Below are 1,058,783 nucleotides of genomic sequence, written 5' to 3' on the forward strand. Positions count from 1 at the left end.
ATTGGGGCTTGATTACAGTTGATAAATACCTTTGTGTTGAGAAAATGCAGGATACTAAATGGTTCTTTAATATAAGTGGGAAGGGCATAGCAAGAGCCAGCTGCTAGAAACTGAAGCTAGAAGAATTTGAATTAGAAATTAGGCGTTGTATCTTAACACAGAAAGTGAGTAAGCACTGGAACCAGCTCTTAAAGGAAAAGGGGAATCTCCATCTTCCAGGAATTCCAGAGGAAAATGAGGAGCTGACTAAAGACATGCTTTTGTCAAAACAAAACTTATTTTAGCCAAACAGAAAGAAAAGTGACAACAAGGAGCCAAGGCCTGTCTCCCACACCTTACAGCCATGTGTACCTCCTGCCTTCCCCAGGGCTGGGAGTCCTCCTGCTGGGGAGGCCCAGAGGGCGAAGGCACAGCCTGGGCTCCAAGCTCCTCAGCGTGGTCTTTGCTGAGCTACTTCTGAGCATCAGACACCAGCCGTTTTGGGGAAAAGCCTCACCGTTGGGCAGCCAGGCTAGTGCAGCAGCTGAATAGGCGGCTGAGAAATCACAGTTTGGGGCATGGGCCATCTGAAGTGGCAGTGAAAGCCCCAAATCCATCACATCCCATTGTAGTCCCAAGCTCTGGCTTCTGTTAGCCTCAGCCAGCTCAGATGGCATGTAGCTGCTTGTTTTTTCAAAAGCCTCTCTGCAGTGTGGCAGGAGTTTTGTCCCCCTGCCCATTAAAGTAGCAGTGTTTGAGCATCTTCCATGTTAATTTGATTGACAACAGCAAAGTCACTAGAGAACCTGAAGGACTTTCTGGCTGGCTTGTTTTCCTGTTAAAATTGTAGTGTGGTATTCTATTAGAGAAGAAAACTGAAATGCTTTCTTTAAATAATAGCTGAAGTTACCCTGTCTAATAGGGTGCTCTGAGATCTATGCTCAAGTTCCTCATAAATTATAGCATTACTCCTTTAAAATTTCTCCAATCCATCAGGAACAGAGAAGGATTCTCTTTTTTTTTTTTAACAAGAACTTTTGGTTTTCAATGGAATTCACTCTGGAGGGCAGAACTGTTTTTTTTTTTTCTTTGTGAGGAAGATTCATAAAGGGGCAGGATTGTGGCTATTATTAGAGTCAGTCCTAAAGAAAATCATCAAATCCTTTAGAGCACTAGGCAGATCTGGGCTAGAAAGCATAACAGGATGGCATAGAGCAGCCCATATAGCAACAAAGAGAAAATGGAGCAGGAAGAAAGGAAAAAGTGGAAACCCAAAAAGAAGAGCAGATGCCAATTAGAATTCTTGCAGTCTGCAGCAAGGGGTGAGTGTAAGAAGCCATAGGAAAAGAAAGGGGTGAGTGGATTAGCGTTAATCACAGACAGAGGAAGTAGGAAAGGTTTTAAATGAGCTTTAAGAAGCAAAAATTGAGTTAGCAGCTCAGAAGAGAATTCCAGACCCAGCAAGTGTGGGAGCAAAAATAAAATGCAGAATACCAGGAGATATATCTGAGTCTAAGCAATTAAGTTCTTATGGTAATAAGAATTTTTTTGGAAATTGAAGCTTTTCTCTCTCTCTCTGCCCACCACCACCACCCCCAGCTCCCCTCTAAGGAGAGCACTATTGTGCTTATCCTAGTGAAAGGGTGCATTTAGTGTTAGAAGAAAGTGACTCCAACCTGAGGTCTTTTTCACTGTCTAATGGTACATACATAGAGCACCCTGTCATAGGAAAAGCCAAGCAATAATTTGCCCAGGCACACAGTCCACAATTTGTCTCTGGAGCTAAGTGAGTTACACCAGGTGAGATCTGGCACAGCGTTGCGCAGCATTTGCTTAATAGCCTCAAGTTGTCTGAAGACCTCGGGGTTGAAGATGAATTCCAAAATCTGTTACCACCACCACCAACTTCAACACACATCAGAGCAGGACGGCCAGGCAGTGAGGGCAGGGGTTCTCCTTACAGCTCTGGGGTAATGAAACGTCACTTATCATTGCTGTGCTGCTGTGCTGCCTGTAAAATAAATAACAGTTAGCCACTGATGAAAAATAACAAAAATAAACCACACACAACCAACAACAACAACAAAACACATCACAGGCTATTTGTTCTTATGAGCTGCAAAATACTACCATTAAGAAATCCTATTTCTAGCTCTGGATTTATCTGCAGCATAAGAAAGAATAGCATGGTGTTTGAGTACAGGTCTTTTACATTGGAATCATCGTTTAAAGGTTAATGAGGAAACTATGGAAAGGTTGTTTCCTCATTAGTTAAACACTTTCTTTTTAAAAGCTCTATGTATTCATAACATATTATGAGTTTATCATTTGCTGCAGAAAACCTTGATCAGTCCCTTTTTCATTTGCTTATATGACATCATTTTCAGCAAATGCAGTCCAGGCCTCCACTTGAGTCATTGGTCCTGGATCTCTGTATGGCTGGGTGCAGTGGCAGCGCAGACACGTACACCGCGCCAGCTTGAGCCAGCTTCGTGCTCTCACGCTGGCTTTGTGCTGGCCGCTGAGGGATGGACAGTGCCGGATCCATGTGGCGATGAAGTAACCCATAGGGGCTACAAGGAAGCCAGAGGCCACGTCCTTTCTTTTTTGCTGGCATATATTTCGGAGTTGACAGCAACCCTTCTGACATGGCAGATGGATCCCACCTCACAGCCTCCAACCCAGCCATGTTGTGTGTGGCCGCATGGGGCAAAGGGAACTCTCAGGGAACAGAACACCAGAAATTTGCTCCAGCGCCTTGCTCGGTGCCAGGTCCGTGTGTGCCAGCTTTTCTAGCCTGACAAGGCTCTTTTAATGACCAAAGTTACACACAACCCCCTCTGAAAGCAGGGCTCCATGACAGAAACGCCTACACAGCTGTAGCAGCCACTTCTCAAATGCGCTGCTGCTTATGAACCGCAAGAATAATATGGCAAAATGTGCCGACTTTTGCAGTTTTCTCCTCTTTTGTTGAAACTAATGAGTCACGATTAGAGTAATGCTTTTCTGTGACTCTGAAACCATTTTGGTTAATGAGGTACTAAGTCTTTATAATTAGGCCCAGAAGGGAACTGGGACATGGCCCCTTAAGAGCAATAATTATTTAGGTTATTTATGGTAATAAAAAATTGAAAATAGGAATTCTTCCTCAGAATGTGACTATTTATTCTTTTACATATTGCCTAACAGGCAATTACCCTATTAAGGCAACGTTTTGTTGCTAAAGACATTAATTGAAATGTAAATTAAATGTAAATCAGCTAATTAAATTGATATGTAATGAACTTGTCATGCAGGCCTTTGAGATCAGATGCATTTTGCTAATAAACAAGTGTTACAGTGGTGCCATTGCTCACTGGAGTTAAGGTTGTTTAATGTGTTGCATCTATAACACTCTCCCTCCCTAAATTCAGAGGTTTGGATGTCTTGCGAGAGCCCAGAACGAAGCTGGCACTGGGAAGGTCCCAATTATTCCCTCCAATTATCTCCTGATCGACCTGCTTGCATGGCGAGGTGTCCTCCCACTGACTGGTGCTGCACTGCCCACCTGCCTGCAACCCAAGCTCTGTCTGCCCCTTCTGCTCCCCAGAAAGGGTAAAACTCTTAGTAAAGCCCCTCTGCAGGACCAGTGCTGCTGTGTCAGATGGCTTTTTTGCGAGGTTAGAGCCCATGGCTCCTGGTGCCAAGGTTGCGGCCTACACCGCAGGTGGGCATCCAGGCCGTGTCTCACTCAGGTGTCCCTCATTCACAGTTTAAGTGGGTACCTTTGCCTGCAAGCACGTGTGCTCTTTTACTGCCGTTTTTTAGGGCAGTCACCTCTCCACCAGAGTTTTTAAAAAGCATTTGAAACACATGCAGTGGCTGCTGCTTGTTGACACCATCACTTCCCAGTTAGCTTTTCTCTTCTGGTTGTTGTATCACTTGTTGGTTTTGACTTCAAGCTGTGGGGATGGCAATGCTATTTTTGTCCCTGTGCACTGTGGCTGGTTCAGGAGGGGCAGTGAACCCTCACGGCAGTGGGAGGATAACTAGACATTCCTGAAATACAAAGAAATAAAATGAGAAATGAAGCAATGAAAATTTGCTTGGAGATTATGTCAACGACGTACAAGGTGAACATCACAGCTGACATCACCAAGTCAATCCAGCAATAGGAGGCTGAGCCAAGATAACCTTCGGTGCTGTCCATAACACGTGAATAACCTTAATCATCCGGGTGTGAGCTTACGTCAAACTGGAAATTAAGAGGAAGGGATATGAAACTATCACTTCTCACATGAAACTATCAGTTTTCCTGCAGCTACATTTTGAACCAAACCCACTGAAATTTCTGGGATAAATTTAGGCCCTGTTTTAAGGTCTCATGGAGAGTAGAAGCCCCTCCCCTGCCAGAAACACAGACAAAACTCACTGTCTACCATTATACAACACTAAAGCAAATGTCACATATTTTGCTTTTGAAAAAGCACTGGTCAGCACCTTATAAAGTCCACTGCCCACTTCCATTCAACTCAGGCGAACATTTTGTGTGCATAGTCATAAAGCTGACAGAAATGTGGCAAAATGGGCTGTGAAAGCAAGAGAATAGAAGTACAGTTTGGAGTTACTGAAGTGCTTTTGCAGAGTTTTCCTGGACACGTCGTACCATCATTGCACGTGAACATTCACATGTAATTCTGTCTTGAATAAGTCTGATGCTGCATTTATAACATCTCCTACCCAGAGAACCTTCCGCCCTGCAGTCCTTCAGGGCCTGGGGTATTTAATAAACATGTCAACTACCACTCTTCTTTAGCTTGAATGCAGCATCTTGTTTTTTTCCTGCTGAAGAACACTCCAGTTTGAAGTTTACAGTGCAATTAAAGACCCTCACGGGGCCCCCGATATGTAGAGATTGTCAGCATATGTAGATTAGTAATTGTCAAGTTTCTCCCTACGGCAGAAGAGCTCTTAGTCAAATTCCAGAGATCATCAAGTATTCAGATTTCAGTGGGCTTTGTGTCATACACAACATAGTGGCATAATTAAACTACAGTGCTTCTTTTCTAATAAACTTTTGGATCTGGCTATGTTTCTATTAATTTCTTTTAATTAGCTATGATCAGCAAATAAAAATGAACATCAATCTAAAGCTGCAACTTTGCTGCTTCCAAAAAGACGCCCTGGGAACAGCTTTTTCTTCTAAATCACTGGGGTTTGGGGACCACACTTACTGATGTGACTTGCAAAGGCCTGATGTAGAACTAAAACCAACAGCCCAAGGGGAGAAGATTTCTCTGGTTGCTTTTCATCTGGTGGGGGCACAAGCAATTGAATGATGCTGTCACCTTGAATTTCATTGACCCCTCTGGCCTAGCTCAAATTTTAGTATGTTCTTCATTAGTTTCTTTGTCTTTGGATGTTGATCTAGATAGAGACTGAAAAAATATTTGGTTTAGAGGTCAGAGAAGGAAGTTAATTAATATAAGGATCCTCACAATGCAGATCAATGCTTACAGCATTGGGTCTATTACAGCATCCTTGTTGAGCCATCTGCCCCGCCAGGGCAGTTCTGTTCTACCAGGCAAATACACATCTGAATTTAATACTCACTTGGTTAAGTGCTGAAGAGGAATTGTGCCAGTTTGCTTTGCTTCTTGCGTGGTCAAACCCTTGAAGATCAAATGACTGCTCTAGTACAGTAGTCCCTGGAAGGCACAGAGTAACAAGAGAAAATGGATGAAGCTTTCATGCGATACCATTGGGCTGTGCACATTCTGCCAGCTGGATCCTATGCTGCAGTCCCCACAGATATTGCATTGTGGACCCTGGGCTGGTACAACGTGTAGGTCATTGGTCTGCATCCACAGTTTGGGTCCCAATCCATCAATCTGTGTACATTTGTAGACAAAGCCTGTGGTAATTTGTTATAAATGAGCGTGGAGTTTTTGACATACAAACAGATTTTTTTTAAAGCCACATGTGGGAGCTAAAATTTTAATTCCTAATAAAATAAAAAATAATTGGACATCGAAATTGTGCAGGCAGTTTTAATAACCTTTGCTACAGCATGCTAAATAAGGGTTCTGTTGTTACTCAGGAGAAGCAGATCATTTCCATGCTGTTCACACCTTCTGGGTGTAGCAGAGGACAAACTGGTCATGCTAGGAAATCGACAGAGATCTTTTGTTAACATAAAGCTGCCCAAGCACGTGTGTGTGTGTGTGTGTGCTCTTGCACTGACACTCACAGATAGGCACCTGTGCAAGCAATGTTCTCTTCTCAAATGGGGCTACCTGGAAATACCCAAAGAAGCCCCAAGAGGGATTGTGTTCAGGAGAAAATGTTATCTCTATTACTTGCACAACAGTTCTGGCTGTGTAAATCCAAATTTATTTGTCAAAAATTACACAGACCTCCAGCGCTGGAATGTTGGCAGCTCTAAAGACTGACGTCTTTCACTCACCCCACAAAAGGCTGACGAAGCATCCCCATCCCAACGCTAAGGATGATCTGAGGCCAGTGGTAGTTTCAGAGTGGCTTTCTGCAGAGTGGCTTTTTTTTTTTGAATTCTCAGGCTGAATTCAAAGCGAGGATCTATCATTTTGCCTCCAACCTCTAGTCTCCACGTCCCAAGGCCCCTTTATGGGCTAAATCTTCATTTTACAAAAACCACTTAAATTCTTCCCATTGGTAACTACAGCCCTGGACCAGACGTGACTCTTCTCTGCTTGGCCCACTGTGTATACATCATGCTTCTTTCTCTTCCTGAGACCTGTTTTTATGCTAGGGCATGAAAACTGGATCCAAGCAGCATGAACAAAGTTTGGTTTTGAATAGTAGCCCAGGAGGAGAATCTGAAGGTAAAAGAGTCCCGATAAAAAGAAGGAAAAAAAAAAAAAGAAAGAAAAAAATGAAAAAAGAGAAAAACCTCCTCACATTCTTCCTATGATGATACGTCTCAAAATTATTAATTTTGCTTGTCCTGTATCATATCTTAGGGCAAGCTACTTTTCCCGACTGAATTGCAACGTGGAATTTGGTTCGGTGGGCTTAACTGAAGCGTGGCTATCTGGAAAAGGCAGTGCTATCTGTAATAAAGTAACTCCTTCAAATTTACTTTCTTGATCTTGTACTTTGGTTGGACTGCCAGAGTCTTAATGCCTGGAAAAGTATCTGTCACCCAGGGGCCCTCATTTTAAAGGGCTGCAGGTTTTTAGGGGCTGGATGGCATCATATCCCTGCATCAATTTTGTCAATGTATTCCTGAGAGTGAGCCAGCTGAGCTGCGTGCTAATTTCTCATCTCGTCTTCAGCTGATGGCAGTCCTGGCTCAGCGAGATTTCAGTTTTGCTCACTGGACACTTCTTTCCCTGCCCTCCCTGAGCTATATTTTCTAAGCACCAATTTCACTCCAAAATTAAAGATGAAATTTAAAGATTAGGGGCTGCAGGTTTTTTTTTTTTTTTTCCAAAGGCATTTCGATGTCTCATACCCATTGATTGAGTTAGGTATCTAAATCATCCAGGGCAATCTGGCCTGTCTCCCAAATTATATGATGTAAATGGCCAGCTAGACTTTTGAAATGCTCTCCATTTTAATTGCCTGCCGTGTGATTAGTAGCACACCTAACAACCGCATTGTACACGGCATGCGTACAGCGATGCAATGGATCCCACTCCCTGGCTTGGTAGAAGTGCTAGAAATATCAAATACCACTCGTGCCAGTCTTAGTCTCAGTCAATCCTAATTACTTTAGTGGTCTGACGGCAACTTCAGTTGTACTGTGGTGTAACTGAAGTCAGGATACAGTACATGATTCTTATCTTAATACCACTTTAGAGCTGTAAAGGTCAAACTGTGCATCATCTGAGGAGAGGAGGTCAGGGCTTTGCTAATTATTCTTTGCATTCCTTGAACAAAGGGATGAAGATTGTATCTCTGCTGACGAACATTCTGCTGTACTGCATATTTAAGCTTAAAAGCAAAGAAGAATGGGGGAGCCATTCCTGCAATACCTTCTGTGTGATAAATCCTTGAAGGAGCCTTGCTGGGCTCTACTGGCAGCAAGGTTGAAGCAGAAAACTACAGCACATGCTGTGCCAAACTTTCCAGCTGTACCAGCCCCTTTCTCTTGTGTTAGGTAGAGACCATGGAAAGTTGGGTTCAGAAGGTGGCTTTAGTTGAACTTGGTTCACCATTTTACATACCGTTATGGGATACCTGGTCTCATTAACTGCACCCACTTCCAGGCTGCCATCGCAGAAGCCCATGCTCACAAGACATCAGTTTATTCCGTCTCTTAAGGCTGCAAGCAAAATCATCTCTAAAACCAGAAAGTGACCCCAATCCGTATTCATTCCACCAGTTTCCTTTCCTGATACCCCTAAAGTGTTAACTGCTGAAAGCAGGAACATGAAAACCCACCATCATGAGAGCTGATTAAAATTCAGCCCACTGTGTCACCCATAAACAGGAAATAAAGAATACATGGCTGTGATTAATTGTCTATAAATGGCTATTGCTGCCTTCCCCTATACCGTACAAACACAGCCCGTATATTTATCCAGCTCACCAGAAGACTAACAAGCAGATCGCTGCTGTTTGTCAGGATGGGGGATTTAAGCAAATACACAAAGCGGGGGCTCTGTGCTTGTGTGTATGTAGACGTGCACTCACATCTGCTTTTCTGTTTGATTCCCAATATTCATGTGAAAATCAGGAAATATATTTTTATAAAGGTGTATTTGTCAATAGGTCAAAATACGTTAAGACAGCAAATTACAGCAATGGAAGATTTAGTTAAGGATTTTTGTGTGTGTGTGACATTAGAAACATCAATCTGTAAGGACTGATAATAATAAAACTATTAATAAAGAGCAGTTTTCTGCTGTTATGCGCTGTAATTGGCCAAATCTGAGACCTGCAGAATCACCGGAAAAATAAAAATCCTGTGATATACAGAAACTAAACCTGGGGTTTGCAGCAGTGGTGGGTAAAGGCTGTTTTTAGCAGTCGCGAACGCACCTTCATTAAAGCACCAGCTTGCCTGTTCGTGGTTCAGCTGAGCTCACCGGAGCGGAGCTGCCTGCTCCATTGTCTCCCTGGCAAAGCGCAGGAGCGGCTCTCATTTGCTGTGATTTACAGTCCGGGGGCTGCCGCCGTGGACAGCGCGCTGCCTCCCGCCTCTCTGGCCTCTGCTGCGGCTGGATGCTGGGCACAGCAGGCGTCTCTCAAAACACGGCTGCAGAGGTGCTGTGGTGGCCGTGCTGGTGCGGGAGTGGGAGGTGACGCTCTGGAGATTCGGTCCCTCTAACACCGTCTTCCTTAACGTCTTTAAGCAATCATTTGCTTTCTGACTGTCCCAGTTTCCCTAGGTGTTAAGAAGGGATGAAGAACCACCAGCCTCTGTAGAGACATTGCAGATCAAGGAGTGAAAAATGCTGCAGGAGACCTGGATATTACTATTATTACCCTACCTGCTGCAGAGCAATGGTATAATAGTCAGGAATTGATATAAGAAACAGGAAACAGAATCCCAGCATGGAAAAGATCTTGAGAGCATCCTGTCCAACCCCTCTGCTCAAGGCAGGTCGTCTGGAGCAGATTGCCTAGGACTGTGTCGTGTTGGGTTTTGAATGTCTACAAGGATGGAGACACCACAACTTCCAGGCCGTTAGCAGAGATTGTCTAGCCACAGGGAGCCCTTCCTGGGCCTCCCTCCCTAATTGTAAACCACAGCGATTATCTCCACCACCACCAAAAGACAGCTCCTTCAGAAATAAATAAACAAACAAACAAACAAAAAAAAACCAAACAAAGCTCATGCCTAAAGATGTTATCATGCATAATTCAGGGGAAGAAATCCATACTGCATTTAAAAGATTACATCTTATCATCCAGGGTACTTATTAGCTTGATGATTTAAAAGTACACGGGGATAGAGCCTCTCCCGTGATTTTGCACTGGCATCAGTGCAGTTGTGCTGATGAACGATTTGCCCTGCAGCCCTGTTTGGGACAGAACTGCTTTTCTACGCCAGAACTGGCCCAGATGGAATCAGGATGGACCCAATGCGTGGTGGGCAGCACAACAGCCAACAAAAGTGCTCTGGGGCAGCCAAGAGCTGAATGTGTAGGACTTGCTTGTCTTTATCAAGTGCAGAACACTGGGCTAGTCCATAGCACTGCTAATACAAATTCTTGGGATCGTCGTTATTATTTGTATTACTTCACCTGTAACTTCTCACCCAGGGAGTTCACAGTAAGAAAGGATTTTGTCCTGCATGCATTTAAGCATGACTTTGCAGTCCCATAATCAGCGTAAGGGGTTACAAAAGCGTCTGAGGGTTGTTGCTGCCCCTGGGCATTCCCTCCGTATCAAACTCAGACAGGGTGCTGGCCACCAACGTGCTGATAAACTGCTGGCAGAGACGCAGCAATGTGCTTCTCTTTGTCCCTCTCAGTTGTGCCTTTGGTCAAGTCTAGTCTTTTGAACCTACAGTGGCTGCCTGCAGCATGGACATGTTTTTATTACAAACTGCAGGCATCTGGATACTGAGAGAGTAAGGAGGCTGGAACAAAATTCAGACAACTTCACCCTGGCCACCACTGGCTGCTCTGACAGCCCTTGATATTTCACAGGACAGGTTCCCCATCTCACAGCATGCCCTCCTTTTATCCCGGCACACCCATGCTGCATGGCACCCTAACACAAAACAGGGCTTGGGTTTCCACTTCTGGCCCCACACTGTGTAGCCAGTCACCATTTTTCTAAATCAATGAAAACATTTCTTTTTTCAAACTATACCTAGGCTGCTCTCAATTCAACACAATTGACCCAGAAGATGCCCCCCCCAACCCCTGATCATAGCAAGGGTCATGGGGGTTTCTGGGGCTCTCCTCTGTGCGACTTCCCACACAATCTGCAGCATCTCAGAGATCTCACATTTGTATCTTGGGCATAGAGCTAACTAATTACCTGGGGACTGTGATGTTTACATCCATTTCAGTCAGAAATCCTCAGATGAATGGTTCAGGATGTCTCAGGATGGCTGAGTGACAGCTCAGTCCAGGAAAAAGGATGTACCGAACATGTAATGTGAGAGTGACAGAAGAGGAAATATTTTTCAGAAACTCTTCTCCCCATTTTTTCAAGGTTGAGATGTATGAACCACCTCGATTTAACAGCCATTATTAATTACCATTTACCCTCTGCTAGCACTGCTGTGGGAGCATCTGTGATGTGTTCACCAGGCATCCATCAGCATCGCTCAGCTGGGTGCTGGGCTGCATGGGGTCTTGTTCACTTCCCTGGCTGGCTCAGTGATTTGCTTCTGTCCTACTTCAGCTCACTTCAGATGCCTGAGTCTTGGGCCACCACGTGAGAAATGAGTGTTTCCTCACGTGGAAAAGAAGCTGTGTAAAGCAACAAGGTAGACTTACTGTAGGGTTTTGAATGGTAGAGATGAATCACGGAAAGGCATATCCTGCTATTTATCCTAAATCTTGCAGCACTGCATCCATGGAAGAGCTGAGCATTCAAGATTTGAAGATCATTTAAGATTTGTGGGGTGAAGTCCTGGCTTCGTTTAGAAGAAAAACAAAGCTGTTCTTGACCTGGAAGGTTTCACCCAACTCTCAGTGCTGACCTGCAAGCTCTCCAAAGGCTGCTTCAGTGCTAACAGCATCCCTCAGTTCTGTGCAGCTTCCTGAGCTAAAATCGTGCTTCTCCACCTTCCTTTCTCTCCTCTTCCTCCTACTTCTTCCTCCTTCTTCTTCTGGGCTCCTACAGAGCCCAGACACGCTCTGTATTTTCCACTTTGTGACTCAGGATCAGCTGCTCAGACTCCTTGGGAGTGTGACAGAGCTGTGACCGACCAAGAGGGAAAGGAATCTGCCTTAGGGGAGGAAGAAATGAAAGCGCTGAGTACAACACGGATTTGCCAGAAAATAACTTCCCCACCAAGGACTGTGCTCAGCATTCAGCAAAGCAAACAAGAGCCAACAGCCTCAACATTTACTGCGGCACAGCTCAGTAAGGTGGCATCTTGCAACTGCATCCCATAACGTGGGTTACAGAGGGCCTAAAAAAAAAAAAAGACACCTCTATAAATTCCTTCATTCTTCCTTGAAATGGAGCTCAAATGCTGCAGAAAAATCCCCAATAGTCTTCGTGGTACAGTCAGGGAGTGAAACCAAAAAATTGCCTGCCTTCACCTAGCACCAAAGGGAAATGCGTACGGATCCCCAGCATTTGTTCAGGCCGCCTTGGCTGAAGGCACCCGGTGTAACAGCCCTAAATGTGCAAAATGAACAGGGGACTCCTTACGCTCAGTATAATTTTGTGTATGCAGTGCGGGGTCACAGGAGGATATTGGCTCCCTTCTGACTGTGAGAAAGACTTCTTCCCCAATGGCAAAAGTTGCTGTAGCTCTTTATTGATCTTCCAAACACTGGCTGGTAAGAAAATCTTCCTTCGTATACCCAGGCGCTTGATACTGCAGCTCAAGTTAGAGCTGGGTGGTTTCTGTTTCCACTGCTTCCAGAGAGTAAAGTTCAATACTTACTGGAAAAGCAGCATTTAAATATATTTTTTAATATTTTAAAAATGTTTTTAATGATAAAGAACTTCTTTAATGAACAATTTTATGAAAAAAGGGGCTCCGATTTCAAATCTTTTAAAGTACCTCGCTGATCAGTGCCCATGAGCTCAGCCTCCCTTGTGCTCCTGTCACGGGAGGATTCAAAACCCTCCAGACTCGCTCTCTCAAAAGCGTTATCTTCCGAGTGTACTAGTCTGCCATGGAGAGGCACAGGAAATGTGGAATAAATCCCAGTTCCCTGAATTAACCAGCTCTGACAACCCCTGGCTGCCGTACTGCTGCGGTGCAGCTCCCATCGGATACCCTTGGATCTCTGCTCGGAGCTACCAGATGGGGAAGAACATGAGTGATGAGAAGGGCTCCTCCAGGCCCAGGCGGAACCACAGGAGGATGTATCAGAAGGATGTATCGTGCCTGAGCTGAAATCCCCTCTCACGCAGCACAAACGTGCAGGCCACGGCGCACTTACCTCCAGGGAAGAGCTGAGACGACGGTCACCTCTGCTGGGACGGCAGCCTGTGGCTGCAGGAAGCCTTCCAGGCTCTTCCTTGCCTGAAGACGGCCCAGTTGTGTTTGCACAGAGGTATTGAGCAAATCTGCAGGCTGTGGGCCATCCTCCCCCTCTGAAAAGTTCATTCTTACATGGAGAACTTGCATCTGAGCACAGTGTAGCAGCTACATCGGTACCCAGCGCCGTGTAGCCCCGGCCTTGCAGAGACCCCGTGAAGTTGCTCTCTGCTCTTAACCTGGTCCTATGGCCCACTGCATACCGGTACTAAAGCACAGGGAAAACCTTAATCGACCCTTGCAAAGTTCTTTGAAATCTCTTTCTGTGAGAGGACAGAGAGACTTTAAGGGGACAAAAATCAGCTCCTTCACCAGCCATGCCAAATGTTTTCAGCAGCCTCCAGTACAAAAGGAGACACAGCGAGCTCTGCTTATGAATCATTACCATCCAGCACTGTGCTTCAGGCTGCAGAGGAAACTGGTTTAACTTCGTTTATGTGAAAAGGAGATAGACACACACACATTTATAAAGCACACAAACATATAATACAGGAGCCAGAGAGAGAATCTGTATCTACATTTATGATATCTTCCCGCACCAGGTAAGGAAAGCATCTTTTTCCTTTTAACCAGGTGCTGTACATACATTGTTTCCTTGCAGTCTATCTTTAGGTTATAGCAGTTCACAAGGTTTTTTTCTGCAGATGTGTTATTCAATTACTTCAGGGCTTTTCCATTTGTAATATTATGAAGCAATGATAGCCAGCAGACTTCACCTGTCTTTTAGAGATAGCCAGCCTGGTAATTTTAACTCTGCCCATTTTATCCACACCAGTAAATCTCATAACATGGTTATAGAGAGATTCCAATTTTTGTAGAACCTTCTCCCGGGAATTCCTGTATACAATATTGCCATAGTCTGTAATGGACATAACCTGTGATTGGATTAATGTTTCCCTAGTGAAGAAGTCAAAGCATTTCATGTTCCTATAACTGGTTTGCAGCTCTGCAGTAAAGGTCTTTGGCGTGGCAGAGAAAATAATTGCAAACGCAGTCCCAATCAGAATATATAATCCCCTCACAGCGAGGGTCCAATTCAATGCAGTTAGACTGCCTGTGCAGGGGTTTGTAGCAGGATTTTCTTGTCAGGAGAGCAGAATGCACAGAAAACAAGTTAATTTCAGTATTTTAATATTCATGCCCCGGTCCTGCGCAAAGTAAAGTAAACTCATCGTTACTCCTCCAAGGGAGGGCCCTCCAACTCCCCAGGCAGAGAGCGGGAGAGGCAGGGCAGCGCAACGGGGCTCTGGTGTGGGCTCTACAAGAAGAGCCCAGCATATGGGCTCAGATAAACACATGCATTTGTTCTGGAAAGTAAATTCATTTCTGACAAGTCAGACACCCAATTTTGGCCTTGTATTGGTTTCTGAAACTTTGAAAATCCCTGATATTGCTTTACCTTGAACTTGACAAGAGAGACTAGGAAAGAATTACTTGTTGAGTGTACAACGTGCATTACTTACGTCTGAGACACAGATCTTCTTGTCCGGGAAGACGAGGCTCCAACCACACCAGCTGGCAGGCTAGAAGTAGGCTCTGAAGTGGGATCTGTCTGCTCAGATGGAGGTAAAGGACCTCAGTGCTCACGTGGGGGAAACCGAACTAGAGACTGGGCGCTGAATGCTTCATACTTTCACCTCCCATGATCGTCTCCCCAAGCATTGGTGAAACGGTGTGTGCAGATCACACGCTCTGCCCCACGGATGTGCAAACCCTCATCACGTGAGCCAACAGTGAAGGCTCCCGTCCCCAGCTGGTCAGGGAGAGCTTTCAAGAAGCATGCTTTACTGGTGAACCACAAAAGCAGAGGTGAGTCTCTGGCGAAAACTCTATAGATTCACTTTGTAGGGTTCAGAGGGGACACAGTAGGGATGTCGGGGTGGAAAGATGGGTTGGGCAGCTGGTGCTGCTAGTGGACCAGAAGGTGTGGGAGACAAACTGAGACAGGAGTGAAATGCGAGAGCAAAGACTTTGAACACAACGTGCTGGAACAAGGATGGGGAGGGTGGGCTCCAGAACGGGCACGCTGCCTGGCTGACGAGCAAGGCAGATGCTCTTGGCAGATAACCTTATGTCTGGATGTTATGGTATTGCTAGGCAGGTGGAGAGGATGGGAAGAAGGTTACCAACATGGGAGTTGACAAATGGGATGTCATCATTTCCCATATGGGTAACTGTCTCCAATCTGTCCTTTCTATCCGACTAGAAGCTTGGGATCTCTCTGCAGAAAGGAAACATCTCTGGTAGAGATGAGGATTCTGCATTAGGTCTCTACTAAAAGTTGAAAATTGCAGGCTCTGGAGCAGATATGGGTGACAGGAGACAATTAAGAAGCAGAGACAGCGATTTCAGGAAAATCCAGTTATTAAATCTAAACGTAAAAGGCTGACAAGTCAGGTGGCAGGAATCTCTGACACCTGATAGCAGGGCTGCCCAGGGGCTTCTCAGAACCAGCTTGTCCTCTTCTTGGTTTCAAAGTGACTCTGGGGACTACTGGGGAAGAAGAAATGAAAGTGAAACAACACACACATTCCACAGCTGCTTTTATTACTTTATTCATAATTCTAGAGTAAATCCTTTAGTAGCTAAGCAAATACCTGAAATTCTCTTGTTATATATATGCATATGTATATATAGAACCATTCAAAAATAAATAATAAAGAATTCTGCAAATGTTTTCCCAATGAATACACAAAAGGAACATTTCTCCCCCAGTAAACCAACTTTGAAAATCTTCCCCTCAAAACCTATAAAACACAACGATAGTCATAAATTAACACTAGATTAATTCAAAGGAGAACTTATCCCCCCTCTGCATACCTTCTAATCCATATCTCCAAGAGGTCATTTTAATTATCGCACTGTCACTGCTATTCATTACTCTGCTCTTGGAGACGGAAAGCCAGCGCTGCGCCTTTTGGATGCCTTGGAATTCATCACATGAGGGCATTTTATTCTCCCTAAAAATGCTCACAGTTTAACCCCCTCACCTTGAAAGACTGACAATATCAGGTTTGTTTGGTGTTTAAAATCATTCTCCTTTCAGTGAGATATCTCTTGCTTGTTTTCAGCCAAATTCCCCTTATCAGAGAGAAACTAATGAAAGCCCAGCAAACAGCTGGCGAATGTACAGACACAATCACCTCAAGTTTTGTCAGATCCTGAGTAGCTTGCCCTTTTTCAGAGGCATGCAAAGCCTAATTTTTTGTCCTGAATTATACCTGCCCACTCCTTCTGACTGCAGTCACGCTATTTGGGTGGAAAGCATGTGCCAGTGCCTCCCAGGAGGGCTGTCTGCGGGTGCAATAGGGCTACAGAAGTAGGCGTGAGGTCCTAAGACACAAGGCAGACCTCAGCCTTGACCCTGCTTGCTTTGTTTTTACTTGTATGGGAAGGACCCCCAAGGACCTTATACTGAGCTCCCTTCCATGCATCGTGACATTGGCTTCCTGGCTGCATGTATGCAACCCAGGCTGCTTTCAGGCAGTTCTTTGTAACATCTGTAAGATGAGGGCCCAGCTGAGTCTGCCCCTGCTCCTAGATCATAAAGCTTAAGCCCTGAGAAAGAGAAGAGGAGCAACCAACCCTGGTCTTTCAATAGCTAAAGGAATGTCTGGGACTGCTACTTCTTCAAGGCCACTCCACAAAAAGGGGAGCTCATTCAGTCTTGTTTCACACATCCCTCTTCAACCCCAGCCTGGCTCATCCTTTCCCTTCCTATCCATTCGGTCTCAGCATCTTCTCTCCTCCAAACCAGCACTTCTAAGTCCACTCTCCCTTCTCAATCCCGAGAGGTACTTCCAACCCCCTTCCCAGTCACCCTCTTTTACTCTCCAGTCTGAGAACCACTGGCATTGCGCTTCAAATCCACATCACTGGCAAATGTTTCCAGTGTGTCACACAAGACAGGAGACAAGACTGCCTGATGACAGTGGCTTCAAGCAGACATTGCACTTGCTGTCCATGCAATGGGATGATAGTGACATTCCACCTGAGATTTACAACAGTGGCACAACATCATTGGTTCATCCCTTTCAGCACTACCCCTAGCTGACACTGCCTCTGTCATAAATCTTTTGGGAAGTCCAGTCTTTCTAGACCCCAACCAGTTATTGCTGGAGGACCATGGATTGTGCCTGTTAGACAGGTCTTGCAGTGAGTTTCATGCCTGCAGCCTGACAGGTGACATCAGGAACATTTCTCACATGACCACTTTCCTCAAATGATCTGATAGAAGAGCAAAAAACCTAACCATGCAGCAGATGATAAACGGCACACTGAGGAGCGCCTGCCTGACTCCCAGAAGCTATTTATCAGGCTCTCTTAATGCAAGCTAACTGGGCTACTGCATGCAATTGGCATAAAAGCTTCTGAGCCTGACACTAAAAGAGGAGACATCACACAGGGCAGCAGGGGAGCCAGGACTCCCTCATTTGCTCATCGTATGGATTACCCCTTTAAAGAGAGCGAGAGAGGCTGGTGGAGGAAGGGGAGGCTTTCTCATTGTAACAAATAGCTTTTCAGCCGCTGCAAATGATTTCTCTAAATCTATTGGGTCACTCTTTATTTTCCCAGAGATGAGGGGAAAAAAAAAAAGTCTGAAATTGATTTACCATCTATAAATAAAAAAGAATCAATGGTAAAATTTCTAGCTAATTTCCCTCTCCCTCTTTCCCCCTTGGACTATTTGTTATCTTAGAAATACTTATCTGGGAAAAAAAAAGAGAAACATCAGCAGTTCCAGCCCCAGCTGCACTCCTCCTCGCCCCACAGACCAGCCTTCTTCTCCTCTCCTCTCTTTCTTCTTCTCCCCTCTCATTGTGTGGAGAGAGACTGGTCCTTTGGGTGCGTCTGGCTCCTCTTCTCCAGCTTGCTGCCGGCATAGCTGGTCCCTTGACCCTGCGGGGTAGTGCCTTTAAAAAGCGGCTCCTTTTCTTTCCTGCCAAAGGAAGAGAAAGAGAGATGTTGTGAAACGCTGTGCTGCTCCCGCGGCAGTTTAGCCGCGCATGGGCTGAGCTCCGAGGAGCCACCATGTGTAAATCTCACAGGGAAGTGCGTCTGCAAGGAAGGCTATGGCAACTCGCGAGAAATTGGAGGTGGTTAAAGACCAGCTGGGCCCACACTGCTTTGGCCAGAGCAGGGTTAGTCCTTCCAGGAGACTTCAAGGGCTTTGCACCAGCTCTGAGCTCTCCAATAGATGGGCCCCACTGCTTCCCTTTGTGCTAATGCACCTATGGCACACTGCAGCCCCCACGCTCCCGAAGCATTTCACTTCATTTCTCCCCAGTAACACCCCTCGTATCACTGTGAGTACTTCCTCCTGGGGCAGAGACTGTTTACAGGACAGCTGGGTTCCCAGGTGTGCTCACCTCTGCGTTGACCCCGCTGCCAGAGCAGCTCACAGCCCACGGCAGTCCCCAGACTCCTGCCATGGGTCCGGGGAGCACCCATCGTACCACACGCGATGCCAATGCGCTGGCATCCAAACCAGTGTGCTCAGAGAGCCCGGCTGTTTCACCATGCCCATTAAATCCAAATATCTAATGGTAACTGAGAACTGGAGCTGTCGCTGTTGTTTGGGGCCTGGCACTTCCAGCACCTGGTGGGCTGCTGTCCGAGCAGAGCAGTGGGAGTTAACTGCTGACCTCTGAGGAGCAGAGTTACACGAAATACAGAATACTCTTGTGGAGCTGCCCCAGGAGTTCTGGGGCTAAGGACTGAGCTCGGCGCAGCTCCGTGGCTTCCCACAGCTTGTCACCTTCTCCGTGCGGCTTTGGCTCCTGGAACGATCACTGCGGGTTTCCCAGACAAAGTGCTGCTGGGGCGTGTTTACAGCGTGCGTGCTGGATGTTTGCTACTTTAAGGAAATCTCTAGCCTTTATTATCCATTAATTCTGTAGCATTGCTATTCTGTTTACTTACATAGCCTCGTTGCTTAAAGGCCTTAATTAAAATCCTCCGTATCACATCCCAGCGCTCTCGCCACCCTCCGGCTCCTGCCAGTTGTGTTTCACAGCAATGACAGGCACAGACAACTGGGCAGCCTCAGCCTGTCTGTCTGTCTGTCTATCCATCTAGCTGCTAAGGCCCTTTGCCTTGCAGCACCGTCAGGTCACACCGGAGCTGCAAAGGTGCCTCTGAGCTGGGTGCAGGAGACGAGGAGCAGCTCCTGGCCCTGCCAGCAGCCCCCAGCCCTGCCGGTTTTGTTCATTCACCCCCACTGCTATGGCAGGAGGCAAGCAGAGAGCATCCTCTGCCTGTGCACGACCTATGCTCTGTGCACTCGCTCTGCTCCCTCCTAACCTCAGTTATCTGAGCCTGCCGCAGCAGCTGAAGCCCCCAACCCAGCTGGTGCTCGGTGCTGTACAAAACCTCACGGAAGCAGAAATGTTTCAGTGAAAAGAGCTGAGATGGAAACCAGGTTCCCCGATCCCTCCACCCCAATCACCCCAGGGAACTGGGTGCCTCTGAGCCTTCCTGCCGCCGCGACACATTGCTGCCTTCCTTCCCCCCATGCAGACGTGTTTGTCAGTGCTCCTGCTTTTATTTGCAGTAAGAGGTTTAAAAAAACTTTTGAAACGAATTGTAATAATGTAGGTGCCGGTGGAGCACAGGGCTAAGGGGGCTTCGCTCCACCAGCCCTCCCCCCCCCACTGCCATCACAGCTGCCACCATTCCAGCATCTGCTGCATCTCCACAGCTCGATCACCAACCTATGGCACAGTGGTATTTTGAAGAGATAAACATTGAGACAAAAGTAAATAAATTAGGACCCTGGGAGGGAGACCTGAGAGGCACACAGAAGTGAGAACGAGCGCTTTCTCTGGTGCTGTGTATAATTACATTGACAAGTTCCTAGATGACGCTGGAGACCCAAACGCGGCAGCAGCTGTGGACCAAACACAGAATCCTGCAGAACACAGGGAGGCACGTCAGTCAGCCCATCCGCTGCCCTGGGGCTGCCCCTGTCACTGCTGACAGCATGCCCGTGCCCAGTGGAGGAGCAAAATCGGCCAGGCAGTGCCCCTATGGAGGCACTGATTTCCCTGCTTCCGATCTGCCAGGGCAGGAGAGCATCACTGCTGAACCTCCTTCCCAGAAAGGCAGCCCGACCCGTCTCCCCTCTACAGGGGAAGGAAGCAGTATAACAAGAAACATGCAAAGAGGAGAAAAATAGGTCTTAGACCTCATTTTTCATCAGCTAGGTAACACCAAAAAAGGAAACCTTAGTTAACCAGCGGCACTTACAGGTGGGATTTTTAGACACTGTCCTTTTTTAGCAGCTATCCAAGCATTCATTGAACGGAAGCATCATGAGTATCAAGCACTCTGTTCACACCAGGTTCTCATGGCAGTGATTTTTGGGTGTACAGCCAATTGACAGACAGTCATGATCAGATCGCAGCTCTGCTGTGAGCTCATTGCACATACAACAGTTAATCTTGCAGCCACGCAAACTGTTTTGCAAATTGAAATCTCAGAGGCATAGCAATTACAATACCAAATTTATACCACATCTCACAGTCAACTAATTGTACATCCAAAAAATCACCACTTGAATAATCTGAATACATTCACCTTTACCGCTAAAAAAAAACCCACTACGTGCTTGATCTCAACATAATTTTGAGTTACTGAACCCACAGGAAAAAATGCCAACCTCTGATTTCAACAGCAAAATTGCTTCTATCTAAATACAGCAGAAGCATAGCTCGTATTGGGGCCTGGCATGTTGGTGTTTCCAGTGATGCCTTTATTTTCACATTCTGCAAAATGGGGATGTTGCTTGCTTTAGCTCTCTCAGCCCATATGCAGGAAGACAAGCCTTATATATGTTTACACCAAATACACTTCCCATGTTCACCTCTAAAACAATTTTATCAGTATTTTTAATTGCCAGGAAAACTTAAACCTTATAGGTTCTACAATGAATCAGCAGACTGACAAACCAGGCTGACGTTTTAGATGAGCTGAGGTTTACAAAGCCACTGCCCCGGAGGAGGTGAGGACTCTCACAGCCCCCAAGCACACTTGTGCCCTTGTGGCATTTTGAGCTCTTTCACACACGCGTTTCTTGACTTTAGTTCCCACCTGGCAAAGCATGTTGAGGTGGGGAATGACAGATTTTAATTAGGGACTTAGAAGCTAGCATATTAAAGAGGGCCAAAACAGAAGAGGACTCTGTTTAAACTGCAAAGGGAGGAGAAAACGAGGTTATTCGAGCCACGTGAGTGGGATCAAAAATGAATCATCAGGGCTGGAAAATGGCTAACCTCTGATCCCTGAAACCAAGAAATCTGGTTGCTGTCATGTATCTGCTGATCTAATTTTTACACGTTCCCCTCCATCCGGAGGAGCGGCGGTTCCGTTGCAGATGGGCAGCCATTTCAGCTAAACAATCAATGCCTGATTACTTCAAACGCTTCGCTCTCAGGGATGCACAATTAACCGGGCCCCTATTTGACACTGCAAGGAGAGCGCAGTATTTTCTGGGATTGTCTGACAAGTTTCAAACGTAAAAAACACAAATCAAATGGCCCAGCAGATAATGACAGCCAGTGCCCTGGCAGTTAGATAATGTGCGTGCTCCAAAGCAAGGCCAATTAGAAGCTATAAAAACAAATTTACAATGTTAGAGCAAAGGTCAGAAATCCTCAGCCATTACCACAGGCTTGATTTTTTTTTTTTTCTTTGAGCAGTCACCAGTGCCTATTTCCAGAAAGCGAGCACAGATTCACATTTGCCAGATGGCCACCCACCTCCTACTGCAGATCATGATTTCTGGGCCACGCAAAGCCCACTAGGTTGGTGCATGGAGAATCCCAGGGCTACCCGGCAATCATACCGGGTCCATAGCCTGGGGCCGTACCTTTCCGAATGCAGGGATTGTTCCACGCTGCTTATAGAGAAGGCATCATACTAGAGCCTGCTCCTCAGGGGAGTTCGCAGGTGTCTCTCCCTCTGCCACTGAGGGGATCCTGCTACTTGTCATCCACCCCTCTGCTCCTGCCCTCTCTCCCCAGCTCACCGCAGCAAGGCACACCTGCTTCTAGAGGAGAGACCGCATGGAGGCAGGAATGATTCGCCTGTAACTGGGACCACATTTTCGCGCAAGGGAAGGAGAAGTAACCACAATTAAAAGCAATGTGCATGGCTCAGACCCAGCCATAGTTGTGTATCTGTACTGACCCTGGAGCAGAAAGCTGCAAAGAGGATGAGAAAAGGTTTGCTTCTTGTCCCCCATCCTCCTATTTTCTAAGGGGAATAATGCATTACATTCACCTGATGAGATACTAGCAGAAAATGACCATCTCTTGAGCTCAAATAAGAAATATGATATTGGGATTAACATGCTACGTACACCAGACATTACCCAAGTCAACCCATCCAACACATCGCAGCTCTCCGTGCTTTCAAAGTGGAGTGCGCTGTCCCGCTCTTTGGAAACAGGGAGAGTCCACACGGGTGAGGCTTGAAGTAACACAGATGCTGTAAATCTGCATACTGAGCCCTGGCTTCCTCAGAGCTGCAAGCCCAAGGAAGGAAGAGAAAAGCAGGTGGGTACGTCTAGGCATATCTACGTGAGGATACCCAGGAGAGCTAATCCAAATACATTTAGGGTGTAAACGTAAAGCTGATTAGTGAAACCACAGTAAGCTCCTATGTGGATATGCTCCTCCAGAGTTAAAGTAGCCATAATTCAATTCATTCATTTAGCTCATTTCCAAAAGTAAATTAAGGTAGAGAAAATTAAATTAAACAAGCTGACAGCACCTTCATTTTGAAAGGGATTGTTAACACGGACCCAGTCTACCTCATGCAGTAATGCAGATTATATTCCCCTGCTAGGCAGGCATGCTGGCTCCCCAGGCCAGCCTTGAAGCCGTGTGTTTTTACACATCCTTTGTTCAGGGATGGTCTGAAAGCAGGACCAAGCCTGAGGTGTATTTGTCTGTTTGCATGTGCTTTAGACTGCGTGTGCTTAAATCCAGGGCAAAATCCTTCCAGCCAGCGCTCCGGTCCCTAAGCGCTTGACAAGGTAATTGTTGTAATGGGGTGTTTTGGTGAGCCCTCTGCTGGAAGCCGGCCAAGCGCTGCAAATCTCCCCAAACTCTGCAAATGGATCCTTTTCATTGAACCCACGCAAACGTGTCACAGTTTAAAACCTGAAAGGCTTTCTGTAACGACAGCCACAAGTATCAAGAGTTGCATAAAACGTGCAGACGTGCGTGGGAGTGAGCTGACAGATTATAATTACCAATAGAGAAGGGGGAAAAAACAAAAATTAATTTTTGAGGCAAAACATATAATTTGCCTTTAAACCATAGTAGTGTTCCCATTACTAATGCCATTTACAGCCCTGGAAATCAGATTGAAGCTGTTTGACTCCTCAGCAGATTTATTTGCTTTTTTTTTTCTTTGCCTTTTTTTTTTTTCCTTTCCTTGCAAAGGTGCACCAGCCAATGTGGGAGGATAAAAAAGCAGGGCTTTTTTTTTAGACACTCATATGAGATTTGCACTGTTTGAACATGAAGAGAGCCAGGTAAGACAGTCTGCAGGCTTTGGCAGCGTTTCTGTGCTAGCTGGTAGGATCGTGCAACATTGCAGGCCCAAACAGCCCTGCCAGTGACACAGGGAAGGCTCTTAAATTCAGTCTGCTGCCACTTGTCTACTTCTCCCTACAAAAGGGACACAGCTATAGGGCACCCATTGGCCATGAACTGGTAAAATCCCCAAGACAGGTTGCAATCCTCCCTTGGAGCCAGGCTGGTGATGGAGGGTTTTTCAGCTGACTTTTTTTCCTACCCTCACTTCATTTCCTCCTTTCTTTACAAATTATAAGTGGTTTTGCTGATCTTCCTCTGGAACAGCACTGGAGGAAGGGTAATAAACCATTTACTTTGCTGTGCCTGCACAATTCCAGAGGCGCTGCCAGTAGCGTTGTCCTGGTTCCAGTTAGGACAGAGTTAAGTAGCTCATAGTAGCTGGTAGGGTGCTATGTTTTGGATTAGGATGAGAAGAGCGCTGATAACATGCTGATGTTTTAATTGTTGCAGAGCAGTGTTTACACCAGGCCAAGGACTTTTCGGCTTCTTGCTCTGTCCTGCCAGCGAGCAGGCTGGGGGTGCAGCAGGAGCTGGGAGGGGACAGACCCAGGACAGCTGACCCAAACTGGCCAAAGGGGTATTCCATACCATCTGACGTCATGCTAAACAATATATAGGGGTGGCTGGCCGGGGTGGGGGGCCGGCTGCTCGGGAATAGGCTGGGCATCGGTCAGCGGGTGGTGAGCAATTGCATTGTGCATCACTTGTTTTCTTACACATTATTATTGTTAATACTATTATCATTATCACTATTATTATTATTGTTATTATTATTTTCCTGTCTTAATAAACTGTCTTTATCTCAACTCACAGGCTTCACTTTCCCGTTTCTCTCCCCCATCCCAGAGAGGGAGGGGGGAGGGTGAGCGAACGGCTGTGTGGTGTTTAGCTGCCAGCCGGGTTAAACCACAACAAGCGTACACCCTCAGGCTGTAGTAGGGTGAAGTGCTGATGTTACAAGTAGCCCAGGGAGGTGAAGAGCCTGTGTGCATCCTCTGTGGGCAAGAGAAATGGCCAGACCTGCTAATGCTAAGACTGCTTTCTCACTCAAAATGTTAGGGGAAAAGATGACAAACCAGCAGTTTAAGTTTGGAGGAAGTGAGCTGGGGATGACAGCAAACAGAGTCCCCAGAGAATGACAAGAAGCAGCCATCTACATAAAGCAGGCAGGTGGCTTCACTCGCAGCTCTCATCTCAGACATGGCCAGGTCGAAGAAAGCACCGACAGATGCTGGTAAAACCTCAAAAATCCTCAAGGCATATCTTTAAAGCATAGAGAGGATTTTTTTTTCTGAAAGACAGCAAGAGGGAGACTGGGAAGAACATCCCAGACCCAGTGGGACAGAAGGACCCCCACGCAGCATGTGCCACAAAGCAGCAAATCCCTGGGATGCCATCAGCCTGAGCCTGCAAGACCACACAACCCCTGGAAACATCTCCTTTGATCAGATAGGGCTCAAAATATGAAAGACTGAGTTGTCCCAGCAGAAGCACCTCCTTGTCAGACTGTGCTTGTCCACGGGAAGACATTTCCCATCTCCACCCGACGTGATGCAGATGATGGTTCCCATCGCCTCCGAGGATGACGGGCCAGCCCTGTGGGCCTCTCCGTCCAGGTGGGTACGCAGCTGTGAACTCATACATCATCATTAAGGCTGCAAAGTCAAGCAGCAAGAGGAGGAATTGCCAGAATAAAGGCTGTCAGAGCAATTTTAATTCAACCTCCTGGTGGATATGCCTTCTGATGCAGTCTTTAATTACCTCATCACAGCCTACTTTTTCCTCAGCAAGACTGCTGCTTCATTCAGGGCACGACAGACAGGCAGCAATTAGTGAAGGGCCGGTCAATATTTTGTTCTGTCCTTTTTTTGTTCGGTGTGCTGCCCCAGGCATTATTTGCTGCATGCCATCAAATACCTGCTCTTAGAATTATTCATCTTCTCCTGGACTTTTCTTACACATATATCAGTGCAGCAACTGAAAGTTTCCCATGTAGGAAGGCATTTCTTTTCCTACACCCCTAAAGGAAAACCCAGTGCAGAAATGAGTTGCAGAATATTCCACTGGTGAGGTGAGGTTTTTTAGGGTACTGACATGATGTCTGTTCAAAGCCCAGCTCCCGTAACCTCAGTCAGAGCTGTAAGCACTCAACGTTTCTATAATTTGGACTCCAGTTGCCCAGAAAACCAGAAACATGGGCAGCTTTCAGGGGAATGAAAAAAAAAAAAAAAAAAAAAGTTGTTGGTTAGAAAGGCAAGAGGAACTCTGCTGACGCTGCGCTGGAGCACGGCTCTGCTGCACAGTCAATGAGCCAGGAATGAAAGAACAGAGCGACGCTGGTGTGGGCAAAGGCTTCAGGCAGTGTGCGAGGTGACTTGCATTTGCAAATTTTTGCATTGCAAAATTTCTGTTTTCCTACTTTAGCAGCTGTACTCTGCTTTCTCTTCATCTCATACAATTTTTATTTTTTTTGTCTTTTACCAGACTACAGTGGAGGACATTTTTTTTGCTTTCAAGCCAAGCAATGTTAACCTTTACCTTGGCACAAGTAGACAGGTGTGTGCAGGATGGACTCAGCAAGAGAAAGAGCTGCCTGTGCCACTGACGGCATCAAAGGGAGTCCCAGTCAGATGCTTCCCAGTGAGTGCAGAGAGAGCAGAATTTGCTGGCCACCGAGCAGCATAAAAAAGCACGATAACAAGAGGAGAGGAAGGGCATGGACCTTCATTGCCACCTGACAGCCCCTGTCTGTATTGTGCTCTCCTGCTCTGTGCCCACTTAACCCAACCTTAGGGAGGTGTCTTTGTGCACTGGGTGGACTTTCCTGAGCCTCTCTGCAGGCTTATCAGTCTAGAAAATGTTCAGCATTTTCAGCAAGGCTTTTAATTCATTAGCTCACACATGAAAATATACTAACCTTTCTGCCCTTCCTAGCTGAGTCATCGATGCTTTCCTATCTTGCAGCAGACACATCACCTTCAGGAAAATAATGGCTTAGCATGCTGATAACAATGGACCTTATCTTCCTCAATTGGGCATTCGTTTAGGATCACAGGGTCTTGCACGCTGTGGGAAACCCTGTGTGGCCACTAGGCTCCTGGGGAAGTTGAGGTAAGGCTGGAGGAAACTCAGCAAGAAGAGTCCTGGAAGAGACTGGATGGACTGCGGTGGGAGGGAGGTCGCATGGGACGATAGCTGTGGGCAAGGTGGGGGTGGAACAGACAGAAAAGATTGTCTGAGAAGTAGTTGGTGATAAAATGCCCTTTAAGCATTTCACTTTTGTGTTTGGCTCTCTACGGAGTCAGTGTAGAGTCCAGAAGTCTCCCCGGGGCTCTGAGCTACCTGGGGACTTGAGGCTTGCCCAGATCCTCCCTTGGCTACAGGGGGAGCAGAAACCCCTAAGGTAGGCCGTGGCCAGCAGCTGCGAACACCTCCCCATGCTGGTGAGGACATGTTGGGAGGGGACGGGTTTCCCAGCTGCAGAGCTGGGTGCACACAGACTCACCCCAGTCCTTTAGAGACCACCACAACAATGGGTTCAAGCTTCATTTCTAGCACCAGCTATTCAGAGACAAAGCGCAACCCCCCTGCTGCCCCAGCAGGCTCAGCAAATACTTACTTGAGGGCACCAGCCCTGAACCAACTTTCACAGTGGTCTCTTCAGAAGGCAGTGGAGCCTTATTCCTGGGAGGATGGTGGGAACAGTTCAACGCTGGGGAACTGAAGGCCTCGTCTAGAGGTGACTTGTCACACAGGCTTCTGTAGACAAGGGCTAGTGGAGTCTAACCACAGGTCCAGCTGTGGATCTGACCAGTCAAATTCACTTGCAGGCACATAAGCACCTTGTACAGATGCAGCTATTCCTCTTTCCCTCTTGGAATAAGCTGCGCAAGTATACCTACAGCACAGGGTGCTCTAATCACAGCCTCAGTCTGGGGCCTGTAACCAGAGCTGCTGCATCAGTTCTTGTCTCTTGCGCCAGGTGATCCTAATTCAGTTCCCAATAAAATGCCCGTGTTATCTAAGCCCTAAGGATGTTATCAGCCATCTAAGGGTGGCTGTTGTCAGACATTCTGAGAGGACTAAACTTTATGAAAAGGTGCCTGAATCTGAGCACTAGAAATATTTCCGGCAATTTTCAGGACCATCTCTTGCTTTCTATGCCTCAGTTTCCTTCTGTGATGATACCAACATACACACTTCCTTCTTTAAGACCCTTCAGTCAGATGTGCTCTGGAAGCGTTTCAGGTTGTTGTTATTTCCAGGGCTATAGTTATAACACATTTTGGCTGCACTAATTCCCTCAAACAGAAATCGTTTTGCCTGTAGTAGGCTGGGACAAAGCAGCCAATTAGTTGTCCTTTACACGTTTATTAACTCTGCAGCTTTCTTTCAATGAGTATGTGGAATCTGGTAATGTTTTAATATATTTTCATAAACTGTGGGCACAACATGTCCTGTTTCAAGCTAATAACCATACCATATAATTAGTCCTGATTACACAGATATTTAGTATCATTTTCCATATTCCAATCCCTTCCTAGTGCCACTGCCCAGCCAAGACATATTTAAAGCCACAGTCATCTCCCTCCTCTTCCCCAGCAGTTTGCAAGATTTTCTTTTGGACAGGTTTGCAGTTAACACGATAGCTTCAAAGGAAAATTTCATTTCATTGATGTACATTTTATATATATACAGGCTCTGATCAAATGTCAGGTGACAAAACCCAGGATACAAATAGAAGGCATTTGTCTCTTACAGGGAAAAGCCGGTATTTGAAAGCGATGAGGAAATTAACAACATGAATCTTTAAAGATCTATTCCTTAAACATCTGTTGGCTCTGGGCTGAACATTTACTGTATTTAGGATTTTACCGTGAGGTAGCACTCCCCAAACAAAAGATCCCTCACCCCATTAGATTCTGGTGGGGGAAGGAGAGAAATTTGCTCTGTTCAACCTGATTATAGATGTGTATCTTTCCCTGCTGGCGTGGCTGTCTCTATAGAGATGGACATGGATATTTGATGAGATTAAAATGCTTCAGTTACCACTGTCAGTGGTTCTTTAATTTAAAATGAAGAAAGCAAACAAACATTCCTTTTGATGAGGTAACTGAATGATGCTACAGAAAAGCACTTTGCTGTCAGGTGGTAATTAGGTTCAGTAATAGTCATGGGTTTTTAGCCTTGGAGGCTGTGGCCCCTGGGAGTCTGAAAGAAATGATACATTCAATTTCCGGAGGAAAGGAAGATGCTGGATGCTTTTCTCTGCTAACCCTGCAGGTCTCTGCAGATAAGAGCATTCAGAGCTGCAGCGCTGACAATCCTCCTTGAGCCAGCCTAAACTGTTGTGTCAAGATCATGAACAGAGAAAGGGAGATGGACCCAAAGTAGGACATTTAAACACCTAATGCAGTCAGGCTGGCTCTGACCGCATATATAAGGAACTGCCAGAACGGCTGCACCGAAAGGATTTTTAAAGGCTGACAAAGGGTACTCCAGCAATCTTTATGGCCTGGGCTGATATTTGTAACATCCATCTTAGGCATCAATGGAAAATCTCCGGTAGGAAAGTATTCCTTTGTAAACAAGCAACTGCTCCCACAGGTGCTTTCTTAAGGGGAAAAAAGAAGGGAAAAGAAGAAAGTGAATTTCAAGGCTCATCTGCATTCCTTGGTGGAGAGGAACAATTCCATTTGGAACTGGATTTTCCATTGTAAAGTATAAATTATACCTGGCTATGCTGTTAAGAGCTGAAATCCAAGTGAAACATTGCAATTGATCCAAATGCATTTAGCTGGAAATTTTGATACTGGAGTTGTAACTTCTCTGTTCTCAGAACAGAGATAAATTCTGAATATGGTGTTTCCCATGAAATAGGAGCTTTGGTTCTTTGCTCCTCTCCTCATGCTATTATGAGGCTTTGTCTGTTCAAATAATGGTGGTTCTCAGCCAACACTTCAGTAGTATTACCCCTGCTCCTTACACAAGGTAAGATGCTGAAAGGACACCACACTGAGGACCAGCAGCACTGCAGGGCAGTGCTTGGGCATTTCAAACCCTTTCTTCACACCTTTGTGCATCGCTCACTGGTGGCCTTACTTCATGTCCAAAAAGGACTTGCTTTTGGAGAAACAGCCACTAATCTGGCTGTAAAGCTGGATTAAGGATTTATGGTGAGGGGGAAACTTGAGGCAAAGGGTCCTGGTCACACTAGGAGAAGGAAACCTGCCGTCCGGCTGCCAGCGCTGCAGCAGGTCCAAGGCGAGGTGAAGAGCGCTGCCTTCAGTACAGGCTCGCCAGTAATTTTCTGAAGCACTGAAAAGTTTTCACTTCCAGAATTAAAACTTTTCAAAATAAAGTAAGTCTGATTCTCCTCTCACTCTTGGGAGATAAATGAAGGGTAAGTCCATTAAAGATACTGGTGTGAGATTGGTGTACAGCAGACAGAATTCAGGAAAGATATTGATATCTCCAAAATCCCCTGAATATTTTTTCAGGCATAAACCAGGTATCTTTCCTGATCATAAATGCTTTATTTCCGAATGGAATTTCAATAAAATAAGCACAGTTAGACTGGCATGCTTATTATAAAGCCATAATGCAGCAGCACTGAAGTTTAGTCATGAAAGGTATTAAAAAAGCAGCCCCACTAAAGCAAGAGAAATTGCTTTTTGACCTACCGAGTTTTAGGAGTAGGTGCTAGCGGTCTTTCCACCAAGGAGTTCAGTCTGTAGTAGTCCAAGAATGTCCTGGCCACGTTCCTTCCAAGCTTCATATCTGTAAGTTTTTAATTAAGGAGCATTTCTGGAAATAATTAAAAATAATAATAATAAAAAAGAAGAGTCTAGAGGTAAATTACTGCTATTTGACGCATGAGCAAGTTTTACATTAGCCATCCCACAGTGCTCAGACCTCAGGCAAAATGACTTACATAAGCAGATAAAGTGAGGGTCATCTTGTTTGCTTCTTGTTTTCAGAGGCAGATGTTATATAAAACCACAGACAGGAGGAAACAATCTCCTTTCCTCCCAATGCCTGGCTGCAGATCCCCGTGGCATTCATGAGGTAATAGACAAGACCAAGGAGCGTTCCAATTTCAATGTTCAGGGAAAATAAATATCTAAAAATGTCAGTATACAGGCAGTATTTCTGTGCTTGTATCTAGGAAACAAGGTCAGCGATGTCGTGGTATGAACCAGCTATGGACCAGTATACAAACTCAACACTGGGATTAAAGCTGTAGCCCTCCACCTTGAGCACAAACCTCCCACACTATCCTAGGAGAATCTTTAGTTGTGGTGTATTCAGGACCTAAAATGGTGTTTTAGCACTGAACTGGAAGGATGCCTTGGAGAGCTGTACGTTACCTTAAGGAGGTCAGCAGTAACACTGGGAGCTCTTCCCTCCTCACTAGCCATGATTTCAGCTTTGGTTAACCCAAACCCAACACTACACAGATGCTACCTGCAAAAACTGCTACAGAGACCTTGCAGGCACCTGAACCTCCTGAAGACTCAGTTGCCTAAAAAGAAGCTCAATAATCCATGTTTGAATTGAAAAATAATTTGCTAGCCAATATATCTATGGGGCAAACCTCCTCTGTGAAATATCAGTGCTAGATCTGCCCGTTACGGAATAGCACCTGCTTATCCTCTGCAGGGTGATGAGCAACTGGAAGAAATGCAATGGATGCCATTATCCACAGCTGTATTGTGGGGGCTGAGGACTCCCTTAGTTGCTTATTTTTAACTGATGCCTACACAGACACATATTTTTACCAGGACACTGCCCCAAACAGCTATTTCAGGGGTGTTGATGCAGAAGCTGAGGAGGGTACGTAACCTGGGGAATCTAAACATGCCTCTGGATCTGACAGCCAGCAGTCCAAGGAAATAAACCATTGCTGGGTTGTTTTGCGTGCATGTGTGCACGTTCTGTTTCATCAATAGTTATCTGCTGATGTTTCCATTAGAGGAAAATTCCAGAAGTGCAGCATCCCAGGGGCTTCCAGCAGCGCCTGTGAAGATGCTAGCTTCTAAATGAAGCTTTTATTACCCGCCCACTTACATTAGACACATCAAAACAAGTGAGCATGAGACATCAGGTTCAGGCATCACTGTGAAATCTCTTTATCATTTATTTATTTATTTGTAGGGGAGGTCGAACTGACATGACTCAGTCTCTAGCTCTAGCTCTGCAACCAAAAACCATTAGCCAGCCACCAGCTCTGCTGGTGCTGTGGTCGAGCCCTGATCAAGTGGTTGAGGATGACTCCTGACACTGATTTTCTCCCCAGGGATCCGGTCCCACTTCTCTAATTTCCATTGCCATGCCTGGGGATGGATTCACAGATCCTACAGAGTCTACTTGGGTACACAAATTGCCACCCTAATACCATGTGTGCTTCAGGCATCTATATTCCTCTGCCCAGTGGTGCAGCACAGCCCAAACAGCTGGTGTTCGTGGCTGATGTCTGCATGGACAGGGACAAGGGGGTGTGACAACGGCACCGGCTGCATCTCGGCTGCTGCGGCACCCAGAGAGCAGCAGCCTGCCAGCACCAACAGATGTGGATAACTGTACATGCACAAAAGTTCGTAAAGTTGGAGACAGCTTAAAGTTTATCAGTTCCAGGGAGGGCACCATCTCTTTGAAAGTGTTTTGTGATTGTTACAGGAATTTGGGGATGGCTGGGGGTAGTTTGGTTTCTGCAGCTATGAGCTCAAAGCAGCAGCAAAGGTTAAGAGTTCAAAGTCGTCTGAGAAAGCCAGAAAGAAGGGGAGAGGGCTGTCAAACATTTAAGGGATTGAGATGACTAACATGGCTTGATCTTGTAGTTTCTTTCATTTACTCGGCACTTTAAAGACACTAAGTGGTAATTGGACTCAGTTAAATCTCTAGGACATTTTGTCGGTGCCACTCTCAGAAGGCTCCTCTGCCAGAACTGGCCCTGCTGCCCTTTTCTTTGTCTCCCTACATCACGTGTGTTCACATGGTGGGAAACGCCTGACCTGCTGTCCTGGGGGACGAAGCCCTGAGATGAGAGTGGGTGCAGCTCAGGAAGTGGCTACATGAGCTCCTCCACGGTGCCTTACAACTCTGCTTCAGCCCTGACCTGGAGGAACCCAGTTCTACGCCTGAACTTAGATCTTGGGGAAAGCTTTTTAATGACAAGGACAGTTAACTACTGGCATAACCTGCCTAAGCACATCTTGAAATCTCCAGAGTTAAGGTCTTCAAGAACAGGTTAAACCCATAGCAGACAAGAAGGACTTAGGTCTAACTAGCTTTGCATGAAGTTAGGGAAAGGAAGTATAGAAGAGCCCCTAATGTCCCTCCAGCCCCATATCCTTCAGTTCTCACCGTGTCCTGCAGCCCACACAGACCTCCTGTTTGCTAGGTTTACAAGAAAAGGCAAAGGCATTTTGCAGAGCATGGACACACCGGTAGGTGGACCCTGGGGTGAAACTGGACACGCAAACCTGTGCCACCACATGTGGCTACTGCAAAGCCACAACACGGAAACAACTCGCAGTCAGTGCTGCCGGAGAGAGATTCAAAGCAACATGGGATAAAAAATGTGCATGTTCTATTGCTAGCCTCTGTAGCCATCCTACCCCCACTGCTCTGCCGGCCGCCTCCGCAAAGGATGAGCGGTTTCTGTCATAGAAATCAGGCACCTGATACATAAAAACAGAAACAGCAATAACAGCCTCTCCCTGTGACTGCCTAGCCTGGGCGAGAAATGGCCTGACTCACTCAGACAGTGCGGGCAGCAGGCGCCTGCACAACTGACAGAGAAAAACAAATCAAAGCAATGACATTTGCATTTATTTCACATGCACAGAAGACCCAGACTCCATTTTGCTTCACTAAATATCACAAGCGCATAAGTAACTGCAGCTAAAGCCAGAACCCACCTTTTTCTGGGTAGTTGTTTTGGTTTGCGTTTTAATCGTCTTTCCTTCTGCAACCACTCGTGCTGTGCTTTTGCTCACAGAAACACCCTACATAATTTCAACCACATTTGACGGAAGACCATTGCACAGCTATTCCCATCACAGGAGATCCCATGAGACAGTAGAAATCCACCTGGAAATCCACAGTGGAAACAGCTGGGTGAACCTCCACCCCCACAGGCTGCCATGACTTCCTCTCCTCTCCTCTTCCTTACTCCTCCATCTATTTGTTGTTTCACCATGCTCTGTATTTCTACCTGGAAGTGGAAACCGGCATCCCCATGGCTGGTTTCCCTCCTGGAAATGCTGTGAGAACAGCATTCGCTCTTTGAATGGCATCAGCACTTTTGGGAAGATTTCGGAACAGTCTGCTCGTGCACAATGCTGCCAAATTTTGCAGATGCGAGGACGTTCAGATAAGACAGGAATCATGTGGGGCTCTTTGCTAAATCCCCCATACTTATGATCCTCACCACGTCTCACACCCTGAAGCTGCTGGCCCTGGCATGAAAACAGGACAGAGGAGGAGTGGGGATCTCGCAAGTCGTTACTAGTTTTTGACTGAGAAGATTCACTGATCCTATTGTGAACAGTCTGCTTCAGCTGGAGGCTCCAGAAGCGCACACAGTCTCGTTCTGTTCGTGTGTGGAGGCAATAAAAATCTCAATTTGGAAACCAGTTAGCGGTACAAGTCATTAGGGGAGGTACTAAATGTTGCTGCTTTAATAGCTCACTGATCATTTAATAATGTCACTGCTGCAGAGCATGGTGGCACCATTCACTGGCTTTTGTTTTGCTTTTTGAAATTCACGGTCATTCCACTTTCAAGTGAGTGGATTATCTCTCTTTCCCCCTCTTGCCAGACACTGCAAACTGCTTTAAATAATTAGAAAAAGGATGGCTCCTTCAAGTTTGCCATCTCATTTTCATAAGGTCCAGTGTCATTGCTTTGGAACAGGAAGAGAAGCTGTGGTGGTAGCGAGGATTTGACAAGGGCAAAACAGTTAGCAGCCCCCACTCATCTTTGATAAGTCCTGTGGGGTCCCTGCCAAGCAGATTGGATCTCTATTTTTATGTCTCATCTAGAGGACAGCACCTCCATCAATTTGAAACACTGCACTGGGTTATTAGTTTATGGAATTCGTCCAAGTTTATTCCTAAGCAGGATTTAAAATCGTGACCTTCCAATTCAGAGGCACCACTTACCAGACCCACACAAGCCTTTTGTTTCAAACAAATAGCTTTAAGTTCTATAGATAGACAGGAGGGAAGAAGAAAAAAACAGGGAAGGAAGAAAGAGGAAAGGAAAATGAGATGCAAAGAGAAAGAAAGATGAATCTTTTTAACAGCGCAAATTAAAAACCAGAAGAAGCTCTTTGTCTGACAAAACTGAATTCTACAGCAAATCTCAGTCCACCACCACAACAATCCTGTTATTTATGAAAAGAGGGTTATTTTGTGTGGGAGAGTCCCAGATGACTGTGGTCAGTGAGCATACTGTCAGCTTCATACAATCTCAAGAGAAATATGGATGAGGTTTTCTCGTCTGTTTATAACAGCTTCCATCAATGGATCAAACCCCTTCCTGACATGAACAGGAGCTCTAATGGAAAATGGCATTACACGGCTTTAAACCGCAGTGCTATATTACTGTGCTATATTACACCCAGAACCAGTCCTCTATTTTAGCAGAGCTGTTCTCGCCACAGTCACTTACTTGCTCTGTTTCACAGGACTGCCACCGTCCTTTGACAAGTAAGAGATGCTGCCTATGTCACGCCTAATTGTGGGGGGACACTTCAGATGAAGTGTGACTGGGACAGTGCAGAGACTTTGGCAGGGGGCAGTTCTGTGGCTTTTCCTGATCACTTAACACAGTGCAAACCTGGGTGCTGATGATATATCCTTCCCCAGGACTGTCACTGCAGGAAACAAGGTTCACATGTTTCAGTATATCTCATTATGTATTTCAAAATCATTAGCAAAGGAGGAAACTTCTAAAAGGGAATGTGGGAGTGGACAGGACTGACCCAGTCCTTCCTACCGACTTTTGCAGGAGCAGGGCTTGGGCAGAAAAACGCTGAAAACACCAGGCTGTCAGCTTGCAGGGTGCGTGGGCATGCTTCCTGGGAGGGCCTGCCATGGTCAGTGAGGACGGGGCTCCTCATAGCTCCAGTGTGAAGCCCAGGCTGGATATAGGAACTGCTGGTCACAATCTCTCGTGGTACCTGGCAGGAGGTCAGGAGACAGATTTGCAGCTCTCCCCTCTGGCCTTAAAATCTATCAACGTCCTGAACGCAGCCAGCCTGGAAATGGCATAAGGACTTTCCCCAAGTCCTCTCACACATTAGGAGAGTATTTCCATTCCCAACAGCCTCTGATCCTGATCCAAGGCATGACCGGGCAGCACAGATGCTTTTGGAAATGAAACATAATGGCAAAGACAAGTCTTCATTTTTATTCCTCTTGTGTGTTATCAAGGAAGGAGCTGGGCGGAAAGCCCCCTGGCTGACTATTTCAGGCTTTCAGGCCCTTTTCCTGAAATGCTTGATTGTGGTGGAAGAAATTACGAAGATGGAAGTTGTGCGCTCTTCTCCCTGAGTAATCAGAGGCCTGTAATTTTCCCTCCTCCTCTGAAAGGAGGAGGACGAAGAACAGGTATCTTGGAGAGCGGGGTTTTATCTCTGCTGGAGGGAGTGTGCCGCAAGGACTGCGCCGTATTTCCCATAAACTCATTTCAATATCAGCTGTTGCATCTGCCCTTCTCGTGAACTCAACAGAAACAGGCAGATCCTGGGTAATGCCTGGGGTGCAGAGCAAGGGGTCTCGTGGTAGAGAAAGAAGTAGGTAGAAAGTGGAGTTGCCGATGGGGGACACTGTCAGGAGAGAATCAAGAGCCCCTGACCCCATGCCCATGATGGGGAGCAGAGGGAAACATGGTTAAATGCCTGGAGCCCCAATTCTCCCTCTGCCACACCACAGCACCAGCAAAGAAGCCACCCAACTGAACACGTTTGGCTGCTGATGAAAACCTCTGCACAAAACTGACCTGCAGAGCTGCCGCCACATGCGGCCAGGAAAGGGGAGCACTTAATTCACCGTGGGATTAGAGATACGCAGACAGGGAAGGAAAATCAGGCCACCCAGAGCAAGCACAGAAACAGAGAGGTGTGAGATGTCTCAGACACTACCAAAGTAGCACTGGAAATGCAACACTGCCCATTTTAAACTCTGAATCCACATGCCATTTACCCTGCACTATGAGCATCATTTTGCAGGGACATCTCTGACTGCTGTTCCATTATCCTAATGCCATCTTCACATTGCTCTGTGCAAGTTACATTTTATCCATCTTACAGTCCCTCTATGCCACTGGGAGATGGAAATGGGCCCTCCTGTAAATGGTAATCTGGCATAAGCTGTAAAATGAAAAAAAGAAAATGGTTTATTTAATATCTTGGTGGCACTGACTCCTGATGAGATTATCTAAAGGGCAGAGGTCACAGCTCACAGCTGAAAAAGAAAGTCTCAGAAAGGGTGAATTTCAGCACCAGTATATTTTAATTCATGAAAATACTGCATCAGCATCACACTATATATTGATATACTTTAAAAATGATTTACTTAAAAAAAATAGTTATAATAGCTCCTGCTAAATTGTCCCAGAATGAATTTGGGCCCATATTTACTGGTCTCACGTTACTATCCGAGGAATCTTTAGTCAGAGTATCAAGAAAACATGAGGCTATGTCTCTTCTTGTGATGTTAATGTTTCAGATATTTTGTATTGTTTAATTCTGGTCACTTGCCAAATCTGGGAAGGAGCCCTTGTGGATTAGCTGACCTCAGCTCTTTACACAGTCAATGAAAATTACAGAGTTGATTCTCTCAGACACACTGAAAAGGGATGAGGGGAAAGGAAGCAATTTCCAAGTGAAAATACAGCATTCACAATCTTCTCCGATCACTGATGTTCTCAAATGCACAAGGGAAAAGCAGCAAGTAAACTAAAGTGTTAACAGCTTCTGTTTTCAGTTTGGTTAGAAATGCAAGAACAGTATAAGCATTTCCAATTCCAATTAAAACTCCCAAAATACAGTGGAAAATCATGAGCAGAACTTTTTTTGGATGCTCTTGGTCCATCACAGCTCAGCCCTGAAGCATGATGACACCCATCGCTTCACGTCTAACAGTTCGCATTAGATATTCCACTCACAGCTTTGTGCATAACATTCACCACTACCCAAACAAAATCAGTTTCAAGATAAATGGTAAAAAGAATGTTTCAACACACCAAAGTGTGGATAAACCATTTTTCATCTCTAAATTGTTGGAAGCTCATGAATTGTATAACTCATAACTAGGCATCGGTAGTCTGTTGCATGCTGCATTTTCCCTCTTCAGCTGCAGCTTGCATTTTGAGACAATAAGTAGCTCTGAGGAGAGAAATCCTAAAAAAGATGAAGTTATGAAATACGAGGAGTTAAGAAATATGAGAAATTAAGAAATTACGAAATGTGAGAATTGAGTTCTGTTGTGATATAAACCTGCCTATAACTGATTTTAAAGCTTTTGGGTAGAGGAAAGATAAAGAGTTAAAATGCCTCTCCTTAAGGACTTGCTCAGAGGCCCACTGGATTCTTCCTGCCTTCAGTCAGTCTTTGGTAAGTCCGTTCAGGGCAAGGCATCGTCTGCATTTGTAGTGGGCAAAATGCAAGGAAGAGAAAATTTATATTCAGAAACTGGCTCACCTCCTCTCTCAGATTGTCCTGGGAGGAAAAAGGACCATGGCCTCAGAGGCTGTACCTTTAAAAACACTTGCAGGCTGCAAGTAATAGTCATGCTTCAGTGTGTTCAACATTTTGGCTGAGCTCAGTACAATGTGCAGTGATTTAAGGCTGGGAGATCAGGCGGGATTCAGCAAATTCAGAATTATTTATTTCTTTAGAGCAGAAAGTCTGGCTACAGATTATTTACTGCAAATGGGTCTGTTTGGGGGAGGGGAGAAAGGAGAGAGGGTGGAGAAGGGGCAAATTGATTGACTGAAATTTTTCAATTAAAATAAGCAGTTTTTTAAAAAGATTTAAGGTTTTATTGGAAAGTGTGAAATAATTCAAGAGTGTGGAGCCCTGCTAAGTGCAGATCATAGAGATCTGGGGAGGGAAAAAAACAAAATCTTATTCTGTGGAAGAAGGGAAGGAAGGAAAAAAATGGAAGGAAAACATCATTATCTTTGTTTCTTCTGCTACGTTAATGTATTTCTCTCCCCGCGTTATCTCCACTATCTGCAAGTATTGATTCAGAATAAGGCACTGTGGTGTAGGCTGCAGGCAGCAAAAAGCTCTGCTGGGAGTGGCACGTCTCCAGGGCTGTCAGAGCATGAAAAAAGACTGGAGGATTGGTTTTACAATGGGATCTGTGCCTGGCCAAACTGGAGGCAGGGACACTACCCTCTGTGCAAGGACCAGGCTGAGCTGGAGTAGCAGAGAGGGTCCAGCTCAAGGGGTGGATCAACGACGGAGGCATCTCTGGGTGTTTTGCCTGGGCTTGAGTAGCATTAAAGGATGGGAGGACAACGAGAGTTAAATGAAGTAAAACTCTTCTGGATGGGGAACATGAGGCACGCATGCCAAGACCTTATTTTTGTTTGTTTTTCTGTCTTGGACTCAAAGGTCCACACCAGCTCTTGAGCTCAGGCTGTAGGGGACACACATGAGCTGGGCCAAAGCTCTCTTCACATCAGCCAGACACACCTCATTTGTAGCTGGTTACTCCGAAGGGATGTTGGTGAAGGACAGGAAAGAATTAAGGCTGTTACTAGTAGGTAGAGAAAACGAATGCTATTTTTGCCTCTGTAAGGCAGGAGTAAAATATTATTGTAATCTCCGTCCCCCCAATTAATTTCCTCTTTTGCTATTATAATTCCCATTCCCAGATAAATTTAGCTTTCTCTAAAACCTTTGATTTTTCCTTTGTGTTTTACACTCAAGCTGGAATGCAGTGATAAGGGACTACACACACATATATATTTAATCTACACACGCACACGTATAGCTATATATAGTCCCTGCCACAAATAACACTCCTCTGACTGCTGTCACAAAGCCCTTGCTAGAAAAGCTACTCACCCAAGCTGGCTTGCTTTCCTACATCATGTCCCTCAGGGAAGGACTGTTGGCAGCAGCGTGTCTGTGTCCAAATAAAGATGCTGGAAAGGTCTGCAGCTCTCCCCTGCTCCACTGCCTGTCTCTTCCGCTTACTTCTCCTATGGGGTGGGAATAAACCCCTGCCAAACTTCAGCCCCACCGTCTCCTCTCACAGAAACAACAGCTGACTTTGCTGAAGTGGCTGGAATTACACCGCTAGGCAGTCAGTGTGGGAGAGGCTCTTGATTTATGAAAGGGGGCATCTCAAATTGGGAGGGGATTCAGCATTACCCGGTGGGGCAGCTTTAGAGCCACTGCTTTCTCTGGTGAAAAGGGCTTTCCTAACAAGACACTTGTGACCATAATATAACCACAAACCTCTGTAGTTTATGAGAGACCTGAGCAGCAACTTCGCATCTCTCCATTTTCCAGAGTGTCACTTATGGTTATAAAAATCTCTTCCCCTTCACATTCTCCTTGTGGGGGTGAGGCCTGTCTGCTGCACTGGCACAGCTCCTGTGCAATAAAATGAGAGGCTGGACTGAGTGACAGCCCCAGTGGATAAAGATAACGGGAACAGGAGGCTGTTTGCCTCCTATGATGTTTTTTTCTTTTGGTAAAACAAACCCCCAGTAATATTATATTACTTTTTTCCTATGAAAGCCTTGTATTTTGAGGCCACATCCTGTTTTGCTTTTGCCACAGTCGCACTGTCTGCTTGCATTCCCCATCTCTATCCCCATATTTCTATGAATAACTAGTATTAATTCCAGAACTTGCCTGCATTCACAGGTTCCTGTATCTTGTGGAGGACTTGCACTGACACACAGCTCAACTGAAACAGCAGCACCAACCTCTGCACCACAAGCATCCCCCTTCCCCGACCCACCTCCTACACCGGTGTTCACATCACATCACCAGGGAATATTCACCCACGGGTGCCAAAGGACCTGGCTGCAGCTGCAGACCCTGACACACAGGGATGAGATTGAATGCCTCCCTTCAAAGAGCAGCCCTGCTAAGCTGGATGGCCGAGCTTCCAGTGCATCCCAGGCTCTTGTGAGATGCAACATTTGGCTGTGTACTCGCCAAGCAGAGTCACCTTCTGCCTCTCCTGAAGTTGGTTTAATTTCAGCTTCATTGTCTGGGGACTTAAAAGACTTTTAAAAGGATGATCAGAAGTCCAGAAAGCCTGAGGAAGAAAAACTGGTAGAATCTTTGGCCTTTGGACCACAGAACAGTGAAGAGAGAGGATGCTCTGAATAGGTAAAGGCTGATGTAGAAGAGGATAAACTTCTCTGCATCTGCTAGTGATGGGATAAGAAACAAAGGTCTTATTTCACAAGAAAACAAATTGTCATTAGATTTTAAGGCAAGCTTTCCAGTGATAAGACTAATGAAACACTGGAAAAAATATCTCCTGGGGAGGCCAAGGCAGAATTAGGATAACAGGTATTAGGAGAGGGACAAGTAGAATTGATCCTGCCTGAAGACTGAGGGGTAGGTAGACAGATGGGTACCCATCTAACTCAATTCTCTAGGTTCAGATCGTGTTGCATAAGCACCCTCTCCATGGGGATATTTCTCAGGCCTTAGCAAGGCAGATACGACAAGTCCCTAGTTTTACTGCCAGGAAGAATAAGAAGCATGAAGAGGCAGGTGCTGGTCTAGTGCATGGTGTCTCTGCCATGGCTCTGGGGTTGGAATCAGATACCTTTAAGGCCCTTTGTAGCTCACAACCCCCAGAAGACCACCACAACCATCTCACCACCCACCACTATGGCCTGCAATTGAAAATTCAACCCCCTTAAAGTCACTACATGCTGCCATCTTCAGCCAGACTGAATCCTGAATTCATTTGCTCTGTATTTCTGAATTCAAACGCTGTTCTTCTTTAAAAGCCTCTCCGCCTTTTGCTGCTAATTAAAATATTGGTTGCACTCTGGCTTGCTTTTCCAAGAGGTCTGGACAGCATCACAGGCAGCTCAGACAAACAAACAACCAAACAAACAGGATCCATTAGGAACTGCCACTCCTGACTGTCGCCCTTTCGCATACATCACGTTGAAAAGGTTAATGCTTCCCCAAAGGTGTGAAGGAGACGGGCGGCGGGGAAGGGCAGGAGGGATCCAATCCTGTAAGGACCAGATGTCAATGAGACTCAATACAGCACAGAATGGGCTCCCCCTGCCCCCCCGAGTAAGACAATTGCCCATCCCTTGGCAAAGCTTCCCTTTGAGGGATCTATAATTTATTAGGGAAGGTGGAGTTCTGAATAAATTGCACATAGAGATGAAGCGGTGATGATCGCTAACTCAAATCCCTAGGAGCTTGGCATTTTCAGTCTTTAGCTCCCATTTGTGTCCCCCCCGGTCCCTACTAAGTGAGCAAGCCAAAGAGCTGAATATCGACAAAACATAATGAGCTCATTGAGATCTAAGCATTGCAATTAGCAGGGTGGAATGGAGCAGAGGGGCTGGGAGGCAGACTGTAATTATTTATAATGTTGATAATCACTTACATGTAGTTAAAAATATAAATACATCCCAAAGCTTGATGGCATTAACTACCCTTCAATTAGCTCCGTGCCCAATAAGTAAGCGATACCCAAGCACTTAGAGGAGAAAGGCTCCAGGCCTCTGCCTCAGGGCTGTACTCACCGGGAGCCTACAAACTATTGGCATGGGTGGGTGGAAGTAGAGTTTTTAGAGGCGATATCATCAAGACAGCTCCCATCACTAGCTTATTGCTAATGCAGTTGTGGAGGAAGACAGCTCAGATACGTGGCTCATGCTCACCTGGTGGCTATTTCCCCTCTGCCATTTTCCCTCATAAATTCCATGCATCCAATCCTTTAGATAGCTCTATGGGTTCTCACTGACCAGAATTCGATTAAGTCGAGGGGCACTGGTACAGAGAGCCCCCCGGGAGGAGAGAAGCCCTTTGCTGTGTGACAGGCTGGTATCTCTGTGCTGCAGTCCCAAAGTACCCGTGGTGCATTACAGAGATACTCGAACCCCCGTTAGGAGCACTCAAACCACGGCACCGTGTGTCTGTGCACAGCTCACCTCATGCTGTTTCTCTCGTGCCTAAGCCAGCTTGTTTAAAAATAGCTTGAGTACCTCTGTGCTGCAGCTATTTCCCTGTTCCTGAAGATTTCGACCAAAGCAACTCTTCCACAAAGCCAGCCAGTATGGAGAATTGCCGAGATAGACAATCAACTGCTTTCCTTCCCTGCAATATCCCATCTCTTTGTGGACACTGAATCAAAATGTCTCTCTTACAGAAACAGAAGAGATGTTATGAAAGAGTCGGTCCAAATACAGACATGTTTTACCAACCCGAGGGAAGGGAGAACAAGCAGTGGAAAGCAGCAACTCTGAGCAGAGGCAAGCTCTCGGGGAAGATTACGTGCTTGAGAGCAGAGCCGAAGATCAACAACACACCTTCACCTGAACGGTAAGCAGCCGTGACCCTTATCATCTCCACAGTGCACTCCACTGACGTAAAAGTACAGCCTAAGTCAGGTTTTAATGGAAAAACGGGTAAGAGTGAAACGACCAGGGAGGGGGAGATTACTGTACATCAAAAAGAAAGAGATTTTGGGGTGGGGGAGTAGATGAAACCCCAATCTGCCTGCACCATTGATTTCCTTCCAGGTGAAGGGAGCATTTAACACACGGAGGTTAAACGTGGACCGTTCTCAGTGCAAATGTATGGAGAGGGCAGCGGTGGAGGAATGGTCACCAGAGTCTAGTGAGGAAGCTTAATGAAAACAAAGAAATTGTGGAAAGAAAAAAAAAGCAGAAAAATAAAAAAAAAAAAAGGAGGGAGAACAGAAGCAGGCTGTACTGCAGTCAAACAAGCTCTGAGAAAATACAGGCAGTGTTCAGTGAAACTGAAAGGGAGAAAAGCAAAAGCAGAGTAAATGGAAATTGTTCAAAGATAATTGAATGTATGTCCAAGTGCTTGCGTTTGCCAGCTAGCAATAAATACACTGCCTGCGAAAGCAAGCCAGTGTGGGCAAAGGGAGGAAGTGCAAAAAGCAATCAAGGGGAAGCAAGAAGCATATGCAAGCGGGGCAGCAGTGCTGCGGGGTACAGGAACAGGAGACAAGGGACGACAGTTTAGAGAATGAAGCCGTGAGACTGGAAATGAGGCAGAACTATGTATCTTGAACTGCATTCAAATGGGGCCCTTAGGCCTACCTCGAGCATGCTGGAAACCTGAAGGAAAGGCAGCTGGATCATGCTGCTAGGGCCTGGCAGCGGTCAGGAGAGTCGATGTGTATGGGACTGTGTTCTGGTAGGATGACCATTCAATATAGTAAGAAGGTCCAGGAAATTGGTCCTTGCTCTGTAGAGAATTTTGCAGGGACTGAAGCAAGTGATTTTCAGCTAATAGAGAAATATACCCGAGCTATTCTAGCAGAGAAAGAGCAGAGAAAGCAGAAAGCACAGGGAATTTCTGGCCTGTATAGAAAAAAAAACACAGAGAGCAGGAATAAAAGATTCTTTCACAAGAAATACCAAACCAGGTCAGACCAAACTTAACCTACCCTAACAGCCTGCCTTTGTTACCAGCAAGCGTTCAAAGGAAGAATACAAGAAATACTTCAAGTGAAGAGACCCCTCTCCTGGTAAGAGGAGCAGTGCAGCCACCTCAGCCAGGGGCAGTGCCCGAGCTGAGCACATCGGTTCACAGCCCAAACCAGCTTGGGCACAGCGCTGGACAAACACAGCTCAGCCATTTGCAAGGCCGATTTCCCTTCTCAGCTGCCAGCAAAGCCCACTGAGAACCAAAGGGACCTCCGCACAGGCATAGTGCTACAGCACCAAGTACAAGCCAGGAGCCAACATTTCCCCAGCACATTCTTGCAAGTGGTGTTCCCAAATACAAAGATTAATGCAGGTGATAAGAGACATAAAGAGACGGTCACAACAACAAATCAAACTATACTACTTTCACCTGCCAGTAGTAAAAACCTTTCAAAGGCCCACAGGCTCCTCTGTTTGCAGATTAAACCAAGGTGCAAAAGGGGATATGATGTTTCCAACCCCACCAAGGAAATCCAGCAGCGCAAACAAGAAAAGGAACAATTTCCTGGCTTGATCCATAAGAACATGCCTGTCCTTGCTCAAGGTGATTCATGTTTCAGAGGAGACAGCCTGGAGGCGTTATTTGGTAAGGACACCAAGGAGGGAACAGCATCAACAATATTTCCACAAAATTTTTCTACGAGAAAATCCCTCTGCTCCAGCAACATTTGTGCTTGCAGCACATCGCTTTTCTCACAGCTTGCAAGAAATACGTGTTCTGCTGCTTCACCTCTCACAACCAGCAAGAGACGCCTCACCCATGTTCAGCCAATGCAGGGAAAAGGAAATGAACCCACGGGAACGGGGAGCCCCCTCAAAGCAGATCGCCTGTCAAAGCGTGGCTCCCATGAAGAACAGCTTACAATCAAACAACCACCCCAAAATTGCTTGGCAAGTCATTTTGAGCTGATGCAGCTGGAAAACGTGGGTCTGTTTGCAGATCATTTGTCAGGCTGGAGAATACGCCAGACTGCTCAGAGAAGGCAAAACTGTCAGAAGAGCCAAAATGTGTCCTATAGCTGAAAGAGCATGAGAGCTGAGAGCTGGCCTTTATTTAAGCCCTTCTGAGCACCTCAACCTGCACTTTTTTGCTTTTCCAGAAACGCTTGAGCTGATTGCTATTTTTGTTTGGTTGGTGTTTTTTGTTTTAATTTTAATTTTATTTTTAATATAAAAACAATGATAGGTGTTTTCTGTTTTCCAAATCTAGTATTTTCAGAAAAGAACATGTGTTAATAACAACCACTATTTAAAACATGGAAGGAAAATTAAAAAGAGGTCCTTTTCCTGTCTTGTAACATGGAAACAACCTCAGTACCTCCAACGCTTTTGATGCTACATTTTTCTCTCTCTTATGCAGTCACATCAACTCTAACTGGTTTTGACTAACGCATCTGCTTTAGGAACACCTGAACCACAAGGCAGGGATGCCAACAGGGAGACCCCTGGCTATTTCATGTGCTTCAGAGAAGTTTCGTGTTGGATTAACCACTGAATCCAGTCAAAGACCTGGAGAACAGGGGTGAAAGTAATTCAGGCTCCCAAACACGGGATTACGAGATTTTGGCAAACCAGGCCTGGAGGTGGGAAGGTGTCTAGATCGACACCCGTTCACCTGCCTGTGACTCCTGCAGTAACTTGTCACACGTTAGATCAGTTTTGTGACAGCCAGCTCAGCTGATCCCACAGCCCTGCTATTTCTGTCCCGTATTTCTGATTCATTTATTGCACTGTTTTTCATGCATGCTAAAATCCCCTTTATTCCTCTCTGTGCTGCTGTTGCCTTTGATTGCACAGAAGGGATTTCTAAATGCTTATTTACTACCATCCTCTTATAATTCCAGCATCCTGGAGGAAAGGCAGACCAGTTCATTTTGAAGCAGGACGTTCATCTTCTCGACAGCTAGCATAGACCAGGGCATCAATAAATTAAAGCTTCTAGGGATTAATTGATTGGAACAAGGTTGGTTAACTTTATGACTAAATGGGAACTAATCTGCTAGCGGACAGAGCAGAGCTGGGTTACATTTGTACTCAGTGAGTTTGGGCTGAGAAAATGAAACATTGATGAAGGTAATAATAATACAAACAGGGATGCCAAAAGGAAAAGGGAAAAGGGAGGCTTTCTCCCTAAAGAAAACGTACACAGGCTCTGTTAGATCTGAAACGATATCTCCCTCAACCTCTTTTCTTTGTGAAAATCACTACTTCTGAAACAGAAATTCTACCGAAGGAAAGATCCCATTATCAGCAGCAGTCACATTTCACAGCAATGTGATTAACTGCCGGTCACATGGGCCCCTCGCTCGCCACTTGTAGACAGCTCAATAATTTTAACGAGGAAAGAAGAGCGTCTTTCTCTTTCTTCCTTCCTTCCTTCCTTCCCCTCCCCCTTCCCCCCCTTCCTTTTTTTTTTTTTTATTTCCTTTCTTCCCCTCCCCTCTCCCCCTTCAGACTTCCCTTACAAGGCAGGCAGTTGAAGCTGACCCTTAAGGAGAAACCCTCTGGGACCTGGATATCACTTATCAAGTCTAAATACGCTGTCCTGGTCCGGGTTGATGCGAAGCGCGGCAGCTGCAGCTCAGAAATCTCCCCCTTTCGGAACAAAACCAGTCACCTTGGCCAGGAAATGTACTGCCTCCATCGCAGTCACACTTCAATCACCAGCCTCTCCCTCGTCTCAGCTCCTGTCCTTGGTTTGGAGTATTTACAGCCCATCTGTCTGTCTCAAACACACTTCTCACTCAAGAGGGAAATTAATCTCTCCTTCTCTCCTCTCTCTGCTTTCTCTCTCCTTCTCCCTCCCCCTTCCCCCAACACTTGCAATTTGCCATGAACAGCTTCCCTTTTCTCATCTAAAATTCTCGATGACTTTGAAAATTGACTGCACCCACACACCTGGGCACGGCGAGAGATAATTGATTGCATTTTTATTTTGTCTCTTCCCTAAACTGTTTTCCTTGCTAATGGCCAGTTCTCTGCCATTTTTTTTTTTAAACTGACACTCGGTGTGAGGGACTGAGGGAAAGGAAGAAATAACCAGCTGCTGAATATTGTCTCTTCTGATTCTCTGTGGAAGTAAAAGCTCAGTGAGTGATGAGGATCCTGTCTGGAAATGGACCAGAGCTCCCGGTGTCCAGGTGATAGAGACCCCTGCACACAGCCTCTCTGGGGCTTTGCAAAGGGGCGCCTCCTGCAGCACTGTTAAAAGCAAAGGCCACACAGCTTGCACAGACAGTAGCTACAGACACCTCCACATTCTCCTCTCTCACCATCCAGACTAAGTTATGTACCACTTCTGCACCCTCTCTCCAAATTGATCAAGCTCAACATCTTACAGGGCAGGGAAACTGAGGCACAGTTTGTGTGCAATGCCATGGGATGGGAGGCAGCACAACTGGCAAAGCAAAGGACTGGGAGTCAAGGCACCCTGACTCTTAGCCCAGACTACCCAGCTAGGCATCAAGTGAAGTCAGAGAAACCAAAATACTCAGATACAAATCCAAAAAAAAAAGAATTCTAAATCCAAAATGAAGGCACTAAATCCAAAATAAAGGCACATAAAGAGACATCCAGATTTTTTAGGTGAAATACTGGCTGTAATGTCTCTGACTTAGTTTCCCCATGCGAGAGGTGACTGTGAACCTGCCTCCCATCGTCAGGAACTGGTGGCAGCTATCTTATGCCTTTCAGATCGATAGGATGTTGCTAGTGTATTTGTTCCCAACAAAACCTGCCTCTCCTCCCATCCTCTTCACATGAAAGAGTATAAGATGCATCGATAGCAGTCAATTAGATAAATGACACACACACACAAAAAAAAGGCAGTCCTAGTGAATAGCCAGAAAACCACGTGTGAAGGGCTGGGAGCAAAGGATAAACGTGGAAGAAAATTACAAACCAAAACCCACAAGTTACAACGTGAGAAGCCTGTGCTAACCAGAACTGCTCTGAACTCATACAGAAATGAACCACAGAGGAGAATTAATCTGGAGACTAAAAGTAAGGTACAGGGATACAGCATGGGTTTTAAAGGAGGAACGAAGCAGATTTGGTAAAGTCAAGTCATCATTTGAACCTGGAAGGCATGCACTGGTTAGGTGATTACTTCCTACCTGTATCTACCTCCTTGAGGCCTTGCCTCTTAAAAGTAAAGCTGTTCTTGTCTAGTGGTGGCTGTGACTGCAGGAACGTGCTGAGAAGGCGGCGATGCTTCTGGGGCGCGCCGGGGCAATCAATCTGCGGCTGAAGGCCCAGCAAGAGCAGTCTGGAGACAGATGGCAACACAGGAGAAGCCACCATTCAAATGGCACACACTCATTTGACCCTCGGATCCTGACAGACAGGTTCTGCGCATCCAGATTGCCTGCAGCACCTGCAGACACCCTTGGGCAAACGCACATTTGTACATTATTTACAAAAATGGTACTGACAGAAAAACGGCCACAGTCCACAGCTTAGGGGAGATCACGAGCATCTTATGAAACATTTCTCTTTGAGAGTCGACATCTAGCTATGCAAGAAATAGATCTGGAGCTACTAAGGAGAAGGAAGAGAAAGGGCTGGACTCAAATCCCCAGTATGAACTTGCCTCCCTGATTTTTGTGCTGTACACAGCCAGCAAGATCCTGGTGCTGAAATCAGCTTTCAGCTTAATCCTATACCTGGGAGCTCAAGATTGAGGAAAAACTGGAGAAAATTTGCAGTCATACAGGAAAGCTGGTGAAGCAACCTTATTACTGACCAAAACCTAAAGACATTTTGGCACTATTCAGTTAAAATCTACGCTATACTTTAGTTTCCTTTTAAGTCTGTGCAGCAAAACAAGATCCAAAAGAAACTTTACCCATGACTACATACAATCTGTCCAGCAAACTGTGAGCTTGCAGTTATGTGGGCTAAGTCAATTTATCTCAAATCTCATAAGGCCAAAGCTACTCTACCATTTTGCTAATCTGTAACAGAAAGGAGCATCCTTCACTTCTAGTCTTTCCAGCATGGATCAGCTGATTACATACATCAAATACTGATGCCAGAGATGAGTGAGAGCAGGAACAGTGGGAAATAAGATTTAGCCCACACCTTCATTTATTTTTTATGATCAGAATGTTTCCAAACCCAGTTATGTCTGAGGATATCCTCAAGCTGGATGAAGGTGTCAGGCAGAAACTGGACCCTTCTTTTCTGTTACCCCATTGCAGAAAACAGAAAGGACAGTCTGGTGCTTCCAGAAAGCCAGGACAGGTGCCTAAAGAGCACCTCCTCGGGGTGCAGCTCTGAAAGATTTCAAAGCAAGACTTCTCCAGCAATAACGTTTAGAGGAGGATGGATGATATTTTTAGGGATAATATAGGTTTGTTTGAACTATTTATCCTCTCTGTACAAAACTGTTTCCTCTTCTATTTCAGTAAGTACATAGTTCCTCTCCAGATTTATATTCCTAGGTGTTTGTATAACCTTCACTCAAGGCTCACAGATTTAAGCATAAACACGTTTGATCCTTTCCCTTCACCTCACTCCTGGATTTCTGTAACTGCAGGAATGAAGAAGCATGAAGAAGCGCTCCCCAAGGCAAGCTCCCCTCTCATCAGGTAGCAGTGACCTTGGGTCACAACCTCTGGCCTTGCCAAAAGTGGGCAAACACAAAATATGTACAGGGCTGCAGTTCAATTCAGTTTTAACATTCCCATTAAAAGTCAAACCTTCTTGTTATTTATTGTCAGTCTTTGGACAAAAGCACCAATAACAATTTCTGGTGCGCCGACCTGCTGTGACCCTCTCACCTTTCTTGACTATCCCCATCATTACCAAAAACTATCTCCAGAGCTGGTGGTTGTCAACAAGAGTTAACTTTTATTGGCCTAGCAAAGCTCTATTCTCAGAGGTTCCTGAATGCCACCAATTGGCAATTTCTCAATTTGCTGTCTGGAGATCACCCCTCTTTTTCTGAGTGCTCCGTTAATAAGCATTTCTGAGCAAAAGGACAGAGAGGCCCAAATCCCAGCACAGTGGGAAGCCTTCTTCTGCATCCATCAAGATTTGGATCAGGCTTCTAACTGGACAGTAATTACTTGGATAATAAATAAATAATAATAAAAAAGGTAATTGCAGACTTTGGAGCCAGCATAGGGCACAGAATCATTCCCAAGTGTTAACCCTGGTGCTGGACCGCCAGCAGCTCAGCTCTCTTCCTATCCTACAGCACCATTCCTGGGGTCAGCCAGGAATATGGATATGACCTTCTGCAGTCCTACAGAAAAGGAAAATCTTAAATTCGAAACCCAAAAGATGCACTCTCCAGTGGGCAACATGCCTCTGACTTTCTCAGCAAGGGTTTGTGGCTTTGCAGTCGGGCTGTTTTATTTTACAAATAAATTTCATACAAGAAGGGAAATGTAACAAACAAACCATTTAATTAGCAAGTACTGCAGAAAGCAAGAAAAGAGCAATGCTGTGGAGAGAGTGACTGTATTTTCTCTCCATTTATTTCACACAGACAGAAGTGTTAGTGACAGCAAAAAAAAAAAAAAAAAAAGTAATTCCTGAAAGAAAAAAAGTTTTTTTTTTTAATAAAAAAACTTAACAGTATCTGTTTGAAGACAGCCTTTAAAATGAGCAAGGCCCTACTTGGCCCAGATAGTTTTTGATCTGTACTAGAACTGTTCTCTTTGGGATGTCATATAAACGCAATTGATCCTTCCACTGATGCACAGGAGATTTACACTGCTCACGCCCAGTCGCACTAATGAATGTCCCCATACTGCGGCAGGAAAACAGGCTGCTGGAGAATCAGTATATATATTATGTACATAGGTGATTTTTTTGTATTTCTCTCTGCTTAACTAGAGTCCAAATGTGCAAATATTTTAGTCCTCAGTACTTCAGTTCCCCTAGGTGATCTGACCTTGGTTAGGGCCATGGTAGAGTCACTGCCATGACTCCGCTGCAATACAGATCTACCAACGGTGCTGTAGGACCCTTGTGTGAAATGCGTGGCCTGTCCAGCGCTGCTCTGCCGTGTCTTCAACAGGCAGAAACCACAGCTTGCCCTAGATGCATGTGACTTGAAAATGGTTTGATGCCAGGAGAATACTATGGAGGAAATGCAGAAGAAAACTGATTTTAAGTCCAGAAAAGGATTCAGATATATCCCACTACCTCACAAGCCACAGAAGATACAAAGCCTGCCCAGGAAGAGGAGTGAATACAAAGGTGCTCAGTGTGACTTAATTTGTGCTACTTCTCCATACTTTGTCTTCTGGAGCAGGGGACACCCAAGTTGTTGCCACCATGCCGTTTGTTAGGCTCTGAGCCTGCCAGGCAAACAGAAAATGCTATGTAATTACTGTGTTTCATATGCAGGAACGGTGGGACTCTTGTGTAAGTAAGAGGTATCCTTAGCCACAGAGAAAGAAATTTAATGCCATTTAGTAGGAAGTTCAAGTACAGCATGATGGAAACTTCAATTACCCTCTAAGTGAGAAGAATCAAACCCCAAATATTCAAAGAGGAGGAACCCAATGAGAAAGTACACGAGAGAGAGAAAACACAGCACAGCTGTTTAAAGTAGAGATACCGTCTGTATCCAAAGCTGCAGGAGGCTGTAAATGTGAAGGAAGCAGAGACCCTAGAGGACACCTAACAGACCTGCAGAGTGCTCCCCTCCAGACAACCAACGCCCTGCCTCAAGTCAATAAATGTGGCCCACCAGCTGTGCTTTGGTACGGACTGGGCCTGGGCTTTGAAGGGGGCACGAAGGTCAAGTGGGCACATGCAAAATGCTGTAGCAGGTCATCTTGGAGCAGATGACCATTTCGTACAGTGTGGCCACTATGTACATTATGCAGCTGAAGGAAATGAGGTGGTCTTAGGTCCATTTGCCAGTGGAAATGTGTCCACAAGACAAAGCCTGCTGCTGCCAGGGTTGGCACCCTTGTTGTCTGTTTTCACAGAGAAACAAAGCACTCAGTGGGCTATTGAGAGGTCTTTACTTTTCACCTCTAAAGTTGGTCCTTCCAGATGAGTGCTAAGACAGTGGCACGGATAAGCTCTTCAGAGGATGCGTTTTTCAGGGCTGTTAATCCATCACTAAATTCACACACACACACAACATTCTCATAATAAGGTATAAAAGCAATTCCTTGTATATGTCACACCATTCACAGTATCTCACAGGCACTCTCTGGGGCTTTCAAATACAGTACAGTCAGACCTGTGGAGACTCAGAGACACTGGGTCATCTTTGGATGCCGAGTTACTAGCCTTTCCCCGCACCCTGGTGGCCTGGCTGGTAATGGATGTTTCAGGGAAGAGCCCAGAAACACAAAAGCTGTCTCACACCGATTGCATTTTAGAGCACTGTGCTCTGAAAAAAAAAAAAAAAAAAGACAAAAAAGACAGCCTGCACTCAACAGCTCTCCAGAGCAAAACAAGCTGGAGGCAGCGGAAAGCACCTGCTTCTTCAGGGAAACCCAGACCTGCCTCTTGGTATCTGGGAGACGTCCTTTTGAAACAGCCCAACTGCAGCTCAGTAAATAGCAGCCTGTCTTGCTATGCTACGTTCTTATTCAGCTTGGGGAAACATGCACCAAATGTTTCTGCCACAGCTGGGAAGCAGTGTCAACAATGCAAATCTGAGAGCTAAGAATTGTGTCACTCGTGACTGTCTTGCTTTACTCCTGCCTCTTAACTTCAATCAAAATCCACTCATCTACCTCACCGAATTGAGCTGATTTCTTGTTGCTGTTTTCTGTAACGACTATAAAAGTCATCGAGTGACAGCAGTTGGGTTCTCTATAAGTATTTGCAATTGTTTCATGATGCAGTAAGTGGACGCTGGGACAGACAAAACCACAGTGATGTCTTTTGAACTCAAGTCATCAGTGTCTACATGAAGAGCAACAAACAGGAAGGCACGTGAAGCATGCGCATCCACACTGCTGCATTTCAGCGAGCACCAGGCCTGTAATGCACATCCACAAGGTTTCTCATACGTATGGATAACAACACAGCGCGTGTACGTGGCTGTGCCCCTCATCGGTGCAGCTGAGCATACCACAGCTGCTGACCAATGCTAGAAAAATGGAATCGACCCACCTGGGTGTGGGTTTGCTCGTCTTGCTTTGTGCCCACCCATGGAACAAAGTGCCTGTCAGCTTAGAGGCAATCAGTCCATATCCTTTTCAACGCCCCAATAGTAACTGAAAAGGTGAGAAAGAAAAAGAAAAGAAAAAACAATTTACCTTAATGATACGGTTTGGTTAAGAATTAAGTGTTGATGAAAATTTGAAAGCTAAAGCCCACTTTTTAATTCACAGACCAGCTGCAGCACAGCATGTAGAAAGTGGGGTTGTCTGTTTCATTTGCTAAAACACCTCTTTCCTAGCATGGTGATGACTATACTCTTCTGTAATTCAGTTTAATTGAAATTCTATGCCTGTTAAATTCTGAGTCCTATATTGATCAACATATGTCAACTGTGGAAAATTGTACTAAATTGTGTTGTGTTACTGTGCAGCAGTCAACTGTCCATTGGTGTCTGAAGTCAGTTTATTTCACCTACTCAGAATTGGGCCTGGGCTGATATTACGTCTAGAATTTGATTTTCTGTTCTTGATTTTTAATAACTAGGATTTGTACCACACTCAGAGAGATAAACAGAGGCAGCACGTTGGGCTGTGAATCCATCAAGCCGTACACACGAAGCAGAGCCTTGCCTGGTTAGGAGCTGCACGGAGCAGTCAGCTCTCGTGCAAGGCAGTGCCGGAGTTTTGACAAGCAGCTCTCTCCCCACCCTGCCAGCTCTGAACCTATTCCATGACACAGGGTTCACGGCAGTTAAACATGCTTCTGACCATACTTTTTCACAATAATATTTTCTAGGCCTTGTTTTCCTGTTCTGAATGATCTCCCGTGGCTTTTTGCAAGAGCCACGATGCTGAAATGTCGCATCCTGAGCACTGGAACGTGATCCTCTAAACCAGGCAAGATTCCCCCAAATATAAGCCAAGGATAAAATTATGTCAATGTATATGCAGAAAGCAGATAAAACAATAAAGGGACCCCAATGTGCTTGTTGGTTACCACACCAGCACGGGATTTAAGCAAACTGCGCTACAGGGGATTGGCAGCTGTGGCTTTTTGGCCCACCAGTCATACTAGTTTGAGGAACCTAAACTCAACATCTAGCACTCCAGAAATGGAAGAAGGATATAGATGACATTTAAGAGGTTAGAGTCTTTGAAACTTTCCATGCGTGAATTTTCCATCCTGAGCAGTTCTCCCTTTTGTGGGGCTAACAGGTGACTCATAGAAAAGGCATCTACAAAGTGTTTTTTTTTTTCTTCCCACCTTCACAGCTTATTGCTAAGGATGCTTCCAAAATGAAGGCATTCAATAATTACAAACTGACCCTAGGATCTACAGACTGTTGCTCTATGAATATTTTATCTGGATTTATTTCAGCTGGAACTGACTAGCAAGGTTACTTTTTTTTTTTTTCCTTCCTCCCCCAAGTCATCAGGTAACAAAATCTTTCTGGAAAACAACAGAACAAATTAGTTCTCCATTCTTTACACCTCTTTTTGGATTTGCAGGTCCTTGACCTCCCAGGTTAACAAGTCTGTGGCCTAACCTCAAAAGCAGGCAGCGGTGAAGGAGAAAAATGCAAAGAAGAATCGGCCAGACAAGACGAACAGAGAGCAGAGGTGCAGTCAGTTTTACACCTCCGTTGCTAGAGAAAATCTGGCTGTAGTTATCTTTTCTACTTGTTAGCCGATGTAAAGCCAGTTGTGTCCCCCACCCCGGTTCTTGCTGGGTAGTAAGTTGTTGCTTCAGGCTGACAGGTTTCCGCACGGAGGATCCTCAATGTATTCTGCCCGTTTGCTTTTGAGGAAGGTTTATAGGAGCAGACTGAGCAGTGTTAGCCATGATGAGATTGGAACGGACACCCTGAGATGCACAGCTCTTTTATCAGATAGCTAACCCTCCGGCAGGGCGTGGGTGGGAGATCCAAGGAAGTAAATTGCCTGTCACAGAGCTTCTCTGAGTCACACTAGTGATCATATGGCCACCGGGCCTACATCTGCAGTCTAGCAAAGGGGCTGGGGATCAAATGGACCTGTTAAAATTAAATTTAAACAGAGACTTCTAGGAAAGGACCATCTGAGGTTATCTAGCTCCTTTCTTTGCCCCAGGTTGCTCAGGCAGCTCCTGCCAGATGGGTGCCCCTTTTGTTCTGAACACAGCAATGGGGTTCCTGAGCCTCCCTCCCCACTGCTTAACTGAGGACCTTGCTATCACACCCTCAGTATTTGCTTCGAGTCTCAGACAAATCCACCCCTTGCTGCGAGTTAAGCACATCACTCCTACTCCTAACTACCATGGCCACGGAGAACAGATTATTCCCTTCTTCTTTGTAGTCATGCAGGTGTTTAAAGACCGTAATGTGTTCTCCCTCTATCCTGCTCTTTCCTGTGCTAAACAGCTCTGAGTTGTTTTGACCCTTCTCAAATCCTGTTTTCCAGATCTCCAATTGTTTCTGCAGCTCTTCTTCCGCCACACATTTTCTTGAAAAACCACACACCCTGAACGAATCACAGTGCCCCAGCTGTGACCTAACTAATGCTGAGCAAAGCACAGGGGTCATTCCAGTACCTATTTCCGAGGAAGACTGCTGTCTTCCCCCCACACAGCAGAATTTGCGTCATGCTGGTGATCCACAGCTCCCAGAACCTTTTCATAAGTGGTTTGTTGCCTGCCTCACTCTGTACAGCTGATTCTTCCTTGATTCTTCCTGCCTGCGTATAGATTCCTGCCTTTGCTTTCTGGATAGCATCCTCCCTCTCTTTTTTTTTTTCCTGAACATTTCTCCAATTTGTTTGATCTTCTCAAGTGGAAGCTCTTGCACTGAGCAGCCTCTACAAATACACGGTGCAGTTTAAATTCCCCAGTGCTAAAAATATATACTTGACTGTAAAACACTCTACTTTTTATATGGAAATAGCAGCTCACTGGGAGAAAAGTGGCATTGCATTGCATGGCATGCTGAAGCAATCTGGGAAAAATAAAAACTATTACACACCCAACATAAAAATACAAAGAAAATAAGTAAATAAAGCCAATGGGATTGTATTTACCAACATATCAAAAACTTCCTATTCAGAGACATTTACTTTCCATGCAAATGTAGATTCTCATTTGCTTTTATCTCCATTCTATATGCACACTGTATGTCTCAGAAATCTGTCAGGTTGATTTGCTATTGAATTGGGAGGGGGAGGTACGTACAGAATAGACAAATACTTCTTTAGCAAGTAGCAAAACTATTAACTCAACATCCATCGGCCTCAAAAAGCAATTCTGTCCTCCTTTGCCTGTTTTCTCATTTTGTTTCAACCACCACTGACAGATACCTTCAGCTTTCTTCTCTTTCATGCATAGGGGAAGCAGCAGTAATTAATTCTAATCACAGGTAAGGAAAGCACAACTGTAGACCATGTCCGATGGCAAAATATGGTCAGAAACTCTCTACTCACACTCCTGCCTGTCTGCATCTATAATGTACAAAGAACTGTAAAGCCAAGGGAGAGGAAATGCACCTTTCACTCAATATTTTGTGCTTGTAGCAGAACAGCAATGAAACAGAGAAAAAATGAAGCCTTGTTTAAGTTTCCACGCAACACATGAATATCTGTCTCAGAATGAAGGTACGAGGTAAAGGACCAACAGAACCCCAGGAGCACATCTGCTGCCATGCTGGGACAGGGGGACAGACCCTCAAAGGACAGCTCTCACTTTCTGATTCTGCTCGGTTCTCCATGATGCATATTGCCTAATACATCCATGCTAGAACTGCATGTGGGGCAGAGACCCAGCGATACCATGCTTTAGAGCCGATTACTGCTACCCACTAGAGAGCTGTTTAAAATATAAACAAAGTGACTCTCATTCACGAGGTACCACCACTTCTCCAATTTATTCTTCCAAATTTCCATCCACAAGGAATTTTAAGCCTTGTGTGTTTAAAACTCTCCTGTCATCCACTGAATCCCTCCCAGCTTGCCACAGGACATCAGGCACCAGTGCCCAAAGCAACTGTCCATGCCTCATACAACGAATACCCAATACACTTGGATACCTCTTAGCAAACTGTCTCTTTCTCCTTGTCTGATGGCTCTCCTGCAGTGTTTCAAAAGACTCACCAGGCCAAACCTTGCCTGTTCTTCAAGCCACATTTTACAGCAAGCTTTGCATGCTAAATACTTCTTTCAGCATCGCCTTCTCAAAGTAATGATATATCTAGTTCATTTTTCTTTATGATCCCCTCTGAAATATTTGCCAGAGTAATATCTCTCTTTACTAAGCTTCACAGCTCAATATCTATAGCAAAAAGTTTCATGGATACTAAGTCCTCTTTGTTCATCAGTTTTCACCTCTTTTACACATCTTATGGGAATGCACGGAGACATGGATCTGCCAGCTCCACTTCTGACAGCTATTAAGAAAAATCTTTTCATGTTTGTGAGCTCAGCAAGCTGGGGGAAAGATGGAACAGTTAGCACCACTTTCAAAATGTCTGTGATGAAAGCATGCTCAGCGAGAACCTTCTACAGAGCATTTGATTGTTGCAAACTTCAATTTGGACTCCGTTGGAGAAGCACTCTGCATTACAGAAATGGCAGCATAACTTCATCTCCTCTCAGTCCTGGTGGCAAAACAAAGCCAGTGCTTTCCTTTCCAGCAGTATCCTAAGCACTAACACTGCACTGAGTGCACTGTGCATTTCAGACTAGCACTGTTCTCTGGCCAGGCTGCTCTTGAAATAAAGGAGCAGTACCAATCCCTTAATAAAAGGAATAATAATAAGGAAATATCAGAAATGTTAGACAGAAAGACTTCATGACCATGAGCTTGACTTCTCTCAAAATGTTATCACATTTCTAGAACAGACAGATGTGCAACTAAACATGTGTGGTTTAATCCTGGAGAGAAAGAGACACTAAATCCTTTTAAGAAATGCCAAAGGTAGAACAGTACCTAATTAGTGGTTTTAGAGAAACAGCCATATAAAAATAGAAATAAGAAGAAAAAAAAAAACAACACAAAATTATATCTGATGTAATTAAACTGATATAAATTCTGTGTTTTGAGAGAACTAAGTTTCTTCATTTAGATACCACTACCCTTGGGCCTAAAGCAAGTTTGTCAATAGCTTTGCAATGGAATTTTATGGGATTTGGCATGGGGATTTAGACATGTTTTCCTTTTAATTAGCAATGCCTCCAAATTTCAGAGCACGCTTTGAAACTCCATACCTTCCTCACGTTTTACAACTCCCTTTTCCTCCAATAAAAACACCTGAACTGGAATAATCTTACATAACAGTTCTAGTGTTTCCTTCCCCAAAAGATCCAAAATGTTCTAGACTTTTACTTAGCTGTAACTGCTTCGTGGCGTAAAGTAATGCTATAAAAAGTCCAAGAGAGGAACAAAGACCAAAAGGTCTGCATAAGAAATTCAGGGACATGAAAGACCATTACACCTGCATCGCGATTTGTCTAGGTGAGATAGCTGCCAGAACATCAAACACTAATTTTAGGATTTAGTATTATATATCACACAAAAGAAGAACATACATATTTTTTTTTAAAGGACTATTATTTTTATATCCACTGAGCCAGTGGAAGACAGATACGCAGTTACTGCAGCAAGCACAGACTTGATTCTGTGTGTTCAGAAGTGCTTAGTGGAGGGGTCTGGGGAAGTGAAAGAATGGACTTCACTCAACATTTGGATCCACAGCAACTCCTGAAAAGGCAAGTTCAATGTCCCACTTCCAGGTGAGTACAGGTGGACTCTTTTTAGCTATTTTTGGCCTTTCTAACTTCTGGTTTCTACCAGAATGCAGAATAAAAAAATAAAAGCAACAAAAGGATGCTACGTAGGTATTTTGGACCCCACAAAGCATTTAGTTTACCCTTGGGATAAGCAGAGTCAATGGTCCTTGGAGCCATTTTGACTGGTGTTTATTTTTACTGCTTATTGTAGGCACTCAGGGAAACACTTTTTGTGGTATTTCAGTAGCTTTAGCATCATACTGCATTGAAGCTAAAAATCTCTCTGTCCTCGTCTCTCTAACATATCACTGGAATGACAGAGACAGCAAAAGAACCCAGCAAACACAGTGGGTCGACTAGCTAGCGGCATGCATAAAAGGAAGCAAAGAAGATGTAATTTCAGGTATTTTATTATATTCCAATTTTCACTCAATCTGATTGTAACCAGGCAATTTCAGAGCCAATACTTTCTTCTTTCCTTCCAGATAAGCCTCAGAAGCAGGGACTTTTTTTTATCCATTATGAGAGTAACTTATTGCAGTGTTGATTTATACCAAGGACCAAGTGGGATAACTTGAGGCCAACTTGAAGCTTGACCATTTAACAAGCAATGGACAAATCCAAGTCATCACTGTATAGTATGCTGTGAAAATACTACTTGGTATTTTGATCTCAACTAAAGAATTGATGCTTTTGTAAACAATCTGTTGCGGTCCCTGCAGATGAGAGAAACTCAGATATGAAAAGCACTAATTAATCAGGTAAGCATCCCAAAAGTATAACTTATTGAAATGAACATGCATACAATTATACATTAATAATATCTGATGGGCCTAGAGATGCATTTGTCCCCATGTAAGACCTTCATTTCCTCCTAAAACCCCATGAAAAGCACAGTCACAGTTAAACAAAGCTTTTAAAATCACAATGGTTCAGGTTCTCCATGAGTTGTGGACAGTATTTGATACTGGAAAAACTATCAAAGGACTTCTTATTTTTCAGTACTTCCTTCACAAATTGAATTACCAGATAGAACTGGTTGAAGTGCATACTAACATATCCAAGTGGCCATTATGTTCTTATTTGCAAATTTCAGGTTATTTATGCTAGCTTACTATGATTTATTTATTTATTTTTTTACCTTTATAAATATATGGGGCCAGCATGATCCTGAATGTTGCAGCTGAGGTTTCAAATTCCAGACCATGTCTGGGAAGAAGTGGCATTGACTTGGCAGGCACAAGATATAAGTCCTGTTCTTGACTCGGCAATTTATTTGCTATCTCACTTTGCACATGCCTTTTTCTTCTCCCATAATACATTTGTCCATGTAAATTGGACAGCCTTCGCAGCCAGGATGGTCTTTTCCTTAGGGTTTGTATCTGGCATCACTCAACAGGGCTCCTGTTTCCTCTGGAATCTTGAGCAGCACTGTATCTCAAGCAATTAAGAAGAGCAAAAAGCCTGATTATTCTGCCTAAAAAGTCTGTAATGGAACCAACACCGTGCAGATGGGAGAACAGATACTGCATCATATGACTAGTTTGCTCCACTACACAACAAAGAGTCAACTGTAAGCAGCTCTCTAAGAAGCTGTATGGTGGTAGTTTTTTGTCCAGACCATTCAGCAAATACTGATAAATAACAAATGAGTTTGCATTTTACGAGTGATTTATTAACCAAAACTAGGAGCTAGCACTGCAGCACAAACTAAACTAAAAACAAATGGGTGTACTTAGTTTGCTGTCACCAGTAGAGGCATCTTCACTAGTGATAATGAGACTTGGACTGCAAACTCTGCAGGGCACAGACTTTGCCTTGCATTCATACAACAGTTAGCACAGTGGGATCCCAGTCTATTATGAGATGCCACGGATGCTAAATTAACACAAATACACATTTAGTAAGAAGCAAATGATAGATGTTTTGTGGACAGTCAGGCTGCCATATTATTTGGATTACAAAGTTCTCCTGTAGCCCAGCCAGTACTAAGAAAATACTACGTTAAGATATCCAGCGTATTTTCAGGAGCTCTCTCATGCAATATTCAATCACCTGAAGTGATTCGGAGCACTGCTAGCATTAAAGAGCATACTTTGCTGTATTCATTTGTGAGCTGTTGCATACCAAAATCTGAGCACACAAGAGATCCAGAATAACAGGTAATATCTGCCAGAGGTCTTTACATCTCAGAAATTCAGCCATCAACATCTGCTGAGCTGGGCCCTGTTTTAGATGAATTTTATGGAAAAGCTATTGATTAAACTACAGCTTTAGCTCTGTTTACCACTTACACAGACACACACACACACAAACAAATAAATACACTACAGAGCTGAATAGCATTTCAAATTATAGGAGTTTCCACTTCCAAAAGCACTTAAAAACATTATCCACAGACATACACATACATGTTTGCTGTTTAATTGACATTGTTTTCCCAACTCCTTCAAGTCACCTGTAATATCAAGTCAATTAAGTATTATTTTCACAACCTATTTACCGAGCTACCTAGCAATCAATCCACCTACACATAGAGAGAACAAATGCTCATGGGGGATGGTAGAGCTTAAGAAACTGCTGAAAACCCGTCAGCCTCCTCCAATGGCAGCCAGGCTCGTAGCTGTGCAGGATTACACAGCCTGACATCTTGCAGAAAATAAGTCCACGGGATAAAAGCTCCATATTCTGACAGAGCCATTCCTTCTCTGCAAATCAATATACTCCTGCATGGAATAGCGTTACCGTTTCAAGTTATACACGTGCTAAATACGTTTTGGATTACACTGGTATAAGTAGATAGATGAGAACACATTTCTTTTTCATCTCTTGGTGCAGGCCTGGGTCACCGTGTGGATTGGGTTTGGTTCCTGTCACTGTCAGACACTTCCCAGATGACCCTGGACATGTCATGCGGGGTCTGACTTCCAAAGGGGGCTGCACATGTGATGGAGATGCAGTAATCCCAGATACTTGTTATCAGCTGGTCACCTCATCTCAGCTCATTCACCAGCTTGCAGCATACTCAGCCAACTAAGCGGTCAGCTCTGCAATATATCCAATTCTGTACGTGTGTGTGGCAGTGATGACAGAGACAGAGATAAAGATATAATCAATTGCTTTTCTGTAAACTCAGTCTAAATCAGGGTCGATCGGGCCCACAGCTGATGCATTTGCAAAGTCTGACTGTGGTCTGTCTCACCAGGGAGTGTGCAGGGTCACGGAGCAGGAGAGCCTGTCCGACCTTCTGCCACATCAGGCTTCACCGTTGTTCTCAAAGGAGCTCCCACTGTTGCTTGACATATAGGACCCATCTTGTGAGAGGGCATACGATCCCATTGACAAATACTTTTGTTGTGTGTGTTTTATTCCCTAACCTTGTAAATCAAAGCATTAGACCCTTTTCTTCCTCCCTTTGTCTGTGCTGCATCTCGAACTTCATTCCTGAGCACTTGTAATGTCCCCAGCACGAGGGGGCTCCAATTTACACAGGAAAATCTGGGTCTTTCAACATAAACCAAACAATAATAAATCCTAGCAGCACACTGCACAGAGCCAGCATGAGGCTGAAATCAGGGATGGCTATAAAGCTCTTTCAGAGTGAAAACTATTATTATTTGTATTGCTTCATTTAGTAGAATTGCAAGTCATACGCCTGTACAAATACGTACATTTTTGGGCACCAAGCCAGGCACTAAAACAATAGCAACTGTGACTTGTCAGGTGAGACAAGATCAATCAGGCCAGGATTCGGAGTTCAATTCACTATTGGAAATAGACCTTCCTGGGAGCTAAAGCAAACTAAATTAAAGCACAGGTATTCACACCACCAGAGCATCTCAAAATGAAATTTAAAGGGCTTCTTCACAGAGATTGGAAGGTAATGCAAACAAATGCCCATGAATATTTGTTCACATTTTACAAGCCTTTGGTTTGGACGTTTTCACCTGCTTTCAGTACTTTACTGTGTGTTCAAGTGATCCACATTTCGTGGTTCAAAAGTCACAGCATTTCAGTGCTCACTGCAAATGGGTTGTCTAACATTTCCAGGTGGGGAGTAACGCCAGATGATTCCCCCTGCTCAGCTGTATTAGGTAACGTGGTCTGACTTCTGAATTCAATACCAAATGGAAATTGGAAACTTCCTTTTTCTTCGGACCACACCAGTTTTAGCAAAGATACTGTTCAGTGTTTTCAGAGGAGTGCTATGAGTTTTTTTTGGTTTTTTTTTTTGCCTTCCATGTTCAGCTCAGCCAGGGCTGAAGAAAGGTCTAAAACTCGAGTCTTCTGTCATGATGGCTGCTCTGCTACTTTATCCCTAATATCTATTCCTCCCTTTACCCTCCCTGTGCTAATCTTCACTCACTAACCAGTTGATGTGCCTACACATCCTGTACAATGAGACACACTGGCAGCTGTCACAGCATCACTGAACCTATTGTTTGATGTGGTGCATGCATACTCTTTTCACAGCACTTTTAGCCTGCCTTTTCATCACATTCAATGCGAATACACCACAAGGAAGGAACAGAATTTCGGTTTAAATCAGGCACTGTTATATACTGACGACAGTTCTGGAACAGACATTTTATCCCTTATTGTTCTTTTTCATAAGAAAAACACATTGCCTTCCATAAATCTTTTCTGTGAGTCCACAGGGTCATCTATTTGCCAAAAGAGCAATTATTGATTATTCCCAGCCTACAGCTTCTGTTGCTGTTCCTGAAAGTGTGTGTCCATTTCTAATCAGAGCTGAGGTTATGACACAGCTTTTGTCATCTGCCTTACCAGAAAACAGCAATATCCCAACAATATCCAATGCACTGGTGTAAAGCACCAGAAAAAAAATTGGTTCTTAGTGAAGGATCTTCTTTTATTACAATCCCATATTTTAGCAAGGTTGATGCCCTGCATATCAGTCAAATCAGCTGTGAGTGCAGTCCATCCTTTGAGTCTCTCTAACCAGGAATCTCTGACAATGCCTTCTAGCACATTAGGGCTTAAAGCAAAAATTAAGTAGTGTTTCAAAATACCAATTAGACATAAGACTTAACCAGGCATTGAGAGTAATGATCAATCACTTGAAATTTCAAATCTAGGTACTCTGATCCTTCTTACTCACAATATAATCGCATTCTCTCACCAAAGGACAGCAAAAGAGGCTAACGCAGAGGTTTTATATGAAAACCTCAGCCCTTGCTGGGACTGACTGGCCCCAGGACATGCCAGTGACACTCCTTCTTAGATCACTAATTAGAATCCGTGATTATGGCTTGAAAGGGCCACTGTGAAATGAGTTGCTAACAATCATCATGTACACAGCCAACATTTTGGACTGGGCTGGGATGCCCCATGACAGCCTTTACTTTATGTTCGTGTGTTTAATCCCCCTATCAGATAATTCACACCCATTTGAGAGTACCAGCCTGGGAAAATAAATCCTTAGATAACCCGCACAGTCAAATAATCCACCAAATCTGATGTGGAGGGATGACTGGGGGTAGGGAAACTATTAGAAAAAAACAACCAGAAGACCGTGGGAGTCAGCACCAGTTGAGCATGTAGAAGAAAAGGGACACTGAGGTAAACGTCCCCTCATCTTATCCATAAATGTTGGCAGAGACCACAGTGCTGCTGGAGCAGTTTGGCTCATTTTATTTTTTTTTCCCTCCACAGAGAACAAGCAGCTTGTTCATGAGAGAATGTAAAACTCTACAGAATCAATGAGATTTGAAAACTGCATATTTTCCACCCACACTACAATGGGCATTATTGCTGGCAGCCAGCAGTGGGAATAGCTGGTTAGACAACCAGCCTTAATTAGGAGGAAGGCATATTCTTCTCAGGAGAAAGCCAGGGTTGGAAATATTTGTATCAAGCACATTCCTTGGATTTTGGATGTAGCAACCTTTGTGAAGCAAGATCTGATTAAAAATGAATGCACTGTAGGGCACCATTTCCAAAATTCTGCACAGGATACTCCTCCAGACAAACAACAGAGGACATTTCAGATGCTGTCCCTTCTTACTTTATGAATTGTAGGTGATGCATTCATCCAAAATACCAAGTGTCAGAAACGTGGCCCACAATAACTGCAAGAGCTGAGCCCTCAAGAATGCCACAGATCACTGAGCCTGAATTTAAACAAGTCAGGCTGAGCTGGAAAATTTTTCGGGGTTCTGGTGCTGAGTTCCTATGTGACCTTGGCATTTGTGGCCACATTTGGTCCGTGTGATGCCAGGAATCACAGAATGGCTTGGGGTGAAAAGGACCTTAAAGATGACCCAGTTCTGACAAGTCGGACTGTCTGCAGAAGGTGGGAGCAATTGCACCTCTTAAAAACACAATGATGTTATTAAGGGAGCGCTCTTAAGATCACAAGGGGTTAGGCAGGTCACGCAGATCAAGAGTTGCCCAAGCAAATATAGCCCTTCACTCGTGATCCAACACATTCCCAGTGGACCCTCAGAAGCATCAGCCCCTCACTGAGTGCACAGCTGCCTGGGCCAATTGTCTTTAACTGACACTAAGCAAGATGGAAGAATTTGTTGCAAAAAGCATTTTGCAAAAGGATTTTCCATGTAAGCTCAGCATTTGCAAAGCCGTTTTGATGCCCTTCCTGCGTTTGAGCTGTTCTTAGAAAACTGTTTGAAAACAGAAAGCTGATTATTGTTCCTGGTGAAAAGCTGAAATGTTGTGTTGTTTATTCTGCTTTGGAAGTGTTTAGGCTGCAGACATCTGAACCTGGCTCCATTTCACTTCTGTATGGCTTCCAGCCTCCCCTAGAGACGTACTCACACACACAGCCCCATCCTCTGCCCTCCCACCAGCAGGCTGCCACCAAGCCAGGAGGTGCTGCTTCCTCTAAAGTAGTTGTCAATGTCAGCACATGAATCTGCTGACAGATGGAGACTGAAAAGTCATTAAAAAAATAAAAATAAAAAACCCTTCTGCCCCGGAGTTCAAATCCATCAGCTTCCCACCATGTCTCGCTTCTTTGGCCTGCCTAGGAACTGACTCCCTCAGCCCCCCTGGAAGAAGGATCTCCCCAGGGCCAAAACACAAAGCTGCAAAGAAGCTGGCTGAGCTTCGGGGTTTTGTTGTTTCACACTGTAATTACACATTAAAATTTGGATTATTTTTTTTCTCAGTGTTTTTTTTTTAGAGGCAGACAAGTCTCTCTGGCCTGTCCCATCCAGATGGTGCTCCAACTGGATGCAAGTCTTCAGACAACACTTTTCAAACTCGAAGTAAAAATTCAACAACACCACCACAAGTGTAACTGAGCAAATTCTGGGCTTGTGAAAGAAACACAGCTGCGAGAGGGTGGGCGAAAAAGAGCCAAATTCCCTGAAGGCCTCAGGTACATGAGACAGACACCCACCTGACTCTCGGTGGCTGGGGCCCAGGTAGCACACATGGGGCAGGATCCGTTCTCTGTGCTCCTTGCACGGCACATGGAGAGAGCCCCAGGAGGTGACAGAAGCGATCTGTATGCTGAGCAGGAGCTCCACAGAGGGAGCCAGAAGGAAACAACAGGCACAAGCGATCGCTGTAAATCCTCCTGCTCCACGGTGCCTGAAGCAGGGCTGGACAGACGGCTTCTCCATCCACACAGACTGTCAGCCCTGGACTTACTTCCACTTGTAAGTCAAAATGTTTTAACAGAAATCCTGTGTACAAGCCTGGAAAGGGAGATGTTGCCTCCAAGCTCCCTTCTGCCAGAGGGAAGGTCCCACCTGCTAAGATCCACTCCTTTTAACAAGGAAGCACCGATTTGGGAGTACGATGCTCCCACCCAAACCACCCCATCACCTGGCCAGGAGTGTACTGCCCAGGTTGGGAAGGATATTATCTGGGTGCCTTGCTTTGGGGGTAGGTGTTTAACTAAAAGGTGATTCCAGAAGACGTGCTACCTACCTCCATTTCCAGAACAAAGCAATTGCGCATGATTTTGGGAAGAGCCCTGACTTAGCAATGGATACAGTCTGTTCAGAGGCTGGGGGTCAGACCGGGCCCTCTCCAGCACAGATGGAAGACTCGGTAACAGTGGGGCTCCCAGGCACATCACATAGGAAGAAATGTTAGTCTGGACATTTAGACAAAATTTGCACAATGAAGAGAGGTGTCACCAAGTGCTTTAAAAGATGGACTCTAAAAGGTAACATTTAAAAAGTAGGCCATTTTGGAACATAATTTTGAAGGATATGCCTAAAGTTCCTGTAGATTTTGTTTCAGACATGCAAATCCTTTCCTAGATCCTTACTCCCATCCTGTATTTTATAGAGCAGATGTGGGCAACAGCACTGCAAATCTCCACCGTCTTTCTGACAGAGACTGCACCAGCCCCTGTACTAATGCCCTCTCAGTCCTCCTACTGGCTGGCCTCTGAAGAACAGTGAACAAAAACAAGGACCTCTACGATGTGCCACCCTACCTGCAGGTCCCAGAGACCTTGTCAGATGCGAACACTGAGATACAAGCATGGAGTCACCAACTATATGTTAATTTTACGACGTGGCCTATGTATGTGTTTGCTTCCAAAATCCCATCACGACATGGCCTGGGTTCAAAGTAAAATGTGATTCAGTTCCTCCAGAAGTTGACATAGCTTATTGTTTATTTGCTGTTCTATTTTTTTTTTTTTAAATTCAGAACCAAAGAAGGGCCATTGCCAAGAAGGTCTATCAGAACTGAACTGAGACCATAAAGCCATATGATAAGAACATAGCAGAAGCAAGTAATGAGTTTTGATCCTACAAGGTAGAGTATTTCTACCCTTTCCTCAAAACCCATGCAACTATTTACACCAATTCATTCTTATGAGTCCAGAAACCGGGGAGCCAGCATGATGCCTGATGCAAGAATAGCAAGCTAGTACATGACAACCCAGAAGAAACTAAATTTGAGCTCCTTTCAGATCACCTACAGTGAGATTATAAAGGAAGCCCCTCTGTCTAAATGGCTTTACGTTAATTTTCTTCATCTGTTTCACACTTCTCCCCCTTTATCTCCCCACTTCCCCAACAATACAAACGATGTTGGCTTGGATATATTTTCTCTCCAGCAGTTCAATAATTTGGAGACAGCGATGCATCAGAGCTCTCTGTTGGAAAGCACATTCAAACATTTACCATTCACTCCTACGCTGATTACTCACTCAGAGTGCTTAAAAAAATAATAATAGCAACATTAAAAAACAACAAAAATACCAACCTAAAACAAAAATGGGAATATAGAAGTGTACAGCATTAAAATAAACTCTGGGTTACTTGCCAAACTCATTAATAATTTTGGCTTTCAAAAAAAAAAAGATTTGGATTGCTCTGCTCTTCAAGTATCAAAACATCCAATTAACACAGCTAATTAGCGTCACAAACAGCAGTCAAAAGAATGGTAATTTAGATTCAGGATTTCAAAGGTTTCTTAATCCCAGGCCAATGCAACTAATCTCTGAGGCTGAAAGTGTTTTGTTATTGCAATGCAATTGTATAGCATCCCATCAATTAGTGGCATTGCAGGGAACACTCACTTGCATGATTCATTTGTCTAATCGGAACAAAAAAAAAAAAAAAAGAGGGAGAGGGGAACAACAAAAAAAAGAAATCAAGATCCTTAAAATATGCAGTATCAATTTTTCCATATAATTTATACCTTAGCTGGAAATGATTGTGAATAACACTGTGTCCTTCCCAAAACTGAGCCAGCAGGCTGAGGGGTTTTTGCTGGTTTTTGAGAGATTAATAGGACAGTACAGCCAGCCACACAAGTGATATCGGCTGGCCTGTGATTAGATCAGTTGGCTGATAAGAATATTTCTTAGAAAGGGAGAGAGAATATATGTTTGAATAAAAAAATCCCTTTCTTACCAGCCTACCCTTTATGAACATAAAAATGACAAGGTCCTCTGCTAACAGACACTGCTATGTCCTCATAACAGTCATCAGCACATTATCCAGGGATTTGATTCCCAAGCTCTTGGCAATCCCAAAGCACCAATATATCTTGCAACACCACTTGCATTACCCAAAGCCCAGTTTTTCCAGTGGGATGAGAAGGGAGAATATTAGCCAAGGAAAGCCATAGTAAATTTTCAACCCCCCTGGTTGCAGGAAAGGCTTCAAGAGAAGAGTCAGAAAAGCTGGCAGAGAAAAGATGACAGTCTTTATTTGCCATAAATCTCACGACTTTTAAGCCAATGCTATTTTCTCACTCACAATTTCTCTTCATTAAAAGCTAAGAACACCTTCCCTGGAGGTACAGAGAGCACAGATCACAGACATGCACGGGTGCAGGAACAAGAACTATGGACTGGCAGAAAAATTAAACTCTGCTGTCCCAAAGACAAGGAGAAAGAAGAAAACATTGAGCCTTTAGCCAGGAGTGGAAAGCTGCAGGTACACGTTGCCTTAAGCACATTCAGGTAGCATTAAAAACAAGAGTCTACCTGAAAACTACCTGACTCTACCTGTGATTATTCAAAGAAAGCAGCACCAGATGAGGCACCCCTAGAAACAAAGTGATTTCACTCTGTTAGGGTGCTGTGTGCTTCAGCCATTCAAAGTGTGCAAGCAAGATTACAAGGGACAGAAGGTCGGTTTTACGATAGAAAGTTCTCAACTGAATATAATCCCATCCCTATGTCACAGTAGGAGTGAGCAGCGAGTTGAGGGCACTAGTTTTTCAAATTAATGTGGTTGCCAAGATCTTTTTCTCATGAACCCACAGCCAGTTGTGGCTAATACTGACACTGGTGTTTACCAGAAGCATGGGTATAGCTTGAATCCTGACTAACACCATCCCCAGCTCTGTTACTGTACTCCTTAACTTCAAAAACGTGGACACAGCTCCAAACTCGGCCATATGCCTGCCTAGTGGGAACAGACACAAATTATTCAAGAGAGCTTTGCCAACATACCTTAATCAAGCATCTCACAGTAGGACAGAGAACAGAATGAGGGCAGCACAAAACAGCCTTTACCTTAGGAACATGAAGGAGGCCATACTTAGGTATGATGAATACATAAACACAGATAAGCAAGAAAATAATCAAACTGCAATGAGACAAATCCGTGAAAATACGAATAGAGTTCATATGAAGGAGGCTGAAACTATTCAGTAGTATTTGCTAAAAAATCTCAATTCTGGACAGTGAGGAAAGTGGAATAATCATCCTAACCTAGTGTTGGTATTTCAGCTTTGCAAAACGTCTGATGTGCTCAGGGATAGGGTTGCTCATTCCTGTCTAAGACGCTAGATGAGCAGAGGAGCACTCGGCACCATTTTTGAAATCACTGCTCCTGTCTGTGCTAAAGGACTCAAGTTACCAAGTCAAGATTTGAAGACACATCTGCAATACCCAAACATCTCTGCTTGTTCAGATCTTGTGAATGTTCCATTTTAAAGATTAAGTCCAACAAGGTTGACTTAATGAGCAAGGTCCAAGTTCGGGTATAAGCTTTCTTTCATTTTACCATGTTTCTGTATAAGTTGTGGTACAGCTCACACAAATCTCTGATTAAAACTTTACAATTTTTTTTTTGCCCTGTCCAGTCTTAATTTCTAGCTCCTGTATCACACCTGCCATACAACTGTACTTAATAAGACTTCATTGAACAAGACAAACCATGAGAAGAACAGGCTCTGTAATGAGTTAAGTATACAGCCAAATCTAACTGAAGTCAAGAACAGGGAACATACAAAGGCTGGGACCAGCCCAGTAAATGATCCCAGTATCAGTTCTGTTCCAGGCAAAGCAGGTATAAAAAGGGTATTCAGAGGTGAAAAAGTTAATGTATAAATACAGTGTTCACTCCTGAAACCATTACCATGTTTAAAGCATAAAGCACTAATGAAGATGTATAGACTCAATCTCATGGACTTATGGACTGAATCTTTGCCTCACTTAGAGTAAGCTCTGGCTGCTCTTGCCCACTCGATCATCCTTAACACACTCATTGCCATCAGCTACTTCTTTTGTCCTCTACACACAGAGATCCTCATATGCTGCAGACTTTGACACGAAGTCAAAAGAATGGATAATTAATTATTAGAAGGCACTTTGTTGTGACTAGATTCTGCACTAGTTGGGCTGAGCTGTTGACATTTACTTAGGAAAAATTAGGAGGAGGAAGCCCAAACAAAGCAAAAAAATTCTCTCAACAGTATGTTTGATTAATACAAGTTATTAGGGATGGCCCAAATGGGAACCTTATCTATGAATTCCTTCAGTGTTTCATAACTAAGGAATTCTCAAAGTCTGTCTGCATTATTTTCACCACAAAGTGAAAATTTGACCATTTGTTTTGGTCTAAAAACTAAGCAAAGCAAAACAAACAAAAAAGGGAATTGTACCAAGCTGGCAGGATTCAAATCTCTAAGTCAGGTATCCTTGGGGAAGTGGGTGACACTGTAAGAACTCTGCAATTATTTCTTTCAAAGTGCTGAATCCCAGAGCCACCACATCACTCAACAACACTAGGAACACTGATCTGAAATCACCATAAACATATCCTACTGTTCAGAAAAGCCAACACCAATGCAGGATGCTCTCTGCAGTGCATATGTATACAGGTGACAGAGGGAGCTCAAACACCGAAAAACTTTGGGAAAACAGCCCAACTTCTGGGCATTAAATATTCAAATTATGTAGCACTTCAACAGTTACTCTGTTATTGTGTTAATAACAATCACTATCAAACAATTCAAGGCACCTTCTGCTTCTGCCTCAAAGGAGAAAGCAGCGTTTTGTTCAAGATGATTCACTATTTTTCACCTCCCGATCCAGCTTGGTAACAAAGCTCATGGACAAAAGAGAATGAAAAAGGTAGGAGTGGTTATCTCAAAACAACACTGCAAAAGTTAGCAGGTAGATGGTAGAGCTAGGTTTTAGTCGAACTCCTCCTTCTCAGCCTTGTTGAAGACCAGGCAGTAAGGCCTGCTGCTATTGTGTGGCTAACTAAACCATGGCAAAGCCTGTGCTCATAAGCAAGCATGTATAATCTATGTATTTTATAGTCCAGGGAATCAATGCCCAAAACTCTAGCACTGCTTTTCCTGTGAAACATGCCCACATCATTTTCCAAGCCTCATTTTCATGACTTGTAAAATGGAGAGGATGTAGGTCTTCCTTCCCAAAGCAATCTAAAATTCATGATCTTAAAGGAGCTCAGAAGTACTCTTTACAGACAGCATACTTGCTATCATTTTTCACCTTGTCCTTTCTAGATGTGTTTAGAAATGTGCAATAGATTCATAGCAAGAGAGAATCTATGTTTGATGAGGAGAAAATATCTTGAGGTCTGGATTTCCTTCCTAGTGTTAGCGAGCCTGAGTTAGGTGCTGAAATATAATCTTAGCATTATTGCTATGTATATTAGCTGAGAGTTAATAGATAGGTACATAGATCTACATTACAATTAATAAACCTAGCCAGGGAAAAGCAAGTCCCACAGCACACCTTTCAGAAGCAAGCCGTTATTAATCAGCATTTTAACGAAGCATAATTACAACAGCTTATGGCTCCCACCAGGTAAAGCAATAATTATAGGTGCAACCAAATAAACAGGGAAAATAATTACCTGTTTCTCAGAGCTAATATTAATTTAACCAGGCACAGAGTGATGGCTAGACAGACAGCTCAGCGCTTTTGCACAGTGAGCCAGCTAGAAAGAACAGTTCTGATTAAAAACAAAGATCACGGTTGCCATTGCCAAAGAGGGGGGAAAGGTACACGGTCTTTTTAACCTCCAAGACACGTTCCAGATTTCAAGCAGACAGTTAGTCACTGGGCAATGAAATTCCTCCCATATGCACTGTGTATGAGGAGTGCATCTTCTCCCGGGAAGAAGTGGTGAAATGCCCTGGACTGACACACAGCTATGCTGGATGGAAAACATGAAAATACAGTTTTGAGCAGGGGGAAGCCACACAGGTTAGAGAAGGGCCACTCAGGAAGAGCGGCAGACGCATCAAGTGCCACTAGAATATCTGGAACACTCCAGGCTTCCTCCGGGTTGTGGTGGCTGGTAAGCACACCCCCTCCTGGACTCGGTGAGGCTTTCTGATTGCATTGGGGATCCCCCACTGCATTCACACTCTGCCTTTTGCAGGCAAGTCCCTAGCATATGAAATAAAAACAAACTGAAGCCTTTGATTTTTTTTTCATGATGCTCCTATCTCACTATGGAAACACAAACAAAATAGATGTTGATGATGATTTATTACACGCTGATGAAAAAACCCACAGCCCAGTGGTGGTTTTGCTTCTAGATCTAATACTGTTAAAGATTTAAATTTAAATGTTAAATATTAATATTCTAATACATGCTGTTTTACCTGGCGATGCAAAGGAAGGAGGTGGGGTTGGGGAGCATGGTGGAAGCTGCCAACCACAGGCTGCTCCTCTGAAGAGCTGGGGACTGCAGCGTGGGTCAGGAACTGGGAGGGACAGCAGAAACAGGGAGGTAATAGGAATAACAGTGCACAAAGTCGCAAGCGGCTGGGTCGTGACTGAGACCAACTGATACTGTCACTGATGTCATTATGGCACAATCACAGCACGACCCTACCAGGCCACGTTTGTCCTCAGGTCACTTTCCAGCCCTCCGAGAGTTTCAGCAGCGCTTTCATTGGGGTCCTCCAGTGATGTTTCAGAACAAATTACGCTGGTAAAGAGATTTGTGGCAACACTTCAGGCTGAAAGACCAACTGTGCCTTTGAAAAGCATCAATTCCTCAGGCTTTACAAGCCAGCATGGGCTTGTCTGGCTCCAATGAAACAAGAGCTTACAGCTGGGTTCTGGCCCACTGCTATAGGGAGGAGGAGAGCACCAGCTATTTGGGGACTTCCCTAAACCAGTTCAAATCAAAAAATTTCCTTTCTGAGTGTTGCAGTGATGGGTGGCCCTGGCGTGGCAGCCAGGCTCTGCCAAAAGCACACACTTCACATTCAGGAGCCGAGGATCCTTTGCTAGGGTTGCTTTGGCTTAATCATCAGAACAGCTTCTTCATTCTCTTTTTTTCTCCCAATTTGATTTTTTTTTTTTTCTCAAGAACTACCAGGACTGAAAACATTCAGTTGTGTTTCATATTTAGCAAAGTGACTTTGCAGATCTGTACTGATGCAACAAAACAAACAAACAAAAAAGGCATTTGCCAAGGACAAAACAAAACAAAGAAAAAAGGAAATCTTAAAAAATAAAAACAACAATAATAATAATAATAAACAGGTGCACGGGGTGGGGATTTAAGACATTTATGAAACGAATAATAACCATGTTCTCTTCAGGAGCTCCAGAACAAATCATCTGGGAGAAGGTTTGAATGCAGTCTTGATATGTTTCAGCAAAGCTAAACCAAATCCCAAAGCCTTTTTAGCTGCACCATCACTAAATGGAGGCTTATGCCACTGTAATTTGGATTTGAATTGAAGACATGAATGTCAATAGAGTCAAGAGGTTTGGATACAAATGGGGTGGAAAATTTTCCCAGAAGAATAGATTTTACCCCTCACAAAATATGTGAAGCAAGGATTATACACAAAATGAAGCTACAGAAAATGAAGCTACATTGCCAAGAACAGGATATTTAAACCCCTCATGCAACTTCTCTGTAATTTTATTATTCTTTTAATTTCTTTTTTTTTTTTCTTTTTTAAATCTCTTTCTCTTCCCCCTTTCCAAACAGTAACCATGAAATAACATTCTGGAAGACGACATGGTGGGGCCAAATTCTCATCAGACGAAAACACCTTAGGCTCGATTTGAGCTGACAAGGCTCTGAATCAAGTGCTTACCCTTGTAAAGCGACTTCACCTTGCAACATAGGGCAGTCGGGGTCTCAGGGCCTCTGCCCCCACAGATCCAAAAGCCTTAAGTGAAGGCAAGACAGGGAGGGACAGCTAACCTCCTCTCCCACTGCCTTCTCTTTCCAAGGCTGGTAGTGTCTACACAGCTTTCAAAAGCAATAGATACCTGGGTTGCTTGCGTGGGGTTTTGAAGCTACAGTGTCACGCCACAGATCCCCTTGGGGCCAGATGCACAGAGCTAAAACCACCACATGTAATCAGAATTCCTAGCACATTGCTGCAATTAAAAGGGGTTAAATCCCTAGGCTCTTTACAAAGGCTCTGGAAACACTTTTCTACGTTTTAAATACCTTTAAAAACCATCACCATCTTTTGCTTCAGTTCACCTATTTTAAGTACAGTGATAAGCATCACCCCCATCTCAGAAGAGCACTATGACATTTCCTGAAATATACTGATCAACTCATATGTGGGGGTCACAGGGCAGGAAATTCTTAACACAACTATTGGCGAGGAGAACTCAGCCCATGCAAACCATTTCACAAGAGCATGGCTCAAAGTGAGGACAAGAAGTGTCTTAAGCAAACGGTTTCTACTCAGCTACTATCCAAAAAAAGTGAAACTTCCATTGAATTTTCCCCAAATCCGACTCTTTGGAAGCTTATGTGATACTCCAAGTAGCTGTAGGAGTCTTTCGAGGCAATTCAAATTCAAAGCTCCTGCTGCTGGCTGCCTGAGTCTCTTTTACAGACGTTTTCCATGACACTTTATTTTGAAGGATGTTACCTTGACTTCACATTCCAAGAAGAATAATACAGGGAGGGTTTTGCTTAGCCTGAACGCAGGTTTAGTGCCTGACTGATCAAAGCAGGGTCTCTCTAACCTGTGCAATATCTGACTTTGCAGAGCTCCACTGGCAAACTAGTCTGATGCTTTCCACAGAGAAGGAAAATGCACTGGAACGATGCGAGTACACGAGAGAGCAGCAAAGATGCAAAACCATCCATCACTGAACCAAATAATGCAAAGGTGGGACAAATCCAGGGAACAGCTGGATACACGACTCTGCAAAAAAAGAAGGCCTCAAGTCCAAGACAGCTTTATCCTCACTCTGAATAGTGAATGGCACCATGCAGTGACTGGCAAAATACATCCTCCTGCAGTCTCAAACTGTTAAGTACTGAGAGGAATTACCTGAGGATCAAACCCACACTTTTTTTTTTTTTTTTTTTGGTAAAGTGGTAAATGGAAAATATGAAAAAGGTGCCTAAGGATAGCAGTGTCCCTTCCCATCCCTCTGCCTCACCTCCTGAGCCACTGTGGCCTTGCAAGAGCACCGTGTGGGGGACCTGGCAGCCAGAGGTGTGGGAGCTGCATGGTGACAGTGCCCACCAGGGGAGGGAGTCGTGTGGCCAGGACCTCACCATTCAGCTCAGACATCTGATCACTCTTAAGCAAAGCACAGAATCAAAAAGAGACCTGCCACCTTCATCCAGCTCCCACTTTCTCCCAGGCAATACAGCCAGTCTTACAAAGAATTACAGGTTTTTGCAGGTCTAGACTACTTTCTGTAAAAGCCTAGGCTCTGGGAGCCATAGAATTATTTGAGGTTTCCCCAGCATTCATTAAAAATTGCAATTGTAGCTTCACAGTTGGAGAGAAAAGCTTAATATTGCAATTGTATGCAGACATAAAAATATACCAAAAAAGTCCTTATTTAAAGACTCCCAAATACACCTGGCAATGCTGTGCTCCAGCTTCAGTGGTGCATGCCCTTGTACTTTGAGCTTTTCTTCCATGTACTTTCCCCAGGGAAACAGGAGATAGAATTTAAAAAAAAAAAAAAAGAAGAGGAAAACATACATATAAAAGTTCAAAAACATTGAGGTGAGGATTAGGAGAAGATGCAGTGACGGAAAGTAATTCATTAACAAAACCTGCCTGGACTTCCAGGGCCCCTTTGACAGAACACACTCAGCACAAAAATGAGTCCACGCTGTATGCAATGAAAATGCCAATGAACGTCATCACTGTGCAAGGGCTTTAAAATTGATTCAGGGGGTGTAGGAAGATTTTGCTTCACCTTCCTTAGTGGGGAAGCCAGACAGAACTTTAAGCTTTATTGACTCTGGTATTATAATCACAGTTGCTAGTCTTTCAACCTGTTCCAGAATTGGAGAGAGGTTTTCTTCTCTGTATGACTAGACACTGTAACACGGTCGATTCTGTGCTGAATTGAAATTCATCAGAGCCTGCTTTGTCTCAACAGAGTAATAAAAGCCTAAAACGTTATTATGCATGAAATGGTTATGGAACTAATGAAAGGGTTGTTTTTTCCCCCTTGTTGCAAAAAGGGGAGGAGAGGGGAAATATCTGACCTGACAACAAAAAGAGACTGAAAGAAAGATAAGCCTTTTACAGAAAATTGACTCTACTTGCTAAAATGTGCAAATGAAGCAAAAGTACCAGATGGGTCTCAGAGAAAGAACCCAAAGGATACAATAAAAGCTGTACCAAGACTTGAGACTGCTCAGTGCAGGGGACTTTGCTGAAACCCATTTCTGCTCAAGAAAACCTGGTGTTTAAATCCAGCTACAGTCTGCGTGTTTGTCTCTTTTCTTGATCTATCATGAAACATTAGCAGGTACTCCAGGGCACAACAGAGCAAAACCATGCTCTCCCTGGCTCCATCCTGCAGAGAATTACGTATACTGTAGAATGTATCCCAAATGAAATATTTATAAAAGTTCCTCATGGGACCAAAAAGGCTCAGTAAGACTCATCTTTCCTCATATAAATCTAAATAATAAAAATACATGGACGAAGTCAAAGTATGACTGAGGGTGGAAGAGAACCACTGCAGCAAGTGAAGACACTTTGATCTTTAGCGTTCTTTCTCCCAAATTAAACATTGCCTGATGAATACCTGTGATTTGGACACAGCGTTTTGTGCTGCTTCAGGCAGACTTGGGGTGATATATTAGCATTAAAATCTGGCTGTATATGCATTGGAAAGGGCTCATCGAAGACAGGCACCTGAAGAGGAAGAGCATATCCCGTGCAGCCTTCCTCTCTGAGGGCCTATTAGAGTTAATTAGCAATTAAATAATTTAATTATATAAAAAACGCACAAAAGACACGCATAGGTCAGTACCAGGTGCTATTATGTGTGTTTCAGATCTTAAAAGGGAATACACAGAAAATAAAGGCACAGAAAGAAGCTTTGACCCTGGTGAAATGGGTGGGGTTTGCTAAGCAGCTTGGACGGTGCCCAGGGAGGCGCCCACCCCAGAGGCAGCTCCATCACACCTCACGACTCAGGCCCCTTGGTCCACCCCTGAGCTGAGTGGGCAAACCAAGCTTTAAAGCCACGTTAAGCATCAAAACACTTCCAAGAGTTTGGTGGTAAGAGCGAGGTCCCAACCACACGCTAAACAAAACAATGTTTGTGTGTTTTTGTAAACAGCTCAGTATAAAACACACATTGCTTACCCCCTGAAAAAGAGGCTGATGAAAATGCCTCGTTTCCAACCCCCTTGGATCCTCTCGGGGGGGGGGGGGGGGTTCAAAGCAAAAACTATTAAAACATTACTGCCATTTGTCTAATGCAATTCCATGCTCCACATCCATCTTTGGAGGGCTGACTTTCATTAACACTTCAAAAATAATTTAAGGTTTTCGCGGTGAAGGTTAGAAACTTTTCACAGCTCAGAGCTAATAGCTCTGCTGTTTACATGCTATAATGTCTTGATAACCTTTTCAAACACACTGTGGCCGGCAGCTGGGACCTGTCCCTGCTATTTTTGTTCCCAGAATGTAACAGCAGAAATGCGATGACTTTGTGCCCCTGAAATGGTCACATTTCTTCTCTTTAGGCTTCTCTTCCATTACAGCACTAACAGAAAGGGCCTCACCTTTTCAAGAGGCTCCTGATGTATTGAAATACAGCCTTGGCTGTCCTTTCACTGGAGAAATGAAACAAGCTGATTGTCTCACTGGAAGTCCAGTTCCAGGAGGCATAGGAGGAGGGCAGGCAGCCTGCCTTTTCTGTCCAGGCGTGTCTTGGGGAAAGCAATGAATCTACGTGAACTACTTTGCCTCGAAGAATAGGGGTAGGTTTCTTGCTTTTGGGTGCTGTATGGACAAAGTCATAATCCCACAGTTTTTATTCCAACACTGCAGCAAAACAAGTGCTGCAGATCCCTTGTTTTGTTTTATCTGAGTTGTGTGCAGATTACAAATCCTTACTGGAGATGTGGCAAGATGGCAAACAATAGCTGAACGCCCTGGCATCCACAGGCTAGAAAATGGAGTCTCAAAAAGCAGGAATATCCCTTGCTCCAGTCTCCTGCCCAGCTGGAACAGAAAGGAAGGATATAAGGATGCTGTGGTATCTATTCCTTTCTGAAAATGTTGCGCAAGTCTAATTTCAGCATACCGTCCATAAAACTACTGGGCCAAACAGTGATCTCATATAGAGCTTGCATGGAAATATTTGATCCCAGAGAGAGCTCCAAGAGGGGTTTTCTCTCCCCTAAGCCCAGGAGCAAATAAATGCAGCTACTCCAAACTGATAGTGAGTAAAGGCCCTGAAGCTGAGAGCGTGGGACCAGTCCATTCTTATTAAGTTGAAGCATTAAGAGTCCTGGACAAGCTGCAAAGAAACAGAGACATGATCAACTCACTCAAATTTACAACAGACCTGAGGGCACATCCATGACGTTCTCTCTCCTGGGAGCTCTGCTAGATACAGCCTTGGAGCATTCATAAGCACCACAGCACGTGTTGCAAAGAGCAGGGTAAATGAGCCCTAAAAGAAATTGTTTTAATGATCATCTCTCTCCTTTTGGGCAGGGAAGAAAGCGGCAGAGGTCAGTTTGTGACAAGCCTCCTGCAGCCCCTTGCACCTGGTCAGAGACCAGTGGAGGTGAAAGGAGGGGTTGTGGGCTCCTCCCAGTCTCAAGAGACTTCCAGAGGGCACAGCGAGTGTGGGTGGCACGGGCTGCTACCACCACAGAGGACCTGTCCCTGAGAGACGGATCAGCACATGGGATCCTAGAGAACAAGGTGGAAAGTATTTCTTATTACTACCAAGTCACTGTAAGTAGCTTGAAAATAAGTACAGGCTTCTGATCTCCATCAAAGTGCCTTTCTTTTTTTTTTTTTTTTTTTTTTTAGTTAATAAGTGATGGCAAAAACTATTAAAATATTCCTTAGCTTGGAAGGAGATGGAAGTAAATCAAAGAGTAAGGTAAACATGATACAATTTATTGTGGCTTATTTAGGCAGCTTGGCTAAACACTCCATGGAAAGCTGCAAATTCAGCAGAAATTTTGCAAAGAGTTAGCGTAGTAAATGAGAACAGATAGTGATCAGCCTACAGAACAGCAAAAGAGAGTCATCGTTAAACCTAAATAATGAGACCTACTGAATTAGGTCAGTGAATATGCCCCTTTCCTGCTCTAGTTTTAGGTTGTGTAAATGGCTTCAAGCGGTGTCGTTTTCAGAGTTTCTGCAGTTGCCAGTGGGGCCATATAATGGATGTGAGAAAGGCAGCCAAGAAATACCCAACAATTTAGATCTACTCTAGAACTGGGTCAACACATGGCAAAAGAAAATTAAAGTCAACAAATGCAAAGTAATGTTCATTGCCACACGATCCTTGGAACCCCTGCTAAGCCTAATTTATATAAATGGCTTAGAGAAGCTGACTGCAAACTGGTTAAGCCTGCTGACAACACAAAATTGGGGAAGTGGACATGGAGGGGAAAGGAAAAAAGCAAGCAAAGAAATTCTACAGAGTCCTTAGTTTCGCTAGGTAATTTGGACAAGGTGCAGCAAATAACTCTTAATGTTGACAAATGCAAAAGCAATACAATTTATTTGCAAGATCTCGCAAGAAAATAGAAATTGCCTTGGACTTCAGCAAGGGAAAACGAAAATGGCTACAGCAGGAAGACAGTAGCCTTTTCTGAAGAAGACCAGGTGGCACAGCCATCTAATTCATTTTTAGGCTAAGAAAGGAATCAAGGTGAACAGCAAAAAAGAATAACATTTGGGTTGCTTAAAGATAACCAAAAGAGAGCAAAAAAAATGAACTTGCGTCTACTATTACTGTAATGTCTTTGGCTGGCAAAAAAACTGCATAGGTAATACTCTGCCAAGCCTGAACGTAAGCAGGACCTTGATAAAGGTGAATGCAGTAACCTTTGCATGAGCCAGAGAGAAAGTGGATGGGGTTACTTCTGGCCTTTTGGTAAGGATGGCTATATAGGTAGAAATTCCAGTCCTGTGTTACACTGACAGTCCTAGAGTTAAAAAAAAATAAAAATAAAAAATACAGACAAGCTCCAAAATGAAAACCGAGCTTCTGAGAGAAGGGATTTTTAGGGGAACTTGTATATTATCTCAGGATTGATTCTAGTGCCTCCCACCCAAATGTGTGCAAGGACAGATTTTTCTACACAATCAGGTCTTGAAAGCTGTTTGCAGGTAAGGCAGGGAGGGGACAATTTTGCATAACTAAAACACAGCTCCTAACACCATCCACTCCAGCATCGACAACTGACACAGCAGTGTAGAGCAGGCTTAAGATATCAAAAATAAAATAATAATAATAATTAATAATAATAGTAAATCTTCCTGGACTGTCCCTCATATTTATAAGGAGCAATAAAACTAGCTCTTTGGAAGTCTATTGTTCAATTCAGACATTAAAACCAGACTACACAACACTTGGAAAAATACACTACACTGAGTGTGAGAAGTGACTGACCTAGACATGACAAAGTGATACATGGTGTAAGAGTGAAGTGGGCAGTGGGAAGACCTATAGGACTAATGCAGGCTTTAAAAGGAGAACAGATGAGAACGAGATCAGAAAGGATCCTAAAAGGAGGGTGGGAATAAAAAATACAACACAAATGACATCACAAGAGCTGTAGTCAAGGAAACGAAAGTTTCATTTTCTTTCCCCTCTGTTCCGAGTCAGCAATCACAAAATGGACAAAAAGAGGAATTCAGAGCCACTCCCATTTTCTTCCCTGAGCTTATACTACTTTCAAGGACAATGAAAAGCACATTTAGTTAGTATAGATTTGGGATCTAATATATACAATGGTTTGATTTTTCAGTGTTCAGTTCATAGTAATACTGACTTTCGCTCCTGACTTCAATCAATGCATGTGGCATCAGGCCAGAAAACAATTTACACAGTAAGAACTCCTTACCTGCCCTTTTTTAGGGTAGGCTTTCAATCACCAACTGTGTGTTAGAATAATCTATTAGCCACTCTAAGTTAAATATTTACAACACTGTCAAGGTGCTATAATTGTGTGGCTGAACTCCATTTTGAACCTTTTCATGAGCATCATCTCCTTTGCCATAACAGCCAAGAAAGCATTTTGTTCCTTACCCTAAGCTAAATACCTCTGGACCACAAAACCTGCAGAACGGTACAAATCTCCCCCTCCCACTCTCAGAGGTTTCTACTCCCTGAATGGGCAAAGTTTAGAAAGCAATTAAGAGGATTTGCACATAAGAATGCATCTCAGCCTGCCAGTCATCCAAAGAGGCAGAGAAAGATCTTTTTCTTTTTCCCTAACATAATTCAATAACAAAGCAACAAGAAGGCCCACACATGGGAAAAAAAAAAAAAAAAAAGAGAAATGATGAATGACAGGCATTGTACTTTACCATTAATTAACCAACATATTTTAAAATTCTAAGTTGCTTTATCATTCTTAGGATAACAAGCAAAATGATAAAGTCTCTACTTCTGCAAACTATCCTCTCTGAAGTGGATTCCAGCCATTTTTGAACATAAACTCAAAATACATCATACTTCGCCTTTTGCAAGTCACTTATCTTTTTCTTGACCTAGTGCCGCCTGTTTAGTCACAAAGGATGCACATTCCTCTACTAGAGGGCGTACAGCACCTAGAAAATCCCCACACAAAGCTGTAGACCAGTGCTGGGGGCGTTTAACCTTTGCCAGGTCATAAATCTTGCTGGGCAGCGATCACAGTGCAGGCATCAGCTCCACCCATCCCAGGGCACTCTGTATCAGGAGAGAGGTAGCAGTGCTGCATTACCAGCGGGGAACTAGAGGAAAGACAGTAGGTCTGCCCTCTGAAATCCCGGGTATTCAGCTTTCATACAAGGTCAAGACTTGACTGCTCAAGAAAAAGCGCCCTGTTCGTTGTTTGTAAATTAATTTCTTGCCTCTTTTAAAGAACGAGCTCAGAAAAAGCACCTCCTTATTTCCTTTCAAGCTATTGCATCCTCTTGTATTTTTGTGTTATTTGCAGATTCCTGATCTTTGAGTCACTGCTGTAACTAATATTTAGATATTGAATTGGGGATGACAAGTAGATCAGTGGCTATTAAAGATGATGGCTTGATGCAGCCTCTGGAACAGGAAGTCCTTGATGCCCTGATTGCAAAAACTGTGTGGATACTTCAGCATTTCCTCTGCCTTATGTCTCTCGGTTTGTTTCAGTTTTAGTACTATTCAGTAAAACTTGATTGCCACTAAAAGCTTTATCAAAGCACATAGCATTGCCTGAGGTCAGACCAGTCAAGTCTTGAGCCTCATATGAACTGTTCTGATGCATAGAAAATGTGTCCTTAACAATTCCAGCCTGTCCTAATAAACCGGCCTGTCTCTGCAGAACCCTGATTTTGAAATAGAATTAACCTCCACATATTATGGTCTGTGCTACAAATACCACCAGGAAGATTTTATTATTTCTTTTTTTTTTTTTTTTTTACCTTGTTCACTCTCATCTGTTAAATCATGATTCCTTTTATTATGTTTTTTGTGCATTTCTTCCCAGTAGGACATGGAAACAAGTTTGGGTAGTTTTGTTACCTGAATTTTCTGCGGCATGCCATCTGCTTGATGTGGCTACATTCTCTCCAGTGAAAGAGAACGTTTATTTCCCATTTCTATACCATCTCTACTGCTTTACCTAGGAGGGAAGGATCTTTTTCCTGCTATAGCTCAAAATAAATATAACACATTTCTTCATACCATATCTATGCATTTTAAAGCCATTTTAGGGTAATGAAGTTATACATGTTTTATTTGCATTGTTTTGTAACTCTTCAGTCAAGCAAAAGCTTTGCTAAAATGCCCAGCATTACTCCACGGCGGTCAGACCAGGCAAGTCTTGACCTCTTGTGGAGGGCTTGCTCAGCACACCAAATTCCCTGTATGCACTGATGACCAGTGGAACTCCTTGTGACCAAATATCAAGGCTTTTAAGAGCTCAGCAGCCTTTAAGAGAGCAGGTGACAGAGGCAGATCTTGGAAACACGCTTCAGCTTGAGGACCAAGGGAGAACGTGGGGTGAGCAGTAGGGGAAATGAGAAATGAGACCCAGCAGGGAACAAGAAGCTGCTCAGTTCACCAGTAAGTACATGGGACTTCGCAGCCTTCCCAGGCCATGCTGGTTGTTTGCTGCTGTAAGGAGGAAGGGGTTGAGGCCTTTCAGCCTGCTGGAGGAAGGGGAAGTGGCACAGACAGCTTTGCAGGCTGGGGGCAGTCCTGCTGCTGCTTCTGCTGCTTGGAGTAGGTCTCAGGAAATGATGACCTTGCTGACCAGGGACTAGGCCCACACTGTGTGCCCACGTCAGCTCCCCAAGCCAGCAGAACACCCACCAAATCAGCCCTAAACATACAAACATTACCACCCCCCTCATTGGCAGTTTCAGAGAAAGGCCTGAGATAGCTCCAAATAGGCAAGGATTAGCACAACGCCCTTCTGAACCTGTGGCCAATTTTGTACTGTTCATTGCAGACCTGTTACAAGCACTAAATTCACTCTCTTTCCCACATGCACACTTATAATATCTGAATTTAGGATGCCTCCTCTTGTCATTCAAACTGGCTGCTCAGCTAAGCTGGCTGGAAAAGTGAGAGGCACAAGAGCTGACTTTCTTGATTTACAAAGTTTCTTCCACAAGGAAGGGATTTAATACATTTATTACCATCCCAATTTACACAGAGACACGGGGATTCAGCAGTCACCCATGAGTCAGAAGGGAATCAAGCCAGATGGAGGAAGAAGGTGAGATGAAACTTGTCCCAACAACCGTCAAAAATATCTGATCTTCCTCAAGGCCGCCTTGCTGAAAGTATTCTTTTGTTGTTTGCCCAAAGGCAGCCATCACCAGCTTTAATGCCCCGAACAATTAGACTTGTGCCATTTAAAGGCAGGTGGGAAACTGCAGAAGAAGAGCACAGCAAAATGCTATTCCCTGCTGGCTTCCTAGAGAGTGGTGAGATGGGGCAGCAGGAATGCTACCAGGACAAAGTGGGATGGGACAAAGGGGACATGGATTGTATAACAAGCCAAAAAGGCTGAAGGTGTCTGCCTCACTCATCCAACCTGCACGTCTCTCAAGCAAAGGAGCAAAGTGCTGTCTGTGTTGGTTTCCTGGTGGGCAGCAATGAAGGGAGGCGGACAAAGTGATAGTTCTCTCTCTCTTGCCTTGAGCAGGTGCCAGCAGAAAGCTTTGGCAGCTGCCGAGTGTTGTGCTCTGGGAATTTCTGCAGCACAGAGTGTTGGTCTCACTGCCGCAGTTGGATGACACCAGACCCGGTGGTGACAATGAGCCTTACAAGGAGAAGTGAAGGTGTAAAAACAAGATGAAATCCAGGCTGTGCTCTTTTGAAGGGAAGAAAGCATTTACTGACGTCAAAAGCTGCAGCTAGTTCCATTTGAGGTGCGTGTCGTGCCCAAAATGAATTTGAGAGACCACAAATTCACCTGGATGATTGATTTCATGGCCTGAGAGTCAGAATATTAACTCTGTACAGCTCAGCTCCAAAATGGCTCCTCTTTTCTCATTTGTGCTATTCTTCAGAGCCAGAGCCTTCCTACCTTTTACTGCAAAGGTAGGCAGAGCACCGTGTGCCAGCCCCTCACGGCTCACCAGCACCCAAGAGGAACCAGAACAGCAATGAGCAGCGTGTTATGGACGAGTGGACGAGTGGTGTGGCAAGAGGCTGGGGAGGCAAGCGGGCTTCCGGGTTTAGGCTCACCCCTAACTGCATGTGGGACCGTTCTGCCAGTCAGGAGGGCCCACAGCGGCCAGTCAGCACCTGAGTTTTATTCCCAAAGTTAAAAAAGTACCAAGTGGAAGGAGGGACTGCTTTCTGCAGAACAGAATGTATGCAAAACAAACTGAATACTGGGCCCACCTCCCTGCTCTGGCTCTGTGTGCAGACCACACTTGCCCTAAAGGCTACATAGGTGACTGTGGGACAGATTTCATCTTTGATGCCACTTGGATGATTTTGATAGAAACACAGCAGGCTGATGCCACAGGAAATTATCCAAGTCATTTCTAAGAACTTGCACCTAAGATGCCAAACAGCCCCAATATATGGCCAGTTCTTCAGCATCCTCACAACTAATGGACCAAGCCTCCCTTTCAGTGACACCGAGCTGGATGCCCTGCTACACCCACTGCCTCTCGGCTCAGCCCTGCTCTCTGCACAGTATCCGGCACATTTGCCAAAGGGAAACACACAAATATATCCTGTGTGACCCATGCTTCATCCAACTCATACAGATGCTTGTATTTTCAGTCCAGCTCAAACTTTCTGATACGTGGACTGAAGGAAGAGGTAATCAGATAACCAAACACCACAGGGAAGATACGCAGAACCAAGTGCTGAAGCCAATCAAGAGCAGGATGAGTCCCAGACAGGGGGGTCCTAGAAAGGGGAGAGGCCTTTGTGGCCTCCCTTCTTCCCTCCAGCTATCTTCAAACCCCCCAAACCCACTCTAAAGTCACCACAGATAATACAGCAACTGGGGAGAGCGGGGGGGCTGGGGTGCAAGCAGGAACCGCAGCATCTGCAAAGGGACAGACACACGGCAGCCAGACAGCTCAGAGACAGACTCCCACCGGGAGCCGGCCTTCCATGGCTCTGTTTGCCCTGCAGTGGTTTCTGAAGCGCGGAGGTGTTTGCAAACTCGCTCCTGCTGTCCCTGCGCCACAGCTCAGCTCTTCCAGAGAAACAGAGAGCTGATTAGGTCTCTGCAACACTCTCCCTCCTCAGCTCATTTTCTGTTGATGCGCCCAGTGTGATTTTCTAGCTCCTGACAGGGTTAATTGGCAGGCCCAGTAGGGGAAATAAAATGTTTCAGCTCTGTGGTTGCTTCTTTTGTCCTTGTTTGCTCACGAGGCTGTGGGAAGCACTAGCTCCCGAAGGGTTAAAGAGCAAGCACAGCAGGCAGCCAGCTGCTCCAGATCTCTGCAATTTATTCCTGGCCCCTATTCAGGCTGCTCAGGTGCACATTAAGGCCACTACAGGGCTGACACACGGCCCCTGCTCCTCAGCCTGTGGCTGCAGGCACAGAGGCCACAGGGCAGGGCCTGGGGCATGGCTGGACTGAGGTGTCAGGCACAGCCACAGCCACCAAAGGCCATTTTGGACCCAGCAGGAAGGAGTGGCTGTGGGCCTTGTGCTGTCCCTCAAGGGCTGGGCTTCCAAAAGAGACAGAAGCCCTCTCCCAGCTTCTCCTCTGAAAGCACTTTCATTCCTCTTCCATTTCTAAGTTTCCAGTGAAGATTTATTATCCTGAGCAATTACTCTGTCAGCCAAATGAGTGGGAAACAGGAATATCCTTTCTTCATTCCAGCCACTAGGCCTTTTGGCTCTCAGTGAAAGGAGCCAAGATGATTTTAGTCCCTTTTCCTTGTAGATATTATTTGCACTCTGACAACATGTGGGAAAACTCATCAAGAATTAGAACCCCAGAGCATGAAGCTGGATTATTATTCACCTATTTAAAACCTGTAAGGAATGGTCAGTTAAGACTCCAAGGCAAAGACTCCCTGTCAGCGCTGAAGGCCATCTCCTCCCTAGAGATCTTACAGTCAGAAGAGGCATGAGAAGTGACTGAAAACAGGCCAAGGGGGTTGTGAGGAGATAGAAATGGCAAAGCAGAAGATAGCTGTAGTTTCCATCCCACACTCAGAAAGCAGGAATTTCACACAAGATGACCATTGACAAGGAGATGAAACGTGCATGGATACACACAGAGATTTTCCCCAGACCTATGAGTTCAAGGGTTATTTTTGCAGGTACATTTATTTTGGGAGGGGAGGTGTTTTTGTTTTTAATTTTCACTTCCTTGTAATAAGAATATTTCCTTGTCATGTGGGAATGCAGCTGCAGCAGTAACACTATGTTATGCCTGGATGACAAGAACAGAAAACCAAATATAAATGAAAAGAGAATACAACCATTCCAATTTTGGTGCCCACCTGAGAGAAATGCAAGCGACAAACAGATTGTACCAAAAAAAACATCCCTCACGTTGGATTTCTGACATTACTGGTTAGATTATTAAAATGGTAATCAGTAAAAAGGGCAATTTCAATCAATCAACTTCATCTCCTAAAGAGAAACCACAGGAGGGAGAGTGAAGGAGTCAGGAGATCTGGTTGTGCAGATTTAGGCAAATCAGTTCTCTGTGTGCCTCTCCCTTCTCCTTTTATGTCACTAGACTGTGTCCTAGCCCTGTGTTATCATCTAGACAATGCAATTTCTCCATTTCTCCTGCGTTTTTATCCAAGAGAGGGCTGGGAGAGGAAAGGACAGGCAGAGCAAGGCACCGAATCTCCGAGCTCTTTACAGAGTCACAAATGGAATTCAGATCACCAAGTCTTAACATGCCTCATCATCAGTAAGTGACCATGAATCCCTCTGGCAAAATGTACCTTTTTTCCCTCCTTATGTTGGTCCAACAGAGAACGACAACCTGCTATTCTGTTAGCCCAAGCAGCAGCATCCTGCGTGCTGAAGCCGAAGGCTCGGCCCTGCTGATGGACTGTGCGTGTCAGCACAGCAACACTTTTCCTCTCAGTTTGCTTTGACAAAATTCAGGAAATTGCACACAAATGCAATGTTAAAAAACCCGTTATGATCGCAAAGCTGAAAGCCTGCTAATCGGGAAATGTGGGGAAGAAGATTGCATAACTCGCCTGAGGCCAGGCAGTCAGTGACTGAGCTCATAGCTGAACGCAGGTATCCAGAAACCCAGAGCTACACCTCAGTGCAGGTCAAACAGAAGGTCCCAAAATGCCCTTATCAAAATAGGACCGAAACATCCTACCAGGATCACTGCAAACACAGCTCACCAGTAAAAAGACTGTTTATGCTAGCAAGGTTTGAGGCTTGGTAGGCTCCCCTGAAAGTCTCCACCAGACTGTACAGGACTGGTGAGACTGGGTTCCCAAACTGCCTGCACTGTAGGACACACATGAGAAATAAATAAAACACAGTAACTCTGTCCTTTTGGGTTCTTCTCTTTCTCTCCATATTATTGTGTCACTGTGCATGTCACCCTGTAATACCAGGTTATTTATCATCACTGAGTGCCTAGATTGGCCCTGCTAGAGAAAAATCAAAGAAAACAGCAGGGGCTGAGGTGTGATGAGAAGGAAACAAATTCTTCCCTCTGAGAAGCATACGTACTTCTCCTCAGCTACCCCATACACACCCACACGCAAGCACACATTTCCAGGCTGCTTCTTTCCCCCCACCAGCAGGCTGCTTTCAGCCTGCCGAGTCCCTGCGCTTCTTCCCCTTTCTCTGCTCAGATTCAGTGCTTCGTTTCTATGGATTTCTGTGTCAGCTCCCTCAAGGATACTCGCTAGAATGGACACATTTACGGGATGACTAACGTTCTGAAAGCAGGTGGTGCTATTATAGTCATACAAAAGCCACCTATTTTTGCTGCCTTGTGCTGTCATCCTGTTAGGCTATACTTTGCTTTGCCTCGTTATCGTACCAACTTCTCAGCACCATTACTCTGGGCTGCTCCAGTTCCAGGGCCATCTGCAGAGGACTGATAGAGGGGCATCTTTATTCCCTGCAGTGGTTGTTCGGAGCTCCCCCTGACAAAGGGAGGTCTGAGAGCTTTTCTCTGTCGTAATTCATTTGCTTCATGAATCTTAAGAACATACTTAAAGAAAAAAGTTCTGGTATATATGAGTATTTAATGCAAATTCACTTTAGTAAATTCACACATTTTCACAATTGTGAAATTCACTTCGGTGAATTCACATTCACACAAGTTCACTTTATCCTTCTATTGTACTAGGATAATCACTTTGGAAGTAATAAGGTAAAATGTTGAGTACTACCTATTATTTTCAATGATGCCTGTTCACATTAACTACTTAAGCATCTCAACTTGTATTGGCTTGGAAACTCTTAGCTTGTTTTATCTCAGTTCTTGGTACATGCTCTTATCTCCCTACACTGTTGGGTTTGGTGTTGTAATACTGGGAGGGTCTAAACAAGAGCAGGATTTCTTTGTGTTAGGTGTTGTACTTAGCCACAGACTATTTCTGTCTAAATATCATTTAAATAGCCAGGACTGAAAATGCAGGATGAAATACGGGCATGAAGTTTAAGTAAAAATCACATGATTAGAAGCCGCGTTTCCTGAACTTCAGTCCTGAGACCTCATTTAAATATCTAACAGAGAAGTGACCATGAAGAAGCCATGCCAACACATGGCAGTTTTAAATTGCACGTAACATGTAATAGAGCAGGGATCACTGCAGGAAGAGCCTCGAGCAGACCAAAACCAGACTCTCCTGTCCTTTTCACCTTGAACGGAGAAGCTGGATTTTTGCTTCTAGCTCGGCACATTGCAAAACCTGGCAAACCTGGTTCCAGCTCCTTTTACTCATAAACCCAGACGAGGGCAGTGCAAGTCGTATGTGTGCTTCCTAAACTGGTTTATCCCAATCCAGCTCGCGTGTGAAGGATTTGCATTCAGAGAGCCTACAATAAGTACAGAATTATTAATACAGCATTGTACTCAATAGCTGAGACACTGCTTGTTACCAGGGGAAAAAACACTACCCTTCTGCTGTAAAGGATCTAAATGGGAATCAGGCTCAGTCTCATCTCATAGCGTAAATGCCCTGACCTGCTGTTCCCTACTTTGTAACACAAATTCAGCTATAATCAATTATAGCTTGAAATGCTCCTTAAATACAGAGAAAAATCCAAAGCACATGCAAAGGCCTCTGATGGTAACTGATGCGATAAAGCAGTGCAGGAAACTCCTTTTTCTTATTAAAGGCTGATTTTAAATCCCTCTGCAGACAGATGCAGTTGCTGTGCTGTGTACTGCTAACCTTGAATTCACTTTAACAAGTTTTATCAAAACTTTCCCTTCCCATCTGAGTACATAGCATGGGAACTTCTCTGACAGTGGCTGCACATTCTCCTCTCCCCGCATTTCATCGTCAAACATTCCCTCCTAATCAATACAGGTCAAATCTAGATCCCAGAGAGCTCCACAGTGAAAACTATTGACATCAACAGGTCAAGAATAGCCAAGAGATGATTTATACAGCAGAGAGCAGAAAACACAAGCAGGCAAAGGATACCAAATTCTAAGCTGGTGTAAATCAACACAGCTCCTGATTTACATCGGCTGAAGATAAGGCAGGAAAAAAAAAGGAGGATTTTTTTTTTTTTAAATGACCTCAGATGCAAACAAGCTCGCATCATAGCACTGTCTTACAGAGATGCTTTGACACAGCCAGGCTGGTACGACAGGGAGGCTCCTTCACTGACCGCTATTGCCTGCCGAGGCAGCCCAGGACATAGAGCAGAAGCAAGGAAGCAAAAACCTGCTTTGTTCTTGATTTCAGCAACCATCAGAAAAAAACATCCACCTCTCTTCAATCGCCTGCCATTGAGAAATGAAACGTTTCATGCCAGAAGAGGGCACTTTAACTACAGGCAAGCGTGAGCTGTGCCGCTTGGTGCTGACCCAGGCAGCCAGGCAAGGTGGGGAGGGGGAAACCACTTCATTATGCCCAACCTGGCTGCACTGGGAGGAGCAGAGGGGCACCAGGCTGCTGGGCCTCCAATCACCTCCTCAGAGCGGACGCTGAGTACTCATCCTCACTGGGTTTGCTTCCCTGACCTTGCTTAACATCCCCCATGGAAATTAATTGCCCCACCAACAGTGCAAATACCGACGCCCTGTCCCTACTCCTGTTCCCCCCAAAACACAAGGATTAGCTGAGACTTTCCTTTGCTCAGCTGCCTAGTTTTAGAAAACTTGTCCAAGTTTAATACCTCTGAGCACTCCATCTGTCTATGCCAATTTTGGTTGGAACCAAAAAATGGGCTCAGAAGTTTTGGGGTGAATGGTGAACATATGTGAAACACACATGCCAACTGCCCAGCAGAAGTGCCCTAAAGATAAATACTGCCCCCTTTTTCCGGTTGTATCAGCCGGTTCAATAAAAGATTGGTCTCCCTACAAACCTTACTTGTTGCAGTGCATACATGGGTCCCATCCTTCCAGGCACAGCATGATCAGCCATGTCTCATCTCCTTAGAAAAATCTTCCCAACAACACAAATTCCAGATGTTATGCAAAAAAATGAATTATAGGCAAGAAAAATGAGAAGAGATGGAGAAAAACAAATTGAATGATACAGCAAGTATGAGAAGTTAGGTCTGGCTTTGAGACTTTTGTTTCTTTTCTGTGGTGTTCCCAGTGATGAATCTCAAGCCATTTTCTTGTTTGAGATAACGCTAGCACAGAGTAATAGCTAATGTATCTGAATCAGTCCATAAAGTCCCACTTCATCTATCTATACGATCTAATTCTCAGTGGCTCCCCCAGAGTGGCTAGCCCTCTGTTTGCCTCTCCGAAGTTTCCAGACACATAAATAAACCAAGCACGGACAAATTGGGTCTGAAGGTCTGTTTCTCAGATAAATCTGGCAGCTGCCTCAGTTTATTGGCAGTTCATTTATCATCTCAAGAAAAATATTGATGGTTCTGGAGACATAGGCCCTTTCTGCATCCTGGTTGAAGGAAAGCTGTCCTTCCAGGCAGGCTTTGGAAAGAAAGTCAATGCAACAAATTCTACTTGGCAGACACGTGAGGGATGCAGTGCAAACAGGAATCATTAAGTGGGGAAGAAAGGACACTAGGATGATAACTCTATTGGCCCAGGAAGGGCCCAACCTTAAATCCTTATGGTATCAAATCCTTAAATCGTAAAAAAGCAAGAATGTGAGGATGTGAGACTGTTAACAGACACAGTCATGGTGTTCTTGAGGTATTACTCCTACTACACACTACAAGACAAGGAGTTTGAAGCTATATTCTGTCTACAGAGTTGGCCACTTACCAGACCTTGAAAAAATCCACAAGAACTCAAAGATAAAAAGGCTTGAAAACATGAATAATGGGACCAAAGTACTATAGACTCTCTCCCCCCTTGGGCTGGCAAAACCATGCGGTCCTGGCTCTACCACGTAGCTGCGTTAGCAATCCAGCTGCCCCTCCTTTAGAAAGCACTAAGGATGACAACTGAATCCTCCTAGCCATTCCCATCCCCTACCTTGGTTAGGCCTACTATATTCCGCTTGAGTAGCCTGTTTAAGGATTTATGGAAAAGAAGTTTGAGATTGGTCATGTACTGAGATGGTGGAAAGAAATCTCACTTTGCACATGTTCTCCAACACTGCTCCAGCCAAATGTCTGCAGAAACCAGACCAGCGTAAGCTTTTGGTACACGTGATGCTCTGCTACACAAGGGATCTCAAGTAGCTAGCCTACACACTGGATTTCTGAGGGACTGGGAGTTGAAGAAAGGATTAATGGGTTATTACCTGTCATTTAGTCTTCTGTGGCACCAGATGACAACTGCTGGTTTAATAAAGGTTGCTTAGTTTTAAAGAAAGAAGTAAGTAGCCTGACAGAACCATACATGCAACCCGACTGTGGGAGTTTGTAATCCAGGAGTCTGTTTGCCAAAAAAGAGTGATGCACACCAATCATAATGACAGCAAGCAAGGTATTTGGGATGTTGCTTTAATACAGCAATTTTCACAAGCCATGCAGCAGCAGTTGATTCCTAGGCTCTTCTCACCAGATGACCAAAACTCCAGCCTATGCTGAACAGAAATTCAGTTACCTTAACAGGCTTTGAATCCCTCATAAGTTTTAGGAAATGGAAAAGTACAGCAGAACACACACACATTGTTAAGCGCGTGAGGAACTGGACACATGATGATTACAGCGTGTACTCTGAAGCTGAAAGCTGTATCTCTCATTTTGGTGCTTATACCTGCTTGTGTGACCAGGGCAGGATTTATCCTGAGCAAAAGCAGTAACCATAGTGCGCAGCAAGTACATACACTGCCGTTAGAGTCATTGGAGTTGATTCTCGATTGCTTAGCAACTCACAGAGTTGTGTATATCTGGAAGGAAAGTGTAGATGATATACCAACTCCAGAAATGATTCTGATCTGGTAATATTTTCCCACTCCTGGTGTACAAGATAAATACTCAGAGAATAACTACGTAGGCTAGGAGACTTCAAACTTGAAAAAAAGAGGACTGATATGAGCACCGTGGGGAAAGCAGGTGGGGATCAATGCCACTTCCAGCGTAAAAATTAGGAATCGCAAAATAAAGCACACAGGTGGTAGGTTTAAAACAAACAAGACATTGCTAAGCTGTGGAAATCCCTGGCAAGGAGTGCTGCGTATACTAAAAATTCATACAGGTTCATGGGAGACAAATCCATTGAGTGTTACCACAGACATAATCAACATCTATAGCTGTGGGATCCCAAACCACTAATTGCTTGAAGCTGGGAGAATATTCAGAGGAAGTATTATTATTTGCTTATTCTATTATTATATCCTTCACAGGCATTTTCTTTTGGGCTCTATCAGAGATGAGACACTGCGGAGGACTGATTTTGATCTGAGCTGATTTGGCTGTTCCATTAAGAGTTCAGACATGGGAGAATCAGACTCATCCCGCTCTTACAGAAACACAAAGGTGACCTTTCTGAACACTAGATCAAAGCTGCAGATTATCTTTACTTTCTGACTGAAACATGTTCAGACTTTGCTGCTGTGAGCCCTGGACAAAGTGTCACTTCTAGGTTACAAGAAAAGGTATTGGCTTGGGGTGAGCAGGTAGTGGCCTTGCCTTGAATGTGTATTCATTTCACCCATGGACTGTACCTGCCACGTTTTTCACCCCTTTCAACAGTGGCTTGATGGAGAAGATGCAATCTGCTTTTTCAGGATGCCATGAGATATCCTTTGTTAAGATTTTCGGAGATGTTAGCAATAAAATCTTGTAGAGAAAAGGAAAGTGAAGTATGGCCTCTACTCATTAATGACAGGCTCAGGAGGGTGATGAGATGTGGGATCTGTTTCCTGTGACTTCCATGCCTACTATCCTCTGGTTTCTAACAATAGAGATGCAGCTGTCCCTACTAGAAAGATTAATTTTGGTCTCTGTACTCATTCAGCCAGCTATTTTTCATGAAACTTGTAGGAATGTAATATCTCTGAGACCTTCATCACTGTCAAATTTGGTTGCAATTGGTCAAGCAGCTGAGACAGACAGATACACATATAGCAAGACACTAATTTCTTTGCTGAGTTTCCTAAAAAAATGTCTCTGAAGCCCTTTTGGGATATTGGTTTGAGAAACTAAAGACATTGTAGTAAAAAATAGCTTCTGCTCCTTCCCTAGAATTCCCTTTAATCACCAAAAAGACCTGCTGAGCCTTTAGGTGGCAAAATATAAAAGAAGGAATAGTTTAGCTGAAAGAAAGCACACAGTGGGCAAAAAGCAGAAATTGGGCGTGTCTGAACAATGAAACACCATCTGCAAAAAATCCGATGAGGTGACAAAGAGTCATGGAGGACACTGATGCGAGAGGTAGGGATAATGACCTAAGCCCACAAACAAGATGGTGAGGATACAGACACAAGATGGCCAGGCACAGAGGAGAAGACCCAGCCAGAAGTGAAGAGACAGAAGAAGGGAAATATGACAAACACGGAGACACACAAACACCACTACAGGCTAGCAGAAAAGCAGGCAGAGACCTATCAAAGAGACACTGACTGCAATTTTTCTGTTTATTGCTTTTTGAAAAGCGCTTCATTCTGAATAGCTTTTTTCTCTTTGTTCCCATTGACATTTGGGAAAGCTCCAAAGCACATCACTGGCTAAAGCCCTCTCCCAACCTAAATCTTCAACCCACAGATGTTACTCTTTAGTCATATTAACCACCCCCCTCAGACATTTCCAACAAATTGTTAATATCTTTTAAGCCCTGCTCTCCGTTGCCTTTCAGATTAGCCTTGCCCTTTCCTTTGCACTTAAGTTTAGCAAGTGTTACTAATAGGAATTTAACATTTACCAAAGAATTATTTTAACTACGGGTCTAATAGCATTTGTATGGTGTTCTGAGCACCCAAGAGCCTTGCTATCAGTTCCATATGCTTAGTTTTGTCTAAGTTGCTTATAAGACAAAGAAAAAAATACAAGTTTACGGAAAAGCCAGTTCAGAAGAGAAGTGCTCAAGACCTTGAGAGCCAGGTGCAAGAGGGATAGCAGTGCACGGAGGGAGCTTTCCCCCTTGTATATATTAACAACAACTCTGCAGTCAGTCATGTAAATCAACTTCACCTTCCAGCCATTCAGTGAAAGCATCACTTGTGCTTGGTCAAAGTTATTTTCTCGTGTGTGTAAAAGAAATACTAACGGAAAACTGTAAAAATGTTTATTATTAACAGGCAAATGATTTTTTATACCACCAACAAGAACATTTTGAATTATAGAGCTTTGTGTTTACAGTCCACTGACTAAGCTGGCCTTATAGCAACTACAAGCCATTGATAGCTTGAATGGAAAGCAGTGATGGGGATTTCGACCAGTAAAGCCTTAGTGACAGTCTAGCACCAGTTAACATACAGTCTCTGAACAGAAACCCCAAAGGCTGAATTGGATATAAGATCATTTTTGGAGCTGGGCTTCTTCATCTTGGCTGGCTTATAGGTATCAGTCTTCTCTTGTCGCTGGATATTGCCCTACCTAGGCCAAGGAGCACATTCTCCACCAGCACTGAATCGAAGACAGCTGGCAGAAAGCAGGGATGGTATTTGCACATGTGCCTCTATAAGATGCTTATGCTCCGACTGTCCACAAGGTCCCTACTCCCAAATAGGGTTGTAAATATTGACAGCTCTCAAGTCACCCTGTGCAAATTCCCTAGCCCAGGCTCACAGATACCAAAATCTTCCTGCACTTGTTCTTCAAAGAAGCTAAGCTCCTGTATTTAAGTCTAAAACTGACTTGAGAGTATTTCTAAGCTTCTAGTCCACTTCTGTATGCACCTGCTTACGTTCTGGTCCCACACCAACCATCTCTTCTCTTCCCTGCACCTTAGCATCCTTGGGAAAGAAACCTGAGTACACAAGAGGAAGGAAAGTAATCTGCACCCTTATGGGTTCCTCCTTCACAACACACAGCCGCTGGAGACACCACAGCTCCGGAGCAAACCTCAGTGCCCACCTGCTGCTCAGCCTGACTTGTGCCTGATAGGACAGGTGGGCTCACAGCACATCTGATGCTTCATCCAGACTAGGTCCTCAGTTTGCACACTCCCTTTCACTTGGATATAAAACAGGCCCGTGAGTCTGACCTGCTCGACCTCCTTCCCCACAGAAAACCATGTGAACGCTCACAGAACAGGAGGTGTGCAAAGCACCTGGGCACACAGAGAAATGACCCAGTTACTCAAGACCACTCTGAATGCAGCAGTTAACTGAAAGACCATTTCCCCACTCACGTGCATGGTGTTTGATACCTGGCTCCCAGCCAAAAGGTAATGGGAATCATATAGTTAAATCCCCAGGAAATGCTTTGAAAATACCTTCCAAGAGTGATATTCTGCATTTCAGAAATAAATAAATAAACCCTTTCTTTAAAAGAAAAAAACCTCACCTTTATAATAGCACTTTGCACTTTTATAGCATCTTTCATCTGAGGCTATCAAAGCACTTTGGGATGCACACGCTAAGAAATCCATTACAAAAATTATAGATATTCCTAACTTGACTCTAGTCACTTGCCTTAATTTCCATTTCTTTACTGATACTCCCAGACAGCGTCTGCATAGATTGATGCAGTCAATGCTACAGGCGACTAGATAAACAAATCTACATACAAATACACACTCCCTCCCCCTAACTCTCTCTTACAGCAAAATTAAGTATATTTCTACAGCACTGTCCAGTGTATTGAACTCTGTGGGGGAACAAGGTATGTATACGGGAACACCATACACTGCTTTTCACTTTCATTCCACTGCGCTTCATTAAACAGACTTTTGCTGTTTCTTAATTTTCTTTGAGCAGGTCCTCCTGTATATATCTGATACGAACAAACAGATTCTTTCTGGGTACGAGCCAACAGCTGCAACCCTGAAAAATATCAGCTTCTTATATCATTAACTGAGTTTCCATGGTGCCCTGGGGCAGAGATATTGATGCTTGACAGCATTATCACTATAAAGTAACTTTACAACTCTATAATTTAACTCTATGCTTCCAGTAATATTAAGAGCATTTGAAATTGTGGCTGTAAACCTTGACACTCTTTCACACAGACTGGGAATTTGAAAGAGGATTTTGTTTTCTTTCCTCAAAGACAGCCCAAAACATGGTATTGAGAAAGAACCAAAGAGTGGAGAGATGATGTGCAAAGAGGTCACTCTTAGGGAAATCTCTGCAGGATCAGGATTAATGCCACTTTTTGCAGCACACAGAAAGGAGCCTGTTTCTAGGAGCTTAACAGAAGAAGGATGAAGAAGTAGACCTCTGGAGGTCTTTTGCAGAGTATATGCCTGACTGACTTGGAAATCATCTTGGCAACAAGCTCTAACTCAAGTTCAAACATAAAGCACACTGGGTAACCTCTGCAGAGCTCCCTCAGCTTTATGAGCACAGCCTTTCATACCTCATTGGCTTTTGCTAGTAATGTTGCCTTTATTGGGTGGGAGCAAACCTGCAAGGGCTATAATCTGGCTTGTGAGGATCTTTTCTTAAGGATACCGCTAACACAGCTAGGAGGATCAGGGCAGGCAGTTTCTAAAAACAGAAATGTAAAAAAGCCCCAAATAGCCAAGTACATTGCCCTGGAGGACTGGCAGATCCATGAAGCTCTAAAAGTTATAGATGCTTTTACTATAATTGCAGTTTGCATACAGATTTCTTTTCCCCAGGACAAGCATCTACTGAGATCCAAGTACTCAAAGAGGAGTCTGGATATAAGCAAATGACTGCTTCCTCCAGTGGATTTAAGTTCTCGAATCCCCTGTGGTCAAGCAGCAGGCTTAAAAGTTAAGAATAAGAATAAACCTGGTGGTCCCAACTGTGCCAACAGTCCAAGATTCAAGTACCTGCTAGGCACCTGAAGACACTCCAGTCAATCTGAGCTTTCAATCTGCATGTACCAGTGTGTACACAAGCTGCAGCCACATAAAGATATCTTTTATGCCCATAAACACGACAGAGTTTAGCAGTGCAACCATGCCTTGTTTAATGGATGCAAAGCTTCCAGTTCAACACATAGAGTGAAATGGAAAATACCAAATCATATCTCTGCAAGTTGGTTCAGCTGTAGTGTTAAAGTATCAAGCTCATTTCTAAGCTGTTTGTGATGTGAAAAGACTTACCTAGGGATAATAGTAGGAATGTCTCTTACTTCTGTGTTCTTCACCCATTACTTCCAAAGTGTGTTTTTTTTTTTTTTCAAAAGAAGTATCATTAAATTCATTCTATATATTGAGGGCTTTGAATCAAAGAAGTAAATTGATGCACTTAGCCATACAAAGGAGAATCATTCCATCAGACACCCCATCTTCTGCTCCACTCAGAAGTGATTTCAACAAGTAAATCCATATACGCAGATGATTAAAGGCCTGCCTTTGGGTGGGGGCCTCCCCCACCTGGGAGAAACCATTAAGATTAAAACACACACCACAGCTGAGGACACGCTGCTAGTTCTGTTGCCCACCTATATTGATGATTATTCTCCCTACAGCTACAATCATACCAATTCTTGCCTTGTCTCCATCATTTCTATCATCCACCTCATGGCAAGGCTTTGGAGGAGTGAAACCCTTTATGCTCTCTTATGGGCTGCCTGCTGTGCAGCAGGGATCCCGTTCAAACACTCTAAAAAATGAAACCAATAGATTTGAAAACTGTTGATGTGAGGTTCCTTTACTGGCCACTCTCAGGTCAGGCTGTGATGGCTGCTGCTCAGTGGCTACAGTGAAAAGCAATTTTGGGTGTGCAGCACCCAAGTCCTGCAGCACCAAGTCAGAGCAGCACCAAGTCCTGCAGCTGGGGTTTCATCCTTCCTCCCCCTCTTTTATCCTTTGCTCCTTGCCCAGCTCTGAGGCTGGTGTGTATCCAGACAGCTCAGCAGCTGAGCTGCTGGTGGTGAGCGCTATGGACAGTTTACATGCTTGGTGTCATAAGCCCAGTCAGTGCCTAGTAAAACACGGTATTTAATGGAAGCGTATCAGCTCATTTTAAAGCTTCGTTACCCGATGCTCAGCAAACTGTTGCTATGCCGCCTTTTAATCAGTTGCCATCAAACGTGTGCATGTGTGAGAAGGGTTTTAAACATTTCTCTGTCCACTTACTTCCGACAAGCCTACAATCCTTTTATTATGCCTTTGAAACAGAGTCCATTCACTGTTATCTACAGCACATGTTATCGTAGGGTATTCTGCAGAGCCAGGCTTGTAGAATGTATCCCTAATGTTTCTTGTAAAGCAGGTACGTATCAGTTAGACACAGACCTACCAGGCACACACATACCTCTTAAAGAACGTCTAACAGGACATTCAGGAAGTTACACCTGATGCAGTGTTTCTATCCTGCAAAGCACAAGAGGCACTCCAGTAATAACCATCACCTGTATAATGCTAATAAAGGCCCGAGACATTCATACAACCATGTTAGCTCTCTTTTTGGAAGAGAACAGAAATCCAGCACTCCACAGGATGCTGGGATCCCAAAACATACACTCTCTGCACAGAGTGATGGAAATTCCTTCACTCCCAGATTTCATTTAAAGTAAATTCTGCGCATTTTTGTTGTTGTTTGTTTGTTTTAATAGAACAATCTAGATGTAATCCTCTGAATGCTCAATCTTTGAAGTATTAATTTTGGAGAATACATTCAGTCATACTGTCTGGAGAAACTGGGAAAAGATTTTCACTTTTAATGATACCTTCCCTTACTATTTTTAATTTTCTTACTTTTCTCATTGAAAAAATGTTACTGCCCACACTGACAATGTCAGAATTTAAGTAACACTATTATGCTAAAAGTTCATCTCCCATTTTCACGTATGTAAGGTATCCATTTATCTCAACAACTGCTAAGTATGTTTCAGTCATGCGAGTCAGAACAAAATGCATAATCTTATGCAGTGTAGAAATATACCTAATACAGTCTCACATAAAGGTTTCTACAGACTGTGGTTTTAGCACCTAAACTCTAAGGAACATGAAGAGAGTAAAAAAAGAAATTCATACCCTTGTACAATGGCACGAAAGGGGGTGGTACTGTGATCTTATTTGCCATGAATGCTGTAAATGAAAGAGGCTGACAGGTAGAATTGCATGCCACCAGTGCAAACAGAAGACTATTCACAGTTTGTTCAGTTTTCTCACCTGTCAGATGGGTTTTCTACAAGGCAACTCTAGAAAAATGTTAGGCTAAATAAATATTTTTGTGGAATCTGGAGATTATCAATTGTTTTGATCTCTACATGAGCTAGTATAGCTCGTTTCTGAATATGGGGTATGGTGTCCTCTGTAGGCTCTGCTCAAGACTGTGGGTTGCATAAATTCTGTCAGTTCCCTAAATTGGAAGCTGAGTCTCAGTTTATACTTCTTCATCTAATACTATATGCTTTGAACAGTTCCAGCCACTCTGATCCAGTTTCTATTCAAAAACAAAACAAAACAATAAAACAACTCCATAACCTAACAGCATCACCGTGGGATGTTCATCCTAAGAAATAATAATAATAATAATAATAATAAAAGTCCTAAGAAATAAGGCTTTGAAGGCAGATTTCCTGCAAACTTTCCCTATCAGTTCATGGTATTTGGGCTCACTGTATTTTCTTCATTTATTTGCTTGACTTGCTTTCTGCATGTAGCTAGATAGTTAATAGAAGCACGCCTGTCCTTGGAGGCCAATGTGAGCTGACTGGCTGTGTCTTTGGTTCAGGTCCATTAAAAAATCTGAGCAGTAATTAATCACTGACTTGCAAATAGCTTGGAAGAACCGTTCACGCTAAATGGGAACATTCTGCAGTTGTTTTACTTTTGGTCGCAGGCACTTCTGTGAGATGAAACTTCTCCCTTGCCAGGATACAGTGTGCATAAATCCAGCCGCTCCTGTGTTAGAGCGGACCAGCCCAGAGACTGCCTCAAGCAGCTCCATTTCTTTCTCTAACTAGGAAACTGCACACATGAGGAAGAGCTGTCATAAGCAACCCTCCTGAATCCTTTTGAAAAGGAAATAATAAAACCTACCCAAGGCAAAATGCCAGCAGTGCATACTGCATGGGCAGTCTTCCTTGCTTGCTCTCTGCCAGTCTGGTCAAAACCAGCCTCTTCTCCTTTTTCACTCAGCTGGGTAAATCCGGGACTGTGGAAATCAAGCCAATACCTGAGTTTGCCACACCTCACCAACAAGGTCATCTGTGATCTGGAGCCTGCTTGCCACTGACGGGCACAATGAGCGAGCTGTCTGAGGAAGACAAACCAAGCAAATGGATAGAGACACTAGACCCCACACCCAAAACATCTGTAATGTGAAGCACAATAAAAAAACCTTTATGGAAAAAGAAACTAAGCCAGCATGACCTACAAGTCATCAAGAAAAATGTATTCAAGGGACTCATGATCTCATTTGTGTAGGGACTCTTCCCACTCCTCACTGCTAAAACTGCTCTTGATAAATAAGGATGATAAATAAGCAGTTGTCAGTACAATGAGTACTAAGTGAGGAGGAAAATTAAAAGTGAAACTAAGGCACATGCTCTTAAAAGGCCAAAATACCAACATAAGAAAATAAATACCTAAACCTAACCTAACAACATGAAAATTTTGTTCTCAGTGACAAGATGCAGTACGTATGTGTGTGGTGCAAAAAGTTATTCCTTGGAGATAGTTAACCTTACTGGGCATAAAGGAGCTTGTATTTCAAATTTTGCTTTCAGAGAAACTAAACCAAAACCAAAACAAAACAAAAAAAAACAACACCCAAATGATTAAGAATTATTTTCCTTGCTCCCCGGTTCTCACTCTTACTCCCCCACCATGTGCATACATACACAGATAGCGAAGAATTATGTGTCATATGAAAATTTTCCCCTCGCTACCCTAAAGCTGTAAACCTTCCCCTACTTCCAAAATGCAGTGGAGAGTTAAATAGGCAATCACAGCTAATCTTCCTCCCTCTGCAATATTTCTAAACCTGTGGAAACTTCAAAGCTACCAAGATAGAATGATAAAATGAAACAACACACCCAAGCTTGAAGTATGGGCACAGGTTATTTGATTGAGTACGATGACAAAAAAAGAAAAGAAAAACATAAAAACAGATCATTAGACCAGAATTCTACAAATTGTTGATACACTGAGATAGCCAGATAGATACATGTTTTTTGAGCAATGAGACATTGCATGTACACGAGTCCTCAAAAATGCGGACAACTCTGTCAGTTTTATTTGTAGAGCTTGCTTTCAATTTCTTTGTCAACCAGTATTAAAGATCTGGCCCTGAGGCAGCTGCAGAACCTAATGGACCCTTTAGAGCCTTTTGGCTGCAGTTCAAAGGCAGAGAAGATATTTTAACTCAGCACCAAAGATGCACTTTCAACTTGCTATTAAAACAATGACACAAACACAGGTATAATGAGAGAATAAGGAGAGAAATGAAGAAAGAAATGGAAGACTGTGGAAGGGAATGGATCGGAGGCTCTCCAGGACTAGTTTCTATAATAAGTGTGTGAGACAATCTCCTACAAGAGGGAAATAGCTTATTTGATCTAATATGCCTTTCTCTTCTTGAATTTCCACAGTATGGAGAATCAATATGAGGGAAATTAAAGCATCAGGAGCAGACTCACATTTCTACTTGTGTGTTCCTATCTCAGCAAACTCTTATTGAGATAGAAGTATTTACCTTAAGTGCTCAGTTCACGTGCGCTGCAAGAGGAGGCAGGATTTCAAAAGGATACATGCTTCTTCTGTGTACGGGACAGCAGTAGTAGTTCCACCCACGATGTAGCTGTAGAATGAGACTTCCAGCGTGTAGCAGTAGGATGTATCATTTAACAGCCCACCAAGAAAACGCCTGCCTGTCCCTGCTTTCACGGCATCTCGGTTGAAGGATGTACTGGACTGCAGGGGAAAGAACGCAAAGACATGAAGAGTTCACAAGTGGAACAAGGGAAGGGTTGGGAAGGAGTCTGTTAAAATAGAAAACAGAGAAATTCGCTTTGCCAAATCCCAATTACGTTATTTGAGACTGTGATATTTTTCAATGGTGGCCTGGAGAGACCATTAATGGAAATACAATTCTGGCGCGTAGGCTATAAATAACGCCTTGCAAACTTTCACAAAACTAATCTCAGTTCACAAGTCACATTAGCTTTTCTCCTTCCCTTTTGGATAATACTTAAAGAAAGCCTGTTGTATGCACGAGCCAAAAGGGAACTCTCCAGACCCTCCATCTCAGAAGTTATGATGGATCATTATTTGGATATTTAGTTCCTTCTCTCTGCTGCACATATATATATATATATATACACACACACCATAAGCCATATATACTATAAGCACTCCCCCAAAATCCTTATCCTGGACTCTTTAAGCAGAGTAGAAATACTATAGTATTTACATTTTAGTGAAACTTTTTTACCTAAGATATTTGATTAGTTCTTAAATTAGGTCACACAAATTTCCACTTCACTAACTTAAATGTTAACTGGATGTTGCTCTCTGGGTGGAAAAATATACCGCACTATTTTACAGCATTAGCAGCACAGTACAAAAGACGGTATTTTGTGCTATTACTGGAGATCTGGCTTTAAGAACCATACAGCTTTATGGCTATTCATTTGAGGGGTGGAGGGGAGGATTCCAAGTACTTCCATAAATGAGCTTTAGCTCTCCTTTGAAGGCATGACATCTTGAAAATAAAGGGGAGATCATCAGGTTGATTTAAGTCTTAGAGCCTGTTTCTACTGACTAGACTAGACAGAAAAAATGGAATCTGATTTCATTTTGGCTACCAGACCCTATCAAAAACCTAATAAATATTAGACCGAGTCAATCTCAGATTAGCACAAGCTAATGACCATTGGAGAGAGGAGAAAAAAAAAAAAAAAAGAAAAAAAAAGGAAGCATAGTAGATCCAACTTGGTTTGATTGTATAAAAAACCTTAGTATCTTGTGCGCTGAGACTTTCACATTGCCAGAGAAACGTAAAGAACCCTTAACATATAGCTTATGGTTCAGTCATTGTGCCCACAGTGAATTATCTGAGCTATCCAGGGGGTCCTCCTATTGAACCTTGCATCTTCTTTTACTAACACAATATTAGTATGTATCAAATCTTATCAAAACCTGGGAAAATAAGACCTTTTTTTTTTTTCTTGTAAATAAGATAAATAAGTGAACAGGAGAGATGCAATCATTCAAAATGTTAAAATCCTGTAGACCGAGAGAATCATCCTAATTAATACTGAAATAAGCAACAATTCTTGATGAATAGCATATACCAGAAGATATAAAGAATGGAAATACGTGTGGATTTATTAGCATTCGGAATGTTTTCAAGTCTCTCATGTTACAAAAAGGAAGCCTTTCCAGGTTAATTAGAATAAGATGGAATTGGGTTTCTTATTAGCATTATATAGATAGCTTTCTAAATGTGACGTCGTCTTTGTGGTAACATAATATTTAGCTTTGTGGTAAAAAGTACACAGAACATATTCTGCTATATACTTATCATATAATTTTCTTCAAGTTGCATATCAGGAACCTTGAGGATGCTCTGAATACCTATGGGACAGAGAGATAAAGCGCTCTTAAGAACTGATGGGGAAATTAATTGTTAATTTGTTCTATGGAATGAAATACTTGAGGAGGTTTGGAAGAGGGAAAGTTTTCTGAATACCTGCAAAAGACGTCTCCAAAAGACTACCGAGACTCTGGAACTGAGGAAAGCTCTGTCTTCAGTTAAGATCAGAAACAGAAAGGAAGATGATCATACTCTTGGGGATTGCCTCATAATACAAGTACACATTAATTTCAGTGGACCGTGCTTCATGTTCAAATGAATGTCTGGTGGAACATTTAATGCACAAAAGCATCAGCTGGTGAATATGGGTGTATGAAGCCAGCTCAAAGAAGACAACACGTGTCAGAACATGGCGCTGTGGTTTGTGAGCAGAAGCATCACTCACAAGAGAAATGAGCTAATTCTTTGTCTCTACTCAGCATGGGAAAAACCAGGGAAATGTTGGAGAAGTGATTCAGGGCAGACATTAGGGACGGAAGTGCTCCCACAGTTAGGAAACTCAGGTACTGATTGACGTAGAACACCTATGAAGATTATGGAATCTCATCAACTACGTTTACGAACAAATTGGACAAGTATCTGTCAGGTATCTGTCCATCTATCTTTGGGATACTGTTTGGACACGAGCTCCTTTTTTCGGCTGTATTTCCCATGATTTCAATCAGGCTCGAGAAAGGTTACTAGTTGAATTCCTCAGAGATGATTCTTGATATAAATCTTACATAATATTTTCATCACAGTCCTTGGCACAGTAAAGGAGGACCATGCCAACAAAATTTGCTGATGACACAATGTGGAATGAATCATCATTATGGAGGAGGCTCTGAGTATCATACAAAAAAAGCAGTGGGATGACTTTGAGAACTGGAGTGATAGTAGTCAGATGAAACTCAGCTGCACAAGTGCCAGGTCATGTACTCAGGGCCTAATAAAAACAATCTCTGCTATAAGCTGAAACCTCATCAGCTGGAAATAGATGAAGAGAGATCTGATGTATTACTTCACTGAAGTGATTTTTGCTTTCTGGAAGAAAATAGCTCAGAAGTTGGATCTAGTTATTGGGAAAATTATACTTGCCATATTTCAGAAGTGAAGCATAAGTAAATAATTCAAAGAAGGATTTTTAAATGGCCAAAAAAGAAAACAAAATTTGGATCTTTCCACAGTTCGGAAATAGCATTTTATAATGCTATTTTATGTTGTAATTTTATTTTATTCTCTCTCTCTCCCTTTTTTTTTTTTTGTAAAGAAAAGTTCCAGTTTCACCTGTACAAAAAAAAAAAAACAAAACCCTTCAAATGGTGGCAATGCCATTAATAAAATCATCTGTTCATTTCTTTGCCAGGGAGTGCTGCACTTCCAGGGCTGGGGAGGGAATGGGACTTCACTTAGATGCACAAATGTAGAGTCTGAATGTTAACTTTGCCCCCATTTTGGAAAAACAAAACAAAACAACAACAAAAACTCTGATGGCACAGATCAACTTGATATCTTCAGTAAGAAGAAAGATCTCTGATTTGACTCAAGGAGGTTGAGGGAGAGAAAATGTAATGTAAACCATTCAAATATGAACACATGCAAGTTTTGAAACAGCAGCTTGGGCTTGGCTCTAGAATAAATGTTACATGCCAGAACATGATTTTATATTTTAGATGAAAAGAAGAAAATACCAGATTCAAGAAAATTCAAGTAGTGGCAAGGAAGGGCTGCAGGTACTTGCCTGAGCTCAACCTTCTACTCACTGTCTCAAGTCACGAAATATAGGATGGAAAAATAAACACGCAGACTACTGATTGCTCACCAGAACTGATCTTGGCAACTGATAATGCTGAAACAAAGGCTATGAAAAGCCATGTATTATCATGGCAAAGAAGGAGCCTTTTGCATTCACATTTATTTAATCAAACTCTACTCTGGGGAAAAGGGGGAAAGAACACAGGTCAGGTTGTCCACAAATGAGTCTGTTGTTTCTCTCTGAATCTCTTGCCCTAAAACCCTTGCAAAGCCGAACTGAAGTCATCATTAAGCAAATGCACTGAGCAGGCACAGCAGGAGAACAGCTAAACAAATATTTATTTCTCCAAGGCTGAATCGCATGGGAGTGTCAACAGCAGCAGCAGCAAAAAGTACAAAATTGAGAAGGGGGTTGGAGGATGGGGATGGGCATGGGAGGGAAGCAGGGGGAAGAAAACATCAAAGACTTTGAAATTCTTAATTAGAGATATTTGTACAAAATCAACAGTAATTCATTATTAAAATGCACATATATATTAAAGCTCACAGAAGAACTCTGCTTCCCAGCTTGTGTGAGAAAATTCAGTGAACAAATTAGCTATCTTCAGGGTTAGGAGGTGCCAGGCAACAAGAATCCAATGCTGAAAGAGTAGAGGAGGAAAGGCGAAGGATTCCCCCACTTTCTGCTGGGAAGAAACAAATCAGAAAACTACACCTGGAGCCCTACACACACTTGGTAGCCTCAAAGTTTTCTGATCCTTTCTCTACATCTCAGGCATTTGTGGCAGATTTCTCAGGCCTCCTTACCAGATCTCATCCCTCCTCCCCATGCTCTGCTGAACGCGTTCTGTATGACTGGTTTTCCCATTGGGAATGATGATGATCCTCCAGACAGCACAGAGAAATTCATAAACCAATTGGAGCTTATTCAGGTATTGTGGTAAAGAGATGTGTGGGAAGAAAATATGGAAAAAAAAATGATGTGCAAGTTATTTTTGAAGTAGTCTCAAAGAAGAAGAAAAAAAATCTTGGCCTTTGTTCAGACCTTTCAATGTGCCAGAACCCCTGTCTCCAGGGCAGCCTTGCCTCTTGGCTGTCGAGGACACTCTTGACCATGCAGTGACTCTCTTTAGTGAATTCAGCCTCCTGGCTCACAAGTTCAACAGCTCAGGCAGCTTCCATATGGCTGAGGGATAGTCCTGGTTTCTTGGCACTGCTCCACTGTCCTGCTAGCAGCTATGGAACGAATGCCCTGAGCAGTCCACATTCACAAAGTAAAGGCAGGCAGTTTACTGATTGCTTCTGCTTGTCTGTATCAAAGTCAGAAGAGGGGCTCCAAAGACAAAAAGAAAAACAGCACAATTCTATATCTGACTGAACCTGCCCAAGTCCTTCCTTAGGCTTCCTGGTGGACTTGGATGCTGAGAGGTTTCTGCTTGGTGGGGGCTTGCAGTGGTGGGATCTCCTCCTCAGTGCGTATGGATTCACAGTGTACTTGTCCTGATACATCATGAGAAAGCCTCAGGTTACATAAGAGGAAAAATAAGAGGCAAAATCCAGTAAATCTGGGTCCACTCTTCTGTAAAAGATGAGATGCCCCAAAGGGCTGAGATATCAGTCAGGCTCAGTGTCCAGCCTGTGATGGATGGAAGCATCAGTTCTACCTTTCACTGATGGCAGGGGAAAGGGACATGGTACAAAAACCATTGTTCCCTTATACAAGAGCTACTGGGGAATGAATCTTTGTCTTCTGAAATTACCAAACACATTAGGGAGAAAAAGGATCAAGGGATGACCGCAAAGCAAGCCAGGCCTTACCAGGCTCCCAGCATGGGAACCAGGCTATAGACTGCACATCATTTACGATCAATCTTTAGGTGTTTCTCTAACCCAGCAAGAAAGGAAACTGCAAGCTACAGATAACTCAGAAATGAATTAGGGGAGAAATCATCAGCCAGCCTGAAATCTGGTCACAGGCTATGACAGATTGAGAAAGATGAGTTTCTGATTTAACAAGGTCTAGGGGGTTCCTGTAATCCAACAGATACATTTTACCAGCTGTTCACATCTACTACAAAACTATTGATTGCTTATGTGCCCATGGAAGGAAGTATCAAACTGCATATGGTTTCAAAAACCTGAGCTCTAGTGTGCATGCAAATGTTTCCCACAAGATCATTTCTCTTTACAAACAGAGTATCTGCATACTCAGAATAAAGACATCCTTCCCATATGCCGATATAGATGGCTGAGGTAAGTCCAGGAACTGTTTTACAAAAGAATGTAGCATATTCAATTGTACTCTCTCAAAATCAGAGAATCTTGTTAGAAACCCTCCCTGGAGAAGAGCAGTGACATAAAAATGATGAGGATTCATAATTATAGAATAGTTTCATATTACAACATATAATTAAAAATATGCTAGGTCACCTTATGCCATTTCCATTTGGGAAATAAGCTTTATTTCACAATTGAAATGATCAAAACAAATGAAAAAAACCCTCCACACCTTTTGCTCATTCTGCAGTTGAGCAATAAGCACTTTACCTACTGGGATAAACTGGGAGCATGCATACAGATTGCTTCATGTTCTACACCCACCAGCACCAACAGTGGCCAAGTGTAATCTGGACTCAGATACAACCTCACCACAGTTCTCTGCTGATGCTGCTCTCGCAGCTGAAGAGCAAGCTTTATTTCTGGAGGTCTGACCTCTCTGAGCCCTCAATTCACTGTTCCAGTGTAGCAAAAAAGGTGATAATAAAAAAGTTAGTAGTTAGTGCTCTAGAAAAAAGGAACGACACACTTGTCATCAGGGAAGAATAGATGTGCCACTGGGAAATGGACTGGAGCCCAGGTGACGTCAAATCTATCTCTATGAAGAGTTTTACGCTACCAGCTATAACTCACTCACTCCCATTTTCTAGAGTGCTTTATTGAAGTCTGCGGAAGCTAGAAAGAGAGCACAGAAATGCACCGTCTTTGAAATCTTTGCCACGGAAGGTTGTAAATCATGATATCACAAATTGTGACTCTTCTGTTAGCCCCTCCACAGGGTGCTATAAGAGGGGTGCAATTGGCAGCTCGCTTTCCCCATATGGACAGAGCTAATTGCTGCCACGGTGTGCCCAGCAGTCGCTGCTTTGACCCTGCCACTCTTCACAGCTGCTAGCTCATCATGCTATCTTATGAACAAAACTTATCTTCTTACTCCTCTGGAAGCACTGAGGAAACTTCTCACTTCCAAAGCCAACTTAACTCTCTTCTCACACCCACCTCTCACCAGCTCCATTAACTCTCTTAATAGACTGGAAAGCATATGTGTTAGTGTTTTTTTTTTGTGATAGACTATCAACTCCATGCCAACTGGGTCTGGAGACATGGAAATCATGGCATTCGGGAGGCTGCTTTCAGGCAGCCTTCTTCCAATTTATTTTACAAACAAGCTGCAGACAGCATCTGAAATGTAGATGGATTAAAAAAAAAGAAAAAAAAATCCCAAAGGCAGATGGTAGCAGAAAGCTGATCTGAAGGAGGCAGCAGGTAAAGAGGAAGGATTCTGGGAGCAGAGATGTGATGAAATGGCAACAGAGCTCAAAATGACTCCCTGACTCATCTCACCTTGCAGCTTTGCTGCATTTCTGATGCACAGGAGGGAAACACATTCAATCTCAAAATCATTCATGACTACTGAAATTTGGGTAGAGGAGGTTTTGAAAAGTTCAGGATTGTTTCAAATAGGGATCCCATTACTTAAAGATTTTCCAAATCCCTTAGGGACAGACAGATTGGGTTGATATTCTTGTGACAGGGTGCTCTCACTTCTTGCTGACAGCTCCAATGTTAACAGCTTTTTGTTTCGTAACTTCTGTGCCTGGTAGGAAGCACTGAGGTGGGCAGCAAACCTTGGGTTTAATAAGGGAATATTCTCTGGACTAAGGGAAAAAAATAAAGATTTCAATTTGCAGAAGTCTGAGACAGAGGAGATCTGACTAGTCCTAAGAATGTGAAAGAGAAAAGCCTGAAAATGAAACCTTAAAACCAAATATTCTCAAATCCTAAGACATTTCCACCAATTCTACTACCTAGCTCATTTTTCCTTCCTCCTCCTACTTGGTGGAAAGTAGACAGCAATCACCTTTTCCTTAAAGGCAGCATCACGCTGTAGGAATACCATGAAGACGACCTGCCTAGCACTGCACTGTCAGGTTTCGAAGTGAAGTTCTCCTCAGAGAAATAATAGTTTAAAAAGTACTTTGTCACCACACACACACACATCTGCTCCCTGAGGGGCTCCATTATTCCTTTAATGTATAGTGAAGGAATACCGCATCTTTCTCCCCCTCCCCATCCCTCCCAAGTGACTTTCAGTCATGCCTGCTTAAGTTTGCTGACAAAAACACATATTTGCATGGCCATTAAGAGAGGGGCTGGAAGGAGGGAGTTTTAGAAGCTCTCAGTTTATGCCTCAAAACCAAAACAACCAAATTAGCTTTTCTTTCAGAAACTCAGTGGTTAGAAAACCAACTGGGTTTCATGCTTCAGGATTTTGGCAGTTCACTTGTGAGAACCATGAGCTGCACTTTTATTCTCACCACTCATTATCTGTGCTTGGCTCTGTACAGTGCCCTGCCGTTTGGCTCCAGGACTGCTGGAGGTCTCCGCTGCCCGTCTCGGCACCCTGGACCAGTTACACTGGCAGCATTGGTGTCGGGATTTCACATTCCCCAGAATTCATTCTTGTACACTGAAACGTACTGTTAGCTTCCACTTCCCTGAGTGCTACAGCACCAACATTGCTTATCGAGTTCACTGCCTTCACCCCAACAGCTAACACAACCCAAATCCAAATCAAAGCAGTGGCTCTTCTAAGAGAGCTTCTTAAACAATACTCTGCAGCCAAGCTAAGCAGAGTGGCAGCGGCCTTACCTGAGGCCTTCACAAGGTCAGTCGAGCACACCCTTACTGAGCTGAGCAGCCCATCACCACCTACTCAGAAAAGGCAAGAGAAGGAGGCAGGTTTCACCCCATCCTTTAAGCAAGCCTAGGTTGGAGTTCCTCTTACAACCAGCATCTGCCAACCCAAACACATCCACATATACACACTCAATGTAGTCTTTCCAAAACACGCTTCCTCAGGACCTCTCAGTTTCTTCTTCAGTGAGCCTGGTTCTCCCTCTCATCAGAAGCACACGTAGCTGCCTACCCAACCATTAACCTACACCCAAACCCATCACCCACAAAACAGAGAACGTCTGGAGCCTATCTCCCTACAAATAGCCAGCCCAAGCTTTGACTGGTGATGTATAACAGAACCGCACATGCTTCAGGGTAATAATGAAAAAAGGATCTGCTTTTCCTGTTATTTATTTATTTATCCTTAAATAAATGCAATCTCAGCTTCCCAGAGCACATCCTTCCTTGAAGATGCCAAAGCTGGCATTTCCTAGTCTAAGCTCTACAGAATAATCATGCCGTTTAGAAAATAACTCGCATCTCTGGAGTTCTCAGTTTCCCTATTTGTCAGTAGAAAATGAGACATTTCCTCAAAAGATACAATAAAATAGCCTCTAGCAATAGCCTGCAATTCTTCTCTTTACAATAGTTTTATGAGCGTGTATGCAGTCTCCTGGGAGTGCTTTCATAATCATTTATACAAATGATAGAGACTTAGGACAATGAGAAGCAGAAAGGAATTCAACCATCACGCATGCGGTTGCTTTGAACAGTCTGCAGAAAAAGTGGTTTGTTGTATGGCAAAGACAACGCTCCATGAGGAGTTGCTGTGTACCGTACATCCACTCCTCTTGGGCTCTCTCACTGCTCCAGAAACAGTTCTCTAAAGCAGATTTCTATTCTACATATATTAACATATCATACACTTAAAGCGATAATACCCAGAAAGAGATCCTGGGAAGGGGTGAGGCTCCCAGTTCTTAATCTACTTTCTACCTCTCCTTCGTGGCACAGTTTGTGCCAGCTCAGTGAAATTTTCACCACTCTACAAGAGAGATGGCTTGCATTTGATCGTAAAGGAGTTCCTTTCATTTGTGCCAATCTGGAAGGCTGTCACTTGCTCCCAGCTCCTTGACATTAGGTAAGAATAATGATGGCCTTTGAAAATATGCCATGAAATTGCTAAGAAAAGTTGTTTCTTCTGTGCCTGTTCAAAATTTCTACCTGTGTGGGGATGGAAAAGAGACTGTCAACTCATATGCACAAACAACACAGCAAGAAAGTAGTGAAAGAAAATCCATTTACCCCCCCCCTCCCCCCGCTTTAAAATACAAATTAATTCAACCCTCTGTGTTAAAAAAGAGGTGGGTTGGCTCAGCACAATGTAATAGAGCAGTTTGGTTTAGCCATGACTCTTGTGAGACCAAAACCTATCCCAAAACCTATCATACTCAGAAGCACGGGCTTTACACTCTGTTCCTTGTGCCACCAGACATGTTTCCTCTCTCCCCTCACCCAACCTCTAAGAATAGATATTTAAATAAATAAATAAATGGAGAAACAGTCCAAGAAGTGAAGCAGTGTGCAGAAATGCATCCCAGAGGGGCAATAAAGCAAATAATAGCTGTATTTGTCTTCCTGGGAATGCCCTGATATAAGACAACAGAAAAGACGGTAAGATCACTTTTTGTCCTCAAGTTTTAACAGATTTCTGAGTAGATCTATTAAGCTTTTATGATGTTAATAAAGCCCACCTGAATGCAACAACTTTTGCCTTTCTGAGACAATGGTCTTTTTGGCCAAAACAGCAGAGAAGCATTTAGGAGATGGTGGTTGGATTGAGTCTGGATTTTACTTTGGGATGAATCTCAGGTCTGAGCAACCTTCTCACTGCTTCCCTTTCCCTGCCCAGCCACATGCAACACAAGTTTTTTCTTCTTTATTTCAGAAGAGATTATAGAGTTTTGCTCCTGGAACGTTCACCAGCTATTATTACTCCCTCTGGTACTTGTGCCAGCACTTGCTTCAGACATGGCCCCAAATACACTGGGATTAGTACAGGGATCAAAAGACTAAGAAGGAGCTGTCTAGCCAGGTTGATAACAGCCAGTAAATAGGAGGAGGTTTGCTGGAAGAAACAAAACTTCCCTAAGAAAGCTTGGATGGATCACGGGTGTGCTATGGAAATGAGAAGACCTAGATCATGTGGAAATCAGGAAAGCAATAGAAAATACAGATAGATTCAAACCTTTGAATTGATTGTTAAATTTTAGATATCCAGGCTAAAAAAGTCTAAATGAACTTCAACAACAACAACAACAAAAATCAAGATCAACAACAGAAAGTAACAGGCCGGGCTATTTCATGTTTGAGTCTTCTCATCTTGCCAAGACAATGACTCTCTCAAAGATCTGCCTTTCCCAAAGGAAAGCAGGCAGGTCCTTATTCAGAAACTTCACTACTGAGTATGCGGCACAGCATAAACCATGGGGAAGGCTGTGTGAACTGCTGACAAAGGCATTGGATTGGCACTTGGGAGACCTGGGTTTTATTCTCTGATTTCCCCAAGCGAGTACCCTTTCCACCCTCTCTCCTTCCCTTCTCTTTCCCAGAAGGGCTGAAAGCTCTGGGAGTTGCGGACTTCCTCAGAAGGTTAACTCAGTGCCCAGCATAATGGGATCCCAAGTCTCTACCATGGTCTTTGGATAACCACAGCACACAAAGGAAGGCAGACACTATTTCATGGAAGCTGCTCTGCTGGGAGGTTGAAAGCAAAAAAAAATAAATTAAATGAGAACTCAAAGGTATCCCAAATACCACCAGTTCTGAGCCAAAAGGAACAACAACAAAACAAACAAAAGCAAAGCAAAATAAACCAACAAACCCCATGAGATTAAGCCAAGTACTTAAAAAGGCCAGTCTTTTTCATCTCACTGCAAAGAAAAACAATCTTTACAAAATCATAAAGCTACCCACGAATGGCTGTGGTTGTTTCTTTTAAATGAACCAGAGAGAACAGATGGTCTCTTCTCATACTGTCACAAAGGTCGAAATTAGCCACTCCTAAGACTAGCAGGTTCTTGAAATGTTCAAGTGCTTGTGTCTGGTCGTTATGACTAATCCACTCTCCAGAACAAGAAAGGTCAAATGAAGAACACCCCTCCAAACACCGCACCAACTCCTAGCCATGGCTGATGTGTAATGCACTCAGACGTGGTGTCAACAGCTGCTCCCTAAAACCCAGTGAGTCAGCCTTTCAAAAGAGCTTGTCAGCTCTCACTGTTAGAGCTTTCATACTGATTCTATTTACTTCCCAATGTGTAAAAATAGCCTTCCTAAACCTTGAAATCATGAAATGTTTTCCTTACAGAATTTGTCCTTTCCCCCCCAGACAGCTTCCCAAGAATCTCTCTCATGTATTTGAGAGCAAAACTTCCTAGTTCTTCTTTCATTCCCTTTCCCATTCGCGTGCTGACAGCCAAGCCAAAGGCAGGCCTCCATTTCTGAAGCCATGCACAAATGAAGAATTTCTGGTCCCTTTCACAACTTTTACCTGCGAACTGCAGTCAGCCTTCCAGCATACTGTGAGGTTAAGTGTTCTGCTCAGCAGACAGGGTACAGAGACATTGGGTGACTTGCCTTTGGTCCTACAACACCGTGCAGGCACAAATCCCCTATACATCCCCTACTCTAATCACCTACCTCCCTCAGATGCTGTCATTTAAATAAAAAAGCCTATTGGAAATGACAGGTGAAGAAAGCAGTCCAGGCATGAAATGCACTCTAAAGTATATTAATAGAAGGTTGCCAGACAAAACGGCACAAGGCATTTGATCGCATCATCTAGGCTTGTTGTTCATGCTCCTTTGCATCTGGCTGCGTGATTTCTGCCAGATTCTCGGCTGGAGGAGCAGGCTAGGATTTGCCTGCTTTCCCTAACCCGTGCCGGGCTCAGCTGCAATCATGCAGAGCACTGAAAGAAATCCCTTTGAGTTGGGATTCATTCCGAACATGTAAAACCCAGACAAATGACTGCTTCTCCAAAGTGAATCCCATTTCACAGCAAGTAGGTTATTAGTGTGGAACTCCATACAAGTAGCCTGCATTCAAAAGCCCTCTGCATTATTAATAGAAGATGAGCTTTTGACATCAAAGGAGAACCATTATGTATGCTAAACGGTGGCAAAAATTGTACCCGCACTTCAAACCTTTTCAGTTCTTTGTCCCTTGTAAATCAATCAAGGTTGACAGATGCTTTAAGGAGAGTAATCTTTTCAATGATACTGTCAATGGATAACATAATGGAACATTGTCTCTGTGCTGTGTGAAGACATGGAGCTAGTCAATTATGGACAACACTTCATGCAGCCGCCAGTTTTCACTTGAAGTGCTGCTGTTGAAGTATTATAATCCCAACAAATGGCCGCAGCAGCATACAATGTAAATGAGACCTCCTGAAGCTTTGGAAAATTAATTAGTAACAACAGTGGTCCATTCCCACACTTTCAAACACCAGCCTGGTAATGTTAACGATGCACTTCCCCCCTTCCCTTCGAGCAGTCAATAGGGCATATTTACATACACTATTTTTAATCTTCAACAATTTTCTTTCCACCCTTTTAGAAAATGCAGGAAGCTCTGGATTCTTTTCCTCTCTTTCAAGCAGCAAAATTCACCCCTGATATTTCTAACGAGTCACATAACCCACACGGCTGGAGCTGAAAACAAGGGAACAGAAACTTTCCCACTCAGACCCAGCAGTAACATTCACTCCTCTTGCTTCACAGACATGGGACACTGTGGCTGTCTCCTCCTCCAACATCTCTACACCCTCAGCTGCCCTGACAAGAATGGCTTGGATGGAGGGCAGGGGAAAAATTTCTGGTCTCAAGAGATCAGCAGAATATAGGTTGAAAGCCCAGTGCACTGAGTGCAAGCAGCACCTGGGTCAAACTATGATGCGCTGGATGGCAACGTGTATGCCCGACTGCAGGTTTCTACAGAAAGGAGATTGAGAGTCAAAGGGGAGAGACTGCTCTGTTTATTTACCTATTGGCTTCTATTTCCTGCGTCATTTTCTCAAAGATTTTCCCTTTGCCAACTGGGACTTGCACTTACAGGAACACAATCTTCCACAGTAACAGAGAGAAATCCCACACGCGAGTACAAAATTTGGAAATTCCTCTCAACTGCAGGTATTCATAGGTACGATCTGTGAGCACCCCCATAACAACTCCACTTTTTTGAAACAAACAGGTGCAGATAAGAAACTCCATCACTGAGATCTTCTCTGACAAAAACAGGCTCTTGAACCCTACTCCTGCTTCTCCAGGCTCCAAACAGCTGGGAACAGCTGCATCTGCTTTTTCTTCTTATTTAGTATCAATTCATCCTTCTGTGCTCTGGACAGCTGGCTCCAGAAAACTTCAAATTGCAGCAGTTCCCAGAATCCCCCCAAAACAGACAATGGTTAAACAATGCTATGAGGCAACAGAGGAAGCAACAGCACCCCACCAGGTATTATCCAGCCAGCTGCCATTGTGGGTACATCCTGAGAAGAAGAGGGAAACATTCAGTCTACAAGAAACTCCCTCCTTGGAACAGAAAAGACAAGAAGTAAAGAAGTAAATCTTCTGCCTAGCTTTTGAAGTGCCAGCAACCAATCCAAACTTTCTCCCACTCTTTCATTAAATAAACTACCATAGACTAGAGGAACAGAGAGGAATCAGGAGTTTTGATTCCTCCTCCCTTTTGCTGGAACAAATCTGTCAAGAAAACAGTGGCACAGCTCTATTTCAATACCCACTTTCTATTCTTAAGCTCCGCAGTGCAATATGCACAAACACAAGACAAAAGATTTCTCTACTGCTTCTTGATGAGAAAGCTTCAGGCTAGCATTCCTGCCATGATGAAAATGGCCTTTTTTTTCCAATTATGCTGTGCAGACTTGTCTGCTTTTTTGTCTGATGTCAGATTTTGTTTCTCTAGAGCTAAACACATGGAACACAGAAGGGGTTCCTCTCCTCCTCCATCTACCACCTTTGCCACAGGCTGGTTGGGATGGCGCTACAGAGGAGGCAGGCATCATGACCCAGCTGTAGGAGACCTGTGCTTATCTCTCTGTGCCAGGAAGATGAAGTATAAGCAACAAGGGGACAGCAGAGATGGGAACAATGTGCCGTGGGTAACAAAGGGGGTTAGAAACATGACAGACATAAGAACAGGACCCAGACAGTAGGTTCTTGCGCTCTGCTTGGTGCAGGATTCCAAACTGATTTTTAACGGTGCTTGTTCCCACTATATGGCTGTCAAATGCCATCCACTGCCTCATGTCTGAAAGTTCCCACTACCTTGGCTGAGATGCGTTCACAAACACTCCTTATCCTAATGAAAGCAAAACAGAGCACCAAACAACTCTTACTTAAAAGACTGTCCACTGAAGTAAACGTGGAGTGCGTAGATTGAAACAGAGCAAGGGAGAGCTATTTGGATGCAGCTGAGCTGGCAGCCCCATAGGTGTGTAACATGGGCCAGGAGAGGTGAACAAGCACTTGGAGGCAGGTGGGATGGTCATTTGATGTTATACCATTATTTAAAGTATACGAGTCAAAGTTTGCCAATGTATTATAATAAAAACAATAAACCCAATCCAGTTGATCAAAAGACAAAACATCTTCTGATAAAACTAATAGCATTAATAAATCAGAACTAAAGGTTATAATACAGAAGATGAAGAACATGCTTCTGTTCATGTGTCTAATAACCATACATAAGATCAAAACTTATCACTTTAGGAGAAAGGTGAGTGTAAGAGGAAAGATGGTGACTAATCATGACAAAAATTTTTAAGTAGACCTCTATTCACATTAAAATAAAATTCACACAATTCAATTAAGATAGAGATTTATCATTAAAAGTAAATTAGACACACACACACGAATTAAGAGAAACATTGCTTACATAAGAGAAATCTTCAGCATTTTGACAGAGTAGCTTGGGTAAAACAGCCTGTCGCTGAAATCTTTCCTCGTCTTCAAAGATGTTCCCATACATGAAGCCATTCATCATGGTGGAGTGGGCATGGATGTCAATATAGAACTCCAGGTTAATCTTCTGTAGAGGGGAAGAACAAAACAAAAAAACACAGCATGAGATAAATCATAACTGTGTTATATAGGCGAAGCCTTCTGTAAATCCAGTACTGCCCTCCTCAAATCCACCCATGGTGCCAGTGTCAGAGAGCCACGCCAAAGACACTGTTTTGATGCATTCAATCATTCATGTCTTCTTTGGGTTGTGTGCAAGATGCAGCACAAGACCATGACAGACATTCCTCTAGCTGTTCTCAGCAGGCTGGAACATTTATGCAGCACGGGACACTGTGAAAATAAGAGCCAAGGCATTATTGTCCTCTTTGCCACAGGGCTCCATGCCATTGATAAAAACATGTACCTTCCAGTTCCAGAGCATGACTGTTCAGGCATCTCTGAACGGCTCTGCAGTACAATATGCAGATGTACCCTTTCGGCCAGCAAAGACAGGCTCAAAACTGCGTAAATAAGACTTTCTTCAGTATTTCCAATGCAGTTTATTTCAGTTTATAAAGAAAAATACCACAATATTCTAATCCTACCTAATCCGCCTGAAAATTTGTCTAACTCTGCTTTGTAGTAATCCAACAAAAAAAAAAATCCCCAAAGCAAGTGCCTTGAATACCTCCATCCTTGTAGCTTCCCATATGATTCTGCATCTACTCTGGCTTCAGAAGAGAACACCAGCCTCCCTAACACAGAAGTGCCTGCTCTTCCCATACCCTTCTGGGACTGGCAATTAATTCAATGACAGGCAACTCTGTAAGAAACCACTGCTCAAATGTCCTGTCCAGAGAGACATTTTTGTCCTCACATAAGTTATAAGTGACATTCCACTGCCAGCAACGGCAAAGATCAAATGTTCACCTTGACCACCATGTTCAGCGTCACTGACAGCAGTAAGAATGCAACATCCAGTACTAGAAAGTGCTACTGGAGCAGCAGCCACTGAATTACCCAGAGTTTCCCAAACACTTATAACCTCTGGTCCTGAACAACCAGTGCTCTGTGACTAAATAACAACAAACCTACCCCACCACCTGGACACCCCGGCTGGTAAGAACTGCCCCCAAGAAAGCAGATCCCAATGGTGGACCAGAGCTCTGTTAACAGGATAGGGGATTACAATGTTTAACCAGGTTGCCGTGTACCCCTCAGTGGCAAATAAACATCCCTTGCCAGTAAAACGCAGTAAGTAACTCTCCAGCTGTACCTGGTCTGCACCCAAAGCTTGCTAAGCCTACTGGAGAACACTGAGCTATAAGGCAGTCTAATGTATTACAAAAGCAGTTCGTACGACAGCAGCGTCAGCTCTTCTAGAGAGTCTCTAACAGGCGGAGAACATCATTTGGTATGTGATACTAATATGATACAGATTTACTTTCCCTTGGCAGAAAAGCAACGTACAATACATAGTGAATGTTCAGTTTAATTAAACAGCCTAGAGAGAGTAATACTGTATCTTATTAAGCCTCTCCTATGTTAAGATGCTAGCTAATGCAATATCAATATCTGACCATGCTTCAAGGGAAAAGGAACATTTGATTGTATTTGACTCTAAAACAATAAATTGTCTGCTACTGCAAAAACATTTTGCTGTGCTATAGAGGACCAACAGTGCAATAAAGCACGCATTTGCTATTTAGAGAAAGATTAGCATCAACAGGATGAAACACCACATATGATTTTCTTCCTCTCCAAGCACACACAAATTCAAACCAAGATCGAATAATACTTTTTTTCCATAAAATAATTTCCCATCAGAAACAAAATTTGTTGAGATCAGATGTACACCTCTTTATCATCATAAAACCAAACATATTGTAAAGCCTTAAAACAGTGATTTGATGTTGAAGTGAGGAGATAACCTAGTTGCAATGGATATTTCTAAAACTTGAATGTCCTTCACATAGAAGTCAGTGACCTAAGGTATGTTTATTTTAGAACAACTACATAAAGTTCTTTATAGCAACATATTTACTAATATAAAGTAATTGAGAAACACAGCAAGACATACAACAATAGACTAGCAAAATTTGTGACTTAAACAGCACAATTAAAGGGGGTGGCTTAGACTGTATGATCTGTACTGAGGTGTTGTACTATACTTCTCAAAAGTTCTCAAATTGTTTCCAAAGGAAAGAGTCTACAAACAAGCACACAGAAGCACAGTTTATTAAAATAACTTTCCAGCAAAAAATTCACCTGTGGAATATATGTGAGCTGATCCTCAACTTAATTTTCATTTGACCAAGCCGTCCAGTCTGATACTAGAGAATATTTTCTAAACTTTCCAAGGATTCTTGCTAAAAATTTGCTGATAAAATTGTTCTGGAGAATTTTAGACAGTCTCTTGGGGTGCTGAAGTTTCTTTGAAAGTCTTTCTTTATCATCCAAAATATTTGCAGATGTAAATTGATTCTTTGTGAGGGAACAGTGTCCTGCACAGGTGTCACCTTAGCCTAAAGATTACACTTCCCAATTGCTTACTTGCAAACATGACATTCAAGAGATAACTCATCACCTAGGTAAGTGATTAAAACCATTTACCCAATCATTCCCAACATATTTCAAAAGTCATTTTCTATTTCAGCCAACAATATCTATACAAACTGTTTTTTTTTCCTGGTCCTTGTTCCTTAACTGGCTACGGAACATATAAAATCTCAATTTCACATATTCCTGCCCACTAAATATAGTCCCAATTTGCAATTGTCCATCCTATTCAGTAAGTCATTAAACAACACTAGAGTAATTGCCAGTTAGATGCACTACTCCCAGACACTGCAGTATGTGAGCAGATCAGTATTTCAGTGTTTCATATTTCTTTTCTTCTGATCACATTCATTATTTTATCAAAGGGAAACATCTTGAGCATTCTCCATTACAGAACAGAATAACTCAGTGCATTGTTAATATAACACATGAGTTCCTAATGGAAAAATTCTCTTTATTCACAGACACAAAGATATTCTGACCTTAAAACGGACAATAACAGCCCAGTCACTTGGATGTTAACACAAAGTTTGCCAACTCATGCCCCTGAGTAGTAGGTGATTTGTTTGCAGACATGTTTCACAAAAGAACCAAAATATTCTCCCGAAAGATAATGGTATTTCTTCTCTCTCTTTAGAGATATGCATATTCATAAGTACTTTACATGTAGAAGCTTTCACCCACTGCTACATCAGAAATTTAAGTACAGGAATAAACTTTCACATTTCAGTTGAGGTTTTCTGGAAGGTTTTTACGTAATTACTGATCTCCTGTAATGTAAGCAGGATCACAGAATTAGCATTTTATTAAATATATAATGTCACCTACTGGTGGGAATTTCCAAAAAATCAGCAGAGAGCTGACCTGAAATTGTTTCTCTTGGAGACAGGGAGAATTTTAATTGGAAATGAAGTTAATAAATTTATGTGCGCATTTACATATGTGCACGTGAACACACTTAAAACATAAACTAATTCTATCCGCTGTTAAGCCACAAGGACATCTGACAGGATCTACACAGCAGAACCCACCCTGGTGATGGCTTCTAAAGCAGTAGCATCTACAAGTAAGAATGGGAATAAATTTAGATGTGGCTCAAAGTCTCAGTCACATTTGCTTCAGCTTTTAAGCAGAAAATAATGAATAACCAGGCTCAAACATTTCTGGCTGCCATAGCTGCCTTCTGAGAGACTTACATGTTACATCCTACAATATTACATTAAACTCATCTTTTTCTGTTTTAGAGGTGGAATGCAAAATGATTCAGATGCCTTATAAAAATCATCATGCAATTTAATTCCCTCAAGTGTCTTTTCTTTGTGCTTACAAGCAGCAGCAGAGGATTTCTCTCATGCTCTCTTTTTTTAAGTAAAGCTGTAATTACCTGGATGACCCAGCGTACAGAGTTGGAGAAAACAAAGGCAGACTTGCTCTTTCTTTTCTCTGTGTCAAAACAGAAAACACTAGACTGACAATGATTGAACCCCACTTCCTAGAAAACAACAGTTAACATTCTCTCTCTTGAAAAGAATGGTCTTTGCCTCTTACCACATAAAAACAGAGTAAATAAATAAGTGAAAGAATTTCTGCTCTAAAGTTTATTTGAATCCCTGCCTTTGTGGCACACAATTTTCACTGTTCTCCTGGGTCAGAATAAAGTTTCTGACAGTTTGAGAAATATACATAAAAATTAGGGAGGGGAAAAATGAAAGAAACCATGGATAAAGAATGAAAGCTCACATTTATTGTTAAGACATGAAACAGGCAAAGTAGCACAGAAACAGGTGCGTGTTGCCATGTGAAGTATTTTGAGAAAACATTCTCAACTTGTCTGCATTTTTATTTTATTAGCTGAATGCCTTTGGAAGGTCAGTAATTAAAGAGGAAAATGAAAGAATGATGTTAACGGCTAGTGCCAATATGAACAAACTTAGATTTTGAACAGTGCAATTATGATTCTTAAGGAAATTGACATTAAAAAAAAAATCAATAAAAGCTGTAATAAAAGGATAACTGTGCATCAAGCCCAGAACATAGGCCACTAGAGAGGCAAGTGATGCAGGAAAAAGCCAGCTCTGTCCACCAGCTGTCACTTCAATACAGATTTTATTAATTCTTGGTCATAGTAATTGGTTTAGAAAGACAGTCCAAAAGCCTTCTTCAGCCCAATATATCATACGGGGGATGGGATAAACTCTTTGCAATGTTTTATACAGTTGTTAAAACCATGACTTGTCATTAGTGGTAGTGAACATAACAGCTTCCAGGCAGACTTTCCAGCCTTACTGCTCAGCCACTGAAGCAAAAGGACATACAACAGTTGACACCACATAAGGTGTTTGCCCTTTTTAGTTCAGAAAAGATTCAGAAATTCCCAGAAAGACCATCTCTTTGAAGTTTCCTCAGGTCCAGAATCTCTCAAAAGAGAATTATGCAGAGGTCTCAGATATATCTGTCTTCATGTACATACCATACCACATGCTCATATTTTGGCAGCTCCTGCAGGTGACACCAGAAAACACAAGTCCAACATGCTAATAAACAAAATCAAGAAAAACTGAGCATTCAGCATCACGTGTTCAGCAGTCCACATTCAGCTAGAAACCATCAGTCCTGGCCCTCTCAGCTCCAGGAAGCTCTGTTCAGTGCCTTGGATCACTCTTTAGGGATGCATGACACTCATCTATTGTTGACTATGCAAGGGAACATGAGGTAGAGTTTGGGCTGTTTGGCTATAGTTCATATTTTCAACCCCCCCCCCCCGAGATATCCAAATTTGGATGCCTGGCAAGGTGAATTTTACTCAAATCACTTTTCTAACATCTACCTTCTTCCCTTATTTTTCCCATAAATCTGAAAGAAACAGCATAAACCCTTAAAAAAAAATATTTCCAAGAATATTTTCCTCTGCCATTCTATGACCTCCAGAGGATCAGCAAGTTGGGCGCACAGTGTCTTCTCCAATTTTGCAGATGACGTAAGCCATGCCGTATTAGAGGCACTGTTTCAGAGATATGCCACTCCCCTTTGTAACCATAGGGACAACCTCATCTTTCTGCTTCCATTCATCATCTCATGGTGATCCATTCACCTTTTCGCAAAACCATGGCAACCAAAGCAATTATTTACATAAGATAATAAAAGTAGAAAAGTGGTTTACTATTTTTAAAAAAATTCTAAATGTTAAAAACATTTTAAAACAATATTTCCTCTTCTTGCTTCCAGTGAAGAGGAAAATGCCAGTTTAAATACACTCTTATTCTCACTGATACCAAGCAGAGCAGTCAATTTCTCCTTATTCTTATACATACCTTTGTACAATCTGAGAATGTCTTTTAAGTGTTCCTGCAAAAGCAACTTGCAAACACTGATGCCCCACTAATTTTGCATGACCTTCTAGCAGTTCTTCATGACACTTCACGCATTTTTTTTTTTTTTTTTCAAATTCTTTCAGTGATGTTCTGAGAGATGGTTTTTGGATTGGACCACTCCAATCCAGTTGCCATTCAGAAGTCATTTGAATGGCTTACCCATCTGATTACATGCCAATTTCTCAATCTGAATAATATTTCTTATTAATAGGCATAATCTGACATGAATCATTAGTGACTCAAAGAGGGTGGAGAAGAGACTTCTGTTGGTTCCGTGGATTCATACAGCGAAAGCATGACATGTCCATCAATGCTATCATGCCTCTTAAAGTACGAGGGATACTTCTATCCACAGAAGAGCCCCTTTCGGTGATCTTGAACCCTGCTCTGGTGTGCCCATCAGTAGGCCTGAAAGGAGCTAAACATGTAGTTTTGGCCCTGGAGTTGGAGAACAGCTACATGCATAATCTGAGCCTGGTTCTTTCTCTATCTGCTTGCTTCTCTCACCTGCCAGTGCAGATAACAACACCTCCTGAGGATTAGCTGACGTTTGTAAAGTGCTTTGAAGATATAAAGCATCACAGTGCGTACAAGTTAAGTGTTAATTCATCTGCCAGGCTGATTCACTCTTTGACCTCTCTGCAGAGACTTCCAGTTAGTGTCAGCTCTGGCAGTTTTTGCAATTCAGGCACCTGTCCACCAGCTACTGGACTGAAGCCAACAATTCACACAGGACGCAGAAGAGCCGTCAGATGGTGGTAACATTTGGTCACGACAGGCCTGAATTGGATTTGAAAGGGTGACCTGGAGGTGAAAGGCTCTATCAAGAAGTTACTTCTGTTCAAATGCATATTAAATTAGAAAGGGGCCAAAGGGACAATTTTAAGACCCAGATCAAGTTTAGACAAGACTTTTGGGTCAGCTGCATGGAAAATTCTTGTATAATTTTTACCCTCAATGAATAGGAATCAAGAAATACACTCTTTCTGGATTTTGGGCATGACCCCAAGCCAAAACAAGAAGGGTAACTCTGAACAAGGAGAGTCATTGTTCTGTCACATCCTCTCTCTTTCCGTTTTACAGGAACGAACATGCACAGACACTCAGAGTTGGGCTTTGACCTCAGCAAGCTCTGAAGATTTTAGTTGCCTGGATAATAAGAATAAAGCACTGGAATTGTACTGGGTCTCAGGCCATTATCTCACATTGAAATTTGATGATCTCACTTGGCCCTGTCTATCTCAGGCTTCACTTGCACATCCTTGCTCTGCACATGCTGACACGGAAGCCCTGTGAGATCTGGATCCACCAACAGATGCTCTGATGAACAAGCTCTGGAAATCCCACCTTACTCACCTGTCTGCAACAGCATCGGCTTTACAGAAAGACAGCCTTTCAGAAAAAAAAGGAATTATGGCAAAATAACCAACAAGTTTTTGGGAGAGGGGAAGAACCATATTTAAAAAAAAAAAAGAGCAACAAAAAAAAAGAAAAGCTGAAGCAGCATTGTAATTCTGGCAATTAATGACAAGGAAATTGGGTTATAAAACAAATACCTAAATGACCACGTTGTCACTGGGTGATTCAGTTTCACTCTTGTCTGGTTCTGAAAGTTTTCTCAGCTGAAATGCTCCCAGTAGCTGTATCAGGGAATTTAGCACTCCTTGGTACTGTTACAAGCCACTTGCTTGATGTGTAACCATAGGCAAGTCATTTAACGTCTCCAGGCTTCATTAATTGCTGCTTATATACTTGAACCTATATTAAGTCCAAGAGTACCTGTTCAACTATTCACTTCATAGAAGTGTTAATCAATTTGTGTTTTACAAATAACTTTTAATTATACCCCTGCAGAATCTTCTGACCAAGGTACGCAGTCTTTACTTTGTAACTACATAAATAAGGCCCAAAGACATTGCCTGTCTCTCCTCCAATTGCAAAGGGAAAGAGACTCAAAAGAGAGGCTAGGAATTATGACTTGCTGTCCCCTAATTTCCTAGACACTAATCCAGTTGGACAAATTGCATGTAAGCAAATCAAAATTCCTAATAACCAATTTCTCTAGTCTCTCAAATAATATACGGCATTATTCATTATTTCTCATTAAATAAGTAACAGCTGACAGAATATAAAGTCATCAGGCAGAAGACCTAAGGCAAACAAAATTAAGTACTTTTAAAATTACCTTATGCTGCAGAAATCATTGCCACCAGATTTTGGCCAAAACATAAAGATCAATTAGACAAATTCAAAGAAAAATATTCCACCATCACACACAAAGAATTGAACACAAATTCTTGATCAGAAAATCCCCAAATTACACGTTGCCAGAGGCTTTGCCCCATTCTTCCAGTCTATCCCTTAATATCTGCAATAGGCCATTGAATACTGAAACAAACAGACCTTGGGTTTGATGCAGCATCATTGTTCTTATTTTCCGATTAGACTTTAATTTATATTGCAGAATATGACTTGTGTAGTTCTTAGAAAGTTAATGCATTGCTTGTTGCCAAAACCATGCATATTTCTACAGTTTAAACCACTTCAAAGAGAAACTAGACAAATTATTGGATGGTAGGCCCTGTACTATATAAAGCTTTTAGATCCAGAAGCCTCAAAACCAATGATTAGTATAAGCTGGACATCAAAGGTGAGGGCTCATTTTACACATGTGAGCTTTCATATAGATGTCCGCTAAGTGTCATCTTCTGCTTCTAACAAAGATGCAGAAAATCAGATTAGTTGGACCTATGAGATGACCTGTAGTGGGGTAGTCCTTAAGTCCTGATTACATAGATCAACGTGGAATAAGAAAGAGACAAACATACTTGTAGGCAAACTGCAAACCTGTCCAGTCAGGTGGAAGGAAACAACATGAGATGTGTCATTCCAAAATTATGTGGCCATCTACTTCCTTGGGAAGAGACAGGAAGGCTATGGAAGGACACTGTGCATGTGCTCTACTAGCGATGGACATCTGAAAAGCAAACTAACGATCTCTCTCTGTCTTCCTGGCACAGCCTCACCACAAGCAGAAGCCATCCATGGTCATTAGTCTTATTCTGTCCCTCTCAAAGTTGCCACTTTCTTTTCTTTCCTTGTACTCGGTGCAAGCAACAAACACAGCCAAGTAAGAGATAAAAGTGAAAGCGGATAAACAGAAACACAAGGGCATTGAAAGAGATTAGGGGCTATACAGCAGACATAGCTACTGGAGGGAGGGTCAGCATGCTAACAAACAATATATAAAAGAAAAAAAAATGTTCATGATATCTTCTTTTTGACCCAAGATTCGTCTGCAGCTGGAAGAGTAGGTTTCCTTGAGTATTACAGGCTCAGAGACAGCTCAGCCTTTCAGATCAGCGTAGCATTTCCCAACAAACCGCAAAATGTTTCCTCTGTGCTTTACATCTAGTGGTATTTATTACCTGTACAGTGCTATAAAAGTTAAAATGTAATGGTCATTTTGGAAGGGTCTGCTTTTATGACTGAAAGCACAACACATCATGCCTTTTACAAGGCACTTATCAGCATCAGACACATCTGAATTTTTTTTCCCCTCCAACATTCCCCAACCCACACTGGCTGATAGGGCAACTGTGCTGCTGCAGGCATTATCACCTTGTGCTCTGCCCATCAAACCTCATCTCAAAGGCAATGTATGCCTTGCAAACATATTGGGGAACACCTTTTTTTTTTTTTTTTTTTAAAAAAACCATTTCATATAGAAAGAGGATTCAGGTCTCTCAGAACATCAGGGACTCAAAATTCAGCACAATGGTAAAAGAAATAACCAGAGTGACAATCTGAAGAGACTAAACAAAGAACTAAACAAAACTATAGTTTCTTTGAAGAAGTGTATTTTCTATCTGAGACAGTAGAAGTTGACCCACAGAGACAATGCTTGACTTAGAGATTTAGGTGTTTTGTGTCAGCTTTTTCTTATGCATGAATATATACATCTTTATAAGTGTGTGTGTATACAAATTTCATCTTTGAATATAAAAAAGATTTTAAACTCATTTTCATCCTTGTACCCTGTTTTACAGCTGTCTATAATGGACAAGAAAGCAATTTGCTCTGAATTATGGGTGTATCAGGTCAATGTTTGATCTCTGCTCTCCTAAACACAACATCAGCGCTGATGGTCCACGTACTGTTTTCAGGTTGAGTCACCAAACACTAGAGTGACTAGCCAGGTCTATGATATACTTTACTGACTGCTTCAGAAGCCAGAACAGATAGTAGGGCTTCAGAAGCCCTACAACCCAACAGCACTGTGAAACAGTATAATTTTGGTTTGTCAAGATATTCTGATAGATGCAACAATTTGTGTAGCGGCTAACTTCTAAATATGCTGTTCATCAGTTTAGCGGAAGGCATTCCTTCCTATGGCAGAGGTGTTGGAAGTAGATGATTTTTAAGGTCCCTTCCAACCCAAACTGTTCTGTGATTCTGCGAAGAGATGCTTTCCTCCCAGTCTGGGCTAAGGAGCCAGCTTCCGTTCTAATTAGTTTTGGGGATCTGAAATCAGATGAATTTGACTTTCTAACTTCTGCTACTATGGTGTTATACTTCATTTTTCCATGGTCTAATTTGTTGTGTGAATGTAAAATCCTAACAACAAATGGCTGGCACTCTTTGGTCAAGCAAAATATTGTATTGGTCCCTATAACTGCCTCAGCAGTCCATGGAGAAAGATAGGTTCTTCAACATGTGAATGAAACCGCTTAGATCTGGATCAATCTAGTGGTTTCCCCGCTGTCACTGACAAAGGTAACTACACTCCTAACATAAGCTCCTTGATTTACCGCTGAAATTAGAGGCCTTTCTTTCTGGCTGATTTTTTCCTCAATTGAGAAGATATGCCAGACCTTATATAAATCTGTACCACTTGGAAAGTTTCAAATCAATAGTCTGATGCCAAGAGAAGGGACAGTAAACAGCTCAGTGCAATGGTATCAGAGTTTTAAAGGAAAAATGGCAGTCAACAATATTAGTAGCTGTTAACACTTTACACTGGAGTTTGTTGCTTTATAGTCCCTCCAGAGATTGACCTAAGCTTTAGCTAGAACGCTGAATACTATTTGGATACAAGAAAAGCTAGTAATGGAAAAAAAAATATCAAAATAAGACATTTCCCCATAACTGGATGAATTATAGGATGTGACATAAGCTAGCTACTTGCCAAAACTCAAGTGAAAATACAGAGGGGTCACATTGCCCCAACTTCTTAATGTCGGGGAACACATCCAAATGGTTCCAAAGAGCTGACCTGCCTTCCCAAAGATGCATCACCAGCTCTGCTAACCAAAGGAACTAGAGAAGTCCTACAAGAATACCCTGTTATTCCAACAGACCGCAAAACAAGACAGAAACCAAATATATAGGAGAGTTTAATGAAAGTTCTCTGGAGGCAGAAAGTAATCGCATAAAACTTCAGCAGACAACTCGTGGGCAAACCAAACTTTTGGTGAACTCATTCTATTTCTTTGTATTTTCCCCACCGGTTTGCTCTCCTCCATGCTCCCACACATCACATTGTGAGTCGGAGAAAGTCCGTTAGTAAGCTTTAATAAAGCTCCCATTTCTCCCAACCACTTCCCTTTAACTTCAGATTTCTCTGAAGGGAGGAGGTTTCTGCTATCTCTGGTGGTTGGAACCTGATCCTGTCATTATTAGCTTTCTCAGAAACTCTTCATTTGTTGAATGTTGGTCTGTAATAAGAGGCAGAAAGGATAGTCATTTTTATAGCAACTACCTGCCAACAGAATTCAATTCTTTATCCCTTCAAAATCCCACATCTGTCCATGTCTCCAGGCACTAGTGGAAAAAGCTCTGCATTAGTTATTTTTATTATCAACATAAAAATCTTTCCATTTATTTATTTATTAAGAAAAAAAAGCATCTATCTACAAAACTCAGTTCATTTTGTCCTTAGGCACACATTTAAAGCTGTCTGCCAAATTCTTTTCTTAATAACAAAATAAGCTAAAGTCTTTATTACGCACAGTGTAACAAAATATGACCAGCTACATTTACCCACCTGAGACATATGCCATCCATTTATCAGACAAAAAGTCTGTGACTGAAGAAGAAGAAATATCTGGTAAAGAAGAAGGGCCTGTTTCTGAACCTCAGTCTCTGGCTGGTTCAGATGACAGCGTTGAGCCCCAAAACATGTCCCATTCCTGCCGGCAGCCAAGTCCACAATGCACGCTGGAGCAAGGACAGATACCAAACTAGTGATGAGCCACAAGTCAGACAGTACAGACCTCTCCATTCAGAGTGAGGAGGGCTCAGCTGAATGACTATTCTGATTTTGGGACTCAAGTGCTCTGCCAAATGGCTCTTCCAGGTCTTCCCTAACAGCAGGGAAGGGTAAAGCTTGTACCGCATGGTTGCCTTTGGGAGACACCACCACATCCTCGTCCACCAGCCCCTCAGACCCACCACTTTCAGGCTGGGTCTTTACTTTTGGCTCCTGACAACATGACATGATGAAGACTGAAAATATAACCCAAACCACTTAAATTCCTTGCACAAACGCCGGTAGTACTCTGATAAAAGGACATGGTAGGTGATGGGAATTACACCTTCTGCCCAAAATCTTGAGGCCTATTTCACAGCAAGCAGAGTGCCTGGAAGGCAGGAAGGATTTGGAGCCCTAGCCAGGATATGTGTCAGAGCTGTTGCTTGAACTCTTTCGAGGCTAGTGACTGGCATGTTAAACCCAAACAACACAACTTAGGCTGACACAAGATGAAACACATTAGGCAGATGGCATGTTTTCTCTGTGCAAGCCAGCACCACAGTATTTCCTCCTAACGATCTCCTGTTCTTATTCTCACAGCAAAATTAGTTTTAAAGTAGAAAGAAACAGAAAAATATATAACATGATGAGAGCAAGATTATTGTGTGGAAAATATATCAATATCATCAAGAAAGGGATTTTATTCTTTCAATTCTATGGCTTTTATTTATACACATATTGTTTATAAAAACAAACACCCTACTTAGGCAGACGTGAAAAGTCAAAATTTACATTTAAATGGAAGCATTTAGGTGTTTTTTCCCCCCTCTCATCTCTTGAATGCGGAGTACAAAAGACTAAACTCTCAATTTTCCTAAATGGAAGGATAACAGGTGAAGTTTGCATTCTGGGAGCTATTCATTAAGTGAACAATGTTCAACTCAGCACTGACCAAAGCCCAGCTGATCAAGGGGAAAGGAGCACTGACAATTAGGCTTGATGGGGATTTGCTCAACAGCTGAAACCAGCAGAAGTTGTGATCTCATTGTGCCCTGTCCCCACAGAGCAAATTATGCCAAATGCAGCTCCCTGAGAGCAACACCTACATTTTCAGATGTACAGTGGGTCACTGTCCAACCAAAAATCACTGCAGTTTTACAGATTTCTGTGCTACAATAGCCCTGGTTTCATTGCTGGAACTACTGCAAGTGTTTCAAGGCATGATGTGATCTGCTTGTAAGAGAAAATAAGACTTAGAAGAAATCCATAATTACATAGTATTAAAGCCTTTGTAAAAGAATGGAAGTGGAGAAGTGGAGACAAATACCGTGATGACACTTGAACCTTGTCAGCAATTAACTTCTTTCCCCCCCAACCCCCCACCCCTTTTCTTCCTGGCAAGGAAAATGAGTATCAATTCTAACCAGGGAGTCAATCAAACAAATACACTTGTAAGTACCATGCTCAAAGAATGCCATCCCAGTCCGTGGAAGGATGCATCAACATTTTTGACCACTTTGGCTGGCTGGAGCACCCCAGCAGTAACAGGTGACATACCACTGCAGCTCATTCGATCCAGGGCTGGATTGCCCCTCTGTTTTTTTCTGACATAGAGCTGACCCACAGTGTTAAAAGGACACAGGCAAAAAAAGGAACCTCATCATTTTTAAAACAAGGGTTAACCGCAGATCCAGCCACCACTTTGTGAGTCTTTACATTGATTGTTTTTAACTCACTTGTGTGTTATATTGAGAGAAATCCACATGAAACAAATGGGGTAAAAAAAATACACAGTAGAAATGGTCTGGCTGTATTTTTTTAAAAGCAGATGAAATAGTACATAAATGGTTGGAAAAGGCACACACACTATCTAAATGCCTGGGAGGTAAGAGTGCTATCGCTACATACCCAGCACTAGGAAATCACTAACTTGCTCTTTTCAAAGTTGCAGACAGTGATTCTAGTCTCCCAGGACACTATCCCAAACACTACCTTGCTATTAGAAAATATATTCTGATATACTTCATCCATTATCACAGTGGTCCTTCTGTCTCTGGTGAGTTCCCCTTTGTGCTACCCTCACAAACAGAAAAAGTCTATTGGTTCTGCATCAAATGGTGACAGTGTTTCTAGCACTTCCCAACCTAAAAGCAGTATCTACATCAATTAATTCAATCAATGCATTCATGCCTGTTGCCATCCTTTTCACTCAGAAGATATCACAGCCCCATTTTGAACTGATCCTCTGTTTTCACATACATGTTTTCATCAAAAAGGATAACCTCAAGAACTCCATCCTTCCCACTTCACCCACCCATGGGTGACTACTCATTTCTACACAGTACCATAACCTGGCACAGTTTGCTGGGGACCCATGTTATCATATAGGGAACCATTCCACCTAGACAAAAAAAAAGTCTAAATATTTGGAGGCGTCTCTCTTCCAGTCCAGTCAGCTCCTTGAGCTGCCCATATATCACCCCCCACCCAAAGAATCAATTGTACGATTCATGCAGAGTAACTCTTGACAGAGGTTTTGTGTTCGGGTATTTTATTTATTTTTTTAAACACCCCCAGGACTTTGTTTTTATTCGTTTCTTTCCTTAAAAAGGTAGCTCTTCAAATCCATCCAGTTGCCTGCAATCTTCACAAGCAAACAAAACCTGTTGACACAATGTGGCAGGTTTCCCAGAACCACTGCCCCTTCACTTTGATGAATGAGCTTACAGCCACCAGGTATGCAGTCTTTCAAGACACATAGGTAATTACAGCCTACTTGATCCTTTACCCCAAATATGTTGGATAAAACTGAGAAAATGTCGAGATCAGTAGGCCATTAATACAACTCCATCAAAGGGTAATGAATATTGTAACACACCATGGGGAAACAGATACTGTTTTTGGACTTAGACATTATCTCAGTAAAAAAGCAGGTTTTTTACTTCAGAAAAGCCCTTAGGATACAATTTTAGCCTCCAAAGTCATGCCAGTTTGATGCACCCCTGAGCTCTCCCCACAATCCACCGACTTATTATTATGGAATCCTGTGAAACATTTCCATCCTTTGCCATCTCTTACCATGACCAATTCTAACACTACTACATGAGGGGTGGTTTATTTACACACATTTTTGTGGCATCCATGCCCATAACGTCCAAATCTGACATCTGTTAATTCCACACAAGTGAACTCAGCTGGACAAGAGGATATAAAGTAATATAAAATGTCAGCTTTCATGCTATATGGATTAAACCAGCCATGTAATCAGGCACTCTTTACGATGGGCATATCATGGGTAAGCAGTGATGACAGAGTTTATCAGTTACCAAAAAACAGTCATACATATGCTTGATTCTGTCTCTGTAGGAGATTCTCACTCAGCAGTCCCAAACATAGGCACATGGTTATCACAGCTGGTGGAAACACTCAACCTTCTGGGTTACCTTCCAGCCCCAGCAAGGTTTAGCATGCCCTTGAATTAACCTTAAATCTTACCCAAGGGAATAACGATGCAATAAATTGAAACAGGCAGCTCTAACCAGCTGCAAACAGGCAGGAATTAGGCGGACCACAGCCAGCGGAGCCCCAGCAATGAAGCTAAGGTATAACCACCTCCCTTCTGCTCGTGTACTGGACAATGTGGCTCATCAGGCTGCTGTGCTGCTCCAGCTAATGGCAGCTGATTCCCAAAGGGTCAGGCACCACCTAAAACTGAATTACATTTCTCACTGAGTATGTACCTTCTTTGGAATGGCTTCTCTTCTAGTGCTGCACCACACTGGTGTGGAGAAACATCTGCCAAGGTGGGCTCCACCACAGAGATTCCCTCACTGTAGTCAGCTCATCTGTTTGCAGATACTAGGAACAAAGCTACATGACATATCTGAGTTACCCAAGGCATTCTTCTTGCCCCCAAACTAGGTATTTCCTTTTTTTTTTTTTCCCCTCCAAATAATATTCTTATACCATTTTTAATAGCCAAGATTTGGGGAATAGAAATTTTTTGGAAACATTTTTCAAAGAAGAATAAACTTGGCACACGGCTGCAGTCAGGTGCCTCACAGCAAGTGGACCAGCTCAAAGATACAGAGACCAGTCAGTCAAAGATATACAGAGTATAAGCACCATCCAAAATCAAGCTGTCTTCTGTGTTAGCATGCTGAATATGTACTTGCCACTATAGTTAACATGATGTTTGGCTGCCTGCCTACTTGGAAAAAAACAATATATACCATCATACCATGCTATAGTTGTTTTTTTTTTTCCCCTTTTTTTTTTTTTTTGGCAGGGAGAGGGGGAGATGTTTGTTTTGTTTTTTAAAAGGTTTTCAGGTTCCTGTAAATGTCATTGAGTTGTGTATAAGGCTGTGGCATTTTGCTCTCTCTAATACCAGGGAATTCATATACACACATTTTCAGTTGTTTATCTTGTAAATACAGCGACTGAATCAAAGTGTCACAGGAAAAGAAAGTGGGCTGTTTTCTTCCCTAACTTTTCTGGGACTCAATATTATTGTCAGTTTCTCTTTCTCTTCCCACTTCTATTTTGTCTTAAGGCTCTGCATCTTGGAAGACTGTGAAGCTGCTGTGTGATTTTTATCTCCATGATTAAAGTGTTACACTTTATTGAGCTCTTTGCATCAGCACCAAAATCTGCAATGCAGGATTTTACATAACACTTCATTTTCTCCTCGCACCATTACTGTTATTAACCTGGTGGCAATAAACAGAAAATACAGTTCAGCTCATGATGTACTCCTGAGTTTTTTGTGTGTGCACATAACGGAAAAGGAAAAGAAGAAAAAAATGGAAATGAAAGAGCCTCCACCCTATAAAAGATTAGGAATGTCTGCATAAACCTGCATTTTCCTCAAAGAACATTTGCAGCTTTTCAGAGTTAAAAGAAGAGATACTTTAAACACAAAAGCTGTAGCACAGATTTCTTATAAAACAAGAGATCAGAAAACAAAGAACACTCAACATCAAAAATCCCCAGCTCATTACTGTTCTTCATTAGACTTCCAAGATGGAAGATTCCATTGATGCCCCACATGGGGATCTTGCACTTTTCTTTTGTCCCTGGTGCTTGTTTAAATGATGAAGTCTGGAGAACATGAGATCTGTCAACAGCACACCATAAGGGGTTGAAAAACAGCTCAAGAGCTGTATGCACATGCTACCATAGATGACCTTCACAGCCCATCGATGTATGGAAACCAAATGTTTCACAGACATGAGATCTCAGATTACTGAGGAAAACAGTAGGAATTTAATATCTGCACATTTGTAGGAATTGGGGTTACTAATAGAGGTACTATTTTTGCTGGAGTGGGAGGAGACCTTAAGTTTCTGAAACAGACACATCTAGGTCTGAAAGAAGGACCACAATAGCCATGCGGAAAGAGATAGGTCATCCACGATCAGATGATCACCAAAAAAAAAAAAAACAATCCAAAAAACTAACAGTAACGAAGAAGAGAAAGATTAACAGAGAGAGACAATTATGTCAGTATGGGGAATTAGCTAGACTGGTTTGTTAAGGAAAGAACATGCAGAAGCAAAGTAATTTTTCGTATGAATCAACAGCAACGTTCAGGGGCTTAGTTGTCATTTTCAGGGAAAACAAAAATATGAGGGCAGGCTCCATAGCCTTGCTCTGTTTTTCTGCTCTGCAGGTCACATAAGATCTTTTTCAAGTCCTGAAGTGCTGGAGATAGAAGTAGGGGGGCAGCCTAAAAGGCAGTTTCCAACCTGTCTTCAGTTGCTCCTATTGCCCTCCATGAACTGCACTATGCTGCAACGTCCACCCAAGGTATCTCCTTGCAGGAGTGGTTACGGAAGTCCATGCAGATTGGGCTGAGTGGTAATGTTATAGCTTCCATCCAACAGATTGTTTACCCTGAGAAGTTCTTGTTATTTTGGAAGGATTTCTTTCTTTCTTTTTTTTTTTTTTTTTAAACCAAGAGAAAGCTTTTAGAAAGCTCTCCAAGCTTCTGCTCCCTACTTACATGGGTTCCTGCTCTTTACTCTTGCTATTTATTTTGCACTTGCTCTTTACTCATAAATGCTGCAGTTTGAAATATAGCAGAACATTTTTCAGTCCGTCAGTGTGTTGTTTGCTGTCAAGGAGACGAAATGTTACTACTTTCCTCTGGAGAAGCTTAGGACATGATGGATGAAATGTCACAAATAATTAGACTTTTCTTATGAATTACATTTTTTTTAAACTTCTGTTTTCATGTCAACAGGTATGTTACAGATAGACTGCATGAAAGGACCTGGGGAAATTTTAGTTCTCTGGGAACAACGGTAATGTAATATCTGATAAGCCAAGGCACAGCTCTGGCCAAGACAAGCTTTAAACAACTTCCACTATGAAAATTCTGGGCTATGAAATTCAGAACCCCATAGCAGGAACAGAGAGGACCCCAGTCCAGTTCTTAAGCAACATGGACATAGGAATGTAAACATTGCCTGACATGGCCTGACCTAAAGTCCATCCAGTCGTTTCTCACCGGTGGCACTGTTAAGCCCTAGACAGTACAACATCCAGTGATAATCTAAATAACTATGAGGCTTGGAGGACATAAAAAAAACGTAGTTCACTTTCATACTTTGAACAGAGATGTACTGCAGATAGGCAGATGTTCAGATTGCATAAAATTATCTTGGAGGTGGACATGAACAAACCCTTCAAGTCTGAACTCTCTCTGGCTTGATTATCATGGCTAATCTACACTTCATGGACTGGGCATGTCCATGAACATCCCCAATATCTGCCAAATACCTGAGGATGCTGAAGAAAACTGCAGAAAAAAATAATCACAGGCATTCATACACTACTTCATTATTGTTATATGAGTTTCTAAAGCTCTCATCATTTTAATCTCTAAGTTTATAAACTGCCGGTTGTTATAGTAGGTAGGCAGTAAATGCTAGATCAAACATAACATTGCAGCTGAATTACTGCTTTGAAATCTTGTATCACATGCTATGACTTTAAATTGCTTGCTTTGCTAGAAAGTCTCAAAGAATGTGAAGCCATGACACTCTAAATCACACCAATCAATGATGTAAATCTTAAGTGACAGAATGTATCAATAATCAGAAATGCTCCAGGGGAAGAAATCATGGGAATTATACACCTTTTAGGCCTCCCTTCCATGACAAACTTATTGTCATTTATTTTAGATTCACGAAGAAAATACAAAGATAAGCAATAAAGTAAAAATTACTTATCTTTTGACATGGAAATAAATTATTTTTTATTTACAGCAAAAATAAGTTTCTCACATATATCTGCTAAGTGATCTCAGCTGATTAGAAATTATTGAACCAAAATGGAGGTATTGCAGTGAGCGACCCAAAAGAATCACTGAATAGTCTCCGGAGTTTTGAAATGCTATTTTTCACACTAGAAATTAACTGTATACACACATACATGTGTGGAGTGGAAAGGAAGATGCGAAGATCCCGTGTTCCTAAATGGAACACAGCTTGTATGGGACTTCCTGCCGTTTCAGATATACATTCTAGATACTAGCATTATCAAAACAGGGCCTGGGAAAATGTTTTTTAAATACCAAGAAAGAGGGGGGAAAAAGACTCAAAATGTTTTTTACTTATCCAGAGAACAGGGCTGAGATCATCAGCTCATCTCTAAAGATCATAAAACAACAAAAAAAATTTTGCTTCCCAATGGCTAACATGATGAGAGAAAAGAGAGAGGTTGAGTAGCTTCTTGACTGTTTCACTTCCTTCCAGCAATACCTAGTGAGATTCCCTGTGGAGGTGGAACCTGCCACATGTTCTCTACATCAAAGGGGACCTTGTGGGTATTTTATTGCCTTAGACTCTCACACTGCCTAGTATGGTAGATAGTCGCTTCTGAAAGTCCAAGTCCCCATGACTCCCCAAAGCCAGTTATTCCTCTTTGAGGAGCCCAGAAATTGATAAAAACCACCATCAAGCACTTCTTTCACTGCTTCGCAACTGTTTATATTCTAACAGCCATGTGCAGATTTATCAAAGAGTTAAGTGGTTGTATTCTTTCTCTCCCTTGGAACAGCCTATCATAACTTACATCGTATAATAGCTGTGCATCCTTCCTCTTCCTTCACACTACAGTTAGATAAAGGGAACAATGTCAAATTTCCTGTAGTGAAATCATACAGATGACCCCATCATAGATTCCCAATTTATTCGTCTACTGTTTCACATGCTACAGCCACCACTGCCATGTTCCTGATGGAACTAGACTTGATAAGCATCACAGATAACTGTGGTTACTGTTCAATATGCTTGTGCTCCCTATGACACTATTAATGTTTAGCAGATCTTAAAACACTTTGCAAATTAAAAAAGTTATTGGTGTCACATTGCAGCTTGGCAAAATGAAGCCCAGAGTTAAAACAACTTGCCCAAGGTCGTGCAGGATATCAGAAGTCAGCCAAAAATTTCAATTACTCTCCGTTACGCCTCTGCTCTTATTTGTTCTGAACAGGTAGGTAGAGGTTCCAGGTACTGAACAGAGATCTTTTTCACGTTAAATGCCATTTTCAAGTAGAGCAAAGGTAGATGTAACAGCAAAAATGGCATGGAGAGAGGAGTGCTATTAACCTCTTCTGCTTTTTCTGGATAAGTAGGTAAGTTAGGGGAGACAAGAAATCTTCACTGTTGAGCCTGACTTCTACTACTAATGCATGGAGGGAATGGAGTTAGAAGGAAAATGGTTTTCAAAAAAACAGTTACATACGAATGCTGTTTCCTGCACTTTTACACCGTCAACCTTGTTTCCTTCATTTTGAGAGTAGACACATAAAGTATCCCAATGTGAACACACAATTCTGGCTCTGTTCCACTCAACTTGTAATAAGGACATAGAGTCAGCTACCTGGGAGCATATCTCCCAGGAAGCTGACATTTTGTGGATTCCTGTGGTTGGTTCCTGAGTCACTGTGCTCATTTATCACACATCGAATGCTGTACTCCTGCCACAATGCTAGCTCTGGGAAGCCCTGTCTCCACTGTTCCCCAGCCAGCAGAGATGGAAGGGGCAGGAAGCCTCCATATCACGAAATGATACGTGCATTGATTCCTCGGTTCTGCCACGGTCTTTGCATTTGACCTTCAACAAGTCATTCAGCTCCTCTCAGCTCTCACTTTTATAATGGGGATTGCAGAATGCCTGTCTGTCTAATCTTCATAAATCACAACCTTCTCATGGAAGACACTTGCTCACAGCGTATGGCAGCACAAATTCAATGGGTTGTTGATCAGAACAGGAGCTCCCAGGAACTGCTGTACTACAAATAGCCTGTGATTACACAGACCTGAACACAACTCCCTTTCATTGTGTTTCAGGAGGGATGCACAAGAGTTACCGTAATAGGAACATCCACATAACCTGTTGTTTGAAAAGGTGCTGTTTACTTAAGAAACCACCCTTACTTGTATTTAATGTTTTATACCTCAGGTTAAATCAACGCAGGAAATACTCTTTCTATTCCCATACCTCAACAATAATCATGCAAAAGGTCATACAATATATCATCAATAAAATAATGTCTCTTGAAAATCAGTTTTGCCCCACAGTTTTTATACAGTCAAATTATTTTTGAAATAGAAGTGTCATTCTTTAACCCTGTCAGAAAGCTATACGCACAACATTCAGTTTCCATTTAAAAATTAAAGTGCAAAAGGGTAGAAGAAAAAACAACAACAAAACAACAAAAATCACTAACACAAATGTCAGTCGGGCCTGGCAAAAAAGAACACAGATATTAAATGTTACCCTTTATAGTTTGCAACCCAAACAGAAGATCGCTGAGCTACAGCATGACAGTAAAATCAACTGCACATATGCAGACAAACTGACTAGTCAAGTCTCCGGCTCTCTGTAAGCTGAAAAATGACCAGAGGAAAAAAAAAAAGCGCTATTAGGATAAATGAAAGAATAAATAACGCTTTTTAAATCTTTCAGTTTCAACATATATAATAAGCCATTCCTGGTAAGAGTGGAAAAGTCTGAGATTTTTTTTTTCCTGTTAACATAGGATTTTTACTCTGTAAATTTCTCTTTAATATTACTTGAACATAGGTCACTCTAGCTGAACATCAAAAATATACTGGCTTGGAGTTTAATTTTGGAACACTTAACATTACATTTTCCCAAGAAATGGCTGTTCTTTCCCTGAATTTCATGGCTCGTTGAGCTTTCAGGTAAGAGATGGTTTTACAGGGATATGCCTTTGTATATTCTTTACAGTCCTTATAAAACTGCCTGGCTGGCCGGAGTGCTCTGATTGCCTGGGGAACATTTGGTAGGTGTAGGTTAATCTATGTGACCTCCACAGTTCAACTGAAACTGCTGCACAACTTTCTAAACAGCCATCTTTATTTCTTCTGCATCCACTCTTCAGTTTCTGAGTGATACCCAGCCACAAACTTTCTCAAGGATAGCTGGAAACAAACACACAGGTGAACACAAACACATTCCTTCCTGTAAAAACATGCACAGTGGTACAAAGACTCCAGCCTACCCACAGACACACGGTACTTTAGGTACCAACCCAAGTGAAAACCTACATCTGTGCACAAACATAACAATTAAAGCCCAGCAGAAGCATTTCTATACCAACAAGAAATACAAAGCAGCTGCTGGGAGGGGTGCATTATTAGCAGGTAGCTGTCCTTTCCGGTAAGGAAAGTAATTTGTCTGCTTTTTAAAGGAGAGGACAAACAGATACGATCTCTTCCAGGTTAGTCTTTTTCTTATATGCTATGTATTTGACTTTTAAACAGATGATGGGTTATAAATCATAATTACTCCATTTTGGTGCAAAGGGGTATCTTTACATTGCTTACATTCCCTTCCTTCCCATCCTCTGAAGTAGCATTATTTGGATTCAGTACCCAAGCCACGGAGCACTTTGTGGCTCTATCCTGCCTTCTTCACATCCCTTAACACCTCTTCTCCTCTTTCCCCCCACCCCTATCAGCACTGTCCCCCTGGCAGAAATTGCCACACATCTGTACAAAGGACAAGCAGAAGAATAAGGTGACAGTTCTTTAAGGAATGCATAAAAATGCAAATTAACAAACACCAAATTTGCTGTAAACATTAAATACTTCAGACATGAAACCTTCTGTGCTACAAGAGTGCTTTCAGCATTATCTATTCACAGCAGTTCCTCTGCTCCTGAGGGTCATAAACACTGAGAGATGGAGCCAGCAAAAAAGCTCTAGTTGAAATTCAGCTCACAGCAAAAGCAATTTCCGAGTGTGCAAAGTGCTGTCAGCAGGCCTGATGTTTGTGTATGAAATATAGACAATATGACTGGCCCATCGGCAGTCACTGTCAGCCTGATGGATGGTGCCTGAAAAGAAGTAAAGCGGCTGCCGTTAGGGCCCAGTCTATCAGACGCTTGATGGAGATTCGGGGGCTTAATAGAGGTAAAAGTTTCTTCTAATCGGACAAAATTTCCAGCGGTGATCACAAAGAAAATAAAAAGGATAGCAACGTGATACGAGGGTGCAAGCAAGGCTTTACCATCTCAGCCACAATACAGAACAGAGGAAGAAAGCAGCATACTCTCGATACCAAGCAAAATTAGTACCTCTGGTCCTTAGATCTTGATTGTCCCAGAACAGACTGGGCACTCACTGCGTGCACAGGCATCTTCAGGGGGTCACCACAGCCCACTCCCCCCCACAAATGAAAGCATCACCTTTGCTGTTGCTTTTTGCTCTTTGCTGCATGCACTTTGCCGTGGCAGTGGGGTGCAGGACGTGACAGACTGACACCTGCGCAGGTGCAGAAAGACTTGTGAAACACAGCTCAGATGGCCTCCCTCCTACTACCATTTGGAAGCTGGAGACCTGGAATTTTTATTTATTTTTTGCAATGTTGTTATGCGGATAACAACTTCATGTGCAGTATGTGGGGTCCATCTGCAATGAAAATACTGAGGGCTGCACTCCACATCACGTTTCATGCTATGAACCCTTAGCTCATGGTGTCAAAGACGCACAGGCAGGAAAACTGGAGACCACGTAGCAGGCACACAGCATGGATCAGAGAGCACAGGCGGCAGTTCAGTTACTAATACGCATGCCAAGAAACCATGAAAATCAAAAGGCTCTGATGAAATAACACTGACCACCTCAATAAAGCTTGAGTGCTTTGCAATTAGAAGTGAGTTTGTGCTTCAAAGTTCAGGTGTCAGCCTGTATCCAATCTATATATATTTTGAAGCTATTAACCCACAGTTTTGATCCCTCCCCATTTGCAAAGGTGGAGAAGGGTTGACAGCTAGCTTGGTTTTGCTCCCTTCAGATACGTGAGAAGGGAAGTTCACAGCAAGGGGCAAGGAAGAATTATTGCAGGTTCTCACTCCAAAACAGGACTGTCAAACGGGAAAATTCAACTAATGCCTGATTTTCTTAAGCAAAACCACAATATTAAGGCAAAACAGAACATGAAATCAAAAGCAAGCACAAATGGGAAACATTTTAAGTCTAGGACCTCCTCAGGTCTAGCATTCTGGCTAATGTTTTAGAAAGATGCAACGTATACGAGAAAAAAATACCAGATAACCAAGCTTAAAAAAAAAACACATCCTTTTCAGTGAAACTTTCTACTTGTGACCCCAGTTTTAACAGCTTCTGCTCAATTAGAAATAGAGTCAAAAGTAGCTCCTGGGGCATCCAGGGAATTAAAGAATATTAGAAACGTTTAAGTATATCACATGCTATCGGGAAAAACAATAAACGTTTCAGGACTTCAAATAGCCACAACACAGGACACCACATAACTCCAGGAAAAATACTTAACCCCAGAACAAAACATGCCTGGTTAGGTCCTACCTGAGCTTCCAGACATGCAGCCTATGGCTTACTAGTGTTTTTTTCACCTCCCTGCACACCCTCTAAAAATAGAGGGTTTCTTCCCTGTACAGACACTCCCCAAAGACAGATAAGTCGGGAACAGATCTGTCCCTGCTCTCAGACCTGGACTTCACAGACGACCTCTTTGGTATTTCTGCAACACTCAGTTGGGTTTTTCTCCTAGGGCCCCAATTTATTCTGCCTCAGCTGCAAATTCTGCATCCCAAACCCTCATTCCAGGATTTGTCACAAGGGCTGGCAATTTCCTACTTACCAAATGTACACAAGAGCACACAGAACTCAGCTTGGTAGCAAAGCAAGTCTTGACATTAATATCCTTTAGCACAGACTCCAGAAGAGCTGCTAGCAGTGAGCTTTTAAAAAAAGATTACCGCATCTTTAACAGATTTTAAACCAAGCTCCTTTACCCTATTACCAGCACCTGATGAAAATGAGTACCCTATTGAACTCACCAGCGGGCCATTAGAAGTGTGTCAGATTATATTAACTAGGCAATTAAAAAAAAACACACAACCAGCAACAACAACAGGCAAGCATCTCAGCACACAAGGAGAGCCTGTCTGTCGTTTTGTAAATCCCCAAATTAGTTTTGAAAGGCCACTTTCAGCCTGGAGTTAAGGCCAGATTTATCCTCTGTGTGTCTGCAATTGGCTGAATCTCTGCAGTAACCTGATGAGACTGATTATTTATGATAAGTGACTGACATTGGGCTGCTGCCCAAAAGGCGAAGGAATGAAAGCGGCTGTGACCCCAAACGGGAAGATTTTCTGTGATCGGCTCACACAAACTTCTAAAAAAAAATATGACTTTTGGTTCCACGCAGAAGATCAAATAATTAGACAAGCAGATGTGCACATATTAATAACAAAAGGTGTCTGCGTGGGGGGAGTATCTAACTGCAAACAAGCCATTTATTTTAAGACTAAAGTGTTGCTGAAATTCCCGATCAGAAAAAGAAAGAATGATTTTTAAGCGTGGTGTGGGAGGCATTTTGGAGAACTGGGGGTAATTTAAAGCAGAATATGCTTTTTTGATGAGACTGCCAAAACCGAAATGCCTCTGGATAAAAAATAAAACAAAAAAAAAAGTTAATTTACATACAGACAGAGCTGTCAGGCGAGTCGTCAGCAGAGAGAGGGATAACAAGTCTTTGGGTAACAACTCCCTTGTTAGGAAGATGGCAGCGAGAAGCAGGATCAAGGGAAAAGGAAAGTCACTGTGCAGATGTTTTAAAGGAACAGTTAGCATTTTCTGTGGCTTGGGGGGCTGAACACTACAGCTGCCTTCTTAGTGCAAGTACAGAAACCACCTGCAGGAAGTGTATGCTCATAGCTGGGGAAATAAGCTAATAATATCTCCTACTTCTATAGAGCAAGAGGGGTTGAGCAAAGAGTTCAGCTCTGGATTCCAGCCTCAACTCTCCCCAGCATCGTGCTGTTGGGGAAGGGGCAGGAAGGTTGTTAGTTTGCCTCTCCTGAGTCAGGCTCTCCTCCTAGGATTGACTGAATTGATTTATGGAGGCAATAGGTAGAGAGTCACACTCCCACAGGAGTCCAAGAAACCTCAAGGAGTAACACACACAGTCCTTGAGTGCAGCCGAATTAAAAGCTCACAATGAGAAAAATAAATGAAAAGCCCAAGCAGCTTCCCTGTAAGAGCTGCAGAGAGCAGATTTCAGAGCCTCATCAGCACAGCAGCTACTCCTTGTCTACCATCACCTGTCTGCAACCCCACCAAGCAGCACAAGGACTGCCGATAGGCAAGGCAAGGAAGGAGATGTGACCTAAGCCCAGACATGGGCACCTCTCCCTCCGTACCTTGCCTATCAGCAGTCCTTACATTACCCCCACTTATTGCACCTCAGTGGATGCACCCCAGCTGTACGCAAAGGTCCAGGAGGTGGGATTTGGCTTCTGAGGTATTGCCTAGTCCCAGGAGAGAGAGAACAGAGAAGATAGAAAGATCTTGCAGGCCAAATGAAGCCTCAGGCCATCAGCTGTACTGGACTGAACTGATCTGCTTGATTTGCAGATCTCTTCTATCAGCTTTACCTTTCTTTACCAACAAACTATTTCCTGAGAGCTGTCATCCTTTTCTATTCCTTTAATCAAAAAGCCTCCAAAATTATGAACATCCTGTGAAGATTTGATAAGAAAGAGATTCAAGTTGATCCCCCATTTACTCTCTACCACTATGGGTCTGTGACATGAGAAATGGAGTAGCTTGTTTGGCTTAAATTTCTTACATTCCTGAGAAGACATTATGGACTATCCCTTACTATCTCAACAATGATGGGAGAAAACTGAGATACCAGGAAGCAGCACAGAGTGGTCCATGAAACCAAGCTACTGGGTGTAATGATCACACGCTGTGTTTGGAGCTCAGTGGCATGCCAATCGCGTTGCAGAATCGATCATTTTTCTCAATCAATCATTGTTCTGAGTCACTGAATCGATGGGTCACCAGCTAGCTGGATGGGGAGTCGTGCTCTGCTGACATTTTAGTGGTGTGTTCAACAGTAAGTGATTCCGACTATCCACATAGAAAGCTGACCAGGAAACAATGTATTTATCCCATTTTTACTGAAACCAACTGGAATTCAGCCTCTGACAGAGGGTGTGCATTCAGCAGCGTCTTGTATCTTCCAAGATAAGAGAGTGGAGCTGGCCAAAGCGTTACTGCCTGAGCCTTCCCAGGCTAGAGAAGGACTATGACAGAGCACATAGCTTTTCAGGGAAAAAAACAAAACAAAAAAACACATCATCTTGTCTAAAAGGGTATGTGTCTTGCATGACTGTGTTTTTCTGCTTTTATGCCATACCAAAATAAATCCTTAAACCGTGTTTAAGCTAAATATCACACAGAGAACTCATTTTAATAAAAACTAAAGCATGTATTTCACAATCCTTAGAAAGGACAAAAAATCTAGAACCTGAACTCTCCTGATAATGTTTTAACTTGGTCATTTTCCTGTGTGCAGTACAAAGTGTCCTACATGCTGCACGGAACTGTTTCATTATTTCTAATACATTGGAAAGGAAAAAGAACGACTGTCATTTGAAATGTCCACTCGTTCTAAATACGTACCAAACATCTGAGACTGCAGAAACTGCTCTCAGTGGTGCCTTTATTGGAAGAGCTGTGTGTTATCTTGCAGACGTACAATTAGTAAGGAAAGGCTTTTCAAAACACATCTTGGGGGTTCGTTGAATGAGTGACCCTTTGTGGTCAGTGTATGATTTAAGTAAGTGCAACTTCAGTGTGATAGTGGGTTTCACTGCAACAGTAAAGAAAATAACTAAGAGCAGAGTGAAGAGTTTTCTTAAAAACACAGTAGGGTAAGAAACAACTTGGCTGGCCGTGGGGGTGGGCTGGCTAATCTCACAGATTGTTCCCATCTCTGTCTTCCAAGTTGCTAGAGGAATGAAAAATCTACTACAAAGCCAGCACAGGTGATTCACGATTATCTGCATTTCCCAAGCAAGCCCCCTGACAGAAATGATGTGACTGAAGATCAGTTGGGGTTTAGTTTCAGAAGGCAATGTGTACCCCCAGCTCACATTGACATTATCTTCTGGAATGAACATGCAGCTCAATGCGTTTAGTCTTACAGATATATAGCAAACCCCTAGCAAATTTTTCAACAATATATCTGTTCACTATTTCTTTCGAAATATTAGCCAGAGAGCAGGTATTCACACAATTTCAGTGAGGTGAGATGAGAGAGACAGAAAATAACTAAAATAAGTTACTTTACTTAGACAAATCAGTAAGTATATTCAGAATAATAATAAATTAATAAATAAAGGTATTTTACTATTACATATGTGATGCTATGTTTCTGGTTGAAATGTTGCTGTCAGGAATCACCACTATTTTTTTCAGCTTTTCATTCTATCCTTACAGTTTGTAAATTTACCCTATATTTGGATTGTGTTTCTCTCATGTTTGTTCACATGCCAGAAAGGATATTTTAAAGGACAACAAAACCGAACTTCAAACAAAAACAATTTCAACTCCTCTGAACACAACGTAAAGAATATAAATGGGTAAGGAGAGGGGAAGAATTGTGGTTTTCAGTCACTAATACATTTATTCAGATATTTCCTTTCCCTTATTTCATGCTTCAAAATAAATTCAAGTACCAAAAATCAAATTTATCAGGGAATTCAGTCCTCAGCAAAGAGAGATGCTCAGCCAGGGGATGATTCCTGGCTGCAGCAGTCTACATATACCCAAGCCTTGCCTTTCACTGGTTCTCATGCACAGATAACTAATCCACTCTTTATGGAATATGTTTTTTTGACCCTTCCACCCTTCCTAGCAGATATCATGTCTTTCCTCTGTATAAAGCCTTCTAAACATCTCATTGGACTATCTGGCTCTCATTTCTCTAAACTTAAACTTGCTCCTCAAATGCCATTCAAGGAAAATCATTGTCTCTTGTTCACTATTTGAAACAAGAATGTAAATGGTGGGACAAAGCACATTTTTTCCCTTGACCTTAGCATAAATGCTATTATTTAATGTGTTTTCAAACAACCAGCAAAACAACACAATAAGGTCAGCATTCCCCTACCATATATATCTTTATACTCCCATCTGAGGATTTAGAACTCAAATGATCAAGGCAGCTGAAATGGTACAGCCTGGCGCACACACCCTTCCCTGTTAGTGTTGTCACATCCCAGTACAAACATGCTCTACCTGTACACGACTCCCTTCCCTTTTCCCCGGTTACAGACCCTCCCATCACTAAACATCATTTTTAACATTCTCTTTAGCCCGATCTCATGGTACAAGTAAACAGTAGCACCAGCAGTAACAAAAAGCATCCTTTAGTTTCAGGAGTCTGCCTTCCATTTAAGCCATGAAAAGGGAAAGCGGCAGCTGCTGGTAGCTGCACAAACATAACTGCAGCACGTAACAACTGGGACTTTGCTGAACTCGTCTTTGCAAAATAGTAGGTGCTGCTATTCTGATGTGATAATGATTGATTTATCCACATGGTATTTAAAATGCAGGTGATGTGACCTTTCTGCTCTAGTCCACTTATGAACGATAGATTTAAGATCCGTATGTTATGTGGATTTCTTGGAAAGGTAGAATTCCCAAATTGAAAAGAAGCTGCTAAGGTTCAATACTTTGGTTACCTGATGTAACTAACTCTGTAAAGCCAGAGCCCAACACGTGCTAAGTGTACGTGATAAGAAGGCATCTCCACAATATCTTAGTGTGATTCCTATTCTTTCCCATGTCATGACCCTTTCAGAAATTTGAAAAACTGGGCTTCACAGTTCTGAAAAGCACATATGAAGAGTATATATATTTCTTCTGAACAAGCAGCCCAATGTTTGAGTGTTTATTCACATCCTACCTGAACTTCAAACCCTGCCTGTCTTAAGTCCTCATTAACAACTACGACTCCAATTCAATACTCATACCCAGCAACTGTGCTTGACAGCCACCAGTGCTTAGCTAGTCTGTAGTTTGCGTCTTGGAGCAGAGCATCATTTAATTTTTCCATATAGCTCAAACATTTCCTTTCATATACAACTGAAAAGGATGAAAGGGATCACTCATGACTGTTATTCACTAAGGCACCCACCAACACATTTCTGAGAGCTACAGGCAATTTGGGGGGAGGACGTGGTGAGAATTATGGGTAAACAGCAGTAAATATTAAAATGAAATAGAGGAAAACAAACGTTGCTACAACTATAAGAAAATGCATTTTCAGGTTTTGAAATCTGACTGGATCAAAACTTGTTTCCACTAAGCAAACATGAAAGAAAACCTGCAAATTCTTAGGAATAAAGGTACCAATTGGAAGTATTTATTGATTCCTGCTTTGTCAGTTACAAAATAAAACATTATCAAGGGAAAACAATAATAAAAAGAGTATGCCTGTTTTTACCCTTTAAAATTTTTAAAACCACATATCCAGAGCTGATAAACCTTCTCATTAAAAAAAGCCTCTCTACCCTCCATGTATTTCCTATATCTATACTTTTTTATTATTCACCTTTCTCTATCAATAATTTCCAGCACTTAGAATTTATGTGCAGTATTTAATAAGAGCTGGTGTGAATGTCGAAGGTATCTTGGTAGGATGTTGTGTGTCAAAAAGTGATCATGTTACAGTGTGATGGATTAATATGAAGAAACAGCTTGAAGGCAAGGAAGGCAAGGTATTCATCTTTTTTTTTTTTCCCTTAATGACAACACTAATACATTTGTTTCAGTTCTGAAATTAATTTCCTAATAGTAAGAAAGGTCAAAATGAACGAGGAGCATATGAGCCTTTTTGTCATCTTTAACAAATTATCCCAAACAAGCCTGTCAGATCAAAAGGGATAACATTTTGAGTAATAAATGTTAGTACTGATTAACTGGTCAAAGTTAATTCTTTTCCGGAACAGCTATATGCAAAAGGTAGAAACTATTCATTTGATTTTTTTTTTTTCATTTTTAATTTATTTCTTCTATCATGTTTTCAATATAGTCTTTTTGGAAGTAGGCCTACTGTCTTCTACGAATGATATTCATTAGATGGAATAAACTGAAGATGTCGTCTTCAGTAGTACTCAGATGGGAATCTACTTCAACTGTTGAACAAGTCAAATGAACTTTAAAAAAACATTATTCAGTTTATGCACCGCTTTTGAACTTATGCTCAAATTCAAGAAGCACAAAAGCTTCTGTACTGCAAGTGCTGTCCTCAATTTCAGCTTAGAAATTATGGTATTTTTTAAATAATTTGAAACATATTTGGGAAAATAATGGAAGGAAGTGGGATGGGAATATTTTGCAAATTCTTACTGGTTTTCAGATACTTGCTTTGCAGTAGGATTATTGTGGAGATTTCTTCCGAAAGATCTACTCTCTTAAGTATGTAATGAGTTACATGATTTAATGATTTATCATTATCAGTTAATGATTTACAGGGTAGGGAACCTTTGATCAAAAAATAAAAATCTTCATTATGACAGGTTCAAAACTGGTAAGGACAGTTGGTTGGGTTGCTCTTCTGGGTATATGTGTATGTTCAGAGGCTTTTAACAATTAGAACCTCCTTGGGCTGAGACTGGGGCAGAGAAACAAACCCCAGTTCCCTCAGATGAGTCAGGTTTAATGTGAGGACGATAGCCAATAACATTTAGCAGATGCTACAGGCTCCTCACCTTTGTCATCTATGGGAGTTTTCCAAAGAAGAAAAATGGTCCCTCCATCCTTTTTTCACAAACACCACACTGGATGGGAAAGATGTAAGTTATACTCACAGTAGGTCCCCAAATTGTTGAAAAATTGTTACAAACACCTGGTTATAAAGCTAGCATCCATGTAATTTAAATAAAGCTTTTAGGAGCCTATATTTCTCAGATAAAAAATCATCCCAGCTCCCCAGGGATCAGATGTGATTCATAAGGTGCAACTTGCTGGCAGAGTTTCTGTGTCACAAAACAGTGACAAAATTGCCTTCCTTGTCCAACAATACCAGCTGGACGAAGAAAAATTACTACTTTTCCTAAAAGCCTTGCTTCTTTTCTATCCTGAAACCAAGATGGCCACAATAACATTACACCTCCTTCCACAAGAATACCTGCCTGAAGTCTTCTCTGTGTTGTCTAAAGAATCTGTGGTGTTGCCTTACAACACCAAATACATGAAATCCTTTAGGTATACCAGAAAATGAGGGAAAATTTGGATTGTCTTGCTGCTCGTACTTTGGGAGAGTATTTTAGACTGCTATTTTGTACCCCCACAGACTTCCTTGAAGAAGAAACTATTGCAATTATACACGTGTATTCTGCAGGAATACTGACACTTCCAGTGTTAGCTTGCTCTTCCTCCATTCCTCTGCCAGCCATATGAACAATTCAGCAGTCTTTAAAAGGAGTTCAGCTGATGTTGGCTGTTGCAACAAAAAACGTAAAACAAAATGCACGTAATGAACACAGACAACACAGTGCAATAGCATGCAGGGCAAAAGGTAGGTGGTTGCTATGCCATACTGTATCACTTACTAGCATAAGAAAGGGTTGCTCTTAATTACAGCCATTTTCCCAGGAAAGCAACAATTTCAGCTTGATGTTGCCTTTTTGTCTTCTCCTGGTGACTTCAACTTTTGCTGTCTAACCACCCAGTGCAGTCTCCATGTCTATCTGCAGCTCAGTTTCCCCATTGAAAATGTTGGCATAACTTTACTCAGCCAGTTCATTGAGGATCACATAACTTTATTTATCCAGCTCACTGAGGATCCCCTTAGAGGCATGGGCCCATCTGTGCTCCATGAAGTGTTTGAGTTGCTCTAATGCCCTATCTTCCACAACTGCATTTGCTTTTCCTTAGGACCATGTCCTATGTGTACCATGTGATTTCCACAGAACTTCTAAATAGTGGGTCAAAGTCCTGACAGAGCTAAGAATTTCTGTTTTCAATCACTTAGAAAAGGATTTCCTTTTTCTGTTTTATTTGGGACACTACTCCAGCAACCTAATAGATCCCACAGTTAGGGAATTTTTCCCCTTAACTTATTCACGTTAACTTGTTCTGCTAAAACTTTGGTCAATGCTATTTATAAATCCTTTCGTCTTTGGGGTTTATGTGAGTCAAAACTCTAGAAGAGAGCACAAAGTTAGGTGACAGGGAGTGGGAGAAATATGCTGGATTCTGATAATTGCTCTTCTCAGAATAAAGGGTTTCCAATTTATTACAGTTTGAAGGATTTCTGCAACATAGAAAAGGCTATATCAGTCCATACACATTAACACAAGATTGGGTTCTCTATTATGATATCAACACTTTTTCAAAACAGACAGCAGCGTGACTAATCTGAAAACTCCAAAAAAAGAAAGTATCTCCCTCTTTGTTTAGCCTCTGAGGTCTTCCAAATAGTTTTTAAAATGTTCCCTTCTCTTCACCTCCTCCTGTTACTAAAAAAATAAAAAATCCCCAGGAAGAATTTAAAGTGAAAGAGCGCATTTAAAAATAAAACACAAAGAGAAAACCTCCAGTGGTAGATTCCTCCTGGCTGGTGAATTTATTCTAAACTCAGTGTGGAGAAGTGAGTAAAATAAAGGTCAGACCCTGTGCTGGGAATTCCCCTGACCTTTCAGGCTGCATCCATCATCGGTATTACATAGAATGTGCCATTTATCACACCAAACAGAGAGCAAATCTTTAACTCCTTTTCTCTTCCCAACAGTACAGACCCAACAATTATTCAGATTTTAAAACGCAATCGATGTTTATCCAGCTTCTTTTTACAGCTCTGCCTCTTTGGGCTCCTCTCTTCACCAGCCATTGGATGTACAGTACATAACCGATAAAGCAGGGAGCATATGAGAACTGATGTGGCTTGGGGAGATGGGTGTGAAGAGGTGGATAAAAACTGCATTTGAAAAGGCTCTCAGAGCCTTTTAAAAAGGATCTGCTTTCCTACAGACACCTGGCTCATTCGAATGATATTTGTGCCAATCCTCTCCTGAATTCAGGATCATATTTAGAGAAGTCTGGTATTATTGTGTAAGAGGGTTCTGTGAAAGAAAGTTTCAGGCCTTTAGAAAGCATCGGGTAATTATTCTGCTGTACTTTCTACAGAAGTTTGGCACCTGCTTAAAACAGATTTGGCTACTTTGTAAGGAGCCCTCCAGCTGTGAACCTGCCATGGCACTAGATGCTACAGGCAGTACACAGCCTCGCCCCTCACTACGGCTGTACTTCTCTGACAAGGAAATTGGCCTTTCTGATAGCAAAATATCATCAAAACAGACGCAGAGACCAAAAGAAGATGGAGAATATGGGGAGGAGCTATTGCCATGTGGAGATTCAGCTTTCTCAAAGCTGCAGTGATCAGACTAGCACTGACCCTCCTCCAGGAGTCGCCAACATTCATTCCAGAGAAGAAAATGAAAACTTGAGGAGGACAGGGTCTGCCTAACACAGCCACACTGGGAGCAGTGGAAGGGGAGCCTGGAACAATCCCACCTCCATGTAGCTGTGCTCCTGGGTTTACAGCCGCACTCCCGTCCCAAAAGAACAGGGATGCCCTGAGAGCCCTGTTCACTGGGACACCTCAGCTTGGCTTTCTGGACTCCGGCAGTGAATGGCAGGATTCAGAGCAAGCCCCCTGCTCCTTGCTAGCATAGGGATCTCTCTCTTCCCCTGAAAGCTAGCCATATGCCTAAGCCATACAGTGCCCTCGTGCCATTTGGTGTCTTCTGCTTGCATTTGATACACTCATTAGCAGCACTAAAGACCAATTCTGGGGCTCCCAAGCTTCTCCCTCACAGACAATGAAGGAAGACAGGGCAGTTGCCAGGATATTTATGAAAGGGTGCATGGGGCAACTATATTTGCAGAAGGTTAAACAGCTTAATGCACAGTATGAGCATCTGTGTCATGAATCAATGATTAAAGTAAAGTCTCTTTCATCAAAATTCAGCTATCTCAACCATGGTAAATAATAGGCTAATTAGGCATCTGCTCGTTCAATGTGCGAAGGGACAGGCCAATTCCTGGCGCAAAGGGAAACATTTGTCACACCAGCGACAAGTCATTTTCAAGTCTGTGAACCACCCAGAGCAAATGCTCCCCACAGAGAGCACCTCCACCTTCCTCTTCATGCTAGCAGGGCTTACAAACTGACCTGGGGTTGGTGAGCGAGGTAAGAATGGCTTGATCCAGTGCAAAATGGACATGAAATGTAAGGCTTAACTTTTAAAACATCAATTGCCCTGAAAGAGAAGAGTGGGGAGCTGTAATGGTCTCTTTGCCCAAGTATGTCAATTACACGTTGTTAAGGGGACCAAATTTTACCAGAGAACAAAATAAGCAGCTTTGGTAACAACAATGGATTAGTTTTCCACGTATGGACTCAACCAACCATAACATGTTTACAAAATAATAATTTCAGTGGAGATATATCCTTCATTTGTTTTTTGACTGCTTCCCTCCTCCTCCCCCTCAAATTAGGCTCACCTTCCTTTTCTATTTTCCTTTGGCTCTATAAGTTCAGCTCAGCACAGAAATCAATGCATCATCTTGTGGTGGGGACAGCAGCATGCTCCACATCTGGTTGTGGCTGTGGTACCGCTAAAACTGGTAAATTCATTTGAATGGCAGCCAGATTTAAGAGGCGATCTTCTAAGGCTGATTGAAATAACCCCAGAACAGCAAGGATTATATTCCAGTAGGGAGGCTGCAGATGCATCTTTATTCAGAATTAATGCCATTTCTTCCCAAGCACTCTTATCTATCCCTCACACATAGCTCTAAGATTTCTTCAAGCAGTGAAATGCTGCTGCCAGGAGACTGAATACCTGAAGGCCACTTGGCACCAGGCAGCCCCTCAAGCAAAATTTGTAACTAACTTTCCTTTCTGATAATAGACCTTTAAAAATAGCTGGGTAGAGTTTCTAGTTTCAAGATTCCTCATTTTGCTGGACATTGAATAGGGGAACAAGTCTTCAAAGGAGACAAGTTGGTCACCCCATCCCATAATACCACAAAGAGAGTCAGCAGCTCCCCTGAGAAATCTAATGAACTGTTTCTTAGAAGGTTTTCATCTCTCGGCACACCACCTTAATGGATCAGCAAGGTTGCGTGCTCTGAAGCAAGCTGGCCCCGTGCCTGCTGTGGCACTCCCTGGACTCCTGCGTTGCTCTCCTGAGACAGACGGGATTTTCCATGGCAGCTTGCAGCAGATTTAAGAATAGAAAGTTTTTCTGAGTGCAATATGGTCATGAGTAACACAGGCAGTCTACTAACTTGCGTGTTATTTGTTTTGTTACTAAATTCAATCCATCCACATTATTACATCCAAGGGTGTCACCTTGCAAAATACATCAAGCCTGCTCAGGTATTGCCCAATGTAGAGTAAAGCTGTTTCCCCTGTATTCCACGAGGTTATTCAAAATTACTTTAAAATGCCTACAAGAAGTTCAGGAGAAAGCTAACATCCTCTCTCTGCCCTTCTATTTCCATTTGTCTGGCTATTTGTCCTTTTGTACCTTCAACAAGTTTTCAGCAAGGTTTTTCATACAAAACCCATCTGAGAATTGTTTCTGAAAGCTACAATCCTTGAGGCCATTACCAGATGCATTTTTAAAGGTACTGTGAGGGGAGAAAAAAGGCAGATCTTAAAAATATCCCCTTTTTACAAATAACATTTCTGATGTCACATCATTACAACCAAATCAGCCCTTTCCATATTCTTAGTTTTTAAACATTAATCATTTTACCCTCTAAATTTTTGTCTTACCCTCTTCCTCCCCTTTAATTTTCATGCTCAGAGCTGATTAACACCATGATAAAAGTAAGGATTACAAAGTATAATTAGTTCAGAGGAACAGGGAAAAGTTAAAATAAATGGAGTTTATTGGCACTGAAATAATGAAGTTCAGAAAAAGCTGCAATGGCATCTAAACACTTGAATACCAGAACTAGCTATTTTGCTTATGAAAATGACAGCCAAAGCAAACTAATTTTCAGATGTTCAGAAAACAAGTGCGTCTTCGCATGCCCAGGAGTGGTGGAAATCACACTGTTCATGTTCGGTATGGATGTAGAGACCTTATCTGGACAACCAGATCAAAGAACTTTGACTTACACCCATGTATGCACAGTCCATACTTCAGGTTGGCCTTGGAAGTCATTTTCCAACAAGGCTGCTATTGCTATTTACATCTCATCTTTCAGGTCACACCAAAAGCCACCTCCAGAGCACCTTTTTCCTCAAGCAGACTTCTCCTAGGAGCCTTCTTAGGCAATACAACTGCTTCCAGCTTCCAGGCATCTTGGCCAGGAATTGGGTGCAGAAAGCATAAGAGGGCCACTTCCAGGACAGAGGAGACTGCAGTGTGTGTTGGAAGGTCCTACGTGCACATATGTCCTATCTGGAAACCAAAGGGTTGAAGCTTCCTCCTATCAAAGCTAGGAACTGATGCTCCAGACAACTCCCTGGGCTTGAAGACTGAATGAGAGTGAGCAAGCTGTAATGCTGAGAATTGAACAGGGGATTGGTTCAACAAGAGACAGATGTTGCGGACAACTCCCATGCTCAGTCTAGATGGCTGCCAAGCACTGATCTGAAGGGTTTTCAGTGTACAGAGAGAGCAAGTACTGATGTCAGGATGACTTTAAACATTTGCAAACCCTAGAGTAAATCAGAATCACTCTTCCCATTGTCTGTGAAATGTAACAATTCCCTAAGCAAACTTCTTAATCTTCACCTATGCATTACTACAACTACTTTACAAGGCTGAAGGAAGCAATGGCATAATTAAATATGTTCTGCCCACAGACTGTTCTGTAAATTCTAGTCCAAAAGAATAAAAAAATTAAAATACCCCATTGAATCCCAGTGCAGTTGTAGAGGACATTGACATTGTGAATAACAAAGTTCACTAGGGTACAGAGCCAGTTAGTTGATGTTCAGCTTTATTCTCTCTCCAGTATCCTGAAAGAGGGTGGCAGCTGGCAGTGCATTCCAGCCAACTCTCCCTCGTGCAAGTTAGAGAAGGAAAATTTCTATCAGGTCACCCAGCCAGTCTCTGAGTTCTTGCAGGACGGCTCCCTACAGCTCACTGTGAGGCCATGATCCAATTAGCATGGACCCCTTTGATGCTGCCCAGCCTGCAAGGCCAGATGGCAGCTTCTCCTTTGCATTTCCGGCCTGGGTACCCGGTGCAGACCACAGTTTTTGTGATGGCCTGATGAACAGCTCCCAAGCTTTATTCCAAATCCTCCAGTCTTTCCCCAAACTGGAGCATAAAAAGATCCAGTCATGCTTCAGAACTCCAAGGGGAAAACATGCAGATAAATACCTTTTTTAAAAACACATAATCAACAGGAAAACAATGCATAAAGCTTACTATATGTGTAATATATGTATAGAGACATACACTTCTCTTACTGCTCTCGGTGCACAGATACTAATGGGTTCAGAGCATAAATCTGAACAGCTAAATGCAGACAAAATCATCATTTACAGCTTCTGTTGACTTCAGTGGAAGATACTGGTGCTCTTAGAACAGGACCGAAAGCTGAACTAATATTTCATTTGGATGAATTTCTATTTCAGATCTAGCAAACTGCATTTGAAGTTATTTTCACTAATAACATAAAATCACAATGTCTGTTATGATATAAATTTTCATTGCCCTTTGCTATTACAATACTGCAGAAATCAAAGTCATTTGCAAATGTTCTGTACCACATTATACAACAGTGGTATACATCAGTTTGACTAACACAGCCAATAATAGCTAAATATTTGTTTTTGCAAACAACAATCCACTACTGTGACAGATGTAAAATCCGTGCAATAATATGCAGAGGTCGGACAGGCCTCTTTGCACTACTCGCTAGCCAACTCACTCCAAATCACACCTTCCAAGGGTCTCTAGAGTGCGACTGAGTGGTTCACTGCTTCTCTCCCTCTAATCTTGTTAGAAAGTAACCATGCCACTTGGAGAATGATTTTTGGAATTAACAGACTAGAACCAGGATGAGATGGGATCAAGCAATCAGCATTTTCAGGCTCCCAAGGAGAAAAAAAAAAAAAAAAAAAAAAGAAAAAAAAAAGAAAAAAAAAGAAAAGAAAAGAAAACAGTTTGCCCTTTATATCAGCTAATCTCTCCTCCATCTCAGACTCTGGGAAAAAGCACCTAATGATCTAATAGCTAGTCTGTTCTTTCACCACCACCCTTTCCCAACAGTAGTCTCAGGCCTCTTGCTTTTAAAAATAGTCGAAACCCCATCAAATTATTCTGTCATGATGAGACATATTCATCATTGCAGAGCTGGAATAATTCTCATTTCAAAGAACAACTGGGATTTTGTGCTGAAAAAACAGGTAAACAGTTTTAAATTGTTTTCTAAACAAAGATCCTGATCCCCCAAGCAATATTAGTAGATTCAGCAGTTCTCACTTCTGTAGCTCTAGTTTGAGTTGCTGCATGTAAGAATTGTGTCTCAAAACCTTTTCTCTTAGTTTTTGCCTTCCAGTGAAAATTCCTTGTTGAACTGGGTGAGTGAGGAGATAATTAAGTGATTTGCCTTGAGCTGTCAGGCTGGACAACAGCCCAGCTTCCTCCTGTTTCTTATTCCCAATCAGGTCAGTTTCAGCAACTTGCCTTCTTTTTATTTTATTTTTTTATTTTTTCCCTGAAGAAGGGAATACTTTTTCAAAATCAATAAAATAACAAAATTCAAAGATGTTCTTGCACAGCACCGTTGTGGCTTTCATTTCCAAACAAATAAAAATTAGGCTAACCTTTAAACGTTCCTGCATTGCTTGGCGGACCAAACAGACATGACAGAAAATATACTCTTCCTAATTTTAGAAGCATCTGAGCCTGACATGCGGCAGGTACAGGCACGTGCCATTTTCCTGAGTCACCAACGTGTGGCATCTTGCTTCTCTGGCTTTCATACACCAAGGTTGAGGAATGATGGAATGTGTCTGCGGGTTGCAGCAATAGTCTGGTACCCTTAGCAACATTTGGCAAACTGTGAATCTTTGCTTACATCAGGCCAGATCAATACAGCCATTACCAAGAGACATAAACAATAAAAAGCTGTCTCTATTGCATGAGTTAACTGTGGCAAGAGGAGAACAACCAACTCCTGAAGGGCAGGCTCACCAACCAAGCACAAGTAATAATGTTTCCATAGACTACAAGTCATCAGAGAGGATTAAATCTACTTCTGCCGAGATTTAGTTCTATAGTGAATACCCTTTTTGGGGGAAGTCATAAACCACCACAAATTCCCTAGCAGAAGACCAATACTAAGATGGAGGCAGTTTATTTTCAAAAAATACAAAACAACAGATAGCTGAACTCAGAACAGAAAAAGATTTCTTTCAATGTACAACTAAGTCTACACTGTTCAAACAATGCTCTACTGATGGGGTCTTTTCCAAAGGTGACTATATTTCAGTAGGGCATACACTGAATCCTAATTTGCTTTTGAACTTCGGATTTAAGATATAATGAGAGAGGACAGGACCCTATTTCAGAAGACACTTTTGAAAACCCAAGTCTAAAGGCAAGATATTCTCACAGTTAGAAAATGATCTTGTAGGGGAAGGTCCATAAATAAAAAGCATTTAAAGGAACAGACTATTTGACATAATAAAATGGTAACATTAGTAGCATTACATATCTTGCAGTGATATTATTGAGCTCAACCATTGAAGACACCAAAAAAGCATTGAATTCTATACTTCAAAGAATTAAAAGGGTAAAACAGACCAAAATACTACAATGAGAGGCAGCAGAGCAACACTCATTCTACAAACTTTGCATGAGACTTTTTTTGCAAAGTTCTTTTCAGCAATATTAGGTGCATTGCTCCCTCTCCTCCCTGCTCAAACACTCCATGGTGTGTTCACCTTAACTTTGGCTTTGCTGTTTACACCCAGGCAACCCCATTTCTCCCAAACATACACTTGTTTATCAAGGTTTAGTCCTCAAATTGTGGTTCCTTCTCTTCCCTTGTTTTAAGAAATAGTGAAATAATTAACAGCATTGTCTCTAGACAAGAGTCACCCCGACGCACAAGTAACCCCAACAGAAATGAAGGTGGCAGCTCACATATTGGAGAGCCCCTGGCTTTCTGTGCACTCAGGTGGCCTCATCCATCGCATGATCAGATTCTGCAGCTCACACCATCAAAATGAACCAGACTGGTAATCCTTCTCTCTGGTGAAGTTTTCTATATGCCAGTTCCCATAAGGTAGATACACTGAAGAGAAAATCAAATAAAAGAAAAAAAATGGAAAAGAAAAAAGGGGGGTGGAGGTGGGGTGTTTGGGCTTAACACAACCCCTGACCAGCACAGGAACAGGGTTTTGAAGATATTTGGAGAAAGATTTGACATTCCAGATGCTCCTGTGAGATAAAATGTCTGAGCTCTTTTAGATCAGTCATTCTCTCTAACAGCTAAGCCACCAGAAGTTGGGGAAGCTCAGACTTTGATGCCCATTTAGGAAAACCATGATGGATGATATTTAGTACTTCGTAAGTCAGACTAGATTATCACAGTGATTCCTGTCTGGTTTTAAAAACCTATTGATCCACTGGTGTCAGCACTGCAGAAGACAACAAGTAGAAGCCTTCAAAATACTTATAAGATGGGGACTATTCTTAACTTTGATGCTGTAAAATTCCAACATCAGGATATATCTACTGACAAGAAGAAAATTAAAATTCTGCTAATTAATGCATTAATTTTAATTGGATTTTTCGCTAGGCAAATAGCAATCAGTTTCTGGAAAGATGACTGAACACAACTGCATAGGAAACAACAATCTATCATGTTAACACTGGCTTGAAAGAGTTCAGCTACTAAAACAGTTTTCTTTTCTGAAGAAGCTTTGCAGTAGATTTTTGTATATAGTGGTCCTCGGGGTTTGGGATAGTTTCTAAGCGTATAGTAGTGAAGGCAGTCAGCAGAAAAGCTTTAACAAGAAGAGGAATTAAGTCTTGTTCCAGTGCGGCTTGAGCAACGTTGCGAATAGGTCACATATATCATGAAAACCAGCCATGAAATATAAGAACTCACAGCCATCCAGAGACTGATTAATGATTCAAATAAGCAATCTCTTTGTATAATAGCACTTAGGGAACATTATAGACACAGAACCCATTCAACAGCTTAAACTGGGCTCTAGATCAAGAAAACATATGCAGAACTGCAGGGTTGCTGCCCGCAAATTCCAGCTAATAATGCTACAGGCATTAAACTATTTTTGACGCCTGCAAGTCTAAAAGTGCAGTTTTTCAGGTTTAAGAAAAATAGTAACTCAGGAAGCAGTTCTGCTTCATTATAATGCTCATAGGATGATTTTTCAAAAAGACAAAGATATTGGCAACTTGAAATTATAAAGGATATCTATTATACTTTTCACAAGAGCAACAGTATTATTCATTCAGCTCTCTGGTCAACCACTATGTAACTAAAGCCTATCTGCCTAAAATATCCACAGTGGATCCATTAGTTCCTACACCTTTCTTTAAACTGTTAGGCAGCTGCTGTGTTCTCCTCCCAGTATTCCTGCTGTCATACCCAAGCTCTGGATGGCACAGTAAAATGGGCACAAGATAGAAATAAGCAGTAGAGAATCTGATCTGCAGAATTCTTTTGAATTTCTACTGTGCAATGAGACATGGCAAGAAATCAAGAAAACTAGTCTATAACTTTATGTGTTATCAGATAGACAATACAGAAGCTTTCATTGAGGATAATTCTTTTTTTATCTAGGAATATCATACAGTTTCTATACTTCCCTCTTACCATTCAGAATATGGTTTCACATTTTTATTTTTTTATTTTTTTGGCAGTTTAGTGATACTGTATGGCACTGCACACTACTTCTAACAAGGTTCAGGTAACCTTAGGCACCATAAGTACGGGACTGCAGAGGTAAAAACAAAGGAAGAATAGAGCGTTCTTTTAAACAAAACAACAGCTATCACCCATGAAAGCAAATAGGCCCCAGATATCATACAGCCACCCCTTTCTCCTTGTTCCTGGGAAAAGTACAAAAGGCTGTCAGAGGGTGGCGGCAGAAGTGTTCTTTGCCACACAGGACATTTAAGAAAACAGTGCAAGTAAAATCATGAATATGAAAAATACTGCTCCAAGTATTAGCATCCTTGTTTTTAGCATCTTCTGGATCTCCCAGCTCTGGACATGGTATTAGCAGCCTTTGACAGATTACTTGTTGCTTCGCTATTTTTGATAACTTTAATACGTTTGTACTATTGCAAAAAAGGCTAACAGACTTGTGAAGCATAAATTCCTCTTCCAAAACTACACGTAGCACTGTACTACTCTTCTCCATGTTATCTGACTTGCCCCTTATAAAAAGCAGCTCTAATTTGGGAATTCCCTCTAGGCTTCTCAAAGTGAACACCAAAGCAAATAATTCATTTAGCATTTCTGCAGTGACCTTACTTTCCTTGAGGACTTCTTTTACATCTTGATCATCTATCAACCTTATAGACCTTTGGGCAGGCTTCTTGCCTCTGATGTGTTTGAAAAAGTTTTTATTATTAGTTTTTATGCCTTTAGCAAGTTATTCTTCAAAATTGTTTTTGTCCAATATTATTACAGTTTTGCATTTAACTTGCCAGAGTGTATTGGGGTTTATTCCTTAGTTTATTTGGACAAGACTTCAAAGAATGTTCTTTTACTGCTAATGGCCTTCTTCAGTCTAATACTCCCCTTTGGAAACTTCTCATGTGACCTTTTTTTAAAGTTGTGGAGTTTCTCAAATAAGGCTAATACGCTTACTCTCTAACGGTAAAGGTAGAAAAATGCACTCCTAAGATAGTGTTTTTATATAGCTGCCATGTCACCTGAAAGTGTTATTTTGCTCTGGTTTGCCCTTTTAGTTACTCCTTTTAGTTTTCCATTTTATGTTGCTCCCTTTTCAAAAGTGTGTGAAAATCTAAAGACATTTTAGCTTTTACGCTCCACCAGGAATGATGGATTTGAGCATGTTTATTACCACAGAATGATTCTGTGACAGTCACATCTTCAATCAAGACTTAATCCTTGCTCAGGAAAAATAAAATAAAAAAAATCTAGTCTTCTCTTTTGGACGCTCTAATTTTTTGCTCCAAAGTCATTTTTAAAGAATATAAATACAGTTTCCACATAAAATTTTATCATTATATTTACCCAGTCCCCATCATTACCCTCTGAGCCCTCATAGCTTCTTTGGTTGTTCTTAGCATGACATTAAAAAGATGCTTACTGTTACCATCTCATTTTGGCATGATATTTTAATGCATAGAGACTGTGAAACTGTTCGGTACTTGTTGATACAATTCCACCCTCCTGTGTACCCCCCCTTCCCCCCCCCCCCCCCCATTTTGCTTCTGAGCTTTCTTTTATCTACAATGTCACTCCTCCACTGGCTTAGTTTCCTCTGCTATTCGTGAGTAATTTTACACTGCTATTCCAGTGCCCACTGATTGAGATGCTATTATGTCAATATCCTCATTTAAAATCAGCATTTCACTTTTCCCATCTTTATTGCATACATTGGGCTAATTGTCCACTGGCTGGGTAAGCCTCTATTACAGCTATCTTGCACCAGTAGAATAGCACGAACAGACATAGTTAGGTCAAACACTTGGCCAGCTGTCTGCAAATCATTTTTGAATACTAAGAGCTCTTTTGTATTAAATAAAAAAGCCCTGGCAGTGACTTTGCCCCTGTGTCTTAAAAGGCAAACGCAATCCCAGGCAGAAAATTGAGCTGCATGAACAAAGAGCATGTTCCCAATGCTGTCTGAAGTACAAAAAATAAAATGGATCAGCTCGTTCCAGGCATTTTCACTTGCATCCTGTGAGAAGCCCCATCTCTAAGAAGCTCTGGCAAGGGCCGGCTGGAATTGACTGCTGCATCGTGCAGGAGTTCATCCTCCTCAGCGCTCATCAGTTCAAATGCAGCCGCTGACTGAAGCAGACTTGCCAGTGACCTTGACTCTGACACAGTTTATAGAAGCACTTGCGGGAGAGCAGACACGAAGGGGGAATTTTTCATAAGTGGGTAAAAAAATAATAAAAAAACCTCAAACCCTGTGTTTCCCTGAAAAACAGAGAAGGGGAGGAGAAACATGAAACCAGAATTACTGAGGAGGAGCTTAAACATGTCTCCCAGGCTCAGTGAAACTCTCAGCACAGCACCGAACATGTCAGCCACTCCCTGATTAATGCTACTCTCCCCAGTGCAGATACTAAAAAAGGAATTTGAAAACATTACAACTGTAGGAATTACAGAAGGTAGAAGCAGAAAGAAGATGCAAGAGGGAGAAAAAAAAATCCATACAGAACCTCTGGTGTATGTACAGACCAAAAAAATGTGTATATTATATAAAGGGAATATTTTCCTCCATTGACAAGGGGTAAATTCTTTGAAGAGATGGCTCTGATTCATCAGCAGGGTGCTGGCAGATGCCCCTAGAAAAACAGAGAACATGGCTGTACACCTTTCAAAAACTATTTTAGGAGACACTATTTCCTCAGAGGGATTTTTGAGTTGTGTTCAGCCCCCCAGGCATGTCCCAGGAAAATACAGCCGTGTTTTGATGGTAGAGAGGCTACTAAAGCTTTGATAGATAATATTTTGATCCAAGGTAAAAGGGAAGAAGAGTTTGACTAAAGGCCCTACAGAGCTGAGGAAAGACACAGGGTTGCTGAGCTAAAACTAAGAAAGCAACAACACAAGTTCCATGTAATAGCAACAAAACACCCAGAAGAAAAGATAATAAGGTGTACAGCAGACCACTGCAAAGTGGAGGTCATAACTAACACGTCTGCCCCAAACAAAAAAACAGCAGTACAAAGATTTCTCAAAATGGTGAAGTACAGAAAAGAAAAATGTGCCTGATTTAGATGTCTAGAGCACCCACTTGCAAGTGCTACTGCACACAGGTGCCCCAAATCACAGGTTGCAAATATTACTGCAACACTTGGGAAACTGAAAGGGTTAACTAAAGGGGTACCAATTTAGAGATATGATGGTGAACCACATGCTAATTTGTCTACAGATGCTTCAAATGTGTTTGACTGTAATGGAGGACAGCTTTGAAGTGTCAGGTACAAAAGCGGTCATTGCATTGAAGCTAAGACTTTGGCTTTGCTCTGTGGGATTGAAATGTTTCATTCTTGTATGAGAGATCTAGGTTGGCTGAAACAGTGCCTACTCTAGCTACAAACATTATCAAAGTGTGAACAGCAACAACAAAAATAAAAGAATACCTGTGCCAGAGAATACCAGAGTGATATGATTAGCACACTGAGCACAGAAAGAAGTTTGCTAGATATAAACACTTTCCCAAGGGAGTCTAGAGTATTTGACAGAAGTGCAACGGAGCAATGTCCACAGCTAGATTATGAACACATCACTGTGACAAACAAAACAAAACAGAAACAAACAGAAGACTTGTCTAGGTTAGATGAAATGTGGCTTGTAATTCCCAGAGCTGTTACAAAAATAAGGTTATTTGCAGAGGGTGGCCAAAACAGCACATTCCTTCCACAACCATCACTTTAAGACATTCATGATTCTAGGTGGGACTTCATCTTATGGTGTGATTGCTAAGACATTATCAGAGAAATTATATATTCACTTTTATATAGACATTTGTATATACAAATATACGCATAGAGGCAGTTTACATGTTGAAACAAATCCAAGAGAAGGTGAAAAGAACAGATTAATTGGAGATCAGAAGAGAACCTATAGAATTCCATTCTATTGCCTCAGAATTGACTTAACTCTATCTAAATCTGTCCCAATAAACACCATAAAACCCTCCAGTGTAGAGATTCAGCATCTCCAGTAAATCTATTCTAGTGGTTAACTAGCTCTGCTGTTAGCAAGTTCCTTCTAATATTGCACATGTTTAAAAGACCACGTGAAGGAAGCTGCTAAGATTGGAAGCTGCTTTAACTAGCAGAAATATAGAGCGTATTAGTGGCACAAACATTTTTATCCCAAGAACAAAATGGAGTAGGTTTATTAAAACTGAGTGAAAGAAAGAGAGGAATTCTTCTCCACTGTTTCTCCCACTCTCACAAGACCACTTACCAGAAGATACCATAGCTAACAAACTGGTCACGCACATGACATTTATTTTTGTCAGCAGATATGCAATGTATTCATATTTAACAATGGGAAGAGCTTAACAGGAATATTTTCAAACAGTTTGTATGAAGTATAACATTAGCTAGAGCATTAGTAACCCTTCCTATGCTAGTCCAACAGAATGCAAGAAAATAAAGTCAAAGCCAAAATCCAAAGCACTTGCTAGCAAAAGCTATGGAATCAGACAATGATCTGTCCATTCCATTGCTAAATGTTGACTTAGCAGCAGTGAAAGAAGGGTCGCCCTTACTGGCATTTTGTTCAACAAAGGAGTGACATAAGAACTATATTCACAATTCTAAAAAGTTACCCTTCAGTCAGTAGGGACTGGTAAGATGGAAGCAGTACAGGGCATTTCCACAATGGCAACAAAGTGGCACAAACATTACAGAAAGCAGCCACAGGGTTATACTAATTGAACACATACTGCATAAGAAGAGGTAGCATCTCCTCTAATTTCAGAAGTAGAGAAATAAGAGGCAGCATGTTGGCCATTCTGCCTACAAACAGCTCAGAATAACATGCACAATATTAATTTATTGGTGAAAATTGATGCCTGATGACAGTTGATTTGATGCCTGATTGAAAACCATCCGGTACAAATGACAACCCAGGATATCTGGGGGAATTAATGTTGCCTCTTAGTAGGGTGTTAGAATTCAATACTGTGTTAACAATGATTATTCATTACCATTGTGTTGTTTAGCTGGGGAAGGAAGTCTAAGGGCTCTGCTAACAGCAAAATGGAGCCAGGTAGCGTGTTATGCTACAGATCTCATTACACTTTGTTAATCTGTTATGACTCCATATACCAGATGATGCAGACCTCAGCTGATTTGTTTGGCTCTTAGTGATTTCTGAGCAATACCAAGCCTTAACCCACAGCCTTTCCAAACGTTTATTAACATCCTAACTGGCTTCAGCTGGAATGAGAGTCAGTTTATAATTTTGCAGTGAAATATATTCCACTTTGTTGCTCCAATTCATAACAGGAGCAGGGAAGATGATGAGGGAAAAAGAATTTTTGAGCAGAAAACAATTGCTACCAGTCATTCCAATGTTAGATTAGATAATAGTACTTGTGGGCTTATAGTATAAGAAGCCTAAGTGTGCAATTTTGATATGAAACTCTTGCAAAAATCTGTTATTATACTTTGTCAACTATCCAGTATCACATTGATGATAATACTAATAACATCATTTCACGAGATGAGTGGAAGTAGAGCCTCTAAGATTGACACAATTTGCAGGGCTGACAAAAGGAAAATTTATGTCACACTCCAGCAAAGTATATACATCTAAGATACCAGCTTTTTTTTTTTTTTTTTCTTTTCTTTTCCTCCCCTCTTAATGCAGAGTTCTCTGGTGAAGGATGTAGCACTGCCAGAGGCAGAGAGAATGGGAGTTCACTAAAGTGGTGTTGTTATTAGGGATAGTTGCAAGCTGTAAAGTATCAGCTGAAGGTTTTTAAGCTTTCATTTTGTGACCTAGCTTTCCATGGAATCAGAATGCTTCCCTCAAAATATGGCACGGCCTTTATAACCAGGGTCACTAGAAAAACAAATATTCTGATTTTCATCCCTACAAAAGTTCAAGATAACAAAGAACATTGGGGGTTGGATCTGCAGCACATGTAACACTCCCCTAACATCTCCACAATTTGAACACTGATCCTGCACAGTCAAAACTACCTTTCTTGACAGTACGTTATAGATGTGCCTATGGAAAGCCTAGGAAAAGAGCTGCTTAACAACAGCAGTGACTGCCACCAGTCTAAACAGAGAAAGAAGACAATGTTAGTCAGTGAGAGCTGTACGCAGAAGGGCAGTGGTGACTGAATGCCTATGTCAAGCACTAACAACTGAATTGTGTCTTTGAAAGAGATGGGGAGTGGTTTGGAGGGATAAGAATGCGTGATCTCCTGATGGGGATGATCAGAGCTCAGTACCAGAATGAGTAACAATGTGAAAAGAAAGTCTGTGTGAGCACAGGGGAGGTCTGAGCCTATATCCGTTGGCAAAGGTGGTGGGGAAACCTAGAGAAACCACTTAGCTGAACAATACAGTCAACTCCAGTGAGTTAGGGATTGTCAGGGAGAGAATGCATTTCTCCTCAACTGGCTATGCTAACCTGCTTAGCACACCACTCAACATTCAGCCTCATCCGATTTCTAGTGTCTGGGACTATCAGCAGAGAAAGCAAGCTGGAAAACAGATCAGCTCATGCCTTTTTGCTTGGCCAAGCTGTCTCTGCAGTCTTCCTGCAGTAGTGAAGATGCATGAAGTACGGAGGGCAACCAACCCCAGGGAAGGATATCCACCTGTCTCTAAAGAAGGTTATAAAGATGGATGGCAACACAGAACCAACAAGGAGTATGTCCAATATGCTTGCAAGAAGGTATATATATTACTGTGGAGAGGAATGCAGTCATCTGCCAAAGAATCAGGAGTTGCATTGGCTTATTAGACAACTGTTTGTTCTTCCATAGTCTTACTGCTTGGACACCCAAGCCTATGTGGACAAGACAGCAAGACGGGGAATATATGATGCTTTAGTTCAAGTCTAAGCCAGTACATGGGATCTTAAAGCTCTCAAATCCAGAAAAGTTGCTATTCAGTCTTAAAAGCCAGCCCCAAGTCTGCAGTGTTATGTTTACTCATCCCTTATTATTAACTCTGTTGTCAGCAGACACCCACAAAGCCCACAGGCAAAGCATCTCTTTCCCTCCCTCATGCCAGTGCACAGCAATAGTAGATTGCCATCAGTTAATTCATCAGCCCATGTGACAGGTGTCTGTGGGGTGGATAGAGTGGTTCCAGCCCAGAGCATGACTCAGACTTCAGCAGGCTGGGGCTACGTTTCAGCTGTATGTTTTGTTTTGAATAAAGGAAAGCTTTCACTTGGAATTGTATTAAGAGTTTGCAAAGGCTGCAACACTCCAAAGTAAGGAATGGAAAGTGTAAAGTTGTCTGTGCAAAAATAATTGAAGACTTTGGTGTATGCGTGCATAACAAAGGAGGTGATAATTAATGAGCACACATCAGGTAGGTGTTGGTCCCTCTCCCCCCAGTCAGGTCTCCAGCTCATTCAGGGCACAAGGTGAATACTGTCTAATACAAGAAACACTTGCATGTAGGACTCCAGCTTCAGTGACAACAGGCAATGGAAAACAGGTGAATGACATGAAACTAATCTGGTCCCAGTCAACTCAAATTATCTATCTCAAATGAGTAGGTACTTCTGCCATAACTGTCTCTGTCTCTGTTCCCGATTCATACAAGGATAATGTAATTGTCTCTCACGGAGGTGCCACGAAAAATAATTAATTTCTCTGAAATGCTCTCATGGTATAGCAATAAGCAACATAAAAAGCCCACAAGGAGATTAAAAATCCTATCCTCAATGCAGGATCTGAATAACACACAGTAAATACAGGACAGGGCTCCACAATGAACACAAGCTAAAACAAAACTCTGAATAGCTGCTTACTATGTGAAAGTTTTCCATTTGGAGAACTCAGTGAGGCAAGGGGCTGAATAACACGAGCCCCTGTGGTTAAAGACCCCATTGCAACGTACACACTCAAGGGGACTAAGCCAACACTGAATATGCTACCTAAATCCACTCACTAAATCTGTTTTAAAGAGTTCAGTTGCTCCTCAGGATAGGTGCTGTATGGCCACAAGAAGCCAGTCAAGCAGTTCTACTTCTCTCTGTCTCGGAGGCTTCATGTTATCCCAGAGGTAATCACTGTTTGATTTCCATAAACCATCCATATTCTGAGCTTGCCATTGCTAAGCACTCGACCACCTATCCAAAACATATCCTGCTTAACCACAAGGAACACAGTTGGAGTCAGCAAAATGGTTCATGTGTTTAAATCCTGTTGTGCTGATCAAGAATCTTCAGCCAACAGTTCAAGATGTAGAAGAGCAAATCTGTCACTTCAGTCTCACCTGTAATACTGACTAGATTCAAAGCTGAGAATATCCCACAATTTACGTAGGCCAACACAGTAACAACGACTTATTATCAAAAGCAATTGTTTCAAAATCAACGACAGAGAAAGATAGGAATTTTTTGATATCCAGTGTCCTCACCTATCCACTTCCCCCTAAAGATATGGCCATTACGGAATTTAAAACTCTTTAAATAAGCTTCTGTGTAAAACCCAGAAGAACAAAAGAGAACCACAGATGCATTGGTTTATTTTTATACAGTAACTACAGTAAACACTTAGCCTCGGACCATTCAATGCTGGAATCACTGTCGCTATAGCATTGTGTGCGTGCCTCATACCCACTTGACTTATTTCTGTGTCAGTCATCCTCCCTCCTCTGGAAAGAACTTTTTTTCAAAGGAAACAGCTTATCTTCCATACTGCAGGAGCAGAAGAAAAATCCTCCTATACAGCAACACTTAAAATGTGGTTTTATGCTCTTATGGCAGCTAATTTTCCTTAAATGATTTAAAGTGAATGAATACATCTAAAGGGCCTGCACCAAGCCATTCTGGAATAACAACATGACACTGAACTTCTGCTTTAAACAACCCAGTCTCCTGTGGGCAGCTCCTCAAGACAGATCTTGTCTGGAGGGGGAGAGACGGAGGTTATTTTTTAATTACAATATTTTGCAGGGATCATTACTTTGCATTTTATTTCATTTCATATTCCGCAGTGTAGGGAGACTTCAGGTGAGGAGAGGGTGGCAGGACAAACCTTTTCAGATGTGTATTCCCTGATCCATCACAGTTTGACAACAGCCCCCTTGCAACTGGTTCACCTATGCATGCAGCCAGCCCTCTATCATGCGCTACTCATCTAACAGTTACACTTTACACCTGGACAGCACTTAAAATTTTAGCAGTCTGAAGTGATTCAAAGCAGGTTTCTCTTCTGGCCCTGTCAGGATGAGAAGACAGGTTTTTATCTCAAGTACTTAATAAAACCAGTCACTATTAAAGCAGGATGGTGCATGTACAGCCCCATGCCCTCTCTCTGAGGCATCTGGCACTTTTTCCCCTTTTGTCCCAGAACTTCGGATATGGTCTTTTCATACAAATATAACTGGGATCAGAGGGACTAAGAATATGGTATTGCCTGGAAAAAAAAAAAAAAAAGAAAATCCTTTCTACTGTCTTGTATTCTTGTATTCCTGAGGGTCTCAAACTGACAGAAGGGTTGGTATTGACTAGGGGATCATAAAACCAGACAACAGGTTTTTCTTGGTGAGTAGCTAATTCACTGAGAAATGAAACTCTGAAGAGACATCTGAACTTTGCTAGTAGTTTAATACAAAAAAAAAAAAAAAAAATCCTAAATTGCATTAAAAAAAAAAAAGATTAAATAACCCTGAAAATGAAATGTTACATTTGTGTTTGAAAGGCTCCTTTTCTTTCCCTGAGAAGGAAATGAACTGAAACTGGTTCATCTCGGGTTGATTACTGGGGAGGGGTGGGAGACAGAGATGGAAGAGGAAAAGATTTCCATTTCATAACAACTCTAACCAGACATTTCTTTTGATTTTTCATTTCAGCTACCACAGCAAATAAAATCATTCTTTGCACACAGGGCAACAGGAAACTACCAGAGTTTTCAAAGCTTCCTTGGAATGGGACAAACCTGAAAATAATTTTTCCCCCAAGAATAGTTTTATTTTACTGACAGTGACTTTTAATAGTGCTGAGATGTGTCGCTTTACTAGTTATAGGCTTACTACACCCAACCTTCTTGTAATGTTTAAGGACCTCTTTGTCCCTGGAAAACAAAAAACACAAAACAAAACAAAAACTTTCTGCTCAGACAAAACAACCTGCATGCTCTTTCCATCTTCAAGAAGGAAATTGTCTTGTTCTTCGGAGTAGGAAAGAAAAGAAAGACCAAACTAGCTGGAATGCTCCTTTCTTTACTGTCCATCATCACCGCTCTAATATAAGATGTATTAAGAGCCGTAGTCACAAGCACAGTGCCAGGTGCTGCACAAACGGAACAGAAAAAATTCTGAGCCAAACAATTTGTGGTCTTAGAAAATATTTTACATACAATAGTGTCCTATATATGGGGTAGATTCCTACCTATGAACTTACCATTTCTGTGCCTAAAACCCCTTCTGTACAGGTATTACTACTATCTGGAAGATAAAAGGTTCAATTAAGATGTACTAGCAGAACCAGGAGTTAAAGTAAAGAAGCTCTTATTCTGTATATAATGTAGCCAGCAGTAAGAATTATTCTCTTTATTAACAAGGCAAACCAGGTCCTTTTTTTTTTTTTTTTTTAAATACATTAATTGAAAGAAAAAAATATCCAGGGAATTAAAGATTCAAACGTCATTTCCATAATGTGAGGCAGACAGAAGGGACAAATTTCAGGAATTCCACACAGAAAAAAATAATAAGCTATAAAATCTCCTCTTATATTTTTCGGTAGTGATTTTTTCCTACCCATCTCCATCTTTGTTCAGCAGTTTTTCCTTAGGTGCCACATTCAATAATCCTTCTGCACTTTGATGTCAAACATTCAATAGCTGTCTGCCTCCCTCCCACTCCTCTTCTCCATATTCCCTGCAATCCATCTCCTCTGATTAGCTAAGATTTCACCTTCAAGAACACCTCTGCTTCTGAGTGAGCACGAGTGTGTGCGTGTGTATTTATATAATATTTGCAAATATTATCCTCCTCCTGCTCTGCACGCTACATAGCAACCCCTGCCGGAGCTCTGGATTAAGCATCAATGCCATTCAGTAATTCAATTTGGGGGGCCTGCTGTTTCAAATCCAGCTCAGGACATCACGAGAGCAGCTCGATTGAATTTAGGCCCTGCTTTCAGCATTATTTCATATTTAATCTGAGCTGAACTTCATTTCACTTGCTCTCTCCACTCCGATGCTTCCTGCAACAAAAGATACTTCAGATGTTCCCTGATCTCATGCAGTGGAGGTGGTGTTCGCTTGCTTCTCTCTTATTTTGGTTTGCCACTGGATTAAGCCACGTCAGAGTTGCTGGCAGCTCGCACAACCCCGCAGGAGGAGACAGACAGTACCTTAGCTGAGCGGCTGTTCTGGTGTTACTTTTCCCCACTCACCGGGTTGTTGTACATCTCGATGATGAGCTGTTTCACTCCGTGCAGGGTGGGATGAGCCCACGGAGATGGATTTGCCCAGTGCCGGTTTAAATCGAACCCCATCAGGGAGCACCTGCACACACACACAAAAAAACACAACACTAAGGACATATATGGGATGCAGCCCCTCCTAGCTTCAGAATTAGAATTAGGGCTGTATTCTGCAGCTGCAGTATTTGAATAAGTTATTCTTACAGGAAAAAAAAAATAATAATAATAAAAAAGAAAATTCTCCCCTGAGGACAAGGAAAGCCTGCAGCAACAGCCACTGTTAGAAATAACGTGAGCAGCCGAGTATCTACAGAATATCTACGTCTTTGGCCCTTCAGCTTTCTTCATGCACAGCACAGATATTCCCTCTGTCCTTTGCCTTTCACCAGCTTGCCACACTGGTGCTGGAAGAGCCTGCATGGCACTCGAGTTTCAAGTCTCTTCAGAGCTGCAGCTGGGGGTCTGAAGCTATGAGGATAATTCATGCACTGCATCACCAGGCCTTTACTTTGCCCTCAGTCAGGCCTTGACTCAGCAAAGCTGTTAAGAGCATTGAAATCAATGGCCATTAAGTATGTGCTTAAGGGATTTAAAGCATGAATGTAACTGTTCACTAACCCAGGGCCTCAGTCTCTTTCCCTCCTGCAATTGCCTATGAGAAAATTAGCCAGCCAAGATGCTAAGTTAAAACATTTTTTGGCCATCAGATCTTGTGGTCAATGAAACATATATACCACTTTGGCTTCTCCTTCCTGCCCTGGCTCATCTCCCTCATAGCACGTTGCATTACATTTGATTCAGCTGCTCTCAGTCCCGTGGAGTAATATTCCCCTCTGAGCGAAGTCCCATTAAAACTCAGTGTGCTGGTGGTAGGGTGAATGTACAAGAAATTAAAAATCTAGAGGAGGCAGAGATACGAGGGGGAAATTATTTCCCTTGTCTACTGCAGATATCACCTACACAGTCTCTGGCCACTGATACAAGCTGGGAGTTAAATCCCTTCTACTGTCTCAGTCTGAGTTTGGGACCAGTGAAGCTCAAGCAGATCTTCAAGAACTGGGACCTGAAATCAGCTCAGGAATTCTATGAAAGATCATACAAAGTACACAGAAATAATAAAAGCTCAGACAGAAATGCAACTTTCTATATAATACAAGCAAACAAACAAAAAAAAATCAACTTCATTGCTAAGCCTTAAATCTTCTTGAGAAAACAAGAGCTTTCATTGATCCCTGGTCTATTATGAGAATGTCTGTTCAGCCTTAATCTTTTAAACACACCTATGTAAACAACAGAGATTTACTCCAGTGGCACTATCCTTTACCAAAAATTCTAAGAATCTAGAGACCAAAAACCTTAAGTTTAACTGGCAAAAAGAAATGAAAATGCTCCCACTTCTCTAGCAGTCGAAACAAACGACTGCGTATAGCAATCCCAAATAAAAGCTAGAGACAGGTGAAATGCTAAGAAGAGTGAGGGGATGAAACCAGAGGTGATGTGGAGAAAGCATGGAGAAAGCCAACACCTTATCTTAGTCATCACCAGTCTGCTTGTCTAGAGAACAGCTGTGCTTCTTCTCTGGACACACCAAAAATTCCACAGGCAATCATGACTGTTGTCTCCAGCCCATGGTAAAGGAAAACACATTATAGAAGATTTCTCCCCCACCACCCTCCCTTTTTTTGGTCTTAATATAAACTCTTTCTAATCGGCTCAACTAATCCTACCTTCTTTTGATCTCACAGACATTGATACAAAATCAGAGGTACTTTCACAGAATCATCTAGGTTGGAAGAGGCCTCCAAGATCACCTAGTCCAACCTCTGACCTCACACTAACAAGTCCTCCACTAAACCATATCACTAAGCACTACATGTCTTTCAGGCATAGGTGGAATTAGACTGGGATAAAACCAGTGTAAGAACAGAATCACAGGAACAAGGTTTTCATTTAACAAACGGAAACTCTGGTCATTGTCATAAGTCTTACTGCATTTTGGAACAATTCCCAACAAATGGCAAGCTCACTCTAAAGGACAAGTTTGTTAAGAGATCAGTTCATAGCCCCTTATAGATGAAGCGTCCCATTTACATTTTGTTTTAGTTTTGTTTCAAACTAATAACACTATAAAAAGCAAGTGCATTTTGATTCCATTAGATTACTCTCCAAAGCACATTAAAGTGGGCAAGCTACAGAACACCAAAAGCAAACTTTAAATTCTTACATGGGTTGTCAATATTATATTTGGGACTTGGGGCTTTTTGGATAACATTGTATAAGTCATCCCTATAGGGAACAGAAGTAGGTAATAACTAATTTACGGAAGATACCAAGGCATTGCAATTTGCAGTATCTAAATTTGCCACAAATCTCTGGTTAGTGATGAATCTTGTAGTTCATTTCAAGCAAGAACAGTTGAAAATAGTTGTCTTTACTCAAGAAGACATTATAAACACAAAAAAAAGCAATGCTTGACAAACAAGTTATTCATTTGGGAAGCTCCTTTGAGTTCTATTTAATAGGATCCCAAATTAATTTCCAAATATCACTTAGCTAGTCTTTGATGTGATATATCACATCTTTATCAATGTAAGAACAATTAATTCAATTTCTGAAATTTCTGATGGAGGCATTAGTATTTCTTTCCAGTCTGGGAACAGTGTAATGTTTTTTTTCTCCTTTAAGTCTTTTTTTTTTTTTTTCCTAAAGACAAATTTGTATCCACCACACTTTTGCTTTATTCATCTGTTGCAAACTTGTGGTCTCTCTAAGGAAACATCAAGTTGTGTTCCTTGGTACTTCAGATTTGATTATTGACTCTTTTACATGTAGAGCTATCTCCCTAAACTCACGTATATCAGGACATGACCAAAACACAGAGTAAGAGTCTCCCACATGCCTGTTACAGATGCTGCACTCATTATTTTCTCTTGCTCCCAGATGATGTGATCTCCCTTGTGGTAGTACCTCCAATGCAAACACTTGAACAAGATAACTTACGAATTGCATTTTGCACTGCTTTTTAATTCCCCCTACCAAGCTTAAAATAGTTCATTTCCAGTACACATTGCTTGCTGTTTCCATTGCTTAACTGTTTACTTCCTGCTTCAAGCATTGGGCAGGCAAAGTAGAAATACAGGTATGTTCTGGAAATGCAGCTCTGCAATGGGAAACAATTATGTTCTAATACAATACAGTGCCTTTCAGTATTTAAGACCAGCTTGCTCTCTCACTTAGACTGCAAGTGGCTTCAGTGTGGTTCCTCATATAACTAAATATTCCCCAGATCTGCCCTACTGAGTTTAGGTTTATTTTGTGCAGTAAAGTGTTCTGTACAAAACTGACAAGATGAAAAAAAAACACAACTAAATAATGTCAAAGGACAGTTTAAGGATAATCTTTGAATCTTTGAAAAGTGATGTGGAGGAGACCAAAACAGGACACATTACAGACTCCAACAGGTGCAAGAGAAGACAAAAGTGGTTCCAAAATTAGCAACGGATGGAGGAAGTGAACATCTCTAGAGTAAGGGCATCAGAAAATACCCCATTCCATGACATTTGATGTCCATGCCCATGAATGCTCTTATTAATGGTAGTATTGACATGGAGCTAGATAAGAAGGACATACACAGACTACCACAGGTTAGAGGTGGAATCAGGAGTAGGTGAGTTTTCTACAACAACAACAAAAAAATGTAGTAGCAAACTGCTGCTATCACCTGATTGTGGCCATCATTCACTATGTGAAAACCTGGGCTTTGTATCAGTCATTGCTGACCCAAAAAAAATGACATACATCTTAAAATATTTAAGCTGTCAACAATTACTTGAAGATTGGATTGTGATGGTTAGGGTTTGCTAGATATACATACCACTATGTTTCTGTTCTGTGACAACGTACATTTAAATCAGGTTCTGTTGCTACACTTGTTGAATTAGAATTTGCTTTTCACAAATGTTCTTCAGCCTTTTTCTAAAATTTCTATTTTCTACCAGCAGATAAATTTATTACAGTGTTTACAAATTTACATAAACACAGCGCAAATTCAGTCAAAGCAAATGAGTTTCAAAATTGAAATGGAAACTGAAATATTTTGCAGTATTTATCCTCCCTACTTGGGAGACAGCCAGATCTCAAGAGGTTACCAGCTTCACTCAGTAAAACCAAAGATGTTCAGACCAGCATTCAGCTTGCTGGGCAATTATCTGGACAGAACCTCTTTGCTTCTGAGGGCTTAACTCAACAGAGGTTTTAAGGACTTCCTATGCAGCTGCTTTAATGAAAACATCTTTGTTCCTTGCTAGAGTTGAGGTTTAGCACAAAGGCCTACGCTAGGTTTATTTTTAGGGCTGCTTCCTATCCTTTCAAGCTGTGTATTTTCTTTCTGGAATCTCCAAGTTACAGAAACTTCCAGGACCTCTGCATTCCTTTTGCTTGGGTTCTTCTCCCTCCCCTATTCATTTTTCCTACTATTTGAGTCCAAGTCTCTTGCTAACAGACCCATTTCCACAAGGTGAGATATGGAGAATAATGGAGGAAAAGAGTTAAAGAAATCCTTTTTCATGGCATATGATTTAATACAAAGAAAACTCTACACTCTTCCCTTCAGCTTTGTAAGGTTGCGTTGGTTCATTGGATCAGTACCAGGTGAATCTCTAGATAATATTGCACACAAAGCCAGGGAGTTCAAATCCACAAATGGCACTACTGACAGGGTTAGGATTTGAAATTGAAAAGGTAGTGGGGGGGACCTCAGGCTTATTGCAATACAAGCAGAGACAGAGGGTAATTGGTCTCTATTGTTGCACTTCGAGGCAAGAGTAACAGCAAGGAACTGCTGAGAGACTGCAGCCTGCAATATCACGCAGGAAGAGTAGGTGTGCAGTGTGAGAGCGAATACAAGAGGAACACATGGAAGACTTGTTTCTTTTAATAAATATATCATTTTAAACCTGTTGTATTCACGACATTTTACAAATCAACTCTACACCTGCTGTTGTCGGCGAAGTCAGAGTCTTCATTAGCAAGCATTTCATCATGCGGGTGCTTGGGGTTTGCGATTTATGCATTTGCCTATTATTCATTAAAGAGGATTCATTCAAGCCTACACGTTCTAAAGCAATTAGGTAGCAAGACATCCTAACACTCCAGTTACAGAGAATCCCCCTCCCAACTCTCTCCCCCCTTCCCAGCTTTCTGCATTTTTAATTTAGAGCTCTGGAAACCTTCACAAAGGCTATTTAACATAACCACTGCAGTGTGCTCCAGGCAGAACACGAGTGGCCATACAGAGCAGAACAGCATTAGCTACCAGAGACCACATGGTGGAGTAGATGTTTACAGAATGAGCGCCGCATGGTGTACTGACATAATTTTAAATAGTACATGACGGTTAAAGATGTGTTTCTCCATTTTCTGTGTAAACAATGTTAAATAAGAATAAACACAAAGGGATATTTTCTCCTTCTGATGAATAAATGCATTTCTCAGAGCTGGTAATAGGTGCTACACACACACGCACCAAGGAGAATACACATCCCCACCTGACATGGGCAGACTCCCTTCTCTGATCTGTAGGATACATCTCAATTCCAGTATTTTACTCTCCCTACACACCCTGGGTCCTCAGTAATGCCAGAAGAATTCCTGGGCACGAAGCAGAGCACTGGAAATAAAAACACATCCCGCGTATAGGAGAATCCTGCTGTGTTTCCGGGATGTAAGACAGTAAGAGCTGACCATTAGCACATCCCTTCCTGCACATTCTCCAGCACTGTGCCCAGTCCACTTCTCCATTTTTCAAGGGACAGTTTCCAGCACATCCCCAGGGAGACAAGTCACAGTTTAGCAAAGCCCTTCCCTAAGAAGCGTGTATCTGGCCCCACATGTGGGTCTCTCCACGTGTCCACTCTGCAGGGGCAGGTCTCACCCATCCTGCCCCAGGAAGGTGTTCATGGGACTCCTGCTCCCTGCTGGGTGCTGAGTCACACCGGCACATCAATCTTGCATATCCAGGTGCAAGTAACTGAGAACACCTACGGTTCTTCCATTTTAAAGCCTGATTCATTTTTTGGCCTTTTCAAAACCAAACATATTGCTCACTTAATGAGAAGAAACCAGCAGAGTTTTTCACACCTTTTGGATTCCCAAAATTTTCCACTGCTGACACTGACCATTCAGAAATTTCATATGCATAGACTGCAGTGCAGCATATACAAACTTTCTTTCCTGATAGAATCCACGATCCACCTGCAACTCATGGATCACAACCTGTTAGCATCTGAGAAGGAGAATTCCAACTTCACATGTGATTAATTTACCCAGCTCCCAGCTCTCTGAGTGCTGTCAGCAGGTCAAACTCCTCTACGTCCTCCTTCCCAGTCTTCCTGACATTTCACATCTTCCGCACAACATCCCCAAACCTTTCCCTTCAGAAAGGCAGACTTCCTATAAACTACTTGTATTTCGTTGTCATTCTATCTTCCTGGGTTTAGTACCCTTTGGCAGGCTGGGGGGAGGATAAGATGAACTCATCACTAGTGTTCACAGAAAACAACACACACATAAGCATTTCCCAAGACACAGCTTATCCTGAGTCCTGCTTCTGTGCTCTTAAAATTTGGATATGCCACAGCTGCACAGATACATACAACCTTAATTCAGCCCTCTGTATGTCATTATTATAACACAGTCTTCAACTGCTAGAGCACAGGGTCCTTTTCCACAGGGTCCTTTATTCCACACACAGGATCAACACTGTTCATTAATGAGTGTATTATTCAATATTTTGTCTTTTCCTTATTGCTCTACATTCAGCCCTAGGCTCCTGCTTACTGCATGCTACTCAAAGCCTCCTCCAAAGACAGAGCTATTCAGTTCCTCATTGCTTTTCTGAAGTGCTTAGCACTGCAGGACACAATTGCTTTATAAACAATGATGGACTTATTTTTCCAACTGCATTGGTACAAGAGGGAACCACATTGTCCCCAGTTCATAGAAGAGCAGTCAGAATACAGTGAATTAGTAAAAAGGCACACACTAATTTGGACCACTGAATCTGAGAGGCCAAAGACAGGATTTTTTTGTTTAAGAGAACTTCACTTTACATAGCATGTTATGCATTCACCATCTAATAGTCTGATAGTCCGACTGTACTCAAGGCTTCTCCAAATCTGACCTGAAATGACAACATAGGCCATTAGAATATTAGAAACAGCCAAATCTAGGAATTAGGACAGTCAGTGGTGAAGGTTCCTATAAAATGTTAAATTATTAATAGTTTATATATGGGTTTCAGGAGTTTTTTGGTTATACCTTTATTTGCCCATTTTGCTTGGCTTTGGAGTTTACTGCTGCAGTGAACTCTGTCCAAGATCCTGCTCTCATACATTAGTGGTTGATCTCGCCCTTTCTCTCCTGAACAGCGTTAACCAATTACACCACTGCATTGCAGCTTGTCAGACTATTTGCACCCCAAACTACCACCTATGCTGAAGCAGTGATGGTACTCACACATTTTCAATAGGTCCACGCCAGAACTCAGCCAGAAGCAATCCATCTCCAGCACCTCAAAGGCCTTCTCCTCTGATATGTGGAAGTGCAAGTTTGACTTGGTACCCAAACGGCCAGGAAGGTGTGCTCTATTCTGATGAGACGGCAAACAGAAAAGCAGCACAGGACTGGCAACTTGCTAGCTGAATACTGCCTAGCAAGGTTTAACTGCCCAGCACCAGAGAGCACAATCCCTGGCTTCCTTTTATAACTGTTTGCTAACAGGCTCTAACACTTAGGTATTTCTCACCCTCATACACAGCTGGGATATTGATTGTATCCCTGCACGGTCTTGCCATGTCTGTAACTAGCTCAGCTTGCAAATGGCTTTTTGAATTGGGTACATAAATATCCATCCATTTTTGAGTTGGCAGAAGAGAAGGCCCCTTTATCGTCTCTGCACAGCATTACTCAACACATACCCGTTGTCTGCAAGCAGCCTACCCGTGCTTCACTAGTTATAGCCTAACTTTCACCCACAGTTAGAGTCATGGGTACATCCATTAGCCAGGAGCTCCGATACAGAGTCCCTTTGCCACCTATTACGTGAAAAATTTACAACTATATGGAAAGTCCTGAACAACACCCCAGGTCTCATAATATTCCAGAAGAGGAGAAAATGACCCAGTGGTTCACTTAGGGCAATAACATAAGACTGTGGAGACCTTTTATGCAACCTATGGAAAAATTGCAATGTCTCAGTTCTCCTCTTGTAAAAATAAGTATATTACCGACCCTCCATGGTGTTTTGAAAGGAAATATGTGAAGGATTATGAAATACTTCGGTGCTACAGCAATGGGAATATATTAGGCTCTATAGATGGAGTTTAAGTGGTTTATGGAATCTCAGGAAGGTTTTCTGACATAGCCTGAATTGCAGTGAGATTCACTTCCAGCAAGGTTGCGCTACTTCACACTTAACATTCGCTTCTGAAATACTTGTAAGAGCAATAACATATCCCAGCCTCATTTTATGAGAGAAATTCTGAGGTTTTATTTATATATGTATAAATATATATACACACACAGCTACATATATACGTATCAGTGAATATTTCCTCTTGCTCCTTCTATACACAAATCCTTGTCAGTAAAGACTTTTTCCTCTCAAATGTGTCTCTATTCTCACTTTAATTTTCAAGGTCATCTGGCCCACTGGGTGTGTTATATATTGCTGTCTAATTAAAGAGAGCACATTAACCTTACTCTATTAGGTTGTTTTAGTACCTGCCAGCCGAATGCCATGCATTTAGCAAAGGGACAATGTGGCCAAGTCGATTTAAAAAACAAAACAAAACACCTGAGCATTTGTCTTTGGAAAGTCCACCAGAAACTCTGAGAATGATGCAAATATTCTTTCCATAATCACTGCTGTGATAAAATAACAAACATTTCATAACAGAAATAATCCCAGTGCCTTGTTTGTCACATAACATTTCAGAAGATGGCAGACAAGCTATAAAGCCCTGATCTGTCTCTGATTGCAATCAACAAAAAGACCAGATGCTTTCAAAGGAAGTTAAATCAGGCTCAGATCTTTTCCAATCACTTCTTAATTTAAGGGGCAGAGTTTTACCATCTGAGCTTCACTGCATGGTATTGCCTCAGCCCAAACAACACAGAGAAGGAGAAACTATATGACAACACAGTGGTCTCTGTTCCATTACCAATTTTACCTCGTATCACTTAGGCTCTGTATTTTCCACTAGTCCCGTCAGTTGAGCACACTATACACCCTAGAAGGTAAGCTACCTGGCAAAGATATATTTCTCATAATATTCCATGACATCTCCTCTTACTAACTCAAAACAATGTACGAGGGGATTTGGTGCCATCGCATGAGATATGGGTCAGTTGTCTGATACAGATGCTTGCCTGATGCAGAAGAATGGGAGTGTAAAAGCACTCAAACTGTAACTCCTATCAATCACTGCAACGCACCAGCAGAATGTGATTTGATACCGAGCCAAGCTGAAAGTACACATTTTGATTCCAGAGCACTGAAAACAACTCATTGCAATGACTAATGGTACAATGAAAGATTAGTTTGAGAATCCTGATGAGAATGTTAAGTCTGAAAAAAAAATTAAACCTTCGGGGATTTGGAGCATTTGGTTTTTCTATTGTTATCCCTACAAGACAAGCACTTTGGGAAAAATGGTCAGAAAAGCAATTTTTGTCTACTAGTTAATAGAAAATTATTATACCATTTTCTGCAATGTATAGAAGAATGCAATAATTACTGAAGACATACAACATTTGAAAAAGGGAGCTCAAGATGAAATACCGTGCCAAACTAAATCTGTAGGTAACCTTCACAAAGGCAGACCATGAGATTTCAGGTGGAGACCGACCTTAGCATACTTGTTATCGCACCCTGTACATTAAACTTTTTTGATCAAAAAATATCTGTTAACTAAAAATATGAACATGAGTGAAAATTTTGTTAGCCCATTTACTTGAATTACACCTGCCATATAGAATTGATCTTATTTTCTTGTGTAATCCTTTAAGAGATCATTTAATATGAAATTATGACACATCACTGGACCTGGCTTTATACTTCTCATCCTGAGATGCTTTGCTTTCAAACGTAACTGAAGGCAGAGAGCTTCAAAACTGTCAAAGACAAGACTGCATCCTTCAGTCTACCTGCATCCCTCTTGCATTATGGTCTATACTATTTTTCTAGTGAACTCTCCACTCAATCAGACAAATTATTAATGAATATTAAAGCACTAACATACGTGGATATATTAAAATTATGTTAGCAAATCAAAAAATATGATTGAGAACTTTTGTTAAGTTCAGTGGCAACCTTGTCAACTGTCGCTCAAAAAAATTAAAGTGAATAGGTAGAACACATGCCCAGTATTACTTGATCAAAATTTTATATTTACTTGTTCTCTTAAGCTTATTGCTTGTGAAATGTAAGATGCCACAGCAGTGGAAGGAAATATAGCGCAATATCAGCTCAGGGTTAAAAAGTACTAATGCTTGCATGTGCTGCAGTACCCAATACTATTTGCCCTTCCCCACTGACTGTTCTCAGAGTTTCCTTTCCATTTCACATCTGCACTGTAGCAACAGAAGAGCTACTTTTCAGTCTGGCTTCTTAAGAAAATGAGATTTGTGCATCCTGTACAGTACTGAGCATGCGCAAAGGTGTGATTTTGCCTGTCTGTTCTCTGCCCCTCCCTCATCTAACTTCTAACCCCAATGGCTAATTTTAACTCAGTTTAATAGAAAAGGACATAATGGTAAGGAGGATTACCAGTACTCATAAAATGTATGCTTCCTTGTGCGTCTAAGGGGAAAAAGGCTTAAGGAGGGAGAAACAAAGTTCTTGTGGAAGTCCAGCCAGGCCAGAGCTCTGCTCATCTGGCTCCCTGCACACCCCTAAAAGGACTTGAGATGAAGTACAGTGACATGACAATGCCATGAGAAACAGTTTCCCCCAGAAAATCAGACATGTATAGATGTCAGACAAATCGAAAGTTGGAAAGGAGTTTTTGACTGAAAGGGTGCTCCCATGAACATCTCAACTGAAGAAAATATTATGCAATGAAGTAAGTCTTTATTAGGTAACAAAATCCATGTTTAAAATAAACAAATGATAAAAATATGACTTTCTATCCACAACAATTTTCAAAATGTGACTGGAAAAAGCCCCAAGTAACACACGTATCACTGAAGTTAGATTTGCTTTGAGAAGGCAGTCTGAACAAAGATCTCCAGAGGTCCATAAAAATATCTTTTTCCTATAATTCTATGAAAGTCCCAAATATAGGGAAAGTTTCAATTGCTGCTCCTACCTCAGTAGACACCAGAGAACCCAGCTGTGCAACAGCAGACTTCGCAGTCTTATAGAATGATTTATTTTTCTTTTTGCATATTTGCAGTTTAACACAGTTCATCACCCTTGAGATACAATCCTATGGCAAAAATGTACAATGAATGAGAACATATATGAGTGGGAAGTGGAGGAGCAAACAGATTTCAATTTCAAGCTTTCATAGCTTAGCATAAACAAACATGAAACAATTCATCCTCAGAATATAGAGGTGGGAGGAGGTTATTGACAGTGTCCTCTAGACACGCAGGGAGACTGAGAACTAGAGAGCCTGGAGCGAACAGAACACTTTAAGAATTGTTTAAAACCTTAAGAAAGTTAGAAACGAAGATGAAGCTTGCCTGTTTCATTCATAGGAGCTGTAACAGCAATTCTTGTATGCTGCTACACCCAGACTGTTAAAAAAAAAAATAATAAAAAAATAAGTCAGCCCTGTCAAATGTGGCTTTCTCCTTAACAAACAAGACCTTTTGAAAATATGAGTTAAAATTCAGAACGGGTGAACAGATCCTAGAGAAAGTAACAGAAATAGCTTCTAAAGAACTTACACTCGGCTAAGTCTCTTTATGAGTCTGAAAAGCCTAAATTATTATTTTTTATATTTCCCCCTCCATTATTTTTCACAAATTTATCCTTTTCCTGTATGCAAGCTGTCATGGGACCAAGATTCAAAACAGTCATCTCAGATAGTGTCCCATTTCTGCACCTTCTAGCTGACAAAGATGATCTTGTAGCGATCATGAAGTGATTAGAGAGAGAGCTTTCTTCTGTTCCAGATTTGTACAGACACTCCTTTAAGCTGTAAGCAGACAACCTAAGAAAGCCCACCTCCCCAGCTGACTCTCCCATTAGCTTCTCTATTCTCACAGCTTTAAAAGCAGCGATGCGCTGTGCAGATTGTTACTGCTTCAGCACCAGTGGTGCCTCCCATGGGAAGCTTGTTTTGAAGAATCACTAACAAAAATAACTACTAGTTCAGGCCGTACCTGAGGCCACTGCCTCTGTATGATAAAGTTCTTGTGTTCCCAACCTTCTTGTGTTCCCAACCCATCCCACTGTCATCTTCCCAATGCGGTTCAGAAATTAGTCCTTTCAGCTATATTTTTGCACTGAAGTACTTCCATATTTGACAGGCAAGACAGAAAACTATTCAGCAGTGCTGATACGTGGTTTGTTCAAGCTAAAAACTAGGATCTGAGTGCCGTGAGTTCCACCGTGGACTGAAGTAGTTCTTTGATTTGGGGAGTTAGTGCTCCCACCTTTGAGTATTTTGGAAGCTGATTCTTGTTCTTGCCTCCTGACAAAATTTCAAGGCAACTTGTTCTTAAGGCCCATGAAATGGGATTACTGGAGGCATGTAGAGAAAAGAGCAATTCACTACTTTCATAATCAAATCACTCTTCTATACTGGCTTGACCTGAATGCCTGCCAGGAACACTGTGGTATCCCTATCTGAAATTCACATTCAAACTCACAGGGCGGAATTAATCAAATAAAACAAACTTTGACAGTAGTGAAATGGGTCACCCTGACCACACACGTGTTTGAAAGAGTAGATGGAGGTAAACAAATCTAAGGCTTACAAAATTAAGTGGCTCACTTGTAATGGAAGCACATGGAAAGAATAGTTTCACGGCCAGAAAAAAGAGGAGATGAAAATGACTTTCTTCAGTTTGAAATAAAATTTATTGAAGCCCGGAAGACAAGAACAGAGACAAAGAAAAACAAAACAAAACAGCCCAGAAGAGCCCTGAAAATCCAATCTCTCCCATCAGCCTCTGGAAAATGGATAACCTATGCGTGGTATGATTGAATTTCACTGTTTCATCACCCTAGCGGTAGCATCTTGTATGAAACTCTGTTTTATGAATTGAGTTTTGAGAGGGGCCTGAGAGAGCAGAAGTTATACCAATCTAATCAGGATGTGACAAACACATGCATCAAAATGTTGCATTGTCAAGATCCAGAAGCCACTTAATTCCAGAAAGATTTTCGAGTTGAGAAAGCAGTTTTGGCAACAGCATTCAAAATGATGAGAAGGAAGATGAAAATCCAGGTGGAGGAGGATAATTTTCTTTTTCAAAACATACTTTCAAAAATTAGGCCAAGTTCCTGCGTGGTTTCCAACCTCTTATGCAAACCTGTGTTTTGTTCGAATGAAGGACACAGGCATTTTCTTCCATTTGTTCCATCTGTTTTCTAAACATATTATAAAAATGGAATGAAAGGTACATAAATGAGATCAATCACACCATCGTAAAATCCATAAAGTCATAAGACACCACACAACACTGAGCAAAACATCCCAAAAAGGAGTTTAAATACAAGAAATAACACGTTAATGTATTGCCATGCAAAGAAACATGCTAATACCATTGTCACATAGGAAAGTAAGCAAGATTCAGGATCCTGCTTTGTAACAGCTCCTAAACAAAAGCAGAGCACAGAAATGGTCTATGATTATGGGTAACATGAGACCAAATCAGAAAGCATGTGCATTTAAGAGAGACAACATCAAATGCTTCTTCCTTCAAAAGAAAAAGAACTTCACAATCACTTCGCATTTCCCCGGTCTCAGCTTGCATTTCCTATCTAAATACTGAAGATAGCTTCAAAGGATAAGTACAGATTAGCAAAATATTCAAGGTGATTGAATGGATTAGTATTATTGTTTAGCACAATGCAAGGTGATAGAAAAATCCACAGAAAAGAAAGATCTGATATCTGGACAGCCACTTGAAATTATGCAGCTCACACGCTGAATTTTTACATTTTTGTAACATCATCAAGTGTCACAGTAGATGCCTGAAAACAATTCCAACTAACGAGTGGGATTTAAAACTGGGGATCTTGAGCAACAGGTGGAACAAAAAATCCTAAGTACACTGCTATTTTGTCACACAGAAAAATCCATATGCTAGTGCCAGAGGCAAAAATAACACATTCTAACAAACTACACATAACAAAAATCTGAAGAAACATTTTTCTGTAGGAGAGGGGGAAAAAAAAATGAACAGAATTTAAATGCATCAAGGAAAAAATATCTTAAGAGGAATTTTATCCCACATCAAATTCCAGTTAGAGAGCATAAATAGCTGACGTCCTCACCATGCTGGCTATTGTAATCACACCCAGCAGCTAATTCTCTGTTTTCCCCACCCACATAGAAATCCGTGCTTTAGTTATAGGTTTACTGATGTGTTATGTTCCCCTTAGGTCACAAGAATGCAACCCCTTATGAAACAGACAGACCATTTCACTGCATGACATGGCTATTTAGTTTATTTCTAGGTACCCAACATCAACAGAGTGAAGCTCAGGTCAAAATAAGAACAATTTCATGTAACCTGTAATTAGGGATTGAGATCTTGCATTCAGACATTACAGTACTAGAGTCTTCTCATTTTCCAGAACCAAAAACTTGGTGCTTCAAGAGCTTAATCAAAGCCCCTAGAACTCGGGCATCTACGGTTTATGTTTCATTGGTTCTTGGAACATTTCACAAGCATTAATGAAATCTTATCCAATGCTGCGGCAAGGCAGGTGCATACTATTAGTCTCACTTTGCAACTAAGACGACCGAGAAACAGAGGGAGATTGAGTGAATCATCCAAGATCGTGCTGGACTTGTTTGACAGGGTCATAAATAGAAATCAGGTCTCTGCAAAAAGTAAATAAATCACCTCTCTCCCTGCAAGAAGCAGAAAAATATTTGGTTAATTTTAACTGTGTGTATCCTTCCATGCTTCTGGGATACAGCCAGGAAAGGAAATATCACTATTCCAAGCAAGGTCGTTCCCACAGAAAGTACAGGCAGACTCAGCCATAAGTAACAAGTGTGCCAAAACAGCGTGTCCTCACAATAATTTCATTTGAATGTTTAAGATCCAAGATACTGGTACAAGGATTTGAGATCTCAATGAACATTATTTACCTGAAGAGAACCCCAGCTCCAAGTTTACCCATGTTTTCTCAAGGGTACTTATCAAGGCAGGAGTAACCTGCAAATGACATTCACCAAGTGGACACAGGACAGCTAAATATGCCAAGTGAGCAGAATTGTCTCCAGACATGAAAAAGCAACTTGCCCTGGACTGTGGCAGGCAACTTTAGAAAAGACAAACAAATTAGTGTTGAGGTTACTTTCTGCAGTGTAACAAAACAGCTTAGCCAGAATGCACGTGTGGAAAAAATGAATAAACCCAAAGAGCCCTCCTTGGCCCAAACACTCCAGATTTATCCCCATTTCCAGGAATGCAATACTCAAGTTAAACTGGAAAGCTTACAATATATTATTTGGGCTAAAAAGGCAGTTTGCTTTTTACTTGTCTTGACAGTTTTGACAAGATGACTATCAGATGGAGGTTCAGAGATAGATGTAAAGCAGAAAAAGGCCAATTATCAACTTTCTTCTCCTTCAGAAAGATTTGAAACTGCTTCCCTGTAATGAACGATACGCAGGTATATCATTGGAAACAAAGCTGGCGTACACCTGAGGCAATCGGCACAATAATTAAGACAATTCTCAAAGATAAACACTTCTCTCTCCAAATGTATGTTCATAGCTCTTCTGGTCTCCCCCACCCCTGGAATTACAAGTCAGGACTTTACAAGTCAGGACTTCCATTTGGGAACACCGGCATCCTCAGTGCTCTGCAGCCATCTCTGTGGCCATGCTGCTCAAACTAGGATGGCTAACCTGGCTCACAGTTTGTCCAGACTGGAAAATAAATCAATGTTGTAAAAAGCAAACTCTTATTGCAAACAAAAGCTGTATGGCTTTTATTAATCATTTAGTGCAAGAAGGGGACATTTTGAGACAAACTGCAATATCACAATATCTCTTTAGCCTCGTTTCTTTCTTCACCAGACCATATTGCTTGCTTTAGTATTTGAGCAAATGACAAGAAATTTTCAAGAGAAACTTGCAAACTTAAGGGACTGAAGGGAGTATTATGCAGAACAGTAGCTAGCTCTGGACACAACAGAACTTACCCATTAAATAAGACTAGTCGTATGCAAAGAGGGTAAGAAGGATGATCCAAAAGCACTATGTCAGATAATATAAAATGTGTTAGATCCACAATTTGGGGGTATGTGTGTAGAGGGTAGAGATATAAAAGCAGTAGACCAGCTATGAGGATAAGAAATTAAGGAGACTAAGGGAATGTGGAGTAAAGAAAAGCAGGGTAAGAATAAAAGTGGTAAAGGTGAAAGAAAGGAATTGCTGAGCACGCACCTAATCACAAAAAGCAAAGTGCCTAATAGAGTGCATTCAGAGTGGCCAGAGGTTACTGCACATTTATGACATATAGAGAGCAGAAACAATCACAAAGTTCGGCTATTTCTAGAGCACCATTCAAACTCAGCCCACAGAAGTAGCCATTTCATCAAAATAAATACAAGACTGCCAGGCAAAAATGAGACACAATTTTACCTGTTTGTTTGGAATTATCTCAAAATTAAGAGAAAGAAAGGAGGGTGAAGCCATAGAGACACATTGCTGGGACCAGTAGTTCAATGCCAGCATCCTGTACGAGCTCTTTTCACAAGCAAGATATTTAACTAAATAAAACTCAGTCTATTTTTCTGAAGCAATTCCCATATTGTTAGAAAACATCTCAGTGCTAATAAGGAATAAGACTGACCATTCATATATGATAACTGAGCCAAAACTAGAGCCTGGTGCTAGCAACATCTGGTACACCCATACTTAACAAAAACGCACCAAACACACACACACAAAACAGTGGGCCAGATCGGTGCAAGTCAGTGCAACTCTGTTGATAACTATATGCAAGGATATCAGTAAATTTATGCCAGCTGGAGAGCAGACCCTCTGACTCACATTAGACAGCTTAAGAAAGGCAGACAAATCTCATCCATACCCCCCACTTCCCAATTTAACAGGGCTGAAGATATCTGTCCAGACAGCAGTTTAGTCCGCTTATGATACAAATCACTTCTTGGGAGCATGCCACTGACCACAGACAGCTCTAGGCTACCAGCCTAGAGTAGGTGACTGACTTTTGGCTAAAAGATATACAAAATAAAATTGAAACCCTAGTTGGATTAATTTTTACAGTTTGTGAAGTAGCTGCTAACAACAGAGAATGCACCAATCTTGTATCAGTTAAATTATGTAACTGTAGGTGTTTTTATACCTACTACATAACGATCAGAATCTATAGTGCAAGATCTGACAACTTGAAAATAGTAATCCCCCTGATCAAGTACACAAAATTTGGATCTTTCAAAATACTAGAATCCCAAGGGAAACTTCATCCTCGAGCAATTTCAAGCCAAAATTTCACAGTCCAAAGAGGTACACAGCCTTCCCCCCCACCCCCCGCCAAGTTTTCAGAACAGAGCATCTAAACCTTTGAAATTCTCTCATGGCTTATTTGTAGGCATCTCACTGCATCCCAGTGAGAGTGGATGAGATGGATAATTGAAAATGGGACACGTGGGCATCAAAACAAGCAAAATGACCCCCTCCTTTCTTTTTTTCTTCTGGTTCATGCTTCTAAATGAAATCCCAGGCTGTCTTCCAACTGCTACTCAGAGCTGTCACAGAGCAGGAACACGTAGAGAGCACTTAAACGACTGACTGACCTATTTCCATCTTTGTCTGTGCTGCTGCATCTAAACCCTTTGTTCTGAATTCTATGCACATACATGCACACGTGCACAGCAATTTTCCTGCATACTCCCATGAGGAGCTATTTCCAAAGCCTAACATCAGCTCCTAAAGGAGCTCTCTGTAACCTCCAGAACAGCTGTTAACCCCATGGCCTAAGTGCCCTCCCTAATTAGGTTAACTTTTGGGAGTCTACCCTTTGGGGGGAAAGTCGAGAGCTTTGGCTCACTACCTTGTTTTCACTCGTATCAGGTCTGTTCCCCACTGGATGTTGCTCTACATCCAAGGAATTTGTGTACAAGGATACTTCATCCCTCTTAAAAATGCAAGCATACAGAACTCAATTGCTTATCAAATAAATTTAAAATCACATTAATGGTCAAAATTCTGGCAACTAAGTTCACGTATGCAGCCAAAGACCACCGAAAGAGCACCCAAATGGCTAGTCCCTTCCCACAGCACTCTAACCAATGAGACTTGAGAGTGGCAAAAGGTCTCCAAAGCTGAAGGGCTCTTGAATCTTCCTTGTTCCTTTTGCAGCAACTAAATGAGCCTTGTTACCCTATGTGACTTCTGTGCTACTATATGTGGCTTCCCAGGAAGCAGCAGTCACTGTCTCGCTGATCTTGGCTGAACTTCAAAGATATAGAAAAGTTAATTGGAAGAAATGAGACTTCCAAAAAAACCTGAGTGTGTGTAAAGACATTCAGTGAAAGATTTTAATGAAAACTCTAATCCAAGGAGCTGCAATAGAGTGACAGCAGTATTCTTGATATTGTAGTGGAACCAATAATACTTAGGAGGAAACTTTTCTTTCTTAGTTGTTGTTCCTCCAAAATGAACACTTCATATGCTTCCCCCCTTCCTACCCCTTTCAATTAAAAAGGCTGGAAAATGAGAAATGAAAAAGGTGTTAATGAAGGCAATATAGAGCATTAGAAAGATTCCTTTTGAATATGGCTATATTATCCCTTACTGGCCTCTGAAAAAGGATACAGTAAATGTTTTTTTCATTATTTCTTCTTCTAAGAGAGCTCTGACGTGAGTGACTATAATTATTGCTTCTGCAGTTTTGTATCATTCTCTCAGTAAGTTTTCTATCTCTGCTGAAGGTGTTTTTATAAAATGAAACCCTGGTCAGCAGGGTGCCAAGTGCTGCAAAATCCTGTTGATCATTTGAGGAGCAGATCATACTCTTGAAGGTTTTTAGAAAGCCTCACAGAACTAAGCCAGAAAAGTGAACTTTGAAGAACCCTGAAAATTGTGAAGAACTTCAGAATATTCAGGTACTCTGAAATGCCAGGGCAGAGCCTAAATTCATCTAGCCTGATTTAAATAATGAACCATCCAATGACACCAAGCTTCTACAGATATGTCCAGACATACAGATCATTTATATACAGATATATAAAGGACAAAGTTTGGTTTTTACCTGCAGGCTTCATGAGAGGACAAGCTGCTATATGCCTCAGTAGCTTGTTTCACAGATTGAAACATTTCCTTTACTTTTTGAAAGTTTCACTCTCGAAATATCATTGTCATATCCTCCTCTGCAAAAGTTTTCAGCACCGCACCTACACTACCACTCTGCCTGAACACACGCATGATAGTGGCACCAGCTTCCTATATTAAATAACATTCTCTCCTTCGTCTTGCAGTACAAGAGATGTTTTACAGACCTCAGATTGACCTTTGATACTTTTCCACGCTCCCATTTCAAATCTCCAAAAGCACAGTCAGTTCAACCAGACGTACGAGCTAGGGCAGAGCGCAGGATGAGTGCAGTGACTCAGCTGAGGTCTTTCAGGGGTACCTCAAGTACCTCAGTGCGGACCACATTCATGTAACCTTCCCTGCACTCTCAGGCAGGCTTTCAGACAACTCCAGACTAATAAATGGCATCTGTTATTCGACTCAGTATTTTCTCCTCAAATAGTGGCAGATGCATTTCAATGGCATGTCAACACAACACAAGAAACCAGCGAGCAAATCACACCAACACAGACTAGCAAGTAAGGAGAAAGAAAGGCGCTCTCCTTCTTAGCAAGTGATGGTCCATGCTCCAAACAGATTTTAGCTCTTACACTCTAGTTCTGTTTATTGCCCAGTAATAAAGCTAAGTATCAAATGTTATTATGATTCTGCTCCCCAAAGTAATTCCCCAAAATCTCCTGAAGTTTGTTTCTACTCAAGTCAAGGACTGCCACAAAAAAAATCTCACTAGTGGCAGTCTTCTCTCATTTCCTACTGGAGCTCACATTTGGTACAGTCAGAGTGTGGTAGAAATCAGATTCTTGTCGGCAACAGGCTCAGCCTGTTATAAGATTGCTTAACTTCTTGTTAGCATGCTCTGTCCCATTACATGTTGCAGGACTTAATGAGTACAGATTACCTTTAAAAATACCCCCCAAAGTAGCTGTAAACCCAGGTACTCAAAATAAAGGAAGCGTCCTTTGTTGAAAGCTAATCCAATCACCAAACTCAGTTTGAGAATTTGCATTAAGTCCTCTCTCAGGACTACACTGAAGTTCATCATTCATTTAGATATTACAACACTGAAAGCAGGCCTTCACTCCTAATCTCTGTGCAGAGGATTTGGTATTTTAAAAAGAGTAAAGCAGATGACAGTACCTTTCCTCCTGTTCAGGTCTGTATAATAAAGGCCTGTTTTCCATCCTTTTCAGGAGATTAAAAGACTGAGATTCCTACATAGTGTAGTTATAGAGGTATGCTACGTAATCAAATTCCCTTGGAGGGGCTATTTAAAAATTTGGGATAAAGAGACTTCTGAAAACAACTCAAAGCATGCTGATCTTTTAGGATGACTGGAAATAGTGTCCAGTGGAGCCTTGAGACATGCAGCTGTTATGTTCTTGTTACTTACAGATCTAATCATTTCTTGCAGAGACTACCAGGATTTTATTTGTGATGGCATCGACTGCTCCCAGAAATACATCTTCATGTAAAACCAAATCCTCTTATGTACAGGAGAACTATCAAGCTAGTTCTAGAAATAGAATAAAATTGTTCAGTTGGAGGGGACCTACAAAGATCATCAAGTCTGACCTCCTGGCCATTTCAGGGCTAACCAAAAGTTAAAGCATATTAATTAAGGGTATTCTCCAAATGTGCCCTTTAACAGAAAGCTTTTTGCTGGTTGATAGTTTTTAATGATGGCTCACAAGCATCCAGAAGAGTCTCACTCATTAAACAAAATTTTAAACAAAGAGAAACATCTCAAATGATATTTGCCAAAGATTTCTGCCTCTTTTTTTTTCCTTTTTTTTTTTCTTTAAACAAACAGACACAGAAGCTTAGGACTCCAGGCTGCTCTCTGGATAAGTTTAACAGTCTCAAGAGAAAGAAAAAGAACAAAGAAAGCGAGTACACCAAGGCAAAATTCTGTCCTGCAGCTGAACACTCTCCTCCAAATTCCATTCCTCATATGCTGTGTCCCGAGGTGCCCCATCCTGCCCCAGAACAGATCCTTAGCTAACAGGACAGAGGCAGCTGCTCATCTCAACACTGATGCACTTATGCCTGCAGGCAGTCCCCTGGGAAATTTTACTTGCAGCTGGTTTAGGCTCTCTTGTCCTATTGGACTCATTCACGCAAAGGAACAAAATCTGATGGCAATAGCTGTGTTAGGAAGCCAAGCTGTTATCACAACTTATGGATCAGAACTGTGTGCCTGGTCTGCAGGAGATGAGGAATGCCCAGAAGGCCACCAATAGCTATGCACCTAGAGGGGAATGAGCAGTAAAACAGGGATCAAAAGAGAAAGTTCCATACTTGTGAAAATCCAACTTTCAACTTCCTTAGTTGTTTCTTTGACCATTTTTATTTTATAGGTTAGAGATTGAATATTTTCAATTATTTTTTTTTCTTCCACATTTGATTATTAAAACAAAGCTCCATGTCTGTAATGAACTGAACTGGCATTCAGGAAAATGCAGGTACAAACCATTTCTGATCATGCGAACACTGATCAAAATGGTCAAAGCTGACCTTCATCCTGCTTCTGCAGACCTAGATCTACAGAAAAAAAATGCTTATACATCTTCAACCCAACAGCTCCTGTTTAATACAAGCATTCAGGAAAGCATCAGTAGAAGTTAACTGGATTTTCTAAGAGATTATGAAGTTTTATTTTTATAATGTTTCTTCTGTACCCTATTAAGCTTACATGATATCAAGCCTTAAAGCCCTCTGCACTAGAAAGTTGAAAGAAAATGCCTCTAGCTTGTACTGATTCTAATGGAATTTGTCATTTGAAAGGGAGGCATTGTCTCCAGAACTTGTAGAACACTTCAATTAGATTAAATGATTTAAGTATGTACTATATCCAATTTTTTTTCAGAACTGTATAATATTAAAGGAAGACCAAAAGATCATCAGGCATATGGGCTTCTTGCAAAAGAAATCCATCTGCACTGAACAGTACTTTGAATATCATATTTTAAAGCTAGAAAGTAGCTAACTGATCATATTTCACGATCTACCATCAACTAAACACACAAAAAAACCACCTCCTTAAGGCAATGCTCCTTCACAAAAGTAAACAACCAAAAAACACCAAAAAACAGAACTTAAGAAAATATTTTGATTTCAAAATCTATCCATCAGGAAAAAAACACCAGTCTTTAACCACCCCCTCAAGGACTAAATTTTCGTTTTCTTCTTTTAATATCAGTGTCAAACTTCTTGGTTTCGCTCTTTTAGGCCCTCCCCTACTATACTGAAAAGTAACTCATTTTATTTCATGTTACCATATTTCTAAAGTATGGACTCAGATCATGGACAGATGAGTCTCCACATATTGTCTCAGATCACATCATTCCTTCACCTGCTGTTACCCTAAAACTAAGCTCCAGGACACTCTTGCCATATAGCAGTTTTTCCATTTCTCTTTTCATTCTTGTGGTTCTTCAGAATGGGACAAACCCGTGCCAAACACAAATGTTTGCACACCTATGGAATGCACTTGTCTGACTGTCTTTTGAGAAGCTGAATTTTTTGAATATTCCTGGAAACAAGTAATAAGTTTTGAGAGATCCAAAACACAAAGAGCATAACTAAATGATAATATAGACCACAAAAAAACAGCGTTCTTAGAACATTGATCTAGATTTTTTCAGACAGGAATCAGACATAAGTCTGATATAAATTCATTGTTCAAAACATCCTGGTTGGCTGGATCAAGGTCGCTGTGGTTGTCTCCCCCTCCAGGTTCAAGATGAAAAAGTAGTTGACTGAGTTCTTCTAAGGTAGCAGTCATTTGACTTCCATGGGAATTTATGAATCCTCAGCTGTGTTGTTACTGTTAACAAGAGCTGACAGTTAAATGCATTTCATTAACAGAAACTAGAATGAGAATGACAAGATTTAGCAGATCAGATCTGTAATTGAAAGGGTGACCAATGTAAGGAATAAGAACTGTCTGCTGGGACTGTGCTTGCTTCTCACCCATACCTATAACAGTGTACATCTCCTGGATGCGACTTGTCTTTCTTTTACACAAGTTAGCAAAGCATCAGCAAGATGGAGATGTCAAGAGGAAGCCTACTCGAACATCAGTTCCTCCTCTCATGTCAACAGCAGACCTAAAAGTAAGCCTTACTGGAAGAATTAAAAACAAAAAAAGATTTTAGCAGCTGAAAATGTACAGAATATTTGCAAAGACACAGCAGAAAGTGAAGGAGATAGACTGGCAGTTTGTCAATTGATTCTTTTCAGTCTTGGAAGAGCAGACAGAAGATCTATCCAAGGACAACTGCTGGGGTAAAAACTTGCTGAGAGTGCTTGCATGGAATGGATATTCTAACTGTGTAGCTTCCTCATTAGCAAGCACTGCCAGAAGATTGACTGAGCCTTGAACATCTGTGGATTTCCAAAACCTACTGAACAAAACTATCTCCAGCTGCACAAAAAGACAATTTAATCCAGATGTAAAACAATGGGTAGAACCATAATACTGATCAGCTGCAACAGAAACGAAAATCCCAGAGCTAGAATTGAAATGATGCTTACAATGGGAGATTGGTAGAGCTCCACAGTTGCATCCAACCAGTGAAGAACAGAAGAACATGCTGAAGAAACACACCTTTTGGGTCAACCTTCCTTGGCAAACCTATCGGAAATCACTGAAAGCTCCCTTCCACAGCTTCACTAAATCTAGAGAAGTCCTGGTATCAGTTAATACCTGAAAGTTCTTTAGCCTGATTGTATAGATTTCTATTGTGTTCCCTGCCACTAACCAGAGGGGAGTGGAAAAAATGCAAATGTAAAGTGTATATATATATATATGTATATAAAACCAACATTACTCATCCTATTGTATTTAGTACTTTGTCTTCCCCTGCTCTAACAGCTTGCTTGATTGCCTTGTCCACCTGCTGTGCCACACTTTAGTTCTGAAAGCACTTTGTGAAAGTGAGGATCACTTATGATGCGCTTGTACAGCAGCCAGCAGAACAGGATTGTGGCTTTTGGTCAACACCACAGCGTCAATGCATTATCAGTCATCTGAACGTTCAGGCTGCCTTGCTAGCCTGATGCAATTCAAATCAATATACAAAATTTATTATTAATAATATAAAATATAGCCAGCCTGAGAGGCTTTGCACAATTTTGTGACATCCTTCTTGAAGTTCTTGAGATTCCCAAAGATGAACACAACGTTATCATAAACCATTCTTTAATGTAGCTTACTCACTGCCTTACAAAGTCAGGTCACAGCTCAGCCCACTCCACAACTAGCGACCAGTCATGTTTACATGGAAAACCCATTCCCTCACCCAGCTGTTACTTGGAGAATCAAATGCAAGGCCTCTGTCTCCCTTTCTTCCCACGGGCATCACACAGAGACACCATGGAGAAGTTCAGGCTTTTCCTAGAACCAACAGAGCTGGCAGGCTCCCGGGATCAGTGCTACGTTAGCTTCAGGGTGTTGGGAAGCTCCGTCCTTTTGCAAGCACTTGGATGTCTGAATGGCAGTGATGAAAGGGAGGGGGCAGCTAAGTCCCCCCCCCCCCCCCCAGACAGCATTCCAGTGTTATTAGAAATCCAGCTGTTCTCTACAAACAGGCAGGATTTACTGTTCATACTTTGGTTAAAGAGACAGATGAAATTCCCCTTCCCCATCCATTATCATTGTATAATCTATACAATTCATCAGCTCAATGGCTGTGTCAGTAAAGAAAAAGAAAGGAGAGCATTAGTATTCAGAGCACACGCGCCACACAAGACAGCAGGTTTATGATCTGCGCAACCTGAAATAAGCTCTTCTCTTCCCTGGGGACCTGGGTTAACACCAAGTAGCTGCACGTTAAGTTGCGAATCCTTCTATTAATACACATCCTTTCCAGCCTGGAAGGGTGAGAAGAGGCAGAATACCTGTCCCACTCACACTGGCAGAGATGGCTACTGCTTTTATGGTTCCAGCTGCGCCCAGAAATGTCACATCCATCCCTTTCCTGACCCCAACCCCTCCATGTCAGCAGAGCATTCTTCCTCCAGCTCCCAGGCACCAACCAGGCAAAGCCATCAGCTGTCAATCAGCTGTCACATCTGCCTCCTCCCGGGCTATCCTGACATCCCCTCTCTGCCTGGCGCCAGGGGCTGCAGGGAAGAGGTAATCTGCTATGAGATTAATTGCTCCCTCTGCCGTGTCAGCACACTCACGTTGGCTGCTGTATTTAAAAGGGGTGGGGAGAGAAATGGATTTCATGGGCGGTTTTTCACCACATGTCACAGGACATAACAGTTGCATGGAAACAGCTCGTCTCCAGCCCCTGACACCATAAAGCCCCAGTTCTCCAGAGCCATATAGGCACGTTCAGCCACCCAGCTTGTTACCAAGCAGTAAAAATAACCATTTGCACCTACTAGTAAACAATAGCCCTAAGAAACAGATCATAAACGCAAGATTGCTCTTGAACACTCCAAAAACCACCCAGGAAATCAGCAGTCACCCCTGTCCTCCATCTCCAGGGCCTCAGTAGCTGCGCTACTACCACCTAGATCTCAGGCTCCAGCTTCAAAATTGCTTTAAGCCCATTACACCCAATATGCCACTAAAAATGGCTCTATCCCTGCTCATTTCTCCCTCCTGTCATTGTCCCATTTTCCTGCCTGCACAGGGAGCCAGCTGAGAACTGCTTTGTCAGGCTGGTTTTCTGCAGGATCAGTCCTTTTCTGGCTCGTAGCACTGCCACACAAGCACCAGTCCTGGCACAAAGGAGGTGACAGGGATGCATGGCCAGGAGGGAAAAGAGAACTGAACTGCCCCTTTGGGTGCCAGCACACACTTTCCTTAGCTTAAAATAGTTGTGAAACAGCAGTCTCCAATCTCTCTCTACTTCAGCAGAAAAGACTTGTGTACTAGTAGCTAAATAAAAAGTTTCTTTTACAGATGCAACCTAAATTTTTAGATAAGCACCAAGACTATTTTTCAAGGGCTTGTGAACTCCTAAGACTCAACACTTAGCCATGTTTTTTTGGAGAGAATTCACCTATGAGAATTAACCCGAGCAAAATGGTATCATCTGCAAACAGAACAGAGGGTGCATCACCTGGGAAGGGTGAAAACAAGGTTCTTCTGTGTCACAAAAATTAGGGGGTCCAACAGCCAACATGCTGACCGAGACATGTGAGTGGGAACTTCAGGCAGGCACCTGCCTTTACACACATCGGAAGTGATGCACATCATCAGATTATTTAATGCTGTTAATACAATATGTATGTTAATACAAATGTTATTAATACAATATTGTTTTAGATAATGGGTGTTTATTATTTAGATTTGTCTCAGGATTGTTTTCCTGTTACATGACACTGCCCTTAGGACTAATATTATAAATTACACAGCAAGCTGCCATCATTTTAAGTGCTGCAATTTAAAAAGAAAAAATAAAAAGAAAAAAAAAAGAAAAAAAAGAAAGAACAGCTGTCATGGAGGAAAAGAAAACAACAAAAAACAACCTATACAAACATTCCCTTAGGCTGCCTTTGTTTTCCTAATAACTTGGATGGGGTTTCCCTCTCCCCACCCACACAGCCTGATTTGGAACAGGAGTACAAGATGTCTACATTGATATGTAATAAATCCTTCCACCATAAACTGAAGGCGAGTACTGAACCTTCTGATTGCATAACGTCATGCAAATGGACCAGAAGCAAGAGCACTCTTGCACAGGCAACAGGAGTGATCACTGGCTGCTGGTTATCTGTAAATGGGTGCAACTTCAGAAAACCCCAGGATCTCTGTCCAGAAAGCTTTTCTCTTAGCTGCCTTCCCTGACAGGTGGCAGGAAGATCTGTATATGTAGGTAAGCAGTCATTGCTTAAATAAGGCGGAAATGGAGGGGAGTTGAAATGTTAGCCATGATGAAAAAGATTCTAAGGTACTACTTGGGGTGAAACAATCCAAAATGGGGATACAGACTAAGCACATGCTGGACATTTCTGTGCTCATGGATAGAAGACAAAATACCTTTCTCATTCTCCCTCTTTAATCTGTTCCCCTAAAAGGACTAGCAAGTGATTTCATCAATGCAAAATTTGACCTCAAATTGGTCATTTCTACAGTAAAATAAAATATTTCTTCCCTTGATTTATAGTTTACATTTTTCCACTTAATTGTTGCAAAGACAAACCCTGTTGGCGTGAACAGGCACTCAAATATACCCCAGTAAAGCTAAAATACAAAGCAGCCTGGTTGTGTTTCTGGACCAACAGAAGCATCTAGGATCTTCTCAAGAGTCAGAAGAGCACAGTCGAGTTGCTTCATACTAGACAGAAGCCAGGACAGAAATCTCTTCCAAAGTGTCTCACAAAGTGAGGGAAGGATGGAGGATTCCAGTTAAGGCACAACTTCGCTCAACAACCCTGATGGCACAAGGACAGCTTGAATCCCCATGTACAGCCTGGGTGTTGGCAAGGCTTCACGCAGCCCTTACATCCCAGGACGGGAGCGTACGGCAGGGCTGGAGCTGAGCTCAGCCTCATCAACACTCCAGGTTCTGGGATCTGCTCCAGATGAATCCACAACAACTCAGTGATGCTGCTGGCAGGACCCATACGACGCAGACAAAGGCAACAGCATTCATGCCAAGCTTTGGCTGCTCTTGATTTCTGCACGGAACAATACCTTTTATTTGGGCCAGTAATTTGTGTTAAGGAGGGAAAACTAAAAGGGCGAGGTAAGGGGAAGATAGCCCACAGAAAAATCACACACATTCCTGAGTCACAGCTTGTCCCTGCAGAAGACACTGCTGAGCACTTCCCTGAACTGGATCTTCAGCAAAGCAGTGTTATCATTAATTTCAATGGAGAGAAGGGAGGAGACTAAGCCTTGGGAATTAGAAGCTGGACTGTCCCCACTGATAGCAGTTATGCGAGCACTTTCCACACTACACAACCTCTCCTGCTGGGATAAGTACCCCCCGGACATCTATCCTGTCCACTGCTGTTGCTGTGAGTCAGAGTCCTGCTGGCAACTGCTGGAGGGTCTCTGCTGCAACTGCAGCTAGGTGCAACGCCTGTTAGAAGCTAATGCCATGCCATGTATAGGCAGCTGCCTGCAGACTGCCAATAATAATAATAAAAAAAGTTACAGGCATGTCTTGCACCTGTCTTTGAAAATAGCTCAGAAAACCATACCAGCAGATAGCACTTGCAAATACACCGCATACTTCCTGGGTTGTGTCACAGCAATAGCTTTCTGAGTCTGGCAAATAGCCTTTTCGGAGCAGCCCTCCAGTCTTCTCTATCAGCTCTTAAATGCCATGGATTGTGGCCTGGCAACCGCTGTTGAAGAGGTAGAGCTCAGCTCATTATAACGTTAGGCAGAGACCAACTCAACATGTTTCTCCCTTCTCTCACTTGCAAAACTAACAATAAAGCACTGCTCTCATTGCATGGGTATATTTAAAGATCACATTTTTCTAACCAATATTGCTTGGTACCTACATAGTGCCTCAAAGCAAAGGAACACACCATGTTTTTTCACATAAACTAATAAATATAGCTGCACAGCTAATCTTGGTTATGAGATATAATCTTAGATATTCCTCAACTGCAGATGGGGAAAACAAAGCAAAGACCTATAGCAAATAAGCTGAAGTTAACTGCAAGTCATGTGAAAAATTAAAAAACAAAACAAAACACATTGGAGATTTTGATTTCTTTTTTTTTTTTTTTTTTTTTTTTTTTTAACTGTGAGCAAGAACTCAAATCACCAGAGATACAAGCTAGGTGAGAGGAAAAAAGAAGGAAGCCCAATATATTTACTTAACTGAAAGTAAAGCAAAAATCTAAATAAGATTATTCAGATTTAAGATCTGCTATTCTGGAGGGTGGGGGAAGAAACACACATTTGAACTAAATTGATCCCTGTTAATTACAAATACATCCTAGAAGAGAAAAATATGCAAAAATTAAGTCAGTGAAGGTCAAGAATAGGGCCCTACAGCAACACACACAAGCGTTACTCAGGTACAAAACTTCGATTCACTTGGCTGGGATTCACAAGTTGGGTGCTTATTCTCTGCATAACAGCTCAAAGGTAATAATCGCAAATGGTCCTATTTAAATGGAAAATAAATAGCCCTGTCTCTTTAAGAACACGTCTCATTCTCAGTGGAATAATGGCAGATATAAAAAAGCTATGATTTCAATATTTCTCGTTATGACTTCTCTCCCCGCTCATCTAAAAATAAAAGGCTACTGTCTAGTCCCAGATCAATCTAACTAAAAGAGAAGGGTTCACTTACAACAACAAAATAGCAGCTCCAACACTAGTTACGTATTCATCACATGTGAAAATGGTCCCATAATACTGCCTTCAAGCTCTTGCAACAAGTTGTATTAAATTAGGTTGGGTTTAGATTTTTTTTTTCGTTGTACCAAAAGCAAAATAAATATAGCTTTATTTAATGCTACTAAAAGGTTCAGATTCAACTGGAACCCCAAGGCATGTGGCTTTGTTGTTAAAGCACATATACTGACTCTATTGATTGGTGCAGTCCTCTGTGCAAGAGAATTTGTCACATCAATAGCAACTGAAAAATACTCAGGAGCTGTAATATGGTTTAAATGAGCAGTTACCACATCAATATAAAGAGCATTTTCAATGACAGTAGATAGGAATGCTTTTGCAAGCCTGGTATTTGTTTTAAGATAAAGGATGACAAATTTCTTATTTATTTATTTTATTTTTTAAAACCCATGGAAGCTTTTTTAACTAATAGTGAGCAAAACAGGAACCACCGTAACTGTTCCATGATCACAGTATTACGAGCAATAAAAAACACAATGGAAAGAAAACTTCCAAGCAGGAAAGAAACAGCAATGCTGTAAGCCAGATGGAAGTACAAGCCAGATAAAACCTTTGCTGCTTGCTTGACTCCCTACTCTTTCCTATTGCTGCTGACCACTGCACACTTGTATCACAGCTAAGGATCCACCCCAGACTTTGCTTTCCAGGACCCCAGCCCAGCACGTTGCATAAGCTCTGCAAAACATGTAAGTGCACACAGGAGAAAGAGTGGCACAGAAAATTTGTGAACCGTCCTCAATGCTCAGCAGGAGCTGGGGGACAAAAAGCCTTCTGCCATGCCTTATCCCCTCCCACATCCACGTGGAAGAAAGTAATAAAAGGGAATGGCTGACATTAAATGTGATCTAGGTGGGGGCAGGAAGAGCCTCATTGCCTTGAATCTAAATTAAGAAGACAAACAAGGTGCAAGAAGGGCCACTGAGAAGTCCATGAGGCTCACAGCAGCCTGAAGAATGCAGCCTTTACTGCACCAGGGCAGGAGCTGAATGGCCTTGGACCAGAGGAGACAAAGTGCTAGCATTTACTGGCTGAGGACAAACCAGAGAAGTACGAGGAAGATGAACCCACTGCACTTTAACTAGGCAGAAATCCCGTCAGCTCAGGAAACGTCTGAAAGGAGAATCATGGAAAACTGAGAAAGTACCTGTGGGAAAGCACACTGAGCATCTTTTGCTCTTACCTTTCCCTTGGCACCATCCGCTGCAGCGTTGGTGGACACTAGGCTTGTGAGGTCTGACAGCATGGCTGTTCTCACAGAATCTTCAAGACATATAGCCTCTGATTTTTGTCACAACGGAATTGAAAAAACACCATAGGAAATTAATGGCAAGGAACAAATCTCCATTTCATGGGACTGAAAATTCCCTGTTTTTCAATAAGAAATAGTGCTCTATTTTCAGGGGATGAAACATACTCTAAAAAAAGCACCAAGTCAGGAAAAGTATAATTCTCTCTCAATCGCATCCTTTCATCCCTTGGGTTAATGTACATCCAATATTTCTGTCACTGCAACAAAATCCCACTGAAGGAAGACGAGAAGCGGCATGTGCTGCAAGTTTTGAAGGAGATGAGAAATTTCACACTATCCTGATATCTTCTGGGTAACTGCTTATTTTATGATGACTAATAGGCAATTACTATGGTAATACTGCAATACAACATGTGTGAGGTTTGGGAATGAGAAATTATAGGTAACTACTTTGGACTCATTTCTATGGTAACAAAAAGTAATTGTCATTAAATACCAGTTATATTGCGGCTGTACCTGGTAATTATAGATTTTTTATGCCCAGTAACATAAATAAAACCAATAAATTTATTCAAAAGGTCCATGATTGTTTACTTATACGTTGTTATATAGAATACACAATGACAAACACCTAATTAGGAAAAATAAACTCCATCGAGAGCTTCATCTTGTCATCTGAGATGGATACTCTGTTTTTCAATTCAAGGCAATGCATGCGTTTCACATGCATGAAATGAAGCTAAGAAAAACCTTCCCACCAGAAAAATAGGTGAAAAAAATAATCGAGAGATTTTATGCAAATGACAGGATGCACATGAGTAACCATGTTTCCCAATTAGACAAGTGACAGTAAGAACGACATAGTGTGTGCAGCCACTGTGAACATACAGGTAAGTTTGTATGTGGGTATAAGTATATACCCCCAAAATGTTATAACCAAAGACCAAAATCAGCCACCACGATGTCACAACATACAGTTCTAATTTAAAGCTAAGACATTTTGGATAAAATTCACTTATACTTTTACTGTTGAACCTTCATCTCACATGTGAACAGGAATGTTGAATTTGGACTGCTAGTTACAGAAATAAAGTCCACAGAAACTTATTTAGGACCAATTTGAACTGTTTCATTTGATCTGAAGGCAAATTTTCTCTTTATGTTTCAGACTCTTTAAAACTGACCTTAAGAAAAAGAGGCCAGTTCTTAAACAGATCGTGCCAGTAGCAAACAACAACTGTCCATATAAAATGCTGAAATTAATCATTTAAAGTGTTTCTCTAGCCTTTCCCTCTTTTTTTTCCCCTTTTTTTTCCCCTTTTTTTTTCTTCACGTGGAAAAAAATTGCAAAATTCAGCTCACTTCCACAATCAGTTTGAAGTACACATGAAACTATATTTTTGGGGCAAAAAATATACAACTTGTCCAAAACATTTCATCCCCAAACAGCTCTCAGTGCCATATGGACTCAACTCTGCCATCATTTACAGTGAATTTGGCTTTCCATCTTTGGTAGGACTGGCCTCCTTTCCATCCAGCAAATTGTTTTGCTAACCCCTCACACAAGCAAACAAGTAAAGATTGTGTTGACTTCTAAAACGTCGTACTTCCCACTGAAAGAAGGAAGGATTAGAATTGGTGTGTGCCCTCTTTCTCCCATCTACACAAACTCTTGAAGACCCTACAATCAAGCTAGAAAGATATTCTAGTGATGACAGACCAGAACATTTCAGCTAATTAGTGGCTTTAATTTACAGAAGGGTGACACTGTCACAGCTTACCAATCAAAGGCAACACAAATGCCAAGGTTGGGCCTTCGTGGGTCATGCAACAAAGCCTTCAGAGAAGTCAGGATATTTCAAGTGCCTCATCATGGCATTTCTGTGATGCCTCAGTGGAGAGCTGCCCAGACTAAGAAACACATCCCTTTCGGTGCCAGTATGGGGTTTCATCTCCGGAAGGTGAGGCTGACAAATTGGAACTAATCTAAGACTGTGTGGTACAGTCATCTCGCCTGCAGGGACACATTTCAGCATTCAGCTGCAGAATGCCAGCTTAAGAACAAGCTCTCGATAAAGGAAAGTTCAGGCCAAGCCTGGGGATGCACGACTTTTAAATCAAGAACATGTTTTTTTCTTAGCCTAACCCCACCTCCCTGGGGACGGTAATAGATTCAGAAGATGATAATGCTATAGCACAAGCTGAGAGAAAAGTCAAGAAATCTCTCTTTGTGGCAGTAGTTTTCCTTTACTTCCTAAAACTGTTTCACAGTTTAATCCATCAGAGAGGAATGGAGAAATTCACAAATATACTTATTTTTTGCCATGTTCTTTTGTGAAGCAAAAAAAAAAAATTCAAGTCATGCCCCATCCCCATCAAAAAGAGTCTTTCAATTTGGATGAGAGCTGAGGACAAATTATGAGCCAGAACAGAGGGCCAATCATGCTAAAGAGCCACTGTTTCAGCTAGGACAACCTACGGCTTACTCCTATGCAATTTAATTAACTAGCCCATGTAGCATAACTTTTTTTTACCCGTTGTCTGTAAAGCCAGTTACACTTAGAAGTACAGCAATACCAGGCTTTAAAGAACTTCAAGTAAGAGATCAAGCCTGTCTTCCTCTTTGGGGAGAGACCCTACATCCTTGGACATAATAAACAGCAGGTCCCAATCATTATTCTGTATGTTAGAAAGAGCTGGGTAGAGTGTGGCAAGAAAAGGACTGTGGAGCTTTTTTCACTGAAGAAAGAGTGTAGTGCAGTAGTTATATTCACAGAAGGGTATGGTACTAGCAAACCAGCAAACAACAGCTAGTGCTGCAAGCAGAAGCAATCCCAATTAGGCATTCAGCACTTTGGCTTGCAGGTGAATTTTCACTCTGAGGGCTCTGCTTCTCTGCGTCTAACATTTCAGACAACTCCAGCCAGCTCTGATCTATTGTGGCGTAGTTTCCCCATGAATTTCCATTTCTTCACTCGTTTTAGAGAAAAAAGATGGATGAAAGCAAAAATTAAATGTTCTGATTTCTAAACAGTCAGAAATTTCACTGCAAATGAAGTCTAGTAGAGGTAATTTCACCAGCTCTCTTGGTTCACTTAAATAAGCAATAGATATAAAGAGATCCATACTAGTTCATTTTCTATTAGAAGATTTATGCTCTAAAATTACAACCAAATCACAACTTCTATTTTTTTTCCCCAAATTGTGTAGACTTCCCAAACATTCTAAATTAGAGAGGAGACTTAACCAGCCTTTTAGCCTCATAAGGCATGCTGTCTTTTCATTCCCAACTGTATGTGTCCACAAACACACTTCTCAAACACTTGCATATACTTGAATACATCAGTAAAGTTTAGCACCCTGTTTCCATACATCCTGTTATACAGAAAATTGACATTCATTTCCATGACCATTTCTTTTAGACCCACCTCAATGTATGTGCAACATATAAAGAGCCTTCCTCACAGATGTTCCTGTGCCTTGAGCACTTGTGCTTTATAGCTGTGATATTAAACTCCCTTGTTGCTGGTTATGAACATTTCACCACAAGAAAGTCTCTGTATAATCACAACCCATTTGGTCTGTTCTCTTGAGAACAAGCCGCAATTTATAGATAATAGACAATTATTGGTATTATTGTTGCATTTTTAGCTTAAACTCCTAGACCTCAGTTCACAAGCACTCAAAGGAAAACAGATTTCAGAGAAGAGCACAGGACCCGCGCCATCCACAAGAGTCCTCCATCTCCAAAAGGCACAAAGAAGAAAATCCCACCAGCCAACTGTTACCATACTGTCCTGTGTAAATGAGTGATTAGTTTCCGTCCAGAGAACACAAGAACTAGCACATCCCATCACTTCTACAAGAACTGCTGACACACTCAGGCTTTTAATGGTGCTCACTACGCTTGGGATTTCAGAGGACAGCCAAGTGCATCCAACAGTACACTTTGCCAACTGTACAAAGCTGTGTGCTGGTGGGGTAAAAGAAACTCTCTCACACTGGCGGGAGATCAATTTACAAACTCAAGCATGAGGTTTAATTACCCATTTCATTATCTTAGCTTGCATAGCTCTGAATGTGCACCTTCAATGAACCAAAGAAACAGTCAGTAGCTGCTGCTTTGAGAAAGAGGGAGATAACAGGAAGTAGAAGTTCAAATGACTAAAGCTGCTCTCGCTGCCTATGGCACCACAAACCTTGCTTGCAAAACAAGGAGGATTGTCCCCAGCTGATACACCTGTGTTATACCGTGCTGCACTGAGGAAATCTGAAAGTCCTATTTATGTGCTAATCCAAAAAAAGACCAAAAGAGATGAAACAGTCTTATCTAGCCAATCACATAGAAGCCATGGAGCTAAAATTTGAAATACTAGCAATTGATCCTTAGAGATATTTTTTTTTTTTAAATCATCCAGCAAATTCAGGCAAGTAAATTGTGATGTGCTTGTGGATTTTGTATGAGCAGGAAATAAAGCGTTTCCTGTAAATTATTCACTCAGCACTAGTTAACTACAATGCCGGCACATTACTAGGCTTTTTAATATTCTTCTCAAGATAATAGGTAGCATTTTGCTTATTATCCTGTTTTTAAGTTATTAGTTACATTAGGCTTTTTGTAAACAAAGTGAAGAATTGCAAGAAAATCAAATGCTTTTCCAACTACCTCATTAAAAGTCCTTTTAGTTCAGGAGGGTTGAAATTTCTGCATCTCATGAAAGGCTGAAACAATAGCATATCATCAGCAATTCCAAATGAATTCACATGCCTTTTTATAATACTTGGGTTCCCAGATGGCTTTTCAGGTTATGAGCCATATACGTGTCTAAAGCTACATGCCTCTGAAAAGGTATAAATAACAATACAGGAGAAAAACCTACAGGGCAGGAGAATTTATGGTATGAAAAGAAAGCTACTTAATTGCAACTGGAGTTTCCTCAGTGCAAGGCACCTGCACCACAGTAACGTAGCGTGAGATGGTACATCTATTTAAGGGCTTTATTCCTGTAAGCTGACATAGAATTTATGATAAATTCGAGATGCCACTACAGCGATATTGCTCTGCTATTGGATTACTTGAGTTGAGGGAGTATCAGTGTAGCTGGAGGGAGACCATGTATCCTTGGAAGTTTCACATATAAAACATGTACATAAACAATGTGAAATTACCCAGGTAATTCTCTACTACTTCAGTTGAGTAAGAAGCAAAACACAGGAGGGCTAAGAAGCACATATCAAAACAAAGAACAGAGCCAGCTACACCAAACTGCATCTTCTAACTTCTTCCTCAGTGGTCTCCCCTTCCACACAATAATCCACTTTTATTCTGCTTAGCAATGCAACACCTAATTAGATCAAAGCTCAAAGTAGCCTGGCTACAGTGTACTGTGTTTAGTCTTGCACTGTAAGCAAAACCACATACAGTATATTAGAGTTCTCTGAAGAAGCCCCTGAGAAATATGTGGTAGATGTAATTGCCCCCACAAACAAATCATCAACTAATCAACTGCTTTTCATTATCACCTCCAGCAGCACATCTATTTTGTAAATAAACACATTAAGAGCAAACAATTTTAGGGAAAACAAAAGATTATCTGAATACATTCTGAACAGCGGAGGAGGTAAAGCAGTAATTCAAATACTCAAAAGGAAGCAAAATTAGCATAGGGTGGATGATTATTCCCTTCCATGTATCACTATCTATTACAGTACAATAATAGTTTGAAATCTGTGACTTTATAATAGATGATCTGGGTAGTTGAAGGAAACTGTGATTGACTGACACATTTACATAGAGGCTGATGAGCAGCATAATGAATGCATTCATAAAACACAGCTAAGGTCTAACTCTAAGCTGACTTTAGCTCCATATCTACAGGTGGGTTGCAGAGCAAATATCCTGCTGTCTTGGAGAGTTTCCCCCTACCTCCTGAAGCAAGTAAATTTGCCATTGAGTCCCCTTCTTCGACAAGAACTTCAGAAAGGTTACAATCACATGAAAACCTCCAGTTTAAGAGAAATTAAATGAAACTAGCCATACAGTGACAAAACGGGACAGGGTACATAAGGTAGATATAACAACATGCAGATTGATACTCTACACCATACCTGTAATTTCCTAGGTATACCCCATCAGGATTGAGCATAGGTGCAATCTTGAATACCAGGTGGTCTCTCAGTACTTTTGCAATAGGATGCTGGCTCACAAGGAAATCAATTATACCTGTGAAAAAGAAAATATGAGTTTGAAGAGGGAGGTTTACAGCATCAACAGTTTCCAGGTATCTATCTGAAAATTCACACAAACGATTAAAATGATCATTCCTCTTTGTTCCTGGCAATGCTCCTTCTTCCAACAGAACTAACCACTTAGAATAATGTAGCCCTTTTCACATTCTAAAATACTCCAGAAATAAAAACCTTAAGGATAAATAACTTTAGTCCCTCCTTATAACACAAGTACAGTACAGCCACATTATCAGACACAGCCAAGCTTCCACGGAGGGACAAGTTACTGCTCACCAGTTGAGCCACAATAACAAAACTTTTGTCCTTGTAAGTGGTGAAATGGTGATGTAAAAATTACTACTTTAAACGTAGCACCTCACATAGCCAGCACATTTGTGGGCTCACAGTCAGTTCATTAGTGGCGATTTGTTGAACTGATGGACCTCAAAATTTTTTTTGACCATGCATCTAGACCTACCCTTGATATATGAACACAGGGATCAGGTCATCTGAATGTGTAAAGAGGTATAAAATGTTGCACTATTTCTGGGAGAGTTACATAAACTCTATACCAGGCACAGGGGAAACTGGGGGATTGTTAGACTGGCATTGATAAGGTCAGATTCTTCACTTGCTTTACACCCATTAAACACAGGAGTAACTCCGCTTCATCAAGGCAGCTCCCATAACCTGGAACCAAGGCAAGTGACTGGGGAAACAGATCCTAAAAGACCTTCCGCAGGGCACCGTCAGCACCAGACCCCACGGGAGCTTCTGCCTCTGGGCCCAGTGCTCAGGAGCAACTGAACATCCCCATGCTCCCAGGCTGGGGCCGGAGGCAGGCTGTTGGATTCATTGCTTATTCTCCCATTGAGTTGGTACTGACAGAAATAGCTTCCAGGGAATGAATGTCTGGATAAACTGAGTTCCTGTGTAATCTCAGGACACCCACAGATAGGTCATGACAATTTGCTATTTATTGTGAGGTCCATCCTGTGAAGCAGGAACCATTTACTGAATTTCCCCAGAATAAATCAATCACTATGCTCTAGTAACTGGATAAAATTAAGCAAAGGGAAATTAAGGCTGATCATCAGTAAAATTTCACTAATGGCAATCTCTATTAGACTGTGGAATTGTCTCTCCAGGGGAAGAGTGGAACCCCGTCATCAGAAACGTTTAGTGCTGGACAGGGCAAAGCCCTAGGGAGTAGATATAACAAGCAGTAATTCAGCACAGAAGAGATGGCATGGCTGACTAGCTCACTTCAGAAAGTTGACTATAGACCTGATTTTTTTGATGCAATCAATACTTCTACAAACATACAAACTAAAACCCAGGTACACGCCAGGTTAAACACACTTGCTTGTATCTTGACTAAAACATACAATAAAAACTGGATCAAAATCTCACATTCTGGACTGCTCCTTCATGGCCTATTTCCTAAGGCCCACTTTGTGTTTCAAATATTAACAAATCTGAACCTGTGCCGTTGTTGGAATGAATTCTAATTTAGTGAGGCATAAGGGGAAAAAAGAGGTTTGTGAAATGTCTAAGATGATTGATGTATAACTGACTCTAAACATCAGCAATTTTTCCATCTATTAGTGATTAATCCTGAAGAGGAGAAAGTCCCTTTCTGTAACCAGGTCTTCCACTTGAAAAGAGACTAAACCTGAATTTCTGAGGTAAATTAGCATATACATAATTATATTGCTCAGGAAATGCTGCAGTTACCTCCTCCCAACGAAGGAAACTGAACATCATTCTGCTTTTTGGCTGGTGTTGTCTCTTTTGTTCATTACACAACAGCAAGAACAAGAAGAAATGACAGGGACACAGCTGGACCCCAAATAACCAGGTTGCCTGTATGCAAACATGAAAGGCTTAGCTATGTTAAACTGCTGCTCTGACTGTTCTCTGGCAGCGTCTAAAACGTAATCCACAGTAAGCACACCTGGAGGGCTCAAAACTACTTAAAGGAATACAACCCCGAGCTTAGGTCATGGCTTCTGGAGACACTATGCTGGTTTTAGCTTTAAAGAGCTTGCAACTAGATTCAAAACCCTACAGCAGTTCATGTTTTCTAAACGACACGAAAGAGTTCATTTCCCAGAAATCAGTATGTCCAGAACATGCTCCTCCCAGGTCACACGTGAGCTATCACAGAAGCCACAATAGAAGTTGTATAAATGTTGCACTGGTGGCTCATTTAATTTGAAAAAATATGATCGTCACTTCACCATAGACTTTGATGGCATATGGATACCAGGAGATGTGGTGGTGCACCAAGTGGGTACATGCAACAGCTCTTCACACAGAACAGGGGGACCACAAAAGCCTCGGGAACAATATGATTGCTCTTCATTCAGGAGGCAACACGAGAGCCCAATGTCATGGAGTTTTGCTCTGGCTTTAACCAGGCTTGTCTGGATGCTACTCACTTTCCTTCAGTCACTGCTGCAGCCACACTCAGAGCTTGGCAAAGGCATCTCGGTAACTAGAAGCTGCAGTTTTCAGCCTTGCACAGGGAAATATTATTCCCTAACCAAGAACATGCTGTAACATGAAAGGCTCTGTATAAACATGTGCAAAAGTTCTCCAAGTAAAAGAAACAGCCAATACAGATTGAGTGTTCGCTCTTCACAATACACTGTTGCACCAGGCACACCAGACAAAAGGGAAGAGAACTGACCTTGGACTCTCAGCAGCTGGGTGGCAAAAGAGACCCAGTATCTCCCAACATGCCCTCAGTCTGTTAGGAGGTACTGCATTCACAGTACCCATTTGAAAGAGACTGACTTTATTTTCTTATTTAGAAGACTATTACTTAAATCTGGCAAGTCTTACCCCATGATAGAAAAAGCAAGATATAAAAAAAATTGACTCACAGAAGCCTAACATGGAAACAAAGGCAGTTCCAAAGAGCACAAAAGAAGCATCAGGTAAAGATGTACATCTATGTATATGAACTTCACCATAAAAATATTGTAAGCATCCAAATAATCAATACAATTAGCATATACTTTTGTCTTTCACAGGAACCTGATGGTCTCCGGATCGATAACATTTAAAGTAAAAAAGACAGATATCAGACTATTAAAAAATACCATCCCAGAGAACTTGGTCCTCTTGTTAATAAATCAATACAAACTAAATTTTACAGCTTCTATAATCAGCAAGAGACATATCAGTGTATCTCATTAGGCCGGGGTTAAGAATTTGGCAGCAACCAAAGCCCATTTAATATAATTTACTTCAAGGCAGACATGGCAATACAACAGATGCCCTAATTTATTTGTTGATCTTTGTATTAAAATAACAGTTTGCTGGTAAACAGGAAGGGTAATGATGCCAGTCACCCTTGTTAGTGGCTAATAATTGCTTAATTTGTCCACTAATTGACCTGTGCTACTGTTGAAGCACTGGATCGTGTTGCAGGGCATGAAGTAAACAAGGCCACTGTAATGTTACTTTAGAGAATGACTTCTGGAAATAGAACTACTTATCGCTATAAATTTTCTCTCCACAGATGAGCAGATTAATTGGTCTGCCAATTAGTCTGCTATTAAAGAAAAAAAAGGCTGCCCACAGATTGGTTGGCTCTTCGAACCACAGCTCCAGTTTGGGTCAAATGAAATAATCCAATCTGAATCAGTCACATCAGCTATGAAAAAAAAAGACAAGTATTATTAAAAAAACAAATCTCTACAGCTAGAGATCAAGGAAAATGGCCCAGTAACTGAGTAATGGCTCTTCAAGCGTCTTCAAAATAGAACAGATAACATAATGGAATAGGCCTACTCAAGCACATTACAGTGTGCAAAAGTTCTCCAATTAAAAGAAAGAAACCACTATAGATTATTTTGGTATCTGAAAAGTAATTAAAATTATTATTTTTCAAAAAAACAACATGTAATTATAGATGCTGCCTGGAACCAGAACAGCTCAGAAATCAGCAGTCAGCCATGACATAAGAAGAGGCTCATCCGCAGTCCACAAAAAATCAGCTGTAGTCTTTGCATTAACTTCAAGGAGCTTTTCGTAGCTGTTGTGAGGGGAAGGAAAGAAAGAACTGAGAACAAGGAAAAGAGAAAAAAATGCTGACAACTGCAAGCCTTTAGATATGAAGTCATAATGACTCCAAACATTTTAACAGTGGATTATTTTATTTTTTTTTTTTAAATCAGTCTTTGGCAAACACAGCTTCACCAAAACTGTGCTAAATCAGGACCAGACCTTGTCTACTTAGAGTCATTTCTCTGTCATTCTTTCTTGAGGCTAAACGCACTTTCTGGAATTTCCCTTGCCTTCTGCAGCTCAGCACCTCCACCTGCTCCAACACCAGATACCAGAAATGTCTCTGCCCTAACCCAGCTCATGGTGCTTCATTACCACTCTCTCCCACCATTCCCTCTCTTATAACACGGCAAAGCAACCTTCTCTGCTTACCCAGAAAAAAATCTGTGGAAATCATGCATTTCCTCAATCAGTTGCCTTAAACTCTGTTTAAGCTTCCTGCCATCTCCAGCGTGACCTCTCCGTATTTACTCCTTCCAAGGCAAACTCTCTATTACCTTTTTTCTCCCTCACCACATCCTTTCACTGTCTGACAATATGTTTAATTGTATAACTATATAATACATTTGCTCTGTTCTTATTACTGAAAATCTAATTACCACAGATACTAATGCAATATGGCAACTGCTAATGCAAACATATCCTGCACTGTGTCTAGTATATGCCAAGAAAGAAGTGATTAATATCTTCGGACCCATTTCTTAACATTGAGTAGCTGCTCATGTCCTGCAGTCAGCTCACCATAGCCTGCAGGTTAAAGAACATTAACACAACAATTGGGTATATTCACTGGAAAAGAGTTCTGAATGCTCGTGCTTGTATAAAACTATTGAAAGGCCCTGTTAAAGGACAGAGAAACAAACACAAAAAGCCTACTTGCAGAATTGTGGAAAGTAGGAAAACAAGAATGTAGGGTTTGGCTTTTTTTGATTTTTTTTAATGCAATGATAAAAACATATCAGATGACAGGCTATCGTAGTTGCTTAGACCTATCTTCGCACAGCACAAGCAGTAAGTAACAGCAAGACACTGTTTTGTCACTACTTGGGTGTGAAGAAACTCTTTTGGCCAAGGGGCCCTTGTCTGTTCATCCTTCACCCTTTTTCTTGTGGTCGCACAGAGAAAAAAATGACAGATGAAGGACACTTCTCCAACCCAGCATGGTGGGAAAGGTGTCATACTCATTCTGAGCCCTACATCACAGGTCATAGCAATGTCATACCGATGTGATACCTACAGAATAGGTACCCGTGCTTTCGGTACAGCCTCCAGCACCAGCCAGTGGCAGAAATGATACAATAATGTCTTACCTGAAGCATTTCCAATATTAAATACAACAGCAAGAGGTGGAGAGGAGAAAAAAGCACATGAGTGGTGATAAATGAGCAGAGCTGGCTCACAGCAGGGTTATTGACATGAACTAACATCACGCTGTCACTGGAATTGTCCCTACAAAGGCCATCACATAGAGTGACCATAAGAACAGGATCATTGCAGATACTGACTCCACTCCTTCTCATAGTGCGGTTCCTCCCCTTAATGCCTAAAAACAGACTGCCAAACCCATTTTTTTTTTTTTAAACACACTGTTGTTTTAATTGTGTTTTAATTGGTTTGACTGTCTTTCATCTGAGGTCCTTCCGGAATTCATGCCAAAAAAAAAAAAGAGCTTTTCATCAAAATTTTTAAAATATGAGCGGTGAAGGAGCACTGCAGTACTAAGGCAGACATGCTGGTTACAGTGTTAGATGAAGGAAACTTCGGTGCCTGAAGGATATCAGTCAACAGTTTCCAGTTGCCAATCCTGATGCATATCTGCAAGCATATGCCCCAGAGTTACTGCAATCATGAGAGAGTGGGAAGATCCAGCGCAGCACATGTTTTTCATTAACTCCCTCTCTGGCCCTCATCTGTACACACATAAGCGCAAGAGAAATGCTCTCACTGAGACAGGCGCAATACCATGCACAGACATCAGCAAGTATTCATCAGACCCCATCTTTCAGCTCAGTCCCCGCTCCTCCTGTTCCCTCTAGTCTGATGCTCGGATTTCATCTCACCTTCCCCCAGGAAGGGCTCAGGGCAGAACTGCGCAGACCTGAGGGTGCCACATGGCAAAAACTGGTCAAGTTTTACAAGATACAGAGAAGTTGCCAGTAGTTCTATGGATGTGAAGCTCTCAAAGGAGGCAATGACTAAATGACACAATTACCCATGACATGACAAACAGGAGCCAATTAAGACAGGTGATGCAGAGTTAGGAAGGTGAACTAGATGCATTCCCAGTTATGGTTCATCTAACATATGCACACCTGTTGATCTGGATTACCAGGCCTTTTAATCATGGTACAACTTGTCCCCAGCCAGATGAGTAAATATTTCAGTGTTAAATAACATCTGATTACTTGAGCATGGTTGGTTAAAAGCACTCTGAGAGATCTTTAGGTCCCCGTGGTCACCTCAGAAGATTTTTTAAATCCTCATCTATCACTGCTATTTTAAAAACAAATAGCAACAGTTACCTGATGGAGTGTACACATGGTTCCATTTCAGTTATCTTCAAAGTTTTAATCAGCCTGAGACACAAAAGTTGCATGCCTAACTTTAAAGATTCAGCTATGATAAGCATATTGATTAGGAGAACATCAAGCCATATTATGGCATATTTGTTCTTTTATTTACCATTTCTCTCTCATCTATTCTCTGCTGTAACTCCGTCTCTTCAAAACACAGGATTAAAAGCAAAGGAAATCTCAAATAATGGGATAAAATGAATGTGCAGGAAATGAATGGGTGAATTAGATTACAGCAGATGAAACACTGAGGTCTCAAATGCAAAATGCAGGGAGTTTATTTAATTTGTTACTCTTTTAAAATGAAAATATGCTCACTGACTTGAATTAGTAATTTCCCTGTTTTAAGATATGTTAGACCATTACAGCTAGGCCTGTTTCCAGAACAGTGAAATAAATGGAAAACAGCCAGTCTCCCAGGGAACGCACTAGCTCACTGCATTTTGCCAGCCCAGTGAAACAGTGCTAATGTCAGCTCCAGAGAAAACTCTGCTTCTGCAGTAGGGGCTGCGTGCAAAGGAATTGATAACAACTACCAACAAATGCTTAAAATGGCAGAGCAAGGCACTATGGATTTTAACTCAAGTTTTAATGTACTCAGTAAGCACAGAGTAATTGATTTAAAGAATGATTTTTTTAAAAAAACAATGTTTGTTTCTGACCTCTCCCCTCCCTCTGCCCTTCAGTTAGCACCACAAATAATTTATCTGGCACTCGGTGGGGCTGAAACACAAGCCCCCACAAAGGAAGCAAGAGGTGGGAACAGCAGTCAAGAGCCTCCCAAACAGATCTTGCCAGCAAGATTTAGTATTTGAGCTTAATCTAGGCAAGCCACCCCTCCAGGTTTGTCCAATATATTCTCTTGCATGCAGTGATCTGAGGGGAAAGAATTCTCTGCTGGAGGACCACAACAGTGGCAGGCCTGTCTGAGTGTCTGTCAGAGTGTCTGACAAACCTCAGACAAATCAGCAGATCATAGTTTGTGAAGATGGTAAGCAGTAATTGCATTACTATCACACAGCTCTATAATTAAACAGCGCTGGCCATTCTGGGACCCAAATATTTCAAGTGTTCCAGAATACCCAATGAAGTTATAAAAATCCTTCTCACACTGTTGCATGGAAACAGAAGATATTTCTGATATTACAGTCCCAAATGACATAGAGATTACAAATTCAAAGATAATTTGAGAACAACTTGCAATAGTAAAACCAGACAGGACCTCTAGATAAGATGGACCATGCTATGCCACCAGACAAGCCTTCTTGCCCATTTTAATGAGTCTGCTGATTAACAAAGCGTGGGACAGAGTGGGATGGAAAACAGTTTGAATTTATTTACTTACACTGGCACTCCTTGTTTTCACACAAAAGGGTACATTTACACCATCTACTTTTCACATACATTGACTATCTCACTGTTTCTGCTAGATTTTTACACTGAGACCATGCAAACATTGCCTCAAAACACTGAAGAATTACAGCCACGTCCCAGAACATGATGCTCTAGATGTATTTCCAGCAGGATGACCAAGCGGAGGAATGGATACAAGTGGAACCAAGTCAGCCACAAATCAGCAGTAGAGAAGTAGAATCAATTCACTGCAAAAAGATTAGTGGGAAGTGTTTGGGATTTCCTATGTATTTTTACAAACTGTGGCTCTTTCCTCATAAAAAGATTCACATCTGCTTTGGAGGATGTGTAACTGCTGGTGCTGGGCTGGAGCACAATGTTCTGATTTAGTATTGAAAAGATATAGATATACATTGCCAGTAAAACATAATTAAAGTTGGCATTCCCAGTGGCTAGGATGTAGGATCAGGAGCCAGAATGCCTGATCGAGGTCTCTAGCACTGCTGATTTTTGGCAGGTTGCTACCAGAGTCTGCTATTTCACCATGTTCAACTTGAGATAGCAATGGCTGGATCTGCAGGGTAGCAATGCTGGTATCTTTGGGGCCAAAACCAGCAGATGGATTTTTCAAACAAACTCATGAAGCTCATTGGTGCTGACTGTGCTTGGAAACGTGGCAAGTGGCAACAATAAAAAGGTTTTCTACGTATTGTGCAAATTCTGAAACTTTTCTGTTCTCGCCCAGATGCAACTAGAGGAGACCTGGAGATCTGTGCCACTGACAGTCCATTCCCTCCCCTAACTTGCCCCAAATGTAAACACTTTCTAAAACCCAGCCCCGCAGAGTCTAAGATGGAAAACCTTCCAGTAACAGAGACTATGAGAACTGCTGGCCACTTCAGAAATGCAGGCTTCAGTACTCTCAACATACTGACATCTTTTCTTCTAAAGAAACCAAAGAACACTGAATGTGTTGCAGAAACCACAGGTGGTTTCTCATAAGATCACCCCAGAAGGGTAAAATGTGGTATTTGAATTTTGCCTGTTGAAGTTGTCAACCACAGATGAGACAATTAAGAATTTTGTGAGGGCAAGTTTTGTTCCTACTTTGAAAAATTTCCAGATTTTCTATAACCAGAGCCTTGTTCTGCTTGAAATATAAAATTAGTCAACAGAACTTATATGAGTGAAGACCACAAGGACTGTCTCATTACAAAAGACTGCCATCCTCTAGGTCATATTTAAGTAAGGCTACTCTGACAAAAACAGTCTTCTAGCATGTTGTAAGACTCACTTTCATGTTTTGGCAGTTGTTTAGCAGCTGGAGACCTGGAGGAACCCAGCAGTTTGAACCTCTCTCCCATTCATTAAAGCCAGCAATTTATGGCCTCAGGACCCATTTTGCAATTGATTTTGGATTCCGGGTCTTTTCAGACTTTAGAAAAAGGCATGGATCTATGAAAAAAGCTTGCTTCTCAACAGCTTCAGCCTTGGAGGTTCATGGCAGCAGCATGTTGCTTGAACACTTGATCAGAGAAGCAGCAGGACGTTAGTGGCCCCAACCACCTCAAGCCACCATGGCTCTGGCCACATGGGACTCCTATGCTCTCTCCAGCAGCACCCGGTTACTCACTATGAGTGCAGGTGGTATACATCAGGTTAATCTCTCCCATTATTTCATGGTGTCTGTCTCCTCTTCCTTACAGAAATGGGATTCCCACTAACTTAAAAAATATATATACCCACATGAGGAAGTAGAGTGAGGCCAAGACAGGATTTGTCTGGTAAGTGCAAGACTAAACAGAAAGGAGCAGACTGCCTCCTGACCTCTGCAGTGATGAATCCATACCTCAGCCACTTAATTACCCTGATGTAGCTTGCTTAACTACAAACTAATCTCCCCCAGGCCTCGCGGGCAGTCATACAATTCTCCGGTAAAACTGGCGCAACAGCAAAACCTGTGGAATCGACTTGAAAGAACGTGTCAGGCTGTCAAAGGGAGGACATATCAGCAGGAGTGCGCAGCTGCTGCAGGATTGCCCGAAGGGTTCATAAATTCAGTGCACAGCGCAACCTGAGTGGGTGGCTTTGTTGGTTAGCTTTGTTTTCTTTAATTTTCCTAATATGCTGTAAGGAGCTTGGAGTTCTCTTTGCATCAAAATGAGTCTACCAACATGCCCTGGATGATGCCTCTCTTTTCCTCCTGGGAGAAAACAAAAGAGTTTCTGGGGATACACTGCAGGAATCAGATGATCTTGCTTTATTAATGAATTACTTGGGATTTATCAGAATAATTCTAAAGATGTTGCTTCAGAAGATGTGTTTGGTCATCATTATTATTCAAAGTCTGTCTTTCCCATGAGTGCAAGTCCTCCAGACAGTAAGAAAAACATTTGCTGGATTATGGCCCTCAATTTTTACAGAATTAACTAATGTTCAATACAGCTACAACAGAAATATTCAGGGAGATTCTGCCTTCCCTGATGTGTAAGACAAGAGGATCACAATCCTGAAAAATGGCTTGATGGCAAGGGGGGAAAATGCATACAGAATAGGAAGATCCAGAATGCATGAACCATGGTTAAGCAGGCATTTTGCATTCTTTGCAGAATTAACTCAGGAATCCTTGCATTATTTCCTGCTGTCCTTATCAACTTAAAAAACATCCGTCTTTTGACCATGGCCCTGAAGGGGAGATTCAGCTGCACATCAACAGCTCACACAGCACTAGCAAAGAAGGGAAAAGAAAAAAGTCCCTTTTCTCCATTTTTTTTCCTTTTAGTTTTGGAGTTAAGGCTATTATGTTATTGGTGCTCCACTGAGGACCAGTCTGAGCTTCCAAAAGGCTGAAAGATGACTATTCTCTTCCCCTCCATAACAACTGAATACTTGGATGTCACAGAAGCCCTTCTGGGGCCAACAAAGGGATTGCACCACAAGTGCAAAGTTTCCCGAGTTGCCCGCACCAGGAAAAAGATTCCCAGCGGAGCTTTATAAGCAACGAAACAAACAAAACAAAACAAACAAAACAAAAAAAAAACATCACCAGGGAGGACTAGGCAGACTTTATTCTGCTTGGGAAACAACCACTAAAGTTTGCTGGTCAGCAAGGAATAGCCAAAGATGACAACACTTCTTTCAAGCCTTTTGCTGTATTGTCTCGCCAGGACTCTTTGCACTCCCTATGCTCAGAATTACCTCCTCAAAGCCTGGCAGCTCTGCCTTTCCCTGGGGACCAAGAACCTTTGGGTTTCCAGTGGGCTTAGTTTAGCAAAGTTGGGAAGTGGGAATGGAGGGATGGATGGCCTAACACCTCTCTCCAGGACCTGTCATATAACACATTTCTGCATATTCAGTAAGTGCAAACAAGCAGCCATGTTGTGCTCTTAGTATTGTGGCATTAACTATTGTAGCAATAGGAACTATGGAAGTCTCCGGAAAACAAATAAGAACTACTGAAGATGGATAGATCAGTCCAAGCAATGAATGTGCTATAAACCAAGAAAGCAAAAGATAGATTTCTCTGGAGGGAGACAGAATTCATTTACATATGAAAATCTAATACACGGTGAAAAAGAAAAAAGGCACTGCATAAATAATGTTAGGAAAAATGAAAAATATATTTTTAAACACATTCTAAAAATGGCTTCCAACATCTGCAAATGTGCTGCTCAGTCAAATAGAGACCCAGGAGCAATAGGTATGAAGCAGGCAGGCACACCAAGTTCTGTCATAGAGACCAGAGGGGCACTGCCAAAGCAGTCATTTGCAGCTATCCTTTACAGATTCCTTCAGCTGTAGATTATTGCAAGAGTACACTGGGGAGCATCTCTGTTAAGTTGCCTTGACCTTCAACAGTCCACAGGTACTTGCCAGTAGCCACTGTCACAAGCGGCGTACTCAGCTAAACATTTGCTCTGGGTTTGCACCTCAGAAAAACATCCCTAAGTACCACACAAGTAAAACCAACCGCTTGTGAGAGAAAATAGGTCTGCATCCATTTCACCCTTGGTGGTGGAGGCTGAGCAATTCTGATCAGCATCAAAGAACAGTCAAAAATGAAATGAAGCACAGAAATCCATCTGCATAGCAAAGTCCAACTTCAGCCTCTGCATACATTGAAAGCAGGGACTGGGTGCAACACCTGAACTACTTTCTGGTGACTCATGAGCTGATCAGACTGGGGAAAAAAAAGGTGATTTATTAAACAAAAACCTAATCCTCTGGGAAGATGCAATCGCCAAGAAATTGCTGGCTGCATTTGAATTTTCTCCCCTTGAATTTGAGATGAAAGTTGTGTATTTGCAGGTTGCTTCCAGAGCTGCTGGAGGGGACGTGTTGGGTAGCTGCTTTACACCAGTCTCCAGCAGGGAAAAGCTTTTTTCTGTGATTTGCTTTTTTTGTTAAGACAAAAAACAAACAAAAAAGCAACAAGGTGACCACATGTCTACACAAGAAAAGCATTGCAGCAGTCTGCCCCTCACCAACGAAGAGGGATCTGTTCTTTTATTTACAGTGCATGGTATCCAGGCAAGAATAAGCTCCAGAGAAAAAAATTAGGGCCACTGCCTGTCAGAGACAAGCTCCTGGCTGCTAAGGAGCAGAATATGTTGTATGCCCCCCATCTCCACACAACCCCCAAGAAAACCTTACTGTGAAAATGGAGCTGTGCTGTAAATCCTGAAGGTGATGGTAATTAGCAATGAAGAAGGAATACCCAGAGAGCAAACTATCCTCACGTGAGTAGGGCTGCTACAAGCAACTGACATGTCTGCTTGTGAAGAGGTAAAATTCTCCAGGAGGGTATAAAGTACACGTTTCCATCTGAAGAGCACAAGGGAGGAAGATAGCAAGATACAACTTTCAGGGATTCTCTAAGCATTGAGGAGTTTTGTTGTTGCTGTTTGAGGAAGAAAAAACCCACAGCATTTCCTAAAGAATTCTGTTTGGAGACGCTCATTACAGAACCTACTTTGAAGCATATTTAAGTAGGAATATGATGCTCTTGTTCCAGAATAAGAATTGCTTAAGAAATAGTCAGCTCCACTCTATGTTCACAGCCTGCCTCAGATGTAAATGAACTCTCAAGTGCCGGCAAGCCCTCAGACAGAACCTCTCCCCAAGCTCCTCGCAGCAATGGGTTTAGACTCTAGCAGCACTGTGACCACATAAGCTAGTGTCAAGGTGTTATTTTTCCTCTTATCCTTGGCCATTAGGAACATCACTAAAAAGAAAAAAAAGAGTCCACATGTTTCACCAGAGATGAAGAACATTTAACTACAGCAAATAGAATTTTAACATCTTGACCACAAAAATGCAGTTTTAATAAGTTTAATAAGTAGCCTCTTTTGTTGCATGAAAGATACAGACATCAGGGGTGGGGGGGTGCCACTGAAAACAACAAACTGAGACTTCAGACTGACACGCACACTGCAGAGTAACAGCTTATTTCAAAGCTGCTATAGGGATCTATCATTAAAGGGCCAACTTTCCTGGTAAAGGTAAATTTTTTTTTTATTTTTATTTTTTTTAGAGAACTATGCAACTGTTCAAAATCACCCCAAATCCACATCCTAACTCCTTGTCCACAAAGTATTTAACAGAGGTTTGCCCAAGTATTAAGATTTCCATCAAAGCAATTTTTGCCTACATTTCTTCCAAGATAAAATTAAGCAGGACTGGTAAAGTATTTGTGCCCACTTTTGGCTGGAGCACATGCCCCATTACCCTCCTCTCAATCCTCAGAGCGCAAAGCAGGACTGCACTGCAAGAGCAAAGATGACCTCCCCAAAGTGCTGTTCTCTCAGGCAGGAACTTGCTTTTATCATGAGTCCCTTCTACTTGCCCTCCAGAGGAGATTTAGGCCCTTTGCTCTTTACGCTGCAGAAGTCAAGGGGACATGCTTCTTTATAAACACGTACACAATACCTTGTGACAGGCACACACAAAGCATGTGAACAATCTGTGCAGGGGCAGAGGCAGAATCTCACCCAGGTGCCCTTGTGTCAAAGAAAAGTTTCCAGCAGCCAAGTCCCAGTCACACATGAATGCCGGCTCCTCAGAGCAGCAGTTATAGCACTGCAGAAGGAGCAGGAAGGCAAGCACAGGGCACCTTGGAGACAAAAGGACTGAAAACAAAATGAAAACAAAAAGTTCAATTCAGCTGAACGGAGCCAGGGCAGGCAAGGAACAAAGGGTCAGAAGACAAAGCTGGAAACAATAGACCAGCAAGATTAATATCAGTTGTGAGGAAGATCTTGGACAATACTGAAAGGGAAGGAAAAGGATTGAAGTATAAAAACTAGAAGAGAGAACTAATTGTGAAGCCTGAGATACCAGCACAACACCTGCAGCTTGATCAGTACATCTCACACACTATAGCCCTTACAGAAAGGGCTTCAGCTCACGACTTTGACTCCTTGAAATTAATGACAGTTATTCACTATCAGCCATTCCTTTTTCATTGACAGCCGAGGCATGTAGATGAAATCTACAGACAACCCCCAACTTCCCTATGGCTTTTCCAACCCTGTTCTGATTTCTGCATATTCATGCCCTGGTCCAATTCCACTGGGGCAAGACTTCAAGGTTTCTCCCTGGGATTTCCCCCTAGCGCCAGAAGCTCCAGCAGCATTTGACCATGCATATGAAGCTCAGTTTCTTGGGAAAACCTACCTGCACAGGACACAGATGCTCTTCGCCAGCTGGACAGCTGCACAGCCCCTGCTGGCAATGCCACAAGCAAGGCATCTAGTACCTCCAGCAGGCCTGTGCTCCCGTGGAGACCCAGAGAAGCTGGGCAGCATGGGCAAAGCACCTCTCCCTATACAAGGGCACAACTTGCTGCCTATGGCTGTACAGAGAGCAATATGCACGTAAAATGGTCCTGACCTAACTGATAAATGGAAAGAGAAGAACATCTTGAAAATCCACCTGGACTGCCATTTCCAGTTGGAAAAACAGACCACAGTAAGGAAAGCTAAATGACCATGAAGGTCAGCTGTAGCAATATTTTCTTTTTCCTATCCTCAGAAACCAACAAAGTGCCACTGTGTTCTGATACAAAGATGATGTGCTCTGCCCTACAGGCAGGTTGGTTAGGGCTGGAAGGAAATGATCTTTAAGATAATGCTATTCAGAAGTATGAGCAGTCAAGAAACATTGCGAAACCAGTATGTTTAAGAGATTAATTGGGCAATCCCACCCAGAGACAAAGCAAATTTGCCTGCTGTTGTGCAGTGAAGCTTTTCTCAATTCTCTCTCTTGAAGACCAAGGGCTCCTTTAACTCTGATTACTGTAAAGAGGATTAGTTAAGCAGAGGTAGTCAAAGGCCTGCCCTGGGCAAAGAGCAAACTGAATCAAACAAAACCACTTGACATTTCTTAGCTGCATAGGCAAAGCTGACCTTGTTGTCCCAGGGATGAGGAGTTAAGACCGATCCATTCCTTCTGCTGGAAGACGCAAAGCAAGCATGCAGGGCTAGGCTCAGGGGGTGAGCTTGCCTGGTGAGTCCGATTTTTTACTCCCACTGCTGCTCAGGGGATACAGGAGATAAGACAGCAACTTCTGCTGCTGGTAGCAAAAGGTGTCTCAGCCACAGCCTTCTCCCCAGATGCCCCGACTCCTTCCTCCAAGGCAGCCTGTCTCTCATAGGTCCTGGGGATTCCTTTTTCCTCTTGCAGACTGCAACCCCCACTCCCACCCTGCCACCTCCATGCCTTCTCTTCTGTGCAGGGGTTCACTGGCACATCCAAAAAGCACACAATAAGAGTGAGCCACAAAACTACATAGCCAGAGAAATTTAACCTCATTAAAAGTTTTCTCCAGCTCAGGAAACCAGTCATGTAAGCTCTCATGCCTGCCTGACACTATAGTGATTTGATTCAAGATGTGGCATCTTATAACACCTAACATAGCAGAAATTCTTCTAATGGTCTATTTACATCAACATTTTTAAGAGGAGCTTTTATTTCCATTACTCCAATATGGACGTTTTATATTCTCACAACAACCTCTCTCCCCTGGGATACTTCACACTAAAATCCCATCCAGGAGATTTACAAGGGACAGACAATAGTGTTTTTCATGTTGCTTTAGAAGTCAAGGAGAGTGTGTTTCCCTTTGTATTAAAGCTTAGGAGCTGTGCACTTAGAGAAAAAAAAAGTCTTAGTGAGAAGGATGAATGCAGTCTAACAACTTTAAGAGAGCCCTGCAGCTCATTTTATGGTTGGGCTGCTGAATTCTGTTGTCTTTGTCTACTTATCATTCGGTTTCCTGAACCCCTATAAAAGAGACCATGAACTGCAACTTCTGTTCACCATGTTCCCCTCACTACTTGTAAGCGCTAAGCTGTGGCTAAGTGAACAGAAGAGCGTTCCCATCTACTCTGCCACAACTTATGCATAACATCTTGCAGAATACCATTCATTTTATAGAAAGATTTTGCTCTTTTTTGAGCAAGACCTGTCACCTCTAGATGAGAAATGTGCAACGGCCGATGCATTTTCCTAAGGATTGCAGGTGAAAAAGGAGATTTGCAAAGGGTACAACAAATACTGAAAGGGAATGTAAACTCAGCATTTTCGTACCTTTGGGGTGGGAAGAGTGTAAAACTCCCTTAAAGTGGAGCTTCTGTTTAGTTCATTTTCTTTGGCAAAAGAAAAGCAGCTGACAAACTGAAACCCTGGCAATGGTACCATAAAGAGCATTCCTGTGTCTGGGAGAATCACCAGACTTGTTGCACGGCCAAGGCAGGGCACCCTACTGTATCCAAAGATGAACCACAAGCTAAGACTTGGTACATATGGAAGCATTCACTTCTTTAAGCCTAGGTGTAGCCAGCAGAGTATACACATTTGCTTCTAGTCTCTTTCATTTGCCAGAGAAGACAGAACTGAAACCTTACAGTAATACAACAAACATGCATGTGTAATACCCACACACTGTGGAATCCTATTTGGTTTCCTCCTCTGGTAAGAAATATAGCCCAGAAATGAAGATTTGTCTTGCTAGAAGGAAGAGCATCACAAATGATGCATATAGAATGAGGTTAGAACTGATGCAAAACTTGCATCTATTTAGACAAATTCAGTCTGATGAAGTCCAACAGATAATGCTCTCAAGCTTCTGAGGCCCCCGTCATTACCACAACAGGCACATTATGGACTTTGCTTTTAACCAGCACAGCTGCCTGCTGCTTCCAAAGCATCCTATACTAATGCCTACCGGACTCAGTTTAATTTCTCTAGGTGAAATTTATCCCCGTGAAATAGCTAAGCAAGATGACCACCTCTGTTACTTCAGAAAGGTTCTTTTCACATGTAAAGGCTCCGTTAGCTGCATTTACTCTTGCATTTAAAACACACCTTGTCCTGTCTTTCAGCTATCACTTATGCCCTAATGCCCAAAGATTTATGCTTAGTGAAGGAAGTAGAAAAAAAAGCATTTAACCCAGACACAGCTTATTCCTCCTCTTTCCTCATAATAAAAGACAAAGATTGGCAGAAATTCCAAGCAGAAGCAACAAGTTCAGAAATGACTTTTTGCATATACAGCTGCCTTTCCTACAAGCAAAAAAAAAACAAGTTCCAGTCTTGTTGCAGCATCTTTACTCTTATTAATTTCTTCAGGGATTCTCCAGGAACAAATTCAAAGAATCTGAAGGCACTGCCTACATGAAGTGAACCAGACAACTTCCACCACTTCTAAGAGGACATCTTGGAGTCTGTCCTAGAATAAGATCCTTCACAGCACATGGAGACGGAGAAGAGTACCTTAGTCATGTAGAGAGCAAGTTCAATAACCCATTAGCCTGGTGAATTATTATACAATAGCAGAGATAGCTGGTGGAAAACTTGTTTTCAGGCAGTTTGTCCCCTTCTACCCCGTTTTTCAAACTTTAAATCAAAAATTGTACAAAAGTTTTCCTTTTTTTTCCCTGCCCTCTAGTGGCAAGAGGGTGGGGGTTAAAACTGCAGATCGAGAATGCTCACAGAAAACCAAAAAAGTCATTGACTGGTGTAGTCTGGTTTTTCATTTCATATCATTTGATTTAAGGTGAAGCAAGAGGGAGCATTCATTTAAACAGCTGTAATGAAAAGAGATTGATTGAAAAGTCATTTTTGCTCCATTTCTTATGGATAAGAGTCCCAGGTGTCTGTTTTCCTTACATTTTCTTTTTAACGGCTGTTCCCTATTCAGCCCATAAGCTTCAAGGTCAGCATCAGGTCAAATTGCATTTAGTACAAGACGCTCAGCATCTGCAAATCCCTCGCCTTCCTTTCTCGCACTAGGTCTTCCACCCCGGGCTCCCAGCCTAGCAAACTTTAAAGTAAAATGCTTGGGGAAGAAATCTTAATTTTTGGATTTAAACGGCATAGTGGATGCCACATTGGCAAATGCATTACAGAGATGAAAAACGGCATCCTCCTAACGGAAGATCCTAAGTTTATGAGGAAAGTACATGCCTACGTACATCTAGACATGCTTAAATTTGCAATTGCTGAATGCTGGCAAAAGCAAAAACATACAGGAAAATTTGAACTAGCTACCATGTCTCCTGCAACACTCCACGTGCATTTGCTGTCTCCAACAAAACAAGTCTAACAGCCAGAGGAAGGAAAATAAGACTACAAGAACACTGGAAAAAATACTCTTATTGCCAGACCTTGAATGAAATCCAAGCCTTTAGAAAGCTGGTTTAACACCATTTTTTTTGGATGGTAGGGACTTGTACATGGATTTTGCATTTTACACACATGCACGCTGCATAAGTATAGAGGTATTATTTGATATTTGGTCCTATCTGAACTTCAGAAATCACTCAGAAATCAGAACACCCCAAGAGAGACGAATTCAAGTTGTAAAATGAATTCTCTCTCTCTCTCTCTCTCCCCCCCCCCCGCCATGATAAATGCCCTAAAATGGTCTGTAAGAGTAAACTGAAAACAAGAGGCCTCTTCATCCTCAACCCTATTCCTACTTCCTCAGCCCCAAACATGACAAGCATCAACACTCATCATGGCCACCATCACAGCCTGAGGAAGGAGAGCACTGTTCTACCTTTGGATGTAAAGGATACTCATGTGATATACTCTTCTCTGGTGCCTAAATCTCCAACTCTGACCCTGAACTTCCCAACGAGCAGTTTAGAGCTATCAGGAAAACTTCCTAAAAAGGCTAACCTCAAGCATTGTAATAACTCTTAAAACACCAAAACAGAAACAAGAGGTTCTTAATCCATCTGTCTGTGAGGAGGCCCTTTGGGGTTTTATCTGCCTTTTAAGGAACTGAGCTACAGCTCAGCAGCTGCACAATGTGTGAAATATTATGGCACTTGTTTTTAACTGCTGGACGAGGTGTTTAATGATTCTAGGGAGGTCTGGCTACTGCTGCTAGCACTCCACAGCTGTAAGGAGAATAAGGTGTGTAACCAAGTTTACAACTTATAACATCTGCACGGATAAGGAGTATTTGTATCCAAACCCCAGTTTTCAGTAGATTCTTCATAACGGAAAACGAAGACTGATAACAAAAACAATACAGCCCTGAATGGAGAGGAGCATTTATGGACTTCTCCCACAGTTACACAACGATGCTTGTTTAGCTCTCATCTTTGGATAAGCGGAAGACAAAGGATCGATAGTCAGGACCAAGTGTATATTGGTAAATCAAGGCTAGATAATTTCCTTTGCAGGGTGTCTTGCCTAACCAAAAAGTGGAAGACAATAGGAAGCCAGTGTCAAGCCCCAGGAGGCTGGTGTTGACACTACACGTAGCTGTATATCCTCAGCAGAGAGCAGGCCAAAGAGGGTAGGAAGAGACTCTGCTTGCCCAAAGACAGGTAAGGAGTTAGTTATGCACTTAGTGCCTTAAAGAGGAAGATAGACCCTGAAATGAATGAAACATTAAAAAAAAAAAAAAAAAGCTTGTAACTTATCTCTGGTTCCTCTATAGGCAGATTCTCCAGGCTTGGGCAGTCACAATTCTGCTCCTCCATGAGATCCTGCTTGCACCTGGGGAATCTTTGGGATTAACTTCCATATCTTAATACACGAGGTGGTGAGTATAATCAAGTATTCAAGAACAAATCTCTCTACTGAGGAAAAAAATCCTGACACATTCCGTATGCACCGGGCTTGCATTTGGATATTAAATCTGCAGCATCTAACTCTGCCAAAATGCCTCCCAGGACTCCAGAAATAAAATTCTTTATTGTGCCTTCACTTGACTGCCCGAGGGATCCTTTTCATCCTTTCTTTTGACCCTCCGATGCAAAAGTTTCCAAAGATGGAGCAAGCACCCACTTTCACATCTGGCAATACTAGAAACAACACAGCATCAGCCTTGAAATGTTTGCCATTTCTACTTGTCTTGACACTAATTATACACACAAGGCAGCTTCATCTGCACTGGGCAGAATGTCTCGATGCACAGCAGAGTTCAGTGCCTTCAGATCCATGCATTTCCAAGTGAGTCAAGCGTGCATTATAACTGCAGTCACAGCAAGTTTCTGACGTGCTTCTCCAAGACTGACCCCTATTTTTTTTTCTTCCTTCCCCCCCTCTTCTTGTTTTAATTTTTTTTTTCCTACAAAACAGTTTGAGAGAATCAGAGCATGACTTCCATCCAGTTGTTTCATCAGGCTAAACATGCCACCCACTTTTTCACATTCCTTTTTTATTCCCGTTTTAAATAAACTCTCCATTATAAAAATAAAATAACTTCATTTACAAAATACCACCTCAGCAGCATGCCTCAGCCCTCATTTTGCAGGGCTATGCCAACAGCCACAAACAGAATCAAAGCACCCAATTAAAAATCCATATTCATTAACAAACACCATGTATACTAAAATGCCCTGCATTGACTATGCCACCACAGGAGATGAGGCACTTGCTGAGTTCCCCTGCTCTCAGCCTGAAGCCCTGTTGTCTTAAAGGAAACATTTTACCTTTGCTAGCACACAGACTGACGAGAAGAGGCCCAGTATCCTCTTAGCCCATCGGGCTAGGACAGCAGAAGTGACAGCTGTTGACCTTTTGCCTTAGAGAGGTGCCAGACACGGGGCTTTGCCAGGCTGAGAAGTACACAGAAGACCATGAAACTGTGCCAAGACCTTCCACACTGAGGTCTTTAGGTACCAACAGGGCCAGCTGCAAACCAATCTGCAGCATTACGAGCAGCCAATATAATAAGCTTTGCATATGCTTGATTGATGCAACTCATTGGCTAGGCAGGGCCATACCCGAGCTGATGCAGTAAATTAGCACATTCCCTTGGTTTCGGGGAAGTTACGCTGATTTACACCATCAACAATTTATCACCGCAAAAAAATCACATACCATAAGTACAATATTTCAGACCTATACGATGAAGTTATATGAACACATGCAAGGATTATTTATTTATTTGTACCCACAAGCCTGAGATTTACAACTCTTTATAAATACAAGCTGGGTAATTTGCTTTCTATTTTTAGCAGGAATGCTTTGTGCAGGGAACAGCTGTCAGCCACTGGGAGCTGTGCTCCTCCGAGCAGCAGCTTCAGACAAATAGAGGCCTCTCAGAATTACACTGGAGAACTGGGGCCATTGCTTTGCAGTGGAAAAAATTATTGAAAATAGTAGACAGCAAGAAAAAATAATGGAGAACTCCTCCCAGAGCTTTTCCAGCTGGTTTTCCTACAGAAAGGATCCGTATGGGATCACATTGCATATGTGCATGTCAGACTGTCAAGTCTTCCTGAGTAACCTCAGAGCCCACTGCCCAGTTCTGACCAGGTTCCGCAAACATTCACAAGTCTCAGCGATGATGTATTCCGACTGATTTCAAAAAGACATACAGCTGGGTAGAGGTGAGAGAGTCTTCTAGTGTCTTCACCATGGGAAAAAAAACACATGAACTCATCCTTCTGTCAGACCAACAAAATTGGGCATATCCAGCAAGTGCATCCATAGGAAACCAGATCTGATCTTTCCTTTTTGTTACAAAACCATGATGTTGCAGGCACTCACCTTGGCACACGAAGGAAGATGGCGTTTCCCCAGGGTGGACACGCGCAGTGATGAACACCACTTTCTGTTCTGCACCTGGACGCAGGTTCGCTGCAGCAGAGTGGGGTGGCAGGTGACAGAGGGGAAAAAAGAGAGACAAAGATCCTTAAACCAGGTCCCATATGTAGGACACACAGGGACATTAATATTAAAGCATATCCTTTTATTAAAATTGGTCATACATTATAAATAAGTGCAATCTATAATTAAAGCAGGCAGCGTCACTGGGTCTCCGCACCAGGCCGTAACAGCAGACTGCACAAGGGCTGCAAAGCTAACGACACGCAGCCAAACCTGCGACAACAAAGTTAGCTCTCTTTTTAAAAACCAAGATTTACTACAGTGAGTTTAACTGCACTGTAATTGCTCCCTCACTTGTGATAAATGTCCCCCTGGGGCACCGAGAAGAACAGTGGGGGGCCATTCACATCGTAAAGCCAATTGCACCCTGCATTACACTTGATACAAACCTTAGCAGTGCCAAACAACAGTAAGTGCTAACAAATGATATTTATTAGCGTGGGTTTTGTTTTGGGGGGGCTTGTGGTTCGTTTGCTTTTTAACTACTTGGGTCTGTATCTGCTCTGATTGAAAGAAACATTCAAAAACAAATTAAAAAAAATAAAAGAATTAAACTGGAGAGAAACAGTAAGTATATGAATAACATTAAGGAAATCACTTGCCCTGTTACGTGAAATAGCAAGGACCTCTGAGGTGGACCATAAAAGGTGGCTAATGGTGCACTAAGCAACCTTCTCCTGTGGGGCTGTGAAAATAAGCCAGGTCCCCTCCAAATCACAGCTCAGCAGAAGGAAGACAGATCCTAACACAACTTTGCATGGGTTAATCCCGCACTATTGAAACCATGATGCTTCATGGGTCAAGCGGGATGTTTTCTTCGTTTGCGCACTGACAGTGTTAACAAACAGGAAATAAAAATTACACCCTTTCAAAGAAGTTTTGGGAACTTAAAAGACCATAAGAGGTCAGGACTCAGTTAGATATCTAGATCTGAACACACAGCAGGAGTAAAACTAGACACAGCAGGATCCAATTTAAATCTTTGCTGTGAAATAAAGTTTTTTCACTGAAAGGCAACTGAAAACTAAATCCAAACTGATTTTTTTTTTTTTTTAAATTAGGTTTATGCATTACACACATACATTCTTAAACACAAAAAGATATTTGGAGCCTTACACCACACTTGAGGTTTTTTTTTTTTTTTGGTGTTGTTTGTTTTTAATTTCCTGAGTCTTACAAATGCTCGGCTTACCCAATAGTAAATCACACCTAACAAAAAATCACAGAAATAATCAATACATTTTTGGTTATTCTCAAGAGGGAACTGGACAGCAGATCTCAGCAAGGTTTTTATTTATTTATTTCCTCAGCCCTTCTAAATGTCCTACAGATGCTCACCCTCCAACTCAACCATTCATTTGTTCATTCACTCACCAATTTCACCATTCTCTGGTGTTTTTGAGCCCCAAAGGCAAAGAAATATAAGAATGTCTCTGACAAACGTAGCAGCTGGTGGGGTCAATTCTGTCTGCAGAGGAAAAGTGGGAGGCAGCAAAAAGGAGTACAACACCATCAGCTGATGACCACCCCTCATCATTTGCATTAACATTGATTAGCGTGGGAGGAAGGAGATATAGCAGCAAACCAAATTTAATGAGCAAAAGAGGAAGTCTGGGATGACATCTGCAAGAGGAGGAGTTTTCTCCTCTCAGGAAAAAATCATTAAAGGGGCATGGACTCATCTCACAAGCAATGCTCAGCAACATGACTACTCAGCAAAGTGGTCAGCAAAATAGTGGCCCATTTGGAGCTGGAGCAGCTTCTCAACTAAGAAACTTTTTAGAGGATGAGATTTTTGGTTTTAATTATGACAGTTTTGACCCTCCCCACCATTTTTTTAAAACTTTATTAAACTCAGCTCAACATCTATTCTGCCTTTAAAGCTAGCACAATGGTGATAAACACCAAGCAAATATCATACTGAAAAGAAACCCACTTAACCACTAACAAACAACTCAAATCTCACCTCTCTAAATACAACTTGCATTATTTGGCCCACAACCCACGTTCCTTCTCCAACACTATAGCACATACAATCGGTCACTTGAAGCAGTCTCATTGGCAACACTCCCTCAGCTCTCACCTGGTAAATGGCAACTTCCACTCTTAGTTACAGATTACACAAGTCTAACTAAAACAGAGTCCCTCAGAAAATGTTTTCTACCGAAAGGAGACAAAACACAATCTAAACCTTCGTGGAAAGGCAGCAAATTCACTTAACCTTTTTCATTTCATTTTTATGCTGGTATAATAACATGGAAACAACTATTTGTATGGAGTAGCTTACGTAACTAGAATTTTCTTGCAGAAATAATGAATTTATGAAATCACATTTGCACTACCAAAATGAAGTTCTGTAACAGGACTAAAGTAGAGTTTGCTCAACATCAGAGATCTTTCCTGATACCATGCCAGTTCAGAAAGAGACTGCAGAGAGAGAGAAGATTTCTGGTCCTAAACCCATGGTATGGTAATGACACAATTTCCCAAATTAGTACTACCAAGGCTGAAGAAGTACAAAGGCAGAGTAAGTCTCATCCCAGCAGTCTACCTCTCAGAAAGCTTTCAACTGGCGCCCATGCAGGAGAATGTGGAAGTGAACTCCACTCCTTCAGAGTGCTGCAAAGCTGGGGCAAGGTACTAGGAATGGCTTGCCTTTCTCCTCTCCCATATTTTACCCCATTCATACTAGACCTGAAGGCTCTAATCAGAAGAAATGGAAACCCATCATCCTAAAAAACTTGCGTTAATTTGATTTTAATGCCCACACATTTTCTTGAAATACATGTATCCATTGGCAAAACAAATTCCAGTCTTCCTTTCTCAGGGACTTTGCAGCATGAGGTGGGCTGTTGCCAGCATTTTGTATTCAAAACCCTGTGAGTTGAAGACTCCACAGAGGAAATAAAAAGGAACTATATTGCATTACGCTTCACTGTGTTGTCTCGGCTTGTCTGTCCAACAGAACTATAACATCTGCGTTGAAAGCCAACATTGATGTCGTTGCTGTCCTGGCTGCCTAGTCTCTGCCACATTAAACTGCTTTAGCAAATCCAATCCAAGCAGCATTTACCGTACTCTGGCTTTTTCTGAGAGACCAGATTAGCACCTAATTCCATTTGTTTTTGTTACTTCTGGTCACAAATGTCATTTCAGGTAGTAGTACACATCTCAGCAACACACACTACAAAAGAACACCATTTCTGGTCTCTATCAAGCACCGCTAGACTGGGTTGGGTCAAATAAACACAAGCTTTTCTTGCCTGTTATAGTTGGTTTGCAGGCCACATCCCATCAACATGCATTGAGCAGTGCAAAAAAACCAAGTGGTGCCAAAGGTAAAAGTGGTGCCATTTGTACTGCAGAGATGAGCAAAGACTGTACTACAGTTTCTTCAAATCAGACATCTAGCCCTAGTCACATTTTCCTGGCAGAGGTGGAAGCAGGATCTTGGCTCCCATGCAGCATCCATGTGAGGACAGCTCTGTGCAGGGGGAGCAGCTCCACACGGTGCCTCTGCTGCTCACTGACTCCCCTCACCTTCCAACCATGCTTAGATAGTCCCACCTGGAGCACTGAGTGGTTTTGTTTAGCAAAGCCTCACTTGTGCCTGGACTCTACCCAGCAGCGGTCCTACGCATCGCGCTCAAAATTGGATCCAACCCTCTCAAGTTCCAAATTTTCGTTCAGGCTCTGGCCCTGACTCTGTCAGGTGCTTAAATATGTGATTTAGTTTGACAGACTTCTATTGTGTTTAAAAATGGGCTTAAATGTAAGTGTTGGCATAAGAGCTTTGCTGAACTGGGGCCTTTTAGCAGGAAGCCTGCTTCTGAGATCATTGTCACAATGTTTTAAAGTTGGAGATTGTGCAACTATTATCCTTTATTGCCTATTTTATGCCAAAGTCTCTCTTCTTTTTCTTTTTACATCCCTCTTAAAAGCAAAGCTATTTTGGGGCATTTAATATTATTTAATCTCTCTACTCTGGCAGCGTAGAAATTACAGGGACCATTACAATGGTCCTGTGTGTGCGTATGCTTTATTGATGTATATGCTGACCTAATATCAAATTGATTTTGCTCAGCTTTTCTGCTGACCACAGAAAAATGCAAATTGGGTATTATATTTGCACACTAATTTTATTGGGCCCTTGCGTCTTCATAAAAAGATAAAGTTTGGGCTAATAAAAATAAAACATTTCTGGTACTAATATAGGCAAATGTTTATGTAGGCAGGTAACAAATTGGTTTGTCATTTAGGGGAACATAAAGAGCACTAAAATCATCTTTAGGCAAAATAGATTGGGGGCTTTTGCTTAGCTTTTAGCTTTCATTTGCAAAATCAATTTAATGTAACACAGTGTCTCAAAGACAGGGTGACACAGGATTAAGACATTCATTGTATTCCTCCACCATAATTCCCCCTTATTCAGAGGCCCTGGGATTTGGGTTTGCTCTTGCTCAAAGGAGATTAAATATATTCCAGGAAAAGGGAAAAAGGAGCACTTAGACTTATGCTATATGCAAGCATCCTAAAGGGACAAACACAGGGGAAGGGTAGGAACGTGTGACTCAATGTTCTGAAGGTAGATGTTGAAAGAATTATCAACACGTTTCAGTGCCACCAGGAATCTGAAAGTGTAATACTTGTATGATCTCCTTGCCTAGCTATTTCTTTGTTCCTCCTTCCTCTTCCTTCAAGTCCTTTTTAACAATGCCTGATGCATCTCTTTGATGGCCAACAACCTCTGCTAGACTGCAGCTAAGTGAACTTTGATGACAGTTTAACTAGATGGGCATATATCAACAGCCTAACTTCTATTTACTGAAATGAGTTGACCTATTTAAATCCCAGAGCAGGCACAATTTCTGCCCAGCTCTCGCTTTTCATCTTCTCCTTCCCCATCCTTCCCTCAATTGCAGGGTATTTTGGAGGGGTTCCATGCAGTGGGAGGTTACATAAACAGTTTTGATGTTAATACTTGACTGCATTTTCAAGCTAATAGCCCAGTAAAGGGATCTGACTGTAAAGCAAAAGGCCAGAAGTATCTCCTGGTAAAATTACGCTGAAGCAGATCAAATGACACTGCAAAGCTATTTGCAAAATCAGAAATGGCAAGTAACTGTAGATGAAGATTCCCCTTACCTCCCAGACCCACTTGTTTGTTTTTAATCTTCATTAAGTCTTGGAAGCAACTGTTTTTCCATTTGGTCTGATACTGTCAGCTTGCCACCCTTCCGAGGCAGGAAAATTAACCACATACAAAACCATTCCAGGTACACTCACATCATCCTCCCTCACTCCTCCTCTCCACTGAAAAAACACTCCCACCAAAAACTGATTTTTTTTTTTTTTAATTATAGATACTCTTTTGAACATTAGAACATACGGTCCTATGAATAAGAACAGCAATCTGGAATATGAACAGCACATTATCGTCCTCAAATGGCCAAGGTGATGACAACTCATAATTAAGGATGCAGACAGCAGCATTTAATGTCACCTACCTGCATCACCGTCATATCATAACAGTTTAGCAGACAGGTCCCCAGCCTGCTTTCATTTTCCCTCTCCTGCTTTGCTATTTATAAAGTCAGGTTGGAGTGTAGATAAACCCCTTGCCCTCCAGAGACCACAGGCAGGCAGTAAATTATGGGAAGGATAAGTGGTACATCAAATGTGTCTCCTCAAAGCTATATATCATCTTGTTAAAGTTGATGCCTAATCCCAGAACCCCAGAAATCGTTCCCAAAATCCCAGAAAATGTTTGTGTCCTTCAGATGGTATAGAACAAGAAAGTAAAGTTCACCTGCAGGAAAAAAGCATTATAGCCATCTTTTTCTAAAAGTCATTTTGTTTGTGTGCCTTTCAATACTATTTCCTTAAATTCTGTAGAGTCAGAACACACCCATCTGTATTTGAATAAATGAACTCTGATCTACGGCACTCATCTTTTTTCTTGCAGTTGTCAGTATCATATTGCAAACTAAACAAACCAAAACATGTAGCATTTATCTTTTAAAAATCATACACCAGACAAACACAGTAGTTTACGTACGTAGCACTTCTCCAGTTACCACCAGTGGCAGTATAAAAATCTTCAGCCATTCCACAGAATTCTCTTAACTGAACTCCAGGGTAGTGAAGATAGGTAGAAACACTGAGGAGCTGCCTGCAGCCACAAGAGAAGTGGGCCTCATCTTTAGGGAAGGAATCAATGCTAACTGGTACCTATCTTGTTCTTCCTTTTCACAGCTATCATCCCTCTAGAAATGCTTGCTGTCCCAGTAGCTTTCACTTTATACAAAGGAGAGAATTAAAATATAGAAATAAAATATTCAGATGCAAGATATTTCCACCTGCAATACTACAGTTACACTGGTATCTTTTCAGTTTGTCTTTAAAATCCAGGGATTCAAAAGATATTGCTAGGGCATGTTATAAAGCAATTCTCTATCAGCTCTCTCCAGCGGAGAGGGCTAAGGCTATGTTTGTTTGCTACAAGTATGCATGGGCTGAAAGATAAGGGAATAATTTATGTCAGAATTTCAGCCAAGATAGCAAAGAGGGAATTACCAACCACTCACAGAACAGTCCAGCAGTTACAGGAGCAGCCAGGACACCTTTGTTCCGTTCTTTCCAGTTTTGCTGTGAATTTGTCTGTGATTAACTTCAGTAGTTAAAATTTCCCCATATAAAAAATGAGCATAAACATGTGAACTACAGAAGAGGACTGAGAATCTCAATACAGCTGTATTCAGACTCTAAGCTTCTGAGATTCAGAGCCACATCATTGCACCTACGGATCCTTCCAAAAAAGCATTTCTGGAATGGACATCTGCAGCCTTCAGGAGATGCAACTCTTGAATCCTCTTGTCCAGCATCTCTAATCTCTCAAGGCCAATGGATAAATAGAGAAAAAACATGCAGAAAATCATGTATGGATCACAAAAGATGTTTTTAGAAAGCTGTGCCTGAACACTATCACCCACTGGGGCTATGCTTTCATTCTCCTCATAAAACAACCAAGAGCTCAACAGGAACAGTAGTGGAAAAAAGACTGGAGAAGCACAAAATGGCGGACATAGCTGGGTAGTTACCTCCCAATGTATTTTGTTCTAAGAAGAGTCATAGATCATTCTGAGGAGAGAAGAAATGAAAAAGCAATCAAGGTTTCCTTCCCCTGCCAGCTCAAACCCAGGGGAGCAGTGAAGCACAAAGTATTCCGCAATGCAACTAACACAGTCACTGGATTTGCCTCCTATATTCTATCTCTCAGACACTGACATGAACACCACAAACGATTCTCTCATTCTTCCCAAAACACCAGTTGTAATTGAGCATGGGGTGTCCCCACAGGAGGTGATTTTTTTCTTCTTTTTGCTCTGTCGGACCTTCCCTGGGAGGAAGGCAAGAGACTGATATAGGGTTAAGCAGAATAAAGCCTTCCGTGTACAAGACCTTGCTTGAAAGCAGTGATCCCAGACAGGACATGCAAGGTGTTCTGCAAAAGGTTCTGGCCTTTACTGAACTATGACAGTGTGTTCTTCAGTAGCTGAGCTAGAAGTCAATAAAAAGCAACCTGCTGAAATGAGATTCATGAAGAACACTGCTCCTCAGATCATGACACTGACCTCTCCAGGAAGCACTAACACTGTCTTCAGAGAGAGTGTAGAGTCTGCAAGATGAGAAAGACACCAGCGAAGAGCCCCTCTTCACATTCACAGCTTGCCTGAAATCAAAGTTCAGACCTGAGCATGTAGCACCAAAAGTTAAGTAGAGGATCTTATGTACCAAATTCAAAATACCTCAGCAAGATGGCGGACACAGGTAGGCCTCAGCTTACCACAGGCCTGAAACACTTCTACAACATCTCTAAAGCAGCACAGAAGCAAATCTGTCTTTACTGTAATATTAGTCATTGTTTTCAAATCAGCATAAGAAACTGGTTCATTTTAACATAAGGGGGATGGCAGAGAGGGTGGAAACCATCTCCTCTCACATCAGAAGCTGAGTTACCACCTTTCCTGGATATACTGCCAGGCCCCTGCTTTGTTCACTGACTCTTCCCAGTTTGTAGTCACAGGGATGTGCTGTCAGGGAGTCTGTGGCTTGAGAGGAGTCCAAACAGTTCTAAACCAGTTTTGCTTATGTGTTTATATTCTACACTCTGGACTATGACCTACCATCAGCAAGCATCACAGACATGACCTTGGACAGAAGCATACTAAGAATATTCAGCTTGTATCATACATCCAGCAGTCTAGGAGGATAAAATCCTGTCACACCCTTGTATTTTACTTCAAAGGAAAACGGTGAGATGAATGCCCCGAGGTAGGGCACCTTCATTCCTCATTAAAGATGAAGAATTAAGTAAGCTACCATCTTGATTCAGACACTACTTATAACTCCCCACACACATACTGTTACAAAAACAGTTACCACTAAAATGTTTAAATTCTACCTGGACACACAAAGCTTTCTCCTACTCTAACCAACCTGCCATGTCTCTTCCCTGCCTTTCTGCTAACTAATAACAGCTCCTCACACATGATTTTTCTTTAAGATGTCTGCAAGCAGCACATTAACTAGTGCACTAGTGTCTACCAGTCTTAATTGTGCTTTTTGTCCCATCATTAGTTAGCAATAAATTTCAGGGGTACAGTCAAATGGCATAGCATAGTGGGTATGCTATGCAACAATCATTTTGTTGTCTGCATACATACACTGGAAGGCTGTGCAAGCTTTGTACAACACAGCTAGTCAGCAAACTGTTAAAACCAATTTATACACATGCACTCTCTCTCTCAAGGCAATAAGCCTATGGAGAATTTTAATTAAAGTCAAAGGAGCTTTTAAAAGTGGAGGGGGAGAAATCTAGCACAGCAAGAAATAAATTAATAAAAGCACGCTCCAAGTTGAAGCTCAAGGGGATCACTCTCCGTCATCATTTATTTAAAGGATGGGACACGTCAAAGATAGGAATGTCAAGTGGGAGATGCTGTGAAGCAGCAGAGGACAGAAAAGGGGCTGATGAACTGGATGCCACAGCTCCTGTGGCAGATCATTTTTTGTCACATAGGTTATATTTGTGTCTGACCACCTGCTGCTTGATATTCACAACCTCTCAAAGTTAGTCACCAAAATATCTGTATTCCCTTTCACATTTGATCTAGCAAGGACCTTTTAGCCCATCTAGACCACCCTTATCTGGCTAGCACCCAATTTGTGCTGAGAACTATTCCACTGTCTCACCCTGAGGAGATTTTAGTTGGTATTCACCCAGCAGTTTCCTTTGCAGAATTTCAGTACTTCTCACTTGCCTCTTCCCCTGGTGTTTATATATTTTTAAATGTGTTAATTTTGCATACATTGTTTTAGCTTCTGCTCAGGCTTTGGAATATTCCAGAGGAATGAACTGACCCCTTCAGATGAACCCTTACACACAAGCGCACCACAGATAAGCTCAATTCTCATATCCTTACAATCTTTTTATAAAGTTTCAATGAACAAGCAATGCCACAATGCTTAGCTTTAACAACTCCCAGCATCAGCTGCTACAGCAAACTCTCATCACCTCCGCCTGCCTGTCTTGTAACAGCTCACTGGGGTGTAAGATGCTTGTGTGGATCAGTGTCCTCAGCAGCCTCCTAGGTCTCCAACCCTGTATTCAAGGGAATATAATGCTTCTAGTTGGTGTACCATCACAAGCCTCCCAGCATCAGATGCAAATGAAAGTAATCATCCATAATAAATCATGTGATTTTGCTGGAAACCCATGCGTGTCTGATCCTTCAACTACTAGAATTATGGAGATCCAATATTAACTGCATATCTTGACACTCATTATCTCATTCACAGGGTGTTGTGCTGTCTATTCTTCACCAGCCATATCCCTTGGTAGGGACAAAAGCTTCATGGATTGATAAGATCCCACATCAATTTCCCCATAAGAAGATAAAAATGTAATTCATTTCCAACATAAAAAATATTGAAATTTGAACCTAATACATATATTTATTAGTGAATGTAAATTGAATTACGTTTTGCCCTTTTCCATAAAGAAGAAAAAAGAAATGCCCTCATCATGGAAAGAGGGTTAGAAAGGTTAAAAAAATGAAGAAAGTCAAAGTCATTACATTCCAATCAAACTTGATAAATATGTAAATTACAGCAACTAAACAGTTGGCTTTGACAAATGACTTCCACGTAATGGATTTTTCATAGTAATGAGGCTACAGTGCAATTGTTTTTTTAAAGCCTTACATTTCTCATTAATACAAAGTGTGAGTCAGTATGCACAATGGGGATATTTACTAAAAATTTAAGAAAAAATTCAGACAGTAGTTGACATCACAGAGGGATGCCACGTCCTGAGATGGTGTCATTGCTTCCATCAGCACTGACAGATTGTTGACTGGTCTTTAATTAAGTAGCTTGAACTTGAGGTGCTACTCAATGCCAAAGAAGTACAAAGCCTAGGACTTTGTTAGTTGCAATTCATTTATGATATATTTATCCATCCAACACTATCAAGGGAGCCAATGGCATATGCTGCACAGACTCTACAAGACCCACAAAAATGGAAAAAGGTGCAAGAAAATCACTTCAGTGACCTTTAACTAACCTCTCTGCCCACCTGTATCTTCCTACCTCATTCAGGTCTTTGACCTTTCAGACCCTGCCTGCCAATCACCATGGCATTTGCGTACCATCTCCTCTGCAATCTTCCCAAGTCCCTTCCAGCCACTCGGCTTATAAGCTCCTCTACCCTCAGCCTTATCTTTATTCTAATAAGGCTTTACAACACAGGTTGGATGCTAGTCAAGAAAGATTCATGCAGAACGCCCTCATTTGTAGAGTATTGCTTTCAATTACCTTACCATTGTGCTGAAAATGATCTGGTATTCAACTAGGCATCTCACAGTTTTGCTCTAGGCTTCAGTTTCACTTGATGCAACTTACTTTGGAACCTCTAAAGCACAGAAAAAGTTGGAGCCAGCAACAGTTTTTCAAACCAAAGTGGCAATGATTGAAGTGGAAGTGTGTCCAGAAACATTGCAGTTTCCTTGATGTGCATTCATAGCCTTAGCAAGGAACGCACAACACAGGTTGGGGGATAGGGTGTGCAGACTGTTTGCAGTAAACCAGCCAATTACTAGTACATGTGAGACTGTATTTGGATGACAAAATTCAGTGACCAACAATTCATAAATTCATAAGCGTAACATTGTACATAAGCAACAAGCTGTTCTCTGCAAAAATTTTACTACATATGCAGAAGCCTTCCTATTTTTTTTCCTGATTTAAATAGGAAGACCCGGACTAATTACAGTAGGCAGAGAAGATTAGCCTCTCTTTGCACCATACCATACAAAGCCAGATTACACTGGTGCACACAGGGACTCAGTTTACACATGCTGTGTGATATAGAAGTTTCTGAACAAACAGAGGGGAACTTTCAACATGCATGACTATGTCATTTGATACAATTTTAGTTGCTCAGCTCTTCCTATTGAGTGAGGGCAGTATCTATGTTCCTTTAGCATAAGGAACTTCACCACCTGACATTTGAATTTGTGAGCCAAGGCTACAGAACTGAGTTTATAGTTACCCCACACACTGTCAGTGCACCCGAGGGTCAGCCAATACAGGACGGTGATAGATCAAAGAATATGCTGCTGATTTTAAGTTATTTAAAGTAAAAACAACCCTTCTCACCCCAATCTGTTGAAAGGACACAAGAGTGAGGAAGGGAAAACACAGCCAGGGGGAATGTCAGCAGAAAATAAGGACAGAGGAGGTGGAGGAGGGAACATCATCTAATAAACCTTATAAACCCTGGCTATAGCTCTGCATGCATGCATTTCTTTTGCTGATATAGGATGCATACTCCATGTAACGCTATTCTTGTGAGCCAGGAAAATCTGCATGTAATACAGCAGGAGAATGCTAATGACTTTCAGCTGAGCTGGAATTGAACATTACTTGCCTTTATCAAAGGTAGACTTCAGAGCAAACAGTCAGCCTTGGGGTTTCTCATGGAGTTAGAAATCAGTGAATACAACATGACCACATACATCCCTCTTTGTGCTAAGTGTCCCCCAATTGCACAGGAGTTGATAATCCCTCCTAAATATCCCTCAGGCTATAGCACAGGTATTTTTCAAGCAGCACTTTGTCAATAAGAAAAAAGTAATTTCAAGCCCATTCAAGTGATGAATACTTGAAGCATACGTGGGTTAAAGAGCTCACCCAACACAGGCTGCTAAGTCATTGGCATAACTGCCAGCAAAACGTTTGTACTCCCCGCATCAACCTGTCCTCACCAGGCTGTGAGGACTGCCCCTGTTTTGTCTTACCTACATCTCTGATGGGAGCCACATTACCTGAACACGCTTCCACACTGAAGACATCTGACAGATTTAGAGCTATTTCAGATAAAAGAAAAATGAATAGATACTCCAGATGAGTGGGAGAAAAACAGCAGCTGATGGCCTTAATCCTGATGGCCTTTTTCAATAGAAGCTACCAGCAAATGACAGAAAAGCTTAATTTGAATGAAAAACTAGGTCAGCACTTGCAATGACTGCCTTCTGAGTTTAAGAACTGATTTAGAAGAAACAGAGAATGGATTACCCCTAATTTGCTTTATCTTTACATTCTTGATCTATTGATTATAATAATTGTCGCTAATGGAAAGATAGGTTCCACAAGTATTACCATACAGACAGCAAGCAAGAGTGAAAATGGATTTAAACAGTGTTGTTTCCAGAGTGCTGGTGTAATGCAGTAGTGCTAATGTACTGCAAGACTGCATATTTCCAAGGCAAAGAAGAAAAAATAAAGTTTGTGCCATGAAGTACAAGATTTTCTCATCATTGTAGAAAAATCTTTCAAACCAGTCATGTCTGCACTGATGACATTTAAGACTGAACCCTGGAGAGATTTTTCAGAAGTTGTCAAGGCTGAGCCCAAACCACTACCCCAATTTTCAGAAAGCTTCTAAAATGAAAACTTTTTGAAGGTCATTGTCCTCTATCAAATATGTGATGTAGCATTGTCTGAACATGAGGATTGAAGTCAGAAATCCTGTATTTTTTGTTGCTCCTCCACCAAACTGACGAGTAACCTTTCAAAAGACACTCAAGAATAAATCCACAAACAGATTTAGCAACTAAAGTAACCTAAATCCCATTTAAGTCCAAAGTTTAGATCTTCAAAAAACTTTATTCAGTTGTCCCGTACTTTAGGAGATGTCAATATCCATAGGCAACCAGAGCTCTCTCTTTGGCCAAGTCCCCTCAAAAATCCACATGCCTCTGTCTCTCCCACTAGTTTCAGCAGGCATTTCTAAATTTTACCTAATGGAAGGGAACCAAACAAAATATAGCAGTAAAAGCACAATGGCAACCACCTGTTTTGTTCAGTACTTACTCAGAATGCAGGAAGTCCCCAAACAAAAGCTCTGCCTGATGGCATTTGAAACTATATTTACACTTCCAAGAGTACCCTAAACATATCACATTGCAGGAGTGTTTTTTTTTTTTTTTTAAATATGAATACTTAACATTAAAAAAGCACACAGCAGAATCCTGTTTTGCCTCCTTCCACACTGACACCCTCAATACTAATTTACAGGATCATGATTACTTGTGCTCAACAACTAATCCATTGTACATTGACTTGGGTGACAGAAAGCAAAGTAGATTCAGCATGAAGAATTCAGAGCCTCTTCCTAGCCCCACAGCCTGAGGACGTGCATGCTTTCAAGGCTCAGATTTAGAACGTGGTCTGGAAAAACTAAGATTATGGAGGCTGGGTCAAAAAGTTGTTTCTTCCAATCATCCTCTGGAAGGGGAGTGTTGGGGGGAATGGCTTGCCTAACTCCAGGAGAGAATCCTCAGTCAAAAAGCCTTCTCAGTGCTAATAAAAAAGTGAAATAAATATACGGACAGAATTCAAGGCCTGTTCTTCAGGACTTCATACTTGGGTGCCTTGATTTGGCTGCTTTTCTAAATCTCATTCTTTGAATGTTCTGGAACACAGAGGACTACCAAAGGACTGATGCTTCCTGTAAGCATCAGCTCAGAGTCCTTCAAAATTAGCACAGGAGTTGTATGTACGTACACTCCTTTTTTGTACCCCTACATTTACAACTCAATTTACTTTCCCCCAGTTTAATAACACTGGTAATAATTACCTGGTTTTAAACATTGCTTTGATATCCTTGAATGGAAAAGAACTTTACATCTGCATGCATATATTACTAAAAACAACTTGTGTGTTTTTTTTCTTTTCACTAGGAAATTTTGGAAAGTACTTTTCCAAAATCTGCACCTTGATCATTCAGTATTTTATCTACAAAAATGCAGACTTCAAGTTTTTATTTGCTTGAGTAGACAGGAGACATCAGGGGGAGAAAAAAAATATATGACTTTCTTGAACATTTTGTTTTTTAATCCATTCCTTTCCTACTTATCTGGCTGTGGGTCACACATACATTGTTATGAAAGACAACTAAGTATGTCGAGATTATACTAGTAAGTCAATAGTGGATATATTATGCTTTTACTTCTAACATGCCATTTACTCCTTTTTTGGATAGAAATAGAGAACCTGAGCTGCATACAAATGGGTCACAGCACCTCATGTTTACCATTAAACATGAATTAAATCTGAGTAGCTTGGCATATCTCTATAATAAAAAAGGCACCGTTAATAAGATTTCATTAAACGGAGAGCTAATGTGTAACAGTCTTATATCAGATATGTGAAAACAGAATTTCATAACAAGGCTGGGAGAAGTATTATCAAGGACCTAAGTAGAAAATCTGTCTTTTTCGATACTGGAGGAATTTATATTTGAAGAGTGTTCTTTCCTATTGAGATCTTCATTGACTTGTACAAAAATACTGCTTTTAATCTCAAATCCCCACTGGCATTTTCATATAAGCAGTGAAAATGCTATTGGGCTTTAGAGATTTAATTTAATGAAGGAAAAGTATTTCTATTAAAGTATGTAATTTTTATTTTTTTAAACACAACATCTTCTGAGGAACCAAGGAAACGAGATTATTTTAAGCTCTGAAAAACTAACCTGTGCCCTTGTAGAACTCCTGCTTCACAAAGAAAGCTTAACAGCTGTGGCAGAGACTGTAGGTGCACTCGAAAAGGGACCCTACAGTCCCAAGTCACATACACACTGAGAATGCCAAGCCTGGAGGAGAAGGAAAAGAAATGTCCCCATGCAGTCAGGTTGTTTATGCTAAACTGCTGCATCATTAAGCTCCATTCTGAAATGTCAAAGATGGCAAAAACTCACCAAATAGCTACTAAATCTTCTGCATTAATGGACTGATCCTCCCCATCTATTTATGTCAAAAAGTATTAGGTCTGGCTGGGTAGGAACCAAATTCACTGTTGGGGTAAATGAAAACCACTCCATCAATTTGGGCAGAATTGCACCCATTGGCTCCTGTGATGAGGGACTCTGAATGTGCCATTGTGGATTCCCTGCACATTAATTCTCATGATACTGCCTTTGTGAGACTAAAAAACTGTTTTATTTGTGATTTGTCTATGTCTTTATTGTATGAATATTCATTACAAATACAAATCCCTTTTCATATTGAAGAAAGTGCACTTGACACCAGGAAGCCTCTCAATAGGACACCGCCAGGGTTGACAAGATGAACAGTAAACACAAGTTACAGCAGTTTTTCTAATTTTGTGTAGAGCTTACACAGAGTGAAATTTCCTTGATTTTTTTTAACGCGTTACGTTTTTATTTAACAACCAAACAGATCACTATTGTGATAACAATGTAAACCGTACAACCCTATAATATGTTCCCTGCTACAGGTGAGACAAGGAATTATATGAAGAGACACTGACAGCAGAAGAGTAGTCCAGAAATAAATTCTGGTCGTTTCATAAGATCCACTGCTTATATTTGGACAACTAACTCTGCAGAGGGATCGTTTGTGTAAGGATGTAATGAGAACAGGGCAACTAGATGCCATTACAAACAAACAAAAGGATCACATCTAGTTTCTGAAGTGATGTAACCTCAGCAAAAGGAATCTAAAGGATTGCGATGAAAAATTATTTCCTCATAACCAACCAATGGAGCTGATGTTCACTTCAACAGGCCTTCAGCCCCAGAGCTTCATCACAGCACAAACAACAGCCTGCTTTGACCTTTCAGTTCCCTTTCCCATGTTTAACTATGGGCCTTGTCTGTTTACATTCTCAGGCCTTTCAGGTATCTCTCCTTAGGCATGAAGTTGTGGACAAAAAGATAATTCTGCCATTAACTTCAGTAAATCCAGGATTGCCGTGTGCTTGTAGACTAGTCAGTACAACAGAGCACCTCACTACTTGAAGTCCCTGTAACTAACAATAAGGTAAACCTAAACTGTGACTGGGAATTCACTTAGCTCGCTGCACCAGGTAGAAGATCACTATCAAAAACTGAAGGTTCATTTCTGAAGGTCAAAAAGCTTAGCAGACATAAGTTAAATATTACTAATCTGGGCATATGAGCAATCACCTGATGTATTTGGAAGAGCATATATTCCATCTGTGGGCTCCTGTGCATAAAAATATTTTTCATTTAAATCTAATTAAACCATGGGTGAAAAGAGATCTATGAATCTTTCATCAAAATAAACACTATTTGATGGATATTTTTGACACCTACACATTTGGGCTTGACAATTATTTCATCTTAACAGCCTCAGTTTATTTTTGCCTTGGGTACAGGCAAGCATGATAGACCAAGATCTGATTTCCGTTATTGTTCTTGAAATAGTTCCCTGCATGTAGACAGCTCAAGTGCAAAGATAAAGAGTTTTTATGTTTGGATTAGCAAGCATCCAGAAATTCCTGTTTTTACTCAACACTTACCCAAAATTATGCAAATAGCCACTAGAGAACATTTTTGCATGAAAGTGATCAATATTATCACTGAGTAGTTCTGTCTTGGCAGTTCTGGCTCCTCACTAAAGCTCTAAGACATGCACAGAGTTACACTCTGCATAAAAACACAATCCTTCCTTGAACACTGCCACACAACTGGCAGAACATTTCCATTCTTTCACAATCATATCCAGGAAAATAAAAATCTGATTTGATGACATAAGATCTGCATACAACAAACATTCCTCATCTTTCCATCTTCTGCAGCAGTTTGGATTCGCATCCATAGTGAGACAATATTACACTCCAGGAACAGATACAAGTTTCAGATCCCAGTTTCAGGGTCCAATGTTCTGCTTCAGTTTAGTAGCCCATGAGATTCACTTGAACTCAGATGATTTGAGCCTATTCTTTTGGATCTGGGTAACAAGAACTTTCCTTTGACAGAAGGTCTTTCAACTAATGGCACCTAGCAAGTCCTGTAAGGAAATGGGATTCTTCACTGGAGCTACAAAAAGGAGTCATCCAGTTTTTATCTGCAAAGGGAAATGATAGTGCCAAAAATTCAGTGCTGGAATTCCAATTTCCACTGCTGGAAATTCTTCTCTTGGCCTGAATTTCCTTGCAAAATCCACGGGGCAGCATTAGGACATGTGTGGAGCCTAATGTAACTTCTGACCTGACAAAGTTATGCAGCACTTCCACTGTCCTTCATTCTGCTCACTAAAACAATCCACCTGGAAAAATCTATAAGGGCAACCCACCTGAGGGATGGGCCTGCAGAAGTGATGGGATTGCTGTCTCTGAGAATACTAGCGCATGTGAGTATTGCTTTTGCCAGGATCATCTCACCTGATTTCCGTTAATCCAGAGTTAAGATTTCAACAACAGGCAAATTTGTGCTTACCATGGTAGTGCTTGCCCTGTTGACAGTGCTGAGTGATTCTTAAGTGCTCAGTAAATCAGTGAAATTTTCTGAACAGTGGGAAGTTCTGATGTCATTAACAAGAACATGAATGTTAACTAGCAGCTGCAAATTAATTTGAAAAACATATTAGAAACTGCTTATTCTTTTTCTGCTTTCTGCTGCATACCGTGTGACCCAGGCTGTCTACAGCAGGGACAGTCAGTGCTCCAAAACGTCCACAGTATTCAGGATTTGAATACTTCAATTTTCCAAACATTGACTTAGCTTTTATGCCTTGCATTGACTGTGATCTCAGAATATTAAGGGTCAGAGCATTGCCTGCCTGACAATTCTTTTCTCTGTCAGTTTTCATATCATGCTTACCTGGGGAGTATATGAACACCTTTCAGCCCGTGCATTAGCCAGGATGGCCACATGTCTGTCTCTGATCCGGGTGCAGTCTTGCCAAATGGGCTTCATTTGTGCTGAGGCTACCATCCAAAAATAGGCAAATGGGATCAGGGAAGGCAAGGCAAACAGCATTAAACGTGTAATGATACCAATTAATGAGCGCTTGCCTCATGTTTTGGAAGATGGGAAACCATTTCAAAAACCTGCTAGGGTTGTGTTTAAACAATAACTGCCTACTTTCTTTTAAAGGGAAACAATCTTACTTTATTTCAGTTTGCTGCTTCTAGCAATGTCAGCTTCTTTAATTATTGCTATTTAATTATGTCTTAGCATTTGAACTCTCCTCATTAACCTTCATCAGAGTGAGATACCTAGGATAATGCAATGGCAAAGCCAACATCTTGTGTAATATTTTTCCCTCCCTCCGCCCCCTTCCCAAATCTCCAGAATTCATTAATTGAATGTTAGAGCATCTGGGCCACTTAAGTATTCGAATCATGCAGCAACATGGGTAGTGTTAGCCTGCTATGGCTCAATAAACCTCTCATTCTCTTGTTCACGGTTCATTTGAATTTTGCAGAAAACTCTGGGAAAAAAAAATGAGGCATTCAAATAAAAATGGTGCAGATAATGGTAGGAGGAGATGAAGAACTCAGACAAATGTTTACCCTAAGTACCATGTGTATGTGATGCTGTCATCCCTCTAATTGAAAAAGGGAATGGGCTTTAGAGCAGAAACCCACAAGCCAGAGTACCCAGGCTCTATTCCTGTGTGACCTTCAGTTGTCACTGTAGCTGTCCTCTCTATCTGAAAGTAGAGTTTTTATTTTATTCTGGAAAAGTAACAGAGCCTAATTTCTTGTTTGACAAGTGCTCTAAGATCCTGGGAGGAAAGGTATAATAAAAGTGCAAAATAAAACTATATGTGGCAGTATTACTCCTGGTTCTAATGGATTTTAGTAGGATCTTTAATCCCTTTATCTACCATGAATAGATGTATTGTCTATAAAAGAAACTTTAAGCTGTTTCACTCCACTTTGGTAACACCTTGGTAATGCAAATATGCCTTTGGAGTCTGTCTCATGACAGTGGAAAATGAAAGTGCAGGAGTAAAGTGTAATGGCTGTAATGGGGATTCTTTAATGCAGTTGTTGTACCTAGGCAGGAATTCTGTATTTTCATTTCAGTTCTTTGCTGTCTGCACCATATAAACCTGGTTTATGCCACGTCTTGTCCCAGCATTGTGTATTCCTAAGGTGTGCTTTGGATTAGGCTTTTTTTGAATAAAATGTAGGCTGTACACCTACCAGGACCATATCTGGGAATTGATCTGGGCTTTTACTGAGGTCCCTGAGAAAAGCAGGAGCAGGATGATGTTTTCACATTGAGTATTGCTTGGGGTAAGTTTGGATGTGATAGCACTCAAGAAGGGCTGATCTTTATTTCATGGAGAGAGTTCGGGAGAGAGACTCTACCAAAGGTTTGCCTTAGCAGAATCAGAACATTTATGTGAGCTGCCAAGGTTGGAGACTCCAGGCACACTGCAGTCACTGCAAGGAAGCACGAAACTGCCGAGGGTGCTTGAACCCTCAAGAACTTGCTTTGCCCTGTGGACAGGGTTGGCTCTTTACTTAAATACTTGAAGCCAGGGGGGTTGAATCGTGGTTGGAAGTCAAGAAGGCAGTTAGGTGCCTGACTCTTCCTTTACCTTCTGAATCCCATGGATTCAAAGAGGTTTTTGAGTGTCGTCTTGAGTCTGTTCCTGCCTAATTTGCCGTGCAGCCTCAGGACTTCCTTTTTTTCAGACTTGTTCTCTGTTATTTTTCCAGAGAGCCAAAAGGACTCTCCCTTCCTCTGCCTAGGGCTACAAGTGACCTTCCATGTAATGTTTATTGCTAGTACTGATGAAGGGGGGTCTCGCCTTGGCTTGACTCTGTGCTGCATGATTGCTGGGACTGATGTACACACCTTGCTTTTTCCAGCACGCTGAAGATAGCCAGGCTTCTAAGCAGTAAGAGTCAAGCTGAATGGGAGAGAAGATGGTTCTCCTCTGAGCTGAGTATCTGAGGCACTGTCTGTCCTGGATATGGTTATGCGTTGCTCTGTCATGCAGTGAAACTTCTTTGCTTCTCTTCAGGAAAAAAGTTATGTTGTGATTTTCAGTGGTCATGTCAGGTTGGTCGACGGTATGCTGGCAGTCCTGCAGTGTGTACCTGCTGCACAAGTAGCATCCCTACCGAGACTGTCAACGTTTCATTTTGACTGCTTGTTTTTTCTCTCTGAACTTGATGATGCTTTGGATTTTCCAAGGACAAGCTCTTCCTTTCCCAGTCCTTGACGATTAGGAGTCTGGAACAGATGTTTTTGTCTCTTTTCTGTTTGCATCCCACATTTGTTGAGGTTCACTAAGACTCTCTCTCCATCCCTAGATAACTGTGTAAACCCTCCCTTCCAGAAACCTTTGACCTTCTCTCAGCAAAGAGCTCCTGAAGTAGACTATCCAAAGCCAGGCTATTTTGTTGCTTTCCTTTTTGTTAAAAGTGTTTTCCCTGATGCAGAAACAAATACTTCTCTTGCCTTTTTATTCACTCATGACTGAAAGTGGGAGTAGGAAAGGAGTGGAAGAGCTATAAACAGTGTAAAAATGGGACTGCTCTGTGTCACTAACTCTGCAGAACAGGTCACCAGTCAGATGCATTAGCCTCTTATTTCTTATGCTCTGTTTCATATTTTGTCTTTACTCTTATTTATCTGATGTAGAGATGTGAATTTTTTGACAATCACCAGCCAATAATTCCACATTTGTTAAAAAGAAAATGAGATAATCATCATGTGGCCTGGTATTACTGGAAGGTACTGGAAGGGCAGATTAGATTTGCTCAAAAACGGTGGCATTTTGTGGTTACTTTTATGTTCTGTAAATAGAGGAAGAGACAGATTGAAGAGATTACTTTACAAAAAAATCCATTTCAAGTCACTGGGGAAGCAGGTAACCTTCAGATCTGAGCTTTGCATAAGAATGCAACAGGAGTTTCTATTAACACTGCCAGCTTCTTTAAAAAAAATAAAAGAAAATAGTGCCTGCTGCCCTACATCAACCTTCCTCCCTGTTTTTTTTTTTTTTTTTTTCCTTACACCTTCCACCCACCTTGTCCCCTGGCAGTGCCATTAGAGATGAGCCAGTGACTCAGGGCAGTTTCTCAGCTGAGGGAAGTGGTCATAGCTCCATTGGCTTCAGTGGAACAGTAACAATTTATGCTGGCTGAAGGATGGTCCCTCATGGTTTGAACCTGACCCTGTTTGTTGTCCCTCCCCCCCCCCCCCCCCCCCCCAGTACTGGGATTTTTGTTTGATTCTCTATAGTGAAAGAGCTTGTAAAGTTTTGACCTGTATCCAAATTTTGAGTCTGTTTAAGATGGGTATTTTTTCACACTGGTTCTGAATCAAAATTCGGATAAACAGGTTTGGGTAGACAGTAAGTCTGGTTTCTGATTCAACAATGTGTGGATGTGTTAAAATATCTACAAAACAAACGTCTTTGAAATAAAATGAAAGTGTGGTTTTCAGAATCTGGGAGTGAATGGTTGGGAAAAGCATCCCTTTCTGTGTACCATGTGCTTTCATGTCCATAGGTGTTCACTGCTGAGCATTGCTCCAGGTGAGGCAGGAGGCTAGATGGACCTGTCATATGCAGATCTCATTTAGATCTCTTACCGTTCTTCCACTTGTAGTGTCTTTTCAATTTCAGGTATTGGTCCTCAGCTTGCAATGATAATAGGGACTTGCATTCTCTGCATACAAGCAGAGTTGCAAGCAATAGTTACGTATGAGACTGCAGCTTCTCTAATGCATATCAAAATCCAAAATGTACCTAGTAGGATTTGTTAAGTAGCAGAAGTGAAAATATGAAGTTTTAAACAGATTTTAAAATATGGTCTGGTACAAAAAAGGTAACGTTGTACTAACAAAATGCAATTTCACACCTTTCACACTATTCTTCACAATAGTGCATCAGTAAATGGCAAACATGCATCTAAAAGGAGAAAGCAAGGTGAAATGGGGAACAAGAGGATTTCTCCTGGCTGGATAAAAATAAGCCTGTGTTTAGAAACACTGGGAAGGGAAAGGAGAATGGATAGTGGTGTTAGAGAGTCAGTGTAAACCAGCCCTCCTCAGAAAGTGGCTTTTTCTAAAACAGACTCGAACATTTCACCCTACTCCTGACCAGTGGCTCCCACAGTACTGATGTGGCATCTGACACTGCAAACACCCGAATAGCAATGCATGTCCTTTCGTAAATCTGCCAGAAGACAGTCAAGGCAAAACTTGCAGCATTTTTATTGAAGGTGTAAAATGAGTATCAGAACATGCAAGTTGTGCACTCATTTTCATCTGAAAGTCAGAGTAGTATTTAAAACTATGTCTCAATAGTTGAAAATCCAGCACATAAATCCACTGAACTCCCATGAATGCTTTCTCTGGTCATTGTGTCTTACTCAGAGGCTAAAAGTGATGAGGAAAACACTACTGAGAATACGACAAACCAACAGAAAAATACCTCCCTGCTTATCCCCATTACAAAGGTGTGATGACCTTGCTGAGTGGCGACCAAGGGGAATCTGGTTACAAATGAGTGGTGGCTAAGATTTTGACAGTAGAAATATGTCTCCTATAAGTTTTCCCTTAAGTTAAAGTGCTCTGCTGTCTCTTTCTACCTACAGATGTCTTAAATATGAGGCAAGAACTTGCCAGGAGTTTGAAACGAGGCAAAATGTACTGCATATATATCCATGGAAGTTGTACAATTTGAAGTTCCACAGACAGAAAGACTAATTATAACTTAGTAAACTCTTTCCAAGGTTGATTCCCCAGCGGCAGAACCTGGATAATCAACTTCCTAAAGCTGGGCACAATAATCCTTATTCTCAGGTGAGCTTCAGAATGGCAGGATTATCCCAGTCACAAAGGAGTTCCAAGACAAGAAGTTCCAAGAGATCAGCTACCCATGGTAGCCGTGATATCATCACAGAAGAAAAGACCCCCCCCCAAAACAAAAGCTATACACAAAAGCTCATGATTCAAGGAATCACACCCATTTGATCATCTGCATCGGCACCCAAAGTTTTCTCACATCATTTATTACAGTAAAAACGCTTGTGCTCTGTCAGTCTTTTTTGCAGAGATTTAGCAACTGTGAGATACTTGATTTGCAAGCAGGAAACTGAGGTAAAAGAAAGCTTTAGCTTTTAAGACCCTAAACAGTTTAAGGTCTCATTACAATCACCAGAAAACACGTAGCCATACCTGCCGGCTCATGGCAGGTTTTCACTTTCTTACTTGCACAACTGCTATCGGCCTACAGTCAAAAAGCCCTTACTCATCTCATGACCTCTATGTTTCTCCACATACACAGATTTATTTTAATTACTTTCATTGTTAAGAATCACTTCACACATGCTCAATGATTGCAGATCGCTAATTCAGTGTAAAAATGTCACAACAAATATTTAGAGAACTAGCACAACAGCACTCCATGTCTCAGCATGCTGACCAGAAAACCAAGAGCTTATCCTGAATATATTTAACTGTTTTAATCCTTTGAACTACCTTTAATGAAAGAGTACAATGTTAAGTCATAATGGCCTCTATTAATGGTCCTTAATAGAGTACAGTATGCAAAGACTAACATTGACACTTAATAATCAAAATCTGAAGTATGATCAATTTGAGCCCACCAGGTAGGTAGTAATGACAGGGACAGCAAACATTTCTAATCAAAGAGTAATCAAAGACATCTTGGAACAGCTTCCTCAGATACACAGGCCTGTCAGTATTTTATAGGGCTCAAACTTTGTTCTCTGTCTCACTGCTTCTTCCTGCAAACCCTCCTCATATTTTCAAGACAATTATTTCTGCAGTAAATTTACTTAAACAGCACGATCTTTTAGTCTGTCATTAGAAAAAAATGCTCACAGTAGAGAAGGAAAAGGAAGGACAAATATAAGAAGGGTATGAGGGTAAGTTATGATACATCAGCCAAATAAAAATTTCATCAGGTTGGGTAACAGATTGATGGTGAAACAGCTGTGATTTATATAATTCTGCTTTTGTCTGTAAGTTTAAGTTTCTGGTCACCTTTTGCACCACACATTGTGGCACAATAATTATACCATTGTCTTTTACTGGCATGGCTAGCACTTTGTGTAACTCCAGCCTAATGAAACACAACGTTATCATAATCTCTGTAAGGCTTATCATCAATTATCCACTGCATTGAGATGGGAAGAGGAAATAACAGAAAGTTGGCATAGCAAAAGAAGTCGATAAGGTGAAAGATATGCAAATTGGACAAAGCAATCATTCTATTTAGTGTATATACAAAGATATTTGAAAGGCAAAGTTAAGTAGAATGAGATCACCAATACAAAAAAAACACGTTTTGAGGATATTAAGATCAAGATGATTTCTAAATAACACAGGTAATTGGCTAGTGAACAATCAAAAGACTTGACTGTACTGCAGTTTCCTTCTTTGCTTTTATATGCATCATTTCATCTCCCACTTGGATTTATACTACTTTTATAATAGACTGCATTACAAGAAAGTTGTGGCCTCCAAATCAGATAGGTCCTCTAGGAATTCAATTATTCACCCAATGAAATGCTACATGAAAGCCCTCTATCTAATGATTTTTTTCTGGCAAGGAATTGTAATTTAGTGGTGTCCCAGTCAAACAAAATAGTGGACAAGGAGAATATTTGCAGGCAGCACATTCAAAATTAGAAAGACAATATTAGATTACTACTGAGTCATCAATTTCACTATGTCAACTTCTCATAATTAATAAGGTGGCTATGCTCAATTTTCAAAAATAGTATGTATAATGCAAGAGCATTATTATGTATAATGCACAGCTGTTTCAGGGAAAATCAGAAGTTTTTGCCCATTAAGATTGCTAAGAAATTATAGTGTTGAAGGACAGTAACTTGAGGTTTTGACATTTGTTTCAACATAGACACAAAGAACACACAAGCTAGGTGCCACTTCTTTTTTCCCCCTCCAGGAACATACACAGAAAATCTTCATTCCAGCTTCTACTCTCCTTCATATCAAATTACTCTCTGCCAACGCTAAGGGCAATGAATATCCACCACTTGAATTCATTTAGAAAAAAATAGGGAAGAAACTACTAATGGAAGCTTCTTTATGTTTTAAAAGGAATAGTATCTGTTATCCTAGAGGCCAGGTGCATTTAAGAATATACTTACAAACTTTTCCTCATTCAACAGTTTCACAATTTAAAAGTGAGAAGAATGATGAAATTAAAGAAAAATTGAGGTTTAAGAGGAGGAGTGAATCAGTGGGATTAAGACTACTCACCACATATGTTACATCACTACCATTAACTCTCTGTTAATTGTGAGCGCATACAATGAGATGTGCGTACTTCAAAAAGACTGCATTTCTAAAGCTACAGTGCACATTCCCCAATGATGCTGGGAAAGCATCTGCAGCACTTTGCCCATTTACATCAGGCAGGGTATTAGTAATCCATGATATAGTATCCTCTGTAGTATCCTCTTCCCCTTTCACATTTAAATGCTAACAACTCCATACTGGGAATCAAGTTTATATGAAGCAAACTTTCCATAAAAGAAACAAACCATGCTAAACATCCATCTGATTTGTGTTTTACCTGGGGTACTTCTCTCTCTTTCCCCCTTTATCATATCTAATATCCTCAGGAAACAGCACAATATTAATACAATATTCCAGTGATCCACTTATCTCCACCAAATAGTCCCCTTCTCCTCTGTCACTCCCCTGAGCATGAAGACAAATTATATATATATTTTTAAATTCATTCTTTTGGTAATAAAGCAGCTTATCTTATCAGTTACTGCATGCATTAAAGTGTTGTCCCCTAGAGGTATAATTTTCCACTATACCCTACCCTTATTTTAGCATCTGTTAGACTGAACTGTATTTACAATCTGTGTACTAATATCTGACCCTTGGCCTTGAGGTAGGAATGCTGATCCCCAGCTTTATCTGACAATTCTCATTTTCCTGCTGTTGCCTCTGAAAGTAAGTGAAGATTAGTTTGCTTTCAGGGTTTATTGATTAAGCACTGTAAAAGATGGTTGTTATGAACTAACTTGGGTCATAATCACTTAAATAGGTCTCAGGAGCAAGAAGAGTCATTTTCTTGCAAAGATAAATGAAACTACATAACCACATATGTAAGATAAAACACGCGGGTTTTCAGGGGTACCTGTGCTTTATGTTGCAATTACAATACAGAAGAGTGTTTTCCCCTCTTTAAACACTCTCCCACCACTTTCCCTTAAGTTTGCAAAAGGCAATGCTGGCGATCATAATCTGTGCAGTCACATTTTCTTCTTACACAGTGGCTTTCATCAAGGATCTCAAGTTACTTTTTGAACACTGATTAATCCCTACCTGTGAGATAAGCACTGACACACATAGGAGGACACAGGGTGTTCCACGGCTTATCCAAAGACAAAGTTCCTGACTGGAAGTGCTGGTAACTGAACCCACGCTGACTGGGATCAGATTATGTGACCTCCAGAAGACCCTTTCAACCTTATGCTATTTTATGCAATGCTACGCAAGTCACCCCTCACTTAAAATACTTGAAAACGTGCAACGTGTTTAATAAATGTCAGCCACAAGACAAGATACACCCACAAGCTGCTAAAGCTTGAGGTCTACATGGAAGCAGACACCTCAGCTAAGCCTGTGACGACTTAGCATCCCTTGCTGAGGGTGAGAGGCCAGTGATGGGGCCCCAGCATATCATCCCCTCTCCAGGGGGGATTCACTGGGTGTTCTGCTTTCAGAGCCCCTTGCTGTGCTCCTTGCTGGCTTCTCTCAGACACCTGTTGGCATGAAACCCCAACCAGACCTCATTCTCCCAAGAGAGGCTTCAAGAAGTTCGGCTTCAAGAAGTTTGCCTGCGCATCCTGCTAGATAAGGGTCTGCTGTTGCCTCATTTCAGTAGCAGGCTGCCAAAGAGTGTTTATAAGAGAAAATCATCATGGGTTTCAAAATAAAATTCAGACATCCTACAGGAGTGGCAGTGGGCAGGAAGACAGCCTCAGGCTGGAGAGGCATTATGTTGGAAGATGCTGGAGAGAGTGGGCCTGACAAGAATTTAAGGCTTAAATTGGTTCCTGCTGAAGACAGCATCAGATCATCTATCACATCCCAACAGAGTTAAACCTGGGATTTAACCTCAGGCCCTGGGGAACAAGCATAATCAATCAGCAGAATTTCCACTGAAGAACAAGACACAGAAGAACACTACTCTGTTAACACCTAGAGAGTGAAAGGATTGCAGTGGGAACATGAACTCGGTGCTTGCATAGCCTATGAAATTCTGTATCACCAACTTGATATAATTATGCTTAAGACTGGAAAAATGCGCAGAACTATCACTTAACTTGTTCACATTAACCATTCCTTAAATCTGTGCTTAATATTTAAATTAATTCTCATGAACTAAGTCTGTTTGGAAAGAACCAGGCAGATATTTACAGAAATCCTCCATAAATATGTAAAGATACTTAATATTTTCACAGAAGACAATGAAGACAATTGAATTATGTTTAATAAAGTGCTATTTAAACTTTAAAATTAAGCAAAACACATTAAAAACTGAGATAAACTGGATTTTAAATAAGCTATACAGAAAAGCACCATTTTCAGTATGCACAGAAATACAAATTCAAGAAAATATTCCATTGATCTGATCTTTTGCAAAGCCTGTGTAGCTTATTTGAACACTGCTTTGTTTAATAAGGAAATTTCTGAAGCTTTTCATTTCTGAATTACGCATTCTTTGAGCATGCATTCTGCTGTGCAGAACAGTTTTCTCATCCTGTATCCAAGAAAATCTCATTTGACCGGAAACCAAACCCACACCTAATTTCTCAGTCTTTCTGCCCTCTTTTGTCAATGTATTGGCTGTCTTCCCCCCCCCCCCGCCTAAGTTTTGTAGCTGTGCATGACAACTAATTATTGAACCCTCCCTTTCAACACAGAGAACCAGATTCAGGTATTTCTTTCAGATTCAATATAGATTTCTGTGGCACATTCAGTAAGCACAACAAGACAGCAACTCCAAGGGAACAGATGTGTTCCTCAGTATTCACTATGCAACTCCCAATTTCTTCGTACTCACAATTTGAAGAAAAATAAAAATTTAGACTTATGAGTTGTTTTCTAGGTTCATTAAGGAACAAACATGTATATGATGTTTTATACGTAATTATCAGAAACTAAATTTTGGTCCCCACAGAAGACACTGAAGTCAGCAGTACTGGCCATCATAACTAACACAATCCAGTTCTTGCAAGTGTTTTGCCATCACTACACAGATCAGGATTCTGGTTATGCTCAGTGTTGACATTCTTCAGGCTGCACAGCGCTTTGTAGATCACAATCATTATTATCCTATCTAAAAATCTTTAGGTGATATTGTGAAGCAAACCTTGAGAAAAAAATGCAATCGATAAGTATTTGAAAACCAGTACCTGGGAAAGAGGGATTTGAACTAGCATTTGTTGTTCAGAAGCCAGTGCTGACGCTCTTATTTACCCTCCACAGAACAGTGATGGGGGGGGGGAAGACTATAATATATATTATAATGAAAATTTCCCTTTTGCTTGAAGGTAGAAGAGATTATTTACTGGATTCTGACATTGAAATATCTCGTTTCAAATCAAAACTATTGAAAATATTAGAAAATTTAAAGTCAGATGTAGTCTGTCAGGATGCTCTGTTGGACTAAGGGTTGACAATTGATTTTTCTGGCCTCAGAAGCTGATCCCATCTAGGATTTAAGGCAATTGTCAAGACAAACTTGTTTTCTTCAGTGAATTTCTCATCTTACAGAAGAAAGAATATATATATATACACACACACACTCACCATGGTAGCACTTCAAACTGATCAAAAGAGCATCTGTGTTGCAAGACTCCTAAAATCAATGATACTCAGTAAGAAAAGAGGCACAGGGATCACATTCACTGGAGAAAGTACTTCGTAAGCAGAGTTCTTCATCATTATCCTAAGATCTAAATTTCCCTTAAAGCCTAAATTTAGAAAGCACAGTAACACTCTCTCACACTTGGTACTCTGATATGATTCAGCCAAACATCTGGAGAAGCACAGGTGGTTAAGCAAAGCTTCTTCACCTCTCTCTACTCTTCCACTTTAGGAAGTGTTTGGAAACGAACTTTATTTCGTACACTACCTGATTATACTCCCTGGCCTGTTATAGGATTATTTGGTTACGTTTCCCCTTTGCAAACTACAGCCAGTCTGGTTTGGTAATAATTGCACTCACTGTATTTTGATATCAATGAGAACACAACACAGACAGGAGGCCTTCACTCTGCCTCCAAACCTACTCCGTCACACCTCCACTTCCTTTCAAAATGCAAACATTTGGTTGATTTTCTACAGGTCTGATCTGAATTTCAGAGGCAGGTGCACATAACCAGCTTCACTATCATCAGCAGAAACGCACAAAGCATCCAAGAATAAAAGCTCAAACACACGATCAAATTACTGAGCCTGAAAAGCTACCATGCATCAGCTGAGACTGTTACAGTGGTTCAACATGCTCAGATTGTGAAGGAAATTATCTTAGCTTAAATCTCTGTGGAACATACCTAGGCAGAATGATGCTACAGCTCCTGGTCTGAGTGGCATAAGAGCTGCCAACTGAGGCAGCTACTGTGGCTCAGCTGATGCAGGGTAACCAGACAAGATGTTTAGTCAGATGTCTTAAATGCAGCAGTTGAAAAAAGTAAATACATGTGAAAGTACATAAAGCCTGTGTACACGCTTTACATATTATACAGTACAAAGTAATGTTTTAAGAAATTATCCTTAAAAATCCTCGCTGCACATTTGGGTACGTCTGAGGTGATGAAGGCACTGAAGACTTGTGCTTGGATGTTTTTACCACGCTCTGCCTACAGATGCCTCAATAGCTCTGGTTCAGGATCTTAATGCTTTTCTTAAACATGAACTTCTTAGTTGACAAAAAACAACAACAACAACGCTATTCCCCTAAGCAAAACACTTACTGTTGGAAAGATGTTTAACTTTCCCTTTGTACTCAGTCTTGGAGAGAAGGGGGGAAGGCGTTGAAATTTCCAGGTCCAAGTTACTCTCATCATGTGCATCAGAGCTGGCTGAATCAGTCACGCTGCATTACTCTACATGGCTGATTTAGCCTCGTATGATGAGTCACTGCAGTCAAGCGTCAGCAGAGATGTGCTACTTAAGAAAAAAAGTCGGTGCAGGTGCCGTGTGGTTAATTTTGTCTTTAAAAATTGATTCTTTTAATTACTTTTTAAAGCATGGTAGGAATATATTTAATCAGATGTGACTGTTCTAAAAAATTGTAAAAATTATCTTTATTAATTTGTGTCCGGAGGCCCCCGGTGGGGGTAGGGAAAACTCTGCGCTGAGTACTGCACATTTGCGTGGGGAAGTGACAATGTCCCCTACCTGCACAAGACAATACACAGGGGAAAGAGCTCAGTACAGGAGTCCGGCCCCAGATTCCTGATACCCAGGACAATGAAACTCCATAACCTGAAACACCATAACCTTAAAAAAAAAGTTTCTAGATGTTTTTAAAGGTATGGAGTGGAAGGAGAAAAGGGTAGAGGAGAGGCAAAAGATAAAGGCTCTGCCAATGAACAAGGTGAGCAGAAGACTCAAGTTTCAGTGACCTTGACATCTCACTCATCCCTGTTCAAGCAGCCTTATCTATCACATCGCATATGTGCTGTGGAAAAACAGGTCACTAGCACGCTTTGGCAGAACCTGAACCCCACTCCACTGGGGAAGAAAACTTTTTGCACTTGAAGTAATTTTTTGTTTCCCTTACAGCATCCAGAGCCTGTATTTCAGTGCTGAAAGATCACAGCATAATCCTGGAAAACTATAAATCATTCTCCCAGGATAGATCACCTCTTCCTCTTTTACTCTGCCTTTGTTTCCTGCTTCCTCTCATTTGCTTTTAGATGCCTGGGTAGATTTAGATTAATTGTAGGACTGAAATGTTACACTGAAGGGCTGTATTCATGCCTGATCTAGCTACTGCATCCTACATTCATTCACGTACATCAGTAATAAAAATAATCCTCTGGGAAAATATAGCTCAGAATGCAGTCACAGAGAAATCCAAGCATTTTTTCATTCCAAAGAAAACTAAAAGAAAGTTTCTAAAATGATATTGCAGCAGAAACCTTTAATGGAAATATCTCTAGGTAGCATCCCAATTCACTAAAGAGGTAGGTTTCAGTCTGAAACAATAAGAATGAAAAGTGCAAAACCAAAATAATATTCACTGCATTACTCATATTTGTTTCCTTCATTATGACTTTGCAGTTCCTAGTTTAAGAAGCCAGAGATCAGACTTTTCCACGTATTGCAGAACCTATTCAAGTACCACTCGATCACTTGCCAACAGCTAAATGAGTGCTCCAAAAAGACCCAGTCCTGCATTCTTCACAGGAGCATAATGTATCAGAACACAGGTGCACCACTCTTCTAAAAGGCAGAGTTAGAACTGTTTTCTCCTGCTGTTAAGTCTCATTTAAGCAACCTTCTAAAATAAGCATATTCTAATTGAACTGCTTACAATACTTGACAGCATATTTTGCTAAAAAAGTGCATTTTCCATTTCTAAAAAGACAGTTAGGGAAAAAAGTTCATCTAAGGCCATAAAAGATCACAGATTTTCTACAGAATATGCACGATGTAGACCAAAGTTGGTGATAATTTTTAAACAGTATTTACTTACAGGGTATATTAGCAGAGGAAGCGAAAAGAATTTTCCCTTGCTTCACTACACACACTGACATGAAAAAGTAATCATTCAAATGCTTTTAAGAAATGCAGTCTTGCTTGTACAACTCTTTGGAGTCACAGAGAAATGAATGTAGATTACAGCAGCAATAGAGAAGCTATAAATACACATACTCTGCCAGTCACATCTGCTGTTTTTTTTTTTTAAATAAGATCATGGTATTGATATATTTCTTCTTGTAGATGATTTAAACAGTTATTTAGGATGTCAAGATTAAAAATAGTCTTTTAAAGAGCAGGTAAAGGCATGATTCCTAGGTTTTCTTTACTACACGTTCTAGACATATTTTACCTCAGAAAAAAATTCTGCTTTCTTATGGAATATCTTAGCCATCGATCAAAGATAACGTCTTTAAATATGAAGCTTAAAATAAATGGTATTATCTGGGCAAATAAAATCAAATAAAGCACCAGTTAATTCAAACAAAAAGTGTTTTGCTAGAAAGGATTAGTTTTAACAATTTGAATTTCAAAGTTAAGGTAATCATCTTCAAGTTTCCCAACTGCTCATGCATATCATATCTGCGTTTTCCAGATGACCTCGTGTTTTTGACTGGTTTACAGTTAAAGTGGGAGGGGAGAGAGGTGTTTGAAAATGCAAATGGTTTGTTTTATTTCCCTTGCTCTCAAATAGGGACACAGCAAATCTTCCCTCCCCTAGCTCAACCCCTCCAAAAAAAATCCTCCACATTGATCACAACATTCCGGAGTTTCATACACCTCAAAATGGGAAATACTTCTAAGTATGTAAATTGTCAAATGGTGAAACCAGTTTCTGTCTAGCTTTCATGATCAGTCTTTCAGCTCTTTAAATTTGTCATGGTGTCTCATTCCCATGCATTTCTAGGTCCTAAGCCTTTCTGCAGATCTTAACATTTAAGAAGTCATCAAGCTTAGAAAGATTTAACACTATAGATTTACTCCTGCACCTCCCCCTCCCCAAGTCCTCCCCCCCCCTTATGTTTGACCAACATGGCATTTGAGGACCAGCAACATTTAGGTGAGGATGCAGGATTCAGTGTTCCTGTTTGGTAGGACCTCATTTAACAGCTGTACAGGATATTAACACACCAATTTTCCAGAGGAGTGCAGCAACTATTGTACCATATAAAAGGCCATACATTACAAAAGCAGAAAAGACAGTCAACAAGTCCTATCTTGTTTGCAAGGTGCACAGGGTGCCTCAATAGTGTGTGATTACTAACCAACCAGATTCCTCCAGAACAAATATAGCTTGATGTAAAAGCCAGAGCTTCTCTTATTGCACTAGTAGTTGCAATAACGACCAGTAAGTTATATCTGAACGCATTCCTTGAGGCAATTTTGCTGGAGCAGAAACTTTACTTTCATTTACACAGTGAATTCAATTAATCAGGACAGAGCTTTCGTCTGTGGAACCTTCTACAGACCTGGATATTCATCTTCCTTTCTTCTGCAAGCAAGAATCTCAAAAGAAAGAAACCTTTCATCTCCCAACACATTGTATAAAAATTATAAAAATACCTTGTTAGAAAGCTCCAATTTAACCAGAAGAGCTCCAAAACATCAGCAGAGACCTTTCATGAGTAAGCCTACTTAACTTCCATATTTCTTAGGTAGCAGAAAGCATATTAGCATTTTGGAGCTCCTGGAGGGCTATCAGAGTGATAGTAAATATCATTTGACGCCCTGTACCTGATGAATTAGCACATGACCTTCTGCCCATGTGATACAAAAGATTTTGCTGTATAGCACCTGGGATCCGTTCTGGTAAGCTCTGCAGTTGAGTTTGAAAGTTAATGTAGATAAGAGTGATCCAAAGCCAGAAATTAATCTTCTTTTACTCCAATGGAAAGACATTACAACATTAATATCAGTGCAACACTACGCTAAGCTTTTATGGAGCTTCACATGCAAGATTTTCCAGTCTAGAGTGACTTCGACACATGAAAAATAAATTTCCAGCTAGTGGAGACACACCAGTGGACACCCAGGAGAGGCGGTACTGAACACACATTCTTTTCTCCAGCATCTCAGGCAGTTGTGCATGTTACAGCTGTTCCCCAGGCAGAGCTGAGTTGCGTGACTTGCCCTTCCATCACGTCTCACGCTAACCTTGACAACTTCACAGCAGCCATTTTTCCCCACACAAACCACAATTTCTTGAATAATTTCTCCAGTGGCTTGGAATCTAGTAAGATTTTCTTAAATAAGAAAAAAGGTCCCCTCCCTTCCCTCTTCTATTTATGAAAAATGTATTTTGGCCATTGTGAAGAAAATGTCACTTTCTAGTTGCCATTTACACTTAAGTACCTTGGTGTTTCTTTGGGGAAATAGTGAATCACAGCATTTTGTTCTATAACTTTTAATTTTTCAGAACTCTTTTTTGTCCCCCAGAAATCTCATATGGAGAAGAATTGGCAAATTTTTCTATTCTGTTTTCCTTTGATTAGATTGTGCTGGGTAGTAAGAGTAAGTTTCAGAGGTAGAAGAATTTCCTACAAGCCTGTCTTCCTTAGCAAATTCTGCATAATTCTGAATCATTCCATAAATTGACTCATAGAATCATAGAATATCCTGAGTTGGAAGGGACCCAAAAGGATCATCAAGTCCAACTCCTGGCACCATGCAGATCTACCCAAAAATTCAGCGTTAAGCACAGAAGCTTGATATTTCAGGTACTAAGATAAAATAAATAAAACCATGGTCCAAACGAGTTTAAATGAATAGAGTTACACATACCAAAAATTTGACCCAGTATATATTTCTTAACATGAGTAGTAGCCTGAGTAGCACTAAAAACCTAGGACCTTTCAGTTTGAGACTAACAAAGCAAGATATATATCTTGTCAAACTGTAAACCTTAGAGCAGCACTAGAAAATGCAACTTTTTAAAAGGTAACACCACAAGACCTTCCAGAACAGTACATAACACAACTCATCTTTATTAGAAGACAAGCATCATTTTTCACAGGGGAAAACTAACTATGTCCAAAAAAAACCAAAAAACAACAAGAAAGGAGATAGATCACTTAATCTTTCAAGAGATGGAGGTAGATCTATGTGAAAGGTACCATGGATGAAGGCAAGACAATGAGGTCTGGTGATCAAAATAAAAGGACATATATAAGAACAACCCTTGAATATAGTAAAGAAAAGGACATCAGGAGTGATCAAGTATGCAAGACACTGGTAAAGGCAATCCAAATTTGATTCAGGACAATAAAAAGTTCTTGCATTTGAAAGTCCACCTTACTCTCCTAAAAAAAAAAAAACAGCAAGTCTTTGAACTGTAGCTGCCAAATGATAAGGGAAATTTAAAAAAACTACTGTATCCACTGAAACATGCACTGAATCTTCCACATGGCATGATAAACTTCAAAAGACAGTATCAATATTACAATGTGCACAAAGCTATTTGTCAGGCCATAATCAAATCCCAGAATTAGTTCTGATAGAACGTGCAATTGCTTAACCTAGACAACACTTGCTGTCCTGATAGAGATTTGGTAGTTTGAGAGCAATTTTTTTAATTATTATTTTTAATCATCACTGCAGTCATCTTATTAATATGAGCCAAAAGGAACTTGAACTAACATAATATATTATGTCAGAAATGAACAAAAGAACACTCCTTTCTAATCCAGCAACTATTTTCAATTAAAACATCCACATTTGGATTCAAGCTTCTTGCAAGAGACTTACATTGGCTAATAACCTAGCTCTCCTAAGCTAGTCAGTTTTATCTGAATTAGAGATCAAGGTAGATCTGTAATTAATTATTCTTTCAGACAATCATATACTATTTATATAGCAGATAAAAGCATGTGAAAGTGCTGGGTTCTAAATCCTGGTCTCAGTTATGTCCTCGCATCCTGCTGCAGTAAACTTCATAAAAAATTCTTTTTTTTTTTTTAAATCCTTGGACAGCTTAGAATTTCCCTTTTTGTCAATGGTCTTTTGGTTTTATTATGCTTTCCATGTTTTAAGGAAGCCTAGACATGCTGGGTCCAGATATATTCAAGGCAAGAGCAAAAATTAATAACTGCAATGCTGAACATACAAAAAAAGGACATTCAATCTGCTTCCAGGACTTCAGTATTTCATATAGACAGACCTAAGCCAGACAAGACCTTTTAAGAACACACAGCTAAGCATGCTGCCACCAGTACATATTTTCCATATGCAAGTCCAAGAAGCTAACACAGTGTCTAAAAGTTTGGCGGAGAAAGAGAGGTCATCACATGTTTGGCAACACATCATTAACTTCTTAATTATGCACTAATCGACATCTGATATTTCAAAACCACTACTTGATGCAATTATGTTCCACTTCCCCACATTAAAGGAAAGATGGAACAGCTCTGCATCATCCACCTGCTGCATTTCTGTACATTTTCTAAAGCCCACTTAGACCAGAATAAATGAATTGTTTCTACCCACCATTGATATCAGGCAACACATACATTGGTTTTAATACTTAAAAAAAATCTTTGATCAGCAACCAGATTTAGGTATTAGAAATAGCTGCTTACTAACAGACTTCCCCAGAGCCCCACGGTAGTGAATTACAAGGTTCGGGACTAACCTGTACTCTGTAGTTTTGCCAAATTCTGCTGAATGTCTATTAGGGCAGGTCCACAATGGCCGAGCCAATGCTAACAAAATAATAGTGCTTTTCTGTTTTATCTCATGACTGATTGCACATGCAGCTGTTCCATTACTGCCCCAGCTAACAGCACAGTTGGCCATAGCAACCCAGGACAGAAGAAACTGCTGACTCTGCCTACCAGCCAAAAAGAGGAAAACACCACATTTCCATTAGTCTTCCTGCAAATCCAAGTGTACCTGAAAGCAGCTGTGCCTCTCCCACTGCCTCACTGCTGGATGCTTTTATCATTGCCTTTCTCCTAGCACTGGAAAATTTCCCCCTTGGGCACATTTTACCCCGATATAGCAGACACCTGCTTCCACACAATAGCTTATTTACTGCTTGCCTCCACATGTGGCAGACTGAGCACTGCAGGGAAACCAGGAATTTGTTGCCTGGATGCCCAGAGGGTTACTGCTGAAGTAAGAGCCACTGAGGGAGCCTGCTATCTTTGAGCTCCTGAACACCTGCACTGGTGGTAGGTTCTTTGCATTGGCAGTCTTAGCACCTAGATTCCTCTTCTACTTTTCCCTGACTCTGCATGTCTTGTTCCACCAAGCAGGACAAATCGTTTTACCACAACTGGCTTTCATTTACTCCAGATATCAGGGGAAGGCAGGGAAGAAAAATAGCACTGGAGCACTTCCCAAATCTTCCCAAAGGCATCAGTCTCCTGTGGCCTTCAATGGCTATAAGTTGCTAATTAATGTTGTATTTTACGATAGGACTGGAATCCCCCTAGGGGACACAGCTTCTACTCCCACCTCCTTTACAGACTTCCATTTTAATCAGCAAGAACCTAAACAACTCCAGGGCTCTCAGATCTGTAAAAAGGGACCCCCAATGCTGACAGAATTATCACCTCACCCTTCCAGAGGGCAGTCCCAGATCCAAGCCAGGAACAGAGGCTCTCTGTATAATGCCCAAGTGGAACTGGCACACAAGGGGCATGCAGCAGCAACCTCAGGAAACCCCATGGAGTCCCCAATGTGACCTGCTCCGGTTTTCTGCCTGGAGAGAGCATATAGTTACTTTACATCCTTCTCCTGTATGAGGATGGGACGAGGAACCTAGACTGCCTTTCTCCAAGCCAGTTCTCCTCCTCTCACAGGAGAGGAGCAATGGTTAGGCCCCTTGTCAGTGAACATTGATTTTTTTTGTTGTTGCCTTTTTTTTTTTTTTAAGTGGAAAAATGGGCAAGATTTAAACAGCAGAGACTGAGAAGGCTCTCCGGGAGCTCTCCTGCATAACTCAGCTTTAAACTCTTCCACTACCACTTTCCAGGCACTTGAACCTGTCCATACCCTGGGTACCACCAGCTCCCCCTCGGTGCTGAGGGTGAAGCAGCAGGCTGCCATCCACACTGCATTAGAGCCTGATCCTGCAAAGTGCACTGCCCTGGCAAGGTCTCAGGGTAGGACAAATTACTGTCCTGGCAAGACTGAGGAAGTGCTACACAAGTAGCATCTTCATAATTGCCTAGTCTTTAGCTAAAAGCTTAGTGCCTGCAATACCTCAAAACCAGCATCAGTGTTTGAGACAGAACTGACCGAGAGCACCTCAAACAAAAATATTTACAAAACATCCCTAAAATGGTTTTAAACCATTTGAAGAACAACATAAGGGATTCGTGGGAAGAATTTAGCCCCAGTGAAAGATAAACGAAGTCCCATGGGGAAAGGCCCGGTTCCATCCCAACCCCAGAGGGGTATTTCAAAGTTTCTAGCATCCTCAGAAAATTTTGCTACCATGATTTATACATAGCTAGGGAAGACCTTAAATGAAAATCACATGTAGAAATCTGCAGTGCTGCCAGGTGGCCTCTGGAGGGAAGAAAGTGCTGTGAAACTTCTGGAATGGTTTAAAGCTCTGAGTCCCTACGAGGCAATTTGGATTACAGGATGGCCCATAGCAACATGCTGTTCTTGAATACACAAAGCATAAATATAGCAGATCGACTTAATAGGTCTTGTACAGCACATCTTGTTTTGTTTCCAGACAGTGCTACTAGAAACAGCCTCCAGTAGAGTCCAGCTTCTTACACGATTGTTTTGGTTCAGCTCATGCCTGTTTATGTAAGTACCCATTTTAGAGTGGCAATTGCAAGAAGTAACTGCAAGTCAGCAAGCACCATCCAAGGACTGGAAGGGACTGCTTGGATCAGCTCCCCCTTCCACTCCAGACAATCATGGAAGAAGAGTCAGGATCAGATAGGTCCTTAAGTGATGTCTGCTTTCCCCTATTCTTCTCCACCCCTTCACATGAGCCTCTCAGAACGTATTTCATTTGCCAGAAATGTGTCTGATACCAAACGGGCAGGTGTCCAACAGTACTCATTACCAACTGAACATCTGGGACCATATATAAAGAGCACTGCCACCCAAAGCCTCATGGAAGAGGGCATTAAGTCTGACACACATCCATAAAAAAAAGGAAAAGCCTAAGAATCTAATCTCATTTTTACATCTTGGACGCATTTCCACTAACAGCACATCCATACATCCTACAACCTTACAGTACCATGTAAGTATAGCTAGACAAAAATAATCAGCATACAGGTCACCACCGTAATTTAGGTCATCCGAAGAGTCAAGTATCGCCCTGCTATGTAATGATATATGAAAAACAAAGGCAATGTGTTAACTTTTGATGAATCAGAAGTCCAGCAGGCTGAAGCAGTGCCCAGACCTGCGAGCCATTGTTGGCTGGGCAGGAGGAACCGGCAGGGAGCTGAGAAGCAGCCCTCGGGTCAGATGGTGCCAGGAAAGGCAGCTCAGAAACTGGCAGCGAGCAATGTTTGGTTCTGCTCTGTTCAGTAGACAAGCATGACGTGTGTTATTTGCAATTAAAAGAAATTGCACCATGAACTGTTGGTTTTGCTGATTAGGAAGAGAATGTCCTCACCCATGATCTTGAATCCTGGCAATTCTGCCCAGGAAAAAGGAGTGCTATCTTCAGACCACTAGAGTACAATATTTTAGTAAAGAAAGCCCAGCAGATTTACCAGTCCCACGGAGAACCCCAACCTCAGGCTCCCAGGACCCCAGACAGAGCACTTGGCTAGCAAATTGCTTCAAGGTATGACCAAAAATCACCTGCTGCATCATTTTTTGATGACTTTACAGCACACCCACACTACAGTTTATTTCTAAGCATCAGATGCTTTACCATATCACTGTCATCTTGTGGGCACAGAAACTATCTGGAGCTTCATCTGCATGCCTCCTGCCCATACTGAGGAGGCTCCAGAACACTTACCCTGCCTTAGCACCAGCCTCTAAAACAGGCCTCTAAAAAATGACATTGTATCCTACACATACTTTGGGTGAGTTGCACAGATTTATTTTGTTTTCAAGCTCAAAGATAGCCAAATGAGTGATTCCATATGTTTGTAACCTTTCCCCAATCTGTGGTGGATTGCTTTATAACCATTTGCAGGCAGCTGATACATCGAGGGCTTGCTCACCCTCACAGCAGGAGCAGCCTCATCGACTCACAGAGCCTGCTGCCCATATGCAAACCTGGGCCCTTTCCAGTCTGCTCAAGGGGCCTGGTCCCTATTGAAATATTCCAGGTCTCATTTAATCTCTGCAGCTATAAAACTCATCCATATTATTTAGCTTACAGTGCACAAAAAGGCACACAGAGGGGTGGTTACAATGCTGGGGAATGAGAGAGTAGAGAGAAACAAAAATCATACAAGAAGTGGAATAGTCGAGCTTAAAGGGGGATTAAAGGACCACAAAATGTTTTCAGCTAGGTAGACCTGACATAACTTGCTTATTGACTTCACAACAACGTACATGATTGTGAACTTTCCCAAGTCTTTTTTAAACATTAATTCATAGTTAATCTGGCACTTAGGCAAACCAAAGCCCTGTGTTCCAGCTGTTTGAGGGAAGCCTCCAGACCTGGCGGGGAGCACCGCTCTTCAGGTTTCACAGCTATAGCTGAACATGCTGCTCATCATCTTTGCTCCAATGCACACCAACATATACACCGCAAACCCTAAACCAGGCCATTAACTGGCTGAAAAGACAAGGGGGTTTTAGCACTGTCTTCACCAACCGCAAGGGGTGCAGAAAACCCACAGAGTTACCTCAGCAAGAGAAAGTGTGAGCACTACAGGGAACAGCATGTCAGGAGAGGACATCATTAGATATGGCACAAAGCACTGGACGGTGGGTGGATATTTGTGCTAGGAAGCAAGGAACAGGGCAATTTCAATATGAATTTGGCATGTGCATCAGCTCACTTCATTGACACAAGCCATTTGAAAAATACATCAACAAGCAATCAGGGAAATATTCCAGCTGGGTTTTTGTGCCTGCCTCTCCTGAGTGTTATCATCTCAGAGTCTTAATCCAGAAACAATGCAATACAAGACAGAATCTGATGTCCCATGTCCTGCTGATTAGCTGGCAGGTTTAGCAGGGAGACCTGGAAGATTCTCTTTTTGAATAAAAAAGCAAGTTGCCAGCACCAACTGATTGGCATTAATGCAAATAAGCCATTCCAGAGTTTAACTCAACCATGCCACGTGTCAGCATCCCATTACTGCATTACATTATGTAAATCAACCTCCAAGAAAATGCAAATAGAAAAGAAGAGACTACAATCTCAGCAGGCACCACACTGTCAAGCACAGCCCCAGCTGCCAGCCCCGTGCAGGAGCTAACACCCCAGTTTCTGCAAGACAGGTTGCAGTCTTTGCACTGGCTCCCCATTTACCTCTACTCCCATTTTATTTGCTCATGACTAAGGTCTGGCACCTCTGTACTGGGCTAAGGGGACTCCAACACCCAGCCCACACCATTAGCAACAAGTGACACAGCAAATGCTGCCCAGTGCATGGAACTGTTCTGGCTGTCCTGTCTCAGCTCTCCTCTCCCACGTTAGGGCTGAGTGAATCCAGGGATGCTTTATGCTCCCAAATAGGGTGGGGAAAAAAACACAGTTGGAAAGATGCTTATTTAATGCTTTCCTGGGAACACTGAAGTTGCTAACCACTGAACCCCCCCCTTTAGCTGCAGACTCAAGCCACCCTGCTATCTGCTTTTTTTCACTTTTTATTTGCTCAAACCATGAGTTTTGTTTCCAGAGATCTAGGTCCAACCTAATTCATATTCACTGCCCATCCAAGGTCTGACCTCGGTGCTTTCTGCCTCTCGCTTGCTACCTGCCCAGTGCTCTTCCTCTCCTGTTCTGTTCTTTTCCTGCACTGGGCTGTGTTAATCTCATCTTTGAATCCCTCCACTGGCTTCATTTCATCTACTACACTAAAGCCAGGCTTCTTTCCTGATGCACAGAAGCCTAATCCCCCCAGCACCTTGGCTCTCATCTCCTCCCCCTGCCTTTACACCCCACACTCCCTGTAAGCCTCCCAAGCAGCTCCTATCTTGCACTTACTCTGGTCAAAGCCTCCCTTTCCATGTAGCCCCTTACACATAAAGGGCTGCTGTTTGTTATGTGCCTGGCTACACTTCTTCCATTCGCATCCTTCCAGGGGGACATTGCTTCAGTGAAACCTTTCAAAAATAATTTGACAACAAATTGTAACAAAAAAGCCATGTACCACTTTAAGACCAAGTTTTGGTGCTGTGATCCATCCCAGACACTGCTTGGATGTAACATCCACTGCTCTGCTCAGTGCTTGGGAGCACTGAAGCAGGGACTGTTATTTCCTGTTTCGTGAGGCACAGACCACACTGTCAGGGCCAAATAAACACTGGGCAATGTTTCATTTCCTTATAATTAATTGCATCATTTGACCCATATTGCAGAAAGGGAGGCACAAAAGTAATGGACAGGATTCTTGCTATCTGTAAAAGGAACTGATCAAATTCAACAGCAGCATCCAAGAAACACTTTAAAGAACAATAACTTTTCAAAGACCTCATGATAACCTAAAGTAATCCTGCTATAGGGATTATATGCCCTATCCAGTCAGAAAAAGAAAGTATAGAAGAAGTTCTGTCTAAAATTATATTTGCATTATACAAAACATGTTAGTATGTACAGTAGGTGGGGAGGTAGAAGATGTAAATAGAAAAGTGTTTTTCTTTTCCCCTGTATAACACATTGAACTTGCTTTTGCAGTTCAAGATCTCAATCTTTTCCCAGTGGATGACTTGGTTTCACTTACTGTAAGAGGAGTTGGGAACTCCAGAGACAGAATTAAATACAGTAAAAGTAACCAAAGCAACAAAACAAACTGGAGATGGTTTCACACTAACAGAATATGCAAAAAAGACTTTTCACAATGCATTACAAGAAGTTGTTCCTGGCTGTATGTCATGATATAAAACAGACCTTATTCTAATCTAGTCCTCAAAGCCTACAACCACATGGCCACGCTCACGCTCAGCTTTGACCACCCAACGTCACACCTATCAGCTTCAGTAGGGCTGCTGCAATCCCCAGCCCGAGTCAATCGGCAGCCGATCTTCGCAACACTCCATACCCATTTGATAGTGAAAAAAGATCTTTTCAACAGGGCACCAACGTTCACACTGAACCTTCACTAAATGCTCCTCCGGGTGGTTTTTTGTTTGCTTTGTTTTCGTGGTAGGGTGTGGTTTACCTCAGTTTTGTAAGTAGGTATGCAAAGGTCTAAGAAAACAAGGTTGGAAGGGACTGGCAGCGTGAATGGCAGCAGTTGCCATTGGGAGGGTTCGGCACCATTAACTGCACTGATATTAGCTGGATGCGCGTCACTCAAAGGGAAACTGCAGAGTTGCAGTCCTGATGATACTGTCTGCAGATTTGTTTCAAGAGTAAGGAACAAGAAGAAAAGAACAGGGTCTCAGAGGAGGAATGATGAACATCTGGTCTGAGGCAGACAACACTTCTGGAAATGATGGCCATGCAAATCACCGTCTGTACAAGCTCAGAACAAAGAGTGCACACAGCAGATGATATCTAGGCTCACGCTGCCACTCAAATGGGATCTGCTAAGAAGCAAACATGCCATTTTCATCTGCAGCAGATTTGTTTTACGACATGCTGGGCTTGACTGGGCTTCTCTGCTAAAGACACGAAAAGTTCCTGAAGCCAAGGACATTAGAAGGTGGGACGCTGTGCCTGCCAAGTCCCTCTCCCCTCCCAGACCTGGAGGCTCCCACCTCATCCTAGATCCCTAGATCAGTTGCAGCACTTTGGGCAACCTGCCACCTTGTCCCCGCTCAGACACCAGCCAAACATCATTAGGGCAACTATAAATTCATCCACTCGAAGAAATGAAAAATATACATAGTGCAATCAACTCGCTGCATCTGTTTGGGCTTTGATTTGCATCCATGTTTCAGAGTCACTTTATGAAGTGAAACCAGATTTAATCTCAGAGCATCCAATAAAGTATGGGAGCATGCCAGGATAGCAAGAAAATCTGAGCTGTGGTATCAGCCACAAGCAGGTGAGTAATCGCATGAGGTCTCATTAAATGGATACAGTGCAGTGGCTGCAGATTTCCCAGCACCTGTAAATCAGGTGGCTTGGAGGATATTGAGTTGGGTACGGTGCAGCACAGAAGATTGAGATTGGGCTGACAGGGAGAAGGGAATGGAGCTTATTTTGAGAGGAAGACAGTAACAGCCTTTGTGATCACGAGGGATGGAATAGGACAGTGATTCCCAAACCCCTGGAGAATACATGACAAACACCTCTCAACCCTGGGATCAAACTACAGCTTCATCCAGATTTCCTCTTATTCTCATTGACACATTGCAGCTGAAGATCAGAGTTCAATTACATTTCCAAAACAGTGCTGTTCCCCCAACCAACACTTCCCAATACTTTAAAATCTACATGTAAATAGAAATATGGGCAAACAACTGAGAAACAGCCATGAACAGAAACTTCAGGAATTTGGGAGGCCCCTTGCTTTCCCCTTGCCCTTCCTCCTGCACTGCTGAACTCCTTTTGGCTCATCAATCCTCACTCCAAGCTGCGTGCCCTTAGGGCACAGACATCATTTTAGAGGCAGAACAATTTGGGAAGCTCGCACGCTAAAGAGCTTGTTGACCGCACAGCTCCCAGCCCAATTCTGTGGATGTAAATGCTTAACATGGCTTGAATTAGGATTTACTGCTCCGAGGGTTGATTCAGCTGCCACTCAAAGTCTGTCAACATTTGTCTGCTGCTCCTAACAAGGCCTCCACAGGAAATTTTGCTGAGGGGAGAGAGAACTTAAACGTGAAAGGCTGAGCAAAAGCAAAAATTGCAGACCACCACCAACACAACAAGGCCTCAGAAGCTGAAATTAAGTCTGCTCAGGGCAAAGTATGTGTCCCCCTCAGCTACATAAGCCAGAACCCACACTGTGAAGATCACACAGGATGAAGCTGATTTCCCAGCAGACTTGCATCTCATCCCTGACCAAAGCAGGCAACCAGGATGGTACAACCTTCAGATAAAACCTCTACAGCAGTCAGGCCTTCCCAAGAGCTCTCCCACGGGAGTATTCTCTGCTCTAAAACCAGCTAAACCCATATTGCCATTTCCAATTTGGACATAGGAGAATGCCTTAAGTGTCCCATCAATTATTTTCCACTAAGACTTCAGAAACCCATCTTCAGGATTACCACCTTTCTGTCAGATTTGGTTAGCTGATGGCAATCAGCAGCTCCAAAGTTATGATGACACGCTACAGAGGGAAGCCATAAAAACAAATCACAGGAACAAAGTCTTAAGGACTCTGAGTTGAGTACTTCGGCTGAGGACTTGACAGTTGCTACCCACACAAGTACAATTTGTATAACCGCTATCCAGTGGAGCAAGCACTATAAGTCTCAGCTGGCAGCTGAGAGTAGGGATGTAAGTCACAGAAAAGAGTTGTTTCTGAGCCAGCCATCACATAGAAGAAACTCTTTGTGGAGTTTTTCACATGCATTGTTAAAGTTGAATTGTAGCTTGAAGGTACAGAGCAGAAAACCAACAAAATCAAAACAGACTTTCAGAAGGGCAAGGAAATATGCCAACAAATACACTACATGGGGCTTCACCTTGTCAAGATTTTGGCATGCACAGACTTGACGAAACAAAAAAATCACCTTTTGCCACTTGCTTTAAGAAATTTCACAATCCTCTGAAAACATACGACAGAATAGCTTGTAACGTCAAAGCTGATAAGCAGCTCCTGGATGGAAGACAAGGCAGCTCTGTTTTGCACTGTGATATTTTGTCATGAAACCAATCAACAACATTAATGGCAAATAAATTCATTCATTAAAGGAAAGACCTTTCTGCTTATGTTTTTTTTGCACTGGCAGCTGGCCTCCCTGAGACTGCACACTTCAAGTCTTTGCCCCAGAGGAAGAAACTGGGGGGAACATTTTTCTTTTGATATATATAGGCAGAGTTTGATTCAACCTCAGAGAAAAGCCCGTAGATTTTCCAGCTAGACAAATTATAAGAACATATGGAAACGACGTTGACATTTGGACTAAACTTTTTTATTTTTTTATATTTTCAGAAACCAGAATTGACTTTCTCACTGTCATTCTGACTCTGCCAGGGGTCTTCCAACTAGATTCAAAACACTGAAGCTTGGAGAAAAGAAAGAAGATGCTGCAATAAGCAGAGACCCCAGAACATTCCTGAACATCGAATGCACAGTTTATTCTTCCTAATATCCCATGGACTCAGCAGGGCATTCAAGCCAAAACCAACTTGGCAAGAAGTAAAGTTTTCTTTCCTACTGGAATACTAATTTATGTCTCTGTAGAGACAAAAAGGGTTGTTTGAGAGAGAGAAGACTAAGGAGCCATAAGAATGCCCATTGTCCTTACTTAGACAAAAAGTTTCCATGCACTTTTAGTTATTAATTCCCTAACTGAATTTTAGTAAGGGCTCTATTGGACAGGGATCAGTAGAATTCCTAATCAAAACCATGATGAGCAAGAAAAAGAGTACCATTTCTGCTTCTCAACATGAAATATTTAGTGTAAAATCCCATGAGCTGCAGTATAATGACATCACACTAATGGAAGGAGGAGAGAAAACCTAACAATTAAAAAGAGCCTTGCTGAGAAAATACATAGGAAATTGTCAAGCTGTCACTTGTACATCAACCACAGTACATCGGACAGTACTGCAGGCTACTGTAAACCCATTTGTTTCTCTTTAATGGGCTGCATCAGGAAACAATAAAGACTATAAACTGAAGGAGGTATTTTTTGTTTGCTTTTAAGCAGAAGGGTAATGTCAGTTAAAAAGACACTATAGTACCACCCACAGCTGCCTATCAGAGCCTGATCTAAGTCTATGGTCCTGCTCTTCCCTCTACAGCACCTGTGCAAGCTTGCAGCAGCCCTGAAAACAGCCCAGCTATCCCAGAGCGAGACAGAGAGGAGTTGTGTGTAACACACATTTACTTTTCTGACAAAACAAAATCCACATAGACCAGCAAGCTAGATTCTTTCCACCTTCTGCATCTCGAGCAAAATTGCCAGTGAGTCTAGTTCCAGAGCCGTGACTGCCAACATAACGCACGAGGCAGAAAGAGCACAGCTTGAGCTTGAGATGCCAGGCTGAGCATTCAGCACCAGCAGGTACAGAAACCTTGTTTTGACTTTAAACCCGAGCAAATCTGATCTGGGAGTTCACTGGTGGAGAATAAATACGGAAGAAACTGATTTCAAATTGTATCTTTTGAAAGCATGAGTTGACAGGACAGAAATAGCAAATGCAATAGGTACTGACTGCCATTGTTACATTTGTTTAAGCAGAGATTGCTTCAATGTTCAGGAACTGCATAAAAGACTCTGCGATATGCAATCAAGTCATAGGTCTGAAAACACAACAAGAAACATCCAGTAACTTTCACAAATGATAAGAGCTGGGCAGATAAAAGAAGTAATTACATCTTCTTTGAAGCTCTATTAAGCTATTTTTAGTGCTTTAATCAAGGGCCCAATTCTTCCACCTTTCTTCACACCAAATAATCCTTTACTCTCTAATTATTTTCACTAGTAGTGCTACTGGCAAATTAAGTTGTTATTGAGCCAGAGTTAAGGGAATCAGAACCTGGCCCCAAACATTTTAGATTAGAAACAGAGACTCTGGCCAAATACAGCATCATTGGTGGCAAACAAAAAAAGCATCCCTTTACCTCTCAGCGTGATGGATGCAGTCCAGAGCTGGAGGCTAAGGTTTCTCACTGTGATATTTAGCCAGTGGCTTTCTCTAGGGCTGTGCTAATCAGACCAACTGAGCTAGATCACGGTCTGATGCAGAGAAATACAGATGGCTATTAAGGATTGGACTGGGACCAGCTCATTCACACATGCTATCGGGCTATCAGACACCAGCCACTTCTGGGCAAATCCCAGGGTAAAAGGGAAAATATTTCTTAAACATTGGGTTTTTAGCACGAACCTCCACATCAAAGCCTGCCATGACTGCCAGACGTGGGAATGGTTCCATACAGTGCTCCGCACTGGTTCAGTGGTCTGCATCGGGGTAGAGAGGTCCAGAGCCAATGCAGGAATCCCTTCAAGTGCTTTATTTCGTGTTGTGGCTACACAGGCACAGAGTCCAGCTGCAGCCCTGGAGAGAAAGGTGCATAAGCAATACCCAGACAGCCAAGCCTTGGGAGCATGCAAGTCAGAGCTATTTGAGTTTTCTTTACTTCTGAGACTTGTAAGAAATCTTACTGTCAGATCAGAGCCTGGAGGTGGTCATCAGTGCTTTAAATAAATATCAGCATTCGTCAGGTTTTGTATTTCACCGAAAGTTGTCAAATTTGGGTTAGATTTCAATTTCAGCACTTCATTCCTCTCCACATTCAGATACTCTCGCTCAGCCCTGCTCACTCAAGTAGGGAGCACTGATTGCCGCTGACTGCTTCCTCTCCAGCCCCCAAGGAGTTTGCTCTGTGCCACATTGGGAAAAAAAGCAATACAGAAAGCAACCAAAAAGAGGATTAGTGCCCCACTCTGATATTTGTTAATGAGTGTTTCTGAAAGAAGCCAAGTTTCACTACTTCTTGTCAAGCCTTTTTCTGGAAGTGAGGATGTTTTAAGTAAAAAAACCCACACATCCCGATGTACATAACTATTTTAAAACAAAGTTAAACAGCAAAAAGAGGAAAAAACAGGCTGTAAATAACTGAGTTGCTGAACATCGTAGGACATTGAAAACACGGTCTGCTGCCCCAGGAAGCACACAGTGTCGTCACGGCTAGGAAATCCAAATCTCTAGGTACAACATCACTGCGCCAACAGCATCGCCTCGCTCTCGAGGGTAGCACTCAACAGACCATAGGGAGGAGAGAGGAGCAGGGAGGGAGGAACCCTTTGCCCATTGTCAGACTTGCTGGATGTGAGCAGCAGGACCTTTCCCAAAGTTGAGATCATTTCTCTCCACTTCCAGCTTCCACCCAACAAAAAAATCACCTGGGAACTTCCTCACCGCAGGCAGACCCATCTCCTCTTTGAAAGCCCTCTGACAGTCACTGGAAGATTTCCCACCCCTCCAGCCTGAGCTGCGGCATGGTCTGTGCACCTGACATTCACCTTTCGTTCATAATCTCAGGCCCAGCCTTGCGCCTTTGTCTTTGGTGAAACCCTGCAGACATCAGCAGTACTAGCAAGTCCAGTTCAGGTAAGTTAAGCATGAAGTGCTTCAACGGGAGAGTGAAGTCCACATTAAAAAAAGACTGAAATACATACACTCCCACAGTTTTAGAGAATCATAACTGCGTAACACAAAGAGAAGAAGCACCTCTCTCTTTGTGCAAGCACCAGAGCAGAAAGGTGGCACCGCATTAAGGCACTGCGGGGCAATCCAGGGCACCCTGGCCCAAGGGAAGTTGACCCAGACATGATGCAATGTAGCATGGGGTTGCTTCTGGCAGGCTGCCACAAATGAGCAAAACAAGAAAGATTCTGAACAACTCTTGCATCATAGAAACCACGAGTAAAGTGGAGTTAGTTTGCTCAGGGGACAGTTTCCTGCCACAGCCTCAGTTACCAGCAACGCAAACGGGCTCAAGGCACAGCGATGTGAATTAACCACGGTCACAGCCCTGGTGTACCCTGACCTAAGTCAATTGAATAAGTGGGATATTATTCCAGGCCTCATTTCCAGAAGAGGCCATCTGACAGCTGTTACCTTGCAAAATGCTCTGCAGAAACAGGTGCAAAGTGAGCAGGAAGAGCTTTGTTTTTCTTCCTCACTGAACTGAAGCACCCAGGACAGATAGTTACACCAGAAGCTGTGTCTTCAGAGAGCTGGATGGCTGTGAAGACCCTACAGTCTCTCCACAGACAAATGCTATCAGCAGCCATCTTGTGTGGTGAGCAAAGCAGCCTTGCAGGAAAACAGACCTCAAGTGATGTATAGCTTAATTACAATGTGTGAGGTCTTCGAAGATCATTAACTGGAAAGCCATTGGAAATGCACAGTGTATTACTTTAAAAAAAATCTTTGACCTCAAAAAAAGCGTTAGGAATCCAACAAAAAACACCAAAATCATCCATTTAAAAGGAATGAAGCATAAAACATGATTCAGCACATAATCACTAAACAAGACGATATTTCCAAAGCAGCCTTTGGAAATTACACACAGCAAGGGCACATGCATCTAGATTCTCACAAGAAAAGATCAGCTCACTCGTTGTTTTGGGATTCTAAGAAGATCCAAAGAGACATTTTAATAGTCCAAATCCCACCCCCCCACAAAAATCTCTCAAACATTTCATTCTTTTCCATCTATCCTGATTGAAAACTGATCAGACACATGATGATTTGGGGAGATGTGAGTGCAGAAACTTGCGAGCATTTCCACTGAATGCAAAGCAGTAATTAAATGCTTCCTATAGAAAAGAAAGGTTGTCCCTTGGACACTTCTGTCAATCCGCATTTAACAGATACAGCAGCCTTCTCAGTTCAAGCACACGAGTGCTCCGGTTCTTCGCTGAAGTGACCTTAGCTGTCAGCCCAGCCTGTCCTGTTCAATATCTGTAGCTCTACTCGGTGCGTTATGTGAACATGTGCAGGGATGAGAAGATGCAAAAGAGATGAACAGGCAAACCATTGGCCCCAATTAAAAAATTAAACAGGTGTCCCGAGACTGTCAGCCTGAAGATGGAGCATCTACATTTAATTAAAGGGATAAGTTTAGCAGAAAATGCCACTCCAGCTACTGTCAGAATGCATGATTAATTTGTGATAAAATACCCAGCACTGTCTAACAGAAGCAGACGGCTGGGGGACATGTATTTACACAATCGCTTGTTACTTCAAGATATTACCAATGACCCCAGGCTTTGTGTCAGCGCATTAACGTGAAATTCTCACATCTGGTCTTCTTGACATCTCCGACGCACTGGAGGCGTTCTGAAGTCGCCCCGTGTGATGGCATGCCAAAGCCCAGGAGCAACAAAGCAAGCACCCCAGAGGAGCTGTCTGCGTTACCACCAAGCAGGGGTCACTTGCCTCCTCCTCCAGTCCCAGTTCATCCGTCCATCTCCCACGGTGACATAAGGGCACAGCTCTTCCTTCAGCTCATCAGCAATGCCGGTCCTTTCCGAGTGATTCCTTAACAACTAGTTTCCCTGCCACAACAGCGGGTGCTGCACCTGCTGTTAATCAGCCACTGTTTCAATTAGCGGTTTGGGCTTTTTTCCTCCCCATGATTGATATACTCTGCTATTGAGATGGTAAAGAGCACAGTTATTTCTCCTCAATCAGCAACTGTTTTATAAACCAGTTGGGTCAGATAACATGTGCAACCATGCCTTGAAGTTTCACTTGTCCTGCCCATCTGATCGTGCTTGAAGGAACAATGGCAAGATCCCGCTGGTTTCCCAGCTAAGGAGAGGAGTTGGTTTTACTTCCAGCTCCTGGGACTACAGATAAAGCTCCCAGGAACACAACATTTTCTCTCCCACCTTCGTCTACCAGGGAGGGAACGTTGCTTTTTGCTGGCTTGGGTTGCCCAAGTTTCCTCCAACTTGGGGAACAAGTCTGTGTTCTGTTTCATGCGGATTTGCTGGAACAGTTTAAAACATTAAACTAACCAGGCTCTGAGGACACATCTGTGGAGCTTCTGCTGAGTTGTTTCCCTGGGTCAGCACTCCAACATACTATGATCTATACAAGAATCTCTTCTCAGGGCTCTCACCATTTTGCACAACAGGTAGTTTCCAATCTAATAACCATCTCTCTTCATGCTACTGAACAAACACGAGACCCATACTGAGCGAGCCAAACCCTTCCAGAAAAGAGATGAGTCCTTCCCAAAACACACCACAGTACGACTGGCATTGGACAGGATATTATCTGATGCAGCTGACATCTGACTGACTTATTTCTTAATCTTATTCCTGAGCAAGGCCAGGAAAAAAAAAGTCAGGAATCATCACCTTCAGCTCTGCTTGACATCAACCATTTCTTTATCCCCTATCCACAACCATGCTCCTAGCACGAGATTTCTCTTCACGTTAGCTTTTTTACTTCAGAGTGAAGTCTTAATCTCTGCCATGTCTAACTTCAACTGTTCTATAGATACAGACACAAACAGCCACATGAGTCACAGTATGAGAAAGTCACCTCACCATTTATTTTAGCACATACCCTCTAAACCTTGAATTTCTGTGGGTTTTGACATGACCGTCTGAGTTCAGGATATCGCAGCAGAACTGCACTAGTTTCTCTGTACCTTCACAAGCACCTTATATCTTAGAAGAAATCTGTTCAGAGCTGGTGACATGTGGTGATTTTCAGATCTGAACCCTCAGCTAAATTACTAACTTGCTCAATGCAGACAGTCACACAAAAGTGTACAAGATGCATCACTGTTCAGACATTGACCTGGCTAAAATTTTTATGACCATCTTTGGATTTCTTACCTATTGCTAAAAGAATTTCTTATGACTTCAGGCAGTGTACATATAATACTTATTAAAAATGACCAACAGCTACTGATCAACTACCATCATCAGCAAGGAACTAAGTGAATGATAATCTGGAATAATGCTACTTCTGCTATCAATAGATAAATAAAGAGAGTTGAATAATGAGTTGAAAAAATATCCTGGTAGGTAAAGTAATACAGATGTTTCTGACTTGTACAGTCACACAAGTTGAGCTATTCTCCACTGCCCTTGAAGCACTGAAACAGATCTAAGGACACAGAACTTGAATGACATACCTCTGTTGCATGATACTATCACCTCCAGATCCAAGCTGCAGCAAGCGGAGCTGTTTTCTTAGACCTTCCTTCCCAGAAGTATTAACTGTCAAAGGAACGGCACAGAGCAGCCCTTCAAACGTGCATGCCACAAAGAACCTGAATCAGCACTTCCCTTGGCTGATTGACTGAATTCGTAGTCATGATGTTTGATATTGAAACTTCCTCTGGGCTAGTTTTTGGGTTTCTAAGAGACTTCCCACTTCACATAACATGACTTCCTTATGACAGCCACATTTAAGGGCCCTACGGAGTTCTTGTGATCACAAATTAACTATGACCAGACCTCCTAACTGGAAGGAGGCAACATACCTCCATGCACGCAGAGCTTAGGAATAATGCAAATAATAGAGAAAAAACTAAAAGGAAACAAAGGTGAAGCAGAAAAATATTCAAGAGGTCATTCTATAGCACCTTGGAGAGTCATTATACATGTTAGTAACACCAGAGGATTAACTGGGCTAATTATGGAGCTTTATGTCCCCATTCTAGCTACTAGACTACCATATTGCTTCTTTTTTCTTCCAAAGAGGGATTTTTTTTTTTCAGGCTTTCTGCAGTTCTCACATTTTCAGTAATTAAACTTATCTCTGAGGCAATCACATTTAGGATTACCAGGTTTCCTATCTCCAGGCTAATAGGGTCAAAATGCTTAGCTGCCCTCCTGCCTGCCAGTTTATAGCATTTTGCTAATGGATCATTTCCTTCCATGGGGATAACATATTGGCTATTAAGTTTTCTCTTGTTGCACTGCAATTTTAGGTGGTCAGGCAGTAATAATAAGTGCTCATTATATGGGAGACTTTATTGCCAGATTAAATGGAGTAACAAAGGAATAAGAATAACTTTTCACTCACAAGTTTGCTGTCAAGGATTTCAGTCAAAGACAAATCAGACTTGTGTAAATTGTTCAATCGTTCTCCAGTTTCAACCTTGCTTATGCTTTCTTATTTTACTGTACTTGTAATCCCAAACTACAGTACTGCTCAGTTTTTAATGTCTATGTCTTGGAAGAATCAATGTCCAAGAGGTTTCTGTTTAACTTCTTTCCTGAGAAGCCCTGCATCTGCAGTGCATTGTTTCCTGGTTTTCCTCAGTATTATTCATGCCTTTATTTTATTTTTCCTCACACTTACATGCTTAAAGTAACTCACTGCGGTAGTCAAAGGTCTGACTAAATCGGCATCTATATATATTAAAAAGGGGAGACAGGGAAATAAAAAAGCAGTATGCGAACTACTCATTTAAACAAAATGGAGTCTCTACACAAAATGGCATTACTTAGGCCATGTTCGTACCCACAGAAATTGCTATTTCCTTCCAAAGCAAGTTTTATGTGTCTGTGACAAACCAGAACTGCAGTTGTACCTAATACATCCTGGTCTTAATGCAAAATGGGATAGCAGTAACTTGCCTCTAAAATGTTGATTTTTCTGGTAGAAGCATTTAATATTACTCATTAGACACTACCAAGTGAATGAGTTAAACTGATAGGGAAAAAAGCTATGGTACTTCAAGGCCATTACATTGCACAGAAAGTAATAATCACTTGTCAGGCTCTCCATTTCGCACAGAGCCTTATTTCCATAGAGGTGAAAATTTAATAGTTCACTCGAATGCTCTTATTTTAAAGAATTTGGTGCAATCAGTGTGAACCTCACATTTTTGACTTTTTTTTTTTATAAAAAAGACTAAAGACAACCAGTCTGGCAGGGTTTCCATTCTCAAGAGCTCAAGACAAGATGAATTAAAGTTAATTGGGGGTAAAATGAAGCACTTTAAAGTGCGTCTCTGGAGCTCACAAAACTAGAATAAGCACAGAGAAGATCTATTCAATTATCCATGGTTGTGAGATTTGTTTTGTGGAAACCATAGCACTCAATCCACTTGTTCCTCTCACTGTCTCTGCCCACGATCCCATCAGACCTCGCAGGCTAAGCCATCTGGCTGGATCAGCCAGAGACTGTCAATGAAACTCAAACTTGTGCTCCATAAACAATGGTGCTGCTGGTTTTCTGAGAAAAAGAGCTTCTCCCCAAACCAGAGGCACCTCATCAGCATCACTTTACAGCCCACACCGTTAATCAGATTAAAGTGAAAGGGGACAGAAGAAAGAATCAGATTAGAGAACTGAAGCCTTATCACATATTTCCAGGATGGTTTCTGCAAGAGGAAGGACGTAACTCCACAGGGTAACTGCTACCTGAGTAATTCTGGTTTCCCTTTGCTCATCTCTGCTTAAACTTATCTGCCACTAATCCTAAGCAATTTGGTCAAAAACCTACCTGTACACTTCACCCCAGAGACTGCTGCATTTCAGCTTTGGCTGGATCAACTGCCCCCATAGACAGCTGTACTCCAGCATCACAAATTCAGATTCCGCATGCATGTATACAACTGACAGGTCTAACCCTGATGAGGGGTGTACCTAGAGCTCTGCGTAGGCTGCTCATTCCCAGCTGTGTAAGGTGAAAGGCAGCATCCTGCAGTGGGCTCATGGATTACCTCAAGTGCAGTGCAAAGTGGAAGCTTGACAAATTATTATTTTTTATGTCACCTAATGGCACTGTAATACAAATGAAACATGCCTCAGACTGGTCCAGGCATGCCTTTGCAGAATAGATTTATCACACTGTACAATCTACGATTTGCTCTGGGATCTGAGTGAAAGAGAAGTTGGTAACGTCCTCTAAATATCCTCAGAGTGGTAAGACAAAGAATAATCATGCACAGACCTTGTTTTTGAATGGGGTCCTGATTTAGGCATCTTGTTTCTCATCTTAGCTTGCAGCAGGTGAGCTGATTTGCTTTCACAGACATCTGCACTCCTGGCTGAACTGGCCAGGTTGTGGGCTGTTTTTTTTTGTTGTTGTTGTTGTTTATTTTTTGAGTGGGTGTCTAAGAAGAACACAGTGAGGTAGGTGGGCTGTTCCCATGCAGCAGGGGGTGCGCTGGGCACACTCTGCCTCCTGGGCAGCACTGCCCTGTGACCTGCTCCCCGAACGCCCACTCCACATCAGAGGCACCAGGCGCTGGCGTGCCTGGAATAGGAAATGAGGCCTGCTGCAGAGAGGGGGGGCAGCAGGAGGACGAGTTGTGCCTGGCCTTTCTCACACCTTTCGAGTCAGCCAGAGCTGCAGGCATCGCCTGCTTTTTTGCAGCTGCCTTCCGCAGAAGGCCAGGCCATGCCCTAAACTTCAAGCCTGGATTTCCAGAGTAATGGGGAGTCTGGACATCAAGAGTTCCCCCTAGGCCGCACATTAATCCAAGGTAGGCAAGTCCAGTGCAGCATTCACAGTGCAATTACAGGCAGGACTAAAGAGCACACACAGTGGCAAACAGGCTGTGCAGTCAGGAGCCCTTCCTCTTTGAAAAGCTTACTTCATATGTTCTGCCTAGCCTATACTGGTAAGTCTTACCAGATTTTGCTGTGGGTAGACAAAGAATGGCACTGCCAGTCAGCTCGAGTTAAACATGACGGTCACCACCTATGAGGATGCCAAGTCACGGTCCACTATCATGACCAGTGGCAATTTCTCAGGGCAAATTCTTGGGCAGTCAGAATCCCACAGCTCTAAACTGCAAGCTGATATGTGATAGTAAATCATACTCTGGTTAAAGAAAATCATCTTGCAAAAACATATTGAAATGACCCCAAACTTATGAAGTATTGATGGAAGGTCTTCATTTAAGTACTTCTTTCCTTGAAAAATAATATTTTTTTTCCCTACTTCCTTTATGTGGCTTCCCTTTGATGAGTAATAAATAAAAAGGCAGTTGAAAACAGAAAGCGAGTGCAAAGCCCCAGATCTGAAAGGGACAAAGACTCCATCTGTCACAGAGAAATCCAGCAATCCAAGCACCAGCACAGAGCCCACCTGCCAAAAAGGTTTTATGTTTATGTTAAGTGTGGCTTTAAGGAACAGAAATGTTCTCGCAGATAAAGGCAGCCACAAGAATGACTAACTGAGACGCACAGACAATAATTCCCTCCTTTGATTTCCTCTGCTGTCACCACTATCGGTTAGACATCTGAATGAAAATCAGCTTAGAAACTTTGATCCCTTTAAAAACAGAAAAACAAACCCCATAATCCGGAAATCCTTAGAGGAATACAGAACTTCAGCGGCCTCCTACGCACTGCCTTTGGTACGAGGCTCCAACTGTGGTGAGAAACGTATCGGGCCCTCGTCCTTCCCCAGCAGCCCCACACTGCACACCAGGCAGGGAAGGTGGTGGTGACACAGGTGTCCTCTGCTCCCTGCTCAGACCCATGCCAGGAGAGCGTGTTCTCCTCCCTCGCTCATAACATTGCTCTCCTCACAGCTTGCTTGTCACTTTGTGGGTTTAAAGGAAAGGAAATTTAGGACTGGTATTTCTTCAGAAAGAAATCAAGCAGCCAGCTCTACCAAAAAGAGACACCCTAAATACTTCAGGTTCCTCTGTGCCTCTCCTCACTGTTTTGCCTCTAACATACCCAGACTGAAATACCCACCTGCTTCCCTTGGCCCTTCACCTTGGGTGATGCATCAAACACAGCCAAAGCTACTGTGCCCTTAAACTGAATTAAAATAATTGATTCTTCTTTTTGTTTTACTAAAGGCTAGAACCCAAGTGCTGGGAATGAAACTGTCCCCAGGTGGGCAGAGGGGCAAGGGGGCAGCTCTGCAGTAACGTAATTACTGTCCTGGGATAACACTTTTTACTGTCGTGAGATAGATCTTGGCTAAAGATCTCAGCACTCTCCATCCTTGGGTACTGACATCCCAGAACGAACATTAAAACTGCACTGGATATAAGCAGCTCCAAGCTGCAGAAACATCACTCACTTCAGCACAGAAGTTCAAAATCTGCTGTGAATCCAGGGTGCAGCCTGCTCACTTGATTGCGCAGGCACACAACCGCCATGGAGTCAGAGACTTACCAAGTGATCCCTGGTCACCTCAGCAAGTTCCCAGTGGGACCAGGATGTCGGCACAGCAAGCCAAGCTCCGTCCTGGAGCACGGAGCAGAAGACACACAGGTCCTGTTCCCAGTCATCTCCTCCATCCCGGTGCAAAGCCATTTCTTTTAATAGCACTGGCCCTGCCCTTCCCCAGGCAGCTCCCCCCTGCAGGGCACACGATGAGCATCTGCATCAGCTTTACATGCTTCCTCTCTTCAGTGACCTTCTGGGATGTGCTCCTGCCTGCTCCATTAACCCATCCTTGTGGGACGGAGCCATACATGAAATACCTGAACTTTCCAAATAAAGCCCATTGCTTCCACAGCCGCTGCACACAATGTTTCCTCCCTCTGCCCTTCACAGAGAGGGAGACCAACACAGCTGGTGTCAGACATTCAGGTCTGAAGCAAATCTCATTTTCTTCCCCTTTCCTAGCACAGCAGTCCATATAAATGGCTTTCCCCCACGCCAAAACAAGCTAAAGAATAGTATTGCATTTCTACAGGCCTTGTTGAAGAGCTCAGCCACCAGAAGCCAACCCTGCTGCATGTTGCATATCTCCTCCCCTCTGAAGGGCATCTCTCATGTGCAACGTGTACCCCAAGCAATGCCCTTCAGCAGGGTTATTGGGAACAGCCCTTTCCTCCAGCTCCCATGCCCTGCAAAGGAGCACTAGCCCCAGCATGCCAGAAATTGAAGAGCAGATCTGAAAAAACAACAGGCTTTAACACCCCTGCACCCTGACCATTAACTATAATTGTATTCTACATCAATCACGCGAGTTTTCCCCTTAAAGGTTATTAAGTATAATTTCTACTATGCAAATAGTTCCAGCTTCATTAATGGATTTTTGGTTTCTAGTGGAAGTTATTCTTTGATGAATGTCTCCAGATGTCAGTATGTGAAAAATGTATTGGGGGAAGAAAATTCTCTCCAATGCAGTGTAAAAAGGTCCATTGGAGAGAGGGGGTTGGGAAAGATAGGATCATAATTAAAACAATTAAAATTCCTATCTCATGACCATTTACAGATGCTCCAAAGTGGCTCTAAATTAAAGGGAAATGTCACAGAACATGGATGCTTGTGCCAAAAAGCAGCATTAAAAATGACAAATTCCAAACAGCCTGAAGACTCTCGTTAAATCCAAGGAGCAGGGCTTCAGAGCTCAACCAAGGCAAACTGAGAGGGCAGACGAAAAAAAGAAAACCAGATCCAGCAGTCAGCTTCAGAAATTGAGGAAAAAGTGGCCAGGGAAAAGCTATCCAGTAGAATAACCAGTCAACAGGAGACCTAAAGATTTTTAAGATTTATTCCCACCATATCAGGTATTTTTTCTATTATCTTGTCCTTAATGACTCTGCCCATATGTTACTATGGTCTCAGTTATTGCCTTTTCCTAACCACAGATTATTATTTTTTTTTTTAGGGTCTACTCCTTTCCCCCTGCCCCAAAGTCCCAAACCACACCAAGTCCCAAAAGAGTGGGGAGAGGTCTATGGGGGCTGTTTACTCTGCTTTTCTCATTGTTTTTGTTGTTCCCCCACAATCCACACTCATGCTGCTGGGAGAAATCTCTTGAAATATTTTCTCATTTGTATCGTGAGAAACCTCTGCTGGTGTGCTTGGGTAGGGGATCCTGTTTTATTTTTGTTTTCTTTTCATAAAAAAAAAAAGCCATCTGCCTAAACTTCTCCTTACACTCTCTTCCACTTAGGTTTACACTGGAGGAACTCAATTATAAGAAATACAATAAATATTTATTGAACTGGTGAAAGCAATAGCATATGCTGCACACGCTCTGTTTTTCTGGATATTTTTTCCCCCTGCATCAAGCCCTTGTTCTGTCAGAATTGTTTTCATGTTAGTATTAGTCAGTCACTCCCCATGTGTCAGTAAATGCAAAACATGCCTGCTGTGAGACAGAGAGTGCGGGTGCCACTTTGCAGTTCCTCGGGATGCGAGCTGGCACAAAGACAAAGCACACACAAAAGATGACAGGCACCACAGCCTGCTTTTCCAAACAACAAACTGTGGAAATGATAATACCTTGGGAACAGGGCTGGGGTGGGCAAGGAGGATGCACATAGACTTCAAGAAGCTGAAATTCAGCTGCTCCTTGCTGCAGGAGGGGAACATTGCCTTGGCAGAAAGCAGACCTGCGCAGCACAGCTGCTCCAGGAAAGCAACATCTGCGCATGGGGTCAGGTATTACAACCTGGTAGCACAGCCTATTAAGTGGCCATCTGTAGATGGTTTGCTTATTTACAGGCATTTCAATAGCGCAGCTCATCATTACCTAATAAATGTTAACTAACTTGGCCGCATCGCGCTGCTGTAAAGGAGGCACGTTTCCATCCCCTTTCCAGCTGACAACAGGCATTAACTCCGGATGCCTCCACTTCCACTCACACCAGTGGCTCACCCCTGGAAGTCTGCCCGCCTGGCTGAGGACTACCCCAGGCCTTAGGAGAGGGGGATTTGGCTCAGGATATTTGCTCAGTCACTGGCCAAATCACCCAGGATCCAACCTCCAGAGCACTTGGGCATTGCTCAGCAGCGCTGAGCCAGCTGCCGGCAACCGGAGCTACAAGCCCTGTGCTGAGCCCAAGGACCTGCATCCAGCCCCAGCCAGCACTGGAAGAACAATCAGCTCAAATTATCTCCAGGGAGTGAAGCCATGCATCCAAAATGAAGAGCATGGACCTGTATGATCTGATCTCACATCATACAGAAAGACCGTGGTACAGTCCGGAAATTAGCTCAGCCTTTCAGCTTGCAGCGTAGTGCCACAGCCAGAAGAAATTATAGGACAGGAAATTATTGTTGACTGGATCCATCATTATTCTTTTACCATCTGTTACCTTCAGGTTTAGTGTTTTTCATAGCTCATGGATTAGCAGAGAAATGTAGCATTGGTTTTCAGCATTGCATCCAATTTTTACTGACCAGCAGCTGAAAGAATAAGCTCAGACCTTGATCAGGTGTTCACCTTCAATTCCCTGGGAAGGTTTCTGTCATGAAAAATGCTACAGAATCATTAATGAGCAGTTGTAGTGGAGACCTCTGTTTAATCTCCCCATCCATCAGCTTGCACCTTTGGCATTGCAATGACCCAGGCTTCCCACAACACCTGGTACTTACATAATGGTTCACCTTCTCTAAGCACTTAATTGGCATAATAGATTAATGTTTATAGATTAGCTGACTCAGAAGGAGACCACCACATTCTGCATTGCTGGTATCCCCTTCTTTTGGCACATAGCCTTTATTTGCTGCATAGGAAGCAGCTTGTTAGCCTCTAAGGATCCAGCATTTTACAGACATTAGATATTGGGTTAGAAATTTCCCCCCAAATGTGCATTATGGCTAGGCCAGTCAACATCTCTCCATCATTATCAGTAGGTACCAAACTGCATCCCCATCTACTTGCCACAAGCAAAAAGCACACACCCAGGCTGCTACTGAGGTTCGAGTAGTGTGTGGTACCCACACCATAGCTCTCCGCAGGCATCGCCAGTAGTCTGAACTCCGCATGACACTGATCAGTGACATTATCGTGGTCATTTTGTAGGTTTTCAGAATAAGTTTATGTTCAACCACTAAGCCTTCAAATGGGTTTGTAACCATGCATGCCCATCCACCACCTGTGCAGAGCATTCACATTGATACTGCCCTTTAAAGAATAAGAACCAATTAGCAGGTTTAGGCAGAATTGGGCATTTTCCCAGCAGAAACACCTTCAGTTAACCAAAAGTTATGGTTCATCTAGTGGTGTGAGGAATTAGGAGCCATCAAGTAACATTCAGTGGGGGTACTGGAGAAGATACAACAATCACTTCTCACTGCTAAATTAAGTAACCTCAACAGTAACCATCCTCAATTTCTACAAACAAGAAAGTGTCTAGATGCTTATTTATAACTGTGCTACTCACTTCTTGCTGCACCAGATATTCCCCCCCATCTCCACTGCTAGCTCAAGCCCCAGGCTCGAGGCTCATCAGGAGACTCTAGTGTTGGGAGGAAGACATGCTAAGACCTTGGAGTCAGGTCCTAAACCAACTGTACTAAACCTCCCCTAGCAAGCAATCACTGAAGTCTTCCAAAGCCCCAAACCACTGGAATAACTGTGACCCGTGCCACTAGGTACATCCTGGCCCAGTTAAAGGCATGTACATACATACGCACCAGCACACAGGCACCTCAGCAAGCAAGGGAAAGTGTTTTAAATATCCATGCTTCCCTCTTTTCAGCAAAGCATTCCAGCACACTCGCTTCAGTCAATGAACACTGTTCTTAAAGGATAACCACCAGCTTAAGAGAAGGCTTAGCAAGCACAAATGCCGCCTGTAACAAAACACTTTGGGATAGAAATAATATTCTTAGACACCTTCTTCGGCTAGGATTTAATAAGTGCGAAATCAATGTTATAATCAAACTTAATACTCATTTCCTAGAATAATCCTCTAACATAGCACTTGCTATTTCAGCTGATTAGAAACATTGCTCAAGTAATAGAAATTCCTGATCAGTAACCCAGGAGTCCAAGGCAAGGCTTTATTATTTTAACCTAAGGCAGTTGCTTCCCTTCATCCTAAATGTTTACAAGTGGAGAAACACATGTAGGAATTCTTCTGTTGCCATCAACTTAAACATCATGTTCTCCCAACAGCGGGTAAATAGTGGATGACGATGCTTTTAATGCCTAAACACTGGTGTGCCTGGGATTAACTGCCAGGCCTGTGCTAAGGCCTGCTGTTTATTTTGTTTTTCATATTTGAATAGGCAGGGAGGGAATTTCAGGCTGCAAGCCTCAGTGAGGGAGCACAGGAAAGACCTCAGGCAACAGCAGTGGGATGCTGCAAGTCCTAGGTGAGTTCTACAGGTGGGAAGCACCTATCTTCAAAAGGCTTGCTGTCAGACAAGATAGATTTCAATAAAGAGATGAAACTGATGTGAGGTTTTCTTTCTGCATTTCTGGCTGCTTTTGGCAAAGCAGACCTGCACACACGTGAAGGAGGGATGACTTGACAGCACACTGTAAAGCTTTTCCTTCTTATCAAGACAGAGCAGCTGAGACAGCCTCCTCTACAGCTGGCTTTTTAATTGAAAGATTAGAAGTTCCCTTATGCAGTTTGCATCAGACACGGCATTTCACAAAACTCACCCAGAGTCCACATGCTCATAATCCCACAGCCCCCAGGATGGAATTTGGCCAGGGTCACTTGCACAGGGAGGGGACAAGCCTGGTCTCACCGCCAGATCAACTTGTGCCCATTAAAAGCTTCGTCGAGCTCCCCTGTTACAACCGGGTATGCTTCAGTGGAGCACGTCAAGTCTGGAGGTAGGGGACTACACCAACTCCTTGGCAAGGGAAAATTCCTCCACAAGACATCTTCACCCCCAGCTCCCAGGTGCTTACCAAATGCAGCAGGACCAGCAAATGCACAGAGCAAGAGCCCAGAAGAAAGCAGCTGAGCCCTGGGCTGTGGCTCAGGCTGAAGGCCAGGGCTGAGTCCTGGGGACACGCGTTAAGGAGGCAGCCAGCTGCATCTTCTGGGCAGAGCTGAAGTCCCTGCCAGGGGACAGGGATTGACTCAGCTCTGGAGAGAGCAGGAAGGACAAGTTGGCAGCAGCACTAGAGACACTTTGATCGTGCAGCTTGAGCTGCTATTTAGGCCACCAGATTTCCTTCATTTAACCCATCTTTGACTCCCGTAATCCCCTGGGGAAGCAGTGAGCACTCAGCACCACTGCCCGGTGGAAGAAAGCCAGGATCCAGCTCTAGCAGCTCCCCGCAGAACAACAGGGGCAGAGGAGCTTCGTCCTGCAGCATCCCAGCTCTGCTGCTCCCCACACCACAGCTTCCCCACCTCCTGGCAGGGAGCAGCTGGAAACTCAGCTGGTGGAGGAGTGTTCAGACATGCACTCAGTCCTGCACAAGTGCCACACGGTGTCTCTTCAGCAGTTTCAATGTCACAGAGAAGACCCAGTCCTCCCGAGGATGATTTGCCAGGAATAATCCCCCATCACTTTACAAGTGGGGAATCCAAAAGTCCGGGCCATGAAATCCTGACATCTCCGCTACACGGCAGAAAACGGAGGTGACTGCCAACACACAGGGAAACAGAAGCCAACAATAAACACCTTCACAAGAGATGGTCCCTGTCAAAATAAACGCAGATGCACATTTCCACTTGTTATCGCACTGCCATACACAGCCCGAGACATATTTCCAGACTCAAATGGTTCATTATTACAGAGAACAGGAAAAAAATGAAGATAGCGTCACTAAGAGAGAGCACGTTGTGCGAACACCCTCTGCTTCATGTTGCAGTGCCTGGGGGATGACACGAGCCCAGCCCACCGGGGCAGCTCAGGCATCCCTGGCACTGCTGTGCCTGGAGATGCAATTACTGTAAATAAGCCAAACTTTCATTTCAACTAGGAGGAAGAAAACAAATGCCACTTAAACAGGAGGATGTGGGTTTTCCAGCTGAGAATCTGGTTCTCTTTTGTTTCAATAGGGCTTGGGCTTTAAGAAAAAAAGTCAGTAAAAGAAAGGGAAATTCTCCTCCCTTTAAGCCTTGCAAAACTCATCCATCACCCATCTGTCCACCTTGCACCTTATTATTTATTATTCAGGACTCAACAAGCCAGCATGCCAGTTAAGATTTTCCCTGAAGAAAGCTGGCATCTAGACAGACAGCAACTGCTATCAAAATGTTTTTCTATTTCTCTGCCCTCCCTCACTCTGTCCCTTGTGGTGGGAATAAATACAAAACCTTTAAAGTAAATAAAACTGTTCTTAATGAACCAGCAAAAGCAAGAGAAAACAAAACACAGAAGTCAGTTTTCTTTAGTCAGACTTTACCAGTCCTCCATTAAATCACCCTCCTCATGGTCCCTTTCATCCTCCCGAGTACTCACACAAGTTTAGTCTCAGGCACGTGCAAGTTTCTTGATACACGATGCATCTGTTCTTCAAAGCTCAGGTCCAAAGCACAGCTACAACAACATTGCATCTTTGTTGGACATCACCAATAAGATAATTTAGCTTAGCAGCATTGCTTCAAAGCTGGAATATGCTGGTGGCCGCCAGTCAATTTGCCTCTACAGATAGGTATTACAACAAGAATCCCGCCAGTTTGGGCAATACTATTGTGTGCAGCATGATGCAGAGGCACCAGCCAAGGTCAGGTCTCCAACGCAAGGGGAGCCACCCACACAGCTCCTCCAGCATTGCAGTCTCCAGGCTGCCCGCGTGGGCACGGCTGGGCTCTTGGGTCAACTGACTGCCATGCATCTGAATCACATTCATGGGTTCCTAGCCCTGGATTTGAATTCTCAACACCCAATACACTAAAAAAAAAAAAAGCATAAAAGCACAACTGCAGCCTTCACCTCCTCTGTTTCAGATTTGCAAAGCAGTTTAGCAGGGAGCACACCGCTGCCAGCCTGAGGGCTCTGAGCCTCCCAAGGCAGCCTAACCTGGAGCCATGTACTGGCCCAGGTTAAAACAGATGCTTTAAAATAAAGCCTCAGATGCCTCTGAAAATAAGGCCTTTTCCCTCACTGCCCCAGACAAAGAACAATGTGTGACAAAGACAGAACAGGGTAAATGAAGTGCCTTCCTCTCCGTGATAGCACCTTCCTATTTTTGTATCTTGCATCAAATAACATCCTCCTTTGTAACACTCACAGCAAGAATATTTATCAGGGAAAACATAAGCCAGAAAAAGTGAGATTTTCCTCCACCCTCCATTATCTCAAAGTTTCCTGCCTGAGTTTTGCACATTGGCTGATGTGTTCTTTCATGTAATACGTAAATATAATTTATGCAGGAATGGATCTGCAAAGTGAGCTTGCTGGAGTGCTCTATCTTATGCGCACATACAGGCACATCTGGGGGCAAAGAGCTTATGCAGAGGTTGTGTGAATGGATTTGATGAATATGAGGAAAGCCAGGTACCTCTTCTCATACCAGAGCATCCCCTGAGCAGGGCACACAGTGCTCAGGCAGAGAGCAGACAATTTGAGCCATGCAGCTGTGACATAAGCAGGGCTTTGGTGCAGAAGCTCATGTAAGTGCCTGGTGCTTCCACCCCCGGCTAGAGCTGGGAAGCTCCCTGCATGACCTAGACCTGATGTGTCTGAGTCAGTCCCACGTACCTCCAGCACCAAAAGCTTGACAGACCTGTGGCAACATCTGTTAATCCAAATATGTTTATTACCCTAGGGAAAGCAACCTGGGCATCAGGTTTAACTCAGCTGGAAACACTCAGGGTTTTACTCTGGTTGTGTTTCCCATGGCTTCAGTTGGTTCCCGAGAGCCCCTCTGTGTTCATGGGACCCCAAAGTCTGGCTGTGACCCAAGGGGGAGATGCCCTGGACACCCACAGGGGCATCACACCCACTGGTGCATGCATGGCTGTACGGGGCATGGTAGCAGAGAGCTGCACCTCTTCCAGCCTCCCTGGCTGAGCATCACATCACCCATCATATCATGTTACTGAAAATACTAGAAGACGTCATACAAACAGTGCTTAGCTTCACACACACAACCCAAAGCACAGTGTTCAGGTAGGAAAGTGGTCTTTTCAAATATCTTGTCTCTAGAAACAGCAGCACAGTTTAAATGTCAGTTATTTCATAAATATAAAATAGCAAGATTTGCCATTCCCCCAGGGTTTTTTTTCCTCTTTTTTTTTTTTTTTAAAACGTATCTGCTTTACTCCTTTAGCTGCTTACTCATTTGCACTTACCTTTTAGTCTGATCATGTAAAAGGTTTTGGAACAAGTACAGAGGAAGAATAAAAACATAATGGTTTCTCACTGCTCGAGGGCATAACTCTAATTAAAAAGAACATTCTTGCTTTTAGCACCCAGACTTCTCTCTCTTCTGAATCTGAACTTTGACATTTTCAAACTGAGATTTAAAACAAGAAAATAATTCTCAGTACCACAATGAAGGACTGTCTGCACTGTACAATGGAAGAAGGGAGGGGTGAGGAGGAGGAGGTGCAAGGCTAATGGCCTTATCAGGGAGCTGGAGTTAGGGAAATGCAGATTTGCTCACCAGCAAGACCCCACCTCCCATTTGCACACCAGCTGTGGCATCAGGTGCTCCCCCTGCAACAAACCATGTTGCTCAGTCTGGTTTCACTGCCCTGCAGTCCACCAGGTTACACACATGAGCTCCAGCACTGAGTGCAAGGACATTGCTGATCCCAGCCCACGTGACCACACAGCACGGGTAACAGGCAGAAAACATTGGTGCTACACATGAAGCCTCCATTCGTGGATGCAGCAACTTCCAGACTCGATGCCCCAAGAAAGTTTTGCCTGTGGCAGTAACACCAGTGCGCATCCATACACCTGGACTCGAGCCCACCCTCAGAGAGGGGATGGAGACCTGGCAAATGCCCCAGGGATGCATCCAGAGCCAGGCCCTATGGACTGCCTCATCTTTGCTCCACCTCCAGAGGCAGCTGCTCATCCCAGGGTCAAACCACTACTTACATAATTAAATCAGGAATATTTATACATACTTTCAGAAGCCTCCCAGGATTTCAAGACAGGATTGCTCAAGCACTGCCTTGGGCACCAGGTATTCTGTAGTGCCTCTGCTCCTTTACTGCTCCCCAGTACAGTAAGGCTTTCCCAAATGATTCCCTTTATTCTTATATGCTCCTTTTAACTCCAATCCAACCAACTTTACACCCTCTTGAAAAACCTCCCTTAGGTGTCCTTAGCTATATAAGGTAACAGAATATTTTTGCAGAGAAAAATCAGGATGTTCACAGCTAAGGCCTTCTTTCTCCACACATGCTGGAGGATGACTCTTATAATTGTGGAAATTGGAAAGATTACTTTAAAAATTCAATGAGAACATTACTTAGCAAGACCCCAGCACTGCCTTTCCATACATCACTATTGAACAAGCCACACTCACACATACCTGCACAGTCAGCACCAATCCTGCAACCAGAAGCTCTTGCAGAAACCCCAGGGCCCAAGCCAATAAATAGTAAAATTACCCAATAAATGGTAAAACTATCCTCTTAAACTGCACATCTTAATAGTCAGGATAACCAACCAAGTCACACTGTAGCTCACCTGCAAATGCATCACCCACACAGCAGCTAACATCTTGCTCTCTTGCTTCTGTCCCCACTTCAGGGATACACCCTTTAGCTGTCCTCTGTCCTTTTAAGCCCTTGGTTGAGCTGGTGGCACAAAACCCAAATCAGCAACACATGCTGCTAAGGGTTCCCAGGTGTAGCAAACTAACACCTTGTTTCCTGCAGAGTTTTGCTTAGGGTTCCTTTTGCTCATACGATACATCAACTATAAATTTATTTTTAAAGAATATTTTAGAATTATCTTCTTAAAGTCATCTAAAGGTCATTCAGTCTTGGATTTGGAGTGGGAAAAGTACAGAAAAGTGTAGAACCAGGACCTCAGACAGTATACAGCAGTAGACACAAGATCAAGACGTAATCAAACAAAAAATTTTAGGTTTGGAATCAAGACTCATTGAAAGCAGCAATTTGGAAAGGTGCAGTACAATTAAAAAATTGGTAGCAAATTAAAATTAATACATGCTACTCTATTTGAACTTCAACAAATTACACACCATATTTCACTTCTTCTTGAAACAGGAGCAGTTCAATCGTTATCACTTCCAATGAATATTAGCATTAATTTTGTTTTACACATCACTACACAGGAAACATTTACTAACAGTGGATCAAAAACCACACACGTATGGATTTCCATGCTGAAAATCAGTTCTTCAGCTCATGTGAACACAGGACTAAATTATTTCAGTGGTTCACATCCAGCACATGTCCCTTTACAATGCGCTTGTAGCTGTGGCTAACGTGACAGAGTTGACGTTTTATGAGTGAAAAAAGACCCAAGTGCGCACCAGTGGGCAGACCCTCAGTGCTGCCCCTGTGGAAAAGCAGACCCACCATAGCCCACCATTAACCTGCCTGTCAGAAACACTGAGCTCCCCATGCAGTGTGCTAATCAGCAGCTATTTAAACAGCACGTTACCCGTTGAAACTTTTGCACAAGGAGCGCCCTCGTGATAGGACATGCTGGAGAACTCAGAAGCAGCTGCAGGATAATTTATTTTTGATTTGGAGTCCTCATCCCGTGTAACAACTTTAACTAGCTTCTGGATGATTGACCAGCTTCATCCATCAAGTGCTTCAAAGAAAGATAAAGCCACACTGGAAGTGTCACTACAGATTTGTTTTTCTTTTTCCCTTTGCTCATTTGCAGACAAGAAAGGAAGAGCTTTTCTTCTGTCTTCATTTGTAGCAGCAAATATGCATACACACGTGGATGTTTGCTATGGAAAGGTCAGAGGGAGAAAAAAACCAAGACCCAGAGAACTCAAAAACCTTCAAAAGAGCTGGATTTACAGATCTACAGTCCCCAGACTTTCACAAACTTCTGGAGGAAGAGAGGAGGCATGGACTATCCTGCCCATCAGTGATGGGGCAGGTTGGCTGGTTTGAAATTTTCTATCAAAACCAGAATTCCACAATCATTGTTGCCAAGGAAAGAGAAAGTGAAAAAAAAAAAACAACAAAAAAAAAAAACAAAAAAAACTGTTCTGTTGGGGTTTTGTTTCAGGGGGGATATTCAGTTATATCTGAATGAGAGCAGAGGTTGTGAAGCTCACTCACCAGGCCAGCACCCACACAAGCTTTTTTTCAGATCATTCAAGAGTGATTGAGATACTTGAAAGTAGCCCCACGCCTCAGCCAATTGTTTGCAACTAAGATACGGTCCAATTTCAATTATTCCACCGATTGATCTTTCGGTGATAGATTTTCAAAAGAACCTAATAAATAGAAGTGTCCAGTTCCCATTAAAAGGTAATGGGATTGATACCTAATCTGTTAAAGATCCCCTGAAAAATCCAGTTAAAATTAATCTGTGGAGAAGCTTCACGCTTTTGAGACTACGAGTTAGTAGAATTGACTATTCCCATGTATAAATCTGACGAATGCTAAATAAGATGCTCCTAAAGCATCTGTCCATATGTCTCCGTCCTGGGCAACACCATCCATTCTAATTCAGTCCTGGACCTGTGCAATAGAAGTACCCTAATTTCCACTAACCATATGTTAGTTTTACCATATGGAAAAAATATGCAGTAATGAGAGTGGTGACAGAGCCAGATTCCTTTCCATATGTAATCTACAGTAAAACAGAATTAAACCCAGGTCTCTCCACAGGAGGAAGCCAGGTACAGCCCACTTACGTCCCTGTGGGGAGAGCCCGAGTTGCCTAACAAACACGTTGCAAAAAGCTCTCACACATCTCCTTCAATGGGATGAATTCTCTGCATAATTATCTTATAGTACTGCGCCCTATACAAAAGCCTGGTTGTGTGCCATGAGTACTAAGACTTCAAACTGTGAGTGAAAAACTGAATTATCTGGTATTACTGAGAATGCCATTCTTACAGAAATTCAGCACTGTCTTGATGGGATTTTATCAGCACTTCAGCGAAAAGGATGCATCATTTATGCAAAAAGTAAATCACTGTTATACATTTATGCCTTTCCAATGTTAAGATGCTAATAGGCATGAAGCAACAGCAGAGAGAAGCGATACCGGTTACACAGCTTGGAAAATAGTGAATATTTGCCCATCTTTGCCCAACAGAAATTCACAGGCGATACTCTGCCGGTCACACCGGCACGTGCTTATTTCCCTGGAGAGCAGAAGCTCTGCAATCAAGGGGAAGAAGTAGAAATCTGAGGAAAAGGCTTGGCAGGTCCCCAGTTACTCAGCTCAACTCCCCAACCCCACCGCTTCATCTCATAGCTCTGCGGGGATGATTATCCCAGGTTAAAAACAAGCCCAGGGGACAGCTCCTCTGAGCCGCAAGCAGCCGGGCAGCAGCGCGAACCCACGGCGGGGGGCCCGGGGCTGCAGGTGCCTGTCCTGCTCTGGGTCTCTGCCCCCAGCCCTCAGCAGCACAGCAGAGGAGAGGCGAAGCATGGAGGTGACTTGGTCCTGACCTTGTATTAGCATAGCTCCCCTGCCTCACCCCAGGGCAGCTCTCAGAGAAACGATTTCTCTCAGCCAAGGACTAAGAGGCATAAATTCTCTCTGCTCCTGAGCTAGACTAACTCCTTCCCTCTGCATGGAAATCTAGTCTCCTGATGGAACAAAGCTTCCTCCTTCCTGCCATGGGTGCCTCCGAGCAGATGGTCATATGTTCCCTATTCTAAGTGCTGATACAGCCCAGAAAGGTTATCTAATTACAGAAACAATACTTATTGGATGCACTAATGCTTCTGCAATTTTAATAGCAATATGATAGCTAGGATTTATATTATTTTCCCTTTCTGATTAATTATTTACACAGAGACAAGCTGAGATTATTAAGTACGTGTGTGCCGTGCCAGGCTGCAAAGAGATTTGGAAAAAAGAAAAGGAAAGATACAGACTTTAAACTTTCGGAAAACAATCCTCTGAGTGCTTCCAGATCCCGCGATGCAGTGCTCTGCACCATGGCTACTGGTACATCGGCTCAGAGCAAAGACCTGACCCAGGCCATTACAGACAATGCTTTGACTTCCTAGTTTGGTAGTGAGCTACAGTAGAGAAAGGAAACTTTCATGTCAACATGTCAATCAAGGCAAACTGTGTTTGTCTGCAAGCCTAACAAAATGCCACACAGGAGCACATGACAGCTGGGGAACATCACGTAACGCAGGCAGCTCCCGAGGACTGTTCACCTACTCCCCACGCGGCACGTCCCCCGAGGTGCCGGCTGGAAGCAGGAGAGAGCCTGGGAACAGCCAGGACTGCAGGGAGACATTTGTCAAACACCCAGCCGATTTCAAAGCACAGCCACGAGCCCTTCAAGTAGACTGAACTCTGTGGGAAGCACACGTTTCCCCCGCCCCCAATTAAAAAAAAAAAAAAAGTCCAATGACTTCTGTTTAAAATGTATCATCTTTTCCTAAGATGAAGTAGTTATTGGAGATTTACCCCAGCATTTTAATAGATAACTCAGATACTTATTGCTAAAGTAGCAATATGGAGCCTGGCCAGCTGTTCAGGTGGGATGATCTCATTTTGAATATTTCATTAAAGAGAATCAAATGAGTCCAAGACACTCTTAAGGCTTTGGATAAAATTCTGCTAGTTTATAGAAATCAGAAAACTGTAGCCACTGTAGCCATTCAGACTGAAACTTGAATAAATCTCTGTTTTATAACTGTGCAAATTCCCCTGCATTTGTTTACCATTCAGTATACCAAAAATCACTTTGTTAACTTTCTAAAGTCCAGATGTTTAGAGGCAATAGTGCTGTTATCCTCCTTTGCTGCTGCTGCAGTGGTGAAATTAAATGAGGAAATTCCTGAGGAGGAAAAAGACAAATCTTTATGCTTATGTCATTACATTCATTCATCCTGGAAAGAAAATAAACCTATCATGTTTTAATCAGATGGCAACTTTGCTTTGATTTGTGAAGAACAGTTTTAATAAAAAATATTTCACAGCACAGAAAACTCTCTGGTGCAGAATGCCCCACAGCCTCCTCCTCTGACTGGGAGTTTGTGGTCATTTAAAATAAACACACACACAAAAAAACAGAACCACCACCACCCACCCCATCGGGGTTGATGACAGCTTGAGGGATGGGTCAGAGAAGAGGATGAAAAAGCAAGTCCTAAGAAAAAGGGGCTCCAAACAAATCTAATTGGTGTGATTAAATTCTCAACATAACCTCACAGGGCAGGGGAGAAAAGCAGGAGTCTATGAGACTTAGCAGGGCATGCAGCTTCTCCTCACATCTGCTTTCATGGCATCACATATGGATTAAGTAAATCACTCCAGGCATAAATTTACCATAGACGATGGAGGAGCACAGGCTGATCTGCCCTGCCCATCGTGCTGCAGCCACAGCAGGGGGGTTCTGCCTGCAGGGACAGTGACACAGGGAATCTCCTCATCCCTTACACCGAAATACAGATTTGCCACCAATTCAATGCCCTGAGAGGAACTGCATGGGGTAATGGCCCAGGTCTGTACAGCACACCCCTGAAGAGGGAAAGGTTTATGGACAGAAATGTCTATGCATCATGCCAGCAGGAAAGATCCCGGGTTAGCCATGGAGCCACACTGCAGCTGTAGAAGGAGCCCGGATCCACACCAAGGCTGGCTGCAGAAACACGGACTGAGGGTGAATCACAGCTTCTGAAAGGCCTGGGGGGAAATGAGCAGCTGCTGGAAAGGGGCAAGAAAGGGGCAGATTCGTTTAGCTGGGGACTGCAAGTGACACTCCTGGAGGCTTCCTAGCCTTGGGTGGTGGGGAAGAGAACACACACTAAGGTCAAAAGGAAAGCAGAAATCATAGACTCACAGAATGGTTTGAGTTGGAAGGGACCTTAAAGGCCACCTAATTCCACCCCCCTGCCATGGGCAGGGACACCTCCCACCAGACCAGGTTGCCCAAAGCCCCATCCAGCCTGGCCTTGAGCACCTCCAGGGATGGGACATCCACAGCTTCTTGGGCAGCCTGTGCCAGGGCCTCACCACCCTCTGAGTGAAGGATTTCTTCCTAATATCTAATCTAAATCTACCCCCTTTTAGTTTAAAGACATTACTCCTTGTCCTATCCCTGAACTCCCTGATGAAGAGTCCCTCCCCAGCTTTCCTGTAGGCCCCCTTTAGGCACTGGAAAGTTGTTTTAAGGTCTCCCTGGATCCTTTACATCCCCAGGCGGAACAACCCCAACTCTCTCAGCCTGTCTTTGTAGGAGAGCTGCTCCAGCCCCTTGATAAACTTCATGGAAATACTCTATGCATCTGTGGTGTCTGCAGTCTTGCTGCAGCGATGTGGGCATTGAGCAGCATCTTCCTTGTGCAAGTGTCCCTTCATCTTCCGCTCCCAATCTCGCCCCCAGTCAGGAAGGGGCAGGAGCAGTGGCTCTGCCTGCCAGCAGAAAAAGCAGATCAGGTGCGGGTTCCCCTGCCCTCTATTTGCCAGTGAGAACTTCACAATAGAGTAAATCTCAGGTAGCAACAAGGCCTGCTGCGTAGGGAAAAGACAAGTATGAATAAGAAACCACTCCATCACGCTGTCACAGAAAGCAAGTTCCCTGGGGCTTGAAGGAAGGCTGTGCCTTAAACGATTTGCTCTTTAATGGGCTTTTTCTCTGCAATCAGCAGGTGAACTTTAAAAAAGCACTGGTTTGGTTTCTGGAGTGTGTAGTCCTGGGCCCGACGAACCCACGCAGCTCCCGGCTCCCAGCACACTGGCTGCCTGATTGGCAAGCCTGCCATCCAGAGCTGCCGGGCACCTTCTGCATTATGGATTGTATGTAAAATAATATGCTTCTGATTTTAAAAAGATTTTTTTTTTAAAGATGCTATTGACACATCACCTGCCTAAAAGCCAAAAAGATGCATTTTTAGAAACAGAAATATAAGCAAAAAGGTCTGCAGAAAGGCCATAGAGCATATCATCTGCACACAGGCAGACAAGGCCCTCCATAACCAGTGGGATTAGGATGGCTCCATCAGGGCTGGTGGAAGTAGAGGGTGGGAGCCAGCCGCTGCTCTTACCCCTCTGCAGAGAGGGCACTGGGTGGAAGGAGGTGGCAGAGGGGCACTGCCCAGCCAGCTGCAGGTAGGTGGCCCTCACCCAATGCAACCAACATCATGCAGCAGAGACTGGTTGGCTTTGCAGTGTCCAGAGGTAAGTGCTGGAGTTAGGTGCTATCGGAAAGAAAAAGACATCCGTTAGCACTGTTGTCACACCCTCAAGACCCCCTCAAAACCTCACCTCCGTGAAAGGTCGTGATTCAGCCTCCAGCACACACCCAGGGCAGGACGAATAACCTGTCCTCTAGGTTAGTAACCTGTCCTCTAGGTTACGCGAGTAGCCTTTGGTGGACAGAGAACTGACCCAAGTCCCCAGCTCACACCTTGACAGCTAGACCGACGCTTTTCTAGCTTGTGCTGTGGTCTCCCACATCGATTGCTTCCTGGTCTCTCCCTCCAAGGGCCCAATTGCCACCAACATTTCTCATCATCTAGTGAAGTTACAGAGGACTGATGCTAAACAGCAGCTTCTAACCCCTTCTCATGAAACTAGCTTAGTCTTTGTTGCACTGTATTTACTTCTGTTTTCCAATACTAAGGAAAAGCAAACAATGTGGAAAACCTTTAATTTCACATTTTCCCCCAGCTGGTAAAAACGATAGCTAGATATGCACACATCAGTATAATCATCTCCTAAACAAATGGCACAATGACAAACCGAGGGGGCGGGGAGAGGGGGAGCAGAGCACAAGCTGGTGTTTTCAATTTAGAAAGTATGCATTATTTACACTGCCATTATTCCACTCAATTTGAGTTCACGCTTTAGTCCTAATTTCAGTATAATCAAAGTCAATGAATATTTAATCAGCATTGCTTCCAGAAATTGAGTAATGCCATTAACATAATGTCCCCAGGACTTCAATGCCGATTTTCCTCAAAAGCACGGGACTTCCACTCTTGCTGCCCTTCCCCCTTTCTCCCTAACCAATTGAGGCTCTGCTCTCCACCTTTGCCAGGTTCAACAAGGTGGAACCTGTCCAAAATGCAGGGAAGGGGAAAGCCATTTCCCAAGCGCAGCGATGTCTCGCTGCCTGCGTTGATTCAGCCCCAGGATAGTTAATGAGAGCCGAGCGTTTCACTCCAGTGTGACTCAGTGTGGAGAAGCGCCCTAATAACAATAATCCATTTGCACTTCTGAAGCACCTTTCAACAGAGGGGCTCGAGCCATTCTGCAAACATTAATTAATCCCTTCCGCTCCCCTGCAAGGAAGACACTTATTAATGCGATAGCTAATCTACAGATAGGAAAAGCGGAGCAGGACGAGGTTAAGTGCCTAGTTTACAGCCGCCCAGGAATCCAGTGGCATTTGGGGTGGAGGTTTGGAGCTCCGACTGGCTCCAAGTTTCATTTTCTAACCAACAGACTGTGCTGCTTCACTAAAATATGATCAAGAAAAGCAGCAGTACCTATGAATATTTATGAACAATACAAAATTACAGCATAAAAAATTGTACAGACATTTCAGAGCTGCTAAGTGATGGCTCCAAAGCTGTGCCTCTATGTGCACAGAGCACTCAGCAGTCTGTGCACACATGCCCCCTCCAGTGGGGCTGCATCTAATCTATCATCTTTTCTAACATGACTATCACTGTAATATCTCAGCAATGCCTTCAGCTGAAGACCTATCACAGCTTTCCATCTATCTGGCTAGCTTATAAAGCTTTTCTCTGTGGTGCCAGAAAATCTGTGGGGCATATGTTTTTAAATACTGGATAAATTCCCCACTTTCTCTCCCATAAATCTCGCTAGCGTCTTAGTGCATCCTGCATCAGTAATGAACAATCTCTTGTTCTCCCATAAAATTAGAATTAATCCTTATGTATATTAATAGGGAAGAAACAAAGTTCAATTTTGTCCACTCAACACATGCGACTGGGAAATCTGAGGTTGCATACAGAAAGTACTTTCAAAGTTATTGTAACCTGATTTTTAGAGGGTTTTGGCAGTGTGGGATCATCACGCCTCTTCCAGGAACAATTTCTCATTTTGTGGCAGTTCCTACTGCTCCCCCCAAGGTTACCTGTTTTCAGATCTAACAGCTGCTCTGATGAGGCTCCAGCATGGCAAAGGCACACGGCAAGGCACGTGCCCTTTTTGGTAAGGAGTTTAAAGATCATCTGAGAACTGCTGCAGATTTCTGGGTTGCACTTGTGCACATGGTGTATGGAAAACTTCAAGCTCCCAACTCTAAGAATGGCTTTCAAAAATATTTTCTATAAAAGTTTTACAAACTTTTTGAAGGTTGAAACTAGTATTATGAATACTTGATTATTTTGCTGAATTACATTTGGTTGTGGCCAGCTCAAGTGTAATCTTGCTGGCAAGGCAGTACATTTGGGCCTAGGTCAGTGAGATTAAAGTAAGCAGCATCCAACAAATTTACTCTCTAGCTTTATGTAATTTTTCTGATGTGGGCAAACATGAAGATCTAGCTTACAATTATTTTCCAAACCTTATTCTCAACTCATCTGAAGGTTTTGCTGTTGTAGATGGAATGGATAAAATAAGTGGTGCAACTGGAGATGGGATGGAGGAGTAAAATGTAGCCCTGCAGAAGAAACAAGGAATGATTTTCCTTGAGCAGTACTGGAGAGGCATTTTCTATAGTCTGAAAAAAAAGTTTAGGAAGACTTGGTCAGCTCAGAAGCTCATGTCAGCAGTAAATAAAAGCTTGTAAAGATGACACTAACCTTCCCCCTGTATCTCAGGGAAGCACCTCTATAAGGTCACATAGCATTTTCCTAACCTGTCTTGCTCTTAATGACAATTATTTAGAAGTCAGAAGCTTAACAGTTCTGTTTAAGTGACACATTCTCCTGCCTGTTGAATAAGGTTATCTCAGCCATGCCACCAACAACCTCTGACACCTCCCTGATTATCATAATGGCTTTAAACATTAGCCTTGGAAAACACCATTACCACCCTGGCTGAGAGTAAGGCATCACAGCACCAGATGTGTTTCAGCAATGGAATGAAAAATGTTGGTTCTGCCCTGGAAAATCCCGAATTTGTTGACTCTAAGTGAAAACCAGGTACTCCGACAACATCCAGAGGTACTTCCCCTTGACAAAGAACAAAATGGGCATTGTGCGAGTCCAGGCTGCAGCTCACCAAGATGCCCTGGGAGGGCAATCAGCTTTTGCAGCAGTGTCAGGGAAGGCATTTCACAGTGAGCTTTCTGACAGGCAGAGGAAGAGTTAAGCCAGAGGGTGGGGAGGGAAACTAGAGGATTGCCATAACATATCATCAGTGGGACTATTAATAGGGTACAGGTTATAACTTATTCATGAACTTCTGCACTTTTCACTCCTGCAGTATGGCAGGGTAGCAGAGGAACACTTAAGAATGACACTACTAATGCACCAAAGAGAAAGGAAACACATTTCTGGTGCTGTTGCACATTAAACCTATATAATATTCCTCAAGACTATATCAGATCAGTCAAGAAGACACGGATACTACAGTTAAAAGATTTGCCCTCAGCACATCACTACCCCCTCTGGGTTTTAGAAGCCTTTGGCAGATACAGAGCACATTAAATCTTTTAATCTTGGGCATACTTGCATAACTTGTTGTATGATTCCTGTTTCAGCAAATACGTATGGGTATTGTCAGGCTCAACATGCAGCACTTGTCTGTCTGGGGCCCATGTCCACGGTGGCCCAGTGCCAGCACAGAGGCATTTCCCCTGCTCTTTGCAAGCCCAAAGTACTTCAGAGCAATGGCCTTCCTTGACTGTGCCACAGCACAATCCACATTAAACTAATGATAATTCATTATTGGGTTAAAGCAGAAATACAAAAATAAATAAATAAATAAATAATAATAATGAACACCTTCACACCCTGGAAAATTGTTTCTGTTTTTTGAGGCTACAACTTACCAGGCAGCACCAAAATGGAGCTCGCAAGCAATGTGAAAATGTGAAAGCCCGCGTTCACATTGCTATTTCAGCAGAGCAGCTCACACTGGCCCATGAAATATCACCTATGCTCCTGAAGGAGACTAGTAGTATGGCACAAATAGTTTAGCACTTAATAGATATGGCAAAGGTGATGGGCTGAGTCAGTAGCAAGGCTGAGGAAAGAACCCATCTGTCCCTAGGGACCAAGTGTTTCCTTCTCACCTACTCTCCCGGCAAGAGATTTAGCACTTGTCACTGGTCACTGTTTTATCTCCACTGTCTTAATTGTCTTCCAGCTAGTTAGGGCTCATTGTATGTTATATTGATTGTTTTTCCCCACTAATTGACTGTGTGGTTGTTGGCTTCTTTAATTGCCATCCTGAAAGGCACTGTAAATTGTCCTACATCAACATTAGTGATGGTACAAAAACATAGTGGTGCCAAGGAATCTCAGTGTTAGTACAGCAGGGAGAGGTCTCAAAGCAAGCAGCTTCTGTACCCAGCCCAGGTGTGCAGTTAAGTGCCGAACCTCACCTATTTTCCAGCAAGCTTTTGATACATTTGCAGATGAAAATATGAAGTGCGATCTGTGATCCCAACAGAAGATCCCTAGACATCTCCATTGGGGACAAGGGGAAGACCAACCCATTGCAAAAGAAATGACCAAGATTTTAAAAACACCGCTGCAACCCAACCTGTGAGATTTTTGGAAAGATCATCCTAAAATTTTACAAAGAACACAAACATTTTCATATTCATATTCTGGTTCTGAATCCTGGTTCAATGTGCGTTGACCCAGCTGATGGATGTACACAGCAAGTCCTGCCCAAACACGTGTGCCCTGCCTGGCTCCTCCTCCCATTAACTGACTTCTGATCCAAGCCACAAAACCTAATGGGTATTTGCTTTAGACTCCAAGAACCTTTGGTTCAGATCCTAAGGCATTTAATGCTTCTCAGAGATGTAAGGATGCAGAGACCCATGGAGACTTTCCAAGGCATCCAATTCCTACTGCTAATTTCTACTAATTGGCTCAGGCATTTTAGAGCCTTTGAAAGCTTCACAAAGCACTCACAGGCACTTTTAGACAGTTAAGTTGCTTTACCTGGATCAGCCCTTCAGGCCCCATATCTGCAAGCATTGTGTATGTACACAAATCCAAACACACCAGCTACACTGAACAGGAATACAACATATTTAACTATAGGGGAGATGACAGAATACTACAAAAAGAAAGATGAATTAAAAGCCTAGAAAAAAAATATTAAAAAAAAGAGTTTAGCTTTAACAGTTGGAGCCTGGAATAAATTTGCCCTCAGAAATCTTATTAAAAACTAAATTAATCATATGCACTTTTATCTTTCACGGTTTACCCCAAAAGTGGCTAAGATCCAAATGTTGGTTCTGCAGCTAAAGGGTAGTAGCATGGCAAAGTTCATCAACTGCTCTCCTTCCCTCTATCACCCTGCCTGGGTGAATAATTTAATTTCCTTTTCTGATTGGAATGAATATCTACTTCATAACTTCCTAAACTTCCTAAAGCATTCCATACAAATGGCAGCACTGCAAATACACCGAGGGTTAAATAAAGAAGAAAAAAGCTACCAGTATTTTCAGCTGGGCTGTGGACAATCTAGTCCCAACACCTGCCATAAGGAACTCCAGCAACAGCCACCACGTTCCTGCACCTGCCTTTGGAAAGATGAGTGCCACAGCCTGCAGCACCTGACAGGCCGGGCCCCCTTGCACCCCAGCTATTTCACCTGTGTGTTGGAAATGCAAGACTCTTCCACCTTAGCCATGCACTAATTCACTGGGCAGCTAAAGGCACTGTTCTTTATTCGAGGCCAAGGATGCTTATTGAGTACATGCTGATTGTCTCTGTTCTGGAATGGCGTCAATACTGCAATTGATTCCAGATCTCTTAGAAGAATCCCAGTTCTAATTTAATGCTATTGAGCAGCAGTCAGGAGACAACCAAGGGAAGAATTTCATTCATTTCAGCCAACAGCCAAAGAGTGGTGGGCTTTACAAAACCAAACGGCAGGATGACATTTCCATGGTTTTGAAGGACGGTAATGACTGCAGCAGTCCCCGTTGTTGCCACTGCCTACTCCCAAGAATGCAACATCCAGGACCTTGCCTTTTCCCCTGTTAAGGCAACAAAAGTGTTTGGTTTAGTTTTGTGTAACAATTAAGTGGAAAATATTTCTTTTTAAAGCTGCTAAACTCTCCTACTAATTTATGATGCTCCCTAGAACATTTTTTTCTTTCTCCTGGGTACGCAAAGTTCCCTCCCTACTTGTACAAATGTGCAAGGAGACTTCTAAGAACAATCGTAAGTCCAAAGGGTCTTGGAACCACATCATCTGGCTGCTTGGCACTTCCCAAAATAGCACCGTATACAACTGCCAGTGACACATGAGGTCCTTTTTCCTCTCATGAGTAAAGCCATCTTGCTAGCCCATACAATAGGCAGTGCCATTTCTCAGCATCTTCACATGGCTTTTCAACCAGTCAGTACAAGAATTTGTATTTCATCTGATGAGAATATACTGTGAAAATTCATCTGCTATTTCGACATATGCTGACATCTCTGCTGTTTCCTGCTAACCCCCATCCCAGAAGTAACAAGAGCAACAGAAGGGGAATCCATGCTCAACACTTGAAATGTTTTCCCCAGTCTTCTCGAAATCACTTGAGTGGTTCTTATTGTAAATGAGGAGCCAAGGGAGAGTATGTTTTATCCTGCCACATCTAAAGTCCTTTCTTTAATTTTAGGACGTTGTTCCTCAACTGTAATGGAACAATTAGTAGTCTGCAATAGTAGCAGAATGACGAGGAATGCAACTGAAGCAAGGAAAACTCAGGATGCAATCCCATCCATCTTTAGATGCCACATCCTAAACAGTATCTGCTGTGACCACCAATTCATTAGACAAATGCAATCTATTAAGTGATAGCCACCAGTCGGTCCCCACAGCTGCCTCTGCAAAGCAGCCAGTTAAATACTTACAAGGTAGCAAGTCAATACAGAACCATTTTTCTCGGGCTTCGTTGTTTCCTTGCATTAACCTTATTAACCTTTAAGCACAGAAAAAGGGTTGTTTATTCACTTAAACATTGGCTTTGAATTGAAGTGATAAGTGTGTGGTAGCTGTGCGTGGAAAAGGGATAAGCACCTTTCTGCCTTGTGGGCATGTTCACTGCCAGGCTGTTGGCAAGGCGTAAGCCCATCAGCCTTGTGAGGGCACTTGAAGAACTCCATCTCCTGGTGCAAGGAAGTGCCAGGTTCAGCTTGGCCTTTTTCAGAGGAGAGTCTCTACCTTTTTGGGGTCTTGCTGCTCTGTGCAGATGTTCTCTCATACACTAAAACACCATCTCTATAAGCAACTCCATCTCCTTTCAGAGCACTGCATTTGCATGGACCCAGGTCTAAGGCTGTATCAAAACTCATACCATTGGTTTAATTTCTCAGAAGATTGCACAATTTGTCATCTTTCTGCCAGCTCTTTTATGAAGCCATCCCTGTTCAACTTCTTCAACTTCAAGATCAACTTCTCTCTAAAACTGGATTCACACTTTGCAGCTTGGAAAATAATATACTCACAGACATGCTTAGACATATGAACATATCCTAACTGAAACCAGGACACCACCTGATATGCATCTTATTCTAGTGCTACTGGAGGAACAGTTCACTCCATAAATGGGAATATATGGGCTACTCAGAATGAACCTTACTGAACTGATGGGGTCACCCAGTATGTTTGAAGCCCAGTCCAATGCTCAGGTATTCTCATATATATTTCCATCTTCTGACAATTTAAGCAAGATCAATTTCTCTGACTGTTCTTTAACACTCACCTTCTTCCTCAAAATAGACACCTATTATTCTCACATCTTATACTCCAGTCTCATCACCTGTTCCTCCTCATGAGGAGGAACAAGAAATATGCCTTCTCCATCAGTCATGCATAGTTTTCATGTCATGTCCTATATGTGACACTTGTCAACATTATTTAACTGCAGACTTCTTGCTGGACCCTGATCTGATGCTCCAGATTATTTCCTAGCTATATCTTTTATTTTAGTGGCACAAGCAGAGAGTGTGGCAGAGGTTCTTAAAATGAGAAAGGGAACAGAGACACGCTCCAAGAGTTTTATATCTGCATTTTGAGGTCCCTGGCAAAAGTTTGCAAGCACATTTTGTCTGTGAACAGCACACTACCCACCAGTATTTGCTGGGTCTGAAGTTGCCGAAAAAGCAAGCGTGAAACACACACAGGGGAAGGACTGAGCTGACAAAAAAAACAACTTAGTATCTATCTGCTCACAACAACCATCAAGCACGTAAATGAGTCCTGCACTCTTCTTTCCTCATCTTCACTCTGTGGCCACTCTCCAAAGAGAAGGCAGTGTGATGAGCCAGAGGAAAGCAAAGCAAAACGTCCCCATTTCAAGATCTCATTAACTGGTAAGTTAATAAGTGCACTGAAGCTTTCATTCCTCAAGCTGAAACAGGAAAAGTTAAGAGGAAAAAAAAATACTTTTACGGTGTCAGAATTTTTACTTCTCATTTTAACAGTGCCTCTGCACATTTTTAATAGCTGCTCCTCCACACGAAACCCACAGGAGCAATGTTTAAGGAGCCAGAACTTACTGGAGTGCTTGCATCCACTTTAAAAAATAAAATAAAAATAAATAATAATAAAAAAACTCCTTATTTCTATGAAAAATAAAAGACCGAATGAAAAACTATGAGAATCCTCACCTCCATATACGCTAGAAGCTTTTTAGCTACTTTTTGGCTCTCAAGCTATTAAGGTTCATTGGGTTTGTGCCTTCAGACTTGTCTCCTAACATCCTCCTCTGGGCCACGTATCTTCTTTAGTCTTTAGAAATGAACAGAAAAATACAACAAGAACTATTAGACTAAAGTTAGCAGACATTAACACACGTAGGCAAACGCATTAATAATATTTTAAAGCTTTTCCAGGACACACTGAACCATCAGGACTCCCATTTTGCCAAAGGGACAGTGATGAATAGCTAGAGGCCAGAAGTGGAAGTGTTCAGGGGTTGGAGTGGGGAGCAGAGCCAGAGCAGAGAGACAGGAGACAGCACCGAGAGGCAGATCCCACCAGGCCCTGACCTCCTCAGAACTTCACCCCTCTCCATCTCTGCAGCAGGAGAGAAGGAAGGAAAGGAAACAAGGAGCTCTTCTATCCAGCAGCTAGAGGGGGTCAGAGATTTAAATTTACCCAAATGGCATATGATGAAGAAAAACAGGAACAAGAAGTGAGGTTCAAGGCAACACCAGTTGTCCGTGTTTCAAGAGCAAGGGCTATGGCAAATGCCTCTGACCATGGTGATAGGATCCTTCTACCTACAGAAAAACAAGCACCTGAACACGACAGTAAAGTTTTTCAAAGGTCATAGTTAGCAAAAGGATCAGACTTTTGTTTGTCAAATAAGAAAAAATAACCCAAGGAAAACCGGATGCCCATTTCCTTTTTTAAAAGTTGACCACTATTAAATATGGAGAAGGTAGAATCGTTGGTTTCCACTGAAATTCCAAAAAATCTCCTCGACATTTTGGAACATCACTTTTAATTTCCATTGGAGGATGAATATTTTACACTAATTATTTTCTGATGGAAGACTCAATCAGTAATTAAAGACCATAAGTCCTCACTTGATACATGTTTATTTGCTTCCAAATTTTTATGAAGATCAAGTTATTTATGGCTGAAAGTAGCCAGTAATGGTAGTAAAATTACAAATACATTCTAAGCAGACTAGCAAAGCAACGCTCACAAGCAATGCTCAATGTTCCTAAGCAATCCTACATCAGAAATGATAAAGAATTAAATATCGCTCATACTGGTTTTGGACTTCTTTACACAAAGCTCACTCAAATCATCTGCCCAATATCTTTACGAGACATGCATAATACTATTTTAATTTTATTGGGGATATGCATGATCCCAGTTTTGGAAATTTTATCCATTTCATTTAGTGCATTAGCAAAGTTAATAAAACAATTCACTTACCTAAACTGGAGCCTACAAGTTTTTGTTGATTTTTCCCCCAAAAGCTCTTTTTCCACTTAGAAATCAGTCTTTTATTTTGGAGCTCACCCCCATTTGTTTCAGAGAGAGAGAATGACTGGGATACTCTTGCAACCATGTTCTAGATACACTAGGCTAGATTGTTTCAATTTTGGTTTAAATATCTTTTAGAAAGACACTCAGAGAACTTTAAAGATGCTTAAATTTCTTTAATTTTCTTGAGAGAAACTGAAGACACCTAAAACCCACCATGGATTTGTTTGGTGGATTTAGTTACCTGCCTTTAATCAACGAGATACCTGTAGAAACCTGCTTGCAGTAAACATGTTAATCACACAAGACAGTGTCAAAAAAAAGAAACTGAAATTCAGGGATGCCCAGCTCCTGATCTTTTAAAAATTGCTGCAAAACAAGGAGAAAAATGGATGTTTCCAGATTCATGCCCAACATGCCAGCAGTCTGCTTACTATTGCTATTAATGCTGCCCATGGAATTACCCAAGCAAAATCAGGGAACCATCACTGTAATGGAAACCCAGAGTCTGTGTTATAAAGTACTGAAACTTGGTGCCTGGGAAGCAACAGCAGGGGCCTGAGTTCCCAATGTACCATGTCTACGTTTGGCTTGGCTCTGTGCTCTCGAGAGACTGCAGCTCAGTCCAACAGCCACAAAGGTCACTGCTGGAGGGAGAGCTTCAGAGCATTCCCATTAAGCCAGACTGGCTGCCAAAGCTTAAGAAAAGTTTTGCTTTCTCTTGTGCCCTTTATAGTTTTCACTTTGGGTCACCTCCCTTTCAGCGCCAGGCGAGGCGAGAGGATTCACCCTGGCTGTTGGAGTCAGGAGCTAACAATACATTAGACTTAAAATCCCTTTTAATATTCTACTTAGACACACTGTAAAGGAAGAATGGATATCCAGAATAATTAAAACATGTTTAATTTGCATGGAGCTTAGGGCATTGTTCTGACATCAAACATCACTGTCAACCATATGTGGAATTTCAACTGCCAAGTGCTTCATTTATGTGAAAATTAGCTTAAGTGTACAAAGAATGAAAAATTTATGATTATTTCACATTTTAATAAATGCAGTGCTACGCATTAATTTAGACTTCTTAAACAATTTTGACAGTGACAAGGGAATCCTCCACAGACTAAGTGCTGTACTATGCTGTGTTTCACGTGTCCTGCGGAATTATATGGTAGAGCATCGAGGTAGTTACATTCTTATGTTTTTAAACAAAGATATTATATAACTACATCACTTAAAATGCTGCTCCAGTTCACTCTTTTTTCCCCTATTTTCTCATGAGGAAGCATAGAAGCCATCAATACCTTTCTTGCGTTACACAAAAATGCTTACAGTGAGAAAAAATAAAAAATAAATGAGTGCATAGAGTGCATATATTACGTTGTTCAATATAACAGGCATTGGCAACTTTCCCCAGACTTTTGTCATCCAGGAAAGCAACTTGGATGGTGAAAGGATCTTCCCCAAGGTGCTAAGATCTGACATAAGTGCATTATTTTTCAAGAGTATCTTCTGTTCTGCATAATAAAACACGATGTTTCACCATCTCTCACTTCTTATGGGCCATCTGGGCTTTCTCCAGACCTAGATGGCAATCCCTTGATGTGTTCATGTTTAGGGCATCCCAGAACAAGAGAGAAAACATCGGCAACACTGTAGGAACTGTTTCTTCTCCAGCTCCAACCACAGGTTGCTTCCTGTGGCACCTTGCATATAAGGACTAACTTTGCATTTTGTTTTGATGACAAAATCAATAAAGCACAAATGTAAACACCTGAAATACCATACAGAAACCCTGAATGAAAATATAAATGGCACATGGAAAGAAGTGCATTTTAGCTGTCGTCAGCCCGCACAAGACTGACTTTTGCGCTTAATAAGATCTGTGTTTTACTGACATGGTCTAGTGCACATTCCTCTCTGCATGTATTGCACACCGAAAATCTACATTAAAAGAAGGTTATTAACACAATTCTGCAAGAGTTCAGTAGAGACCAAAACCAACTTCATTCTGCCATTTCCTAAGGTGGGGCTCTTTGAACAAAGCTCTTTGGTGTATTTTCATTTCATTTCATTTCTTTTTTTTTTTTTTTAAAGCAAAGTTATAAAAATGGAAATTCTATCACATAGCCTCACCTTGAGCACAGATGAATTATAAACAGGGTTTGATCCTTCAGATCCACCTAGAGCTCTCAGCATGTGAGCTTATCTAGTAACCAAAAGCAGTAAAAAGCCTTCATCCTATCTAAGAATCAGCTCTGAAAGGAGATGAGATCAGATGTATATTTTGCTATTGGCTTTCATGGCTGTTCTCTGACAGCAAACTAGTACTAAGAATAAAGAACCTTACGACCCGTTCTGGCAGCTGTAAAAGGGTCTGATCTGCCAGGCCCGGCTCCTCCTGTAAACTCTGAATCATGAGCTGCAATCCCCACTTCACAGCTAGGTTAGTTACAGCATTAGCCATTTGGGTTAATGCCCAAATGCCCACTCGCTGTAGCTGGAGGCAAAGCCCTGGATGCTGCTGGAGCCCTCCTGCATGATGAGTTTAACCAGGCGGTCGGGAGGTCCCCAGCCAGCACGGGCTGGCCTCGGCCATTGCTGGCCTGGGCAGGCACCGGCGGATGTGGAAGCCTGCCACGCTCCCCAGCTGCTCTCTCCAAGGGGTCTAAACAGAGGCACTGTTTCTACCAGCAGAAGTAAATCGAGGGAGGAAGCAGGATGCTGTTATCCCTGGCTCTGCAGGGAGAACAGGAGGGTGCTGTGGGATGAGAACAAGACACCTTTCCAGGGAATAATTCACAGCGGTTAGAGGGTCACAAATTAACAAGAGGACCAGCATCTCTGACTGCTCCGCATAATGAGTTTCCGTCCACTTTCAGTAAGAAGGATGCCTTTCTGAAAACACTTTTGATTAGAGACTAAAGCGAGTCCCTCACTCCCACTCCACAGCATGCCCTGTGAACACTGTAGGAAGGTAAGGACAGCATGTGCCTGGTGAGTCTGTCCCTGCACAGGGACAACATGTGCCTTTGTGGCCCCTCCTCGTGAGGGCACTAACACCTCTACAACCTGGATGTAACTTTGCACTAGTCCAACTAGTGCTTGCAAAGAGAAAATGCAAATATAAACAAAATTAATGTTTGGTTTTGCCAGTTTTTTTACATTTATGCTGCAAGTGCAATTGATATGTCTGATACGCTGATCTACCCCATCAGGGGAAATACTGGTTGAAAAGGAAACTCCCCAGCAGCAAAGTACCTTCACTAGCTTTGCACTGGATGGTAGCTATCTCATAACACATAATCACTCTAAGTGGGATTTCAGAAGTATTCTGCATATCCACCACAAATTAAAACCAATTTCAATCGCTAGTTTGAATAGAGACACTTATGAGACTTAATATTTCTCCCACACTTTTTACTAAGCTTTTATACAGTCAGTAAATTAGATGAGAACTGTATTCGTGTATTTGTAAAACAGCATGTGGATCATTTTCATTGGAAGAATACAACTGAAAACTACTACCAGAAAATTAAAAGGAAGTCTAGATGTATGCATTTAAAAACAAATTAGAGGCTGGCATCTGGTCTTTTATTCATCTATCGATTTGTGTAGAATACAACTTTCTGAATATATTGGAGAAAAAGTTCCATGCAATTTGAGGACTGTAGTAGGAAGTTTTCAGCTGTATGACATTGAGACCATTCCTGTGTTAAATATTCACTGGAGGAGGTTAGGCCTGCAGCCCAAGTTAGGCCTGCGGCCTAACACTAACAGTCTCCCACAGGAAATTTTTGCTCCTATCCTGTGCAGAATATCTTGTCAAGAGCGCTGTCAACATACAGACTTTTCATACCACGAACATTAAACCAGAGGGCTGCAGAAGTAGAAGAAGGAAACATCAGCACAGGAAGCTTGAAGTAGCCAGGAGGAGCAGGGCAGTAGAAGAGAGGGTGACATTTGTTCAGGTTGGTGGTGTCCAAACCTGAAATTTCTTCCCCCCTTCTGTGGCACCTGTACAAACCAGTCAGTAATAATCTTGTTTACATGATTTCACAGGCTTGAAGCTCGCTGCAGTGAGTTATCAGTAACAGAACACCCTCTGTGCAGGCACGCTGACGCTGCAGCAGCAGCAGGAGGACATTTGCAGAGAAGAGCCAGGTGTAGCCGAGGACATTCACCTCCAGCTTGAGCATCGGCTCCAAGGGGAACACAGGGCTGGGCTGGGCTCAGGGATGAACTCTTGCTCCAGTGGCCCAGAGCCTCTGTAATACATGCTGAATCAAAATATCCGCTATGCAGATAGAAGGAAAGCCCTACTTGTCAGCTTCCGCACAGAAGCAGAGAATAAACGCTGCCCTTGCTCAATCTTCAAACGCCAGATTTTTATTCCCCATTTTAATCCAGAAGGTGCATTTGAAAACATGAGAGGAGAGGAAAAGATCATTGCCAAGCAGAGATTTCAGCCATGGGACTCTTTGGTGAGAAAAAGAAAGAGGCAGAAAAGTAAGATGAATCAAGAGAGCTGCAGAAAGAGCGGGAGGCAATGGAGCTGAAAACAGTAATGGGCAGAAGAAGATGAAGGGGCAAAAGAGGATCAGACAGGCTGAAATATCGCATGTGTAACTGTTGCTATGAGTGAAAATGAACCCATATATTGTCAGTCACCTGTCAGACACTAAAACAGGAATTTTCTCCTCACCCCTTGACATACATGACCCCACACACTGCTGCAGAGCAGTACAAATCTTCGAAGCTTGGTGCAAAAAAGTCTGCTTAATGGAGACACAGTTATCGTGGGCCAAGGTTTCTGCACTCGCCCAAGGCCAAACTCCAAGCAGAATTACAACAACCATTAGGTGTAAATTCCGCAGAAGGAAATCAGAAAGCAACCGCCACTCAGGTTAATGCCTTTGGTCACCTCTGTTTTAATAAGCATATAAATATTCCCAAACACTCTTGTCTAACAGCATATCTACCACTACAAATATACTGCAGGCATCCTGCATGGAGGCACCCAGGATGATCACAGAACTGGGTAAAAGAGAAAAGTTCAGCCAAGCCTTACAAGAGCTGAGGATCCTGAATGTTACAAGAGCTGAGGATCCTGAGCCCCTGAATGTTTGTCTGTACAACTGCCCACAAGCCAGTCTCCCTAAGAGAGACAGAGATAATAAATATTGACCACCCAACATACTAATTAGGTAATACCTATTTAAGTTTCCACCCAACCCACAACATCTACCCTTCCTGAGTGTGCAGATGCTGACACACACACTGAGGGAATTCCCTGTGGAATGATGTCCCTGCAGTCCCCCGGCTACGCTGGCGGCAGAGCTCAGCTGGTGCCCCTAATCCTCAGGCAGAGGATCAGCTCAGTCACTGGAAAACGGATGCTGAACACATCCTTCCCACACCTCCTGCCAGCTGCTTGCAGCAGGGGTGGCATGAGATTTACAGCCAGCTGCTAACCTTAGCAGGAGGTGCAGTGCCACAGGAGCAGGTAGATGAAATGGGGAGAATCTGTCAGGAACTTAAGAGAAAAAAAAAAAAAAAAAAAAAAGGAAGAATTAAATAGGAAAAGGGGTTGGGGGATAATTACAAAACAGGTATTTTTAATGGTTGCTGGCAGAAACCCCAACCCTTGTATTTAAATGGCTTTTTTAATTAAAAAACAGCAGGCTATGAATGCTAATCTTTCTGAGCAGAAAGCTCCTGATGGTTTGCCTGTTTCCAAAAGACTAAATCAATCAGCAAGAAGGCTGACCCCATCTTGGGAACATTCATTTCAGAAGGGCCCAAACTTTCAAAGTCTAAATGCACTGCATTCCTCTATACACAGAGCAAGATATACACTAGCACCGAAAGTACAACATTTACCAAAATACCCAATAGTGTTTTAGTTTTATTTTTTTTTTAGATCTGATCTGTCTTTCCTTGTTACTTCAAAATGTTTTTTTTCTCTTTTTCTTTTTTTTTTTTTTTCTAGCTAAAAATATCAGTGGAGGCCTGCCAGGCTAAAATGTGCAGTTTGAGTCCCTGAGTGTTTGGGTAGGGAATATTCCAATTGCTCCACATTTTTGCCTATGTAAACTATTTAACTTGCAAATCAGAAAGCAATGTTGTATGACACACTTGGGTTTTTCTTGGAGTCTCAGCAGACATGCAGTGAAAAAAAAAACAGTATATAACCAGCAGAGAGAGAGAGTGATGTCAACCATGTAGTACAAAAATAAATTGTTAGCAATTTTTTATGAACTGAGGTTTCCCAAATGTAAAGCAATTTAACAATTTTGTGCCATTGCAATTCACAGTATCTGCGGGTAGAGGGATTTTAAATGAAAATCCAGCCTTATTCTATTCTGTGTCAAGAATTATGTGTCATTTTGTTTCTTCCCCACATTTTATATTTGTATAAAGTGTTAGAGGGAGAAAGCCTCACCAGGGAAGGCTACCACCAGGAAACGGCATGAGAAAATCCCGATGCTGTAGAGTGGTGGAAGGCTTTATAACCTGGCACCGACAGGACCCAAATTAACTAGACTTGGAGCCTCTATCAAGCCAGCAGGTTCCCGTGGCGATTTATGAGCTGGGGCTGCCCACCCTGCTGGGACTGGGGAGGAGACGGGGGTCACCCAGGCACCCAGCTTCGCTCTGTGTCTTCTGCCCTGGGGTATGTGGGAGAACGGGGGGACACCCAGCCGTGCCCACCCCACCGCAGTTGCCATCCCCCTGTATTGGTGTGACTTAAGAGCCACAGCACTGTGCTGTGGGCAGGACAGCGAGGAGCAACTAGCATCATTCTGTGAAGGCACATCTCCCCCGACACACACACACACGCACACACACACACAAATGCTTTCTTCTCATCTCCAAACACCTGGTCCTTTCCAGCATCGTCACGCAGCAAAGCAGGTGCTATAAAAGTCCCCTGTCCACCGCTTTCTGTCTCCACACTGCTGTGTCATTTCTTCCTCCTCTATCATTGTGTCAGCTCCTGCTGATGGAGCTGACCTCCCTGCTCCTCCAGACGTTGCATCCAAGCCCTCCAGCACACACATCCGTCTCCTGGCACACTGCACCGGTAAGGAAAGTACATTCAAAATTAGAAGATGATTACACAGTTTGCGTTGTCGCCAGGGAGTATATAAACCCAGTCCGCTGCCTGTGCCTTTCTTAACTGAGCATGCCTTGCTTGGTGTGAGAAAAATCCATGTCTAGCATGGTTCACAAGAGAAATATAAATGTATGTAAAAAAAAAAAAGTTAAGTATCGTGTATCTGCACAGAAGGAAAACCCAGTCTCCTGGTCCTGTGAAGCACAGACATGCTTAAGAAACATTTTGTTCCAGGCTGTTGTAGAGAAAAAGGTGATGAACAAGACCATCACTGATGTGTACATCTTTCCTGGCATTTGGCTGCTTCAGGGGTCACAGTTTCTGCATGGTTCCTTCAAAGGCAGGGAGGGTTTACTGTCCATTGAGATGGTCACTGAGACAAGAGCATCTGAGAAGCCTCAGATATTGCTACCTAGTCTGGATGACCACCCTTGATGTGTCTGGATGCTTTGTGCAGCTCATGTCATTGCTTTGAGGCACTCTGTAAGAGAAGAAAGCAGTCTTGGGAGGTGCTCTTCAGATTGCTGCCCGGGTGCCTTTTCTTGAACCAGGCTGAGCCTTCGCTCGGATCAAGGTAGGGAACAGCTCCAAGGAATTTCTCTGCAAATTCATTTTGCAGGATGCTGATTTCTCATTATGAGAGAACACAAAACCATTTGACAAGAAATGTTCTCTTTCCATTCTCATTTTGTTTCACAACCTATGGCCTAAACCTCAGGTGAATTTTCAAATAAGCCAGCACTCATAGTTGCAAAGGAACCTCTGCAGAAAACAAAAACACAGAGTGCATTGGCATCTTATGCACTCTTGCAGAGTGCAGCAAGAAAGCACAGGAACCCACTGAGAAAGACTGTGCCTCTCCCTTGTACTGAGTGCAAGGAACTTGGAAGATTTTTCACACTTCCATGGATTGTGCCCCATAACACTGCCAAATTACTTTTCCCCTCTTTTTCAGATGGGGAAACTCAGAGAGACGGGATAGGAGGTTACATAAATCCCCATAGTGATCTGGGATCTCGATCAAATGAGACCTCATGTACTTCAGGAACTAGAGCACTCTGTGCTCCAAAACGATGGATGGTTAATGCTTCATGCAGCGATGGCCTGACTGCGTATTTTGCATTCAAGTGTCACACTGACAATTGCCATTCTTGGCACCAAGGAGCTAAATTTATCTTTGTGTTCTTTAATACGCCCCAAGAAAGACAAAACTAGAGATTTCCTTGTGTCTGAGACACAGACACATTCCCATTGTTAATCCAGCCCACTGAACAGGGCAGTGCTACAGCCATATCAGAAAGCCTTTCCAGTTTGATTTGCTCTATCCATTGAGCAACAGCACATGGATCAAACGAGGCTGAGCAGCTAGCCATCCACCTGCTTCTCAAGTGCAACGAAGCAGAAGAAAACTACTCTGACAATTTGAAAGGGGACTACAGCCAATTTAGAAGGAAATGATTGCCCACCATCCAACCCAATGCCTCGAAGAACATCACGGAGCAATCCTCTATCACTTAGTGTTCTGGGCCTGTCACTCCTCTGATTTAAAATGAGTTTAGGTAAACTAGTTGCACAACCGCGATTCACTCTAAAGCACTTCCACTCAAGAGCATTACTCTGCCTTGCTGACACCGTTAGACTTTAAAAGATTATTTCTGCTGTGTTTCCTTATTTCTTGAAACAGATTTGTATACATAAGTGGCAAATCCATCCACTTTGATGACCAAGAATCTTTGTTTCCCCTAGAGAAACAGGAAGAGCTCTGGGTGTGCATGTAAACACAAATTTAGTTATCATACCTAGACCTCGTTCCCTGCTTATAACAGATCTGCAAGGCTGTGATCAGTGCTAGCTGGGTATTGAGTAAACATCACTTGGGAGCAATATTTGGTTAAAACTGATCCTTAACCCTCTGAATTTTTGTACAAGAGAGTGCTATTTTTGTCTGTCTGATCACTGTTGACCTTAGCATCATCCGCTGCCATGGAACTGCATTAACTATTCATTGACTTTCAGGCCCAAAGTACAGTTCAGCATTTTCTTAGATGCTTCAGAAAGAAGCTTGGTTGTGGCATCTCATTCTGAAGTCCCTAATGCCTTTCACAGCGAATTTCCTTGCCAAGAATCAATGCAGTCAGTGCCCCTCTGTGCTCCAGGGGACTGTAGGGGCTGTCAGAGCAAACCTCATGGGACACCACTGCAGGCATCCCTGGGAAGCCAGTGGAAAGCCTGGCTGAGCTATATTACTTTGGGGACAGTATAAACACTACAGTAGATGAAGCAGCCCCGCAAAAATAAAAACACATACAAAAGAAAAAAAGAAACCCATGAGCATGTGCTTGCTGGGAGAGAGGGAAAATGTTCTATAGGATTTATGACATAAGAATTGTCAAATAGCATGACCTAGAAGAAATCAACAGGAAGGGGTAGAGAGCTCTGCAAACATCACGTGGGATGGTGTCCATAATCCCTGCGCTAGCTCAGGTCAGTATATGATGTATCTACATGCAAGATGTGGAGCTGGAGCCTCCAGCATCCTGCCCCACTGCTCCTGGAGGCTGCGGGCTGTTCCCACCTGCCCCCAGGCATCAAATCCTTATGGAGCAGGCAAAATTGGATGCAGGCCCACTCCTTGCTTTCTCCTTGACAGCCATCAGGATGGGGAGGCTTTAGATTTCAGGCAATGAAGTACATTTCCCATTTTTTTTTTAAACTGTCCTCACATTTCCTTTTTTTTTTTTTTAATTCCCAATAGTACATTCATCATTTTATTTACTGCAGCATCATGACCTCCCCCACAGCAAAGAAGTTTATGGCTTTCCAGACAAAATCCAAGCAGGCTTTGACCCAATTGTACAACTTTTCCTTTCTCTAACAGCTATAAATACAACCTATATAGCTACAAGTTTCATAGCTAGAAACTTCAAAGACTTCTTCAAGAAAGCATCATAGATAAAGCACTTCCCATATACTGTAAAATGAGTTTTCTTTGAAACTAAACTGACAATCCGCCTTTTTTTCCAGGTGTTTGCCCCTGTTTCTTAAGGAAGAAGTGCAAGACAACTGCAGAAATAATGACTAATGGAGATCCCCTCCTTTCCACCCCCCAAACTTAAAACCAGAAGGAACAATTAGACTATCTCCTCCAGCTTTTAACAAAGGCCCTTCACCCCATTAAGGTGCTGCACACATTTTAGGTTGTCAGAGCTAATTATCGATATGTTACGCCCCTAAGTCTTACATTTTCGGCGGAGAACAAAATCTAACTTCATTACGGTGCACCCCTGCATCCTTATAAAATCCAGCAGGGTAGGAAAAGAGAATATCTTAAATGTGAGAATTCTTTCCAAAATGAACCTAGATATATTTATTCCCTTTTAGTCTGGCTTCTGGAATTTTACATAACGGAAGGCCATCTTTACCTAACTTTTACCCACAGAGTAGCTGCAATAATGCAATCGTTGCACATTTTGCTGCTGACTCTGGTATCCCAGCCAAGGGCCACCCCGGTCCCACCCTGCCTTGTCCTCACAATTGGACAGGTTCCAGACGCTATAATGTGGTGTTTGGCCCACGTCCTGTTTGGCTGAAAAGCTCTCATTCAGTACATCCCCTCACTAATCCTTTACCAAAGGCGGGAATTCATGTGATTTAAACACCTCAGGGCAAGCTGTGGCTCAGGGCCGCCACGTCAGAGCAGTTGGGAAGAAGCTCTGCTCCATAGCAGCGTGGAGGGAAGCACAAGCAAAACATCATCAGCCTCCAAATACACCTGGCTCTCACGGTACCGCAGGCTCCTGTTGATGAGGCATCTGCTGCGGGAGCTCCAGTGGAAGGACAAGGCACCGTACTCCTCCTCCTCCCCACCATGTTCCCATGAGGGAGGGAAGTCATCCCTCCCACTCACCGACACCTCTGCGCAGTGACAGGCCGTGCATTTCGCCTCGCTGAAACCATATGTGCTTCACGGTCTCCCAGTCGTTCCCTTTTTAATGGGGATGTTGACTGGCACTTCCCCTTAGGTGCCTATCTGAGGCGCTGGCTGCAGCTGGAGAGCTAGCTCTGTACTTTGCTCTGCTTGAAACTGGGCTTTCAATGACATAATTACAGGCCTATATTAAAATGTTATATTTAAATGATCTTATTCTTCATCAGCAAAGGATATTCTGAACCAAAACAAATTCTTCTATATCATTTATTGTATTTAAGATAATTTAATGGGTTTCTGTTCATGCTGGAAGGCAGCAAATGAATAAATTCCATAGCACTTTATTTAAATATTTTAGAACAAGTCTTGAAAGATGTTTTCATTTAGCTGAAAGCAGCTTAATAGCAGTTTTTTTCTCTGCCACAGTAAAAAACTATGGGTTTCTTTTTATTGCACTTGTTAAAATAAATGGCATTTTTAATAAAGACTGTCCCCATAACAACATATATGATTTGATCACATTATGAAATAAATGTCATGTGAGATTATACATTTCAAAGCAGACAGTTTATGTTCTTTTAGTTATTAAATTCAATCAGTTTTACTTTTTTACTTTCCTTTTTTTTTTTTTTCTTCTCCTCAAGGCAGGTATGGTTTTGATTAAAATATGACCCCAAAAGCAGAATAATTTGTGAGAGTGTATTTTCATTTTTTGAAGGTTTATCTACCTTCCCATAGGAACTTAAAAGAAAAGAAAAAAATGCGTGGCTTCTAATGGCAGAATTAAAATTTGTTTTCCTTCGACTGACATTTTCATTCCCTAGAAGAATATGATATAACACAGGGCTGCGTGGAGAGCTTGCACTTAATGCTAACTAACAAGATGTTATGGTTTTAGTCCATAAAACGGGTTTGATACAAATATGCTTGAAAGGCTGTAGAGCCTCCTTAGGAGCCTTTAGAAAGGAAAACTTCATTAGTTTTTCCTGAGGTCCTACCTATGACACTGAAGACACAGAAGCTTGTTTTCCCAACCCCAGCATGCAATTATCTCTACCTCCTCCCCTGTACACTGACACCCTCCTAGATGTCTTTCTAAAACCCTCCATCCATTTCAGACACTTCCACTCCACAAATGTCCTGGTTCAACAAATGAAGCTCCTGTTAAAAATCACTGATAACATGGGCGTTTTCTTGATAAAGAAATTACTTTTAATCTAAACATCACCATCTGTCAGGCCTGGAGAAAGAAAAACAAGAAAAAAAATGTGCAGTGATGCACAGCCATGGAGTAACATTTGAAAGCACGTCCCAGTTCTCTCAGAGCATGAACACTGAATATTAAACAAACACCTGAAGCTACATGTGCCACCACCTAAAACTATCACTTCATTTTCTGTTACTTGCTGTGACTTAAGGAAACATCGCAGGCATCGCCATCTGTGTCGCTTTTAATTATCAATAGGAAGCGCCGGCACGGTATTTCACAACTCATTCAGAAAGCTGCTACAGGGGCAGTGCATGTGTCTGAGCTTTCTTCTAGTGCCTCGGTTAGGGAGATGCATGCTCACCGGGAAGCAGGGCTGGAGGTAGCCAACTGCATTTTACCGACAGGCACAGCCTCTCCTTGGACTGGAAAAAAAAAAAAAAAACAAAAAAAAAAAAACAGCAGAGGCCTCACACCTTAATCTGCACCTGCCCCTGGCATCCCCTGACTAATGAGGGTGCTGATTGTTAACACTACTTAGGTGTTGGCTTATCGACAGAAGCATTTAGGTTAGAAAAGATCATAGAGAGCCTCAAGTCCAACCATCCATCTGAGAAGAGGCCAAACCATCCTTGCTGCAGTCATCTCAGCTGTAGAGAGCAGAGCGATCCCCGTGCACTGAGTGAGGACACGTCTGGAGGAAGGGCAGAGCTGTGCAAGTACTGCCAAGAGTTATGCTGAAGTCAAGCCACTGAGCACTGTCTCATTCACTGCAGTTGGATGATCAAAGGGGTGGGAAGCTGGCTGGGTTGGGAGGCAAGTCAGCAACTTTCCCATTGTTTCTGACAGCTCTGAGCATAAAACCAGGCTGAGGGCAAATGATTTTACCAGTAGCTGGTGGTTTCCCACAGGTCTGCACTTTCTGTACCTCCTGTTTGCTCTCCAGGAATTCTGATGGCCCCCACTCCGCGACCCCTTCCCAAAACACTGCCAGGGTTCCTGTACATTCCCTAGCCCTACAGCCCCTCATCTCCTGCCCAGGAGGTGCAGCTGGGGTGGGGTGGATGGGAGCTGACAAATAGGCAGGAACAGCCCCGTTACCACAGGCAACCGAAGTGGGCTGTAAATAAACCCAAAGTGAATAGCGCTATGTAGGATGTTTTACAGATACTTATGTGATCTCCTCATATCCTGTTAAATCTCTCAGGAAATATTCAGTAAAACCTAATGCCTGTTCATTGGAAGTGACAGTCTTCTGCAATTAAAAATGGCTGGAAATGGCACCCTGCTCCTCTGCGTGAAAAACCCAGACTACAAATCAAACAAAAAATCACCTCTTTGGAAGCAGCTGCGGGGCATTTGGGAAAAAGATGCTCAGAAAACCCGAGCAGGAGCATATACTTTGAATTAATTCCTCTTGGTTTTCCACTCTGTTGTTTGTCCCCCGTTTTCCAGAGCAAACTCTAATCCACTCATCCCTTGTGGGATTTCCACTCACCTGATCTAACCCAATAACAAAAGCAAAAAAAAAAAAAAACCTAACTAAACGTACCAGCATCTCTCCCCTGCTTGCAATGGTTGTCCACTGTGCTGGTAATGGTAGGAATAAAGCCAATTAAAATCAGACTCCAGAAGTCAATCCAGTTTTTCACCCTCCATTCCTTTGTTGGAATAAATGCTGCATGTTCTCCTCAAGTTCCCTCCCTAAGCAATGATCCCATTTACTTTTTTGACCTCTGTAAATTAAAACAAGTTTGGAGCTCTCTTGGTTCAGAGCTGTGACTCCATTTACTTGTGAAATTGTTTATTCAAGCAATTCCCACTCTGTAGCATCAAAGTTTGTTGTTAATAGTTGCAGACCGTTAATCTACACGATGAATATAACAAAGCTTGTGGAAGAATCCCAAATGGACAAGCATGATAAGAGATGAGAAAAAGAGGCTGGCAAAACTCCAGGTACAGGATATTTTTGTGGCTGACCTCTTTAATTACTTGAACACCAAATTGACTGGTAGATGAGATTTAGGGCTACTCCAGTGGCTACCAAAGCCTTCTTTCAATTTAGTAAAAAAGCTGTGGTTTATTTTTTCCTCTGCAGCAAAGAGGTACATTTCATCTAGTACATCTCACCATAGTGCAAAGAGGAAATTACTTTAAATCAGAAAAAGGAACCTCGCAGCACAGTGAATGTATACAGATACCTCTTCAGAGTCTCACTGCCAGAGCAATATCATATTGCCAACAAGGTATTAGGGGCTGTGTTCTCACCTCGAGGTCTCAGGTGCAGGGAACTGAGGATGAGAAGGCTGGAGTGATGTTCTGGCTGCTCATTGCAGACCCTTAACCTAAGTAACCTTCACAGAGACCATTTCTGCAGCCACTCTTCCTGGCACTGGGGAAACTGGTGACGATGATGTGTGGATAAAAGCTTTTGGAAAATGAGAATTTTCCTCTTACAAGGAATAGCTTTTATTTTAAATTGTAACCAAACCAACAACATTTCAAAAAGAGAAGCAACAAACTAAATAACTACATTTTTTATTTTTCTCATTTAATTTGCTGTCTGCGTAAAAGCAAATATATCTCTGCTCCTGAAATTAGGAATAAGCTGGAAAGATTCAAACTTCTGGGGAAATTTCCCAAAGTAGCTGGAAATTTGCTTTTCCTCCATCAATCCATCAGGGGCCTGTCTCCATTTACCACATCTCAGTATATTCATTCATTGAGAAGTTTTGGAACTTCTCAAAGATTTTCACCAAATATTTGTAATTTTACACTCTTCCTCTCAAAATTTGAAACTGGAGGTGAAAAAAAGATTGAGGTTATCAGCTGCAACACATCTAAAAATCATGAGGAATTCTTCACTAGATTTCGTGATGTATTCCATCTATCAAAATTAGTGATGTCCATCTCTCCAAAATTTCACATTTGGGAACCAAAACACTACCAAATTATACTGTCATGTTATCTTGCACTTAAGAATCTAAAACAGTTTGTGAATGTGAATTAAATCTCACAAAGTGCAAAACTTTGTCTGGTGGCATGCATATTTACTGAAGAAAATGTTCAGGTGATTGAGCTAATGTTATTCTATTAAATTATGAGAATATCACTGTAGTTTATAAAGCAGAACTCCCTCCTGAAATCAGTGAAAACTACCTGGTTTAACATCACTGACTTGGGTTAGCAACTTAGTTTGGATTGATGCTCCTTACTTATTTATTTTACTAAATAGTAGAGAGTTATTACTGACCTTTGAGGTTGATATGGAAAAATAATTCTTTATTGAAGTCTCGTCAATCCAGAAAGTATCAAAACCTGAGCCTGAAATATCATTCTTCAACCTGAGATATGTAAGAAATCTCTACTGCTGAGGAGAGACTTGCAAGATGGATTAGGAAGAATTTTGCCTTTGGTTTGATGTTCAAATTAGATTACTAATTCACAGAGTCCTTTTACTGTTTAATAAATTCAGATGAAAAGGAAAGATACAAATTCTTACATTTTTTTCACTATTTAATACATTCAGATGAAAAGGAAAGCTAGAGCATAATCAACACATGCATTAATTTATGCAGATCTTTCCCTAGCTTCATGTTTTAAAATGTCTTTTTAGATAAAAGGCCAATAATACTCAGCATTTTTCATCTTCAAAGTGCTTTGAAAATCTTAACCACTGAATTGGCATAGCATACCCATCAGGTCCATAAAGATTAGCAACCCTGTTTTAAAGAGCAATCCCAGGAAAAAAAAAAAAAGTTACGGGATTTCCTCAGTAATCAGAAGTCAATGCCAAGGCAAGGTGTTAATTAGCAAATTCATAACTTGCAGTTGCAGCACTTAGATTAAATCCCATGCTCTCGCTAAGTCACTCAGTACACATGATACATGTGTCAAGTCCTGGTAATTCCATGCTACATGAAGTCTAAAAGATGTAAAAGAAAATAGCCATCTTGTAGAAAAAAGTGCATGCAACAGGAGGGGGGGGGGGGCTTCAGTGGTACGTCTTTTTCCTTGGGAGCAATGCTGTGAGACGGAGAATCTTTCCTAAAGTGGAGGCTATGTGTAGCTACATTAAATCAGACCGTATGGACTGATCTGCCATCAGATCTATGCACAGATGGACTTGTCCAAGCCGGGGGCATCCTCCCCTGCTGCCACACAGGGCGGGTGGAGGTCCTCATGGGACTGGGACCGGCGAGGGAGCCCATGCTGCCCTGAAAATGGGGGTCCAGCAGCAAACTCAGTGCTCGATCTTCTCAGTGCTAAGCAAAGCGAGTGTCTTACATGGCACCAAGCTTCACCTCAATTCTGTCAAACCACCCCAGCCCAGACAGCAGAGGTGAAAAGAGGAACCAAAGGCAGAGACGGCAGGCAAGAGTTGTGAGAACAGAGCTGAAAAGCAGATTCAGACCTTCTGATTAGCACCAAGGGTTACTTGAACAGATGCCTTTCTCTCACAGAGGGCATAACCACTTTGCAGAGAGGAGTTTCTGCAGTTTATTTACAAGGGAAGAACACTTCCTAGATCTGCTACTAACAGTTTGTTCCTGTAGCTGTGCTTCAGTCTGCAATACGCTGCTGGAAGAACCGTCACTAAGAGCAGCTCCAGCACTTCTCCTTTTAAGTTCATTATTTTCTTTCTGCGATGTAAAGGCACTTCCATGCAGGCCCTGCAGATTGTCAGTGATGAAACAGAGAGCCAGTAGTGCACTTCAATAGCACCTTCACTGCTAAGGACAGGGAGCTTGAGAAGAGGGAACATCCCATAGAAAGGCAAGATAACTGACATGCAAGACCTGGCCACTGTGAAAATCATAATGACATGGGGATTTATGGGTTATAGAGAAGTCCATGGCTATAGAGAAGTCCTTTTTATTTTTTAAATCAGCACTTTAAAGGGGAGAAGACAGGGGAATGTGCAGATCCCTATGTGAAAATATGCAAACAGAAAATATTTTCAGACTGCAAGTGTCTCATGTGCAGCCCCAGACAGAGCTGTAATATCAGCACACCGAAGGCTGAGAATTGATGCAGCACCTGGTTTATTTAGATATGGGGTGTTGCTGTTTTGTTTGGGGGTGATAGGTGTCCTCTGGCAGAAGCAGATATGTAGTGGTATCTTCTCCAGTCACTCATAACAAGGCATGTTTATGGGAGGTTATGCACTGTTTTGCTGGCACGGTGATGGGCTCTGGGCCAGGAGGTGAAATGCCAGAGAGATATTCTAGCCCAGGGCCTAGAAGACAGACATCAGAGTGAGAAGGAAGAGTTCGCAGGAGTACAGCGTACAGTAGTACACTGTTTTGGTTTGCCCTTCCCTACAGCATCAAACATTAGGGTCGTGCCTTTGCTTTCAAAGGCTTTTGAAACTCTCAAGAGACCTTCAGAAACTGGCAGTGGTTGGGCTGTGGGAGTGCTGAAACCGCTGCTGATCACTTTGATGGTGAGACAACACCGTCTCGGTGCTTCCTGGTAAAGGAGCTTCCTTCGTCTGTCTCTTGTGCCATACGTCACATGCAGATTGCAAAATCCGTGCAGCAGCAGCAGCCCTTTTACAATATATTGCCTCAGCATCTAGCACCCCGGGGTCCTGGTGAAGGACAGGACTTTCTCCTGGCTGCAGCTATGCGTGAGGAGTGCCGACCACAGCGAGTCCAGCTTTGCCTCGCAATCCCTGCGACAGAACAAAGCCAGACACCAAATCCAAGCAATGCAATTTGGAGAGGGTTCAGCTTTGAATCAAGGGTTGACCGCCACCTCTCAGCACTACCTGTAATTATAACTCTTCATCGCTCCATCTCCAGGACCCAACTGCTAGCCTATTGTAAAGAAAACAGGCCCTCCCCCAAACACGTAAATGCTTTCTAACTGCAGATCCTAGCTTACAACACACTTCATCGAAGGTTTAGGCTATCAAAAGAAGGCTGCATGCTCCATGAGAAAAGTAATATCCGTTTTAGCTGTCAAACATTTTGGCTTTTTTATTAAAAATATGTACAACAAAAGCCTTACACTGTTGTCATATACAAAGGAGATAACAAATGGCATATACAAAGCAGATAGCAAACGCTAAGAAGTGGAAATCTGTCACCTACTAATATCAAAAGGCAACACAGAGAACGATAGGCAGAGAAGTTTTTCTCTGCAGCCTGTTCATAGTGTGAGCAAAGCCAAACAAACTATTGCAGCCATGGTCCCTCCATCCCCTGAGTGCTCGTCACATGGACCAGAGTCCAGCTATCACAGAATACAAAAGGCTTTGTCTAGAGGGACAATGCTGAGATAAAATCATATGAAAAAATCCCTTGCTTGTATGAGAAATAGCATTGCAGACTATTAAGAGAGAGCGAGAGAGCATTAAAAGTAACACAGGTTAGTATTTTCACTGCGCCTTACGTAGCAGTGTGAAGGGGACGGCCGATCTCACGGTGCCAGGAGCACCATCTCACCTATACCCCGAGAGAAGTGGCCAGCAGCAGGGCGAGAGCTGGGAACCACAGGGGTCCAAACACAGCAGCTCCCTTCTCCTCTCCCTCCCCAGGTCTGGGTCCATCCGAAGCTGAGAGCTGCTGACCTGCAGAATGGCAAAGCCACATGGGCATCCAGCTCCTTGCCTCTCTGGAACTGGCTTCCACTAGTTTCTTTTGACATTTGCAATCTCTAATTTGAGAAGGAAAAAGTAAAAAAATGAAAAAAAAATCATGGCTGGTGCAGCAACCTTGAATAGTTCCCTGATTTCTGTGCTGGGAAATCGCACACGCCCACTGTCAGATGACATTAGACTGATCAGCTTCTGACTCCACTCATATGCTCTCCTACATACAAAGGCTGAAATGTCGGTCTTCTGCATTGCCAGACATGCAGGAAAACAGCATCCTCCACAAATTGCGGTAATTGAAGGTTCCAGGGGATTTCGGTAATATATAATAGCAAAAAGCTTTGGCCAGAATGGATGTGTGTTGGGGGTGGGGGCAATCAAAATCTGGAGCTAGTGTTTTAATTTCCAGTAATAAAAATAAAAATAAAATAATAATATCAATTTAAAAAAAAATAACAGATTTTGCTTTAACTTAGTGTTTTAGATAGGGTCAAAAAAAATGTATTATTACCGCTCCACCCCAGGTATAAGCCAACAAGTGGCTAAGTCTCTAGTTTTCTAAATGCAGTGGTCTTCATGTAGTAGTTATATACACACTACTTCCAGTGTATGGCAAAGCACAAGAATTTAAGAACTGCAGAACAGAAGCATCTACAGAGCAGGGTATAGGTGGGCTGTGTAAACCAAAGGATGAGGTTAAGAAGAAAGACGTATCATAATGATTCTTTCTAGCCTTAAAAATCTACAGAAAGACATCACTACTGAGAAAAAAAAAAATAAAAATCTCTCCCTGCCTCCAGTTCAGTGCATAGGCTGCATTATGCATTAACACCCTCTTGAAAAAGTTGCAGAGTCTCTAAGACAAGACAAGCCACTGGAAAACATGACAAAGTTGGTCATAGCTGTGCTGGGTCTGGGGAGGGCAATTCCCCACTGGAACAGGCACAGCTGCAGAAGATGTGCTGTTGAGAAGGAAAGAGGCATGGCTTCAGTTATCTGTCCTTGTAGGTGCTCCTCTCCTGTGCCCAGATACTCGCTCTGCTGCACTCGAACACTTCCATTGGTTTTTCTGCACTAGAAAGGGGGAAAACCCTTGAGTAGGTTTCCCTGGGCTGACTCTCCTTGTTACACTTTTCCTGGCCCCTTCAATGGACAGTGCTATCTACAGTTTCGTGCTAGGGTGGTTGTCCACCAAGCAGCCCCAGCATCCACAGACCTTGACCAAAGGACACACATGCACAAATCCTTCTGCCTTTCTTTTCTCACCAGCCCTGAGCTGCCTTTGGAAAATTCTGGGCCTCACGTTTGCAGGCATTTCTCCATTTATTAATCGTGCAGCTAAAACAAGTTTCTCCATATATAGCACAACTGGGAAAGCCTCATTCTCAGCAGCTCAGATCATGTATCTCCCACCTGCCTCCCAACATAGTTCTAAGCCCTCCACAACAGTCCAGGTTCATCCTTTGGCCACTCAGTACAGCATCCTCCTGATAGCTTCTCCTCGCCCAACATCCCCATCTCCTTTTCTCACTACTCCATTCCAGACCAACAGCCCATATCCCTGCACTTATGTCCTCCTTGCAATACGACTATGTCCCATTCATACTCACTAGCCTTGCCTTGTGAAACCCTCAGTTCCCCCCTTCATCCCTTCATTTCTTAATCAACCTCAAGTTTGGCAGCTGGCTACCTATGAAGTTACTATGGAAAACTTCAAAAAAAAAAAAGAAAAGAAAGAGACCTCTGAAGCCCCCTGGTATTCCAGCAAAGGAAGGTGACATCCTTCCATCCTTCAGGAAAGAAGTCAAAAAAACAAAGGGAGAGGTAGAAGAAAAAAAAATAATAACAACATAAGAAACCAAGTATAGAAGAAATTTCAGTGACACAGAAAGGACAAAATTCACATCAAAGATGAGCTAGGACGCAATCAGGCAGAAGGACCTCCAAACGAAGACAGCTCATGCAATGCATTTACAGTTGAAAGGCAGAGGCGGATGGGATGGTACTCCAGGCAGCGAGGGCAAGCATTTTTTAAGATGAATGAAATGTTCTGAAAGAGAAAAGTACCAACACAGACTGTGTTTATAATAGATCACTTTTTTTTTTTTTCCAATAGACAGGAAACTACAACAGGAGGAAGGAAGATTAAGATTCACAGCTCTGAAAACAACCAAGACAATGAATTTAAGAAACCTTTGCCATACACAGTCTCCCATTTCCAAGCCCCTGGTGCAGGGAAGGCAAGGTCTTCTTCTCTGAAAGGGTTTTGTGAGCTACGAGCACAAAAAACACAGAATAAACATCAGTGTTGGATTTATTTCACAGGAAGGTTATACCAAGATTTTTTCCCTTCCCTCTTTTGGAAAGAAGCATACAACACTTGTTTGCTTCAATTCACAGCCAAGCTGGATTTGGAGCTTGAAATCACCCTGCTTTTCTCATTGAAAACATGTGATGAGGCTACAAAGAATCAGAGTTCATCAAAGCATTCATGAAAAATATTTCCTACCTTTTATTCAGCTCTACTCCGATTTAAAGGACTTATATTTTTGCACCTCACGACCCTTTAAAAGCTAACTTAGTTTTGACAACCTGTGTTTCTTTTTTGGTAGGGAAACAATTGATATTTGTTGTTTTACATCATTATCACTGAGGATTTGTAGGCCTATAAAGATAGCAAATAAAGTGACATTTTTCCCCCCCTTTAACTTATTTTACACTTCTCTCCCCTAGACCTTTAGACTGACTTGCATATGACAGCATTTCATTTGTATTCCAGCCAAAAACAATACTATCTAGTGTCACACCAGGTAGAACAAAGTTAGACAAATTCAGAAAACACAGAAAAATAGAGGCAGTTTGGATTTTCAACCAGCATGCAATATGTCCAACGGCAATGACTTCAAGGTTGAAAAGATGTCACTTTATTAACAGAGCACTTACATTTGTATATGTCACGGCTGCTGTAGAAACGACTACAAATGCAGCCAGGCATCAGAAAGCTCTCAGCAGAGCATTTTCTGACAGAGGGGACTTGACCGATCCAGACAGGCTGTTTCACTGGGTCCTACATTTCTTCTGAGAAAGTCTGTAGTGTTATGATGAATTTCTACGTAGATGAGTAGAGAGGAGTAAGTCTGCTCAACTTGTAAAAACACTGGAAAAGGATGTATGCATGAAACGTGCTTCCACATGCTCTGTGATTTATATGGGCAGAGAGGAAGAAGGGATAGTAAAGCTGAAGAAAGCTCAAACCAGAAGCATGCACCACTGAGTTCAGGGTCCAAATATCTGGCATTTGCAGAGCAATATCTGCTCTGTGAATAGGATATTATTTAGCAATTAAAATGGTTGTCTATAAATGGTAGTTACAGACTAGCTGATGAAATGAAGTACAGAAGCTTATAGCTTTGGGAATAGCAATAATTCAACATTTTTTAAAATCCTGTATTTGCTTCCTCCTCCCCTCACAAAATAAATTCTGCATCAGGTATTTATCATCCACAGGCATCATGCTAGGTTCATTTAGTGACACTGCCACCACACAACGAAAGCTCACGGTGTCCTTCACTACCACAAGCAATGAGAACCCACCATAACATTGAGGGAAGGTTTCTCTCATCTCCCAGGGCACCCGGGTGTAACACAAACACCGTACATGGACCACCGTCTGCCAGACCATTTGCTGCAGTCAAACCTGCCCCACTTTTGGTTCACTGACAGCTGCACCTCCAGAGAGCGACATTTTAACGGCGTGTGTCCTTTTTGGCCTGTTAGCTCCCAGCCTCAGCAAAACAGCTGTGCAACTTTGGCTGGAATCCAGAATTAACATAAGTCATTTTTTAACCTCTTGATACAAAGGCATTTTACATGGCTCGCTGGTACAACCTCTGTGCATAAGAGCCTGCTATTAAAATAAGCCACCACATGCAAACCAAAGATGTTCTGAGACAGCTTTTCCGGAGGTGGTTGGTCACAGCCTGGTCCTGTGTGGCATCTGGACAGTACCAAAGGCCAGCTAATTATTGTCATCACTACAGAACCAAACCCTTCACAGCACAGCACTGAACATAGCCATGATTTGGAGGACCCCCCAGTGCCTTATAACACTGTTCAAGCTTTAGTTCTTACTGTTTTATTGTCCAAGCTCTCTCCTTGTGTAAATATAAACTCATCTTTCTTATATCAAGGTTTTGAATCTCCATCAAGAGCCACAGGTATCATTTGCTTTCTGTCCTGGCTTGTGGTATTGCAGCAACTCATAAAACCATGGGGCAAATTAGAAGAGCACAGCATCCTGCCTGCAGCAGGGCTATGAACCTGACCTTTTAAGAGCTTGGCCATGACTGACAAATGAAAGCCACTAACGTTAAGTCACTTCTTGTTGCCCCACAGCAGCAATCTCAACTTTCAAGAGCTCAAGAACAGTTGTGTCTGAACATTTCACTTGAAATCTGTTGAGACCAAGTCTGTCTACTTTTTCCAACTTTCCAGCTCTCAAATGAAGGTATAATTGCTCTCTACAAAGCCCGCTTCCCTTGAAGAACTAGGACATTTCTTCTTAAGAGGTTAAACAAGGACTTGGATACAGATTTGTAAATGTTGACTTATGTAACATGTCAAGCAAATGTATGTTGCATGCATCAGTTGTCTGAAGGATGTGCGTGCTGTGCCACTTGCAGAGAGGTTATTAGTAAGAATTTGGCAACATGGCGTAGGCTGTTTGTCTTTAATTGCAGGGTCTTGCAAAGCATAAGCAGATATTTGTTTACATGAGCAACTGCGTCAGTGAATGGTTATTTGGAGAGGAGCAACCCCGCCTGCACTCCCCTCTGCGTTCCCCACTGCAGCCATCAGCAAACGAAGCCTGAAAAACTACCTACATTTGAGCCTGCATGCTTGAGAGGCCCCCAGATATTTGCATTGATTTGGTTACTGCAAGAGCTACACTGGTAATCGCATAACCGAGTTGCAGTCGGCCTTCATTTTTCCTCATTCAGAGAGGACCGAATGAGAAATCAGCAGTTTACTTTTGGCTCTGATTCAAAGCAGCGCGCTCCGCGAGGCAGCGACCATCCGCTCCATCAATGCGAGCAGAGCACTTACAGCAGCCAGGTCCTGGTCCAGGACTGGGGTTGCTAAGCAATATGGAAATACAAATAATAAACGAATAACAGCCACCTGCAAAAGATTACATGCTGAATTGTACCTTACCATGAAAGCTTATGTTTCAGACTTCATCTCATTTGGATTCAAATTTGCTGAAATTAAATTTTAAAAGATGGAATGATTATTGTACAGAATGTTTTGAGATATGTAAACACTTTCTATTCTATTACTGTGAATCACTTTAGAGTTTGTTTTTTTTTTCTTAAAGGCATTTAGAGCATGCAGCTCTGTGGAATACAATGGCTGCTTTACTTATTACAGCACAGACTTGAAACTGCTTAAATACATTTTTCTGTCAGCATGTATTTGTGATTCCCATAGTTATTTAAAAGGTGACTGTTATTCCATGTACAAATGTGTTTTTAGCATGACTGATGTCAAAACAGTGTTTGCACTCCCCATCAGAGAAGATTAAAAGCTGCTCATAAGAAATCCTCTTTATAATGCACAGCAATGTAAACACACCATACTAGGAAATCTCATGAAAGAAACTTACCCTCAAGGCCACCTCGGATTTGCTCTATCTGTCAGTTGCTGCCACGTGTCCCTTGGGAAGGCAGCCTCCTTCCCGGCACGCTTGGTCTATAACCCGATGGCTGTAATGGCGCCGAGCGCAGCGCCGTGCTGAGGGCTGGCCTTCAGGCCGTGGCGGGGCTCACGCAACGCGAGGAGGACCATGGAATGCAGCAAGGCCTTCAGCTTTCGGAGTAGATTGCATCCTTGGGATTTGACCCAGTCAGTTAAAAAGGAAATAAGTGCTTTTATTTGGAAGTGTGCTGCCCTAGCACCTGTGGACAAGGCCCCAGAAGCAGAGGCCTAGGCGGAAGAAGGGAAGATGGCCTGGTCTCCTCCCAGAGCTGTAGGCCGGTCCTCTGGTGGAGCCATGGAGCCACAGCGGTGCACCAGCCACACAGAAGGAAAGGGCCAGAACCAGTGGCTGTGGTGGCATGACACCAGTTCCCAGCTCTGAACCATGCAGATGGAAACAAGAGCAGCCATTTCAGTTGCAAATTACTACAACCTCATGAAACAATGTGCTGACAGGGTAAAATGGGAAAATCCCACAAACAAGACTAATTTGGGGTCATTCGGGTCTTGAGTGAAATTGTGGGAACTGGAATTCTTCACAGGCTCCATTTCTGCTTTTTTTTTTTTTTCCATGGTATGCCGATAACACAACTCACTCTGACCCCGAGCATCCGTCTCACCTCCAGCAGCACACAAGCTCCTGTTCTCACCATGTGCCAGGAGCCACAGTAACCTTACATGTGCACATCTTCACAACCAAACCCTGAAGCAATTTGACTTTTCCCAGCTTGCAGAGAAGAAGCTTAAGCTTGCACTTGCTATGGACCAAAAGCTCTCATACACAGTTACACAAAGCTGTAATTTGTAAGCTGCAACGATTTAATTGCAAATTGCAAACTTCATCACCAGATTATCCTATCTAGGGACAAACAGTGTACTCAACCTTTCTGCATTACCAGGGCAGTCTTACCCCGTACCCAAAACAAAGAGAAAAGTTAATCCCCCCCCCCCTTTTTTTTTTTTTTTTGAGGTTCAAACTTTGTAGCTGGCATGCTTTCTCCACTGGTAGGCCTGGCTCAAAGGCAGGATGTTGGCTTTACAGGAAAGACAGGTAAAGCTGTGTACAAACCTTGAAGTAGCAACTTCTGTGGAAGCATGTATGCTCTGTATTCTGGAGAAATGAAGCAAGACAAGGTGGTGCTGAGGCAGCAGGATAAATTATGCTAATCCAAACTACAAGGGAAGTACCATGTTGCACTGCCAGATGTGACGCTTAGTATTTATATTTTCATGAATGCACTCTGTGTACCTTGGTTCCTTAGGAGATTTCACTCTGCATTATCACTTAAGCTCACAATCACCCCCACACTTTGAGATTAATCTCCACAATAAACACCATGCTGACAAACAAAACTGTGGGCATCAGGGAGAAACACGTATATATATATATATATATATATATATATATACACACACACACACACACACACTTTTTTTTCAGAGTTATTAGAAGTAAATGTATAAATACAAATAATGGTGAAACTCATCCTGGTGTTGCAACAGTATCCAGGAAAATTTTATGTATGTGGTAGCCCAAGAAAGCATACCCATCAAAATATCAGTGGCTAAAATATCCAGGCTTCAGTTTGCAAAGCTACCCAAGAGTGGCTATGAAACTCAGTTCCCATTAAATTAATCTTTCAGATTGCTTTCCAGATCTCAGTCTCAAGCTTGCGTTGACATATATCACATTTCCTAAAAGCCTTTGGATAGTCTCCTGGTAAAAGGTATAGAGTGTTATATGACTTTCAGAGCACAGGATCCAGGATTATATCTTCAGTACTAATTTCTGACATAAGGTGACACTGAACCATTAACCAGCTCCCTACTTCTAAGCATTATCAGTCAGTTATTGCTCAGAAAACTACCTAATCTATCAGGACATCCTGAAGCTCCATTAAATGTTTACAAATGGTTTTAGAATAGGTTAAAACCCACATAAAAGCACAGGTAGTTTTCATATGAGCACTGGTTAAGCATACACCCTTGGCATGAGGAAGAAGGAGCATGCTAGAAACATCTACTAATGGCACCACATTGGAGGCCTTCAATGATGCAGCAGCAGAGATATAACAGATGGAAAGAAAAGATCCCTCAAGATGACTTTCAAGAATGGAATAATGGAGGTGAGATTAAGTTTGACAATCTAAATACAAGTTCCTACAGACTGATAGGGAGTCTGGCATACAGCACGAACCCAAAGGAAGGATAACAATCTCAGTAGAGTCATTGTTTACCACTAAATTAAAAGTCCTCAGCATGACAAAGCCATGAAAAGAGCAGGAGATATTTCTAGAGAAAAGTATTTCTAGAGTGATAATGTCACTGTATAAAGTACTATTACCACCCCAGATAAAATTCAGCACAAAACACCACTGATCAAGTAAGAGACAAGTACAGAAGAAGCTAAGATAAGCAGACGAATCAGTGAGCATATCTTCCAAGTGAAATTTAAAAGGCAGTTCAGTCTAGCTAAGGTAGAGTGGATGTGACTTCTCATAATCTCTTCAAAGACAAAAAACAACAACAACACATTTCTACGACTAGGTAGCAACATTTTCTCAAGAACAAATTCAAACTGGAAAGGGGGTTAAAACCAAGTCCTGAAGAATTATGTTCTAAGCTTATCTACCATTACATGGAGAAAGAGCAAATCAGGAACCCAAATTCAATAAAACCTTGGCAATTGACAGCTCTCTAGGTTTTGGGATAACCTATTTTAGCACAGCCAAACAGCTTAACTGTAAGAATTCATGGTGGAACAGACATTCTTGGAAAAGAGTGCTATACTTCCCACTGCCAAAATGAACAAGCTGATCTTATATTTTGTTTCCTTTCCATAACAGACTGTAATATTTACATTAATTCACCCTAAATGTCATCGTTTTATTCCTCCATTAGGCTAAGCCTTCCAAATTAAATTGAATAATCTGATACAGAAATACACTTGCCTTTGATGTGACCTGAAGCAATGCAATCCAGACTACAGCTGGAATCGTTATTTCACTGTTTATTCCCTCTCCCAAGGGAAAAACAAATATACATTATGATGTATGGATTTCTGATTTGTTAAGGTACTTGTACTCTAAGAAAAAATGAATCCTTCTCTGGATTTCATTGTATTAACACACTTTGTATCCGTAACACTCAAGACAACATTGAAATTTTCTACCATCATCTTTAATACAGAAAATTCATTTTTATCCTTCCACAGGCAAAAGAACTCTAGATTAATTTTAGGACACAAGAAAGAGTTTGGCACACAGCTTACAGCCTTGGGAGACAGTCAGGGATTTGCAGCAGCAGGACTTTCTGTCCTGAGCTCAGACTCCGCTAACCAGTGCCGAGGGATTCATGGTTCTGCAAGGATGTAGGTCATGCCAGAGGGGACACACAGAGTCCTGCAGGAGCCTGGAGGCAATTAAAAGCAGTGATGCAGCTGAGCATCACCACAGGCAGTGAGAAGGAACTTCCCCTGAGATGGGAAATTGCAGTCAAGATCCATCTATTCATCTTCCATGTCTCTGACAAGAAAGGATGACTTGGTTATAAAGCCTTTCAGATGTAATGAGTTACTACTAGCAAAACTCTCAAAAGACGTCATGGGTTACTGAAATGTTGCTGAAGTATTTAATAAAGAGAAAACCCTACAATAACAAATATGAATTCCTTTAATCATGCTTTGTAGACCGTATCTGGTTCTTCCAGTAATTCCATTTGGGGCCCCTGACAGCACAAATAGATAACTCTCACATGCGGAGTACAGGCAATACCAGAAAAGAGTTTGATAACTAGCAACGAAAGATCCCAAACTTCTGCAGAACCGCCTAAATAGCCAAGATGCACAAAATTTACTGGAAAATTCTGAAAGAGGGGAAAAAAAATCAGCCAAAGATGACCTATCTTTGATTTCATAAACAGATGGGATCAAGTTCGCATTTCCCTTCCACTTGTCATGGGTTAGAGACCAGGGAGCAAATGGATACAGCTGCTCAGGTCCCATCAGCAGAAAACAACTGCAGGTACATTCCTTGTTCGAGGAGAAGAAAATGCCAGGATGCCAGGTAGCTTTACTGAGGAATGGGCTTGAGGAACTTCTCACATGTCACTGGCTAGAGAGAAGCCCATCCGTAAGTGCAAGTACCAGACTCTACAGCCTGTATATCATTGAAATAATACAGCTGACTACCATCAGCTTTTATTTTAAACATATAAGGAGAGTCTTAAATGCTACGAACAGACATTGCAATGGTAGATAGACCACAGAAGTACTGAAGATCCAAATGCAACCGGATTCAGAAAGATCCCAAAATTGCCTCAGCACTATTGTCACCTCTGGGGCAACCAGCTCGCGCAGTCACCTGTGGAGGTTGGCAGGGCACAGTGGCTCTCCTCTTGACTAGCAGCATTGCCCTTTTCTCCCTAGCAAAGCAGTGGCACTAGCTGAGCTGCCGTAGGTAGTGGATCAGCTGGATCCCACCATGGTTCAGACTATGAAGAGACAGCAAATTCCCTCCCCAAAGAGGGTGAAAAACTGGCAACATCTTGCACCACGAAGGTGAAATCTTTTGGGTACAGGTTCTACCTGACCTCCAGAAGAGGAGATAGGATCAGTCAGATAAGCAGCGACCATGACAGCAACTTCTGCACCACCCATAACCCTGCAAAACATCACCAAGTCCTTGCCCAGAGTGGTTAATAATACCGCAGCACTGGGGTGGGATCATTAGAGAATCAACTGGCTTCCATGCTCAGCATTTCAACATGCACTGGAACTGCTCTGATCTTATCCCTCCTGTCATTAAGCTTCTCGTTAGTTAAAACCTACACAGCCCCTCCCGGGTCACATGGAAAAGGGCCACCCTTTAGTCACCCCCAGAGGGGCAGGAAGCCCACATCGGGCAGAACATTACGAGTCTTTTTTTTTCTTGAGCTTGTCAGATGAGGGTCATCATTTGAACTTCACTGGCTCCGTGATGCTGTCCTGTCCGTTCTTCATAAACAACACCTGGATGAACCAGTATGTGAGCTTTGAATTGGCAGAGGCATTCATTTCAAAATCAATAGGAATCACAAAAATATCAATAGGCATTTAAAAGCAAAACGTTACTTTTCAAAAGGTGCAGTACACAATTTTCCTGATGTCTTTACAATAGCAATAAGCTAATAATAATAAAAAAATAGTAACATTTATAAATGACTAAGTTAATTAACAGGGAATCTTTAGAGAGATGATGAAGGAAACTTAGATGAACTGTGTTTGATACTATTCAAAATTCTCAAACAAAGGAAGGGACTTCTTAAAGAAGGATTAATTACAAGGTTTTTTTTTGCATTACCTTGATAGAATTTGTGTTTACATATTTAAGTCTGTTTTGACCTTCAGAATTCTGGCAAAGACAATTTTTTATTAAACCATCTCAGTGGAGGAATTTAGCAGTTCCTCATCTCGTCCCTGAGGTTAATTGAGGATATTATATGTTTAGCAGGCAGAATCAAAGAAAATATGTGCAAGTCCTACCTAAAGCAACCTTTAAATTATCAAAGTAGACACAGCAAGGGTTGAGGCATAGCAAACTCTTCTCCTGGCAGGTCCAATTCCTGTATGGTGTTTTGGTTGGAGACTCCAGACTGAAATAATTCCAGTAAATGACTATGTCTCTCTCTAAGGATACCCTCCCTTCCTTCTGAACTTAAATAACAGCATAATGATGACTCTTCACCTTTCTTTGGCAGTTCATAGTTATGACCAAAAGAAATAAAAATCCAAACCTCTCTGTTGAAGACAGAATAAAATTAAATGACAGTGACTGCAGCCTCCCTTCTTTTTGTTTTATCATCTCACTGTCCTCTTTTTTATGAAACACTGCTCACCTGTTGCTCTTTTTAGCTCAGTCCCACACTGTCACCCCCCCGCCTGGCTCAGCAGAGCTCTCTGTTTCTCCCTACAGAGATGAATTAAGTCTGCCCCAAATTACAACTGGTGCATATAACATTCTAAAACAAAGTGTCATGTATCCTAAAACATGAGATAGTGTACATCAATTAAACCAAATACTGTATTTAAGAGACTATCAACAACTCCTCTATAGACGGTACTTCCATGAAACTAAAATGAATTTGGGTAAGCATAAAGGAAAAATATTACAAAAACGAGCTGTCACTTAGGAGACCTATAGCAGTGGAAGAGTGAAGACGCTGTTTATTGAGAAGAATTTCATGAGGCAGAGTAATACTGATTCAAGAGAATATTAACACAGACAAATCAAGAACCAGGAACTGGAAGCTAAGCCAGAAAAACTTGCACAGGAATAAGGCAGAAGTTGAGCAGCAAGGTAGCTACCCAGTGGAATAAACTACTAAAGGAAAAGATGGATTTTACACTTAAATGTGTTTTCAAGGCTGCCTGTTGCTCTGAGCAGCATGCTGCAGTCCAGCTAATATTTCTCTTCAAAGGAGCAACTGAGTGAGGCTTTCTGGTGGCGGACCACACTATTTCATTGAATGACCCACCAGCAGACACCACAGCCTGCCTTTCTCCCAAGAACTGTCCTTAGATCACAGGATCCTGAAATTGCTCTTCCTTTCTGAAATCAACAGGTTGGATGCTTTTCATGCAGTAAATGGAAAAAGCAAGTCCCAGGAGGCAATTTAAAGTCATAAATCAGTATAATCTGTCAAAGTGCCTAATGCTTTCCATTGCTCAGACTATGGAAATGACAACCCAAGTTCACAGGCAATGCTATTAGGTGGGAAACCTCCAGGCCACTGGAGAGCTTCTGTTTTGAGGACTGAACACGTGAGAAATACTACTAAAAGATTCATTTACAGGAAATTCCATCTCACCACTTTGAGGACACCATAGAAGTGTACAGTTTTCTTTGCTGTGATCTCTGCTTTGGCACAGCAAGAAGAAAAAGAAAATGCTGCTGTGTGAAGTCCCTGAACTGCAAAGTCTGCGTACGGTGACAGGAAGAGCTCCAGATCTCCTAAGGAAACGATCTAGGTCTGTGTCACTTACCTCCAGGAATAAAAAGCAGGTATTTCACTTCAGAACCCTGCTGACAACTTGCAGGGTGTGAACTTTGAAACGGTTCTGTCCCTTACAGCAAGCACATAAGACCATCTCCCACTCACAAAAGTAACAAGCGGAAAAACAAGACCAGGAAAACAGATAGGGCTGGCCAACATCAGAAAAATTATCGATTTGTGGATTTACATGGCACAGAGTTACACAGAATAGCGGCATACTATATCTGTAAACATACAGCTGTGTAACTGCACGAGATAGAGGTCCCTAGCTGGAGAAGAAGGCGCTGATTACTCTACTTGTTAAAGGTTAAATTCCTGGCACGTAAGAGTGATTGGACTTTTTTAATTAATAAAACTTCTCACTGATTGAAACCTTAAATGCCAGTCAATCTGCTTGAAATTTTGCTGTTTGGTTACTCACTTCATCTAAACAGCACGTATTAATTCTCTGCGGGAAGGTAGAAAGCCTACGTGACTCCTCCACAACCTGCTCCTAGGCAGCCTGCACCACCACCAGCCAGGGTCTTCCTCCTCATTTGGCTGCTGCTGAGTGGATCTCAGTTTCCTTTTAAATTTAGGAAAGCCACAGAGTGGAAGTTGCACATATTTACCAATAAACAATCTTTCCCCCTTAGGGAAATATACCCAAAGAACAGCCATCCCGCTATGTTGTCCTGCCTTGTTCTAGCACAGAGGGACTTGCACTGTGCTGCACAGCAGAGGAGATGCTACAACATCACATTCACTCCTGCTTACTGCCAAATTTCTACATCCTCAAATGCTTATTTCTGTATGGATATACAGTGAAATGTAGAACTTACATGAGCGTACATTGGCCCTGGAAGGATGTAAGCGTCCTTGCAACTGCAAAGAAACTATCAAGTGTCAAAGCATACTGACAAACCATGCAGTAAAAATGTAAAATCCCACTTTCAGGAGTATTTTTTACTCATTTCATAACCTAAGACATTTTATAAAAATGGAAACACAGAACCGTAACTTTGAAGCAGGTGCTTTGCCCCACCCGCCTCAAATCCTGCTTATTTCGAGAATTATTATTTACCAAGGATTCCCATAAACCCTACAGAGGACTCCATATGGAAAGGGAAGAACACAGCACATCTGGATCACAGACTCAAAATGCCCAAATGGACAACTTTCAACCACCGGTATGCTGACATCCCAAATTAAACATTGAGAAAAATGGATCCCGTCAAACTTCTATTCTGCTAATACAAGAAAAATGGAAAACACATGGAAATAAAATTTATTTTTAACTAAACTGCAATTCAGTAAGATTATTTCTATAAACATTTGGGAAGACTTTACTATTTGACTGTAAAAGAAAGACTATGAACCTCTCCCATGTAAGGTTTTTCATTCATCTGAATCTCATGTGGAGGGGGCTGGTGCCAGCATGACATGGTGCTATGAAGACGCTCGGTCCTGCTATCCCAGTACACCCTTCACGTTCATTCTGATTGAACCAAAGGCTGTTCACAGCCAATTCTTCTGATAATCAGTCCGTCCCAGGAAACCTACATCTTTCTCCACTCCAAAAGCATGAAACTATAAAAGATGCATGAATATCAGCAAGCATAATTTCTTTTCTTGTATTTCACAGGACTTTTAGCGATTATTATACTGCAACAAAAACAAAGTCTCTTCCACTCTACCTCATTTTGGGTGTTCAGCAAACTTTCTGTGACTGAAAAATTTCAAATCACTAAAGACTAAAATTTAATATGAAGGTAAGTAGCCCAAAACATTGAAAATAAAAGCTAGTAGGAGTTTAGCTCCATTAAGGCTTTACTACCTATAAACAAGGAACGTAAAGTTGCTGTTCTGCAAAACTTGGAGAACATTTATCTCCTTAGTAGGAGGAAGTTTATTCCTTTCCTCCCAGACTCACTTTCACCTCTGCTCTGATCCAGCCATAATGGAACTTCTGATGTCATAGGTGAGGTATTTCACGTTTACAATAAGCAACTGATGTCACAACCACGGGACTGATCTCACTCCATGACTGAACAAGTGGGTATCTGACGCACAGAGTGAAAGTTATTGTTCAAACACAAACAGCAGAAATAATTGCAAAAGTAAAGCAAATGAACAGTCAAGTAAATTAATTCCTTTTTGAATTACTGTTCCTGTTTTAGAAGTCCAAATGATTCTCATTTCCTATTTAGAAAGCCTGAGGGGGTGAAAAAGTGTCCAAGATGGTGAAATTAAAAATTAGCTATTGAGCATGAAACATGCAATAATTGCACTTCATAGCATTTTTATTGCCTCAGTGTTGTATGAATCACTCCACAATCCCACACTGTTACGATGAAGAAAATGACACCAATAAAGTTTAAGCAATTGATGTTATGACTTCATCAATCCAAGACTAAAGGCATGCACATAATGACAAATATTTCTGAGAACACTGCGAAAATTACCACCTCATTTTGAAGAAGCGGAAATTTCATCTTTATATCTTTCTGAAGATTAGCCGTTCTCACACCAAAAGATGGAATATTGAAATAATCCTCAGCATTGCTCTGGATGACACAACCTTGCTTGCCCTTCCAGAAACCTGGCAAGATTTGGGTTCTCAAGAGTAATGAATGCAGCTAACACACAGTAAGGCTACAGCTAATACAGCTGTCCTAATTCTGACATTTTCACTCCTTCCAGGTTCTGCATCAAGATAGTATTATTTTAGCAATGAACTGTACTTGGCTTTATTTTAACAAAAGTCTACAAACTCTGGAAGTGTGAAGCTGAATTATCTCTACAATTTCACTAAAATCAAATAAAGTTCAATTTATTGCTACTTAAAACTTCCAAGAGAACAATAATCTACACTTAAGACAACAAAGCAGCAGCGCAGTAGTCTATCAGATACAACAGCAAAGGTGCAGCACACAGAAGTTACTTCCCGCACGGAGATCGTGTCTTCTTTTCACAGTCACGCTCAACAGCTACCCAAATGCAACCTCAAATTCCTTCCACTGATAGCTAAACTTCAACGTGACTAAATAAATAAGAACATTAGTCTGGCTGTATTAAAAAATAAAAATAATAAAAATATAACCAAAGCACCACCTCCCCTTCTACCTCTTTGAAGCATCACCAAATCCAAACCTGTTCTGTAACAGCTGATCCTGATGATTTTTTTTCTCTCTTCAATAAATACTAGCTCTCTTTTTCTAATTGAGTGGCAAGGCATCTTGACTGAGGTATTAAAATCTCTGTTAGGACTTTTTCCTTTAATATAATAGCTCATTTACCTTATAAAATCATTAATGGAAAATAAAGCCCTTTTGTTAACTCTAATCTTGCTTCTTTGCAAGAGTGCCAGAGGCTTTTTAGTATGGATCAGGTCATGAATATTACAAACTGCAGCAGCAATGTGTGGCAACAAAGGACGCAGATTATTCGTACAATAGTAATACCTTCTTTCTTCTTTGATGGAAAAAAAAAAAAGGAAAAAAAGAAACAGTATCCATTGATCTGGACAAAAAGTCAGTTCCTCTTAAATCAGTGTTTTCCTTATAATAACAAAATCCAGGTTTACAGCATGAAGTAATAGCAGAGCATAAACCTTAAAATGATGAACCAGGAGTACTACAGGCTGTGATATGTCCTATTTCATTTTATGTCAAAAAATCTGGCCTGTTTCACGTGAAGTAGAGATATAAAGTTAGTAGGTACTATTCTTGCTTAACGTTTCCTAGTAGACTCATGGCAGATACATTAGGAACAAAGAAAAACTATGTACAGGCAGGCACAATTCGCAAAGAATGAATGCACCAACAAGAACAGTATTGGTCAGAAATGCAATATAAAACAGCAAAATGAAATCCACAGCTAATTTATCAATCGGTACTTCAATTCATAAAAGCACACCCCCTTAAAATGTGTATTTTTCCTTGGGTAATGCTGGAACACACGACAACTGCAGCCTATTTGCCTACTGGAAACAGACACGCAGGGAAAGACTTCTACAGTCTTTATATGGGTTCATGGGGAGAGTAAAGACAAGCGAGAACTAAATTTAAGTGCAAAGATGTTATTCATACACACCTGCTACCCATTAAAGAGCCCTCCACAAATTGCTTTACACCTAGCGAAAGCTTATTTCCAGAAATCCAAACATTTACTTCAAGTTAAAGTACAATAAAGAGGTGTATTACCTTTATCATGTCCTCTTCCCTTACTGTAACTGAACAAAACTTCAGGTGATGCTCACATTAAATTTCAGTTGCCCAATCCAAAGGAATTAGCCCTACAACACTACACACTGTGGGAAAGTGAATCTTTCTGTCCTACCCCAATACTCCAGTTCAACTCTGCCAAAAATTGCCTGCTGGACCTGGGGTGATAGAAACGAACAAAGACTTCCAAGATACCTTCCTCAAAGACGACACTGACATTCTTCATCAATATGCAGCATTAACATCTGATGGGGCAAGTCTGTCAAGAAGAAACCTTGGAAAGATGATGCTGGCTTTACAGACAAATCTCCAAATTTGGGGGGCAGGCTGGAATCCTCACTCTAATTAAATTCTAATCTGCTTTTCCCAGGTTTTATAAAACGCTGTCTCAAATAGGCTTATCTCCTAAGAAGTGCGGTATGATCTTCTCATTAAAGATGTTACAATGAAAACAAATTAGTACTAAAGGCGTAAAAGACTGAGGAAATTATGGACATTTTCCCCCCAAAGTAGTGGATTTTCCTGATATCACTTTAAAAAAAACCAACATTGTACAATCACAAGTCCGCTTGAAAAGTGGGAGCTTGACGTTTAAGTGCTTTTCCAATGTTATCTCCGTTTTGTTCTTTAATTAATAAAAGGATACATGCACTGACATTATAAACACTAATTTGCTATTTAGCATCCCAAATTAGGAAGCATAAACATTTATGCACTTCATTAAACACTACCTAAGAACACTTTGAGATTAACAGGAGACAAGCTAGGCTGTTAAAAGCAATTTCAGAATAAGCATAAGCCACTGTAAGGACCTCCTCCTCTCCTCAACCCTCGCTACAAGTTCCCCCTGGCTCTGTCCTGTTGGCACAAGCCCTTACGAAATGAACCTTGGAAATGGTGCAATCTGAGAGCCTTGTGTAAAATCACAAGTACCGTCTTAAGGGATGAGGCTGGAATTCAGGGCCACGGGCAGAGAAAGCGGGGCGTACTCTTTTGGCAGCATGATGCACTTGGATTGGCTTAAGCCTATCACAAAACTGCACCTTAGAAAGCATGAAACAAATGCTTATGCCCTAAATTAAGACATCATTTAAGCACGTGGTGTGCAGGAATAGACGACTGGCTGCTTTCCCCAGCTCTCCTGAAGCAGGCACTGCAATTCCAGCACACCGCCTCCTCCCCTCGCGCCACCCTGGCCCTTGAAGGAACCCTCGCTTTGCTCCCTTCCCATTATCTGCACACACAGGACATTGCAACAGGCTTAACGTCAGGTTTGCCAGCGCTAAAGGAAGACGATAAGAAACGGCAAGTGTCTCAAAGCTACAGGAAGCAGATTGCAGTGGTAGGAAGAAAAACGCTGATGCTCAGGGACAGACGAGCTGAAAGGTAGATAATCACATCTCTGTGTGTAAAATAAATGGAAGGTTAACTAAAATCACAAATATAACAAAACCTCAAGACTCATCAGAACAGGCCCTAAGTTATCTCTACAAATCTTTTTCTCAAAATCCTTCATGAAACAAGAGTTAAGGCTACTTACTTTCAGTTACTGACAGTAAGATATAATTCAGACACAACAAATTATTCCTTATGTCTTTGTGTCGCATGTCTAACTTCAATGTTAAATGCTTTCTTTTTTTATTTCTAATTCAAGTTTATGCTAAAAGTATCTGTTGTTAAATTACAGATTCAAGGGGCAATGGTACTAGATTTCCTGGTATACATAATCTTGCCATAGTGTAGCAATCTTTAAATCTTTTAAAAATACAAATATTATTTCAAAAACAGTAACACGGACATAGTTAAGAGCTTTGTACCATAACCAGAAATCTGAAAGGTGCCTTGGTGCCTGAAAAAGAAATTTTTATATATATATATATATATATATTTAAAATAAATTATCGTGATTTTACAACTTATAGCTTTGGATATTTTGCAACTATGGTGGCAATAGTGATCTAACTACAAGATAGTAAGTGAAGAAGCAGCATTCTTTCTGTGTTTTTGAACAAATATATTGTTAGAGATTGAGACAAATATTTATAAAAACAAACGATTAAAATTTCAGTTCAGAAAAAACACTCTGTAAAATACAATAAAATCCTTTTCAATAGCAAAGTGGATTTTTACAGTTATACCTTTTGAACAGATTTTTACTGCAGCCTAGATTCACTAACTCCAGTAAAACAAAATGTAGGCAAAATGGGTTTGTGTTTGCAGAATTACAACCTATATACAGAACTGCAGGTTACATACTGCAGCTGACTGGAAAAAAACTCTGAAAATTCACCGTTTCATTGTGAGTGGACTTACAATCTATCTTACATTATTTAAAAGCAGATTACACTATAGTAAGGCTTTTAACAAAATTGCTCAAAAAATGAATCAGTTATAGAATGAGTAACGTTTCAGGGCAGCTTCTCCCATTAGCAAAAATGCCACACAAACTAAAAAAAAAAAACAACACTTATGTAAAACACTAAGATTTTATTAAAAATCCAAAATTTATTGCAAATTGAACTTTGCACTTTCCCTCCTTTCTTCATTTTTACATGACTTATTGATATCCATGATTTTTTCACAGATGTACTTGTTGACTTTGGAGAGTCTCTGTGCAATTTCGGTTTCATCCACAGTTTCTTGTGCTATTCTATCATACAAACATTCTGGGGAGAAAAAAAAAGAAAAGAGCCATTAGTCTATTTTTAGAAAAAAATATATCCCTGTTTTGGGCTAACTACTCGAGAGACAACACTGAGTAAGCACTGTGTATATTTGTTGCAAGACAACTGCAGCATTCATTGATTCACTGGCTATTTTGTTAAAGACAAAGATTTTTCACCAGGGTTGAATCTGTGGCATGACAAACTTTCAGTTATGCTGTGACTGCATTAAGAAGCTTTCTATACAGAAACAAAGCTAACTCCAACCTTTTACAATTTCAGTGTTGCCTGCCTAACTCTTGTATTTGTCTATATCTCCACAACAGATTTAAAATCTTCTCCCACATGAATGGTCTCACCAGACCTGTTGTTATTTACAGGTCCCTGTGAATCACTTCTATCATCACACCTTCAAGACATTCAGTAAATGATAATGCTAGACAAGCAGTAACCAGTAGGAGATGACATTTATTGATTTATTATTATTATTATTTAAATCTGTACAACATAAATTAATGTTTGCATCTTTATTGTATGCCCTGTCCCTGGGCATACTTTGAACTTCGCTTTTAGTAGTAGATTATTCAGGGTGAGAGCCATCTTCTCACAGATTTGCACAATGCACTTTGTGGACTCAACTGTAATACAAAAGCGAGTAACAGTAATAACTGCAAAGCAATGAGGACAATGAGAGTAGAGACAACTCTGTTCCACGGTGTCAGTAGTTTCGTGCCAGGACTCAGCACAGGTTACTGAAACTGATGCAACGCACTCGAATCCTCAGAGACAGGCAGGTTTTGCTTTTTGGTTTCATAACCAGAACAACGCATTTTGTTGTGTAGGCTACTAGTAATAAACAGCTTCCCAGACTGATTAAACAAACTCTGTTCTGCTTTGCCTAGTAATCTATTCCAGTAGCCATTTATTGCTTCATATACAGAAAGCCACAGAGATTATCACTTAATTAACATGGTTTATAACATTTCTAATGTATCACATTAAAAGTTATGAAAATTAAGTACTATGCGTGCTTTGTAGTTCATTTTGAAACCTCTCAGAAGTTTTATAAAGGCTGTTTTGTGTTAACAAGGTTTATAGCAGTGCTCATGCATCACACTTCTTATAATTTCTTTATTACATACTATACAGTAGAGAGTTTTTAAAGAAGCTAGAGATATCAGACACATGAAGAGCTGATGTTACCACTCAAAAATCTATTTTAAATACGTTATTCTGTGCCCACCAATGAGAACATCTAAAACAATGTGAATTTTATGTTTTAAGATATACACTGAATATAAAACAAAACTATTCACCATGCAGCCCGATAGCTGAAATGCTAATTATCACTAAACTACGATTTGAAATACGAAACTAAGAAATATGAAATAAGAAGAGGCATGTCACTGAGAACCTGAAGATATCCAGCATGTTTGTAGGACATAAACTTTTATTTCAGCAATCTCAGGAATACTGCCAAAAGGTTGCAGCAGATACACCTACTAAGGTGAACTTCCAGTAAAATAACAGTTACAGCCACAATGTCAAGCAAATAATTACTTGACAGAACTTACACACCAGCTGTGATTCTTAAAAGTCAGCATGACCCAGACAGATCCATGATTAAAGATTATCACAGTTGTTTCTCTTCCATTTCTATGAAGGGCTGCAGAAAAAGTAATTTAGTAGTCACATAAAGATGCTGGCTCAGGGGCTCCAAAGAGTGATTCAGGGGTTCTGCTTCTTTGTCTTTTGATTATAAAGAAGCATAGAGATACCCCTTCTTATTTCTGACTTAACCAAAATTCCAAGTAGACAAAGACTAACGAGGACCTAAACTTCTCTGTGCGATGCCTGACCAAGTCAATGGCCAACTAGCTTCCTCACATTTCACCATTTGTCCACTTGCTACTCATTTTTTTGTTTTTCTTCTTTATTTCTCCATAACATAACTTCTCATCTGATTACTTCCAGCTTTCCAGTAGACACTGCTGACATGACAACCTGCTAACATTTACACAAATGAAAAGGACACAACGATGTGGAAAACCATGTTTGTACACTGCCCAGTACCGCTGATACAGGAATTCTGTCTGCTGCCACCTAAAAGCACTGGCCATGCAGTTTAACTGGCTGATGAGGAGATTGTGCAGTCTTGAGTCCAACAAAAAAGGAGTCAAAGACAAGGTGAAAAAAACACTGAAAAGAAGAACATGGAAAACCAGTGAGTAGAACAGTAGAATTCAAATGTGGGTCGAGGCAGGAAGCAGAAGTATGACAGAAAACAGAAAACTGAGGAGATGGGGAAGAGCTGAATTGCTGGAGTGTGTGAAGGTAAGGAAGAGCACAAAGAGAAGGGCTCCATCTGCCTCTCACCATGTGCCTGCTGGAGTGCACTCCCAAACTCTCTGTAGTCAAAACAAGATGAGTTAGAAGAAAGCTAGCATTTAAGCAGTGTAAGCAACACAGACTGGCCCTAACTGAAGTAAAAGAGCAAATTCTCACATAAGCAACCTTGCCATCAGCACTGAGAAGCAACAGCCTCCAGCTGGGAAACTTGAAAGCTCTTTGCAATGAACAATCATCCCTTTTTACTGTGGGTTTGTAAGAGTGCATCTGTATACTGGGTGACCAATTCTCTTTTCCATTAGAAGCTGACAAGGGTAGCCACAGCCACAGAGTGGATTCCTTACGCAGCCAGCACATCACTGCTTTATATGGTAGGATTGTACCAAAAGATCCTAGCCAGAACTAGAAAATCGGTATGGAACAGCTTGCATTTCCATATTTATTCTTGAAACAGATTAGTGGGGGAAAAAACAAACCTCTTTTATTCGTTTCTTACAGAGTAAGAAAGACAACAGTAGGAAGATCAGCTTCCAACTTTTCCCCACAAGACATAGACAAAGACACATGCACAAACTCAAAGAGGAATTGTATTGCTTACTTCCAAAACATGACACTTGCAAGGCAGATTAGAACTGCTCTTAGAAGAGTTCATAGTTAAGAACACATAGTGACTAAGAACAGGAAATACAGAAAAACGAAGGTCAAGCAAATTGCAGAAGAAATTTTAATAGGGAGATTTCTTTCAGCCCTACTGCAATCGAGTCTGGACACAAAAGCTAAAAATCCAATTTAGGTATTTATTCCATGAGGAACTGACTCAGTTCTAACTTAAAAAGAAGCCTAAAATACCAAGAGAGACAGAAATGAATGTGAAACACAAGCATGATGATACGAAAGGACTGAAATTCACTATTCATTTTAAATATAGGAGAAGGCCTGCTCTCTCTAGGTACTACATGCATGGACTCAGGCTTGCAGTTACTAAAAGTGTCATTGCAATTTTTCCTGCCAGATAGGTCAGTGATTTACACTTCCTGTTCAAATTCTAATTCATGCGCAACATTTAATTTTTACTATTTATAGTTTCTCCACTTAAGAGCACAAAACTATTCTTTCTCAGCTTTGAAGGCATGCATATTTTTATAGTCACAGCTATAATGGTTTCTGTGCCTCATGTCAGAGTTGGTTACATTCTGGATGGAAGAATGTGCTAAAGCTACTCTCAGGCTTGTTAAAAGCAATTACGTGCATTTAAAAGATCATTATATTACAAACGAATTCCAGAACAACATGGTATTCTCCAAGATTAGAGTCCTGTCCTGCAAGCGGTTCAGAGTGATGATCTTCTAGAACCTTACTGAAGTCAATGTAAAACTCTTCAACTGTGAAGGCCTGCACTGTGTGCAGCTATTGCAATGTGTCTGATTTTTCCTGGATAAGTATGCTCCTGACAATGCAATAGCAATTTTAATTACAGCTTTCAATCAGTTAATTTTACATGAGCTGAGATGAAGCATCTTTCAACTCAGTGATTAATGGTTAAACTCCAAAGCAGGAAGCAAAAGTTTTCAAATAACCTACCTCTGACAATGCTTAATTTGTGAGGTGAGAGAGGTGGCTTGGGAACGGCATCTTTCTTTTTTTTGGTTGCAACTCCTGTGACACTTCTGTTCTTGAGAACATCTGTTCCCCAAATCATAACCGCTAGATTTTTTGTATACTTTGAATCTCCTTGTGTTACTTGCAGCTGGTGCCATTTCTCCTCATCTACCCAAATTCCACTGCCAAGATGGACCTAGAAGGTAGTAATAATAACAACTTATCTATGGTACGTAGCACACAACAGTCTCCACGTGCTGTAGGAACATTAATATTAGGTACTATAACAACAGTAATTAGGGCTAAACAAATTCATTTAGCCTGATTTTGAAACTTCTCCAACTTTCTGGGTCAGGGATTTCCTCCTCCTTTTTGTTCCCCCTCAGTTCTTCTTACTCTACCATTTTTATTACTATTACTGTTTTTACCCCCCTCCCCTCCCCAAGCCTATCTCCTGAAAGACTGTGGTTAGAAAGAGAACTAGAAGAAGGAAACTGTAAACACATCCAGTATTATTATAAAGATATGCACAGCATATAAACCAAGCAGTTGCACCAGCCTAATGCAGGAGCAAGATAAAAAACGTTTTCTTTAACATGAAAGCTTCTCTGTGGCTGAAAAGGACCCAAAGCATATTTTGGAGGCAGTAGAGAGGGAAATATTTCCTAAGCCATATCCTGTACCTGTTGGCAAAATTCAGCCTGATTGTTTAAAGTAACTAGATGGGCAGGAGGGATTTTGAGAGCTCCAATTTCAGCATAAATACAGAGACTTTGTAAGTTTTGTGGGACTCAAATTTTATCACAAAGTTTGCCTGTCATGAACAGGTGAATACTGTTTTGTGGTAAAGGCAATGACCCACTGCTGCAACATCATAAATTTTCCATTATCCAGACAACACAGAGCAGAGATATTTCATTACAGTAATAAAGCAGGATAATATGGGTACTGAAAAAGGCAGCATAAAGCCACTACAGTCTCCAAAAGGCAGCTAGGCAGCTGCTTGAGACTAGTTTTGCTTATTAGCCTTGTTCAGCATTGACTGTGCTGGGTTAACACCCACAGAACCACCCAGTACCTCTACCCCAAGCTTCCCAGTGCTCCAGACTTCAGCTGAATGCAGGATGAGAACGTGAGCCCTGTCCTTAGGCTGACACCGAGTACATTTGAGCTGATAAACCTCCTGATAACCAGGCCACTGTCAAGCAACAGCAAGGAAAATGACTCCACCAATAATCAGCATGGATCTGTCGTAAGCACAGCCAGTAAGTCTGACTGGATCCAAATGCTGGCCCTGTGCAGAACCACAGATAACGTCTGTCCCTTGCACATCTGTGCTCTTAACTCCTGGAGTACACCGCAAACACCTGCACTGCCTGCACACAGCAAGCCTTGTTCACATGGTGATGGGCGTCACTCTGTTGGACCCACGCTTGCTCGGCACCTATGACAAGATAAGGCATGACCTAGCTATTCTGATCACTGATAGGAGTTCACTGCACTGGAAAAGAAGATCATACAACCTGCTGTCAGATAATTCTGCAGAAGTGGAAAATACCCAAAATATGTATCGATCGGATTTTTATATCTAACATTCAGGTTTCCTAAAATCTGATCGAATGGAGGTTCTTTCTGTAACACTAACTCTTTAATAAAAGCTTACTTCCACCCCATCATTTAAAACCAATCCTGTGAACACAATTCTACAGCAACAACTGTATTAGGAGACCTTGTTGGGCTTAACTGGTTTGTTCTTAGTTTTTTGTGGGTTTACTCCTTTCATATAGTGTTATGTAAACTGTCTCCTCCTCATACAGATCTGAACACTATCACATAAGTCCCATTAAACTCACTGAAAACTGGGCAAAACTACTGTTAAATTTTATATAGCCATAATTTTACAGCCCGTATTCACGCACACTTCCATTTTCCTTTAAATTGGAACCTGTCTTAATTATTATTGCAGATATAGCCTCAAGAAACATTTTATTATTACAGCATCCTTCAAAAGCAACTAGCTGTTTAAAAGCTTAAATAGAAAAATATGAATGGTTTGGCTACAACCTATGTTGTTAAAAATAAAAAAATACAAAAATTCCTCAAAGTATAAAACCATAAATCAAGTTGCCTCTCCTGCAGAAACTTCTATACTAAGAGGATTTTAGGAAGCTTTTCACAAATCCACATGGCATTTATATTTTGTAACAGACAGAAATGGAACTAGTAATAAGCACAACACGAACACCTTTTTTTCCTGTGTTGTCAAGCCCCTCCATAATTGCTTTAGGAAAATTCACACTTTTTTTTTGTGCTGTCTACATATTTTGTGAGACACCTTCGCTCAGAGTGTGCAGTCTGTGTTCGGAAAACAGACACCTTACAGGTATAATTCAGCTATTTCTATTTTAATATGGAAAGTTATCTGTAAAAACAAACATAACAGTTACTTAGAAAATAGCAGATTAGGAATGTTGTGATGCTAAACTTTGGATTTCTGTATTAAATTAGTTGTAGAGACTGCTCTATTTGATCAAAAATCTGACTCCCCTCTGCCAAGGTAAGAGTTTATCTTTGCTACAGATTGTTTAGTCTTTTAAATTAGTAAATTATTCATTAGCTTTAAGTCACTTGAAATAAAAAATAAAGCTACAGCAAATATTTTCAATACTTATGTTGTACACAGATCATCTCTTCTTCGAACATACTTCACTTATTAAAAAAAAGTGATCCCTGATATGAAACACCTATGGTAACAGCAAGTACGTGACAGACAGTCACAGACACAGAAATCTTACGTCTCCCTTTTTCTATTTCTAGCAGTGTTACAGCAAGGAATTTAATCTGTCCATGTCTCAGTTTACCTCTCTGTCGAACAGGCTTGGTACTGTTTCCTATTACTCCCAAAGCTATGGGAAGCTTACCGCACTGATTCAGAACTCATTTCTTCCTTGCTGGAATAGATGCCCCATGGGCCAGACCCTTGGCTTGATGAAATCAAGGGGAACTTTGCCCCTGATTTCAGCAACTGCAGGATCAACCTCTAAGCACAGTGCAACAAAAACAGCAGCAAATTGAAAGTAATGCTCGCCATTGTAACTGTGCTAACAAGTGCAACGTATTTAAATGTATCTTAGAAGTCGGACTTTCTTTTTTCACAATGAATGCCATCGGCTCTTGTCCAGTAACTCTGTTGTCCCTCTGGAGGGGAAAGACTTATCTGCTTGGAAAGAATCCTGCTAAGATCAAATCCAATGCCACAAAGGGTAGGGGTTCTAAAAAAGTATTTCCCCTATTCTAGCAGTGTATGTCAATAAAGGTGTAATGAAAAAAAAAAAAAAGGCATAAATCAGGAAAACTGAAAAAAATTCTCCCCAACACTCTAAATACATTATTAAGTTCACATTTCTGATCTGGCTGAAACCCCAATAAATAGGTAAACATTAGAATTACCCCCAAAACTACAGAAGCGAAGTTAAAAGAGAGATTAGTATCTGTAGAGAGAGAGAAAACTTCAGCAGCATAAATGCCAAGAGATTGGCAGATGAAATGAAGGAGCAGAAAAAGCTGCGTATGAATACTAAAGGACGTGCCCTAGCTTACAAAGCTTAAAGAGAAAAAAAGCAAAGTAAACCAAACTGTCACAGTAATATATACTATGTTTTCATTAGCAATCGTATGTACAAAAAAAAAAGCAAATGATGTATGTTAAATATATTAGGCAAGAAAAGCTATCTAAACCAAATACCTGTCAAACTGCCAAAATTATACCATTTGTCATATACATTTTGTCCTCGACAATTACGTTGAATCATCTTTAGGAAAGACAGGCACTTGTGCAGTCAATCTCCTAATGCAGATCTGAAAACGTAGTATTTCATGCTATTCCATCACTAAATTCAGCTCCGTGTCAAGGCTTAAATGGACATTTCCTTCTAAAGGGTTCTCAGATTATGGTACTGAATGCATACATATCCTAAGAGACAGGATCTGCATAGACAATTCTTAAGGACATATGGTTTTGTAAAAGAAATATAATGTTAATTTAATCATAATGGCAACAGCTATAAAAGCAGGCCTCTGTGGATGAGCAGATAATGTCTTAAACATGCTAAAGTCTGAAAAACTATCAGTCAGGTGCTGGCACACTGCACCTAGACGGTATTTCATCAACTTTATAAAAGCATCTGGAAAATAAAACTACTTCAGCTCAACTCAATGGCAATGCTCCCACCATATCCAAGGGTATCCATTTTCATCCCGGAGTTCATAATTAGCTGTTGTACTTCAACCAAAGCATGAAGGTTTCTCTGCAGTATGAGTACCGCTCACTAAAAATATTAAAGACCTTTTAAGAAAAAAGGTACTTCTGTTAAACAGACTAACGTAACTTTACAATGTATGTTACCAACTTTGGTATATATTCAATGGATTTACGTATGTCACCAACTGAAGACTATGCAAACATGCTAGTGCATGCATACTTAATCATCATATCCCTTGTGTCGCACAGCATTAAATGCTCTCATCACTGAGCATAATTTTCAGTGCTGTTCATATTTGTGCAATTCCTTCATTTTTCTCAGCATAACAGTGTACCTTCGCAAAAACTGAGAAAGTTTGTACAAACTGCAACCATGCAAAACCCCCAGGAGTAAGAAAATTCCACACGAAAATCACCTGAAGGACATTTACAAACTATTCATGCTGAATTTAATATAAAATACCTTTCCATTCTCGAGAATATACTTGTCCATTACTGGAACAGGGGCAGGATAATATGTTGATGTATTTGCTTCCTCACTGAAGGTCTTCTGTACCTCAGGTTCAGGCTCAATTGTTTCTGGTTTTACTTTTTCAAGCTCAATGGCAGGTCCTAGACAGTTAAGAAAAGAGAGCTGTCTGCTATCCCAGAGAACATGAAATCAATTATTTCATCACCCGTGGTTAGCATAAAATATCACAGTAGTCAAAGTCATTGTAAAGTTAGAAAGAGCCCAAACCAAAATCCTACTTGAGAACATCAACAAGTAAAAGCAGGATAAGTAACTGTCTTATATAGATTAAAATTTTTAGTTTATATTTAAATGTTTAATTTTATTCTCAAAATGTAAGGACAATTAGAGATATGGATAAGATTGCTTCAAGGCACACTATCGATATTGTGCTACAATGGCACTGAATTTAAAAATCAGAAAGAACAACAGTAATTCTCCAAATAAGAATTACTATACAGTTATGTAGAAACCTACATAATTTACTGAGATAATTATATAAGTTATCCATGTAGCATTATGTATTTTGTAGAAATTTGAAGTCTCTTTAGATATAACAGATGTATTAAAAATAGTGAGGATCTACAGCAATAGTACAAAGGAAACAGGCTTAGGCTATTTATGCTATAGTATCATGCATAGAAAGATTATTCAAAGTTAAAAAAAACAAAACCAGCACAAATTAGAATTTTGATTGTCCAATCTATCCACCACACCGATTTTTATTTTTAAAGTAATCAACCAAAATTAAGCACAGCTTAAGTAATAGAATAATGTTAATCATATGCTTGAGGCTTCAAAAGAGGATAATTATTTTGTCAGTCATCATCTTTTCTTTTCCAGGTCAAATTGACAAAGCGTTCCTAGAAAGGCAGAAGAATAAAATAAAATAATTTGTGAACTGGATTTCATCATTCCATTCATTGCAGCAGCTAAACCAAAAGCTCCGAACCAGCTCCAGCCCCAAGCCTACCCTTGTCTCTTGATGTCCCTAAGCTACAACAGCAGCTGAGGTTCCAGGCAGGAGGATGGTTCACTAATACGGCCAAGTTGCCAGCTCAGGGCCTGGACACCACAATCATTACCCCCTTCCAACAGCTATAAGGATAAACTCACCCACGTGTAAGAACTACACTGTACCAGGTATTGCATATATTCAACAATTCAATCAGCACGTCACCATCATGCACCAGCCGAGCCCTGAATTGATCTAACTCTGCAAGTCAGCCTGGCACCAGAACTCATCTCTTGAGTCACGCATCTTAAATAATTCCTGTGCCTGGAAGAACCAAAGTATTCATTCCTCCTACTTCATGCAGTTTCATTCACAGATTAGTACACAGTCATATCAGTGTTTCCTTCATTGTTGGTATTTGACATTTATCCTATAGCTTATTCTGCACCTACGTAGCTAGCTAAATGTTCTCGGATGACTGCCACTTGATGCTGAGGAACAACTAGAAATTGCCTGGGCAACTCGCACGACCACACAGCAGAGCTACCGAGTGTCTTAAGAGCCATACACAATGCAACCATGGCGCAACTGAAGAATTGCAGAAAACAGACCATTTGCATTGCAATTTCATAGTAACCTTAACAAGCACCTGAACTCTCATGCATATAGAACAGTGAGACTGAAACTTGAAACAAACTGAAATTTCTGTGCTTGAGACTGCTAAAATGAGTCAGATGGGGAAAAATTTTTGATTGATTGAACCATCCAGAGTCTTTGCACAAATCTTCGCGTTGGCAGATGCAGTGACATAATTGCCAGTGTGAACTTAGATGGAGAAGTGAACTTTTAGCTCTTCCTTTAAGAGCACATTCTTCAACAGAGCACTATTTTGAGCTTTCTTCAAGTACATTATTCTTACACTTTGAAAAACGTTGAGGAAGATACCTAAGCATAATCACTTTCTTCCTAGGAGGAAACAGTTATCTCAGGTTAAATATTTTTACCTACTATTTAGGTTTTTCACTGTGTGTTTATAGTAATATATTGACAGAGCTGGGATTTGGTTTCCAGAGTTCCCCAAGAAAAATAGCTGATTAAAGTCCCCAGTAACCATAGCTCTAACAGGTCAGAAAGACCTCTACACCAATTCATGCTTTACAGCTTAGAAATCACCAGCAGAAAGCCCTTAAATTTTCTTCATTAATACTCTGCTGATTCTTCTTCCCAAACAGAAATCTACCTCTAACTAGGTAGGCTGCTTTCACTAACTTCTGCAGACTTCATTTTCAGCCCCACATGTTGGGAATTAGACATAAAAAGACATACAACCTGCATTATTGCCTTTGTGCTATTGGATGCTGTGTGCCTGATTTACCATACACCATACTTCAAGTTCTCTCTTTGAAACTTCATGCTCTGCATCTTATTGTAAAGAGATGAATGGGCAGGGACATAAAAAGCAGGCTTAATAATAATCATAGAATCATAAAGGTTGGAAAAGACCTTCAAGATCATCCAGTCCAACCATAACCCTACTACCAATATCACCCACTAAACCATGTCCCTAAGCACCACGTCCAACCTTTCCTTAAACACCCCCAGGGATGGTGACTCCACCTTTGGCAACCTGTTCCAATGCTTGACTGATATATTAGTATTTAATAATTTCTGAGAAGAAATGTCTCCTAATTTCCAACCTAAACCTCCCCAGGAACAACTTGAGGCCATTTCCTCTAGTCCTATTACTTACTTATCTGTGAGAAGAGGCCAACCCCCAGCTCCCCACACCTTTCTTTCAGGCAGCTGTAGAGAGCAATAAAGTCTCCCCTGAGCCTCCTCTTCTCCAGACTAAACAACCCCATTTTCCTCTGCCGCTTCTCACAGGACTTGTGCTCCAGGCCCTTCACCAGCCTTGTAGCCCTTCTGTAGACACACTCCAGGGCCTCAATGTCTTTCTTGTAGGGAGGAACCCAAAACTGAACACAGTACTCCAGGTGAGGCCTCACCAGAACAGAGTACTAGTACTTATAACATACTTATTACATATGGATCATGACAAAATGAAGACAGTTCTTCAAAATACAACAAGGACACAAATGTTTTATTGCAAAAATCCTTCTCCTTCTGATTGTAAAGTTTCCCTGAGAGGCCACCAACTTTAAACGTTGTAAGAAGAGGCAGAAGGCTTCTCTTTAACACCTCTTGAGCTAACACGGCCTACCAGGATTTGTATGAAAACAACAGGAGTCTAAGAAGTGGTAATATTTTATAAACAATATTTACTGTACTCTTACTAGACAGAAATGCGGCCTTTTTTTTTCCTCATCAAAAAGCCAAACAAACCTAGAGAAGCTGAATAATAGTAATTCCTTACGCGTGTGGTACGACACAAATACCATTTCATTCTCCCTATCCTGTTGTCAGTCCCAAAACTCTGTAAACTACATCACTGAAAAGACCTTGATAAAAATAACTACTTTGTGACTGAATGAAGCTGCATACACTCTCAGGCTCTAAAGCAATGTTAATTCTTAGCAATGCAATGCAGAAATGCAGTATGTATCAGAGAGAAAACTACATCAAAACATTATCCCTGCTACAACTTCACAATTTCTGGTCATGTACAATCATAGTAAACTGTACATGTCGTACTTTGAGACCCCCTACTTCTAAAAGTTTTTGAAATTCTTATCTTCTGTAGTCTAAGGACTATTTAAAATTAGGCCTACAGGAAAGAGTCATTGACATAATTCTCTAAATCACCTCATTATCTATTAGTACAAACAGGGCAAATTAGTGCATTTTCAGGTGCAACAGAGGAAAGAAAACAGAAAAGGCCTATGATCACAAGGCTTCCTGATCTCAAAGTAGGCAAGGGAAAAAGAGACTTTGGCTGTGCACGTTCTTCATGAAGTTTGGGCGAGGGATACCGTAACCTCTTCCACTACTCTCAGCCATTTCCCCTCACCGCGCTGAGGCCTAGAGCCCTGGTCAAATGCCCGTGTCCTCCAGGAAGTGATCTGTTGGGCAACAGTATACCAAAATCATAAAAAAAATCTTCAATATTACCCTATGGATCAGTAGTGAAATCACTACTGTCATTTGCCATAGCTGTTTTCAAGGCTCTTTAAAGCAAACAGCAATTCAGTGTCACCACATGAAAGATGAAGAACCCCACTCTTTCCACCCGAGTGGCTCAAGTTCTAGTAGCAGAGATGAAGGGCTAGGTCTGGAGCAGAATACGCTGACTTCTAACTTCTCACTGAAATCAACATATTGATGGGAAATTAGAAGACTGAATACTTGACTGAATGTTAGCTCAAGAGGGTGTTCTATATTTGATCTGCAAGTTTAAAATGGCAACAGGCACGCGTTTCCCACAGCTGCAATTCATCAGCACAAACCAGCTGTCATCTCATGCAAAGAAATCAGAAGTCTCCAAGGTGAAACAGAAATGCAATTAGTTTGCATTAAGTCCAGCCAGCTAGAAGTAAAGCGTAACATAAATTACACGTAATTTGAAACTCTAGGTTTAAGAGATCACCACAACAACTGAAGATAAATTCAGGATGTAATATATTTTCTGAACAACTTTCACAGATTATTCACATACTCAAATATACCTCATTTATAAAACTGTAATGTAAGGAAGACTAAACAAGTCTTTATATATCTATTTCTTGATTAAAATTAGCACTTTTTCAGACTGTCATCAGACTCTCTAATTAATAACTTGCTGAAGATGTCTCCCTGTCTAATCTTTCCAGAATTTTGTACTGATCTCTCTAGAACTGGGTTGTTTCACTATGAGGCTACAAGGAAAGGCAATAGAATTAACAGCAGTTAGTACATCGAATCATCACATCACACACACACACGACACAGCCCACACGACCAAATTCTAACTTTGTTGTCCATGAAAAGTTCCATCAAGCTCCAAAGGGATTCAGGACAGAACCCACCTCCATAATGTTTTAAAGTTACAAATAATTATTGCAAGGGATTTCTGGAAGTTACTGATAATTCATATTCGCCCAGGTATGTGATTAAATTAAAAGAACTTGTCTTCAATGGAATAAAGATGTATCTTCAACTGTAAAGCAGGTGGCAGACTGATACAATTGAAAATCTGGACCAATACTTGGAGAGAAGATTCAGATTTTTTTTCAGTGCTTTTTCAATATTTTTTTTTCTTCTAAGCTTTCTTGACTTGGCTCAAGTAAAAATGCATCCCTCCTTTCTTAAAGTGAAAGAAACAAGACAGAATTCAGAAGCTGCCTTCATTTCATTGCTGGTCTCACCACTCAAATTGCTGTCAAGTCAAATTGGTATTTTACACTGTTCAGCCCCATTGCCTACTAACATCTGGCTGGTGCTCCATTCACATAAATTCTAGCTAACTACTTGCAGATGAAGAAACATCTCTCCATCCAAGGAAAATTTTTAGAAAGCTCACTGGAATCTACTGCCAACCACATTGTGTTTTGCAGATTGTGGAAATCTTGCCTATTTAGTTTTATTTAAAAAGTTAACTATAATGTTTATAATAAGTAATGACATTTTAATTATGCACAGCGTAACAATGATGAGCACTCACAATCAAATACCCAGTTTAAATCTTCAGCAGCTACTTTGAGAACCTGGCTCCAAATTTGCAGACACACCTTAACGCATGCTACAGCACAGGCACATGCTCTCTTGGGTTCAGGTTTGTACATGAATGGAATTCGGACCCCCATGCATTGCATGCATTTGTTCAAGTCAAGTAGAAGAGCCAATATCCAATTTACATGCAAAAATTAATTTTCCAGATACACAAACGCAGACTAAGACACGGCATGCTAAGTTTGGATGCATAAATTTTAACCAAGTTTCAGTCACCAAGCAAATCTCCTTCAACACAACAGTACCACGTTCTAACAGCAAACAAATATAAATCAGTAAAATATTTGAAGGTATTCCACGGTACCATCTTCAATAAAAATGATGAAATTTTTATTTTGTCTTTTTTCCCATTTATTCCAACATAACCGTTAAATAATTGTTATAAACCAAAACAAATTAGCAATTGATTCAAGATATTTAAATTTTAAATCCAAATTACACAAACCTGTATTTTGTAACAAGTGTTGATAATGGGACACTAATATAGAATGGTTTTTAAATTATTCTTTAACAATCCACTATTTTTCAAATAGCACGGCTGTTTAAAGCCACTGCTAAAAAGCCCAGGTGTATATCACATTCCAATGTACTACTAATGGGAAGAGGGGTCATAAAATGGAAGGTAACACAGTCACATAACAAAAAACAAAATCCCTAACTGAAAGGAATAAAACTTTTTAGCCCAAATATTCATTGCACTGCCTTTTCTTTCTTCTTTTTAAAACTGGAACATATTGGCATATTTTGCAGATGAAACTTTATTATCTTTTTCAGCATATACTGGGAGTTCAGAGACCTGTTAAAATACAGCTGCTTAAAACGGAACTCTGATTCAACCAAACCAGCACAAAGACCTCTACTATTATTAAAGAAAAACCCAGACATACAGATCATACAAATTCGACATATATTGTACAGCCATAGCAGAAAACCCTTTTAACATTCAGTGTCCAGTTTAACAACCACTGCTATTCTTCAAAAATGTTTCCATTACTATTGATCACACTTGCAAAATTCATTAAAACTCGTCCCATTTAAGTCCGGCACTTACCACTACCTAGTCTTAGAAGCAGTACATCCTGGAGTCTCCTGTTCAAGTCTCTGAGCTCTTTCATTTCTGACACGAGTGCCCCATACTCCTTTAGCTTCTTTGCCTGTTGCACAAGCTGTCTCCGCGTTCTCTCAAGCTCCTGTTGAATGTGTCTCATTTCTTCTTGCTGCTGTTGGTAACTCCTCAGCAATTCTTCATAGAGAATCCGAGGAACTACAGCATCGTCCATGTTGTTCATCCCTTCTGAAGTCTCCATAAAAGCCTCCTCAGGGCTGGAAGTATTACTGAGACTCATCCCATTTTGTTTTTCAAGGCGAGCAACAACTGCTTCGATGCTTTTGTGTGTACCTTCACTTTGTTTCCTCCCATCTTGCCTCTGCATGTTACAATAAAAATAAATAAATTAGAAGAGGAGTAAGATTTAATACAAGTTAAATTCTACAGATTTGTGAACCGTTTATATTCTTTTTCTTTCAAAAAAAAGGCAAGACAGACCGCCTGCAAAAATGTTCTGCCTAACAGATTTTTATGGAGACAGACCTCTTAACTATCATGCACGCGTAATTCAGCTTAAGGCATATATGAACTTCTGAGGCTGTTAAAGGCCTTTGTTTCTGCATTTGTGAAACACTTGCAAGCAAGCTGAGTGTATACAGGTCACGTGATTCCATACAAAAAGATAATTTCTTTAAAGAAAATACTGGATCTGGATCTCTTTTCCTTTAAAGTTTACGCCTAACATCTAGGTTTCCTACAACAATGAATTTTCTGGTTAGAGAAACAATCAATTATGTGCTAAGTTTGTCACCTGTAAAAACATCAGAGATGAAAGGAGCATACCACAGAAAGCTGTTTTGCGCACAGAGGGACTGTCCTTCCCACACTTTAGAAATCAAAGCCTTCTCTGGCTATTCCTCTAGTACATCACCCAATGACTTGATGCAAGTGACTGAGTTAACACTATCAGAACACACTGAAAGGGAATTGTAAACACTGAAGCTGGAGACAGAATGTATCATCTAGTCTCATTTCCTTGATTCACTGACTCCTTCTATATTAGTACTGCATTGCAGAGGCTTCATCTCCTTTGAACTCTTAACAGAAATTTACCTTCAGTCTTCTAAACAAAATCCAAACCCTACAAATTAAAGCGCATATCTTTTCTGGGGCCAGGATAGTGGTATTAAAATGTAACAGCATGGGTAAAAGTCACTAAGTTTTACTGGCCAAATACGGAAAAAGCATTTGACTTCCAAGCAACTGCAAGGAAAGCAAATGTAACTCATAGGTTAGAGACAAGAAGCTGACACTATCAATTCCCATACCACAATATCCATGAGTAATGTGGCAGAAAATTAGATTATTTGATGTTATGCCTGCTCCACGCATGCTCTAAAAAAAATGCTGGCCCACCATAAAGAAACGTACTAGTATCACTCCTGCATCTGCAAAACACATGAAGCCACAGAGCAGTATGTTATTCTGAAGGTTGGCAGACTTTTAAAGAAATCATTTGATATCGAAAAATAAATACAGTTACATAGTGGGTTTCTGTCATCTGGACCTAAAAATGCAACTGGCAAAAATAATGGAGGGATGCTGTCTCATCAGTCTGTCTTCTCACCCACTGCTGTATTTGGGAAGTCTCAGAGCACCCCTTCCAACTCCAAACAGGCAGAGCACAATAGGTCACAAGTGCCACTGCAAGCTGCTCAGCATTCATGCAACTGGTCATTTTTAAAGCATTCTGGGCAAAGCGAAAGAATTGTTCCAAAAAATCTCAAATGGCAATTAAGCTGCACAGACCGTATAAACAGGAAAATGTTTGCAAACGAATCAGTTTTCTGAAAACCCATATCCCATCCCCCCACCCACAATTTGACCCAATTACAACAAACACAATGTTTTAATGGGATCAAAAGCAGGCCTGGAATTCTTAAGCTACAACAGCTGTGTATGCCCCAAGAACTTCAAAAAGGAAAAAAAAAAAAAGGAGGGAGGGGGAGGAAAAGGAAAAAAAGGAAAGACTTCAGTACCTTACTGTGTCTAAGCTCCACATCTTCTTCCCCATAATCTGTAACCTCCCCAGCTTCTTCTACGTGATTGAGAGAGAGTTTGGGGATTTTAATTTTCTTCTGCATCACACTGTTCTCAAGGTCAGTTTTGTCCTCTAAAATGTATATTGAAAATAAAATTGTTACATTAATCAGTGTTCTTACTTCCAAATGCTACGTGACTTAGGCAAGAACAGTTAAAAAATAAATAAAAAAAAGTTTCCCATGCTTCAATCCCCTCAAATTAATTCACGGTGTAACTCAACTGATAGCCACTGACAATTCTAGAGTTTCAACAGGAGATTGATCTGGCCAAACACAAGAGTAAATAATTGTAAAATGCCAAGCTAAATTTATAAGAGTCATCAAAAGTTTTAACAAGTAGGTAGTACTATCACTGAAGTAAGAGTTAAAGATGCTGTAAATAAGACAACTTCCTACAAAACATTCGTATTGCTTTATATTTACCAACAGTATTTTCATATTCAGTATCTGTTGCTACAGTTCAAATTCTGCTTAGGTTTAAAACGAAAATAAGCTTGGTAATTTACCCTGCACTTTATCTATCATCTTTATCTATCATCTGTGAGCAGTACAGATCTATTTGCAAACATGGCAGATTCTGCTGTTCTGAAACCATCAGGGCAGGAAAAGTGGATGCTGCAAGACACATTGAATGGGCATTGCAGCAAAGCCTGCACGTGGACCAAATCTGTATCAAAATCATTACATGACCCCTACTTCATTAGTAAACATTACTAATCCTTTTCCCTCAGAGACATATAAAACCGATAAATGGTCATATTAATCTTTGAATCTCATACAAAAATAAGTCTGAAAAATTTTAATATTTCTGAAAAGCTGCAGAGGGGACAGGGAATCTAGAGTATGGTCCCCTAGGTGTGCCTGTGATCTGTAAAATTACTGCAGAGCAAACAAGGTCTTAATAAAAGCACAAGCCTGTCTACCTGTTCAAGACATTGACAAGGAGAGATGCATTCAAATTCTGAAGCGTTTTATTTGTGCACTGGAGGTCTATGAATAAGAAAACATTTTGAGACTTCTTATCCACCTCCAAACTGTATTTCAGAAATGTCCCATGGATGTTTTTGAAAGTGCCAATGAGGATGGCATTTCTGAGTGCTCAGTTGCATTGACTTTTGCTTTCTCAAATTAGCATCTCTCCACAGGACCTCAGAATGGTTTGTGTTGACAGTGTAGAAAAGGAAAACAAAGGTAAATCACTGTTTAATAAGAAGCGAGGCATTCATTAGAAATGAATTACACAGATGAATGCAATTCATTTTGTTACAGATAGAAATGGATCTCTTGTAGGCAAATGGTGATATTACAGCTCAAGGCTACGTAAAAAGAATAGGCACAGAAAATGCAGAATAAGACATTAGACAACCTGAAATGAAATGCAGATGGTAGCAATAAATACTAAGACAGATGCAAAAAAGAAACAGATAAACAACAGAAAAACAGCTAGGCTTATTTTAGATCATTCTCTGTTCCCCAGATCACCATGGATGCTTATCCCAGTAAAACAAAAGGCAATCCAACTGTTTCAGTTTTGGAAAAAACAAAAACAAACAAACAAAACACACACACAAAAGACAAAAACCTATATTTTCATTCATCTGGAAAATGTAGGTTCATCAGAAGAGTGAGATAGCTCACTTCTACTGTCAGAGAAGAAAATGAGAGCTCTTATTTAAAAACCTAAAAATTTAGAGACTGAAAGACAGGCTGGTGGGTACTGGCATCTTCACGGAAGGACAGAAGTTCAAAAACCCATACTGAAGGAAAAAAATACTCTTTTTTGTGTCTCTATACTTTGGGCCACCTGATAGATTGAGGATTCCTTTGAGCACACACTCACTGCAGAGCCAGCTTCTCCAGGTTGCTTTGCCAAATCAACTCCCACAGAACATGCAAATGAATTCCTTCTACACTTAAAGGATGTAGATCTGCTTCTATGGTCTGAAATAACCCTTGGCCTCACAACAAGATGGACACGATCCAATTGCTTCACAGTTATCTAAAGTGTCTGCTGCAAACTGCCTGAGGTCAACACTAGCCAGAACCCCAAGCAAACTGGAAACAGACCTTGGCCACTCTTCGACCAGGGAAAAGAAAGCCTTGAAACAGTCACGGGAAAGGGTCGCCAAGGAGTAAGTGCATGTGCAGACTACAGTCAAGTCAGCAAATACTGTCTGACAAATAAAACAACACTAAAATAAAAACAATTTGGAAGAATAGAAATATTTACCTTTGGTTTTGGCTTTTTATTTTTTAAGTCAACTTACAGAGATTAAGAACTTATTTAATACTCTGAACAACAGAAATGAAAGAAAATACCTAGCTTGGGGTCAAATAAAGCTATTTGAATTCTTCACTCTCCATTCCCCTCCCAATTTCTCAGTTTGTCTGTGAAATCTGTATTTGCAAAACTTTACAAGTGGACTGAAGGTACAAAGTTTATTTATAACTCCTTACAAATGCTTAGTTTTTAAATTATTGGTGCAGAACTACCAACACAGGTCTCTCTCACGTTTGAGAAAATTTTTCATGTGACTCTTTGATTTTACTGCTTAACCTGTAAATGAACCAGTAAGCTGAAGAACTTTTTTCCCCACATGCACTGAATTTGAAGAGACAATGGTAAAAATGCATTTATGTAAATTAAAGCTCAGTATTTTTTTCATTTACTTTATGAGCTAACAATGTTATGTTCCCCTGTCTTCCAATGGAATTACATATAATATTTTCTTACATATGTTCAGCTCTTTCTAGGCTTATTTAAACCTAACACAATTCATCCACTGTGTTGGATATGAAAGGTCTTTTGTTTTTCCTTTTTTTAAGTGCATTTCTAACCTCTGTTGTCTTCCACATTAGCTGCAGACAGAGCCAGAAAAATCTCATTCTGAATTTGAGGATAATGCTGAAGTACTGGCTCGTGTTCTGTAAATATTAATGGAATTTGGGAAGGGGAGGGAGGGAAGTGAGAGTAGACCAGGGGGAGGAGAAATATGAACGTGCCTTTCGAGCAGTTCTCCTTAGGCCTCCGTTTCTGCTGTTGTGCAAGCCTACAAAAGACAAGGACAAAACAGGAATCCAGCAAAATGCAAAACACGCACAAATTCTGAGCCAGAAGAAAATCAGGATATGAACCTAAATGACTGAACAAGATGCAATTCAGTGACTGCAGCCACAGAACACGTTAAGAAAGTGAAAGGCAGTCCCAGAAATGCTGTCACTCTGAACCTTCTTTGCAATTATGTGAATCATTTGGCTAGACTTCGTCCCCAGTCACTTAAACCTCACTACTAGTTAAACATTACACCTTCCCTTGGATGGCCACAAGCAGATTGCCATGAAGTTGTGCTTACTGTTTTTCCGATACGTGGAATAAGTAATTTAGCAAAACTAGCTACTGAGAACTAGCACTTAACACAGCTAATTAGGTACCTGTAACAAAATACACTCTGCAGAACTGTGGTGCGAGCATGGACAACACTGAAACCCTCTGTCCTTTAAGAACAGACATGCTGGAAGACACACGCCCTGATAAATTAGGAAAAACCACTTTTGTGCACAGCAGCCACAGTACTAGACAGAGAAAATTATATTTTGTGATTCGGTGGACAGAACCAGAAAGGCTGGGATACCAGCGCTCCAGGAAAAGGTTGGGATGGAGCGATCGTGCCGGCCAGCCGTATGGAAGTGCGGGGCTCCTGGGCCAGTGGCCCCAGCCCACACGGATACCCACCAGAGTGCCAAAAAGACAGGGTACCAAAAGACAGCCAACTGCAGAGACATTTCAGAGCGCCTGGGTAGACATCCGGCCTCAGCAGTGCCAAAGGAAAAAAGGCCAAAAAACCAACCCTGCCTAAGAGACTCTGTATCAACTCGCGAAGGATAAACTGTTCCTGGAACACTTTCTTCACAGACCTTCATTTCAGTGTCAGGATGGGCAGATCCAGGCCAAAATGCAATAGCTTCAAGCCTGCAGCAGCAGGGAACTGAGGCAGACAAAGCAAATCTGACAAGGCAGGAAATGAGGTGGTTAAATTCAAGTAAAAATCTGTGAGTGATCTAAAACTGCACACCCTATCCTGGGACATAGAGTACAACTATGAAAATCTCCAAGTCTCCTTAAAACATTCTTTACTTTCTAATTTAGGAGTATGGACTGAAAAAACTAATCCCTTTGAAAAAATAGTTCAAGTGCTGTTTTTTCCACCTTTGGAGTAAAAGCTGGAAAACTAGAGGAAGAGAGCTCTGCACTCTGAGTAGATGAGGGATGGCAGGCCTGGGATCAGTCCAAACAAGCGGCTTGGTGATGCTATAAATCTTATAATAATAAAACGAGAGAACCTTGAGCAAAATTCATCCTTCCCCTAAGCCTCCAAAAAAAAAAAATTCCACCCCTTGTGGAAAATGATATACTGACAGTTCAAAAAATTTAACATCGCCCTTCCCGTTTTTAGGCATATACCCAACACATATGGGCAGCACCTGCACCAAATTCCCCCCACGCTGCTGTGTTGAGCTGCCTTAGTGCTGACTGAGATCATCATCTGCCTCAGGAGGCTCTGCACTACTTACAGAGCACAAGCAGAGAGAGAGACACTCAAGAACCAAAACAAAAAGCCCACAGGCAAAGGTATACTTGGCGCTTCAAAACAAATACAGGCACAAAGCACCACAGGGCATGGATTCCTAAGTGCCACTTAAGCACAAATAAACAATAATCAATATTGCTGTGACTGAAAATGAAAACAGCATGATAATATAACAACAACAACAAAAGCCAGTTAGTTTATCTGAAAATGGTAAAAAGAGAATCATAAATGACGCTCTTAGCTAATATACTGCAAGCAAAGAGGAAGAAGAGATCTCAGAAAATGTAACGATCCTGCCGGCTCACAAAGTGTTCAGGATATAGAGGAAGAAAAATGTCACAAAAAACACCCCTGGGCTAGAAGCACATGGAGGTTAAGGCCACCACCAAAGCAGAAGAAACTCAGAACGACAACAGTGTACAAACACAGGGTAACGGATGGCTGCAGAAATGCAAAACTTACTTGAAGAAGTAAGTGACGTGCCACCAAACCTGACACAGGTCGAAGGAGGGCAGTAGGCCGAGAGGCATCCACCAGGTGCTGGCACAGTCAATTCAGTGTTTGGATACAGTAATTCACTGTATTGTTTTATTTTTTTTTATTTTTTTTTCTTCAGATTGGAGTAGAACTTTGTTGGAAGTCGAAAAAGAGATTCCAGAAAAAAAAAAAGACTGGGCACAGTGAAAACACACACATGAAGTACATTTAGTTGGACAGAAATGGTAGGAAAATATTTTGGGCTATCCTAAGCTTAAGCTGAAAGAAAGTTTTCTGCATAAGGATGACAGAGAAGGAAGCTGGAAAGAAATCTGAGTCAACAAGAAAAGTAAGGATTAAAAAGGCAGAGCTGAGAGCTGCCATCATGTGGGCTAACATCACCCCCCAAAATTTAAGAACTAAATACTCCTGAAGCATTTCCCAAGAAAGAGAAGACAGAAACAGACAACCAAATGACATGGGGAATGTCTTCAGCACAAAAAGAGGGTTCTGAAAGTCAGGGAAGACGACATACCAAGCTACAACGCCGTGACAAAGAGGGCCTAAAGGCACAAAAAGGTAAGGGCATGCTCCGGAGGAGCCAGCCAAAAAGGCTGTCAAATCTTATGAATTTCATTTACGTGAGTTAATAGAAGCCAGAATGAAAATAATTCTTAATGGAATTGGGAAAAGGCAAAATAAAAAGGTCTTGAGGTACCACTTGTTAGGTTAGAAGACTGGTGAGAGGGATGAGGTGCCAGAAGCCTGAATCAAGGCTGCCCGCTGATGATGGGGGGCAAGCCAACGGATGCCTGCCTTGCACACAGGGCCTACAGACCAAAGAGCAGGACGCCTACAATAGCAGAGGACAGAGAATAAAAACAACTTCCACCCCTAAGTTTCATCGGAAATCCTACTTCAAGACTGGCTCTCCCTCATTAAGAATCAATACAGTAATAAAAATATGTTCACAGAGAAAAAATATGTTTACGAACCTGCAGCTGCTCTCCTAAGACCAAACCCACCAGAAAGGAACACAGGTTGAATCTACATTTTTCTCTCTAGTGGAACAGAGATTCACAGTTTAATACTGCAAAGAGTGAGACTGTATCAGTGTGGACACCTATCTGAAGTCTTGTTTCTAAAACACAAGACAACACCCAAGTATTTTATAACACCCTCCTTGTGCACATGTTCATTTATCAGCAGATTGTTCAGATTTGCTATTTCAATATCAGCCCAAATTCAGATTTTTACTGCAAGAAAAAGTGAATTATCTTTCTTCTTACATTTCATATTGATAATACGAAGTATTTCTTAATTCAAAAGTTAATAAAAAGTCTCTCCAACAATAATTAGCCAAAGCAACATGACTAAAAAACAAAACTCTGGTAGAAATAATTATCATTCTTTAGTAACAAAATTGTTTCTTCCATTTAATTTCTTAGTGGTATTAGAATAGTATTTGTTGGCAGTAGAAATTCATGGAGCTGCAAGATCAAGTAAAGAAAAGACATCAGGCTGAGAAACAGGAAATCTTTTTTTTTTTTTCCTCTTTTTAAACTAGAGTGAGGAGAACTTTAATCCTGGATCCAATATTTACTTAAATACTGACCTTGAATAACTCAACCTCTCTCAATGTCTCCATCTACCCCATTGAAGTCTTGTGCAGTTTTGTTAATATTTGTACAATACCCTAAGCATGTCAAACATAAAGGATTATGGCTATTTTCAAGCAGCTCTCTTAATCCTTTCTGAAACAAATACAATAATACACTATTACCATTAAATTAAAACAGAAACAAACAAACTAAAAACAACCTTTAGAGCAAGTAGAATGTTAAAAAACGATCCTTTAAATCCTTCATCTGTACCTGTATAGGAAACTCAACTATGGGAATTACTTTTCAGAAGCTTGGACGTGATAAATATTTTATAAAAACAAAATTTTATTAAGAAAGCCATTTTTTTCTCAAAAAGTTCGAGAGTTCACTTAAAGAGATCATCATCTCAACGACAGCTAGAGTTTGCCAATCTGCCTGCCCCGGCCAATCAGTCTGAATCATGCTGAAGAAAGGTATTAGGACCAAACCCTGATAATGATTTTCCGATCAAAAAGGCCACGAAGCAGTGGAGACGCTGCCCACCAGCTATTCAAGCAAGGAATAAAGCAGCAGCCTACAGGGAACTCTCCAGGAAACCTCCACAACTCTCTCTGACTGAGGAATGAATTGCTATGGAAATAGCAGGTAGATTCATGTATTTTTTTAGTTTACATACAGAAATTATCATGTGGTTCAGGCTCTACTATTTTTAAAAGGTTTATTAAAAAAAAACGAAAAACACCAGCAAATAGTTGACTGCACACAGGCGATTCACTGGAAAAAAATGTTTTACAGTCAAATTAAGAAAACAAAAACATTAACTTACATTAATTCCCCTTTTTACTCCCTGCAAATTTTAGCGTATTTTAATTAGTAAGTGTTAGTTACCATAGCTACCATCACCACACTACCTTTGAAGTCAATTTGATTAAAATCCTGAAATTCATACTTTTATTGTACCATAGTTAAGCTTATACAACATTTACCAGCTTAACTTGTGTTATGTGGCGTAAGGTACATACAAAGATAAAGAGAAATAACAGCACTATAGGTGACCTGTATGCCTGAGTGTCATAAAAATACATAAGTAAATGACTTCTGACTGTTCAGAAGCAAAAAGCAAATGTGACTGAGGAGCAAGCAGGTCAACTGAGAATGGTTTAAGAACAAAAAAAGATATTTCCTTTTGGAATAAATGCAGAGATAAAGGAAAAGAGAAAACTAGGGGGTAAAATCTTCTTGCACAGACACATTCTTTTTAAACGCCTTTTTACTGGCACTTTATGCTGCTGATGACATACAGCGATAACCATTATCATGAGGGTTACAGGCTACAGTTTTAAAAGTTCCTTTTTTTTTTTTTGGCTTTGTGCTACTGTGCCCTATTAAGACTTCAATGCTGAACATACAGATATGATAAAGATGTGCCTTTGTATAAGCCCTTTATATCTCAGACACGCTCCTACAGTACAATTTAGAAGAAAGGGGGGGAGAAGTAACAATCCACCCTTCATCTTGAAATAGTTAAGAATAAAGCGGAAATGGATCAAACACAAGATGAGTGTGAAATGCGGCTTTCAATATTCTTTATGAATACCACCACGCTTGTATTCATGTGGTATGAACACTACCACGTTGTGTTGAAGAGTGTGATGTGGTTATTCTGTGACATACACGCAAAATGGTTTGGTGAGCCTCTGCACCTCAAATATCACAGCAGAAAGTAATATAGAAAAAAATATACGTATATACATATACGTATGTATATAAATTAAATCTAGACCATATTTTGAACAAGTTTGCTTCAGCAGTGTGTGCCCTGCTGGGCTTAGCTCCGCTCAGTGACTAGAGGAGGGCCACTCACAAGGCAAGACCCAACGCACAGGTGGGAAGAGACACGTGTTGATGCCCTGGAGCTCTAAGTCCCAGTCAGCCCATGGACACTCCAGAATTATCCCAGGAAAAAAAAAAAAAAACAAAAAACAAAAAACACTAACAAACAAACAAAAAAAACAGTCTGGGAGGAGCCACGACTACTACTGGAAGGCTTCCTACGGCACTTCTTTAACTTGGGGTCACACTGGGAATACCCAAGAAGCAGTTGCATGAGTTGCACATCATGACAGGAAACAGACCTAGAGCTTTCTAGGAACAGAAAAGTTAGCAGCTTCCACAACAGCTCATTCGGTCTGCAGGTTGCCCTGTGTCTGAGCATAGGCTGCCACACGGGCACGAGGTGGGCACCGCTACGCCCTGCTCTGCCTACTCCAAATAGTACAAGGAATAACCAAAAAAAATGCACAAAGAACAAGAAGCCTACAGAAATACAAATGAAAGCTTCAGATGAATTTTACACATCCAGATCACTTCCTGACCTAAATTTTGTATATTCTTCAGATAATCTAAAATCTCATCCTGTAAATTTTCCCCTGCTCCAGCACTTCACAGTACCTTTCCTCCAACAGCTATCCAAAGTAAGCAGCTTCAACTTGTTCAGGTATATCCACCCTCAAACTTACTCCAAACTCAGCAACAGAATCGTGTAATTTAAAATTGTTCTGGGAACAGAGATTTTAGAACCTTCTGAAACACACAGCAAATTAGCTCATGATGAGCTGCACTGGCTTTTAAAGAGTTTTTTTTTAAATCACCTAACCTATTTTAATAAAAAGTGGAGCATAACATTTTATAAAGGAGCAAGAAAGAGTAAGGGTGCATGCAGGTATTAACATGTCTGCAGTGGCAGGTAGGGAACTGCAGTAAGAATCTGATGGAGATGAGTTTGCTACAATTGTGTGGGTGGGAAATGTTAAGGGCAGCAGGTAGAGAAAATAATTTACTGTAGTCAGGAAAGAATGTATTAGAAGGTAGTCCCTATTAACTTGTTAACAAAAGCAACCTGAAGTATTAAACTTTTTAAAAGTCCCTGTACCTCTGCTTGTTCCACCTAACACTCATCACTTTGTAAAGCCAGGAAAGGTTCCTGTAAGGTCATCTAAGAATCATACGAGCTCCTATAAGGTGCACGCACTTATAGACAAAACTGCCAGTGACTATATTGGACAGCAGTGGAAAAAGTTGCAAGTGGCACACATATTTCAACACTAGGGACTGGAAAACAGCTTGTCAGCATTTCGACGGAAGGACACAAAAGAAGAAAAAAGGAGAGATGTGGATGATCAGAAAGACAGACTCAAACTTCTTCTGAAAAGCTGTCTACTATTTTTGTATTCTCGATGAGAAAGACCAGTTAACATGTCACCTCCAAATCCGCTTTACAGTGCAACTTTAGTCTGCTGAGCTGTATTTTCCATTCAAGAGGTAAATAAAATGATTCCTTCATTACTACGTAACATCAGTTGCCTATTAACCAAATGCTGAACTTGTTGTGGAACAGAACGTTCATTTCAGTATGCCTTCTATGGCTCAAATGTCTACAACTGTCCTAGCTTGGGGTTAATTAACCTTCCCAGCTTTAGCGTTAGTCTTGGGCTAACTTTTGAAGAAGTTGAAGGTTCCCAAACCAACGCGTGCGGCCACCACCAGCAGGTCCCAACCACGCGCACACAGGCATGAGAAAAGCGCACGGCTGCTCCCAGCTTGTCTATCACTGCTGTCCTACTACTACATACTGCTTATTACTGAAGTATCCAGAAGAAGACAGTATTTATCTCCCCAACATACCAAGTCTGTCACAATTACGTGACGCTCTGAGCATGCCCAACATACTACCCTTTAAAAAAAAAAAATAAGAAAATTGTGATACCTTTACATCAGTTCCCTCTGCCCTGCAGCGTCAATATATTTCTCACAGGTGTGCAGGTTTCCCAACACTCAATCTCACCACAAAGGACCAAAGAATTGCTTCTAGACTCTCTCAAATCAAGACAATTGTTTCATGAACTATCTACAAAAAGAAAGCTCCAATAAAAGTTTGTACTATGGGCATGAAAACGTATTTATCCCTGGTGAACTCCTGCTGAACATAAGGAGGATAAGAGTCTTAAAAGTACCATTGTTTTAAACAACATAGAAAAGGAAAACTTGTTTCAAAAGAAAAATCATGATGCTAATCTATAAAAGTTGAATTGGTCACTATACACCAAAAATTCTGCTGAAAGGTCTTCATGTAAGATCAACTTTTCTCCCCAGTGTTTATAACCACTCTAAAATAAACGCCAATACTAAATATTTAGGGAGAAAGTGACAACATTAAAAGTAAGTAATCTTTTGTGTGTATCATATGTTGAATTCAATTACAGGATCTTTACATGGTGGAGGGAGGAAAGAAGAATGGAAGTTAGGATTCAGGTGAGAAGTTCTCCAAGGAGGTAAATCACAGATATAGTCAGGTATATTGAGATGTGACAGATGTGATAAAGACAGTTGTATGTTTCTTTGTGTTCCTGGCTCACTAGGAGAACCTCCTGGAGAAATTAAAATCTCTGAGGAGCAATTAGTGCAAACCACTAGTATAAGTAACAAGTCTTGCTCCCTGGTGGAAACAGCATTGGTTTGTTCTGGCTCAAGAGCGATGAAGCAAAGAGAAACTGGGTAGAAGACAACTTCTCTTAGGTACAACCTGTCTAGAACAAGGAAATTGACAAAAGTAGGTGCGCTTTCTGCTGGGTTCACTACTTGGCAAACTGAGGCAACCTGGTAGGCTCACCATGTGAGCAGATCGGCTGTTAGTGAGAACTTCTCTGACATGTAACTTGGGTTGAGATGAACACGGTGAACAGAAAGGGCGCTGCTGCTGCAGTTCCCCAGTAAGAAAGAGGAAGGTGAACTCCACGTGGGATATCTTTGAGAAGAGGCCAAGTAAAGCCCAAACAGCGATACCGCTGATTTCCGCGTACCTTACAAGTAACTTGCAAGAAATATGTCCTATACCAATTCTGCTCTGCTATAGACAGGACACACAGATGACAGGGTGGTGGCACAGGACAACAAAAACTTAGCCTAGCGGGTTCTCCTGCTATCCTGAACTCCTGGAGTGGCAGCTGTTCAGAAACTGGAAAAATTTTACAGGGAATGATGTACATGCTTGCCTGCTTCTTATTCTTTCCAAGCACCTGCTTTTGGCCACTACTGTAAACAGGACACTGGCACGAGTCGCTGACTCGAGGCCTAAATGGACCACCAAGTCGATCCGCTTTGGGAATTGTTATTTCCAAAAATAAAACTATAATTAAGAAAATACTAGTTTTACGTGACTGTAGCACTAAGCCACCCTGTTCAGAGACGAGAAGGAGGCACTGCCTTCCCAGGATTCAGTGCCAGGGAGCAGTTTCTGAGGCCCATTCCGCATTTGGGGAAATGGACATAACCACTATTTCTTCTCCCCAAGTGGAGGGATCAGGATCCGAACCCAGCGTCCCCTTGGCTCCTCACAGGGAGGGTCCAACCGTCAGCCACCATCTTCCCACCGCGGATGGGACAAGCCCACACTAGCCACTAAGTTGCCACAAACAACCTCAAACTTTCTGTGTGCCAACTCCGAGTAGGGCAGCGCGTCGTTTCAAGGCAACTACAGAAAGTCCTCAGGGCAACGTGCTGCGAGACGTGACCTGGGGCCACGCAGCAGAAGCACCATCTCAGGAGGGCTGCCCCCCTTCCAATGGCCAAAAAACGGGTTCACTTCTTAACGAGTGGTTTATGTGGGTGAGGTATGCAAGTTGAACGTGAAATCAGCGCGACGCAGCCAAGCCAAGAGCCCAACAGAAAGGTCTGGCTCCTTTCTTGCCTTCTAATTTGTGAAGTGACTTACACTAACAGCGCGGACATAAAGCAGCACCCCTCCGGCTTGGCAGCGCGCTGCCGAGCCGCAGAGTTACGTACAGCGGGGACTGCGGGCACTATAAATACCCCGCGCACCGACACCTCAACTTCGGGGCCCCCGAGTACGTGTATGTGTGTGCGTGTGTGTGTGTGGGGGGGGGGGGGGGGGGCTAATTTCACCTCGACATCACCACCAGGACCAGAACCAGGGCCAGGACCATCACCAGGAGCAGGACCAGGTCCAGTACCACCAGGACCAGGACACCACGGGGACCGGGACCAGGACCGGGACCAGGACCACGTCCAGGACTATGACCACCACCACCAGAACCAGGACCTGGACCACCACCCCCACGACCACCGCCAGCCCCAGAGCACCCCCCCTCATGCCCCCCCATCCCTTCCCACCCCCTCCCCCGCCCTCCCCCCCCCCGCAGCGGGGAGGGGGCGGCTGCGGCCCCCCGTCCCGTCCCCCCCCCGTCCCCCACCCCCGTGCCCGCCGCCCACCTGCCAGCGCCAGGATCTGGGCCTTGTGCAGCAGCAGGCGCTCGCCCCACTCCCCGGGGCTCTCGTCGTCCTCGTCCGCCTCCTCGGGGTTGCGGTACACGGTGTAGACCTTCTGGTTGTCGAAGTCGAGCTGGGACGTGGGGCTGAAGTCCTGCACGCAGGAGACGGGCAGCGCGTAGCAGACGTTGTCCTCCAGGAACCGCACAAAGGCGTACATGGTGCGGCGGGCGGGCGGGCGGGCGGGGCGGCCGCGCCGGTCCCGCGCTCCCCGCTCTGTTATTGTTCCTCAAAATCCGCCTCTGCGCTCGGCTGAGCTCGCCTGGCCGCGCCGCCAGCCGGCCGCCAGCGCCGGGCTAGACACGAGCAATCCAGCGCGGAGCGCAGAGAGACGGACGGAGGCGGGAGGGAGGGCGCGGGGCCCGGCGCGGGAGGCCCGACCCGAGGGGGAGGCCCCCGGTTGTGGCCGGTGCTGCGTTTGGCGGCCTGGTGCCCACCTTCCTTTCTGACATTAGCGTCTTCAGGATAACCACAACCACTGGTGCTTGTTGGATGAGCGCAGAGCTTCCCCTCCGTCCCCCAAAACACCACAGAAACTCTGCCCGTGTCTGACAACACACCTGAGGGACTGTGGCATTCTTAGCACAGATTCCCAACGCAGTGGGCACACACGCACAGTTATGGGTGTTTTCACCTTCCTGTACGAAGAAATAAAGTAGCAGCAGTACTTAGTCTTCCCCAGGTCTCCAATGATGAGGTCTGTTTGGACCAGTCTTGGGAGCAGCCCAACAAAATGGAGAGTTATTTAAAGGCCAAAATAAAACCAGAATGAGTAACAGACAGCCAGAGACAGGCACCTGGCTTTTTGCAAAAAGCCAACACGACCCAAAATATCAACACAGAATTAAGCCAAAATACTTTATCTTTCCTGGTTTGCATATCCCTAAACATTTGCAGTGGTGACTCTGCCTGTTACATTGAGTTTAACTACACGGAACTTGTTTTTCTTGGTTATCGTTTATAGGCTTCTTAATACACGAGAGTAGACTACAACCTGGAAAAAAAATAAAGTTTTCACTGAGCACTGGAACAGTTTGCCCACAGAACTTATGGCATCTCCTGCATGCTCAGAGATAACTTGACAGATGTGTGTGGTTGTGGGCAGCCAGCTCTAGGTGGCCCTGCTTGAGGAGGAAGCTATGGACAAGTTGATGTCCAGAGGTCACAGAACCAGAATATTCTGATTCAAGGTCCTCTCCCTCCTCAGTCATTTGTGAAAGTATCAGAAATGCGTAGCAGAAGTCTGTCTGTCTCAAGCAGCCCGTGAAAACATAAGGAACACATACAGGTATAGTTAAGCCGATACAAGTATTTCAGAAACAGGCTGTAAACTTCCCATACAATAATGGCAGCTTTATTATTTTAGCAATTACAGAGTTTTGCAAATACTTCAGTTTAGGATTGGGGATTTAAGCACCAGTACTTTATGTTAACAATAAAGTATTGCCAGACTGGTATGTAATTACAGGCAAATATAAGTCTGCTACAAAGTATGGATGACAAATGTATTCTAGTAGCTAGGCTGCAAGGGAAATGAAATTCCAGCAAAGATCGTGTTGCTGATCAAACAATAATGGCTGCTGTAGCGATCCTCTACCTTGTGTTACAATGGAGGTAGAAGGAGCTGCAGAAAGATGACAGGACAGACTGATGGCTGGAATTACTCCGTGGACGCTGTTAAAATTACATGAAGGACAATTTTGTCCCACTAAGTTCAGTGGCTAGTGAGGGATTCAGTACACTGAGTCTTATTAGGATTGTATTTCCTCTGCAGCTGAAATCTATTAGCAACATCTAAGACTGCTGTTAAAAGGAAAGGAAAACAGAAAAATGGAGAAACTAGATATAACAGGAGAAACGAAGAGAAGCTAGGGACTCAAAGGTTAGGGTAGATGCGGAAGAGGAAAGATCTCTTCAGGTACCAAGGAGACCTGGGTAATTTCCCCTAATTAAAGAAAACTAAAAGCATTCATGTAAGGGCAAGTAGCATCAGAGGGTGCATTATTTTCTTTGCCCTTTTTTTTTTTTTTTTTGAAAAGGAACACTAAACTGGCATTCACAACATTTTACATTTGAAGGTTCAGTTACAGCAAAGGCTATGAAGATCTTTGTGTCAGTGGCAAAAAAAAGGTCTCAAATCGTTTAAAAAAGCTGTTTCACAGTACTCCATTGAAGGACATTTTTGGGAACAGATTAAGGGTCGGAATGACAAATGTGTGTTTACACTTGGTCCCCAGCACACACATTGAGCCAGAAGGCATTATAATGCTAAAGAATTAATAATGATCCCATACATTTCTCTTCTGCCTGCAAGGAACTGTGTTAATTTCTGGCTCTGAAATCTATAAATAATCTGCATTGGGTAGCTGTGAAGCAGAGGAAAAGATCAGTTTAAGCACAGAATACAAACACACAAGTATCAGCACTCCTTTCCTCCAGATCTTCCTCGTTTCTACTAATGGTTAGCCAGTTGGTTGAGCACTGGCTAGCCAGAGAACCTAATGTTTGAAGATGTAGAGCTATTTTACAGGTATAGGTTTGAAAACTCATTATTAAGGGAATGACTGTATCCTCACCAGATTTAAATCCTTTAGCAATTCCCAGCCTTTTAGAAAAAACAAAACCCTGCTGAGAAGGAGATTGTCATACTTTCAAAATACAAATGAAGCCTTACCTTAAAAAGTAAAAGTGTCACTCCAAGAGTCAGGAAACCACAAAGCACAGTCCCAGCCCTTGAGGGACTTGTGAGTGGCTGTTTCCTGGAACACAACCTACATTTTCCTGCTGCTATTTTTCTTGAAAAGTGAAAAAATAGCATTAAAGCAGAAAACTGATGCCTGCTGTTTTGATGTGAACTCTGTGTTTTCACTTAAAGATACAAAATGAAAAGCTAATAGTACCAATAACAGTTATGCAGGTGCTAAATCTCTTCCACAGAAGAACATTAAAATTAGACATATCAGTCGCATTACTTCCACGTTTAACACCAAACTCTCACGGGACGCCATATTGGTTTTAAATCTAATGAAGTAATTCCCATTTTCTTTGACCATTCAAGTGGAGGGGCTTCAATACTACCTGACTATTCAACAACAATTGTATGCTGGGCTACTACTAGGAATCCCCACACATTAAATACACTATTTAGAAAATTTAATTGTTTTCTGGTGAACTTATTTATCCTCAAAGCAATACATTTCTTAAACGGTTGCACAAGCTCGAATGTACCAAAAGAAAGATATGTTCACAATTGTTTAGGTAACTCACTGCATTTTAACAAGAGCAGTTAAAGTCATAAAGCTTAAAGAATTACTCTGACGATGTTCAGGAACTGAAAACTGTTCAAAGGCTTAAGTAAGTACACACATTCAATCCACTCAGGATACAGTTAGTTTTCGACCAACAATGTGTTCTATCGGGTGGTCAGAAAACATCTCAAGTTGATCAATTACATAATAGCTCATTTTTTCCTCTTTTGATAAAGTGAAAGATAAAGCCATTTCTGGGTATAAATGAATCTTCCCATGAAAAAAGTCATATACAACTTCTAGGTGTTTTGAAATGGAGAGGGTGATGGGATGAGGGGACTACTATCTAGACAGGGCAATGCAAGCATTCCCAAGGTTTGGTCCTGCTTTAGCTTTTTTTTGTTTTTCTTTAATAATTTTTAACTCTCAAGACACCACTGCCATACTCTGCTTTCAGTGTCACAATGATTACACACAAAATTCAAACATAAAAAACAAGGTCCAGTTCCTATACGATCCTAGGAGATGGACAAGAAAATACTTGTGTCCACATATAATTTCTGAAGTGCTCCAATACCAAGAGGACAGTATTGGAACCTAAATTACATAGATAAATTCTTAAGATTTAATCTTTTGAAATCTATGGCCTTCAACCATCCCCACAGGAGGAAGGGCAGCACTGCAAGGCTATTTAGTCCCAATTCCTAAGGGTGGTCTAACCTTTCTTGGGGCTGAGGATAATACTTAATCTTCTTTTACATTAAACTCGCGTGTCCTAACAGAATATTCTTTCAAAGAAATGAAACCTAAGGAACACTTTATGGATCCATTCACATAGGAGACATTTATTTCCCAGAGGTAGCTGGTACATTCTGTAGCAAGACAAGGTAATGATTAAGCAAAAGTGACCACTGAAGAAGGCGCTTTCCTTGCTGTTAATGACTGGCTGGAGAAAGCAAGGGCCAAAGAAAAAGACAGACTCATTAACTGCTGAAAATTCCCAATGTAAAGGCCATTATTACTATTATAAAGCTGGAAAATAAATAATTGTTCTTTAGGGGGTTGTATGTATTGAAAAGACAAAATTCCAGTGTCTGTTGCTGTGGATACTGGTCTGTAAGACACCTATCTTTCCCGTTCTGTCAGGCTACGCAATGGATAGATCTGGGACTGGCAACACTTCAAGAATGGGTGCCAGACTGTATCTTCCTTTTCCAAATTATAGGTTAAACGTGCTTACAGAAAGTCAACAGGAATCAGGAGGTGCTGCCAGTCGGCGCTACCTTGCCTCAGCATGAGGCAGCAACTGTCCCCGCTCTCACCCTGCTCTTCGCTCAGCGGGGGCCAGGAGCTGGGTTGTCTGGGAGCTGCAAATGACCCTCAAAGCATCGCTACTTCCAGCTCCCACCCAGCTGGATACCATTCAAAATCTTGCTAAATGCCATGCTCTGTATTCAGGCAGTATGCTGTTTTCCACACTATAAATTTCTTGCCTGAGAGAAGCAAGTAGGCGAGACTGTTTTCTTTGAGCTGATGCAGGCATGGACTTGCCTTTAAAAGATGTCCTGTTGGTACCACTGCCACAGTCTTCAAGATCTTCTCTGAAGACATTGCTGCAGTCCAAATGATTTTACTGCTACCATCCACTGAAGGTTTCAACCTACAAATAGCTGTAAATCTGAATATTAAGTTTGAGATTTTCCTTTCTTTTGTTTAAACTGACTTTTGGTTGGCTCTTTACAGCCATTTTACTAATATGACTGTAGATGTAGCTTTACATATATAGATTTTGCGCCACTGCAAGAACTGGATTCCTTCCTTACCTTACATGCCAAAGGGACTTTAAGTTGGCATGGACTAAACACTATGTAACCTTCTGGCTTCAGTGTAAATTTTAATTACTAGATGCTGTGCATGGTTAGCTTATGCAGAGATTCTGAGTAAGACAGGACTCAACCTTTTTTCATAATATTTCCATTTTGGTTTTCAATTCTCACATCTGTACAGCATTGTCCCATTTTGAACCAGCATTTGTGTCTCGTACTGGCAAGGGAAGACAGTCCCGCAACCCTTTTCTATATAGGTCAATTCTGCTTGAGAAGTTCACACAAATAACATGGGATATGTACAGAAGAAAAAGTCAACTACTACTGACTGCATTTTTCCAGAACGGTACCTTCACATACTTACACTTCCACTTTCCTTCGAAAGTCTGATTTCAGCGGGAGACAGGACAGACCCTAGGGATGAGTCCTACTTTTTGTAAAGTTCTTGACAAACATCATCAGGAATGGGGTTGCGTAAGTGAGAACAGAGTCAAAAGTGCTTAAAGAGATATGTTTTCACATCCCCATGCTTTTTAATTCATATTCTTGTCTTGCCCTTTCTAATCCCTTTCAAGGGAACCTAAAGTTCAGTCTGAAGTGAGTTTGTATAAAATACTCCCGGGAAATGGTGCTCACAACTCAGCACTTCAACAGATCAACTCTGCTTCTTCTGATTAAAGTCACAATCAGAGATGGACCAACGACTCTTTTGAAGAACCTCAACTAATGTGAGCATGTAAAATTCCTGTTGTGGAAGGTCAGCGGGAGATAACACAACAGGAATAATCCTTGGAATATTTCAGAAAAATGCCATCCTCATTAATTTAAAATTTAAATTTAAAGTAATAGAACGTAATACGTTACAGTTGGCAAACTGAACATTGCAACTGCTAGAAACTGAACATGTAAGTGGTTGCTGTTATGAAAACCTTTGATACATTCTGTGACCCTCCCCACACCTCCTAAAACCAGACATCTTTGATACGATGATTTGTGAGTTCCAAATGGAGTTGAACCTACTCTGCACAAGTAGGTGAATTTTTATATCTGTATATATATATTTATATATATACAAATATATATATAAAGATATATATAAAAACTGGAAGGAGTTGCTGTCACCAAACTCCCAGAAATTCATGTGTTAACTATAACAGACTCTGACAAACAGGAATTCTTCTAGTTCTTCAGGGAGGCGTAACTCCTATTATCTCACGTAGCAAAGGAGATTGGCATTCATCTTTGCCCTACTTACAAGGAAGTTGTTTCCCTCAAAATAGAAAAAGGCATAAGAAGCTGAAAACCCAAGAGTTGTTTTAATTCTCAAGGGGCTTCATGCTTCGCTAGTATTTTCCACAAAAGCCTGAGCAACATCTATTGTACAATAATATTTAACATTCAGGAGAATCAGAATCCTTTTTAAAGTGTGATCAGAAAGGGGGGCCCTTCATAGGCTGTCACTGTATTCTTCATAACAAAGCAAGCTCTGTTTCATAAAGAAATACCTTGTACTAAAATACCGTAGGGAAACTACAGTTGTTTAATTTTGTTTTGTTTTGTTTTATTTTTAAACAAAGAGGGGAGTTTTCAAATTTGAGGTTCCCTTTAAGTACCCTTCTAACATGAATATGTTTAAGGATGCTCTATCAAGTTCATGCATGAAATGTCATCCAGCCGTTAGTATATTTCTATGCAAATAGAGCCGTGAAAGCTAATAACTGAAATCTGCATTTTTTTCACATTTCCAGCATATTATACAACTTCTCATTCTTTCCTGTTTTGTAACTCCCGTTAGCCTCTCTTATCAATAAAACAAAGCTCAGGTTATATTGCCTCCTGCTTAAATTCTCCACAAACATCAAAGCTGGACATTTGAATAAGCAATTTAGTGTATAAATTTTTATTCAGTTCAATATACTGATATTCTCCTGGTAGGAATAAAAATTCTGCAGAATAACTGCAGAGAAACATACCATTCGGAATATGAATTGGAATATTCTTGCAACGCTTTTCAGAGAGGATGGTGTGATATTAAGATTAGATCCTGCATATAATCAAATTTTGATGCTTGTACATACAGTCTGGTATTTCTTTTTCTTTATAATGTTTGTATGCAAAAACACAACGATCCAATATTTTGAACATACACTGTCTGCAGATACTACACAGTCCAAACTGATGAAAATATAATGTCAATGAAATAAGAAACGGTGGAGCAATGCAGTATACAGACTTTACTAAATTCATCATAACTAGCTTTACAATTCTGAGTCCATAAAATATTGTAAAACCAGTCTTTCCAGACAGATAGGAATGGACACAAGCCCTTATACTCTAAATTCAATCTTGGTGTACACATTGACTCTTTTGGAGCTGTAAATATTTCCATAATCTTCTGAACTCTCTGATGTGATACACATAGCAGTTCTTCTGAATGACCTGTATCTTCCAAATTTGCTCCCCTTTTATTTACTAGTACATACAAGAGGTAATAAAATAGAAAAAATAAAATAGGTGGGGAGACAATGATTATATTACAAGCAAGAAATGTTACTACTGAGAATAACCACAGTATTTAGTGATCATAAATATAAAGCAAACCTACAGTTTTTATCCAAAAACACAAGACGTACAATAAAAGACCACAGAGAAGTCTGAATTTTGTTCAAGGGGTCAAATACAAGCTGGTCAGTGCAGTAGCACAAGAATTAGTCAACTGCTTTAAATAGTCAACTCGTTGGGAAGTCTGCTAATAATGGTTAAGATAAATTCCCCACCTATGAAAAGTGATTCATCAATACATCTCTTAACAAGAAAGGACAGTTCAGTAGACACAGTTATTTGCCTTGCCTCTGCCCTGGAGGGACCATCTCAACAGGGAAAGGCATAGTCATTCTCCAAGGACAAGTCAGTCAGTCTTTAATCCTCTACTATGACTACTAACAAGGCTACTGATTATAATTTAACAAAAAAAAAAAAAAACAAAAAAAAAAAGAAAAGATTTCATTATATTGAGGCTTTTCTACTTACCTGAGTGATCAGCCAGCACCCACAGATGCATTTCACTGATTTTACACACCATGTGTGACAGAAATATTTTGATTTTCCCTGGTGTCTCCAAAACTCACTGAAATATCTCCTGACCACTATCACAGTATTATTTTTTAAGTCCATTCATCACAAAGAACAGGGGCAATAGCCATTCCCACTCACACTTCATGTTGTGAAATGGACTCAGAGAAAGGTTGGACCCAGAAAGGACTCCAGTGGGCCTGAAACATGCAATGTTGCAGTCCAAGAAATCTTAAGGAGTTATCACCTTACGATGCGGGGCTGTCTCAAAACAAGATCTCAAATACCATCCATGCTTAGTGTGGAAGATGCCCAAATCCCATCCATAGAAACCATGGAGCACAGTGCATTGGAACTCCATCCCCATGGAGCAAGGACTGCCAGAGGATGCCTCCATCTTGTTTCTTTCACAGCCTGAAATTCTCACCTGAATATATATGCAGACCTCCTTTCAAAACACAGGCTGAGAGAGAAATCTTTACAAAGTGGCCAGCAAGGCCAGGAGGCACCGTGATATCTCCCATGTTATATCAAAAATCTCCCACCAGGGCCAGCATTATGCTTGGGTTCCCCCTTTCATCTCACTGAAGGGGTTCAGACCTCCACTCTGTGCCTCCAGTTGTAAACATTGCTTTCTTCATCTGGACATACGTGATTTCTTAGAGCCAACCCCCCCAGGAATAGAATACACGTCTCCAAACCTCAGGCTCAACGTGTAATATTCCAGTTGACTTCTTATTGATCACCTGTAAAGGCAGAAGCATAGCAGGTGACCAAGCTACTGCAGGGTAACAAATCTATTCCACTGAGAGCAAAGTACCTGGAATTAACTCACATTTACCAATTTTAAGAGCACATACATGGACAGTTACTGTAAATAAGCTGATTTGTGGGAAGCTTGTTATTCCGCAGTCATTTATTTTGAGGTCCGTATTCTAGAGAGAAGAATGTTGCTGAAGTGGAAGTAAGAAATGTAACTAACAATTAGACTTGCTCTCAAATAATTCCAAGGTTATGTTTCCTCCAACAAGACATTCTCAGTGAGCATACTTGCAGTCTCTTATACTGTTACATCTTTGTATTTTTTTTTTTAACATTGACTGTAAGACAATTATAAGTGAAAAAAATGGTTTGAGCATGAATGCCCCCCTATTATTTATTTATTTTTAATTACAGACCTCACTGAAATACCAAGAGCAATATAATCCTCATACTTCAGAAGACTAAAAATATTAGAATTTCCTCTTAAAAACTCCTCTGAAATGACACCGATATCTTTGGGATGCTATTTAACGTACATCAGTGGAAGACTCTCAGTAATCTGTATTTCTAAGTTAGAAAGTAACATGGGTTCCAGTATCTAACTTCCATCTTTTTCAGTTTAGAAATTTTGGTCCTAGTGAAATGATTTACTAAGTTTTCTCTAGGCAATTAAAATCTATTCTATAGTTCAACCTTTGGATGATATATAAATACATACATAGACACTCCTACAAGGCAATTTGTCTGCCAATCTGGAAAATGCTAACATTATAGTCAATAAGTCAACAGTCTGCAATGTTAAATTATGAAATCAGAAAAAAAAATCTAGCTCACATTCAATCTGGATGTAAAGATCATTAGAATTTCTAATGTTCTGTGTGGGACAGTAAAATTCAAAGACGACTGTATTCGGCCCCAGTAATCACGATCTGCACAGCACATTCAGGTATTGTTGGAGAGATTAAAAACACAAAAACAGAGCAGAACAGCTCAGCATCAGATAATCGCAAGCAATTCTATGTCAGCAGCAGACAGCTGGAGACATATGCCAGCAATATTGCAAAAGTGGTAAAATGGAGATTTCGTGACAGCGAGGACGTGGGATTCACACATTACTCTAAAACTCAACCAAAACCGTTGAAATTGTTGTGCACAAGTAACAGCTCTCTGTCACAGTGTTCAGAAAGCCTACCATTTGGCATCAAAAAAAACCTTTAAAGATTAAGCAGAAGAAAGTACTACTTCTCTTTAATATTTTTATATTTTTCATGTTGAACATGTGTTTTCAATGTTACTGATTATCGTGGGTGAACAGATCAGTTGGAAGAGCTGTTCAGATATATACCAAACTCGTGTTTTGTGAAAATTGTGTGTGAAAAGGCAGTTTGACAGAATTTTACCTACAAGTATTTGTTTAAAGATTTTTTTTTTTTACTTCAAAGTAAAAGTTTAAAATAGAATGATCAATAGGGTTTGGTTTCAACTGATATAGCTGGAGTCATTCTGTTATTCCCTCCCCTTGTGTTTCAAGTGTCCATCAACTATTATAATTCCCTGACACTCCAATCTATCCTTGTTTTTGTCTCTCACTTTTTAAATTTAAACATCTACTGCTAAAACGTGTATAAATCCAAGCAAGAGGCTAAAAAAATACTTCTGTAATTATTTTGAAATCAGAAGAGTAAGAACACAGGAAAATACTTTGACTTGTGAGGCAAAAATAGTCAACCTTTCAGTAATCTACCTTTCCATTCTTTTCTCTCTGAACCTACCTTATAGTCATCATCAAGACCTTTTCTCCACCCCTCCCTTTTTTTTTTTTGTAGTTAACCATGTAAAACCAGGATTAAAAAAAAGTCAAGTCTATTTCACAAACCAAACCAAAGCCCTCTGTGTGTTAGATTTCCTATAAAATAGAAAATGGCTTGAAAATGTTCACAAGAAAGTAAAGAGACTTCTGATGGGTTCAAGTGCCCTGCACACGAACAACAGCTTCAAAGCAATGTTTTCCATGACAGCATGGGAGTGGTTAGACCTGAACATCTTCTGATTTTATTGCTGAGGCTCTGCCTTTGTATCTCAAATATTCTGTCCAAGGATTTTTCCATGAGAGGATTCCTGAACCTGCAACTCTCAGGGAGCGTAACAGAGACAAGTGACTTGTGAAGAAATTAAGGCCTAGGCCACTGAGGTCTTTGTGTTTTAGGACTAGACACCTGATGGGGGTTGAAGAACAATGTAATGCTTGAAGCATTGATGAAAGATTTGGGAAAAAAAATAAAAATAAGAGGCATCAGGAAGAAATTGCAGATTGATTGCAACAACAAATGCCAAAACATTCTGAAAAGAATAAAAATGTTCTGAGTAAAAGAAATAAAAAAGAGCCAATGGATACGGAGAGCTTGCAGGCCTCAGGTAACTTGGTTGTATAATTGACCTATACCTGGGGAAATTAAGCAATTTGCATAACTGTTTTTTACAGAGATGCTTCTATCTTGATAATGGTATTTGGTCTAGTTTAGTAGGTGGGGTAGACAGGATCTGCCTTAAACTTCAAGGAAAACTTCAGCAGCAAGTTGAAACTCATATTTTAGGTGAATGGTGAGCCAGTACCTCCAGAGGAGAGACTGCCCATCAGTTAGGTATAGGAAGAACAACTCTTGCCTGAACTGATGATTGGTTCCTCAACACATAGCACAGACCAGCCACCTGGTTTTCAGAAGCCTGAAACAAGATACGATGAACTTTAGCCTACCCATTCTCCTTTCCCAAAAAATTTACGCCTAAGATAATATGGTAGCTTATTTAAAAACCAAGTCTTTTTTTAACTTGTGTTTGGGGTTGCTCCCATGCAAAATACATTACAGTGGCCTCTGTGCTTCTCTCATGTCCAGCTGGAAGCCAGCCCACCAGATGAGCACTACTGGAGAAGCACTAGAGCCATCCAGCATCCTCACCTTACCTAGGCCAGAATGCTGACTGTTGCAAAAAACACGAATTGGGAGTAGGACACAGAGTTGAATACATTAATCAGAATGATCGCTGTTGCAAGATCTGCTAAGAACAAAGAAAACAAATCCAAGGAAAGTTAACACTAGAAACCATTTGCAAGGCTCCATGAGTCAGCTAATGAAATAACTGTCAACTGTAGACACGAACCTTTTGTGCTTTCACACAATTTAAATATAAAGTAATTTGCATGCAGGAATCCGAGTCTCCCTGAAAAAAAGATTAACAATTGAATTCACTTTCTTTCCACAACCTTTTTTCTCCCTCCCTTCCCCCCAGCAATGGCTCTGATAAGGTCACCTTATTAATGCAGATCTCTGTTTTTCAGAAAGCAGCCAGGAGTTTAACTGTTTCACTGTGAAATGATCTATGAGATGAGAACAGTCCATTTTTTATCCTTGATTGATCATTTCAGCATGTATAACAGCAAATCCTAAGGGACACCACTCAAATCTCTGCTTCAGAATGACCTAGAGAGACTCAACACTGAGAAGTGTTGCGCTCCACTACACAATCCTTCATAGTTTTTTTTCTTAACTTAGCATTTTCCACAAACAGAATAAAGTTGCCATGCATCATTATGGTTCTCTACAGAAAAACATTTTATAAATAAATTAAAGTTTTAACAGCTGAGAATCAGGTGCCCCTACAGCCAGAAGAGGAACAGAGGCATCAGACAGTTAAGACTTTCTCATCAAGACACAACGTCAGGAAGATGCCTGTGATCTCAGTGCAGGTGTCACAACTTCTCATTTCCTTGCTGGCCACGAGGAAATGTTTCTCTGCTCTTAATAGCCTCTGATGGGAACTGCCTCGTGCCAAAATCAGGGGCTCTGCCTCCTGTATGACGAGTTGAAAATAAAGCTATTCTCCCTCTCTCTCCCTCTTAGTTATTTACTGTGTATAAACTTTATCTCCACTCCATTATTGGGTTATTCTTCTCTATTCTATGCACTTTCAGCCAACTAATCTTCCTTTTGCTTTTTTTTGGTGACTTTTTACTGACGTGCACAGAGTTCTTAAATAAATCATTATGAATATAAATAGCAATGGCTGGATTACAAAGGATTCTGGAGCACTTGTGATAGTAAATTAGCAGCCAGGCAAACTTACAGCTGCCAACAGCTGATGTAATATTTTATAGTATTATTTTCTAGATTGCATAAAGGAGAATTATTAGCCTTCTCTTTTTTTAATTATTATTTATTTTATTTATTTTTTCCCCTCAGTCTGTCAAACAGTTCAACGATTTGATGCTTACATAAAGCTCCCAGTGAAAGACCTGGTGGAATTTAAAGACAAAGCTTCTCTATAAATCCCAAATATCTTATATACAGAGCAGGGGAGACAAAAGTCTGAGACACAAGCAGCAGTTTGAATTTGGGAAAGAAACCACAAGTACATGTTTCTGTTCTCAAGAGTATTTCTGAACAGTTGGGCATCATATCCATGTGAAGAGCTACTCCATCAAGAACCATTTGACACAACTCTCACCGTTTTTTTCCCCATCCTTTCCTCGTAAATGCTAAATAAAATCAGTCTGGTTGTTGCCTCATGTTAGCGCAATCTATATATTCCTGTAATCATCTGATGGAGCAACATTAGAGACTTTTTATAGGGCACACACATCTTTGCATCCCTTTATAAAATGCTGACACATTCCATGTCCAAAAGAGGTTACAGTCATAGAGAACGATCCCACAAATACCTGTGACTGAGCATAGCGTTTGCCATCATGAGTAAGCCCAGTGCAGCTAATAGCAACTCACACCACTGGGACAAAAAGCTCTGATTCACATATATGACTAATCAGGATATTCAGGACAATATCTGACTATGTATTTTCAGGCTGAGATTTAGGGGGTTGACTCTCTCAGACTTGAGAAATGTCCCGGGGACAACAGGCTGTCTATGAGATGATGCAGAAGGAAGGGCAAGAACAAGTAATAGTTCCCCTTAAGTTTAAATAAGGAAAACAAAACTTGGAAAATTGTTTCTGGAAGGCATCGGGCAGTTACATCGTGATGACGATGATGTTGTGAAGATGGGTGGAGTGTACGTATTAGAATGGATACAGGAGATAATTGCAGAGATGTACCAAAACCAAGATTTGGATTATGTGGGCCTTATCAGGGACAACAGGCTCAGCACTAAAGCAGAAAAGACAAAAAAGCAATAAAAGGATTCAAAGAGCAAGAGGTTTAGTCGTGAGCAGCAGGAGAAGAGGTTCCTAGCCACTCTACTGCACTTTGGTAACTACTGTCAGACCAAGCAGGGATGCAGAAGATAATGTCCACGAAAGGTCTCATAAAACTCACTGGTTACAGAACAAAGTCTGATAGCAATCTTACAAATACCATATTTAAGTAGCTCATGTAGCAACCCCGAGATGAAATGACCTTGAATTTAAAGGAATATGCTGTTCCTTGGAAACTGCCATTCACTTCCCTCATTTTTAGAGACTGATATTATTCTTTTGGAGGGAGGAGTGACACGTTGTAGGTATTTTGCCTAAGGTGTGCTATTCCTTTAATTATTATTAAATAAAACCTCATAGTTTCAGAAGGCACACTATAACAACTTATTTGCAGGTTATCACTGATGGATGCATAAAATCCACTGAAAGCATCGATTGCTATTCAGCAGTAGCATGGCCTGAATATTTATTCCTTTATATTTACCTTATGTCTGTTCTATTTCATGGACAGATAGGAATTCTAAGACACATTAAAAAATCATTCCCAATGATAAACATCCACAATGTTAATATAAATCTCTCTTTCCCTTCCAAAAGGAAGCAATCCTCCCTCCACCTATGCCCCCGTATTAGTAAAGACCTGAGTTTAGGGAGAACCCCTGTTGCAGTCTCCAACCATTACCAGCCTCACATTTGTCCACATGCAATGAAACTCTCTGCAAAAAGTCACCAATATCCTGCAATGATTCAGGGGCAAAACAAAGCAAGATTAGTGTAACAATTATTAGCTTTCATATAGAGCATTATAAGGTCAGATATCTGGTTGCTAGTCTGAGTGACTATTTTTACAGCATGGTGTAACTGAGAAAGGGACTGGTAACTATTCCAGGGGTTGTGTTACGGCTCTTGGTATGCCCAGTGTGAACGAGAGCCTTCCAGCAGCCTGAAGCGATTCACACTGCATAGAGCTGCCTTTACCTTAGTTCTCCTGAATAGCTTGCTGCCTGTTGAAAATTAAAGATATATTTTCAATAATATCCCTGTGCAAATAATAGCTACAGTACTGTTAAAAAATATATATATATAAATCCCAAAGTGAATGATTTCATTTTGAAAGCTGTTATTACATTACTGAGGGATACAGTAACAAAATCTATGCGCAGCAACTTTTAGATGCAGTGCTAGACAGAAGTATGGCTAGCAAAGACAAAAAAAAGAATGGGGGTGGGGTGTTTTTGAACTACTCCTGCAAAAACACAGCTTGAAGCCACAATGCTAGCCCTATTAAGAGAAGAAGTGTGCGAAATAAATGAAAAAGGAAGAAATTCAATGAGATCTTAATTTGGTTCAAGATAGTTGCAACAGTACAAGCTGAAGGGTTTTTACTATCCCTTTGCAGTAACACTAACTTGCATAAAAATTGAGAAGATGGGTACAAAACCAGGAATGGTATAAATACAACTAGGCAACAAATGTGGGATGCTAACAGCAAACTTGTGTCATGAAATATAAAGCATTACTGCAAAGACAAGGGAGGTGGAATGGTTGCATTTGTGTATGTATATACATAATTCTTGTAATTCTTGTTCACATTTATATCATTGGGTTGTGTAGGTTTTACTTCCCTTTTATTTTTTTTTTTTTGACCAGTCTAGCCTGAGTTTCACTCAAATCAGTAGACTATTATTTTTTAAATGAACTTCATCTGCTGCTTATACACTGCACTCTTAGGTCCATACAGGATTTGGGGATAAAGGGAAAACAACAACCAAAATAAATAAATAAATAAATGGTAATAATACTAAAAAAGAACAAGCCTAACCGGATTTAAAAAAAGAATAAGTCTATTCATGATGTCTTCAATTATTGACAACTTTTTGAATTATGACAGTCAAAACCAACATGCCTCCTTGAATTGCAGTACAGTAGTTTATCCGGTAGTTTAAGGACTCAGTTTTTTTAAGGACTCAGTTTTGGACTCCATCCTTAACATAAAACTAAGGTGTTTTGATTCAAAGAAACTTGGGCGATTAGTAATCATACACTTGAGTAGCTGACAGGTCTTAACTGCAACAATCATAAACAGTTCCCTACATGTGCTACTAGATTTATTTATCAAAGCATTTGCTTTTAAAATCTGAGTAAAAAAAATGGATTTGTAAACTGATTGAGATTAATTAAATGCATAATTCAGGAACAGAAATAAAATCTCTGCACATTTATTTTCAGATCAGTTTTCACTGGGCAGTTTGTGGACTTAAGGAGCAGAAACTACTGACATCGCAAGCAAAGATTTCTGCATTCACATTAGGGAGAGAGGGATTTTTTCCTCATTTTTCTTTACTTTGTCTGAAAGCTTGGTGTCCAGTCCATGAGCTTCCTTCCAATGCACTGGGGAAAGATGTACATTTCTAGGGAGAAGCTGAGGTTACCTACTTTAAGAGAGAATAAGTTGCTCTCTGGAAGGTCTGAGAAAGTATTCTCTCTATGAAATTTCTCAGAAGTCAGAAAGCAAATATAGAAGAGCTTAAAATACATATTTGTAAGCTTCCATACTTGCTCATATTTCTTTAATACTTGAGTCTACAAGCACCAAAGAAAAAAAGTGATCAAAATTATATGGACCTCAGCAGAGTCCCAGGCTGCAGCGTCCCAGTGCAAGTCTAGGAGTTTAACTAGTTAACAAATGCAGTTTTTATATAGTTCTATTTTTAAATGACTCAGTTATTGTAAATTGGTACCCCGTGAAGTGGCTGAAGCTGCACTATTTTACGACATGCAGATCTGCCCCATGTCACTGTGCTCTGGTACAGTGTGGTTGTGCTGCTGAGCATTGGGCAGGATCCAACCCTTGAACCAGAAAAACCATGGCTGGTTCTCTTTTATTATCCAGTGTGAAACCCAGCAGAGTTACTAGGGCTAAAGGTGATACTGTGAAACACCAACATTATCAGTCATGACGAAGGACAAAACATCATTTATCAAAATATTGGGCAAAATCTTTAATGTTAGAACGGGCAGCATCTTTTAAAATGTGATGCTCTCCCACAAGTTCTTTCAGGTATTTTTACTCGGTGTGTCTAAGAGCTTGTTAGCAGGCAGACTTCTCAAAGCCCATGCCAGCGCAGTCCATGCCACCGCCCCTGCTCAAAGAGGCAAGTCCTCAAAGGCAGCACGTTCAAACAACGGAAACGAAGGGAAAGTGAAAATAAAGTTCAAGTCAGAAGTGCTGTTCATGCTCGGCTATTCTGGTACTGCTCTCCCAGGAGCACTCCACTCCCTGCCAGCATCTGCAGAAAGAGACTTTCACTACCTTCCAGCCAGCCCAGAAAGGATAATCTATCTCAGTGCCTGTGAAAATCACATAATCCTTTTCCATCAGGATTAATATCCAATGCCATGCTAGTCTGATACATGCAGGATGAAGTCTGGCACTTCTTGTTATAAAGGTCATGGAAGGAAACAATCTCTGCTGTCCCCAAACCAAAACCCACAGCTGACTGATTTCCTTTCCCCCCACTGCATGTGAGTTGAAGAGGTAATCATCATCATCATCTTTTTTATTTATTCCACTAAACAATTTTCACCTGGCAAGCTTAATGCCTGTATCTAGGTAGGTATGTTCCAGCTGCAGCGATAGTTTAATCAGAATAAAACTAATGGCAGCATCTCTCCTTCCCTATGCAGTCCAACTGCTGGCTGTCCCCCTGCAGAGATACCTGTTGTGATTCTTGCAGGAGAAAAATGACCCATTTTCAGGTACACACAAAGAAGCATTACAAAATAAACCGATGTGCTGCCTGCAGTTCATCACAAGTTACAGAAACCTCATCACCTGCAGAAAATGTGTTATTACATACATGGGACAGACCATAACTGAAAGTTGGAGGCTCAATAGTCATAAATTCAGTCACAACCAGTAAGGAAATGTATTTTTACTCATTCATTTTTTAGCCAACGGGATGCGAGCAGCAGTTTGAAAAGCAGGTGAAGCAAGGAAGCTTGGAACAACTGCAGCACATTCAAGTGACATAAGGATGGGATCAGGACTTGTTATATATTCATCTTATTCTACCTTGTTAAAATCTAATCCAACTTGCACCATCTTCAAGACCTGGAACAGGCCCAGAAGAGCAAATCAAAGTTTTCTAGACAGCACAGAGCAGGCAGGTCCTGCCATTTGGGATTATTAAAAGATCCCACTACACATCCTAACCTTGCAGGCAGAAACAAGCCTGCATGTCACCTTACATGGAGAAGCGGAGGAAGGTGTTACATCTTTAAAAGCTAGGCTAGTATTTCTAAGTGTAGGCACACACATTAACTAATTGAATCACTATCTTCTAATCCTGAGAAGCCAAGCTGCTGTTAACTTCAGATTAAATTGCAAATGTTCACTGTCTTTGGAATAGTAATGGAAATTTGAAGTTGGGGACTAACCTTTCTGTAGGCTCTAACTGCTCTCTTTGCTTTCCAGGCTTGCAAACAGCTGATCTTACTCTGTTTACTCAGATTGCTGAACTCAAAATTTCTATCCATACTGGTATTTTGCCATTGTTTGTCACCTTCAGCTTCAATGTTTCATAATTTTTCATAACAGTTCAATATTTCATAAGCAATGTACCTTAAGAAATAATAGCCATACATACATCTTACTGATACTATGGGCATCAGCTTACTAACAGCATTTCATAGAGACCAAACAATTCATAATAAATGACAGAATTAGGAAATAAATTATCCAGACTGAGTATCCTGTTCCTCCCCCTTCATCATTTTCAGGGACTCTGTCATTGGTATCAAGCTGAAAAGACCACAAAAAATATTGTAGGACAGGATTAAAATTCAGAATGAGCATGAGAAATTGAAGAAAGAGCCTGATGAAAAAATGGTGACAGATCAATAAGGACAAGGTTGTACATAAGGAATAACTAACTGCACAAATACAGGCTAGAAGACAACATATGAGAACGCTATTTTGTAAGAAAAACTAAGGCATATTTTAAATCAGAAAGTCAACACAAGTCAGCAGCTTCAAACTTTACAAATGAGGCAAATATTAAATGTGGGATTTCATCTGTTCACCGTACGCAGCATTTGTAAGGTCTTAGTTGGACCAGCGAAAAAAGTATTCTGCAAGAAGTCCAGGAGAGCAAAGGAGTTCACAGAGGTGACACACAGCGAATGGCTGGAAGGAGTGAAGTTGTATGGTATCAAGAAAAGGTTCAAGGAAAAAATAATAATAAAAACAAAAAGTGAACAAAAACCTTCTTCAGTCTCAAGAAAAACTTCAGATCTTCAGATGTTTAAAAGCATGTTTAAAAAAAAGAATGGAATGATTTACTCGCTGTAGTGGTCCTCTGTAGAGGGCAGAAGCAATGGATTTCTTATTTCAGCATGGTCAATTTAGTTTAGACATCAGTAGACCTTTCTGACCTAAGACCACCAGATACCATGGCTCCTTCTTACTAAGAACAGGAGATCTCTGTCCCTCAATTCAGAGAACATCCCTCAAGCATGGTACAGGTTTCCCTGTCTTGGGTTGAGAATCGGACTAGGTGGTGACTTGAAGAATCTCTTAATTGTAAATGACCTTGTGGCATGTTCACCGAATCTTCTAGGTTGGAAAATACCTTCAAGATCACAGATTCCAAACCATCAACTTGACCTACCAAGTCCCATCAGTAGACCATGTCCCTTAGTGCCATGTCCACAGGTCTCTGAAACACCTCCAGGGATGGGAACTCCACCATTTCCCTGGGTAGCCTGTTCCAATGCCTGACCACCCATTCCTTGAAGTTCTTCCTAATATCCAGTCTAAACCTCCCCTGGTGCAACCTGAGAGCATTTCTTCACATCCTATCACTTGTCACCTGAGAAAAGAGACTGACACCCTGCTGTGTGCAATGTCATTTCAGGTAGTCGTAGAGAGTGGTGAGGTCCACTCCCCTTGGCTGGTTAGGTGCTAACCTAAGGCTGCTAACAAAAAGGAAGCCATTTACAGTCACAATTTTGTGATCCTACAAAACCCATTAATTACACTGTATGTTCCTAAGTGCGTTTGAACTCAGGCACCTGGATTTGGGGAGAGACAAGAAGCATGATAGTGAGATGTTTCCTCCTGTAAACTCAGATACATCCTGGTACATCCTCAGATGCATCCACGGATGGCCTAGGCATGGCCGTGCACATCCTGTAGCGTGGTAGAATACTGTCACATAGCCATCAGGCTGAGAAGTCAAACATGCTTCTTCAGACACTGCTGGGGTTTACAGGCTGTGAAGTTACAGACAGTCCATGGCAGTATGATCATAGCAGCCATGGGCTGGGAATGCATGAAGCTGTCATACTGGGCTTGCTCCCACAGACAGGCTAGGAAGTATAGATGTAGCTTAAATGAAAGATGCTACTCCAGCAGGAGTAAATGGGAGGAATAAAAGCATCTGGACTAAAACAATAAGTTGATGGGAAGCATGTCAAATACTCCTGTTATTTAGTTAACAACAATTCAACTTGATATATGTGTTTTGAAGGAGGGTCAGAAAGACTGGAAATAAGAAAATGAAGTCTGGAGGGAAATATATATATATATATATATATATCTCCTTTTTAACGCTTTTTGTGACCCATATTTTTAAGCATTTATTCACATTGACTTTTTAAAGGAGAGAAATACACATAATTTGCACTTCGGGATAAGTTGAAGGTGTCCATGCAATTTCATGGATGGCAGAATACCAATTTTGCTTAAATGATAGAGTCCCACCACATGTCTCTTATTTAAATGACCTGAAAATAAGAGATACGAAGGCATAAGTAAAAGCAGAAAATGAACCTAAATATATAAAACTAGTGCATTCAGTGATACTAGCCAGTGTATGTTTCACTGTGAGCACCAAGCCCACTCTCAGAGATTGTTATCCCTCACATTAGCCCTCTTCAGAGCTGTCACCCCCATCACCAGCAGACTTCTGCAGGGCATGTACAGAATCATCAGGTCACTTGGGGTAAAAATCCTGACTCAGTAACAAAAGCAGGAGAGGGAAGTTTTGTTCAGAAACAACGCACTAATTTGTTGGAAGAGCAATATAGTTCTTCTGTGGGATCTACGGTACAATAAAATCTGAATAAGCTGGGTACCATCCAGGATTCCCATAGCATTTGAAATGTTGGCATTATAAGTATTTCATTTCCAAGTCATAACAAACAAATAAGAAAAAAAAGTCAAAATATGGAGGTGTCCTAAAGACAATACTACACATTGTTTCCAAAAACTGAAACATTTTGGTTTTCTATCATAAAAAAAATAAAAATAATTTCAAACTTAGCATAATTCCTTGTTTTATCTGAAATTCATTGAATCATATTTTGTTTTTATCTACTACAATCCCTCTTCCCCTACTCATTTGCTTTCCTTTCATACATTTGCCCCAGTCTCTGCTACTTCCTCCCTCACTTTTCCTTAGCCTTTCTCTGTTCCTCAGAGGAGTTTTTTTTTTTTTTTTTTAAATTCCTCTCTCTCTCTCCTAGTAACTACCAGGAAAGCAAGTGTCTGTCTTCAGTGCCACAAACCCTCCAACATCAACATTCTCCGCCTCAGTTTTGTCCTACTTACTGACTCCTCCTAGCTTATTCTCTCACACTTCTATCAAAATAAAAAAGCCTCTCCTGGTTATTAGGTGACACCTAACTTCTGAATGAAGTTCTTTAACACTAAAATCAAACTAGGACATTTGGCTCCCACCAAAAGTGTCCTATATGCTGCTCTTACCTGGAAGGTCAACCGCCTTCCTGGCCATTTAGACCCCACGCACACCTGTCCATCAAATTCTTGCCTGTCCTTGATCTGAGCACGAAACACTACCCACAGACTATTAATGCAGATAACTTCTTACAAATACTTTCCTAAAAAGTACCTCAATATAAAAATCCAGAAATAAATGATGGAGGAAAACACCTTTTAAGAGGTCAGAGTGAATGAAGTGTAACCTATTCTGCTTGGAGATCATCAGGTTCTCTGGTGTTGCGTGCCTTTATTTATGATTTACACCTGTATTTATGAATTACACCTGTATGGAATCTATTCCCATTTCTACCCACCTCAGCAAGAGCTGGCTGGGTTATAAGATCTTAACTTCCATGAGGAGGAAGAAACAAAACGTTCATGCAGCATCAGGCAAGCCAGCAGAGCACCATCTATTATCCATAACATTTTAAACGGGCAACTTGTTCCACCTGCATGGGAGATCGTTGTGAGGTGTGGCACATGGAATCCTGTTTGCAGAGCTGACCATCCCATGTGACACCTTTCTGGTTGACAACGGGGACCAAACCTGTTTGAGCTCTGAATCCAGATACCTCTGTGCCTCACTCACCAGCCAGGAGACTGCAGTAAGCAGCATTCACATAAATGAATCAGTGGTTCATTTCTCCTACACATTCTTTATTCACTGTAGAAGTGTTTAATATAAGCTTTACAGTAGCATTTTTATTTTGCCTAATTCTTTTTAATTTTCCTTCACTTCTTTTAGCTGCTTTTAATTCACAAAAAATAAAGCATTAGGTTTGTGCTTCCCTTTTGGCCAAGTCATAGTGCTCCCAGGAATCATTAAGGTACACATGGGCCTAGCAATGTAAATGTACTTGTAATATTAAAAGGACTATTTAACAAGAACAGTAACTGTTGATTTCCTTTTCAGATTTGTCACAGTTCAAATGCTGAGAGCGAGTAAATACTATATTTTATCACAGACATATTATTCTGACATTTATTCAAATAATGGGCTTTGTTTTGTATGACCTTAAGAAAAATAAGTGCTTTACTAAAGAGCAGAATACATCCCTTTGACTTTTAAAGAGCAACAGATTTCATCAGGGTTCAGTACTAAGACATCCTTGCACAGTTCTGCTGGAGTTTTCCCGGTTTGGGGGTCTTTTTGAAACTTCTTGGTTTATTTTAATTGTCATCTCTGTAAGCTGAAAAATAGTCACTGCTCATATTGTAAGGAAAAGTACATAAGAAATGAACAGTAGTGTTCGTCCCGAATATTGAAACACATGGATGCACTCACTAGTTCTCAATCACAGTTCTTGTGATGAGCAAAGGTGTACGTTTTAGAACAATTCTAAAAATGCAGGGGGGTAATTCTGAGCAAACTAGGACAAGAGAAGCATCCTGTTAGGTACTGCAGCACAAGTGCAGAAGAGAAATTTCACTGACCTGACATCTTTCCCTTCTCTAATTGCTCTGAGGGGAAAAATCTAGCATTGGATATTCATGTACAACTGAGAAATCAAATTCCACATACATCAATCCTAGTTTCTGCGCATTTGTTTTCCTGAATTAATTTTTAAAAGGGTGGTATGCCTTGGCTTTGTCCCTGATGCTGAACACTTCAGTTTAGTTCTTGCACAAAGGCATAATTCTGCAGTAATGCTCCCTATCCTCAAGTCAGTGTGTCCTCTTTAAAACAAACCATACAAAGCATCCTACAGCCCTAGTGAACCGCTTAGTCATATTGAAGCACTGCAAACCCACCCAGCAGTGACATCCATCACGTTATAAATATCCCATTCCCATTCTCTAGCAGATGGAGCACAGCACTTGCTTCACTAATCAGCAGAATATAATTCACCTAAACTCTCAAACAAAATACATGCTTGCAAGAGGAAATTACTCAAATTCACCTAGTGTTTTTCTGAAGAAATGCAAACCACAGAGGGAAGTGTACGCCTTTGCTGTCAAAAGCTCAAAGGAAAATACTGAAAATTAGTGAAAGACAATAAACAGAAAGCCCCATATGTTGCGGGGGAAATGAAGAATATGCTGTAACGCTTACTACATCATCAAAATATAATCAAATATAAAACTTTTACTTCTAAAACATGGCAAATCTACCAGGCATTAGAAATGGATCTGTAGTTCACACTGAAATATTTATTTGTATTTTCTGTTTTGTTCACAGTCTGATTAGGTGTGCAGCAAGCAAAGATGGTGAGCAAGAAAGGAAGGTGGGGAAATATTATAAATAAGTTTTAACAAAGATCAATTTTGTTGATTTGGAAACAAAATAAAAGGCTAAACTAGCAAGGTTCAAACTGATAACAGATTGGTAACCACAAAAGAGATTTTACGTGGAAACTTCTTTCCTGTTTCAAGCCTATTTTCAACTTTTCAATGCTAGACTTTGGCAGAAAAAACTGTGGTAACATTTTTGTTCTTTCTTCCCTGAATTCTCACATTTCAGTACTAGGTCACATCGATAGGCACTCTCAGATGTTCAAGACTAAGTGAGCATCTTAGTTTCTCTCACCCCAATCAGCACCTGGTATTTTGAAATTTCACGACTCAGGCTTCGTGACCCTAGTACACAGGGAAGTCATCTAATAGTGATAATTAAAACAGAAGTTTTTACAACCTCACTTTACACCAGATGAGACAGATCAAGAACACTGCTTCCTGCAGGTATTCTTCAGTAGCATCTTGTCACTCGGTAGCTGGTAAGAAAAATCATGAACCACAATAGCTTCAAAAAGTTCTGCAAGTAGAATATTCCTAGAAGCACTGAGATTACTTTTGACCTTGAAAGGGAACTACTGAGAGCAAAATTATATAAAATTCGGAAATCAGGAAAGAGCCTGATTTGATTAAACCATACATCTGAGTAACTGGAGACTTTACAAAATCAGCATTGTAATATGTATGCATGCACAGACAGCTCAGTGGAAGCTTGCAGCATGAGATACTTGGGAAGCGAAGGTAATTCCACCTAGGGGTGTGCTCAAGGCCAATTTACAGCACCATGTAAAGGTCATATTTTATTTAACTGAAAATATGGCATGAAAAGAGTTACCTTGCCTTACCTGAGGAATGTCTGAGCAGTAATATATCTGCTTCTCCCCCAGTATTCAAACAAAAATACCTACTGAAAACACCATTCTTCTCACTTTCTCGTTATCTTACTGGGACTGAGAAATTAGATTGGGTTTCATATACAGTTTGCATGCATGTGTGTATACTCTCACCTGAATTTCAAACTTTTACTAAAACTCACATGGAACTTTGATTTGCCAATTTGACCAAAAATTCTGTAACAGTGGAGGTTCTATTATCCTGTTCATCCAGTCTTGATACAAATAATAAAAATACCCATCCTGATGTTAAAAAAAGTAAATAATTCACAAACAGACTATCGAGCAAATTTGAACCATGGGAAACCTTTAAACTTTGGAAATGAGAGCAAGCTGAGTCCTGCCTTGGGCAGACTGTAGCTAGCTGCCACCCTTACAAATGCTGGTGGGATAAATTGCCACCAGACTGGAAATGGCACTGAAAGAGCTGGAGGGAGAGTTGTAAAGGAAGAGCGGGGACTTTGCAAGGCTTACACAGGAAAGAAAGGTCACTCTGGTGTTGGGGAGAGACCATACGAAAATTTCTGAAAGATTTCTGTATGCATATGAGCCATAATGAGTTGGGTATGAAGCTAAAGGGCCAAATTATGTATTTTGAAAGAGTTCTAAATGAAGGAACATATGCGTTAACATATTTCAAGTGATATGTTTTAAAAACATTATCAAGCTTTTATGCACATGTTGCATCGTTCAGCTCCTAAATTTTGCTGCAAGATCTGTGGGAAGAGATAGCCTGCTTTCTTTGATTCGCAGCCTTGATTTTGTATGCTGCCTGAACACGGTCCCAAATGTGCTTTCAAATGTGCTTTGAGAACAAAATTAACCCCTGATGGGCAATCACACAACATGCTCGCTTGGTATCTGTTGGTTCAGTGAAACAAAGTTATCTGTGACCTTTTATTTCATCACCCAGGAAATCAGCACTGCTTGTGCAGTGAAACTGCACTAATACGAGGCCCAAACTGGTGGTCACATAGGTGCCATTTTGCCTAACACAGTATATATATAAAATATATAAGAAATTATTTATATTACATAAAATTTCTTGATATTTCTTATATACATATATATATATATAAGCACAGTAATGTTTTAGGATGTTTTATATTTACTTTCAGCCTCTTTGTAGGCTCAGAAAGAGCCACGGCTCCTGAAAGCACAGTGTGTTGGGAATCTGTTTTCCCAGTCCCTGTGGGCACTAACGCTTGTTCAGTGCATCCTCAGCCAAACTGCACGAATGCAGGAGGCATTCCCCTGCAAAAATACTTCTCAAGCCGATCCTAAAGAACATTGACACACACAACTGGTATTTGTACCAAGCATTTCAGCATCAATTATGGAGATCAAGGGGTTCTTTGATGAAAGAACTCTAGGAGTTTGACAGGTATTTACTGTACCAGTCAAATAAAAGACATCTGAGAGCTGCAAGCGCACAAACGCACAATGACAGCAGAGCAGAATGCAGGAATTGGCAAAACTTTCCAGTGATTACAAAACCAAAAATGATCATTAGGGATTTGAAGATCTAAATAACTGTACTACAAAGCCATGCTCTAGTCTGAATGCCATCCTCGCTTTGTCTTTAAATGGACATTTGCAATAGAAAATCTAATTTACTTCAAGGTAGTTAAAAGAAACTTGAAGCTGATGCATAGTGAATAGGTTTGTGTAGAAAAGTTGTGGTTACAGCAACAGGCAATGGCTATTTTCTGTTAGCAGTTGCCACAACACCACAAGTTTTTCAGTGCTAGGGAAGAAGGGTCTGAACACTGAAAGTGGGAAGAGAGGCAGCAACAAAGTTAAGGCATGGTCAATACCACAGAGACTCTTGTTCCTGTCCTAATAATTTCTTTACTAGCATTTGTGGAAGTAGAATAGGGATCCTATGTCATTTTCATTTTCTTAAGTTCATTTTTTTTGTTTTGTTTGTGCAGTAGGAATTTTAAGTTGGTGTGTGGGTGAAAGAACTCAGGAAAATAAACACGAAACAAACTGAATACAACACAGGCCTGACATACTGGGGTTTGATCCGGTGCAGCAAGACTTCCCAGCACCTGCAAGAAGTAACGCTGTGCACATCCATACTATCCTGCCTCCCCCAAGCAGCAGGGGCTGGCACTGCAGGGCAGGACCTCTCCTTGTCACCTGGGGAAACCTCCGCTCTCTGGGGGAGCTGTTTTTACCACAGTCCCACACAAGGCCAGAAAGTCTTTCCCTTTTGGTTGCCAACAAGATGTCAGAATGCTCATTAACCACACACATGTATACACGCACACACAAAATTTACATGGAAGTTTCAGCAGCCTGCTCAAGACCTTCATCAGACTCAGGGCAAAACAGACAACAACCGCTGCACTTTAGTTGTAATGATGTATCATTATTATTACTTCTGGGTACTGGTATCCAGTCATTAGAAACACCTACAAGCTCCAGTTTAAGACCTTTTTTATGAACCACTTTGCTGCAGGATTGAGAGCACTCCTCCCGCATGCTGCTACCGACATCTAAATGCTGCCGTTTCATCACATCACACAACCCTACTGGCTTCCTCCCAGCAAAGAGCATCCTCCCACCCTAGAAGACTCGGTAAACCTTGCTCTACACCACAGAACTTCAGAAGGTTTGTCAGTCATATGGCTGAACAGTTCATAGCATCTAAAATTACTACTGTGACAGTATTACCTGTTAATTGTCTACCCATTGTTAGAATCTCTTATAGTTATATATGCACCCTCTTTAGGAAGCAGCCAGTTTCACTAAAACATCATTAATATAATTAATATATTTCATTACCTTTGTTCTGCTTCAGTTATTTTTCAACGAAAAAGCTGAATAATTTCCATAGCTAGGGGAAGAAATAATGTCAACTTGAATAGAAAATTTCTTCATTATGATTCCTGAACTTGATTTCCAGCACAGAAGTAGAATGTATTCGTCAGGATGATGGCAAAAAGGGAAACAATAGGAAGCCTTTGTTATTTTAAATAGTTAAGTTGTTACACAATATGATGGACTTCTTCTGTTGTACCTTAATGGATAGTAACACAATCAATAAATGGCTGTAACAATTTCGTTCTGCTTCACCTGCTGTAATTGAAAAATAACTCAAGCAGAACTTTGGAGTAGTTTGTGATGTATATTTTTTCTTCTTTTTTTTTTTTTTGATTAAGATAAAGATTAAGCTTCAGTGATTGGAGTAGGTGTAATTGTTATTATAAACACCTTTCAACAAGCTGTTCTAACCTGAGAACAATCCTGCAAGCCTACAATACAGTGAATGAAATCAAGGGGAAAAAACATGGATCTGAGTGGCACGAACAAGAATGTCATTGGTAGAGAGAGGAAATAGGAAGGAATGAGGTCTTGACATTTGCCAAGACTGTTCAAGCTACAACAGGCACCATTCCGTCTATTGGAGCTGAATAACAGAAAACTATTGGACTAAAACCTAATCATTTTGTTTGTAAGAAAATGAACTAACCCTAGTAATTTCAGACTTTTTTCCTTTTATGCATGCATTGGGGAAAAACTATTTCATTTGTATTTTTTACCTAGCTGTAGTATTAAGACACAGGCACTGCAGTCATCTCTAATTGTGTATAAGGGGTCTTCCATAAGAGAATTCAGAGTGGTGATGCAGTAATCAAAAAAATAAGTACAATAAGCTCTGGAAATTTGAAATGGAAGTTACATTAAAAGGAAATACCAAAACAATTAAAAAGCAGTCAGCCTGCCCATGGCATATACTTTAAGTGTATATACATCCACTTTAACTTGGGAATATGAGCTCATCAATGTTGTGGAGTAGCTGGCCCTGACTCTACCCCCTAGTGTGAAATGACCAAAAGTGTTTAAGAGCCACCTTGGAGGAGGCTGCACAGGTGGCAAGTGAGAAGAGGCTGCACTTACTCTCTCCATCAGTTGGTCATGTCTTTATATACACGTGCACTGCTGTGCTGCATTTTGTGTTGGAAGAAGATTAGGCCAAAGCAATACACCTTAAGCCTGGAGTAGGAGGACACCAAGGAGTCAGTTTTTCTGCTCTCTGTGACTATGGCTGCAGACCTCTTAGCAGGTAAAGGGCAGCTTGATCAGAGAAGTGTTTGAATTTAATAATTTCCAGGTGTGAGCCTGTGTTTAATGGCAGCAAGCTTTGTTTAGAAGAAACAATAGCAGTATTTAGATTTTAGTTTTTCCACACAGCAGCCTTCAACACGTAATGTGTGCAAAGACAGAAGAGAAAATGATTTGCTGTATTGTGAATTACATTCTATTAATGAGCAAGGCTGAGCTGAAGTAGCCATTGAAAATGCTTAGGTAATGTAGTAATAAACCTTAACAATAAAAAAAATCAAATAGAATAAAGAGTTGTCAGCTGTTAACTGATACAGTAACTCTTACAGCGATCTCTTGTAGTAAGATCTTAAATTCCAAAGAAAATACAAATGTTTTCTGTTCAATTTGTCAAGAATCAGTTCTGTTTGTTTATACAGTTAGCATTCCTTTCAAATGAACATTTCAAAGCACCATTTTTTTTCCTATTTAAAGAATACTTGGGGAAAAATAATCCACTTAAAAAAGCCTTCCAAGTTACAGTCTTCTCTTTGGGCACTTCAGTCCACAGCAGTCTCATTTTCTGGGTTCCCTCACTGCTCACTTCCCTCTAATTAGAGCCAAGAGAATAGATCACAGCAAGTAACTTACTCAACAAATTTAGCTTCCTTTCTGCTCTCCAAATGTCTGCAAGCAGATTGCAATTTCCTCAAAATTGTTCATTATTCAAATTTACTGTATATATTTTTTCTCCCTCTGAGTATTTCTCTATGGATTGATCAAGAACAGTTTGCTTTAAGTATTCTGTATTCAAAATCCCAGCTGCCTTCAGTAGTTGTGATTAAATATAGAAGTCATGTGATATTATTCCTGCTTCTCAAATGCAAAAGCATAACTCTTTTTCAGACCCCAATTTGGCAAAGAAGTTAAGAATGCGCCTAAAATTAAGCCTAAATGTTCTGCACCACAGAGATGAGACTATTCACCTCATTAAAGTTTAACACGCTTTTAAGCACTTCCTTGGATTCAGGCCAAACAATATCTCCTCCCCCCAAACAACACAAGGAATTTTATTCATTTGCTTAGAGTATTTGTTCCCATAGCTCCAATCTTTCACAAAATATTTAATATATAGGACATTGCTAAATTTATGATTTGCCTCCACTGAATCTCTCTCCAAGCCACGTATGTTCTCAGTTACAATGATCTGCCCCATTTGGGAACAATTTTAATTAAATACTATTCTAAATTATATATCAAGGCTAAGAACACATTGCTGTTAACATTTATACATAAACTACAGTCCATAGAAGAATCCAATACCCCTCTGATGTTTCAAAGCAAATCCAGCTGGAACCATTAGAGGGCCCTACTGCTAAAATCCCACCTGCAACAATCACCTCCTCGTAGGTCAGTGGACTCTTAGGGAGACTGGTAAGACTGGTACATACCATATTTTAAACTTATAATATGCTTTGCACTGCCATTCACTATCACCACTCTGTAGAGAAAAGATTATAGGATCAGGCTTTTACCTAGCTGCTCATCCAAACCAGAACCTCCTAAAAGCCAGAACACTGTTCAGCACAAACACCATTATGTTATTTCCATGACTCCTCATTACTAGGCATACCAGGGTTATCAGGTCCACAGACTCTTCTCTTTAGGTGGCTGTTATTTTGCAATAACATTTGTCGCTGACCTTAAAAACAGCAATCAAATAGTACAAAATTAAATACTTATATACAAAGTCAATCAAATTCATTTTGGAATATTCTTCCTAAAGGTATAAAGTTTTTGCTCTGGATCTCATTTCAGACCTCACTAGATTTTGATTTTATTCAAAAAGGTTTTTCACATTCCTGCTGAGTTGTCTCCAAACTGCCTAATTTCCTAATAGTCTCCCCCTTTCATAAAGTTTAGGTTTTGCAGATTCATTCTTCAATGCAGTCACAAATGGACCTAAGAAGAGGTGACCTATCATCAGCAGGCAACGTTAACAGTCTCTTTGGTACTCCAAAATATCAGATGGAAATTATTTCTGTTATAATGGGTAGCAGCAGGTCTCCAAGAGGTTGCAGGAGAGTCCATTTGATAAAGTTTAACACCTTTACATTGTGAGAGTTCACACATTTCCTCCCATACATCTGCACCAAGGGATCAGTGTGTTCCTAGCAGCCTGAGGTGTGAAGCTTTCTCCTATCTTGTGGCAAAAACATTTCCATTTGATTAATAGCAGATAAGACCTCTTAAGACCTCTGTAGAAGGAGAAAAAAAAAAAAAAAAGAAAGAAAAGGAAAGAAAGGGACTTAATGAGAGAATTTTATCATCATCTTGGTCACAGAATTGCCTGACAATAAGAGCTTCTGCGCTGCTCTGTGCAAGCTGTTCATCAATATGCTCAGGACCCCACCTGGCAAACCTCCTCAAAGTTTTCTCTGAAATGGTTTAGCAGAACTTTTCTAAAAGGCTTCAGAAACATTATGGCAAGAATATATCCAGATTAGGATGCATCAAAACATCCCACACATGGGCATCACTGCTCATACGGTCCAAAGAGGAGTTTGTGCTCATAGGTAAGAGGCATTTGGGGGTTAGTAGTAAGGCTGCAGCTCATGCGTATATGTTTCTACTTCAAGTAGAAAGCCACAAGCAGCTCAGTGAACCTCAGGGACTGCAGCTATCCTCATGTCCAGGACCAGGAGCATGACAAGGATGAGAAAACAGCAATTTATAGAGGGTAGGTCTGCAATGCAAGGAACCTTCCAAATCCTGGGCTAATTCTAGCAAAAAGAAATCAAACTTTTCATCCCTGGTCCTCTATTGATCTAGTATTTTGCAGTTTTCAACTCACCCTGGCTGAAGAAACCTCTGACTGGAAATTTGGGTTAAAACTGACAGTTGCTAATCTAAGAGCAGCTCCAGAGCAGTGCATAAACTTGGAAGGCTGAAGGAAGACTTTGAAGAGGAGGCTGGGTCGTGATGAAGGAGATTTTCCAGTTATGGTAAAACTGCCTTGTTCATGACTTGCAAGAACACGGGATCTTACACAAGTCAAAGGATGTTGTAAGAAGGCAGACTAGTTGAACGTTTGAAGAGCTAGAGAAATTATATCTAAGCAGTGCCTAAGTGGTCCAAAGCATAATTTTCAATGTGTTAGGTGCAAAACACTGTGGCATTTTCAGAAAATACATATATATTCTTGGAGAGGTTTTGTCATGGCTAATGCATCCAGGCTGTGTATGACACATACAAAGTTTTTTCCATGCCTTTTTTTTTTTTTTTTTTACTTATTTATTTCCAAATGGGATCATGGAATAGCCAGTGTCTGCCTTGCCAAAACAGCAGCTGATTCTTTCTGAATCAGGGCAAGCTGCACACACAAATGAATTCTGAGGGTTTATTATAGATGTTGCACAGGAAGGAGCTGACTGTGTATTTTGAAATGGACTGGGTAGTCCATCACAGGCAATTTCCCTCAAAAGTGCAAAGTTCCACAAAGCAGAAGATATTAGTGGAACAAAGTCCAAAAGTATCCCTGATCTTTTTCTAATACTCTGCTCCTACAACCCAGACATGCTCATCACTCAACTGGAGTTACATCTGATCTTTCTGGTGCTTTCCTCACAAACAGGAAGAGCAATGGCCATAGGATTTACATGGAGAGGAGATTACAAAGTGGCTCAAAACAAAAATGCATGGACTTAAGGCAAAACAATCCAACACAACCCTAAACAAAACTTTAAGGACAGATAAACCCCGGAGTCATTTGCTTTTTGGTCTTGATGGCAGTACTCAAAACCCTGTTACACAAGATGCTTCCCACTCCATGGACTGCTGTGTCCAAAGTTGTTATATCCAGCGCAACTTCACCAGACCTGGCATTTGACACATGTGGTGATGATAGTTTGAAAGAGATGTCTCACTGCACTGTCTCAGACTGAGTTCAAATAAGCACTAATTTCCAAACAATCTTAAATAAAATCACACACACATGAAATAAGACCTGCAAGCTCATTTAAAAATAAATTAGTGCATTCACGGGATGACCAGGAGAGGGTGTCTTCATTGCCTTTCAGCAGTTCTGTGAGCTAAGAGGCACCCAGACATTTAGCAAGCATCACACTACAGAAACAGAAATTCTCAGCTGGTGGTGTTTTGGATTCTGTCAGTAAGTAAACAGACAGTTTCAAGATAATCATCTAAAGAACGAAAAAAAGCAGCAGCTTTTTAAAGTAAATATGGAAGAAAAAGAGTATACAGACTTCAACAAAACTCACATCTCAAAATTCTGCTAAGGATCTAGGAGTGTACAGTGATGCTGGGTGGCACGTAACAGACAGCACTGCACAAGGTGCCATCGCTCTAATGGGAAATGTAGATCCCAATTACTCTATCAACTCTAATTCAAGCATTTGCTACACCCTGTATTTCTAGTACTGAAAAATATTTATATAACATCCATTTATGTTGCACCTTACATCCCACAGCATCCTAGAGAGCGAGCCAAACTGATATATCAGCTACACATAGGGATCACTTCACCCAGCACTGAAGTGCAGCAGCTGTTTAACTGCGCATGGCAATCCCTCAGACCTTTTAACGAGGAGAAACAGCATCAGACTGTATGTGATCGAAATGCATTGAGACCAACAGAAATGTAATTGCTCAGATTGTGATCTGGTGCTAGCACACTGGAGAAGAAGGGAAAGTATCTAAGCACCTTCACTGCATTACTGTTCTCTGGTCCGGTTTAATATTCTGCAGGTAACTTGCAGATTTTGAGGATAGTACCCTAATTAATCTTCCAGTGCCTTTTCATCTCCAGCCCATAATTCTCACATATTCAGAAACAGATTTAATAAAGTGTACATGTCACTTTAAAGCAAAAACTAATGATACAGCAGATTTTATCCTCCAGAAGCCACAGTTTCTAAAATGTATTTTACAGAAACCTTTGGCAGCTAGAGGTCAGACTACTTTAATTGCACATCAGCAAAGAAAGAAAGGACTAATAAATATATTCACAACTGAAAAGGCCACCAAAAAAGGGAGAAAATACAAGTATGGGGCAGTAAATTTTTTAATGCTTATCAGCTGCAGAAAGGTATCCACATAATAGACTTCATAGGACAAATTTATGGTTCTGCAAATGTTCCCTTCATTTAAATCAGCAACTCCATGACTTGATATCTGCAAATCACCCTAAAATCCTGATGGGCTGGAATACTAAATGCCACAATGGACCATCTAACTTTCCTTCTTCCTGGTAAACATGGAGGAGGATCTATCATAATGACACTGAGGCCTTTTGAGGAGCCCAAGGTCTGGCAATTATGCATATGAGGCTGAGTGTTTAAGTCTAATAATGGGGCTTTAGTGATGGATGGATCATCCCTTCCTGTACTTCTAAGATGCTTGTGATAGCTGAATTGTCCCCGAGTGGCACCCATAAATTCTGGCCTTTCAGAAAAGCCCACATATTGTGTAGGTATCACCCAAAGCCCTCATTAGTTAGACTGTGACCTTTGCTGCGTGACTATCAGGCAAAAGCCTGGAAAAGGCCTGTGTTCGATTAGCACTGCAATTTGTTCATTATCTCCTGACAGGAATTTGCAAGTGTCAAAGACAATTCTGTTATGAAAAGGTCAAGATCTGAACTGGGGGGGGGGGGGGGGGGGGGGGGGGGGGGGGAGGGCATCACTCTCAGAAATTCTACCCCAGCAGTAATAACCACCACCCGAATTGTCATCCGCATCATTCCTGGGTACCAGGAGGCAGGAGCAGGTAAATCGCAATTTTGTATAATTCATCTTCACAGGAGTTAAATCACTTCAGGATAAAAATGGGTTTTCTGCTTTTTTACTTAAAATTATGGAAATTGTTTCTGACAGCAAATTGCTCCTAATTAATTTACAGTCTCTGCTGGGAAAACGTACTGTACTGTTGATTTCTACCTTCTACAGACTTAATTATAAAAAAGCAAAATTTTCCTAAACTATTAACTTCTGTGCTGCCAGAATTAAGACTTATAAGAGCTGCAAGGGAGTCTGGCTCTGGCCTGCAAACAGCCTGGGGTTACACTTTGTGTTCACAAATAAATGATTCCCTCCAGTATCACCCTGGTAATATAAAGGGGATTATTGCCATTTTGGAAGACTTGATTTTGTTTCACTTTGGTCAAAAGTCAAGCTTTGACAATCACAAAGTTGGCTGTCACATGATTAAGCTGCCCCATACCTCTGGCAGTGCCTCACCATTGCCTTGGGTGAACTGAGACCTGCTGTGAACGATGGACATCCAACACTGGTTTATCCTTGGTTCTCAGTTCTTCTACCCCTGCCTGAGGCCACGAAGCAGTTAGCAACACTATAAATACTTGCATGGTGACAAGCTTGAGTGTCACAAATATGGGAAAGGGGAAAAGTGACCGTGCTGAGAACTGCAGGTTCACCAAACTCTGGCTTGTGGAACCCCCGCAACAGAGCAATGTGAACAAGAGGGGAAAATGCAGAACTACAGACTCACCATCAGATGAGACATAGACTGCAGCAGTAAAAATTTCATCTGCTCTACCTCATGTGAGGGGTTGTGGAAAAGAGCAGCATTATTAATTTGAGAAAAGTGGGCATCAGATCTTCAGGGCTGAGTACTTCAAGCAACCAGTAAACAGGAAAGAAACAGGACAGCAAAACATTTGTATTAAAATTAGAGTCAGAGTGAGGTGGATGGCCAAGATCAGGACTAGGCCACTAGTACTTAAGGGGAGAAAATGGAGAAGAAAAGCCCTGTTTTGAGCTACAGGCCATCTTTCCAGTAAGGCCCATCTGTACCTCCTGGATACAACAGAATGTTCTTGAAAACAATGGTTGGGGAGCACTGAGAGGGGCATTGAAATTTCCCCCAATGTGCAAAGATAAAAATATCTCCTTTCTGATGCTGTCATCTCTGCCATCTAGCCTCCAGCTGAGCCTTGGTGCCAAATTTTCTTGTTGCAACACAGAGGCTTAACACGAGCCATTATCCATTCCCCCCTTATTATTTTCTTGAGACACAGTCTATTCAATTACACTATGTATTGGAATTCAAAAGTTGTAGTTATCTCCTTGGCAGCTGATGATAAAACCTTTGATAGTACACACTGGCGTTGGGCAAAATGTCAGAAGACCTGCTGTACAGCCACAGAAAATTTGACCCACTTTTGTAATACCACAAGGGTCAGAGTCTTACATTAAATCCAGTGGGAAAGTTTGGCACAAGCCCATTTGATCCATGATATTTAGTTCTATGAGTCAGATTTACTTAGCTGCTATCATTTTCTAAGTTGTCCCTGCTGAGTGATTCTCATCACTTGCTGCATGAGGGAAAATAGCAACAGATCACAGAAGAACCTAGAAAATGTTGTGTTAATATTTTTTACATCACTCCGTTGCTGGCAGCTATGACATTTAAGAGAAGAGCAGGATTGGTGAATGAGGATTCAGAGCACTCCTGGTTAACTTCAGTGAAACAGCAGCATAGGCACATAAGGGATGTGCATATTATTAAAGTACAAACATACTCAAGCTTATTACTCTTTAAACCTGAGACTGCAGAAAAAGAGGCATTGTTGCCATCAAAACAAATAATTCTTATTCTCACACAGAAGAAAAATGGTAATATAAGACTAGAGATCAGCAAAATAAGCGTAAAGAAATAAACCTTGCAAGAATGTGCATAGCTATCTAAAAACAAAACAAAACACAACAAAACAACAACAACAATGCAAATGATCAAACCCAAAAACAAATAAACAAAACAAAAATCATAAAAGCTCAAGAAAGCAAAGTTAAGGCTATGGTCAGACAAAAATTATATGGGCACATTATATGGGTAGGTCAAGTAACCTTATCTCTGCCCTTCTAATAACAACTGAAAAAACAGTCAAAACAAAAAAGGCAAATCATTTGAAATGAGCATATGCAGAATTACTGTGACATGAATGCAAAAAGCATGAAGCATGAATGTAAAATTGTCACCCAACAATCTCCACTATTTCCTTTGTTTCTTATAAGCAAACAAATATATGTATTCCACTTTGCTTGGCCTAAGGAGAGCGAATGATTTCAATTTGAAATGTTTTTTCTTAAAAATACCAACCAGCGATCAAGTACTGTTTACCCACAGAACTTTTAATCATATACCTTGATTAGAACTGTAAATAAAAATGTATAACATTTATGAAAATGTGTTTGATGTTCTTCACTTTCTCATGAAGCAGGCAAACACCACAATCAGAAGTTGTCTCAGAAAATTACAACTTCTGCTTACAGTCAGCTGGCTGAAGTGTTACTTTAGCTAACTGCTGCTATTAGAGAAAAAGCCTGAACTGCATGACAATAGCTTACCATATAGCAGGTTCTGCCAATTCAGCTTGAAAGGGAGCACTACTGAGTTTTGTGTTTAAGAAAAGTAAGATAACAATGTAATAATTACAGAATGTAATTTATTATATTGTAGAAACCTAAGGGAATTTCTTGATATTGGAAAGTTTACTGTTCCTATGGATAAAACGCAAGATGAGTAAACGATTCACTAAAGATAATAATTGAAAAAGATGTCAATGATAGATACATTTCATCAGATGGAGAAAAAACAAAAACAAAAAAAACAAGTAGTAGGAGACTTCCGCCTCAAAACAGGTCCCTTTTATCCTTAACACATTTCCCAGGAGTTATGCAGAATACTGGAAGTTTTAAATTAAGAGACAGAGACTAATGTAGCAACACTGGTAGAAATAGTCAACAAAAGCAAACAGCAAGCGAAACTCTTGACTACTGCAATGCGTGTGGTGTGGGACTGACCTGAAAGACATCTGGCAGCTTCAGCTGGTGCAGGACGTGGCTGCCTGCCACAGAGGATGAATAAATGGACAAGAGCACATTGCACCTGCTCTTGGACTCATGCTGACTGCCAGCTTCATTCCAGGTGCAAACTGAAGTACTGGCTATTAACTATGAAGTCCTCAGTGATATAGCAATTCAGAGACCTCAGAACATCAAACATGATGCCTAGATTTTCTTGTGGTCTTTATATAGGGTAAAACGGTTGAACTAACTGAAATATTCCCTGATCGCTATCCCAAGTGTCCAGCATCCCTCGTGGCAGCCTCCTGCTTTCACATTGCTGGTGCTGAAGGTCTCTGGACAGTGCACTCTACCTAACTGACCCTCAGAACATGAACCTCCTCCATATGGTTATACCTCCTCCTCCTTCATTAGGCAAGGCATCTTAGATCTGGATTTTCTATGGCAGCAGTAGCGATTCCCTCTTTTTTTTTTTTTAAAAAAAAAAGAAAACTTCAGCATAAACAACAGTTTTACCTGTACAGCAGATGGTGTTGAGTATGCACTATTAGAGTTAAGCTTTTGCTTTCATTTAATGTTCTATGTGACACTTGAGTGCTTCTGTGATAGGTACCTCCTACAATTCTAAAAGCACAGCAGGTAAGTGGACCAGAAAGATTTAGGAAGAATGGAACCAGAAAGAACAGGAATGTTACTTGAGTGGGACTGGTGTGACACCCAGGGCAGAAGCTGCAAATCCCCAGACCTATCCTGGCTCTGACACCGAGTTACTTCCCGGCTAACTGAAATTTCTTAAAGGTATGAAATATATTAAAGGAATTAGACTACCAAATTCACTAACTTGATCAAAATCTTCCAAAGGGGGATCTTGATTGTTTATTAACAAAAAGATCACTTACAATAATTAAATTTCGAGAGAAATTAATTAAACATATTGCTTGCTGCCAGCACAAATGCTCCAGGACAATGTCAGACTGCTTGACAGAGGTCACTAATAACATTCCTTCTTGAATTTGTCCTGAACTTTTCCCAGAGATTAAGGAAAACTATATCTCCATTTTCTGTCTAGAGCATGCTTGGTTACAATGACTTTTGAGCCTGTTGAACTATTTCAAGCTATTAGACAAAGGATAGTGTAGCGTCCTGCAAGGTAAGAAATTCCTTCACACTTTTTTTTTAATGAAACCAGACAGACCATTCAAGGGGAGAGACTATTAAAATGTCTTCATCAGGGGAAAACTTGTAGAATGAGCTCACTACTTATTAAAGATCAGAAAATCCGTACTTGCAAGCAGGCCTTATTAATCTTGCCGTTAACAGAACTGCTTATTCTAAAGGGGTGCATGGTATTGCTGTGCTTACAAGATAAAAGATGACAAATTCATCAAATGTCAAACTAACTGTTTATACAACAGAAGTGGAGCAGAGACGGGCACTAATAAGGCTTTCCATGTGTGTTAGGTAAGCTGCTTTCTCTCCAAAAGCCCACCCCACACAATTGAATTCCTCATGCTTGCCTGTGGGTCAGGAGACAGCACACCCCAGGACGAAGAGCAAATTTTGGGGAAACAAAGCAGAGCCAGGCAAAATGCAGAGCCTCTGCCAGAAAGCTTTTTACACAGACCTCACATGCCTCTGCTGGAAAAAAGGCGAGAGCTTTGCATCTGGCCAGTGCAGCTGCCAAAGCCACCCCAAGAGTGATAGAGAAAAACATAGAGGAGGAATGCCAAGGGCAGCACAAGCATCTCCGCCAGCACGAGAACGTGATGCCAAGTGAAGAGCACAATTGCATGCCTCCACCTTAGAAATGGCATGCCTGTTTAATAAAGTAAATTTGGGTGAAGGAACAACTTGCCTGGGCACATTTTTTACACGTTTTTAAACTATGGAAAAAGAATAAGTGACCACAACACTTGTGTCTGCACCTATAGCAAGCCCAGAGATAGTGTGAGAGCTGCCAGCATAACTAAATGAAATCTGCATTGATGCCAAAACAATCCTCAGCTGAGCAAAATATTGCAGAACTTGGCAGCTTGGGTCTCTGAATGCCATTCAAACAGGTGGAGAGGAGTACAAGTGAGACGTTAGTATCGGGTGATCCCAGAGCCAAAGAATCAATGGATTGAAATGATAATACCAGAGACTACAGAAAACAGTGAAAAGGAAAGAAAAAAATAAAATGGACAAGAGTGAAGCTAAACCATAACATGAACATCTAGGGTAGGCCACAAAACCTTGGAACTCTCAACAATTAAATAGTAAAATCATGCCATACTTCCTATTTGTATTTAGGTTATGGACTTTTTAAGGCATAAAACACATTAGTATTAAAATAGCCTCTGGAACAGACTGAGCACATTAACTTTTCAATTCACTGAAGATACAACATCAATGTTCTCATACATCCATTTGCAAAAATACAGATTATTCCCTCCTTTGATCCCTTAAAACAGAAGCCCCAAACGCCTTTGACAAAATATCCTCAGCAATATCAAAATACAAAGCAATCTATCGCAGGGAGGGAAAGAACTAAAACAGGAACATGAAACATCTGAACCGCAGCCTTCCAGGATTTCTTTTAAAACAAAGGATTATAGGAGGAGTGCAGGGAACAGCAGTGTTTTTACCTTTAGGTCTGCCATTACATCACAGCCCAAGTTGATGGCAAATGAAAGTCATGTCCACCTGCAGCCTGTTTGCTGGCAAACTGGCTTAGCAAACACATCTGTGGTACCCATTCCTTGCAGTCACAATTGACACTAATTAACACCCTTGCTGACAGAGTTGGGTGAAAAGGCCAAGACTGAATGGGCAAAAAGACTGACTTGCCCTCTTCTTCCTCTAGCTTTCCTCCTTCAGGGGAAGAGTTGAGATGTATGGGGACACAGCTTGGCCTGCCAGGGTTTCGTTGTATCTGTTCTGTGCACAAACACTCCCACCTGAAGTTTCTAGCCTACCTGCGGATCTCTACAAATTCATTCACTTACAGGGAAAATAAAAAAACAAGCCAAAAATCACAACAAGGAGAAGGCACAATTTACATATAGAACCTAGAAAAGACCTTACAAAGCTAGAATAATTGTTTGTCAGCATTCAGCATACTCTCCATTAAAATTCAAAACATAACCCAGACCCCAAAATGCTTATGGATAAGAAGTACGGTTTATGTAATATTATTTCGACTTCTTATGCACAGGAGCATCTTGCTTCTAACACCGTTCTGGAAGTGTTAGGCTACCCTGTCAAATTTTTTAAGTCTGCCACAGAGAAGAAAAGACCAATGCGGTGATGAAACTGAGGAAATGTTCACAGACATTTTTAATGTACCAGATTTTGCAGAAGGTAGTGACTTTGCTGTGTCATTTTATAAGGTCTTCACAGTCCCAAAGCTGATACCTACAGTGTAAAAGAGTGGAGCCCTTACACAAATCAAGAGTAACCTTGGAAGGTAGACCATGTTTATACTCACCAGGGAATGACTGCTACCAAGTGAGAAGTCATCCAAACAAATCTGCTAAACAGAGTAGTATTTCTGGAGTAAATCAGCCTCTCATTTGGCATTACTTCAGACTTCTATCAAGTAGCTTCTCTTCTTACAGACCATTTAAGGAAACAAAATTAAACAGATGAATGAATAACAAACCATGAAAAAAAATTCTTATTGCTTTCAATGCTCTCCCTGATCAAATTCTTCAAATGTTTCCCCCATAGCAATAACATTTTAAATATCCTTTATAAATATCCTTTATACCATTGAGTCCTAGAAGTTCAAGGGGAGAAGAGAAAAAAGTGTTTCATAAAAGGGAAACCTCTAAAAATAATTCATATAGAAAAAAATATATATATTCATAAATATAGTGTCAATGATACTTAGACTCTTACTGAACTGAGATGAATCGATTACTGAGAGTTGCTCACAAAAAAAGTATTATCATTAGAGGAACAGAATGGCATCCAGCTAACCTACTACTTCATTTCCACCACCAATCGGTGTCAATCATTGCCTGAAAAGAAAAACATATTTGGCACTGGAGTACTATACTGTGCTGGGATACCTTGCAGTTCAAGTCCTCATGTGTGACATGTTTTTTCTTTTTTATTTTTCCTCCTAGGCTGTAAAAAATATACTACATACATACAACTGCAATATTAATTCAAATCAGAAAACTCTGAAAAGTGACTTGAAATCTTGTATTAGAGAGGAGACTGTTCCTAGATACTCAACGATGCACCTACAGCAGGCTATTCCCATACATGCGATGAACTGTAAGCAGACACTTCTGAATTCCTACTTATATCCAGTGGCAGGCAAAAGCCTTAAATATTGCATGCAACTTTCAAGGCTTGCACTTCAATTGCAAGGAAGCAATGTGTGAATTCCTAGAAGGCAGGTAAGCTTGTAGTTCTGCCAACGCTTTTTTTTTTTTTCCTGAAAATTAATGTACCTTTAAAAAAGGTCAAATACATTTCAAGGTGAAAAAATTCAGGCCATGAGAGCATATTCAATTATCAGATGTAGTTATGGCATTTCTGAATGGTTTCATATCTGAAATACTGTTTTGTTTATCAAGTGCAGAAATCCAACCTCCCAGCGACAGAGCTAATAGCTACTAAATATTGTTCAAAACATAAACCAGCAAATATTTAAATGCTTGCCTTTTCACATGATGCATTAAAATAACAGCTATTGTTTTACTTTGTTAACAGTGATTTTTCACTCACTAAATTAAACAATACTAAAGCCAATTTAATTTCAGAACACTTTGGTGATGCTCTGAGTTAAAAAGGAATTTGGGAGAATCATTTAACAATGAGTAAGTTAACTAGATGTTTACTTACTCTGTATGACATCCTAAGCACTTTAAGTTTTGAAGCCAGTCTCTTATTACCTGCACTTATCATGCTTTGGCTCACATCACAGAGCAATCCTGGAGCACACAAAATGGATTCCCCTCAGATGAAATTAAATTAGAAGATGTGATCCAACCACCAACAGACGTTCAAGTCAGGGGAGCTGACTAGAGCTGATCCAAAGTAAAAACCTCAGAAACATACAGCATAGGCATGATGCCTTCAGCACCAAATGTGCTGCTGTAAAAATCCATACCTGTCAGTCCACACAATTTGCAAATCTAAACATAGTTTGAGCAACATGATTTGGGATTAAATCCAAGCATTCTCTCTATTGTCACCATTCTGGTGGCTCTTTGCATCTTCAAAACAAATGTTTTCAGATATTTTAGTTGTATGGGTCAAAGAGGAAATAAATATTTTGGTACTATTCACTTTTTGCTGCTGTGATATAAGTAGTGGTTGATAGGAAACAAAATAAGTACTGAAGATTGTTTTAATTCCTGTCAAGTCTATTATTACATTGCTTATACATGAAAAAAAAAAATATCATTTTATTTTTAGGAAAAGATTCCAAAAATAATAAGTCTGCTGCTTCACATTGCTGTTGTCAAATAGTCTAGACTATCTCCACATCCTCTCTGCTGCATCCCAGGCACCGGCTCGCTGCCCTGGGATAGCCTCTGTTTGATAGCCTCTACTGCCTGCTTTTCTTTGCATGCCCTTTCTTTGGATAGGCAGAGGATGGATCAAAATGATTCTTGCGGTTTCTGAGCCACAACTAAATGTGGACCCACACAGCAAATGCTATATTTCTGCAAGAGCATCTTAAATCTTTTAATCCTGGATGCTCTTCATAGTTACTCTAAGGATGAGCAGAAGCAGCAGATTATTTCACTGCAGTTACAAGAGAAAAGGAGTGTATGTGTAACTTATAGTATGAATCTCTCTGACACAGTGACATTCAGCACCTTGCTTCAGTTGTTTTGAATCTGAATGTTACCACCAAGGAAACTTGAATAAGAACTCCTAAGAGATGTTCTTATTTGTTGAGTTTGCTGAGAGCACTATCTTTACAGGGATTCCAAATCAATCCTCCTACAGGAGGTAACTGCCACTACTAATAAGGGTTTTGTTTGTAATTTGCTGTATGTTTCCTCAGGATATCACTTTTCTCATCAGGCAAACCTACGGGCACTCACTCAACTCCAAACAATACAAAGCCATTAAATTCTTTTGCCTTGTTAAAGGGAAAGACAAACTTCAAATCACACAAATAAAAACGTTCTGAAAAGCAGCAAAGGAACCTTCAGCATCATGCAAGCTGATTTTTCTTCCATGTTATTAGTTTAGCATTGTGAGCTCCCTGCTTCTAGTTTGACCTTTAACTTTGGTGAGACATTGTCAGAATCCCGTGTCTAAAATAAGAGTAATAGAGTTTTGTTTCAGAAGCATGCCTATTCTGTTCACTCTGTTCATATCCTTATATCTTTTGACAACTTTTTATTTTCTGGGACATTGAAAGATTTCCAGACATTTCATCACATTGGACACTTTGTTCAAAGTAGGTGAGGAAGGCTGTGCAACAGAAATGTCATTTTCGGTAGACTGCTCAATGTCATGGCTGATCCAGGTCTTTATTTTCTGTTTTCTGTGCATCTTCCCAATTATTCATATACTGCTATTAACTTCACAGTACTTCAGCAGACAAATTATTATGCTTTACTCCCATGTTCGTCTCTTGTTTATGTCTTCCTTACTTAATGCAGCATGAAATATTTTAGCTAGTGTACATGGTGTAATTGGTCACCTAAAAGTCAGGCAAGAATACACTGAGCGTTTGAAGGTTTACTTCTGAGCTCCGCTGTTGTGGCGAAGCTACAATAAAACTTCACGTATTCTGTTAGTTTCTCTGTTATCATTTCACCTTGGTAGCTTTTTTAACTATACTGCTCTCCACTGGCATAACAACTTTCCACTTTGATCGCACGCTGGTAACACTCAGGTACGTTTATCTCCTCTGACTACAGGGCGGATTTTTCCAGAAACCTATCTTCTGACTCTGCCCATTTTGACAGTGCCCGAATATTACATAGAGGTTCAGAGCAAAACAAAGCTGTAAATTATTTGCCTACTTCAATCTGAACTCAGGCAAGCAATGATTTCATCCCTTCATAGTAAGCAAGTCAATACCATTTGAACCAGCCTTGGAGAGCACCAGTCCAGAAGCTGACGCTCCATCCAGTGTAGGTAATATTATTGTAAATACTACATTTTAAAGTCTATACCATGCTGTACAAAACATCTTTGTGTGTTGCCATGGGATTCTAGTCCTGATTATGATAGGTACACAAAGTATCTTTTGACAGTTCTTTGCTCTAAATAGATTCTAGCTTCTAAATTGACCTCTTATTTTGTGTGCACAGGGATGTAACTTCCATTAAAGCCTTTGAGTATAGCCTTCATTTGTGCAGACACAAGCATGAACATGCACAAAAGGCTGCTATACAAAAGGGAAATCATGTATGAATAAAGAAGAATTTGGATCAGTTGTCTGTATTAACACGCACACACACGCTGAGTACACTCAGTGTAAACCTGCCTTCAGATGCTCCGTTTGAGTTTGGTTGCTTTACAATTTTACTTTATTTACTTATTTACATTGCATTTGAATTTCTTTCTGTTACTTTCAAAATGCTACAAAACCAAGAAAAAACTGACAGAGAAGGATGAGGGTTTAACTAGCAATGATGTATGAAATGTCTCAAAGTGACTGTGTGCCTCCCATAGCATAGCAGTGGTGATGAAGGGCAGAGCCCCAGCTTTCTTCCCCTTTGAAAAATTCCATTCTTTCTTGCACCAAAATTTGGCTTGAAACGGGAAGATTAGACAAATTCCAGACACGGTTTTATTATGCTTCAACTAAGTGTGAAAACATACTTATTTTGCCAAACTACTACAATGTACATATGCAAGGAGTGGATAAGCTGATACTTTTCCATTCTGTGTAATGGCCACTTGATCAGTGTGAGGGGAGATAATGAGGCAGCTCTACTTTTATCTACATCCTCTCCAAGCTGCTCAGCTTTTTGTGAGCAGTTTCATTAGGCCACTACAAAATCTTGTCTTCCTTTATCACAGCAGTGCCAGCAATCTTTTCAACTCCCCAGATATTTACAGCCCAACTGTTTTGCTGCAAAATAAATGGGTATAAGAACATGTCTGCTGATTCAGAACAAGGTGGGTTTTTTTTTGTTCACGTTGTCCATGGATTTCACGTAGGGTTTTGTTTCTTCCTCACTCTTGTAACCCCTATTCTTTAATACTACAGTAACTTACAAAGTGTTATCATGAAGAATTACCACAGTGGTTCAAGGCAACTGTATCAAAAAGAAGTACAGGTTTTTGAAACCATTCTGAGGTTTCTACCTCTTCTGTAACACACCTGCACAATTTAGAAGTACTTGTTGAAATGGAAGAGAAGGAATTCAGGATGAAATGTCCCATGGGGGAAGAAAAAAAGACAAAAAAAACAAAAACACACACACACAAAAAAAAACCACAACACTACATTTTCACTCACTTACAGGAATTTTTAAGTCAAGAATGATGCACCTGACTAACTTGTAGGTAGCAGTTGACCACAGTGCCATTCATTTACCCCATGTTGATTCGAATAATTTGGACTGGCTTAAAGCACGTCTTTAAAACGGGCCAGTTTTGACATCCTTAAATCAAGAGGGCATGAAGAAACCCCCACTTCCTTTCACAGCTAATTCCAGTGCTGACTTTTCATTTCTGCCATCCAGCCTTCAGTCCTTGCCTTACCCTCTGTTAGACTAAAAAACCTGCAGTCCCTAAAACTGTGCTGTAAGGAGAGTACTAGTACATGCTATCACATCACCTCCCAGACTCAATTTTGATGAGCCAAACTGAGTTTAAACTCTTATATTTTAAAATAGTTTTTTCCACTCTCCAAGACTTTAATGCCAGCCCTGGATACCAGAACAGTACATAGTATACAGAGTTTAAGATATATTTTTGATAATCTGATCCATTCTAAATCCTCGGGTATCTATCCAGGGGAAAAAAAAATGTTTTTGGCATATAACCTTCCAAGCTACATCTAGTTTAATTACTAGATGAAGTCAATCAGAATCCCAAATTCTTTTCAATCAATACTGCTCCAATAAGCAGGCTTCGGGTGCATTCCCAGCTTTAAGCAGCAGAACTCTGTATTTTGTCAAAATTATCATATTGAAATGCATATTGTGCAAAGTGATGAAGCCCATCAAGAGATCAAGGTTGCACTGTATGACTAGCTTCTCTATATCTTTCTTTACCACTCAACAGCAATGTTTTAATCACCAACAAATCATCATTAGCAATAGCATTGGGTCCACTACCATGAAAAGAAACCCATTAAAAAGAGCCCTATTCAAGTGAGATTCTCCCATGATGAGTGATTTGTGAGATGTGGCAGGTGACTGATCTTTAACCCATTTAATATGTTCTATAATGTTTTAAAAGTTGTAAGGTTCTAAATCAAACACCTTCAAAAGATTATGCAGCTAACTTTCTCAACTAAATTTATAGTATAATCAAAGGCTGAGATGAATTGTTTGACAAATCCTCTCTCTCATAAAATGCTGACTGCCTTTCATTCGTGTTTAACTTTGACTAACTAAAGCTCCATCAGTCTTTCCATTAATTTCCTAGGGGCTGTTGTCAAAATACCAGTCTGTGGTAACCTAAGTCACCCTACTTGCGTTTTCAAGTATTTGCACAATAAAATGGTATCTCCCCATGTTCCAAGACGTACTAATTACTCGTGGCGTCACATCTGATGTGATCCCAGCTCCTTTAGGACTCCTGTACAACAAATGTCTCAGCCTGCTGATTTAAGAGTGTTTATCTGTAACAGAGATTAAAACAACATCCTTTTTGGTTATTAGTGTACTTAAAAGAATTTCATCCCAAGGTGACGGAAACCAAAAGAAACTCCCATGGTACACATCTGCCTTTTTTCATCAGTAAGAATTAAAACCTGTAGAATTGTATTATGTTTTGAATAAAATCAATCCTAGCAAATATACTAAAACTATAACTTTTAGCTTCACTTACATGGATTTTTCCTTCATTTCTTTTACTTTTTTTTTTTTTTAATTACCTCCTTCTATTTACACTTGATAGTTATTTACGCCCCCTGTTCCTATTAAGGATATATATTTAAATTTTACCTCCTACTGCTGTTGCACATTTTCAATTTAAATATTTTCTACAGCTGCAGAAATTTAGTCCTTCTCAAACAAATGAGATTACAGGTAGCAGTTGTCTTCTCATAACCCTTAATGAATATAAACTTGTTATGATCTCTGCTCATGAAGCAACCACCAACTTCTAGGCTGGTACTAACTTGTATTTATTGCTGTATTTATCCAACACCGTGTCATTCAAAATAGAGTTATGTGGTACTGGTTGCAGCACTTTTTAATTATGGACAAAACAAACAAACAAACAAACAAACAAACACAGCAACTTAAGAAAGTGAGTTTAAGCTCCACTTACAGTAGTGACAGATCCTAGAGAAAGGAAGGAAGGAAGGAAGGACAGACGGATGGACGGACCATACTTCTACTCGATTTCTTTCCAGATGGAAGCCATTTTAGTGATCATCCTTGTTGCCTTTCGCTGTATTTTTGCTAACTCTACTGCCTATTTTGAGAGTAGTGCATTGTTACGTCTGATTTGTTCTTCAGTTTTCCTACTATTCACAAATATTCTATTTGCAGTTTTGACTGCTACTCTGCTCTGAGCAGACATTTGCAATGAATCTCAGATATCACTCCTGAGTGGTAAAAGCTAGATTAAAACTACTCCATAGAAATCTGGGACAGGGCATACATTCATCTTAGAGTTCTTAACTTCTGTATAATGGAATATAATCTTGGGAGAAGTGACTTTCTTTCTGATTTCCTTATCCAAGCTAAGTCCGTCACAGATGACCGTCACTCCCGCCAGCCACATTTTAATGAAATCAGGAAAATGCAAGGGTTCTAGCTTTGGATCATAAGTGGCCTGTCTGCCTGAGCTGCCTGCCCAAGTTCTGGAGAGAACAAAAGTTCATTTGTGTCAGCCTTCTCCATGCTCCTTAGCAATGTCACAACAGCACAGGACAGCCTGGGTTACAATAAAAGAAATTAGGCCATATCATTGGCAGTAATACAAATGCAACTGTAATTCAATTCTATGGCATTTGCACTTGCATCTGAACCGGACTAGGTGCCTTTCCTCTAGCCAGGGAATTTGTTGGAGGTAATATCAGCATGGACACAGCGTTTCTCTCTGGAACTGATCATCTCCAAACAAAAGACATGGGTTAAAAACAGGAGAGTGCTCCAGCTTCTCCAGCCATTGATCAGCGAACCACGAAGCAGCACAGGGCAACAAAATGGAATCATTTAAAGTTTCAGGAACACACTACAGATTTCCAAAGTCATTCCACTGTTTACTGGATAAGGTTTGAAGCTAGACTGATGAGCTATGCAATCCAACATCCAGCTTTGCAAATGATCATATAGATAAGTCCATATAGATACTTTTCATATAAACAGGCGCTCGTTACATTTAACTTGGCAAATAACTACACGTAAAAAAAAAAATAATCTGAAATATCTCCTTTGCTGTTGAAATGATAGCAAAAGTTCCAAAAATAAGAGATAAAATGTGCAAATATTTGAACAAAAATATAATTAAAATAAATGAAAAACTCCTGTTTTCACAGCTGGTCACTGGTGCTAATTGCCAGCCTCACATTTCATCTTCAAAACTCAGCTGATAAAGTTAGCCGTGACGTACATAGTTTTTGTCAAGAAGCCATTCATTTGTTGAACAGTACATTAAAAACAAACAAAAAACCCACAGTGAATTCAGTCAGCAGGTTTTACAAGATATACTTGTGCTCCAGCTTCACTGATCTTCATCTAAGTGATTTGCTTCATTTGGGATATATGCAAAAGCTTTCTATAACCTGCATGATGTCTGTCCTCCTACCTCAGATCTCCCCAGGTTTCTCTCTGTCCTGCATTCTGAAGCAACAGGCATGGATGGTACCTTCCCTCCTGCCTCTTGACAAGCTGTATTTTCAGCAGAAAAAAATGTGGAGAATTCAATTGTGGCCTCCTTCTGGCAGCAGAAATAACCAGTGCATGAAACTTCTTGCCTGAGCACCTGCAGCACTCCTGACCAGACCTTGCCAGCTCCTTGTGGTCATTGCGCCAAGCCTCTCCTTCCCTCAATGTCCCCTCCACCCAGCTCACTGCTAGTCCCACCACCAGCACTCCTCACTGCCTTGCACAACCTTCTCCCCCTCTAACTCTGTCTCCTCTTTTCAGGTGGGAAGATTTGCAAGCAGAAATGACTGGCAGGTCTTCTCCAGACAGAAACTGTTCCTAGCAAAGTGGAGGCATTGTAATAAACAGGATAATTATAAATTGTTATCTTGTGCCAAAGGGTGCAGGCCAAAGTGGACAAGATGCTTCAAATGAAGTTGATGGCATTAACCATGAACAAGTCTGAACATTAAAAGAGGAAACAGACCTTATTTTTAAGGCTGTGCTAGCAAAACCTCTCTTGCAGAAAGTGAATAATAAATATACTGGATGCCATAGTAATGTCCGTGGGGGGAGGTAAGGGATTGCTATAAAACATAGTATTCTAACTACTATAGATGTTGCTGCTAGAATTTACAGCTTTCTCTGTGTGCTTATCTCTCCTCACCAGTTTCTGCACATTGAGTCACATTCAAACATGGGCCATTTTAAGACATCTTTTTATTATTTTAACTTTTTTTTTTTAAAGCTACAATTATTTTTTTTCTGTGCTATTCTGTAATGTTAAATAGATTCAAGACCTGTGTTTACAAACCACATGCAATACCATTTTGGCACATGTAAATTACATGCAAATACATTCTAAATTAGTTTGTTTATCACTCCAGAATTCTAATACAAAGATTTTTTTATTTTTTTTTTATATTTAGGTTTTATTCTGACATGTTTACAAATGAGTTTGACTCTGGAAAATAACTTAATAAACTCAGGGTTAGCTATGCAATTAGAGGAGGCATCTGGGAAACATAAAAACTAGAAAACAACATTTACATCTTTTGTACATCCAAGATTCCACTTTTCTTTCTCCCTTGAATTCATCATTTCAAAATATTGCAGTTATTTTTGTATGAGGACAAAAAACAAGAATTCATTTTTATAACCAATGACCCCTCTCTCCAACGAGCAATTCATGGGGCAGCACTGGATAAAATGCACAAAGTAGAAGATTTCATTATAAAAAAAAGAAAATGAAAAATAACTGAATTAACATTGATCATGACTTTTCAACAGTGTTTCTTATTATTACGGCCAGGCAAAGTCTCCTGTGGGCAGTAAAGCTTTCCCATGTATTATTAGCCCTCTACAGAAAGCTATGAAAAGACACAAATCTGTTTTGTCAAAGGACAGAAGAGCATTTAGTTATAAGAGAAAGTATGGTCATAATCCATTGTCGGGTTAAAGGTGAAGAAAACAGAACTATAACACAAAGCCTTAAGAGAGTAATACTCCTGCAGTTAATTCCTGAACACCGCTGTAGAGACGCCTGGTTTGTGGGGAGAATACATTCTCAGGGCAACCTGACATCTATACGGTTTATATTTATTAGCAGCAGCACTATTATATAGCATCTCTATTTGTGCTCGGCACAGACACACAGCACCATGGCTCCTGCTTTGGGAGGCATTTGTCCAGGTGCCACAAGTGCCTGTGCAGCCGCTGTGAGAGCCCACGCCACGGCAGAGGTGATGGGAACATCTTGCTTTGCTTTGCTGCTACCAGTGCTCCAGCCCAGAGCAGCTGCCCTTGGTCACTCGGGCCACTCCAGAACATTTTCCTACACTACAAAAAGCTATTTTTGTGCTAGAATAACAAAAAGCAGGATGACGAAGCGAGGGGGGTGAGTTAAGGATCACACTAACGCAGCACGGGAATTTGTTCATGGTGTCAGCTTTGTCAGATCATAGGCAATGATTAGGGGGTTTGGCCCACGTAAGATGCCACTTGAGTGCTCTGGATCAGATCCCAGAGCAGACTTGCTCTGAGTGACCAGATGAGGATTCATCTGGCATCAAACCCCAGGCCCTGCACCCTCCCAGCCCCTGGCAGGAGCAGCCACCAGGCAGGCTGAGCGCAGGGGATGGCAGCACGGCAAAATTTAGCATCACTCTGAGGCTGTCCTAAAGATGGGCAGGAAAATCAGGGTCATTACAGATGATTCTTCCTTCCAGTAGTCCCCAGAGGATAAGGACAATGGCTGCAGCTGAGTAACAGGGCGAGTAATGTAATAAAAACATCAAGTTTAATATAATCCCCTGCTGTCTTCTAGATAGATCAAACACACTTATATTCATTTTCATTTGTATGGCCCAGCAAATGTGAACTTCGTGGTTTACGCTGCCCTCCCCAGGCCCTGCTGCAGACCTTATCCCTTTCTGCCTGCATCCCTTGCTCCTCTGCCAGTGCTCTCTGTCCCGGCAGTCGCAGCGCCCTGCACAGACAGCACAGCACCTGCCACATCAGAAGCAGACCGTGGTGTTAAGTGAGTATTTCACCTTCCTTTAACCTGCTTTTTAAGGACACTGCAGTGATACTACTGCCTCACAGTACCCACATTATCTCGTTTAGCAGCATCTCAGGTAACTCCCTATAATACTGTGCAGAGCTGGGTGATGAACAAGACACTTTTCCACCACGGGTTATCCTGCACATTCAGTCTGAATTTGCAAAACCATCGCACCTTCCCTATTCAAATCTCTCCTAAAAACTCCTTTGTGCCTTCAAGATACAAGCTCAAAATAATAATAAAGGCTCTAGGTTATCCTTTCTTGTGGGTTTCCCAATGACCTTGGCTGACTGCTTTAACAGAAAGCGTTCTGCATACCAAAAAATGAGCCCACTGGCAAATCTTGGAAACAAATGAGCTAGGAAAGGGTTCTTTGTGCAGTTCCAGCGCCCCTTTTCCTCAGCCCCATCCATTTAGCTGTATCAGCACCACTGTTTTGCCATTCTGTTACACCAGAAATTAAAGGACAGGGGTAGCAAAGAGGCATAGCAGTCTAGAAGAAAGGAAAGACAGCAACGGGCAGCTTCTCAAAAATAAAAGGCAGTTCTATTAAAATCATCCTTTATTTTTGACATTCTCTGTCCATGTTTCCTGCCCATTGCCCCTTGCTTTGTCTATTTTAGTTACCAGCTATTCAGGGGCAGCTTGGTGTCACACTGTGCTCATCCAGCACAATGACATCCTTGTGGATTGGGACACATGGGTGCTACCAAAATAGAAACGGACCACAGCTAGATATATGAGCCCGGCTAGTTTTTTTTTTTTTTTTTTTTTTTTTTAAAAAAAAAACACCTCAGAAGTAAAGGTTCAGGTCCAGGTGCAACCCAGCAGCACTGGAATGACAGCACACTAAAACCAGCAAAATCCAGCGAGAGCCAGGGCTTATTTATCGCAGGCACAGCACCCAGCTAACGGGGCTTTGCTGGCACCTGGGCCCACGCTGGTGAGCCTGCTGCGAGCTGCGCAGGTGCCTGCTGGCTCAGGCATTTCTGCGCTGCACTCCATTTTGTAATGTCAATATAATACCCTGCTGGCTTCTAGGTATTCAGAATACACTGATTTTTCACTAAGTCTTGTTCAGGTCACTCAGCAGATAATTAAACAGACATAAAAATTCCTAAGTGAAGAGACTGTTTCCATACAGATGTCCTTGCTAATTAAAATTTCATTAAAAAGGAAGGAAGCTTTCCATGCTCTCTAAAAACACCTAATACTAAGAAAGGTTTCTGGGGGTGGTTTTTGTTTGTTTGTTTGTTTGTTTGTTTTAAAAGGGTGGTGGTGGCAGATTATCCTAAATTTTCCTCAAGCTTACCCAAAAAGTAGAAGAACAATACACCTGTGCACAAAATTGCTCATTTTCACTCTAAGTAAGCTCGTTCTGCACATTGCGAAGTACAACAGAAAGATTATGTGCAAACATTTACAGCATAAAAAGCCTCGTCACCTGGGATGCTTGCTGCTTCTGAAAATTCTGATCAAAGATAAACGCCAAGACAACTCCTTGTAATCAATTATGCACAGATAGTCCTCAGTGTATGCGCGATTCATAAAAATAATACTGAAAACATAACATGGATTTACATGCAGAAATGAAATATGGACATGGACAGAACACTAATCTCCCGATTGGTATCTTAAATAACAATCCCAGTACTTTCGGCAAGTTTCCGGCTAGATATTGCTTCCCTGAGCAAGTCCCCAGCATCCTGCACGTGCCCGGCTTCCACAGGAGGGGCAGCAAGCTGCATGGCCCAGGTCCTGTGAAGGCTGCAGCAGGCTGCCCTCGGGGAGGCAGCAGTGCCAGCTACACATGGGTCTTATTGCTGTGTAGGCAGGGAGGATCAACCACCCCTACACACACAACACATCCAAAAATTACTCGTGGTGCAAAGCGAGCCGTTACTTGGCAGTCTGGCTTTGCTGAGAAGTGGGATGACAGTAGAGGGTGACAAGTCAGCCCCGATGTGCTGCAGGCTCCGTGGGGACAGCCTCTCTAGGTACCAGCCACCACCACCCCACATAACCCACCACGTTCAGAAGGGCAATGGAAGATATGCTCAGGTTTCCAGCATGTATGAACACGTAGCGTCATTGCCCTTACTAATACCGATCTCACGTTTTGAGGTCTTTTCTATGTCTTTTTCACTCAGCCTTATGACAGTCAAGTTGAGGAATTCCCATCACAATGTCAAGCCTCTCATCAACTCCACCTTCCCCCAAAAAATCTGTAAAATATTTATATTTCCACATGAGGATTTATTCCTGTTTTGTTCTAGCTGACATCCTTTTGTCACAGGGCTTGCACGTTTTTGCCCAGGTGAGCCCCAAAGATTATGCAGGGACTTAATGAGCAGATCAATTACTGGTCATAAGAAAAGATACTGTCTCTTTAAAGGTTATTTGAAGGTTGATTGCTATCTTATTGCTTATATCCTGCAAATCTATTCAGCCTTATGAATGAATTTGACCTTTTTATACTTACTGGGGAAAAAAAAAAGGAAAAAAAAAAAAAAAGGAAAAAAAAACAGAACAGAAGTTAATTTAGAGCTCTATAATACAACACTTTTTCCCAGAGAAATGAAAGGGCATTCAAATCGATACCTGCACAATAACACTCTGATGAATGTTTGCACCCAATTTTCTCATTTTGCTAACTTGAGATTGGGCATTTTGAATAGTTCTCAAAGCACATATTCTTTATGTGCTGTGAAGTATGTGGTATTGTGTCCAAACAATGCTAGAGGATAATCATTATAGGAGTATCACTGGGCCTGAAAAGGTCAGTTAGTTAGAAATGTCAGCTTTCAATGCAGCCATGCCGGACCTTCCTATGTACGGATCCAATTAAAGGGACATGCCAAGGTGCATGGAAACATCATGGTGACCCAGAATAATAATAAGGTATTGTGGAAAAGCTTGATATTTTTCTTCAAAAGTAATGGATTAGCCTTTAGAATATCCTCTCTGCAGTCTTATTTTGACTTTGCAAATATCACTTATTCTACATGTATCCAAAAAAAGGTCATTTTTAAAAAATGCAAAGGTGGGGATGAAACAGTCTTACTAAAAGTAAATATTTCGTAACTAAATGGAAAAAAACTCTGGTTTCATGATTGGACTAAAAAAAAAAAGTGTCATTCCAACAGAATTAAAAACTGTGACATTTGAGATGGATATATGTGGTGTTTTGGGAGACAGACGGGAATAAATCAGGGGAGACGGGCAGACAGGTGAGAGTGGACTTTATTCTCTTGGGACAGGTTGTGAGTGAGGACTGTCTGCACAGGGAAAAGACAAGGAAAAGCAACACTCTTTGGTGAATAAGCAGCATCTCTACATTATTTCTTTTTTTTTCTTCCAAGCAAATGGAGAGATATAAGTAAGAATTAGGAATGTACTGATCTTCACAAGTAAGTAATTACAAGCAACAACGTTACTTCTCCTTATCAGAGCAAATGGAATTTTTTACAGCTGTTCAAATACTGTGAAGGTGAAGATGAGGAATTGGATACAGTCAAATTTCTTAATCAGGCTCAGGACAGCCAGAACCAACCTAATGGCACTAAAATGGCCCTATGTTTTCTCTCTGCTGTTAGTGTATCATCTTGCTGAAGGATCACCAAGTATGGAACAAATGTCTTCCTGTAATTCTAGGGTTCAGCTAGGACTGACAACACTAATTTCACTCTGAGCTGAGACCTCAGTTTATATATTTTATTTTTATGGTAACGAAGATCTTGTACTGTGGGATTTTACAAACAATTTGGGGTCTATTGCCTTGCGGAGCATGGTCCCTCCAAGATATTTTACACTACTGTGGGCATATGGGAGAATTAACCTCAGCTTATGTGGTGATGCAAGATACAGTTTCACTCCCATCCATCAATGAGCATTGAAAGACTCAGTTATTGCTGGACAGATAAATCATTTCTTTTTTCTACCATCTTTTCCAATAAAATAACACATGAAGTTTCACTAACAAACACGAGCAGTAATTACATTAAGCTGTAAAAAAACAGACACTATCCCTTGACACATACTTAGTCCAATATCAATGTAGTATTAATTAATAAGGACTATCAAAAATAGCACCTAAGTTTTAGCAGCAAACAACATTCTGTCACATTTTATTACTCTGTATAATTTTTATTAATGCCTGTCTTCTAGCTTCATGACTTTGAGTTCATATTATTTTCATGCTTCAATTAGAAAGAAGTAGATAGTCAGACTATCCATGAAGGTAATGGAAAAGTCTTGTAGGGGGGCTTAGTGGTGGAATTTATGGTTAAATGAAACTTTCAAATATACTATAAAACTTCTTCTCCTTCCTTTGCTTAGTTTTACTTGAGGTCTCATAAGCAGTAATATGTAGAAATGCAAAACTTAATCAGCTAAAAAATAGAGCAAATCCCACATATCATTTTATGCAATACCAGGAGAGCAGAAATATATTTTCCTAACCAGAGGAAATTAACTAGGCAACAGTCCTATATCTATAATTTAAATCAGTAAAATATGTATGGCAGAAACTAAAGCCACCTTAAAAGAATTCAGTGTAGCAGTGTATCACAAATTAATGAAATGGAGACATTTTTAGAGCATGCAGCACTGAAGATATTAAAAGAGGGAGAATATTTCACCACATAGATCAGTCTGATAAATACTTTTAAAATCAAGCTTTTTTTTTTCCCTGTTTAAAAGTTGAAGAGCTTGAATATTAGGGGGAAGCACATACACAGCCATTAACATTTCTGATCGAATCTCCGTGCCACTCTATAGCGATCAGGAATATTTCACTCCGTCAGTGTGTGTAAACCTCTAATGTGGTCAGAGGAAAATCTGAGTAAATCAAGAGGAAGGAATTATGGAGCCAGCTCTTACTTTATTTCTCCTAAAACAGAGCTGAAAGAAACTTAAAATACTTTATATTCCATGTTAGAGCCAAGCAGGGCACTATGGAATATTCAACTACCACAGGTTTTCTAAATGCAATCAATTTACTGCTGCCAAATGTAGTAGGTTTATATACATCTGGGAAACATGCACCTACAGTCCTGATGAATTTCTCCTGACATTGCACCGATTTCAAGAGAATGTTATTTTAAATTGGCAGTAGAGAGACTGGTGGAGAAGGATAAAGCCCTGAGGATGGCTGAATCAAAGAGAATTTCAAAAGAATTTTCCTGATGGTTCTTGGATAAGATCACATGTTAGCTATTTTCAAAGCCAATAGTTTCCAACACGCTTCCATTTATGGTATCAATAATTAAAAAATACTTCCGTGGGAGATGAACTTACGTTACTGAGAAGAGAAATTGAAAAGCTATATTACTATTGTAAACACAGGAGATGCAAAAAGCTTTGTCTCCATGGAAAAGCTATGGAAACAGGGATATCTTATTTGCAACCATTGAATGGTTACCGCAAAATGCAATGTGACTGTATGTGCATGTGCAAAGTGTTATAGAACATGATCACATAGAAATTAAGGGCAGGCCCTCAGCTCCTGCCTGCAGCAAGGCCATATTAAACCACCTGATGATTTGGTCTTAAAACCCAAAGTCTACTAGACAAAGCGTTGAGGAAATGTTTTGGATCAACTTCAGAGGTAAAAGATTAAGTTTAAAGAAAATTTAAATTACCAAAACTTAAACCTCATTATGTCCCACTCCCTGCCTGCATGTCCCTGCCAGCAACTAATGAATTTTTAACATCTTTCCCCCGCCCCACTGCGCACATCAGCTCTGAACCTGGCACCCTGAACCGTACAGCGCGTTACAGCCTAATTGTAACTTGCATGTCAAGGGGCAAGAAGAAAGGAGTGTGGCGAGAGCATTGATAAATTTAACTTAACATTCCTCCAGCTACTCAGCAGTAAGTCAGAGCTGTGAACTCCCCTCCACATTTTACATGGGTGTCAGTTACTTCAAAGGAATATATTCAAGCATGAGGGAGTCTGGCTTGCTCCCAGCTTATGCATCATTTGTGCCTGGCTGTTTCTGGAGAAGCACAGCAAAGCAAAGATTTCCTCCGGTTTGGGGCATGTTGTGGAGCTTTCCGGAGCTGTTTTCTTAGGAGCGCTGGAACAGGTCAGCTGTGCATATTGCATACAGAACATGTAGCTGGAGCTACAGCTCTCACCCTCTTCATTTCTTCCTTTTCTTTTTCTTTCCTTTTTTTTTTTTTCCCTCCCTCTCCAGAATTCCCCCAGTCCAGGATAGAGATTAGTGATGCCTACCTATTCAGTTTAACACACAGACGTGTTGTTCCAACAGGTTTTGCAGTGCCTCGCACGCATGGCTCAGGACTTGGAACCAACCTGGAGCAAGGCAAGAGGCAGCGACAGGTCACCAGCACTCTGTGGGCAGGGAGGGGGCTTGGGGCTGGAGGAACAAGCACCACTTCTGACCCACCTGTGAAGTCCTGGGCAATTGTTCAACAACCACGGCCATGGGAAACAGCGCAACTGCCATGAGGTAATGTTAGGTTTCGGTGACCCCACATATTCTTTTGATTCTTTCAGCACTTGTACCTCAACACTCCTTCCTCTACATTAACAGCATTGTTTTACCTTGTGATTAATCTCATTAAGTGACTGATCAATTTTCGGAAAGTTTGTAGTGGCATGTGGAGAAAAGCTATTTTAACACCCACAAGGGATCCCCAAGTGACTCTTGACTAAACAAACAAAAATTGGTTCAGGAAATTTTGCACACTTAAAGTGATGCTCGTCATGAGACGTGCGGATCACAAAGGTGACCCTTGGTTTTGAAGTCTTTTGTCTGTTCTGACAATTAGGCAGTAAGGCTTTAGTGGCTGATGCTGCCTGGGAGATGCGGAGGACTTTCCCATAAATAAGGAGGACTTTCCCATAAATAAGGCTGGGTGACCTTCACCACAAACGAAGGCTGTCTGCCCGCGGCAAGGTGGAGCACAGGACCAAGTCCCAGGGATTAATAGCAGCAAATAGACAGCCCAGTCCCTAATTTGAATCACTAAATCAAGGGACTACAGTGATTATAGCTGATCTCAGGCATCATAAACGACAGCACAGCTTTTTAAAAACAGACTGTTGATGTCAGATCTTACACCTAAAGCTCAAAGAGTGAAATATTAAAAAGTTACAATCTCCAAAGTCAGTAAAAGCCTTAAGGCTATAGGTTTTTTTTTGTCATTGTTTTGTTATTTTGTATAATTTTTATTTTTCTGATATTTGTAGGGCCCAAAATAGACCATTTAATCCACAGGTTGATATTTTCTCATCCTGCTAAGAATTAAGTGCTTAACTCTGTTAGCTTCTTCCAAAAATCTCAGCTTTAGGCTCTTAAGTAAGTTTGGCCTGATAGAACACCAAGCTCCTTTCAAAAATGCCCTTATTGAAAGCAAAGCTGTAACAGCTAAATTCAATAACCGTGGTGCAAATACTGCATTTTTTCCCTAAATAACCAATTATTGTATATTTCTGGCTAAATATCTAGGGGTAAAAATTATATTCCAGAAAAAAGCATGTTGTGGAAAGCTTTTGTCCCGACTTTTAGTGCAGTACATTTACCAATGCAGTCACTGGAAGCTGCTTTCAAATTTAGTTATTTGGTCGTTCCAACTAATTGCTGTGTTGATTTAGTAGGTTGCTGTATTAAAATGAAAGATCTGAAGCATAGTTATTTACTGCAATCACACCTATGCATAAACTCAGCTTAGTCAGCCTTTCATTGTTCCAGTGAATACTGTATCCAAAATTACAAGAAAGGTATCATAAATTCCTTTTGCAGACATTTCTCATATTAGGTTATTCTGTTTCCCAACCTTCCTTTTCTCTTAAAAAAAAAAAAAAAAAGAAAAGAAAAGAAAAAAAAGGAAAGAAATAGAAAGAAAAGGTGATCTTTGGTACCCTTATCCAAGATCTGAGTCTCTGCTATGATTAAGACCTTCAGAGATTTTTTTTTCTCCTTTTCTTTTTCCTCTAGAAATAGGGAATTTTGAAGATATGAAAAATGTAAAAAAAAATGTGCCATGTTTGTCCTTGAAGTTACAGTCAGAATAGTGACAATGGCTTTATCACACTGTATTGTTGCTTTTATCAGCAAGTGCCCTGAGCATACATTAACATAATTGCAAACTGCATGAAAAGTGAACATGCAAAAATGTGATGCAATTGCCAATAGCCTCAAACATCTGTCCCAACAAAGTGTTCCTCCTCCTTATTTTAATTCTTATTATTTTAACAAGGTTAGTGAAGGAGAAACCATGTCACAGATGATATCTACATCTAGAGTGTCAGAAAAATTATTGATGCAAAATTGTTATCCAAGCAAATGTGACACATTTTGTTCACTTCCCATAACACCTGTTCATTTCACTAACACATTATTCCCAGTTAAAGCCAGAACTCATTAGTCCCAGTTAAAGCCAAACTGAGGGCTTAATATGCACATACAGCTGAAAAACTGAAAAGGTAACCAAAAGATAGCACCATTCAGGCACAGCATACATCTGGAGCTGGTGGGCTGCAAACTTCTGTAAGTTTGCTTACAGAAGAAACTGAGAAGAAACCACTTACGGTAAGAAACTGAGACAGAAAAATAACAATAAATTAATAGCCACACAGCCTTAAAAGCAGAGATCAAATAGAAGCACTTCTCAAACAACCAGCATTTTAATCAGTGAGGTCTTCAAACTCACTATGCCAAGGTGCCCGACACTTTTGTAGTATAACACATATTGGTTTATCACCTCAATAGGCTAATATGGAAAGCCATTATGGAGAAGGCAGTTTAATGCATTTTAATTTTACTTAAATATTTTCTGACCCACTTTGGCATTCTTCAGAGCCAAGCCTGGACCTCCTGTCTCCCACCACCATGCACAGAGGGCCAGCATCCCCTTGCTCCCCAAACTGCTCACATTTGCCACCAAGGAAAATCAAACTCACATTTCTGTGATACTGGAGAACACATTGTGAATTTGAGGGCATCTGCCCTGCAGACATACCTCTAACTGTAACCCCAGGAGGCTTAAAGAAATATCAGCACTCAAATTCATAGAGTAAAGGTCTGAAGAGGCAGCTCTGTGAACGGATAACTGCCCAGGGCTTTGCCAAGCACAATATAGCTGTCACTTGTTATTATGTGAAAGATTTTCTGGGGAACAGTGTTTTTCATTTTGCATGTCAGGGACGGGGAAAAAAACCACCACATTTAGACAACCACCTCTTTAAGAAAAGAGAAGAGAACCATGCGGCAGAGCTCACTTACCAGGGCTGGTTATTGTCAGGAGGTCAAGCTGCCGTCTCTGCTGAAAAACAAATTATAAAAGGTATTGTTAAAAGGGGACTAATTTTAGTTGGTCATCTTAGACCTGCAAAGTAAGTGTTCTGACATTTATAGCAGAATTAATTACAAGTTACATGGCTCACAGTAACTCTTTTGGATGGGATCCACATGTACTTTATGAGGAAGAAAAAAAAATACTAGCTCAGTCCTTTTAATGTGTTTTTATTTGCACTTATAAAGTGTTACTATTTCTTTTTTTGGAGCATATACTTGAAATGGATAGCTAGAAGCACAGATGGACCGATATATTTATAAAAGTGGTTTATGATTCCACAGGGAAGGAGACAAGGAACCAAGACAAGAAACCCTAAGTTCTTTATTCATATCAATCACTGACTCATAGGCTGTATGTGATCAAACACAATTACATTGCCTTGGGGTAAACCTTTCAAAGACTTGTAACGGTATCTAGACAAACTCAAGACTGATAAAAGGAAAGCTTCTTTTCATGCCGAGCACAGTTAGCCCATGGAGCTCATTGCCACCAGATATCCCTCACCCCAAAGCTTTCCACACTTGATCAACACTGAATATTTGTACAGATCACAAAATACAGGGATTTGTGATGGCAAATATCAAGTTTAAACAGAATAGTGGTTTCTGGAAGGGCTGCAAACTTTCACAGGTAAGCCAACCTCTACTAACATTTTTTTTTTTCCTGGAACAAGCTATCCCACCAATGCTTTGGTGGTGGCAAGGGGCATCTGAGGTTCATCTTCCCCTTTAACATGTAGGAAAGGCTGTTACCTCCTCCATGTTTCTAGTCTAGAGAGACTTCCCCCACCATTACCTGTCTGTGGCCTTCCACCAAAATGCATGCGCTCATGGACAGTTATCATCCTTTCAACCTTTCTGAGGGTGCTCTCCATCACAGGAGAGCAGGGCAGGGCAGGGCTAGCCCCCATGTCACAGACAGGCTGTTATTGCCTGTTCTTCCTCGCTTTTTAAACTTACTGTCTTCTCCCTAACTTTGACCAACATTAGTGTGTCTAGCTGGCATTTCAGATTATACTGTCCAGTTTAATTTCTCTCTCCTAATCTTCTCAATAATGTCTGTGTTACTTTCATTTATTGTCAGCCCTATTGATCTTTTTCTAATCTAATTCTCATCATTACATTCACTGTATTCCCTGGGTGACAGTTGCAAGTCCTTGAGGAGGAAACACTGACTTGGTATTCCCTACAGTGAACATTCTTCCCTGGAAATTACGACTGATGAAACTCCTTTCTAAACTCATAATTTCTCTATAAGTAAAGCTTCACTGGCCCAACCGTGTGGACACAGCTGATCATCCACTGAATATACTTGAGTTACATGCCCAACACCGAATGTGGCCTGCTGGGAAACCGAGTAGGGTGTCAGGCTGAAAAAATATTTTCTGAAACCTTCCTGGCCTTCAGGACCTTAACTCTTGTGCAATGCAAACCATCTTAGAGAGAAACCTCATTCCTATCTGCTTTTATAGTTACTCCTTGTTTGCTTAGCTCTGGCAAGGCATTTTGAGTATGACTTTAGCAGCATGCTTGACATTTGCTTTATTGTAAAATATAAGGCCAGCCTAAGCTATGCATGCCAGGCTAATGGTAAAAGGGAGCAGAAGACCCTGCCCCACTGCCTTGTGTGCCTCCACAATAGCCATTCAGAAATGCTGTCCCTGCTCTCCTGGGATCTGCTCACCCCAGACTCTTTTTCTCAGGGAGCAGCAAAACAAAGTAAGCAGTAACGCAAATCAAGGGCCCACCTCCCCAGTGGGAGCCGTAAGAAGAAATGTCTCCTAATGAGTTGAATTTTATATAGATCCCATGCCTTAATCCTGAATTATATGTACAAAGCTATGAAATGCCAGGGCTTAGCACCCACTGGGCTAGAACCTTTGCTTACTTTTCTTGGCACAACTGGAATGCTGTATGCTCCAAATACTGTATATCTAATGAACAGCTAGAGCAGAAAATATATATCCAAAACCTATACTCTGTGAAAGCTTCTCTACTGGGAAAAAAAGGTGGAATATAAATATCCTACATTAAAAAAGGTTGCAAACTGTAGAGTGTTTGAATGGAGAGACATTCAGGTACCCCAACTGGTCCCCAGTCCTGACTTAAGGTTATTAGACATAGTTAGAATAAGCATTAAATAAAAACCTAAGTGGCTTAACTTGGTGCTTCAAGAAAATAAATGCATACAGAATAGACTAAACAAAATATAAAACCTTTTTTTTTCTTCTTCTTATATGATGTTGCATTCAAATTGGCCTTGAAAAACAAAACAAACAAACAAAAAAAACACTATAGGTCCACAGGAAATCTTTGTGTGCACGTTGAACTTTAAGCACAAGTTATTTCTGTGACTTCAAGTGGAGCAGCACTGATCTTTTGCATCAAACACCTTACTTGCTGCGAGGGATTTGAAATGCCACTAGGTTCTTGGCACTGGCTCCACCCGAGCGCTCCGGGCCGGAGTTCAGTGGTGGCTGCCTGACCAGGGCACCCAGGGAGAAGAAATTTCTCTGCTCTGACCTTCAACAGACCTTGAAGAGATTTCTTGAGTTTAGCACAGCAAGGGAAGCTTGTGCGCGCTCACCCAAGCCTTGGAGAGGAGGAAACAGCAAAGTGCATTTCAGAATCATGCATTTCAACATGTAAAAATACACTAATTATGGATCCAATCACTTTCCGGAAATTCAAGCCTGCTCTCACATCTCAGGGGTTAGCTCTCTGCAGTTTCCAGGGCTCAGCTGGATGCAAGCAGACTAGTAACTGTATAGATTTTTGGATTTTTTTTTTTTAATATACTGGCACACTTATGAGTAGCTATAAAAGCAACAGAATTTGGATTTAAAGAGAAAGACATTACACGAAGTGTCAAAGATTAAGAAAATAATGGCATCAGAAATATCATGGCTGTGGGGCTTTATAATTCTCTTCTCCCTTCAGTGCTGAAAGATGCAGATTGCAGATGTTGCCCCCCTCCAGCACGATCACCCTCTCCCTGTTTTGACAGATTTCTTGAAAGACGCATCTCAAGATGTCTGGCTTTTTTTGTTTTGCCTTTAGCAATTTTCCACTTCTCAAACACCAGCCTCTGCAGAGATGCTTGGGACTACCCCAATCTTCAGGCAACCTCCTGTCCCAAGAATTACTACCTGAGTGCTATAAAACATGACTATCATTCCTGGTATGAGGGGATGTGACAGTTTCCCTTATCACTAATTCTGCGTTTCACCTACATTGACAAAAAGGCATTCCATGAGAAACATTGATTTCCACAGCAACAGCCAAAATTTATAAAAGGCAAACAGAAAGATCCCTGTACCACAGCATATCTAGTGCTACAGTCCTGTCCTACCCTTAATGGGCAGCATCCTCATTTTCACTTTGCTGGCTATTTGAAAGCCCAAAGGCATGAAGAGGCCATTGACGATTCCTACTGGCTTCCCATCTTGTGCATTTTTCCATCATTGGTACTATCCAGAGGCACAGTCCCTATAGTGCAGGGCTCTGCAACAAACCTGCAGCAGATCGTGTTCACTTCTATAAAATTAACACAGTCTTTAATTAATGCAGTAAGCACTGATGAATAATAAATCATATTAAAATACAAGGAAGGTAATTTTTTAATAAATTAAGCATTGATTCACTCAATAAATATTAATCTATTAAGCATCATGAATTCATTACATTTTAGAAAACTAGTTGAAAAACCTATCTGGTGATCTGGTCTAAAGTGTGCAGAATGGTCCCTGTTCACCCATAATGTGCACTTATTTTTAACTAATTCCTTAATTTATCATGTTAAACAACTTGCCTAAAAGTGAGCATGGAATATTATGCCATTGCCATATGCAATTTTCTTGACAGATTCTAACTTACTCCTTATATCACTTCCTATATTTTTCCTAGAAACTCCCTTTCTGAGTACCTTCTTTCTCTTCCTTGATGTTGGTGGTCTTTAAAACACTTGCTGACTGATGCCATTTAACTTTCACCTCAATTAACTCAGTGAGAGTTGCAATACTAGGAAAAAAAAAAAGTGGGGTGTGTAAATTAACTCATTCATTTAAGTTTAGCTTATCTATGAGATGTTCTTTCACACTTCACAGAGTTCCTCCAACCTTTTATATAGATGTGGGATGTGCTGCACTTGCTTTGACTCTTATCTACAGATTAGCAAAAGAGAAGGAAAAAAAGCCAGATGCAAAGATGCCCCACGAGACTGATATGGAGCTGTTTCTGTAGCAACCGATGATTTTATTCTCATGTAAGAATGAGCCTAGTCATATCTAATTCCGAATGTATCTGGGCCTCACTTGCCAGCCAAAGCTGTGTCAAGTATAAAGTCAATATAGTCAGAAGGAGTGATAAAAAAAGCAATTATAAAGTCATCTTCCTGCTCCTACACTCCTCCTCTAGCCAGGATCCAAAAGATATCCTTACCCCTGCCTTCATTCCCAGCTCATCATCTCCAAGTCCCCAACATCCAATGAAGATGGTAAGCAGTGATGGAGGTGACAGGCAGCCACCCAGATATCTCACAGAAGATGCTTTGCTAGAAGCTCTTTCTCCCAACCCATGCCCTCACATTCTGGGAGATGGCAGTGCTCTGGCATGGCTTTCCCTGGGCTGCAGGGGCATCTAAGTCTGCCCTGGTACTATCTATCTTTCTAAAACTATAGTTTTATGTGAGTCACCACACAAATATCCTAAGCCCAGAGCTGAGATCAACTTCAGCTTTGGCAAGCTCTTGTTGGGTTTGTGCCATTTCACTGCCTTCACTCTACAGGCACTATTTTCTGCAGCTATGAACCCATGGACAGGCTGCCCATCTCACTAGCATCTCCTCCCATAGTCCACCCACACAAGGCTGGAATTGAGTCTCTGGGACCACAAGAAAGCTTTGTCTTCCTAAATGCATTTTACCCAGCGTGGTCTCTGCTATTGATCTCTTCTATCTAAATTTAATGTGGTTTGAACAGGTGTCTCTTCCTACCGCCTTCAATCCATAATGCAATTCAGAGAGTTTAAAATTGAGATAAAGTGCATGTTTTTTTTTCTTTTGTTTGTTTGTTTTTGTTTCATTTCCCTGGAAGGTTTGCCACAAGTTGTTGCTAATTTTGCCTCTTCCTTTTAACTTCTAAATTAGTGTTCTCCTTCTATAAACAGACTGTGTTGACATAAGAGTAATTGAAACCAGTGCATCTCTGCACAAAGGAAAGCTGAGAACTTATTGAAGGGTTTGTAGAGCTGAATTTCACATTTCTCTGGCCTTTATTAATGCCACACCGAGTTACATCAGTGCCTTTGAAAGCTATCCTCTACCATTTCTTCATGAAAATATCCAAAAGTTCAAGGAGATCCCAATCACGCAACTTAGCACCATGTGTAGAACACAGCAGCCCTCAAACACCACCAGAAGCCTCCTCAGCTTTGCACCGTGGGGATTTACAATAGAGAGAAGGGAGGAAGAGTGAGATGGTGCAGGGAAGGAAAGGTTTTGGCTGTGTCCCACCCGTTTGCACTGCCACATAACGGGTGACAAGCCGCACACTGTGGTGGGTTCTGCTCATATGCACGAGATGCTTCTGTAACAGAAAAGTGTAAAGCTTCTTTTTGTTGTTTGCTGTGGACAGTTTAAGAAATATTCAGGGATAATCAACATCTGGAAAAGCTTTCTTGTGAAAGCCTAGATAAAGGAGGAGTGTTAGAAAAAAGGTAAGCATAATTATGTGAGCATTTCACATCTGTCTAGTTTCTCAAATGAGGTTCTCTACTTACACATTCATTTCCTTCAGAGTGCAAGACTTATTGCCAAAGAGAGAATCTCAATTTACGTAATGATCCCAGTATCCCAGTAAAATAATAATTCAAATCCTGTTAAAATGGATAATCTGATGATTTAAAGCTCTTTTTTTTTTTTCAAAGTCACATTATAATGCCAAGCAACAATCTTTTCTTTCCTTCCTGAAATCACAAGTTTTGTTCATATAATGAAACAAGATCTCACATTTTGTACTTTCTTTATTATCAGCTGCTAACATTCCTTGGTTTAATGATAAAATGAACCAGTCAGCTTGTTGACACTTGACTAGGATTTTAGTAAATTACATCTGCTGTAGCCTACTCTGTGGAATCAATTATTGATAATATAGGTGTGGGGGAACAGTTATAAAGTGGTTTGGGATATATTATCACTCATGCTAAGAGCTATGATGAGCATTTTAAACAGTGACCTCTACACACATTTGATCTTTGCAATATTTGGTAATTCAATTCTGGTTTAGAATCAAGACCAAGTCCAAATGATGAAAGGCAGTGCTGATCCATTAAGCTACTTTACTCATCCTTACATTTCACATATTCTTCTCCTTAATATCTGACACCTGAGCAGTTCTTTCACAAAACCCAAAGTGCCAAGAATACATGGTACTGTCTTATTTTTCAGAAAACTGCCAAATAAGTAGCTAAAACATATCCTTCTCCCTGTTTCAACTATTTATCTCCAGAATACAACACTCATACATAATGTATTATTTATTAACAAGCTCCCTAGTTCTTACAGTCATGCTGTGCTCAAAAGCTATTTAGAAATAATATCAACACAATGAAGGCTCAGGAAACATTGAAAAGCCATGTGAGGCATCTTTGGGCATGTGAAAACACTCTCTAGTACCTATGGCAGTAGTAGGAGTAGGTCACAGCCTCAGAGCCCTGGTGAACAGATTACCACTGATATCAGTAGATCACTGCCCAAAGCAACAGCTATGGGAGCTGAGCAACCTGAGCAGCCGTACATTGGAGGCCATTTGCAATATGCACCATCACTTTTATTGGTCACACCGATTCTCTGTTCCACATATTCTTGAGTGACATCTGCTGGTGCTTTATCTATAAATTGCCTTATTTACATATAAAACACTCATAAAGATAGTATCCAGAGTCTCAGTGAACCACTAAGAACCAAAAAAAAAAAAGTCCATCAGTTCACTGTAAAATATTTGCAATCACAACAAAAAGTCATTAAGACTTTCGTATCTCTGGGAAGAAAGAGAGGAAGAACAAGCTGCTCTGGTATATGAACTGATCCTTAACTTTGCAAATGAGAGTTAGGACAACAGAAAAACTCTTACATTTTTCTGTGCTTCTGCCTCTGTAAAAAAAAACTAAAATGAAATAATAATAATAATAAAATAAAATAATAAAAAAAAGCATCCTCAGACACCTCGGTGAAGTAATAGAAAGATAGAATTGTAGTAACTATATGGTTAATGATGTATACTATATTCATATACATTGCACCCTCTCAGATGAGGGCATAAAAGGACATCCTTGATTATTTAATAGTGCTGTCTCTTTCAGCCATGTCAAAATATGCCAAGCAAATCCAATCACTTCATTGAACCCAAATGGCAAACAACTCAGAGCTCCCAACTTCATAGGCTTCCACCTTCCTACTTAATTTAGGCCTGAAATGCTGAGGCAAATTTACATGCACAGTGCTGTAGTCATCCCACATCCTCCATAGAGTATATACACACACCCGGCTATTTCTGCCCCAGTAAAGATCGGGGAATAAGAACAGATGGTATAGCCAATATCTCATCTTTGCTCTGCTCTCCCCTAAAAGTTTGGGGCCTACAAGAAGCAAAGAAAGAGGGTAAAGCCCATTTCTCCATGGTCTTGGCAGCCTGATGCCACATCCAGGTTTGATTCCAGCCTCTTGTAGTTCCACTAACAACAAGGTGGCTGCGCGCATGTATTAAATGAAGCCTGCGTGCTTATTCTGCAAGGGTTTGGGATCTACTCACTCCACAATTTAACTCAGCTTTTTAACGTGTTTGTTTTGGTAACAAACCACCATGCAGGTTTTTCATAGTTTGGTGTATTATTATGTAAATTGCAGAGCCGTGGTTATAATCCTGTGCTTGTGACATCAATTACTTAGTGCCTATAGAGATTACTGTAATGCCACAAACGGCGGATTATGTCTTAAAGTACATAGTAAGCAGCAGGAGCTAATAAACTCATCTCCTTAAACTTTATTTATTTTGGAAAAAAAGAGTAAACAAGGGCAGGAAAACCTATACAGACCACACAGAGTGCTATTAACAACCAAAATCCATACACGATGCAGATTGCTTCTTAGGCATTGCACAGCCATTCTTTAGCTGTGAATTCCTGTCGTATGTTAAGTCTTATGAAGGAAAGGAGCAGCATTTGCACAGAAAAAGGGATAGATTTGTGAAAGCAATTATGAACTTTGAGAGTCCACCATTTGGGGGGGGGGGGGGGAGAGGGGGGAAGGGTAAACAACAGTGTTCAATGAATGTTTAATTAGAAACAAAGCATATCTACCTATAAAAGTAATGGGTTATTGACTAATTAGCCATTGTTTATGGGTTGTATTAGATAACAGACAAGACAGATTAACTCCCAACATATGCAATTTTAAAACTAACTATGCTGTTGTAGGAGCCTGTGACCATATGCTAAAGGAGGCAAAAACCAAAGGTTCCTGTCCCTGTTCTGCTCTATCTGGACTCTGAGCTTGAACTTCAGCTGTGCACACCCTAACCAGCAGATCAATTCTCCTAACCCTTCTTTTGCTTTGTGTATCTAAGTATTTATTGAAGTTGGGAGATAAGCTCCAACATCCACATCCAGCCTGAACAATCAAAGTAGCAACTTGAAGAAGCTGTCCTGCTTTCTCCTCATTGCCTAATACTTCAACAAACTGCCATCATGCCAGAATAGCCAGCACACCGTGAGGAAAGCAAGCTGACTTGGGTTCAAAGAAATCACTGTTCACAGAATTGCAATCCGAAATTTTCATTCAAAAAAAAGAAAGAAAGAAAGAAAGAAAGAAAGAAAGAAAGAAAGAAAGAAAGAAAGAAAGAAAGAGAAAGAAAGAAAGAGAAAGAAAGAAAGAGAGAAGAAAATCAGAACTAGAATTCTGAGGGAGTCACTGGGGAGTTTTCTGAAACACAAGAAATTCTCATTAAAAGATTTCTGCTTTGGAAGAAGTTAAACACTGCCTGGTTTAGGGAGCAGCATGCATTTGCACTTGGGCTGGCTCAAAGTCCATGTTGGAATTCTGCTCAGGGCAGCACGTAACCAAGCAGCAAAGCTCTGCACTACAGCACTGGCAGCATCCCATCCCTAATACACCTGGGCCCAGCCAAAGGAAATGCATCTTTGATAAACCTTTAAGAAACAGGCCTCCCATGGTTTCATACCATAAGGACAGCAATACAAAAGGAAGGAAGAAAAAGACATAAAAGATGCAGCACAAGAGTAGGGTTCCTTGTGAATATAAAATTTCCAAAAAATGCTGCATTTTCATGCATAAAACCTATGAATTATGTGTTAAAAAATCCCTATGATCCAGCAACAGAGTGAAAATAAACATGAGAGAAGACAACTTCTCTTGTTGCCATTTTCTCTGACTCCCCGGAGTCCCATCTCTCTTCTCCCTCCAAGAGCTCCCTGCCTTTGCTTCTGATTTTGTGTGAATTACCTGGATGTGTTTATCTTGGGTGTTATTTTCTGTTAAGGTATTGGAGTTTGCCTGAGATACAGGTGAGCTGTGTGAGAACACAGCACAGGAATTTCCAGGTCACAGTTTCAAGGGTTGAAGGTATTCTGCAAACATTCAAAATATATTCCCTTTCCACTCAAAGATGCCAATATTTAAAGGCAACTGAGTGACTAATACACAGTGGTAATGCATGCCGTTTTATTTAGAAGAAATCCTCAACAGTACGTTGTATTTCTAGTACCTCCCACTCAAGCATGTCAGAAACTTAGAAAAACAAAGACAAAAACATCAACCCAAAAGAAAAAAATAACAACAAAAAAACCTACACTTTCAGTAGTGCACAATTCAGCTCTACAAGCAGAGCAAATTTTCACCTGCAAGCCTCAAGTAGCTGGGCTTTCTTTATTACACAAAGCAGAATAAATACTGGGAGAACTTTATAACTGGCGAATGGCATGCATGAGATTTACAGTCTATATCACCTACAAAATCCTTCTTTAGTGATTTCTGTTTGAATCATCACTGTTCATTTTCAAAGCCATCTCACACCTACAGCTCCAAGCATTCAAAAGGAAAAGACAGAGCTTCTTATATTTTGAAAGTTACTTTTTCAGTTAGAATGACTTCAATCATACATATGTACACAAAAATATATATATGTATATACAGTCACAGAGAAACATGCAGAAACAACTATGCATCTGCATGCAGGTGTGTGTATATACCACAGTGTGTCTGTTCACTTCTGCATTGTACAGGAGGTGTAAATGGTCATAAAACTAGATGCACACCTTACCTATAGACAAGGAATTGATATAGACAATTGGAATTGCAGCTACTGAAGGAAAAAACCTGGGAAATACTTGAGATTATCTCACCTATCCAAGGACCAAGCTAGCATTTTGTCTCTGACAGAAACACAACAGTACAACTCCTAGTTGGAGAAATATCCCTTTGAGGAGCTGAAGGAAATCTGCATTAGGGGAGTCAATGAAACTGATTTCCAATGCACCAGACTGGAGGAGTTCAGTTCCTTATCTTCAGCTTTGACTTCACTGGCTCTCTACTCTCATCACATACACTTTTCCTCATTCATTTTTTTTCTTCCATTTCCTCCATGCAGCTGAAGTGCTATAGCCCAGTTTCATCTGCATTTTTCATACAGCTAATATTATGGGAATGTAAATCAGTAAATTGGAAATATCAGATTCAAAAGACTTGCACAACAGCTGGACAAAAGCAGTATTTTTTCTCATGCAGCATGGGGATAGCTGACTCCATTCCTCCAAGTCCTGCTCCAGCTGCCAAGGCAGCTTTGTAGCCAAAGACTTTTCTGCAATAGGGACAGGCAGGAAAAAGCGGGAGAGAGAATTGTGAGTTTCCACATGGTATTTTAGAGGATTGCTTTATCTAACAGTCTTTTCCCCCTATAGTGAGCAAAGATCCATGTTTGTCATATATAAGTCAAGACAACATGATCAAAATAATTTTGAAAAGTTAAATTAGAATCTAGTATGTATGGACAAATACAAAAATTTATCCAACTACTATGGTCTCATCTAATTTCAAGCTTTTCATCTAATTTCAGGTTGAATCTGTTTCCTTTCATAATCCATGGCAGTGAGTTTTTCTATCGTTTAAATATATAAAACTTTTTCTTTTCTACCCACACCTGCACCCCCCCCCCCCCCCCAAAACAGACCACTGCTTGTGATATTCACTTAATAAACCATTTGAGGCAGTCCAACATCATTCTTCTAAATACAATTACAGCTCCTGAAAGCACAGTTTGGAGAAGTCAAATGACAGCTGTGGGTGCAGGCTATCCCAGAGGTAAGAACAACCTTACTTTCCAAACAGACTCAACGTGTTCTCATTCATTTCTAAAGCAATACCTCAGTAGTTTTCTATTGTATATGCTAAAATCCCTATATATGAACATCTTGAACATCACAGAACCTGGATCAATGTCCACTAAGGCTGCATCCTATACCAGAACTCTGAAAGATTAACAAGGATACAGCCACTTCCAGAATCACCCTGCCTTTGTATAGTATCCAGTATGATTCACATTTAATCTATGCGTGGTGACTTTAAAATTGTTAGCAAAATCAATGAAAAGGATGTTACCAGGACTAGGGTAGCATTTAGCCTTAGACATCCAGATCCGAACATTTTGATTTCCCTTCTGAAATTTGGCATTTTAGCCCAAACCCATCTCCTGAGCATTTTGATCCACGAAAAACATTTCAGGGACATTTTTTTTTTTTTTTTAATTCACATCTGTTGAAGAGAGCTGTGTACATCTTATATAATACACCACATTATGTTTAAGGAGAAAATAAAAATTAGGTTCATCAAAATCACTGAGTTGAGTTAGCTTGCCCAAGAGCAGCTTCAAATGGATCTGTGTAAGCAAATGAGGCCACCCATATATTATTATTTTGTTCATCTCTTTGGTCCATGTCAGGTTATGCTGACTAATAAAATAAGGAACAACATTTGTCCTGTACAGCGAACAGAGATAAGAGGACTGAAATCCTCTTTTCATTAGCCTGGTTGCTAACTGTTTCAAATTATCGCTCTTTTACAGTTGTGCTAAGAGCAATTCATTGGGGACCTGCTATCTGATATACATCTACTAGTGGTTAAAAACACAGAACAAACACTTGTGAAAAGTCTGCCTGGTGACTGACAAATCTAAGCTTGTTCCAAAAAGCACCCAAAACATGGGGACTTCTGTAGAAGAGAGAAGGGAACCAAATGTCATTTTAATCAATTTTGTATAACTTTGCTGGGTTTGCCTCAGCGAGCAGTTGCTCCATGGCTCAGTCCAACCAAGGGCTGAACTTCCTCAATTCTGCTTGCTAAGACAGTCACTGAAGGCAGACCACATCCCTCAGAGTTACATCTCCAGAAGACAAAAGTCAAGATTTATTCACGTACACATAGAAAACAGATAACCAAGAATGTAGTAAATATGCCATGAATCTACTGCAAAGCAGTTGTCCTCTGGGTTACACAGAAAATATATTTATCTAAACAAGTTGAAATGTGGATGTTTACTTTTGATTTGTTAGTCACTCTGAAACTTCCACTTCTCGGAAAAATATAATTCTGCATTTAAACTGCTTCCATTGCAGTTATGCACGTTCTTCATCAATTAGAAGAAAACCAATACATTTCCAAACAATTATTGAACATTAGCTTTAAAAATTGGTTCTCTAGACATTAACAGCAACAACATTTGCATGCTGTCTTTGGAAAAATATTTGCCTTCCCAAAGAGTACATTTATTTTTTTTTTAGTTAGCAAAAGAGCTCTGGCATGTCACGAGTAATTCATGAGGAAGTATCAGTCCATCATTTCAAACCAATGTCACAGTTACAGGAAAGGTGAACAAAGTTTCCACAAGTAAGCATGTGAGGAAAATCTATCCTTGCTCTTACCCTGAACTCTATTGTGTCAGGCAGTTATATTTCAGGACTTATTTAAAAATAATAATAATAATAAAAATAACAAAAAAAAAAGCAAAACAAAACAACAACACCAAAAAACACAAATGTAAATGTTCCGATTTATAGTAGTAAAATTAGATGTCAGATTCATTTCTTCTCCCAGAGAGCTGAATTTTCTCTTTTGGGTACCAAAGACAGAGAACATTTTTTCCTTTTGAAATGTAGCTCTGCCTCTGCCCTGCGGGTTCAGCCGTGCGAGAGCCAGGGGCCAGTGTGGCACACCTCACCTTCACCTGTCCCAGCCTCTGTAACTGAGGACAGGTATTAGCAGACAGCCAGTTTATTCCTTCCAAAGCACCCCAGCAGAGGTTTCTCTACTGTCTTAGCCATAGCATCAGATACATATCCATGCTGTTACAAATGGAAAACATATGAGAGCTCGTCTTTTTTTATAACTCCAAACAAACAGACAAAACAGGTCAGATGATACAATAGAATCAGTATTTTTAAAAGTGCTTTTTCATGAAGAAAAATGATGAAACAGAGCTTTTGGATCACCTGGGCTGGAAATAAGTGAAATAATTTAGGATTAATGTTATAAAGCTCTGGGCTGGAGGGAGAGGGGAATACGTGGTTTAAAATTTCCTAGGGCAGAAAAGGCACCTTGTATATTAAGAGCTGGCAAACAATCCATACAAAAGAGGTGGTGAAGAAGCAAGTGTTAAGAGAAGAACTATAGGTAAAAAAAGGTACCATTAGGAAGCTGACTTCAGAGGAGATTACAGAGAAATAAGACGAAACTTTTCCTAAAAACAAACAAGCTAACCAGCTCACCCAGCCCTCTGCTCAGCAAAGAAATCAGAACTGTCAGCTTTCATCCACCTTGTACAATAAACTTAAACTCAAATAAAAATAAAAAAAGGTTAAGTTTTGCCATACAAAGCTAATTTTTACTGGCTGTGGTTTTTCCTGATTAGGTGTTTTGAGTTCTGAGGAACATGAGATTTTCTAGGCTGGGGAGTGTTTTAGTATTGCTACCGTGTCAATTTTGACTTATGCACAGATTTTTAAATACGGAACTGCTTCTCTGCTTATGATGACAGGCACATTCACATCATGTAAAATTGGGAATGGGGAGAGCTAAACAAAGCCAGTGAGCTCTGAATTGATCACCTAAAACATCTGCTGTATTGCTTAGGAATTGCAGCACATATGGTATATAGGAGCATCCAATATTTAGAGGCACACTACCTATGCAGAACATCCATAAAATGTCAGAAACACCCATTTTGGCCATTTCAGTCTTAACTCTGAATGTTCTTCTTTTAAAGAAAATGCATAAAATTATTTTGGGGTTGATTCTTCTGTTTGATCAGGTAGTTTGATTACAATTGACTTAGCTCCTGCCCTTAGTCTCCTGTATGTTTCTTTACAGCACTGAGAATGTTAATAGTGTTCAAAAAGACAACAAGAGCATAATGGAAAAGAGAAAGAAAAGTTATCACCTGAATGTGATCCTTCCCATCTCAGCCAACTGACTCCCTGCACTCATTCTGAACCTTACTGCTATTATAATACAACAATCACAAAGCAATTTTCAGACAATACCTATTAACAGCAAATCATCCATATGCACTTCTAAACTGGATTTTACTCTGATACAACAATTCTGCTGTATAGAGCTCCATTCTTGCCACGAGCAGTGCATATAAAGTGACATTTTTCAGAACAACTGACCTAGGAGTGGCACCCAAATGTGCTAAAATATTTTTGAGAATCTGGTCCTAAGCATTTAAGTTTAAATAAGACAAGTCATGCCATAGCCTCTGAATTTGCATTTAAAAATATTACAGAAAAAATATCTCAAATAACCAGATGAAAGTATGTTCTTTAAATCCCAATGCCCAGTTACTGGCTTTGAACTCCCACGGCATTAGGCTACTTTGTAAGTTTGGCTTTGATTTTGGGGAGATAGGAAATGCTGTAGTGCCATGTCCACTCAAACTATATGTCAATGGAAGAGAGCTACTGCGCAAAACAAACGCCAAGTGGGATATTTGAGCCATAGAGTCACTGAAGCCATCAGGATGAAAAATTCTTCAAAAGGGAACTAGTCTAGGGACCAGTACAGGCTCAGAAAAGATGGCAGAGATCACCTAAAACACTAGTAATTTGTGTCGACCAGCATTCCCTTTAGCCAGTTCAGGCTCAGAAAGAGGTAAGGGTGAACTATGAATCAACCCTTACAGAGCCTCTCTGGTAAACTTATTATTTGATGCAGTTTTCTGTTGCAGACTCAAGACAAAGGCTTTCCCCCTAAAGATAAACAGTAATAAAAGTGCCTCTACTTTCTCAGCACTTTGAACCTAACCCACTGGTAAAAATCAGTAAAAAGCTGCATTCCTAAAGCCTCTCCAAAATTTATTGAAGAACACCCTGCAAGCAATTACAAATAAACCCTGGTGCTAATTTATCCTTTACAATACCATGCAAACTGGAAAGATCCTACTCACCCTTCTCAAATTCTGTCATTCAGAATAAATAATTCTGGGATTGCTAGGTCGTGAAATGGACACCGGCTTTGATACCTACCAGCTCCTAGAAAGAGGACTGGGCCCACATTAGAACAGACAAAATAACGTCTTTTTCAAATAAGTCCAGTGCCCAGTCAGTATTGTCTGATCTTACAGGATCGTTATTTCCAGCACTTGAATGCTAAAATACAGTATTTAATGTAAACCACTTAATAATATCAGCCAGCTGTACAACTCTGAAAATGAAAAGCATGTTTCATTTTTTTGTGACCTGAGGTCATTGAGAATCCAAAGAGGGCAAAACTCACAGCTCACGTTACCTGTGCCACAGACTTATTTTCTTCTAAGCCAAAAAGCCCATAAGCTATGTAAGAAACGCATGCTATCCTACATTCAGACCTTTTTAAAGAGCGGATCACAGAAGGAAAAACGTTGCTAAGAGCATATATAATTCTGTGAGGGCTCCCTCTTTTGGCAACAACAGAAAAGCATCACAGATCTCCACTATAAAGCTCCCTAGGAGTTTGCTTTCAGGACTACAAACCTCAGCATCAATAACACAGACTAACCATCCTGTATCTTATGTTTTAGGGAAGCACTCGTCTGCGTAGACCATCTGCATTTACCAACACAGAGAAGGCTGCTGCTCTTGCATTCTGATGTTTGTACCGCCCTTCTGCAGAAACCACAATAAACCACACAAAGCCCCTAAGCTCTCTTCCACAAAATCTTTATGGGAGCTGAGAGTTACAGGGCTGGCCAGAAGCAGCCAGAAAGAGAGGGAACTTGGAACGGGCTGGGCAAAAGCCCACAGGATTAGTCAAGAAAATAGGTCACAGAGGAAAGGCCAAAGAACAAATGTGGAAAGTGGCATTTCACCAATTGGTCTCTTCCTGGGAAGTGCACCAGAAAGCACAGAGGGTCCCCAAGAAATTTCCTGTAAATATAAAGGCCAACTTAGACTGTGCAGCTGTTCCATGGAAGCTCAGGATTATAGTTAAGATGTTAAATTGGAAAACATTGATTATTTTGTTTCCTCTTTGGATTGCTGGTACAAAAGTTTTACCTGGATATAGCATTTCTATATGCTGATCACTCCATAAGAAGCAGTGCCTTGAACCTCAGCTGAATTAGCAAACTTGTTACACCTGGCTTCTCAGTTGACCAGATGGCTGGAATTTTCAAGGGAAACTTCTTCAACTGAGTTGTTGGCACACTTCTCAGAAAAACAGAGTTTGAGGTCGATATGCTGAGCCTAAAAGCAATTTAAGGCAAGTTCTTCAGTACTTACCAACACCAAAAACCTAAACCTATTAATTTGGCCTTGAATAGTAAAGAATGAAAGTGTTTGGTGAACTTTTCCCCTTTATTTCCCTGTAATTTACATCAGCTGATATTCTAAAACTCTGGTTCTATACCATAGGAGCTTTTTAGCAGTTTTTGTCAAGGATTATTGAAATTCGAAAGTTCCCTGTGTTGCAGTTCTCTCATCTAGGCCTCAAAGGCTTTTGTGTTACTGCTGTGCTATGGGGAAGCAAAGCAAGGGGGCACTGGCTAAGTGAACTCAGGGAGAGTTCTTCATAAACCCTATAGGTATTATGGAGTCTTTCAATTTAACTACTCTGTCTGCAACAGGCAGATTATTCTGGATTTATATACGTAAAAAGAATGTCACACTAACTTTTTATTAAAAATTAAAATCTTTTGAGTCACAACAGAAATCAATATACCACAATTTGAGTGAAGTAGAATGATGATCCTGTGGTTAAGTAATTGAAATGGGAATTGAATAATCTGTCATTCTCCCTGCTCTGGGCAAGTTAGCTCTAGATGTCTTAAGCATTGCAATGTGGGCTCCTGAAGGAGTTAGACATTGTGTTTTCAAAAGCAATTCATGCAATATAAAAAACATTTTGGATACATACCTAAACACAAATCTGATTTTTCTATTTTGCACACCCTGGAAACCTGGGCTTTCTTAACATTACAAGAGAAGTGAGATGGTTAAAAGAACCAATCATTTTTAAAGATACTGATCTTAACAGCCAATACAGTAAGAATTAAAGGCATGCCTACACGAACAGGTACAGTCTAGTGTTGCCCCCCTCCAAGCTTACACATGAGAACCAGCTGTGTTTGTAAAATCATTCAGAAATGAGAGCATGGGATGTAGCTGCTAACCTCTATAAGTTTTGCAGAACAGAGCTGAACCAAATCCTTCTAGCATACAGCAATGTTAGACCTATCTGCAACTGACTTTGTAAAAGCATCTTTATAAGTCTATCACTTTAACTCACTTTTGAAAACGAGACTAGACTTCCTGAAGTCCATATGCGTTGCTCTGCATAGTATTGTGGAGGCCAAGCTCTAAATTCAAGAGCTTTTCTGAAAACTGGACTTCTCTACTCAGCAGAAAAGGTGTTATTTTTTTTCTTTCATTCTTTTCCTCTGTTACCAGTATAAGTTTGTTTTCTCTGGGATAACATCTTGCAGCGTTGAGACCTTAATCTTTAAGTTCTTTATGTGGGGATTGCCCTTTGCAGTATGTACATATGCTGCTGATTGTTTATACCATGGCAGAAATAACGGGTGAGGTGGTCATATATAGATGACCACTATGTTTTAAAGAATAAGGCATCAAAATCACAACAAGATGAGTGCTGAAGACTGGTGAATCATGATGTAATTCTGTATGTCAATGCATCTATGCAAACAGTATAGGCAAAATCTGTTCAAGTTTCAGTAAAAAAAACCCTCCAGAATCAGAGCTGATACTTCTTTTCATGCCATGCCATCAGCGTCTTTCTCACATCCAACCACAACAGCTTATGAAGAGAAGTATTTGCCTTCATTTTAAATTTGCCTGCCTTTTGTCACAAACTTAATTTCATTGCACTGCTGAGTTTTTTATCTTTATAAAATGCACTATTCAAGCTTCCAGCATACATGCAGATTAGCCTTATCCTAAAGCACCTCATCTCTATTTATCCCAGGATAATTAGTCACGTAAATTAGAAGTCATTACCAAAGGCTACAAAACCCTTTAGCAAAGGCTTGTTGACAGGCTAAACATGTTTAAAGTACTTTTAAGTTCTGGGGGTGGGAAGAGAGGGGTATGTGGGGGTGCAGGAAGAAATATCGTCATACCAAGAAGTAAATTCTGACACAGAAAACGTGGCTGCATTAATCTCTATTCATTCCCAAAGAAAGATTTACACTATTGTATGCTGCCGTGTTGATATATAACAGAGGACATTTAAAATGCCAAGCCATAAAAGTGTATTTTCTTCATTACATTTTCTTTGAATGCTTTGATCTTCCCATTTTACACTATAAGTTTGATTCATCATTACTTTCCAGTAAGAAACTGCCACATTTGATTGTGGAAGGAAGAATTCTTATCTAATTGCAATTTGTAAGCACAGGATTTAGTGTATTGTTGCCTGAAAAATGGAACTGTCTAAATTATTTTCCCTGAAACTAACATTCTCAACAAATAAAGGCAACATATGATAGCTGGGCATAATTAAAGAAAAATGACACCTACTGTTACATGAATAAAGAAAATGTGTTGATGACAAGAGAAAAAAAAAAAAAGTGATTTCCCTGCAGTTTTGGTGAAAGAGAAAAGCATCACATTTTAGTTCTTTAACACATTTGTTCAATGAATTGGAAAAAAAAAAAAAAAGAAAGAAAAAGCAATCCCATCCTCCAAATCAGCCTGTAATGTACAGTTATTTCTGCACAGTCAGAGCAATGCACGTCAGACATTTTGGATTTACTGTGCATGCACAGCAACCCTGTCTGAGCTCCCAACAGCTTTTTCTGGGCAATGGAACAGAAAGGAAAAAACATGGCACAGCAAGGAGAAGACAGCCATGAAAAGAAATGGGCATGTAGAAAACCTCTCTTAAAGAATCCTATTTACAGCTTCACTTTCAGCAACCAGTTTGATCTTTTAAGGTGTCTGTATATATGTTATACAATCAGTTCTCAGACAACTTTCTGCATCTTTAAACCTGTTCTTTTTTTCATCCTACTTCTGTATTTCTCATCCCTGCTCCCTCACATATGCTTATCTCTTCCATTCCCCAATATTAAACAACTCATATAAAACCACTGTTAACAAAACATGTAATATTCTGTTATCACTTGGCATTTTACCATCCAAACCTTAGAGTATTTGTTTTTCCTTTCCCCTTTGTTTTCAGCACTGTTCCATTTTGCCCCTCCCCACAGCATTCACACACTCATTGCAGATACATTGATAAAGTAGTTTTCAACTCCATGGGGTATGAATAGGGCTATGGAAAACAACTAGCTACAGCAATGCTTGATAACAAATATGCAGTGACAGCTCTGTGAGATGCATTCTTCCCCTTTCTCAACAGTGTAAGAACAGTATTATTTGTAACATGTTGGAGGAAATGCTGTACTGGTCTTTGCAAGTTTTCCAGCCCATTCTGAAATCCATTCAGCTCCAGTTACTTTCCTGTTGGTATGTACTCAAGACTAGGTCTACCCAAGTTGGCAGTGCAGCTTTGACTGCAGAAAAGGTATGTTTAGAGAATAATGTGCAATATACTTGCAGAGATATACACCTAGAATATGACTAGCTATTACAGAAGGACTATCTATTACTATCTATGATAATTACCTATTATTTGTCACCAACCATATATCTCAGTGATGAGGAACACTATAAATCCCTCAAGAGAATAAATTATCTAATGATGTTTCTTCAGTGATCATAAATGTTTGGTCTCAAGTATCACGTCTCAGAAGTCGTTACTCTGAGAAGGAGCACAATAGTTATGCCTGGGTTAGCAAGATCAACAAAAAAAAAAAAAAAAGGCTACACTAGTATTCAAGTCCAAACTGCAGCTATGGCATCTATCCCAACCAACAAAACCATTTCAGGAGCCACTGGCCTTTTGGCCTTTGCTTGAGATATAAGAAACAATCTACATGAGTTACCTTCAGAGTCATCTGTAAACTGCATGTCAACAAACCTTTCAAAATAGCATAAGCATGGTGGGGGGACATGCATATCTCTCTTGTGAAAGAGAATCTCCAGTTTGCATTAGTAAATAATGAAAATCTTTTCTTGCAAGACTAGACAGGTACTGAACTGGGTGTTAGCAAAGTGTAAACCCTGACAATGGCTGCACATGAATTCGAGAGCTGAAGAAAGATCTTACTAAATGAATTTCCAGCTTGAAGAATAGTGCTCATTTTACCAATATTTCACTTATCACAGGTATAACCTCATATTTCACTTTGATTCATTACGTGGGCAATTGGTCTCTGTATCACTGACTGTTAGGACAAACTCCAGTACAAGGGCAGAAGAATTCTTCCCTGTACCTTACATGAATATCGCATAATATCCGGGAAACAGAGATATAAAAGCAGTTATCCCAATCTGAGTGTGGGTACTGTGTTTGCCAACTAGGGCTTCTTTATCAGCTGCCACTGAAAATGGCTGTCATGGGTTCCTCTGTAGCTGGTATCATTGCCTGGAGGCAGAAGTACCTTTTGACCATTTCTGTATATGAAAAAGGGCCAATCAGATTAGAAAACACTTACTGACATTAAGCATCCATTAGGCCATCTCCCAAGGTACCTTCCAACCTTAGTGATTCTATGAAATATTCTTTTATGTCAATAAACACAAACAGATCTGATCAAATATTGATTTCCAGCACTCCTCTTCCTGAGGCAGCCTTCTTTTGCTATATAACATTGTGAGTTAGTCAAGTGATGGGGAAGATGAGGGATGTTTTTCACTACTGTGCCAGTGCCCTCTGTCTTTCAAAGCCTCAGGGGGTTCTCTACAGATTCAAGAGAAACAAAACACAGATGGTTTTGAAAAGAGCTCTTTCTTGGTCAATAGTGCTTTGGGTCTGTGAGGTTTTCCTTGGCCCATTCAAAGGAGAAGCTTTGTACCAGGACCTGGATTCCCCATTCAGCAGGTGAAGCATTCCACAACCTTCTTCACCAAAGTTACAATATTAATAAAACTGAAACAGACAAACAAACAAACAAGACCACCCCCAACATCCTAACCTGCAAACCTTTTTGCTGAAAAGAGAAAATATTCATTTTTCTCTCAAGTAAATTATGGGTGTTGCTGATGACATTAACTTCACATGGAAGATGTTCAGATACCACAATGTTAAATAAAAACCCTCAGGTGTTTGGGAACAGGGACAGACCTTGACTCACATTATTGCAACGTGTTTGCCAGGCTGAAGTAGATAATCATCATCCAAACTGCACAGGTAGCCACTTGCCTCCTGGGGCACTTAAGAAGAGCACTGAAGTATCTCTCCTATAGTCTGTTCCATGGGTAGATCTTGCCTAACCTCCTCTATCGCTCTTCCTTTCCTTTCACCCTCTGCATGGAGAGAGAACAGTGAAATTCCCATCATCTCTAACAATTCCTCACAGGCAATGCAGTCCTATATGTTTCATTCACTTTGCTAACTGTACAGTATTTAAACCTCATCTGAATTGGTAAGTAAAGAGAATGTCCCTGGGGCTGCAGAAGACAAATACAAATTCTTACTCCAAAGGTGTGCAGCTTAAAAGGAAGGATGGGATAAGACAAGATAGAAACTCAAAAGAAGGATGAATTGTAAGTCTTGTGTGCTGCTGTTTTTTTCCTCAGAATGTGTAGTGAAGAGGATATACAGAAGGACATGGTCATTCCCCATGAGCGGTGTAGGTCACTACAAACAGAGAGGATCTCCTCTGCTTATGCAGGAATAGGATTTGATGCTTTTCTTCTACTCTGTAATGATTTTTACTAGTTTGGGGAAGATTCTACTGAATTCCTGTAAAAAATAAATTACCTTCTTCAGTAAAATAGGGAGCATAATTTACTTATTTTTCCCTTTACTCTAAAAATCCCCCAATGTACAAACTACAATGTAGTATTAGTGCAGGACACATCACAATAGGGAAGAAAGAGGAAGGCTTTCCTACTCCCTTCCTCTCTTTCAGATCTTTCTTTGATCAACAATGAGTTCTTTATGTATATATACATATATATATATAATTGCTTTCCTACATTTTAGCAGATTTTTTCATTGATTGCAGAAAACATTTTCAGACTAATTTTTAACTACTTCATAAAATTGTCTAAAATACAAAGAATTTTAAAATATTATGCTTTTATGATATGAAAACCCATTCTAGACCTTAATGGAGCTACTGCTGTGAAAACTTAAATCAGCATGGTAAAAAAATGAACCATAATATCTTGCACTGATGTGGGAGGAACAGTTTCTGGCCTTTTGTATAACTTTTAATGTATGGCAAGAAGTATTAAGAGTGACTTAGAGACACTGATAGGTTTTGAAAATGGGTACAGTAAAGAAAAAAAAAATACTTAGCAAACAATGAAAACTCAGGGACTTTTTAAAAAAATGTCTTAGCATTCACAAACCCCAAGTGAAGTCAGCTGAGTACTGCAGTGATTCTATATTTCTGAAAGTCAGTCACCCATTTTTAATGGAGAATGGCGAAATACCTTGTGGGGATATAGTGCAATTTAAAGTATTATGAAGACAAAATACTAAGCACCACTTCTTACAGAACACACCATTTCATCAGGGCATTTTTAATCAGCATGCCTCTGAGAGAACCGAGCTCAGCTCTACAATATTTAATGTCAATGACTGCTGGTTAGCAGGGGTGGCAATTCTGCTTAGTGGAGACATCTTCCAGTGATTTAGCAGTGATTAGTGTTGCTCAGTCTCCTGCTGACTGTCGCTGCTCCTTTCTCTAACAATAGCTGCGCACTTTCCTTAGCTCTTCTGCATGTTAAAAATTGTTTTTAATGTTTTTTCAGTAGGTAGTTTCTAGCATCTCCCTCCTTCCTGCATGCCTCCTCCTTTCCTAATAAGAGTTTTGGGCCCAAGGGCTTTGGGTGCAACAAGCTGTGGCTGGCCTCGTTGGCAGCATTGTGCTACTGTGGAAAAGTTCATTCCCTTCCTCAACACAGTCAGTGTTTAATTCCCCCTCCTTAAACTTGTCTGGTGGCAGCAAAACACTTGCCACAAGTTTTCAGTTCCCTGAGTAGCTGTGTTGACTAAGAAAGAGAACAATCTATAACGTTAGTTCAAGAATTCTCAGAAGAGGCAGCCTGATTAAGAAATTTAACGACTTTTTGTTAATTTTTATTTGGTCCTCTGCTTTGGGCCAGCATTATTCCATCTGTATAGTCTGTCTTTAGTGAACTCACACCTTAAATATCAGAACATCAGTATATGTATTAGTAGTGCTGGTCTGCTAAAATTCCAGATCTGCAATTCATTCAAGTACTTAAGATGTGTACAATCCTTTTGCTGACTGCTTCATGACTTAGTTAAAACAGTGTTTGTTTGTTTGTTTATTTATGTGTGTGTGGATGAGGCTGGTTAGGTGATGCTTCATTAAACTCCTACGAAAATAAAATCTTGGTGAGTTTGTTAATTAGTTTTATTTAAATTTACTTGCAATGTGGCTTGATAATAACACCTATTGTGACATAACAGAAAACAATCTTTGTTGTTTCTTTTCACTATTGAACAATACTCCTTTTTCCCTCTAAGGCTATTTTGGGCAACACTTATATCAGAGGTAGATGATACCACGTCTAAAATATCAGTTATCTATTATTAGTTTTGTCATAAATTTCTTGTATCGTCTGCAGTAACTTCTTAGAAAGTTATCTATATTTCTATCTATAGAAATCAACCTCACACTGAAGCTGCTGTGCTCTACCTATTATATGGTCATTATATGGTTTCCTTTATAAATATAATGGCAGTAATAAATAGCAGGGTATTTTAAAGTGTTTTAAATTAGAGATGATTCTAAAACACTAACTGGAAATTTTTATTATTTTATTATTTTTTTTAAACTATCAGCAAAGAAACTTTAAAGGAAGTCTTTGAGCAATAGTTATATTCCTGGCATCTGCTCCTCTTAGAAAAAAAATTGTTGGTATTCAAATGGCATCCATAAAATGATCATATTTGAACACTTTTTCAAATGCAGAGTGGAAAAGAGAGTATAGCAAGCTGAAGGAGTAATTCAATATTCCAAAGATTGCAGCCTATGAACCCAAGACAATAAGGACTCTATAACAATGGAAGTCTACAGTCTACATGGAGTTTTGATATCAGACTTTATTTTTTAATCAGAGAATGAATTTTATCAGTGTTGGTTTAAAGTAACCTTGGGCACTGCTGAGATGGCTAAAGGCGGGAAGGAGCCTGGATAAAATAATTGCATATAAATATCCAGAAAGAGATTGCATTTGATCCCAAGTACACAGGGAATATATTACCACCAGGCTATTTTAAAAATACTTACTCAAAGAGATTAAATAATAAGAATGTTCTTGTGCATAAAATGAAAAAAAAAAAAAAGCCTATCTTTAATAAACCTTTCATAAATAGTCTCTATAATTCCTTAAAGATTGCAGGAGAAATTCTCAGTTGACGTAAATGGTTCTAGATCTGCATCTTCAGAAAATGACTAGGAGCAAGACCATATAGTTGCAATGTTTGTATCTCTAGACTGTAAATTAGGAGCAATTTCAGAACAGAGATGCAAAATGATGAATGCATTCACTGTTGAAACTTTAGTTCAGCTGTGCTGCTCTACTGACAGTATCTAAATTTAGGTACTCAATTTAGGGGCTTTTATTAGCTGGCTAGTCTCCCTTTTTAGCAGTGCAAAGAAAAACTGATCTGGAGGGCAATTCAGAACACACATGTGAGGCTCCCGCTCTGGATGAGTCCCATCAACACTACGTAGTTATCCAAAAGTGAGCAGCCTCTTTAATTACATGCCTTAGTGGGACAGTGAGGCTAGCCCCTCAGTTACCAATATTTTTAAGCCTGGTTCAGGAGTTAACACTTTATATATATATATATATATATAATTTTTTTTTTTCTGTATTTTTATAACAAGTACACTATATTACATTTGGAACATGTGATGAACAAGTGATAAATGTTTGTTGGGGATTAATAGTCCCAGGTCTGGGATAAGGGTGCCACTTGGACTTTTCACTCAAAATGTAAGGTGCTATGCCACAACCACTGTCAACTTGAAGTATTATTGAGGCAGCCCAAACCAAATTTAGCTATACCTCTTGCTCTGAAATCATATGGTGCAGTGGTTTCGATTAGGTTGAGGGTAAGATTGTATATATGTATTCCATGTCTCATAGAACTAACTGATTTCACAACCTTATACATTTCAAAAACTAGTCAACTAGTCATCTAGTGTAAGCTAGTAATCTTCATTTGTTACTGTTGATGGAAAGAGCAAATCACTTAGTCCTACAGGATGAATCATTTGACTTCTCTCAGATGAATGTTGTAAGAGAGAGTGAATCATCTTCCAGAGATTCTCCACACCAGCCACTAAAAAGAAAGCCAAATGGCTGCCTTGAACAAGGTCCCCACTATGGTTTGTCATCAGGTGAAATGAATCTCACCCTAACGTTTGTGAAGAATAGAAGGCACATGAGGATAGCTACTTACCTGAAGCATCTGGTTGCTGATGCTTCTTTCTGAATTAGGTGTTTTGAACTTTACCTGGGTAGGAAGATTCTCAACAGAGTAGTAAAGAAAGGAGAAATAAACTTTCATTTCAATTTTAAGTCTCTTTAGCAAGAGATGCTATACAGTAAGAAGAATCTAAAAATAGGGAAAAGAGTTTTGAAATACTTAAACTACATTATATAAACACAAATAACAAGCAAACAAGCCAGACGAATTTCAAGTGGCACTAAATGTAACCTCATGAGTCCTGTCATTCTTGGAGGATCTGAATCAGAAAGCCCCTTAACGTTAATGGACATAACTTACATGAGAGAAGCAAAAGGAAAAGAGGTTAAGGGTTGAACACATTTTGTTCTATTTACTCTCTGAAATCCAATTAACTTCAGTTATTTGAGAAGACAAAGCTTGAATAACACATATGAAGAAATGTAAGATATTGAGACTCCTGAAGGAACAGGAAGAACTCTTGATGCAAACATTGCCACACATCCAACAGGTCAAATTCTTTGAATTAGGCTTGAAAGAAACAAAAGTCCTACCCAACAGTCTGGAACGCAGGTGGGGTTTTTTTGTAATTTTTGATCTCTTTGTGCCCCTAAAGTCATCACCTCCAGAGGCTTGAAATTCAGCACTGCTGCTTGTGCCAGATACCTGTATTCATTAGCACGAGTGTATAACAACTCCTGAGGCTTTATCTCAGCATTGAGGTTAGGGGCTCCTTTATGTTGCCCTGGTTGCACAGCAAAGTAGAAAAGTTGTGTAAGCAAGTACTGCACAACCAAATTGTCTAACAAAAAAATAAAATAAAATAAAAATAATAAAAAAATAAAAATGCAAACAAGATGAATAAAAAACAAACAGAAAAACAACAAACAATAATATTGTCACGTATTTGAATATAGCTGTTTTAAGAACATCCTTTCCAAAGTTTATAAGTTCAGTAACTAGGAAAAGCTTTAACAAAAATGATGCAAGTAAATGTCATTATGCTTTTGCAGCTTCAGGAGAAAAACACAGAGCTACGCTGGAGAACAAGCCAGACAGAAGTAAACTCTGAGAGAATGAGCTATAACCTTCTAGTCATCACGTCCGTGCATGCTTGTTACTTTATCTGTTCCTTACAGATTGTTCTGCTTTCATAAGAGCAAGTACACAGAATGTAAAAGAAAATAGCTACGTTGTACTGAATGGTCATAGTTGATCCATGAGGGACAACTACATCACAAAAATAAGTAAATAAAGGTTGGACTAGATGATCTTAGAGGTCTTTTCCAATCTGAATCATTCTATGATTATGAAAAGCCCATCGCATGGAAACAGTTAATGTGAGAAACAATAGGAACAATGTAATTATTTCTATGTAATTGTTGGGATGGGAACGCCTCTTTGTAAATAAAGCCTCTACAAAGAATGACAGGGATGAAGTGACTTTGCTGTTCTGAATAGGAGTTTCAAATAACAGCTTGTAAAAGCATTCCCTCATTTTCACCCCAAAGTTCTGTAAGTCCATCATGCACGTTTAGAGTAAGAAATATTAACATTTTTCAGGTTGTTATAATAAGAAGAAATACTAGGAAAGTTAAGAAATACTAGATCTCAGTAAAATAAAAGAGCTAGAACAAAACTAATTGTAATTTGTGGAGCTAGAGAAATACCTTAAGGGAAATCATATAAATTGACAATTTGTGCTCTGCTAAAAGTAGGATTCCAGCATTACTGTGCCATCTATGGTGTCTCAAACATTAAATGTGCAAGAGAACTTTCTCTTTATAGACAAGTTTTGAAAATGGCATTCTGTCAAGTCACAGTGTATGAGGTCCATCTCACTTATCTTTAAAGGATAGGCATAAAAGCTAAGCTGGTCAGCTAGGCTTCTTTTAAAAGGAGAGAAACAGGTACCTCTAAAGGACAATTAATCTTATCTATCGTAAACACCAAGCTCAAGATGGAATAAATTGCCCTGTAGATGTGCTTTTCTTTCTCCATCTGTTACTGAGGAAATCTGGACAACAAGCATGGATTCGATGCCTAACTCTAAATGATAAAGTTATGTGAGAAGAATTCTTCCCAATAAGACCACAGACTAGCATGTTCTCCTTGAGTCACAGATATATTTGAAAAATAAAGAGCAGACTTGGCTAAGGAAAGCAATGGAGAATTGCAACCCTATAGCATAAGACAGAGAGTCAGTAGCATAGGCGATAGCTGAAAGGAATGAAACCAGCTCTCCATCCCAATGCTGTCCATGCAGTTCTCTACTGCCTGTAGTGCTACTTCTCACTGTTCACCTTAATCTGGTTGCTTTGGGATTAAAATATGAAAGCAACTAAAGGAGAGTAGTTTTATTAAATAGCTGCAGCAGCGGATGGCTTTGAGCTACCTCCTGTTACTCTGAAAGATATGATGCCAATAAATCTAGTAATGAGCAACGGTAACAACATGCTCGGTATTAGTACTGGTCTTGGCCTGTTTCCTTGTCCTGTGAGAATGATGAATGATTGTCATGCCTCACACGAGAATCATAAATAGCCTGGTATCAGAAAACAAATTCAGTGCTTATGGGGCGCCAGTGCCAGTGAAAGCATTTGCTGGGAGCACGCCAGTGAGCGCTGGCTTGCTTGTGAAAACCACTGAGTTTTCTTTTCTCACACCAGCCCTTTTCGTAAAAAGGCCTTTGGAGTTTTATGTCCATATCAGTACGAAAACAGTGAGAGAGGCAGTGCCTGCTTTTAGTTGGAGAGAAGGTTACCGCATTTCTGTAAATTATTTTCTGAGGCTGTTGCTGTAGCAGTGAGAGAATAAAGATTAATAACAAAAAAAGTCTCTATTTACTCTGAAATCCCCCTGAAATCATAGATTGGAGATTGCATAGAAATAGCAGATAGAACTGAAGAGTTGTACAGTATTAAGACTAGAAAAAGAAACAAGATTGCAGTAAAGAGTCTGGGCCAAACTTATCAATCTAGACAGGGTCACATTCTTTAATAAGCAGACACAATAAAATAAACAATACAGGTGGCAACTCATGTTCAGTTATCTAGATACAATTGTATTTGTAGAGATCAATTTTGGAATCAAAACATCTCTCCTGACAATATTAAGTAAATATTCGATGTCAGGACATATTCACTCTCAATTAAAGAGGTTCACATCAGCCTGAATCCAGCAAATTAAAGTAGGCAATGGCAGACAGTTAGACTGGTTCCAGTTTCTGCAGATAAATGAGTAAATGGTCATATATGCATATCTTTGTCAACTTTTTTATTTCTGTAAGAAGTACATTTTATGACCAACAAATTAAAATAATAGCTAATAAGGTTTTGAAAATGCTGACCTGGCCTAGAGGCCTATGTCTTTATAAGGTGACCTGGACCTTTATTAAGCAAGATTTCAGTTAGGCATTATTTAAATATTAGTCCTAATTGCTAAAAATATCTAGTGTCCAAAATACCATGAAAATATTGAGAGATCAAATCTCATTATACATGTCCAGAAGGAAAAAAAACACACTCAGAAATTACAAATATCAATTGTTGAAGAATCTAACTCTATGGAGAGCCAACATAGTCATTATTTACCAAATAATGAAATAAAATAAATAAAATAAAATAAAATAAAATAAAATAAAATAAAATAAAATAAAATAAAATAAAATAATAAAATAGAGAAACAGTATTTCTGAAATGAATGTGTCTGGATATATAACTAGTGCTGGACAGGCTATTACTGCAGATTGCCAACCCTACCACAGCTCTGTCAATACGTCTTAGTTTTATCAGCTGGGGACGTCATGTGAGAAGACACCCACAGTGGAACAGTGAGTATGAGCCAGTGTCGTGATTTCCTGGTATTTACATTATGGAAATAGAAATAACACTTGGCTACAAAACTCCTCACTCCAGAATTCCTACAACTTCAAGCCAAGTCTTCCAAACATGAATGGTTAGTAAAAGAGATAGATGTTGTGTTTCTAACACACACCCTAGAGCATCTCTAATTCTGATTTTCCTATAGAAAGTACAGCCCATACTCACTCTCTACTCTAGCTACCCTGAATTAAACTATACTGAAAATTTCTGGGCTTCTTGGAGCCCATGGACAGACTATCCAATCAGACAGCATTTGGAGCCAAATTTTCTGCTGGCTTAACACCATTAGTGTTGGTGGAGTTGTGCCAGCAGAGAATTTGGCCCTTGAACTTGGAGTCGGTTTTCTAAAACCTATCCATTCCTAAGCAACCACAGAATGCACTGCTGAGGGCACACAGAGAGAAAAGCAAATAAGAAGCATTTTTTTTTCAAATCTGTGTGAGTACTTTTGGTCTGCCACCAAAAAATAAATAGCGCCTTCAGCTTTCCACCATCTGCAGCACCTGTAATTGCACAGTTTGGACTCCAAAAGGGCCTGCAGGCTGAAACTGGTTTTGCTTTAGGTTTTCAGATCTTATAAATCTTCCATCTCTTGTGATGTAATGGAGATTTTGTAAGATCTTTTCCAGGTTTAACTGTCACAGTATATGTACAATTCATTGCACTCACTTTAATCCAAACACCATCTCTAATATTTTCTGCCTATCTTTTTTATACCGTTTGTTAGTGATCAGAAAAGATTTTTCCACTGTATTCTTTTCCCCTACTGTTCCTTTTTTTTTGCCTGCTGGCAATAATTATAAGTTGTGCAGGACACAAAAAAGCGGATATTAAATAGACTGTATATTATTAAAGATACTGTCATAGGCTTCAGTCCTGAACCAGCAGTCTGAGTAATACGTATTTGCCTTTGGCACATAAACATAGTCATTATTCCTGACAAAACAGAAAAAAGGGGTGAAAGAATTGTAGCTATTTAGTAATAATTTAAGGTTTTCATTTATTTCCTTGCAATGCAGTAATGTACATGCATCTGTGTAATTGTTTTTCCTATGCATTCTAGTTGAAATGCATCCTATTTCCTAGATTCATGACAATGAAACATTTATACCCTATATTCTGGGATTAATTTATATTGCTTGTTTCATATTATATTATTAATATTAACACGCCACTCCTCCCCTTTAATTGTCCTTTTCTCTTCATAATAATAGCTACTATGAAACAATCCAATTTGCTGGAAATTCTGCACAAAATTTTCAGTCTTATCCCAATCCAAGGATGTTGGGCCAACTCTTCAGGTGTTATAGCATTAGCAGATTTATACCAGCTGAAGGTCTCATATCTCATTTCAAACTGTGTTTAACTTCAGCTACCAGGCTCTTGGTGTAATTTGTCAACTTGATTGCTTGCATATGTGAAGTTGTGATATTCTTTCTTTTTCCCCATGTTGGCTGAAGATACGTGTGTACATAATATATATAGGAAGTTTAATTCCATAAAGATCTCTTATCCAATGCACAGTGAAAGCACCATATTTATTGGCATCATGCCATATTTGCAACTTATTGCTTTGTTTTTATAAATGTTGGCTGATCACTATTGAATACAATTCTGACTGGAATCAAATTAATTTTTGACTTGTATTTAATGTCATCTTCCAGCTCAGCTTTACTTTTTATACAGTGTGAAAAAGAACCTCTGATGAAGTTCTGCTGGAAGAGCAGGATTAAACTAAATCAAAATGGGCAAAAATTCTGACTGCTGAGCTTTGGACTCCAGAGATACTCTTAGATAAAATATCTCTAATCAACTTAATGCCACATCAGTTGAAGAAAGATCTCGTGTCATGTTCTGAGGGTGAGAGATCAGAGTATTCTGAATTTGTATATAGGTAATACACAGGCTTGGATACGGGTTTCATTTCTGTCAGATCCAGGAAATGGAATTCTCTTCTTAGGCATACAAAGCACCAGATAATACTGTCATAGTACCTTGCTTCTAGGTAGTATTTATCCTCAAATGATCTGAAAATACATTACATACAGTGAACTGCACAGCAGTTCTGTAAAGCATAAAGATATGAGTTGATTATCAGACAGAAATAATACTCCAGATGTTATAAATATTTCTTTACCTGCTGCATTAAGTTCTGGTCACTGTTCCTCAAACAGCATTAACTGCTTGAAGCAGATGAAACAAGTCTTGTGGACATAAGGCTGTATATCAGCAGAGCATATATCAAAGACTGAGGCTTCCTAATTTAGAGGGGAAGAAAAAAAGATACAGAAAAACAGTAGTGGTAAAAAAGGATGAAGTTGACTGCCATTTACCATTACTAAATGGTGAGAGACAAGGGCAATTCTATGAAACAGGAGGGCTGAACATTTAGAATATTAAATGCATAATTCTTATATTATGCACAGGTAATCTCTGAAATACACTAGAACAAGTCATTAAGAGGAAAAGGCAGTGTGATTCAAGGATTAGTTGATTTCTATACATCTAATGAGAATATTCAAGTTTACCTTTGGGTAGAAAGAAGAGAGGAATTAGCTCATGCTTTAAGTAAGACTTTAACCATTTTCTGATATTTGTAGGAAGAAATTTGGCTATAGTTATGTTATTCCATAACTGCCTGCTATCTCTGCCACTGTCACTGATGTGTTTATTACAGTTCATTACTGGTTACAGGACGAAGGAAGCCATTGATCTGATTTGGTGTGGTTACTGTGTTACAAATGAGCAAAGCAAGGTAAGAGCGATATACCCAAGATGACAGAGAAAATCAGCTACACATCTGGGAGCAGATCCCAGGAGTCTGTCTCTCAGGTCCAATAGTCAGAAGTTGACACTAGCTGGTCCTCAGTTCTGTAAATAAAGGAGCACAGGTCTCTTTTACAGAGGAAAATGCACATTACCTTTTGGAAGGATGAGACATTGATTATCTGAATATGTATATATGCTCTTGATTTAACATTCTGCTTGTTAGAGTTCAATTTTAGAAACAAGATACTGAAGTAAGTATTGAAACAACTTAGTATCACAACTGCTTTTCAGACAAAGCTGTGCTAGCAATGTTTTAGGCTCATTCAGTAAAACCTGCTGTTAAAACCACACCTTGTTCTTGCATTGCACACTGAGAGCTGCCTTCTGCAACTTCTGCACATGCTGTTGTTGCTTCCTATCCTGGGATAGAAACTGCCCTTGCTTGTCTGGTGGCTCCACCTACTCCTCCTTTCTTTGACTCTTAAAATTTCTTCCCCCAAGTCCACAATGAAAAGAGAGAAAGAGAACAGTCATCTTAGCTTCTTGCCCCAGGCCCCAGTCTTTATATTGCCAAGGCCTCTAAAATAACTCCCTGATGCTACACAATCTCTAAATCTATAAATTAAAGAAGCAAATAATACTAATTTATTTTAAATGTGTAGAAATTGAGAAGAGAAGAGAAGAGAAGAGAAGAGAAGAGAAGAGAAGAGAAGAGAAGAGAAGAGAAGAGAAGAGAAGAGAAGAGAAGAGAAGAGAAGAGAAGAGAAGAGAAGAGAAGAGAAGAGAAGAGTTCAGTTGGAAGAGAACCTTCAAGGATCATCAAGTCCAACTGCCTGACCACTTGAGGGCTAACCAAAAGTTAAAGTAGATTATTGAGGGCATTATCCAAATGCCTCTTGAACTCTGAGAGTTTTAGACAGGTGGTTGATGTCACCCCCTAGGAATCCTGTTCCAGTGGTCCTCACAGTGAAGAAATTGTTCCTAATGTCCAGTCTGACCCACCCCTGGTGCAGCTCTGCATCGTTCCCTCATGTCCTGCCATCGGTTCCCAGGGAGAAGAGACCAGCAGCTCTCTCTGCACTTCCCCTCATCTGTGAGCTGCAGAGCAATGAGGCTGTCACGCAGCCCCCTTTTCTCCAGACTGGACAACCCAAGTGTCCTCAGCCTCTCCTGACAGGACATGCCTTTCAGCCTTTTACCAGCTTTATTACCCTCCTCTGAACACTTCCTTAACATCCTTTTTTTATATTACGGAGCCCAGAACTGTACACAATATTTAAGATGAAGCCGTGAAAACACTAAATACAGTGGGAGAATCACCTCTTTTGATTGGCTAGTTATGCTGTATTTAATGCATCCCCAAAGGTGGTTTGCCCTCGGCTGCCAGGGCACACTGCTGATTCATGCTGAGCCTATTGCTGACCTGCACCCTATTTGTTATTAGCAAATATTAATTTTCTAGAATATAAGCTAATAACCCTTCTGATTTCTATTCTGCATTCACACATGATAACTAGCCATGAAATAATCAGTAGCTTGTTCTTTTGCCTAGGATGGACAGAGATTCAGATCAAGTCCATGATTTCTAGATAGCACTGGATTCTCAAGCTGTTCAAGTTTCTGCCAAGAAGTAATGAGGGAATAAATATGTACAGGTACACAACAAATGAATTTTCTCTTTAAAATGTGTTAAGAGTAAATCAGGACACATTTCATTCATCTCACACCTTTCAGCATATTAGAAGAGTCACTGCTGTACTTTACCACGTTCAAATAACCTCTGGTGCTGTTAGCAATACTCTCCCAATCTAAAGCATCTACTTTAATTTCTGATCAACATCAAGAAGGAATGCTTCTCCCCTTAATAGCTGAGTTTGACTTGAAGATAAACTTCATTATCAACCTCATAGTCTCTCATACTGTATCTTTCACTATTTCACTATATTTCACTTGGTAAATTATTCTCTTTTAGTACCACGGAGGTCACTGTTACGGGTTCAGACAAGAGTGAAAGCAGAATGAAACTCCAAGACTACAAGTGCAGACTAGTAAGATGTTAAAATGGAATGGCAAATAAATTCTGATATTTAACAGGATAATGAATAGAATGACTTCTTAAGCATTGTATATATATATATATATATATATATATATATCGTTCACTGACAAGCTCTTCATTGTCCAAAGTCTACTGGTTATCTTGGATAAAGATTCTGAGAAAGCAAGCATACTTATCTTTCTAAATGTTGTCCTGTATATACAAATAAATAAATGAATAAATAAATAAATTTCCTTTTGAGCATGTTTATGCAAAACCCGAGATATTTTTTTCAACTATCATTGCTAAAGCCTGTGTTTAAATAAGCAATCCAAGCTGTGTGTGGAAATTCATTGCATATCTGTTTGGTCTGAAGACAAACTGATACGTTCAATCTACCTGTGACATTAATATTTCCAGACTATTTAAACAAAGCTTGACAAAATACTTGGAGTAGTTAGTGAGAAATACTGCAGGTACTTTTCAGTTCCAGCATCTGCCATGTACTCTTTTCTCAAATGTATGAGAAGATATGTACTATCTACACCTTCCATATGGATAGATTACAAAAGGATTTGGGGCAATAATATGCAAGGAACCCACTATTTTTCCCAATGAGCAGAGAGGCTGAGATATCTCATCCATGTATACAGCTCCTGCAAAGCCAGACTAAGATTGATGCGGAGAGATTTGTACTTCCATTGCCGGTTCTGTACCTGACTTTGTACAGTCTTTAGTCTCTAAAAGGCTGTCAAGTGTTTATTTTTTCTTAGCTCGGCATTCATGCACGCACATACATGCATGAGCACTCACTCTCACCCATCCTTCCATTTTGGGTATACATTGAAAAGACACACCCCCCCCCAAAAAAAAAAAAAAAAGGAAAACATACTGAAATAACTTAATTTATGTTGCTCCTAAAATGGTTTTAGTCATCAGGATGTAGGCTGCTGTTTACATTAGATGACTGTCCCTTGGGTAAAGAGCTACCTAAAGGAAGGGAACTTTGGGGAGAACTGCTTTTCCTGTACAAATTTCCTTTGCTTATGAATTCTCAACTCCCAGGCATCACAGCTCATACACCATTGAAAGGGAGAAGAAAAAAGACAATTAGAAGACAAAGCATGCCTCAGTGTGAGAGAAGAACAGGAAAGTGCAGGCACCTTTCTGTTAATCCTGTACTTGCATAGCAGCTTCCTCATGACGCTGGGGCTCTTTGGTGGCCAAGCCCATTTAGTGCCGGCTCAGCTTGGCACAGCAAAGCAAGAGTCAGTCTTTAGTAAATACAGGTGCAGCTGAGTGAAATGACTACAGAAGCCCCAGTGCTGCCAGTTTGTTCGGTTTCACTGTAACATTTATCATTCTTCTGTTTATTCTGTTTCATGTTCTGGCTATTTCTAGCTCCTACATAACCCAGAGAGGCCCTTTGGAGGCCCTAAGGAAGCCCTGCCCGGTGGTGGAGACTGGAGCAACTATTGAGGTGACGAGCTCAGAAGGTGGAAGCTCAGATAATCTCTCAGATAACTCAGATAACTTTATTCTTGCATATTTGCTGCTGGGTGCTGTTGGAGCCAGAGGCTAGAACACACAGACCTGTGGTCTCCCCCCAAATGGATGTTATTTCATTATTCACTATGGATGCTAATATTTGGCCAGACACATAGAAGGAAGAGAACCAGGCTAAAAGCATCTCACAGTATCCAGGAGTTTATCACAGAGTCTTCATATGCAGTGCTGTATAAATCACTCTAATCACAGCACCTTTAGTATACATGTTAAGAAAGAGACAGTCACATACATCTAAACATTGAAGGAAGTATTCACCCATGCCCCACCTAGTAATACCGTGCACCTGTCTATTGCATAAGTATGTGCTATGTACATGGTGACATCAGCATTAGAGAGCCAAGGGAGCATTACTGATGCCCACGTATTTTTTTGAAAAGAAATCAAGCCTTTAAATAGCAATATTGAACTGTTCTTATTTAGTCATATCTATAAGGTTTTACTCATGCATTGCTTAGTATTAACATACTGTGTTTATCTCTGAGTACCAAACTTCTTTCTGTCCAAAAAAATGATACTGAAAATGCATAAAAGCAACATACTGTGAATAAACAGCTTATCTTGGGGGAGAAAGATAAAATTCACAATACTAAAAATGGGGAAAACCTTCTTCGCTGTTGAATTTACCATTTATAGATTAATCTGTCCATTGTGCTTCTATGAAAAGCTTTTCTGGCATTCCACTCAGAAAAACAAAATCTACATTTAAATGAATGTAAGAGTGTACTACAGCAGGAGCCTGTCAGACTGTTTTATACCTCATTGCTATAATGTAATGTTATTGATGCAACCTAGATTATGTTTGAGAAATGAGATCATGCAAATTCTCTCCCATATATCAACCAATGTGGCACAAAGTATTAGGCTACAACATTATGTAGTTCTGAAACTATTATATGACCTCAAAGTTCCCTAAAAGGCTTCAAATTGGCACAGACTAAGAATTTGCTAAGGGTATGTTTTCAAAGGGAATAGCTGTTGCTTGTTTATGGCTTAAACATTGTACTATGCCAGTAATAAAATACCAGTGATGCATGCAAATGGAAAATTGCGCTGCTTTTTGTGGTAAAAAGGTTAATTCCTTTGGAAGAAACCAAGTCCCTGGATAGAAAGCATCTCAGCCACCTGACTAACATACAGAAATTTCAGTACAGTCTTATTGTATACAAGGGCTAGGAAAATCTAATAATATCCTGTTTTTTTTTTTTCCCTAAGATTCAGCAGGTAAAAGCTCTGATTGAATTTCATCTTGATTTCATTAAATATTCATAAAGGCCAATTAGAAGGGCAGCTAAGTAGGCCACAAGGCCCCCTTCCATCATTCTGTCAAAGGCAGTCCATCAGACAGTCCTGTTTGCATTAGGGCCTGGTAGTCAATATCTTCATTCAATCTTTATGTAGTATCCCTCTAAATCACTGCTCCATCCCACTTTACGGCTTTTATGGACAGACAAGGGGGGAAAAAATCTAATAATTCTGAAGGCAAGATGCTTACTCGGTAGAAAGCAAAATGCAAATGAGAAAAAACATCCTCAATCAAATGATGGAATGAAAATCTTTTCTTTAATGAGCAATGACATTGGTAGAGCACTGATTACATTGAAGAAAAACTGTTTAAAATTCATAATCAATCAAGCAAGTTTATTTTAACCTTTCATGACTAAAACGCTGGGTTACAGTTTAATTTATTGATGGTGCTTATCTCTCCCTCCAACCACTAATTTTAAAATTACAACCCATATAGAATATGCTGAGTTGAGTCACAAAAATATATACTGATGTTTATATTCAAAGAAACCTATTAGCTCTGCCTGTTTCCCTTTAAAGATTCAGTGGCTTTTCTATACACGCCATGTTACATATATTTGCAGTTTATGCAGCAGAAACGCATTAACTCCACTGGTGCCTGGCTGGACTGAAGTATCATGGCAGTTTTCATTTCCAAGTCTCTTTGTCAGACTGAACTGAGCAAATATGCTTCTCTGTGGACGAGCATAATAAAATGCTTCATCATGCCACTAACTACCCACACGTAGCAATGGGGCTCAGAGGGTACTTTCTTGCTTGGAACGTGATTGCCATGCAATTTTAAAATGTGGCAGATAGGCTTTTCATGTGAGATTTCAACTTTTTTCTATATCAGATGCCATGAAAAGAAAACACATTTCCTCTACTATTGTTGACTCTCTTCCCAGAAGAGCTTAAGGAATGCTGTGGGTTATAGAGAAGAAAGAAGACTGGCTTATAACCTACTTGAATCAGTTGCCTGTACTTGAACTGCTGCGACCACCAAAATGTCTTCTCAATATGTTTTGAAAAGACTTTCAAACTCTCTCTTCCATTTCCTGAATGTAATGATGTAATTTTTAACCTCACATAGTGTATAGAAATGTAAGTTTCATCACTATGTACTTAAAAGGACTATATTGTAAATTCCAGAGATGAAATGGAAACCCACTGATTTCTAAGGGCTTTCAGCTGATTTCTTGTTAGATGGGCCTTATATGTTTACTTCATCATACTCCCCTGTGGTAGGTTGGAGTTCAGTACAGAAGACTCTGTGGGTACTTTCCTGTACAGCAAGTATGTGTTTCCTTCCCACAGTATTACTCAATTGTTTGGTTACACAAGTTTCACCTAATCCTTAATTAATATTTTCCTCTCTCTCTCTCTCTTTCTTTTTTTTTTCTTTTTCACCAAGTGTTTAATTAGTACCTACCTACTTCTTTTAATGACGAAGAAACTGAATGATGAATATCACTGGGAGTCATTAGCAAATGTGGGACATCATTGTATGTCTTTATTATACATCTTCACCCGGGGACACCCGATGGTCTGAAAAGGGATGCCATGAAAATGAATATATTTTGGAATAGTCCTCCTTTGTTCTCTCTGTAATATATTAGATTATTAAAGTCTACTTTCTGTATTTTTTATGTTCATAAAATTTAGTTCACTTGATTTTTAACAGAGACCAGAACAGTTGTTCCTACCCAGCTATCTATCCTTTTCAGTACATATACAGTTCCATTGCAGCTGCATCTGAATCCCTGGGCAATTCTGGTTTCACAGTTATTTAAGAGGTTGAAAAATATTGTCATCCCATTTAACACGCACTGTGAGCTACTGAGAGACAAAGATTGTCTTTTTGGTCTGTGTCTGTACTGCACCTAATCCCACTTGTTTATGTCAGGCAAGAAGCATGAGAGGGAACATAATACCAGCCAAATAGTTAGGGCTGCCTGGAGGACAAAGCAAAATGTGACTTCCAGTTGTTGCAACAAGGCTGGTGTATGCTCTGCGGTGCACCCCAGATCTCCTCTTCCCTCACGGGGCACATCCCTGTGCACGTCCAAGGAGGCATCCTGGACACATCCTGGCTTGGTGTCTGGGCAAGTGCTGGTGCAGTCCCCTCTGTTCTGCTGGTATCTCCAGTTAATCCACCAGTAATTACTGTATCTATCTGCCTTAACAAAATGTCTTGATTTGTAAGTAAAACACACATGAAAAAAATAAAAAAATAAAAAAAGGCTGCAACAGCTGCAGCATGTCAGACAAAGGGAAGATGTTTATCATTTTATTTGGTCTACAAGGAGTTTGATATGCCCTCTGTAGGCCATTAGAATGACAGAGTATTTAAAACATTTGGGTATCATTTTAACTGAGTATACATTTTCTGTTTGGTCTCTGTTCCCTTTCCTAAATCTTGGTCCAGCTTCTGTAGCAGTTAATTTGAAAAACAAGAACAAACCACAGAGAAGCTACTTGAAACAGACTTCTTTAAGATTATCTACTCTATTGCTTATTCCTAAACATAAACCACTGGCATTAACCATAAACCATCCTAATCACCATTGGCACTACATTTCTCCTGCTTTCTTAAACTGTGAACAGAGAAAATCCCAGACCTGTAAAAAGCAAGAAAATGTCCAATAGCTCAGTTTGCAGCTTGTATTCGAATAATTATTTAAAGACTTCATCCGGAAAAATGTAGAGCTTAAGTAAACTACTTCTTCCCACTCCTCCCCATCCAGGTTAAGAAGAACTAAGTCATATATTTACTTCTCACTTGTATTTGCCATGACAGGAAAAAAATCCCCAACATGTTGCTGGAAACAAAACAAAACAAAAAAGTTGCAAACAAGGCAGAATGCTTTTGCTGCTACACACACCCTCATGAGCATGCATATTTTGGTACTGTGTTTAGTCTCTGCATCCCAAGAAGGACACAGCAGAATGAGAGAAGGTACAGAGAAAGGCTAGAAATGAATTATGAATAGCTGCCTGATGAGGAGACTGTGAAATTGCTGGGACTTTACCACTTGGAGAAGAGAAGGCTGTGAGATGTGATTGTGGTTTACAAAATCCTGGAGGTAGTGGGTAAGAGTGATTCAGAATAACAGAGCTGTTACTCACCATATCTTACAATTAAAACCAGGTGCCACCATTCTTGCCTAAAGTAATGGATCAGTGGCTTAAAACAGATAAAAGTATTTTTTTAAACATCAGGCACTGAGCTTCTGAAATTTGTGGCCACAGGGGGCTATCTACGCATTGGCAAGTTCAAAAAGAGATTAGAAAACTCAGGAATAACAGATCCACAAATAGATCCTAAAGGGAATAGGCAGGGATGTGTTTTCTAATGTCCCTAATCCAGTGCTCATGGCTGCTGAGGGGTTGGGAGGGGAAGGGACTGCAGACAGTGGTCAGGCTCATCCACTGTCATTAGACAGCATCTCCTGCTGCCACTGAAGGAGAGGGCACAGTTAGACCATGTTCTGATTCAGTAGGGAATTTCTGATGTTTTTATATTACTCTGAAACAGTAAATATGCTGCGAAAGATATGCAGATTGCCCTTTTACATGGAGAAGGGGAAAGGGAAGCTCATGCCCTACAAAAGCCACCTCTTATTGCTGAACACCAGCTTTAACAGTGAACCACTGAATAATATTTGTTTTATAAACCATGCTCTCATCATCTTGGGTTGGATGAACTCACAAGTGCCCAACAACCACAGCCAAACTGAAACTGCAAGTCATTTTCCCTTCCAGAGTACACGGTGTTGTAGTAACAATTCTAGTTCATCAAGAAAAGAAAAATGTGGCTTTTTATTTGTATAAAGAGAGCTATTCATATGGTAAAGCTATTCCTAGTCCCATACAGAAGAAATCTGTTCAGGAGCAGGCCTCAATGATTTTTGGTAGCTTTCAGATGTGGTTGCTGATCTAAATGTCAAGAAGAATCAAAAGAATCTGTGGATTTTTTTTTCCTTCTTTTTAGGAACACGTTCTTCTGCCCATATTTTTACATTTTTTTTACATTTTTGTCTGGATACATGATTACTTCCAAGAGGCAACCTAGATAAACCAAGAGAGAAATAGGAATGTTTCACTTTATCCCCTAAGAGCGAATGTAATCATGTTCCCTTGCTGATTTGTGTTTGGAAATCACCATTCTAATCCAATAGTTTAATTTTATTATACCCTTCAGTCTAACAGACCAGGCAGAGAATGTGTAATCACAAACAAAGGGCCAAATCCTGCTTGCCATACTAATGGGAGTAGTCCCACTGATTATAATGGGACTACACGCAAGCCTTATCCTTAACTAATATGAAAAAAGATAAACGTACTCAGACTCTAGGGTAGGTTTTTTCTTTGGGCTTTTCTTCAGGCATATTATTGAGTTTCTCAAACACAGTCTAAAGTAGTGGTTAAAGTAAAACCGAGGTGAAAAAAAAACCTTCTTCATTAGAAAGTGTAGACATGATATTTAGCTTATGCTGAGATAAAAAGGTTGAAATGCTGCTAGCTATTTGGAAGCTAGTATTTACATACATCTACTTGAAGTGTTTAAATATATTTCAGCATCCTTTCACAAAGACACCTATGTGAACCTTTTTGTTCTTTAACAGGACTTGTAAATCAGAGTGATTGGGGGGAAGGATAGAGGGGAAGTGGATAGCAGGCATCAGACCCTTCATTACTTATTCTATTTCCTTACACCTCACCTGTGAAGGGGTGCTCAGCCCAAGCTGAAGTCACACAAGAGTATTACTCACACAAAACAAAGTACCGGGGGAAATCACCCAGTTTGCTCGGCTTCCAAATCCATATTTGCCTAATATTCTCCAACATTCTTGGTTAAGGCTTCAATGTAAAGGATGACCAAGTTAAAAGCATATCTGAGACTTATAAAGAAATCAGGAAACAGACTTGCAGAGAGATGTGTTAAATTGACACAAAAAATAAATCCTGGAAAAGTGAGCGTAGCTGTGCTACCTGTGCAGTATACACATACCCACTGCAAGGCTATTAGTAACTTACTTTAAAATAATCGAATTATAAAACTTTTTAGTCCTTTAGCATTACAATGTGTATTTATTTTACTTGAGCAATCTCTTTATCCAGTTCTCTGATATAGTATACTACAAACCAAATACAGCCTTCAAACCATCATACTTATACATTATAAGGTCATATGTGCCCATTTTGCTTTTCATTCTTGACTAGATGTTATTTACACAGAACATCTTTCCTTGAACTCATAAAAATGTCTAACTGATCATGTTTCTGATATACAAGGGTCAGTCAATATAAAAGATGCAGAATAAATTGATGACCAAAAACTTGACTTCCAAGCCATCATCAGCAGTGTAATAAAAATGATTCAAACACTTAGCATGAGTCATCCTGGCAATTTGATGGGATCATTGTTTCCCAAAAAGGAAGTCCATACAGAAGCTTCTGTGCTACTAACTACAGCAGACCGGTTTTGTAACAGTAAAGAAATATAAACTTACAAAGTCCCACGGCTTATCAGAAATCAAGTCTTACCCAAACAACACCACTCCTTAAATATCCATGCCACTCCATTCATTTTCCTAAGAAAGCCTAGGGACACATACAGCGTGAACACACCTCACAAATTGGAAAAAAAAAAAAAAAAAAAAAGTCTATTTCAGAAAACATAAGTATTTTCCAAAATCAAGGTCTCTTTCCAGGAAATATTCTGACAACAACTCCCTCTCTTTTACACTGCTGTAGATCCACTCATCCCAAGATTAGTTTAAGGAGGAAACACTTTCTTTTGTAATTGAATTGATACACCTTATTTAGGAGTTAAGTCACCCTAAGCAATGTGTACCACTAAGCAGGAGAGACAGACACCTCCAGAAAGCATTTGAGCTAACCTAAGATCAAATTCAATATGGAAGTGTCTTTTTCTTTACTGATTACTGAGAAAGCCCCAGATCAAGCTCCTAGCTTGGAGCGAATCTCAGAAAAATGCTGAAACAGGATCACTTAGGGCTGAAGACATTTACAGAGGGAGACCAATACCTTGACCCAAAGCAGAAAAGCCAGTAGGTGTCACAGCTCACTAACACCATGGACTCCCATTCTGCACCAATACTTGTTCTGTAACAAAAGCCAAAGCATGCAAAGGACTTCACCCATGAATGTGTAAGACTAAAGCAAACAAACAAACAAACGAAAAACACATAAGCTCAATTTCCTTCTCCCAGTCCCAAATGATAACAATACAGGGAGGCCTCTCATTTAGCCATTTCCATACATACTTTTTCATCTGGGAATGACAAACTGGAAAATATATTATGCAGTACAATGACCCCAGTGTTGTGTTGGTGATGTGAACAAGATGAGCCCAAGTACAGTTTTCCATAACGGGGTTTCTCATTAACCAGCCACTTATATTAAGGAAAGTGGGCTTTGTGGCATACATTTGCTGTTCAAACACAACAAAACACACAGTGTCAATTCAATTCAATTCAGAAGACAATCTACAAAACTGGTTACCACTTTTCCGGTTCTCAAACCAAGATACTGAGATTAATAACATTTTTTCCCCAAAGTGATCTGTTGCTTCCCAGGACGCATACTTTAAAACAAACAGAAACAAAAAATAAAAACCATCACCCTCCAAGCAAAACAAAAAAAAACAAAAACCTACTTAAATAACATCTTCAGCTTATAGTAGGTATCTGACCCTTCCTGTCTTTCTAGTAGTAAGATACAGTGCATCAATGGAAAGTGAGGGGATGAAGTAGGGGTAGAGGGTGAGCCAAGGAGTTCAAGCTTCAGATCAGCTCTTGCAGAGGAAGACTGGATGGCGTAGATGGTGCTAGTGCTTTTCCAGCTTTGCTCCACACACATCTAACACCTCTGCAGGGGAAAATGTGTCACAAAATATCTTTTTATGGCTCTGATTTTATATTTTTCTACCCTTCTCCAGTGTTTTATAGGGACAAGCAGTCTCCTTGCAGGACATCAGAAAACAGTCAAAACAGCTTTATTCTGAGCACACTTAAAAAGCAATTTGGGAGATCAAGAGGCAGGCAACAATCACAGACAGAAAACGTAGGTGCCACAGAACTATAATAATGGTAAATAACAGCTATAGCAAATTTAGAGACTATTTTGATTAGTCTGCCAGAGGTAGAAGTAATGTTGAGTGACCAGCAACAGATTGATTTTTCTCTGTAAGCTAATGCTGTTCAGTGTCTGAATTGTAGTTATTACTCTACTATTATCTGAGAGCCAAAAATCTACTCAAGAATTTCCTTCCTCATGCACAGAACATGAAATCTAGGAGTAAGAACTCAGGACTGAATTAATCTAAATATAAATAGTTATTGCATGTTGGTGAGAGATACAAACATTTTCCTCCAACTGGAGCTACTCATACTTCCAGTTGTTAATATCTGAATCAAAAAGTCTGAATTTCAGCTGTCATATAAAGCAAGGACAAGGACTCATGGTTAGCTACAATGTGGTATACCAGGGCAAGCATGCCAGATTTCTATTATCATGGTGAGATTCTGCGACTACATTAAGCCAAGTTGCCTGACAGCTATGAAAAAGACAGCTTCATCCACTTTTATCAGAACACTGACCTTTTCAAGAAATAATGGGATATATCCTGCTATCGTTTCTCACATGAAGCTCCTGTTGAGGTCAATAGGAATTTGGCGTCAAAATGTGAAATCAGTACTTGGCCCATAATGTTTAGTGCTGCATAACAGGCTATTGGGAAAGGATCCAATGTTAAGCATCAGTTCTCATTAATTACACTGCAGATTCCATTTCTAAAGACTTTCTATCATTTATTGTGCAAATTAAATACTGAGAGCCAGATCCTCAGCTGATGTAGACCATAATACCCACGATGAAGTCAAAGAAATAAGGTCAATAAAGATCAGTCAATGAACTCAATACAGCTAAGTAAAATTACACCACAGAGAATCTGGCCCAATGAATAATTCTCTTGTCTAATACACATTGCAGATTTTTTATCTGCAGTGACTGATCTTTGCTGCATATCCTGTGCCTCTTCACGTGTGGAAGGTCAGAAGATGAAACTGGTGGAAACCCTGTGTGAAGAATATACAATAGAAAGCTGTAGCATGAATAAACCCACTTTTGAACTGCAATACAGCATTGTGCTCTAGTAGAATAAATAATGTCCTCTACTGAATTTAGTGAAGGTTTGGATTTTTGTCATTATGAAGCAATATTGTAATTTGCTATCGTAAGAGCTTCTACTTACAATTCAGAATAAAGGTGATAATCACTTTTGTACCTTGCCTACTTGCTGTGATGAATTTTACAGTTCTTTGTATTATGTCTCAAAGGAAATAGCTTATATGTTTATTTTATGATGAAGTCACTGTTAAGTATGTAGCTTTCTCTCCTCTTGTCTGAATCTGAATTACCCAGTCTGGACTTGTGACTGATCCTCATTTCTAAGAAAATATATCTCAAATACCTTGTAGTTTATGAGCACACTATCATTTCTGGAAATCAAAAGCCTCTACACAGACATTCATTGAACCAGATAATATCATTTAGAGAATAGTTTTAGTTCAGTCATAGAACTCATTTTACCAAGCCAAAAGTACTCTTATTTTTGACAATAATAATTCATTGTACCATAATGTACTAACAAGAAAACAGGACTCTGTTACACTAAGCATTGCTCAATTGCAAACCAAGCCGACAATCCCTTCCCAGAAAAATGGTAATCCAATAAAGTCCATTCACAACTTCTACCATACTCCTCAGAGCAAAGAGTACTCCTCCATCCAAGCATGATGCAGAAGTCAAAGTTGTAATCAATGCAAACACACTTGGTAATACTATATGGTAACAAGTCATTCTGTGTGTGCGTGTGTAATTTGAGCAGTAGCATTTGCAGTAAATCATTACAACCTCAGTATTTATTTTGTAAACTGAAAGATGGAGATGAATCTGACGTGTCAGACCATCCAGCATGCTGACACATCCAGTGAAGCACTAGATGGAGCACTTACTGCTGTGTCTGGAAAAGGTCCCCAGAAAAACCAACTCCATTACCCTCCTCCCTATTTGTAATATACTTTCAACTTATGTTTGAAAGCCATCAAAATATGAAATGATCTTAAATATGGAAGCTGCATGACAACATTTCAATTAAAAAGCCTTTAGGAAAAGGTCGTGGAGAGCATCTATAATATATTTCAAAAGGTCTTGGAAAGGAGGGTACAATATGGGTCACATCACAATTATGGCAAATTGGGTAAAAGAGAGTTTCCTGAGACTGCTCCAAGCAGAATAAAAGTGATTGAGAAAGTCACAATATGACAGATATTAATAACTACTACCTATCATAATGTCTGATATAGTATCTTTTATCTCAAAGGATCCCAAAGCGCTTTGTAAAACTCTGCATGGAATAATTTCTTTTATCACTACCATGTTTCCATATTTCTCAGAAAGCAGTGCACTGATGAACTCTACACAGTAGCACAGCATGAAATTTTTCATAATCCCAGACAGTAAAGAATACCTTTCCTATTTGAAATTTAGGCAGGAAAAAAGTGTATTTGTGTCTAAGTTCTAGCTAACATAGTACATTTTCAATAGCAAATATCCCAAAGTGCTGATGTACCTCTGCCCAAAACCAAGAACATCTAGCACCGCTGTGCACTTTGTAACAACTTATTTAAGATCAGTTCAGAAGAGGAGCATTAATTACTGAATCACCAGGAATATGGCCTTTGAGATCCATGGGCAATACTGAGGTTTCCTATCAAAGTACTCCCTCAGATTAAGATAATATGATTTATCAGACTTGCAAAGATTCCAGCCCTGATAACATGGCAAATCACATGCTCCTACAGTCTTTCACCAGAGAGAGATACAAAATATTAAAAAAAAAAACAAACAAACAAAAAAAAACCTCTTGAAATCTTCCTAATACCTTAAAATCTGGGTAAGATGAACTATTTTAAATTACATAATGTGTTTAAGAAAGAAAAAAGAAAGAAAGAAAGAAAGAATAAACAAGGAAATACATGGATTACTGAAGAGATATTTTTAGGGGTGTGGCTCTAATGGGCTTATCAATATTAGTCAAAACTATCCTAAAAAAACTACAACACAACAGGATCTAAACAAAGCCCTATCACCAAGTATAAAATATCTCCACTTAGAACCTGGTTCACACTGCCATATTCCTGCCTATTTGTCCTATTTGTCCTAACCTCTGTGCTAATTCTTAAAAAAAAAAAAAAAAAATCAATACAAAAAGTTAATCCTTTCCTATGCCCACAAGGCTGTGAGGAAGCACGCTTTGTGTCAGAAGCATGCAAAGTGATAGGAAAAGAGCTTCCTTCCACAAAACTTGTCTCTTGTGTCTTCGGAGGTGTTTGATTTCTGTGACTAAGGATTTAATCTGTGTTTTTTTTTTTTTTCCCATGCCTGTGAAGGCTGAAGGAGTAATTATTTTGTAAAAGGACAGACTAAGTAAATGATTTATCTACGAAGAAAAGTAAATACAACTGCATTTGTAACCCTTAACATCTCCCTTTTTCCAGGTCCTGCAACTGAAAATACACTGCTTTTTGCAGAGATTTTCATAGCTTTGATGATTATAAGACAAATATCCACTTAGTTTTTCAAAGTCAGAATAGTTTAAGGTCTTTAAAAATCAGTGAAACTCCTTTTACTGCATTCAAAAAGCCTCACACCAGACTACAGTTTTCCAAAACATGAAACCCTTCCTTATTTACACAAATTTGTCTAGATCATATCTCTTTGTTGAATTTCCCCCCTATACGCTCCAGACTTCGCGATCAGGTTGATATGTTTTAGTAGGCTGTGTAGGTAAGAGAACATTGCAATATTATGGGTACTACCAATAACCACTCGTATCTTTTCTATTATTTCCTAGAAATCATCTAAAATCTGCATGTGGAGATTTCCTCCCTCCCCAGCCCACCACACGCCCACGTGTGCCTGCACACGCACATAAGCACACACACACACACAAAGGACTATTTTGTACTGACATTCAGCTGCCAGCTCATTTTATCCTGGTCTTTATAAAATAATATCCCAAGTAGCCTATTAGCTTTAAGGTCAAAATCTTTGTCTATTTTCTAAATCTGTTCTCTTCTCTCCCCCCCCTCCCACTTCCTTTCCTTTCATTACCCTTTCCTATCAATTATCTCATCCTTGCCTGCTGCCCATCTGAGCAAGCCAGCAGGACCCCCTCAGTGCCCGCCAGATTGTCTCATTCAGCTAGCTCTCAGGTTGCTGCTGATTGCCGTCTTTATTCATTACCAAAACACTTGCTACATGGTGCTTGGGCCCTGGCAACCAAACTCTAAATCCTGCCAGTGAGAACGTAATTACTAGTACACCACAAACAGAGAATGGAGTCTGCTGTGAGTTGTTAGAAGCAGCCGTGAGATAGACCCGGGCTATTTTCCTGCAACTGTAGCTGACTACTTACTTGTCACTTGGTATGTACTAATGACTGGCTTTCTTATTTGTTTATTTATTTTTTTGTAAAAATCTGACAAAAATATAGCTCTAAACAAACTCACAGATGTGTCAATTTACAGGTGGGGAATACAAAATACGGTGTAAGAGGAATTTTACCTAGGCTTTCATCTACAGATTTATGAAGTGGCTGCAGCCATCAGCGCTACTTGAATGCAGAAGGTATCCTCAGAGCCTTTTCTGATCCATGGGAGTCTATGTACAGGGACAAGGTTAATTTTCCTTAACTGTTTGCTGAGCCAAAACAGTTACTAGACAGTCTGTGTTAGGCAGCCCAAGTCTTCCAAGTCATGGTTTGCCTTCCTGAATCCGTTAAACGTTACTTCCAAATGATCTTGGACCTCGTTCTCTCATTGTATGCAAATTGCAAGAGGCCTCTGCTCTTGTTTAGTCCTCTGTATTTACTGCTCTTCCCTTTAAATACTTGTTTCAAAATTTTACTCTTTCACTAGGGAACCAAAGCTGACCAGTTTTGTTATTTCTCAAACATATTTACTAGGCGAAGATCTGTCTGAGATCAGCTGAAAAGTTCTGTGTGTCTTTTGCATCTGCTTTTCAAATCCTTAATCTTTAAAGTGCTCACAAACAAGGCAAATGCCTTAATGCTAAGCAGTCTCTAGCAGATTTGAAAGTGAAATTCAAGTGGCATTTATCTCCCCATCAACGGGAAGGATTTATCCTATTACCTATCACTGCCATTGACAAGTATTGGTCCTGTAAATCTTCAACATGTAAAGGGAACCAGACCCATCTAAAACTTTTTGTATAAAAATATCACCTTTGATCCAAGTAATACAGAACTGTATGAGAACAGTTATAGTGAGAATACTGTATATCACAAGGGAAATAATTGATATATTGAAAGAAAGACAAACAGATTAAAAAAAAAAAAAAGGAAAAAGGAAAAAATCTTTCATACCACAGAGTTAAAAAGACCTTGCCCCTGGATTTGTTTGCAGTGCTTTGCTTAAGGTTTAATTCTATTGATTACACATTCCATTTTCCAAAGTGCCATTTGCCTGAAGGAGCAGGTGGTGTTTGCTGTTTCCATTTAACTGATATATTAGCCATGTGGTGCACTGCATCAGTGGGCAGTATTAATCAATTTACGGCAAGATGACAGAGAGAATCACTCACAGCAAAATTGCAAGGGGGAAAAAAAGGACAAAAGCAGGAAAATAATGACCACTAATGGGGAACTTGAAAACATGAAAAAAAAAATCTGTGCTTTTAATTCTTCTCTTTCACAACAAATGAAATTGGAAGAATTTCAGAACAGCCAGTGTTAGAAAGGAGACAAATATCACTAAGTCCACTGCAGGACTTTCTGTAAGCGCTTTGCTGTTTGGCATTATGGGATGCGTACACAGTCAAAGATCTCAGATACTTGCTGAGAAACTTACATTTCCTTTCCTTAAATGAAAGCAAAATGCATCATACAAAATCAAAGTTGGTTCAGATCTTTTCTTGGAAGAACAGTTCAGTTTCTATACGCGAGAACTAATTTTGTATAAAGCTATTATCTACATTATTTAAAAAACATTTTGAGTTTATGATTCTAGTATGAAGATTTCCATGACAGTGAGGTGGTTGTGTTTCAAATCATCTGGTTCCTTCCATTCATAAGATTTCATTTCCAAAATTTGACCAAGCTGTATGTTGTTCTGTAATTATTAGTCTTCAAAAAAATATATCTTGATTTAAATGCAGTGAGAAAACAGAGAAAGATACAGACAGAGGAGGGCAGATGACTTCCTATCTGTTTGCAGTCAGGAAATGCATACCTTCAGAGATTACAGAAAATATACCAGTTTAACTAAATAGTTTCACAGTCCATATTGCTTTCTCAGCCACAAAGCAGTGGAAATTAAGAATTGGCAGAGGAGTTTTAGGCTCCCCAACGATGTCTCTATCAGCAACTCAGAAGGCCTTGCTCTCTTCAGCCTTCCAGCGGGGCTGGCGTCTCACAGATACGTAACAAAATTGCAAACCCACATATTAAATATCAAGCACCAACAATACCAATGTTTTTTGGAAGACAAAAATGTAGAAATGCCTCCAATAATACAGCAAATGCATTGCAAATAAATGCTTCCTGTAACACAGCAAATGCATTGCAAACAATCAGAGGGAACAAAAGAACAGACAGGATATTTATGTCAGGATGTCAGTACTAATTCTTTTTGTTTGTTTTGTTTTGGTTTGGTTTGTTTTCAGCATCTAATTATATTTTAAGGACTGGACGGAGGTTTGATGACCTGTTTAGTCCCAAGATTCTATCACACCTCTCAGATGTGTAAAAGTAAAAAGAAAACCTGTCCTGGGGAAAGAAAAAGCAGAGAAATCATTGTAATTCTAGCAGGCCAGATGAACTGGGAGAAGACTGAACACAGATGTAATCCTCCTGCCACACCAGGTGAGGAGTGCAAGAAGTTCTTATGGAGCAGTGAGAGACAAGCAGCGAGTGGGACGCAGCTAAAGGAGAGGCCAACAGATGAGCAGAATATTTCTCCATTCAGCCTCTGCAATGGACACTGGACATAAGTCCCAGGAGCCACACTGGAGAAAAGTGGAAAACTGTGCACTCCTGTACTTAACCTGGTCTCCAAGAGGTTTGATCTGAACTTTCATTGTGAATGCCTGGTCATATCCATCTAGCATAACACCTATGTTCTATGAATGGCTTATAAAAGCAGGGAAGTTTGAAAGAAATATAGACTTACTGAATCCAGTAATAGCAGTAAAGGCAATTTAGAAATTTCAAGATTGGAACAAGAGTATTAAAACCCAAGAACTCAGCAAATCTACCCTTGGCAACACAAGGTAAAATGTCTGATTCACATTGTTTTGTTACAGAAAGGAGATAAATTCAACAGTTTCCACTGAAATATGGGTTAAAACTGTAAGGAATGTGAGCCCTTGTAAAAGGGAAGACACCACTTAGGAAAACTGTCAGATGTTCCTGAGGGGCATGTTATATATCTCCTTTGTCTCCTTACACACAGTGTCTCCCCGAAGCTGACTTATCCCTGAGTATTGGCATGCATTTGATTGTTTAATATTCTATCCTTCCTTAATATTGTAAAGTACCACAAGACACTGAAACTATGCTTCATAAATTAACAAACAATAATAAAACACTGCTTGAGGAACCTGTTTAAATGATATAATATTAGCATGAATCATACCTTTAATGAGAACCAAGGAAACATTTGACAACGGAGTATGATATGGCATAATTCAATAAAATAAAGTTATAACAGCTCTCAGTAGCACCAAATCATTAAATAAATTAAGCAAACTTTTCAATTAGACACAGCTTCCTTGGATTTAATAGACTTGCTAATAGTTTGCTTTTGTATATTTTGTGGTTTTTCTTCTTTGCATCTCTGGACAGAGAAAGGGTTTGAACATCTGAACAAATTCACAGGGCGTAACTGAAGATGGTAAGAATGTGAAAAGCAGAACTGGGAACATCACTTTAAGACATTAAGTGAAATTATACATGGGCTAATTTACAGGCTAGGGACTTTTAAGGGAATTTTCTTTTATCCTCATGTGCTACTTCATAGCAAAACATTATCAGGAAACCCTTTCAAAAAATCATGCCAGCATAGGAATTGTCACAATTAATGAATCTCATGGACCAATATTCTCCATTGTTCTTTCCTTAAAAAAAAATGTCTTAACAGCATGCATTTTGGAAGAAAATGAGAAAAAGCCCCAAAGCCTTACTTCACATGGCTGTTCAGGTAAGGTTATTCCCTTTGGTCTCTCCCTAATCCCTAATATTAAACAATTTAACGCTGAAGCATATGTTTTAATAGTATCTGAAACTTGTTAGACAATTAGTACTCAAGTTTTCCTTGATATGCATTCAAGGATCTAGGGGAGTGTCCCTGTATTTTTGGTCTGGTACATCTGGTGGCTTTGAGTTTCACACTCAATTCTCTGTATAAGGATAACTCCAGTAGTAGGGACTATTCTTGCTATTCTGTGGATAATTATTATTTTTCCTAGTTTTATGTCTGTTTTCTGTGGTGTTTGGTGCAATGCACTATGTAAAGGAAAAAGATGTTACATAGCAGCTGCTAAATGTTCTACCATCTTTGCCAAGCTATACAGCTCTCTTATTTATGCAGGCAGACCTTGGGTAGGAGATGCCAATTAGTTCAGAACATGTGGTGTGTCCAAGCAGTAGTGGAAAGGACTATTCATATTTCTACCCACTGAAATGCAGGACATGGAAATGGAGGTATTAATATCTGTTTGAGATTCCTACTCTAATATCCACACTGAGAGATCACTGCCCAGACATTAAAATGTTTTTAGTGGTGATGTAAGGCTCGTTGCAATAGATTACCAGAAGTCATGACGTAGGAACAGGGCCCTAGCCTTAACTTCTCTACATTATTGATTTTCATTGTTTTTTGTTTGTTTGTTTATTTTACACACCCAAAAAACATAGTTCTGTGGTCAGGCTGCTTATATGCATTTGTGAAGGGCTTAATGGAATAAGGCTATTTATATTTTCTGAGAGAAGGGAAAGATGCAAGTGCCTTCATCTCTAACAGAGGAGTCATGGGAGACTATAGTGACTGACTTTAGCAATAGAAATGATGCCACTGATGGCTATGATCCTGGTGCACTTTCACTGCACCTTACAAGGTTGCTTTTTACCTCTGTCTTTACCTTTTTACCACTACCTTCCAAGTGTAGCATGATTACAACCATAAGTTGATTCTTCCCTTTTTCTCCTAAGGAAGACAAGCAATTTGTTTTCTCAACTGTGACAATACCCTCCCTCCTGGCCTGGCACATCACTTAAAGTTGGTTGGCATGATGTAAGGGAGGGGAGAGGCTGGCCTTCATCAGCAATTCTGCACAGATATGCCCATGTAGAATAAAAGCAGCCTTTTCCACACTAAGCTGCTTATTAAACAGCTCTTAATGGTCTGCAAAACCTCTTCCCTCTCCCTCCAAAAATGTGCATTGCTTTATGGGACTTGTGGGAACTACAGGCTGACTACGTAGAACTAGAAAAGGATGAATTCTAATTGAGAGATAATGTCAGTGGAATAGAACTTTGTCACAGGATAATGATCCCCTGCTGTTAGATAAATATGGAAGCAAAACTTAGGCAGTTTTTGAAAATAAACAGTGAGGTGAAGCCAAGATGTTTATATTCAGAAAGGGAAACATTCATCCCTCTGCAGTATTTCTATTTCACGGGGTTTATTAATTAAAAAAAACCCAATCCTTCCCTCCCACCCAACAAAAAACATCTTCATTAATGACCTTGGTCTTGCAAACCATCACGAATATAAGATCCTCACTGAAATCAAAAAGAGAGTTGTAAAGCTGTACTGAAAGATTCACTCCATGAAAGTAATAGTTTTGAGAATATGATCAATAACACTTAGCAACTCTTACTACTATTTTTCCACTTATTAATAATCAAATTACTAGCTATAATGAGCCAAACTACCTTTTGGCAAAACTGCTTCTTGTCAGTGGATGTATGCCAGCAGGCAATTTGGTTCAGTGTTTTACATATACACTGTATTCAGTGGGCAAATTCTGATCTGTTACCTGTTTATATTTGGAAGATATCAACAGAAGTCAGTGGGATTACAAAGCGAAAACTATGCAAGATCTGTTTACTAATGCTCTCACAGTGTCTCTCTTTAATTTACAATTAAAATTGGGAACAAAATACAGCATGCAAAATATAGTGACATTTTAAGATCTAAAGCAAAAATTCCTCACAAGTTCTATGTCAGTCCCAACCTTAGGCTATGTGTTTTACCCCCTGTTGAAGGGGAAAAGCCATTCCCCTGTTCTTGCTCCACTGGGTTGTCTGTGAATTTCATAAGGGATACAATTCAGTTATACTTGTAGGTCTCAGGTCCTCGGATACATTTTGGGTAAGTTATACAAATGAATGTCACTAACAGACTGACGAACAGGCTTGCCCCAATACAGCTTCACCTCGCTGATGCCAGCACTGGAGTAGCTTCTCTACTACCACCAGAAAGATGGCAAGAGGAAGTATTTCAAGGATGCCATCGAGGCATCGAATGCCAGCAAGCAAGCATCCCAGACATGCCAGCAGTTGAAACTCATCTCACATGACAGAACCCTACAGCACAAAGATTCAGCTGCTTCCCTTCACAATTTAAGCTCCGTTCTACCCCGAATTACAGATTCTGTCAATTGACAGTAAAGTGTCATGCATCTTTCTCCAAGAATAAGCATACTTTTAGTTAAATTGATTAAATGAATCTTGTACACTTCTGTATTGTTTTTCTGTTCTGTTATTTTCCCAAGATGGTATCTAGCTGCCAGAAATAACATTCAGGAAAATTCAGAGGGGTGATTTTTTTCTTTTTTCTTTTTTTTCTTTCTATGTGAGCATGTATAAAATAAAATCAATTAAAAAGCAGGAATGCAATTTCTAGTGGCACTTTGCAATGACTGATTAATATATTTTGAATATTTTCCACTGTAAATTTGCTTTGCTTGATTTTCTTCCCTTGGAAACTGCTATTTAGTAAAAACTAATCAACATGTCAACATTTTGTTTATTCTTAAACAGCATCATTTATTATTATTATTACAGTGTCACTTTGTTGTTTGCCATGTAGAGGATTCTACGAGCGTCAGCTCCCCACGTGGCCCAACTATTTGACATTCAGGCTGCTTGCCCCCTCTTCCACTGCTATGACAAGGTTATACAAAGTCTGCAGCCCTGCAAAAACAGGTTCCTTTGGAAGCTGAAACTCTGACAGACTTCGTACACAGCAAGGCATCCGTGACATCCTGGCGTCTGCCAGCTCTATTCTTGCTTGATTAGCTCTTGGTTACCTCAGTGATAATGTCTGGAGGCACTGATTAATGTACAATAATGGTACATCTCACTGGAAAGATAAGCTTATAGAAGATCAATTAAACAGTGGCAATTTCACATGCTACAAGCTAGAAGAATGGTACTCACAGCCTTTTCTTGGAGCTATTTTTTAATCAGTTTCTTCTGCCTGCTCTAGAATTTTCATATAAAACAGTAACTATCATGGGGGGAAAAAGAACTACCCTGAAAATGAAAGGTGACGGTACCCATTAAAATTACAAGGGAAAATGAATATGAATCAAGGCCCCTGAACATTCCTTCAGCTGTCAGAAGGTTACAAATTCTGCTTTGATGATAAGACAAGAAGTTTTTTGAAATGCAAACTTGCCATAAATGGTACATAGGAGAATGCCATTGTTTCATGCAATTACATTGTTGCCTGGGCAACCATGTACAAAAGTTAATGTAAGTACAGGTTTAAAGATGAAATGTCTCCTAAATTGGAATAAAAAACCATTTAATAGTATAGATGATCCACAGGAAAAAAAAAAAAAAGGACAAAAAAAAAAAGACCTGAATGTAACTATAAAAAGATCTCTTCTTGAGCAGGAGTATAAATTAAAGGTTACCTTCCTCCTCCAGTTTTTAGTCAGACATTTTAATAATAACAAAAGCAAAAATCTTCAGGTACTATATGTTCAATAGATATAACAATGAAAAAATTAAGAACGCAAATATTATCTTGCTATTAGAAAATTTTAGAGAGATTCATCATGTAAATAACAAAGATTTCAAAAGACAGCTGTTTTTATAAGGGCTTTTAAAACAGACAACAAATTATTTTGCCCTAGAAAACAGTACTATGGAAAAGTGTTTTATTGAAATGTATCCAGCGATTGTTCTTCCAGTAACTATATTTAATGCAGATGGGGGAGAGAGAAAGCCTATATTGTACTGGGCAGTCAGTTTTATTACTGGAATGACTACACTTCTTCCTATCATCAGCCTGGATTTAATAGCAGAATTATGGCCCATTATGTCTATTGCAATGACTTCTCCGGAACAGGGTGGCCAAAGATATATTTGAATATGAAACTAAAACACATTGTTGGATGTAGTCTTCAGGGTATTTTGCATCCCTGGTCACATGCCAAAGTGGAGAAGCATCCAGAAATCATGAAAGAGAGACCAATGAAATAGCTAAAGAGCAGAAAAGAATCATCCTTTCTCTGCATTATTATTATTTTTAATCAAAATATAATCTACAAAGAATCTTGCATTTACACCCTTACTTTTTAGCGACCATAGCTGCCTCTGATGATGATACGAGAAAAACCCTTTGTAGAATAAAAATAGTATTTTTCTCAGTTTGGAAGGAGAATTAGAAATACTCTATTTTGTTTTCCTTTCCTTTCAAATATGTGTACTGTATTTTAAAGAAAGATAAAATGTTCCTCTGCTTTTGTCACTGTAACCTTAAACAAAAAAGTCTCCGGTATTTTGGAGGGACAAAGCACAGGAAAACATATTGAAAGGAACAATGCTGAACTACTGGATACATAGAGTAGCTGACCTAGCAGGTCTTTTCCATCTCTTATTTCTTTGACTGTGAGAAATGGTAGAAATGCATAATAAAGTCCAACAAATATTCAGTAAGACACCAAGTAACACAGGATAATACAATTTTGCCTATGTTAGGAAACAGTAACTGTATTTTGCTGGAAAAGTCAGGTAGGAAGAAAAGAGATTTCTGGCTGATGTTGAAAGAAAAACCTCTTTGTGCTAATCCAGTTGGGCATGATTTTCACAAGTGCAGAACACTTAAAACTCCACTTGAAGTCAATAGAAGCTGCAAGTGCTCAGCACTTCTGAAAATCAAGCCCCTCGGGAACTGGTGAAGAACAAAGAGCAAAGAACTTGTGCATTGGATAAACTGACTGTCAAAATTTGTAGAGCTGCCATCATCTTCTCATTTAAACATGTTCTTAACACCTTCCTCTGCCTCTGAGTGATAGCTACAAGTCACTCCAATCTGGCACTGGTGAGGCAAGCAGCAAGCTAAGGTTTCTGCTTTTATGCTAATGCATTTGTTTCAGAATTATCATCATGCCTGTACCAAACCCTCATCTGTCCTTGTTTATCTATTTAACACACCTGTTTGTGCCTTGTTTCCTACCCAGGTTGATGTTATTAGAACAGATACCTCCATAAAACATCAATTAGAGGTAATCAGTTCTCTCTCTCTCTTTTTTTTTTTTTTTTTCAATTTGTTATAAGGGCTCTCTCCATACTTGGGAGACCAAAAAATCCATAAATTATTCAGCTTCACCACAGTGGTTATTAACCTGAGCTTGTAGAAATGCAAAATTATCAAGTTCACATTACAAACCACAGGTAATTGGAAGGTATCAAACTCTGTGCGTCTGTCAGATTATATCAACACAGTTAAGAACAAAAAAGGAACTGAACATTGAACCCATCTCTGAAAAATGTACCAGTCACTTCAACAATTGTAGTTTGCTCCTGAGGAAATGTGAAAACTTAAGACCACGTCTGTGCAATGAAGAAATGAGATCTTATTGGAATTCTTATGAGGAAGAAATGTCTTGGTATGACTCATAAAATAATAATAGTATGAATAATACTTTGTATTGTTTTAGTGCCTTCTATCTCAGAAGCTGAAAGTAACTTTATAAAAATTAATGGATTAAGCATGTCAATACACCTTTGAGGTGTACCGTTATCTTTGTTTTACAGATAGCAAGCTGAAGGCAAACAGATTCTAAATGCCTTGCTGGACTAACACTTGGAGAAAGCTCCAAATACAGCCCTTGCAGGAAATGTAGGCCTTCTGAGGAATCAGGGCAAAATTATCAGTTCATTTGTCATTATAAACCAGAGGATACCAAAATGATTTTGAACCTGATGGTCAATGACATTTGAGAGAACACAAGTCTCAATAATTGCTAATTTCCTCCTGAAGTCTGGAGGGTAGAGAAGACAAAGATCCAATATAGTGTTCCTCTGACATCAAGTTATATGTTTCCTATATCTGTTGTTTGGCGACAATCCCTAATAATCATCATGAACATAGAGTTCAGGACAAGCCATAGGTTTTTTCCCCCACCCACTGGATCTCATGGAGCATGTTTTGGGATGAGGGTGAGAATTGGGGTTATCATGGTGGGGTTAGTGGACACAGATCTGTAGGATAATGGGGTTAAATAGTTCTGCTAATAGAAAAATGATATGTGCTTAGTTAATAAACAAAATTTATTTCAGGACCCCCCCGTTAGAAAAAAAAACATCAAATACCTGAGCGCTAAAATACGTCTTTGAATAACTATCCTCCATTTATGCCAAATGACATAAGCTTGGATAGCCACCAATCCAGTGTACTTCAGAAAAAAATCTTAATCTGTCTGAAATGGAAGAGCTGTCACACTGAGATAAGCTAGGAAACCACAGTTTTACTAAAAATTGCTAACTGGAAATTCTTTCTGTAGCAAGGTAAACAGTTCCAGCTAACATACTTTCTACAGAGTCAAAGGAAATATTTTCAAAGGATAACTGAGGTTCACATACCAAAATGCATATGAATTTCTCTGTGCTACTTATATCCTTATCTTTATCATGATTGGACTCCTATCGCACTGCCAATTTAACAAAAGTGAACTTCAAAAATCTGAGTACACATTCCTGTTTTCAATTGCAAAAATATTTGTCTGTAGGCATAAACGTAGTCACGCAGAAATGTGAATAGGTAAGCTTCAAACTAATGGAAAATCTATCTGGATGCATATCATGGGGACAAGCCAGAACTATATGGTTTATTTAGACCCTTGGATTCAGTCAGGCCAGATCTTACTGACCACAGCAACTTCTGGAAACATGCTGTTGTTGGTGTATTATTCATGTACTGCTACATAAAATTAACACAGAAATGAGCACATATTGGGTACAGGCCCAGTACAAAAAGCTCCCCCCTAATATGTTTACTACTAATGTTTATTACTAATGTGTGGAAATAAACTATTTGCTTTACCTTCTCCCTAAAGTGACACAAGTATAATGTTGGCAAATGTAACATGGACACTTTTCAATCTTATGTAGATTTTAAAGACTGCTACAAGAGTCACATGGATGCCTTCAAAAGATTAAGTTTGCATGTGTGTGGATATGTGGCTGTGTGTGTGTGTGTGAGGTATGGAAGACTACCTACTTCATTTCAGCTCAATCGTAAAGCTCTAGTAGTACTAAATCATCATACCACTAGGGCTAGATATCTTTGAAGAATCTGCACTTGAAGCTGTCCCAATCTCAGATCTGATTCTTTTTATCTCTTCAGATCAGTTGAGCATGCAATATGTTAGAGAGCAGTGTAGAAGCATAGCTGATGAGTTCCCCATTTAATAACAATTTGAGCAAAAAAGAAGAATTTTCCAAGTCTTCAGAACTGTCCCAGAGTCAACTGCCTTTGCTCAAGCTCATCATCTGTATTTGTAAGTAGTTAAGACAGACGTGGTTTTGTAGGATGCCTCCAGTACAGTAAGTTTACAGAGGACCACAAGGTTCAACAAGTTTGATTCGCTGTGTGATACGATTCAATCCCTCAATGTAAAGGCTCCTAAATCCCAGTGAGAGAACACACCAGCTAAGCATACCGGAGGGAGAGCAGCACAGTGGCAACACACTGACAAGCCGATTCGATTTCAATTAGCATTTCAGCTTCAGCTGACAAGTCAGAAAGACAGAGTGGGGGAAACATACACGCAAGGCAGCGATACTCAGTGCACAAACTCAGCAGACAGGGAAATAATGTAAAGGCTGCTTGATTTGCAAATTGACTCATGCGGTAAAATCAGTTTCCTTATTATTTTACAAGACAGAAAATTAAGGGGGGGATGTATAATTAGATAAAATTATTTCAATCTGAAAGAAAATATCAGGAAAATGTGAACAGTTCAGACACCTGTTAAAAATGCTGTAGAAGTAACAGGCAAGGGGAGCTTCTCTCCTGGTCGAAGGTGACAGTAAACCTGCCAAAAGGTCCAGGAGCTGCTGCCGTCACTGAGCAGAAGCAAAAGTGGCCACCTGCTAATTAAAGGGTCTGAGTTAGTACCAAAAATTTTAAGGCTACGGGATTTCCCACCAGTTACAAGCTGAACGGATGCAAAAGTGAGGATCTATTACAACCGGCATTTTTGGTGAAAATGAGCTGCACTTCAGATCTGTTTTCCCTTGGGGTTTTGATGAAGGGGGACAGATGGTTGGATAATTTATACCATTTGGCATGTGGCTACATTTGGGAAAAAAAAAAAAAAAAAAAAAGAGAGAGAAGAAAAGAAACCAAGAGAGACAGACAGACATGAACTATACATATCTGAGCAGAGATGCAATCATTTTAGACACAGATCTGCACAGGCAACACCACCAGTACATGTCTCTAAATATTATAATGGCAATTTTAAATGAAAGATAGGGATTGGTGACTCCACTGCAGAGAAATTAGAGTGGATAATATGAACACTGATTCTTTAAAACACTCCCATCTGAAGATCTCAATTTTGTTTACATGAATACATGATTATGCTTTTCACCTCATATTTCTTTCTTCCTAACATCTCACGTATTACCTCCTCTGGTACTTCAACTTGACGTAAATACTACCATTTGTCTTGTACAGTATTGAAATTAGTAAAGTTCTCATTTCACTTTCAGAAATGATCACATTAAAAAAAAATTCAAATGCAGTGCTCATGTGCAGCTTCGTGATATTCAGAGTACCTGCAATTGGAGATAAACTTGATGGACTAGTAAACGCTCCACATTCTCAAATCTGAGTATGGGAAATCACTACAAGGTCACTACAAAGGAAAACACAGCAAAATGAGGGTAATTTTCAGCTTTTCTTCCTGTAGAAGTGAGGTTTATGTTAAAAAAATCCCCTTTTGACTGTCAGTTCCCTCCATACCACCATACCCACCAGCCAATATTCACCAAAATTCTCAAAGCAATCTCACTGATATTGCAGATAGAGAAAGATAAAGGAGAGACACTCAGGCAGGTTCCCCAGCTGAGGGCAAACTCACAACCTGCACTTGACAGTGCATCACACACCACAGCACCCAAACAAAGCAACGCCATGGGGCGCTGGCATGCACAGCCCACTGCTTCCACACCTATCTGCAAAACCAACGTCAACCAACTACCTTGCTTGAGGGCCCCCTGGCTGCTGGAGGCATGATGCTCACCTCAGCAGCCTCTGTTTCCAGCCCTGGCTCTTCTCAGCAGCTAACATTTACTCTCTTAACCCTGTTTCAAGACCAGCCTCCTTGGGAAGGTCTCGGAAAAAGCCAAAGCAATCAGAATACGTAAGGAGAGCTGTGTCAAATCTAAAGCTGTAAATATTAAAAACCCATTGCATGAATATTGCAAAGCTAAATGCTGCACGTTGGCAGAACGCCCGCAGTTGCCGGTGACCTTCTTTGGGAAGGGAAGGCCGACCTCCAAACAGCCGTGGGGGCTGCGCCTGTTTGTGTTTATCGTGCATAAATACACGTTGGTCTGTTGACCAAATTCACGGGACATTTACAGTAGTTATTAAACCCGATCTGTATTGTTTCAACCTTTCTAGAGCTCTGCCAATGTTTGTACAGTAAATGCTCTCATCTACAAAAGATGAGGAAAAAAAAAAAAAAAGAAACTGAAGCACGATGCTATTGGACTCACAGGCCCTCCCTCGCAGGCTGAGCGGTTTGCTGGGGCTGGTGCACAGGGAGAGGTGTGAGACCAGCATGGGACTCCCCGACTGCAGCCCCAGGACATGCCACTTCCCAAAAGCTAAAGCAGAAGGCAGCAGCTCTGTCTGGGCCACACACAAGCCTCTACAGAGACTGCAGTGGCTGGTATGGACTCTGATGTGTTTGCACCAAAAATGCCTGCTGCAGCTTGTTGGCGTGGCCTGGGGGAGAGGCACACAAGTGGCATTCTGAAGAGCAACGGGGAAAATTTGGAAAGGTTTTGGAAATGCTCAGCACTTACAGCTTGTGCAGAATGACAAGAATGCCTTGCTTTGTTTCCTGGACTTGAATTTTGAGTGTGAAACCATCTCTTTGACTATTAAAAATGCAGACAAACCCCATCATAATTAATCTGAATTTACTCTGGTGGAACAAAACTCAGAACCAGCTTTGAAAATCCCAGTAATTTTACAGTGGAAAAAAATACCACAGGTCTTTTAATAGTGGAAGTGTTGGTGAACACCTTAGGCACATCTCTGGCACTAGAGGTTTTTATTCACTGGGCTTTTAATTTGTTTTCACAGCAGTTTGAACAAATTGAATTTGTTAATTAAAGCAGTAAAATGAAATGCTGAACATTATTGACTAGATGCTAATTACATTAGAAGAGATATCGGGGGAGGGAGGAGTCCTTGTTTTCAATAGCCAGGACAAATCATATTAAGAGAGACAAGTGATCGGTCTGAGCCTAAAATCTGCAGGGAAAAAATTGTTTTCATGTTGTGGTTTAATGTTTATCATTCATGATCTTCAATTGGCAATACCAATAGAAACATGATTACTGCAGCTTGCTATTGTACCTCTTTTCAAATTTCACTCTAGTTTATAACATTCACTAAGCAGAGGTCATTACACAATTAAATGCAATGATGCTCACTGTGCTAATCAGGGAGGACATTATTTTAAAGTTGGCCTCATGAAAATGCAAGCAGCTCACATTCCACCTCTGAAAAGCCCTTTGAGTCTTCAAGCTGTAACTTTTAGTATTAAAAAAATTAAAATCAATTAGATTGTTTTTTTCTTCACACTGACTTTGATTTTATGACCTTAATTTCCATATTAGCTTAATATTTTCAATAAAATTTTAATTTTACCTTTCATCTACTTGTTTGAGAATGGTTGGAACTTGGTATTACTTTATTCAATATAATTTAACATGAATCTATACCATATCCTTCTTGCTAATGTCCAATAACCAGTTTCTGCTATGGTAATACCTGGACCCAAACCTGAACGCACTTTTTTGAACCAACATATATTCACCAAATGAATTTATGATCAAAGAAAAATCCTGTAAAATCTCATCGATGTGAAAACACCAAGAGATTTTCATCCCTGAGGTACCTAAGTCAGGTTCGAAAATACTACTGAGGCCCTAAATCTCTTAACTGATACTGAAAGTTGTACCCAACATGCATAAGTTTCTTTCCAGACTGAAGATGTAGGTACAAAAATATGTGAGTCAAAAAAACAGCTTATGCTTTCAGAGTTATATTGACTCTGCAGTACTAACAGGTGTAATAAAGATTACTATAAGCTTTCTGTGTCACTGCCGTTAGAAGATGATTCAGAATACAGAGAGAGGATTTGCTGAGTAAGAGCAACCATTTTTAGATTGACAGTTTTCTTCCTCTCCCCTGTGCTGATAATCATGTTCCTCTTTTTGAACACCACCAAGATACTTAGTGCTTTACAGAAACATAAGGAGACTTTTAAAAGGAATGAAGGCATATCATTCTAAAAGGCATCAAAGTCTCTGCTGCTCAAAAATACACTGTAAACAATAGACGATGTTGCATTAAAAAGACACAAAGAACAACTAGCACAGAGAATCAGTTTTAAAGCTTACTGGGCAGAGGGAGTAGATGTTTTTCTTCTTTTAGAGTCACAGCAGAGAAATGGCAATAAAATGATGAAGAACTGATACATGCAAATGAAATAAACTGAAGCAACTATTTGTATGTCTGGAAAACAGGGGCAGAGCAACAAAAAACAAAACAAAAAAGCATCAACTGCAACCATCAGTAACAGCAGAACCAGCTGCAAAGCAAGGCACTACCACCTGCATTAGCTTAAACAATGAGTGCAATAAAGCCCCAAACATAGCAAGGTGATAAATTAAAGGTTCTCAGGTCTGGCATGTTGAGAGTGTCTTAATAAGGACAAAGAAAAAGAAAACAAAACAAAACAAATACTCTTCCTGTTACTTGTTAAAAGCGTGTGCTTTGTCCTCCTTTCCAGTACTTACAAACAACACACAGAATGGCCTAAATGGCACATTTGTTTTTTATTTCTTTGGGGGAGTTAATTGCCTGAGAGCAATGCAACCTGGCTGGGCTCAGTATGGTCCCAACATTGCAAATGCTCACCCCATGTGTAACTTCATGCATTCAAGCAGGCTCATTGAATTTGTGTGCATGTTTACTTGCACAATGAACACTTCAAGCACGGACAGTGCTAAGGAGTCTGGAGGCTCTGGGAACAGGGCTGCTCCAGTCTCTCCAGCCTGGAAAAAAGCCAGCCAAATCGCTGCTCATACATTGGAAACCACTCTGTGCATGTGCCGTTAGTCTGAAGAGTCAGGATAGACCTATTATGCATAAGTAAGGGGTAAATTGTAGCTGATTTTCACAGTGGTTCTAGCTATTTAGAAAAGCAGCAGCTTCCTCCAAACATAGTTAGAAAAGCTGTCTCACGCGCCTTTTATTAAGAACATGGAATGTGACCTTATAATATGGAAAATTAGATACAATACAGACAGCTGACAGTTTCAGCATTGGCTGATGGGTCTGCAGAGACTTGCAGATGTACAAGCTGGACCTCTGGGAACCCACCTGTTAAGATGACACAAACTTCAAATAGAACCAAGAACTCGTTCTCAGCATATTATTTTTTAAAGTCCTTACTTAAAGATAGCAGTCAAGAGTCTGGTCCCACCTGCATAACCTTATTCCGCTCTTTCACTTAGCAAAACTAAGCTGTTTGGGATCCAAAGCAAACAAGATTGGGGTCTGGCTATTTCAAGCATCTATGGCAATTCTTTAAATCAGCCTATACACCAGATATGAATCTAGATCTTAATATATTTAAGTGTATCTTTGATGTATCTAACAATACATTTTTTGAAAGCCTCTTCCCTTTGCTAGTTATAATGGTCTATTGATATATACTTGATCTACATTCTAAACTGAGTGGCTTGGTCGTTTGGTTTGTCTGAGAAGCCTTCCGAACAGCCCATTTACCTTGGGTCTTTTAGAATAAGGTGCATATAACAAAGTGAAGTTCAAGCTTGAGCCGAATTTTTGGCCACGGAAATGGAAGAGCTACGAATTAGAAACCTGAAGTAAAATGCATGCAAATGCTATCCAAAGGAAGTTATTAACACTAATGCTTCTGAGCTCCTGCTGTGTTGCTGTGGTTTTACAGATACTCAGTGTAGGTCTGTTGCGCAACAAAAGAATTTAGCTCTATGTTTGCATGAAAGAAGGAATAAATTTGTTACAATCAGTAAGCAAAATTCAAAAGGATTGGACATCTGCCTTGGAATATGCTTGCTATACAGAAAACAGTTTAATATTGGCAATGAAACAAATCTAAGAAGTGTACAGGAGCTAATTAAAAGAGACGTGCTTAGAAAACAGATATTAAAATAACAGTCCACTAGTTTTGGATTAGAGAAGAGAAACCATAAAGATAGAGAATAAGTTTTATGGTGATGATTTTCTGATGTTGCCAGACAGCCCACTTGTTAAAACTGTCTTGATAACAGCACAGTATGACACTTGAAGTAGTGAAAAGGCCATGGAAGCAATACAGTTCCATAATGCTGTGTTTTTAGCTTTGGTCTTTAACAGTCTCCTTGACTGCTGATCGTTAAGTGCATGGCAAAAAAAAGTAAACTTTACAAACAGTACATGAAGGTATGATCTTATACCTTCCCATCAGAAACACATAATAAAGGAAGGAGCAGCTCTAATTTACAACGTCAGATGTATCAGAGGAAAACACACAGAACAAATTTACAATGTAATTACTATCTAGATGTTTTATCAATATATCCAAGAAATATAAAAATAAATGCCCAGGGTGGCAATTATCTGTCTGCATATTCACTACTTTTTTTTTTTTCTTTTTCCCCAATCAAAACTTAAACTGAAAAGTCTGAAAAGTGTGCATTTGGCTGTGCCAAGAATTTTGCTGCAGGACTGCTCCATTTCACTCATGTTCTGGCCTGAAGAGGTTAATCTCTGGCACCAGAGGGATATTTGCCTTTTTTTTTTTTTTTTTTTGCTATTTTTTCTTTATTTGTCTTTTTATGTTTCTTTCTTTGTCTTAAACAATTCAATTCAAATTGTGACTTCACAAGAGAGAGAGAATTTCACATTTTCCATGTGATGAAAAATCATCTCTCCTTTAAACTTCAAATGTAATTTGGCTATTGACTTTTCTGAGCCACTAGAACTCAGGACTATGATCTGCAGGATGAAGAATCATGGACAGTAAGAAACTCTGGGCAACATTATGCTCCAGAGCTGATTGGGTTTTTGAGAGTTGCATCTGGCCTACAAAAATCAAAACTTTGCTTTCTACTGTTCCTCCACCTGCATTTCAGGAAAGCAAGCACTACAAGGATTGCTTGTTAGAGAGCACATCTAGCCCTCAGAAAAGTTTCAGGAGCTACAACTGGCTCAGAAGAAACTAGAGTTACAAAATGACCTCAGTGCCCTTCCTCGTGCAGCTCTGTGGCAGCTAGCAATAATCTGTGTCGTATTTTGGGAAGTCAGTAGAACATCATGATGAAGAAAAGCCCTAAAAATAAAAATAAAAAGCCAAGGATATTGATACCAGCACCCAATTTGGACAGCCATTTAATTTTCAATTTCCACTAATTCCTAAATGTGGTCAATGAACATGAAGAATTTCAGTACATTACCTCCAGAACAGATTAAAGCTACAATCAAAAGCAATAAACTAAAACACAAAACATAATTGAAAAAGTAGGAACCGCAAGTCCTTGGTCAGCCTAATGGATGTAGAAACTGAAGCAATTTGTGAGCACGCATTCAGTTCTGTCTGAACAGTCCCCTACCACATTGATGACGAAGCAGTAGACCATAAATTTTGTCACAGGAGTGTTAGAATCAAATTAGCAGTGAGACAAAAACGTATCTTACCTCTGACAAAAAATTACCTCCGGATTTATATTAGAAGAAGAAATTTATATTGCAGTGGCTTGGGTTAAACTTAAGACATTGTTGTGGTTTAACCCGGCCGGCAGCTAAACACCACACAGCCGTTCGCTCACCCTCCCCCCTCCCTCTCTGGGATGGGGGAGAGAAACGGGAAAGTGAAGCCGGTGAGTTGAGATAAAGACAGTTTATTAAGACAGGAATATAATAATAACAATAATAATAATAATAGTGATAATGATAATAGTATTAATAATAATAATGTGTAAGAAAACAAGTGATGCACAATGCAATTGCTCACCACCCGCTGACCGATGCCCAGCCTATCCCCAAGCAGCCGGCCCCCCCACCCCAGCCAGCCACCCCTATATATTGTTTAGCATGACGTCAGATGGTATGGAATACCCCTTTGGCCAGTTTGGGTCAGCTGTCCTGGGTCTGTCCCCTCCCAGCTCCTGCTGCACCCCCAGCCTGCTCGCTGGCAGGACAGAGCGAGAAGCCGAAAAGTCCTTGGCCTGGTGTAAACACTGCTCTGCAACAATTAAAACATCAGCATGTTATCAGCGCTCTTCTCATCCTAATCCAAAACATAGCACCCTACCAGCTACTATGAGGGAAAATTAACTCTGTCCTAACTGGAACCAGGACACACATATTTGCATTTATTCAAAAGCATCTGCACTGAAGGTGTTGCCAGAGCTCTAACGTTAATATGGAAACATGCACATATGTAGCAAACATTTTCTTGTAATGCTGTTCTGGGAAGAGTGCACCTACCTACACAAAAACTAGACTGCGTTCTTCATAAAATGCTGCAAATCAAATGTGTAAAGGTATGAATCTCTCATTAAACTTTTTTTTTTTTTCTCCAGTGAAACTGTATGTTAATGTGCAAGACAACCCAAATGTGAGGGCTATCCCAGCACTACAGCAGGTGACACTGTAAGCTAAACACTGACCTCTGTAGTACAAGAGGTAATCGTTGTGTTCTCCATTACAAGCAACACTGCAGAACTGTTACCAGTAATGGTACCCATCACAGAATGTTGTAGCTGGGTGATTTAAAGGAGAAGAGTCTGGACTTTGAATTTCTTTGTTTTGCCATTCACATGCTATGGAGTCTTAGATTCTTTCAGAGCCGATGTTATGCCAATGCACTCATTACAGTTTAGCTGAGGTCTGTGTATTGTTCTTCATATATATTCACAGCATACAGTAAACTCTAATAGCTCCTTTGGAGCTGTTACACTGTATGCTGTAAATGGTTATTAACAATAGTATTCATTCATTCACATGTAATGGATTCATAATAGCAAAAGTAGAGTGAAAATCTTACACTGTAATATGAAAAGTAGATACTGCATAAAGGCAGCATTTTAATACTCAGTACTCTGATTTAATTATTTTTAAAATATCAATAGGTCCTGGTTCAGTAGCTTGTAAAATTACACAAGCCAAAGCAGCCTTTAAGTCAAAGGAGCACAATGAACAGTGTGCACAAAGCCAGAGATTTCCACAGACTCAACTGTCCCCACAGATCTGCCAATGTTAGGGATGGGAATCCTCTCACATAAGGGTCTCTGCCAGTAAATTGTCACTAGGAGGAAGAGATTTCCCACCCCATGAGCTGTCCCGTTCCTGGCAGTGCCCCACACAGGACACCCATCCTCCAGGCACTGACAGGTGCTCCAGGCAGTTGCACTCCATGTGCTCCAAGAAGTTATGCCCTACAGGAACAAATTCTGCTTGTCCAAACTGGACCAGTCCCCAAAAGACCTCCTGAGGGAAAACATTCATTTTCAACCACAGTATACACTACCAGAGCCTAATTTTTTTCCACTGCTTCCCTCCCTACTAATTTGAAGTAAAAACAGTCTTTCCTTTCAGGTTATTTTAGGGTTTCTTTATGCTTAAAGCCAGCTAATGTCAACCAAAGGAACAAATTTTAAAATGGAGCTACTAGCAAACCATGAACACACTGAGTGAGGACTGACATACGCTGCTGTGAGAAAGCAGTTGAACTTCCACTATAGGCTTGTTCAAGTCATGTTTTATTTATCTAAGGGTTTAGTACATTTGGGAGCATATTTTCCATGGATGTTTTTTAATAACCCAGGATGACTTCTGTAGTGCTTCTCTCAGCAAAGCCTTAGATGGCAGAAAAACATGAGAATACCAGGTCTCATTATTTCAGCTTAGTAATTGGTTTCTTTAGTCATCCAGAAGTCTAATGGAAACTGTAAACTTCAATACAAATTTAGCTTTAGTTGGTATCCTCTGAATACCACTAATTTAGCCATTAGTTAGATTGCCTCGTAACCTAAATATAATGCCTTTGTTCTCAAGCAACAAGATGAAATAGAAGAAGAAAAAAATACATGTTCACAATAGTCAGGACAAGATATGCAGCTAAAAGTAGTTTCTACCAAAACATCTGAGCAGATTCACATATAACATGTAAGGTATTGGTGCTTGTGTCTAGCACAGTCACAGGGAGATACATTTTTAAAGGATTCACTGGATAAGCTGTTTAATGAAGCTGAGTCCAACACCCAGTAAAATCCACCAGCAGTTATTTATCACAGAAGACTAATTTGCTGGAATACTTGAATAGTTTATGTGGAATGGTAAAGAGCAAATGTTTTTCTTTCTTTCACTATTTCTTATTTTTATTGGGTTGTACAAAGATACTGTAATTATACTGACATAAACCATGTTCTAATTTACCTGTGTTTTACAGCTGTTGTTTCTGAGCTTACACTAAAGGTCAACAGCACCATTTGTAGCTCTGGCAGGGGCATTCAAAAGGCTCTTACAAATTGGTAACATTTTGGAAAAACAGAATCAAGAAAATTATAGCTGCTATGCCATTTATTTGTCTGCCTATTAAACAACTATTTCCACATACTTTATATGTGTAACTATTTAATATAATTATTGAGTGGCAATGACATTTTATAGCAATGGAAACAAAGAGCTAATATGTTAACCCCCAGGACCCAATCTTTCCAAGGTGAGTGTTTGCTCATTATATTCAAATTAGCAGAGATACAAAAGCATAGGCAGTTATATAGATTATCTTTTCTGCAAATATATGTAGAACACTCCAAAATGATTTGATTTTTCTTTTTTTTTTTTCTTTTTTTTTTCCCCCTGGCTATAAATAACTGAAAAGATACACTTGTGGTTCATGCTAAAACTGAATCTTAAACTATGAATATCACAGAAGAAACCAATTGTTCTTTTAGATCTGAATGACAATGTTTACTTCCATAGCATAACTATCTCTTTGTTCATAGGAATGAAAAATAAAGCTTAATATATTCAAAGCTTCATTGCTATTAGCAACAGACAAGCCTGCTTTGCCTCAGACCACAATTGATTAAAAATAATATTCAATTGTAATTATCAAGATTGTACCCAATCACAAGTGCTATTGTATTGCAAGCATATTCAAAACTTCACGGACAGAGGGCAGTGAAGGAGGTTAGAAAATCTTAATGTGAAAGCAAATTGTATTATTTGCATAGTGCATTTAATCTACAGCAAAACCAAAGTCATTTCTTCTTCATTCCTAGTTTGTATTTTTATGTTTAACTATGTTTTGAGTGGTGCCAATTACCAATGTGATAGTTCCAGACTTGATTATCTCCCTGATTTTAGAGAGTCCTGTTCCATTGATAAGAATCTCTGGTATACAGTCTGTATCACACAATGCTGCTCCATGCTTGATTTTGAGTTAAAAGGACCATAAATCCTACTTGGCAACCTGGTCTGCTGGAATAATGGAGAGTGCTTGGCAGCAGTGGCTGAGCTGTAATTCAAGCTCATCTTCTCAGACAACTGGAGAGGGACACACATGGCCGCAGAACTCATTTCAGAGTCTGAAAGCCATTAAACATCTTTTGCTGGCTTCCACACGAAGGAGTGTGATGCCAGAACCTCAGTGCCAAGGGATACCCAAAGGGAAGGCATATGGTCTGCTTTCACTTGTGCTGAAGAGTTCATTCTTGTTATTTAAAGAAATAATGGAATGTATGCTTCTTTCTTCATCAACAGCTTGGCTGTTTTAGAGGAGGAATATTGATATACGATTAAATCAAATACAATATCAGTGTCCTTCACACTGTGCACTGGCTGTGTCTGCAAAATGGTGGGATGGGCAGAGGAGGAAGGAAAAGTCCCAGGAGAGAATCCAGCTGATTCTTGTGTTCCTCTAAGGAGTCCCTTGAAAAGTGCAAGAAGCATCACTCCACTGTGCTCTGCACACACGGTAAAGCCATGTTTTGGGCATTACCCAGAACAATTAGTGCTACTCCTGATGTATAGCAAGTACAGAAGATACACTCTCTGGCAGAAAAGAAAGCTTGTAAAAGCTATCAATTACACAACTTTTTCCTTGTGTAATCAGCCCCTACATGATCTACTTTCACATCAAAACCCTCCTTTTAGCACAAAACTGAAATCTACTATAATTAAAGTCAATATTATTAAAGTTGCCAGTACAGCATATTAGAACCATGTGTAGAAAACCTACAGTTGTTTTAGAGCAACTGTTACAGCAAGTGCTCATTGTAAGTCTTTACTTCATCCCATGTAGGAAAGGAAATTTTGGTTATTTTAGGATTCAAAGACTGGCTTTGACATAAATACTAAACATAACCAACCATCAGAAATAAGGAACAGAGAGCAGGTATAAAGAATTAGAGGAAATCAGTGAGAATAACCTGGAATGGTGTTGGAATTCCCCACATCTTTATACCAAGTGTATTTACAGAGGAAAAGAAGTGGAGATGGTGCTGTATAAGCAGAGCAATGCTTCAAGCCTTTTAGATCTGCTACTCTTTACAGCTCATTTGAAGCCTTGGCTAAATTTGTTGAATCAATACTCAGGCAGCTGTTTTGATAATTTCACTCTGATGGCATTTATCCTGGAAGGACAGACAAAGGGGAAAAGCAATCATCCCAACAAGGTCCAAAGTCCTCAAAGGTTTCCAAGGCAAAAACAGATTGAAACATCAGACACCAACTTGCTGAGAAGAACACCATGAAAACCTGCAGCTGGTATTCTTGAGCAATATTGGCTGACTTGGAGTCAGGGAAAGAATGATGTGGCAAGACAGACAAAGGTAGCATTTGTAACAAAAATGTGAACCAATTTACATATATCAATTCTTTTTAATAAAATACAAGTTAATCTCTAAATACCCAGATTGGTGACTCTACAAAAATCTGACATCTGACTTGATATTATGACATGCCTGTTCCTTCCTGCCCTCATCTTTTTTTCCATTTAGGAATGAATTTTGCAATCAAATGATTGCATAAGAACCAAGTTTCATAAAATAGTTAAAAAACAAGTCAGATAAATGCAAGCAGGTACTACTCAACCTCCCAGAGTAAACACACTAATGGAAGGCTAATTAATCCATTAAGACACACGCTACAACAAGACAATGAAACTGAACATAGAAACATCAATTTTATAACTCACTGTGCTATAATTATTCTCTGGCTCAGTGAATGCATACACCCTTTCAGAAACCTACAGTGCCTTTCATCTTACATAAAGGATTAAATCTTTAACTAACCCACACACAGGAAATACAGACTTCTGTAATGTTCCCACACACTGTTAGATACTGTTTGTTTCTAGTAAAATCTGTCTATGTGCAACATCTGAAAAATGTTGTCTGAATGGTATTTTTCAGACATGTAAGTATCTGTGCCCTGATTACATCTTCCACAACTGTGTGTCCAACAGTATAATACATTTCTAAGCAGCAATCTAGATTATTCAAGAGAAAAAGCTAGGAAGAATTCGAAGATCTTTACTGTGTATGTTAGTCATAATGCTTACATGGAGTACAAAGACATTTCCTTTAAAAATACGAAAAAATAAATAAATAGGAATGACCGCTTGCAAATAATACATTAGATTTTCTAGTATGTCATCTAAATGGATTTTCCAAGCAACATTCACCCAGTCAAAAATATACGAAAAGACAAAATAAATCAAAATAAAGTGATCCAAGAATTTTAACTCATTTATTCTATAAATCCTGAACATAAAACAGTGTGTCATTTACGTGGTAGATCCTCTCAGTAATATTCTGTTCTCTCTCCATGCATAGGGCATCTAGTGATATGAAGAGGAGTTTGAATATATAGGAAGACTGAATCCAAAGTAATCATATAGAACTGTGAACAAGATTTTCCCTGTAAATTATTTGCAATGTTTATTCAGAAAATTATTACACATTTTTATTCTACAGTCTTTCAAAAGTAGCCACTATTTTGTATAGATCATATTGCTAATTTTATTTTATTTTTATATGTAAGTACTAACTTACATCACTTTGCTTTGCCCAGTGCTGCCACATACACACACACATATCTGGTAAATTTGCTGGTAACACTCACACAGAGAAGCCCACAAGTTCATTCTGCATTACAATATCTCTCTAGAGCTGAATAAGGAGAAAACCACTCAAAGGTTTTCCTGAAAAATGTGACGTTAGTAGCCAACAGTCAACTTCAGCAGTATTTGTTATCCCTATCAAAAGTAAATCATTGCCTGATATTTGTTTGCCTTGAAGCTACAAAAACTAGGCACAAACTCTCTCCACTCTGTCATTCCTGCTCCTATCCTTCCAGTTGGTAGAAGTGCCAGTTTAGTGCTATCAAATGCAAAGAATCAATATGCTGGCAGACACAAATAGCACGTTGAGCCATCAGACCATAACAGCCTGAGATCGGTTTTATTTTTTTCCCTCTTGTTTTTGTGTTGCTTTTTCCCTACTGTCTTATCTGAAGTCATTGGATAGAAGCCATCTATCAATCAAGTGAAGTCTCAACAAGGTTTATTACTCAGCTGCTCAAAACAGGGAAGAAAGATCAGGGCTCATTATTATCACGGAATATGCTAGAATATGCTTTATTTTGCAGTGATCCTTTTTCTTTGCCACATTAACTTAACGACATAATTTTAATTGACCTACAGGGTTACAGACTTACTGAAAAATGTAGCTTAGAATTTTTGTATATGAAAGGTCCCTGCATGACTTGGAGGAATATTTGCAAGATCACTAATATTGCTCGTCGGCATTCTATTTACCCTACTTGAGTCTATTTGCACATGTGCCTGAAGAAACCAATGGCCACAGATCATTTTCTATGAATTTGTGGAAATGACTCCACAGCAATCAAAATGCACGTTTCTTTCCATCCTAATGCAAAGCAGTTCCCCTTCCAAAACTCTTCTTCAATGTCTGCTTTTTGCAACAGAAAAAAGAGTATTGTGTGTTTTCTGACTTAATAAAGCTAATCCCAAAATATGAGTTAGCCATGTATTTATGTACATCGGTGGATGTAGGCCACAGAGAAAAGACTTGTAGAGGTGTGGGAATCTTATATGAGCCAAACACCGCCTCCACATTGGATTCATCTATCCTCATCTGTAATGATGATGATCATCTGAAGGATGAGTCAGGCTGGTATAATGCTGGCATACAGTAATAGCTTTCTTTACTGCTGTATAAGGGACAGGAGTTGGCTCTATTTTCTTCCCCCTTAAAAACTGAAGTTTTAAAGTTAGGCAATCCCATTGTAATTTTATCATAATTAAAGACTGAGGCATATAGCAATAGCAACGCTCTCTGAATTCACAGAGATTCATTCCGGGATTTCTTAGTATCCTGTAATTAACACAGTGAAGAACCTTAAAATTCACTTAGCAATTAGCAGTGATGAACAAAAATGAGTTGCCTTTAAGGCACTTAGGCCATATTCACACATCCTATTTTAAGAACCAAGCTGTTTAATTTCTACACCTGCACACTAGGCTCCTGGATCTGGAAGGATGATTCAGACAGTTTAAGTTAGGACTGGAAGTTTTTTTATATCCAGAGTCACAGTGACATAATTTGGATCCCAATGCACACGTTACTTCTCAGTAAACAGCTTTCTTCCCCACTGCTAGTTTCACTGAGCGCTATCCTGGTCTCATTTTAAATCTGAGATATGCCACATATAAAGGCTTTAAATCCCAGCTCAAATAGCAAGAGAAACCAGCTAAAAGCCAGCATTGCATGCTGTGGCTGATGCTGTCTGGAAGGAATTCCAGGATATGTCAGCGTTATATGTGTCAAAGGACACCGTAAAAATGCCCTGTACTTCAGGCATCTGAGCAATGACTCTAAACCTGAGGCAGCAGGAGAAGCAGGTAGGTGTAAAAGGATGTTTTGCATATTCAACTCTTTGTTAAGCTCTGCTACAGCAATATAATGGTGCTGTACAAATGGCAGGACTGTTGCTCTTTTAAAAATGAAGATTAAATATCACTATTTATTGTATTATCCATTCCCTGTGACATCATGGAAGGTGCCAACCAAAATTCCTCACGGGGAAAAAAAAAATCTTCCCCTCATATTCTATATTTAACCTCTGCTTATGACAGTGAATACCACTCTGATGTGGTATTCACTGTGATGTATTATTAACCAAATAATTAAACTAATCTTATTTTGTACTTCGAATCTGTGTTTAAATAGATTACATTGATAACAAACATATTTTAACCCTACTGTGTTTTGAATTTATCACGTGCACACTGGTAAGGTGTTTTCTTCCAAATGCTTCTAGAAGCAAAGAATAGAGATGTCAAGGGTTGGTTCTTTCCTGGGACTCACACGTAAGACTCCTGCTGATTACAGCAGAAACCACTCCAGTGCAAGTGATGGGAGATACAAGACCACTGGAATGTCTTCAACTCTGTAAAATGTGAAGGGTTCTTGATTCTAGGATCCTGGTGATTGATACATACATTTATGATATACTGTCTCAATATTAGTAGATAAAAGCACATAAGCAACACTGTTCTAACAAAACTTTTTTTTTTTCTTGAGATTTTATATAATATGGAAGCATAACTGAAAAAGTATTTTGAGATAAATCAGTACTCTATAGTAAAGTTAACTACGTTCTCCCTCACTCCTTCAAATGAGAAGACATTTTTGTTAACTTCAGTTTATGAGAAAGCAGTCCTAATTCTGCAATTAGATTTCTCAAAAGAAAACTTACCTTTTTATTATCGTTTTAGAAAGTAATTTAAGAAAATAAGCTCTAATATTCACTAAAAAGAATTTCATAGGACAAATAGTTTTGTTTCGTAATGGTAATTGTGAGAAACAGTGGGCAAAGGCTGATTGGAGAGTTTCACAGCAGCCAGTGAAAGGAGGCCATCTGTAGTCTTCATTAATATATAATGTTTAAAATATATCCTGCTCAATAATACACACTTTATCAGTCTGTCATACTTTACTTTGAAAAGTTTTAAAAGACTGCAACTGACATGCGTCATTTATTTCCACTTGAGCCAATTAAAGTGCAATTATTGGAAAAGCACTCTCATTAAATGATTTACATTTGGACTACAAAGCTGGGCAAATCTGGAGTTGTGTGATAACCTCATCTCGGTATTTTTAAGGGACTGAGAGAGAGACGTGAAACAACACCAAACAGACTAGGGCATTACCTAACTAATTAAGAAAAAGGAACACTCAACTCATTTGTCCAGTAACGTATTTTTGTGTACTATTTTTTTTCTTTACTATTACAAAGAAATGACTTGCACCCATAAAACTTTATCTGTGTAAATATTAAAGCACTTTACTCAGTGGTAGTTCAATCTCATCTCAATAAACTAGTCACTATTCACCTCCTTGAAGGTGAGAGGCAACAGGTAGGAGGTACTTTATTTTGAAGGTAAGCACATGTACATCCTTTGTGGACCTGGAGCAAGTGCTCCAGTCTTGCTGCCTACAATACATGAGAATTTTGTCACTGACTTCAGGGGGAAGAGGATGGGACTACTGGGCTTCAAACCACCTCCCAGAACTCTAACAAAACAGGGAATGATTGTATTTCTAGAGTGAATCGGGCAATCATTGGAAAGGAAAAAAAAAAAAATTATTTATATATATATTGTACATTTTATTTAGAGCTAGGAACAGCTCTAAATAGCTTGGAGCAAAAATAACTCCCTGTATTTTATACCTGTGTCGGACCCAAGAAATTATTACTGTCTTCCACTATTGTTTTCTGCAACCTTACTCTAGTTGTTTTACCTGGCTATATTTCCCACCACTTGTCTTTAAGTAGATTCCTGAAAGTCCAAATTGTTTTTTCTAAAAAGTGGCTGAATAAAGCCCATGTCTTCATATTCTGTTGTTTTCTGGTTTTGGTTCAGGGGAAGGGGGGCAGTTTCTTACTGGCTTTTTTTTTTTTTTTTTTCCCCAATGAAGAATCCAGTCCCCTTTACTAAAATCTTTACAAAAACAAACAAACACCAGAAATACTGACCTCCCTTCCTTTGACATAAAAAGTGCACAGGCCTTTTCTCCCTCTTCTTCAGACACCAGACACTGATCAGAGTACACTACTGTATTGACTGATAGAAGAACTCTCAGCTGGCATTCAAAAAGAAATTTCCAAGTAGAAATATAAGAGACAATATAAATTAGAAGACGGTTCTCAAAAGTTTAGGTTTCAAGTGAACTGATTTGGATACACGGAATTACGGAAGAAGGGAAAATTACCTGTTACATCTAGAAATGCCAGAGTACCTTAGAACATATTTCAACGTTAACCAAGAAATTCATGAAGACTTTGTGGATGAAGAATGAGTCTGAGAAACAACCTTATACTATCTTTCTTTGTGACCATGGGAAAGGTACTCATCTTATTTACTCTATCTTTAAAATCATGAAAAGTATATATTCATCTTCAAGCAGGGCTCAATTATTGATGAAAATGGCTGTGTAAGTGTTCAATATTATTTATTATTATCAGAAGTTAAAGCTTTGCAATGGATCAGATAATAAAACAAAATCTAATAATTTCTGTTTATCAGTGAGCCAAGCTAAGCTGGACTTGATTTTGTTGTAACAGAACTAACATAACTGTGCTTCCCCTCTCTCTCTTCAGTAATCTGCACTCTCCTACATTTAGAAAAGCTATTGAGAAAAAGCATGTGCAGAAAGTTTGCCATCAAAGTCTACTGGCCTGTAAGCCTGGAGTTCCAGCGTCTCATGAGCTTAGATTTCTTTTATATATTGCAAACCATATTTTGAAAGCTGAAAGAAATAACTAATCAGCCTGGTATCTTTTAAACATAATTCTTATTCCAAGAACAGTGACTTTATGGTGTTGAAAACCCCTATAACCTGTTTAAAAGCCATTCACAGTGAAACAGGGATAAATCACATTCAAATCAACAAAACCATAGTTTGCAATTTACAGAGGCAACTGATGTAAGTCCCGGAAAGAACTGAGGAATTGTTTCTTGGAAGGAAACACAGAAGACTTGTGTCCAGCTGCCAGTCATAAGGCCAATCATCTCAAGGCTAAAAAATTTAACTCTCTAGGAAGATAAAAGAGTTGAAATTTTTATTTTATTAAAATTGGTTTTTAAAATAAAATATTTTTCATTTTCTGAGGTAGGAATCTCACTTAAGAGGTTGCACTACTGCAGAGCTTATGAGTACAAACTTATCTAGGCTAATCTGTTCTTATTTACTGGACAATAAATTGATGTTATCAAAACATAATACCATTCTTTATTGTGGATCTTCCACTGAAATCAGTGCAGGTCCCTCCTCCTTTTTCTTCAACACAGGGACTAACCTGTTGCTACTAACTTGTATCTACACAAATTACATACAGAAAGCAGAAGGTTGAAGCGACCATGAAAGATCTCTTGACTGTGCTTGTTACAATTTCATATATATACTGATAGCTGTGTAAAGCATTTACATTCACATAAAATTAATGTTTAGTGCTTTTAAATAGTTACTACTTGCCAACTAAGGTTATATTTTTTCACTTGCCTGAATTATATCTAGAGTAGCCCATCAATCTTCAATGATAGATAAGATACACAAAGTGAAGGCGACCGGAGAAATACTATAATTTGGCATAGTAGATTATTTATGCAAGTTGAGAAAAAAATAATTCTGCTTTTCCTGGATGAGTGTCACTAGTGGAAGTGTAACTCACAACATCTTGGTTACCTACATGAATAATTAATTAAAAGAAAAAAATAGTTAATCAAGATAAACTTCTGCACCTAGCTAACAGAGGACTGAAAGTTCATCATGTCTAAATACGTTTCTCATACCTTTACTGCAAATTAGTTTTTGAAAGTGAATTTCAAGGTCTACTGACTCCGAGGTTCACTAACTCAGTTTTCATTAAGTTTTCACAAATGATCTACTGTAGCATTATTCTTTTATAGTGGTGCAGATTTAAGGCCCACTATGAAAAGAAATTATGCTGTCAGAAAAGTGTATTTTGACTTATTAAAAAATTGAAAGGTTTCATAAAACTATTTATTTTGGTGTTCATTCGGAGTGCATGTTGACAGTGTTACAGAAGAAAGCATTTTTCTGGGGGTGTATCCCTCAGTCTCTTCTCATCATACCTTCTTGCTGAAAACTTGAGACAACCTTACTTAGCAGATACATTAAAAACCTGTGCAGACAACAAATACAAGCTACTCCATGATTTTGCCCTGCAACTGGCAATTTATTTTACTAGATTTGTATTACAGCAATGATGCACATGTGTTAGTTAAAAGTTCAATAATTTTGTTTTAGTAAATACTTAAGATGTTTAAAAGGAAACCTAGATGTTAAGAAATCTGATGAGTTATGCGACTCATGTCAAGAAGCAATTTTGTCCAAATTTTGTGGATCACTTGTTTCAACTGCACTGCATTAACTTTTTCCGATTACCTCATTATCTCCCAGAGTGTTATTTTTATATCCTATTTGAACACTATTCATCTAAAATAACTGTGACTCAGAGAATAACCATAATGCTGTCTCGTAGTAAAGGACTAAAGAACCCTTAAAATATGAGCAAAGAATTTACCTTTAAATGTTATATGGCATCCAGGAATAAATTCAGCTATTTACCTCTTGACTTCCTTTTCAGAGCAAGTGACTAAGAAGTATTTAAGGAATGGACAAAAAGGGGGTGATGATTGGTTCAACTTGCCCCTTGATCTTGTTACACAAAAGGCATTGTAAGAAGTAAAGAGGAACAAGGAATAAAATTGTTACTCATAACAGAGCTACCTCAAGAAGACAGTGCTTAGACTAGTGCCAGCAACTAAGTTTTTCTTACCCCTGAAAAAACAAACAAACAAAAAAAACCAGTATGTAATTTCTTTGTTTATCAATTTCAGTTAGGTGACTTCAATTACTGTGCATATTCAGCAATAAAAATGAGAACTCCCAAATCAAAGCTTTTTCCCAGTCTCTGCATAATCATATAAAATGACAAAAAACTTGAGGAACAACCAGAAAGTAGTCAGGCACTCAGATGATTTTCTTTCAGGAATCACAGAATGGACAAAAATGAAGACGGCATGTCTGAAGAAGGCACATCTTAGAAATCTGTGTTCTAATGCAAGACTGACAGGAAATAAGCTGGAGGAATGAGGGAAAACATGAATGAGAGAGTTCATTGGGAAAGTCTCCTTCCTTGCTATGCAGCTTTCTGTTAAGCAGCAAGACTAGGAGAAAACAAGCATAGGAAGGCTGGCTGGGGTCTGATTATAACCAACAGGAAAGAAGAGAGCAGTGAAAAGGACACCGATCAGTTAAGAAGTTTTGAGAAGAGAAAGGCATAGAAGAGGAAATATAAGACAAAGGAGTTCCTTCAAGATCAATAAACTCAGTGAACTACAAGTTTAGACACCACAGAAACCAAGTGTAAAGCAATAGTGTTGAAAAACTATTTAGGACACAAGTACAGTTTGTACCAGCATGCAAGAAGTATGCTCATTTCCATAATAGAGAAACTTTGTGAAATCGCTAGCACTAATAGCTAGATCTAAAACACAGTTAAGAAATGGTACAGAACCTGGAGAAAAAAAAGAAAAAAAAAGAAAAAAAAAGAAAAAAAAACAGTTTACAAACATAATAAGTATACTATGGAGAGCGGAAAGAAACAAGCAAATAAAGAGGTTAAGACACACAATGAGAAGCAGCAAGGCAGGTCCAGAAAGCACTATACAAAAGAATTATCTAACGTCATTAAAAGTAGAATGAGATCACAAAAGCACTGTACACTACTGCATATGGGGAAAAGAAAAAAAAAAAAAGCAGCAGCAAGCAGTATTAGTATTGAAGTATTTAAAACCATATCATTCATGTCTTTTTAAAAGAGATAATTTGTCATAAGAAAGTTCTAGTCAAGAAAGAAAGGTTCTTTGACTTCCCTTATTCAGTACAACCCTTATGCTCTTGTACACAGTTTAATACACTAAATGCAGCAGAAGACACACAGGGTAGTACCGAAAGTCACATTCTTAACAAATAAATAAATTTACAATACCATAGAATGGTTTTCATTTTACCCTATAATCAACTGGCAAAAAAAATAAAAAATAAAAAATACAGCAGCCATATCATAAGCATTGAAAAATGTTCTATTTGATCTTGAAGATAAGACACTAGCCAGACCACCTACCATTTAGAAGCTAACATATTTGGATTTTGCTACTGTTACTAAGTTTTCTTAATTACATTAATCCAGAAGTTATGCACTGTTATTGTGTAAGCTCATAAAAGAAATTAAAAATACTCATCACATCCATTAGCATCTTTATTTAATATTAGTTTACAGAAGCCAGAGAAGAAGTTTCCTAATAACTACTCAAAAGAATTTTTTGTTATGGTACTAGAAACAAACTGTGAATAGGATCCAGTTCTTAGTTGCTAGTAATAGTTTTTTCATTGCCTTGGTTAAATACTGATTAAGCCTCCAGCCTTGTGAGTTTGTAAGCATGCTTTATACTATATACATGCTTGATACTAGAGCAGGCAAGTAGGGGCTTATTTTCCTTACTCTAAGAAAATAAGTCTTAGAAAAGAGTTATTTTCTTAGTCTAAGAAAAGAAGTCCCTTAGTCTTTTGACTAAGGGACCACTCACCTCTTTACAGGTTTACAAAAGTCTTAATATTTTTAATAGTTCCACTAGTAACTTGCACTGTAACTTGTAACTTGCACTGCAAACAACCTAATTAGGGCTAAAGCAACAGACATAGATTTAAGTAACTTAATGTGAATTCTTTATAATTAACTTTCCCTAAGTTGTGCATGACTTTTCACAGCACAGACGCAGCTTTCTCTCAGCTCTTCCTCTTTACACTGCCTGTCTTCCAATGGCTATAGATCGTTTTCCATTCTGCATCTGAAATAGCACGGCTTCAAAGGCTGTGACTAACATTTTTAAAGTGTTATCATTTTTTACCCAACTATTATTAAAGAAATTGATCTCCCCACAGCCTCTGTGATAAAAAGAATCATTCATTCATTTTGTGTGTTCTTGGCAATGTATGTTTCCTCTTTAAATCACATAATGGCAAAGACTGGGAAAAATGGTCATTTATCTGGTGTCAGTAAGTTGGGCAAAGCTATCACATTTGTCATCATGTAGGAAGCTGCCATTACATTAGGGCAATTTTTGCCACTAATATTTTTTGATTCATTCACTATTCAAAAAGTCATAAGCGTCCTTGAACCTTTTTAATTGTTCCACTGAAAAGTAGAACAAGTGGTTAAAAAAAAAAAATAAAATTTGGATTGTACCTGATGTGACTTTATTAGAATTCAGGAACAGCATGCAGTATGGGAAAAATTTGGTTTAGAATATAACTTATTTCTGTTCCTCCTAGGAAAGATCTTTTCCAGATATTTTTTCTTACACTTCTCATGTGCTTTTAAGACTGGAAAAGTTAGCAAGATCTTTAAAATATTTTTATCTCTTTGTCCACCTTAGAATTTAAAGCACTTGTCCCATGAATTAGCACTTAGCAAGGAAGCAACTTGGTCAAGTTCTTTATAGAAAACTGAAACATATGTATCTATCTACAGAAAGCAACTTTTATGATACCAAATATTTATGTTACAGACTACATGATATACTAGGTCACAGCTCTGTGGTTCCACAGTCCTTTACATCTCCCTATAGCATGTTTTGCCTATCCAGTAGTACTTCAGTGAAAAGGATGGTGGCGTGTGTACCAACTATAAAGCCTGCATATCCCCACAGAAGTCTTTTGTAAAAGGATATAGAAAACAATGCATCGACATCTGTGATGAATCAGAGTGGTCATGTGAGAAACACCAAGCTCAGCACACATTCTGGTAAGAAACAGCTGAAATCTGTTCCCATTTAATAGAACTACTTCTCTTGTTAGCAGAATAAACAAAGTTTGTATTTATTCTGAGGTTAGTTATATAAAATCATATAATGTGAGTGCCTGCTAGCAGAGTCTGAAGCTAGAGAAAGCAAGCCAATCATGGTCATTTTAACGACAGATGGTATAAAGCAGTGTTTAAGGCACTGGTGGGAAAATCAAGATGAAGATTTTACTCCTGGATTCCCCATGGTGCTGCAGTACAGCCTGTCAGGCCAGCTCACAGTCCTGTGCCCCTGTTTACCTTTTCCCCTTTCTATATTTCAGAGGAGAGTTTTGCCTTCCTGCATGTGTTCACACAACACCTGCACAAAAAGGCCCCAGTGCCAGTGGGAGCTTTAAACAGTGTCCTAGTATCGGCAGTGCTATTATTTTTATATAAACTTCTTATTTACTCTATAAAAGCACTGCAGTGTACAAACAGTATTTAATCAGAGAGGCAGTCAGGAAGGGTTTTCTCTCTGGAGCACAGTTTTGGTCTATAATATGTAAGACCTTAAAGTTCACTGAAAGGGTCACCTGCATTCCATGGTTAGTAAACGAGTGATTTTTATTTATTTTTTTTCCATTGAATTCATGCAAAGCCAGGGCTGCTGAACTTCAACAGCTGACACTGGCTTCTGCAGGTGCGAAATCACAGATGGTTACATGTCATTACTGCCACAGAAGTGCTACTGAATTCACTAACATTTGCCAGGCTGTGCAGAATACTGTACACACAATATGCTATAGAATTTAGGCAGCCATGGACACCTTATATTCAGGGTACTCAACTGTGTGTTCAATGTAATTAGCTGAATGTGTAGGTCCTACATTAACATCCGCATCTTTGTTCATCAGATGTCACCTTGTCCTTTTAAAGATGGTTACAATTCACACTCGAGGAGACCTCATTCTGTACAAAACAGGTGGTAAAGTCAAAACAGACATATATAAAAGCTTTAGTCTCAACCATGGTCTTCCCGACACTATGTAGGGATGAGAGCTTGGCCAATCACCAATGCTTATTTTTTGTCCTTTTTCTCGCTCCTCATGTGGCAGGAAACAAGCCTCAGGCTACTGCAGATAGTTCATACATTGGGACAGAGCAGTTTCTTTAATTTGGAACTGATTATTTTGCAAGGGAATGGTCTGTGATCTTTCCTACCCTCCACAGAATACATCACAGAAACCGCCAAGTCCTTGTGTTTGTACAGTCAGCACGCACCTTCTCATTGATTTAAGTTCTCATTTTTCTGTCTCACTTTAAGAGGAATTTTTTATATTGAAAATGCACTCAGGGTAATAACCAATTTACAACTTCTTTTTTTTCACATTCCTACTGCAGCCAAATAGATTGTGATCAGAAGTGTTTTAAACTACAATTCTACTAATGTTATCCACTTGACAAATTGCCCATAATACGTGAGAAAACCAAACAAAGTTATAATAATCCAGACTTCAGAGAACAAAAGTATCAGCAATGGCTCATTTTGTAGTTCATTTCGTTTCTACTCAGATACTTAAATTCCTTTAAATGGAACAGAGATGAAGGACAAAGAAATACTTAGAAGTCACTGTGCTACTTAACAGAAGCTTTACGGATTGACCACTAAGTTACAAGCCTCCAGAGGGCAAAATCTGGTCTTTATGTGTTTTCTGAGATAGAGAACATTTTCAGTAATGGGAAATTATACAAAGTGTTGAGAGGTATTTTTTTATTATTATTATATTTTCTTACTTTTCAAAAAGATAGTGGAGAATAAGTAACTACAGGCAAAGAATTCTCCTTTGCTAACCTGTCTAAAATACAATAATTACAACACTGAGTAAAAGTGATACTGTGCCAACAGAAATCCATGGCAGCTAATCACACTGCTGTATGGTTGACCACGTATTTAGTGATATAAACAAATTAATTCCCAAAAGATAACTAATCCAGCTTTTCGAGCCCCCTAGTAACATTGTGGAGGCTGTGCACTAATACCTAACAGCATGTACTTTATATCATTTGGTTGCAACTTTTCCATTAACTGGCAACAAAGGACTTTTTTATTTGGATTTAGAAATTCCCAAAGCAAATTTCTGAAGGGCAAATTTATATAACGTCATTTAATTTGCAATGATTCCAGATCCCAACAGTGTATGAACTCCTACTGAATCCTATTTTGCTTCCCTCATAACAGAAATGTACTGGTTATATCAACAGACCAAACTGGGAATGCGCCTGCACTATCAGCAAATTTTCAACAACTCATATAAAAGACAAATGGAAAAAAATATAGTTCAAAACAGCTTTTATCACTTTGGTTAGACTAGCATTGGATCAAATGAAATTACATACAATGAGCCCTTGAAGCTGTTTTAATTAAAAAAAAAAAAAAAAAAAAAAAAAGCCCAAAATCTCACTGCTTCAATGGAGGATCTTTCTCCACACACTTTCACATTTCACCATGTAGTTTAGAGGAGCACAAAAAAATTACTCACATCACATTCATATAATGATAAGAAATTATTTGCTATCTTAGACTCAAATTATTAAAATAAAACAATGTCATAAGAGCCCCTCTTTCCCTCCAAAATAAATATATAAAATTTATCACAGAAGCTACTTTCCCTAAGTGTCCTATTTTCCTTCCACATTATGTGGTAACATTAGAATACCATTATGCTATGGCAATGGATGCGTAAGAACACTTTGATAGTGTTTAAATATTTTTTTCCTTTTACTACTGATTTATTGTATGTTCCAAACATACCCTGGAGCAAAACATTTGTTTTGGTTTGGGAAAGGAACAGTGGAAAATATATTTGCTATATTTATCTCACTGTCAAACCTAAATTTGAACTCAGTCTTTCAAAGTACAAAAACAAAGCAAAATGAAACAAAATGGTATATTCTCCTTACTCCTGTCCTTCTCTTTCATTCTATATATTCCTATAGCACTTGTGTCTCGAGCAGCATAACACATTATTCTTTGAGTTAATTTTTTTTTTCCTGCAAATGTCTAGATTTATGAAAATTTTATACCATATTCTGATGTCTTTGTCTTTCCCTCGTTTATCTTCATCCTTTGCAATTTCTGTTGTGGGACCATACTAACCTGCACATCCTGTTACCATAAGAACATATGAAATAATACGTATATATGCATTTAGTGGTAAGTATTAAAAACCAGGGCAGCACACCTGGATAGATAATACTAATTGTGAAGTCTAGTAACCCACCACCTATAAATCACCCTGTACCCTGGCAAAGATAAAGGGGTTTCCACAGAGACTGAAATTAGGCAAAACTGATCTGGGAATCCAAGTTAGAACACTAAATCTTTAATAGGTGGTTATTAATGATTGTTAAAAGGTCCTTTTTACTTCATTAACCGTTTCATAAAGGTTGTTGCCTGTGTCACTAGTTTATAGAGAGCTGACAATACTGGTTAAGAAGAGCAATGAATTCTTCAGATCTGATAAGTAAACTGAGTAAACAAAGTAAAATGAGTAAAACCAGTGGAAATTTTCCCAAATGAATGTTTTTCTGATATTTCTGATACAAGTTCATATATTTCAAAATGATTATATCAAATATTTTTCTATTTTGTTTTGAAAGACCAACAGATATCAAAGCCTCACAACAGTCACATAGCTCACTAAACTTTTAAGATTAAGAGACATACAGAGGATAATTTTGTCTTGTGGGCAGCCGGGATTAATTTAATGGCCTGAACATAGGAATTTTGTGTAACTGCAAGTGCCTCCCATTGCCAATTTGGAAAGGTGTTATTCTCGTGTAGATCTGTGTCATATTTGCAAGACCAATGTGAATGACTCAGATAGAAAAGGGTATCTAAAAGAGCACTAGAAAACACTTCTGGACAATTTAATCTTATCTCGAACAATGCCAACAAACTGGAGTTAAACAAATATAAGAAAGATCAAAAAGAAGGGCTTGATCTCACAGATGTTATACTCTTTTCACTCCGCAAAGACAATAACTATGTTGGGAAAGATATCTCATTCAATTTATGATGGCTGCAATTCTAGATGCAATAAGCAAATGTTTTTCTCAAACTTCTAACTCCATTTTTTATCTTCGATTTTCTTTTATATTTTTCCTAACAGCATAGCTGCATGAGTAGTTCACTGCAAATACTCTCTAAGGAGGAGAGACAAGTAATTCTGAAGAAGAGTTGTTCTCTTTGTGCTAACTTTAACTGATGCAAACTAACTGACAGTGTCTTTCATTTATCACCAGGTCAGAGCATGTACATAAGCAGTTACTATGGAGCAGCTCATGCATTGCAAATTAACACCTCTGTTTAAATATTAGTAATTTATTCACATGCTCATTCCCTTGATCTCAGCCAGCGAATTGCAACAGCCAAAGCAAGACAAAAATTAGTCACAACCTAGTTATATTCATATATTTGATTTACAATATTTTAAAGCAATCCTTTGACAACCACTCCCTCAATATTTACAAAACAAAGATTATATATTTCTAAAGAGATTTATAAGCATAACATCCACTAGTGTTTGAAGCATTCCACCACTGCTCAGCTCTCTATGCATAGAGGTGGGGAACAGGGAACTGTGGTAACTACACAAGCTTTTAGACTAGACCACTGGCTATGGAGTGTAGCTAAAATAGAATAAAGATGCCCTTTCAATAAGAATTCTGTATTAAGTACCTACATCTGCAAATCAGCAGCAACGGCATTTTAGTGTATGCAATTTTTTCTCTCCTCTGAATCCAGTCAGTGGTTCCTCAGCCGTGAGACACCAGTGTGAAGTCATGGCTCTATTCCCAGGAAGTTCATCTGGTTCAGAGACCAAAGGGGAAAGTAACACTGGGACTGTTCATGAGAACTAAGTATAGTAACCTAGCCACAGTGACCAAGAAGGAAAAAATAGCCTGGATGTATGGGACAGTGTAGGAAAAAATTGTGCAGACTCTCCTGTAAAAGCAGGGGGCTGAAGGAATGGCTAGGCATAAGCAGCTAGATGAGAGCACTATACAAGTCTGAGAATGAAGGGCAAAAAGAGATAGGTGAGAAGATTAAACCTGCTAACACTGAGATGAAAATTAAGGATTTTTTTTTCTGTTTTAAAAGGAAACTAGAATCCAGTTCTTAGACTCAAAGAAGAAGATGACAGAGAGTACCAGGATAGAAAGACTAAGTTAAGAGTGTTTCTTTGATTTCAAGGTTGTGCTCTGTCCTTCAAAGAATCCAGAGAATAAAAGTTTATAGTGCAAGCTGCTAAAAATATTTCTAGATACTAACCCAGCAATGTAGATCACATTAACATACAGCTTTGTGAGGAATGGTATATAAATTAAAACTATTTGCAAAGAACTGGAAATAATAAGCTCATATAGAATGATAAATGTGTGTTATTAATGTTCTGTTGTCTTAATTGCAAGGCTTTTGTTCTCTATTACAGAATGAGAATATTGCCTGCAAAACAATTATTCTCCTGATTGTTGGTTAGATTAGCATTTGCCACAGGGCTTCATGCTTCACAAAATATTTTTGCTTGCATAAAGAAACCATGAAAGACAGGCAGATAGCAGACAGAGAAGTCAAAGAAAACAGATCATGTTTGCTTTTTCTGCTTTTATTATATAGTTGGTCACACATGGATGGGAGTTCTTCCCACATAAGAAAGAACCAAAACAGAGCTCATGAGCTCTAATACAGTTCAGAGTTTGAAGCATGGTTATTCTGTGTGCCATTCCAACAAAACAGACATTTTAAGTAAACCAAATATGGAGGCATTTTGTTTGAGACTTTCCCTTAGTTTCTAACATGACCAAATGTGAAGTCTTCATATTTGTTCCCACACTGCCTTCTGATATTGTAATATAAGCATCATGGAATTGAAAATACAAATAAATAAATGTTTCTTTAAAGATGCTTATGACTCAGTTTTCCAAGCACTATTATGAGTCAGAACTAAGTCTCTGAAATGGTGTTACAAAGTACAAAATATCATCGTTCATCTACAATGCAAGAACTGTAGTCCTGACCATTCTTGTAATTAGTGTCCTGCCTCTTTCTGTAATAGGAACCTGTCCCAACCAAACTCCAAGTCTGGTACTTTCTGCTTACCTTGACTCCCTCCTGCAATTTCATTTGGATAGGGAATAGTGTATGTTCTGTCCTGAGCAGAGCAGCGTGGCTGTGCGCGGCTAAATGGCTGTTGTCTTTATTAGAATTCGTAAGCTGTTTTAAGACACTTTTGTGAAACAGAGAACAGGACAAAGGACAGACACCTAACTTCTACATGAGAACAGATCAGAGCAAGCACAGCACTCAAGGGGATGTAAAAGCAGTTTGAGAAAACAACGCTGTGATGTTTATACCAAGGGTAGGGGTGCAGGGGTGTTAGATGCAAATGAAATCTTCCAGCATTATTGACAGTAACACCGAGGTTACGGTATGTGTGCGTATCATGCCTTTCTGCTGATTGAGATTATCGTTAGTGTTTATTCAATCAATATCAGCGTGTCTGAGGGGACTGAAAAGGCACTAATAAGGACACGCACTGTTTAGGGTAAACACAGAGCTGATTACAGTGACACCCACTTGATTTGGCAACTAAGCTTTAAACGGACTATTTTCAAGATGCTGGTGGTGGCATATTCACCTGACAATGAGAGGAATAGACAGTACCTTCTCCTGAGCTTTCCTTTAGTCTTATAGCAACAATTCAATGGACACACTATGGGTCTGGCTCAGATACTGCCGTAAAAGCAGACTCCCAGGACACTGTATGCATTGGAAATATTTGCTGTTTAAGTGTTTCCCTCAAACTCCCTTTTTCTTAACTACACATGGCAGCAAGTAATGAGGAGGCACACACCAGATAAGTCACCGATGTATGCCTCTCCTGCTAGGTATTCCCAATTTGCCAAATTGTGCAGCTTCAGAGGCTGCAGCCCACCAAAGGGTCTGACACAGAGGGTACGTGCCACCAGGCAGCAAAGCACAGAGAGCTCACAGGAGCTCAGGTGGCTACTGAAGATAAACTACAGTATAGCAATCACATTGCGTGTAGCACCCAGTCTGGTTCAAAATTTGCTCAGAAATCAAACTGTTTGCATGTTGCACAGTGCAGACATACTTGGAGAGTAAATATTCACATTGTTGTTATTCAAAAGATCACAGAGACCATATAGAGTCCTGAGAATGCCCTCACAGAAATTATCTGTCCTGACTATGCAGTCATATATATACGTGCCATTTTAAGTGAGGAAAGAAACAATCTTGCCTAAACTGAGCTTATATTCTGACAGCAATGTCATCCACATTGCTTGGGACTTTGTCTAAAAAAGGACTTGAAGGCATAAAATTGAAATCAGAAGGAATTCTGGTACAAAAACCCAGAGCTGCGATCCTGAGTTGTGAACCTCAGCTGCCACTTGTATCCCATTCATTCGGCATTTTGTGGCTGTAAAGCTGACTAGAAACTAGCAAGTTCTGCTTTGGCACCCACACAGAATTGCCTCCGTTTTGACAGAGCTGAGCAGCTTGGCTCTTAACCCAACCAGGCAAAAGGAGACTTGGCATTGCTGATGACAAAGAAAACAGGTTTTGGAGAACACTTTTTTTTAAATTTTTTTTTTTTGATTTGCTGAAATAGACTAATGCTAATAATTAACAGAGGTACAAAGTGGCTTCACCATTGCATTAAAGCCTTGGCTTTTCTATGCACACAATTGCACCAGACTTTGGCAGCTGTGCTAAAGTAGCCCAGGGTGACATTAAGTCTGTATGATGATATATCTCTATCTACCTCCTGGAGCACATCAGTGCAATACACAAAAATCTAAGTGTTTGCGCATATATATTTTTGCAGACACAGGAAGTTAGAACATGCATTAGAAAGCAAACCCAAAACTGCCAGTCTCAAAGTACTCAAACTTTGTCACTATTTTCTCACCTTTCAGGTGTTTTGGAGACAACCCTCTCCAGGTCTGATGGTGCTAAATATTTGAAGATTTTGTGCAAGTCCAGTATAGCTGAGAATGCCTGACAATTTAGCAAAGTATATCACAAGAGATTCAGACTGGGTGTCAGCAGAATGATATTCAGAAAATTGACATTTGTTTTTCCTTTGTCACAGAGCAATATCCCTTGTTTGACTCTGAATTCTGTATACGAATTTAAAAGCAAAAAAAAAAAAAATCACATCCTGATCATCCATGGGAAAGTAGATACCTGTTCCTTCTTTTGAAAGCAATGACAGCATTTAGTCATTTTAATAGTGCAAGGCAGATAAAGAAAAAAAAATAAAAAAAAGAGGGAAAAGGTTTTTGAACTTAACTGTTCTTCTCTGAGATGTAGCAATCCGATGGATATGATTCTATAAGTGTGCATACAAACACTGGAAAGTAGCTACTGATGTATTTGACCTCAGTAACAGCTGCAGGGCACATGAGTACCTTGAAGTAAACCAGTCATATTTCCATAAAGAAAAATTGTACATCCTACAGCATCATTTCCTCTCAACCTCCCTGGAAATCCATCAGGCAAGATGAGGGAGAGGCACTAGGTAAAAATGTGATAAGGTAGTTATGAACCACACATTTTGAACAAGAACTGTTAAATTTCTTTCTCCTTCAAGCCCTTTCAAGTATGAATCCTCACACTGTGGGGGAATGTTAAGCAGTGCTATAGACTAAATGTCATTCCTTGGCTAACCACGCTAGGATGGTTGGCTGAATGAAGCTGGGAAAGATTACTCTCCCAAGAGTAGGAAAGGAGAGAAAGTAATTAAAAGCACCTCCAACCCCAGGTAAGAAACTGAGGGCAGCTGGCTTAGGAGATCTCTGCTGCATTTGGATCTGGGGACTTCTGCAGGTCCTAAGGAGGGAAGGGATTCCTCCATCCCCAGTGCTAGGTTGCATACACATAAATATGCAGACAGTGCACATAAAATGCACCATATTCAAAGAGCTGCTTGATGAACTACCAACATTTCAAAAAAGTCTTTAAAGTGGGTTTTTAGCTAATGAACAGAATGTATACTCGTGTATGCACACGTTATTTTTCTCATGTTCATGTAATCTCAGCACTAGAAAAGTTAAATTCTTGTTGCAATTCATGTTGACTCTCTGGCTAACCAGTAATAGTGCAGAACATTTGAAAATAGGAGGTAAAAGAACTGGCTTTTTTGGGAAAAAAAAATATATAGATAGATGATTTAACTGATGGCAAGAAAAACTGTGGCATATATAAGAGGGCAAAAGCCATTTGTATATACTGTAGTCATACAACACAAGGGCAGATCTATGATCTTTGTCATCTTCTTTCAAACTCACAGGAGACAGAAAACACACAGAAGTATATTTGTTTAAAAACAAGAGTGTCTTATTTGAAAGGTACTCCCAGTATCACATTCTGAAAACCAAACCAAACCAAACCACCACCACTAACAACAACAAAAGTTGTCAAGTAGAATCCAAATCTAAATACTTTTTTCTCTTTATCCACGGTAAAATACTTTTATAGTCATGAGGTACAGATGTAGGTGTCTAATATATCACATATGTAATATAGTTTTGTATTGTAATAGATGAAACGTTCATCTTATGAATGTAAAAACAAACGCGCTCTTTAACTGGAAGAAAAAATCATAAGGCATGTATCACTAGGGCTATTTACTATTTGTTATTGGCAGTCCATCATTTCCAAGTATGCTTGGAAGGAATATTTGGACAGTGTACTCAGCAATTTTAAAGGCTGTCCTAGCATTATTTACAGGCTGCAGCCAGAAGTGTTATTTGTAATGATTTAGGGCACTGTTTCTCAAGATTCTCTTTTCTAACAGTTGTGTCTAATGCTTCTCTCACAATGCACACATATATCCCACTTCCCAATCTGTCCTAAAACCATCTAAAACTGTCTTTTCCAATGCTTATCCCATCATCCGCTCTATTTTTGCCAGTCTCAATAAATAAATAAATAAATAAATAAATAAATAATTGAAACCTCTTCTGCACCCCAAACACCAGCAATGCCACTCCACTACTCACCCTTTCTCTTCTTTTCCCAATTGCCTACAGGTAAATGGTACATTATTGACAGTACTGCTGGCAATTAAATAACTTCCCAAGGAGAAGAGAATGTAAAGGAGGGAAGGGAAGGGAAGGGAAGGGAAGGGAAGGGAAGGGAAGGGAAGGGAAGGGAAGGGAAGGGAAGGGAAGGGAAGGGAAGGGAAGGGAAGGGAAGGGAAGGGAAGGGAAGGGAAGGGAAGGGAAGGGAAGGGAAGGGAAGGGAAGGGAAGGGAAGGGAAGGGAAGGGAAGGGAAGGGAAGGGAAGGGAAGGGAAGGGAAGGGAAGGGAAGGGAAGGGAAGGGAAGGGAAGGGAAGGGAAGGGAAGGGAAGGGAAGATACAGAACAACTGGTTGACATTTTCCTTTGTGCCTCCTTTCTCTCTGTTACACATTACAAGGGTGCCTGTGCCCTTGAGAATGACAGATTTATGGCAAAGCTATATAAATGGTACCAAAGGCAGATCTTTTCTTATTCTGGGTGTGGCACTCCTATATTCTCACTGTTAACCCCAAATGTTATCAGTTGCTGGGTCTCCCGGTTCCTCTGCTTACCCACAGGGGCACTGCAGGCACAGAGGAAGCCAGGTGTAAGGCAATGGCCAGCAAAGTCAGTTATCACTTTGGACTGATTATTAGAATCTGCAGAAGCAGCAGCAGAGACCAGCAATATGGACTGAGAATCTCTGATGCAGAGAGAGGGAAAGGAAGACTGAGTTTGAATAAGAAGCCAGTAAGAAGACTGAACATGGAGACAGTGCTCTATGAGCAACAGAGAAAACAACAACAGCTGCTGCATTTTGGTTAGAGTCTTTTATTTTGACTTCTATAAATCCTTTGGGTAGCACCCAGAAACACAGAAAACCAGGTGATTAAGAAAAATGACTGAGAAAGGACTATCAGAAATCTAAACTTGCTTGCAAACCAGGTAGTTTCTAACAGGCCACACTATAACTTGTTCTTACCAAAACAAAAGAAAACAAAAAAAAAAAAAAGGAAAAAGAAAAAATATAAGTGCTTCAAAGACCTGGCAAATGGTAGAACTATCTCCAAGGCACAAAATTGACACAGTCCTCAATCTTCTCCTCCAAGAAAGGAAGCCAAAGCTTTACTTGTGAATTGCATCATTTTCTTAAATCTCTGCAACTTCAGACTAGCAGACATTCTCAGGAGGATGACTTCATCCAAAATACCACTTCCTTTTTCATGCGCTGAGCTCAAACCAAGATATCAAATCCAAAATGCAACGTGAAATATTATATTTTAACTGCCAACTTCAAGATCATTTCTACAAGTTACATAAAACTTTTGATTAATATACTTAAATCCATCTTAAGCATTTAGAGACCTTTATCTCTTCATAACTTAAACTCTTAGTATTCTCACATTCCCAGTCTTTATATCATGCAAACATAGTTCAACAGAAGCAAAGTGTTATTCATATTTCTGAATTACAACTACACCAGAAAAGAAACAATTCCTGGTTTTCTCTCCTTTACAACAACTTACAGAGAAGAAATTCTGCTCCACTTGTAACATCAGTTCAGGCTCAGCTTAAGTTATGGTGATGAAAAATGAAAATCTCACTTTTTTTTTTTTGAAAATACATCATTATCTGTTGAATTAATGTTTGTGTACATAGGCATATGAGTACATATATGTGTGTGCTTGTATGTTTAATCACACACATATTTCACCCTCCCTATCCTTTTCTTGTCCCACATTTCCACACACATATCCCTGGAAGGAAGAAAAACCTAATGTGTATTTTTATTAGCCCGTCAATCTGCTACATTTCTTTTTCTTCCACAACTGGAATGTCATGTAGCACGTCAGTCTTTCTCCTTTCTGTTTCACCAGAATTAAACACCCTGCATCACTGGAGAGAAAGCTCCTGGGGAAACAACAACAACCACCAAACAAAAAACAAGGCAATTTCTTTCCAACATTTAGATTTGATACAAGAGGTACCATTCACTTTGAGTATTAACAAATTTTTAGAAGCTCTTTTTCCATTTAAACCTCTGCTGTGGCTTACATGACAACACAGCAGAAACCACACCAAGGACTGAATTTTAAGGCTATCAGATGTCACTCTCAAAAGATTTGTCCATTTTGAGAGACCAGACAGTGTTTCTAGTGGCCAGTCTTTTAATGGCTTTCCCTGATCCATTGTAGTATCAGGCTCCATCAGCATCAGGAAAATTCATCACTTCAGCTCTTCCTGAACATCCAAAAGAATATTCCCTTCACAGCACTGTATTCTTTGCTGTATCTCCAACCAAAATGCAGACACACCCCACCATGCTATCAAGGGTCAGTGAAAGCTGGGATTTATCAGCACCATGAGCAAATCTTACAAAGACAGATAGACAATCAACACACTGGTCAGCTCACATCAGCTCCCCTGTGAAGACACAAGAAAAAAACTGGAAATTTTTAGGAAACCTGAAAGCATTAACAACTTCAGTACTCCTTTGGACAGAAAGAGCCATGCTACAAGAGAGGTTGTGGGAGCTGTAGAACATAACAGAGTCAAATATTGGTGTACCAAAGTATCTGAGGATGAAAGCAGACTCATTCTTCCCTCCCCTCACCATCACTTTCAGTGGAACAATTCCAGCATTTACGTTTTTTTGTTTGTTTGTTTTTCTGTTTTGTTTGTTTGTTTTGGTTTTTTTTGGCTCCATTTTCTTCCTCTGAGTATGGGAAAGGAAGAGACCACTACTAAATCCAACAAAATTCAAATCTAACATCTCCCCTTTTCTGTCCATTATTAACATGCATTTAGGAAAAATGTTATACAGGCATATTTAGTTGGCTCACTACATGTATACCATGGACGCTACTCCAGTGGTACAGTCACTAATTTTTGTCTGTTTCTGATTCTATGTGTTGGCTAAATTCTGCACTGATCCATCTCTTGGTGAGTCACAGGGTGCCCAGTGTGCAACCCCTTCCAGAACACACTTGCATCAGAGCTGTATGGTTCATATTTTCAATGCCATTAGTCACAGCATTTGGAGTAAAATCAAGAAGAATGCTTATCAACATGAGAATCAACAACCAAAGCATCTATGAACATGGTTAAAAATAACTTCGTAAAAGCTCTCTTTAAAACTGTCCCTTGAGATCCTGGTGGCCACCAAAAGTTTGTCAGTACCTCTTTAAAAAATCAAAAGACAATGCTTAGAGAGACCTGATAAAATGATACTCATTCACCATTTAAAATTGTCTTCTTCCTGACCATACTTTCTTCCGCAGTCTTACATTCCCTTCCCCCCCCCCCCAAAAAAAAAGCATTGCAGTCAAAATGTGTGAAAAAAATACAGTAACTAAAAAAGTTCCTGTAAACTAGAAACTGACATGACTATCTGTCTTTAAACGTAAGCATTCATAGCTCTGTTTCAAAACCTATTCAAACCTGGATCACCTTTTGTGGGGACAAATGAGGCTGTCGCCACTTTTTACCAAGTTATAAAATTTTCAGCATCACAATAAATTGTGAGACAAGGAGGAGAGAAATTCAATTTAACAAGGAACTCGTAACTTTTCATTGAAGGAGCGCTCAATTGTGGGACAAGGAAGAAAGAGTGAGAGGTATGGTGTGCATCAATATCTTATCCCTTTCTTTCTGGGTTGTCCTTGGAGGCTTGTCCATAATTTACTTTCCCAGGGGAAATTTAGCACAAGTGTAGCAATTTTTCCTTTCATCCTGCTGACAGACTAAGCTAGCCTCAGAAGAAAGGGGGATAAAAAAAGAAAGAAAAAGCAAAGATCCATAGATATTATTTACACTGCAGATCATGTATTATTTTTACCTTCAGATGTTCATGTTTTGATAGTAGTACTAACTGCACACACACACACACTCACACATACTGGGGCAGCATGATCAATGGTAGGGGTCAATAATCCCATTTCAGAAGCAGTCTTATTGCAGAGTGAAATGAAACAGAGTAAAGTCTAAAGTAATGAAATGTGACAGAGCCACATTCACTGCTATCCTCCAAATATGGGGAGAAATACATTTCTACATGAGGAAATCCTAACTGGCAAGTCAGATCTAGTCATATAATAAACAAGGCTACACATAAGTAGTGGATGACTCAGAATTTGCCTTCTTCAATTAACTATAATACGATCTCAGAAAGTCTGATTTTTTTTTTGTTAGAGTATGAATGATCAACCTTCAAGTTTCCTTGTAAGCAAATGGCCTATCTCATTAGTTCACAATATTAATCAAATTGTTTATTCTCTCCTTATATTTGTTGTATCACCAGTGATATTATAGCTACTTCAATTGGTTAAATCAAGAAATGATCTATAAACAATCACAATGCACTTAGCATCATAATTGTCAATACATATCATTATATTGGACAGGGCTGGTGACGGCTAGCAAATCTGTCTTTGATCTACGAGCAATCATAGACCTCTGTGAAGCTGCCCTTCATTCGGTATAAACATCAAAAGCAATAGTACTGCATTATAAAGTGTGATCACCGAAACAATGGAAGCCACCATCCAAAACACTTGGCAGATTCAAAGGCTAGGAATAAACTGAGCTCCATGTGCTTAGGTGTTTTTCTGGCACAAGCTGTAAGTATAAGTGTTAGGACGTTCATTTGGTGGAGCTTTGTATGTCTGTATCAGAGACATAGAAATAGGAGAAACAGAAAAGGAGATACTAAGGATATACGCTCCTGAAAGGAAGCTGCATATGCAGAAGTCTCTTTCTTGTCCTCTGTTTTTGTTTTGTTTTGCTTTGTTTTCCCCCAATTTCACAAATAAATTTCTATATTCTCTTACAGATAAGAGGGAAGTTTTGGTATATTTCTATATTCTTAATCATTTACTCATCCTAATCCAGCCTTCTGGTTCTACCTTCTCCCCATTTGTACTTCTGGATTTCCATTTCTTCAAGACTAAAAATCTCAGTACAAACAAGAAATACAACTGATTTCTGCTGAAATAATTTCATGAAGCTTTCAACTTACTTTAAAATGTCACTAGGATTTAAAATATAATAATTCCATAAATTCAATAAAGCATATGTTCAATGCATAAGAACTAATTAAAGGTAATTTCCAAGAACCAGAAAGTAAAGAATTATCATAAAATGCATGCATTTTTGATGGAAATCCCCAAAATAGATATTACCTTCACACTGTCCAATCCTTTAACTTAGGATCTAGAAGAAAAGGTGATAGCTGTCATCTGTGGACAAGACAGATGACAGAGCACTGAATGATTGTGAGGATTACGAGGGGCAGGTTAGTTACACAAACTGGGTCACTATTTGGACCAGTTCAAATTCTGTATGATTAGGTGCAAGGAAATATGAAATTAAATATTTAGAAATAAAAACACAGACTATTCCTACAGAACAAGAACCAGTACAGCAGTAGAGAGTAACTAACCATTTGGTAGGTATAAAAGTAAAAAATCCAAGTGAGTAGGTATAAGATGACATGCAAACACCAAGGGACAAGAAGCACAGAAAAATCACTTTATAGATACTTCAGTAAGAGGGAGATCAAGGAGCAGATTGGTCCACTCCTTAAGAAAGGAATCGAACATGATGGATGATGCCAAAAAGACTAATGAATATCTTTTTTCACCTCAGTCTTTATTATAAGGTCAATTGCAGTCGTGTAGCTATCACAATTAATATTGCTGACAGAGAGCCAGACTTGAGCCTCAAATGGGTAAGGTACAATTTTCAGAGTACTTAGGTAAGGTAGATGTTTTTAAACAAGTTGAGTGTAATGAACTTTATCCAACAGTACTTAAAGAGCTAACTAAGAATCTCAAAGCCATTAAGATTTACCTTTGAGAACTTATAAAGGACAATGGAGAAACTGGAAGACAAATAGAGGGCAACAGAAATGCCTATCTTTAAAAAGGAGGACTAAAAAGAAAGGAAAAGGAAAAAGAATAGCCAGCCTGAGAATTGTAGGCCAAACAGCTTATTTTCAATTCATGGAAAAATACTGAAATAGATAGCCAAAGTGCCTGGAAGACAATGAGGATATGTCTAACATCCAACATGGATTTGTCAAGAGAAATCATGTCAAAGCAATCTAATTTTCTTCCCTGATAGGTTAACAGACTTTGTGGACAGATGAGAAGAACCAGATGTCATGTGTACTTAGGAATATTTTTGACTGTCTTCTACATGGTATTCTTTACGTAAACCACTAAAGTGTGATTCAGTTGAAAACAGTACCGAGGGGGTTTGATACTGACTTAAAAAATTATACTTGAGGAGCAGTTACCAACATACCACTCCAATCAACACAAAAAAATACCTCAAAGTGAGAATCTCTCTGAGTCTCTCTTTGGTCTGGTAACATTTAATATTTTGATTAATGATCTAGAAAATAGAATTATAAACATACTTGCTATGACAGTGTCTTCCTTGGAACACTTAGGATGCTTTGTACACCAGATCAGCGTTTGGAATAACCTTGGTTGAATTGAAGTATCTGATTTGGATGCCATAGTGCTTGTTCAATAGGGATAAATGCACAGTACGTATTTAGCCAAGAATAATTAACTGCTTGTGATGAAGAACAACTGACTTTGTAGCCATTCTGTAGAAAATTAGAAGTTGTTTTGGATCACATGCTGGCTAATCAATCAACAATATCATACTTGTTCCAGAAAAGACAAATGTCCTACTGCAGTGTATTAATTAGGTATAGCTTGCAAGTCAAAAAGGAATCTTTCCACTCAGCACTCGTAAAGCTGCAGCTGCATTATTTAATCCAGTCTCGAGTACTGCACCATCAAGAAATGAGGATCAACTTGTGATAATCCAGAAGAAATTGATTAAAACAATGAAAGTCTTGAAAATATCCGTATAAGTAAAAAATTAATGAATTAGGGTTGTTAAATAATAAGAAGAAATTATATAAATAAAAGGTTGCTGCAAAGCAACAAGCAAACAATAAATAAAAAAAAATGCTCTCTGTGTTGATTTTTGATAGGGCAAGACATAAGGGACTTAAAGAGCAACCAGGGAGACTGAACGTAGATTTTAGAAAAAGTGATCCTTCCATGCAGAAAGGGTGATCAAGATCACCCAAAGGCTTTCTGCAGTTCCCTGAGTCCATGAGCTGAAACGTTCCGGCAATGAGATCTTTGCATGTACTCTTGAAGGAGCAGTGAATAGGATGTAATACATGAGTTTTTTCCAAATAAAGGATTTGTATAGCTGAATAAAATGATGGAAGTCTAGAACCCCTAAAAAAAAGAAAAAAAAAAAGTGCTACAAAACTGAAGTGCATGCAGCACAAACAAAAAAGAAACTTAATGGCTGAGGAGAGAAGTGAGTGAATCTTGAAGTGAGAATCAAGTACTACAATCTGTTGCATTACCATCAACTTCCCTTCCCTTCATCTTCCAAAAAGAAATGATTTCTTAATCTTGTAGAACAAAATTAGCTTCCAGAGGAAACCAAATAAATATATAACCCAAGATGAATTCAACTCAAAAATTAGATTTACGTTTTTAACAGTGAGAGTAATCAGTCACTGGTACAAATTACCAAAGGAAGCAGCAGATACTCTGTTTCCTGCTGTCTTGAAATCAAGACTCCATGCCTTCCCAAAAGACAGGCTTCAGTCATACATAGGTTAAAAGTTCAACACAAGGCAATACAAGTTAAATTTAACAGTCTGTGATGTTCTAGAGGGCTGCTACAACTGTTCAAAGCCCAAAAATTAATTTAAAGTGAGCCTGAACTTTTTTTTTCCTCTGAACAGGAGGGCCTCTAAATCCATAGACTGATATAATCATTGTGACCTGAAAGCACTGGCATCATCCCCATTGCACATGGTCTTTTCATACATGGTCTTTTCATATGCTGGGGACTTTTTTCCAAAGTTCTATGAATTCAGGAACATCCTCTTCAACCAGAAAAATGAAAAAGAAGAGAAAGAGGGAAAGAAGAGAAGAGAAGAGAAGAGAAGAGAAGAGAAGAGAAGAGAAGAGAAGAGAAGAGAAGAGAAGAGAAGAGAAGAGAAGAGAAGAGAAGAGAAGAATAAAATAACCTTATGCTGCTTAAAACAACAGAAAATTAAAAGTTCTAAAAATCTAAATTGGTAATTTAAAGGTATATTTTTTCTCTTCAGAACTTTAAGTCTGCTATTTAATGTGTTATTTCGTCGGTTAAAGTTGTGCCTTCTTTAAGAGCAAAAGGATTAATGGTTTCAAATTTCATTGCGTTGACCTTTATTCAACATTAAAATGCTTATTTGAGCATTCTGCCATGGTACCAGTAAGTCTCTGTCTAATGAAAACCGTAAGTGAAAGAAAGTTTAACTCCCATACGTCCATGGATAAAATCATTTTGAAGTACGAGGTTTAGATGATATTTACCACACATATACAAAGTTAACACTGATGCAAAGAACATTAAAACCACAGAGTATACACGCTATTATTCTGGCTACAGGTTGGACATTAGAGCAATGTTAATGAAGATGGTGGAGAATAAGAACATTTAAGAGCTCCTGTTCCCAAGTTGCTGCTCTGAGTAACATAGTCATGACAACAATTTTAAGCAAAACAGAACAAAAGCTAATCATACCAGTTTCTTCTGCAATAAACTACAGAAATCTGCTTCCAAATACCATAAGCTCGAGGAAAACCAAAGAAGCAATCTGCATATGAGGATACATGGTCTGCTAACACAGCAAATCAAAGTAGGGAATAAGTGGGCAAGATTGATTTTGGGTGATGCTGAATAGGGTAGATTGTAAACACATCAGCTGACAAGGCAGAAAGAGCTGGGGGATACGTTAAAGGCAATAAAGAGTCTGGATGCTGCTGCAGACCTTCAGGGCGCTTACTGAATGCAGATAAGGAAGTGCCTTTACAGGCAGGAGGAGACTGACAAAACCAGGACTTTGATCATACCGGGTCTTTACTACTGAGATATTGATTAAAGTAATAACCACGCAAAAAGCTATGGAGGGGGACATTTTTCTCAAGGCATATTTCCATTCTTCCCTAGCTGTCTGAATATGTTGCACAATCAAGTGCATTCTAGGACGTAAGACATACAGATACCACAAGCAATACATTGAGACTGAAGCTAATTCTCAGAGTGTTTTGAGCTATCACATTTTAAAACATAACAATAATTTAGCTAAGAATTAATAAGTGTCATATCTAAAGTGACTCATAACAAATAAATTAGATACAGGACAATTTAGAAAGAGCAACATCAGCTCTGCAGGTATATGAATGCTTAAGCATATAGGAACAGTAAACAAGAAATTCAACCTATTGCATGATAGATAGTCATATGCAAAAGAGCATGAGCAAAAAACAGCTTTTGTGGCTTTTAAAGGGGTTAGGTCCATTAGGCATCAGTGAATATTTCATAATTCCAATTCAAACTTCTTTTGCAACTATTAATAGAACTCCCCCCCAAAAAACAACAAAGTATGCCAATGTTTAGCTTAAATAAATAAATAAAAATAATAATAATAAAAAAAAACACCACAGAACTGAAAATACAATTCAAAATTCCTGCCTCTTGGAAGTCTAACTTCAATAACTGCTAGCCCTGAACATAGAATAACTTCAGGCATCCAGTAAACCAGACTGCAGAAGGAAGAGCTGGATTTATTTAAACAAAAACTTTACATACACTTAAGTTACAGAAAGAGACATGCAAGCAATTTATACTAATAATTAAAAAAGAAGGAAAGAATTCATTTAATGTAAATCTGTCACTGTATGGTTTTCACACAGAAGATGTGGTACAGCACTTTATTCAGCCTAAAGGCAAGATAAGACATGCTCACAAGTGAATAAAAGGAACAAGCTCTGGGAGGGGGAAGAAAAAATGTTCCGGAAGGACTTTTAAAAATATATCCTGTTCTTTTATGAGATCCTCATATTTAAAGTGATTGTTTTAAATACATTTTAAAAATCACACTAAAAGGCACAAAAGCTTTATTTAAATATATATATATATATGTATATATATCAAATCCATCAGTAAGCAAGTGTAAAAATAAGGGTGCCTTCTAAGAGCACTGGTGACTGTGAAGAAATATACAGCTAGTTTCACTTACTCAGCAGTGCTCTGAAATACTCTAGGAATCATTCTGGATAGAATATACATTTTAAATAAATAAATAAATACGAAAATCCCAAATCAATTCAAAACAGAAACCAGGCCCTAAAGTCTTCACCAGCTCAGATGCACAAGTACATATTTTTAATATATCCTTTCTCTATAATTTACAGTAACAAAAAACACAAGTTCTAACTGAGCTTTCTGAATTTATATAGGTAAAAATGATAGTACTGTATACATGATGTCTATTGCAAGGAATTAGCTGCCAGAACAACTGGTGGATGCATCCACTGTGCCACGTATACTGCACAAGGGATCTACGGATTGTTGTTAGCCTATTCACTAATTTACTCCTACTTTTGCCATGAATGTAGTCTCTCATATACAAACTCAATTGCTTATATCATTTGCCATATCTCGTTATCCATTCCATTTCAAATTTTATGCCATGCAATTTAAAAAACTACTCTGAATTTATCTCCAGGGCCTATGTATAGTATGTTGGATTTGTGACATGAAATAGGCAAAGTCGTAAAGTACATTCCTGCTTTTGCTGATTCTCAGCATAAATGTTTCCTCCTCTCTTATCAACTGTCTGAGCACCAGCATGCTACAACCAACTTCCAGCTAGTTAGTTAAGATTCTTGTTTGCTTGCTTTTCTTCTCTAAATATAGCACCCTCATGGGCATATTGATCAGTGACTAAAAGAAAAAGCAAACCCCACCAAAATAAAAACAAAACAAAACAACAACAACAAAAACACACCATGGATGAAAACCCTTTTTCTTTTCTCTCTTTTGTTATTGATATATTTTTAAAGGTCGTTTCATCTCTTCCTCTACCAGAAAAACATACTACTTGACAGAAATATAAAATTAGTGAATGTAAAAGCATTCAACACCAAACTACCTAGAAGTGGAAAATATCCCCCTATAATTCAACCTCCAACATTTCAGTGAGGTAGCACACACATGCTGCAATTACTTTCTCAGTTGCAACATGGAAACTCAAGGAAATTTTACCAGCCAACAGTGCTAACATATTTCAAATAACTGTGAATAAAAGCAGAATTTGACCCACTTCTTTTTGGTCATAAAACACATGGATGATAGGTAGCATGTCAAAATATTAAACAGATTTTTATAGTTTAAGATCTATAGTTGCACAGGACTCCTGGGTCTTTACTGTCAAGTTGCTTGTGCTATTATCAGGAAGGATTAATTTCAGCTGAAATTTTGAAAACCACTTCCCACCTCTCTGACCATCCCTCCAAACACAGAGTAACAATGGTAGCTGAAAACAGAGCAATGTATATTTAGCCTGCAGTGTTATATAACCTGTCTGTTAACAAATGCAAGACACAAAGTAAAGTCATGTAACCCAATTGAAATAGTTCGTACTGGAGGTTGATTTCCCTCGGGAACTGAAACATCAAGTAAGAAACTGAACCAGTTAAATATAACCTTTTTAAAGGGCATAAGAATTCAAAGGTAATCAAGGATTTTTTTTTTCCTCAGAAGGGCATTTATAATTATATTCCACTTTTATTTATAACAACCCTTTTAATGTTAGTACTACAAAAGAACTCCACGGAAAGCCAGCCTTGTTTTATATAACAGGATTCAATCTACACATGGTTTTTATATGCAAAACATGCTTGACACAAACTATATTCTGACAAAAGTACATTTCCATTAAGAAATAAGGAATATATTTTCAAAGTGGTTCTTGAAGATTTAGCTATGTGCCTTTCACTAGTATTGGGGGGAGGCTAAGGAAGAAATGCTTACCTTTTGCTTTGAGAAAGTAATAGCATATGACTGCACAGGATGCTAGTGAGCTCAAAATCTAGTGCTTAACTTCCTTTAGTATCCCAGAATATGCTTAACATTTGGCTTTAATCTACAAGTTTCTAAGGAGTGAGAAACAGACCAGTTCCTAAACATATTTTCAGCTTTCTTTCCACTGCTTAGTATGTACAAATTAAGAGGTAGAAATGAGCTTAAAACTCATGAACAGCATTTCAAAATTCAAAGCAGAGTGTCCAGGTTGTTTGTGATGAAACCATGCAAGAAACTTGTGTGAACGCACAAGTTGTGTGCTCACATTGTGTTAGAACAAAAAAGACAGTGGGAATTACAGAATGGGATCTACAGGTGCACAAACCCAATGGGAAGGAACAAGGGGGAAAGACAGATTTGGGTGGCTCAAGTTCTCTTACAAAACAGGTTTGCTGGATGCAATGGAAATTCATCAGACAGAAACCTGTATGTGTGTATGCTCCTGTCATCTACATGTCTAGCAAATACTCATGCATTATCATACTGTAGTCTGTTGCCTTTAAATGACAAATAAATAATAATAATAAAAATAATAATAATAAAAGAAAAAAATCTAAATAACAAAGTAACAGTCACGGCACAGCCTGGGTTTCTCTCAAATTACTCTGTACAGATGAAAAAAGAAGCAGAATTTTACCAGAATGTTATCAGTTATTTACCTATCCCATTGTTCTTATTGCCCAAATACTTGCAAGTTTTACCATACAAAATCACTTGTAGAAAACTGCCCTACTAACACTATTCCATGAAGAAAAATAAATAAATACAAAAGGTAATTTAATCTCAAAATTAAAGACATTTTTTGAATAGTGCCAACATGAAGAATTCCACTGTGAATTCTAATGTCCATAACTGCTGAAACTAAGCAGAGAAACTCTGAATACATGCAAGTGCCAAACGCAGGTGACAAGGCTGGAGAGTTTTTTTTTTTTCCACAATGGGCAATCTGTTGATACACTAAGAAACTAGTATTAGGAGATGCTTTAGTCAAAATGCTGTAGGTTATTAATCACAGCTTTGGGGTTTCTGACAGGATGTTTTGATAAAATAAATCTATTTTAAGTGACTGTAATGAAATACTAACCCATTTTTGAAGGGCTTTTAAGATGTTTTTAAGAAGTTTCAGATCAAAGGCTCAGTTAATGTAACCTCCATGCATTAAATATTTAGTACTTATTCAGTCACTTGAGCACTCAGGCGTCTTGACATTGTAAGAGGGGGAGATGAAAATTGAGTTTAAGTCAGTTTTACACAGTGGGATTTTTCAGTTTCTATGTTAAAACCCCAGACATGTAATTTTAATACAAAGGGGTCTATTCTTTACCAGAGTATATGCACCACCCATTAAGAGAATTCTTTATGCACCTGCACAGATGGGAGAATAAATCCTCTATAGAGTCATTTCAGTGGAAACTGTTGTGCTGTGATTAACATCGCTATTGAACATTATTCTGTCTCTTAGCTCTCTGATGAGTGAAACCAAATGCACACACTTCTCTTCCCAGAACAGATTAAGGACTTGCAAGAGGACAGAAACTTAACAATGGCAGCTACGTTTAAGCAAGGTTTTTCAGACATTTGGATTTTTCATATGAGACATTACCCCTTTCTGACATTCCTGAATTCCAACAGTAGCTCTTCACTGTTTCATGTCTTCCAAGGGACGTGCTCAGAAGGTTTCAATAAAGATCAGGATGATGGAAATAATCCTGTTTCGGGATTTATTAAAATAGATGTCTCAGATTCATAAACCGCAAATCATTAGGGAATGGAAGTTCATTCTGGAAATGCAGCACTATATATAAATTCTGCAAGTTTTCAATCATCTTGTTTCTTGTGAAAGTTCACTGAATGTAGTAGGGACTTGCGGATGACTCCAAACAGAATGAAGGCACTTCTGAGAGCATTTCTTGGCATACTTGCTGAGAATAATGGACAGGAATGAAAAAAAAATAAAAATGGCCTTTGAAACTATTGTCGTGAAATATCATTGGGTTGTCTTAATATCTGGTTTCAGAATCAAGATAGCTATTGCTTATTTCCATTCTATTCTACAGATGTGGTCACATTCAAGTTGTTTGATATACACAGTTCTGATAAGGCTCTTCTATTTCACAGTTATTTATGATCTATAAAAAAAAGGAATAACCTTAGCTCCAACATTACAAACAGACAAACAACAAAAACAAAACAGTTTTGCATAGCTTTCATTCATCACAGACATTTTTCCAAAACACACAGTGGGATTGAAGTTGATTGGACCCTAATTTGAAGTTCAAAAAGCTAAAACTGACCTCTGAAGAAATGGTAGCAATACATATTCCCAAATGTGGTAAGCACCATCATTATGTGACCCTATTTGTCACAAATGTCTTCAGAATGCTAGGCAAGCACAAAGACTGTATGTCATCATTGGCTCATAGGTGACACTGAAAGACAAACAGCTACTGAAAACTTCTATGTGTATCTTATGGCAACTAGATGACCTCATCTATTTTTCTCAAAGACTTATGTCCAATTTTCCCTTGCTTTTACTCCTGGCCATGGCTCTGGTGCTCCTGCTTTATCTGGACATATTAAATTATATGAACCTGAGGTACAAGTAAGTGCATGGTAATTGTACATGAAATAGGCATTTCTTTGTACATAACTTTAAAATTTCTTATTCATGGTTGCTTTTGTACACACAACACTGTGAGAAACTTCCAAATAGCAAACTGTACAAATGAAGGCTTGCTCTGCAGAAGAAAAAAACTATGGCAGAACTGTTCTATAAGAAGAAATACAGAATGGAAACCAAAACTAAGGTAAACACATAATGCATGTAAAATATTCCAGTAGGTCCCCTACTGATTTGTCCAACAGATAGCAAGAATTTATCTGCAAGGTACTACTGAAACAGTTGCTGTCTGTATTCTCTGTATTATTTTTGTGTGTGTGTGATATAGTTAGGAGTAGAGACCTCTACGGAAATCACATAATGAGATAATAAAACCAAGCTGATAACTGAAGAACCTAGTTGTGAGAAAGCAGAAGGTTAAAGCCGTTCTAGAATTTTATAAGTGAATGCCATTCTGAAAACTAGCCCAGAGCTTAAGGAAAGACACAGACACTTTAATAATTTGGTTACTTCTGAAAAAAAAAAAAAAAAAAAAAAGAGAGAAAACTTTTTGAATGTAATCTAGAAGGACCATTGCTGCAATGAGACATTGCACAGGAGAGGTCAGATAGCTCTCCCTGCACCACTGCCTCTGTAACAGACATTAGACTCAGAAGGAAGGCAACTTTGATGGAGAGAGAGTAATGAGACTGTGACCAATGCTTCAGTGTAGGTGTCATGAGAAATTAAAGAAACAATGGAGCTATATTTGATACTAGTGAAAAAACTGTAAAGGCCTTTGACAGATTTTATAGAAACTGAATGCAATATCATGAAACAGTATTTGACTGTGGCATTTTCAGATGCTATATGGAATTGTAAACCAAAAAAAAAAAAAAAAGAGGTTTTCCAAATTAGCAATAATAGTATTGACTAGTAGACAGGAAAAGTGAAAATGATCACACAATATTTTTTTCCTCATAGAAACTCATGCCATTCTAGTAGATTCCAGTTTATTGTTAGGTAGCATGTTTAAGCTTGCAATGAACACAACCTTCTGAAATCAGGATACATCATATGTAATGCTCTAAGGTGCAAAAGAAGAGATTTTTTTTTCATGCCAATCCTAGGTTAGAACAAGAGAAAATGGACATCTGAAATGAAGAAGTCTTGGCTATGTGTAATCTGTTTATGCAAGAACTATTTTTACTCCTTTGGCATTCAGGATCATTGGTAGTAAACAACAATCAGTTTAACCAGCTGTGACATGGTGAAGGTGTCTCCTAAAGAGATCCGACTCTGACTGTCCCTGGAACAAAATCTGCAAAATTTTGTATTCTTGTTGGCTGCAAACAGGGATGCAGATGGGTAGGCCCAGCATACAGAACATAGTATGAGTCTGCTGTAAGGAATTCTATCCATAATCATTGTTGAAATACATCTGCCATCAGTGGTACACTGGTAAGTGCAGTCAGGGAGATATGATGATGTGTGATCAGTTCCAGAGGTTTACTACAGATTTACTATCATAATACATAAGTTTTGCAGTAGGCTGTGATCATCATCTTACAATCATTATGGGGTATTTTTGAGTCAAAGAAAGAAAACATTCAAAGTCCAAATAGCTTTGTTATTTCTAGCAAATTTATGTTTAATAACAATTCTTGGAGAAGCCAAATGCTCTGAATTGTCTGTTTTGCACATGGGCTCTCTATTCTGTCAAAGACACATCCATCATTTGTTTTCCAATAGCTTATATAGTCTGGGCTGCTATCAGAGCACAGGCTATCCTACATCTTAGCACTTGGACTGGATTTCAAATTACATTCAGCAACTTCTGAAACTAAGAAGGTACCTTTTGTGAGCTAGCAGTTTAACAATGTTAATCACCACCAGTCCATGATCTTCATAAGTGTCTTGATGTGATTCAGCATAATTACAGGCACTGTAAAACAGTGCCAGTATGAAAAAAAAGAGCTTATCTGCATTTTTTTAAAAATATATAGACATAAAAAATAGGCATTCTCTAGGCTGTTAAGGAAGAGGAATTATGGAGCAACTACTCTGTGGTCAGCAGTTACAGGAAAGAACTTCCTTTCAGAGTAAATTTTTGGTTGGAGCCTCTCTCAAAAACGTCAAGAAACTTGTACAATTATTTGGTACAATTAATAATTTCCAAAATCTGATTTGTTTACCCGATATTAAAAAAAATAATAAATAATAAATAATAAAAAAATTTTAAAAAGTGCACATCTTATCAGGTAAATGGAAGAAAAAGATACATGAGATCACGGAAGGATTTTGAAATGCGCTTCTCATTCAGTTCTACCAAAATTGTGCTTGATACTGGAGATTTTGGAAAGTCATCAGTTTACTTTGCTTGGCACTTACCTGGTGGTTCATATTAATGTTGGGAGTAGATGTCATTGCTGTCCAGGAGCTTTGCAAACTATTCTTTTTCTTTCTTTCTAATGAGCAGAGAGTATATTTTGTATTTTGTAACAGACATATATTTAATTCATTGTAGTTCTGAAGGAATGAAGTTCAGCTCTCTGAGTTTGTATTTACCTCTGACTCTCCGGGAACATGGAAAATCTGAGATTCCAGAGACCTCAGCTTCATTACTGTCATAGCAACAAATGATCTTGAAGCACTGTATGCAATATCTATAGCCGTTTGTATTACAGCTCTAGATACTAACTTGTTTTTGTTAATGGCTGGCATGAACTAGTCTCTGTACTCTTTGGAATTTAATTGATGAACTGCAAAACAAATGGTTATAGTTAATAAAATTATATTTTGCCATCTGTGTCGAGTAATGAGAAAATCTGAATTATAGGAATGAAAAAGAATGAAGTTTTCTGCCAAACAGATCAATACATTCCACCTCTTTGTCAGCATTAAATTAGATATGTTGCTGCATATTTCTCTCATTGGTTGCTATGGCTAATGGGAATTTCAGCCAAGATGGACATATAAGAATTCTGTTTGACCATGTGGAATATATTATCTTTTTCTTTATCTTCCCATGAGTCTGCGTAATACGAGTCTAAAATGTTATTTGGTCTGAGTGCACCCAAGTCTCATTTATGGGAGAACAGCCATGGAAGCTCTGCAGTGTTGTTTGTTGTTAGAAAATCTTATCTATTTCTGTAAACGAAATCTAGTAGATATGTGCAGTTTTATTTCTAAAGTTCTGAAAGATTTCAAAATCATCTGGACATGAAAGCAAATCTGGTGCTGCCACAGTATCGTGCAAGGATGATGACAACAGCAGAAAAGTATACCACTGAAACACACATTCTTCTTTCCTGAGTTCACATGCTGAGCAGTTTGTTCTATTAGAGTGAGAATATATACTCTCTAGATTCTTCATAAAGAGGCCACTGCAATTTAAAAATTAATAATAATAATAATATTAATAATAATAAGCTTTCTCAAATTCTCTGGAACCCCAGAATACCATTAATTCCTATAAGGAGAGGAATTCCTATAAGAGGTCCTCAAGCAGAAGATACTTTATGTTGGTAACTAGATTGACAGGAGCATGGTAAAGGTCCAGACCATTTCCCTTAACCTTTAGAGAGGAAGCTAGACTATAGGGCAATATGGAAATTATGCATTTCCATTCACTGTAGACAAAGAAGATTCAATGCCTTTGAATACTCTGTTGGGAGTAGTAACACTATTCTTGTCCTATCCATTACCTTTCAGATTTTGAAATATTCATAGTTTGGATTAATATCAATCTCCAAGTCTAAAACAAATCTTGATGCATCTCACTGTAGTGCAAAAAAACTCCTATTTTTCCCAGTACAGTACCATCAACCTCTGTTTTTGTCTTCATCTGTTAATCTATAAAGTGCTCTTAATCAGTCATCTCCAACATTCCTATACGTTTTCCATCAGACATAACACCTTACTGGTCATTTTTCTCTCTCAGAAGGCCAATAAGAAAAACAGACCTTAGGTCGTGAATTGCATGAACTGTGTAAACTAACAGTCTCCATTTCTAATTATTTTCTTGAAGACTGTGCACCACACTTTGAAGACCTTAGCAGTTGTGAATGGGAACTAGTTTCCAAAACATCACATTACTATTGGTGTGTAACTATCAAAAATTTGGCTTCAGTTTTGTCTTTCAAAACTTCTGAAAGAACAGGTTTGTATTTTCATTTTTTTCAAAATTGTACGTGAAAAAGTGTGAGTGCCTTGAAGAGACAAATCAGGTGCACTGTCCATGGTCCTGACCACGATGTTTTGATCAGAAGACTGGATTCTGAAGGGGAACTCCTTATAAACAAACTCTGTTTAATATGGATAAGCTCAGAAAATGAATATCAGTCTTTATCACATACTGCTTCTATCTTTTTCAGTTTCTGCAATAGTCTCATTACCTATCAAGTGGCTTAATGACACTATCGTTAGAAGAATGTTATGAACCTTAACTCTGACATTTATGCACAATTTTTTGAGGCTGTCATAGCAAAAGCTCTAAAAACAAGTCTGGATTTTCTGTAATAGACATAAGAATTTCTCCCATTCCATATTTCAAAACTGCAGCTTTCATAAATATGGAGACCAGTTAATATTTTAATTCTGAAAAACTTAAAAATAATAAAAAAATATGCAGCTGTTACTAATGAACTGGGAAGCTGATGAAATATATCACGACGGATATTAATGCATTAGTATAATCTACCTTAATGCATCAAGTCTAAGTGAAAAATAAATATATATATAACAAATTCTTTAGGTCTGATTTTGAGAAAGTAACATTCCTCTTAAAATTTAACTAATTAAGACTAACTGCAAAACTGGATGCAACTAATGGGAAACTCAAAACAAATGGGAGAAATCTCATTTCTGGAACTGATTTCTCTTTTATGTGTACCTATGAAAATTCTTGAAATTTATTATATACCTCCATTGTCTTCTTCCATGTAACACATTTACTAGAACATCAGATAAGTTAGTTCATTAAAAAAAAAAAAAAAAAAAAAAAAAACACCACTTTCCCTAAAAAGGCATGTCCACAATTCTAAGGAATTCTGAGAGAAAACTTTTCAATGTGGGCCTAGTGGTGACTTTTTTTTTTTAGTTGAAAGTGTCATGTAACTGAGACCTTTTCAATCTGTGTTCATTTCTCAGAGTGTTCTCTGCTGCCACAGTATGGTGCTCAGCTGCTGTTTGAAAACATGAAATAGAAACTCTTATCAGGAATGCAGTTCTTTTCATGTATCAATATCATTGGTTGCTATATAAGATCTCTTTTGAGGAGTAATAAAAATGTTTCAAATTGCATCTTTTATTTCCTAAGTTAAAAACAATGCAAACAAATAAAAAGCTTTTAACTAAGTACCTACTGCTTTACATTGAAAAATCTCGTCTCCTCATATTATTTGTATGTTGCTTTGTATGTGTTTTGTAAATACATATTTCTAAATTAAAATAAATTTGAATATACTTGAAGTATTTAAACAAAGATAACAACAGCCTCCCTTACATGATAGCTTGATGTTCAAATTCTTTGCACTATTCTTTGATTCAAAAACAGTTTCCTAATAATGCAGAAAAGTAGGGGCCACTAAACCCACACTGCAATCAAGGCTATAAACTGTATCAGCCAACTGTGCTTTCTATAAATGTATTAGGTTGTGGTGAGCCTTATTTCTTCTTTTCAAGTACATATATTCAAATACTTAGCATCAAGAGTAAGGAAACACTTAGCCAGTCTGAGCCATGTGAACTACACTTTCTTGGTCTATGTTATCTGTATCAAAATCTTCTCTTATTTCTTTATTTTATCATTCCTATGTGATATAAAGTTATAACCCAGATTCCCCTCTGACATAGAAAGTGAAGTGTTTTCTTTAGAGACAGCTTTCAGCCTTCAAGGCTTAAGGACAACCAAGATAAAGTCTTACTGAACATCTGCAAGGCAGGGATAAAGAACACCAGGATTAGCATTGATCTCTTATGCAGAAGGCCTCAAGTGCACACCTGACAGGTGCTCTACAAAAAAGGCTGGTGAGCAGTGGTGGGATTCACTTCACACATGGGCATTCAACATATTTATAGAGAGCTGCAAAAAGGGTTGCAGAATACATTACCTGAACCAGCTTCTCTCCAACAAAATATGGGCAAGTAATGAAACATCCAAAAAGGTGGTAGCAGACAAATGCTTTCTTAAATCGAGATTTCCTTTTTTTTTTTTTTTGATAATTTTCTATTATATACCCTTACAAGAGGGAAGATGAATCTCAAGAGAGTGTGGAAAAAGATCTGCAAAACACTAAAATCCTGACTGAATGTGACAAAGATTTTTTTTTAGTTGTTTATTGAATGTTTTAGTTTTTACATTATTTTTGAAGGGGGAGTAACTACCTGCAAGTACCTCACCATCTTAGATAAAAGTCTTAAAAACCTTGTTCAGTGTGAATTTTATAATATTAAAATATTATTTGAAACGACGTGTACCTCACTGTAAATCTACTTTATTGCTACACTGCAAGAAGTGAATGAAGCCACTGACCAAGTCCATTGGCTACCAATGACAGGCAAAAAAAAAATTATCCTACCACCAGATCTCTTACTTAGCTCTCAGCCTCAGTGCATTGTACATAAAGGTGAAATGTTAGATAAGCAAGACCATGGGAGCTTACTGAAACACACATTTAAAAATAAATGAAATATATATCAACCAATAAGCAGATCAATTTTCATTCATAACAGACCGAAAACGTCATTATTCCTTTTTACTTCCTGAGAAGTACGTTTGGCCAGAAACCTGGGCTTAAAATCTAAGATTTGTATTTTTGTTTTTCTTTGCTTTATTCAAGTTGTTATAGTGTTAGTGCAAGACAATGGCAAAACATTAGGGCACTGAGCCTTGATCTTGCAAAGTGTTGATTGTTCTGACCTTGGATCCAAAGGCACTTTTACACACATTTAAATTGATCCCATGAACTGTGCTAATTACTTCACCAGGACTGTTTAACAGGCTTAAATTTATTTCTCTGCTTAAATGTTTTTCTGCATCAGAACAATGTACAGTTTACACAAATTATGTGAATAAGATTTTGCCTAAGGTATGTAGAGATTTTAATACATTATATTTACATTATATAGTAAGTATAAAGCTAAATCAATAAATAGTACTTTATTTGGTTAAATAAAAAGGCATTCCACTTGCCTGAGCATACTTTAACATTGTTAGATAAGCCTTCAATCCCAAGATCTCATCCCTACAGGTAAAGAAGGCCAGGCTAAAAATCTTCTGGGTCTACAATTGAAGAAGACATTAAAATAGAACTCTGGTCTCACAGATGAATTACACAGTCACTACTCTGGAGATCTAAATAGAAGCCAACTCAAACATAGTCAAAATCCCAGCAGAGTCAATACAGTAAATTGCTACCAGGCAAATGTATCTAACAGCTCCATGTAGCACGATTTCCCCTACATGCAAGTACATTCAGCATCACTGTCTACATGGTAATTATTGCCTAATGCTGTGCTACAAAAGAGGGAAAACAAATTTCTCTTAATGGGAGTGAAAGAAGAATGAATATAATCCAGGGGGATTGCTGGTTTCTAGGGCCACATATCTTCAGAATATCTGTATGTCCTTCATGCACTTCATACTCTGCTCTCAGACAGATGGCTTCGTTTTGGGGTGGTCCTGTGTGGAGCCAGGAGTTGGACTCCATGATTGTCATGGGTCCCTTTCAGCTCAGGATTCTGAGATTCTAAGATGATTCTATGATTCTAAGATTTATTACTTAGCATTAGATAAACAGCAATATATGTGGATCCTTCTGGACATGATTTTTCTACAGGAAACAGTGCTTTTTCTGGAATTTAAGAAAGAACCAGCTTATATATGTATTAACCTTGCACAATATTAACTGTACAGGATGATTTTATTGCATTTGTTTTTTTCTAAAACTATATTTTGCTGCCAACTTAAACCAAAGCATTTCTTGTTTTTACCATGAGCAGTTGTATATATCCTAAAGACAGATGGCAACTTGCAACAGCAACAGTTTTACCTGTCTTTCCTTCTCTGTGATTCCCACAAGCTGGTTAATCTTTCAGAACTTCCTTTAAATTCTAAGTTTGCCTTAAAACTGATGATACAGAACAGTTCCCTGGTATTTTTCATGTTATTTATATAATTTTGCTGTTTAGCACGCTGTGGTATTATATACTATAAATCATGTTTTATTTCAGAAAGAGCTTTCGGTGGTATTATTTTTAGGTCCAACTCTGCTTCTGCTGATATCCAAACCAGCTAAGAAAAGGTTTGTAGAAATACTTAAAATCTCATTTATAGTTTTGGGATAACATCCATATTATGAATCATATAGAAACAGCAGTATTATATAAGTAAATAGATACACCACTGAACAAAGATAATGTGCCCTGAATATACGTGTAGGTGCACTTTTGCATTTTAGAGAAATGAGAAGTTGGGTTTACTTTTTCTTAATCATTATTTCTGTGGCCTTTTTCAGGCCGAGTAAATTCCCACAAATTACATTTAGATGACATTTCAACCTACTTGCAGTCAGATCCATTGGAAAGTACAGAATCTGATACCAACATGATTTCCAAGGCATGATACATCACACTGAAGCCTGTACCTTCTTTTTTTTTTCTTTTTTGAGATGAAGAGTATACTTTTCTTTTATAGAACAGTTATTACATAACCTAACACTGAACACAGAAATGGGAAATTTAACCTTAGAAAAATTGTCTATTTTCTTTGCTTCATGCTTTAAAATAGTCATAACTGAGCAGTTAAAAATGGACCAGTAGATATCAGTAGAACTGTTTAGCTGTTTTAACGGGGGGACCCAGTCATTTAGACAGCAAATAAGGGATATTTGATCAATGAACTAGCAATATGACATCTGGTGTGCAGTTTCACAGTCTTAGGGCCTGATTCTGATCTCTCTGATACCAGCATAAATCAGGAGCAACTTACGTAAATTAAAAGCATTCACTGAGGTGGTGGGGAGTCAGAATGAAGCACCTTGTGTTCCAATCTGTTTCACTCAGTATCTCATGTCTGACTTTAGAGATTGGCTCACTTACAGAGCTCTACATTAGACATATTGCCTACTTGTTTTAAAATATGTATGTTTAATATTTAATTTAACAGGATTCCATATTCTAGTCTCTGTTCACTGTGGAAGTCCCTTTGAGGCTTGTGGTTTATATGTGCAGTTGCAATACAGCTCAAGCATAATTTGGTGTCACCATTGCCTAATGGGGTGAAAGGAAGTATCTGTCTCCAATTAATCTTGTCTGTCTTTAGAGTGAGCAATAAAAATATTGCCAAGCAAGTGGCAATTTGTAGGAGCTAAGTCAGGCTCTCCAAACCTCATTTAATTCAGTATGTGTAATAGTGAAATGCCGGTAGAGGTACAGGTCTCATCTATTGTCTACATACTTCAAATATACACAACTAATTTAGACCACCATCTTCAAACGATGACACTCAAAAATTTTGCCAACTCTGCAGTATAGTTTATAATGATACACATACTATTACTGCAAATAAGATTGTATAATTATCATAAATTGAGCCTCTGCTTATATATTCACAGACATATAAGAATTATTTTTCACTATATTATGCTGTATAGCATCACCTAATATCTGCCAAGATGACAGACACATCTGTAATATGCAAAAAACTAATTGCACAATTTTAAAAAATGCTCACAGATTTTAAACTTATGATCTCTTTGGACAATCCACACCAAGCCTGAAGTTACCTAAGGCCAAAAATGGCAGAATGAAAACAGCAGTTTAAATGACACCTGGGTGGCCATCATAGCTAGCTTGCAGGAGAGACTATTTTCAAGATCATTTGGCACATCTAGAATGTGGGATAGCTCTCTGAAGTAAAGATTTTAAGCATTAAAAGGTCAGAAATAGAACAGCTAAGTTATCCATTCACACCGGCAACGGGAATCTTTGCCATTTGGCTCTGACCCACTTTGCCATTCTACACCCTAACGACAATTACATGTCCCATACTGATATTTCACTTTCAATTTTCACAGAATTAGTGAAAGCATTTAAGGAGTTAATGGAGGCATAGTACTTTCTTTAGAGAAAATATGAAATTAGATTAGAAATTAGATTGCCTTGAAAACATTACATGCAGGAAAATGTGCACTCAGAAAGCCTTCAGGAGCAATCTTCTAAGCATGGATTCTTGTGACTCACATTTTACTGTTCCACTACAAAGAAAAAAATAACCACAAAGATTTGTGGCAAGATTCTGTTGTCTCTAAGAGGCACAGTTCAAAATTTCATAATCCAGGAGAACTGAAATTGTTTCAAACCATTCTCCATCCTCACAATCTTAAACTGCTGCAGGGAACTATAAAAGCCCCCTGGAATGAAACAAAGGATATTGGTGACTACATGGCAGCTTGGCAGATATGCCACAGCCTTTTCCTAGCACTCTAACCCTGATTGAGCCCCACATCTGGCATGAGGACTTCAGAATCTGTCCTCAGAAGGCATCTTTAAGTTTCCTTTCTCCATGTACTACCAGGGGTATCGTCTCTTCGCCAGGAATAGAGCTTTTAAGGGCCTCTTTATGCCGATCTCATTCCTCTTATCTTATGTAAGGGGCCAGAGCAGGGATGGAGCTCTCTTTCTTAGCTCTAAATCTATCCTATATGGCACGCAATTCTCTAAAGTACAGCCAGCTTCTGCTTTGATGAAGCACTGTGCAGTGAAGACTGAAGGATCCTGTTTTTCACCATTTAAAGATGTATGATAACAACAAAGCTCTATGTTAAAATATTTAACTCGCAGAGAACTTATGGAAATTGTCTATTCAAGCTCAGCAAAGACATTAAATTACCAAGCTGTTCTAGGACAGTTGTGTGTGGAGAAAAGCCAGAAATGCTCTGAGATTGTAATGTTACTTACAAAGATTACAGTGCAAGCCTGATTCAGAATCTTTTTATACATATCAGCATGGTGAGCTGCAAAATGTTACTATATCAATTTCTGCAAAACATACTGTGTGTGTACATATAGATATAAAATCAGGACTTATACACAGCACATTTCCTGCCACATTTTGAAAGGCATCTGTTTGTTTAGTTCACTGAAATATGAAAAATAATATTTAGCAACTACTGGTAACACAATGTTAACAAGATTTAAGACTATAGCTCTGTCTGTCAAAATGCAGATAAAAGACATATCCTTCTATCTCAGTGTTTTAATCAGTCAGATCTGGTTTTGATGAATATGCAAATGTGACTGTTTATACACTGTTTTCAGAGTGAAAGGAAACAAATTCAGTTTTGTTATAGAATTAATGATAGCTCTGTCCTCTAAAATAAATAATTAAAACCCTACACACATTAAAATGCTCCTTCCTCATACCCTCTGAAGATTTTACTTTTTTTTTTTTAATACCCCTTTCCCTTGTAATTGTTTGTCCCCCTAATTGGAATGATTAATAATTAATGTCAGTTCAGGGATAATTAATAGTCATCTTTAGAACAAGAACCATACTTAACTGACAAAAGGGTTAAAAACATGCTTTCGTTTGTCAATTCTGTTTTACTCTTCACTATAAGTTGATTTTTTCCTAAAGGTTTTATGCCACCAGAGGAAACACAATGACCTGTTCTAATGGTAGAAGCCTATTATTTATTCCAGTGCAGGTTATTCATATGATTTTATTCTGATTTTCACAATATATGCTGAGATTCTTTTCAAAGCCCTGCCTGCCAGGACCAGCAGCCTTCATAAGAATTGCATCTTACTTTTTCTGACAGACACACACACGGTACAAGTTTAGACCAAATCAAATCTCAGAGAGGAGATTAAGGCTGTGGAACAAGTGCATTATAAACTCTGAGAAAGCAAAAGGGGAATAAGAAAAATATTGCTGAAATTTTGTTTTATCTAATGATTTCTGAGTTGATATGGGAGTGGCTGAGTCATGATTTCCAAATCCTCAGGACAGGAAACATTTCAGAGAAAGGTTATAGCAAAGTGAGCACAAGTTCAACCTTACCATTAACCCTCCTTCCTGTACCAAAACTATCACACTTCATTTTCATGTGCCCACTAGGTTCCATATTGAGATCACTAAGCCTCTTTTAATTAAAATCACTAAAGCAGACATTATTAAGAGTAAATAAGTTTTTAAAATGTTTTTGCATTATTTTACTAGAAAAAGCTATATCGTGCTTCCAAAGGTGCATATTTCTTTCTGAAGAGAAAAGCTCTTCCATAAAGACAAATTGACAGAATATTATAAAATTCACATTTCTTCAATAAACCTGTTTCAGTTTCATCATTTAATGTCTTCAGAGGTGTATTGATCCTACATGGGAATTTTAGCATTGTCTTGCATATCACAAAGGAAATATTTTATGTGAATTTAAATTAGCATTTGTCTATATTTCACCATGCAGGTAAGCTACTTCATGTGTCATTGATAGCAGTAAAACAAATGTTTGTGCATGTGTACCTTAGCAGGGATGATGAATTATACTCTGTAAGCATTTAAGGGTAGACATTCATAATGAAGCCTGCTAGCTGGCAAATATGCCTATTACTTACCACACTGAGTCCTAGCAGTTCTCTGCAAAAGTAGTCCATGTTTCTCCTTTGTAGGTTGTCAAGATAGTGCTGAAGGCGAGTATAGGTGTAGGGGTAGCAGTAAGCAAACTGATAAGTGTCATCCTCACGGTCAAAGCAAAACGCAAATGACATTACATAGTTCTTCCTGTGGTCCGGGCAGTGATAGTAATACACATTTTTAGAGGGTATTCTTTGCCTAAAAAACAAAAGCAACATATACACATTGACATACATACACACATTCATAAGAAATTTGAATTAAAAAGCTATGTGGGGTTTTTATTTCCTCTCAAGTAAATGAAATGAATTAACTTGAGCAGTGCAGGAGCTGGTGAGCAGATCCCAGAGACTGGGTTTCAGGGCAGTTATGCAGAGAACTTCCACACCGCAGCCCATGCTGAGCTCAGCTACTGTGCTAGAGTTCTCTCTCCAGGTGCCTGGGATAGCAGGGTCACCACAGCAGGGGAGAGCTTCACACAGCAACAGAAACCCACTCCCAAGCTGCAAGCTGGATGCACAGGCAGTTAAACTATCAGCTCTTTTGCTGGTGCAGCCTCATAGCGTACAGGCTTCAGCCAAACTTCTGGCTGGAGTGTGGCTACATCCTTTGTTACAGGACTGACTCAGTGCACAGACAAGGCATAATTTGTGAAGGAATGTCAGTACAAGGCAACATTGACACAACTGTTAAAAAACTTCAGGATATCTTTGTTACCTTTATTAGTCAGGATGCATCAACACCTATCTAATGAACTGACGAATAGATAAATGGTTAAGGGAAAACAAACAACGAAAAATCTTTGGGTATGGAAAATAACCCAGTCCTGAATTAGAAAGTGAAGGAGAAAAGGTTATCTGGTCCTGTTCCAAATTGAATTGGTGCCCTCCTCAAGAGTTCTGGCTTATAGTGCTGATATGATAAAAATTAATATACATGATGGTAAATAATTACAGCAGAGGCATTTATGTCATTGTTATTAAGCTGGTACCTATTTAAGAAATAAAAAATGTCTGCCTGATATCTTCCACCCAACTTCAGCCATTCTTTTATTTCTAAACAGAAATGAGTAATATTTCAGAGGTACAAACATTATACGGACCAGAGGTGTTCAATATTTCTGTTTGTGCCCCTTTGCCATTTCATAGATGGATTTTCTACATTTATTTAGACAGGAGATTCTCTAGTCATGCCATGTACTTGTAATTTGATGTAACTGACTTACCACTCCTGTTTGGCAACAAAACACTATGGTCCTGCAGACTCTAACTGATTCAATTACACGACATTATAAACGGGTCTCATCTAATGATTGGAGCAGATCTCAGCTGAACTAGCATCTTGGTGAGGGAAAACATAATAAGATTTACAGACATAGCAGTAGTAATGTGCCTCTTTGTAATAGTTCCGAGAAACTGGTCTACTGCAGAGCATCAGTTTTAGCCTTTCATTGCTAGTATGAAATAGAGGACAAAACCCTCTCATTATGCAGAAGTACATGTTTGCCAATTAGCAGCAGTTAAGGAGTCTGATCAGCAAGACTCAGAAGCTACAAAGAGAAACAGAAAAGAATTGAGATGTTCTTGAAAAAGTACAATAAAGAGCCAATGATGCAGTTAATTAGACTTGAAATAAGAATTTGTTTGCCCCTTTTTATTGCCCTGGTTCTTGAACTTCCAGGGTTTCAAATAATTTGCTTCAGCATTTTTGGTTAAATAAGACACTTGCTTATCATTAATATCTGAAAATGAATTTTAAGCCACAAATATGAAGGACAAAATAAAATAATTCTTTTCATTTTTATTTTATTTTTTTTTTAAGTAGCAGTAGTTTGGGAAAAATGCCACCAACCGTCTGCATGCAGTACCCTAACCTAATAGGTTTCTCCAGTATCTTAACATATTTCTATCGTTCACCGTTACTCTGGAGTGCTATAGGACATCCCTCATTTGATCTCAAATCAAGCAGATGATATGGCAGTGGGTAAATGTATTCTGGCTCCCAGTCCTCAAACTGTAATGCAAGTTTAAACAGTATGTTGCTGAGTTGTTGAACTTTATTTGTTTCCAAATTAACATGGGAGAAATAATATAGGACAAGCCTCACTTTATGCAATAAAAATTTCATGTAAAATGAGACCAATAGGAGGAAAGTCAAGATTTTAGAAAGGCTAATGTTAATTGAAATTCATTTGCTGATAGTTAATGTTTAAATGACACATAGTTCTCCTTGGTTCAATAACTTTCTACTTTTAAGCAAGTTGAAGACAACTTTGTTAATGTATTAAAGGCACTTTTGATATTTCGTTCCCTCTCCCCTTCATTATAAAAGCTAAGCATCTGTTTTATTATCCACTTTGACACATCACTTTATGGCTGCATTTGGCTATTATGGCTAATCTTGATGTCTAGGACATCTGGTATTGACATTTCACTATCTGGTGTCTGACACAACAGCAGAAACCATCTTCAGTTCCTAGGCTTAAATTCACCCTCTCAGGGCAGAAAGTGCCCAAACTCTTAATTCAAACCATATCTTCCAAAAATAATTATAATAGTACTCCTGTCACTGCGAATCTATTTTTATCTCTCCTAGCACTTTGTCACTGCTAATCTATTTGTGAGTCATATAGAGAAAGAGAGTTAGTGTTTAGATACCAACAACACATCTTTACACAGAGAAGCCTAATCAGATTGAGATCTTATCTGGGAATTAAAGAAGGAAAAAAAAAAAAAAAAGAGGAAGAAAAAGAAAAAAATGAGACAGTGCTAGATATCACCAACTGAGTTTTTGATAACAAAAAGACATTGCTCAGTTCTTGAATTAACCTTTGTGTCCTATAAGCACTATTGTTTACTCTTTCCCTTTTTTGTTCTATGCCTTCTGGAAAAGGACACCCACACACTGTGGCAGCAGCTGCTCCTATTAATTTAAAGCTATTACAAAAATTAAAATTAAACCCAATTACTTTGGCTGGTTTATAGCCGGGGAACGGCTTAGTCTGATTGTTCCCTCTGGTTATGGACAAAAACAATATTCCTACCTACAGGCAGCTGCCAGTGGAATACTAATGCATCTGGGCCTGGCAGGGACAGATTCAGACTGCGGAGTTTAACTGCATTTCTTACCAGAGAAAAATATCTTATCACAGATCTGCAGAAATACACCAACTTCTTACACTGTAAGTCACAATGAAGTTGATTTGTAGTTAGAGGTAAGAAAGAAAAACGATGGCAGAAAGCTTAATACTCAGATTTGTCATTTTGCATTTCCAGGCAGCTCACGCTAAAAATTGCACCCTGCTAATTGATACACAACTGCCTGAATTTCCTTGCTTCTGAGCAGTTATTTAAAGGAGAACCAGCCTGATTCTTAAGTAAAGCCACGGAGCACAACATGCAGGCCACTAATTTCCACTCTGTTTTTAGAAATATATTTACAGAAGCGAAGCTTAGTATTTTACATCATTTTGAAAGAAATTCAGGTTGCTTGATCTTAAATACAAAATTATTTCTGTCAAAAAAAATAAAAAATAAAAAAAAAGGAAGAAGAAGAAGGAAACACAGAATGGAAATTTTCCCTCTATTTTTGACTCTCATAGTCCAGTGGCAGACAGGCCCCAAGATTTTACCCTCTGCTACTACAGTAGGCAGTAAGGGGCATTACACATCAGTGATTTTTGAAAAGTTTATCCTAACTATACTTCAATTTTGAAAATAATTTTAATTTTAGATCTAACTTACCACATCTTTTAGCTTAAACCTAAATTTTATGTCTTTTTTGTTGTTTCCTCTCTTTCTACTGCTTTAACTCCCAATTTTCAAAAGGAAGTAAGTCTTTGGGGAACAAACACTGGGGGTGAGGTGAGTGGGTGTCAGCTCTTTTCTAGGTTTTAAACATATAGGGGTGCTAATCAAAGACCAGAGCCCTTATGTGGTATCACAACAAAACTAATTAGAAAATAACAATTTTTAGAGGGCCATTTTTCCCCTGTTGCATGACCAAAGCAGAGAGCTCTTGCCCAGCCAAATTCTCAATGACTTTAATGAGCAGCCTAAACAGTCTTTGGACCGCTCTTGATATGGCACTCATGAAGTAATTATTCAGCTCCTTGCCTCTACAGGATTGGGTTAGACATATCACAGTCAGTAGACTTCAAAGTAAAATGATGATCTTTGGAGGAAAAACAAAAAGCTGCAGGTGCTGTAAAAGATCAATGGCCAAAAGAAAAATTAAGTGATCGCAATTGCAGAGAAATGCTCAAGTGGATCTGACTGAAATGTAGTGCTAGCTGTGGTGACACACTGTGGTGATCATTTTCAATTGCCATCAGTTTGCAGGTGTAGGGATATAACTTCACAGTTTTTACAAATTTCCAAGCTTTCTTATATTATTCATAAGGGTGGGACTCAGTCAATATCTCAAAGGAAATTATACCTAAATTTTAAAGAGATCTGAAGCACAAAATGTAATTCTGATTTTGAAAATAACCTTAAGGTATTTATTGATTCTACCCAAAACACTAGATCTAGCTGCTCCTTCGGAGTGTTCAAATTTTATTCTTAAAGCTAGATGTCCCTATTTATTAACTGCAAGAAATCCAACAAACTCTGGAGAAAATATAAGGAAGTTAATCATGCACTGCAAACTCCTCTTCTGGGAGGCAGCCCTTTCAAATTGAAGGCCTTACTGACTCATTTCTCTGTTAGTCTAAGACGTTATCTTTCTTCTTGCTTATTCTTGTTGACAAGTGGAGATGACCATCTTCAAAATTCCTAGCTTACTTATGACAAAATAAGTTTATACCCTTTTTTCTTGCACAGAATTTTACATTTGATTCACAGAGCATGGAGTGACAGTGAATATGTCATGTGGTGTTAAATATTTTTTGCAGAGAACTGAATGGGTTTTGGCAAAACTAACTCAGTTTTAGACACTGCAGAGCAAGTCCTGCTTTTATTCTTGCTAATATTTATTAGAATGTTCTCAGAATATTTTTATCATCTTGCACAGCCTACTGTGAAACTCCAAGTTTTCTACCTATACAGATAGCTGGTTTCTTCTTATTATATATAAAAAAATGATTTTTTTTTTCTTGCAAATCAATGATTTTCACAACACTGAGGGGATCTAGACATTAAGAACACAAATTTCAAGGGTTAATGTTAACTGAAATAATTAAGTGACCCCTATAAAGACTGCTTGGTAATTCAAATAATAATGAACTAAACCAATATTGCTTGTCAGCTCTCTGTATTCTTTACAACTTCAAAGGGAAACCACTGAGTTTTCACCGTCCTTTTTTCTTAAATAAGTGAGCACAATAAGAAGGCACGTTTAATTTGAGGGTAGGGGGAAGAATATTCACATTTTAAATGTTTGTAGAAAATATATGTTTTAGAACTTGAAAGCTCAAACTGGGAAACAGATTTGTGTGAGCAAATGTTGTGAGAATAATTCCCCATATTTCTTACACACTTGGATACACAAGGGAGAACTTGCTAAGAATTTTTTTTTGGTTGGTTTTTGTTTGTTTTTAAACAAAACTGTATCTACAACACAGTGCAGTGTTAAGTAAAATTCAGTGCTGAGGAGAAACAGTAAATAGAATATAGCAGTTGGAAATGTCCTTTGTTCTGTGTTTGCAGAATACCTCACAGAACCATAGTGCTTGTCCATGGGCCAGCCTTGCAGGTCCTATGATAATACCAGTAACAAAACCATAACGAAACTACTCTACATAAAACCACAGGTTATCAGTAGAAGTCATTATTCCAAAGAGTGGCAAGAAAAGGCTGAGGAAAGGGTGTACCTTGTGGGAAGAATAATGAAGCAGTGTAGAATGGTCAGGAAGCGAGTCCCTACCAGCAGATCACCATCATGAGATATAAAGCAATGCTTAAATCCTGTTCCTGGATTCTGCCAGAAATGAAATCATCACCCTTTGACTCACAAAAATAAGCATAACATTATAAATGTGACAGCTGTTAAATTATGACCTAACTAAATTATGATCTGAAATAATTCTTTTTAAAAATGACTGAATGACTCTTTCAAACATCTTCATGTAAGACAGGGCAACACTGATGAAGAGAAGGTTTGGAGAACTTGAAACAACACTTAACATAGTTTTGTGTGAGGTTTTCTTTAGTATTGTCCGTCACTTAATAGTCTATATACCCTAAATACAAAGCATGCTTACTGAGGTTCAGACTTGGCACAGTGTCCTCTTTTGCCAAAAACACTATAATATGTCTTAGGGAAGCCATCAGTTGTCAGTGAATTCCAAAACCTTTTGCCAGAAGCAGGTACAAATGAGGTTTCCAGTGGACAAGCAGCAGATTTACCTTCTTTTCTCCCTCCTGCCTACATTATAGCCAAAACTATACTCCCTCCTCCATCTTTTGTTTATTCTGTCCAGTGGCAAAAGCTCATACTGCAGTGACTTTCCTCCAAACCAGTAGTTCTAATACTGTAATTATTCTACAGAAACTCTGTTTTAAACCACAGGGATAATGAATAGTGCTGATTTTTTCTGCTGTTGAAATATGATTTGCCTACTGACCACAGGTGTTCCAGCCATGTATTGCTTCAATAGCAGTATCTCTATGCAGTGCTTATAAAGGAAAGAGGGAGAAAAACTGACTTTTCACACAAATACTCAAACAAGAAAGGAACACAGTGGAATCAGCCATACATGCACTGCAATCCTTTGAAGAGGTCATACATGCAAGACAAGGAAACAGGAGCCAGCAGGGGCCAGCATTTCTGTCCCAAAATGCAGCTGCTGGGAAAGAAACACAGGGTTAAGCTAAATAAATTAAAAGATTTAAATTGGAAAAATGAGGATTTTTGATAGGTAGTACTGGATAAGGTAATGAAAGAAGTTGGGGGGAGAACCATTGCAGAATGCTGCATCACTGCCATTACAGAGTTTGGAACATGTGGAAAAGAAAAATGAGGTCTTTCGGAAGCAACTCAAAACAGAATATCTACAAATACTGTTCAAGTGGAGAGATTTAAAAGAATTAAGTCAGCATGAATAATGTTGTACTAGAAAAGGTGAGGACAAGGAATGCTCCACCTCAGCATATAAATCTGAAAACCACATGGCAATGCTTGTCCTAGCTACGACCTACACCAGACTCTGGCCATAAAAGAAAAAGTCTACTGACAACTTCAGAAGACAGTTTGAATATACCAACATCAGGGACAAATAAGCATACAAAAAAAAAAAAAAAAAAGTGTGTCACTGACTGGAACAGAAATGAAGATAGGTTAGGAGACTGAAAGAAGACAAGAACAGCACACTTCAGGCATATCAGCTTCAAATTGGCCAGAAACAAGGCACTAGAATGGTTTAGAATAAATTACCTTTTTGGTCTTTATCTGTAAAAAAAAAACATATGTTTGAGAGAATCCAGTGTACTAGTCAGATTTTTAATAAAAGGCTACTCAGTGAGAAACGGTTCATGCCTATTCAGAACCTCTTCAAAATACATTTATTTCAATTAATTTTCCTCCAACAGCTGGTTCAAAGGAATTCCAAGGAATTTCACTAAATGATCATCACCCATCAGCATACTATTTTTGTCTTTTCATGTCCAAACTCAGCATTTTACCCCGTTATTCTTTCTTCTCTCCACTATAATCTGACATATAATCCCTCCATATTACATTTACTGGAAAACATATTTATAGGATCATACAGGCTATAAAATTGAGTACTTGCAATGTTTGGAGCATGTGTTGCCCCGGGAACAAGGGATCAACCTCAATCCCAAATTCAAGTCCCTGGACTGCACAACCAGTAGACCACTGGGTCAGCTCTAATAGCCTCTTAGCCTCAATTACCTAATTAGCCTTTTCTTCACTTTCCTCTTCTCTCTTTCCCATCTGCTCATCTATTCCCACCACTCCCTGTTCTTCTGCAAGAATAATTTTTAAAATCTATGTTAACTTCATTTAGGTTATTCTCAGGTGACTTCTCTTCTATGCAAGAATAATTTATAGGTCTCTTAAGAGCCCCAATTTGAGGAAGTGTTTCAGTAACGTCTGAATTTTAAAATCCATGTTAAAAATGTTGATGATTTCACAGTCTAAATACAAAGCTGAGATTGTTAATTTATGTCATTTTGATGTGAAATTTAACTACACTACCAAAGGAAGAACAATGGATATGAAATAAGTTTTTACGAGTCGTAGCTTGGTTACTGAGCTGTCTGAAACCCTCTGGAAGCCTGAGCCTTCTCAATGCATATTATTCCTGTTAAGGATCAGAGTATCTCTGAGAGTAGATGATATATGAACAGGATAAAGACAAAAGAAAACAGGAAATTGTCACCACAGACCAGACTTCGTTAGCTGGGCAAACTTACCCATAATATCGTGCTTTATCCTATCCTCTGTCTCCACACAATGAAGCCTGAGTTCAGTAATCCATTTTTAATGTCCCATTTCTTACGCCTTCTAGCACCTTGTTCACTTTTTCCACCATAACAACATCTCAAGTAGTTTCTGTTATAGAACTGCCAACAGCAATATTCTGTTTTTTCCCCTCACTTAAAGGATAAGACTTTTGTTTAGCTTCCTCCACGTATTAACTTTTCATTTATCGAGCCTGAACTTCTTTATTCAAGTAACTTCTTTAGATCACTCAGAAGTTTCTAACACTGTGTTAGAGACTTAAATTACTTAAGTAATTACATCATTTGTAAGTGTTACACCCAATCCTTCACCTCTCTCCCTAGATCATTAATAAATATATTTAGCATATGACCTGATAGGTAACTTTAAGGAACACAGCTGCTAGCCTTTTACTGTGATGAAAACTGCCCACTTAGCCCTCTGTCTTTTTGTCTCCTTGTCGTTTTTTGATCTATGATGATACTTGCCCTGTCACCATATGTGACTACTTAGCCTCTGTAGCAGTGCCTGTGACAGAGTTTGTCACAAGCTTTTAAAAAGTCAAAATACATTATATAAGGCAGCTCTCCCCATAAGCCTGGTAACTGAAATCTAAAGGTGAGGCAAACCTTCCCAAGAATTCCCAGGGGAAAGGATATCTTTGCATCTGTTGGAAACAAAGAAAGATAAACAGAAAAGATTGATAAACAAGCCAGAAACACTTTCCTTTTCCATGCATTGTAATTATGTTTTTGAAAAGCATTTCTGTTAGAAAGGGAGTTACTTGCTTATGCAGAGAAAGTGTAGGGAAGTCTAGGCCAACTAACTCTATCCAAGTGAATCAATTCAGGTAAAAGCACCAAAATACAAAGGCTACACCTGTGGGGTGGGGGGAGAGGGGGAGGGAGAGAGGGAAGATGCTTTATTTAAAGTAATTTGCAAGATGTATGGGTACCAGAGGCTGCTTAAGCCTGGCAATACCAGGTAATCTTGAATTGTGAATAATGGTAGTTGAAAACGAGCTGGTGGACCAGCAATTGCCTTGCTAGATGAAAAGGCTATAGTTACAGTTATACTTCATGAAGTGGTATTGTTACTCTGTGCATCTACTTTGTCAGACTCAACTCTTCTCCTTCTTATGAATACACTGTTTACTATGCCATCTAATTCCTGTTTGTGAGGGGGGAAAGCTCCCTCTAAACACCAGGAAGGGCATTACTGGTGTCCCTGGGAAAGAGATGATGTCAGCATGTCTGCAGTGACCCCCTTAAATTCAAAGCTGGCTCTTGCTGCTGTCAATCAAGTCCAGGGGAAAAGGGTTATCTGAGCCTTTTTATTCTTCTCTTATCCACGTGGCTATGACAGGGCACTGTCAGAGGCAGGGCACTGGACAAGAGGGACTTGTGATCTGATCTGGATGGCCTTGCCTATTTCTTTTTACGGGTACATTCACCGAGTTCTAAGCTGAGACATGATTTCTCTTTGCCGAAGCTGTTCTCATTAAAGTCTCTAACATCATGATCTTCCAGGTGTTTTATTATTCCCTTTTAAATTCCTTTTTCGACCATTTGCAATGTGCAGATGTAATGCTTACCGGTCTAAATATAGGATAAACCCCAGATACTTGCCAACCCTCTGGAACAGAGCTTGGTTTTAATGAGAGTGCGTATCTTTGTTAACAGTTCAGCTAATTCATTCCTAAGCTTCTTCAGAATTCTTTTATACATAAATCATGTGGGGATGATGATTTACTACTTTTTAATTAATCAATTTGCCCCATCTTCTCAATCTCTGATAGTTCCTCATTTTTATTCCCAGAAAAGAACAGGTCTAAGATAGGTACCTCCAAAAACTTGTTTGCTATAAAGGCTGATTTATGATATAGAACCACCTGATTTCTCTGCATGAAAGCACATCATTTTAAAACATGTACAAGATGTGACAATGAGAGGGCAAATAATTTAAATTCAGCATTGCAAACTTTTTAGTTTTTCCCCAGGCTACCCATCTTGCACAGACACAAATTCTATTCTCCATTCTCCTCCACAAGCTCCTTCATATTCCTTCCTTCCACCTTCCTCTATTTAAAAAAATAAAAATAAAATAAAAACAACCTACTCTTGAGGGTGTTACAGAGTAACCATCCCCAAGCATGCTCACTTTTCTCCTTCTACAAGGAAAGCCTGTAGGTCTCACATTTCCCCAGCACCAGCAGCACGTGGGCTGCTGTTAGCAATGGCAATACTCCGAGGGCTAAACCTGCGCTATGCTCTGCACACCCATCCTTTGAGTCCTTCATTTATCTCTTTCAGAGACAGCACTCAGAGCTATCATTAAACACAGAGGGGAAAGTAGAGAAGCCTGGAATGAAAAGGCTCAGTTTTCTTAGATAAAAAGGGAACAACAAATACAGCAAGCACCTCTTCAAAGATGAAAGTGGACATGTGTACAACAACAGGACAGTGCTCTGGCTCACAAACCAAGAGACCCTGTCTCCAACTCCAACACATGACAGTCTCAATTCCTCTCCCTACTGAGTTCAGTTCCAGGATGAAAACATATGGATGGCCACCTAGACATTAAAATGGTAATTTAAATAAGAACAACAACGAAAAGATTCTCTTTTTACTTAATTCGTTGCAAGCTTATTCACAGTGTTTTTTTTGCCAGAAGACACTGGTTCAGAAATAACCTTATCCGGCTTTCTTCCCTAGGTAGTGGAGATGAACCCATGCCAAAGTTGCTGGCCTCAGTTTACAGGGGAAATAAAACACAGTTCCCTCCCTCTTTTTTTTTTCCAAACATTCTTCGTTGCTGACCCATGGAGTAGTATTGATCTCAGAAGAGACTAAGTATCTTGCCCTCTCGGTCACTTTTTATTTACGGTACACAAGGAAACACATAAGCAGATGGAAAGCCAGGAGCGGAGGGACCAGGCAGCCAGAAGCAACTGTACACACATGGGATTTCTCATCCTAAACACCAAGTTAAAAAATGAGATGCTGCAGTGGTTGGTGCTGTTGAAGGCAAGATAAAATGAAAAATGGTATGTGTTGCACTAATCTTGTTTTTCCAAACTGGATGTGTGATATCAACCAGGCAACTTCAATTTTTCACAATAGTTCCAGCATCATTTTTCTTGATAACATTTAAAAAATATATTCATTTGAGGAAAAATCTGGTTTTTTTTTTTCTTTTTCCCTACCTGAACAGTGTCACAAAATGGAGTAATGGCAGGCCTTATGCATATTTTAAAGCACTGTCCCACTCACCATGCTGTTTGTTTAGCATACAAGAGCATTACCTCCCTTGCCCTCTTCTGCAATATAACTAGATTTGATGAGGACTGGAAGGGGAATGTAGGATTCGCTTTGATAAATCACACAAAATTTTATTTAGTTTTATCTTGAAAGACTCTTTACATTTTCTTGCTGCTAAAGGTATTGAAAGATCTATACACTTTCCTTCCTCTTTACACTGCTATAAAACATAGCAGAAGAATGTACATACTGCTTAGAGGTCAGTGAAGAGGCTGGTACATCAGGAGACTATGGTTATGAACTGCAAACGCAATATGACTCACGATATACATGTCAATGATCACCAGAGCAATGCAGAACTTCATGTTTTGTCAACAAAAGTATTTTTTTCTGTACTCTCAGGAAATATAAGCATTTTAAACAATAGAAGACCCTTTCCCTTCAACACCACTCAAATATTCTTTGAGACAAATCTTCAGCATACTCTAGGAAGAGGCATGGCGATTTATAGCAGGGAGTCTGAGATCCGAGTGATAAATGCACCTGCAAAAACTATGCCTTCAATGATTTCTAGGTACACACTCTAAGGCTCCAGAGTGGTTACTCTTAAAATCACTGTTCAAATGTTTGCATTTCCAGGGCCTAATCAATGAGATTATCTAAGCAGATGCTTCAACTGTTGCTAGCTCAGGCCCATAATCACACATTTCTAATACTGTATGTGATGTAGATGAGGAGAAACTGGGCAGACAAAACCCTAGAGAATTTTAGGTTACAATCTCTAATATTAAATTTAAGAAAAGGAAATACAGAAAAGATCCTAAGATGTTTGGACAGTCTTTTGTGTTTCTCAGTGTTTCCTGCACTGATAAGCACTAACAAATCTAAGATGTAATTCAAGCCATACATACCAGTCTTCAGTAAAAACTCTGTGTAAAACAAGATACCTTCAATTCTGTCAGTCTGGTCTTTCTGTTTTGCAAATGAAATATTAGTAGGCAGAAGTAATGCTCTTCTTTTTTTTTTTTTTTTTTAAGGTTTTGCACTACTACTACTACTACTATCAACATATTAGATAATTCTGCATCTCTGCATACAGAATATTAACCTACAGAAAAGCCAGTGGACTGTCACAGCAATTTACTTTTATTTTAAGTAAAGTTTTCTGGCATTTATTTTATGACACCTCAGGAACTTATCTGTTTCACATTTCTGAAGGTTTGACCCAAACATTAATTTCCAGTTATACTGCCCAAACCCTGGAAGTGTTTAAGGCCAGGCTGGATGGGGCTTTGAGCAACCTGGTCTGGTTGGAGTTGTCCCTGCCCATGCCAGGGGGGTGGAATTAGATGATCTTTAAGGTTCTTTCCAACCCAAACCGTTCTGTGATTCTTTGAATAAGGCCGAAGTTTCTCAAAAATATTTAGAAAACTTTCCAGATAGCATCAAGAAGCAGTAATATTTAATGTTTAGACAAATAGAATGGGAGGTGTGAGTAAGAGAAAACAACATGGGATACAAAAAGTTTTATAAGCAAGTTGTCTACAAAATATTCCATATACTGTGTATTTCCAGGAGAATGACAGGACATTTGTCAATATTCTTATAAAAAATATTTGTAAGAGTGCTTGACACATAATTTATACAGCTATCAAGTTAAACACACAAATGGTGAAAATGCAGGTTGTAGTAACCTTATATATTTAAAAGCTTTCAGCAGGAGTCACAATTTCATATCTATTGCCTTTTCAGCCTATACCATGTATCAAACATTGTCCCTCTGGTCTTTAATGTGACAAGAAGGTATTGAGATGTTATACACACCTAGACATGTGTGTGTGAACTATAACAGTTAGTATTTTAGCAAAGTTAGCTATGTAATACTGAAGTAAGATTAAAAAAAAAAAATTCGCTGTGACAACAGGGAAAAATAGACACACATGAACTTAATTAAAATTTCATCAAGCTAGTGCATAGCATACTACTAAAGAATGGTTAGAAACGTTTGTAGAAGACTGCATCAATCTCATTTTGCCTACAGTTGTATATTACCTTAGCTTTAAGCGGATGCAGTCCTATTGAATGCGAGCCACAGATTTAAATAAGATTCATAAATTAGGGTTAATCAACAGACAGGAAGGTAGATGTCATTTCCTATTCCATCAATGACTATAAAAATTCAGGGTCAGTTGAAAATATAGTGAAAGGTCTTAGAAGTTGACAGCTAACTTTTAGAAAGGAAACACACACACTACATTGATACACATGGCAGGAGAAGGACAAAAATTATTTCTGATCATTTTCATACAGTTTATATATATCTAAACTATATCTATATCTAACACATATATGTCCCATACATCTAAAAATGAAAATACAAACAAAAAAAAAGCTCTTAACATATATTTACCTGGATTAGAACTGGGAAAAAATATAAATGTAATATCTTACAGCATTTTCAACTGGATCTGATCATGGTCATTTTTCTCTCTGAATCTTTGTCTCAGAAACATTAAGCTTGATATTCATTGAACATGAGGACCTGACTAGTTAAACCATTTATGGTGGATATAATACATGTTCCACACGCAGTACCGCTAATGCAGCTAATATGAACCTGCAATATTCCTGCTGTCCAGATCGTTGGAGTCTCCCATCAGGAGATGAGAGTGCCTGTTTTGTGTTCAGCCTGTGCTGATTGTAGGATGTGGACATGTATTCTCAAGGGAATGGTGTAAAAGGCCAAGTCATTTTCATAACTCAAACAAACCAAATCTGAACACAACTTTAAGCGACAGATCCATTTGCACAGTTGCTGTTCTCAACCAGTTGCTAGCACTCATTTATTAGAATACAGTATGGCTTTTAAACGACAAGACACAGCTATCTTGCAGCCAGTACAAAACTGCCTATCTCTGTAATTATTTTAAAATTGCTAGGACTAAATTCAAAACAGACAATATAAATGGATGCAGAAAAAAAGAAAAAAAAGCATTTTTTAAATTAAAATTACGAACAATGGAAATTAAATTACCTCAGGAATACATAAGAATACATGCACCAACAATAACTCAGTGCTTTTTTTTCACAGCTATCTCTGCAACACGTGACTGGCTGAAGGCTCTGATTTGTCAGATGTATGCACTGTCACTCAGCATTCACCCCATAAAACCCATTGATCTGCTGAGAGTTAGTAGCCACATAGTATCCCAGGGTTTGCACAATAAGGGAAAGCTCTTCCAAATTGCAAAGGAAAACTGCTGCAAACCCCAAAAACAAAGACCCAAAGAAAGACTTGTAAATGCAAAATTTCCTACCTACTGAATGATGACACAACAAGACGTCTTCTCTCTGTCTGTTGCTTCAGAGAGAACCAATGGATTTGGCAAATTCAAGAAACATAAGAAAGGTAGAGAAACATTGCCTATTACAACAACAGATTGAGCTTGAAAAAGGAAACAAGGCCAGTCAGAAGTGGTCATGTACCAAAAAGCTTTCTGCTTTTACCAACTTGATCAGTTTGTCTTGTAAAGTATATTACCTTTAAGCCACATCTACTTTCTTATATCTTTTCATAACCATAGTTGCAACACCACCACTACGATGACTTCATGACTGAGAATACTTTTACCAGGTTAGATATGCCTTTGATTCTTTTCCAAACACTCCCAAGAAACCACTCCTAAACAACTCATCTGACATCTCCAGTTTTCTGAGAATCAAGTCTCATGGTCTCTTTTCCTTCCACCACCTTCTTTGCTAACAAATTTCTTCAGCAGAGAAAGCAAAACCTACAATAGGCTTCATTTTAGAAGCCATGGTCCTTACAGGAGTACACAAGTCTGATCTACTTAATAGAGTATCAGAGTATCACATTCAGAGAAAAGACCTTATGTGTACCTTAAAATTTGGCATCTCCCCTAAATTGTTAGGCCACAGTCCTGCAGCTGTTGCTCACTTTGGGACTACCGCTCTTTTTGATCTACAAATTTTGACCCTCACTTCCCTCTCTCAAGCTGCAAGACAAATACTTGAAACACCTCAGAAATCATCAGTGCATTTTTTTTTCCCCTCAGCAGCAGAACGTTACTGGTCAGCCAGCTGACCAAGGAGAATTTAACAAGAATCTTTTAACTGACACTTATACTGACAGATACCCATACCTGACTTCAGCTCTTGCAGGTATTACCAAGTCATGCACTAAGCCAACCCAAACAAATAAAACTTTGTATAATAGTAGTAAAATTAAAGACCTCTTTTATATTTTCCACTGTGCCTGTCAGCCTTGTAAGCTGCAAATACTCATACGTTAGCATTTAAAAATTTTTATTTCATCTCAGAGAATGATCCTGCTTCTATCAATACCTTGCTGTATCTCACAAGCCTTTTAAGACTAGTTTCAGGCATGTAAAGAATAATGAAAAGTTCAGAAATTTATTTTGATTTCCTGCAATATGCTACCCAACAGTTTTCTGTTGTGTTATATGACCTTTCTGCCTAGCTAGTGTTTTGCTATTGATTTTAATTACTCAGTTTAATTTACTGCATGCCAACACAAAGCTGTTTACTCCTACTTGCCAAAATGTTGTCGTAGTCTCCCAGAGGAGGGCAAAATGAGAAAACTGTATATGTTTTACAGTTACATGCTATTCATTATAAAGAGTTTAATAGATTCACTTCATATAAATGTCACCGCTCTCACATGTAGCCACTAAACACACCAAAACAACATACAGGAAGGAAAATGCTATGCCAGCCAGAGGAGAAGGGGAATATAAAAACCTTAATTTATGAAAGGCTTTGACTTGAAGCAGTTTAGATTTTCTGCTTTGCCATTCTTCTCCAAACAAGTGAGGGAGTTAGGGCCATATGTTCCCCTTCTGCATAAAAAAATCATGGACAGAAACAAATGAGTTCTAGAACTACAGAGAGATTACTGATGCACGTAGACTTTACCTTGCCCCCATAAAAAAACTGCATGATGATGAAGAGGGAATGTTAGCATGCTCAATTTTCTTTCTGGTCCTTTTCTTGCCTCACATCACAGAAATCAAGAAACAGTATTATGCACCAGAACAAACCACTTTGTTAAAGGATCCTGCAGATTTTAGCAGAATGTTGTTTCAAGGGAAATTATATAGGTCATCACTGAAAGGTGAAGAAAACTTACTGCTGGAGAAAATCCCAACTTTCTAGTCAGGACCCTTAGTCTCTCTAAGAGATGGTTCTTACTATGGTTTGGAAAACCTGTATATAGGTGCAGGAAAACTATTTTTTCTCAGGATAACAAATATTAGAAAGAAAAGGCAATTTAAAAATCCTCATACTAGCTCTTGACAGTTCTAGTAGACATCCAAATTTACAAAGAAAGAGATTATTTAGTTGCCATATGCTTATTATGAAGCTTTCAATCTCTTCCTTTCTCTGATTCAGGGCCAATGGAATCCTGTTGTACTGGGAACCAAATGAACCTAGAGACCAAAGCAATTGCCACACCTTGCTCCACTGAGGGAGTGAGTGCATTTTAGTGCATTCTTGTCACCGCCAATTTCAAGTGTGCATTATACTAAGTTTCACAGTTTTAAAACACCAGGTTATCTGCCATCTCTTTGATTTCAACTATAGTTAAAAAATATGGCCATCTGATGATAACACTCTACTGTGAAAGCTCCACCAACTTTACTCAGTTGTAAAGTGCTCTTGAAGAATGATAAGATCTTTGGACAAAATTGAATATCAAGATGATAACTGCTAAGAACATTAAAATCCTTTATTTGAGTATCTTGTTTGCAGTGTGAGATAATCTCCTGCAGAACCTTTGAAAAATGTCCTTTGAAATGAAAAAAAAAAAAAAACAAAACCACAAAATAGATTGAAAAACAGTAGAAACATTAATATTTCATGTTGCTTTGCATTTGTCTATTGTGATTTTGTTTACCGTGACTTTATTCCAAAATTAGAGATTTTGACCTGTGAATCTCAGTACTGCAAAACACCTGTATAAGTATAAATAAAGACAAATTCTCAAAACAACACTTGTTCAAAACTATAATTATTTATGCAGAAAATATGCATAGTTCAAACATCTCTTATGACCTTGATGTAAGCCATAAACTGAGTAAGTCTTCCCAAAAACCTAGCCCTAGGTTTCCTCAGTGCAGGAACAAGTTTTCTTGAAAGCCTCCATAAATCTGCCCAGAATTGTAATGAAGCAGGAATGCTTGCAGTTACTTTGAATTTCTTCCAGTGTGCTTTGTATAGCTGTAAGATCAAAGTGTTTTTGTATGAGAGACTCCTAGTACATTGGCTGGTTGTTTAGAGCTAAATCTAAAAACAAAATTCACAAACCTAAATAAAGTGTATTTGCTGCTTATCCAGTACATCTCTATGTACTGAATGTGATCCACTACAGTCAGCACACATGGTAAGAGGCAGCAGAAAATATCAAGGACATGGGCATTTCACACACTTCACTCTTCTATGATCAGAAGATCAAAGGATAATTCAGGTTGGAATGTGACTTCAGGAGGTCATCAAAGCTAACCTCTTGCTCAAAATCAGGGTAACCATGAGATCAGACAAGGTTGCGCTGAGCTTTACTTCATCAAGTCTTGAAAACCTCCAGGGATGGAGACTGTACAATGTATCTGAACAGCCTTTTCCTATGCTTGGCAGTGTTTTCACCATGAGGACAGTCAACCTTAATATTGGATGCTTTTGTCTTCTGCCTTATAAGAATCTCAGCCCTCTACAGCTGAATGGGATTAGACGCTTCCAACTTAAAGAAGAAACTTGGAAACTATTCCTTTCTTCCAACATGCAGTAGATGGAGACAATGGCAGTGTCACTTGTTAAGCATCATGTCAGTAGTTATGTCAATAATTAGAATGCTCATCCACCATGAAGGAGATCTGTACTGATTCTCTCTTCTGCCAAAGTGGTCTCTCTTCAGGGGACAGACTAGCCAGTCTGCTGTCAGCTGGGCTATGATGGGAATGGCCCCTCTCCCTTCATGCATGGTTCCATTCTACATGAAGCAATTTAGTGATTTGTTGAGGAAAAAAGGTCTCAGCACCCCAGTGGAGATCTCCTGCACATGGTGACCTCGGTAAGGTTCTCTCTCCAGCCAGCGTATAAATAGGTGTTTTCTAAAAAGTTTAGGAAGTTAGCTGTACTCCGATCACGCTCATCAGATCAGGCACAACAGCTGGTTGAGGACTACCCAGTTTATAGATCATCTGGACACATTGCTTAGGACTCGGCTACTGACTATGACTGAAGTACCTATGGACAAATACAGACATGGATCTTTAAGTACACAAGAAATTCAGATGTCAAAACATAGGATCTCGTAGACCACAAATGCTTGTAAAGCTAGACAGCAGCTCAGTAAGGACTTTGACAGCTTCCATACTTTGGTTTCAAGAACTGCAATCAGGCTGGATGCTCACACAAGCCCTTGAAAATATCCATCTTCTAGATCAGACATACAGACATAAATTTAATATACCAAGTGGTAACAGTACCGAAACACAGTAGACTCAGAGCAAGCTCATTAATAGTCCTGAAAAGATTAAATTAATATGAGAAAAAATTGGAGCAAAAATAATCCCATATTCAAAACCTTATTCCCAAATTCTCCAGGTGGCACTGTGCACAAAATTATACATCTAAACATAGTATCTAGTCTTTCATTATCCAGCATTATTTAAAAAAATGAAAAATCTGAAACATTTCCCACGACATGTAATGCTTGCTGTCATTAGTAGCACTGATCTAAAAGAACTGCTTGCCACAGTAAACCAGGGACTGCTCATGGCAATCAACACTATGCGCAGAAGCGTTTATAGTTGCCAGCATAAAAAATTACATACTATGCTTTTTTTTTCCCCTAAATATATCAATAATAAAGTACCAAACTATACAGTGAATGGGGGTTCTGAGAAAGTACTTTGCCTTTCTCTTTTTCACGTGTGCTATATTCAGATCCAATGAGGAAATGGAAGCCTGTTCCCCACAACTCTGTAAGAAATAAAGTAGGTTGACTGATGTTGTGAATAGCATATTGTTCCATTCTGCAGATTTTGTTGACCACTGGTAAGTGATTTTTAAGTAATATGCAGTCATGAAGTCTACCCTCCCACATTCTTTATGCCCTATACCATCCCTTCTACTCATATACATGATTGTAGTTATTCTTGTGGCTTAGCAATAAAGAACCAATTAAGAACATCAAAATAATATTTTATTATTAGAAAAAAAATCGTAAATAGACAATATTTTTTCAGACTCAAACATGTATGTTATTTTACTCTTTTTTCCAAGAATCTGTAGGTCTGGTTAAATAGAAAAATCACACTTCTCCCTTGCTCAAAAATTGAGAAGTGTCCTTGCTTTTCTTGGCAACTGAAATAGCTAATCATGCGTCATGGATCTTCCTTCAATTAAAATAGCTAATTAGCCTACATACCACCCCATGCAGATGGCACCCACAACAAAAAGAAAACATCCTCACACAAGGCTCTATGCCCTACATAACAAGTGAAGTACAGATTATTTCTTAATAGCTCTCAAGTATTTTAAGGTTGACTACTGCAAATTGGTGACTGCATTTCTGAGCATGACTTTCACACAGCTGATACTGCTGAAAAGGCAAAGTGTTCCAATGGCTGCAATGGGAGAATGGACTTCAGAAGACCTGCCTCCTGTCTTAGCTCTTGATTAACTTGTCTTAGTTACAAGTGCACACTGCTGACTCATGTCAAGCTTTTCATCCATCAGAACCCCCAAGTCCTTCTCCGCAGGGCTGGTCTCAATGAATTCTTCCCCTAATCTGGCCCAGGTGCAGCACCCTGCACTTGTTCATTTTCTCCTTTTAAATTATAACAGTCACCTTTTAAGATACCTTAAACCAGATATATTAGCACATCTATGATATTTAAAACCGAGTTTGTCAAGGAACTATTCCTGTAAAAATAAAAAGTACTTATTTAAAAAGGTGCTTTCTATGCTTTTATTTTTAAAAAAAAAAAAAAAAAAGGTGCTATCTTTTTAACAAGTCCTATAATTTACTGAAAACTCTTAAATGGATCCTCAGGACCCAGTCCTTGATCCAGGGAGACCAGTGGAAGTTGTCTTCTATCTGACAATGAGCACAGCTATGAAGTTCTTAATGGGGCATAGACAGATAACAAAATTCTAATACATCATGCTTTTTTCTCTCTTTTTTTTTTCTTTTACCTTTTTTTCTTTTAAATTAATATTAGTATTTTTCCCTTGAAAAAACAGTACAACTTTTCCCCATTATTTGTTATGATAAATTGACCTTTACCCAAAACCAGCTTGGTGACCTTTACAAGTTCTGAGCTCAGAATTTCCATATGAATGGGCCTTGTTTTTTCTCACAATAACCCCAATTCTCTCTCCTTGTTAATATGGTTGCCCCTACTGCTGCATTAGCTCATCTTTTCAAGAAGCCAGCTAGCTTGACCAGGAATTGGAAGTTCAAAGGTCAGCCCCAAACTGATATCTCCCCAGTGGCTACACAAGACGAGCAATGACAAAGAGATTTTTTATTATTTTTTATGTATAGATTTTACATTCTCTGCTGCTGACAAAATTATTCATTATGACCTTGCAGCATGTAAACACTTCCTATTTTATACAGCATCTAGTAGTTATTTGCTAAAAAAAAAAAAACCCGACTTTTAAAATTTATACTCCTGGCTGTACCGCATTTGAAAATAGATTGGACTACTCTACTTATTCTTCTCTTCCTTCCTCATAATAATACCCTAGATACTTAAAACTGGTATCACTTTTCTTATATGAAAGCAGGCTTTCTGCCCAGTTCTGGAATTTAGCTTTCTAGCTTGGCCTTCAGGTCTTCTATAGTATTCAGTATTTAGAAAGTATGGGTCTCTTATTTTAACTGGAATACATTTTACTACGTACAGATTCTTAGCGCATCTATATTAGAAGTACAATTACATACGCCATATTGTTTAACTTGATTTAAACAGGTATGCACTACTCAGACAATACAAATTTGTTTTTACAAAAATCTTCAAAATAAAAACAAGCCAAAGGTATATAAAAATTACTATGCCCATTAAGGATTGTCAGGCTTCCTCCCAAGAAATTAAAGACTTTTTAAAATAAACCAGGTATCTTTTTTAAAATGTTCAGTCCCTAAGAGACAGAAAATTAAGAAGAAAAGTTCTTCTTGGATACACACAAAAAAGCTTATTTTCAGAGGTTCTTGTTATGCTTTATCTCTCTGGAGAATATAAAAGACAATGTCTTTTCCCACTGCAAAACCTATTTATATGTCCTGTTCGGTCTCCTTTTGGAAAGAAAAAAAGCCATTTTCTCTCTAACATTCTGATTCAGAATAAGGTATTTATCTAAAAGTATGATACAAAATGGGCATATACGCATGTATATGTTATACTACTCGATGTTGCCACAACACCTAAAAAATACACCACCAACAACAAAGGTAACTACCTCATTTTTTACTATTGCTGTATTTTCTAAAACAAAATTCATTTTCTTACCAGAACACATATACATACTTCTGTTAGAAGGTGGTTGGCAAAGACGGTCTCATGAGATTATTATACTTTGACATTTGGCCTAAAAATTCCAGTAAGCTTTAAAAAAAATGAATAAATAAAAGGGGTTTATCTTTAAGAAGACATACCTATGTAAGAATATTTTTTTCAGGTTTTCTTTACACAGTTATGTTTTCATTGAAATTCATAGTCTGGCTTCTTAGAATGCTACAGCTACCTTACAGGTACAAAATAACCTTGTATTATACATTTCCATAAAAAAATAAAAATGAAAAGGTATGAAATAATAAATTGCAAAGGTGAAGGAACACATGTTCCTCTTTCCATTGCAATATCATAGCTTTGCTAATGGAAGCCTGCTGTGCAGTTAAAAAAAAAAAAAAGGAGAAGAAAGAAGAAGAAGAAAGAAAAAAAAAAAAGGAAAGCAAAGAAACCTGGTTAATTAGAGTACAGTTGCTGCTTTATTGCAGCATTACTGCTAAGTGCACTGAGATGCCTTCCCATCTTCCCATAGGCAGGTGCCGGTGGTTGTACAGCTCATTTAGCCCGGGTGAGTAATGTCAGTTCAGGAGGAGAGAAAGGCTTGTGTCTTCAAACTTTCAATCTGCCTCCATTATCTGTGATCAAGGTGGAACCACAGGGGAGTGGAATTACTGGCAGGTCTAGGACAAGTGAAGAGGCAGTGAATCTATAAGACATATTAATCATCTTTCCCTTCTCTTCACTGGCGCCAGCCTGTGCCTCCGACTCCCCGGCGCCAGGCAAATGGATTCTCTGTCCCCACAGGTACAAGCGAATGCCTTTCAGGGGCAAGTCATCAGAATAATAATTACTGACACTGCTGAGATCAGCCCTAACCAGTCCAAAAGGGAAGAGAAAATATTATGGGAGGAATGTATTTCCTGGACTTTCATATCAGTATTTAAAGCATTAAGATATTTTCAATTACATTAAGCATTTTCAAATTACATAATTCTAAACCTACGATTCTCAATATTGTAGTAGCATCATTAACATCGTATGAATATTTAAAATCTTTACAGTTCCTCTTTAAAACACCATTTGGATCTGTTGCTGAGGTGTGAGTACAGGAAAGTGAGTATTTCATCATTTATATTACAACAAGTGTTAAAATTCAGTTGAAATTAAAAAGAACATGATCCTTGCTGTGTAGCTTTGTTTAATTCTGAAACAGAACACAGTGCTCTGTTTTGGTATAGCTATTCCTAATGATAAATATGAATTAAGTATTAGTTTATAGATTATTATATACACCATGCAGTAATAGCCACATGTGAGCATACGTAAATGCATACGGAGAGACATATTTTAAAGGCATAGACATAATTTAAAATCAACTGATTTAACACAGGACATGGCAAGCCTGTATTTTATTATAACATTTAACATTTCTAGTCCTTTCCTCTCCAAAGCATTATGTACACATACAAACACATAAAATACAGTGCATCATCTAACCTAAATAAAACAGAAAAAGCAAGTTCTATTTCAATTCAGTAATTCTACCAATATCTAAAGAGATCAGAATAATAAAAAAGGCAATTTGTTATATTTTACACTATAAAGCATATCTTACATTAGAACATATTGTTTGTTACAGCATAGAATAGGAAATATTTTCTTGGTCCTGATTACAATCAGTTCAATATCAGACTGTCTACAGTACTGAGTTCAACATAGGAGTAAAACAGCAAAATTTCAAATTACTTGCCAGAATTAGATGACAAAACTGGCTCATTAACATATGATGATTGATGAATCCTCCATGTAAACACAAATCTCGACTTCAAGAGTTTACATCATAAAGTATCTGACCTTAAGTTCAGCTTGGAGTTCGCCACACACCTGCAGCCATCTAAGCAATAATAAAGCTAACATTTGTGTAGGCCATTTTGTGTTAAGTACCAGAAGCAGTAAAAGAAACAGATTCAAACAGTAACATGTGTTCATTTATTTTCAAATCAGCAATTTCAAAGTTTACTGACAGAGAGTACAGAGAAAGGGAATGACTTGAAAATGCAAAATCAAATCAAATCACTGCTTTCTTGGTGATCAGCTGCAGCAGCAGCCTCCACGCCAGCCAATCAGCGCTCCCGATTGATTTTTCCACTGGTCTTAAGTGACTTTGGACACTGATCAATGTTCTAAAGGAGAAATATTAAATCTCATAAAGAAAAATGCACATCTGACTAAAGAGCAGCAATGGAAGTAAAAGTTTGCCAAAAAATATAAGGTTGTACATATTTAATGATATTCAGGCTCTCAGAACACGTACAGCCAGTCTAAGAGCAAAATTAAGCCTGCATTTCTTTTCTTTTTTCTTTTTTTTTTTTTCTTGTGAGAAATGCAGAATGAAAAAAAATCTTTCACATGCTTTCAAATCTATTTAGAATTTTATCTGCCTGGGCAAATAAGCATTGTGCCCACAGTGATTACTGCTGTTATAGATATATAGACCCCAAGCAGTTATAAAATGCCGCTGGAAGTCTTTGGTTAGACTTTTGAAATAAAGATGCTTCTAAAAAGACAGTTCATAACTATTAAATTATTTTCAAACCCTATTGTTTATTGTAATTTGACTTTTCTTTTTTTCTTTTTTTCTTTTTTTTTTTTTACGAGGACCATATATTTTTCATGACATCTATCATTAATTTATTCAACTGTATATATTTTTTCAACTCAGATATCTACAAAGGGACACCCTGACATAAGAGCAAGCCCAGCTAAGACCCTGTGGATAGATACAGTGTATTCAGATATCAGCTGGTGTGACAGTGCCTAATCCTGAGTAACGTGCCCAAGAGCCAAGGGAATGCTATTTCTCTCCGTTGTTCCAAACAACAGATGCTGTCAATTAACTTTAAGCAGCGTCCAAGAAAACCCTTTTGTTATATTTTGCAGTATTATGCAGAAAGTGTCACCTCTGGAAATGAGGGAACAAGCTGTTTTTCATTATCATTCAATTGTCCCAATCAATCTGACAATTACAAAGAGAAAAAGTCTTAATCACTAGACACATGCTAGTTGCTGCTCGTTTTACCAGCTGCAAAGGAAAAAGAAAAGAAAAAGACACCCCCCCCCCCAAAAAAAAAAAAAGGCCAGAAACTACAACAACAACAACAAAACAGAAAAATTCAAAAACAGTTTTCCTACTTAGAGATATAACCCAAAAAGCATACCTGCATTAGGGTAAATGATAATTAAATACACAGTGTTATGATAGGTATGGGAATAGCCATTGCAACAAATTAGTGATTAAATCAGCTTATGCTGTTGATTTACTATGGCTTTCATATGAGTACCATTTGCTGTGTACAAAGAAACAGCCATCAGCATCTTATTCATTTGAATACAAGAAAAGTTGTTCATTAAAGTTGTGACTGGTGAATTTCCATATAATTAAAGTATTGCATATATAAGCAATATAAGAGCTTTCTGGGAACTGGTGAGAGAACTGGTGTAAATACAGATGGCGAGATTCATTTATTCTACTTGAAAGACTGAGGCTACAGAAAGGCAGCATCGCCAGCCAGGAGGAGGGCAGGACTGGACCTACTGATTTGGTGACTCCTCAAGAGCGTCAAAGAATAAACACAGGACCCCCACTGGACTGAGAAAATACTTCTATATTCTAATCTGTACTTGCCTGCACCTATGTGTAGCACACTCTCAATGCTACAGGGAATGCAAGCAATATTGTGTTACGTCTCTAAGGAAGGAAACCCATATGCAATTTCTGGTCTATGAATCTGAGTTGTGTGCTGAACTGACCAATGGGATACATTCACTCGTCCTGTTCTTCCCACCAGTGTTCCTGAAAAGACAAAAGATATCTTGGTATCACATTCCTCGAGGGGCATAAAGTCCCTATATAATGTATATGTGGACAGTAAAAAAACAATGGTTTCAGCATACCATCAGCAGTCTGAAGGGTTTAACCTGCCTGGAATTTCTACAGAAGGAAATACTATCCCACAGCAAAAGCTAATTACACATCCCTTTTCAGAAACATTAAAATGTTCCCTTACCTACCAATGCCCAGAATAGAGCAGCAGTCAACGTTTTTTTGGAACAGAATTGGCATAGAGTCACGCAGTGACACATGTGCTAGGTGGTGAGTGACACCCATTAGAATAGGTATTCCAGTAAATGCCAGATATGTGACACTGAAAGTATCTGTCTGATGCAAGTCTTTTAGTATACGCCAGTTATGTTTTGTCATCTCTTCTCAAACAGCTCCACTGTCACTAAAAACACAGAGGATATTCAGTATTCATAGCATTCACAACCACGCGGCTCTGGTTATCAGCATCTGGCCACTAAAGAAGGACCACAGATGGAAATTATTCCAGAACTATTGACAATTTTGTTGAATAGTTCTGCCTAGTGGCATTCTTGAAGGAAATGAGGATTACAGAAACTGCTGGTCTGTTGACATTCTCTCTTAAGAACCTATCTGTTGCTACTCTGTGCACCTATGAAAAAAAGGGCCTACTTTCTGTCATCTGACTGCCTTGGATCTTAAAAAAAAGTTAACTTACTTTTACAGTGAGATCTCTGGGCCCTGTTGCAGTTCAGATAAAAGATTTGCGTCTGCTTACACTCTGGAGGCCAGGACTATGATTCTGGTACATAAACCTGGATTTCAGTTTTTGTCCTCAGGAAATCTGCTAGTCACAATAATTCCAAACTATACACAGAAAGATATAAAGATCAATGCACAAAAGAGAGTCACAATAAGTATTAAAACAAAACACGTATTTTACAGAAATCCATAAGACTTAGATGAGAAGGAAATGTTATACCTGAGGCATGAAGAAGACAGAACAGGTTAGCCTTTGTTATAAAAAAAGAGAACTCTAAGGTACTGGATTTAGCAATCACACACAGACTCGGAACTTTGTACATTTATACACAATAAATCTATGAAATTACAGTACTGGTCTATAAGGCAATAAACATGGAGATGGGAACAACTGAGAGAAAAACAAATAATTTGATTTTCAAACTCTCTGGAGAGGAGATTTGAGGACAGCACAGACCCTCCAAAGGCCACCTGCCTAGTGTACAAGAAAAGTCTTCTGTCTAGAGCTTGCTAAAAATCACAAGGAGATACTGAGGCACACGGCAGTTGGGTCCAGGGAGTTTTCTCATGAGGGCACAACTTTGTGGCCACCTGCAACACTGCTGGTTCTTCTCAGCAGACTCTTCCAACATTTACTCTGAACTCTTCAGGTTAGTTTAGGTTTCACTAGAGATACACTAGATAAAGGAAAAAGGGGTTTGTCTCCTCTTGGCCCTTTCAACTGGATTTGTTTTCTATCTCACTCCTGATTAATCTACAAAATTGACAGACGTCACACCTGAGGGGTAATCAGAATTACTATAGATTTCCTGACCTATCAAAGACATTGTGTTTCTATAGAAAGTATTTCTTTTAAAAAAGAAAGTTTCCTTTCACAAAAGAAAGTTTCCTTTCCTATCTACAATGGTAGACAGTAAAAATCCTACACAGAACTGTATTACTCACATATTGAAATTCTAGTACCTTCTATAAAGTATAGAAAATGGCATTTTAATTTTATTTTTAAAAGACTAACACCCATATTTTATCATTTTAGATAGAGATAATGCATTTTTGTTGTGTGTGTGTGTGTCTATTCTGAGAAAGTACAGGAGCATCAAGCTAATTCATCTTTTAATAGATTTTTTGATTTGATTTCTTGTTTGTCAAAAGCTGAGAAATGTGAAGGTTTGTAATCCATTTCTCTTTGCAGAGGTAAACTGCCTGTGCTATAGAATGAAATCCTTCTGTAATATAAAATGGGAAGATGAAAAATCAACATCAGAATAGAGCTAGCATATCTCCTCTTACATTTTATCTTGATAGTGGGAGAAATAAGTACCTTTCCTTGTAATTATATCTGATCTGCATATGTTTCTGTTCAGTCTTTCACGATAATTCTTTTTTTAAAAGTTTTCATTTTATGTTGCTTCCTTCTTGGAAGTTACCCTTCATTCTTCACTGTCTAGAATTTACAGAATAAGGAGAACACAAAACAAATAATTGCTAATAAAGGCAGTAAGCACTAAAAGGCACACTACTAGAACAAAGCAACTTTTATTTACAGTTGGATAATAACTGTGCTTATGTAAAAATGTAACTTTGGAATGCCTGAAATTATTCCAACCAGATTTCATCCCAGAGAAGAAAAAAAATATGAGTTAGAAGTAAGAAAAACTTTATTTGGATTTATTCAGAATAAAACACTCAAACCATCTTAAAACAACTACTTTCAAATGTATTTGGATTTAATTTCCAAAAGAAATAAGTACTGAAAAAGAAAATATGAGTATCTAAAAAGTAAACACTGAATAAAATTATGCAGAAAGCACTGGGCAGTCTTACTGGGCCATCGAGACTAGTGGCCATTTGAGAAGACCTAACAGTTGGCACTCTCAGGAAGAGGAGATGCACATATTGCATATTTTAAGTGAGCCTAGAACAGTTTCAAAAGGAGGAATGGAGCCATTTCAAGATTATAACACATGCAAAGGGAAAAAGAGAACTGATAAGGAAATGAGAGTATTATTTGGGGGGAAGTGTTCATTTCATAGAATAAAAAACATTACTGTAAGAGAGATAGGGGAGCCCAACGATCATGGGAGAGCTTCTGGCATGCCACGGGAACAAGCTGCAATTTCAGGAAGTCACTGATTGCAGCTGAATTGCACCCCATGGGCTCAGTGTAGATTTGTGCCGTGTGCCAGCCCTCATAGATGAAGGACAGCAGGGTTAAATCATGAGGAAGTTTTCTTCTGTTGCTTTGAGCTACACATCCTGAGATAGTCATGTGCAAAGAACTAGAGGAGCAGGAAGCAATTCCTCGTCTCGCACTGTTTCTTCTTGGCATTCACCAAAATTTCACTGCTGTCACTAAGGGAGAGATGCTTCCATAGTACCTCAAAAAGATATATACATATATATATATATATATTAAAAAAAAAGAAAAATAAGAAGAAAAAAAAAGAAAAATAAGAAAAAAAAAAAAAAACAAAGAAAAAGAAAAAGAAAAAGAAAAACCTTCCAGAAGCCAATTAAAATGTAGGCCAAATGCTTGGCAAAATTTTCTGTAAACACAGGAGGAGAGTGCCAACATTTTGGAAAGAGGCTGTTTTTAATAAACATGATGGGAAAGGACTGCATAAGAGACTGCTGATGGGAGCAAAAACCTGCAGTGGCTTTCTCAAGAGGAGGGGATAAGGTCTAGCCAGTGTATGATCTGAATCAACGAGGTAGATCTGGGTTCAGTTATCTGGCCAGAAGCTAGAGAAAATAAGATATACAATTTTAGAATGAATAAAGATTCAGGCTATCAGAATGCAGAAATACTCTTTTCATAATTATTTTTAAAATTAAGAAAAATGGCCCTTTGCCTAGAATACTGGCATGTGCTTTGGGTGACCTGCGATTTTTTCTTTAACCTATCAAAGATTAAAGGGTAGACTGAACCACATTAAAGAAAAAAAAATACATAATATAATAATATAGCACATTTAAGTAGGGATGAATTTGGTAGAAGCCTTAGAACAACTCTTAAACATTATTTAGGAGTCTAGGAAACCTGCCCAAATCACATAAAGATCAGATGGACATTCGTCATTTTTTTCAGCGGCATATTTTTGATCTTTGCCACATCCTGGCCCACTCCAAGAGAATTTTTACACTCTGTATCCATTTATCATGATGGATGTACCAGTAGTTGAGACAAAATAATGATGAAAATGAAACAGAGCCCACCCTTTTTGTAGCTAAAGGCACTAATCAGCTATCAGTGAGAGTCCTCAATGATAGTAACAAAGCAAACATTAATTAAGAATGCTGATGTTTGATCTATTTGCAAGATACTCATATGGCAGTGAAGAATGGTTGTTGGAGAAAATGTCTATTCCATAGGAGCATGACAACATATAACAAGAGTGTAACACACAGGTATGAGCCACTCTGTCGTGTCCTTCTCTAGTAGATTATATGAGCTATTGTGAAGATGACCTTACTGGAAAGCATGCAAAGCCCAGAATGCATCTCTGCTTCAGAAAGCTAATTAAAAAGAAAAAGCTACAGAATAAAATACCTGAAAATACCTTTAACTAATTCAGATGTCTGACTGATAACAAAGCAAGAAAAATTGCAAAGATCTGATACAAGTTGGTATAGAGAATTTTAACTTCAGTTTTTTTGAACTATATATTTTCTTTGCAAAATTAGATGGAGCATTTTTATGCTTAATAATTGAAAGTGTAATGCATTCTATTTTAAGCTATTATAGAATTGTGTAAAGGTTATTTTGTTGCTAGTTCACTGCATATTTTCATATGCAAATGACACAAATTAAATTATCTCACATAGTAACAGAAATTCCAGTGGAATAGTATTTTTAATATAAGTCATCATCCCCTCAAGTCATATAATAGATAGAGAATTGCTTCTGTATTTGTATTTTTTCATTAAAAATAAAATGATTAATTTCACAAGTTAATTTACTTTCCCCATCACAACACCAAAATTGAAATTAAATATTCTAATGCTTAGAGATATTAAAGACTCGTTTATTGAAAGCAGTTTATTGTTTTAGGTACTTTTTCTTGATAAGTGCATGTTGCCAATATACTACTACAACATTTTTAATGATTTTATTTAACAAATTTTGCATTGTTGCTTGGGTTTTGTCAAGCTTATAGAAGTCATATTTGTCTGCGCAGGAACTCGCATGAGACCTTATGCTCATTCCTCTGCTCTGAGTATTTTGCCAATTTAAAATATTTGAATAGGTTATTGGAGTGTTCCAATAACCTTGACCATGGATTTTACCAAAAGGTCCATCTGCAGTACAGTGGCTGTCCCTTCAACAGGTCTCAGTATGCTTAGTGGAAGTGACTTGCTCCCCTCCCACACCATGTGCAAACTTGGTTTTATTTCTAGGTGGCTTTCTTTCTATTATAACATAACCATTACCTTTAAAGATTAATGTTAGTGAACCATAGTAATAGAATAAAACACGAAAAAACCCTCATAATTTTCAGTCTCATCATTTCCCTCAAAAGCAAAGAAGTCTTCCTTTTGTTTAGTAGTACAGCTTACTGTTTCCTTTATGCAAGTTTTGCTCTATGTTAGATTTTTACACTGTGCAAAACTAAGAAGGCTCAGACTGGGCATTTCTTTGGAATAATTCTGTGTTAGAAGAAGAGGAAATATATACAGCAGGGATATTCTCCCATCAGCTAGACGAGAGTCTGTTTAGTGACTGAGCTACTTAAAGGTTAATCAGATCTTCAACCAATCACATCAACATGAATGTGATGAATTTTTGATTCAGACTAATTAGTATGCAAATCCAGGCACTCTGTAGGTATTGGGAATGGCTTAGACAGTGACCCAGAAAAAAAATACAAATAGTATAATATGCTCCAAAAATTACCACAGTCTCACCTAGGTCACCTTGACAACCCTAGAAGATTTGCAGCTGCCAATAACAATAACCAATAATGCTGGTAGATGATGCCGTTCAACTTTTTTTTTTTTATCTGTGTTTTTCTAGAAACAGACATTGTGGACCTCATAGTTGTGTGAATTCTGGATGAGAAAGTAGTTCTCCAGGGTAGGATATGCATATATAGAAGTTGTAAAATTTTTCTTCTCACATTTCTGAAGGCCTGAAATAACGTAACCAACACAGTGTAGGGTAATACTTTCAGAAATACCATCTTCACACCAAGATCACATAAAGCAACTCATTCCTTTAACAAAACATAATACAACACAATCCAAGGCAGCAAACAAGTCCTCCGGCTATGTACACAGCTCCTTTTCCAAGGATCTCTTTCATGGCACAGTATAAGGTAACACAGACACATGGTACCACAGTGCTCCACACCCAGGGAAGCAAGCGTTGCATTATAAGAAAAAATTGTGGAAAAATCTGATTCCTGTAAGACTATGACTTGTAAACACAGTTGTCACTTATCTTGTTAAACACATATATCACCACCACCACCACCACCCAGTATTGCACACATTGAAGCCTGAAGGTTTATAAACCAAATCTCCGAAATACTAAAGATGCTAAAGTCTCCAAGCAATGAAATTTAGAATTTATTAATACATGAATAAATTGTAAAATACAGAATGAATGTCCTGAATGGCATTTCTTCCTCAGGAGACAGAGGGCTGTACAAAGGGAGTATATGGGGAACAACTTTGGTCAGGTCAGATTTCTTGTTTGGTTGTGACACTGCTCCAATTGTCCAGTCAGTAATAACTCCATAATAACATATGTGTTAACCAAAAAGGTTAATATATCGATCTAGGTTTCTGTTTTTATTTGAAAAAAAAATATCAAAACATAAAAATTATGATAAAAAATGAAAAAAAATCACAGAAATTCTAAACAGAAATGGCAAAAGGAAGACTAGTTGTGTCTTCTAACAAAATGTGTGATGCGGCACAAAGCATTATTTTCAGTGGATACCAAGGATAGTGTTGCTTTCATTTCACATTTCCCATTCATCATCTGAGAACATTTAACCCACATATTTTCCAGTTTATTAAAAAAAATAAAATCTTGATTTTGACTGAAGCAAAAAGAAATTTGTTGCAGAATGAGATTCAACTAGTTTTACTACCAACTGACAGACAGAAACAAGAACATCAAAATAAATGGTAAAAAGATCCTTTCACTGAAAAAAGGGTGCCATTGCACTAGATGTTAAATGTCTTCACTTTGATGGAGCTTGACCACTGCTAGCTCTTTGCATAGTCACTTCTATTCAATATAGCTAACAAATGCAAATTTGAGCTTGTCTGATTGATTTCCATGCATAAATAAAAATGAATAAGTGGAAACTTATTCATCTGAAATCTGAAATCAGATTACCAAGAGATCTATATGCAGTCTCTCACACATGGAGTTGTAGAGTTTACTGGAAAAAAAATAATAAAATAAAAGAATTAAAATAAAATAAAATAAAATAAAATAAAATAAAATAAAATAAAATAAAATAAAATAAAATAAAATAAAATAAAAGTGTAACTCCTGACTCAAGCTATCAAGCAGTGAAGTCAAATTAAGGTGTCCCAACTATATCCTTTCTCTGTCTGTTAGCAGGACTGGACTCTAACCAGTAAAATGATCCAGGAGTAAAATAATAATAATAATAATAAAATAAAAATAAAAATAAAATAAAAAATAAGATAGATAAGATAGATAAGATAAGATAAGATAAGATAAGATAAGATAAGATAAGATAAGATAAGATAAGATAACAAAATAAAATATAATAAAATAAATACTTCCAAATTCCTCTTAAATCACCTCAGTTGTCAGCTTATAACCTGATCTCAATACCAGGTGCAGAAACAGAGAAGAGAGGAAACAAACCCCTAGGAATGGGAAAGGCTGAAAGACCCTCCCAGACAGGTTCTGCCTGCAGAGACACTTGATGTGAAATCACACCTGCATCTTTCCAGCAACTGACCACAGAAGTTACATTGCCCATCAAAAGTGTACAGCCTTGAAAATTAGCTGCAGTAACTTCCATCCTATTATAAAGCCCTATAAACTTCACGCCAAAAACATGCCTAGGAAAATGTTTTTTATTTTTAGTATTTCCAGCATTAGTGCATTTGAATCAAAAGATCCTCATAAGCCCAGTATTCATGCTAAGCAAAGGTATAAAATAAAATAAAAAATTAAACATGGAGATAAATTATGAGAGAAACACTTTATATTTGTCTGGCAGTTTTACTAAGAAAAAATAACTTATTTATAAATATTTCTTTACAAGAGAATTAAAATTCTTTCACAGTGCAAAGAAATTTATATAAAAGATATTTAGAAACTACATAGGCAAATCTTCTTTTATGTTTTCATTACACATCCTGGAAATATAACAAAAAGACACATTTTTTAAACAAAAAAAAATTGTCTCTGAATGAGCCAATATTTCAAAATGATAATACATGACAAAATATATCAAAATAATTATAAAAGTGATTCAGAGAAAAATGACTGTACATATTTTAAGTTAAACAGCAAGCTGTTAGTCTAACCAAGAAAATCTTCTGCTTCTCATTCATTTTTCTTTCTGGATTTTAAAGAGACACAGAATGGTTAAGGTTGGACAGGACCTATGGGGATCGCATGGTCCAAAAGCTTGCTCAGAGCAGGTTCACCTCCTGCAGGCTGTGTTTCCCAGGATGAAGACCCCACAAACCCTCTGGGCAAACTGTTTTACCACCCTCACCATCTAAAAAAAGCTAAAAAGCTTTTTGCTACATTTAAATAGAATTTCAGTTTGTGCCCATTACCTCTTACCCTTTCACTGTGCACCGAGAAGAACCTGTCTGCCTTCTTTAGTCTCCCACATCAGGTGTCTATAGACCTTCATAAGATATCCCTGCGCCTTCTCTTCTCTATTCTGATGAGTCCCAACTCGATCAGTCTCTCCTTGTGTTACAGATACTTCATGACTTTAATCCTCTTAGTGGCCAAGCACTGCAAATGTATTTTTTGTACTGAAGAGTCCAGAACGGGACACAGCAGCCCAGGTGTGTCTCACCAGCTCTGAGTACAGGAGCATCACCTCCCTCATCCTTCTGATAACGCTGGTCCTAATGCAACCTATGGTGCTGTTGTTCTTCTTTGCCACAAAGACACATTGCTGCCTCATGACCAACATTTAGTCCTCCAGGACTCCCAGATCCCTCTCCACAGAGCTGCTTTCCAAGCCATTCCCTAGCCTGTACTGGATGGCATCACCCAGGAGCCTGACTTTGTATGTCCCTTAGCTGAACTTCGGGAGATTCCTGTCAGCCCACTTCTACTGCTTGTTGAGGTCCCTCTGAATGGCAGCACTTGGACCTGGGTATGTCCAGTTTGTTCAGATGTTCCCTAACCAGGTCCTTCGCCACAGAGCTCCAGACTGTCCCACTTGCTCCAGACTGTCCCTTTGATACTAGGGACCTGTGATTCCTGAAAGCTGGTCTTACCATAATGGCTATGAAGAAGGTGGCATCGAGTCCCTCAGACTTTCTCTGTCTTTTTTCACCAGATCCCCCACCTCATTGGCAGTGAGTCTGTATTCTCCCTAGTCTTTTTTCTACAGCTGAAATACCTGTAGTTTTCTTGTTGCTTTTTATTTTCCTCCCCAGATTCAGCTTCAGATAGGCCATGGCTTTCCTAACTCCATCCCTGCATGCTTGAACGGTATCTCTATATTCCTCCCAAGACACAGGTCACTGCTACCACTTCTGGTATCTGATGGGTTTCATGGGTGAATGAAAATACAAGGATATTATTGTAAGCTCTTAACAAAGAATTCAAGATCAGAGAAGACAAGTGGAAAACATGAGATGAGAGTTCAGTATGGAAATATGGCCCACTGTTCTCAGATTAAAGATAACAGCTTCTGCAAAGCTGTTCTGAGGACATTGTTACAGGAAACCACAGCATTATCAGTCATGGGCTTCAGTTATTGCTTTGCTTTTAAGAGAAATGAAGTTTTGACATTAGTTTTGGATAGGACAAGATTTTACTTTCAAATTTTATTCATAAAGAATAAATTGTGATCACAGATAGGAAAAAGGAGGTATGTTAACAAGCAATAGGGAGTTGATTAATACACAGCTGAAGACCAAAAAAAAAAAAATGCTATGAATTTGCTAGCACAGTATGTCAATGAGCAACAGGGAGCTGATACAGCTGAGGACAAAAATTCTATGAATTTGTTGGCAAAGCCATAAAAACTGCACATGCTCCTGCAGAACACTGAATTCATAAGTCCTGTGAGATGCTGAGTCTCACCCCAGCAATTAAATTCTTTGCAAACTCAAGTCCTGTTCTGGGTTCGAGATTGATCAGTTTAAGGACCCTATTTTTATTATCTTTAGCACATTGTTTACACTTCCTAGAATGAGTCTATTTCCTTTTAATTATAGTTTGGCAAATCATTGCTCCCAACTGTTTGTTCAAAGACGCTCTGAAAAATAAGCCTTCAAGTTGCAGAAGAAAATTATTTCAAGAACTACACGCAGTTACAGTCAAAATCCAAACAAGAGCATGGATTTCTCACAGACTGACTCATCACACTTCTCTCTAGAACCTGGATGAAAATTCAAGGTATGACAGATTTGCAAATATTTACTTTTCCAGCTGGGCCAAATACCCAACGGCAGGAACTACAGAAAATAAGACATTGAGTAGGTATATGTTTGTGTAAGAGATGATGCATTGAGACAGCCCGGTTTCATCCAACTTTGTATCCAGTCACTAATACTGAACAGGAACAGGTCCTGAGGTTACACATAATGATATCAATAAATATATTATGAAGAGTTGAAGTGCAGAAAGATTCAAACAACTGATCTCCTTATGTGCAATCCACAGATAAACATATAGGTGACAGGCAAAAAGCAGGAAGGAAGAAAACAGTATGATAATCACTAGCAAGCAACATGATTTGCAGAGGACTTGTCATTTCAAATAAATGACTCTACAGTTTCACAACAATTACAGGACACCTACTCAAAATAAAGTAACACCAGCTAAGTGGTCCCTGAAGTAACAATGAGGCTACAGAAATCCTAACGTGTCCTGGAAACAGTGTAAGTGCCTTAGCAAAGGACCTCGAACAGAATAAAATCCGCTTCTCAGGAAGGTGGATGAGGGACAGCACAACATCACAGCAGCAGTACTGCTTTCAGTCCTGCAGCTAGCTCGGCATGTCTTTGCCTTCATAGGACAGACAGGCACTCTGTCAGTGCACTGTTCTTCAGCTTTTGCAGAGTGTTCAGCTTTCTCTCGAATAAAATGAGGAATTAAAACAGCACTAGACAAATGTCACGAATGTCCGTTTACTTTAAACTGACTACATTGATGGAGCCAGCAAAGTTACTTTACAAGCAGAATCATTCCGCAAAATATTTCTAGTCTGAGCTTCATGGAATTTTACTCTTAGTTGGCAGTTTTACCAATAAACTAGGAAACATGGCAATTTGCCTGGTAACATCTTCAGAAGACACCAAAGTTTGAAAATAATGATGTGGAAAAATCACCATTGCATATATTTTAATGTAAGGTTTGTCCAGTTGTGTCCAGTTAGCTCGATTATGTGTCTCTGCATTTGGTAAATACCTGTTCTGAAGAACACAGCAGTGCTTTCTGATATGAAATGCAAGATTTTGGAACTAAGAAATACCAGCAAACCACACAGCAATTATTTTATTCTAGAATAAGGAGACACTGAACAGGATGAAAGAACTAAGGTAATAGGATCCTTCAATGGACAAACAAGGAACAGCAAGAAAGAATGTAGGTTACATACACACAATGAGTCTTTACCACCAGGCAGAATAAAGTTTTGTTAGCCACCTTTCGAAAGAAAATTTGAAAAAAAAAAAAAAAATTTCAGAAAAGAGGTAAAAACTGCATCTTGTCTGCCACTCACGGATAGGTCATGTCTACAGTAACATCATAGTTGATACTGGAGAGCGTGTAGATAACCACAAATTGGTTGTAACTGCATGCTGGCAGACAGCATGGTCATGCTCATCCTCTCCAGCTTTATGGGTATGCCTAGGAGCTCACACTGACTGCCTCAGTGGTCATATTACCAGCAGTACCCAAGCTAACTTGTCCAGTGACACAGATAGGTGACCTGCAGCAGCTCCTGTTAGACCCACCAGCAAAAACCTGACCTGCTTAGTTTACCAAAAAGGATGCTACATTTACAAGAAGGCAATACTCCCGACTACAGTACTTCAACAGGAAGAGGATGAGGGAAAAAAAAAAAAAAAAAAAAAAAAAAAGGAAAGCTGAAGCTAAAGTCATTCGAAGTAAGAGCAGGGTGGCTATTTTCAAACGTGAAGATTACTGACCACTGAAAAAAATCTGAAGAGGGAGTAACTGACTGTCTGTTACCTGGCATCTGTAAATCAAGACTAGAAGCCTTTCTTAGAGATACGTCCAGACTGACATTTTGGGGTCACTGAAGCATTTATGAGTATTACTCCAAAATGTGTGTTCTGCGAGAAGCAATACCAGATGACCACAGCAGCGCATGATATTCTTAGCATCTAGAAGAACAGCATTTTCTGTATTCTTATGAGCACAGATATCATTTTATCCCCCTGGTATTGGTCATTCTTCCTAGAAGCAGTTATTTTGGGGAAGGAGGAGATAAAATATCATCTTGGACACCTTTTTGTGTACAGCAAATGCAATTAGTAAGGTAATCAGTATAGCGTTCTGTACAGTTCGCAAAAGATAAAGTATCTGTTCAACTCAGAAAACTGTGGTAGGGAAGATTTGGGTAAATAAAGAGAGGTCAAGCAGGGCTGACAAACACAAAGCAGTAGCAAAATGTTTACATTTGGGTTCTGTTTAGTGGCTGTATTTTTCAAGATGGACCAAGAGAAAGAAAAAAAAAAAAAGCTGCTTATCTTCTATTTAAGATATATCTTCTTTAAAAATTATAAATTGTTTTAGCTGGAACTGTCAGCACTATGCTGACATTGCTTAGTTCTATTGATTTTATGATGGAATATTATCTATTTTGCTGAAGGTTTTGCAGAGCTGGTTCTAATCCAGTGATAGATGTTGGCAAACTATCCTTCGGAATTTTAACATTCTGACAGTTCTTGCAGTCTGAATGTAATTAATAAAAAACGCTGTAGCAAACTGCTTGGTGAAATAAGATTATGGTTTGAGTCATTTCATTACAGTCTTTGACTAGCAAAATGGAATCAATTTGTAAGGATAGAAGAAGAGATTATTTTGGCATTTAAAGTGTATTTGGAATGAGCAAAATGTATAAGATGTCTCTGTGTTCCAACATTTAACCCATTGTCTCTAAGAACCCCAGTTTATTACTTTGGGTATTACTTGTTGTGGTTACCCCCTTCTTGCCTTTCCTGTCTGTTCACCTAGATTTACCCTCTTCCAACTCTCCTGGGACTCTGTATGAATCTTAGCACTACAATATAATAGTAAATTATACTTGGAATATAATACTGGAATATTATACTGGAATATAATGAGTAAAAGTAAGAACTACAAAAACAACATCTTGCTTTGTAGCAAAAGATAGAGAGAGAGAGAGAGAGAGAAAGAAAATGAGAGAAAGAGAGAAAGAGAAAAAGAGAGAGAGAGAAAGAGAAAAAGAGAAAGAGAGAGAGAAAGAGAAAGAGAGAAAGAAAGAGAGGAAGAAAGAGAGAAAGAGAGAGAGAGAGAAAGAAAGAAAAAGAAAGAAAGAAAGAAAGAAAGAAAGAAAGAAAGAAAGAAAGAAAGAAAGAAAGAAAGAAAGAAAGAAAGAAAAAGAAAGAAAAAGAGAAAGAAAGAGAAAGAAAAAGAGAAAGAAAGAGAATGAGAAAGAGAGAGAAAGAGAAAGAGAAAAAGAGAGAGAGATAGAGAGAGAGAAAGAGAAAAAGAGAGAGAGATAGAGAGAGAGAAAGAGAAAAAGAGAGAGAAAAAGAGAGAGAAAGAGAAAAAAGAGAAAGAGAGAGAGGAAGAAAGAGAGAGAGAGAGAAAGAAAGAAAGAAAGAAAGAAAGAAAGAAAGAAAGAAAGAAAGAAAAAGAGAAAGAAAAAGAGAAAGAAAAAGAGAAAGAAAAAGAGAAAGAAAAAGAGAAAAAGAAATGTTTCAGTATAGAGCTAAGCAGGTTTGATATGGTTTCTCGTATTGTTTCCCAAGAAATGCAACAGAAAATACTCCATTTGAGCAAATTAAAAGTGGGCTGGGCAGAGCATTAGACAGAATGCCACGTGGAACAAGGGCAAGGCCCTGAACAATGGAGGAGTGAGAGGCTGGATTTTGTCACACTAAGTCTTGCTTTTCAAACCATCTGCTCCTCAGAGGGGAAGGAGTTTAAAAAGTGACCCTGTACGTGACTAGACAATATAAAATACAATTGTAGGCACATGATTCTTAATTAAAATCAGTGACAAAACAGCAAAACATCTGCTGAAGAAAATGCTTTATAACTCTTTACACTTTTATAGTACATTTTCAGTTGAAGGAATTTCTATCATAATAATCCTACATGAAATGCTGCAAGTATTTTCTATGTTAAAACAGGGACAACTGTGGTGTATTTTGTATGCTGGAAAGGCCCTTAGAAAGTTTAGTTATTTAATAAGTCATCTTTTTTTTTATCATCACATGAGACACAACACTGTAAAACCAAAATAGCAGTGTTGCTTCAGATTTGATTTTAACTGTGATTTAAATAAGGTTCTGTAAAGCCAGAGCTGCTGATGGCTCTGGGACTTGCAATTATACTTGGCAGCAAACAAAGAGGAGCTACAGGAGTGAACACCCAGATGAACCGATGCATCTATAACATCTATAACTTGTGTTGAGTCCACCCTTCATGACTTAAATAGAAACATGCTATTTTGAACCTGTGCAGATGGACTGAAAATGACTCCAGGAACATTAGATTCTTAAAATTTTCAGCTAAAAAAATAATTCTATTGTATCATATTGGTATTATTTTAATTACATAATATGTATTTTTTCTCAATGAGAATTTTCCAACTGATTAAAATAATATTTAAACTGATTAAAATCATATTTATTAGCAGCAAAGAGCAACTGAACAATGTATTAGCATTTTTAAACAGTTTGGAAATTCTGTAGATATATAGTTATCCTGGTTCAGCTTCATTTCCGTATGAGTGCGCTAAGCTAGCTGCCAATAAAAATAAATTATCTGGGAAGCAATCAGAAAACTTCACAAACATTAAATAAAATGCCATAAGGTACTGTACCAGGAGTACCTACCATAAGGTACTATAAACACGGAAATATATTCTATGTCTAACTGTGTTAGCAAATATGTTTCACTAACACTCATCAAGGAACAGAAAAAAAATAAATAAAAAAATAATCCCAGCTTCATTTCCCCCAATCTTTAGAGTAGAAAGCACGCTATAAATAGATGTTTTTAAAAAATCCTAGTATATCACTGTTATTCCAATATTTTGCCATTGCTCATTTACAGTATCTGACTTGCCTCCTAAACACAAGTGAAAAGTTAATATTTAGAGCTGTGTAAACTCTGACTTGGATGGGAGAAATATTCAATGCCAGGTTGAAATTAGTTGAACACTTCCTGGATCCAGTCATTGCATTCTTAAATACTGCCTACGTCTTCAATAAGCCAATATTCCAAACCCCTTTACTGAACGTCAGCAATTAACAGAGTCCTATTGATAACATATTGAGTCTGAGCTTCATTTGCTGAGATGAGATACCCAAAATAGATGATGGAGTTACACAAATGCAGGCTTAATGTGAGCTGGGTATGTAAGAGTGGGAAAAATGTGAGAAAATGTTAGTATCAGTCCTAATGCCCTACACGCCACTACCATGACATCAGCCCGTGTGGCATGTTTATGTATCATGTGATGTGGTCTTGGTCACAGTGCTCCACTTTTGCTTCTTTAATGTAGGTGGTTCCAACACAAACAGCCTACATAAATACCCCAAAGAATACAAAGGACTTAAAAGTAATGTTAGGCACTGATTTAAACAGAACAGCATTGAAAGTAATGAACTTGTGTGTGAAAGGTATGAATCTTCAGACATACATTTCCTTGCATTTGCACATAGGTTGAATAGTACAACTGAATAATTGCATAGAAAGAAATGAAATTAAAGTTTTCATTTTTTATTTTTTTCATTTGCATTTTTTGTGCATTTCTATTTTAAATCTTCCACTTATAACAATCTAACAATGTTAGTTGTTTCAATCACATCTCATTACTAAATGAAAAGTCTTTTATATTTCCTTAAGTGGAGGTTAGGCAAACAGCAAAATCAGCATCAGAATTAAGTAGTGCTGAAATTTTCAAACTCCTTTTTAGCCCCCATAGCCAGACTACAGATGACTTTGTTATCATTTCAGCGTGATTATTTTGCCCATAAAATTTTCAATTTACCCCTACAACCATTTTCAACAAAAAGGAAAGTAGAAGGGGAAAAAAAATGGGCAAAAATGTAGCTTCAGAAATAAACTTCCCTAAACAAAACATTATTTGTTTTTCAGATTTTATGTCCTTGATTAAATCCCAAAGAAACACTGTGCAGCATCAGCATATTTCTTTGTTAAGCCAAAGGGACATCCTGGAGATATATCCTCACGCTTTATTTCTGGCTGGCCAGACCCTGGGATCAGCAAAATATGCGACTAGCATAACCTTGACCATTGCCTTGTGCATTCAACAGGGAGATGTGATTTACATAGCATATTCCCTGAAGTTATCTATGCCAGTTTTTCTATTTTTGTGTGTTTAGACTGTTAACTACACAATTAATTTAGCAAGTGAATCACTACTATTTTGCTTTAAAATACATTTTATTCCTCAATTTCTATAAAATAATAATAATAATAAAAAAAAAAGACAGAAATCTTTCCAAATAATCTAGAGGCTTGAGAATTAAGGGATGTGGGACTGAAAACAAAGAGCAAGAGGGTATGATTTTAACACCTGATGCCAGAGAGTTTATGTTCAAGTATAGTCTAGGATTGGAGCTACAAAATAGAGATTACATCCTAGTCAGTTCCTGGATCAAAGTATCGGTTATGAAGGAAAATGTATTCCTGTCCACCAAAAATGCTCACTGCAATACAACAACAAGTAGCAGAAAATAAATAAATAAATAAATAAATAATGTACCGCTGAAGAAAACAGGTATGAATCACTAAAGGACAAAATGCATATAGTTTGACATATACAGATATCACAAGAGGTCTTTTCTATGAAAAGTCATGAAAATGTTCCTTCGACTTGTGAAGTGCTGCACTTGTCATTACACCTACAGATAAGCTGAAATTTTTTGAATTTTTTTCACAAGAAACGGAGAATAAAAAAATCTAAAAACATACAATAGAAGCTCCTTGCTCAGCAACTGGAAAGCAGAGAGATGTAAGTCATACTCCCATCTAATAAATACTTATTTAAACATAACCTTCTCCAGGAAACCACCACAAGAGACAACAATTTCCAAGCAGCCAAGAACTTGGCAATGGGTGCTCCTGCACATAGTAGAACAGGCCCTGGTTCAAGGTTCTGGCTCAACAAAATACCTGAATCCATATCGTCATTAGGAACCAGTCTCTGGGATATGGATTTTCTCTCTGGAAAGTCCATCCCATTCTGAACGTAGGAAATTTTAAGACAGTGAAAGCTTGTAGAAATATTTGCTCAAAATAAATAAATAAATAAAATAAATAAATAACAGGATTAGAAAACCCTGTCTCTTCCAGTTTTAAAGCTCTTAATGAAGAGGTTCCCAGATAATTGTGCTCTAAGACATGCTCTGTTTGTTCTCAAATGCAAAACAAAAGAGTTTACTTTTTAATTTTTGTATATGAAAATCCAAGAATGAGACATCATAAAGAAAAGTCTCCCCTGATTTGGTGGGCTAAGTGATTATAACATTCTTTTATCTTTTTGCTAACTTGCACATTTCTTTTTATTAGCCTTGAAAAAAAAATAAATAAATAAAAAGAAAGAAATTTTCCACTGAGGAAATTTTGATTCCAGCAAAGTCAGTTTGTAAAACAACCCGTCAGAACTGAAGCCCTTTCTGTACAACAGCTACTAACAGTAATGGTGCATATAGCGCAAACAGCATAACAAGCTCAAAATAAGCTCCCACAGATATTAAAGAAGATGCCAAAAAGGAGATCTGGACACTTGTCTGAATTCAGATTCTCATTTGGCAATGTTCTGAAGGCAAACCTAATTAAAGGTTACAGTTGGCTACGGTGCATTATCCAGATATTACAGACTATAATTGTTCTAGGCACAGACAAGTGTTTTATTTCTATAAAAAATATCCCACACCTAAATTAAACATTTTTCTATTTATGATGGTGGGCTTAACACACACTCAAACAAAAGAAAAACCAGAAATGTAAATGTATGAATGGCAATATAGGTTTTTTAGAACTGGGCACCTAACACCATCTCTAAAAGCCAAGGTTGAAATGAGACTATGCTCAAGAGTGAAGTTTCCCCCTCTACACAAGGCAGAGCATGGGACAGAACACTACCCGGGAGTGCAAAATACATTGTTTCTTTCTTTGCCTGAGTGGATCTCAATTCAAATCTTCCACTGCTCAAGATTAATATATCTTTTTGGGTTAGTTGCTCTCACTCCCCACTCCCTGCTGCAATGAGTGCTAAGAACTCTGTACAAGTGGAACAAGAAGGAATTGAGCCATGAAGCCTGAATCCAGTCCGTTTAGGCATCTGGAGCCCCCCAGAGTGCTGAGCAACTCTCCAGTCCACTGAGGTTTCTCAACTACCTAACCTTGATGACACCAAAAACTATCAGACAGCTCAAAGGCTAAAGGAATTAGGCATTAATGTCATGAGCCGACTCTCCATGATCTGATTTTTGCAGACAGCTACCTGAACCTCTCTGAAGTCTCCTGGAGACACTTGGACATTCAGATGTGGTCAGGCCTATATTCGTTGGTGCCAAGGCCCCATTTTTCTGTAGCAGTGCATTGGCTGGATTACTCGCACTGTGAATGGAAGGCACTGGATTCAGAGCTCTGATCAATCTGAGGGAACCAGATCTGTAGTTTTCCTGCCCTGAGAGAATTACTGACTCCCTGACTAGGCCAATGCTGCCAGCCTAGTGGCTATGAGTGACTTTCCGAACTCCACTACCTCTAAGGTGTATATATGGGATCTTCACAGGACAAAAACAAATACCATAGAACAGCTAATGTCTCTGATCTTGGTAACGTTCAAATATTTGATGCAAAGTGGAAACGATTGGAAACCACAGTATGAGAATTTGGTTGGTTGGGGCACTTTCTTGGGACTGAGGCAGAAGAAAAATATTGAATATCAACTTCTTACATTCTAAGTAAAAGCTTTAATTTCTGAGATATTAGGGAATAAGAGGGAGAATAGTAGGGTTTTACTACAGGTTTGGAAGTGGATGGAGGACATTTGCCAAATTAACTCCTGACAAGAATTTGTTTGTTCGTTGTGCCATGCACATACATCAAAAACATAGGTGTTAGGGGTCTTTGCCAATGGAAGTTTAGGTATTGAGCCGAAGCAGTGACTACAGTTATCCAGGAGTTTCAGGCATCTCAGGTGCAACCAGTGCCCTCAGACCTAAATCTTGGTAGGCCTGAATCTACTGAGGTACTCAGCCCCCCATTTCAGTTTCTCCCCTAGGCCAACCTCACATTTCACCTTGATCAGCTCCATCCAGTTGGAAAAACATGTCAAATGCCTGGTTTCAACTAACAGTTCACGCTGAGACAGCTATTTGACTTTGCTGTCTTAGAATAAAACTTTCAGAGTTGTTCTGTTTGCTCAAAAACAATAGGCTTATTTATACGCAGATTTTCAATCTCCAACAGACTTGCATTTACAGAGAATGGCTATGTTTAGAAATTCAACTATGTAAATACAGTGCCTTAAACAACTCTGTCTGGGTCCCTGAATAACGCATGTTTACAGATAAATCAATGTTTTTGTAATGTTCCAGCTGGATATCTTTCACCTGAATTTGTGCAAAGTAGATCCTATTTTGCTTTATACATCATCAGCAAAATTCTCAGCTGAATTTTGACTGCATAATACGTGCTATTAGTGACAAAGGAAGTGGAAGAGGCAAAAAATTAGTTGCTCTATTTTCAAGTGCAGGTGGAATCTGCAGAATCTGCCTGCAACAATCGACACTTTCCAAGTGTCTCCATGCCACATGTTGTATTTTGCACTGGCAATAGAGAAGTACAAGTGTGAAATGGAGGATAGCCACAAACACATGATACCCCATTATCAAAAGTCAGTGTTTTGTGACACTAATATTTTAAGTCACTTTAGATTAAAATAGAAGATTCATAAATAACATGAATTTTTCAGGCTGACTACTTCAAAAAGAACTCTGTACTGAAAGCAAAATATCCAACACAACTGAAACATATACCAGTGCACAGAAACTACAAACAAACAAGGTTATGACCAAAAACAATACAAACTTCAAAATTCATGGTTAGTCCTGATACACCATATGTCCTCCACCACCTAGCCACAACAGGGTGCCCTTTAATTACTCTGTTAATGTGATCTTTGTGTCTAAGTGCTGGAGGACATATGGCACACCTCACTTGTAACCATGAATTTCACGTCTTTAATGTTTTCTGTCAAAATTCAAATGTCCTTTTAAATGTATACATGTGTATGTGTTCCAATTGATATGCTGCTTTTGTCACCGATTTGAATCCCTGTACCATTCTGTAGCTCATGGTTCAATGTATTTATACTCCTTTTCAGGGGCAAACTGATAAAGGAATGAAATTATTACCTTCTTATTGCACAAACATATTAAAAAAACAAATGAACTAAAACACATCACCACCCACTTAATGACCTGGAAGAGTAGGGAACAGGAAACTAACTCACTAGCTGTACAAAAATGACTTTCAGTTTGAAACTTTATGGCTGAGCTTACACAAAGAATTTCCAAGTGAAATAAGTGTACTTCTGCTTTATTCTTTAAGATTGTATCAGAGAGCAGCTTTGCAATTTATTGCCATATGCTGCTGTCCATTAATGGACAATATTTTTAATATATTTTTTTCATTTCAGGTTAAAAAGGAAGAAGGTTTTGTCAGTCTCTTCAATTTGTCTGCAAGTGACAGTTCAGACAGGCACCGATGAATGAAAATGCCACTCTGATGTACCTAATGTATTGTAGGCAGCAATCAGATCTTTGGTATAAACAAGGTGCAACGCATACTTCAGTCTTCCTGCTGAACGTGGTATTCCTCATCTTAAAAGGTGTCAGTGTCTAGACAAAGAGGATGACATCCTTTAAAGTGCCTTTGGAAATCAGACAGCGATTCAATGCACCCTGGACTCAGATGGTGGTGATGTGCCTGATGTATGTACAGTCAAGACAATTAAGTTACATTAATCACATTCTGAGTCAATTACAGTTCCAGAGAGATTTGGGATTTGCCTTATGTAGGAAGAAGGCTCATTTTATGTTCCAGTTACAATAAAGAATTTCTCAAGCATCTCCTGTGCTGTTCAGGGGTTTTAATCAGAGACAGCTACCACACCAACCACTGAATTCTACAACGTTTCCTCCAGTCCTCTATACATTTTAATATCGGCAGCAGCCAGCAAAGACTTAAAATATTGCTGCTCAGAATGAGCAGATCAAGATCAAATATTGTGCTAGAAACGTAGGCTCAAAGTACACCATGCCATTTTAAAGATTAGAAACTTACAGACTGCTCAGTTTTACAATAAATAGCAGTCAGCTAGAAAGCTGCAAATGTAGCTCTCTGATGGGTCAAGTTTACTTTTTCAAATTCAGTGCTGCCTACTGCTACTTTTAAACAAAGCTGCATTCTGATGCTTTCTTTGATCTGCACACAAGTATGAAGTGCAGTTCCTCACCTGGAGGAATATTATTTACAAACCTGCATCCCAGCATCCAGCTGTTCTTAACCTGCATGCCATAAGCAAGCCCCTGATCTAAGCTAGTTTCTGAAAAGGACCAAAACAAGATAATCTCAGAATTAATCACAGGAAGAGCACTGTCAATGACACAACCAGCTTCCCCTCTATCAATGGCTAATATATTGGCATTTTCATACTGCCATGAACGATTAAGGGGAAGACTCTCTTTGGCATTCCTGCTTCTCAGCGTATGACCTGCATCCAAAATGAAGGAGCAGAAAGAACGATGGCGGGGGAGACAAGGTTATTGGGGATTATGTGGGCAAATGCCACACATTCTGACATAAAATGAAAACCCTCTGTAGCCATTTATGATTCAGTTTGCCTGAAACTATGCCAACTGAATTATAGTTGTTTGGTACCAATCTGCCGAAATTCACAGGATAAAGCTAAATGTTTACAAGATAATGCAGCTCACTGCACAAGATGGCTAACAGCACATACAGCTAAAGATTCACAGCTATTCAGGAAAAAAAAATACAAAGTGGCGTAAACAATTTTCTATGAAATGGCTTTTAAAATGCTGCTCAAGACAGATAAAACCACTAGAGATTATAAAAAATTGTCAGAAATTGCAGGTTCATAGTTTCAGTAACCCTCCAACTAGCCAATATCTTCCTACAATTGCATTCAAAAAACTATTACATTTATGTGGACAAGGAGCTCAGTTTTCATACTTGTGACTTTAGAAGACTGAGCACAGCACAAGGCCATCGTGCAAGGTCAAATTAATTACAACTGTGCTTTATTACAGTTTGTATACTGGAAAACTGTAACTACTCGGAATTCAGATACAGCACAAGAAAACATCATTTGAAGTGGAAAAATGAAATGGAATAGAAAGTGGACAATTAGTTACTCTCAAACAAAGTACAATGCATGACTCTGAATCCAAGTCTCCTTATGGGAAATCAAGGATTATGCTTATTTTAGCACTGGGAAAGTGAGTCAGATTTCTTCAGACAAATGTAAGCAGCAAAAACAAAACTAAGGAAAATTCAGCCATACTCATCCTATCATTTGCCTATTATTATACCTAGAGCTAACAAAAAAAAAATCTTTAAAATCTTTTACCTTAAAAATGTGACATTGACCTTTTATTTTTTTTGTTTTGTTTTGTTTTCTTGTTTGTTTTTAATAACGACTACATAGCTACATAGCACAAAACTATATACCATTGACAATCTCTGTCTAAAAATTACAAAAAGTTTCACAGGTTTTGCTGGCATATTTCCATCAACAATGGAGTGCTCAAACAAAGTGAGGTGACTGTACATAGTAAAGCTTGCCCAAACAGTTTCACATACAGATCAACCAAGTGAATCAACCATGTTTGTTAACAGGAGACCTAGAAAAGTAAATTATGCAGAGTATTTCAGTGTTGGGTTCCTTGCCTATGTTGTTTAATAAATGAAGAGTTATGTGTGTCTGTCTTGGCTGCCTCTGCTCATCAAATGCCCTATTAAAATCACCAACATTAGCTGCAGGGGATGTTGATAGCTTTCTGCAGAGTCACGCAGTAAGTGGACTTGGCGCATGAACTCCAATTTCTGGCACCATTTCTCATGCTAGCAGTTCCACTTTGTTTGTAATCTCAAAATTCATGTTACATCTAAAGGAAGAATCAAACCAGTGGCATTTGCAAAGAGCACAAAGAAATAAGCAAAAATAATATTTAGATAGAAAGATACCCTCAAGTACTGTAACTACAGTTACAGAAGACTGGATAGACTATTACCATAAAATATATATATATATATAATAATCCTAGCTTTTGGCATTAAGGAGTTAAGTTAGTAACTGCAGATACTTTTTTTTTTCTTTTTCTTTTTTTTTTCAGTTTTTATTAACTGCTAAACATGAGAAGACTTTTTTCTCTCTTTTGTCCAGAAAAAAAAGAAGTTCCCTTGTGGTTGATTTTCATCCAGTTTCTTCATGAAAGAACTATCAAAGAAAGTTACAGTTTATATTACTTTTCATTTCAGAAGGATTTCAGCAATCCCTAAACCTCCAATGATATCTTCTTGACAACCTAATCTCTTTGTAGTGGTAGCTAAATTAAACCAAACTGTCATCAATGAAAGCTCTCAAGAGTAACTCAAGGATATTCAGCACACGTGATCTATAAAAGTACAGTAGCCAATCTTTAAAAAGCACCATTTAAGGTAGAATGCTTGATTAAAGATCCCAGTCTTCACAGGACATTTTTATTCAACATTTACTTTTGTCTGTTCTTGTCTCCAAAATACCTTCAGAACTTCTTATTTGAAGTTTAAATTCAAAAATTACTGCTTCACTGGCAAAGAAAATAAAAAAAAATAATAAAAATTTAAAATTAAAATATTGTAAACTTTTAGAAGAACAAGCTGTTGCTGGGCTGAGCATAAAGCTAACTGTTCAACAAAAGCACATCATATCTTCACGTTACTTGTTCCATAAGCCATCTATGAAATATTAAAGAAGGCCTTTTATTCTCCCAACCCTTGGTGGACTGCCCCAAGGAACCACCACCCCTCTGCACTCCTTCTTCCTCCAACGGCTGCATTCCTGAAGGGCCATGAAACACAGTTAATGAACTCTGTATGCACAGGTATCACCGCATCCTCGTTGCTGGAACAGATCTTCACAACTCACTGACATCCAGCTAATAATGAATAGAAAATTAAGTCTCGTTCCTGCACGAGTAAGGAACAAAGTTACTGAATCCTGTTTAGCATAATACCACCTTTGTGAAAGAAGTTGAAAAGAGTAAGGAAATACGTATGATATAAATTTTACTTTGACCATATAGCTCACTCAACAAGCTGTTATATATGGCAGAAACCTCAAATGTTTGATAATCGGAATAGTATACAGACCTGGGCAGGACAGAATATCCAACCACAAAAGTTAATAAGCCAATATGAAACACACTGCTGTACCAGGAAACAAAACTCCAAAATCCACAGTGAATTGTTTGCCAGCTCTGTACATTTTTCTCTGGATGAAAATAAATAAATAACTATGGCTGTACTAAAATATCAGCAATATCTTCTTTACAAAACCTATCATACTCCCCATGCCCCAGTAGAGAATGGGATGTATACAGTGATTTACTACTAAATGTGATGAACTTTGACTTCCACATTTAGACTCCCTAAAACAACAAATGTCAACAGCAGAATCTGAATGTCAAAGCTCCAACACTACCATCGTGATTTTCACTCCTGGCTGTCTAAGGCCAGAAAGATAAATCCATTACAGAGCACCTAAAGATGTTGAATACTGATTTCAGTACAAGAAGTGAGATTTTCTGACTGAAAATCAAACCCCTTGCTATTGGCCATACATACAGCTTCAAAGCAACAGATTAGAAATGCAAGTGTGAAAACAATTGACCTATATTCTCAGTTATACAGTGGCTAATAACATGACACAGTTCCAGGACCACCTTGGACATAATGCTGTACAAAAGAAAGTGGAGTAACAGCAGATATCACCTCTCTATGCCTATATGTTACTCTTCACAACTTTCCCCCTTTTTTTTTTTTTTAATGAACACATGAGAAAAACACAAATAAAACCTCTCAGGCATTATGTTATGGGCCAACAAAACTATTTGTATAATGTCTTGCTTTGAGGTTGCAGCAACTGATATCATTTGCAGAGACATGGATGCACTTGTCACCAAAACTGAAATCTGATCATCTCTGTAACACATCATCTGTAACACAACAGAATATGTTTGTTAAGATAACAGAACAAAATGAGGAGAGAAAAAAATATCCCATTTCTAGGAAAACAATTTAAAAAATAGGAGGCATAAATACACACAATCCATCCACAGCTGGCTGTTCTGCAACACCTGCCACAACCCAGGCAGTCACAGTTAGGTGGAAGCAGCACCTGGAAGTCCCAACTTCACCCAGCTGTGCAGGTGACAGCTACTTAATGAAACAGCATTTTAAGAGCATGAAGTGAAAAGTCCATATTGGGTGTTATTAGTTCATTGTTTCTTCCACGCAACTGATAGAAAGCAGTAACTGTTAAATGGTATCAACTAAATATAATGATTTGTTACTGATGCTGTCACCTATATTTAAGTGTTAGTCGCTCTCCCTGTGCTCTGCTATTCACAGTTAGGGAACACACAGCCAACGTCTGTCAATCTGAGGTTCTCTCTGAACTGTTGTCACCAAAAGTCATATTTAGACATTGTAGCATGTAAAATACCTTTTTCTCACTCATCAACACTTTGCAGTGCAGTGTCAGGGCTGGATCCTGACAGCCCAAATTGGCTGGGGAGATGTCAAATAATTTTGTGGCAATCAAATGAACGTATTTATTTACAGAAGGTAAAATAACTGAGCATATATTTATTATCATTTTGATTAAGTCTTTGTCCTTTCTTCAGGAACTTAAAAAAGCTTTTGTCTTGGACAGCAAAGTAAATAATAAAAGTTAGCAAAAGCACAACAGAGTAAAAAGACCAGACAAATTTCCACCCAGACTTCAAATAATAAATTACTTGAAAGAGCAAAAAGAATACTGTCATATTCATCTCTGTTTTAGAGGGAGCCCCACAGCACAACTTTTATTTTAAATAAAAAGAAATACTGCAAAAGTTAAATAATTAAGAAAAATCTTCAAGCCTTAGTAATTGGAAGGGTCCCAAAATCCCTTTGTATTTCATGCTGAGATGCACAGAGAGTTGTTCATATTTAATTGAAAATGTATTAACATTACAATTTCAAAGGATCAAAAATAAAGGGAGTTTCCTGAAAATTTAAACCAGGCTTTCAGTGTTTCCTGTTGTGCAGAAGAAAGATCTATTTTTAATGGAATAAACTAGAAAAGGACCTAAAGAGGGCAATTTCTTCATTCTTCAGTGAAGCTGGTGGGAAGTAAAATGGTGTATAATTAGGTTTTGGTGGGTTTTCTTTTCAAATATATTTAAAACTTTGTGAAGGTTAATGCTCCCACACAGCTGCGTTTAAACACAAACTTTATCTGAATAGTGTTTTCACTAATTTTAGATCCTACTAATTTGAATTTACAAATACTAAATGCTACTCCTTTGAAATCCTTAAAAAGGTTTACACTTTCTTTTTCATGTTTTATAACTCTTGCTTATTGTGAGATTGCATATTCTTTTAATGTTAATTATTTTTCCTTCTTGATAGATCATGGATATTCATATACCCACAGAGAAATCCGTAATGATAAATATAAAAATGTATATGTAAACTAAAATGGAAATAAATAAAGCATGCAAGATCCTATTTCTGAAAATGATTCTACCAAGAGGGATATTTGCACCTAAAGAGCACAAAGACACATCCCATTGAAAATAAATAAATAAATAAATAAATATTGGGAAGAACTGTACTCAAATGCCTCAATATTTTTTTGCTGTTGTTGTTTTAAGGTTGGTTTATTACACCAAGTGCTGTCTCAAAAACTAACTTAACTTGTTGGCCATATCATTTTATTAAAAAGTAGAACCAATGACACAACTGGATTTGGGAAACATCATGCTGACCAAACTATACTTTTACTTGGGTCTCCAATTATCTGAAAATTTAAGAGGTCTGATGTGTGAGCCAGTTGGAATGCCTTAGGATCAATACTGGTAGAATGAGCAATTGGCACTTCTTAGCACCATAAATTAAATGATTACATCTATCACTTTTCCTTTATGATGTAAACAAAGTTATGGCAACAGAACACTGCCACAGGATCAATGTCTCCAGCTTAGAAAATAAATTCTTCAACACTTATGAAGCAGCAGGAGATTATTATTGTACAACAGACTATGCCATTTTCTTAATTACAGCAACACCCGTCAGTGCTGCTGTTATGGGGAAGAATTGCTGAGTTTCTTTTACAACAAATTTCCTTCCAGAGCATACTTTTTTTTGTTGTTGTTTCAGAAGGGGCAGGTGCTGTTGCTTTATGGGAACAGAAGATGAACAGAGAAATAGGCAAGGAAATCTACTCTACAGAGCAGGCAGAAGCTGATCCCTGGTGCTTCAAACCCCACGTTGAAGCTGGTCAGCAAACAGCAAAGGTGAGGTCAAACCAGTTTGTTGCACGGATTCATCCACAACTTCTTAACTGGGAAGTCCTCATTTCAGGGACTCTTCACACATCTGAGATGCACACCAGCAGCAGGATGCCACAGGAGGTGCAGCCTGTGATCCCCTCTATGACTTACACGTGAACCCCTACCCATGTATTCATGTTCTTTTTAAAGCTGTGCCAGCATACTTGGCTAAGGACCTAGGAAAAGCATATGGTGCACCCTGAACGCATGATACCAACAGAAGTACATGTTTGTACACCTGTACTACCCATAGATATTTCTCCAATGCCTTCCCACAGTTCTTTTACCCATGTGTCTGGCCCTACTAACTACTGATTTTCCCAATCCTTCCTTATTCAGGAGTCACCCCTGCAAATGGAGGTGCAGCTGGTCAGCATTTCACCTTTTGCTAATACAAGGCCAGCCCTCATTTTCTCCACTGCTCACCATGAGCAAACTACGAACACAATAGTGCCACTGGTGCCCAACATAATTTCAGTATTCCACCGTTTCAGTGCCAATTTTTATTCCAAGCATATATTTATGCCCTGAAACTGTAGATTATCAGTTATGTTGACTGCTCATAGACTTCCATCAACACAGCAATGATAATTTACTTGTGAATATCATAATACCAATATCGTGTGTAATGGATCTGGGAGATGCCAGGTTCCAGTTACCTTCTTCAAGTGATTGATATGGTCTCTGTCATCTAATACCAGTGCTAAATTTAATTCTTCATATTCAGCAGAATATAGTTCCCCTTTCCAGGCAGACACTGTGGAACCACTATACATCACCTTGAGTATAAATGACCCTCCTTCTCTGTAGCTCCTTGTACAGACAGTTTTAACAGTGATGGCTTCAGGCATTCTCAGGAAAACACATCTTACTGTATTGACTCAGACTTCATGAGGTTCAGCATCCCAGGCCATTCCTTGCAGCAGAATACAGCTTCTACTGCTGCTGATATCTCTGAACAAGGGGACACTACTGCTGCTCACTGAGCCTGAGAGAAGTGGATAAATCCAGCCATTAGCTTCAGTGAGCTACCTCTACAGCAAGCAGCTATTGACATTGCAATCTCTCTGGTACAAAGACATAAAATCATATCAGACTTCATATCTCAAGTCAGTGTTTTGCAAGCAGAAGTACTAAAAGGCTTTTTATTTAGATGCATTTCATGTCTGCCACTTGCACATTACTTTCCTAACACACTGCCTTTCCTCAAAGCATTATCAACTTGGAAAAGTTGAATATGAGAGTGAAGAAATAAGTTTAGCTCCTTTATATCCATCCGTTATGCTCCAGCCTTCATTTACATGATTATACATGTAAAGACACCATTAGGGTGTCACAGCATGACAGTCACAGCAACATCTGCTAGCGAAGCAGTCTCTCCTAAGTTCTTTCTCCTTCTCTAGCCACACTAATAATTAGTTCCTGAATTAGCCACAATAGAAGGACACAAGACCACAGAAACCATTGATAGTTTAATGCAGATATGTCTAGAAAGCATATCCGCTTTGCTAAATCATACATTGTAAAATATTATCCTGGCCCCATTGAAATAAAGATTTTAACCTTGACATAACCTTGAGTGTGCCTAACTGAAAGACAGAAATAGAGAACATCTCACAAATACTTCTGCAGTGTTGATCCATTCAAAGAAGAGCATGGAAGACACTGTTGGGAAGAACAGCTGAAAATAGAAGTCTCCCAAGTTAGAAGACAGATGCTGCAACAATTTGATGCAAGGAAGAAAAGCATATAACCCCCTTTCTAGGAGTCCCCCTTCTTAGCATCTACATTAGCCTGTAGATGAAAAACCCCAACAGGCTATGCATTATACATGGAATTTGCCATGTCTAGTTAAATACAGAGTGCGCAACTATTGCCACTGTAGTCATTTTAGAACTATTAAAATCATCCATCCTTTCCTTTCATGTTTCTATATTTAAATGTATTCTTCATGCAATCTAAAACAGAACATTAAAGAATCCAGGAGATTGCCATTTATCTTCTTTTTCATTAACAACCACCAGACAAATCGTATACGTTCAAATTCACAAATCTCTGGCATTTTTTACATGTGAAAATTCACAGGGACATTTGTGAAAAATGTCCAAATACCCACCTCCACATTCTTATATGGGTTAACGAGTAGTTTAAAATGGTAGCAATACAGTGCAGGTTAGTCAAGCATGAAATTTAAACAAATAAAACTTCCAAAACCATATTAAATGAGGTATTTATCTCCCTAAGCAATAAAATGAGACTCATAAGTTTTGTTCTTTTCATGAAATAACCAATAGTTCCTAATTAGACAAATTTGGATGTTATGCTCCAGAAAAAAAGAAAAGAAAAAAAAAAAAAGGGCTCCATGTTACATTTGACAATTAGATTACTGTAGTAAGAGAAAAAACATATTTTGATCATGTCCTGTCCAGCAAGCGTATCAGATCTCATCCTGCAAAACTGACAAGTCAAAGCTTTGGCAGAATTGTATTATACTGACTGGTTAGGCATTGGAACGGGCTTCCCAGGGAGGTGGTGGAGTCACCATCCCTGAGGGTGTTCAAGGAAAGGTTGTACTTGGTGCTTAGGGACATGGTTTAGTGGGTAATATTGGTGTTAGGGAGACGGTTGGACCAGATGATCTTGGAGGTCTTTTCCAACCTTAATGATTCTATGATACACTATATGGGCATATTAGAGAAGCAGCTTCCTTCACAAATTTCTGCCATCACCTAAAGAGGCTTTGGTTGCCTCTCTCAGAATAACCATTTTCATCTTTGGCACTTCAAAATGAGGCCAGGTAACAGAGATCAGGCCTCAGAAGCAGAAGGTTATTGGGGCCCTGGAGTGCTTTTAACTATTGCACCATATGATCAAAATTTCTCATGGACTATAGGAGCTGCCTATTGGGGCGGCAATATATCCACTCACCCCTTATTCTTACCATCTACATCATGCTTGGGTCCCACACTTCCCAGTACTGTCCAGTATTTTGCTGAACACCTACACTGGGATCTGACAACATGCATCTCGCCATTTTATTCTTAAAAACCTGATCTCCTGTGCAGGTCCCTTGAACTTACTTTGTTTTACAGCAAAGCCAGCTTTCAGAAGGATTTGGACTATTTCTTCCCTTTCTTAGAAACAACTTTTGCTATGTTGCTCCACACAATGATGTTATCAATGTATTTCAGGTGTTCAGGAGGAGTTCCAGTGCAGTCTAGATCAGTCCATGGCAAATGGTAGGGTCACGTTTTCATCCCTGGGAGTGTCAATTCCAGGTGTGCTGAACACCTTTCCAAGCGAAAGCAAACTGTGGCCTGCGCTCTGCTGCCAAAGGGATCGAGAAAAATGCATTAGTGGTGTAGACTGTGGTGTACCACCTGGTTGCCTTTGACTCCAGTTTGTACTGAAGTTCTAACATGTGATACTTGTTCATACAAGTAGGGAAGAAGTGATATTCTCTTTAAGCTGTTGGACCTCTTGGGAAACTTTCTCTGAAGCTTTCTCTTTGAGTTGAGGAACCTCTTGAGAAAGTTTCTCCACAGCCAAGATGCAAGCCTATAGAGAAGAGAGACTTTCTTCGTACTGATGGGGCTGGTTAGCCAATTCACATACTGTGGGTTCCTCTCAGTCCTTCCAGGTTATTACTGCCAATCACAGAATCACAGAATTGTAGGGGTTGGAAGGGACCTCCAGAGATCATCAGGTCCAACACCCCTGCCAAAGCAGGTTTCCTAGAGCAGGTTGCAAAGGTAGGCGTCCAGACAGGTCTTGAATATCTCCAGAGGAGACTCCACAACCTCCCTGGGCAGCCTGTTGCAGTGCTCCGTTACCCTCACTGTGAAGAAGTTCTTTTGCATGTTGGTGCGGAACTTCCTGTGCTCTATTTTGTGGCCATTGCCCCTTGCCCTGTTCCCACAAACCACTGGAAAGAGGTTGGCCATATCCCTTTGTCTCCCACACTTAAGGTATTTATAAACATTGATAAGATTCCCCTCTCAGTCTTCTTTTATCAAGGCTGGACAGACCCAGGTCTCTCAGCCTTTCCTCATAGGGGAGATTCTCCAGGCTGCGTATCATCTTTGTGGCTCTCCCCTAGACTCTTTCCAGGAGATCCCAGGGAGGCCAGAACTGGATACAGTACTCCAGGTGAGGCCTGACCAGGGAAGTGTAGGGGGGCAAGGGCAGAGTAGAGGGGAAATGAGTTGGCATGAGTTGATGTGCACTCCATACAAACTTCCACCACAGGGGTCGCGTGCGCTTGACTTCATCTGGGCCTTTGGATATCTGTTGGTTGTCTAGGTCACCATAATTCACCTCCATTAGCATGGATAATTTCCTTATGTACTGGATACCCCTCTCCATGGTGGTACACTTGCCTAGTTGATACACATCTTCCTTGAAGGAATATCTTTCCATCACGCCTGACAGGAGTCATCTCCAGAGGCTAAAGACTTGTACCCCTTTTCTATTCACTTTGTCAATGCCCCCTTTCCTAGAGAGGCATCCCAGCCGTTTGGCTGCCCTGCACCCCAATGCCAGGCTATTGGCCCCATTAACCCAGCATTGGAGCAATCAGGTGACAATGTGCTTGCCTAGACAACAGCTGAAATCTTTTTCAATATCTCACAGCTCATCTCCTTTCACAATATCTTCTTTTTTATTCTCCTATTCCCATGATGGTGCTACTTCAGAGTAGCCTGCCTCATCTGCTTCTTCCTTCGTCTGAATAGGAACTCCTTTCCTAATTAAATGAACTGACTTTCACATCCATTGTTTCATCTTGCATGTAGGGGTAATGATACTGGCTAAGGCTGATTCTCTGGCTCATCCATGGGGCCCATCACAGGGTTTGGAGTGGCTGTAAAGTCTCTCCCAGGGGTTGGAATGGCCACAGGGCCTAGCACAGGGGTTGGAATGGCCACAGGGCCCAGCACAGGGGTCGGAATGGCTGCAGGGCCCAGCACACGAGTTTGAGGGGCCACAGGGCCCAGCACAAAGGTTGGAGTGTTTACAGGCTCTGTAACAGGGGTTGGTGTGGCTGCAGTGCCTATCACAGCGATGGGAGTGGCTACAGAGTCTGTCACAAAGGCTGGTGTGGCTGCAGTGTCTGTCAGTGGTGGGAGTGGCCACAGGGCCCATTACAGGGGCTGGAGTGACCACAGGGCCTGTCACAGGATTTGGAGTTGTCACAGGGCCCCGCACAGGGGTTGGAGTGGCTGCATGGTTTTTCACAGAGGTTGGAGTGGCTGCAGGGTCTGTCACAGGATTTGGAGTGGCCACAGGGCCCAGCATAGGAGTTGGAATGGCTGCAGGGCCCAGCACAGGAGTTGGAGTAAAAGCTCATGGGTAGAGATAAAGACAGATTAATAGGACAGAAGAGCTAGGGGCTAATAATTATAATGATTATAATAAAAGAATGTGCAAGGCAAAGTGATGAACGAACACTGGAGTTGTTCACCACCCACTGACCAATGCCCAGCCTGTCCCCAAGCAGCAGTCCCCCCCACCCTGGCCAGCCACTCCATACTAATTGTTCAGCATGATGCCATGTGGTATGGAATGTCCCTTTGGCCAGTTTGGCCCATTTTGAGCTGTCCCCTCCCAGCTCCTTGTGCACCCCCAGCCCCTCGCTGGCAGGGCAGTGTGAGAAGCTGAAAAAGGCCTTGGCTCCATGAAAGCACTGCTCTGCAATACCAAAATATCAGTGTGTTATCAGCATTATTCTCATCCTAAACCCAAAACACAGCACCATACCAGCTACTGGGAGGAAAATTATTGCAGCCGAAACCAGGACAGGGAACTAGCACACAATTTCCAGAACTCAGTAGAGCCTTTCTGCCTTCTTGGTAATGGAGCAGACAGACTGAGCAGGGATGAATCTGGGAGGATTTTTAAAAAGGGTGACAGAGTGAAGAGAGGTGCACCTTTCAACTCTTCCCCAACTGGAGCAAGGAAGATCCCTCTGTTACTAAGAACTTAACTTAGCTATTGTTTACAAGCAGGAGCCTGTAGAGGTGACTAATGATGAGTACAACATACATTATTGGGAACATCTAATGTGACTGAGGCAGTGCTGCCCTGCCCTCAACTACAATACAGTCAGAATAGATTTCTGCTGTGAGCCTGTTCTAATACTTCATAATAAAAAGAAATCCCATGCTGAAGAAAGGAATCAAGAGCTCAAGCTTTAACCTTGTTGTAGTTATGTCATCTGAAGCAGCTGATAGATGGGCTCACTGGTCCATGCACACACGCATATCCCCCCACCACAAAAAAAAAAAAAAAAAAAAAAAGGGCAACAGTTACAGACGTCCTAAAGCATGCCTTTTGGTTTGTAATGATTCACCTCATAGCCGCATTATCAGAAACTATATACAATGCAAGTGATATGGCTGTTTTGCCAAACTGGAGCATAAGCTAAAACGAAACATCCAAGGGAATGATTCTATTACGGCCTGGAAGCTGGGCAATTGCAAGGAAAGAAACAAGTGTTTTATACATCTGAGTCATCATCTACTGAACCAAATTATTAGAATGTGAAGGTTGTGAGAACTTTCATTAATGCACACATAGGAAAAAGATTCCTAATGTTAATCTGTAAAGACAGATAAAGCAAAAACTGAAGGTAGAAAATCCAAGCTATATGTAATAACATTCAATAAGCAGAAATAAAATGCTGGTATTAAACACAGAGCTGGAACAAACAAAAACTGCTCTGAAGACAGAAAGAAAGTTAATTCAGGCAAAGCATTTACCCCTGCTCAGTTCATTTTTATGAGGATATTAAAAGAATTCAGGGTTGCAACAAACAAATGCCATGACTAAGGTACTTTAATAGGCATTTTAACCCCTGTTAGACCAAAAAATAAATAAAAATAATAATAATAATAATAAAAACCTGCCACAGGTAAAAGAGATTATTCCATTAAAACTAGACAATTTTAGTTCAGGAAGTTTTATAGTCAATCTCACTGATATCTGAAGTTTGTACTAAATAACAGAGATTTAGAATGCCTAAAATCATTCTTTTTGGGCGGCTATTAAAGAAGTGCAATCACAGGCCAGGTGTTTGCTGTTTGGCATATTTAAGAGCTTTGCTAAATTGAGCCTGCGTAACAAAAAAAATGGTCACTTCTCAGTTCAACTCTGCACAGTAGAACACAAATATATTTAAACCTTATTGAAATTTAAATGTACACGCATAAAGTTAACTATGTTCTTACAAGTTTTACTGAACAAAAACTTCAAGGAAAGATTCTGAAAAATCCAATTTATTCATAGTTACAGCTGTAAAATTAGGGGGTGTCAACAGTTATCTTACCCTCTCACACTTTCTGTGGCAGGTTATCGACTTTCATCTACTCTAGTGATAACAAAGTGGTTGGTATAGGTACCAAGGTTGGACCAGCAGTGATGATAATCAGTTAAAAAGCACATTATTGATGTATTTGGCACCAGTCATCAATAGAATTTACCACTACCACACTTAATGATTAGAACTATGTATTTCTTCTACACATACAGTTGTCATTTCGAAGCAGATGAGACAGGGGAACAGACAGTAAAACACAGAAGTATTTCTAAAGAAAAAAAAAAAAAAGGGTTTAGGTGATGGCCTTCTGGAAATTACATGTTATCATTCAATTCAGGTCCTGGAGACAGACTTCTGGAGAGACCATTATTCTGCTGGTAGGCCTCACAATTATGAACTACCATAGGGTCTAGGCCTGGTAGGCCTCACAATTATGAACTACCATAGGGTCTAGGCCTGGTAGGACTCACAATTATCAACTACCATAGGTTTTAGGCCTGGTAGGCCTCACAACTACGAATTACCATAGGGTCTACGCATGGTGTAAACTCCCCCAGTGGCTGCACACTGAAAACAAGTTCAAGCCCATTCAGGCAGGCCAGAAGGCAACAAATCAATGTGTTAGAAGTGGGTCAACAGCAACAGCAAATGAATGGCATGGCATAAGCCAAAAAAAAAAAAAAAAAGGCAAAGAAAAAACAGAAGACTACAGAAGGAGATGGGGAAAGGTGCCCCCCCAGAGTTGACAGACTTGCTGGTGATAAGGGTTTCACCCAGCTGACCTAATTCACCTTGAAGCAGTCAACATTTCTGGGCTGTATCATTCACTTCTCACTTAAAGACACACTATTCCTCTATAAAAGTAAAAAAATCCAGGCTCTATACATTCATGCCTCAATTTCATTATTCAAACTCCAACTACTCTTTGTTTTGTGATAATTTTGCTATGCATTCACGGACTAGGTACTGCAAGTTGTGAATATTAGTAAATTGCCTTATTGTCTTCTAAGGAGTTTAGTCTATTATGGGGGACAACTATCAATGAGTGAAGACAGCGTATTAGAATTGGGTGTGTGTACATCATTTGGGTCAATACTTTACCATAATGAGATCAATATTACTTCATTCTCTGGAAATCTCTGTGCAGGTATCAGTATTGCTAGATGACAACATCACACTTAGTTTTTCATCTTATTTTCAACAATTGCACTTATCTAGCCTTTTTATAATCAGTCTATTCCACATCGTAGGTGAAACCATTAAATACACATTTCAGTCTTAAAAGCCAGGATGTAGTAATCAAACTATGCTTGAGCATGTTTTGAGACAGTGACACTGGGCCAGCAGTTTTAATTGCCTTGAGTTGGTGAGAATCTGATATAGCCAAACACTGTTGCAGTGTAAATGAAAGTATAATGGGTATCTGAGATAAACAGAAGCACAAACAACTCATCTGCAAATGAGCAAAATCTGTTCATGAGACAGTCTTATGAAATAGTTGAACACTTCTGTGCATTATATTTTTGCTTGGAGTATTAGCAATCAGGCGCGTCACCCATTATCAGGAATTAGAAACCTGATTTCTCATGTATCAGGCTGAGAATGTGCCCTGAAAACAAAGGACCATCTAAACTTGACTTCTACCTCCCTTTCTCCAATTGCTCCAGCTTGTTCCAGAGTTCCCACCCAGTGTTTCATACTCACTGGCAACCCTTGGCTTTGACACGAGTTTTACAGCTCTTAATAACAACACCGCTTACCCACAATGCTAACCCCAGTGATGAGTTCTGGGCTCTGTGTGACCATCCCTGTATTGCTGCTGCTGCTGTACTGCTACATAATTGGCCTATCTGCAGGGGGGACCATGGCTTCCCTCTCAAATGGTTTTCCTATAAGTCTCATCTCTTGCTAATCACTCCTGACAAATGACTTCCAGCACTCCAAGGTTCTTATTTCCAACTCTTAGTTGGAATTGGAAAATACACATTTCTGCCTGTTAACATGCTAACAAACATTTCAAGTATGGGTCACTGATTCAAACACGGGTTGCTCTTTCCAGCAGCTCCTGTTCCTGCCACAGCCCCCTTGCTAGCAGCCCCTTCACATATATTTCCTGCTACCACGTTACTGAGTCAGCTGTGGCTCCCAGCTGCCCACTACTCTAAACACTAATCTAGGCCCAAGGAGATCATTAATCTGAAAGTCAACCTTCCTGTGATGCAATCCTACATAAATTTCAACTTGAAAAAGATATACTAGCTCCCTAACAAGTTCAAACATCTGTATTGCCAGGATAATACTGTCTTCCATGGCAGCAGTGAGTTTGGCCTGTGATTCAGTGAAGCATATATCCATGTTCTCACATTAAGGAATTTCACTGTGAAGAAAATCGTTCATTTATTACAAAATGATCTTTATAGCATAATAATTTAATATCTCCCTACTGGCAACAGATCCAAATATTCAAATTATTCTTAGAATGGACATTTTTAAATATATTTTTTAGTATAGCTAGTTATTTATGTGGCCTCCATCACCTTAGCATTAGGCTATTTAATCCCTGAAGAACTAATTGTAAAACATTTTTCTGGCACAGTATGCTATGCTTTATGGTGTGACAATCTAGGAAAACACTCAAGATTAATGAAGAAATAAGCATCAGACCTGACAGTCATACCAGCCTTCCAGCCTTTCTTGCTGAAATTCAGAATCTAGTATTCATAAGCTTAAAAAAAAAACAAAAAACAAAAAAAAACTTCAGTGGGCATGACAACTGACCTCACAGCATGGTCTTATGAACTAAGTAGGCTACTAGGTGCTGAAATTTCTAGTCCAGGTAGGCTATCTACTACTTTATCATGGCACATGAGGACTACACACCATCATATGCTTGTCTATGGACCAGCCACCTGGCTAGAGAGGAGACATTCCCCCTATGTTGGCATGTGTGTCCATCCAGGAAGGAGCCTGATCACACAATCTGACATATGTATGAAACCTTGTCATATAGAATGTTTATACATAATATGAGAAGAGATGCTTACATTTCAGTCCCACCAGGTAACTTGCAGACACTTGAAGAATCTCTGAGCAACCTCTAGGAAATAGGGTAGCAGAGAGCAAGAGGGCTAGATCTGGTTAACAACAGAGTAGGTGGGCAACCCTGATTTAAAGTACATTTAATAAAAATGTATTACAGTAAAGATCTGATAAGTTCAGAAAATGAATAGAACATAGCTGCAATTCATTACTTATTTATCATTTTTGTCAGTCCTCTCATTTTAAATGTATAAGTTATTACACAGTTTGAACAAAATTGCTTAATAAAGCTGTACATCAAATATAGTACCTAACATGGTCACCTGCTCAGTTAAAAGTCTAGCATCAATACGTTTCTATTCCTATATAATAACTATTCCTCTATAGAGGTATATATGTACTTTTTTCAGCCTTTCTACTTTGGATTAAATGTCTTGCAACTACCACTTGTAACTACTGAATACAGTCAAAAGGTGGCAGCATAATTGTCAATTATTCTTCTCCGTGCATACTTCTTGTTTGCTTCATTTTAAAAGCAGACACCATTTTCTTGACATCCCCTGTAAAGGAACAACTCACAAGCCTAGAGACCTAGGCATTTAGTCATTTTTTGTTAATGTGCATGTATGAACACATGTTCAGATATAAGCTGCGTCTATATTGCTGAGTATGCAGTGTAAGAAAGGTTCTTTAACTTGATTGTGTGTTTACTTTCAGTTTTTCTGGGTTCAGCTCACTACCACTACCTAATTTAAACAACTTAAACTGACAGAACATCTTAGAGCAATTTCGTGTTGTACCATGACAAGCACTAGCATCACAGCCAGTGTTACAGCTGAAACATAAAAAGGAGCACAGGAATAAATCATAAAATACTAATTTTCAGGACGATCTTGTTTTTGACTATAGATACATAATTTTAGAAGGATGTTTGTGTTCCAGTCAAGAAAAAATTAGCATCTAAAGAGAAACATTTAATACAGAAAAGTGCGAATCAATGAAAGATTGTGGTAGGTGCTTTGTCTGCTACTGTCATTCTCTGCATGTAACCAGTAATAGAAGCTGGCAAAAGTCCAGCAGCTGTGTTTAAAAGTCTGCAATTTTGCACAGATGCCCACTAACACACTGGACAGCTCATGTGCCATACATAACACATGGGAAACCACAGCCACACACAGTGGGTAGAAAAATGAAGGGTACGTCAAAATAGCAGCAAGTTTGCAAAATGAACTATTTGAATATATAAATCATAATTCGTCCCCTTTCTGCATATGCAAAACAATGAAATCTTTATTGCTGAAGGGTGGTGGAGGACACTCCCTGATCTGAATGCAGTGGTGGCTGCTTCTTCCAGGGGTAGGAAAGGAATGATGTGAGACAGTGAACCACCTGGGACATGTAGAGAATGTGAAAACTCTTGTTTTTCAAAATAAGTAAGTAGACTGAACCTTTCTGTCAAGATGACAAAACACCAATCTTTATGTATTTTGTGGAGAATTTTAAGGCCTTACACCAAAAATTTAAAGTGCTAGACCACTCATAGATCACTTAACATTTGTTAACATGGCTCAAGTAAAAGGCCTTCTTTTAAGGGAAAAATGATAGCATTTTGGTTGACATTTTCCATGACTAAAAACAATAAGATTACTGTAAAATATATAAAATGTAATATATTGCATAACTCTGTTTTCAGTTAATTATGTTATAATTTGATGTGTCATTCTGCTTATTTTTTTGTTCTTGCTCTTACTGAGCCTTCAGCCAACACTGAAAAAGCTTTTGCAGTATAAAGTGAAACCAACATTGGAGCTGGATCACTCTTAGAAATTAACTCCTGTCTGATGAAATGATACACCACATGAAAAGCCCTGATGTCACACTGATGCTGCTGGAAATGAAATCCATAATTTGCTGAATAATGACACATCCATTCCTTCAATTTAGGGACAAAAATTTCTTAACTCATTCACAACCCTGTGTGTCTCACACTGGAAAAGAAAAAGATTATTCCAAACTGCACTGTAAAAAATGATTAAGGAAAAAGAAAAAAATACACTAATATATCATGTTTTAAAACTGAAACACAAAAGCACTTGAATTATTACGCACCTTTGCTATTGCACTTTTTTTCAATAATTTTTGGGTTATAACCAGTCACACTGGTAAGCACTGGCATAAATGTTAGCATCTAGAAACAAAACACTTGCGTACTGCACAAATCCCCATCACCTGGGGCTTTTACTACAGGCAGCCATTCACATTCATCATTATCCCACTGCTACTGTGATCCTCTGCACAGTTATCTCCATAGGACCTACTGTAATTGAGATGAAGAACATGAAATAGCATCGGAACAGGAAAAGACCATTTGGCCCACAGTACTCATTTTCCAAATACTTATCTCAACATAGAATAACAAAGCAAATTGCTTTTTGAAGGGATGCTCAAGTTGCTGTAGGAACAAAAGACATTTAAAACAAAACAAAAAAAACCATGTCACATTATCAGATGACACCATACGTGGGATTGTTGTCTTTGTGTGCTGACTTTGACGTAGAAGAGAATGTCTTTAAAACAGTTCTATAAAAATAACTCAGTAGGCCAACTTCAGTCCTCCTTACTGTCATTCCACTGAAATTAAGAGAATTATTTTGCTTTTTTTTTTTGCCTTTTTTTTTTTTTTTTTTGGTAAGAGTGCCAAGGGCAGCAGAATTTAGCCTGGTACATCATCTACAGTGTCTAAATTACCATACCATCAAAACATCTCCCTGCAGATTATTCATTCAATAGTTAAGTTCCCTATACTAATGTATATTTTTGCCTTTATCCATATGCAACCTATACTGGTTTGTGGAATAAGAAAAAACTAGGAATGCATTGTGGAGGGTCTGCTGGGGATTGAAAGAAAATAAGGTATTCAAATGAGATCTCCCTATTTTAATAAGCAGAATTAGAATGTATAGAACAGGGAAACGACGACCATTTGGCTAGGAAATGAATAAAAACCAAAACTTAAGTGACAATCATAAACATCAGTTATTTCAGAAAAGGATGATGGGAAAGACACATCTGATTCACAGCAAGGAGCAGGATCTCGTTGCACAGTAGCAGATAAGAGTGGAGAGGAGGGCTGGCAAGCTTTCATAGAGTTGTGGAGACAAAAAATATATAATGGAGACTGGACAGATAATACATAGGTGATGATATGAACCAGAACAGTGTGTCAGTATTGCTACTGGTAAACTCAAATATTATACAGCTTGCACATCTGCATTACAGTCTGGAAGGGATTTATTGGTATTTATGTTAATCGAATATTTAAAACCTAATATATTTTTAAAATTATTATATATTTAAAATAACAAGCCACTGTTAGCTTGTTTTTTGTTTATGCTGTAACACAACAGCTGTGATAACATATTTTCAGTTATTTGATGCATCCACAAACCATAGTCTCTAGGAACACAACAAATTAAAAGTGAAAATAAATAAATAACTGGATTAAATGAACAAATTGCACCAGCCACGCTCAATAGAAGAAAAACATTCAAAGTAATGAATCACTGGAAGAGCGTCCAATCAAAATGATGTACTTTGCACCGTGTACAGATTTTGGCATGTCGTCAAAAGGTGAGAGTTGTACACGCTTTACCAAAAATCCTCAGCATTCTTGGGCACCTACATCTGGTGCCATCTGCGAGTCGCTCAGACTCCACCCCAGACATTGACCCTGGAATCTCATCTTCACTGGCTCCAGGCTTTCAGGGTGACTAAGTCAAATGGAAGCACAAGAACCAGAGACTTAAGTGGAATTTACACCATCTTAATACAGCAGCAAGGAAGTAGCTCAACTGAATTCCATCACTGCAATGAAACAGGAAGGCTTGGCTTTTAGCACACCAATACCTCAAAACAGCGTTGCTGCTCTCATCCCACTGTTCCATCAAGTTACATCGCCTTTAAGAGAGTCTGGAGTTCTGTAACACTAAAAACCAGTGCAGCTCCTCAGCTGTGTAGTAGCGACTTGTAGGACAAATCTTACACAGCCAACAAGGAAGAGAATATACAAATAACATCTCTAAAATTTCAAACAGAGGTTAGGTTACTCGAGATTGAAACATAGGTTCAGTCTAACCAACAGCACCAAGTGGGGCCTGCTGGACTCTGCACAAGCTGCAGACTCCAAGTTACTCTCAAAGGATGATCTTAACCATATCCCATTACAGTAAACCCTAGAAAGGGGTGAAAATCTGTAATTAATGATCAGCATCAATTTAGAGTTTCCCACAAGTGATTCCAGACAGCTGAAGTCATGACATTTTGAGATTTATCAGAATCAATTTAATTAGTTGAAAAATGGTTATTCTTGGTATAATGACCATTCTAACTGTTCCTGAAGTACCCAAGGAAGCCACAATTGAAAAGCATTCGAAAGGACTTACCTGTTCAGAGACTGATATGCTCTATGAAGTGGAGGATATGACATAGATGTGGTGCAAGCTAAAAGGCTATCAAGAAGGATTACAAAAGGACATAGAGTCCTAATGTTTCATAATAATTAAGAACCCAGAAACAGCTATCACAGCAATTATTGTACATGCATGATTGATGCAGACTTTTCCAGGTTTTTAAATTATACTCTAAATGATCGTGTCGTAGCAATTCCAGAAAATGACTGGTGTTTTTCCCATTAAATTAGGGTCCAAAAAAAATGGACTGTGACAAAAAAAAAAAAAACATCCCATAGCCTAATCAGTTCTTTAAATGGATAATGCAGGACACAGGAATTATTCGGGATTTTAATAAGACTTAGTGCAGAAAGCAACAACAACAGTCCCGAGGCAAAACCTCACCAATTAGCAGACTTTTTATCTTGCATTATGTTTAACTTAGAAACCTTTGCATCCCTGCAGTCTACAAGCAAAAAATTCTTTACATAGCAGGTTTCAAAGATTGCCTAACAATCAATATTTGGGAAGAGCTACATGAGAAATTTCCCCTGTGATTTCGCAATGACTCCGATTCCCCAAGGTCTATGTTACTGACATTGCTGCAAATGTAGTGCAAGCAATGAAAAATGGAAGCTGCACGTTCTGTTCTTTCCCTGTTGCCTTTACTCAAGCCATAACTCACTCTTGCATATACTGTAATTTAACCTGTGGAGATCCCAGAGGGTGCTGTATAAACACTGTGTGAAAGCTTAACCCGATCATTAAAACAGTATAGCGTGCTTTGCAGATTATTGAAAATTTTCTAGTAGATCACTTAGCTGAACTTTCTTGTGTTAATCAAGGCTTCATCTGATTTATAAATTAAGCTTTCATATTAGGCAAACCACCGGAGTGCTTTGGCACCTAAAATGGGCCAGAAGCTGCAAAATGAAAGCCATATATGTCAAATTTCTGCATGTCAGAAAGACAGCCCTTAATCTTTTCCTTAGCCGGTCCCTTAAGGTGCCGTAAGTCATTTGACATGACATGCCACTGCTGCTTATGAGGATGGAGCTGGGCAGCTGCTGCGGTTACCCTTCGAAGAAACCTCTGAGTAAAGACCTCGTGCACTTTCACACACGTTCGGCTGAAGCCTGGCACGCGCCTACGTCTGAACACCCCCCAACTCAAATTGTTAGCAGGTATTAGCTGTCACATCACATTAGCCCCTCATCATGCTATCTTGCATCATGCCAGCACCTAATGTGATTTAATGGGACATGACGTGACATATGTGATGTGACGTGATGCAATGTGACAGCCACCGTTTAAAGGGGAACACACCTATTTTCAAATCAGATGTCCATTATCAATTAAGCTGCTCTGGTGATGGTCAGACATTTATATGTCAGGCCCAAGCAAAACTAACCGGCATGTGTTGCCTGTGCTACTGAACTGATGAGCTGGGAATCTGCCAGCTACCCAAATTATCCTTGGGTAATTTGACAGATCTGTAATATAAGCTCTGTGTATCGGTTCCATGTCATATTTGCTCAGTACTACCAAAAGCATGTTTTTGCCATTTTTCTTCTTCATCCATCATAATTAAAATCACCTAAAAAACTGATTACCGAGCTGTAACTTCAGTTCTGTTATTATCAGCTGCTGTGCTTGATATGTGAAAGAAAAAGAGGGCAAAAAGCCTTTCTGTAGCTGCAGTGAACAAAGTGCTGAGAGCATCATGAACACGGTCATTTGACTGACCAGACACAATGTGGAACTAATATGAAAGTTAGTAAGAGTATATAGCGTGAGTAATAAAACCTTTTTGTATCCACTTCTGCGCAATGATTTTTCTCCCTCAGTAGAGAAAAGGCATTAAATGCTTGATTCTTAAAACTAAAAAAGATTTGCATAGGTGCAATGAGATTGTCATAAATCTGTTGTAGGCAACAGGCTGTGTAATATATGCATAATTCAAAAGGAGAGAGCTTGCAGATGAGTTTAGCGTATAAGTGGAATTCAGACACACTGTAGTGCAGCAGTTTTGTAATGCATAAGGAATGCACATTATCCGCATGCAGATTAAAGTATTGATTCTTCATCATTCTATAGTTTAGCCATTAATATTCATGGCAAAATTCTGGGCTGGTCACCTTGCAAGAATGCAGGGAGCAGTGGAGAATCAGCCCTGTTTTACGTCAGCACTTCAGTGCTAGAGAGCTCTCTGCGCACCACAGTAACATGGCTCCCCGTGAGTGATACGCCTGCAGTTGCTGCTCAGTTGACTGTTTCTGATGATCTTGCTGCTGCTGCAAAAAAGGGTAAAGCTGCTGCCTCTAGATTTCCCGATGCAAAAATTGCACTTCAAGGCCGGATGGCAGCTTGAAGGTCACACACGCTGACGCCTCGCATGCCAGAGACAGGAAGCCTAATTTTAGCCCACAAGAAACTAGAGTGCTGATTAGAAAAAATGAGATTCTGTAATGCTTCAAAAGCTTTACAGGGGAAAATGATTCTTAGTACAAGATATCACATCATACCTATGCTTCAAGGATGCCAAAATAAAAGGCTTCCATAATAAGTGGTAGAAATGAATGAAAAGAAATTACACTATTTTTCTAAAACAGTAAATACTGAAAGAAACTGTATATGTAATAGGGTAACATTGGGTTCTATTTACCTCATGCTCATCCACCCTCGTAGAATAATAGGGAAATCAGTAGCGAGCTATGAGTTAAAGACAGGGGAAATACTTGTAGTTTTGTTTCCTGCCACAGATGTTTCTAAACAGATCTGCAGCATGAACAGTAGATTATGCCACCTTTTCCTTCACAAAGTGCTCCCAGATCTAGCATGATGGCTCCCACATGGGTCTGTCTTAACAGAGGCTGGTCTCACCTCATTTGTCAGGCACGAGCAGACAGGCTGCGTGGTGACTGCCCAGGATGTACTGCAAAGTGGCAATGGATGTTTTATGAATTGGAGCCTGATGCCTTATGAAATGAACCTTATGTTGTTAACAGCAGTGGTTTCATAGCCCATTCCATCAATCATCATAGACATTTTCCCTTTCTCCTCTTTGTAATCCCTATCTTCCTTGTGGAATATGCAGCATTTTTTTTTCAAGGAAAAACAGCACCCTCTGTGAACTCATTTTCAAAACTGTGCTTAAGACAACTTACTGGCCAGAAGATGGGGATGGATGGGAAGGGGTCATGACCAGCTCCATGCAGATCACACGCAACCATTGCTGAGAATCACACAGGGAATCTCCAGCCAGGAAAACTCACAGAAGAGCTTGGCAAGGGTTTCATCACTGCATGGCTAGCCCTGAGTTCACACACTGGCTACATCCAGTGTACCACTAACAAATAGCATAAACTGTCAGTTTGACCTCAGTGCCGGGGAAGCTCATGGAGCAGATTATCTTGAGGGTCATCACGCGGCACTTGCAGGGCAAGCAGGCGATCAGGCCCAGTCAGCATGGGTTTATGAAAGGCAGGTCCTGCTTGACGAACCTGATCTCCTTCTATGACCAAGTGACGCGCTTGGTGGATGAGGGAAAGGCTGTGGACGTGGTCTACCTTGACCTCAGTAAGGCTTTTGACACCGTTCCCCACAACATTCTCCTCAAGAAACTGGCTGCTCGGGGCTTGGACTGGCGTACGCTTCGCTGGGTTAGAAACTGGCTGGATGGCCGGGCCCAGAGAGTTGTGGTGAATGGAGTCAAATCTGGTTGGAGGCCGGTCACTAGTGGAGTCCCCCAGGGCTCGGTACTGGGGCCGGTCCTCTTTAATATCTTTATTGATGATCTGGATGAGGGCGTCCAGTGCACCCTCAGTAAGTTTGCAGATGACACCAAGCTAAGTGCGTGTGTCGATCTGCTCGAGGGCAGGAAGGCTCTGCAGGAGGATCTGGATAGGCTGGAGCGATGGGCTGAGGTCAACTGCATGAAGTTCAACAAGGCCAAGTGCCGGGTCCTGCACCTGGGCTGCAACAACCCCAAGCAGAGCTACAGGCTGGGAGATGAGTGGCTGGAAAGCTGCCTGGCCGAGAAGGACCTGGGAGTATTGGTGGATAGTCGGCTGAATATGAGCCAGCAGTGTGCTCAGGTGGCCAAGAAGGCCAACGGCATCCTGGCCTGTATAAGAAGCAGTGTGGCCAGCAGGTCGAGGGAAGTGATTGTGCCCCTGTACTCGGCTCTGGTGAGGCCGCACCTCGAGTACTGTGTTCAGTTTTGGGCCCCTCGCTACAGGAAGGACATGGACGTGCTCGAGCGAGTCCAGAGAAGGGCGACCAAGCTTGTGAGGGGTCTGGAGAACAAGTCTTACAAGGAGCGGCTGAGGGAGCTGGGCTTGTTCGGCCTGGAGAAGAGGAGGCTCAGGGGCGACCTCATCGCTCTCTACAGTTACCTGAAAGGAGGCTGTAGAGAGGTGGGGGTTGGTCTATTCTCCCACGTGCCTAGTGACAGGACGAGGGGGAATGGGCTAAAGTTGCGACAGGGGCGTTTTAGGTTGGATGTTAGGAAGTACTTCTTTACCGAAAGGGTTATTAAGCATTGGAATAGGCTGCCCAGGGAGGTGGTGGAGTCACCATCCCTGGAGGTCTTTAAAAGACTTTTAGATGTAGAGCTTAGGGATATGGTTTAGTGGAGTACTTAGTGTTAGGTCGGAGGTTGGACTCGATGATCTTGAGGTCTCTTCCAACCTAGAGAAATCTGTGAATCTGTGAATCTGTAAAATGAGAATCTGACAGAGATCGATATTTCACTTTCCAGATCCTTCATTTTAATAAAGCAGCCTTGAAAAAGCTTTTTAGTCACTCAAATTCATCTGGAATTTTTTTTTGCCTGTTTACAATTACATATATTGCTTAGCATTCAGATATTTTTTTCTTTGTGAATAATTTTCAGTTCTCAAATAGTTCTAAGAATAATTTCTAAAATTTATATAATTACAATTTCAAAAACAAGCATAAATAATTCTTAAAACATTCCACAGATTATTACAAATATTTCCCCTTTTCCAGACTCCACTTTTTATCTGTGTCAAATCATAAGAATAAGGTCAAGATCCAGGTTTACTTTTGCAAGCATTTTCAAATATATTTTACCTAAAGTTTTTAATATAAAAATATAAATAAACATGCCTTGGAAGGAAACAATAAAGGTAATGAAAGCAATACCCCACTTAAAAGTTTCAATAAAATTATCCTATAGACACCTGGCCTGCCAGATACAGTGAAGTCTGTGTCTGTCTGTATGTGCCTCTTGATGTACTCCTCATTTGAAACATTGCTGACATAAATTGACAGCTTTATTTTTAATAATACACACTGCATTTCTATGACTTTACATGACAATCTAGTCAATAATGAAAGCACATTGTCTAAAATGTGTATTTGTTCAATATAAAGTTAACAGTTTCTGCAAATCAGTAATCCGTACATTAAAAACTTCTTAAAAGTGCATTACAAACAAGTATAGGGGAACCAGCAAAGGGAAATCAGTGTTAAATTTTGGGGGGGTTATATTCCCATATCTTGCACCTTCAGGTAGAGTTTTGGTTTGATTACCATGATATCTTTACTACCAGGGAATTTCTGTTCCCATCCACATTTTAAAAGGTTCACATCAAGGTCAGAAATTGCATTTTGGATTTAGACTTACTGTTCCAAGTATGAAGTGTTTAATAGCATTTTTGAGGATACAGAATACACAATTCCTCAAATTCAGGTGAATTTGGGAAGCAGTTAAGAACCTGAAAACAGCTGTACAGAGTGAGACCAAAGACTCTTCTAGTGAAGCATTCTGTCTCCAACAGTGGCCACAAGTAAGGAAGTGTATAGAAACAGGACAGGTATAAATGATATTTCCCCTAATATTCACCCAGGCTCCACTTATTTTCAACTTAGGGACTTCCTGAACTAGATATGATACCTACGTGTTTAGTTAACCTTCTGTGAATTTCTCCTCCATGAACTTGCCTTGTCTCCCCTTAGACCAATAGAAACTTCTAGCATCCATCATTCTTTTGGCAAGATCAACTACCCACTACATGAAATCCATGTCTTTTTATTTGTTTTGAATCTGGCTTTTGCTACCTTCATCTTATTTCCCCTGGCTCTTGGACAAGATACTGTGAAAAGAATATGAACAACTGAGTCTTATCAGTTCTCTCTCTGATTTTATAGATTACTATCATAACCATCAGTCTTCTCTTTTCAAGACTGAAGGATGTTCAATTATTTAATCATTTCTAATTCAGAAACTCATCCAAAGCTTCGCTTATCTTTTAGAAACTTCCATGGAGCCCTTTTTAGTTCAGTTATGTCCTTCTGGAGACTTGGGCCAGGCAGAGTGCAGAGGGGACCGACAAAGACACGACACAAGAGCTTCTCTTAGTTAAGGTGCCGGCAGATCATGGATTTTCACATAATAGTGTAATTCTCCATTTTGTTACGCTCCTTATATATCTACCTATCTAATATCTAACATTTGAGTTGCCTTCTGACCATTAGTGAATTGATACCCTTGAAACTTACCTACTGTAATTGGAATACCTTGTTCCAAAACTTTCAGTATAAGATCAAAACATATTATCATAAGTACCTGAAGTTTGGATTTTATTTTTTCTCATGTGCATCACCTGACATTTGCCTATGTTGAATTTCATGTGCTATTTTATAGCACACTGACTGTATCTGTTTCTGATTTGTGAAGCAAAACAAGGCAGATTATCTGTGCATAGTATCAGCAGCCTCTAGACACATTTTTCAAAATGGGCTCCATTTGTCCCAACAACTTTGGATGATAGAAATTGCTCCTGAACGTGTCAGGGTTAAGGTGTTTGCCCCATCTGTCCACAGAGGTCCCATCAGGCTTATTTCATAGAAGTAACATTGTTAGTAGAGGCTACACTGTGTTACATCCTCACTTCTCATGCTTCTGAATACACCTAAGTAAAACTGTTCAGAAATCTCATGTATGATTTTCACTGAATATCAAAATATAGGCACTTTGTAGAAATAGTTCCATTTCTAGTCTTCCAGCAAATTTCAGGAAGAATTTTAGTGCTCTTGCTTGTCTACCAACTCCAGCGACCAGCCTTACTTTTTGCTGCTTAGTTTATGGTGCTGGTCCCTCCCAGGTCAGCAGGATGCCAACATTCCTAAAATCTTGCAGGTTTCAGCCTCTCTCCAACCAGCTACAAGCCCGAGGTCTTCTGGAAGTCTGCTTGGCTGGAAGCAAGCAAACTCTGGCCACTGAAGAACAAAGCTGACAATTCTTTTCAGTTTCTTATTTTAGGACATGGTTTAAACAAGCTGGTCAGTTGTGCTGACGTTATTTAATAGTGTTCAACCATGGCTAACAAGAATCATGTTATTTTCTGCCTGTGGTTACAGGAGTTCCCAAGGTCATAGGCTTTGCTGCAGAGTATCTATTTCCTCTCTGAAGGAAGCATGATTGTCTTTGTAAAAGAAAAAAATGAGGGATTTTTTTCCAAACATAAATATTGATTTTTGTTTTTAATTTTGCTCCTAACTTGAGGGGAAAAATAGGCAAGAAATATACTCAAAGCACTTTTGCAGAACAGAATTTTTGCACAAAGTTGTACACAGGTTGTGCACCAAAAGCAACGAAAGAAAGTTTGTTTAGATTCCTGTTACCTGCACATACCTTTTCTTCAATTTCACAGATGCTAATATTAAAGATGGACATTATTTGATAAATTACATAATTATAAGGATATCTAGAGCCATATCCATTGAGTTGTCAATGGACAGAATAAAGACTTTAGATTTACTTCGGCATGGCAATAAGTTAATTATATGTTCTTACTGGTAACTATTTCTTCAGAGGAAAAGGTGACTATCCATATACTCCAAAAATGGTGTCCACATGCTGCAAGTGCCAGGCTGAGGCTGAAACCCAGAAAGGCCACAACCACCCCAGGCAGACACCTATACCCCAAAAGACCTCCCAAGACCCTCAACTGCAGGGAACTCCAGAATCTGGAAGTCCCCCTAGGGCTTGGAGGCAGAGGTGGGTGTCGTGAGTGCAAGTGCACTCAGCTGGACAAACTTTTCAAGCAAGTTGCCATGATGCAAAGGGAAATCACCAAACAATATAGTATCCAGCAATCCAACCATGAGGTTGATTCGTGATACTGTGCGCTGACACAGACCGACAGCCCTGCCTTCAGTCCTCCCAAAAGGAAGGCAAGCTAGCTTCCACCTCTGAGCTGACAGTCTTGACTGACTCATAAGACAAGGGAAACTGGACTTGTCTTTGCTCAGAGCAGAAAGAGTCGCCCCCTTGCTCCCAAGGTGCCCCTACACAACAGACACAATACTCTGGGACTGGAAAAAGGAGAGTGCGTGAGTCAAGACCCAGGAAAGGACAACTGTACAACGTTGGACCAACCAACCACCTGTATTAGAACCAATGCCATCGAAAAAGCATGAGTGGTGTTAGTAATTGGAGAAGCCTTGCTGAGAAGCACTGAAGCACCCATTTGCTGTCTGGACAGATGGAACTGAATTCAGCAATGGATGCAAAGAATAACAAGAAGGGATTCTTGATTTTCTGACATTAGTCAGAAAACAAAGGCCAAGGAGAGTGTACCACCTCTGGTAAAAGAGAAGGGAGAACTGGCAACACCAGACATGGAGAAGGCTGAAGTACTCAATAACTTCTTTGCCTGTCTTCACTGCCAGTCAGTCTTCCCACATCTCTCTGAACCTCTAGGCAGGGGCTAGGGAAACAAAGTTCCCATTTGCATTTCAAATTTCGTATACCCCCAAAAATGCTTAAAAAAAATAAAAAAAATGGCAGCTTTATTAAAGTATCTGTTCTTCTTAATATAGAAAAGAAGGAATGTGCTTCAGCTACTTTTTGACTACACAAAATCAGTAATTGCGAAATCATATGATTGTTCTTTTAGTACAGGAAAGACTCTCAATAGTTTTATAATAGAACAATTCCCATGTGATTTTTTTAGAAGACACAAACTATAATTGTTGTAACCCCCAGATTAAAGTGCCTTTCTCCTTCCATTATATAAACCCTACACCAGATTAGAAGACAGAATCACATCTCTGTCTCCATTATGACCTGAAATGAAACAGTTTTTATACTATATTGACAGCAATCTTCATCTCCAGGGGCCTGCATTTGCTCTTACTGAAGTTAATGCAAAAAATCTAATTGGTTTCAATGACAGCAGGATATAGTCTGAGGCCCCATTCACAGGCCTTTCTGCAGGAAACACAAGGAAAACATTTGTGATCATTATCCCCTCTCTATGAACATTTACCCTTTCTTTTTGTTTTGTCCCATATTTCAGATTTTTAAAATACTTAGTCATCATTGCTGGGGCTAGAAAGAAACCACCATGTGAGAAATGTATTCCATGGATGCCTATGAATGATTTTAAATTGCCAGCTCTCAGAGATTACTGGCTGGCTATACTCCTGCTCTGTTCCACAGTGTCAATTTCTATGCTGGATATTGTTCATTTTTGGAAAGATGTACAGAATTATATTTGGCTTCTGCATTAAAAATAGAGCTGCTTTTTTTTTTTTTTTTTAATATGAGTTTGAAGATGCAAAATGTTAGATTAACTGGGTTAGATTTTGATGGAAGGAAGCGCTGGAATGCAAATTCAAAAGCCAGCATACTGACCTCAACCCTGTCATAGCATTCTGCATTATTCCGTCATAAATAGGCCTGGATATCTGCAGCCTGTGGAAGACTGCATGGCCATACACACTTCCACTGAGATTAAACTAGAGAAAGAGAATTTCCAACTGCATAAATCTTAGGGTTTTACAAAATGAGGGCCAGACTATAGATACTTGTATTTGGATGAAGCTAGTAATTCTCACATTCTCAGAAAGTTTATTCTAAATTGTCTCAAATTCTGAGGGAATTTCCAAGACGTATACAGCACAAGTTTGATTTCTGATTGCATCATAATGTTCAGACATACAACAGTTTAAAGAAAAACAGGAAAACAAAACCTTCAGTCTCAACATCCTGAAACTAAATATTTTCCTACATAAAAGTGTCCAGGACTCCCTGCATCCTGAGCTCTTTCCGTTCTGAAAAAGAGTACTACCACAGCTCAGGACAAAACTGGGGCAAGGAAGGGACTATGCCAATTACACAGAAACAAGAGAGGGAGAAATACATAACAGGCAAAATGTTTTCAAATGTAATTAATTCCATATAGAAATATCCTGATTCTGTTTTTTTGTTTGTTTGTTTGTTTTTTGTGGTTCCCCACACACACACACCCCACACCCCCCTTAAGGAATGCTTTTCATTGTTGCTGGTTTTTTTTTCAATATACTTGAAATAAAAGAGACAGTATCACTGAAAAAAATAAGAAATTTTGTGAAGAAAATTAGAAGGAAAGAGTGGCACGTGGCTAGACAGGAACAGGATTGTTTACCCACTATTCCCAAGCAAAACAACAGAAGATATCAGAATTCACAGTGCTCACATCAATATTACAAATCCACAACTAAAGAAATTGAAAAAAAATCATTGTTTGCTAGTTTTCATATTCTCAAATCTTTTCTGCAATCAAATCTAAAACTAGTACAAGGTGACTATCTCAAGTATCTTTCTAAAAGAAACTAACTACAGAAAGACTTTGGATTACTTTGTTCACTCAAACCAAGTATTTCCACAATGCTAGAAAAAATATTATCACAAGGAGAGCCCAGCTGCAACCTAGTCACATACTAATAATACACAATTCTTTTCTGAGGCATATTATTTACATTATGGATTTATTATTGTATTCTGTTATGTTGACACGAAATAATCTTTCATCTCCTTCTATGTTAAAGGACTGCAAGCGTTCTTTGCTCAGTAAATAATTCAAAAACATAAATATTTTAAGAACAATAAGCACTATGTTTTGGAGCATTGGAAGAGAAGTGAAATTAGTTATTTGTAGCTAAGATCTTGATTGCAGTAGCATAATTGTTTTTCAGTTTTCATTATCCCACAGTGAACCAAATCTCTCCCTTTACTTTCAAATACTGAATATTCAGTTTCATCTACCATAGTAGTTTTTATGAAAAAAAAAAAAAAAGAAGCATTCAAGCATGAACTTCAATGCTTTAAAAATTCCTATGCTAAACAAAAGGAAAATTTACTTATAACAATTTGTTTACCCTGCATACATCTTTTTTAAGTATGGTATAATAATCTTTTTCATAAATATTGTGAATACAACCTCACAGAGTACTTGAATATAATTAACTAGTAAGAAATTTTCAGTCAAAAGGAGTTTTTTCCTCTATCAGGCTCAAATAAGATAGAAGAAAAATTTGTATTCTTTTTATGTTCATATAGAAACTATAGTTGAAATGATAAATCAAAACTGACCTGCAGTCAAAAGTAATAGAAGTTCAGAAAGCTAAAGAATCTGCAGACACAGCGAAAATTCATTTGGGAATCCCTCATTGCTAGTTATTTTTCTGTGATCTGAGGCTGTCCTTAAGATCTGCAATGCAGATCTCCGAAATCTGGAGTATGACAGGCTATAAGGCCTGGCAGGAGCTCTAGGTTAATATAATCAATCCATTTGCATGACTTCTTTTCCCCAAAAAAGTTTAGTAGAAAATCTGTGCATCTCTTTCTCTTTTCAGTGCTGGATAGGCCCACCCTAAAACATGAGAAAGAAGCAAATCTTGAGCAGTAGTGAATTTAAGTCTCAGGTGATTTGTTACTAGCTTTACAATACCCAGCACAAGAAGCTTCAGAAATGGATATTAAGCTATACATTGCTTTGGTCCATTGCTTATAGAACAAACAATAACCCATCTCTGAGCAGTCAACCCCTCTCGCTCCCTCTGTCTCTCTTTAAGGATATTTTGTAATGGAGTATTTGGCTGCAGTTCTTTAACATGGCTTTGACAGTTGCAAACCTCACTGCTATGGACAAATGGTTAAATACCCCAAAATTTTTAACTTTGATTTAAGTAATGCTTCTAAAACTCCCACAGACACTGCAAAATCCAGATAAAATTCTATTTGATCAAGAAATTTCTATAAAGGTGTTTGCAAATATACTTCTATTAAAGGTGGGTATTTTTAGACATTTATGGGCATGTAAAAATGCTTCAATAAATTATAACAGGGGACCCCCATCCAACCCCCCTCATCACACTGCACAGTATGACAAATACAGGACTTGGCATTCAGAGAACCTTCATCAGATGAGAAAAAAAGAAAAAAAATCTTTTCAGGAGGTGAGATGACCAGGGGTATAAAACGTGGGGAATGATTTTACTTGATTTATTCTATGAAGTGAGATATCCTTTGGAAATCTTTGTCTGTGTAAAATGAGAAGATTTTGTAAGTAATTGTTTTGGTTTAAATCCATTTCTGATAGTTGTAGTGCCTTACCTTTTCTCAAGAATATGGCTTGTTATCCTTTTTTTTTTTTTTCCACCTCTTCCTGTTCATTTTAGAAGTGGTGGGTTATATAAAAAAACTCTCTGAAGTCCAGTAGAAGTTTAGTAGTTGCCCCTATGATCTTGATAAAAGACAGAATTGACATAAGATTGCTGAAAGGCAGCAGCGACAGAAATTGGAAATATCCCATTAGAAAGGAAAGGAAAAATAACACCTTCAGTCCCCAGAAATATCAGAGAGAAAACTTGCCAAACATTTGCCACAAATAAAAGTATTACTGCAACTACCTCTTAAAACTCATTTCTAAACCTACACACATATTTCTAACCCTAAGAGAAAGCAGATCATTAGCTGGTAACATAGACTCATCAGCTGATGAAAAGAAACTAAACTATCCAAAACACATTTTCTTACAGGCATTTTAACACCCTTTATTTTCAAATCCAGACCGAAGTATTGGAAAATACCTAATCAATATTCTTCCAGCTCCAGGCATCTAAAGGAGGACATTCTTGCCCCTCATACAGTACCTTCACATGCGTTTGCTTTGATAGGTCTAAGATTATCTGTGGAAGACTGAACCTGGGAACCTCTAGGACCAGATGGCTTTTAGATCTTGACTGAAATTCCAACTTATCTCCCTCTTCTTGTTAGTGTGCCATCTCTACCTAGTCACGTAGGGACAGACACAACATTTCTGATGTGCTTTATCACAACCAGAGTGTGCGATGAGGGTCATTACATGTATCACAGTGAAATATTTGGAAAAAGGTTACTGCAGCAACTATAAGAAATTATCAATATAAACATGGATTTTGTTTAGATTACTTTATGAGGAAAAAACATGATAACGAGACATCCTAATTGACTGTATCCCATGGACTTTAAAAGTGTCAGAGCAATTTAGCCTTTAAAGAACTACATAAAATATTTTATCACATCTCTGCCTCAGTAGCTTTAATAAACTACACAGCCTTCAGGGACCAGGCTCCTTATAAATTAACTGCCTTCAACTTGCTGCACAAGGGTCTTTATCTCTTGTCAGCTTAATTATGTGTTTAATTTTATTTTTAACATTTTTTAAAATGACCCATACCAAGAAAAGCCTAGATTGTTTAATTAAACAAATGAATATGGTTATATCTAGCACGATCAAAGCACTAATTTGTCATACTAATGTTTCATACAAAGCTGATAGTTCTATTGTAGTGCTAATACACTAGTTTAGTCTAAAGTCTATCAGCTCACCTTTCCAACAATAATTTAAAGTTTAACTTTGTTCCACCGCCCTCTTACAACTAATTGGCTGTAGCTTTTCCCCAGCGTCTCAACAGAAGTTAGACTCTAATAAGTTATTAAGCAATTACTAATGCATTATTGCTTATGCATGTGTGTTCCAAATTTACACTCTAATACAGAAAGGCTCAAATGAGTGTCTGGGTAACAGAACACAGCTGCACAACACTTTCTCTTCAGCAGCAAAATTTGTATTATAAATATGAGACTTTTTAAAAAAAAAAAAAAAAAGGCAGTAAGTCTTACAGATCTATGGAAAACCTACTGGGAAGGCATAGCCTCATCCAATGCTAGAGGTGCTCAAGACCAGCATCACCACTAGCCAGCACGCAAGATGAAACACGTTGACTGCCACCACTAAACGAAGAATGGGAGAGGAGGAGCCAAGACCAGAAGCCAGTCCCCAAGCTCATCATATAGTCCCCTCCCCCATCATATAAGCCCCATTTTGCTGGGATTTTTTCCTGTGAGCTCCAGACAAGCTCTTCCTCACAAAACTCATCATGAAGAAAGGCACTACAGCTGAAGTGTTCACACTAAAGATGTGCAGGACTTGCCTCCGAAGCCTACCTCTCTTGAGGAGACCTCAGCCCACCCCTCGTAGAGTAGGTTACCCCTTAGTGCTAGAGGGTAGCATAGGAGACTCTTTCGGTTCTTTCTGTTGAAATGGATTTGGCTCCAAGAAGCAGGAGGGAAGAAAAGGGAAAGGAAGTATCTCAGTGCTAGTCCTCAGGTTGACACTCACCTATTATGGTTGTCTGTGCTCTCAAGGACTGTTTTGCATTTTACATTGAATAGCCACTTAATAAGGATAAAATCTTTGGAAACTAGGCCATTCTGCTTCACAGTGGCAAGACAGAGCCACAAGGTTACACTCAGGCCTACATTTGCTCTCACTGTGTGGCAAAAAAAATGAGAAGCTCTGAGAGGCAAGGTTATTCTCTTGTCTCTTCCAAATTGTCTCTAGATTAGAGACCTCATCCAGGAATGAGATCTTGAATCCTGTCAGATAGAAACTGAAGTCAAGTTTCCCATATTTAGGTGAAAGGCTCTAAACACTAAGCTACTACATAGCAGCAGTAAGGAAGGAAGGACAACAGCAGCACAGCAGATTTGGGGATGGAAATAGGCATTTAGTACAGTATGGTTTCTCATATGCAAGGTTACAAGGAAGGGATACGCACTTGCTTGGCACTGAGTTATGTGCTAAGCCCTTAGCATTAGCTGAATTTGTTACCAACTGTCCTCACTTTTTAGAGACTAAGGAAGAAAGAAAAGGAGCTATTGGTATTTTGAGGAGAGATCCAAGATCAGGGAAGAGCTTTGGTGTTTGGAAGCTGGTGGAAATCTACAGGGGTGAAGACACCCCATCGATGGGCCTACCTTCCTAGAAGTTATATCTCTCTTTGGGGGCTCTCCTTATTCCCACTCTCCCCTTTGCATTGGCCCTTTTTCATCATCGAACTATCAGTATTTCAGTCTCATAATTTTTCTGCCAATATTGTGTTTTGTTTTTTTTTGATGGGCATGATCTATGCACACCATGACTGGCAATAATGGTAGGGTATATTTTCCCGCTTTAATGTTAATATATCCTATTTCCCTCTTGTGAGGAGCTCCCAAGAGCTGGTAGTCATGTAACATGATACAGGAGATCAGTTGTTTTGAGTATTCTGAGGGTCTGCAATAACCTTCCTACACTAGCCATGTAACCAAAGTCCACGCAAGCCATGACCACAGGTCTGGTAATGTGATGAAGGGGTATGCACAAGCTGTCTCCCTAATAGGTCATGCAGTCCTGTCAATAGGCTTATCAGAGCTAAAGAGCTGACCAACAAGAGTGCCTAGCGGTGATAAAATCATTCATGCCAAGGAAATACCAGCTAACTTGTACTGGGGCTCTTTCTAAATATGGATTTAAAACTCAGATCAATGGAAGTCAAATGTATATTTTTTGAAACTTTCATTGCCAAGATGACACTGGGCAGTAGATAGGAACAGTGTTTAGTGACGTGAGCTTGATTGATGATGGCTGCACTGTGCAAATGATATGCACAGTAACTTCAGAAAGTGATAGAAGGCAACTGGAAAAAGTCCACTTTGAAGGTCAAAGCTGGCAGAACTTTTATATACGTGGGAAGATGCCAGTGGAAGAGCAATAGCTTTTAAGAAAGCTACAAGTAAAAACCTGAAATGTACAATTGCAAGATCTTGTGGAATTTATGGCTTGCTTGGTTAATATGTCTGTCTGGCTGACTGATAGTTCCATTGTGGTAATAATACAATAGTTTAAAGTGAAGTTCAGTTGCCCATCTTTCTAGAAATAACACAGAATTTTCACTTTGTTTTACAGTACCCCTCAGACCAACAATGAATGGCTGCCAGTTTTTTCCAAATGCATTGCAGATGCTAATAAGTTATTAGCCAATTATTTTTTACCACACACATCTAGGCACATCAGCACACTGAACTTATAGACCCACTCACACTTAATGGGAAAGTTTGAGAAACATTTTAGTTAGAATGCTTGTTTATACAAAACCCAGATTTTGGTATTTTCTTGCATATATTTTTTGGAAGCTCTTCATTTTTAGGAATTTCATTTGTTCTTTGCCTTCATTTGAAACCATTTTTTTACTCATTATTTTCCACAGAAATCAATAACATTATCAATGAAGCAGGACAACTTTAAGATAGAAACAGAGAAAAAACATTTCGACTTTTAAAGAAAAATACCAAAATCTTGTTTTAGTATAAGCTAACCGTGATAACTACATATTAGTATGCTCATTCTCTCTAGCTGCAAAACTAGCTGATTTAAAGATAACATTGAAAGCACCTGCTTTTCAAGGTTCTTGAATCTTTACCCACTAAGAGAGGTTTTCAGTTGTTAAAATTAATGATTTAATGTTTTACATTTAACAATCTAAGACAAAACTTCCTACAATGGATGTTCAGATTCTGCAATTCTCCCATGGCTCTTGTATGAGTTCTAGACAGGTTACAAACTCATAAAATCACAATTTGCTCATGTCTGTGCAAGTTTGTTAAAATTTCTTAACTAAACTCCACAAAAATTTGTGTTCTGATTTGTGGAAGTTGTCATTTTTTCTGCTTAGGTTCAGTTGCTGATCTGGAAAACAAGCGAGAAGCTTTTCCTCCCATGCTTCTGATTTCTCTCTTCCTGATGATGAAGCACTGCGGAGGAGAAAGCCTTCTGAAGACAAAAGACAAGAGCTAGACCTAAGAAATTAAAGGAAAAAAAGGAAGAAGGGAAAAAGACAAGCTGGCCCAGAAGTAGATTAAAGAGAACAGATTGACCTCAAGGGCCTATGCACTCCACTGTGTAACAGAGCTGAACTGGATTCGCAGCTGATGGCTTAGCAATGTCAGCCTTTGCAAACCTTTGTCTCATAGGTGGGAATTTAGATACCCAACAGTCCCTGCCTCAGAAACACCATGCTGCTAGCCAAACAAAAATGCATCTGAATTGCCCATGAGGCATATACAAATCAAAAGTCTGGTGTTATGCTTATAGGGAAAAAGGCGTCCAAATCAAGATTGTCCAATATCCTTAAACCTGTTTTCACAGAGATGATTTTGCTACCTTAATACTGTTTTCTTTTTATAAGTTGATGTATGGTTATATGCACATATTTTATATATATAAACACAGTCCACTAGATTACATCACTACATAGTGATCTTGTAGGGATGAAGCAATCCTCACCTACTGCAGCTGCTAAAAAATGCCACATTATAAATTACATTTGCTTTTATAAACCAGAAGTAGCAGATTTGAACTTCACCTGCTAAGAACATCATTACTTCAGATAATGTGGACCACTACTTTCACTTATAGTTAAGGAATGGATGCAGCAGTTAGAAGCTTTCAGAGGTTAAGTGTGTCATGCAAAGTCATCTGATATTTTACTTAATTTAAGAACTCCATTCTAGGGCAGTACCATTAAATGGCCATTTTATTTCTGCTATGCCTTTCTCATTTGCTAGAAGCTTGGACAACAGCACACCTTAGGTTAATCCTAACATTTTAATTAGTCCAGAGCTGACAGCTGTTTGTACTTTCAGAAATATATTTTAGAGTCACTGGAAAGTAGATTAGTTTGTAATTTAGGAAAACTTGCTCATGTGTTTCCATTGTCTGTGAAAGAAAGACATACCCAACAGATTAAGCTCCAGCCTGAAAGAAAACATGCTTTTCCTAGCGCATATTTGCTCGTGATATCACAGAACATGTTTAAATCCGGACTTAACCTGACCTTCTGGTGGCAAGTAGTTACCTTAAGAGAAACTCATTTGCAGGCAGACTACCCAGAGATGTGGCCGCATACTTGAAGATATTGGCTGCTTTACGAATTGATTTGGCCTTCCATAGTTCTACTTTGTTACTTGTGTCCAATACAACTGTGTATGGAGGTCACCATGTCTGCAAGCAAGTTAAATTGTTTTCCCCCTTTCACGTTTTTGTTTTTTTTTTTTTAAAAAAAAAAAGTACTAGTAGTGTTCTTATTCCTCTCAGGCTACAGTGTGTCACTTATGACAGAAAGAAAACTAGTGTGCTCACAGGTAAAGGTCTTATTGGAAGGGGTGTTTTGTTTGTGAGGAAGCTGGTTCTTCAAGTAGAGAAAGTGACGCTGGCAGTTTGACAGGGTCAGGTCGGATTTAGCCAGTGACAAAATTATGCACCAGTCATCATTCTTCAATACATACTCCAGGGAATGAAAGAGAAATGAAAACCTGTTCCAGAGTATACAATTCTTTCTTTGTGATTCTAGACACTACACAAACACACCTGATTTTTTTTTTCTCTTCAGTATTATGAGATGCAATGCAAACTGGAAAAAGAAAATATTGTAACTCTACAAATTCATTCTGTACCATGAGATTTGAACCTTGCATGTGCTTCCACAAATAAAATAGGAATGCTCTTGCTGTTACAGATGCTGGAAATGACTAGATAATGCATTTCACAACCATGCCAATGGTTATTTTCTTTCACTCATCATCTTTTGTTCACTGCCAGTTATTTCAGTTGGCAGATGTGGTTTCACAATCCTCTATAATTGTATCTGCTAGCATTGCATAGCTGAAAGTTCTTCCCAAGAGCATCTTTAGATATTTCTTATGTCCACTGCAGGTCTGTTTCCCATTAGTTATTTCCTTACAGAATAATTTCTTCAGTAAATGCCTCTTATCCAACTGTGGAAGGCAATCTTTATCTGAGTATCCTTATCTGAGTGTGATAAGAAATGGTACCACACATTCCCTTTTCAGCTTCTGGCTAGCCTGGCACAAAAATGAAGTGATTGTGCTCCTCAATAAGAGCTCAGCTAACCCCACTGCAGATGTTTCTATAATTTCCCTTTCTATAATATTCTTTTACACTCCTACAGGGGTTTACCAGAGAGGAATTTATCAGAGGGATTTTCTACCAAAGGGGCAAGAGGAGCAGAATAATGTAGAATGTGCTAGATCAGATCAGTTTAGTGACACTAAATTCAGTTCATGCTATACAATGACTTAAAATATTTTAGAAATTCTTTAGATGCTTTGACTGTAGGTGTAAACTTGTGATACACTCTAGAGGTTAGAACAGATCTAGTTATTCATTCAAAATAGTTTGTCCACAAGGTTTAGGAATTTTTATGCTCTTTTTCTTTTAATTTTACCCTGACCCTATATGTGACCAAAAAACATCTGTTTAACATGTAACATTTACACCACCACTTAAGTAAAGGTATTGGTAATTCACTTCAAGCAATCAGTTGCATTAGTCATAAAATGTTCAGTTTCTGTTACTAGAAGTATTGTGAAGCCCTGTGCATATACACACACAGCAAGTGAGAGTAAATAATTGCTGTAAATGCAGTGAAAATCTGCTTTAGACTTTGCTAAAAACTAATTTGATTTTTCAGTTATATTAGAATCATCATAAATACTAATTTACAGCTGCTAGTCTCAACTGCTTCTTCACTTGCATGTTATTAAAGATGAGTATAAAATCTTAAAACTGAAGTTTCAAAACACGTTGCTGAAAATTTTATTTTTCCAACATAGAATTAGTACCACAAGATTTTTATTTTTTTATATTTGAATGGGAACCTGTTTCTTAAATAAATGGTTTATTGCTAATCTGGCTCACATTCTGATATTTTGTACTGCTAACATATACTACAATGTTTTGCAATGGGATAAACACCCACCTAACCTCACCAACTTTTTATAATCATGCTGTATTATTTTCTACTTCACTTTCTATAGCTGCATTATGGGTTTAAGAAACCCAAACAACTTCTGATCGCCCCAAGGAAGAGATGAGACAGAAAAAGAATATTCAGAGTACTTAAAGGGAAATTTTGTATTTTCTCATCCCATTTCACTCTGCTTCTTGTAACACATGCTTAAAAATCTAGTCTTAATTACAATATTTCGTTCAGCTGACTTTTCAGTGAGGTTCCACTTTTCATTCCCTATAGCCAGTGGACAGAGCAAAGAGTCTCCCCAACACTTATTAGATTCTCTGGTTACTGTATGACTCCCTTTCTCATTTCCAGAATAGGAACTAAACGTACAGAAACACTGGACTTCTAATTAGAATAATTTGTAATTTATACTTAGATTCTTTTTATAAATTAGAGGTCAAATAAAAAAAAAATTGTAAAGAATCTGGCCAAGATGAATTACCATAACTAGAACACAGGAAATTATTTTTTTCCTAACATTAAAGGGATTTAGTTTTTTCCTTAAGCAGTTTAAAACATACACAGATAGTGAGCAACCAAATACATAAGGCTAAAAAAATATTGATTGAAATTAAATAACTTTCCTTGAAAAAGGTCCTTTTATGTACATGAAAGTGTTCATTAAAAAAAATCCTGCTCTTTTGCAGGAAAAATCACTTCATCAAGAAACATCGACCAGGTCTAACATACTACTTTTATGATATATTTTCCTTCAGAGAAGCAAATTCAGAACATTATAAGGAAACTAGTTGCCCACTCATGGGCTGCAGCTTTATGGAGCACTTCAAAACACAGAATACAGTATTGGGATCTCTCCTCTCAAACAAATGGGAAGAATTGTTGGGGTACAATCTAACAGTATCCAGGCTGGAGAATACAGATGTGCATCAACATTTTGAAAAGCTACCCAGCAGTGCCATTACAACAGAGACAAGTAGTACAACCCACTTCTAAATCCTCTAGTCAATTGGAGCTGTCAAGTGGCACCTTGTACTTCGCTGATGTGAAACTCTCAAGAATGTCCAACGGTTGGGTACTGTCAGGTATTTTGCTGAAATCTAAAGTCCTTAAGCAAGAAAGCCTAATAGGATATGTATAAAAATCATGCAAAGTGTTACTAAGGATGTGACAAATCACATGATAGGAATAGCTTCAAAGCCCAGCAGCATGTGCCATTCTGTGCCCTGATTACTGATTAACATTCGGAAACATTTCAGAGAGAAGCCTGACTCTACACAGAATTGGAAGTGATATATGTTATGCGAGATGTACATTCATTTTCATAAGTGACTCTTCAGAGACTTTTGATAATTCCCAGAGGGACCTCCCTCTAATGATTTAACAAAGTGATCAAGGATCAAGGCACCTAGAATTCATGAACAGCATGACACTGCCTCCCTTTCATGTCTGACATCCTAAGGACAAAGAAACTATGAAAGGTTCACAGCCGTAACAAAACTGAGAGTTGTTAAAATACAGCACTGTAGTGGTAATGACAGCAGTTAGAAAGAAATTAGCATGATCTCAGCAAAAACTTTCCATAAAACAAATTATTCCAGAAAAATTACTCTTTAAAATCTTTCAGTTTTAACCCGTAATACCTTTCACGATTACCATATTCTTGTGCTATTACCCCACTAACATAGCAGTATATTAGTTGGACTATTATTGTTTGATACTCAGTTCAGTGGGGCAGCTTTTTTGTCTATTCCTTTTGCTATACATTACCTATAAGACTGCCTACCTACTCTCAGATGCCACCAGCAACTACTTTCTTGAGGTTACATTCACGTTTAGATAATGCACAGCAAAAACTGATACAGTATCATGACAAAGAGAGAGATCTCTATATGCCATATTCAATTTCCCAGAATGCTGCCAAGAGAGGACTGATGTGCTGCACTAGCTGTAGATTACTATGAAGATCCAGAAATTTTGCTAGAAGAACATTTCCAACTACTAAAAAACTCCACACATTCATAAATACAAGAAAACATGGACAGATATATATATAAAGAACCTAACAGGACAAGTCACTGAAAAAAACTGACAGCGTATCAGCATCTTGCAAACAAGTTGATAAAGACAAAAAGGAGAAAATAAAGCAGACAGGGATACTAAAGTCCGTATGTTATGGTAAGAAAAATTCTTCCCAGAGATCAACATCTGGAGCCTGCAGATGCCAGGTTTGTTTAGTGAGAGGCCACAGCAGTTAGCAGCACGATGACAGGATGACGGGCAATGGAAATGGACTGATTCCTGAGTACGTTCCACGGCAGCAAAATGCATATCTACATGGGAATACTATTTCCAGAACAGATAAGAACAATGTGATCATATCAACTTTAAAAGAATGAATGGAAAGTACATTAAAAATCTTGACTAACAGACAGATGTTTGTAACTCCCATATAGTGTGTTCTAGGTTTGTTAGCAATGCACTATTTTTGTATGATAATTAAGCACACATTGTTGTCACATATGGATTTGAATCCTAAGTTCCTTTCCTACAACCCTATTGCTTAGCTGTTACTGTGTCATGTTCTCTGACTTCAGAAGGAAGTTTCCCCAAATTCTGTCTCGGGTATATTTTTTGACTCTTGAAGGCACTTATGCTCATGTGTCTAATTAAACTGCTTTGATTGTTGAGAAGGTGAGAATATGCTTCAACAGGTCAGAATACATTTCTTTAAGGAACAGGACTTCAGGGAGTTCTTATTTATTAATTGATCCATTCAGGTAAGTACAAGAAATATCACTGAGAAATATATAACTGTTTGCAGAATAGGTAAATGCAGCTCAACCTAACTCCAGCTGAAGTCTATGGAAAACACTTATAATGATCTCTGTAAGAGAGACCTAGACCAGATTTTTCACTGACTGAAGCTCTAAGATCCAAGGGACTAAAGAAGGAAACCAAAAAAATTATGTGAACTTAAATACATGCAGTCTGCCTGCTGGTATGAACATTTTTCAAAAGAGTATTTAAAGTGTTGCCTTAAGGGAACCCTGATCAGTTCAATATATTTCATAGAACCTTAAAAAGCAAGATCCATGCCAAGCATTGAATATCTTTGTAAGTTAAAATAAAATAATAATAATAATAGATAAATCTATTTAACATTACTAAACATTGATCATGAAAATGTGGTTCAGATAAAAATTCCAAATTGGACCCTGACTCATTATAAAAATATATATTCAAACATCATTCAAATTATTTTTAACAAAGATGAGACATGTCAACAGATGAAACGAGCCTACACTGATATTTTATCCATATTCTAGTAATGCTGTTTTTTATATTCTCTCCCATCAAAGAGAAACTTATACCTGGAATTGCCATCAAGCCAGGCAAGAAGCTCTTCAAACTGTTTACATCCAGATTTGTACTTTCTCAAAAATCCTTGGATTTTTGCTTATGCTCCTTTTTGCTGTGGGCAAAATCCAAATCTCTATGAAAACAGTGTAAGAAATCTCCTTGTCCCTAGTGACCTGTAGGTAAGAACCTATATTCCATAGTGACTGGAGCTATACATAAGAGGCTTTGTTCTCTTTCCATTTTAATCCATCACTATCTTCTCTTAACTTAATGGGAATGGCTTGCCAGATTTACAGATCTGGCAAATATATTATATTTGGAAAGTATTATAAAAATATGCATATTTTTTGTGTTTTTTTCAGCTGCTTGGTAGGTTATAAACAAGCCCATAATATCAAACATTGCAATTTTCAGTGAAAACTTTTGGTAACCCCTGTCTTAAATTTGATTACTGTATTTGGAACATTGATTTAGCAATGAAAGTAATGACAATACCATCATTTTAAAATTCCATACAGGAGTGTTGTAGAGATACACTTAAGTTCATGTTTGTCTAGTTTTCCCTGTCTGCTTTAAATTATGAAATGCATTATTTAAGGAGAGTGACAACAGCTCTAATTGCAAATAAAAACAGGGTGTATCTTTGCAAAGTGCCCCTGTGAGACATTACAACTAAGCCTAGTACTACAGGAACAGCACATAAAACTGATAGATTATAGAAAAAAGCCAAGTGACAGATTTCATGGTCTGTTCACTCAATATTGCATTTCTGAAGAAAGCATTCTTAGTTAAATTTGCTCAGCTAGGAATAGAAATGCTTACCAATATTTGTATGTACTTAGACGCTCCTATTATCAACTAAGACCTCATTGTGCAAGGTGCTGTACAAACACAGCAAAAGACTGGTTCAGCAACAAAGCATAGATGATCTGAATGTTATAGATATACTCTGTTTACATTTATATTGCAATCTTTATTTTAGCATTTCTCATTTCAGACAATTCACATCTAGTTCCAGCTATTTGTAATGTCCTACTGAATTCGCCAGTGGTACCATAATAGCTCATGCTTACCAATGTGTTTGACCTCACTAAAGATGCACTTGTTTTGGAGGAAGAGTACTTTGTCTAAAGTTTAGCTCTGGTAACAATATGTAAATTTTGCCATCACTATTTTCTTCCCTACTGTTCAGAAATGGATTCTAGATTATGCAGTCACTCCTCAGACCTACCAAAAATTTAAGAAAAAGTGCCATATTTTGCACTAAATTTAAGGTCTAGTTGCTAATGCTGCATCAGCTGGTTGATATGTTTTCTAATACCATAAAAAAGACAACCAATAATACCAACAGTGGGACTTTGCTTGATGTACTACACTGGTACTGCAACCTGACACTGAACCAACTTTATTCTCCTTTCATTTAGTTTGTCTGAAGTATATGTAAATGTTAAAGACAAAGTTTTAGCTGGGTAACCATCTCTGTTGTTGTTCCTTAAAGCTTTAAAGTTCAAACTTCCAGAACATATGATGGAGTTCTCAAGGCATCTCCCAACAAGTGTCACTGGTGACTTTGCCTTCCTTCTTACTTGTCTCTCAGTCATCAGGAATAAAAATATAATTAGCATATTACTCCACTCAACAGTATTTTATTTATGTTTTTAATTTACTTCCCATTTGTCTAAGCTTCTGTCAAATTGCCTATTGCTACATAGTGCCTTATTCTAGGTCTGTCCATTGATATGAAATTCTTGAAACCAGGCAGATGGTTTTGTAAGGCAGACTGTTTTGCCTGAAGCAGGAAGCTTGTAGATTAAAGGAAAGGTTAAAACAAAAATAATTCAAGGTATAGATAAAAATTTTGACAGATGTGTGCTGTTCTTTCACCAATTCCTCTTCCACTGTATCAGTATAGTATTTATATATTCTAGATCATACCTATGTGAAACTGTACAAAATGTATCATGGACCTGAAGATCTGAAATTAATTTCTGATCAGTAAAGAATATCCTGACAATATTACTCATCTAAATCCCCTGAGCTCATAGCTCAGGAATAACCACAGCAATTGCTTTGGAAGTCCTTTGGTGAAGATACTGTGAAGACCTCATGATATAGATTATCTGGTTTGACAATATCACATTCCACTTATGTAGAATGTCAGTGTAGGCTTCTGAAATTATCTTTTAAAAGGAAATTCATTTTTAGAAAAATGCTATCATCTAAGGGAATGTAATCAAGATGTTGCATGGAAATTGCAATGACTACTGATTTCACAAGTGCAATGAACAGAAGAACAATCTCCTTTAGGTTAGAGTTTCTGCTTTTAAGTTGAAAAGTTCTACATACATAATTAAAATTCTTGCAAGTTGTCTTAGGCCTATTTTTACTTGGGGGAAGGCTAGGGGGGTGGGAGGGAGATGGGACACGGAGGGCAAATAAAGAAGCAAGCAGCATTCTACTGGAGTAACAACTCAAAATATTATACCAAATTTGCTCTATCAGCTTTGTCCCACTTGTCCAAAGGGCCAATATAAACATTTATAATTTAAAAGTGTATCTTAAATTTCTTGTTTTACTGAAATATGCATTAAATGAATGGTTATAATGAGTAGCATTAGACAATCAGAGTTCTGAGATTTGTTTTAACTAAGCACCTACATCTGGCAGTTTACTCAACTATAGGACCATCATACAAGAAGAGACTTCATTTTGATGCAAGATAACTGTTTTTGAGATGACTGGATCTTGGATGCTCAAAACAGAAAGAAATCCTTAACTTCCTGCTGCTAGATGGCTTGGAAATGTCTTCAACACAGCTTTTTCCACGGTGTTTTGGCATTATTTTAGAAGTGTTTTATGTGTCTATAGTTCTATTTTAGAATTGTCTCAGATAAACCAAACAACACTTCAAAACAAGATAATTTGTGACATATGTTCTTTGTGATTATGCCTGAGATTTAACTAAAACAATCTTAACACAGCAAAAGCAAAGTTTTTGATAATGCTTTCTTCAGTTGCATCTCAGGTTTTATACTGTTTTGTCTCAGGAAAAAGAGATGACTTGTACCAGATCTTGTACACTACTAACAGCTCAGCCCTAAGTTTTCAAGACCACTGTGCTGGTCCTAAATGCCTGTCGGGCTTTTTCAGTGGTTATAGGACCACAGCAGCTTGAGTATCAACTGAGGCAAAACTTTGTTTTCCCCACACAGTTTGTGTGTTGGTATCCAGCCCCTGCCAGGGAACACTGACCAAGGTTAAGGACAGGAAGGAAGCTCACTTTGGATTTGGATAAAACCACATAACTCTTAAGATCTGACACCTTAAACGCAACCACAGACACTAAGATCCAACCACAGCATTTATATTCAGAAGTGATGGTGTTTCTTGGAGTCTCATGGCTTTAGCTATGGAAGCCACACTTTGTAATGCTGAACAAGGCAATGACTAAATACCTTTGCAAATCAGAGCCTCAGAAATGAAACGAACATAAGACTGCTGCCTGACTAAACCTGTGAAAGACTTGTAAGTCTCTGCTCCCTTCCCATGCCCTTCCTTTCCGACTACAAAAACTACCCTTATTCAATTGCACTACATTGACATTCCTCTGCTAGTTTCAGTTTCACATCATTGTCATACCATTGCTAGGTGACTTCCTTAGCATGGATTCTGAGGCTAGGTCCTACCTTCCTTTGCCAGAAGGAAGACTTTGAACTCCAGTGTTTTCAGAAGTTGTTATTGCAGTCAGGCATATCTGACTAGCTACTCTGAACCAGTCAACATCTGCTTCAACATTTTATCTCATTTTTATCAGCCATTCGCAATGTTCACCCCTTGTCTTTTCTCACCATATAGAATATTTTCTGAATTTTACATTTACTAATATTACTTTGATTGATCCTATACTGAACACATGCATATGACAATGTCAGTAGCCTGCAATGTTTCCTCCAGTTTACTAAGCATAATACTCAAGGTTTAATGCAACAGAGCCACAACTTCTGTAGCTTTAAGAAAGCTGTCCATGCTAACCTTAGTTTTCCCTTTCAGCATGACTTCTAATTTGATCAAACCCTATAAGTATCTAGTGTGAAACAGATGGTGTGTGTTTGGGAAAGTTTAAAAAGGGAGCATAATATACTCCCTTTGGCGGGCGACTCTGAAATGCATCTGTTCTCTCTGCAGCGAGGCTCTTCTCCCTACTGCAGGCAGGCACTGTGAAAGCCTCCACACACAGCATTCGCAGTGTGCAGTCTGAATCATGCTGTTCATCTTTCCTTCAAGTCCTGGGTCTCTTTTGAGCTGAATGCTAATCAAGGTGGTATTTTTTGATAAAGGACAAACATTTGAAAAATTAGGACTAGGCTTTCAGAAGACCATTTAATTCATGAACTCAGGACTGAGGGCTAGAACATCTTCAAGGTATTCTGTCTGAAAAGCACTAATGAAAAGTACATTAGGTTTTAAATCAGGGATATGCAGCCCGTAGTCCACACAGCAATGCCAGCACAGGGGCAGGCCCTGAATTACAGCAGGGCAGGGAGCAGGTAGATGTAGCATCTCTGAGCTAGCAACTCCCACCTTGTAACTTCCATCAAAATCAGAGTTCATCAAGAGCAAAGAGCTAAACAGAGACACCAAACACCAGGTTGGGGGCAAGACCCCGTGTTGAGTGCCTCCTGGCTCATGTCTCTCCTAATGGGGGAAAGAAGGGCTGGGAGGGGGAATACAGTAAGGCATTACATTTTTTGAAAAGATGAAGCCTCCACTAAAATGGTAACAAAATCATTTATTACTTTTTAGCCTAAAAGGTAATGATTGTGAACTTGCCCAGGAGTCCAAGCAGAGGGAACAGGTGATTCAGTGGGCTAAATCAACACTCACACTAACGTTAACATGGTTTCCTTTGTATCTTCAATGATACAGTTTTAAAACTTAACACACACTCTGCCACCACCTCCACAGCATCAGAACAATAAAAGATTAGTGTTTGGCTAAAGATGTCAATAAAAACAAACATTTTGGGGCCCAGTCAGGAAGATGGATATGTGTATAATGAGTAAGTTTTAAATGACTAGCCAAGAACGTTAAGAACATCTCATCAATAATCACCTTTGTGTTAAAATACTGATGAGTCACAAGTGATTCTTTTTGATTATCCAAAGCTAGCATTTGCTGCACAGTTACTGTCTTTATGGAGAAACTGCACCTGGGATTCTGAGCTCACTATTTGAAAAGCAATATACAGATCAGGAAATGCATTTCAGAGTCCATGCCAGAATAAGAGACTAGCAAAAAAGTTAAGTTAATAGAGCACTCCTAATCCAGACTGATGTTCTTCCTTTGCAATGTCTCTCCCCAAAGGAGAGAGGGAGAGACAGTCAGTCTATATGTTAATTGTGTGAGGAACTCACTTGGATCTAGGATTCACCTATTTTATTCCCAGTATTTTGGGGCATACTTTTAACAGCAACTGCCCGCTGGGAAAACAAGACAGATTTACACATCTGTTTCTCAGCAAAGCAACTTCTTGCATTGATACCAAAAAATCCTAATTCAGCTAAGTGCTTTGTGCCTTTCAGTATAATATTCCTTTAAAAAGTGACTCACTATAATATTTTGTGAGATTGCAAATAAATTATTTTATTTTTGAACTTGCTGGTTCCTGTAACTTATTTTGATTTCTGACATCTCAAATCAGTTCATTTCAAATCTTACATTTCAACCAGAGGTAGAGGAAATGAAAGCCAAATCTCAGCAGCACTTCAGGGTAGTAATAATCTTGTGAAATGACCTCTTGGTTACAGTATTCCCCAAACAACATTTTTCAAAAGTAACTTTTTAAGGTAATATAAAAATTTAATTAAAATTAATCAAGTGCTTTGTGACTGCCAGATTAAGATAAAAAAAAAAAATGTAATGAAAACTGTGTTTAATACTGGAAGAGTTTAAAAAAAATAATGAGAAAAGCTCCATTGTGAAAATTCAGAAGAATGTATATTTTGTTACTCCAGTTTTTATTTTCTTCTTCAATTTGCAGAATAAAAGGTTAGCCATGAGATGCACAGCTGTTAGTCAGATACATAACATATAAACCAACATTCATAAAAAGCAGTTGCCTATCCGACAAATATTGTTTCATTAATCTGAATGATTAAGCACTCTGTATTATCACTTTCAAAAGCATATAGTAATTAAAAAGTAATAGGACATTCTGGAAAATGGAATTCTGTACTTCAAACTGTAAACCCCGGTCTCACTTGTTATAAATACTTAAAGAGAAAAAATAAACTTTATTATTTAAAGGAAAATAAAACTATGCTTCTCTCAAACTGGAAAGTCCCAAAGGTTTCATATTCTAAAGTCTTTCCTCTAAAAGATTTTTCCAATTTATTTTCAAAATAGAAATCAGTAGGACAAAGGACTAAAGGGTCCCCACGGAATGAAAGTGTGGGAACAATCTTCCCTTATTCTGTACTTGGATTTGTTTAACTACAGAATTGTAAAGCATTTGGCCATGACTATGAGGAATCAACTTAGCTAACATCATGCTGTCCATGACCTTATTGTCAGTATAAAACAAGACGAAGTGAATTCAACACTTTTAGCTAACAAGAATGACAAGATTTTATAAAACCAGAATATATAATAAAATACATGAATCATGTCCAGCTAAGCTTCACATTCACCTGCCCTAGCATCAAAAAAATGATTTTCCTTTGGCAGTAAAGACAAAGTAGCGCAGTTAGAGGGCTCTAGGGCTCCATTTGCAGCTCGGGATGACCACCTCAACAAGGGGGCAACAGACCCTGCTAAGTGGCCCATACCTCTCCTGCAAGCTAACACTGCTGTCCCTCTCCTGTCCCAGGGCTAGGGGGTATGGGCACACCTCACCATACTCAGCCAGCAGAGTATCATCTTTCAGGGACAAGAAAGATGAGAAACTTCCATACTATCAGTACTAGCAGAAGGGCTTGTGTTGACAAATAAGCAAGAGCCCCAAAGTCTTACCTCAAGAAAAAAAAAACATATAAAAAGTTTCAAGATTTGCTCAAGAAATTTTTTAACTAGTTCCTGCATAAATCACAGAGTGGGAAACCTCATTGCAATAGTCAATAACCAATATTCAGTACACCATACATTAAGTCATTTGAATAGATGTTCTTGCACCTACTCATTGATTTCATAAGGATTATTCATGAAAGAAGTGCAAAGTGTGATCACTTGTTTCTAAGTACAAAATGGTGACTTGTCTTACACTTTCAGACAAAGTTAAGAGCAAACAAGAAACATTTTCTGATTAAACATATGCAACCCTGATAATAAGGATCCAGGTAATTAAATATATATATAAAAATATAATATAATAATATAATATAAAATAATATACTGATGAGAATCCATCATTAAAATGACTTTTGCATAAAATGAGACACAAACATTCATTTTCCGATGAACACCAAGATGAAATTGATACAGATTTGTTGTTTTACCGCAGCTACTTCCAAACATTTGTTTGCTTTCCCCAAAGGAATACTAGCGAGCTTGTAAGTGACTGAATCATCTGATCCAGTAGTGTAAAATCAAGTACACAATCTTTTGGGGAAATGTGCCTCCAATCAAACACAGCAGAGTAGAACAGTAGGCACTTCTTATTTACAGGTTTGGATGTTTATCAATAACTCGCAGTTATGTGACTGATGATCAGTGTTTTTCATGAATGATACTAACCAGCCTCGTAGACCACGACTTTCAGACTAATGCTCAAGGAAGGTATTTGTTGCTGCAGTTAGAGTAGTAACAGAATAAATTGCATAATTTGCAAAATCTTGGGCAATAACATTTCTTTCAACCAACAGTAATATAGAGACAATCTGAATATAATTTGTTTGTAATATACAGCTGCAATAGTAAGCCATATATGAAATTTATTAATTTCTGCAATGTTGCTACAAGTTCCAAAGGCAGGCTTTACTTTTACAAACATATGGCATAACTGTAGAATAGAAGAAAATGTAAGATGTAAAAATCTCAGTTTTGTATATACTAACAGTATTCAAGAAGCATAAATAAATAATAAAAGAAAGAAAAAAAGAAAAACTAAAATCAAGAAAACAATTATTTCACACAACAACAACAAAAAATCACATTTAAAAATAAAAACATTTACAGCACATGCTAAACCGTTAAACATTATAGATAATTTCATAGCATTTGAATGCTGATTATTAACTGATTATTAATTTGAATTCTTTGCTATGCGTGTAGCTAAAAATGACTCTGGCATTAAAGCCAGAGCTAAAACCAAGCAAATAGATGCTCTGTAAAAATAACCCACTATTTCTTTGATTACAACAGCATAGATAGAGGAAAAGACACAGAGAGAATGGCCATTACTACACCTATCCCTCAGCAGTGACTAAATGGCCAACAGCTTCTCTCAAGCCGGCAGATGGACTGGTCTTAGGACCTCTGATGCCCCTAATGGAGACCATACTCAGAGCTGCTCCCAAGCAGCTGGGAGCTCTGCAGCTGGGGAACCCAAGCACACCCACACTCAGAACAAGACAACAAATGCTGCTGCTGCTCACAGAACTGATGCTGTCAGAAACCTCGTCATTTTGTGTCATGACAAGGATGTGATCTTAAACATTTTTTCCAAAGATATTTCATATTCTAGTGTGAAAGACCCATACAAGAAAAACTGATAGCCTCTTGTTTAAGCTGTTCAGCTACAATAGGAGTCAGAAGCCAGTCACCACCCTCCCATTCCGGGTTTATGGGCCTTGTGACTAGAAAAGCCTTCCTGCGTCATGTTAAATCACATTTCCAAAGAATAAGCATATCATTTAATCCATTTCAAAATTGTCTCAAACTAAAAATGAATTGGAATTCAGCTACTATTGAAAGTCTGCTTCAAATCTTTTTCTTCTAGTATTCAGAAATACTTCTAATTTACAGTCTAAATTTGTGCATTGACAGTGTTACCCATTTGTTTTTTAGTTTGATGCCAATTTTCCCTCTTGGACATCAATCCTATGATATATTTATAAGGCAAATCTTAACCTTTTTCAGGCTTCACTTTACTGGAATAAACAAACAAAGCTTTTCTGGTATGTTTGTTCTTTTCTTCCCTGACCTTCTGTGCACCTGTGCCAAGGCTAGTCACCTTTTATGAAAATAGATGGTAAAAGATGTACACAGCAATCCACTGAGTATCCTCTGTTTTTAATGAATACATAGTATACCCCAATTCAGCCTTGAGAAGGACTTTTTCAGTACGTGGACCAGATAGACAATGTATGAAAAACTTTGCATTCTTTGTATGAGTAATTCCAAGCTAATAAACTGCCTTCTTCAATGAGCATAGTATACAATAGTTCCTACAAATTAGACAGCCACATAACCTACAAAAGCCAAGCCAAGAAGTATGTAGGTGTATGAAATAAGAATAAGATTTCATTTATTTGTATAAAATACAAATGTGATATTTTGTCCCTCCTATCCTATTCTGAGTACTAATTTAAAGAGCTACTCTGTCTAATATCTTATGCAAGCTGATGTGGAAGCTACTGAAGAGTAGAAATATATTTAAACTACATCTTAGCCAAAATAAAAATTGACCTGAACTTGACTTCCAACAGACAATAGTGAATCCAGTTAACGCTGGACTAAGGGTGAAATATATTCTTAAAAATACAATGGAAATTGCCCCAGTAGATCAAAGACAATAACTTTTTCAATTTCCTTACCTTAATTCCTATACAAGCATATAAAAGTATCCTATACAGTGTTTCCCCAGTTTTCTCCAGTTTTTGCATTAAATCTTTCTTTATAATACAGCTTGTCTATTTTTTATATGTTGGAGATGAGTCATGTCACACCCCAGTCACCACTGAAATCCTACTTCTTGTACCTACGTGTGTTTTGACATATGCTCAGGTTATTAGATATTTCAAGTACAAATAAAAGAAAAATACCATAGAGCATTCTAGCTTTGTCCATTAACAACTGGTCAGATAATCAATGTCTGAAGTATACTGGAAGCATTAATTATTTAAAGGAGTAACGAAGACAGTTCTGTTTATGCATGTCCTTGTAGCAGAAAAAAATTTTGGTCTGAAAATCTCCTGGTTCATCACAGGGTTCCTACATGTTCTGTTCCCGGAGGTTTTTTGGTGTCTGAAATTAATTCTAATTTTAGGGAGACATTGAAACTCAAGATAAAATGTTAAGAACCATGCATACCTTCTTTTTCAGTCCTTTTAAGTGCATATGTTATTGCCCACACACATCTAGCATATAATTGTTGGCAGTGATGTTTTTTGGCTGGCACATCCTTTACTGGTTGAAGGTTTCTGTATTGCTGAAATGAAATGGTATGACTGCCTCAGAAAGAGACAGAATAGGGGGTGGGAAAAGTACATACTGACATACTGCACTTTCCCAATTAAGTTAAATATCACCAAGCTCAGAAAATGCTTTGCTGAGAGATTTGGTCTGTACCTTTGCTACAGGATTCTGGGAGTTTTTTGGCTTTTGGCAGTTCATTTTGCCAAACTGTAGTCAAGGCTAAGGGACAAAAATGACTCCACTGTGTTTCTGTCTGGCAGACTTACATGTGCCCAAAGGCAAGTCTGAGATAAACATTTTTAAAACGAGAGTGGCTCACCCACATTATCCAGTTAAATCTGCTGTGGATGTTTGGTATTCCCTAGCAATCAGAGGACAGCAATTGCACACTGGGCACCTGAAAAAGCAACAGTTAGAGGCCATGTAGAAGACACTTCTGTTTCTTTTCATTTGTAGGCTTAAGGTCCTTTGATTAGACAAAGGATAGAGAAAACTTGGAGCGTGTCTGCAAATTTCCACATCGTCCTGCCAATTTGCCTCAAGCCTAATCTGGAAAGACTGCTTTAAGATGTCAGAGGGAAGTTCATCCTCATGCTCACTGAGGCTGCCAAAAAGAATGTAATTGTGACAGGTTTTGTTTTTTGTTGTTGTTTTTTTGCATGTGAATACCATCAGTTCCTTTCACACAGACTCCCAAACAACCATCAGATGATAATGAATTTCTGTCAATACAGACCTGAGCCAAATTTGAACTGGCAAGCTACAAATGAAAGACTGTGTCTGTTACCTATCACCTGGGCTATCCATTTCTTTTTACTCAACACTTATTCTTAATTTACAAATAAACTGTCATTCAAAGTCAAAGATTAAAATTAGTTGGTGAAAAAAAAAAAAAAACACTTTAAATATGCACTTTTTGCCTGATTTTATGGTAGCAATAAATCGTGAAGCCACGAAGTGTGGAAGAAATACATTGGGTACAGTATTACTTCAACTACGAGTGCTACCTGTGAAGCGTCAGGCCCAATTTAATATTCAGACATCTCTTTTCATTCTTGGCCCAGCCCCATCCACTGTCAATGAAGTGGGACACTGTGGGAGGGCCTATAGTTGTGAGTTAAGGCTGTTTCCCAAACGAGAATTCTCCAAGCTGAGCCCCCTTATTTCAAGCATGTCACAGTCATGATCCATCACCACTGTAAGCTCCTGAAAACAGTTGTAATAACCAAAATGATTCCAGAATTAGTTATCATGGCAGACAATCTCACACAGACTGTGTTTCCAAACTTCCCATGTAGGATGACGGTTCATTAGATTATCACCAGGAGATAACACAGAGGTAATGTCAGTTTCAGTATATTTTACTCAAACACTCTCCAGGAAATGAAACTAGGACTAATGGGTTAACTTGTTTCCTCTTGATTGATTTGGACTGGATTTTTCTACAGGACAATTTTTATTTTTAAATGCATTCTGAGATTCAAAGAACTTCTACATATTCTCCACTAAGAAATAACTGGCATTAAAATGCTAATTTTGCAAGACACTTTCCATTTTGCAGATAGGCATTATACACTGTATTTTAAAACCCTATCATCTATTGAGGGCTAAATCAGTTCTCAATGTACACTCAGTGTATGGTGTTTTGTTTTTATGCATCAGTGAAGAAACTGCTTAGAAAAGCTAAGAAAAGCATGGGTAAGGGAGTGGCTCTAGGGCTGATAGCTGCATTTCAGCATCAAATGAATTGGAGAGCTTGAAAGCATACCTGTTCAAAAACAGACACAAAGTAGTGTTCTCAGATGAAATTAACTGAAAACATGAGCGTGCAAAAAGAAAATAATCTCAAAGAGTCTCCCAGACATGTCTTTCTAAACAGCAAAGCCACCTTTTAGCAGACTCGTGCTCAAAATCTGCGTGTTCTGTCAAATGAAACACATCTTCCACAGCACCATCAAACCCAGTATCATCACAAGCCAGTTAAAATCCATGTGCCAGCAGACAGAATGAAATTAAGGAATAGATGTGATTTAATGAATTTAACAGATATACAAATGGGATTTTTAAATATAAAGTTCTTTGCCTACATGAAGAAGCTATAGGTATTAGGCCTACAGACCAAGGGGAAAAACAGCCCCAGCATTTGTTTACCTTGTGTACCTGTGCTTTCTGGTTCCAGCTCTAAGTGGGGAGCTTCTAACCCACTCCTAGCAGAACAGAGCTCATACTACTTGATTTAAATCGAAAGATTTCTTAACCTGAACTCTCTTGACTTTATCATTAGGATTTGTTCCTGCTGGGTCACTCAATCTCTGCCTCCAGTGGAGCTGGTGTGTAGTTATAATTGAGCCTCTTGCTACATCCTGCTACCTGTAGCACTGAACCTGCTGAAACCACCCTCGGTCTGCATGGTGTTCTGGGAAACTGAACCCAGCGACTGCAACCCAGTGAGCTGTGTGTATCACAGTGAACGAGGTTTTACAGAAAAATGAGTTTAAAAAAATAGCTCAAGTACGGAAAAAAAAAATGACAAAAATAAAATAATAAATAAATAAATAAACAACATACACTGCAATAAAACAGAAGAAATGGAACAATAATTCATTTTAATCATTAAACTAAATGTCAGAGAAATATCTGGAGTTCAGTATCAATGCCACATACTCAGTGACTATGTGCCACAGTATTCAAAAATTTTGTCAGTGTTTTTAACAGTAAAAATTTTATCTATACATGGAGGCCTTTGTTTTTCTGTCACTTACAGCCCTATAGCCACTGAGACTAAGGGCTATTAAATGTGTGGTTTACAAAACATTAGTATTTCATATTCCTCTACGTTAATTACTAACGGAATGCAATTAACTGATTCTCTCATGAACTGTGATACCAGATATAATGAGCTTGATTCCTTTCTTACTGTGGCATAAATTAGCAGTAACTTCATTAATGTCAATAATATTATATTGTATAAAAAGGATGAATGGATGTAAATAGAGAAGAATTAGGACAATCTAATATTAGGGCAATGCATTAGAAAAATATATCAAGACAATAACAGAAAAAGGGATTTTACTGGACTAATACATTTTAAAAACACTGTTATGAAAGTGTGTTCAAAACTGTATTCATTGTTTTCTAAAAGCCTTCCAAAAGAGAAGACCAGACAGAAATGTACAGTTTACTCAATGCTGACTAATATCTTGCCAATCCACTGCTGAAAGGCAGCAGTAACCACAGAATTTGGTGTTTCTAATTTCACTTCAACAGATTAATTATTCTCCCCCTATTTTAATATAAAATTTCACCTTAAGTGCCTCTCGAAGTTGGGAGTGTGTTTGAGTTTTGTAATTTATTGGAAATACTTATATATATTTATAATATACATATAAATCTATTTTTTAAAGCCTATAAGAGGGTAGCATCTAGTCTTTAATATATTATATATATATGGGGGTAAAATTACTTAAAGTAAAAAGATTTGCATGACTTTGAAGGTCACAGATGAAATGTTTAATTTCTATGACCACTGTCCAGTATCTTCCTTAACCAAAGCCAAGGGCCACCGCTTTCTGACCAAGGGCTTTTAGGCACAGTCTACAAAAGTCACAAGCTTCAATGTGATAAGAATAAAAAAAAAACAATTGCAAATATCTATTAGAGACTGCAGTTCGTCACATAGATAGTTAAAGGCTCCATGTGTTAATAACTTGTCCACGATTCAGAAGATCTCTATTTATCAAAATCCAAACTGTACAGTCTGGTTGGAGAAGAATAAAAGTGGATAAGAACAAGAAATACCATCCCCCTCTGGCTACACACCACTGATTCTTTTGCACCTAACCAAGTAGAAGGACTTGACAAGATATATTTGTTTTTCAGTTAATATTCATAAAAGGTGTGAATAAGATTCAGAACTTTTTAGTACAAAGCAAATCCAAACAAAAGGAATACTCAAATTAAAACTCTTTCATTTTTTCAAGACACAGCAGCCTTTTCTAAGCTTTATTAGAAAATTATCATGCCAGCTGTCTCTTTTCCCTGACTGTTATTCACACAATATGCCTCTCTCTTGTTTCTTTTCAGCTTTGTACATGTATAATAATGAGTTTTCTAGAATGGAAAACCCAGTGGAATATTAAAATTGCAAAGAGCAGCTCTTCGAGTTAATTTCACCAAAGTGCATCACAACACAATACAATGTTGTAAGAATGAATTTCTAATAGGAATTCATTCATGGAAAAATTAATTAAAGAAAATGTTATTGCTAATATAGCTTTTCATATATGTGCTCTTATGTATTGGCAATAATAAAAGCTAAACATTTAAAACCTAAAGTGCTCGTGATGTACTTCCTGGCTCGTATCATGAACAATATCTTTTCATGATACTTTAGCAAATATTGACTTTAAAAATGTACATTTATTATGATACTGTCGAAATACAAAGTATGGTGGATCCCACTTCCCACAGTTTTATCATTTTAGCAAATGACAAAAATAAATAATCTGCTTTACCATCACTGAAATGAAAGTCACTAGAATCAAGCTTATCATAATGATAACAATCGAGCTTTTCATATTCACTACAAAAAGGTGGGAATACAATGGAATTTACTAATGAACAAAAAGGAAACACTGTCAACACATAAGAAGATTGGGATATCACATATAAAGAACCTGAGAATCTTGATGAGTAAAGCAATTGAGGTAGGATGAAATTCGAAGTTGCAATTGCTATGCATCTAGAGATTAAAAGGAAATTATACCATAAATCACAAATGCTGCAAACAGGAAAGTGGAGGAAGAAAAAAAAAAGAGTGATATGGATAAACAAACAAACAGAAAAAGGTAAATATGATCACAGATAGGATGCAATCAGTATATTTCCAGGGGAGATTAAGAAAATTTTCAAAGGATTGCATAAAACACTGACAAGGCCCTAGCTGGATTCCTGTGCAGAAAAATAAATAGGAAGAGATGCAGAGAATTATATCAAAATAATTGGGAAGAAAACCCTATCAAATAAAGAGAACCTGTAAGAATCAGCTTGTTTAGAAAAGAAAAAAAAAACTCACTCTCTATTGGTAAATATAAAACAACGATGGAAGAAAAGTTAAAGGTCAGTGCTGGAAGAGAAAAAAAGTGGCCATGAACAAAAGCAAAATAAACCGATTATGAATAAATTTAAGCTAGAAATTAGAAGGCTTCTAGCCATAAAGAATCAATGCATTGAAACAGCATCCCAAGGTAGCTACTTCTAATACAAAATGTGTTAGGTTGTGTAAAGTTTATGTGACATAGTTGCCTGCAACAGAAGAGGACAAGACTGTAGGACAAGAGGACAAGAGCTGTAGAAGATTTCTTCCAATCCCGAATTCTTAAATTAATATTAAACTGTGCAAATTATGCTCACAGTATGTCAAATAGCACACACATACTTTTCCCTCTTGTAAAGATAAAATGTTTTCCTGTTTATCCATAGTTTGTTTTTATGCATATTTCAATTATACGGTTGTTTGTTTGTTTTTCCTAATAGGCCTAAGCTTGCCTGAAATCTTTGCCCATTAAACCACACTTAGACATCTGACTTCTTGTCATATGTACTCATTGCTCTGATTACACACCATTACTGTAACAAAACAACTAGAAGCAATCCCAAAACAAAGTAGCCTTTATCTTGGTAGCAAGATATTCCTCACAGGAAACATGGGTTTTAATCAACTTAAGGCAAGGGGAAATGAAGACTGAGACCTTACATACCACATCAAAACTCTTGATACACCCCATGTGAATATATCTAATTTAACACATATAAAAAGAAAACTTTTTTAAGGAGTGAGCTAAGAGGAGATAGGAGACACATTTGAACATCTGGAGGTGGGTCTGGACTCTGGAAGCTGAGCAGATGGAAATGGCTCCCCAGTGTCCTGGGCAAGGTAGCAAAAGGGAGGGGTGGCAAGAAAGAAAAATTGAAGTCCACAGAGATTTTCAGGATTTTTGCAGATTCTAAACAACCACCCGTGAATCTCTGTCTACAGGCCTCCTGAATAGTACACATGCTCTTTTATACCCTTTACTGAAGCTCCTCAGTCTCTTCGTGTATTATGTCACATAAGCACATCACCAAACACTTTAGATTCTACCTTGTAGGCTTTGCTGGATATGCATACCAGTTTTAACTTTCTGAAGATTTTAAACAGAAGTTTCATATGCTTAGGCACATGCGGGAAAGCAAGGAATGAACAGACAGCAATCAGAAGAGGATAGACTGCTATTATTGCAGAGAGCAAGAGTGACAAACCACTTCCTGGCAGGCTGCTTCTCCCTTCTCCCCTGCCTGTTTTTTCAGTACGTAAAGTGCTGTTCAGAATATCTGATAAATAGAGAAGAAAGTCAAATAATGGATAATTTCACTCGAATATATTGCAGACAGTTACTCATTCATATGTCAGCTTTTTTAAAATCTGTTAGAAGTGAACGTGATCTGAAAATATTCACTGTACACAAAGTTATGTATCTAACAGCAAGTTTTACATATCTGTATTTTAGCCCTTTGAGGCTTTTTGCAGCTTTTACTTTTATTTCAAGGGCTAAAGACATGTTCTTTTTTGTATTGTCTAAACATTAAAATTGTAGCTCCCTTAGGATGAATGACTTGTGCTCTGAGCTGACTTTTTATCAATCATTTTAATTTGGAAATAAGCTATTGGTTTGAATTTTTATTCATCATAGTCAAAAGTGGATTGTGTTAGCCCTGTCCCATTTGCCCTTAATTAACAACCATTGAATCCCCATATTAATTAGCAGAGCAGAGCTGTTAGATATTTTACACCACTCTTCACTACAGTGGATAATTAAAAGTCCCATTAATAAAACTCTGGTATTCATAATTTTATAAACCTATTATGAAACAATAAACCTGATTACACTATAGCTTTTTACATGTTTGTTTATTGATATGATACTGCCTTCATTTAAAAATAATTCACAGCCTTATAAAGGTTTTTAAGTGGTGGAATTAGTTTAATTCATCTAATATATGAAACTTCTGAGATGACTGACTTACATATTTCCTAAAACAGCACAAGAAATAATTGCCACTATTGGAAATGAGGAAGATTTGGTCTGTTTGTTGCTTTGGGTTTGGATTTATTATTTTTTTTTTCTGTACATTTACAAAACCACAAACCTTCATTTTTATTTATAACACTGAACAAGTGACTGATTGATTCCTGCTTGTGCACAGGAGGCACAGTCCAGAAGACAGCAACTTTAAATGACAGCTACAGCTTAATTGGCATCAGCCAAGGGAAGCTGTCCTGCAGAAGCACTGAACCATCATTTCCCTAAGGCACCTTGGCCTTGCCACGTCCCCAGTCAGCATCACTTTTGCATTTTCAGATGAAGTGCCTCAGGGCCCTTTGCTGGAGGATCTATGCCAAGGACCTCTGAAACTATGAAGCTCAATGTCTTAAAACTTTTTGTCACAGTCTTTGATGTTAACTAAGTAGAGATTTACATTCATAAAAATTTGGACAGGTGACAATTGCCAAAAATGTTCAGGTGATGGTGACAAGATATTAAAAGCTAACTTAATCCTGCTTACCTCCAACTCACAGTAAATCTTATGAAGATTGAAAATAAAATCATTGGGCTATCCATGAAACTTCAGTTAATGCAATTTGATCCATTTCAAAACCCCACCACACAAACTAAAAAGTTTTTAGAATTACAATAAGGGAATCTACAGATCCTAAGTTGCAAAGGAGAGAATAAATTGTAAATGCAACACCTTGGAATAGGGACATCACATTTATTTTCATATATTTGCTCCAAAGTTTACTTCAAAAGAAGCATTTATCTCTATCTGCCTCCCTAATAGCACTTCTTTTGATTTTAACTGATTTTTATAAAACCTTAGTCTTTGATTTCAAGGGCCTCCAAGATCTTCTGTGAAATTTTCTGTCACATCACCTTTTGAAACCAATTATGTTAAATATTGCCAGTTCAACAGTGCAACAACTGAGTACTCACAACCCACAAAGATGAAAATTCTTTTCCTGTTATGTGCTTTCATTCTGAATTACAGTCTAGAGTATAAAATCACCAATTATTATTTTCTTTTGAGAAAGTTTCAAAATAAGGGAGTAAAAGCCTATCCCCCCAGATTTTGAAAACTTCTGTGTGAAATAGGCAACTATTACTTTGACTTGAAACAGAACACTATGACATTTCGTGCCAGCACTGAAAAAGAAATAAACCTAGGATGACATTCAAGAAGCCAGAGTTTCCTCACCAAAGAAATTCATTTAAATTTCAAGTTTAAAGTTAGATCTAATTCTGCAACCCTGTTTAATTAAGAAATCTTTAGCTCTTTTCACTAAGGATTTGCTATTCCCTGCTGCATTCTCACTAGGACTGGTTAGATTTGCTGAGTTTAATTTTTATCACAGTTCTCTGGATTTCTACCTCCATCATGTACTTCCAGGCAAAAACCACCTGTTAAAAAGCCCTACAAGCTTTCATTTGTAATAAGAGGTTAAAAATTAGAGAAAAGCAGCAGAAATGTATGCCAACTCTGACATTCCCTCAGGAAACATTGCAAGTTCGGGAAATTTTTCAATATTATGAATTAAGGCTTGGGCTGTCATTTCTGTGGGAACTGCTGATATTCTGCTGCTATGACTTTTGTGCAAATGAAACTCTGTGTGGGTGAGAACTGTATTTAAGTAGAGTGGCTGTGAATTTATAAAATGCAGACAAGATGTTCTGCTGCAATTTAACAATTTAGTAAGAATTGGCAATTGCAAACAAACAGGAAAGATACCTCAAAGCCAGCTTATCAATATGCAGGTGAAAGACAGTGAGAAGTATCTCCCAACAACAACCTTTCTTCTCCACTCATTCTTTCAACTAAACGTAGACTCATGTCACAAGTTATTGCTCAGGATTGTGCTAATGTAAAAGTCAGATACAATAAGAAATGATACCTACTTAATGCATCAGCATCTCAGAAAGAGGTGCACCTTGAGCTGTGGTTTGTAGAAAAATCTATCTATACTATATTCTACTTTTATAATTTATTGTTCTTGTACTTGAAATTGAAGATAGTGACTCAATTTCCACTACATTTTCAACACAATATGATATTGATTCAGTTAAATAATTTTATAACACTACATAGAATTTCCAGCATCTATGTATTTTGATGTTCCCCATCACTCTTTCTGTAATCCTTTAGAAACAGCCATAGGCATAAACCAAATGCCCAAAAGTCATTTGTAATATGCAAACCCTATTAATATTAACTTTAAAACTTCCTAATGTTTCCTACAAAGCCCTACTTTGAAGGATTTGAAGTATACCAAACTTCTGAAGATTTGTTTGTTTTGGAATCAGAAATGTTTTAACTGTTTTCCTAAAGGAAGAATAAAACCACACTTTTTATTGACTTTTTAAACGTTTGTAATCCCTGTATTTCAAGAGTAACTGAGAGGAACAGGAATCCTGGTAACTTGAGAGCAGCTGATTTACAGGTATGCATCTGAATGATCTATGAAAAATCCATTTTTAACCAATCGTTTAAGCAATAAATGTGTTGGTATCAATTACCTTTCAATAGAAGGGTTTTCTTTTTTTTTTTTTTTAAGATATTAGTCACGAGTAAGGTGAATACAGTTTGAGCGCAGATTAATATGTATGATAATCTGATGAAACAAAGAAAAGAACTCACACCTCATTTTATAATCTAAGCATGAATATTGAGACTCAGCTTCATCATCACTATATTTAAAATACCTTGCCCATAACCAATGCATCACACTGAAACTTGCTGGTCATGGATACAACCCTCTGTCTACAGCAACACTTCATTCATAAGTGAAATACATCCACTTTACATGCAAGACACTATCAGGCGTTTCATAGAAACAACATAACACAACAGTACTTCAGAAGAGGAAGTGAAGATAATTAATTGGAACTTTGAGGGAAAATTCTGGAAGAGTATAATTAGCTGGTTTGGAACATGGCCAGAACACTAGGACTAAATAATTCCCACTTGCAAGAGGTAAACCTTGATATATTTAGGTGAAAATACTTGGACACGTTGCTGACTTTCCAAGAAATATTCCAAGACACCATTGACCTAAGTGTTAAGTATAGCTGAAAGTAAATTATGACAGTTATGTTTGTCTTTGTATGAAACAACTGCATTCTTACTCTGTTAAAATGAGCTCAGCTTTCTTTTGATTAGATCTGATTAGCTCACTAGTGATTTGCCATATACTAAAATAAAGATGACTATTTCATCTGAGGAAAACAGTTACAGATTGGTGGGTCTAATATCACCTGAACTGACCCCTCTACTTATTCTTTTTGAATCAGGATGACTAGGAGACCATCAAAGTCCATGACAGATGCATTTTTTCTCCTCTAGCTATTTTAACTCTTCTACAGAACAAAAATTTAAGGTGTTGTTTTTTGTATTATTAAAAATGTAACAATAGCGATAATCCAAGTAACAGCCCCTGTTGTGATAAGCAATAAACACGGCAAATAAATTAAAACAGTAATTGAAAAGACTGGAGAGCTATAATGACTTTTTATTAGAGATGTTATGGACTGTATGCCAACAAGGTTACAAACTCAAATCTCTCACCCTGTACGTGTATGCTGTCATTCATCCTGTCAATTCATTTTCCATATGAACCTGTAGGTACTCATTAAATGTTGGGGTCTTAAGTGGAAAGGAGGTGGTGAAGGGAAGACAAAATATATAAACCAGTTCAGCAAGCATGCTGAAAATTTTAAGTTGTGCTAATCTGCCATCTGGGATGCTGGAATGCAAAGAAAAGGAGCATTTGGAGTTGTGAATATGGATCTGGTGTGGTGCATATTGTTTCTACTTCTACAGATTCATTACTCTTCTACAAGCCAGCATAGTATATTTCCTGTATATTCATAAGTCAAGGATCGGGAATCGTCAGCTAATCCTCTTCCAGAATATTTTCTGTAAATTGTTATCAAGGTATATAGTTACTATTAATTACCATCCTCTACCTTAAAAGGCAGGATTTGCTGGCTCCTCAATAGAGTCCATTGCCTCAAATAGTTAAGGATGAACAAATCTTTATTCTGCCTCCATGTCAATGTTTTTTTTTTTGTTTTGTTTGGTTTGGTTTTCTTTTGCCAAGCAGAACAGAAGATTAATTTTGGTTCAGCCTCTAACCTTCAGCTTTCCTGCACAGGTAGCCTGACCAGAAGTACAGACAGCACTATATGGCTATAAAAAAAACCAACAGCCTCACAATAACACAGCATTTTTTTGAATAGCAGTAGATCCTTGCAAGTTATACAAATGATATTTTATGATGACTGCAGAGGTGTGCATATGTAGATGAAATGAGAGAAGCCCAGCCAACTTTCACTCATCTGGTGGCAATTTCTTCATTCTGTGCTTATTTTAAGGCAGTTTTTAAAAGCATCTGCACCTACAAAGAAATACTCGGTGGGTATTTCAAGGAGACATTTAGAATTGCACAGTTTGACAGCAGAAAAGTGGGTAGAAATCTCTCCACCTGAAGAGTGGATGTCCTTTTAATAAATTTCTAAAACAAACACATACACACACACTTTGATTTTAAACTACAGAAGACTTCTGCTCCATGTGGAAATATCCATTAAACACATACTATATTACGCCTAAAGTAGACCACCGAAAACAAAATAAATGAACAACAACAACAACAACAAAAAGTAAAAAGGCAAATAAAATTGAAAATTGCTATTTCTGTATTTTGACTGAATAAGTAGAGGACTACTTCCCTGAAAAAATGTTCAGTCTGTCCTTCCTACTCCACCCCACCCTCCCATTCCCACCAAAATATTTTATTTTCCTATGTGTCCTGTCTAAAAACATCCATCCTTGTTATGACACGCCCAGAATAATTTCAGATTTCACTGCCACATCCCAACATCTGTCTCCACAGTTACATCCACATACATACTGTACCGCCAGCTGTACATCATAGCCGTAACAACCTGGGTAGCCAAAACAGCAGGGTGAGCACTGCTAAGTACCATCACAAAGTGTTGCTTCATAGCAATACTGAGATCTGAAACACAGAGGCTCACCAACAGCATCATGCCACCTTGCCAATCCCTTCATGTTCTCTCCTGATGTAACCAGCAGTTAAATTTAAAAGCTAAAAATCCCTGCCCTTTTTTAATATATGCTCTATGGTCAAGATAGGATTAACAAAAAACAAATTATACTAGATTTTGACTTGAATTATATCCTTTGAGAAACAAAGCACTACTGAATTATATCACAGTGGTTTATTTTCTGTGGCATTCAGTTCAGCATGTTCCTTCAGAAAATTTATAGCCACATTAAAGTAAGCCCTTGTGAGGAGAAGAAGACTGGGTATAAGAAGAACAGAGGTGAATATAGTTTCAGGCTATGTCAAGGCTACAGATTTCTGCCAGCATAGCTGGAATGATCATGGATAAGAACCGATTAAATCTGAAAAATTACCTACTACAGGAAGAGTTCCCTAGCATCCTCATAATCTAGATCTTACAGATAAGCAGGAAGCATAGCAACTTCAGTGTAATGTTATCTTGAGGAAGTTTCTACTATAGATACAGATCTAGTATGCTGAACTAGATTCACCATACAAAATTCTAAAGGAATAGTTATTCATGATATTCATCTTTTTGTATTCTAATTTTAAAATTTCAGCTTCTCTCACTCAGTAAAATACACTCTTCAAAGTAGTTCAGTCAAATAATATCTGCAAGTCATCGTAAACATGATATTGAAGGGTATGCAACAAACTTTGGATGAACGAACACTTAACTTTCTACCTTACTGCCTGTTGTCACCCTTCTCTTGGAAATTACGCTGCAAAAAATATGGCAGGAACAAAATGGTGAAAAGAGAGGTCAGTAGCAATACTGAATCAGACCCCCTGAGCCTCCAAGTTGGTATCATCACTTCACACAGCAGTGCCAAAGTGACTCATTCAGAGCAGGACTGAGTGTCCTGGCACCTGCAGCCTGTTTCCCATCCATCAGCTGGATAACCTATGCCGGGATAATTGAAACACTATCGTACTATTTTTCCATCTAAGAGTAAGTTTGGCTTTGAATGCAACAATAGTGATGCTGCGAAAGCTGATTTACCAATGACCTAAAGAAATTAAAGTGTACCACATTAATTGCCACTATAAACACAGTAAAGGATTTATTACAGGCGTTTACACTGACATTTCTACCCTTATGAGGATGAAAACTTAGAAAAAAAATCATTTATTTTCAGGCAATTCTGAGCTGTCCAAATTTCCATTCTGTGTAAAATTTGACTAAACAACCACTTTCAGCATCCTGATAGTTACAAAAAAATCACATAAATGCTTAATTATGAATTTTGAGACCACAATTTAAAAGGAAAGTTTTTTGTTTCATTTATTATTTTTTTTGGTGGTGGGTTTTTTGACAAAGGTTCTTGAGAGAGCTCCTCGTTACAGAAATTTAAGACATTTTAAGTTTCTTTGAAGGATTTTCTGAACTTTGCCTATAAAGTATTTAATTCATTTCATCCTTAGTCAACAGCAACTCCAATCTCTATAATGAAAGGATGGGCCTCTCAGATTAAGAGGTTCATATGGTTATAGTCTCTACAGACTGGCTGCAGTAGATGGTAAAATACCTGGTAATCTTAACATACAATGGAAGAACACCATTAAAGTGTAAATGTGTTTTTAATAAACTGACTCTAAATTTCCTTATATGCATCATACACACTTGTATCCCCATGAGGGCTTATTAGATTCAGATAAAATGTTTTAGAAAATTCCTATCACCTAACTACTTTAAGCTGCATTAATCATTTTAAATTCCACCCAAATCATGAGCAAAAAGTCTGCTCTCATCTAATGAACATAAATGCTTTCCCTTCCATAGCTAAAGTTCTCAGGCTGAAGTTTTACAGACATTAATGGGAGATGTTCACAGAAAATCCATTAAACAAATAAAAGATTGTGTGTCCAAATTTCCTGTGGTATGTGTGCTGTGGAAACTCAACCCCTTTATTGCTTAGCATTTTCTTCTCAAATATCAGGGTTGTATTTTAAGTATTTCAAAGTCATTCTTTTGATACTTTTATTTTTTTCCATCTCATTACTTATAATATCACTTTAGAAATGATTTCCTTGCAAATCATCCTGAGCTTTTACCAGCCAAGAAAGAAAAAAAAAAAAGAAGAAAAAAAAAGGTCATGGTCATCTGAATTCATTCACCTGGGCCTCTCCATAGCATGTATAACACAGAAATGCAGATGCTTTGTGTAAGTCCCCTGTAAGTAACCTTTCTGTTATCTACATAAACAGTACTTGATTCTGGCAGTTTTGATTTTATCTTTCAGGCTCCAGCATCTCTGATCCAAAACCTCCTCTTTTCTTTCTGAAGGTCACAAACACTGTTCTTTCCATTTTGTAATCTGTATTTATGCTGAGCTGCTAGCAGGTATCACACGATGCCACAGGTATAAATGAGAGAAGTATGCAGGTGACACTTATGCATTAAACTCTGGCCAGCTGCCCCAGTGTCAGACGACACTAATGACTTGATGAAAGCAGCTGGCTGAAGTGAAACCTAGATCATAGGACACCAGATTAGTCAAGGATTAATGGTAAAGGCTCTGTACTGGGATTTGAGAATTCTCTGCTCAGTTCCTGTTTTTTCTCCATTTGTGACTGTAAGCAAATCATTCAGGCCCAGATCCCCATGAGGCAGACACCAAATTTCCAAGAATTTCAACAGCATTTAGATTTCCAAATAATTAAACTTTCCAGATCTGACCTTAGCCAAACCTGACAAACATCAAGACTATCTTATTCATCCCAGTACTAGGCATTACAGGAGGGTGTATTATTTTGGTTTGTTGTTTTGTTTTGTTTTTTAATTATGTCAAGATTACCTCAGGGATGCATCTGCTCAGTGCCCTTGATGAACTCGTCTCAGCTGGGCCGAAAGTCTTGGAAGCCAGCACACCACTCAGGCTTGCAGCCCAGTGGAACAGCTCAAGCGGCTACTCGTACTGCATGTCCAGTTTCTGCAGAGCTCTGTTTGTGAGGGACCCACAATATAATTTCTAGAATCTCATAAATAGACTCAGCTGGAAAACTGAGGGAGAGGCAAACCAATTAACCTGAAAAGGGCTCTGACATCTCAGTGTGAATAAGGTACGAAGTCTCCAGTGTTGCTTAAATGGAAGATGCAGAAGCAGCTGCACAAAGCAGCTTCTTCCATCCTTTTCTGACTGAGAAAGTACGTTATAAATACAGACTACTTACATTCAGAAAAAAAAACACTAATGCAAGAACATCCTCAGCATATCACCTAGCACTCTGAGAACTCCGTCTTCCCAAAAGCTGAGCGACCAGCTGACTTGACTAAGCAGGGTATTTTTTAGAAGTTCAAGAAGGCTCAGTGCTCAAATGCAAGAGATCCAGTAGAAGTTTGTTCAACTCTTTTAAGCATTCTGTGAAAATCCCAAACAGTATTCAGAGGTGAAATACAGCTTTGACTTCATAACTCCTAACTTTAGGCATACTTTCTGTATTAATAACACAAACTCCAATAAAACCCAGCCATGCAATAAGCTCATTGAAGCCAAAGAAATTACCGTTATGACTACTTTGGTCTACCACCTCTTAATTAGCTTCTTTCACGTTCAATTGACTCTGTTTCAGCCAGCTCTACAAAACCAAAGGTTATTGTTTATAGAGTAACTTGTTTGCCACAGACGTAGTAATTTTAAATCATACTGATCTCCACAAAACAAGAAGTCTCTGCACCCAGATCTCTCCATGTCTACACAGGAATGGAAGGTAGGCGCCCCGTGGCTCAGGCAGCTGGACTGCACAGGAGGTTCTCTGCAGGTCTGAAGATCTGCAGCTGGGAGGAGTGTGGCCATGGGCACAGGGCAGGTATGCTGCCAAACTTTCCCTCCTGAAGCCAGAGGAGAATTAATGCTTCCATAAGCAGCATTTGTTTTTTCATCTGCACTGGCAAATTCTCTTTGAAGAACACCCTGGAGACATATGCTAGCTAGGAAGCATCTGATACTGCAAGTTTCCCCTGGGGTAGGGAGAGGCAGAACTTCTGCAGTTACAGTGGGTGTACAGGGACACTTACGGACCTTGTTGGATATTAGGGCTCTACATAAATCAGGGAAACAGAAAGGTTTAAAGGCCGTATCTCTAGAGCCTTACACTGCAGAGGAGAAAATATATATTCTCCCAAGCTGCAGAAATTCAGTGCATATGCTAATGAGAAGAACCATGTGCAATTTCTTGACCTCACCACTTCCCCAAAAGTGTTCAAAATGGGTCACATGAATTTAGACAAGGATTGTTTTCTTCCACCAAATATTAACAAGTCTGAGCAACATTTTGAACACAAAGCTCATTTCATTAGGCATTCATCAAAAGGTCTGGGGTTCAGAGTTAGCACCCAACAGCAGTTCAAATGCTCATACAAATTTTCTCATAACTCTGCTCCACAACAAAACACATTCAAGCTTCTCATTCCACACAATTCTTCAATCCATCCTTCCACACGCGACAGTAGGAGCTGACATCTCTTCCTTCTTCAGATCTTTTGTTTTCTGTAGATGTAAACTAAGTGGATTTGCTCTCCCTTCTCCAGAGACCACCCAGTCAGTCCTTTTGGTTTTGAGCTCTCTGAATATTCCCATAGTAAAGCTCAACTCATTCAGTCCAGTCCATGAACCCATCTTAATGATGTGTACAAATACATAGAATTTGCTCACCTAATTTCTAGTTCCCATCATTAGTATTTTTTGTTCTTTAAGCTTCCTATACTTTGAGGCTTCAGATACAATGTGAAATGCATTGTTTCATAAATCTAAACAGAGTCAGAAGGGCAGAGAAGCAGACCACTGTCTAGATAGGCGTGTGTTTTCTCTCATTAGAGTTGCTTCAAGCTTTGGGTAAGGATTCAGGGTGGATTTTCATAACTATTCAGGAAAATTTGTATATGTTAGCATTTCTAAGCAAGTCCAGTCAATATTTCTTTGTACTTGTTTAAAATTTGGATGTGAAGATTTGGATTATATTTTTAATGGGCACACATACCATCAAAGGCATAATATGGCATATAAAAGGTTTGCAAGAGAACACTGAAACCAAATATGATGGAGGTTCACTACTAAAGCCACGTTAAGGAAATATGATTCCAGTGGAGCCAAAAGAAATCTAGCAGTGTAATTCTATATGGCAAATCAGGTACTGAAACTCATTTTCTATCTTCTTACAGTTCTTAACTACAGTAAAGGAAGACAAATCATTTTATGGCCTGTGTTTTTGCTCCCATAAACATGTTATATTCCCATTCAGCAGCAGTTTTACAATCCCTGTAGCTCTACATATTGTAGAAGGAATAGATTTTTTTTTCTTTACCTTTTACAGGATACTAGCAGTATTTCAGAAACTTACATGGCTGGAGCCCAGCAAGCTTTTGAGCATTACAGCTTCTAACTCAAGTCTTCAAATACTTCCTTTATATTTTAAATACATATATAAATAAAAAAAGGAGTATAATGATAAAAATCCATTTTTAAAATCTTCCTCTCAGGAATATAATCCAGAGTGATAAAGCACAAGACATTTATCTTCATTTGCAAGGATGACATAACACAACTTATTCAGTCTGCTTTGCCACTTGCGAATTGTCAGCACCCCAAATGTACGAAAATCAACATTGCTATTGTACTCATCAGCACCTTTCTTTATTTCTTCCTCTCCTTATATATATATTTATCTTTTTCATCTTCTAAAAGGCACAAACAACCTGTCAGATATATTCAAGCATATGCAAAATTCTAACTAGACAGACAAAAATAATCTTTGTTCTTTTCCCCATGTGCTCTGTGGGAGTTTTGTCTTGTTTGTATGATTGATCAGTTTGCATTTTACTTCAGCAAAATCATTTTTCAAACACATACATGCAGTTTAAAAGCAGAAAAGTATTTGACCCAGGCATTTTATTGGACAATGCAGATGTAATACAGAGCAGAAGAACTGTGATGTTTAATAAGATTGTAAAATGTCCCACCAAATAACATTAGAGTGCTTCTGAGAAATAACATTGGTTTTTGGTTTTCTTTTTCCCAGAGTTGTATGCTACCAAATTTCCCAGGGAAAAAAATAAAACAAAACAAAAAGAAAAAAGATTTCTAATAGTTATTTTATTTCCTGTGACAAATTGAGTGTTTGGGGGATTGAATGGCAAATAAAACATCAGAAAATTGGCAGAATAAGTTAAAATTGCATCACCTTTGGGAAAAGGTCACATTTCTTTTGATCACTCTTTGGTATGCTATAATAAGCAAAGCATATCAGTATTTCCCATGTATTCTTCATATTTTCTCTTTTCATATGGGCTTACAAATATAGCCTTACAATATATATATATATATATTATGGTATTGGGGGGGGGGGTTGTTAGCAATGAAGGTGAATGATAGTTATGTGATTTTACTACTTGAAAGACAGTTCCTTGCTATTACTCTTGGCAACCTTTAAAATCATTTAATTGTTAAGATTGCCTCTTAAAACTTATTATGAACTTAATTCATTTTCTGACACTAAATTTTATAACTTGTGTTCCTTGTACATTACACACTTCCATGTCCATGGAAGTCAATAGGAATTAGGCATATACAGAATGCAGAATAAAATTCATTGTATTAATTATTTTTAACCCAATTCTTCAGAGTTTTTAACACAAAAATACTGTATTGACTCCATACTTTCCCAGCAGAACATGCTTTTGCAAAATACTCATTTAAATCAGTTGTATTTTCTTAATTTTATTTATGGTAGTATTTGTTGAATTGAGCAAAACTGCAAAACATTACACTTGGAGGATTAAAAAGCATGAAAGTGAAAGATATTACTACAATATTGCAAACATTTTTGTACAGATTTCCAAAGCTAAAATTGTACTTTATCTTCAGTGTAATGTTTTTTTCCTTGTAAGAATGCATGTATTCTGTTAATCAGTCATCACAACATACTCCTTCACTGATGAATGACGGGGTAGAGGATCTTTCATTCCTAAAATAGCTATGATTTTATAGGTGTGCTCATCAGCTAGTTTAGACACTGTAATTTAACTGAAGTCAATCTCTGAAAAAGTATTAAGAAACAAATTAGAAAACATGGTGTGTAGCCACAAAGCAGTGAACTATCTCACAGTTTTCTGCCTTAAAAGTATTTGTTGCTTTTGCAATGTATTAACTGTCTCATTTTTCCAGACAGGAATTTAGAAACCTCTACAAATAACTCACAGTATCAATAGTAATCAGCACAGCAGGAGTCACCATCTTTAACGTTCCTATCTTTTTTTTTCTTTTCAGAATTATATTGTTGTTTACCTAGAAGTTTAAAAGAGAATCCTATAATTTCTGGAAAAAAAAATGTAGGTTTGTTTTCCAGTATGTTTTTCAGATACCCACCCCTTACTCTGACACACTGAGTGACCTTAGGCATTTCAGTTGACCTCTGTATACCTCAGTCAGCTCAGCTAGAAGACAGAATCCCTTTGAAAAACAGATGTTACATCAGTGCTGAGTTTTCTTGGATAAGTGCATTTAAAATTAAAAGAAAGCTATGACTGTTCAATGACCTTTCAGTACACTTAATGTCAAGGGCCTTTCTTTCAGAGACTAAATGTCTATCTGGAATTGCTAATGCAATTTAAAAAAGGAAAAAAAATGTAATGGCTCACATACAAATGCAGAGGTAAGGACTGCATTTGCTTTCATCCCATATGCTTTGGCTGTATCACACCTTTTCTTTTGGTCTATTTCAAGATAATGCATTTATAATACTGTAGCATCTTACAGCTTTTCATTTAAAGTTCTATATTTGTGGGAGAACTTTCATGCTGAAACAGCTCAAAATACATCCAAACAAACTCATATGCAGACAATACACACTACATCAAAATCTGTACAAACATGATGAAAGTAGTCAAAAACAAATTGACAGAAAGCTAAGGAACGGTGTTGGGCATGTGCAAAAAGCAACAGTTTTATGTAATGATACCATCTCCCACAATACTGCCAAGGCCCTGCCATTGAAGTGTGGCTGTTTTCACTTGCCAGATACCAAGTCCTCTGGCAGCACAGAGCAGCCGTGAGCCACAGGATGAACAAGAGGAGCAGGGCTCGAGTGGAGCTTGGTGTCTTGAGTGACTGACAAGCCCAGGGCTGGGGAAACTCTGGAAGTGGCTGAAACAGTCCCTGAAGTAGGCAGGAGTAGGTGTTAACCAGCTCCTTCAATTACTCAGCGGGTACAGACACACGCATTTCACTGTGGTTCCAGTGTAATCTCTTCTGGACTTGAAATCCTTTAAATCACTGTCTGCTCTTCTCACGGTCTTATGCCCCACTTTTGCCTTTTAAAAAAGGGGAGTAAAATGTTCACCTTTTATTTCCCCCATCAAGTCCAGAAAATCAGGATTTTTTTATTCATCCACTATGTGAAATTGATTACCAAACAGTTGTTTTTCTAACCAGATCCGCATGTCTTTGTCTATATGAAACTGCTTTAAGCGCAACTCCCCATGAAGTTGCATCTTAAACCAGTCCAAATTCCACTTACTATATATCCTGTCATAGAAGTGCAATTACTTGCAAGGCAAAAAAGTAGCACTAACACAGAAAGGACATTCCAACGATTTCTCTTCAACAGTATTCTGTTAAGTATGAGGAAAAAAAAATTTAAACACAAGTTTACAGATTCCCCACATCCAACCCTCTTGAGATTGCATTGCTTCTAAGCCCTAATAAACCATGTATGCTCTATAGAGTGTTACTTTAAGTCTGACGGTACGTCAGCTTTAGAGGCAAGAGCTGCTAACTGCATAGCTGCCACTTAAAAGTGTGTTGTACCCATAAATTCCAGGAAAAGATGACAAAAGATGACAAAAGTTGTTTTGGTCCGTGACTGAATTTCATCCTCATCCAATGTAGTTTCTCAGAAGCAACTAGTCATTGCAAGCTGATGGGGCTGAAAACCTGTGCAGGAAGTGTATTGCCACATATTCAATGAGCTATTATACAAGAAAGAAGAAAATCAGAGCAAAGCAGAAGCGTCTGGCACCTTCCCAGCTGGTCACTGCCTGCTTAAGGAAGGCATAGCACATACTCCAGATTTGAGAGGAGTTTCCTTCTCCTCCCACAAGACCTCACAGCTTATAGCCTAGTCACCTATCAATAAAGTCATTTAAAAGCAAAGCAAAGCAATAACAAGAAGTGTTATTGCCTTTTTTTTTTTTTAATTCTATTCACTCACAGCTGCAAACAGAACACATTTTCTGACTTTCATGGCTGTGTTTAACCACACAGTTCCCCATTCAGACTGAGAAAGAAACCTTAGGAAGACTTAGTAGGCTATATAATGAGAACAAAAGGTCACCGCACAATCACAGGTTAAGAATCTAAAGTTTGGTTCAATCTCTAATATACTGCATATTTTTAAAACATTTATATTTATAATATAAAATTAATTTATTGAAAAATATGCTGTTGTCAATTACAAAGGAGCATAGTAGAGCTTCAACCGTAGCTCTGAATTTCCTATTTAACAAAGAGACTGTCATTTCCAGTGTTTGATGACATCCTAATATATACTAGGTATAACCATAAAAAAACAACAAAAATAGTAATTATTAGTAAAGAGGGACTATAAATTAGAGTTTTAATATTACAATGTTACTATTAAACACAATTACTGTAGTTTTAATGCATGTTCTTCATTATCTTCTGGTGGCTTGAACACTAAAAAATGAAATTGCATGGCCTTTAAGAAATAAAATTAAATACTATTTATGCTTTGGAACCTTGCAAAGAGTGGCTGACTTCATCCCTTGAAAACATTCTGGATGTTTTTGAATAATTCTCTGGAGACTGAGTTCCCTTACATATTTCAAAGTCGTTATTTGACATTCAGATACCTGAGTTAATGTCTGAGGATTGTCTAATTGTCCACCCTCTCTTACCAAAGTAACTTACAGTAGTATTTTCAAAGACAATGCCAAAAGCATTGTTAAATTTTAGATAAATTATCACTTTCCCCAAAATTTGGAACTCCTGGTATTTTATCTGAGAAGGCAATCAGGCTGGTTACACATCATTTACCTTTGGCAAATTCACACACCATCCCCTTCACACGCCCAAAAATGCCTTCCATGGTTTTCCCAGTGACCAGAGTAAGGTTGTCTGGCATGTGGTTCCCTGTGTAGACCTCTTGGCTGTCCTTGAAGATGGGTGAAAGATTTGTCTTTCTCTAGTCACCAAGATCTTCCCTTAATTTTCATAATCTTTCAGAGATGATAGACAGTGGCCTCTCTAGGACATCTGCCAGCTCTCATCAGTTTGGATGCTACCCATCTGTTCCCAAGGACCTGAATGGGTCAAGAGCTGAGAACATCCAAACCTGTTACCTGTGATCAGCTGACATAAGGACCTCCAGTTGTACAAGTGGTAAACAGATACCCACGCTACACAGAAGAGCCAAGGAACAAAACCCAACAAGATTGTTGTAGTACATTTGCAATGTGTACATGAACTGTTTGAAACAGAGCACAAACACTTCCTGTGAGAAGCAAAAGCAATCAGAAGTGAAAATACATGTTTGCTATGGTCTACATCTATATAACGTCTCATATGTAATCATGCCTATGATCTTGCATTAATCTCATTTCTTGTATTTTTATAATCTGGGCCTGCTGAACTCTCAGACACGAATACTGAGACAGCATGACCATCAAATATTTTCAATTTGGAAACATACATTCCATTGCACTTCTGAAGTTTTATTCTTCATAATTGCAGTCTGTCAAAACTGAGGTACCTATGCACTTCTGCACTGCAAAAAAAATTAGTGAATAACTGTCTGTCTTCTGTTAGGATTGCATAGTAAATCAGAGAACAGATTAGCCAAAACAACACTTACAATTCAGAAGACTATATTCTGCTTTCAGACACTCAAAAAATAACCAAAAGGACCTAATTAGGACACTGTTGATTGAACTTATATGCACAGCAGTAGTGAACTGTTCATTCCCTCTACCTAAAATAAATTGAAGCTTTCATGGATTCCCAAAGCTATCTGGTCTCTAACACTTCCCATCCCAGAAGTCACTTACCCCTCCACAGTAGCAGTTTAATGTTCCCACTTCTCTCACCAACCTAGATAAGATATTCTTTTCAGTAGTTTCAGCATTTCCTACTGACAAATACCTTACTGAAGCCATTCCCAAAAAGGGTTCTACAGTTCTCCCAATTCCTCCCCAGAACCCTAGCATATTTTCTTGTTAATAATTCCTTCTGTAGATTCCCTGTAACACTCTGTACTCTTCGTTACTTTCTACCAGACTGCTTGCCCCATTTTCTGCATCTAATTCTGATGTTGCCATGGTATCATAGTAAGTATCAGAAGTAATGACTCTACAACAGTAGATCACCTTTTACTTAACCACCCTTCTACTAAAAAGGGAACGGTCTACCTCAATGAGTATTGCTCCTAATAAGCTTATTTAGAGTGCTTATTTTATGCTTACAGACCAGACTCTTTTAAGTCAACATGAACTTTGCATACTAAGAACCCCAGATATCTTCTTTTGCATCTGCATTACTGAAGTACACCTATGACCCAAAAGAATTAGCTAAAATATTTGCAAAAAATATTAGCTAAAATATTTACACTTCCTGCTTCTTTATTTGAAGTCTTCCAATAACTGAAATAATTCCCTATAAATTAATAGTGATTTCACAAATAGCCCTTTACAATAATAACCTTTTTTTAATATCATTTATTTTCCTAGAGAGAAAAACAAATTGAACTTGAAATTCATATTGGGTGGTTATCAGAAAATCACCTAATCTCCTCGCTCTTCTCTTTTGCTAGACTGTCATCAAGACTAGAAGAAGCCTATCTAGTTTGAGCTTAGTTGAGACCACATTATTAAAATTACAAGGATTTTTGCAAGATACTGGCAAATATCTCAGGAGATCAACTGAAGAACCAGACTTCATTACGTAATAAACCATCCATACAAATGAACTTTGAATAAAGCAGAAAGTCCAATTTCATGTATGCACTTAATGCTAAAATGTTTATGCAAAACAAATAATTAAGAATTATTTTAGTCTTAAATGCTTCACAATGCGTTAGCAGATGTTTTTAAAACAGCACATGCAAACACACCCAAACCAACCCTGCAGGATGCAGGGACCATGCAAGTCAGCTAGGCTCCAAGAAAAGGTGGATTGCCTGAATGAGATCAAAATCTGGGTACCATGCTGCATTCATCCACACACACAAAACATTTTTTCCGCTACTGTCTGTTGAAATATGAGTCTCACTACTACTAGGAATAAGTGAGAAATGTTCCAGCAGAGAAAAAGGGAGGCATCTCAATCTTTCACAGCTGTGGTGAAACTGCTTCCAACTCACTTTTCAACTAGCCAAGCAGCTATAAGGCCACTAGTTTCATTACTAAAAGCAGCATGCTGGAAGCAAGAGAACAGATAAGCTTGGGAGAGTTTTTGAAATTATTCATAGACTTTCTACTGGCAGTTTGAGTAGAACTTTTAACATTAAACAGCTTGCAGACTGAGATCATCAACAGCACATCAGCTTGTATCAACTACAATCCTTCTGCAGGTTTCAAGTTGTATGCAGTCAGCATTATTGTAGCTCAGAGTGTTTAAGGAAAAGACTAGAAATATGGAAAATACAGAAGTTGAGCATAACTCGTGATTTAATTTGCTTATGGTAATCTTGTAGTGCAATACACTTCAATTCTTTGAGAGAATTATTTGTATTATTTTTTCGATTATAAAACTCAATTTTGTATCCATTAAAAAAAAAAGAATGGTTAGATTTTTACCTACCATTTCTTTAGCAATGGGACACTACATGATTGACAATGCAATTACCAGTGCAAAGTTTCTGATACGCCAAACAATACATAAAATAGAGCTCCAAAATTCTTCACATACAGCACCATGGCTTTTGTAACTATTTTTCTCCATCTCCAAAGATCTTTAGGTTCAAGATCTACATCTCCAAAGATCTACAGGTTCAAGACAAATTACTGTTAAGCTGATGTTTGCAAAGAAGGGCATGAATATAAGACATTCTACCAACCCATTGCAAAGCTGTTAAATTAACGTTTCCATTACAGAAAGAGTACAGTCATACTTTAGTAAATCTTCATGAACTTTAAGGACCTTATTATTTGAAAAACAACTAATTTTTGAGGTCTAAACATACATATCTAATTTAAATCAAGGTAGTTTATGTGCATATGACATTGATGTCAACTTCTTCCCCTTTACTAACATTTTTCTCGTAAATTTGCCAGGTACTTTGACATTTAGGAAGCTACTGAGATTTATCAGATTCAACTTCTTGTCCTGAGGTTCATCCATGTATGCCAAAAAAATCCACACTAATTATTGTTAGGCCATAACAAATCTTAATTTCACCTTTAGACTCAAACCTTCACTTTCATTGTTCTTTAAATAGGTTATATTTATGTTCACTTGTCTGTCATTACTGGGGGATGCATAGAACATGGCCCTCCCTTCTTTCGTGTTTAAAAGGATTATAGAACACTATAAGAAATGAAAAAGCACTAAAAATTATATTGTGGCCCTTACTTGGGGATAGATAAATAGGAATTAATTTTACACCCATTGAAATGCTGGCCAAAGCATCCATAAATTTCAGTAAGATGTTGATCAGAAATAGCAAACCTCATTTACATTTTTTACTTGAAGTCAACCCCTATTAATTTGAATAAAAAGCTAGTTTATAATGACTAATCTCCTACACTTACAGACAAAATGTTCATAGCTTTGTCACTGATATAGCAGAGCACTTTGGCAATGTGTACTGTATAATCTTAAGTAAACAAATAATTTTCCTCAAGTCCTTAGTAGAATCTGTCAAGACATGTATGCTCTGCTGCACAGAGGTCTAAACTAGGATCAAAACCTCCCATATTCACATCAGTGTAAAGTTAAATATTTGGAGAGAAATTACACATGGACAAAGATTGAAGTTGTGGGAGTCTAGCTCCTTGTCCTTATAGGATTCTTCCTTACATCCCACTGAGCAGTATTTCATCAAGTCTTCTACATAGTGAGGCTTCTACTGCTTCCCTTGCACAAATGTTCAGGCTAATGCATCTTTTTGCTGAAAATTTTTATTTCAAGCACTTGAAAGCACAAGAAAGAAATCCAGCATGAGATTTCTGGGATTCTTACGAAATTGGTTTGATAATGTATAATAATATATAATTTCAAAGGCACAAGCATGACTCAGGGATGCCTTAGTATCTTTGCCTCTAGTTAATTACCATATTAATCTCATCTACAAGAACTTCAAGTTGCTCTTTGCATTTTCTACTTGGATGGACATAGTAGGTTTTTTTGTTTGTTTTCCAGAACTAGGAAAAACATTTTGCTCTTGATTTCAGAGAGAATTTAGCTATCCATCATGTGATACTGCCATGGAACCTATAAAATAAATATTCAATTTCACAAAGGCAGGTATTCTGTTTTGCATTATGGTTCTGTTAGGACAGATGATTTGTTAGCATAGTTTCTTCCCTCTTCTAAAGCTTCTCCTACTATTACAAATCTTTTTTTCTTCCTGATCTTTCTTCTCTCAGTTTTTACTGGTTTTTGTCACAGTCACTGACAAAAGTTCTCCGTTTCTTTATAGAGGACAGTAAGATTCCTTGCTCTAATATGTTCCAGTAGAAGAAATCAAAGTCACAAATCCCACTGAAAAAATTGTGTTCTACCAACTTGAACTCTGCTACTTATGACCATAACACTTGCGAACAGAAGTGCTGCTTTGACAATTGCGAAATACAGACAATGTTTACCATCTTCGACCAAGATAGGCAACTTTTAAGACTAATAGCATTACTGTTTCACCTATAAAATTAAGCATAGAATTTCCCTGTATTTTCTGAGGATGCAAGGAAAAAAGCATGGTGTCTTGAGCAGTTGGTATAGCTGAAGAGAAGCTGCAGTTTGGGGGCCCCAGATTCCAAGTGGGACCTGACAAGGGCAGAGTAGAGAGGAAGAATCACCTCCCTTTAGTTTGGCCTCAGCCTGCACATTGGTGGGATTTGAGAGGAAAAGACTATAACCAGCAAGGCACTTAAATTTGTGCTTAACTTTGACTCCAGTAAACTACTCACATTTTCAAGATTAAGGAAGTGCTTTGGTGGATTGAGATCACAATATCCCATAATATAACAGCAGAGGTAAGTAGCCTACCTTACAGTGGTGTAAGTCTAAAATAACTCCAGCTAAATCCAAAGGTTTCTCCAGATTTATACTGACATGAAAACAAGCACTGACCTATTATATTCAAAATCTCTACAGCCACTATACTCAGTTCTCTATATTGAAAGTTCATTCTTTCATGCTTTCTCAACAGAAATATTTATGTATTTATTCTGCATGAGGTACATTGGCTCAGAAAATCAAGTAACACGGGATTCAGCAGGCCTAAGAATTACCAAAAAACTGTTTTAATCAGCTTAATATTTGCAGGAATTTGTAATTTTTAAAAATTACATCTGCCATGTGAAAAAGAAAAGTTTATACAAGCTAATATATTTTTTTTCTGTACAACTAAGGCCCGTGGACATTGTAAATTAATATATCGTTCCATGAAGAAAGACAAGCTGCATAATTAGAAAAATGTGGTCTTAAAGCAAACACATGAATTTCCACATCTTTTTGCATGTGAAAGGAGGAAAGAAAAGTAAGCAGAGAATATCTGAAGCAAGCTGGAGACATCAGACCCAGTACAAAACATGGTCTAGACCTTCCTTGGTTGTCAGTTATAACTTTACTGCAATTAGTGGAGACATCTATATATGTGGACTGAGTATAATATTGCCTAAATATACTAAAATTCTAAACAATATTGCCTTAAGGTTACCTTTTGCAAATTTTCATGTACATACTATACCTTGCCACTGTTTTCAGATGTAGACAGACGGGTTATGGGAAACACTTGCTATTGTATCAAGTGCTGACTACCTCCAGCCGCCCTATTAACTGTTTGGAGGAACAAGTCTAATTAGCATCATAAATAATTGCCATCTGCACTTTTGTTCTAGGGTTCACAGAAAAGTTGGTTTGAAATTAATTCTAATCTAGGAGAATTGTTTTTCCTTAATTTTTCTGCAGTTCAGAAATACAGAGGAAAGAATGCTTCTCACTCTGAAATGAATAGCAACCTCTTTATAAATTATTTTCCAGGTCATTTCACTGAGTGTTTTGCAGGTGTATGATTTCACTCCTTGACAACTCACCCAAGACTTTGAGCTGGGTTACTTGGAAGATAGGCATTGTCTTTGGTGTCCTTGAGCTTAAAAAAAGTCATTTCTCAGCCTGTGATTTTTCCCTTTTTTCTTTACAATGGCATTTTGCCTTTATTACTTATTAGAATCAGAAGCAAAATATCCATATCCTTATAAATTAGAAAATGTTTAATAAGAATGAGCTTGAACTAGTTTTTATTATAATGAAAGGATTAAGGTGCATGATAGCATTAATATTTAGGAAAAATTAAACAAAATTGCTTTTTATCCACTGCAAACTATGTTAAATATTTAATATGCTACATTACAGTGGCATCACTTCAACAAAGGGTATGGCAACCTTTCTATTATGAACCTTCATTTGAGTTGCTCAAACTTAGTTGGAAAACTTCTGAAAACAAAATCTTACACAATGTCCAGGTTTTCTAGATAGTTAAAACTGAGAAATGGTTCCCAACTTTGCAGAAGTCCTATGGCAGAAAGCCCTGCAAAAAGTGGGTCTAAAGAGGTCATCTCTAGTGGGCTCTACTGACCCAGTGCATGGTTTATTTGGAAGGGAGATCTGAGTTTAATTGTTCTGGAATTTATGGCAAGTTTCTTGCTGCCACCCCCCCCCCCCCCCTTTTTTTTCTTTCTTTCATGCCTGGTTATATTTTCAGACAAGTTTAAAACACAAAAAGTCATGCATGCATTCTGAGGTGTAGAAGGGTGATTTTTCAGAAATGTAGCAGCAGACAACTTCTATATAAGTATGATATGCAAATTCTAGCTCTCAAATTAAAATAAATGTATATAAACATTCCTTTATAAATAAAAATCTGCTAAATCCTGATAGGAGCATTAATTGCTTTTGAAAAAAATTCTGCACTGTGAAGGCCTGGAAACTTTCAAGCTTTGTTTTTTAAAACTCCTAGAGAAATCTCTGAAGAAAATAAAAATAAGCAAATACCCCAAACCAAGTTGGACCTGCTTACAGCCAGGTTACGTATTTGATGAAATTTTAATTTAATAATGTAACAGTGTAATGCAGTAAATTTGGTAGTAGATGTTTCTTCCTTTCAGATCACTGAACTGAGAAGCAAACAGAATGAAAAAAAAAATCTGAGTTTGCTCCAAAGCTGATCCTTACAATGACCTTGAAAAAAATCTATTATCCTTTGCCTTTATCTCTCCTCCTGTAAAATGTGATAAAAGACACTAGTTAAGCATTATATTTTTATCTTGGGATGGAACACAGAGTGGAAGACAATGAAATGTTACAACCACCTTGGTTAGGGCTAGCCAATTTCCTAAAATTAGCTTTCTCCACAAGCCCCACAAAAACCCAAGCAAAAATATCCTAGTCTTCAAAACCTGTCAAGATCTTATTTACTATTTTTAAAGCCCCAGTTCTACCTGACTTCCATTTTATCCCAAGGCAATTGTTTCCATCCATACACATGGACGATGAGGCTAGTAGCTATTAGACTGGATAGTACTTTCAGAGATATCACCTTCAGTTGTACAATCCAAGTGCCGTATCATCATTTAAAGCAGCAGTAATTTTTCTTCCTTTACTTATTATAGAAGTCTTATTTACTGAATAAAAATAGTTTCCTCCTCTGCAATTATAAATTTCGCAATTAGCTTATTATTATTGTGCAAGTGAAATGTGGCTTAAGCTTCTGAGTACAGCTGAATTCTCATGTCTGTATACTGTACTCGTTCTCAAGGCGCTGCTTTCTGAAGCTTGTATCTTGTGTTCAAGAAAATAAAATTCAAAGCAAGAGTAGAAGTCAAATTGTCAAAGACAGCAGTCATTATTAGCTTCCAAATTTTCTGACTCTGGCCTACATAGCCACATTTACATCTGCCACAAGAAAATGGAAGTCAATGTATTTCAACATTTTCCAGTTTTATATTCTGCAAAAGGAAGTCTGATTGACTATAATTTCAAGAACACAGCTGTTTAATGCAAAATTAAGACTGAAGATTTCCAACACTGCCTTGCAGAAAGTGAAGGTAAATGAGTATTGTTCAGTAAGTCCTGAGCTTTGAGTTTTCTCTACCATAAGTAACACAGTAAAAAGATATTTTAATACAACTGACTTAAAACATTTTTTTTTAAACTGTTTAAGCTCAACTTCGATAACTATTGTGCTAAGTGTCAGAGGATTGTTACATTTTAAATTGTTCATAAAATGACATTTACACAAAAACACAAAACATAAATGTTTGGATACCAGCTTAAGAAGTGAGTAGGGAGTGCATTTGGAAAGTAGAACTCAAAATATCTGTACTTAAAGGTTAATGTTAAACATTTCAATAAGTAGCTTTTATTGAGGCATTAGTGACCATTAACTTCTCATGCATGTGTCTCATGCTGTCAGGCAGAATATATTAGTGATACTTGTAAATGTCTGTGAATATATACACCACTTGTGCATCATCTATAAAGTATCCCAGCTTCACTTACCAGAAAGCTTTCTAAGCCTTAATCCACATTTTTGGTGGCTTGAAGAGAAATATCTATTATATGTTAAACTAAAGCTATAAAAGCCTTCGTTTATGCTAGTGCAGGATTGTCAGTTGATGCATTTTCTCATTGCACTGTACTTTTAAAGAATTAAAACCTTAAAAGGAAACTGATGACAACTTTTAGGTTTGAACCTAAACATGTCTACCAGCTTTTAAAACAATAAATAAAACCTTTTGGTTTCAACTGTAAATATTAAGGTGCTGAAACAACATTTCTGCTGTCCAAATATACAAACATGAAATCCCCCTTTCAAGAAAAACAAAAACAGCAGAAGAGTAAGTCCTCTGAAATGCAACCATGCAATTTCACTGAATCACTCTTTCCCATGTGCACACAGTGCTTTGAGTATCCTGACGTTTTGGTAGAGAACAGCTTTCCTCAACCGCAGAATTTCAGGGAAAGCCACACAGTGGCAGTACTGTGAATGTAAATGTATGCTTTATTGTGAAGCAAGATAAGAGCCTTTTAAGAACTAAAATACAGTTTCCTATGCATGGTTACAGTTAAGTTCACTGTTACTTTATATAGAAGACATCCTGGTTTCTATGGCTCTAAGACTGGAAGAAAACCATGCAGTCAACATGTAATTTATTTCCTTCTGTAATTTTAGTATCAAGAGTCCTCAGACAGAGTTAGTCACACATTTCACTCTGGACTACTATTTTCTCTGCATTTTTATCCAGTCTTTCATTTCCTCTCTTCAGATATGTTTTTGAAGCCCAGCCTTAGTGTAAACTTGGAATTCTTTGCCAAAATAAAAGGAAAAGTAAACAAACTGAAGAAGCATCCCCCACACACAAACACACACACCCCAGATATTTATGAATCATCTAGCTTATTGGTTTCTATACTTTCATAGTACACAGATACACATTGAAGAGTATTAGAAATGACAAATCCAGAACACACTGTTCATTTTCATGGTACTGGGAGACTCTTGTCAAAGAACACCAGCCACACAGATCACAGATACTAACTTCTAAAGTATGGGTATCTCACATCAGGGTGAGTGGGGGAGTACGTACAATAAATCTGAAAGAACTCTCAGTAGATCACAGTTACAGAAATAGAAAAACACAATGACTGACTCCTACACACTGCTTTGAGACATTTTTCAAATATTGATATGCACATTACCCTGTACACCTAGGTTCTTTACTGGCAGACCTGCAGCTTAGCATTCTCTTTCAGACTGATGTACAAACTTCAAGACCCATGCTTACTAAGAGATAATGGCAGGAAAGCAGGGTTATATCTCTTAAGTACTCTCAAAAGAAAAGCTACTTGTGCTTTCTTCTGATGCCTGGTGGTTTTTTATTCACATACCTCTGTGCTCTGAGTAAAAAGTTTAAGTTTGCAATTGCACAACAGCGCAAGTTACAAACAGCTTTCCTCCAGGTGGTCATTTGGTGACCATTCACATTACAATATCATGAAAGGACAAGACTGAGCGTATTTAATTGTCTGAAAGTCAATGTGCTCTGCAGACAAAGGTAATGGTTACCATAACCACATATGCACAAGGAGTTTGACATAGAGTACTACAACACAAGACTAATTTATTTTTACAAAAGACTAAACTGTTAATAATCATCTACCCATTTATATCCATGACTCCCACCTAAATCAATTCCTTCATTTCACTTGGTGCACAAACAATATATCCTCTAATTGATTTATCCTTTTAGAAAAAATATCAGATTTCTGACCGCAGGGGTTAATACGTAGTAAACCAGAGTACACTTCCTTCCCTGCTTACCTTGACTTACTTTGTATTTAGTTATAAAAGCTTCTCCTGAAGGTGAAGCCTTGACAGCACCTGCAGCTGTACTATTACCCTTGCTGAGTCACTTCTCAAGTTCACAAATCTCTCAAACCATTTTACAAGCACGATTTGTACCCCAATCCCTTCCACCAGCACTTCCAGGACAATGGCTATCCCTCATGAAAGCCCAGAGAATTGTGCTCCTGGATTATTAAAAAAATCTATACACAAACATATGGATCCTGCTTCATCGCACTGAATGATATTTGAAAAACAACAATAAGAGCATAAAACAATACAGTGGAGTAGCAAATGGGAAAAATTTCTTTTCCTTATGAAAGTTAAATTATTGTCTCACTGCTTGTCTTAAAGCTGTGAGGTACTGGTGCTTTTTAACTATGCTAAGAAAAATATTAGGAGAGGATTTTATCTAATATTAAAAGGCATGGCAAACTACTTTAGCTTGGATATTCCTCAATTTCTTACTATGGTGAATTCACCCTTTCAAGTTGAATCTCTTTTTATCTTGAGCTCTAATGGCCTTTCCTATAAATTTGCTGAAGGGTATCCCATTTCCAATAAACTGTTTTGCAAAATTCTTTGTAGAATAAGAACAATCTTTTATATATATATGCATATATATATATATATATGCGCACCTGGAAAAGGCTGAACAATAGTGAAGTTTTAAATAAAAGGCTAACACAATTTTCTTCCTGAACCTCAATAGCAATTCCCAATTAATTTATGAAGTTCCTAATTCCACCATTTGAACTCACTGAGCCCAACTACCCAGTGCAATTCCCTAACAAATTTACTTTTAGTCACTAATAGTTTAATTCTTGAACTGCTTATTGACACTTGTTTTGCCATAGTTTGTGTTGTTTTAGGACAATATTTTTGTTACTGTGCTTCTTGTGACGCGATTCCCTCAGCCGCAGTGCCCGCGTGCAGATGGTGGCAGAGCGAACACCCCACAATGCACTTACACACCTGCGGGTGCCTCAGAAAGAACAGGCATGACGACAAATCCTGAGCTGTCTTGCCACCCACATCCACCATCTCATCTCAAGACTTGGCAGCATTCAGGACTGGCTTAATAGGTGGCAGCATAAGGGAACCAAGTGGAAAAAGAGGAGGGGAGAAGCGCTCTGAAACTGGGAGAGAGCCTGACCAGCATGAGAGGGGAGCGTGGACAGCTCCTGAGGGAAGATGGGCAGGGCTGGTCCTGCCACAGCCAGGCCTCACCCAGGCCCCCTCGGCCTAGCTCTTCAACAGGGCAGTCCAGCTGAAATACATGCTACACAGCTTCATTTAAATAGTTTGGTTTACTTGGATTTGGGAGCTGGAGAAACACCATTACGGTCAGTGCAAACAGAGCACACCGACATGTCCGTCTCCCATCTGTAGCACACAAGATAGATGCAAGCATCTTTTTTCGTGTCTTCATTATATTACTTCTAAGATTCATGAACATTCATTGGTGTCACTTAAATGTGTGCTTTCTGGTTTTGTTTTTATTTTTAAAAGGAAACAGAGGAGCCCTGTCCTCCCCTTGCACAGTAGCACAGCATTTCTTCCCAAAGAAAATGCAAAGCAGTTCTGCAGCCACAGCTCCCAGACATGTCAGGGGACCACAGCATCTTAATCTGTTGATTATGTTATCTGGGACATCTGTTTTCTCAACTGGGTCATCACCTTTGTTTTAGTGCTCCCATTTGACAAAAATATATGAACAGGAAGATTTTTCCTAGCAGCATTCTATCACCATAAGAATTGGTTCTGAGAACACAACAGCAAGGGTACCTGAGATGCAGGGGAACACACACACACACACACACGCTAGGGGAACACTTGCTAGGTTAATATAGTGAAGCAGGAAGACAAAGTTTCACTTTTAAGCTAGAATTCAATAATCCTGCTTGAAGCAGTTCAAAAAAAAGTTTTAACTGCTGCTTCAGTGTCTAGAGATGCGGGAAAGATCGTTATCATTAAATTTTAATTCTTTCTAGCCAATGGCATACAAAAGTTAATTCATAAATTAACCTAGGTAACCACAGCATAAAAAATAAAGTTTTATATTTTGGTTCTATATACCACTGTCAAAACACGAGACAAAATTCAGGACATAGCACCTAATATTTTAACATTTTTCTTGCATTATCAACTGACTTACTCGTTTACTTCTTTTTCTACCATTCTCAATTTCCACAGTACATCAGAAACATCTGTCTTATTTTCCATCACATTAAGAGAAATTGAATCCATTATTTTGGCTTTTATCATGGCACAACAAATATCAGGTGAGATATCTCACTCAACAGAAATTCCCAATTAACAGTTCCCATTACCCTTTCCTCTGCATTAAATATTGTTTTTCATAGAAAGTGAATGAAAAACAAGGTTCAATTCAAACATTTAAAAATACTAGGTTGGATGTTTCAGCCCTAATTTTTCCTAACATTTTATTTCTGATATATTATCCTACATATAAGAATATCCTATGCTTTTTGTTATATGTAAATTTAGCAGTACTATGTATTTCTTAAAATATGTTGAAAGATCTTTGAAGTTGCAAGGCTAAGTGAAGGAAAGCCAAAATTTAACCTGACTGCTGTGTCCTGGTGCAGTCTAAATTATTGTCATGATTGTTAAATTCAACTTGTCTAGCACTCTTCAGACCGTTAAAACATTCTTAAAGAGATGTTACATTTTCTGATTACAGTTTTTGGCTCTTATTTGTATAGCCTTGTGTTAACAGTCTGATTTTCAAGTACATTTCTTGGTGATACTCAGCTTTGTATGTGTAGGGCTCTTACTACTAAGTACTTATGGCTGATAAATGCCATTCTTAACTGAGGTGATTTTCATTCTGTGCTGCTCCATTAGTTCAAAGTACAAAATTGCAATGAAAAGCTGCAGTGTCCTCTTGGTAGTTTGACTCTGCTTTGAGTTCACTGCTACCCATATTTATCTAACTTACAAACTTATTTGGGGGGAAAGCACCTCAATTTTATGCCTTTTTTTTTTTTTTTTGAAAACATTCCAAAGTTAGGGTCTCAGTTTTGTGAACACTTTTCATGCAGTCAGTTCTACTAAATGCCCATCACCTGAAAAAAAACAATGACCAGTTTCAGGATGAGATCCAGTGCACAGCTTTTGGTCATATTTTGCAGCCATTAAACTCAATTCCACGGACTGTAATGGAAAAAAACCTACAGTTCAGTTGTTTTAAACTGCCACAAATCCTCCCCAGCTGCAGGGTTCATTGTGATTTGCACTAGGGGTGGGGGAAACTATTTTCAGGCAACAGCATCTTTTTGAGATTTTTAATTTCCCTTCAATATACCAGTAATTAAGTATTTATAGATGACAAAAATGCACCTAGCAGGAATAGACCCATTTGTTTCCTATGTGCTTCAAACCTTTCATGAATAAAGTAGTACCAAGGGTAACCTTTCATGAATACAACCTTAGGGATCACAGAGTGCCCTCAATCAATGCAGGGAACTCATGTTGACAGAGTATATGGGAAACAGATTGAGGTATTAAAGCACATAGCCTCTGGTGTTTTAGATGTAAATACCATAAACATCAAATATTTAGACTCTTATGTAAGCTGTATGTCATTTTTTAAACAGTTACTGCATGGAATAAATCTTTAAGGATGGAATTTTCAGAAGTGCTCAGTATTGGCCTAACTTTGCTCTTACTGAAATCAATCATAAAATTTTCACAACTTTGGAAGAAGGCTTTGTCTATTTATATGTTTCCATGGCACTAAGCACAATGAGTCTTGATCCTGACTGGGGCCTTTGGACTCTGCTGTAATCTAAATAAATTGATTTATAGGAGATCAGTCAGATAAATGATGAGGAAACACATAAAATATCGAGGGTTTTTAAATGATGGGTTAGCAGTAATTTGGAGCTTCTTTATTTTCTTTGAATCTTAATATTAATTTGCTTCTTTTATATTGATCTAATTTCCTTGTTATTAATTTTCCCCAATATAATTCTATGCATCTTAAATTTCCAGTAAAATATCCAGTCGATAAAACGTAACTTACTTTCTTGCCATAGACTACTCCAATTTAGTTTACACAATAAACACATTAGTGTGGGGATCCAGTTCATACCTTGTGTCAGCAGTATATAACCTCTCATCTATTTCCACAAAAGCTGTTGCTGATAAGAGAGATATGTAACTTGTTTTATATACCCAGGAATAAGTACTTTTGCTGGATTGGAAAAGAGAAGGAAGCATTTGCTTTTTGTGTGTTTATAGATTGGTTGGGTCTCTTTTGTTATTTTACAATATACACACAAACATTAATTTACCCACGGATTGACTTCAGAGGCAATTATTTTACTTTCATATACATGCCAACCTCAAAACTACCTGAAAACACCTTGTTGTCTTTCAAAGAGCTGCAGTAAGACCAAGACAAAATGCCTCCAACTTACCAAAGTGGGATTTTAAGTGGTCAGTACTGTAATCTCTTTTTCCCTATTTTCTCCAAGTAAAATGTTACAGACTACTGAAACTGAGCCTGTGGTTCCACAAACAATCCTCTAGGCATCGTTCTAGCAGCTGGTATCCTCATTCCCTTGACACTGCTCCAATCACTTATTTCCACCTACCTCTGCTCCTCCAGTTGCACCCATACAGCTCAATCTATGATGAACTAGACCAAGACTAAACCTTCTTTCTCTTCTTTGAAATAAAACTTTTAAACAGAACTAGCTCCCAACATAATGACCCTTCACAGAACTACACCAGGACAGTGGAGGAAGTTTCTTAGTGACCAGGTCGGCACCAGGCAAAACCAGGCAAAAACACAAGCCTATGTATTTTCGGGGAAATATTTCTGAAACTCCAAAAGCATTCCTACCAGATCCCTCAGAGAGAAGAAGAAAAAAAAAATAAAAAGCACACATTGCATTATAAAACTGGCAAAGGCACAAACTTACAGAGAGCAGCCAAGGTTGTAAAATAGGCAAAGGAAGAAACTGAGTAGTGGCAACAGCATGTTCTTCTTTACCTAAATTCAGGTTGATGTTATCACTAACCTTGGCGCACTATACATCTTATAGTAAGCACTACTAGTCTTTCAGATTAGCAAGCCATATATATATATAGTGCTTTATTCTCAAACTGTTTCACCACAAATGACAGCTCATTTCACAAACAGCTTATCTTATGGCTAAAGATATATAAATACATACTAAAAATGCTGCTGGAAGTCTCTGAATGTATAATGCAGCCTGGTAGACATGGTAGTGATTGTAACACTGCATTGTAGACAAATGTTAAAGAAACTTGGCAAGAATCAACACGATTTAGCTACTCAAAATTCAGATTTTCTCAGTCTTGTCCCCTTCTGATGAATGGAACATATGGGAGTATTGTTCATAAAACTTGCTTTGCTTGTCTCTATGTCTACCAAAATTCCTCATCATGACAATATTTACCGAGATACATATAGATTCAAATTTGAATTAATTACCTAAAAGTTTTTCTGTACTCCCAGGTTTACTGGAAAAGAAAAATGCTACAGAAGCAATGTGTTGTGAGTATTTAACAGTAGATGTTATAGCAACAGAGGTAGCAGAGTACTTGCTGGCAAAGGCAGCTATCCAGTTAAAAACCATCAATGCTGAATGAGAAAAAAGACAAAAAAAGCGACTACTTTGCCAAGAAGCAATTTGAAATATGACATTATAAACAATACACATGTAAATCTACACATAAATCCTCTCTTGTATACTGAAGGCTCTGTAATATTTTAGCTAACATTTTTGCTTACATACAAACATTTCCTGAAGTACATCACCACAAGTGCAGAACAGCCTTTAACCTTGTGTTCATCCATTCAAGAACCATGTTATTTATTATCCTTTATCCCTTAATTATGGGGACCTCACCTACTGCTCTCTGCTCATTTGAAATGCAGAATAAAATACAATGGATGTCTGAAGACTTAACAGGTGTCAACCAGATATTTGCCAGCTACTGCTACTATTCTACTGGGAGGAGTTGCTGTTCTATAAATACTAATTAGAGTTTTGCACATGATCTTGCTGAAATACCTAAGGTGATGAGTGGCCAGTTGTTACTTTTAAAAGATTAGCACAATTTGAAAAACTAATGTCCCCAATGAGGCAATGCTCACACTGAATAATCAAGAGTTATAGCTGTTCTCTGCCCAAAGGGAATATTTGCTCACTTCATCATTTGGAAAATCTGCTGCCTCTTGAACAAGTCACTCTTCTATTTCACTTTGAGAAAGTTGTAAAACTTCGCAGAATCAATATAATGGTACAGTATATGTACTTAAATGGTCTTCCACTGCCATGCCCACATGGTAGGCTTTACTAATAGCTTCCATATTAGCATAATAAAAATTTAATGTCATCTAATTCATCTCCCCTCAAATTCTTCATCTCCACAAAATGAACCAAAAAGACCCAAACAAAACAGATCTCTGTTACATTCAGTTTATATATTTGTAGTAGTCATTAGCAAGAAAAAAAAAATCTGTGTAATACTTCCAAATGGTCAGATACTAAGAAAAAATGCTAAGTGACTACATGCAGCCCATTCCACTGGCTTGAAATAAAACTTTGAGTTTTGTCTTGAAAAAAACTGATGTAACATGGTATGACAACACTGCATTTCTATGTATGAGCTACGATTCAGTGCAGTGAGATCTGACTGATGTAACTGACACAACCCCAAAATTTAATGTCAACATAGTATGTCCAAAAAAAAAAAAAAAACACAGGAAAATGGGAAGAGGGATTCAGAAATCAACTTCTTATTTTTTGTATCTATCCTTCTGGGAATGAATATTCAGTAAAACCATCACTGTGTATGTGGAATATAGATATCTTTTCAATCAAATTTTCTGGTTTTCTTTTTAAAAAGTAATCTATTTCTTTACCATGAAATCTGTTTTTTCCTTATCCTTCAGCATACTGCTTCCTCTTTTTAAGTAGCTCATTACTGGAAATGTTTGCCCTTACTTCAAAAGAGAAGAATATGTCAACACCAGAACATCTGTGTCCACATAGAGTGCTTTGATGACAGTGATATACTCCATTTACATCAGTAACACTGAGTTGAACCTTGATGCTGACTGCATTTAAAGATCTTACCCTACAGGGCAAGAGAACACAGGTCAAAAATGTTGATCTGTGTTCGACACTCTCTATTTCAAGAGCACTTGGCAGTGATTTGTTCCAGAGTCAAGAATCAAACTCACAAAATGTTGTGAAGCTTGGAGCCATGCTTACATGAACACATTCAAAACAAACATTAAAATTCACAGTCCCTGGAGGCCAATCTACTTCTGATACGCAGGGCTTTTCAAGCTGTATGGCCAAATTCTATCCTGAATACAGTGGGGACTTTTATTTAAATCAGAGGTGCATAACACTGCTCAAATGCAAAATGAAAAATAGACACATCCTAAAACTTAAACCTGATTGTATTTAAAAAGGGAGTGGAATAGCTGTGTGTGACACAGCACTGCTTCGGTCAGCATGGCTAGGGGAAGGTGGGAGAATTTCAGTATGGATCACATGCCTTCACAGGCAGGCACAATAATGATGAGTTCCTCAAATATTTGGTACAGGAGAGTTCAGATATGAAGGACTGAGGTCTGTTACAGAATATTTGTAGAGCCTGGCTTCTCGTAGTTTTATTCCTTTAAACTTGATTTTAAAATTCATTATGTTTCCTCATCTTCCCATAATTAATATATAATTTTCTAATTTAATTACATTATACCCATAGAACTACTATGTGGATTTAAAACTTAATGTAAGGTGAAGAGTTTCAAGTGTTAGCCTTCTTCCACATTTCTGAATCCTGAGTATCCTCATGTAAAACTCAGGACTTTTACAGCAGTGAACAATTCAGTATTGCTTACTAGACTAATTTATACAAAGTGCCAAATAGGACCAAATCTATGCAAGCCAGATGTTGCCTTACTCACATTCAAGGACCACAACTACCTGTATGCTGTATTAAAAACTGCAAGTACTTGGAAATCCCATTTCATTTCAGCAAACAGAGAAGCAAAGAATTTTATTTACAGATTTCCCTGGAACACCATGGAAACAGATACAGAATTGCAAAAGGCATAACCCAAGTGGAAGACAGCTTTAATAGAAAACACATATCCAAAAATAATGCATGTGTTTTCCCACTTGGAAAATATACATATAACTCCTATTAACATCAAGACAAAATTATACTGAGGACACACCAACATGACTGAGGCCCCTGATAATAGCATGAATTAATGCACACCTTCAAAGTTCAGAACAACGCTTTCATAAATGGACTAATAGAAAAATAAAATTATGTATTTTAATATAACGATTTTTTAAAGAAATAAATTAGAGCTAGGATTTCTGAAACAGAACTAAAACTAAAGTATGGTTGTAGCCACGTAAAAGGAAGCTTCTCGGCACCTGCTGCCTACACTGTGCCTGGCTCCAGGCAATGCTATTCATTCTTCACTTTCACAGAAGCAAAATACACCCCTTAAAAATATAAAGTACAAAAATAAATAGGCTTCCTGGGAAGTGGAAGGGAAATTGGTTTTAATAGTGAACAAGCCTATATGTTCTAAGGGAAAAAAAAAAAAAAAAGCCCTTTTTGCATTGTTTTGTAAGATTTACACTTTAATTTGAAACCAAAGTAAGGCATAAAATTTGTATGAAAGCAATATCTGATTTATAGATAAACTTAACACACAATATACTTAGCTGCAAATAACAGAACCCAGTGAGAGAAGGAAAAGGTCTGAAAGATGATTAAAGTACTCCTGATAAATATTGTCCTGAAATGTCCCCAAAAGATTTTTCCCCCAAAAGATTTTTCTAAAGTTAAACAGTAAACACAATTAACATGACTTTTGCTACAAAAACGCTAAACACAATGGATTTTTTTAAATTAATTTTCAATGTTATTACATTCTCCTATTGAGCTAGAATTGACTCCATCTACTAACTGTATTCTGAGATAGTTTTTCTCTCCAAATGACCTTACCATCTGGTTGAAAAGACAGGCAGCCATATCTTTTGTCCAGACAAATAGGAAGCGATACAATAAAAGTGATTTTATGACCACCAAAATTAAGACTATGTGGATGGAAATTTTGCGATAGTTCAAGTATTTTAAAAAGATAAGTTTATAAGACTCAGATTATGTGGAGATTGATTAAATGTATTATTAATTAACCAATAAAGAGTAGCAGCTGCAAAGGCTTACAAGAATACATTACTGTATACTTACGGCCTAACCTCACTATCCATATTCAAACAAACCTAGCTAAAGGCAAATTATATAATTCTTGGGAGTCCTGCATGCATTAGGACTCATTAGATTTACATATTATTCCTCACAGCAGACATTTCATCACATTTTGAGAAAATGTACCATCTATATACGTTTCATATGTGCATGAATTTCTGTGTTGTATATACTGTGTAACTTATGACCAAGTTGTTTGGCCTTCAGGTATCTTAGGATATAAAACAGACCAGAGACTGCAAATTCACATGAGGTCAACTCAGATGGCAAAGCTCGCATTCTTCCTTTTAACTCTGACCTCCCCAAAACAGGGGGACCAAATCCAAATAGCCAATAGTCCACCTCCCAGAGTGTTTGCAGGCATTACCTTGGAGAATGCAAGCTGAAACAAGCCAAAACTGGGCCAGGGACTGTGCTAACAGATGGTGGGGATGTCGCTAAACAGCAATTTGGCTCAAGCCCCAACTGTTCAGTTCGCTCCAATGTCATGCTTCAGTCATGCTACTTGTCAAAAGGTGCTACAACACACCATCACAGCAAGGCTGAAAGGAACCTCCAGAGTTCACCCAGTCCATACACTCCACAGAGACCTGTCCTTTGATGCCACTGGTGCATCAAAGTACATTCCTATTCTTACCAAAAGCTGCACCTGAGCTAGAAGGTCTTTGCTGCAAAACAGTCCCAAGTAAAACATGCTTTTCTCCTAATAAGCAAGCCTTTGAAAGAATAACTTACCATTTTGGTCTGCTTGTGGATTTCACCATTGGAGCCATTCCATCTCTGTAAAGGCTTTTTGTTTTGCTGAAGTTGACGACATTGAAAATTACCCTCTAAAAAAAAAAAAAGTTCAGGTATAAGTTATGAAATACTTATGTATACTTATGCATACTGCATATGTCAGCTGCATAAAAAACACACAAAATATATGGAATAGACATGTATCTTATGCTTCAAAGTACTTTTAGTCTCAGTAGATCTCATAACAGATATCATGTCTGTTCCCAGTATTTTGATAGTCCATGTTGTTTTACAGCAGTAATGTACATGGAACATATATTTTGAATTTAGTATGCTGGCTTTCCAATAGGAATCCTAGCCAAACAAAGAGATAGGTTACTCAGATTTGAAAACAGAAATTAAGTCCAGTTTGTTGCAGTTAATGTAAGAGAGGTTGGTGGAAATCTGAGGGACGGGAAAATGGTGCTCATGAAAAGCTTCCAACTGCTTCATCTCTTAAAGCTTCTTAGTTACCTCTTTCTACCTGCTTAGACCTCACAAAGCAGCAGGAAAAATAACATCTGATTTTCTTTCACCAAAGAAAATAATATTTCTCTTCATACCCCCTGACAAAAGGAAAAATTTTCTTCTGCAGAAACTATACAGTATACTTACCAGAAATTGCACATAGCCATCATATGTTTGAATATCATAGATAAGAAAAAGGCACAATTCTGATCTTAGCAAACACTGATAACTTTACTTAGTGGAGTCTGTAGCTGGTATTTAACAGTTCAAAGGAAGAGAAAAATCTAGATCCTTACCGGTAATGGACTTACACCAAAAGTAGATTCATGCTGAGAGAAGAAACAGACAAAACCTTATTCCTTACCATCTGTCTGCTGTAAATCGTTTTATGCAGAATTGCTTTTGCTGTTTCTGTTAAGAAAGTCTAGGTGGAACCTAGTTCATTTCATCTATTAACTTTAGAGATATTAAATCCATTATACCTGGTTTCTCATATAGTTCTGATATCCAACATTAATGTACACAGAAAAACTAAAACATGAACACTGAATTCATTTTCATAGATCATAGAATCGTTGAGGTTTGTTTGATACAATGTTCTAGGATATACTAATACATTCCATTTGTATCTCTCTCACTAAATCTGTTTTCCACTGGTATCAGTGAAGACTGCTAAAAATTATATTTGTCCCTGCATTTTCACACATTTATTTTTGAAATGAACTATTATAATATTTACACTGTTAAATAATGGTTCATGAGAAGACTGAGAATTAAACAGCCACTTCTTGGAATCAAGAAATTTTGACTGAAGTAACAAAATTGGATTAAGCTTTCATATGTAAAGTTTCACAAAAACAAATCTGGGACTTTCCAGCCAATGTGTTCAGACAACGGCATATTAAAACTTAAGTGAAAGCAACCAGTAGAAGAACATTAACAGGTGCCAGGTACAGTTACATTTGTATGTGGGGCAGATAAGAATCCAGGCAAACTATATAGCTTTAATTAAGCATCTCTGTACTTGAGAAAAATTAAAAAGAGATGAAGGTTTTGTAAATGGAAGAACAAGCTGCTGCATATGCAAACTCTGCAAATTAGTCAAACAAAATCTAATAATCTGTAGGTTTCACTGGAATTGACTCAAAATTAGGAAGATGAGAAAAACACCCTCTTAAAGCTGTTGATTCAATTTTGAATCAACTTTAATGAGCAAGCTACATATCTGTGCACATAAGTTTTCATGTATTTAGCAGTATTTTGAGTTTTTCTAAGGGTTATGAGATTGGTTTATTTTTATAACTCTTGATGTACGCATGCACTTGACTTACAGAACTCTATATTTGTTATTGTACGTATTTAAGATGTTGCTTATTTGATGAAATATACATCTTGAGAGGTCTCTGGTTATTTTCCATTTTATGTTTACAATGTATGGCTTTAAGTTGGATAATTATATTTAGATCTATACATAAATGCCTAAATTTCATAATACACATGGAATCATTTTTCTGTATTAGAACGCTGAATTTTTCCTGTTACTTAACTCTGTTCATATTTGTGAAAACAAATAAAGTTGCAACACATTGGTTTGTTAATCTTGATGTTTGCACAGAGTGAATGAAACAAACAAGATCTCCAAACCAATTGCCTTAAACTTTGGATGCAATCATGCCACTGTTAGAAAGAGAAAGTTGCTAATTTTGTTACATACTGACTCAGAGCAGACAGCTGGTAGAGAATGTTCTTATTCCAATCAAGCTTATTTTGTATAATGAGCTCAGCAAATGTACACAACTGGGTAAGCAACATATATAAAAACAAAAATATGCAGCTCATTTAACAAAGCACTACAGATTATAACATTTCAACCACTCATGTTCACCACAGAGTAAGCAGTTAGCAACGCGTGCGTTTCTCTCAGCATGGTATATAGTTAGATTGGCAGAACCAAAAATTTAACAGCACAGAACAGAACTTTATCAACACACACCACTGAAGTAATAAAGCACACAAACTGAAGTGCTCAAATAAGCAGCTGAACTCAGTCAAGTATTCCTGGTGACAGTTAAAGTAGTCCATGCAGCTCAGTCAGTGAAGTGTGCAAAAATGTAATGACTACAGTACACACACCTCAGCCACAAAAAGTATGCAGCTTGCTCAATAAGGTATGCAAACATCTTTGACCCAAATGCTATAATAAAAGTTTGTGACGCAGTAAGCAAACATTTGCTGAACAAACCTATGTTTTAGTCTAATTTTTGTCTATAGAGACATTCTTAACATGCCAGTTATAAACTGTTAAGAGCAACAACGCCAGGTATACACTATGTACATTGAAACACTCTTTCCTAATAAAATATTCACCCTGTACTTTTTCATGAATTATAGAGACTTACAATATGTGACATTTAATGAACAATATAATTTAGGTGCTAAACATAAAAAAAATAAATAAATAAAAAGATTTTTTTAAAGAAGTGTGAAGATAAGAAAATAACACTAGATGAAATGTGCTTATAAATTCCCCAGAAATTGCTCTGGTCTCCAGAGTACCAATCCAGAGAAAAATGATAAAGAAATTTACAATAAAAATACTTCCTTGTATTCACTTTACAGCATAAGAATACCACTAAAAGAAGCAATATACTAACTTACGCTGTACCAAAAACAATAATTATGTGATTTCACTTCAGTTATGCTGTATTTTCAATCTACAGCATCATTCTGACAAATGGTTGCAACTCCTGGGTAGGTGGAACAAGCACAATGCAGAAAAGCCTCCCAGGATACTGCCAAGTACAGCCAAACCATTTGGTGGCATGCAACAGGTTGTACTGAAGGTATAGCAGCATGAACATATCTGCTGCAGTCTCAGGCTGTGTACATGGACTGTCAGGTCTGATACAGCTGTTGAAGAACATGAGACTGCACAGATACATTATGCCTACTGAAAGAAGGAAGATGTCCTCTTTCCATAATACCTGCACTAAGTATTTTGGAGGTATCTTTCAGCTAAAGTCACTAAGAGAAAAAAGACGACTTGGTCTTGCCTTTGCCTTAACATTTACTGATGAAATGTTATTTTCCCAGTAGACCTTTGAAAAGTTATTTCAGGAATTAAAAACAATCAGGTGTTAAGGGATGCTCTGTGCTTTTTATTTTAGCATGATGGAGATAAAGACAAACCTTGAACACAAACAGAAAAGATGGCTAAAGACTATCACATATTTTCTCATTACCAGAAGTTTGCAAAATTTCCTGACTACAGTTGGAAGAAGCTGCTGATTTTGGGGGGTGGGGGGGGGAATAGCACACCTCAGTGTCGTTCAGGATCACAGCTGAAAGCGTTAGGCATGGATGGTCATATTGGACATTGTATTCCAACAGGTCCATGTAAACATTAAAGTAAAGGTGAAACTTAAAAGTTCATTGTAAATCACTCATTCTGGCGGGTTTTCCATCTGAACCTACCAACTGAAGCAGATCTCCAACAGACCAGTCATCCCTTCACCAAAGGCTAAGTGCCTTCCCCCAGGAGAAGGTCACCCTTGGTACTTTTAAAAAAACTGCCAAGTTGATTTTTGTATGATTTTCCCTAGCAAACTGATCAGGAATAACAGAGTTGCTGTGGTTGACGTTATAAGAAGAAAACAAATAAAACCAAAGAACACCACAAAATTCAGCCTGAGGGAGATGCCTGGCACAAAAAATTTCACATCAAATTGTTACAAATATGAGAAATTATAACTAATTGGAAACAGAGTTCATAATAGGAAGCATTAAGCATTCTTCGTATTTAAGTAACACACTTTAAGGACTATATATATTTGATGTTAATAACATAATGTCAATGCACAGGACAATGCTGCATGCTACAAGTGTAACGCAACTTTCCCTATAGGCTGACAAAGCTCATAAGGACTGAGAATTCAAAGTCAGGCAGGAACAATTTCATCATTTAACTAACCAAAGTGAGCTGGACATGAAGTAACAATGCTGAGACCTTTCAGCTGAAACCAAGTATGACCTCTTGCACTCTGAACAAGCATTAAAGATCCAGAGATCCCAGATACCATGGGGCTTTACTTCACTTTCACCAATTGATTTCCTCTCCTGTCATTTTTATTTTTTTTTAAACATACTATGGTGTTTGGGGAATTCCTGAAACCTACAGTGTTTTGTGAGCTAGGATATCCTTTACTTTTTCTCTCCCTTTTATTTTTTTAATCTCCTTACTCTTTCTTTTAAAACTGCAAGTTTTCCTCCCTTGTAAGGGCATATCTACTTCAGAATTATATTCTGTTAAAATAATAATAATAAAACCAGAAGTCAAACAAATGAACTTCTCAAGCTAGCCCCATGAGTTGTGAGATTTTTACTCACTATTTCTGGATGTGAGAAACTAACGACATCAGATTACTGTCTTCTCACAAAAAATAGGACAGAACTTCTGTATTTGCATCAGGAGGTCTTAGGGATCTTTCATGACAAAGCACCTTATATAAAATTATATAATAATAAATTATACCAGAGGGACTCCAAAATAGAGAAGGAAAAACAAAACAAAACAAAAAAAAACATTACCTACACTTACTATAGATGCTGAAGAACACAAACGATACAACTATCAAGCCTCGTACAAAATCCACAATGAAGATTTACAAAGGTTACTTTCACAGCCTTTTTAAATTTAAATCGTTCATTACCGCTAACATTTTAAAATAACCCATACTTTCTTCTTCCTTAGCAGAAATATATATCATTTCAAATGGAAAAGCTTTTAACATTGATAGCATTCAGCTTTTTTTTCTTTTCAGTTAAGGAGTCTTCAAAACCTGCTGGTTCTGAGAAGGAGAAAATAAATACTCACCTACTGAGGGAGGATGTTAGGGACCATCTAGAGCTCCACCAGACTCACTAATCAGTTGCACCTGTGTCTTGTTAACTGGAAATTGTCAAGTCCTTGTAAAATAACACAGTCTTATGAAAGTGAGGCAGAAAATGGCTTACAGATTGTGAATTATAGGATTTTTTTCCTTTGGTAGAGGTCCTCATTTAGTTACTTAGAGAAATGCTATGTTACAAAGAGCAACATGAAAATAAGACTCAAAGGATTTTACTGCAGTAAAACCTTTGATATACTGTTCTGACAAATATAAAATTTGCTTATCATTGTATTTGTGTATTTCAGATATTCGTTATAACACACACACACAAATATAACACCTGTATATGGAAGTAATTCACATGCATAATGTCACTGTTCATATTAGTCTTACCTCATCTAGGTCTGGGGAAGAGGATGTTGTGCAGATGGTCATCTTCTATCAGAAAGCTTTCAAAGGGATCTCAGGAGAAATTCCTCTTCCCTGTTTAGTGTTATTCTGTGTGTTTATTTAGTGTTATATACCCCTAATCTGGCTTCTCTGCATGGTATGTCAAACCTAAATATTGGGCAAGAGGGCAAGAGTCACTCAAAGTGATGAAGTGAGTCACCATTCAACATATCTTAGGAAAATGGCAAATTTTTTATTCAGCACCCTTCCCCAGCAACAGAAGTCATCTTTCTAGTAATGTTTTTACTTTCATCTGAACATCGATAATCTGAAGCTTTCAGCTGAAAACTCAAAAATGTCTATTTAGAAAGCCAGCAGTGGTGTGATTAGACCAACTTGGGTTGTTTGCTCCCTTGAGCCAAAATCTCTGAAAAAATTGCAATTCTGTCACAAGACATACATTGCATCATGTTGATTCATCAAAAAGAAAATAGTAAGGGCCTTGATAGGTGTCCTGGTTCCAGTTAACAGAGTTAATTTTCCCTCCTAGTAGCTGGTAGGGTGCTATGTTTTGGATTAGGATGAGAAGAGCGCTGATAACATGCTGATGTTTTAATTGTTGCAGAGCAGTGTTTACACCAGGCCAAGGACTTTTCGGCTTCTCGCTCTGTCCTGCCAGCGGGCAGGCTGGGGGTGCAGCAGGAGCTGGGAGGGGACAGACCCAGGACAGCTGACCCAAACTGGCCAAAGGGGTATTCCATACCATCTGACGTCATGCTAAACAATATATAGGGGTGGCTGGCCGGGGTGGGGGGGCCGGCTGCTCGGGAATAGGCTGGGCATCGGTCAGCGGGTGGTGAGCAATTGCATTGTGCATCACTTGTTTTCTTACACATTATTATTGTTAATACTATTATCATTATCACTATTATTATTATTATTATTATATTCCTGTCTTAATAAACTGTCTTTATCTCAACTCACCGGCTTCACTTTCCCGTTTCTCTCCCCCATCCCAGAGAGGGAGGGGGGAGGGTGAGCGAACGGCTGTGTGGTGTTTAGCTGCCGGCCGGGTTAAACCACAACAATAGGGCATATAACCAGGCTACAGAGGTACGGAAAACAGATTTGAAGTTGAAAGCTTCTTTCCAAACTTCTTCCACTCTTTTTTTTTTTTTAACAAAAGGCCAAAATACGTGAAAAAAAATAAAAAATAAAAATAAGGTATCTTTATTTAATCAGCTCTGAGAGAAAAAAAATACTTTTCATTTTCTTCTCTTTTCATATATGCACAATCTTTAGACAAAGAACTACTTCTAGTTACATTTCCAGCAAATTGTAGTGCTGCAGGAATATGTAATCAACTTTTTATCTGATATTTGACTGGACACCTGAGCCCTGTTGGTCTTGTCATTGACTTTCTCAGTATATATGGGTATTTTTAGGAATCAGTTGAAATAGAAAATAAGGAAACAGTGGGCGGTCTTTCACTGAGACTTTCTAAACCCGCTATCTTATTTCCTAATGTATTCCATGCCATGTAGCAACCATTGACAGATGACATTTGAAGTATAGTCATGTATTAAACTCTTTCTACATAATTACAGAAGCTATCTGTGTTTAGGTTCCATACTCTTTTCAGTCAATATTATGGCTGCAGGTGGATAGTAACAGCTGGCTGTTCTGGAACATGTTTGCAAAATTTGCTGATACCTTACATCCCTCAAGAGGAAGCACCTGAAAAGACTTAAGTTTTCCTTTTCCTAGTAGAAATTTTTATCCAGTGAGAAGAAATTCCACAAAGTTTGCTAGGATTTTAAAATAATAATTAAATACTTTTAGTGATTAAAAAAAAAAAAAAAAGGACAATGCTATCAATAAAATATTTTCACAAAAATATTTTCACAATTTTCACAAGAGGCTTCAAAACAACAAGACCAGTCTGGAAAAAGGGAACAGGAGCAGAAATAGCCACTGCGTCATGGTTATAGGGAACCACTGTTTTTAAAATAAATAAATAAATAAATAAATGCCTATGAGCACAGGTATAAGGTGTGCTACTGTAGACTGGAGAATGAAGTGGAAAGCACTTACTCATGGGAGTGTTCTGATCACCTGTTCTTTTCAATATTTCTAGGCCATTCATGAAGCGCAACAGTCAGCCTATGATCCAGAATTAAAGCCTCTCTTATGGACAAGAGGTACACTTATCAACAAATTAGCCATTTGTGATAGATAACCAAACAGCCGTAACTACTCAAAGCATGCAGGTGGAGTGCTCACAACTGAGACTCCCACGGAAATACTTTAAGACAGTAGGTGAGAGTGGCACTAACAATGACAGAGAGGTAGCAATATTTGTATGGATCATGATTTTGCTCAACCCCTGAAAACACAGAAGGTAATAATCGCAATTTAAATAGCATGCAAACACAAAGGCAGAAATCTGTCTGATACCCAGGCTGAAAGATGGGAGTGAAAATTCTTTTCACGTGTGAGTCCTTACAAGAAGCAAAAGGAAGATAAAGAAAGCCCTGTTAAGAGAGAGATTTGGATGAAGCTTTTCCAGCAATTGTTTACTTTGGATTTTTGCAGCTGATATTTTTCACAGTTAAAAGATATTGTTTGTCTGGAGCTTGTGGGAAAAACCTGTGGTGGAAAAGAAGGACATAACAAAACATAGAAAGCTGAAAGACAGAATATATGGGAGAGCTCAAAACCAGCAACATATATTTGCCTCAGTGTTCTCTGAAGGGTTGCAAAAACAAAGACATTTTGATGTCTACAACTACTTGTTACTACTGACAGTGGTTAGGTTACTGGGATCCTAGCCTTGCAAATGTATAAAACCTCTCTATTTACTTCTCCAGAAACTAAGCACAGATGGGCTTTGTGTCCAGGTTATTCACAGAGGTCCTTGGTTTTCTCTTCTTTTTAATTCAAGTGTTTTGATTGCTATTACAATGAAACCTTTGAACCTTCTATGTTCTGCCATGCATGGTTGTGAATAGTAATGGACTAAAGGTTTCCTCATATTGTGTGGTTTTCTTATATTGAGACAGAACTGGAATGGGATCTTTACTGGAGAAGCTGCAGTACCACCGAAAGAAAAAAAAAAAAAAGTGTTTTAGGATATTGTTATGACATTTAACCTCTCGTTTTCTTTCATAAAATTAATAATCCTTGTTATTCTTACAGCAAAGTTAAAATACTTTTTTTTGTTGTTCTCTTTCTGGCTGAATCCTTTTGCAATGTTGCAACATTTACACGTACACCTATTTCTATAAGAAAACGTAATCGATATGTTAGTATATGTTGTAATTTTAACATCAACAACTAGTAGCTTGTGGTATTGAGTTGAAAAATTGCTTGATTACTAAAGTACTTCAGTACATGATTTCTTGTATTTTCAATTTTCACTACTTAAACTACCCTAAGTGTCCAGCTTTTGTAGTAACAGACTATTCAAAGTTTTGTACAGGGCTAAGTAGAAGGAAATCTGATCTAATCCCTGCTATTTTCATGTACCTGTCTATTTGACATTTAGAATAAGACCTCACAGCTCACTTAACTAACCATAACAGCAAGGGGATATTTAAAATGTCCTCCTGGCTTTGAAAATCCCATTCTGAAGCTGAAATGCCAGCTGTTGGATTCAAATGATGGTCTCTGTCCATTTGCAAAGGTGATTTGCAGTCTGTTAAAAAAATTGTTTTGGCAACGTCACGAACAGGAGAACAGCTAAACAAAAGTGGGAGGATTTGAACATGAGTTCAGAGTCCGAAGTCATGTGCCCTGTGCTGCAATTGCATAACAAAAATGTCTTTCCTCTCTGGCACTAGCCCCACCTTCAAGGGGAAAACAAGCAAACAAAGAAACATACAAGAACTGCACCAAAACAAAGATAACTATTATTCTTGGGGCATGCAGTATAACTGCAGTCCAGCCACTTGGTCCTTTTTTTTTTAAATGCCATAGATAAAACTTACATTTTGTCCTGACTGAGCTTTGAACGTGGATTAAAGTACATTCATATTCAGAAAAGCTCTCAAATATATATACTTAGCCACACTTTTAAGCATTCCTGGAGACTTCAAGTTAAGTAAACACTCATACTTCCTTCCTGAATAAGGGTGGATTTCTGATTCAGGATTTAAGACAGTCTAACAATACGGGAAAAAGATGCTGGATTTACCAAAACCCCATAGGCACAATTTATACTTTGCAGCTAATCACTGTAGATTGGAAGTGACATTTCTGCAGCTTTGGGATTCAGAGACATTTTTATTACTGTTAAAGATCAACTTTAAATGTAATATTGTTTGGGTAGTTTATGTAAGTCAATCTGAAATGTTGTATGAATAAAAGGAATTTGAGAGTGGATCACTCATATTTATTGGCTTTGAAGTACTTTGCTCTAACCATTATATTAAGTTATCAAAAACATTGCTTAGATACTGAGCAAGTCTCAGCACAAATTCTGGTAAATTTCCACCAAAAATGAGTCTCCAAAAAGAGATGAACATGGTACAGTGCTGAACATCTTCTCGGAAGAAATCACATCATAGTTGACCAAAGCCCCTTTCAATATCTTACAGATTTGATTTTACCTCCACTCACTTCCAAAAGCTATTGTAAAAATCTGTTTCAAAGTGTCCTCTTGGTAGAGCAAATATCATCTCTATTCTTATTCTTCTGCAAAACAACAGTTGCAGCAGATTATAGTTATAAGGCTACCACAAATGCTCTGTGCATGTTAACATCTAAAATCTACACTTGTTAATATGCCCATTTGATGTAATATGGAAAGTTGCTGAAATTCCTTCTGAGGAAATGTTAAAAAATTGATAATATTTCTTCATAACATAGTATCTTAATATCATATCTCAATATTAGCCATAGTAATGCAAAAGACCTTTCACACTTTATGTTTTTCAATCCCGGACTGCTGGAAAAGACTTAGAGGAGCTTTTTTGGAAACAATATTTAAACACATTTCCTTTAATATTTCCTAGAGGTTAAAAATCATAACAGCGGAAGATACAGACTATCAACATCACATTAGCAAAAGTATTTTTGACTAGAAATCTGAGACATTTCTCAATTCCTTTGGGAACTACAGCTGACCACCTTTACTTTTCCAGAACTGACTAAAAATCTAACCATGTTATCCCCGAACGCTAATGCAGTTTACATGGACTTTTTTTTTTTTTTTTAAGTCCAATGTATATGACAAGTCTTCCTTTGATTTTACTTTTATCTATAGTTATCATATCACTAATGGTGCGCACCAAGAGCCAGCCTATAACTATGTATCAGAAAGTCAAAAATCTGCAAAACTACTTTGGTGGCCAAGCATAGGGAGAAGGAGGAATCCACTTATCACAAAAGAGGCAGAAAAATATGAATAAAAGTAAGTGTATGCAGTGGTATGACTAGAAGACTTCAACAAATAGAAAATAGTAATATGAGCTTCAAAAATAATGAAGAGTTTTCTACAAGATTTGGCAAGTGCTCTGTCAACAAAACACAAATACCTATCACCTGGGAGAACACTTTTCTCTGCTCCTTACACACTTGACACTGATGTCAACTGGAATTTTAGATACTCCAGGAATGAAGATTCAAGATGTAAATATGACTGTAAGAAATAAAGTGGTGATTCAGATTTGGGGTGTCAGCTGCAAGAGGAGCACGTGGTGTGTCTCAAGAGGGTAAAATACACAGTTTAGTTCTGCCCTAGTTCCAGATCATTAGGGATTTCCTTGGCACAAATCAAAGCAATCTTAACAGTCTGTGTTCACCCCAGCTGCTGTGATCCCCAGTGTGGGAAAGCTGAGTCATTCACTCTCTGTGATAGCACTGAGTACCCACTTTGCCACCAAAGACTCCCTGAAACACGGACCTTCTTTCTTCAGGTGACAATTCAGCACAACTTGCAGAATCTGAACACACAACAAGCTCAGAGTAGTATCTGTGTATAAATAATCCATTCATAACAAGTAGCGTGGGCTGTCTTTATGTATAAAGGCAGTTTAATAGTAATTGTATGGTTTTTTGTCTGTACCATGGCAACTTTTATGAAACACTGATAAAAATGTGACCATGAGGTTTGTTCCCTACTAAACACTGCCCACCTTCTAAAAATATATGGCAGTCAGGTACCCTCTTTCAGAGAGAACAATTACTTTTCTCACATTGTGTATCACAGCTCATGTTTATAGATGTTTTTTCCTAAGTAACTGGCTGGGAAAAAAAAAAAAAAAAGCTTATTGAACAAAACAAACAAACAAAAACTTACAGGATTGATTAAAATTTTGTCCAAATTTGTAACTTTTTTATTTAAACAAGATTACACGATATTTTACTAGAATACTGACAATTCTAAAACTTATTAAAAATATGAAAAAAACAGTGAAAATAAAGCAGAATTATACATATAAGGAACATCTTTATTGAATAATTCTTATAGATCATTTTGAAATAACATTGGTATAGACATTTGCTTCTATAATCTTATTGCTAAGTTTTAAGGTGGTAACTATAGTAGTTTTGCATTATGTCCTCACCAACTGCAAACAAACATAACAATTCAAAGACATTCATATATAAATATTCATACATGAAGACTTCTGTAAATTGTTTCAGGGTTTTGATCATATGTATTACAAATATAATCAATGGTAAATATGTTAAATTACTGTATTTATTCCCTTTTGTTAAGACTTGTATTAATTATTAGATTTTTTTTTTAATGATGATCATTTATATCTTCATTGAATGTAATCCTGAGTAACAGTCTTAAAATGGTCTGATAAATTTTTAAAGTTCAGTGTTTGTAAAAAAATAAATTAAAAAAAAATCTTTGCATTTCATAAACTTCCATATATAAATACAAGATTAACAGAATAAATTATAGTTCAAAAGCAGGGCAGCTGTTGTCCAAAGAATTTCATATTGCTGACTACAACTGGATTTTAAGATTTATTTTTATCTTGATAGATGTATAAGTAAGCTAAAATGGTTATTTTAGCACCAGAATATGTCAAGACGGTTTTCCATGTATTACACATAAAGTTTCTCAAAGAAATATATCATTGCATATACAGATTTTTCTTATAAAAAAAAAAAAAACAGGGCAATTCATTTCTTTCACCCAGGGGACGACCTCTCACAATAAAAATTGTCAGTGCCTTATTTATAATGGCAGATCTCAGGTTTGATTCTGGCAGCTTTTGATCTCTTGATGGCCCAAAAGCTTTCAAATACAGAAGAATCTGATGCTTTTTTGGCATCCTGCAGTGTGCCTAAACCTCAAAAGCAACTTTTAGTCCCAGAAGTGAAATACTGGAGCAGTGTAAACAAAATACAAACGTCACAAAATGATGAATATCTCAAACAAAATATCTTTGTTGGACAAATGACAACTTGATAAAATGATAACTTGAAAAGCATTTGTAGAATCTGCAGTCTGCAAACAAACTTTTGTTTTACAACCTGAAACTAAAAAATAAAGAATGAATTATTAAAATTTCAAATATTCTTTTTCAAAATCTATATAATAGTTCAAATATGTCCATTCATTGAAACATTTAGTCCCTGAGAAAAAGTCCCTGCACATTCCTACACCACAGTAATGCACATAACTACCCAGTTAAAACATAACTGTCAGTAAATTGTATATAGAAAACTGTCTTCAGTGAAGCTCTCATATCTGAATTATTGGTAAATAAAAGCTTCACTAAGAAATACAGACAAAATATTTGATATCATTTGAAGTAGCTTCTGATTAGAATATGACAATGACAGCTGTTTTATCCCTAGAAACATCTTCTTGGATGTACTGTATTGATTAGGTAAGACTTCTAGAGAAATACAGAATAAAATTGTCCTAAACTTCAAATGGGAGAGTCTTTAACTGTTATGAAAGTTCAGGCTTTTTTCTCTCATGTGATGAGGGAAGGGGAAGGGAGAAGAAATGGGACAACACTGTGGTACATAACATTTTTGTGTTTTAATTCTAGCACCAAGATACAATAAAACTGGCTCACCAAATTTCTTCTTTATATCTCTCAGTGCTGCTTTAATCTTGTAAGAGAAGCCATAAAATACTAGAACTATGCCTCAGTCTATTAGGCATCATACATTATATTTTTAAGGATACTAGAAAGAAGGGCAAAATGTAGTAGACTAGTAGGTTTCATACTGTAACTTTTTTATATTGGCTATAACTACGTGATCATAAATATAGTAGCTATAACACCATTACTAGGAATCAAAGCATTTTCAAAATATCTGTTCCTTATTCCAATTTATAGTGAAGTTAAATTAATAATGAAGCACGGTACTAGTAATACATCTAAGCATAATAATAATAATTAAAAAAAGGCATACACAACAGAAATGTAAGAATATATTGGGAAACAATTCAAAGAGATTGGGGAGTAACAGCAGAGTGTTTTCCATACTAATGAAATTCCTTGTTCCTAACATTTAAATGACTGGATGCACAGTGCAGGACCCCATTCTGACTAAATCTGTGCTGTTAGGTTTACAAATAAACCCACTAAACCTTTTACATTATTGATCAGTGATGGCATGCTTAGCCCACACATCCTATTTACAATATGTTTCTTTTATACTTCTAAAATATAAAGTGTCTTTTACAAAATAAGAGTTTTTTCCACTTAAGCTTTGCAGTTTGTGTTCTTACATTTTAATGGCTGTAAGCAATTTAGAGGGTTAGTCTTTCAATACCAGATAAAACTGGCAATATTTATTGGTAAATAAATGTCTAATTATCATAATTTAGGAACATTTCCAATCTCATTTTTTTTCCTAAATAAATAGCTGGAAAAATATCTCCTTTACATACTTAAATGGAAACTGTGTCACAACTTACCTCATTCTGATGTTCTAATGCAAAGATTTTGTACCTATTCTAAACACAATACAGGAGTGTTTTAACTAAAAAAAAAAAAAAAAAAAAAGTGTGTGTGTGGGGGAATGGGCATTCAAAGACAGTTGATTCATTCCCACATTCTGCAGAGAGACAGAGTTTGACTAGTAACAAACTGCTACTAAGGACTTTTCTGAGGATAGTGGAAGAGTAGCTAGTACAGCCCCAAAGAGAGATGGAAGTGACATGAGCCACGTCCTTCAAAAATGTCTTGTTTCGAGACACATTAGGAACAATTCTGATCCCTTATGCCTGCTTCTTGACTGTCTAGAGCAAGAAGATGCAAAGTTCAAACCCTCCTTACTATTGTGATCAAACTCACATACTTCCTGACCGGAATCATATTAGCTAATAAAGTCCTTACAAATACCTAGAGAAAGTTTTAAAACTGTTCCCCAGTTTCCAAATCTGCTCTGAGCATTCATACCGCAAAGCAGTTTAAACATCAGTGTTTCTGAAATCAGAAAAGGAAAATCATCAGCCACTTCAAACAGGTCCTTCTTTGACATCAGAAAGTCAATTCACTCAGCTTAGCAGCATTCAATTCTCAACAACATTTTGTTCTGGGTCTCTGTCAAGTTATTCTAGGCTGTGAAATTGTCAGGAATGATGGATGACTATCAGCCTTCTGCTATCTTCTTTCCTTCTCCTTAGAGATTGGTGACTGCTGACTGCAAAGCAAATTCCTCTTTTATCTTTTTTTGCACAACATACCAAATGAACAACAGTAATTATGAGAAAGCCTACACTACAATTATTTTAGCACTTAACTTTGTATTGACATCTGTAAGAGACAGAGCTCTCTAGATTGATTAGCAATGATATAGCTTCCTGCCTTTTACTAATATTGCTGCAGTCATCCTTTACATGCAATTCCTCCCTTCAAAAAAAAAAAAAAAGCTGTTTTTCTCTCTTAATATTTTTAAATTACAAATTGAACTAATTACAGAAAAATTCTAATACTTTATGAATGTAGCATATTATTATTATGCCAATGCTTCAAACTGTATAGTACTTGTAACATAATCAAAACTGACATAAGAGAATAATTTAAGGATATTAACTGTGATTTTCTTAGGAAAGATGCTACAGCTGCATTATTGTTCCAGGTTGAAATCCTGTCTTGAACAAATCCTGTTTGGCCAGCCAATTGCAGCCCTGATATGCATAGGGAAAAAATTTACTGAAAACAGCATTAAACCTACTTACACATTGACAGAATTTGATGTCAAGTATTTAAACCATTTACTAAAACTAAGTACAGGAAGAAACATCTGGTCTGGAAAAAAACAATTTAGGGAGGAAAAATGCAATAGTGAGAGACCATAAACTGGGACATCCTTCAACCCCATGACAATTATAATCCAGTCTCTCATATTCCCATTGTATACAAAATAACTGCAAAATTTATCACAAACAATTCTCTAGCAATAACACTACATTAATTAATCTCCATTACTCTCAGCCACATAGCTGTTCTTTTCAATTAGATGTCATCTTTGCTCAGCTCAATACATAAGGCTACATATACACAGTTAAATGAAAGCCTATTCCTCCTCAGATGGTATGGTCAATCCTGAAAAATCTAGATGGAGTACCCCCAAAGAAATCATTATCAGATATCATCATCATTGTCATTAATATTAAATTCAAAGAAAACCAAAACAACTCTACTTTCTAAAAATCAAAATTGGTATTTTCCCTTGTCTCTTAATATATCATGACAAAAGGCTTACATTCACCAGGATTTTTTCTTGATCACATTAGCTATGTCTTAGGCAGAAATCAATGTTTCTCCCTCCCAAGTTCCTACTGTGAAGTGGGAAATATTTGCAACTTACTGTGATTTAGAACTTACAAAAGGTGAAAGTGGATGCATTTAAATAGAGTCATATTAACATAGAGATTTCCTCCTCACCTTTTTTTTTCTTTTAATTTCCCGTAAGTCAAGTAGAGCTATGTTCTGTTTTTTTTTAAACAGAATGTGTTAAAGTAACTAGACAACTTAATATGGATTTTGCTGATGTTATTAACTAATTCGCTATTGTCTCAGCATTCTCATGTTTCCCTCAGCTGTACTAATGGATAATTATTTGATTATGGAATGATTATGTAGGAGTAAATACAAAGGGAAGGAAATAAACTACAGAGAAAAAAAAAGCTGTGACCTTCTAGAAAAAAATAAATAAAAAATAAAATCTGGGCTACAGTGACAAAATTCAGCTCAGTGCCTTTGCATGACATTCTGTTACAACCACTGCATTTGTCAGAATATTTTGAAAGTCCTATCCTTGATATGTATTTTTATTTGTATGAAAAGTAAGCTGTCTGCTGTACTGAAGTGCTCATTGGGAAACCAGGAATCGTTTCAGCTGGTATAAACATTAATGTACTTTCATGCTTCAAACTGTTGTGACAGAATTCTGTCATATCACTTACAAAGGGTTTAATAAGTGTTTAAGCTGCACAGTTCACTGCCACAAAAAAAGACAAAAAGGTCAGTTTAACTTTCATGAACTGTGTATAAAAGATTAGCTCTCTTAGATTAAAAAAGAAAAAAAAGAGCTTTCATCTGTGAGCAAAATGTGCCCTATAACACAATGTTTGCTTGCAGAGATATGACCATTTAATGGTGGCCCTAAAAATAAATAAATAAATAAAGCCACCATCTTCATCAAAAATATACTTTCAAAATATCAAGTCGATACCAGATCAAAAGCTATCAAGATATTTAGTCTAGAGTTCTGTTATATATGAAAAATATTTTCAAATTTTACATTGAAGATAGCTAATCATTGGTACCATGTTATCATAATTAATCCTTAATCAGATAAATTAACTCACAGGTCTGTTCAAAAAGAAATTAAATCTTTTTGTGTGGTAGAAAAATAAATATAATCTCTCCTACAAAATGTTCTAAATGTCTCCTACGAAAAGTCATTAATGGAATCTGCGGTATATAGTAACTTAATGTCAGAAAGAGAGGTAACAGACACAACAGTCACATAATGAGATGAAATGCAATTTAAACAGTAATCTCATTGCCTAAAAATAAATAAACCTCTTCAGCTTTACCTTTTAGATTTAGCTTAGTCTTATTTGTTTTATCTCCATTTAGGCTTCAACTTTAATCATATCTCAGAAAATTTTACACAGTACTGCAGCAGCAAGTGAGTTTGTCTACAATATTTGCCTGCTTGTAGCTGTTTACACTGAAATTTCCCATTTGCTGCCAACTAGAAAGCAATGTCCAAAGTCATAAAGCAGAGATAAGGGTTTAAATTCCACTATCAAGACAATCACCTTCTCACCAAAGAAGTTTGAACAGTATTTAATTAAATACTCACTTACTTTCAGAGCTTTCATTTATTTTTCTTATACCAATAGTAAGATCCAGATATGTGTATCATTATGGTATCGTTATATAGTGTCATTATATAACATGATTGTAATGCTTTTATCTTACAACTCGTAGTGTAGAATTTGTAGAAACAGATCTGTGTCTGCCTATATTGTACAATAAGTCAGAGGAGAGAGAAAAAGAAAAGAATGCACATTCTTTTTCATACATATGATCGATTAAATACTAAAAATTAAAAACTGCAACAAGATTGAATTTATAAGGCATTTCCAAAAAGAAAAGCAGAGCCCCTACCACTCTACAGGACAAACATGCACAAAATACGGCATGAACAGTCTTCCAGGGAAAACATATAAATTTTGAACAAAAACAAATTAAATCCAGTTTCCCTGAAATCTCAAGTACACCATTTTTTCCTTATAGCCTATTAATATGCTCCAGCAAGACAAAAGTCTTGCATTTACAAAGTGTATTTTATATTGATTATATTGTATCTAATATATGTAGCCCATATATTAGGTAGAAATTAATGCTTCTTCTTCACAAGTTCCCTTTATGAAGCACGAAACATTTTCAACTTACTGTAGATTCAAATTTGCAAAAGATGAGAGTGGGGGTCTTTTGAAAAGGTCTATTTTTTGACACCTCCCAAAATTATTTTTTTTTATCAGAGAGAAAACATTTTCTCTGTTAAGTAACATCTCTATTAGCATGCTAGCTATTACATCATGGAAGTTATGTTCTGCTACAAATTCTGCTGTGTTTTAGGTCTCATTTATTGGCATCATTCTGCTCAAGTAGATTGCCTGGGACTCGTTGACACATTCATAGAAGCAAACAAGTAAGGAATGACAGCTAAAATAATGAGGACAGCTAGAATATCAGTATGTGAAGAGCATCTCTGTATTAGAAGGGGAGGTCACTGGTTTGGGTACACAGAACTTGTGAAATTTCTACACATGGGGAGATAATAGGCTGTTGGGTAGCTAGCACAGGAAGAAAACTCTCTAACACCATTCAGAGAAACATTTTACTTAGTGTGTCATGTTTTTCTCTCAGATGCACATTACTACTAGCATTGAGTATTAAATTTAGTTACCCTAAGCTGGAACATGTTATTTAAATCAGATTTACAATCATTTTTGAAACTTTCTAATGTGTCTTGATTTAATAAATCCATAAAGCCCTTTACACGCATTACTAAAAGAGCTACTCTTTGTCTTGATGTATTTCAAGATAAAATGAGATATCAATTCCACAAATTTTAAGATATCAAGAAAAAAGGATTTCAAGATCAAATATTTCCTAGGTAAAGACTCCAGAAGCATGCATGGAAAACTATAGGCCATGGTAATTTCCTTTTCTGAAATCAAACACATGTTACTGAATACAACTTTATTCCTTTCTTTCCACTCTATCAGGATTTGTTTTCAGATGAGTTACATTTTTGACAGAAGAACTTGTCATAAATATTTTGTTGTAACCTATCCTTTAATTAAGGCATTATGTCAAGTTTGAGCAAAGATCCAATTTTAGACAGCATCAGAAACAGAAAATGTTTTAAAACATTCTGACAGAAGCTGCAGTCACATTTAACCAACTTTGAATCATGATCATCTTTTTCATTCTTAAAGAATTCTAAGATAAAAATTGGGCATTTCTCACTGAACAAGCAACACCAAAAAAAAAAGAAAAAAAGTTTTTTTTAAGATCCATTCTACTGCAGGATATAATGATAATTATTCAATGGACAGGCCTCATCATTTCCATATTTTAATGGCTGACCAACAGAGATGCTGGTAATATTGCAAGAAAAATATTATCAAGACTTCTGTTTCATGTCTATAAATAATGACTATTTTGTTATACCATGCAGAATATTATGAAAAGGGCAAAAACTGAAAGCAAATATTTATCCTTATTTTCTGTTAGTCTGTAAGCAGACTGGTGCCTCTAAGTTAATGTTAGCGTTATCAGCTGCAAAGGGTAACACACTTTCAAAGTTCAAACCATTTGGTCACACTCTGCCTTTTATATTTCCAGATATTTCTAAGATACTTTCATTTTCTTCTTGAAAGTAATCAAATAACCATGCAGGAATGAAAAAGTGTTAAAAACATTTGATATTGTTTTGAAATATCAGTATCCATGGAGAAGAATATAGCTTTTCAACCAAGCCTTTAGTAATTTTTTTTTCCCCCAACTGAAGAAAAGAACTAGCACATTTTTTGGCAATAAAATCCTATTCAGGTGTAAGATGTATTATTTTAGCTAGGTTGAATCCTGAAGGACAATGCTATTTTCCTTCACAATCAAGTGACCTATCTGAATGACTACGTATAACACAGTTTGCTGCAGTCACCTTATCATTTTTCATACTTTGATATTTCTTAGCAACAAAAAAAGTTGGAGTAGTTCTGGTTTTGGAAGCTATGCTAGAATTATATTTATGATCCATACTGTTTCTATTTTGACATTCCTCTGACAGTTCCTGCTTGACATTGTACTTTCGGGGAGCATGACTGGGTCTTAAGAAACTAGGACAAGACGCCATGCTTGTTGGGCCCTCCTATGCAAAACAAATCACTCTCTCACATTGGAAAGTCTCCATCTCCTCCAACTTTGTTTCACTCCGTTATTCACTGACCCACATAACACAGCCTTTGTTTCTACACTTGATGCTGCAATACGTCCCATGTTGGGGACAGCTGAGCTCGGGTAACATTCAGAAACCATCCCAGCCCCAGTGCGGTCTGAGTTAGGAGTACTCTGGTCCTGTGTGAGCTGAGAGTCCAGTGCTGATCAGTTGTTGGTACCCATGCCCATGTCAGGGCAGGTGGAAGATGGCAACTCAGCAACACCACGGAGGAGCTCCAACAAGACACAGAGGGCAACTCTTCCCTTCCTGACTCAATCAGAGATGTTGCTGACCAGAAAAGACACTTCTAGGTAGCAAAGACGCTTCCAGGCAGTGAGTTTATAAACTCATTAAATCCTAGCTATTTTGTGTGTGTGATGGACAATAAATACTTACTTGATCATTTTAGGCTGTGTATTTGCTGCTTGCAGAGTTGCTTTTTGCAAAGCCAAAGATGCCCAAACAAATGGGACATTAACTATACTATGATGACCTTCATGTAGGTTTTGAGTGTTTGTAATAATCCAGCCTTATTCTGCAGCATTCCTGAACATCTCACAATCATTTCAAACATATCGACACTCCCAACATCGAAAACTTTCCATGTCCCCTACACCATATCCCCTTGAAAACCTGCCTGACCCTGTCAGCTCTCCCGGGAACAACAAAATTCAATTTTGCCTACACTGCTGAGAAGACTTAAGCTGTCTCTGATAGGAATAATAAGCAATGATCCCACTGGGCTAAGCACTGTACAGAGATGTAGCAATGAGTTGGTCCCTGCCACAAAAAGCTCACAACATAATGAAAAGATAGGTTTAGTCATATCTGTAAAACAATGTAAAGATGTAAATGGGAGTCCCATGTGAGTGGTCCAGGATTGTATGAAGTTTTGCAAAACTTTTAGTCAAAAAAGCAAGACTTGGGCACGTTCATAAATTATCTTCTTATACTTTGCCTTCTAAAACTACCCAGAAGCAGTGAGAAGGGAAACGTGAAAGGGACATGTAATGATGGATGTCTCTGTGTTACAGTCTGATTTTAATTAGAGTTAACTCAGTGTGTTGTTCTTGCTCTAATATTGGTATTTAAGTACTCTGTTTTTCTTCCCCTTTGCTACAAAATCAGCATGATCACAGTGAAGTATTCCTCCTTTATGACTTTCAACAGTTTAAAAATATGTACAGAATGTAATCCAATACACTGTTATTTCCTCCCTCATCTACAAACATGTAAAGGTAACAACTGAGCTGGGTGACCTGCACTTGTTATCTCACTGATATTACTATTATTAACCATTTCACTGTGGATAATGTCAGCACAAACACCCAGCAAATTTACCTTACAGTCAAAAAGCAACCTAACATCTTTCAAGCCATGAAAAATCCAGCTCCCTCACCCCATCTGCCAAAACCTGGCAACATTTTTTTTAATACTTATTTAATGGAGTGTTGTGCAAATCTGCAGCAGCATGAAAACAGATTATTTAATTCAATGACATATAAACAGCTCGAGGTGCTACTAAGAAAAAAGGATGTAAAATTACACTTTAAATGGTGGCTTCCAGTCTGGGTGAAAATACCAGTTCCAGCGGTATTCCCAGTGGTAAGATGTATTAAGTGCAGTGCCACAAAGCCTGTAGGATTCATTTGCAGAAGCCTCCACAAGTGTTTTCTCAAAGGGTTACACCTATCTGCCTGTATTGGTTTACAGTGCAGGAAATTCCCAGGGCCATACCTAGTATCTCATTCTTTTTATTACAGATTCTGTATGGCTGCAGGCTCAAGAGTATCATTGCTATAAGTATCAAGAGGCCTGAGGAAAAGATCCTAGAATAAAGCTAGGTAAAATTTTGTCTAGACAAGAGAAGTGAGGCAGTTTGGTTCACGCTGTTCTGGGCTCCAAGAGAAGTGACACCCAAATGTACATTGAGATTTCTGCCCACAGATTTCTGCCAGCATTCAGCATCCAAAAGTGAGCATTTATGGTCTGCCAGGTGATCCTTTGTTAACTCTTTTTAATTCTTAGTTTAGCCATTCAGTTGCCACTGACACTGTCTTTCTTTTTTCATACAGACTTTAAAATAATATTAAAATTTCAGACAGTGTAAATTGGCTTTCTAAAGAGTACACAAAAATACCAGTTAATGAAAATACATGCAGTTGTGATGGGATTATATTATATCAATTTTAAACTCGTCTTCACAATACAAATCATATATACTGACCACAATACTCCTCTCAGAGAAGACTGTATGAAAAGAACGTTTCTAAATGTGCCACAGTGCAAAAAATTAAGTATGCCAGCCTATTATTTCTATCCACAAGGGAAAAGTTGTTTTTAATTTTTTATCTATACTAAGTAGAAAGACAAGTATCAAAGAATAAATAACTCCATGAAGAAGATGTTACTAGGAAAAAAAAAAAAACTCATTATTCATGAACTAGTCAGTAAACTAAGGCATTCTTTGCACACTCTCCTGTCTGTTTTTTGTTTGTTTTTTGTTTTTTCTCCTCCTAAAAGATTGATAAATTAAAAGTGGAAAAAACACAGACACAAGTCATTCTAAATAATTTAGGTTTTTTTGTAGATGTAACAAAATTACAGAAAAATATGCATTAAATGACTTTTCAGATGCAATGGGGAAACTCAGAGTACAATTCTCAAAACTCTCTATTACTTATTTGCTGTTGCTGGTATAGTAGATAGACAGTAACATGCAAAATAATGTTTCTAAGAGTTTCTGAAATCAGGCAGAATGGATCTCTGAATTTAGTGCCTATTATTTCAGAGACACATGCCTTAAAAATTTGAAAGGACTGCACATTGTCTTCCATTTTTGAGATTAGACTTTTAGATTATTTGGAAACTTGTATTATATCATTCTCATTTGCCTCTTCCTCTTGTTCTGCATATAAACTGAGATAAATTTCAGCAAAATGCATAATTTACCATAAGCTTTCTAGAAACATATGCAGAAATATTTGGGGAAGGTAGTTCCTTTAAACTCCAGCTGCAAATTTCAGCTGCTTCTTTAGACCAAGTGTCTTCTGAATTTGCTTTCTATTTTCAGAATATTTTAAATTACCAGAACTGAATTGTTTAAGTTTACCTTTGTGGTATATAACACTTTCTGTGTTTCCAAATACTTATATTTCTTGTTTGTTTTCCAAACTTTTCAGGCTATGTTCTATTAATTTTTCATTGCATGGATGCACAGCTAACTGCAATATCTAAAGACAATCTAAAGACAGGATCTGTCACACCTGTAAGATTCTTTTCAGTACTGTTTACAAGGTACAACCTTTTCTTTTTCATCCAGCTGTATTTCACATTTCCCCATTTTATTTGGCACACTCTAGGTGCAAAATGCACTTTCTACTTAATCATGAAATAACAGTGACAGGATATGACGGCTGTGCAAAATGAAGAAGACCTTTAAAAGGTTCACAAAACAGGATACTGGGAGTCTGAGACACTGCTGCCACATATACTGCCAAGCAGAAGTCGATTAATCAAGATATTGTGGCAGGAAAAAAGTTTTCTCAAATTTGTGACAGAGATCTGAGGCTGATTTGTCTCTGAGCACTATTAAGGAAGCAGTGCTCAGTCCCAAGTTTTAGCCCTGATTCTGACACTGATAAGTTTCATAACCTTGTGGAAAATCACATGACCTCTGTGAACCCTATTTTTCACTTGCAAAATAGAAATAGTAGCACTAACCTGTCTCCTCACGTTATTATTAGTCTTAACTAATTAATATCTATAAAACACCGGGATCACCAAATGAAACATTGTTTATAAATGCAATTACTGTTATATATATGATTATGGATAAACAGGAAAGAAAATCTAGAGAGGGAAGAACAGCTTCATTGCCAATGCAGCAGCTTTCTCCTATTGCTCTCATTAGTCCTTCCTGATTTAAACACGGTGTTTTTCAGTTTTTCCACCAGTGGAAAAGCGGTATCTACTTTATAAACAGAACATTATAACTTTATTAGCATTTTACTATTATAAATTATCTACTTTATATTTGCAAATGAAATGGCATGCGATTTTGTGCAATAAACAAGTGGAAAGCACCAAAGAACTATTAAGTTCTAAGGTGAAAGAGCATCCAACCACAGGCTATGCAACAGGATTTTGTTCCTAATAATATTACAGTCAGGTGAAAAATATACTGCTTAGATTCAAAGTCCTGCAAAGCTTTCTCAGTGCAGGACTTCAGGACTGGTAGCATAACAGCAAAAGCAGCTCTGTTTTGTATCCTACTGTCTCATTTCAAAGAGCTCCCTCACTCACAGACACTTGGAAGGAAGGAGGGAGGGAGGGAGGGAAGAGAGAAAGAAGAGAAGGAAGGAAGAAGGAAAAAAAAAGAAAAAGTTGAAATGTGAGTTAAATATCAGAAAGTATAAAAACTGACATTTATCTGAAAGTATTTTTAATAATGGTTCCACTTCTTCACAAAGATTATTCTCAATAACACCTGCCTCCTTCTGTTATCTGGAGGAGGTATTTCTATGACTCTAGTGTGAAAAAGGAAAAAAAAAATAAAATAAAAGAGCAAGCCTACATATGCAGCTAAAGAAAATGGTTTCTGAATTAAAACAAATCTGACATTCATTTTTAAAGCTTGCTCTGCCTAGATAGATTTAAAATATAAGCAGCTTTGCCAGTAAATAAGCAAGTAAACAACAGAGGAGGGCATGATAAGGAAAGGACCAAGTCAACACACGCCTTGTAAAATGAGAGCCTACAATTAAGAAATAAGATAACACCAGGAGGCTTATCCCCATTTCAGTCGCAGATGTGTCTATATGATTTATTTGTGAAAAACAATATCAAAACAAAACAAATCAAAACAGTCTTCACATTTAGGGGGCTGTGAGTTTTTACTTTTTCTTCAGTTACACAGTGATAATTAAGAGAAGACATTTGAAACACCCACTTCAAAAACTGAACATACTTAATATAGGGTAAGATAACACAGAACTTAGTAAAGATGTCAGCTCGGTCTAAAATCATAATTACTGTGTACAACTTGTTCCTGAGGGGTTTTCCCGGTAAAAATAATTGCATTACTTCAAGTTCCTTTTATTAAAAAAAAAAAAAATACAGATAGGCATAACATGTAATTTTGCAAACAAAAAATAGTGTTTTCCTTTTATTTCCAGATTTTATATTTCCCTGACAAAATGCTGCAGACTGCAAGGAAAACAGTAACATGCAGCTTGGAATAAACTTTAACACTATGAATCAGATTATATTTAAATTAAACAGCTGCACAATTAATGATAGAATAAGCAAACTTCCTAATTACCTGAAGTATAACATTAATTTTTATGATTTTGTTATCTGTAACCTACCAGCTGGACTACCACATTCATTTCTGGCCCTTGTCTTACCCAAAAGAAAATTTTGGTTAATCTGAAAAAAAGAAGAGTTACAGAAGGATGACTAAGTGATATATTTAGGCTGCAAACACTATGGAATTTGTGTTTTGTTTCTCATAAAAAATGATTATCTAGCCTTCCACAGAGTACATATCATCACCCCATAACTCTCATCAAACCTGAGACTTCTGTTAGATAGTGTATGTTTACAAAAGTTATCATATTGATTAAAGGCTTCAAATGATGAAGTCCATGATGCTACTAAGTTAATTGATCCAAATGCTGAATATGCCCCACTGCTGCCAATACTTTCTGGATTTGTTCCCAGTCACTGGATGCCCCTATGCCTTTGGTCACTGAAGACCAAAGATGTTGGTTGTCCCCAGCCTATGCAAATACTCTGCATGAGTCTTAGCAGTAGTCTTCAGCTCCTTGAATGTTACAGCAGTAAAAGTAATAAACCATATTAAGTGAGTAACCATGACATTTTTGGTATTTGTAGTTGTTTTATATGTGCTGAATACACTGGTTCCTTCAGTCAGTCTCTTCAGCTCTCTGTATCCCTCACTTTCATTATGCTTGGCTTCCATTATAAAAATAAACCATAGTCAGTCTTATATTTTATTAGTCTTTTATTAGAAAGGAATTTCCTTTTATTAGAAAAAAATCTGTTCTCATGGTTAAAAATATATACTTACAGAGATGCATAGCATCTACCAAATCATGCACAACATATTAATACTGGATAATGGTAGAATGATTTTTTTTTCATTTCTCTGTTCACCACAGAGGTTCTTATCAAAAGCTGCAAAAGCAATCTCAGTTGTTATATTTCCTTCCCAAAATTAGTTACAAATCAGCCTTAATCAACTGAGTGACAATACCCACCTGGACTCTAAAGACCATATATCCAGTTTATCCCTTATATTTGGAGTAAAGAAGAAGGGATGATTTCTTTCCAATTTTAAATGAAACAGCATTTACCCACAGCCTGGTAACTGATCACAGTCACATTTTCCTTAGTAAGTTTTAAGCACTTGAGTCTGCAAAGGAGATATTTTACACCTCCTTTTAAAGTAACAAGGATAAAGGTAGAGTAGGAATGCAGCAAAAGTGATAACTCCTGCATGTTGTAATCTCCATACAACGAACAAGTAAATAAATAAATCTCTATGTGCTATTAATGATCTGAAATAAAATTAAGCCAAAATTAGTGATTCTCAGTACATCCATCAGAAGTTTACTATGCAGCAAAAGTTATAACTCCTGCATGTTGTAATCTCCATACAACAAACAAACAAATAAATAAATCTCTATGTGCTATTAATGATCTGAAATAAAATTAAGCCAAAATTAGTGATTCTCAGTACATCCATCAGAAGTTTACTATGCAGCAAAATGCAGTTAGCCTGCCTTTGTTTCCTTTTATGCACCAGATATGATATTGTCAATCACCATGAAACAACTTGTAAAACAAATTTCAAAGGGAACCTCACAACAGCATCTCAGTCTCAAACACCCTTAAGCTTAGGAACTAAAAATTAGTTTTAAAGGTTTAATCCAATTTCTACAAGTAGGCTGAGCATGAAGAATGATCCAAATAAACCTTCCATGTAGGAGTTCACTTTTGGTTTTGAACTCTGGGTCTGTCTTCACAAATTTCACAAATCGGCTCTGAAAACAATTCCATTCACAGTGTGAAGAAGATTTCTAAGCTATTCTATAACTCATTAAATGTCTGTTAAAAGTCAAATCAATTATTTCCTCGCAGACACCAAACAAGCTCTAACTGCATAATAAATAGAAGAAACACTATTTATTAAGTAACAAGTCTAATTATTTCTTGAGCAATCACATTCTCTTCCCCTTAAAACTATCATTCCTTTGTTCTCCCAGCCTTCAGCTTCTTCCCCAGTCATTTTTATCTCCTTTACGAATTTCTATGTGCATTGCTCTCTCCTTTGGCTGTGAAAAGTGAAAGAAGGAGCTTCTCTCAAGCATCTTTTTCAAGAAAGAAAGAGTATTTACACCCATACTTCAGAACTGGGTAAAACTGAGTAGGTCTTTATGTTTTGTTTCTTTTTTTCAGTGGAGGAATTTGCCTTCCTCCAAGCAGTAAGCCCCATGGCTTTTAAAGCTCGTGTCAGCTCTGTAAAAACTTGAAAACAACCTGATAATTGAAATGGTGATGGGAAAGGATGTGTTATCTCTGGATGACCTCTGTGCACAAGGCCACGGAGCCAATGTGGAGCCTTACCATTGTTCAGTAGAAATTATTTGATAAAATGAAGACAATGACAACTTTATTTATCACAATCTTCTTCTCCTATTTCATCTTCATTTTAATTTTGAGTATTCAGCATTATATTTTATTAAGCTTAATCTGATTACATGAAGACACAGTGATGATATTGCTATTGACTAGGATATTAGAATAACCTTGAAAAATATAATTCTTTTATAATATTAAACAATCCTGTTAATATTTTTGACCTCTGTTCCCTGCTGTCACTACCCTCCATAGACTCCATAATACAGAAGTAGACACTAAATGAGAGTAATAAAGTGCAGTGTCTAAATATACTTATAAAAATATATAAATACTCAATATACACTTTTCTATATATGAATATATGCATGTTCATATACAGCTATATGCACAAACTGCCTCTGCCTTTCAGTTCTGAAGGTCAACCTTCATTTGAAGGTCGACCATTCAGAAGATTCCTGAAGTTAAGCATCAAGTTGTAAGCAGTGTTGTTCACATCTGAAGAAGAGTCTGGATAGATGAACAGAGAGGTTTTCTCATAGGTGGCAAGCAAAATACCCAGTAGAGTATCCACAGAGTCCCTGTGCTCTCCTGTCTTACCTATTCTGCCTCCAACAGACACTGTATTAGCTAAATTGCTCACCAGAGAGGCAGTATCACTTCTGGTGCTGATGCTGCTGCCTTAATATTATGAAGTCCCATTTTTGCCTCTCAGCTCTGGATTCCCTCCAGGAGGTCCAGCTGAATGGTTTGTAAGCACACCCAACTCCATGGAAGCCAAGCCCTGCCCTAACACTTTTCTGCATAGCTGATGCATACACTTAAAAACCATATGAACACTTGAAAAACTAGCAAAAATGGGAAATGCTTAGATTTAGCTAATAGAGAGGAAATATAAGGCATGAAATATGTGCAACAGATATGTTCAAATAAATGATTTCCCAAACAAATAGCAGAACAAAAGGTTTCAAAGTTTATTGTTTTCAAAGTATTTTTTCTTTACTTAAGAAAATAAGTCTATTAAATCTTGGTCTTAAATCTCAGGAAATCTCAGGAAAATCTCCATTGGATATCCCCATTGCCCTACTGTCAAACAGAACAGCTTCCAAATTTTCTTTCTACCTCATCTGGGTGTCCAGCCACTGAGCTAGAGGTCATTTGAAGCTGTGAATCGTCTCATCCATTGTTTTGTATTTCTAATGTCACAACACCCTTATTCAGGTCTTTTCTGATCATAGATCATGGCTGTTCATAGCTCTTTAAGATGTTCCTGCAAAGTTCCTTCTTCCAGTCAGCTACTTTGACCTTATTACTCTTTGAATCCATCTGCTGGTTTTCTCTTCACAGACGCATGCAAATTGTTCACCTTCATCTGCAAAACTTCACAGGCTTAGATTAAAATTTGCATTTCAGTAATTTTGTTTAAGAAACTGTTCTGTGCCTAAAACATTAGATATATCCTAGTTTAAGCTTTGGCATCCTAGATCTGCTTTGGCAGGGGGGGGTTGGACCTGATGATCTCTCGAGGTTCCTTCCGACCCCTACAATTCTCTGATTCTGTGTACTGTGTATTGGGTATCCAGAATTGATGAGCTTCAATGAAACAAAATAATAAATCATCACATTCTTAACCACGCTAATAAAATGATACAGTGGTTAAAGAATTATTCAATGAATGGAACAGATCACTGCTCTGCCACATGAGTATAAATATACAGTAACTTCAGTGAACTCATTGAGATTTACATGGTTATTCTGGGGACGAATATGACCTATGGTCCTTTGTGAAATAGATTAGGTCTATGAGGTTTCATAGGTAGGACACAGACAAGGAATATATCACATTTTAATAAAAAGACAGTTCTTAGAAGTGAAGGATTTTGCACTTGTTGGAAGGTGCTTGTCAAATGAGAAATAGGAGTACAGGTGGAACTGAAGAATAGCAGCCTTATGTCATGGGTAGTCTTATGAAAGGCAGCCTTGAATAGAGTGCACTATAAAGAAAGAATATTGTTATGTTTTCTGACAAGGATCTGGTTTGCTAAGTGATTCTTGAACTCCACAGGGGAACTTGTCTCTTCACCTTGATTTAAAAGAACGTACACACAATACCACTTAAACTCAAAATATGCCCAGGCTGTCTTCTGATTTTGCTGAAAGAATCTCAGAACCAGGCAAAACAGATGGTACTGAAGCCCTTTTCTTTAGCTAATACTGACTGTACTTACAACACTGAAAAGAGTGAGAGAGGTTTTAAGAGGAAAAACGGGCCTTATGTTTGGGATTCTTTTTTCTTTTAATTTTCAGGGTTTATAAATAAAGAGATAGTTATTAAACTGAGTATTTTCCAAGATGTGTTGATTCAGTGCAGTCATCCAAGCTAAGTGATATTGTGAGAAACTAAACCCTTCCTTTTAATCAATTTCAACAGGAGGGAAAACCTTAGTATATTTTTGGAAGACAAGATCAGTTCTCCATAACAATAAAAAGCACAATAGATTATTTATAATTTTGATTAGAAGCAACCACATAGATATGCAGTTTTTTATGTCAATCTATAGAACCAGGAAGATTTTGTTGCAGTAATAGGTATCATAGGTAACTCTCATTTAACTGGAGTTCTTTTCCAAAAATAGAATGTTTATTTTACCATTTCTAAATTGCATTTTTCAATTATATTTGCAAGTACAAAAACAAAAACCCTGCATCATTACAAAAGGCCAATCTATTCTAATCAGTGGAGAAAAGCTTATAGTGGTAAAATGCTCAGATTTCTACAGAAAATTTACAACGAAATAGCAACAGAAATTAAAACTAACTCTTAAAAATACTTGTTATTATATTTTCTTTCAGGGTATAAAAAGGCTGAAAAGAGCACCAAGAAGTCTGAGATTGAAGAGAGCCTTTGTTACCATAGATACTGGGCAGGTGTGTCATTTTCAACTATAAGCACACATTTGATAAGAGGCTTCTGACTGCAAATGCACCTGAATAAAATAAGGAGGAGTTAAAAAAAAAAAAAAAAAAGAAAGAAATAGATAGACTGTGCTGTTTCACACCTCCAGCTTATCTCACAGTTGATGTGCTATCAAGTCTCTGAAATTTCCATCTAAACAAAGAAAGAGCAGATTTTTAGAATTTACTGGGTTGTGAGCTTTCAAATCTGCTCACCCTTCCCACCATCATTTTCATGTAGATTTTAATACCAAATACTCATGAGATGAGTGGTATTTCTAGACATCTAAGTCTGTCTTTCAGACCTTTCTGTCTTGGTACACATAAGTTAAAAATATTAATTTTTCCCTGGAGATCTGTGAGAAAAATATGGGAGAAAAATAGCTGATGACAACAGTTATTATTTAGAAAAGAGACAAAATGTTTAAAAATTCAATTTCTAAAAACTTCTAAATGTATATTAGTGATGCACTCGCTAACACTCAGCAGCAGTAACATCCTACACAGAAAAATGAAATAAAATTCACTCAAATTGCTAGTCCCAACACTACATTCATTAAATATAAAATAAAATGTTAATGTAAAAATTAAAGGCAGAAAGCAACCTTCCCTGGATATACATGTTATTATCTTCAGAAAACTATTAAAGTTGTTTTTATTAAATGTCTTCTACTATTTTTCTGCAAAAACAATTGAGAGTCTGTATCAACTACATGCACATCAGAAGAGAAAAGTTGAAAAGAAGCAAGAAACATTAACAGAATATTATATGTTTATTTATTTATTTTTGCTATTGCTTTAGACGTTGTATATTAATTTCCTTGCAATTAAATTCAGTGGGCATAATGGCTTGGAATATAAGCTGTTAAACAAATGTCAATCTGCTCACTAAATCTACATACTTCCTTATTTGTGAGATTATTCCACATTATTTTCACTTGTTATTGCCTAACAAACTGAAGACTGTCTCTTACAACAACTTGTTAAAGGTGAAAAAAAAAAAAATAGAAAATAAAACACTGACCTAAGCCTTTCTAGACCACAAATAAAAAGTTTTGTTTCATTTGTGGAGAGTGATCCATCTTAACTATTTTATGTACCCTCTCAGCTCATCTCCTTTACAACAACTTAACATGCATTATGCCAACATTATCAAGATATTTTTTTCCCTGTGAAAGAAGTACAACTTCATTGAGATGGCAGAAAACTCTGAGTGAGCCAAAGCATGGAAAGTATTTCATTAAAGAAAGGGTAGGCCTCTGGAAATATAAAAACTTTAGTCATTGCAAGGAAATTAATGATCATCTTTACCTTTAATATCTTCTTTATGTCTGCAATTAATAACAACTTGATATATCTAAACCGTGTTTTTGACTCAATCCACAAGTGCAGGCAGAAATGTCATCCAGTAGTCAAATGACAAAATTATATTTCCAAGGACCTATAAGGAAACAGGCTGCTACTTTTCTCCAGCTGTCCATTCCCTGATTTAAAAGAGTAGTTTTAGCTCTTCTCTGAACTCAAGAACCACCTTATGAGATACATCCACACTGATTTTTTTTCAGCTTCTCTCTAATTTCTCACCAGAATTTTTCTAGGAGGTCCATGTCGTTAGCACAGTCTTTAATGTCTGTAGATGGCATGCTATAGCTTTAGGTTATATACTCATATTTAATACGTATGGTTTTCAGAAAGCAGTATGTCTTCATTTTTAGGTGTTGAAAATACCTTCTTTCAGATAAAACAAAGTGTGTCCTGACCACATGATGTCACTGAAGCTCATACTTCACAAGAGCATGGGATTTTGCATTGCTCTCCTAGACAAAATGTAATATCCAATTCTACACATCAGCGTTAATTAGATACAGTCATGTTCTTCAACTTGATGATAGTAGAGACTTCTATGACTAATTATTCTCAGTAATGATAATGATAATAAAAATCTTTGTGTAGAGAAATCATCCATTAATTGAATGTTAATCTCATGAGGCCATTTACTGATTTATCCATTTATATGTTTTTGCTAAAAGCAAACAGCATACATATGTTTTTCAAAGAAGCAGAAGCATAAAATATTTCTCTGAGGTTACCTTGAGGCTATATTCCAGATGAAGAAAACTTAATTCTTCATCTCCAGCCATCAAGTCTAACACCAAAAAACTATTCAAGCTCTGAAGCATATCAACAACCTATCAGCAGACAACAGCCCTGCGCAGTGCTGAGTGTTTAAAATAAAATAAAATAAAATAAAATAAAATTTAACTACTTCAGTGATCTCTTACATCACATGCTTAATGTGATAACCTGGTTTCATTAATACCTACTGAGGTTTTCTGTCATGCTAGTTCCTTCATCCATTCTTCATCTTGCCATCCTCTCCCACATCCCATGAGGTTCTTCCCAGCCACTGCCATCTCTGTACAACTTCAAACTCCCATTTGCAGAAGACAACAGCAGCAGACACCAAAAGGTTCAGGTATACTCCCTTTCTTTTGATGCCCTGTCTTTTCTATGACTCCTCCTGGTAGAGAAACCATTCACAGGAAATTTCAAACAATGCAGTATGCAACAGTGCTTCAGCCATGATGATTTGCAAGAATACGTCAAAACTCTGCTCTCTGCATTGGCTTCTCATAAACTTTAAGTAAGTCTGTGTATTCCAAGTGCTCTGTGTGACCATCCCAGGCTGTCTAAAAGACAGCAAAATCCTCTGTAATGAGGATTTCTGCCCACAATTCTGTCTAACACAGAAATGCAGAGCTCCTTCAGGTAACAGGTGAAACTTTTTAACATGCTAATTTAGAGCCTATGATAATTTGTGCCATAGTCTATGGCATTCCAAGTACAAACACTAATTTGACCTTCTGTCTGATAACAAAACCATAACATAATTTAAAAAAAAATGTGTTATGTTTTTTGGTGATGGTGGTTGTTTGGTATTTTGGTGGTTTTAATTATATGATTGCCCTAAGCAAGGCATGACTGAATAATCATTTATGATTAATCGTGTCTATAACAAGGTTTAATGAAAGCAAGTTATATATGTTGTTATTTCTAACTCAGAATTGTGCTTTTGGGGAAGTTCTCAAATAAATGGAAAAAGAGCCTTAGTTAGCCGTACTGCAGCACATGCAAAGAGGACATTTGATTCCGGTCATATCCATTTCCAGCATTCTAATATTTTCCTATAACTTTATTTTTTATTACATAAAATTATAGCTCTTTCATGAAAGCTGTTACAGAATAAATAAGAAGTCCTCTCAAACAGGTCAAATGGAAACTAAGTATTAACTAAAGCAGATGCAGGAAAGCACTGTACTGTACTCCTTTATTTTATTCTGGGAATTTAAATTCCGCATTTAACAGTGGTAATGGTTGAGAGATAATCCCTGGAACCACTTAAGACAGAGAACTTTGTTACTGCTTGTCCTTATCTGGATAATCAAATAATAAAGTCCAACTGGCTACCAAAGCAAAGCTTTCAAGCTAACTCTAAAATACTTTAAATGTAATTTGTTCAGTAAACTGCAGTACATTAAATTTCTATATTAAGTAAATTATAAGGAAGAGTGCACTTTGCAAAATTAAAAAGTGCTCCGTTAACTTATCTATTATTCCTCTGGGAAAGTTTCCAAAGTGCGTCTAGTACAATTAGATACTTTCTTTATGGGCAGCCTATAGCCAGGAAAAAAAAATATCTTGCAGCTCAGCAAATGTTTCCAGTATTGTTGTAGACTCCTTTTTATTTTCCAAGGTGAAATTCCCTCATCACAAACATCAATTTTTCTAGGTTGTATGGGCAGATCGAAAACTTTTAGATAAAAATAACTACCTAACTCTCTATCTGACAGTTAGAATCAAAGAGGCATTGATCAGTTGCATGCTTTTAAGTGACTTTTTTTTTTTTTAAAGTGCTCTTTGGAAACACATTTATAGTGAAAGTAATTGGGATACATGATACAGTGGATTTATTTAAGTAGAGTCCCACTGCACAGCAACCAACAAATTACGTTCATCACATTCTATAGGATATAAATGAGATATTATTTTCAACAAGTTATTTTTATAAGAACAGATACAAGTGCTTCACAAGGATGTGAAAAACACTTGACCTAATTTTTTTTTTTCTGTAAAGCTTGTCAATCTGAACTATTTTTTTTACTGTTTGGGTACTGAAGTCTGGGAGTGTAGGAGTCTCAGCCACGTAACATTTGGATGATCAACACTTTTTAAGTACACTGTCTTTATTAAATACTGTAATGATAAAAATGTTGTTTGTGTAAGAGATGCCTCCCTTTGGATCCTGCTAGATAAAGTCCAAGAGAAAAAAAGGGGACTTCTCAGTGAACTAGACACAGATGGGGGGGGGGGGGGGGGGGGGGGAAGAAGAAGAAAGTCAACATTCCTCAAAGGGTTGTTATATTGGTCGCTGTATGTCAGCCAAAAGAAAAGTATGCTGAAACTGCATTTGTGCAAACTCATAGAAGTATCAAAGCAAAGGATAAGGTCACCGCCTAGTCAGCCTTTAACGTCAACTACTTTGATAGCTCTGCAAAAGAATGAAGACTATGGATGTTAGATACAACAGGTGCCATCAGATAGCTCCCCTCCCAAAGGAAAATTACACTGTCTGAGAAAGCATGAACACCTATAACAGAGTGCCTGGACTTTGGGTCAGTGATGTGCTTGTTAAAATTTCAGTATCATCCTTCCCACTGTAAATACTCCACCAGCTTCTTCTGCTTCTAAATACTGCAACCCCAGGCACATTGACAAGGTTACCTATGAACAGTAGTCATGTTAAAACCAGAAAATACCAGCATGTCTGTGGTATCCAAATGTCACCACTCAGACTCTCTTTTCACTCAGTTATTAAATATTTCAAGTCCTGTGCTGTGCATGACCTGGCCTTCAGCAGCTGAGACATGGTTGGAGCATGCCTTTCTGGACATGCCTAATTAATAGAAATATGAGATGATTTTACACAGTGGTCAGAAAGGACCTTATACTATGCTGTTACTGTAGCTTGTTGATGACTACAAAGTGATTAGAGAGATACCATCTACATATCCCTCTGCGTTTAGATGAATGACATATCATTCCTAACAAGATCATTCCTTTGAGTCTTCTTACTGAAATCTCTCTCAAGGACTGAAGACAGGTTTATTACCACTTGAACACTCGGAAACTATAAATACACTAACGATTTTGTTTCCAAACTATGCTCTCCCAGGGCATAGTCACAAGGTGGAAGACCACCTATTGCATGTTGAAAAGCCTGGTGAAGAACAAACAATCATGGATAGTTTTCTGGCTGGAAACAGCTGGTGCTGACTCAGGTACAGTAGAGCCTGGCAAACACTGTCATTCACATCCTCAACCCCTTTAAAGAATTAGCTTGAAAACTAAGCTCTGTAGATGTTTCTATGTGTGTCATCATGCCAGCTGTCAGGGCTCTGACAGTCCCACTTCAGCGTGCAAGTACTGGATCAAGGCAACAAGGCCAAGAAAAAGAAAGTGTTATCTTGTCTTTCTGAGTAGTTTAACAGTGTGGTGTCAGTAAAGACACCATGTAACATGAGATCTGATTCCTTAGCTTTGGCATTTCTCTGCCAGATCTCGATTTCGCCAAGACAATGCCAGAACTGTCACACACAGTCAAGCTGAGGAACATCAGGGGAAAATCCCAGTCATCCAAAAAGCAGCAATAAAGACCAAAGAGTATCATACAGCCCACCTGGAAGCTGCAAATGTAATGAGCTATTTGGAAAAGATCATGACAACCTCAAGCTCAAGTGACTCCCGTTTCTGCCAAATATGAACTAGTTCTGTACCTCACTGAGCTCACTACACACACAGTAGGTCTTGCTGAGTGGTGGAAGTCTAATGCAAGCTCACTTTCACATCTTGCAAACCTGGCTTTGTCTTCACTTGGAGCTCTTCCCAGCAACGTTATTTCTGAGAGGCTCTTCAGCTACACTGAGGATGTTACATCTAAAAACAGATGCCAGCTCCTGCCAGCAAATGCAAAATGGCTTGTCGCTTTGAAATGTAATCTGCCTACGCTTGAATTTTGCATCAGTGGCTATTTGTATTTTTTTGCCAGTTTTTTGGGGATACTTGTGTACATTATGAATGTAATTTTGCATAAATTTTTGGTAATTATTATCTAATAAAGTACTTATCGGATATTTCCCTCTTTTAATTTTTAAATTGATCTATGTGTATTGAAAACCAAACAGCACTTTGTATCACTCCCCAGGATTCTTTTCCCTTCTATTCTTCAAGTCTATGAAATATTTTTCACGGGTAACATATATAGCATGCATTGACAGACATTTTCCTTCCTACTCTTCCATACAAAACAATCTTTAAACCTTTTGGGATGCATGCGGCAAGAAGGATTTTAATTTCCAGTATTTGTACACTTAATGCATAGCAGATGATTTAACTGTTACTTTTGTTTGCTTGAAGTCTTATTTTAGTGGATGATTTAGGAGGATTGCAGTAGAAATTGGGGGGGGAAATTTTACTATTTCATACACTATACTATTTCATACACTGTCTCAAGGCTGACAACCAGGTCATCACCATCACCATCTGTAAGCATTTGACCTAGGTTCTCTGGACTGCTTTCTGTCAATACTTACTTTTTCACAGTATTTACAGGACCAATACTCAGTGCCATAGACTATGTGGGGAATCTGGTTGAAAAAAAAGAAAAAGGTCACTGAATTGTAGCATAGTAAATAAATAAGTAACCTAAAGTCACAAGTGTAGTTATTGCCTATTTAAGTGAACTTCACAAAACAAATAAGGTTGCTCAAAAGAGATGGGACAGATCTTCGTGTCCCCCTTCCCTTCTTCTTTTCACCTCCAGGAGGTATATTCTGTCACACCTTCGCAGTGTGACACAAAAGCATGGAGGAAGGGGCAAAAGAGTTTTTTTTCCAAAAAACAGGAGCCCATCCCTAAGCTGTCAGCTTTAAACCAGTACCTTCATTGCTTTTGATGTACAGAATGTGGGTGAACATACATTTTTGGACAGGAAGATAATTTTCCTGTGTGATCAAACTGGCAAAGAAATGCCTGGGCCTTCACACATTGCATGTAGTGCCGAGGAGTAGGGAGATGACTTTGTGAAGGCTGCATTGCATTACAACTATCATAGTTTCATTAGGTCTCTGTTAAGCTGGAAGATTAAGCACTTTCCAACAGTCAACTGTATTCACTGGGTGGTCATAGATCCCAAAACATTAAATGGTGTATCAAGGAGTGTAAATCTGTGTCCAGGGCAAGTTACAGTATCCCTGATCTTTGTCCTACTGCACCAAAGTAGCACATCCTAGCTTCTAAGTGGACCTGACAGTATACAAGAAGAAATGTCTTCTTCATCATCAGACTGTTAGTAAACAAGGGACATTAAGCAGTGCTTCTGTTCAACAAAGACCCTGCTGGGTAATTTTGGATCATTTACCCCCAGTTAACCATTAATTGCTACATAAAATTTTAATCTCCATTTAAACAGACTATAGCTCTGTATCTGTTTCTGTACCAGCCTCAAGACAGTAGTAACTTTGCAGCTGTGGAATACTGACTGTTGGCATTTCCTAAACAGAAATGCAATATCATGCACAAACAAAATGTTAAATGAGGAATTAAAAAAAAAAAAAAAGCCATTGTGAAATAGAAAAAGTAGGGAGGAGAGGAGAGAAGAGGAGAGGGGAGGGGAGGGGAGAGGAGGGGAGGGGAGGGGAGGGGAGGGGAATGGAAAGTTTAAATATCATCCGTGAATAAAGTTAAAAAATATATATATATATTTTTAATGTGAAAAAAATTGATCAAAACCAAAAGAGTGTTTTTTTTTGTTTTTTGTTTTTTTTTCCCTGTGGCTCGTGAGCATAAATACTGACCACCATGGACTCCCAGCAGTTGTTGTCTCTGCTGGGCTCTGTCTCTAGTCACTTAGCAGTACTATCTGTAGTACAGTGACTCAGTGACTAATGTTAAAATAGACATATTGATTCAGAACACCACATCCTTAGCAAAACCCCAAATAAAAATAGCACATTTATAAACACCTCCTCTTGATGTAATCACAAAGCATGGAAAGAAAAATTATGATTCCTCGGATGCACCTCCACACACACACAGGAGAAACCTCCTTTCTTGATGCTAGGCAGTGGCAGGAAGGGACTGATGTACACCTACTGAAGTGGAAAGCAAATCTCCCATGGGCAAAGTCAAATGCAAAGCAAATAGCTCCTTGGAGTCAGAGTTCTAAAGAAAGATGGAAATAAAGAAGATCTACTGCTTCCCTCAGCTAAAGTGTGAAATCTCAGTGCCACTGATATCGGTGGCAGCTTGTTCCTGACTTCAGTCAGGCTAGAATATTAACCAGCGTGTTTAAGCATAAAGAAAGACATCTTCCTTTAACAAATTTTACCACCTCCTTCTATTCTGAATGCTAGGGAACTTAGTCCCAGCTTCAATTTTACAATTATACAAAACCTCTTTTTCTGTTTCACCCTCCTCTTGGATTCTGCAAGCTTTACATGTAGTTCTAGGCAGTATTTAATCCCCACTTGTATCCTGAATTAAATAAGGCACTATTGAAATGTTGAACTTTGTGTAGGCCTTCTACCTAGAAAGGAATTTCCTGCTGACTTTCAGATATTTTGACATGATCCTCTACCTCAGCCTTCTGTGTCATGTCTTTTCAGCAAAAGCAAATACTTGTTTTAGAATTAGTTTGGTATATAAAGGATGGCTATGTACAGACCCATCACTAACAAGAAACAGCAAAAACAATGACAATGCATTTTAGTAATGGACTTCTCTACAGTATTATGCAATTACTAAGAAGCATTCACAGACAAAAGTTTTAAAAATTGATGGTTTCTACATTCTTTGTTAATTATAAAAAATAATTTCCTCTACTACAAAAATTGCCTTACAAATGTCTATTTTCATCATTTTTGTATGCTGTTGGTCTAAAAGCAAAAATTCATATCAAGACATTTAAGGCATATTTAAACAGATCCAGAAAGACATATATTCACATTTTAATTAATGGGTCTTCAAAAGCAGACAGTGGTAAACTATTTATCTGGATACAAATCTGTTCCCTGGTCTTCAGAAAAGAGAAGAGATCTCTCACCAATTAAATATAAATGTAAATAAGGGAGTTAATTTGTGTCCTTTTCTCAATAAAAGTCAGGGGAAAAAAAGTGAATGTTGTTATCTGATCTATATGTCAAGGTAGAAATAATGAAAAACGTCCACAAGGAACTACAAGACTTTCTTATCCAGATACATAAGGAATGCCTGAGGATGTTATGTGGGTTATTCTACCATGTGAGACAACAGTGGGAATAAATAGATTTTTATGAGCCCCATGAAGATTTTCCAGACAAACTGATGCCAAGAGAAGTTTGCCAGAAAAATTTGGGCTTTCTTTGCTTAATCTCCAATATTATTAGAACAACACATAGCAAATGCAGTCTAGGAATCTCAGCTGTAATTTAGGTGGTAAATACATCTACTCTCCTATTGTGAAAAAGGTGAAGATCCCAGTGAAGGGAATCCTGAATATTTATGTAAATAATAGAGAAACTATTAGTGATGTATTTTTCTAGAAGCATATTTAGTTGTCATTTTAAAACACCTTTGGCTGGAATAAATTCAGTGTCAGCAGGGCTAAATACACAGCACATCCCTGAAGATCCCATCAATATTCTGACACTGCAGGAGAAACTTGCATAGAAGTATCTGTCTAAAGACACAAAAACTGTTTTTCAACAGACTCTCCATAAAGAAAAAGAAAGTGAGTGTTGCTCATGTTTATAATTTAAGTGTTGCTCATGCTGTTTGTAATGGTGAAAATCAATCAATCAATAAATCAATAAATAAAGTGGATCAGTCAATTAATGCCAGGTATGAAAAGTTCAAATAACACCAAAAGCCTGCTCATCACTTCACTATACATTTCAAGGGGCTTGTAACAATGCTTCTCAGTAGTAAATTTGTAAAAAAGAACCAGTGCATTCAGCTAACATGACTGCTCAAGTGGATTTGAGACACCAGCTTCAGACATCAGTGTGGTTGTTCCTCATCCATGATTTAGATGTTAATGCTCTCATAATGCAAATAATAAAGACTGTATTATGTGATGGTTTTCAGAAAATGCCTTAAGTACAGCGAGTACTGCACTTGTTCCTGCAAATTGCCCCAATAAAGGACTAGCAACAACACCAAAATGAAAAGGTTCTGAGCTAAAAGCTCAAAGATTAAAACCTTAAAGCTCAAAGAGGCACTTAAAAAAAAAGCCATGAGTCAACAAGTTGCACAACCTCATTTAGAAGTTCAACTCAGAGGTATCGTTTAGTGCACTTTCATAATCCAGAGAATGTGCACGCATGGCACTGGGCTTCAGATTCTCATTGCAGCTTGCTGGTGGGAAGTGTTGTCATTTTCCCTGCTCTCTGTTAGGAATTCACTGTATGGGCTTCTTCTCTTTGCACAGTACAACTACTTCCCGTGCTACTTGCAGTATTGTGAAATCCTGACTTATAGGTAGGTTTAAACAGTAGTAGCTGGTGGCTAATTTTTGCTTAATTGCATGGGTTTCAGCACAGACATGCAATGTTGGTGACTAATTAAACTGAACTATGTAGTCCAAACAAAGGACTTCTGAACACTTATGCCATGCCTCCAAATATCTTGTGTATTTAACAAGTCACCCTGTTCTGTATTTCTTTATTATAAAGCACTCATTTCGATTTGGGGCAATATCAACCAGTACTTAGCTCTAATTTGCATCCATTGGAACTAAAATAACACTATTTTCTGTTCTTGCTGCCTTGGTACCTTCCCTATCAACATGATTTTGTATGAGAAAGGAGCCACTTGTTACTTCGTTCCCTTTCTGGCTTAGTATGAGTACAAATTCCTCCTCTTAGTCTCATGAGATGCTGAAGCGCCTTCTCATAAAAGCTTCTGTGCTACATTCATTACTCTGTTTTCATGGAGAGATTGTGACAGGGCCAGAAGGAACAGCAAAACAAAAAAAAAAAAAAAAAAAGAGTGAAAAACAGAGTTTCGGACAGGAAAAGAACCAGATAAAATGTAAATGTTTGTTTTTCAGAGCAGAATTAAAGAAACATGAAATTGATGGTTGACAATCATTTATAGATCTTGATTGACTGCAAATTAGATTTAAACTTGCCATTATTTCAGAGTAGCTTGGAATCTGAGACGAATATTTTCCAAGGACTAATAGTAGGAATTTGATAACATTATGCAAAGTAGTATATCCAGCATAATACTAAACCACCACAGAATAAAATAGAAACAGCAATCACTGCTGTAATATGTAGGAGCTGAAGGCATGAAGCGAACACAAGCCATTGATAAAAGTCAACATTTGCCAGCTATTACCACACAGTTACTGCAGATACCTCTCATTTGAAGTGAAGCAAAAAACAATGAATTGTTATATACTACTATGAAATAACTGATGGCATGTTTATGACCTTCTCAGATCAAAAGCAAATTATAGCTTATAATGAGAATATTTACACAATAACGTGAATTCAGTATGCTGCATATCAAATTTAACCACAAATCAGGAATTGGCACAGTAAAATGCCACACAGTACTTCATTATGATTCAGGATAGCCAGGTGATAGTTCTAGTGCTTTGCTGATTATAATTTCTTTTGCACACAATATAATGAAAGAAAAAGCAGGAACAGTGGAAACATTTTGGCATGATTAAATGGCCACTGTGTTCAAACAAAAGTTCTGATCTAAATCTATTCTGAATTAAATACCTGCCAGAAAGAAGATTAATCTAATGCCTGGACAGTGGAATGAGACTTGCGATTTGGCTTCTCTTTCCAGTCCCATGGGACATTGAACCAAACCATTATTTTTCAGAGTTTTCATACCCATTTGTAAAATGGACATCATCATGCATTTTACAGCCTCTGTACTGACTTAGTAACATACTCAGGAAACAGATACTAACCTATGATCCTTTTTTCAACAACATGTCTAGCACTGAGGGTCCTATTGTAATTGAATGTCAGCAGCATGATGTAAGAATTAAGATTTAACCCAAATACAATAGATATTTAACCCATACATTTATTTTATTTCAAATGTTGATATGATTTAGTTGTTTTATTAAGCTTCCTGTATCATATCTTTACAACTACAATATAAATATAAATTTATGTTAAAACACTGAGTCCAAATGCTATTTACTTCATTTGTACCATAATAAATATAGCAGATATGGCTACATTAGAAATGTATAGCAATATTTTACAGATTGATGGAACCAGACTCAAGAGACCAGTCAACATATTTAAGGGCAGGACTGCCATTCAGGCTGGTGTTCTGGGCAGACAGGAGCCTTATGAAACTCATCAAGTAGAAATGCAATGTTCTGCAGTCCCTGGCAATGACACAAGCTGGGACTAGTTGAGAGAGAGCAAGCTGCACGTGAGCTAGCCATGTGCCCTGACAGCAGAGAAGGACAACAGCATCCTTGGCTACATGAACAAGAGCATGACCAGGAGACCTAGGGAAGCAACTAGCCCTCTCTACCCAGCCCTCTAGATACTGAGCTACTGAGGATGGTTTGGGGCCCAACAATAAGAAAGACATTGATCAGCTGAAGCACTTGCTCTGAGAGGCTGGGGGAGCAGGGCTCGTTCAGCCTGGAGAAGAGAGAGCTTCATGTGGACCTACCAGCAGCCCCCTGTACCTACAAAGAGGTTATGCAGAAGACAGAGCAGGCTCTTCAGAGTGGTGCGTGCCGGGAGGATGACTGACAACTGGCATAAATTGAAATTAGAGAAGATCTCACTGGATAGGAGGAGAAACGTTTTCCCCATGAGGACACTGAAGCAGTAGAGCAGGCTGCACAGAGAGGTTGTGCTATCTCCATCCGTGGAGGTTTTTAAGATCTGACTCACTAAAGCCTTGAGCAACTTGGTCTGATTTCACAGCTGGCTCTGCTTTGAGAAGGAGATTGGACTACAGATCTCCTGAGGTCCCTTCCAACCTCAATTTTTCTGTGATTTCATGATTCTGTAATTAACTGAGCATGAACCCTAAGCTGTATAGAAATAAAATTGCTTTCTTCTTACTCTAGCCCCTGCCAAACTATTTTTCTAATTATTTTTGAGTTATGACATGGAGCACTGGTTTGTAGTACTCACCAATAAATAAAGCTACGTAACTTAACATTAGTTGATTGACTGCAAAAGATCTTACATATTATAACTGGTGCAGTGAAGGAAGCATGTGGGTTTATTGCCAGCTGTGTGTATTTTTATATTGAAACTGCCTGTGACACAGACCAATTTAAGAAAGGATGAAACCAAGTCAGTAAACTACTGCACAGCTGGATACACAATCAAAGACCAGTCTCCTGGCTTTAAATTTTCTGCGTATTTACTAAAGCGCTGCTTCGTGCACTTTTTTCTTCTAGCTCCCAACCTTAAAGGCAATAGAAAATGCAGGAGAAGAAACTGTGAAGTTCAATAGTTATAATTTTATTCTAAATTGCATTATACAGTTTTAGATAGAGGTTTAATAATTTGTATGTAGTCAGTCCTGTAGAATCTTGTGTACAGAAAACAGTAACTTATGTTATTGGGAAATGATTTAGATGTGGAGATAGATTCCCATTTCTCTGTATATATTCTCTGTATACAGAATTGGCACATGACCTGCACTTCTAGCCCACCAGAGGTATATCAAAAGGCTCTCTCAACTAAATGGGAGAATAAACATGATCAACCAACCCAGATGAAAAAGAGTTAAGACAGTCATGGAAGTTGTAGCTGTTTTTCTCTCCTTAGTATGCATCTTCCTAAAGGCTGCCAAGGCAACTTATTGGCTCTCCTATCCTACATATTGACAGAATGAGGTAGAGGCTAATGGCTGAATGCAGCAATGGGCCTCATAAGGGGGATAAAAAAAAAAAAAAAAAAACACAAAATAAGCACATTGCACACAGCTCTATTTTTTATTAAACACAGTTTAGAGCCTGGCATTAAGGGTGTTGTTTTTTGTTTTTCTAAAAATCCCAGATCGTTTGAGGACAGGCTGCCAAGTTCATCCATCAACTCAGCCACTGAAATATTTGTGTTCTAAAAAATTTATACAGTATGAGCTCTCCACAACCTGCAACTGTGGGGCCTTTTATTTTTAAATTATAGTCTTCCTCTTCAATCTTTTTTTAAAACAAGATAAGACTGCATTTGAGAAAAACAAGTATGCCTTCTGTGGACTACATGATCTTGAAAAAAACAGGTATTTTCTGCAGGATGGAGGTCCTAGAGGCTGGAGGATAGGAATTTTAAGCATGTGTTTAGTTGTGTCCACAGTAGAGTTACAGCTTCCTCTTGGAAAACCTTATTTTTCCCATTTCTGCTGCTCTGTTACCTTAAATCAAAATGACCTCTGACTTTTCAGAAACAGAATTTTAGGCAATGAAACACATGCCTTTGACTTTTGTTTTCATAGAATTAGAATAATTCAGGTTACAAGGAACCTCAGGAGGTTATCTCATCCAACTCCTCAAAATAGGTTTTGTATTCAATAAGCAAATATAGCCTATGTATAATGATTATGTTGGAACAATTAGTCTGAAAAAGATAGCATCCTAACCTCTGTCCAGTTCTTTTTAGCAGTAGAAGGATGACATACAGTTTGAATTGTACAAGAATATACCCTGCACTGAGAAACAAAAATAAATCTGACACAAATGTCATAAGGCATAAAACGTTACAGGGAAGTTGGAAAGGTAAAGCTGAAGTTTGCACATGAAACAATATAGACAATTTGTGTTGAAAATCTCCTCATGAAAAGGCTCTCTTTTCAAAATAATTCAACTTATTTTAAGAACAGTAAAAAAATGTAAAAAAATGTAAAAACACTGACATCAGATAAGAAAGTGATTATCATCAGCTTATTAAGGAAATATCCATCAAACTGCATTTCAAATGTATTAAAGTCTTTGCAAGTATCTGCGTGATCTTCTGATTTTAGTTATAATTAAAGAGTGAATGAAGTCAGAAAAATTCCTTAATCTTTGGGCAGCAGCACTGTATGTTACTACCATGACATGCACACAAATGCAGTTTCACTCAGACATGACTGAAGCATCACAGCTGGCTCCTGGGCTCCCTCTCCTTTGCTTTCTCTGGCTTGCAATCATAGCATCTCCAAATTCCACACAGCTGCAATTTTGGAAAGCAAACCATTTTATCCAAAAGCTACCAAGGGCTGCCGGTTCACAGAACCTTGTGTTCAGCCTTATTACATGTCTTTTCTAGACAAGCCTTATTACACATCTTTTCTAGACAGTCCTTGGGTTACATTAGCTCTTGAGAAACTTGTGTAGCATTTATCCTTCACCTACGATGGCTGCGGTGAGTGAAACTTCTGCTCCTTCATCAGCCACTTCTACAGAACCCTGCCATCATAACAGCACCCATGTAAGCAGAAAACACTGTGCTCAGCTGACTCCACTAGGTTGTATTTGGATACAAACAGCCCTGCCTTTAGTGCCATTTCAGCCATACAAGCCTGGAGCTTGTAAGACAGTTTATGACCATGAAAACTCAGGTTGCTACCTAGACCTTTTGAGCGTCCAGGCTGAATGATACTTGACTGACATGAAACCTGCAGAAGATAAGGGTGGTGTATCATTATTATCAGAGTATATTGCTCGTAAGGAGACAAGTATTTAGTCGTAGCACTAAGATGCCAATGCAATGTATGGTGACTCCCCTCCAAATTCAGTTAATCTTCCACTTTAAACTATAAGATAAAATTGCTCACTGAAACTAAAATTCTCAACAAATCTCAATGCAAGGTGTCTTTCTTCTCTTAGCCTAGTAGAAGGAAATACAGGATAATCTATAGGATAATCTGTACTGTATTTGATATTTAATAAAAATTTTATGTTATTCTTGCAACAGACAAACCACCAGCTTCATTAAACTTGTAACAGTATTATCCTTAGCATGTGGTAGCAAACCTGTTAGTTATGCATGGCAGGGTAACTTTACAAAGTAAGCCATATGTGGAAGTTTAATTGTTATTTGTTTATTAAGTCAGTTGTAAAATTGTTAATTATTGACTACTATAATGCTAAAAAATCCAATAATTAGTTAAATATGGTGGCTGTTTTTTCCTAATAAACCACCCCACAAATTCTAAGCAAATATTCTCATATCTCACATTAAGTTAAACCTTTAGCATTGTTCTAGTGTTTTGCTACTATGAGACTAAGGTCTAAGTAAATGGCAGCATAAATATGCATAATCAGAATATGTAGTTTAACCATCCTAAAAAAACTTTTCAAAGCAAAAGATTTCTACATGCTGAAAAACACACTAGTGGAACAGAAGACTAATGTAATTACTTTAGAGAATGTTGAAAGTGATCAAATTCTCAGCTTGTATACCATGAGCAATTTGCCTTTTATTTAGATAGACAGTTTCACTGCAGTTGATACCTCTAAAAAAATGTCTAAAATACTCTTAGAGTTACCGCTTGCACAGATAAAAGCCATAGTTGGCCAAAACTTTGTAAATAAAAAATAAATAATAATAATAATAAACAGAAATGCTTAAGTTGAAATTTTCTGTCGACAAAAAATAAAATGTAAATGGGTTTCTTTTTTCTCTATGCAATTTTTAAAGGGAGCTCTCTTCAATGACTGAAGAGATCCTTTTTTTTTTCCTTCTCTTTTTTACAATATCACACAAACACAACAAAAACACACAAATAAAACTTTGAACACACCAACACCCTGAACTGCACATACAACTGTTACTGGCTCAGGCAACACTTAGTGACAAAACTTATGGCTTTCCATCTGTCACTTAGAAAGCCAGCAGTACCACTGTAGAGCCTCAGTGCTGAGCTCAGTGACCTGCTGAATGGGGCTAGGCAGCAGTCCTTATCCGGCTGCAAAGATGAGGATGGAAAATGGCTGTCCAGAACAGCCTGGCAATGCAACAAGGGAACAAGTTGTTCCAATAAGGGGAACTTCTCACTTTACCCCAGAAGCTTTGTTGACATGACAGTCTGCAGGATGGAAGGAGCACTGGAAGAAAGAGGAGATGATGGAAGTTTAGAAGGACTGTTTCACTCTGGTTGGCTGAGAGTCCCTGGAAGTAAACTATGTTCAGTTCAATTTCTTCAGCCCATGTGAAATAATATGTTCTCACATAGGCAACATTTTGTGCATGCAAAGATTTTCCTAAGCCAAAGAGAAAACTGTATATCCATGTGAATCCTAACTATTCCCTAAACACAAGCCTTTTGATGTGCAAAAACAAGATAAGGTCAAAAATAAAATAAAAAGCCCGATGTAGGGCTTCCACATTGCTATCAGTGATCTTCTAGAAAAAAAATATATATATATGTATATACGTGCACAGTCTTTGTACAATGAGTACATTGAAATTATCGGCCAGCAGAGAATATGCTGGTGATCCTGCTGGGCTGAGGAATGTGTATGTATTTCCAAAAAATGTCCAGAGTCTTCAGATTGTGCCCTGATGAGCTTTTGGGGTTTTAAAAGATGACAAAACTAGGGGAAGCCCAGATATATGCAGTTGCAGTGAATCTTTTTTATAAACAGATGAAAGTTGTAATTAGTTTAAACCTTCCTTGTCTGTTTGTATAATATTTTTGAGCAGATGGCTTTGGCTAAGAGCTAGGATTTGCACGCCCACTTGCATTTTGCAGTGATAAAATAAAGATGAAAGACATATCTTAGGTCATCCAGTCCATTGCCCTAACAGTGAAGGACTGATCCCTGCAACATGTAAACCAGCAGACAACTACTTGCCATATGATGCACACAGTTATCCAGACAGAAGGGATCTATAGAGAAGATCACTAGGCATATAGAGAGGAGGGTGAGGAGTATAAGAAATCAAAAACATTTACATTGGTAAAGGAAAAAATATTTACAGCAGAATTAGCCTCATGGAGAGTCAATAGTCACAAGAGAGCAAGGCTTCAGTTATAAAAATTAAAAGCTTTGTAGGACAGGGATTTAAAACATCTTACAGTAAATTGTTGGTCTTACCATCAATGTGTCATAGACATCATTGCTGTTTCCAATATGTGTGCAGAAGAGTATTAGATTCATCTTTGCAAAATCAGATTTTTTGCAGCCACAGTTAACCGTATAGCTTCCGTACACCCTTCCCGGTCCTAAAACACAGGCTCAAGTCAATGCTTTCACACATGGATTAGAAGAAATATGCATAACGGTAGCTGGACCAGATATTTCTAGGCAATGTTTATTTAGCATTTTATTTACTGTTATTCACCACTATAGTCTGCTTTGTTTTCATTACTAAATATCCTCTCTTTTAAGCTGTTTGTTTCTAGAAGTTCTCCCTGACACTTGTCTCTGGTCAAACCCAGGTTGAAATAATGCTTTAGACTGTCCCTACCCTAAGGATTTAGATTGTTCCCTTCCTTTTTGTATTTAAATACACATCCATTCTGCAGGTCTTTTACCAATTCAGCTCCTACATAATCCATATTTAGCAGTTTCATTTACTATAAAAAGCAAGCTATACTTCCTGTAAAGAACGGTTCTGCAAAACAGAGGAAAAGCATACATAACTCCATACTGTGTGTGAAGCCACACAGATGAAGATCCATATTATTATATTATACTATATTATCATATTTAAAACTTTATTTTATTTTCTGTCTCAGGTCTGTACTTAGCTTCTAAATATTCCAATTATTATTTGAATGATATGAAGTGAAAAGCCCCAGTAGCCAATTGATGTGTGCTTATCACATCACTAGTTCTCATTTATGCACTTCTAAAGCCCCTTTTGAGCTTGTGTTTCAACATTTTCTTAAAAATAATGGGAGCTATAATTAGACCCTAGTAGTAACAAGACTTAACAAATAACAGTCAAAAGAGAGCCACCGACAGCTAAAATACAGAAGAGGGGGAACATCAAGGCCATATATCAGTGAGAATGCCCTATAAATCAGAGCAACGCAAACAATGCTCAGACCTCTGGTAAACGTGTACATCAGAAATGCATAGGTTAGATTGACTGATTAAATAAATAAGTCTATTCCCTTCTGCCTGAAAGAGAAAAGATACAATGCTGGATACACACTTTACAATAGGAGCTTTTGGTTTATTACTCAAGAAGGGAATAACTTAAGACCTTTTCTTTGATATCAACATGGAAAATAGTCTAAACAGTCCTTTACATGCCTTCCAAGGACTCTCTCAAGCTGCCCAGCTACTGTCCTTGAATAACACTGAGATCTCATATAAAATAAATAAATTAATAAATGATAATAAATAAATTCCTTTACCTCAGGAGAGATGGCATTTTGAGATTATAGATTTGTAACACCTAGACTTAACCACGTCATACAAAAGACATGAAAACAAATCTAATAAATATGCTTCTGGCTAGATAACAAAAATAAGTACTGCCCAAAAAAAATATTTCTGCTTTGCTTTTATTTACTGATTTATTTTTAGATTTAGTTGGTTAGAGACTCCACATGAACGTAAACAAAAATTAAAACAGGAAAAAAATTACTTGTACATAATGAAATAACATAGAGAATACCACAGGCTGTATCAGCTTTTCCTAGAACCTAAATACTTTTTATATGTCCTATCATATGACTTCAGTGTCTTCCAACATTATGAAATAAACCTTCACCTTTCTGAGGTGGAACGCTGAGGGATGGAGGCACTAAGCATCCTACTGAAGGCTTTTCAAATTCTGGGTGCGAAGTCAAGGGCAGATCTATCAGAGTCCTCCTGACATTGCATTCTTTCTCCATAAGGGTGTACTTTCTCCTATTCCTGAGACCAGAGAAATCCCAATATACCAAAGAAAATCCTACAGATTTTGATGCAGTTGAGCCGTTTTCTAGACCCAACTGTCTGTTGAAATAACCTATCTACTTCAGTAACCAGAATTCTACAGTATTGCAAAGCTGACTACATAAAATAACACAAAGTTTCACTAGCTGTCAACAGAAAGTGATGATAATTACAGGTACTTCTCATTCTGCCTTTTCCAGCCCATGAAATCTTCTTTGATACTAACAAAAATAAAATACAAATTAAAGTTTAACAAAGGTATTTCTTCAATAAGGATGAAGTTGTGGAAATGATGCCACACATCAACATCCTGACTATAACAAAAATTGCCAAAAAAGTCAGGGGATTGTCTGTTTTTGTCCACTGAGTAGGCAGTTCTATAAAGATTTAGTGCTACTGAAAAATCTTGACTTGTTTTATATTTTATTCAAGCAAGGGTTATAGTCTGTAGTAGTAGTTATACTCATTATTAAAATATCCTTTGCATCTATTTTGAACCTTTCATATGAGCATTTGAAAGCCCCTATAAGTACTGATTTTTTTCAACAATGTTCTATAATGCAGTAATAAATTTATATTTCTACTTCATGGAAGGGGAAATTGCTCAGATTGTATATGGGGTGGTATTAGAAAACCTTATAAAGGTAAATATGACCAAGCAGCTTTGACTAAGTTTGTGCATTATGACTCGTTGTTACTGGCAAAAATAAAAATATTTAACCCTTCTGAAATATTCCACTGCTTTGAAACATTTAATCTAGTTGTGGAAGAGGTAGGAAACTAGCAAGTACAGAAAGTAGGAATTATAATAAGGCAGAAAGCAACACTACAAGTATCAAATACTACATGTAACAGTAACATGATGAGAGAAATAATAGAAGAATAATTAATAGAGAGGTGACCACTAGACCAACATTACCAACTATTTTGTGGGAAGTTTAAAATAGTTCTGCTTCCTATGAAAAGACAATAATTATGAGGATGGCTGTGAAGGAATATAACTTAGGAACATGGTCCTGTCTAGTATGAAAAAGCATTAGTTTACAAAGTCTAGTGTTTCTTTCTGAATATCCCAGTCTCTTTTCTTGCAACATTTCATCAATTTATTATTTCAAAACTGGAATAGATCCAAAATTGTGTACATTGCAGTGGAGAAGTCTAGAAACCACTCCTTCCCTTGCAAAAACTACACAAGAGAGACTATTTATTAAGGTCTATTCTGATGCTCCAGAGAATTCCAGGTGCTGTGGTGTTGATTCCAACACAAGAGCAGCTTGTTTAATACCATGAAAACTGCTCCTTTTTTGGCATTTCATAACAAAAGAAATACAATGTTCCATAGTTTTGCAATAAATAAAAGGTTTGTTATACAAAACCTTTATATTGCCCTAAGTTATGACAAGACTGTCTCTGTCAGAGCAATGCTATAATAGTCTTACTGCAGTTGGCTAAAGATTCAAAATTTTAATTTTTCATTAGAAATAAAACAAACACAAACAAAAAGCTAACAAGTCACACAAAATCATCTAAATCAAATAGATTAATTTTGAATGAGATCATGACAAACACAACTGGAAAGATATGACAGCAAGAATACTCTCCCCAAAATATTAGCTTTAAGCAGGCAAAATTACTTCTGCCAGGCTACTGAAAGAGAGTCCATTAAATTGTGATAGAGGTCATTGGCAGTGTAATGCTAGAAGCTTTTCCTGTGCTACACCTGAGCATGCAGATAAAACAAGGGCATTGGTTTCCCATGGTGCTATTCTTACCATCTTCAGAAGTATAAACAAGGCTTCTCACTTCTGAGTGTAAAAATAAGGATGTGATACTAAGCAGACAATAATGAAAATTATAATTAAAGAACAAAGATTTTGTGAAAAATAGGCTTTGGGAATTTAAATGCAAGTCTCCCTTGGTGTGTTCAAGAGAAATGCAACGTGTTTTACACTAAAAGATCATCACTTCCCTTTCCTACAGAGACTAAAGCTTCTTTTAGACTTTGTGAACAGATATTTTGTAAGGGTTAGACAGTAGTCCTTAAGCACCTTTCAAATGTTCATTTAAATATAATGTAATAACATAAATGCTGAGAAAAGAACCAGCTGATTAGCCAGTCTGATTTTGCATGAGTATTTAATAATAAAGATGAAAAACACCTTTTTGCTATTTTCCAAGAAGTGTCTTATCGATTGCCTTACATTTTTCAAAAGCTTTATTCCTTGAAATAGAAAATATATTAAAATAAGGCACAATCAGCACAAATTTGTTGGAAAAAAAATCCTTTTTATAGTTTCATTTCTATTTGCATGGCAAATGTAAACTTGAAGCAAAGTGACCTTGGTTATAAAAAATAAGAAAGCAATGTCAGAATTGATAGGACCTACCATTAGTATTTCATTCTGACAGGTAGGAAATAGGCATGTCAGCAGTGAATGTTACGGACTGAGCTGTGGCCCTGATCACAGTCAAAGCGGTAAATTTCTTCCTACAAAAGTAATTTCCATCAAAACAAAAAGTGCTTAAATAATACAAGTATCTAGAGACGAGAATAACTTTCTACGGCTGAGCTCAAAGACAAATAAATGAAAATGCAATACGTAGCTTTTGTATTGTGTAAAAGCCAGAAAAATAAAATTAGGTATAAGTAAATAACAGAAGGGTTAATTATTCAACTAGCTCTCTATTTCCTAGAAACTTTTTAAATAGGGAAAACTGTATTGGAAAATAGTTATACAAAATATTTCATATATGGACTTATTATTATAGACAGAACATCCAAATTAGATCACCAAAATTAAAAAAGCAACACCTGAAACTATGTTCTTTCTATCTGAACATCATACAATTTTTTGGTCGAATAATCATTCATATGTACAAAAAATAATAAGTGTAAGGACCAAACAGGTTTGGTCCAAAGTTTCCTTTCTTAAATATAATCAGAAATAAGATTTTAAACCATTAGCAAAAAAAAATTAAAATAGCAAGACTAAATTAAGTACCAGTTAAACTGAATTTTTACAAGCAAGGCAAGCTCAACAGTAACACAACAAAGCCCTGAAAGGATTATTCTTATTTTGATATATTAAGTTCAGAAGTGTTCTTGACTTTATTTCCCAATTGTGTTCCCAATTATAACATTTAAACATATAGATTCACTACTTTACTGGACTTGAAAATGGGTAGCCACATAAGCTGTCTGGGTTTATGTAGTTTCCACAGAGTCACTATCATCTCAGTGTGAAATTAAATACAGAAGAAGAAACGATGATACAGTAAATATTGCTCACATTTACATGTGATCCAGTTTGACACAGTAAATATTGCTCAAATTTATACGTGATCCAGTTCTTCACATTGTTTATCCACTGTGAAAAACCATCAAAAACATTTTTCAACATGAGCATTACACAAGAGATCTCCTCCAACTTTACCTGTAGTTACCTCATTGAAATCTAGTTCAGAATCACAAATTACACAACTATGGTACATGACAGTGATCATACTTGTTCTTTGTATCTTTCTGCATACGTTCATTTCTTCTCATATAATCTTAATTATTAGATTTAATGGTTCTTCCCAGGGTTTTTCTCTCCCAGGATAATCTAATGACAGTCTACCTTTTACTATTACTTACGTTACCAAGAAAGGAAAAAAAAATAATAATGTAAGGGATTTCTCACAACACAGTTGGAAGAGAAACTCAAGTCTTTCTGACCTCACTTACCTTCAGAGACACCTACTGCTGTTAGCACCTTTTGAAACCCTCTTCCCTCCCCTTCTGTGGAGTCTAATACCTTGTATCTCATTTCCTTCTTACAATTGCTGAGCACACATACAGTTTAATAAATGAACTTGTACCCTTCATATTGTCAGAAGAACTATCTGAATACTTACACTAAATCCTTGTACATTTTACCTTATTTTACGAAAGGATTACATATCTATCCTACTCACTTATAAAACATGTCTTTTAATGATGTACTTTTAGAAAAGTCTAATTAAAATTCAATGCATAAAAGTGTGCAAGGGTTGATAACCCACAGAACTCAGCAGACCCTAGTTAACATTCTAATGCATCCTCCATTTGGAGAGAGACAGTAAGACTTTTCCACCTCGGTGGCAGACACTAATGATACTTGCAAATATGACTAATGTCTTCATTGGTGAAAAATTAATGCACCACAATAATTTTTCTACCTGGGGTTAATGAACATGTCAGATGCTGAAAATGAGTTGTTTGAAAGTAAATTACTATAATCTATATTTAGAAGACTCTGCTCTTGGAAAAAAAAAAAAAATCCATGGTGTGTTTGATGTCTTCTGCTTACTTTGGTCATGAATTTTGCTGTTTGCCTAGTGAGACTGCTCTATGCTGACTTTTCTGTTGGCATAAGGGAACATTTTCTGTTTCCTTGAATGCCCATTTTTTCATGGGGAGAAGTCCAATTTTATTCTACTTTCAGCAAGCACTGAAACAAGTATTCTTGCAGTCACAGAAGCAGCACCAAGCTGAAGTTTGCTACAGATAACCGCAAAGCAGTATCTCACTAGGCATTTTTGGAGATCCACCTGCCCACTTTACAACTTTTTTTTCATCTGAAGAGAAGATAATAGCTTCAAAATTCAAATTGCTTTGTCTCTCTTTACTCCCTTTCTCCCTTACCAAAGCTATGTAAATCCTTTATGCAGTTGTGTGAATAGAAAATAGCTTCAGTAATTAGCCATAGCAGAGAGAAAGGAGTTGTTTAGTAAGTGAAGATATTCTTCTAGTCACTACCAAAATTTTCACAACCATTTTCCTTCCAGAGCATTTGGGGTTTAAGTTGTCCAGAGGGATTTTGTAGTATCTGTTAACAGGGAATCAGTAACAAGTTTGAAATATGGGGCTTATTCCTCATGTTGGAACCATCTTTCCTTTCAACTGTGATCATATATCTTCAGAAAATATGCAAATGCATTCATCTTCTAAATGGTTTTCTAACAGAGCACAGAACTTCATATTTAGCACAGGAAGTGTAACTCCATAACATTGCTTTTGAAATGTGCAAACATAGAAAAAAAGGGTACAGAAGAGTATGTCTGGCCTTTATTCAGGTCTCAGCTGTAGCTTGTGCTGGGCTGAAGGAGCTGGAAGGACTCCTAATCAAAATTTAGAGACTTCAAATCATGGCAAATTCATTATGTTCCTTCACAACCCATCCCAAAGGCTAAGTATTCCTATTGTTAAAATATTTGCACTTCATTTGCTGCTGATACCTTGCTGACTAATTCTAGCCATAAGATCTTTTCAACTACTGCATTTACCTGTGTGAGCAGCTATACACTGTGACTTGGCTACTTCTTGACTGTGTTCAAAAAGTAGAGAAATAGTACTACTGTAAATGGCAATGATTTGTAATAATGTATTATCTCTTTAATCACACTTTGAAGCAAAGCAAGCCTCTGTCTTTAAAGAAATGTTGTGGAGTCCATTTTATGTTCACATTTCCAAGGCTCAGAGCAGAGTTTTCCACCTATATGCAAGTTACACAGCAACTGCAACAAAGTGCACCCGCCCATATATTTAATGGTTGAGGTTGCATAAATATTCCATAACTCTGAATGTTCAGGTCAAATATGGGTGTTTGGCAAACCTAAGCAGTACTCTGAGCTAGTTAAGAAATCAGTCTGTTATTGGGTTGTAAACACCCGGATCTGAGAGATTAACCCAGTCCACTTTCTGCAGAGTGAAAACTTTTTCTGAGCTTTAACAAATGCATTATATTATAGGCAAACTGCTAGAATTTAGGTCTCATATGCTTCTGAAATAATAATTTTTCAGATGAAAATGTTTGTTATTTTCCAGATTCCTGTGGGAAAAACATTAAGATTTTTTCTGTTAACCTCTTTTCCCCAATTTTGTATCAACTTTCTGAACAATGATTGCTTTCCCTCATTTCTTGTTTCCTACAGTACTTTGAGTTAGGATAGCAAACACAAAATAGAACTTTACTATTCTTAAATAAGCTGTCTACCCACAAAAATTTTGTCACTCCATTTTGACAGATCAAGTAATAATTTTATCTACCATGGGAGAGTATAAACTGTACCAGTACAGGAATCATAGTGGGCGTATAAGCTGTAACCATCATAAATGACACTTTTTATTCCCTTTGAAAATCCTCCTGATTTATTACATTTACTTAGAGACTGTCACAGCTTATTTTTACTAGACACATTTTTTTTAACATTCCATCAAGTGAGCTCCTATGTGATGCAGAGCAAACTGATAGAAAATGGTGACACTCTCACCCAAGCTGTCATTATTCAAAATGATTTCTTCTGCTCAGGTTGTTTTCATTTAGTAAAATAATTTGATTTTTCTATGTCTGCCCACATTCTATTCACAGGAGGCAAAGGAAGCTCAAAACAATGTCTTCTGCATTTAATATGCAAGGAGAATGCTTAATAAAATCATTTGCAGGATAATTAAAAGTCTGCTGATACATCTTAAGAAAGTGTGAAACAAAGTACAAAATGAATAGAGCCAAATGGCAATTGCTTATTTCTGTAGAATAAGTGCTAAGTCAAAGAGGTCATAATTGCTGTTTTGCATAAGGAAAACAGTTAACAGGGTTTTATAGATATATTTTGTGCAGTAAAACTACAGCTGACTGTTTTCATACAGAAGTTAGTTGAATATCACAGAAGAAAAGGTTACAGGGTATTGCTGCTAGGTCTGCCTGTGATATCAAGGAAAATAAGTCCACAAATTTAAATGTGACTGAAGAATGGCTTGAGTTAAAGTCAATTCCTGCTTACAGTTATGAAATGGCACATTCAGCCTTGATATTTTCTCTCTGAAACAAACTTGACTTTTTCTAGCAAAGCGAAACACATCTACCTGATTCATTTACTTGACATCCATCAGAATGCTAATGCTGTACAATTAATAAACAGCTGCATTGTGCTTCCCAAGCCACATCCCCACCACTCTATAAGCTTTAACACTTCAAATCATTGATCTAAAGGAAATTTTCTAAAGTATTCACCTTCTGAGGCAGATACATAAGTCCTATTAGGAATTATGGGAATTGAATGTGCTCACTGAGGACAGAATATGGCCACCAGCTGTGCCAGTTATCTTGATTATATTCATCTTTATGAAGTGGATAGCCCCTTATCTGGCTTTTTTATGACTACAAATTAGTTCTTAATTACAGTCAGTCATTGTAATTTCAGAGCAACTGCTAGCTCAGTCATTGACCCATTTTAGGGAATTATAAGCAAGGTAGGTTCTTTTATTCCCCTAACAATAAACAAAGAAAAAAATATATATAAAATTTGGCATTGCTGACCCACTCCTTCCCAATGTTTAGACATTACCATAACTGTTCTCTTGACCTGCTCTTGTTCGTGTTCAAAAAAAGAGTTGCCATGGTACTTTGCCATTTAAGTTAATATATATATATATGAACTAATATAAAGAAGCTGCCAGCCAAATAAATACAAGTATATACAAGTTAAGAATCTCACTGTATGCCCAACACCTTCTGCTACTTTTATGTGACAGTAACCAATTGCCTCAGTGACTTTACTCATGGCTGCTTTTGGGTCAAGGGAGAAGAGAATTATACCACAGTCTCTAATTACCTGCATTTAGAGAGTGTAAGTATTGTAGGGATCTCCATTTGGAGACAGAAAAACGTATGCCTGATTTGAATAATTAATGCTATTCACTGATTTCAGTAGCATTGAGCAAGTTACAAAACTAGGTAACATTTCCCTGTAGAAATCTTTCAGAGTACATTGTTCTTACGTCATGCTTTGTGTGTGTGTGGCTGTCATCATGACAGACTCATTCATCCTGTTGTGACACTGATTTGCAAGCCAGATAAATGCAGTGAAAGACACTGGAATAAGTCAAATTAGCTTTAATTTACTTGATTCCTACTGTTAATGGTGCAAAAACTTTAACAGTGAATTGCAGAGGGGCGTTTCTCCTTGACTCCAGAAGTCTCAATACTCTAGACTAAGCAGAGTTATTGAAGTCATCACTTTTTCATTCCCAACCTACGCGCATTTTGTGTCACATATCTTTCCAAAAAGGTCTGTTTTCCCACACTTACAGTCCTAATACCTCAGCAGACACATGTGCCAGGTGGCAGGATTGCAGGGTGTGTTCAGCACACCTGGAAGAAATGTCAGAGCTGTGCTGAGCTCCCCTACAAGTCTTTCCACTGAGTGTGCACTGGTTTGCATGCCAGGAAGGGTGCAATGCAACCAGCTCCCCTAATTCCACCAACTCAGGTGAGTTGTCCCAAGAGCCCAGGGAGAGAGAGAGAGAAACAAGGGCATGACTTGCCTCCCCTCTGTCTGCTTCACAGTCCACCTGCCCCAGGGAACAGGAGCAGAGCTTTCTAGTGCAAAGGCAGGGGAAGCTCCTTGTATCCTTACCAAAGAGCGCACTTGTCAGAGAAAGCCCCAAGCAAGTATTAGAATTCAGCTGCCAGAACTAGAAAGACCAAGACACAGCCACAGTCCCAGTGTCTGTCATGTTGGGAAGTGAGAAAAATGTAACGCATCCACTTGGAGCACTGACAGATACTGAACAGGAGCTGATGTTTTTCCTGCCTAAGAGGTAACACAGATATCAAAAAAAAAAAAAATCATGCAACTGTATTATACATCTTGTACTAACTTCGGACTAATACATTTTACCATATAGAGCAAGCAATGTATTGAATTTCCTTAACAAATGTATACGTATTTATTTGGTTTATTTTAAAAAATATATAAATAAAAAATCCTTAAGGAGCTTCCACAATGAATAAAGACAGCATGAACAACCCTAACTATCATATGCCAGAAACCTTTTCCCCACCAGTTTTCAAGTTGTTCTTCCTTACTCTTTCGCTTCCAGGCTAATTAATTATACACTAAACATACTGCTAGTGTGATACAAATAATTAATTAAACACGGTCACAGGCTACAGCATTAATTGTAACAATATATTACGCTTACTGCTGCCTGTCTCTTTCAGCTAATAAGAACTTTGCAACATGCAGAGACTCTGGCTTAGCAAATATGTATGTATATTTACATGATGATAAACTGCAGAGAACATTTCCTATTTCTATGGGGTAATGCCTGGGCAGTTGTAAGGAAAGCTGCCTTTCTTTACACTTCGATGGGAGCTTACTACTTCCTTGTGTTCACCCAGATCTCTCAGAATAAGTAGCCCGCTAACTTGACTGCTTTTTTCACTGTGGGTTCTCTGGAAAAGCATAATCTGAGTTGGTGAAAAGGGCAAGAAAAAGAAGGGGTGGGAAGAGAAAAAACAAACTTCAGCAGACACAATGTTAAGCAGATTTTAGGGGTTCCAAGGCTGGCAAGCACACAAGTATTATTCTCAGCAAGACCAAGCATGTTCCCTAAAGAGATTAGCAACGTTTACCTTGGGCACAGGAAATGTTCTGAGAATTCATCACCTGATGCCTCCAGAGCTGAAAACACAGCATGTTATGGTAGCATTAACTACTATTAGTGTGCTTACCTGCAGCTCCTATATCCTACCAGATGGTACACAAGTTTTTACCTCCTTTTCATTTTCCTTTAAAATTACAAAAAATACCCTATTTGTTAGAATGTATTACAGCATTTTTTGGCATATAAAATATGAAAATCACCATTTGGAAAAAAACAGTGACGCTTGAGGAAACATTTTTTGTCTTCCATTGGGTAGGTCAGAAATGGCATGCACACAGCACATAGGAAGGAAATAATTCACAGCATACACTTAAGTGAACAAGACCTTTGAGGCAGATTAAACTACATAAGAATAAGAGAGAGAGAGAATCAAGAGCTAAAATACCTTGCCAAAGGCTGTGGGATTTTTGTGCTTTTTAGAAAGAGAATTGCACCATAGATACACAGCTATTTAACAGATACAATATTTAAATGATTTGTGCAGTTACTTTTATGTGTACACTATTTGGAGAAAGTGCTTTTAAAATATGACATTCAATTTTCAGTTGTTCTATCTTTTCTCGTTGGTTGCAAAAAGAAGATTTTTATAACATCTTTTTTGGCAAGTAGATTTAGCACTTCAGAATACTGAAGTTCATTCATTAACATAAATTTTTATTATAAGCCATAATCTCTCCTTTATTTCCACTGCTGTGGATGAGGACATCTAGATACCATCTTCTATCGGATGGAAACGTCTCCTATTGGACTTTACAAATCATCTATTTGGAACCTTAAATGCAAACATCTTTACATTTTAAAGACTTTGTCATTAACAAAGCAGTATTTGAAATTCAAATTATGTCCAATATGTTAAAAATGAATAAATAAATAAATCATCCCTAAAGCCCTAAAGCATAGTGGGGGGAAAAAAAACTTTTTAATATATATATATAAAATATATATACATATATATATAATATATATATATAAATATATATACACATATAAATACTATATAATATATATATTATATACAATATTTATATATTATATATAATTCTATATATATAATATATTTTTTTTATAAATATTTAATTTATAAACCTACTCGCAACTAGGAAGTACCTATCCTAAGGTCAGTAAAATTGCATTGGTATAAAATTTATGTTATGAAAGTAAAAAATTATATTAACTTTACAGTACTCATTTCTAGTCTCATGGCTTTCACGTGATTAGAAACCCATAATTTACTTTTGCTTGATATTTTATTTTTACCTTTTATTCCATCTGTTTTGTGAGGAGGGATTTCTTCATACAACAGTGCTTTCTACAATTCTGATTATTGTCATTAGAAATATCTGTGCTGCAGTAATCAACAAAACCTGAACCATTGGTTGGGTTGCTAACATGGCAGGCTAACTTCCTGTAAAAGAATTATTACAGTATTAGAGAACTTAAGAACCCATATCCTCCCTATGGGCATCGACTCACTTTCTTAATCCTTAAATTTCTTCAAGATTTTCTCTAATGAGGATTCTGCTTGGATGGAATAATTTCCTCTTTTCCAGCCGAGCTACAAACTGATCTCTTTACTCTCCATGTCAAGCCTAAGTGACATTGTACTATTTATACAGATGTGTTTCAGGATGCAATATATATTTCTTCTATCATTTCTTGCTCCACACCATGAGAACACCTAATACAGTGAAGTTGTGAGACAACCTGACAACAGCCAAAAAATTCAAGGTGGAAGATGACACTGTACTTCACTGACACTGTGTTGAAAGATGCATACAAGAGGAAGAGTTAATGATAGAAAGTCATTCTTTGTCTTGAATTTTCTGGCTTTTGGCAGATTCCCCACCTTCAGGGTTTTATGTAAAACAAACTACTTTTAGATTTAAATTTAAAAACAAGACAGTTGTATTTCAGAAAGCTTGTATGTTGTTTTTTTCAGCTATATTGTTCTCACATATCATTTATCCCTCTAAACCTTGCTCTTCAGATGATCCCAGTTTCAAACATTACTATCACCAACAGTAAAAAGAACTGAAAACTGAAATGTGCTCTGCAGTATCCCTTAATCAACTACACAGACATTCCCTATGTCCCAATAGGTGTCAAAAGCATCAGGAAATGCCAAGAACAGGTACGGCCACTGCTGCTGAAAGCTGGACAAGTCTTAAACATTTGTATTTGCTTTCGGTCTGTGTAGCTATCCTTGCAGACAGGCTGCAAGCAGAGGCCATAGAAGACTTAGAAGACAGAAAAACAGACAGTGCATTCTGCAATAATAGTATTCCCAACAAATCTATGTGGTCTATGTTTAATCCCCATAAACATATAAAAAGAAAGTTTTCAAAAGAACTACATTCCCACTTGTGTAAGAAATGGAAACTTTTTCAGTTTTAATGGTCACCAGAATTCTTTTTTCCTTAATAAACTAAACAAATAATTATGAAAGGGAAAGAAATACTTGTCTGATAGGCCATTATACAGAGGGAGGAAGCAATAATAAATACCTAATGGATTTTCCCCCAGGAGCCAGATGCCTTAACGACAAGTACTACTACATCATCAACCATCTTCAGTTCTACACTGTCAAAAGTTCAGTTATCATTGTTAAAAGACAGAATGTTTACTGTGGCTTTACATACTCTGTCCTCTGAAAGAAGAAAAAACATAATTTCAGGATATTACGCCAAACCATAATAATCATTAAATTAAGTCGGTATGGAAAAAATGTATTTATAAAATTTGTGTTACATTAAAAACAAACAAACAAACAATAAACAGCTAACATACTTTTCTATCTAGATATTCCAGTTTATCCTTTTTCTTTTGAGAAATAAAAGCAGCAATGACACATTTTTCATTAAACTGATATGGTGTTTGGTAAACTTCATCCATGGTAATCTGATGCGATTTGGCTCTTATTAACAGTAAGCTTTAATAAATTCCATTTACTTTAATACCATCATTGGTATTCTGCAGGATATTCTTTTCATGAAAATAAGATACAAACAAGAGAGACTAGTACAAAGACTTCATAGAAGTGTACTGCATTTCAAGAGAAAGCAACCAAACTATTTTAGTTTATGTTATTCTGCTTCCTGAAGAAAATTAAGTAATGTGAAAAGTATTGCTTCCTTTCATTTTAACATTTATGTCAAAGAGGGGACAAAAGACACATCAGAATAAACCTGTAAAGATTATAAATCTTGCCTGGATAACAAATGTGTAGTGTTTTTGTTCAATATTCTTGTTTCTTTTTGTTGTTGGGTATTTGGAGAATGGAAAACAATGTTTTGCTTTTACTTTACAGATGCATTTCACATTTTATTATACATAGTCAACCAACCTGTTTATAAGGATTTAAAGTAGAAGGCTGAAGAAGATGGTGATACAATATCAGCTCAGTTTGTCCCACTACTCTGTTAGAAGTGTCACTATGTGACACTATGAGACCACAGCACTCATATCTCTTGAGATATTAGGCATTATTTTCAAGACTTCCCTCCCCTCTGAAAAAAAATTAAAAATTAAAAATCATATGTTCTTCCTTCAGACATCTGTGAATCTCCCACCAAAGTTAATGGGACATGAACAAAATAATTTTCAAAAAAGGGGAAAAAAGAAAAAAAAATACTTTGCTCTCTAATAAAAATAAAGATTACAGGATAATGTCTTCCATTTTCTAAAGAAGTAAGAATTTAGGAGGCTTTCTAGGATTTTCTCTAAACTACATTTATATGCTACTGTGCTGATAGCAAACACAAGGAAATGCACTTTCCTATACTTCCACAGTTAAGCCCCACTCATAAAAATGAGGTGCTTAGGAACCAATTAAATAACTTCTTAAAAACTCCTAGCACTTGCCTTAGCTAGCAGTGTAACACAAGTGAGAGAAAATAGTCACCTGTGGTCCCAGTCTGGACTCATATTTCTCATTAAACGTTCTTTCTCATTAATAGTTGTCAGGAACATAAAAAAATATTTTGGAAATTTAATCACACCATCACTTTCAGGAAGGTTGTACTAACCCATTTTGAAGGTGAAGCCAAAGCACAGGGGAACTTCGGGACCAATGAAAAGTAATATTTTACAGGTGTTACCTTGCCTCTCAGAGCAAACTCATACATAATTACACATGAACAAATTACAAACTATTTTGTGTTGTATGCAGAGTCTGAGCATGGAAGAAATCACTGAAGACTAATAACTTGGAAGCAATATATATATTTTCTGATTTCCTGATATGTTGACTTCATGCCATGTGAATAGGCTGTATTTGGAAACTCTAATGTTAAATTTTCATGAAGAAAAGGAGGAAAGTGTGTGAATAGATTTATTGCAGGAATTTATGTGGCATCCTCTTTGGGGTCAATTTTACCTATTTTTGGTTTTCGAAGAGGTTAATTACCTACTGTATAATTTATCACAAACAAAACCCATCTAGAACTCTCTGGATTTTATCACCTGACATGTAAGCAAAGCACTGTAGGACAAAATATAGAATGTGATGTGATCCTTTGAAAATAAATGGATAAGTTCAATTAACAGCTGGAATATATACTTGAATGTTCCCTTAATTACAGTTGTTCATGGTCACTTACACTGAAAAAAAATGCACTGAAGTTCCTCAAATCCTTACTGTGTTTTCAATTTAAAAAAAAAAAAAATAGAAAAGATTAGAAGAAAGAGGAATTTTTACAGAAACCTCCGAAAACATTTATATAAATCTGTAGTGTGTTCATTTCATTTACTTTAAAGAATATTTGACTGCAAAGTACCCTTGGTTGCACCTCATCTAGATCAAAATCTAATTTGACTGGAAATTCAGCAAATTCAATAGTATGCTTGACATTTCTCAGAAAAGGATTTGTCCAACAGCTAAAGAAAAAGATATTTTCATAATTAACACAGTACAGGTGGTCTTGTTTGTTTGTTTCCAGAGGCAGATGTTTTCTCTGTCTTTGAACTCCAAGAATTTTCTTCTTACCCCATAAGCTAGCAAACAAGTGTAACATTTTTATTTTTCTGCCTTCTTTTTGACAAAGCATTGACCTCTGCATTTGAATGTCTGGGGAGGAATATCACTGAGACCTGATGCTTCGCTTTGTGATATCTACACAAGAACGTTAAAAAAACAGCTGTAGATCTTAGTGCTGCTCCTATGTGGGGTAGAGTAGAACTTCATTTAGAGCTTTAGGCAGACAGTTACATTAAACTGTTGAAATGTTTGTGCCAGTGACAGAGGATTTTCCTTTCATTCAATTTGACAGCATTTGACCATCTTCACTACAGAATGGCATAACACCACTGATTTTACAGCCAGAGACTGTTTTCAAGCTGTCTTAGAAGCTTTCAATTTTTTTTCCAAACAGAAGCATGTTGAAGTTTTTACATCTTTTTTGACCAGTTATCTGCTACAATATGAACGTTTGCTTCTGCTTTATGTTTATCTCTGTGGTAAGCAGCTTTTAGGTTTGCCAATTATTTTCTTTTTTTTCAAACCTTGGGGAATATATGTTATATATATTGAGGAACTTGATGGAATCATCACTTCATATCAAGGCAGTCTTGATGTTTGCACTTGGCAAAAAGCTAGGAGCTTCACAAAGACCCTGTATACCAACTCTGAGATTTTTTCACCTGTTTGCCACCTTTAATTTTAGTTTCATAAATGAAATATAAAAATATCTAGTATATTATCCAATCTTGGTGTCTGCTACTATAAGTAATTTAGTATTTGGTCACTGAATGTTTCTGAATGTGTTTTATCCGTAGATGTAAAAGCGATCAGAGTAAAGAGGACAGAATGACAAGAACACAGAAAACCAAATATCCTAGTTCATAAGGCTCCAGCCAGATTTGCTGAACATATGAAAATAATGCCATGTGTGCACCAATTCTCTGAAGTTTTCCATGTCCCAGGAGAAAGACTGTCTGGAAAGTCTGGTGGCACTATCAAAAAGGCGCTGGGTACTCCTACAAAGACTAAAGATGACCCTGCCTTTTGAACAACGCCCTTCTGAACCAAAAGCCTCCTTGATCATAGTCAGTGCTACCTGCTCTAATTTTACGATAATTGCTGTCAAAATAACAAATAAATAAAACAAAAACAACAATAACAACCAGAAAATTCCTGCAAGAATATGGAATAATAGAATAAAAGCAAGTGCCCATAATATTCTGGATCATTTTTAGTAAAGCACATATAATCCAGTTTTTCTTACCAACGTAGCTATCAACAGTAGCTGCTTTTGTGAAAGTGACATAAAACTGAGTGGAAGTATGTTGTTGACATTTTAGTCTACATAAACTAGTAAAGGATAGATCCAATATGAAGTTGACATATGATATTTACAGTATAGAAAGAACTTATTACAACCTTTTCCTGTCCCATGAGGGACCTCTCCCTGAGGCACAGCTATAGCTCTCTGCAGTCAAAAATGGCACACCTTGCTATGAATGGACTCTTGCTTCAGGGCCATGGACTCTTCTGTGTACTCTTGCTGCCTCTGTCTTCTAGCAATTCTTTAAAGGTTATTCATTATTATTACATCCTAAATGCTCCTATTTTCTTCCCCCTTGCTCTTCCAGTCCCCAGCGAAATTGAAATGGTATTAGCACCTCCCAGAAGCACTGCTGTATACAAGTTCCTCACTGGCTATTTTACTTCAAGGTAATTTTTCCTCAAAATCTTTTCAGAATGTCTGTGGCCTCTACTAATCCCATGGCTCGCAAAGATGGGCAAATCCAGCACATAATATATACAAATGCAACATCATCCTTACAACAGCAAATGACCTCAGAGATAATTTTCATCTGGACTGTTGCCATTACCTGGATATTTTCACTAACTTATCACTGTTATTTCTGCCTCTAGTTTTCCTTTATAAATATTTTCTTTCCTTGTTAAAACTGTCTTTTAAATTTATGCTGAGCAGTAAGACAATGAGCATATCATAAATAATTTAACAACATAAAATATTTGATTAAACTCTTGGGCAAACTAGTTATTTATGTAACTGAACTTTCTAACAGATATGGAGTTGACAATAATACTTGCTGTATCATCACAAAACTTCATAGCTTTTGTCATTGGCCAGGACTCCATTGTGCCAAGTGCCATGCACTAGATGCTGTATAAGCATAGAACAAAAACATAGATCTTGCACTGCACAGCTTACCATATGCAAGACTACAGGAAAATATAGAGAGATGGAGATGTATAGATGGTGACGAGATGATTACACTTGGTGGTAAATTCCCATTGTCTCATTTAAACACAGACTTAAAGCTTTACAAATATGTTAGATACTGATGCAATGTATACAGGAGCACACATTTATACAAACGCAAGATTTATACATATATGAGTGTTGTTAACAGATGCATAGCTTGAAATTCAGACCTAAATCCCTCTGGCAGAAAAAAAAAATGTTGAAATGTCTAAATAAAATTGATGATGATGTAAACATAAGGTTTACTCTGTTGTAGTATTTGTCAAATCACCTCTTTTTTTTTTTTTTTTTTTTTTTTTTAATTCACTGTATGGCTACATTCCACCCCAGCTTGCACAGACTGCTGGGGACACTGAACATGCCAGTAACAGTGAAACAGTGAAACTAATTATGGGCAAAATGGAGTTTATCATTTTGTATAGTATTATAAAGCTAAATCAGCAGTTTGTATGGATTGTTATGGAAACTGGTGGTTTTACCTTCCCTTTATAATTGCCTTAACACCAATGCCCATTGTCCATGTAACCTTAGACAGCCCATCTGGCAGTTGCAGGACCCATACTCTAGCAAATACCTTGTAGGTGAGGTGTCCCCTGAGACTCCCATCACATCTCTTGCAGCCTGTTTGCTGTGTCTGCATGAGCTCTTCCCAAACTTGCCTCTCAGGCTGCCTGGGGTCAAGCTTGCTGATGAGCTGTATGAGCTATGAGGTGCTTTATTTTTCTGGACAGCTTTGTTTTGACTTCTACGTGCCCAATGAGCACCTCACCTCTACCTTTTTCTTTTTTTTTTTTTTATCTCCTATGATAGATACTGATGAGTTACATTCAAGATTTAAAACAAAGAAAGTGATTGTACCCACACAAAATCAATATGTATGGGAGAGGAAGAAACATAAAACATCCACATCTCTTCAGATTATCTATATTTCAATAAATTTGATAGCTTGCCTTCGTTAGTGAAAACCAAAACATATATCCTTAAAAAAATTATGCTGCCTGGTATAGCAGATTCTCAGCAGTTGAAGCCTAACTCCTCTTTAAGTGGGTGTAATTTACAGAAACAAAAACAAACAAACAAAAAAAAAGTGGTGTAAATATTTCAATTAGCACTCACATTTTAACTCAGATGCATCAGGAAAAAAATAATTACAGGTTCAAGCCAGGGGTGTACACTTTGCAGATGTAAATGCGACCTGTGGCTGTAGGGAGGAATCTAAGTGTAGGTATCTTCTTTTTTAGTCACAATGCATTCGCTGAATTCTACCATTAACATATTTACAGACAAACTGAAAAACACATACTCAATTTATATACATTTATGTTTCTTTTGTCAGTTTAGGCTCCTCATCTTGTCTCGGACTGAAGCAATATCAACACAAATCATGTTGCTGATATAAATATCAACACTGAAGCCACAGTGAAGGATAAAAACAATCTATAAGTAAGTAGATAAATTCTTTACTATTTGGCACAGTTTTTCCTAACCTCCTGAGTATTATTCCTGTCTAAAACCTCTTTATACAGTCGTGTGTCACAGGTGGTTTTGACAAGGCAGAGACAGAGCAAAGTCTTTCCATAGGTTGGTAAGCCTACACATAGCAAAGTAACGTGCCTTACTGGCCATTGCCAATTGTGGCCTCAGGTATTACAACTATACACATTTTACCTCATTAACTTGCAAAATACACTTTGTGTGTTATTTTTTTCCTTACCAAAATATGTGAGTGCTATAGTCTCTTTCTCTCTGTTCACTCTCATCCCTATCCTGGTTTATTTAAGTGAAAATGTCTCAAATTTGTAAAAATACCTTGCTGTTACCATGAGCTTCAGTGATGTATCTGTTGCTTTCCAATGTCTCTGCTTAACATAAAAAGAGAATGCTTCTATCCATGTATCAGCAATCTGATAAATAGTGATGATACGGAAGACATTGAGGAGGCCCACATGTTTAATGGAATTGGCACAAACCTTCCCTGCCACCCCACCCCCCACAATACATCAAAGAGCCTTTGGTTCTCTGAACTGATCACAAAAGTCAAGTCTCACGGTGCTGCAAGCTGTGGCAAGCAGAGGTCTGCTGTCTGTGCATGCAGTATGAAATACACAGCCAGAAACACAATGTATCCTGGAAGAGAGGAGGGAGGAAGACAGAAACATTAAAAGAAAGAACAGAGCATGACAAGAAAAACTGAATATACAGAATTTAAATAGGCAAAAGGTTTAGTGGGAATGACACATACAGGCAGACAAAAGGTATGGCACTATTCTGAATGGCACTGACGTTCTGAAATGAAATTGAGAATAAAAAGAAATGATGGGGAAAAAATAATGAGAAAAATCAACAGAGAAGAACACTAATGAAAAGAAAACAAAGCTGACTGAGATATGAAATATTTCTAGAAACAAAACAAACAAACAAACAAAAATCTCCCAACAGCATAACTGCAAAATGGAAAAACAAAGAATAAGAATGGTTAAGAGTGGGCCTCAGTTTATTTCTGGCATAGTTAATATGCCATAACAGGTTGAAGAAAGATAACAGCTGCCTTCTTCTCCATGTAGAAAAATACCCACCTAGTAAAACATGCGGTCACCCTGCAGTATGCACTAGCCTACAGCCACTGTCACTGGAGACATGTTGTGTGATTAAATATTCTGGTAGGCATAAAAAAATTTGAGCAAATTAGAATGTATTTTAGAAGAAGACAATCAGCAACCAATGCCATATTGTAATAGCAGCCATAGGCAAGAAAAGAATCAGAAATAAGCATTCTTCATGGAGAAAAGTCTTCAATGTTTTGTAGATACAGGGAAAAAAAAGATGTATTACACCTGCAGCAAACTCCATAAAGAAAAAAAAAATAATTGTGCTGGTAGGAGCTAAAAAATATTTGCTAAATAACGCAAAATATGCATTTACATTTTGAATTTTATTAAGTTATTTTTAAATGTCTCTAGTGATTCAGTAGCTGTTTACTAATGAAAGAAAAAAAAAAAAAGCCACCACAGTGTCTGAAAAGAACCCTTGATGTCAAAGGATGAATATTCTGAATAAAGATATTTTAGTCACCAATCTCAGGGATTAATTTACTCAGTTTGCCTCCAAGAAGCCAATAAATTTGGGTAGGCAATTTGAAAATTATTTAATTTGATCCCTATTCTATATACTCCAATAAAAAATGTAGTGATTCTAAAGAAGCTGTTAACTGAACAAACAACAGAAAGAGAATCAGCTGTCTACCATATGTTTCTTGTTTACTTAAGCAAAAATACTCATTTTGAGCTCAATCCAAAGTCCATCCAAGTCAATAGAAAGACTCTTACCAAATTAGAGTAGCTTTAGAACAGAGCTTTTTACATGTGGCTTTACATGTAGAGCTGTACTGTACTTTAGTCCTACAACTGTTCTTCATCTCCTAAGTTAAAACACTAAAGAGAATTCTTAAAATTGTATTTAGTTAGTATGCACTGACCTGAAAAAATCTCAATCTCCAGGAATTCAGCATAGCAGCTGATTAGGTACCAGGTAAGTGCTCATTTGTACACTCACCTACCTGCTTTGTTGATGTAAATATTCTATTTGAGCACAAAGTATTTGATGCTTTGAGTACATGAAGGTAAACTCTCCCTCATTTCAGGATGACTTTCTGTTTGCATTCATTTCAAATGAAAGAGTTTGAGAAACAGAAAATTTGTTTCTTGAGGGCTAAATAGACTCTCTAAAATTTGAGATAAAAAGGTGGTTTTGAACCAATAAAGATCATATTTAAGTATGCTAAATATTTAAATTTAATTTTATTCAATCATGTTAATTAAATAAATTTAAATACTGTGATTGAATATTTACACATATAGTTTAAATGTGTTTTAATTAAAAATAAGGGGAAGTATTCTGAACACAAAGTAGAACAACCCTTAGTTCTACAACAATATCTTTGCCTCTGCTCCTCCTCACACAAAGATGCACTTTTGGGACATTCTCTAATAGGTTCTTCAGATTATCTCTTTCCTATTTTGTTCTTAAGCAGCTAAAGACATGTATATAGACTTCACAGAACAAATCTTCCTGTTGAGCAAATGTTAGGCACCTCCATGCAAAGCTTCCAGTGTGACCAGCTCCTGCAAAACTAAAAAAGACATAATTTACCCCCTGAAACTATTTCCATATTTTTATATTTTTCCTTTTACAAAGTGTTGTTCCTTAACAACATTGAATGAGAGTTTTCTTTTTCATTAAATAATGACATCCTTCACCTTTGGTTTTATACAAAGGAAATAAAAATAATAATAATAATAATAATTTTTTTTATTTAAAAAAAAAAAAAAAAGGAAAGATCTCTTCGATACCTTTATCTGACCTCCAAAGAGCCATTATACAGCTGCTGTGTTCAGAACATTTTAAGAAAACAGATACTTCTCCCTACATGAAAGCCACAACTGGGACACAATAGCTTTGAAAGTCAGTACATGGCAATCTCCTGTAGTATTCAAAACCACAGTATCCTTCTCTGTCAATACCTAGAGCAGGAATTCTGACTGTATCTGTGATAGAGTGACAGACAGACTAAAGTGTCTTATATAATTTACTAGCCTGCAGTTTAGGCATTCCAGCAATACTTAATCAAATTCCTCCAAATAAGTGTACAGGAATCCAATATAGCTTGAATTGCAGTTTCCACAAATATTGCGAGCATACAGTTTGAAATGTTAAACATATTAAGCATTTAGAAATTTTCAAATGTGCATTTGCAAGAATTATTCTGCCACAAAACCCAGCTCTCATATCATCATCCCTAAGGAGGCTGTGCTATAGAGTAGAAACAGAAAGTTTCTACCAACAGGTGGATGGATGGAAACAGAGTTTCAAGTGCCTTCTATCCTTGGTCTGTGTAACCCAATGCAATCTATTGTCCGATCAATTACTAAATTCATCTGTTTTGACATTAAAGCAACAGTGAATCTAACCATTTTCAACTGCTTTCAAACGAAGCCAATTATTTCTTTTAAGTTCATTCAATCTGAAATGGCTGTAAAAAAGTAGCTGACAGTGCAGTGTCAGTATCATAAGAGACAAAAGAAATTATATTGCCTTAGCCTACATGAGAAAATCCCCTCACAATGCCAGAGAAAACAGGTTTGGGGCATAGAAGTTACAAATCACTGTGTAACTGATGCATCTTTTTCTTCCTCTGTTACAGCAGAGTTCCTTGGCTACTCCACTTGTACCTGAATAACACACACACCTCCATACACCCACCCTCCTCCTCCTCCTCTCTCAAATGGCTGAGTGTGATGTTTCATGTAAGGTATGATCCAGAAATGGGTGGCTCTAATCCTCTAGTTACCTCTTCCACACAGATTTTACAGAGAGAGAGAGAGAGAGGAGGATAAAAAACTTGTATCAGTTGTTTCAGTGTAAAACTGGTTTTCTTTTAAGTCAATCATAAGATTTCCATGAATATCAGAGGAAGTAGATCTTCTTTGTGTCAATATATATTCCAATGCTTACTTAAATTTAAGTTATTTTTTCACCGATTTATTTTCTAGTCCCAGAACACAAGTAATATTGTCTTTTTACATAACTGATATTTTTCTATTAAGTTACTTATACAGAACTAGAGAGCTACACTAAAAATATTACCTTTAATCAAAAAGAATTATATAATATTATGTGGATGAAATTTCCTAGTACGAAGATGTTAGCCTAAATGCTTTGATTGCATTATGACAAACTCTCAAACTCATAAAATGAGATTTCCACACTATAAAAGCATTTTTAGTAGATTGCAAAATGCTTAAGTGGTAGTTATGACTAATTCAATAAAATCAATAGGAAATTGATATGATTATATTTTTTTCTATCTGTATTTCCATTTCATCTATCATTTTCTCTCAAAATATATGCCTGTATTTTCATGATTTTTTTCATTTGTATAACCTACATTATTTGTCAGGAGGTTAGAAACGAATGATCTTTAAGGTCCCTTCCAACCCAAACCATTCTGTGATTCTATGATTTGTGTTTCATGAATTTTACTAAGTTTACAAACTGAAAATTGCTTGTAATCTACCTTGTTGGGCTCTCTAAAGTTCTGACCTAGCTGGCCTTAGCAAATAGAACAAACTGTTATTCAAGCCATGTTTAACTCAAGATGGAATAAAGAAACTATTTTCTTTGTAATGCTTCAGCCACATGTCAAAGTAATTTATTTAAACAAGTAATTCTGTAAGCAAATATATCCATTAAGAGCCAGACTGTGTACCAGAGCAGGAGGATAGCCCCTGCTCCAAGGACAGACACAACTATCACTCCTACACATTTCTACTTGAAGGCAGATTAATTCACTACACATGTAACAAAAGTAAGAAGAGTTTATGAATACATAAAGGCACACATCATGAACAATGAGAAATCTCCATAAACTGGATCCTGAACTTCCGTATTTAATTTGAAGTCAATCAAATTTGCCTTTCAATATTATTTAAATCTTTTCCACCATAGATCTCAAAGTACTTTACAAAGCAACATAAGCCTTATTATCTCATTGAAGTTAAAAGAAGGTTGTCCTGAGGAAGGGAAGAATGAGGATTTCAGGATTTGTCTCAGTAAAAAGTGTAAAACATGATATAATTGGACAGATCTATTATATCACAAAGGGAAGAAAAACTAAGACTGCAATTCATTTCCTTTTTATTCCCACTAAATTACTAGTTTACTTTATCAAATTAGTAAAAACAACATCACTACATCTTGTAATACTGAAACATATAGTAGAATAAGTATTGGAGTATTTACTTACTTAGGTCATGGTTATATGCTAAAGGGATCTTTTGAAGTAACTAGGATGATTTTCAGGTACAGGTTTGTTTGTTATTTTCAGGGGAGGTTGAGAATATGAAAAGTAATTTACAAAAAAAAAAAAAAAGGTGAGTCACCAAACAATTTTAGCACCTGTCCACATAGAAAATTGATATTTGGAGACTACTGAATACAATTACAAGTTTGATTTTTCCTAATTCTGTTTAGCAGCTGCAAATGTAAAACACTGCTTGGTGCAATCGTTGTTTAGGAGCCTCTGTTGGAATGCCTGAGATACTGGAAGACACCTAGAAAAGCTGGGCACATAATTTCCCCCAAAATTTAAACAGCAATTAAAGTTTGGGTCCACCAAGGAATTTTAGTGCTCTGCTGTACCTAAGGAGCAGGCACGTGCACCTCAGTTGGAAAACAGCTCCCCAGAAATATCTTGGAAAAGGCTATGCACCCCAGCAATCCTCAGCAGGAAGTCACTGATTGGAGAGGCTAGAGAAACCAAGGATGCTGAAACACAAGGAGTAGTGAAAGGACATGCTTTCCTCTAGGATCATTTACCTATGAGCTAGACATCAGAGATGATATATGCCCCCATTTTAAATTGATTGAAAGAACCACTGAAAGAGTGTTTATTTGCAGAACAAGGATTGTAGTTAGCGCAGCCAGGGCTGAACATCTTTGCATATGACTTAGGCAGCTATGGGCGTGCATTGAAATGAAGAAACAGAAAAAGCCTCTCTGGCAAAATCCCAGGTACCTGCCAGACTTCAGACACCTAATGGGTGGAGGGATTTCAAAGATTACACAAATTAGGTATATAAATTCAAACCCAAATTTAGGGACCATTTGTTTCCCAGTTCCCTGAAGTGTTTTTTGAAAATCAAATCCTTTTTAGCTATAATAGAAGACAATTATATATTTGCACTTCAGATCATATTATATTTTGCAAATTTACAGTATCAATATTTCTCTCAAAGTTATAATTTTCTTCAGGTGATCATAAGAGCTACAGCACATTCATCTGACTAACAATGCAGGAAGATATATACATATTTCAGGATTAATGATAGGGTGCTAAAAGTAGCTTACAGTAATACTCTAAGAAGAATAAGAGGTTGTCATTAAAAAAAAAGACAGAGAAATTTGGAGATTGCAAACTAAAATTATTCTGCATAGGTAATTCTGTTTGATACTTTTTTAATATGATTTAACTGTACTGATGTCAATGAATAGAAAGGTGCATTATCAGATACTATTTTGTTTATCATCACTTAAATGGTTCTCGAGTGCTGGAATTACCTTCGTTAGACTGGACATGAAAAAATATACATTTAAATTAACACAATGATGGCTGCAATTTTTTTTTTTATTATTTTTTTTTTGCGTGCCTTCCTTCACAATATATTCTTTGCTAACACTAGTAGAGAAAACTGTAGAATAAATTTTGTGGTGCCTGCAATGACAAGGTCACTGGTTCCAATTCAACACTGTTTTTTTTTTTACAATAAAAAAAAAAAAACAGATGTCATTAGAGCTTGAGAAATTTATTTAACATTCCCTAGCCTCCAGTCTAAGCCTCTTGTTACAGGAAAAAAATGCCAGTGGTAACATACTCTAAAAGCCTCATCTTCTACAATTTAAAGGAATACAACATTCTTGTATCACTCACAGTATGAGGTATTTATTTATAATGTTGCAAACTGTCAACTCCTGTTTTATTTCTATTATATATAGGATGTCAGGAACTGTCAAGAGTAAGAGCTTTACCAAGGGACAGGGCATGTTAAAGGCAGCAGATTAGGAAGATGCTGCATTGAACTCACAGTGGTTGCCATTAAGAGAGCTCTTAGAGAGCCGCTATGAAACAGGAGGGTCATTTCAGCACCATGGAAAGGGGCTAAGCGTAATGGACTTCACATGGGGCTTCGTCTAGTGAAATGAAGGTTGAGGAGAATTAAAACCTGTGTATATAAATATGTTAGAAAAATTGAGTGTAAAGAAAGGCAACAAAGTGTTCTGAAATATATATATATATATATTATTCCAAGTATAGGATAAAAACAGCCATGAATAAATTCAGGCTGAGAATTAGATGATGATTTCTAACCATTTGACAAACAAAGCTGTGGAAAACTGTTTTACTATGAATGCTGGATTAATAACCCAACTCATAATAACCTATGAGGCTCAGCCTCTGGGGGAAAAAAGAATGTAATTCTCCATGGTACGATGTCAAAGATACAAGCTCACTGATAACAAAAAAGGACATGAGAAGCAGATTAGGAGCATTAGCCAGCTCTCCACCCACTGTTAGCTTTTACGTTTGTGCTGTGCTTCCTCTTTCCTCCAAAGCACTACAGTGAACTTCATCTAACTGATTTTTGTAGTCTATTTCCTCATTCTTTCCACTTTTTTTCTCTCTTTTTTTGCTGATATTATACACTCTAATTCCTGTCCTTGATTTTGTCCTGTCCACCTCTCCCCCCACAAAGACTATTCTCCCTGAATACTGCATTCCCTTTCATAATTTGACAGTCCTTTCCTCTCCCACACATCCTGGCACCCACATTTTTTATTCCCATCTGCTGCTTTATGCCTGGGATTGAAATATTTACCAGAAACATAGTAACTAGTGAACTAAATGAAGAAATTGAGCCCATTTTCCAGAGACAATATATAGATAGCTAACCAAATCTTCTTGCCCATCTATATATACTGATATGTATACTGATACCTTTAATCCATATTGGTAATCCAAACATGAAGTATTTGGCAGGGATGGAGAAAAGTAACTAGAATAAAGCCAAGACACAGCAGCTTTAAGGAGAAGAGTATTTCTTTTTGAACTAGAGATACACATTTGTTGCAAGAAAGAAACTCCTGCAAATGTTATCACTGCATATGGAAATTCCTATCAGTGTGCTGTTCTGAAACTCAAACCCATGTTTTCTCTCATTCAACCAATGTTGTATAATAAACTTGAAGACGAACTTACTCATTAGGCTTTGTAGAAAAGAAGGAGCACTTCATCTTTCCTTACTGTTTTCTCATATCACTTGGCTTCTGGGATGAGATTATAGATAACAGCAGAAGATTAATAGTCTTTCTTCGGGGGGGGGGGCTATTCTACTAAACTGCTTCAACAGTATCTCTTAATTCTCATTGCTTTATAACATGGTACCTGAGTGGCAGCTAACCTGGCCTAGGCAGTTACCCTCCTCCTCAGTCCAAGTCTCTGAGGGTCTTCTGCACTACACTGTTCCCAGGCCTAAGCCTGTAACAATGCAGACTTGATGAGGTGAGAAATCTCAACAAGAAGTTTGAAGCCTCATGAGGCTGTTACATCCTGCTCCAGCCTGTCTACCATGACTATGAAATTGTGCTCCACAAAGCCTACAACCCAAAGAAAAATGGAAATTGCACAAGAAGACAGAAAAGGAGGATGCTTGCCCATAATTACTCAAGAGCACCTGAATTGTATACCAGCAAAAAAGCTGTAAACTTTAACGCTGTAGACTCAGCCAGAAATAGATGTCCTGACCAGAGATAACTTTTTGATAACAGTTGCAGTGACCACAGACTTTTTACCTTTTCCCTTGCTTCACTGTTTCCCTTTTCCCCACACCTGCTTGTTCTGATGATTTTCTATCTTCTGGGAGGAAAAAATAATTACAATCTAGCTCAAAATAAATAAATAAAAAATCAGGAGAAATTATAACCATAATGTGCATTTCTCAAAATAGGAACCTTGAGTTTTAGGTTGCAAGAAGTCTTGTATTACTGGTCTATTAAATGATGATGATAAATTCATCGTTAGTTTAACGCAGGAACTGTAGTAGGCATATTTAATACTGCACTTGTTTTTCTTCACTTTGTACAAAATAGAGTAGATAATCTACCTTGCTTCTTTAGCTCTTGAAGCTAATCACTTCCAAAACACCTATATCCCCTTTGTCAACTGTATATCCTTTATTAGTATTGGTGAATACTATTTAAACAGTATTTTCACAAATCCCGGATATGAAAGAACAATCAACATGTCAACTCACACATTAGTGAGACTATCACATATCAGATCTTTTCAATGTTTGCGATTCTACTGGGATAATATGGATTGAAATAGTATATCACAAACACAGAAAGGAAGGTCTCCAATGACAACAGTACATCAATGATGTCAAAACACTGTAAAATGAAGCTATTATTCTTCCAGCTGATACTTTCACTTGCATAGTTTTCCATCATTTTGTTGTAATTTTCCCAGTGTTTTCATTGTTAAAAATTCAAGTGATTATTAATTTTACACAAGCACATCAGTTCACACATTAAACAGAGGAATATGTTCAGGAGTTATGTTTTTTGTTATAGCAATATCATTCCTCTTATATAATCCTTTCATGCCACACAGAGTACCATAAATGCAAACTGTTTTTATACACTGCACAAATACATGAAAACTTCAGCAAAGCAACTAAAGAATGTAGTCTACAATTGAAGACAGTTGGTCTGAATAGAGCTTTTTTTTTTTACAGTTTACTATAACAATGAACAGAAATATTTTTATCAGGGAAAAAAAATGGTAACATTATAACAAAGTCCTCTCTTCTGCACAAAAAAAAAAAAAAAAAAAAAGCCTTTTAAGTGCTCTCATCATTTTGTAGGGGCTTTGAAGTTATAGTATACCTTAAAAGTAGGTCATTGCATGTTACTGTACACATAATTTTAAGAAAATATGTCTTTCTCTTGTGAAAACAGTAGGTAAGTGGTAATCAAGAAATATGCTTCCTAAGTTACCATTCATTACCTGTGTAACCTTGAGTAACCAGAACCCTTTGCCTGAGATACACAATCTCTGAAAAGGGAATAAGTTCCCACTTCCACAAAGTACTCTGAAATACTGGATGAAATGCAATTCCTTGGTATAAAATATTGCTAGTCCTAAAAAAATGGGAAAATTTACTTATTAATTTAATTTATTAATTAACTTATTTATTAACTTATTAATTCAAATAAATTAATAGAAAAGCCATTCTAATATGTATTTATTTGGTTCAGCCATTGCAAGCTGACTTCATTTCTGAAGTATTATATACATCTTATTGAGTCTGACACACTTACAATTAATGACAATGTTTTTCAATAACTGGAATATTTTTTCACATTTGATCACCCTTAAAAGGAATTTCCTGTTGTTATTCCTCTCTCCTTAATGTAACTTTTGTTCAACTTGCTTAAGTATTCATTTGGCCTTCTATCCATGACAGTCATGGTCTCTCCTCACTGTTACAATAGTTTTTTTTCCATTAATAAAGGCAACTTCTTTTGCGAGAACAAGATATCCTCAAAAATGATGATGACTAAAATTGTGTACATCAGAAAACATGCTTCAGAGTAAAGGTGAAGCTGAGAGGCAATTTTGTGCCTCTTGCCCACCTGAGCATGAAGAGGAACCAAAAACCACAGTAAGAAGACTTCGGGAAAGACTTCTGAAAAAGTATTGTAAACTCTACCCACTCACCTAAATTACCAATGTAAATCATTTATACTTCACTGGGAATATTACAATGGGGAAAGGAAGGGCAAGGCAGAAATTTGCTAACATTGTTTTTGATGTTTACATTTTATCAGTTTAGGGAGCAATAAGATGTGGCTTAAACCCATGAAAATAGGCTACAGTGAATTAAACATATTGGAGTTATGCCTGAGGTTTTTGGTATGTTCCACACTCATTTTCACATGCTGCATTACTCTGCAGTCCAGAAGGCTGAGTTCTGGTCAATCAGAAACTAATTATTTCTTGGTAGACAAGTATATTTCTGTAGGGTGAAGCTCCATTCAGTACTTGTCTCTAAAGCATTTAGAATCTTATTATAATCCATGTGACCTGTTTCTATTTTAAGTGAAGTAATTCACCAAACTGACAATGATAACTCAAAGTAAAGTTTCACAGTCAATCACATGAAGTACTATGTGTGGATCTCTCTCTCTCTCTCTCTCATCTCAGTATGTTATAAAAGTAAAATTTAATCCTGAATCAATGCAATTTATGGAACAGACTATATACACCCTTAAGACAAAAGCAAGGCTAGCAGCAACTGTTAAATTGTCACAATTTATTTCTTAGACATCAGAATAAGGTGTTTTGAGAAGGATGGTTCTTTGCATGTTAAAATTTTTAAAACATTGAGTTTGTAAGTACAGCAACAAGATAAAGTAAATCAGATGTGATAGGAACTCATATAGTAACATACACCCGAAGCAAAAGGATCAGCTTGTGATTTCAGGCTATTCTGCAGTGACTGTCTGTGTCAGATAGTTTTAAAAATAAATTGTTTTACAAATAAGTCAGAAGCCTGGTTGATTTTTTACATGGTTTAACACCTTTTCTATGTGCAACTTAAGTTAGAACCAATACCTGGATTCTTCCCAGACTCACCATGTGAGATGACCTTTCAAAAATAATTTCACCACAGTATGCTTCAGATTCCCATCTGCAAAGTGGTGATAATATTTCTTATAACATAAGTAAATTCCTTCAAGATTTACTCATGAGAAGCATCTACAATACAGCTAGTCACCATACACAGATTTAGCCAAAGAACAGGATTCTTATCAATGTGAAATTAAATAAGAAACAAAAATCCCACTCTGCTCGACATTTGTTTGACCACACCAAAAATAACATGTCCAGATTTGGTCCCCCACAGTTCATAAGAGACACTGAAAATCTGCTGGAATTCCATTAGAAATCCACCAGGATAATTAAGGGCCTGGAGAAATGAACAGATTAAGAAAGGTTGAAGGCTTTGGGTTTGTTCAGCCTAGAGAAAGGTCTGAGAGCAGTGCATAACACCACCACCAGACTAAAGCTGCAGCTATCAGGCTGACAAGAAGAATGTTTTGATGGATCTTAATTCTACTGAATGTGGTGTTAGAAAGGTATTTCCCTAAAAACCTTCCTCTGGAACATTATCAGGTGTAAGAAATCCAAGAAAGGCCTTTATTACATTTAAATAGCCAATTCCATTGATCAAATGGAGACATGAAGATCAAATCCTTTACTGTCCATTTTTGACTTTGTGAGAAATGTTTGCCCATATGACTTGCCAATGCATTTCTAAAGCACAGGAGATAAATCATGGATACTGCCATTCTGTAAGATGCACTATTTCACTGGACAAAACACCCCTTTGCATTAAGAAACAGATGTGACACTTCCTTGCTTGTTCATGCAAAACACTCCTATGCTGTTGTCTGTCATTAAATGGATGCTTTAACCAGAAACTGGCCAGGAGCTTTCTCTATTGCTTTGGAACACAGAGAAGATTGAATCTCCTATCACAGTAAACTGTTCTGAGAAAATCCTTTGAGTTGGTATCTTGAAAATGTTTCACAGAATGGATAGATATTCTGCTGCTGGCTAAGGTAATCTCATATTCTTTCTGGTATCCATTGTCTGGTGGCAATGGAACTTGAAAAAAGTAGAATTGATCCTCAAAGCCGGTAGACAAAGTATAAAAATTCTGATATCTGGGCAGCTCTAAAGACAGCAAACTGCCTACTAAACAGGCAGAGCTAAATTGCGCTGGTTAAAACCACCTCTGATTTGGAACACCATCATTTTTTCTTCCATGAATCTGAAGACTTTTGATACACATGTAGAATATGGAGAAACATCACTATTGATGAGGCTTTTTGTTCTTGATAGCTTGGATGGGAAAATCTGAACACTTAAATTCAGCACATAATTTTGTAAAGACAAAATATAAGCCATTCTTGAATTTAAGCATCACACCCTTTAAAATAATGGAGCACTAATCATTACTTAACACAGTAGAAACAATAATACTCTCCACATATGCATTAATCAGAAAGGAGAGTAACAAAATGATAACTTAAAACTTACAAAATTCACATTACTGGCAATGCTGTCAGAAAATCAATTTGGAAAAATTTGAGCCTCAGATTGAATTCATAATTTTTCAAAATTCTTTTAGGTAATGCGAAACATTTACCCATGCCAGGACTTTTCTCACAGCTGTATAGGATGCTGTGAGTAATCATTTTCCTAGGTATATGAAGGGATGGATAGAAATACGTTTGAAAACATAATAGGCACAAGAAAAAAAAAAAAAGATGTTAAGTTGCATCAGATAATCACATAGATATATTTCTACTCAATTATCCTAGGTATGTGCATAGTGTAACCACCTTTGAAATTCTTTGAAATGTTATTGCATGTTTCAATATAATGCTACATTACTGCATTGAAAATTAATTTAAAAAACAGTATTTTCATCTAAGAAAGCATTACGGAGACCATCAAATTATTTAGTTTTACTAAAAAAAAATTTTTAATTAGAATTTTATCTAATTGTATGTAGATAAAAAAAGCTGTGAAGCACATAATAAAAGAGTTACTCACATTTTTGATGCTGTTTTAGAAGAAGCAACAAGTTAGTGAACTTAGTGTCATGCAAATGTAAATTAATAAGCACAGGCCATAAAACACAGTTTCCACCTGTCAAAGAATTAAGTACTGTGACTGGACTGCTAAAAAAGGTCTAAAAATCATATAGCTGTAATATAGTGTATTTACTTACATATTGAAGTGATATAATCAAATTATAGGTATCAAGGTAATCTGGCTATAATTGGCCATCAAGAAAGTTGCATTAAATTCTCCTATTTTTCTTTCCATACATAATACAACAGTATTCAGTTCTATGTTTGTTGGATTTTTCTGAGGACTGGAGAGATATTTTTGGTATGTGCTTAGCTTTACTTCCATAGCAGCATTAGGCATACTTCTTTGCAAGGAACTTATAAATTTATTTAAGAGAATTACCTAGCAGTCTTAAATGGAAAAATGGAATCCAAAATCAAACCAAGAAAGTAAGATTTTCTAATTATGCACTTCCCAGATTCCCCAGGGAAATTAAGAGGCAAATCCAGGTACAAATCTTGCTCTAAAGGGAAAATAGAACTTAAGAGAGACATTCTGGAAAATTTTCAACATGCATCTGGAAAAGATATAGGACACCTCTGTGTTATGAAAGAGTAGCTGATGCACAGGGTTGAACAACTACAGATTCATGGGCATGGAACAACCAGATATGAGATAAACAGAGATAAGCAGTAAGTACATTTAATTAACACTAAGAACCTCCAAATCCAGAGGACTGCAGAGGTCATACTCTGACTGATTTTGTGGGAAAATAATAATATTAATAATAATAATCCCTAGTGATTTTAAAGATGATCTGTACAGGTTGTATTGCCATTTGGGAAAAGACTGAGCAGAAATGAAGGTTCAACAAAGTAAAAACAATGTACAATCCATTCTGATGTGAGTAAAAGAAGGAATATCTTTCAGCATTAGCTCAGGCAATAAGAGATTTGTCTGTGGACTGAGAGAAGATCTTAATCTTTAGTTTAAACTGTGCTACACAGTAGTGGAGAAAATACTTCACTGTACTTAAGATAGGACTTTGAAAATGTTGCAGCAACACTCCACCCTCCTCAACTCAGTGTTACTCATCAAGAAAAAGATACAGCTGTCTAGTGGGATACTTCAGAACTTCATTAACATTTACAGCACAGGAACAACTGCCTTGATCTCAGGAGTTTCCAGAGACTAATAAATTAAGAAGTTCATCTGCACTACATTTTATCATGTGTTCAAGTTGTGTCCTTGTTGACTCCATATGGCTCACAAAGCATTATTATTCATAAGAAAAATTTACCATCAAAATACTTGCTGGATATGCTAAATAAATATAAAATATCTTAACCTAAAGAGTTGTTTTCTAAGTAGAAATAAGGAGCAGAGACAATGCAGCACAAAAAAGTAACTGAGTTTTCGCTATGGACAAACTCGTTAGCACTTCAACCATGTTGTCGTTTTGCTCTTGTTCTCAGATTGCCATGAGTATTTTCTCTACTTCCTAGTCTATCCACTCTCCACTAGCAAATGCTCTTCAAAAATTAAGAAGGTATAAAAGGTCACCAAGGGTCTTCAAAGGACCCTACTTTTGGTTTGGGACCATTATTAAGAAACCATCTTCTTAAACTACAGCAGAGTTACAGCATTACTATTGTAATTTAGGAAGATGTTATTCTAATAATCATTAACAAGTATGGAGAAGGCATACCAGTCTTGAGAGCAATCAAGGAGATATCACAGTATCTTCTCAAAGATCTTTTACTCCACTGTTTAGCTCTTCCAGTAAATCAGTCATGGTCTTTATTGAATAACTTGCTATTGAATATATTGTGTAATTATTTCTCTCAGAGAGACATATTCTTTTTTTCTTTCTTTTATTTTTTTTTCCTCTGAAATATGTAAGTTGGTAAAGTGTCGTCATTCTGTTACTGAGATCTTTTCCAACATGGTGACATACCGGAATACTTTTCCTCTACTGAAATGGTAGTTTAAAAAAGTATGGAAGTCTTTCCTAGGAATGTAATCAGAGGAGGTTCAAAAATTTGCTCTTACCTTGCCAGCAAGTAAGCTTACATGCACAAACCATATTTATCTATAACTACAACACGAAGCTGATTAAAAACAAAATCAATCTCTTAAATATGACTGATGTGAAGAAACAGAAATAAATCAGTTGATATTAATATCAACTCCCATAAGTGAAACAAGATGATCATAACTGTAAATATTTAACCAGCAAATGTTTAACATCCCTGAGGCCTTGAAGCATGTCTATCGTAGTGTGAAGGAAAAAAAAACGCAAGAATTGATCACAATATATAAATATATTTTACAAAGATAATTTAATTACCTCTCTGTTCCTTCAGTGTTCAGTGAAGATTTCAGTTAAACAATAATGTATCAACTAAGCAATTCTTTGCATGTAACATTCAGTTTCTTTCCTTAAGGAAAGGTTCACAATCCTTGTCTACAATTTGCATATTCTTACCCTATATACCTTTCTTTGCTTTATGTCATGAAGCAGTTATTTTAGTTGTTTTCTCTTACTTGATCCTTATTTTTTTGCTTCAGATTATGGGTAGCAAGGGAAACACACTGATCTTTTTCTTCAAATGCACCTTAGATACCTCCACAATCTGTTTGTATACTTTTAAGGGAAGCTGAAATCTAATGAATTTCAGCACTTGCTATAAACAGATTCCACTTGATTAAATAATATTTTCCTGAGCATTTGCTTTTGAAAGCATTTTGAAATTTGACTGTACAATTTACATTTTTTTCTAGCCTCTGAGGCTATGTAGCACAGCAAAAATTACATGTGTATTGAAGATTGATAGTTTGGTCTATAAATTTTAGATTATAGAAGGCAAGATGTTGTTTAAGTAAGTGAAAAGAGCCTGCTGTCACCAGATATTAATCAGTTCTGGATATTACCATTGGATTCAACATTACTGTCAAAAGATGAGAAGTATCCCATATGATAAGCACTGTGTTGTCCAAGTGCAGAGAGGGCTGGGGAGGAGGGACAGGGGACGACGACAGTCTAATGAGAACTTTATGATTAATAGGGATTAATAATTAATCCCACCTTTTTAATCTTTGTGTTTAAATAGTTAAGCTGCCACTTAGAAGAGGCATATTGTCAGCAAAACCTAATTCTTTTTAATCCATGTGCTGCCTGTATGACATTCCAGTGCATTCTTCCCACACACACTGAAAACAGAGGGAATGCCAAAGAGACAATATCTTGTTTAACATAAAATCTGTGTTAAGCCTTTCACTCAAGTAAAATAGCTCCTTATCTATGAAGTTCTATGGCAACCACTTTAAGACTTTGGACGATCTCTTCCATTTTGGCTTTAAAGCTGAAAATTTGGTAAACTCATGATCTTCCATATCAAAAATTGAAACAGAGCACTCTTTAGCATTGCTTCAATGAGCTTCACCATTTGGCTGACTATAGAACCTCTCACTGGTGTAACACTTTGCTAGTTAGTTTACTGCATTTGGAAAGGTAACATTCAGCTCTAATGCCTCTTTTCCATTGTTTTAATGACCTTTGAGATCTCATACTTTATTGAAAAAATCTGTGATTTTAATCAATGTGTAGTTAATAGCAAAATATTTTAAAAACATCTTCTCTGTCTATGTCAAAACTCCCTAGTATGCCATATGCAGTATCTACAGACTGACAACAAAAAACATGTCAAGTGCAACATCACTAAGCACTAGCCAGCTCTTATTTTAATAGTATTCATAAATGGTGGCTAATTTAAGTGCATTGTATTGGTCTGATAATGGAGTCGCAGTTATTGCTCATCTCTAGAAGCATCTATTGATATGTAAAGCAAAGACATTAGCCATGTAATTAGCCTGCAACATAACTATCATCCTTCACTCAATCATTTCAGTTCCAACTGCCCAAACAATAGTAACATTTCACAATGTTTTACTTGAAATAGCTTGTGCCGTAATCATAGTGTGAATTTCTTATGAAAAGCTCCCACAGATAGTGTACATCATGCTGGGAAAATGAGTTTAAGTACAAGAAACCGATTAAAACTCTAACAATCTCCTAAGGATAATTTGTTAAAGGGGTTTTGTTACTTTGCATTTGCTCTAAAAATAATCTAGTTCTTTATTAAAAGGTTCAGCACCTTAATAACTATTTAGGTTTGTATAAGAATAATCAATGGTTTTTTTTCTTTGTTGGATATATATTTTTATATTAAACATAAATGCAATTTTACTGTTAGTTTTATAATATTTCCACATATTTCTATTTTATTATTCACATGATTCTGTTCTGAAAACAAAAAAAAAACACACCCTAAGCAATTATTTGAAAAATTCCAATTAATTTTGAGATGGAATTTCAAATGAAAGGACTTTTATGAGGTTTTCTGCAATAGCAGAACCCTAGATTCTGTGAGTTATGTGATTCCTACCTTACTTTTGTGCCATGTTCTTGCACTTTTGAAAGTTATTTTCAAGACGTATTAAACTTTCCATGCTCTGTAGCGTATTCCTTAAAGTTATTTTAATATATGTCTACAGCATCACTTAAGGCTGACTTAGAAGTCACCCTCACTCAGGCTTAAATATGAGTTGTCCCTCCTCATCTATGTCTTTATCAATATCTACAGAAAAAAATTGTTTCCTAGAAATGGTCTGCCTCAGGGAGTAAAAGCAAATTTCTGTCTGCTCCCCAGTGTATTTTTAATTATGGACAATAAAACTCGAAACCAGGGTGCAAGGGGTAAGAAACCAGAAAAAAAAAATGTTAAGGAAACAGTGCTGGCAGACTTCCTAGGATCAAAACTAGGTGAGTTCTCTGTATGGGGCAAAAGAATGGGCTAGGAGAAAGGTTTATCTCAGATCCTGAAATCAGCAAATCTTCTGAGCACAGAACACGCTGTTACTAGGAGACAGTGAAGAGATTTTTCAAGATGAGTTGAGGACTGCCAGCTCAAGAAGATCATAAGTTCAGCCTTGCATATTTCTCAGTCCCACCGTCTGATCTGAAACCCATAAATAAACAGTAGTGGATACATGAGTCCAAATGGACTCCAAGAATGCCCTCATGTCTAGGGTAGAATAAACTAAATACTGTTTAAGACTATAAAGAGCATCATAAGATGCAATCTGATACAGAAACATCAACAAAAAAAGGGGGGGGGGGAGGGGGAGGGGCGGGAAAGGAAGAGAAAAAAAAAAATAAAAGAAAAAAGAAAAAAGAAGAGCAGGGATTCAATCTCAGAAGAGCCAGGACAGTCACCTGGAATGGAGAGGTTTATCTTCTTCTAGGTCTTTATCATAATTCTGGGAGTACTGTAGCAAGGAGTGACTGCCATTAACCTCAGTAAAAGGAAAAGGACAACCTGTTTGTTTTCTCTTTTTAAAAAACATAAGAGAGCAAAACTGGTTTAGCTGCAGAGAGGATAGACTGCTTTGATGTGGATGGGGCTCAGATTCCAGGAAAGATCAGTGCTACAAAATGAGCTGGACTTAGTTGTGTTTCCACAAAATATTACATCTGTTTTTCAGCCCTGTCAGATGACATATTTAAGTGGAGAAACCAGAAATTCTGATATTGTTTTTGCCAAACCCTCAAGGCTATTACTGTGTCCTGTCTTAGTCTTCTTTGGAAAATATGAGTTAGATAAATCGTTCTTTGGAAGTCGTGGTTTACATACCTTAGTCTAACTCCACACTTTCAACAAGAGAGGGCAGAACAATCCAAAATGGAGAAGATGATAAATTATGTCTGAAAAAATATGATTTCACAAACAATACCATACTCCAATGGCTGAACAAAATTTACCAGTCCACTCCTGCATTCACTAAACTACACTGTCTCCTAGTGTCCAGCTGTGGAAAAAAAGTTTTTGTATAATAAATGATTTAAAAGCAAAACATACACCTGTGCTATTCCATTAGTGAAAAATCACTAATGACTTTTGTTTCAAATGGTATTCTTATTCATAAAAGAGAAGACAAGTTCCAAGCTGTATATCAGCTGCAAAAGTAGCAGAATATCCGCAGGGAAAAAAAAAAAATAAAAATCCTTTATTCTTTAAATCATCTAAATCATCTTTAGCAACTACATGTTAAATGTATTCTAAAAATTATTTACCAATCAGAATGAGGAATAGCTACCATTCTGTGCCTTCAAGTCCCTACTGAGCTTTCATTTTGGTAGTAGTCTAACCTATTCTTCTCTCCAGGGGAAAAAAATTAAATGCAGCCTGATGTGCTAAGAACCAAAATAAAGCAAACAACTTGACTTCTCCCCTTCTCCCCAGCCCATACCTGGAAGGTCATTCCTCTTCAGGAAGACTAATATTTTTACTTTCCCTGAATTTCAGTTAGACTGGAGAGCTCTAGGCACCTGGCATTTAAGTATTAAAGTTAATATTTTCAAGTTTTCTCCAGTCATATTGCAAACATTCTTCTTTGTATTACACTTTCTTACCTAAGAAAAGGTAAAGTAGAATAAGTGTTTTGTTGTTGTTGTTTTTTGTTTGTTTTATTATTCTTCTTATTACTATTAAAATTAGGGTCATACTTAGCATTTCAGAAAATTTTTTAAATCTTATTTTAAAGCACATCATTAGTTTGGGAGAAAATAATTGGAAAACTACTGTAATTTGTAAGAAAAGCCTACATAAATTTACTTCAGCATGTTATGTAAAATAAAAGGACTGAATACCTCAAAGTTTCACTGTTTGTTCCTGGCAGGCTTTCAGTGCTATTCCAAAAATTCTTATTCCAATAACGGTAAAATAAATAATTTTACTGAGAAAAGATGGAACCAGAGATGTAAGGACTTTCACAAAAATATTATCTTAAAATCAAATACGAAATTTCAAGCTGAACACATGAATAAGAGCTGCAAATACAATGTGACTGTCTAATATTGTCTCTAGTAGCGGTGTGAGTGAAATGGCATGTAAAATTGTTTCATCTTTTACTGCAGTTTTCAGGGAAGCCCTGCTTTTATGGACAAGATGACAAAACAGCACTGGAAAATGTGAATGAATTAATCCAAATGATACCGCAGTAGATACTTTCTGACCTAAGCTGCATATAATGAGAAAGAACAGGCAATTACACTTCTTTACTTGCCAGAGTCCCAAGGTGAAGTAAGATTTCTTCTTAGTTGTTCAGAGAGAAACTTTTTGTATACCCAAACCAGAAAGGGCCACTAAGAACTGCATGCTGGACCAGATCCATTTGTTCAATTTCAGGGAGGCAGCTGTTATGATTTACATAAATCGTGCTTTTTTGACCCACAGAGATTCTTGTAGCACCTTTCCTTCATCCAGAGAATAAGGAATGCCTTGTCATCCTCCCCATGTCTTACAGGAAGTGCTGCACCAGAAGAAACATTGCACGGGGTTTTGCATTATCTCAAAGTTTGATCTTCTCCTTACAGACTAATCGGGGTTAGGGATACTTTGATTGCTGCAGTACTACCATCAATACTTGGGATTAGGTCTAGATTTTATGTGGAAAATACATCAGAAGCACAGACTGAAAATAAAGAGTATTGTAGAGCATGTAAATCAGGGGAATGAGAATGGGAAAATAAGAATGTTTGTGCACAATCTCAAATTTTTGTCTTCATATTTTTTACAGAATGGAAGTACTAGATTTGTGGGGGATTGTGGTAAATACAAGTCTCTGAGGGCAAGTGGCAAAGCATAAAAGGAAGCCCTCAGGTACTGAGCTTTCACGTGAACTGCCACTTCAACTCTCTTAACATGTGTATTGTGGCAGACAGGGCAAATTAGACAATGTTTGTACAGTGCTGTGAAAATTGTAAATGCTGTAACAGTGTTAAGTATTACTATTAGGTACTGAAAATAAAGAGCTCTGTAAGAAAAAAAAAAAAAGATAATTAAACATACGTACTTATATCAGGTACTCAGACTTCTCTGCATACCTGTCTGTCAGCCTCTGCATTAACCATGAGCAGACACTGGGAAACAGGAGAGAAGAAAAGGAAGAAAATAGAATGTTTACTGATCCACAGGGTATAGGAAGGAGAAGAAGGGGCACTGAAGTACTACAGTATGATCCACAGGCAGAAGGATCTGCCCACCCACCAACCACACATAGCTGTGGGCTAAAGCCCAAGCTCAGCCTGAACACAGCCGACAGAAAATGACATTTACAATATTCTAAGGTTAGCCTAACATTAATTAAACCATCACAGTGCTTCTCTATTTTATTATTACTTTTGTAAATGCTACTATTTTATAACAAATAGTCATTTCCAATTAGAATTTCATAATAAATCTGAATGTCAAAACTCCCCAAGTATGAATATCATCTTTGTTTAGAGGCTACAGGGGAGAGCTGAAAGCCAAGATGTCCTTGAGCACTAAAACTAGCCGAGATACCAATCTAGTACATGCTCCTGAGTGCAGCACTAGGATCAAAATGTGCCTAAATCAGAGTTGCTGCAAAACAGTGTTCCAAGATTGACTGCTTCACGGAAAGCCATGCATTGCAAATGGCAATGCTACATTGCTACAGTTTCCTGTAGGAATTAGTATGAAGCAATTGCAAATGCCACAAACTCAAACTTTCAAATGCTAAATACAATCCAAAGTTTTGCTCTTTCCCACCCATTGTTTTGTCAATGAGGTTTCCCTTCTTCTTTCCCTTTCTTTCTACAATTAAATTAATAATAATATAAATAAATAAATACATAATCTGTTCCAGTGCTTTAGGACCTTGTGAAAGTTTAGATTCGAGACAAGTATTGTGTTATTGTGGCTCACTGTACTTTTTAAGGCTTTTGTGCAAATTGTACATCTCTGAGGAAGGGGCTACAAGCATACCTTCCCAATCAAATCAAAGACCATTTGCCTAGATATTAACTTGCTTACAACACCTAGCTGCAATGAAAGATACTTTAGGTAGACAACCAGGTAACATTTCCCATGAAAACCTGCAGTAAGGAAATGAGGATCCCCTTATCCAGATTCCCTCTGAGATAATATCACATCAACTGTATGATTATTCACCACATTATTCACCAATTATTGACAATAATGAATAATTATTCATTATTATTTGACACTGTGCTTTCTTCCTATACTTGTCTAAGAAAATTATGCTATGAGCTATTGAACAACAGATTTTTTTGCCAAAGGACACACGACAGTAAAATACTTTTTTTTTTTTCAAATAATTTATTTTCTGTTCAAAAACAAGTATTTATAAATATGTTGCCATGCAAAAGGAAAACTGCCCCTTTACTTCTATCTCAGCCTTCAGGAGGAGTAAGAACTGGATTAAAGACATTTTACAACCTTTCATTAAACTTATTGCAAGTATTTTGAATATTTTTGTATAGTTAAGTTATTTAGTATTGTGTAAATGTTACAGAAGTAGTGTTTTTTATGTTTCTTCCTGATGAATGCCAGAATTACACAACTGAAAAATGGTGGTAGAAGCATACTCCCAGAATTTATCAACATTGCTGTATACTGTATAGGGAAGCCTATATTCAGTACTCCTACACTTCATTCTGCCATTTTTCACTTGATGTCATGTAACCTACAAGATTAAAAACTCAAATCACTGAGATGTAATAAAGTAAAATCCTGCAGTCACCTAACAAGAGAATCTGTCACTGCTACTCAACGTACAGATAAATTGTCAAAGCCAGAAGCGACAGAAAATTAAGAGATATACAAATGCAACTAAACGCACTAAGTACACAAGAAAAGATACAAAATAAATTACTATCACCTGCTGAGGTTGACATTGAGCCCCATATTTGTTTACATTGGAATTTTGTAGAGGAAGAGAACTGTTGATGAGAGGAAGACGTTGCTGGGATTACTTTTTTCAACTTATTTCTGCTTTTATTTCCTTTAGGATATTTATACTTTATGTCTTTGAGGAGAGGTTGGACCTTGTGCACAGAAGCAGTCTGTGTCCCATCTCACAGGGTTTTTATTAATGACTCATCTATAACACCTATTGCCTATTATATTCATAGTGAGTTTTAAGCAACTCTTTAAGTTTTGAAATATGTAAGAAGTGAGGAATTGTTTCCAGCAGTTTGGGTTCTGGAAATTATCAGGATAAAGAAGATGGACAAAGTAGAAGTTAGCACAAATACAGACTTAGGGGTTAAGTAAAAACAAAACAAAACAAACGAAAAAAAACACTATAATGAAAATTTCATCTGCTGAATAAAAGTGTTTCTAGACAAAGGAATATTTTTTTTATTAAATGTTGCTTACAATAACTGTCAAACCTTGTTGCTTTGGAGAAAATCTTCCTTTAAAAAAAAGGTTTTTTTGACATACGAATTTCTATTTCCTCTTCATAGAAATAAACACAGAAGCATAGAATATCCTGAGCTGGAAGGAACCCACAAGGATATTCCAGTCCAACTCCTGCCTGCATATAGGACCACCCAAAAATCAGACCCTATATCTGAGAGCATTGTCTAGATGCTTCTTGAACTCTGTCAAGCTTGGTGCCATGACCACTGCCCCAGGTAGCCTGACTGGTTCCCTGGAGAGCCTAGACACTATAATCTTGGGATGTCTACCACTAAAATGCAAACAGAGTAGCCATGAAGAAATTCCATATTTAAAATAATGGCAAACTAAAATAAAATGAACTTCACAAAAGCAAGAAAATTTGTTTCTTTGCCCCATGAAAGCAATAGGTAAAGGAAATTTGCTAGCCCTTCTAACATGTTTTCCTGTAAAAGAAAATTTCCAGTGATATACTTATGAATGTAAATATGTTGGAATATTCAGCAATATCTCAAGTAGTAACATCAGTGGGTACAAAATTGCCCATTAAGATTCCGTGCAGAGTCTTCATCCTTTTAATTTGGGAAGTTCATCATAAAAGTTCTTTAGTAATAGGAACTATATCAAATGCACAATATTAAAATATTTATTAAATGACTGTCAGAGACAAAAAGCTTTGTAATTTTAACATTTGTACTATTTGATTTAAAATATCCCGATAGGTTTCTTATAAAGTTATATATCTTTCTGTTAATCTTAAACTACATGCTCTATGGTGCTGAAGTTTCATTATTTTTATTCTATTTCACTTATCAGGTATTTGAATACTCAGTTGTATAAGAGTACTTTCAAACAGTTAAATGTCCAAAGAGAACAGGATATGAGCCAAAATTTTTAAGTGAGATGAACCAAAGCCTGGAATACATCTGTGTTTACACATGGTCTGTTAGTCTGCAAATATATGTGGGCAACTGTGCACACCTAATTCCACAAATCTGAGTATATAAATTCATTTACTTTGCTCCCAGTTGATACTGTCAATGTATTCTTTAGTCTTTTTGCTGAAACAGGACCAAATGTGCCAACCACGATGGTGACTTTTGATGCTGCAAACACTTTTCATGAGAAATGGACTGATAAAACTTCATGACTTTGCATATGGTAGAAAAACAGATTATACTAATAGTTATTTAGTATTCATATATCCCACATTTAAAAGTATTGTCTAGAGCCCATTGCCTGTCCCTTGAATCATCTGGTCTCCCTGTTATTAATTGTTCTAACCGACCTTCACAAGCGAAGAGAAATATTGTTGTGTCTTCTTTTATCTTGTCTTATGACAGGAATCATGTTTCATAGTGTTGAAATAAATTACTTGTATGGTGATCAAACATCTTAGCTTCGTTTCAGCATTTAATCAGCCATGAAAGCCATTTATTGCTTCGTGTACTCCAAAGCCATGAACATTATTACCTAAGTATTCTATGGAAAGTGTTTTCATTTCTATTTTTCAATTATATCTTAAATTCTTTCATTTTTTTAGCAGGTACTTTGGTGTAATCCTTCTGTATAAAAGACTTTTGTTTCTCTAATACTTATTTCCCTTTATAATGTTTTTACCTATTACATGGGAAAAGAAAACACAAACCTAAAATGGCTAAAGTAACGCTAATTTCATCAAGACTACTTTATTTCCATTCAACATATAAATTACAAAGACTTAGAAAATAATAATAATTAAAAAAAAAAAAAAAAAATCAATGCATCACCAGACTAGGGTTATTCTAAAATCCATTAAGTCTTTGAGGATGCACATCAAAGCATCACTGCTCTTTTAAAACAATAGTACTGCATCAGTCCTTCCTGAAATCCTTACCAATCCTTACCAAGTTTATGGATGTAACAGACAATTATTCAGTTCTAAACACCTCAGTATGGTTTATATAAAATATTTCATTTTAAATTTTTTTTTAAAAAAAGCACTTCAAGCTATTTAACAGGAAAACACACAAAACATAAACTCCATTCTATTAAGATGGAAAAAAAAAAGGATTAAATATAAATACAAATTTCTTAAAAATGTGCTCAATCTGTGATTACCTTAATCAGAGTTTTGTATCACATGCTGCAAGTATAGACTCAAGTGGATTCATGAAAAAGACTCCATAATGGGCATTGTCAATTAAACCAGTGATATACCAATTCTTTTCAGATTTCAGCTTTTACTTGTGAGAAAACTTGATTGCTCTTTACTGTAAAGGAAGATACAGTGAACTTCTCCTGGAGACGGTGAATACAATATTTTCTCCTGTACTAACACACAGAAAATATTACAGTATTTGAAAGTTAATTTAGCCTGCTTAACTCTTCTCTGGTTTTAAAATATCACCTCTAAATAAAAAGAGGGGAGTTGATTATAGAAACTTACCCACACACACAAAAAAAAAAAGTATAATGATAAAATCTGTTATATATTTTACAAACTCAGAGAGTTACGTTCAGACCACACTTACCCGAACCTACAGCCTTTTACGACACACACATGCACGTACAGTTTAAAGTGTCAAGTGACATGAGTAGCTCATCTTATAGATATCACTACTAGATACGCTCTACAACATTAAAAAGAAAATTATTAAATTATTAAATTCCCTAGAGGGAGAAAAAAGTCTTCTCCGCCCAAGGCCCAGGAGCCCCATTTCAGCCCTGAATGGGACTGTCAGTTCCTGGCCCAGCAATGAGGGCTGCCTCCCTTTCTCCCTGGTTATGGGCCCTGCTGAGCTATGCCCAAGATTTGGGTTGACATCCCAAACTGGTCCTCATCTTGTCCCCATCCCCACAGCCCTCTCTGCCCATCCCAGGGTCCCCACAGGGGCCTGACCTGCCTCATCAACATGGGGCGGCTCTGTGATCTGGACTCTGGGCTCAGCCAGATGCCACCCCCATACCTGTACTAATCACCTCAGTGAGGTACTGTGAGTCATGTTGTTACCCTTGGAAGTATTGCAACATCACTGATGTCCTCGATACTCGCCCATACCTGATGGAGCAGCCAGTTCTTGCTGCCTCCTGACACACCATTCCCTGTTTTCCGATGTTTTTCCATCCTAAAACATTTGTAAAATTCAGTGGGACAAGGCTCTGAGCAACTTGACCCAACTTAGAAGTTGGCCCTTTTCTGGGGCAAGACATTCAGAGGAAACTGAACTTTTCTATGATTCTGCCCATGCATACACCACAGAAGTTATTGCCAAGAACTACTTTAGAATATAGTAATTTAAACCATTCATAACAAATTTTCCAAAGTCCTAACTTCAAATAAGTCAACAAGTGTTATCAGCACTATTATCAGGCAATCAGTGTTTTCACAAAATAGTTTTCTCAAAGATGGTTTTGGTTTTTTTTACAGTGCATTTTAAAAATCAGTTCTAGGTACAAGTTATTTTAGAATTCAATCTCAGTCACAAAATCTATAGAATTTCACATGAATTGTGCTGAAGTTTTCACTCTAACTCAGAATAAAACACCGGCACCCAGCTTTAGATAAATTTTCAGCAGTAGCATACATCTAAAATATTTTGACAAAGGAGTCAACGCATGTTGGCAGTTCTATCACTGTTCCAGTAACCCAGATACGCCAGAGTTCCTTGGTGAAAAAAAGTATCTGGGTCTCATGACGTGCAAGTCTGTAGGACCCTCTGTACTAAAGTCACAAAAAACAAGAAGTAGAGAGAAGTTTCATATACAAATTCCAAAAGGAAATATTTTATTCAGGTATTAAATAAAATCATATTCAAACTGTTCCAGCTCAATTTGTAGGGACATTGAGTTTGGAGAAAAAGATATTTGGAACTAACTTGTATCAGTGAAAAACTTGAGACACTTGACCTTCTTCTCCTAAAACTGGTTTCTGTGTAAAAGTTTTATACAGCTACAGTTTGGACAGATTAACTTGGAAGGGAGAGGTCCTCTTCCTTTTCTCTCTTGTAGATACATCCACCAATAGCCAGACATCACCAGGAGAACCTTCCAACATTCATCTCCAGGAGCAAAGGCTATTACAGAACATCCTGAACTGCCTGACTTCTCCCTGTTTAGCCCCTCCTTAAGTTAACTCCTGTTTAACTGGAGATCAGCTACAGCCACGTTCAGCCTTTTGTGTTCAGTATCATAGCTGACATTTTTATTTCCAGATGATTTTGTTTTATAGACCTTTTTATGGTTTTCTAGTGCCTCCCTCAGTATTTTCATGATTTGGCAAACTTTTTCCCTCTCCTCAAATATCAAAGATCTTCTTAAATGTGAGGGACTGATCTTATTTGCGTCTATGGTTCCTCTTGTACTTTTCATGTAATCGCAAGACGCACTCTCCTATTTACCTTAAACCTGGATTTATAAAATGGGAATGCTACTAATGAGAAAAATGAATATTGTTATTTTTCATCCCTATACATACTCTGACTTTCCTTATAAGCTTCTGCTTCCATAACTGCATATGTGTTTTCTTTTGTCTCTTAGTTGACATTACACTTTCATCCCCAAGCCCCTTTTTCCAGAAGTCGCTAGCCCTGCCTCTGTGCAGCCTGTTCCCTCTGCCAGGCACAGCAACACCAAGGCTCTCAATGTTAAGCCCCCTTTTGTCCAGCTGCCTTCACAGCACAAAGAGAACTCTGCAGTTAGGTTTGATTGCACCAAATGCCCACTGGTGCAGGTTCCTCCACTAATCTCCACCCAGACAAAAAGAGGGGGTATAATCCTTGAAATCCTCTTAATGACCTTTCAAAGATATTGCCATCAGTAGTCTTCCTATAGTCCCTCAGGCACAATCCTCTAGGTTTAAAATCTTTCTGGATAACTTTTTGTATGTTGACTTGCACCAAAACTACATAAAGCACACATTCTGTCAATCATAATACAGGGACTTGCTGTACTAAGGGGAGAAATAATAGCTTTTCAGACAAACATTAAAGTCAGGGAAAGTTAACTCATTTTGTGTAAATAAGCTGTAAGAAGCTCCAGTTTTTTGTGAAATGAGTCCTACTGAGCACAATTCTTCCCATTAGTCACACAGTAATTATGCAACTTCACACAGCAAACCCCCCTCAGACTTTTCCCTTCTTCTTTCTCAGTTACTGAGGACTCATGATGGTATGGACATTATGAAGTAAAAGCATTAATCTCTTAAAAAGCATGTTTGTAATGCTCTTTTTAGTCCCCTGAAAGAAACACAAAGCCAGAAATTACCAATAACGTCACTGTGGAAGTACAGGAAAGCATTGATGAGAAATGTCACAAACAGTGCTCCAAATGATCATAGCATGCAAGTGACGGAGAACTTTAAATTAAGGGTATTTATCTAACTAAACATGTAAAACATTTACTTATACAAATAAAAATGCAATAAACATTAACTGGTCAAAACATCAGCAATATGGGACTTTGTTGTATAAAATACACATCAGTGAGGTTTCTGCTCCTGTCAGCGCAGTGCATAGTTTTTTAAGCTTCCACTGTTTCAAAGTGCATTATAGTTTATACAAACTTTTTCAACAGAGTTTCTTCATACCCACGCTCAACAAAAGAGATGTAGTTTTGAATCTCAGTAGAGCTTTAGCTTCTATGTATAAGTACAGTGGTTCTGGTACTTCCCTCTTACAATAGCAGAAAAGAAAATCTCTGTTCTCAGTTTGGTCAACGTCACATGCTTGCTTCAGATCATTAATTTTCAGTTAACTAACATCTTGTTGCATTGGCAGGACATAGATTTGTTTCATTTAGTGAGATTTAATGTTTAGGCACCTTTCTGAAGCTTTCTAAACTCATTAAATTATATATTATTGCCATAGCAAATCAAGGCATAACATGTTTTTGTTTAATTCTGAAAAAAAAAAAAATCTAAAAATCTGACAGTAGATGCCACTTCACAAGTTAAATAAAACAAGAAAGAATATTAGAAATACAAAGTAAAATAATTACAGTGATTAAATTTCAGTCCCTAGGCAATACTGTTACATAAGAACATTATTTTAATTTTTAATTAATAATTTATTTTAACTTAATTTTAATTAATACATTCTTATGATTTGAGATGGAATAATTTTAATTTCTTCAAAAGTGAAACAAACTTATTCCAAATAGTTTACTGAGAAGACGTTTGCTCTACCAAATAAATTATGTATATCTGCCCTGTAATGTGGCAGATTTCTGCTTTGTGAATGTCTTACACTAGATGGTTTCCTACCCTTAAATCTAGTTAATCTTATATATAATTCCTCAAAACAGAATGACTGCTAGAAAAAATAATGTTCATGGCAAGTTTGCTGCCACTGACTCATTTTTCATTCAGATGAAGAAGAATCTGAGGCAGGTTTCTTTTATTTTGTTTCGTTCTTTTTTAATCTTTCAATATAACAGAATTTAAGGAATTGCATTTGACCAAAACACTAATTTCTATTCTTAGGAAATGGTTTTTATTATGCATTAATTATAAAATATTTTTTTCTATGAGATACTATAAAATGTACCCTTTATTTGTGATAAATCATGTGAAAAAGTCACATAAATTTTCTTTGCACATTGCAATTTTTTATATAGCTATAAAATAACTAAATGCACTATAGCAGATACTTCCATGTCTTTAATATTTAACTGGGGTAATGGTATGATGCAAAAAGAAATCAAAATACAAATCTGGAAATATGGAAACCACCAAAACTTTTTGATTAAAGTAGGAAAATAGTGAGATATTTTTTAAAAGTTTAAGAAAGTTATACTTAAATTACCCAATATCTTTTTTGTGTTAGGGAACTTAACACATGTTTTAGGCCTCAAATAAAATTGATACTGACAAGTACACTTTGCTTTGCCACAAGTAAAATACATCAGATGAAATACAGCTGTGGCTTAGGTTAATGTGATTCCTGCTGTAATCTAATAAAGGTGAAAGTTTTCATTTCCACACTTTTAGTTCAGTATATGTTCTTTAGTGACTAGTTACAATGAAGAAAACATCACAGCTAAAGGAAAGTATTTCCCACTGTTAAAGTACTGATCTTATTTATTAAGATCAAGCTCTGCTGGGGAGGGGGAAAAAAGCAAACATCCAGTTTGTAAAACTGATCTTATTTAAAAGCAACCAACAACAATATCTTCAAGTAGATAGCAATGCTTCAACTATTTGACATTTCAGAATTTGTAATATGTAGTCAGACATATCTAAGCAAACAAGTGAAGATATTGCCAACAAAAATGAAAAAAAAAAATACAGACTGCTCTTTCAAAAGTAGTTATACTACTCACTTATTTGTGTGTAAAATGTTCTGTACGAAATACTTCAACTTTGGGATTACTCATGCATTTATAAGTGGATGAATTTAATAGTGTTGTCATAACAGAAACTGTACTTAAAATATATATATTGGAATGTTTGGAAAATCTGTCTCGTGTGTTACCCTTGATAATATGTATTGATGAACTAACGGGTTTTCTCATTAGGGAAAAGTATTTTCACACAAACTGACTTCAAAGCATGCACAGTGTGACCAGATTCTCAATCCTGCTACAGCTGCTGAGCTTACTGTACCTGTAGATAATGTAAACATCTCTTTGGTGTCTAAAGGTATCATTAAAAGGGCATTGGAAACCCAAGCTGTATTGCCATAATTCCCAGTCCATGAACAAATGGAGAATGGAGAAGGGACTTCATTCAAAGTTCATCACCTCTTTTACTCAATAAGGCTGTAAATCTCAATAAGGCTCTCCCATTCCTATTTTTGCTCAACTTATACATTCTACTTTCATGATCAGAAAGGAGGAAGTAGAATGTAAGCCCTCTCTCAGTCCACTCTGTCCTCCAAGCAATGGTCAGGAAGAAGGAAAAGGATGTAAATATTTTCCATGAGCTGACCAATGGATAGCATCTTTATTCATATTATTTTTTGTTATACATAGGCATTATAGCATGATTGCAATACACAAAGTATTGTCAGCTACAGCTAAACCTCTTTCAAACTGGAAGCTATGGTAAGCTTTAGACAAACAATATTGCGAGTGCAGAGTTAAGAGTTTCTGCTCTTACTTTATTCTTCCTTCAACCACAAAAACATCTGCATAATTTACTGCTAACCAAGCCTGTTTCATTGCTTCCAAATAATCAATTTTTTTTTTTCTGTTTTGTTTTAATATGGTAAAAGATGATTTATCAAAATGTTATTACTTTCATTCCTCTCTAGAAGTCACTTATAACAGTAATATTGCAAACTATTTCATATATATATATATCCTGCATTGCTCCATATCTTGAATCCTGGTTTTGAAATGTTTCTGAAAAATAATTTAATACTTTGCATATATATATATATATATAAACGTTGCTTGTTTGTTTTTCTCAAACAAACCAGGTTTGTTGAATTCACCTCAGGGAGAATACCAAAAAAGTTCGAGCCTATAAGAATTCTAGAAGAGAATACCCAAATACCTGGTTAGCACCATGTGCAGGGAAAAAAAAATGCCTCCAATGTAATTATTCACAAGCTAATGGATAACCCACGTCACTGAGGAGGGGCAGGTAAAGATTCATTTGCAGATGACTGCACAGTTATCGACATAAATGAACACAACATTTCAAGGAGACAGGAAAGCTCAGTGACAATTGTCACACAACAGTGCCCAGCTGCCTTTCTAAAATTCAGATTAGACCAAATGGCCTCAAAATTGCTCATATAGTTGGGGCATCAGACTGAACATTTATTTTAAGTGCACCAAATTTAAGGGAATGAAAAACCTTTAAGCTTCTGAAAAGCTAACTTTTTTTGTTGCTGTTTTTACCATGGAGTAAAAAATCATTTTATAGAACAACAATGATGAGGTGTGTAATATGATTATATATTTAAGGACGCAAGTTCATCTCAGGAACAGTTACATATCTTCCAGCAACACTAATTTTTCAAGTTGTGATTTCTATTGGACATGTCATATCCATGTGCCTCATGGCAGAAGACTGAACTATTTTTAACAGTGCGCTCTGTGGTTCAGTCATGGCCTCATAATCAGCATAGCCACAGGTGTCATGAATCCAAACAAGCTTACTTCCAACCCAGTAAGTATCTCAGGTGGTAAGGACAGTATCTGGGTCATAAAATTCATGTGGGCAACATATGTCAGAGAGCCAAAAAATTTAACTGTGAAAAGTAATTTATAAGCCATTAAACAATTTACTCAGTAGCAATTACTGTTATACATGTTACTTCAATATTATTTGGGTTGTGTCCAGATGACCAGCATGGGAGGTTCGACTGTAACACATTATGTAGCAATAGCACATGCTGTGTTAAGTCACTCCAAAGGAAAGGAGTAGGACAGGGAGGTAGGGAATACAGCTTCCTGAACCTGTCCGGGGTAAGTCACACCTGTGATGGTCTGCACCAGAATTTGCTTTGCAAATGCTATAAATATATTAAGATAATTATCTAAATAGATATATCTTGGCAATTTAATGCCTTTATTACACCTCTAATATGTTGTTCCTTTCAATCTGAATTTCTGTGGGATTTGGAGAATGATTATGAAATACAATTATAGAAATGCAGTGCTTGACCTAATGACATCTAAGGTAAAGCACTAAAAAAGTGCTCCATCTGGGCTCTTGCTTTTCTTCTGTCCAAGGTAACAGAAATACTATTTCACTGTATGTTAAAAGTAGCTAGTTATCAGCATTTACAAATGCAAGACAGTTAGAGAGATTGCCTTATTCCAGTTGAAATAAAAATGAAGACACAGAACGGGTAAACAAACTAATAGCTAAGAGGAAAAAGGTAATTATCTAGAATCGGAAACATTGGTAGGCAAATACCAGATAATTCTGCATTCCTGGACATACATCAGAAATCAGTGTTAATGTGCTATAATAAGAAATGCAGATAAAGCATGCTTGATGCTCGAGTCAAACGAGGAAAAAGATTTCTACTACTATCACCTAGTAAATAATCTATCTATTCAGTCTTGAGCAGGTTGCCAATGAAGGGCCTTTTGCAAGAAAGAATTCCTCCCATCTGCCAGAACCAGACTAGTCAACTCTGCAGTCACTTGCCTCAGCTTGCCACAACAAGTTGAGAGAGACAGAGGCTGGGGAGAAACCAACTCAAACGTAGATATAATTAAGTGTTTTCTCCCTAAACAGACTGCAAGAAATGACTGAAAAACTGCAAAGAATCATTAGCCCGAGGCAATACAATGTGTCATTAAGGCTGCCAAATATCATCAGTGCAGCTGCACTCCAAATCCTTAGTCTAATCATTCTGTAGTCTTATGTCAAACGTGTCTTGCCACCTATTATTCAAAACACAAAAACAACACAAAGACAACCCTCCAGAGTTTTTTATAGCTTTTCTTATTCTTAGATAAGACTCATTGTGTCAGCCGCATGGTAAGAAGCTGAAATGTCTTTGTGGGAGTTAGATACATTATTTCTCTCAGAAAGAAAAGTTTGAAGGAAGTTTAAAGCTTATTATGATGACATTTCTGGCCAATATATGCATAGTTTACTGTTGTAATACTATTATTGTAATTTCTCTTCTAGGGAAAAAAAGAAAAAAAGGAAAGAAAAAATAAAGAAAAAAGTGTTAAATATGAAAATAAAAGAGAACAAATTATTTGTTTACAATAACTATTGCTTAGGTAGCTCTATCATTTATAAACAGAGTCTTGTGCATACATGGTTTATACATCAGTTTGTTAGTTATTCTAAATGTAGTTATTCTAGAAAAGTTTGCTGTATTTAAAGAAAATAATTATTTTCAGCCAAGGAAACAAAGTTATGAAATCAGGTGGCAATTAAGCTGCTAATTCTTTTTACTCAAAAAGGGAACTCACTAGAAAAAATCATCGAAATTACAGACCAGAGTGAAATGAATAGAGAGGCTTTGGGGGTACAGAAGAAATGATGTTAAGTTAGACAAAAGACTCCTTTAAAGTTCGTCTGAGACTGAGTTCCTTCTACTACAGTTATATCAATTACAAACGTAAGTAAAGCTTAAAAATCTAAGTCATTAGCATATTACATTGGCAAAATTCCTAGAATACATCCCATTGCCATGCAAGGCATACACTGGCAAAACAAAAGTCTAAGTTCACTGGGTGACATAAACTGTATCTCCATTTGTTACTTTCGTCAAGGTAACAACAAGCACTTTATAGAAAAGGTCAACAACTGGTGAAACACGGGACAAAAACAAGTCTAGTTCTGCTCTCAGTGACAGTAAAGACTGGCTCTGCTGTCTTCAATAAAGTCACTCTGCCATGCCAGTAGTGTTACTAAGAACAGAATGCAGCTTATATAGGTTTTGATCTTGCATTTCTCAAGATATACATACATTTTATTGGTAGACAAGTCTTGTTGAATATTCATGAGGGAAGGAAAGATGTCCCTGACATCAGAAAAGGTAAAATGAAAGCAGAGGTAGATGTAGCTAATGTCTGAGATCAATGTTAAAGCCAAAGGCATGGAGAGCCTATCAGGAAAACTTCCAGGTGCCTGTAGTTTATCTTGAGAAATGGAAAAAAAGAAAAGAAAAAAAAAAAAAAAAAAGAATACTAAAAGGACTATGTGACTCATGGCTAGCCTACCTTTGATTTAGAATTTTGAACTAAATTATATTAAATAATTAACACATACTCAGAAATTGGGGCTAATTATTCTAACTAAAAACAACATAACTCAGATGAAACAAAAAGCTGTGATAAATCATCCTCACCCTTATTTTAGGTCTGGATGAATTAAAGTAATCAGTTTGCCTCCCTACTGCTCCAGTAAGATTTCTTTCAGCTAGCTTCTAATCTTTATACTTTAGATTTAAAAAAAAAAAAAAAAAAAATTGGAAGTTTGGGCACAACGACAATGCCCAGCAGATTTGCTGGAAGGATTCTGAATCTTCTTCATTTGTATCTCCAGGGTGCTTGTAGCATCCTTTCTTTCTGGGATGCAATGAGCTTCATGCAGCAGTGCTAAATCACTCACTTGCTCTGAGGTTTCTGGAGATGCAAAAATAAAGCGTTAAGAATGATAAATTCAGTAAGAACTAGCAGAGAAAATGCTTTTAGGCCAACTCCCCTTTAAAGTGTGCTTGAACATCCTAACCCCTTAGTAGCATCCTACACCTCTCAGGACAAGCACTGGCAGTGATTCTAACTATTCTAATAAATGTCAATTCAAGTGATGAAAACAGCTTGGGGAGAAGATTTTGATAAACTTGACTAATGAGAAGAAAGAACTAAATTGCTAAAGAACAAACAAATCTTAGGATAAGAGAACCTTTATTTTTCAGGTTTTATAATTTACATATCCTAAAAGTCTCAAAGTTGAAAAAATGATCCTTGCCCTGCCCCTTTGTGTTGAAGAAAGGTGCCTCTCATGTTGCCTAGATTTTCTTTCCTTTACAAGGTGTACTCCAAAACACATTCTGCTGCTTGATCACCATCATTAATTAAACTAAAATACCCTTTTCAATTACAGAATAAAGAATACAGCAAAATGTACTATCTCTGAGTTATTTATTACATTTATTCATTTAGTTCCTAATTTATACAGTTTGGTCATCTCCAATACAAACAGAAGTCATTAGTGCAAATTACTAATGTTCTTATTAAAAGTTTAATAGGAGAAGTGCTTTAAGGCAAATTGACTTTTAGTCACTCAACTCTATGTTCATCTTGCAACAGTTGGATGACATCACTTTAAAACGGAAATATCACATGCAAAACAGAATGGGATGCTATAGACTTTATAGACTTTTTTAGGTACTAATGCTGTCATTAATGAATTTGAATAAAGAACTCTAGGTCCTGTATAATGAAGAGCTTATCTAATAATAATTTCTTGACTTAATTATTTATAGTTGTTGTATTTTAAAGGAAAATTAGAATTTGTCTTTATTACTAAAGTGAATATAAAAACCTATAAGTTTTCAAACAAAGAAAACAGCAATGCTGTCCAGATTACTAGTTTCAGGGCTAAGTGCAAATTTCACCAGCAGGTATTATGTCAATACTTGGGAGGAGATAGAACAATTACAAAGGGAATTAACAGAGAAGAGGAGGATGAAACAAGTATGAGGAACAGTAGGGAAAAGATGTGTAGTTCTGTTAAAATGGATAAAGGAAGCTGTTAAGAAAAGACTGACAGGAATTTATAAATTGAGTAAAAATACGCAATAAAATGCATCTATCCCTGTGAAACAAAGAAAGATACATATTATTTATTTATTTATTTGATATTATACTTTGAACATTCTCAAATTATGATCCTCTTAGAAATTCGGCTCCTCTGGTACCAATCTGTAAAACATGGCACTCTGAGAATCAAAACATAGGTTACTGGATGGAAAAATCAAAGCATGAAATACCAACTTTTACATAATAGTCCTCAAAAAAGAAAATGACAGAGATTTTCCATTATGTAATTTAATTTACCAAGTATTAAAGCACCAATGTTTGTGCTCAAGTTTAAAAAAAAAAAAAAAAAAAAAAGAATTCAGAGGCACAGTAATACCAATTTAGATATCTTGATACTTATAAATTTGTTGTATGAAACTTCAAGGGGCTTCTTTCCCCACAACTCTCCTCTCTTTTGTATGATACTACCCACTGCCTTAACACTCTCTCTTCCTACTTTTGAGCCACCTATATTTAGCAAAAAGCAGTGTTTTCGTCACTCAGAATGATCATCCTTCCCAGTGCAGTAGAGCACTGCACTCCTCACAAACACACACATACCTCTTCCTATAACACAGGCCAGATCTTGCAACCAAAGGAGGGGTACCAGCACCCTACAAAACCCCCAGCCCGTACCTGCAATACCAGAAGTCAAAAACAACATTCAGTTTTTAGTTGCTTATATGCAACAACTTTAAGAAAAATCTGTCAACATTCTACTTCCCAGCAGGCAGAAACAGACACGTATTTTGGCACTTCTGCACTCTTCATTCTTCCCTTCCCTCTGCATATTAATAACTGCTAGTTTCACCTGTACTTTTTTTTTTTTCTTGTGGGCTGGGGCGGGGGGGAGTCTAAAGTTATTTTTCTACCCTCAAAGCATCTTTACGGATTTCTTTTTATGTCGTCAGTATGAAAAAGATACACTTTGGAAGACAAAATAAGCATAGCTCATTTTACCATACCTTACGTGTTTAGACATGCTTATAACTCAATTTATAACTTAGTTGTAAGGTTACAATTCAGTGAAAGCAGAAACTTAGAGCTGAATTCTTCTGTATTGACTGTATATTTCTACCTATCTGATTTCTCATGTCACACGTAATAAGGATCTTTTTTTTTAATGTTATTTCCCATCGTGATTAAAATTGAATTCAAACAAGGGTAGAATCATGTTCTAAGGGTCTTAAGATAGTGATTGAAGAAATCCATTTTTGTTTATATTCTCCCTCTTGAATTGTCACTCACCTATTGACATTGATATAACCATATGCACCAGGATAAAATTAATATTGAAGATAAAGTAATAGGAATTCTAACCATGCTCCAAAAGCTCCAGTTGTGTGCTAGAACTACACTATATTTGAAAAATATACATGATAAAGTTAGTTGTGAAACACTTATTTAACTTTAATAATGTCTTACTTGCAGTATAAATTACTACTTCAAAACTGCCATGTTAGCCTACTTAACTTTAGAGCGTCAGCATTTATAAAATATGGATGCTGAGCCTGTACATTCAAATACAACAGGAAATTATTCTGTATGCTCTAACCGCCTGCACTTAGAGACACATATCCTTGAGTACTAGGCATATTGTATTTCCAATTTAAAAGAAGAAAATTGATCAAATTTCACGTATCTTGAAGAAGCCTTTCATCATTTCCTTTTTTTAGCATGAATCAATAACATAAACATTAAAGGCTCTGACTGAGGAAAATAAAGCCAACTCACACCATTTAGAGACATGAAATTTAATATTGAGGAGAGTGACAGGAAAAAATATACAGCTGCATGAAGTGGGTATAACACAAACTACATCAAAATATTTCTTTCTAATCTCAGCCAGGCAACAGTTTATTATTAAATAAAATATTATTTAACAAAGCTAAAGGTTCTATAAATTGTGTAACTTGGATATTTCTCTCCAAATACTTGTCAATTCATATTCCAATTTTTATATCAGAGCATGGCCTCCAAGGGTATGAACTCTACTATTGTGAACCAGTTTTATATAACCCATGAAAAACTTCTTCCACACATTCAAGCAAAAATTACTCCATAGCAGAGGACCAATGCAAACCTCAGTAAAACAAAGCCATTAAATAGATGGGTCAAATTGTACCAGTAGTACATGGATCTTGTGTATTGTTCTGAGAGATGCAAATCGATGTTGAAATTCATTATGATTCTGAATGTGTCCAGAGGAATAAATAATTTCTATTATTGGAGGAAACCTTTGTAAAGCACAGCCTTCACACAGGCAACTCTTAACACTGAAGTTAATATAATTAATATAGGCCATTTTTACTTGGCAATTTTTGAGGAAACACTGAAGAGTTGAAGAAAAAATGTCACTTTTGTAGAATAAATTTCTGAAGCTTAATCCAGTGGGAGCTTTGACTGAAGTCGTAATAAAGTCTTTCTCCTCTTTCCAGAGCATTACATGTGGTCTCAGAAACTAACTAATTAAATAAATAAATAATAAAATCAGCTATTCTGTGACCTTAGCCAGACTTTCAAACACTCTCTCACTGTAACATGGCTCCTTTGTAAAAGTAATGTAGCAGGAGCAGAACTGAATCAGACAGAGGTCCTTCTAGCATGACATCCTGTTTCTGGTGGTCATTATGGACATAGTATTTCAGGGCAGTTACAGAATGGTATTTGTCCCAGTATGTTCCAGTAGAATTTAAATACTTCATGAGCATGTAACATAGCTCATGCATCTAGGTCACCTTCTTTAATAGCCCTTGAAAGTGGAACCCACCGTTAATTTGTCTAATAACTTCTAGAGACAGTTTTCAAAACAAGTTGCAGCAATATATTCTGCAGAGTCTTTATTTGCTGTGTGAAATACACTGCCAGGTAACAAGAATGGGTAGTAACAGTAACATTATTTATGCCACTTACAATTTACTAGACATCTGACATATCCCTTTCCATGATCTCTTGGCAACATTTTATTTCTTTTTTTTTTTGTGGATCTCTTCTAAAACAGCTTATAGAAAATTCAGTTTGAGAGTCCCCTAGATTCTGGTTTGGTAACTTCCCTAATCTCCTCCAATATAAATAAACATGCAAATTTTTTTGGCTTCTCTCTTGCTGCCTTATCCCTTTATAATGCAAAAGTTTGTCAGTCCTACAGCCTGTCTGACAGGTTTGCCGCTTCTGTTTGAAGAGGTTCTACTGTTAATTTTTTTTTCACTTTCAACAAATTGCACCCAAATATTCTTTTAGCCTACTGTATTATCATTCCCATCTAATTTTCCAGTTATATATTGGTGATTTTTTTCTGCATCTTTTTGTATTTTAATGTATTCAGACTTCAAGCATCATATACAAGACAGAAGACAAATAAACTAACTACTAAAATTTTAACTTGCTAGCAAAATTTGGTACTGCTGCCTTCAATCAAAAGCATATACAAATATATAAATGAGCCCTAGGGCCAAAGACAATATTTCTCCTCTTTGAAGGTTTTGTTGTTGTTGTTGTTCTTGTCGTTGTTTGTGTTTTGTTTTTGTTTTTTTATAATCTGCATATCATAATGGTTATTCATAAAAGGCATACTTAGGACGGAATAAAAATGTCACAGACTATTTCTGGAAGTCCTATGAGTTTTGCTGTAGCGAACTTCAGAATTACCTTATTTACAGTCTGCATAAAAAGGCCATAATGAAGAGGAAAGTTCACTTTCTGTGTTCTACCTATGATTATCTTAGATTTTCTGGCAGATACTCAGGCACAGCTCAGTGCTGGAATATGTCCCAATGATCCAAACATAGCACGAGTGGTCATGCAGAACTTGAAGCCAATGCTGCACAGAGTTTTCAGTTTAGAAGAGTTTCTGTATGAACCAGATGGAATAATTAAAATAAAATTCTCAAGCCCATTTTCCTTTTCAAATGGAATGCCAAAGAAGAGGGGGTCAGTTGCTATGAATTTTCTTCTCCCCACCTTGTGGCATCAAACATGCAAATCAATTCATATCCACACTGTTTTTTGGGTCTTGTTGTTTTATTTGTTTGTTTTTGTTTTTTTCTGGTGATTAAACTTGATTAAAATAAACTCCATTGTAATCTCTATTATTCTATCTCTTTTGAAGGAGCAAGAACTCCTTTGATGTTGTATCAGAATAAAATGTGCTTGTTGGGAAAAGGAATTCTCAGTTTTAACTGACAGCTGTCATATTCTGTTATGGAAGTGAAATTCTATTTAATGGGCTTGATTGTGCAATTTGCTGCACCTACCTCACATTGTGTGGGCTCATATGAGCATGTCTGAGTAGTACCGCAAAATCAATGCCAAAATAAAACAGAAACACGCATAGTGGGAAAAGTAGAGAAAAAAGAACTGTGTGAAAAAGCACACACACATCATGTCACAAAATCTGGACTTGGCTACAATGCAATTTGAATCACAGCTTCAGAAGGTGACATTTCAGGTGGGCTCAAAGATAGCTGACCAATTTTTAAAAAAGGAATAGGAGATCAAACTTATATTTCAGCATTGAAAAGCATCCATTTTCTCAGTGCTGTTCTGATTATCAGCATTCTCCTTTAACTCTTATTAAGAATACAAAAAGTAACTTGGAGAGTTTATGCAGTACTTAATTCCAGTATTTAACTCATTAAGAGCCTCTAATGTTTTCAAAGTCATTTTAAGTAAAAAGGCACTATTTAAAATAAATTGCAGTTCAACACAAATCCCACTTGTTCCGCATCTGACTCAAATCTGCCCACTACCAAGGGCTAACAGACTGGATCAATGTTCCCTTAAGACTCACATATAAACACAAAAGAAAAGAGGAGTCACAACAGGAAAAGTCAAAAGTTAAGGCTGAAATCCCTGTTTGGCTTCTTCTGCAGGTTGGGTCCCTGCAAGTGTTGCAGAAGTAATCCTTTTCCCAGTTTAATTGTGAATGGCTTTGAAAAATACATTCAAGACCATTCAGTGGCAATTACAGTTTGTAGTTGAAGAAGAAAAAAATAAAAGTCGATTCAATTTCATTAGGGGACCATTTTCTTTTCTTCCTTGATAACAGAAGGGCCTGAAAATGAATTAAGATTTAGACAAAAATCCTTTCCCTACTTAAATAAAATGATGATTTTGCCATTAACACAGACAGAGTCAAGATGTTCATTCTGTGTATGAAGATAATATTATTACAGGGATTGCATGTAACAGCAATATTATAAGCTTTATTTCTATAGCAATTCCCTCATGAGCTGGAAAAAAAAAATGCTTAAAGATGCGATGAATTTAACCTTATCCAAAAAGAAGAATGATCACCGTCAGGACAGAAATGAGTGATGTTAAGGCCAAAGCACAGTGGACTCAATGACAAAAGATCATTGAAATTGTGCTTTCTTGCACTTTCTTTACTTGGCAACAAACAGAGCATTTATTTCCATTATATGCAGTTCTCTTCAGAAAGCTGGCTGCAGCAAACAAAATTAATAATTGTTTATTATAAATCTTGTAAATGCAGATATAGAGATAACAGAACATATAACAGGCATTTGTCATCTAAGATGTAAGTTGCTGGAAATCATTCTATTTTAATCTAGTAGAGAGAACCATAAGGAATTTCAGGGCAAGAATATGTCACCGGAGATGAAAAAAAAAAAAAAATTACAATTCACAATGGCCAGACAATCTGAAACCATTCTGGAGTTTTGCACAGTTTTGCCTATATATAACTGAATGATTCACCGCTTGTGTTTCAGAGTGTTAAATAATAATTAATTTGGATAACTGTCTTTTCAGTCAATTACTCTTAAAAACTTATGACCAGAAACCTTAAAGAGATGTTGGAGTTGTCTCCCAATGGGCGATGCTTTTAATAAATCTGGCAGTATTGGAGAAAAAAATATAAATTCTTACAGTCTTAGAAGATGATGCAAATATTCATAAAGGGCAAAGCAGATGACCCAGGTAACTATCAATCCTGAGTAGGTTAGAAGAAAAAGCTGATAAGGGATTCAATTGATAAAGAATTAAAGGAGGGGACATAAATAATGCCAGACAAAATGATTTTACAGAAAATGAGACTTGTCAAAAATAATTTTATTATTTTAAACTAAAAGTGGGGTTGATCATGTTAATCTCACCGATGTAATATACTCGCACTTTTATAAAATATTTCAATCCATACTGCATGAAACTAACTTAAAAATTAATTTTCAGAATATCAGCAAAGAATATAGGAACTTGCTGAATTGATAGTGATTCCCTATTGATAACTACTCTGTGAAACCTATCAGCAGTTTTAAGAAAGTGTCGGAAAGATTGATAGGCAGACTGATGGTGAACATATTGACTGATACATCTGAATGCAGGGATTCAGTCTACTAATAAAATTTGCGGGTAACGCAAGTAAATAATACAAAGGACAGGACAGCCATAGAAGTCAACTGAATCACCTATTTTGACTCCTGTGCACATATTAGAAGATATGCATATATAATATATATATATTAAAAAAAAAAAAAAAACATAGAAAAACCCAAGCCTTGTGCTACATATATCATATCATAGAAATGAAAGACCTAGGAAATACTGAGGGTTCATCCTGGACAAGCAATTTAACACTAGAAAACCATACAGTACTGTGACAAAGGGGTAAATTTGATTCTTGAATGCATAAACAAGAAAATAAAGAAAAAAAGAAATACAATAAAAATTTTATATAAGGCATTGGAAAGTCTGATACTAGGGCTGCATACACAATTCTAGTGTTTCTATTTTAGAGTTTTAGAGTGGGTGTTGAAAACTGTATAAAGTTCAGGTATGTTTCCAGGAAAAATATTTTGGTGCAACTCAGCTTAACATTAACAGATAAAATACAAGACTGATGTCACTTAAGAAGACAGACTAGGTGAATTCAGGCCTGTTGACTTACAGTTTTGTTGTTGTTCTTAAACATGCTCCTATCTCACTCCCCCCCCCCCCCCCAAAAAAAAAAAAAAAAAGAATAATTTTCTCAAAAGCTTTAGTCACAACTATACCAGATACCTGATTTGCTGACTGCATTTCATAAGTTTATGAGACTAAAAGCACAGTCTTTAGTAGATCAGTACCGCAAGCTCTGTAAAATACAGCAAAACTCAGTTTGGAGATCTCAGGTCAGTTCACAGTCTGGTTTAAACTGAGCATTATGTTAATGTAATGTATTTATTCTCATGATAAAACATTACACTTTATATTAGAATTTCTTCAAATACCTTGAGAAGCATTACAGAACACAGAAGTATTTAAGGGAAATAGCAAGCCTATGAAAGCTGGAACAGAGGGGGGGAAAAAAAGAAAAAAAGAAAAAAAAAAGAAAGAAAGAAACATGGAAAGAATTAAAATCAAGTGCATTTTTATGTTATGCATCATATGAATTAGTTAATAATTATGAAAATGTTCTTCAGTTTCAGAAGTGATATTGCCTGTACTATTTCTTCCTTTGCTATGCAGTTTTCAGAAGCAATTTAAGTATTTTCTTTATATTAGGCTGTTACCAGTAATCGATGTTAATATACTAAATTACATACAGCAATTTAAGAAATAATCAGTTTTAAATTGTACTGTGTTGTTATGCTCATGATGGCCTATAGTACTAGGTCTTTAGCAGGTATACATTTGCCTGCAATGTATTCGATATAGAGCTTAAAATGGTATGGCACGGTCATTTACATGTTGCAAATTTGTTTTTGCAAGTCCAATAAGTATTCTTATCTGTCAGACAAGCTGATTTACTTCAGTGCTTCAAGTAAGAATATAAGACTGAAAATTTCTGATGGTGTTAGCATCAGCAAAGTTAAGGATGTTGCCTCAAAAGGATGCAGTTTATCTAAAGATTCAATTTTGTTACATAACAGATAAAAAAGACTATTATTATATATTGTTCATGAGACAGATATATTGCATTTATTTAGTCATTATTCTTCTTTAATAGCTTTCACCTAAATTTTGAAGTATTGTTAGAAATTACCTGTAGAAAATTTTCAGATTAGAATTTTTGTCTTTCCACAGTGATGTAGATATTATCGTCTTTATTCCAGAAAAAAAGGCAAAGTAATTTTCCAAAAGCACCTAAGCTCATAAGCAATTTATGTGCTTCTGAAAATGGGAGTTGGGCATCTATGTTGTTAAGCAATTTTGAAAGTTTTTTTTCCACAATTTTACCCACCTGCCTCAACCGAGTAAAGATCATAAATAATTCCAAACATTTGCCTCCTCAGAGCATTGTAAATTGCTGCACCTAAGCCTCAACATAACAGCAGGAGTGCACAAGATCTACCTCATACAAAGTAGAGTTACATGTAACCCTTTTCTTCTCCAGAAATTTCAAACACAGTGCAAGACACTTAAACAGCAGATTCTCACAGGTGCTCCCTATTTATATCATCTTTCCAGTTTGTGATTTGCAGAACGGCTGAGCAGTCTCAGCTGCAACTGAAGAAAAATGGGAGCTATACATCAAACAAACAAAGCATTGTATACCAGTGAGTCCTCAAAGAAATCAAGCCTCAGATGTTTCAAACTGGGCATATACAATATGCCTGACATTTATCTATGCTTGAGAACAGAGATAGTCTCCCCTCAACAAACACGCATTAAGGCGTCGATTTATTTCACATTGTAAGACACTCCAATCTTATAGCAATGAACGCTTCAGAAAAGCCCATGAGGAAGTTAATTATTCTGCCTTCAGCATAGCATTTAAGTACTGTATAGTAGGCAGCATATACTGTAGCCTGGGACACAGTGAACATGATAAAACCAAATATTGGATCACTACTCATTAAATTATTATCTTGTACTTGAAAACAACGTGACATTATGTATTTAGAGATTGTACAACCATGCATGCTCACAAGGAAACCTGCATGGGAAATCAACAGCACAGCAACTACTCCAGCACCACAGTAGTCCATAATCAGTCCATAATGCATTTGAGAGGTGCAGTTCCTATCAAGAATTTGTTGTATCTCAGCTTTGCATATATTTTCCTTTTATCTGTTATGAGCTTTTACAATCCTGAAGTGACTCAGCATTAACAAGACAGAAAATTCTGACAACTACACAAATTCCTATCATCAAGCCCTCACAGTCTCAAAAACTCCACTAACTACCCAATGGACTATAAAAGCAGAACACCTTGTTTTGTAATCCTAAAACTAATCCTCTGTCTTCCTCACCCTCCAATTCATATCACCTGGTTGTCAATCCCTACTATATCAGTCTCATGAAGATGCTCAAATGCACATTTCTCAAAACCAACTGATTAGCCCTTTCGTTCCTGGTTGAACAAAACCATATCCCATTACACCTTTAAATAAAAATTGCAGGCAGACTAACTTTCAAATGTGAGACACCGTATATTTATTAATTTTCTTTTCTTAGAAAGTTTGGTGGGTTTACAATACAAAAAGACAGTGATATTTTGAAATTTAGTGTATTTCACAAGTCGAAGAAGTCAAAGAAGCAAAAAGTTTCCTCTTTTGCACTCCGTCTTTATGTCAAAGATAAAGTTTTTTAATTGTTCTCTGCTCTTTTACAATGAGAAGAGTAACTTTTGACCTCCATAAGCAGTTTTCTGGTGGCTTTCAGTGTATAGGCCCATAGTGAAAAATGGTGGTAAACATAGCATTCTAGAGTTCCACGTTTATTCTCTTTCCATGATGTCCATATCAAATTGCTTAAATTACTACTGAAGAGATAATCATTCTAACTGCCAGCCAAGTAAACACAACCTGGTGTCTGAATGACAAGCTGGGCTCTTCCTGGCTCATGCATGCAAAATAAAACAAACAACAGGAAAAAAAAAAAATGCAGTTGAACTTACTAACATGCACCATCCAGAAATACAGCCTAGCCCATACCTGTGGACACTGTACTGCTTGGCCTGCGTGAATTTAAACCCAGGCTCAGCTGCTACTGCGACCACACAGATGAAACCCAAAAATCAGCAGAGAACTTCTTGTTCTGTGCCTCTATACCTGATAAATTACACAACCGCCTTTTGACAACAATGTTACCTTGTTCTCTGTTTCAGTGCCTAAACTAACTATAGAGGGAAATTATGGTACTTCACTATGTGGTAACCAATACTGATTGTCTACTTCTTAACAGCAAGTACTACATCACTTTGCATGGCCTGCTAGTATTCTGTATATCAAACAAACTGACATAAACACACAAGCAACCTATACATACTATTTATATACGGAAACATTAGAATATTGCCGTATAAAATTTTTCAAGAGAATAGAATCATTAACAACATTGAAATGGTTGGGGGCAATTTGGTGATGAAGTTTATAGACACAGTTGAGACAGTCTTGTTCCTAGCCTTCAGACTGAGATGCTAAGTAATTGATTTAAATAATCTTAGTACCTTCATAAGTTAAATGAGGCAATATGACCTACTGGTTTGAGCACAAGACCCAGAACTCTTTATCATTTCTAATAAGACTATGCAGTAGATTTTTCCACATGATCACCATTAGTTCATGTAGGTTTTATGAACTAAAAGTACTAAAAGGCTTGCCTATTATGCACTTTCTTTACTTTTACAACACAGAAGGTAAATAAAAGCACCATTTTCACTAGACTGTTTTACTTTCTGAATTATTTTTTTTTATTTTATCATACACGAATCTTTGAGGATTTAGGGTTGTCTTTGGAAAGACCTGCTGACTTCCTAATTCCCACTCATTTTAATGAGGTAATGATGAAAATCTCCATGAAATCTGTGCCAAAATATTTGTAAGAATATAAGAAACCAGTTAAATTTTAAGTAATAATTAAATTAAAAAATCATTAATGTCTACTAGAGTTTCATTAATTATGTACATATTACTTATAATAAAGAAATAACCAAGCCAGATGCCTGCAACCCATACAAGCAAAGCAAATATCCTTCCTTTCTTTTCTGTGTTGAAAAATAGACATCAGAACAAACATATAGATGCTATGAAAAAAAAAGGTTGTCCCTTTCAACTTTTGTTTAAGGAGATATGAATACATTGGGATTTATTATAAGCCTTGAAAATTATGCACAATGGACAAAACAATTTATTGTTTACTGTTGTGCCACAAGCATGCATATACAGAAAATCTACATACAGACTCAGTACATTTAAAGCTCTTTGAATCACAACAAAGGCTATTAATCTCAGTAAACACACAGAGAATAGACCAAGTATTTTAACATAGTCAAAATGCTGAAGGTCCCTGAATGCTTTCTAACAAAATCCAGTATGAATTTTTGAATTTTACATTTGTTGTCTCATCTCTGTGGGAACCTAATGATAAATCACTGTTTTGAAAGTTACTCAGTATGGACATTTCATATAAACAATTTCCATAACTGTTTATTATTGGAAAAGCAACAGTACATGAGCCTTAATGTAATCTATATTATAGTGTGATCAAATAATTAATTGTCACTACTGATCTTATCAAATTTTTGTTCATGTTAATAACATTTCCATGAAGAAGTAACATGTTAGGAAGAGCACGTGCATAACAGAACCCCTGCTTTGAAGAGCAGGGGAAGAATATATTTGTTTTTTACTAACCTTTACTTCAGAATATTCCTGCAAATTCTGTACGTGAGTGAACCAAAACAAAATCTTTAAAATAGTTTAAAATTTCAAACATAAAATTAGGCAAAGCATTCTTAAAATGCACTGTCATTTTCAAGTTTATAAGCATTAACAGTCTCCCACACTACCACAAATAACAGCAGAGAAAGGAGAGGTTTTCAATTAATGTTCCTAATTAAGAACAGTTCTTTTTAATCTGGGGCAGCATTTGCAAAGGGACAATAATCCATTTTATTTGACTAAGGTATTTATTAGTTGGGCAATGTGATATTTAATACTTCCATTTTTGATGCAGCAAATAAATTGTTTTTGTATTCATAGAATCACAGACTCTCAGAATAATTGAGGTTGGAGAGAACTCTGGAGGTTGTCTAGTCCAACCCCCTTGCTCAGACAGTGTGAGCTAAAGCAGGTTTTGCAGGACCATGATCAGTCAAGTTTTGTATGTATGACCCTGTGAAGAGAATTTCAGTCTTTTCTGTGTTACTACCTTAAATTCACTCCTCTTGATGCCTTACAGTCTCTGGAAGGTGCATGATACTACAGTAATTCAATATTTTAACCACAGGTCATTTATCTAAATTTTAGAAACCTACTTATGGCAGTTAATATTCTTTTACTGGGGTTCACTGAAACTTATTAGGGCAATAAACCCATTAACGAAACACTGTAGCTGAGAATTTTAATGAAGCAAAATCAAGAAATGAATTTGTAATTGTTGTTCTGCATACGACCTGGTGCATATGAATAACCTAACTGGTATAAATATTGACACAGATGCTCAGCATTCTATCCAACAAGACAAAATTCACCACACCTATACAATAATCCCTAATAAATGCTGAAATACAGAAGTTCAGTCTTTGATTCTAGGTATGTGTCAAATGCTGGTGGAAAAATAAATAAATAAATAAATAAAAATCATGTTTCTGGTTTGAAGGACATGAACCTGGCTTCACATAATGTATTATCCTAAAAATTAGAGGGGAAGAAATGAAACACAAGCTGTCCCATGTCAGAAAAGTAGATTTATGACTACAGATTGTACTTAATACTAAATAATTCTCCCACTTTTTTTTTTCCATCTCACTGACACTGGCTACAACTTAATTGGTAGAAATAAATTTTCTATATGAATTCTAAAAAAAGTCTTGCTGTAGCATCATTGTAGACATGATGGTCTAATGAAGGCTACATTTGTAGACCATTTCTCTCATAAATAATTGTAACTTCTTTTTATATGCTTTGTTATGGATATGTACCAAATAAATATTGTTCAGATACTAGGTTTTTTTGCTACTCTTCCCTTAGATGAATATCATATTTGAATAGGTCCTCTGTAAGCATTCATAGTAATAAATATTACTTAGTGGAAAATTTTGAGATGTACAAGAACAGAAGCAGTCTATAAAGAAATACTCTGGTTGCATAGTATAAATGCACATGCATTCTTGGAGATAAAAACATAGTTTTATGCACAAAAAGTTTGACTGAAAAGAGGCTTCTCTGTCAGGAATCATCAGACCTTTTTCCTCAAGAATTATCTTTAATAAAACATATTCCTTTATGAGTAAAAGATTTTACTAACACCATATTGATTATCAATCAAAAAACTTGAAAGAGGCATGTATTCGGAAAAAAAACTGTAGGAACACTCTTATCTAAACAAGCACAGCTGGTTTTAAGAGGAACTTTAATCACACTTTGTTTTCCTCTATTTCTCAAATTTTATATTTCAAGAAGCTGACCTACATGAACGTATTTTCAGACAATCACTCCAGAAAACTATTAGTGATAGATTGGCCTAGAAAGTGGCTTAGGAAGCTAAGGAAGAGCAGAACTCAAACAGGAACTGTCAAAGCATAATGACACTGTTGTGGCAGGAAAGAAATCTTCCATGGCCTTTCATAAGTCATAATTTCTATTTTGTCTGTGCTCATCAAGCTCATTGAGTTTGTGAGCTATACTGTGGAAGGTGTTCTAAATAACCACCCTGACTGACTGGGCTAGGACATGCGAATGAGCAGTGTGGAACTGATTTTCTGTTCAGGGAATATCTATTTTTAGAAATAAATCTATGTAGAATTGTTGGAAAAGAAAATGATATATTGCACCTGTAATGCTGGAGAAGATACTTTTAAAAGGATTCACATGCAATCCTACTCATCTCCTGCAATGTAATGAAGAATCAGAGTACCAATAATAAATGATGAAGGAAGAAAAATAGGTCTCTTCTGAAGTTGTTTTTACCTACATACAGACTACAAAACAGACGTGCACATCTTAATTCTTCATCATACATAAATCAAATTAAAATATAGCCAACACTTCAGAACCTATATAGAACTTAAACATGATTTATATAATGAACAGTTCTTTTGGGGGGCCAAAGAATAAATTGGAAGCAATTCAAAGCACTGCTACAGTGCTGCAGTCCTTTTTTTCATGTGTCCTGTCATGGATACCATAGTAATGTGGTTCCTGATACCACTGATTCCCCAGTTTAAGTGGTTTAAATTTCCATCAGTACTTTTTAATGGCTCCAACACACTCTCCAGAATACTTGCAAATTCTTACTCTGGATAATTTCTAAACACAAAGCATCACTTTGATTTTTTATTTATGTATTCAGTAGTTTATAAACAATACATGTCCAATCTATGGCATTATTCAGCATTAAATATTAAAACTGCTTCACAAAGAAAGTCAATAGCATTTTTCCTATTCTATAGGCATGGAAAATGAGGCAAACAGACTCTCCTAGCCAGTCCATATGATCTTCTGAGTTCAGTGTTCTATCTAACATAATCACCGCTTTTAGCAATTAATACAAAGGTGATTATCATTTTATTATTATGCAGGTTTTATTTAGCTACTCTCTCATAAATGTCTTTTTTATATTCACAGTATTATATATGTGGGCCTCCTTTAGATAAAAGTTGCCTGCTTCAGTGACGAATCAACATATGGAGAAAATGCAAATGCGTGCCTAAATAAATACATTTCTGGAAAAGAGATACATTTCTGTGTAATTCTCACACTGTCTTTGTTATGTGATAAAGATAATAAAAACAAACAACATGTAGCCATAATATATTTGATGATACAGTAATAAATTTTACACGTACAATGGGAGAAACAAATTTGTAATACTTTTTTAACAAAAGCACAAATATTTTACATAAAGGCAGAGTTAACACTGCCATTACAGGTGGAATATATTTCTCTATAACATATCATTCAGAAGTATCAGTTGCTTTTAAAACCATGCCCTTCTATTCTACTTTGCATCCTTACATAAAGCTCTTTCAGAACAAAAATGAGAACTGTTATTTAGAAAAAATGTGCAGAAAGCTACCTCCTGAACAGGGATAAATAATCAAGTGTATGTGTATTTTTAGAAAGCCCAGATTAAAGATAAGACTCATGAGAACAGGTGTGTGCAGACCTCATCATTGCACGCCACTGGTGCAAAAGAGCTCTGCTTCCAAAATCCAACTTCGGAATAATGCAAAGAATTTAGAGTGGGTTCATTTTATTTTATGGTTAACAACCAGAACCAAATTTCTTCAGTTTTACCCATCTACTGTTGACAAACAGAAAAAGAAATTTTTCCCTGTGGCTACTACCCATCTCTCACGAGAAAGTTGTAGATACAAAGCATCACCGATTATTTTACTTTTTGTAAATCTAACAACAACAACAAAAAAAAATCAAGCTTCACACTGGCTTCACTAGTGGTGCGTTTTTTTTCTCACGGTCAGAACCAGAACCTGCAGAGAAATTACCCAAGTTCTAGATACCTCAAGTCCCCCTGAATCTAATACAGTTACAGCATAGAAAGACCATTCTAATACTTAAGAATCAGCCAACCATTTTCTCAAGCCCAAAGCAACTTTGAATACTCAAAATCTGTTGTTATTGTTCAGAGAGTAAGACATTTTGCTTCAACCTGTTTTTGAATCACTTGTCCAGAAAAGTATGAACTGTTAGTGCTTACCACATCTAGTGCCTGTTTAAAATGAAAATTGTGCCCCCTTTCACAAACTCAAAGGTGTCCTGATGCAAGAGAAGGATCCAGGTTTGGAAGCCCTTTTGTGATGACCTTAGGCCACTGTGCTTCAGAAAGGCTTCCTTCTGACATTCTTCTCTTTTACTTGCAAGTGCTCGATGAGAAACATAAACACTGGAACAATACTGGAACTGAAACAGTGCTGTAGTGCACACACCAGACCTCTCACGAATGTGTAAACTAACATATGCATGGCTGGTATAGCAATTAGTATATAGTGACAACCACTAAGGGGCTCTGTGTTTTTTTCAATGGTGTAAAGAAAGATTTCATTCTTTCCACCAATAACTCTTCAGTAAACCAAGCAATACATTAGGCAAAATAATAATAATAATAATAAATAAATACATAAAAATAAATAAATAAATAAGATCATCCCACATTATTCAGAAGTTAAAAACACAGCAACTCCTTTATACCCTACAAACTACCTGATTCAAGAATCTACCACTTACTAAACTTGTAAAACACATTATTTAGACGACCAGTACAAAATGAGGCAATAAAGGCCATTGTATCATCTCTTTGCAGACTGCTAAGAAAATGTTCATATATGAAGTGGAAGATGGCATGAATACTGAAGAGAACCATTTCAGGTCAAGAGCACTCAGCGCTACATGCCAGATGCATCAAATTCCAATTCTGCACCTAAAAAGAAAACCATGTCATCAACATCAAATAGAATTCAGTGTTTTCACATCATTATCAGTGTCACTACAGATGCAAACAAGGTGCATACTATAGCCTATTTGTCAAAGTTTTTTTGCATAAACTAATGTTCCAAGTCTGTGTTTGTATAGTGTGCTTTAATGCAAGTGTTCAGTTAAACCATTTTACACTTAAATACTGTGTCTAATAGATGCTGAGCATCTCCTAACTTCTCATCTCTCAGTCAAGGCAGCTTTCCCTCAGGTTCTGGCTTTTACCCTGGATTTAGCACAGTCAGGCTGAACATCTGCCTGAGGCATCTGCCTGAGGCTTCTACTAACCTGGCAAACAGTCTCTTTTGTTCATTGAGAGTAACATCACTAGAATCTTTCAGTATCTTCAATTTTTTAAATTTAAACAATGTAATCTATTTTGAATATTCTTTCTTCAGTTTGTCAAATGCAAATGTGGAAGGAAAGTGAACTGTGAATCCCATTTTAATTTGGTTATTGCCATTTCTATTGCATCAATAAAATAAACTAAATATGATAGATTGCTGACTGACACGTCTTGAAAATAAATTAATGAATATAATATATATATTTATTTATTGTTTATTTATATTATTTTCTTTATTGGCAATAAAAAATAAAGTACTTCCACTGTGGTCAAATGGAGTTTCTGTAAGGTATACAGAAATTTTAAAAAACTTTTCAATAATATTCAGATTAATTATTATAATTTTAGCAATTATTTTCTCTAATTTTTATTGTATTTCAAGTCCTTCCTTCAAGTCAACTATTAAACTGTCAGGGGAAAAAAAAATCTTTTAGCAGTATTATTTCAATTAGATTAATATTTCCTGAGTTTATAATTAATTTGATAGAAATGTCATTATAGTAGAAAGTCAATATTCCTTCTGTTCCTTGCTGGCAAACTTTCTGTACAATGTAGAAATTTATAACAGTGCCAAAATTCATCAATTTGCCTAAATATGGATATACACATGTCAAATATTTGTTTCTTTTAACTAATTTCTATAGCACCTATTACCATGGTATCTAGATGAATCTTCTATTATTTATGCTTACAAACATAATATAAACAATTTAAGTAGATATTTAATAGGAATGTCCATCATCTCTGCCAATATTGCTACAGCTCCTTGTAATCTAAATATTCTTTGTGCAATTGCACTCTATCTTAGATGAAAGGAAACTTATGATTTCATATTTTGAAATCTAGGAGGCCAGATTATCATAAACGTCAATACAAAAGTATACATACAGAAAACATATTTATCATATGAAAAACTTACAAGTGTTGTGATGATTAGTAGCAATTTTCACATAAAGAACTGCATTTTAGTTGTTCCAAGTTTAAAGCCATCTTTATCCTCTAGTCTGTGCATAACACCTGAGAGAATTCTATAACTTTAATGCCAGAAATAATGTACCTGAAAAACGTCTTTAAATATGGAGCTTGACACTGGAAAGTTCTTAGGCATTTCAGACCTTTGCAAACAGTGATTTTAAATAGTAAATCCCATTATCATAATGAAATAACGTAATAACTGTTATGCATTTTGCTGAGTTATTCCCTTATGGGACTACTCTAAATTTCATCTCATACTAGTAGTTATTGTTATTTATTTTTTAGAAATAAGTCTAAACTTAATCTCTACTTAGCAAATACTTCTGTTGTTTCCAAAGAAGCTGGTGTCAACACGATGTCTTCCCAGCACATGTATTTAACAGCATATCTATAAAGATAAACAAAAATTTGCATATATACCAGAAAAATGAAGAATTATCTTTGTCCTCTAACAGATAGGTCATGTACCCCATTCCAACAATTAGCTACATAAAAATTGCATTGTTTTTACCATTTTTTTTCTGTTTCTGATTTGTAAATGTTGAGTACTGCAGCTCCTATTTACTCTCATTGTCTTTTTATTTTCTAACACAAGCATCTGCTGATGGCCATAAAAGATAGTTATAGATGACCTTTTTCTGACCTCATACTACAACCTTTATGTTTTTATGTACCACTACTCTTGGAAAACTATTCTAAATTCTATTGATTTCATGATCATATCTTCAATCTCAAATGTAATTGGATATTTTTAACTTCCAGATACTGCACAAAATTAGTATTTTCTTTTACTCCGTTAGATTTTAATAGTTGCCTTCACTGTCTCAAAATTCTCTTCCTTCAGGATTTTTAGCTTTTAGATTTTTACAGTGCATTATCATATACCTTTCCCAACCTTAGACACTATTTGTTCATATCTTACCCAGGGGAACATTTAACCAAGTGATGCACTAACCTTGATGTCAGTGTAACTATTTATACCTTTCAGTATATGTTTTCTTTTGCTGCATCATGGCCTTAGATCTTTAAGTATACTGTAGCAAATAATTATTTGCCATTTCCTTCTCACATTTGTAGTTTTTCTTTTGACATCTTAAACATAATGTGTTGTGTTTTGTTTTGTTTTGTTTTTCTGAATTGAATGTGAAGTCCAAAATAAATCTGGCCACACGTTAAGTTGCTCAAAAAGTAAATTCATATTTTATACCACTTTCACAACTCCCAATAGAGACGTCATTTTCAATACTAGAAGTTTTCATATCTTATATTGGGCATGGTTTTGCTATCTTATATGATGCATGGTTTTGTTATTGTAGTTTTACATTTCTAAGAATAAAAAAATACTGAGGTAATTAGAGACCAAGGACCAAGACCAAAAAAGGCAAGAACCACAAGTAAAAAGATTGGCAAGGGACTACAGGAGGTAATAGTGAGACTGTAAGAGATAATAATAAACAGTGACTGTATCGACTAGAAACTACTCTTCACAGATATTTATCCAGTACACTCAAATAAATGCAATTTCATCTTGACCACACATCTCTGGTTAGATTATAAGAATGTCTTTAAAGTCTCTAATAAAAGAGACTTCATGCCCTAGACAGTCTGTTCCAATGCCTGATTATCCTTGTAGTTAGAAAAACCCTTTACAATCTAATTTAAATCTTCTGTGAGTAAAATCCTATGACATGAAGATATGAAGAACAATTGATTGGTGTCCCTTTAGACTGTTTCCTTCTGAAACTTCATCAAATGGCCTATATCTTTCCTGAAGTAAACACTAAAGTAAGAGATGTTATTCATCTTAACATCACCAGCCTGAGGTAAATCATACTATTTCATGTCTTAAATACGACACTCCTAGTTACACATTTCAGAATAATATGTTTTTTTGTTTGGAGATTTTTTTTCCACTCAGTTACAATTCAAATTCAGTTTTTATTTCTCTATCACCCCCCTCCTTTCAGATGGTGCAGCTCCCTAACCAGTGATTTTACAGTTTGTACTCAAGACTGGCTTGTCCTTCCTAGATGTTAGACCACACTTTAGTCTTATCTTTACTGAATCACTCCTGCAGTTTTGTCAATATCACTTAGAATTCTGAGACCTTTTTCCAACAGGCTTGCAAGCTGTTCCATGTTAACCGATTACAAAAAATTAACTGATTACAGTTTCATGAAGACCAAAGTGAGGAAAGCACTGAATATTTTACTTGCTTTGTAATTCATTTTTTGAACCTTTACTGTAATACTCAAAGTGACCTTTTGGGCTACAGTAGTATAAACTTGGCATAAATTTATTATAGAAGAAAATGGTACATGTATTATTCAGCTGTAAAAGTACTGGTTGTATAAATGCTTATGCAAACATATTTTTATCAAGAATAATCAGCCTAGAGATGTTCCATTCTTACCAGAATTCAAATTCCACAGAGCTAGAGAATGGGCAATAAGAACCATTTAGCTGGACCTTCCAATCTCCTCAAAAACATTCCCCACATTTTCACATCCTCTGAAGCATGCGCCTTGGGCAGACTGCTCAGTGTCTCTTTTTTGAGCATAAATCCTTGATAATACGGAAATGACTCCAGTGGGTTAATTGGAAACTGCCCAGAAGGAAGATGAGTTGCTGGCAACATAGCACTAAAAGTCAAATCTTTCTGAGCTATAATGTGCTAATTTTTATTATTACAAGTATTAAATAATATTACTATTATAGCCAGGTACCCACTGCATTTCTTACACACAGATTAAAGAGAATGACCCTTGGCACAAAGAAGCAGCTTAATAAATCAGTTATACACTAACTATGAAGCAAATTTATTTATTGCTACCTGCACTTTTTTAAGACTCAAAACGCTGTTAGAAGATTCTTATACATATTTTTACAATGAAACAAACTATAGTCTTGAAGATGCAATGACAGTGAAAGGGCATCTTGCTGAAGAAAACTAATATATAAAGCACTTTAACTATGACAAAAAGGTGAAATATTATTAAATATAATTCATTTATTCACTTATGAATACTGTATGTGCATCTACAAAGGTATGCTTCTTAATGCAATTTAATAGCTTTGAATGTAATTTTCACACTATTTACAGATCTGACCCTTCTCTGCAACATCAGTTTCTCCATAATCAGCACTTTTATGTTTGCTAACTCCCAATAATATTTGTAAAGTAAAGGACACACAGTAAAATTTACAGCTGCTAACTTCAGTCTAACCCACACCTTGTTCTGTATGGTGCCATCCTGAGAACCATCTTTGCTAAGCATTCTAAACAAAGGAAGTCTCAGTTGTCTGTCTTTCTTTCTATAAATATTATCAACCTAGCAACAATGTGATTAACTATGATTGTTACTAATAAAAGCAGTAGGTGTTTCCTGCATATTTTCATTTTAGTTTCTAGACAGAAGTGTCTTTTTAATATTGGCAGAGAATGGATTTGCTTCATACTAGAAAGTATTATAGCACTGAATAAAGTCTTTCTGATCAAACCATACCATAATAGCTTTTGTCTTGTGTCACTTTATGTTAGCCAGCATCAGAAGAGAAAATAAGCAGAGGCTTGCTATTGTGCCTCTATTTTAAAAGGGCCTTCCATCTGGTAGGAAGCAGAAGCCATCAGCACTGTAATTAAAATGCAATTACTGTCCCCCGCTGCAATCCCAGGACGACCATTCCATCTGTGTGATATACAGTGGAAAAAACACAATTTTTTGCACTTTTCTAGCTCCATTAAGTTTATTCTCTTTCTATTAATTAATCTAACAGCACTAAGGGGTCGTTCTTGTTTTGCAAGCCATTGTGTCACAAACTGCGCACTCACAAAGACTGAAACCACATGAATTTTTAAAACTCTCCGCTATCCCTGTGACATAAAACCTTAATTACTTCTGACTAAATCTGTAATTAAAATATATCACCGCAGCAGATTTACCTGCGTGTGGGTGTTGGAGTGCATGCTTCTGTGACTGTCACAAATGAATCACTCTGAGACAGTGTTATAAAAAGGGAGATTAGGATGTACGACAGAAAGGATGCAGAATAGGGACTTGAAAATGAAAAACTGGTAGCAATCTAGGAAAAAGTTGCACACTGGTAAAATAAGAAAGAGTCATTCTCTTATTTTATTGATTTTTTAAAATAAAGATATTTATAGTAGTTATAAAGACATACCAGATGCTTCCAGTTTATTCTGATGTAGTCCTACATTTTAATATGCCACCATAACCTTATAACAATAAAATATGACAATAAGTAAAATACCACATACTACAAAATAAGATCCCATAATATTCTTCATAGCAATCCATCTTGCATTCACAGAGGTAATTTCATAATCTACTCTCCTTTCACTCACAACTGTGCAGTCCAAGGCCTTCCATCTACCAATCTATAAAATCTTAAAATCTTTCTGAGAAGTATATGAATTGTGCATATCAAGACAAAAGTATTTGCTAAATTTTAGTTTGAAATACTAGCCCTGTCGCAGCTTGTTAGAACCTTGTCTTTGACTTCTGTGGAGTCAAAGAGTATTTTCCCTTTTTTTTTTAATACATGTTTTTAGACAAAAACAGAGAAACAAGACCCTCTGCAAATGACCAGCTGCAAGAGGTGAGCAGACATCTAGTGAACTGCAGCATGAGGATATTTGCTGCAAAATGTCATGCAAAATGATATTAAAAAGTCCTGGCAAATAATACATTCCCGTTTCTGGTTTTGAGTATCTTGGAACCCCCAAAGGTTTACCATGTGCATAAGTGTTTTTACAAACTCAGCATGTGGGCTCAATATGTCTCCAACAGAAGAGAATTTTGGCATTTCGTAGATTTTATAAAGGGTAAGGCCAGAAGTATCAAAAGATGTTTAAGCTAGCTTCCTGCAGCTCATAGGTCACTAAACATGCCACTCACCCTCGTATTTAGTACAATGACACGTTTTTTGCCAGTGCATATAGAGTCCCATTTCAAAGATAATCACAAAACAGAGAGCCTCAATTTAAGAGTTTGCTCCAGAAGTTAATGATACCTACCAGTCAGAATTTGTGCCTCAATCCAACTTGATTTATCTGGTTTAAGATTCCAGCATTAGTTTCCACCATGCTTCTATGCTTTAATAATAATAATAATTAAAAAAAAAAAAAAAAGCTTTTTAATACCCAGTATTTTCTTCCTGTGAATTTACTTGCACACTGTAATCATTTTACCTATCAATCTTCTTTTGATAAGATAAACAGATTGAGCTATTTAAATCTCTCACTATAAAGCTTTTTCTCCCGCTCTTAAAATGTTTGTCTTCTTCCTGTACCTCCTGCAGTTTTAAAAAAAGTGGAGAACAACACTGTAAAAAGTATTCGCCATCCTAAAGGCAAGACAAAGACAATGAGAGTTACTATATTAGGTGGACAGGTGGATATTAAAATAACTTGAGCTTGGAATTCGTACCTGACAAGGAAAAAATGAACCCAGACAGACACTTCCCAAGGGGAGGTGGCTCCAGGGCCCTGCGAGTTTCCACAGATACTATGCAGAGCTTTAGCTTCCATGCAGCAAGTTACCAATGATAACCTAACTGGCCATGTCTTGTCTTTCTGCAAGGAAAGGCTCCCAGGCCAGCCTGCTACACAGAACCTGCAAGAATTTAGTGGGTTCAGGAGTTGCTGTCTCCCTGGAACCAGATGGTTTGGATATAGCTTGTCTTTGTGTAGGAAAGCAGTTCTCACACACTTCCTATAAATGTTGTCATTCAAACTGGTATTTTTTTAATCCAAAAAAGTGATGATTTGGTGTTACTTAAATAAAATAAAATTTTAAAAAAAGTGATATCACTTTGCCTGGTTTCAAATGCTGAGTATTCCATAAATGAAGGTATATTACTCTATTGAAAGAAAGCAGAAATAAATCTTACAATTAACTACAAGTGATTTAGTGGATAAAGAATCAAATTCAACATTGGGCAAGTAGGAGGCATGATGGCACTTACACTTAAAAAAGAGACAAACATACTTTTAAAAATTACAAAATTTTATAGGAATCACTTTGATATAATTACTTGTAATTTGAACAAAGAATAACTGTATAGATTTGTTGTTTTTCTGACTATAATGTGATTTTATGATAAAAATTATTAAAATAATAGTTCTTTGTAATGATTCTGCTTGCTCATTTGAAAGAGTCAGAATATCTGAGTAGGACTCTTCACTCTGCTCTAATACTGGTATTCTCATTATCTAGATCACTTCCTCTCCTGTGTAAGCATAACAGACACAAGAGCAAATACATAGCTCTAATGAATAGTACTTAGTGGCTCATTCCTAGATCCTATTGGTATAATATATTTAGAAACCAAATGAATGGCACACAAAAATATCCAAACTAAGAAAACATAAACATCACATGGTAGGCCTACATAATTTAATTTAATTGTCGAGGGAGTTGAACAAGACTAGATTCACTGTGCTAGTTATTTTGTGAATACAGTTACAAAACATAATAATCGCACATGCCCAGTTGCTGTCTATTGGTATTAATTTCACCTCCCAAGGATATCCAATAACACTAGTTGCTGTTTTGCTATTTAAAAAAATAAAAAAAAAAAAAGTCTGCACTAAGTACGAACAACTTATGGAATTAAATTGACTGACAGGAATCTGGATAATAACCACAGATTCATCTCTACATGCCCTCTCAAAAGCACCTCCTGCCTAACCATATTGTAAACTGGAATGCCAACTCACACTAACAATGAATGTTAAGAACTGCATAGAAAGACAAAAGAAAATTGCATGTATGTGTACACACATATGTTTTTACAGCAAGCTAAGAATACATGTTTCAAACATGTTATCTGCTTCATCCATTCTTTGGTCTATGATCTCAATGCTTTAATACCCAGAAGCTGTCTGCTGCCTGGGTAAAGGTAAGAAAACAGATATTGGCTGCTGTTGTGAGGAACAGCTATGTACTAAGATCTGTTTTGCTAACCTAGCACATAAAGTAATACTAAATTACCTTTCATATCATACAGTCTATCACTGTTTGACCCTCCAGGCTGTTTTTATTTATAGAATGCGGTTTCTAGTTTACTTTAGTGTTTTCATATTAAATAAATATTCATGAAAGTGCACTCTTCTTGAAATTGGGTCATTTAAGCAGACTATCCTATTAAAAATAGATTTACTTTTTTTACGGGTGTCATCCATTAAGGTAGGGGATAGACAAAATCAGCCAATTGTATCTGTCAAGAAGATGTTAGTCCTTCTGGAAAGTCAGTTTTCTGTCCTTTACATATAGCACTTAATAGCAAAATGACTAACTTCCTTTCTGTAGCATTTATACTTCGGGGGCTTTTTATTATTACAAGATTTGTATCTGAGGGTTTGAAGAGATATTTTTGTCTTTCCAAGGTGTTCTAACTCTGACACCATGCATATAAATAAAAGTATGCTCTTATTGTCTAAAATGTGGCAAGACATTTGCAAGATCAGCTTAGGGAAGAGTTTAACTCCTCATTATGTTCACACACAAACAAGTGACAGAAAACAAAACAGACCACTGATGTGGTCTCTCCTAGGGAATAGGCGATGAGAAGCTCCACAGACCATTGAATCTACTAGGATTCTGTTTAGTGTGACTCTTAGTCAACAACTCAGCAGACACCAAGGTCAGTTAAGAAGGAGGGGGAAGAGATGCTGCAGGTGCTGGAGCAGAGATTCCCCTGCAGGCCATGGAGATGAATGTGGTGAAGCAGGATCTCCCCCACAGCCCATGGAGGACTATGTTGGAGCAGATATCTATGCTGCAGCCCATGAAGGTCCCCATGCTGCAGCAGGTGGACATGCCGTAAAGAAAGCTGCGGCCCCAAGGGAGTGCACAATGCAGCAGGTTCTCTGGCAGGAACTCTGGCCTTTGGAAGACCTACACTGGAGCAGTCTGTTTCTGATGGACTATACCCCATGGAAAGGACCCCTGCTGGAGCAGTTTTTGAAGAACTGTATTCAGTGGGATTCAGGTTGGAGCACTTTGTGAAGAGGAGCAGGGGAAGAACGTGAGGAGGAAGGAGCAGCAGAGAACTGACCACAACCCGCATTCTCCATATCTCCTGCATTGCTTGGAGCAGAAAAGAAAGTAGAAGAATCAGGAGTGACATTAAGCCAGTGAAGAACAGGGTGAAGAGTTGTGTGAAGGTGTTTTCAGTTTTGATTTTATTTCTCAGTTTCCTACTCAATTATTAATTGGCAATATCTACTCATGCAAACTCTATAAAGACCACTTAAGCATATGGGCCAAGATACCACAAGCACACTGGCCACTCAATGGTGACTGCATTGCCTATCAAGTTTTTTCCCAATATTAATGAGAAAGCTCTAACTTCAAAGAAAGAACCAAATTCATAGCCAAAATCTTATGATGATTAATAGCTCTAAGATTAAAAATATTGTTATCTCCAAGACACACACCAGTGAGGCTGTTGCTGAAGTGTTAAAAGAGAGAAAATGATACTGGCCTATCTGAAACTTGAATCCAGTTTCGCAAAAAAAAAAAAATTAACCTTTTTAAATCTATCCAGTCCAACACCCCCAGTCAAGGGCTAATACAAGCTGATTCAAAGAAACATACATAAAACTCTGGAGAAGGAACCTAACACAAGAAATATGTTTTCTTAATTGCTACTGATACTAGTATATTCTCAAATATGAGAGCTTGCAGTCATGCAAGCTTCATTTCCACTTTACTTACATGATGACAAATTTTGATTTTTTGCATTTCCCTATGATAAGCTTTCTATTTATATATCCACTTTATCTCAGGAAAGTACCATATCTTGGTTTTAGTGAAAGATTTTAGTGAACAACTTCTCAGAATCTTCAGGCCTACCACTTCATCTTGATAATGCTTGGTAGTGTATGTAATTGTGTGGGTTCTTTGTTTGTTTTCCTGAAAGAAGTATTTTTATTTATTTTACTGGAAGAAAAAAAAAATGAACAAGAGTTAATAATAAAGATAAGCTCTGGATGTATATTTCAATAGATTCACAATCTTGTCAGCTACACATAATTGAGCCAGACTTCAGTATGTTTAGTATGCATTTATGATGCAGTGGCCAACATCAGGGGCCTAGTGCAACGACACAACCAAAGCAGCTGGAGAATTTCATAAATCTATAGATTAAGGGCCTGAGGGGATCATTGTGATCATCTAATTTAACCTTTTGTATAATACAGGCATGTACTAATTCTTTTTTGAATTAAAGTATATATTTCAGGGTGAAAACACCCGTCAATTGCCAGTGATAGAGAATGAACCAGAGTATCGTAAATCATTCCAACACTAATTAACCTAATGGTTATAAAAAAATCCTGTCTAAATTCATCTCTGCTTCAATTTCCAGTGATCCTATTTATACTCTTATTTACTGAACTGAAAAGCTCATTATCAAAGCATTGTTTTACTCATTCTTGTGGGTCTTCTCTCGAGCATTTCCAATTTATACATACCCTTCCTGACTCCACATTCAGTTCTTAATTGACCTTGATTTCACACTGGTTTCTTTCATGGTCTTTCTTCCTGTGATGAAGGCTCCCCTTCTAGATGGGCATGCACACCTGTCCTTTTCATTATTTATTACTTTCACAATTTTTTGTTATTGTGACCTTTATCAACACCTTATGCTTTCTTTTAAATCATTATAATAATGTTGAGCACTATAGGTCTAAGAACTCAAAAATTATCCAGTACTAGAGGAAGCTGTTCTCTGCTGAAGTCATGAAGACGTGAAGAAATATATCTATACATAGATTAAAACAAACAAACAAACAAACAATAGAAAGGCTATATTCAAGGCTTTGAGTACCACTTCCTATGAGTAACTCACATCTCTATAAAATTTCCAGAGAGACAAATATCTTAAGATTCAGAGACCAATTCCAAAGAAGATAAGGACATTTTCTTCTTAAAAAAATAAAAATCAACCAGAACAGTAATACTTTATTTCACATCTACCAAGCTTTATTTGATCATCACCTGTGTGACTACTACAGTACTATATGTAATAAAAACTTCAGCTTTACAGAGATTACATTAATATTATAGTTTCAAACATCCCAAAAGATTTACCAGTCAGATAAAAAGTCTAAACACATTAAATTACTTTCATGATTTTATTTTCTTTTTGCATGAAATTTGGTGAGCTTAAGATATAATTCTGACCCTGGGTTCTCTAGGCAGATTTTGATAAATATATTTTGATAATATATATTGGCCATTGACAATTATTTTTTATTCACTGAGAACTTGATGAACCAGATACCTTTTCTCACATTGTTTCCATCCTTCTCTGGACTTAGATAAATCAAAACAGGAGACCGACCTTCTTGTAGGAACTGTGGCATTTTCATTCCTCTGTATCAAATCTAGTTATGTTGGCTGACGCAATACCGAGTTCTCATATCCTTTTCCCTTATTTTCTTCTGTCTCAATAAAAGGAGATACTATGTCAAGACAAGAAAGATATGGGAAATGCAATTTACATGGACCACAGGAAACCAGAGAATACTCTGGCTCACATTCTGACCTTATGTTTTCAAAGCAAATGAGGAATTGCTAAAATAAGTGCAGATAATTTTGACAACATTCTCTCCTGTCAAGGATAGGAGATCATGATTAAGGGATTCTTTGGACTAACAGGATTATTTGGACTAATTTGGATTAACATATTTTTAAAATTAATTCCAAAGAGTTAGAAATGTTAGCAGTTACATTTTGAAGCAAACAATACTGAAACAATCTAAGTTGTATAAAGTTATCATATAAAGGAAAATTTGGGTTTATGTGCACAAATCTTTTGAAAAACATAAAAATAAAAAGCAGACACCTCATAGTCTCTACTGGTTTGGGTTTAAACTATTTTAGTCATTTACTTAGAGAACATAACACTGAAAAATTTCAAAGAAACACCATTGTTGGCATGATGGCGCATCATCTTATACTGGGAAAAAAAAAAAAAAAGAAAGAAAGAGGGAAAGAGAGAAAGGCCTGCTGTTACCTATAGTAAACAATCATTTATCATTTTGAATAATATATGATCTTATTCTTCCAGAAAGGTGAGTAGAGTTTTAACTTGAATACAGGATAGACTTGCACTCAGACAAAAATAATTTGGATAGGTCCCTTCCTGATCAGATTTCTAATGTTTATTTGGTTCTAATGTGACTAACCTATAATAACTGGTAAAGAGCTCATAGTTATTTTTCCCATAAAGCTGCAGAGTACTCAATTTTGACTACCAATTTTAAAACCTGCAGACAAATAATACAATGGCTAAAAGCACTGTAGAAAAATGTTGTGGCTGATAGGTGTTAATTTTGATAAGAACTTTCTTTGCAAGAAGCCAGCCATTATTTAGTGCCTTTTGTGGCGTTGAAAAGAACTAGGTCATTTTCTATCATTCCCTGTAGATCCTTTCTGTCCTTAAATATCTTCATAAACAAAAGCTACCACTTTTGCTATGCATACTGAGATCTGGAAATGTACTCATTACAAGCATTATTTTTGACCAAGCAAAAGTGGAATGAAATTAACTTCTGATTCACCATCCGTAAAAATTATCTCCCTAGTACAACTTAATCTAAATTATATATATATATATAAAACTTTAGTGCATATCTTAGCAATTAGCATGTTTACTAGTATGTACCTATACATGCTAGTTTACAGTTGCAGGAATCTTTTATAATGTATTACAGTGATACCATATATTTTAAAATTTCTCAGAATCTCTCAGTCCAGATACTGTGATTATATGAAGCTTATCTTATTTCTAATTAACTCTCTTGGGATGTCATCATTTGCACACAGTCCAACCACACAAAACTGATTCATAACAAGAGTAAATATCCTTCAAAATAACCTCAATTTGAAATTAGGATTTAACCTTAAAATTTACTTTCAAGGCAAACTACCTTAAAAATTAAATATTTTGTTCTGCATAACTTTAAAAGTTGCAAATATACGTTAAATCATAGTCATAAAAAAGTCAAAAAACCTAGATATCTGCTGAAATATGCTATAATATATACTGATATTTTTATTTTTTCCCTATTGTTTTAAAAGATTCTTATTGATGGAAAACATTATATAACTACACCTAAGTTAGCAATTGCCATCAGATCGATACAAAATTCAGGCAGCTTAGCAGGAATGTACCCCATAGGACACTGCACAGGTAACCAAAGAGTAAGCATACAAGTGTACTTCAACTTTAACACTGTTCAGAAACAGCATCCCAAAAACAGCAGTGAAAAAGGCAATTAAACTAGATTGTTCAACCTACGGTCCATTGAACTGACCTCAAAAACTACTAGTTGTTGCAAAAATTACACTTTTAACAGTTCCAGTGTTTGTTTGCTTGTTTCTTTTGGTTTTAGGTGTCATACTTACAAAGAAATGATACCCCAAGACTCAGAAGACATGGGTACTGTCTTTACAGCATAACTCAGTGCTGTATAAACACATCTTGAGCTAATACAGCTATATTTTTTCTAGTAACCAAGCTAATTAAGTTAGAGTTAGATCACTGGCTTTTGCAAATAGACCTCAGAAGGCAAAAGTTTTAATGAATGGAATAATCAAGTGATTAGTTTACAACTCAGTATATTTTGCTTTTAAGCTATAGTTAACTTTTTATAAAGATTTTCAGCTTCTCTTTATGGTTGGCATCTTTGGCTTAAGTTGTTCATTTAGTTCATTTATTGATACACAAAGGACTTTCTTAGTTAAGACCTCAGACCAGTCAGTCCTACTTGGAATCACAAATATGGCAGATCTCAACCTACTCATTACATTTTACAGTGGCAGGAAATGGAAAACTCAACAATATCTAATATTTATACTGCATACTGTACTAATATTAAAATACATACTACCTTTCAATCACTACTTAAACTTCTTATATATGAGAGTTTTGTAATTAACAAAACTTCACTGTTCATTTTCACTTTTAATAATCAACAGTTAAAATAAGTTGTTAGAATTTAAAAATCAAATTCTATCATTCTTCTAATGAATCACACCTCATGTTTAACACACTTTATTCTAGAGCTAATTATGTTGTGCACACAAACATTCCTAAGATAAATGTTTATTACTGAAATGATAACATGACTGCAATATAATGGCAATATCATGAGGCAATTACTATGAATCACAATAACCTTGTAAGCATTTTGAGGTACTTAGATATGCAGTGCACTTCAGATACTCGATGTTATGTCGTTCCATTTATCTAGGCAAAAACGAAATCTGTATTATTCACATTATTTTGTTACTGTTGTGTATTGCTTATATTATCCTAATGTCTAGGAAATTAAGATGTTGATCAGCATCTCTTTTCTTCTGGGTGCTGCCAGAAAACAGAAGAAAGAAATGTTCTGTGTCAAAGGAGCATTGCATACAGGACACAAGACAACAGATAGATGCAGACATATGGGAAAGCACAAGGAAACAATGAGACAACTCTGGTCAGCCTGAATGATTGTATGGTCCCCATACACCAGCAGTCTAGCCCTTGTCACATTGTTTTGTAATCTGTATAGAGAAGAGGGAGTAGTTTTGCAAGAGAGGAAGAGAAAAGAGAACAATGGATCAATTTTGTGACTGCTACCACTAAGCAGTCAATTAAATAACCTGTATTCATACATGGCAGTATTAAATATGAGGTAGCTATCTGTGGAAGCTTTCTTTTTAAAGATATTTGTCATGTTTTAACATCTAAGGTTCTCTAAGAGAACTCAGATGTTCCCTGAAGTAGCAGAAACTTTATTTTCTTTTCTGAAGATTTTATTTTAAAATAAAATAAATGTCTTCATAACTGTAAATATGAATTTTCCCCATGCATTTAAGTCAGCACTATGTCCCTCTTGTTCTTCTCTCTGTATATAATTAATATAGGCAGAATACTGAATTTACTTTTTTTTTCATTTACAAAAGAAATAGTAACTATAATAAACCACTTGTATCTTAATCTGTCTGCTTTTTGTACTCAAATTGTAGCTTAGCTCTCTTCTGTGGCACTTTTTCATCTTGCCTTTTACATCTGGAAACCTTTCCTTGGCTATGTCCTCTTCTATCACTAATTGGCTTCTTTCCAGAGACCCGATAAAGAATAAAAAAGTATTCCCAAAATAGCACTCAAAAGCTAAATAAGAATCAGGAAATTAACAGAAGTATGGGTAAAAGAAACACTGAGAATTTTTCCTGCATTTATTACCATCCAATCAGTATTCTGGATATTTTGAATTTAAGTAAGTTTTTAAGAAAGGAACCTTCATCTTCGGGTTATCTGCAAAGCACTTGGCACACCTGTGGTGTTAAATGAATGGTTATAATAGATATATGGGTGAATAGCATTAAATGGCAGTGGGCACAAAGATATTCAGTGGATCACCTGTTTTGACCAGCCTGACTAATGTGGTAATTGTGCATGCATTCTTTAACGCACAGACTTTCCTCAGTGACAAAAGACATAATGTGAGTGGCCACTACTCCTGTCCTTGTAGTTTCACTGACATTCACCAACTTCCAGTGTTAAACTCCTTGTCCCACATTAAAGAGAGAAAACAAACCATGCTTTACTGAATGAAGAAATCATTAGGGGAAAAGATAGGATTTATTTTTTTTTTTACTAATTTTTAATTCTATCTTCATATTTAAAGGGAACCGATTTTAGCATCCTCACTTCCCAAAACCTTTGGACTCCTAACTAGCTTAATTGCTCCGTGTTCATTTCTTACTCAGATCATTTATAAACTGTCTCCATGGCCCCTGCTGCCTTTTCAAAGTAGCATATGGTCCCTCCATTCATGACAGTCACAATTCCTATAAGTGAGTAAAGGAGAAAAAGTGTTAATGTCATATTCAGATTGCACTAGAAAATGCCTGAAACAAAATTTGGGATTCAAGAGTGAAGGTATCATTAGTGACACTAACTCAGAAATATAGCCCATGCTGTATGATTTATAGCATATTTTTAGACCTTAAAGTATTAAAATACATAGTACAGATATTAGGCTATATTTAACAACAGCAACAAAAATCAAGTTTAAATTCACTATAATATGCATTTGTTTGATATGCTATTGGAACCTCAAAGATTTCTTTACTTGTGCTTTTACATGTGATAAAAAATATAATGCCATGTAGTTTCTTAGGTTTAAATTAAGACAAGATCAATTAATAAAAAAGAACATCTCCGTATTGAACTGATTTAACTCGCAAAATATATTTAAAAAAAGAGAGATCAAATCCAATAAGCTAGTGTCCCATTCACATCCCAAATGATTAAAAATCACAACTAAAAAAATGAAAATATGAGTGATGATGGTTATACTTACGCTTAGTTTTTATAAACTATTCTAGCAGAAGGGTACATTTTATAAACTAAACAAATTCAATTTTAATTTGAATTTTAACTAAATAGAAAAATATTGCCACTATTATAGCAATGAAGGCTCAGATCATAGATTCTAATTTCTTGCAATGGACAGCAACCACAGACATTTAATGCAAAATAACCCACAAAATATGGCAAGAATAGACTCAGTCAAAATTCCCATTTGTCTGCTGGAACAGGCTTTTATTCTCTTCAGATATATTGTATGGCCTACTGCTATTCCAAACATTTTGTAAATTCTTGTAATATTCATAAGACTCGTTTAAATATCTAAAAACAAAAATATGTACTATCTATATTATCAGACTTAGGAATATTCATAGTTTAATGTCATTTTGTCTGTTCTACTGATATTTTTAAAATGATTATCAGAAATAAAAATATTTTTAACTTCTTTTTTTGTTCTTAGATTTTTATTCCCATTTTTGATAGTTAATCTATTTAGCTTCACTCTTGTTGCCAACTTGGATGAAAGGTTAACACATTGTTAATTGAGATATACTGGATATTACTTTGAACAGCAGAGGCAGCTTTTATGGATGGTGATATGAATTCAATAAAGCTGAATTAGCATGAAATAAGGCTAATGTAGTGCCTGAATATTTACCAATTGATTTCAGATTTTTTTTAATGGTTATTTCTCTCATTGAGGAAAATACCTATTAGCTACACAGTTCACTAGGTACCTTGTTTCAATAGTAAAAGCTAGAGGTGTGTCAACTTCTGAACTGTGTATTGCATGGTCCCCCTGTTCTCCCTATATCTTTATCTTCTGTACAGATTCAGAATTAAAACACCCCTACAGCTGAGTTTTCTCTGAAATCCCTTTAATGAATGTTTTACATTTATTTCTAATCTATTGACATTATTTAGAAAATAACTAGTTCAAGTATAAAAAGAAACCGACTCTCTAATCATGTATACACAATTTAGGGTGTGTACACGAGTACTATATGATTAAGTTATTTGACCTGCTTTAAGAATGACAAAATCCAGCTATGAATTTTTTAAGAGGAAAAAAAGAGATGTTTAGATTCTTACCATGCACGTATCTTCTATTATTAAACAGTTCACAAGAAAAGATAAGCTTTCCTATGTATGGATACAGATCTTACGTCTCAGTGATTCTATACAGGACAAATTTCTTTCATACAATAAAAATTATAATAGAAACATAAATTTTAATATAATAGGCCATATTTCAACAAATTCAATTTGCATTACCTCAGTGCAGGTGGTTATTTATTACAGTGTATATACACATAATCTTGATGTTTTGAAGGTGACTCAGACTGGCTGAGTAAGTAAGCCAGGGACAGCCAGTGAAAGCATTTACTCAGCATCTAGAGTACATATTACAAGCTCAGCTCTGCATGAAGGGCAATTTGGACCATGAAGAAGCAGCAAACCGAATCAAGGACAAGTGTCATTTAACACATCTCATGAACTGAGAACAAAATCCCATTTTTAAAGGAAAAAATCTAAAGATAAAAACCTGGTTCATAAAAATAGTTCAAGTACAGCACTGAGTATTTAGCATCATCCATAAGGAAAGTATGTATATTATTGTATGGCTAAAAATATAACAGCTTGCGTTTTTAAAAAATAAATATATTTCAAGGCTAGTGGACTTGGTTTAGATTTTGCTTTTTTCCTTTTATTTTAAATAGAAAGCAATTAGATTTTATGCCACTGTAACATAAAAGCCTGTATAACCTGGTAGCAGTGGAGAAAAAGATAGAGAGATCTATAAAGGTCTAAAAGCAAAGTGAAAGAGAGAGAGGAAGATGGGTGGGGTTGAAGCTAGAAGGATTGATTGAAGTAAGATGAGTACTGAAAGCAGAGAGAAAGAAAAAGAAATGGACAAAAGAAACAGGACAAAGATTTTACTTTACAAATACATTTTACTTTAAGTTAGACAAGCACATTTCTCAATTACTTTAATATAAGTAGAACTTATCCATTTGGCAAAGAGGCCCTCAAAAGACGTTAAAAAAAATGCAATAGCAACATACTTACCCAAGATAGAGCAAACCCCAAATTTAATTCATTTTTAGTGGCAGTTAAAAAATAATATACCATATTTACCTCAAAATTATAGTTTGTATTTTTTTCCTATTTAACACTGAAAGAAAAGTGAGTTACGTTAGCTCTTAAATAAGATTTGTCCATTATAATTTTGTCCAAGTCTCCTTGGTCTGCCTGATACTGCTGATGTACTCTGCTGCTACACTGACAGTCCCATTTGTAATGCCTTGGCAGTAAGACCCATTTAAATCAATATATATACATGTATGTACACAAACTTTATCTTTCTGCCAAATGGCTTAATTTAGATGCTTACAGCCCTAAGGATTTTATAGACTACTTTGTTTACTTTATTCTATAGGCAACAAATACAAATATTTCTTCATCTGACTTTCATTAAGTTATTATATTTCACGCAAAAAATAGAACCTTAAGTATATTACTTCACTACAGTTATCTCAAACCTAGAGGGAAACAGCACCAACAGTTCTACATCAGATGTGTTTATTTGTGGGGAAAATAATTAAGATATAGTAATAAAAGTTAAGAACTATTAATAATATCAATGATTCATGTTCTATTTTACACATGTATATTCTATTTACGGAATACAATATGTACTATTGTCTTATCTTTATAACCAGTAAAGCTGAGGTAAATATATGCATAGCCTTGGATAGCGACTAAAGAAATGATCTGAGCAGAGAACCTCCTAATTCCCAACTTCCTTCTCTCTACAGAATAACATTTTGGGCTCACACCACTTTTTGAAGGTATTGATATGCTCTGATCATCTCAAATCATAACACACCTCATGATTTTCAAATTTAGAATGTAACAAAGGAATCTTTTGATCAAATAAGACTCAGTCAACCAAGATGATGCATATTCTGGCCTTCATCCAGTAAAGCAACTCCTCATTCTCAACAGAAGGCAACTTTCACTGATGTTGGATGCAATTAGCTTAAGTGTGGGCCCCAATTTGCAGTTTCTCAGGACTCATCCCAAATATAACTTAATTCTGAAACTTATTAGTTAGTGTTTGTAAAAGCAAGTAGTTTTATTCAGCTGCTTGTGTAAATCAGGCTTCCATATGTGCATTAAGGTTTACATACTAATTCCTATGATTATCATTTGTCAACAGGAGGGTGTTGAAACTGCTAATTTGAATGCAAGTATAGTTGCACTATCTAGTTTGTACACATTTCATTGTGAATATTTTACATTGTTCTATATGCAAGCCAATTTTAATGCAAACTACTTAATTTCCCCTAGGTAATGAGAAGGTAAAGGAGGTAATCAAGATGTAAATCAAGATTCTGCTAGTATGAATGTAACATGAATTAAAGTCTGACATACCAATAAAATAAGCATTGTTCTAAGCAAATGACCTCCAATGTCATTTACTGCATCCTACTACCACACAGAAGAATCAGGTCTACCTTTGCCACCGTAGACAGGTTCTTCTCTAATCTATATTACAGATATCTAATGATGGACACCCTGTAATTTTCCTAGGCAGGGCCATTCCAGTGGATCACTGCCTCCACAGTTAGACACCTACTAACTATTTTGAATTCTCCTTCAGCAATTTCAATGTGCTGCAACAATTTAAGTCCATTACTTACTGTCCTAATCACAAATGACAACACATATTGAAAATTGTTGTTTTATGCAACAACAATTGTTATATTCGTTCCTTTAGGCTAACAAGCTTAGGTTCTTTGATTTTTCCTTACAGTTCACCTACTACATTTCTGATCATTCCCTTCACTTTCTTTTAGCTGCCTATAGTCGGTCCAGAGTTTCCTTGAAGGGAAGCATGCAAAACTGGATACAGCTTGGCCTTACTCATGCTGTGCAGAGCTAAAAAATCACTCCACATGTGGTGCAGGCTATGATTCTGCTTCTGCATTCTGGGATGCTGTTTCTCCTCTCCAGTTGTCAGATCATTTTGAATTCTACTTTTGTCCCTCGGTATACTGTTAATCTCTCCCGGAATGGTGTCATCAATTAAAAATTTAATTCTAACAGGAGGAACAGAACACCACAGAGTTCCACCCAATACTTTCTTCTGTTTTGACTGTGAACCATTAAAAACCACCCTCTAGATTCAAAGCAATACCCTACCAGTATAGATTCAGTCGTAATATAATTTTATCTAGAACTTACTTCCACATTTTGTTAATGATAATGTTATTATGGACAAAAGTCCACTAAATCAGGATTATACACCATCTACTGTTTCTTCTCTATCCATAAAACTTATAAAATATTCTTTTTTAAAACTGTGCAGAATTTGGTGCTGAATTTTTACCTCTGCTTCTGTTAGATTTCACACAGCTGCTTCATATCATAATTGTTTTATACAAAAAGTAAAGTTAAATCATCTACATTTTAACTATAAGAAAAACTTTAAAAGCATTAACTCTCTTTTTTTTAAACAAAGAGAATCACATTGCTTTTACAGTTTACTGTGGGGAATCTTTCCTCTTAAGAGACAAACAGATGTCTGGTAAAAACGCAAATGGGGAAAAAATACCATCCCCAGTGCTTCAGCATTTACTAAGATGTGTCAAGTTTAAATGAATCATTAAAAAAAAAAAAAATCTTCCTTTACAGGGAAACAATTTTGAAAAAGAACAGTCAAATGAGCATTTTGCAGAATATGACACAGTGCCTGGAATTTACAGTATGACAGAGTAATCTCTTTGAACATCAATTACAACAATGAACTTGCTACTTTGTCCAGAAAAGAAAGAACATTTATTAGCCATGTTCTGTTTCCTTATACAGTTTCTTAGCGACCTATAATGATATTAATTTAGCAACATCATTGTTGGAATAAAGATGGGTCCAAATTGAATTCAAATACCCTTGAGCTTTATTTAGCTGGGAAATAGGCTAGGACATAGTTGTTAGACCAGGTCAAAGAGGAAAAAGGTAAAAGAGCTCAGAAGTGCTTAAGGAAGGAAAAATGAAATGGATTAAACTGTAAACGGAAAAGAGAGAAAAAAGAAAAAAAAAAAAGAGGATTATTTAAAGGGAAAATGCTGCAGAAGAGGAAAAAATTTAGGAAGTTGCATTACAAGTAAGCAACTAGATCTATACAACTATGTGTCACATCCTAGCCTCCTCATTTCTTATCTTACATGTATTTAGTGCTTAAGTTATTCACTGTTTTATAAAGTTGATTACCTGATGATGCTGTCTTTACACCCTTCAGTGTGTAACCATTTACATTCTTTAGTCTTCTCTCCTGTGTCCACAGTGTGAGAGGCAACTTCTCTGAGCCTTGATCTCTGAGCTCTCCGTGATGTTGGAATACCCCTCTGGTATATGCTGAAGCCATACTCCTCAAAGCCAGTAACAGAATTCAGCTAAGAGCTATTTTCTTTCTGGACATGCTGAGGTTTTTAAAAGTTTCTAGCACGTTTTATTTTGATATATGCAGAAGGATAGATTTTTTAGTAATTGCAAATTTTCTATTATCTAAGGAAGATTAAGCCTGATTACCTAGATATTTTATTAATTCACGTAGCCATACTGGCAGGCAAGAAAAAAATATGCAATATAAATATCGTTAGCCCTCTTTGGTGTTTGTTTGAAGTTATCTTTGGAACCAGACGTCCATGGAAACTGGACAAGAGAACATACACAGATTAAAATCTAGGGAGAAAAAAAAAAAGAGAGAGAGAGAGAGAGAAATCCTGAAGTACTGAATTATGGCATTTCCTGTGTTGTGAATGTTAGACAGCCTGGCATTGGTTTTACATCTATGACTGAATATTGTTTAGTTTCTTCTAACAGATACTGGCCTAAAGAGAAAAGAACATGCAACCTGCTATTTCTGCTAACTAAAGAAAGTCTTTTCAGCTTCAGAGCTGTACACATTTAGTGGAGTTATGAAAAAAGGCTCTATTTCTACTTCCATACGTATGCCTGTTTATAATTGAGGTAGCAATTATGTCAACTTCCTGCAGTACATCGTCTAGTTACATATTCTAAGCTGCCTTTCTACAGTTGACATTTTTGTGACTGGTAAGTATAAACAAACAGAAATAGCTCTTGCTCTGCCAGTAATTTTTACATCAAGTATCTCAATCCGAAATTATTTAATGCATACTTCCTCATTATTTGAAGTATAACCTTCTATACCACTCGATGAATCTCTGGTGGTAGCAAAGACCTGGCATTTGGAAAATATTGTGTTTACATGGGAGATTTTCTGCAAATTTTGTTATTGAGTGAAAAGGTTCTGTGGCAATCACCAGAGACTACAGTAAGATTTTAAAAGAAGTTAATAGTTGTTGCTAAGGAAGTTAAAGATGAAATAAACCTTTCTGAAGAGTAAATTTTCTGCTTTCCATTATTCGTTCTACACACTGATTATTGATAAAGGTGTAGTTCTCATCTCCTATATATTTACAAGCATGCACATACTTTGGGTTAAATGACAAAAAGAGAACCTTCTTTTTGCTGAGAATTGCATTCATTAGACCTTTTTCTTTTTTCCAACTTTTTTAGAACCAAAGTTTCTGTAATTTTGCATTTTATATATACAAGCTTTCCATAATATATGGGGGCTGAAACAGAGGGACTCAGAAATCAAAAGCCCTTGTCCTGTGAAATTGATGTGAATGATAGTGTTGTAGATGGATACTCAGATAAGAAAGACAGGCAACCAGGAAAGTACTACAAATACATGGATTAATGTTTTCCTCATCTTCCATTGTTCACTTAAAACTATCTTCTGGCTAAAATGCTACAGAATGTAACTCTAGACTGTGAAACAGAAACCTAATTAAGCCTCAAAAATTAAGCTTCAATTGTTCTGTAATTCTGTTTGGCTGATATATATTTTGAGCTTAACATTAAAACTGTCATTGTCTACCATTACTAATGAATATGTTTGCAGATGAAATACGACTTACGTAATCTAACAACAAAAGTAGAAAATAAGATGGAAATAAGAAATAAGATGAGAAACAAAGGCCAAAATGCAACCTAGTCAATATATTTAGTCAATACTATTATCTTTGAAAAGCATCCCAGAAACTTTAAGGTTCATCAATGATCAGAATCTTGACTTCATATGCACCTTCAGAGAATAATGTCTCCATCTGCAGTTCTTCTGGCATTACTGATTAAAGAATCATCTACTGATTTACCAACATGAGCTGGAATATAAAAGAATTTTTAAAAACTGCTTTGGAATGAATAGCCTTGTAATTCTAAAACCCCAATTCACTAAACCACAGTAACTTTAGTGCCATTTGGTGGAAAACACAATATTGATATCTGTAAACACATTTAATATGTGAATGGTAATGTAATTATGTTTTAACATCTTCCCTTAAATATTAGGTTATCTGATGTAAATATTGTCCAAAACTTTGAGGCCATGAGAACTTTTTTATAATGTTATAAAGGCTCTGTATGCTCTCTGTTATAAGATTAAAGAGTCAGTAAAGATACCGAACTACATAAAAGAAAACATGTATTTCTACTTTCTGCAGACAGAAATGTACCTATACAGCCACAATTCTTATGCAGAGACTGGATTTTTTCTGGAAGTCTGAAAGCACAACATAAGCAACAAAATTCTCCATTTTCCCTTACTAATCAAACAATTAAAAGAGTTGATAAAGGAATTAAGACGAGATTGAAGCAATTTTCTTTTGATTAGAACAGACTGGTGTTGTGGCTGAAGTTTTGTAGAAAATGCCAGAGAGTTATAAACAGCTATTTTCTCTAACAGAAAAAAGACATAATGATACCCAATGGTTAGAAGCTGTAACTGGACAAATAAAATTAATTAATTAATTAATTTTAAATAAAAATCTGTTAATGAAGATAAATAACAAATAAAACAACTTATTCATTAACTGGGACAACTTCACAATTTACAGATGTTAGGTAAAGAAAGCATTTGTTATTTCTTGTAAGATAGCCTCTGTACTTATCTGTAATTGTAACAGCCTTTCTCTGCACTGGTTACCCTATGAACCCCTTCTTTTCAACACTGGTAACCAGAACTGGAGACAACAGATCTTGCTGATGCCTCTTATAATGACACTATTTTTATCTTCACTTGACATATTTAAGTTCATGTTTATAAATACATCATATTGATGCCTCACAGTCACTGCTGATGAGGAATATACTCAACAACTCCTCATGCTTTGTGTTTAGCAATTACTCAATTTTAAGACAAAATTTCATTTAATTAACTGCTAGATCTTGCAGTTCACCTTACTTCAATTATATTGCTTAAGTTCCACATGGTCCTCTATCTTCATAAGTCTGACCATCATCTGTAAAAACAGTGCTTCCTATCTTCATATTATGGTTGAAATTTCATTGGTACAATACAATTATGACAAAGCTACTAATGAAAATGCCAAAGCAGACCAGAAGCAAATGAAAGCTGTGTTCCACTGAAGAAACTGCTGAATTGTTTGAATGAAATTCTTCCTAATGCCATTAAAAGGAAACCTAAAATACCCTTGAATATGCCAGAGAAAACAGGAATGCCAACATATTTATGTTCAGAGATAAAGAAAGACCTTGGATGTGAATTACAAATCTTGCCTATGGCTGAAATTTTTGTTTACTGAATAGCAAATAGAGTCCTGTATTACTGCAGATTGACAAAGCACTTTCGTGCACTATCCGTTCATAAAAAACAGCAACCACATCTCTGACTATCTGGCAACAGACAAAGAAGAAACACGCTCAAAGGCCTGCACACAAATGAGGTGAGAAAATAAAGCAAGTAGTCTACAAGATGGAGACAGTAAGGACTGGAATTCCAAAACCGACTCTTTGGAGCTTGAGTGAGGCACTATACAAAATATGAAATAAGAATCTGTCATCCTTGAGCTTCATTATGGTTTGCAGGATCAGGATCACTTCCTAAAATTCTTGTATGTTTGGAAACTGAATTAAAACTGAATTAAAAAATATAACACTCTTTGGCAGTGACAAATATGATAAACTTAAAAGCAATGAAATACAAGAAAATTAGAAACAGAGATGAGAAAATTATTTTTTGTTAAGATAATATACTTAGAGAAGTAAATGTTCAGAACAATAAAAGGAAGTAAGCCAATAATATGTGTTCACTTAATGAAAGCAGAATGTGGTAATATACTTTAACTGAGTAAATTAAAATGCAGTATGCATTTTGATATTATTTCATCTTTCAGCCAAATTTCTTTTAATTAATAAATATTCCTTAAGTGATTACTTATGTGGGACTGAACATAAGTCCTTACACTCCTTACATAGGACTGAAATTCAGTCTTCACAAATCAGTTCATTTCATGGCAAAAATGACTTTATTTCTCATCACAAATTACAGGATTCTAAATGCCATCCTGTAGTCTGCCTACTCTTTTTAAACCTTCTAAAGGAAAAAATTGGACAAGTTCATGCATGAAGACATTATTATTTAAAAGTCTGCAAAAACAAAGTCAGTGTACTACACAAAACTTAGTACTTCAACATATTTGCAGATATGTTTGTGACTATTTTTAATACAGTAGTCTGCAAAGACAATCCTAGAAAGACACACACTTCCTAACTTTTTAATATTTACCTACATTAGACTTACTCATTTTAAAATTAATCAAGGTACAAATCTCTACAGAACCAAAGAGAGTGGTATCACTGACTGGGAACACATTTTTGCAGATACAAACAATCACACAGATTTGGAGAGAAATTCACTCTACAATATCTAATATACTATGATAATTTGCATCATAAAGCAGAATAAGAGCTATCTAAGTAAACAGTTTTTACTTTACAGGAAATATTGTTTATTAGCATGAATGAAGAGTTTTGAAAGGAATGCTATCTTGAAAATAACATACCCCTCTTATTTAAGGCCTTTTAAAAGAACGTATTTTCTCTAAGTCATCAGTAATGTAGTTCAGCAAAAACATATAATTCGTTTTTTGTTTCTAAAGTCTCCATTTTTTCAATTTTCAAATATATGGTGAACATTTTATTTATGGTTTAATTTTCTTTTAAGGGATTCTTTTTTTCATACTCTCATATTCTATCCAAGCTGAAATAATATTGTTACCTCACATTCATGTTTCTAAAATCTTTCAGAACCTTTGAAGTATTATTGTCCTCATTAATACACAGCATTTTCTGGTTTAGCACAATGTAAGAATGTAAATCAAGGTCTATTCCTCCTCCATAACATTTATAAAATTGCCAAATAAAATTAGAAATCACCAAATCTGGCAGTGCTTTAGTGAGCAGTTTCATCTTGGTTGTAATTATTTCTTGTTACATATATTGTTACATACAATGCTGCCTTAACCTTTGTTCCATTATTTTATAAGGCTTTCCAGGATACTTACCAAGGTGATTCTCTTGCCCTTACTCTATTATTCTGTTTACAGAGTTTGTTCTTTCATATTTCCTGGTAGTTTCCTGACAGTTGGGGCTTTTTAAGAAAAAATTATCAAATTTTCACAAGTATATTTTTTAATTGCTATTAAAGCCTTAGTAACATAAAGTTCTGTATTGAAAGAGGTCAAAGATTGTGCAAACAGTTTTACCAAAATAATATTTTATTTTTCCACTTTCAGCTCATCTTAACCAGAAAAAAAAAAAAAAGGCATTTTAAGACAGAATTTATTTCCTTAATTAATTTGTTGGTTTTGTTTTTTTTTTCCTAATGTATAGTTATAATATCCCTTTACATAAGGGTAAGAATCCTTCAGCATTAGAGGAAAAAAAATAATTGTAAGCTCTGATAATACAATGACTATTAACTTAAAAACAACAATTAAAATCAGCTACTTAGTCCCTAATAATCTGAATACTCTTTTCGAAGTTGGGAAAAGGAAAAAAAAATTATTGTTGTTTATGCTCTAATTTTTCTGAGCTCCCTCCTTTACTAAAGAGTAAAACTTTAATGTCAGGGTTTTAGCTCTCATTAACAAGGCCAGACCTGATGTGTATTCTTCTTTCAGGCTGTTCAGGAAATATTCAGGAGATGCAAGGATTTGCCCCCCTTCCTTTGGGAGCTGCATTTAAGCTCAAGCTCCCAACCTTGACCATTTCATGAGCCATCATTAACATTGGCTTGTCACCATGGACTTGTATGTCAATTTAGACACTTGGCTGAACCTGGCTACCATCCCCAGGCTTGCCCTGTTTCAGCAAGACCTCCACTACTGCCTCTGTTGTCATGCTCAGCTCCCAGCTCCCCTGCCCACAGGGAACATCCCACTCTTCTTACTTCCTAATAATTACTATTAAAATGCTACTGCTTGTGTTAGCACTTTCTTCAGCTTTTAGCTTTTATTATGAAAATCTGATTCTTATTTATAAATCCAGCTATAACATTTCATTTCGTTGGTTGAAATTATGATTTGTGCTGAAAATTCACCTATTCAACAGTTACAAGAATTTGCTTCCTGAAGAAAGGATAGTCTGCAATAAAATCTATTTGGGTATTCCTGAAAAATTCCTTTCATCTAAATGAAAGTCTGAAACCCTGAGAGGGGGTCTTGCACTCTGTTCACTGTTCATAAGGCAAACTGACATTCACAATAGAGATGCTGTGGGCTAAAATTATGAAAAATCTTGTGTATATGAGGCAACTCCTGACATTCCTGTCACAAAATAAACATATTTCACATTTAAATCATTAAATAAAATTAACATTAAAGAAATTATTTAAAATTAAGAAGAAAGAAGATTTCAAATCCTCTCAGTACAATTTATTGTTGCAGAAAATCTATTCTTCACCAAAAAAAAAAAAAAAGAAAGAAAAAAGAAAAGGGAAAAAAAAAAAAAGGCAGTGGAAACAAATACCTGGCAAAATAATCATCAATATATCATTTAACACTACCATTAACCAAGCTGAAACTGAGTTTCAGTCCTGGAGGAAAAAAGGACACGTGAGACCAGAAATACATAATATTTCAGTGTAGGATAAGTTACTAAATGTTATTATCAAATTTAGACTTGCTGATGCACAACCTCTGTCTGAGGGGACAGAGCAAATGGCATGCCTAATATGTCTTTCCTATCTTTTGTTATTACTATTCTGAGAAACTTTAAAGGTCAAGAAAATAATAGCCTCATATATCCCAAAATCTTTGTGGTTTTTTTGTTGTTTTTTTTTTTTTTTCTATTAGTAGAACACAGGTGAAACTTAGCCAACTATTTTGGGCAGTCACATTTTTTCCTTTAACACATTTTTAATACACCATTTCCCAACCACACACACACATTAAACATTATGCTGCATCATTGGTCAGCAGTAGATAAATTCACAAGTTTTCTATCTTAATATGACATTAAAAAGTAACTTTTCACTGGCCATATTAGGTTGCTAAACAAGTACTTCATTACCTGATTCTATTTTCTATTCATGCATCTGCTACAATAGTCTCCTTTGACTATTAAATTCTACTTATCAATCCCTAACCAGTAGATGGAAAATGCTGGCAGTTGTTATAACATTACTATGCTCAGCCTTTCATGAGTTACTCAGATCACCATTCTGCATGAAAATGCAGAATGTATTAGTGAACTGCAGTGTAAAAAGAAAGAGACTTTCAGGATTTTAGTAGAATAACTATTACTGGTTCTAATGCATTTCAGTTGTCTCAGGATTCATACAGGAAAATGTCCGCTGAAACCTAGTATTACAAGAAAGAAACACATTCCACAGATTTCCAAGATTTGATAAAGTTCCTGCTGAGTACTCATCTGATATGATACTTCTGTGACAGCCACACTTATAGCCCTATTTCCACCAATACTTCATTGCTCACAGACTATCCGAGGAAAATATAGGGTCACAATTTATATGCATTAATATTTTATTTATATCTCATGATATTGAGACCAGACTTGATATTAATGGAAGTAAAGAATTAATGTATTGATCAAACTAAAGTACAGGTCTGGCATAAACAACTCTTTTTACAGTCCTGACAGTGCACTTACACCTTGAAGTAGAATTTTAGTCCTGTAAAATAGCTTAAGATACTGAAAATCTGCACCTGCTATTTTATGTGAACCTGTAAATGCATGCATAGAAACCTGACTGGTATGACTATATGGGTACTCACAAAATAACATTTAGTGCTTTCGGATATGGTCTTCCCCCTTTTCAGTTTAACATTCCTTGTTTTCTGTATTCTCGTAACTCCTTTAATTTCGTCAACATTTATAAGCACAATTCATTACAAATTTATTCACTACTTTCTCTAAAAACTAAATGTTAAAATGATTTGATACTAAGAGTATGTATAAAAATATATACTGAAAAATACCAAGAAAGCAACGAGCCAAAGTGCAGAAATAAAAAATAAAAACTAATTCAAACACCTTCAGTCAGAAACATCAGATTCTGTGATTGGCACTAAGCCTAGAATGAGAAAATACCGTGCAAACAAGGGTTCTCACAGGAAAGAACTGGCTGTGGAGAAAGAGTTTGTCCTTAAAGAGGCACAAGAGAAAAGTTGTCTGCGTGCCAGGAACAAAGATGGCATGACACAGAATTGAGGGTAAAGAGAACCCTGCTGGGTGTGGGGAAAATTCCACACATTATTCTTCATGTCAGGGCAAACAACATCGCCGCCTCCTTGCAAGAATGTGTTACAGAAAAATCCACCAGTCAAGAAAAAGTTGAAGACGCAGATGCAGAAGTGATCCTCAATGGCATTATTTAAGTCACCGTGAAAAGGGTGACAAAACACCAAAGATGATTCAAAGACTGGAATTTTGAGGAAATTTGGGGGATTTTCAGTTACTGTGAGATATTCATAGACACAGTATTCTCAGTGGAAAGGGCACCAGTTGAGCTCTTGAAGTACAAGCTTTCTGAAGTTGAATAGCTGATAAAAAGATCTATAATTTAAAACTAAGGCAGACCCGGGTTTAATACATAGGAAAATCACGTAAACATGAACAAATTAAAGGCTAAATGAACAGCAGAAGTATGAACAACAATATTGATGGAACCAAAAGTAGGTAATCTATCTAGTTTAAGACAAGTATTTTGTAAATTTTGAGGACATATTACAGAAGAGTGGTCATAAAAAATACCTTAAGGAAAGTAATAATGAGTTGAATCTATTCACACAAACCAGAAGGACATGTGATAACAGATTAGCAGCCAGCATCCTATATTTCAAAAGGGCCTATGTTGAGAAATTATGGAAAATAATTAATTATGTCAGCTTTACTGAAGACATTAGCAATTTAAATATGGAAAAGACTTCCAATATCTTTAACTTAAAATTGAAACAATTTCAGAAACTTGCATCTGAAGCAAAGAGAAAAAATTTGCAAGTGACATAGTCCAAATAAAAATAAAATAATAAAAAAAAAAAACTGTCTCATCCCTTGTCACACATGCTCAATAAAGAGGGATTCAAACAGAAACAAGAAATGACAAATGCAAGCTCCATAAGCAGGTAAGAAGAAGGCATTTATCTTTAGAGGAGATTTAATAGCCTGGCTGTATTGTAGGGCAAAAGGAGATCCAGAAATGGATATGACTATTCTCCATAAATATATAGAAGCGAGAAACATTAGGAAGGCAGAACTGCCTTCTTAAGAATAATATAGACAAAAGAACAAATGGCTACTAAGTGGTTATAAAGAGATTTATTTAAGAAATTCAAGAGTCTCTACCTTTCAGAGGTCTACTATCTGGAACATGCTTCTTAAAGGAATACTTAATTTTACAACTTAGCTGGCTAAATTTAGTAATTTGTGATAACAAAGCATTCAGCTGTCTAGGTTAGAAGTCCCTTTCACATCCATCATTTTGTTACTTCCATATGTTTGATGCAGAAGGCCGGATGGTCTGGTAACATTCAACCACTAAGTTCTCATTATGTCCTACTTTCCCTCCTTTCTCAAATTTTAGCCCTTTAAAATCAAAATCTTCAGTTACACCTCTTTCTGTTCATCATTTAATTTAATTTGAATCAGCTCAGAATGAACTGATACAGCATTCACAGTTACAGCTCTTTTCTTTGATGTTTATCAAAATAGTCTATAATCACATAAGTTTTCTTTAGATTCAGTAGCAACACAATGTTCCTGTATAGAAGTGCAGAATTATTCTTCTATCTGATCATGCTGTTGGGTAGTAAAATCCCTCATGGAGACAAAGCAATTGCTTACTGTTCAATAAGCCCATCCAAATCATGAATATAATGTTGGGTTTCTCTGGGGATGAGAAAAACAATCCCACAAAAAGAACAATTATATCAAGCAATGTGCTGGTTGAACTGCTTTTAGTTTTCCATACTGTTTGCAGTCAAAATAATAAATAATTTTATTTTTTTTAAAAAAAGAATATTGTATTGCTTGTGTAAATTTTAGGGCAATAACCATGCTATTTTGACTCAAAAATATGGACTATTTTAGAAGAAATGGTAGCCATCGTCAGTGTCTGTTGTTTTTAAAGAAGAACAACACAGATAGAAAGTACCTTTGCATATCATGTTTCTTAAAGCTGTTACACTGTACCATAAATATATGTAGGAATAACACTCTGGCACCTATACTCAAAATGACCTCTGTTTTTCTGCATTGAGAATTTAATTCTGAATAAAGTATAGTTACCAAACTAACTGTCAGAAATGTATTTTCTGCCCTGATGTTCTGCAAATTGAAAATTAGAAGTGGTGCTCAGTCTTTCAGAAAGAGATCATTATCTAGTCATTAACTTTTCTTTAACCCTTCCTCTCTTCTTAAAAAGCAAATTGTAAATGAAACTGTTTAAGATACTATATTGCATGCAACTAACTGAATGCTTATGCACACACAAATGAATAAATAGGAAGGTGAAACATAATTATGTTCACTTTCAGTTTTATTTGTGACATCAAGTACTGAGTCTGATCATCCACTCTTTTATGGGCAAACACATTTTTAATTAATTCACTCAATTAAGGAGTACGGGATGAGGAACTCAAGTCTAACTATTAAACACATTCATATCAACTACATTTCAAAACAACAGTTTGTAAATATGTATCTTACATGAGTAGAATAGGACTGTCATTAACTTGGAAAAACATTCCTCATCTTTACAGAGAGGCCAAAACAGTAACTCAAAAAAGGAGAAACTGGGCATTGTAAATAGTACCATACACATATTATAAATAGGGACAGTGTCAATTAGGTGGGATTATTAATACAGTAGCAACAGTGTCTGTAGGTAAAGACATTGTTGAACATTGTTATTTGGTTGTTTCAATACAAAAGTGAGATTTGATTAGTTTTCAAATATGTATTTTTTGGTTCTCTAGTACTGTTCCTGTAAGTGCATGTGTGCGCATGTTCTGGAATATTATATTTTGAAGAATTTTCTCTTTCATTGTGGTAAGCACAACGTATACAGAATGTCACACATTAATCTTCAGAAAAAATGCACATAAGCTGAGCATGCAAAAATGGGCAAACACACTGCTCAAACTGCAGGACTTGCTATGTTTACAGTAGAAAGCTTTTATACACACTCATCTAAATCTGAGTGGGCAGCCCTGGGAACCTGACCAACATGTTTCTAAGGTTTTAAATTAAGTTGTAATATAGACAATAATGATACTTTTTTTTACAGGTTCATGTATTTAAATAATCAACAATTTCAGCAACAAACATACTTATCTTTCACTTGCACTAAATACCACAAATATATTTAAAATATTTTTCCATGGACCCAACTGAGTGGTCAAATTCATGCAACCACTGTCTGACGGAAAAATTTACCTCTTACCCAGCAGGTTACTATAAATATTTAATGCTGTTTAAACTCAGTGAAAATTAGCATAAAATTTAGCTTCAAATATAGTTGGAGACTCTTTTATCATTCAACATACATCCATAACCCTCATAATCTCAATAAGGTGTTTGTGGAGAGAAGAAAATATATGTCTCTAAATCTTGAGCATATATAATGCAAATTTTAAGTAAGATAAAGGATGTAAAAATGTTAGAGAATAGTTTCTTAATACAAAAAGTACATCAAGGAAGAAGCCTTCCTGCATATACTCTGTGACTACACTTCTTTTTTCTACAGTAAAGCATAATTTAACTGGAATCTCCTTCTGCTTGGCTTCAAAATGTCTTAGAATACAATAAAAAGGGGAAATGCAGCTAATTTACATTTTAGTGTTGAGGGATCTGTCATTCATAAGTACTGCTCAAGCTGTAAGCACTCACTATTTCTGAGTAAGGCCATTAGTGTATATGGTGAACACCAATTTTTTCTTTCTAATGTTAGTGATACAAAATCCTGTTATTGCATAGCTGAGAGTACTATCACAAAATAAATAAATAGATAAATAAATAAATAAAAATAACAGAACTGGCTTTGACTGGATGCCTTACCAAAGTCTCTTTGCCAAAAATGGCTAAAATGAAGAAATGAAGTTAGCTTCACTTTGAAAAGTTAAGGCTAATTACAATATTTTTGTCAGTGATACTAATTTACTTGATTATAAAAACACAGAGTAGTGGACTAATTCTTTTTACACCAGCAAAGAACCAGTGTAGCTAGCTACAACACAGCAGAAGTTGGTTTGTATACCAACAAAACATGGAAGTATAAAATAAAGAAACAAAGAAACTGATTTTCACCTTCCATAAACTTTGAAATTTTGCTCACGTAAATATAGCACAGAATAAATATATAGAATGTTTAAAAAAAAAAAGACTGTGGGACTGTGTGTTAATTGCATAAGGATCTAATACATAATTACATAATTCTTTAAGTTTGAAATAGCCAAAACAGAACAAGGTAAGTAGTTGGCTTCCTAGCTTTTCACAAGTAAGGTACTGGCAGAAAGGAAAATATCCAGCAGAGTGTTGTGGTTTAACCCGGCTGGCAGCTAAACACCACACAGCCGTTCGCTCACCCTCCCCCCTCCCTCTCTGGGATGGGGGGAGAGAAACGGGAAAGTGAAGCCTGTGAGTTGAGATAAAGACGGTTTATTAAGACAGGAAAATAATAATAACAATAATAATAATAATAGTGATAATGGTAATAGTATTAACAATAATAATGTGTAAGAAAACAAGTGATGCACAATGCAATTGCTCACCACCCGCTGACCGATGCCCAGCCTATTCCCGAGCAGCCGGCCCCCCCACCCCGGCCAGCCACCCCTATATATTGTTTAGCATGACGTCAGATGGTATGGAATACCCCTTTGGCCAGTTTGGGTCAGCTGTCCTGGGTCTGTCCCCTCCCAGCTCCTGCTGCACCCCCAGCCTGCTCGCTGGCAGGACAGAGCAAGAAGCCGAAAAGTCCTTGGCCTGGTGTAAACACTGCTCTGCAACAATTAAAACATCAGCATGTTATCAGCGCTCTTCTCATCCTAATCCAAAACATAGCACCCTACCAGCTACTATGAGCTACTTAACTCTGTCCTAACTGGAACCAGGACAGATATCCACCCCTTATTCCATACCATTTATGTCATGCTCAGGTTACACTCTGTCCAATACATTCTAATTAATCACCATTTTCATCTATGATATATAGCAATCATGGTAGTGATGACATACATTATTATATAATAATTAACATACTACAATTCAACTCATGGGCTATTCTCACCCAGTATCAAATCCCCTTGAGGTACACACCGGACTTCCCCATTCTTTTGCATTACCCACCAAGTGCATCCAGGTCCCTGAGCAAAAGCAATTCCACGAATAGGTTTGCCTTTTCCTGAGGCAGGAGTAGCCCAGACTGTTTTACCCAGCATGTTTCTTACGTGCACTACAGGAACTTTATCCCCTTCTACAGTGCGTAACAGGTTTGATTGGGCAGGTCCAGCTCGGTTGGCAGACCCCCTGGTATTGACTAACCAGGTGGCCTTTGCCAAATGTGTATCCCAATTTTTGAATGTCCCAGCACCCATTGCTTTCAGTGTAGTCTTCAACAGTCCATTGTATCGTTCAACTTTTCCAGAGGCTGGTGCATGATAGGGGATGTGATACACCCACTCAATACCATGTTCTTTGGCCCAAGTGTCTATAAGGTTGTTTCGGAAATGAGTCCCGTTGTCTGACTCAATTCTCTCTGGGGTGCCATGTCGCCATAAGACTTGCTTTTCAAGGCCCAGGATAGTGTTCCGGGCGGTGGCATGGGGCACAGGATATGTTTCCAGCCATCCGGTGGTTGCTTCCACCATTGTAAGTACGTGGCGCTTGCCGTTGCGGGTTTGAGGGAGTGTGATGTAATCAATCTGCCAGGCCTCTCCATATTTATATTTCAGCCATCGTCCTCCATACCAAAGAGGTTTTGACCGTTTGGCTTGCTTGATTGCAGCACATGTTTCACAGTCATGAATAACCTGTGCTATAGTGTCCATGGTCAGGTCCACCCCTCGATCACGAGCCCATCTGTAGGTTGCATCTCTACCTTGATGGCCTGAGGTGTCATGGGCCCATCGGGCTATAAATAATTCACCTTTATGTTGCCAGTCCAGGTCCACCTGAGCCACTTCAATCTTAGCAGCCTGATCCACCTGCTGGTTGTTTTGGTGTTCTTCAGTAGCCCGATTCTTGGGCACATGAGCATCTACATGGCGTACCTTTACAACCAGGTTCTCTACCCGGGCAGCAATATCTTGCCACAATGCCGCAGCCCAGATGGGCTTGCCCCTGCGCTGCCAGTTGTTCTGCTTCCATTGCTGTAACCACCCCCACAGGGCATTTGCTACCATCCATGAATCAGTATAGAGATAGAGAACTGGCCACTTTTCTCGTTCAGCAATATCTAAAGCCAGCTGAATGGCTTTTACTTCTGCAAACTGACTCGATTCACCTTCTCCCTCAGCAGCTTCTGCAACTCGTCGTGTAGGACTCCATACAGCAGCTTTCCATCTCCGATGCTTTCCCACAATACGACAGGACCCGTCAGTGAACAAGGCATATTTCTTCTCATTTTCCGGTAGCTTGTTGTACAGGGGGGCTTCTTCAGCACGAACCACCTCCTCCTCTGGTGATATCCCAAAGTATTTGCCTTCTGGCCAGTCCATAATCACCTCCAAGATTCCTGGGCGACTGGGGTTTCCTATTCGAGCCCGCTGAGTAATCAGTGCAACCCACTTGCTCCATGTAGCATCAGTTGCATGATGCGTAGAGGGGACCCTTCCTTTGAACATCCAGCCTAGTACCGGCAGTCGGGGTGCCAGGAGGAGCTGCGCTTCAGTACCGACCACTTCCGAAGCAGATCGAACTCCTTCATATGCTGCCAATATCTCCTTTTCAGTTGGAGTATAGCGGGCTTCAGATCCTCTGTATCCCCGACTCCAAAACCCCAGGGGTCGACCTCGAGTTTCCCCAGGTTCTTTCTGCCAGAGGCTCCAGGTGGGACCATTCTCTCCGGCTGCGGTGTAGAGCACATTCTTTACATCTGGTCCTGTTCGGACTGGCCCGAGGGCTACTGCATGAACTATTTCCTGCTTAATTTGTTCAAAGGCTTGTCGTTGCTCAGGGCCCCATTCAAAAGCATTCTTCTTACGGGTTACTTGGTAGAGCGGGTTTACAATCAGACTGTAATTTGGAATATGCATTCTCCAAAACCCCACGACACCTAGGAAAGTTTGTGTTTCTTTTTTGCTAGTTGGTGGAGACATAGCTGTTATTTTGTTGATCACATCCATTGGGATTTGACGGCGTCCATCTTGCCATTTTATTCCTAAAAACTGGATCTCTCGTGCAGGTCCTTTAACTTTATTCTGTTTTATGGCAAAACCGGCCTTCAGAAGGATTTGGACTATTTTCTTCCCTTTCTCGAAAACTTCTTCTGCAGTGTCACCCCACACAATGATGTCATCGATGTACTGCAGGTGTTCAGGAGCTTCCCCCTGCTCCAGCGCAGACTGGATCAGTCCATGGCAAATGGTAGGGCTGTGTTTCCACCCCTGGGGCAGCCGATTCCAAGTATATTGGACTCCCCTCCAAGTGAAAGCAAACTGTGGCCTGCACTGTGCTGCTAGAGGGATGGAGAAAAATGCATTAGCGATATCAATTGTGGCATACCACTTGGCTGCCTTTGATTCCAGTTCATACTGGAGTTCTAGCATGTCCGGCACTGCAGCACTCAGTGGTGGCGTGACTTCGTTCAGGCCACGATAGTCCACTGTTAGTCTCCACTCACCATTAGACTTTCGCACTGGCCATATGGGACTATTAAAAGGTGAATGAGTCTTGCTGATCACTCCTTGGCTCTCCAGTTGACGAATTAGCTTATGGATGGGACTCAGGGAGTCTCGGTTGGTGCGATATTGCCGCCGGTGCACAGTTGTGGTAGCGATCGGCACTTGCTGTTCTTCAACCCTCAGCAACCCCACAACAGAAGGGTCCTCTGAGAGACCAGGCAAGGTAGACAACTGTTTAATGTCCTCTGTCTCCAAAGCAGCTATGCCAAAAGCCCAGCGGAACCCTTTTGGGTCCTTGAAATATCCTCTTCTAAGATAGTCTATGCCAAGGATGCACGGAGCATCTGGGCCAGTCACAATACGGTGCTTTTGCCACTCATTACCGGTTAGACTCACTTCAGCCTCCAATACAGTTAACTGCTGGGATCCCCCCGTCACACCATAAATACAGATGGGCTCTGGCCCTTTATAGCTTGATGGCATTAGAGTACATTGTGCACCGGTGTCTACCAAAGCCTTATACTTCTGTGCGTCTGACGTGCCAGGCCATCGAATCCACACAGTCCAATAAACTCGATTGTCCCTTTCCTCCCCCTGGCTGGAGGCAGGGCCCCTCTAGTCCTGGTCAGAATCTTCATTTCTGTGTTTAAAGGACTGCCTGCTGGAAGTTGGAGCAGCAAACCTTTCAGAGAACTCCTTTTTCCCAATTGTTTTCCTTTGCAATTCACGTACCCGTGCCTCTAGGGTCGCAGTAGATTTTCCATCCCATTTTCTCATGTCCTCTCCATGGTCACGTAGGTAAAACCACAGGGTGGCGCGGTGTGTGTGCCCACCATATTGTCTTCCTTGCATAGATGAACGTTTACCCCTAATAGCTGAGACACTGGTTTGTACAGGTGGGGAGAAAAATAAACTCTCTTTAAGTTGGTGGATCTCTTCAGAAAGTTTCTCCAAAGCATTCTCTTTTAGCTGGTGGACACTGGTTCGTTCAGGTGAAGGGGAAGATAATCTTTCTTCAAGTTGGTGGATCTTTTCAGAAAGTTTCTCCAAAGCATTCTCTTTTAGCTGGTGGACACTGGTTCGTTCAGGTGAAGGGGAAGATAATCTTTCTTCAAGTTGGTGGATCTTTTCAGAAAGTTTCTCTAAAGCATTCTCTTTTAGCTGGTGGACACTGGTTCGTTCAGGTGGAGGGGAAGATAAATTCTCTTTAAGTTGGTGGACCTCTTCAGAGAGTTTCTCCACAGCTGAGACACAGGCCTTTAGGGAAGAGGAGAGATTTCCTTCGTACTGCCGGAGTATTTTAGTCACTTCATTCACTGTGGGATTCTCCTCCGTTTTCCAGGCTAGTATTGCCAATGAGCTGGCATATGATGATGGGGCACTCCGTACAAACTTCCGCCACATGGGTGGTGTACACTGGACTGCATCTGGATCTGTGGATGTTTGTGCGTCATCTAGGTCCTTATAAATTACTTCCCGTACGGCCAATTCCCTCAGGTACTGAATTCCCTTCTCCATGGTGGTCCATTTGCTTGGTAAACATACAAGTTCTTCCTTGAAGAGATACCTTTCCTTCACAGCTGACAGGAGACGCCTCCAGAGGCTGCGAGATTGTGCTCCATCTCCAATTGCTTTGTCAATGCATGCGTCCCTAGCAAGGGATCCCAGCCGCCTGGCTTCCTTGCCCTCCAATTCCACATAATTGGCTCCCGTGTCCCAGCACCGGAGCAGCCAGGTGACAAGCTGCTCGCCTATACAGCGACCAAAATCTTTTCGCACATCTCGTAGCTCACGCTGGTATAGAGTCCGGGTAATTACTGTTGATTTTCCGACATCCTCATCCTCATCTTCAGTCTCCTGCACCTTTGATGGCTGGTATGGAGTCCGGGTAGTTACTGTTGATTTTTCGCCATCCTCATCCTCATCTTCAGTCTCCTGCACCTTTGATGGCCCAGCCTCGTCTTCACTTCGCCCAGACTTAGCAGAAGACTGTCTGCGTTTTAAACGACCTGAGCCTCTATACCATTTTTTCACCTTGTCTACAGGGGCAACTTGCACTGCTACAGCTCGTTTCTCTGACCCAGCCACAGGGTCTGCCACAGGGGTTGGAATACCCTCTGCGGGGTCAACTTGCACTGCTACAGCTCGTTTCTCTGACCCAGACACAGGGTCTGCCACAGGGCTTGGAATACACTCTGCGGGGTCAACTTGCACTGCTACAGCTCGTTTCTCTGACCCAGACACAGGGTCTGCCACAGGGGTTGGGATACCCTCTGCGGGGTCAACTTGCACTGCTACAGCTCGTTTCTCTGACCCAGCCGCAGGAGTGGGAGCAGCTGCACGAGCTGGGGCAGCTGCAGGAGCTGGGGCAGCTGCAGGAGCTGGAGCGGCTGCAGGGGCTGGAGCTGGAGCGGCTGCAGGAGCTGGAGCTGGAGTAGCTGCAGGAGCTGGAGCTGGAGCGGCTGCAGGAGCTGGAGCGGCTGCAGGAGCTGGAACTGGAACGGCTGCAGGAGCTGGAGCTGGAGTAGCTGCAGGAGCTGGAACTGGAGCGGCTGCAGGAGCTGGAGCGGCTGCAGGAGCTGGAGCTGGAGTAGCTGCAGGAGCTGGAACTGGAGCGGCTGCAGGAGCTGGAGCTGGAGCTGGAGCGGCTGCAGGAGCTGGAGCTGGAGTAGCTGCAGGAGCTGGAACTGGAGCGGCTGCAGGAGCTGGAGCTGGAGCTGGAACGGCTGCAGGAGCTGGAGCTGGAGTAGCTGCAGGAGCTGGAACTGGAGCGGCTGCAGGAGCTGGAGCTGGAGCTGGAACGGCTGCAGGAGCTGGAGCTGGAGTAGCTGCAGGAGCTGGAACTGGAGCGGCTGCAGGAGCTGCAGCTGGAGTAGCTGCAGGAGCTGGAACTGGAGCGGCTGCAGGAGCTAGGTTGCTAATAACATCAATTGCAGCTCGATAGGCACAAGCCAGACCCCAGCACGCTACAGTGATTTGTGTCACTTTGGAACTGCCAGAGTCATGACACCTTTTTTTCAAGCATTCTGCCAGCTTTTTAGGATTTTGCAGTTGTTCAGGGGTGAATGTCCAAAACACTGGAGGTGACCACTGCTCTAGAAACCTGCCCATATCCTCCCACACTCCCTGCCACTCGCAACTATCCCGCCTCAAGACAGATCTCCGGATGAGATTCCTAAGTAGTTGTTTAACCCTCCACAAAATCTGAAGCGCATTCAGGAGACATAACAACAAGAGCAGGCTGGTCTGAGTATCCCAAGGATATTCAACATCTCGGAGAACCACCGTAACTAACTCGGGGGATAAGAGGGTGGTGGTGAAGGAGAAAGGGAGAGTGAACAGGTAGGGAAACATGTCTTCCCCTGTCCCCTTCACAGATTGGCTCCCTAACGAAAACAGGCAATAGGTGTAATTGCTAATAGTTTCCGAGATATGGGTTCCAAAGTATAGAGTCGACGTCAGTGCTGAGTACAAATACCAGGTTAAAGTCGTGACCAGATATTTCATCATTTCATAAGCCATTGTTACACCGCACAGTACCATAACAATCTTAAACCAGGGCCCGGAAAGGATAAACAGTGCAACAGGGAGCACATACAGAAAGTAACGCACCATAAAACTCAATTTGGAATACAGGTACAGCAGACTGGAGATTAAGGCAATCAACATCGTGACTAGCAACTATTAAGCAGGTCCAATACTTATACCAATTTTAGTTTAACACACTCTGGTCAGATTTGTCGATATCTCAACCCTTCGGGCCCCACGTTGGGCGCCAAAAAGACTGTTGTGGTTTAACCCGGCTGGCAGCTAAACACCACACAGCCGTTCGCTCACCCTCCCCCCTCCCTCTCTGGGATGGGGGGAGAGAAACGGGAAAGTGAAGCCTGTGAGTTGAGATAAAGACGGTTTATTAAGACAGGAAAATAATAATAACAATAATAATAATAATAGTGATAATGGTAATAGTATTAACAATAATAATGTGTAAGAAAACAAGTGATGCACAATGCAATTGCTCACCACCCGCTGACCGATGCCCAGCCTATTCCCGAGCAGCCGGCCCCCCCACCCCGGCCAGCCACCCCTATATATTGTTTAGCATGACGTCAGATGGTATGGAATACCCCTTTGGCCAGTTTGGGTCAGCTGTCCTGGGTCTGTCCCCTCCCAGCTCCTGCTGCACCCCCAGCCTGCTCGCTGGCAGGACAGAGCAAGAAGCCGAAAAGTCCTTGGCCTGGTGTAAACACTGCTCTGCAACAATTAAAACATCAGCATGTTATCAGCGCTCTTCTCATCCTAATCCAAAACATAGCACCCTACCAGCTACTATGAGCTACTTAACTCTGTCCTAACTGGAACCAGGACAGTACTAACAGTACTAACAGTTACTAACAGTAGTCCAAAATTCTCTTCAATTAAAAAAGACATTGTGTTAAAACCTCTGACGTTTACAGTTTCAAAAACAAAGATTAATTTCAAAACACTTTTGTAGCACTACTTCAGAGGATTGTATAAATCTCCTTCAAAAGGAACACTATATTTCTTTGAGAATATGAGATACTGCTGCAACCATCTTCTAATGTAATGCAACTTTATCCTTCTAGAAGAGTTATTTTGCAAAACTTTGGATTGTTATTTTTTTTCATGAAAATTTGTACATAAATGAGGGTGAACACAGCATGAGCTTTTTGATTATCCTCTTTACTGTAAAAGTTATTCATACAAAATACTTTTTCCAGGGAACATTTCAATCCTGGTAAAAAAAATAATTAATTAATTAATTACCTAATTCAGAAATGGACTCTGAATACATGTCAAGCTTTTCCCCAATACGATGCAATAAACATGCAGTAAATTTCAAGTGTTTCTGATTGGATAAGCTTTTAACACATGAATATTGTATATAAAACTCAGGTTGTCTTGCTAGATTTATATGGTTCCAACAAAGATGGACCTTGTTTATAATGAAAAATACTGTGGCTTACATAAAACCAAGACTCTAAAACCATTTAGAAAAAATACAAAACTTATGTGGAAATCCTTAATTTAAGTCTAAATAAAAGTCATTTTTTTAAGTCTGATTGTGAACACACAGTAGCACAATTTTAACTAAACTACCTTTTTAAACCAGCTAAAGTTAAACAATTTCAAAGTCATATTCAGTCTGTACCTCAGTATTCTTTCAGGTGAGCACACTGAAAGCAAAAGAACATAGGCTTGCCTTTCTATATTATCCTTGCATTTCCATCTTGATCAATAAAATGCCCGCTCTAATTGTCTGAATATTCATTTTAAAATAGCAAGATGCCGTATGTTATGTGAGGTCTGACCAGTCCCAACAGGCACTCAGGGAAGACCACCAGACACATTTTCATTATCAAACTACTAACATCAACTGCACATTTATACCCAAATAAAATGTTAAATTAATGTAGCTTACACTTGTTCATATGAACGCATACCAACGCACACACTGTGACTTTGGATATTCAAAATACACCTCTTAAGAGATTAATGAACAGAAGCTTTATTTAGGAGAACAGCATAATTTATCCCCTAATCAACTTCACATAGTAGGATGGAATAAACTGGAAAACATAGAAATGATAAAATGCTTTTTGCTGTGATAGTTCACTGGAAATGAAGATTATAAAGGCCAAGAAATTTCCCATCAGGACAAAAGGCTTTTTTAATCTTCTAGATCTTTTGTTGTGCTTGTGATTACAAGTTGAAATGATTGATTTTCCTCTATGACAATATCTTAAATTGTGTGTCACACGGTCAAAATGTAAAGCTGCATAGGTCCATGGTACAATTTTAAAATCATTCAAAGAAGCTCAAAATTTAATTAAGAAAAACTTAGACCAATTAAGACTAAATGGTAGTATGAAATATTAAGGTAAAACATGTATTAGTTTGACATTTGCATTTTTATGAAGTATGAATCACAAAGAAATAAAAACTGCTGCTAAATTTCAGTTAAGTCTCTTTTAAAAATCTGTTTCCATGGCAATGGTGAGAGTAAGTTTTCAGAGGATGTAAGATATGGATTTTTTATAAAAAAAAAAAATACAGTTTAAATGAGAAATAGCAACATCATGGCCTCCTTTCAATTTTCTAATATGCCTGAGAGGCACAGAAAATAAGTCACCAAGACATCAATGCAAAGATGAATGCAGGAGGACCGACCCCTACTTATTCTACTCTTTTGCAATATGCTTCTAAATAAGCAAAATCACCAGTATAATCCTCTGCAAACACACTAATTGTTAAACAGACAACAGTATCTTTGTAATCTGAAGGCCTAGTAGTGCCTATTTGATTAGGAAAGTTTAATAACTACAATACTAATTATTGATTGAGATGAGATGAAGTGCTACTACAAAGGCTACCCATGACAAAAGTAACCAAGTGATTCTTCTTTTACATTCCAGATCTAAGAAAAGTTGTTCAAGTCTCTAATGAGTAATCAGGGATTGAGGTTTCTAGGCTACAAAAATCCTGTTGTGGCAAAAAAGGCAGAAACCTAACACCCAAATCAATACTGTATTACTCTCTCCACAGGCAAGAGCTGCTGGGTCAGGAAAATCATGAAAAATTCATAGCGGAGGTGGTCAAGTCATCTATAAGATAGAGAAAATAATGCTATATCTAAAGATCCCTTGAGCAATCGAAGACATTTTATAGATTTCACCGTGGATAAGTGCTGGTTTGTTTCATCTATGTACCTTAATACTGTTCCTCTCTGATTTCTAACAGTAAATGAGGATGTTTTGGTCTATATTTACTGTCTTTCTTATTTACTTTATTAATTTCTTAGTCTTCGTGCTCCACTGTTGCAACAGCCACCCATGGGAGAATTCTGAGTCATTCCTTCTAGTAGAAAAAGAGGGTAACATAATGGAGGAGTCCTTCATATAAATTCCTCAGCAGGGGTAAGCACTGTTGTTGCTACCAGAAAAAGTTAAAAAATGTCCTGCTAGTTTCTGTGACATCACTTCTCCAAAGGGACACATGGAACAGGCCTTCATCATTTATAAAGGCTAAATGTTAAAGCATAAAAAAGAAAGATACAATTTTATTTCATGTAAGGGTAATAGAAGGAAATCAAATGTTTAAACAAATACATGTAGAAAAGCCATAGAAATAAGGATTTGTAAACAATTAATAGCTCACACATCTTCATTCTTGCTGCAGCACCAAATTCTTATCTAACAAAGCAACAGTAAAAAATAAATAAATAAATAAAATAGGGAAGAAGGTCCCTGGGCACAATATATAGTGAAAGAAATAATGAAAAGTAACTCTAACAATAGCAAAAAATGATATAAAGCCAACTAGCAGATAAAATGACACACAGCTTTCTAAAGCTTCAGAAATGCTTCAGAAATTTCTGCAAGGACGCATTCCCTCTTGATGCTCTGAAGTCCAAAGCTTTCCATTAGGATGAGCTGAGCATAGTAATTTCGAATATGCACAAAAGTTAAACATTTTATTCCACAAAGGTGGTGTCTTGTGTCAAATGGATATTAGTCATGATAAAATCTGTTTTTCCAAAATAACTTAAACAATGATAGGAAGACCCTGCATCTCTCTGTCATTGAAGCAAAAAGTCACATTAAAGATGAAAAACATAAGTCTATTTTGTCTATTCTCTGTATAATGAACTACTATTTCCTGCTCAATATTCACTAGCCTTGTCTTGTGAACTATTCAAGAATTTTATAAGTTTTTTATTGTATTAAGAACATACCATTCCCCTGTGAATGTAATTGTCCAAGTATATTGCCTCTCCAGACAAACATTATATTTAATCATCCCCGAAGTCTTGGAATAACCTAGAAAACCATGAATACAGGGTAAAGCACAGTCTCTCTGACTTGAATGTGTTGGACATTCAGCTAGAACTATAGTTGATCTTATTACACAATGCCAATCAAGGACGCCAAAAGCAATACATTCGATCTGTTGTTTTTTGTTTGTTTAATTTATGATGATTAGGAAAGAATATCAGGAATTAAAAGGTAGAAAAAAATAATTTGGACATTAGTAGTAAAGTTAGGGAACAGACATAACCTAGCTAAAGCTGTATAGAATGAGATACAGAATCAGAAATGCCTACTTCTAGTCCAATCTCTTACTACCATAGTATCCAAGCATATTCATTAGGCATGATATGCCAAGGTGCTGAATGATTTAAATATATACTTTCCATTTTCTAAAGTGGGATAGTCTCTCAGCACTAACTTCATAGTCCAAGTGCTGCATAACTCCTAAAAATGAAAGTATTTTCTAGATTTTTATATACATATATATATATTCTTGCTGTGGTAATGAAATTGGCTATGCAAAGTTATCACCTTAATTTTAGATCAGTATATTTTGTATAGTTAATGACAAATTCTTTTGTAAAAAAAAAAAATGGAATCTACCATTTCTTGCTTTCTCTGTAAAGTGAATGCTATATGTGTCCACCATTATGAATTACCAGTAGAATTCCCCTCCAAGGTTCACATTCCCATAAGTGAAGCATAAGCTTCAGAAGCATGAGCAGGGAAGTTTTACTCCTCTGTCTCCAAGTTAGACCATGCTGGCTGTTAGAATAAGCAAAACTGAATTATTAGAGATGGCACACACACAATGTATTGTGCTTTACTATCTGATGGTCAGATGCATCTGAATGTCAGATGCTCCTGTCTCTGATTTTTGTCTTCCTTGCTTGTGTTGCAAGCGTCTTGGTTCTTTACATTGTCACATACACTATTCTAGGAACTACTTAGGAATCTCCTTAGGTGGATACAGTTGTCCCCTCAGTACATGAGTCAATTTAACTGTTTCTACTTCTTATCTAAAAAGACCTTCAGATGTGAAGTCACAAGAAGGGAAGGGAAGGGAAGGGAAGGGAAGGGAAGGGAAGGGAAGGGAAGGGAAGGGAAGGGAAGGGAAGGGAAGGGAAGGGAAGGGAAGGGAAGGGAAGGGAAGGGAAGGGAAGGGAAGGGAAGGGAAGGGAAGGGAAGGGAAGGGAAGGGAAGGGAAGGGAAGGGAAGGGAAGGGAAGGGAAGGGAAGGGAAGGGAAGGGAAGGGAAGGGAAGGGAAGGGAAGGGAAGGGAAGGGAAGGGAAGGGAAGGGAAGGGAAGGGAAGGGAAGGGAAGGGAAGGGAAGGGAAGGGAAGGGAAGGGAAGGGAAGGCCTTATAATTTTGCATATAAAGTGAATACTAAGTGTTGTCTTTTTCATTAATAAGAATTTGGCACATATCCAAAACACAGTTTTTAGAACTAAGCCATGAGCATCAGTTGTAAAAGGAGTCATCATTATGTGCCTTTATTCTCTAATATTTCTGTCATTCCTTCAGTGACTCCCCTGTGCCTCTTCAAAATGGACATAGGAACATGATCCCAGCAAGATGGGCTCTGAACAGGAAGAGAAAGAATCTCTCTCAAATTCTTTTACTGGAGACAATAAATAAAAAAAAAAAAAAAAGAAAAAAAAAACAGTGTCAGAGATACTTACTTCAGAATGCCTCATGATAAGATACTTGCAGCATACACTAAAATTAAGCCACTGTCATACATTGATTCAATATCACTGCAGGAATCTCTGAAGTTTATGCAATCTTATTTGAAAGTACATTAGCGAAGGTATAGAGAAGTTGGTGAAAGAGAATAAAAGGGCCCATTTTCCAACATGCTGATTGTATTGAAATCTCACTAAATTCATTGGAAACTGGGGTTAATTTCAATCCTTAGAAAATGTTTGAAAACCGTGATTCCATAACAGGGACTTTGTGAAATCATTCGTGGTATCTGCATTCCCCTAGTAGTACATATAAGTGCAGAAATCAGAGAAGGTTCTCATAAAGTACAAGGGTGAGAGGAATAACTAAGTTATTATTGGCAGCATGCAGTGTGATCAGTGCACTTGGGATATGTGTAAAAATCATAGATAATGTAGATTAGATAGATAAATTTATCACCAATATATAGCTGGATAAAAAGTAGTGGTCAACCAGACTTACCAATAGTTGTATTTGAACAGTGGATTAGAATATTTAAGTTTCTTTTTGGACAACATAACAAACATTCAGTGTATTGAGGTTTTCCCAGAAACATTTCCTAAACTTAACGCATTATGATTTGTCAAGTTCAGAAAATGACATTGGTTTCTGACAAAAGACAAAATGACAAATGACAAAAGGTGTCATGAATGAGAACATTTTAGTTTTTTTCAGTATTTCACTATTTATGGATTAATCTTTTCACCTAAGTGAATATATAAAAATGTTACCACGGACAAATGAGAGTACTAGAAAATCTGCATCTTTGTAAGGCTCTGATACTTCAGTGAGAGCAATGTACAGGGCTGGAGTGTTCATTTGTCACTGTTCTCAATTGATTTCAGCTGAATTCTGTACTAATACCAGTGTACATCAGCTCATGGCAAAGAAACTTTGTTGTGCCTGTTTGACTACATTATCTGAAAATTTTTATTTACATTGCTTGGGTCACAAGCTCTCTGAGCAAGAGTAGCATAAAAAATCTCCATTTGCCTTGTTTTAATTTATGGAGTTATTTTACTTATTAGCAGTAACAGTTATTTTTGTGGTATATATTTTTTCTTTTTAATCTTACACTCATTTCTCCCCACAGAAGTTCTCTGAAGTACTTCATTCTGAGATGTTCTTATGCATGAGATGCATGCAGATACAAAAACATAGCAATTTATTTAGAATTAGCAATTTATTTAGAAAAGAATGAATGCTTGAAAAAAAGGAAACAAATTCAAATAAACAAAATCAGTATAACTCAAACACACACACAAAAAGAGAATTGCCCTAGGAAAATGTTGCAAACTTTGTGGTTGTTCTTGTTAATTATACACTTCACCTACAAGAAGAAGTAAAAATACATCCAGGTATAGGTAAAAATTTTGTTCATTTTCCACAAATAGTACGTCTTTTAATAAAATAATTTTGGGGATTAATATAACAGATTTACAGCTTGATTACCGTTGCATTATATCGGAAGGTAAAATGGCTGTATCATTTACTGTGTTCCTATCATGTAATATAATATCTGTAACAGCATGCATGCTCTCACAATATTCTAACTTTACATTACTACAAAATACAATTTTTAAAAATTGTAAAGGTCTGTACAAACAGGAATGTATTTTAATACAGAAAACTTGACACTATCACTGCACTTTTCTTCAAAAATGTTCATTCCTTTCTTTGACATATTTTTGGCTTGCACAACAGGGTGCCAAACATTTGTGACAGCTTACAATAGAAAAACAATATTGCTTTTAGTTAACAATGTTAGCTATGAATATATATTGACAGCATTTTCACTGCAGATTTGCTGCCAACATAATACAAAGCAAATAGCATTCAATATGTTGGAACACTCAGGGGAACTAAAGAGTTTCAAAAACAAATTTATGGCATTAGGTGCTGAATGCTAAATCTAATGAAAATGCAAATTCAGAAGTATCTCCCGCACATCCTTCATGCAAAGGAATACAGTTTGGCAAAGTGATAAAATAAAGATTGTTTAAGTCAGGAGAAAATTATGTTAAAATGCCTCTGCTTGTTTGACTTTTATAAAGCCAGTTTTACCACAAAGATTCATATTTTTCCTAAAGTCTTTCTGCTTTGTTTCCTTCAAGTATATCACAGAAAGATTGTTAACAAAAAAAAAAAGCCACATTCCAAACGCTCCCAAATGTTTTGAGGAAATATATATATACATAGGTGTGTAATTTTAATATTTGTAACTTTACTACTATCTATATATGACACAAGCATCACTGCTCCCTTGAAAGAACAGAAGCAAAGTTCTGCTGCCAAGTCTGTACATTTATTATCATCTACAGAATAAGCAATGCAGTGGATAGAAAATATGATTTAAATCTTATTGCAATACAGTAATGTACAGGATGTTGCAGTGTCATCTCCTATATATTAAGACATATTTGGTAAACCAAACATTTATTGACAGTACTTTAAGTGACACGACATTAATAGTTTTTAAACCATTTATAAAACAAATTAAGGCAAGTTAACAATACCACACTATCAAGAAAGCAAAAACTGTTCAAATTTTGTAGCTGTCAAATTTAGTTTGCTATGAATTTGCAGATATTCTTGATATTTATAATCACTCATCCACTATCAAGGAGTTCAACAATTAAAGCTAACAGTAGTTGCAAGACATAAAAACATTATGTAAAAAAGTAGGAAAAATAAATTTAAATTTAATAAAGTTATTTAAAAATAAGTTTAATTTCTACTCAGACAATCAGTACCAGTTAAAAATACAACTTAACTACAATGGCCAGCTTTTGTTTCTATTATAGCTGTTTTCTTTCTGATTTTTCCACATAAGAATGACTGCATTTTATTTATTGCATTTCTTATGTAAAGTTCTATGGGTTACTTGCAAACTAAACATCCTGACTACACAAATGACTATAACTAGAAGAAATAAGAGGTGAAAGATAACATTAATGAAACTGTTTGCAACTGCTTGGGTCCTCTTTGTTTTAGTTTAAATGGCTTTATTAAAACCTCTGATAAATTCTTGAAAATAAAAATATTTTGCTCTATCAGATACTTACAGTTTGCAAAGTTCTTTCAAATTAATCTAATATTCCCATAGTCTCTAATCTTCTAGTAAATGCTCAAAAAATACAGACGACTAAGACTTAGCAATCTTGATATTTTCTTAGATAGCTATAAAATTATATAGTTCGTGGAAAAAAAATTAAGTTACCCTTCAGTCCAACTAAACCGCTGAAACATATTTTGTACATTCTAAATAGAAAGAAGAAAAAATATGGAAAAAGGTATCTTATTTGTAGAACAATATATGTATTTAACCACTGAAGTGTAAAATTAGTATAATCCATAATTATAAAACACACAAAAACATTCAACAATTTATGAAAGTCAGGTATATAAGAAAGGTGAAGGTAACACAAAATCTATTTTAGGATCAAACTTGGCCATCGCATACCATGAGACCCATACTACTTGCTTATTAGAACAGTCTAAGCTACAAAATTTTACAGTGTTTCCCACTATGGTGAGAGAGACACAATTCTACATTTAGATCCACAAAGAAAAATCAGGAAGTGCAAAGCTTTGTTTTTTGCTAAGCTATAAATTTGAAAACATACTTTCTAGTACATCAAGCACAATATGGACCTGTATATTATAAGCATCAAATGAGTAATCTTTTTAAAAGCTGAAAGACTCTTACACTGGTGAAGATGGAGTAAACACAGTTAATTGTTAACATTCACTCCATCTCTTTTCACTGACTGTCAGGGAAATCATATTTTGCATTTTTTTCAGAATGTGCTTGGAAAGGACTTCCTGGTACTCCACACTAAATCTCACTGAAGGGTGACAACAGAAATCAATATGCGTCTCTGAGGAATAATCTAGCCAAACATTTACATTTAGAATATTCATTTGTATTTATGCATGAGAAATTCTTGGCAAAATGAAATTCTCTTCCTACATGTATATGATCTCTTTTTGTAGGCTGATTTTTATAACGTAGGCTCTAAATCAATAAAATAAATACATATTACTCAAATTTTTGTGATAAAAACAGGTAGACTTCATGTAAAATAACAATTTACTTAGGTAAGTAGCTGTATTAACCTTTACTTCACAGAAATTTGTTTGTCCTTCTGCAGACATAGGGAAGAGATGGCCCACAGGGAATGGCTACTGTATATGAATCCTAGCTATTCCAAACCCATGGAATTGCCATCCCACAGGCCTGCCAGGAAGGATATTCTGTTTAATCTGGCTATTGAAGCAATTTAAATCTAACATGAGGCATTCAACATCAATGTAAAGTTTCATGGGCAAGCATGTCCTACCATAACTCCCGCAATATTCTGTAGTCCTCTGATGTTGGGATTAGTTTTGCGCCCAGAGTTCACAGAATAACAGAATACAAACATACAAGAAGATGCAATATAAGCCACATTCTACTTCCTGTATCGCTTCTGACGATAGTCTTGCACTAAAGTGTGCAAAGGCATATGGAAACCTGCTAGGAGAATCCATACCCCAGTCTATAAAAAAAAGTAATAAATCTTTTGTGTGAAGCTTCATGTGAGTTTTCACCAGGTAGTATGGGGACAATGAACACAACCCTCTACCAAAACAAACAAAAAAAAAAAAGTTACACTACTAGAAAATTAAATAAACATTCTGTAGAAAATCACCATTTCAAGGCAAGAAAAATACAGTCAGATTTGTCATTCCAATAAAAGCCCATTGTATTGTGTAAATTCAAGAAACTGAATTCATGGACCTCAGTGTTCAGTTGGAGGCTAAATGTATGAAATAGGAAAAAATGATGATAAAATATTCTTCTTACAGTTGAAAAATATAGTAAGGAAATGGTTAACTAATTTGTTGTCACTTATCTTGGGAAACTAGTGGGGGAAAAGGAGACCACAAACAGAAGCAATAATCCTGCAGTGACTGGCTTAGAGAAGACAAATGTTTGGGGGCAGATTATTTATATTGCTTACACCAAGCTACTAAAAGCTTTAGAAAGATTATCCTTTCAATGACAATGTAAACTATATTCAGCAACATACAGTAGATTTAGCAGAAACACATGCAGTTGTTTTAAATCTATACTGAATAAGTTCCGCTGTATATACATCCTTTAGTAAAAATAGTAATAAAAAACTCATTTCTACTTGAAAAGCCTTCTGAGTTTTAGCTCCTACATAACATAATGCATATTTAGACTAGCATGTTATTTAGTAAAAGATGTCCAAACAAGATGATTTGATGTTGGAATAGTCATCTCAGAACAACCAGAGCAATGTAAGGTAAAATAATTGTCAAGTCAATCTCTCGCTTACAGTTTATTGCAGAAATAAATTGAACTCTGCTCTAGCTTTCTGACACGTAATTCTGATACTAATGGGTTCAAATCCATTTCTCTTTGCTCCCCTTCCTAACAGGAAGTTTATATAATACTGTGTCAGAAATCTACCAGTTACTGGCTAATGTTTCCCTTAAATAAAAAGTCTCTGCCTGTAATAGTATTAACAGCTGCCATCAGTTTACTGTAATGAGCTGCAGTTCATCATGGTAGTGCCACTATGAAAATTAGAAGCTTCCATGGAGCTTCTCAATTCACAAAAAAAATTATCAAAGCCATCATGAGCAGCCGTGTAACAGCAGATATTGCCTATCTAATGCTTACAGGCCAGATCTTAAACTGATGTAACTGTACTCGATCATTATAATTATAATCAGTAGATGATACTGTGTTATGTATCAAAAACCCAGTAGTTATACTTTGAGGGTCAATATATAATTCCATGTTATTTTTCATAATTTCTTAAAGCAAAAATTGCATATTCCTTTTTTTTTTTTTTTTTACAGAAAACTTCACAGTATCTTCAACAGAAAGATTAAAATATTTTTGGCTGCAGGAAACAATGATTTAATTATACCTATTGTAATATCTTGGGTGACCTACACAATGCAGAATCTTCAGTTTCAATTAACATTAGAAAAGAAAATAGATTAGCTTCAAACCATACCTTTTTAATTTCTTTCCTCCTTTAAAAAAATGAAACTTAAAGCTTGATACGTCCAGAATTTTATAAACCAAGCATATGTTTATAGGAGGTATAGCAATAGAACAAAATATGTAATTGTAACTAGGATGGATTTTCTGGGGCATTTAACCCCTTATTAACTTTGCTCCCACTGAAATCAATGGGATTTCAGTTACCTCATTCTACCATAAGAGACAAATGCTATTTTCAGATTCCACTGGCAACAATAAAAAATATCTTTTGTACGGGTTGAATTTGATGGGTTGTTTTAAATCTGTTTTCCGAGAAAATCTCTTTACCTGCCCTTCAAAATTACTGGTAAATATAGGGCATACCCAGGCTTTTTAAAGCTTCACTAGGAAGAGATTTTAGGATTGCAGAAGAGGGGACAAAACAGACCACAAGTTACTAACTTGAATAAACCGTATAAGTAAGTGGAAATACATGTTTATAAAATCATGAATATATGCAGAAAGTGAGCAGATAATTAATTTCTTGTAACACAAAAATGACACAAAATATTAACCGTATATTTTTAAAAGAAAAGAAAGTACTCTTCATACAAACTGCATGATTAATCTGTAGAACTCATTGCTTTGAGTTCAGAAAAAGTACAGTCAGATTAGATAAGAATGACACATTTCATATAGTCTATGCCTGCTAAAAACAGCTGTCTGGGGGCAACCACTACAACGAACTTGGTGACTTCTGACAGCCTGTACCTAATTTAGACTGGTGGGAACTCCATGGTATTACAACATGCCATGTTCTGGATCTATATTCCAGGCTATTTCCTGGGATAAACAGTATTGACACCACATGCTTTGAAGAAGGTAAGTTTCCATCATTTAGTGAGTTAGGCCAGTTAAGTTAAGAGTAGGACCAGTTGCTCATGATTCTCTTGTGCAATCCAAGAACAACATGATTTGGACTCAAAAGCCCTGAGTCATGTTTGGCTTTCCAAAACACTTGCAGAAAAATGTGCTAAACACTGTGATTAAAAATGAGTTGCTGGTTGATGAATGAATCCATACTGGCTAAAAGGGTTTATCAAATGCATGGTCTTTTCAATAAAGTGCAATAATATTACTACATCCTTGTGGCACTTGTTCTGAAGGAGGTTATAGGTGCTTAGGATCAGTGAAAGATTTACCACTCTTAACAGTTCCTTTGCTCCCTCTAAAGGCTTCCACACAAGCAAAGTGAAAAGCACTTAGTGAGTATAATACAGCACTACACTAACTTTCAAGAATTTACTTATCCTGTTTATATTAACTTTTCCATTTTCACCATCAAAGTTCAAGTCTTCTCCACTTTTTCCCTGTTTATTGTAACGTTTCAGAAATGTAAAGATGTTCTGTGCATAGTGACCTAATATTCGGTCATTGGGTTCATATTGGGTTCTCATGTTAAAATTACAGGTAGCAAACAACAGCAATGAAGGATTGCAGGATCTCTCTAATCCTAACTCCAACAGTTCAAAGAAGAATATGGGATTACTGAAGGCACATTCTTAAAACACTCGATCACAACCAGCTGCCATAACACTGGCTGCTTCACTGTTCTCTCCAAATTGTTTCTAAACTAATTACATTCTATGGAATATCACTACGATTTCCTTCTTAGATTTTTTTTTTTTGTGGCATCCCTTCCTTCTATCATAGCAGCTGCACCACTCCTCTTGGTGTCATCCAAAAACTTACTGAGGGTGCACTCAGTCCACTGTCTATGTCATTAATAAAGATATTAAACAGTACTGGTCCCAGTACAGACCCCTGAGAGACACCAGTCGTCACTGATCTCCACCTGGACTTAGAGCCACTGACTGCAACTCTCTGAATGTGGCCAGAGAGCTTATTCCTTACCCACTGAATAGTCCTTCCATCATTCCATCTCTCTCCAATTTAGAGAAAATGTTGTAGCGGACCAGATCAAAGACCTTACAGAAATCCAGGTAGATGACATCGGTTGCTGTTCCTTTGTCCACTGATGTAGTCACTCCATCACAGAAGGTCAGGCACAATTTGCCCTTGGTGAAGTCATGTTGGCTGTTTTGAATCACCTCCCTATCTTCTATATGCCTTAACATGGCTTCCAGGAAGATCCGTTCCATGATCTTCCCAGGAAGATCTGACCTGTCATTTACACAGGAAATGATTTCCCTCTCCCCATAATATGAATTAATCTGTATATATTTTGACTTGGTTTTATCTTCCGGTTTCAACAATCTCTGCATAGTATCTCAACATGGCTCAAATACAGAATATTCTGCATGGGAAGATTAAAAAAAAAAAAGAAGAAAAAAAAAGAAACTAAAAGCAGGAAAGTTTAAAGATTTCACTTATTTCTTCAATGTGATTTTTTTTCTTTTTACTTTAGTTCTATGTTTCCACATTCTGATGTAAACACTTTTCAGTCATAAAACCAGAATTAAATCAAATTTGTATGAAAGACAATTAACACTGGAACTAAAAAAGGAGGTATTTAATCACAAATAAAAAAGTTTTTAAAATGAAAGAAAAGCAAGCATGTCACATCACTGACATAAAAATCATCACAGTGCTGATTTTGTTTATGGCATTTATAATGTATTTTTGACATTCGGAGTGACAGATGCCACCATAATAGGAAATTAAACACACCTGGCCATTAGGTTCTTACAAGCAAAAAACAAGTGTTAAATCTGAAACATACAGTATGCTTGCAATAATTATAAAACACTGACATCTAAAATTTTCTTATAGACAACTGGAATAAAATAAGTTTATTAATTTAACACTCTCATGCCAAAAGAGAATATTTCATCAGGACAGCATTTGTTTTACTAACATTGAATATTGTCCGTGTCTACTAACCTATCTGTATTCATTACTTTTCAAAGGATAATACATGTCATGACAGCTTTGGATAATTTCATGGAGATGCACAGTATATTGTACTTACCAAAGCTTCACACGCATCCTCAGTCCATTCCAAGCACAACAAAATTATTGATCCAAAATAAAATTATATGTACTTGAGAGGATTCCAACTTGGAAGAATCATCGTTTATAAATCTAATTTTATACATGACCAATATAGGCACAAGTTTCCAAAATGGCAAAATTATTTTTCTTCAAAACTGCAGTATGTTCAATTGATTTTTCTTTTTTTTAAATGTTGAGATGAACATACAATCTATCTTAAATGTCATCACTTTGTTTCTTATTTAATTAACACTTCATACAGCTTCTTCAGTAAATAAATAATTACTTCAATCACTATACATTTCGTCTAACCCTATGCACCTCCGAGTTAAAACAAACTTATATCACTTTCCAAAGTAGAGGTCAGTGAAACTACTTTTGGATATTCCAAAGGCTCCTCTTTATTAATCCATTATGTTTTTAATATACATTTCAGACAATTCAAGCACTTCCCACAAAAAAAAAAAAAAGTAATGTATCCATATTATCACATGCTACAGTTCCATGAGACCTTACAAAATATGCATCATGAATTTGGCTATGCCATTCTTACAATTTTTTAAAGTTGAACGGCATATACCATATGCAAAAATAGTTTACTTACCCCGTAGTAACTACAATTACTTAAAAGATGTTGTCCAACAGCACTCAACTGTCTATCTCATGTTTTCAAGGTGGATAGATATGTATGTACAGCAATTCTCCACTAAGGATCTCTGTGTTGTTTTTTTTTAGGACAGTAATAAGAGGCCTGAGCAAACTAAAAAATCCAGTAACAGTAATACATAATTACTGAAAATCTAATGAATTAAATACACTAGAGATTTTACAGCTTTTTTCTCTCACCATCTCCCCAGTCCTCCAACCCCACAAAAAACAGTGGGGAAACAAAAAAAAAAGAGAGAGAGAGAGAGAAAACTAACAGTAAGACCTCTAAGCATTTATAATGTCCAGGTATGTTATTATCTGTCTTATATTTGCACCTTGCACAACTTTCTAAAGAAGGTTATCCTTTTTCCTGATCTATATTAATACACAATAAAAACAAAAAAGCAAACAAAATATCTTCAGTCAATATTCTGTTCTCAATCCAAGTGCAACTGAAGTTGAACAGAGAGAATGCCTTGAAGCCTTGAAGCAGATACTATTTTGTTCTTTGATTTTAACTTTGTTTTGGATTGATTTCATAACTGTAGGTAATGATCACATCCTAGTTGCCAAATACCTGTTTTCCTCCTCTATCCTTCTCAGTGTGTTTTGTCACCTTTGTGATTAAGAACTCATAATGCATTTATGGACACTTTCAGAACAAAATTTGACACAATTGGGAAACCCCTTATGTTGAAAATTCTTTTTTTAATCTCAGTGAAAAATTTCATTTCTGAACATGATTCATCAGACAGCAGAGTTTTTCAGAGTACATACACATACAGAATATATTATATGACTTAGATGGGCAATGCTATAATATAGTTGCTGTTCTTTAGAGTAATTAATATCCTCAAAAACATTTTTAATCACGTTGCTTTATTCAACTCTTATCTCTTCTCAGATTTATCAAAAGTAAATTTTCCAGTACAGAGATCACCTTTTTCTAGAGTGACTACAGTACCTGAAACAATGAATGCCTACTACTTGGTAGAATTTTTGGATATGACCCCCAGGAAAAATAATTACTCTTTTCATCTATAAAATCCTCCAATTCTGGTATTGTAGTATATTTTTATAATTTATCACAGGTACACACATTTCATTTTTCTCAGTTCTCAGACAAATCACTGTTGCTACTAAAACCTTCAATGATAATAGCTTAGAAGTAATTGTTCACCTGAAGCACTGTCTATTTAAAATACTTGAAATGCAAACTGAATGTGACATTTGTTCATCCAATTTCTGATTCCACAGAGAAGGAGTTTAGTAAAATTGTAGACAGTGTTGTAGGGGCCAAGGCTGAAGCTAAGAGGAAATAAATTCTGCCCAATATAGAGCATTACCTAGAAATAGACAGTAGCTTGCGAAACGTGAACAATTAGAGAAATTGGAGGCTTTGCCCATCAGAGTACATGTTCCACAGCAAATCCTGTTTTCTTCATTTTTCCTTTCATGGTTTTTGTGAGCGTAATCAATGTGTGATTATAAGCCTTACATATAACATATCAAGGGTTTTTTTGTTCTTTCCAATATCGGTGTTAATCAAATTCACTGAACAAGTGACTAAAGAAATCCACAGTTCAGATCTTATCAGACCAACTGACTTGCAAGTCAGAAACCATATGGGGAGACCAAAAGGCCAAATGTTACATCTCATAGGCATCTTATATGATAGTTCTTTCTTCCCATAAATATAAACCACTAGCTATTTTTTTATATTTTTTCTTTGCTATAAATAAATAAATAAATAGAATACAATTTAAATGATAATGAAATGTGTGATGTTGAAAGACCAAGTCGTAAGGAAGAAGATTGTTTACCAGTTTGCAATGAAATAAAAGTTCTACCGGTTCTGCTGTAGTGTAGGGAAAAGTAGCAAATATCAAATAAAATAAACTTATTGTAAAATGCTAAAAATAGTCCTGAAAAGACTGGGGCTCCCATTTCTACGCTACATAACTTAGTTCTTTTACCTGCCCTTCTTGCAGAAGCACAATGGTGACATACATAACACGAGGAAGGAAGCAATCATTCTGAAAAAGACTTATGCACGATAGTGAACAACAAATTAGGCGTGGGTTTCCATAGTGATAAAAGCAACAAAAGGCTGCTGCAGTTTTCAGCTGTCTATTCCAAGACAGTTACAGAGCAAAGGGACTAGAGTCTCTTCTCCATAAACTGGGATGTCAGTGTACTCAAAAATGCCCGTTCAATTTTAGTTCCACATTATGAAGAAAATATTGAAGGAATTGGAAGGGGAATAATAATAATAATAATAGTAATGATAGTAATGATGATGATGATGATAATAATAATAATAATAATAATAACACCAAGAAGATCTGCAAGACACAAAAACGTTAAGTGCTATGGATTTGGATTTCATGATTGGATTCCATGTTACCTTAAAAATGCAAATTCCAATGAGTACTTTTTCCTGCACATCTCCTCTGTGGATTATCTGATGTTGAATAAGAAATGATCTCATACTACAGCCTTTCTGCCATTGGGAACACTAATGGGGTCTCTTGCCCATCTGGCAGTCTGCTCTCCTGAAACTTACAGGAATTACTGTCCAGTGGGGTTGAAACTGGCCAAGAGTTAAAAAAAAGCTATTGAGGGAGAAAGAAGAGGAGAAAGATCATTAGCCACACAAAAATCTAGGCTAGCAAGTGTAACATAGACAATATGATCATATAAGCCTTGTTTCCCTAGGAAACTAGGCTAATTATCAAAGGTCTGGAAAGATTCGCTTATGATGAAAGTCCAAAGGCCCCAAAGCAGAAAAATACTTAAACACTTAAAGCTAAAGTACTCTATTGGATAGAGAACTGAAAGAACCATACATGATAGCTAGGTTAAGAGACAAATGATGAAGAATGTGATAATCTACAGAAATAGAAATGTTAGTCAAGGATGAAGAGGATTTATTTGTACCAAGAGGAGTTATTAACAAGCAGAATTACAAGAAGGAATAATGTGATTAACTAAAGGAAAGCTTTAGGCTAAATATCAAGCAACTGTGTCAGTGAGAGAAGTCTTTGAAAAAGGGTTTCTAGACATTAGTGATGGAAGCTCAGTGGCTTAAGACAATAAAAACTGCAGTGTGAAAAAAATAGTACTCTACAGAACAATGCAGGGGTAGTTAGATTGACAAGAACATCTATCTCAAAGTTTCTTCTTAACACTTCTCTCTAGATTCATAACACACTATAGGGCACTGAACATACTGTAAAAATCACTACTAACTGGTAGTAGAACTGAAAACTAAATCAAAAATACATCCAGTACAATTATGTGTTCCTAGTGTTTATATGACTCTTGCTTTTACACCGTTACTTTTTCATTCACTTTTTATCAATTTACCCACTGTTGGGTGTCAAGTTTTGGTCTGATGCAACAGGAGAAACAGAATGGATGATTTCTAAGTCAGATGATGAAAGGAGGTTGCTTGTTTTCTCATGATACCTTTCAAATTAATTTCATTGTGACTAAAGGTTTTAGTATGGAATATCAAGCAAGACTGGAGAGATTTGCATAATAACATTTTCAACTTTTTTTTTCTTTTTTTTTAAGTCAAAGTATATTCGTTCAGAATTTGAAGTTGAAAAAAAGACGAACAGTAAGAAGGAAATGTAATGTATACAATAAATAAAACTAATAAATTTAGCTACTATCTTTGAGTCCTCATCTAAATGGCTGAAACCAGACCTGGGATATGTAAATGCATAGATATATCAACCCCCCAAGTCACCTATATGATACACTAAAATCAAGTATAATATTATACAGATAATTATTTATATATAGTTATTAAGATATCTACTTTTACAAATAAAGCAATTGAAGTTACTTCTGCATTTGTGCAACATTTTTAGGCAATACTGAATAGTATGGTTTTGGTTGTTATTATTTTCTAGCAAAACATAAAAGAAAATAATCAAAATGCACAAACCAAGTTATACAGTATGTTTGATATAGCAATTTCTAACATTCATTTAATATAGCTGAGCTGCAGTGACTAATACTGCCCGTGTCCGCTAGTACAAAGACCTAAATAAGGTTCCAGACTAGATTACGTTCATGCAGGTCTCGTTTTAACGGAAATTGGAGAGATGAAAAAAAGATTATAGGAAGACACATTATAAAAACAGACCTCACAAGTCAAACTTAATAGTGAAACCATTCTCTTTCATGTAGACAACCATGAAAACAAATATCCTGTAAACACTAGATATATATTGTATCTTTCTACCAGATCTCTTTGCCTCCTTGAGACAGATTCCCATTCATCTCATGACTATATAATTTGATCATAGTTGACTAAGGCACAGCAGGGGAAAGGGTCTGTCTGATAAAGTATCAGGCTCCAGGAAGATAGATAAACAATTTCATGATTTCTAGTTGTAACAGGAATGGTACAGTGGTGGATATAAAGATATTAGTTTCATAAGAATACAAATATCAAGCTTTTACAGTTTTTTTCTTACCAAACGTGTGTTGTTTTTGTTTGTTTGTTTGTTTTTTCCCATTAGGTGAAAATGACAGTCTGATTATGACAAACTGTGACAGAATGCCAGAATAAAATGTAAGGTACATGCAAAAAGTGGAATTAAATCCTTGTGGATTTGTCAATGTGAAAGCACATAAGTTTTTAATTTTTTTTTTCTTATTTTAAGACAAGTAAAATAAATGAAGCAAGGAAGTTTCTTTCCCTTTTTATTTGTTTGTGTTTTGTTTGTTTGTTTTTGTTTTTATGGGGAAAAAAAAGTGTTATTTAGAAGTAGGTGAATCAGTTGCCTATCAAGGTCTTTCACATTTAAAGACAAACCTCTTTCACAAGGGTCACATTGACAGGTTGCTTCTGCTACAGTACACTAGAGTAATGTCTGTCTGTAGTGCTACCTCATGTTCTAGATATTTTAAATGAAGGTTTGAGTAATAGTATTTGAACAGCTATGGTGGACTTCGTTTTCATACATTAACAAATATATTTGGTTTGTGTATATTAATAAGCGTACAACACCTATTACCAATTAATTCAACTGTTATGTTATCTTTGTAATTATATCACGTCTTAGTTGAAAAACATGGTAATATCTAGTCAGGATGATACCTGCTTTTATTTATAAAAATTGGAAGGATGGAAACATATTTTACAGCAAAGCGATAGTTACAATCCCTGAACAGCATCTCTTTAAGAATGAAAGTATCTTATATTCTGGAATAAGCAATCCTTAAAGTTGTCATACTGTTTAATTTAGTATGTACTAACCTGTGATTCTTTTACATTTTCGACAGTGAAGTTGAACCAAACTCGAAAGCGTGGGTTACAGGTATCTGGTCTAATGAACAGGTCATACTCAAACTCTGTGATGTGGTCCACCCTTCCAAGATTACCTAATGAGAACATATGAAAAAGAATGTATTTTAATAACTGGCTGAAAAAAAAATCCAGAACAGAAGCTATACAGAGAAAAGTTTTTAAAAATTTACCTCCGATGTTTAAAATATGATATATGTATGAGGCTTTACAAAAGTTCAGAATTATTTTTAAATGACATGATTATAACCACAAAGTAAGATACATATAATACACACCAGTATGCAAAATATATGTGATTAAAAAAAAAAAAAAGACTGCAAGGGCTTTTATTATTCAATCAATTTTTTTGTCTTCTCTAATCTTATTCTTTCAGTTAAGTGTCCTACCACCCTTTTTGTTATTCCACTTTTTTTCCTACTTTTCTGATAAAGTTTCCATTTGCTGCTCATGTTCAAGCACCTCTAAAATTAAATAGTTCCCAGATTTTCACATGGCACATCTGGCCAGTGCTGTGTCCACAGATGGCCAGGACTCCATCTCCTTTGTTATTCAAAAGCCATCTTAATACATCTCCTTTACCATTTGGGGCCACTATCACCTCCTTCCACAGAAACAAATGAGGCTATAAGGTTTCACTTTAGCTTTTTCCTGGTGAATTTCATGGAATAAAATTTTTAAATGTAGTCAGAGCTATTCCCCATGGCATTACTTAGCAAGTAACCAAACTGGCTATAGAAGAAAAGTTCAGCACCAGGAAACATGCTAAGTGCTTTTAAATTGCTAACTTGCCATTTCGCTTTTGAAATGTGCCAAGAAATCTAAAGATAGGGCTTAGACTGTCCGTTTCATCTATATACTACAAAAATAACACTTCACATTTTCCTGATCAAACTCAAAACCCATCCTATCCTCCTATCCCATCTTGCAAGACAGGGTCATTCTCAAATGCTGCTTTACATGCAAGAAAAAGATTAGCAGTGTTAAGACAATCTGTTTTTATGATTCCAGGTATATTCTGGGGGTTGGATATATAGTGTTGGGTTCAAATAGTTATTTGTAACATCATTGGAGCTAAACAACTCCCTCCTCAGCAAGTCTCATTTCAGTTTGTATGATTGTTCATTGGTAACATGCTACTAAATATGAGCAAAAGTAGCAAAATTGGCAGATCAGCTATCTTGGGGTGGAGAAGCAGGAAAAAAAACACTTTCAAATCTGTTCACCAATATATTTTCAGGATTTCTTCCTTATCCTAAATTGTTTCTGGCTTTACCAATTGAACAGTGAACACTTCCAATCTTCCCTATTTTTAATGTTATCCTCTTCTTTCCTGCCCACAGTCTTCTTTTCAGAACAAAATTCTCCTCACTGATTCCTGCTGCAGAAATCCGCTTCATGCTAACAATCTGTTCCTAAACACTTGTCTAAAGGATACATTTGGAATATGAAATATTTGAAAAAATGGCAATATTGTACAGTGAAATTACCTTTTCCAAACATAAATAAAGTCATCTGTCATACAGGGTGCCCGTGTCCAGGCACTGGCAGGGCCTGCAGGAGCAGCTGTGAGGAGAGGCCAAGGCTGCTCCATGCTGGTCACGGCCTGCTCCAATTGCCCCACTGTAGGGCAAGGCCAGGCCTCTCAGCGACGCTGGTGACATGTCTGTCTAGGTGTATTCGAGGCAAAACATGGCACACAGGCAGGGAAGAAAGCTGAGGAGCAGCCCCCCAAGCACCAAGGCCAGAGGAAGTGGTGAGGAGGTGCTCCAGGCCAGATACCCTTGCAGCCTGCGGAGGAAGCGTGCTGGAGCAGGCGGGTATCTCCTGAAGGACCTGGGGAGGACCCACACTGGAGCAGGGGGAAAATGTGAGGAAGAAAAATCAGCAGAGAGGGGCTATCAGGGACTGACCACCTGCCCTCTCTCTAGGTCCCTGTGATCTTTGTTGCAGGGGCAGGAATGAAAGAGTGACATTGACCTGGGAAGAAGGGAGGGGTGAGAAAGGTGGATTTTAATTCGTCTTTGTTTCTCGCTAGCCACCCTTATCTCAATCAGCAATAAATTAATTTAAAAATAAATAAATAAAAAATCCCCCTTTTCAGTTCATTTTGCCCAGGAACTAAATGGGTAATTGGTAAGTGATCTTCCCATCTTTGTCTTGACCCACAAGCTTTTTTATCTTATTTTCTTCCCCCCTTCCTGTTGAGGAATGGGAGAGAGAACAGCTGGGTGGTCCGAGCTGTTTAGCAATATAGGTTGGATTCCAATTACCTCGCATAACAATAATAATAAGGTTACATGGAAATAATAATAGGGACAGGCCACAGTTCAGGTCACGGGTCACGAGCTCTCTCTGGACATAGCTTTATGCATGGGCACCCAGAGTCACTGCAACCTGAGTTGCGCATGTGAAACTGGTGGAGCCTCTAAGATTAAGGCAGCAAGCTGGATGAACATAGACTGTGAACTAGGTCCAACATGTAAACTGCTAGGTATACATGCCTCCAGTGATCCCAGGAGTCCCACATAAGGAGTAAGTTATCTGCAGCACAGACCAGGAGGTGTAAATTCTGCTGGAAGTATTTCCAAATGAGGAAGCATAAGCATTTAAATTTACATTTTAAATTCAAAGATCATTAACAACTTAAACTGCAAGCCATGGGAAACTAAAAGATGAAGTGAATAAACAAAAACAGAGCAAAATGAGACCTTGATTTCTGACCTACTGCACATTTCAGCTTCTATTTCAATGTTAAACTGAACTGTTCTGGGGGCAGACAGCTCACTCTGAACTAATTCTTTGCAGAGTCCATAGGATCCCTGAACTAGCACTGGAGAATTCTACTGATGTCAGTGAAATCACTGATGGTGAAGTGCTGGTACACTGGAAGCCAGTCTGCTCTGGAAGAGCTACATAGCTATCTCAAACCCAGCAACAGCCTTTACAATTTAATCACTGTGTGCAGGATTCCCTAGGACTCCCAACACTGTTTTTAATCTTTATCTTGAATACTTGATTTCAATACTCACCTGCCTCTTTAATGAGTTTTTTTTTTCCTTTTGTGAGTTGTATCTCACTTTACTGCTTTTTGCATACAGAACTGCCTCTTACTAGCCTCCTTCAAAGTATATGTCAGCTGCCGTAGTCACCTGCAGCCATTTGCAGTTTAGTATCGTTTGTACATTTCATTAGCACGCTATTTCTTTTCTGTCTTCCAGATGCTAAATAGGCTGGACCCAACACTGATGCCTTTGGTAACCAATTCAACAAGTTCCTCGTGCTCAATAGACCATTGTTTGTAGTATCACAGCCTTTGCTCACAATCTGTCAGCCTAATTTCAACCCACACAGCAAGGTCATTAAACAAGACGGCAGTTTTGGTACAAAGAAGCCTAGAACTCTAAGAATAAAACACCTCCTCACTTTAAGACATGCTTTGTAGAAAATGGACAGTACCACAGAAAAATATTTTTTTTTGTGTCAAAGAAAGCATATAAACCTCTCAACATTAATCTCATAAACAAAGAATTTTTCAGTGCTGCCTTCACATTGTTGTAATCATGGGAAATACATTTATGTTAATGTGTGAGAATCGTATTCCAACACCACAGGTAACACAATGAAATGCATTAGAAACTATGAAACGGGAATTAAACATGGATTACACTATTCCATTTAGCCATTAAACTATTTTAATATTTTAACAATTACAATAAACATTTTTTTCTCAAGAAAAAACTTCTGAACTGCATTTGTTTACTCTCTATATAAGGTTCCTTAAGATTTGTCGTTTCATTTTTAATGTAATGCGTGATAAACTCATTAGCTAGATAATACCAATTGTGTGTAATGTACCTACCAGTGGTTTACAGTAGTTGTATCATGACTGAAAATGCCCTCCCTTGCATAGTTTTTGTTGTGTACATTCTTGCTCTAGTAATTCATGATATGAGAAAGAGTCTGTTCATAACTAAATTGCTCAAGTACTTCCCTTTAAAATCAAAGAAAAAAGTCTCACACCACTAGAACATCAGACTTCCTTTACTTCATGTTCACACCACACCATTGAACAAATAAAGAAGATGGATCTATGGGATTTTAGGATTTTTTAAGCATCAACACTGCGTAATTTGTGTTTTGCATGATATTCGTGGAATAACAATGTAAAAACATAAGATATTAATAATGTTATTTAAGGTACATGTAAAATTAATGAACTGATCAAGTAATGTGATCTGTGGGAGAAAAAAAGCCCAACAAGATGAGCAGTAAAGAACTGAACTCTTTTTTTGACATTGAAAGACATTTCTTGTTTTAATTTTCTTTTTACAGCTTGGATGCACTTCTGGACACCAAATAGTTTTCTGGCTATATATTAAAAGTAAAATAATTTGTTAGAGTAGCCAACAGTTTAGAAACTGTTATGGACTTGTTCTCCTATTCACTCTGAAAATAGATGTTTTTTCTATTATTATTTTACTTCACAAAAACACTGTCACAGATCTTTTTTAAACTCATGGGAAGATGTGAACAAATTAGATTCCCAAATGTCTATAAACTGACTTTCACTTAGCCTTGATGTTTGTTTTTAAGACATGCTCAATTTTCAGTCACAGTTCCGTTCAATACTCTTAGCATACTGAGAAGAGATGTCCCTTTCTTTAATCATTCAAGCTGAAATTTTTAATTATATTTGCTTAAACTGCTTTACAGAGTAATGTTTAGTGCAATAATCTCAAAATGTGAGTAGTAAAAGGGGTCAGTGGCGTGTTTCAAGTTTCCTTAAAAGTCAGAAAAAAAAATGTTACTATTTATTAATCATGCAACATACACTTAGTCCTCATAAAATATTAACATTTATTGCTTCCTACATCAATAAAAAGTATACTTTACACAAAGAAAGAAAACCTGCTTAAGAAAATGCTAGCTAAACTTACTAAGCATTCTAAAAATTATCATAAAAATGCTAGAAAATATAGATATGTTAAGCAATCCTAAAATCTTCTTAAACCACACATTGTGCTTTCCTACAGAGAATTTTAAGATGAAAAATAGACCTTGAGGGTCGTAGACAAGCCTGAGGCAATATAAAGAAAAAGGTCAAACACTCTGCTAAAAAGGACCGTTATCTTCAGAACAACAACTTATCAGCCAGCTTGCAGCCCTGCTTATTTACAGTTATTGGTCCCAGAGGAAGTGCACTTCAGCGCAGGGCGCGATTACTTTGTAATGAGTTTGCCAGAAATGGTAAAGGAAACTAATTTGTAACAATGTGCTGTTCCCTGCACATGAACTTTCTCAGACACTTTTTTTTGTCCAGCAATGAATAACTAACTTCAGCCTCCCTAATAAGCAGTGAAAACAGAAGTGCACTAAAAACGACTGAGTTGCAAGCATGAATGTGCTGAAATATCAGTGATTATCCCTCTCAGCTGTCCATTACAGTACTTATGATGACCACCAATTCCCCTGTGGTGGATATATAGAATGCAGGTTTCAGGGGGTGGATTTGCACATGAAAATTAACACCATTTGGAAGAAAATAGCCTGCACCTGTCACAGATTAGCAACAAAAGGTCAAATGCCTCCTTTTACACCTAGAGCACTTGCATATTATGTGCCTTGCTTATAGGAGCCTAATTCTAGTTTCTTAATTCAGAAAAGTGAGCACCATGGTGAACTGAGGGGGTGGGGGGAGAATTAAACCTTGGCTAAAAGCTATCAATAAATCTATTGATCAAGTTACATATGAATGGAAGTAGCTGAGGCAATCTCTGTCTCTAAAAGAGGTAGTTTTTCAAAAAGAGAATTACTCAAAGTGGTCTTCTGTTTTTGTCAATATGCTGCCAGGTTTTGAAATACTATTTTTCATCCACACAATAAAAATCTTGACAAGTAAGCAATAGAAAAATCACTAATACACTTGCAGCTGCATTTCAATCTATACAAATTCTTTAAACAAAACCAACCAAGAAACAGATTGGAATATACATCATTTTCACCAGTTGAACCTGGGATCAAGTCCAAAGACAGCCAAACAGTATTAATCTATGTTTTCATACAACTCTGTATTTTACAAAATAAAGTGAAATGTAGAATGTGGAATACCCTGAGTGGAATTCATACTTAACGATCACAAAAGACACTGAGATGATAATGCAAAGAAATTTTACTGATATGTCCTAAATGGAAGTAGAACTACAGAGACCAAGATGTGTAAAAACTTTCTTCTGTGAAAGATTAGATTTCTTCTGAAAGAAGTGCATCTAAGAATACCAGTTGTAAATTCCCACTAGTTTTATGTTCTTTGTCTGTGAAAAGAATTCATAAAAATAAATAAATAAAAGCTTGGTTTTAATAGTCCTAAACAACTTCTAAACATCACTTGATTTTTAAATAGGAAGAAATCTAATGAAATAGCAATGATCTCTGAAAACCTATGATTGTTTTTGCATCATCTCCTGGACTCCTGCCCAAAGCATATGTCAAATCAAGATTCCCAAAACTGCAAAGAACATGATTTCAATAAAAACAAATGCAATCAAAAAACACATATATACATATAAATTAACTGTAAAGTATTTAAGTACTTTTAAATTATTAAAATTGCACTTAAGACCTACCAAACAAAGTAATATTTACACTGCTATAGTTAAGTCAAAGTTTTAAAGAAATGTCGAAAGTTTTCAACAATATAGCATTCTTTTAAGTATCTGGCGGTTTACATATAACAATAGTGATGCCCATAACATTTGATGAAAATCCAAACTGCCTTAGGAAAGTCAAACAGGCAAAGCATTTCGAAAGCACCTGGCTTGTGAAGCTGGATGCTTCAGACTATTGGTAGTCTTTTTTCTATCCTCTCACCTCAATTAATCAAGTTAAAATTGCTGTGTTTTCATTGTGTTTTAAGTTTCTATCAATAGTGACATCCAAAGGACAGTAAATCAGTAGCCTGTGAATCTCATTGTGAAAAAGACTTTATGGGAACAAGCACTATTGTAGTTCTTAGCATCTGTTGGTAAAAGGCCAGCTCCCATCACTGGAAGGGGACATGTACATATTAATGCATAACTTACAGAAGCTGAACCATTCTGACTGGGCTTTGATTGTAACTAGACAACGTGATAAAATCTAATTGTGACTGACAGTACATGAAAATTCTAGCATTTACACTTTTCTTGTTTATCTATGAATACTGCATAAAATAAATCTTATTGATCTTTTGAGTGTATGAGTTACTGGTCTCCGTTTGTTTATTTGTTGCTGAATAATTTCATATCGATCTGATTTCCCGTATGTTTTCAGGATCCCACTCTGAGATCTACTCTTTCCAATATTTTTCCTCACAAGTGATATAAGTAGAACTTAGGGGTGCAGTAGATCTATTTCCCAAGAGCATTTTGCCCGCACTATCTGGGATCATATTTACTATTTCTCAGTGGCCTCAAGAAGTGTAATGAATAAACCTATAATTCTTTTTATCAAGTTAAATTGTGGAAATATTAGTGAACAGTATGGCTTAGACTAAATATCACCACCAGTTTTAAAAATTGAAACTTTAATCTGAATTAGAATAGGAGGCAGAATTTTGGCAGCATCTAATCTGAATCACTAGATTAAAATAACCTTGTGGGATTAACCTCTGAGTGAAGTGGAGAAGGTAGAAGACCATTTTTAAACAGGCCAAAGAATGGTCTTTAATGCAGAAAATTAAGGGAATTAGAAGACTTTAAGAGAGAACTCATTGTCATTAAAATTTATTGGGCAGTATTTTTATTTTATCTCTTGCAATGGAGAGATACTATTAAAGACTCCACAGTATAAATATTTTTTTTTAAGTTCTAGCATGTCCCAAAGGTGGCCTACTCACATTACTTGAAAGTTTCCTTTAAAGAAAAGGAAAGTAAACAATCCAGAAGAGTAAACAATACCATTTAGAAAGACAACACAAGCACAAGTGTTTCACATAAAATTAGTGAAAGTGAATTAGAAATATGTATAGGTAGGAAGAACATACAGAAAAGATATACAGGGACCTACATCTCTTTTATAAAGGCATGAGATATAAATGTCCTATTTTAACCACATGTTTTTCAGCTCAAACTAGAGGAACTGAAATATTTCCTGTCTTTTTATGTTCATTAAGAGAACCAGTCCTAATGCTGATGCCAGTTCAGAGCACAATGAAAAATAGCAACAAGCAGTTCTAAATATTTAGTAATCATTATTGCTCAAAAAAACACTATGAGCAAAACAGCAATGGACATCCCAATATATAGCAAGTATTATTGTGTAAACAGCAGAAACAAATATATACAAAGAAATCATATTATAAAATCTTGCTAAAGGAATTTTATAGTTTTGATGAAATCTGATTGATATTTAATCACTTGCAGTAAAAAACCTTATTTCAGAATTGGCATTATCAATAAACACTAATGCTTTCAGCTAAAGGAGCTAAAAATCTGGTGCTGTAAAGAATAAAATGTCAATGCTCATTGTGTAGAAAAAATTGTAAAGAATTAAAAAAATGGTGTCAGTCTTTTGACTCCCTCACCAGCATCTGTGAGAAATAATGTAAATGAAGAAACTGAAAGCAGTAATGGAGAAATGCATCAACTTAGTAGGGAGTGTCAAGGACAAAAATCAGAGGCCCATACCCTAAGACAGCCATTGCACACCCACTACACCAAAACCATCAAATCCACAGAAAAACAGTAGACTACTGATTTCTCCACTCCCTCTTTATCAAATCCCCAAAGGCCTCCAATGACAGATGGGCAGTTATTTATCCATGGCAGTGAACCTTTGTTAAAGGAAAATCAGAATACAAAGAGATTTTGTATTAGCGTCACGAAACTCAGCTTTCTTTAACAAAATCTATGCCATCAGAACTGGTACCTCATTATTGTGTATGTATTACATTTCTCAAAGCAAAGCTCTTAAAGGAAAAGCATTTGGGGAAATTTCTGTTTGGAAGTCACTTAGCATATAATGGGTGCTAGCCTAAATAAATAATTAATAAGCTAATAAATAAATTATAACATCAGCAGCCTTAACCATGCAAGCAACTACCAAGGCAGATCAGAGACTAAGAACTGCTGTACCACAATGGGGCGTACCATTATTGGTGTGTAGCAGGGAAAAACTTGTACCTCCTTGCTTTATCAGGACCTGATGCTCAATATACATCATTAAAGTCCGTTGCTACCTATTGTATATAAAGTAAAACACTGTCATATTTATCCGCTGCCTAGACATCACAGGTGTGCAAGCAACACATTGCAAGTGGTTAAAAACATTAAAAGCAGCATATTCTTTACTCTTAAGTACATTACAGCAGCCCTAACTTCTCTAATGCTTTCTATTCAATACAGTCATAATTTTGCAAAGACCCTGAATACTATAATAACACAAAAGGCAAAATATCTCTTTCATACTACAAGCAAGAATTTTTCAGTTCATTTATTACTGTATATCAACACTGTAGTTCTGCATTTGGCCTAGTTTGGTGCCTGATACGCAGAACCACCACTTTTTCCAGGTAATTACAAACTGCCACTTGAGGAAAATCAATTGATAGAAACCCCAATCAGTCAAGATTCAAATCAAAACCTATAGTTAAATTATTTTCTGAAGGACCTATCCAAAGTCACCAGTAAATATATTTACTTCATTATTATTATTACATTTATATAAACATATATATATATATATATATATATATGTAAAGAAAGAAGATTAATGGAAATGTTCCAGGTATTGTCTTATCTTGCTTTTTGAGATGGATCCTCAACGGAATTCTCTTTAACTAAGAAATTACTGATTTTATTGCTATAACTTTCCTTCTGTATGTTAAACAAAAATTTCTTTGAACGCTGCTCTAATGTAAAGATAGCCTTTCATTACAGATGTCAGTCCTATATACAGCTTCTACAGAAATTGAATTTGATTCTCTATGCCATTATCAATCAAAAACAGTTTGGGGACTACAAAAGTTAATCTCATTCAATACACTAATCTCATTGTTTCATTGCCTAGAAGTGAAATCTTTATATTATAATCTCCATGATAAAATTTACAGATAAACTTTCCTGAAATCTAGATACACTTTCACTCATGTCATCAGATTAGATTGATAAACAGCTTCACCATTCACCTACTCATCTGCCATACTTCCCAGTCTGACATGCTTTTTCCACACCAAGGAGATTTCTGTGTTTCCCTTTACTATACAGCATTTTGATCCTTCAGGAACACAACTTGTTCATGTATAATTTTCAGACCCCTGTGCCTTGCTATTTTCCTTTCCTTTCCTTTGCTCATCAACCTGTTATGGAAGCCCTCACTGACTTCCAGTTTTACCACCAATTATAAAACGGTGTTTATAACACAATTTTACTCCAATGCACTATATGTAAGTATTTGTTACAAGAAATCACACTATGTTGGTTTGTTTCTATACTCAAAAATCTGAGTTTCTATATCAAAATTACGGCAAGCCTTCTTACCTACATCAACATGGATGTACACAGAAAACAACTGCTTGCCCTCACTCATCTTAGGTTTTTTAATGTCTAATTTAAGCTTTAACTAAACAATCTAGTTGATTTAATTTTTTTAACCATAAGTGATAATTTAAATATTGACATTTAAATGGCAGGAACATGCTTTTGTCTTCTGCTGTTGTTAGAATATTTTATTATATTTGAATGTCTTTCTTAATTTTAGGCTCTTTTTTCGTTTTGCCAAATCCAAAAGCGTTTTCCTTTTATTTCAAAGTATTTCTATGTTTGTAGTAAATTAAACATTAATCTTTCTCTGCAAATGTCAAGTGATATTTAAATGTTTTTCTGGCAGATAAATGATTATTAATATTAATGCAATAAAATCACAGCTCTTTGTCCTTTCTTTGATATTTAAGAAAAAATTAAGAATGTCAAAACAGCTCTGCAAAAAGAGAATTCATTGGTCTACGATCCACTCTTCATTAGCCCGAGAGGTAAAAAATTACTGATCTTGTGAGACAATGTGTTTATAGAATCAGAAAGGGTTGAAAATGAATTACTCTATCAGTGGTAGAGTGTGTATCACTTCAATGTGAAAATGCCTTGTTAAAGTTCATTTTAATTTAAAGCCCCCTTTTTGTCATTCAAAAAGCTTTAGCACAATGAAAGAGTCTTTGTCACTTTCATAATTAGCCCCTCTTGCACTAAATGAGAATAAAATCTGATCAGAAGTCCATACAGGCAAGGTCATAAATCAAACAGAAAAGCTCCACAAACAGCTCTCTAAGATGTCCAAAGGCACACACAGTTTGGAATTAAAGCACTGTAGTCAGGATCCACTCCCAGAAACACTGCACAAAAAAGCCCAATAATATCTGTTTGACAGGCTAAATTTATCTCCATATTCTGTAGCCCTATAAACACATTTTGCTGTTTAGATACAAAAGCAATTTCAGCACCAAGGACAATTCAGGAAAGCAAACAGCTGTTAAAGTACTACTATTACCGTTTGCCAACCAAAGTCAAATTAATTTAACTTAATGCTCTCACTTCAAACTGTGGCAGTTTAAAAAAAAAAAAAAAGTCATATATGATAATTGTCATAAAGCAGGAACAAAATTGTATTAACAAATAAAATTAAACTTGGTTTCCTAAGGAGTCTTATATACATAAGTGAACATGCAGCCCAGCTCAAACAAACTGGATTTTATTCAGCTCCCTTTCATTTTCACATGAAAGTATGTTAAAGATGTAATAAAATTCTCAACCTTGGACAGTTATGGTGAAAGTGACAGCTTATTACTCTGCTCAGGGATCATCAGAATACCAACAGGAATCCAAACCATCAACATACTATTTTATTCCCTGAGTTAACACAAACTGAGGATTTCATCAGCAAATAATGCCTAAAGCATGGGGAGAGTGGAAGGCAAGGAAAAGAGAAGGTAAACAGAGGGAAAAACCGTTAGAAAGAGGAAGTTGGCAACAAAAATGTATTCTTGGACAGATGTACACAATTGGATGTATTATGTTAAAGGTAAATGCTAATTTTAAATATCAATCAGTTGAGATTTGTAAAATAACTACATCTATACAAACAGGAATTTTCATGAACACGCATTTATATTCATACAGTGTGTATATATGTAAACATTTGGGTATATTTGTAGCTTCAACTACATCACTACATACATTAAAAGTGTGCTACTTTCCTTTACAGGCTTTTATCTTCTAACCTTATTTTCTCCACCAAAGCAAGCTGCTCAAGCCATGTCTGTAGCCATGTAAACACTAAAATACTTCCAAAGTAATGGCTTGGTTGCAAGGTGTGGCAGGTTATATGTATATGGAATGCTCCCAAAATTTCTGGTTACACTAGTTATACAATGAGCAAAAGTAATTCCACAGTGTTAAGAGACATACGAAGATTGGTCTGATATGCATCTAAACAAAGAGGCAACAGTGCAACAACAACCAAAAAAAAAACTAATATATTTTCTCCATCCTCACACAGTCTCACACTTTGGGACACTGACAGTAAACTTCCTGTGTTGGTTAAAAGGTAGCTCCCACATGTGTATGTTCTCTTGGATAGAGGCACCCGTGCCCGAGTCATAAAAGAAATGTAATTTGCCTTGTCTATCATGCATACAGGTATCTAAAAAATGCAAATTGCATACTACTGTACAGGCCAACGAATTCTACCTTTGTTTTTTATTTTTGCTGTTACTTTTCATGTTTATCTTCAATGCACAAAAATTGCATGAAATTGTTACTTTAAAAGTTGTATGAAATATGACTATTATTTTAAGTCTTATTTCAACTTTGGCAAATTAGGAAAAAAAAATACTGTCACTATAGTGAACAAGCCACAGCACCTCTGCCAACTGAGTGTCAACAAAACCAATGCTTTTCTGACTGTCCAGGTTGGGAATTGCTACAGCAGAAACATCCTGAAAAAAACAGTTCTTTATATTACAGCTAGCAAGCAACTAACAGATGCCAGAGGATCCTGAGGGGACTGAAAGGATGTAGGATGCAGATACAGGAGAATGTATTTCACTACATCCATGTGAGAGGAGCAAGTCAGCTCCTTCTAACTAGGCTAATAGGAAACGCAGAACTTCTGGGGAAGAGAAAGTGTGGCCTCACAACTCATAAGCATGTTCCCAGCTTTGCTTTCTGAGTCTTTCCATCATACTGCAGGTCTGATTTCCATCCATCTGTTAAGAAAGACAGGTAGCACCTGGTCTAACAGATACCAGTTGGTTCCTAATGGGGAGGCCCATAATGCTTACTTTGCAGTAGGTCTTCAGCTGAAATGTTTTATCTGTGTAATTTTCATTCTCTATCAAGAAAGAAGTTGTAAGATGAGCATTCAGATTATTCTCTTATTACTTATGTCTATATATAGGCTGAAATGAAGGGTACAGTCAGAGGCATACTTGAGTCAAGAAGCTATCTGCAAAACCTTCGATGGACAACTCAGTGGGAGGATTAGGTTATATATGGGCATGATCTGCAGGGATACTCCTACATTAATAGACAAAGCCAATCACATCAGATACTGACTTTTCTGCTCTTCTAGTAATTCTTTGTTATCCAGAGGTTTCCAGCATATCAGCATGTCCAGTTAAGCTCTATTTAGGATTCTAATTAAGTGGACTAATTGAAAAAAAAAATCTTTTATTTGATTGTATCTCCAAATTTGTTCTTTCTGGGTCTGTGTTTGGTAGGACCACCATAATCCACAAAGAGAAAAAAAAAAAAAAAAAAACGTATTTTAAAACAAACCAAGTTTTCATACCAGATATTTGTCAAAAACAGAAAATAAATCAATAACATAAAGCAACAAAAATGCAGTGATTGTTGAGCTGTATTATTGTTTCTCGTGGACAGAAAGTGACCTTGATCAATTTTGCTGTTAAGTCTTCAAAAGCAATGACATACACACAGCAGTATTTCTATTCAAAATTAGTCTTCCTGGATTTCTAACGAGGGATGCCAATTTACCTCTATTTATGTAAGAACCTGAAAGTGTATCAAACCTTTTCAATTAAAAACAACAACAAAAAACAATACTTTTTTTACATACAGTATTGTAATAGTACAGTCAGTGAATCCATAGCAAGGTCATTTTATACTAAAATTTAATCTTAAAATAATTCTCTGTATATAAGAAGCTACTTGGGTATTAATATACATCCTTTGGCACATAAAGCATATTAACCAGAAGATAAAAGTGTTAATTAAAATTTATTGTTTAAATACATCCAAGGTTAATTTCAATTTTGAGTTTGGATCTATATGCATGCACTTTACAACATGTTCATTGTGATGCACAAAAATCATTTTCTCTATTAAATGCATTAGAAACATTTATTACATTAGGAAACACTGTGTAAGCAGTTGCATAACAAAACAATTATCACCTTAAGAAGTAATTAATTATTCCTGCTTGCTAATTTTAATAATAATCTATCTTTTATAAACTGTGCTTCTCTATTTACTTAGAAATAAAAATGTGCATATTTAATGTATTAATAGTACAGTTTTTAAATGTTACTATTAATAGTGGAAAATCTTTAAATGAAAGATATATTAACATACACTAGTTTTAACCAAACAGACAAGGAAAAATTTACTGGTTTCAAAAGCTAATCTTCAAATCCAGGAATTTAAGAAGTCTTCATCTTCATGTTCATACCATATTGACTTCAAAACATTACCTCTCTGACTGAGGTATAACTTTCTGTTATACTGGTGATATGCAAGGAAGTCAGCAACAGAAGGGCCTTCTGCTTTTGAACATCCCAGACTCACAAGAAAAACGGCAGTCCCACTGTTCACTATAAGGCTGGAAACAATTTACAATTAAAAAATTATAACTAAAATTAAAAACTTATAATTCTGAACAGGTAGGCAGCTTGCTCTAGTTCACTAGGAGGGTAGGTAAATATTAATTTATTAATAAAAATGCTTATTCTATAAATAACATAATGAGGGTATCAGGAAATCGGAAGGATTATCATGCATATTTTAATTAAAAACTAAAGCTAATGTTTTTTAAGCAACAATTTTTTTTTTTGATCCATACATAGGCTCTCCTCCAAAATCCTGAAGAACCAGGGATTACAGATTCATATTGATATTAGTATCTTTCTTTTCCCCTTTCTTTCTCTCTTATAATTTTTGCATTTACATGCTGTATGTTAACAGTGAGGAACCCACCTGAAATAAAACCAACATCAATCACACTAGATTACATTAATCAGCCTATACTTTAATTTTCTCTACATTTTCTAATTCATACACTTTGGAATTTGATTTTGCTAAAATATACTATCTTACGTTTGCTTCTTCACTATGAAGGCACATAGATAATAAAGACTAAATTACAATTATCAGATTATAGTAATACAACTTTGTCTTTTTGTCAAAAATTCTTTTTGCAAATGAATCAACAATTTAACGTAAGCCTTCCAGCTATTATTATAAGTTAACAAAGCTTATTGCAGTCCTCTCCAAACACACAGTATTGCTTGTCTTCTCTTCTAGGTCAAAATAGTCAAAATTGAATAGGTGGCAAAAGATAATGCTTGTTCTCCCTTACTCTTTCTTTCCTCAGCTGGTTCATTCATCATTAGTCTGAGTCAACGTAGATAACCTACCACAATTTTCCAATACTATTTAAGTTTTCCTGTACTGCTGAAAAAAATATCAGTTATTGTTATACCTGAAATATTATCTATTATTCCTGATATCAGTCGAAGCATGGCAGACTCTAAAATTACGTCCCCACAAAGGGAAGTCCATCTTACCCACCATGATTCAGAATGACACGTACTTTGTTCAGTTGTAAAGAGTAATCAAAGGTGTGTGCTTAAATCCAATCAGTGTACTTCAAAGAAGATTACGTCAAAATGCTTCAAATAGTGATTCTATTGTGCAACACCAAGTAACTCCCTTAACTTCCGTAAGTCTCAGATTTCTGAACTATAAAATGAAAACAAAAGTGCCTTGTAAAGTGCATAGCAATCTCCTGCAATAGCGATTATAAGCACAAGCATCCTAAAAAGTACATAGATGTCAAAATGATTGTTACACTACAGACATATCAAGCAGACACTTTTAATTGAACCTGATTGTAATCACTCAAAATGTTCGTATATTCATGTGATCTAATCAGTATCTTTCTTCTAGCATTCGCTTATTGACCTCCAGCCCTCTGACTAAAAGAACATTTTTCCAATTGCCACATGATTATTAATTCATAGAAAGTTTCACAAACTTATGAATTCATCCAAAGACAACAGGAATCGCTGTAGTTTTGCTGAAATTTTCCCAATGATTTCTGTCCAGAACTAGGCCCTGAAGATTTAGCATGAGCATCTGCCAGCATAGATCGCCTGGGCTTGAGAAAAGATTTATCATGCACAGTCAAAGCTTGTGGTAAGAAATGTGCTTCCTGTCCAAAAGAACATAAGAACACGCAGACAGATTATGGACAACACCAAACAGTTTCTGATTCTGGTTCATTAAAAAAAAAAAAAAAAAAACATGTAAGAATGGGAAACCATAACTGAAATAAAAGGGACAAAGATGTTTCCTGACAAAAATGAAAATGCAAATATGAGGAAAGGAAATAAATGTGTCACTAAATCCAAAGGGATAAAGAAGAGCACACAGATGGGAATAACAAAAAAAAAAAGATGCTAATGGAAGGAAGATAACAGAGTCCTGGAGATGAGGATAACAAGCATTAATTTGATATACAGTGTACACGTTCAAGAAGTGAAGCTCAACATTCTCTCAACATAGAAAAGAAGATACTTTAGCAGTATCATTTAGAAAAATGTAGAGAGGAAAGAAAAATAACAGGCAGGATAAGGTTGTGATAATCAAGCGAGAGGATGACAAGTGTTTGGGATAAATGAGAATGGATCAATTCTGAAGCTACTGAAGCAGAAGAACAACAGGAAACACATAGAGTAATAACCAAAAGACAAGTTTTCAACTTGCCATCATCTTTTATTTTTCAGATAAAAGCACAGGTTAATTACCACATTGCTGTTCTATTCCTTGTCTTAACTTTACTGTTTAGTAAGGAGTATATCTACAATGCATTTCAGAGGAATAAGCGCATTATATGTCACATTAACCAACTCAGACACAAATTGGCTAGCTCAGGTATTCTGACAGCAATGTACCTGTAGCAGCACAAAACTCAGTGTAGGCTAACTATCTCAGTATTTATCCAGTATAAACACATTTAGGGCAATGCTACGATTGCTGCACATCTAATGTGAATGTCTACACAAGTGGCAGTCAGCTCAGTGCAGGTATATATACATTTATATGATCATTAGAGCATTGAAGAAATGTCATCATACAACTTAACAACAACATGAAAGATATATGAAAGGCTTTATATAAATGAACTTTAATATAACTAAATAAAAAAACTGGAAGAAAAAAAAAGGGATATAAATCTCCAAAAAAATATTAATCAATCATTTCAAAAGTCACTGTAAACATAATTTCTTAAGCTATCATAATGGTGAAACAAAAGAAAAAAAAACTACATGTATCATTCCTTAGCTCTATGCATTTTTATATTGTATTCATGAAAAAAGATTAAAATTTTTCACATCAGGAATTTGACATTCATTTACCATCTTTGAAAAGGCTACTAATAATGAATTATTTATAATATAGTACAGTAGCACCAATAAACATTTTTTTAAGAGAGATTAAATCATAGTTCTTATGAACAAAAAGTTATCTTACGGATTCAGAAGAGAAAAACAGAGATGTGATTTTACCACAAATTGTTAGAATATAATAATAGCCCCTTAATGCATTATGGTAATTTACCTTCACATTATGTTACTGTAGCAGATCTGGAATCCCAGTAGCTGTCTAAAGAACACACAGTGATAATATATGGTTTGTTCCCAGTTTGTTTTCAGAAATACAAACACTAAATCAAAATTAGCATGCTAAAGGCCAGACCTAGAAGGCAATTAGGTTACTAAACAGAATCAATAAAAAACAAAGCTCTACATGTATTCAAAATGTTTCCAAAGTACTGTTAAGCTGAGCAAAATATTTTCTCCTAAAAATCAAATAGTATCACTCAGAGAATAAAAATGTATATCTGATGTAGAAGCACCTCTTCTGAAGTATGTTTTTCAGCCAGCGTTCTTTCAAAAGAACAGACCATGATGCATTTCAGAGTTTTGCCTCTTCGCGCATTACAGTGGTAGCTAAAGTGAGCAAAGATGTTAATTTGTATTGTTAACTTTGGAACGGTAGGTAGTTGAGAATTTATAAACAATTCAGAGGGACTGGGAAAAACAAAACAAAACAAAAAAAAACTATCTGAAGTATATTCTAATTTCAGGGGGAAAAAAAAATGGTTATCTTCTAAATGACTTCAAAGGGATCTCTGGAGATGACCTAGTCCAACCCCTCTGCTCAGAGCAGAGAAATAGCAGCACCACACTGCTGTGCCAATGCAGCCTTTGAGTACAGGACCTGATGCAAATGTTTCAATTCATCCTTTATTTTCACTGCTTTAGCCTCTTTCCTTATTCTTTATAACATCACCAAATTTCAGTAGACATAATACAGGATGTGAAATTTCCTAAATTTCATTCATCATTTGTTTCATATGAAACTGAGGCAAAGTACTCAACATTTCTCAACCATTTTGCTCTCATTTCACAAAGCTGAAATTCACTGCAGAAGGTGCAAGGTAGTCAAGAACCAGGTCTTTTGTGCTGCTGTCTTCTTCAAAAGAGAAATAATAATGCAGGTTATTGAACTGAACAAAACACAGCTATTTAGTCTAGCAGAATATTTCAGCCTTCTCCAAGGAGAAAATAAAGCCTTTCCACTACCTCTTAGGTCCGAAATATTTACTGTTCTGGTTCCACTTGACATTTTATTCTGAGTACAGCCATTCTTTCTGATCCATCTACAGAGCACTGTCTGCATAAGCAGAGTAAAGAACACTTACAAATTTCTTCTAATTCTGGATAGCTCTAATTCAAAAAGACAGAGATAAAGGATATAAACAGGACAGGGAAGGCAGAGAACTACTGTGGCGAAAGAGGAAGGAGAAGCATCCCTAACAAAATAAATGATGCTAAAATTTTCCCACTGGCACTGCTCTTCACTGGATTTTCCCTAGATGTGAGTACCCAGCAAGTACCATGAAATTCTGAAGGGTGGCTAGTAGCTCTTCTCAAGGCTCAAAATCAGAGAAAAACCTAAGATAATATCTGCAATGCTACCGATTACACCCATCAGAAGTGATTGACCTGGACCCAACAATTGCTGAAAACTAACATGATTCTCTATTTTAAGAAAAAATTATTCAAAGCAATTATTTCCTTAGTAAGTAACTAAAGAATAGGTCACCTGTTTCTCTATAGAGTAACTATAGATTTATTCACATTTTATAAGGGAATTTTGCTTCTCCTCATCACTGACTTCCAATGCTGTTATAAATATCCTTAGGTAAATCACAAACTCAGCTGGATTTTTTTCTGCTACTTTCAACTGTCACAGGCCTCTATTGTGCCACTATATACACCTACCTCTATACATTCACAAGTGATTAACTGATGTCACATTCATGTTCATATTAACATGTGCAGTTTGAAATAAACACAGCTGCATTTATGTCAACGATTTTATATTCAAATATATCTGATTATGCTGAAATAAACACAGCTGCATTTATTTCAGTGATTGTACATTCAGATAAGTATATTTGTTCAGTGTAATGTAATGTTCCTTCACACTGGCAGGGACATTGCTATTCTTTCTTATATTTCCCACTATCATTTTTCCAGATGGAAAAATTTGAACAGAGCCAGAAAAATGGAAACTGGAAAATTTATCTCAAAACCTAGTATATGTGAAAATCGTTCTGCTTATTCTCAAAAATAGCTTCATCTTTGTATGAAATTTTTTTTATTATTCTTATTCATTCTTTGACAAAGAGCAAGTTCAGAAAAATCCCACCAAAAATGTAAGTGATGGAAATGTAAATAAATACTAGGAATGTATAGAAATAAATCTTAAGAAATGATCTGCATCGGGTGTGATTGTGGACATCTATTGTTAATGTTAGAATAGCATCTTCAATTACTACCTTCAGAAGAAAATTATTTTGAACAGAAAAATTAACTGTAAGATTTTCCTTGCTATTGTCTGACCAAATTACAGCTTTGCATGAAGTTAATGTTGTAAATATAACCTGTAATCTATTTTTAGAAAACACGAAAATGTAAAAGATTACTGTATGAACTAAAAAAGATTAAGCATTTATCCAGACGTACCAGGTCAGATCAAGGTCTAGCCCAGCAACTGTGCCAGAAATTGATCCCTAGAGAAGGCCACGGAACAAAGCAATCATTTAGATACCTCCCCAGAACAGTCCCTCAATTTACAACGTGCAGTTTATGAAACTTCTAAGCCAGAGATGTTGTCAGTGTATCTCAACTGATTTTTTCTTCCCTGGTCTTGTCAGCTGTTTTTGACACACATAAACTTTTAGCATCCACAACATACAACAGGAAGCTCTACAGCTTAATTAAACAAAATGTGAGGAACCATTTCCCTTTGTCTTCTTTCAACTTGTCAACTGCTAGTTTCACCTGCTAGTCCCTAGTTTTTGTATAAAGAAAAGAGAAGGAAACACCGTTCCCTATTCATTGTAATTTTGACTGAGAATTATGATTTTACAGATCTCCAAGATGTTCTTCATCAATTGTCTCTTTTCCAGACTAAGGAGTTCTATTTCATTTGGTTGTTCCTCATACACAGGCTAGTGCAAATCTGCTCTGAACTTAAAATTATCCCATCTAAGACTGCTTCCATTTCCAGTTGCTTATTCTGCTCCTTCTTTAGGTTAGTTAAACAGCAAATCAACCTCTTCTGTGCTTGTGCTTGCTGAGGGGTACAAACACGGTAAGAGGCAGGAGGGATAGGCTAGGTCTTTGAAAAGAAGGTAACATGAATATCAGAAGAGAAACTGACTGAGAAAATGACAATCAGTACACCGACTACAATTAATATACTAATTTTTTACTGATGCTGTTATACTAATTCTTATCACATTGTCATTAGCACCGTAAGTCATTAATATCCATTTCCCACAAGTTAAGATACTTGATTAATGTTGTATTTGTTAGCTGATATCACATCAACACTAAGCACTGCCCCATTTGTAAAATTGACTTCCATGCTATATTCTGTTTAGATATTTAAAAGGTTAACATTTAGTTCTATTTGAAATGCTGACCTAGCAAGAAATAAATTAATTTGGCATTACAGTAGTAACATCAATTTCCCATGTAACTTTAGTAATGCATTTACTGGAAAGAGATTAATATCAATTCCATAAATCATTCACATGCTTTTTCCGGAGTTTGAGACATCTGAGTAATGTCATATATGTTAACTGATATCACTTTGCGCATGCTACATCCATTAATCTATGCCTAGGGTCATCATTAAAAAAAAAAATCAATCTTTTCTTCTTAATTTTTGTGTGACTTCTAACCTGCACTAGTACACAAGTATTGATACTACAAGAGAATAATACTACAATGAATTGGGAACAGACATTTCCACAAAATGAACACATTGGTAAAATTATCCCTACTGGTAGCGATAACTACTTAATACCTTCATGTGAAACAGAGCATAAATAACTGCCAACATATAAGAAAATAATGAAAATGAAGTGTTTCATTAATCAGACATACCTTGATGCCACAAAAATAGACTGAAAACAGACATCATTACTGATTATATCAACACTCATTTCTTCTGTTTCTACATTGCATGTGAGTATTCACATAAAAGTGAAAGCCAAAACAGTCTACATGACTTAGTGATTCTGGCTGAACACAGCCTACCAGGAAATTTGTAATAAAAAATAGTTTTTTGCTCAAAAAAATAATGTATTCTACTGTGTTTAGATACAATGGAAGAAAGTAACTTTAAACATTTGTGGTTTTTTTCCACTCTTTATTTCTATTACTTCACCATTATTACCCGTGCTTGTATTGCTTTATTCCTGTTCTCGGATATTATAGCAGTGCCAGTGAAATAAGGTGAAGAAGGGTATTTTTGTTCACCTAAATGTACACACACTCAGGATCAGCTTGTATTGACAATTTTGGAAGCATATTACAATAGTACATTAGATGGCTATAACTTAACTATTTTCTAGGGTCAATTTCACTTGTTGTTGTTGAACATAATGTTAACAGCATCATGTCTGTATTTTTCATTTTTAAACTTTGTACAAACAAAAGTGCCCATTTCATAAATGCCTTATAACTCAAATTTTACAATATTTTAGTAATCACAAGTAAGATTAATCTCATTTAATTTTAGCTGTCTAAAGTTACATGTTAGGTCTTAGCAACTGGGACACAGGCATCCCCAAAGGGCAGTTCATCCTATACTATCTTTGCTTTTGTTCAAAAGATATCTTTCATGGTAAAGCTCAATGGCCTATTTCACGCCTGTAAGTGCTTACAAAGAGATCAGTGGAATTACAATCACTTACTGCAAGTTTGAGTGTTGTGTAAAGTGTTTTATAAGTGCATTACCCTATTTTTGAAATATAGAAAGATATTTAAAACCTTAACAAAAATGATACAAGAGTACTCCTCAGTCACATGAGACATCTTAATAGATTGTAGATCTTAACTTTTTCCAGCTGATTAAAATCATTTGCAATCCATCAGCACTGAATTATTTTTATTGGGCTTCTAATATGAAATTTTTGATAAACCTGCTACAAGAAAAGACAAACCAATGTTTGTCAAATGTTTTTACTGCAAGGTGGTTGTGTATCTATCAACATAATAATATGAGGTTTACAGTAATTGAGGTTGAATCTAAAATTTTACAAAACTTTAATTACAACCTTTTGAACATAAACCACAATACACAAATTACCCAATCATAACATTTTTTTCATAAAAAAAATAAGAATTCATCCAAAGGATGGAAGATTTAATGACTCTTGGCGGAGTTCCACTTTCTGGCTGAAATGAGAATAAAAGCAGACGGCAGCTTCATTTCTAATTTCAAGAAACACAGTATTTTTAACATTTAAACAGCATTATATTTGACTAACAAGCCAAAATATGTATTTTCAAAACCTTATAAAAAGCCCCTGTATTTAACAGTATGAATGCTGAGATTTAAGAACCTCTCTGAGCTAACCTTATTCCTTCAATCTTCAAATGGAATTATAAAATAATCAATTTGAGCCACAAACAGCAGAAACTGTCAGACTTGGGTTTTTAGGTTTTTTTCTGTTCTTTCTTCCGTCACAAAAACCATCCTTGCAACTCAACACGTAACAGTCTACCCCCTAACTCCAGCTTCCTCCCATGTTCCCTATGACATCCGGCCATGCAAAACAGAAGGTGCTGGGATTGATCCAGAAGTACGCACAGGCCGGATTTACTAATCAACACTCTCAAGGTGACTGGCGATCTAGATGATACCAAACAAAATAAACAATATTTGAATTCTTGCTTTGTTCTTCAGTGAAGCCACAGCTGGAAGCATCAACGTTCTTCCATATGCCAGTTCTTTAAGTCAAGAGCCAGGGGAAGCAAAAGGTATACCCATCTTAAGCCCGTCTTGAAAGCACTCGATGGCTGAGATGAAAAGGCAACAACACCCTGTAAACACGGTCTTTGCACCGTGCGAAAAAATGTTTGCAAGCCTCTGTGGGTATAAATGTATTCTCAACTCAGAGGAAATTTGGTCCTATCAAAGTACTATGACCAGTGCAGTGAACAAGATGGGTGCTGAGTGGTTGACATCTCTCATGGACTTTTTGAAGGTACACTTCTGTAGCAGTAGTAACATAGCCTGCATGACAGTGTGCGCCATGCTTCGTACCCTCCTAGAACAGGTGTTGACAGACTCTAGTCAGACCAAGGCATTTTAAAGAGCAAGTCATCCATGTTGTCTGATGGCACCCTCTAGAGTACTCCAAGAATCCAGCATGCTTGAGGTTTCTTCTGATTTATGAGATGAGTGTGCAAGGAACTCAAACTGTTTGAACACTCAGAGAATCTAGTAAGTCTCCAACTCTCACAGGATAGAATAAACTAAAATCTGTAGATTTCAGTCTTATGACCAAAAAAAGAAAAAAGAAAAAGATCCCCATGACCATGAGCTTCTCAGGTTTTGTGATCTATTTCAGAGCTCCAGGATAGTTGCAATTGTGTTTCTAACCCCTTACAACTCATTGTACTCTGGCCTATTTCATCATGTTTGGGGACTTAGAAGAAAGTAGTGATGTCACTGTCAGCTATGGGTCCTTCCTTTTCTCTAAGTCCTGACATAAAAGACATTTCTGCAGCCTGCATAAGCTATGGTCAAACCCTTGAAGTTGCCATGCTTTGGGATCACTACCAAAATCCTCCCTTCTGTAGAGTGAGAAGATAAGACTGGTGCTCTTCATGAAAGGTTGAACTGGCATCAGCACCATAAAATACTGGTTTATCTTTAAAGACATTTGCTTCGTGTTTTCTTTGCTCACTCTGCAAAACAGGTTTGAAAGGTTTCATGTCTATCACAAGAAAATAGTAAATAGTATGACCTCCTGCAAAGGAAAGCAAAGCAGTTACATAAGTACACAGAAAAAAAAGTTTTTCAGTACTGGAGGTATTGTCTCCAAAAATGATTAAACAAATAAAAATAAACAGTAACCACAATACCAAAGAAGCTGCTGACTAAATTGAAATCAGAAATAACATGCACCATGCCAATATAAGATAGTACAGGCAACTAGCTAAATTAAAAGTCATTTAGATCCACAAAACATAAAATGACTGAAATACAAATTCACCCTGAATATCAAGGTGCCAGATTCCCTGAAGAACAAGAAAGTTTGAGCCTTACACACTCAGGAAGGATTTCATCATATAGCAGGAGTGAATACATACATTTCCTAGAAGCACTATATTTTGAAAAATTCCCAGTTTTGCCAGAGCAGATAGGATGTCAGAAAAACATTTGTAGAGCACTGCATTGCTGCTGAACAAATACTATGTTGATAATTTAAAGTTGTAAAGAATAATAGGAAAAGGAATTATAACTGACACAAATTTACACATTTCAAATGTGACATTTATTTCCTTCAAATTGATACTACGCAGAGATAACCATGCTTCCATTCTCCCTTGAAGGTAAATCATGTTTGTTGTGAAAATTGGCATCCAAAAATTAAATTGTGGTACACAAGAAATCTAAATTTTCAGCAGTTTCTTTTATGCTAATGATAAGTGAATATGAAAAATTTCTATTGGTCTCATATATTGTTAAATAATAATAAAGACAACAAGAAAGATTCCAGTTGTTAGAACATTAGGTTGAAATATGGGAACACAAATTCAAATTCCTTAGGTACTTGCAAGTTGATTACTCTCTCCCTCCTTTACTCCTCCATCTGTTATTTATAAGATAAAGGATTCAACCACCATTCTTCATTTACGATGACAGTATTTATTTTACCACAAACATTCTTTCACTAGTTAAATTAATTGAGAGTAAGTTAGGTGCAAGCTACAAACTGGTTAGCTGGCTCTTCTGAAAAGAATCTGGAGAACATAAGGGATCACAAATTCAAAAGAAGTCAACAGTGTCATGCTATTGTGAAAAAGATTGGACTGTGTCACATAGCAGAAGTAAATATATTGCAAGGCATATCATGTAATAAACAATACATAGTACTGGCACCAGCATATCTGAGTATCATGTTTGCCTAGGATCACTGCATGTCAAGAAAGGCATGGAACAGCTGGAGACGGTCCAGAGGAAATAAAGAATGATACGAAATTTGGAAAACACAACCACTAAGGAACAATTGAAAAAAATAGCAGTTATTTAACGTGAGGAGGGAAAGGTCAAGGCAAGATATTATAGCTTTCCACTAAGTCAAAGAAGAAAGGAACAATCTGCTGTCTATACTGCTGTCTGCAGTACTGGAAAATAATGCATTTTTGGTAAGAACATTTCTACATTGAAAGAAAAAGTTTCACATAATGAGCAAACTGCAGCATTAGAATGGATTGCTGCTTTCTCATTGAAACTTTCCTCACTTAAATTCTCTATGAGGAAGAAAAATAAGTATCTCTCAGGAATAGCAAAAGTAGTGTGTTTTGCTTTTCAACAGGAGAGAGGACTAAAAAGAAATCTCCATGTCTACTTTGGTGGGTTTTTTTTTTTTTTAATGATTTTTATAAAAACAAGGCCCTTCTAAACAGCAAAATGGACATTGTTTTTCAGACTACATAAAAACACACCTCTGTCTCAAATTCATACTCCTCAACACTACTTAATACAACAATGATAGCCATTACAAAAATAAAGCATTCATAGCATTTCTTCTATATGCTTTATTATTTTTCCTGTTTTCTGCAAGTTTAATATTATTTATTTGTTCTGAAAAGGTACTTACTTCCAGTTCTGCAAGATAAAATAAAAGAGTCACTGAAAAATTGGTCTGGAAGGGAGCCTTCAGTTCTATCAACTAGATATTTCAAGAAAACACAGAATGCAGCCAAAGACAGGAAAGTCACTTGTGGAATCACATTTAACAGAACTTCTGTTTTGAAAACAAATCATCAAAAAATACTCCCTGAGCACCACTGTCCAGACAGTTTTGCTCCACTCTATCATAGTTTCATCAGGACCATGATCACTTCCAGTGAAAGCATTATATAAAACAATGACATAAGTTCTGTTAATGTTACATTAGATAGAGAGCTACAATCATCACTTATTATAACTATTGTTTTTTAATTGCATTGAATTTATTTATAAAGATTAAATAAATCCTTACAAAATTTTAACTGTAAAAAAAAACTGTAACACCTCCTAAGTATGAGGGATCTCAGATTTCAATGACACGTTTAATAATAATATCATCATAATGGATGAAGCACAGCTCTATCTTCAGGTATTCAAGTATATTTAGGTCTATAAGATAACATAACTTGGAATTATTACAGAATTAATGTCAACTGTTAAAAAAAATGTTCTTTGAAAACAGCAAATCCAATAGTATATAACATGTATAGCTATTGCCAATTTTAAGGTGGTACTCAAAGCTTATCAATACATTTTTGTACAAGTGTCTTATACTACTGTTTGGAAGATATGAGGAGATAGATTACAGAGTTATTAACAACTTGATAAAATATCCAATAATCAGTTAATTTGCTTTGACCCATTAAGGTACTGTAAGCAATTACTTGGCTGACATAAACAATAGTTAAAGTGAATTTACAAATGAAGTATACGCATTGTTATTGTTCTTGCTAATACATTGTCATTATGAGAAAATAAATGAAGTTATTAATTTTATTCATATTTGTATTTTGGAGGTGTCTGAATATGCAAAGCAACATCAGAGACTCATCACGCTACGGTGTAAATAAACAAAGTATTTCATATAGCACCTGTCTCTATCACATGCTATAATTGTCAAAGTATGAACATCACTTTTGAACGACAGAAGTGTTTTAATTTAAAAATATAATTAATTCTGTTGCTTAAAAATTGGAGTTAAACCATAATGGAATGATTCACATTGCTTCACAAATCATTTGATAGCTGCAATTGATCCTTTTCATTGCATGGCAGCTTAACACAATAAAGTAAATTTCTCAGCTTGGCCCACTGATTAATTTCATAAATTGTTTTCTGATGAAAAAAAATCAAATTCATAACCATTACGAAATAGCATCCAAAGTATTTTTTTAAAATATGTAAGTATTGTCTGAACTTTCAGATATATACTCTAAAAACCAAATATTCTTTACTACACAACTGCATCATTTACACCTTTTACACAATGCAATCAAAGGATTTAAATAACTCAATCTAATATTTTTCCAGGAATTGTCAGCCACTATACTACCCCTTAGGGATGTAACTCTTTATAAGAAAATCGTTTTACATGACACTGTAGCAGTTTTGGCATTACCAGCACCTCTCATATAAATCACTCTGGAAACTACAGTTTTTCCTGCCAAATGCCTTTTGTACATATGGTGTTTAACAGTGCTCTGCAGGTCTGTAAGCCAATAATAATAGATGCAAGCTAACAAATCTGGAGACAAACATATATGTAACACAAAATGTGGCTACATACTTATATATATGTATTTAACTACATACCCCCCACATGCATATAAACATACATGATTTAAAATATTCTTCAAATTAATATACTAACTATAACACTTGCAAAAATAGTTTCTCTTTCAATTTGCAGTAGTTTCCTAAAAACTAATTCTACTCCTATTGACATCAGAGGCAGAACTTCCAATAATCTCAGCAGCACAGAATTTGGCCACAAGAAACACGAATAAGAACCATATTTAAAGACACATTTTTAAAGTCTTCCAGCTATGCAAGGATAGACTTAGCGCTTTGAAACTTTGTTGAGGGAGTTAACCTGGCAAATTACAGTATAAAATAACATTTTTATATCCTACATCTTTGACTAGTTAATAATAAATACTGCATATGATAATAATACATATAATAATAGAATAAAATCCATTAATTTATCTACATGGGATAAGAGAGATGGACCTGATAAAATGCACATTACAGGTAATAACAAACTTCATATATCTTTTTTACATTTGAGCAGTCTGGTTTTATGTCATACTCTGAAGAGAATCAGTGAGTAAAACAGTATTTAATACAAACCTTTAGAATTAAGATGATTTTTATAAAGATGAGCGATACAGTAATAAGCATTAATATATTGGCAGCTGTTACATAAAGTAATGCTGAAAATGCTTACCACTTTCAAAACAGGCATCAAATATAAGATGTCCTTTTTTAGGCTGTCCACAATAACCAGCCGGGAGAACAGTGTACTTGCTCACGTTCCCTGCTATGATATCATCACCTCCTACGTCACTACCTGTTGCAGTAAAAGCAGAAATAAAGCATAAGCATGAAAAACAATAAAAAACAATTGAAGGATATTCTCCCCATGCTTTTCCAAATAACATGGAATTTGCACAATTTAAAATATACACCAGTAAATGAACTTTCTTTTCAAAATTCACTTAAGAATTTGTATAAAAGAATGGCCTCATATATTAAAGCTTCTCTAACAAATCATACAGCCTGGTTTCTTGCCCTTGCATGTCTGGCAGTTGAACACTCCCTTATGCAATGAAGTCTGATCTCCATTTGAATCTACTACTTTTGACTGAAACTCTAACATGGAGAGCTCTCTGATATTCTGCATGGATTCCCTAAAATTGAACTCCTACAGCAGCATCTTCCTTGCTATGGGCACTAAAGGGATGGTTTTCCTCTATCACTTTGCCCATTTTCATGCATCTTATATGAACTAAGAACCTCTGAAACTGTTAAGTCCCACTATTATTTGAAAATTTAAAGTTATTAAAAGGGAGAGACATACTTTCACAGAGATGTGATGATGCAAGCCTTGCTTGCTCAGCAAACAAAGCTCAGAAAACGAACTCAGAGAAAAAAATCAATTTTTTTTATTTTGTAATTAAATGAGGACAAATTTTTGATACTACTGAATGATTTTCGTCAAAATACATCATCAGTGTATATATTGAAAACCTTGTTCTCACAGTCAAATTATACTGTCTAGCAAATTGCAGTGTGCAAAAAAATTGTTTCCAAGTAGGGATGAAAGAACACTGATTTTTTTTCATTTGAGAAATACAGAAGAAAATAAGTTAATATTTGTATATTACATTATACATGAATATTACATTTTAATGAAAGAGATACATAATAATATAACTAGCTGTACGTTCTGACATTGTCTCTTCACTATTTACTGTTTGGAAAAAAATGTGTAACAATAGAAAAACTATCTTCTGTGTTAGAGAAAACTAGAAGTAATGTGTATGTCTTCAAGTGCAGAAGGCATGTGACGGAATAATGGGATGATAATATCTTATTTCACTCTGATAAATAGGGCTACTGAGGCTTCTAGAAATAGACTTTTGGTCTGTACTGATTTTTTGACATTTAAATGGGTTTGGGGGATGATGAATGTGACATAAAGCTCAATTTGTTTTATTTTTATATTGAAAACTATTTCACACTAATGTTACAAGCAATTCATATCACCCCGAATGATGAAAACAGCTTATTAATTAAAACTGACCTTTCCATATATAAATGTACTCCACCTCTTGCGGCAAAACACCTTAGCTGAGGTAACAAATTATATCAATGTATGTGACACCACAGCTAAAGGGTCTGTCAGCCTTTCTATTATCCACCCATATTTTCAGAGGTATATAAATCCTGGATTAAAAAATACGTATATCCACCTCAACACTTGGCATATAAATTCATAGTCTTCCCAAAGAAGAAATTTGAAACTTACTTTCTCTGAGAAGTCCTGTAACAGAACCAGGAGAATGTAGACCTTTTCATATTTAAAAAAATAAATAAAAATAAATAATTTTAAAAAATTAAATAGCATGTACTATTTTTTCTTTAGCAAAATTACTACTTGCTACCTCAAAGTTATTTGTTTTAGACTGAATAATTATTCACAGATAGCAATCTAGGGCATTTAAAGTGTTTTCTTTAAATGTAAAATTGCTACTTACTTCTGATATTTTCAGCTATATGTATTTTACCCTGCAGAGTTTGGCAGCAGTGCTGCTACATTTTGCTTAAAGACTGGTAACACCAGAGGCAAACTTGGACTTGAGCAAGGACTCTGTGTATAGCCATGATCGTGTCACTCAATACAATTCATCCCACTGCATCATGCAACCTGCCATTTGGAACAACAGCCACAGAAAAAACATTTCCCAAGTTCCAGTCCAGTGCCACTTTGATTAAGAGCCTCCTGTTGCAGTTAGTCAAGATAATGATTTGTAATCCAACACATGGAAACAAGGATACAAAAAAATAAATCAGGGAAAACCTGTAGATCTCCACCAAGAATACAGGAGCTGTCAAGAATCAAAGTGAAATAATAGGAGGCAGAGAGCCAACAGACTAGAGACTGAATTTCTGCTGGTAAATGTCCACTAGCAAGTCTCAGATAAAAATAATAGGCTTCTTTTAATTCTTAAAAGATAGCTGGTAAACACCACTTAGATAAAGACGAAATCAGAAGAGATTACATTCATAACACTGCCACCGTAAGAGAGTGGTGAGACAAGCAGGCAGGAGACAGCTACGTCTCCCTTTCCACCTAACTGACAAACTGGACAATCTGCCAGGGGAAGTCTTCGCATCACGCAGAAGAAAGATGTCAAGAAACTCTGTCCTAGCAAAAAGTTTCCATTTCTTCTTCCTGGACTCATAGTCATTTAACAGTATTAACCTGTTCTTTCAGGTTCTTTACGGCACAGTACTTTGAATATTCAGAATATACTGTTGTTATATTTTGAGTTATATTATCTAATCACTAACATGTGAAACAGCAGTCTTTGAACGTCATGCTATTATAGCACAAGAGCAAATGTCCGTGTTGGCATGTCCTACTCAGGTGACAAAGGAAACGCCTAAACTAGCCTGCGTTGCTGTATTACGAGATTACGCGGCACGGCTTCACGCCCATCTGTTCAGCAGATGCAGCAAGTGTTGCTGAGAATACATCACCACCTTCAGATGGAGAGCTACGTTACACCGAGCTGCGAGCCCCCAGGCCAGCAAAGAGATCCTGTCCCCACAGCTGGAGCAGGTGTTTCTGGCCAAAGGCAGAGAGGCGACAGAGCGTGGTGGGGAAGGGAAACCGTAGCTCAATCTCAAACAAAATGGAAGGGGGAGAAAAGAATTAACTGAAGAATATACTGCACATTACTCCTAAGGAGAACCTGTTCTCCTTTGAAAAAAGGTTAGATAAGACAAGCAAAGGCAAGAGTAACTTAGCAAAGAAATCTTCTCATACTGCACGTCTTATTTTGTCAATTATTTTTCTTATAGGTTGTAAGACACATGGATATTTTATTCTAATTCTTCAGAGCTTAAACTGGAGTCTACAGCAGATTCCTAGGATTTACTTTTACCACAGTATTAAACTTTAATGGCAATTTTCTATGAAGTATAAGATCTGTAGGTGTCTGAAATCTCTGTAACTAACTACAAAAGTTGGACAGTATTCAGGTATCTGCACTCTTCACTATTGCCATTGTAGAAATATTTCATATCAAAGTAGTGAAAATGAACAGAATCAGTTAAAAGGGACTGGGATTCTTAGGCGGAAAAGTTTAGAAACTTCTAGAGCTTCTTACTATTCTTAAGTTCAAATGATAACGCCAACACTTTTTTTTTTTATTTAAGCAGATACGAAAACAGAATTTGCTACAGTAAACATCATGCAAATTTAGGTACATTTTCTTAAAAAAAAAAAAGCTTCTGGAGGAAGTAAATAATAGTTATTCTCTGAATTGAATAAACAACAAGCCCACCTCCAGCTGTGACAAACTTCGGGATCTATGGAGGTGGCAGCCGGCAGCTACCCTCATACTACATTAAGTAGAAGGAAAGCACAGCTACATTAAAACAGACACAGAAAAATTTTCCTGGTAAACCTGCATAATTCTTATAATCTGATTTACTGCCTAACATTGATAGCCAATTAGGAAGGGAAGGTAACATGAAAAGATACAATAACTGCAACTGAACATTATAGAAGAGTTTCTTTAAATATTACAAATGTAATTCAGATGCCTCAACTTTTTCTGTTATAACAACAAAATTATACATCTTACTACTGATTCTTCTGTCAATAGCTATAGAACTACTACTGCTGTTGATAAGGTACCACCCTTTACATCAGGACAAACAAACATGAAATAAAGTTTCTGAATTTGATAATTTTCATTTTAACTTCACCTCTTCTGTACGGTCAAATAAATACTGCTGCATTGTTCTTCACAGGAAATGAGCAAATTCACTCCAGCTTTGATCATGAACCTAGTGTAGGTTAGCTCTCCTAATGGGTTTTGATCAATCCAGATATTCTACTTTAGGCCAAACTGTTCAGAAGAAAAAACGGTTTCTGAGTAACATACCAAAATCAAGTCACTGGCTCTACAAAATGCGTTGGGAAAATTGTATTATTTTCAGTGACATCATGAAACTTAATGGCTAAGTTAATGTGTAAAGATCTAATAACCAGATTCCCATCACCCAGAATGTGGAAAGTCTCTGAGCGTCCTAGCAAAGACCCTCATCAGCCATGAGCAGTAGAGTTATTGCAAACCCATGCGGAGAAGTGAATCTGAACTCTCAGCATAGTTTGCAATAAACAGAATTTTTTTCAGATGACAACAAACCTCCTATTAGCTCCTAAATGTGACAAGTCTCTAAATGAACACTGCTCAACTCATGTTTTGGAATAGCAACTCTTATGAGGGATTTACCACTAACTATCTTCTCTACCAATCAGAAAAACACAATTATTTTATATCTGCATTTGTAGGGAAAATTCCAAGAACTGTTAGTAACTCATTATGTTATGCTGTTCTTTGAATCCTTTAAGTAAAAGATTTATATTACAATATTCATAAGCTTCAGCAACACCAATACAGAGGAGAACTTATGCCTGCTATCAGCTCTGAAAGCTCTAGAGCTATCCTAAAAATCCTACAGGCAGCAGCAGTCAGGAACTTGGAATTTAAATTCCACTGGCTTCAAAAATGCTAAGGAGAAGTAGTGTAATTTTGATCTTCACAACCACATATCCTGCAGCAAGGATTAGGAATGACCCTAAGAATCTACACGCACTGCAGAGCATTGTCAGCCTGAAATCTACTTAATTCAGAGTTGCCATGGTCTGAAAGGAAATGGAAAAAAATAAATATGTTAAGAGTAGGGTCTTAAGCTTTCCAGGGTCTGGAAGAATACCCTACATGGCACCAACCACACCTGCTGCTTCACATTCAGATACAGTGCCCATACTGTCACTTTTACTTGTTTCACAGGTCAAGCAGAACAAGGACAATGTTGATTATCACGTGGCATTCTCATACAACTTGGTCTAGTTATAAAAAATAGTAACATGCTGTATTGTTATTTAGAAACACAATCTGAGACTTAGCATCTTTACAGTAAGCGTCTCTTCAGCTACTTTCCTCCCACAGTTTGACCAGCAGACTGGTTGTCAAGAGACTGTCTCACAGCACTAAGATATTCATAACCAAGAAAACATGCAAACTAAAAGACAAGCATCATTTTAGCAGAGATTATCAGGTAATTTTTGAGCTTTGCAGAAGTTTTGAAACTACTCAGGAAAAATAAGCCGCCAGCTCTCTTCTATGAAGTGGAAAAAGCTTACGGTAGGTTGCATAAATAGGAAGGAAGCTTGCCATTTAACTTCTACTGCACAAGTTACTGTTTCTACAGAGGCTACCAGACAACATATCCTTTTAACCTTCCTAATGCAATTCCTTGGGTAATGTGCCATTAACTTTTTCTTTTGGGTCAGAAGGCAAGGTACGTATAAATACCTCAGACTTTTTTTAGATATACATGTCCAAACCAATATACTCATGCAGAAGGCATGGCATGGGTGTCTCAATCAAACCTGAGAGTGGAAAAAGCCTTGTTCTCCTATGCAGACACATCAAAGCACAATGATCAGTAAAAATGTTTGCATGGAGTCTCTACAAAAGGCTTGGCAGTACTATAAAGAATACTGTGCTTAAACGCTTATGCTGAGCAGATAGTAGGCAGCCTTAAGGGAAATAGGAATAAAAAAAAGTACAGAAGGTGCTTAGCCCAAGACAAAGCCATCAATTTACTGGCTGATTAAGTATGAAAAGATGACAATAAACCTCCACCACCCAGTCCATTAAAAAAAAATGGATGGATCCAGATAGAGATCCAATTACCAATCCAAGGTCAATTATAGCTCCTTTCCAAAATCCAGTGAAGAACATTGAACTGAAGGCAACATCTGGCAGACAGATACAGCTCTGAACAACAATCCCTCACTCCCAGTGGCCTGCATTATCTTGTAAGTTTACAGGAAAACAAAATAAGTCAACTTGTGTTGATTTTTTTTTGTTTTATGTGTAATATTTGTTTCCTGTCTTGAACCTAAAAGCATAACTTCAAGCTTTACTTCATGAATATTTATTACCTCAATGTGGGCTCTCTCCAAGGATATACATTCTTTATCCCTTTAGTGAAACCAAAAGTGTCCAGGAGGGTATGAACAGATTTTTCCAATTAAATTAAAAAAAAAAAAAAAAAAGCAAGTGGTGTTGCAAACTCAAACAACAAAAAAACGGATTTCATTACTCTTTTTACTGTACTTATAATCTCTACCCTCTCCAGTAAAACAGTCATCACCAGAAAGGAAAAAAATCTGAAAAAATTAGTAATGCTAAATAAGGTAACTGAAAAATAAGTTTACTTGAAAATATTGCAAGGATCAGTCAATTTCGTCTGATACACAGATTTATTCTTTAACAAGTCTTTGGCATTTGATAACATCAAAGGTATCACATGACAACAGTTGCTATAGTAGCAATACTTCTTTAAACAACAAAAAAACAGATCAAACAAAAGCATAAAACATATAAATTGTAAACAAAAATATGACGCATGACATACATCCCCAACTAGCAGAGAACAGTAAATAATAGCTCCAGAAGTCAGCTAGTCCTTGCAGCTGCATCTGAGAAGAAGGTAATTGTATCAGCAAGCCCATCCTTTCTGGAAGATAAGAGATGGCTCTGTTTTAGGTCTGCATATGAGTAATGTGAGATGCCGCAATGCCAGTCAAAGAGTGCATAGGAAGTTCTAGGTCACCAAAAGATCTGTGAGGGAAGCAGTGTTTCCTACCAGTCAAAAGGAAATTTTGTGTCTAAGGATTCTCAGGCACAAGAGGAATGGCAGAGTTAAAGCAGATGCTTTGTGTGGTACTACAGAACCTCAACGCGTAAAGCTTTTTTTCTCAAGATCCCATGCATTTTTGAAATCTGTAAGCAACCAATTTCCCAAAGACAAGGAATGCCCATGACCTGCAAAAAACACTGAGTCAAAATATGCAGACAATTGCAGGGTTTGGAATTGCAGTCAGTAGAAAATGTCAAGTAAGGGCAAAAGCTCATGACACCATCCGCAAAATGGGAAAAAGAGGCAGGTGGTTGAGTCACGCACTAGCGTTCACTGGTAGCATCCTAAAATTCTGCGAATATTTCCCATGCTACATAATATTGAAAAGAAGAAAAAAAACCAGTGTTCATACACCTGTTTTCATAGTAACATAGAGGAAGATGGAAGAAGTGAGAGGAAAGGAAGGGAAAGATCCATGCCACAGTTCCAGCAGTTGCCCGGGTATGGAGCACTGATTTAACAAAAGCAGGATACCAAGCCTAGGCTGTCAGGTACACTAATCAGACCCATGTCTGTACTGGGTATATTCAAAAGCCTTTCTTTGGCAAAGTTTTTAAATGCAAAATGATTACCTACAAAATGCTTACTAAAAGATATTTCTGAATAACCTCAGTAGCACCAGCCATGAGATGACGGTTCAGTTAGTTCTAGTTGGTGCAGATCACACTTCAATTTCAGCGCAGAAGGTCTGAACCAGACCATACCTAATCCATACTTGCACTGACAAAGCAACAGCAGATCTGCCCTATGGACTACACCTTGCCCACTTCTACTCTATGCAGTAAAATCATATTCTATTGCAAAAACTGGAACATTACTTCCTCAGAGGCTTTTTTTTTCTCCTTTTTCTGCACTGTATATTACAGAATAAATGTTGTTTTTTTTCTGGTTTAAGATCACAAGAAAGCCATGCGATTAAGCAACAACCAGATCATGATATCCTAACCAGGAGTGTGCACTATGCCAATCAGGTCATCTTTATCCTAAGAGAACAGCGTAACTAAATTGTTTTAATGACAGCATAACTAAAAGAAGGCATGACAAAATAAATCTTTGAGTTAAAAGTAACTCACATTGAAGCCAGCTAGATGCAACTAAAACATCTAATACGTACCAAACAATGCAATGATCCTGACCTGTGACTACAAAGCCTTCAATACCTATTAAAGTTGAAATATCTGTAAGTCATTAAGTTGGTGTGCCTCTCTTCTGTAGGATTGTGGGCTGGACAGGTGATAATTGTTCTTGATATAACAGAGATATAGGTTTATGTGAGTTTTATCAATAGGCTGAAGCATAATTTATTTTATTTGTCTTAGATCTCATACCCCCCAATCCTGACTATCACTTTCAAAATGCTGGCCCACAAAAGCTGTCCCTCAGTAAGTACAAAGTACTATGGAAGTCTTTCAAGAATACTGGCTAGGTTAAATAAACTTACAAACAGTGGTTTTGCTCTTTATGAAAATTACACCTTTCACATTGAGTTCCTAGCACTGTTGACATCTTTATATGTCTGGTGATTTAGCAGGAGCTTTCTAGACCTGTACTTGAAGGATGTCCACACCATATTTTGCTGGACACAAGCTTCTGTACTTTGATCCAGAAAAAGGCCAAAGAAAGCCAGCTACAGATGAGATGCAGTGCCAGCAATAATAAACTGTACTATGCAAATTAATTCAGGTTCAGCACTGAGGTAATATAGCTGTGGCTTCTAGCTTGGATCTGGCCTTTTTCTCATTGTCAGGTATTCCCCAGAAGCAATCGGCCTGGTGAGCCTGGACTCGGGACAGCTATGGTACTACACCAAACCACAGACCAGCTGTGGTATTACACCAAACCCATCACTCAGCGGTATTTTGATTTTTTGTTTTTTAACAGGTAGCTACAGTAAATTTGTTGGGGATGCACCTGTCCAAAGAAACATAAATATATTTGAATATCTCTGAGTATGTCTAGTGGTCAGGAGACATGACTTCAGTTCCTGATTCAACCACTAACTGGCAATGAATCCTCATGCCATGGGAGACCAGGTCCTCTGTGACGGCTCCACAGAGCACAAAAACCTGTGGGGAAGCACAACAGCAACTCCACATAGCAGCATCTCTCTTCAACACTATCTTTCACAAATGATTGTAAGAGAGAGAGCTGCACAGCACTGCAACTGCTGGGGTTAGGTGTAACAAATAAAAATTATTGCCTACAAGTTCACATGTAACAGTGGATTCATTTAAGGGTGATGCAAGTTCACTGACAATTCCTATCCTGTGTATGATGCACCTTAATTAATGCATCCTTCTTCGGGTCACATTTCTATTTTTCCTTGACTCTTGAATGGGTGTAACTTAGAAATATGGTTGTATCCTTGCTTCCTGTTCATTTTTCATTTAGTGATAGGCATATCTTCTGTCAGTCAGGTCAACAATAGTCTCAGACACATCAAGTAAGATGTTAATTTATTTACTTTGGAGTTAATCTTCTCTACTAGAATACATCTAAAATAATACAGGGATTTTAATAATACTTTTGGAATTAATTGGAATTAATTTTGGAAGAAATACTTTTGAGATTAATTACACTTTATTAATTGTAATTAATCATTGAAACAACTCCCGTAAATTCTTAGTTGCGAATAGTGTCTTTGCCTCTAATTTCTAAAACAGTCCATTCCAAAATACAAGTTTAAGCCACTGTGGATTTCTCCCACCCAAGCACTGCTCACTCACATAGCTGAAATTACTCTAGATAATAAACGCTTCAGCATAATCTGGAATTTCATATCAAACATTAGATCATTGTGGTGTTTTATTTTATTCACAAAGTATAAGTACAGTAGAGCAAAAGGTTTAAATATTGTTTCAGAATTCCTGTTTCCTGATATAAAAATGTCAGCAAAGCACATTTGATCCATTAACTACATTGCTGATGCAAGAGTAACAGGAATTTAACTACAGAGAACACTACTAACTAATACACCATATTCAGCAGTTTTTTTTTTTAACTAAGCAAATGCTACGTTGATACAATATTTATAGGAATGTGCAATGCATACAAATTACTTCAAGTATTCAGAACACAAACCAAAACTCTACCTACTAGAAGGCATACAAACAGAAAGTTGAGATCAAGTTACTGATTATTTGTACTGTTTAGAAATAAAATAACCAGCAGATATACCGCTATTCTGCGTAGTTACAAAACATCTGTGATTCAGCAGTACTACAGACTGCAGATACGAGTAAGTAGTACAGAAGCAAGTTTACTTCACAATCCTGTTTTACATGGAGAATTACCCACCACCACCAAAACAAAAACAAAAAAATACTGCCTTGGGGTTTGTACATTTTTTGAGGAATATTTCTTTAATCAAGTATATGCTACCTCACGCGCAGGTTACATGCATGAAAATATGATAGCCATTTGACAGGTGTTATCCAGCTCTAAAGTTTGCTGTAATCATACAGTAACTTCACTGCTTATTGCAAACGAAAACACATCAGCAAACCTGTAATGATTCCTGTTGGGCTTTCCTTGGAATGGATTCCTGCTATTCTGCTCTGGTGTTTCACAGGAACTGACGTTCCTCTTGCTTTTGTAGAGATTGAAATTCAACACATTCTCAAGGTGATTATGAAACAATATGTAAAAGTGAAATCTTGCCCGTTTTCACTTGCAACTGGGAGAACAACTGCTAAGTAAATAGCTATGTGAATTAGCAAGTAAGTGAAATAAAGTCAGATAGCAAATTTATGTGATAATAATAATACTTTAAAAAAAAATTCTCCTCCCACAACCTTTTTTATGGTTGATTTTTGCCAGTACAATTCTATGAAACAGGCCAGTTAACCATACTGAGAAAACAGAGACAGATATGTATACTAGAAACCATATGTATCACACTGTATAAATTTTATCTTTAACCTTAATACATTACTTATCCTAAACCAGAATCAATCACGAAAACACTTTACTATACACATACATACATGAATAGCTTTACTCATGAAAGCAACGACATCAAAAAAAAAAAGCCACAATCTCACATCTACAGGCATTTGCAGGATCAGGGCCCTAGAATTAATGAAGTCCACATCTTTCAATTTGCACAATTCACAAAATGAAACCAGAATCACGATTATTATTTGGTAGAGTTTTACAAACCATCTGACTTACAAACAGTACAAATGCTTTAAAAAAAATTTAATTTAAGGTTAAAAAGAAGTAGAGCACTCCACAATTCAAGAGCACTCCAAGCTCTTAAATGACAAACTTGGCCTCCGTGGTAATGTCAAGAAAATGAGGAGTTTCAGAGACACCGTAACAAGGAAACTGAAATATGAACACAAAAACGTGTACCTATAGCCAATTCTCAGTTACTCGTAATTTGGTTTTACCTCTACTATAGATTAATTGCAGACACAGCTTGAGCCTGGAAAGACTTATCTCAGGTACAATGCAATCTAAACATAGCAATGCTGTGTCATGGCTCTGCATGCCAACTACTTTGGGGGATTACTCAAGAAATCTGAGCTGGTTTCTGTAGAATCACGCAGTTCTGGAAAAGGGCAGCACAGTTAATGCACCAGAAACAAAAGTGATGTAGCATGGTCCAAACACCCAGGGGTTCTGCTGGAGCCAGCCCGCACCCTGCAGCAATGCTGCTGGGCAGCAGCTGGATCTGAGTGACAGCAGTAAGTACCTGAGCCAAATTCCACTCCGCAGCCTGTAGCGCCTCATTTACCCAGAGTTTGGTGTTTTCTGTTACTGAGGTATCCTAGTTTTTTGTTTAAGTGAAGATAACTACATGGTCCTTTCACTTTATAGCTATTGTTACTAAGCAGATGTTGGTGGAGGAAAGAGGAGCAGCAGGAAGGAAAACACCCTGAGTGTAGACAAGTTGTCCGGTTCTTCTGAGAGAGGTAACAGCTATTTTTATTAGGTATCCCATTTGATAACTGGGCTTGTGCTGCAGATCTGTGTTTCCCGGTCCTGTCAGTGGTCCCATGTGGAGATCAAGCCAGCTACCTTTTAACACAAGAAGCTGAATTTAAAACCTATTTTAATGAGCTTTATATCTATAAAGTTCAACTTCAAAAAACAGAAATGCTATGTAGGCCATATAAATGCATTCTAAGTCTGATCTGATTTTTTTTTTTTCCATGAGACTTATGCCTAGGAAATACAGTGACAGCAACACTAAAGAAACTTACAGAAACTTGTTTTACAAATTTCAGTATAAAACCTATTAAAATTCTCAATATGTCTCATTTTACTTTTTATAAATTCAGAAACCTCCTCTCACAAGTGCTAATAATTAATAGGGTGCTTTGAACTTCACTGAAAGAAAAAACGTTGGGAGGCTTGAGGTAAGTAACTTTCAAAAGCTTTGATTATTTGTCAGAGGAAAAACTGTTTGAAACATGGCTAGGAAATGGCAAACCATTAAGAGGTGGCAACTGGAATACCCAACACATTGCTGTTTCTCTTTCTTAAATTATATCTTCTGGCTGTATAAAGCCTTCATTAGTATTTTTTAGGTCTCCTTATTTGGCAAATTATGCAATGGAAACATGATCAAAGCGATCAGCACCAAAAATACACTAGCAGCTCTTCTTTAGCAAATTCTTCTAGTGGGGAGTTGGAATTGTTTCTACTAGATAACTGAAAAAGTTGGAAACAAGTTGAATATCAGTCTAGCAGCAACATAGTATAATGATTATTATATTATTTTTCTGTAGCAACTATTATTAATTTTTGTGAGTTACTTCAATAAATATTTCAACTTAAGCAGTAAAAGCTGAAGTAGTTAATGGTCTTAGAGTGCTTCAAATTTACTAATAAACCTCTCTAATATTCCCTTGACTTTGAACCGCTTAAGTTAAAACATGCCCATGCTGTCAGTAAGCTCTGGCAAATGCGTTTGTTGAACAAAACACATTCTGAATTTGTTTACAAATACATCCTGCAGTATTTCATAAAGAACTGCAAATAGCTCTTTACAGTGTGGGAACATCTGCAAGTCTGGGCCCAGTACCCTTACAGATTTCCACTGACTTGAAATTTTTTCCTGCTGATCAGAAGATACAGAAGGCAGATCCCTTTCAGCACCAAGGCTGCACTTCTTTTCCCCAACACTGGAATTCAGATATGCGTACAGGCTAGTAAACTGCAAAGCTACGTATTTGTGTAGATTAGGAAATAAGCTATATTGTTTATATACACTTCAACATTCAGAAGGAATTTAAGAAAGAATAAATTAAATTTCAGAAATTAAATTTGCCTAGGAGACCAGAAGAAATACCAGCAACATTTGGTGTTACTTTAAAGACTGAGATTATGAGTATTACTGTTAAAATAATTACGTGATTTCTCCTATTTTAAATTTCCTCATGACAAAACTGGTGAATGAGAGTCTAGTCACCCATAAGGCCTATATCAAAAAAAAAAAGACCATGGAACTGGTTGTCTAATTCAGTTCTTTATTTAACAGCTGCTACCACCTAAAAGAAAGCAGTATGTTCTTGATACTAGAATGCATTCATACCATATGTGATTAAGTATTTTTAAAAGAATAATTATTCTTTTAGAATGAATAATCAAAAGCTCTCTTTCAGAACAGTCCAGCTCAGCATTATCACATTAAAATCAGTTAGGAAGCACTGCTGAACTTACGCAACTGATCACTCTAGCTCTCCACACACAGATCGCTGAAACAACGATCTCAATCCCACGTATTTTAGAAGTTTTAATTACAACCAAAACTCTGAGTGATATTGCAGCATTCAACAGTAGTTTAAAGCTGCCCTCATGGCAGCCAGGCCAGCCCAACTGCAAATACTTTTGAGAACTCTTACCAATCTTAATATGAAATGTGAGTTAACATGGCTCTGCATGGTAACTATCACAACACATATACGAACGTGAAACACCTACTCACCCACCTGAGAAATCTGTCCCAGTAACAAGGATCTTTGGTTTCAAGACATTCATACATTCATATCCCACCCAGTACCGTGAGTAAATGTCTTTTTTTATTTTCACTATTATTTCAGCAACAACTCAAAGAAACACCAGAAATGCTAATATCCACAAAATGACTAGCAACTGTATGATAATACATAAAGCTGCCAATCCAGGCTAACATACACCTACCCCACAGGGACAACCATTACAGAGCCCAGGGGTAACCCGCACCCTCCGACCAGCCAGGCCCCTAGAGGCAAGTCTTGTGACAACACAGACCTGTAGAAGAACAGTAACTCAGAGAGAATGCAGTAGCTAGGCAAATTTTAGCTGGATCCATGTCTGAAAAGTTAAATACTTTCACCTGATCTTCATTTTCTATTTATCAGAAAGATAAAACAATTATGCAATTATTGTCACATCTTGATAGAGGGTGGTTCATAAGTCAAAAAAATTACCAAATACAGGCATCCTGTGCTCACTCTGATCTATTCCTAAACCTTCCTTAGATAAATTAATAAGGTCATCTTTGCTACAGAATTGGAAAAATAACGTTGAGTTTTTGGAAGAAACTTAACTAAGCAGGCAATCTTGCTATATCCTGCATTTCTAAAGGTGTGAGACATCAAGTTCAGCTGAGCCTAATATCAGGAAGGGACACCAAGCAGCACCTGAAAGTAACTAACTTAATCCCTTTCATTCTCCTGCAGACTTCATTAGTGAAGGTTAAGTGGCTTTTAATTTGGATTCCAAGCTTGCGTGAAGAACCTACCCAGGGAAGAAGACAAACTTATGGCTTATTGCAGAAATTTGATTTGAGCAGCTGCAAGAAAACAGGTAAGAATAAGGAGCTAAGTGCAATGGGAAAATGATTGCTTAATCCAGAATAAAACGAGATGTTTTGTAGTGCTCTAACCAAACATCAGAACACAGAGGAACTATTTTAATGGATTAGACCAGATGTCTGCCTAGTCCAGAGTGCATCACACCAAAAAATGCACTCTGCAATAGACAGATGTGAAGTAATCTACATTCCATATTAAATCTCAATCTCATTTGAAACACACAGATTGGCTTAAAGCAGAAACATACAGATTGGCTTAAACCATGATCTAGAAAATAAAGCTAAGTATAACAGTACAGTAAGAATTGAGAGCATTCTGTCTTTTGAAATACCTTGTAGAATTCTGTGTCCTAATACCCCTCCCCATTAATAAAAATAAAAATTTGCAAAACTACAGAAGCAAAAATTTTCTGATTTTCTACATGAAAAAGGAATAAAAACATTAGAAGATTTTTTTTATATGGAAACAGCAAGTTTAAATGTGCATAAAATGCAGGTTCCAGAGCTAGACTCCTGGATCTTCTCAAGAGTAGTCCGTATCTGACATAGCATGAGGACATAGGAAGTACACAGGATGCACCATGAGCAAGAACACTCCCTAGCTACTTCATTCTATGCACTTCAAACAGCGTCAGAAACCAAAGTTTAAGGGGGAAAACCAGAAACTTTTTCCAGACCCTACTTCCTATGCCCTTTCTTAAAAATGGGAACCATAAGTTTGTTTCACTCACTTTCCCCAAGCCCCGCTAATCTCTGAAAATTTTTGGTCTTCTTATCTTTGTGACTCTTTACATTTTAATTCTTCATCTGGTTTCTCCAAACAGGAGGGAACCACAGATTACAGCTGCAAAAAAGCTAGACAGGCACTGCAAAATTTAAATGGATATGTATCAGGACACACAACAAAACATGATTTCAGCACAAGCTCATGGAATTGACATGTTTATGAGAAAGTGACTGACTACCCATCTGAAATGGACAAATGTGAATAAGCTCACGTCAAGGGTAAAAATAAAAAGCAAATACTGTAAGGCTGCAAATTTAAAGATTAAAGCAGGGAACACAGTATAAAAGTAACTTTATGTACCAATACAGAAACAGTGGGTAAAGTCTATCACATTTTATAGAAAGTTACTGACAAAGACATAGGCATAGGTGGATGAAGTCCGTAGGAAAGTTGACAGAAGTCGAATGGTGGCCACTGGAGATGCATTCCCTGTTCCATGGTGCAGTCAGAGCTGATCAGCTGGGCTTAGCACACTGTTGCACAGCAGATGAAACAGATCACCTGCCTTGTGGACAAGTTTAATGTATAATAAACTTCTTGGTGTGGTTTTGGGGGTTCATAAACAGCAAGCTTGAAACGGAGAGTTCAAGAACCTTAAGCCAATCTACTCAGACATAGCCTTAGTGGTATTTTTTTCCCAGAGTACAAGAGCATTTCATGTATTTATCACTTTTTTTCACCTTGAATGGTCCAAAAATCCAAAGTCAGTTCTATGGATAATGCATCTTCATTAAACATGGAGCCACTTCTGAGGCAGAAAAGCATATGCACAGCAGCTAATAGCAGGCAAGGAAAATGAGCTTTTGGTTCAGGAAGCTAGATAATTAATGTATGGTGCTGTGGGATATTAAATATTCAGAAAAACTGTCATTATCTTTGTTTCATCCTCACAATGTTAATAACTTGAATTTTCATAAATTATTTGGGGGGCTTTCATTTTCTTGTGGAGTGGAAAAGACCTTCACAGTGTTTTGTTACAATAGGAAAGACCCCTGTACCTAGAGGATTTTCATCACTCAGGAAGAAACACAAAACTTGAGTTTCACAACAAACTTATCTTCACACACACACAGTCAGAGCCATTGTTAATCTGTCCTGAATAGGAATAACACTTGGCACCTCCGCTAGAGAGACCCTGACAGAATAGCATGTGTGAGATGCAAGGCGTGCGGCAGGCTGTCCCTCTGCAGCCTCCAGACTCTTTAGGGCTCCAGGGACAGGTCAAGCAGCACCTGTGGGTCAACCCCCAAGCCATCAGCCTCGTGGTGCAGTTTTTATTCCAACCTCAAGGCTATTTTTTTTCCATTTAGACAAAGTAGGTTGAGGTTTCTCATGTGAGGGGAACACCCGTCCACCACTCTGCTCTGCTCTTCATCGCCACCACCTTTGCCCCGTGCCGGCAGGCCGGTGCGGGGTGCAGGCTGCCCCACCACCAGCCTCTTGCAGGGCTGTCCCCCACGCTTCGTGTGGGCTGGGTGGGGGGTGTCAGCCTGGGTGGGGGGCTCTCCTTGGGCCATGGCTCCCCCCTGTGACAGGGCTTGAGAGCCTGGGGCTTTTCCCCCTTCCCCTGCCTGAAGGGTCACCCCCCACTACCACCTCGCCCCCTGGAAGGTGCCCCTCACCTCAAGGCACAGGGTCTTCCCCTCCTTCCCCAGCTCCCTGGGCAGGGGGCTCCCACTCCGGGCCCCTTCTCCCCCTCAGCCAGGAGGCGCTCCCCTCCCGTCCCCCAGAGAGAAGGGCTCCAAGCGAGGCAGGCCCTCTCCTCCCTCTGCTGCCAGCAGCAGCCCTCACCCCCTGCAGAAGGGGGGGGGTCTCTTCCCCTCTCCCCCCGCCCAGGCGCCTGCGGCACTGACCCGTCTCTGCCGTCCTGCTCCTCTCCGCCATATTTGTTGTCATCCCCCCCGCACCCCCCCACCCGGCGCGAGACGCTGCCTGCGCGTCGCCATGGCAACACACGTCACCGCCAGGGGAGTCCCGCGCCCCCCCCCCCGTCCCTCCCCAAGCCGCCCGCAGGCCGCCATGTTGCGGCGCTGACAGGGCCCGGCCCCGCCCCGCCCCGGGGAAAGCCTTTCCGCAGCCCCCGGGGGCAGCCGGGTCCTGAGGGGGGCTCGTTACCGAGGTGCGCGGACGCCGCCGCCTCCACCGGGGAGCAATTACAGCCTGGTGGCTCCGGGGACAGCGGAGCACAGAAGGGGTTAAGGGTCTGGGTCGCCCCAGAGGGGCAGAGCCCGCCTGCTCCTGCTTTCCAGGTGGAGCGCAGGCAGTACCTGGAGGCAGCCTTCAGGCAGAGATAGATGTGTGGCCACCCCACCCTGCCCCAAAATTCAGCGCATGAGTCTGATCATGTGGAAGTTACGGCAATTTTTTTTTTCATTTTTTTAAGGCAGCCCAGTGGGGAGCTTCATTATGTGTGTGTGTTACCCGTCTGTTTCCATCCCCCAGACCTAGCAGGTGAATCTGACCATATGGCAAATATAGTGAGGCTTCCAAGGGACGGGAGGGTTTCTGCCTGTGTGTGTGTTTGCAGGCCCACTGGGTGACACTCACCATGTGGCAAATACAGCGATGAAGTCTTTGGTGCAAAGGGGCTAATTATGTGTGTGTTTCCCAAAAGACCCAGCGTGCTGGGTTTGATGATGCATGTCTCACTAATGCAAGGCTGAGATGGAAGCTTCATCGTATGTCCTCAGTGCATACAAACTCCAAGCTCTCAGAAGCAAGGCTAGCCATCGGACAAGCATGGTGTTAAAAGTGCAATCAAGTCTTAGAATCATGTATATTTGCATACATGGACAGACATGAGGGGAGATCATAAAATCATAGAGTGGCTTGGGTTGGAAGGGACCTTAAAGATCATCTAATTCCAAGCCCCCTGCCGTGGGGACACCTTCCACCAGACCAGGTTGCCCAAAGCCCCATCCAGCCCAGCCTTAAACACTGGTTTAAGGGCATCCACAGCTTCTCTGGGCAACATGTACCAGTGTCTCACCACCCTCATAGTAAAGGTTTTTTTCCTAATATCTAGTCTAAATCTACCCTTTTTTAGTTTAATGCCATTCCTCCTTGTCCTATCACTACGCCCCCTGACAAAGAGTCCCTCCCCAGCTTTTCTGCAGCCCCCTTTAGGTACTGGAAGACTGCTATAAGGTCTCACCAGAGCCTTCTCTTCTCCAGACTGAACAACCCCAACTGCCTCAGCCTGTCTTCATAGGAGAGGTGCTCCAGCCCCTTGATCATCCTCATGGCCCTCCTCTGGACTTGCTCTAGTATGTCCATGTCCTTCTTGTGCTGGGGGCCCCAGAGCTGAATGCAGGGCTCCAAGTCGGGTTTCACAAGAGCAGAGCAGAGGGGGATAATCCCCTCCCTCAACCTGCTTGCCATGCTGCTTTTGATGCAGTCCAGGATACAGGTTGGCCTTCTGGGCTGCACGCACACATTGCCAGCTCATGTTGAGCTTCTCATCATCACTTCTAAGTCCTTCTCCTCAGGGTGGCTCTCAATCCATTCTCCCCACAGCCTGTATTTGTACTTGGGATTGCCCCAGCCCAGATGCAGGACCTTGCTCTTGGCTGTGTAGAACTCCAAGAGGTTCGCACAGGCCCACCTCTCAGGCCTGTCCAGGTCCCTCCGGATGGCATTCCTTCCCTCCAGCAACTTGCTGAGGGTGTACTTTATCCCACTGGCATTGGGCAGGACTGGGACAGAACTGCGTTTATGGCTATGTTTATGTGTCTGTTTACTTATACAAATGAAATTGTATATTTCTCCATCTAACATGCTTTTATTTAAACATCACTTAACCTCTTTATTTTCCTGTTGGGTGTGTGGTTTTTCTGCTCCAGTATAACTCCTCTTAACAAGGTACTCACTTGGGTAATACCTGCAGGTTCTACACACCTAGATTTTTCTGTAGAGTCTGTTACCCCCTCATCATTTCTGTTTCTCCCTGCATTTTGCAGCCTCGCAGCCTTCTTTCAGTTCATACTTCTCTGTTGTTTGTTTTTTTTTTTTTTTTGTAGCATCTGTTTTTTAGTTTCTCTCCTGCTGTTTCCTTTCTTTTTCAGTAGCACTTAGGTCTCTTTCCTTCATCTAGTTCTTTTCACTCTCAGTATATTTCTATATGATAGCCACAGTCATGAGTTTTCAAATATAGCCATGTTCCTATGCCAATGACTTGAAACACCTATCTAAAGTGTTGCACCAGGGACATTTTGTGATGGGGTTAGAAGATCTGTTGGAGCAAGGATATTGTTCTTTGCTTTGTGCCAGCATTTAAAAGTCATCAAGGGCCACCAAGATTCAAGCTCTGGAAAATAATTTCTGTACTTTTACCTCTTCAGCTTTCATGAGCTATAGGTGGACACTAGGATATTGCAAAGCCTGATTTGTCTCACTGCTGACAGAGAACTACAGTGAGCCCCCCATCCTCTCCCTCATACTGTTTCCCCAGGCTAGCTGATCACCCAGGCCTTGTTTGCTGCTTGGTAAATGATCCTGGGAGACCTTTCTTCAGAATACGCTGCACGTACTCTCTTCTGTTCATTCACACCTCATGGCTGATTATTTATATTAAATGTTCTGCATATCCATTGAGAAACATCAGCACCAATTCAAGCTTAACATAGACAAAAACATCTTTATGTTCTCTTCTGGAATCTCTCCATGTATGTACATTACAGTACCTCCTGCCTGTCTGTCACAAAAACTACAGAAGTAGCACGATTGCTTCTCTTCCTCTTTATTTGCCTAGCTGCTATCAAGTCTGGCTTTCTCTTTGTGAGAAGATATAGACCGTATGTATCTCAGTAGTTAAGACTTTTTTTGTTTATGGTCATCCTTTACCCTGTCTGTTACAACCCCTTTTATTTAGGTTCCCTGGTAGCCATGTCCCAGACCTTAAAACAATTTTTCATAATACTCAGCTGTTCATTGTTTTTATCTAAACTTTCCTTTTTTTACCCAGGTCTTACACAGTTTTGTCCAAGTCTGCTACTCTAGTCTGGTTTCTTATCATGTCCCCGAGTCCCCTATCCCCTTTGTTCTACTTGCTATTCCAGCTTTAGTGTCCCCTCATCCATATTTCATTCCTATCTATTAATACTCATAGAGCATTTTTCATCTGCAAATTTCTAAGAATTAAGTGCCTGTGGAGAAACCTTCCATATCAGTTCTTCACATGACCGTCTCTGTATTCACATTTTTCTGAGAGACTTCCTTCTATGGTGACCACAAATATTAATCCAAAGGCCTTTTGCATCCAACTGCCATTCTGTTAACTCAGATACCTGCAAGAAGGTGTATTGAATTCAAAGACATCTGGGAGAAAGCACTTTTTTCAGTCAAATTAGCTCTTCTGAGTTAACACTCTTGAAAAACCTAGAAATGCCACAGTCAGGTTTTTTTTAGTCTGAGTTTAATGCTATGTTATAGTCACCTCACCAAGCTGAAATGGTGTTAAATATAGATGATATGCAGTCTTTCCAAAAACAGTAAGCTAATTTGACTAGAGAAGAGAACTGGAAAGTTCATATAGCAAGTTCTTCTGAAAAGAGAAGGATACCTGAATGGTGTAACTTAAAGAATAAGGACTGAAGAATGAGGGAAAGAGTGATCAGGAGAAGCACGTGCTAATTTTTATTTGCACATTTTTAGAGCATCTGAAAAGATGTTAGGGTGCACTTTATTACAAAGATGTCTTTGGTCACTGCCCTTCCAGAGCTAATAATCTAATTTTGGACATCACAAAACAACAGAGTATAACAGAACACCATTACAAAACACTGCTGCCCTGGTTATCTTCACATTCATTGTTTCAGCCATATTTCTTATTTCAATGTATCCTTCCTCCTTCAACATCTCAGCAAGCAAAAGCTGCTTCACTTTTATGGCTCTTCACAGCTTATTCCCACCCTATCATCTTTTAATATCCTATAGAGAAATCAACGTCTTCCCCCCACACATTTCATTCAGTAATAACTCTCTACTTGTTACATTTTCAAACCAGCACCTTCATGCTTTCCCTCACTGCTGCTTCTCACTCCCACTCACCTAATTTTCCTCCTTCAAATCCCTCCCTAAAAATCTCCTATGCTGTGATGTCTACTGAAGGAATGATAATGAATAGTCAGCTGTGTGCCAAGATTACTGTCTGTCATGGTGACTAGTGTTGTCTTATTCTGATCTCTGTCTGTCTCTTGCATCCACATCTTGTGCTGGACTGAAAGTGACTTGAAGCAGGCCCCCTCTTTTCGCCGTGTTAGGTATGGGTTCTGGAGTGGACTCTTAAAAACCATTATATAAACAAATAAAAATAAATTGAGATAATGGAAATACAAATGGAAATGCTGGCCAAACCCGGGAAGATTAAGCAATTATTCAGTTATGATTCATCAGCTTAGACAAATTTACATAAAAATTAATGACTGACAACTCCATTACAAATATTGAGAAAGAAATTATTTTTCTAAATATGGATTTGTGCTATCTTTATTTATTTATAATCTCCAGGGACTTGCAAAGCATATTTTACTTTTTTATTCTTGCTTGTATTTAAAATATTAGGTATTCCATTGTTTTGTTTATCTTTTGTTGCAGCCCATAAGAACATAAGAAAACATAATACCATGAGAGCAAAGACTGACAGGAAAAAAAAATCTGATCACTTTTTTTTTTTTAACATGAAGATAATTCAAATATGTTGACAATAAATTTATTTAATAGATTTATGTTGACAATAGATTTATTATGTATTCAATACTTTTGATTCAACTAGAGGTGGCTGCTGTCAATATATATCTGTTGAAACCTGAAAGATCTTCCAGGAAAATCAATAAAAATCCAATTTTACAATCCTGATAATTTCAGAGTTTTTAAAAAATTTGGAAATAAAAAAGAAGGAAAGAAAGAAAACTTTTTATACATAACAAAAAGCCCACTAAGTTGCATTATGGATTTTTCATGAATTGTTTTTAAGTGACTGCTAAGGCTGGATTAGAATAGAAAGTTAAAGTATTAATGCGCAAGTTTTGCATGCTTTTCACACGCCCCAGATATAGTATGGTGTATGACACGGTAATGTTCTTCAAAGTAGGGATTTAAAAATCCAAGTGTAATTATGTCATATAACACTTCTTTTACACTGTTTTCCTAGTGTAGAATAAAGCAGTGCATGCATTTGAGTACATATATTACTTCAACTTTGACTTCTGTCAGAGAAAAGGCCTCAACAATGTTTCTGCTAGAAACAGGCCATCAACATTGGCTGTGGAGGCACAGTAGAGTAGATGCAGACCAAATCAAAGAAAAGAAAAAAAAAAAAAAAGGTCTGTTCAAGTTTTTAGCCAGGATGTTACGGTCTGCAGGATTCAAACAGAAAGTATAATCTGATAATCTGATTTAACAAAAAAAAAAAAAGAGAGTGAGCCAAAATGAAAAATCAAAACCTAGATTGAGGCAACAAAATTGAAGTGAATTTTAAAACATGCATATATGGTGGAGAAGTGCTGTAATCTTATTATTTGTAAACTCAGTCCACTCTTCCTGTTCCTCTAGCATTTACTGCTCCCATTATTATGTAATAAATAAAAAAAAAAAAAAACAGACTGTAATTTCTTGTATCAGGACAGTATCTTTAATATATTCTGAGCATGCCTAGTATATCTTGAGATGTTCTATCCAAAAATAATATTACCTCTTGCGTTTTTCTGTAGTATTTCTAAGCATAGGAAAAATTAAAACGCAGCTAGTTTGGATAGGTCAGAGCGTGTCTCCCCTCATTCTATGCATGACTTCAGAAATAATCAAGAAGTTACCCTGAGATAACTGATGTGAAACATAAGACACAAAATCACAAAACTTTGATCACAAAACTTTGATCACAAAACTTGGATCAATTTGTGTCCGTGCTGGCAAAGCACCATCTCATTTCACTCGTGAAAATATTTTTTAATTTTACATGTTATGGCTATTTTGAACTATTTATTCCTAATGATTGTCCTCAAGGATGTGCATCAGCATTGTGTAATTACACGGGGAAACAGTCTGCCTAAAGGGACCCACTGTAAATTACAACCCTATCATGTACATACAGTGAGCAACTCGTGACTCCGGGATTCTTTTCCACTCTTCCACAAGCACTTTTGAGCTTATAAAAGCAGGGTACCACCAACATGTAGCGCTTTCTCAAACATACCTTTTTAATCTTTCACTGTCCCTCTAAGTGGTGCGGAGCTATGTTGAGGAGTTTGTGTGAATGTATGCCCTGCATTTGATGAGAAAAGGAAAGACATCCAAGGGAATGGCCAGTGCCAGACACTTGGGTGCAGAACAGAAAAAGAAATGTTACCCAAGGACAGGGGCAAACCCTTATTATGGCAAGATCGATATTTTAATATTATTTTCAGGAAATAAAGGACCTTCACTTTTAAGTTCCTATTGGAAAGGTATATACATATACACAAAAAAGTGAACTTTATTTGGGAAAGATGAAAGGTTGAGTCAGTTCTCTTGGCATTTGAACATTTGCATCAAGACAGTTGAGAAATTTGCAAACCTTAAGTCTAATGTATATTCTGGTACTTTGTCGATGTTTTCAAAGGTTTGACATGATTCTGATACAGTCCTTGGAGGAATTTACTTAAGACCACAATAACCTTATGTTAGCTAAAGCATGGCAACAAATACACAATAAAATCCCAGTACAAAAAGGCCATTTTTAGTTTTCACATTTGTGAAATCTACCAGATCATGGTAAACATCTGGCTCACCCCAATGTGCACTTGTCTTCCCTAGGATTTTTTTGACATGCTAAGTGGCAAGGAACTATCATTTTCTCCTGTCATATAGGCCTATGAGTACTCACATAGTAGTGAAGTAGATCTATGCTAATGCAAGTCACGTGGACTAACAATGGTCATTTTTAATTATTACTTTTATTTTAAATGAATCCAAGGAATGAATTCAAAGGCTTCAGGTAGATTGCCTCTGGTAGTTAAGTTCATGCATGGGCTTAAGATCAGTGCACTAAGTTTCGAGGCTGTCAGCCATCAAGGTCCTAGTTCACCTTGTGCTTTGTTTTCGTACTGTACTTGTGCAGGAACATTTTTGGTTTGCCAATTATTCCATAAGTCATATAGTGCCACCTAAAGAAGTCCTTTTAGTGCAAAATATTATCGGTGTTGACCTTAGTAACAGTACAATAAAGAAAACTCAAGTCCATAGCAGCACTCTAAACAGCTTAGAAACAGGGTAATAGCAAGTCAGAGCCATTCCCTCTGGAATCCGGGGTACAAAATAAAGCAAAATATGGGGCCTATCAAAGCTAACCACCTTCCCTCAAGAGTACAGGATATAATGTTCTCTGGTTAATATAGTCCTAAATACTATTGCTATGGCAGAAGAATGTGAATTCAAGTGAAAAAGGTCCTTATGCCTCTAAAGACAACGTGGTAAGTGATGATGGTTAGCAAGATAATCAGGGATTAGTGCCCCTATGCAGACTCCAGCCTGACCACCTCGAGATAGGTAAAAGTCTGGCTTCAGAGTCATTGGAGAATCAATTACACCAAGACCATGTCTGTAATAACATTTTAAAATCACTATTTTATGTGTTTCAAGATATAAATCATACAGCATCTTTTCTTTAATTTCTTGGTATTTTCTCCAGGTAATATCAAATTCTAGGTATTCCTGAACACTTTGATTACCAGAGTTGTTTCCCTTGTTATAACCAACAATGCTGAGAAGTGGATATTCAGTAAAACATAATCACACTCTATTATCTGCCTTCAGTATAGAGTATGGGGAAAAAAAAAAAAACTTTTTAAAGTTTGCATCTGTGATATCTTCTGCAGTTCACCAAGAGGGTGGTCAGGCACTGGAACAGGCTCCCCAGGGCAGTGGTCATGGCACCGAGCCTGCTGGAGTTCAAGAAGTGTTTGGACAATGCTCTCAGACAGATGGTTTGGTTTTGGGGTGGTCCTGTGTGGATCCAGGAGTTGGACTCCATGATCCTTGTGGGTCCCCTCCCATTTGGGATATTCTGTGATTCTATACCCCTTCCTCCCTGCAAGATTTAGTGGCCCTATAAAAGAAAAAGATCCTTAAAATAAGATCTTAAGAAAATGACCAGGTATGTATGTATGATCAGAAGTTGCTATTATTTCATGCAATTACTACCTAATGCATCTAAAAGTAAAGGATACTTTCAAAATGAAGTCATTAGTAATGACATTAGAATGACTTCAAGTTTAGATGGAGGAAGCACACAATAAAAAAAAAAAAAAAAAAGTAGTTTATCTCCTAAATTAAGATATTTGGTGAAGCGCAGATGGGCTATTGTATTTCTTAATCTTCTGACCCATAAGGATTGGCATTGAGACAGTGTTCCCATAAATACATCTCTCTCTTCTACTTTTTTACACAGCAGTGAGATAATATGTTTGGGAACTCATTGATTCACCTAGAACAGAGGCTTCTACACCTTTCCATATTTTGAGCACACACAATAGTGGCAACTTAGGAACCAGCTCTTAAGAAACAGCACCTGGAATATAAAAGCTCTTAAAATCCTACCTGAAAATCTGACCTAAAAGTCAGAAAGTAAGATTCCATTATACAGGACAGATGAAGTCCAAGTATACTGAAGGTCTGATTAAGGAGTAGAGACAGCACTAGTTGGGACAACTGACGCTGACCATTCCAGAAACTGTACCAAAATCAGAATGGGTGGCAGAGTTGCTCATAAACCAGATGCAGTATCTGCAATGTGACATTCTCCATAGAGGAGGGTTTTCAAGTCAATTCCATCTTTGCTTAAAATTCTGCGCTGAAAACTGCAGGACTGAACAGCAGGTAACCACACCAGCCACCCCATTATGCCATCCTGACAGGGGTCATACCTGACTTTGCATCATTTGAGAAGCCCACTGTAGAGCAAAGAATTGGTTTGGTTTTTCAAGTCTCAAGCTCACCCCACAAACATGAAGACCTTCCTGATGTACAGTTCTGATGTTTGTGGGGTAAACCTGAGATTTACAGTAAGCAAAAACTTTTAAAGGAGCAACTGCAACCAGTCAGCAAACCAGAAAGTGATAGAAATGTTGGTAAAATGTCCCAGTATAGCATTGCACTCTTACAGAGATTTACACAATAGGCAGGATTTAAAGCAAACACAAGAATAGATGCTATTTAATTAGGACCTTCACAGAAGAACATCTGGTATAATTGGTTAAGGGGAAGTCTATACTCAGGCAACATTTATTAGGACATAAACAATGTCCAATTGTAAAAGCTAATTAAACAGCAAGCTAAGGTAACAGAGTTTTGCCTGCATGACTGGGATATAAGGTTTATAAACCATGCTGTTACGGGACAATAGCAAGAACAAATAATTGTCTATCCAAAAAGTCAATTATGCCCTTCTCTTAGTAATAACATGCTCCAGAGGTCAGAGAATACTTTTTTCTTTAAGTAATATAGCCAGTTTTCCATAGAGATTGAAGCTTGATTACTGTTCAGTGTTTGTGAGGAAGCTGAAAGCAGCAAAAACAGCTTGATGGATATTCCACCCTACTCTGAAGTACATTATTAGTCTGTCACTGTGAAGCACTAGGCACCCTCATGCCCTTTGTTTTCACAGTGCAAATTTTCTGATTTTGAGCCATCTGGCCTATAGTAGTTTCTGAGGAACTCATATCAGTGACCACATATTATCACAGAGTTTCCTTTTAATGAAAGTTCATTCACAATGCAGATACTTGTAAGTCTCTATATAAACAGATATTTTGTTAAGCTAATGCAAGTTTATTGGCAGTTGCACACACATCCATGTAGCTGCAAGTTCATTGACAAATGCATCTCGCAGAGCTTCTTCAGAACTTTTGTAATTGATGGCAGCCCGGGCTTACCTATACCCCACAGATTGCCTCCAGGTTATTCATAGGAAAGCCTCAAGCTTCTGCAGCATCTCTGGCTCTGTTTCTACTTGGCAGAACCACACCTGCCACAATAACTTATCCTAATGCAACTTCCATAACGAAGAAGCTTTCTTCTTGCTTATCTTCTTCGTACTGGTGGCATGATATATCTCTGCAAACTGTAGGGAAAAGAAGAGGCTTAGAGGCCAGGCATATACTCTTCTGTAAAGAGAGGGCGATATTTTCCCCTGAATGTTACTCTGTGCACTGATATAACCCATGGGGATTGAGAAGTACCATGAAGTACTATGAAAAACTAATAACAAATTATCTCCCAAAAAGTCCCCTTCCAAACCAATGATGTCCATGAGAGCTTTACCATTTCATATAAACACTGTTAAGACATCATTTTTTCTTATTAGCTCTCTTGACTCAGTATAGGCTAAAGCACATTTGTAGTACTTTCCAACTATTGCCATCAAACAACCTCAATCTGTGAGAAGGCCACATACCGAGCAGTCATATGCAAAGGCACAGAAACCTCAAACAGGTTAATAGCCTTTAAAAGCACACATAATTTTCTCAGAAACCAAGTATCTACCGCAACCCAAGTGGAAAAACTAACTTTAACATTATTTAATGGTTTTTTAATCCACAGCCTCTAGTAATATGAACAGTATGTATAAAACTATACTCAAAACCTTAAATGTTTTCACAATAATTTTTACTTTTAATAATTTAATTTGCTGCATTTTAAGTTTGAAAGTAGCAAGGACGATTTCAAAAGAAAACTTCAAAAACAAGATACAACCAAAGACTTTTTCAGGATGAAAAAACACATGTAAGGAGGATCAAGACCTTACAGTGAGATCAGCTATTAGCTAATTAAATATGTGACTAAAATTCATCATTTTAAATAACAGACATATTGATGGTGAGCAATCTGGTAGGCAAACAAATGATAGTGGATTTTTTTTTCATATCTTCAGAGAGAAACATTTATCTTAATAAGATTCACTATGCCATAATACATGTGGAATAAGTCAATGTCTACTAATTAAAGGACACTGTCAACCTGATTTTATAAACAGCTAATTAAAATATGTAGCATCTAATAGAGCACTTCTTGCAAAGTATGCTCTGTTTAAAAAATACATTCCTATAAAAGTTACTTGTTTTTCCATTCCCTTGTGTTTGCTTTTTAATTGGTTTTTCAACATAGAAGTATCTGCTGAACTAAGGCTCTATTTCTGTATCAAGTTCCATTAATGCACACCCCTGTACTTATGCAGAAGCCGAATGATTTGTTGGTCTAAATGGCTATATAAGAAAACAATGACACTAATCCTAAGGATTGCTGTTGTTGCTTTTTCAAGGATGACAAGGTTTTCTCTTTCTGTTTTTTTTGGGGGGGATTTTAGATAATCTAGGTGTTACTTGAAACTGTAAAATTTTCAGGAAGAAATGTGATTTTCATACTGATGAGGAATCTTTAACCTTCCATTTTATAAATTAAATTAGCTTCTCAGAAAAAGCAGGCTTCTCTATTTCTTATTCTTATTCTGTATGTAGCTTTTTCAAGAGAAAGAAGTTGTTGCAGATCTGTCAGCAAGGCTCTGGGAGTAGGAGGATGTTTGGATTTCCGGCATATTGCAACACAGTTCTTGGCCACCAGCAAAGCTATGTGTGTGAATCTCATTTTATATCCGTTGTTTGCAATACCACATATTTTAAGAGACATTTGAAACAGTGTCTGTACTCCTAATTCTAGATAAGTAATCACAAATCATTCCCTAAAGGAAGCTGAGAAGGCAGAATAAAGATACCTTCACATATCCCATGTCATGAGAGACTGTGGATGACTGATGCTGTCATAGAAATAAAGTAAAACCTGTTGTATCTTAAACAATTTCAGCCTGTACTCAAAGTTCTTAGTTCAAAGCAGCCTATTGTTTGCAATGCTTGCTTCCTCTTTCCAGATTCAGATTTAACGGTATTTTCTATGACATACTTTTTGCCCTAAAACATTATTAGCCAGCTAATCTTATTAGTCCGTTCTTAAACCTATTTTAAAATGTGTCTTTTTGTGGTGCAGGAATCTAATACAGTAAATTATGAAATTAGAAATCTGGGTTTGCCAATTAGTTTTATACCTAGAAGTATATGGAGCTCATCTTCAATTCATATTTGCCTTATTTTTTCTCTAGAGATCATCCAAGGCACCACTCCCACCACTTCCCCTTCTCATCTGTCTCCAGCCAATAGATAGAAAACATCACCTTTCCAACCAAGGCATATGTAACATCCTTCAGAATACGTCACAGCAGGTCCATAATCAGCTGGAGGAATCACTGTGGGAAGAGCACAAGGTCCTTCCTGCCCTGGGCAGCATGAGACAAGCTTGGGATTTTCAACAGCAGAGGTGATTTAGCAAGTGTTAACATGCTAACATGTAACATGTTAACTAACACACTATAAACACACTCTTTATTGTCATGTAATATGTGCTCTTTTGTAGGTAAATGCACAGCACATCGTGAATGATAATGGAAGTTCAGTGGCTGACCACCAAGGCTTTGACAATTTCTGCACAAGACAGTAACTTGAAACCAATCCTCCTCATTGTAAGTAATTCTAGAATAAAAAATTAACTGAGAGTTGTATTGCCAAAGGACTTGGGGGCTGAAAAGGGGGGTCTAAATTTCTTTTTACTCTTGTATAACTGTAGGCATTCTGCAGCGTTAACAGGAGTAAAAACTTGGTTTAGTCATTAACATAATCAGGTATGAATCAAAGAAACCTCAGGAGATGCTTGTGTTGCAAAAGCAGATATTATTTTCACACAAACAAGCATTTTTCTCATCCCATCTTCATCTTAATGCATGATGATCTTTAATAAACAAAACCATTATTTTGAATTGTATCAGGAAATTTCCATCTTTCATATTGCTCAAACAAAATATACTAAAATGCTAAAAGCATTTTGGTTTTTTATACACACATCTAACATGTTCATTGCCACAATGCAAGACTGTAAATGCCAAAAAAGTGAAGTAGCAATCTATAATTTTAAAATGCCAGTGCTTTCCAAGCTGTCACTGATCTTGGAAAATTTCCCCAGTAGCATGTGGAGATCAATAACTGTTTATAGACTTTTCAGTCCCAGTTTATAGGGAGCATGTAACTACGAACTATGTCAAATCTCTTAACTATGACGTGAAAGTCAGATTTCACACTCAAATCCACCCAAAAGCCCATAATGCTAAAGAAAGGCAAGAATGATGGCAAGAATGATCCAGAGAACTATTGGCCAGTCAGCATCTGCAACTGTGGGAAAATAATGGTGCACATCCTCAGAAGCAATTTCTGGAGGAGAAGGAAGAGAAGTTGACTAGAAGGAGCAGTCAGCACGGATTTACCAAGGTTTGCCATGCTTGACCAAGCACAATTGCCTTCCACAACAAAATGACAAGATGTGCAAAGGGAGAGCAGTAGACAACACCTACCTTGGCTACAGCAAGGCTTTCAGCACACTCTCCCGCTGCATACTTGTATCCAAGTTGGAACATTGTAGTGCAGATGGGCAGACTGCTAGATGGGTGAGCATCTGGCTGGAGGTTCCTTGGGAGCCTACCCTTAGGCCTAGGCCATTGAATGTCTTCATCGGTGGCCTGAAGGAGAAGACAGACCACAATTTTGTCAGGCTTGCAGAGGGCATCAAATTCAGACACAAAAGACAGTAAATTAACATACTATCATCCTCATTACCTCAGAAGCAACTTTAGGATCTATACCCTGTACATTCTGATCCTAAATTCCACTGCAACTTAAATGTACCCCATTATCAGAATATACCTTTTACTCGCTTTTTGCTTCCTCACACTTGTACTACTTGTACCCATGTAAAAGCAAGTAAAGAGTTGCACCATGGAACCTTTCTCTTCTGGAAATCCAGATGGTTTTCTATTTGATATTTTACAGAAAAATAATTTTATCTTTATTTATCTTTACAGCTTATTCAATATTTTTATTTTTGGTAAATGGATTCTCTTCTATGCCATCCATTTCTCAGTCTTCCGTTTCACCTATTTTTTTCATCAGCTGAGTATTTCCCCTGCAAAACTGAAATATAAGCTATGATCTCGTGTACATTGCTGCGTCCATAAATCTGCAGTTCCTGAACATTAATTGGATAAGAAACTATGATGCAAATTGGTAACAAAACATGCTATATCCCAGCACTGTAAAGAAATGTGAATTTTGAAATGTTCTCATGAAAAACAAAACCAACTTACATTACTTCATTTCATGAAGTCAGACATAGAGGAGCTAGTGTCCTCTTACAGCCTTAGGTTTCATCAGATTACAGTTACGTTCATATTGTAAACTCCCTGGTTAGCAAGAGGAGTCCTCAAAATGAACAATAATACTACAGTAGAGTCATTTGTTACATAATTGAACATTCTAAATGTGACAGTATTTAGCAAATTGTAGAAACATATACTGGAAATGAATCATATATTTTCTTCCTAATTCCTTTAGTAAGAGTGTGTAAACATGTTAAATTGTGCGGTTTCATATCCGAGGTCTGATTTCCAATATTACCAAAGACTGCTTCAAGGTATTTAAACACTCTTTGTGCTGTACGATCATGAAGTAAAAACTCAAGATATAACAGAAACTTGCATACAAAATTAAAGTGGCCACTGGAATTCTCTAAAGCTTGTCAGTGAAAATGGCATAAAATGTGATTTCTAAAATATGATAAATATACAAAATAATTAAGCATGAAAATACCTAGAAGCTATTGCCCATTGTTGGGCAACTATAGAATATGTTGGTGGCTTTGCCACAAACTAAAGCCAAAGACCAACTTCTTTTAATCACACAAGATTACTACACTCAACTTCCTCTGGTGTAGTACCATGCATATCAATACAGGATGCAGTTTGACCTATTCAAATGAGAAAAAGAAATCTTTAAACTCGAGAAAGGCAATAAATAAGGAATTTATCCTTGTTCTTCGTCTTTGTTGGTTTTCCGCTTCTGTCTGTGCAAATCAGAAATTGCAGAAACTTGGGGTAGGAGTGGAAGACTCACCAAAACACAGTTCAAAAAGGAAACACATTTAAATTGGTATAAAAAATGAAAAAAAGAAAAAAAAATGTTATACTGACTGTTGAAGGCAGAGTGAATATGAAGTCATGTGGCTCTGAGGCCTGATCTTTTAAGCTGCTCCTAATTAAATGCGGCTTTGCTCCTACGGGATGCTAAGAGTTTTCCAGGTTACTGGCTGTATTAAATGAAAATTACATACTTATTCAATGTGTCTGTATGAATGTTGCAAAGTTGATTGAAAAAAAAAAAAGAAAAAAAAAGATAATGTGTGAAGTCTGTGTTAAAAAAGAACATTGCTGATTCATTCTAATGTGCTTAGGAGTTCCTGAACTCCTATGTTTCATCAGTACCTCATAGCATAGGTCATAATCCTTAGCAGATAAATGCTTAATCCAAGCTAAATCGTAATAAATCCAAATGAGATTAGACCTCTACCGAAATATTCAATGAATGGTGTAAAAACATGTCTGAGTGACTGTGATAAATCAGTGGGAGTCGCTGACTGAATTATGTACAGAACTTCAGAGAAGGTGCAATAACAGTTAACAGAAAAGCAGAAATTTACTGATAAATGCCACTTGGGGGGCGGTGTTGAGTGTTCTTAACCAGCCTCACTTCATAACAATATTCTTCTGATCAGCTAAAGGACTGATCAGAGATGAGTCTTCATGGTTTAAATCAGTGCCCTGACAAAGTCACCTACTTTCTGAAAAAAATGTTTTATTTATCTCTTCCTCTCCACTCCTACCATTCCGAATCTGAGTAAAACCAGCAGGAACCTTAAGGCTAAATCATTCAGCAGGACCCACTGGCATTTTCATCCCCTCTGTATTCAGTAGCTTACGATAATCGTATGTCTCGTTAAGTATTTATAGTGAGCCACATCTTTGTAAAGTATTCTTAACAATCCAAAAAAAAAAAAAAACATTAACTAAAACTGATAGGGCTATGATTGACTAAAAGCATAATGGCTAGAGCTGGACAAAAAGATAACAACAAATGTTTTCCTCTAATATCTCAAATTGGTATGAAAGTCTAGAATCTTTACTTTCTTTACCTGGAAGAAATTTCAGCCATCTTTGCTTCTGACACAAGTATAACCTCTTATCCTGCCTACTGTAAACAAAAAGCTGCTCTCCTGAAGCAGAGGGATACATTTCAGTGACATTTTTTACAGGTTTTCTCTTCTGTACTAACAAAACCTCCAAGAAATCCTATTCTAAAAATCTGTGTTGCCTTACATTCAACATTAAAAAAAAAAAAAACTACTACTCAATAAATTGTAACATGATTTAAAAGAAAATTCTGAATGAAGGTAGCCATGGAGTTAATTAGCATTTAGATCATGCTCACTGTTGTGATCTTGGGACACTAGCTTCATGGGAGTTTTGACGGTGTAAAGAATTAAAGTTTGTATCTGATGTCCTCAATGCCTTTGATGTGTTTATAGCTTTTATAGGTCAGTTGCAAAGATAAGCTTTGTAATGGGTTTCTACATTTACCTTGAAAAGGAATTGTACTCTCTTTCCATTGCTTAAAATACATAGTTACTTCTGACAACATTTGCCATTTATTCTAAAAATGGTGGTATCCATTAACAATATATTGATTTAGAATGCTATGTTTTAAATAGGTAACTTTATTATCTATAAATATAGATAAGCTTTAGACGCTGTTAGATTTTGTCACCGTCTTTCTCTTTCATCACAAAAGTAATACAAGCAAAATTCTGCATTTGGTGTAATGATTTCAGCAGTGAACTAGGTAAGCCATTTGTCATTAGCAAATCACGCCCCGTCCATTCAGCGCAGGTTTCTAAACTTCTGTAGATCCTATTGTTGGTTGCTCAGATTAGACAAAGAAATGGGGCGGATTGTGGGAGGAGTAATATGAATTAGATGCTCAGGTAGATGCACATAGACAAAGCAACACAGGTGCTTTTCTAATTCACATGTAGAATGAGCCCTCACATCCTTTGAGTTGAGACTACACATCATTTTCATTGCCTACAACATAGGACTCATTTTTCTGAAGGAGAAACGTAAGTTCTTATTTTAGAAGGTGTTTTTGTTGTTGGTTTTGAGATGTAACTAAGAGATGTAACATAAAATGAACTAAATCTTTTACTCGGCATTGTACATATCTAGATCATGCATTAGCAGTATTCGGTTGTTAAGAAACATGATTACAATTCACTTTTCTTCATATTTGAACACATCCACTTAGAATTCTCTTTTCAGAATAGCAGTATCAGTCTGTACTCTTCTCAAGAGTACAGAACACTTTCCTATGACTATTTTTTGTTATATTTTTAAAAGGCAGTGAGGAATATCATATGAATCTAAACTTGTATCATCAAGCAAATGCCATATAAGGATCATTAATTGTACAATACAGACCTTTTGCTAGGCTTGTGGAGAAATATTTGCACTGTAACCAGATCCAGTAGGAACTATTAAGTGGTACATATAAGGTTTTGGAGTATTAAGTATTTTTTATTTTTTCAGAGATCTAATAAATCAAGGGAAATAATTGAAATACTGAATAGTGTAGACCCAATATACATCAAATAATAATAAATTTTCCAAGAGATGTCATTTTCTACAGGTATAGAGGACTTTAGAATGAACTGATTATAGAAAAAGCTGTTGTCTAATGGGGTGATGCCTTATCATTTAATCGATTGATGATGATCGTTTCTTGGCTGTTGTTTGGAGCTGTAGTTTGGCTGTTGTTTTGGAGTTGTAAGAATACCAATACCCCTTGAAAACAAAGCTGCATAGTCAGGAAGGACTTCCATAATTCTGTCAAAATATACAGAAAGAAAAGGCACAGTGCACCTACAAGTACAGCAACTCAACTCCGGTTCAGAGAGAAGTATTTTGTTATCAGTATAGTGATAAGGGGTAGAAGATTGTTCATATACTAAGATTGTTAGAATGTACCGAAAAAGTCAAACTTGTTTCCAGAAGAAAAAAATAAAATCTTAATTTAGGTTTGTCTGGTTTTCTGATAATTGCATTTTGAATCTCCACTTTTTAGAGTATTTATGTATTTTAGGCCCGCACAGACAGTATCACAGGTCCTTTCTGTCTGTGCTAGTTTCTCTAAAATGAGGATTTTGACCAAACTAATAGACAGATGAAGCCAAACAAACAAACTGATGCTATGCTAATTTCTGAAACAGATGGATCTGATCCAGTATTTGCTAGCAAATGTAATTCATTGTCAATCTAGCACAGAATCGTGTATGTCTTTCTGTATGTATGTATAGCATATAGGGAAAAATCTGGCTCAGGATACCCCACCCACAGCTAAATTTATACACAAAGAACTGAAAATCAAAGTGCATAAACGAGTACAAATACTGCCATCCTTCATGGAAGCAGAGATTAGACCCCTGTTTTGAAGTTTCAGGTACAGATCTTCAAACGGCCTGAGATGTTAGGGCTAGTCTTTCCTCACTGTGTGGTAGAAATACCCTTGAAATTAATGCAGGTTGGATATATGGTTTGCAGCACAAGAATACCACACTGTAAACTTTTAATTTTCTAGAGACAAGATATTTTATTTAAATGGCTGAGATTTTATTACCTTTAATCAAGCTCCCTGAGAAAAAGCCAATAAAAATGTAAATAGTTTTGCATCCAGCCTCCTGACCAGGCCATGCAATGAGACTGTGGGCCTGTTTTCTGAGGCAGTCTGTCTCTGCCGTTGGTGCATCTTCAGCTAAATTTAGCCTAATGTTAAGAATGACCTACACTGCAAGGAAATAAACTGTTTGAAAAAATATAGGACAAAGCTTATGTTTAAGGGAAAGCTTCCCACAATGTTCTATTTGTGGCACACGATCATACATTTGTGTCACATCATCTTATCCTTTCCTTGAGCATTGATTGAAAAAAAGAGGCTTTTTAACCTACTCAGAATTCTTCCCTGCACATCTTTATTGGAGGGGGTCACGGACCTGAGGAGAAACAAGGGAAGCACCTCCAAGCAGCGGGTACACACACACTGTATCCTGCCGGCTGCGTTTTATTTACTGACAGTTCCCAACTGCGAGGCACCTCCGTGCGTGACGGCCCCGGGAAGGAGCGGAGCCCACAGACCTGCTGGGTACGTTACCCCTGCTGGCTTCTCTCCTCCCCTCACCCGCCCTCCACGGTCCCCCTGCATGTATCTCACACCGCCCCCCTTCCCCACCCCAGCTGTCCCCTCGAGCTCCCCCGGCTGCCGCCGCCGAACGCGCAGCTGATTTTCCACGCCGCCTGAGGAAGATAAAAAGCCCTTCCCCGCTCCCCTCAGCCCCGTCTGCCCGGGCGCTGCCGCTGCCAAGATGGCGGCGCCGCCTCACGCCGCTGCGTAGTGCCGCGTCCCGCCCCGCCCGGCAGAGCGGGAGACCCCGTCGCCGCCACGTGCTGCCGTCGCGCGCGGTGCTGCAGCTGCTGCTGCTCCTGGTGCTGCTGCTCCTGCTCCTACTGCTGCTGGTGCTGCTGCTTCGGCCGCCGCCCCCGCGCCTCCTGCACCCCGCGGCGGAAGATGCGCGTGCAGTGTGCGGTGAGCCAAGGGGGGGCTGTTGGGGGGGGGGGGATGTAATTAAAGAGCTGCTAGCTCCTGCAATGGTTTACTCCAAGCTCAGCACCGCTTTATTTCAATATAGCGTGTAAATGGGGCAAAAAAGCAAGGTTGAGGCTTCTGTTGCCTCCTTATATTAGTGTAAGGCCACGTAGCTGTATTTAACAGTGAGGTTTAGTGTGCCAGCGCTTGGCCTTTTGTTGTAAAAAGAACTGGGGAGAGCACCTGATATATATATATATATATACCTGATATATATAAACCTATACCCGCTTATTTATTTAAAACCTCCTGAATATAGGAAGCCTTAAATGAGAGCACGGTGCTAGTGGCAGAGCAGCAGAAGCTGGGATGTATTCAGAGCAGACATGAAACTGATAGTCTAATTTTACTATCCACCCTGAGTGACATACAAAATAGTAAGGAAGCCTAAATGATGGAAAGTAAATTAGATTTTTAAATTAGGTAATGTTTGAAGGTGTTAGAGTATTATTACGTTTATTTCATTGTTAATATTCTGAGATGTTTTAGGAAAAAGTAAGGAAAGATAAATCATACCAAAATAATTTACATGACATTCTAAAAAAAAATCAATTACGATGTGAGGCTCATTGCTATGCAGAGGAAGAACCCTTTACACAGACATAAACCTTTTGTTTTACTCCACCTATTGAACAGAAAAACACAGACTGGGGAAAAGTGTGTGCCTGGCTTCGGTGGCGGGGCGGCTCGAGGTGGGCTGAGGAGATGGTGGCTCTTGAACCATGGCTCAGGGCCGCTCTGGTTGTGTGGCACTAGCATGCGTGCTTCTGCCTGAAAGGGTTTTTCTAAACGTGGGTAGCATCTCTTGTCCTCATACGGAAGGGACTATATACAAAATTAAACATATATAAATTTATATATATGATTTTATGTACTTATATTTAGTCCTCTGCTGAGAAGGAAATCCCTTGAATTCAGAAGCTTGATGTGACTGACATTAAGACGTGCTGTAGCTCTGGTTGAGTCAAGACCGCTGCCAGGCTCTGGGCTGGCCAGGCCACGTGGCAGAGGGAAGGGGACATTCTGTGGCTTGAGAGCCCGGGGTGCCCCTGCCACCTTCCAGAGGGGCCCGGGGTGTGCTGCCTGTGGCTGCCAGCTCTCCCCAGGCAGCTCAAGGCTTGCATTGGGCTGATGCGTGGAGATAGGCCCCAACAGGGCAGTCCTGGAAAGCCTGTCCATTTCTATTGAATTTAAGAGCATGTTTTAAGATGTAGAATTCTGGTTCTGCAGCATAGCTGCAGAAATAACTTTCTGAAGGATGGCTCCTGCTAAAGGCTTGCTACACAGAAACAGTCGGCACCTGCCTAGGCAGGGCGTGGGGTTTTGTCGGCAAGGTTTTGGGGAGACATGGAAGTTGTTAACTGCAGGTTGGTTGGGTGTTTGCATTCAGGCATTGTGGGTGGGAACACCTATTTTACCTGTTTTTATTTTTTCTCTGCGTACCTGGGGTTACTATGGCTTGAAGTCAGTAAACTTTATTTTCTAGAAATAGATGCATGGCAAATAAGTTCTTCAATAACTCTGCCGTGTCAGCATTCTTCTCGACTTGTTTCTATCAGCATTAGCCAACTCTTAGTGTTCAAATCAGCCTGGTAACAGTTTTGAAGAATTGCAGAAGTAATCCAAGCGGATGTATTTCCATGGAAGGATAGTACAGGAGGAAAGAAGTAAAACCTTAATACTGTGAGTTAGATTCCTATTATCTGTAACTGCTTTTTGGCCTTAGGGGAAGTTCATACCTAACAGTTAAATCTGTGTGAAATCACATCATATTTTTATATTGGTCTAGCTGCCTGGATAAAAGGAAAACAGGCGGAGTGTGGCGTTACTGATGTGGCAATGCATCGGGATCCATTTGCAGTTAGCTGTGGATTTGTTCAGGGTGAATGGGGGGAGTGTACAGTAATTATAATTCTGGCCTTGTGAGAATTATACTGTCCTAGGCAGGAAAGAAAGTGCTTCAAAACTAATTACAAAATATGCCTGTCATGCAGAGTTAAGTTTCTGTAGTGTTTGCTTCAGGTTTTTTTTTGAAAATTTGGGTGGAAGAATCCTACATCAAAACAACAAAGGAGTACAAACAAGATCTAGGATTAAACAGCAAGCAGAAAAATCATGACTGAACTCTGTAACGGTGACAAAATAATTGTGATCACTTACAATTAGCCTGTTTACTTCATGGTACCAATTCAGACTTTTCTAAGAAAGCATATACGCTTGTGTTTTTTAATTAGCTCTCCTTGATTTTTCTTGCATATCTTAATTAAAAGTTTGGTTGTTGTTGTTAATTATGATGTACTTGTTTAGCCTTTTGTTTAGTCTTTGTTCTGTTTATGAATGCCGCCTTCGAACAGCGTTGCTCTTACTCAAACATCTTGCATGATAGTTTTCCTCTGGGGTTACGGAAATGATAATCGGCCTTATGCTTGTGCTGTTTCCAGGTGCCAGTAAGAGACTCTCTGGAAATGATAGCTCAACAAACAGGGATTTTGTGTTTTGCTTTGACCTAGCACGGTTTGTCAGACTAAATTTTAAAGCATTAAGTGCTGGTCACTGGCCTGAACTGCTGGTGAGACTTTTGTGTCCCCTTTGGTTGAATTTAGAGTTCTGGTTATGGTGGTTTTCTTTTTTTTGTGTGTGTGGAAAGAGGCTTATAGTGGAGGATCTAACTGTGTGTTATACTTCCTGTAGCTTTTTAAACTTTATCAATTTGTTTTTCTCCCCAAATTGTTTGTAGCAAGTATAGCATAGAAGCACAGAAAACTCTTGACCTCTTGCAAAACAAAATATGTCAAATACTACAGTATATTACTGGATTCAAAAAGCAATTGACTTGTGAACCAGGCTTGATGAACCATTTTATTCACGATGTCTTTTCATTATTTATTCAGATAATTGATGCAGTGTTTGAAGTCCCCAAAGTGCACAGAAGCATCTGCAATTTCAATGACATAGTAAACTGTTTTTAAAGAAAAATGTACTTTTGTCCTCACAATAGAGAAAATATGCAGTCTTTGTTCCCATAATGATTTAAAGTTAATGCATGGGAGAGTGAGTTTGGGATTTCCATAAATTAAGGGTTTTTCCCACCTTTCAACAGTTGGTTTTAGTGCTGAAAAAAATACAGATTCTACACGGGTTTTGTAAGAATTCAGTAAGAAATTACTGTTCTGGTACCCCCAAACCACTTCTGATTATCAAAAGTAATAACAAATGTATTATTTGTGAAACTGTGCTTGTATGTTTCCAGTTCAAGAATACATTGAACAGATGCCTTCTATTCCTGTCCACTTTAGTATGTTTACTGTGCCTAGGTCATGTTCTTGTGTTTCTAAGTGCTCCTATAGCCTCTTCCTTCTAAATGCAGTCAGCTGCTCCCTGATTTGGTTTACATGCTCTTAGTGTCTCCCTCGGGTTTTCTCCATTCACCTATCTTTCACAACAGTCTCTGCAAGCTTTGTTAATCAGCTCATCCATTTGCATTAGAATATTTTTTCTTCAGTGCAAGAAAAATTGTTTGCACCCGTCAGTGCTTGCTGTCATTCCTTAGTTTAGAGCAAATCTGTCCCTGCTTCCTGGTTTATTATCAAATATATCACTTGCTGTACTGCTAGCTAAACCTATGCTTCCCTATGGTGTTTTTTTTTGCATGTGTGTCCCACCTATGTTTTCTGGCCCCTTGCCTGCCTTTTAAAGAAGAAAAAAATCTTTTCTTCATGATTGATTTCTTCCACTTGGTTCCTTTCATTTTCTTCACTGGCTAGTAGTTTTGTCACTTCAGGGATTTCATGCACTATTTCCAACACAGTTGACTTTATGTGAACCGTTGTGCTCCATATTTCCATGCAATGTATAGCTAAACAGTCTTCGCATCTTGTTGCTCAAGTTTGTCTTTTATTTTTAGCTTTCTTCCAGTTGGGCACACTGGCTTGCTATAAAACAAAAATACACCTGGTGCTTTCTTATGGGTAATACATAAGTAGTGGGTTTTCTAACCTTCCCAGCAAGCCTGTTCATGGTGTATCCTTTCTGTATTTACTTTTGCTTAAGAAGGCATAATTGCAAAATTCTTGTAGTGAGTGTTTTTACACCCCAATTCATGCACTTTGCCATCCTTGCTAGCTTCTAGTTGCAGTAACCATGTGAAGCTACGTTTGACTAAGCTGTTGCTCACTGCTTAAGCAGAACTCCAATCCTCCATAGTATATAAAAATGGTTATCACTTAGTAGAACCGCCTTCATTGGAGAGGCTTTCTAGGTCAAAAGAGATGGCCTGGCACCCTGGGGGGAAGGAAGACTTGCCCATCTCAGTGCATATTGCCCACTAAGATTTTAAAGCCTTGCCCTCCTGGGAGGGTTCTCCTACCAGCTGCAGGATCCTAAAGCCCACCACTGCTGCAGGCTGGGCTGTAGGTTACAGAACACTTACTTGCCTCCTCATGCCTCCTGTTCTGTTGAAGTATTAACAGCTGCAGTTAATCTGCTTCAACTTGTTAAGGGATATGATGAGTGGCTGGCTGTTGCAGTTGCAGAGGACTGATTTTTAATGAAGAAGGGAGGACTAAAAATGAACTTGCAGAAAGAAGTCTTGGGACATGACCGTGTTTCATGTGCTGCTGGGATGTGTCCTTGCTGTTCTGTAGTCCCTGGGATCTACGTACACTTGCTGGAAAGGTTACTCTTGCGGTAGTTGTGTGAGGGGTCTGAGTCCTGAGTAGGACTTGGATGTAAGAAGGGAGAACCTGCAGGAAAGCCCACTGTGGGGTTTGCAGTGGCTTGTTCAAGCTGACAGGTGTGTGGTACAGAGGAAGGAGCAAGAAGATCAAAAGCAGCAAGTGCTGTTTATTTGTCATGCGATTCTATGACATGCTGGGTGCTTTCCAGTCCATCAGCTAACTTACACTGGCTGTGAATGTCAGGAGGCTTATTTCACATGATCTGTGAAGCCTCTCTACTTTTTCCCCAGTAAGTCAGCCTTGTGATGCCTTCACACTCACAGGACAGCCAAATTTCCCACCTTACCAGTGGGACCTTAGAGGAAGAGAAGCTGCTGCTGCTGCTCCACATTCCCCACAGCTGGCAGTGAGACTGGAGGGGTGCGAAACTTTCTTGCTAGCCCAGACATCTTCCTCTGGCGGAGGAAGGAAAGAAATTGGTGCCAGACTTCTCTCCTCTTGTCCTCTGCTGGTATGTGGGGGAAGATATTAAGGTCAGCCCCAGGCTCTGTGTGCTGTGACAGCGTAGGTTGTTCCCTTTACACAGATGGTCTAGCTAATGAGAGTACACTGCTGAGTAGAGTTCTGAATCAGGGTTATTAGCACCCAGAACTAGCTACCCTTTATGGAACCACATAGTTGAAAGAAATCCCTGTAATACCAGGTTGCTGTGTGCAGTACAGGCACTTCTTGGATCTGTGTGCCTGTCTGCCTCTTGCTGATCTTACCCTACAGATGTTTACGGGGATGTCAAAGCCCGCCCTGTCCTCCTGGAAGGTGTGCTCTCAGTATGATGGGAGTTGCGTGGGTTTGTCCTTTCCATCCATTCTCTCAAACAGAGCAGTCTCTTCACAGACTGAGAGGTGGGGATTTGCCGTTCCTGCCCTGGCCCAGAGCTTAAAAGCTCCTGGTGCAGGTGGAGGCTGCAGGTGAGGCCTGTTGGGGCAGGTGAGGCCAAGGAGCTCCCCGGCAGCAGCACAATCTGAGGCTTCCCTGCTTGCTTGTCTCTGAACCTAATGCTGTGCCCTGCAGGCTATTCTCCTGGAAACCTGTTTGAAACTTGGCCAGGCTGTGTTGCGTATTTAGCATCAAACAATGCTTTTGGGATCCTCTGTGGTACGGGACTGTCATCGGCTGACGTGCTTGTTTCTCCTCTCCGTTAACCCGTCAGCCCTGCCGCTCAGCGGCCACACTAGCAGAATGGTTAAGCTGAGTTTACAGACATGAGAGGGAAGTGCTGATGTACAAATTACATACACCAGAGCATCTGGCCTGTCCATCTTAATACGAACCTTACAAGCAATCTCTTGTGTAGAAACTGAAGTTTTCCTGGGTTTTAAAATAGCTGACTAAAGTAAAGCCTTCACTAAGTTTGGTGTTGGGGTTTTTAAAACTATTTCCCTCAGTTTTGAGGAAGCATTTGGAGCAAGGTATTACTGTTCACTTTCATGTGTTTTTTCCCCAATGTTCATTTTTAGTATCTATTCTTATTTTGGTTTGCATAGTTGATGTGACTGTATGTCAGATGTCTTTCCTTCATTCATTACTTAATGCTTAGGAAACATGTAATAGTGTCTAGTTTTGACAGATTTTTTTAATAAATTACTGTTATGATTTTATGATATAATGGAAAAGTTGGCCCTGCTTCCCACATGGAGCAGTGAGTGATGGGATTCAGGGCATTCCTTGCTTCAGGAAATTCTGCATCTGTCAGCAACATGTGCAGAAGCGCAGTCTTGTCGTGGGTCTTCTCGTAGCCCCTGGTGTCACGGGCACAGGCTGTGCATGTGAAGTGTCTGAAGTCACGAACTGATGCCAGTGGGAAGGGCAAAAGAAAGGCTTGGTGTGCTTAATGTAATCTGGGTGCTGAGGAGACGCTGCCATGTTCTGCACCGGTGGCATTGAAGTCTTTGTGCACTAGCATATGGTAGATGAAAAGTGACAAAGGCGGGAATAAATAAAGCCATGTCATCATTCACCAGCCTGGGATGCTCTGCTCACCAGCTGAAGTGGGTGGCTTCCTGCACAGATGACAGCACCTAAGTAATTGGCCTCGTTTTCAATGTTGAACACCTCTGGTCATCAGCAATGTCAGTGGGAGTTACTGGTTAATAGTTTCATTGTGCCTTAAATTTAAATAGTGCTGTTAACCTGAAAGGTCAGAAGCTGAAATCTGTACTAACAAACCATACCATTTTATGATGGGCATATGGATTTGCTATCTGATATTTTAACAGGAAGCAAAAGATCATCCAGACAATAGAAATGGAAGGAAAGAATCAAGGGAAAGAGAAAATAGTTGCATGCTATAAGAAATTTTTTTAAGGACTCAGCAGTTGAAACTTTAAAATCTTACGCAGCATCACTGCATTTGTCAGTGTTGCCTGTATTTACAGAAACGACCTCTGCAACAGCAGAAAAATTCGATCTCTTAATTGACGCAGTTCTTTTAACCAAGTATGTTCTTTGCTCACTAGGTATATGTTGGTCACTCACACTCTTTTTAAATATTTTTAAGTGATTTTTTTTACTTGATATATATTTCTGTTGGTGCTGGGCTATGGAAAATGGTTAAAATAGCGGTCTGTTAGGTTTATTGGGTGAGTTTAAAGTTCCTTCATTGTTTGATGTCAGAAGAACAATTAAGTTTTATCTGAGCAGAGCAGGGTGTCCCTAGATGCAGGTTACAACACATCCAGTGATACTATTAAAAGGAAGATTGTTTGTTGTTGCATTGGGGAATCCTTATAAAACATCAGGAAAACTGCCTGGAAGAATGTGTTCAAGAAATAGAATGGAATACTCTTAAACTGCGGGGTGATGGCCTGTAGCTGGATAGATTTTGAGTAGCTGTTCTGATGTGATTGTTGCTTTTCTCAACAGTTATAAATTGGATGTGCTGGAACTTGTTGTTGTTGGGCTTCTGCTGCTTGGAGTGCTGGAATTGGCTTTCAGTCATGGTCCGGAGTCGAAGCTTTTCTTACTAATTAGGAAGCATCTAGTTTGGAGTTCATGAAACAAACCTCAGTGAAGATTGCTAAGTGTTGGGCTCTCTTATTTTGCTGAGGTGCTTGTGTGCTTCCAGAGATGGGCTTTTACAAGTGCAGACCAACAGATCCTTGCACGGTTGGCTTTGTTCAGCTGGTACAGGTGTTGTTAATGCAGGTGTTTCGTAATCCCTTGTCTGGTTCCCTGGGCTGTCTGAAACTTGCTTCACGTTAATTGCTGCTTGAACTTAACTGCTCTGGGGAATTGCACCAGATACTGTATGGTAATGGTCAGAGACCCCAAGGAGGCCAAAGCTGAGATAATCTAGTGTCTAGGAGACTGGACAGGACGGTAGGAACCCATTGGTCAGCCTGTGGTGGCATTGGTGTGACCAGAGGGAGGCTCTGGCTGAGCCAGGCTCCCCTGGCAGTCACTGGAGATTGGCTTGATGCATTGCTGGCGAGGTCAAGAGCATGATAACCTAAAGGATGTCTAGAAGAGGGTGGGTGAACTGTGCCTTGAAAGTGAGACCATTTCTCATAACTGCTTGTATGAGGAGGTTTGGAGAGAAGAGCCCAGCTGTGGTCCTGCACTGTCAGGTGAGGTCAGTCCTGCACTACCCCGGGGCTGCTGGAGTTCGTATCCTTGTGGACAGATTTTGTTGCGGACAAAAAAAAAAATAAAAAGGTAGAGAGGGGAAAGAAAACATCCTAGCTCCTGCTTCACCTCTTTTACCTGGCTATCGAATTAAAAGTCGGCCTGAAGCAGTGAAGCACGTATGCTGATCAGAGCATAAACCTGCCCTCATGCTAACCTGCCAGCTTCTGCAGCTCAGCCCCATGGATCCCTGGAAATCCAAGCATGCTATGGATTACTTGGGAATTGTGACCCAAGACTTTTTATTAGGAAATTAAGCCTTTAGACAAGATTTTATAGCCATAAATGAATTTCAAATAGATTTCTTTTAAGTATATGTTGTTAAAAATACCCATTGTTCATCTGTATTAGTTTAAAGAAAGTTGAAAATGACCTGCTAAAATACATCTGACATTACAAAAAGTAGTGTAATGAAGGTCATAAATGCACTTGGAAACTTGTAGGGATTGGATAGGAAAGACTTAAGGCTTTTGGACTGGTGAGAGTCATCTGGATCCCAGGATGTGAGCTCCATAAACTGTGGAGAGCAAGAAGAGCCCAGCATGATTTTTCTTGTAGGTGCCTTCCTCTGGCCCCTTCCTGTTTGTATGTCAGTGTGGAGAGTTCGGAGTCATCCTTGGTCCTTTCTGCAGTTCTGTACCTGCTTTGTTTTTTTCACCTTTTCCCCTCTGTACTTCATTGTCTTAGTTCTTGTTACTGTTATAAAACTGTCACTTCTGGAATCCAGATTATACAATAAAAAGATGAGTCATGTTCATAAGGGAGCTATTTATTCCTGAGTTTTGGTTTTGGGGTGCACTTGAAGCAATTTATTTAACCCTTAACTTTTTATCTGTAAAAATGAAAGGGGTAGAATAAAATGGATGTAGTTGAGAAGCTTCCTGCAGAGATGCTTGCAAGTACAAGAGTAAGCTCTGGGATGTGAGGCAAGCTTGATTTATGTAGCCAGGACACTTAAAACTTTTTTCTCCTTTTAAGCACCTAGGGTTTGGGTAGTATGGTGATTACTGCGAGGTACATGATGGGTCTGACCCAGGTGAGACTGAGATCTTTAAATGTGAAGTTGTAAGGCTTGTTTACATTCTGCCTACTGTTATTAAAATACTCTGTGTAAGTGCCAGCTGTTCTAACGAGAAGTAATTGGGACAATTAATAGCTCTTGACACTTTTTATTGTCTTTATTCTCTTTTGTATCTTCCCTGGCTCTGCATCCTTCCTGTGTAATTGCAAGTTGCAGGAGACGTAACCCTTCTGTATGCTGCTTGTCAGGCTCCTTTGATTCCTGCTGCACCTCTTCTCTGATCTGTTCTCCTACCAGCCACCTTGCGTTCTTCCCCAGATCTCCTTCTGATCGCAGTCTCAAAGCTTGGAAACATCACCTCATTAATCCCCCTTTCAGCTTCTTAGCTTTGTTCTTATTATTGATATTATTATTTGGCCTGAGTGCAAGCCATATAGAGCACCATTACAGATGAGTTTAAACTAGATCCATCAACTTTTCTAAAATTAGGCAATACTGGCTGAAGGACCTTATTCACATTTTTATGAGGGTTTTTGTGCTCACACAGATGCATTAAAAATGGCTGAACTCATGTAAATCTCCGTGGTAAGGCTAGACTTCTACAGTGTCTAGGTCCTTTCATTATTTACAAGTAAATACATTTTAAAAATGCAGTCATAAATCTTTGAAAACTTCTTCATTTGTGCTCGGTAGAAACTTTGCTAACTGTATTACGCAAAATTGGCAGCACGTAGAAATGTTTTAACTCTCTCTGTAGGTAGGGTTGAATCCTGCTTATAGCAATGGCAAAGCAAGCTGCAGAATTTATGATGTCTGCTATTGAATCCAAGTTTTAATATCTCTAAATTTAAAAGGAAGAAAACAAAATCAGGGGACCGAAAGCATTGAAATGTGTATTCCTGAGGCAAAAGTGAAGTAACCAGGGACTGGGGGGAGAAGAATTAGGCGCATCTCTCGGTGCTGTATCAACCTAGCATATAGGCTGCCTCTCGCTTTCCAGCTTTGCAGCGCTGACTGTGGTTCTTTAAAATGTATTGAAGTTTGGCCAGAGAAGATGAGCGATGTGACCGAGGGATGCAGTGTGTTAGTCGGGAGCTGGAGCAGAGCGTGGGGCTGGGGCTGGCTGTGGGGGGCTGGCCACCTCTTCAGGTGGTCCAGGTGCTCACCCTCATGGGAAGGCTTTGCTGGGATGGCAGATGCTTTTACGTGAGGAGTAGACTCTCATTTTCCTCTTGCCTTTCTCCTCTTCTTACTAGGTAGGCCAAATATTTCTGCAAATTCTCCAGCTCCTGTTCATTGTCCCCTTCCTCAGCATTGCCTGCACTGTTCCCCTTGCTGACCCCTCATCATTCTTCCCTGTTGGATTTTACATGTGGGGCTGGGAGGGCTTGCTAACAGCATCTCTGCTTTCTTGTGTAACCACATGAGGAGCTTTTCCAGGCTGTCACCGACTTCCTAGATGCATGTGTGCTTATTCACTGCCATGTATGCATGTCCGTATCGGTGTGGGTGCCCAGTTTCCAGCTTTGAATGTGAGATGTCTCATATCGATGAGACTTCTCTCCTGATCAGAGCTATTTACATCTACTCATTTGGTTACCTCTGTGCTCTGCTGTGCCCTTGAGAGCTTTATTCCAGTCTCCCAGCATTCGAACATAAGTATCCACAGTGGGATTTGCAAATACACACATCTTTGGAAAATTGGTGCGTGATACTTAGAGCAGCTATGCAGCATTCAAATTACGCATGTCATAAGGCATGAAAAAAGTGGGCAAGCAATGTTAAATAGTATATTTGTACAAAAGCAGCTGAATTGTGACTTCTGTGGGAACTGGAACTGCTTGCCCAAGTTTCATGTATCAGAATTCCTCATTTAGTTAGTCTTACAGGTATGTAGGAGAGTCTTTTCCGTTGGTTTTTTTTTCAGCTTGTCTTTTTACTCCTGGCTATTTTGAGGAGCTAGATCTCAACTACTCCTGGATTTTTCTTTCTGGGCACAGATCAAAAAGGTGACAGGCTTGTGAGGTAGATTCATGTTGTATTTAATCTCCACAGCATCAGGAGGAATCTCAGCACAGCTGGTACTACATTGCATCAGCCCAGGGCTTGTGCAGCTTGTCGGTGGGTCCGTGACAGGCAGAATGGGAGGCAGGGATGGGTTCCTGCAATCCCCAGAGGATCTTCAAATGACAGGAATAAGTAAGCTCCAAACCACATCGGTCATCCTTTGTTTCATCTGTCGCCTCAAAAACGTGCACTATTTCAACTGTGGATCTCTAAACTTTTTGTGGGTAGTGTTTGATTATGACTACCACTTTATGTTTGTCATAGTGAAACCTTAAATTTTTAACTCTTTTCCTCAAATACGAGAATTCACTAACCTCAAAGAGCAGTTGCCCAGAGAAAATTGCAGTGTCATGCAACGTTGGTCTTGATCACACACTCCTGCTTCATTTCCACGGGGCAGCTGGTAAGGTGTCTTATTTCGGTGGTGGTTCTTTAAACTGTTCAGTAGCTAAATAAGCTGATTTTGTTTATACAGCAGATAGTAAGCTGTTCAAGTAAGGAGGGGGGTGAATGTCAGTGTATGTGTGAGTACACTGCTCAGTGATCAGTGTTCCTCTACCCCCGGTCCATCCAGCCTCCTGTACACATGCATAGAGAATGACAGTCTGCTGGGTTGGACTAATTTTTTTCATGTTCTGAAGTCTGTCTCTGGGCCAAATTGTCTGTTGCATCTTACCAAAGCCCTAAGTTGGGTAGAAAAGCTTCCAGCATCCCTGAATTGCATGCTTAGCTTCACATTTCCCTGTGATTTTTTGTGGAGGGTTTCAGAATAGTTTCTCTGTATGTTTGTAAGGGGTTTGCACCCTGATAAACTCCCTCTGTGTTCTGTTGCTCTTTTTAGCTAGATTGATGCAGTGAGGTTTCCATTGGTGTACATGGTGGATGAGACTTTAAATTACTATGAGATCTGCTGATGAAAATGCTACGTGTAAGCTCAGTGTTGTTAAAGATAGTGTTGATGTGATATCTTGAACTGGAGACTGTTTCTGCAGAGGTTCTTGAATTACTGCATAGGGCAAACCCTAGTGCTTGGATCGTGTAATGTCCTTTCCTAGCCCGTTGTTTTCTATTAAATCACTTGATAGCTCAAATCCACCTCCTATTCTTGCATGCTTCTCCTTTGTTCCTCATCTACCTGCGCCCTACCATCTATCGAACAACAAAATATTCTTTGATCAGAATAAAATATTAACTTTATGATAGAGATGTTTGAGGAAAGAATAAATGTAGTTCTAGGCATAAATGTTTAGCCCTCTGGAAGAGTGGGAAATGAGAAGATGGAAAATGCCAGGTTGTAGTTCGCAGGCAGCAGCACTTAAATGGTTTGCTATAATCATATTAGGATAGAATTAAACTGAATTCTTTATTTTGTACTGCAGTGAAATAGGACTGTTAGTGATCATTTTCTCCTCCCTCTTGCTTTGATGATTAGCGTGGAAACTCGAGCAGCAAAAATTACAGGAGTTCTGCAGCAGTGCACAGAGGAACTGGTGTGAAAGAGTCGGAGTTGGAGTTTTGTGCCCATGCACATGAGAGCTCTGGTGCTTTCCTAATAGACTGAAAATGAGACTACTGCTGCTTTATAAGAGGTCTGTTCCAGCCACATTGCTCTACAGCTTGGCAGATGGTGGCATGTGAATGGTTTCATATTGATTGGATGGATTTGCCTCGGGGTAAGAGGAGTGTGGGGCCTTAAAGATGCACTTCTAGCTTTTTTTCTTTTTGTTTAGGGGGGGAAAAATGTATATTTATAAAACACTTCTCTCAAAATCAGAGGAGTATGTGGTAATCAAAGCACTGAAGTTACCTGGAAATAAAAAGTCCTTAAATAGATTATCACAAAGACCAGAAAGCCAAGAGTACTTATTTACTAAATGATTACGCTTTTACATTAGAAGAAAGTGACACTTTTAATTAGTGTTCAAGGCATATGGTGAATGAGAAAATAAGCTTATTTCATGCAAACAGAAATCGATGCAAATAACCTTTCTCCTTGTATAAAAAGGGATGACTTGAAACTCAATACATATTCAAGAAGGTTAAGTCATTACTGCATCACTTTAATATTAGTTAAAGGCCAACAAAGAAAATCACTACTCTGCATATACTTACTCAGCAAGGATTGCTATATATGAAAGAATTAGCTTGATGGTACTTTGTAGGGGAAAAATCCAAAGAAGCCCTTGTCTGTATCATGCTTTTATTCTTTAACCTCAGTAAATAACCTCTTGGGTTCAGCCTTAGCACAGGTAGTTGCCAGAGATCTTGTAATTCTCATAGTGAGCTATCCTGGCTCATGAAGACGCCTGATTATCTTAGCTCATTGTTGCTTCTCACACCTCTGGTTTACGCTCTAATCTCGTAAGTGTTGTTTCTAAATCCTTCAATACGAAATAAGTCTTTAAAAGTTTGTACAGCACCTAGGGCAAAGGATCCCAATCTCATTCAAGCCTCCGGGTGTTGCTGTAGAGCATTGGGTGAGTTTATATATAAATATTTTATAGTAATAGAAGTATTCCTTGAGGTATTTGGCCTTAAAGAGGGGAGGAGGGGAAAAAAAAGCACTTGCAGATGTGGGAACAGGGGGGAGTTAGATAAATCAGGAGGCTTATGCACTGTTGAAAAGTGTATCCTTCCCTTGTATTTGTCTTGTGCTTTGATGGGTGCAACAGTGATTTCATAAGTGAATTTAAGCCAAAATACGTCATAGCAGTATCTTATCAAGTTGTCTTCAAATTTGCTTGAAGGTATAGTTCATATTTTTCTAACAGACTCTCCCCACATGTGAATTATTTGTACGCTGAATTTTGTTTTCGTGAAACAACACTGTCACGCTGAACTTGATGCTAATTTTGTTTCTTCTGCAGTACAGACCATTCCAACGGGTGTGCTTTCCCTTTTAATTTCATTTTGTTCTCGGAACTGATTGGATTTTACCATTTAGCTCATTTTCCTGAATGAAATGCTCCTGCATAAATGTTACGGTCCCTTTTAAAAAAAAAAAATCAATGGTAAAAGTTGAGGTGCTCTTAGTTTCTATTTTTATTTGGGCTTCTTTCTAGGGAAGAAAGACCACAGAACAGTGCAAAACACATGTATTTTTTTCCCCTGCTTGATAAGCATGTGGGGGGGGGGGGTGGATTACACTGTATATCACAACCTTAAGCTATTCCAAGAAAAATCTTTAAGATGGTTACTTGAATCTGTGTACACTGCCCACCTGGTGGTTATGGAGTGAACTGTTACTTTAAAGAATAGTTTAAACAACAGCCATGTTTGGGGCAGGCTAATCTTGCAAAGAGCAGTACATATAACAGGAGTCTACTGTGTGATAAGGGGAAAATTCAGCTCACTGACTAGATGTTTTAATGTGCGAACTCTAGGGAAATAACATATTGACTATTCTGTTGTGCGCAAGAAAATTGAAGAACCCTTTGCAGACAGAGGGCTTGCAAAGGATTCTTTCTGTTTCTCTTAACCAAAATCTGTGGCAAGATGTTTGAAATCAGCAGGACGCTTAATGCTGCTTTGTTAAATAATGAGGTAATATTTTGTCACTTTTTCTGGGCAGCATCTGTTTTTTCTCCTTTTTCATATGTTTATGAAGGATTCAGTTTAATCTTCTGAAAGTAAGAGATTAAAAAAAATCATTCTTCAATTTATCATCTTTCTTTTCCTTTTGATGCTTTTGGAGAATTGGGTTGTCTTTTATTTGCGGTTTCAATCGGCTGCTGTTGCCTAGGACATTATGCCACGTAAGGCTTCTAAACTGCACAGAGTAGGTAGTTATTAACGCTGAATTGGCTTCTGGTATAGTCCATCTGGGCTCTGTATGAGAGAGCTTGCTAGCGGCTACTGATGCTAAGATACCCGCAACCTTTGGGATGTATGCGTGGTGGAGAGGGGCTCAGTGATATGAGATCACTTCTTTTAAGGGAAACTGTCATTAATGAGTCAAGAAACTGCTCATTTATGGTAAGGAGAGGGAGGGGGGGCTGGGAAACAACCCTGGCATTTCATTTTGATATTGGATTAGCTGTTTAAGACAAGTTTCTTTTTTTTGTGGGGATGGAAGATTGCGTTTAAAAATATGCTTTGCTGAGGGGCTTGCTGGCTGATTCTGGAGAGGCTGTATTGAGAATTTGATGCTTTACAAATGTGTCACAACTGTGATGCTGTGGTCAGGCACTTACCCTGAAAGATAAATGGTACTATTGGAAACACGAGAATAAGGTTGACTTGTTCAACAATAGGATTCTGCCTTTGTCTTTACAGAGGGAGGCCTCTGAGGACGTTTGAGCGTTTGTTTTAGCGTTCCTCGGAAAGCCTGCGTGTGTGGGGTGCTTTTTGGAAAAGTGGTCAGTGTGCAGAGTACCTGGATTTATAGAGCGATGAAATAGCTGGGTTTTGAGGAGAGCAGCGTGCAATTATTGTTTCAGAAAAATGGCTGAATCTTTTGATATGCATAACAAATTTATAGCAACAAAGTAGGCTGAAGTTGGAAAGACTTAAAAATAATTTCTGGGTTCCTTCTTCGATGTTCTTAACCCAGGAAGAGACAGTTTTAAAAAATTTGCATTACAAATTTAACTTGAATATTCGATGTATATTTGCACGCGAATGAATGGTAATATACTAGCTCTGTAGTGTTTTGATGCCAGTGTGTTCAGCCTAATAGGTCACTTAAATATTTGAGTTAGGAAATCTGTCTTCCAAACTAGTTTAATCTTTGCTAGTTTTTGCTAAGCTACAAATGTGCTCAAAAAGATGTATGGTAAGAGATTCTCTGCAGCCTTTTTACATTGTTCATATTTTAATTGAATTCAGTGCTCGTTCCACAAATAGGTTGTATGATGTCTTTTAAATGCGATTTTCTCCTGGCTTGGTCTGTTTGTAGCTGGATTTTCTAATCTTACTATATTTCATGTTTTATTGGTGTGTTTAGTCTGTGTGTGTGTTTGAGCGTGTCTGTGGTTGAAAGAAATTTAAAATGTACAGAATGTCGGTTCTGAGCCGAACGGTTCTGAGGGCATATTTGTACATTAAAAAAAATAAAACTTCTAGAACAGAGATTATCTGATCACATATTTTTGCAAGTGTGTTTGTAAGTGGGTTTTCTTTCTCTAGGAAAGAGAGCTCGGTGGGATTGTAACATGGCCCATCCTAGCTTCCTCAGCTTCTAGCTCCTGGGCTTAAAAAACGCTTGCAGTAATACTGAATTTTTAAGAACCATGTCTAGCTGTGGAGACGGCCGCCTGAGCGATGAAATTAAATGTTTCCTACGCACTGGTAGCGCGGTACCGGCGGCTGTAGTGGAGGTGAACGTAAAGGCACGGTTAGTTGTGACGGGAGGGTGCCATGCCGGTTAGTTCGGCCAGCGGGTGCCTGAGGAGAACAACTCCGGGTCGGGCGGGGGGGAGAAACGAGCGGGTCGCGGTGTGCGGGATCGGCGATGAGCCCGGGCAGGGCTGCGGGATCGCAGCCGGGGGCCCAAGTTGCACTTTTGTCAGCGGCAGCCGGCCGAGGGCGAGCCCGCATTGTTCGGCCGGGAGCCTTCCCCTCAGCCCGGGGGCGCGGTGCCGGGAGGGGGGGGGGGGGGGCCGGGCGAGAAGGCACCGTTGGGGCGCCCCGGGCTGAGGGGCCGAGGCTGCCGGGCCGCTCCGCGCCGCGGGCAGCGCCCACCCGCTCCGGGGGGCGGGGGGGGGCACGCGGTGCCCGGGCGGGGCGGGCCGGACCGCGAGGCGGCGGGGGCCGAGGGCCGGCGCTCGGCTCCCTTCATGCGGGCCCGGAGCGGCTGAGGCGCGGGGCGCGGGCGCTGTGGCGCGGGGGGTCAGGGAAACCATGGGCGCCGTCAATCTGGCGGCGGCCGCTTTCAATAGCACCTGATGTTGCGGCGCCTCCCCGCGCGGCGGCGGCCAATGAGCGCGCGGGCGCCGCTGACAGATGGTGCCATAAAGGGGCGCGGCGCGGGGCCGCCGGCAGGCAGCGCCAGCAGCGGGAGCGCGGCCCTGGCCGTCCCTGCCCGCCCGCCCGCTCCGCTCCGCACCCGCGCCCGCTCCGCGCCCCCGCGCTCCGGCTCCGCTCGCGTCCTCGCGCCGCACACGCGCTGTGCGTGGTGGATCTCTAACAAACACCAATAAAAATCAGTTCCCTGAAACCTTAGCCAGTCTGTAGAAGAGTTGAAGCCTTTCAAGACCCAATATTTGCCATTAAGAATGGTTATGGTAGGTATTGGTAGATTTAAGCTCGATCGTAGCGGTTTGCTCTAGAGGTAGCTGTAGAGGCTAACATACAGATTTCCCCAAATCTGCATCATTCTCCGTCTGTGTTTTCACATGGGTTTGGCTTGCTGCTGCTGTGTTTGTACATGATCTCTCCCTTTTTTCCCCCCTCTCTCTCTCTCCTCTCCTCTCCTCTCTCCCCCTCCCTCCCTTTCATATTTAATGTGTGCGTGTCCTTTAATAAAGGATGTACTCGGTCGTTTTAAGGTAATTGTGGCTTCTCCCAGAATAAAGAGAAAAGCTCGTTTCTGATGCGAGGCTGGTATGTGGCTAACCGAGATGCAGAAGGAAGAAGAGGCTTTTTTTTATAAGGGGCGGGGGGGGAGTTAATTTCCACATTGACATTTTGGAGATACAAATGCGGAGCAAAATCCTTGGGAGGGGGGGGAGGAGAAGAAAGGGGGGGGAAGCCTCAAGATTGGTAATTTTCTTTTGGTGGACTGCGCAATAGGTATGGTAATTTTAAAAGCGAGTGATTTATATGAGCTTCAGTAAATGCTGCATATTGTATTTCAAAGAGTTTCCTGTCATGACCTCATAAAAAGAGGAGGAGGCTTGTGTGTGTTGCAGCGCCTAGTATATGTCGATTTTGTTGCATCGCTGGGCAGCCGCGCTGTAAGAAGGAATGTCAGCTTTTACATAACGCTCTCTTTGCTTCCGACTCGGTGAGGGGCTGTGAGGGTCCATCTTGGTGAGCACAGATGGAGTGGAATGGCTTGAAGATGGTAAGTGAGCGCGGCCGGCCGGCTCGGGGGCTCCTTTGTCCGGGGTGGCGGCGGCGGCGGTGGGGCTCGAACCGCCCCGGCCCCGCCGCGCTGCGCTCGCCGCCCGCGGGAGATGCGCGGCCGCGGAGCGAGGAGGCAGGGAGGGAGCGAGCCCCGGCGCGATGGCACCGGCCGGGCCCCTCCGCCACCGCCACCATCACCGCTGCCACCGCCACCACCGCTCCTGCGGGGCCCCGGCCGGCGGCGGGCGCGGACCCCGCGGTGAGGCGCAGGTAGCGCGGGGGCTTTGGGGGGGGGGGCAAGGAGGATGGGGGGGCTTTTTTTTGTTGTTGTGTATTTTTTTTTTCGTGATTTTTTTTTTTCCTCAGTATGCCGGGAAGGAGCCCGGAGGCATTTCTGTGAAAATAGTATTTCTATTTTTAGACCGCTCCGACCCGCTCGCTTCGCTCTTTTGTGCTCGGCTTCCCCCCGCGGAGCGTGCGCGCAAAATGGGCACGGGCAGGGCAGGGCAGGGGCAGCGGCGGGGGCAGGGGCAGGGGCAGCACCGCTCGGGGGTGGGGGGGGGGGTGGGGGGCACCGCCCGCACGATGCCCCCCCCACCCCTCCCCGGTCCCCTCCGGTCCCCCCCCCGTCCCCCCCGCCCCGGGTACCCGGTGTGAGCGGGGAACAAAGCGGCGGCCTTCTCCCATTCTTACAGGATTGTCTTTGTCTAGCTGCTTGTTGTGATGGGTGTAAAACAAATAAGATTAGACTGAGCAGCCGAACTGAAAGCGATAGCTGGGAGGAAAAGCCAATGAAAGGTTGCCGGGGAAACGAGCATAGGGGAAGCTGAGTGGGGGAGCAGGTGGCAATCATGTGGGAATACTGCAAACAGTGTAAAAAAAAAAAAAATCCTAAAAAAAAAAAGCAGGGGCTACCTCGATTATCTTTGCTGTTCTTTGTGGCAGTCACAACTTTAATTATTCTTTATAAATAGGTGTTAATTACATTTCTGGCTCAGGCTTACAGCGATTTCTAGAAATCTGTTTTTAAGCATCTGTTCTTTCTCTGCAAAAGAGGGGTATCTTTTTTTCCCCCTTTTTTCCCTCTTCCCTGCTGTGAAATTGTACGTGCAAAAAATGGCAAGGAATCCTGTGAGGCAGTATAAAAAAAAATGTAAATTATATTGAATGAAGTTGACAGAGGTATAATAGTGAACTCCCACAGCTGATAGCTTCTGCAAATCATTTCTTAGAATTTTCCAGCAAATGTCCCTATGAGAACAGTAGGTAGAATGAATTTACCCTAAGCAGTGATTTTGTGTTAAGTGATATTGGTATTTTTACAAAATCAGATGGTTATATGGCAGAATAATCAGTTCAGGGGAGTTCACCATATCCTACGGTTTACGCACTGAGCGGAATTTACGAAAATAACGAGATTATTTTCCTCTTCGTCTCCAGCCCCACCTTTAGCCACCAATGTCTATTCTCCATCTGCTGTAGCAATACCCACTTTCAATGGCAGGCTCCTTGTGGCAACTTTACTTCTTAAACTGCAGCTGAATATGTAGCTAATTGTGCTGGTCTCGCATTGTGGTGGCAAACAATGTGAAATAGCAGAAGTGCATCTTTCAGGGAGGCTATTGGTGCTGAAGTGTTAAAAAGCGTAGTAGACTAGTAAGTGATAGACGGTAGCGTAAAAGATATAAAAATGTGGTTGCCCAGAAAATGCTCATCTATCACACATCAGGAGGCACGAGAGAAGCAAAGCAAGAATACAGAACACGCCTTTCTTTCTGTCTTCACGTTTCCAGATATTTTTTTACTTTTTTCATTTCTCTCATGCATGATTGCTCCAAATGCAAATCGGAGCAGGGATGTTAGTGCTTGGTTTAAATAGGAATGAAAAGAAAACAAATCCCCCTTCTAATTTGCTTTGTTTTATGTATAGCTTCTGCTGCAATCCTGCCTGTAAAGAAGTAGCTGAATGGCCCTCTGAAAACTGCACTGCTTGACAATGTAAAGGGGAGAAAAATCTTCAGGGTGTGTGTGCAAGTGTGAAATTGTGTGCTTTATAGTCTGTGCATGTGCACAGATACATTCTGATATGTATAACAGTTGTACGTGAGAGTACAAATGATTTTCTTCCATTCGAAACAGAGGTACTGTGTTCTAAATCTATTAACTTAGTCATGACAATAAATAAGGGTGCCTTTTATTATACACAGCTGCATTGTTTGCCTTAAGAGTCATCAGCTAGTAGTTATATTTTCATTTTCTGTTCAATTTGGTATTTTTACAAAGATTTAAAAATAATGTAATCCTTGTTTTATGGCGCACGTGTTCCTGCCCCGATCTTCCTCTTTTCTTTGTTTTAAGAAGATATTAATGAATACAGCCTGCCTGTACATGGTGACATTCTCTTCTTGCATGTAAGAGATTGCATTGTAGAGCCTCCTATAGAAAAAAAAATAGACATTAAGTTGGTGAAATTAATAGCTAGATAGCTTAGAATACCGAAGAAAGATTAAAACATAAAGCCTTTCTTTTTAGATAAAAAGGTAGAGGAAGTGTAGCTGTCTTTAGACACAGTATATTTTAAATATTGTTGTCTTGGTGAACAACTAGTCAGGATGAAATTTACAATTAGATATCGATGCAGTGTGAATCCCAGCCCTCAGTTTAAAATCCTGTCTCCATGTACTTTGCTAATCAAGTTCCCATGTTAGATACAGAGATGCCTCTCCACTGTTGACTGGCTTGGTTGCCTCCTTTGCTTTCTTCTTTAATAATTTTGCCTTTTTGAGCTCTCTGAAAGTGAGCCCGAGCTGTTGTGACAAAGGATGGTTACACTGAATTAGAAGGGGTATATTTAAAAATCCCATTTGAATGGGTTTGGAATAGTCTTCCTCATCTTTATTTGGTCCTGTTAAATATTTTGACTCTATTGAAAGAAAATCCAAATGGATCAACCTTACATATATTTAACGCATTGTTTTTGAAATATCTTCTACATTAGTGATTTTTTCTTTAATTATTTTTCATCAACCTTTCTATGTGGTGTGCCGCGAATGTATTAATTAAATGCAGGTTATTTTTGTGTGCAATTGTCATACTGTTGGTACATAACCTAGAGCCACTCTACACCCCAAGGCTTTTTCAAAAGAAATAGTCTGCTCGCATCCCATGTTCTGGCAGGGGAATTGGTTGTTTTCTTTGGGAACTTGCACTTTTAAAATATTTCAGCAAGAACCCCAGGCAAGAAATGGGCAGTGGCAGGGAGGATATTAGAGCAGAGAGGGAGAGAGATGCTGATAACTTGACAAATCCACTTGTCTGTTTCGGCAATCTGCGTCCACTAGACAACTAATTTACATGCCTGGACACATTAAAATGTACATTTGTTTGTCTGTGGGACAGCTGACTGGATACACTTGGATGCACTGGCAAATACTGCATTGCAGTATTTTTTTCAATGTCATTGGGGTTTTGGGGGAGAAGTGGGCACAAACAGTCTTTTTGCAAGTGAGACAATGATAAAAAGCATGGCACCTTTGTAACCGATGGGCCAGATTCTGCAAAATTTGCTAATCTGTGGTGGGAAGTCACCCCTCCCCCATTGCACTCCTCTCCCTCGTTCTTTCTCTTCTTTCCGAGCAGGATGGAGGAAGAGATGAGTGTGCATGGATCTTGTGTGTGTGTTCATGCATGTGCATCTTCCCCTCGCATCTGAGCGGATGCTAAAGGAAATACTGGGATTGGGATGAGAATGGAAAGGGCACTACCGTAAGGTAATACTCTTGAATTGTGCGTGTAAATGTCCGGTTACCGAAAGCGTAGGACTTCAGAGTAACTCAGGCAGCAGGACACATTTTTCCTTTTCTAGAGAATTTTACGAAGAGTAGGGTAACGTGTCAATTCAACAAGTAAAATAGATTTAACCGTAATAAAATCGGTATCTAATGCGGACTTAGCCTTTGCATTTAAGTACATTTAACCATTTGAGATGATGTAGAGTGAAGATGATGGAGAAATGGCCGTTCAGATCTTATTTGCTTGCTCTTTTTCTTTCCCTCAAATGATCCATCTTTACTTGTTAAAATACTGGAATATTTTAGGTACAGGGGGCTTTTGTAGGTCACTAGCTTTACAGCAAAAAGAAAGGAGGGAGAAAAGGTCTCAATGTGTCAGAGGCAGTAATTGTCTAAAATTAGCCATCTAGAAAAGGAAGGGAATGCTTGGAGGAAAGAATGAGGCACAAATACGTGAAACTGCACTGTGCTAGTCAGGGAGATAATGAGTGATAAATCTGAACTGGTGCAGTGGTGTGATGCCCATTAATTTCTCAGAACCTTGACTTCGCAGGTTTGTTACTTACTTTGTTGTTCACACCTTTAATTATAACCAGTTTTGGATGATAGCTTGGGGCACTGAAGATGAGACCTTTTTGTTTGTTGTTTACTTATTTGAGTATTCAGACAATTTGCAATAGCGTTGGAACATCACTGTAAGAAATCAAATACTTTCAGATGAGATTATAATAAGAATGCAATTAATTTTTGCAACTACCTAACGCTATCTCATTGGTAGCAGTTACATTGCTTGCATGTATTCATTAAGAATTAGCTCAAGAGCACTGGTGTTAGGTTCATCTTTATTTTTGGTAATGGTAATCCACGTTTTTCCTAACAGTTTTGCGTCTCCTAATGCATTATCGCTGCTTTAGGGCCCCATAAAGTTGAGAGGAGGAAGCTGAGCATCTTTCTTATCTATTGTTCTACCCTTGATTGTGTCTTACGTGAGGACTTTCTCCTTCAATGAAGAAAATCTGTAAAAGTCAGGAAATGCTGTGAACCATCAACAAATCCTTAATTAAATGGGAAGTAAAAACAGAATATTAAGAAAAAACACTTAAGGGGAAAAAAATGGTTAAACCTTTGTGTGTCCTTTCCGGAAATGGGTTAGTTGCATGATAAAATGCAAGCCTGGCGTTGACAATATTTAGAGTCGTGATGTATATAAGATGCTGTAGTACGCCTTTGTTGCTAAGGCACACGCAATTGCGTCAGCAGTGCTGTTGTGATGGGAAATTATGCGTCCTTGAATTCTAAAAAATACTTTTCCTTAGGTTCATTTATTTTCTTAATACTAAATTCATTTTTATTGCTATGAAATCTCTCATATGTTACAGTTGGTGTTTTTCCCAACGCGGGGATCGTGTGCCAGCATTTTTTAAGATGGGGGCTGTAGAGTGTTCCACTTCTGAGCATCCAGAAGTCCTGGAGGTAAAGGCAACGTGATATGTTTGTTTCAGAGCAGATGCGAATGAGTACTGGAAGTTGCTCTGTAATCCAGTGCTTCAGGAAGGTTCTCTGCGTAACAGGTTTCTGCCCACGTCGGTGCCTTTTGGTGTTGGCAGAAAGCACTGGTGTTACTGGAACCCTTCCAGTAGTGCCAGTCCTTCCTACCCCACTGCTCCACCATGCGCCTCGGTGCACTGGCTGAGCTGTGGAAGGGAAACCAATGGCTCCCTCTGGGTCTCATGTCCTCAGGGACACTTGGTGAGGACATTGTCCCATGTAGAGACCGAAAAAGATGGGAAGGTCACCGCACTGCGCCTGGGCCCCGTGCGCTAGCTTGTGATTGCGTGCGTGCTCGGTTGGAGGAGCTGATGACTCTTCTGTATTTGCTCCCAGGTTGAGTGCTCCTTAAAAGCTTTTGTAGGTACATGAGGGATGAAGGAAGCTTGTCCTCTTTTATTTTTCCTTCCCTTATGAATCTTTCATAATTGCGTACTTGAAAACTGGCAAAGACAACAATACTCACAATTCATAATTTAAGCTGGATCTGACTCATCCCGTAGTGTTGTGTGCGGCTGCCCAATGAGAACGTGGAATTCCAGGAGCCGACTGTCACGTTATCTCTTGCGGTGCAGATGAGTACAGTTACCAGAAGTCCACATTTTTCTACGGCTATTAAAAGCAAAACTGGTATTTGACTCGGAGTTATCATTAGGCTAAAGTTTCTTGGAAGATTTCACATTGGGGATTTTTTTTGTTTAATAAACAGATTAATTTAAACTCTAGATGTGTGCTATGTGCTTACAGCGGGTAGGAAGTGAACCTATTCATAGCAGCTCAGGTTTGAGAGGTTCATGGTAAAAACCACGCAGGCAAAATACTAATAGGCTTCTTTGAGTTGAACACTGAATTGTGGGGAGGAGGCTGTGCCTGTTCTCTGTCCTTTGGAGCTGATGTGGTGTGGGCTCCATAGACTTCAGCAATTCCGTGCTTGGTCATAAAAAATTCACCACCATACAGGGTTAACCCATGTTTAAGCTCCTACACCGTGGTGAAGTGTTAACGCATTCTGCATTTGGGAACAGAGATTTGGGGATATGTAGTTCCTCACTCGATAGAAGGGTTTGCAGATGTGGTTATCTGCTGTCCTTGTATTCACCTTCTCCTGCTGGTATACCTGGAGCTTGAGGTGGCCGTCAGTGGCTCTGCTCTATGGCGTGCAGAAGAGCTGGTGGGCACAGACTCGCCCCTTTTATTTCTGCAGAGCAGAAGGCGCAGTCACGATGCCGTGGAAGTAATAATGCATGTAAACAAACACTCCTTAAATAAAAATAGTTCTAATACCGCTCCCTGTATATCTTTGTTCCAAATGAAGTTACTGGCAGTAGATGAGTAGGGGGAAGTTGATTTTTAGCAGAAAGCGTGAAAGCTGGAAATTCTTCCTAATGTGCGTGTGCCAGCTATTCTGTAGCAATATTGCTGTTGATTTCCTTCCTGTAAGAGCAGCTGTTCAGGGAATTAATCTCTTTGCTTGATGCAGAGGGTCCTGAAAAATGCAGTGCGCAACTGCTGTGGTGGTTGTGGCCATTTTTAGTGTGGCCACTGATGGAAGGTAGTGCCATGATCCAGCACAGTAGCATATTGTTCTTTAGCCTAACTGGGCCAGGACTAAATTACATTTTCTCTATTTCGTGTGCTCTGTGAGAGATTCCGGAGTGCACTTCAGAATTTGACATTGTGTTTGATAATTTATAGAGTACAGTTTATATTTAACTGTAGACACACTAATCCAGGAAAAAGAGTAGTGTATTTTTAGAATCCTTTTCTATTGTCTCTGCTTGTCATTACCCAACTACTGAAAGAAGTGTTCATAAATGTAGATGCTCACTGGGATAGAAATTGAGTTTAATTTCCATGATTAGTCTTTGCTATATGCAAAAATCGAACATTATTTGTGTGATGGTATTTGGTTATCAAGAAGCTTTACAGCCATTTTGGCAGGAGCCAGTGTGTTCCCTTCCCTTCAGAGGCTCCCACCCCAGAGCCGACTGTGGCACCTAGGCTGAATGCCCCAGCAACCAGAGATGCTTAGGTGATTTTTGTCTTTATTTTTTTTGCTTTAATAATGACACAAGGTCATGTCTTCTGTTATTGTCGTGAGCTTTCCTTCTTTGAGGCGAAACACTGGACTGGATCCAGCTCTAAAGAAGCTTTAAGTCTGACTGGTGAATATTGGAAGGGAAAATTAAACAATGGAAATGGCATTAGCGTAGTTATTTTGATTTTGTTTTTCTGTATTTTGAAGCAGTTGAGTAAGATGTTCTGTGTTTGGGATATTAAGATGCTTCTGCCTAATAATCTTAACGCTGCTGCCATTTTTTAATGGTTGCCTCTTCCCCTCTGAGCAAAATGTAGCATATGGGGTTTGAGTTACTATTTCGTAGTGACCTGGGACCTGCCCTGCCCATGAGCAGGGGCTAAGGCTGGCAGGGCTGCTGGCAGGGGGTGTTAACCTAATCACATCATAACCAGGACTGCTAACCGTGGGCCCATTCCTTTATTTTAAGAGGATTTCTGAAAGATTTTTTTCGATGTGTTGGTGTCTAGGGTATACTTGTTTGTTGGAGTAAGGATTTGGTGAACTTGAATATGAATTTATTTGGTTTGGCCTGGGGTGTGTCTGTCTTATTTCAAACACTGTTTCTGTCTAGGATAAACCATTAGGAAGGGTCCTTTAGCCTGACCTGTGACAGATGAGTATGTCCTTGATATTTTGTCCTTTATTGATGAATAATGCATTATTAAACTGTGGGTAATGGTCTTTGATCTCAGCGTAGGTACTTTTCTGCATGAGATCTAATTCAAGTAAATATTATTGATATTTGTCCCTTCCATACATTAACTTATTTTGTTTAAGCCATTGTGTAAATACTTTGTGATACCATCCAAGTAAATGTCTACCTCTGTATATTAGAAGGTCATTTCTTATCACTCCTCCTGCAGAAATTTCTCAAATTCTCAACTTAAATTTTCTGTTCATGACCCTTAAGATAGGGATGGACATATTACTTTGGAGTAATTCATTGTAACTTTGTCTACCAGAGTATGTTACAGAAAGAAGAATCCCTATTTTTCACAAAAATGTTATTCCTGTAAGCAACATCAGTGTGGTGCAGGGCTGTAGACTTGCAGGTGAATTGCAGAAAAGCTGTAAATTTCATCTTTATTGCTAGTCCAGTTCAGTTTAAGAGAAGGTGAGAATAGGTTACTTCGCAGTAAGCTAGTAACTCTGATGAAGGGGATGGAAATTCCTGGGTTTCGCTAAATCCTATTTTGGGGTCTGTCTCTTAGACCTGTGAGCAGCAGTATCCATAGAGATGTTGTTGCCAGCAGTTGAGATGTACACATGTTGATTAGTGTTTCCTAATTGCATTTACCAGTGTGTCTTCATTAAGGTCCTGTTGAGGACAGAGCCTAAAATACCTTGGTTGTGGTGTGTGTCTTGCGAAGCTATGAATTTCTGCATAATATAAGCACTTCTTTTTGCATGAAAAATGTATGGGCAACACTTAAAAAAAAAAAAAAAGCATGTGTATATATGGCTTAGAAGCTGAAATCCTACTGCAGTGAACATTAATGATTCTTAAATTACTTGAGGGCTTTTGAAAATTATAGCTTTTGTTTCTAGAACTTTGCTAGTAATAACAGCAGTGGGGGGTTGGATGTTCCTGGGTTTCATGGAGAGCCTGCTCTGGCCTGCTTTGCCTTGGCTTCTGGTAAGTAGACTTCTGTAGTTAATCTTGATCTGGTAGCATGGTTATACAGTATGGCTTGTAATACAGTTTTCACTGTCTAAACTTTCAGGTTGCAAATGATTCTAGAGTATTTTCTTAAAGGGAAAAACAAAGCGGAATTGTGACAGGTCTACAGCAGCTGAAGACTTGCAGCTGTCTGCTTATTGCACTTACATATACGTACCCGTGGGAATCTGTGCATGAGTACACAATGACACACGTATTCCCAGGTTGGTAATATAGTTCAGATATAGATTAGCAACATGCAACTCGGTAATATGGTCAGTAAACTAAACAAGTAGGTGGTGATTAGGAAACAAAACTGCAAGCTGAAATAAAATCTAGAAAGCAAGAAAAACTATAGAAAGATATTCTTAATTTACATTCCTTTTGCTTCAGTGTATTTCTAGGTTTTATCTCCTTCACACTGAAAAGCTGTTTCAGTTGTTTGTCTCTGGCATGCTCTTGTATTATTACTATTATGTAGTACTGAGGTTTTTGAGAACCTCTCCAATCTTTCAGGGTTTGTCTCAAATACTGAATGTTTTTGGCTTTCTTATCACCCGGCTAACACAGACATTTAAATACAGTTTTTGTTTGTCCCTCTTGAAAAAGAGATGACTAGGCAGTCAGGTGGAGACCTCTTGCCTTTGTGGCATCTGTCTGATAAAATGCTGTCCATGGTGGAAAAAGATGCTTTCATCAGACTTTGGCTTGTAGCATCAATCAAAGAAATATCTCATCTTACTGTTGAGATTGTTTCTGTTTTTCTTCAAATCCCTTTGGCCTTTGTATGCATCTTGGAAGAATAAGTAGTAGCTCCTGACTTAGGTTTAAAAAAAAGCTAGGAGGGAATAAGGAACGATACAGAATGATAAAATAAATAAAATAGACCCTTGTGAAACTTTTGGTGTGAGTGGTCTGACACAAATTTGGCAGAAATAAGATGACTGAAGAAATAAACACTTCTTCAGAAGGTAGTGCTGGACTGCATTGCCTTTGTTCTGGTTTCGGAAACGTACAGGCCTTTGAGCAGAGGCCACCCTAGGGACATGAGTGGGCAGGAGCCATTGGTGGCCTTGTCCTGGCACAGAAGTAGGACAGCCCCCTGCCACCACCTTTGTTCAGGTCCATGGTGTGGGGGGACAAGGAATCACAAGGGGCTTTGACCTGAGCTGATGGTGAGGCCCGTTGAGTAGGCCGGGGACGTGTCCATTTTCCTCTCTGGGTGTTGTCTGTGACTCCTTTCTCCAAAGCCGCATGCCAGAGCTGCGGCTGAGTACTGTGAAATCAAGGCTGCATTCTCCTATATTTTCATATGTAAATCAAGTTTAATGACAGAAATGATTACAGGCAAATTCCAGTGAAACCAGTCTAAATAAAGAAGCTTTAAGTGACAGGCTTACAAGAAGTTGGTTTGCCTTAGTTGAAAGGACTTAGTTTGGTGCAGGGGTAGGAGGCAACTTCTGTGACCACTGCCTGTTACTAGTTAGTTTTTCCATTTTACCTTCCCTTAGTGCTGGTAGAACGGATTCCTTCAGTTGGAAGGGACCTACAAAGATGAAGTCCAACTGCCTGATCGCTTTAGGGCTGTTGAGCACACTTGGTGTAGACTTCCCTAGATGTTTGGAGAACACTGAAGAATAGAGCCAGACAGTGCTGAGGTTTATGGGATGCATGGCTTCTTCGTAGTCATCTCAACGAGCAAAGAAGCTGGAAACAGCAGTGAAGCCTGGTAGCAGTTCATAAAGAACAACAAATACTGTGAGTTGAGGTAATACATATGGTAAATCTGTAACAATATTCCGCTGCTGGAATAACATGTATGTCCTTACAAACATGTATTTTATTGTGCTTCCCAGAAATCACTGCACATGAACTGCTTACCCGTACACTGCTCTCCATTTCCATGTGTTTTCTGCAGGCTTGGGGAGGACTGAACTGCAGTACCCTAACTGTAGTGCTCCCTTCTCCATTTCTTAGCCCCAGAATACCTGTAGCAAGAGACTGTACAAAGTATGTGATGTTTGTTTACTATCTTAGTGGTTATTGGACGTGGAGTTCTGAGCATGGCTTCCTCTAGTTGCACCTTAGCTATTGATGAAATGTTTGAGTTACTTTACCTTTTTTCTTTAACCTAGTCCCTTCTGTCATTGAAGTCAAGTCTACAACTGTTGATCCCGTATTTCATTGGAACAGAAAACTTTTTGGAGTTTCAGATAAATGTGATTTAGTGCATGATAATACTGTTTTGCTTTTTCCAAAGTTGTGAAGAAAGGTGACCCTATGACTAGGTCAGGTTTGTGTATAGGCTGTTACCCTCCTAGAGCTGTCACAGCTTGTGATATGACTTCAGTGGTCTGCTTTCCTCTGGTTTGTCGTCCTTTTGTTTTTACCTTCTGCAAAACCTGAAATAAAAATAACAGGGTTTGTCTTTCTAGTTCTTGTGCTGCTGCAGTGAAAGTCCCTGCCCTGCCTACCCATTTCTATGGCATCCAGCGTGACTTGATGCTAGTATCAGTTCTATCCTTCAGGCATTGCTGTGATAATAAGTAATATTGCCAATAAACTTTACATTCATTGTGCTGCAAATTGGGGACAAAATATTTTGTTTCAGCATATTCATGCAAAAGCATATAATGGACTAGATCAAGATAAGTCGAGCTATTAAAGAAAATAATTTTCTCATTTATTTGAACTGAAAATAGTTTCTTAAAATGAATGCATTTGTTGTTCTCCATTTGGATCACTTGCGTGCTCTGTACAATTATCGGGGCACCCAAGAAATGTGAACTTACTGAAAACATTTGAACACCATTATTTCAACTTGAGTGTAGTGCACTCTGAAACAGATTTTTGTAAGGCTCTAGCCTTGGTGCCAGAGCTGGTGACTGCTCATTTTGAGCTGAGACTTTCAGCTATATCTATATTTAAGATATTTAATGACTTCCCCTGGAAAGGAGGGAAAGATACAGCATGTAAAAGTGTATATGAGTGGGGAGTATGTCAAAATATGGAGGGTTTGATAATGATTCATTTCTGGGATATTGGATTTGCCTTCAGGCAGCTTTGCTCAAAAGCTTCGTTTTCCTTCTGTATTTCATGTTCATGATGTATTTATTAGGTAAATAATAGCAAAGCCTAGTTGTGTGGTACATAAGCTTTAATAAAAACGTAATTGACAGTGAAATTTGACAGTTATGTTAGAAGAATCTGTACTGGAGCTGCACACAGAGCATCATCTGCCTCTCTGAAGGTCAGTTTTGACGGAAGCACTTAACGTGCCTGCAAGGTTCAGGTGCACCAATTGCTTGCTCCTGGTGGAGTTGAGGCTTTCAACCCATGAATAGTTAAAAATCACTGTTTTTAAACACTCCAGTGGGAAGACATGATCTGTCCTGAAGATCTTACCATCCAGCAAAAATCAGCAAAAACACAGGAGATGGGCTTAATCCCACTGAAGTGAGAAGTGGCAGCATTAAACTGGGGCAGGGGCATACAGCTGCTGGTCCTGGGTCGAGGGGCCTGATCTTGCAGGTCTTTGTTCCACACAATACCTATGGGTCAGCCTTATGGGAATAGCTGTGTCAAAGACAAGTGTGGGAGCAGATGGGAGGCCTGTGGCTGGATTTCTAGGGCAGCTCCTACAATTGGGCCTTTCCCACCTGCAGAAAAGATGTGGGACCCAGATTTCTGCACCATCCTGACTTCCTTGTGCTCAGAAGAAGAGATGCTGAGCCTTTAAAAAAAAAAAACACACTGGTGTTTATTTTGTTGGAGAGGTTTTGTTTGTTTTTCCTTTTGTCATCCTTATTCAGGAGATGGCTATGGGACCTCTGCCATGGCACCATTTGTTTTCCCATGTAAAAGCAAACAACTTGCAATGCTAATTAAAGAGCTTTTTTAGATAAAGTAAGAGCTTTGCATTATTTATCTAAATTCTTTTTTATGGGAGAATGTTCTGAGTTTGTTCATTAATGAACACTTAGAAATAATATAAAATTAGACCTCATGAATTGTTCATGAGGCGTAATTTACTATGATCATTTTTCTTGGCATTTAGGTGCTGTGAACAGTTTATTATTCATAGATAACATTTCTGACTTATGTGGACAGCTCCATTTTAAGGACTCCTGAATCCTTCATAGACTTAAGAATTTTATTCATTTTGTTGTGTTTTTTAGAAAGACCGTTTCAGATACGTCTCTTTGGTGCCTATACATATACTTATTTTTAAGATTCCTAATTGCTACTGGATTTTCTTCCCCCTCTCAGATTCATTTCTCTTCATTGTGGAAAATGGGCAGCAGAGCATATGTAACTCAGATAACAAGAAAGGGTGTTAAATTATTTGCTGAATGCAGGCTTCTCACAGTGTATGTATGTGACAGTTTTTCAGTCCAACGTGCAGATCTTCTTTTAGACTACTGAGAACAAATCTTGTAAATATACAACACATATATTTACATTTATGGAGCCATTGGCTATTGCTTATGCATGCAATAGGAAGATAAGACTGTCTTAATCAGTCTGTGGGTAGTTTTCTAAATGATTCATTAACTGTGCTTTGTAATGGTAGATGGATGTCACACATTTACTGTAATAGCAACTGAAGATTAATGTCAGTTATTGTGGCTTGTTTAAGCATTGTAATAGTTTTGTTTATACATACAGGTATTTGCATTATTGTTGGAGCTAATACTTGAGCAGGAATAAATTGAAATTAATTGAATTAATTGGAAAAAATGTATATGAAGATATGGCAGAAGTATTTCTGAAACATTATTTGGAACGTAGGAGTTGCTATAATGGGTATTTGTTGCTGATATTTTGTAGGAGGGGTTATACGAAGCCTTTTGGTAAGCAGTGTTTTGCAAAACACTGGCAAAGCTTATGCTGTCTTCCTGAGCAGCAAAGCTTTTCTTTGTGAAATCTGTCAAACCAAAATACATTCTACTTGGCGGCTGCATTACCATACAGAGAAAAGTAGTACACCAAGAAGCGATTTTTATAAGCAGCAGTGTGATGAAACATATCCACAATTTGAGATACGGGTTGTCTTTGTTTAACTGACAAAATCAGTCTTGAAATTCTGTCTAAGTCACAGATTAAAAGTAATAATAGTAATAACATTATGAAGATAGAATATTCAAATATTGGTGCTTAAATTATCAGTGTCTAAAAACAGCAACTAATTTATTTTTCTTCAAAGATACTGTTAACCTGTATATAGAAAATAATGTTGCAGCATTGTAAGTCAGGCAAAAAATGAAGGAAAAGAAAACCTGTGATACTATAACAGTAGCAAATACACATCAGTATACATTCGTTCTGCAGTATTTCAAGACCAGTAGTAGCTACCTAAATTAGGTTTGAGAAGGGCTACAAAATAATGAAAACACTGCCAATTTTATATAGCATATGTAGAGGTGTAATACTAATCTACAAGGGATAGTGTATTTTTATACTTGAAAAGTATATATTTTTGTGTTAAATTACTGTTCAGTTTCCATATTTGTTCTGTTAGTATCCATATAAGCTTTTGATGAGCTAAAGGTAGATTTATAAAGCTCTTGATGAGCTGAAAGTAGATTTATAGGCTCCTTTTTATACTTTTTTGGAATTTAATTGCAGCGCAGTATTCTTTTTATAAAACAATAAAATAACGTTATTACCAGTAATTAAAGCATAATGAGAGTGAGCTCCTGGAAACTCCAGTATCAATTTCAGAAATGTCCATATTGTGATACAAATATTGAATTAACGATCTAAATCTTAGTGTTATAAATCAGAAAAAAGTGAACGGCATGTTAAAATCTACTCCCTGAATAAATAATATAGTTGTTCTTAAGTAATGTGCTGACTGATGTGGGATTAACAACATCTTAATATTAACGCTTATCAACCATCAGTGTCCTTGTGAATGCATGTTGAACTCCGAACAGTTTGAGGTAGATGTGTAGGGGAGAAGACTGTGCTTGAAAAGGGGACCGGGACTTAACCTTTTTGTTACCATTAAGTCTTTAGTAATATAAATCAGTATGTACTGCTGAAATAAGTATTACTCTTCTGAGGCCACAAGAATTCATGCTCTGGTACTTACCAGTTCTTACGCAGAAATCACTATGCACAGACTGGAAAATTATTCAGTAAAAAAATAAACACTTCTAATAAATCTTACAATTTTTCTCTATCCAATATTTTTTCTTACATAGCAAATCAATTTTAGTAACCTACAATTTTGTAATAATTTGAAGGTCAAATAATTGTTTTTTTCCTTTCTACTATTGAAAAATCTATTCAGGAAAACCTAATTGGAGCTGAGTAAGAGTAACTAGGAAGAAAACCTGGTGCCTGGTGCAACACAGGTTTATGCCAAGGTACTCAGAAGTATTATACTAGAATCTATTTGTTCAAGAACAGATTTCTCTTGAGCAGCTTACCTCTAATATTCAGTATTTGTTAAATATCTTAGTTAAATTGTATTTATTTGCATGGAGTGGAAGGTAACCATGCTTAAAATGCAACTAAAAAGTTTGCAAAACACGTAAGTAGGACACCAGCCAGCTTTGAATTTTGTTTGCTTTAATAGACTTTTTTAAAAGATCGTGGGGTTTTGTTTATTGTGGGAAACTGTACATAGATTTTGTTCCTGTTGCTAATAATAGGTGATGTACCTTTCTCATTGAATTGTGCTGAAGTCCTGCTTCTGCTGTAACTGAAACCAGGTACAGTATTTTGTTTGCTTTAGGTGCAGGACCAGTCCCCAAAATTGCAGTTTGTTGTGTTGCTTTCATAATAGAAATGATCTAGTCAGATGACTTAAATACACAGCTGCAGTTAACCACATCAGCTGTCTTACTGTCACCTTCTGACTGTACCTTGTTAATTGCGAGGCTTTCACTGGCTAAGAGAATGGGGTTTGAACACAGACTCGAGGGGAAAATATGCACTGTCCTGGTGGAGCGTCTAGCGTGGAAGCTACTATATGAAATGGAGAACGGGTGAAAATTTGCTACAGCATATGAAATAATCACCTTCAGCCAAAAGGCAATGACAGCGTGGTGGTGGTGGTCAGCAGTGCAGGACAAGCCATAGTGCTGGAGCAGGCCTGGTCCTGTGTGGTGGCGGCCTCCATCTTCTGCTTCCCTCAAGGGAGGGACGCCAGGCTTCATCAGCACAAGGATGGTGCTCAGGGAAAACCTGGACTGGATTTCTTTTGTTTTAATTAAACTGATACGGTGTGTATGAGCACACTGAGCAGTGCCTCACAGGGTGAGCGTTACCCTTAGTGTGAGGAGAACACACCCGGGCAGCAGGTTATTAGCGAGCTTAGGATTGGAGTTAGTGTCCGCTGTAAGGCTAGGGATGCAGAGATCAAAAGATTATCTTCCAGATGGACTCCTGAGCTAAACAGATTTAGTAGCATCCAAAGTACTTACTATGTGTGAGTAAATACATGTACGAAATCGGATTGGAAGAGGGAATGTGGCTAATAGCGGGTGAGACGGAAGGCCCTGAACACCAAGCACACGGGGTCGATGCTGCCTCACGGAAGGTGTCGGCGGTGGTGCGTGGCTGGCCAAATCGGCAGTGGGCTTCTGACTCAGGCGTGCTGACTGCTTCCAGGAGGTTACTGTTCCTGGGGAATTCATATTCAAAATGATTTGGCTTTGTGGCTGAAGGCCTTTCTGTTGCTACACAATATGGCAGGGTTTATTTTTGATTTGGAAATTGCTATACCAAGTAGGTAATCCTGGGCCCAATAAAAATAATAGTAATTCAAAACTTGTTTCCATTGATTAAAAAGGAGGGTTATTCTATAAATGAAGCTTTAAGTTGAAGTGCTTTGGTGTTGCTTTAAAAAAAAAGAAAACCACCACTGACCATATAAGCTATTTAGAAATGTAACCGCTGTGATGCAGCTAATTTTAGAAGAGACTCCCCTGTTTCGGTGTCATCCCCCCCCAAACTACAAGCCTAATTTGTTGCAATATGTACCTCCCTGGCTTTAAAAAAGAAAGCTAATTAAGTCATGAGTAATTACAATAATTACAGGATGAGATGAGTGCGAGGCTCAGTGTCGGTTGTTCTCCTCTGTGCCCATCCCTGCAGTGCACCTTCCTGTGGCTCCAGCCTGTACCGTTGTCTGTCTGTCCATTGTTGTCTGTCCGTCCTGTCCTAGGGATGGGCTTTGACAGATGCCAGTGCAGCTGCACTAGTGCCAATCTTACAGCAGACAGTGAAAGCTGCCATTTGCATTGCTTCGGTTCATTCACATCTGCGACTGTGTCCTTCTGTGGGCAGCCGCAGACAGGCTGGGCACTGCGGTTGGGGCAGATACCTGGGCAGTGCCCAGGCTTTTGGCGTTCTTCGTCCATATCTCTGCAGCTTTGTGCTGTAGACTTTGGTTCTCTGGTCCATACCCTGCAGACATCTGCACCCACGTGGCCAGGTGCACTGGTGATAATGGGGCCACTGGCATGCATCTGCTTTGCTGGGATGGGTTCTTGCGTGATGTTTTGGAAAAATCTGAGTATAAATCTGAGTATTGTTGAAAATCAGAGTTCCGTGTTTCAAGATAGAACTGCTTGTTAAAATTCCAGTCTGTGCCTGATAAGCTCATTCTGATTAAACCTTTCTGGTTCCAGTAAATACCTAACGACCTTTGTATCTCCGAAGATTGCAAATCCAGGGCTTTATTATTTAAAGAGGTGTCAGTTCGTTAGTGAAAAAAATAACTGGAGAATATAGGTCATCACTGGAACCAGTAAGTGTTATGTCTTGGGACACTGAGTTTATTAACCGAAGGCAGTCCAAATGACGACACTTTGCAGATTGACTGTGCCTGGTTAATGTTGTTGTCATTGCACTCTGTGATACCGTTATTAAATAGGTAAAATATTTTACCTTTTCATATAGAGCCATACACTTACTTAATCTGATTTAATGGAACTATAATTTTAATTATGATTATTACCTTAAATTATAATTAAATTTATGTGGTTTAAATATACATTTGTGAAAATGGCTGTGTGATGAAAGCAGAAATCAGCTTCGCATTAACAAAAAAGAAGGGTTTTTTAAACTGCATCTTAGTATATGCTCACAGCCAAAGACTAGCATGACCTACTTTGCAACAATAACAGAGGAATCAAGCAGGGTTTTTTGTTGAAGTATCTAAATTGGCCATGAATGCTACCTACTCATTCGTTTGTAAGTATCTTTAAAAATAGCAATTGTATCTATGAAACTTAAGGCTTCTTTCTCTTTTCCTCTTATTTTGATTTAGATAATTAGCACCATGGAGCCTCAGGTGTCGAATGGCCCTACTTCCAATACAACCAATGGACCCTCCAGCAACAGTAGAAACTGCCCTTCCCCCATGCAGACAGGGGCTGCCACAGATGACAGCAAAACCAACCTCATAGTCAACTATTTACCCCAGAACATGACCCAGGAGGAGTTCAGGAGTCTCTTTGGGAGCATCGGTGAAATAGAATCCTGCAAGCTCGTGAGAGACAAAATCACAGGTAAGCGCTCGAGCATCGTTCACCTTCACATACATCAGGGTCAGTGAAACCCCAGTGCTCATGTTACAAGTGTTTAGTGTGGGACTTACTGCAAATATCACGGTAAACTTCTTCATGTGGTAGGCCTTTAGTTTTCAGTGATATACGTTGGTTCTAGAACAACTGTAGAAGAAGCCTTATATTTCTAACCTGTGCACAGAAATGAGGGGAGGAACAAACATTACCAGTGTGCGTGCATATAACACTTCCTATGCAGCTTCTTGCAGCGAAGCTCAGACAACGATACTGCCTTCCTGATCCATCACAGGATGGCTGAGGTTGGAAGGGACCTCTGAAGTTCTAGTCGAACCCCCCTGAATAAATAACACTTATCGTTACTTATTTTGTATTTAGCATTGACTCAGTTATAGGAATATAGTCTAAATTGCTTGAGCGAACTGACAGTTCATAATTTCGATTATTTCTTTTGAACCTTGCCATCCTTCATCAAATTTTTGCCTGTTAGCAACACTTCAAAGTCATGATGGTTCTTTGTGTCCCTCACAGCCCACTTACCATGCTTTTCTGGAGCAGCAGTGGTCTGTAGTTGGGGGCCACTGCTCTCAATTTTTTGGACGTTTGTGGATATTGGTTAATGAACTTAGATTTGTTCCCTGAAGACACCTTAATTTGTGATGACCCCTTCCTGCATGACATGGCACCCGTTTGTAGGTGTCTTCAGAATGAGAGAAGTTTCCCATTACAGATCTTCTCTCAGAGGAGAGAGGTGTCTGCACCGTCACTAAAGGTGTGGACAGGTGCCAGTGCGCCTAACCTGCTCTGTATCTTTGCTGCCACAACCAGGAATTCACTGATGCACGAGACAACAGCAGGATGAGCAATGACTTTTTATAGCTTGCTTTATAGGTTAGTTTTATAGGCTGTGTGTCTACTCACGCTGTAGGTGGGGAACAGCTGAAATTTCACTGCTGTTCAGTGCATCACCAGTGTTATGTTTAGCACAAAGAAAAGCAGCAGCCTTGGGAAGCAAAGGGTTCCAGAACAAGAGCCATCTCTTAAGGATGCACTCTAGGCAGCTTGGGCATGCATTCTGTGGGAAAGGGGTGCTGAGCAAAGATAAGGAATTTGAAAGACAAGTCTTCATACCTACCTCTAACAGCCTGGCAGCTGTTTTATTGGCAGCATTAGGAAGATCTGCTTAGTGCTTTTAAACATGCAATGTTTCTTTTTTATTTACTTCCTGACATATAGCAATGTTCTTGTTCAACGCGAGGCACATAATAAATGGCAGTAGCCCCAGGGCAGCTCAAGTCCTCAGAAGTGTAGTCCAGCAGAGCTTTCTTCTTGCATGTTGACCATGATGTATCTATTTCAATATATCTTCTGATTGGGATGCAGCTTCAGGGGTATGGAAAAAAACAGATTGAAAAATTGACTTGACTTTTTATTTATTCTTTACTTTTTTTTTCTTAAAAGAAAAAATCACTTAGTCTTCCTCTCCAAAAATTTCCATGTGAAGAGCTGAAGCTCTTCATTCTTACAAACCTAGCTGACTCAATATCTCAGTATGACATACCACCCTTGATACCTGCTACCAGACTAGTTTAGGTCCATGTGTTTTTTTCTTTTCAGTTTGAGTATGATCTTAAAAATCAAACCGTAGGTTACTTCAGTTATTTCAGGTGGAAGTGAACGACTAACCCTTGTCTGCAAAAGTCTAGTGTGCCTAGCCTGAATTTTGATCATGGCAGGTCCTACGTTTCAGTAGCTTTTTTCTTCCCATACGCCTTAAATTCATGGGGTTTTACTTGAAATAAAACACCAAGGTTTTATATATTCTGTGTTGTTCTCATGTAGAATTGGCAGCCTTTGTAAGTGGAACCATTACTTCATCTGCTAGGAACAGTGTTCTTCTTGTTCCATTTTATCTCCGGGCTTTTGTCTCTGTATTCGAAGACGTGAGAAATAGGCTATATGATCTTATGGATGTATTCTTGGGTAGCTTCTGCCTATATTTCTTGTTTCCATACCAAGTGCATAAAAATGGTTATGATCAGTAAAATATTTCATAACTATTCTTTTAAAATAAAAAGTGCTTTGAGGTCACCACACCTAAATGATTTCGGAGCCTGCATGTTTTAAGAAGTGATGCAAGCAGATAAGAACCAAACCAAGTTGGGGAAGGAGGAAAAAAACAATGATTGTCCTCCAAAGTCTCTGTGCCATTTATTTTTGCAAACAGAACTTAATCTGCTAAAGCTTCAGGCCTGTTATCAAGGTATTGTGCAACATTACTACATTTTAGGGTGTGTGTTCCTCACACTAAATTGGAGTTACTAAATTGAATGGAGTTGTCAGCCAGAAGCAGTTAATAATCTTCCGATGTTCTTAGAACATCAGGAGTAATAAAATGGAAATGTACTGAGGTCATACCCAACTCATCTTTCAGGGTCATAATGTAAGTGAGGCTTATTGGATTTCATGTTTGTTGTTTTCTGTGTTTTGGGGGGTTGGGGCTGGCAAAGCATGGTAGCAGGCTGTTACAGGAATGACTACCTTTACAGGGTTCTTTGCTTCTTTTCCTTATCAAAAATCACTGCAGATTTATTTAACAGTGACGTGTTGTAGAAAAAATAGCGTTCTTAAGCTATTTGAGCTGAAATGGTGGAGGTCTGAAACAATTAGTTTGGTTTTGTCTGCTTTTGAATTTTTCATTGTTTGTTCAGAAATTCTTCTAATAAATCACAGCTAAGTGTGTGCTATTTTGTGCTGCTAAACAAATGCTTCAGCATCTGTTTAGAGGCATAGAAAAGGTCACAGACCAAATCATCATGTTAAATAGCTAGCCTGGCAAAGCCACATTAGAAAAATCTTGAATGTATTTCGGAGGCTGGACTGAATCCTTTGCGTGAACCAGTTAAATTCTGTATTCCCTGTACTGCTAAGCAAGTGCGCAGATCTTGTGAAATAATGTTTAGGCTCTCAAAATACTTCTTTTCAAGGAGTTCAAAGCTAAACAAAGTCTGTTAAATATATAGGATCCCTTTGAGAGAATTTATGATCTGAACTGTTTTATTTTTCAAATGGATTAAACACTATATGTCGGCAGTAATCACTTGATCCAAGTCTCTTTACAGGTCTTTTAGAACAGTAGCAGGGTTTTTTAAGAAAATTGATTCGTGATGTTACCCCTCGCTTTGGAGAGACACATGTTTAAACAAGCATATTCCTTTACTAAAAAAAATATGCTAATTTGGTAGTACACTGTACTGAGTTGAATAGGAATGACAGCTTCTAAGACAGCCTTTAATTTGGTATTCAAAACCAAAATTGTAAACTTCGGTTTTGTTTGGTACCTTCTCAGAACAGGCAGGATATACAGTAGCATTTTTAAAAGATGCTAATGACTTGAAAGAGGAGATAGAAGTCAGGCATACATTTTAATTGTGGGGGAGGGGCTGCAATAGAAAAATGTTTTTTTCACTGCAGAGATTTTAAGGTAATGAGACAAGGAAAAACAGAGACTGAAGATAGTTGCCTTCATTTGGCAGGGGTGTTTAATAAAAGCAGAACTTGTGGTTGTAAAGTGTGCTTATTAAATTCTTCATTTACACTACCTAATTAATTCTAGCATTTTAAATTAACAGTGAAACTGGTCCCTGCTGTACCATTTCATAGCTACAGCATATTTCGTCCAACAACCCAGTTGTTCAGGTTTAATCAGCTGCTCTCAAAAAATGAGAAGAAGGAATTTGAGTTTTAGAAAAAACTAAATGACACAAACATTTTAGAACAGTTTTAGATGAAAGGAGATGACTTTACGGAGGAGGACTATGTCTTCAGATGGATGCGAGGCTCAGTTCTTACAAGTGACGTTAAACTGTATAGCACTGCAGATGCACTCCATTTCTTCTTTTGCCCAAAGAAAGCTAGTAATAAATCTCACTGACTTAAGCTGAGGAAGGGAACAGCTTGAATTTGTTAGAAAATTTTCAGAGAAGAAATGCTGAGCTTCTGTTGTCAAAAGATAGAACAAAAGATATAGTCAGCATAGTGTCCATCAGAAGCATTGCGATCGCTGCTGGCCAAGTGCGTTGTCATTGACTAAATTTGCAGGTGGGGAAAGAGGATGCATGTTATAAGCTTAATTGATTTGGTGACCTGATCTGAGCTCTTTTGAATTATACTTTTGTTTCTATAGCTTACACAGAAACTTGTAGCCCCTGATTCTCAAATGAGCAGCATCTAAAATTTTTGGTTCTCAAATCTTTCATACCTTACAATGATCCAGGCACACTGTAAAGCAGAGTACTTATTGATACAGGATTTCTGTGCATCACTTAACATATGACAGAGTTTGCATATTCCTGCTGTGTGGTGCAATTTGATGTTCTTTGCATGCATAATCAGGAACTTCATTGCTCTTCTCCCCAAAAAGCAACTGTTCTAAATTGTTCCTTTTGAATTCCTTTATGATTATACACAAAGATTTACATCTTTCATTTTCATTTCAAGTAATTATGACAGGACTGATATAGACTTAGATTAAGATTGTAGTTCAGAAATAATGGTGGCATTGTAAATGTAATATAAATATTGATGATCCCGGTGAAAAGGCAGAAAAGACAAACAATGAGCTTAAAGCAGTAGCATCTGTGTTAGCATGTGATGGAAGAGAAAAAGTACTGACTGCCTGTAGTCCTGTCTAGAAGTAATGGATTGTCCATACCTTACTCTCTGGGTGTTGAACCACATCATCCAAGAACCAAAAGCCAACAAAATGTCGGAATGAGAAACAGTGCAGCATTATGAGTGCAGGAGGAGTTCTCCATGTGAGCAGTGTTCATTGTGTGCTTCTGCAGGCACCAGTCAATTCCTAGCCTGCAGTGGTGGATGCTCTGCCTCTGCTCCCACCAAGCTGAGCGTGCACCCATTCTGCTCCAGAAATACATCCATGAAGGGTGAAGCTGGTATCTTCTCTCCTTCTGCATTAAAAATTATTTCTTCCTAGCTCCATGCATAACAAGTGGCTTACCAACATGCACTAAGAGGTACTGCTGTAAAAATCATGGCACAGATATTTATTTAACCAAGCGTAGGCGGTGAATGGTGCTGAACTGGTGGTTCTGTCTGGAGTGTTCTGTTCAGAGGTTGAATATCTGGTCCCTTCTGAAATCTGGGACCTGCTTAAGCAGTCTTAATTTCAGCATCCAGAATCAGTGACTGTTTCTGAGAGCCTTGCCTGGAGGAGGTCTGTATCCTCAGGAGAAGCCATTAATTGGCACTGCAAACTGTGGCAGTGACCCTAGGAGGCAGGAGGGAAGAAAGCCAGGTATAATCATGTTGCCTAACAGTAAGGCTCTCCAGGAGGGAAGCTTTTGAGTCTGACAAAGTGTGCAGTAGCAAGAAAATGCTACTTAAACTTAGTAAACCAACCTCTTCTAGTATTGGCCCACTGCTTGCAGCAGGCAACAGCTAATCTTTATTTCAATGTGAGACTTTGTTGTCTAATAGTGTAGATGGGAGAGAGGTTACAGTGCCTGTCTTCGGATCAAGAGGGAGCTCTGAAAGCTCCAAAAGCAAAATCATAATGAAAAGTTGCAAAGCAAAATCAGGATTAATGGTTAAATTTAACTCTATGAAAGAGACCTTGAGGTAATACAGTTCATTACAATAGGTAACAGATGGTGAAGTCTATATTTGAAAGCCCCAAGCTGAAAATTGCTGAGTTATTAGTAAAATTGTTTCTTTATCATTGGGGGGAATATCTATTTTTTCATTCAAAAGAAATAGTTCAGTTATTTATGTTCAGAAACTGCAAATAGAACATTTATTCACTGAAAACTTCATGTACAAAGACCGTCAGTGTTTTATGTAAGTTTCTTCTAAGGATTCAGTAAAAGGGCATACCAAAAATGTTTCCTGTTGGGAAGAAAAAATAGGTTTATGACCCATACGCAGATAAGTATAGCTCACTGTGAAACCCAGCATTAAGTTACCTGATCCTAAGTGACTAACTCTAATCTGGATATAAACTACTTTTACACTTGATGGCCTGTTCACTGGTGGTGCTCTGAAAGCTCCTTCCATTTTGAGATATTACTGGTTCCAGCAGTTTTGCCCACTCAAAATTACATTAAACAGGATTATAGAATGTAGGGATTATGTTAGATAAGATTTCTAAAATGTTTAGAAAGTATGTAAACTCATGCCTCATGGCATAAGCCTGCCTAATATCAGGGTTTACGAGAGAAATACCTTGTAGAGGTAGTTTATTCCCTTGCTGACTTGGAAGGGTTTTTTATTAATTCTCTGAGGCAGTGATAACTAGTCACTGATCTCTGATCACTTATTTGGTACAGATCTTGTTAGGCTAGTCTGAGCATCAAAAGCAATTGCTTTGCTCCAGTGGTAGATGAGAACTAACAGAATCCTTCAGAGTAGAGAAACACATAGGTACTGTGGTATTCACCGTTTACCAAGTGAATACAATTCTGGTGTTTGATTCAATTTGCATTTAAAGGCTAGATTTAGTAGCACATGCACACAAAGTGTGGCTGGATATGAAATGCCTGTAAGTATTTTAATTTTCCTGTATTTCACTTCCTTGAAAGCACAGACTTAATGTTTCCTGAAATACAGAGAGAAAAATAAATAGTGCTGGCTCTGCATGTGTATATGGGGTGGGTGTGTATACACACGAGTTCTTTTAGCCGGAAAATGCCAAATTCAGTGACTTACCTTAGGTTGTTCAGGAATTGACTTGCAGATTGGTATCACTGTACTTCAGTAAATAAAGGAGACTTGTATGAGTGGTATATTGAGTTGAGTCCACAGTCAAAATGCAATGAGGAAGGAGTGGTCAGATAGAGTAGTGTAACTGCAGCTGAAAATCAAGTGCCCAGAAAACCAGAGGTCTTGCAATAATGTGTTCTAGTACTGAAAAAGGAAAAGTCTTTCCATGAATCAGATGGAATACAGAGCATGCTTTAATTTGATTATAATCCTTTTGTTTGGTAATTCCAATTGTGTGTGAAAGATTTAAAAAAACAAATGGTAAAAAAAGATGTGTCAGTCTTTTTAAATCTAAAATCTGGAATTATTTTTCAAGTCTGAATATGTAGTTCTGAATGCCATTAAAGACTGGGTAAGTTGATCTTAATTTGGTGGCCTAGCTATTTTATTTTTATAGCTTCTTACTTCCTAAAGTATATTCTCTTCTTGAGCAGAGAGAACCTAATTTCAGTGTTACGTATCCTTTTGTAAGGGCTGCAGATTGAAGATGATCTCCAAATATTGATCATCTAAATCAGTGTTTGGATTAAGTACCTGAACTAAATTCATTAGCACTGTGGGAGAAGGAACATAGGAATAGTAATGAGTGCCTTGGTGGATTTCTAAAATGTTTGGTATGATTTGTCTCTTCTAAACACAGAGGAAAACGATCGAATTTGCATCCGTCATTTTCTTTATCGCCTCTCTGCAGTTGTCTAGTGCATTTTCTGCATAGGCGAACAAAAGAATTCGGATTTCTTGATTATTTGGAAAAAAGCAATTGAAATGAGTTTTGGGGCAAACAGGCAGAAAGCAAGAAGGCATGACCCTTGTGCTGAGAAAAATCTTTCGAATTAACTTTTTAGCAGTTTCAATCCTGAGACCTGTTCTGGAGAGCAGTAAATGCTTTTAATGCATATTTAGTTTATCCTTCAGTTTAACTACTTGTTTTGAGTAAGTAACATTACCTTCCCATCAAGTTTAATGAGGAAGGTTTATAGGTATGTTTTTTCAACAGCACAAGCACACCTGCAAGTCTGAAACTGACCTCCAGATAGATGGCTACTTATGAGGCTTTTCAGTACATCTGATGACACTATAGTCTGAGATGTTTTCAGCCCTGTGTGTCTGTGTGAAGGTAGTCCATCTACCATGAAAGAGCCAGCTGAAATAGATCTGTTGGTGGAGCCCTGTGTTTGTTGACAGTCCATCCTTGCCCCCAGTGTTTTGCCCCTTTTCTAACCCATTGTGCCCTTCTATCTAGAAGCACCGAGCCCAGCTTTTCTTGTCCCTAACCCTTTTTCTTTTCTTTCGTTTTAGCCCAAGGAGGACAGACAAAGGGGAGGAAAGGAAAGTTCCAGGAAAGCACTGGGAGATTGGCAGCAGTTTCTACTAACAATGCAGAGGCAGGGCCTTTTGTGGCAGCAGTAGACAGCACATGAGGAGATAACTCAACTTTCAGGGCACTAAGGTTGACTTTACCAGCATTTCATCTGTTCCCTTCTGCTCAAGACCTTCTGCCCTTCAACAGTACTGTGCTGCAGCTGTTACCCCTGCCCATCTCCCCAGTTTTCTTGCTAGACAACTTGTCCAAGAACAAAAGTGACCTGTGCAAAACCACTCTAAATGGCTTTGAAATTGGCTTAGCTCCTGCTCTCTCTTTTCCCAAGACTGCTTTTTACTAACACTGGTAGGAGTCTCTTCTTGGCTATAAGATGGTGTTTTATACATTTGTGACCAGGATTATTTGACCTGCCTGCAGTAGCTTTTTCTCAGACTTGGTGAGCAGGAAGTACTTGCCCCCTTCTGTTGCAGAGCTGATTCATCATTTGATCATCATGATTTGACTTCCTAGAGTGCAGGTGCTTTTTTCCCACAGCCAGAAGAGCTCTGCAAGATCTCCTTCACCTTAGCTTCTGGAAATAGTCACCCTGAGACCTTCCAATCCAGATTGGGATCTTCTGCCCATGGGAGTCTACATCTTCAGCATTCTCATCGTCTTCTTTGTATCTTCTGCTAGCCCAGTTTACATGTAAAAAGTGAAAGATGAAGCAAACTGCCTCTTCAGACTTCATCCACTCAGATCTTCTCTGCTTTTGGAGTACCCTGTGTCTGACTTGAGTGAGGACCTGTTTATGTGATCAAGCTAACCTGTTTACCACATGCTTCTCAAGTGAGGGACCCTCTGCGGAAGGTAGCATTCCTTTTGGGATATCTGCTCAATGGAGGCCTTGCCAGGCCTTACATCCTTTCCTTCTCTTTTGCTTGCAGAAAACTTCAGAGGTTCAAACTCAGTGCTTTGAAACTTAGGATATCATCTTAATTTGACTTACAGCTAAGAGGGGTTAATTTCTAATCAAGTTATGTCATTATCTGCAATAATACATTGGAGAGGAGGATTTACTGCTGTTTTCTACACCTGTGCATCCTTAATGGTGCAAAACCATCTTTTCTCATTCTTAAAGGATGGTTTCTCTTGCTAGCTGAATCGGGTGTCCAGCAACTTGTGTGCAGCTCAATATCAGTCTTGTGATTGTAGTCAGCGTCAATAACTCTCTCAGTAATCCATTGTCTATTGGAAGTTGCTCTGATGCTTGTCAGCTGACAAAAGCCAAGCATATCTTTGGGTTTCGCTAGACTCCTGATTCATGTCCTGTTCTCTCCTGGAGCAGTCCTTGATAAGGGTATTGCAGCCTCTGACTTCTGCAGATGGTAAAGCCCAAGTCTTGTTCAGGCCCTTCCGTATATCTGCCTGCTATTTCAGGTTTTGCCCAGATGCAGTGTTTCATGTTTCTGTGGTTCCATGGTCTGGGGCTCTTCTTTTCACTGTGAGACTTTGAGTTTAAGAAGAAAAAATGTAGAGAAAGCAGAAGAAAGACTGACTTCTGTGACATGATGCTATTCCTTTGCCTCTGCTTACCAGCTCTGTTTTGGCTGACTCACTACTTTGGTTTGTTGGACCTGTTCACCTTGAGCAGGATTTGTCACTGACTTTGCAGGTGTTTCTGCTTATGTTCCCCCCTAGGAATTTCAGCACAAGTTACTGATCTGCAGGTGCTGCTGAAGGCAGGATATTGGAGTAGGCAGACCTCTGCTCTGACCCAGTACTGCAGTTCTTATGGCTCTCACAGCATCTGTTTAATCAGTGGAATATATCAGCTTGAAGAAAAAACCTGAACTCTCATTATTTTTATTCACAAGAGCCCAGAAAATTTATTCAATTAGATGGTTTTTAAGGGGTGTTGCAAAAGCAGATGGATGAAAAGCTGCATCATGCTCACCTGCAAGCAAACAAATGGCAGCATCCCCAGTATGATTAATTGTTGCTGTTCTGGAGGGGCTGCTGTTTCTGCAGTAGAAGGTGTAGTGTCCCTGCTGTCCTGTACAGATAGTCCGTGCTTGTACACACTTTAAAGCACCTGAAATTAGCTATCAGCAGGCTTCTTGCTATGGCATCCTAGGAACCACAAAATGAGGCTGCCTTCCTCTTCCTTAGGGTGCTGTTGGTTAGATGTAGGGGGTGGTTTTAATTTCCCTGTTAGGAGGATGGTAGGTAGGGCAGGGTAAGACAGGACATATAACAAGGAAGTATTCTCCAGCAGTTCCTTTTTTAGATTCCTCTGTTCTCCTACATACTGTATCTGTGTCATTCCTATTTACCCATGCATCTCTCTTCCCCATTTCTCTACTTCATTTTTTTCTGCTCTGGAAGTTTGTCTTAAATCAAACAACCCCAGCCCCTAATGTGAACAGCTTGGGAGGTAGATGGATAGAGCATTTGCCCTGGTGATTTTCTACACTGGAATAGCTGACTTGTTATCTGGATGTTATCTGTAGGATTATCGTACATACTTGCTCCAGGTGAAGTACTTTGCAAAACTGAAAACAAAAGGAAGGAAAAAAATGCTTGTATCCCTCATGCTTACCCACCTACATGCTTAACATTGTTAAAAGTAATGTCTCCTTAACAAAGTTACGTATTGAAATCTGTACCATATTCTGTGGTGGTCAGCCAGCAAGAACAGCTTGTAGTCTGTTCTGATATCCACACCTGGTATGTCTAGTGCCATGTATACAGATATTGCATAGAAGAAGATATTGACTGATACAGACAGCATGCCACCTCTAAAGGAAAAGGTTTGCTTTTCAGTCTGGGGAAAATTAAGTGATGAATGTGTTTATTCTAATATAATTCTATTATTCTTGAGAACAGTATGTTGAAACCTGCATTTTAGACCAAAAAGGCAATTAATGGGAACTGGCTGCCTTTTCAATGAAATTATCAATAAATTTAACAGATAGAACTAGTAGAGTAGGTATATGCACACAACGAAGTCATAACGTTTTCTGCTTTAAGCAGTTTGCTTTTCATTACTTCCATTACCTGCAAGTATCTATATAGAATACTATAAACACTTGAAACACCTAAAAAAAAAAAAAAAAAAAATCCTTACGTTTTAAAGTTCTTGAAAGTTCTGTTTTAAAGCTGAAGCAAATTTAAGTAGGCTTGCTACAGTCCAAGTACTTATGGATAGCAAAATTTTATAGATAGTGCATTTTGGAACATGATGAAGTAGCTTTACTTTTCTCAGCATCTTTCCAGATGCTATGTGAAGTAATCTACGTAAATCTAACTATTATAGATTAACCTTTTTAGATGTCAGGTTGCAGCTTTTATTTGTTTTCGCTGATCAGATTAAAAATGCTGCAGACACAGGTTGTGTTGTTAATATTAAATTTTGTATTCCGGTCTGTAATAAATGACTTTCCTCTGTGCATTGGAAAAACTGGTTAGTAGAGCTTAAAGAGTTTAATTAGTGGGCTGTTTGAGACAGAATAGGTATTCTGAGTCATTGTTCCGAATTACTGTGAGATTCCTTAGTGTTGTGGTGGCTTTTGTTTTTTGTTGTTTGACAGTCTGTTTAGGTACAAAACCCTAAACGTTGGTGAATTAAATCACTTAATGACAAAATTATCAAGGCGTTTGGAACTTGCAGTCAACCAGGTTTCATGTATTGCTGCTGCATTTTATGTCCTACATAATATTCCTGTTTGGCAAAACATTCTTTTCCCTTCAGTTTTATGTGCCTCTGTCACTTCCTTTAGACTGAAGGTGTTAGGGCTGTTATTTCCGCTCAAAATGCTCCCAAGCTGGAAGATTCACTGCATTCTTATATTTCAGCTGTCTTTCCTGATTCCTCTGGTTACATAGTTCCTCTATGGCTATGGGAGAGGATGTTCTTGCCTTCTAACAAAAATCTCTCCTGTAAACTGAGTTCTGCCTTGTTTAGGCAGGATGTACTTCGTGCTGTTCTGATTGTCACAAAAGTTGGAAACTTGTTCAGTGACTGGTCTGTGTCGTGATTCTCTACTGTCTTTCCTCTCCCCACCATCCCACCACTCGCTGCCGTTGCCTTTTACTGCAGCAGGTTCTCACCTAGACTTGGCCTCTGAATGCCAGACATCACCATTTTGTGCACGTGCACGATGTGGTAGGATCTTGATACTCTGGAGACTGTACCTTTGCTTGAGACCAGACCAGTGAAAAGTCAGTCAGTTCTGCTTCCAGTTCCTGCCACCTTGCTCAGTAGGAAGTTTTTGAGTTGCCATCCACTATGTTTTAAAATTCAGAGATAACAGCTTCTGGAATGGAATGCGGGAGGGGAAGATGCATTTGCTGTTATGAAGCATGTACCATTCTATGGCTGGTTCCTCCTACTGGAGTACACTTTATCTTAGGTTTTGGACCATAAAACATACTTCCTTAGTGTTGTGTGTAAGAGAAATTAAGTAACACGCTTCTAATATTTCCTTTCCAGACATAACCTTTACACACTTGAAACATCTGTAGGCTTTTGCATTTTTTTAGTCACTGTTGAACCAAGGGATAGCATTTACTTGTTTTAATGTTGGACACCTCTAATCTTGCATCTTAAGTTGTTCTCCAGCCTTAAGTCATTCTTGATCTAAATACCTACTGGTCACTGACTCTTGTCTTCAGTTTGTTGCTTTGTCTCTCACCTCCAATACACTTGTGATTGCAGTTGAGTGTAGCTACATCTACTTCTTTTAGTGTGCCGCTGGTCCGGCAGTGTCATAGGCTCTCTCCATGATGTCACAACAGCCTATTTTGGATGTGGAAGGCTTCCTACCACAAATGACACGTATCATCTAATTCAACGACTCCTTGAATTGCTGTTGTAAACTGTTTTCCACACTGGTGCTCCCCCTTTTTTGTACTGAACTTTGTTTTTCACTTTTTTCTTGTCTGTTTTCTCTTCTTACTGAATATTGTTATAATTTAGCCTGTACGTTTCTGTATTCTTGTGTTCAATTCGTCCCTTCTTCAGCATTGAATGTACTGTTTGGGATAGATAAGTCATGGCTGCTGCTTGTCCATTCATGCCTGTCTCCAGAACAGTGGATTTGTATAGTACAGTCCCTGTTCTGTTCGGGGACAAAGCGGGGAGGAGTGCAGCCTTGCTCTTCTCAGAACAGCTGCTAATTCAGAGGCTGTGTGCTCCTTAAAGGAAGGCGGAGGAGAAGATGGAAAAAAGGGAAGCAGTAGATGTCAACTCGGGGGGAGAAAATCCAAATATTTGTTCAGAAATCGAACTCCGGTTGTCCTGTGCGTCAGGAGCAGTGACTTCTGAAAACACACTTAATCAGCTGCTTGCAGTACTATGAATGCACCCGTGCTTAAAATCCGTTTTTACATTTAAAGAAACTTGATAAAAGCAGGAAAACAAAAAAAGAAAGGAGGCTAATATATTCTGCAGCATGAAATGTGCGCGTTGTTTACAAGATATCTCGAGGCCAGCACAACACACAAAAGCACTGAGGTCCAATAATAAGGTTACTGTCTTGGAAGCGGGGGGAATACAGCTTTAGTTTCCTGTTCTGCTAAATGCTAGTCCATCCATGGTCCAAGTTCTCTGAAGATCTTGATGTCTTTCAGTTTCTATTCTCCAAAATAGGAATAAAAGTATTTTCCTGAAAGTGGTGTTTGTGTTGGAAAGGTGCATTATAGAGATAAAAATGCTTCCATGCTACTGTAATGGGAACCACAGAGGACTCCAGTCAAGTCAGCAGCATCTGTCTCAAACTGACACTTAAGCTTTGCATGCAGATTAGTCCAAGTCCTCAAGTACAGTAATTACACAGCTGACTTTGTTAGAAATCTGCATAGGAGCAGGTAAGAGCAAGGTTGTCTTTCAGATGAGATGTAGAATATCTGAAAGGATAGGAGCCTTTAAAAATACTTGAGGGCACTATTTGCAAGAGTAGGCATGTTTTATATCACTGTTGCAGTCAAGTTTAAAATAGAGTAATTGTGTGTTTTTGTGAAAGCCCTCCTGAAACTTCAGTGGGAGCAGGGTTTTTGAAAGGATCTACTAGTGGTGCCTAGACAGTAGCAGGCCCTGTCAAAGCATGCTCCATTTTGTATTTTCTGGATGGGCATGTAGGGCTACCTCAGAATGAAAATGTACCTCATACCTCAAAACGAAAACCATTTTGATACCAATATACAATTCTGATGTCTAACTTTGAGGAATTGACTAAATTGTCAATTGGTATTTAACTTCCGTAAGAACTACTGCTTGAGCACGTCTGAAAATCAAGACATTTAATGCGAGACGATGTTATTTAGGGATTTGTCAAAACTACAGAGGACAAAACTGATGCTGTTTTCATCTTCTCTGGCACTGCCTGGTGAAATCAAGTGTTCTAACTTGGCAGGGTGTTAGCTGAATGACCTTGTTTTCTGTTTTGGGGAGTTTGCAGTTTTTTTCTGGGTTGTGGGGGCTCTGTTTCATTTTTGAGGTCACTCAGTAGTTATCTCCCAAATGGAGACAAGGCTTGGGTAGGTACAGTAGTAGTTAAAGCAGTCGAACAATTAGTGTATTTATAGGATTGTTTTCACATTTGGGGCACCACTTTTTTCCTTTCCCTTTTATTCTTCGAGTCCTGTTGTCATGGTATCTGGCACTTCCCATTCAGATATTAAAATTGAGTGAGTGGTGTCTGTACGTCTGGTTCATTTTCACTCTTATCTTCTCCCCGAGGGAGAGTTTTACGTGGGATGTAGCACACCGTTTGCATAGGCTTCCTTTGGGGGATTTCAGTCGTGTAGCAGCGTGCTGGTTGGAGAAAGCCTGGTGCAGAGGAAGCCCCTTCCTCTGGGGCTGGGCCTGTGAAGCCCTCAGTGCGCAGAGCTCCCAGGAGTGTTTGTGTGACTCTTGACTCAACCCATCACCCCCCAAGAAGACTTGTCACCAGCACAAACGAGCTTTCATCTGGGTCTCTTTGGCATTGCCAGGATTAAGGCAGTGACAGAAATTTTCTCCCTACAGATCTGTAGGGAGGGCCTGCCTTTGCTATTTGGGGATCAGGGGAATCGTTTCCTGAGGGATCTTCTTTCTGAGCAGGGCAGCATACATGTGTTCACAGGTGTTTTAGCTAGGTTTAGGCTTCAGCCTCTGTAGCAGACAGGGATTTTCCATGAGGGTTTGGGTTTAATTTTGCTTGTTTATTCATTTCAAAAACTCCAAATGTCGTATTTTGGGCTATCCATTGCAAGGGTTTTTCCCCTGTGAGTATAGAACCTGCCTTTCCTCTCTATCTTTAGAAGAAGGATCTTCTACTGCTACTTGAATTTTGTTCATAACTGTTTAACTAAGAATAAATAGGGTTACTTGACTGTAGGTGCACTGTAGCATCAAGGCACATATGAGGTTCTAGGCTAAATTGTATTTAAATGCAGCTAACCTCCTAATCTAGAGGAGCATCTTTTTTGAAGTAACTCATTTGTGCTTTAAGAAAGACTTCATATTTTTTCCCTTAATTCTTACAAAAGTGATAGTTGTATTGTGATCGGGGGCAGAGATGCTTTCTTACTCTTCATAGACAACATTTCTTGAATAAATCCTAGTCTGCACAAAGAAAGCATCTGTATTAGTTCTAAAACTGTAGACTAGGTGGATGCTATGATAGATCTGCACTGAGCACAGGACAAGTTACTTTCATAAGTGGATTATAGCAAGCTGCCAGTGGCCTTAGTTTGACCATTTGGTCTGAGCAGGGTTGTGTGCTGAAGTTACTTCCCCCCCCGTTTTGCTTCTGTGACTGCAGCGTGCATTGCTGGGGTGACAGCAAGTCTTTCTCCTTCATAAAGTGATGGGGAATGAGTAAGTCTGGTGGTATTGTTAGAGAAAAGCATCAGTCTTTTGATTAGATTGCATTTTCTGTTAGTCTGAATTTTTTCTACTTAGTTTACCTCCTTTTTTAGGTAAACAGCTTTATTTATTGGTAACTGTCATAGAAACTTAAAAAAAAAGAGCCAATTCACTTGACCTTCTTTGTACATTTTAAATGCATCTTCTCAGTGGTATTTATGTAACCTTCTCCGAAAGCCCCTGCTTCATAGAGCTTTTCATATGAGTTGCAGTCATTCTTTGTCCTTCCAGGAATGTGTTTAAAACACTTCTGAAATGGTTTGGAGGCTTCCAAGGTTGTGCTTTGAAACGGCTACCAGCTGGAGTGGGACTTGCCTTGAATGTCGTTGAGTCTCATCTTATACTCTTCTTTAGAAGATGAAAAATCTGTCATTCTTTCCATTGTGCCCTCTCACTTGATTGTTTCTCTTGCTATATTTCCGTAGATAATATTTTTAGGAACGTCCCTAATTAATAAGAATCATGGGAGAAGGTTCAAGAGCACACAGATGTGCATGCATGAAGTAGCATGTAGGCTGAGCTCAACTGTTTCAATTGACATGTTCATGCTGGCAGCAGTTTCTTCCCTAAATGTTGGTTGGGGTTTAAATGGGCAAGAATTGGAGCTGGGAGCCTTGGAGAATTCGTGGTGAATGTTTTATCCTTTGGTCCCAAACCCGGAGTGACTGAAGGCCATTGCAGTCTGACGGCTTCTGCCTGGCTAATACGAGATGAGCTGTCAGACTTGGCCTAGTTCTGGAGGAAGGTATCATGTCACAAAGAAAAGCATCAGCACTTGGTGGCGGTCGTGTTATGGCTGTCAGACAGGCAGCTTTAATTAGGTTTTACATTTGGGCAAAAGACAACAAGACCACAGTTTGAGTTACTATTGTTACTGCCCATTCTCATGAGTAACTCTTTGTAGTGGGGACCATAGTTTTAATGTGACTTTGCAATCTGTAGTATAGACATTATTTTTTTTAAAAAAAGTACTTCAGTTGAATACTGTTGTAGTGCTATTAAGGTTCATCTTGACCTTTTCTGATCAGGCAGACTGATGCCCATCATCTTTCAGTTGAGAGTTTCACTCCCTAGTCATTCCCATGGCTCTTCTCTTCACCATCTCCAAGGCATCGGTGTTCATGAAACACGAAGCTCCGTGCCCAGGCCTGGTGTACAGCAGCTAAGTATGCAGCTAATTCAGATGCAGTGACTTTTGTTGTTTTTTCCTCCATTCAAAAGCATGTTTTTTAAGCCATGAAGGATCACTTTTAATCCTTTTGGCAGCATTATAAGCTTGATGTGGTTGATTATCTGTCACCCTATATTTGAGTCCTTCACTTGCAATATAAGTCCCTGTTTGGAAAATATGCTGAGGTTCTTGGTTTGTAGGGATGTGATTTTGGGTGTGTGCCATCTAAAGTGATGTGGTTTCTTGGAGCAGTTTGAGGAGCTTAGATTGTTTTGTACCTGTGCTTTGTCCTCTTAGTTCATTTCCTGTCATCCCGTCCTTCTGCTGTCTGCAATATTCGCATCTTCTGGTGATTTCCTATTCACAATTCCCAGTCTGAGATTTGTCAGCTGATTTTTTTAATCCATTTAATGTGTACCATGTTAATTTTTAGTCAATTAATAAGCAGCACCAAATCAAGTGCTTTATGGAAGACCAAGTCTATCAATGCTATTACATCGACATTCTTAAAATTTATACTTCAAACTTGTAATCTCATCAAGAAGGATGTCAGTTTAGCTTGACAGAATCTATTTTCCATAGAGCTAATTTGATTGACATTGATTATATTACCCGTCTCTAATTCTTTATTATTAGAGTCCAGTATCGAATGTTCTGTAATTTTGTCTTGCTCAGCATGAGGCTGACAGACCTGTAATTACTTGGGTTATCTAGTCCTCTCTTCTTGAATTTCAGTGCAAAAATTCTTTCCTTCAAGCCCCTGGAATTTGCTCGGTGCTTTAAGAATTACTAAAAATCACAAGGGAGCTGTTTGCCCTTTACTTTTGAGGGTTATTCTGTGCAAGTAGTCTAGATCATCTCATTTAAAAATGTACAATGCTAGCAGCTATTGCTTAATGTCCACCTGAGTTACTAGTTAGTACTTCATGCATTTTCTTTAGGTATACACTACGCATCTGCTCTCTGCTGTATTAGTCTTACTATCCACTGGTGAGTGAGTGTGAAGGCATATTTTCCCCTGTATCCTTTTTTAAAAAAAAAAGGAAGAAAAAAGGCTTTTGCTCTTCTGAATATTCTATTCTGAATATTCTGAACTTTGCTAGTCAGACTTCTCTGGGTTCGTTTCTTTCATTTTCGGAGGATTTTTCTGTTTATATTGCCATCTGTTTCCTCTTCGTCTCTTTTAATTTAAATGTGGAAAGGGCTCAAGCAGGCTGGCTTATAGAGTAAGGCAGGTACAGGACTTGAACTGGCACAGCCTATTTTATAGTTGCATGTTTTTGGGTGTGTGGTTAAATGTTGTAAACGTGATGTGTTTTTCTGCATTTCTTATCTTGGTTCTCTTTAATCTTGTGGTTTTCAGCTCTGTGAAATGGAGCCTTCTAAAATACGAAATTCATACATTACAAGCTTGGACTTTTCTTTGTGTGTTTGGGGTTTTTGTCTGTCTGTTCTAAATAGGTCAAAACCTGTTCATTTTTGTCCTGTTATCACTAACTTATAGACGTATTCTTTACCAAATCATAGTAGGTCTCCTGCAAATTTTCTGCAAGTTACACAGAACATTCTGAAAGAGCAATGGTATTAGTGCTACAAAAAGGTGGTGTTTTAAGATCATCTAGAAATATCTCTTGCCTACCCTACTGAATCACAGCGTGTGATGACCTATTAGATTCCAAATAAAAGAAAATATTTACTATTTACGGTGCTGTTCCTGGGAAGTGTAGCATGGGAATGAACTTCAGTGTCTGTGTGGCATCCCACTGAGAGGTCCAGCTGCTTGCTTCGTGTTGCCAGATTGCGTCCAAAGAAATGTTACCCTTTTCTAGTGCATGCAATAAGAGTACATGAGTGAGGGGGATGCACTGAAAGTTCCCATTTCTTCACCATATTCTGGAACAAATCCTTTTCTTTCTCTCCCAGTAACAATTTTTAGTTCTTTCACATCTAGAGTCTGTGTTTTGTCTGACATAAGGTGTGTTGCTCTTGAGAGTAATTTGAAAATAATATTTTTAGCTGGATATCTTTTTTGTTGCTGCTTAGCTGTAAATGTTTAGCACACTATAACTTTACGATGTCTGCCAGCAGTCATAAAGTTTTTTCACAAAATGATTTTTGTTCTGGGTTTATTTTCTTTTCAATTTTCGAGGTTGGGGGTGGGGGGAAACAACACCTGTCTTCATTAAACATTGGCATTTAGGGGAGATGCACTGCATATTAAGTACCTGAGAACACAAAGTAAACCAAGCAAAAGATCTTTCTGAAGTGACACGCTCTTAACAGAAAGATCTTTCTCCCTTCAGCTTCACCAGTACAAAGTGAAGCATATGGCAACACGCAGCAACAGGAATTTGCTAATTGAAGCAATGGCACCAAGACTTCAGTAGGTTGCAAAGGGTGTTGGGTTTGGATTTTTTTATTGTAAGCTTTTTTTAATTAACAGAAGTTCAGTGTTCAGACTGCTGAATAGACTCATCGTGGTTTTGTTTGAGAATGTAATACAGCCGTTATTGCAATTAATGTATTTGATACAAAATCACAACTGATACCTTCTGGATTACAAACTTTCAGCTCTGTCAAGTGTTAGATTATTTCAGTGTTTGTGAGTATATACTATAAAGTCATCTCTATGTACCTGTTACTCTAGGCAAAACTTTGACAATGGAATTGTTTTCTTTATGTATGCCTGTAAAGCTTAGCTTGCAAACAGTTTTGTTAGTGTTGGTACTCCTTATCCTCCACCTTGGAGAGAAAAATTTGCCCTTGGTAGGGAGAATTGGAGATGGTGATAGCTGAATAACCTGAACAATGTAACTGGAGAAGTCCAAGAGAAGGAGTAAATTTTTTTCCTCTATTTTCCTGCAATTAAGAATCCTTCTATTTTAGAGGTTGGTCAGTCCCTGCATCTCGGGAATAGCAGTGTCAGGATGTTGAAGCCTGTGTTCAGACAGGTTGACGTAAGTCCCAGTGCCTCGTTGCTACTTGTATTAGCTGCATACCTCTGAAGGTCAATACGCAGCTGATGAGAACAGTGGACGCAGGAGGTCAGGGTATCCAGGCCCTGATCCTTGCATCTGCCTCCCTTTGTCTCCTACCAAATGGGGTTAGTCTCCTAGAGAATGGAATGGCTCCCTTCTCCCTAGGACTGTTCTGAAGAAAATACGTGAAGGATATGGTTAAGTTCAGATGCACAGGAGTGGGGCTGTATGAAGTATCCTAGGTGGAGGAGGGGGAAGGCATAGCAGGAGAAGCATCTTTACCCGATTTCTGCTCAGTCAGACTCTAGTTCTTTCTCGGTTAATGTCGCGTAACTCGGGTAAGAATAGCTTTGCTGGGGTTAATTCAGCTCTCCAGGAGGACTGGGTATGTTTTTATACTTCGGTCTGAAGTTAAATTGATTGGATGGAATTGCTCCCTCGATATATTGTAGTTTAAAACAGCCATTTCGTACCCAAACGCCTGCATGTGGGCATTTTAGGAATGAACTGCCGTGTTTCCATGGATTTTTAAGGTATTCCATAGCATAGTTAGCAGCTTTTAGTGCTTTGATCTGATTTTGTAAGACAGAAGCACTCCCTGTATTTGTGTTACTGCAAACACTATTTTTGGTGGTGTCTGAGAAAGACAGATGCTTTTTTGTAGTCCAGGAGACAAAGAAACAAAGCTTTGTGCTGGGGAGGGAGGCAGGATCCGTGCCTACGGGGTACATCAAGGCACTTCATGTGCAGCTGCTTTCACAGCCTCGGCTTTCTCCTGGTGAGAAGGAGCTGGGTCGTTGTTCATTGCTGCCATGGATAGAAATCTCCTGGCAGGCCATGTTCACAAGTGCTGCCATCCTCCTCGGGAGGGATTTTTCACATTTTCTGATCGCTGCCTGCTTGTAGGATCACTCGCATCCCCTGCACATCCGTGCCTGGAGGGGCACAAGCAGCAGCGTGGCCGATGTGCAGGAGACACTGTCTGCCCGCTTCCTTTTGGAGTGAGATATCTGTTTATGCACTTCTTCTGTGTATGTGTGCCCTAAAGGGGAGGGGGGGAACATAGGGATTCTGTTTCTTTCCAAATGTGCAAAATCAATTCAGGAGGAGGTGCAAGGGGAGGGAGGGGGAAAGCTGTGGTCTCTCACATAGCATTCATAGAACCAGTGCTGCAAAATTGGTACTTATGATTTGGGAAAACCTGCCTTTTCAGTATAGGCTTTCTTGGTGCATTTGCAAACGTGCAGCTTTGTCCCTGCTCTGTGTGAATGAAGTGTTGTGGTGCTGCTAGTGCCGTGTTATTACTAGTTATTAACCAGGTCTCTTCTTTCTACTGCAAACACAGATCTTCTTCGTAAACCAGAAGCTGTTGAAATGGTTTTGGCTGCTGAAGTGGGCTCCTGCCATCCTGTGCACAGCAGTAGTTGTGCTGTTTTGCTTTTGCCGTCATCTCTAATACACTGAGGAAAGCTTTAATGCAATCTCCTATCCTAGTGCAATTTGAGCTGTCCTTTCTCCTCCTATTTCCTGGCTGCTCACCGAGCAATAAAACGAGATGGAAAGGTGGCTGTTTTTCTCAGTCAGCTACTTTTAAGGTTCATGTTCAAACATTGTTCCCTAACTTTTTGCATTTTAAACACCTATGGATTTGTTTATAAACAGTGGCAAGACTGTGTTTATTTCTAAGTGGTGACCTCCTTCCTGTTCTGGCAAGTCAACCAGTTATATTTATTGGGAACTCGGCACAAAACTATTATGTAATTCTGCTGATGTCAAGCCTTGTACGCTTTTCAGTAAAGTCTTGGAGAAGCATGGAGGCTTGCTTCATTTTGTTTTTAAAGTAGGATCTTCAGAAAAACAGTTCTAATAGTGGGGAGCCAATGTAAAAATTAAGATAATGAAATGGTGAAGAATGGCATAAAGACCATAGGGGAAAGCAGTGATGAAAGGAACGGTAAAAAAGTGTTGATCCTGTTCTTGTAAGTGTTTACAAAAAATACTGAGTCCTTTTTTCTTTGTTTTTTTGTTTCAACAGGGCAGAGTTTAGGATATGGATTTGTTAACTACATTGATCCAAAGGATGCAGAGAAAGCCATTAACACTTTAAATGGACTCAGACTCCAGACCAAAACCATAAAGGTAAGACAATACAGAAAGCCTTTTGCTCAATTTGGAAGAGGAAAAAGTGGTTGAAACAGTTTCTGGCAGTTTCATCACTACTTCAATCTGCTATTGCAAAGGGCGTTCAGCTACAATCTCCTTGAAACAGCGGAAGGACATGCAGGAGACAAAATCTCTCCTTCTCTAAAATTAAAACAACTGTTAAGGGGGTAACAGGAAGCTCCTTAAAATGTTGCAGTAGGACTTAAATGTAGAATAAAAAAGCCAGTGATAGTTATTCATAAACAGATGTAAAATACAGGACCGTATATTCATAAATAAATTACATGTTTTCCTGTGTTTTAATGGGAAGTACCTTGATGAGGAATCATTCTTCAGTGATACTCATGTCATTATCAGGATCAGGTATTGAAAGTACACTTCGCAAGTTAAAATATTTAAAAAAACACTCAATTTCCCCATCCTTAGTTTGATTTATTCTTTTAAAAACTGGAGGGATTAGAGATCCCACTGAAGTCTCTCATTTCATTGTTGTAATAGACCATTAGTTATTCAACGACCTTTTTTAGTGGTCTCACAAGAGAAGCAAATTCCTACAGTCACGTTTGTTGCTGCATGGCTGATGAAGCTTTTTTAAAAAAGCTTATAGAAGGTTTCTACATTCTGAATTCTAGAAAATAGTACAGCTTAAGGAATGTAAATAGAAAAACTAAAGGGGAACAAACAGCAAATCTGACTCAATTTATCTGAAATGGCTTCAATTATTTAAGATTGCTGACCTTTGATTTGTACTATTTTTCTTAATTTTCTGTGCTTTTTGTATTTCAAAGCAAAAAATGTTACAGAATATAAAAATAGAATTTTTGCTTTTGAAAGCATCTGTATAAAACTTGACACTTGTGTCTTGTCGAAGATACTGTGTCATCAGTACTCTTAGTTGTACTTACCTTTTTATTATTAAAGACTGTGGCGTTTTTTTTGCCTTAAGGTAAAAGTATTTGTTGAATTATTTCGCATCTCTAAGGATCATTTCAAGCAAGTTTTTCCTGGCCTGACGAGGCAGGGAGCTGAGGGTCTGAGCTGAGGGTTAGGAGTGGAGCAGTTGCAAGGACCATGTGGAGACTGCTCCTTCCAAGCGTTCCTTATGCCAAACGGGTCCATCCCACAGATACGTATTTGGGCCATGCATCAAAATCCTCACAGTATGATTTTGTATGGGTAAACAGAAATTCATAGGAACATGTATGGCAAAAGCAGTAGAATCTATTGTCTTATCTGTCGCTGCAGCTGGAAATACACCGCTTGGGCTCCGCGGTTTCTGCTTACAGTTAAAAGTTGAGCATTAAGTTGCTCTCCAAAGTATTTTTATTTTGTCAGGAAAAAAAATACAGTATTTGGAAATTACTTGCCTCTCTTAAATTCTTTTTTAAAAATTCTGTAGAACTTTAACTTCAGGTGTTGCATTAAAAACTGATCTGTACTGTGAGTAATATTCAGCATTAGCAAAAGTATAGTACAGCTGTTGTCCTGAATAAGTACCTGTGTTGTTCCACACCTGTTTTCTTGGTTTTTTTGAGTCACAACAACGTTATTGTTTTGTGACACTGGGATTACAGGAACTACGTAAGCTTTAAAAAAAAAAATCAAAAATCCTCCAAAACCTCCCCCCATTATTTTACATTGCCATTTAATTCAGTGTAGAAAGAAAAATTATTATGCCTTCCCTTTTTACCTTTTGTAGTGAGATTTTTGTTTTATGCAGGAACTTACCATGCAAAGCATTTCATGCAGAATTTTTTTATTCACTTCAAATGTTATGAATACTCCTAGTTTATTAGGTTAGGGTGTATTTCATAATTGTTAATAGCTACTAGACTTTTATAGAACATATGACATTTTGTTGGGCTCTTGAAAGCTGCTAAAATTTAATAATAAGTGAAGAGATTAACCTAACCTACATGCACAGGAGCTGCATAATTTCCTCAGTGATTGGGAAGAACTGTGTAGACTTTAAGTGTTTTCAAGTAAGTATTGAGAGTCACCTAAAACCACGCCTAAAGGAGCCTTCTCTTCAAATAGCCAAGCTTTGAACACAGCAAGATCAAATCAGCAATTTCTAACTCAATTTTTAATTCCAGAATTGCATGCAACTCTCTCACCTTTACCCAGTTGGGTTTTTGGTTTATAAATTTTATCATTGGTCTTTTTTAAAAAAAAAAAAAGGGGGGGGGGGGAACCTTCGAAAATTGGGTCTGCTTCCCTGGTACTGTGTGGTAGGGAAGGAGGCTTTCCCCGTGTTCACACAAACCAAGCAGTGAATCATGTTTTCACCATTCCCAGCAGCGTCCTTGTTGCCGGAGGAGACATCCCTGGTTCCCAAACTGCTGCAGAGCCGTGCTCGGCGCCGCCGCCTTCCCTGAGCTTGTCTGGTGCCCCCACGCAGCCCTTACCAGCAGCTCGCTGTGATTCATTACCCCGTTCTGAAGCATCCTAATTCCTGGAATTACTATATTTAATTATTAGAGCTGATTACTTTAGTCTAGCTAGATGCCCTTTACAGTTATTAAAAATGCACTTCCATTGCATTAAAAAAGCTTCACAAAGAATGTATAGAAAGGGATTTGGTGGCATATAGTTTTGTAGGCTAAAAAAATTATTTAATTAAATGCTAAAATAACACTGAACTGGAAAAGTACCGAGCATTACTTTATGCTCTTTTCTTTATGAGCATGGCTTGGTTTTGTGCGCAGAATGAATCTAATGCCATGTTGATGGATAGATTGAACCTTTTGGCCTCTGCCTGTCTGCGGGTGCTGGGTAGCCACAGCCCTGCAGTAGCATTTCCTTGGCTGTGTTTTGTTTGGGAGCTGTTGGGATAGAAAGCTCACAAAAAAGTTTTTTGAGGCCTTTTACAGGCACAGATTGCTTCCACACCCCAAGGTCACCTTGGTCCTGCTAGCTGGCTCCCTCCCATCTCCTTGCTCCAGCTGTCGTGGGCCCCTGCTCCTCGGCTGGACATGAGCTGGCTCCAGGGGCTCATATCTGCACTTGATTTTTTTGACCCATAAAGTTTAATTCATGTCTATGGAAAAAAAAAGATTTTAAATAGCTCCGGGTTCTGCATGTGTCCCCAAATCCTGTCCTTTTCGCTTCTGTAACATCTCGTGGCAGCCGAATGTTCCCTCCCGCACCCGATGCCTTGCGAAGCAGCCATGCAGGCACCAGAGGAACTGGTTTATAGCAGGATCAGCAAAACAGCTAGGCACAGTCTGCTCTCAAATATGCAGACTAAAATAACTGAAGAAATGTTCTTTTTGTTATTTCATTGTTACAATGAATAATCCCTTTCCACTGAAGCAGCTAAAATATTTATGTGCATTTTATTTAAGTCAATGATGCCCTTTCAAGTCAAAGTCGAGAGGTGACTACAGAATATCTGTTTGGGGAAAGCACTGAAGGAAGTGTTATGTGTTTGGTGGTAATAGGTTATACATGTTATGTTCCTCCTCAGCTGATCATAGTGCATATTTTATTTATGCCATTTTGTGGCATCCTCATCTTGTGAGGCAGAAAGGGCTTCACTTTATTTTTACAGCTAAAGCTTGACATAATTCCACAAAATAGTCTAGAATGAGAGATGATACAGCATGTGTTGAAATAAATATATATTCCAGAAATTGAATCTATTTTTAGAAATTAAATTTGCCCATCCATAAAAGCATATGAAAGGTCACTGCTGCTGTTGAAGATTGCCTAGTAATTCAGTTGCATCAAGTATCTGAAAGAAAACAAGATGTGTGATGCATGGGGCACAGACTGCTTAAACTCTTCTGCTCTGCCCTGAAAAAAATGCCCAGCATCTGAAAAGATGGAAGGGAAGTGTTCTGCAATTTCCATGTTGATTCGGGTGACCTGGCTTCACATTGGGGGACACTGAAACAAGGAGATAACAGAATTTTAAAAGCAAGTTTGAAATCAAATAACAGCAAATGACCACCTGAAGTGTGGTCTTGTGTTCCCCTCTCCTTTTTTTCTGTTGCCTGAGAAGTAGGTTGGTTCCTTTCTTCTCTTGCAGGAGCAGGTAGCATGCTGTGACAGCCACTAGAGCAGAAAAGTCTCTAAGTGAGGGGAGAAGGAATCTGGGTTCTGTGAGCCCTTGATTCCCTCTAGTTTTTATCATCTCACAGGTTTGACGGATTTAGTAACAAACAAATAGGATCATTCCTCTACGGTCAGAGGCTGCTTCTGCATCTTGGGTTATTTCTAATTTTCAGTTAAATGAATAACTGCTGTGGAATATAACTACTACTATTTTTCAATTGTTACTTCAAATGTTTACTTGTACTCTATTCTTATCTTTTCTGATCAATAGGACTGGATGGCACTAGTTTAAAATACAGTGAATGGTTCTTTGGGAGAAAACACTCCTTTATTTTCTGGAGATGAAGTAGCAGCGTTACTACTTTCTCTTGCTATTGTGGTTGCTCTGGTATTTTTCTAAAGGCCAAGTATTTCTACAAAATTCAGGCTCTAAATCTGTCCACGCCAGCTTTTGTGATTTGTCTGTGAAGCTACAGCCCATCCTGTCACTATAGGATAGCCAGGTAACAGCCGCTGCAGACTTCCTCTGTCCTACAAAGCCATTTCTCAAAAGCTCGCCTCTGAGTCGCAATGAGATGAGGATGCTGAAGCACAAAGCGGGAGGAGGGAGAAGAGGAGGAAGGCTGCAGCAGCACACTCTGAGAAGAGGAGCTGCACTCAGTCCCAAAGAGCTCAGGACTTGCTGGGGAAAAACACAAGCCCAACAATCCAGATTCTAGCCAGAAAAGGGTGGCGTGCTGGTATTGACAGCAGCAGAGTTGGAGTGTTGTACAGCCTCAGTGTGATGTTCTGCCCAAGACCTAATTTGCTGAGTTTTTCACCCATGTTCTCCCAAGCCTGCCTGCAGCGGCTTCTCCCAACAGGGAAACAGGGTTTTGTGCTGGGCTGGGTGGAGAGGTCTGGGGATGCTCTGACACGGGGAGATGGGGCGAACAAAAGGCAGAGGAGGCACAGAGCAGGCACGGGTACTTTGTGATGGGGGCGGGGGGGGTTGTCAGGAGGAGTGAGCGTAGGGACCAGTGGGGTTGGTCTGTGTTGTGGAGTTACCCACATCTGCAGTTCCAGGGGGCAGCTCCTGCTTCACTCCTTCCTCCTGTGAAAACTCACATTGCAGGTATGTTTGAGCTGCAGGTTTGGGATGTGGTTGTTCAGAAGCTCCTGTCATCAAGGTAATGGCTTGTTCTATCGCATGGTAGCTCAGGATCCCTCATAAATGGGTGTCTGCTGCGACTGTGGCACCCTGAGGTAAAGCCTTGGAGAGGAGGCTTTAAAGATGCCACAGATCTGGAAACCCTTAAGTTAACTGACTTTTTGCTCTTCAGTGCTCTTCAAGAGCCTCTGTCTGCATACCTGCTTGGACTTCGGTGCTGGTTAACAAATCCCTTTGCCTGTAGTGATGATGTGGCTCACAGGACCTTTCAGTAGAGCATTTGAAGGTTCAAATTTGGTTCTGCTGCTTTCAGCAGGCACCAGAGAGTCTTTACCTGTTAGTTTTGTGCATCTGCTCTTAATCGAAATGTCTTTTTTAACTGCTTCACGCTTGCCAATGAGCTTCCTTCTCATTCTACAGAGCCAGAGCAACTATTTCTTAGCCCGGCTCTTGCTACAGCCAGGGGGCTTCTAGGTTATCTATGGATGTCTCCCCTAAAACAATGGGACAGACTGTTGTATCTTACCTGCAATCATAATTAGTCCCAGTACCATGGAGAGATTCAATGCTGCTTTAAAGCGCATTGTTACTCCCCTACTGTCCCCAGCCCTGGGCTGGGAGGAGAAGAATGTAGTGCCCTTGGGGATGTGAAGGCATTGTAGATCTTGGTTTTCATCATGTGGACCACAGTGTTTTGTGTATGTTTGTTTTGACGGAGTATGTGGCTTTTTAAGGTAGGGTTTCTGAATTCTTACATAGAATTAGGGCATAGATGAGGGTCTGGAAGAGGCTCTGAGGAAACTGCCTCTTCTGGCTGTAGTGCGTTTTTACTGATCTTGTATGTGGGGAAAAGTGAGATGGTGCTTGCTTACACATGTGAAGCTCTTTGCCCAGCTGTGCTAAAGCACTTGCAGTGTGTACCAGTGAATAAGTAAGAGGCAGCTGGCGCAGGTCAGTTGTGTCCCCATTTTGCGTGTTTGGACCGCGGACAGAAAAAACAGTGAAGTGACTCACCCAAAATCACGCAAGCAATCCTACATCTGAGAGCTTATCACGCAGACAAAGCAAAGTCTTTCAAAATTACTTTTAAGGTCACAGTGAAGCTTAGTATTTTGGAGCATGTTACACAAAGATTTTCTGAAAGATGCCCAGGGCATTGCTTAACAGCAACTGCACCTCATGTGGTGGCAGCTGGTGACACGTCCTGGGGACTGCAGGAACTGTCAGCCGCCGGCCCCATGGCTGGGGATGCCCGTGCTGCTGTGCTGCACTCCGATTAAAGGCTCCTGTCTAGTCTTGCACTCCCCAGGTGAGCTAATGCTAGGTGCTGAGTGAGAGGCGTATATCATTTTGGAAAAGTTTTTAGAAAGACACAAGCTAAGCTGTTAGGTGTCTTGTCAGGAGATGTTTTGGCCAGGGCAGGGTGGCTCTGCTCACAGAGGCATTGCTCCAGGCAAGGATGATGCCTGACCTCTCTGGAGCAGGCAGCAACTGAGACGTTGTTCTGGCTCGCTTAAAAGGCTCACTTAACAAAAACCTGTTTCTAGAAGACTCCCCCTGAATATGGGCTTAACATCCGAGAAGTCCAGGACTAACGTGTGAGCTGAAGGCATCTTTGAGCAGCAGTGAAATGGTTAAGAGTGTCAGTATTGAAATGGTGGCCGATAATGTCCAGAGCCTTGTCTTGTAAGACAAATGGGATGCGTTCATGCCTCTAGGTGCCTTTGTGGGCTCTCTGACTTGGAAAGACCAGACTGCATCAATTTATGTTCTGAAAAGTCTCGAGGTTAAAAATTTTTCAAAAAGTTTTCTGCATTGGAAAAATGAGTAGGAAATCAATAGGGAAGATAATTGCTTTAACTGGGTGATTCTTCTGTGTTCGTGAACAAGAATAATTGTTCATTGCCATGGAAGATATGAAACTCTGGACCCTACATCTCTCCGGTAGTGTTTGGCGAATGCAGTGGCAGTGCAGCCTCTTGAGGGAGGGCTGCTCATATTGGGGAGAAGTGCTTACACAGACTGTTCAATGTCAGATGAGAAATATCCTTGCTAGCATGTTTTCCCCAATTACTGACCTCTAATGTTAGTTTCTATAAATATATATATACAGTAAGCCATAATAAATTATTTAATAAAAAATAATTCATGAAATGAATTAGAAAATATTAATATCTTCCTTGTGAAGGACTAAGCTTATTAAGTGAAATGAAATATTGTTAGACCTCCAACAGGCATGCAAGTGGACAAACACTTCAGTGCTGAAAAATGCGTAGGTCGAATGACAGCTTGGCGTACTCCAGCTCATATATTCGAATTTCTTCCAGTGGCTGGGATTTCCTTATTTTTCGTTTTTCAACAAGCCGTGTCATTATACGGCACTAACATTGCCATGAGCAAAAAAATTGTTCTTAACTGTGAATATAAAGAATTAATGCAGTGCTTCGTAGTTCAGTGATAAAATGGGAGCTGGTGTTGGCTCCCATTTTAACTTTCACGGTGCAAGTTGCTTCTGGTCAGGTGGAGGGTCAGGATGGATGTTTTCTTCCTTTGATAGTTAATACATGGGAAGACATCCCGTCCTCTGTACTAACTGAATAATAGCTAGGAAGCAGGATGGCATGGTCTAACCAATCGATTTGTCATTGGCTGACCTGTGAGAGAAGATGAAAAAGATTCAAAAGGAGATAAATAATTGACAACACTAGCCTTGTGTCCATTCAGCTCACAACCTTTTCTCCTTGATATTAAAGACAGCTGAGTTGCTTTTGGCAGCTTTTTCTTCGGCCTCGGCTCCCCTGCAACCTGAATGTTTGATTGCAGGAGGAAATAAAAATTAGATCTGAGTGGTGATGCATGTTTACATGTGCTGTGAGTAGATGAATTTGAGACCATGCAGGCTCCTTCTGCTTTGTATCCGCATGGCCCACAAGAACAGAGCAGGGCTCTTTTACTTTCTTGCGTAGAAGTGTGTGTGTGTGTGTATATATATATATATATATATATATATAAAATGTCAGGCACTCAGTGCTCTGGGAAGTGGTGTTTTTTGCATATCCCAGTACTTTTCATCTTCCCTGTAATGTGGCATTTGGTTAATGAATGTGCCAGAGTGAGAAAACCCAAAGGAAACCCCTGGCTGTTTTCCCAGGAACTTTATTAATTTTGCAGCTCTCAGTTTTGAGGAATAGGTAAGGTCCCTACCCTCACTCCAGAGAGGCTCTTAAGTGTTTTTTAAACTGTTATTTCTGAAATAGGTTAAGCTGTAGGTGTCTGAACCCTGGTAGCGCCCTCAGTGTAAGGCACTTGCAGAGTGTGGGGACATTGTGCTTTTCCACATGCTCCAGGGTGGTTTTGGCTGTGTGAAGTGGGTGAGTGGGTGGCACCTCCCTGGCCTCAGGAGATGGGATTCAGTCCTGGGCTCTGATGTGCTCTTGATATGGGGCTGATTGTGATTGTACTGGGCCTGGCCAGTGCTGTGAGGTGATGCCCGAACTGCCCAGGCCGCACCGAGCCCTCACACTCGGCAGCCATGTTTCTCACTTCTGGGTAACTTGAGCTGGACTTGCTGGTCTTCCAGAGCCTGCTCAAAATCACGTAACTTCAACAGTGCCTGCTTGAGGTATAAGCGAGAGGCCACCAAACCAAGCACGGTAATGCAGTGATGTTAGGCATGGTATCTATAGATGAAAGCATGGTGTAGTTACCCCTGGTTTTGTGTCCCCAAGCACCTGTCTCAGTTCATTAGCTAGCAGCCAAGTGGTGCCACCTGAGCTCTGGTCCTGGTGCCTTAGAGGGACACTTGGGACCTATGACTGAGTGCCATGGATGCTGGAGCTCGTGGGCTGTGTGGCCCCAAGTTGCTGGGGCACGGGACAGTTCCACACCAACATCCATCCGCTTCCCTTTCATTGCTCATCTGCAGCTGGACGCTTCCCTGCTTGTTAGGCCTGTCTGTGCCTGTGTGCTTTGCCTGAGCTTGCCTCAGTTGATGCAAATGTTTTAGCTAACCTCCTTTTTCACATTTCTTCCCCTAAATCTTCCCACCTCCTCTCTTTAGCTTTCTCTTGAAATGTTAGTTTTAAAAGGTTATGTACAAACATGTAAGTTAAAAAGAAGTTGCCAAAAGCTTTAAAATCTAAAATCTTTAGAGTTTGTCTGCTATTGTGCGCGGAAGATTGTAGAAGCAAATATTAGTCATTCACATCATTTTCTGTGTTGAGTCAACATCTATTTTTAGGTGTGGAGCACATAAAGACAACTCTTTGACACATAAAACACAAAGACATCCATTTGACATCATTTGTGTTTGGGCTAAGGCTGGGGAAGAGGGGAAGACAATTGCTGAACATGTTATTTCCGTGACAAGACCCCCCCCTATTTCTTCCAAAAGGCATTTTAAGACATGATACAGTAACATACCGATCTGTTTATATTTAAATAAATCAGGATGAAGTGCAAAATATTCAGGTTTAGATCTGATGCTATTTCAGATGTGCTGAGAAGTAATTCTTCGTGATCTGTGCTGAATACTTGCAATTAGGCCTTATCTGGGAAGTATTTTAGTTAAATTTGTGTTATTCTAAGCGAATATATTAATAGTGCAGAAGGCTTTTTATGCACATATTGTAATTATAGATCTGATTTTTCTTTCAGGTCTGGGTTTATATTTTCATAGGTAGAAGAGCAGTTAAAGATTTAATTTTTTGACAGCATGCATGCAATGCCTCAGCTTGCTTTTCTTGTTTATTTGGTCATAATGTTTTATGGTCTGGTTTTGGGCTTACAGTGCAAGGGAACTTCTTGTGATAAATTGCAGATACGACAATGAGTGTCAGTATACAGTTCCCTGAGCAGATGTTCATTTAGTGTAATTTCACCAGTGCTTTGCTGTTCATCCAGAACAGATCTTGCCAGCTCAGGATGAAAACACAGAGATGGCACAAAAGATCACTCTGCAAATAATCTGATCTGTTTCAGACTCTTGAAGAAAAGCATCCTGGAACTTCAGAATGCTACGTATATTCTAAGGTTATTACATGTTAGATACAGTAAATCATCCATACACCCACAACCCATAGGGGTAAATTTACAAAGCCGTGCGTGGGAAGTCACACATTAATCTACCTCTGAACAATAGTTATTTTGTGCCTGCACTTAAAGAACCCTTGCATTTGTTTTCAAGGTCTCTCTTGCTCTTCCTTTGTTCTTCTAACTTTTCCTGATTCTGTTGGTTTTGCCGAACAGGTAGTATCTGAACTCCAGGGTTATTCAAGCAACTGAACTCTAAGGTTTCTTGCTTGTTGAAAAAGAAAACAATCTGTCCATTTAAAATGTAAAGAGCGGCTCTGCTTACTAATATGCATTTCCTTTTCTTAAATCCATAGGTGTCATATGCCCGTCCAAGTTCAGCATCAATCAGAGATGCAAACTTGTATGTCAGCGGCCTTCCGAAAACAATGACCCAGAAAGAATTAGAGCAGTTATTCTCACAATATGGACGCATCATCACCTCACGGATTCTGGTTGATCAAGTCACAGGTTAAAATAAATCTTTCCTAGATGCTTGCATGTTTTTCTGGAAATAGCAGAATTATAAATGCTTGCTGGCAGTTGGGTTTTAAGATAGTGATTTTTTTAATGTAAAATGCATGCCCAGTTCTCTATAGGTATAACTGCTTGGGGTTGTACCTGCTTCTTTTTTTAATGAGGGATTGCAAAATGCAGAATGTCACTTCCTTAAAATGATTGTGTATATAGTAGGGTCTGATTGCAGAGAACACAGCTGGGGAATGGCACTTTTCTTTATTGTAGGACTTGTCTGAATTTGCAAGCTGTGTGTTCTGTTAAGTCAAACCAACATTGTTTCATCGTTACATAGATGAAGCTGTTCCTACATATATTCATTTGTTCACATGTGTTTACTTCCCAGGTGTTTCTCGAGGTGTGGGATTTATCCGTTTTGATAAGAGAATAGAGGCAGAAGAAGCCATAAAGGGACTAAATGGCCAGAAGCCTAGTGGTGCTACAGAACCAATTACTGTGAAGTTTGCCAATAATCCCAGCCAGAAAACAAGCCAGGCACTCCTTTCACAGCTGTATCAGTCTCCCAACAGACGCTACCCTGGACCACTTCACCACCAGGCTCAGAGATTCAGGTAATTACCTGGAAAAGAACTGAAGTTCTACCAGTGATGACGATGTGGGGCAGGTGCTGCACAGGAAAATACTCTTTAGTTGTGTAGGCTGACCTGGTTTTTCTTTGTAAAATTAAATATTCTTTCCTGGAGAATGAGGAGGAAAATCTGCTGACAGCAGTAGTCATGTTGTATTTACTAAAACAGCTGAAGTACTGTACAGTCGGATCTCTTGAAGCATCATAGAAAAAGGGAGGACAGAACAGAGTTACACTGATAATCAAATGAGCAGTGACTACCCTGTTCTTCCCAATTTTTTTGGTAATGCTTTTATTTTCTGCTATGTTATTACAGTTTTGATGCAGCCTAGACTTTGATGTTAATGACAGTGGATTCGTAGCAGGAAAAAAGCTGAGTCTGTTCCAGTCAGCAGCAGTATCATTAAATTTATTAGCCTGCTCTTACTATAAAGAGACCTTGTATTAGTGTTTGGTGTGATTCCTCAGATGCTTTTGGGAGATGTTCTATGTTACACATTCTGAATATACCATTTCCATCTGATCCATAAGCCAGTGTTTGCAATACATCGTGTCCTTGTTAGTTTTATAATAACTTTCAGGCAACCTAGCATTCAATTAAAGGTCTCTTTTTAAAAAGTGTATATTTTCATAACTGAGTTGCATACTGGCTTTACAGAATTATTAAAAAGTGATTCTAGTTTTTTGGTGACAAAGTGCTAATGAAGTAAATAAGATGATAGCAAAAAATCATCTGACTGATATAAAAGCAAATACAAATTTAGTACATCTTTGGCATGCAGCTGCGTCCTTTGAGGCTATCATTTTTATCAGTCCATCAATAAAAGGACTTACTTAGTGTACTGCCATGGAAAGCAGATGATTAGTCATTTTGCAAAACTCGGTGGTCATTTAGATTGATGTATTGTTGAGGATAATTATTGAATGTATCCTAGTAGTGAGAATATATTAAGTTAAAGTAGTTTAAAAATCTGGAATTTTTCTAGTTCCATCAGTTTTGGACTGTAACATTTTATTTCAAAGCTAACTGTAAGTATAAGGTGAACAGCTGAATTATTTGCAAAAATTTCATGATACTGTCTTAAAAAAAGATGAACCAAAAGCGAATCTTTTAAAATGCCAAATCAAACCATGAAAATTAAGGTTTTCTTTAAGACTTTAGATGAGGTAAAATTACTTCAAATGCTGTGGTGGAAATTTAAGCACAATCTCAAGCTTAACAAAGCGGGCCACGAGTTGTTAGGCTCCTTAGATGTGTGGGAAACTTGTTGAACATTTCTTCTTTGAAAATGGAACGCTATTAATAATAGTTCCATTGAGCGATCTTGCCATCTGTGAGACATTAACCCAAAGACCCTCCTTCTCTTTTCAGGCTGGACAATTTGCTTAATATGGCCTATGGCGTAAAGAGGTAATTAGAATTCCACAGATTGCCAGATGTCCGTGTTGGCACAGATTGGTGCTACATTTTTTTTAATTCACTAACTTTATTTTTTTTAATTCCTTCTTTTCTTCCACCAGCATGTCAGATTCTTTTTAAGTTTGGACTTCAGTTGGTTTTATTACTTTAAAGGCCACACACACATTCTGTGGGTTTTTCAACTTTTTTTTATTTACAGGTGGGGCTCTCAAATGGTTTAGGTGCAACAGCTACAAGCATTCAAACTCCAGTTGTTGTGCCACATGGCACTTTGTCCAGAAACAGAACTATTAAGTTATATGTTATTAGATCAGCTATTAGTTAAAAACTTAACTGAGATCTGGACATCAGCAGCCTAATTCTATTTTCAGCTGTTAAGACCTTCATTCTGTTACATCTGGCTTCACAAGTTTGACTTTAAAATATAGCTGTGTGCACCTTAATCAGCCCTAAGTTTCTTTTGTTACAGGTTTAATGCTTTGTTGAAATTTTCTTGGTGCTTGGGATTTATTTTTTGTTTGAAATAGCGATGTGTGTTTGTGTATGTACTTGTATGTGTGAAAGTTCAGCTGATTTATAAACATTTATGCTGTTTCATCAGTATGTTCAATGTTTGATAGCTAAAATGAGTTGACGAATTGTTAGTGTTTCTTCTGATGGCACACATCAACGTAAGCGAACCTTACAGCACAATAAAGGCAGTCTTACTCCTGATGTAAGATGTCCAGCCATCCCCCCAATTAAAGATGAGAAAACACTTAGTCTTCTGAAATGGTCTACTCACCACAGTTGAAAATTGTTTTTTGCTTTAACAAAGCTCATCCTGTAAATGGTGTGGTAAGTATATCTTCAGCCAGTAGTGAACTGTAACGTACATTTTAACTACTGCCATGGTAGCTGTCATACAAATAAATTGCAGATCTTAAGACTGCTTACAAAACTGAAGGCAGAGGTGGCATACGTTCTCTAAAGCACTCCTTGTGTTTGTTAGTATGTTTGTTTCATTTGCAATATACTTAGTGGTGATGGTAATTTCTGAGTCACTGTATCACCACCTGAATTTATTGCGTTCTGCTTTTCCTGCATTCTCCCCCCCAACTTGTTTCTTGATATATGCCAAGAACACTGCAAAACTTAGCTTTGAGTATCTGTTGGGTGCAAGAAACTCTCAGAAAGGTGGTGGTGTTCAGGGAGTTGTCCCTGGCTATTAATTTCTTCCCCAGAGTTGTACTGGCATGTTGTGTAGGACAGTGTTTGGTCCTAACTGTCAAGAGTTTTGAGTTCAGATTTTCTATCAGCTGCAGATGGAAAGAAAATGAGTTACCTGCCTTTTTAGGCTATGTCTGCCTTAATGTTTTAATTCTGCAGTGTTAGTCTTAAATCACAACAGCTTGTGGTTTTTTTGAACAGTTATTGTTTAGGCATCTTAAATTAGCTTTTTACTCCTCTCCTCCCAGCAAATCTTAAACTGTGATAGTAAACTCTGTAATTACAGGCATAGGGTCACCAGAAAAATACTGTATTGATCAAAACTTCAGGAGCTGCCTCTAAAACATCTGTAGTGTTGTTTCTGGGTTTGGCGGTCAGTTCTCTTGCTTCCTCATATTAAGTATGTGGGGAAATACAGATAGAAAATGAGCTGTGCAGGTGTGGGAGAAAGGTTTTATTGATCAGTAACTTCAGATCATGTGCATAATTCAGTGCTGCTGCTTAGCTGTAGCTTGTGTTGTATTTGTTAGTAAACTTGTACTAGTTTCATGCATATTTTCTTGCATTTATAGTAGCTCCTGTGCTCATGGTATGTAGGTAGTTGAAAGCTGCATATCTCCAAAAGATTTCCAGGGAAAAGCTGCTCTCCAATGAACTGTATGAAACTTTAACCCTTTGTATCAGTGCAGCATTTCTTGAAAAACAAAGCTATAAAATACTGTTTGATATGCGCGGCTTTGAGCATTGTACAGATTTTAGTAATACCACTTACAGGAAATGTATGTATTAGTGCTATACTTCATGTTAAGTTTAAACATTTCAGAAAATGAGTGTTTGCTGGCTTACATATGTTACTAGCACAGTTGGCACTTGGCAGCAATGGGCTTGAAGTCCCATCTTCCAAATTTCAAAGGAATGTGAAACTGTTGGCTTGTACAAGCTCTCAGTCCTGGCTGCCCTATTTACAGTTCCATGCTGGCGTGTGGTGGAAGGAGCAGAATAAATCGGCCCTGTCCAGCCACCTCTGTTTTCAGAGCTGCAGAAATGCCCTAGGTTAGCAGAGCAATGCTGAACAATTATGATTTTCTCCCACATACTAGGAATTAAAGAATCTTGAGGGTAGGATTTGTAAAAGTGAATTTCAGTAGGAAGATGATCATATACTCTTAAGATCTTTTTGCAAACCTCTGTATATGTCTGAGGATCCAATGCTGTTAGCATTTACAAACTGCTTGTTTATAGTGTAGCTACACTCCAGTGATATTTCTTAGCTGAAGATGGATGTTCCAAGTATCTTTTGATAGCACTTTATACGTATATTTGAGGAAAGGAGTCCAAAGAAGCAGCCATCAAGTGTGTAGTTTCTTTTATGGTTATTTAATATACACTACATAATATTGTGCAGAATGCTAACTGTGGAAACACAAGAAGTATAAAAGGAGAAGTTATGGAATGCATAAGAGCTGTCTTCTCTTAGCTACACTGTGGATTCCCCCCTCTATTCCCTCAGTCATCACTCAGAAGATCCTGAGGAATTATTATTCAATTCTGGTATTAAAACTCATCATACTGAAGGTACATGTGAAACTGGATTTTTATTAAGACTTTTCCTCTGCGCAGTTGTTATTTTAAAACATATCCCAAAGTGTAGCTTCAGAAATCATGTCATATTTTTTTCAAACTGATGAAAGGAAAATTATGTTGATCCTGAGGGCTGATACTGCTTAACATCTTCATTAATAACCTGAGTCACGGGCTGCAGTGCGCCCTCCTTGCGTTAATGGATGACACTGATGTGGGGGAGTAGGGGCGATCAGCATGCTGTTGGCCGTGGCTGCCTTTGGGGTGACCTTGACAAGCTGAAAGAGAACCTGGCAAAATTCAGGAAGGGTAAATGTAGAGTTTAGCCACTGACTGCTGTCTTCAACTACCTACAAGGGCGTTAGAAGAAGATGAAGCCAAGCTGTTCTCAGAGGTCAACTGCAAAAGGACAAGAGTCAACAGTAACAGGCTGCAGCGGGGGAAACTCAGCTGAATATAAGGGAAAAGTCACTGACAGTGAGGATGGTCAAACCCTGGAGCAGGAGGCCCCAGGAGTGGAGTCCCATCTGTGGAAACTTCAAAAACTTTCCTGTGCCAGGCCCTGAGCAGCCAATCTCACTTCAGTTAGCCTCGCTTTGAGCAGGAGCTCGACTAGATGACCTCCATAGGTCCTGCCCAGCCAACGCTATTCCGTGCTTATAAACATGCTACCTGGCTTCAGCTTTCTAATTCAGACATTCAAATAAACAAAACAGGCCCCAAAAGATGCTGGGGGAGAAGTTAGGGTTCTGTGTCAGATTTCTAGGAGCTTCTCTCTCTACTACGTTCACTATCTGAAGAGCTTAAGATCCTGTCATGGACATGGAGTCTCGCAGCATGAAGGTATTAGTTGACATATGCTCACTAATTATATTTATGCACTGTTTTATTTACTCTACGACTGCTGCATCAATCTTTAATATATTTGGCTGGCTTTAGGACTTTTTTTATTAACTAGATTTTTTTCTCACTGTATGTCAATTAAGGACTGTTAGGAGGAGAATTAAAACCTACCACTTAGAGCTCTCTGGTAGTGTCTTCAGCTAAGAGGCTACTTTTGCACCTGAATCCTGCCAATGGCATTTCATACTAATCTTTAAAATAAATTTTGAAGGGTCTCTTTTTTCACAGCAAACTTTTGAAAAGTAAAGCATTAGTTTTCCATTGCTCTGAAACAACATTTTTTGTAATGGAACTACATGGCAAATTCCTATAGGTCTTTTCTTAACAAACTTGTGTATGCTGCCATAAACACAGGCCCTTTTTGAACTTAAAAGAAATGCTAAAGGACAATCTGTTAGATCTTTGTTTGCATTTAAATAGGGCTTATCCTTGAAGGGACATGCATTTATGCACGGGTTTGGTCTTCTATACGTAGTACAGCTCCCCTCCACTCAAGTAAGAGTTGGAGACCAAGGTGGCTGTGTAGTCATCTTCCAGGGGTAGGACTGAGAACCTAAATTAACACTGGCTTGATTATTTTGAAGTCTTGGTTCCATGTAGTTTGTGCCAAGAGATATATTTAGAATAGACCCCTCTTTTTACTTGGTAGGTTTTCTCCGATCACAATTGATGGTATGACGAGCCTTGTCGGAATGAATATCCCTGGTCACACTGGGACTGGATGGTGCATCTTCGTCTACAACTTGTCTCCCGACTCAGATGAGAGTGTGCTGTGGCAGCTGTTCGGTCCCTTCGGAGCGGTCAATAATGTCAAGGTGATCCGCGACTTCAACACCAACAAGTGCAAGGGATTTGGCTTTGTCACCATGACCAACTACGACGAAGCTGCCATGGCGATTGCCAGCCTTAATGGATACCGTTTAGGAGACAGAGTATTGCAAGTTTCCTTTAAAACCAATAAAACCCACAAATCCTGAATTTCATATCCTTACTTACTAAAATATATATATATAAATATATATACGAACAAAACAAAACAAAAAAAACTCTTCAAGGCTTATATTCAACCATGGACTTTATAAGCCAGTGTTGCCTAAGTATTAAAACATTGGATATCCTGTGAGGAACAGGAAAGGATTTTATAATGCTTAGAAAAAAAAAAAAACCTTTGATGCATTGAATGTTCTTTCATAGCTGTCGTTGTTGAATATAATATACATAGATAACAATGTGCAGGGATTTTTACCCGGCCAGCTAGTTTTACTACCTTCCTTGAAGGTGGGTCTTTTTAAGATGACCATTCACTCATTTGAAAAAATAAGAAAACAAAAAACAATTTTTACAAGCTAATGGGATTAAAAGCGAGAAAAAATTTTTCTTTTCTTTTCTTCTTTTCAAAACATTGATCCAATCAGATTGGTAAACCCCCCACATAAATTAAAGAGGAACAATAAAAATTGCAAAAAAGAACATAATTTTGCAACTTTTTTTATTTTTCCTTTTTTCTTTTATATCATGTGAACTAAACAGTCTTCTGTTAAGGGAATGGGGTAAAGGGGGATACCTGATGACATAACAATTTAAATAACATTAACAATGTTGCCAAAGAGGTGGTCTCTTTGCTGAAAATGGGTTTCAAGAAAAATCTATTTTTATAAAATATAAAGAATTTTTACAAGAGAATCTGGATTTGAGAAAAAATATTTTGACTGGCTAATTTAGGGGAAATTGACAACTTTGTCATGTTCATACTGCACTGGTAACTTTTTAGAGATCAAGATGTGTGTTTTAAACTGGATTAGTAGATTGTTTTTTGAAGGATGGGCTACAAACAGATGATCTTCGTATCTTTTCATAGCATGTAATAAAAAATATTAAATACAGTACGGGAGAGTGTTCTTCCCAGGCACGCAGTTACCCACAGTCAAAACCCAAAAGCAAGGAGATGAGTTGCAAGACGGTTTTTCTTTAAGTCATCAGTATGGGATATCAGCAGAACAAAAGTTTAAAAAAAAAATTAATTTTTGATCAAAAACTTCCTTGGTTTGAGCAGTAGGTGCTACGAAATTATTTACATATCTTAGTATCATAGTTAAATGTAATGTGTTTAGAAAAAATACATTTGCTTTAAATTTGTTAAGAATTTTCAAATTCACTTTATAGCCCATGCTAATATAATTGGGCTGTGTTGGCACATTTGGAACACTGTTTATGTTGCTTGAAACACTTATTTATTTAATTGCCGATGTGATGCATATGGCCAAAATCAAATATAGCTAGTTTGGCTAGTCTACTTATTTGTTTACTTAAACTATGGGAAGAAGCATATTATTGTGTCATTTTGTTGTGTGTGTATGTGTATATATAATATAAATATATATATATATAAAGTTATTTTTTCTTTTGGTTAATTTATTATAAGTTGTAACACTTTGCTAGTTTTGTTTGTATATGTCTTAAAATGTTTTCTTATGATACTTAAGTGACAGAGGTATCAAGGTAACTTGTGTAGAAATATTGTTTGATATATTGTCATGTTTGTTGTGAATATTTTTTCTTACTGCACAGTAGAAAAGAAAACAACTGGGTCTTTATTTTAATGTAATTCAGATTGGGGAAAACAGAGCTAAGGGAACAAAATGACTGAGGGGGGTGCTCTCCCATGTCCAGTGCACTGATCATTTTAGTATGTTTGTGCTTTGTACGGTTATATATTTAAAACAAAAAAGGGTCATGCTCTTCCCTGAGTACTAGAAACAGTTACTCGCTATGCATAATCTAGTTGATAGTTAAATTTGCTATTGCTTTTCTTGTCTTGTTATATAAAATCTTTTCAATACAAGTTTAGTCTTAATGGTAATAAAACGTTATGGTTATTTATAACTTGTGCTTATTTTGTGCATTTTTTCCATGCTATACCCACTAACTGCATGTAGACTAAGTATTGTTTTTTCACACTGAAGAGGCAAACTTTTGTAGTAGACAAATAACTAAAGCAAAGGCTGCATCATAATTTTATCAGTTTTTTACTTTAACAATGTTAGATTTTAGTTTAAAGGAACACTCATTCAATGTTCAGGGAAACCTTTATACATCATCTGCTATGAATGAGCGCAGTTTGCTGGGAAAGTTTTGATGCATTTGCTAAGCATTAGTGGGGAAGGCATGTCAGAATCTTTTCTCTACGATGTGTTTTACTATCTGAATAATAATAATAATTTAAAAAATCTTTCTTAGGACCAGGCAGTTGTATACTTTAGTTATAATGAATGACTTCATGTTATAACCTTGCTAGTTTAGATCATTTCTGAGGGAAAGTATTGTAAATGTTTTTTTCATAACCTTGTTGTGTTTGAATTATTTGTACTTTAATTGTCCAGACAATAAATGAAAGTGTGTAGAATGGCTATGGACTTTCCACCTTTTTAACTGTGTTCAGCTGTCTTAGTGATCCCAGCCACACCTCAAAGGAGGGAGATGTTAGTCTGATTTCAGAAGCAAGGTCTCGGAGACAAATGTCTTAGTCAGACCAGACTAAGCATGTTCATTATTTGTGGTTTTTCTTTCTGAAGGATAGAAAGAATCTGCCATTTAAGGTACAATTTAAGACACCAAATACCAAATTGTAACTGTGAGTAAAATACCTTTATTTGAACGTGGAAGATACTGAAGGATTTCTACCATATACGGTGTTCTTACACAATGAAAATATTAACTCAGTTGATACCAACATTAAACAAAAGTAATAAGAAAATTTCAACAGTAATACAGTTTAAGTCATTTAGGTTGACTTTTCTATGAACATGCTATGAATGTCACGCGATATAAAAGTGTACATACCTGCTGTACAACAGTATATTTGACCACATTCCCAGTTTGATTCTTTTCACCATGTGTTATAACTAGAGTTGATATTTCTTTCAGTTGACTTGTTTGAATCCCATGAATACAAATATTCACTTCATGTTTATGTTCTGTAACACTCACTAATTGAGAATGTGTACCTTGTAAAACTGCAGCATTGAATCTCAACAGATTAGGAAAAATATATCAGTGGGCTGGATGGGCTGTGCAGTTCTTCAGCTCCTTCACCTATTAATAAACTTGTGTTTTTGTGAGATTAAGTTACCATGGTGGTTATAATAATTTCTGGCCACAAAATGAGTTCGTTCTTAAATTTATGGCTTGCTTTAATCGATCCTTATATCAATCTGACCCTTCCATAGTAAAATACAGAAGTCAATTGCTTGGTTTAAAGACGGCTCTGAAAAGTGTCTTCCATCCATATATACATATAAACACACACTTTAGGAAATAGTATAACATGCACCAATGAGTTTAATTAAAACTAAAAAAAAAAACCTATCTGTTTATAAAAAGGAGGGGGGAGGGGGGAGGGCTCAGGAAATAGTGCCTGTAATAAAATACCACTAGGTCTGCTACGCCATCTGTTAGCTTCATCTATTGTTTCCCCCCCTTTCCTTTCTTTTATGTCCCATACACAGTCAGAACAGGACTGAGGTGGAAGTTGCTGGACACTGCAGCTGCTCTTCAGACAGAGCCATGTCTGTACACAAGGCCCTCTTCTTGTTGACTGTGGAGGGGCCAGAACTTTGATCCAGAGAATTTCTGTCCTTCCACTTAATCCAAGCTCAGCTGCTGTTCTTCAACATCTCATTAATGTAAGGTGTCTATTTCTCCATTCCATACAGCTCCCATAAGTGAGCTTATGTGAGCTGTGTGAAAGCTCACGTGCACATATAACAAAGGCAAAAAGCTTCTACCAGTATTGAGGATCTGGTACGTAAAGTTCTGACCTGCTTAGGAGAGCACCACAACTGTGTGCCAGATAAAAGTGGTCACAGACAGTTCCTTTGCTCCCTGTACCCATCCTGCCTGAGTGTTTCTAAAAATTCTTACTGAAACACCAATTCTGCCCAGCTGGGATCAGAGCCGTATCTTGCTAGCACTCACTCAAAGTAATCAAGTTTTATATTTCTTTCATGAAAGGGTAATCACTCTTTCTGCAATTAGCGAGCCTGCTGCACAAATGGAAAATCACCTGGGGGAGGGCGGTTGAAGAGTGCTGAAGTTTCCCACTTCAGCCTGGGTGCCGCAGTGGGAGCGTGGGGGGTCTGGGGCAGGCACTGGCTGGTGGGGGGCTCATGAGGGCAGCGGGCGACTTTGGATTGTCACATTGGGAACAGCTCACACAGTGATGATGCTTTTTAACAATCACACAGAGCCAAACGCTCTGACACTGTTAGTGGTTTCCATTGGTACCACTGGAGCGTGGCTGCATGCTCCTTACCTAGCCCTGGTGTTACCTGAGTGTGGGATCAGCCTTAGGATGAGGACGGGCGAGAGGCACACATGGAAGGTGCCCCCGGAACCACCTTTGCCATCTCCTGTAGCAGGTGAGGCTGTTACACCTTGCATATCCCACTTCAGTGGCCACAGGTAGCTGAGGTAAAGCCAGGTCAGCCTGTGGGGACAGAAAAAGATTTGCTCCCTGCCCTATATACCTCACAGCTCGAGCTCACGGCACAGCAGTAATTCATTGTACGTACGGAGCAAAATGAAAGGTCAAATCCAGCATAACTTCACAAAATCTCTGACATCTCAGACTAATCCAGTATCTCTTGTCTAAAAATAACTGACTTCTGAATCCCAGAGGTGATGGAGCCAATACGGGTGAGCTTCAGTAGATCACGAAGGAGCAAAACAACAACAACTGCAGGAAAGAAACAAAAAGCAAAACCCAGAAGCACACTCCCAGCCCCGTGCTAAAAAAAATGCCGTTGTCCCAGGTGTATTGGTAGTTGTAGCAGTCAGGAGAACATGAAGGCTGTTGTGCAGGCACGTCTGAGGCCTTCACCAGAAACCAAATGCTGGGAGAATGAAAACTACTAAAAGAGTCACCAAGCTTATATCGTTTCTATACTCACAAACCCAAAAACTGCATTTAGGAAAGCCTGTTCTCTGTAAATCTACCAGGGACAAGCATTCAAAAGGGCTGTATGAAGGAAAGCAACCACAAGGACAGGTCACACAAAGTCAATTTAATTTAATTCATCCAAATTCGAAGGCAAGAAGGCAGACCGGTTCGTTCTGACTATCACATTAGCAAGTTTCTGAAATAACCTTTCAGTAGAAAAACTGGGAAGACATCGACGTGGACACACGTGTACACTATGTACAAGTAAACAGTTGCTTTTCAGACGAAGTTTGAAATTTTGTCATCCACAAGCCTGTAATGTTTGTAAACACGGAGCCAGCACACTTTAAAGGGCCTACAATATTTTGTATTCAATTTTCTTCAATTTTAAATGTTCAGGGGCTGCAAATTTATTCTTGTGCAGTAGCATAAAAAATAATACCCTGAATCTTTTACCTGCTCCGCTCCACAGAAAACCTCCATTCTCACCTCAGACCACTGGGGTCTGTAGCTGCCAGCAACCCTGCCCCAGCTGCAGCCACTCGCTCACCCACGGGCAAACACAACCCAAGGCCGGTTCTTTTCTTTTCCCCTAGGGCTAAAGCACACCAACGTGCTAAGGGCAGGGCTTGTCCGCCAGAAGCCACTGACATTGCACATTGCTTGGGGGCAGGCATGAGGGACGGTCCTGGTGTGCTTTGTCACCAAAGCACGTCTTGTCCCCAAAGGCTTCAGCCGCCAGTCCTGGAGACCCTCGTGTGACCGCGTGCCCCACACAACCACCCCACTCGCCTGCCACAGCAGCTGCACAGACGGCTCCTGTCCAGCCCGGTGCTGGGTGCTCCTCCCTGCCAGCCACGCCCCTGCTCAGCACCACAGCCTCCAAGGCACTGGGCTTCCTCCTGGAGGCTGCTGACGGAGGCCCCATGGTGCAGGAAGCCCCATTTTCCGCAGGCCTGCCGAGGCAGCCTCCCGCTGCCCGATGTCTCCATCTACCCTCTCGGCTTCTTTCTCCTCTGAGACCCCAAAGCACAGGCCACCGAGCAGTCGCGGTCCCCAGGGAAAGCGTTCATAAAGACACGCGACTTGGTCAGACTGGGAGGAAGCAAAACACTGAAAAGCCCCTCAACTTTGCGAGTGACTGTAGGCAGCGCCAGCAAAGGAGCAATCATTTTCAAATAAATCCCCGCCTAGGAAAGGAACACGCCAAAGGAAAAGGGGTGTAACTCAGCAGCCGTGTCTGTGCAGGGTGTTCGTGAGCACTGGGTGCCCTCCCCGGCAGCCTTTGTCATAGCAACATCTGGGACACTGGCACCGAGGCCCAAAATCCTCATTTTTCTTTAAGTGACTTTTAAACACACAAGATCACGAGCTCAGCAGCCCGCATCAGGGCTACCGGGTGCTGCCACCATCCATTTGCTTTAAGGAAGCACTTAGACTTTTTGTCCCTTACATTTTGCTTGGATTGCACAGGTCCCAGCAAAATGATATGCAAGAATTAGCTTTTTACGAACAATACAATTCTGATTTTAAATCAGCACATGAGACACTTAATTAATTTTGTAGGATAAGGAATCTGTTGCAAATATACAGCAGTACACCCACACATCACCATCTGCTGTGGAGAATTAAATGTACAACTCACAAATGAAATCCTGCAAAGTTGGTGCAAAAAGGTCCTTGCTTGAATTTAAACAACGCTGTGGAAACCTGCAAACACATTGCTAAAGATCATGAAAACAATAACAAATTTGTCCATCTGCGAGTCAGTTCTAGCAGGGTTGGGTTTTTGTTTTGTTTTGATGTCGGTATAGTTGCAATAATTGTTGCAACCGACAATGCAAAGTCTATGAGGTGTACTTGAATTCTTCTCCTGGCCAGAGCCGCTCATGGAGGCACTCACAGCGGGCACCACCACTTTACACCAGGTATTCTAAGTTTAGGGGAAAAAAGAAAAAAGAAAAATCCCTTTTTTATTAATTGAATTTAGCCACAATTTTGAAAATTTGGCAAATCTCACCATTGTTGTGGATGTTTTATTATTAGAATTATTAACAAACACTGTTCTACTGAAGTGAGGGAAAATAAACATCAACAACTACTGCTGCCATGAAAAAAAAATCTAACAAACACAACTAGCTGTATCCCTTTGACTTCATTGAAGCCAAGCATTCATTTTCTAATTTTCCCTCCTCCTTTTTTAACATACCAACTTAAATTGTGCTCTTAATTTTACACCTGGTAGAGCCACACGATCCCAAGTCCCGTACCCTGAACTGCTGGGCTGCGGCGAGCGCCTTGATGCAGCGTCTGGGCTGTAACACAAAGGTGAATCTCCACTCATAGCCAAGAAAGGTGATGACTTCTCTGGACCTAGTAGGTGCTGGGGTGCTGCACGGTTAGGTACAAGAAGGCTAGAGCAGACCGAAAGCAGCGCTCAGCAAATCGGCCCCGGCAGCCAAGACGGCCGAGTGCTCGCAGGGAGCCATGGGCTGTGAGCCCAGCACCCGCTCCCCACACTCTCAGCAGCTGTAAGCCTCAAAAAAGTCGTCTTTTGCAGCATTGTGATGATTGCTGCAATGAGCAGTGATACCCAAAATACAGAATCCCTTCCTTTTTTGTTGTTTTTTTTTCCTTTTTTCCTTTTTTTTTTCCTTTTTTTTTTTTTTTCCTTTTTTTTCCCCTTTAAATAGGATGTGATGCTACCAAGCCCCTCATCAGCTGCAGTCTACATGCACACCCCTGGTGTCATGATGTTAGGTAAGAAATACAAGATTTTCCTCTTTCCTCTGCTCCAGCCCAAAATTGCTCTGGGTTGCTGTTCTTAGGAGGTTTAGCTGGGAGGTTCGTTTTGTTTTTGGGGGGGGAAGTGAGATTTCCTGAACCTTTTCTGAGACGCATGTGCTTCGTAACATGTCTTTATCCCCTCACACACCTGGGGAGGACTCTCAGTGCACACACACCGAGTGTAATTTATGCTAAGGGGCCTGTTATGTGTTTTACTCAGATAAAGTGCATCAGTAATTAAGAAACGCAGCATCAGAGGTACAACGTGCATGTAAATGTGCAGAAAGGATTCTATCAACTGAACGCATACCACTGAAGAGCATTCAAAATCACAACCTAATCAGAAACCTACGCATATATATATATATTTATATCAGTATCACAAACCCTTTGACATCCTCAGCACTGCTAACACGCTGACGAGAAGCCGACGGAACACAGCTGCCTTGGGCAAACTTGCATGCATAAAAAATGAAGTGACTTGATTAATCAGTTAAAGTTGCTGAATCATGGGCTTGCAGCCATGCCTGCATAGCCTTGGCTATCGACAGGAAACAGGGATTTAGATGAATTTCCATCAGCTGGTCCCCAGACCTATATGGCCCTTATCTTTGCCAGCATTTTGATGAGAAATAGAACCTCTGTCCTGAAAAATGAGCCTTGTCACAGGGGTGGAAGTGTGTGTACGGGAAGGGAATCCAAAGGTAAGCATCAAAAGGAAGCAGATCTGAGAAGAAGAGGAGGGAAAGCTGTGAGCAAGAGAATCCTGACTCACTTGGAAGGCACCTGCAGCAAGGGCAGCCGGAGGCCCCAGGCTGAGCAGCGGCTGAAAGCAGATCCCACCCTGAGCAAACCATGACTGGTGTTCAGCAGTAGCACCAAGGAGAGGGCAGCAAGAAAAGGGGAACACGGAATGGCTGGGAGGGGAAGCAAAAGCAACCAGGCAGCCTAGCTAACAAAAAGTTGCTTTCTCAGAGTCACTTCAGCAGCAGCAGTGCAGCCACGACAAGAAAATGGGAGCACTTCTGGGCCTCCAGGGCCTGGACTGCCTTGCCACGAGTTTTGTAAAGCCAGAAAGGCTGGAAAAAAATACTTTTCCTTAACACTTAGAGAGTAATTTGTCTGAAAACAAAAAAAAAAAAAAATAGAGAGAGAGAGAGAGAAAATTTCTAGGGAAAACATTTATTTGACACTGAGTGTGGAGGCTCCCTGCATGGCATATCCTACTCACCCCAGTCCCCACCTTGCCTCAGGAGGATGGAGGCTCTGGGACAAGGGGCTTCCTTCCCATGCCAACCATGTGGGAATGGTGCTTTTTGGTATTGAGTTCAACCCCCCCCCCTCCGCCAGCCGAAGATGTAATCCCTGGGTCGGCTCTTTAGGTGACCTGAAATACCACTGCTCCTCCGACGGGCACTGACCCAGCCTCTTTGCACCAGGACAGCAAGGGACATTTGGTTAGAGAAACCACAAATCGTCAGCTGGACCCCGGTGGGAGCTGAGAGCCAGCTCTTTCTCCACCACCCTTCTCCCCCTGCCCACAGCACCTGGCAGGCCGAGGATGAGGAGGGAAGGAGAGGCCCTGGGGACCGGGTCAGGCAGGAGAGGGCACCCGAAGGAGGCTGTGCCTCTGGTGCCTGCTTGCCCTGCAGGCCAGGGCAGAGAGACCCGTGACGACACAGCTGCCAAGTCCTCCCTGCCAGGCAGCTGGTCGAAGACTTTGCTTCTTCAGAGCATGAGTGAAGTGTCCTTGAATCAGTGCGTGGAATAAAGGGAAATGAAGGGCAAGCAGCCTTTGTGCCAGGCCTCTTAGGTTTCCTCCACACTGACTGGGCTGCACTTGTGAATGATCACATTAACATATATTAGAGGAGTTCGTGTGCCTGTAATGGAAGAGAATGTCAGACTGCAATATCTTATCTATGAAAATGGCCAGAGTAATAATATTTGTCAGCTAAATTAAAAAGAAGAGAAGATGCTGAACAGGTTGCTCTCCGCCTAAGACCAGTACCTCTTTGGTACATACGTCTGTACTTCACTCTGAACTAACTGTGTGTATTTTCCAATATTAAAAGATAAAATATAGTTCTACACCAAGTTATAAACTAAGTTTGTGCATTGGAACAGATTTTTACAGCTAACTTAAAACCTCTTGAGAAGAGGAGGTTTGTAATGGAAATGCTGACAAACTCTTAACTATAGCGCTGGGATCTCCTTTGCTGTTATGGCCAGGTAAACCAACAAGGTAATTCAATGTCGTGCTCCAGCTCTGAGACACTGACGTACTCCTCCTGGTCCCAGCTGCTGGGGGGAAGTTAAATATAAACTTAATGAAAGTGCAGCGACAGCCTGCAGCGCAGGGTGGCTGTCCCCGAGCCAGGGAGAGGGAATCTGCCCCCGGGAGGTGGCTCAGCGGCGGGGAGGGACCGGCTGGGTCGGGGCGAGCAGTGCCTGGAGCCTTCGGAAGTGCTCCTCTCAAGCCAAAGGGACAGGTGATAAAGCTGGCGGAGAGCTGCAAGGTGCCAGCCCACAGGTACCAGGGAACAGAAACGCAAGGGACTTGCAGCTGGGGGGGGGGTGCTGAGAGCATCAGCGATGCTGACGGGGCTGTGGGGCAGGGAACAGGGGACAACGGTGGTGGCAGCAGAAGTGCAGCGCCTGCTGTGCTTTAACACCCAGGAAAGACAGCTGCTCCTTTTTGTGATGTATGAAATTACCGAGACGACGAGGAGGAGCACACATTGCCTCTCCCTACACATGAAATCCTGAGCAAACTTCCTGAGGTTGGTGGGCTGGTAGCACTGCCTATTGTCAAGACCATCTGACATTTCCAATTACAAGCCCCTACTTTCAGCTGCTTATAACTGTCATATTTTGACCAGTAACTTGTCATTTTCCATCCTGGGCATCTGCCTCAGGCTGAATTTTTTTGGAAAGCTTCAGCCAAAACAATATAACTATTCCCAAGGGCAAGGCCAGGGAACAATGCACTGTTTTGTAATGGTAAAAGAGAAAAAGAACTGACATCCGCTTCTTTAAGATGCACCACGTCTCCTCACGCTTTGGATAGGGGAGCAGAAATTTAGTCAACTTGTGACCTTTGTATTAAGGATGAGCCTTTCGTTACTGCTGTGGAAGTCCAAGCAAGTGTGGCCAAGTGAGAGCATTTGAAAAACAAAAAAAAAAAATCAACCTGACTTCTTCAGTAAAGACTTTCTGCCATGGGAACTCTAAAAACTGTGCAGATGCTGTCCTGCTGTGCTCATCTTGCCCTTCAGCTCATCCAGAACGGGGGAGCCCCTTCCAGCCCCAATGTGAGCTGCTCATCCCCTTGCAGCACTGCCTGCAGCCCAGGCTCACGCACCTGCCACCGTGGGTTATCAGGGATACATTAACTGATGGGCTGTGCAAAGAGAGGGGGACCAAGCAATAATGCAGGGGTGGGAAGCCTGGTGCTGAACAGAGAAGGGGACTGAGCCTTGGGAAATGAACCTAAATGGTGGGGATTGGCATCAGCCAGGCAAAGACGGAAATCTGGAACAAGGATGAGATGCAGAGAAGGCAGAGTGATTTGCACCCATCATCCCTGCTGGCTTTCCAGGACCGGGAATGGGCTCCTGCATCCTGAGTGTCACCGTCAGGAGGCTGCCAGAAGATCAGTGCGATCCTGCCCTGCTCAGCAGGCAGCAGCAGCTTCTCCAGCCCCCATCACCGTGTGGCTCTTCTGGGTTCACATCCCAGCAGCAGGAGCTGCAGCTGGGAGTGCTCCACGTCCTGGAAATCAGATGCCAAAAAGAACAGCACACATTTAGCACCGCCATGCAAAACGTCTGGGTTAAGCAACCTTCCCAGGCTTACAGCGCAGGCTTTGGGCGGCAGCCAGTTCTGCAGGGCACCAGTCAGCCGTCTGAACCAGGACCCTTCCCATGCCTGCTGCATCCTCACAGCCCCCTCAACTTCCCCGACACATGAAGCTGCAACCTGCAGTAAGAACCTGTGACACTAAAACTGCAACGGGATCTGCGTGCACCAGTGGTGCAAGCAGCTTCTGTTCAGGGAGTTCCTGAATTTTGCATATGGGAAATTCCGGTCTTTTAATATGTCCTTTGAATATGGAAATCTGGGCGAGGGAAAATGGAGGGTGTTCTTCTTCTCCAAAGTTGTTGTTAGATGATGCACCCTGCCTTTACAAAAAGCTGATGTTTACTACCACAATACATTTATTTTGAAACTCAGTTCTTCTGCTGTAAGAAATTACTCAGACCATTAATTTTGGAAGCCAACGCCGAGAGATCACGAATGTTAAGAATTCTAATTATGTTGGGTCTGGGAAATTTAATGAATAAAAGAGACTTTTCATAAGCATCTCAAGCCATAATATTTTAATGCTATTGGCATTAATTAAAATATCTGGAATTTTTAAAGGAACCCCCTCCCTTTCCCTTTAAATTTTTTACTTCTACCACCAGACCAGAAGCGTCGTTTTCCTAAAGCCATGAAAAATAATGTTCTTTGTGGCTGATCATCTCATTTATAATCATGTCATGGCAGGAACAACCTTTTGCTGAAATTTTGTTTATGCTTCAAAAATTTCCTCCTAATAACTTCTTCCCCATCCCCCTTCCCAAGCACCAGCAGGCCTGGATTTGTCTCCTGCACAGGGACAGGGAGATAAAAGTCCAGATGATTTGGCACCGTACAAGGGACTGAGCTCTCATTGTCTGAGGAATGGTGCTATCCATCTCAGAAGGTAGCGATTCCCTCCTTTACAGCTATGGGGAAAAAGGGACTAACCTTTGAATTCACACTTCATCATCACCCTCTGACATTTGTGGCTTTCTGCAGGACGGGGTGGCCGCTGCCATCCGGGCAGCACACTGCCTTTCTTCCCAGCACCAAGGGCAAAGGGGACACGCAGTCTCCCGTGGGCTTCTCTCCCGGGCAGGGGGTCCCGATGGGTTCGCTGCCTCCTCGTAAAAGCAGTGGCTTTTCTAGGGGCCGTGGGTGCTGTGTGGGACGGGCAGGTCGTGGCAGCCTCACCCTCTGCTACGTGACCAGTCGCAGCAATGCTGAATGCAAAGGCTGGCGAGAGCTCGGTCGTGGCTTTGTGAGGTGGACTTACTCCCTGCCTTGAGAGCTCAGAAACATAAAAGGCTCTTTTTGTCTCTGATCTGAAGCTGGCAGGTTTTTATTTGGATCTTTTTTTTAAGCATCTATATAAATTGCTAGTTATTAATAGCGGGACCTCACCTTATTTGATGCTATTCTCACTTCTTGGAGTGTCTAATTAAAGGAGGGACACAGGCACCGCCGTGTGCTGCTCAGCCTTTGCTTGACTGATAAAAATGGAGCTTTCCAGCATCTGGAAGTGCCGTGGGCTGCCTCTGGTGTAACCGGAGCTGCTGCCATCGCCTGGTCAGGGCAAGGTCAGATGCAATGAAACATCAGGCGCGGCGAAGAAGCTGCTGTGCCTTCCAAGGCACTTAAACAGGTATTTTCTCTTGCAAAGGCCCAAACTGTAGCTGCCTGGAAAGCGAAAACAGTATTTTGCAGTGGATCAGGGGAAGCAGAGTTTCCACTAGAGCAGCAAATAACAAAAAGAGGAGGTTGCCTTTTATTTCCACTGAATTGGGCACAGTCTCCTCCGTCTCCGAGATGCTGGCACAAAACAAAGCTGCTCCTGTTGGGAGGCTACACGCCGGTGCATTGCAGAAAGAGTCAGGTCACTGCTTCCTGGCAGTCTTTCCTCCTCCACGGCAAATATGCCAATTCAGCAGGCTTCCCAGCTTGCCTGTGCTTCTTTCTGTGCTGGGCACAGCCAGGTGTCACGCAGGTGAGGCTGCACACGGACATACAGGAGGCCCAGAGGGCTTTTATCTATTTTCTCCATGCAGCTGAGAGAGCACTCAAAGGCGCCTGCTGATTTTGTATGTTCGGTGCCGTGGAGAAGAAAATCGATGTGGGAACTACAGATGGCTTCGGTGTTGCAAGGTAATCCAGGCTGCCTTCCGGTGGAAACAGAGCT

The 1,058,783-nt window shown here is 39.0% G+C and overlaps 2 protein-coding genes and 5 long non-coding RNA genes across 23 annotated transcripts; 3 read left to right on the forward strand and 4 right to left on the reverse strand.

The window, feature by feature from the left end:
- Positions 1 to 5,434: 5,434 nt before the first annotated feature.
- On the reverse strand, positions 5,435 to 14,930 carry LOC310903400. Its single transcript, XR_014587507.1, has 3 exons — positions 10,939 to 14,930; positions 8,986 to 9,366; positions 5,435 to 5,666 (listed from the first exon to the last, which is right to left on the reverse strand). It is a non-coding gene; the product is annotated as an uncharacterized lncRNA (long non-coding RNA).
- Positions 14,931 to 15,671: 741 nt separating this feature from the next.
- On the reverse strand, positions 15,672 to 948,408 carry LOC310903394 (BEN domain-containing protein 5). 6 transcript variants are annotated; one of them, XM_083846600.1, is made up of 16 exons: positions 948,356 to 948,402; positions 945,330 to 947,734; positions 945,151 to 945,249; positions 930,842 to 930,964; positions 901,901 to 902,025; positions 754,292 to 754,345; positions 716,275 to 716,369; positions 571,080 to 571,296; positions 449,513 to 449,552; positions 234,085 to 234,174; positions 211,943 to 212,057; positions 174,670 to 174,781; positions 119,754 to 119,906; positions 104,257 to 104,419; positions 30,420 to 30,516; positions 15,672 to 18,068 (listed from the first exon to the last, which is right to left on the reverse strand). In XM_083846600.1, the coding sequence occupies exons 2-16, from the start codon at positions 945,340 to 945,342 to the stop codon at positions 17,945 to 17,947; spliced, it is 1,620 nt and encodes a 539-aa protein (XP_083702726.1). In that variant the 5' UTR covers positions 945,343 to 947,734; positions 948,356 to 948,402; the 3' UTR covers positions 15,672 to 17,944. The 6 variants fall into 6 exon arrangements, with proteins under 6 accessions (XP_083702726.1, XP_083702727.1, XP_083702728.1 ...); XM_083846601.1 differs by lacking the exons at positions 754,292 to 754,345; positions 948,356 to 948,402 and having other exon boundaries at positions 945,330 to 948,268; XM_083846602.1 differs by lacking the exons at positions 754,292 to 754,345; positions 945,151 to 945,249; positions 945,330 to 947,734 and having other exon boundaries at positions 948,356 to 948,408.
- Positions 24,692 to 46,828, forward strand: LOC310903397. The gene is made up of 4 exons (XR_014587505.1): positions 24,692 to 25,352; positions 40,637 to 41,110; positions 43,131 to 43,303; positions 44,428 to 46,828. It is a non-coding gene; the product is annotated as an uncharacterized lncRNA (long non-coding RNA).
- Positions 123,614 to 146,006, reverse strand: LOC310903399. Its single transcript, XR_014587506.1, has 3 exons — positions 145,166 to 146,006; positions 131,798 to 131,970; positions 123,614 to 124,879 (listed from the first exon to the last, which is right to left on the reverse strand). It is a non-coding gene; the product is annotated as an uncharacterized lncRNA (long non-coding RNA).
- Positions 253,076 to 303,285, reverse strand: LOC310903396. Its single transcript, XR_014587504.1, has 2 exons — positions 302,249 to 303,285; positions 253,076 to 255,360 (listed from the first exon to the last, which is right to left on the reverse strand). It is a non-coding gene; the product is annotated as an uncharacterized lncRNA (long non-coding RNA).
- Positions 496,694 to 532,122, forward strand: LOC310903372. 3 transcript variants are annotated; one of them, XR_014587487.1, is made up of 5 exons: positions 496,694 to 498,730; positions 498,833 to 498,932; positions 500,988 to 501,593; positions 502,463 to 502,522; positions 504,756 to 532,122. It is a non-coding gene; the product is annotated as an uncharacterized lncRNA (long non-coding RNA). The 3 variants fall into 3 exon arrangements; XR_014587488.1 differs by having other exon boundaries at positions 496,696 to 498,730; positions 502,463 to 532,122; XR_014587489.1 differs by lacking the exons at positions 502,463 to 502,522; positions 504,756 to 532,122 and having other exon boundaries at positions 496,697 to 498,730; positions 500,988 to 502,455.
- A 19,396-nt stretch (positions 948,409 to 967,804) lies between the features above and the next one.
- Positions 967,805 to 1,047,440, forward strand: ELAVL4 (ELAV like RNA binding protein 4). 10 transcript variants are annotated; one of them, XM_083846616.1, is made up of 7 exons: positions 967,805 to 968,092; positions 1,004,974 to 1,005,214; positions 1,027,409 to 1,027,512; positions 1,038,133 to 1,038,286; positions 1,038,678 to 1,038,903; positions 1,040,293 to 1,040,331; positions 1,044,683 to 1,047,440. In XM_083846616.1, the coding sequence occupies exons 1-7, from the start codon at positions 968,075 to 968,077 to the stop codon at positions 1,045,008 to 1,045,010; spliced, it is 1,110 nt and encodes a 369-aa protein (XP_083702742.1). In that variant the 5' UTR covers positions 967,805 to 968,074; the 3' UTR covers positions 1,045,011 to 1,047,440. The 10 variants fall into 10 exon arrangements, with proteins under 10 accessions (XP_083702742.1, XP_083702740.1, XP_083702738.1 ...); XM_083846614.1 differs by lacking the exon at positions 967,805 to 968,092 and adding an exon at positions 983,007 to 983,143; XM_083846612.1 differs by lacking the exon at positions 967,805 to 968,092 and adding an exon at positions 983,420 to 983,575.
- The last annotated feature ends 11,343 nt before the right edge of the window (positions 1,047,441 to 1,058,783 follow it).

The sequence above is a fragment of the Anser anser genome, assembly GCF_964211835.1.
Source record: "Anser anser genome assembly, chromosome: 8".
In the NCBI taxonomy this organism is placed as follows: Eukaryota; Metazoa; Chordata; class Aves; order Anseriformes; family Anatidae; genus Anser; species Anser anser.

Bases quoted from the DNA above. Each gene is read 5' to 3' on its own strand.
- LOC310903394 (XM_083846600.1), bottom strand. The intron at 234,175-449,512 runs GTAAGTGAGCTC...ACTCTGCTGCAG, and splicing joins CCTGACAATAACCAGCCCTG to CGAACCTGCGTCCAGGTGCA. The intron at 119,907-174,669 runs GTGAGTGGGGAA...TCCCCTCTACAG, and splicing joins TCGAGATGTACAACAACCCG to AAGATTAACCTGGAGTTCTA.
- ELAVL4 (XM_083846612.1), top strand. From the start codon at position 983,459: ATGCTAAGATACCCGCAACCTTTGGGATGTATGCGTGGTGGAGAGGGG. The intron at 1,027,513-1,038,132 runs GTAAGACAATAC...TTAAATCCATAG, and splicing joins TCCAGACCAAAACCATAAAG to GTGTCATATGCCCGTCCAAG. The intron at 1,038,904-1,040,292 runs GTAATTACCTGG...TTCTCTTTTCAG, and splicing joins CACCAGGCTCAGAGATTCAG to GCTGGACAATTTGCTTAATA.